Source organism: Dermochelys coriacea, chromosome 16, assembly GCF_009764565.3.
Source record: "Dermochelys coriacea isolate rDerCor1 chromosome 16, rDerCor1.pri.v4, whole genome shotgun sequence".
NCBI classification, from domain to species: Eukaryota; Metazoa; Chordata; order Testudines; family Dermochelyidae; genus Dermochelys; species Dermochelys coriacea.
In genome coordinates this window covers 1,175,397-2,314,801 of record NC_050083.1, presented here as the reverse complement: position 1 = coordinate 2,314,801, position 1,139,405 = coordinate 1,175,397, and the positions used below count along the sequence as shown (strand labels likewise).

At 46.8% G+C, this 1,139,405-nt stretch overlaps 8 protein-coding genes and 6 long non-coding RNA genes across 25 annotated transcripts; 8 read left to right on the top strand and 6 right to left on the bottom strand.

Annotated features, from left to right (window-relative positions):
- Positions 1–1,156: 1,156 nt before the first annotated feature.
- LOC119844273 (alpha-1-microglobulin/bikunin precursor) lies at positions 1,157–24,404 on the bottom strand. Its single transcript, XM_038374898.2, has 10 exons — positions 24,210–24,404; positions 22,101–22,243; positions 21,045–21,121; positions 20,174–20,287; positions 19,540–19,641; positions 10,765–10,802; positions 8,864–8,942; positions 8,079–8,246; positions 6,192–6,365; positions 1,157–1,345 (listed from the first exon to the last, which is right to left on the bottom strand). Exons 1-10 carry the CDS (start codon positions 24,327–24,329, stop codon positions 1,314–1,316), a joined length of 1,047 nt encoding a protein of 348 aa, XP_038230826.1. The 5' UTR covers positions 24,330–24,404; the 3' UTR covers positions 1,157–1,313.
- Positions 24,405–97,906: 73,502 nt separating this feature from the next.
- Positions 97,907–118,607, top strand: LOC122456882. The gene is made up of 4 exons (XR_006276040.1): positions 97,907–97,919; positions 103,014–103,019; positions 116,919–116,923; positions 118,471–118,607. It is a non-coding gene; the product is annotated as an uncharacterized LOC122456882 (long non-coding RNA).
- Positions 118,608–127,700: 9,093 nt separating this feature from the next.
- Positions 127,701–129,813, bottom strand: LOC119844262 (NOTCH regulated ankyrin repeat protein). Its single transcript, XM_038374870.2, has one exon. The coding sequence runs from the start codon at positions 129,048–129,050 to the stop codon at positions 128,706–128,708; it is 345 nt and encodes a 114-aa protein (XP_038230798.1). The 5' UTR covers positions 129,051–129,813; the 3' UTR covers positions 127,701–128,705.
- Positions 129,814–151,441: 21,628 nt separating this feature from the next.
- On the top strand, positions 151,442–153,643 carry LOC122456893. Its single transcript, XR_006276051.1, has 3 exons — positions 151,442–151,543; positions 151,734–151,865; positions 152,668–153,643. It is a non-coding gene; the product is annotated as an uncharacterized LOC122456893 (long non-coding RNA).
- A 31,322-nt stretch (positions 153,644–184,965) lies between these two features.
- On the bottom strand, positions 184,966–770,642 carry EXD3 (exonuclease 3'-5' domain containing 3). 9 transcript variants are annotated; one of them, XM_038374189.2, is made up of 23 exons: positions 770,506–770,642; positions 766,182–766,248; positions 742,036–742,132; positions 665,050–665,149; positions 621,998–622,062; positions 614,151–614,357; positions 612,258–612,425; positions 596,861–596,914; positions 595,901–596,040; positions 586,751–586,842; positions 549,047–549,120; positions 547,986–548,024; positions 515,316–515,482; positions 512,095–512,236; positions 511,200–511,401; positions 510,410–510,519; positions 508,749–508,950; positions 507,580–507,746; positions 506,013–506,183; positions 492,278–492,331; positions 488,108–488,239; positions 204,640–204,733; positions 184,966–185,555 (listed from the first exon to the last, which is right to left on the bottom strand). In XM_038374189.2, the coding sequence occupies exons 4-23, from the start codon at positions 665,084–665,086 to the stop codon at positions 185,221–185,223; spliced, it is 2,652 nt and encodes an 883-aa protein (XP_038230117.1). In that variant the 5' UTR covers positions 665,087–665,149; positions 742,036–742,132; positions 766,182–766,248; positions 770,506–770,642; the 3' UTR covers positions 184,966–185,220. The 9 variants fall into 9 exon arrangements, with proteins under 9 accessions (XP_038230117.1, XP_038230118.1, XP_043354769.1 ...); XM_038374190.2 differs by lacking the exon at positions 742,036–742,132 and adding an exon at positions 720,425–720,585; XM_043498834.1 differs by lacking the exon at positions 742,036–742,132 and adding an exon at positions 669,967–670,045.
- Positions 503,406–524,633, top strand: LOC122456894. The gene is made up of 3 exons (XR_006276052.1): positions 503,406–503,679; positions 522,442–522,447; positions 524,623–524,633. It is a non-coding gene; the product is annotated as an uncharacterized LOC122456894 (long non-coding RNA).
- On the top strand, positions 599,628–600,469 carry LOC122456895. The gene is made up of 2 exons (XR_006276054.1): positions 599,628–599,672; positions 600,362–600,469. It is a non-coding gene; the product is annotated as an uncharacterized LOC122456895 (long non-coding RNA).
- Positions 625,721–646,575, top strand: LOC122456896. The gene is made up of 3 exons (XR_006276055.1): positions 625,721–625,730; positions 631,478–631,481; positions 646,429–646,575. It is a non-coding gene; the product is annotated as an uncharacterized LOC122456896 (long non-coding RNA).
- Positions 770,643–771,092: 450 nt separating the features above from the next.
- NOXA1 (NADPH oxidase activator 1) lies at positions 771,093–815,077 on the top strand. Its single transcript, XM_038374209.2, has 15 exons — positions 771,093–773,758; positions 780,976–781,058; positions 789,168–789,276; positions 795,153–795,287; positions 799,352–799,459; positions 800,217–800,276; positions 801,084–801,121; positions 806,547–806,688; positions 808,637–808,696; positions 809,766–809,847; positions 810,443–810,501; positions 811,624–811,787; positions 812,795–812,900; positions 812,994–813,117; positions 813,376–815,077. Exons 1-15 carry the CDS (start codon positions 773,585–773,587, stop codon positions 813,471–813,473), a joined length of 1,542 nt encoding a protein of 513 aa, XP_038230137.1. The 5' UTR covers positions 771,093–773,584; the 3' UTR covers positions 813,474–815,077.
- Positions 815,078–818,146: 3,069 nt separating this feature from the next.
- On the bottom strand, positions 818,147–837,967 carry ENTPD8 (ectonucleoside triphosphate diphosphohydrolase 8). Its single transcript, XM_038374215.2, has 10 exons — positions 837,882–837,967; positions 833,831–833,965; positions 833,036–833,153; positions 830,749–830,899; positions 829,951–830,110; positions 828,796–829,026; positions 822,501–822,767; positions 820,727–820,837; positions 820,061–820,201; positions 818,147–818,668 (listed from the first exon to the last, which is right to left on the bottom strand). Exons 2-10 carry the CDS (start codon positions 833,954–833,956, stop codon positions 818,477–818,479), a joined length of 1,497 nt encoding a protein of 498 aa, XP_038230143.1. The 5' UTR covers positions 833,957–833,965; positions 837,882–837,967; the 3' UTR covers positions 818,147–818,476.
- Positions 837,968–854,561: 16,594 nt separating this feature from the next.
- Positions 854,562–872,168, top strand: LOC119844042 (ectonucleoside triphosphate diphosphohydrolase 8-like). 2 transcript variants are annotated; one of them, XM_038374182.2, is made up of 10 exons: positions 854,562–854,801; positions 858,040–858,177; positions 858,819–858,936; positions 861,207–861,357; positions 862,079–862,238; positions 862,849–863,079; positions 865,038–865,304; positions 867,114–867,224; positions 868,038–868,175; positions 871,741–872,168. In XM_038374182.2, exons 2-10 carry the CDS (start codon positions 858,052–858,054, stop codon positions 871,951–871,953), a joined length of 1,515 nt encoding a protein of 504 aa, XP_038230110.1. In that variant the 5' UTR covers positions 854,562–854,801; positions 858,040–858,051; the 3' UTR covers positions 871,954–872,168. The 2 variants fall into 2 exon arrangements, with proteins under 2 accessions (XP_038230110.1, XP_038230108.1); XM_038374180.2 differs by having other exon boundaries at positions 854,562–854,815.
- On the top strand, positions 869,334–871,219 carry LOC122456890. The gene is made up of 3 exons (XR_006276049.1): positions 869,334–870,536; positions 870,786–870,980; positions 871,100–871,219. It is a non-coding gene; the product is annotated as an uncharacterized LOC122456890 (long non-coding RNA).
- A 9,391-nt stretch (positions 872,169–881,559) lies between the features above and the next one.
- LOC119844043 (ectonucleoside triphosphate diphosphohydrolase 8-like) lies at positions 881,560–962,525 on the bottom strand. Of its 2 annotated transcripts, XM_038374184.2 has the most exons (10): positions 962,376–962,524; positions 904,725–904,859; positions 901,877–901,994; positions 895,495–895,645; positions 893,035–893,194; positions 892,081–892,314; positions 890,840–891,112; positions 883,914–884,024; positions 882,758–882,895; positions 881,560–882,089 (listed from the first exon to the last, which is right to left on the bottom strand). In XM_038374184.2, exons 2-10 carry the CDS (start codon positions 904,845–904,847, stop codon positions 881,907–881,909), a joined length of 1,491 nt encoding a protein of 496 aa, XP_038230112.1. In that variant the 5' UTR covers positions 904,848–904,859; positions 962,376–962,524; the 3' UTR covers positions 881,560–881,906. The 2 variants fall into 2 exon arrangements, with proteins under 2 accessions (XP_038230112.1, XP_038230115.1); XM_038374187.2 differs by lacking the exon at positions 890,840–891,112 and having other exon boundaries at positions 962,376–962,525.
- Positions 962,526–1,020,459: 57,934 nt separating this feature from the next.
- NSMF (NMDA receptor synaptonuclear signaling and neuronal migration factor) lies at positions 1,020,460–1,101,988 on the bottom strand. 2 transcript variants are annotated; one of them, XM_038374976.2, is made up of 16 exons: positions 1,101,438–1,101,731; positions 1,086,785–1,086,846; positions 1,070,857–1,071,327; positions 1,059,241–1,059,316; positions 1,050,853–1,050,858; positions 1,050,023–1,050,091; positions 1,043,752–1,043,804; positions 1,040,775–1,040,864; positions 1,038,614–1,038,735; positions 1,036,857–1,036,940; positions 1,035,336–1,035,369; positions 1,034,916–1,034,986; positions 1,032,296–1,032,375; positions 1,030,897–1,030,999; positions 1,029,094–1,029,169; positions 1,020,460–1,022,340 (listed from the first exon to the last, which is right to left on the bottom strand). In XM_038374976.2, exons 1-16 carry the CDS (start codon positions 1,101,539–1,101,541, stop codon positions 1,022,243–1,022,245), a joined length of 1,599 nt encoding a protein of 532 aa, XP_038230904.1. In that variant the 5' UTR covers positions 1,101,542–1,101,731; the 3' UTR covers positions 1,020,460–1,022,242. The 2 variants fall into 2 exon arrangements, with proteins under 2 accessions (XP_038230904.1, XP_038230907.1); XM_038374979.2 differs by lacking the exons at positions 1,050,023–1,050,091; positions 1,050,853–1,050,858 and having other exon boundaries at positions 1,101,438–1,101,988.
- Between the last annotated feature and the right edge of the window lie 37,417 nt (positions 1,101,989–1,139,405).

Genomic DNA, 1,139,405 nt, shown 5'->3' with positions numbered 1-1,139,405 from the left:
CCCCCTTCCTCCCAGCACCTCCTGCATGCCATGGAACAGCTGATCACAGCGAGCAGGAGGCGCTGGGAGGGAGGGGGTGGAGTTGATTGGTCGGGTCGCCAGTGGGTGGGAGTGGGGGGGGAAGGGAGGGGAGTTTGGCTGCTAGTGGGTGCTGAGCACCTGCTAATTTTTCTCCATGGGTGCTCCAGCCCTGGAGCACCCATGGAGTTGGAGCCTGTGCTTCGGGGCCTGAAGAGGCAATTAGGGACCTCAGCCCACAGTCTCTCCTTCAACAGTGGCTTTAAGAGATATTGATTTTTGTTCCAGATTATTGTTCACCATGGGGTGGGAAATGTTCTGCATCCCTTATTTGGAGCCAACCCTGAGCCCCATGGGACTGGACCTCAGCTGCATCATGGCACTAACCATTGCAAACTAACGGCTTAGGGTGACTTGCCGTGTGTACCTGCCCCCCCCCGAGCACCTGCACAGAAGCTTTCAATGCCTGGGGTCCCCACCAGCCATGCTGCACCCAGGAGGGAGCCGGTGAACTGGAGGACCCAAGACTTTTAGCTTCCAAATTTCAGCTTCTCATTCACATTTTCTGTGTTTCCCACCCCCCATTTCTCTTAGTTCATCAAGTGTGTAATCAGAGTTCTCTTCAAAACAAGCGCTGGGGGTTCTTACGGGCCTATTCCCCATTGTTAAATTAGAACTGCCTGCCTGGAACATCCCACTTCGGGACCATGGGAAGAAGCCTGAATCCAGAAAGGTGTAGGCCCTGTTCAGAAACACAGGTCCTGGTTTCATGCTAACGTTTCCAGGTCCATCAAAGAGCAGAGACTCAGGAAACTAAGGAGACACTCAAACAGAATCTGACTCCAAGTTCTCCAGGAGGCATCAAATGCTGCGCAAGGCTGGAAGCGAAACCAGGCCAGGTTAGATAAAGACCAGAAAGTGTGACTTTGCTGGCTGCAGAGGACTTGGTGAAGGGAGAATGGCAGGAGAGGGTTGTGGGAAAGGGAGTGATGGATGGATTGCATCAAAGAAGATGGGGAGCTGGTGGCTCTTAGTGCTGCCTTGGACAGCTAATGGTGGCAGATGCTTACACATCTTGGTGATGGGATAAGGGGAAGACCAAGAAGAAAGCCCAAGGGATGTGTGCACACACACTATGCTCATTTATCATTGTTTATTTGAGAGAGGTTTCCTGTTCATTGTACCTGATCTGCACACAATCAGCACAAACATTATTCCAAATGCTCTCCTAGCAGGGGCCCCCTGCTGGGGCTTTTTAGCGATTCCAGCTGTCACTCCCCATCCCTGGGTCCCCTTCAGTTGGACAAACCCAGAAACTCCTCCTCTCCTATAAGAAAAGAGAGAAAACGTGTCACCACAAGCTATGCACAGAGCTGCGCACGCTCCCAGAGGCCGTGACCATGCACATGGTGTGAGTGCTGGACAGGCAGCCATGGAGATCACAGCGACTGCAGTCCCGCCAACACCAGAACTGTTCGATCAATACAGACATAGAATTAGGAAACAATTTCTTTCAGCGGGGTCACAGGTCTGCAACCCCTGGGAGGGTGCTTCCCAGCATGGGTACACACACACTAGCTCTGCTTGAGCCAGTGTGCTAAATAGTAGTGTCACCAGAGGTCACACAGACATTAGCTCAGGCCAGCCACCTGACTACAAAACTGCCCGGATCCCCAGAGACAGACGCAGGTGGCTATCCCAAGCTGCCCCCCTGCTATTTTTAATGTGCTAGCTCAAGCAGACCTAGCACCTATCTGCCAGCCTGTGCCAGGAAGCCTGGTCCTGGCTGCAGTGTAGGATAATACTGCTGCCTATTGAGATCAGCCTGACCATCAGCCACAGAGTCTGTACCCTGCAGCAGTCACTGTCCCTTCCAAATGCTTCTCGGGGCCTTTTGAATGTCTTCATTGTTTTCTCATCTATGGAATTTCTAAGGGGTCCATCACCATAGGCTCAGGTACACATGGGCAGATTCTACATTCCCTACTTAGGCCAAACACTCTGAGCTCATGGAGAGCAAGGCCTGCATGACAGGGCCTCCATTGCAGAAAGGCATAGCAGCAGCAGGTTGACAGTCACTATGTAAGTGAAACTCCTGAGCAATAGCATAGCTGCTTTCCAGTGGCTGGTGCCCTCATCAAGCCCAAGGTATACTCCTTGGGGAACAGGTGAGCTGCAAGACCCTCCCCTCCATCACAGACATGGCTTCATTAATCCTTGACCCACACAGGTGGCACAGGATATAACCCCAGAATTAGTCCTTCTTCCCATCAGAGCTCAGCAGGGCCTGCCAACGTTCCCTTGAGATACTGGCACTGGGCTGGGTACCTGGCAGATCTGGGATGTACCTGTGACAGGAGGCAGAAGCCAAGTGGTTAATGAAAACCTATTTGCCAATAGCAGCTCAGAGCTAAGTGCATCGTGTAGCAGAGCTGTTGACGCATTCAAGACCACCGCAGAGGGGAGTAGCGCCTACTGGCTAGAGTAGGGAACTAGCCAAAAGGATACCTAAGTTCTGTTCCTGCTTCTGCCACTGACTCAAGTGACCACAAGAAAGTCACTTAGGAAAACACAAATACCACCCAACATCGGAAACCTACTGACCGCTGTTCCTACCTACATGTCTCTAGCTTTCATTCAGATCACACCATTCGATCCATTGCCTACAGCCAAGCTCTACGATATAACTGCATTTGCTTCAACCCCTCAGACAGAGACAAACACCTACAAGATCTCTATCATGCATTCCTACAACTACAATACCCACCTGCTGAAGTGAAGAAACAGATTGACAGAGCCAGAAGAGTACCCAGAAGTCACCTACTACAGGACAGGCCCAACAAAGAAAATAACAGAACGCCACTAGCCATCACCTTCAGCCCCCAACTAAAACCTCTCCAACGCATCCTCAAGGATCTACAACCTATCCTGAAGGACGACCCATCACTCTCACAGATCTTGGGAGACAGGCCAGTCCTTGCTTACAGACAGTCCCCCAATCTGAAGCAAATACTCACCAGCAACCACATACCACACAAGAGAACCACTAACCCAGGAACCTATCCTTGCAACAAAGCCCGTTGCCAACTCTGTCCACGTATCTATTCAGGGGACACCATCATAGGGCCTAATCACATCAGCCACACTATCAGAGGCTCGTTCACCTGCACATCTACCAATGTGATATATGCCATCATGTGCCAGCAATGCCCCTCTGCCATGTACATTGGTCAAACTGGACAGTCTCTACGTAAAAGAATAAATGGGCACAAATCAGACATCAAGAATTATAACATTCAAAAACCAGTCGGAGAACACTTCAATCTCTCTGGTCACTCGATTACAGACCTGAGAGTGGCTATTCTTCAACAAAAAAACTTCAAAAACAGACTCCAAGGAGAGACTGCTGAATTGGAATTAATTTGCAAACTGGATACAATTAACTTAGGCTTGAATAGAGACTGGGAGTAGATGGGTCATTACACAAAGTAAAACTATTTCCCCATGTTATTTCTCCCCCCCACCTCACCCCCCACTGTTCCTCAGATGTTTTTGTTAACTGCTGGAAATGGCCCACCTTGATTATCACCATAAAAGGTTTTCCTCTTCCCCCGCCTTCCTGCTGGTGATGGCTCATCTTAAGTGATCACTCTCCTTACAGTGATAAAACCCATTGTTTCATGTTCTCTGTGTGTGTATATAAATCTCCCCACTGTATTTTCCACTGAATGCATCCAATGAAGAGAGCTGTAGCTCACGAAAGCTTATGCTCTAATAAATTTGTTAGTCTCTAAGGTGCCACAAGTACTCCTTTTCTTTTTGCGAATACAGACTAACATGGCTGCTACTCTGAAAACTTTCCAAGGTGGGTGCCTGCAGTGAGCACCTAGAGCTGTGGTTCCCAAACTGGGGTTTGTGAAATGTTACAGGGGTTCTCAGGGAAAAAATTCCCTAATGGCGAACAGAGCTGTCCCTAGGGACCCCGGGCAGCATGGGGCCAGCAGCCTGGAGTCTCTGGACTTCCAAGAGCGAAGCAGATCAAAGCAAGCATATCTATCACACTGAGAAGATTTAAACTTCAAGACTCCTTGTAAGAAATAGAAAGGGAGGTGGATTTTTTTGCTGTTTTTAAAATTAGATAGGCAGCTAGTATTGTTTTTAAAATGATTATGAAGAACAAGTTTAAGCTTTGTTGGAACATGCGTCATTTGCCTGGACTGCTCAAGACCTGAATGCTTGTGTAGGAGGAACTCTTTGAGTTGGCTTCTTAAATCCCTTCATGCTGTTTCACAGCTGATACTCCTTGATGAAACCTAGGAGCCTCGTCTTATAACAGGCTTATTCAAAGTGATACAAGCTACGAAAGTGAGATCTGGGAAGAGTGTTGCCATTTGCATAATGTAATAAAAATACTGTAATGCTAAATTAATAATAAATAGTGTGTAATAAGCACGTCAAACAAATTTTATATTTCCAAGATCACTGCTTTTATAATTTATACTCAGGTAAAGGAGAAAATCCCTGGAAATATTCATTTTTAGGAGGGGGTTCACGAGACTTGACATTTTAGTGAAAGGGGTTCACAGGTTGTTAAAGTTTGGGAACCGCTGCCCTAGAGCCATATACCAGGCACACTGTGAATAGAACCAGCCAGATTTTCCAGCGTGTTGCCTTTACTTGGAGCTGCAAGGACTCAAGGTGTCTGAAATCCAGGCTTTTATATATGGATTTAGATACTTAACTGTAGGCACCAGCTTTGATAATGTTGGCACTAGCCTGTCTCTGTGGTGTGCCTCAGTTTCCCTTCCTATTAAAAAGAAGCAACCTATTCTCCACAGATGTAAAGGACTGGTGAAAAGTGCTGCATGGCCGGAAGCAGGGCCTGCCACAGAGCCAGTCTCCGGGTAACCTAACGAGCGCAGCTGGCCTGTAGCCAATGAGAAAAGTCAGCAGACCAGTTTTAAGCCCAGCAGCAGCAGTTTAGTGGCTGCTCAAAGCACTTGCTCCCGACCGTGATAGCTCTTGTTCACTGCCAGCCCTGCTCCTGCCTTGTCTCACTCCAGGTGACTTCGGCTCTGACCCTTGGCTCTGGTTCTGACTCTGGGCACCAACTCCTGCGCTAACCACGAGGCATGGCTCCCGCTTTTATCACAGGGCATGATCACTCACTTCCCAGTCACTGATGCAACATTAGTGCCAAGCACTTGTTATGGTTTCAAATGGTTAACTCTGCTCACACACCAGCAGGGGGCAGGCAAAGCAAAAGACAATAGGCAACTGAGGGGAGAAAAGGGGGGCCCAGGTGTCAGGATTTTCACCTCAGGGGGAGACCCGTGTGCAGCCATGGCACCTCTGAGCAGGGCAGGAAAGAGGACGTGAGAGGCACAGGCACCAACTCTGTGGGTGCTCCAGCCCCGGAGCACGAAAACAAATGAGTGGGTGTTTAGCACCCACTGGCAGTAGGGTTGCCACCTTTCTATTTGCACAAAACCGAACACCCTTGTCCTGCCCCCTGCCTCACCCTGCCCCGCCCCTTCAAGGCCCCGCACACTCCATCCCTCGGTCTCCCTCACCCTCGCTCATTTTTCACCGGGCTGAGGCAGGGGTTGCATGCAGGAAGGGGTGAGAGCTTCGGCTGGGGCCAAGGATGAGGGGTTTGGGGTGCAGGGGGGGCAGTGAGGGCTCTGGCTGGGGTGCAGGCTCTGGGGTGGGGCCATGGATGAGGGTTTGGGGTGCAGGAGGGGGCTCCAGGCTGAGACCGAGGGATTCAAGGTGCAGGAGGAGGTGGGGAGGGGCTCCGGGCTCAAGTTTGGGTGCAGGAGGGGGATCAGAGCTGGGGCAGTGGGTTGGGATGCAGGAGGAGGTACAGGGTGCAGACTCCGGCCTCAGGCAGCTCCTGGAAGCAGCCAGTATGTCCCTGGGAGGCCTGGGATGGACCTGGGGGTGGGGGGGTGTTGAGCACCCCCAGGGCCCAGAGGAAGCCAGTGCCTGAAGCAAGAGAATCTGGCGGCAGGGCTGAGGGGGTAGAGAGAGGGTGTCTGCTGCGGTGTCATGTTACGTCCTTCCTGGAAGAACCAACTTCCCCGAGCTGCAAATGCTGTTGGGCCGAGAGGGCCGGAGCCGATGGCTGCTGCAGGAGAGTTAGCTTTGTGATAGTACCGTGCGAGCCGTACCGTCTGCTGGGACCCCGCAGTACTCCTTGCACTCCTTCTCTGTGTAGAACTTGTTCCCGTTGCCCTGGCAGCCTCCATAGTTGAAGGTAGTGCACTTGCCCTGGATTGCATCAAAGGCCCAGAGCATCACTGGCTGCTGACAGGGCCCTGGAACTATGGGTAACCTGCAGGCCGCTGGGAGAAAGAGACAAGAGGGGAGAAAGTGCAGTACCATTCTTCCCAGGCCCAAGGCCTGGACCTGCCACTCTCCCCCCCCCCCCCCCCAGTTATGGACCGAGAGCCAGTGGAGGGAAAAGGATGCATGCAGTGGGCAGGCAGCAGCATCTGCCACGCTGGCATATCTGGTGGGAGAGGAGAGGAGTAGGGCTGTCAGGGGCAGGCTTGTCTGTACCTGAGTGGTAGGGCTTAACTGCACTGGCCTAGGTAAACCAGCACAATGCCCCCTCTTCCCCACACACACTCTGTGGAAGCAGTTATACATGTGTTTGTACTGGAATAGCTGGTCCTGTACAAGGAATTTGCCAGACCACCAAAGCCCCCTTGGAGAGCTTATACTGGCAAAAGGATTCTTCTACCCATAGAAGTTGCATCCACACTCCTCTTTGCCAGAGCTCTGCTGGCAAAATGTGTAGTGTAGCCCTGGCCTGGGAATGGGAGTAACAGCAGTGTACAGCACCTGTACCCCACTCTTCACTGCCCCACACTACAGGTGGTACCATTATAATGATATCAGGAAAAAAGGCCACCCCTGACCAGCACACTTATACTGGGACAAAACAGCGGGTGTAGCCCAGACCTGAGGCCTTTCTAGAGAGCCCATCACTGTAGTATCTAGGCATGTTCTCTCCATCCCCTCATTTCACTCCACAGAGATGGACTGGAACAGATTTCCCAGAGTTGCTCTGAACCAAGTGCAGCAGTTCAGGGCAGAGAGGTTGGAAAGGTGCAAGACATCACAACAGTGCAGCAGTTGGTGTACTGGCACAAGGGCAGACCCACAATTCCCTGACTGCAATCAGCCAGGCTCACCACTGAGCTTGTTAGATTAGGCTCATTGTGCCGCCCACCCAGACACAAAGCCCACCCTGCGGCTGAGTATCTTATATTGATTGTTCGGGATAGCTGTGGCTGAAGGCCCCAGGGTAATCCAGGGGGGAGACTTGGGAAGTTAACCAGGTCAGGTCTTTTATGGCAAACAGACACAGTTGGGCAACATTTTTTTGGCAAACAGTAAATTTCACTGAAAAATGCATTTTGGGGGGCACTGAAACTATTTGCAAATTTGGGTCGAATTCAGTGAATAGTTTCAGCCTCCAAAAAAAGGAAAAGGAAAAAATTGTTAGAAAACAACTTGTTTCAGCCATTTCAGTATGAAATGTTTTGAGTTTTATTTTAAAACTGTTTCCTTTAGAAATATAGCAAATATTAAACAAAAGATGAAAACCACCCAAAAAGAAACACCAAAAATAATTTCGTTTTGGGTCAAAGGAATCGTTTTGTTGGATCCAAAATGGATGGTTTTTGCTTTGGCCCCTGAATCACAAAAATCAGTTCTAGCTACCTCTCCATTTTCAAGTCACCTCCTGCAGTTGGGCCTTGGACACGGATGCTGTCTTGTCTCATTTTGGCCCCTGGCTGATTTCTCAGAGCCGTCCCCCCTGCGCCGTGCTCCCTCCACACTGGCAGCACATGAACATGTCACTTCCCCCCCGCATGGCGCCTGGGTCACTTGAACAAGAAAGAGCTTTGAAGCAGGAAGCTTGACCACACAGGAGGTGCAGAAGGCTGGGGGCCCACAGATCAGAGGGATGGCAAAGTCTGCCCCTCCTGCACTGGCCAGGGACTGCACAGATGGTTGCTTGGACTTTATAGGGCTTCACCTCTTACCCTCGGTTCTGCAGGTCTGAAGACACTCCTTTTCCGAAGGGAAGTTGTTCCCATTCCCAAGACAGCCGCCATAGTGGAAGATCTCACAGGCCATAGAAGAGGAGTTGTAGAAGAACCGAACTTTCATCCCCATGCAGGGACCCACATCTTTATTCAGCCGGCAGAAATCTGAACACATCAAGAGGGTTGATCCTAGTGAGCTGCATTTTACACCCACAGAACCACATGGTGTGCGATAGTGACGTCCAGGGGCTACATGGCCGTGTCCCCTTCCCTCTGCCCACTGAGCCATCTCCCCGGGGACATAGCCTAACCCCCAAACCTCTGAGGAGATTCAAACATCTCCCATTTCCATGTGCTGCTTTCCCCTACTTGTGGGATTTCCCATGGAGATCACCCAGCTCTGTGGGGCAGGGGGAGCAATGATCAGTCCTGAACTAGGGGCAGGTTTGTAGCATAGGGAGCTGTGTCTCACAGGAAAAGGCAGAGAATCCCAGCTCTCTGATGGCCACACTGCAGTTGCCAGTAGCCCTGGAAGGTCTCGAGGCAGGAGACTTTAAAGTGATAGCACCTGGCTGCCTAGGAAAGCTATTACAGGTAAAAATTGAGGTTTTCAACATGAATTTATTCTGTGTTTCTGCTTCTGCTGAGGTCTGTGCACAGCCTTCCCTTTTCCAGGCAGAAGGAGAAGAGTTCCAGTGGGAGTACTCCAGCCATCCCCAGAGTGTGGTGATAACTTCATCCCACCCCACCCCACCGTGCAGAGACCCCATCTTAGTACAGACCTTCCTTTTTGCTGCTGAGTGGTGGCAGGGGACCTGCAGCTGAGCCCTCTTGCTCGGGCAGGACAGCTCTCCGAGCCCTCTGCACACAGAAGAAAGAGCAGTCCATTAGGTGAATAAGTTTCCATTGACTATGCAATGGAACAACCGTGAGCCATAAGTCCCAGCATCTCTCCAAGGATGGCAATGAACGCAGACGTTCCCCAGGCCTATAAGATGAGGGACACACAACCCTGCTGGGAGCGGGAGCAGGCCCAAGAGGAGCAGGTCCATGGGCAGAACTTATTCTCCCAAGTGAAGGATGGGCCCAGGAAATCACTGGGATTTCTAACAGAGCTTCTGCAGCTTTCTGCAGCTTTCGCTCCCTCTTCACCCCTGGGAACAGCTGGGCGGAGGGGGAGGGGTGTCAGTCCCAGCTTGGGTAGATGTATGAGGGGGGGCAGCTGGGGGGGTGTCATCCCAGCTCGAGAAGATGTACCGGGGGGGGAGGAGGGGACAGCTGGAGGTGTCCATCCCAGCTCCAGCAGATGTACCAGCGGGGGGAGAAGGGGACAGCTGGGGGGTGTCCATCCCAGCTCCGGCAGATGTACCAGCGGGGGGAGGAGGGGACAGCTGGGGGGTGTCCATCCCAGCTCCGGCAGATGTACCAGCGGGGGGAGGAGGGGACAGCTGGGGGGTGTCCATCCCAGCTCCGGTAGATGTACCAGAGCTTGCTCTGCTCATGGCGGGTGGGCTCCAGCCAGCTGTCCAAGTACGTACCTGGCGGACACATGGGACTGCACTCATGCAGCTAGTCCATCCATGTCACAGTGGTCATGCTGCTATTTCAGCTTGAGCAGAGCTAGCACAGCCACTGTGCTGCAGAGAGATACCCACGGAGCCAACCCGAACTGCGCCAGTCAGTAAAGAAGCAAGTAGCTGTCGTCCATCAGGCAAAGAAGTTTGTGCACCCGTAGGAACAGGCTACCAGGTCCGTAGAACAAAAAGCTGCAGCTTGCACTGGGTGCCCCGTTTGAGAGGACCCGCAAGCCAAGTGGCATGACCTGGAGTCACAGTGCCAGTCAGTGAAGTTTGGCTCTGCTTTTGGCCTCTGTGATATCTTGTAGCAGTGAGTTCCACAGACTAAGTATGTGTTATGTGAAAAAGTATGTTAGGTCATCCTGCGATTTCGCAGGAGCTGGACTCCTGCTACAGGTAATGGGACATGAAGCCTTTCGCCTCTTGTCACCTAAAAGTTATTGGCCATTTGATAGCCCCTGTATGCCATGCGTTTAGTGGTCTCAGACCACGTCCTACTGAGCAAGTGTCTCACAAATAACCTCCACTGCAGCTGAGACTAATTGAAGGGCTGTTGGCACCAATTTACCCAGCTGAGGGCTTGGCCTTAAGATTTAAACAGGCCACAGATACTGACATGCCTTCTCTCTCTTCAAAGAGGGTGCCTCTGAGTCCAGGTGGGACACATAGGTGGATGGGGGGGCCTCCCGGATCCAGAACTGGCTACTTGCACCAAACATGGAACATTAATGTAAAATCAAATGTAACAAAGCAGAGTCTTCATGGGGTCTTGCCTCGGCTTAAAAGCTAATCCCTTGTGCCCATTTCGTTCCACTGTACCCTAGGCTCCTTACAAGGTCTACTGTCATCACAGATACAAGCACATCAAGAGACGTCAGTGCTGGTGAAGGGCCATCTCCCAAGGTGGCTGAGAAAGCCAGGCTGGGCCCTTCTGAAGAGCTGCCAGCCTGAGCAGCATGCACCCCCCTTAATCCAGTGGCCTGGTTACCACAATGAATGTGGAAATCCAGCCTGCACTTTCTGGAGAGATGCCTAACACTCCAGCACAACTCTCTGAAGACCCAGGAAATTCATCTTGTGAGGTTCCTTCCAGCCCCGCAACTCACCTTGGGTTCAGGTTGGGTCTCACTGGGAACACATTCACCTGCACCAAGGGACAGGACAGGAGAGCGTTAGTAAGATGGGAGATAGGAGCTGCCTCTCCAACAGTTTCCAACTCCTAACTGGCCTGCCCAACTCTGTCCAGTTTGCCTCTATCATCGCAGGACACATGTGCACTCTGTCTATGGACTTCTAGGAGGCCCCAAGCTCCCCCAAGGTCTGCACACAGAGCAAAGCCTAGGAATCCCACCATTGTTCCATGCTATCTCCATGGCCCTTGGTGGGGGCTGAGTATGAACTACACGGAACTGGCAAAGGCAAGAGTGGGTGGAGTGAGGGCAGGAGGAATGGGCAGGTGCAGCTGGTTGGGCCCTTGGATTCTCTCCCACTACCCCAAGACCTATGTGACAGATGTTAAGGCAGCCCCAGGCTTTAGTACCAGGCATTGCTAGGGAATAGGCTGGCAAGGCTCTCATGGACTGTGCTGCGTATCTGTGTCAATACAGCCCTGTCCCCAAATAGCACATGAACAGAAAGGCCGAGACCTACCCTGCCTGCCCCCATCAGGAGAGTTTCCTGCATAGAATATCTGATTTCTTCACCTTCCCCTCTGGCCTTTTACTCACCCATCAATCACCCAACGCTTACACTTCTGTTTGGATCGCATCACCCTGAAATTGCAAGCCCGCCCACACGGCGATAGCTGTACAGTGCCTGGCATGAGCAGATGGGGGTAGTTCAGTGTATAGAACCAGAGAAGTGTGGGGCTGGAAGGGACCTGGAGAGACCATCACATCCAGCCAGACAGGACCAAGTAACCCTTGCCCATCCCTGATGGGGTCTGTCCAATCGATTCTTAATCCCTCCAAAAACAGGGATTACACAACCTCCCTCACTAACCTATTCTAGTGCTTCACTGTGCTAACATCCAGCCTAAATCTCCTTTGCTGCAGATTACCCCCGTTTCTTCTTATCCTACCTTCGTGGACACTGATCTTTATAACAGCCCTTAACATGTCTGAAGCCTGTTGTCAGATCCCCACTCAGTGTTTGTTTCTCAAGACTAGGCAGGGCCAGTTTTCTGAACCTTTCCTTACAGGTGAGGTTTTCTAAACCTTTTATCATTTTTGTTCCTCTCCTCTAGCCTTCCTTGAATTTATCCACATCTTTCCTAACATGCAGCGCCCAGAACTGCACACAGCACTCCAGCCAACGCCTCCCCAGTGCCAAGCAGGGCAGGGCAGTTACCTCCCGTGTCCTTAGGGAGCTCCTCATCAAGTGATTCAAATGCAGAGTGACTGTGTCTTAGTAGTTCAGCCCTTCCAATGCCACAGCCCATGCTCCCCTTTGGGGCCTAGGATCACACTACAGATAGCCTGCCTCAGTTTTCCCTCTTGGAGCATTCAAATAAAACGTCCCCCAGGTTTTCCTTTGGCCAGAAGGACTCCTCCTTGGGGACTGGGGTTATTCATATGAAATAAACTACAAAAAAAACTCAAAATCCACACAAGAGTCCTCCCAATATACAGTTTCTCTTCCTCCTACCAGGCTCCCGGCCTAGGGCAACTGCCTGGTCTCAGGCACCTCTCTGCAGAAGCCTTTCATCACACTCTGCAACAGCTTCCCCCACTGCAGCCTCTTGCTACTTTCCCCAGGCACTCACCCTCCCAGCATTGCATGCTCAGTGGTGGCGCTCCAGCCCTACAGGGGCAAGCCACCCTGGTACAGCCATATGGACAGTTCAATCCCTGGTTCTTGTCCCTTTCCTTCTCCACTGTGGGGGCTCAGCAGAGCTGCTGCTGCAATGAGCTGAGTAGGGGGGGATGTGGGTGGACTGTCATTCGCCCGGGACCTCTCTGGCCAGCTAGCGCATAAGCTCATGGAGGGGATTCAGTCTAACTCGTCAGTGAAAACACATGCAACCTAACTGGTAGGGAGCACAAGTGGGTGTAGTGTGAGGAACTCCCACTCCCTCCCAGGGGACTCCTGGCATTCAGGAGCTGGGCAATCACCCAGCGACAAGCGAGGGTGCTGGTGACCCGTCAGGGCTGGGAATGGTGACAAGGGTTCCCATTCTCCACACTAGTGGGAAATGATGCTGCTTGGGGGTGCACTATTCCTAAGCCTCTTGGAGGCCTGCAGCCATCTAATTAACCTGTGCCCATCACCACAGCATCTGGGCATCTTTGAGCCCATCATGCGGCTTTGTTCTGGATTGTAGCTGAAGGTGTGTGGGGCCTGGGAGCCTGATCCATTCAGAGACGGCCAAGTCGCCTTGTCTCCACACAGCTCCTCTCTGCTACTTCTTACTCACCACAGATCTCTCTTCCTTTCTCCCACTTTCCTGCCTCTTGTCCATCCCTTCAAGCCCTTGACTGCTCTGCTCTTCTGACCTGCCTGTGGCTCTACACCCCATAGTCTTCATAGTAACAATTATGATATGATTATGGCATAATTATGATGTATTTTGTGCAAGATTAGGCCTGTGAGATATCATTGGAAAGGTTATGATTTACTGAATGTGATTATCCTATTTGTATGCATGTATCATGTTGCAAAAAGAAAACCAGTACTTGTGGCACCTTAGAGACTAACAAATTTATTAGAGCATAAGCTTTCGTGAGCTACAGCTCACTTCATCGGATGCAAAGCTTATGCTCTAATAAATTTGTTAGTCTCTAAGGTGCCACAAGTACTGCTTTTCTTTTTGCGAATACAGACTAACACGGCTGCTACTCTGAAATGTATCATGTTGGTATCTGAAGTTAGAAATATTGTCTATGCATCTATTACAGATGTGTTTACATCTGGGGAATGCCCACTGGACAGAATGCAATCAGTCTAGATGGCTTGCTGGGAAGGGCCAGTAGGGAAAACAAGAGATCTGAGAACAGGGGTGGGCAAACTTTTTGGCTCGAGGGCCACATCAGGGTTCTGAAACTGTATGGAGGGCCGGGTAGGGAAGGCTGTGCCTCCCCAAACAGCCTGGCCCCTGCCCCCTATCCACCCCCTCCCACTTCCCGCCCCTTGACTGCCCCCCTCGGAACCCCCTAACCATCCAACCCCCCCGACCGCCTCCTCCCAGGACCCCCTGCCCCTATCTGCCCCTCGGAATCCCACCCATCCAACCCCCCTGCTCCCTGACCCCTGACTGCCCCAACCCCTATTCACACCCCCATCCCCGACAGGCCCCCCGGGACTCCCACACCTATCCAACCACTCCCTGTCCCCTGACTGCCCCCTGGGACCCCCTGCCCCTTATTCAAACCCCCCTGATCCCTGCTTCCTTACCATGCCGCTCAGATCAGCAGAGCTGAGCGGCAGCGGAGCAGCGGGGACAGCAGAGCAGCTCACAGCAGGAGTTTGCCTGGGAGTTCGCCTGGAGTGAGCCCAGTGAGGCTTACATCTTGCCAACGTCTCTGAGGAAGCTCATAGTAGGTAGGTGATATGGAAGGGGGGGGTTCAGCTATTGTGACCTGCACTGGATGTGCCATGTTTGTCTTTCTTCCACAGGACAGAAGCGACTTTGTCTGTACAAAGTGCAAGCTGGTCTCCATATTGGAAGAGAAGATTGAAGGTCTGGAGCAACAGGTAACGACCCTGCGTTGTATACGAGAGACTGAGGATTTTCTGGACCAAACTCAGGATAGGCTTCTAGGGGCACAAAGCTCTAAAGATATAGAGCAGGTTGCACAGAGGAGCCAAGAGGCCAGTGAAGAAGCTTGGCAACATGTGACCTCCAGAAGAGGTAAGCGGAATGTCCGGGTTCCAGTAACACAGACACAGGTAACTAACCGCTTTCATGTTCTCTCCACAGGTACCATTGCGGAGAGTGGACCAGATGATATGTCTGGGGGGAGAAAGCAGAAGGAGACCCCGCTGGTTGGGAGGCATGAGATGCGATGTCCTGAGGTTGGGGGTTCCACGACCACCACTCCCAAGAGGAGAAGGCGGGTGGTGGTGGTCGGGGACTCTCTCCTCCGGGGGACTGAGTCATCTATCTGCCGCCCTGACCGGGAAAACCGAGAAGTCTGCTGCTTGCCAGGGGCTAAGATTCGTGATGTGACGGAGAGACTGCCAAGACTCATCAAGCCCTCGGATCGCTACCCCTTCCTGCTTCTCCACGTGGGCACCAATGATACTGCCAAGAATGACCTTGAGCGGATCACTGCGGACTACGTCGCTCTGGGAAGAAGGATAAAGGAGTTGGAGGCGCAAGTGGTGTTCTCGTCCATCCTCCCCGTGGAAGGAAAAGGCCTGGGTAGGGACCGTCGAATCGTGGAGGTCAACGAATGGCTACGCAGGTGGTGTCGGAGAGAAGGCTTTGGATTCTTTGACCATGGGATGGTGTTCCATGAAGGAGGAGTGCTGGGCAGAGACGGGCTCCATCTTACGAAGAGAGGGAAGAACATCTTTGCCAGCAGGCTGGCTAACCTAGTGAGGAGGGCTTTAAACTAGGTTCACCGGGGGAAGGAGACCAAAGCCCTGAGGTAAGTGGGAAAGCGGGATACCGGGAGGAAGCACAGGCAGGAATGTCTGTGAGGGGAGGGCTCCTGCCTCATACTGGGAATGAGGGGCGATCAACAGGTTATCTCAAGTGCTTATATACAAATGCACAAAGCCTTGGAAACAAGCAGGGAGAACTGGAGGTCCTGGTGATGTCAAGGAATTATGACGTGATTGGAATAACAGAGACTTGGTGGGATAACTCACATGACTGGAGTACAGTCATGGATGGTTATAAACTGTTCAGGAAGGACAGGCAGGGCAGAAAAGGTGGGGGAGTAGCACTGTATGTAAGGGAGCAGTATGACTGTTCAGAGCTCCGGTACGAAACTGTGGAAAAACCTGAGTGTCTCTGGATTAAGTTTAGAAGTGTGTGCAACAAGAGTGATGTCATGGTGGGAGTCTGCTATAGACCACCGGACCAGGGGGATGAGGTGGATGAGGCTTTCTTCCGGCAACTCACGGAAGCTACTAGATCGCATGCCCTGATTCTCATGGGTGACTTTAATTTTCCTGATATCTGCTGGGAGAGCAATACAGCGGTGCATAGACAATCCAGGAAGTTTTTGGAAAGCGTAGGGGACAATTTCCTGGTGCAAGTGCTAGGGGAGCCAACTAGGGGGAGCGCTTTTCTTGACCTGCTGCTCACAAACCGGGTAGAATTAGTGGGGGAAGCAAAAGTGGATGGGAATCTGGGAGGCAGTGACCATGAGTTGGTTGAGTTCAGGATCCTGACGCAGGGAAGAAAGGTAAGCAGCAGGATACGGACCCTGGACTTCAGGAAAGCAGACTTTGACTCCCTCAGGGAACAGATGGCCAGGATCCCCTGGGGGACTAACATGAAAGGGAAGGGAGTCCAGGAGAGCTGGCTGTATTTCAAGGAATCCCTGTTGAGGTTACAGGGACAAACCATCCCGATGAGTCGAAAGAATAGTAAATATGGCAGGCGACCAGCTTGGCTTAATGGTGAAATCCTAGCGGATCTTAAACATAAAAAAGAAGCTTACAAGAAGTGGAAGGTTGGACATATGACCAGGGAAGAGTATAAAAATATTGCTCGGGCATGTAGGAAAGATATCAGGAGGGCCAAATCGCACCTGGAGCTGCAGCTAGCAAGAGATGTCAAGAGTAACAAGAAGGGTTTCTTCAGGTATGTTGGCAACAAGAAGAAAGCCAAGGAAAGTGTGGGCCCCTTACTGAATGAGGGAGGCAAGCTAGTGACAGAGGATGTGGAAAAAGCTAATGTACTCAATGCTTTTTTTGCCTCTGTTTTCACTAACAAGGTCAGCTCCCAGACTGCTGTGCTGGGCAACACAAAATGGGGAAGAGATGGCCAGCCCTCTGTAGAGATAGAGGTGGTTAGGGACTATTTAGAAAAGCTGGACGTGCACAAGTCCATGGGGCCGGACGAATTGCATCCGAGAGTGCTGAAGGAATTGGCGGCTGTGATTGCAGAGCCCTTGGCCATTATCTTTGAAAACTCGTGGCGAACGGGGGAAGTCCCGGATGACTGGAAAAAGGCTAATGTAGTGCCCATCTTTAAAAAAGGGAAGAAGGAGGATCCTGGGAACTACAGGCCGGTCAGCCTCACCTCAGTCCCTGGAAAAATCATGGAGCAGGTCCTCAAAGAATCAATCCTGAAGCACTTAGAGGAGAGGAAAGTGATCAGGAACAGTCAGCATGGATTCACCAAGGGAAGGTCATGCCTGACTAATCTAATCGCCTTTTATGATGAGATTACTGGTTCTGTGGATGAAGGGAAAGCAGTGGATGTATTGTTTCTTGACTTTAGCAAAGCTTTTGACACGGTCTCCCACAGCATTCTTGTCAGCAAGTTAAGGAAGTATGGGCTGGATGAATGCACTATAAGGTGGGTAGAAAGCTGGCTAGATTGTCGGGCTCAACGGGTAGTGATCAATGGCTCCATGTCTAGTTGGCAGCCGGTGTCAAGTGGAGTGCCCCAGGGGTCGGTCCTGGGGCCCGTTTTGTTCAATATCTTCATAAATGATCTGGAGGATGGTGTGGATTGCACTCTCAGCAAATTTGCGGATGATACTAAACTGGGAGGAGTGGTAGATACGCTGGAGGGGAGGGATAGGATACAGAAGGACCTAGACAAATTGGAGGATTGGGCCAAAAGAAATCTAATGAGGTTCAATAAGGATAAGTGCAGGGTCCTGCACTTAGGATGGAAGAATCCAATGCACCGCTACAGACTAGGGACCGAATGGCTCGGCAGCAGTTCTGCGGAAAAGGACCTAGGGGTGACAGTGGACGAGAAGCTGGATATGAGTCAGCAGTGTGCCCTTGTTGCCAAGAAGGCCAATGGCATTTTGGGATGTATAAGTAGGGGCATAGCGAGCAGATCGAGGGACATGATCGTTCCCCTCTATTCGACACTGGTGAGGCCTCATCTGGAGTACTGTGTCCAGTTTTGGGCCCCACACTACAGGAAGGATGTGGATAAATTGGAAAGAGTACAACGAAGGGCAACGAAAATGATTAGGGGTCTAGAGCACATGACTTATGAGGAGAGGCTGAGGGAGCTGGGATTGTTTAGTCTGCAGAAGAGAAGAATGAGGGGGGATTTGATAGCTGCTTTCAACTACCTGAAAGGGGGTTTCAAAGAGGATGGCTCTAGACTGTTCTCAATGGTAGCAGATGACAGAACGAGGAGTAATGGTCTCAAGTTGCAATGGGGGAGGTTTAGATTGGATATTAGGAAAAACTTTTTCACTAAGAGGGTGGTGAAACACTGGAATGCGTTACCTAGGGAGGTGGTAGAATCTCCTTCCTTAGAGGTTTTTAAGGTCAGGCTTGACAAAGCCCTGGCTGGGATGATTTAACTGGGACTTGGTCCTGCTTTGAGCAGGGGGTTGGACTAGATGACCTTCTGGGGTCCCTTCCAACCCTGATATTCTATGATTCTATGACTGGAGCTGCACTGCCCAGCCAGAGCCAGCCATGCCACCATGCTGCCCATCAGTAGCTTGCAGCCCCACTACCCAGAGTGCTGATGGCACAGCGTACTGAGGCTGCAGGGGAGGGAGGACAGCAGGGGAGGGACTGGGGGCTAGTTTCCCTGGCCAGGAGCTCAAGGGCCAGGCAGGATGGTGCCATGAGACAGATGTGGCCCGTGGGCCGTAGTTTGTCCAGCTCTGTCTTAGAAGGTGCTTATCTCCCATCAGGGAGCCTTCCTGGGGACCCTTCCTGAGGATGCTACGAACAGCCTCCGAGTCATGTCTGCTGTGTCCCAACAGGGGCATGTGACCAAGTCACCTGGTACTGGACTCCATTTTGAAATACCGGTGTTTTTCCACTGACTGGGTGTGGGAACTAAGAGACAAAGGGTTCCCGCCATATACAAAAGCTATTTAAGGCAGGGGAGTGACACAACTGTGGTTCTTCACTGACTCCCCGCCCAAGAAGATTGCTGGAAACACCTGAGAAACAAAGACTGGACTAGGGAAGAAGGGCTGAACCCAGGCTAGAGGGATTTGTAGCGTGTGAAAGAAATACCTGGAGTTTTGAGCTGCAAACAAGTGTAGCTTGCCCTCAAGAATCTCTACCAACTGCCTAAAACAAGACTTAGGTTGAGAATTTGCTACTGACATCCAGTCTCTTTAGTATATTAGGCTTAGATTGTGTTTTAGTTTATTTGCTAGGTAATCTTCTTTGATCTGTTTGCTATCCCTTAAAATCTATCTTTTGTAGTTAATAAACTTTTTTTTGTTTTTGTCTAAAATCAGTGTATGGGAATCATCACTGGGGGCAGTAAGCTGTTGCATATCTTCCTCCACATTGAGGGAGGGAATAAATTTCATAAGCTTGCGCTGTACAGTTCCCTGTGTAAGATGGTATAATTTTGGGTTTACACTCCAAAGGGGGGAGCGCGTGTACCTTAGGAACTGTGAGGTGCCTTTGCGGAGCCTTCCCATGCAGAGAATCCCTAGATCTCAGCATGTGTGTGTAGCTGCAGCTGGGTGGGTCCCTACCTGTATGTGTGTTGGAGGGCGCTTGAGGGCCTGCCACAGCAATACAGTGTAAAATGAACCCAGGTTTGTGGGTCAGGTAAACTCAGTGGTACCCCAGTTCCAGGTGGTACCCTGGGGGGAACCCGTCACACAGCCATGCTGCATTCTCCCTCCCTGCTATCGGGCTGGAGTGTGGTCTGGGAAGACTGGGCAAGTCACAGAACATAGAGATCATGGGCGTGCCTGAGGCTGAGGGGAGGAGGGACGCCCTGCAGTGACATCTGATCATAGATGGGTTACCTTTGTTAATCATGATGAAGATGGAGTCCTCAGGAATCCCCATCTCCTGAGCAAACTGCCTGAAATCCATAATAAGGCCTTCTCGCAGCTCCGGGCTCCTGCCTGGAGAGAACCCAAACTTCAGCAGATATGTGAGTGGTGTATGGGTTTGGAGTGGATTTGAAATCCCACCTCCTCTTCCCTCCCACAAAGCTCCTGTAGCTAAAGGCAGGCCCACTCTGGGCAAGCTTCCCCTTCCCAACTCGGTGTGTGGAGCAAACCATTTAGAGTACCAGGTCAGACCTTTGCTCTATCAGCCTATCCCCAGCAGTGGCCAAGTACTTGTAAGGACCAATATTTGTATTGCACCTCAATCCTGATGAGATACAACCCTTGACACCCCAGCCCTGGGCCTCTCCTGAGCTGACCCTGCCAAAGCCAGACCAAATGACCCATAATTGGGGGGATAATTGTGTGGGGACTGTGACCAAAGTTGGGCTGGGCCAGACTCTCCAGTTCGGAACAGGTGGGGAGCCTCACACAGGTCAGATCACACAGCACCCGGGCAACAGCCTCACTGTCACCCCGTGATGGATGCTGGGGCCTGAGCGCTTTGCTAATGCCACAGCCAGATGCCATGGTCACAGACACCTACCATAGAGTTTGGCTGTAATGGTCAGTCCGAAGCTACTTTTCTTCTGCATTAGAATGATGGTGTATTCCTCATAGTTGGTGTGCACCACATAAGAGTCGATGGTCACGTCCCAGCCTGCAGAAAAGGAAATAAACACACAGCTGGAAGTGGGCAATTCTCTAAACAGACGTGAATAGGGGATAATCTGCCATTTGAAAATGGGCTAGATGAAATGAGGCAGCTGGGCCAGGGTCCTAGCCTGTGCTATTTGCTGAACCTGGCTGCTTCTGCCTAAACCGTGGTGGCTTTGAAGTAACCACAGTTTGAGCTAACCTGGCCTCACTGCAGGGAGAATGTACCATCCTTGCAGGGCCCAAAGGCTACCCCACACAGTGTATGTGCTGCACTTGACCTTATTTCACTGGCCATGATTCACTGCTGCATTACTCTCATTTTATACCCAGGTAACTTCACTGCATCTAAGAGAGTTAAAAACAATGGGTGATTACAAACAACTTAAACTGATTCAAAAGAGAAACTGACAGGGCTCTTTTAATTACGACTGCTGTTCCGGGATCTTCAAAGTTAGAGGAGGAAGAGATCTGGAACAGGATTGGCCCCTCCACTACTTTCTTCAGACTTTATCCCAAAGCCTGGATTTAAATGTCCTAAGCTACGGAGCTTTACCACTTCCACTGGGAGATTGTTTCACAGTCTCTACTAGATTTCCATGTTAGACTTTACTTCCCAGGTGGCTGGTTGCATTTTCCTTCCCTTCATTCCATCCTAGCTGGGCTGTTGTCCCTTCTTTTTTTATATCAAGTTCTGCATCCAATGGTTCTAAGTACATGCAGCTCTAGGAGAAAAGCAGAGTTGTCCTTTCCACACTTACTGGGATTATAGTAGGTGTATTTTCCAGGTATGTTGGTTTTTTGGTACTCTCCAGAAACCTGCGTGCAGACACCTTGCCTGGGAAGGGGAGAGAAAACCTCTAATAACTGCAGCTATTCCCAGTCCCACTCCAATCACGGGCCACCAGAGTTCTTTAGTCACTGCCAAGTGATGCACTGTAGGCCCCTAAGGCAGTGGATCCATTGGCCCTGCCCCACCCTAGCACCCATCACAAGAGACCTTCAACTCCCCCCGCCTCACTTTCTGTCCCAATGAGTCTGGTGGACCTGGGCCTCCACAGATGAGAAAGAAGGAGCAGGATTTGACCCTTCATGATTAGCATAGTGAGACAGTACCAAGCAGTTTTGCCTCCTTTTATTTTGTACTGTCATTTTAAGGCTTTTTAGGCTTTGGTGCTGGAAGCAGGGAGGAGCCTGTGTAAGCGTCTTCTGATGCTACCAAGTCAAAAGGTCCCAGGCACCTCCAGTAACATCAGCATTAGTCAAAGCTGGACTTGCTCCTCAGCTGGAGTAGATAACAGCTCTGCAATCAACTTGTGTATCTGTTCAGGGGCTACCTGACAATCACGTGGGTGGTTTGAATGTTTGTACTTCCACTGAAATCCATTCCCTCCTTCCAGGGTGTAATTCCAACCAAGAGATGCCTGCGATTCAGAGTTAAATTTCTCCTTTGACTCCTTCCCGCTGTGCCCAGATTCTTCTCTCATTTCAGCCCCAGAGCTCAAAGGGTTTCCTGAATAGGCTGTTTAGTGATACCCCCATTTTGTAGATGGTGAATCTCAGGCACAGCCGGGGGAGCAATGTGTCCATCATTGCAGCCGGCAGTATGTAAGCGGACCCCCTGCAATACTGAATCGCAATGGGCCTGATTTTCAGGACCATCCAACTGAAGCCAGTAGGACCTGCAGGGAGCAGAAACTCTGAAAGTCAGGCCCACTGAAGGGAGCTGCAGCTCTGAGTCTCCTGGGTGCACAGTACATCCGGGTTGTGCACCTATGTTTTGGGTAACTGGGGAACAGTAGTTCCTGGGAGCCTACCTGAGTCTGGTGCTGGTGGTGCTGATCCGATTACTGGTCAGCCCTGGTCCCAGCACCAGTGTGCCCATGTTGAATTTATCCTTGTATTGCTTCATCCAGTTGCATGTTGTGCCAGTGGCAATATCGTACCATTTCCCGTATATCTAGGAGAAAGAAAAGCACAGCCTGTGACTGCCCCACCCTGCACCCCAGACAGGCCGGCCAGGGACGTTCCACCTCTGCTGAGGATTTGGGGAATTTTCAGGGTTTTCTGCAGAGTTTAAACTTTCATTGCAAACTACTGATGAGCCTGATCTTGTGGGGCACCAAGAGTCAGCTTAGATGCCCAAATAGCTCTGAGGGTCTGGGCCTGAGCCCCTACAAATCCCACGGACCTCAGTGGGGTTATAGGCTTTTCATGAGCAGGTCCCAGCTCTTCTGGCGGCACAGCAAGCTTTAGGAGTGTGCCTGACTTGCCTGGGTCTTCAGCCAGCCTGCACCAATGACAATGCTAAGAGGGGTGAGCTACCCCATACATCTCCAAGGTATATGAATTCCAAAATCTAATGATTGCAATTTAAATGTTATCATTAACTATTTCACTATTTCAGTGGGTTGTCCAGAAATATCTGGCTAATGCACTTCTACTTGCCCTCCCAACTTAGTGTCAGACCCACTGCCTCCTGACTCTGTTAGTGGGGCAGCAGTGAAAGCTGCTGCTGAATCCTAGCTATTCCTTCCCTGCTGGGCTCAAGCTCCAAATCCTTATTCTCACATAGCTGCGCATTACACCACTGGGCCAGCCCTATAGCCATGTCTCTGACCAACAGCTTGTGCCAAGGCTGAAGAAAGCAGAAGAGACAAAGTAGTTAATGCAAGGTACAAAGCCTAGATCAGAGGTCCCCAGACTGTGGGGCATGCCCCTGGGGGTTGGGCAGAAGAACATTTGGGGGTGGGGGGTGCGGCTGGGGCCCAGGCAAGCCCACATGGGAGGAGGGGAGGGAGCGCTACCCAGCTCTGCTCCTGGCTCCAGCCCTCGCTGCTTGCCCCACACCTGGGGCTCCACTCCCGGCCGGCCCTGGCTGCCAGCCCCATCCTCAGGGCTCCACTCCTGGCCCCAACCCCGGCTGTAGCCCCAGCCTTGGCCTTCTTATCCCTATCCATGTCTGCCCCTATCCCAGAGCGTCAGCCCCACTCCCGGTCCTGGCTCTGGCAGGAGGGGCACAGACAGGGGTAAGGTGGGGCGTGAGGTAAAAAGTTTGGGGACCACTGGCCTAGATAGATACATAGGTTATGTCTACACTACAGCCTGTGTCGGCAAAACTTATGTTGCTCAAGGGCGTGAATATTCCACCCCCCAATAACATAAGTTACATGACATCAGCATTCGTGTGCACAGTGCTATATTGGCGGGAGGTTCTCCTGCCAACACAGCTTCTGCCGCTCACAGTGGTGGTTTGCTATGCCAATGGAGAGCTCTCTTCCCCACACGTGCTGCACTGACCCTAACATCCTCACCACAGCTCATCCTGGTAAGCAGTCTGATTCCTTCTCAGGGTGGCCTTTGAAAAAAGTGTTGTCTATTAAACACTACTTAAAAGGAATCGGACGGGGACCACTTGGCTCCAGAGTCTGGCACCAGTTCATGTGACAGCTCTGCCCACAAGATAGTTTCCCCTCAGATTCCCTTGACTGGTTGCTCCCACTGCAGTCTATGCGGATTCTTTTCCACATAGCAAATTGTTCCCTGTCTGATACAAATCCTACAGCCCCACAGCCATGTACATGGGCACCCTACATGGGAAAGGTGCATTGCCCATATCTGTTATATCACACACACTCATTCACTTCCCCTCTGCACATACTTAAGCCCTTCCTATCAGGGTGCCTTCAGTGATATGCAGCACCTATCCCAATATGCATTCATCACAGGTGCATCCACACTAGCACCCTAGCTCTGTACCCCCCTAATTATGTGGATCAGAGCGAGACCTTTCCAGCTCTGGCCCAGCTCTTGTTGGAAGAGGACTTGAGATGATGACTGAAAACACTGGCATTTTTAGAGACAAAACACACTTCACTTTTCTAATCTGCTCCTGAGAATTAATGTAAGCGCTAGACAGTTGTTACCAGTTCAGGGTCGAAATTCTCCTGCACTTGGATATCCTGGACTTGGCTCCCAGTCGGGCTCCCTCTGGCTGTGGGCAGATTGGCAAGAAAGAGAAGGAAGACGAACCCCTGGAACTTCATGGCCCCGAGGTTGGTTGTGCCCCTCAGCTTCAGAATGGACCGACTCAGCCCTGGAAAGTGGATGCTGCAAAATGTGAACTCCAAACCCCTGGCCACGGCAAGAGGTGAATGGCCGTGGGTGGGCAGAGCAAGTCTGAGTACATCCCAGGCAGCCAATCAAACAGAGGGCGCAGCCCTGAGGGATCCAGATAGTGCAGGCTCAGTGAAATGGAGACTTCTGGACCAAGCTGGGGGGCTTGTGCCATCAGAACTGCTTGCACCTTTCAGGTGGCTGACCAATTCACATTGTATGATGGCCTATTTTGCTGTAAAACAGAAATGAGATGGTTTCTCTGGTGAAGCAGCAACGGGGTTAACACAACAACCAGGAGCATTTTAGATGTTGTTAGCAGCAGTCACTGTCAAATAGCTTTGTGTGAATGCAAGTGTCTGGAAAATGAGGGACTGATTGTCCTGGCTAGAACAAAGCTTGCTCCTCACAGCTCTGTCTGTGCACTTTGTTCCAGCCCAGGGATCTCTCTATGCCCAGCTCTGCCAATGCCTCTCAGTCCTGACCCACAACCTGCCCCCCTACCACCATCATGGCTGATCCAGCCCTGGGATCTCCACATGCAGCTCTACCAGTGCACCTCAGTCCAGCCCTGGACTTCTCTCCCAGACTGAGAAGCATGTTGAACTAAGTGGTATTTTGATGATTTGAACCACTGTCCACTAAAGACTCAGAGGAGAAACCTTGATGCTATTTTTGTTTGTGCCCTGAGACAGAATATACATGTACAAGTGCTGAGTTAAAAGGCTGGTCAGAATAACACTGTGTTCTTCGAGCATCTTCCAGCTGAGTCCTAAACACCCCCTCTGACAGGGATGATGGAAGTCTCCTCCTGCCGCTGTGATGGAGGTGCAGTGAGACATGCTTGCAGCAATGCTGTTCAGCCACTCGACACCTCAGTGTTGTCCTAAGGGTCCAGAAAAGTGAGGGGGCTTCAATAATGAAGCCAGGAGATCACTTGTTTTGTTTGTGGCGCATGGCTCTCAAATAAAATCCCATTGTTTAAGAAGGTCTGTGGCTCTGTATGTTATGACAGCAGGGAAGCAGCATTGTATCCACTTTTCAGACAGGGAAACTGAGATCCAGAGTAGCGAAGTGATTTGCCTAAGGTCACAGTGTGAGTCTGTGACAGAGCCAGGAACAGATCTCAGGTCTTTTAATCCTCTATCCTAATGTTTAACTATAAGACTTTCCTTCTCCAGGACTAACCCACAGGGACTAACCCACCATCTGGTGAACAAAGAAATCATCACAGAAGAAGCCTTCTCTCCCTGGGTTACTTAGAAGCCATAGGGAATGGAAAGGCAATGTTTTCCATGTGTAGCTCCCTGGTGATATCTATACTTAGATTGTTGATTGCAGTAACCCATCAAATCCAAATGGCCAAACTTCCTGTTTCCTCCTCCACAAATAGAATCAGAAGTTGCGACAAACATTGTGTTTGCATCAGTTCCCACTGCAATCTCTTCTGGAAGCCATCATGTAATCATCAGCCATAATTAACTAGCTGTCGGCATGGCCAAACCACAATAAATCTTAGCAACTGACAATGAACCTTTATCCTCTAGCCCCACAGAGGCTCTTTCACTGTCCTACAGTAGCAATGGAAAGGGTTTAATACAGATCAGTCATGCAAGGCCAGGTTGGCTTCATGTTCCCCTTGCTGCTCCCCATCACTGTTTGTGTTCAAAGACTGATTAACTAAACCAAACAGTGAGAGGGAAACTGCAAACAGAGCAAAGGACAAAACCAAAAAAAAAAAAAGTTTAAAATCAAGGTTTCTAACCTAATATTTGCAAATAAAGGAGCAGAACCAGAGAAGCTGGATGCAAACCCTATCCTGCCCTTTCCACCACCCCTGCAGAATTTTCTAATCTCTTCTTCTGGATCCCAAGCCAATGGGCGTTTTGCCTGAGAGAGGCATGAGTAACCAGCTGCCTTTAGTCCCTCCCCTTTGTAACTGAGAACACCTTCAATTATTAAAGCAGAAAGAATGTTTAACTAAACACTGAATTCAGCCTTCAACTAAAAAACAAGGAGTCCAGTGGCACCGTAAAGACCAACAGATTCATTTGGGCATAAGCTTTTGTGGGTAAAAAACCCAGATGCATAGATCTGAAGTGGGTTTTTTACCCACAAAAGCTTATGAATCTGTTGGTCTTTACGGTGCCACCGGACTCCTCATTGTTTTTGTGGATACAGTCTAACACGGCTACCCCTCTGATACGTGGTAGCCTTCACCTAGGATGCCATTTGCTAGTGAAAGATCTTCCACTCTCCTTCTCAAGTGTGGAGCTATGTGGGAGAGGGAATGAGCTTCCCACACCTGGGTGCATGTCACTGGCCAATAAAGCTGGGCATATACATTTGTGTTGCCAAAAGTGAGCCAGAAGAACAGCATGCCTGAGAGTGACTGTAAGCAGAGATGTTGCATTGACACAATGCTGAGCTCTATGACAACAGCCACAAACAACTGGGGGCTTCTCTCCTAAGCACTATTTTAACAGCTGGCTGATTGTTATGGTGGGCAACTGCCTGACTACTCCCAGATGAGCTCTGTCCTGATGCATGGACCAGTCCAGCCTCGATGGAGGCCTAGGAGATAGGATGGAGCCTGTACTTCCATGTGTCATTTAGAACTGACCTTGTTTGGAGTCTGTTATACTTAAGGAATCCAGAGATGTTCTACAAAGACTAGAGCTCAATGCCTGTAATGAAATGGAGCCACCACTGTCTGCACAATAATAGCTGGCACAAAGCTGTGGAACGGTTATATTAGAGGGGAAATATTGGTGGGCCACCTCAGTAAGTGCTTGGGGTTTTAACTTCCACATGGACACCCATTGGCAAACAGCAGCTTGGGTCAGCATCTGACCCAAAGGGTAGCATCCCCAAGGGTGGCCTAAACAGGCATGAACCTGGAGTAGGAATAGAACCTAGGAATGTGTCAGACCAATGGTCCATCTAGCCCAGTGTCCTGTCTTTCAACAGTGGCCAATGGCAGGTGCCCCAGAGGGAGTGAATAGGAGCATGGCAATCATTGAGTGATCCATCCCCAGTCATTCATTCCCAGCTTCTGGCAGTCAGAGGCTAGGGGCACACCCAGAAGATGGGGTTGCATCCCTAACCATGTTGGCTAATTGCCATTGCTGGAACTGTCCTCCATGAACTTATCTAGTTCTTTTTTGAACATCCCCTGGCAATGAGTTCTACAGGTTGACTGTGCTTTGTGTGAAGAAGTATTTGTTTATGTTAGTACTAACCCTACTGCCTATTAATTTCATTGGCTGACCCCTGGTTCTTGTGTTATGTGAAGGGGAAAATAACTCTACATTATTCATTTTCTCTACAACAGTCACAATTTTATAGATCTTCACCATATCCCTTGTTAGTCATCTTTCCCCCCCCCCCCAAGCTGAATAGTTCCAGTTTTTTAAATCTCTCCTCATATGGAAGCAATTCTATACCCCTGGTCATTTTTGTTGCCCTTGTCTGTACCTTTTCCAATTCCAATATAACTTTTTTGAGATAGGGTGACCACATCTGCACAAAGTATTCAAAATGTGGACCTACCATGGATTTATATAGTAGAATTATGATATTTTCTGTTTTATTATCTATCCCTTTCCTAATGGTTCCTAACATTGTTCGCTTTTTAGATTGCTGCTGCACATTGAGTGGTTGTTTTCAGAGAATTATTCACACTGACTTCAAAATCTCTTTCATGAATAGTAACAGCTAATTTAGACCCCATTATTTTATATATATAGTTGGGATTATGTTTTTCAATGTGCATTATTTTCCATTTATCAACATTGAATTTCATCTGCCATTTTCATGCTCAGTCACCCAGTTATGTGAGATCCCTTTGTAACTCTTTGTAGTCTGCTTTGGACTTAAATATCTTGAGTCAATATCTGCAAACTTTGCCATCTCATTGTTTACCCCCTTTTCCAGATCATTTATGAATCAGTTGACCAGCACTGTCCCCAGTCCAGATCTTTGTGGGACCTACTATTTACCTCTCTCCACTTTGAAAACTGGCCCTTTATTACTACCCTTTGTTTCCTCGCTTTTAACCAGTTACTGATCCAGGGGAGGATCTTCCCTCTTATCCCATGACTGCTTACTTTGCTTAGAGCAGGGGTGCGAAACCTACAGCCCACAGGCTGGATCTGGCCCCTTGCTCATTTTTATCCGGCCTGCAGGCCACACACATTCAACTCACCCACCGGTGGGCAGGGGCATCTAGCCTGCGACCCACACAGAAGGGCGAGCTGGCACTTGCGACTCCAGCCCCGCGCGGGGGGGGGGAATGGGTGGGTACTGATACTTGGGGCTCTGTGCCCCCCTAGGCAGTTGAGTTGAACGTGTGTGGCCAGTCATTGATTTTTTCGGTGGGTCAATGCCCCTGATACCAAAAAAGGTTCCCCACCCCTGGCTTTGGTGAGGGACCTTGTCAAAGGCTCTCAAAGTCCAAGTACACCATATCCACTGGATTACCCTTATCCACATGTCTATTGATCCCCTCAAGAATTCTAATAGACTGGTGAGGCATGATTTCCCTTTACAAAAACTGTGTTGACTCTTCACCAACACAGCATGTTCATCTCTGTGTCTGATAATTCCATTCTTTACTAGAGTTTCAACCGATTTGACTGATTCTGAAGTTAGGCTTACCACTCTGTAATTGCCAGGATCGCCTTGGGAGTCTTAAAAAAGAGCATACATTAGCTACCCTCCATCATCCAGTACAGAAGCTGATTTAAGTAATCGGTACCATACCTCAGTTGGTAGTTCTGCAGTTTCATATTTGAGTTCCTTCAGAACTCTTGCATGAATACCATCTAGTTCCGGTGACTTGTAACCGTTTAATTTATCAATTTGTTCCCAAACCATCTCTATCAACACTTCAGTCTCAGACAGTTCCTCAGATTTGTCACCTAAAAAGAAAGGCTCTTGGAATCACGGTTTGCTAAAGGGGGAAAGGGGAACAGGGAATGGGGGTGGGGAAATTGGAATCATGTTTGGCTAAGGGCAGGAATGGGAACAGGGACACAGGTAAGCCTCTGTGGTGTCAGAGCTGGGAAGGGGGACACTAAGGAAGGAATCTGGAATCTTGCTTGCTGAAAGTTCACCCCAATAAACATCGAATTGTTTGCACCTTTGGACTTCGGGTATTGTTGCTCTCTGTTCATGCAAGAAAGACCAGGAAAGTAAGTGGGTGAAGGAATAAGCCCCCTAACATCTTGGTGCCATGACTCAAATGCATCGCATTGGATAGGTGAGTGGCAGCCTGCAAGTCCCCCTCCCCAACAGTCCGTGCAGCTGCTTGGAGGGGGTATCACGAACTCTCATGATGGTAGTTGCGGGTAAAGCCAGGCTAGCTTTAGGCAAGCCAGGGTAAAGGATTTTTTGGATAAATGGATAAGGAAGAACCAGGACCCATACCAGGTCCATTAAAAAGGAAATGGAAGCAGTGTTAGGGGACCCAGAGGGATGGGGGGTGGCTGAGGAGCCCACCCTCCTTGGTATATGGGCAGTGGAAGAAGGTCCCTTCCCATGGGGACTTGATGCCTTCCAGGGAAAGGAGGCACTTCAGTCCACTTGTGAGAGGTTTGAAGTAAGGGCAGCATTATGGGAAGCTGCCAGTAATCTTTCAAGTTTGGTGCTGCTTCAGCAAGGGCTGCTGAAGGGTTGTAAATTAGTTAGGGGTGGTTAAAGATGATTTGGCACAACAGGGTTTAAAGTCAAAAGCAGAGTTAATAGACTACCTTTAGAGACGGGAGCTGGGACTTGGTCCTGGGGGAGTGGAGAGAAAGAAAGAAAAAAAGTTTCAAAGTGCAAATTGATAATACAGGGTTTGCAGGAAAGTAAACATTTGGGAGTTGTGGAAATGGTAAAAGGTAACTGTTGTGGAGACGTTAAAAGGTAACAGTTGTGGTGTTACAAGAAGGAAGTTTTTGTTTAATGATAAAACCCAGTTAAATAAATGTAACTGTATGTGCAACTCTGTGCAGTCACATTGGATGGAAGCTTGGTAATTAAATTATCCAAGGGGATCAGGTAGAGTGTCTACTACCACCACTATGCTTCTATCCCCAGAAGCCTTTACAGCTATTCTGAAGGAAAATAGGCCCTTTCCCCACAGAAATGATCTATAAGGGACTCCTGCAGGCAGAGAGAGAATCTGATCAAAATTATTTGACTATTGGGTAATGTAATCAAAATAACTAAAGGATGTAAGGGGTTTCTATTGGAACTTAACTTGGCTGCCCCTGGTGGTGTCTAGTTGTACAAGATGGGAGTGTAACCAGGTACAGTTATGTAAAAGAGTAATCGCAGTGCAAGGGATGTTAGGCAAAAGAGAATTGTGTGCACGCACAGGAAAAAGAAAAGGAAAAGGGGAGGAATGATGGGAACACTGAGCCTTGGGGTGGCTCTGGGGGATCAGATTGTTGCTTTGGTGGAGGTGCATGAAAACTCTGTGGGCATGGGGGAGGCAGCTACACCTTGTGTAAAATTAATATGGCTAATATAATGTTACGGAGGTTAAACTATATGGAGGGAATGTGCATTTTCCCAGGATGTGTGCAGTGTATACTGGAGAAAAGAAATGCAAATAAAACATGGTACTTCATTAAAATAAACTATTGCAAACATGATCTGTTGAACAAGAGGGGAAATTGAGGTACACCACCTCATGAATTTCATTAATGACCAGTGAGTCGGGTAATTCACTAGCCTGACTATAGAACAAAATAAGGACAGCCTCGAGGTAATTCTTCTTTTTTCCTGCAATTAGCAAGGAAATTTGTAAAAGAAAGTGGTATTATTATTATTAAGCAAGAATCTGTCCCCACCAGGGGGGTGGAAATTGTTTTTTTTGTTTTTCAGACACTCTACAAGCAAGCTGGCGCCAGCGGAAAAATAACCCACAATACCATGGATCTGTGTTCTGTGTTTGTCTGTGGTGTTTGTCTTGTTGCTAACATTGCTGTGTTTCAATGAAAAAAAAACTCATGACATGGGTGGGGTATGGCTTCAAAAGGCTGACCTTGGTGGGACGGGGAAGATGTGTTTGGGAATACAAAATGCTCAACTAGGAGGCCAGCACCTGTGTAATGGCTACCGTGGTCCCTGGAAATGGAATGGCAACTAAGGTGGTCCCCACAAGCTCTATGGAAATAATGAAAAGGGGAGGAGCTCACTGGGAATCAATGGAGGGGTGTGTAAAATAGTGTAAATCAACAGAAGATGTTTGGATGTGCCCCTCTCCTATGACTATGAAGGAGCAGGATCAATGGCCTATGCAAGGGGTGAACAATTGGGTGTACTGTGTATAAGGTGTTTTTCTGGGAATGTACATATTACTGGGGGCACAATTACACCAGCCCATAACCAAACTACACCCATCTGCATGCTGCTATATGGACTTTGGTGCACAAATGGATCTGTGAATCTTATTGCTGTGAATAATCAAACCAGGGCATACGGCCAGATTCCATACCAAGTGGTTAAGCTGGTTTGGACAATATCCCATTTCTCTGTGAACATTCAATGGACTTATGATATGGACAAAAGCATGCAAAACCTGCAGCGGCAGCTTGTTGCAACTGGACATATAAGATCGTGACCTTGTCCAAGGAGGAGAGGCAGTGTTTTGGTGGTGGCTCAGATGTTGGACCATACTGCAGTGGTCAGGACTCAGTATTGCTGTGGATTTTGTATCGTTAACTGTACTTGTGTTACGTTGCATATGGAGATAACCTATAAGTAATGTAGTAAGCCCTCCAAACCCTACAATGTACTAGACAACCCGGACCCAACCTTCTTGGGCCCACTATAATGGGAAGTCTGGAACACTAATTGGAATAGGTGTGGTATGCCTGTACGAGAGAAGGAGCAGGCACTATACTACACAAGGGGCAGTGGGACAAATGGAATATCGACACCTTCCACCTTGATGCCTGGTCCTATCAGGAAATGTGTTGCCACATGTCCTATGCTTTTCCAGGGATACCTGGGCAGGTGAATCCCAAAAGAAAAAGAAAAAAAAAGGGGTGGAGTGTCTGTAAAGGCCTATACTCTAAGAATTTAGGTGTATTCTTATCACTTAGCTAGTTCTAGAGGTATAAAAGAAAGAATCAAAATCACTGTCTGCCGGTGTAAGGTCCTTCTCTGACTATGACAATCTGTGGCCCTGTGTTTAGGCTAAGACCTTTGGCTAAGCAACAGAGGCAGCCATAAGCTGGGAAGTAAATGGTCAGATCCTCACATTCTAAACTCATCACATTGAAAGAAGGTGCTATGGGGCTGTTAGGATACAATCCAGTCCTGATAATGCCCATCGCCTACAGAGAAAGGGAAGTGCCTAGAAGATGTAAAAGGAAACCTAGTTTGATAGCATCCTCTCTGGCAAGAACTCACTTATCAATAGCTGGGATGTGAAATCCTCATTACTGTGTTTGTTCTATCACTGTAGTCCCCATTTCCCTATTGTTTGTCTGTATAATCTCTGTCTGGTTCTGAGATTGTTCCTCTCTGCTGTATAATTAATTTTTCTGGGTGTAAACTAATTAAGGTGGTGGGATATAATTGGTTACATAATCATGTTACAATATGTTAGGATTGGTTAGTTAAATTTCAGGAAAATGATTGGTTAAGCAGAACTCAAGTTTTACTATATTGTCTACAGTCAATCAGGAAGTATGTGTATGGGGGGATGGGAACAGGGAATGGGGGTGGGGAAATTGGAATCATGTTTTGCTAAGGGGGGGGAAATGGGAACAGGGACACAGGTAAGCCTCTGTGGTGTCAGAGCTGGGAAGGGGGACACTAAGGAAGGAAACTGGAATCATGCTTGCTGGAAGTTCACCCCAATAAACATCAAATTGTTTGCACCTTTGGACTTCAAGTATTGTTGCTCTCTGTTCATGCGAGAAGGACCAGGGAAGTAAGTGGATGAAGGAATAAGCCCCCTAACACACAGGTGTAGGAATCTCCCTCACATCCTCTGCAGTGAAGAGCAATGCCAAGAATTTATTCAGCTTCTCTGAAATGGCCTTGTCTTCCTTGAATGCTCCTTTAGCACCTCGATTGTCCAGTGGCCTCACTGGTTGTTCAGCAGGCTTCCTTCTTCTGATGTACTTTAAAAATGTTGCTGTTAGTTTTTGTGACCTTGACTGGTTGCTCTTCAAATTCTGTTTTGACCATCTCATTATTCTCTTCCACTTGAGTTGCCAGAGTTCATGCTCCTTTCTATTTTCCTTTGTCAGAGGACTGTGACCTTGCAGGCTACAAGGAAGGATGCAGGTGCAGCCACATGAGCCATCCTGACGTGTGTAAATTATGCTGGGCCCAGACTCCATCCATTAGCACCATCCATTTTTCAGAGATCAGGGGTTGGTCACAGCTCTGTCACACTTGTACTCAAGCACTGCAGGGGCCAGTCACAGATAGAATGCTGGGTGCTGTAGCTCTCTGTGGGCAGAGACAGAGCCTGTACGGAAGGAGCTCCCCAGGCAGAGGGAGATACCCCAAGCAATGAAGCACCCTGGGTGCCGAACATCTCACTGCACATAGAGCTGCGATTACAACCAGGAAAATGGCCTTGCTGAAAATGCATGTGTGATGCTCTGCATCTCAGGGGAACACCCTACACCCTCATGTCATCCTTATAATATGATTGTGTGGATTCCAGTGCAAAGTTTGTCATGTCAGGTATCTTCGGAAGGCTCATGATGCACTGAGCATTGTTATAGTTATGTTATAGGGTGTAATTTCATGTATATAGTTATGAGGCTGAAAATGTGTCCTCATGGCTTAAAACAAGCCCAGGCAAAAACTCTCCAGGAGCAGAGGGGCAGTTCACAAACCCTGCTCAGCCTCACAGGAACAAAGGACACTGGCTTAGGCAGCAACAAAGAATCTGTTGGACTCCTGAGTGAGTCACCCACCTTCCCTTGGTCAGTTTGGGACTACAATGAGGTAATACTCACCTGACTCTGAAGGGGGTGGGCAAAGCCAAGATGGAAGAAAGGACAGGATAAAAGGGAGAGATGTTTGCCATGCTTGCTCTCTCTCCCACCTACATCTACAGACACCACCACCAACTGACTGAAGCACTGATCAAAGGGGAAGAGCCTGGCTGAAGAGCAACCAGCCAGCCTGTGGTGAGAAGCATCTAAGTTTGTAAGGACACTGAAAGTGTTAAGATCAGCTTAGAATGCTTTTTTGCTTTTATTTCATTTGACCACATCTCACTTGTTGTGCTTTGACTTATAATCACTTCAAATCTCTCTTTTGTAGTTAATAAATTAGTTTGTTTATTCTACCTGAAACAGTGCATTTGGTTTGAAGCGTGTCAGAGACTCCTCTTGGGATAACAAACCTGGTACACAACAATTTCTTTGTTAAATTGACAAACTCATATAAGCTTGCAGCGTCCAGTGGGCATAACTGGATACTGCAAGACGGAGGTTCCTAGGGTTGTGTCTGGGACCAGAGATATTGCCTAGTGTCATTCGGTTGCACAATCCAAGCAGCAGCTGACCAAAAGTGCCTACTCACGTAGCTGGGAGTAGCTTACATGCTAGAGGCTGTGTGTGAACAGCCCGAGAGCGGGGGTTCTCACAGCAGAGTAGGGTAAGTGTGGTTCTCAGAGTTGAGGATTGGACCTAGCAGATCACAGGTCCAGATAATACCAGGGGAACGTCACAACATGGAAGACTGAGCCTCCAGGCCTTGCTGGCCAAGAAAGGTGCTGAGAAACATAGAGGGGCATTCCTGCCCTCCTGCCTCATTCCCTCTCCAGTCTTTGCTGAGGCTGTTACAACAGAGCCTGTAGGGGACAGCAGGATGTTGGATTAGCGTGATTGCCAACCCCAAGTATCCAGGGTATTTTAAGCATATGGACAGTACTAGTCAAAACCAAGAGAAAGAAAACAGGAGAAAAGAGCCAGAAGCATTCCCAAATAAATACTTTTGTCCAATACTTTCACTTGCATTCAAGGTACATATGTTTGCAGGCAATGCTTGACTGTAACTATATACAATGAAACCCATTGCAAGTCATCCAAACACTCACCGGCTTTGATTATAAGCTACACACAAACCAATAACTGACCGTTCAAACTACACGTCTGCAGAAAACACATTGTACTCTGAATGCAGGTTTTCAAGCCCAAAACACATTACTTGCATGCTGTGATCAGAGTGAGGAAAGACATAGAATATCAGGGTTGGCAGGGACCTGAGGAGGTCATCTAATCCAACCCCCTGCTCAAAGCAGGACCAATCCCCAACTAAATCATCCCTGACCTTAAAAACCTCAAAGGAAGGAGATTCCATCACCTCCCTAGGTAACCCACTCCAGTGCTTTATCACCCTCCTAGTGAATAAGTTTTTTCCTAATATCCAACCTAAGCCTCCCCCACTGCAACGTGAGACCATTATTCCTCATTCTGTCATCTGCTACCACTGAGATGATATGTTGCTAGATCAGGGAAGAGGTTGATTTGGACAGATTTACCTCACTATATGGTAGGTACAGGAGGTCTCCACTTTCCAGCCCTCAGGGATAATTTCACCAAATTTATGAAGCAGGTAGTGTTTGATCTTTGCCTGGACATTTCAAGCACAGCAGCTTGTTTTTTCTGCCATGCTATGTGTGGCAAAGTGGGAATGTTCTTAATGTTTTCTCTGAACACTGTGTGTGCCTCAGTTTCCCCTATGTATCACTCAAGTATCTAGGTGGTGGGATAACAGTGTGTGATGATTACAGACACACCCTAGAGGGCAGGTGTGACTGCTGGATGTCTGCCTGGGCACAAAGAATTACTGACATGGTAGCCTGGCAACTGATGGCCGGAGCCCATCCTCTGCAAAGATCCAGCTGAAGGTGTTAGAGAACAAAGAGACCAGGTGACCTGTTTGCTTGGGAAAGAGGCAAAGCACGGAGGTGGGGCTGCTGGGCATGACAGAGGCTGGGCTGCTAGAAGGAGTCAGTCTCCTGGTTTGGGACTCATGGGTGGGAGAGCCCAGGGCTCTGGATCCCCCCACTCCAATGGACTTTGCTGTAACTTCCTGCTTTCTGTGCTAAGAAGATCTGTTCAATGCTGTGTTTACATTAACTAATAAGGTCTGAGGAGTGCAACAAGACATTCTCATGCAACACAGACAGATGCTTTAGGGAATGCAGCACCCTAAGAGAAACACTGCAGAGCCAATACAATGTGTGGACAGCAAAGCTTTCTTCATGGGGCCATCCACCTCCTTCCACTCATCCCCACAAGGAGAATTGCTGTGAATATATTACACTGATGTGGCATGCAGCTCAGAGTCACCAGCCTTTGTTAGTACTGCACAATAAAGTTCTATTTCGTGAAAACCAGAATTAATTTTCTTTGCCTTATAATACAATGCAGCCCCCTGAATCAATAGCGTCCCTCCAAAAACCCAGTGAGTAAACCAGTCAATCTGTGTGTGAAATAACACAGCATAACATGCTGGCCCCAGCAAAGTGTGCTCTTCTGTCTTCCCTCTGCCACACAGCCCCGCAATGGGCTCCAGGAACTGATCTTGTGTAGAAAACGAGCAGACAGCTGCCTACCTCTCCTGTCCTGCTGGGGGTAGCACATCCCTCCTGGCTTCCCAGATACTGTGTGTGGCAGAGCTCTGACCTTGTCCCTGTGGGTCCCACACTTCCAGGAGGTTTATGCTAGCCTCAGAGGCTCACTGCAACCCTCCATGTAGCCCTTCTCTCTCTAGGGCCAGGGTACAATCTACTGAGCCCTTTTCATTATAAGCCAGTAAAGAGGTTGGTGAGAGAACGCCCACAGTCTCTGTTGTCCCTATGGGCTTATTCAAGAATAGTTTAGCCTCCTGTCCTGACAGGAGCCTGTTTTCCACTCCTAGGAGATGTTTCTGTAGTAGCGGGTTGGGGGGAACCCAGGCCCATCCTCTACTCTGGGTTCCAGCCCAGGGACCCTAATGGTTGCAGCTGTTGGCAGCCAACCTTTTACTGCCAAAGTTGCTACATTTCCCCGGGCCACTTCCCCACAGCTCCCCTGCTTCTCCCTTACCAATAGCCTGAGGATGTCTTCATTGCTCAGCCCTTCAGCCACACTTCCTCTCCTCTGGCTCCCTGGCTCTCCTCAACCTGACTGGAGTGAGCCCTTTTATAGTATCAGAGGGGCCTTAGAGTCAGGTGGTCACATTAGCTTAATGGTCCCAAGACCTGCTGGGGATATCAGTTGGTGGCTCCTTCACGGGGCCGTGAGCACAGGCGTGTACTTGGCGCGGTTCACCCCAATCCCGGACACCTGCCCCTTTTGCGGTGTGAGGGAAACCCTGGCGCACGTCTACCTCGAGTGAGCCAGGCTGCAGCCCCTATTCCGGCTCCTCACGAATATTTTGTTAAGAATTTGGTTGCATTTTTCCCCTCACCTTCTTATCTATGCACTCCCTGTCCGTGTCCCCACCAAGTCACGGGACCTCCTGGTCAACCTCCTCCTGGCCCTGGCTAAAGTGGCCATCTATAAAACCAGGGTGAGGAGGTTGGCCGATGGAGTCTCCTGTAACTGTGGGGCCTATTTCCGATCCTCCGTCCGTTCAGACCTCCAGGCAGAGTTCCTCTGGGTGGCATCCTCTGACTCCCTTGACACCTTCGAGGAGCAGTGAGCGCTGTCTGGGATTCTCTGCTCAGTGTCCCCATCCGGTTCCCTTCGTTTGACCCTTTAACCGCACCCCTGTCCCTGTTGTTCATTAGTTGTCCCCCGTAATTATTTGGCTTTCCAGGTCCTGTGGACACCCCTCTTAGGCTTCGCCCACCCACTTCCTGGATCCCAATACGGCTCCTCTGCTGAACCCAACTGGCTGGAGGGAGGAGGGAGACTGCTGCTAGGCCCTGGGCTCTCCCTGCTGCTCCTCCAGCTGCTCCCCTGGCTGGGCCAGACACCCCCCACCCCGTTCTGTGCTACCTGGTTGCTGGACAGCTGCTGGACCCCCCCCCACCCTTGGGTGCTGCTACTGCTCCAACTGCAGCCCCTTGGGGGGGGCCTGCTGGCCCACTCCCCAGAAGAGGGGAGTGAGGGACCCCAGCCTTTGCTGCTGCAGACACCACCACCACCACCTGAGAGGGGTCCTTTCTGCCTACCTGGACCATCACCTGGAGTTCCTGGAGCTGCTGCTGCTGCGGAGTCTGCTGCCTGGAGCTGCTGAAGCCCTGAGGAGGAGAAGAAGAGGACCATCTGCCAGTGGGGGAGCACCTAGAGACTTTGCAGACCACCATGGAGGGGGCCCTAAGACTGCGTAACTTTCAAACTGTGCTCTTGTGGTGGGGGTCTTGACCGTGTTTCCAGGGACACAGGGGGTGTGGCGTGGAGTTGCCCCCTGATCTATCTGTGTGTCCCCCAACCCCCACCAGTACCACCTCCCCCACTGGCTGTTTACCATCTGCCTCAGCTCCTGCCTCTGACTCAGCTGCTTGCTTGGCTTGCCCATGCCCTGATTCCACCCGAGGGCTAGAAGCAGCAGCCAGCCCAAATTGACTTTGTGCAAGCGCACGTGGGTGCATGTGCACCCCCCCTCCGGACTGCCCACCCCCAGCTTTGCCCTTTGTTATGTGCCCCATTTGCCCTTTGCAGGTTTTGCCCCCTCCTTTTTGCCCCAGCCCCCCTAATAGCTTTAGTTTGTTTGCCTGCCCCACCCGTTTTCCCTCTACAGCCTTTGTTTGTTTGCCCTGCCCCAGCCTCTGAAGCTAGCCCCTTGGTTTCCCTGCCCGAACTCCAGCCCGCTTAGCCCCTTGCTCCGTGCGCCCATACCCCCTCCCATGTGCTTCTGCAACTCCCCATTTTAGTTTACACCCTCTTCACTGCACCCCCAATGCTGTTGTATCCCCCCTCCCCTAGTGCAGCTAGAGGAGCTGGAATTCCACCTCATGTCAGCGACTGACCCCTAACCCCTGATTGCCCCCTGTCCAGCCCACCCCTTTTGGCGCCCTCCCCCTCCCCGCCTGCAGCCTAGCGGGTAGGAGTGGTCGACCTGCTTCCCCTTTCCCCTCCTCCTTCTGGTGTCTCCCCTTCCCTCCCTGCTCATGATGGCGGGGGACGAAATGGGTGGGGCTCCTCCAGCAGCCCCAGCTACCCCTCCCCTGTCTGCTCCTCCGTCACCCCCCCAAGCCTCTACCTCAGCTGCCAAACCATCTGCCACCACCCCCGATGGGGCACCAGCAGCGACGAGCACCGGGATGACCTCCACTGTTGCCACGTCCTTCCCCCCTCAGATTCGGGGGGAGCCCCCCCAGCCGGCAGGAAAGGCCAGGGGAAGAAGAAGAAGAAGGGCCCTGCTAAAAAGACCAGGCCCTCCATGGCAGGGGCTGCCCCCACTGCCCCAGCCCCACCACCAGCTGGGGCATCCCTCCCCGCTGTTCCCTCCACCAGCTCTGCGGGTGTCCCTCCCCCAGCCCCCAGGGCGTACGCCCAGGTGGTGGCAGCCCCCCCCACCTGCCGCTACAGCATCTCTCCCACCCACCGCCTCCGCTACCATCTATAGCGGCCGGGGCCCCTTTCCCAGCATGACCAGGAAGCACGGCGTCTGTTGCCTCCTGGTGCCGGCCTCACCCCACGTGGAGACCTATGTGCGGGCGTTGGCGAGGGTGGTGGGGCCCACGGCCATTGTGGCAGCCTCCAAAATGTACGGCAAGGTCGTCTTCTTCTTAGAATCGAAGGCCGCCGCCCAGGAGGCGGTGGAGAAGGGCCTGGCGGTGGGGGGCGTGTTCGTCCCCCTGGAACCGCTAGAGGACCTGGGCGTCCACCTGGTCCTGACCTCCGTCCCTCCCTTTCTCCCCAATGCGGCCCTGTTACTCGCCTTTTCTACCCTGGGGAAACCCATCTCTGTCATCAGCCCTCTCCCGTTGGGCTACAAAGACCCCGCCCTCCATCACGTCCTCTCGTTCCACCGGCAAGTGCAGCTTCAACTGCCACCAGCGGCGTGTGACGGAGAGGCGCTGGAGGGGTCCTTCCTAGTCCCCTACCAGGGGGCCCATTACCGCGTGCATTACTCCACCGGGGAGGCCCGGTGCTACCTCTGCCAGGAGATAGGGCACGTCCAGAGGGACAACCCCTGAACCCCGGCAGGGCACCGGCCCCATCATCGCAGGTGCCCCTGGCTGCCCGGCGCCTGAAACCACCCCTCCTCCTTCCCAGTCCGCCATTGCTCCCGCTTGGGCATAAGGGGCACCTCCCCAACTATGCCCAGACGAGCGGGAGAGCCCCGCCCCCGCTGCTTGCAATCTGGCGGGGCCTGTGGAGGAGGGTGCGGCAGGGACACTGCCGGACATGGGAGAGGGCCCACCCCAAGGGGAATCTTCCCTCCCTTGTGCTGCCCCATCGTTATCCCCTCGAGTCCCTGAGCCATCGCCTCTGCCCCCTGACACGACCCCTGCTAGCCAGCCCCCCGATGATGCCATGGAGGGCTGGGCCCTAGTTCAGGGGAAGCGGGGCAAGCGGAAGGCTCAAGCTCCGCTCCTTACATCAGACGCGGAGGCTCCCGGAAGACCAGGAAGGGGGGCACCGAAGCCGAGGCTTCCGCTCTACCCACGGGTGTGCTCCATCCACCGGTGCCGGCTGGGGAAGACGTGGCAGCACTGGAAGGTGGTATCTCCCCTCCACGGGAGTCCCTCCCCTCCGAGGCCCCTGAGGGAGCCCCCCGCCCCGTTGTGGCACTATCTGAAACCTCAATGAACCCCGAGGCGACCGTTGCGTCAGGTGCCAGCGGGGAGAATACCGAGGTGGTAGAAAGCAATCTCCCATCCATATATGAGGAGATCGAGGCCCTGGGTCTGACCCCGGTCACCCAGGGGGAGGATGACCCTATGCCAGCGGGCCTCGATCTGGGTCACTTCACTCCAGACCCCTTTCCCTATGCTCCCTCCCCGTAACCATTGCTTCCGCTCCCAATTCTGAGGAGCCCCTGGACTCCTCCATCAACCCGGCTGCAGATGGCACCCCACTGACAGCGACCGAGCCTGTTGAGGCGATGGCCAGTGCCACACAGCCAGGACCCAAGCCACCAGGGGCACCCCTCGTTGGTGAGGAGCAATCGACCTCCTTCCCGGGAGGGGACCCTACAGAAGAGAGTCCACCTCCTGATGTGGCTGCCAAGTCCACCATAGAGCCTGTGCCCGGCATCACTGAGAGCCCTCTCCCCACCCAGAATCTCGCCTCTAACCCTGCCCCTGCCCCTGCCCCTATCCCGTCCACCTCCCGAGATGTTATTGCTGCCCCGGGGGCTGTCTCCTTCCCTTTTCCAATAGATGACCTCCAGGTAGCGGCCTTTGTATTTACCTGTCCTGACCCACCAGGGGCCACTATCCTCCCTCCGCCGCCCCCGATCGCCCCAGGGTTCGAGGCGGGCCTAGTGGCGCCAACCCATCGGGGGTCCGCACCCTGTCTGCCCGTCTCGGTGGGCCACAGGTCTGTACCAAGGCCCCTGTCAGGGAGTAACCAGGAGACCGTAACCCCACCCCCCATGCGCTAAGAGAGGAATTGCGGGAGTTTTTAGAAGACGTCCATGGCTCCCGCAACAAAGTACAGCTTGCCCTCCAGCGAGGGGGGGACTTTCATCAAATCCTCCGGGCCGCAAGGGCCCTCATGGGGGTGGGTAAAAGGACCGGGAGGCAGCGCACCGCGGCCTACCAATGGGTCCGCCTCTTCCGTGACTCCTTACTCACCTACCGGGTAGGTCACAGACTGTTGCGCGGACCATTGGGAGCCGCGAGCATCCCTGCCGGTGAGGATCCCCCCAGCTCTCCTCATGGCACCTCTTATCATCGCAACATTGAACACCCGCAGCTGTAGGATGGGTGTCCGCAGGTCCGAGGTGCTCTCCTTCCTTCGGGAGGGGAGGTACTCTGTGGTTTTCCTGCAGAAGACCCATATGGATCCAACCGCTGAAGACAGCTGGTGGCTGGATTGGGGGGACAGGGTCTACTTTAGCCACCTCACAGTTCGTACGGCTGGAGTGGCGACCCTGTTCTCCCCCGACCTACGGCCCAAGGTGCTGGGGGTCGCCGAGGCTGTGCCGGGTCGCCTGCTGCACCTCTGGGTCCCTATGGAGGGGCTCGTAGTCAACCTCGTTAACATCTATGCCACGGCAGCAAGCCCGAAGCAGCTGCAATTCTATCAGTAGGCGTCCGCCTTCCTCGGCACCTTGGATCCTTATGAGTGTCTGGTCCTGGGAGGGGACTTTAACATCACCCTCGAGGAGCGGGACCGCTCGGGGACCGAGCAGACCCTGGCTGCCGCCGCCGTCCTCCAGGAGATAGTCGAACACCACTCCCTGGTGAACGTCTGGGGCGACCACCACCCAGATGACACTTCCTCGTTTACCTTTGTCTGGGTGGAGGCTCATCGGTCGAGCCACTCCCGATTGGATCGCACTTATTTATCACGCTTCCATCTTTCACGAGCCCACTCCTCCAGCATCCGGCCGGCCCCATTTTCTGACCATCATTTAGCCACCGTGACAGCCTCCCTCTGCGCGGAGAGGCCAGGGCCAGCCTATTGGCATTTCAACAACAGCTTGCTGGAGGATGCAGGCTTCATGGCGTCCTTCTGGGAGTTCTGGCTGGCCTGGCAAGGGCAGCGGCATGCCTTTCCCTCGGCACGGCGGTGGTGGGACCTAGGGAAGGTGCGCGCCCGGCTCTTCTGCTGTGACTACACCCGGGGTGCCAGCTGACGGAGGGATGCGGCGATAGAGCAGTTGGAACGGAAGGTCTCAGAGCTGGAGAGGCGTCTAGCCACCAGCCCCGAGGATCCACCCCTCTGCAGAGCGTGCCGGGAGAAGCAAGAGGAGCTCCGGGCCCTTGAGGACCATCGGGCCCGGGGTGCCTTTGTTCGATCCCGCATCCATCTCCTTCGGGAGATGGATCGCGGCTCCCACTTCCTCTACGCCCTGGAGAAAAGGAGGGGGGCCAAAACACATGTCACCTGCCTTCTGGCAGAAGACGGCACCCCCCTCACGGATCCAGTGGAGATGTGCGGGAGGGTGAGAGCCTTCTACGCAAGCCTTTTCTCCCCGGATCCAACCGATCCTAACACTTGCAGAGTGCTCTGGGAGGATCTCCCTATGGTCAGCGCGAGCGACCGAGACCGGCTAGAGCTGCCTCTCACTCTGGCCGAGTTCTCGGAAGCCCTCCGTCGCATGCCCACCAATAAATCTCCGGGCATAGTCGGGCTGACCGTGGAGTTCTACCGCGTGTTCTGGGACGTCCTTGGCCCAGACCTAGTCACCGTCTGGGCCGAGGCTTTGCAGAGCAGGGTCCTCCCTCTTTTGTGCAGGCGAGCCGTGCTGGCCTTATTGCCGAAGAAGGGGGACCTCCGCGATTTACGAAATTGGCGTCCCATCTCGCTCCTCAGCACGGACTACAAAGTCGTGGCAAAAGCAATCTCACTGCGGCTAGGGTCCGTGCTGGCGGACATGGTCCACCCAGACCAGACCTACACCGTCCCGGGCTGCAGCATTTTCGACAACCTATATCTAGTCTGGGATCTTTTGGAACTCGGGTGTAGGGATGGTCTGTCGTTCGCCCGCCTGTCCTTAGATCAGGAGAAGGCGTTCAACAAAGTGGATCACGGGTATCTCCTGAGCACTCTGCAAGCATTTGGCTTTGGATCCCAATTTGTGGGTTTTCTCCGGGCGCTGTACGCCTCCGCAGAGTGTCTGGTCAGGCTCAACTGGACCCTGACCGAACCGTCAGCTTTGGGCGAGGAGTACGGCAGGGATGCCCCCTCTCGGGCCAGTTCTATGCTCTGGCGATCGAGCCCTTCCTCTGTCTCCTCCAAAGGAGGTTGACAGGGTTGGTGCTGTGGGAGTCGGAGCTGCGGCTGGTCCTGTCGGCGTACACTGATGACGTGCTCCTCGTGGTCCAGAACCCGGGCGACTTGGCGTGGGTGGAGGCTTGCCAGGCCATCTATTTGGCAGCCTCCTCCGCACGGGTCAACTGGGTCAAGAGCTCTGGCTTGGTGGTCGGGGACTGGTGGCAGGCGAGCTCCCTCCCACCCGTGCTTCAGGCCATCACGGGTCCGCTGCTCTATCTCGGCGTTTACCTTTCTGCCACACATCCCTTTCCGCCGGAGAACTGGCAGAATTTAGAGGGCGGGGTGATAGAGCAGCTCCGGAAATGGACAGGACTACTCCGGTGCCTTTCCCTTCGGAGGAGGGTGCTGGTGCTTAATCAACTAGTCCTGTCCATGCTCTGGTTCTGGCTCAACACCCTGGTCCCGGCCCCAGGTTTCCTGGCCAACCTCCGGACATCGATTCTGGAGTTCTTTTGGTCAGGACTGCACTGGGTCCTTGTAGGGGTTCTCAATCTACCCCTGGAGGAGGAAGGGCAGGGCCTGAAATGTCCACTTACTCAGGTCCATGTCTTCCACCTCCAGGCCCTGCAGAGGCTCCTTTATGGTGCAGGTAGTCCGGCATGGAGCATACTGGTGCACGCTTTCCTGTGCCGCTTCTGAGGGCTCCGATACAACTGGCAGCTCCTTTATCTCCATCCGAGAGGTCTTCCGCGAGACCCCTCCGGGCTGCCGGTCTTCTACCAGGACCTCCTCCAGACCTGGAAACTGCTTTCAACAACCAGGTCCGTGGCGGCCACCGAGGGGGCAGATCTCCTCGAGGAGCCCCTGCTACACAACCCCCAGCTCCGTGTGCAGGTGGCGGAGTCCCGCTCGGTGAGCAGAGATTGGTCCTGGCAGAAGTCACAAGAGTCGGAGACCTCCTGGACTATGACCGGGGAGACTGGCTGGATCTCTTGACATTCGCTCAGCGCATGGGGCTCTCCAGACCTCATACTTCCCAGCACATACTTCAGGAGGTGAAGGCCACTTTGCCGCCCGCTGCTCGGGTTTATCTCGACCGGGTCCTGCACGAGGGTGCGCCCCACCCACCCTCTACCCCAGGCCCGCCGGACCTTTTAATTGGGCCCTTGCCCCATGGACCCAACCGACCCCCTCAGCCCTTCACCGTGAGCCAGCTGCACGAGATGCAGCCGGTCTGTTTCCAAACTGCGCCAAGGAAACATCTATACACGCTCGTGCTCCACACCCTTCACACCCTCACCCTCACGTTCCACTCCGATACAAAATGGCGGGACCTCCTTCCACCCTTGGAGGGTGAGGAGCCCCGGTGGGCCAGCCTATATTCCATCTTAATCCCGAGGCCAGCCAGGGATATCAGTTGGCCGCTCCTTCATGGAGCCATGAGCACGGGCATGCTCTTGGCGCGGTTCGCCTCTATCTCAGACACCTGCCCCTTTTGTGGCAGGAGGGAAACCCTGGAAGACACATATCTGAAGTGTGCCAGGTTGCAGCCCCTATTCCGGCTCCTATTAGATATCTTATTAAGAGCTTGGTTACACTTTTCCCCTCACCTTTTTATTTATTCACTCCCTATCCGCGGCCCCCACAAAGTCACAGGACCTCCTGGTCAGCCTCCTCCTGGCACTGGCTAAAGTGGCCATCTATAAAACCAGGGTGAGGCCGTTGGCCAGTGGAGTCTCCTGTGACTGTAGGGCCTATTTCCGATCCGCTGTCCATTCACGTATCCGGGCAGAGTTCCTCTGGGTGGCATCCTCTGACTCCCTTGACACCTTCGAGGAGCAGTGGGTGCTGTCTGGGGTTCTCTGCTTGGTGTCCCCATCTGGTTCCCTTCATTTGCCTTTGTCACGATTCCTTCCCCACTCTGAACTCTAGGGTACAGATGTGGGGACCTGCATGAAAGCCTCCTAAGCTTACTTTTACCAGCTTAGGTTAAAACTTCCCCAAGGTACAAACTATTTTACCTTTTGCCCTTGGACTTCCACTGCCACCACCAAACGTCTAACACCAGTTACTGGGAAAGAGTTCGTTTGGAAACCTCCTCCCCCCCACAATCCTCCCAAATCTTACCCCCCCTTTCCTGGGGAAGGTTTGATAAAAATCCTCACCAATTTGCATAGGTGACCACAGACCCAAACCCTTGGATCTTAAGAACAATGAAAAAGCATTCAGTTTCTTAAAAGAAGAATTTTAATAGAAGAAAAAGTAAAAAGAATCCCCTCTGTAAAATCAGGATGGTAAATACTTTACAGGGTAATTAGATTCAAAACATAGAGAATCCCTCTAGGCAAAACCTTAAGTTACAAAAAGACACAAAAACAGGAATATCCATTCCATTCAGCACAGCTTATTTCCTCAGCCATTTAAAGAAATCATAATCTAACACATATCTAGCTAGATTACTTACTAAGTTCTAAGACTCCATTCCTGTTCTGTCCCCGGCAAAAGCATCACAGAGAGAGGGAGGCTTTGTTTCTCCCTCCTCCCAGCTTTTGAAAGTATCTTGTCTCCTCATTGGTCATTGTGGTCAGGTGACAGTGAGCTTATCCTAGCTTCTTAACTCTTTACAGGTGAAAGAGTTTTTCCTCCAACCAGGAGGGACCCCAAAGGTGTCTACCCTTCCCTTCACACCCATTACAGACCCTTTGACCACACTCCTGTCCTTGTTATTCATCAGTTGTCCCCTGTATTTATTTGGTTTCCAGGTCCTGTGGACCCCCCTCTGAGGCTGGGGAGGATCCTTTAGCACTTCCTGGACCCCAATAGGGCTACTCTGCTGTACCCAACTGGCCTGGTTCTATCACATGTGCCAAACACCACATGCAGCAACAACAGGAATATCTGCCACTGTGATGGACCCTAGGAGCATGACATCACCACCTCCCCTTTATTCTGCCAGAGGCACCCTCCATGGACATGCTGCACCTGCTTCAGTGAGAGCTACATCTTTCCATGCTACAGTCACTGTATGGTTTCCTGAGCCAGGAAGCAAATGGCAGACTGGGTTCCTGAACCTCAGTGGGCATTGCAATCCCACTAATGTCAATAGGACAGTCTGAGGGAAATGTCCATAGTGATCCACCAGCACTTCCAGGCCCCTGGGGACATGCCCCTTTTTGTTCTGTCCTCAGAGACATTAGGGTGGAGGAGGGGGCAGAATCAGGACACATGTCCCCTCTGTCAGCCCACCACAGTTAGGGAAGCCCATTTCTTTCAATCCATGCATTATCCCCTGAGCATTGTCCAGTGTCACAATCCTGTGCAGCTTAATGGCCTTGCACACCTGGATGATAACTGCCTCCACTGGAGATTTTCCAAGACCAAATTGATTGCCCACAGAGTGATAGCAATCCAGGGCTGTTAGCTTCCGGTCACAACCCATTTCTCCACTGTCAGATCCACTCTCACTTTGGTGTCTCTGCGCTGCAGGGTTGGGGCAAGCATGGCACACACATCAGACGTTCTTTCTGGGCTGGTTGTCCCAGGTTTGCATCACAATCTGATCTCACATCTTGGTGCTCATTTCATGGGCCCAGAATTGCCACTCCTCTGTTTGCAATGGGGCAGAGAATACCTGCAGCAGCTGGCCATTTCCATTTACTGTCTGTGTCAGCCCTTCCTCCCCAGTTCCTCAGGACCCTTGCAATATTGCCAGGTACTGTTATAGCTGCTGTGGTTCTGCACATATAAGAGAATCAGTTGCCCTTTCCTTAAAATAGGTCAAGAGAGCTCCTCTGGTGTGTGCAGCATCCATGTCTTTGGTAGAGAGATGGCAGAGGAATTGAAAGACAGCATGAAAAAGGAAATATCCTGATATAAGAATAAGGTGTGATTGGCAAATACACCACCCTAGAGTGTATACCTCAGAATACCACAGGAAATGCTTTTGGGCACAGTGGATTTACACTTAAAGATGAAATATTGTACAGGAGAGAGCCATGACCAGTGAGCGATGGGTACAGGTATCAGCTGGTGGTACCAGATAAATTGAAAAAGGATGTGCTGAGGTTGTCACATTTGGGGGTTACAAAAGCCTTGGCGAAGCTAAGAGAGAATTTCTATTGGGTCAAATCCAGGCAGGATGCAGCAAACTGATACAAGAAATGTCATGCTTGCACAGCAAAGAAGGGTTGCCCTGTGGCATGGAGTACGCCAATGCAGCAGGACCTCAGGGGACACCAGTGGAATGCTTTGCTGTTGGTATTCTTGGGCCTTTCCCTGGAGTCAAGTCTGGAAATCAATCCTTACTGGTGGCCATGGACTGCTTTCCCAAATGGCCTGAGGCTTACCCAACAGGGAACCAGGAGCCAGGGACAGTAGCAGGGGTCCCAGTGTCTGAATTCTTCACCAGATTTGGAGTCCCAGGAGAGTTGCACTGAGATCAAGGGAGAAACTGTAACTCCAAAATGTTTCAGCAGGTTTCTGAGAGTCTGTGGATCCACAAAACCCTCCTCCAAGCCCAGTACACCCCCATCTGAGGTTCAGAAGGACCTGGAAGTTGAACTGGCTACCTTGGTGGAACAGCACCAAAGGAACATGGAGTAGCCTATCCCATTCCTGGTGACAGCTGATAGAGCAGCAGTCAGTGAGAAAGTGTACAGGTGGGTTCCTAATGTTTGACCATGAGCTATGGACCCCAGCAAACCTCTTGTATGGGATTCCAAAGAGGAACAAGAGAAATTGGACCACATGGAAACCCTACAATCCAAAACTGAAGGTGCACGCACCTTTGCTAGAGAACATTTGAGGATAGTCTCTAATAAAATGAAAAGGCTCTATGGTGCAAGGCCAGATGGCAAAACTGTTTAAAGAGGGGATCTGGTCAGGTGCCACAATCCTAGGAGAAGGAAGAGTAGGAGCCCTAAACTAGATAAACCATGGGAGGGACCCCATATGGTACTGGCTTGAATAAAAAAAGGGGTGGAGAGTGTATAGTTGGGTCCCAGAACTATACCCAAAGTTGGTCAGAAGGGACCATCTGAGAAGGTAGCAGAGGCCCAAGATTTCAGTGTGGCTGTCTCCACCAGGTAGATGAAACTAGGGCTGGAAAAGTTGAGAGATGAATTTCCCATTAGAACAAAATGGGCAAAGTCTGTCCCAGCCAGCCTAATTCCCAAAAACCACAGACTCCTTGAACCTCTTCTGCAAAGCAGGTAGCCTGCCAGGGTGCTAAGGGGTCCCCTCTGCCCAGAACCCATACTCTCTCTCTCCCACCCTCACAGCCCCAGCCCCACTGTGGTCTGGAGGGTCGGGGCCGAGCAGAGCTAGATCAATAAGTGCAAGGTGCTAGGCTGAGTGGGACACAAGCAGTTTTGGTTGGTGGGGTAGTGCCGGAGCGGCCGTTGGCACAAAGGAGCAATGTCCTGCCATGGCACCTTCACAGCCTCCAGCCAGCCTAAACAAGCTGACCGGGGACCTGAAGGAGGTGGTTTTCTCAGGGAGGAAGCAAAGGTGGAACTGGGCAGACTGCCTGCACGGATGGGAGTGGAGAGCAGGGAGTTTCATGAGGAGCAGCTCCATGGTCAGGTCTGAATCTTAAGGTCATCGACATGTCACTAGAAGGGATCTCCAGAGGTCATTGAGTCCAGCCTCCTTGTCCTGAGGCAGGACCAAGTAAACCTAAACAATCCCAGCCAGGTGTTTGTTCAGACTGTTCTTAAAATCCTCCAGAGATGGGGATTCCACAGCCTCCCTGGGAAGCCTGTGCCAGAGCTGAACTCCCCTGAGAGTCAGAAAGTTTTTCCTAACATCTAACCTAACTCTCCCTGCTACAGACTAAGCTGATTCCATCTTGTCCTACCAGCAGTGGACATAGAGAACTGTAGATCCCTGTGCCCTTTATAACAGCCCGCAACATATTTGGAGACTGTTCTCAGATTCCCATCCTGTCCACCGCCCCACTCCGCCCTCTCTCCCCACTTCTTTTCGGAAGACTAGGCAGGCCCACAGATCTTTCCTCACAGATCAGGTTTTCTAACCCTTTGATCATTTTGTTGCTCTCCTCTGGACATCCTCCAATTTATCCACATCTTTGCTAAAGTGGGGTGCCCAGAACTGCACACAGCACTCCAGCTAGGGCCTCCCCAGGACTGAGTAGAGCAGAACAATTACCTCCCATGTCTTACATACAACACTCCTCTTAATGCACCCCACAATATTAACTTTTTTTTGCAACTGCATCACTTTGGTGACTCATATTCAATGTGATCGACTATAACCCCCAGATTGTTTTTAGCAGTACTGCTACCTAGCCAGTTATTCCCCATTGTGTGCAGCATTTGATTTTTCCCTCCTAAGTGAAGTACTTTGCACTTGTCTTTATTGAATTTCATCTTGTTGAATTCAGACCGGTTCTCCAACTTTTCAAGGTTATTTTCAATTCTAATCCTGTGCTCCAAAGTTCTTGCAACCCCTTCCAGCTTGGTGTCATCTGAAAATTTTATATCATACTCTCCACTCCATTATCCAAGTAATTATGGAGTAGTACCATGGAAATATGGACTAGTACTCAGTCAGGCATTGCAAGCTTCCACAGGGCTATCGCCACTCGCTCCTCAACTGTCAGAGCAGCTCTCATCTTGGTATTCCTGCCCTTAGGGTGGGGGGAAAGCAACTCACAGAGTTCCAGGAAAGTCGCCTTACGCATGTGAAAGTTTCGCAGCCACTGGGAATCATCCCATACCTGCAAGACTATGCAGCCCCACCAGTCTGTGCTTGTTTGCCGGGCCCAGAATCGGCGTTCCATTGTATCAACCAGCCCCACTGCTGCAATGATGTCTCAATTGCCACATCCCGTGCTTTCAGGAACATCTGTGTCCATGTCTTCTTCACAATCGTCCTCGTGCTGCCGTCTCTTAGCCAGGTTCTGCACATATTGCAGTATAATGCGCAAGGTGTTTACAATGCTCACAACAGCAGCAGTGAGCTGAGCAGGCTCCATGCTTGCCGTGCTATGGCATCTCCATGGGTAACCCAGGAAAAAAGGCGCAAAATGATTGTCTGAAGTTGCTTTCATGGAGGGAGGGAGGGAGAGAGGGAGGGAGGGAGGGAGGGGAGACTGACATGTACCCAAAACCACCCACAACAATATTTTTGCCCCATCAGGCATTGGGAGCTTAACCCAGAATTCCAATGGGCAGCAGAGACTGCTTGAACTGTGGGATAGCTTTCACAGTGCACTGCTCTGTGAGTTGATGCTAGCCACGGTAGTGAGGATGCACTCCACCGACTTAATACGCTTAGCGGGGACATACACAATCGACTGTATAAAATTGATTTCTAAAAATCGACTTCTATAAAATCGACCTAATTTTATAGTGTAGACATAACTGAGACTCCAGCAAATGGTCCCAGGTGATCAGGAAGGATGTCCTGGTTGACAGCATGAAAAGCAGCACAGAAGTCAGGAAGGATGAAGAAAGAGAGAGAATGAGAGTCAGTTGAAAGGAGAGCACTTAACCCCCAATGGGTGGCAGGATCTGCCCCATTTTGGGTTGTACTGGCTGCTGTGAAATTTTAGATTCTAACTGAAAGCTATTTTGTTTTGTCATTTTTTGTTCTGAATTGGAGAAAAGGAAGGAATGAGAAAGAGTCGTCTGAGTATCAGATGTGATTATACATCAAATTTTTAGGGTTTCAGATGTATCCAGGCCAATTCCAGAACAAAGAACAGAAATTGCATCCACAGAGTCCATAAAGTCGATGAATATTGTCAGGATTTGTATTATTCACTGGGCACCATCTGTGTGCTCAGCACTGTTCAGAATATGCCAGAAAATGTAGTCCCTGAGCCAATGCATATAAGCTGTGTAGCCCAGGATAAGATGGCTCAGATATTTAAGTATGAAGTGTAGAGTTGAGCACTTGCTAATAACAGTGAGTGGAGGCACTGATGGGAATAGAAGTTTTATTTAAGGACTAGAAAATTTGACTTTCCAACTTTCTTTCAAGAGGAAGAGCTGCCCAGAGCTCCTGTGTCTATTTTCCTTTCCCGTCTTCAGTGGCCCTGATATAGCTCAGAAGTCTCAATTTTTTTCTCAACTTTAAAATGTGTTTGGTTTTAAATATTCCCCTGTGAGAATTGCAACTCAATCACTGTACTGTTGTGTTTAAGAGTCTTCTGGAAAGTAACTAGCCTTTTAAACCGAAGTAAAAGCAGTGTTGCCAACTCTCATGATTTTGTCATGAGTACATAATTGTTTTCCTTAAAGCCCCAGCTCCTGGAGTTAAGTGGATAAAAGCCCAAATAACGGTAACAGGTGAAGAAATCGAAGAAGTGGAACAGTACATATATTTGGGCCAAGAAGTTAATATGTGCCAAGACCTGAATGGAGAACTCTCGTGAAGGATTCAGGCAGGATGGTGTGCATTTAATTCCATCAAGGACATCCTCAAAGGAAAAATCGACAAGACCACATTACAAATATCTTCAATTCAACAGTGCTGCCAGCCATGCTGTATGGCAGTGAAACGTGGGCACTGACGAAGAGAGAACAGCGGCTGTCGGTAGCTGAAAGGGTAATGGAACAAGCTATGTTGGGAATTTCCCTTCTGGATCACATCCCAAATGAAATGATCAGAGAAGGCAGCAGTGTGAAAGACATTGTCATGGAAAGCAGACATAACAAGATGGGATGGGCAGGCCACATAGCACGGCTCACGGACAATAGGTGGACCGCAGTCATTGCTGAGTGGTACCCACGAGAACAGAGAAGACTACCCAGTCGGCCTCCAGGAAGATGGGAAGATGACATTGTTAAACGTTTTGGACGAACGTGGAGAAGAAAGGCAAGAGTGCAAGAAGAATGGCAGACATGTTGTGATTGGTGCAGTCTTAACGACAGCTGAAGACCGATCAATCCAGGTGATCCCAGGTGATATAGGAATTAGATACAGTGCTCCTGTCAGCTAATTTCTAAGTTATTATCTGCAAAAAAAAAAAAGCTAGAGTTTTTAGGTTCCTAAGTAGCTCCTGGAGTTTAAAGTTTCCTCTGCCACCAAAATCTGCAATGGCGCCCCTGCTAGCTGGAGCTGTGAAATTGACAAAGGCTGGTATGCTTCCTGCTGTGAACCCTGTGCCTGGGGTAGTGGGGGGCTCCAGAAAGAGCCCAGCTACCCCCCACCCCCTCTGTTCCCTTCCAGGAGTCTGGCTGCCAGCCTGCTGCCCCCCTGACTTCTCTGGTCCCCAATCCCTGCCAGAAGCCCAGCTGTCCCACATGCTTCAGGTATGGAGTTCTGAGCCTGCACTGGTGCTGGGCTCCCAGCAGGGAGTCGAGAGCCCTATGGGAGGCTGCCAGGTTCTCAGTGGGGAGTAGGCAGCAGAGAGACTGGGGGGGAGGGGCTGCCAGGATCTCAGTGGAGAGCTCTGCACAGAGCTGGAAGCTGGGGCTCTCAGTCCCACACCCACTGCCCCTCTTAAGTCAGAGGAAATGCTCCTGGTGAGGATGTGGTCCATTGACAGAAAGAGGGGAGTGTGGACATGAAAAACCACACTAATTACTGTGATGTCTGTAAGTCAACCTAACATAGGTCTATTTAAGTTTGTAGTGTAGACATGCCCTGAGAGACAAAGGGGGCCAGAGTAGGATGGAGCTCAAGGAAGCAGGGCCTAGCAAAGCCCTGGCTTCCACCTGGCTTAGAATCATAGAACTGCAGGGTTGGAAGGGACCACAAGCTCAATATGGCCCTACCCCCTGCCAAGATGCAGGATTTGTTGTGGCTAAACCATCCAAGATAGATGGCTATCCAGCCTCCTTTTGACAGCCTCCAGGGAGGGAGCTTTCACAACCTCCCTACAGGGCCAGATTAATCTTTTGTGGGCCCCAGCACCCAGACTGTGACCCTGCCCCCCACTCTGCCTATGTTCCACCTGAGACCCTGCTGCTGCTTGGCCTCTTCACCCCTGAGGCCCCACTCATGCTGTGCCCGAAATCCCCATCTCCACTCAGCATCTTCCCTCTGATGCCAATGCTTTGGAGGCTAAAACTAAAATTCAGCGGGATCTTGATAAATAGGATAATTGAGCTACAGACAGAATGAAGTGGAGAGAGGTAAATAGTGGTGTCCCCCAGGGATCTGTACTGGGACCAGTCCTATTCAACATATTCATAAATGATCAGGAAAAAGGGGTAAGCAGTGAAGTGGCAAAATTTGAACATCCTAGCATTTAAATGAATTGTAAACACAGGATATCTTTGTATTCATCTCTCTTTGAAATGTATAGCAAATCATCGGTGAATGGTGGAGGAAAAGGCAATTGTCTTATATTAATTCATATAGCTAAGTAACCGTGATGGACCCACTTCAAAGACGCGCTGATTACCTGTTGTTTCCCAAGGGACTCGAACTTGTCAGAGAAGACCTGAAATTGTATAAAAGATCTTTGGATCCTGAACCTTTTTATCTCAGATCTTCTTGAGGTTTCATGCAGGGGAAGCCTAAGCCACAAGGACTGGACCGCCCTGAAATATAAACATTGGACTATAACCTATGGACTATTTCTGAAAGAACTCTTTGCAATTACAAAGCTCACCATCTCTACGATGTATCTGAACCTCAAGAATTGAACTCATGTCTCTATGTATATTGATCTTGTAACCATACTCTCTCTTTTCTTTTTTAATAAATTTTAGTTGAGTTAAAAAGAATTGGCTGTAGCCTGTATTTGGGTAAGATCTGGAATATTCATTAACCTGGGAGGCAATGTGTCCGATCCTTTGGGATTGGCAGAACCTTTTCTTTTATATGATGAAATAAGATTTTCAGAAATCCTCATCATATTTGACTTGGATGGAGGCCTGAGGCTGGATCACTTCAAGGGAACTGTGTTGTTGGCTTCTGGGCAATCAGTGAGGTAATAAAGAAGCTGTTTTATGCTGGCCTGGTAAATCTAAGTATTGAAAATATCCACCAGCTTTTAGGATTATCTGCCCCATTCCTTGCAGTTCACCCTAATTGGGTGACCTCAACTGGCCTCTACTAGGACCCCGGTCACAGTAACAAGAAGGGTTTCTACAGGTAGGTTAGCATCAAGAAGATGGTCAGGGAAAGTGGGGGAACCTTACTGAATGGGGGAGGCAACCTAGTGACAGATGATGTGGAAAAAGCTGAAATACTCAAAGTTTTTTTTTGCCTCGGTCTTCACAGACAAGGTCAGCTCCCAGACTGCTTCACTGGGCACCACAGTATGGGGAGGAGGTGGCCAGCCCTCAGTGGTGAAAGAACAGGTTAAGGACTATTTAGAAAAACTGGACATGCACAAGTCCATGGGGCTGGATGCAATTCATTTGAGGGTGCTGAGGGAATTGGTTGATGTGATTGCAGAGCCATTGGCTATTATCTTTGAAAACTCATGGTGATTGGGGGAGGTCCTGGAAAATTGGAAAAAGACAAATATAGTGTCCATCTTTAAAAAAGGGAAGAAGGAGAATCCAGGAAACTATAGACCTGTCAGACTCACCTCAGTCCCCAGAAAAATCATGGAGCGTCCTCAAGGAAACCATTTTGAAGCACTTGGAGGCGAGAAAGGTGATCAGGAACAGTCAACATGGATTCACCAAGGGCAGGTCGTGCCTGACCAACATGATTGCTTTCTATGATGAAATAACTGGCTCTGTGGGTATGGGGAAAGCGGTGGACATCATATACCTTGACTTTAGCAAAGCTTTTGTTACGGTCTACCACAGTATTCTTGCCAGTAACTTAAAGAATACGGATTGGATGAATGGACTATAAGTTGTATAGAAAGCTGCCTATATCGTTGGGCTCAACAGGTAGTGATCAATAGCTCGATGTCTAGTTGGCAGCCGGGATCAAGTGGAGTGCCCAAGGGGTCGGTCCTGGGGCTGGTTTTGTTCAACATAGAACCATAGAATCATAGAATTTCAGGGTTGGAAGGGACCTCAGGAGGTCATCTAGTCCAACCCCCTGCTCAAAGCAGGACCAATCCCCAACTAAATCATCCCAGCCAGGGCTTTGTCAAGCCTGACCTTAAAAACCTCTAAGAAAGGAGATTCCACTACCTCCCTAGGGAACCCATTCCAGTGCTTCACCACCCTCCTAGTGAAAAAGTTTTTCCTCATATCCAAGCTAAACCTCCCCCACTTCAACTTCAGACCATTACTCCTTGTTCTGTCATCTGGTACCACCAAGAACAGTCTAGATCCATCCTCTTTGGAACCCCCTTTCAGGTAGTTGAAAGCAGCTATCAAATCTCCCCTCATTCTCCTCTTCTGCAGACTAAATAATCCCAGTTCCCTCAGTCTCTCCTCATAAGTCATGTGCTCCAGCCCCTTAATCATTTTTCCTGCCCTCCACTGGACTCTTTCCAATTTTTCCACATCCTTCTCGTAGTGTGGGGCCCAAAACTGGACACAGTACTCCAGATGAGGCCTCACCAATGTCGAATAGAGGGCAATGGTCAAGTCCCTCAATCTGCTGGCAATGCTCCTACTTATACAGCCCAAAATGCCATTAGCTTTCTTGGCAACAAGGACACACTGTTGACTCATATCAAGCTTCTCGTCCACGGTAACCCCTAGGTCCTTTTCTGCAGAACTGCTGCCTAGCCATTCGGTCAGTAGTCTGCAGCAGTGCATGGGATTCTTCCATCCTAAGTGCAGGACTCTCCTTGCTGAACCTCCTCAGATTTTTTTGGCCCAATCCTCTAATTTGTCTAGGGCCCTCTGTATCCTATCCCTACCCTCCAGCGTATCTACCACTCCTCCAGTTTAGTGTCATCTCCAAACTTGCTGAGGGTACAATCCACCAGATCATTAATGAAGATATTGAACAAAATCGGCCACAGAACCAACTCTTGGGGTGTTATACTAATAAAATAAAACCTAGCAGGATCTTATAAAAGGGATTAAGGCAAAATGCCACATTTATTGTGAATACAGAAAGAATCATAGTAAGCAGTTAGTTATAGCTATAACATTCCATTCAATTTCATATTTATTCACACATTCATTCATTCATACACACACACACAGGTTCTGCAAGGTTGTTATCATAGTTACCAGCCTTAGAGTTGCTCGTGCCAAGCCACTGGCCAGGTGGCCTGGACACAAGGAGGGAGCAGGGCCTTGTCAGATGCTCATCTGATGTTCCTGGAAGTTTGTTTGCAGAATCAGACTCCAAAGTTCTCAGTTTCTAGAGTCCATTTTATAGGAATTTCTTCCTATGCCAGTTTATGGGAATTGCTTCATCATGCTGTTGCTGAATCAATCAGCAGATGGCACATTCCTGACAGTTCCATGTTGTTCTTCGGTTCTCCCATCCTTGAGGCTGTTGGGTGGATTCCAGTCTGCCCTCTGGGGATCCTCTGGTTGTCTCCACTCTGCGCATTCTTCATCTGATCAATACTGAACTCCTAGGCTGGCAACTCCCTGATCATTCATTTATTGTCCACACCAAGCATCCATCCACATACATCCTCTATCTCTATTTTAATCACAATTGTTAACAAAGCAAGATAAATACAACAAAAGGACGGGGAGTCTCTGTATGCTGTTTCTATTGTTACAAAGTATTACTTTGAGAACAGACTCTGTCTTAGGATGTACTAACACAATTAGCAGCTTGCAAGTTTCACTCAGCGAGGGAGAGAAACAGTAAAAACAAGAGACCAAAAGCCAAGAGACCTCTTAATTAGTAATACCCTGGAATTTAAACTATGGGGAATCAAACTCATTTGTGATTTTAATACAGAACTTCTTTAATATGATCCAACAGGGGCACTCCACTGGATACCGGCTGCCAACTACACATGGAGCCATTGATCAGTACCCCTTGAGCCTGACGATCTAGCAAGCTTTCTATCCACCTTATAGTCCATTCATCCAACCCATAATCCTTTAACTTGCAGGCAAGAATACTGTGAGAGACTGTATCCAAAGCTTTTCTAAAGTCAAGAAATAACACATCCACTGCTTTCCCCTTATCCACAGAGCCAGTTATCTCATTATAGAAGGCAATTAGGTTAGTCAGGCATGACTTGCCCTTGGTGAATCCATGCTGACTGTTTCTGATCACTTTCCTCTCCTCTAAGTGCTTCAGAATTATTCCTTCAATAATGATCTGGATGATGGGATGGATTGCACCCTCAGCAAGTTCGCAGATGACACTAAGCTGTGGGGAGAGGTAGATACACTGCAGCGTAAGGATCAAGTCCAGAGTGACCTAGACAAATTGGAGGATTGGGCCAAAAGAAATCTGATGAGGTTCAACAAGGACAAGTGCAGAGTCCTGCACTTAGGAGGGAAGAATCCCATGCACCGCTACAGGCTGTGGACCGACTGGCTAAGCAGAAGTTCTGCAGAAGAGGACCTGGGGGTCCAAGAAGGCTAATGGCATTTTGGGCTGCATTAGTAGGAGCTTTGCCAGCAGATCGAGTGATTATTCACCTCTACTATTCAGCACTGGTGAGGCAACATCTGGAGTATTGTGTCCAGTTTTGGAGCCTCCACTATAGAAAGGATGTGGACAAATTGGAAAGGGTACTGTGGAGGGCAACGAAAAGGACACATGACATATGAGGAGAAGCTGAGGGAAGTGGGTTTATTTAGTCTGCAGAAGAGAAGAGTGAGGGGTGATTTGATAGTAGCCTTCAACTACCTGCAGGGGGGTTCCAAACAGGATGGAGCTTGGCTGTTCTCAGGGATGGCAGATGACAAAACAAGGAGTAATGGTCTCAAGTTGTAGTGGGAGAGGTCTAGGTTGGATATCAGGAAACACTATTTCACTTGGTGGTTGGTGAAGCACTGGAATGGGTTACCCAGGGAGGTGGTGGAATCTCCATCCTTAGAGGCTTGACAAAACCCTGGCTGGGATGATTTAGTTGGGGATTGGTCCTGCTTTGAGCAGGGGGTTGGACTATATGACCTCCTGAGGTCTCTTCTGACCCTAATCTTCTATGATTCTATGATATGTTAGAAGCCTATAAAATCATGACTGGTGTGGAGAAAGGAAATAAGGAAGTGTTATTTACTCCTCATAACACAAGAACTAGGGGTCACCAAATGAAATTAATAGGCAGCAGGTTTAAAATAAACAACAGGAAGTATTTCTTCACACAACGCATAGTCAACCTGTGGAACTCTTTGCCAGAGGATGTTGTGAAGGCCAAGACTATAGCAGGGTTCAAAAAAGAAGTAGATAAATTCATGGAGGATAGGTCCATCAATGGCTATTATCCAGGATGGTCAGGGATGGTGTCCCTAGCCTCTCTTTGCCAGAAGCTGGGAATGGGCAACAGGGGTGGATTACCTGATGATTACCTGCTCTGTTCTTTTCTTCTGGGGCACCTGTCATTGGCCACTGTCGGAAGACAGGATACTGGGCTAGATGGATCTTTGGTCTTACCCAGTAAGGCCATTCTTATGTTCTAAATGAAACTTTACAAAGACAAATGTAAGGTTCTACACTTAGGGAAGAAAAACCAAATGCACAAATGCAGAATGGGTGAACTGGCTTGGCAGAGGCACTGCTGAGAAGGATCTGGAAGTTGTGATGGATCACAACCTCAACAGGTGTCAGCAGTGTAATGCTGTTGCAAAAAAAGCAAATGCAATTCTTGGTTGCATTAACAGAGGCATAACATGCAAGTCACGTAAGGTGATAGTACCGCTCTACTCGGCATTAGCTAGGCCTCAGCTGGAAGACTGTGTCCAATTTTGGTCACCAGTGCATAGAAAGGATGTAGAGAAACTGGACAGGACTCAGTGGTGAGTGACAAAGATGACCAAAGGAATGGAATGTAAGTCATAGAAGCAAAGGCTGAAGGAGCTGGGTATGTTAAGTTTGCAGAAGAGGAGATGAAAGGGGGACATGAGAGTGGTCTTCAGATTCTTGAAAGGCTGCTGTAAAAAAGATGGAGAAAAGTTGTTCTATCTTGTCACAGAGGGCAGGACAAGAGGCACTGGGTTCAAACTACAGCACAGCAGATTTAGATTAAATCTCAGGAAAACTTTCCTAGCTGTAAGAACAGTAGCATTACAGAACAGACTGCCCAGCGAGGGAATACTGGATTTACAATGCCGTCAATGGCACCATGATGCTAGGCCCAGACTCAGGAGGGGTCCCGCCCATGCTGTGCCCCAAAGTCCCGCCCCCTTTCGGCCTATTTCCCCATGGCCCTGGCCCCACTCAGCCTCTTCCTCCTGAGGCCTTGGGGCAGAGCGTGGGCGAGGCTTCGGGGAAGCTCGTGATCACCCTTCATCCTCCAGGTATTCGCAAATTAAATGTTTTATTCATAAACCCCTTTGTTTTCTATTTAAACCAATTTTTACCGAAAAAATCCTAAATTTTACAAAAGGTATTATTTTTTTTTCCAATTTTCACCCTATTTTTGTATTATTCAAATATATAAAAATATCTTGTTTTATTAGGAAAACAATTGTTTTATTAGGAAAATACAATACATTACATTAGTCAGTTTGTATATGCAAAGCTGCCTGATAGTCTAGAAGATAAACACAACAAACAAGCAGGCACATACACAAGCTCTGAAATGTATGCGCATCTGAACATACTGGTGAATCTCACACCCTGGACGTACTCATTTCAAGCTGTTAGCAGACAATGGTTTCATTATTCAAATGAAAAGTTTTATTTGGGGATTACAGATGTATTGTTTTCTTAAACTCAGAGGTGACATGTTTTGGGTTCTGTTTTAGTTCTGCAGCAAACCACATTCAATTCTGTTCATTAAAGCATTAATCTACTGAATACTTTTTTCCCCCGGCCTTCCATCCACCAAAATAAACCCTGATATTTACCCAGAAAAATTATTAATATTTTTGCACCGATTTTCAGCTGTTTTTGTTGTTGCAGTAATAAACATTGATATAATCACAGGAAAAATTAAATAAAATAAAAACTGAAAATGAAGGGTCCTATTTATAAATTGCTCTAGACATCCCAGTTACCGAAGTTCCCCAGCTCCTCCTTTTCCCCCTTTTTAAAGACTGGCACTACATTAGCCCTTCTCCAGTCTTATGGAACCTCTCCTGTCATGCATTTGCAAATATTATTGCCAGTGGTGCTGAGATTTCTTCAACTAATTCCTTCAGTACCCTGGTGAATTGCACCCAGCTCCACTGACTTGAATTAATTCAAATTGGTCAGAAGATCTCTGATGTATCCCGAGCTGTGTCCTTCCCCTTTGTTGTCTGTGGTAACTTCGCTAGTCGTCCGGTCACATGTTGTTTTTTGTGAAAAGACTGAAGCAAAGTGGGCATTGAACTGCTCTGCCTTCCTCTCGTCTTCTGTTACCAGCTCACCACCTCCACTGAGCAGCAGACCCTCCCCATCCCTGAGTTTCCTTTTTTGTCTGACATATTTGAAGAACCCCTTCCCGTTGTCGCTAACATTTCTTGCCAGCGGTAACTCATTCTTTGCCTTCACTTTCCTGATTTTATCCCTCATGTTCGTGCTATTCCCATGTGTATTTCCTTGCTGACATGCCCCTCCTTCCACTTCCTGGATGCACTGCATTTCCTTGGCTTCTCTCACACTCACCCAAGCACTTCCAGATTCTGTGCTCCAGGTCACTAATCAATGGGTTCCGTCTCCTGAACAGGCTGCCGGTGTCGCTGCAGTCGCTCCCTGAGAGCCTTGTGCCCTGAAGAGCTGAAAAAATTCTCCTGCTGGACTCACTGCAGGCTCCGTTGGAGAGAGGCCTGCATTGCAGCAAGGGCCCAGCTTTGAAGCCGGGGAGGCCAGGGGCTGGCCCCTGGGAACAGTGGGGACCCTTGTCACTCCCAGGAGATGGGTTGGGTGAAGGCTGAGGCCTAGACCAGCCCCTGCGACAGGCATGGATTTCAATTTCTTTTTCAGCCAAGTCTGTGCCCTTAGGGGGGAGTAAAGGTTGGAACTGGCTGAGTTGTGTGGAGTGTGTGTGTTGCGGCTGAGAGGCGAAATATGGGTCTGCCACAACCATCCAGCCCTGCCTGGCATTCTCAGCTTTAATCCAGCTCCTGGGGAAAAGTCTCTCTCTTCAGAAACATCTCTAAACTCATCTCAGACTCCAAGCAAATGGCAAGTCCATCCCCTCCCTGGTAAGTTAGCCAGGTTCCAGTCTCCTCACTGCACTTTGCAGCATGGCCACAGGGATAACAAACCTGGCATGTGCTGGCCAAGAGAGAACTGACTCCCAGCGCTCACACCCTCCCATCAAATGCCCCCTGCCAGCAGCCCCCTCCTATTCCCCAGTGGATATTTAGCAGGCATTGATTCAGGAGCTTATGGAAATGATTTGCTGTCCCACTAGGATGGTTCAGAGCCCAGCCTGCCCACTTTGAGGTCTCATGAATCATACTGTGAGATGAGATGTGGCTCCTCACACTGTGAAAAAAGGCTCTGGGCCTCTCAGGACACTCGTCACTGATCCCATTGGTCCCTAATCACTGGGTATTCAGTGGCTGCTACACTGGGCAATCTGGCTTCCACCCACCTGGGACCGCATCACTGCGCAGCCTCACTCTGCCTCCTAAGCCAAGACTCCTGGGATCGGGGGGAGGGGTAGCTCAGTGGCTTGAGCATTGGCCTGCTAAACCCAGGGTTGTGAGTTCAATCCTTGAGGGGGCCATTTGGGATCTGGGGCAAATATTGGGGATTGGCCCTGCTTTGAGCAGGGGGTTGGACTAGATGACCTCCTGAGATCCCTTCCAACCCTGATATTCTATGATCAGTTTCCTGCAGCTCAGACCTACTCATCTTGTGTCTTTGCTGCCTCCTGGCAGGGATGGCCAATATTTGACAATAAGCAGGAATAAACCACAGGGTGAAAGGGTAAGGGAGCTGGAGCACTGCAGAGGAAAGTGGGCACTTCTACGCTACAGAATCTAAAGACCCCAAGAGCTGAGAGTTACTTTGAACCCTGGGGTATTTCTGAGAACAGCCAGCAGGGGGTGCTGTGGTTAATGGGATAATTAGATGCCCCTGTGGGCACCCCACAGCAAGGACTCAACTGTCAGAGCTCTCTTGCAGGCCTAAGGCTTAACTCCTTAATCACTACACAGCTCATTAACCCTTTTATAATTGACACACATCTAGGGACGAGCTGCCAATTGTCAAAGCAGTGTCTGTGTCCTACCCCTTTCTTAAACGCTGGCCACAGTAACTAGGCTGCTCCCCGACATTCCCAGCATGTGCACAAAGCTGTTCACTTAGCTGCTGTGTGGTTTGAGCATCCCAGAAACATTTCTAAGCACCCATAACCCTTCCAGCTCTCTCCAAAGGCCTGTCCACAGCATGGCATGACAGCAGCTGACGAAGTGGGTATTCACCCATGAAAGCTTATGCTCCAATACATCTGTTAGTCTATAAGGTGCCACAGGACTCTCTGCCACTTTTAAAAAGAGTACTCCCAATAGGCAGGTGGTTGTAGGCATTGAGTACACATGCTCACTCCCAGGGACGTCCTTAGACATTGTGGTGCCCTCTGCAGCCCCTCCACGGAGCGGGGGGAGGAGGGAGCTGTGCCCATGGTCTATGGGGGGCAGGAGCAGGCTTGGGGGGCAGGGGAGAAACCTCCCCCCCAGAACAAGCTGGCGGAGTGGAGTGGGTTGGGGCCAGGTCAGTCCACTTCCTGCCACCTGGTGATTGCAGGGCAGGCCCGACCCCACACTCACAGGATGGCAGGAAGTGGAGTGACCCACCCCCAGCCTGCTCTGCTCTGCTCTCCTGGCTCCCAGCCTCAGGACTTGGGGGATGGGGGGAATCACCCTCCCAGCACTCACCGGTGGTGCGGAGTGGGCTGGGGCCAGGTCGCTCTACTTCTCATCACCCAGTCAGTGCAGGGCATGCCCAACCCCTGCTGCAGTCCCCCAGGATGTAGCTCAGGGGAAGGGGTGGAGTGGGGGCAGGGTTGAGGGGAGCAGGGGTGGGGCTATGGTGAAGGGGTGGAATGGGGGTGCGGCAGGAGTGGGGGCAGCTTTCCTGGCTGGCTTAGTTGGCCAGGGCATCAGGCTGGCCACTGGAGCAGCATGCAGCTGCATAGGGCACCAGGAAATTTAGGGCAATGTGGGTGCCCCAAATTTCCTATTGCCCAACGCAGCTGTGTAGTTTGCATATGGGTAAGGGCGGCCCTGCTCACCCCCATCCAGAGAATCACTGAAATATATATTCCTGGTGGAGTACTACTCCACTGTGCAATGCAGAATTTGCATAGAAATTAACGTTCTGCTCAGAATTCCCTTCTTCTGCTACAGAAATGGGCCACAGGGCTGCTGGCTACCACAAGGGGCTGCTGGTCCCAGCAGAGCCCAACTCGCAAATAGAAAACACTGCCCGGGATAGGGGGGAGGAACTGGAGAGTACCCAGCAGCTGCAGTTCCCACCATGCCCTGAAGGAAGCAGGGGGCACGCCAGAAATTCCATACAAGCCTGGGACTCAGCATCAGACTGTTTCTCCCTCTGGATCTCTGGGCTCCGGGAGGTAGGGGTGCAGGAGTCTGGGAAGGGGGATGCCCTGTGCCCAGGCTCCAGGACATAGGGGTGCAGGTGTCTAGGAAGGGGGATGCCCTCTGGCCGGGCTCTGGGAGGTAAGGGTGCAGGTGTCTGGGAAGGGGGATGCCATGTGGCTGGGCTACTGGAGTTAGGGGTGCAGGTGTCTGGGAAGGGGGATGCCCTGTGCCTGGGCTCCGGGAGGTAGGGGTGCAGGTGTCTGCGAAGGGGGATGCCCTGTGGCGGGGCTCTGCGAGTTAGGGGTGCAGGTGTCTGGGAAGGGGGATGCCTGTGGCCGGCTCCGGGAGGTAGGGGTGCAGGTGTCTGGGAAGGGGGATGCCCTGTGCCCAGGCTCTGGGAGGTAGGGGTGCAGGTGTCTGGGAAGGGGGATGCCCTGTGGCTGGGCTCTGGGAGGTAAGGGTGCAGGTGTCTCGGAAGGGGGATGCCCTGTAGCTGGGCTACTGGAGTTAGGGGTGCAGGTGTCTGGGAAGGGGGATGCCCTGTGCCCAGGCTCCGGGATGTAGGGGTGCAGGTGTCTGGGAAGGGGGATGCTGTGTGCCTGAGCTCCGGGAAGTAGGGGTGCAGGTGTCTGGGAAGGGGGATGCCCTGTGCCCTATCTCCGGGATGTAGGGGTGCAGGTGTCTGGGAAGGGGGATGCCCTGTGCCCTATCTCCGGGATGTAGGGGTGCAGGTGTCTGGGAAGGGGGATGCCCTGTGGCCAGACTCCGGGAGGTAGGGGTGCAGGAGTCTGGGAAGGGGGATGCCTGTGGCCGGGCTCCGGGAGGTAGGGGTGCACGTGTCTGGGAAGGGGGATGCCCTGTGGCCAGACTCCGGGAGTTAGGGGTGCAGGTGTCTGGAAAGGGTGATGCCCTGTGGCTGGGCTACTGGAGTTAGGGGTGCAGGTGTCTGGGAAGGGGTTTTCCCTGTGGCTGGGCTCTGGGAGGTAAGGGTGCAGCTGTGTGGGAAGGGGGATGCCTGTGGCCGGGCTCTGGGAGGTAGGGTGCAATGCAGATGGCTTGTCACAAGTACAGTGCCTGATGTCCCAAGTTGCCCAACCCCATAGTGTTGAGCTGGGGGGGGATATATGATAGGGTCGGACCAGATGGCTATAGGAGAGTAATCCTATTGGGATCCAGGAATTGGGAGGGCGAAGCCCGTCCACTGCTAAAGGAACCCTCCCCCCCAGCCTAAAAGGGGGATCCACAGGACCTAGATACCAAAAAGTTCCGGGGGACAACTAATGAAACAACAAGGACAGGAGTGTGGTCAAAGGGTCAAACGAAGGGAACCGGACAGGGACACCGAGCAGAGAATCCCGGACAGCGCCCACTGCTCCTCAAAGGCGTCAAGGGAGTCAGAGGACGCCACCCAGAGGAACTCTGCCCGGATACGTGAACGGACCGAGGATCAGAAATAGGCCCCACAGTCACAGGAGACTCCATCGGCTAACCTCCTCCCTCTGGTTTTATAGATGGCCATTTTAGTAAGGACCAGGAGGAGGTTGACCCGGAGATCCCGTGACTTTGTGGGGCCACGGATAGGGAGTGCATAGATAAGAAGGTGAGGGGAAAAGTGCAACCAAAAGCGTAATAAATATTGGTGAGGAGCCGGAATAGAGGCTGCAGACTGGCACACTCCAGGCCAGCCAGAACTCCCGGAAGGATGCCATGAAGCCCGCATCCTCCAGCAAGCTGTTGTTGAAATGCCAATAGGCTGACCCCGGTGGCTAAAAGATGGTCAGAAAACGGGGCCAGCCGGATGCTGGAGGAGTGGGCTCGTGAAAGATGGAAGTGTGATAAATAAATGCGGTCCAACCAGGAGTGGCTCGACTGATGGGCCTCCACCCGGACAAAGGTGAACGTGGAAGTGTCATCCGGGTGGTTCGACTATCTCCTGGAGGACGGCGGTGGCTCCCGTCCCCTCCCAGGACCAGGCAATCCTGAGGATCCAAGGTGCCGAGGAAGGCGGACGCCTGCTTATAGAATTGCAGCCGCTCCGGGCTTGCTGCCGGGGCATAGATGTTAACGAGGTTGACCACGAGCCCCTCCATAGGGACCCGGAGGTGCAGCACGCGGCCAGGCACAGCCTTGGCGACCCCCAGCACCTCGGGCCGTAGGTCGGGGGAGAACAGGGTCGCCACTCCAGCCGTACGAACTGTGAGGTGGCTAAAGTAGACCCTGTCCCCCCAATCCAGCCGCCAGCTGTCTTCAGCGGTAAGATCCATATGGGTCTCCTGCAGGAAAACCACAGAATACCCCCCCTCCCGAAGGAAGGAGAGCACCTGGGAACTGCGGACACGTATCCTACAGCCGCGGGTGTTCAATGTTGCGATGGTAAGAGGTGCCATGAGGACGGCTTGGGGGGGATCTTCACCGGCAGGGACGCTCGCGGCTCCCGACGGGCCGTGCAGCAGTCCATGACCTACCCCGTAGGTGAGAAAGGAGTCATGGAAGAGGCGGATCCACTGGTAGGCCACGGCGCCCTGCCTCCCGGTCCTTTTACCCTCCCCCATGAGGGCCCTTGTGGCCCGGAGGATATGATGAAAGTCCCCCCATCACTGGAGAGCAAGCTGTACTTTGTTGCGGGAGCCACGGACGTCTTCCAAAAACTCGTGCAACTCCTCTCACACCGCATGGGGGGCTGGGGTTATGGTCTCCTGGTTACTCCCTGACGGGGGTCTTGGTACAGCCCCGTGGCCCACCAAGACGGGCAGACAGGGTGCAGACCCCCAACGGGGCTCCTGATGGGTTGGCGCCACTAGGCCTGCCTCGAACCCTGGGGCGATAGGGGGCGGCGGAGGGAGGATAGCAGCCCCTGGTGGGTTGGGACGGGTAAACACAAAGGCCGCTCCCTGGGGGGTCAGCTATTGGAAAAGGGAAGGAGACAGCCCCCGGGGCAGCAATAACATCTCGGGAGGTGGACGGGATAGGGACAGGGGCAGGGTTAGAGGTGAGATTCTGGGCGGGGAGAGGGCTCACAGTGATGCCGGGCACAGGCTCTATGGTGGATTTGGCAGCCACGGCATCAGGGGGTGGACTCTCTTCTGTAGGGCCCCCTCCCGGGAAGGAGGTCGATTGCTCCTTACCAATGAGGGGTGCTCCTGGTGGCTTGGTTCCCGGCCATGTGGCACTGGCCGTCGCCTCAACAGGCTCGGTGGCCGTCAGCAGGGTGCCTTCTGCAGCCGGGTTGATAGAGGAGTCCAGGGGCTCCTCGGAGGTGGGAGCGGAAGCAACAGTTAGGGGGAAGAGGAGGGAGCATGGGGAAAGGGGGGCTGGAGTGAAGTCGCCCAGATTGAGGCCTGCTGGCATAGGGTCCTCCTCCCCCTGGGTGACTGGGGTCAGACCCAGGGCCTCGATCTCCTCATATATAGACGGGAAATCATTTTCCGCCACCCCGGGATTCTCCCCGCCGGCACCTGACGCGACGGTTGCCTTGGGGCACACTGAGGTTTCAGATGGCGCCAGAGCAGGGGGGGCTCCCTCGGGGGCCTCGGAGGGGAGGGACTCCCGTGGAGGGGAGATGCTGCCTTCCAGTGCTGCCACGTCATCCCCCAGCTGGCACCGGTGGATGGAGCACACCCGTGGGTAGAGCGGAAGGCTCGGCATCGGTGCCCCCCTTCCTGGTCTTCCGGGGGGCCTCTGCATCAGAATAGAGGAGCGGAGCTCGAGCCTTCCGCTTGCCCCCCTTCCCCTAGACTAGGGCCCAGCCCTCCATGGCATCATCCGGGGGCTGGCTAGCAGGGGTTGTGTCAGGGGGTAGGGGCGATGGCTCAGGGACTCGAGGGGGAACGGTGGGGCAGCACAAGGGAGGGAAGATTCCCCTTGGGGCGGGCCCTCTCCCATGCCCGGCAGTGTCCCTGCCGCACCCTCCTCCACAGGCCCCACCAGATTGCAAGCAGCGAGGGTGGGGCTCTCCCGCTCGTCTGGGCATAGTTGGGGAGGTGCCCCTCGGGCCCGAGTGGGAGCAATGGTGGACTAGGAAGGAGGAGGGGTGGTTTCGGGTGCCGGGCAGCCAGGGGTGTCGGCGATGACGGGGCGAGTGCCCTGCCGGGGCTCGGGGGTCCCGGATGCCCCTCCTTGCCGGGCCAAGGGGCAGTCCCTCCGGACGTGCCCCATCGCCCGGCAGAGGTAGCACCGGGCCTCCCCCGTGGAGCAGTGCACCCGGTAACGGTCCCCCTGGTAGGGGACTAGGAAGGACCCCTCCAGTGCCTCTCCGTCACGCGCCGTTGGTGGCAGTTGAAGCTGCACTTGCTGGCGGAAGGAGAGGACGTGACGGAGGGCGGGGTCTTTGCAGCCCAACGGGAGAGGGCTGATGACAGAGATGGGTTCCCCAAGGTACAGAGGGCGGGTAACAGGGCGGCATTGGGGAGAAAGAGAGGGACGGAGGTCAGGACCAGGCGGACGCCCAGGTCCTCTAGCGGCTCTAAGGGGATAAAGACGCCCCCCACCGCCAGGCCCTTCTCCACCGCCTCCTGGGCGGCGGCCTCTGATGCTAAAAAGAAGACGACCTTCCCATACATTTTGGAAGCTGCCACAATGGCCGTGGGCCCCACCACCCTCGCCAACGCCCGCACATAGGTCTCCACGTGGGGTGAGGCGGGCACCAGGAGGCAACAGACGCCGTGCTTCCTGGTCATGGTGGGAAAGGGGCCCCAGCCGCTATAGATGGTAGTGGAGGCGGTGGGCGGGAGAGATGACGTAGCGGCAGGCGGGGGCGGGCCCGTGCCAAATGGGCATACGCCCTGGGGCCGGGGGAGGGACACCCGCAGAGCTGGTGGAGGGAACAGCGGGGAGGGATGCCCCAGCTGGTGGTGGGGCCGGGGCATTGGGGGTAGCCCCTGCCATGGAGGGCCTGGTCTTTTTAGCGGGGCCCTTCTCCTTCTTCTTACCCTGGCCCTTCCTGCCGGCTGGGGGGGCTCCCCTGAATCTGAGGGGGTGAGAGATGTGGCAGCAGTGGAGGTCACCCCGGTGCTCGTCGCTGCTGGTGCCCCATCGGGGGTGGTGGCAGATGGTTCGGCAGCAGAGGTAGAGGCTTGGGGAGTGATGGAGGGGCAGGCGGGGGAGGGGTAGCTGGGGCTGCTGGGGGGGCCCCACCTGTCTCATCCCCGACCCGTCTCATCCCCCAGCATCATGAGCAGGGAGGGAAGGGGAGATAAGCAGGTCGACCACTCCTCCCCGCTAGGCTGCAGGCAGGGGAGAAGGGCGCCAAAAGGGGTGGGCTGGGCTGGATGGGGAGGGTAATCAGGGGTCAGTCGTCAACACAGGGTGGAATTCCAGCTCCTCTAGCTGCACAAGGGGAGGGGGGGATACAACAACATTGGGGGTGCAGTGAAGAGGGTTGAAACTAAAATGGGGAGTGGCACAAGCGCATGGGAGGGGGCATGGGCGCACGGAGCAAGGGGCTAAGCGCGCTGGAGTTCGGGCAGGGAAACCAAGGGGCTGGCTTCAGAGGCTGGAGCGGGGCAAACAAACAAAGGCTGTAGAGGGAAATGGTGGGGCAGGCGAACAAACTGAAGCTGGTAAGGGTGGGCTGGGGCAAAAGCTGCAAGTGGCAAATGGGGCAGGTTGCAAGGGCAAAGCTGTGGGGTGGGCAGTCCGGGGCGGGGCACGTGCACCCACGTGCGCTTGCACAAAGTCAATTTGAGCTGGTTGCTGCTTCTGGCCCAAAGGGTGGAAATAGGGTGAGGCAAGCCAAGCAAGCAGCTGAGTCCAGAGGCAGGAGCTGAGGCAGATGGTATACAGCCAGTGGGGGGGGTGGAGGGGGCAGCAGTGGTGGGGGTTGGGGGGGCCACAGATAGATTGGGGGGCAGCTCCACACCACACCCCCTGTGACCTCCACCACAAGAGCACAGTTTGAAAGTTACTCAATCTTAGGGCCCCCTCCATGGTGGTCTGCAAAGTCTCTAGGTGCTCCCTCACTGGTAGATGGTCCTCTCCTTCTCGGGGCTTCAGCAGCTCCAGGCAGCAGACTCCGCAGCAGCAGCTCCAGGAACTCCAGATGTTGGTCCAGGCAGGCAGGAAGGACCCCTTTCAGGTGGTGGTGGTGTCCACAGCAGCAATGGCTGGGGCTGGGGTCCCTCACTCCCCCCCTCTAGGGAGTGGGCCAGCAGCCCTCCCCCCCAAGGGGCTGCAGTTGGAGCAGTAGCAGCACCCACGGGTCAGGGGTCCAGCGGCTGGCCAGCAACCGGGGCGGGAGTGGTCTGGCCCAGCCAGGGGAGCAACTGGAGTAGGAACAGCAGCAAGAAGAGCCCAGGGCCTAGCAATAGCTGCCTTCTCTCTCCAGGCCAGAGGGCTTCAGGAGAGCAATCAGAGGAAGAGCTCTTGGTCCCATGTTAAGCAGGTCTCTTTTCCCTGGTAAGGTAACATAGAAGGTTCCAGAACAATCAGGAACCTTCTGGAGACAATTAAGACAGGCTGGTGAGAACACTTGCAGCCCATCAGGAAGCTGCTAGAATCAATTAAGGCAGGCTAATCAGGGAACCTGGGTTTTTAAAAGGAGCTCACTTCAGTTTGTGGTGTGTGTGTGAGGAACTGGGAGTAAGAGGCACTAGGAGCTGAGAGTGAGAACATGGACTGTTGGAAGACTGAGGTGTACAAGCATTATCAGACACCAGGAGGAAGATCCTGTGGTGATGATGAAGGTGTTGGAAGGAGGCCATGGGGAAGTAGCCCAGGAAGTTGCAGCTGTCACACAGTTGTTCCAGGAAGAACTCTAGACAGCTGCATTTCCCAGGGCCCTGGGCTGGAACCCGGAGCAGAGGGTGGGCCTGGGTTCCCCCAAAATCCTCCCATCTCCTGGTCAGACACAGGAGGAGTCAACCTGGACTGCGGATTCAGAAAAATGGCCAAGCTGAGGGCTGCCGTGAAGCTGAAGATGAGCAAATCTGCCAATAAACGCAAGATCCACCAATGTAGAGCAGGAACTTTGTCGCACCATGTCTCCACTTTTGTGTATCGTTCCTCTTTGATGCTCAGGTCATTAAAGAGCTCCTGATGGAGCTCTATTGGCCTCTTACTATATGTCCTGTCTTTCCTTCACATTGGATTAGTTTGCCTTTTAGTACCTTTTAATATTGTCTCCTTGAGCAACCCTCCTCTCCTGAACTCCTTTTTTCCTTAGATTTTCTTCCCATGTGACCTCACTGTGATATTACACCCCATATTCTTCATAGAAATATTGTTGTGATATGAATAGGCACTGTGTTTGATATGTAAAGATATGTTTTATGCAAGTTGGGTCATGTGAGGTATAATTTAAAAGGTTATGATCTACTGAATGTGTTTATCCAGTTTGTATGCATTGTATCATTTCTGTATCTGAAGTTAGGAATATTGACTATGTAACAATTACGTCTGTGTGTATATTTGGGGGAATGCCTACCAGATAGTAGGCAATCAGCCACAATGGGCCATTAGGAAGAACAATAAGATTAGGAAGATACTAATCTCCTGCCTTCCTGAGAAGCTCCTGGGGTTGCTTCTTTGACACTGCAGGGTCAGGTGATCATGTCACCTGATACTAGACCCCCATCTTGGGCTTTCAGTGTTTTTTCCATTAAGAGGGGGTGGGGGGGAGTCAGACTGGGAAACAAAAGATTCCTGCCTTATGTAAATTCTATGTAAGGCTGGGCAGTAAGTCAATCAGGACTCTTCTCCATTGCCTCCCATCCAAGAAGGAAGATTGCTAAAGACTCCTGAAGGGAAAGGGAGGGGTCCAGTCTGTAAAGAGAAATAACTGGAACTCTGAGCTACAGAAACTCTGCAACCTGCCTACGTCAACATTTAGTGTGGAAAAATTACATTATGTAACCTGTTTCTTGACTGTATTAAGCTTAGTTTGCACATTTTGTTTTATTTGCGCAGTAATCTGCTTTGTTCTGTTTGCTATCCCTTATAACAGGGGTGGGCAAACTTTTTAGCCCAAGGGCCACATCTGGGAATAGAAATTGTATGGCGGGCCATGAATGCTCACAAAATTGGGGTTAGGGTGCGGGAGCGGGTGAAGGGCTCTGATTGGGGGTGCAGGCTCTGGGCTGGGGCCAGAAATAAGGAGTTCAGGGTGCGGGAGTGGGCTTTGGGGTGGGGCTGGGGATGAGGTTTTGGGGGTTTAGGAGGGTGCTCCAGGCTTGGATTGAGGAGTTCAGAGAGCAGGAGGGGGATCAGGGGTCGGGTAGGGGGTTGGAGCATAGGGAGAGGCTCAGGGATGCAGGCTTCGGGCAGCACTTGCCTCAAGAGGCTCCCAGAAGCAGCAGCATGTCCCTGCTGCCCCATCCGCAGGCACCACCCCTGCAGCTCCCATTGGCTACAGTTCCCAGCCAATGAGAGCTGCAGGGGCAGTACTTGAGGTGGGGACAGCATCCAGAGCAGAGCCCCATGGCTGACCCTACATGTAGGAACTGGAGGGGGGACATGCTGCTGCTTCCAGGAGCCGTGTGGAGTGACCCCCGACTCTGCTCCCCAGCTGGAGCCCTGGAGTGTGGCAAGCCCCAGACCCTGCTCCCCAGCGGGAGCTTGAGGTCCAGATTAAAACGACTGTTTTGCCCATCCCTGCCTTCTAATAACTTAAAATTTATTTTTTGTATTTAATAAACTTATTTCTTGTTTATTTCAAAACCCAGTTTGTGTAATTCACATATGGAGGGAGGGGTAAAAAAAGCTGTGCCCATCTCTCATCGCACTGAGGGAGAGGGCAAATTTTTATGAGCTTGCACTGTACAGATCTTTCTATGCAGTGCAAGACAATATTATTTTGGGCTTATACCCCAAAGGACATGTGCATGTGTGTGCTGGCCATTCTCCTAGCTGATCTCAGTATGTGTCTGCAGCTGTGTGTGGCCTTATCTGTGTGCGGGCTGGAGAAGGCTTGAGAGCTTAGCACAGCAAGAACAGGGTCAGGAAACCCAGGCTGGTGGAAAGAGCGGGGCTCAGTGAGACCCCAGCACATCAGGTGGCACTCCAGGAATGGGGTCCAACCTGTCACAGTTACCTACCAGGTTTCAGAGTAGCAGCCATGTTAGTCTGTATTCGCAAAAAGAAAAGAAGTACTTGTGGCACCTTAGAGACTTTGTTAAAGTCTATCTTTTTTTAAAGTCCATTGTCCTTATTTTGCTGCTCACTCTTTCCTTTCCTTAGACTCATGAAATCTATCACCTATCCATTCCACAGAAGATCACAAAGGAGGCCTATGTTCAGCTGCAGGTCACAAGAGGGTCTTAGTCTTCTGTTCCTCACTATCTCTCTCCCTTGCTTGTTGACAACACTGGATAACGCACTCCTGGTTGCCTGGTAACAAGGTGGCGTGGTTCCAGCGTGTAAATTTGGTCACTAAAAATTATTCCTGCAAAAATGGAAATGTCTATCCCCACCAAACACTGATGCCTGGCTCAGTGATATGGCTGACCTCGTACCTAACAAACAACTGGCATTCTGCACATTCTGCACAACTGGCATTCTGCACGGGCATTCTGCACATTTGAATTTTTCGGGCAATGTGGGCTCCCTTTTTAGAGGCTTATGATTAATGTGGACCCTGAAGATAAATATGTCTCTTCTCTCCCTTTATTGTAACCTTTTTTTACTTATGTTGTGTATTGTGATGAATCAGGTATTTTGGTGTATCTGTTAGGTTTGGAAAAAATAATAAATTATAAGTACCCCCCAAAAAACCACTAGATGGTGCAATAGACTAAGGCATGAGCTACTCACTTCTGCAGATCTCCAAGTTCAACAAACAGCTAGTGAAATCCAACAAAGCCCGTTGCCAACTCTGTCCACATATTTATTCAAGTAGAAAAGGAGTACGTGTGGCACCTTAGAGACTAACAAATTTATTAGAGCATAAGCTTTCGTGAGCTACAGCTCACTTCATCGGATGCATCCGATGAAGTGAGCTGTAGCTCACGAAAGCTTATGCTCTAATAAATTTGTTAGTCTCTAAGGTGCCACACGTACTCCTTTTCTTTTTGCGAATACAGACTAACACGGCTGCTACTCTGAAACCTATATTTATTCAAGTGACACCATCATAGGACCGGTTTCATAGTAGCAGCCGTGTTTGTCTGTATTCGCAAAAAGAAAAGGAGTACTTGTGGCACCTTAGAGACTAACAAATTTATTAGAGCATAAGCTTTCGATGAAGTGAGCTGTAGCTCACGAAAGCTTATGCTCTAATAAATTTGTTAGTCTCTAAGGTGCCACAAGTACTCCTTTTCTTTTTGCATCATAGGACCTAATCACAATAGCCATGCCATCAGGGTCTCGTTCACCTGCACATCTACCAATGTGATATATGCCCTCATGTGTCAGCAATGCCCCTCTGCCATGTACATTTGCCAAACAGGACATTCTCTACACAAAAGAACAAATGGACACAAATCTGACATCAGGAATCATAACATTCAAGAACCAGTAGGAGAACACTTCAACCTCTCTGGCCACTCAGTAAAAGATTTAAGGGTGGCAATTTTGCAACAGAGAAGCTTCAAAAACAGACTCCAAAGAGAAACTGCTGAGCTTGAATTAATATGCAGACTAGATACCATTAACTTGGGTTTGAATAGAGACTGGGAGTGGCTGGGTCATTACACATATTGAATCTATTTCCTTAAGTTAAGTATCCTCACACCTTCTTGTCAACTGTCTAAATGGGCCATCTTAATTATCACTACAAAAGGTTTTTTTTCTCCTGATAATAGCTCATCTTAACTAATTAGCCTCTCACAGTTTGTATGGTAACTTCCAAGGGGGGTGGGTGTGTGGGTGTGTTCCTTTCTATGCATCCGATGAAGTGGGCTGTAGCCCACAAAAGCTTATGCTCTAATAAATTTGTTAGTCTCTAAGGTGCCACAAGTACTCCTGTTCTTTTTACAATATATTTGGAGAATTTGGCAGCTTTTCCTCTTTGGGAACTGATCCCAGCTTTCCCCAAACTGTATATTATTCTTCTGTTTGCTGAACAGTTTGGGGGAAAATATTCCACCCTGTAGGTTTACACAAACTCTCTTCACAGAATGCTCCTTCCAGTACTTTGTGTCTGTGTGAATGATCACCCTAAGCCATAGGGGACAGCTTCCATTCTGTAAGTAGGTGAGTTAAGGACGAATTATTGGGAGCTGTATCTCTCATGGACAAGGTGGAGAGTATCTAAGAGAAAGAGACTTGGTTAACAGCTAAACATTAGATTGACCTAGCAACATTGCTCCAGGCTGAATAAACAACCAACCAAACAAAAAACACACCAAAAAAAGAAAAGGAGTATTTGTGGCACCTTAGAGAATAACAAATTTATTTGAGCATAAGTTTTCGTGAGCTACAGCTCACTTCATTGAATGCATAAGATCAACCTAATCCTCTGTATGGTGACAGGTTTCAGAGCAGCAGCCGTGTTAGTCTGTATCAGAAAAAACAATGAGGAGTCCTTGTGGCATAAGATTATACCCAAATACATTTGTTAGTCTCTAAAATGTCACAAGGACTCCTCGCTGTTTTTGCTGATCCTCCGTGTAGACACAGATCTGTTGACAGAAAGATTCCTAGCTACTGCCTCTCAGAGAGCACCGACATCAATGGAAGAGACCCGTCCACTGACATAGGAAGCCTCTACTCATAGCACTACAGCTGCAGTGCTACAGCTGTGCTGCTGTAGCTGGTGTAGTGTAGACATACTCAAGAGACTCAGGAGAAAGCAGGCCTGGGCCATGGTTGGTCCTTTCCAGTCCTGTTTTGCACAAGAAAATACATTATATTTGGCAACATCTGGGGACCCCAGATTGCAAAATATCTGGGCGCCATGCTGACAGAGGGAAAGCTGTAAACTAGCTGGATTGGCTACAAAGATTTATATTCTCTATTCCCTTGTCAGATGTGCCCATACAAATATGCAGTGCATATGTGCACAGTCCCATCTGAAGAGGCTGTGCTCAGGTCTTCACCTGGTTCTTTGAATTGCCTACTTAAAACATAGGTTTCAGAGTAGCAGCCGTGTTAGTCCGCATTTGCAAAAAGAAAAGGAGTACTTGTGGCACCTTAGAGACTAACAAATTTATTTGAGCATAAGCTTTCGTGAGCTGCAGCTCACTTCATCGGATGCATTTGGTGGAAAATACAGTGGGGAGATTTATATACACACACAGAGAACATGAAACAATGGGTTTATCATACACACTGTAAGGAGAGTGATCACTTAAGATAAGCCATCACCAGCAGAGGGGGGGGGGAGGGGGAAAGGAGGAAAACCTTTCATGGTGACAAGCAAGGTAGGCTATTTCCAGCAGTTAACAAGAATATCTGAGGAACGGTGGGGGGTGGGGTGGGGGGGGAGAAATAACATGGGGAAATAGTTTTACTTTGTGTAATGACCCAAGTCATTAGTCATCTGGAGGATGGGATGATTTGCACCCTCAGCAAGTTTGCGGATGACACTAATCTAGAGGGAGAGGTAGATACGCTGGAGGGTAAGGAATAGGGTACAGAAGCAAAATTGGAGGATTGGGCCAAAACAAATCTGATGAGGTTCAACAAGGACAAGTGCAGAGTCCTGCACTTAGGAAGGAAGAATCCCATGTACTGCTACAGGCTGGGGACTGACTGGCTAAACAGCAGTTCTGCAGAAAAGGACCTGGAGATTACAGTGGACAAGAAGCTGGATATGAGTCAACAGTGTGCCCTTGTTGCCAAGAAGGCTAATGGCATATTAGGCTGCATTAGGAGGAGCATTGCCAGCAGATCAAGAGAAGTGATTATTCAGCACTGGTGAGGCCACATCTGGAGTATTGCATCCAGTTTTGGGCCCGTCACTACGGAAAGAATGTGGACAAATTGGAAAGAGTCCAGTGGAGGGCAACGGAAATTATTAGAGGGCTGGGGCACATGGCTTACGAGGAGAGGCTGAGGGAACTGGGCTTATTTAGTCAGAAGAGAAGAGTGAGGGGGGGATTTGACAGCAGCCTACAACTAGCTGAAAGGGGGTTCCAAAGAGGATGGATCTAGACTGTTCTTGGTGGTACCAGATGACAGAACAAGGAGTAATGGTCTCAAGTTGCAGTGGGGGAGGTTTAGGTTGGATATTAGGAAAAACTTTTTCACTAGGAAGGTGGTGAAGCACTGGAATGCGTTACCTAGGGAGGTGGTAGAATCTCCATCCTTAGAGGTTTTTAAGGCCCAGCATGACAAAGCCCTGGCTGGGATGATTTAGTTGGGGTTGGTGTGACATTCCCCTGGTGATCTGCTAGATCACTCCAATCCTTGACTCTGGGAGCCAGCCTCACCCTGCTCTGCTGTGAGAATCCCCACTCCGGGGCTGTACATGCACAGCCTCTAGCATGTAAGCTGCTCCTTGGATTGTGAAACCAAAAGACACTAGCCAATATCTCTGGTCCCAGACACAACCATTACACCTTGTTCTGTCATTTGCTACCATTGAGAACAGTCTAGATCTATCCTCTTTGGATCCCCCTTTCAGGTAGTAGAAAGCAGCTATCAAATCCCCCCTCATTCTTCTCTTCCGCAGACAAAACAATTCCAGTTCCCTCAGCCTCTCCTCAGAAGTCATGTGTTCCAGTCCTCTAATCATTTTTGTTGCCCTCTGCTGGACTTTTTCCAATTTTTCCACATCCTTCTTGAAGTGGGGGGCCCAGAACTGGATACAGTACTCCAGATGACGCCTCACCAATGTCGAATAGAGGGGAACAGTCACGTGCCTAGATCTGCTAGCAATGCCCCTACTTATACAGCCCAAAATGCCATTGGCCTTCTTGGCAACAAGGGCACACTGTTGACTCATATCCAGCTTCTTGTCCACTGTAACCCCTAGGTCCTTTTCTGCAGAACTGCTGCCTAGCCATTCGGTCCCTAGTCTGTAGCGGTGCATGGGATTCTTCCGTCCTAAGTGCAGGACTCTGCACTTGTCCTTGTTGAGCCTCATCAGATTTCTTTTGGCCCAATCCTCCAATTTGTCTAGGTCCCGCTGTATCCTATCCCTACCCTCCAGCATATCTACCTCTCCTCCCAGTTTAGTGTCATCTGCAAACTTGCTGAAGGTGCAATCCATGCCATCCTCCAGATCATTAATGAAGATATTGAACAAAACCGGCCCCAGGACCGTCCCTTGGGGCACTCCTCTTGATACCAGCTGCCAGCTAGACATGGAGCCATTGATCACTAACCGTTGAGCCCGATGATCTAGCCAGCTTTCTATCCACCTTATAGTCCATTCATTCAACCCATACTTCTTTAACTTGCTGGCAAGAATACTGCTTTAAGTGATTATAAGTCAAAGCACAGTCCCAAACTGACCAAAGGAAGGGGGTGACTCACTCGAGAGTCCAACAGATCCTTTGTTGCTGTCTAGGCCAGTGTCCTTTGTTCCTATTAGGCTGAGCTGGGTTTGTCTCAAACATGCCCTGATGAGGTTTGAATTGCGCCTCTGCTCTTAGGGAGTTTTTGCCTGGGCTTGCTTTAAGCCATGAGGACTCATTTTCAGCCTCATAACTATATACATGAAATTACAACATATAACAGCAATTACTATACCATAACAACAATGCTCAGTATACCATGAGCCTTCTGAAGACACCCAACATGACAAACTTTACATTAGATACCACACAATCATATTATAAGGATGAACATGGGGAGTGGAAGGTGTTTCCAAAAGGTACAGAACATCACAGTTGGTCCTGCTTTGAGCAGGGGGTTGCCCTAGATGACCTCCTGAGGTCTCTTCCAACCCTAATCTTCTATGATTCTATGAATAGCATCTGGCCCCACTGATTTGAATTCATTCAAATTGGTCTTAAAGTCTTTGGTGTGTTCTTTGCATGTCCTGATCTGCATCCTTCCCCTTTGTTGTCTGTGGTAACTTCGCTAGTCGTCCGGTCACATGTTGTTTTTTTGTGAGAAGACTGAAGCAAAGTGGGCATTGAACTGCTCTGCCTTTCTCTCGTCTTCTGTTACCAGCTCACCACCTCCACTGAGCAGCAGACCCTCCCCATCCCTGAGTTTCCTTTTTTGTCTGACATATTTGAAGAACCCCTTCCCGTTGTCGCTAACATTTCTTGCCAGAGGTAACTCATTCTTTGCCTTCACTTTCCTGATTTTATCCCTCATGTTCGTGCTATTCCCATGTATATTTCCTTGCTGACATGCCCCTCCTTCCTTTTCCTGGATGGATCTCTCTTGGTTTGTAGAGAGCTAAAAAGCTCCTTGTGCAGCCACATTGGCCTCCTGTGGCTCTTCTTATCTTTCCTCTGCGTGGGAATAGCTTGATGTTGAGCCTCTAGCATTACATCGTTTAGGAACTGTCAGTCCCATTTGACTCCTTTTCTTCTTAATTGGTCTTTCCACGGGACCTTGCCTGCTATTTCTCTGAGTCTGTTGAAATCCACCTTTCTGAAGTCCAGTGCCCTTGTTTTGCTGTTCTCATGTCCTCCTTTCCATAGGATCTTGAGTTCTATCAGATCATAATCACTTCCTCCCATGAACCGCCAGCTGAGGGAGGCTAGCCCCCAGCCCTGCCCCTTCCGCCCAAGGTGATGTCTCTTCCATGCCCTCCTCCTGCTGGAGCCCAGAGGCCCCCCCCCCAACCCTGGAGCCCTGGGAAGGTGAGCGGCACGGTCCGAGCTAGGGCCACCCCACAGGGTGACTGGAGCCGTGCCAAGAGGGAAATGGTGGGGGCGGAACGTGGGCAGGACCAGCCTGGTTGTTTGGGGAGGCACAGCTTCCCCCAGCCTATGGTACCCACTACCCATGCTTCCTCCCAAGTTTCCAACCACCTTCACATTCGCAACTAATTCATCCCTGTTGGTCAAAACCAAATCCAAAACTGATGTCCCCCACATTGTTTCTACACATGCTAAGAATTTGCAGGACATATTCTGTTTTGCTGTAATTGTCATCCAACAGATAGTGTTGGTCCTGCTTTGAGCAGGGGTTTGGACTAGATGACCTCCTACCAACCCTGAGATTCTATGATTCTATAATCTGGAGAGTGCACCGGGCAGCAGGATCCGGCTGCCCTGTTATGATGTCTGCCCAAGGGTGCAGTTAACTGTTAAATCCAAGCTCTGTGAGCCTTAGTGTGAGCAGCCCCATCCCAGGGCCCATCACGCTGCACCAGGATCTCTTGCTCACCAGAGGCGCTATTACTTGAATCCTGCCAGGGCTCCACTGTGCTTGGTGCTGCCTGCCCCCCAGAGAGGAATGTGGCCACAATCCACCTCCGGGGGTTAAGCACCAGAGCCCACTCCCACCCTCCTCAGTGGAAAGAGCCTCACTGGAGTCAGTGGGAGTCAAAGTAGGTGCTAAATGGGTCGAGGGAGGAACAGGGAGAGAATGTCTCTGGGGTGCTCCATTTCTGATCACCAGGAGACTTTGAGGGGTCCAGTTAGCCCCTGGAGTGAGCACTCCACAGCCCAGTACAACTAGGAGGAGCCCCTGCCCATAGGCGCTAACTCCATGAGTGCTCCAGGGCTGGAGCACCCACAGGGGAAAATTAGTGGGTGCTCTGCACCCACCGGCAGCCAAGCTCCCCTTACCCCTCGCCTCACCTCCTCCTCCTACCCCCTGAGCGCACCGCATCCCCGCTACTTCGTCTACCTCCCATCTACCACCAAACAGCTGTTTGGTGGCGTAGCAAGCTCTAGGAAGGAGGGGGAGGAGCAGGAACATGACAACCTCAGTGGAGGAGACAGGGCCAGGCTGGGGATTTGGGGAAGGATGTTGGAATAGGGGCAGGGAGGGGGTGGAGTTGGGGCAGGGATTTTGGGGAAGGGGTTGGAAGGGGTGGGAAAGGGCAGGGCAGGGGCAGGGCCTCGTGGAAGGGGTGGAGTGGGAGTGGAGCCGGGGGCTAAGGAGGGGTCGAGCATCCAGGGAAAAGCGGGGAAGTTGGTGCCTATGCCCCTGCCACCCTGCTCCTAGCCTAGGCACTTGGGGTGCCTGGAGCTGAACAGGAGAGCAGAAGAGACTCGGAGTGAGTAAGTGGCAGGGTGGCTGGTTTGGTAGGTCTGTACTTGGAGCTGGCAGTGCAGTCTTCAATATGGGTCGATGTACGTGCATCACCCCAAGTATGAGCTCACCTGCACGGTTAGTACATCCTGCCACCCACGCTACATTTCTGCTTTTAGTGCACTAGCTCGTCTACACTTGGAGCTGGATTCCCAGCTGGGGCAAACGCCTTCTGTGTCAGCGTATCTCAGGTTCTGTTAGTGTGTGTGCGGCAGACAGCTCTGTGGGTTTGTGTGTGGCAGTAGGTGGCCCGAATACATTTTTGTGTGTGTGTGTGACAGGGTGAGAGCATCTTTTTGTCTGGGCATGTCAGCCTGCATGTGTTAGTATGCATGTGTGTCAGGCATCTCTCTGTGTCTGAGTGTGTGAGTGACTCTTTGTCTATCTGGGTGAGCGTCCCCCTCTGGCTGGCTGGCTGGGTGCATGTTCCCTTTGGCTGGCTGGCCGGCTGGCTGCAGGGCCAGGGCCCTGGCTCAAGGGGGGCCCTGCAAAAATAAATCACAGGCAGCGATGTCCGGCATGCTCAGGCTGCCTGCCCTGGCCCCACGCTGCTCCCAGAAGCAGCTGGTTGCTGGCACGTCTTTGCAGCTCCTGGGGGGAGGAGGGCAGCTTCGCACGCTGCCCCCGCCTCCAGCACCGTCCCCGCAGCTCCATTGGCCAGTTCCCAAACTCCCTCCCAGACCCCGCATCTCTCCTGCACCCCAATCCCCTGCCCCAGCCCCCTCCTGCACCAAACTCCCTCCCAGACCCCGCATCCCTCCTGCACCCCAATCCCCTGCCCCAGCCCCCTCCTGCACCAAACTCCCTCCCAGGGAAAAGACTTGTATATGGGGCCCCACAAAATCTAATGGCCCCAGGCCCACAGGTGAGTTAATCCTGCTCTGGCTGGCTGGGTGTTGAGTGAGGCCCAGGCCCCCCTTCAGGCATTGTCCGTGAGCGCTGCCCCAGGGCTGGGACAAGCCCCAGGTCGGAGCACTGCTCTCCCTGCACCTTTGACAGTGCAGCCTGGCCCTGCAGATGGCTCCAAACCAGCCCCACAGGCTACAGTTTTAACCCTGACATGCAACTTCTTTTTGTTGCCTTTCCTTCTGTGTCGCCCTTGCCCCCCCATTCCTTTCCTTCCCCCCCCCCCCACTGCTCAAACCACACACACAAGTGAACTTCGCTGTATTTTCCAGCAATTAAAAAGAATAAAGCAACAGTTGTCTGCAGGCAGGGCATGGATCCTGGTGACCCTGATTTTCTGTGTGGCTGGGCAGGGTGAATGGGGCCATTGAGAACCTGACGACTGGCACCTCCAAGAAGGGATTGTCTCCCCTTCCCCCCTCTCCCCCTGCCTTTCCCCTCCTGCCCACCCTCCTTCTCGCTTTCAATTCCTTCCCAAGGAGAGGTGCTCATTGGCCAGAGGCCTGAAAAGGAACAGAGGAGACAAGGACAGGATTAAAGGCACACTGGTTAGGAACAGGCAGTCTGAATGCAAGATGCACTGTCTGGGAAAGAATGGGGGCTCAGTGGGGCACCAGATCAGCGCACCTCCCCCCATTCAGTCCTGCCCGCATTCCTGCATTGCTAAGCAGGGCCTTTTCTCCCCACAGCCAGGCCTGCCAGCTCCAGACTGCTTTGTAGTGCACCTGCCATTGCAGGTAGGCATGGGGGCAGGGTTCTTTCTGTGCTGACTGCACATAGTCCATTGGTACTTGATTCAGCTGTAGGTGCCAGGCCTGGTGAAGGCTGAAGGTATGTCAGGAGGATGGGGGAGAGAAGAAAAGGAGCAAAGACGTTTTGCTAGGGAATAGCCCCCCCCCCCCCCCGCACTCACAGGGTGACCTCTCGGTGCAGCACCGTGCCCCCTGCCTGTGGGCAGTCACGCTGCTTTGGAAGGGGTGGGGAAGCCTCGTGCACAGGCAGTGGGCAGAGCTAGTCAATACTTCCCCACTGTTCAGTGATTTCAGCCATGACATGTGTATGGAGTGCAGAGGACACCAAGCTGGAAGGGGAGGCTACTGCTTTGGGCGACAGAGTTAGACTCTGGCAAATTACAGAAATGGGCTGAAATCAACAAGATGAAATTCAGCAAAGGCAAGTGCAAAGTACTGCACTTAGGAAGGAAAAATCAAATGCACAGCTACAGAGCGGGGAGTAACTGACGAGGCAGCAGCATTGCTGAAATGGATCTGGGGGTTACAGTATATACACAAATTGAATGTCACCAATGTGATGCTGTTCCAAGAAAGGCTGATGTTTTGGGCTGTATTAACAGGAGTGTTGTATGACAGGTTTCAGAGTAGCAGCCGTGTTAGTCTGTATGCGCAAAAAGAAAAGGAGTACTTGTGGCACCTTAGAGACTAACAAATTTATTTGAGCATAAGCTTTCGTGGTCTACAGCTCACTTCATCGGATGCATTTGGTGGAAAATACAGTGGGGAGATTGATATACACACACAGAGAACATGAAACAATGGGTTTTATCATACACACTGTAAGGAGAGTGATCACTTAAGATGAGCCATCACCAGCAGCGGGGGGCAGGGGGAGGGAAGGAGGAAAACCTTTCATGGTGACAAGCAAGGTAGGCTATTTCCAGCAGTTAACAAGAACATCTGAGGAGTGTTATATGTAAGCCACAGGAGGTAACTGTCCTGTTCTGCTCAGCACTGGTGAGCCCTCAGCTGGTGCATTGTGTTCAGTTCTGGGCGCTGCACTTCAGGAAAGAGGTGAATAAATTGGAGAGAGTCCACAGGAGAGCAACAAAAATGGTCAAAGGGTCAGAAAATCTGACCTGTGGGGAAAGGTTAAAAAACCTAGGCATTTTTAGTCTTGAGAACAGAAGACTGAGGGGGGACCTGATAACAGTCTTCAAATCCGTTAGGGGCTGTTATTAAAAGGAGGGGGATCATTGTTCTCTGTGACTACTGCCAGTAGGACAAGAAGGGCTTAATCTGCAGCAAGGTAGATTTAGGTCAAGTTTTAGGAAAACCATTCAAAGTCAGAAGCGCTAAGCTCTGGAACAGGCTTCCCAGGGCAGTTGTGAAATCTGTCCTTGAAGGTTTTTAAGAACAGGTGAGACAAAAACCTTGCCAGGCAGGTCTCTGTTTACTTGGTCCAGCCTCAGCACAGGGGGCTTGACTCAATGGCCTCTGGAGGTCCCTGTCAGCCCACAGCTTTGACCTGAGGCCTGGCTTGGCACCGTGTGCCAGGCTGATCAGTGCTGAGATGACCTCGGGAGTCCTGGGCAGATGCTAGCAATGGAATCCCCAGAGTCCCCATTTCACAGGTCACAGCACAGAGGGATGAAATGGCTCAGCTGAAGCCATGCAACAATGAGCTGACAGATGCGGGGCCTGGCTGCCAGCAGGATGCTTCATTTACTAGCCTCCATTTAGGAGTGATACATACTGGGGACCGAAAGGCAATCCCATAGCCTTGCCGCTGCCCTTGGTCTCCTCTTGCTAGTCCTGCACCAGGCTTTGCAGTTGTGACTTAAATCAGGCTTTGACCACAGGCCCTGGCCCCCATGAAAATCTTGGGCACTACTGACCCCCGTCCCCCACTCGTGAGGCTGAGGCTGCACACGGTAGAGCAGAGGGACTGGCCACGGAAGGTGGCAGGCAGGGAGTGGGGACAGTTCTAGGTCAAGGCACTTGGCCCTTTCCCTGATCCCACTGTGATTAACCTGGGTGGAGAGGAAGGGGTCACTATGGCTCTACTGTGGGAGCCCAGTGCAGTGATGGGCAGTGCCCCTCACTGTCTGTCACTAACCCAAACCAGCACTTCCCAGGAGGAGACACCTGGCCTGTGGGATGGAGCTGCCTTTGCTGGAATCTGCTCTGTGACTCTTGCCATTGGTGCTGAGGATCCTGTGTGTGGTCCCAGTGGGAGGCCTTGGGAACGGGAGCAGCGGTGTCCGCCCACCGCGGCAGCTGTGTTGTGCCCTTAAACCGTGGGAGGCCGCATGCTCTGGCAGGTAGGAGCCAGGGACGCAGTCTGGGTTCTTACAGGACCCCACCACCATGGGGCCAGCTCAGCACCCAGCAGCTCCCACTGTGACACCGGTGCTGAGCTCTCAGAAACCTCCAGCTGTGGTGCTCACGTGCTCCCAAACAGCCAGATCTTTATCCTCCCGGCACCATGGTACTTAGGCTCCACAGATCCCCAGGGGAAGGAAAGAGACTTCACCTGACTCCCTCTGCGGGTCTGAGCCCTGTTCCCGCACTGCTGCCAGGCGAGCCAGGGCTGGACCTTGGTCACCTCCCTGGAGCTTGAGTGGCTGGTCAGATGGCACACACATGGCCATGCCACCACAAAGGCCCAGCCCCCAAAGCCCAGCAGGAAGTGCCTGTATGTGTGCCCTGGGCATGGCATGAAGTGATGGGAGGGCGAGAAGGGGCTGGGGCTGAGCACGAGCCCATGCAGCAGCGAGCAGATCGAGGGACGTGATCGTTCCCCTCTATTCGACACTGGTGAGGCCTCATCTGGAGTACTGTGTCCAGTTTTGGGCCCCACACTACAAGAAGGATGTGGATAAATTGGAAAGAGTACAGCGAAGGGCAACAAAAATGATTAGGGGTCTAGAGCACATGACTTATGAGGAGAGGCTGAGGGAGCTGGGATTGTTTAGTCTGCAGAAGAGAAGAATGAGGGGGGATTTGATAGCTGCTTTCAACTACCTGAAAGGGGGTTTCAAAGAGGATGGCTCTAGACTGTTCTCAATGGTAGCAGATGACAGAACGAGGAGTAATGGTCTCAAGTTGCAATGGGGGAGGTTTAGATTGGATATTAGGAAAAACTTTTTCACTAAGAGGGTGGTGAAACACTGGAATGCGTTACCTAGGGAGGTGGTAGAATCTCCTTCCTTAGAGGTTTTTAAGGTCAGGCTTGACAAAGCCCTGGCTAGGATGATTTAACTGGGACTTGGTCCTGCTTTGAGCAGGGGGTTGGACTAGATGACCTTCTGGGGTCCCTTCCAACCCTGATATTCTATGATTCTATGATTCTATGATTCCCCTGTGCCCCCCCAGGGCTGTGTGTGCAGGGGCCAGGCGCTGCCTGAGGCCACAGCAGCCACTTGGAGGCTCTGGCAGGTGCATTGGCATCACCTGCTGGCTTGTTTTGAGGCTAAAGGAGCCATGTATGGGGCAGCGATGAAAATGCTTTGCATGTCTGTGGTGCTCTTTGCTCCCAAACCACCTTCAAATCTCCTTGAGGGTGACAGATGGGCAAACAGTGGAGGCCAGGGCTGGGCCTGTCCAGCTGGGCTCAGCATGAGGCACCCAACTCCCACCAACTTGCCCCGACTCCTGTGAAAACCCCAGCCTGAGGGTTCAGCCCAAAGTGATGTGAAAAGCTGGGGAAAGGGCTCAGCTCTCCTCAGAGCGGGGCCAGAGCTGTTTGCCCAGTGCAGCCTCCCCCCAGCCAGAGCATGTCTGGCTGCGGCTAGCAGAGCTCGCCTGGCCAAACCAGCTCGCACACGTCTGCACTGCGCTCGCAGCATATGGAGCATCTTGAGCAGATGCTCCCAGATGTGGCAAGTGGGGGCATCCTGGCTGGACAGGCCCGCCCAGACCTGGGGAATTACTCACAGAACTGGCCCACGCTGAAGAATGGACTTCCAAGCCCTGGCTTCACTGCTTTGGTAGCCGGGCTCGCTAGGTAGGTTTGCCAACTTTCTAATTGCACAAAACTGAACACCCTTGCCCCACCTCCTGCCCGAGGCCCTGCCCCTTCTCTGAGGCCCCGACCCTGCTCACTCCATCCCCCTCCCTCCTTCTCTTGCTCTTCCCAACCCTCACTCGCTTTCACCGGGCTGGGGCAGGGGTTGGCATGCAGGAGCTGGTGAGGACTCCGGCTGCGGGTGTGGGCTCTGGGAAGTGTCCAGGGATGAGGGGTTTGGGGTGCAGGAGGGGGCTCAGTGCTGGGGCAGAGGGTTGCGGTGTGTGAGGGGCAGCAGGATGCAGGCTCCGGGAGGGAGTTTGGGTTGCGGGTGGGAGAGGGCTGAGGGCTGGGGCAGGGAGTGCAGGGTGCGAGCTCTAAAAGGGAGTTAGGGTGCAGGAGTGGGCTCCGACCGGGGCAGGGGATTGGAATGCAAGAGGGGGTTTAGGACATAGGCTCCGTCCAGGCGGTGCTTACCTCAGGTGGCTCCCAGAAGCGGCAACATGTCCCTCTGACTCCTAGGCGCAGGGGTAGTCCTGGGGGCTCCATGCACTGCCTGCACCCACAGGTTCCCAGTCAATGGGAGCTGTGGAGCTGGCACTGGGGGCAGGGGCAGCACACGGAGCTGCCATGGCCACCCCTGCACCTAAGAGCCGGACATGTTGGCAGATTCCCGGGAGCCGCACAAAGCCAGGGCAGGCAGACAGGGAGCCTCCCTTAGCCCCACTGTGCCACCAACCAGACTTTTAGTGGCCTGGTTAGTGGTGTTGACCGGAGCCACCAGGGTCCCTTTTTGCCCAGCGTTCCGGTCAAAATCCCCCCCTTCCTCCCTGCCATCGCAATGCAGACACACCCTTCATTAACGCCTAAAGCAAAACATCCTCAACTTCTGGGGAAAACAAGGTGAAGTCCGAGCTCTTTGGATTCTGCACAGCCCCCATCCCCACAGAGAGGGCAGAGTCCAGGTTGCTGGGGGAAGCTCAACTGGGCCCTGAATGACAGCAGCTGGTCAGGAAAAGCTCATTCATCAAAATTGAATCTTTTTGTGGGAAGGGCTTGGGTTCAACTCAACTTATATCGGGAAGTCTCTCAGGGCTAGGGTCTCTGGTCATGACAGACAGGCAGGCAGAGAGACAGGCAGGCAAAGAGCACCACCTGCCCCAGACTTGCCAATAGGCCAATGGTTAGAGACAGCACCTGTCATGGAGGAGGCTCCATTTTAAGTCCCTAACCTGACTCAACAAGCTGGAAAAGCTGTTGCCTGGCCAGCTCTCGTTCTGACGTTCCAGGGTGCAGGTCTCGGAATTCACACCCTGATTGCATGCGGTTTTACAAAGAGCCCAGGAGGCCCCAGAGCTGGAGTCTGTGCTTTGAGTCAGAGTCTGCACTATACTTTCTTAGGGGTGAGATTGCAGCTTGAGCTGGCATACAGATGCTAGCTTTGATCTAGCTAGTGTGACTGAAGATGAAGTTACCCAGCTAGCAGTGTGAGTAGGGATGGCATGGTTTGTGCTGCTGTGACTTCACTGCTATTCTAGCTTGATTAAAGCTATGGTACGTCTACCTGGGCTGCAATTACCCCTCCCACTGCCAGGGAGACGTCTCTTGGGTGGGGCAGTGCTTGCTGGCTGCCCAGAAGAGCTGGCAGCTGAGCTGGCTGACAAATGAAGAATTAGTTTCACACAAAGTTTTTTAGTTGATATCGTTTTCTAAACAAGCCCATTTGCCCATTTTCAGCTTTTTAAAAAACTTTTATTTCAGTTTCTCTCCCTCAGTGTTTTTATTGCAAATGTGATCAGAACTGGGCTTTTGGTAAATCAAAAATGTCGATAACATTTTTGAAAACTGTAGTGAAAAGAAGGCCCGATTCTGTTATCAAACAGTGGGGAAGGTGGGTGTCGATTGCGTTCCACGGAAAATTCCATTGGACACTGTCGGCAGACAGGATACTGAGCAAGATGGACCTTTGATCTGACCCAATGTGACCGTTTTTATGTTCTTTATGCAAAAAAAAAAAAGGGCCATTTTTCATCCCCAAAACTTTTTGACCAGCCTATATGGCAGGGAAAGAGAGGGTTAAAACACATGAGCATTCAAATATACCACAAGGACCAACAAATGCTGGGAAGGTAACACTGCGAGCGCTGACTCAATAGAGACCTTCTGGGATTGAACACTAGCAATAAACTGGGGAAACCCACCACACACTGAGTGAGCTGCTGGAACCCAATGTCAATTTCCCAGTTACTATGATTTACTATCTATTTTGCAGTACTGCCCATTCATGCAAGCCAGGATCAGGACCCTACATGCAAGTGATCAAGGGGAGGCTGGCAGATGTCACGTGAGTTACATGATTTTTATTTTTAGGTGGGTTTCTCTAGATCTGTAAGTACACGGATGCATGTGCACACAAGCACACACACACACTCATACTTACACCCACGATATATAAAAGTTAAAGCTGCCTTAGGAATTTAGATGCTCTTTTCCTATTAATCTCTCATGGGAGCTGGGTGTTGAACTCCTATCAGTAACTGCGAATGTCAGCTAGTTGTCCTCTGGGGCTGGCTCTCCTGGGAATCTCACTACCAGACGTAGCTGCATGCTCCTTTTTGTGCTGTGTGATTGCGTGTCTCCCACAGCAGTGGAGATCGGAGAAGGCCCTAGTGGCACAGGGGCCTCACAGTGCAGTGCCACCAAGGAAGAATGGAAAAAGAATAGCAAGTCTTTCCTCAAAGTTTGGGCTCCTGGGCTAGATTAAAAGTATAAACTGAACTATTTCCTTTCCTAACCCTTGCTGGGCTTAACTGGCAGCACTGCTAGCAGTGCCGGTAGCAGGATTTGTTACAATGCTCCTTAGATTCACATTCCACATAGGGGGAGGGATAGCTCAGTGGTTCAACCACTGGCCTGCTAAACCCTGGGTTGTGAATTCAATCCTTGAGGAGGCCATTTAGGGATCTGGGGCAAAAATTGGGGATTGGCCCTGCTTTGAGCAGGGTGTTGGACTAGATGACCTCCTGAGGTTCCTTCCAACCCTGATATTCTATGACTCCAGCACAGAAGTGTTTGTTTGCTTTTAAAGGGAGCCTCCTTGAACATACAAAGTTGAGCTGCCAACTGGCCGAGGGTTTGTCCACGAGCTTCTTTAGTCCACACTAGAGGAGTATACATTCTAGCACCCACTGGCATGCTGCACACTTACTGGCCCTGGTGGCTCCTGCTGGCACTCACTAAAAGTTCCCTAGTCCACATAATATCATCCTGTGCCAAACAGGCCTCCACCACTGAGCACTAGGGAGGTTTTAGTGTGCGCCATCAGGGTCCACCCGGGCCAGTTAGTGTGTAACACACTAGTGCACAGTAGAATTTACACCCTGTAGCGTGGACTAGCACAACATGTAGACAAGCCCCTGGTGTGTTTTTTGGTCACTCCGCAGTCAGTAGATTCTAAGGTCTTCAAGGGCCATATCACCACAGCCAGAAGGCTCCATGACTAAGCCCATCATGGGTCAGTTCCAGCCCATACTTTTCTTTCAACTCTCTGTGTGTTCTGAACTCCTTCATCCTTGCCAGCCCTCAGCAACCGCAAGCTCATAAGCTGAAATTCTCAAACGGTGTGCAGCCGCCTCTGGCGATTCTCTCATGAAAGCGAGCATTTGTCTTGATAATGCCAGTTCCTGGAGTCACGGGAATGAGCAGAATCTCAGCTTTCATTTAATAAAGTAAGTTTCTTGCCCTTGTAACACAGAAAAGTTTGAAAACCTATCCTGAGTCCTCCATAAAGGCTGGAAATCAGAAGGCAAAGAAGGACCTCATGTTTATTATTAGGTAAAATCTCATGATTTTTAAACCTAGCTCATGACTTTTGCAGCATTACTCCTGGGTTTTGAACACTGGATGTTGGCAATTGTGTAAGAACAGTGAGTGATTTTTAGGGCCTCCATCTTTGGGTTTTCCAAGAGAGGCTCTTTAAAGGAACATGATTTTCAGAGGGTGAGTGTCTCTGGTTGGGGCCCCCAACACCATGAATCACTTTTGAAAATTTAGGCTGTACCAGGTAATAGAATGGATGGATGGGAATAATGTGCACTACTGCCCTCTTCTGGGTGGAATCAGAACAGCTCAACTGTGTATGGTCATAGGTTTCAGAGTAGCAGCCGTGTTAGTATGTGTATGTGTTAGCCGTGTGTATGGTCATGTTGCCTTCTTGTGACTTAGATCTACAAACTCAATATATGGCCCAAGTGTAGTGCCAGGACTAAAGTGTCCAAGCTGGGGGAGCTGAGGTCACATGTTCTTGTCTGTGCTCTTGCTGATGGCTAGGATGATTATGGACATGGCAAGTGCACAAGACACACTGTCCCTGCTGGAGCCCAGCACGCTCTATGCTGCCATGAAATGTGCACTGCATGAGATGGACACCCTGGAACCTAGCGGAAGATGCTATCAACGTTGATAGGGCTGGAACAAGGAGATTCTGAGTTGGTACCATCGCAGTCCCACTGACAAAGGCTGAATCAGTTCATCCCCCAGCCTTCCTGAGCAGGCACCTAACCAATCAGCACTGCCCACCGTCAGGCCACTGCCAAAGGAGAGGTTATGTTTACTCCTCCCATCTCATGGCAGGTTTTCCATTGCTGGCTGTTTCCACCGGATGACAGTTGGCACAGATCCAGGGCTGAATTTCACTCAAGATCCCCCCGCTTTGGAGATGACTCTAAAACTGGAGGCAAAGAACACGTCATGTGCATGCACACATACACACATCTCACGCACACCCCCACATCTCATACACACACCCATATATACCCACACCTCATACAAACACACATCCATGTGTCCAGCAGACTCAACCACACCTGGTCTTATTCCACTCAATTAGATCAGAAATTATTTGCATAAGAAAACCTCAATGATCAGGTTACTTGTGACAGGGAACATGCAGACTAAGGTGAGTGATTTAGTGACCGTGGCTCCAGTCCTTTAGCATCTGTGTAATTTTAAGCATGTTGTGAGTCTTTGCAGCTATGCACCTGCTAAAAGTTATGTGTGTGCTTACAAACCTTCCTGAATTGGGCCCCAAGCAGAGTACTGGGAATCAAGATATCTGGCTTCTAATTGCAGTTCTGCCAACTGCTGCGTGAACACATGCAAGTCACATGGGGCCAGATTTTCAGAAGACCTCTGAGACAGATTCTCAAGTGCTTGGCACTCACAATCAGGCTGAGTGCTTTTGAACATCTAGCCCTTAAAGAGACACAGTCAGGGAGCTAGGGTTCGCAAATAGGGGTTTTTTTTGCTGGGGCGGCGGAAGATTTTAAAAACATACATGAATTTTCATGTGTCTGTCTGTGCGCCAGTGGACAGAGTATTCCATATGGATTTGAACTTTCTCCTGCAGTCGCTAGTGTATGAGAACTTGGAAGCAAAACTACTAGGAAGTGAGAAGAAATGTGGGTGTTAGGAAGAGCTGGATTTTCAGTCGGGTTTTGGCCCATCTGTTATTCAAGAAGTGAAGTCCATGTGCCTTTCTAAGAGTGTGCGTATGGGTATTGGTAAAAAAGCAATCCCCCCCAAGCTTTGTCTAAACAGAGAGGGATTTTGATGATGTAGTTAAACCAGCAATAACCTCCGTTATGCCCAGTCATATACAACTCCAGTGTAGACAGTGAAGCATGTTAGTGTAGATGCTTCCTAAATCAACACCAGGGCGAGACACACTCTAGGTCAGCAATTTGTCGGACAAGGTGGGTAAGGTTCTGTGGCCGATGCTATGCAGGAGCTCAGGCTAGATGAACACAATGGTCCCTCCTAGACTTAACATCTCTCATTCTTCTTGGCTAGTTTGGGGGCTGTGTCCCTCAGTGGGGGTGTTTGTTCCACATTTGGCAAGCAGAGAGTTCTGAATGACAGACAGACAGACAGACACTTCAGCTGGTGCCTCACTAGCACAGAGCAGAGCCCCTTGCTGCAGTGACTCCTCCAGCATACAGGAGATGGGGAGCTCATGTTAGCAGCTCCCCCATCGTTCTGCTCCAGCCAGTGCAAAGCCTGAGTGTTTACATCTGATTTCCTAACAAAACCTAACCTGATTTCCTAACAAAGCTGCGCACGCCTCTCGGCGGAAACCTGAACACTGCAAAGAATAAAATCTCCACGGAGGAGTAAAGGCCTCGGCCACCAAAGAAAAATGAAATTAGCAGTACAGGTGAAAGAAAATAATCTGCCTGTGGGCTGTGCGGGGCCCTTTGTCCCCCCTCCTGCTCGGAGGAGGGCTGAGAAGTGTAGTATTTACAAATTCTACAGCAGACACAACCCCGGTGCCGTGAAGCCCTGCATCTGGGAGCCCTTCCTTCTGCCTTATTTGGGGGAGATGTGCAGTGTGGTTTGGTTTGGTTTTTATGCAGTGCTATGAATACCCTGGGCCTTTCTGCTCACTGTTTAATGGATTTGAATGTGAAAAGGTGGGGAAATTGGGGAGAGGGCAAGGGGAAGAGGAGGGGGCTGCCCTTTTTGTTCGGGAATGCCGCTCCCGCGGTGGATTTATTTAGCTTTTGGAGGGCTCGGGGTCTTTCTCTCTCCCCTTCACAGAGGCTCTCTTCCTTTCTGCCTTGCGCTCATTAGCATAGCAGCTGCTCAATGAGAAGGGCTAGTCAAGAGAAAAGGACAGAGGCGTCCTGGGAATGAATAGGGGGGAAAATAGCTGAAAAGGATGGAGGCTTTGAAGGGGGGGAGGCTGAAAGATGTCGCTATAGCTTTGAATTTGTTCAGAGTGAAATAAGAGGGCGCTCTCAAAGAGACGGCCATAGAAGGGGAATGGGTGGGAGGCACAGTCCCCCCCCCCCCCCCGAGGGTGACTACTGCAGGACAGGAGAAAGCAGGAATAGCAGCTAGAGAGCAGTGAGGGACATCGGACCCCATAGAACAGCACTGGGGAGGGGGCAGAATGGAGGGGATCCGACCCTGGAGAGAAGAGTGCAGGGATCACAATGAGCCTCCCTTCAGGCCGCCACCCCGGGCTCCATTCAGCACGGGAAGGTGCTGAAATCCACCTGGAGAGAAACATGTGCATGGCAACCACTTCTGTCAGCAGCCCTTAAAATAGTGTCCTTTGGCACCTCTGTCCCGCAGACCAGCCCCACCAACCAGCCCCACAGGCTGAAAGGACTCCTGCCCTAATTCCCCACTGGAGTGGGGTGCTGTTACACTAGCCAGTTTCCCAGCAGAGGGTGCTGCAGTGTACCTATGTCCAGGGTCACGTCTAGGAACACGGTACCTGTGGAAGCAGGAATAAAGATGGAACGATGCACTTTCTTGGCTCTGCCTTCATGCTCACACACAGAACATGGGGTCAGAAGGGAATTGGCTCTCACAGGCATGTGAAATCAGAAACTAGGACTACTGCAAAAAAAAAAAATACAGAAAGTAAACAGTTATCCTGGCAGCAAACCTGATCCCTCTCCCTGAGCAGATGGACAGGAAAGAGGATGTGTTCAGCAACTGGACAGTCTTTAGAGTACAAAGGGAAAACTACAAAATTGCAGCAGGCCTGGATAAAAGGGAAAAGAAAATAAGGGCAGCCACACTCTAGCAGGAATGGGCAAAGGCTGTCACATGCTTCAGAAGCATCTGGAGATGTCAGAGGCAGATTGAGATGTTAAATGCTAGAAATGCTCCAAAAACATTTTCAACCCATAAAAGATGGCATATATACAAAAGGGACATTTTTAATTATTGTTATCACAAATCTGGAGAAACAACACACCCATATACTGCCCAACTGTGTGAAATGGCTGACTCGTGTGACTATCAAATCTTAAAAGATGAACTGATTCATGAGAGATTAGTAATAGGGATGAAAGATGCAGGTGCTCGAATCAGAATGCTTAGAAAACCTACTCAAACTTTGCCAAGAGCTATAGATGTGCATAGCTAGTGAACAAAGCCCCATCCCAATGCAGAGCTTAAGTGGAGCATAAGACAGAAGTAATTCATCAAGTAGCACAAGGAAAGTATAAAAATACACCAAAAGTTATTCAAAAGCAAATGCACAAATACAAAGCAAAGGAAATAAGCAAAATGCAAAGGAAGACCTGTGGGTGCCGTGAAGAAAAACATGATATTGGCAAATGCCCTGCCTATGGGGCCATATGTAATTATTGTGACAAGAGAAATCATTATGCTAAAGCTAAAGCTTGCCAGCAAATAAAGCAAAGAAAAAAATGCACCCAACTGAGGATACAAGCAGTGACTCAAAGAACGAGATTTTGCATGTGCATGACGTAAATATGGTACAAAAAAGCAAACTGAAATGGCTTGTAAAGCTCAGACTAGCACCAAATGCAAAGCCAAGGCAGCAGCCCACAACCAAACAGGAAATAGAATGCCATCTAGATAGCAGGGCATCCAGGAATGTGTGAGGCTGCAAAGACGACTTCAGTAGGAGGAGAAAGCAAAATTGCACCCAAGCAAAGGCAGGGTGAAATTAGATGCTGGAATGATTGGAATGCCATTAAATGACAGTGTGAATTACAAGCAGAAATTTCAGGTAACACACACAACACAGAAGCTACTGTATTCATCTAAAGCAATTTCTAAACCTTGGACAGACAATTCTTACAATAGAATCATAGAACCATAGGGTTAGAAGGGGCCGCAAGGGTCATCTAGTCCAACCCCCTGCCAAGATGCAGGATTTGTTGTGCCTAAACCATCCAAGGCAGACGGCTCTCCAGCCTCCTTTTGAAAACCTCCGGTGAAGGAGCTTCCACAACCTCCCGAGGCAGTCTGTGCTGTTGTCCTACTGTTCTGACAGTTAGGATATTTTTCCAGAGATTTCATCTAAATCTGCTGTGCAGTGTAGTTTGATCCCATTGTCTCTTGTCCTGCCCTCTGTGGCAAGAAAGAACAACTTTTCTCCATCATTTTTATGGCAGCCTTTCAAGTATTTGAAGACCGCTTTTATGTCTCCCCTTAATCTCCTCTTCTCCAAACTAAACCTACCCAGCTCCTTCAGCCTTTGCTTGTATGGCTTGTGTTCCATCCCTCTGATCATCTTTGTGGCTCGCACCTGGATTCTCTCCAGTTTCCCTACATCCTTTCTATCCATTGGTGACCAAAATTGGGCACAGTGGTCCAGGGGAGGCCTAACCATCGCCAAGTAGAGCGATACTATCACCTCCCATGACTTACATGCTATGCCTCTGTTAACACAACATACAATTTCATGGTTTTTTGCAACGGCATGGCATTGCTGACTGCTGTTGAGGTGTGATCCAGCACAGCTCCCAGATCCTGCTCAGCAGCACTGCTGCCAAGCCAGTTCTCTGCCATTCTGCATTAAGATGAAAAAATAATGGAAACAATAAAGCAAATGGGAAAAGAAGTCAAAGACCCAAGCAATATAAACAGAGCACTGGGAAGAGATTACTACCAAATAATTACAATTGAAGAACTATTACCTGACTTGGCAAAAGCAAAAATCTTGTCAGTACTGAAGACAAAGATGGATATTGGCAAGTGCTATTGGATAAAAAAAGCAGCTGTTGCTCCACATTCTGGACATTAGCAGGTAGCTACAGAGGCTGAGAATCCTATTTGGGATCAAACCTGTGATGGAAGACTATCAAAACCACCCAGAAGATGTGCAAACAGGACTTGCAGGGATCAGCCTCATAGCTTATGACACTCTGGTGTACAGATGCGGAGGCATCATTGTGTAAGCAATGGCAGATCACGATCACAACTTCATCAGTCTGCTACAAACAGGCAGAACATCTGAAACTGAAAAGAAGATGAAATTGTGACTGGTTGCCGTCCTATACATGGGATGTCTAGTTGGCAGCCGGTGTCAAGTGGAGTGCCCCAGGGGTCGGTCCTGGGGCCCGTTTTGTTCAATATCTTCATAAATGATCTGGAGGATGGTGTGGATTGCACTCTCAGCAAATTTGCGGATGATACTAAACTGGGAGGAGTGGTAGATACGCTGGAGGGGAGGGATAGGATACAGAAGGACCTAGACAAATTGGAAGATTGGGCCAAAAGAAATCTAATGAGGTTCAATAAGGATAAGTGCAGGGTCCTGCACTTAGGATGGAAGAATCCAATGCACCGCTACAGACTAGGGACCGAATGGCTCGGCAGCAGTTCTGCGGAAAAGGACCTAGGGGTGACAGTGGACGAGAAGCTGGATATGAGTCAGCAGTGTGCCCTTGTTGCCAAGAAGGCCAATGGCATTTTGGGATGTATAAGTAGGGGCATAGCGAGCAGATCGAGGGACGTGATCGTTCCCCTCTATTTGACACTGGTGAGGCCTCATCTGGAGTACTGTGTCCAGTTTTGGGCCCCACACTACAAGAAGGATGTGGATAAATTGGAAAGAGTACAGCGAAGGGCAACAAAAATGATTAGGGGTCTAGAGCACATGACTTATGAGGAGAGGCTGAGGGAGCTGGGATTGTTTAGTCTGCAGAAGAGAAGAATGAGGGGGGATTTGATAGCTGCTTTCAACTACCTGAAAGGGGGTTTCAAAGAGGATGGCTCTAGACTGTTCTCAATGGTAGCAGATGACAGAACGAGGAGTAATGGTCTCAAGTTGCAATGGGGGAGGTTTAGATTGGATATTAGGAAAAACTTTTTCACTAAGAGGGTGGTGAAACACTGGAATGCGTTACCTAGGGAGGTGGTAGAATCTCCTTCCTTAGAGGTTTTTAAGGTCAGGCTTGACAAAGCCCTGGCTAGGATGATTTAACTGGGACTTGGTCCTGCTTTGAGCAGGGGGTTGGACTAGATGACCTTCTGGGGTCCCTTCCAACCCTGATATTCTATGATTCTATGATTCTATGACTCATGCTGACCTTCATGTGCTACGACCTGACCCTGAAAAAATAAAAGCAATGCAGCAGTTGCCCATACTTTGCATTATTAAATCAAGTCAGAGACTACTCGGATTTGTAAATGAAATTTCTTCCAAGCCTCTCAGCTGTGTGTGAATGCCTGAGGCAACTCCTGGACAAAGATGTAGCATGGACATGGTTACTTCAAAGTACCGAGGAGCTGGGGGCGACTATCCCATTGAAATATTGCGGTTTGAATGACGAGGCAACTGATACAATGTGATGCCAATGTGATGGGGTTTGGGAAATCACTCCTACAAAAGGGACAGCTTATAGCTTTCTCATCAAAGTCACTGTCACCAACAGAACAAAGATACACCCACATTGAAAAGGAATGTCTTCCAATAGTGTTTGCATGTGACAAGTTCGGCCAGGCCAGGATGGGAAACCATTTGAGTAGATAGTGCTCATAAACCACTAGAGAGCATTTTTTAAAAGCTACCGCTGATAACTCCTAAGCATCTTCAGTGCATGATACTGAAACAGCAGTGCTACATCCTATCTTTATGCTACAAGGAAGTACACAGCTGACTTCTTATCCAGAGCAGCCTTGTTGCATGAAAATACAACAACTGAACAAGAATATCAGATCCTCAACATGCTAGAAACACAGAAAATAGAAAGATACAGAAATCATCACCCAAGCCAGATATGTGCTGATTTCACGGGAGGGGCTTAAATAAATCTGAAAACAAATGATCTGAGACAAAGCTTCACAAGTGCTAATATCTGCCATTCTGTCAGGACAGCCTGGCATCCAAGGAGAAGCCCCACCTGCCTCTCAGGGATATTGGAACTATCAAGATGAACTCAGCTACTATGTAGCATCAGATATAAAGGCAGTCAAATCAAAATATCCAGATCATTGAGAACAGAATCTCACTCAAGAATAGCCATTTTGCAATAGAAACGTGTCCGGGAAGCCTGTGATACCAAACGTATATGGGCCAAACATAACCATGGGTATCCAAGGACTGGTGAGCAGTTGTGATCCATGTGTGGAAATGCAGGCTGCAGCAAAAAGAAACTGAAAATACACACCCTCCTCAACAGACCTTGGAAAGTAGGAACAGACTTTTTCACCACAAGCCACATAGACTACTCCATTCTAGTAAATGACTATTCAGACGTCTGAGAAATAGATGAACTACCAGACACTACTGCAGCAAACATCACAGACAAAGCAAGGAAGCATACCAGCAGGCATGGTATCCCAAGCTGTATAGGTTCAGAAAATGGACCCCAGTTGACTTCTAGTGAGTTAGTGCAATTTACCTGGGGATGGGAATTCAGTCATATCACATCATCAGCCTACCATTGTGAATCAAATGGCAATGCCAAATCAGCAGTTAGAATTGCTAAGATTCTCTTAAAGAAAGTTGAAAAAGCAAAGACAATGCCTGGCCATGCTTGAATGGAGAAACACTCCTCTAGAAGACACGAATAGCAGCCCAGTAGAGCGCTGGATGCCAGGATGCACAGGTTGCCTCTGGGTTTGGGAAGGTTATTCTTTCACACCTGAGAATTGTGCCAATAGCCCCAGCAGAACTGTGAGCAGCAGTGGTGGAAGGAAAAAGAAGAGAGGAACACAAAGGCCAACACCTACCATGACTGATGAGCTGAAGACCTCCCAGAATTATAATGAGGAGACCCAGTCAGGATAAAATTATTTCCTCAGAACAAATCATGCACTCGGAAACAAGCTCCATGTGTTGAACAGATCAATCCTGGTTTATATAATGGCATATATTACACTGGAAACACAATTATATACACCCACTATGAACACAAGACAAAAATAATGATGTGGAGGATGGTGACATATATCCTCCGCTGAGACTAGATCAGCAGGACCCAGAAGGAACCCAGGCTGATGAGTGAGTGATAGGTCTTGGAACAGACTGTCAGAACTACCCCACCAGGAGAAAGAAGTGCAAGGTTATGTCATCATAAGAAAGACTCGCACATGCTCCAACATAGAATCATAGTACTGGAAGGGACCTCGAGAGGTCATCTAGTCTAGTCCCCTACACTCAGGTTAGGACTAAGTATTATCTAGAGCATCCCTAACAGGTGTTTGTCTAACCTGCTCTTAAAAATCTCCAGTGACGAAGATTCCACAACCTCCCTGTGCAATATATTCTAGGGCTTAACTACCTTGACAGGAAGTTTTTCTTAATGTCCAACTTAACTTCAAATTGTCTGCAGAGAACATGCAAGACTATATTATACAAAGATGTGAAATAACAACCCACCCAGTTCCAGAGGAAAATACCTTAGTTTCCAAGAAAGTTAAGATTTATTTAATTTAAAAAAAGAGTTAGTGTTAAGTTGTGTTAAATGTTATATGCAAATACACACACACACACACACACACACACACACACACACTCTTAATGGGGATATAATAGAAATTTAAGTATGGAAGCCAGTTATGGTATTCATTTTTAATTTTGCTTTCTCCAATCAATGCAATAAAAAGGATAGCTAATTAGCTTCCTGGCAGGAGGCGCTACAATGTGATGATGTACAGGGGCAGGTCTCGGAACTTGGAGAATTCACTTTCGGGAAGTGCTTGATGAGGGAGGATAGTAAATATGGAGGAAGGAATGCAGCTGGAATATTACAGGGTCTTGACTTTCTCTTTGTGCTGGCATGCAGAACGGGCTGTATGTGGCACAAAGGATAATGCCCAGTGACTACTGTCTCTCTTTATGAGACATTTGGAGGATATTTTCTTGGAAAGGGGAGGTTTGTCACGATTCCATAACCAATGAACTGCTGCTCCCACCATTCCCTGCCCCGTACACCTGGGGCCTGGATCAAAGGAGCAGCATCATGGGCGTGCGCAGCACATTTAATTAGGGCATGGGCCCAGGGAGCCCCGCCCTAGCCCTGCCCCCATCCCCTCCATCCAACTTCCCAACCCCTGACTGCCCCTCTCAGAATCCCCAACCCACCCTGCTCCTTGTCCCCTGACTGCCCCCTCCTGGGACCCTGCCCCTAACTGCCCCCCAGTATCCCACTCCCTATCTAAGCCTCCCTGCTCCTTGTCCCCTTACTGCCCCCTCCTGGGTGATTGGCTGGGCGGGCCCAGGCAGGCGGGGGGCTAAGGGGGGGTCATGGTAGCAGCGTGGGGTTCGCTGTGTGACACAATTACAACAACTTTGTGCCGCTGATGGGGAAGTTTGTACAAGCAACAAATACACCCTGCGCAGGCAGGCAGGGGGACCCTGTCACCAGGGGTGGCAGGTTTGTAGAAATTTTGGTGGTGCCCAGAATCCGCCCGCACCCAAACTCCGCCCCAACAAACTCCGTCCCCCACCTGCCCAAGCTCTGGAAGGGAGTTGGGTGGGGGAGGTCTGGAGTGCAGGTCCTAGGCTGGGACAGGGGATTGGGGTGCAGGGTGGAGACTCTGGGTGGGAGTTTGGGGATGGGAGGGGATGCAGAGGTGAAGGGTGTGGGGTGAGGGCTGTGGCTGCAGATGAAGGGTTTGGGTGTGGGAGGGGTTCAGGATGACAGCAGGGGTGTAGGGGGTGAGGGCTCTGTCTGAGGCTGAGAATGAGGGGTTTGGGGTGTGGGAAGGGCTCAGGACAAGAGTAGGAGTGTTGGGGTGAGGGCTTTGTCTGGGCCGGGGGTTTGTGGTGTTGGAGGGGGCTCAGGGCTGGGGGGATGAGGGCTCTGGCTGGGACTGGGGATAAGGTGTTTGGGCTGTGGGAGGGACTCAGGGCTGGGGCAGAGGGTTGGGGTGCAGGGGGATGAGGGCTCTGGCTGGGACTGGGGATAAGGTGTTTGGGGTGTGGGAGGGGCTCAGGGCTGGGGCAGAGGGTTGGGGTGTGGGGGGATGAGGGCTCTGACTGGGGCTGGAGATGTGGGGTTTCTGGTATTGGAGGGAGCTCAGGGCTGGGGCAGAGGGTTGGGGTGCAGGGGGATGAGGGCTCTGGCTGGGGTGTGGGCTCTGGGGTGGGGCAGGGCTGGGGATGAGTTTGGGGTGCAGGCAGGCTGCTCCGGGACAGGGGCCAGAGAGGAGGACTCCCCCCAGCCCTTTCCCTGCCGGCAGCAGCAAGCTCTGGGGGAGGAGCCCCCCTTTCCAGCCCCCCATCAGCACACTCCCCCCCTCCACTGTCACTGCACGTGCTCCTAGGGCCCCTCTCAGGCCCAGAAATCTCCCTCCCCTACCTCAGGATGGGTGTCGGGGGGAGCTGCATGTGCCTCCTCCCCTGCTGTTTCCCCTGCCTGTAGCCTCACTGGGGGCGAGGGATGGGGCTGCCCCTTTCCCAGCGTGGGGCAGGAGCGGTGACTGCGGGCAGAGGGGGCCCTTTACTGGTGGAGGGTCCCGCCGGAAAAGGGAAGGGTCTGAGGTGGAAGGGCAGGCTCAGAGCCAGTCTGCCCTGGCAGTCGAGAGGGGAGGTACTGTTGTAGTAGCCAAGAAAGGTACTAAAAAACTTCAACAGGACTTGATTTTTTAAAGTGGAAACCTCTTTTCCAAGCTGCTGCTGCACCCTCAGTAGCTCTCACTCAGCCTCTACAACTCCTCCCCTCTCCTTCCTGTTTCCTCTCCTTTCGGACTCCAACAGCCCGTGCTCCCAGTTCTAATAATTACAAGCAACATTTAAACACCACATTCCCTCCTCTCTTAAGAAACTCTCCCAATTACAATAAACGTTGTTCTAACCACAGGAACAAATAGGAAACAAGGCACTATATTGTTGACAGAAATATTACACTAAAAACACTATAGATACTACATAACATAGTCTCTAGTCCAGACAAGTGGTCGTCTGGGTCTGACAGGCCATCTCTCAAGCCCCGGTTCCAGTGCAATGTCTTGTTGTGTTGATACTACGGTGAAGTCATCCAATGCAGACTGGGTGTTGGCATAATCTCCTCTTGCTGCATAGGCAGGTGCAAGATAAGAAGCATTCCATACCCGCCCATCAGAAAGTCGATAGATGTCAGGTCCCTTCTTCTCAATGATTTTAAGAGGAGCTATGAATTTACGGTCCCCTTTGCGTAAAATTCCAGGTTTTCATATTCTAACAAAGGAACCACACTCAAACTTTGGTTCTTTAGCACCCCGCCACTTGTCTGTGAAAGCCTTATACTTTGCTTGGTTCTGTTCAACTGTTTTTCTCACAGGTTTCAGAGTAGCAGCCGTGTTAGTCTGTATTCACAAAAAGAAAAGGAGTACTTGTGGCACCTTAGAGACTAACAAATTTATTAGAGCATAAGCTTTCGTGAGCTACAGCTCACTTCATCGGATGAAGTGAGCTGTAGCTCACGAAAGCTTATGCTCAGATAAATTTGTTAGTCTCTAAGGTGCCACAAGTACTCCTTTTCTGTTTTTCTCACATCATCCTCGGTTGAGGCCTCAGGTCGTGCCTTTAACAATCCAGCAATGTTCAGTTTAGTATTCATCTGTTTCCCATGCAGTAACTCTGCGGGTGATCTTTGCGTTGTGGCATGTCGTGTAGCCCGGTATGCTTGCAAGAAATCAGTAGTGAAGATTATCCAGAATCGCCCTTCCAGTTTAGCCATTTGCAAACTCTCTTTCAAACTTCTGTTAAACCATTCGATTTTCCCATTGGCTTGAGAGTAGTATAGGGATGATCTTCTGTGTAAAATGTTCCTCTCTGCCAGAAAAGTTTCAAACTCCAGGGAAGTAAATTGACTACCATTATCTGAAACCAGTTCTTTGGGGTTACCTTCCCTCCTAAAAACTGAAGAGAGGAACTTAATTACTGTAGCAGAAGAGATTTGCGATGTAAACGCTACCTCAGGCCATTTACTGAAATAGTCTATTAAGGTGATTGTGACGGGGTTAGACTCACCACTGCAGCGCCTCCTGCTGTTCACTCTGGGAATTAGCTCAGTTCATGTGGAGTGCCCTCTGCCGGTGGTGTCCCGTCCGTCTCTCACCCTAGATTGGTGTCTTGACCCACGTTGCTCCCAGCTTGCAGCGTCCTCTTCAGGACACTTCCCTCCGGCAGTGCCCACTGCTCTGGTCTCACCCCCTTCTGGGGGTTTGGTGTTATCAGCAGTCCTTCTCTTCGCCCCAGCCACAATGGCCAACCACACCCCAAAGTCTAACCCCTTTTGGCAGGAGTCTGGTGCAGTCTGTGATGGCCACTCCCAATGGCCAGGTGGAAGTGCCCCTCCCCCCAGTTATGAATTGCACAAACTGGGTTTTGGAAAACAAAACACGTTTATTAACTACAAAGGACAGATTTTAAGTGATTATAAGGGTGAGCAAATAGATCAAGGCAGATTACTGATCAGAGCAAATAAAACAAACATGCAAACTAAGCTCAATACACTAAAGAAACCCAGCTATCTTCGAGACACCACTGACTTCCTGAGGAAACTACAGTCCATTGGTGATCTTCCTAAAAACACCATCCTAGCCACTATGGATGTAGAAGCCTCTACACCAACATTCCACACAAAGATGGACTACAAGCCGTCAGGAACAGTATCCCCGATAATGTCACGGCAAACCTGGTGGCTGAACTTTGTGACTTTGTCCTCACCCATAACTATTTCACATTTGGGGACAATGTATACCTTCAAATCAGCGGCACTGCGATGGATACCCGCATGGCCCCACAGTATGCCAACATTTTTATGGCTGACTTAGAACAACGCTTCCTCAGCTCTCGTCCCCTAATGCCCCTACTCTACTTGCGCTACATTGATGACATCTTCATCATCTGGACCCATGGAAAAGAAGCCCTTGAGGAATTCCACCATGATTTCAACAATTTCCATCCCACCATCAACCTCAGCCTGGACCAGTCCACACAAGAGATCCACTTCCTGGACACTACGGTGCTAATATGCGATGGTCACATAAACACCACCCTATATCGGAAACCTACTGACCGCTATTCCTACCTACATGCCTCTAGCTTTCATCCAGATCATACCACACGATCCATTGTCTACAGCCAAGCTCTACGATATAACCGCATTTGCTCCAACCCCTCAGACAGAGACAAACACCTACAAGATCTCTATCATGCATTCCTACAACTACAATACCCACCTGCTGAAGTGAAGAAACAGATTGACAGAGCCAGAAGAGTCCCCAGAAGTCACCTACTACAGGACAGGCCCAACAAAGAAAATAACAGAACGCCACTAGCCATCACCTTCAGCCCCCAACTAAAACCTCTCCAACGCATCATCAAGGATCTACAACCTATCCTGAAGGACCACCCATCACTCTCACAGATCTTGGGAGACAGGCCAGTCCTTGCTTACAGACAGCCCCCCAATCTGAAGCAAATACTCACCAGCAACCACACACCACATAACAGAACCACTAACCCAGAAACCTATCCTTGCAACAAAGCCCGTTGCCAACTCTGTCCACATATCTATTCAGGGGATACCATCATAGGGCCTAATCACATCAGCCACACTATCAGAGGCTCCTTCACCTGCGCATCTACCAATGTGATATATGCCATCATGTGCCAGCAATGCCCCTCTGCCATGTACATTGGCCAAACTGGACAGTCTCTACGTAAAAGAATGAATGGAGACAAATCAGACGTCAAGAATTAGAACATTCAAAAACCAGTTGGAGAACACTTCAATCTCTCTGGTCACTCGATTACATACCTAAGAGTGGCTATACTTCAACAAAAAAACTTCAAAAACAGACTCCAACGAGAGACTGCTGAATTGGAATTAATTTGCAAACTGGATACAATTAACTTCGGCTTGAATAGAGACTGGGAATGGATGAGTCATTACACAAAGTAAAACTATTTCCCCATGTTATTTCTCCCCCCCACCCCACCCCCCACTGTTCCTCTGATATTCTTGTTAACTGTTGGAATTAGCCTACCTTGCTTGTCACCATGAAAGGTTTTCCTCCTTCCCCCCCCTGCTGCTGGTGATGGCTTATCTTAAGTGATCACTCTCCTTACAGTGTGTATTATAAACCCATTGTTTCATGTTCTCTATGTGTGTATATAAATCTCTCCTCTGTTTTTTCCACCAAATGCATCCGATGAAGTGAGCTGTAGCTCACGAAAGCTTATGCTCTAATAAATTTGTTCGTCTCTAAGGTGCCACAAGTACTGCTTTTCTTTTTGCGAATACAGACTAACACGGCTGCTACTCTGAAACCTGGTTACAAGTAGTAATTTCTCACCCTAAATGTTGTTTTAGGTATTTCTTTCACAGGCCAGACACCTTTTCTGGCCTGGACTTAGCTCTTCTCCCCTATCCTCCGCCCCAGTCCTTGTTTCTTAGATCTTCTCAGCAGTCATCCTGGGCAGGGATTCAGTGAAGGAGGAGCCCTGATTAAGTCACTTCCCTGCCTTAAAGAGGATTTACATATGGTGGGTATCCTTTGTTTCCCAGTTTGGGCTCCACCCCTTTTTGTGGAAAAATTCTAGCAGGTCAAGATGGGGTCCAGTACCAGGTGACATGATCACATGACCCTGAAGTGTCAAAGCAGTATTCCAGGAAGCTTCTCAGGAAATTGGGAGATTAGCATCTTCAAAGTCCTATTGTCCTTCCTAATGTCAAATCCAGGCTGATTGCCTACTTTGTGGTGGATGTTCCCCAGGTGCAAACACTTGATTGATACAGAGTCAATATTCCTAACTGCAGATACATGCATAGAAATAGTATAATCATAATCAGGTCATAAAACATATCTTAGTTATGCCATATTCACATCACAACAATATCTCTGTGAAGAATATGGAACATAGTGTCACACTGGCATCATCTCCTTTTGCACTGTTATTGTTTTGTCATCTCTTTCCTGGTTGCGGGTGTGAATATGGGGGCACCAGAAGAGGGAAATCATTCCATTTCTTCACAGTCACCATGCATTTTCAGAAGAGCTTCATGAAATTCTTCCTCTAATCTATCTGTTTGTCTGCCTGTCCTTTGGGTATTTATATCATACCAAAGTGATGCTGGTTGAGCACACTTGTTTACTAAGGGGAATGCTGTCAAGTAGTATAGGCTCACAATGTCATCTTTTTCGTTGTCTTTATTTTTTAATTTATTTTTTGTAACTAAACCAAAATAACAGAGGCCAGAGCCTTGGGCAGTGTGAACAGAGCTAGGGTGAGTTACACCAGCTGGGAATCTAGCCTAGCGGTTGGAGAAACTAATCAGAATGTTTTCAGTAAATAAATAAAAGTTTTGAGTGAAGACAGGTCTAAACCTTCTTCCCTCGCAGTTCTGTTTAATCCTCTGCCTGCAACCTAAACACAACTGCATCCCAAGACATGGAAAATGCAATGGAGGAGATGCAGAACATGAAACTGACCTGACCAATCTAGTTCACTGTCCAGATTGAGTGAAATCCCCTAAAAGTAAATGATGGAACGTAGAGGAGACAAGTAAAATCTTTTTGGTCTTAAATCAACTCACATGTTAGCAACAGAAGGTAGGATTTTGTTTTAAATATAGAGTTTATTTTAATCTTGATATTGTCCCTTTAACATACCACAGAAAAATATACTGTCCCTTTTTTCCCCCTGTTTTTGGTATTAGCTTTTTAATGAGCTTTCCTGCATGAGGGAAATGATTATTAACAGACTGGTAATTAACAGAGTTCCTAGAATGAAATGCTGGTCGGTTTAGAGCTCAAGTTAGATCAATGAATAAATAAACAAATCACCAAAGTTCTGGCTGGGAATAGCTGCATGGAGCCCAGCCGGAGTTTGGGGCGGACCGGACATGGAAGGGGGAGATGTGAGATCTCAGATTTGTATCAAAGGTGATTCCCATTTTTAGATCAGCATAAATTAAGGTCTCAATCCTGCAACCAAACCCATGTGAAAAGTGTCTGGCTCCCATGTGGATCCCCAGTGGGACACTAAACTCTGCTTAGTCCTACTCCTTTGTATCTGACTGTGTCGCTTTTTAATAGTACTTGGTGTTGAGCTGTTCCTTGGCGGGGAAACACAGTGATGGTCTAGCAGAACCCGGGGGCTCAGCAGTAGGAGAGTTTAGTGGGTGACGTTTCAGACTGGAGCAGCTCAATGTTTATGGAGTGAAGATGAAATTAATGCCAGATCCTGCACCTGCTGATGTGGATATATTTCAGTGCAAAAATAATCTAATCTAATCTAATTTAACCTAATCTATCATATTTCTAAGGCACCTGTCACTGAGGTTTCTCATATTTGTGTATAAAGTACACTCGTGAATGACGCCTGTGTGTAAACTATGGTGCTGTAGAAATAATAGTAAAGATGGTGATGATGTCTCTGCTTCGGCCCTGCATTGACTTGCACCTCTCTCTGTATCAGCTGTAGGGGATGTGTGTGCTAGAAACACTACAGCACGTTGCGTAGACATCACTTTCCATCACTGTAGGAAATCCTCCTTTCTGAGAGGCAGTAGCTAGGTCAACAGAAGAATTCTCCCATTGACCTAGCACTGCCACACTGCAGCTTTCGTCAATCTACTTCCATTGCAGAGGGAGTGGGGGTAAAATAATCTAACTTTATAGAAAAAAGAAAAGGAGTACTTGTGGCACCTTAGAGAAGCTGGTGCATGCATCCGATGAAGTGAGCTGTAGCTCATGAAAGCTTATGCTCAAATAAATGTGTTAGTTTCTAAGGTGCCACAAGTCCTCCTGTTCTTTTTGCGGATACAGACTAATACGGCTGCTACTCTGAAACCTAACTTTATAGAGCAGACCAGCCCTTATACGCACAAGTCGTTGTGTCACACCCAACTCCTGGGCCCGTCTTAGCTCTGCTCCCTCTCAAGGGGACAGCTCTCTGGCAGATTCCCCACTCCAGCACCGCCTGGGCAGCATCATGGAGCCTGGCACACCTGAAAGACACGCTGGATGGAGGGAATGTGGTTCAACAGAATGACTAGGTAGAGCAGCCACTCACCATGTGTCTCCCTCGGAGCCCACAGTGGAGGAGGGAAAGGGTAAGGACAGTGCTGATGGGTGTCTTCTAGCAAGTAGATGCACTGTCCCAGCAGGAGCTCCTGCAGATGGCATGTCCCCTAGCGCACCCAAGGGTGCAGGCTCTATAACACCCCCAACGAGGGTGCAGCATGTAAGCCCATCCATGGCCAACCAGCTCCTCTGGCCAGTGCAGCTGGGGAAGCCAGAAGGGCCCTGGCACTAAGTCCCTCCTGCCCTTTGTGGAGATGATCACCACTGATCCCAGGCACCCTGAGTGCAAGGATACCCTTTGTGCCTGGCTCCCACCACTGTCTCCTGCCATGCACACCCCCCAGCCCTGAGTCCTGATCAGTCCCAAGCATATGTCAGGTGAAAAGCAGCCTAACCACTGGGGCAGGACCAGGGCAAGGACCACAGGGACATTCCAACAGAACCAGGAACCTGTAATGACTGTGGCTACACAGACCACGCTGATGCAGGGCAGGGTTGTCTAAGGTGTCCTCAGGCTAAAGAGAAACGGAGGCTGAAAGGCCCAGCACCTCTCCTATAGAAAAGCACATGTAGTGAGAGCCCCACTGGACACAATGGCTGGGGAAAGGCCTGGTCTAAAGCAGAGCACACTCACACTCACTCAAGATATGCACGTTCTGGAGTCTACCATGAGAAAGGGCATTGCCAGGCAGACAGAGCCCTGCCAGCCAAGCACAGACTCGGCTGGGATCTAGCGTGCAAGTGGGCATAACACGTGGGCTTCTTCTGCTTGGGAAGGTTGCCAGTAGTACTGAGCAATGGGGGCAGGGAGCAATGGCTCTGCACGGATCCCACATTCAGGAGGGGATGCGATCATGCACAAGCTGCTGCTTCTCTGAGCCCAGACCTGTGTCCTTCAGGCCCTGCGTACTCTGGCAAGCTGGACTGAAATCCCCTCGCAGGTCACTGTGGGGTGGGATGCTCTGCAGTGGCCACGGAAAATTGTGCAGGCAGTTCTGTGCCACTGTCAAAGTGGAGGTCTGGAGCAGATTAAACCTGAAGCTGAGTCCTGTGCTCAGGGCAGGCACTGTGGGGCTGGTATTCAGTTCCACTGATTGGATGTGATGCCCATCCACAGTAATCAACGGGCAGCAGATTTTTGTATTGACAATACACAACTGCATCACTGAACTGGGGCACTTGGGAGCTGGGTTGGCGAGGGAGGTAGCTAGAGCCGGTGGGATAAGCACATTCACTGGGTGTTTCTGGTGCAATGCATGGTGCTGAAATAGTGAATGGTGTCACTGTTTGACTTACTCTGGGCCCCACTGACCATAGCTCCCAGTTTTCTTTTGTAAATGATTCTGGATCCCATTCTGCAATAAGAGGATGAGCAGGGTCTGACAGCCTGCCAGTTTCCAGCTGCACAAGGGCGCACTTGGGGCTCTGCTAACGTTGTTAGAGCTCAGCTTGGCTGTGGAGCCCAAGGCCACGTTTGGCCAGAACAAAGAGCGTGCAAATCCAGAGAGCAGGTCTCACCACAGCCCACTGCTGAGTCTAACTAGCCACAGAGGTGAACAGCCTGTGTTGCAATATGTACATACAAACTGAAAGCCATTGCAGAGACACACTCTGGTTAGGCACCATTCCAACGAGATACACTAATGCAAACCAGGGCAATACAATAGACACGTGACAGTATATACAATAACAGTACAATAGACATGTGACGCACAACCTGCTTGTACGCTCAACCCTGGGATAACCACACAGAAGTGCCCCAGGGATGGCAAGCTGGCACAGTTGGCTCCTATACTTCCCTCCCTGCTGCCCCTGTGCAGAGGTCACCAGGGCCATGTCCGAGCGGAGTGGGGTGTAGGTTGAATATGCTGCACTCCTCAGCTGGCCGATGCCTTTCCCCTGCCCCCCCACCCAACTGTTCTAAAATGTGCAGAGAATCTGGAAGCTGTAACTGGCTCCCAAACATCCCCCATGCCCACCGTTGCACTATGGAAAACTTCCCTACATGTTGGTGCTTTGCCCGTGCAAGATGGTGCAGATAAGCCAGGACTTGTCTCACAGTAAGCATGAACTCTGCTTAGTACAACTGAGATTTGCTGGATCAGCCACTTGCATCAGAGGGAAAGGGCAGATGCCGAAGAACAAGCATGTACAGTGGGGAAAGGAAATGCAAATTCCACAGAGGGCCCACAAGCAAGGGCACTGTGAGGCAGATAGAACCCAGCAGCAGCAGGCACTCCAGCTCCACAAGGGCACAGACCCTGAAGGGATCTGCCCAGAGAGCTGCAACAGCGTATGGTATGGGCATGGGCATGGGTCCCCTTGGCTCTTCGGAACCGTCCCTGGCTATGGAGTGATGATGTGTGTATGTGTGAGGCATGGGGTCAGACTGCAGGAAGAGGCCTAAGAACCAGCAGCAGCCTAGTGGGGTATTTTGAGCCAGGCACGGACTCTGCACACGCCTGCCTGGAAAATGTGAGCTGGGCTGAGATGCCTGGTTCGTGACTCTGGGTCTAGCTTGGTTCTGAATAGTCCCTGCTTTGGAGCCTCCTGCATCTGTTTTCCAGAGCCCCAGTTTCCCAGAGCACCTGTGCTCAGAGCCCAAGTGCTCCCTTTGAATCTGTGATTTTAGATCAGGTCTCTGTGGGAAACATGCAGCTGAGCCCCTGCTGGAATGAGACCTTGACAACCTGGCCAGGAAGGGAAACTTTTACCTGGAATGATAACTAATGACCAGAAGGGTTCCAAGCATTGCTTGTGTTCCCACTCTATTGATGGTGATGAGTCACGCTCAGGGGCAAGACTGGACTAGGTACCCCCTTCCACCGTGTATGGGCTACGTGGATCATGGCACAGAAGTGGGAAGGACTGCAGGTATGACATGCAGGGGGAAATATAAGTGGAGCTGACCTGGCCAAGATCTCTAACATATTCTCTCCCCACTGGAGCAACCAGAGAAATAATTGTGCCTCTTAGGCTCCAAATTCATTCCCAGCTCTTACTCTGGGAGGTCCCCGCCTAGTCTCACATCACCTTTGCTTCTATTGCTCATACCAATCCTGGCAGCATGCTGGGCCCAGCCCAGTACAAGCCCAGAGCCCCAGGGAGCTTCTAGGCTAATCTGAGCTCTGCAGTGAGGGTGAGAATACCAACCTAGGGGTGGCAGCACAGAGATATCAGCGGGATACAGTCACGTATTAGGGCTGTGCCTGTTTTAAGGCACACTGAAGCTGTTGGCAAATGAGCTCACTCTTTACAGTCATAGATTTTAAGGCCAGAAGGGACCATCTTGATCATCTAGTTCAGTGTTTCTCAAATGCGCACCAGAGGCTTTTCTTGTGGCCACAGCTGCCTGGGCTGTGATGAGGGGGAGAGGGGGTCTTCAGTAGTGGTTGGGCCCTGCCCCCCTCTGGAGAGACAAAAGCTGGAGGAGCAGGCAGCCAGTGAGTTCCTCACCTTCCTGGGGTTGTTGGGGTCGGGGTTTAGCCCACGGGTGGTGGGTGGCAGGCTCCAGCCATGGGGCTTCAGCCTCCCTGGCCTCGTGGTGGTGGACTCTGGCCCCAGTCTCTCACTCCCCATCACCCTGGCCCTCGCTGCCTCCCCCAGTGCCTCTGTACCCACCTGTGGTGTTTAGATGTTGCTTGTAATTATTAGAATTGGGAGCACTGGCTGTTGGGAGTCTGAAAGGACAGAAAACAGGAAGGAGGGGGAGGAGTTGAGAGTCTGGGAGAAAGCTACAGAGGGTGCAGCAGCAGCTTGGTTAAGAGGTTTCCACTTTGAAAATAAAGTCCTGTTGAAGCTTTTTAATACCTTGCCTGGTTGATACAACACCACCTCCCCATCCAGGGCTTAATTTGTCTCCAGGCTTGCCGGGACTGAGTAAGTCTGCTGTGAAAAGTGATATTTGTATGTTTGTTAATATCACTTTTCACAACAGATGCACTGTCTAGCAAGTCTGAAAAAAAAGTAATTAAAAAAGCAAAAGAAACAACAAGAAAAAAGACAAGAATGTGCAAAACACCTTATTTGTGCTTCTATTCTGTTTAGGTCCAGTAAAGAATAGAGACCACTGTCCATTATTTTTAACATTGAGTCTGCAAAAAAAATCCTGCATAAATAAATTACAATGATTTGGGCATGTATTTGTGCATATTTATTTGTTTTTCCTAAAGTTAATTACGTATTTTAGGAAAAATTGTGAGAGCAACCCCCAACAAGAGTTGGTAGCCACACTCTTGAGGCCACCAAAAATTTTGTTGTGAGAACTCCTGATCTAGTCTGACCTCCTGCTCAGTGCAGGCCACAGAACCTCACCCACCCACTCCTGTGATGGACCCTAACCTCTGGCTCAGTTACTGAAGTCCTCAGTCATGATTTAAAGACTTCAAGTGACAGAGAATTCACCATTGTTTAAACGTGCCAGTGACCCATGCCCCATGCTGCAGAGGAAGGTTAATGCGTGCCTTCCCCTCCCCCCGCCTCCGGGTCTCTACCAATCTGGTCTGGGGGGAAATTCCTTCCTGATCCCAAATATGGTGATCAGTTAGACACTGAGCATGTGGGCAAGACTCACCAGCCAGACACCTGGGAAATAATTCTCTGTAGTAACTCAGAGCCCTCCCCCTGTAGTGTCCCATCTCTGGGTGTTAGAGATATTTGCTAATAGTAGGTTTCAGAGTAACAGCCGTGTTAGTCTGTATCCGCAAAAAGAACAGGAGTACTTGTGGCACCTTAGAGACTAACAAATTTATTTGGGCATAAGCTTTCGTGGCTACAGCCCACTTCATCGGATGCATAGAATGGAACATATAGTAAGAAGATATATATATACATAGAGAGAAAGTAGAAGTTGCCATACAAAGTGTAAGAGGCTAATTAATTAAGATGAGCTATTATCAGCAGGAGAAAAAAACTTTTGTAGTGATAATCAAGATGGCCCACCTGCTGATAACAGCTCATCTTAATTAATTAGCCTCTTACAGTTTGTATGGCAACTTCCACTTTCTCTCTATGTACATATATATATCTTCTTACTGTATGTTCCATTCTATGCATCCGATGAAGTGGGCTGTAGCCCATGAAAGCTTATGCTCTAATAAATTTGTTAGTCTCTAAGGTGCCACAAGTACTCCTGTTCCTTTTGCTAATAATAGTCACAGATTGGCCATATGCCATTGAGGGCAACTCATCATATAACTTATCAAGCTCAGTCTTGAAGCCAGTTAGGTTTTTTGCCCCCACTGCTCCCCTTGGAAAGCTGTTCCAGAACTTCACTGATCTGATGGTTAGAACCCTTCATCTAATTTCAAGGCTAAGCTTGTTCATGGCCTTGTAGCAACACAGCCATTTTAGGAAGGGTTTGAATAAGGAGAATGCAGTGGTGTGGTGAACTGGAATTGGCAGGAGGTCCATGCACTTGGACAATGTGGGATGTCCCTGTGGGTAGGCCTGGGTGTCAGGGAAGCTCTGAAGCCAAGTGTCTCTTGAACTTCCTGCAGATGGGATTTATCTTTCTGGGGAGATTAGCAACTGGCAGGGGAGTCCAGGCTGGGAGCCCCACCCCCAGGACTCCCTCCCTAGTTTGGTGTTGGGCCTTTCTCAGGAAGGAGCTGAAAACTGAGCTGAGAACTAGTGTCCCATTTTGAATTGATTTTGGGCTCCTCACAAATGAGGCCTAGGATGAAATGAAGCTGACTCAGCTTACTCAGGCCCTAGCACAGAATGTGAACCCATCCTTTGCACTCCAAGCACCAGCTCCATGAGCCTTTGGTCTCGCTTTCATAGTAGCTCAATGGCAAAACCTTCACATTTTCCACCAGTACCACATGGTGTGCATTTACCCAATCACTGGGATTATGTGCTAAAGGCATAGAGAAGCAGAGGCAAAAATGTAAGCCTGGAAACATAGCTGCCTTGAACTTCTATACTTAAACCCTCTTCCTTCCCGCAACCCTAAAGAGTAGTCAACTGTGTTTTTTAAAAAAGGTAACTCTGTTTTGATCTCCAGTCTGGTGCATTATCATAGTCATACAAACTCCCAACAAAGCATCTATTTAAAATGTGCTGAATTTTGATTACAGACCTTCCCCTCTCTCTCACACGCTTTCTTTCTCATTCATTACTTACTGTGTTAAGCTCCCTGAAATTCAAATAAAATCCCCCACCCCCCCATGTGTTGTTTGATTCAACCCTGATGTCTAAGCTTGACGAATGAAGGGGAATCTAACAGAAAGACAAAGCTGTGGGCTATGTTGACTTCCCATCACCCCCGAGGACTGGGGAGTCTGATCCATCTGTTTGGAGTCAGTAGTACAAACAAAAGCAAGAGACAATGGCAGGAAACACTTGAAAGTTCAGATTCTTTCTTTGGTTTCTCTTGGAACAGCAGAATCTACGTAATGTGGCCAGCGGACAATAACATGCAGCCAGGGAGGCACAAAAATGCCAGAAGAATGTGCTTACGACACGAAACAAAGACATTTTGGAACAAAAATAGAAAAGGGGGGGGGAACCTTTGGAGTTCCTAGATTCCTTGGATTTAGTTTCTGTAGAGCAGAGGGCTGCAAATCAATGTAGCCGTGTGAAACTTCTGCTAATAATTCTGATAAAGGAAAATCTTTTATTGGCACCTGATTGTGTTTTTCCTTAAAGCGGTGCAACATAGTCTAGAAAACAACCTTCCTATCCTGCAGTTGTGATTGCATTGTATTCTCTTCCATCGCCGTCTCTACAGCAAGATGCAAAACATTCCCATGATATTGTGAGTTTCTCCTGACTTTCTTACCCATCCAGATGCAGGAGATGTGACATAGCTTATCATGTATTGAGCCTGGAAACCAGACTTGGGCCAGTTTCATATCTGTAGCCTGCAAGGTTCTATGTCCACGGTCATATCCTGCTTGCCTTATTCACACAGGTCATGCCACTGTAGGATGAGCAGAGGCTGCAGGATCGGACACCACTGAACAGCTGAGCTTACCGCCTTGATTTGGCTGTAGAGCTACAAAGCACCGGATGGCGAGATATACAGTGGTATAAGATATATGGTATCTGAGGAGGTTCAATAAGAACAGTGCAGAGTCCTGCACTTCGGATGGAAGAATCCCATGCACCACTACAGGCTGAGGATCGACTGGCTAAACTAAGCGGCAGTTCTGCAGAAAAGGACCTAGGGATTACAGTGGATGAGAAGCTGGATATGAGTCAACAGTGTGCCCTTGTTGCCAAGAAGGCTAATGGCATATCGGGAGAGGAAGATAGCTCAGATGTTTGAGCATTGGCCTGCTAAACCCAGTGTTGTGACTTCAATCCTTGAGGGGACCATTTAGGGATCTGAGGCAAAAATTGGGCATTGGTCCTGCTTTGAGCAAGGGGTTGAACTCAATGATCTCCTGAGGTCCCTTCCAACCCTGATATTCCATGATTCTATGATTAGGAGAAGCATTGCCAGCAGATAAAGGGAAGTGATTATTCTCCTCTGTTTGGCATGGGTGAGGCCACATCTGGAGTGTTGCGTCCAGTTTTGGGCCCCCTACTACAGAAAGGGTGTGGACAAACTGGAGAGAGTCCAGTGGAGGACAACAAAAATTATTAAGCAGCTGGGCCACATGACTTACGAGGCGAGGCTGAGGGAACTGGGATTATTTAGTCTACAAAAGAGAAGAGTGAGGAGGGATTTGATAGCAGCCTTCAACTACCTGAAGAGGGGTTCCAAAGAGGATGGAGCTAGGCTGTTCTCAGTGGTGGCAGATGAGAGAACGAGGAGTAATGGTCTCAAGTTGCAGTGGGGAGGTCTAGGTTGGGTATTAGGAAAAACTATTTCACTAGGAGGGTGATGAGCATTGGAATGGGTCACCTAGGGAGCTGGTGGAATCTCCATCCTTAGAGGTGTTAAGGCCCAGCTTGACAAAGCCCTGGATGGGATGATTTAGTTGGGGTTGGTCTGCTTTGAGCAGGGGGTCTCTTGACCTCTGAGGTCTCTTCCAACCTTAATCTTCTATGATTCTATATGGTGCCAGGGAATTGATGAGCCCAATCCATTTCCAATTACAGTTAACCAAGTAACTCGGTGGGAGTTGCAGGAAAAGCAGCTAGAAGGAGAGTGCAGGAGGGTGGAAAGTAAAATAGGCCAGCCAGTACTTCCACTGGCAACTCTTCTGGGTGCTCAGCATAGAAAAGACAGCAGTGGAGACACCCTGGTCAATGCGTAAATAACTCCACAGCTGAGTTTGGCCTGAAGTATTTGGCCTTCTAGAACATTTGGGCTTTTAAAAATTATTTTTCTGACTGACTTATCCCAGTGTACCCTCTTCAACTGTGCCTCTCAGAGAGGAGCTAGTGAGGGCAGAGCAAAGGTTATGGCTGATAACTAGAAGCCAGGATAAGGAAACTGAAGTGTTATAGACAGAGGCATGAAGCGGTCTGTGAAAGATGTGCCCCAGGCCGTAAAGGGAGCCCAGGGTTGGATTAGAGCTGATCATATGATCAGCACACTACGCCAGTGGTTTTCCAATCTGTGATCCCTGGACCCCTTGGGGTCCACAGACTATGTCTAAGATTTCCAAAGGTATTTGCACCTCCATTTGAAAGGTTTTAGTTTGAAACCCATGGCACTGGCCCACAGCTATACACCACATTAGATTTCTGGCTGGCACTGGATCCTGACTATGGCAGCGTCCATGCCAGGCGGTTCAGATATGCTCACACTCCAGACATGTGTCCTCACTCCATAAGGGACAGCAGTGCATTCTACATGGTCTGTAAGATGTAAAGTAGGCTAGTCATTGGATTTGGGCATGTTTCTTAGCCCTGGTCTACACTACAGGGTTAGGTCGAATTTAGCTGCGTTAGGTCAATTTTATAATGAATGTGTCTACACAGCAACTCCTTTCCGTCAACTTAAAGGGCTCTTAAAATCGACTTCTGTACTCCTCCCCGACGACGGACGTAGTGCTAAAATCGACCTTGCTGGGTCAAATTTGGGGTAGTATGGTTGCAAATCAACATTATTGGTCTCCAGGAGCTATCCCAGAGTGCTCCAATGTGACTGCTCTGGACAGCACGTTCAACTCCGATGCACTAGCCAGGTACACAGGAAAAGCCCCGGGAACTTTTGAATTTCATTTCCTGTTTGGTCAGCATAGCAAGCTCAGCAGCACAGGGTAACCATGCAGTCCCCCCAGAATTGCAAACGAGCGCCAGCATGGACCGAAAGGGAGACACTGGAGCTGATTGCTGTATGGGGAGAAGAATCTGTGCAGGCTGAATGCCGATCAAAAAGAAGAAAATGCTAATATATGTTGCCAAAAATCACACAGAGCATGGTGGAGAGAGGTTACAAAAGGGACCCACAGCAGTGCCGCATGAAAGTCAAGGAGCTCAGGCAAGCCTTCCAAAAGACAAAGGAAGCAAACAGTCACTCCGGGTCAGAGCCCATACATGCCACTTCTATGATCAGCTGCATGGCATTCTAGGGGGGGACCCTACCACTACCCCACCACTGTCCATGGACACTTGCAAGTGGGGAGTCTCACACAACAGGGAGGTTTTTGTGCATGAGGAAGAGGAAGAGGAGGAGGAGCAGAATGCGCAGCAGGCAAGCGGTTAATCCGTTCTCCCCAGCAACCAGGATATTTTGATCACTCTGGAGCCAATACCCTCCCAAGGCTGGATCGCCGACCCTAAAGGCAGAGAAGGTACCTCTGATGAGTGCACATTTGTAACTACAGTACAGGGTTTAAAAGAAATAGTGTTTAATGTTTGATTTGCCCTGAAGACTTGGGATGCATTCACGGCCAGTACAGCTACTGGAAAAGTCTGTTAACGTGTCTGGGGATGGAGCGGGAATCCTCCAGGGTCATCTCCATGAAGCTCTCCTGGAGGTACTCTGAAAGCCTTTGCAGAAGGTTTCTGGGGAGGGCTGCCTTATTTTGTCCTCCATGGTAGGACACTTTACCATGCCAAGCCAGTAGCAAATAGTCTGGAATCATTGCAGCACAAAGCGTGGCAGCGAATGGTCCTGGATTTTGGTTGCATTCAAGCAACATTCGGTCTTCATCTTTCTGTGTTAGCCTCAGGAGAGTGATATCATCCACAGTCACCTGATTGAAATAGGGGAATTTTTGTAAGGGAACAGTAAAAGGACCCTGTTTGTGCTGGGCTGTTTGCACTTGGCTAAAAGGGATCATCCCATAGCCACACTGCGGAGGGAGAAGTGAAGGGATCATCCCAAATAGCCACGTGGAGGGGTGGGGGGGGAGGCGTGTGCTGTACATCCACCCCAAAACCGCAGGCCCTCCTTTTAAATGACAAACCCAACCAGCATTGCTTGCTATGGGAAAGGAGGATGCTGCAGTCTGAAAACATTCCCACATGTTATGAAGGTGTTAGAAGCCAAACCCGTTTACCCTTAGGCCTACCATGGCTGCCCAGAAACCGAATTCTGTTGTCCAGCCGTGTGTGATGTGTCACCATACTGGCAACGCTCAATATAAAAGGCAAAATGTGACCTTGTACCTAAAGCACATGTGCTGTCTGCTGTGAATTGCTTGATTCACTGTGAAAGAGTCTCCCTTTTGTTCTCAGAAACGTATCATCTTAAATTTTACTTTCCCTTTTTATCCCCCGGGAGGTGCAAATGTTTCTATGCTCCCCCTATCATCTCTGTCCCTGAGGTTATCACAGATTAGAAGGCAAAAAAAACATACTCGCGATGACATGTTTTCAGAGCTCATGCAGTCCTCCCGCACTGATAGGGCACAGCTGAATGCATGCTGGCATTCAGTGGCAGCGTCCAGGAAAGCATTAAGTGAGCGTGATGAGAAGAGGCAGGATGCAATTCTGAGGCTAATGGGGGAGCAAACGGACATGCTCAGAGGTCTGGTGGAGCTGCGGGAAAGCCAACAAGAGCACAGACGGCCACTGCATCCACTGTACAACCGCCTGCCCTCCTCCCCAAGTTCCATGTCCTCCTCACCAAGACGCCCAAGAACGTGGGGGAGTCTCCGGGCACCCAGCCACTCCACTCCAGAGGATGGCCCAAGCAACAGAAGGCTGTCATTCAAACAGTTTTGATTTGTAGTGTGGCTACAATAAGCAATGTGCCCTTGTCTTTCGCTCCTCCTCCACCCCAACCGTACCCCACCTGGGCTACATTATCAGTTATCTCCCTTTTTTTTTAATTAATAAAGAAATAATGCATGGTATCAAAACAATAGTGACTTTATTTCCTTTCCCAGCTGTGACTGAAGTGGGGAGGGTGGTTGGCTTACAGGGAATTAAAATCAACAAAGGAGGCGGGTTTGCATCAAGGAGAAACAAACACAACTGTCACACTCTAGCCTGGCCAGTCATGAAACTGGTTTCAAAGCCTCTCTGATGCACAGTACACCTACCTGTGCTCTTCTAATTGCTCTGGTGTCTGGCTGTTCAAAATTGGCAGCTAGGCGATTTGCCTCAACCTCCCACCCCGCCATAAACATCTCCCCCTTACTCTCACAGATATTGTGGAGCACACAGAAAGCAGTAATAACAATGGGAATATTAGTTGTGCTGAAGTTTAACCTAGTCAGCAAACAGCACCAGTGAGCTTTTAAATGTCCAAAGGCACATTCTACCACCATTCTGCACTTGCTCAGCCTATAGTTGAACTGCTCCTTACTACTGTCCAGGCTGCCTGTGTATGTCTTCATGAGCCATGGGAATAGGGGTAGGCTGGGTATCCAAGAGTAACTATTGGCATTTCAACATCCCCAATAGTAATTTTCTGGTCTGGGAAGTAAGTCCCTTCTTGCAGCTGCTCAAACAGCCTGGAGTTCCTAAAGATGCAAGCGTCATCCCACACTGATGTCGGTGAAACATTCCTTGTGATCCACCAGTGCTTGCAACACCATTGAGAAGTACCCCTTGCAATTTATGTACTGGTTGGCAAGGTGGTCCGGTGACAAGATAGGGATATGTGTTCTGTCTATCGCCCCACCACAGTTAGGGAAACCCATAGCAGCAAAGCCATCCACTGTGACCTGCACATTTCCCAGAGTCTCTACCCTTGATAGCAGAACGTTAGTGATTACGTTGGCTACTTGAATCACAGCAGTCCCCACAGTAGATTTGCCCACTCCAAATTGATTCGCGACTGACCAGTAGCAGTCAGGCGTTGCAAGCTTCCACAGGGCTATCGCCACTCGCTTCTCAACTGTCAGGGCTGCTCTCATCTTGGTATTCCTGGGCTTCAGGGTGGGGGAAAGCAACTCACAGAGTTCCAGGAAAATGGCCTTATGCAAGCGAAAGTTTCCCAGCCACTAGGAATCATCCCAGACCTGCACAACTATGTGGTCCCACCAGTCTGTGCTTGTTTGCCGGGCCCAGTATCGGTGTTCCACTGTATCAACCAGCCCCCCTGCCACCATGATGTCCCAATTGCCACATCCCGTGCTTTCAGGAATGTCTGTGTCCATGTCCTCCTCACAATTGTCCTCGTGCTGCCGTCTCTTAGCCAGGTTCTGCACATATTGCAGTATAATGCGCAAGGTGTTTACAATGCTCACAACAGCAGCGGTGAGCTGAGCAGGCTCCATGCTTGCCGTGCTATAGCGTCTCCATGGGTAACCCGGGAAAAAAGGCGCAATATGATTGTCTGAAGTTGCTTTCATGGAGGGAGGGAAGGAAGACTGACATATACCCAAAACCACCCGCGACAATGTTTTTGCCCCATCAGACATTGGGAGCTTAGCCCAGAATTCCAATGGGCAGTGGAAACTGCAGGAACTGTGGGATAGCTTCCCACAGTGCACCGCTCCGTGAGTCAATGCTAGCCACAGTAGTGAGGACGCACTCCGCCGACTTAATACACTTAGTGGGGACATATACAATTGACTGTATAAAATCGATTTCTAAAAATCGACTTCTATAAAATTGACCTAATTTCATAGTGTAGACATACCCTGAGAGCCTTGACTACTACGTGGGCTGAGGGTGCTCAGTTCCTTGGCCTCAGTGTGCTTCCATTTCCCTCACTGTAATGGGGAAAATGCCCCTTGTGTCTCAAAGAGGGACTGTTGAGCAGCTCAGCTTGCGAAGCACCAAGTATTACTCTTGGGTGTCAGGTGTGGTACAGATTCTACCCAGTGCATAGGCTCTGAGCCGAGCTCTCTGGCCCTCTCCCACAAACAGGAGTATGTAAGACCAAAGGCAGAAGCCAGTTCTGCAAGCACTGTGCACCTGGAGCTCTCTGTGAACTCAATGGGAGCGCTGTTCTGGAGCGGCTGACGGCCTATTCCCATGGGTGCATCTGCTGTACTGACAGTGGCTCCCATGGGTTTGGATTCGTTAACGTTTCAAAATGAAGCTGGGACGCAGGTCAGAGTCACAGAGTTCAAGGCCAGAAGGGGTCACCAGCTGCCCCAGATGTCACACGCTACCTCCCACTCCAGCACACTAACCCAGAGCTTTGGATTCTTTACTATTTTGCCCCTAGAAGGCTGGAGCTGGAGAAGGCTGTCCTGGAGCTCCTAAGCTAGGCCTCACAAGAGCCTGGCCACTGCTGCTGCCTCCCACATGCTCACACTCCCGTTACCACCCGTAAGCACTAACCCCACTGAACTGGCCTCCCCCGACTCCTGGCTGCTGCTCAGAGCCCTGGGCAATACAAATGCACTGAGACAAAATGTTATGACTGGTGGCTTGGGAAGGTTTTTTCCTGATAAAAATGGAAGGATTATTAATGTGCTGCTCTTTCACCCCAGCCATACACAAGCTGCAAGCAGCCTGTGTGTAAACAGCAGCCAGCAGCTGCAACTGCTAAGTCACAACTGCATGCCCCCCTCACCGGCCGCTCCTGAGGCTGTTGCAGGCTGTTTGTGATGCTACTCTTCAGCATAGCTCAGTTTCCCAATAGCTCAAGAACCAACACCCATGCAGAAGCCGTTGCCAGAACAAGTCCCATTAGGGTAGGAAGCTCTGGAGGAAATTAATTACTTGTGGACACAGCTATTTTTCCTCCTCTAAGTGTTGTGAGGTTTGTAATTAGGCATTTTCAGTGCCAGCAAAATTATCATGAAAAATGCTCCAAAAGCAAAGGCCTGGTCCTGACTCAGCCAAACCTGCAATCGGCTTCCTTGCGAACACTGCCTCAGCCAAGCTCAAGTGGACAGCAAGCGCAGAGTGGGATCTTGCCTCCTCCATGTGCTGGGCCTTTGGGCAACTCTGAAGTCAAAGGAATACTGCTCTCTCCACTCCTCCTGCCCAGGGAAGACCCTTCCAAGTGTGGGCCCAACCTCAGACCATCACAGCCTATGGGAACCCACTGGGAGCAAAGCAGTGGAGTTAAGGAGCTGACCCCTTTTCAGGGGTTCAGAAGTGTTTGCTCCAGGCTGCAGCCTGGGCTGCAATTAGTTTAATGCAGCTTTCAAAATAAAAATCTCTTGCTTGCTGTAGTCAAGGGATTGGCAGCATTCTAGGGAGAGCTGGGCAGTTTCTGCCCCTTCCTGGCATTTAACTGAAATATGTTTCTAAATAAAACGTACAAGGTCTTACTTCATAAGGCATATCAGCCCGTGCTAGTATCACACCAGTACTGCACCGAGGCTGGTATCACACAGATGTGACCCAGACAATGCTGAATGTTTCCCAGAGCAGCTGGGCAGTCAGCTTGCTAGGGTTATATATACTTGTGTATTCACATTTTGGCAAACCACGCTCAGGGCTCTGGTAATGCACATCAGGAAGTGCTCTCTCACCAGCCTATGTGCAGGGTCCAAAATTGTTAGCCTGGGGCTTGATCCGGCATCCATTGAAGCCAACAGCAAAACTCCCATGGATATCCATGGATGCAGGATTGGGCATTTATAGAAAGATGGGGCAATCCCAAACCTGGAGCTAATCTCCACCAGTCCTTGGGAATATTCAGACTAGGGTCCTATGCTTTGCCCGATCCTGTTCCCATTGAAATCAACAACAAAACATCCACTGACTTCAATGGGTGTAAGCTCAGTTTCAGTAACAAGAGCCTTAATCTAGAAGCGTGCATGAATAGATCTTGCCACACAGCAGCAGAGAAGCCAGAATGCTTAGGACCTACAAGGCCAGAGGGGCTGGGCAGGACAGCTTACACACATTGCCACAGAGCTTGGGTTTTTCCATTTAACTTTATTTTCAGCACATTAAACTGAAACACTCCACTCAGGAAGTGACTTCAACTCCCAAACCCAGCAACTTAAAGTGTAACCTAAAGCACTCTCATCAGCCTGCGTGGCTCAGGGACAATGGGGTTTATGAAATAGTGTGCTGGGTGCGTGACAGGGAATATTTACATGCCCATTAGCCTGATCCAGGAGGTGCTCCCATAGACTTCACCGTGGGAGCGAAGAATGCCCAACACCTCACAGGATCAGAACCCAGATGGTGGGATTGAACGATGACAAAGCCTTACAACCCTCTGAATGACACCTCTGGGGTTTGTCTGATGCAAGAAGGCTGCTATATTTATTTTTCTATACAAATGAATGGAGATAGCAGTTTAATAACTTAGACATAGGATTTCAAATCTAGGGGATATAACTGTATTGAAGCCATGGCTAGAGGAAGACAGTATTTGCTCATCATCCTGATCTAAGCCAGCATATTAGAGGAATAATTAGCACAGAGGAAAATGCAACATGTGATTAAAAGAGAGAGAGAGACTAACTAGTTCACTGTCAGAAAATGAGAGTGCAATCCTGTAGCGTTTACAAGCCTGAGATTTATTCCACTCCCTGTTGCTTGGAAACGCTTCACAAATCTTTATTTACTCCAGAGTTCAACAGATGTGTTGGCTTTCCATGTTCCACATTTTCAAATACATTCAAGGGCACTTGGATGAAAGGCAGTGTACACCACAAGCTTCTGATCAACGTTTTCCACACCGGGCAGGAGCAATACCTTCGCAATGTAGCTACCTGCTTTCTTGTTCCAGGCACATGAGGAGTTGTCACTACCAAGACTGTAATTTCACTGATGTACATGTGGGAAAGAACAAACCAAAAAGCCACATTTTTTTTTATAAAAAGAAAATGAAAAATTTATTTATAAATTTCTCACTCTGGGGCTACAAGTCTATATCATACACTCAGGAATATGCTGTACTGTACAGACTTTATCCAGTTAGAAATGATCATATAGTGACCCACATACAGCTTCAATATAAGCCTAAAAATTCTTAACATTAATTAACATAATTAAAAAAGGTATTCGCATCTAGAGAAAAATCTACAGAAAAACTCCTTTCTGGAGCAATCTGTGCATCAGCTTCAATGTCTGCTTATTTCACTGACATTATCAATATATTCTTCTTACAAAAATAATAATAACAATAAAAAAGATGACTGCCAAAAGGTGACCAGTCATGCACAAAAGAGCCTCCCCCAACCTGTCTTTTTTCTTCTACTCCCCATTTTGGCATGAAGGGTCAGCAGCACTATGAGCCAAACAAGAGGGGGGAAAAAAACCTCATTTAAATTTGAATAAATCAGCATCCCTTTTATTTCTCAGGATAACAAAATATATATATATCTCTCTGGGGTTTGTGGGGTTGCATAGAAAATTGAAACTATAGGGACTAGGAAGGGCAGCAGCTTTTCAGTAAAATAAATTTAAAAAAAAAAGTGATGCAAAAATACATCAACGCACAATTCCAGAGCAAACCCCCTTCCCCAATGTACAATTTTCGAATTCTAATCATGCCTAAAGCTCCAATAAGCTGAAGAGGAACAATACTTTTCTTAAACTCACTTAGCAATTCACACAAGAGATTCACAGTCTTAATAGGTATTTTATAAAAATATAAATATGGGTTACATTATGTTGTCTTTACAACACTGGACAGAACTCCCTTTAGCATTGGGTTTATAACCAAGATTTCTTTAAAAAAATCAATCTAGAACTTGGCTTTAAAATACACGACGGTTTTAATATTATGCCATAAATGTTATGACATGTCATTGTGGCAAATCCGTTAGTTTAAAAAAATGTGCAACCGTCTGGTAACTGTAATAAAACCTCATTAGAAAAGATATTGTCCCCCCCTAACAGAGAAGCACCAACCATCTTCAATGCTCACAGAGAAAGTTTGCAAACTAAGAAGTTCCTTTTAAATTACAGCATTAACTATAGACACTTTCAAAAGGGCTTCTTCTTTTTTTTCAATCTGGAACTTTTTAATCATATCAATTGTTTAAGAGAGAAAAAACTGCAGGTGAAACCATCATAGACAAAGCAGAATATTCAGTGCAATGAAAAAAAACACCCATGGCAGACTCAAGTTTAGTTTTAAGACTAGAAAAAATGCATATTTTCCAAACCGTACTTTGAACCACTCACAAATAGCTTCAGACAAAACCAGGCACACAAACATCACCCACAAATATATACATATATGATAAATAGTTATAACAACAACAACAACAAAACAGTAGATAACTATTTTTTTAATTGTAATGGTTTGGATAAGGGGAATACGAGAGGATAGCAAGGAGATGGCAGTGATAAGGGGTTTAGTGCAGACAAACAAAGAGGGATAAAAGACCAACGGTGGAAAGGAGACTTCTGAAATTTTCTGCATTTTTTTAAGTGGATGTTATAGTGCCATGGCAACAAAAAGCAGCATTGCAATTACATGTGCAGTCACTTCCAAATGCAGGTTAAGATGGGTTCCTCTTCCGCCCTTTCCTTTATATAAAGTCAGATGGAATCAATCTGCATTGAGAAGCGTTCGGCCAAGTTTCACCAAAGTTAAAAAAAGAAAAAAAATCCCAAACTATTTCTCAGTAGTTTTCGGGTTGTTCTTGAAACTTTCCTCCTAGACTGCAGGGGGCGCTCACACTCTTTTCCTGTGCAAAAGCAATTCCTCCGCCTCGAGCGTTTATTTCATTTCACTTTTATTGTTTAAATCCGGGGTTCGCTCGCGTTGCACTGGAGAGAGAAAGATACAAAGGGAGCAAGTGTCTTTCCTGGGCCCTCAGCAGGCGGAATGGAGTCAAGAGTAGGCCTAAGCTGGATCCAAGGAAAGGCTGAGAAGAAGGAGGGACCAGCTGGGGGAAAGGGTCGGTCAGATTCCAGCACAGAGCCTCAGAAATCAGAGCTCAGCGAGCGTGTAAAACCAATGGGAGAAGACTGCAAAAGAGACACTTTTACACGCTTTGCCGCAGGGGGCTACAGTTCAGCGCAGCCGCCCCGCTCACGAGAGACAGAGCCTCTGCTCCTGCCGTACTTTACAAGTTGCATTGATAAAAAAAAAAAAAGAGAGAGGAAAGAGCACCGATTGGTTTTAAACACCTTACACTTTGATCTCCTAAAAATGCTGAAGTGAATTCACTCCTGAGCCAGAATGCTTTAAAATCAGGTTTCAGGGTAGCAGCCGTGTTAGTCTGTATCCGCAAAAAGAAAAGGAGGACTTGTGGCACCTTAGAGACTAACCAATTTATTAGAGCATAAGCTTTCGTGAGCTACAGCTCAGTTCATCGGATGCATCTGGTGGAAAAAACAGAGGGGAGATTTATATACACGCACACACAGAAGAACATGCTCAAATGCATCCGATGAAGTGAGCTGTAGCTCACGAAAGCTTATGCTCTAATAAATTGGTTAGTCTCTAAGGTGCCACAAGTCCTCCTTTTCTTTTTTTAAAATCAGGGACAGCCTCCAGGGACTGACAAGCCAGCAAACTGATCGGCTGGGGGGGCCCCAGGGCGGGGGGAACGTGAGCGCATTTTAAAGCATCTGACCAGATCTCTGACTGAAACCGTGAATGCTGTGAGCGCAGCCGAGGTAGATGGCCAAAAAAACCCCCAAACAAACAAACAAACAAACAAACAAACAAGATAGAAAACAAATTACAGTAGGAGAAAAAACCCTTGAAAGACAAAACCCCTTTGAAAGCAGTTAAATGGTTTTTCAGTAAAATCTTTGTGGGCCCCCAGATTTCTTTGCAAAAAACATGGAGTCCAAGCAGCTTTGTCATTGAAACAATAATAAACAATCAACCCACGCCCCAGCTCTGCCCTGTGTCCGGCGATGCGGCTGCTTTGCCCGCCCCGAGGCGGGTCAGTCACGGCTCCCGGACCGCGGCCCCCCAGCCCACAGGCGGCCGCCTAACCTCACCTGGGGGCCGGCCGCGGCTCGGGTCAGCGGGCTCGGCTGAGGAAGGCACCCTTGTCCCGGGCCAGGCAGCCGCGGGGAGGAAGGGCCCAGCCGCCCCTCGGAGAGGTCCCCCGTCTCCTGGAGGGCCGGGTCCTGCCCTGCCGGCCTCAGCTGGAGCAGCCCGCGGGGCGCAGCGCGCTGGCCCGGGGCGGCCCCTTGGGCGGCCGGGGCCGGAGTCCGCCGGGCGCCCCCGCGTGGGGCAGCCCGGGCGGCAGCCGTGTGCGCGTGCGGGGTGGGACGTCCCGGGGTTATCCGCTCCCAGCGCGGCCGGAGCAGACGCGGCCCCCGCCCCGGGGGGCTCGAGCCGCCCGCCCAGCCCGTCCTGCAGAGCGCGCCGCTGCCCGCCACGGGGAGCCCCGGCCCGGGCCCGGCGGCCGCAGCGTCACCGGCTGCCCGCGGAGTACTTGGCCTTGGTGATCAGGTAGAGCACGATGTCCTGGTGGCCCCCGAAGGCGGCGATGTGCAGCGCGCTCCAGCCGTCGCGGTTGGCCAGGCGGATGTCGGCGCCGAACTTGACGAGCAGCTTGACGAGCTCCAGGTTGCCGTCGATGACGGACTGGTGCAGGGCCGTCTGCCCCTCGGGCCCGAACGAGTTGACGTTGAACTCGCAGTTCGTCATGTTCTGCAGCAGCGACTGCAGCTCCTTGGTGTTGCCCTTGCGCACCGCCTCCTGGAAGATGCGCTGGCTCTGCGGGGCCGAGCAGGTGGACAGCTCCGTCTGGCTCATGGCCGCGGCCGGGCAGCTGGATCCGGGCGCAGCGGTGCCGGGCGGCCGCAGGTCTCCGTGCCCCGCGCCGCCTCACCCAGCTCGGCAGGGGCGCCCCGCGAGCCCGGCGCTAGGGGCGGGGGCTCGGCGCGCAAGCGGCGCGCCCTGCGGCTGGGAGCGCGGCCTCCGGACAAGCCGCTGGGCGCGGATGCTCATGGAAGCAGCAAAGAGCCGGGGCCGGGGCGCGGGGCAGCTCGGGGGCTGGCGGATCGGATCAGGCCCGGCTAAGAGACCCCCGGGGCCCCGAGCTTCCCCGCGGTACGGCTGCGCGCCCCCCCGCGCCCGGCCCAGCAGCTTCCGTGCGGCTCCCAGGGTGCGTGCGGCTGGCGGCCGGCGAGCGCCCCGCTGCTGCCGCCGCCGCTGCTATCCGCCCCGGCTGCGCATCCAGGTGGAGCCGGCGGCCGGAGGGGAAGCCTGGCTCGGTCCCTAGGAGCGGCGGAGCCCGGCCGGGAGAGGTGCAGCGTGGAGTCTCTGTCGCTGTGCCCGGAGCCAGGGGGAGGTGGGGGCAGCTGCTGTGCGTATCCCAGAGCGGGGCTCTTGTCTCGTAGCAGATCCCCCCGTTCCCTTAGTGCTCCCCCAGGCGGATCCCCCGCAGCCACGTCCCTGGGCGCCTTTAGAGGGCAGGATGCCCTGGGCAGCTCCTTTTAGGCAGCCTCTTATTTGCATAACAATAGCAAGGCTGTGACGCTCCCCCATATCCACAGAGGCGGGGAGGAAGGACGGTGATTGGATTTCACCCAACGGGGAAGGCGGGGGGTAGGGGATGGGACATTGATACATTACAGAGGGCGGAGCCCCCCCTCCCCCCCGGACCAGGCTGGGGGGAGGGGCGGTGATCGATGGAATGTTGATACGTTTAATTGAAGGAAAAAAACCCGCCCCCCCGTGACTAGGACCCTGTGGGGAGCTGAGCTGGGGGAGGGCAGGCATTGGGGTGTACGCATTGTGCAGTGCTCGTCTCCACGCATTGCAATGACCAGTTCGGAGCAGCCAGAGATGCTGTTTGGGCAGAAATACAGCACTTGAAATTCCCAGTTTCCCTGGATTTTATTTTTGTGACAGGGGCATGTAAAGCGTGTTGAGTTCCAAAGGCCAAGTGAGCTGTAGCTCACGAAAGCTTATGCTCAAATCAATTTGTTAGTCTCTAAGGTGCCACAAGTCCTCCTGTTCTTCTTTGCGAATACAGACTAACGCGGCTGCTCCTCTGAAACACGTGCAGAGCGCGACCCTATTTTCCATTCTGATCTACAGGTCGCGCTTTCCTTCTCGTGCCCCTAATGCAAAGGATCCGTGGCCTGTGGATTTGAAAATACTCAATACAGCTTGATCTGAAATAAACGTGGAAAGAATTCAAACCACGTAGGATTATTGCGCTCTCTAGCGGTAGGGGTCGCTAGTGGACAAAAATGGAAACCAGAGGGCTCTGAATTTCTGTGCTTCGCAAGGAAACAGCCTGCAGAGGGTGAAAGGGATAAGCGGCGTGACCCGGGGTCAGTTATTTACAGTGTGAAGAGGCAAAAACTCGGACTAGGACCCTCCTGCTTTTCCCCCTTTGTAAAACAGCAAGGGGACGTGTAATATTTCTCCCCACCCACGCCCCGCACCTTGTGCTACATAACTATGGAGCAGATTTGTAAGTGACACACAACACCAATGATAAACAGGTCGGCAGTTTTTAACGTACAAAAATGGGGAAGGGGCATTTATTTAGAAAATAAGGCAATCTCTTCTTTTCACCCCTCTGTTGATCACTGCAGGAAATGGGTTCCTTTTAACCACAGACTTTTACCTGTATTTTGTCTCTGGGGGAGTTGCCATTTGTTGCTCTTGTCTGTCATAATCTCCAGATCAGCTCATGTTATAATTAATCTTCTGAAAAGGGAGGCTGTCTTGACGACCCGTTGGATTCAGATGGCGGACTTTAGTACAACTAAGGAATTGCTGCCAATTTACTATTAATATGTTATTTCCCAATCCTCTAAATCCAACAATCTGTGAAGGCTGAAGATTGGTCATTAAGGAGACTACAAGTAATGAAACTCTTAGCCCCAGAAAAGCCAGGATAGGCTGTTGCACAAGATCCAGTAGAACCCTGTGATTACTCTGGTTTCTTTGGAGCACTCCCAAATCAGTGTGAGAGCTCTGATCATATTAATAAAAGCAAAAATGCTTTAAGAATATGGGTGCTGAAGAGATGCTGGGGGTGGAGAAGCAGGAGATTTTGCAACTAGTTTGAGGACCTCACCAGGCTAGTAAAAATATGAGAAAGCCATAGCCTCCTTCCTTGTGACAGTGCTAGCTTGCTACCAGTATGTTTAGTGCTTTAAAAGCCTCACTCCTTCTCTACAAATAAAAGGTATCACTTCTCTTTATATCATGTAATGGCAATTTTGAGATGTATCTTTGTCTTAAACATGGGTCAAGTTCTGCACTCAATTAGCCTGCCGTGTGACTGAAGTAAGTGTCAAGTGCCCAAACTCCAGGGTCAAAATTTGTAAGAACACTGCATTGAACTCCCTGTGTAACTGAGAGCAAAATCTAGCCCCATATTTTTAAATTAATGACTGCACCTTTTCTAATACATTTTTTCAGCAGCAAGTTCCAGCCATCAGGTTTCCTCTTGGTTTTTTATAGTTTTTTTATAGTTTATGGCTTGTCCTGTGGTTGCTGGAAATTAAAAAGAAATAATTCTTGATAGTTTACAGAACAAGATACACATCCTTGCATTGTATGGCATGTTACAACTTGTGTCCCCTTTGAAACAGTCCTGCTGGCATTCAGATTTGTGAGGGGATTCTCTCAACTTCCAGTGTGGGGCTGCAGTCAGTGAAAGGGGAAGAAAATTTATGATTGCATAAATATCTGAGCAGACTGCAAGCATGACTCCTCATACAGACCCCTCCTCCAAATAACAGCCTCAGTAATGCCAAGACCTGGAGAAAAGATATATACATACAGACTATTGGCCATGCATCCGTCAGTGCTTTATAGCCAGGTGGATAACATGGACTAGCAGCCTGAGCTAATACTAGTTAATATAATATTTAGCAAACAAAAACCTGAAGATCAGATAGCGTTTCTCAGCAACATTACACTACGGACATAGCTAACAGCAAATGCAATGAGGGAAGTACAGGCCAGGCCTGCTTTGGAGCTGTATTTGGAGATCAAGTGAAACTAGTTGAGGGCATTTTAGATGGAGCTTTCAATGGTTGAAACGTTGCGAAAGAGGATTTTCATTAGGGCTGTCAATTAATCACGTGATTAACTCAAAAAATTTATCACAATTAAAAAAATTAATCACAGTTTTAATCGCACTGTTAAACAATAGATACCGATTGAAATTTATTAAATATTTTGGATGTTTTTCTACATTTTCATATACATTGTATTCTGTGTTGTAACTGAAATCAAAGTGTATATTTTTATTACAAATATTTTCACTGTAAAATGATGAACAAAAGAAATAATATTTTTCAGTTCACCTCATACTAGTACTGTAGTGCTATCTCTTGTCATGACAGTGCAATTTACAAATGTAGATTTTTTTTTTGCTACATAACTGCACTCAAAAAAAAATATAAAACTTCAGAGCCTACAAGTAACAGAATCATAGAATCATAGAATATCAGGGTTGGAAGGGACCTCAGGAGGTCCCCTGCTCAACGCAGGACCAATCCCCAACTAAATCATCCCAGCCAGGGCTTTGTCAAGCCTGTCCTTAAAAACCTCAAAGGAAGGAGATTCCACCATCTCTTTAGGTAACCCATTCCCAGTGCTTCACCACCCTCCTAGTGAAAAAGTTTTTCCTAATATCTAACCTAAACCTCCCCCACTGCAACTTGAGACCATTACTCCTTGTTCCGTCATCTGCTACCACTGAGAACAGTCTAGATCCATCCTCTTTGGAACCCCCTTTCAGGTAGTTGAAAGCAGCTATCAAATCCCCCCTCATTCTTCCCTTCCACAGACTAAACAATCCCAAAAAGAAAAGGAGGACTTGTGGCACCTTAGAGACTAACAAATTTATTAGAGCATAAGCTTTCGTGAGCTGTAGCTCACGAAAGCTTATGCTCTAATAAATTTGTTAGTCTCTAAGGTGCCACAAGTACTCCTTTTCTTTTTGCGAATACAGACTAACACGGCTGCTACTCTGAAACCTATAAACAATCCCAGTTCCCTCAGCCTCTCCTCAGAAGTCATGTGTTCCAGTCCTCTAATCATTTTTGTTGCCCTCCGCTGGACATTTTCCAATTTTTCCACCTCCTTCTTGAAGTGGGGGGCCCAGAACTGGACACAGTACTCCAGATGACGCCTCACCAATGTCGAATAGAGGGGAACGATCACGTCCCTTGATCTGCCAGCAATGCCCCTACTTATACAGCCCAAATGCCATTGGCCTTCTTGGCAACAAGGGCACACTGTTGACTCATATCCAGCTTCTCATCCACTGTAACCCCTAGGTTCTTTTATGCAGAACTGCTGCCTAGCCATTCGGTCCCTAGTCTGTAGCGGTGCATGGGATTCTTCCGTCCTAAGTGCAGGACTCTGCCCTTGTCCTTGTTGAACCTCATCAGATTTCTTTTGGCCCAATCCTCTAATTTGTCTAGGGCCCTCTGTATCCTATCCCTACCCACCAGCATATCTACCTCTCCTCCCAGTTTAGTGTCATCTGCGAACTTGCTGAGGGTGCAATCCACATCATCCTCCAGATCATTAATGAAGATATTGAACAAAACCAGCCCCAGGACTGACCTTTGGGGCACTCTGCTTGATACCAGCTGCCAACTAGACATGGAGCCATTGATCACTACCCGTTGAGCTCGATGATCTAGCCAGCTTTCTATCCACCTTATCGTCCATTCATCCAGCCCATATTTCTTTAACTTGCTGGCAAGAATACTGTTGGAGATCGTGTCAAAAGCTTTGCTAGAGTCAAGGAATAACAGGTCCACTGATTTTCCCTCATCCACAGAGCCAGTTATCTCATCATAGAAGGCAATTAGATTAGTCAGGTCCTTGGTGAATCCATGCTGACACCTTGGATCCTCAGGATTGCCTGGTCCTGGGAGGGGACGTGAGCCGCCGCCGTCCTCCAGGAGATAGTCGAACCACCCGGATGACACTTCCACGTTCACCTTTGTCCGGGTGGAGGCCCATCAGTCGAGCCACTCCTGGTTGGACCGCATTTATTTATCACACTTCCGTCTTTCACGAGCCCACTCCTCCAGCATCCGGCCGGCCCCATTTTCTGACCATCTTTTAGCCACCGGGGTCAGCCTATTGGCATTTCAACAACAGCTTGCTGGAGGATGTGGGCTTCATGGCATCCTTCCGGGAGTTCTGGCTGGCCTGGAGTGTGCCAGGCTGCAGCCTCTTTTCCAGCTCCTCACCAATATTTATTACGCTTTTGGTTGCACTTTTCCCCTCACCTTCTTATCTATGCACTCCCTATCCGTGGCCCCACAAAGTCACGGGATCTCCTGGTCAACCTCCTCCTGGTCCTAACTAAAATGGCCATCTATAAAACCAGAGTGAGGAGGTTGGCCGATGGAGTCTCCTGTGACTGTGGGGCCTATTTCTGATCCTCGGTCCGTTCACATATCCGGGCAGAGTTCCTCTGGGTGGCATTCTCTGACTCCCTTGACGCCTTTGAGGAGCAGTGGGCGCTGTCCGGGATTCTCTGCTCAGTCTCTGTCCGGTTCCCTTCGTTTGACCCTTTGACCACACTCCTGTCCCTGTTATTTCATTAGTTGTCCTCTGGAACTTTTTGGTATCTAGGTCCTGTGGATCCCCCTTTTAGGCTGGGGGGGTTCCTTTAGCAGTGGACGGGCTTCGCCCTCCCACTTCCTGGATCCCAATAGGATTACTCTCCTATAGCCATCTGGCCCAACCCTATCACATATCCCCCCCTCCCCCCCAGCTCAACACTATGGGGTTGGGCAACTTGGGACATCAGGCAGTGTACTTGTGACAAGCCATCTGCATTGCCATGGTGGCTTCCAGCCCGGTGTTGTATGGTGAATTGGAAAGGTTGTAGGGACAGGAACCATCTGGTCACCCTTGCATTCTTCTCTTTATTTCACTGCATCCACTGGAGGGGTGCATGGTCGGTCACAAGGGTAAACCGTCGTCCCAGAAGGTAATAATGTAGTGTTTCCATGGCCCATTTCACAGCTAAGCACTCTCTTTCAACCACGGCATACTTCTGCTCTCTCGAGAGGAGTTTCCTGCTGAGGTAGAGGATTGGGTGTTCTTCATCTCCATTCATCTGCGATAGGACAGCTCCCAATCCTACTTCAGATGCATCTGTTTGTAAAATGAATTATTTGTTGCAGTCTGGGGCTATAAGCACGGAGTTACTGCAGAGGGCTGTCTGTAGATCCATGAATGCTTTCTCTGCGGCATCTGTCCACTTCACCATGTCTGGACCCTGGGCTTTTATCAGGTCTGTCAGGGGACTCGCTCTGGTAGCAAAATGGGGAATAAATTGTCGGTAGTACCCCACCACAGCCAGGAATGCCTGGACTTGCTTTTTCCTATTTGTCCGGGGCCAATTTTGGATAGCCTCTCATTTGTTTAGTTGGGGCTTGACCATGCCCCTTCCTACAATGCAGCCAAGATATTTAGCCTTGGCTAGCCCTATAACACACTGGGCTGGGTTGGCTGTTAGGCTAGCCCATCTTAGCGTGTCCAGAACCGCTTCCACCTTTCCTAAGTGGGTTTCCCAGTCGGGGGTGTGGATAACCACATCACCCAGGTATGCCGCTGCATAACTGGTATGGGGCCGTAAGAGCTTGTCCATGAGATGCTGGAAGGTGGCAGGTCCCCCATGCAGTCCAATAGGAAGAACAGTATATTGAAACAGACCCTGTGGGGTAGAGAATGCCGACTTTTCTTTCGCATCTTTGGCAACGGGAATATGCCAGTATCCCTTTGTTAAATCAAGGGTGGTCAAAAATCTGGCATTGCCTAGGCAGTCAACTAACTCATCAATACGGGGTATGGGGTATGCATCGAATTTGGATATCTCATTCAGCCGACAAAAGTCATTACAAAACCTAGTGGTGCCATCGGGTTTGGGCACCAACACAATCAGGCTTGACCACTGACTGTGGGACTCTTCGATGACTCCCAGCTCCAACATCCTTTTTACCTCTGCCTTGATCTCCTCCCTTTTTGCTCCCTGGGACCCGATAGGGCTTTAAAGTTACCTTTGCCCCAGGGTCTGTGATAATGTAGTGATATGCTTCAGTGGTCTGGCCTGGTTTGGTTTAAAACACGTCCTGATATCGGCTGATCATCCCAGTTACCTCCTTCTTCTGGTTTGGTGTCAGATCAGTGGATATCCTGATCTGCTCCTGCAGGTTATTTCCCTGGATCGGGGTCTGTTGAGCTACTACACATGCCTCTCGTTGGTGCCAAGGCTTTAAGAGGTTAATGTGATAAATTTGTTCTTGTTTCCAGCGTCCTGGCTGCCGCACCTTGTAGGTTACTTCCCCCAGGGGTTCAACCACCTCATAGGGCCCCTGCCATTGGGCCAGAAGCTTGCTTTCCGCCGTGGGTACCGACACCGTCACCCGATCCCCTGGTTGGAACTGTCCGACTTTTGCCTGGCGATTGTAACGGGTTCGCTGGGCCTCCTGCACCTTTTTCAAATGTTCCCGTATAATAGGGGTGACCCGGGCTCTCCGGTCTCACCTCTGCAACACGTGGTCGATTATATTTCTCCCCTCATTGGGTTTCTCTTCCCAGATTTCTTTTGCAATCTCTAGTATGCCACCGGGGTGGTGACCGTATAATAATTCAAAGGGGGAAAACCCACTTGAGGCCTGATTTACCTCCCGGATTGCAAACATAAGGTAGGGTAGTAGGGTGTCCCAATCCTTCCCTTCTCGACTTACCACTTTCCTTATCGTTGCCTTGAGGGTTTGGTTAAACCTTTCTACCAGCCCATCGGTCTGCGGATGATAGACTGAAGTTCTCAGGGTATGTATATGGAGCAGCGTACCGAGGTACTTCATTAGCTTCGACATAAATGGGGTACCTTGGTCTGTTAATATCTCCTTTGGTAGCCCCACTTGGGCAAAGATCCCCACCAACTCTTTAGCTATCGTTGTAGAGGCCATGTTCCACAGGGGGATGGCTTCTGGGTAGCGAGTAGCATAATCCAGAACAACAAGTATATATTGCAAAAAGAAAAGGAGTACTTGTGGCACCTTAGAGACTAACAAATTTATTAGAGCATAAGCTTTCGTGAGCTACAGCTCACTTCATCGGATGCATTTGGTGGAAAAAACAGAGGAGAGATTGATATACACACACAGAGAACATGAAACAACGGGTTTATCATACACACTGTAAGGAGAGTGATCACTTAAAATAAGCCATCACCAGCAGCGGGGGGGGGGAGGGGGAAGGAGGAAAACCTTCCATGGTGACAAGCAAGGTAGGCTAATTCCAGCAGTTAACAAGAATATCAGAGGAACAGTGGGGGATGGGGTGGGGGGGAGAAATAACATGGGGAAATAGTTTTACTTTGTGTAATGACTCATCCATTCCCAGTCTCTATTCAAGCCTAAGTTAATTGTATCCAGTTTGCAAATTAATTCCAATTCAGCAGTCTCTCGTTGGAGTCTGTTTTTGAAGCTTTTTTGTTGAAGTATAGCCACTCTTAGGTCTGTAATCGAGTGACCAGAGAGATTGAAGTGTTCTCCAACTGGTTTTTGAATGTTCTAATTCTTGACGTCTGATTTCTGTCCATTCATTCTTTTACGTAGAGACTGTCCAGTTTGGCCAATGTACATGGCAGAGGGGCATTGCTGGCACATGATGGCATATATCACATTGGTAGATGCGCAGGTGAACGAGCCTCTGATAGTGTGGCTGATGTGATTAGGCCCTATGATGGTATCCCCTGAATAGATATGTGGACAGAGTTGGCAACGGGCTTTGTTGCAAGGATAGGTTCCTGGGTTAGTGGTTCTGTTATGTGGTGTGTGGTTGCTGGTGAGTATTTGCTTCAGATTGGGGGGCTGTCTGTAAGCAAGGACTGGCCTGTCTCCCAAGATCTGTGAGAGTGATGGGTCATCCTTCAGGATAGGTTGTAGATCCTTAATGATGCGTTGGAGAGGTTTTAGTTGGGGGCTGAAGGTGATGGCTAGTGGCGTTCTGTTATTTTCTTTGTTGGGCCTGTCCTGTAGTAGGTGACTTCTGGGTACTCTTCTGGCTCTGTCAATCTGTTTCTTCACTTCAGCAGGTGGGTACTGTAGTTGTAGGAATGCATGATAGAAATCTTGTAGGTGTTTGTCTCTGTCTGAGGGGTTGGAGCAAATGCGGTTATATCGTAGAGCTTGGCTGTAGACAATGGATCGAGTGGTATGATCTGGATGAAAGCTAGAGGCATGTAGGTAGGAATAGCGGTCAGTAGGTTTCCGATATAGGGTGGTGTTTATGTGACCATCGCTTATTAGCACCGTAGTGTCCAGGAAGTGGATCTCTTGTGTGGACTGGTCCAGGCTGAGGTTGATGGTGGGATGGAAATTGTTGAAATCATGGTGGAATTCCTCAAGGGCTTCTTTTCCATGGGTCCAGATGATGAAGATGTCATCAATGAAGCGCAAGTAGATTAGGGGCATTAGGGGACGAGAGCTGAGGAAGCGTTGTTCTAAGTCAGCCATAAAAATGTTGGCATACTGTGAGGCCATGCGGGTACCCATCGCAGTGCCGCTGATTTGAAGGTATACATTGTCACCATATGTGAAATAGTTATGGGTGAGGACAAAGTCACAAAGTTCAGCCACCAGGTTAGCCGTGACAGTATCGGGGATACTGTTCCTGACGGCTTGTAGTCCATCTTTGTGTCTAATCACATCAGCCACACTATCAGAGGCTCCTTCACCTGCGCATCTACCAATGTGATATATGCCATCATGTGCCAGCAATGCCCCTCTGCCATGTACATTGGCCAAACTGGACAGTCTCTACGTAAAAGAATGAATGGACACAAATCAGACGTCAAGAATTAGAACATTCAAAAACCAGTTGGAGAACACTTCAATCTCTCTGGTCACTCGATCACAGACCTAAGAGTGGCTATCCTTCAACAAAAAAGCTTCAAAAACAGACTCCAACGAGAGACTGCTAAATTGGAATTAATTTGCAAACTGGATACAGTTAACTTAGGCTTGAATAGAGACTGGGAATGGATGAGTCATTACACAAAGTAAAACTATTTCCCCATGGTATTTCTCCCTCCCACCCCATCCCCCACTGTTCCTCAGATATTCTTGTTAACTGCTGGAATTAGCCTACCTTGCTTGTCACCATGAAAGGTTTTCCTCCTTTCCCCCCCTGCTGCTGGTGATGGCTTATTTTAAGTGATCACTCTCCTTACAGTGTGTATGATAAACCCATTGTTTCATGTTCTCTGTGTGTGTATATCAATCTCTCCTCTGTTTTTTCCACCAAATGCACCCGATGAAGTGAGCTGTAGCTCACGAAAGCTTATGCTCTAATAAATTTGTTAGTCTCTAAGGTGCCACAAGTACTCCTTTTCTTTTTGCGAATACGGACTAACATGGCTGCTACTCTGAAAAGTATATATTGGTGGCCCCTGGCTATCTTCTCCAGGGGTCCCACTAGATCCGTGGCTATTCGCTCGAAGGGGACCTCTATGATGGAAAGGGGTACAAACGGTGCCCTCAAGTGGGGACGGGGACTGTGCAGCTGACGGTCCGGGCAGGATGCACAGTACCTCTGCACTTCTTCATGTACTGCGGGCCAGAAGAATCGTCGCAGAACCCATGCCAGGGTCTTCTCTACCCCCAGATGCCCCCCAAAAAGGTGACTATGAGCCAGCCTTAATACAGCATTCTGGTGTTTTTGAGGTACTAGGATCTGCTGTACCTTCTGACCCTGTACTGGTGCAACCCGGTATAAGAGATTCTTCTTCATTATGAAGTAGGGTCCTGGTTCCTGGGCTTTCCCTTCCACGGGGACCCCATCTATTTCAGTCACCTCCTTCCTAATGTTGTCGTACCTTGGGTCTTCAGCCTGGTCCCGTCCAAAATTTCCTCTCCCAGGGCTAATCTGCCCGAGATCTAGGGGGCCAGTCTCTGTTGCCTTTCCTGGTTTAGAGGCGTTAGGGTGGGAGTCAGACTCGGGTGCTTCTCCTTCCTGGGTGGCCTCCTTTTCAGCTGCGTGGGCCCGCCTACCTACGAGAGCGACCCTCTAGCTTGGGCCAGTATTCGGGTTCCCAAGGCCTTAGCTGCCCTTCTTTCCCTTTTTGTCTTTCTACGCTGTCTGGGGGTGCAGAACAAGTCAGAGAAGGTTGGGGGTTGACAGTTTACTGTGGATGCCTCACTACTTTCAGGGCTTCCCCCTTTCTCCAATTCCTCTACTAGGAGTAAGTCTCCAAACCCTGGGAAATCCCTCCCTATGAGCACTGGGTATGGGACTTTAGAGACTACACCTGCTGCTACCTCAGTAGTGTTCCCCTGAATCTCGATTTTTACTGGTATGGTGGGGTAATAACCAACTGTCTCATGGATGCATGTTATCCCCGTACGCTTAGCCCACAGCAGCTGACCACGTTTCACAAGCTTCCCCGAGACAAGCGTGACAGCACTCCCTGAATCAACCAATGCTGTGGTCTCTACCCCATTTAGCTTCACTGGTTTAGTGTACATATGTGGGGTTAGTGAGACCCCCACAAGGTAGATTGGGGAGCATGGGTCTGCCCAGTTCCCCAGGTTACATTGCGTAGGCTCCTCGGCATTGGGACACTGTGCTGCTATGTGTTCCCACTCCCCACTTCTATATGGAGCCCTAGGCATTCCCCGGTCTCTTGGTTTGGGTAGTTTAACATCATGATACTCTTCCCCCTCAGTGCTCTGACCCTTTGTGGCTTCTGGTGCGCCTTCAGCCCCTCTCTTTTTCCTCCTGGGTTCTCCTGGTGGCCCAGTCACCCGAGCTCTAGAGCTTGGTGCTGCTAGTTTAACCCAGGGTGCTTCTTCCTTAACTGGTCGGGTCAGCTCCCTCACCGTCCTTCGCCTTTCTACCAGCCCGACAACCTCATCGTAGGTGGAGGGTTTGTTCTGGCTTACCCAGGCGCAAAAGTCTGGTGGTAGTCCTCTCATGTACCAGTCGATGACCAGAACCTCTAGTATGTCCTCTAGCCTCCGGGACTCAGTTCGTAACCTCTTTCGTGCAAGATGGATGAGGTCATATATGCGGGGTTTTGTTTTCCTGATACCTCCATTCATGATAGCGCTGGGCTCGCACTGCGGTCGTTACCCCAGATCTGGCCAGGATCTCTGCTTTCAGCTGGGGGTAGTCTGCCGCAGCCTCTTCAGGCAAATCATAGAGGTCTTTTGGGCCTCCCCACACAGGAATGGAGCAAGGGTGCCAGACCACTGTTCTCGGGGCCAAGCCTCCCGCAGGGCTGTCCTCTCAAAGGCCAGGAGGTATGCCTCTACATCATCCTCTCGCATCATTTTCTGCAGCCAATTGCTGGCCCGCATGATCTGCGTTCCATCATAGCCACGGATCAGCTCTGTAAGAGCCTTTACCTGGTTTACCAGTTCCCACAACATAGCCTGGTCTTGAGCAGCCTGGTCCATCAGCAGGCAATTAGTCTCTTGCTGCAGCCGCACTGCCTCCTGTTGGGCGGCTGCCTGGACACGAGTAGCCTCCTGCTGGGCAGCCATGGCTTGTATCAGTGCCTGCACTACCTCCTCCATTGTGGTGGAAAAAACCCCAAAACCCTCTTCCCCCCCCCTTTTTTTCCCCTTCCAAACACCCTCCTTCTTCCATCATGCTGTGGACACCAGATCCCACTTCTGACACCAGTTGTGACAAAGTTCCTCCTCTACCTTGGTGGGTCTTGCGCTTATTGGCGGATTTGCTTGCCTTGGAGCTTCTCAGCAGCCCTCAGTTTGGCCATTTTCATGAACCCACAGTCCAGGTCAACTCCTCCTGTGTGTGAACAGCAGTTGGGAGGTTTTGGGGGAACCCGGGCCCACCCTCTACTCCGGATTCCAGCCCAGGGCCCTGTGGTATGCAGCTGTTTAGAGTGCCTCCTGGAACAGCTGTGCGACAGCTACAACTCCCTGGGCTACTTCCCCATGGCCTCCTCCCAACACCTTTATCCTCACCATAGGACCTTCCTCCTGGTGTCTGATGATGCTTGTACTCCATAGTGCCTCTTGCTCCCAGCTCCTCACACGCACACCACAACCTGAAGTGAGCTCCTTTTTAAAACCCACGTGCCCTGATTAGCCTGCCTTAATTGATTCTAGCAGCTTCTTGATAGGCTGATTAGAACACCTGCAGCCAATCTTAATTGTCTCCAGAAGATTCCTGATTGTTCTGGAACCTTCCCTGTTACCTTACCCAGGGAAAAGGGACCTACTTAGCCTCCGGCTTATATATCTGCCTTCTATTACTCTCCTATAGCCATCTGGCCCGACCCTGTCACAATGGATACATTTCTAAGGAGGATAATAGAACAGCAGAAAACCAGAAAGGCATAGACACAAAATGAGTTACACCTAGCAAGGGATATAAAGGCAATTAGAGGTTCTTTGAATACATTAGGAGCAAGAAAAAGATGAAGGCAAGTGTAGATCCTCTACTTAGTGACAAAGCAGAGCTAAGAACTGTGACATCAAGAAGGTTGAGGTATTTAATCCGTATTTTGCTTCAGTCTTCACTAAAAAGGTTAATGGTGATCAGACACTCAACACAACTCATACTGACAAGGGGGAAGGAACGCAAGTCAAAACAGGGAAATAACAGGTTAAAAAATATTGAGATACATTAGATGTATTCAATTCAGCAGGGCCTGATTAAATTAGTCCTAGATATCTAAGGAACTAGCTGAAGCTGAATCTTGGAACCGTTCACAATTATTTTGGGGAATTCCTGGAGAATGGGTGATGTCCCAGATGGAGGACTGGAGCAGGCAAACACAGTGCCTATCTTTAAAAAGGGGAACAAAGAGGACCCTGGGAATGAAAGACCAGTCAGCCTAACTTGAATATGTGGACAGATACTAGAGTCTCCCCCGCCCCGCCCCTCCCACCCCCCCGCAACAGGCTCGGTCCCTGTCCCCAGCAGCCCAGCTCAGGCAGGGACCAGGCTGCTGCTAACTTCCAGCCAGGCTCTCTCAGGCAGAAGTGGCTCCATCCTGCTCCCCACCCAGCTGCCAGGGAGAGCGGTGAACGTGCCAGGGAGAGTGGCGAATGTGCCCCGGGGAGGCGCAGGGAGAGAAGAACAGAGCCCCTCTCCCTCCCCACCGCCGGCAAGCCAATCTGGGAGGGAGCACTTGACTCTCCATGCCCTCCCCTGCCCACATCACCTCTGGGGGTGTGTGCAACTGGTTGAAAGACTGTAGTCAAAGAATATTTATTAAAGGTTCACTATCAAATTTGGAGGGCATATCTAGTGGGGTCCCACAGGAGTCAGTCTTGGGTCTGGTATTATTCAATATTTACATTAATAACTTGGATAATGGAATGGAGAACATGCTTATAAATTTGCAGATGACACCAAGCTGGGAGAGGCTGCAAGCACTTTGGAGAACAGAATTAGAATACAAAATTCACCTTGACAAATTGGAGAATTGGTCTGAAATCAACAAGGTGAAACTCAATAAAAAGAAGTGGCAAATACTTCACTTAGGGAGGGAAAAAAATCAAATGCACTACTACAAAATGTGGAATAATTAGCTAGGTGGTGGTATTGCTATAAACAATCTGGGGGTTACAGTGGATCACAAACTGAATATGAATCAATGTGATGCAGTTGCAAAAAAAAAAAAGCTAATATCATTTTGGCCTGTATTATCAGAAATGTCGTATGTAAGACATGGGAGGTAATTGTCCCACTTGACTAGGCACTCAAATAAGTTAAGGGCTGTTATAAAGAGCACAGGGATCAATTGTTCTCCAGGTCCACTGAAGGCAGGACAAGAAGTAATGGACTTAATCTGTAGTGAGGAAGATTTTGGTTAGATAGTAGGGAAAGCCTTCTAATGATAAGGGCAGTTGACCTCTTGGACGGGCTTCCCAGGAAGTTTCTAAGAGCAGGTTGGACAAATACCCATCAGGGATGGTCGAGGTTTATTTGGTCCTGCCACATCCAGTCCAGCCCTCTACAATGACTTCTCAAGGTCTCTTTGAGCTCTACATTTTACTCTGGGGGAACACAAAAGGTAATAACAAAATGTTTTTTAAGTACATCAGAAGCAGGAAGCCTGCTAAACAACCAGTGGGGCCCCTGGACGATCAAGATAGAAAAGGAGCACTTAAAGACGATAAAGTCATTGCAGAGAAACTAAATGAATTCTTTACTTCGATCTTTACTGCTGAGGATGTTAGGGAGATTCCCAAAGCTGAGCCATCTTTTGTAGGTGACAAATCTGAGGAATTGTCACAGATTGAAGTGTCACTAGAGGAGGTTTTGGAATTAATTGAGAAACTTAACAGTAACAAGTCACCAGGACCAGATGGTATTCACCCAAGAGTTCTGAAATAACTCAAAAGTGAAATTGTGGAACTGTTAACTATGGTTTGTAACCTGTCCTTTAAATTAACTACTGTACCCATGACTGGAAGCTAGCTAATGTAACGCCAATATTTAAAAAGGGCTCTAGAGGTGATCCTGGCAATTACAGAGCGGTAAGTCTAATATCAGTACTGGGCAAATTAGTTGAAATAATAGGAAAGAATAAAATTGTCAGACACATAGAATCATAGAATATCAGGGTTGGAAGGGACCTCAGGAGGTCATCTAGTCCAACCCCCTGCTCAAAGCAGGACCAATCCCCAAGTAAATCATCCCAGCCAGGGCTTTCTCAAGCCTGACCTTAAAAACTTCTAAGGAAAGGGATTCCACCACCTCCCTAGGTAACACATTCCAGTGTTTCACCACCCTCCTAGTGGAAAAGTTTTTCCTGATATACAACCTAAACCTCCCCCACTGCAACTTGAGACCATTACTCCTTGTTCCGTCATCTGCTACCACTGAGAACAGTCTAGATCCATCCTCTTTGGAACCCCCTTTCAGGTAGTTGAAAGCAGCTATCAAATCCCCCCTCATTCTTCCCTTCCACAGACTAAACAATCCCAGTTCCCTCAGCCTCTCCTCAGAAGTCATGTGTTCCAGTCCTCTAATCATTTTTGTTGCCCTCTGCTGGACTTTTTCCAATTTTTCCACATCCTTCTTGAAGTGGGGGGCCCAGAACTGGATACAGTACTCCAGATGACGCCTCACCAATGTCGAATAGAGGGGAACAGTCACGTGCCTAGATCTGCTAGCAATGCCCCTACTTATACAGCCCAAAATGCCATTGGCCTTCTTGGCAACAAGGGCACACTGTTGACTCATATCCAGCTTCTTGTCCACTGTAACCCCTAGGTCCTTTTCTGCAGAACTGCTGCCTAGCCATTCGGTCCCTAGTCTGTAGCGGTGCATGGGATTCTTCCGTCCTAAGTGCAGGACTCTGCACTTGTCCTTGTTGAACCTCATCAGATTTCTTTTGGCCCAGTCCTCTAATTTGTCTAGGGCCCTCTGTATCCTATCCCTACCCTCCAGCGTATCTACCTCTCCTCCCAGTTTAGTGTCATCTGTAAACTTGCTGAGGATGCAATCCACACCATCCTCCAGATCATTAATGAAGATATTGAACAAAACCGGCCCCAGGACTGACCCTTGGGGCACTCTGCTTGATACCGGCTGCCAACTAGACATGGAGCCATTGATCACTACCCGTTGAGCTCGATGATCTAGCCAGCTTTCTATCCACCTTATCGTCCACTGATCCAGCCCATACTTCTTTAACTTGCTGGCAAGAATACTGTTGGAGATCGTGTCAAAAGCTTTGCTAGAGTCAAGGAATAACAGGTCCACTGATTTTCCCTCATCCACAGAGCCAGTTATCTCATCATAAAAGACAATTAGATTAGTCAGGCCCTTGGTGAATCCATGTTGACTGTTCCTGATCACTTTCCTCTCCTCTAAGTGCTTCAGAATTGATTCCTTGAGGACCTGCTCCATGATTTTTCCAGGGACTGAGGTGAGGCCGACTGGCCTGTAGTTCCCAGGATCATCCTCCTTCCCTTTTTTAAAGATGGGCACTACATTAGCCTTTTTCCAGTTGTCCAGGATCTCCTCTGATCGCCATGAATTTTCAAAGATAATGGCCAATGGCTCTGCAATCACATCCGCCAACTCCTTTAGCACTCTTGGATTCAGCGCATCTGGCCCCATTGACTTGTGCTCGTCCAGCTTTTTTAAATAGTCCCGAACCACTTCTTTCTCCACAGAGGGTTGGTCACTTCCTCCCCATGCTGTGCTGCCCAGTGCAGCAGTCTGGGAGCTGACCTTGTTCGTGAAGACAGAGGCAAAAAAAGCATTGAGTACATTAGCTTTTTCCACATCCTCTGTGACTAGGTTGCCTCCCTTATTCAGTAAGGGGCCCACACTTTCCTTGACTTTCTTTCGTGGAGAAGCTAAATGAATTATTTGCGTCTTCTCTGCAGAGGACATGAGAGAGATTCCCACACCTGAGCCATTCTTTTTTGGTGACAGATCTGAGGAACTGTCCCAGATAGATGATCAGAATGGTCCCTTCTGACCTTAGTATCTATGAATATATGAATCTATGATAGAGGTGTCAAGAGAGGAGATTTTGGAAACAAATGGATAAATGAAACTGTAATGTCACCAGGACCAGCTGGTATTCACCCACGAGTTCTGAAAGAACTCAAATATGAAATTGCAGAATGGCTAACTGTGCTATGTAATCTATCATTTAAATAAACCTCTGCACCAGATGACTAGAGGGTAGCCAATGAAAGGCCCATTTTTTAAAAAGGCTCCAGAGGTGATCCTGGCAGTTAAAGGGCAGAAAGCCTGACTTCAGTACCTGGCAAATTGGTTGAAACCCTAGGAAAGAACAGAATTATTAGACACATAGATGAACACGATTTGTTGGAGAAGGGTCAACACATCTTTTATAAAGGGAAATCATGTCTCACCAATATATTAGAATTCTTTGATGGGGGCAGCAAGCATGTGGACATGGGTGATTCAATCGACGTAGTGTACCTGAACTTTCAGAGAGGCTTTGACAAGGTCCCTAATCAAAGGCTCTTAAGCAAAGTAAGCAGTCATGGGATAAGAGGGAAGGTCCTTTCATGTATCATAACTGGTTAAAAGATAGGAAACAAAGGGTAGCAATAAATGGTCAGTATTCAGAATGAAGAGTGGTGTCCCCCAGGGGTTTGTACTGGGCCCAGTCCTATTCAACATATTCATAAATGATCTGGAAAAAGGGGTAAACAGTGAGGTGGCAAACTTTGCAGATCATACAAAGCTACTCAAGAGAGTTAAATCCCAGGCAGAATGCGAAGAGTATAGAAGGATCTCATAAAACCAGGTGACTGGGCAACAAAATGGCAGATGAAATTTAATATTGATAAATGCAAAATAATGCACATTGGAAAACATAATCCTAACTATACATATACAATGATGGGGTCTAAATTAGCTGTTACCACTTAAGAAAGTGATCTTAGAGTCATTGTGGATAGTTCTCTGAAAACATCCACTCAATGTGAATCAGCAGTCAAAAAAGCAAACAGAATGTTGGGAATCATTAAGAAAGGGATAATAAGACAGAAAATATCATATTGCCTCTATATAAATCCATGGTACGCCCACATCTTGAATACTGCATGCAGATGTGGTCACCCCATCTCAAAAAAGATATATTGGAAAAGATTCAGAAAAGGGCAACAAAAATGATTAGGGGTATGGAATGGCTGCCATATGAAGAGAGATTAATAAGACTTGGACTTTTTAGCTTGGAAAAGAGACAAATAAGGGAGGATATGAGTGAGGTCTATAAAATCATGACTGGTGTGGAGAAAGGAAATAAGGAAGAATTATTTACTCCTCATAACACAAGGACTAGGGGTCACCAAATGAAATTAATAGACAGCAGGTTTAAAACAAACAAAAGGAAGTATTTTTTCACACAACACACAGTCAACCTGTGGAACTCCTTGCCAGAGGATGTTGTGAAGGCCAAGACTATAACAGTTCAAAAAAGAACTAGATGAGTTCATGGAGGATAGATCCCTCAATGGCTATTAGCCAGGATGGGCAGCAATGGTGTCCCTAGCCTCTGTTTGCCAGAAGCTGAGAATGGGCAACAGGGGATGGATCACTTGGTGATTATCTGTTCTGTTCATTCCCTCTGTGGCACCTGGCATTGGCCACTGTCAGAAGACAGGATACTGGATAGCTGGATCTTTAGTCTGACCCAGTAGGGCTGTTCTTATGTTCTTCTTATGTACTAAAAATACCCATGACAAATCTTAACCTTAATAATAAGACAGAAAATATGATAATGCCACTCTAAAAATCCATGGCACACCCACCCACAACTTGAATACTGTGTGCAGTTCCGGTCACCCCATCTCAAAAAAGATATATTAGAATTGGGAAAAAGTACAGAGAAGGGCAACAAAAATTATGAGGGGTACAGAACAACTTCTGTACAAGGAGAGATTAAAAAGACTGGGAGTGTTCATCTAAGAAATGACTAACAGGGGATATGAGAGAGGTCTATAAGAACATGACTAATGTGGAGAAAATGAATAAGGAACAGGGAGTTACTCACCTTGTGCAGTAATGATGGTTCTTCGAGATGTGTGTCCTGTTGGCGCTGTAGTGTAGGTGTGTCTGTGTCCTTGCACTGCTGAGTGGAGAACTTTGGTAGCAGTGTCCATTGGGCCCACAAATGCGCCATCTCTCCTCATGCTGTGCCATGAGATTAGCAAGCACGCGGGAGCTAACCATCCTCAGGTCCTTCTCTACCCAGAGTCATAGTGAGAACTCTGAAGTAGAGGAGAGGAGGGCAGGTCATGGAGCACCCACATGGTCAGGGACACACATCTTGAAGAACCATCGTTACTGCACAAGGTGAGTAACTTCCTCTTCTTTGAGTACTGTCTCTATTGGTGTCCACTGTAGGTGACTCCCGAGCAGTGTCCCCCTTGGAAGGCTGGGACTTCAGAGTCAGGTCAGTCACAGATGACTGTACTGTGGAGCCAAAGATGGTATTGGAGGCAGAGTCCCCAATGATCACATAATGTTCTGCAAAGGTGTGGGCTGACAACCACCTCGCCACTCTGCAGATCCCTGAGATGGGGACGTCCTTGAGGAAGGTGACAGATGAGGAGATCGACCTCGTGGTCAGTGACCCCAGAAGCATCACATTATGAATTTGGTAGCTGCCTGATGCAATTCAAGACCCACTTGGAGAGTCTTTGAGCTGATATCGCTGAGCCCTTAGATCTTTCCACCATAGAGAGAAATAGTCTATGGAACTTCCTGAAGGCCCTTGTCCTATGGAGGTAGAATACAAGGGCTCTCCTAACGTGTAAGGTGTGTAGTATGGCCTCCCTATAGTCTTGGTGAGGCATTGGGTAGAAGGCAAGAAGGTAAATAGATTGATTCATGTGAAACAAGGAGGTCACCTTAGGGATGAACCTGTGATGCAGCCTAAGTGTAACCCTGTCCGGGAAGAATACTGTATATGATGGATGCGCCATCAGAGTTGCTATTTCCCCTATTCTTCTCGCCACGGTAATGGCAAACAGAAAGACCGTTTTCATCAATAAGTGTGCCAGCAAAGAGGTGGCCATAGGTTCAAAGGGGGGCCTAGTCAGCCCTTTCAACACTAGGATTAGGTCCCACGAGGGGGAAGGAAGTCGAGGTTGAGGGAAGAGGTTTGTTATTCCCTCTTAGTGCTTGGGTGTGATAGTGCCGAGCACCTAAGTTCCCTCTAAGCTGCATCATCGTGCAGCAGGCTACAAAGGGCCATGGAGTCACGCAGTCACAGGGGCCTGGAGAGGTAGAGGTGGGCAGGGACTGGAGATGGGAGCAAGCTGGGGCATGCAGGGCTGCCATGGGCCTTGCCCCCGGCCCCAGAGCTCCTGCCACTGGGGAGAGGGCTCGGGGGAGTCGTCTGACCCTAGCCCCGGGGCAACCTTCACCCCAAACTCCTTATCCCTGGCCCCACCCCAGAGTCTTCATGCCCAGCTAGAGCCCTCACCCCTGCACCCTAATCCTCTGCCCCAGCCCTGAGCCCCCTTCCACACTCTGAATCCCTCGGTCCCACCCCCACCACACATCACCTCCATATTGGTGCATATAACAAAATTCATTCTGCACATGGATGTAAAATATTAGAGGGAATGTTGCTGAATACCCTTCTAAGGTTTGGTGAAATGCTGTCATAGCTGCTAGATGGACCCTGAGTGAGCACAGGAATAATCCCAATTTTTTAAGGGTCAGAATGTATTCCAGAATATGTGGAAGAGTTGCTGACACCTGAGATCTGTTGGGATGTGCACCAAATCTAGAACCTGGACCATTTCTGCAGGTAAGCATGCTGTATGGTGGACTTTCTGCTGTGCAGTAGAACCTCTTGCACTTCCTCTGAGCATGAGCTGTCTAGGTGCTGGAACCACATAGCAGCCATGCCTTGAGGCGAAGGAGCCCCATGCTGGGATGTATGGTGCGCCCTTTGTCCTGAGAGAGAAGGTGCAGAGTGGCCAGAAGGGAGATCAGTGGGCACATCACAAGCTGCATCTGGCAAGGGTATCAGGTCTGTCTCGGACACATAGGAGCAATCAGAATTATGTGAGCTCTGTCCCTCTTTATCTTCAGCAGGACCTTCAGCAGAAAAGGAAATGGAGGGAAGGCATAAAGACAGTCCTTGTCCCAGAGAGTGCTGTCCACTCCCCACCCTGAACAGTATCATAGACACTTCTTGTTCTGATAAGTGGTGAACAGGTTTGTGGATGGTGTTCCCCACCATGTGAATAAATTGTGAAGTACTGACGAGTGCATCTCCCACTGGTGGGAGGAATGTGCGACCGAGTTTTTTCACTATCTTGTTGTGCATGCCCGGGAGGTAAGCCACGTACAAGGAGATGTTGTGAGAGATGCACAGTTCCAGTTTCATTGCCTCCATGCAAAGAGAGGGCAATCTGGCTCCTCCGTGGTGATTGAAATAATATATGCAGGCAATGTTGTCAGTTAGGATCTTTATATGCGACCCTGTTATCAGTGGAAGAAAATGGGCACAGGTGTTCCTGCCTGCTCTCAACGCGAGAAGATTGATATACAGGGATATCTCCATTTGCCTGGTGCTGGGAGGCATTTAAATGCGTGCCCCGTCCTAGGAAGGATGCGTTGGTGGTAAGGAGCAACAAGGGTGGTGCCTGAAAAAAGGAGATCCCTTTGCCTACATTGGCTGTGTTCTTCCACCAGTCCAAGGAGTTCCTGATCCGGGTCAGCAGTGACAGGGGTTTGGCCAGACTGTCCCTGTTCGGTCTGTGAATGAAGCTGAACCACAGCTGTAGGTATTGCATGTAAAGTTTAGCGTATGAAATCACTGCTGTGCTGGTTGCCATATGCCCCAGGAGCTAGAGGCAGATTGTAGCTGGCACTCAAGGGCTGCATTGAGCCATTTCTATAAGCGATACCAGGAATAGAAACCTGTCCTGAGTTAGGAAGGCTTTGGCCTGTCATGCGTCTTAGGTCAGCCCCTATGGATTCCAGGTGTTGCACTGGTGTGAGGATTGACTTCAGGGAATTGGTCTGTAAGCCCAGCTCTGTGAACAAGCGTATCATGTCCTCGGTGGCTCGACAAGCATCCAGAAGTGACTGGGCTCTGAGGAGATAATCGTCCAGGTAAGGGTATATCATTATCCCTTGGGATTGTAGATGGGCGACTACCATTGAGAGAACTTTGGAAAGTACTCTCGGGGATGATGAAAGTCTGAAGGGGAGGACCCTGTATTGGTAATGGTCGTTTCCCAGAGTGAACCTGAGGAAACATCTGTGAGCCAGTAGTATTGAAATATGAAAGTAGGTGTCTTGTGGGTCAAGGGCCGAAAACCAGTCTCCCTGTTCTGACAATTGTGAGCTTCTGAGCTTTGATGAACTTGTTGAGAACTCTGAGGTCCAGGATGGGTCTCTAACATCCCTTCTTTTTGTGTATTAGGAAATTGCAAGAGTAGAACCCTTTGCCTCGTAGATGTTGAGGTATTGGTTCTATGGCTCCTAACTGCAGGAGGCGATCTGTCTCCTGCATAGTAGACTGTCGTGAGAAGGGTCCCTGAAGAAGGACAGGGAAGGGTGTTGTGGAGGGGTAGGAAGGTGAAGTGGATAGAATATCCTGATCTGATGATGTCTAGGACCCATCTGTCTGAGGTCAGGCACTCCCAGGCACTGCGGAACGCTGCCAAATGGTGGCTAAATGGGTGCATGGTCACAGATAGTAGTGGGGAGTGGTTTCGCGGTGCCTCAACCTGCCTGTCAAAAGTGGTGTTTAGGGGCAGGTGGTTGGGTTGAGGTCTGGGAGCCCTAAGACATTTGCTTTGAGAACTTTCCCTTTTTCCCTGGGGCTCATGGTTCCATTGTGATAGGAATTGGGATGAATAAGGCCTCTGTTGGTATTGAGGGCTAAAACATCTTTTGCCCTGGTGTGTAGATTCCCAGTGACCCGAGAGTGGCCCTGGGATCCTTCAAGGAGTGGAGAGAGGCATCTGTCTTCTCAGCGAAGAACTTCACCTCTCCAAAAGGGGGGGATCCTCCACCGTGGTCTGCACCTCCTTTGGGAATCCCGAGAGGTGGAGCCATGATGCCTGTCTCATCACCACTGCCATGGAGTGTCGAGGGCCGATTGCAACGATGTGTTTGCAGTCGGTTGCCCCTCCTGGATGATGGCCTTGAAGGAATACCGGGAGCTCTCCAGCAGCTTATCAATAAAGTTGTGTAACTTATTGTAATTTGTGTCATACTTTGCCATGAGTGCCTGGTAGTTGGCATTGTGAAATTGCAAGGTGGCCAAGGAGTACGCCTTCCTACCAAAGAGAGCAAGGTGTTTCCAATCTCTGTCATAGGGTGTTGTCCTAGAATGGTGCTGTCAGCCATGAAGTTCCCAACATCCACCACAATGGAATTGAGTGGTGGATGGGTGAATGGGAACTCTGATTCCTTTACGAGGGCATAATATTTTTTGTCCACCTGCTTTGTCCCCCCACTCCGGTGTTAACACAAGAACAAAGTCTTTTCTTTCTTCTTTTTGTTAGTTTTGAGGTTTTTTCCAATTTTTTAGGCACAGCCATATAAAAGCCAAAAGAAAGCTAAAAGGTTTCTACAAGCTAAAGATTAACAACTGAAAAGGAGAGTTAATGATCTGCTAACGGACAGCTAAAGGCTCCATTTCTAGTCAGGGCAGTTGAGAAGCCGCTGAGGATAGCGTAGCAGGAAGAGAGACAGCGAACTGACACTGTTACTGAAGTTCTCCGATCAGCAGTGCAGGGACACAGACCTACCTACAATGGAGCACCCATATGGACCCTACTCAAAGAAGAAGTTATTTACCCTTTCTCATAACACTTGAACCAGGGATCAGCTAATGAAATTAACAGGCAGCAGGTTTAAAACAAACTAAAGGAAGTATATCTTCACGCAATCCACAGTCAACCTGTGGAACTTGTCAGGGGATGTTGTGAAGGCCAAAATATAATAGGGTTCAAAAAAGAATTAAATAAGTTAATGGAGGATAGGTCCAGCAATGGCTATTAGCCAAGATGGTCAAAGACCCAACCCCATGCTCTGGGTGTCCCTAGCCTCTGACTCCCAGAAGCTTGGACTGGACTAGTGGGGATGAATCACTCAATGATTGCCTATCCTGTTCACTCCCTCTGAAGCACCTGGCACTGGCCACTGTCGGAAGACAGGATACTGGGCTAGATGGACCATTGATCTGACCCAGTCTGGCCACTTGTATGTCCTGAAGGTTCCAACAAAGGCATGTTCTCTCCTTGTTGCCTTTGTGGGCCTGGCCCTTCCTAATGTTATTGGCCAACAATCTGAGGCTCCTATCTCTGCCTCGCTGTGGTTATGAGTATAATGCACTTAAGGCCAATGAGCGCTTTCTATGAAAACATCTGTCAGGGGAGCCAGGGAACTCTGGGAGCTTCACCTTGCCAAGTTTCTTTGGAATCATCCCATGGGGGAAGGAGGAGCTGCTCCCATGGAGCAGGCAATGGTTGTTGATATGCAAAAGATCCATGGGGAAATCCCGTGGGTCCCAGGGCATCTAGAGGTCTAGTGCCTCCATGTGGCAGCACAGTCTAGCCCCCACCAGTATCCCAGTTGTGCTTGGGCAAACCATCCCCTTCAGTAGGGCTTGCACAGCACAGAATGGGAGAGAGAGTCTGTGGAAACCCCCTTGGGTTTACAGGTAGATGATGCCACAGAGCTTGGTTTATTCTAGCCTCAAACCCACACTGGAAGAAAAGAACAAGTATTATATTTAAATAAATACAAATAGATAGGTGCCTTGACATACCCAGAATGTTTGGCAGAACAGCAGCTGAGTTCTCCCTGAATGTACCTGAAATAATTGACAAGTGACTAAATAACTCGGGATCCAACTTTGATAATATGTATTTTGGTGCACTGAAAACTGTGTTAAAATTACAAGCTATCACTTTAAGTTTAAGGGGTTTCCTGGTTCTGCTGGTAGGCTAGGGGAGTCTGTAGGGAAGAAGCAAGTGATTACAGCTGCAAAGAGTTGGCCTCTAGAGTGGGGTGAGTTGTGTTTCTCCGCTTTGGGGTGCAACCTGCTTTGTTTCTCTCTGCTTTTGTTTCTTGTGTGTTAGAACTCTGGATTCTAAGAAATAAAGTCGTCTTATGTTGCAACTTCCAGAAAGAGTATTTTATGTTTTCATCTACCTTTTCCATGTGTGTGCAATGAACATAACACATACAAATTCATATTTCCCTGTCCCTGAGTTCCTTGGCAGCTCCATCTAGATCTCTAACTGTAAAGGGCCCCTGGGGAGGGTAGTGGACCTTGAATCTGTCTGTGCTTGCAAGGGAACATAGTACATGGTACAATGGTTGCTGACTTTCTGGCTCATTAGGGCTGACAGGAGGCCGATTCTAGTCCTGTGAGAGCATATAGTGGAGAGGGAAGTGCTTCCACGTGGGCAGGAAACTGGAAAACTGGGGTGTGCTTAGGACTTAGGTGTACTTGTCTACACTGAGCTTTTTGCTGCCCCCAGACCAGCTCCTTGGTTGGTAGCAATGGTTGGGGAGCTAGTTAGTGTAAAGAACAAGATGTTTTTTTCACCACAGTGTTGATTTAATTTGCCATGAACATGGCTAGACACATGTGCATGGTCTATTCCAGAGATCTTACCACTAATGGCAGTGCCATGGTGGTAGGTTCTAGGAACAATACTTGGGGGCAGACACAGCCTTTTACTTACAGCGCCTGGTGAACTAGGGACCATTTCCTGGCTGCACAGGTGGGTGATCATTAATCAAGAGAGAAACCAGTATGAACTGTGGAATATTTCTGGGTGAATGATGCCCTTTATTGTATATGTGCCCTCTGCTTGGGCTCCAGGGACAGCAAGACTATATAACTAGGTGCTTTGGATTGCTGTGCCCACTGTTTTGAACAAATGATAAAGGTTTACAGGCAAGCAGCATGATCAGAAACCTAGGATACTTTAGCCCAGTTTTCAGAGTAGCAGCCGTAGCCCTGTGGAATCTTGCCTACCCTTCAGGAATGTTAATTGCTGTTTAACTGTTCATGTACCAAAGTGTTCTGTGCCCATCTGAAAGCTGCGAGTGTGATTTATATTGTGTAGAGATGGTCTAAACTCACTTTAGAGGCTGCTTGTCTTCCCCAGTGAACATGGTGGCTGACCCAGACCACCATCCTGCCCAGAGAGGTCTCACTCAATACAATTCAGTCACAATGTGCTTTATCTAGGATCAAATCTCTTTCAAAGCAAATGATTGAATTGCTGAAGACAAAAGTGCAGGAATTGCTGACTATAAATGTTTCTGGGAACAACATGCAAGAATGGAAACTGAATGTGGACAGAAAGCATGGGGAAAATGTACCAAAAATATTACATCATATTGGGTAACAAAACTATGTTTGAATAACTGGTGTTCTGGCATTTCATTCTGGGGCTTTATCTCTGATTTACAAAGGCTAACCCTATTCTTACCAGCTTATTCCCAAAACAAATGATCCCAGACTCCTCTAATTCCCAGCATCATTCACCTCTGACACTACCTTGTGTCTCTCCATATGGCCGCTGGGAAAGCCAGTCTTGATGGTGGATCTGGCAGTGTAATGTCTTCCATTTGGCCCAGGTCTAGAGCAAATGGTGAAACCTGGGTGGGAAATGTAAAGCTGGCCACCACATTAGAAATGTTGGGTGTGACATTTTCATGGCAATTATGTCCACTGAAACAGGCAGCATAAAAATACATCCATCCAAATAAAGGATCAATGATCAAATCTTACTGGTAAAGACAGCTTAGTATCAGCATAGCGCTAAACTTCTCTATTCTGGCATCACCACGGAGACAGCACTGCTCATGCTAACGGCAGTGAGAATAGCCGAGCTGCCTGCAGGTTGCTGTCAGAGAATATTTTTCCTGCCTGGCATTGCTGGGCCGGGATTCTGTGATTAGGAGAGGTAAAGTAAAAACCAAGTCAAACCCCAAATGAAATCTCCTGAACTAAATATACTGGGACCTAAACAGCAGACTGATGCTTGGAGCTACTATATCACCACTCCTAAGACAACAACACACATCAAACTGCCTTTCCGTTCCCCCAAGCCACCCGGAATGCGCTCTTCACACGGTGGAGTCAGTTGGAGTTAACTTTCTGTGACCTAACTACCCAGAGTGGGCACATTTGCAGTATGGATCTCTGTGCTCCAGATCCCTTGAGTTGGATTTCCAACAGAAGGAAAGCCCTTTTTGTGCCAGAGTACTACTCAGACCATGATATGGCCTGCAAGGGACCACTCAGCGAAGGAGTTCCATGGCATGAGAAGATAGCTGTAGGTCAGGTGCAATCCAAGAAATTGGTTTTCAGGACCATTCTACATCAACTGAGACACAGATGGCACCTCTCAAAGCTATTCCGCACCCTGAGTTTTACTGGCCATCACTGATTTCATATTGCCTATGATTTAGCCTTTCCCACTCCTGTCTCCTCCTGCCTTTCCAAACACCGCTTCTCCCACCCCTGCCCATGCCCTGCTTCATGAGTGCAGCCTCTCCCTCCCTGCTCCTCCCCACCCACCCTCCCATGGCCATCCCGTCCGCTCCGCCTTACAAGTACGGCCCCTTTTGTGTGCCTTAGGGGACAGCGTTTCCTCACACCATCACAGACTATTTTTCCCACTGGCTGTGGCGGTGGTGCAGGGCTGAGTACTGAGGGAGGCTGTTGGATGCAGGATCTCTGTGCTTCGTTTGCTGCCGTACAGAAGTTAGAAAGTGTGTAGTGAATGAAGCAGGGGATTGTGGGGAGAGAGAGGATGGATCCATGGTTCAGGCAGTTAATAGCCATCCTGGAGAATTTAGGTCTATCTCTGCCTCTGCCACAGAATTCCTGTGTGATGTTGGGCAAGTCTCTTAAACCAAATTATTCATAGGTGGTCACCCGTGACCCAGCTTGAGACCCTGGGGTCTGATTGCAGAAATGCTGAGTACTGGGAGCAAGGCTTTGAACCTAGGACGTGCTGCAGAATGCTACGGACTCAAAAAAACAGGTCCTAGATGTCTCAAATTGAGCACCCAAAACCAGAGGGTACTTTTTTACCTTAATCTCTCTGTTCTCTCAGCTCCCCAGTTGTGAAATGGGGATAATACCCACTCATTTCACAAGGGCATTGTGAAAATAAATGCAGTAATGTTTGTGCATTCATTCAATGCTATTATGGTGAGCACCAGAGAAAAGCCCATGAGGAAATAAATAATTCTGTCTGGAGAGGATGGTTTGAATAGTAAATGAGTGCATGGGGCCATCCATTGAAGACTGAGGATAAAACAAAATACCAAAGAGTTGCTCATTAAGTGAGCACCATCCATCCTGTGCACTGAATGAGGCAGTGTCCTATGGGAAAGAAGAGCATGTGATTAAAGACTGTCTCCTAGTGCATACACACAAAGGGGAGCAAATGAAGGTAGCAGAGGCAACCTTAATTCTGGCATTACCCCATTTTTGAGAGCTTGACTTTGTTATCTTAATAATGTTCGTTGAACACAGTTTTGTGTGTGTAATACAAATATAAATCTTAGGGCTTGTCTGTCCAGACTGGCACTGAATAACAAAATGGGGTGAATTTCAGATTTCAGTGCCCATCTGTTATTTCAGTGCCCATCTGAGTGTGGACTCTCTCAGAGTTTTTTATTTCAATTTAACTGAAATTGGGTAAGACCCTCAAAGGTGTGACTGACTCACCATCATGTTGGCAAAGGTGTGAATACAACCGTCAGTGCCAGTGTGTGCCTTAGCGAATGCTCTTTTTCTATAGCATAGAATATGTGGGATGTGCAGCATTGCTGGCCTGGGTCGTCACATGCTCCCGTGTTCCTTTGCATGCACACACAAGCCCGTTTTGCTTAACAAATGTAAAAAGTATTTTTAATTGTTCCCTTTCCACCATTTCCTCTGCACAGGAGCCTTTACTGCAGAGTTGTACAGTACAGGACCTAATGTCACTGGCAAAGAATTGACGACATGCAAATCTGCAACTGAATTAACCTCACACCCCCAAGCATGCACAACAGGGGTTTGGAATGAGCTCACTTTGGCCCACTCAGGCTCCCTCCACCATTGGAAAGAGCCTTGATGATTAGGGCTAGTTTGGGACCTGGACTCCATGTCTCTGCCCAGGAATAATGGGGACTAAGAACTCCTAACACTCCCTGGTGTGGACACCTGGCCCTTTGCACTGGGTGCACCAAAGGAAGCATGGGTGCGAGTGAACAGCGTGGTGGGGAGTGGAGCAGCCTCTCGGCCAGCTGAGCTGGCCTGGGGTGGCTGCTGCCATTTGCTGATGGTCTAAGCCAGCCGCAAATGTTATCTCCCCTCCCTCTCCTCCTCCCTGTCCCTGGAATAAGGGGGCCACAGGGAGGGAACTGTGGCTTTGTGGGGAGGATGTCTCTGACTCACAATGTCTCCAGCCTATCCCTGGCTTAGAGCTGTGTCGAAAGGCTTCCTAACCAAGCTATGCAACAAACCAAACTGAAGTTGGTTATACCTTTATACCACAGGAGGCCATGTCATAAGGAAGGCCAAGCAGAAAGCCAGCCTGCAATGACAGCTAATGCATCCGATGAAGTGAGCTGTAGCTCACAAAAGCTTATGCTCAAATAAATTTGTTAGTCTCTAAGGTCCCACAAGTACTCCTTTTCTTTTTGGTATGATGTCCATCTGTTTGTTTGGCATGAGCAGTCTGGAGCACTGTCAGTGCTTCAGCTCTGCCTTTGAAGTGCTGCATTATTTAACCTGTGGCTCTTAGTGTGTTTCTGCTTCCCACAGATGGATGTCACGAGTTATCGCATTCAGCACAGAGCCACGGCTAAAGGGAAACCCCTGAAACAGAGAATTGCCCACAACGGTTTTACTCAGGAGAAACTTGGCTCCTTCCTTTCAGGAGGTAGCAAGCAAAAGCTGGAAAAAGGAGGAAATGGCTTTTGTTGTGTGTATCTGACGTTTGACAGACGCAGTGTGAGCAGACCAAGGCCGCTCTGCGATATCCGGTGTGGGAAAAGTGGCACTGATAATTCCACGAACCTAGCGTTAGTAAATCCCTGTCGTCTTCCTGCTTCAGCTGCAGTGAGCTGGAGTTTAACCAGGCAAGCTGTGAATTCCTTGGCAAAAGGAGACCCTCTGCTCCTAAAGGGGCCAATTCTGCCACCTTTTCTCTGGCTGAGTAGCACCTGACTGCTCAAACAGTTCCCTGGAAGCCAAAGGGGCTGCTAGTGGAGTAAACTGTTATTCAAGTAAGGGTGTCTGAGTCTGGCCCAAAGGTGGCAGAATTGAGCCCAAAGTAAGCTCCTTCCTAGGGCCTTTGTCAATCAGCTACTCATGTCACCTCATTTTGTTATTTTTCTGCCCTATCTATATATTCCAGATCAGCCAATTTTGCTACAAGAAAGCTGGACACCTATCATGGGCCCAGCCTGTGAGGTGCTGAACACGCTCAAATTTCCATTGCAAACAATGGGAGCTGGGGATGCTTAGCACCTTGCTGGATTGGGCCCTGACTGCCGGAGTATCGCCACTGCAAGCAAACCGGTGAGCAAAATAACTAATCAGACAGGAAAAGCACAGTACAAATGTTAATTACTGGCAGAGAGGCAGGAATCCATGTTGGGAAAAGGCCAGAAAAAACTCCAATTTAACACACAACAGTATTTGAAGTTTCAATTTTTGAATGAAAGACAAACCATGTGATGTATTTCTGTGTCTCTCCCAAATCCAGGTCGGCTTTCTGACACCAGTTAGCGTTTCAGGGTGTTGAGGGCTGGGATTGTAGCCAAACTGGTGGCAATAACTTTCAAAAGCCCAACAGATATTCCACCTCCCCCAACTCTTGGGTTTTCCTTGCAAAACCAGTAGTCACACCCAGTGATTTATCTGTTCTGTTCTAGGAATAGGGGGGTGGGGAGATGTCACACAAAGGTCTGGATGCTGCAGACATGGGAGTGGGGGCGGGGGATGAACAGTGCACTGTAATACGGTTAGCAAATGACCATGCAGAAAAACAGAGAGAGGGAGAGAGAGAGGAAGAAAATATTTTCCCTGCTTAGGAAAATTTAGCGCCAGCGATCAGGGGCTGATGTTCCCCTGGCTTCTTCTTAATCCAGCCGCATTGACTGAGAACGTGTTGAATCCTTGGGATTAAATGTGCTTTACAACACTCAGCGCTGTGGATTGGGCGAGCTGGATTTCTGTTTGCAAAGAGCAGCAGCCAGGCAGTGTCCTTTGGGGAAGGAGGCACAAGAGAGCCCAGCAACCCGCGGAGGCCTCCTTAAAGGGAGCCAAGGAACCCAGGGGGAGGGGCCAGAGGCAATCGGGATGGGGGCGTGGCCCCCAGTTAATTCATTGAAATGTGTCAGAGAGAGCGTGGGAAAGACCAGAGCTTTTCTTCCCAGCGCCAGAGGAGAAAGAGAGGGAGAGTGGATAGCGATCAAACAACAAACAGGCTCAGGGCAAGCTGAGAGGAAGCACTGGGCCTAGTGCAGGAACTGTGGCAGACAGGCCTTAGGCATTCGCCTTCATCGCCAATCAGTCGTTATAGCAGCAGCATGAACGTCAATCAGAATTTATGACTGAAGATGTATTTTGAAGGGGGAAGGGATATTGACTGATGCCCTGACACAGGGCAGGGGGCCATCTTGGATGCCCTGGGCTGAGCTCTTGGGCATTTTTCTTCGCTGCTGGGTTTTTTCTTGTGATTTAAAAAAAAATGCAAAAAATGTTCAATTATCATTGTTAGCTGCAGGAAACAGATCCAGATTCCCAAGTCACTCTCGCAGTTTGCATTCCTATAATATAAATAACGAGGGCTGGAGATGGAGTGCATGGGAAGAGAGAAGTGCTGGCTATGGATGTAGAAATCTAGGGGTTTACCTTGCAAACTGCTGAGTACCCCTAATGCCCCCTGGTTTCAATGAAACCTGAAGGTGGTGAATACCGTGCAGGGTAGTGGCCTCCCATCCAATCCGTGCATCACGTTCACACAGCACCCAATGTACCCTCACCAGTGTACAAACCAGTCATCTCATAGCACTGCCAGAGAATGCACAGTGCGGCTCTGGGCATCAGAGCTGCTGCTGCACAAAATCCCATTCTAGCTGGAGCAGCCCTACCAAACACATGCAAAAGGAAGAGTTCAGAGAGTATAGACAACGAAGGAAAATCATTCACCACTCAAAGGTCTGAGCCAATCTTTACCTACAATGGCCCATTGGAACAAACAGGGCTACTGACGGAGTAAAGACTATTCACATGAGGAAGAGTTTTCAGGATCAGTCCTGTCTGAGTCGTAGAATTTCAGGGTTGGAAGGGACCTCAGGAGGTCATCTAGTCCAATCCCCTGCTCAAAGCAGGGCCAATCCCCAATTTCTGGCCCAGATCCCTAAATGGCCCCCTCAAGGATTGAACTCACAACCTTAGGCTTAGCAGGCCAATGCTCAAACCCCTGAGCTGTCCCTCCCTCGCTCCCATTAGAATATCAGGGTTGGAAGGGACCAGGGACCAGGGAGTGCCAGTTCTAAACCCTGCTTAGAACCAAGCCCCAGTTCAGCTCAGAACTTCTGCATGTGTGCAAGTCCCACTGATTTCTGGGGAGCTGAGATATTCAGAGCCTTACTAGCTCCAGCCTGAAGTTGGCAAGTGCTTGGAGAAATCAGGCAGCCAGAAGTGAGTCCAATTACAAAGCCAGAGCCCTTGAAGAAGTGCAGGAAAGGCCTAGCTGATACACAGCAAAGGCTGCCACTCCTGCTGCTAACCCCTTCACACACACAAAGGTGGGAGATGAAGGTGTGGGGCATCTTTGGTCACATGTGCTTGCTGAATGATACTTCAGCCTTTTAAAGTCGCATGGGAAACTACAAATTGCATATTCCAGGTTACCCTGGAATCCATAGAGAGCCTGGTCAAACACAGGTTTCGGAGTAGCAGCCGTGTTAGTCTGTATTCGCAAAAAGAAAAGGAGTACTTGTGGCACCTTAGAGACTAACACATTTATTTGAGCATAAGCTTTCATGAGCTACAGCTCACTTCATCGGATGCATCCGATGAAGTGAGCTGTAGCTCACGAAAGCTTATGCTCAAATAAATTTGTTAGTCTCTTTGGTCAAACACAGGCCCTGATCCTGGAAAGACTCATGCACATACTTACACTCACTCTTCCGCTGACATCAGTGGGATTAGTCACAGTACATAAAGTTAAGCAGCATGATAGGTGCTGATCCTGCAATCGGATCCAAGCCAGGGGGCACTTAGGCCTACCCGGGGATCCATGGACCCCAGGCAGGTGGCTGCACAGGCCCGGAGAGCAGCAGTGCGGATCCAATTGCCCTAGTGCGGCGTTAGATTCAGACTAGCCTCCCAGAGTGTTTGCAAACGGCGTTTCACAGCCATGGAGAGGAACACCATGCTTTGAAGTTTAATACATCAGGTATTTCCATTTCCTCCCCATGGCAACCGTCACTAGGCCATATGACAAGCCGGATCAGTCAAACAGCATCAGAGTGGATTTGGCTTAGCCAAGAACAGACATTTGTCAAAAATGGTAAACAGGGACTATTGGCACCAGTATAAATGTAAGAGAAATGGTTTCTGGTTTATGTGGTTTTATTTGCTCTGGAGTTTATGCCATATTTTAGCTTGAAAATAATTTTATGGCTCGTTTAATATTCAGTCCCTAATGCTAACAGTTGATAATGGCAACCTGCAATCTGACAGTAGGAAAATGCTTCTAGGCCAGTGGTTCTCAAACTATTTACCATTGTGGGCCGTATATGCAGCTCTCTGTATTTTAGGCAGGCCACATCCACACAATATCTATACTACTTGCATAGCCCTGATGTCACATGGGCCGCAGCTACGTGCTGTATGGGCCGCAAGTGGCCCATGGGCTGTGGGTTGAGAACCACTGTTCTAGGCCCTGGGCTTCATGGTTTTAATACATTTACATATGGAGAAATCTCCCCTCTCATTCCTTGGCTAGGATCTGTGTCCAGTGGATGCTCCAGCAGTTCTCTGATCCCTGGGATGCTATATTCAGTGGATCCCCTGGCAGCTCTCTGATCATGGGACACCATGTTCAGTGGATCCCCGCCCTGGCTGCTACCTGATACATGGGATGCCATGTTCAGGGAGCTATTATATAGATATCAAATGGTAACAACTTTTTGTCACTACCACCCGGGCTGATTTCAGGGCATTCTGAGTGGTCTCTTGAGCCAGCCAAACCCCAGACATTGTTCATTTTATACAGGGAATATTCAGCCAGAGTGGAACGTTTGATTCCTAACCAGGACTTTGTCCTGTGAAATCTCCATTCCAGGCTTTGCCATGAGCCCAGGGCATGTTGGGACAGGACTTGGGGAGTTTAGTCTGCACTGGTCTGCATGAAGTCCAGGCAAGGCTTATGATGTATATATTTCATTGCCTAAGTCAGTACCTTGATTTGAGGCTCTCTCCTGTCCTCTGGGGTGTAACTATAACCCTCCTTCAGAGACACCCCAAAGGGAAGCCCTGAAGCAGGGGCATGCTCACGGCTGAGTGAGGATGTTGAATAGACCAAAAGCTGTTTGCGCATGTAGGTGGCCTATGAGAAGTGTTGTCTTGGGTTCAACCTAAGTCCCAGGGGGCAAGTATCCACTTTGCACAGGAAAATACCCCCCACAACCAGCCACTAACTGCCCCCCCCCAACCTGGCAGCCAAACCAAGGAGAACACTCCACCCGACCAGGTGAGCACGTCAGCACAATGCAGGGCAGCGTGCATTGCCACGGCCTCTGCTGTAGCCCCACTGGGTACCTAGATGGAGTCTCTTCCCAGCGCTGCTGTTAGCCTTCATTTAAAAGGCTGCCAAGGCTATCTGAGGACTCGATCACTGCACTTAGTTCTTGAACTCACCCAGCCATGAGCCCAGTAAAGGAAGCAAAAATCTGTAGCTTTACATGTTGCCTCTGCTCAGCGCTCTGAGCCCAGAGATAGCTCCAGAGGACAGGGCTTAGCCAAAGCCTTTGCTCCACAGAGGTGTCCCCCAATATGGGTCTGACCTCCCCCAGCCCGGCTCCAATTCAAGCCACAAAGTCACGGCATGGACAGCTAAGCTGCTTGCTCACTGAGCCAGTCAAATATGCAGCATGGTTTCCCCTCCAGATTACAGCAGGAAGGAAGTTGGCTCGGAAGGGGATGGGGCTGAGGTGGGGGGGGGGAGAGGGGAGGGAAGCACATTCCTAGCTAATGAGGGATAGTGTTTAAAAATTCATTTGTAAACTGAAGCTAGCTGGAGTGCCAAACACCTTGTCCCCATCAAACTCATAAGGATATGCAAGAAATACACAAGGGGAAAAACAGTACTCACACAACGTAAGAAGTAGCATGCAATTGGTCAGTGTTTGCAGTTCAGCTGGGCAAATTGTGTTAATCAAAGCAAGGAATCCAGCTCTGGGCTAGTCGCTCAGTGTCAACAGCGCTGTGTCACTGCTACCCAACAGTGTTTAGCTCTGAAACAAATCCAGCCCACGAACCCTGCTCAGACTGCCGGGACGCACAGCCGTTTTCCAGGCAACCCGTCAGAGGGTGGATTTTCGAGTACTTTGAAAAATCAGCTGTTCCATAGTAAGCTAGACTGAGCCTTAATTCCACTGGTGCTACTGCCCCACTGGAATAAACACCAGGGGCCAAATGGTACATTTGAGCAATCAAGCTATTTGCTCAGTGTAGGCCAAGGAGAGTGTGTGATCAAGTGGTTCTAGCACAGGACTGGGATTCAGTGACACTGGTTCTCAGCCGGCTGTGTCTTAATTGCTTCCCATTTCTGGGCTTCAGTTTCCCCATCAGAAATGAGAAATGCCATTGTAATAGCTTCTTCCCTCTCTGCCAGGGTGTTACACACTGTCACCGAGCACACCGTTAGCCTGGGGAATTCACTGCCTCACTGAGGCCAAACCTTAGCAAGTTTCAAAAAGAGCTTGGCCATTGATATGGCTGGCAAGCCAATCCAGCATCAGAATGGTAGAACAAGAGATTTTCAGAGGCCCATTCTGCTCCTCAGGCTGACCTCCTGCAGAGCGCAGGCAAGAGAGCCCTGCTCTTTTGAAGGGCTATCAAGCCTTCTGCTTCAGGGATTGAGCCACCCTCACATAGAGGGGGTCCCTCAGAGGCAGATTATCTCATTGCTGCCTGCTGCAGGGTCCTTGAATCTTCCGTCCAGCGCTAAGCACAGGCAGAGCCATGCTGCTGGAGTAGCTAAACTGGTCTGGCCAGTCCTGGGTGCCTGGTCTGTAATCTGCTTTGCAGTATTTGTGCAAAAGGCTCTACAGGAGGAGGTGTTACTATTACTGCTGGTAGCCGTGGGGGAGAGGAAAGCCAACCATGGTGTTAACAGGAGCTTTCACAAAGGGGCTTTTCAGTGGAAAAAGGCCTCCATTCCCAGGCCAAGTGCAGTGCCAGTCATCTCCCCACCAGAAAGGGAACAACGTCCCTGGGCAGCCAGTGCATCTCAGGTGAGCTCCTTCCACCTCATGCCTTCATTTATGAACCACATGTGCCTAACACACCCAGGCTGTCCTTGCCACATAGGCTCAAACAACAAAGAGAAAGGGCTCATTACCCTGCTAATCAATGGTAAACATTAGTACAGCAGCAACAATGGCTTCAAAAAAAGCCGCCAATTAGGAAAACAGTATTTCTGTCTGATTAAAAAGTTGGGTTGAATTCTTTGATGTTTATCCGCCATTCAAAACTGGCCAGTTTATGACTTCCTGGGTGCTGCTCAAGGCCGGTTCTGCAAGAAGCTGGGCTTTGAATCCACCTTTATTACTAGAGATAAGCTTGGCGCGCAGATTACATCTCCAGTATCGTCGCCTTTGTGCAAGGTGGAGCCGAGCCCCAAGCCACTGGGAACTAGCACTTGGAGCCTTGCTTCAGATGCCTCAAACCCACCACCTAAAGATCACAGCCTAGGCCGCTTCCACTTCCACCATCAGTATAACTGGTGAGGTGGAAAAACATGTTGCCATCCTCTTTGTGGGCCAGTCCATACAGGGAGCCAATGCACAGCTCTCCCGGGGGTTACACAAGGATGTGTTATTCAGCAGAGTTCTGGCTTCTAGCCTGCTGGGAACTGTAAGGTCTAGTGGTTACAGACAGCATAGCTCCATGTAACAATGATCCTGCAACCAGGCCATTTGCTTCTAAACAGAGGAGCTGTTACTACTTAAGCAGAACCACCGACCTGTATAGGTGGTTGGGTGGGGGAGGGATACGGAGCCAACGTTTTGTATGGGTTACACAAGCACATTCTGAATGACTGTAAGGTAAAGTGGCTGGAAGGCGGGGCTCTTAGACTAGCGATCTGGGTTCTCATTTCAGTTCTGCCTGATGTGACCTTGTGCAAATGCTCAGTCACTTTAGCTGTGAAAAGGATGATGGACAGTAACCCCCAGGAAAACTTGGCACATGCTAAGCAGTGGGAAGAGTGCAGTGATATTAACACTAATCAGTGAAAGCGCTGGGAGGCGTGTTGCATTCACTCAGCTCTCCTTTCCCCCAAACTGCGTGCCAGGCAGAATATTTCATGGCATGACTAGGTCATAGAAAGGGACCTCAGGAGGTCATCTAGTCCAACCCCCTGCTCAAAGGGGGACCAATCCCCAATTTTGGCCCATATTTCTAAATGGCCCCCTCAAGGATTGAACTCACAATCCTGGACATTAGCAGGCCAGTGCTCAAACCACTGAGCTATCCCTCCCTACAGCCAGGGATGAACACACCTTGCTGGCTGGAGAGGCACCAGCATCAGCAATGCTGAGCTCGGATTTCTATGGCAAACTTTTGTTTTAGCCTGTGTGGGGCGGGGAAGAGTGCAGCGGGCCTGACCCACTCACCAAGAATTTTATGCCCTGGCTTCTGAGGTAAGAACGGGGATGGGGGGGCCTGCTGTCTGTGCCCTCCCTGCCTCTCTCAGGGTGGTGAGAGGACCCCTGCTGTGGCTCGTGAGGGGACGGGACTCTGGTGCCAAGACTGGGGAGAAAAGGGGAACCCCTGGGTCGCTTCAAGAGGGGGATGGCATCATGGGTTGGGGATGGGCCCCTGTATCATGGGGTGCCTAGAGTCCCAGATGGCCTTAATGCGGCCCCAGGCCTGACCAGCCCCAAAAAGATCCCTGTAACAGCTGCATCTAAAAGTCGGTGAGAGAGATTCTGACCCAGTTATGTTGGAGTAAATCTGGAGCCACTGCAGTTAAGTTAAAAGGTTCCTCTGACTTCCCAGCAAGGTGTCTGAGAGCAGGATCTGGCCCGGCCACTCCAGGTCTCTGTCCTGAGGAAGACGAAGAGAATTTTCTTCCAGAATTACCAAGCTGGCTTGCCAAGCAAGGTTTGCAGCACTTCCACCACAGCATTCCCGCTGGGAATTTTACTTCCCTCCCTTCTTGCCCTAACGCAGCCAAAGGTTTGGCTGCAGGAAACAGGGTCCCCATCTCTTACAGGTGTCCATGCCTGCACCGGTCCCTGAGCCATGGCTTTGTTTAGTTAAGGGTCTCGGCAGGGCTAAGGGCAGTAGCTAAGGGCTGGTCTGCAAATGGAGAGGCGCTGAAATAACATCAAGTCCCAACCAGTCAGTTCAGTGTGAGGTTGGGGGTGGACATGCATATTTGGGGGTAAAAGTGGCCCATTGCAATTTACTTTTCGTCAGATTAACTCAGGGTAAATTCCAGGGTAAGTGCGTCCACTTCTGAGCTGATCGGCAGGGCTGGCAGTGCATGCTGAGCACCACTGTATTTTTTCTGACAGGTTTCAGAGTAGCAACCATGTTAGTCTGTATTCGCAAAAAGAAAAGGAGTACTTGTGGCACCTTAGAGACTAACAAATTTATTTGAGCATAAGCTTTTGTGAGCTACAGCTCACTTCATCAATCTCCCACCCTGGAGCACCCAGAGAGTCAGTGCCTATGGCTGAGAACATCTTTCCTCGCCCTCTGCTATTGAACAGCAGAGCACTGAGCTCCTGTCTGGTGTCGCTCGTCTCACATGAGGCTGGGTGATGTAGAGCTCAACAAAGCTAGGAGCATTGTTACTTGGACTTAGTAACATAGCACCGACCCAAATTCGCTAGGAGGGGGCTTCCAGCTAAGATCCGTGAGAACAGTGACCTGCCTTTGGACGCAGACCTCTTCAACCACCCACCAGGTCACCTGCCTTCCAGAGGTCCTTTATGGTCACTTAGACCATGGTGAAATTTGCTTGGCGTAATGAGTGATCAGCTGCAATAGGCCTTAATCACTCACTTGTCACTGACCCTACTGTCAGCCCACCAGATTTTGACCTGCCAAGGCACTTGCGGTCATCCCTGAACCAGTTTCAAACAGGACAGGGCAATTGTGTGGCCAATCTCTTCAAATGGGGTTTCTCTAACACCCCGTGCTGCCGTGCAGTCAGCTTCAGACTGGGTCGCTTAGCCTTGACGAGTGCTGGCTGGCTTACTTCTACAGCGGGCTACTGGCTCTCCGCCTGGCTGATGACGGAGCTATCAAATGGCTGAGCACTTTGTGCGTATGCTGCTGAAGCCCATCTCACAATCGGCCCCATGCCCTGACCTCAGAGAAGAAGGATGAGCGAAGAGCTGGGATGCAGCCTCCCCATTGCTCTGGGGGTTTCTGAGAAGGAGAATAACGACAAGTCTGGCTCGTCTGCTCTGAAAGCATCATCGGTTTGACTGGGAGGCACAGAAGGGACGTCAACCACAAGCCTCGTGCCCCGTATGCAGCTCCCTAAAGGGTAACAAGCTGAGGGGGTAAAATCACTTTTTTACAACTTTTTAGGCCACAGGCTGCTCTGAGTGGCTCACACCCCTGCCCCCTGAAGAGCTGTAGGCTACCCCAGAGTAGCCAAACCAACATTTCTGCTGCAGAGCACATGGAGTGGGCAAAGAACTGTTCTCTATAAAAACGGCTTCCCTGAGTCTTTGGGCCAGCTTGGCTCACCTCCCTCTGTGTAGGCCCACCTCTGCTGCAGGCCTGGCCATGAACCCATTGCGCCTGATGCCCTGTGCCCCACAGGCCAGGAAGAGGCATCGGCTTATCAAAGCTGGTAGCTACATTCAGGACCAGGCTTACAATGAAGCTGGACCCACATGGCAACGGGCCCATTATGGACCCATCTAACCCATCCTCAAAGCAGGGTCTGCCCCTCACCCAGGCAGTCCAGCGCCGAGGCCTTGCTGTGTGAGTGGCTCCCAGCCAGCAGGTCCCGCTGGCCTGTAGGGGGTTTGCCACCCAGCAGCTGGGCTCTGCCATGTGGGCTGGGCAGGGCTACTGGTTGTGGGGCCAGTGGGCATGGCCAGCCCAGGCAGGTTCATGGGGGTTGAGTTCCAAGGGTCTGCCCTGCTCCCCAGCATGGCTCCGGCTCCAGCTCCAAGCAGTCTCTGCTGCCTGCCACTTGTGGGGCCCCGCCCGCCTCCCCAGGGCCGGTGCAGAGGCCTGGCATGTGTCAGCCAGTAGGAGGGGAGGAGCGCGAGGGGCTCGGGCAGGCCGCACAAGGCAAGTGGGTCCTGAGGGAGCCCAGCCTGGCCAGGCCCCAGCCTGCTCTGGCCTGGCTGATTGCACTATTTCCGAGGGGCTGACGTGATCCCCCCCATGAAGGGACATCCCCATTGCCTCCAGCTGGCCCCTCGCTCCAGGGACCGACCCTCCCGCCCGCGCTGTGCCCCATTGCCCCCATGGGAGCCCACAGATATGTTTGGCACCAGGCCCACAAAAGGTTAATGAGCCCTGGCTGTATTGTCCTGTGAGATGAGGGGCTGCAGGACTGGGACTGACTCTTGCTCATGGTAACTAGATTTGCTGAGGGCTCGCCTCCACGGCCTTGTCCCTCAGGGCTGGGGCGTGATTTACTGCAATTACCCACACAGCGTACATAGTGAGGAGCCACCCACGCAGCAAGGACACGTGTTCAGCCCTTCTGTGTCCAGATGGGGGCATGAGCACAACTCCCCTCCTTCCTCCTCTTTGCAGGAACAAGGGACTGAGCTGAGGGGATCCCATCAGCAAGTGACCAAGTGTCTCTGCCTGAGAGTGGAGACAGCATTTTGGGAGCAGCAGTAAAGCCCAGGGAGACCAGTTTACTACCAGCTCTGCTTCAGGGGCACAGCAGAGAGGACCAATGTATCTGTCCAGCAGGCAGAGCAGGGCAGGGTCCTGTCTGATCAGCTGGCAATTGGAGGCATTCCAGTGTTTACCCTCTCCGTTCATGCAATGGGACAAATTCAATCCCGCAATTTTCAACTCTATTCAACAAACTGTAGAAGGCTCAGGCTGGCGTCCATGGAATCTACCAAGGAGGAAAGCGAAGCCCGTACCTTTCCCCCAGCAACTGATTTACCATAACTGGTTGCTGCCATGCGTTGCTTACCACTGGCCTGGATTATCCCAGGCATTTGGTGAGTTCGTCCAAGGAAACTCAGGAGAATGTCAGACAGTTCTGTGGCAGTCATTCTAAGCATGGTCACCCTAAGGCCTGGGAGACTCCAGTTCCTTATCCTGCCACAGACTTTGTGTGTGTGTCCTGGGGCAAGTCACTTAGGTGCTCTGTGCCCCATGGGTAAGGATGGGATAATATGACTTCATTAGCTCACAGGGTGTTGGGCGGATAAATACATTAAAGCTTGGGAAGTGCTGTGAGCGTGACTGATGAATGCACTTGGTAAGAGATAGGGATGATTATTATTTCTACAGCACCTTTCAGTCCACAGTAGTCCAAGCCTTTTACACACACAGCAAGCTGAAATGTGTATTATTTGCAGGGATTATGGCACTCACCATTTGAAATGCAGCCATCGCTGGGGTGGAACACAGGAGCTGTTTAACAGCACAGGGCAACACTATACAATAGGTCAGTGCTGGAAGCTAAGAGAAATCTTATCACTTGATACTGCTGGGAGACAGGAATGGAATTACAGATGTGGGAATTCAGCCATGACTCTGAGGCACACCTCTACCTTTATAAAAAATGCCATGCGATTGTCATTCTCACACCTGGCCAGGACCTGGCTTTTACATCTTATCTCAAAGATAACCCAGATCACAATTACGTGCAGCCTTGGTCCAACATGGGGCCAGAGGACAGCATGACCAGCACTCTGTGCAGCATGCTGGGGCTGTTCTTGGAGGTCCCATGCATGATCTGATCAGTGTGGTCTGGGTTAGCCTGTGAGCTTTAGGATGAGAGCTGCACAGGGTGGTACACCTGGCATAGGGCCATTCAGAGATCAGGTTGTCTTAGCCAGTGTTTCCCAAAGGGTTGAAAGCTGAACCCTGCTTCAGAAAATCATGCTCCTCTTCAGTCCCGCCACGCGTAGTTAAAGGCCTGCACATTGCCCCGCCCTGTGGGAAACCCTGGGGTGTGTGTTTTATAGTCATGTAATCCACTCGTCTTAATACTAAGGCATTGCTAGTAACTGAACAACAGGAGTTAACATCTAGCCAGAGCTTCTTAACTGTGGTCACAGTCTGACCAAGGAAAACCCAACAGCCACTGTCAGTTCCCGCACCCTGGAAAGTCTCGTCCTTCTCTTAAAGCCACAGTAACACCACATTAATTTATTTCCATTTAGCTATATATCTATAGATCAGAATTAGCTTAACAGCACTCTGTAAGTCTTGCCACAAGTTTTCTTTGACACAGTGACCTTCTATATTTGCTTCTATATTTGCTGTATTATTGAAGGTCTTATTATTTGGAGGAATGATGGAATTTGCATTTTATTGCAGTTTTTGGAGCACTACTGTATCATTTCTTCTTTCAGCTGAGTCTAGCCTTGCAGGTGACAGTTGCCAATGTCTCTGATTTCGTCTAGACACTTGTCCATTAGTCCACTTGTCCATTAGTAGCCATGACATCAGAAGCTAGCCGTGCTACCTTTCCCCATAATTTGCAAACTGGATACAATTAACTTAGGCTTGAATAGAGACTGGGAGTGGATGGGTCATTACACAAAGTCAAACTATTTCCCCATGTTTATTTCCCCCACCCTCCACTCTTCCTCAGACGTTCTTGTCAACTGCTGGAAATGGCCCACCTTGATTATTACTACAAAAGGTTCCCCCCACCCCTGCTCTCTTGCTGGTAATAGCTCATCTTAAGTGATCACTCTCGTTACAGTGTGTATGGTAACACCCATTGTTTCATGTTCTCTCTATATATAAATCTCCCCACTGTATTTTCCACTGAATGCATCCAATGAAGTGAGCTGTAGCTCATGAAAGCTTATGCTCAAATAAATTTGTTAGTCTCTAAGGTGCCACAAGTACTCCTTTTCTTTTCCCCATAGTCGCTCTCTGAGCCCAAATTCTACCATTTCAGAACATATTCTATCATTCACTTTCAAATAAGGTGGTTCTTGTGATTCTCAATCCTAATAATTCTTTTGAAAAACCTGACTGATATTTAATCCTTTCCCTATAGCCTTCTTAAAAAACCCTGGGTTATCTGTTTCTAAGCTTTCTGTTAAATAACAACTGATTGTAATGGCAATCATCTACAATTTAATAATTCCTGAAGTAAATCGTATTTGTTTCTTCAGCTTTTGTTCGTAATCTTACGAGTTAACACTATTTTCAGCTAGCCCATTAGCTTGTGGATAACCTGGACTTGATGTACTATGTTTGAAATCCTATGACATGGCAAGACTTTTATAGACTCATACACATTAAGGCCAGAAGGTCATGATCATCTGTCTGACCTGCACATTGCAGGCCACAGCACCTCACCCACCCACTCCTGTAATAGACTCCTAACGTCTGGCTTTTAAATCCTTGAGTGTGAAACTGAAATCTTTCATTTCTTTTTGGTAAACAGTATTCCTCAAATTCTTTAAGACAAACTCATAGTCAACTTGTACTCTAAGCTTATGCTCAAAATATTTTTTTTATTAAAGCTAATGTTAAAAATGATATAATACACAGGTTAAGGAAAGAGTGTCTGTACGTCTGGGTATAGTGCTTAGTCCTTCGGGCCCTCTACTGGTTTAAGCATTTCCAGTCCAACAGGTCATTTTCAGCTTCTTATAACTCTCTCAAAGGTTTGAATTTGGCAGTATGCTCATTCTTAGCACTCTCACACTTGTTCTCATTACGCTCAACTTCAACACAACTGATCTAAGGCCTAGTCGACACTACCACGCTCCAGCGCCACAGCTGCACTGATGCAGCTGTAGTGCATCTGGTGAAGACACGCTATGCCGACAGGAGAGCGGTCTCCCATCAGCATAATTACTGCCCCTCAACAAGAGCCTCTTCCGCCGGCATAGCGCAGTGTGGACACCGCTCTAAGTCAGTGCAAAGTACGTCGCTTGAAGGGGAGGGTGGGCTTTTTCACCCCCCCCAAGCAACATAATGTACACTGACTTAATGAGTAGTATAGACAAGCCCTCCGAGTGCTTGCTACCAGCATGCTGTTCATCAGTACCCTGCTCTCCGCACACCTGCGCTCAGAGTGCTCATTCTCAGTGCGCGCTCAGGACGCCCACTCACCACAGCCTAGTTCTCACGACGCGTGCTTGCAGCATGCTCACTCCCTGTACACTTGTGCTCAGCATGGTCACCCTTCGTGTGCCAGCTCCAGCTCCGCATGCTGATTCACAGCACGCTCATGCTCGCCAGGTTAATCCTCAGCACGCTCGCTCACCAGATGCTTGCTCTCAGTACAGTCACTCTCAGCAGGCTCGCGTTTAGTCAGGGAGCCACTGGTCTCTGGAAATGTCTCCAGTTGACCGAGCTGTTGTCAAGTACAGAAACTGAAAAAGAAAACAAATGCCGTTTTTCTGGTAACATAAAAAATGACATGAGCATTTTTAACCAGCTCTCATGCCCCAGTGAGGGCTGATGGGCCCTGTGAGCGAGATGAAGGCCCCACCCAACATGCACTAGGGACTTACAGGTTTCTCTGGTGCATAACATTAGGTGCGGCTGACATGCTGTGCTGGCTGCGGGGGCCATCGTCCCCAGGTCGCCTGCAGACCAGTTGGTGGGCTGAGTTTGCTGAGCCTTAACAAATGTACTTCATGCTGGCAACAACCACCTTTGCTTTGTCACTTCCGAATGATTCACTTGACATCCTTGCAGTGCAGTCAGTGTGTCTGGAATACCCTAGACCGTGCTTTGCCCCTGCTCTAACAACACTGGCATTTGCAATAGGAACATAAAAGTTGTGGATTATTTTAGCTGCAGTGACAAGAAGCAGAATAGCCAGGGACAGAGCTATTGCTCTACCCTCAGCCGGCCTAGGACCTGAGCATGTTACACTTGCCTAGAAGTTGAATTAACAAGAATCTCATGGCTGGGGTGGTGGGTTTGAGCTGGCTGCCTTGTCCTGGCTCTGGTCTCCCACTGCTGTACTCAGTTACATGCAATCTGGTCCCACTTAAACCTGGGACGAGCCCCCTAAACCATCCTATCTTCCTGTATTTGAGCTAATCTCTGTTCCCAGCATGGTAGCCCCCAGGATGTGAGCCTAGGTTTGAACTACACAGACACTCTGGAGGCCCTGGACTCAGTCCGAGCTGGGTCAACAAACCCCTTCATCCTTGCAAAGTACTGTGGAGCAGGGTTCTCAACCTCTTTCTTTCTGAGGCCCCCTCAACGTGCTGTAAAAACTCCACGGCCCACCTGCACCACCACAACTGGTTTTCTGCAGATAAAAGCCACAGGCAGAGTGAGGAGGAGAGCAAACAGGGCAGTTACCCAGGCCCCATGGCACAGGGGGCCCCCACAAAGCTACATTGCTCAGGCTTCGGCTTCAGCCCTGAATGACGGGGTTCAGGGCCCTGGGCTTCAGCCCCATGCAGTGGGGCTTTGGCTTTCCACCCTGGACACCAGTGAGTCTAACACTAGTCCTGCTTGGCGGACCCCCTGATGCCTGCTCGCAGCCTCCCCAGGGGGCCCCAGACCCCTGGTTGAGAACCACTGCTGTAGAGAACCCAAGTACCATGTAGCTAGTTACATGGGGGCCTTTCAGATGAGCCTTTACAGCCCTGTTCGACATCGACCCTGAAGCCCCCAGGGCATTTATGAGAAAGCAGCCATGTGTCTTGGCCATGCTTTTCCCCATGGCTGTTGGGTGCATTGTTGGCGGGGATGGTACCCCCTGCAAAGTGGGGGCTGCTAGTTTGGGACACTTCCCACTGGGACTCACTATGGAACTGGCAGCTTATTTGCTCCTGGAGCTCAAAGTGAAACTGGCTGTTTCCTCCATCACCTAATGGGCAATCGAACCCCAAATGCAGTGTCATCACCCTTGCAATTGCTGCGCTGGGGAGCTAAGAGACTGAGACAGCCTTGTCAGTATGAGGATGAGTGGGGAGGGAGGGACCACAAGCTGCTGAGGCCCTGGACAAGCCAAGGAGTTTGCTGTTCCTAGGCAGCATGGCCATCACCAATCTGAGACCAGCGGAACAAGGGCTCCTTGGAAAGGGCAGTTTTAGTATCACCAGTGGGGACTCAAACAGGGATGAATGACTAAATAAAGCTGCACAGGTCATTGAAGGGATCCAACTGGCTGCCACTGCCCCTGCCGGCTCAGCACTGTGGGTGAACACGGGCTGCCTGAAGGCTGTGGCCTTGAGGGCGGGAGCCGCAGTGTTAGCATGGTGAGAAGCGTTTGGAAGACATGTCTGGGAGTGCAGCGGGAGCTGCCTGTGCAGGAATTCCACTGGCCCGTAAATGTCATGCTGAAGCCAAGAGACCCTCAGGCCTTGTTAGCAACAACAGCAGTTCCTGGCAGTTAACGAGGATTAAGTGAGGATTTCTGCAAATGCTCCTTCCATAAACGAGGGTGGAGCTTTTCCAGCCTGCCATGGCTGTGAGCAGCACAAAGCCAGCAGTGCCTTAATGCTGAGAATAACACCAGGCAGTTCACAGCTCCTCTGGCTGAGGGCCTGCCAGTGAAGCTGGTGGCAATGTCACGGTTACCTCTGTGCCTTCCAGCAGCACCCCTGCTCCAGCTCCCCAGCACTGGCCACATTGCCCAGTGGGAGTCCCGGAGGAGACCACTTGACCACTAGGAAACTCTCTGTGGCTGGCGGGGGTGTGCCCAGGGCCCTCCTTTGCTCACAGAGCTCTGCCATTGGGCATCCCACAACTCCCTACATTTCTCCTTAGTGCCGGGGTGTCCTCAGTGTCCCCCACTAGCCACCACTTGCTGCACATCCCCTTTCCTCAGCCCTTGACCTTTGTTTTCATTTCAGTTGGCTTTGGGGACCTCCCAGCGCACCGATGAATGGGCCATTGTTGCTCTCCTGGGCAGGGCCTGGCCTGGCATCCACTTAGGGCAGTAAGCCCACACCCTTGCCTACACCCATGCATGCTTTGTCCATGGGCACCCGAGTAAGGCAATTCAGCCATCAGCTGGCTAGCTCCAAGCCAAAGAGAGGCTGCTTTGGAGCGCCCTCGGGCAGTGGCTTGCAGGCATTTGTGGTTGGAGGGCTTTAAACTAGGTTAGATGGGGTCAGGTGACCAAAGCCCACAGGTAAGTCAAAAACATGGAATTATGGGAGAAGGGTTGGAATCTGGGGGGAGCATGGGCTGTTACAGCAGGGATAAAGGAGAGATAAGACAGAACTGGGGGGGAAATTAAATCAGTATTTTAGATGTCTGTATACTAATGCGAGAAGTATGGGGAATAAGCAGAAAGAACTCAAAATGCTAGTAAATGAACAGAACTATGAATATTGGCAGAGAAGGGTACAGCTTGCTCAGGAAGGACAGGCAGGGGAAAGGGAGGAGGTGTTGCCTTCTATACCAAAAATGTGCAGATTGGGACTGAGACTGAGATGGAAACAGGAGACAGGCCATTGAGAGGCTCTGGGTACGGATGAAAGGGGTAAAAACCAATGGTGATGTCACGGTCAGGGTCCACTACAGACCAGCCAGCCAGGGACAAGAGGTGGATGAGGCTTTTTTTAGACAACTAACAAAATCACCCAAAGCCCAGGACTTGGTGGTGAGGGGGGACTTCAGCTACCCAGGCAGCTGTTGGAAAATAACTCAGCAGGGCACCGATTATCCAACAAGTTCTTGGAATGCATTGGAGACCATTTTTTATTTCAGAAGGTGGAGAAAGCTACTAGGGAGGAGGCTGTTCCAGATCCAATTTTGACAGTAACTGGTTGAGAATTTGAAAGTGGAAGGCAACTTGTGTGAAAGTGATCATGAAATGATAGAGTTCATGATTCTAAGGAATGGTAGGAAGGAGAACTGCACAATAAAGACAATGGATTTCAAGAAGGCAGACTTTAGCAAACTCCGGGAGTTGGTAAGTAAAATCCCATGGGAAGGAAGTCTAAGGGGAAAAACAATTGAAGAGAGTTGTCAGTTTTTCAAAGACACATTATTAAGGGCACAAGAGCAAACTATCCCACTGCGTAGGAAAGATAGGAAGTATGGCAAGAGACCACCCTGGCTTAACTGGAGGTCTTCAATGATCTAAAACTCAAAAAAGAGTCCTACAAAAAGTGGAAACTCGGTCAAATTACAAAGGATGAATATAAACAAATAACACAAGTATGTAGGGACAAAATTAGAAAAGCCAAAGCACAAAATGAGAGCAAACTAGCTAGGGACATAAAAAGAAACAAGAAAACATTCTACAAATACATTAGAAGCAAGAGGAAGACCAAGGACAGAGTAGGCCCGTTACTCAATGAGGGGGGAAAGACAATAACAGAAAATGTGGAAATGGCAGAAGTGCTTAATGTCTTCTTTGTTTCAGTTTTCACCAAGAAGGTTGGTGGCAACTGGATGTCTAACACAGTGAATGCCAGTGAAAATGAGGTAGGATCAGAGGCTAAAATAGGGAAAGAACAAGTCAAAAATTACTTAGACAAGTTAGATGTCTTCAAATCACCAGTCCTGATGAAATGCATCCTAGAGTACTCAAGGAGCTGACTGAGGAGATATCTGAGCCATTAGCAATTAGCTTGGAAAAGTCATGAAAGACAGGAGCGATTCCAGAAGGCTGGAAGAGGGCAAATATAGTGCCCATCTATAAAAAGGGAAATAAGGACAATCCAGGGAATTACAGACCAATCAGCTTAACTTCTGCACCCGGAAAGAGAATGGAGCAAATAATTAAGCAATCAATTTTCAAACACCTAGAAGATAATAAGGTGATAAATAACAGTCAGCATGGATTTGTCAAGAACAAATCATGTCAAACCAACCTGATAGCTTTCTTTGACAGGGTAACAAACCTTGTGTGTGTGTGTGGGGGGGAGAAGCAGTGTCTCTGGACTTTAGTAAGGCTTTTGATACTGTCTTGCATGACCTTCTCATAAACAAACTAGGGAAATACAACCTAGATGGAACTACTATAAAGTGGGTGCATAACTGGTTGGAAAATTGTTCCCAGAGAGTAGTTATCAGTGGTTCACAGTCATACTGGAAGGGCATAACAAGTGGGGTCCCGCAGGGATCAGTTCTGGGTCCGGTTCTGTTCAATAACTTCATCAATGATTTACATAATGGCACAGAGCGTACATTTACAGAGTTTGAGAATGATACCAAGCTGGGAGGGGTTGTAAGTGCTTTGGAGGATAGGATTAAAATTCAAAATGATCTGGACAAACTGGAGAAATGGTCTGAAGTAAATAGGATGAAATTCAATAAGGATAAATGCAAAGTACTCCACTTAAGAAGGAACAATCAGTTGCACACATACAAAATGGGAAATGACTGCCTAGGAAGGAGTACTGAGGAAAGGGATCTGGGGGTCATTGTTAATCAGAAGCTAAATATGAATCAACGGTGTAACACTGTTGCAAAAAAAGCAAACATCATTCTGGGATGTATTAGCAGGAGTATTGTAAGCAAAACACAAGAAATAATTCTTCTGCTCTACTCAGCGCTGATTAGGCCTCAACTGGAGCATTGTGTCCAGTTCTGGGTGCCACATTTCAGGAAAGATGAGGACAAATTGGAGAAAGTCCAGAGAAGAGCAACAAAAATGATTAAAGATCTAGAAAACATGACCTAGGAGGGAAGATTGAAAAAATTGTGTTCGTTTAGTCTGGAGAAGAGAAGACTGAGAGGGGACATGATAACAGTTTTCAAGTACATAAAAGGTTGTTACAAGGAGGAGGGAGAAAAATTGTTCTCTGAGGACAGGACAAGAAGCAATGGGCTTAAATTGCAGCAAGGGCAATTTACGTTGGACATTAGGAAAAACTTCCTGTCAGAGTGGTTAAGCACTGGAATAAAGAGGGTTTTGCATACAGCTTTAGTGCCCATAGGCATTGCCAAGGCTTCTGCTGCCCACTGGGAGCCTAGCTGGCATGTAGCACGGTTTGTGCTGCTGGAATGTCAAGAGGGGTGAATGTCAGAGCCTACGATATGGTTTCTATCTAGCTTTGCTAGTGGCACAGCAACCTGGTGCCAAGCACCAGGCCAGTGCCTCCTGGTGTCGGCTTTGGGCACCAGCACTGGCACTGTAGGAGCATTGGAGTGGTGCATGAGTCCCTCTCCCGCAGTCCCACAGCGTCCAACCCTGTTGGCAATGGAGGGGAGGGAGGGAGCAAGGGAAAGTTCACCAGAGGCAGTCAGTGGCTTTGCAGCCTTACACAACCATTGTGCTGTGGCATGAGGCCGATGGTAATGTAGGGCAGGCTGGGGGTGTGTGAACTTCCTCCCTTTTTTCCCAGCATGGCAGAGCAGCTAGGGAGGTGCCATGCCACCACTAAGGGTACGTTTACACAGCCTGCAGCTGTGAGCCTCCAAGCCCAGGTCAACAGATGTGGGCTCATGGGACGTGATATAGCTGTGTAGACATGATGGCTTGGGCTGGAGATTGGGCTCTGGAGCCCCCCTCTCTATAAGCTTCAGAGCCCCATGCTACAGCAAAGTGCTCGGTACACAGCAATTTTTAGCACAGTAGCGTGAGCCCAAATCTTTCGCTCCAGGTTGTGGGGGGAGGGCTTGCTGCCACTGACTGTGTAGATGGGCCTTAAATGGCCTCCCACCTGCCCTGCTGTGCTGTCCGACAGCCCAATGAACACTGCTTGCTCTGGGTGTGTGTTGCCTCTCCCTGAGAATGGCTAGAGGCTGTCGCACTCCGGATGCTGGCTGTGAGGCTGAGCAGGAGTGACCAGGTTTCCAGTAACCCCTCCATGTTCCAGAGCTGAGCCATGCATCTCTCCAACCAGTGGCAGATTAGAGCAGGCACCATGAGATCCCAGGGCCCTGAGTTCAATGGATTTGGGAGCATGCAGTTCTGGAGATCTACCCTCCGCTGTGTGGGATTAGCACCCCCAGGGTCCCCCCATTTTCAAAGGTTAGTTATCAATGGTTGGCTGTCAAACAGGGAGGGTGGAAATAGTGGGATCTCGCAGGGTCAGTCCTGGGTCCAGCACTATTCACTATTTTCATTAATGACTTGCATAATGGAGAGGAGAGTAGGATCTGAAATTTACAGATGACACCAAATTGGGAAGGGTTACAAGCACTTTGGAGGACAGGATTCGAATTGAACAAATTGGAGAATAGGTCTGCAAGAGAAAATTCAATAAAGACAAATGAAAAGTACTTCATTTAGTAGGGAAAAATCAAATGCACTTCTACAAAATGGGGAATAACTGGCTAGGTGATAGCACTGCTAAAAAGACTCAGGGGTTATAGTGGATCACAAATGGAATATGAGCCACCAGTGTGATGCAGTTGTGAAAAAGGCTAATATCATGCTGGGTGTATTAACAGGAGGTCATATGTAAGATATGGGAGGTAATTGTCCTGCTTTACTCGGCTCTGGTGAGGTCTCGACAGGAGTACTGTGTGCAGTTGTGGGTGCCGCACTTCAGGAAAGATGTGGATTAACTGGAGGGAGTGCAAAGGAGAGAAACAAAAATGATGAAAGGTTCAGAAAACCTGACCTGTGAGGAAAGGTTAAAAAAAAGTTTTGAGAAAAGAAGACTGCGGGGGACAGGACCTGACATCAGTCTTCAAATATGTGAAGGGCTGTTACAAAGAGGCCTGTGTTCAATTGCTTTCCATGTCTACTAAAGGTAGGACAAGAAATCGGCTTAATCTGCAGCAAGGGAGATTTAGGTTTGATAGTAAGAAAAACTTTCTAACTCTAAGGCTAGCTAAGCTCTGGAACAGGCTTCTTGGGGAGGTTGTGGAATCCCTGTCACTGGAGCGTTTAAGCACAGGCTGGGCAGACCCCGTCAGGGATGGGCTAGGGCAGGGGTGAGCAAACTATGGCCTGCAGGCTGGATCTGGCCTTCCAGCCATTTTAATCTGGCCCTCGAGTTCCCGCTGAGGAGCGGGGTCTGGAGCTTTCCCTGCTCTGGCGCTCTAGCCGGGAGGCAGGGTCAGGGGCTGCTCCACACGGCTCCTGAAAGCAGCGGCTATGTGTAGGAGCAGCCAGGGGGCTCTGCTCTGCATGCTGCCCCCCCCAAGCACTGCCCCTGCAGCTCCCATTGGACTGCGGATGGGGCAGCGCACAGCGGAGCCGCTTGGCCACGCCTCCACGTAGGAGCCAGAGAGGGGACATGCCGCTGCTTCCATGAGCTACTTGAGGTAAGCACCACCCAGAGCCTGCACCCCTGAGCCTCCTCCCACACCCCAACCCCCTGTCCCAGCCTGATCCCCCTCCTGCCCTCCAAAGCCCTCGATCCCAGCCCAGAACACTCTCCTGCACCCCAAACCTCTCATCCCCACCCTCACCCCAGAGCCTGCACCCCGAGTGGGAGCCTCCTTCCCCCCAGCTGGGAGCCCCCTCCTGCACCCTGAACTCCTCATTTCTGGCCCCACCCTGGAACCCGCACCCCCTCCCACATCCCATCCCCAATTTTGTGAGCATTCATGGCCTACCATACAATTTCTATACCCAGATGTGGCCCTCAGGCCAAAATGTTTGCACATCCCTGGGCTAGGGTCACTTGGGCCTGGACTAGATGGCCCTTCCAGCCCTACTGATCTATGATTTTATGCTGAATTGGCTGGTCAGGATTTGGCTCCCACTGCCTGAGAACAAAGGGAGCTGACCCCAAGTAGCTATGCCAGGAGCCCCTTGCTCCGTTCTGGTGGGAGCCCATTCCAAGAGGTGGACACCCTCTCCAACAAGGCAGGAAGGAGCAGTCATCAAGAACCTCATTACCACAAAGGCTGGGGGAAAAGACAGAGCCCTCCGTCTAGCAGCTGGGTGTGAAGCACATTCTCCTCATCCCACCCATCTCAGAAACAGCCAGGGGACAGCGCTGATGGGGGCCTACCCTTCAATTCTGGGGGACCTGGGCCTCACCCCTGCTTACGACTGTCGCCTCCATCTCCACCCATTCATTGGCACTGCATGGCTGCCCTGTGGAATCCGATGAAGCTTGCTGGCTGCTTCCCACCAGACCTTTCCCTGTCTCCTACGGAGCCCCATTCTGCCAGTGTGGTCACCATGTTCTGTAAGGTGACCCGTGACCCTTGGCTCTGCACAGGACCAGGCAGTGTGGCCACAGTTGGTTCTTGGTGTGACGCTGGCAAACCAGGTCTGATTTGGTCACAGGCCAATTCACTTGTGTATTAGTCTAGATAAAGTGAGTGTAAATGTAAGAGTGTATTCAGGTGTGAAAACTAGTGGAATGTTACTTGTATTATTTTCACGTGTCTGTTCCTGTTATAATGTAATAGCAAACATCTACATTGTGTACACCCCTGTAACGAAACAACCCATCAAAGAAATCTTGTGAAATGCTAAGGAAAGACATAAGGGCTTTAACAGAATATCCTAATTTCAAAGCAAGTGGCCATTATGTATAATCGTTCAAGATCAAAAGACTAAGTGCATTCCTCACTCTCCATTATCAAAGGAAAAGCCCATGTGGAAAGAGATACTGTCAGCTTGTCTTCTGTCAGAAGATATAAGAATGGATTCAGGGAAAGATCCTTCATGTCTGGACTGTTTGGACTCTTACACGGAAGTGTACTGGGTGCAAAGCAGAGATCCCCAGAGACAACCTGGGTACCCTGAAAGACTTTTGGGAAACTGACAGTTTATTACATCACTGACACCACTTGGAGTTACGAACTGTGACTCACTTGTGCATATATTTTACCTGCTTTAACCTCAATAACTCTCATTTCCTTTTCTTAGCTAATAAACCTATAGTTAGTTTACTATAGAATTGGATGCCAGCCTTGTCTTTGGTGTAAGATCTGGAGTACCAGCTGATCTGGGGTGACTGGTCTCTTGGGACTGGGAGAAACCTGATGTGGTGTGGTTTGGAGTTTAAAGAACCTTTTATCACAAAGTTCAGCTTGCCTCTGTGGCAATATAGACTGGAGAGTCTGAGAGGACTGTCTGTGATTCCATGGTGAGCCTGGTAGAGTTATCCAGGAGTTCACATTTGTTACTGGCTTGGGGAAATGTAATTACAGACCACACCACCAGTTTGGGGCGACTGCCCTTGTTTACTGACAGTCTGCCCTGAGGTAGGCACTCACAGTCATGAGCCACTCCAGACAGCGTGACACGTAGCCTAGTTCAGGGATGGGGTCTGCTTCTGACTGAGCCCCCCAGCCCCACTGTCTCTGCCTGGGGTTGGGAGGGAAAGATGGGGGAATGGAGACCAAGCTCCCCACCAATGAATAACCTCGCTGGGAGCCCCCGAAGTCCTAGCCCTGTCCCTGTCTACCCAGACTGGGAGATCCAGCATCCACTGCCTCCCTCTTAGCTGAGCAGCCAGCCCTTCGGACAAAGATGGCCACAACCTGTTGCATTTCAGATGAGCTAGTTAAAGTCCTGGGATCCTGGCGATTTGCCAAAGGGTCCTTGGCTGGGCAGGGCCTGGGCATCACCCATGCTGCAGGGCAATGTTACGGGGAGACAAGAAATGATACAGTGCTTCATGGGAGCACAGGGAGTCACTCAGCACCTTCTGGAGGAGCCTCCAGTGCCTCTCAGGATCAGGCCCAAGAGAGAGACAGCTGAAGCCTGGGGACTGAGGAGGTGGCCAGCTGAGTGCCTGCAGCATTGGGAGGTGTTGGGGGGCAGTGGAGTTCCTCACATCACACTCACTCCCCACTCTGGAGCTGGAGGGAGCTGCTCTGTGGCAGGAGGGCTGTGTGGATGGGAGTTCTCTGAGGGTGACATGGACATGGCTCCATGGGTGGCTAGTGAGCAACACCTCTTCCCCCAGTGACATCAGTGCAACAGAGGACAGGGATTGATCCTGGAACATCTCAGATTTAATGATCTCCTTGGAGGCCATTTGGTTACAGGCCTGTAGGTACCATGGCCCATTACAGTATGGATCATGATAACCCTTTGCCCCAAACCTCAGATAATGGCTCCCCCGAGGAACCAAACTCCCAGCCCTTAATATCCAACCAAAGTCCATTTCCTGTTAAAGCCGCAGTGGCTCATCGGGGAATCAGGATCCAGCAAAGATTCCCAGTCCCTAGTCAGGAACCCTCCACCTCAGCTCAGCTCAGCTCATAGAAGCTTTGGCTTCCCTCTGCGGTGCCCAAAGCTTCCTTAAACTGAGAGACCACTCGCCCAAAGTGTGAGCCCTCCCAGAATACTTTGCCGCACTGAGTGCAACAGTAGAAGTAAGACAGGTCCGCTTTGCCCAGCACCCCAGGCGGGATGGCTGCTAGCTGCAGGGAGGCACCTGTGGCCAGCGTCATGGTCTCCACATTGAGGTCTGAATCCTCTAGCCACTGGCAGTTTGGATTGTAAACTGGCTGCGGGTAGTCGAATTCTGAGGTGTCAGACACTGGGTTTGTCTTTTGTTTCTCTTCAGACTTTGCCAGCCCCTCTGTGGAAACAGGAGAGAACAAACAGACACTGAATACTGAGTAACGGGTGTGATTAGCTGGGTTGGTGCTCAGCAACCTCCCGCCATGTGACCTGTCTTTACTCTAGGTTCATCAGCCACCCAAGGAACTGGGATTGCAGGCAGAGGGCTGAGAAGACTGTAAGCCTTTCTGATTCTGGGCTGCTGCCTGGGCCGATGCAATTCTGGAGTTTGTTTTAAGGGTCTGTCTCTCCTGCAGTCAGAGGTGTGACTGCAGCACGGGTGGATGTCCCCAAGCTGGCTTTGATCTAGCTAGCTCTGATAACAACAGAATGGACTAGCCGCTTGAATACATTCCCAGAGTCCTGGCTGGCCTTGTCCACATTGCAAGGGAATATGCAGGCAGGCATAACCATGCTAGCTTCTCTCTAACTGACGTGGGTAAATACAATACTAAAGACATGGTGACGCAGGCTTCAGAGCATTGTAGAAACCCAAGTATGTACCCAGGGTTCTGGCATAAAGCCCTTGCCACCAATGCTAGCTAGATTAAAACTAACCTGGGTAAAATGACCTGTGCTGCATCACACCTTCCCTTGCAGCGTAGACATACCTTATGTTTAGGGCCCTGTGTAAATCACAATTTCATGGAGGGCACAGAAATTGTGATAATGCCCCCAAACCGTGATATTTACAATATATTTTAAAAGGAAAATGTCTATAATAAAGTATTTAACACAAGAGATGATCTTAGCTTACAGTGCTGTGTGCATGCGTAAGAACAGAGTGCTGTGCACATGCAGGGGCAATCCATGAATGAGGAACTGTCAAGGTTCTTTCCCCACTCTGAACTCTAGGGTACAGATGTGGGAACCTGCATGAAAGACCCCCTAAGCTTATTTTGACCAGCTTAGGTTAAAAACTTCCTCAAGGTACAAACTTTGCCTTGTCCTTGAACCCTATGCTGCCACCACCAAGTGTGTTAAACAAAGAACAAGGAAAGAGCCCACTTGGAGACGTCTTCCCCCCCAAAATATCCCCCCAAGCCCTATACCCCCTTTCCAGGATCTTAAAAGAAGAATTTTAATTAAAGAAAAAGTAAAAGAATCACCTCTGTAAAATCAGGATGGTAAATACCTTACAGGATAATCAAATTCAAAACATAGAGAATCCCTCTAGGCAAAACCTTAAGTTACAAAAAGACACAAAAACAGGAATATACATTCCATCCAGCACAGCTTATTTACCAGCCAGTTAAACAGAAGGATATCTAACACATTTCTAGCTAGATTACTTACTAACTTAACAGAAGTTCTGAAGAGCATTCCTGACCTGGTCCCGGCAACAGCATCACACAGACAGACAAACAGACCCTTTGTCCCCCCCAGCTTTGAAAGTATCTTGTCTCCTCATTGGTCATTTTGTTCAGATGCCAGCGAGGTTATCCTAGCTTCTTAACCCTTTACAGGTGAAAGGGTTTTGCCTCTGGCCAGAAGGGATTTTATAGTTCTGTATACGGAAAGGTGCTTACCCTCCCCTTTATATTTAGGACAGGAACAAGTGAAGTGACTAACGGTGCTTAACTTTAATTCACAAATAAAACAGAAATAAGCAAACATTTAGGGGATTGCAGATGCTTGTGTTTGCTGCAGATTTTAATTGTAAAAAATCATTTACATTCAATTGTAAAATTCATTCCATGCATATGCCTTGAAATTCATTAACTTTACTTGTAAACTTCATTCTGGAAACTCTGTGAAATTCAAGATTTTTGCCATTGACACTGCCATGAATTTTCTAAAAACATAAATTGTGACTCAGCCAGGGTGTCAGTTACAGCAGCCTCTCTGGTGGTGGTGCCTCAAAGCAGAACAGCTGTAGTCATGGGCATTGCTTTCCAGGCCCTGGGTCCACCCTCCACATGCTCCTACCCAGGGGGAGTGTAGGGTGTGTGCCTATTGTGGCCCACAGCAGTGCCTACACCAAAGGAATTCTCCCTTGGCCCCAGTGACATACAGGGGCCACAGTGAGGATCTGCGTGGACCCTACCCCCAGAGTATCATCTGTAGCTGTTCTAGACTGTATGGTATTGGGGAACTCTGCTGATTGCTGTGGCCAAATGAGGAAACACAGAGCCCCCAAGTTAAGCTTCAGCAATTGCTGCTCATCCAGGCGGCCTGCAGCCATGTCACTTTGGGTTGCCTGGATGTGCTTGGATAGGAAACCACCAAGGAAAATGCAGGTCTTGGTGATCAGAGGCAGGGTCTCTACTGAACCAATGGCAAAATGTAAAGGAGTACTTGTGGCACCTTAGAGACTAACAAATTTATTTGAGCATAAGCTTTCGTGAGCTACAGCTCACTTCATTGTGTGGGTCGAGTGCTCATGGTAGTGCTGTCTGCAATGTGTACTTTGAAACTGAGGTCCAAACAATTGAAGCTCATTAAATATCAGACTGCACATTCCACAAGAGGAGGGATATTAACCAATGTCTTGGATAAATGCCAGTTTGGGCAACACATTCTGTAATTCCCTCTAAAGTTTATGTCGATATGGTATTCTTTGCTTCCTGACATGAAATGTTGTGTAGTTGCTGTGTACTTTCAAACTGCTGTTGCACTACACCCCAGAGGTGGCTGCATTTCAGAGGACACCGACAGAGAGAGAAAGCAGAAAGCTTGCAAAGTATTTTGTGATCTGTGAGGATGAAAGGAGCTGTGCAAATTTTAGATAGCATTATGAATAATTATCTGGATTAGCGATCAGCTTCGGAAAAGTAATTGACTCAATTAACAATCTACACTGGATTGTTCTAGATTCAGGTACTAAAGGCATCAGGCACTAGATGGTCTAGGTGTTGTGTTTTGCAGAAACACAGAATTGGAGCACAGTTATGCAACCCCCTTGTTCCTCCCCTCTGTCCCCCCAAAACAAGGTGATGTTTATTCTGAGGTGAAAGAAGCCAAAGAGACATGCTCCTCTTACTCCAGGTGATGTGATCCTGCACTAGTTCAGTCTGTGCACCTGCTCCTGGCAGGCAGCTTTGGCTGGGCACTTCCTAGAGCGTACGTGCTTCCATCTAAAATCCTATTGTGGGCGCAGGGACCGACGCCATTGCCAACAAAGACACAACACCTATTCGTTTTTGGCACTGCAATGCAGGGTCTCATTGCTTGTGTCCCAGTGGCGAGGGCATGGCTGGGTCTTGGGATCAAGGAGGCAAAAGTCCAAGATTGACTTGACTGTCATCTATCAGGAAGTCTGGCAGAAAGTGACGCAGGGAGGCAGACTGAATATATTAGCAGGGGCTGATTCATCCTTGGCATGGAGAGCTCTCCTGGCTAGACAACAGTTATAAAACAAAAGGCAACTTACATCTATCTGGTATGACATCACTAGGGCTGTTCCTCTCCAGGTCACAAGAGAGCTCCTTCAGGAGTTGCCTCACTGTTCCTGGGAGTGCAATAGAGTAATACAGGAATCGTACTGAGCTCTTCAGCCCTAGATCTCAAAGCACTCTGCACAGAGGCTCAGTGCCATTCTCCAGTGCCTTTTGCAAGTGATGAAGGGACCTGCCTGAGGTCACAAAGCAGAGTGAGGACTAACTCCTGGGCCAGTGACTCCTCCACCGGCCCATAATGCCCCACGGGGGTGGAGACTGGAATTCAAACACAGGGTGGTGTCGCTGGAGAAAAATCCTAGGGTTGAAACCAAGAGGGTTCTAGAGACGTATGAAATATGTTCTGTAGAAATGGCTCTGAAATCCTATGGGGATAAATTCTGTTCTGTCTCCTGGGAGCCACAGCCCGGGGGAGGGGGGTAGGGGTAGGGGGAGCTTTAAATCACGTTTACACTCTCCAGAGTCTGTGCTGCTGTGGGGACTGCATGGCCGCTAGAGCAGCCCCAGGGACAGCCAAGAATCCCCCCGCTCCCAGCACTCAGTGCGCTGATACTCCCGTGCTGAGCCCAACGTGCTCTGAGGCAGAAGCTGCAAGAGAGGGCTGTGGAGAAGCCCTTAAAATGGCCTTGCACAGCTGGAGGAATCTTTCTCCTGCCTCTTCCCGCTCCCTCTGCAGCCCAGGAATGCCCCAGACCGGCACACAGGAGTGGAGCAGAATCAGCCCTGTGGAAGGTCCAGACGCTGGTCCTTCCTTCGGGCTGGTTAACCCTCGCTTAGAATTCCATGGCAGGGAGAGTTCAATTGCCTGCCCCACAGTGGTGTGTGACCATGCATGGAAAAAATAAGGGACACCTCAATAGAGGTGTATTCCCAAGCCAGGAGCACTGCTAAGCATACACTGAGCGCCTGGCTATGCAGTGCCTGTACCATGTGTACGCATTTACACCTCTGCCAAGAGGCTGTGAATTGCTATCAAACCAGAGGAAGGGTGGCTGTGTGGTCAAAGCACATGGTTGGCACTCAAGGCCAGGTGCCTGGTTCCAACTCGGATAGAACTGACCTTGGAGAAGCCACTTCCTCCTTTGTGTCTCAGTTTCCCCATCTGTAAAACTGGGGTAATAATCCCTCCCTCCCTATCCCACAGTGGCATTCAGAGACTTCACAAATTAATGTATAAAGTACATTCAGATCCTCTGATGGAAGGTGCTGGAGAAGGATCCAGTATTATTATTCTAAAATAACGGGTTCTCAGCATGTGTCTATAATCCTGGCCCCAAGGGGTGTGAGAGTCATGACAGACATAGCTACCACGTTAGCTGATACATTTAAAAATGTCTAAGCACCCTGTGACCAGATTCAAGCGCGGCTGATCAGTAAAACGGGAATGCCCTGTGAATGTATTATATGCCTTTTCTAACATTCCATGTGGGATATCTTTTCTAAACTATCCGACCACCACAGAAAGGAAATAAAGAACTGGGTAAATGTGATGACAGACCCTGACCAAAATGTAAAGACGTGAGGGCTGTCACTCAAAACAACACTACCCAGGAAGATTTCAGGACACTGTCTATGGCTGGTTTAAGACACCCCTTGTCCTAAGCTTGCGGTGTTCAAGTCCATCCATGGAGTCTTTAAATCAAGGCTGGATGTCTTTTTGAAGGGAGTCACGTGCTGTTAAATTCAGTGCAGGAGTCACTGGGGCAGTTCTCTGCCCGGTGCTATGCAAGAGCTCAGCATAGATGATCACAGTGGTCCCTTCTGGCTTTAAAAATCTGCAAATCTAGGTAGGGACTTTTCAGTTTATTTTGCCTGTTTGACAAGGGGCAGGCAAAGCCGAGGGAGGCACCGATTCCCAGGCCAGCAGGGATCACTGTGATCATCTAGGTGGAGCTCCCGCACAGCACAGGCCAGAGACCTGCCCAACAGTCATTCCTACAGCAGAGCTTTTAGAAAAACATCCAGCCTTTGACTTTAAAACTGCCAGTGAAGGAGAATCCACTAGGACCTTGGTAAGTGGTTCTAGTGGTTTATTATTCTGATTGTTAAACATTTATCCCTTATTTCCAGTCTGGAACACAGACTGACTGTGTGACCCAGGACAAGTGATTACTCTCCTGGGCCTCACTTCTGCAGAATGGAGAGAATAATCCTTCCTTTCTCCTGCACAGCTTTTTTCTGTCCTACCTATTTAGATTGTAAGCTCCTGGGGCGGAGACTGGCTCTCACTATGTATCTGTGCAGCGCCCAGCATGACGGGGCCTTATACCTTGGCTGGACTCTCTAAATGCTACTGTAATACCAATAATCAGGGGTCATCCAATGAAATTAATAGGCAGCAGGTTTAAAACAAACAAAAGCAAGTATTTCTCACACAATGGACAGTCAGCCTGTGGAACCCATTGCCAGAGGATGTTGTGAAGGCCAAGACCATAACAGGGTTCAAAAAAGAACTACGTAAATTGATGAAGAATAGGTCCATCAATGGCTATTAGCCAGGATGGTCAGGGATGTAATCCCATGTTCTGGGTTTCCTAAGCCTCAGCCAGATGCTGGGGCTGGAAGACAGGGGATGGATCACTCGATAATTGTCCTGTTCTGCTCATTCCCTCTGAAGCATCTGGCTCTGGCCACTGTCAGAAGACAGGATAGGGGTTAGATGGACCATTGATCTGGCCCAGTATGGCTGTTCTTATATTCTAATAATGATCAATAATAATGATGACCTCAAACACAGCAGTGTGGAGCCCCCAGATGTATCACACTGATTTTCAGGTCAGTGGCTGAATTCAAAAATAAAATGAAAAAAAAAAGACAAACTGAATTTTGGTCTGTTTGTCTCACTGAAATGAAAACCCACAAAAAAGTCATTTGGGCTGAACGAGGCAATGTTTCAAAACATACTATTTGCCAAAAAAATCCACCAGCTCTAGTGCTGGAGATGTGGTAAAATCCCTGGTTTGCCCAATCACATCACCCCCCTTCTGTCTTTGAAAATGCATGTTCAGCCCTGAAATGGTTAAATATAATCACCCCTTTCAGTTATTTTCTTCTCTGAAGGTACCAAGCAGGCACGGTTGGGCTTTACTGATAGTCAGTTGAGCTTTTGTGCTCTTCCAGGAATGTCTGGCATTTCCCCCTCTCTTTGGAAATCTCCTTGTCTGTCAACCATGGTGCAGCCCCGTGAGCTCTCAGCCATGGGGACTTCACACTTCTCCCACCAGTAGCGTGTGGGATTTAAAAAAAAATTCCTCAAGGCAGCCTGTAAAGCGTGAAGTACCAACTCCCCCCAGCCGCCTCTCCCCTTCCCCTGTGGGATGTGGCTGGTGAGATGGGAGGGGGCGGGAGGGTCATAGTTACAAAGAGAAGGAGAGAAAGGCTTGTGACACCCAGCATTTTGCCTTTCGATCGGCCCCAGCCCCCTCTTAATTGTGGTGCTTCAATGGGTTGAAAATGCAACATCACTTCAAAGTAACAATTTTTCAATGGGAGCTTGTAAAGCTCCCGCCCCACCCCCCTTGATGGAATTCGGTTCAAAGGCTTTTGAAGACGCCTGTGTCCCTGTGGCAGCCTGTCTGAAAAGGCCACTGGGAGCCAGTAAGCAGGGTGCCAACTCGGGCAAACAATCTTAGAAAAAAGTCGCTGTGAAAAGGTCATCTCCGTGGTGGCTCTGGAGAGAAAGAGCTTCGTTTGGAAGGGGCTGGGGGAGGAGAGGGGAAGATTTCTTTCAGGAGGGATTTTTCTCCCCCCTCCTTTCCTAAAGCAGGGTAAATATGGTGCCTTATCTTGTGAGAGTGCCAAAATACACAAAAACGAGGAGTCCTTGTGGCACCTTAGAGACTAACAAATTTATTTGGGCATAAGCTTCATGGGCTAGAACATGGGCTCTGGGACGACTGAGTCCAACAGCCTTTGTGCAAAGCGATTTCTGACATTTTATTCTGTGTACAATTTATAGCCCACCAAGGGTTTGACGAGCAGAATATATCTCCCTGCTTTTAAACACCTAAGAAGTGTGCTAAAAGCAGGGGTGGAATTGGGAAGTGACAAATAGAGCTAGTCTTCCAAACTCCTCCCACAAACCAAGCTCCACCTACTGGAGCTGCCAAAAGGAGATGCTACAGACAGCATAGGTTGCACAGATCTTCACAATATGCTCGCCCTTTCCCCATGTTCTGTGTGCCACAACTTCAGTGGCATTAGCAATGATGACTTTCCTCTCAGGACACAGGTTACCTCATGGGACTCTCTTGGGCAATGGCAGACTCCTTCACGCACACCCATTGACATGGGTTTCATTACCCCATTGCGCACAGCGCCCAAACTTCTGCTGTCCAAACCCAGCAGTGCTGGCTCAGCCTAGGAAACTGGATAAACCAAGTGATGGCCATGTCCTATGCCCTATGCAATATCCTATGCTCATGAAAAAAGAAACACTGACAGGACCAGAAATCCTCATTTCCCTCTACTCTTTATCTAAGAGTCTTCTCCCAGTCATCTCTGCCAGGGCTGCGACTTGATGCTTGGGTTCCAGGATCCAAAAGCAGCTGCAGTGGCTGCGCTGACACTTAATGCATCCGATGAAGTGAGCTGTAGCTCACGAAAGCTTATGCTCAAATAAATTTGTTAGTCTCTAAGATGCCACAAGTCCTCCTTTTCTTTTAGCAGTAGTAGTAAATATTTATGAGGGTGGCACTGGAATGATGGGACGGTCCCCATGACAGCAGGTGTTGCTAGTGCCGTAGAATCCAGATTAGCCAAACTGCCAGAGTGGTTCTGATATTGGGAGGCAGTAAGAGGATCACAAAGAGATTGTGGGAGGGCTGGAAGGAGCGGCAGGCCAGCTTCCTGGGTCCCACTGTAACAATTTTCATGGCCTATTCCAGGGCCTCACTTTCACACTGGCAGCAGTGCTTAATCCCATGCTACTTAGGGTGAAATAGGACTTCTTGCCTGTTGAGATAAACCCAGTGTTGTAGGGAGTCAACTAATCTCCATGAAGAGGAGTTGGGGCTCTGGAGAGAGGGACATGCCTACGCCTTGTGAGGACAGCTGAATGCCCAGGCAGCTCTGAGGCCATGAGGGGTAAAAATAAAGGTGGTTACCGTATTCTTATTGAAGAAGTTCATTCTTGGAGAAATGAAGCCCCCCCAGACAGAGGAAACAATGCTGGCAGCAATCCAGCTCTCGGAGTGTGAGGGAGTGCTTCTCTGACCTGCTGTCTCCCCAAATGAATGCTCCCCCACTGTCAAACACATAAATAATGACCCCACTCACTGTCCAGCTACAGATCCCAAAACACTCTGCTTTACAAAGCATTAACTCCACTTTACAGACAGGGCAGACAGGCCCTGTGAGGTTAAGTAACTTGCAAGTGAGTGTCGGAGCTGGGACCAGATCCCAGCCCCCTGATTCCTATCCCATGCTCTTTGCCCTCTGTGTAAAGTGGTGGCTAATGAGGAGCCAGGCTGGAGGCTGGCTCAGCTTGAGGGGGATTTGTTTGAGAGACGAAGGACTAGCAGGGGGAGACCTGGTGATCAGAAGTACTGAATTCTCCCTGCAGAATATGATTGTGGTACAATCTACCCACCCTCGTTAAGGACGCCAGTGGAAGGCATGAGCTGACCAGTCCCCCCAGTGTCCTTTATTCATGACAGGGCACTCTGTAGAACCAGGTCCTGGCGAGCCTGGGTCCCATTGTTAGCAGGATCTCCCCGACACCAGCACTGAGTTGGGCACAGGGCTGGGGAATTCCTAGCATAGCACCCATGGGAACAGCAATGGATCAGGAGCAGGGGAAAGATGATTTTCAAGGATGGGATTTTTTAATGGAGCTTTGCTTCTCCATCAGTTAGGCATTTTGAAACCCCTACCCTTAAATGTTTGCTTAGGCCAAACAATGTTAGACACTATGCTTTAAAAATACTTTCCATATGTTGTGTGAGTTCCAGGCTGGGGTAGGAGGCTCTCCCAAACTTGGACCATCAGAGGGTATTAACCTAGTCTCACTTGGGGTGCTTATGCCACCCCAGCAAAGGGTCCAACCATCTCCTATTCTCTTCTCATACAGGCCCACCTGTGGCAGACAGCCTGCATTCCTACCCGTGAGGCTGGAGAGCTTGAACCTGGGCACCAATGCTCTTGTGTCTGTACTGTCTGGGTAGCAGCAGCAGGTCCCTGTGGAAGTATGATCCTTGAGGAATAATGGTCACCTGCCATATCCTGAGACACACAAAGTTCTGCCAGGCAATTCTGACATGCTCACAGCCACACCCGGCTCTCAGGGCTGTCACTGTGAGCACTTCCCTCACACTGGCAACATACTCCCTTGTAATTTGGCCATTAAGAGCTAGGTGTTCTGAAGAAAGCACTTCTAATAAAGACTTTGCACAAGTCTGAAAACACACCTGGAAGCATTCTTGGAGGACAAAGGTCCATGAGAAACCTTCCCTTGGTGAGAGATGGCTCCTGATAAGGGAAGTTCCGAGCCTGAGAAACACACTCTATTGAAAGGAACTGAAGATGCCTGATTATCTTTTCCTTCCAGATAATCGTGATAAGCAAAGGACAAAGGACTCTGGATTGTGCAACCAGTGCAACACAGGAGGGGCCAAGTTCTTAGGGCTTTCTCGGAGCCAGGTAGGATGGAGATTGGATGCTAAGCCCTGTGCCCCTCTTTGCCCTGCTGTTGCAAAGCAACAAGGCAAAAAATGACATGAAGCAGTCCAAGACTCTCCTCGCTCTCGATAGGGTTTCATGGAAGGGAAAGGGATCATGCTGGATTCTCTGCCTTCCCCCCAGCCTCCCCAGAAACCCTGCCAGGCACCCCCTGTCCCCGACAAGGGAGCACAATGTTTTGTTTTGCTAAGTTTTACTCTTGCATAAGCAAAGGACACAGTTGGCTCTTGCTTATTCTCTGTCACCGTCAGTATAATACTGATGGGATGTCTGCACAGCTCTGGGAACGCACAGCTACTACCTGTCAGGGTATCTGCAGCATGGGAGAGGGAAGGGGGCTGACAGACATTTCTAATGAACATCCAGCCTCTGAGACATTCATGCCATGCTCTAGGTCTATCCCCAGCTCTGCCCCTGACCTGCTTTTCGGGGCAGGTATTTTCTTGCTGTGTATGTAGAGCACCCGGCACAGTTCAATGCCATTACTATTTGATATTTATATTGTGGAAGTGCCTAGAGGTCTCAAACAGGCTGGGGCATGTTGTGCTAGGTGCTGTACAAACCTATAGGAAAAATGAACCCCCAATCTCATCTGGGGACGCTAGGTGAGCCTGTAATAAATAATAATAATTCAGAACAACATATTATGGTTATGGGGTTGCTCTTTCTAGTGTACACTCAACCTTGCACTAAATGCTAATCTTTCTGGGGCAGTTTGGTCTAACTATTGAGGATGGGAGTGAAAATCAGGACTTCTGCCTTCTACCCTTGGCTCTGCCGCTCGCTGCCAGTCCTCATGAAAGCTCCATCACCTAGCTGTGCCTCAGTTTCCCCATGTGCAAAGCAGGGATAATAGTGATCACACACCTTTGCCATTGATGAGTGAAAAGAGGTATGTGGCTCCTTCAGCTGGAGATCCCTGAGCACTGTCCCTTGGGGTCATTACCCTAAGCCTGCTGTGCGTGTTCATGGAAGTCTGGGCTAGGTTACTGCATGTCCACCCTTATGTGGCAATCGGATCAGCACAACATTCAACATGGAGTACCAAAGTGCTGGCTACTACGCCTTGTAGTGGAGTGAGCCAACGTAGCATGCAAGGGTCAGGCATGAGATTCTATAGCACCCGATGAAGTGGGTTTTAGCCCATGAAAGCTTATGCCCAAATAAATGTGTTAGTCTCTAAGGCGCCACAAGGACTCCGCATTGTTTCTTTAGCCTTCTCGTGAGTCCTCAAGCCTACCTTATTTTAAAGTGACAGCTCCATCTCAGCTTCAAGTTTAATTAAATGAGGGCTCTCAACAGACTGATGCCTCTTTAGCTGCAGACTTGAGTCCATGGCTAAGGAGGCTGTGGGGTTCACCAAGTTGTGAGGAAGTGCCGGTGGGTTTTGTGCATTACCCTGGAAGCCCCTAGTGTCAGAATCACTGGCCTGGCTCCAGAGAGCTTTGGTGGAGAAGTGGGGGAGGATGTAGAAAGACCCCAACTCTTCCCTGGGAGACATGGGGCATAAACCTCAGCACAGAACAATTGAGAGCTGCAAAGCTTTCCCTGTTTGACTGCTTCCTCCCCCCTTCCTGAGATCACAGGCCACACCGCAGAGTGAAGGGCTGAGAAAATTCTCACGCTGTAATCAGCAGTGCAGTGAAGAGTGACCTTAAGAAGCTGGGGGGAGGAAGGGAAAGAAATACTGAGTCACTTCTGCAGGCAAGTGAGTGGGAAACGTGCTGAACAAACAGGTGTCCAGGGTCACAGCCAGGGGAGCGCTCACGGGCTGTATACACAGCAGCCTATCTGCAGCAACCCCATCTTAACAGTCATTTTTCCCATGCTGTTCGTGTGACACAAACAAGGATCCTCCATCCACCCTCTTGCCATTTGCACTGTCCCACACCAAGGGTACCTCTGGGGCTCACCACACTGTACAATGCTGCATTCACAACCACCAGACCTTTTAATGAACAGCCCTGGGTCTCTCCAGGGATTTATTCCCAGCTCTGCTGCTCTGTAGAGCAAAATCTGGGAGGACTGGAAGGATCAGTAGCATGAGTTTGAGCCTGGCTCAGTGCAGGAATCTCAATTTTGACCTGCAGCATCCTGCTAGTCAGTCTTGGGCCTCCACGCGTTGTGTCAGTGCACCTCAATCTTGAGATGAAATATCCCTGTTTGTCTAGCGTCAGAGAGCCACAGCCTCTGCTAACGCCCCTCAGTACTGCCACCCAACACCCCCAGCTATTCCAGCCTGAGCTGCCCTGAGTTCTGTCAATGCCTGCCAGTCCTGACCTACAACTCCCCACCTCTGCCTGCCCTGCCACCCCCAGCTATTCCACACCCGGACAAACTTTCAGCAAAGACTCCCATCCCTGCCAAAGGAACCATGGCACAATATACAGGCAAGGTGGAAAAACACCCACTGGAGATGAGGATGAGGTCACCAAGATTGTTTTGCTACTGACCTAGAGAGGATTGGAACCCGTCAGGAGTGAATGCCAAGTTGATGAACCTGTTGTGAATCCTCGGGCCGAGAGCCTTAGCCATGATCTTCCACTTCCCATTGGGGTCACCATCACTGGTAGAGGAGAAGAGTCATGTTCTGCCTGTCCTCTTTCTCCCTCTGCAATCTCAACCACCAGAATGAGGCCCCACAATGCACTGACTTCTCTCTCTGGGGCACATCCATCAGAGAGTGACAGCACCTTATGCAACAGCTGCAGGGTGGATGAGGCAGCTCAGAGGACAACCATCCGCAGCAGGGCCAACCATGGCAGTAAAGTCAGATCTGTCACATGGCAGCCCTCTTCACTGGGCAGCAGGTGAGAGTCGCACCCCTCTAGTGTGAGAGGCAGATATCCAATTGCTGCTGCAAAGGCTGTTCTATTACAGCTGGTTGAGCTTGGGGGGCACAAATGGGTCTTTCAGAAAGGTCTGATCTATTTCACTTCTAAGGACTTTCAGTGCAAGCTGTGAGGAAGAGGGGGGTGGAGATCCAGTCAAAATGCAACAGAGTAAGTTATTATTGTTACAAATGCTCTGCAGTTTGCTTATACTAGTGCTGTTGACTCAGCAATTCAGATTCCCAGGCCAGAAGGGATCATCTAGTCTGATCCCCTGCATAGCATAGGCCAGAGAACATCCCCAAAACAACTCACTATGAACTAGAGCAGCTCTTTTAGAAAAACAGCCAATCTTGATACAAAACTTGCCAGCGATGGAGAATCCACCATGACTCTGGGTAAGTTGTTCCAATGGTTAATTACAGCTTCAACATGCTTTACAAGTCCTGGCTCAATGTACCTCAGCCCCCTGTGAAGCAGGCCAGTATTATTTCCATTTTTCAGATAAGGAAACTGAGGCACAGAGAAATCAAGTGATTTACCTAAGGGTAGCCAGCATCTCAGCTGGAATCTGCAGCTGGTTCCAGATTCCCAATCCCCTAGCTAAACCACTTGATCATACATCTCATAGGAGCCACTGCAAATCCTCAATGTGGCAATCTCTTGTGATGAAGATAGTAATGCAAGTTGGAAATACTGCACAGCAGCTATCAGCTGAGACAAAAATTCTGCACACAACAACATGCCGAAGTATTTGCTCTCTGTTCTCAGACCTAGGATACTCCCTCTGCATGCTATGAAACAGCTGCGAGCTTGACATCCAACACGTCAGCAGCACATCCAGCCCAGAGTAGCCTGGCTCTGCCACTGTGCACAGCTTTGCAATCAGGAGCAGGGCATCCCAAGGTAACTGTCTGGTCCCTCCGCATATGTCCCAGGTTGATATAGCTGATCCTCCATCATTCTTAAGCTTGGAATGGCAAAAGGAATCATAGACTGCATAGGAAAATCACAGGAGCAGTAAGGGAAACCGACTCATACATTTGAAGGTCAGAAGTGATCTGTTGATCATCTAGTCCAGGGTTCATCAACCTTTGGCACGCGGCCTGTCAGGGAAATCCGCTGGCGGGCCAGGACGGTTTGTTTACCTACAGCGTCCGCAGGTTCGGCTGATTGCAGCTCCTTCTGGCCATGGTTCGCCGTGACAGACCAATGGGGGTGCGGGAAGTGGCAGCCAGCACATCCCTTGGCCCATGATGCTTCCCGCAGCCCCCATTAGCCTGGAATGGTGAACAGTGGAAGCTGCGATCAGCCAAACCTGCGGACACGGCAGGTAAACAAACCAATGCGGTCTGCCAGCGGATTTCCCTGACGGGCTGCGTGCCAAAGGCTGACGATCCCTGATCTAGTCTGACCAACTATATAACTTAGGACCTAGAATTTCTCCCATCAAATCCTGTATCAAGGTCATAACCCCTGGTGGACCTAGAGCATGCTTTTAAAGGAAGAAGAATATCAAAGGCAATGAAAAGATGCTACTAGGAGGCAGAACAAGGCTGGCTGTTTATATGTTTGCTCCTGATTTGTTGGGAGGCCGTTACCAGAGCTTGCCAGAATGAAGACAGGCAGACATGAATGCGTCTGAGTGCATGGCATATATGGGACATAGCCAGGCATGTCTACAAAAGTCAGCAAAAATAGTGACAATATTTCACAAAAAAATTCAAATTTGTAATCTAAAGTACCCAAGCATGACTTGTGTCTGGGTTCTCACATTGCCTGATTTCTCCTGTCATAGCCCTACTAAGATATCAATCACCAGGGCTGGTCCCCATTACAGTGAGTCTAGGCAAGTAATATTTTTGATGTCCCCTGGCCTGGTTAGAATGACCTATTTGATGGTCTCCCATTCCACACTGTGGCTGAAACAAGGCTGGCCAGCTGGTGGCATGTCAGAGCCCATGCTCCACTGTAGTGTCCCTGGAAACATGGTGACCTAGGTGTGGACATGTGTTGTCTGGGCCAAGTTGCCCCATTAGGGACCACATTACATCCCATGTAAATTTTAGGTGTCTTATCATTTCAGTCTTGTTTTTGCAAAATCAGTTTTGCAGCAGAATCCTCCCCAGTGATGTTCTTGGGGTTCGTAGCGATGGGGTGAGGGTGCAGCACAAAGCTAAGGGAAGGCACAGATCCATGAGCCTGCAACACTAACTCACAAACACAAAACTGACTTGCTCATTTTCCCCTCTTTGTCATGGATACATAAACCACCCCTGGGAAAGCTGTGGGGACCACTATGCTGGGAATTCCATCAGAGGCAGTTCTATCTGGGCTTGTGAGCAATTTCTGGCAAATCTGGATAAACCCTAAACAGACTGGATTGGAAAATGTGCCCAAACCTTGGGAAACCTGTACAAAGCCCAAGGTAAAAATTCAAATGAGTTATTATACAAGGATTAAATGTCCATTAATAACATACAAGCCCAGCCATAAAAAGGAATGGAAACAAGTCAAACAGAACGGCATGGAAAAATACCTTACTAGAGACGTTTCCAACATGGCAAGTGCCAAGGGGTTCTTGTCATTCACCGCCTGGACCCCCTGCAAAACTGATCGGCCTTAGCAAATGGCCCTTTGTAGCTTCAGGCACATCTGCATGCAAAGAGCCAAAACTGTGCTAGCTGCATCCTTTAGTTGCATTTCAGTCCCTTGGGCATGGTCTCCATCCATATGTGACTCAAACAGACAGTTGCTTTGGCAACACATATTCCGTTATCTCACTGTTCAGTCCCCTAGCAATCACAATTGTCCTCCCAAAGACCCTTAAAAGGCCACAGTTGAAAACATTTGAGGAGACAGTCCCCAGCCGTGCTTGGAGAGACTGGAGAAGGTGCATGGGTTATTGTGGAGAAACTGGAGATTATTCTCGTTTCATGTAACTGTGGGATGCAAAGGGCTGGATCCTTCAGGGCAGAGTGGCTGCTTTGTGTTGCACTGCCAGGATAATTTGGCTACAACCACAACCCAAGAAGTATTGCCCCAGTGCAAAGGTGACCTTGCAGTGACAGAGCTAATGCCACGTGCCCTCTCTGGTCCTAAAATCTATAAATCAAGGTTCCCCTAAAATCTCTCAGCCAGAATTGCTGGCATGTGATTCAGATTGTTGGCTGAGCAAAGCGAGGTCCTATGCTCAACTGAGTGGCCTTTCTCTGCCTGCCTACCTGCCTGTCTGGATGTAATGCAATAACTTTTGGACACTGCATCTGATTTCAGGGATGTTCTAGGCATAGGTGCTGGAACTAGGGTGCTGCCTCACCCCCTGGCTTGAAGTGGTTTCCATTATCTTCAGGGTTTACAGCAGGGGTCGGCAGCCTTTAAGAAGTGGTGTGCCGAGTCTTCATTTATTCGCTCTAATTTAAGTGCCAGTCATACATTTTAATATTTTTAGAAGATCTCTTTCTATAAGTCTTTAATATATAACTAAACTATGTTATATGTGGGCAGAACCTATGATTGCAATAAAAAACAGAAAAACAGATCTCCCAGAAAGAAAAAAATAAAGTAAGAATGGAAGGAAGGGAGGGCCACAGTATGGGGGAGGGCCACACAGAGCCCCTAGTACTGGGAACACACACAGAGCCTCTGGCATGGGAAGGAATGAAGCTCCCAGGCATGAGAGGAGAGCGAATGGGGGGTACAGAAAGTGGCAGCTGTGTGGGACAATGGTATGAGGGAGGGGATACACAAAGTGGTTGCAGGGAGTCCCTGAAAAAGGGGGAGGGGAGGGTAGGACATAGGGAGTTTGTGGGGGGAACACTAGGGGAATGCAGTAAGCCCCAGGTGTGTGCACTGAGCTCAGCTGGCAGATGCGAGACTCTTTAGTCACTTCACACTCACTATGCACTACGCTCTGAGGAGAAAGGGGCACCTATCATAGCTGAATATAAACCAAAGCATTTCTGTTTTCCCATCCAGGACTCTGGAAACTGGCTGAACAGGCTGGGCCAGTCTTGGGCTACTGTGAAACAGGAACAGTTCTCAGCAGGGAAAGCTCTGATAGGACAATTCCCCCAGCCAGGCAGAGTACTAGGAATGACAGGCTTCAGAGTAGCAGCCGTGTTAGTCTGTATTCGCAAAAAGAAAAGGAGGACTTGTGGCACCTTAGAGACTAACAAATTTATTTGAGCATAAGCTTCGTGAGCTACAGCTCACTTCATCGGATGCATCCGATGAAGTGAGCTGTAGCTCACGAAAGCTTATGCTCAAATAAATTTGTTAGTCTCTAAGGTGCCACAAGTCCTCCTTTTCTTTCTAGGAATGACAGTCACGTATCTACTGCATCTTCCCCTCAGCCCAAAGGTCCTTGCACTTAATCAATAGTAAACCCTTTGCATTTATAGAGCTCCAAGTGTTTCACAAAGTAAAGGAATGATCATTGTCTATACCTACAGAGACAGGGAAACTGAGGCAAGGCCAGGTTAAGTGACTTGCTTAAGGCTGCACTGTAGGTCAGTGGCAGATCCAGCAATGAACTCAGATCTCCAGGACTACCTGTTCTAGTGCACTGCCCACTGGACCTCATTGCCTCTCATCACAAACTGCTTCTATGTCACTCACTGAAATGCTGCCACAACTGGGGTGAAGCATGGCAGCTGTAGCCAACACCACAGCAGAGCAGATTGAGACAGGAAATGAAGAATACCTCCCTACCATGTCTCTAAGGGCAGTTCTAGCTGGACTGTAATCGCTCCAGCTGCAATGTGACCCAGTTTAAGAGTAGCCGTAGAGGCAGCATCTGGGGCGTTAGAGACACTAGCAATGAGAAGCCACTTTGCAGCCTGTGGTGACACAGTTTGCAGAGAGTTAGATGGGAAAGTGCTTCAACTGTAACTAATGCACCTACGGGAAATCATTGCACCCAGCGTTCAAAACAGCCCTCTCCACCCAACGGCCAGTGGATGAGTTCTTCTAAATCATAGTGCAAAGGAAAAGAATCCATGTGGCTGGATTACTATAGCTGTGCTTAGAGGTCCTGAAGTTTTGCTGATCAGGGTCTTTATTTGCAAGCTCAGAAGGGCCTTGTCTATGGTGCAGGTCCTTGGCAAACCTACACCAGGTCTGGAAATGCTCTTTACTGGCTGAGCCTGATTCCCTGGCACCCCACACCCTGTGCAGACAGATACACCAGCACAAAGCGGGGGGTGAAAGACTCTGAGTAACGTTTTACATGCTGCACCACAAGGTGCAGCCTGAAGAATCAGAGCCTTCCTGTCTAGAAAGGGCTAGAATATCATCTGTATGGGGCTGGGTTTTTCCAAAGGGGGAGCTAGCCCCCCAACTCCCATTGGCTTTGAGTTGGGTGCCTAACTCCTTTTGTAAAAGCGGCAAAGAGTCCTGTGGCACCTTATAGACTAACAGACGTATTGGAGCATAAGTGGAGCATAAGTATTATGCTCCAATAAGTCTGTTAGTCTATAAGGTACCACAGGACTCTGCCGCTTTTACAGAACCAGACTAACACGGCTACCCCTCTGATATTTAACTCCTTTTGGAAAGCCCAGCTGTCGTTCTTGCTGCGTTTATATTTTATGGAACTGCAATCTCAGTAAAAAGTATCTGGAAATGAGTCCTTCAATTAAAAAGGCCATACAAATAACAACGGGCTTTAGGAGTGGCTACTGCTACTATCTTTACAATACCCAGCTGCATGGAAATTGCTGGGGAGAAGAGATGATCGAGGAATTGCAACACTTCACCTATTGCACCTCTGTACCTGAACACTGTCTACACACCAATACTATTGTGTGGGTCTAAATCCCTGTAACTTATTTTTGCACTGAAGTCAAATGACCAACAAATCACACGCACAAAAAAGCTGCGATAAAATGTCTGCTTTAAAACACATCCTCATCCCTTAGTTATTAGGGCTGGGTTCTCAGCGGGTGTGTACCGACATCAGTGCCCTAAAGCTGACCGAGCGACACTGATTTACACCACCTGAGGAACCGGTCTACATAGCCTCAGGATGCTGAGACATTTAACAAATTCGGAGTTGGTCCCTGGGCTATTGCAAATCCTGCCAACAGAGTGCAAAGGTGCTCCAAGCGCAGGAGCACAGTCCACTCACCGGCTCAAGCAGGAATGCAAACCCCTGGCCAGGCTGCATTAACCTGTTAGGTGCCCACTCTGTTACCTGCATTATCTTCTTCTGTTAAGAGTCCACCGAACTGCATCAATTGCCTCATTTGGTCTTTGGAGATCTTCAAGTACTTGTCGCAATTACACAACTAGCAAAAGGAAGAGAGAGGAAGATTAGAAAGAGGGCGGTAGCTGAGTCCTCTGCCGCTCTGTAGCACCTTCTGTCCAAGGATCTCACAGCATTTTGCAAACCAATGAATTCAGCCCCACAATGGCCCTCTGAGGTTGGTCAGCATCCTCGGCTTGTTACAGCTGAGGAAACTGAGGCATGGGGTCAGAGAGTGAGGCTGTGACAGCACTAGGGTAGGACACAGATCTCCAGAGTCCCAGGCTTTGACCCTCCTTCCTGTAGTACAGGGCAATAGGGAAATCCACAAGAGAGTTACAAGATCAGAGGGAAAAAAGCAACACCCCAACCCAACTCATAGCTGCTCACACTGGCCATGCTGCCGGGGTGGCTCTCCCAGCCTGCTGCCGTGTCACAGGGCTGCCACATGCTCCTCCAATGACACTGCATCCCCAGCCCAGTGTCAGGCACAGAGATGAGCTGTGCCCTGAGCCAGGCCTACAGCAACATGCTGCCTTGTGCCCACTCTGGATTCTGGCATGGCCTCTGCAGCCAGCTGGCTAGGTGGGATGTGAACTCTTGACCCATCTGACTATGCAGCCCCAGCTCAGGGATTTCAAGGGATCTGTTCAGGCTTCCCCAGATGCCAGCCAACTCAAAGTGAAGAGTGGGGTATAGGTGTGGGTCTGGAGGGAGGCAGCTGGGGGAGGCACTCTGCCCCAGCTAGTCACTTACAGCAAACCCAGTTTATAGCTTGAACTCTGGGTCAAAGTCTCAAGAGAAAAAATAACTGCCCAGCTTTATTGTGTAATGCTCCCATAAAGAATAATGTACCAAAATGACCATTAAAAGCCCATGATAGGGCTTATTCATTAAGAGCTCATAATTTAACATGGCAAATCCAGTAGTGCTCTCTAGGAATCCCCATCCTGCCCCCCAAATAAATGAATGCCTTCAACCTTTCATGGCTAGCCAACTCCAGCCCAGCTCAGCACTGGGAGGACAGACACCTGCTGCTTCGTACCCTGAAGTATAGCTCGCTCAGCTGGGACCTGGATGCTGCCATAAAGCACCAGAAGCTGAGACTGTCCTGTAAATGTCATGCAAGCCCCATGAGCCTGAGTTACAGCTTTGAAACTCACTCTTTGGCTCTCCCTACAGTATTGCATAAATAGGCACAGAACTGAAAAGCTTGCTGAGGTAATGAGCTTTCTTAATGGGCACCGTTGCCTTACAAATCACTTCTCTGGACAGATTTTACTTATCACAAGTAACACACATGGGCCCACAGTCTCCAAAATGACTAGTGATTAGGGGTCCCAATCTGAGACTCTTAAAGGGGCCTGGTTTTCAGAAAGCAATGAGCTCTGTGACAGGTTTCAGAGTAGCAGCCGTGTTAGTCTGTATTTCACAAAAAGAAGGGGAGACTTGTGGCACCTTAGAGACTAACAAATTTATTTGAGCATAAGCTTTCGTGGCTACAGCTCACTTCATCGATGCATTTCTGTAGCTCACAAAAGCTTATGCTCAAATAAATGTGTTAGCCTCTAAGGTGCCACAAGTCCTCCTCTTCTTTTGAGCTCTGTGAAAATCTGACCCCTTCACGGTGTGCTGGAGTTGGGCCTCAGGAACTGAACACACCGGGTCACTCTGCACTTTGGAAATCTTAGGCTAAGACTCCTAGCACTGAGACTGGAGGAAAAAATATTTCTCTCTCTTTTCCAGTTGGTTGCAACTGCAGGTGAAAATCCTGGCACAAGTGAAGTTAGTGCTCAATCTCCCACTGATCTTAATGGGGCCCAGATTTCACCCAGGGCCTTTAGTGGTGCTCTGTCGCATTAGTTTCACTGTTCTCCCTTGTACTGGCCGTTAGTGTAGGTCTTCCACACAGCAAAAGGGGAGAGACAAACTATTTAAAATCCGGGACGATGTGACTAATGCCACAAAAATTTACAGGGGAACTGAGGTGTGACTTCCAAAGTGACCTGTAACTCACTAAAGACCCCAAAGGACTAAGCTCCACGTTGACCAGTCCCTTGAAAGAGCTGCAGCCAAGGCAAGTGATTAGAATCATAGAATCTCAGGGTTGGAAAGGACCTTAGGAGGTCATCTAGTCCACCCCCCTGCTCAAAGGTGCATACATCTTAAATGCGGTAAGTTTCCTGGTTGGGGTCTGATCTAAAGTCTACTGTACGAAATGAGAATCTCGGCTTCGGATCAGGTCTTTAGCACTTTTGATATGCTTGTGGAGCACTAGCTGGACGCGGCAGAGAGGTCTCATCTGGGGGCTATGCTCCCCTCTCCTCAGGTGGGAGAATCAGAGAGGAAAGTGGGACAACTATTTGTTAGAAAAAAATATACCATCACAGCTCTGGCACCACCTCCCAAACCACACGCAGGAATGGGGCAGAGCTGTCCCAGTCAGGACAATACTTGGCAGTCAGGCACTCCAAGAAATGAGGCAATAAAACCCCAGCCTGCAAATGACTCAGACTGTTAAGGCCTCTGCCTTCCGCTCTCTGAAGCTGCATTTCAAGCAAAGCCTGAGACAGTGGGTAAAACGGAAAGTCTCAGAGAGGCCATGCAATCGGGGATGAGAACTCTTCAGAGAACTCAGTTTCCACGCACTGTGGCAAATGCTTTGAGTTCTCTGATCAGCCACTTCCTTCCAGCCCTGCATGGCTGTTTTGCAGAGTACAAGGTGCCCTGAATGCAGTAACATCCATTTTCCCCCTCTCCTCCTCAGTGCATGGGCCTTGCCACATGGCTGGATCAGATCAGACTGGCCTGGAATCTGGCAGTGACCAAAACCTTTGCAAAGGAAGGAGAATATCCTCAGGGTTGCTGGCCCATTGAACTGTGCTGTACAGGGAGGGCTGGAAGGAAGCCTCCCCTCAGACCCTGCTTATGCCATTCAGTAGGAAAGCTGATTAGGTTATAATTTTAGGGCCAGATTCTGGGATTCTCCTTGGGTGTGGGAGAAAGGAAGCAGGGAGCTCCCTTGCACACCTGGTCTGTGGCAAAGCTCTCACTGACTTCAATAGGTCCCGGATTTCACCCCAAGTGAGTGCACTGGGGAAGTCAGATGCCCCAAAGGGGCTGTGGCTGAGTAAAGATGGCCCCAGGGCCTCAAGCCCTTTCTGCACCAGCTAGTAGCTCAAAAAGTGTGTGGGAACCTCACCTCTGTGCCCTGGAGCCTGATGGGGGCTCCCTGAACCTCTCCCTACGGTGGTGGTGACTCTAGAGACCATGATAACGGCCTTGGTTTGCAAACCTACCCAGGGTATTATCCACTGAACCCAGAGCTGTAGGAAGGGAACAGTGTAGCCCCAGGCTGGGTTTGCTGACTCCTTGTGGATAGATCACAGAACAGCCTGACCGGCAAGCCTGGAGGCCTTATGTGGAGTCCAATGCACCGATGCCCTGCAGCTTCCTCTCTTGTCAGCAGACAATGCCGTCAGCCCGTGGTCACAGGGCCTGACAGATCAGCACATGGATGGCGCAGGCATCACCTGGGGAGCTGAGGTGATGCGGCCGGAAGAGGAGCTCACTGTGAGGAGCCTGCAGGGGTATTAACCTCTCCAGCCATCAGAGGTCTCTGCCCTCCAGCCAGCAAGATAGTGGACAGCCTTGGACTCAGCACTGATCTGCGACTCTCAGATTACAACAGTGTTATGAAATGCTGGCTTCCCATTCTGCCTGGCCCCCTCTTCTCAGCAGGGCCTGATCACGCTTATCAGTCCCTCCAAGCAAGCCCTACAACAGATCACCTCTGCCTGGCATGAAGGCAAAAGGCCACAGAGGAATGACAGCTTACAGAGCCCACCGAAGCCCGCAAAAAAAAAAAAAAACCTCCTACGCACCAAGGGCACTGCTCTGGCGCCTCATTCACACCTGTCACAATCTAGGATCTGGTCCTGATCTTTAAAGCCTTCAACAGACTCAGGCCTAGCTACGACCAGAGATGTGAGGGGCAAGGGAAAAATGGAAACTTGGGCGGGGGAGAGGACATTTTTTCCCTGTTTTTTTCTGACACCTGGTATGAAAGTACTGGACATTTTGGGACAAATGTAGAAGAAGCTGTTATATACAATATTTTCTCTCAGAATGAACAGTGAAAGAGTAATGTTTAAAGCAATAAGAAAAGGAGTACTTATGGCACCTTAGAGACTAACAAATTTATTAGTCTCTAAGGTGCCACAAGTACTCCTTTTCTTTTTGCGAATACAGACTAACACGGCTGCTTCTCTGAAACCTGTTTAAAGCAATGTTACTGCTGCCCTTCTAATGCTTTCTAATACTAGTAAGTATTGAAAATGAAGATACTTTAGAAATGTACAGTATTAGAAGTAAAGAAAGTTTAGTTTTGATAAGCAAGTAACTACGGCAGATATTTCAATTTTTCCCAGAATTTTGCGGGAGGTTTGAAAACTCCCAGAAACACACATTTTTTCCCCGTGCCTTCAAATTTTTCTGAAACTTTACATCCCTAGTGACGGCACCTCAGAGACTGCTCCTCCATCTGTGACCCAACTGCCCTCCGGGGCCTCTGCAGATGCTAGGGTTTGTGGGGCAGGACGTTCTCAGGGAAAGGCCCTCAGCCGTGGAGCTTCATCGGACTCAAAGCAGACTCCACTTACACTCGGCGTAAGACCTCCTTTTTCACGCCGCCTGATCCCAACAGCCAGGGCTGGCTTGGCAATAAGGATGGAGAAAGGAGACAGAAGAAGTGAAAGAAGGAAATCTAAGTAATGGCTCCTGATTCCGAGAGTGTAGGGGAGAAAAGAGACCTCTGCAGGCTAGTGTCACGAAGTATTCAGAGCCTATATACAGTACTTCATTAGCGAGAGAGTGAGAGAGAACATGGTGATGACAGACAAGCAGACAGGCAGTGGCCTACTCCCCGCCTAAGTACAGTTCTTAATCAACAATGCCAGGATCACTTTTTGATACCACATGATTTGCAAGTTGTCTGCACACATGGGAAGAGGGACCCTGCAATCTGATTCCTCATTTCTTGTCATATGCTCTGTATTAAAACATGAGGCTTCCCTATTCTTCCAGTTCTCAGATGCTGCAGAACAAGCAGCTTTCATTCCTTTCCCAAACATTCATTTCCCTGAAAACCTGCACAGGCTCGTTGCTTTTGGGGTTGGTTTGTTGTTTTTTTTTGACACTTTCATGGAATGAATCTGGTTCAGTGGGTGGTGCCCAAGTGACTCCCCCCAGCGGTAGGAACACAAATGGTCAGACGTGACACAGAGCTCCTGCCAGTCTGGGAAATACACAACCCAGGGAGGGAGTGGTGCAGGTGCAGCCAGATGGAAAAGGGAAAAAGAGCTTTGCAAAAAATTTAAGGAAACATTTTCAAATTCACCTAAATGATGTAGGAGCCTAAGCCCCATTTTCAAATGTGACCTAAACCCCACGGATTTTCAATGGGACTTAGGCTCCAAATCCCCATGGCACTTTTGAAAATGGTACTTCAGCTCCTAGGTCACTTAGACTCAGATCCTCACAAGTATTTATGCTCCTAATGTCTATGGATTTCACTGGGCCAATCTGGGCCACAGGCACTTTGGAAATGTTACCCTTAATCAATATTTCTATGTCTTTTCTTCCTTAACATTTCAAGAATTGTTGGCCAACTCAGGCACCAGCGAATGCATGGGGAGCGTGAGACCGGAGCGTGCTCATGATTACCAACAGGAGCAAAATCTAGGTCCAGCTCTGGGCCACATGAGAAATCCCTGCAAGTCTCCCATTCCAAGGAACCATCTCTGCCCACTGAAAACAAACATTCCTCCTTCACTCTCTTTTTTAAAAAGACTCAACCAAGAAAAAAGTGACACCAAATGCGCTCTTCTGAAACACCAGGAACTCAGGCAAAAACCTGGTTGGGAGAACCAGAATTCTCAGAGAAGTCAGGTCTGCACTGTGAAGAATCACGAGGGAGTCACTTCTGATTTCCCGAGGAACAAAACATAAGGCAGGGTTAAATTATAACTTCAGGAGGTTATCGGATCTGATCTTCTCAGGGTTTAACTGTCTTGAATAAACACAGACCTTAAATCTCATGATTGTCTCACTTTTCATTTACGTGCCACTCCTGCATTTTAACTGCATCTCTTAGAATAGAAACTCTTCTAGGTGTAACCATGCTAGGACTTAGACAAAAACTCAGAAATGCTTCTGCACAACTTGCAGGTGAGGTTGAGATGGGACCAATTTACTGAAATGCCCTGAAAAATGTTTAAGAAAAACTGGTGCACTTTTTGACCACAGGGGAAGAGACTGTTTCTCTTTTCATTGAACATGAGCTCTGTCTGCATGGCAGCTGGGAATCGACATGAACTCCCGTCAGCATTTCCCATCTCTGAGGCCAGCTGAAATGCTGATGTCTAAGCTCTTGATAAAAGAAGCTCTGGGTCAACTGAAGGTCAGTTAAGGTTTACTGTCTGAAGCTCAGCTCCTGAGCTGTGCAGGATCATCTCCAGAGTCTCTAAGAGCAGAGACCTACTGCAGCTTCTTTCCTGAGAAGTTCAGGAGCCCCTCAAACCAGTTCACTCTTCTCTACCCTCCTCATTGCTCTGACACTCCTGGGTATGCCCTGGGGTTTGTTTACACATAACAGAGACCTGTTCTCCCACTCACAGGTTGGAGGCGGGTCCTCTCCTAATTCCTATTAATGTTATTGGGAGTTAGGCCCATCACTGGCTCCTCCCCGCGGTGGGCGAGCAGACCCCTTGGTGGGGAGGTTCTACAGCCTTCTCACGTATGCATCTGCCTTTGCACACTCCATTTGCACAGGAGACTACTGGGGCAAGGCCTCTTTTGAGTGACGCTGCCCCCTACAGGCTAAGAAATTTTCTCCTGGGCAAGATTTGCATGTGATGCTGAACACAGCTACAAAGGCCGCTGCTCTGCAGGGCACCTGTGACCTATCCAAAGTCCTTGTATGTCTCACAAGCCGCCTTGGGACATCTGGCATGGAAGGTGCCTTATAAATTTTATTGGATTGCAACACAGCAGACAAAGGTGAATTGGCCGCATTTATTGCATTCCCTTCCTTGTCACATATGCAACTTGGGAAGCTTGTGCCAAAGTCTGCATGAGGCAGCCCCCTCACTGCACAGCTCCCAGTCCCATCCGGAAGGAAAGAGCACCTTGTTTGATTTGTTCCGAAGGGATTACAAGGTGACTGAGCCAGTTCTGTGCCTGGGAGAGCAAACAGTCAGGCTTTTGGGTGTGTTTTCCATCAATCAGTATCATTCTTCCAGAACACGGAGTGTCAAGTGTCGCAAGTTCACGCAGCACTGTACAAACACAGCTAAGGAAACGTTCCTTGCCCCGAAGAGCTGACAGTTTAAATAAGACAAGCAAACCTAAGCTATTCCACACGTGAAGAACTCAGGGGAGGCTGGTGTAGGTCGAGAAAAAAGGAGACAAGGTGCTCAGGAAGGAGGAGAGAAAAAGGCTATTGGCAGGTGATTGAGAGAGCCTTGCAGGAGTAGGGGGCAGTGTGATGGTAGCCATGGACCTAAGGGTGGGAAGAGGAGACAAAGGAGGTGGAAGGGGACAGGACTGGGAAGAGGCCAGATCTCCTGGCTCCCAGCCCAGTGCACTGTCTATTGGTTCATGCCAGCGCTTGCTGGTCCCCATTGATAATAGTCTCAACACGAGGCCAAGGGCTGGATGGGCCATGGAGGTGTAACTTCCCTCTGGCCTCAAGAAGTGGTCAGACCTGAAACACATTAGAGGGAGGAGGAGCTGATGTTTCTGTGGTGGGGATATGCACAGACTGGTGATCTCTAGAACACAAATCACATTAGCAATGATTCCAGCTGTTCAAAATGAAATCTCTCCTCGCAGTCTGGCAGAGTGCTCCAGTGGACAAGGCACAGGACTAGTACTGGGTTCTCTCCCCAGCTTGGCCACAGATCAACTGGGTGACCTGGTGGCCTATGGGGGGAATAAGGTTTATCTCCTAGTCCTAGACCAGAGGTGGGCACGGGACTGTCCCACGGGACCGTCCTTGACTGGCCCTTGAGCTCCTGGCCGGGGAGGTTCGCCCCCAGCCCCTCCCCTGCTGTCCCCCCTCCCCCGCAGAGTCAGTTCGCCGTGCAGATAGTGTGGCTGGCTCCATCCAGGCAGCAGGGCTGTGAGCTCCTGCTGCTCTGAGCGGCATGGTAAGGGAGCAGGGGTGGCCGGGGGTGGGGGTGGGATAAGGGGTAGGGGGTCCCGTGGGGCAGTCAGGGGACAGGGATCGGGGGCAGTTGGATGGGACAGAGGTTCTGGGGGGTGCGGTCAGGGGATAGGGAACAGGGGGGTTGAATAGGGTGTAGGAGTCCTGTGGGGCCTGTCACGGGGCGGAGATCTGGATAGGGACCAGGGAGGTTGGAATCCTGGGGTGGGGGAGGATTGGAGCAGGGGGTCCTGAGAGCGGGCAGTCAGGGGACAAGGAACAGGGGGGATTGGATGGGTCACGGGTTCTAAGGGGGGCAGTCAGGGGGTGGGAAGTGGGAGAGGATGAATGGGGGTGGGGGCCAGGCTGTTTGGGGGCACAGCCTTCCCTACCTGGCCCTCCATACAGTTTCGCACCCTGATGTGGCCCTTGGGCCAAAAAGTGTGCCTACCCCTGTCCTAGACCCTCTCTTGCTATAAGGCTACCCTCCCTCCTGCAACACCCCCGCCCCCTGGGCCTTTAATGCTATGACCAACAAAGCCATCACCAGGCCTCAGCTCCCAAAGGAGTGGGGCAAGCACAGCAGACAAATAACCACTTTGTGGAAGTGGCAATTAATCATCATAAAAAGTTCAATGAAAATAGGTTTAATACCCCCCCTAAACATGGTGGAACCAATCGAACGGCGTGGGCAGCTTCCCGTCAGGAACGCTACCCTGATCAAAGCGCACCAGCCATCTCCCATAAAGGGGCGAGTCCAGCCTGCCGGGGTGTGGAGGGGCAGACGGCTGCACTGGCAATGTTCTCCCAGAGCAGCCTTCTCAGTCTGAGCTCTGCTAATGGGGAGTTTTACAGAGGTACCGGTGGGGAAGGAATGAGCCTCTCAATGGGAAAAGGACTGACTTCCCCCTCCTTGCATACGTCTGTTTTCCCTGGACCTGTTGTGCTAGGTTAGAAAAAAACAGGGCACAGAATAATTAGTGGTGCGGATATAATTAAAGCCAAAATTCATGGGAACATTCTTCAGCCCTTAATGATGATGACACAGCTAACACGAGACTTGCAGTTCCGATGGGAAAATATTCAGAGGGGTTGAGACAGCTAAGGCGGAATACAACTGCCTGGCCACATGACTCCCCTCAGCCAATGGGACCAGGAAGAGGCTGCATTTGAACAGGGGCAGGCAAGCAGTTCATCAGGTAGCAAAGGGAGAGACAATGTCTCCTTTGGAGCAGCAGCAAGAGGACATCAATCAGAGCTGCCTGAGCGTGACAGTGACAGGCTGGAGCTCGGCCTGGAGAGCTGCTTGGCTTCCCTGTGCACGACACCTGCTAGAGCTTGTAGCTGCTTCAGGAGGGTGCAGGGAGCCTCAGCACTGCCTCTGCAGCAGCCGCACTCAGCGATGAGCCGACCTGCTGACTCCAAACCCCTGGCACATGCCCAGTGAATGGGCAGGAGCAGAGCAGCCAATGGCTCACCTCTTCCTCCATGCACAACATCTCAGGTGAAGTTAATGCCACATAATCACAAGCCCCTATAAAGCAAGGAGAGCATCATCTCCCCAGGATCTCCCCAGCAGCCGTCTTGGGTGGCGTCAGTGCTAGGGCTGGCTCAGTCTCTGGGGGCTCTCTGCTCAGATGGCTGCCAGCAGCTGTTAACGGGATGTTGTTCCATGGGCCGAGAGCAGCTGGCAGGGGATACCCTTTGGCGATTGCCAGCTGGGGCTGGCTTCACTCTGCTGACCTGGAGGTGAAAAGCTCTGCCCCAAACCCCGCAGGTCTCCAGGAACACAGGGCACCGGGTCTGGGACACGTGAGTAGGACAGAGAAGTGCCGAGAGAGAGAGGGCTGGCAGAGAAATGCAGGTTGCCGCAGAGCCTTTATTCCAGGTGAGCACACAGCAGAGGAGGAGCTCTCCCTTTCTCACGCTAGGGCAGCCCTTGCCAGCTCACGCTTAGTCACCGGCAAATCCCAGGCTAGCTTCGTTCTGCCCCCTGTGAAATGGATCTTGGCTGAGCCCCTGCTGAGGCAATCCCAGACCTCGGGAGCTGTGGCAGGTGTGTGTTCCCACGGCAGCCCTGCTTCCAGCTGCCAACTGCTAGGCACAAAGGCCGGGCAGAGTGCACGGCGCTAGCCCCATCGGGCACAGGAATCAGGCACCTCACGCATGGCCTGTCTGTCTGACAAGGGCTAGGTCAGAAGCCAGGAAAGCCGAGTTTCCTGGCTTGGAGGGTGATTTGGGGGAATGAATAATTTCCCAGCCCATTAGAAAGAGGAAAAATAGGGGTGACTGACAGCTAGAGCCAAAGGTGTTTAAAGTCTCAGTGATTAGAGGGGAGGGCTTGAGGGTTAGGACTCCTTGCTGCCACTGACTCATTGTCTGACCATCAGCAAGCCTTTTGACCCTGCCATGCCTCAGTTTAAATGGGGATAAAACGCCCCATCTTTGTATGGTGCTTTGAGCTCTGTGGCTGGCGGGGGACATGAGCGCCGAGCACGATAATAACAAGATGAGTGCAAAGGCTTCAGCCAAATGACCCCCCAGCATGGCCAAGACTGGACTGAAGCATTCTGCAAGGAGACTGCAGGGCAAGGCACATGTGGAGCCTCTTCCGCAGCAGAGCTACGTAGGGCAGGTGTTGTGCGCTTCGCTACCTGGCGGCACCTGAACTGCTACTTCCCTTGGAGCAAAGAGTCTGAGAAGCAGCTCAGACAAGGGCCCTGCTGGCACGACTGGCTCTGATTTCCAAGCTGTTTGACTGGGGGCTGCAGATAAATGGCATACAGCTGCCTAGCAGCAACTTCTCCATGCACATAGGTGCAGGACAGGTAACCCAAGGAGAGTGCCCTGTCATCTGTGACAACCTCCTGCCAAGAGGGGAGAGAGTGAGATTGTAGGGAAATCACTTTGGAGAAGCAGATGCATAAAGAAATGCATTATTGAGCCCTAGAGAACACAGGGGACAGTCCTGAAAGCCACGTCTTTCCTGAGCCCCAGGGAGTGGTGTGGCCAACCCATGAGCCAGTGGGCTTTCCTGAATGGCCAGCAGCCTGGGATGGTGATTCTTTGGCAGGGTTAGGGCCTAGTGCAGGGCTAGGCAATCTATGGCATGCGTGCCAAAGGTGGCACGCGAGCTGATTTTCAGCAGCACTCACACTGCCTGGGTCCTGGCCACCGCTCTGGGGGGCTCTGCATTTTACTTTAATTTTAAATGAAGCTTCTTAAACATTTAAAAAACCTTATTTACTTTACATACAACAATAGTTTAGTTATATAATATAGACTTATAGAGAGAGACCTTCTAAAAACATTAAAATGTACTACTGGCACGCAAAACCTTAAATTAGAGTGAATAAATGAAGACTCGGCACACTACTTCTGAAAGGTTGTTGACCCCTGGCCTAGTGGATGGGGAGAAGCAGTAGATGTGCTACAGCTTGATTTTTGTAAGGCTTCTGACACAGCCCCACATGACAGTCTCATGAGCAAACCAAGGAAATCTGGTTGAGAAGAAATTACTATAAGGTGGATGCACAACTAGTAGAAAGACCATTCTCAAAGAGCAGTTATCAATGGTTCTCTGTCAAACTGGAAAGTTGCATCTAGTGAGGTCAAACAGGGGTCTGGTACTATTCAATATTTTCATTAATGACCTGGATAATGGAGTGGAGAGTATACTTATAAAATGTGTGGAGGCCACCAAATTGGGAAGGGTTGCAAACACTTTGGAGGACAGAATTAGAATTAAAAAACAACCCTGACAAATTGGGAGAATTGGTCTGAAATCAATAAGATGAAATGTCATAAAAACAAATGTAAAGTACTTTGCTTAGGATGGAATATGCACAACTACAAAGTGGGGAATAACTTTGCAGGTGGCAATACTGCTGAAAAACATCTGGGAGGTTATTATAGTGAATCACGTGTTCAATGAGAGTCAACAATGTGATGCAGTTGCAAAAAAGGCTAATCTCATTATGGATGTATTAACAGGAGGTAACTGTCCTGCTCTACTCAGCACTGGTGAGACCTCAGCTAGAATGCGGTGTCCAATTCTGAGTACCAAATTTAAAAAAGATGTGGACAAATGAAGAGAGTCCAACAAAAACTATGAAAGGTTTAGAAAGCCTGCCTTCTGAGGAAAGGCTAAAGAAACTGGACCTGTTTAGTCTTGAGAAGAGAAGATTGACGGGGGGCCTGAGAACTGTCTTCAAGGGTTGCTATAAAGAGGACAGTGATTAATTGTTCTACATGTCCACTGAAGGTAGGATAAGAAGTAATGGGTTTAATCTGTGGTAAGGAGATTTAACTTAAATATTAGGAAAAACTTTCTATTAGGGAGTTAAGCTCTGGAACAGGCTTCCAATGGTGGTGCTGGAATCCTCATCATTGGAGGTTTTTAAGAACAGTTGGGACAAACACCTGTCAGGGAGGGTCTATGTTTATTAGGTCCTGCCTGAGCACAGTGGGCTGGACTAGATGGCTACTGAAGGTCCCTTCCAGCCTGACTCGTTCATGATTCTATGACGTTACAGGATTGCTTGCGCCACATCTTTTGGCTGAAATGGAAAATTGCTGTCCTGGCCACTTGTCCCCATTCCAGATCCCACGGGCACTTCCTGAAGGAATCATGGGGTTAGTCCCAGTGTCTAAGTCCAAATCCAGCTCAGGTGAACCTATGCTCTGCCCCCTAAGTCTCCCTGCTGTTTCTATTAGCTACAGCCCTGTTCCCCATCCTGGTCCTGAACAGCAGTACTATTTTCTAGGATTAGGGGTGTGGGAGTGTTCTTGCAGCAGAACCCTCAGATTGGGATGCATTTAATGGGAAGGAGAGATGGGAGAGGAGGGGAGTGGAGTGGAGCAGGCTAGGGACACATGTCCTAATGGGGCAATGGCTAGTTCTCTCCTGCCTCCTAAAGCCTTCCATACTCCCACTCTGACTTACAGCTTCCCCTCTGCCCCACCACAGCCTTTCAGCGTCCTCCTGTAGAAACTCTCCCTTTTTCAACAAAACCTGCTTCTCCTGACCGGCTTGCTCCACTGTCACAACTCAGTGTTTACGACACTGAGGTGCTGGTGAATGTGATGTGACCAATGCTGGATTGTGACACCACGGAGTGAATCATGCAGGAGGAGTGGCTATTTCTACCCAGCTATCTTACAGACTCAGTGAGGATCTGGCCATGTCACGTGGTTAGTGTCTTTGCCTAGGCTGGCTGAGGCATGTCAGAGGTTCTTTAAGACCTCTGTCCAGTATCACTACTGTGAGCTCCCTGAAATCTGTAAGGACAGGGATCAAGTTGCAAGCATGCCAACTGCAAACTAGATATCTTCAGAAATCTGAGCAGACTCACACAGAGCTGAATCCTGGGACTGCCCTGTTTAGTGCATATTGAATATGACACAGTTCAAAGGAATTAATGAGCCAAACGGAGCCAGGAGAAACACCCCTGATGGTCAGATTTTCTCTGTGTATATTGGACAGGGAGAAGAATGCAGGTGAGAACGCCTCTGGAATGGCAGGACCAACTGGGGAGCTGGTTTAGTACTGGCTCTTCTGGATCCTGTTTGTGCAGAACGATACCTACCTTCTCTCTCCCACCTGGGTGGGGAATTGACACGTAGGTTATTTCAGATAGGAAAGGTAATGCAAACCACAGATGACATTCTTCCCTTCCCAGAGCTAAATGCTGAGCCAGTGACAGAGGAAACCTCAAAGGGCGCCAAGCTTTTGATGCTCTGAGCTGGAATCCTGACAGTTTCAGTGACCTCTCCAGCTCCTCTCAGACTCACAGGGGGAACAGCTCCACTATTTGGGCTTCCATCCCAGCTCCAACCAGGAAGCTGAGAAGCTTAATGAAAAACTTACAAGACACAACTTTAACAATCAAACTTTCTGGAATTCTACAAAGCTCCCAGGAGCCAGGGTGAGCTTGGCTGAAGTTCTGGGGGTTGGTTGGTTCATATTTAGGTGAAGGTTCTGGTGGTTCATATTTTGATTAAACCATTTTTGCTCAGCCCTTTATCTGCCCACCCTTGGTAGTCCTAGGAGACCCATCAACCTAGTACAAAATTATCAATCTAGTACTAAATCAGGGGATTGGTCCTGCTTTGAGCAGGGAGTCGAACTAAATGATCTCCTGAGGTCCCTTCCAACCCTGATATTCTATGATTCTGTGATGATTTAGGCTTTGAACACAATAATTTAGGTAGCTGTAATAATGTCCAAAAGAAAATCCACCTCTCTTTGGCCCCATGACAGCAGAGGTTGTTTCATTATTTCTGTAGTTAAATGGAACAATGTGAACCTTATGCTGCCTGTTTAAGCCATTATATGGACTGCGAGTTGAATGTGAGAACTGGCTTGGCTGGATCTACACCGGTGAAGTGTCACCTGCTTGTGCCCCTGGGACTTTCTGGCTTGGGGAAACCCTCGGTAGGTCAAAAGAAATTGTAAATGTCAAATAAGTCAAGTGCAACGAGTTAACTCCTAGTAGCGCCTGATGTCAGCGCAACACAATGGGCGTCTTTTACTCAGCATCTCTCGTTCCCTAATCACGTCCCCATCTCCTCCACTCCGTTCCTTCCCCATCAGCACTGCATGGTTGAGCCAGGGGTCACCTGCTGGAGTGATACTGGGAAAGGGCCACTCCCTTATGAATGCAGATTGCGGGTCTCATTTCTGCTGTTACAATCAATGAGCCTGTTGTTAAACACAGGGTCCCGGGCATCCAAAATCTTAACTCAGTTGTGCATCCAGATTAGAAAATTCACCAGAATGGAAATGAAATGAACCTGAAAAGCTTGGCTAAGTTCCCTCATCCCAATGGCTCATCAGATCAAACTGTCCTCCACCACCAGAGGCAATACAGGGAGAACAAAGGTTTCTCTTGAGAGTTTGGTACTTCTGCTCCTGCCCAAAAGCAGGAAGTCCAAAGACATGAAGAAAAATTAAAAGTAAAAAAAAGGGTAATGAGATTTTACAAATTTCAAATAAAGGTTTGTGTTTTGGTTTGGTCTCAGTTTGGGTTGAAGGTTTGTGCCTGGTTTTATTTGATCTGTATTGGTTTGCCCAGCTCCTGTGTGTATGCAAGAATGTTTGCTAGTGTCAGTCGGTGTATGAAAGTGTGTGTGTGTGTGTGTGTGTACCTTTGTATATATTTATATTTCCCATCACTCTTTTCCCAAGTTTCCAGCTCCTCCTTGTGACATACACAGTTCTGACCCCCAGACAATCCCATCTTGTTCTCATAAGCTCACTGGGTCTCATTCTCTGCTGCCATCATGCACCTTGTGGTGTCATTTACACCAGTGTAAATGGCGTCTGCAAGTGCAGAGGAGGGAGAGTCAGCCTATGGACAGCCGCTCCTTCCCTCGGAGGGAATGGTCAACACTCAGACATGGTTTCAGAGAACAACACATTTTTGAGCATCCTGAGACGTTTCTATTTTCCCTTTGCAATAGGCAACTTTTATCCTGAGCTACTGACATCCTGGTAGCCAGGAATTCTACAGCTGATGTCAACGTGTGGCACCCAGGGAAGATTTAATACCATCCCAGTGTAGGCGGTGGTGGGGCAGTGAAGAGATGGGATGCTCTTTGCTCGTTTTCTCTTGTTGCTTTTAAATGAACTTACATCTTGCCATCCTCTATCCCCTGAAGGATCCCAAGGTGCTCTACACCTACAGTCTATGCCTGACTAATCAGTGATCACACGCAAGGCTCTGCCAGCCCACCCCAGTAAAGCAGCAAAGATTTGACAGCACACAACAGCTCAAGTGACCCATTGTGAACAAACGCTGATGAGCACTGTATCCTGTTTGATTATATAACGGGGTGGCCTGTGAGAGTAAGGGCCATGATTCAGTGACCAAGGCGGTCCCTTAGTCCTAAATTAAATCTGCAGGGGGAATTTAGGGAGGCAGAATGTGATGTCCTAAGCTGGAATTTGGCCAGGACTAACATCCCTATTTGTTCAAGGAACGATGGTATTGTTATGACCGTAAGAGGCAGGTCTCTGCCTGTCACTGGGGAAATGGGAGTCGTGTCGGGGCAGTGGTACGCTATTTATTGATTCATCAGCATCACTTCCCCCATGGGCACCCAGGCGTTCCTTAGAGGTCTCTCATGCAAGTACTGAGCTAGCCCAACCCGCTCAGCTGGTAAACTTTGTGGGATCACAGCCCATGACAATACAGCATTCCCACTGCTTTCTCTGCTCCCTCTTCACTATTAGTCATAGTTTCTGGAAGGTTTCTCATGCATAAGAAAGTGTTTCAACTTATATCAGCCAAATACTCCTATTGTGAGTGACCCACTCCAGCTACCATGAAATACAGAGTTGAAACATGATGTTTCTATTCCCCTTGGAGGTAAAAGGTGTGGGAAATCAAACATAAGGAATGTCTTTAATTAGTCTCATTTACATTGCAGTGGGAGAGACTCACCTGATTGTTAAGGGTCTCATTTGTTTGGGAGCATGAAACAAGAACCACAGTGCATTCAAATGGAGCAGATTAGCGGAGGTTCTGTGATGACAAGATTGGGAGATACAGCTGGAGGTAGGTCATCCATGGGTCAGAGTCAAACTGGCCAGAATTGAAAGCAAGACATATTGGGTGACTTTATAAGGTACTATCTCCAGCTGTGTTTTATTTTCAGCACTCTGAGGAATTACTCCTTTGAAGACATCTCCTCCTGCTTATACAGGCATTTTCTTACGGCTGCCCATATCAAGAGGTTAATAGCAACAGGCCTGATCCTGTGAGGTGCTGAGCATATTCTGGGACCTACAACTCCCCGAGGTGCTCAGACACCCAGGGAATGGACATGTGTAAGAACCCAGGTGGAACAGAACTGAAATGATGTCAAAGGGAGTTCAGAGTTTGGGCATCCCCCCCAAAAAAGTGCTCAGCACCTTGCAAGATCAGGGTCTATAGTGGTTGCTGCCCAAGTCAGCTGTGCTCTAAGAATCCAGTAGCCAAGGCAGCTGTTTCACTCATTTACAAAGTTGTTGGTACCTACCAATAAGATATCAATTCCATCATAAATTGGTTATTCTAGGTCTATCTGAGTGTGCTACAGGAGACACTCGGAGCAGCTACTTGGATCCCCCAGTCAGCTAGCACAGGCCATGCCATTGTCATTCGTGAGCTTTATTCTGGGAGTTTTAGAAATACATGAAGGAACTTTGCTTTCAATGACCATAGTGATGTTACATTGCTCAGAGGGTATGGGAAATACTCTGGGCCTGGAGAATGGTACTGAGTTCTTTGAGGAATGCAAAGCTTTTTGCATGCTCTGGATACATGACACCCACACAACTGTCCCTAGCTTGTCATGCTCAGACACTTGCTGAGTGTGCACACAGCCTGGGATACACACTGTCATGGGGCAGCCCTGCTTGGCACACCCTCCTGCTCTGGGCTGTCACATGACACGCACACCTGCTTCACTTTTTCCTCTCCGGCTTTCTTGTCTCATTACTACCCCTCCTTAGGGCTGGTTTATTACAACAGCATAGCCCAAATAGTCCATACCGAAAGTCCCAACCCTGCAGTCCATTCCTCACTCCAGTGCAGGCAGCCACTAAAACGCCAGTCATCTCGTCTCTTAATGGCACCAGCGCCTTGGCCACATCTGGACTTGCTGTCAGTCCTCCCCAGCCCTGATACCAGTACAGCCATCCCAGCCCTTTCAGCTGAAGTGCAGTCTCACTCTTCCCAGTGTGAGCCCCAAAGCCTCTTTGCTTGGAGCATCCCTGGACCTCTCGCTGTTCCCCTGGGTCCAGCTCTCTGACTCCTGGAGATGGCAGTGGGCAAGCTCCTCATTGCCTGCAGCCCTCTTTGGCTCTTGGCAACAGCTCTCCAGCTTACAGCCAGCAGGCAAGGCCCTCTTGCTGCCTACCTGCCTTCAGCCTTCCTCCAGGAACCACCTTCTGCTTCCTTCCAGAACTCCTCCAGTTCCCTGGTCTCTGGCAGCTTTCACCTGCCTTCCTGGCTGAACCAGTCTGCTCTGATGTACTGGAACCTCCCCCGGCCTCTAGTTCACCAAGTCTCTCCTCTACCAGGTCTTGTCTTCACTGATCCTTCGTAGCTCCAAGGTGCTGCCACACCCTCTTAACCGACTAGCTGGGAGAGGACGTGGCAGCTCTGGCACAGGAGAGCTGGACCTACTGCACTTCATTTACTGGGGCCAGTTACGCTGTGACACACACCCAATTCCTCAGTGTGCATCACGTACACACAACAGCATGCACTCGCCACACATACCCATTCCCAGCATGCACCTGCTGCATGCATCCCCCATGTGTAGCACATTCATGGGTTCACTGTGCATGCCACCCACACCCAGACCCACAGAACACCCCAACCAAGGGTAAAGTGCCGACACTCATCTACAGCCTGTGAAGCATGACACACTTGCATGCACTGGACATCCTTCCACAACATCCCCAGCATGTGCACCCCCCACCACCAATGATGCAACACTGCAATCCATGGATGATCCACTGAGCTCAGAACAGAATGTATCACTGAACCTGGCACACAGGGCTTTGTCTCACATGCCTGGCACATCCAGCAATGAAGCATTTAACCCTCCAGAACCAGATCCATGGCAATGGCATGCAGTACATTTCCATTTCTTTGTATAGACAGTATATGCCATCCCGCAAACCTTGTACACAGCAGTGCAACTCACTGATCACTGGGCCGCTCTCATTCTACTGCCTTAATACTACATTGCCTTGGGCATATAAAACTGAACTTCCTGGGCTTAGTCTCACTGACATGAAGGGTTTCATGTCAATGAGACTGTCCCTATCTTGCACTAAAATCATATGCAGAATTTAATTAACACAGATCTCAAACTGCATATCTTTATTTTTCTGTTCTCCTTCTGCGCACCAATAAGCAGCCAAACCAATAAGCATCCAAACATGCATTCATCCTGACATCTTGCCCGCTACAGTTTGGTCCAAATCAGAACATATGAAGAACAGCTGTAGTCTAAACCCTTTTAGAAAGCTGGGTCTGCAGAAGCCCTAACACAACCTTAACTGCAGAGCCCAGCAAACGCTGCAGCGGGAGCACTGTTTGCACAGCGCCTAGCACAGTAGGGTCCTGGTCCATGATAGCTGGGGCTTCTATGGGGCTATGGGAACACAAACAATAAAGAAAGAGAGTGTTGCCTAGCATCATCCAAGCTTTAGTTCAGATAGTAGCATGCCCAGTTTTAGCTGTGGATGGTCCATCCTTTTTTGAAAAAGTAACATTTTTTAGATAAAGGAAATGCAGTTGGTCTAATTTACCTAGATTTCAGTAAGGCGTTTGATACCGTGCCTCATGGGGAATTATTAGTTAAACTAGAGAAGATGGGGATCAATATGAACATCAAAAGGTGGATAAGGAATTGGTTAAAGGGGAGACTGCAACGGGTCCTACTGAAAGGCGAACTGTCAGGTTGGAGGGAGGTTACCAGTGGAGTTCCTCATGGATCAGTTTTGGGACCAATCTTATTTAATCTTTTTATTACTGACCTTGGCACAAAAAGTGGGAGTGTGCTAATAAAGTTTGCAGATGATACAAAGCTGGGAGGTATTGCCAATTCAGAGAAGGATCGGGATATTATACAGGAGGATCTGGATGACCTTGTAAACTGGAGTAATAGTAATAGTATGACATTTAATAGTGAGAAGTGTAAGGTTATGCATTTAAGGATTAATAAGAAAATTTTAGTTCTAAGATGGGGGACGCATCAATTAGAAGTATGGAAGAGGCGAAGACCTTGGAGTATTGTTGATCATAGGATGACATGAGCTGCCAATGTGATATGGCTGTGAAAAAAAGCTATGCGGGTTTGGGATGCATCAGGAGAGGCCATTTCCAGTAGAATAAGGAGGTTTTAGTACCGTTATACAGGCACTGGTGGAGACCTCACCTGAAATACTGGTGCAGTTCTGGTCTCCCGTGTTTAAAAAGGATGAATTCAAACTGGAGCAGGTACAGAGAAGGGCTACTAGGATGATCTGAGGAATGGAAAACTTGTCTTATGAAAGGAGACTTAAGGAGCTTGGCTTGTTTAGCCTAACTAAAAGAAGGTTGAGGGGAGATAGGATTGCTCTCTCTAAATATATCAGAGGGATAAATACCGGAGAGGGAGAGGAATTATTTAAGCTCAGTACCAATGTGGACACAAGAACAAATGGGTATAAACTGGCCACCAGGAAGTTTAGACTTGAAATTAGATGAAGGTTTGTAACCATCAGAGGAATGAAGTTTTGGAATAGCCTTCCAAGGGAAGCAGTGGGGGCAAAAGATCTATCTAGTTTTAAGATTCTACTTGATAAGTTTATGGAGGAGATGGTATGATGGGATAATGGGATTTTGGTAATTAATTGATCTTTAAATATTCAGGGTAAATAGGACTAATCCCCTGAGATGGGATATTAGATGGATGGGATCTGAGTTACCCAGGAAAGAATTTTCTGTAGTATCTGGCTGGTGAATCTTGCCCATATGCTCAGGGTTTAGCTGATCGCCATATTTGGGGTCAGGAAGGAATTTTCCTCCAGGGCAGATTGGAGAGGCCCTGGAGGTTTTTCGCCTTCCTCTGTAGCATGGGGCATGGTTGACTTGAGGGAGGCTTCTCTGCTCCTTGAAGTCTTTAAACCATGATTTAAGGACTTCAATAGCTCAGACATAGGTGAGGTTTTTCATAGGAGTGGGTGGGTGAGATTCTGTGGCCTGCGCTGTGCAGGAGGTCGGACTAGATGATCAGAATGGTCCCTTCTGACCTTAGTATCTATGAATCTATGAATCATTATGAGGAAACCAGGAGGGTGAATGAGGGGCTGGTCTCAGCCAACTGTAGGAACATCTTGCTCTGTACTTGGTTAGAGAAAAAGAAACCAGCCCATTTCCATTCTCATTCCTGCTGCACCTAGTTGCACCCTGTCCATAAATAAAACATGCCTTGCACCAGCTCAGCACGTCGTATTCATGCCTGGCTGAGAGCATCTTCGTGATGCCATACACCTCCCAGAACAGGATGGACCTTTTCTGTGTGTGTGAATGTGCAACGTGACACCATCAAACGCTGGAAACGTGAAACACACAAGTCTGCTCCTGACCATTCATGTGACTGACAGCAGCAGGACCACCTTAAAAAAGCATGATGGTTTCCTTGCTGGTACAGCAGGGCAGAAGAAGGGTTAACATTCCAGGGCTCGGGCTCGGTCATGTATCTAATGACTGTGACTCTTGAACATGCCGAGCTGTATCTAGCTAGCTACCCCCCTCCCTCTGAATACAGGAGTCTGTTCTTTTTGGACTGAAGATGTCCAGGCTTGGTGAATTTGGATTTGTTGCTTCTTTTTAATACGTTTGAGCTAAAATTGACCCAGGAGCTTTAGAGTTATTCATGTGTGACAAAAATCAGGGTTCTTCCCCTCTGCTCCAACTGGAAACGCTGTGTCCAGAAACCTGAAACACAACCTAAGCTCTAGTGAAAGCCATTGAGGTTGGCTTGCTCTGCAGAGCTCACTGAGACCAAAGGCCAAGAAGGGGGCACCAAGGGGGCATGCTGGGGGCACCAAGAAGGCACCAAGGGGGCACGCTGGGGGCACCAAGGGGGCAGCAAGGGGGCACCAAGACAGGCATGCTGGGGACACCAAGAAGGCATCAAGGGGGCACTCTGGGGGCACCAAGGAGGCACACTGGGGGCAGCAAGGGGGCACTCTGGGGGCAGCAAGGGGGCGGCAAGGGGGCACACGTGGGGCAGCAAGAGGGCATGAGGGGGCAGTAAGGGGGCACACGAGGGGCAAGCTGGGGGCATACAGGGGGCAGCAAAAGGGCACGCGGGGGCAGCAAGGGGGCACACGAGGGGCACGCTGGGGGCAGCAATAGGGCACGTAGAGGGCAGCAAGGGGGCACACAGGGGGCACATGGGGGCGGCAAGGGGACACGTGGGGGGGCAGCAAGGGGACACGCGGGGGGCAGCAAGGGCACGCAGGGGGCATGCTGGGGGCAGCAAGACAGAAACTCTGAGCACAATAATTGTTCCTCCTGGGCAGCTGCAAAGCTGTGGGGTTTTACGCGGAGAAAGACCCGGTTTTGTCGTGCTCGGTGCAATAATTCATACAAACCCGACGGCGCGTGTGCTTATGCAGCGGCACCACTGCGAGTGTCAGGTCACGAAATCAAGCTCTGAGATATCAGCTCATTCAAAACATGTAGACCGAATGGTCACCCTTAACTCTGCCCTCCAAAGCACGCACCGACATGGAACGATGGCCTCCCCCTTCACACTGTATCTCATTCATCAAGTAACACAAAACACGATCGGCACAAAGCTGGAACTTCCATGCAGCAGGTACATTTCTGATTACCGCGTAACAGACTCTGTATCTGACAGTACCAAAAGCCAGCCCCTCTGTTGGCAAAAGCCTTCATTTCCTGAAAAGTGGGGGGGCCACGAGAGCCTGAATCATGGCCCCGTCCCAGCATTGCCCCTTCCCCCCAATGCCCTGCCATCACACTGCCCCTTCCCCCAAAGCCCCACCCTCATGCCACCCCATCTTCCCAAGGCCACACCCCCACATCACTTCTTCCTCCCAAGCACCTGCTTGCCCCACCCCCAATGCTATGGATGTGACTGAGGCAGGCCAGAAGGGCCCGGCTCCCTTTCAACCTGACTCATTATAGCCGAGTCCCCACTGGTGCAGTGACCTGTCTGGAAGGGGCAGCAGTGTGTTGAGGGGCACAAGCAGGCGCTGGGGGGTTGGGAGGGGAGGGATCATGTTTCAGTTGTTGTCTTAAGCTGGGAACACATGTTCCTGTACGGTGCAATACGGAATCCTGAGGGGACGCTCTGCCCCACACATCTGAGTTGGATCCCAGCTGATCACTGCCCGCTGCTGTGTGTTTGCTCCAAGCTTACCTTTCCATATCAAGCCAGCAGGAGCTTGGTTCCTAGGCATCGCTAACTTGGGCGTGTCCCCCTCCCACCATGATTTCTGGTGTGACATTAGTAGGGGCATTGCCAGCAGATTGAGGGGTGTGATCGTTCCCCTCTATTCAACATTGGTGAGGCCTCATCTGGAGTACTGTGTCCAGTTTTGGGCCCCACACTACAAGAAGGATGTGAAAAAATTGGAAAACATCCAGCGAAGGGCAACAAAAATGATTAGGGGACTGGAACACATGACTTCTGAGGAGAGGCTGAGGGAACTGGGATTGTTTAGTCTGTGGAAGAGAAGAACAAGGGGGGATTTGATAGCTGCTTTCAACTACCTGAAAGGGGGTTCCAAAGAGGATGTTCTAGATGTTCTTCTAGACTGTTCTCAGTGGTAGCAGATGACAGAACAAGGAGTAATGGTCTCAAGTTGCAGTGGGGGAGGTTTAGGTTGGATATTAGGAAAAACTTTCACTAGGAGAGTAGTGAAACACTGGAATGCGTTACCTAGGGAGGTGGTGGAATTTCCTTCCTTAGAAGTTTTTAAGGTCAGGCTTGACAAAGCCCTGGCTGGGATGATTTAGCTAGCTGGGGATTGGTCCTGCTTTGAACAGGGGGTTGGACTAGATACCTTCTGAGGTCCCTTCCAACCCTGATATTCTATGATTCTATGATCAGACTGGGTGCATTTCACACACACTTTAAACTGGTGTGAATGACTGTGCAAGATGCAGGGCAATAGGGAATCAGGCAGCAAACAAAGAGCAAACTGAAGATCCTTCCAGACAAGGAAGAGGAGCGTACAACAATACACAAGTCAGGCCTTGGATTAGCCTGGGTACATCGGCACTGGAGTCTAACAGCCAGAACCTGCTATCTCTGTCCTTCTGCACCCCCAGTCAGAAGTCTCTATGGCTCGGCTCTGGCATGCCCCCAGCAATGCTCAGAGCCCTTCACTACAACATAGGGGTGGCCCAAAACACGAGCCACTGTATTCCAACAGGTTTCAGAGTAGCAGCCGTGTTAGTCTGTATTCGCAAAAAGAAAAGGAGTACTTGTGGCACCTTAGAGACTAACAAATTTATTAGAGCATAAGCTTTCGTGAGCTACAGCATCCGATGAAGTGAGCTGTAGCTCACGAAAGCTTATGCTCTAATAAATTTGTTAGTCTCTAAGGTGCCACAAGTACTCCTTTTCTTTTTGTATTCCAACAGTGCAGTCTACAGCCGCCCTCATAGCCCTCATCTTTGTTAGGAGGTGTGGCCATAGATAGGAGCCAGAGAAAGCAAGACATGCTGGGACTTACAGGCTTCATAGGCTGTAGCCAAGATGAGGACAGCTGCTGGGCAAATTAAGTGCAGCCACTGGATCCTGGCAAGTGGTTAAGATGGCTCCTGGCTAGGCAAAGTTTAGGCAACCCCCTGATTCCTGAACACAGTAACATAAAGCCTAAAGCAGTGGTTCTCAAACATTTGTATTGGTGACCACTTTCATACAGCAAGCCTCTGAGTGTGACCCCTGTTATGAATTAAAAACTCTTTTTAAAAAATATTTAACACTATTACAAATGCTGGAATGAAGCATGGTTTGGGGTGGAGGCTGACAGCTTGCGACCCCCCCATGTGATAACTCTGCGACCCCCAGTTTGAGAAGCCCTGGCCTAAAGGCTCAAACTCCAGAAGATTACTCAGATTGTCAGCTCTTCGAGGCAGGGACTGTCTTTTTGTTCTGTGTTTGTGCCAGACCTGTCCTGGGGCTCCTCTAAATATGGCTCCTACCACTAATACGGAGAAGGCAAACAAGGAACCCAACATTTATTATTGTTATGACTCTCTCAGTTTTAAAGCCAATTTTTTGATCTTTATGGCTTGCAGTTTGGTGGCCCTGTAACCATTCATCTTCAGGTCTTGTGTGATGGCAGAGCATGGCACCTCACCCATCCCGAGTGCTAGGATCCTTAGGTGTGTTTCAAATGCTGCTTTTTCTAGTGAGACTTAAACAGAAGCTGCAGTAGAAAATGGGAATTACAAAAAAAAAAAAAAAAGCGTGAGAAAGGAAACGTGAGCCAGGCCCGAAGCAATGTAACCAATCCAGCAGAAACAATAGCCCGGGAAGAAAAACCAGTTCCTACACACAAGGTGGAATAGGCAGGGAGAGGGAGGGGGAAGGGCATGGAAAGGCAAACCCAGAGCACTTTCAAGCACTGCAAAACAACAAGGCGATTATTAGCCTGAGAGCTGCTAAGGGCAACGCTCCCCCCTTCCCTGGGGGCCCATGTGAAATCAAGATGGATAGCATGGCAAATGTGCCTTCCCAGACAGCAGGGCTGCGGGGCGCCCCCGGCCACTTTCCAAACTGGCTAAGCAGCTGGGGTGCCAGGATTTCTGGTGTCTGAGGGCAGATCTCCACAGCGAAAAACACCCTGCGCAGTGAGGCTTAGAGCCTGGGTCAACTGCGATAGACGTTTGGGCTCAGGAGCCTGGACTCCAAACCACGCCCGAATGGCTACGCTGCTGTTTTTAGCCCTGCAGCACGAACCCCGCAAGCTCAAGACAATTGACCGAGGCTCTCAGTCTTGCTGCTGAGGGTTTTCTTTCGCTGTGTAGACGTACCCTAAGCCACCTGTCATAGGAGCCTGACTGGAAAAAGCTGCTACTCGTGGGCAAGACACTGACACCCCAAAAGTTCCTGCCTGCCCATCACTATGATGGGAGGCCTGGCTGCCCCTGCCTGGTAGGCAGAGTGACACAATAGCTGCCCTCTAGGTCCCACAACGGGGCCAGATTGTCAAAAGAGCTCCCACTGAGGAACCTAAATAAGGGATCAGAGTTTCAAAGGGCTCCTGAGGAGAGTGTATGTGCATGTACACGTGTGTGCATGCATGTGCTCGGGTGAGCATATGTACATGCACATATGCTCGCTTGTATATAGGTGTCTGTGCGTGCATGTGTACATGTGTAAGTATGTATGTGTGCATGTGCATGCATTTTTAAGTGTGCTTGGGGGTGCGCATGTATACGTGTGCATGTGTGTGCATGTATATGTGTTCTGGTGGGTACTTGTGGATGCACATGTGTGTGTGTGCACATGTTGGGCATTGAACCCTGGTGAAAAGGTAGCCCTGATTTAGGAGCCTAAAAGGGAGCTGAACTCCCTTAGCATCTGGCCCCATCTCGGGATGGATTTCTAGCAAAGCAGATCATCTGCTACTAACTCCTAATACACAGGATTTGGGTCCACCAGATACCTTGCTTTGGGAGATACAAGGATGGTCCTTTGGGGAGATGGAAAGGGACACGCTGAACATCACTGAATTCTGGGGGATGGGGGGTTGGACTGGACAGAGGGTAGGAACGTCTTCTCATCTGCATGTTTCAGAAATCATCATCAATAAATTAAACAGGTAATCTGTCCATCTGTCTCTCTGTGGCACATAAGTCAATAGGGTCCTTTTGAGACACAAGCCAGCAGAGTATAAACTGTTTGCCAGGTCAGTTAATGGGGTTATCTACTTGGTCTGGTTTTTCTTCAAGGGTCAATAAGGATATAAACTTTTGCTGCCTATTGACCTAGACTCAGGATAGACAGCCAATCAGCTCCATGGATTGGCTCCAAGTTGCTAATGTTCCCAGACACCTCCTTGAGGAGCGCCCATGGCATGTGGTGAGTGCAGCATGAAGGCCTACCAAGCTAGGCTCTAACTAATGCCTCACGCTGGCAAACTAACTACTCCTGCCCAAGGGGGCCTCGATATTTATCCAGTAGTGCTGCCAGCAACTTCCCGAGCCTGATGGCTGCAATGGAGCCAACCGCAGGGGCCTTCGTCTGACACAATGGGCGATGGGTCTCCAAGGAATCTGTCGCAGGACTAAAGCCCAGATTCTCTCTTTGTTGTGAGATCAACCACCAACCTGAGAAGATCGACAAGACTATTGGCCACCAGAACTGTGGGAGGGGAACATCGATGGGGGGGGCTAATGGAATGTCTGGCTCTGCTGATGCCATCTCTAGTCCTGGAGGACTGATTGTGTCCTGAAATGCCTCAACTTCCTCTTCAGGTCCAGGCTACTGGTTATTACACCAGGATTCCTACTGCTCCTTGTCAATAAACGGGAGCAGGGTGAAGTGCCTTCCTCCCTGGCACTGTCTCATCAGCATTCGCCAGGAACTCATATAGCAAGAGGATGCTGTTTGGCCATGTCTGTACTAGGGACATTTCCTCACTGATACCATCCCCAGACCAGCTCTGAGGTCCGCCATGTAAGGGATAGCTGGCTGCCAGAGGTAACAGATGTGCTCTACATGCCTGAGAGTCACATCGACGGATCCCCTAATTCCCAAAGTCCTGGCTGGCTAACTCGGCCTGTGATGCTCTCCATGAGGCAGGATGCACCACAGCTTGCTCCCTCAGGCTTGAGGAGGAGCCAGGAGCAAGCACGTGCCCCTCCACACACAGTTTCTGCAGCAGATCAGCACTGGACCTGGACCTCACATTGAGATTCCGAGTCAGTTGTTACCATCACTAGCCCTGCTTTTATACACAGGGAAAGTGCAGCACAGAGACAGGAGGGGAATCGAACAAGGTCACACAGAGTCACTGGGCGAGCTCAGAACAAAAACCCTGTGTGTCATTCACAGCCCCCTGGGCTAACCACTAGACACAAGGCCTCTGCCTTTCAGTCCGGAGTGAAGTCAAATGCCATTGGCTCACATACTCCATGGTATCTCAGCAACCAGAAGGGATAGAGACTTTTGTTTTTAGAAGAGAAGCTTAGACTCTGTAGAAAACATCACAATATACAAAATCTGTAAGGACTTTTCTTACCCTGTTGATTTCGATTGCCCCGGCCATTAGTAAACAGCCTGAATTAGAGCTGCCTGTGCTCCTAGTATTCATGAATGTTTCTTCCTTGGTTCAAATGCAGAGCCCATGGCCGTGGGATCCGAGCATCATTCCAGGATCCTCTCAGTTAGGTACGGACAATTCATGGGTAGTCAAATCAATGTGGGGACAACAAAATGACATCATGTTTCCATAGGCCATGCTGAGTTTGTCCTCTGGGTCAGTGAGCCGATATAAACAGCACGGGAAGGAAAGGAGTACTTGTTGCACCTTACAGACTAACAAATTTATTTGAGCATAAGCTTTCGTGAGCTACAGCTCCCTTCAGTCCTAGCCCTTCCTTCTGGCTATTACAGGCCAAGCAAGAGTTCATGCACGTCTCCGGGTTTTGCTGCGGCTCAGAAGAGGGTGAGGATGTAGCTCTGTTCCCAGCAGATGTTTCTGCCTTGCGGTGAGCCCTCAGAACACTGCAGCTGGATTGCTGTTTCCCATCATGCTGAGTCAGCTTTCCAGGAGGCAGAGCTCTCTCGCTCCCAGAGACCACCAAAGGGGGTCCTGGATTCTCGAAATACCTGTCTGAACTCAACAGAAGATGGCTGTCCAGGGTGGTGGTGGTGTGGGGGTGTTTTTAAATAATTGGTATCAGCCATCTGAAGTTCTCATGGTTACTAGTCTCTAAGGTGCCACAAGTACTCCTTTTCTTTTTGTGAATACAGACTAACACGGCTGCTACTCTGAAACCAATGGTTACTCCTGTAACCTGTCAACCCTAGCACTCATTGATAACTCACAGTTGGCTTGGAATCTTGGCCACACAGTGATTGGCTGCTGTGTGACTGCAGCTTGTCCGAGACAAATGCAGATACGTGACATGAGTACCTGACATCCAAATTCAGCCCTTCAGTTAATAAAGGAATAAAGATCTGAGGGCAGGGATCCCAAATTTGCAACACTGTGGGTTCCACAGGCAGCTTTCCAGTAGCCTGAGGGTGGAATGTATGTTGCACACTCAGGTACATGCGGTCTACCCCAGAAATAAACCCAAATGGCCATTCCATATGATGGGGGTAGCTGTGCCTGTACAGAGTGGAGTACATGCTCCCTGGTGCACCTCCTCCGCATGGCACTTTGGACTCCTAGCTCCACAACAAGTATGACACCTTGGCTGTCTGAAGGCAGAGGCGGAATGAAGGGGTCACAGATGCATTACAGGCTTGCAGGTTGCACTTTCGTCAGCCCAGCAAAAGGAGACTAAAAGGCCAACAAGAAAACACTGGGAGGCTGGGAACAATTCACAGAGATGACTCACAGCAGAATTTTCCTCTGTGTCAATGGCACTGGGGAGTCCATGCTTCTTGGTCAGTGGCTCCAGGTCAGCTCTGCTCAGCTCTTGGTTTTTCTATTTGCTGCTCCTCCAAACTGAGTCTGGGTGGGCTCTTTCTGGATCACGCATCCTCAACAACAAAGCATCTCCAATTGGAGCGTTGTGCTCAGTGAGCTGGAACTGAACCCACCTCCCTCTCCCAAAACCATGCTGTTGTCTGCAGCACTATTGCAGTGAGGAAAGCCAGCAGATACAGCTCTGATTCAGATAAGGAGCCAACTATGAGAAGATGCCATTATATGCAATCACATTTCAGAGTAGAACAGTTGCTGTCTACTCTAATACTGAGTGCTTCCCATTTAGTGATCCTTGTATCTCATTTTAGAATCTTCATTTTGAAAGCCTCATTTACTTACAGTGATCAAATGCTCCCAGTTTCCATAAGATGGCTAAAGGTGTGGATTAAGACCCAGAGACTACAGCGCGAAGCATGCAATTCTCCTCCTTAATCAAAGTGACCAGAACGTTTAGATCAGAGGACTAGACGTCATGATGGGATTTCTCTGTAATGTATGCTTTGAGTGACAGACTTGCAAAAGGGCTGCTTTTATTGTATACCTGACCTCAGCCCCTTGTGCGCTATTGTGATCACCTCCACACTTGTTGCAAGCTAATCTTTTCTCTGCTACTTGTTTCCCCTTATGTTCTATCTTTGTGCCTTGGGATGCATTTTCAATTAGATGCACTTCAGTACTTTCACTGCTAGCTGATGCTTTCACTTAAGCAGATTTCCCAAGTTCTCCAAATATCCACTCTTCTTTCCAAAGCCAGGTCCTATTTCTCATAATAACCCTTGTTATCAGTTTTGCCACAACAAAATTAGTTCTCCCATCAGGCCTTCTGTGAACTGTTCAAACTCACACAGCTTCACTTTATTCCATAGGTTGTAACATACTGGCCAATCTTCTCACCGAGAACCTGTTTTCTTGTAAAGAAAATGTGCCTTTTCCATGTGACGTCCTTGTATGGGTCACAGGACCTTCTCGGGTTTCTGAAGGCCTCCGCCTAGCAGTTTGCAGTCCTTCCAGCCCTTGTGGACGTGCTATCGCTCTCCAGTGCTTCTGGACCTACTGTATGCAGAATGGCGGAGAATTTCAGCCTCCTAGAGTTGCCAGCTCACACTATTTTATCAGAAGCTGGGAGAGGGTGACGGGGGATGGATCACTTGATGATGACCTGTTCTGTTCCTTCCCTCTGGGGCACCTGGCATTGGCCACTGTCGGTAGACAGGACACTGGGCTAGATGGACCTTTGGTCTGACCCAGTATGGCCGTTCTTATGGTCTGATGAGTCTCCTGACATTTGGCATTTGCTCCTGGAGTTAAATGATTACCCAAGAATCTCAGTTTTCATTAGAGAAAAAAATTGTAGCTTCCTTGGTTGTGGAGTAAACCCAGGAGGCAAATGAGCAGAACACTCAATGTATGATTTTTAAAAAATCTTGTGGTTTTTGTGAGCCTGATGTGATCTGTGAACTCTTGGAGTTGGCAATACTGGATTTCTCTTCGATGAAACTCTGGCTGGGCTGCAGCCACCTGCTCCCATTCTCTGCCAGGATCCCTTCCAGACAGGGATTCGGCTGGTTTCCTTTGCTTCACTTTTGTCCGAGATGTCATTTACATGTGACACCATGTGATACTGGTGCAACACACAGGAATGCCAGTACAGCAGACTGGTCTTGCTTCCTACTCACAAACCTCATGACCTGGGTCAGGCTAATACCCCTGTGCCCCATGGCAGGGCCAGTATATGCTGCCTGCAGTGGTTGCTGTTCCAGCCGTTGGTTTTACAATGTTTGAAAATCCCTGGCTTCCAACTCTCCCCTTGCTGTCCCCTTTCACAGAGCAGGAGCTGTTATAGATGCAGGGAGGTTCAGCTGATGAGCTCATGGCTGCAATCCATGACAATAACAGGAGACATGCCTGCAAAAACTGAAGGCTCAACACAAACATGTTGTTTCTCTGTCTTGCTGACCCAACCATACAGCTCTGATTGTGCAATCAACTAAGCCACAATCCATCCAGTGGCACTCAGCACAGACATGCTGTCACCATCTGCCTCTCGGCCTGCCGGGTTCCCTGGAATCTCTGACTTCTCTGGGGCCGATGCCACTCAGCTCACATGCCTGCTTTCCGTGCCAGGGCCAGCTTTTGTGAGCTGCGGCACAGAAGGTGCAGCCCGGAAAGAGCAGGGGAAAAGGCGGCTTTAAACGTGCTTTGTGCTACCTGGATTCTGGGCTGGTGCAGGAGCGAAAGTGGCATAAATCAGAGCAACCTTTCCTGGTTATCCATGGCCTGAATCACAGCCCATAATGCCTACCACTATGGCTGCTCTCCCTCCTGCCACTGGCAGAGCATGGGTGAGTGCAGCAAAAAGCAGCTTGTGACAGCCCTGTGCTACTCCCATGCTGGCCCCCTACAGCTCACTGATCACCCCTATCTGCCACTGGAGCACTTTATAACTGGGGCAGCGGGGGGGGGGGGGGGGCGCAGAACCAGCCCTGGACATTTTAAGAGATTATTTCATTGGATTAATGCAACCATAGAACCAAGGTGTGTCCTGAGGATAAGTGTGAAACTGACCAAATCCCCAGTATTTTTCTCCTGTTTCTATGGAATTCTTTAGATATTTTCCCCACAACACATGGTTCAGTGCATTTTTTCCTTAAAGCACCCTAATAGCTAGCAACCCATGGGCAACCCCACAATAATAAACAGGACCCTGCAGCCCAGTGCTCATGAGCAATCCTACAACACTAAACAAGTATGTTTAACCCACCATCCATATGAAACATTACAAACCAATATGGAGAAAAGGGTGCAAGCAAATACATTTCGGTTTCCAGAGGCTTAGATTAACATATGACTGATCTCTGGCAATACCATGACACATCAAACTTTGATGAGATGTCAGAGAAAGGCTCCCTCTGTCTCCAACAGCTGGGGTGAGGAGAAGGAATCTCCTAGCACAATCCCTACCAAGCTCACAGAAAACGGATCTGCTCTCTGTCCAGGCGAGCTGTCACCAGGGGCTGGAGCGGGTGGGTAGGAATGCCGGACGTATAAGCAACCTAAGCGAGACATGGTGAATGTATGGCAGGGAAAGGTCTTGTTCCACCATGTGGAAGATCTAGAAAGAGACAGGCACGGTGCCCCAGCACACGATTATCTTGGGATGCTGCTGACTGAGAGGCCCAATCTCCACTGCAGAAAGAGCCAGAAGAGCCTAAAACACTCACTGGAGGGAAAAGGTCAAAGCGAGAGCTATGTGGAAGCTGCTGGATCCTGCCATTTATTGTGCCCCAAATCCCGCTGCCTATGTAAAGAACATGCACCCAAGGAGTCCAGTCCCTGGCATTCTGTAGCAAAACAACAACACTGATCTCGGGCATGAATCCCTGCCGAGTTCTGCACCCAAGCCCCTTAAATTCCACTGTGAAACTGACCCGGGGCCTGCTAACATGGCATAGCATGGCCATGCTGCAGGGTCCCCCCAGCACAGCTGTGATGGGTGGCCTCTCTGCACCTACACCCTGCCCGAACAACTGTGCTTGTACCAGTGTATTCTGGGAAACAGTCTTAGCTGCTGGGGTGGGGGACAGACGGTTGTGGGGTGTCTCCCCACTGCACAGGCCTGGGATTGGTAACCTATTTACACAAGGGACAGGTGGAAGGACCTAGGGGGAGCCTGACACTTGGGTTACAGTCATCTGTTGACCATGGATGTGGCACTGCTCAGTAAAACCAGCGAGGAAAAGCATCTTGGGAAGGATTTGCCCCACCCAGCCCGGCTCTGTGTGCTACTACAGCAGTATACGTGAACTGAGGAAGCCCTTTATAACTCCTAGTGCAGGCACTACATAAGGCTTCAGTGACTCTTGTAAACCACAGTTTAGGGGCGTGCCGGAGGTGGGACGACGTAGGGGTGTAGCACGTAGATCCTGGGTGGGGCAGCCAGAGACAGGCTAGCTAAATTGTATCAGGAACTGTGCCAGCCCCTGCAACAGTCTAGGATGGAGAGGGCACAACACTGTTAAAAGCCACCCCTAGGCTGCATGCACAATCCTGCCCCCAGCATTCATCCAGAGTCCTCCAGGTGCTGCGGAGCAGGAGTCTGTTGGGCTGATTGGAGTGTCCCGGTGTGACAGAGTTGAGTTTAGCCCCTGGGCAGAGGCAGATTGCAATTTATTGAGGCCCTGGGCATAAAGGGAGGCCTTTGTGGCCTCTCCCAGCACAGGGGTGACCTCATGTGGTCTGTCTGAATACACAGGGATTGCCCTGTCTGTCTCATGCCAGCACTGAATCTTTGGCTTTATGGCAGGTAGCACTAGGCAAATGACATTCTAAGGAGTTTGCAGCCCTTGTGCAGTCTCTGTTGGTTGCAGGTTCACACCCACAACCGGTCCACTCAGTCTGCAGTTTAGGAAGCTCCTGGATTCCTCACCAACACAAAGCTCACATCTAGCAGCATCCATAAGCAATGCTTTCGATCATCTCTGGGTGGTTAGGAGACTCCGTCCCCTCCTGGCCTCAGTTATACCCACTGTCATCACCTCTCAGCTGGGCTACCGCCATGCCACACACCAGGGCACTAAGCCATCAGTGTTTAGGACTCTCCAACTAGTTCAGCACATCTCAGCAACACAGCATGGCTTTCCACAGAACAGACAATCCAGCTAAAAGTCTCCATCCTTATCTACAAGGTGCTCCGTGGAGTGAGTCAAGGATAGCAAAAAGATTACCTCCAGCTGCAGGATGAAGACTATGGCCAACAACTCCACTCTTCTGGCCCAATGGGATTCTCAACAGTAAGGATAAAGCTCATGGCTGCAGGAGACAGAAGCTTCTTGGGGGCAGGTTCGAGATCATGGAATGAACTCCCCCAGGAGCTAACGACCATCACAAATCAACTTAGCTTCTACTGCAAGTGCTGGGCGCACTTCCCATACTGGCCTTCTCTAACCTACTGTGTGTAGATAATATATATACATACAAATCCAACACAAAATACTCCACCGAGAACAGGACCATGGAATTACATTTCTCCTCTGCACTTAGGGCCTGATCCAAAGCCCTTTGAAGTTAATGGAGTCCTTGTACTGGGCTTGACTGGGCTTTGGATCAGGTTCTAAGAATTGACCAGTCGCGTCTCAGGGCTTTTCCTGCCCCTTTTTCGCTGCACAGCGACACAGCCCGAGGGGTTGCATGGCTTGTCCCCAGCGGGTCAGGAAGCTGCACTCCGCTGGAAGAGCACGCTTTGTGGGGTTATACCTGTTCATTCGTCACAAAACTCAGGAGGTCTCTGAGGTGGAGAGGGAAATGATGGGAACAGGAAACAAAGGAAGGTAAAGAAAAGGGCCAGTGAATTTCTAAGCGGCATCCCATTTAACTGCACTGCCTGGATCTGTAGCTTGAGGAGTTCACTTTGCCACAGAATAAAGAAAGGAGGGACCCATGAATATCTGAAGTCCCGAAATCCTGTTGTAATGGGAGTAATAATTCAGTGTCTCTTAGTGTATCATTCAAACCCAGAATTAGCCCTTCAGTCGGGCTCCAATCAGGTGAATTCTCCCATACCTGTGTGCTAAGGGCTGCCTTCCCCAGTGACTTTTAGTGTAGGTCCCAGGTACTGGACTCTCATCATCTAGAATTCTCATCATCAACCTATGAAGCCCACACTAACCATCAGATGGCAAAGATGCTTGGAGTGGAATCCCCATTACTTCCTGTAGGGCTAAAACCATTTCCTCTGCAATGGAAACATGATCCCAAGGTGCAATCCCATGGCCTGTTGATTTCATAGGGCATCCGGATCCCAAGGCAACGAACCACAAAGCTCGCTACTGATAACAAATCCATGCAGGGAGCAAGGAAAGGTGGCCTTCAGTGCAGCTGTCTGCTGGAGGCTCTGCACTGCATGGGATGGGGAATTAGAGACAGAGAAGCCAAGGTAGACATAGGAAGGCAAATGGAAGCCACAGGGCTTTAAGGTGGAGACCAGATGTGAGCATCCACCTGGGCGAAGAAAAGGGCAGTGTCTGGGTCACATCCCTGCATAGGCTGGGAGCTGGACTTGGAGCAGGAATATGGAGGGATTTAGGTTGGGAAAGGGCACGGAGCCCACAGTTCCCAGCAAACCTCTGCCACACAGACCTTCTGGGTTGGTTTTTGCTCAGGGACCAACTCATCACCCTCCTGCACCTCCAACCCTGCATCCCCAGCCCCACCCCAGAGCCTGCACCCCCAGCTGGAGCCCTCACCCCTCCTGCCCCCCAACCCCCTGCCCCAGTCCAGAGCCCACTCCCACACCCTGAACTCATTTCTGGCCCCACCCCAGAGCCCTCACCCCCTCCCACACCCTAGCCCCCAATTTCATGAGCATTCATGGCCCGCCATACAATTTCCATACCCAGATGTGGACCTCGGGCCAAAAAGTTTGCCCACCCCTGCTATGTCTTTTACCCACTCACCTGGCTGCCCATTGCATCTCATGCCCACATTAAATACAAGCACAGTAGCCAGCCTGTGGGCAGGCTGGGGAGCAAGGAGGAAGGGAGGCTACATACACAAATTCATACATTCCAGGGCCACAGTGGACTATTGTGATCATGGTCTGACCTCCTGCAGAACACAAGCCTGAGGATCCCCACAATAATTCCTACAGCAGATCTTTCAGAAAAACATCCAGTCTTCATTTAACAATTGTCAGTGACTTGGTAAATTGTTCCAGTGCTTCATTATTCTCCAGGTTAAAAATGTAAGCCTTATTTCCAATCTGAATTTGTCTAGCTTCAACTTCCAGCCATTGGAGCGTGCTACATGCTCTATGCTAGACTGAAGAGCCCAGTATTAAATATTTGTTCCCCACGTTGGTACTTATAGACTGTGATTAAGTCACCCCTTCCCCATCAGCACCGTGCTACTGCAGTTAGAGCGGGTGAGATGCAGCACTCCACTGTGCAATGTGCCAATGAACTGAGGGAGCAAGACTAGCTTGGGCTGAGCAGGTTGCCACATGAAGGCTGGGCTGAGAGACACCCCACTGGCCATCCCTCACTGGTAGCCAGCTGCCTCATTCCCACTGGAAGTCAATGGGCATTGCGCACCTCACTCTCATCTGTGCCTTGGAAGGTCTTCCCCAAACAATCATCTGGACAGGAATGGTTTCATGATTTTTTCAGATGGGGCTTTCCCCTTGTGGATTGGGAAGCCAAACCCTACAACACTCTGCTACTTACTGCCTGAGAACCAGAGCCCAACACAAAGTTAAACTCAACTGGTTGCAAACAAATCAGGGCAGCTTCTCTCCTCCGGCTGAATGAAACCCACAGAGCCCAAAAGCAGCAGGACGCCACAGAAGCATGTTCAAATGGGAGCACTCTTCCAGTAGGAATAATCAAGGCTGTTGTTACTAACACAGGCAGGAAAATGTTTGGGACAGAATTTGCAAATGCGGGTGCCTAGAGCTAGGCACCTACACCCACATCTGGTTCCCACCCTCTGGGAGATGTGTTGCACAACCCCATTGAAAAGCAATCCTGACAATATTTTTACCCTGGAATTAAAAGAAAAGGAGTACTTGTGGCACCTTAGAGGCTAACAAATTTATTTGAGCATAAGCTTTCGTGAGCTACAGCTCACTTCATCGGATGATGCATCCAATGAAGTGAGCTGTAGCTCACGAAAGCTTATGCTCAAATAAATTTGTTAGTCTCTAAGGTGCCACAAGTACTCCTTTTCTTTTTGCGAATACAGACTAACACGGCTGCTACTCTGAACCCTGGAGTTAGGCACTGCATCCAGATTTAAGCATCTGAATACAAGTGGCTGATTTTCAGAGGTGCTCAGCAGCTACAGCTGGCTACAGTGGAAGTCAGGTTTGCCCAAGGAGCAGGGCAGCAACCACATGGTAACTCTGGGGGTCTCAATATGCTCAGGGGACTGGGCCAGATCTTTGGTGCTTCCTCCCTGTTCTGTGCCAGCTCAGCTGCCCTGGCCAGCGGGTGCATAGGGCAGGCAGAGCCAACTCCCTGCCCACTGTCACTCTGAAAGAGAGGTAACAGCACAGAGGCAGTTGTTCTCCCTCTACCAAGGCTCTGGGGAAGCCCGTGGCCTGTACAGGGATGTAAGGGGCTCCTTTCACCTTGCCCCCTGCTTGGGCCCAGCCAGACTCACTGCAGAGCCCACCATGCACTGGGGATGCTCAGCATCTCTCAGAATCAGGCAGGGAACTCAGCACCCCTAACTCACAGCACTTGCCTATTGGCAGAATGGGGCCCTCATTTAAGGGCCTGCAGACGTGTGGCCACCTCACTGTGCCCCCTAGTATCCTAAGGACAGCCCTCCAGCTCATTTTCCCTTCTTATTTGGGACCCCCAAATAAAGTCCTCTCAGGGTTTTCCAGTCCGGTCACAGCAGCCCTCCTTAAGGGCTGATTTGTTAATGTAATGCTCAAAACTAACTATGAACATCTTCCTTTCAGCCTTCGCTGGGCACAGCCCAACACCCCTCTCTGAGTCCTTCCCTGCCCTATCTAGCTGGAGCCATTCCCTTGCTCAGGGTCTTCCTTGCAGGTGCCTCTTTCACGTCCCCTGTCTCAGTACAGCCTCCTGAGCTTCCCCCTTCCCGCAGCACCAACCAGCCACCTTTCTAGCAAAGGTGAGGCCCACTCTGTGAGCAGGGCTGGCTTGGCCCCAGGGTCTGAACCCAAGGCAAAGCAACCCTGCTACAGGACCGAAATGCGGATTTTGTTGCCTGACCTAAGGGACACAAGTTGCACAATGTTGGACATTCTGCTTTCTGTTGTCATTGCACAAAAAAGCTTTGGCTCCCCTGGGTGATGGGGAACACACCTGAGTGCTGCTGTTCGAAACAGGGCTGTTCTGAGTGCACAGCTGGATCCTTGTGCAGCATGGCTGGGGCTCAGCACACGACTTGATTTGTCACCCGCTGCACAGGATCAGCACCAGAAGCTGGGTATGGCTTTGGCTTATATGATAAAGAACAAAGCTCTTTCGGTGATTCTCCTCCCAAGTTTGTGTCCGTTCCACTATTTCTCTTTTTGCAACAGGGCAAGCTGCTGTTATTGTTTCCCATGTTAGAGGACACGAGGGTTGTGAAGCAGATGGGTCAGGAAAAAACACAGGAAGCTTTCTGAATCCAATACACTGGATCCATTTTTTTTGCCAGGTTCAGATAAGGATCCTCCTTCTGGGGAATGGGGTAACCTATGGGATTGGAATCAAGACTTTGGGGATGGGGAATGGGCAGTGGAAAAAGGCAGGAAAAATGGTAACCTTTGCACTGGGTGCACTGGTGTCCTGATTTTTATGGGGACTGTTTTATACTCTGCTCCATTTGCTGTCATTTCACTCAGCAAAGCAGTAGAGGTCAGCTCGATAAAAGGAGTGTTTCTCTGCTATCTGGCAATCCAGCAGGCTCATTCCTGTATGTTTGCCTTCGACCATCCAAACACATACATTCTCTTACTAACTCAGTGACTGCAAACAACAGAGTTCATGGAAGTGAATGCCTCTCCCTCCTTATTTACCCTCTTCTCATGATGCTTCCCCACTGGCCCCAACCTCCTCCCCATGCCCAGGAGCTGGGCCCATGGTGAGAATGCTATTTACTCACAAAACAGAAGCACACTTGCCAATTTGTCCTGACAAGAGAGCTGCCCATTTAAACAGCTGTCCGGAAAGCGAGTAAAACAGGCTGACTGTCTGTAAATGGACACAGCATCTGGCAGGGCTGGGACAATGCAGAGACAAACAGCTCAGCAATCAGGGCTTGTGCTCCATTGGTGGCAGGAGGCAGAGACGATGCCCTTGGCTCATCCAGCTGCAGGAAAAGGTCTCTCTCTTCTATCCACACATGGGATCTTCCACAAGACAGGAGCCAAATCGGCACTGGATCAAAGAGCTGCACAGCTCCACAGGGCAGCCACGCTGGTTGTGTTTTGCTGATGTCAGGCCCTGATGTGCTCCTGACACATTCCCACCTGCTTGGGAGGCAGCGGGGGAAGTGACACTCCTTAGGACATTTAACGGGATGCACTGAGCAATGGTCTGCAAGGAACAATCAGGAGATGGATGACATGGGTCTTAGGAGGGATTCCTCTTCCAAGGCCTATGACAGGAGCAGTCTCAGCCTCAGATTCCAAGTCCCCCGGACCTGGATGAACACAGGAATTAGAGTGGGTTGGAAGGTGGCTTTAAGTCGTCAGTGTGCTGCGGCTCTCTGGGTTTGCCTGCCAGCCAGCTTCACTCAGAACAGTGTTGGGAAGCACAGAACAGCCACAGCACAATGTGCTCCAGTCATGTTACCCTCCCCTCCCCTCTCTCACCCCAATCCAAGGCCTGGACCAAGGCAGGTACTGGCGGAGAGCTCCCTCGCCCAGCGGCTATTCCCTAGGGCCATTTCCACTCCCTGTAGATCCCATACAAGGACAACAGCACAAGGATCAACTGAGCCCTTGGATCTGTGGGCAGGAGGAGGTGAGAATGAGGCTGTGACCACGGAGGGTGATTATGCCTTGAGGGGGCCCTCGATCCTCCAGCCCTGCTCTGGGAAGGGGATCTGGATATCCGTCTGTCAGCACTTTCTCCCTTCTTCTAAATCTCTCAGGTGTTTATATAGTGCCCCTCACTGTGGCATCGGGGCTGCTCTCTGGGCAAGTGACCAGCTGAGGAGACTGCAAAGCCAGCTATGAAGTCCAGGCCAATGGGGCAGCCCCTCCTGGGTCTGCCTGCTCTTAGCTCAGACACAGGTCAGCTGAGCTCACGCACCTTGCCTTCCACGTCTTGCTAGATGAGTTTGAATGGATTTTTCTCCCTCGAGGTAACTGAGCTCACGCAGCCCAGAGAAAACCCCAACCCAGCTACGTGGAACTATCCTGACTGGTTGAGAAACTGAAAAGAGCCAACCGGTCCTGTCTCTGAATGTAGTTCAGAGCCATCTGCTTCTGACAGGCAAGCACTAGGGGCGTGCATGCCATGTGACTTGCTCTGTCACTGCCAGACCCCCAGCCAACACAGACAATCCCTGGGAGGCACAGGAGCTGTTTTACCAGAGGAAGCCTTGCTTTTCATGTCTCAGAGCGACTAGACAACGGTGATGAGGATCAAATGGTTTCCCCTGGGTTGTCTCTGCCCATTCAGCATGGCATCTCCATTTCTCACTGCTCTTGGTGCCACCTCCCAGCTTACGTCGCCTTCTTCAGTGAGTCATTCTTCACCTCATCTCTCTCCCAGAACTGTCCAATGAGTGTTGGCCCTCCCCAGAGGTGTGGGAAGTACTGGCCCAGCTATCAGGTCTCTTTCCCATCAACCAGCTGACAGCAGAGGGCTTAGTGTAGCTTCTCATTTCTACCAGAGTCCTTTTTGGTGCAGAAGTCCCTCCCAGAGCATCAGCAATCTGCATCACAGCTTCCGTTGCTGCCCCATGCTTGGCTACTCGAGGCAGGCAGCACAGGTGTTCTGGTACTGAAGTGCCATGCACCTTGAGTTAAATTCCCTTGGCCAAATTCACTGCAGTTGTTTGGCTCTAAGTCAGCTGAACCTGGACATGCCCATTACTCCTAAGAGTCCGGTTTAGCTGTGCATGTATTTCAATTTGCATCTTGCATCACTTTGATGAATTTTGGTGCTTGTGACAGTAGCACGGTGTACATGCCACTGGTAGGCACGCTGTGGGCAGTACCTGGGTTGTTATCAGCATCCTCTGCTGTTCCCACAATGGACATCCCCTGAGCGGAGGCGGTCACATTTCCAAAGGAGATTTGGTGGCTTCGCAATGTGGACAAAACCCACCAAGGGTCTAGTCTGAGCCCAGCAAACCCCAGTCCTTCCACTTAGCGTAAACTTTACTTTTGTGTTGCATGCAATGAAAAGGGTTAACGAGCATGCATGGGATGCACTCACACACACACATATACAGTGGTATGCACTCACACATGTTCATGCATGGGATGCACTCACACACATACACATGGGTTTGCACGTATATATACACACATGGGTATGCACTCACACATACATGGGCTGCATTTCCATACATAACAGGGATATGCAACCATATACATATACACTCATGGGTAAGCACTCACATTTGGGGGTATACACACAGGCTCACACGCAGACTCATACACATTCACATGTGCACACAAACACACTCGCATATATAGGTGCAGAATGGGACTCTTCAGGTTAAAGTTAAAGTTAGGTACCTGCTAAAGCACTTTGCTGGATTGGGGCCACGGAGCTCAGCTCCTTGCAGGATCGAGCCCTTTCTCTGCCCCTGGATATTTTTACCATTCAGCATGACTCCTTTCATTACACATTGCACTCGCAATAGGAGACTTATCCCACACAGGACAAGGGCTTATGCTCTAATAAATTTGTTAGTCTCTAAGGTGCCACAAGTACTCCTTTTCTTTTTGCGAATACAGACTAACACGGCTGCTACTCTGAAACAGGACAAGGGCTGTTAATCTCATTAAACTGGCTGCCCTTCTGTAAACACCTCCCCACATGCACACACACACCTACACACATTCATTAGTGAGCAGAGGAGTTTGCAATAACTGACCCGGAGTGAGGCAGATCAAAGCTCTTAGTTTGCTAACAACTATTAGCCAAACTGTCTGTGGGTTTTGGTGGCTTTGCTGAGAAGGAACCGTTCTCTGGCTCAGCCCCCACTCTGCTAAGAGGTGTCACCATGAGACGGGCAACACTTCCTTCTTCATTCACGGCTGAAGCATCGCTGTGTGAGGTGTATCTGGGTCCCCCCCCCACAAGGTAAAGGGAGAGAGTGAGAGGGCAGAGACTTGAACTTTCTAGAAAGCCATCACTAGCAGGAATGTTGTGATCACTTCGGGAAGCCCTTGAGCTGCTTCTAAACTAAAAATACTCTCCAAAGACATTTCAAAATCTGCCCGGAGCAGGCTAACCCTTGCCATGCCTTCAGAGATGTGCAACAGACAGCACCAAAGACAAGATGTGCCTATCTGGAGCCCAGAATTCGGCATTCGCTGTGCGCTGTCCTATTTGCTAACCCCCTTTTCTTGCTCTCTGTTTATCTGCACCTGCCTTCCACATACCTGAAGTGGCTTTCACATACGACTAGCACACTGCAGCTGCTAACCCTCTCAATGACCCTGTAGAAATGATAGTGCCATTAGATCCTTGCTCATTAATCCCTGACCCAAGGAAAGCCAGTGGAGTATGTGCAGATACCGTTAGAAAGCACACAGCCGTGGTGATGGGAGCCATGTGATATACTATGATCACCTGCACTCTGCTCACCATGCCATCGCCACCAGCACTACGCCGTACGTTCCCATCTCCATGCAACCTCGCACAGAAGCCATTGGAGAAAAGAACTGACCTGCCGCAGGAATGCCAGTGATGTGCTGCTGCCCTGTTCAGAGCTGTATCGATTTTGGAGAGATGTGAATTAATGCCTCTGCCCACTTTACCTCTCTTCTGTGATTTGTGTTGCCCCAGTATGTGGCCAGTCTGCTCCCTCCCCAGCTGGTTCAGAGAGATGCACGCACAGTGTTAGATCTCAGCAACGTGAATTGGCAGAGCAGGGAGCCAAGCACTGATCGGAGAAGCACTCCTAGATGTTAAGCAGGGCAAGGAGGGATCCCCTCCCCAGTGCCCAGCTCCCGGCTCTGGCCAGGCAGCATGGGAAGCACTGGTGAGCAAATTGGCTGAGGGAAAGCAGCAGGAGGCTGTGGTGAAGGTCTCCCCCACTGGCAAGGCCTCTCATTGCTTCCTTGTGCTCTCCCATCCCCGTTTTCTCTTGTCTCAGACTGACAGTTCTTTGGGGGAAGGGCTGTCTTTGTTCTGTGTCTGTACATCACTTAGAGCTAGGGGGTACTGGGTCTGGGCGGAGGCCCCAGGTGCTATGGCAATACAAATTCATACAGGATAATAGTAACAATGTAATCACAGGTTGAGGTTGAGCAACTTCTTGAAAATGGACAGCAGCAGGAATCTACAATCCCCAGCAAATTCCAGTTCCATCCCAGCTTTTCCAGCCTGGCTAGGTTCCTTTGTGTCACAGAGTGCTCAGAATGGTTCACTGCCTGCTTGACTAATGAAAAGAGAGATTTTCCTGGGCCACTAAAAACAGGTCCCCTCCTGGGGCACTCCTGCCTCTGAGAGCCCTGTCCTATGCTGTGAATGGGCGAGAGAGCAAGGCACCTAGCACACAGTGAGTGCCAGCTTGGAGCACTCTAAAGTCAGCGGCAGTGACTCTGAACTAGGCTGTAGGCAGAAATCAGGGCAAACAGCTCTTCCCTCGGCAAAGGGCTTGCCTGATAATTCTGTGAGTTACTGAGGAGCTGTCAAAGGTAGCCCGCTGGACCACTATGCTATAAATTGATTTGTAAGCAGTACTGCGTAAATACCATTTCAAGCAAAGCAGACAAATCGCATCTTGAACTTTTAGCAAGAAAAATTCAAAGGGATCCAAGTTACAGTAATAGCTCTGCCACCCCTTGGAAAACTCTCTGCATGACCCCATTGGAAAAGGCAATGGTTGCGGTGCAGAGCCAGTCTGGGATCAGCTAGCTAACCGTGCAGCTGTCAAATGAGGGGACTATTACACAGTCTTGTGCTGCTGGCCATTGTGGCTAGACCAATGTTTTAGCATGTGAACAGCAGGTTCCCAACAACCCAAACTGGGTAACATGATGTCCCACCATCAATTCCTCAAAGATTTCGAATGATCAGTTTCCTGCTAAAATGCATCTCCCCTTGTGCATTGTGCTGGTGGAGCAGCACAAAGACACTGGGGTCCGGGCTCCAGTTTCAGCAGGATTTTTGTTTCATAAATCACAGCAATCTTACATGTACACAGAACTTTTTACGCTAAAGCAGAGCTTCCAGGTTGTGCTCTCAGCTGGTGTAAAATGAGTGTAGCTGCACTGACCTCAATGGAGCCACCCCACTTTACACCAGCTAGCCCAGATCAAGGCACTCAGACTCAACTAAATATTCGTTGTTGCCCACACTGTTCAATTACAGAGCTATAGAAAGCAGAGAAAGGACCCAGGTGCCTCCTCCCCATCCCCTGCAGACACAGGACATTTATCATGTATCTAGACCCCGTTCGCCCTGGCAGACTGTCATCCCTGCTCACCACCGCAGAAGGACCAAAGCCTTCAAGCCCCCGGCCAGCAAGCCATGTCCCCCAGAACCCATAATGTGCTGATCAATTCACACTTGGGCAAGAATCCTCGGGTTACGTGTCTAATCCTATTCAGACCCGTGGAGACCTTTGACCAGGCACAATTGTAAGTGAAAAGGATCCTGCATGGAAGAAACCAAATTCCTTTCCCCTCTGCACTTCCTGGGCTTGCTCACAGCCAAGAGTCACCAACATTTCCCCAGGGAGATCAGCCTCCTGATTCACCCAACAGTGCCCTGGCAGAGCTGCCTCAGGGGGTCAGGCAGTGACAGTACAAAGGGGAGAGGGCTTGGTATGAAAGAAGGGCGTTTGACTGGCACCCCTTCTGAGATGCATTAGCTCCTGGAGGCTCCACTTGAAGCTATGCTTGAGCTGCCTTTGAGGGTGTAAACGTGCATTGTATCCCTGGGAAAAACAACAGTCTTAGAAAGGCTTTACCAGTGAACCCTTTGGTACAGGAGACAGTGGAGGCAGATGATTGGTTCCTGGAAGAGGGGAAACACATGGCAGCCCAGGCTGGCTGCAGTCCTCCTAATGGCCTCGCTTGGCTCTGCTTTGGCGCTTATCTTGTCAGGGCATTTTGAAACCTGCCTTGCCCTACATCTGGCAATAGAGGAGGGTTTGTGAGTTAACGGGCAGTCCCTTTACTGGCATGGCAGAAGCAAAGCACAGAGCAATGTAGGTCCTCCAGAAACAGTAATTGTTGCCTTGCTCTTTAATTCAGAGACAGAGTGGTGGACTCGTAGTTGTTTTTAACCGCGTGGGCAATCACTTTTAGTGGAGATCAAATTCCGGGCAAAGGAGCACTGCATGCTCCCGGGATCAAGAGTAGAATATGGACTTACTCAAATCAAGCCCAGGTTGGCAGTGACCAAAAACTATGACTATCTGGCCAGCTGCTTGGTAGAAAGAGGGGATGACTCTCCAGTGTCAGTGAGAGTTGGTGTCAGTAGCACAAAAACACCATCACAGCTGGCACTAATTGGTGACAATTTCACCAGAGACACCAAGGACTGAACAGGCCCTGGAGACTGAACTCTCCTACCTGCCCTACGTGAGGGCTAAGTCACACTGGTGGGGCACTGTTAGCACATAGCAACTGGGTGGCATCTCTTTAAATAGTCTGAGAGTCTTTAGTGGTGCTCACTGTGTTCTGAGTTTCAGATCCCAGCCAGAGCAGCAGTATGTACACATGCTGTGTATAGTGAACAAATAGTTATTTGGATCCCCCCTTGGTCCTGGGGTTTCTTCGTGCTATTAGTGTTGGGCAAAATACACAACAACTGGCCAGCTTGTTCTGCTGATGTCTCTGCTGTGCCTCCTCTGGAAGTGACTGGAAGATTTAGGGCTCGATCCAGTGCCTATTAGGATTGCCAGCTTTCTATTTGCACAAAACTGAACATCCTTGCCCTGCCACCTGTCCCTTCCCTCCTCCGAGGCCCAGTCCCTCGCTCACTTCAACCCCTCCCCCCCCCCGTTGCTCACTCTCCCCACCTTCACTCATTCACTCATTTTCAACAGCCTGGCTGAGGGGGTGAGGGCTCCGGCTGGGGGTGCAGGCTCTGGGGTGGGGCCAGAAATGAGGAGTTCAGGGTGCGGGAGGGGATTCCGGGCTGAGGCAGTGGATTGGGATGCGAGAAGGGGTGAAGGCTCTGGCTGGGAGTGTGGGCTCCGGGGTAGGGCCAAGGATGAGGGCTTTGAGGTGCAGGACTCAGGGCTAGGGGTGGAGCCGAGGGGTTTGGAGTATGGGATGGGGCTCTGAGCTGAGGCGGGGGTTGGGGTGTGGGGGGAAGTGACGGCTCCAACTGGAGGTGAGGGCTCTGGGGTGGGGCTGGGATGATGGGTTTGGGGTAAAGGAGGGGGCTCAGGGCTGGGGGGTGGACCTGAGGGGTTCGGCGTATGGGATGGGGCTCCAGGCTGAGGCAGGGGTTGGAGTGTGGGACGGGGTACAGGTTTTGGGCTGGGGGTGCAGGTTCTGGGGTGGGGCCAGAAATTAGGGGTTCAGAGAGTGGAAGGGGGCTTTGGGCTACGGCAGGTGGTTAGGGTGTGGGGGGAAGTGATGGCTCTGGCTGCGGGTGCAGGCTCTGGGGTGCAGCTGGGGATGAGGGGTTTGGGGTGTAGGAGGTGCTCCGGGCTGGGACCGAGGGGTTCGGACGGCGGGAGGGGGATCGGGAATAGGATCCCTGTGGTTTGCCCGGGTGATTTAAAAGGGCCTGGGGTTCTCGGCCACTGCCACTGCTTCTGCACCAGCAGGAACAGCCGGGGTCCCCTGTGCAATTGCCCCCTTTGCCCCCCCAGTCGGCAGGCCTGGCTAGGTTAAATGGGCTGGAGGGGGGCTACTGGGAGCACAGCCTGCCCAGGGAGATCACGGATGGAAGAAGATCAAGGCTGACAGGGGGAGCAAACCGGCCCCACCTCTCCTGTCCCACAGAGGCGACACACGGAAGCAAAGGAAACTTTACTTGCTTGCAGACTAAGCAGCCAGACTAAGCACAGCTTTCCAGCCTGGGAGTGGAGTCTAAGTCACAATCAGGGCTGGTATTCACATCTAGGACACAGGGTCCAGGGCCAATTCAGAGCTATCAAACACCCTTGAAACACCAGGGTGCTCCAAAGACCCTCCGTGCTCATTTAGGCAAAGTCTTCTTCCAGGTAAAGCAGTCACAGCCCAAGTCTCATGCAGCTGGCAGAAGCCGCACCGGCACTCCCCTGGCTTCCTGCTCCTCACCCCAGCACACCCGAAGCTGGGCCAGGGCAGTGCATGCATACAGTGCATGGCTGCGCTGTGCGTGCACACACTCTAGCCAGTGGCCATGCACAGTGCGTGTGCAGTCAGCATGGCCCTGCCGTGGGAAGCCGGGGCTCTGCAGGAGGAAGCCAGGCAATGGCTGGTGTGGGTCTGTCATGCTGCACAGGACCAAGCAGCTGTTTGGCTGCAGATCAACCCCCCCTGAGCGAGGCAGAGTCTGGCTGCTGGTGCTGAACTCTGGCTACCACTTCACAGAAGGGAATCTCTGCTCTGTGTGAACAGCTAAGCCCCCTGAAAGAGCCAAAGTCCTGCCACTTAGTTTTGAGTAGCCCCTAATGCCAGCCCCAGTGCATGTTGACAGCCTGTGCGCCCATCATCTGGACAGTCTAGCAATGCCACTGCCTAAGGGGAACGAGCTTGGCAGCCAAGCTATTCTGTGACACCTGGACCATGCCTGCTGGGAGCAGAGTTATGTTCACGTTCAAACAAGGCAGGCTTCTAGTCCAGTTTCCCTGACCAGCGTAGCCAGGGATTAGAATCATAGAATCTCAGGGCTGGAAGGGACCTCAGGAGGTCATCTAATCCCACCCCCTGCTCAAAGGACCAATCCCCAACTAAATCATGTTTGGGAACCATGTTACGAAGCTGCTATAGGCTACCCTGTGAAGTGCGCTCTGCACACCTTGATTTGGAGGAAAACCCTCTCCACAGTGACATCACACAGAGGTTTAAGTCAGGAAGTGAAGAATAACGCAGTCAATGGGAACCACACGAGGAATTTCAGGCAGGAAGGACATGACTGCTAGGAATGGAGTTTGCCGGGCTCTAGGGTCAACACCTAGCAAAGGAGCTGTACAGTTCACAAGGGCGTGGGGACATTCACTTCCCCTCTCATCCAGCGGCAGCTCAGAGGGAAGAGGGCCCCTCACTGAGTCACGATCCTGCAGCGTGCTGGTAGGGCGGGATCAGCAGCATCCCTGGAGCGCTGTCCCCAGGCACCATGTTGGGGGGTTGAGGGGGTTCTATCATCCCAGCCCCCTGTGTTGCTCTCATGGAGGAGATTTTGCAGACTAAAGTGCTCCCTGGGCCTGCAGCTCTCGCAGTGGGAGATAGCAGTGCTCCTACTCGACCCACAGGGCCCTCCCTGCAACACCACTCCACAGCAACGCCTGCTGGCAGGGCAAGGGATAGCCACCCATCCCGGCTCCAGAGCAACGCTCCCTCCCGGGCACAGTGCCAGCAACTAATGGGAAAGGTCGGGGGGCAAGGAGGGCAATGGGGATAGGCACATAAAAGACTCATTGTGCGGCTGGGCCCTCTCGGCTGTATTCATACAGGGCTAGTGGTTAAAAAACAAAACGCAGGCCAGAAATATGACAAGACACCTCTTTCCCAGGCTGCTGTTAAATTCTAATTAAACATTTCAGCACGCTCGAGCTGACGTCTGCTTCTCAGGCCCAGATACTCAGCTGGAAAACATCCCCCTCAGCCTCCCCTCCAGTGGGAACGTGCTTGCACGAATACTGACCCCGAGAGATGCCTGGGGCTGATGTGGGGGGTGGGAAGATCGGCATTAGGGCAAGCAGCCTGTTCCGAGCTCTGACAGAGCTTGGCAACCACAAACCATTTCTCCTGCATGTTTCCAGGGAGCGCGGACACGCCTGGTGCAGAGAAGGGAATGGGAGGATTTCGTTTCCAGGTGTCATCAGAGCAGCCCTTGGAGTGGGCAACACCTGCCACCAGCTGCAAGATGCTTGGCTGGGCAGAGCGAACAGGACCAGCTCCAGAAACATTCAGGCATTGTCAGGCCAGGGGACTCGCTTGACAACCCTTCTCCATGTGTGTCTGGCACAGGGCAGAGCGCCTCTCCCTCCTCCTAGCCCATCCTCACACCAATCACCCCACGCTGAAGGAAAGGGGAGCAGGAGGAGTGGCTCTCCCTCCAACACCCTATTATACACCCTTCTCTGAGTCTATCCCAAGCAGGGAGCTGTCAGCCAGCTCCCCACACAGACCCATTCCCCAGCTCTTTCTCCAACACCCCTCAGCCCCCCACAGCTTCCTGGGACACTGCCAGGCAGGCAGAGATAGGAGTGCTGGGTCCATCCACCCACAATGGCAGGGTACAGTCCTCTGAGACAGCAGATATGAAAGAAGGAACGGGCAGCTTCGCCCAACTGGAAGGGCCAGATAGTCAGGGGACTCTAACATAGCCTAATGGTGCCGTGCACACCTTTGGCCACCCCCTCTGCAGGGAAATGACCCGTCTCCTCCAGGGTCACACCTACACACAGCTCCCCTCTGTGCTGGGCCCATTGAGCCCTGGTCTATATTGGGAAAAAGCACCAGGCAGAAAACATTGCAGTATAGCCAGGGGCAGTTGTGTGTGAGCTGGCCCTGAGTAACCCACACGGGGCACTTTCTCCAGGCCTCAGTTCCCCATTGGGAAAGAGGACTAATGACATTTCCCCTCTACCCAGCCCAGGAGCAGCCTGTCTCTGGCGCCCATGGGACACACATCTTAAACTCCTCCGTCACCCTCAGCAAGTCTTTAGCCAGTCCCTGTGCACAGAGGAGTGATCAGGGTGGCCGGGAATCTGTTATGCTTGGGGGTGGGGGGATGGGGAGATGCCAAGACAAGCTCTGCTCCTCGTTATCCAATCGACGCCTGTAACAATTTATACAACAGAGCTTTAGCAGCCGCACTAGGTTGGGCAGCTGGCTCCCTTTTATTAGTTATTTATATTACCCCATTGTTCTAGGCTCTGTACATTGTTTATTAGATGTATTATGGTAGCACGCTAGAGCGCCAGACCTGGCCCAGGCCCCACAGTGCTAGGCACTGTACATTTCTTGTTAGGTTTTGTAGCAGGCTGCACTCCGATCCTGCTTTCCAGCACAACAGAAACCACTCCGACTACAGTGGTTGTGTATCCACAGCTTGCCAATTACTTGTGTTCCCTCCACCAGCACCTCCCCAGACCCAAACAGCAGTGCTGGTTACAGCTTCCCCTGAGCTTTTGGCTCTTTCCCCAGGGCCTGAGAGGAACAGAGGTCTCCCTTCGCTGAGGTCTCTGTTAGACTGGCTCAGCTAGCCCTAGGCCTGTCCCTCACTTCCTTTCTGTGCCCTTCTGAGCAGTCGTGAGCTGATGGGCTAATTGGCTCCTCAGCACACTCAACCTGCCAGCCTGATTAGTTAATTACATCCCAGTCCCAATCTGCCCTCTCTGGAGAAACCGATTAGTGCCATCTCCAAGCACTGTCACAGGAGTGTTACAGTAGCACTAGAAGCCCCGGTCATGGCCCAGGACCATGCTCGGTGCTGTACAAACACAAAACTGCTGCTACAAACTAGCACACAAATCATTTGTGTCGTCACAAGGCTGTACCTTGTCCTGATCCCTGCGTCGCCAACCTCCAATATTCACAAATCACGAGTTGCCCTCAGCTCCAATCATCAGACTGACTTTAAACTCATGAGATGTTTTAAAAAAAATAATCAGTATTGGGTTTTCTTTGCTTTCTGGGGCTGGAGCCTTGAGGAGTCTTGTTGTCAAACTTTTCTCCACAACCAGGAGTGGTAGACACTTATTGTTTGTTTGTTTGCTTGTAAATGAAAGCTGAGATTCTTATATAATCACATGACTACAGAAGCTGGGGTTTTAAGGGAAACATTAAATAGCATGAGATCTGTGATAAAATCGCAGTGTCTGTAACACAGTGACACTGGGGTATACCTACAGGGCTCAGTCTTGTGTTTTGAAGGCTCATAGGCACCCTCTTGGTTTTCATTCACAAAGAATGTGGCACATTGCTGGGCCCTGACTTCTAGTCGGTTCTGAACTATTAACAACAACAAATAATAAATTAACACAAGAGCCAGCTGGAGAATTTTCATTCAAAACAAAATGTTAATGGTGTGCAGATTTCCAGGACCATTTTCACATGTCTCCTGAAATCTCTTCCCGCCATTTTCTGACAAGCTGAAGTAAAACAAAATGGGGATCGTGCCCCTTTTCTGCTTTTTCATGGTCAACAGAGGGACCCTGAAAGGTGGTGTGTTATTTTTTCCAAACAAAAATGCCCATGGCTCAGTGGAGTGGGGTGATGTGCAGAATTATGCAGCTTGATCTAACTTCACATTGAACAGGGACAGAGTTAGGCCAACAATGAGTCATTTTGAAAAATCTCACTCTTAGGTCTCATCTAGATTTTAAGATCACGTTGACTGGAGAACTAGTGAAATGATGGCACAGCAAGAGGCGAAAGATGAGGTAATGCTGAGTTGAGGTTTGATTCACACTGTTAAAAACTCTTTGTTGTTAATGTCTGTATAACTTCAACAACTGCTTATCGCTCGGGAGAAAAGGAGTCTTTGCTAAAGATTTAATGGGCAATTGGCTCTTCCAACCAAGGTGTGATTGCTAATAACGAACAGACTTCAGTAACTGCTTCAGAAAAACCAGGCAAGAGCAGAGCTGACATTCCTGATATTTTAAAGATAAAAACAAGCAGAAAAACAAAACAAAACTGATGGAAAAAAGTTCGAGTGCTTTTTTATTCACCAGAAAGAACCAAAATAAGGGCAAAGCCCCAATATTTTTAAACTGATTTGGAGGTCACCTTTAATACATGGAAATAGTACTGGTCGACATAAAAAAAGAAGAGTCAAAACATCTGAGGAACCAACATCTATCTATCTGGCAACTCACAGCTGGTTTTTTGGGGTTTTTTTTTCACAGCTCTCTAGATTTATTAAATACAAGTGGAAGTTTGAATATAAGTTGCAATAATATATCACTGTACCTGTTCCCAGGCACTTAGAGACAATCAAAACACAACAACTCACCTGGACTCCAGCAAAGTTCATGTGTCCATATTGTAACTATTGTGACAAAGCTCTGTCCTTGCCTCCGTGGGTCCCGCGTTTCCTGGTGGATTTTGCTAGCCTCAGAGGATCACTGTGACCCTCCACGTAACCCTTCTTTCTCTAGAGACAAGGGTCACAGTCTACTGAGCCATTTTCATCATAAACCAGCGAGGGAGGTGAGGAGAAGTTATCCTTCCTTGCACAGTCTCTGTTGTCTCCCAGGCTCAGTGATTAAACAGGGGGCAAAGGTGGGTGGGGGGGAGCCCAGGCCCACCCTCTACTCCGGGCTCCAGCCCAGGGACCCTAATAGTATCAGCTATGGTAGCTGACCTTTTAGAAACATGACATGTACAAGTCCCTGGGCTACTTCCCCCACAGCAGCCCTCACTTCCTCAAGCACCACTTCACCCTTACCTCTGGGCTTCCTTCCTTGTGCCTGATATGGTGTGTACTACTCAGCCTCTCCAACCGCGCAACTTCTTCCCACAGCTCCTGACATGCACCCCCACCTGACTAACTGGAAGGCTTTTAACTAGTTTCAGCCAGCCCCTGATTGGCTTCAGGTGTCCCAATCAACCTAGCCTTCTCCCTGCCTTCTGGAAAGTTCTTAATTGGCCCCAGGCGTCTTAATTGACCTGGAGCAGCTTCCATTTCACTTAACCTGGTACCAGGGATTTGTTTAGCCTGGAGCTAATATATCTATCTCCCACTACTTTTCTATAGCCATCTGGCCTTGCCCCGTCACACTATATTAATCAGTTTGTTACTGGATTAAATTACAACACTGTGCAAAGCATGTCTCTAATAGGCTCTTTTAAAGAGTAACAAGCTGAATCCACACCAAAAGTTGCATCTCCATTTTGCATGACAAAGTAGCTGCCCCCAAACTGTTGTTTTGCTGAGCTAATTTTTGCCTGAGTTTCCAGTACCTGCTTATGCCATTTTTAAGAGACGTAACATTCCCCTGCCCTGACTTAGGTAAGTAACCGAGCTGTAATGTTTTGGCACTATGTCATGTTGTTTGCCTGGGTGTATTCTGTAGGGAGCAGCTTTGCACCTCAGGCATGATTCAATCTGAGAGGCTGGGGCAGAGAGAACCAACTGTACTGAACTTTCCCACCTTCGGAAGAGAGCTGCCGCACTACCCCTCTACAGCACAACGTTCTCTAAGAGCTGCATGTGTCTACGCATGGAGGCACTGTCTGCACTTAGAGCTGGAGGTGTGATTCCCAGCTCGCACAGACATGCTTGTGCTAGCTCTCCTCAAGCTATCACGCTATAGGAGGATAGCTGTGGTAGCACAGGCAGTGGCCACTCAAAGTACGTGCCCACAGAGTCCAGGCAGGTGCCTGTGCTTTAGTGTGCTAGGTGATGAGAGAACGAGTATGGCTGCGGAAGCATCATAGCCCCAGCTCCAAGTGTAGATGTAGCTGAGTTAAACTGAACTTTTAAGGGCTTGTCTTCACTGCAGTGCTAGCTCAAGGTAGAGCCTGAGTGTTGCCCCAGCCCAACTCCTGTCCACACAATAATCTCTCTCAAGTTACGTGGTGTTTTAAATTCAAGCTAGCTGCCTTGCTGAGGGCAGGGTTGAAGCTTGAGCATCATTGACACTAGAGCTATTAATGCAGGGGAGACTCAGTTAATCCAGTGCCCCTGTGCAGCTTCAAGACTGCTTTGCAGGTGAGGCTCTCAGTCAAGCTAGGCTAACTCGAGAGGAGTTAACTCGAGTGTGGATAACTTGAGCTAACACGCAGAGAAGACAAGCCCTAAGGCTATCTATGATATCGCCATCCGCTGGCTCCCAAATATATGACACAAGTGACCACTGCAATGTGTTGAAAAAGTATAAAAACTAAACCCAAAAAATGAGGAAAATCCTTGAAACCATCCACCAAGCCTGGCAATTTGATACAGTGCCCTTTACCTGCAGATCACTGGCTCAGCTCTGGACCAGCTTGCAACCTAAAATCATTTGCACGAGACAGTTCTTTGTTAGCCAACATGAAATAAGCTGCTGTTTCAGCCCATGCCCTTATGAATGATATCCATGTAATAAAAACCACCGCTACAGCTAACAGCCCCAACCCCCTGGAAAGAGTGTAAATCTATCATTCCAAACTTGCAAGGCCCTAGAACCCTGTTCTGCCTCGTCGGTCACAGATCAGACAGTGACAGGTTGTTCTGGGGATGCAATAGTTCTAATTTAGACTCCTGGGTGGGTGGAATTCTGTGGAACTGGTCTCTCCTGCTCTGAGAACATTCCAGCCTCCCTGCTTGCGTAATTGGAATTAAACTTCCCTAGTAAATATAGGAGTTCTTTTCTAATTCACCTTCGAACTTATTAACTATTGCTCCAACACACAACAACCCCTCAAGCACAACAGGACTGGCCGGGGGCAACTGAACTTCCCTCTCCCCCAGAGAGGCTCCAGCCAGTTCAGAGTTGAGACATATGGGTTGAGAGCACTGGGGGAGTCTTGCACTGCTGCTATCCACGCTATACCTGTTTCACGCCCTCAAGACTGCAGTCTATGGTGCTAGTAATGCAGTATTTTTCACCAGCATGGAATTCCCATAAGAAAAAGAGAAAAACCACCCTCAATCTGTGCCAATCTGTGTGAGCAGCAGAAAGGAATCATTGCTCACAGCCTGTGGACTCCGTGGAGTCCACAATCCCCCATCACTGCAGTGGCACAAGGAGTCACAGGACTGCCTACATTCTTAATAAGTTGCTGCAGCAGAATGGCTGGCAATACAATTGAAGAATGGAGAGCCAGAGACCAGATCTTTACCTGGAAGCTGCAAGTTCTGTATTTGCAGGTGTCATTTACACTATCCTTCAGTCAGGCTATTAAGGTAGCCAAGCGAAAGTGGACCTCACTGGAAAGCAGTGGATGTTGGTTAATTTCAACCTCACCTGTAGAGATGTTGTTGCACACAAATCTTACTCAAAATATCAGGGCTTTGGAACAGTCTCCCCAGGGAATAGAGGTGCCTGCTCCATTCACGGGCCATTGAGAACTAGGTTATGCAAATCACTAGATGATTTACTGTTGGCACAATCCTGGGGAATGAACCACATGGAACCTAACAGATCTTTCCCAATGCTGACTTCTTGTATTCTGTGTTAATTTGCATCCCCATAAGCCTGCAGGGGACAGTGAGATGCAGCTTCCACCCTGAATCCCATTCCTCAGGGGTGGGAATTTTATAACTACACTGTTTTAACATGCACTAGACTGAACTGCAGAAGTATATCTCCCCTTAGCCTGGGCCTGAAAGCACAGGGCTGCTACTGTGGTTGTGTGGCAGGGGTCCAGGGATGGGAATCAAGAGAGCTAGTTCCCAGCTTTACCACACACTTGTTGAGTGGCCTTGGGTGATCTTTGTGCCTCAGTTTTCCCACCTGTACAAAATGGCTAGGGTCATTTATCTGCTCCTCTGAAGCGCTTTGAGGTCCTCAGATGAAAAGGCAATTTGTAAGTGCTAAGCAGCAGCATTATTGCTGTGAATGATCCCAGCTGTGCCTGGCTCCCACTCTACCCTTCTCCCTCTGCCCTGGGTCAAGAATGGTCCTTAGAGCCATGGGGACATCATTGTATAGAAGATCTGTTCCGATACAAACTGGATTAGTTCAGGGAAGCCCTGTGGACACGGTGCTCTGCCAGAGGTCAGACTAGATGATGACAGTGGTCCCTTCTGGCCTTAGAATCTATGAATCTATAACTATAACTAGTTCTGCTAGTGCACACAAATGCAAGGAACCTGTTGGCTGCTTTGTTACCTTCCCAGCACCGGCCAGCTCACATCTTCCTTTGCACCCATTAGTCACACCCAGCACAGAAGGAGCCCCCAAGTTGACTGACATGCTGAGGAGCAGAGAGGGAGGATCAGAATTTCCCGGCTAGGCTAGAGTGTAACAGGGTCAAGAGAGGGCAATACCGCAGTGCACACACAGGGCCCTGGGCAGCTGCTGAATGCCAACCTCCGACTGGTGCTAGGTGCCCACCAGCTAGGTGGAGAGCAGATGGTGGGCACATGCATCAGCATTCCCCACCCAGGGCACCTTGCTCCATGGTGGCCATGAGGCCAAACCCAGTGACCTCACTCATGTATTGGTCTCTGCGCCCCTATCATCCTGTTGCTGTTTGTTTTTAAACCCCCTGCTGCAGAACCTCAGATCAGGTGACACCAGGCTGATCGCTGACTTAGTTGACAAGTTCTCAGGCTTTTCCATAGCCTGCCAATGCCCTCCCTCACTCCCCTTGAGGAAGCGTGCTCCTGATGAGAGAGTATTGGGAGTAAGAAAGAAAAGGAAACTGAGACAAAGACTCTGACATGTTCTGCCCTCCTGTCATATTGACACGGAAGGAGGAATGCTGGCAGGGAGGGAAGGGTTCCCAGGGAGTAGGAACCTTCTTCCTGGGCTGCTGTCACCTCATAGTCCCTGGGGTGTGAGAATCAGACTCTTTATCTCTTCATTAGGCACTAACATACTGTACTAACCTTTTCACATGAAAGCTACAGTCTGTTCTCCAACAAAAGCTCAGAGTTCGTTCCCAGGCATGGGGGGAAGCCAACAATCCTGAGCAGGGGCTCTGGGGCAGGCAGGCTTTCCCTGTTAGCGCTCTGTCAAGATCAAAGGCCAAGTGCTGATGGGCGCCCCAGTGCCAAGGGATGTGTGTGATGCCTCCTTATAGGGAAGCAACACCCTCTGACACCAGCCCCAGCCAGAGCGGAGCCTGTGCTGATCTGTACTGACATGGCTCAGGCTAGCTCTACCTACTGAGCCAGAGGATTGTGGTGATATGGCCGAAAGCTGAGTCAGGAGTTAGGAGGGGCAGCAGCAGGGTTTCTGGCGAAGCTGAGACACATCTGTCTGGGAAAGTGGAACCCCATTTCTAACTCCAGTGGTGGGGTGGGAGGATGAGTCCTTTATTGTGAATGGCTGGCCATGCAGACCGTGGGCCTCTGTTGACTTCAGTAGCATCACCTCTGATGCACGCTGGTTTAAGTGAGAACAGAGCCATATCCCAGAAGCTGGCAGGGCACATCACCAGCAGAGATTCCTCTCTCCTATTCCCTGCTGTCCAGTGGGGTTCAAGGGAACAGGTTACAGGGCCCCACTTGTGGGTGGATGCTGTGGTAATTGGCTTCCTAGCTAATTAATCACACAGCCAAGAAATACTGGGAACAGGTAGTGATACACACAGTCTGCCTTGTGGGAGGGACAGAGATGCACCCTCCAGAAATGAGGCAGTGGCTGGGATACCCGCTGCAAGTGAAAGAATCGGCAGAGCTGCAACCTGCACTGAAGTGAACTGAGGCTTCAGGGGCTTGGCTTGTTTCTCTGAGTTGTTTTTGCCCATGTCCTCACTTCAGCCCAGATGGAAGCTGGAAGGACCAAAGCACCACACTTCTTCTGGCAACTCTGGCCAGCAAGATTCCCAGGCCACCAGATGGATAAATATAGAAGCTTCTGCAGCTACTGTTCAGTGTGGCTAGGTAACTGTTACCACGCCCATTTTACCCATGGAGAACCCAAAGACCCCATTTTCAGAAGAGCTCAGCTCCTGGTTAAGCCCATAAGTGGCCAGGTCTTCAAGAGGGCTGAGCACATGGGTGCTCATTGGCTGCTGAGCTCTGTGGGGGAGGAACACATCACACTGGATAGGAGATCCCTCTATGGTGTATAGCAGGAAGGAAGGTGAACACTGCTAATTTGCTATGGGAACATCTTTCCTTCTCAGGCTGTGTATTGAAGGTGATTAGCAAAGGGTGGAAAATTGAGTTTGTGCCTGTTTTTTTTGATTCTTGAAATAAAAAAGTGGGCTCCAGAGGGTCCTGTGTTAACTGAAAACAGGAGTATTTTTATGCTTTTTAAAAACTTTAACATAATCAGAAACGTCAAGTCTTATTATCCCTGTTTTTGCTGGAGAACTGTTTGGATGACTTGGTAAGTAGAGCTGAAAAGTTTCTCAGCCCTGAATTGAAGGAGTTGGGGTGCTAAATGCTTAACAAAGAGAGCTTTTCCTCAGAATGTTTGGAAACAACAAAGAGTTTTAAAGACTCTGAATAAAAATCGCTTCCCTTCTCACTTAATCAGGTGTCACGGCCTCACTGCTTCTGCTGTTGGAAACACACAAGTTCCCTGGGAGTCCCTAGTCTTCCAGAGTAGACAAAACCTGAATTTCTAATGTGACAAACAAACAAACACCCACACACCCCTCCCGGCCCTTCTTTCTTCGTGACAGAGAAAAAAAAAGGGCCATGATCCCATATTATTTCTTTTGCAGATCTCCTGTAACTCACTTCTCGAGTTATTCATCTCTGTAGCTGTACCTGTTGTGTTACCAATCATATGTCATGGCAGGTTTACTCTGAGAGCTGGTATCCCATCCTTTAGGATGAGAAATTAGTGCACACTGTATGGTTCATTCAGCCCTTGACTGTACCCAATGTTGGTGGGTTTTGTGCTGTTTGACACATGTTCACTAGATCCTGGACTGAGACCACTGAATCGTTTCCTTAGGGCCTCTGGAGAGCCAGGGGATGGAAACCATAGGCATAGTTTGATCTCTATATTTGGGACAGGGGACCGGGGGGAGGGCATGGGGCTTAATACTATTAATAATAGGTATAGGTCTAATTTCTGAATTTACTGATTGCTAATGGTACTTAAATTACAGTGTACTTGAAATCACAAACACAGTTTACATTCATTATTTAATTACCCTTTGTTTTTTATTTTAACTTAATTATTTGCCATGTTTACCAGCTACCACTTAAAAATCAACATTAGCAAAAAAACAACAACAGATTCTTGACTACACAGAACAGAGCACTTTCAGGTAACTATGAATCATGTCTCACTGGTTTTTGAGATACATAAACATGTGATGCACACACCAGACAAACCCATCACTAAAGTCTGTCCCCTTTGCCCATCTGCCTAAGCACGTTCCACTCCCATGTAACCTGCTCGCTCTGTCACTAGCCTGGGCTTGACACACTCAATGCTGTACGCTGCACAGACCCTTGGGACGCACCTCAGATCTTATGTTCACTTGCTCCAATATTACCACTGCCGATTAGAATGTGGCCCCTGTGGCTAGATGCCTGTGATTCTGGAGCAAGACTCTAATTTTATAGACTAGCAAAAATGAAACGGCCCCAAGATGGAGCTCTGTTGTGAGGGTCAGGAGCTGTTCTCCTGCCCTCGCCTTAAGCAGCCCATGTAGAAAAATGGACCTGGATGCACAGAGTGCCTGGAGTCATCACTCCCCCCACCAAATGTTCCTCCGCAGAGAGGAAGCAGGCCCAGATAGATGGGAGAAATCCAGGTGCATCCCTAGAGTTACCAGGAGTCCGGGTTTCGACCAGAACGTCCAGTCGAAAAGGGACCCACTGCTGACAGGGCCGTTAAAAGTCCAGTTGGCAATGCAGGCAGGCTCCCTACCCAGCTCCACGTGACTACCAGGAAGCTGCCAGCATCTCCCTCTGGCTCCTAGGCATAGGGGTAGCCACAGGGGCTCCGCACACTGCCCCCACCCCCAGTGCAAGCTCAGCAGCTCCCATTGGCCAGGAACTGTGGCCAATGGGAACTGAAGGGGCAATGCCTGCAGGCAGGGGCAGCGCGCAGAGCCACGTGGCTGTGCCTACGCCTAGGAGCCAGAGGGAGATGTCGCTGCTTCCTGGGAGCTGCCTAAGGTAAGCGCCACCCGGAGCCCAAAACCCCTCCCGCGCCTCAACCCTCTACCCCAGCCCTGAGCCCCCTCCTGCACTTTGAATCTCTTGGCCCCAGCCTGGAGCCCCCTCCTACATCCCAAACCCCTCATCCCCATCCCCACTCCAGAGCCCACTCCCCCAGCTGGAGCACTCATCCCCTCCCGCACCCCAACCCCCTGCCCCAGCCTGGAGCCCCCTTCTGCACCCTAAACCCCTCATTTCTGCCCCCCCCGAGCCCACAACCCCACCCCAGAGTCCATACTCCCTCCCATACCCCAACCCCATGCCCCAGCTTGCAACCCCCACCCACACGCCAAACCCCTCGGATCCATCCCCCAGCCTAGAGCCCCCTCTTGCACTCCAAACCCCTCATCTCTGGCCCCACCCCAGAACCTTCACTCCCAGTTGAAGCCCTCACCCCCTCTTACACCCCAACCCCCTGCCCCAGCCCGATGAAAATGAGCGAGTGAGAAAGGGTGGGGGAAAGCGAGCGACAGAGGGAGGGGGGATGGAGTGAGCAGGAGCCTAGGCCCCAGAGAAGGGGTGGGGCAGGGGTGGGCCTTGGGGAAGGAGCGGGGCAAGAGAGGTCGGTTTTCTGCAAATAGAAAGTTGGCAACCCCATCATGTGTTGCCTCTGTGACGCATCCAGTTTAGTGGGGCAATGCCCCTCATGCTTCCCCCGATCTCCACCCATGATGGTAACAGCTTCCAAGAGTTTCACTGCCAGTGTCACACGATCACATAATGGTATAATTAGTGCTACATGTCACTTTGTAATGTAACTGAATTAAAACTAGTAAAATGTATTGGTGCTGCATGCCTGGAGACATACTGTAGCTTGTCAGGGTGCAGCCAATCCTGGGGGTGCCCCAAGGGATTCTCCTGAGGTAGCTGAGCTGCTCTTACAGGAAGGTCACTTTTCTTCTAAGTTGCTGTAGTCTGATTTGGGTCATCGCATTTGATCCAAACATGTCAGAGGAATGGAATTCAGAGAGAAGCAAAGGTAAGATAAACACACTCTATACAGGTTTCAGGGTAGCAGCCGTGTTAGTCTGTATTCGCAAAAAGAAAAGGAGTACTTGTGGCACCTTAGAGACTAACAAATTTATTTGAGCATAAGCTTTCGTGAACTACAGCTCACTTCAACGGATGCATTTGGTGGAAAATACAGTGGGGAGATTTATATATATCTTACATTATATACAGGTGTATATAAATCTCCCCACTGTATTTTCCACCAATGCATCCGATGAAGTGAGCTGTAGCTCACGAAAGCTTATGCTCAAATAAATTTGTTACACTCTATACAGGGGCCTTTCCAGGTCTTGGTTCGTTGCGGTGAGTTTAGTTCACTGACTGGTTCACTATGACTGTGAAATGCTGGTCACACAAACCCGCTGCGAAACACTGCATGAGTTTAATTTATTGTTCGGTATGGGTGCCTCAGGATCTGACAATGAGTGCAAACCCTACTGTATGTGTGGAATAAATATTTTAGCTAATATACACTTCTTATTCACTATTTGTATTTCAATAGCATCTGAAGACCCCAAATCAGAGCAGGGCCCCATTGTGCTGGGTGCTGTACAGAGAGTGAGAGATAGTCTCTATCTTAAAGAACTCGCCGTATAAATGGATAAGACACAAGATGGGAGGGGAAACTGAGGCACAGAAACTTGCCCAAGGTCACATGGTAGGCCAGTGGCAGAGCCAGGGACAGAACTCAGGTCATCTCAGGTCAGTCAAGGAGTAGTTGCAGTCAGGTCTACATTAAAAGGTTAAACCGACCCAGTGATGTCGCTCAAGGGCGTTAAAAATCTCAGCCCAATGCCCTGCCCATTGTACGCATGTCCCCTCAGGAGCTCACAATGCTTTAACCATAGGTGATGTGTTAAATCTCACTACAGTCCTGAGAAGTCGGCTTTCTCAGACCCATACTGCAGATGGCAAAACTAAGGCCCTCCAGGCGAAGCCATTTGCCCATGGTCCCACAGCCAGCTGAGGAGTACCACAGGGAATAGAACCCTAATGTCCAGCTGGCTTGCCCTGTTCTGATGCTCCACAGCATATGCTGGCAGCTTGGCACTGGACACCGAATCTGAGAACTGAAGTGTCCTTTTAATCTAGAGATTTAGGCCCAGATCCTCAAAGGTATTTAGGCTCCTAACTTCTATTGACTTCTAGGTTCCTAAGTACCTCTAGGTTGTGTTTGTCCTAGACGAGGGTGGATTTCGGTTTCTGAAAGGCCTCCTTGATGTTTGTTTAAGGGAGGCTCCAAAGCAGACACCATGCTCGCTCTCTGTTTTGAATCTGCCATGGCCTTTGGGTTTCAGTCCTTTTCCCAGGCTGCCACCTGCGATGCAGGTGGTCAAAGCAGGGCAATAAGCCCGCACCTCGCAGCCCATTGGTCCCTTGAAAAGGAACATTAGATGCCCGAGTTAGGAACCCTAGTGATGCCCCTTTGGCTGAAATTAAGGTCTGACAGGATGGTTTCTCTTTGGATCAGAAATCTGTGAGAGAGTCCGGGGGACATTCATGGGGCACCCTGCTTAGTTACAGGAATATACCGCATGTCCTGCTTCCCTGAGCAGTAGGAGCCTTTGCAGAAAATCCTCAGCCAGACGCTCCAGCCCTGGGCCAGGGGTAGCTGCAGCCAGGTCCACACTAAAACGTTAAGCCAGCGACACTGCTCAGGGGTGTTAAAAATCCACCCACCTGAGCGATGTTGGTAAGCCAACCTAACCCCCAGTGTAGACAGCTACCACGTCTCAGGGAGATGTATTAACTACAGTGACAGGAGAACGCTGCTTGTCACAACAGTGATTGGCTACACTGAAGCATGCGCTGTAGCAGTTTAAGTGCAGACATAGCCTGTGACTCTGCTCCTTTTTTTCAGGGTCCCACAGCAACTGCCTCTGCCCACTCACACACAGCATGGACTCAACCCTGGCTGCATGGGCTGGTCACCTGGCTCCAGGCATGAGCCCCCCCTTGCGTTCAACTGTTCTGCACTACAAAACTCCCTGGTTCCTACTGATGGGCATGAAGGAGAACTCTTCTCCCCCCACCCCCCACTGAGGTCTGTGATTGTCTTGCACAGAAGATCCCTGATGGGGGCCATTAGTACTTTTCAGCATAACAATACCCATGTCCTCAGGCTAAACTATCCTCTGCTCAGTTTCACCCATTCCTCTTCTTACAGACCTGATTCCCCGCCCCCTTGGGGTGCCTTCTGTATATGAGTGGATGGAGCAAAATGTCTTTCCAGGAGGCTAGTCCACCAGGGAGCTCAATCTCCTGTTGCTCTTTGTCTGGCCAGGCACCCTGGAATGTGCACATGCATGACACTGACCCAAATATTTGCCTTGTGCCACTGTCCCAATCCCAGCCATTTAAATGTGGTCTTTCCCCAGCCACACTAGGGCCTGGTCTGAAGGCTGGCTTCCGGCATGGCTCTTGGGCTTGGATGTGGTTGTAGCTGTTGACAGCCTAGCTCCAGCGGAGGAGCTCGATAAGTGGCCTCCTGGATCACTGCTGCTAAGGCTGTAGTGCTTGAGAGTGATGCACTCAGTACTCTAGCTGCACACATGTGCTGGGAGGATCAAGGAGCTAGCCCAGCTCCGGCACACTCAGGGAGAGACTCTGGCTCTTTGGTGCTTGCCTGTGAGCTGTATACGGCACCCACTGATGCTCAAGGTATTCCGGCCTTGGAGAATCTCCAAGCAGTTCAGCAGAATCCACCTGGGCAATGCACATGAACTCCATTGCTAACTCTACAAATAATATTATGCTCAGCCCAGCTCCAGCGTCTTCTGCACAAGACATGATGCAACCCCATGCCAGAAGCTGGGACTCGATGACAGGGGATGGATCACTCAAAATTGTCCTCTTCTGTTCATTCCCTCTGGGGCACCTGGCATTGGCCACTGTTGGAAGACAGGACACTGGGCGAAATGGACCCTTGGTCTGACCCAGTAGGGTCGTTCTTATGCTCTGCATGGCTCTGAGCCAGTGCAACTGATCAGGGGCTCCAGAGGGAGGGGCCCAGGGAACAGAGTCTGCACTGGCTGCACAGCAGCTCAACCCCCTGCTGCACATGGAGAGCATGGGAGAGATGGTTGAGAGCCCAGTGGGGCTGGACCTTGATGATGTCAGTGCTGTGTCATGGGGCTGGTGGGAGCCTGGCTTGCCTCTCCCCTGCCTTTCTTCTTTGGCTGGAAGTTCCTGCTGTCCTGTGATTGCAACCTCAAAGTGCTTCTGCAGCCAATCCCAGCCAGCCATGGATTTCACTGGGTTAACTGGAGCTGAACAGATACACCACCCTCACCCTGCAGATTGGCTACATGAACATAAGAATGGCCATACTGGGTCAGCCCAAAGGTCCATCTAGCCCAGTATCCTGTCTTCCAACAGTGGCCAATGCCAGGTGCCCCAGAGGGAATGAACAGAACAGGTCATCACCAAGTGACCCATCCCGTTGCCCACTCCCAGCTTCTGACAAACCGAGGCTAGGGACACCATCCCTGCCCATCTGGCTAATAGCCGTTGATGGACCTATCCTCCATTAATTTATTTAGTTCTTTTTTGAGCCCTGTTATAGGATTCATCCTCCCCTGCAGTGTTTATCCAGTCAAGCCTGGCCATTATTATTTCCAGGGGACAGATGTCTTTGCCCCCTCGAGTCACTGCAAGTCTGTTCGGAAGCTCCCAGCTGGCTTGGATTGGCTTTGTGGAACCAGTGACACTTGCACCGTACGTGACAGCAGCGGGCAGTTGTAGGGACAGTAAGTACCTCTGGTTTTAAGCATGGGGACTGAAACATACGAGGCACTTGAGCCCCCTGATTGCTCCTCCTCCAGGAACAAGGAGCAGCAGCACTTGGCAGTGCTTGTCCATCTCACTCCCTGCCTCAGCAGTGGGTCTGACGTAGGAAATTCAAAGCAAACCTCTCTGAGGGACCTGTCTCCTTCAGACGGGAGTTCACAGCCTACTGTTGGAGCATTGGGAATGGGGGCCTGAGCTGGTCAGAAGGGGGGGCCAGCTGAGGGGGGGCCAGAAGTCTGGGAGGACTGTTCCCAGTGAGCAAATGGCCACAAATCACCAGACCCACTATCCCTGAGGCTGAAGACTGACTGGGCCAGGGGGACCACACTGGCCTTTTGGCCCTGGCAGACACGCCTCAGGGGTCAGGCGCACTGGCAAAGCAGTGCAGGGGAAGCTTAGCCTGCCAATGACTATTTTGTCTCTGTTTTGTGTATCCCTAAAAGGCTGCAGCCCCCAAAGACTGCCAGTCCAGCCCTTTCCCCATCCCTCATGTTGCACACAAAGGCAACATAAAAATGACATGAAAAGATCCACATCCAGGCCCCTGACTAGAGCCTAGTCTGGGAGACAGCGGCGTGGTTTGAGCTTCGTGATTGAGCTATTGTCCAGGCCTTTCTGTGCAAGGCATGTATGCAGCTCCCACATCAGCGCAGGGCTCCCAGCCTGCAGTCTGCGCTCACTTTACAAGACATGGAAAATGATTCCCATAAAAGTGAGAGTTACAGGGAGTTTTGAAGCAGAACGCCTTTTGGCAGCCCGTCTGCCAGAGACACATCTGCTTGCTCCTGTTTAGTCTGACTCCTCTCAGGATCACTGCTACTCTGGCTTTGTCTTGGCCAAAGGATTGTTCATAATAAAAGGGCACCTCTGGCTCCATGCCATCTGTGCCCTGCTAAAATTACAGAGTCCGAGTGGAACAACAAACAAGGCATCGAAACATTTAGGCTGGCATGCAGCTGGACTGCTGGAGAACATCCAGGGCTAATTAGACGCTGATTAAAATACAGAAAGAAAGAGCAAAAGGGCCTGAGTTTGGGTTCTGAAAACACTGCAGACACAATCACTATCTGTCACGTTTCCAGCAGCTTGGTTAGTAGTTTGTCAGCAGAAGTGGGAAGGGGCTACCTCCCAGCCACATTGCCAGGGCACTTGGATCACCTCCTGGAGACTGAGATCCAGGATCAAGCTGGACAAATAGCTGAGCCTGCTCCAGTTCTGCTCATTCCCTGAGGACAATCCATCCTGGCCACTGATCACCTGACACAGTCCCAGTGAAACCCGAGGCAGTAACGCCGGTCCGGTGCTACAGTAAATGGAGCCCATGATGCACTGTGCCCATAGTGTTGTGACCATCCCCTGCATTTGTGGGATCTAACTGTAAGGCTGAAAACCCAGGGAAGGAACGACCTGGTCTCAGGGGCACAGAGAGCAACTTGGGGAGACAGGGAGTGAAGAGGAGGCAGCATGAGCCACGTAGCTCTCAGGGGAGGAGAGGAGAGAGCTCACTTCAGCTGCAGCCCTGTTGGCTGACCTCTACTAGCAGTATGCATCCTTGGCTGGCGGTCAGCTGTCATTTCCTTCTCCCTCAGTCATGGGCAAGCAGATGCTTCAAAGGAGACCACTGCCCAGAAGCAAGAGGCAAGGGAGGCCCAGATGCAGAAAGGGAAACGAGCACTCAGGCAGAAGTGCAAACACATGGCGCCTTCACCAAGGGTTGGCAGTGATGCTTTGGAAAGCACCACCAGAGCCGAGGTTGGTGCAGTTGCACCCTGTCCTTCCGTGCTGCCTCAGCTGATGGTGTAAAGCCACCTTTCTAGGAGGATCTAGTGCTGTGTGCAATGGGTGACAGGGTCGTGATCTCCCATTCATAGAGCTGTCACTCCTATGGTGAGAGCAGATCCAGAGTGGTGGGTTCCATAGATTTGCTGCTACTAGAGACGAGGCAGTGAGTTCAGAATCCAGCCCTCCCCGTACACTGACACTTTTGTAGGCTCAACTGTGTCTTGGTCAGGCACCCCTTTCTCTGAGGTGGTAGGTATTCTGGAGGGCTGGGGACCTTGAGGTCTGCTAGGTGGATGTGCCTGGTGAGGTCTCCAGGGGTTTGGATAAGAGTCTGAACTTTGGGATGCTTATCTAAGCCAAACCCAAGCTCCAGTCCTTTCAGGGTAAGGCCATTGTTCATTTCCATGTGGAACAAGATGCCTGGGTACTGCTTTGGAGCAGTAAGGAAAGGTTGAGCCACCAGGCAGGAGTGGTGGTTGATGGGGTCTCTCATTTCACATGCCCCAGTAATTCTCCTTTTAGACTGGTGCTTGACCCATGTACACAGCTCCTAACTCCATCTGTGCAGGGCTATTCACCCTCACCAGGAACCACCTAGCTTAGAGACAGCATCTAGAGAATCAAGAAAGCTGCTCAGCTGGAGAGACCTCCTGGGATGAGCTGCACTCTGAATTCCCCAACACTATCCCAAATCCCAATAATAGAATCATAGAAGATCAAGGTTGGAAAAGACCTCAGGAGGTCATCTAGTCCAACTCCCTGCTCAAAGCAGGACCAACACCAACTATATCATCCCAGCCAGGGTTTTGTCAAGCCGGGCCTTAAAAACCTCTAAGGATAGAGATTCCACCACCTCCCTAGGTAACTCATTCCAGTGCTTCACCACTCTCCTAGTGAAATAGCATTTTCTAATATCCAACCTAGACCTCCCTCACTGCAACTTGAGACCATTGCTCCTTGTTCTGTCAGCTGCCACCACTGAGAACAGCCTAGCTCCATCCAATTTGGAACCCCCCTTCAGGTAGTTGAAGGGTGCTTCCAATCCCTTCCTTACTCCCCAAACCCGTCCAACCTTTAGATTGGAGGCTCTGTGCTGCAAGCTGCAACACTGGCCCTGCTGGAAGAGGCCTCCCCATCCAGTCCGACCAGTGCCAAACCCTGTTCCAGACACAGGCACAAAACTCCATCTACAACTGCTGTCAACTGTGACTTTTCACTGCCGCTCAGCTGCTAGTCCTCTGGGGCTTGACAAACCTCTTACAGAAAGAACAACACTAGGAATCTGGCAGTATAATAAACTTTGGCATTTAAATCCTCAAAGTCAGATTTGCAATTTCTTCTGTTGATGACCTGACATTTGTGTTAACATGTCCCGCAAGAGTGTTAATCATTGACTTATATTTAGCTTGTGATCCACTATGATCTCCAGATCCCTTTTTGCAGTACTCCTTCCTACGCAGTCATTTCCCATTTTGTATGTGTGCAACTGATTGTTCCTTCTTAAGTGGAGTACTTTGCATTTATTCTTATTAAATTTCATCTTTTTTACTTCAGACCATTTCTCCAGTTTGTACAGATCATTTTGAATTATAATCCCATCCTCCAAAGCATTTACAACCCCTCCCAGCTTGGTATCGTCCACAAAATGTATAAGTGTACTCTCTATGCAATTATCTAAATCACTGATGAAGATATTGAATAGAACCAGTCCCAGAATTGATCCCAGCAGGACCCTACTTGTTATGCCCTTCCAGCTTGACTGTGAACCACTGATAACTAAGGCTATCAAGAAATGAAAACAATTTTAAACTGGTAACAATAATAATATACCATTTATTTAAATATTTTGGATGTTTTCTATATTTTCAAATAGATTGATTTCAGTTACAACATAGAATACAAAGTGTACAGTGCTCACTTTATATTTATTTTTTATTACAAATATTTGCACTGTATAAAAACAAAATAAATTGTATTTTTCAATTCACCTAATACAAGTACTGTAGTGGAATCTCTTTATATTCAACTACCATTCCAGAGGACATGTGTTCATGCTGATGACGGGTTCTGCTCGATAACAATCCAAAGCAGTGCGCACCGATACATATTCATTTTCATTATCTGACTCAGATGCCGCCAGCAGGATGATTTTCATTTTTGGTGGTTCGGGTTCTGTAGTTTCCGCATCAGAGTGTTGCTCTTTTAAGACTTCTGAAAGCATGCTCCACACCTCGTCCCTCTCAGATTTTGGAAGGCACTTCAGATTCTTAAACCTTGGGTCGAGTGCTGTAGCTATCTTTAGAAATCTCACATTGGTACCTTCTTTGCATTTTGTCAAATCTGCAGTGAAAGTGTTCTTAAAAGGAACAACATGTGCTGGGTCATCATCCGAGACTGCTATAACATGAAATATATGGCAGACTGCAGGTAAAATAGAGCAAGGGACATACAATTCTCTTCCAAGGAGTTCAGTCACAAATTTAATTAACACATTATTTTTTTAACAAGTGTCATCAGCATGGAAGCATGTCCTCTGGAATGGTGGTTGAAGCATGAAGGGGCACACGAATGTTTAGCCTATCTGGCTCATAAATACCTTGCAACGCCAGCTACAAAAGTCCCATGCAAATGCCTGTTCTTTCTGGTGACATTGTAAATAAGAAGTGGGAAGCATTAGCTCCCATAGAAGTAAACTTGTTTGTCTTAACAATTGGCTGAACAAGAAGTAGGACTGAGTGGACTTGTAGGCTCTGAAGTTTTACATTGTTTTGTTTTTGAGTGCAGTTATGTAACAAAAAAACTACATTTGTAAGTTGCACTTTCATGACAAAGAGACTGCACTACAGTACTTGTATGAGGTGAATTGAAAAATACTATTTTTTTTGTTTATCTTTTTACAGTGCAAATATTTGTAATAAAAATAATATACACTTTGATTTCAATTACAACACAGAATACAATGTATATGAAAATGTAGAAAATCATCCAAAATATTTAATAAATTTCAATTGGTATTCTACTGTTTAACAATGCAATTAAAACTGAGATTAATCACAATCAATTTTTGTAATTGCGATGAATTTTTTTGAGTTAATCACATGAATTAACTGCGATTAATCGACAGCTCTACTGATATCTAATCCCACAGAATGGTTTTCCAACCAGTTATTCAGCCACTTTATAGTAGTTCCATCTACGCTGTATTTCCCTAGTTTGTTTACGAGACGGTCACGCGAGACAGTATCAAAAGCCTTATTAAAGTCAAGGTACCCCACATCTAACGCTTCCCCCCATCCACAAGGCTTGTTACCACAGGCGCCACTGGCTTCCTCCAGGCACCAGGGATGCTCAAACCCCCACTCTGCCCCAGGCCCTGCCCCCACTTGACCCCTTTCCCCAAGCCCCCACCCTCATCCTGTCTCTTCCTGCCCAGTTCCACTCCCTCCACCGAGCGCACCTCAACCCTGTTCCTCCCCGTCCCCCTCCCAGCACCTCCTGCACGCCTCAGAACATCTGATTGCGGTGGGCGAGAGGTGCTGGGAGGGTGGGGGCGGAGCTGATTGGCAGGGTTGCTGGCAGACAGGAGGCGCTGAGGGTAAAGTGGGGAGCTGGCTGCCGGTGGATGCTAAGCACCCACTCATTTTTCCTGTGAGTGCTCCAGCCCTGGAGCACCCACGGAGTGGGCGCCTATGCTTGTTAGCCTGTCAAAGAAAGCTATTAGGTTGGTTTGACACAATTTGTTCTTGACAAATCCATGCTCACTGTTACTTATCATCCTATTATCTTCTAGATGTCTTGCTTAATTATCTTTCTGGGTACTGAATTAAAATGACTGGTCTGTAATTCCCCAGATTGTGTTTAGTCCCCATTTTGTATACTGGCACCATATATGCTCTTTTCCAGCCCTCTGGAATCTCTCCTTGTCTTCCACGACTTTTCCGAGATAATCACGAGGGCTCTACCAAATTCAGGGTCCATTTTGGTCAATTTCAGGGTCATAGGACTTTAAAAATCATAACTTTCATGATTTCTGCTATTTAAATTTGAAATTTGACAGTGTTTGTAATTATAGGGGTCCTGACCCAAAAAGGACTTGTGGGGCGGTCACAAAATTATTGTAGGGGGGGTTGTGGTACTGCTACCCTTCCTTTTGCACTGCTGCTGATGGTGGCGCTTCCTTCAAAACTTAGCCGCTGGAAAGCGGCAGCTGCTGGCTGGGAGCCCAGCTCTGAAGGCAGAGCCGCCGCCCTCAGCAGCACAGAAGTAAGAGTGGCATGGTGTGGTGAGGCCACCCTTGCTTCTGCACTGCTGCTGGTGAACTGCTGCCTTCAGAGCTGGACTCCCGTCCAGCAGCTGCTGCTCCTTAGCTGGCTAGCTCTCAAGTCAGCACAGAAGTAAGGGTGGCAATACCATGTCCCCCCTAAAATAACCTTGTGACCCCCCACCCCCGCAACTCCCTTTTTGGGTCAGGACCCCCAATTTGAGAAATGCTGGTTTCCCCCCTGAAATATGTATAGTATAGGGTAAAAGCACACAAAAGACCAGATTTCATGGGGTGGGGGAGACCGGATTTCATGGTCTGTGACGCATTTTTCATGGCCATAAATTTGGTAGGGCCCTAATAATCGCTAATGGCTCAAATATCTTGAAAAACAGCTCCTTGAGTATTCTTGGATGTATTTCATCAGGCCCTGGTGACTTGAAGACATCTAACTTGTCTACATGATTTTTAACTTGTTCTTTCTCTATTTGAGACTCTGATCCTAAGTCATTTTCACCAGCATTCACTCTGTTAGATGTCCAATCACTACTAACCTTCTTGGTGAAAACTGAAAAAAAAAAGTTGTTTAGCACGTCTGCCATTTCCACATTTTCTGTTATTGTTTCTCCCCCCTCATTGATAATGGGCCTACCCTAACCTTGGTCTTAGTCTTGCTTCTAATGTATTTGTAGAATAATTTCTTGTTACTGTTTATGTCTCTAGCTGGTTTAATTTCATTTTGTTCTTTGGCCTTTCTAATTTTCTCTCTACATGCTTGCATTGTTTGTTTATGTACATCCTTTGTAATTTGACCTAGTTTCCACTTTTTGTAGACTCTTGTTTGATCATTGAAGATCATTGAAGATCTCCTGGTTAAGCCAGGGAGGTCTCTTGCCATACTTCCTATCTTTCCTATTCAGTGGGATAGTTTGCTCTTGTGTCCCTAATAATGTCTCTCTGAAAACCTTCCAACTCTCTTGAATATTTTTTCCCTTAAATTTGTTTCACATGGGATCTTACCTATCAAATCTTTGAGTTTGCTAAAGTCTGCCTTCTTGAAATCCATTATCTTTATTGTGCTGTTTTTCTTCCTACTGTTCCTTAAAATCATGAACTCTCTCATTTCATGATCACTTTCACCCAAGCTTCCTTCCACTTTCAATTTTTCAACCAGTTCCTTCCTATCTGTCAAACTCAAATGTAGAACAGTCTCTCTCCTAGTAGCTTTCTTCACCTTCTGAAATAAAAAATGGACTCCAATGCATTCCAAGAACTTCTTGTATAATCTGTGCCCTGATGTGTTATTTTCCCCAACAGTTGCCTGGGTAGCTGAAGTCCCCCATCACTGCCAAGTCCTGGGCTTTGAATGATTTTGTTAGTTTATAAAACGCCTCATCCACCTCTTCTTCCCGGTTAGCTGGTCTGTAGTAGACCCCGACCATAACATCACCCTTGGTTTTTACCCCTTTCATCCTTACCCAGAGGCTCTCAATGTCAGTCCTAGTATATACATTTTTGATATATAATGCAACACTTCCTCCCTTTTTACCCTGCCTGTCCTTCCTGAGCAAGCTGTAGCCTTCTCTACAAATATTCTAGTCATGTAGTTACTTGATTTGTATCTGAAAACGTGGGACTAGCTTGGTGCAGTGGATTCATGCACAATTTGCACAGCTCACCTATTACACAGGCCCACTGAATGCTTGACTTGACAGGTTAGTTTAGAAGATATCATCTCAAATATCCAATTGTCTCAATGAAGTTCAGCAGCCGAGCAACACTGATTCGAATATGCCCTTTTATCCAATGCACATTCCTCCAGCTGCTGTCTGACCCATGCTCAAGGCCCTTCCATCTAAAGGTTTTTACACGTGCTGCTCCTTAGGCTTCTGCATACATTGGGCCAAAACATGTGGTTTCATTCCTGGGCACTGAGCTCTCCCTGGCTCTGAATGATGACAGAGCTATGTGAAATTTGGTGGTTTCGGGTCAGCGTGGTTCCTGGATCATGATCATAAGATCATGGTTTATCAGAGTTGGAAGGGACCTCAGGAGGTCATCTAGTCCAACCACCTGCTCAAAGCAGGACCAATCTCCAACTAAATCATCCCAGCCAGGGCTTTGTCAAGCCTGACCTTAAAAACCGCAAAGGAAGGAGATTCCACCACCTCCCTCGGTAACACATTCCAGTGCTTCGCCACTCTCCTAGTGAAAAGGTTTTTCCTAATATCCAACCTAAACCTCCCCCACTGCAACTTGAGACCATTACTCATGAGCCACACAGGGTTCCAGTCTCTCCATTCCCCACTGACTGAGGTGTGAAACCAAAGCCCAATTCAGCCCAAGTTTGCCTGCGCTCACATCTGTGCAAAGCTGTGAGGTTCTCTTGCTTTCACCACGGAGCCATAACGTGGCCCAGACTGGCTTGAAGATGTCTGGCCTCTTGATGAGCTTGGGCTGGGTTCTGCATCTGGAATGAAACACCAGTTTTCCCTGTGTCTGTAGTGAACATTCATGAGGTTGAGAGTCTGCCCCCTAGTCACTTATTTCCTCAATAAATAGTTAGAGCGTCAAAGGAAGCTTCTCTTCCCTCCCCCGCCCAATGTAGCAAGTGGCTTTTCACAAAGCTTTAAAAAGTTCCGCTGACTTTAAGGGTTCACACACTCCCCACTTCCTGGTTTTGGCTGTGAAAGGAAGCTGAAGTACGGAAAGGCTCTAGTGAGAGTACTGATTCCTAGCCCTGAGGACACCAGGTGGTCCTTGAATATCATGGGAAAACCTCCGTCTCACATCCCCAGCCCAAGCAGATCTGCTAAATTCACATACACATCTGAAATTCTAGGGCTCACCCAAAGTGAACTAAACCCCCTTAATAACATGAGATGCAACCACTACATGTCACACTTGGGTGCATTTTTTTGTCTGAGCTGTTTTTCCTTTTCTGCTCTGGTGCTTGTGAATCTGCTAAAGAAATCTGGTTTGTACAATATAGTCAAGCTGGAATTCCCACTCCACAACCAGATGATTGTTTGGTTCGGCTCCAGCAGTGGTGCCATGGTGGTAATTCTAGTGTAGACAGGGCAGCCTCAGGTGTCTTAACTACAGCTGCTTAGCAAAATACAACAATATTTTTTGTGAGATAAACTTTTCGTAGATAAACCAAAACCTGAAAACTTTTGATTCTGAAATTTTCTCTCGAAACGACATTGAACATTCCTGCATGGAAATGTTAGATTGATGTTTCTGGAACCAAACCAAAGTATTTATTAGTTTTGACTTTGTTCACCGTTGAACTGTGTGTCACATGGTAATGGGCCCCTGTACGTGGAAATGGGGCCAGCTGCCAGCCACAGCTATGCCATAATTAATTAGATGCTTCCCAGTCTGATTGGGAAGGACTAAGGACAGACAACTGGGTCTTACAGAAGGCCTGAGAGCGCAGTCTGGGTGTGGGGCCAGGGCAGCAGACAAGCTCCTGTGGACAGCCCTGAACCAGGCTCTGCAGGTGGCTGAGTGCTCCAGGGGAGTCCCGGGCTCTACAGCAGAGCAGGGAAGGATGCAAGAAACAGAGCCTAGAAAGGGGCTGACAATGGCTCCAGGGAACCAGCCTGGGAGAGGGGAAAGACTCTCACAGGTACCCCAGAAGGGGCTGGGAACAGGGCCCAGAAAGCAAGCTGAGTAAAGACCTGAAGGGCTTTCTGTTTGTGTGGTATTCTTCATTTGGACTTTTGCTACTCTGGAAAGGGTTATGTTTGTTTATCATTTGGCCAGAGGGCTAAGCTACATCTCCAGCACAGACTGGTGTGTGGAAAACCAAGGGGGGAGGGAAACTGAGGCAGGGAGTGGTAGCCATGCTACACTTAGCCAACAGGAGACACTACGGGGCGGCCACGCCCTATGACACTGTTTCCTTCTGAGTTGCCTCATGGAAATTGTCATTTGGGTGCCTCATGCCCTCATTTTCTTCTATGGGCTGGGGCCCCTAGCTGGACTACATATCCCAAGATGCACTAATCTCTCCCATTTTGCTGAACCATTGTGGTGCTTCATGGGAGATGTAGTCTGGCTGGAGGAGTTTGGCCCATAGAGGAAGATGGGAGCATGAGGCACCTGAACTACAACACCCCTCAGGCACATCAGAGGCATTGCCAAATCAAGCTTTTTGGTTTTCAGGTGTTTGTTTTCTCAACAACAAAAAAAAAATCAGTTTTTCCCCACAGAAAGCAGATATTTTTTATGAAAAAATTCATTTAGCCGCAAAGGTGATTTGTCATTGAAAACAGACTTGACAGAATTAAACACTATTCACAGCAGAGCTACATGGCACAGAACATAACACACCGCGGGCTGCTGTTCCCTTGCCTATACTAGCGCTCCTACACTCTGCTACTATTGGCGGAGCTGAGTCAGTGATAGCAACAGTAGGAAAACTCACAAAAGCAAACTACATACAATCAAGGTTAGGCTTTGCTAATCAGCTCCCCACTGCAGCATCTGGGCACCAGTTCCGATTGTCAAGCACCTTCCAACCAGCACTCATGACTTGCCCTGTTATGATGCCCCACAAGTATCTCAGCCAAGGCATAACCCCAGGTAGTGCCATTAACTTGACTGCAGCCATTCTCTACACAGGAGATTCTGGGGTGCTTCCAGCCTGGGAAGCACAGTAGAAATGAAGACAGTGGAACCTTCATAACAAATAAAGTGATTCACTGAGAAAAAAGCATCTGCATTGTTAATTGAGCCTATAAAATGTACATGTAGTGCTGAGTAAAAGGCAAAAATTATAGCTGTAAAGGTCCCTATGCAGCTTCCAAGATTCTCAAACAGGGACAGAAAATATCATAATGCCACTATATAAATCCATGACACACACCAACACCTTGAATATTGTGTGCAGTTCTGGGCACCCCATCTCAAAAAAGATATGTTAGAATTGGAAGAGTTACAGAGAAAGGCAACAAAAATGATTAAGGGTATGGAACAGCTTCCATATGAGGAGAGATTTTTAATCTGGAACTTTTCATCTTGGAAAAAAGACAACTAAAGGGGATACAAAAGAGGTCTATAAAATCGTGACTGGTGTGGAGAAAGTGAGTAAGGAAGTACACAAGAACTAGGGGTCACTCAATGAAATTAATAGGTAGCAGGTTTAAAACAAACAAAACAAAGTGCTTCTTCACACAGCGCACAGTCAACCTGTGGAACTTGTTGCCAGGGATGTTGTGAAGGCCAAAAGCATAAGTGGGTTCAAAAAAGAACTAGGTAAGCTCATGGAGGATAGGTCCATCAATGGCCATTCGGCAAGATGGTTAGGGATGCAACCCCATGCCAGAGTGTCCCGCTTCTGAGTGCCAGAAGCTAGGAGTGGACAACAGGGGATGGATCACTTGATGATTGCCTGTTCTGTTCATTCCCTCTGAGGCATCGGGTATTGGCCACTGTCGGAAGATAGGATACTGGGTTATATGGACCATTGGTCTGACCCAATATGGCCGTTCTTATGTTCGTTGAGCACTGGGCTGACGTCACCAACTCATTTCACATCAGCCACCAGATGGTAACAGCTTACAGTAATTACTAAGATTGGAGTTGGGGCCTTAAAGGAGGAAGACTGAAAGGGTGTGTATCTCCTGACTAATTCCACGAGCCATTCAGCCCTCCCATCTCCATTTCAGAGGGCATGAAATCAACCAACACTCACCCCTTCTCCTTCCACCTCGGCCCACCTGGATTTTTCTTCCCTCCCAGTGTGACCTCTCTTCCTTTACCCCACCTATATTCCCTGCATAGATCCTCCTGATAAGGACCTCCAATCCTTTTTATGAAACTCTGGGCACTCTTGTTGTTGAGCCAGCCAGACATAGAGAAATCCAACCCCTCAGGAATATCTAGTGGTGTACAGTGCTTCTGGGACAACTTTTACCAGGGCAAACCCTCCCCACGATGCACTAGTGGTAAAGGCAGAGGCAGAGGCATGGCAGGGCACGCACATATAAGGCAGGAGTTTGATTAAACAACACAGGGGAGTGGAGTTACCAGGGGAAAGCAGCTGGGAGAATGGTTTTTGTTGAAGGAATCTGAGTTTGGAATAGACAGGGAGGGCTTGGGATCAGGAAGGCATGTTGAAAATTATGTAAGTTATCCTGCAGCCAGTGCACTGGGCCACATCACTTCTCTATACAGCCCTGTTGGAAACCAGCAAACCCCTTTGACCACACTGAGTCGAACTCCTCCTACTGAACTTTAACCAAGTATGGCCCACACCAGTCAAGAGAACTGCTGTATGAATTCCTTTCACCAATATTTTATCACAATATTTCACTAAACTTTATTTGCAACATACAAACCTTTTTATGACTGTACTGAACCGGCCAGTGCATGTGTGTGCATGCTCATGTGTGTTGCACTCCCCACTGCTGGATCAAGTCAGAATTCCTCAACTATGTTTTATAGTCCATACACTGCTGATAGCTAGAGAACAGTCTCCTATTTCAAGTGATAGAGCCTGTGCTGTGGGGCAGGAGAACCTGAGCTCTCTCCCTCCTGCCACCGTGATGTCTTGCACAGCCATGGCATACAGCAGAGTATGGGCTGCTACAAGAATTTCATGTATGTTTCTTTCCAAGAAAACCCAGTAAAGGTTATTTTGGTTTATAAAATGTGCAGAAAACCCTGCATGGAGCACTGACAAAGAAACAAGGGGCCAATCTGACCTTTTCATGTAGGAGCTCGGCTCTGCACCAACCTGCCTCCATGCTATATAGGTTGAACAACTCTTTCAGCACATGCCCCCCTGGAGACTTACAGCCTTTCAGGCCAACATCCTGACTACACTGCAGGGGCGGCATGTCACAGGCCTCCTTCTGCAGTTGACAGAACCGCTGCTCTGAGCTTTGTATCTTGTTGCCTGTGGTAGCTGAAGCTGAGTGTCAGCCTGCAGTTTTGCTCTGAAGAGGGCTGCAGTGCAGTCTGCACCCTGCCTGGCTCCGTGTGAGCAGTGAGTGTGCTATGCACAGTGAGGAAGCCGCTTCTGCTACCCTGGGAAAGTACAAAGTTCAGACGATACCTTCACGCTGTGCTGAGAGCCACAAGGCGTAGACAGCAGGGAAATGCTTGCTGAGCTTCCCCTGATCTCTCATCACCTCTGTGCTTCTCAGCCCTGCTGCCTGCGGACTCTTTCATCTGAAAGAACAAGTGGCCCTTTCATCTTGATCAAACTGCAACGAGGTGAGAATCCACACAGCAACACTCTCTGATTGAAGCAACATTGCACTCTTTGCAAACAGCCCTGGTGATTTCCATGGTACCTTGGCGGTTAATTGGATAAAAACCTCTGTGACCAAATGGTTTGTAGTCAAAACAACACCACTTCCCCCATTTGTTCTCATCAGTCTGGGTCACTTGGCAAAACTGCTCATCTGCAAGGAACAGTTTCAGATGGGTGAGGAAGGAACATATCACTGGCCAAAGCTAGTGCCTGAAACCATACTTAGGCACCGATATTCAACGTAGTCAACATTTGCTTAGGATGCTCAGCTCCCTGAAAATCTGGCCCCTTTTACTTTGGTGCCTACAGACAGGTTTAGATGCCTAGCTGCTAGGTAAGAATGGTTTGACATTTTTGGCCTTTCTTTCTTTTCATCACTGCTGTTGTGAAGCGTAAAGAGATGTCAGGTTTTGTTCTGGACTCACTTAAACCACTGTAAACCATTAATAATTCCACTCATCTCAATGGAGTTACGCTGATGTAAAACCCAAACTAAGTAAGAGCAGAACCAGCTATATCTGGACTGGTAGATTTCCCCAACACATACTGAAGGCCACTTTCAATAAGAATTATCAGGTGATGCATAGATTTGCCCGCTAGAAGGTACCATTATAATCATCTAGACTGACCTCCTGTGTAACACAGGCCAGAGAATTTCATCAGGGATTCCTTCAAGTAACCCAACAATTTATGCTGAATTAGAACACATTGTTTAGAAAGGTTTCAGAGTAGCAGCGGTGTTAGTCTGTATTCGCAAAAAGAAAAGGAGTACTTCTGGCACCTTAGAGACTAACAAATTTATTTGAGCATAAGCTTTTGTGAGCTACAGCTCACTTGAAGTGAGCTGTAGCTCACGAAAGCTTATGCTCAAATAAGTTGTTTAGGAAGTCATCCCTTCTGCATTAAAGTCTTCAAATACTAGCCATACAGAAATCACTAGCCACAGAAAGTTGCCAGTTCTTTAACTGGAAGCCAGAATTCTCATTAGTCTCACATCTACCCACATAAATAAGAATAAAATTAATAATGATTCAGCAAACAGCCTTAAACTATACAGCTTCCACCAGTAGAGCATTCCACATCCAAGTTTTGCCAGTGTTGATACTCCCTAGCTAGCAGCACAAGGGACTCTGAACTAGTGAGAAGCAGAGGATATTAATTCATAGCCAGCTGCTGGGAGCAAGGTGTGTGGTGACTTGAATTCAACCTTACCCTTGCTGCACCTTGAAGAGACACAGAATGATCTTGTGCTTAATGAAAAGTACTGGAAGTAAGAATGCCTGAATTCTGTTCTTTGCTCTTTGCGTGACCAGAGACAGCATCAGCTTCCCTGTGCCTGACTCTCCCTGGCTGTATTATACTTCCCCACACAACGGCAATGTTGTGAGGCCAAATTAGTCAATACTCATGAAGTGCTTTGAGATCCTCCAAAAGGAAGAGGTTAGAGGAGGAAAGGTACCTATCTGCTGTTGGTATATCCCAGGCATGTCATTCTTTCCCTAGCCTCCCCGAGATGAGTTGTCTCAGACTCCATGCTGTGCAGATGGTGGGGATGGAGGCTAAGAACTGCTTCTTTATAAGCTGTATGCAAAAACCCAAAGGCATCAGGGATGGCACACTTGCTTCCTTTAGGAAGGGGAGAATCCCCCAGCCAGTGTCACCATTTCTCATTACCTTTATAGGACTATACCAAACCCGGCACAGTACAGACAAGGGCCCTGCCCTAACAAGAGAGGCTGCACTGGGAGGCCAGGAGAAGGCACAGTTTGTGGGAGCATAACAGGGAGAAGAAAAGGAAAAAGGCAGATTGGAGAGGAACTCAAAGAGGAGGGTGCACGTAGTTAGAGGCAGAGCTGGACATTGGAGCAGGTGTGCACAGATGTACAGAAGCAGTAACGATGGGGGGAGATGCTGGTTTAGCACAAGGCAGGACTAAGGCTGAAAGAATTAATAATGCAAATATAGGCTGCACATGCCAGAAGCACAGTCACATTGCAGGAGGGAGGGCTCCCTGGCCAAAGTCTCCAAGATCAGTCAGACTGGAGGCATTAAAACCACAAGAGGCCCTAAAATCAAACTCAAACCATGATCAAAATGTATGTTGGGGTGACAAGGCAGGACCCAGGCCAGGCTGGATCCTAACAGATACAAAAACAGAAGATAACACAGCTACTACCAGAGAGTGTGGGAAGAGAATGCATGGTCAACAAAATGCTTAAAATAGGGATGAAAACCTTTATAATGCAATGTCAACCAAGAAGAAGATGAGGGATTTCCACCGAATACAAAATAAATGCCTGGCCTGATCCCCCTAAAAAGCTGTAAAAACACAAGGAGTCCTTGTGGCACCTCAGAGACTAACAAATTTATTTGGGTATAAGCTTTCATGGGCTAAAACCCACTTCATCAGATGCATGGAGTGAAAAATACAGTAAGCAGTATATATATTACAGCACATGAAAAGATGGGAGTTGCCTTACCAAGTGGGGGGTCAGTGCTAATGAGACCAATTCAATCAAGGTAGAAGTTGCCTAAATGGACACAAATCAGGCATCAAGAATTGTAACATTCAAAAACCAGTAGGAGAGCACTTCCATTTCCCTGAACACTCAATAACACACTTAAAAATGGCAATTCTTCAACAAAAAACTTTAAAAACAGACTTCAACAAGAAACTGCAGAACTGGAATTAATTTGCAAACTGGACACCATCAAATTAGGCCTGAATAAAGACTGGGAGTGGCTGGGTCACTACAAAAAAGTAATTTTCCCTCTGTTGTTACTCACACCTTCTTGTCAATTGTTGTCAACTGTCCACCTTGATTGAATTGGCCTCGTTAGCACTGACCCCCCACTTGGTAAGGCAACTCCCATCTTTTCATGTGCTGTAATATATATCCTACTTACTGTATTTTTCACTCCAGGCATCTGATGAAGTGGGTTTTAGCCCATGAAAGCTTATGCCCAAATAAATTTGTTCGTCTCTAAGGTGCCACAAGGACTCCTCGCTGTTTTTACTGATACAGACTAACACGGCTACCTCTCTAAAACCTAAAAAGCTGTGTGAGGATGTGTGGGACTGATGGTTCCACAGCCCACTAACCTTGGGGAAAACGCAATGGGTGGGATTTTCAACAGCATCTAAGTGATTTAGGAGCCTCAATGAAAATCATTGGGATTTGTACTCCTCAATCACTTAGCCTCCACCCAATGGTTCCCAGCTTGGCTTTATAAAGTGTAAGTCAATCTTCCTCTGAAAGCTCTTCATAAAGCAGACAGACACCCTGTAGGGTCAATGTGAAGTACCAGTGTATACATGTGTGCACACACAGACACATATCATGGCCCAGATTCTCATCTCATTTACACCAGTGTCAAACCAGAGTAATTTAGCTGGCTTCAATGGAGTTAGTGCAGATACCAGTGGTGTCACCGAGTTCAGAATGTGACCTTGAGTAACAAACCATGCCACTCTCATCATGTGCAGAAATATTTTATTAATAAAGTCTAATAACAAGCTCTTACTCTACCCACCCTGTAGACACTAAATGGAATGGCTCAGACCTGGCATCAACAGTCTGACCAAAAAGGTTTTGTACCAAGCATACGGTAAGTGTTTAATGTCGTCCATTGGAACAATTTGGTCCCACCTCCTCCCATGTGAAATTAGCTCCGCATCGGTACTGTGATAGGGGGTGGATGGGATCGGAATCTAACTGCAACAGCTGAAGCTGCTGACCCAACAGTGAGCATGATAATGGGCTGTAGGCACACTGGAAGAGGCATAAGGGCATAAGGGAAGGCAAGTACGTTAGACAAAAACAGAACAGTTTGTGACCAATCAGTTGCTGCCTTCGTTTACAGCAAATGGCCCAGTCCAAGCAGAGGTGAGACTGCAAATTCAGGGGGCTTGGGAAGAAACTCATCTGTGAAAGAAACATGGAGATCACTTTGTACCTGGGCACGATCTGCCGAGTCAGGCCCTGTCTACACTAAATTGGCAGTGCTGCGATCGATGCAGTGGTGTCAATTTAGAGGGTCTAGTGAAGACATGCTAAGTCGACGGGAAAGCGCTCTCCCGTCGACGTCTGTACCCCGCCTCCCCGAGAGGCAGAAGCTATGTTGGTGGGAGAGTGTCTCCCGTCGACATAGCACAGTATAGACACCGCTCGAAGTCAACCTAAGTTACGTGGACTTCAGTTATATAACTTACCTACCTGAACTAGTGTAACTGAGATTGACTTGCAGTGTAGACCAGCCCTTAGTGCTGCTACTCGGGTGCAAATGCAGCCTTTAGCACTTTACACAGCCAGGCTGGGACTTAGCTACATCCCAGCCTGCAGCAGAATGTCTTGGGTCCCAGGACAAAGACACTCATGAAGCAATTGAGATGCGGCTGAGAAAACACCAGCGGAAGGACAAAAGAAGCCAGGATGAGGCTGTTTGGTCATGGTTAGCTGTAAACCTGTTTGTGATGGTGTCAAGAATCCTGGGGTGGAAGGAGGATGGATGGGAGGGGGAGAAAGAAAGGGGAAAAGGAGTGGAGGAGGGGGCTTAAAACACTTTCAGAAATACTTCCATGAACTCTATTTGCCTTTCTGATCGTTTTGAATTTAGTCATTTGAAAGTAAAACAACCCCTTGTCCCTGGCAGTGGATCATCTCCTTCTCTGTCATAGATCACGAGTCCTGACCCTGGAAGGAGACGTATAAATGGAATTGATTTGCTGTAATTCATGAGGTTTGTTTACCTTGTATCTGTCCAGATTTTAGAACAAGAACAAGAGTAACACATAGGGACAGATACTAAGCTGTGAGGGGATGGATAGAGCTCCACTGACTTTGATTTACATCAGCTTGGAGCTGGTCCACAGGCCAAGACTTTCCAAAGTGACTAGTGATTTTGGATGCCCAACTTGAGGCACTTTAAAGGGACCTACTTTTCAGAAAGTTTTGAACATTTCCCCTCTGAAAAATAGGCCCCTGTATAAATGCCTCAAGTAGGGCATGCAAAATCTTCAGTCATTCTGGAAAACCTTGGCCAAAAGGTACAAAATGGGTCTTGACGGTGGGGTTAGCATTTCCTGCTTCTGCTGCAAATAGCCAAACTCTTAGTGAAGAACAGATTGAAAGCAGCTAATGAACCAAACTCTCTTCAAACAAATCAGTGATTGGCACCTTCGCCTTCTTCATTCATCCCTTGTGCCTGGTTTTCTATCTCACACAGAGTGCCCCTGCTCTCTGTCCTCCACCTTGACTTCTATACTTCCAGGCAATCTTCTCTCCACTCTTTCTGGTTGCTTCCCTCACGCCAATTTCCCAGCAGTTTTCATCCTTCTGTAAGGGTCTCTCCCCCTCTTTGCTCCACCCCCACTTTCTTTCCTCATAACATCTCTTTGCTTTCCCAGCTGGCCTTCCTCCTTCTAGCTCTTTTTACCTGGAACAATTTCTCTCTCTTCCCCCTTATTATTTTCTAAATCATTCTTTCTTCCCTTTATTTCTCCTTCTCTCTTAGTTCTTTCCCTGTCAGTTTTCTGTTCCATTCTCAACTTGATCTCCCTCTTCCCCTCATACCGGTTCGCCTCCCCATGTTCTCTTCCCGCATCCACCACTCACTCACTGCAGAAGACTCTAGTGTGAGCATTTTGCACTGTTGGTCCCATCGGTTCAGTTCTGTGGGGGAAGCACTGGTGGGAGTGCAGTTATCAATTGTTCTAATTGTCACTTCATCTGGCCCTGTGCCGAGCAGGTTCAATGGCATGTAACTTGAGATTCCAGCAGCTGGAATACACTAGCGTTCTCCCCATTGGTGACAGCCATGCTGAGGAATTTTAAGAAGAAAGTCTAGTGGATGCAAAGCCTGGAAAATTCGACAAGTTACTGAAGCTCTAGTTCTGACTCAGTTTCCCCACTGCAACCCATCCAATGGCTAGCTGTGTCCGTTGAGTTGGCCCCACCAGCTTATTCAGAGATTCCTCCCCAAACACACTAGATGATGACTTGTGCTGTAGAAATGAATGAACTGCAGTTCAAGAAACTGAAAGCCACAGGGGCAGTTCTAGAGCTGTCCCACTTGATCAGTCAGAGGTTCCCTTGTCATTTCACTCCCCCCAGTTCCACAGGTACCAGAATAATTAACCAGGACAATCTGGGGGCAGAGGGAGAGACGGACACATATTTGGTGGGAGTGGTGGGGAAGAGGTTGCTACTGATATGCCCTGGGCTCCATGAACTTTCTGGAGGGATGGAATGAATTAAAGAAAACAAACAAAGCAGGGAGTTCCCCCTCCTGGAGAGGGTCACTTGGGACGCCTGCACTTTTTCAATCCATTTCCAGTTTGGCTCCTGCTTCCGCCTTTATCTGAAACCAGTTTCCGTTGTTTATCCCCAGCGCAGCAGATTATGAATGAGACACTATTAAAAGGTTCTTTCTTCTCGCTGTCAGGAACAGCAGAACTGCCCCAGCTTTAGTGTTAAAAGTCTGCACATCTCTTGGCTTGAGATAAAGGTGTGTGTTTGTGGATGGAGGGGTGTGCGTGTGCGAGTGTAAGGAAGGGAATAAAGGAATAAAGGTGTGAAATGGACGGCACAGCTATCTGCCTCCAGAGATGCTCCATAGATTCAAGGGCCTGGGATTTTCGTCACTCTGTGTTCTGACTAACACCGCAGTGAGCTCCGCAGTAGGAAAGGTTTAAAGGCTCAGGATGGGAGGGCTGTGAGCAGAGGGGCTTGGAGACAGCCAGTGCTGAAATGGTTGAGGAGGATCAATGCTGTTTTCTCGCTCTGGAAAACCAGCTCTTACCTATTGAAATAAACAGTGCAGGAGGACAGTGGAGTTTTAGACCCATTATTGAGCGAACAGGAAACAGCTGTATTCGATTAGGCCGGACTAATTTGGTGACTCCGATAGCCTGGGAAAAAAGCTCCCGCTCCAGCACTATTTCTTTTCTACAGAAAATCAAACAGAAAGTAAACACCCTGGTCACATGGGGAGGGAGAGCGCCAACATTTCCCTCACTCCCCTTCTAGGGTCTGCAGGGAGGGGTTTGAGTGACAACTCCTCCCAAAGCCCACTACCATGTGGTTAATTTATGGGTCAGATGAGCCAACGGAGCCACTGGTTGTGGGGTGATGCCATGGCCTGTGGTGGTTCAGTGGCTGAGGTCATACAGGAGAGTGTGATGGGCTGAGTGGGGGTCCTTCCAGCAGGGCTGGTGCCCTCTCTCCCCACTGATCACCTGGAGATGACACTGAGATGAAGCGACTTGAGGAAATGGCAGAAATCCTGGCCCCATCCACTAGCGAGGGCGCCTGCCCACCAACCCTGAGATGGTGCCCAGACAGCTCCACTGGAATTGTCACCCGAACAGCAGCAATGCCCAGCCAGGGACCTTCGCCTGCATAGATGCCTAAGTGCTCTTCCAGCTGCAGCCTTGTCTGAGGCCATTCATGCCCCCGTCATGTCTCGGCTGCCCTCTTGCACGGTGCTATACCTAAGGCTGAGCGTGGAAGCCAGACCAAAGCATCGGCTGCTAGAATAAATAGAATCCCAGCTCCTGATCCTGACCAGCTCCCGGAACAGAGTTAGACTAGTTGGTTTTGTGCCATCCCTCTGCCCCAGGCCCCAGCTCAGTTCTTTCAGTGAGTGGTGCAGGAAAGCTGAACCGTTTGGGCATGGCTACACTGGAAACTTCAAAGTGTTGTTGCGGCAGCAATTTGAAGTGCGAGTGTGGTTGCACGCGAGTGCTGGGAGAGAGCTCTCCCAGTGCTCCTGGTAATCCACCTCCACGAGGGGATTAGCTCTGAGCGCTGGAAGTGCGGCTCCCAGTGCTCAGAGCCTGTTTACACTAGCGCTTTAAAGCGCTCTGACTTGCTGCACTCAGGGGGGTGATTTTTCACACCCCTGAGCCCCCAAGTTAGATCGCTATAAAATGTAAGTGTAGTCAAGCCCTCTGTGTGCCCCCTCCACTCCCATGATCAGGAACCCCCTGCGCTTGCCAAGTGCTGACTCCTCACTGATCACACTCCTGCTCTCTCATCTCTCCTGAGTCGCTGGTGGTGGCACACAGCAAGTGAATCCAGACCCACTGGATTCAGAAGCCTGGCTTCTCCCCTTCCAAATTCCAACCCAGGGGGCACCTGACGGACCCAGAAGCCCTGATTCAGCACTTTTGAGCTGCCCTGAAAATCAGGACAGGTGGTGACTCTCATTCCACCCACCAGAGAGCCAAAATCTTACTTCTTGGAAGCCAGGCCCGTTTCCTTCACAGCTCTTTGAAAGAACTGGCTGCTGCCCAGCCTTAATAGAGCTAGGCTCCTCTTCAGCTCCCAAACTCCCAGGTGGCCTCTAAGAGTGTTTATACTGCTGCCCACACAGGTTTCCCAGAGACAGTAACATGTCTCCTTAGCGAGCGGTGCTGTGCTGGGTGTCTCAGTGACGACCATACTTCCTGCTGGCCCAGTCGCACACCAAGCTGCCTTGTTTTGCCAGCATAATCCTGATTCTTAGAGGAGGCTTTTGTTTTTCGTCCCTGAAATTTCTCACCTGGAGAAACACCACCCAAGGGTGGGCAGCAGCAAACATGTTAGAAGCTCTCCCGCTTTGTGTCACTGCTGGAAAGCTAACACAAAGTCCTGAGGTCACACATGCACATGGCTTATTCAGATGTTTATGTATCAGCCTGTCTGAGCTTTCATTATGCTGCAGCTTCAGCTGGCCAAGGCCTTGGAGTCATACATTACTGGGATCTATAGTGAGAGCCACCAAGCTGATATGGAGAGTGAGATGCTCAAAAGCACGCTTGCATCCTCACTCTAGGCGAGTCTTTGCAAATATAACTCATCAGAATGACTCAGTTCCAACAACAGGAGTAAGAACAAAGGTGAGAGGTAGGAGTTATCTCCTAAAGAAAAGGAGTACTTGTGGCACCTTAGAGACTAACAAATTTATTTGAGCATAAGCTTTCGTGAGCTACAGCTCACTTCATCGGATGCATTCGGTGCAAAATACAGTGGGGAGATTTATATACACACACAGAGAACATGAAACAATGGGTTTTATCGTACACACTGTAAGGAGAGTGATCACTTAAGATGAGCTATTACCAGCAGGAAGGAGGGGGGGGAAGAAGGAAAACTTTTTGGGGTGATAATCAAGGTGGGCCATTTCCAGCAGTTAACAAGAACGTTTGAGGAACAGTGGGGGTGGGGTGGGGGGAGAAATAACATGGGGAAATAGTTTAACTTTATGTAATGACTCATCCACTCCCAGTCTCTATTCAAGCCTAAGTTAATTGTATCCAGTTTGCAAACTAATTCCAATTCAGCAGTCTCTCATTGGAGTCTGTTTTTGAAGTTTTTTTGTTGAAGGATAGCCACTCTCAGGTCTGTAATCGTGTGACTGGAGAGACTGAAGTGTTCTCCAACTGGTTTTTGAATGTTATAATTCTTGATGTCTGATTTGTGTCCATTCATTCTTTTACGTAGAGACTGTTCAGTTTGGCCAATGTACATGGCAGAGGGGCATTGCTGGCACATGATGGCATATATCACATTGGTAGATGGGCAAGTGAACGAGCCTCTGATAGTGTGGCTGATGTGATTAGGCCCTATGATGGTGTCCCCTGAATAGATATGTGGACAGAGTTGGCAACGGGCTTTGTTGCAAGGATAGGTTCCTGGGTTAGTGGTTCTGTTGTGTGGTGTGTGGTTGCTGGTGAGTATCTGCTTCAGGTTGGGGGCCTGTCTCCCAAGATCTGTGAGAGTGATGGGTCGTCCTTCAGGATAGCTTGTAGATCTCCTAAAGAGTCACCTGCTGACTGAGACATAAAACCAAGGCCCTGACCACTTGTGGTCATGAAAGGATCCATGGCATTTTTTGTCAGAGTAGTTAGTCTTGGAGCAATTCAAAGGGATAAAGTGTTCTTCCCTGCCTGTCCTCCACTGTAGTGTAGTGTTGCTGAAAGTCGCTAACATTGGTTGTGTTTGACCCTGAAGATGGATGCATTTTAATGCTGATGAAGTAATCTCTTTGGGTGTGTAAGTGTGTGTGTCCAAGCACCCACACCCAGACCAGGAAACTGGTTTGAATCCTTTTGGATGAAACACAGTAAACATACAATATCCCTAACAGAAATGTTTAAGCATCCCTTTGTTATTAGCAGCCTCTTGCCCTAGAACCTGTACAGAATTTAAGATTGCCTGTGGGGTTCTTGCTGTCAGCTTGGGGGATTAAACACTCCATGACTGGTGCAGGACTTAGTCAAGGGAATTTGCTCCCCTGGGTGCTTTGCTAGATTCTAGAAAGCATCACAACCTGATGCAAAGACAGCTGAATTTGATTTAGCTTCACTCTGGTTTGGGTTTTTCATTTGGTTAGTCAGTTAGCCAGACAAATGCGCACTGGGTTTTTAATGCTATCTGGTTTGGAGTGACGTGTACTTTCTATGGCAGTGTGGCCTCACTGCGAAGTTAAGAGTTAGGGAAGTTCTCATCTGCATCTGAACTTCCTGTCTGGTTCTGATCCCTAGAAACCAGAACCTGGACTTTGATGAAACTCAGATCCAGACCTGAGCTGTGCAGCTTCCAGGGCATTTCTCTAATATTCCCCCACAAAGGCAGCAGCTTGAAAATAGAGCATTTCCCTTCCAAGTTCATGTCTTGCTGCGAGATTTGATTGGTCAGAGAAGAACCCTGAAGATGGAGTCAGTGCTGATCTCTCCTGCCCTGCCTGCTGTGGTTTCCGAGATATTCCCTGTACTTGAACTGGAGACACTGCTAGAGCCAGTGACATCCAGAATCAGGATAGTCTGTCTAAGTGAGCTCTCTCTAGTGTTTCTGAGGACCAGCTGGTAAAGGGAAAGGAAACCAACACTTGTCAGGTCCATTTGTGTTACCCAGGGAGTGAACCTGCTCCATCCCCTCTGTCTGGGAAATGTTATTGCTACAGGGATATGCCAAATGGCCAGGATAAAAGACAAAGCCTCTGACAAAACCTTCCCTCAGGCCCTTCCTGTAGGGCTGATAAACTCTGAGTCACTTGTTTTCCATTTCACCTGCTTCAATCTGGGATTCCTGCTTCCAGTGAGTCCCGCAGAGAGGCCACCAGGAAGGCTGTTCTGGTGAGACCTGTGCCTTGGCCACAAGCAGGAACATGTGGTTCCCATCCCAACGCTGCAACTCTACAGATGTGGATTAACACCCCAAATTCAGGATCCTCATGCAAATGGAAAGGCACCTTTTAGCCTTTGGAGAGTCCCCCTCACTGCTCTGGGATTGCTCCTACAACCTTTTCTCATCCTGAATACTATTGTACAGTGCATTATAGGCTGGTTTCTCACCAGGGTTACAGGTTGTGTCTCACTAGGAAACTAGCTAAAGTGCAAGAGGCTATTCTGGGTACAGATTGTAAATCAATACTTGAACCTCATGCGGAACTGATGAAGCACAAGGTCTGTCAGCACATTTGCCTTCAGCATCAGCCAAACCCTAAACCAAATGGGAATCTCAGCTTGTGCCTGTGAGGATCCCAGTGACAGTGGCCTACGCAGGCCCCTGGCCCAGGCCAGAGCGTGTGCTGAGTGCTGGGATGCTGGTTCCCACATACTGCTATGACATAGCCAGCAGAACGCAAGAGAGACGGAGTGAAAGAGGGGCCCTTTCAAGTGTGACAATGGAGCTTTCCCCCATCATCACTAGGCAGCGAGATACATGCTGTGCTGACACGGAACTCTGCACAACAAAAGCCAGTGTCCAAACAAATCTTCTCAGGCACTGGAGTCCCCCGGGTGACCTGGGGTTAGCCAAGACTTTTGCTACTGCCTGGCCCTCTGGAGGAAGAATGTCCCTTTACACTGTGCACGACGACCGGTTCCCACGGATTTCAACCTGCTCCTCTATTTATCAGCACCGATCCTCTAATCCCTTTTGTGAAGCTCTGATTCAAGCTCAGTACAATGTAGCAAAAAGGGAGGGGGGAAGAGAAACAGCCCCAAAGAAGGAATTAAAACCCTTTACCTTTCCATGGCAATTCCCAGCCGCACTCTTAGGCCTTTACCTTTGTTTGTAGAGCTAACCTGTGGAAATGAAGCCAGGAGGAATCTAATCGGCTGGTGATTAGACTCTAGGCTGTGTTTAACAAAAAGTGCTAGCTGTTTTCTCCCAGGTTAATCCAGCTTTGAGTCTCTTTCGTGTTCTTTCAGAGCCCAGAACATTCTAACGCCCAATGACTTCCTTCAGCATCTCTAAGAAATCAGGCCACTTGTACATAGGGCCTTAAATGTGGATCCAGGTACCTACTTTAAGGCAACCACCATTAGAAATTTTTGCACTAAGGGACTTTCCAGTCAGTACCAGAGCTGGGAATAGACTCTCAGTCTCCTGTTCTAACCACTAGACCATTGTCCATCCTGGATAACCACAATCTCTGCTGAGCAAATGTCTCACTTCAGGAGCAGTGACAACTACACCCCAGAATATGCTTTCTGCGTGCAGACTGACCAAAGCTGAATGCTTGATTTGATGCTGCCTACAGATACTTTTTAACTAACACCCTTCCTTCCCCCACTTAAACCCCTCTACTGACTCCTGTGTGCATTAACAGAGGATCCTTGAGCCCTTCCCGAGATAACCTGGGAACAAAACAGTTTCTATAGGTTGTGCTACTTACAAATGAGTGGTTTTCAACCCATTGTCCTAAATCCAATGCTGTTTTCTTTGCAAACGGCAGGAAAAAAAAAAGTAAAAGAGGAAGAGACAACCCCAAATGCTAATCTTGTTAGGTCAAACTGTTCTCTAAACAGATGGAGATATAAGGCAATGGGATTTTTGTCTTTTCTAGGAAGGGGTTAGATTTGCAGGGCACTAGAGGTCATTCCGGGCAAACTGACAGCTTTGGTCTTTGTGTCACAAAAGCGAGCAGAAAGTAGAGTTATAATAAATGCTTGGAGCTCAGCCCCTTATTTGGGGGTCTGAGAAACTGGTTAGGGATTTACTTGCTGCCATCATTGTCTCTCCAGGATAAAGCTATTGTGAACCTTGGCTTCAGGTCCCACCTCCAGCAAGGCCCAGTAAAAGTTGGGAGTCTAATGTACAGAATAAAAGGCACCTCAGGATGAAGACTCGGTTCATTTCAGCAAAGAGCTCTACAAATGCACCTTGCTCAAGGAGTGCCGTTCCCCAGCTGGAGAGTCCCTTCCCCATCGCAACATAGGGCTGGCCATGGGGAACAGCCAGAGAGACACCAAATAATTTATCCTCATTAGGGTTTGCCATGGTTCTCGTGTCTACAGGCCTATACCAGTGCCGCTCTATGTGGGATATGGCCAGGCCCTGAGATGCCAAACATGCTGCTGATTTAATTAATGACCCTTAGTATGAGACCACTCAAAGCTCAGCAGCACAGCACCAGTTAAAATACAAGGCCCGCAGCTCCCAACACAAACACAAATGGCACCCCTACGCACACAACCATACACATACCCTAATAAAATGGGGAAAATTCCACAGGCCGCATGCAGGCAAAACCTTCATCGAAGACAAAGTACTTCACAATGAATGGGCCCAGCTCCTGACCTGGGTTCTGCCAACAGGACAGGGCTGGTAGAGAAGAGTCTGGTTGTAGCAGGGGGCTCAACAGAAAAAAGTACCAACAATCCCCATTCTGCCTTGTCCCCAGTCTCCCTGAGATGCATTGACTGAGTGCATCTCCCAGAATGTCTCCAAAGCCAGGGCTTCTGTGGAACTCCAGCCAGTTTTAAAGCCACTGCCCAGGGAGGAGCCTCAGGAGGAGGGTCCTGGGGTACCCCTGGGGTGCAGCTCCCATCAGAGAGGTACAATCTGTATATCCATGTGCTCAGAAACTGAGTTCATACAAGCACCTTAAGGCTGCAATTTTCAAAGGAGATTTGGACACGCAATTCCCATGAATTAATGTTAATAAGACTGGTGCACCTAAATCCCCTAGGAGGCTTGGCAAATCTTAGCCTAGGGTTCAGAAACTCCTGAGAATCTGATGGGCAAAGTGAGCCCAGCTGGCTCTGCAGTGAGACAGGCTCTCACATTAGATTTGTAGCACATGCTGCTCCCACTGGGGTGGCAGAGGCATGAGAAAGGCCTCTGTGTCAGTGTGTTCATTTCTGGGCCTGGCCCAAGACAGAGGCAAAAGGGAGCTCAGCAAAGTTTAGTTTGGGGTGGGGGCGGGGGAGGTTTGTACTTTCCCCAGACTGGTTCATTGATCCCTTGCTACTTCCCAGACTAAGCCAGCTCGAGGCAAACAGCTGGCCTAGGGCACTGGGAGCTCCAGAACCACACAGAGACCAGCAATTGTCCTGCAGCCATCCCCTCTTCCAGGCCACTTGGCTGACCCTCATGCCCTGCCATTTGCTCACAAGGTGCTGACTCCAGCAGTCAGCAGCCTTCTCCAGAGGGCAGCTCCCCAAAGGAATCCCTGAGTTTGCTGTCCAGATGGAGACCAGAACTATCTAGCCATAGGGTGCCAACTTTCTAATCACACAAAACTGACCACCCCTGCCCCTTCTCTCTCTCTCTCCCTCCCACCCCCCGTGCTGCTCCCCTGCCCCGCGCACACCTAGGGGACTGTGAGCGGGGAGTGAGGAGCAATGTCAGGGCTCCCTGCATCCAGGTCACCTGCCCTGCCTGGGCTGCGTACAGAGCGGGCGGGAGAGCAGCAGCTCCTGATGCCTCAGCTCAGCCCAGATGGGGAACGTCACCTGGATGCAGGAGCCCTGGTGTGTGTGTTGGGGGGACTGTGTGAGAGTGTGTGTGTGTGTGTGAGTGTGAGAGAGAGACTGTGTGTGTGTGTGAGAAACAGTGTGTGGGTAAAACCAGCGAACAAAAGCCAGAGCTGGCCAAAACACCAGCCATGTGCTGCTCCCCCTAAAAGGGAACCGTCACACTAGCTCATCCCTCACATTTCTCATATTTCTCTACCAGGGCTTGAATTAAATTTTTATATGACATTGGGGTGAATTAAAAAGCCATTTAAAATGTTTTAAAAATAAAAAATATGAAAAACTTTAATACATTTTATTTACAGTGTCATGTCATTATTCATACTAGTCTTGCTTGCTCCTTCCCCCCAGGCAGAGAGGCACAGAGACTAGGATCAGGACAAGCTGTGCCCTCAAAAGTCCAGGCCCACTCTCCAAATCGGACCTGACCCACATCTTTCCCCAGACCAAACTGGACCCGACCCACATCCCTCCCCAGTCCAAACCCCCTGAACTGAACCAGACCCACATCCCTCCCTAGACCGGAGGCGCTGGTGAGGGGATGGGGCAGGGGGAACTGGGTCTCCCCCAGGAGTGCTGGTGGGGAGATGCGAAGAGGGCACTGGGTCTCCCCCAGGGGTGCTGGTGGGGAGATGGGGCAAAGGGACTCCAGTTGCTCCGTGGAGCCCATGCTGAGGGCGCTTACCTGGAGCAAAGAGCACCCCCTTGTCAGGATGTCTGTCCCCTGCCCAGCGTGGACCGGGACCCCCATGCTCCCTGGCCTCTGCATATGAATAATGGTGGGGCCAGGGGCAGGAGGCTGCATGCACAGCACCCTTCCACCAGCGCTGCCCCAGGCCTGGCAGGGGCCCCGAGAGCCCAGGGAGGAGGCGGGGGCCATGCCACGGTGGAGCCCAGAAACCCCTGGGCCTACTGCCTAGCCTCCCCCCGCCCTCTGCTCGCTCCACCAAGTGGTACGAGCCTCTGGGAGAGGAGGTGGGGCCGGAGTGGAGCTGCAGCGGCTGAGGGCTCCTCTCCGCCCTGTCACTGGCCGGAGGCCTCAGCTGGCAGACGGCTGGCCGAGAGGAACAAGTTGGATGCGGGAGGGGCAGGGAGAAGGCATCCCTGGGCCTACCAGCCAAGAGGAGCAGGGCAGTGAGGGAGGGGCTGGTCTCGGGGAGAGGAACCAGAGCCATTACCCTTTCACTTTTTCCCCTGGGTGGGAGCTTTGCCCTCAAAAGGTGTCAGCAGGGAGCAGTTTCTGTTCTCAGGAGAGCAGTTGGTCTGCACTGCTTTGGATCGTTATCGAGCAGAACTCATCATCAGCATAGAAGCATGCTCCCTGGAATGGTGACTGAAGCATGAAGAGACATACAAATTTTTAGTGCATCTGGCATGTAAATATCGTGCCACGCCAGCCACAACAGTGCCATGCAAATGCTTGTTCTCACTTTCAGGTGACACTGTGAACAAGAAGAGGGCAGCAAATGTAACCAACCCTGTTTGTCTGAGTGATTAGCTGAACAAGAAATAGGACTGAGTGGACTTGTAGGCTCTAAAGTTTTACATTATTTTATTTTTGAATGCAGGGTTTTTTTGTACATAATTCTACATTTTTGTAAGTTCAACTTTCATGATAAAGAGATTGCCCTACAGTATTTGTATAACTATTTCTTTTGTTTTTATGCAGTGAAACTATTTGTAATAAAAAATAAATACAAAGTGAGCACTGTACACTTTGTATTCTATGTTGTAATTGAAATCAACATATTTCAAAATGTAGAAAACATCCGAAAATATTTAATTAAATGATCATCTATTATTGTTTAACAGTACGATTAATCACATGATTAATCACGATTAATTTTTTTAATTGCTTGACAGCCCTACTATAAATCCATTCCCAAGGAGAATACTGCTAAAGTCTGGGTGAGTTAGCAAATGCAGACCCTCCACTCTGCCCACTCCAGCCACAAGGATGCCCGCAAGAACCCTGTGCTCCCACAGAGTGACACCAGCATGGGAGTGTCCCATTGCTGGGAATCCCAGCACAACCAGGCCAGCCCCACTAGGACCAACCTGAGAAGTGTCCCTTGAAGGATGTAGCAACACCGAGTTACTAATGGACTCTCAGAGAAAGATACTGAAACCTGAGTGTCTGCACTTCAGTACCTAAATCTATATATGGATGCCTAAGTAACGAGCCTGATTTGAAATGGCCTGGGCTTCACAGGGGAGCTACTAGTGCTCTGTGCTAAAACTCAGGCCACATATTTCGGTGTTTAACTTATAAAATCTTAGCATCCAGCCTCAGCCACAGATGTTTGGCTGTTGCCATCTGGGGATTTCAGTTCCAGCCACCTGTAGAATCAAATGCACTTGGCAAACAAGAGATAATTCTGCTCCTGACCTAGGGGAGAGCAAGGGTTTGCATCTCCTAGGCCGAAGGCACCACACCCTACCTGACTCCTGCACTTGATTATGACTCCAAGAGAAAAACCCACCTGTCTAGGCAAGAGGCCTTTAATTGGGTGTAGATGTCACACTCTGCACATCCCAACGCCCTCCCATGCTCCAAAGACTTAGGTTGTTTTACAAACAGAAGCAGAAGCATATAGTTTCCTCTCTGTACCGTCCCAATCCCCTTGAATGCTGATGTTTGGAGACATTCCTAAAGGGCTCAAGCTGCTGCTATGATTATTTCTCTCTTGCTTTTTCATCGGGAGGGACAGAAAAGAGAAGTTTCAGCTCTGTGCTAAGCTGAGAGAAAGTGAGGCCCAGTTCCCAGACTCAGGGGAAGTTCTAGGCCAGGCGGACATGCCTGCCTGAGAGCAGACGTGGCCCCATGGGAGCCGAGTGTGAGAACCTGCTGATTGCTAAGCAGTGTGGGAAAGTGGGAGGATGGGCAGGCCAAGCAGCCTGGCTTTAGTCACACTAAAGGCAGTGGGAAACAAACAGCCTGAGAGAGCAGGAAGGAGTGGCTAAGGCTGGGAATTTCTCTGTGCGCGCGCACAGAACTACATCAGAGTGAGTGAGTTACAGTATTTGGGAGAGGGGGGGCACTTGGATCAAAGCAGAGCAATCAAGAGATTCATGAGGAAACAATTAATCTGCCACTCACTGGAAGGTATGCACTCACAGACATGCAGCCTGGGGAGCTCTCTGTGTTCAAAGCTCCAAGACAGCCTGAAATGCTGCCCAGTGAGTGCAATGCTGGCACTGCCAGGGCATCAGGTGATCAGCATATAGAGAGAATTTTAATTTCTTACTCCCTAAAAACAAATGAGTGTTGCTAGAAAATGGCTTTTAAGCTTTAGAAAGCCCCTTTTGTGTACTACAATATACCACAGCCCCCTGAGCAGCCTGGGACACAATGATCTCTGCATATATCTGCACCCTTCTCTCATTTCCCCCCCAAAATCAACTGCCATTAAGGAGTGCAGGTGAAAGTGGTCAGATTCTGACATTTCACATTGAAACAGGCTCCAAGGGGAATACCACATTCTATGTGACTATGGATTTAGTTTTGCTTTGTTAACACTGACAGATGCATGTGATCTTGTCTACTTTCCAGTCTCCTGCTCTCACCTGGCTGTGCCCTGTCCTATTCAGGCCTCACTGCAGCCATTGCCGTGGGATCTAAGTGTCGTGGTTGGGTCTGTCCCAAGAAATAGGGTCTGAATGAAATAACCTGGTTGATCTTACACAAGTGATTCAGTTTTGCAACTGACATTAAAATATTAAAGCCAAACCCTGAGGTACTTACTGGGCCCTATTCAGACAACCCCCCATTGGAGATAGTGGGAGCAAGGGCTGAATAAAACCTGAGAAAAGAGGTCCACATCTGGCCTGCGGTGATTAAACCCTTTGATGAGTAGGAGCAGCCTTTACTCCAGTGTGGTACCATTCACTCCCTTGCTCTCCTGCACTAGAGACTATTATGCACTCTCCAGCTGACATGCAAGGAGCCCATATTTCGCCCAGCTGAGAGCCACACTAGAAACGTGCATGGAGCTTGAGGGCAGTACGGTCCCATGGACAAGCTGCATAAGACAGAGTAGACACAGTTGCCCTCATCTTTACTAGGGAAACACAGCCCATGGAAACTAGAGGCCTCAGCATGCAACGCTCTCTGTTGATCCTATCATCCCTGCATGCTTGGCCCTGCAGCCTCCACAGACCCAACTCTATACTAGAGACAAGAGCAGAGCCCTCTGGGCCACAGCTTTGCCCACCGATCTCCCAGCACAGAAGCATCTTTGTTCTGGCATTGCCTTTAACCACAGGTCCCTGTGTTCATGGATAGCGATAAATCAAGCTTACTGCACACTGTGTATCTTCAGCACAGTGTAGATGCAGGACAGAGAGGCCAGGCCGACATGGATGACACGACCCTTTGCAGAAGCTTGCTCTGTTGCTATCTTTCTCCCCTTTGCAATAAAGGCTCTAGCCAGCTTTGTTCTGATATGAACTAGATGGGGGATCAAATGATCCCATAAAAATCTTGCTTGGGAAGTATTGCTAAGCCACTCATTCCTTTGTAGTTCAGCTGACAAATACTGCAGATCTTTGGCTACAAAATGCTGCTTTTCCCTTCCAAACTTTGCCTGCAAAGGCTGTGTTACAATCCAGGGGATCCCTGGGAGTCCTGCAAACCTAGTATGCTGGTGCTAAATGTTTCCAAGATTTTCAGACTCTATTTAGACTTTGATGCTGCTGTCAAGAGGCTTAGCAAGTTTAGTTCAATTGCTAAACCAGATGGCAGGCACTGGGAATGAGCTAGGCTTCTGAAAGTTAAGAAGATAGCAGAAATATAGAGAGTAGAATTGGCACCAGTAGCATGATGCCCTTGACAGCTGTCCATCTGTCATCGTGGCTGAGAAAGGATACTGTGGAGGGCAGACTGTGCTAATGCCAGCTGAAAAAGGTGGGAAGAAAGAGGGCACCTTCTGCAGCTTTCACTTTTCTGCCTAGATCTAGTCATGCAAGGTGCTGGGCTGGGTTTTCCTAAACAGCAGCTCTGTGGCACTCTGGAGAACAAGGGCAAGTTACTCAGCAAGTGGGGAAGAGTGAAAACTGATGATGCTAAAAGGCAGGGCTGGCACTGACTCGGATCTGTACAGTGCCAACCCCTTGCTCCCAATGTCTCAATCTGCAAACACAGCCATGTGCGACTGCACTTGCCCACACTGGTAATTTGGGATTGGGAGAAATATGGCTTTGTTTTTTCCTCCCTCACCTTGTTAGAAACTCAAGCCTGTCCTGGGAATCAAAACAGCTATAGGCACAACCTGGAGCTCACATGTGTAGGGACTAGGAAGAGGCTGCAGTGTAGGAAAATCACTAGCTAATGAGAAACACTAGGCCCCTGTGGAATTCGTAAGGGCATAATTTCAGACTCTGGGGACCCCAGAGGAGTAACGATGAATCACTGGCTTTACTTTAAATCCCTTCAGTTTTTCTCTAGCTCTACTAACCCCATTATTATTTTTCTGTTAGTTTCATCAAATCCAATTAAACCCCCTTTCTAGCCACACAAATCTCCCCTCTTTTCTCACCCCCCTTTCTTGTCTTGCCTCTGGCAGACTCTAAGGAACGCCTGCCCTGGGCGCTAACTCTTCGTCCACACTGCAGCTGTACAGGAGTCAATGGAGCCAAGTATGACCTGACCCAGTTCCAGAATAAAGATGGAGTGTAGATGGGACCCAATCCATGTGCCTATGACTGGGTTAAAGCCCTGGACTAGGCAGGGTTTTAACCCCAAGTCTTGTCTCTGTTTATACAACAACTATTAACTGAGTTATAATCAGTTCAGGAGACAAATGTGGGGTAATCAAATCTCCCACTTCAGCGGCAGTCACAGGGCCAGATCCAGCAGCCTGGCTGACAAACCTCAGCTGGGTATATTGGCTGAGCTCCGTTGACGTTAACAGAGTGATAGTGATTTTCCCCAGTTGAGGATCAGGCTTAACACAGACAACTGCGTAGGACACTCAGTACAGACAACACAAAGAGCTACTCGTACTGGGTTAGCAGTGGCAGGCAATTGCAACAGCCACTCATGTTGGTAACTGCTCCAGGGATAAAGGAAATCCACGTTATCAGGAAGAAGCTACAACCTCCCAGAGGCTCAATAGCACTTCTGATCTTAGCCAGAGATAACAGACCAGACAACTACAGCGGCAAGGCTCTGTGCAGCACCTTGGGCTGCAATGCTGAGCTCCTGAAGTACTGTGATTTCCCTATGGGTATTCCTCAGCTACCCTGACTGACTCATCCACCAGCGTCAATTTCATCTCTGTGCTCAGGTACATGCACCAATGTATCTACGGAGAAAACGTGTGACTGCACAATCATGTCTGATCATCTACATACTCAAACCATGGTTCCCACACAGCTGTAACTTCCTGTCCTGTGTATACTCTATACATGCTGTTAAATGGATACCTGAGAGTAAGGATGTGGTTAATACCCAGGACTGGGTGTCAGGAGACCTTTGGTTCTAAACATTTTTGTGTGTGACTTTGGGAAAGTCACCACTCCGTGCCTCAGTTTCCCCTAACATGTGATGGGGATAATATGTACTGTGATTGATTAGTTGTACTACAGTAGTGCTTAGAATCACCACATGAGATCAGAACCGCACTGCGCTAGGTGCTGTACAAACACATAGCTATAGTCCCTTCCCCAAAGAGCTTGCATTCTAAATAGACAAGACAGACAAAAGATGGGAGGGGAAACAGAGGCACAGAAAGCCACTTGCCAGAGCTCACACAGGAAGTTAGTGGCAGAGCTGGGAACAAAACCCAGCTCTCCTGAATCTGAGCCCAGTGCCCTATCGATCAGACCATCCTGCCTCTCACTGAAGAAGAGAAACTTAAATAATGAATGTTTGTCAGGCACTTTGAGACCCTTGGATGGATGCTGCTGTAGAAGGGCAAAATGCTGCTACTTAGGCACGTTGCCCATGTTTCAGTTATGGAAGGAGTCATAGCCTTGAATTTTCTGCTTTTTGTATCTGCGCATTCTCAGCTATGGTGTTATTTCTATTTATTGTTGGATTGATGTAGAAGGAACCTGTGACAAACCAGGTCAGTCTCTGAGCAATACTGAACAAAGCAGAAACTATTAAGAATCAGTCAAAAGAACCAATTATCTTAAATAGACAGCCAGCTAGAAACAAGGAACGTCTCAGAGGATGACAATGAGCAGGGTACGCCTATGAACAGGACATGCTCCCAAATGATACACAAAGAAATGGGGCCGGAAAGGGAGGGTCCCTAGAAACGGTCAAGGAAAGGCCAGGTGGGACAGACAGGTTTGCTGAGCAGCCAAGGGTTTTAGGAGATCCCCTCTGCGAAGGAGTTCCCTGCCAAGGGGCCTTCACTGAACATGCCCAGCCTGCCAGCTGGTGCTAGCGGGCCATAGGAACTGAGCCAACCACAGGATCCAGAGACATCAGGTGAGAGGTGAGTGTTCACATACTCAGAGGGAGATTTGGAATGGTGCTCTATGTGGGTGACAAGACACAGGACAATAATGTGCTGTTGCCCCTGTGCTTGACATTGAATTCCTTGGTATTATTTTAACCATGCTGATGTGTTTCTCTTAGCAAGGGGCTGAGGCTCGTCCATCCCTTTTCTTCCAGGCTGGTTTAAAGTCATCTAGAACTTGCAGGTCAATGAAATGCAGTATGGCAATCCATGCCTGGAGTAAGCAGGTACAGCTACCACTGAAACCTAGTGTAAGCCAGGGTTCAATTTGGCTCAATACCTGAATGAATCAGAAATGATGGCCCCTGAGACCTACAAAAGAATGGACATCTTCCATTCTCCCATGCTCAGTTCTCAATTCGGCTAATCCATCCTAACAGCTACCCAGGGCTCCAAAATAATGCATCTCATTTTCTTTTCATATCTCCTCCTATTGGGAGACAGTGGCTTATCTCACTGGCATGCCAGAAACTCAGAACCTGCACAGCTTTGATGGCAAAGGCATACAGATGTGCCTGGAGCAGATAGTTGGGTGGTGGCTGAGCTCTATGACATTGGAAGAGCCTGGTGAGCTCCCAGGAATTATTTAAGCTCAGTACCAATGTGGACACAAGAACAAATGGATATAAACTGGTCATTGGGAAGTTTAGACTTGAAATTAGATGAAGGTTTCTAACCATCAGAGGAGTGAAGTTTTGGAATAGCCTTCCAAGGGAAGCAGTGGGGGCAAAAGATCTTTCTGGCTTTAAGACTAAACTTGATAAGTTTATGGAGGAGATGGTATGATGGGATAACATGATTTTGGTAATTAATTGATCTTTAAATATTCATGGTAAATAGGCCTAATGGCCTGTGATGGGATGTTAGATGGGGTGGGATCTGAGTTACTACAGAAAATTCTTTCCTGGGTATCTGGCTGGTGAATCTTGCCCATATGCTCAGGGTTTAGCTGATTGCCATATTTGGGGTTGGGAAGGAATTTTCCTCCAGGGCAGATTGGAAGAGGCCCTGGAGGTTTTTCTCCTTCCTCTGTAGCATGGAGCACGGTCACTTGCTGGAGGATTCTCTGCTCCTTGAAGTCTTTAAATCACGATTTGAGGACTTCAATAGCTCAGACATATGTGAGAGGTTTACTGCAGGTGGGTGAGATTATGTGGCCTGCGTTGTGCAGGAGGTTGGACTAGATGATCATAATGGTCCCTTCTGACCTTAGTATCTATGAATCTATGAAACTTAAGCAACATCAAATTGTTCTGACATCAACTTCATTCACAAATCCTGGACAGTTCTTGGGTTAAGCATTAGCTTCCCCATGCCTGCTGTGAACCCTTCTAACTGCTCACACCTGTGGCAAGGATGGTCCTTCCTCTTTCCATTATTCTAGTACTGCAGAATCAAATGGATAAATCCCTGACCTTTCTGCCTTGGGGGTTACGAATGAGATTCCATCAGGGTTGGCTTAGCAGAATTGCATGAGTCAGGAGGCCTGCATAGCTAAGAGCATCTCCATGAATTTTGTTCCCATCCATATGGTCTCCTCTGCCTTTCCGTCTGCATTGGGAGCTGGGTTCTGAAGCACTGCGTGATCACTAGGCCAGTGCAGCAGTCCCAGTTGGCTTTTTATTTTTCTCTCAGCACCAGCAGCAGTTGCAACCACATGAATGGTTTGGTGGTTGCAGACGTCTGGCTTTCTTACTACAGCATGAGCTTTTTCTCACCAGTCGCTCTCACACTACACTGTCTTGTGTCTCAAAGCAGCAGTCACAGCGTGGTCTAGGCTGGGAATCTGACAGTCCCTCCCGTGTCATTCTAAACAAACAGAGATGTAAAAAAGCAGCTTCTCCGCAGTGTCCAGAGAGATGTGTGAACAAAGCAAGGGAGAGATTAAGTGGGTGGAGTGCCAAGAAACTGGGATGGGGGCCTACAGGACTATAATAATAAATAAATAATGGTCATAGTGTGTATACATTTATCATCCTCTCTACACCCCACCACAGGGGCTTGCGAGGCCAAACATCACAATGGAAACAAACACGAGAGTAGAATCACAGCCTCTTAAAATACAACGTATCAAAACAAACCAAGGGCCCCAATTTTAAAAAAATGCAATGAAAGGGACTGGAAGACAAGGCAATAAATGTAGGTCAGTGGTATGAGCTAAGACATCCTCCAGTGCCAGGCTCAAGGAACAGACTTGTGACTTCCAGTTTCAGAGGGTTAGTTCCAATATTTCTCTCCTCTTCTGACAGTTGAACATTTTCCCACCAAACCAGCTTCCTCTTACATGATAGATGATGATTTCTCACTGCAGATGGGAACTCCTCACCTTTTTATTTTACAGACTGTAATCTTCTATGCGTTTAATTCGGCAGGTCTCATTCTTTTTCTTTGCAGTGAGATGCAAAACTTTTTCAAACCATGAAAAAAAAAGATTCCTAACTTCTTTTAAGTCCTTCTGAGACTTTGCAGGAAACTTTAATAATAATAATAATAAAAAAAAAAGTAAAAAGTATCCCATTTGGAAATCTACACCAAATTTGTACCAGTCTCCCCTCACAACAGGCTGACTAGTGCAAATTACATTTCACAGTCATAACTTTCAAGAGTACCTCTTTCTGAGTGATGACACTCATTTTAATCCCAAAGTTCTTACATATTCCTCACATGAAGAATCATCCATGCTGATATCAGCCTTTTTTTTCTTTCTCTCTCTCTAACTCAGTCCTGCATTTGAAGCTGCAGGATTGAATTTTCAGAAGTGATCATCATTGGTCTAGCATTGCTCCTGTTCAAGCCAATGGGAGCTGAGTTCGGCCAGTGCTGAATGCTTTTGAAAATCCCACCCGTACTGCTCAGTCTGTGACACCTCAGATATCCCTCAAAGTCAGAGCAGACACTAATGCTATGAACAGAGCATCTTGGCTTCACTACAGGAGCAAGCAGAAAAGCAGCAGGACTGTTGGGGTATCACGTCCTACCCAGTACAAATATCTCAAATAGCACAGAACAGAGATTATTACAGGCCAAGTGAACTGTTCCGATGTAAATGTTCCCTGTTTTGCAACTCTACCGCAGCCAGAAAGTCCCTGTTTACCCTGTTCCATGGTTAAAGAGAACAAAGAAAAGTAGGTGTTTTACAAAGAGGAAGGGAATATTTTGTTGGTTTGGTCAAATCTTAGCTGGAACCATCAGAACGCTGCTGCAGTGGGGCTGTTCTCAAGCACACCTACGTGAAGTCTCTCCACCTCCCCAAATCACACATTCTTCTTCATCTTTTGCCTTCTCAAAGTACATGCAATGGATTTGATAGAACGGTTGGTAAAAATCAAACTCCTTCGACATTACTGAGTTTATTGGAACTCTGTGTATGTGGTTAAATTAAAACAATAGTGTGGGGATTTTGACAAAAACTGGCAAAAGCCAGGAAATTCAGTAGTAATATTTTGCATTTCTGTAACATCTGTCAATTGAGGATTCCCAAAGCACGTTTTCCCTCATCTGGGTATACAGTTGGGAGGGTCTGATTCTCCCCAATGTGCATCTCTGTGTACATTGTTGGAAAGGGCTTTTTGATTATTAGCAGGAAAGGTATCAGATGCTTTGGAATGCTCTGTTTGCTTCTGAGGGTCTGTCTACATTGCAGCTGGGAGCATGCTTCTCAGCACAGGTAGACAGCTGGGCTAGCTCTGTTCAAGCTAATGCACTAAATGCAGTGTAGCTGGGGTAGTAGCTTGGGCGAGCCATCAGAGTACAGACCCGTGTGGTCTCCCTGTGTGCTCAGGCAGCTAGCCGAAGCTGCTGCCTGTGCTACTTCCAGCTACCCTGATATTTTCAGCACATTAGCTTGAGCAGAGCTCGTGCATCTGTCTACCCAAGCTGGTAGGCAGATTCCCAGGTCCTGTGTAGACATAACCTGAGAGGAGGATCAGACCATGTGTCTAAAAGATACTTTCTGTAGGCCGATATCGCTGCTAGTGTAAAACAGCCTCTACTAAAAACCCTCCCACGCCATTTGAGATCCACTTTGTAACCAACATAAAGCACTGCTTCAAACTACTGTTGTTCTAACAGCTGTACTGATGCCCTTGGTAAAGCAAGAGTAGCAGCTTTGATTGGGAAGGCAGTGGACCTGGAAGAAATATTGGGCAGTGAGTTGTTCAGGTACTGTAATTGGAAAGATTCAGTATCAAACTGTTAGCTTTCTCCTGGCAATGATGCCGAAGCAGTCAAAGTATTCCCATATTGTTACCTGTCCCTCTGTGGCTGAAAAGGTTAGAGAAACATCTGTCAGGAATGGGCTAAAATAGATATACTTTATCCTGCCTCAGTATGGGGGGAGGGAGTGAGCTCATGATTCCTTGAGGTCCTTTCCAGCCCTATATTTCTATGATTCTGTGAATGGAATGGCTTGAACTGCCATTGCCCTGTGAATTGGTCTTCAGGACCATTCTGTTTCCACTGTAGTGTTTGAAGGAGGAGGCTGTAAAGGTACCTGAACCAGAAACTGAGCTCTTGGCTCCAAAATTTGCAGCAAGAAAACAGAGATGCTCTCTTCCCGTTCGATGTAACTAGGAGACTCGATGGTTTGGGGTCTCATTTGTGCAGATACAACAAACATGGCTCAGACTTTTTTCACTTGACCTTGTTGAAATGTTTATAGTTGTCACCAAAGTGACTTCCAGTTTCAGAGGGTTAGTTCCAATATTTCTCTCCTCTTCTGACAGTTGAACATTTTCCCACCAAACCAGCTTCCTCTTACATGATAGATGATGATTTCTCACTGTAGATGGGAACTCCTCACCTTTTTATTTTACAGACTGTGATCTTCTATGGGTTTAATTCGGCAGGTCTCATTCTTTTTCTTTGCAGTGAGATGCAAAACTTTTTCAAACCATGAAAAAAAAAAAGATTCCTAACTTTTAGTTCCTTCTGAGACTTTGCAGGAAACTTTAATAATTAAAAAAAATAAATAAATAAAAAAATAAAAAGCATCCCATTTGGAAATCTACATCAAATTTGTACCAGTCTCCCCTCACAACAGGCTGACTAGTGCAAATTACATTTCACAGTCATAACTTTCAAGGGTACCTCTTTTTGAATGATGACACTCATTTTAATCCCAAAGTTCTTACATATTCCTCACGTGATACATTTACAAACAGGATGACATCACAGGGTCATCTGCAACAGCGGCACTGGACTCAGTGACCCAAGAGGACCTGTCTAGGCCTATGTCCTATGTTCCTATTTTCTACACGCATTTGATGTCCCCTTAACTTTAATTGTCAAAAATGATTTGGGTCAGAAATAAGGAATCATAAATCTAATAGAAAGTTCTTTACACAAAAGTAATTAATATCATTTTAAATTTTCTACATGAATAATTTTTGGTGTCTTTCCTTTTTGTCTTTGTCACATATTGTAACCCACATTTGAGGCATGACAAGTTCAGAAATAGTTCACAGTGGAATTGCTAGAACAGCTGGTCAATAATCCAGATTTTATGGCTGATTGTGGCTGAGTCTACATTTGTACTATTTGTTCAATGGGAGAATACAGCGCAATGTCTTCCCTGCATTTTCCCCAGTATTTTATGGAGCCTCATGTTTGCCTTTGTGTTTTTTAAAACAATACCGGAATATTTGCATGAAAACAGGATCTTTAGAAATTAGTTTTTCTATGGCTCTTGCCCCATGTTTCCATCATCCACTGATGTCATTATTATCCCCACAGCAACTAGCTGTGATGCACTATCATGGACAGGATAATAACTACTCCCTGGAATTAAGCAGTTGGCACCAGTGAATTATAAGCATCAAGGATCGTGTTTTCATGCAACCATTCCAGATTTGCATGAAGTTACCTGCAACATCTCTAATGCTCAGTTTCTGGGATAACTGTGGTGGGCTTGTTATTAGTGTTGTATCAACGATGATCAGTGGCTGAGAGTGTTTGAATTGCATTTAATGTACAGCCTGAGCAATCCTTCCATGCTACCATGTAATGCTCTATTTGGTGTGTCTCATAGAAATTTTTAGCCAGTTCTGTCTTTTACATAAGGAGCAGACTCTGCCTAGTACCATTAGGATACCAGCAGCTGGACAAGACATAATTTCAAATGCTGTATCAAGCTGGCTCCTTGGCTCGGCCAGAAATTGTTACAGAGCAGGAGCTCCGGAACGGACATTAGCTCCCATGCCAAGTGACAAAGTATCTTCCATGGATTTTGTGTTGACCTGTGGGATAATGGTGCAAACACAAAGGTTCCATGGTGTCCTTCATAGATTGTCTCTGAGAACTGCATTGGCAACAACTGTGCAGAGTTACTCATTGACCACAGAGCAAAAGGAGAGTGATCAGGGTGGTAGACAGTGGAATAATGGAAGCAAAAATAGGTCATCTGTATTGTTGATTGCATTTTTGACTATAGAAGGAGACAGAGTATCTTAGTGTGATCCACGGAGGATGCATCTAAGAAAAGAATCTGGTTTGGTTAGTCAGAGCTGCTTTTTTATTTTTTGCTGCCAGTCTGTGTGAGCTGCTAGGAGGGAAACAGTCTAAGGATTTTGTTTCCCTTCCACTTAATAATATTGGCAGAAGGTGAAATCAGCCTGGTGGTGTCAACATGGGCTATAGCTGCCGCACCAGACGCCTTATCTGTGTGTAATGTGCGTAGTTCAGTAACAATTCTCTATCTCTCCCTCTCACTCACTCAGTTTCTCTCTGTTGGAGAACATGGTTTCTTGTTTTGCTCTGTTTTTTCCCATGAGAGCTCATCAGCTGATGCCATCAACCCACAAGTCTGTGATTAGTGTTTATTTTAGAAAGGTGTTGTGAGTCTGTCACATGATATATTTTAAATCACCTTTGATAGCTTTAATAAACAAAACTTTGCTTTTCTCTGTATTCCTCCCTCCACCCCCACTCCAAAAAAAAAAAGAGAGAAAGAGAAACTCTTGTTGTCTCTCATTTATTATTTTTCTTTCTGTGAGAATTTTCCCAGATGGGAAAGCAGAAGTGGCCTTTTTGAGAACAATGTTGGCAAACAGCTTCTGAACAGAAGAGAGGAGTATCGGCAGCCTGCCTACAAACACCAGTGAAATGTGGCTCTAGGTGATGGGGCAAACAATGTTCTTTTGGGTCCAATTTGAGTCAGCAGAGTCCAGTCAAGGAATAAAAGCCAACTGTCCCTACAGGGATTTTTCTTAATATACAGATATCTTTGAAATGCTCTTGAAGAGGGATTGGCTGACTCATAGGAGTGCTCATAGGCTACAGAGCCAGTGTGGCTGCAGCCTGGGCTCGCAGTGGCTGTGTGCTATTACTATGTGATCGCCATTTGGTGGCCTGAGTAAAGTGACTTGATGGTCTCATTCCAGTCCCCAGTGGGTAACTCTCCACATCAGAGCAAGTGCCATTATACCACTGCCCCCTCGTTGGCATTCCCAGCAGAGAGGCCAAGGGCTGAATGGGCCATGGAGGTAGATCTCTCAGCTCTGCAGTAGTTTCTCTGGATCAGGTCTGAGATGGAGTAGCACAGTGAAGAAGCTGGTACGGCCAGTGCCTATGCTGTATTTGTGTTGGGGACAGAGGCCTTTATTGCTGAGGCTTTCAGTGGCATCACACGATACAAGAACTTCATTACAAAGGATTGTAGCCACTGAACTTCCTGTTGCTGCAAGCAGGAGTAGAGAAGCCTGAAGGTCTCAGACACTCATAGGTGGTCAAAGGAAGTATTGGGGTATGTAGTTTTAATTAGACCTGCTGTGTATTATTCCAGGGACATGTGAGGACCTTAATTGTCCTGTAAAACATAGCAGGATAATGAAGCTATTTGCTGGGCATCAGTATTAGCTACGCAGGCACTTGAACAGTGTATTTGGGACCAGATCTAACCTAACACATAGGGCAGTTACCTAACTTGACCTAGGATTCAGGGGCTCTTTGAACAGTTGAATAATCAACTGAAAAATTGTACTACAGCAGAAGCAAGTAGAGGTGTTAGTACAAAGGCGGAAACCTCAAGATGCTGCTGGTGCTGTTGAAAATGATGGAGATCAGCATCTGTCTACAATCGAGGACAGTCAAGCATAGATGATTACAGAGGATTTGTCAAGGCTTTCCTTATCAGAGAGCAGAGAGAACTGATTTCAAAGTAGCATGGTCATCATTCATTTCATTGGCTATATGATTAAGAAAGGTCATAGGCTTCAAGAATCCATGCATATTTAAAGTTTAGTGACTGATACTTTGTTTCTGTATTGAATGGTAATAAAGCAGTAATAATACAGCATCATATACATAAAAAGACAACGTACCCAAACTGGATGGATGAAACATCTAATTTTACTCCTCCTGTAACCTGCTGCCATGTGGTTGGGATACTCTGGATAACTGTAAAGTCTGAATAGAATTGCTCACAGTTGGGGTCCTGGTAACTTCTCAGGCCCATAAGATCACATGAGCCAAGCTTGACCAGTCAGCCAACATTTAATTCTCCCAAGACAGATATTTAGCAATTATTGCGCTCTGATTCCAGCCTCCCAACGAGCTCCCTTTGAAACAGATTCCAGCTGCCCATGAGGTGATTTGCTGGGAAGTTCAGCCTCCCTTTATGTAGAAAATAGCAGTCCTGTTTCTGGAATGGTGCTCCCACGTATGAAGCTGTCACTGTCAGTGAAACAGTCACCCTCACTCAAAGAGCCACCCCATCACCATCTCCAGGCCAAATCTGATGCTCCTTGGCCCGATCTCACAAGGCTGTGCACGGGAGCTTCTGTTGCTGCTAGAAAGTGGGGTGCACATGGGATTGGGTGCCAGGTTTGTTCCTGGCCATGGCGGGATTTTAAAGAGACTTCACTTGTTTGATAGTGTGCTTTATAAAGCAAGTCCTCTGCCCTGGTCATAGCCCTCTATGCAGTCCCACAGCATGTGTCTGAGCAGGATGGTTGACCCATCCACCCCCTGGCCCACCATTGTCCTGCTCACACCTGCCAGCTGATCTCAGTGATATGCACACCCTACATGATCCTTACATGAAGGCTTCTGGCTTTCACCCCCATTCAGCCATATCAGCTCCACTTCTAAGGAACTTCCACGTGATTTGCCCTAAATGCAGGATGTGTTGCTTTGAGTAGTCAACTACTGCAGTTTGGTAAGTGTTCTTCTGCTGGAGAATGAAGATGTATAGCTCCCTAGTGCATGGCTGCCAGGTAGGTAGGGGTTATCTGTTGCTATTCACCGAGGAAAAGCATTCTACAGGTGGTTACACAAGAACTTTTCAGCACAAGAGTCTGAGGTACAAGCACAAGCAGCCTGATGAGTATTTGGTCTCCTGTTTTTACCAAAGCTCCAACAGTTTCCTCCTCAAGACAGGAGAAAGAATAATAATAAGTGTCAGCAGAGAGTGACTCTCAGTCTATATCATTGGTGATTCTGTTTTCATTTGTCTGTGAGCGAGCTCATTGCTGTGAGGGGTATTGGACTGACAGCTCTGGGGAACAGAGGCCCACCATTTAACACGTATGGCGTGATTGGTAAATCATGGTGCCCCACTGATATGAGTAACCCCTGACTTGAAGGTCCCATATTTGAGACACAGGAGAATCCATGCAACAAATATCAATCTTTGGCCTTTGTGCAGACACCCAACAATGCTGCGCGTTGTGATGATGGTTTTCGTGATGCAAAAGCTGCTTGCTGTGACATGGACTGAGACCCTCCACAATCACCTCATATGCGTTACTGAACAGCCAGTGGGTGGCCACAAAGCTGATTTACCTCCCCTGCGAATCTGGGCTGGACTCACACAGGCAAGCTAGAAATGAAAGATGCTATATCCCACTAACAGTCTCCTGAGCCAGCTAGTCAACCTTCAAAAGCATTTTATTACACAAAGTACAGAACACATTTAACAGGACTATAGAGCCAGGTGACTTTCACCAAGCTTCTATCTTAACAGGAATTCATTGACTGAAACAGAACCCAGAGATGAAGTCCAACATCTTCACACTTGAGTGCCCAGAATTAGCCTCCTAGATCCATATTTAAGTGTTTAGCTGGTGCCATCCAAGCATAGGAATTTTGGTCTCAGTGCATGTAACATCCCTGGGAGGTTTAGGTCATTGTTATCCTCTTTTTGCTTTGTAGGGTAGCTGGTGACATTTCTCCTTTTTATGATGCTTTCACACCAGTTAGGTTCTCCAGAAAGTCACTTCTGCTTTCCCCTCTGGGAAAATGTTCACAGAATGAAAAATAATAAATTAAAGAAGACATGAGTTTCTCTGTTTTAGAGCTCAGTGGAAAAAGCAGCATTCTGTTTATTAAAGATAACATAGGTGACGGAAATTTACCCTGTGGAAGAAGCCACGCCTGATCTGATCACAAATGTATCACTTTCATGATCTCCAACATTTCACACACAGTGGGGCAGAGAAATCAGAAGTATTGGAACCATGTTTATAGCAGAAATGGGCCCAACCCAAATCCTGGGATCCCAACACTCCTGACCTTTGTCCAGCCCCTAACTCTGTAACAAGCCAGACCAAGGCCACTGGGCCAAACCTCTGGCTGAACTTCTTTTTAATGCAGAAGAAGTCTGAAATCCGACTAGGAATTCTGTAGCTCAGGCAGTGCAGTGGTGTACAAGTGGGTTCTCCCATGCAGGAAAAGAAAACGGCTCCCTTATGGGCCTCATCCTGCTGCAGTCATTATCAATGATAAATACACAGTCAAGTCAGGGTAGTAGGACTGGCCCCTATGGACTGGGACTTCTTCTGTCTCTTCCTGTTTGATTTTATCTCATGCATTCAAGGCAGTGGTGGAGAAACTGTCTGCTAGGAAAGCATATTTAAAGACTATGTAATGCTGAATGGGTAGTTTAAAGATGTTGGTCTCCAGGAAATGTGTGTGTGTGTATGGTGCCCGCTCATGCATGCACATCTCGTGGATATATATGTACATGGTCATGTGGATGTGCATAAATGTAACCATGTGGGGGGTGTACACACATACCTATGTGTATATCTACATGCGCACACACACACATGAATGCAGCTATTGAACTCCAGCTTCCCTTATATGATCTCTTCTGCATATCACACGCCTAATAAGAATTCTTGACCAATACTTTTCACTTGATTTCTGCTTTCCATGAGCTGCCTCCATAACGGATTTATGGTTTGGTGCCTCTGCAATCCATAGTGTGGTGGAAGGTCAGTGATATCATGGGTGGACATAGGCATATGCACTATGAATAAATGCTAACTTTTGTCCCCTGACCTACTGACATAGTTTCAGGTGTTCTGAAAAATGTGGAAAAGTCAATTATTTCTGTCCGCAACATGAATGCAAATATATAGTGCAGTGTCTAGTCACTGGCTGTGAACTCATCAAATCAGTTGCCTGGAATGGAAATTTTCTAACCAGTGTGGCTCCTGCTTGCATGTTCATACACTTCTTATGGCAAAACTGGTCTGCAAAAACAAGGGCATATTTTAATATTGTGTTTGTTTATAGTGAGGCTTCAGCACAGCTGGAAAACAAATGCATGTGTGTAGTGTGAACTGAGGGTAAGGGCAGACTAGATCTCCGAGTGGTGCAGCATGCTTAGAGTGCAGGAGCATGGGGGCTCACTGATTTGAGCTACTGTGTTGTGATTCTCTTATGCCTGCCCTAGTTCCTCTACTGTTGCTGGATCGACATTAAGGAAAATCTTTAATGGTGCTGACTCTAGCTTTATTCAAGAGAGAGTGAAACTGACTAAACAAAGAATTCCTCTGAATATGAAAGAAATATTACATATATATACCATGTGGAATACAAAACATGAATGGACAGTATCGGGGCATCAGTCACGTCAATTAATTTTCCTGGGGATCTGCCATACAATTACCTCCAAATTCTTTCACAGCTAACAGTTCCAAAAAAGTGGTTTCTTGTTACACATCTCTTGTGCATTAAAATTTAAATTCTCAATCAGGTCCAGCAGTTAACCCTCTGAATAAACTACTGCACTCCGGAATGGATGATTCTGAACTGGATTTGCGTTAAAGGTGAGTTATTAATAAAATAACAGCAATACTCTAAACTTATGCAGCAACTTTCATCCAAAGATTCCAATGTGCTTTGCAAACACTGTCTCTTAATAACTTTGTGCAATAAACAATGTCATCCAATTTTACAGAAATGAGTCATGGAAGGGTGAAAAGACATTTGAGGTCACATAGTGAATCAATGGCAGAGCTTGGGCTAGAATTTATTAATCCTGAATCCACTATTCTGCTCTAACCCTGAGACTCAATTCAGTGATAGATAGGCTCATGAACACTATAGCTGAAATATTATAATTGCCTTTTTGGAAAATAACAGCTATTCCCCATATATATGACCAAATATATTGCAAAGCTGTGAAAAACATACGAGACACCTACAAAACATTGTACTCTAAAGGTATCTAGTGTGAAGTTGGATAATCAACCTAATTAACATTTAAGGGCTAGACTTTCAAACTCCCACATAATCTATGTATTTTAAACCAGGAATTTTGTGCCCAGGTGTGGGCAGCTTCCAGTTCTGCCAGGCAACATTACACAAAGAGGTCCACCCCTAAGGACAGCCAGATTTTATAAAAAGTATATTAATGCCAGCAGAAAAACCCTGCTCCCTCCTTTAGCTGATGAAATGCATGCTGGGGAGTGGGGATGGGTTACAAGGAAGGGGAACCACACAAAGATCAGTAGACAATACCTCAGAGACCAAGGGCATACTTGTAACAGTTGTAAATCGGTGAAATTCTACTGATTTTGATGGACAGATGTCAATTTCCACCAGTTAAACATCTGTCCTGAATGTTTTAGGGCATGGTAATGGGATACAGAGTCTTCCATCTCTCTGTCACTGAATCAAATGTAACTGAGGTTGTTGGCAACCACAAATTACCGTTTGACCGCTATTCAGCAGTCAGAGTGAAATGAGTTTGGTTGTTTCCAGTCCGTTCATAGTGGGCAACCATCTCTATTGCAAAGAACATTATGGCCCCCAGCGCTGGAAGTCCCAGTAGAGTTCAAGAGTTGGATGGCATTGGAAGCTCCAAGGCACTCAAAATCAGCTTTCGTTTAAGTTCAGCCTTCTATAAGGGTATCTACAAATATTGTGTGGCTTCTCTCTGCCACTGCATGTAGACTTTTTTTCTGCGTTTATTGGGAAAGGCTGCCACATAAGGCAAGTCATGTAGGATTTTCCTGTATATCTGCTAGTGCTGGCTGGACTAGAGCAATCCAGAGAGCCCTAGGATGGCCGGTGGGCTAACAGAGGGATTCAATCATGGGAGAATGAGGTTTTTCAAACTTGTGGGCCTGTGAAAACATACAACCTCATCTCCAATATGGAACATGCTGCAAACCCCTTTGGAACTGAAATGAAAAAATTTGAGCAGCTGCAAAGCAAACACAAATGGAGACTAAACCCAAATTATGGTAGAAAAAAGGAATCTCTTCTCAGTGGGCTGTTGTATGGGATGTGGCTGCTCCATATTTTTAGTTCACATTCTGCCCATGTTTTTCTTATGTCTGCGTCTTTGCCATAACATGCAAGAAGAGAAAATTTCAAATCAATGAAGAAAAGAGATTTGCTAATATAAATGTAGCACCATATGGAGGAGATAATTCCAACAACCAGGGGCTAAGGATGCAGAGAGCTGGTCTTTGGAAATGGCCTACAGTGCAGACAACATTACTAATAGCAAATTAGACAGCAAACAAAAAGGGAAAACAGACATAAAGACACTGCAGTGTGAAGAACAGTACTTTGAAGGCATAGCACTAAATTCCCTGTAATTCTCAGGTGCACTGGAATCCTGGAGTGAGGAGTAATTTGAGAATGGTGGGAAGGGAAGGAATTAAGTCTGCGATTTTCAAAGCTGCGAGAGAGATTCAGATGCCTACATTAAAATTAATTGGAACTGTGTGCCCAAATCCCCTTAGCAGCTATGAAAATCTCAGCCTAAATGACACCAGAATTTTGACAGACTATAATCATATGGCAGGCTCAGGGTGAGAGGCTGGCACAAAGGTCCAGGCAGGAAATGGTTACAGCAGGAATCAATCTCATCAGCTGGCATGCCATGGCCTATGTATCTATGAAGATTAAACAAATGATCCCCAGAAGGCTTTGCTCATGTCCCCAGACCACTGAAGAAAAATCAAAAATGTCAGAATCAAAATGTTGTATACACTGTTGTTGTAGCCGTGTTGGTCTGACAATATTACAGAGACAAGATGGGTGCGATAATATCTTTTATTGGACCAACTTTTTTTGGAGAGGGAGACAATCTTTCGAGCTTATACAGAGCTCACCTGAAGACGAGCTCTCTGTGGCTCAAAAGCTTGTCTCTCTCACTAACAGAGTTGATCCAATAACAGATATTACCTCACATCCCTTTTCTCTCTAGAATCAAAATGATCACCCAAGTAAGTGTCTAACCCAAAGGACAGGGAGTAGTTCATCTCAGTAAGAGTATCAAAGCAATGAGAGAATAAAGATACTTTCTTCCTCTCTCTCCAATTACTTCTCATTTATGAATTTGCTTCAAATTTCTAATATTCACTACCTTCATAGTCACTTTATATCGCCAGAACTTGGAAATGGAATACTCTTCCCAGAGAGACTGAACGGACACAAAGAGCTCCCTCCATAAGGATTATGGGAAAGTTAACTTGACTCCTTTGTGACAAATACCAACAGCATTTACGGTAGTGTTTTGGACAACCTGTCGCTGTTGGCCATCCAGAGGTTATCTGTATCACTTGAATACAAACCCCATCAGAAAGGTAGTAGTGCTCAGTGGAGCTGGGGGGAAAATGGGACATGTTTTACAAAATATCCATCCCCTTGTTTTCCCCTGGGCACATACCCATGACATTTTTCATGGCAATTTTTACTTTTAAATTTTTCCATCAACTCCAGAGCTGACTGAAAAGCAGGATGAATTTTTCATGAAAATGTTGTGAAAAATTCATCATTTTTTTTCATTAAATGACCAAAAATGATGAAAAAAGAAAAGGAGTACTTGTGGCACCTTAGAGACTAACAAATTTATTAGAGCATAAGCTTTCGTGAGCTACAGCTCACTTCATCGGATGCGATGAATTTGTTAGTCTCTAAGGTGCCACAAGTACTCCTTTTCTTTTTGCGAATACAGACTAACACGGCTGCTACTCTGAAACCAAAAATGATGAGAAAGTGAAATTCAGAATATTTTGATCAGCTCTGCTAATGGCGTTTGTCAATGAAACACAAGTGGAGAGTTTGTTATTTCATGAGACAACTGATCTCTTCTTTTTTTGGGTAAATTCCTAGTGAGATATGGCATTGTAGTTTTTAGCTAGTTGAGGCATATCCCAAGTAAGGGATATAGGGCTGATCTCAACTGACTACATCAAGGTAAAAACTACTTGTGACTTGTCTCCACTACGATTTTACCTCAAGATAGCTGTCTTGATGTAACAACACACCTTTCTTGCAGTGAAGACATAGCTGTAGGTTACTCCAATGTGTCTGCTATTTCCCGGTGGTCTCTCTTTTGTCTGAACACATCCTTGATCCTGCAACGAGCCTCCAGTAGGCCCTGCGCCTAAGCCCACTAAAGTCAAGGGAGCTCCATCCACACAGACCTTATTGCAGACTCAGAGCTTGTCTGGGCCTTGCTCAGAAAAACTTTCCTGGGGCTAGCATTACTCCGTGCTGTGTACTTTGCAGGGCCACAACCTCCAGACACTTTATAAAGTGCGATTAAAAAAAAACAGAAATAAAAAATTGCTACAATGGGATTGGCATGGAATGTGTGAGCAGCATTCCAGTGATCAATCATCCCAAGGAAACAGTGCACTACAGAAGTGAGAGCAGACTTGTCTGATGATACATAGCACACTGAAGGCTGTTCTGCAAACATCTCTGATTGCTTTTTTAATGTACAACTTGATGATCGTTGTTCTATATTTACTGAGTCTATTTCTCCAATGCAAAGAGCACATGCTGTAAAACACCATATAGAATCACCGAATCACAGGAATGAAAGGGACCTTGAGAGGTCTTCTAGTCCAGTCCCCTCCACTCATGGCAGAACTAAGTATTCTCTAGTCCATCTCTGACAGGTCATTGTCTAACTGGCTCTTAAAAACCTACAGTTACATTCCACAACCTCCTGAGGCAATTTGTTCCAGTGCTTAATCACCCTGACAGTTAGGAAGTTTTGCTGAACATCCAACCTAAACCTCCCTTGCTGCAATTTAATCCCACTGTTTCTTGTCCTAGCCTCAGAGGTTAAGAAGAACATTTTTTCTCCCTCCTCCTTTTACGTACTTGAAAACTGTTATCATGTCCCCTCTCAGTCTTCTCTTCTAAACAAACCAAATTTTTTCAATCTTCCCTCATAGGTCATGTTTTCTAGATCTTTAATCATTTTTGTTGCTCTTCTCTGGACTTTCTCCAATTTGTCCTCATCTTTCCTGAAATATGGCGCCCAGAACTGGACAACTACTCCAGTTGAGGCTGTATCAGTGCAGAGTAGAGTAGAAGAATTACTTCTCATGTGTTGTTTGCAACACCCCTGCTAATGCATCCCAGAATGATGTTCACTTTTTTTGCAATAGTGTTACACAGTTGACTCATATTTAGCTTGTGATCCACCATGACCTCCAGATCCCTTTCTGCATACTCCTTCCTAGGCAGTCATTTCTCATTTTGTATGTGTGCAACTGATTGTTCCTTCCTAAGTGGAGTACTTTGCATTTGTCCTTATTTAATTTCATCCTATTTACTTCAGACCATTTCTCCAGTTTGTCCAGATCATTTTGAATTTTAATCTCATCATCCAAAGCACTTGCAACCTCTCCCACTTTGGTATCATCCACAAACTTTATAAGTGTATTCTCTATGCCATTATCTAATATTGATGAACATATTGAATAAATCTGGACCTAGAACTGATCTCTGTGGGACCACACTCGTTATGCCCTTCCAGCTTGACTGTGAACCTGATAACTACTCTCTGGGAACAGTTTTCCAACCAGTTATGCACTCAACTTACAGTAACTCCATCTAGGCCGTATTTCTGTATACAGGAGGCAAAAGGTGTACATATGTTAGAGACCTTCACTCGGGGAGTATGCAAATGACAGCACGGCAGAAGCATTGTGTGATGACAGGAGTACTCCAGAAGGAGCCATATGCTGGTCGTCCCACATGAGAGTCATTAGAAACATTCCAGCACAGCATCCTGTGTTCTCTGGAGGCTACATCTTTCACAGTGTCAGTATTGCAGAAGGGTCTAAGTTTTGAAAATTTTATTGGCATTCATTTTTGTAACCCTCCTCCAGCAAAGTTCCCGTAAACCCATGAGTTCAACTATCCAGGCCTCACAAGCCCTATCTACACAAAGAGAAAAAATGCTTTTAAAAATGAAATTAGCTCAACTGAGTTAGTTTAATAGGACTGGAAACTCCCCTTAGCACCATGTAGATACAGTTTAACACCTAACAATTTTAAGAGTTGGTTGTGTTCCCTTAATATTTCATTAGCAACTGGAGGCATTGGGCTGTCAGCTGTGACTCCCTGAGCACTGCTGTATAAAGGGACCACAAATCCTATTTCAGCATAAAGAAAAGAAGTACTTGTGGCACCTTAGAGACTAACAAATTTATTTGAGCATAAGCTTTTGTGAGCTACAGCTCACTTCATCGGATGCATTTGGTGGAAAATACAGTGGGGAGATTTATATACACACACAGAGAACATGAAACAATGGGTTTATCATACACACTGTAAGGAGAGTGATCACTTAAGATGAGCCATCACCAGCAGCAGAGGGGGGGAAAGGAGGAAAACCTTTCATGGTGACAAGCAAGGTAGGCTATTTCCAGCAGTTAACAAGAACAATTGAGGAACAGTGGGGGGTGGGGGGGGGGAAATAACATGGGGAAAGTTTTACTTTGTGTAATGACTCATCCATTCCCAGTCTCTATTCAAGCCTAAGTTAATTGTATCCAGTTTGCAAATTAATTCCAATTCAGCAGTCTCTCCTTGGAGTCTGTTTTTGAAGCTTTTTTGTTGAAGGATAGCCACTCTTAGGTCTGTAATCGAGTGACCAGAGAGATTGAAGTGTTCTCCGACTGGTTTTTGAATGTTATAATTCTTGACTTCTGATTTGTGTCCATTCATTCTTTTACGTAGAGACTGTCCAGTTTGACCAATGTACATGGCAGAGGGCCATTGCTGGCACATGATGGCATATATCACATTGGTAGATGCGCAGGTGAACGAGCCTCTGACAGTGTGGCTGATGTGATTAGGCCCTATGATGGTGTCCCCTGAATAGATATGTGGACAGAGTTGGCAACGGGTTTTGTTGCAAGGATAGGTTCCTGGGTTAGTGTTTTTCTTGTGTGATGTGTGGTTGCTGGTGAGTATTTGCTTCAGGTTGGGGGGCTGTCTGTAAGCAAGGACTGGCCGGTCTCCCAAGATCTGTGAGAGTGATGGGTCGTCCTTCAGGATGGCTGTAGATCCTTGATGATGCATTGGAGAGGTTTTAGTTGGGGGCTGAAGGTGATGGCTAGTGGCGTTCTGTTATTTTCTTTGTTGGGCCTGTCCTGTAGTAGGTGACTTCTGGGGACTCTTCTGGCTCTGTCAATCTCTTTCTTCACTTCAGCAGGTGGGTATTGTAGTTGTAGGAATGCATGATAGAAATCTTGTAGGTGTTTGTCTCTGTCTGAGGGGTTGGAGCAAATGCGGTTATATCGTAGAGCTTGGTTGTAGACAATGGATCGTGTGGTATGATCTGGATGAAGGCTAGAGGCATGTAGGTAGGAATAGCCGTCAGTAGGTTTCCGATATAGGGTAGTGTTTATGTGACCATCACTTATTAGCACCGTAGTGTCCAGGAAGTGGATCTCTTGTGTGGACTGGTCCAGGCTGAGGTTGATGGTGGGATGGAAATTGTTGAAATCATGGTGGAATTCCTCAAGGGCTTCTTTTCCATGGGTCCAGATGATGAAGATGTCATCAATGTAGCGCAAGTAGAGTAGGGGCATTAGGGGACGAGAGCTGAGGAAGCGTTGTTCTAAGTCAGCCATAAAAATGTTGGCATACTGTGGGGCCATGCGGGTACCCATCGCAGTGCCGCTGATTTGAAGGTATACATTGTCCCCAAATGTGAAATAGTTATGGGTGAGGACAAAATCACAAAGTTCAGCCACCAGGTTAGCCGTGACATTATCGGGGATACTGTTTCTGACGACTTGTAGTCCATCTGTGTGTGGAATGTTGGTGTAGAGGCTTCTACATCCATAGTGGCTAGGATGGTGTTTTTAGGAAGATCACCAATGGATTGTAGCTTCCTCAGGAAGTCAGTGGTGTCTCGAAGATAGCTGGGAGTGCTGGTAACGTAGGGCCTGAGGAGGGAGTCTACATAGCCAGACAATCCTGCTGTCAGGGTGCCAATGCCTGAAATGATGGGACGTCCAGGATTTCCAGGTTTATGGATCTTGGGTAGCAGATAGAATACCCCAGGTCGGGGTTCCAGGGGTATGTCTGTGCGGATTTGTTCTTGTGCTTTTTCAGGGTGTTTCTTGAGCAAATGCTGTAGTTTCTTTTGGTAACTCTCAGTGGGATCAGAGAGTAATGGCTTGTAGAAAGTGGTGTTGGAGAGCTGCCTAGTAGCCTCTTGTTCATACTCCGACCTACTCATGATGACGACAGCACCTCCTTTGTCAGCCTTTTTGATTATGATGTCAGAGTTGTTTCTGAGGCTGTGGATGGCATTGTGTTCTGCACAGCTGTGGTTATGGGGTAAGTGATGCTGCTTTTCCACAATTTCAGCCCGTGCACGTTGGCGGAAGCACTCTATGTAGAAGTCCATTCTGCTGTTTCGACCTTCAGGAGGAGTCCACCCAGAATCCTTCTTTTTGTAGTGTTGGTAGGAAGGTCTCTGTGGGTTAATATGTTGGTCAGAGGTGTGTTGGAAATATTCCTTGAGTTGGAGATGTCGAAAATAGGATTCTAGGTCACCACAGAACTGTATCTTGTTTGTGGGGGTGGAGGGGCAAAAGGAGAGGCCCTAAGATAGGACAGATTCTTCTGCTGGGTTAAGAGTATAGTTGGATAGATTAACAATATTGCTGGGTGGTTTACGGGAACCACTGTTGTGGCCCCTTGTGGCATGTAGTAGTTTAGATACCTTGCTTGTCACCGTGAAAGGTTTTCCTCCTTTCCCCCCCGTGCTGCTGGTGATGGCTCATCTTAAGTGATCACTCTCCTTACAGTGTGTATGATAAAATCCATTGTTCCATGTTCTCTGTGTGTGTATATAAATCTCCCCTCTGTATTTTCCACCAAATGCATCTGATGAAGTGAACTGTAGCTCACAAAAGCTTATGCTCAAATAAATTTGTTAGTCTCTAAGGTGCCACAAGTACTCCTTTTCTTTTTGCGAATACAGACTAACACGGCTGCTTCTCTGAAACCTGTCATTATTTCAGCATAAGGGCCCAGACAATGAGACTAGGCAATGTTACAATTAATGCACTAGCCATTCCACCAGAAGGCAAGGGAGACAATAACAAACAAAGGGCGAGACAGGCCATTTACTATGAAGAGAAGGCGCTCGGTGTTATTTGGATGCAATTATTTTGTACATTTCTCTCATCACAAGAAAATCTTTCCCCGAGACAAACAGTGAGGCACTCACTTCATTCAAAATCCAGGAGGCCCAAGAACAGACAATATTTCATTGGTCAGTCTCAGTACTGTTACCCAGACAGGGGAAAGGCAGCTAAGAGCTCTCTTTGTGAGAGTTCCCATTGCACAGCCTTCCCGAACACTGGGTGAGATATGGGGACAGCACATCTACAAACAAACAGCTTGAGTTAATGGGACAGCAGTTAGTTTTGGCCCAAAGGGAGTTCACACCCTGTGTTGTTTTAATAAATGACTGTAAATGGAACTTGTGGTGTAGGGAACAGGATGGAGAGAGACGGATGGGAACCAATTCATTCAAGGTAGTGGAGGAAGAGCATCACGTAGCGCTAGTGCTAACAGGAAACCAAGTGCTTCACATACATTAGCACCTCATCATATTAACACTTTTATTGCCACCACATCCTTTAGCAGCCACATCACAGAGAGAGAGAGAGCGAGCGTGAAAGCAAGAGAGAGAGCTCCTTAGCTTTGCTGCAATAGTTCAGCACGTCACCAAAGAAAACGCCTTCTCCAACACTGCAACACCATCAGTGAGAGACAGCCACCACTGGCACTGGGGGTGCTTTTAGATCTGTGCTGGGAAAACAGGCTTCTGTGGTCCAAGTTTGCAGAGGTTTTTTTTATTTTAAATACCAAAGCTTTGGCATTATTGTCATTGGGATCAGTCTGCTGACAACAATGGGCAGCGCTTCTCTGGCATGAGGAGTTTACAGAGCTTTATGACTTTAGTTAAGCCCCATCACACTCCTGGGGGGTAGGCCCATATTTTGCCCATGTTACAGATGGGAAAACTGAGGTACAGTGCAGGAAGTGACTTGCTCAAGGTTTCACAGAGAATCATTGGCAGATAAAGAAATCCTAACTCCACATCACTTGCTCTCACCACTGGACCACACTCCTTCTCAGAGCTCAGAACAGAACCCAGCAGTCCTGACTCCCAGTGTCCTGCACTGGTGCTCTAATAACAGGGAACAGATCTTTACAGTCTGGTCTCCTCCCACTCCTACAATTTCCTATAAGCCTCAATGCAAAATTATGTTTCATGTTCCTATTTGGGAGATGGCTGGAATTCTTTGGGCACAAAAGTGGGGCTCTTACAGTCCTCCAGAACATCAGAGGTGGTCTACATCCTTGCCCAGGGCTCTGGATATGCTGAGACGTAATATAAACAGTTTCTTGATATCTGCATATTTTTGGATGGAGTGATGACTCTTGAAAGGAGTCCATTGATAGGGATTCCCAGTGCTAAAAGGCGCAATGGCTGAAATGCTCTGACTGTGTCTCTGTACCAGGGAATGCTGGGAATCTCACATACAAAAAGCACTTTAGTTGTGTAAATGCTAACTTCTAACCATGGGACACATTCAGCTTGGTAAAAACAAGAACATTCCGAGTCCATCTCCAGCTCCTTTTGCACTGCCTGAAGACTGCCTCAGAACAGTGCTTCACATGTCTGTGACTACAGGTTGAGCAGGAGAGAGGCGGGGTAAGTCATGGACAGTCTCAGCCTTAAATCTGAATTTCCTTGCTTTTGTCAGTTTTAGTCAGGTTGCTAATGAGGTTTTATAATGGGAATACTCACAGACCCTTAATGGCAGCAGCATGGGAGGGTACAGCTATACCTGGAGAAGACAGCTCTAACACACTGCATCTCTATGCTTTCTGCCGGGGCAAAATGCCCAGCTCACTGGAGCTGGTTTCCAAAAGACGAACTTTTTGCCTGATCTTAGAGCATCTCCAGCTCCAGAGATGGCCAAACAAATATCTAGATGAAAGGAAATAGAAATGGTGTCCTAAAGATCTCTCGGAACTCAGGCAGTGAAACTGCCCGGCAATGGGAGTGCAGGCAGCTCAGAAAGTAAATAACACATACAATAAAATAATCATTATTATAATTTACAAGGGGGAGAGGAGATGGAGGGGCCGTGATGAGAGACAACACAGGTCTCTCCTTTGCAGAGCACCACAGTAATCGAGGAATTAACACCACATTTTAAATACTGCTGACGGGTACCCCGAACACTGCAGATGGGCATCTCCTCAAAAAGCATTTTTCAACAAGGAATGGCACTCAAGAAACTGAGTGCTGCAGACGGAACCCTTTCTTTGGCTGTAGTGCCTCCCAGAATGTCTATTACATAACAAACCCGGGTGCCAAACCCACGATCTTTTCATTTAAGTGTCTGTTGTGTTTTAAATCTGAACCATTAGATGAAGGGGGAAAGGCCATGGGTACAAACAGCACCCAACTCCCATTGGAAAATCAATGCATCTGACTGCCTTTGAAAATCTCCCCCGAAGCCAAATAATAAATAAACAAATAAATAATACCCCCTAGCTCTTCTCTAGCACTTTTCACCAGTAGATCTCAAGGTGCTTCACAAAGGAGATTATGAACATTATCCCCATTTACAGTTGGGGAAACTGAGGCACAGAACAGTGAAGTGACTTGCCCGAGGTCACCCAGCAGGTCATGGGCAGATCCAGGAGTAGAACCCTTATCTTCTGACTCCTAGTGCAGTGCGCTATCCACTAGGCAACACAGCCTAAAATTGTGGGCATTACCCTGGGTTGGAACAGCAAATCAATTACCGCAATGTCATTACTTCTTAAAGTTGGTCCAATCCTAGCTTATTCACTATGGAGATGCCAGTCACTGCTCCACAGGGAAGGCTGCATGTATCCTGGGGCACTAACTCACACATACACATGTGCCTCCTTTCTCCACAGTGTTGCCAACTGTCATGATTGTATCAGGAATCTAAACGGTAGGTTTCTGTTAGAGCCCAGCTTCTGCAACCATGTTATTACCCGAGAATATCAGTGTCCACTTAAAAATAGCTTCTAGCTCTCACCGCTCGAGAGAAAAACTTGGAACATGAACCTTAAACTTCCAGCACCAGAAGGCAACGACAAAGAACAAAACATTTCATATTTTTTAAATCTTATGATTTTTGGGGTTTCACAGTTTTTTAACGCTTGGAGTCTGTCTGTAATATCTGTCTGTCCCACAACAAGCCTCTTGTCTCCCTTCCTAGCAGAATTAACCATTGGGCAAAGAACCCTGAGCATCTCCCCTCCTATCACATGAGAGGGAGAAAGACTTGCCTAACGCCACCCCCTGAGGAAAGAACATAAGAATGGCCATACTGGGTCAGACCAAAGGTCCATCAAGCCCAGTATCCTGTCCTCTGACAGTGGCCAAAGGCAGGTACTCCAAAGGGAATGAACAGACAGGTAATCATCAAGTGATCCATCCCGTCACCCAATCCCAGCTTCTGGCAAACAGAGGCTAGGGACACCATTCCTGCTCATCCTGGCAAATAGCCAATGATGGACCTATCTTCCATGAATCTATCTAATTCCTTTTTGAACTCCGTTATAGTATGGGCCTTCACAACACCCTCTGGCAAGGAGTTCCAGAGGTTGACAGTGCGTTGCGTAAAAAAATACTTTCTTGTGTTTATTTTAAACCTGCTACCTATTAATTTCATTTGGTGGCCCCTTGTTCTTGTATTATGAGGAATAAATAACACTTCCTTATTTACTTTCTCTATACCACCCACAATTTTTTAGACCTCTATCATATCCCCCCTTAGTCGCCTCTTTTCCAAGCTGAAAAGTCCCACCCTTATTTATCTCTCCTCATACGGAAGCCATTCCATACCCCTAATAATTTTTGTTGCCCTTTTCTGAACCTTTTCCAATTCCAATATATCTTTTTTGAGATGGGCGACCACATCTGCACGCAGTATGGGCATACCATGGATTTATATAGAGGCAACATGATATTTTCTGTCTTATTATCTCTCTCTTTCTTGATAATTCCCAACATTTTGTTCGCTTTTTTGCCTGCCACTGCACATGGAGTGGATGATTTCAGAGAACCATCCACAATGACTCCAAGATCTCTTTCTTGAGTGACAACAGCTAATTTAGAGCCCATCATTGTATTTGTAGAGTTAGGATTATGTTTTCCAATGTGCATTACTTTGCATTTATTAACATTAAATTTCATCTGCCATTGTGTTGCCAAGTCACCCAGTTGTGTGAGATCCTTTTGTAGCTCTTTGCAGTCTGCCTGGGACTTAACTATCTTGAGTATTTTGTATCATTTTGAAGCATGAGCCGGAGAGTGCGAGAGGGGAGGGCTCCTGCCTCATACTAAGAAAGCAGGACAAACAGCGAGTTATCTCAAGTGCCTATACACAAATGCAAGAAGCCTGGGAAACAAGCAGGGACAACTGGAAGTCCTGGCACAGTCAAGGAATTATGATGTGATTGGAATAACAGAGACTTGGTGGGATAACTCACATGATGGGAGTACTGTCATGGATGGATATAAACTGTTCAGGAAGGACAGACAAGGCAGAAAAGGTGGGGGATTGTATGGAAGAGAGCAGTAAGACTGCTCAGAGCTCTGGTATGAAACTGCAGAAAAACCTGAGAGTCTCTGGATTAAGTTTAGAAGTGTGAGCACAAAGGGTGATGTCATAGTGGGACTCTGCTATAGACTACTGGACCAGGGGGATGAGGTGGACGAGGCTTTCTTCCGCTAACGAACAAAAGTTACTAGATCACAGGCCATGGTTCTCATGGGAGACTTCAATCATCCTCATATCTGCTGAGAGAGCAATACAGCGGTGCACAGACAATCCAGGAAGTTTTTGGAAAGTGTAGGGGACAATTTCCTGGTGCAAGTGCTGGAGGAACCAACTACGGGCAGAGCTCTTCTTGACCTGCTGCTCACAAATGGGGAAGAATTAGTTGGGGAAGCAAAAGTGGATGGGAACCTGGGAGGCAGTGACCATGAGATGGTCGAGTTCAGAATCGTGACACAGGGAAGAAAGGAGAGCAGCACAATACAGACCCTGGACTTCAGAAAAGCAGACTTTGACTCCCTCAGGAAACTGATGGGCAGGATTGCCTGGGAGAATAACATGAGGAGGAAAGGAGTTCAGGAGAGCTGGCTGTATTTTAAAGAATCCTTATTGAGGTTGCAGGGACAAACCATCCCGATGTGTAGAAAGAATAGTAAATATGGCAGGCGACTAGCTTGGCTTAACAGTGAAATCCTTGCTGGTCTTAAACACAAAAAAGAAGCTTACAAGAAGTGGAAGATGGAAGTGGAAGGACAAATGACCAGGGAACAGTATAAAAATATTGTTCAGGAATGCAGGAGTGAAATCAGGAAGGCCAAATCACACTTGGACTTGCAGCTAGCAAGAGATGTTAAGAGTAACAAGAAGGGTTTCTTCAGGTATGTTAGCAACAAGAAGAAAGTCAAGGAAAGTGTGGGGCCCCTTACTGAATGAGGGAGGCAACCTAGTGACAGAGGATGTGGAAAAAGCTAATGTACTCAATGCTTTTTTTGCCTCTGTCTTCACGAACGAGGTCAGCTCCCAGACTGCTGCACTGGGCAGCACAGCATGGGGAGGAGGTGACCAGCCCTTTGTGAAGAAAGAAGTGGTTCGGGACTATTTAGAAAAGCTGGATGAGCACAAGTGCATGGGACTGGATGCGCTGCATCCGAGAGTGCTAAAGGAGTTGGTGGATGTGATTGCAGAGCCATTGGCCATTATCTTTGAAAACTCATGGCGACTGGGGGGAGGTCCCGGACTATTGGAAAAAGGCTAATGTAGTGCCCATCTTTAAAAAAGGGAAGAAGGAGGATCCTGGGAACTACAGGCCAGTCAGCCTCACCTCAGTCCCTGGAAAAATCATAGGTTTCAGAGTAGCAGCCGTGTTAGTCTGTATTCACAAAAAGAAAAGGAGTACTTGTGACACCTTAGAGACTAACAAATTTATTTGAGCATAAGCTTTCGTGAGCTACAGCTCACTTCATCAGATACACTCAGTGGAAAATACAGTGGGGAGATTTAATACACACACAGAGAACATGAAACAATGGGTTTTATCATACACACTGTAAGGAGAGTGATAACTTAAGATGAGCTATTACTAGCAGATGGGGGGAGGGGGAGGAAGAAAACCTTTTGTGGTGATAATCAAGGTAGGCCATTTCCAGCAGTTGACAAGAATGTCTGAGGAACAATGTGGGGTGGGTACTTACAACTACAATACCCACCTGCTGAAGTGAAGAAAGAGATTGACAGAGCCAGAAGAGTCCCCAGAAGTCACCTACTACAGGACAGGCCCAACAAAGAAAATAACAGAACGCCACTAGCCATCACCTTCAGCCCCCAACTAAAACCTCTCCAACGCATCATCAAGGATCTACAACCTATCCTGAAGGACGACCCATCACTCTCACAGATCTTGGGAGACAGGCCAGTCCTTGCTTACAGACAGCCCCCCAACCTGAAGCAAATACTCACCAGCAACCACACACCACACAAGAAAAACACTAACCCAGGAACCTATCCTTGCAACAAAACCCGTTGCCAACTCTGTCCCCATATCTATTCAGGGGACACCATCATAGGGCCTAATCACATCAGCCACACTATCAGAGGCTCGTTCACCTGCGCATCTACCAATGTGATATATGCCATCATGTGCCAGCAATGCCCCTCTGCCATGTACATTGGCCAAACTGGACAGTCTCTACGTAAAAGAATAAACGGACACAAATCAGACGTCAAGAATTATAACATTCAAAAACCAGTCGGAGAACACTTCAATCTCTCTGGTCACTCGATTACAGACCTGAGAGTGGCTATTCTTCAACAAAAATCTTCAAAAACAGACTCCAAGGAGAGACTGCTTAATTGGAATTAATTTGCAAACTAGATACAATTAACTTAGGCTTGACTAGAGACTGGGAGTGGATGGGTCATTACACAAAGTAAAACTATTTCCCCATGTTATTCCCCCCCCCCCAACCCCCCACTGTTCTTCAGATGTTCTTGTCAACTGCTGGAAATGGCCCACCTTGATTATCACCACAAAAGGTTCCAAAGAGGATGGATCTAGACTGTTCTCACAGAATCACAGAATCATAGAACATAAGAGTTGGAAGGGACCTCAGGAGGTCATCTAGTCCAACCCCCTGCTCAAAGCAGGACAAATCCCCAACTAAATCATCCCAGCCAGGGCTTTGTCAAGCCTGACCTTAAAAACTTCAAAGGAAGGAGATTCCACCACCTCCCTAGGTAACACATTCCAGTGTTTCAGCACCCTCCTAGTGAAAAAGTTTTTCCTAATATCCAACCTAAACCTCCCCCACTGCAACTTGAGACCATTACTCCTTGTTCTGTCATCTGCTACCACTGAGAACAGTCTAGATCCATCCTCTTTGGAACCCCCTTTCAGGTAGTTGAAAGCAGCTATCAAATCCCCCCTCATTCTTCTCTTCCGCAGACTAATCAATCCCAGTTCCCTCAGCCTCTCCTCAGAAGTCATGTGTTCCAGTCCCCTAATCATTTTTGTTGCCCTCCGCTGGACGTTTTCCAATTTTTCCACATCCTTCTTGTAGTGTGGGGCCCAAAACTGGACACAGTACTCCAGATAAGGCCCAACTAATGTTGAATAGAGGGGAAGATCACGTCCCTCGATCTGCTGGCAATGCCCCTACTTATACATCCCAAAATGCCATTGGCCTTCTTGGCAACAAGGGCACACTGTTGACTCATATCCAGTTTCTCGTCCACTGTAACCCCAGGTCCTTTTCTGCAGAACTGCTGTGTAGACATTCGTTCCCTAGTCTGTAGAGATGCATGGGATTCTTCCATCCTAAGTGCAGGACTCTGCACTTGTCCTTGTTGAACCTCCTCAGATTTCTTTTGGCCCAATCCTCTAATTTGCCTAGGGCCCTCTGTATCCTATCCCTACCCTCCAGCGTATCTACCTCTCCTCCCAGTTTAGTGTTATCTGCACTAAAGTGGTAGCAGATGACAGAGGAGGAGTAATGGTCTGAAGTTGCAGTGGGGGAGGTTTAGGCTGGATATTAGGAAAAACTTTTTTACTAGGAGGGTGCTGAAGCACTGGAATGTGTTACCTAGGGAGGTGGTGGAATCTCCTTCCTTTGAAGTTTTTAAGGTCAGGCTTGACAAAGCCCTGGCTGGGATGGTTTAGTTGGGGATTTGTCCTGCTTTGAGTAGGTGATTGGACTAGATGACCTCCTGAGGTCCCTTCCAACCCTGATATTCTATGATTGTCTGCAAATTTTGCCACCTCACTGTTTACCCCCTTTTCCAGATCATTTATGAATATGTTGTATAAGACTGGGCCCAGTACAGATCCCGGGGGGATCTCTCTCCATTCTGAAAACTGACTATTTATTCCTACCCTTTGTTTCCTATCTTCTAACCACTTACCAATCCATGAGAGAATCTTCCCTCTTATCCCATGACAGCTTACTTTGCATAAGAGCCTTTGGTGAGGGACCTTGTCAAAGGCTTTCTGAAAATCTAAGTACACTATATCCACTGGATCTCCTTTTTCCGCATGCTTGTTGACCCCCCTCAAAGAATTCTAGTAGACTGGTGAGGCATGATTTCCCTTTACCAAAAACATTTCAACTATTTCCCAAGAAATTATGTTCATCTGTGTATCTGGCACCACAGAGATACGATGAAGCTCCTGCCACCAGCCAGATAGCTTCTCCAGGGCAGGCCAAGGTGCGTGCTCACTTAGGGCGTGAGAAAGGTCGTGTCTCACCTACACATTCACTGGGGCTCCCTCAGTAGGGGCTGCTTTGATCCTGAGGAGCTGGTGGGGTAATGCATGGGACAGGGAACCTATGAGAGAGAGTTTGGGGAAGAGGAAGTGGCTCAAACCTCACACTGCTCCCTTTCCCCCATGGAGACGCCCCAGCCTCAGGTGGAGGAACCTCCCTACCATTCTCACTGCCCCTCCACCCCGTTCTGGCCAATGCTCTGCACCTCTCAGCCCGCCCACCAATAACAGGTACCAGCCCAGGCCCCAGGACTCCATGTCCTGCAGATCCCACCCTCCCCAGTACCCGGTCGCAGCCCAGGACCCAGGGCTCCGTGTCCCTCAGATCCCACCCTCCCCAGTACCTGGTACCAGCCCAGCACTCAGGGCTCCGTGTCCCGCAGATCCCGCCCTCCCCAGTACCTGGTACCAGCCCAGCATTCAGGGCTCCATGTCCCGCAGATCCCATCCTCCCCAGTACCTGTTACCAGCCCAGCACTCAGGGCTCTGTGTCCCGCAGATCCTGCCCTCCCCAGTACCCGGTCCCAGCCCAGGACCCAGGGCTCCGTGTCCCTCAGATCCCGCCCTCCCCAGTACCTGGTACCAGCCCAGGGCTCCGTGTCCCTCAGATCCTGCCCTCCCCAGTACCTGGTACCAGCCCAGCACTCAGGGCTCCATGTCCTGCAGATCCCATCCTCCCCAGTACCTGGTACCAGCCCAGGGCTCCGTGTCCCTCAGATCCCGCCCTCCCCAGTACCTGGTACCAGCCCAGCACTCAGGGCTCCATGTCCTGCAGATCCCATCCTCCCCAGTACCTGGTACCAGCCCAGGGCTCCGTGTCCCTCAGATCCCACCCTCCCCAGTACCTGGTACCAGCCCAGGACCCAGGGCTCCATGTCCCGCAGATCCCATGCTCCCCAGTACCCGGTCCCAGCCCAATGGGATGGAGGCACCAAGCAGCAGGGCAGTGAGGAACCTAGTTTTATTGAATACAATGATCCAGGTGCAAATCAACATGTGTCACTCCACGTTCCTGTTTTACCCGCCTACTCATAGGAAACAGGAGCCCTTGAGTAAGTGGACAGGAGCAGGGCCAGCCTGAGGGTAACAGCTGCCCCGGGTGGTGGAACGGGGTAGAGGATAAATACACTAAACCTTGTGAGGGGCTCAGATACAATGGTGAGGGGGGCCATGATAGACAGGCAGGTAAATAGGTGTGTATGGGGATGAATGGATAAAGTGCCCTTCCTCTGACCCAGCAGCGTACACCATCCAATGATGCTATGAGAGCAGTCTTGTCTCTGCTCAGCTTCGTGCAGTGATGGAGCAAGGCAGAAACCCATAGCAGATGTTCTATAAGAAGCAGATTACAGGGGCTCAGCATCGGCCTGTTGATGCTAGCAAGGCTCCACACAGGACAGAGGTCCTCTCACATGGATCAGTTGGCTGGAGTGAGGCCTACCTGGCTATATTTTAATCTGTGAGGCAGGGCAGTCTTATGACCTCCATTTTACTGACGGAGAACTGAGGCACAGAGAGACCAAGTGACTTGCCCAAGGTCACACAGGAAGTCAGTGGCAGAGCAGGGATCTGAATCCTAGGTTAGCTCCCTAAGCATGGGGCAAACCTTCCTCTCTGCAGATATGATTGCCAGAAGCATTCTCAATGACTGTTTATGATTTGTACTGCAGTAGTGCCAAGAACCCTGGCTCCACTGTGCGAGGTGCTGTACACACAGAATGAAAAGATGTGCCCTGCCCCAAGAGCTTACAGTCTCAGTCTGAGACCAGAGACAACACTTGGACACAGCACACAGATGGGGAGCATAACAAATCCGTGAGCCTGTTATGGTTAGCTGGATACACAGAGATCACATTGCACCAGCTGCCTAATCCGCAAGTATGCCTGAGACATCATGGCACAGGCAGGCTATAAGAAGAGATTGCATAATAACAAAGGTGCTTATTGGAAAATTTGATAAATGGGCAACTGAAGCCAGCATTGCTGGCGGAGATGGACATAAAAATCCACCTAGCCCTGCCCAATGGGAGACTGGCTCTTTAAAATCAGCCCAGCAATGCTACCAGGGCTGGGTTTCTGGCAGGTGCCAGTTCTGACTTTGCAACTGGCTCTTCTGAATGACAGCAAGATGTTTTAGAGCTGAGAGAGAGAAAAAAAGGCAGGGTTAGCTGCCAGGCAAAGAGAAGGTTGCAGGTAAAAACAAAATAAAGCAAAATAAAACATTCCGTCTATGGGGCGTTACATGAAAAGAAGCTCTTGAATGAAATAGTCACCTTGAGTAACACCCCAGCTACCCAGATCCAAGAGTCTAAAAGCTTTTTTCATAACAGATTTAAACTCTTCGGAGAGAGCCTGGGCAAGTTTGCAAGGGGGCATATTCCCAGGCTCACAGACTCACCTTCTCTGCTCCCTGAATATTACTGATCCAACTGCCTTGCAATAGGGACTTTGGGAATTCTGGTATAACTAGACTGAAATCCTGTCTGCAGCTTCTGTAGAGTGCATCACGGAAAGGGCCTGTTTTGACACAGATGGCACTTAAAATGCAGATCTAAATATGAGAGATAGGGCAGGTTTATGTTTAAGGGGCTATGGGCTTGATCCCACTTCCACTCTAATCAATGGAAAAACTCCCATTGATGTGAATGGTGCAGGATCAAGCCTTGAATGAGGACTCAGGAGAGCTGAGATCAACTTCCTGCTCTGCCACAGATGCCCTGTGTGACCTTGGCCAAGTCATTTGGGGGATATTGACATGGCAAAACCATGCTGGCAACAGTGAGTCTCAGAGCCCAAGTCTGCAGACTTGGCCTTGTGCTACTACACTAAAAATAGCCATGCAGACATTTGAGGGGTGAAACCAACCCACCTCCCACCAGCACTGAGCTTCAGAGCCTGAGCTCCAGCCCAAGCCCATGGCTATCTCTAGTACTGTAGCGCAAGACCCATGAGCCCGAGTCTGTAGACCCGCTGCTCTGGGTTTTTTTTTGCTGTGTAGATGTATCCAAAGGGTCTGTCTTCATTGCAGAATTAACTCAGGTTCTCACTCGGATGCTGCTCCTAACCTCCCTCCCATCCACACACAAACCCTTTCACTTGAGTTTCGTAGTGATCTAAACGCAGGCTAGCTGGTCTGGCCTTGGAATACAGGTTAGTGCTTGGGTGCGGTTTTCACTCAAACTAGCACACAGTGAGGATGAAGGCTAATCCACTCCAGTGCAGAGGGTCCCCGCCTGTGTCTACAAAGACAGCCAAGTTCTCCCACAATTAACTGGGAAAGAATCATAGAGCGACATAGCTCACTGCATCACGAAGACCCATAGGAGATCCCCCAGATGTCCTGAACAGGGAGCACAGTACCAATAAGGACAAAGTCATTCAGAGAGGGATTTGTGGTGTGGCCGCTCACACCTGGGCTAGGCCAACCCAATCACCTGAGTGAAGTTTGCATTGAAGGCATATCCTTAGCATCTCTGTGCCTGAGCTCCCCATCTTCATTTCTCCCACCCTTTGTCTATCTAGTCTACTCAGACTGTGAGCTCTGGGTGTGAGTACAGAGTCGCACAATGGAGCCTTCATCTTGGTCTGGACCTGAAGGTGCCCTGGTAATACAAATAATAGTAATGAGCAACAATATAGTGATGGGAATGTTTAGTTTTTCTTAGCTAGATTTCCTTAGCACAGGCTGCCTTACTTTGCCCTGGCAGAATTAGCCAATAAAATACTAATTTAGATATATGCCTTTTCCCTTAGCTGGACCTCAGCGCAAGTTGACAGAAAGAGTAGAACTGGGGGAAAGCTTGAAGCGCTAGGAGCTTTCTCCTGTGGAACACATATGCATGTAAATCCCACTTCATTTACAAAGTACAGTGAATGTCCCATGTGCTGATAACCCTCACACATGCAAATATCACTGGACCTATGCACAAAGTGCCATTATGCTGGCGCAGTTCAGGAGGCCAGGTCTGGCTGCATGCAGAGTCAAACTGAACTCAAATATTTGTACAAGCTCAGTGCAATCCTTCTGCAGCATGTTGAGCCATCCTTAGGCATGGACATGCCCTTCTAGGAAGCCTGGCTTGATAATAGTATCTCAGTGATCGCCGAAGATGTGAGAGCAGAGTCCATTCTTTCCCTGTAATATGGGAGTTTTGAAAGGAATTGGCATTATCTGTTCCCCCCTTCCCCACTCCCCATGGGTCTGCTGCTCTCTGATTATTGCCATGGGGACAGTGGGTCACCGCTGCTGGATGAACTCCTCAAACCTTCGTTTGATTTGAGATACAAATCCTGAAAACATGGTGTTTGTAGACCCATAAAAACCTCCCTGGGGGAAAGATAAGAGCTGAAGGCAAATGACCTTAACGATGCTCAGAGGGATTTATGGGATCATCTTAAAAGCATTTATTGGGGATTCTTTTTTAATGAGGAAATAATTAGTAGTTTTATCTCTGCTTTTAGCAGCTTTCTCAGTTTTACTACCTTAAGCAAAAGGGTTGTGTGGGCTTCTTAATACAACAGTGACTTAGCCCTACCAGACAATCCCTTTCCTGCAAGGGAAAGTGTATTTTAAAAAGCCCTTTACAGGGTAGAATACACAACAGAACCCTTGAGCAGATGGCATTGGTTAGGGCTATAACACTGAGCTACTAACTAGCTAGTGCAAGTGTGTGCATCAACTGCACTAAACTATTCTTCTACTACCTATGGAGGGTGAGGAGCCTCAATGGGCCAATCTGTATTCCACCCTGGTCCCGCGGCCCACTGGGGATATTACTTGGTGTCTCCTTCACAGAGCCGTGAGCACCTGGCATGGTTCACCTCCCTTCCTGACACTTGCTCCTTTTCAGTGTGGGGGAGACCCTGGCGCACATTTACATTGAGTGCACCAGGCTGCAGCCCCTTTTCCGGCTCCTCCAGAACCTTTTCCTTAGGTTCTGGTTGCACTTTTCCCCACACCTCCTGATCTACACTCACCCCATCTGTGGCTCCATGAAGTCACAAGACCTCCTCATGAACCCTCTCCTGGCGCTGGCCAAGGTGGTCGTCCACCATGTCAGGAGGAGGATGCTGGATGGCGAGATGCTCTGTGACTGGGGGGCCTATTTCTGTTCCTCCCTCAGGTCACATATCTGGACACAGTTCTTCTGGGCCGCGTCCACTGGCTCCCTGGATGCCTTTGAGGAGCAGTGAGCGCTGTCCAGGGTTCTCTACTTGGTGTCCCCCTCTGACTCCCAGATTTTGATCCTATGACCTCATGCCTATCCCTGTTTTTCATTAGTTGTCCCCTGACCTCATCTGAGCCCTGGACTCAGTGGCTCCTCCCCTTAGGCTGGAGGAGGGGTCTTTAGATGTGGGTGGGCTTGCACCTACCCATTCACCAGGAACTCAACAGGTGCAATTAAACTTTTCTCCTCCCAGGGTAAAATGTGACATCACCCACCAGCCGATTTTGCACACAGCTGGTGCAGTTAAGTAGGTGGATCAGGGTTCAATGGAGACCCAAAAAGAAATCATCCTTGCTGGTTTGCCATAAGGAATGTTGCTCCTAGGAGATGACAGGTCTGTACGCTGTGCATGGCATTTGCCCATTCCTACTCACAGCACTGGTGTGCAATGGGGTATGTTCTGCAGGGCCTGTGTTGGGGTGCAGTCCCATCACTCTCTGTTTTAGCATGCAGCACATCACAGCCTGACACAGGAATCTGACCAGTTGTGGCAGCTCCAACACACCATGACACTCATTCACTGAATCATTTCCCAGTGTCAATGACCTTCACACTGAGTGCTAGGGGACTGCTAATGGGCTGCTTCACCAAACCATCCCTTCCCAGAGCTACTATGGCTCTGTAAAAGGAAGTGGATGTTGTTTCCCTACCAGGCATTTGCTGAACTATTACTGATGCTAGTGAAATTGACAATTTGGGTTCTGGTTGGTCTAGGTCTTAATCCTGCCTCAGTGTAGTGGGTTGGACTAGATGATCTCTTCAGGTCCCTTCCAGACTTACATATCTCTGATTCTATGATTTATATTCATAGATACTAAGGTCAGAAGGGACCATTCTGATCATCTAGTTTGACCTCCTGCACAGTGCAGGCCACAGAATCTCACCCACCCACTCCTATGAAAAACCTCACCCATGACTGAGCTATTGAAGTCCTTAAATCATGGTTTAAAGACTTCAAGGAGCAGAGAAGCCTCCCTCAAGTCAACCATGCCCCATGCTACAGAGGAAGGCGAAAAACCTCCAGGGCCTCTCCAATCTGCCCTGGAGGAAAATTCCTTCCCGACTCCAAATATGGCAATCAGCTAAACCCTCAGCATATGGGCAAGATTCACCAGCCAGATACTACAGAAAATTTTTTCCTGGGTAACTCAGATCCCATCCATCTAATATCCCATCTCAGGGGATTTGGCCTATTTACCCTGAATATTTAAAGATCAATTACTTACCAAAATCCCATTATCCCATCATACCATCTCCTCCATAAACTTATCGAGTAGAATCTTAAAGCCAGATAGATCTTTTGCCCCCACTGCTTCCCTTGGAAGGCTATTCCAAAACTTCACTCCTCTGATGGTTAAAAACCTTCGTCTGATTTCAAGTCTAAACTTCCTGGTGGCCAGTTTATACCCATTTGTTCTTGTGTCCACATTGGTGCTGAGCTGAAATAATTCCTCTCCCTCCCTGGTATTTATCCCTCTGATATATTTATAGAGAGCAATCCTATCTCCCCTCAACCTTCTTTTAGTTAGGCTAAACAAGCCAAGCTCCTTAAGTCTCCTTTCATAAGACAAGTTTTCCATTCCTCGGATCATCCTAGTAGCCCTTCTCTGTACCTGCTCCAGCTTGAATTCATCCTTTTTAAACATGGGAGACCAGAACTGCACACAGTATTCTAGGTGAGGTCTCACCAGTGCCTTGTATAACGGTACTAAAACCTCCTTATTCCTACTGGAAATGCCTCTCCTGATGCATCCCAAAACCGCATTAGCTTTTTTCACAGCCATATCACATTGGCACCTCATAGTCATCCTATGATCAACCAATACTCCAAGGTCCTTCTCCTCTTCCGTTACTTCTAATTGATGCGTCCCCAATTTATAACTAAAATTCTTGTTATTAATCCCTAAATGCATGACCTTGCACTTCTCACTATTAAATTTCATCCTATTACTATTACTCCAGTTTACAAGGTCATCCAGATCCTCCTGTATAATATCCCGATCCTTCTCCGAATTGGCAATACCTCCCAGCTTTGTATCATCTGCAAACTTTATTACCACACTCCCACTTTTTGTGCCTAGGTCAGTAATAAAAAGATTAAATAAGATTGGTCCCAAAACCGATCCCTGAGGAACTCCATTGGTAACCTCCCTCCAACCTGACAGTTCGCCTTTCAGTAGGACCCGTTGCAGTCTCCCCTTTAACCAATTCCTTATCCACCTTTTGATGTTCATATTGATCCCCATTTTCTCCAATTTAACTAATAATTCCCCATGTGGCATGGTATCAAATGCCTTACTGAAATCTAGGTAAATTAGATCCACTGCATTTCCTTTATCTAAAAAATTTAGATAAATTTAGATAATTTAAATGTATGGTTCCACCAGCAGTTATTCCAGGCCCATGTCATTAAAACATGGATGGTATTCTAGAATACTGCTGGATACTGGAAAAATTCCCCATCCTTCTATGGGGCCAGATTGTGATCTGTCCTTCTGTAGGTGTGCAGAGAAGGAAGTAGAGGAGAGGAGGGAAATGCAAAAAAATTCTCTCCCCTTGCCACAGCCAATACAAGGCCAGGGCATAGTAGCAGTCTCTATGAGCAAGGACAGTTCGGTCTTTGCTTGCTCTGAGGGGCAACTCATCCAACAAAGTGCAGGGAGAGGCCCAGAATACTGGAGAAAGTGCCAGGCGGGGCTATGAGAATTCTTTTCTTCTCACACCTGAACAACATCATTAGTTCAAAGCCTCTGCAGGCCAAACTCTGCCATCAGTGACACCTGTACAACCCCATGGATTTCGCTAATTAACTGGAATTTAGCAAACAATCCAGTTGATGCATGAGAAGGAACAGCTCCCTCTTCCAAAGCTGTGTTAGCTCTGCAGGGCTCCTAGGAGGGAAATGCAGTTCAAAACACTGTCACTAGAATCAGCAAAGCTGATTCTGGATATGTATATGTAGCCGCCTCCTGGAGAAGGGGTGATTTTTCAGAGAACGGCACTTTCAGTTCCCTGAGGTCTCTGGCCTCTCCCTTAGCAACGTCAGTTCTTGTGAAGGAAACTTCCCTCCCAACTTGTCTGTTTGCCAAAAGGTCTCTTTTCTTCGCCAGTTTCCAGTGTCCCCATGCCAGACCCAGCAGGTCACCAGTCAGGCTGAGCTGGCCTTACTCACATCTATCACAGTAACCTTTCCATACTCTGGAGCTCCAGAGCTTCCAGCCTTTAACTCTGCATTGATTTTTATGCTGAAAAAATAACTGTCTCTAGTGCATGTTAGTGCTGGAAAACAGTGCCTGACTGTCAGCTCTGGGTAGGGAGTTGACTTCATTTCTGTACAGATCAGATATACCCTGAGTGTTGGCACAGGAAGCTTCTCCCTTGCTGCCCCACTAAATGACCTGGAACTCTGGAGCTTTCTGACTTAGGCCCATAGTGCCAGGTGGGACTGAGCTGGGTTGAGACTTTGTTCTCATGCCCAAAGACGGATCAGACCCTTGGGAGCTCTTTTACTGTAATGAAAAAAAGAGAAATCCCCAGGATCCTGCTCCTTGAATAATTATATAATATTTGCTTTATAGATGCTCTTAGAGACACCCCTCTGGGATCAGAAGTGGGACCACTAAACACTGAGGATGGAGTGGAGGTTAAGGATAATCTAGGCATGGCCCAATATCTAAACAAATACTTTGCCTCAGTCTTTAATGAGGCTAATGAGGATCTTAGGGATAATGGTAGCATGACAAATGGGAATGAGGATATGGAGGTAGATATTACCATATCTGAGGTAGAAGCGAAACTCAAACAGCTTAATGGGACTAAATCGGGGGGGCCCAGATAATCTTCATCCAAGAATATTAAAGGAACTGGCACATGAAATTGCAAGCCCATTAGCAAGAATTTTTAATGAATCTGTAAACTCAGGGGTTGTACCATATGACTGGAGAATTGCTAACACAGTTCCTATTTTTAAGAAAGGAAAAAAAAGTGATCCGGGTAACTACAGGCCTGTTAGTTTGACATCTGTAGTATACAAGGTCTTGGAAAAAATTTTGAAGGAGAAAGTAGTTAAGATCATTGAGGTCAATGGTAAATGGGACAAAATACAACATGGTTTTACAAAAGGTAGATCGTGCCAAACCAACCTGATCTCCTTCTTTGAGAAAGTAACAGATTTTTTACACAAAAGAAATGCAGTGGATCTAATTTATCTTGATTTCAGTAAAGTGTTTGATACGTTGCCACATGGTGAATTATTAGTTAAATTGGAAAAGATGGGGATTAATTTGAAAATTGAAAGGTGGATAAGGAACTGATTAAAGAGGAGACTACAGCAGGTCATACTGAAAGGTGAACTGTCAGGCTGGAGGGAGGTTACCAGTGGCATTCGTCAGGGATTGGTTTTGGGACCAATCTTATTTAATCTTTTTTATTATTGACCTCAGCACAAAAAGTGAGAGTGTGCTAATAAAGTTTGCAGATGATACAAAGTTGGGAGGTATTGCCAATTTAGAGAAGGACCGGGACATCATACAGGAGGATCTGGATGACCTTATAAACTGGAGTAATAGTAATAGGATGAAATTTAATAGTAAGAAGTGTAAGGTCATGCATTTAGGGATTAACAACAAGAATTTTAGTTATAAGATGGGGACGCATCAATTAGAAGTAATGGAGGGGGAGGTCCCTTCTGACCTTAATATCTATGAATCAGCACCTCATACTGCTAGACACTGTGTATCTAGTCACTGCCCCAAGGAGCTTGCGAATTTAGCATATGTTGAGTGACAAACATTAAGAGCTCACCTCATTCTTACATTGGAAAGTCTCTTGGGAAGGTGCCAACTTTTTGTTAAGTGTATGTACAACACATAGCAGAGTGAGGCCCTAAAACTGAGCAATGATTAGGTTTTGGCTGATTGCTGCAAAATTCATAGCAGTTAGAGAGAGAAAAGACCTATGAGCCCATCATACCCATCCCCTGGCAGGAGAACATAGTCAATTCAAAAGGACTACACTGGACCTTTGATAAAAGACCAAAGAGAAGAGAGAAGTCCCTAGGCCAGGGGTCAGCAGCCTTTCAGAAGTGGTGTGCCCAGTCTTCATTTATTCACTCTAATTTAAGGTTTTGCGTGCCAGTAGTACATTTAAATGTTTTTAGAAGGTCTCTCTATATAAGTCTATATTATATAACTAAACTATTGTTGTATGTAAAGTAAATAAGGTTTTTAAAATGTTTAAGAAGCTTCATATAAAATTAAATTAAAATGCAGATCTTATCAGTTTAGTGTGATCCTTGCTCTTGCTTTTCCTTGCTGAGTTTTCCAATGTCTGGCATGTATTTGGATACTTTAAGCTGCACGCAGGCTTCTGAGTGATCAGAACCGGCTCCAAGAGGGACAGAGGACAGATTTCATGTGTGAAAATAACTGTTCACACAGGTATGTGGATCCAAATGCTGAAAGCATTGCAAATGCAATTTTCTTCAAACAGTTAAATTTCACTGGCAGGGATGTCCAGGAGGTCAGAATAGAGGCCCCCTGATCTCTCTCAGTAGCTTCAAATGCACTCCACAGATCTCCAAACTTTGGTGCCCACAATTCTGAGCTTTTTAATTGAATGAGCTGCATTTCGAAATCTTCAACACCCATCCATTGAAATAGAGACAAATCCAAGCCCTGGTCTACACTACGAGTTTAGGTTGAATTTAGCAGCATTAGATCGATTTAACCCTGCACCCGTCCACATGACGAAGCCATTTTTTTCGACTTAAGGGCTCTTAAAATTGAGCCCTGAGTCATGACATTTGAACGCATGGGTTTGGCAATGCTGGTTTTGCATTAGGATAATCTAGAGGTGTCATTACTGTTACTGTTGCATGAAAAGTCAGAGAGAGAAGAGAATGAAAACAGATCAAACCAATTCAGTGAATGACTTTACAGTGTCTCTTAGCCACCAGGATGTTGGCATTTTCCAGCGTGTTAGCCAGCAAAAGGCTTTAGGAGGCTGCAGGCCAGATTCTGATCTCAATGATGTTAGTGTACATTTGAGTAGCTGAACTGGAGTCCATGGAGTTACTCTGGATTTTGACTTGTCTAGAAACTGGCTGTATATCTCCTCAGCATCCAGAGGATGGCGTAAAAAGCAAAACAAGGAGGGATATGATTCTTAGAATGACCACTGAGCAGATGAAATAACAGAGCAATAGCAGCTGCTGAACATCTTAAGAAACATTTAAGTGTTTTTCAGATGCAGCCACATCCAAAATGGCTAGTTAGAGCCTTAGGTGAGAGTGCGAATGCACAGTGCTAGATCATTCCCCATCCCCCTTGCATTCTTCTCTTAGGAGTCCTTTTGTTTCTGTGCATGGAGGGGAAACTTTCAAAGCCCTGCATGAGGAATTTTGTGAGCAAGCAAGGTGAGTGATTTCAATGGGAGCTGTGCCCCTAACTGTCTGCAAGACATGTTGACATTTAAGCCTTCAGGTTTCACAGAGCCAGAGCCCTGTGCTGGATTCTTAGCATCCCCTCTCATAAAAAATGGGGCTGCAGTGAAAACAGATGAAGAAGAGCCGACGTTTTCTGGGACTCAGACTCTCCAGCTCCATGTTTTATATTCACTGCAGAGCAGATAAGAATACCAGGGTGTTGTGGGAAACAGGAAGACTATCTCTCATCCCATGCTGCTATGATAGCCTCTCTTTTTCTCTACTGGCCTGTTTGATATAAAAAGATACACATTAGGCTGAAAGAAAAGGAGTACTTGTGGCACCTTAGAGACTAACAAATTTATTTGAGCATAAGCTTTCGTGAGCTACAGCTCACTTCATCGGATGCATTTGGTGGAAAATATAGTGGGGAGATTTATATACACACACAGAGAACATGAAACAATGGGTTTTATCATACACACTATAAGGAGAGGAAGATGAGCCATCACCAGCAGCGGGGGGGTGGGGGGGGAAGGATCCTTTCCCTCCCCCCCCCCCGCTGCTGGTGATGGCTCATCTTAAGTGATCACTCTCCTTACAGTGTGTATGATAAAACCCATTGTTTCATGTTCTCTGTGTGTGTATATAAATCTCCCCACTATATTTTCCACCAAATGCATCCGATGAAGTGAGCTGTAGCTCACGAAAGCTTATGCTCAAATAAATTTGTTAGTCTCTAAGGTGCCACAAGTACTCCTTTTCTTTTTGCGAATACAGACTAACAGGGCTGCTACTCTGAAACCTGACGTTAGGCTGAGGTGGCTTTGTGTTTGTGCCTAGTGATTGAGCCTCTGATAGCTCCTTCTGCATGCACCACAAAAGACCATGAAGTGTCTGGATCTCGATAGAGTAAACTTATAGGCAGCTTTACAAACATCTCTTAAAAGCCCAGAGATATTTGCATTCAGACTGTAAGGGGCTGTCAGTACACTTCAGCTCCCCCATCCTTTCGTGGATGCAGGAGACAAGCCTAGGTAATGACGGGGTATAGCAATCAGTTTTTGACCAGTTAATAAACCATTTTAATACCTGCTAATATATCAACTGCATTATAGCCCATCAGGATTGTAAATATTGAAACCCTGCTTATATTCCCAAACAAAAATTGTTAACATACTTAAAATTGCTACAGTAAGTACTATCAGCATTTCATTACAGGTTAAAAAAGCCACCAAAATGTAACCATAAAGAAGAATGCAAATGCTAAATAAAGGTTATGTGTATAATGATTTGAATATCCTTACAAATTCATAAATTTGCTAACAAAAATCTAGACATGTGAACACTAATATTAGATGTCCCATAACAATCTTAATTCTGACTCTCTTTGTCCTTTATGTACCATAGTTGCTGAGCCTTCCAGTAGCTATGGCATAGAACAGAAAGTCAGTTGCATAAGGATGATTAATCATGTAAGTACAGAGCTCTATTATGGCCAAAGTTTTCAAATTTCAGTATCTAAAGTCAGGCAACTAAATCCATATTTAGTCAAAGCTTCCATTGAAATAAATTTTAACTGCAGGCACTAAGCACCTTAAAATGAAACCATTCTAATTAAGGTGGCTATATATTAATTAATTATTATTATTATTACTGTGTAGCACCTAGAAGCCCTGGTCATTGACAAAGACCCCAGTGTGCTAGGTGCTGTACAAACACAAAACAAAAAGATGGCCCCTGCCTCAGAGCACTTACAACGTAAGTGTAAGTAATGGGTGCCTAACTCTTCTGAGAATCCCAGCGTTAGATCCATAACTTTGCACAGCCCAGGTTGCAAGTTTTGACTAAAGATTCCCTGAAGAAACATGCCTTAGTTATGTATTAGGACTAGATCTCTAACAGCATTCTTTGTGTTATGAGCACATGTAATTCAACAGTCAGAATGTTAATCTGCAGCTAGATGTGTGTGCACTAGACCTGGGTATTGTTTACACTGTATGATGCAAGGCAGTTCTAATTACAGTCACAGTGCATGGGATTGTGTTTTTAAGTCTTCCCCTTTTAGCTCGAGAGAAACTCAAGCCATATTTTGGTTCAGATCAGGACCCCATTGTATCCAACCCCCAAATTTGTGATTGTGTGTTCATATAAACCTTCCATGTTTGTCCAGTCTCAGAGGTATTGGAGCGGGTTGGGTAAAACTAAACCTCATAAGTTAGGTTTACATTTACTAAACCAAAGTCAAGGGTGGTTCAGGGCATTTCATCCAGGCCAAGAAAATACAGGGAGAGAAGTTCAGATGGAAGGTTCTGGCTTGGGCCCAGCTGTGCTTTCACCATTTATCCAATGAGGGGGATTACTTTGTTTTTCTGGTTTGTTGGCTGAGCGCACATCCTTCAGAAATTAACACCATAGAACAAGAATTTCTCATGAAAATAACAAATCATACACAGTACCACTGCTACAGAAATAAGTGCTCTGGTGTTAAGCAGCCCCGGTCAATTCTGGACAACAATCAGGGATGGTTAATGCACACAGGGTAGGTTAACTGTATGGTTAATTCTAGCAAGGGCTGGTTAACCAGTTTGCATGAATATTTGTCTATCCAAATATAGATGATGTAATGTATGATATGGTTCTCATGCATTTGCTGTGTTTCTGTTTATGCCTTCCATCTTATGGGACTTAGAAATCCCTTTATGTGTGCATGTATAACTCATGTTGACAACATCTACACACACATCCCACAGAAGAGCAGAGCCCTGAATTCCTTACAGCATCTTTAAAGTTCAGACAACACGTTATGAAGCCTGCCTCCCAGGAAGGTGCTACTTTGTGGGAAGGATGGAGACATCTGGACTTTGGGTCTGAACTTCAAAACCACCAAGAGGAACAGAGTCACTAAGGGGGAAAAAATATGATAAACATCCAGACCTGGAAGAGGAGAGGGGAGGGGAATCAAACGGAGGGATTAGCCAGGGAGAAATTGAAGGTAATCTTCAGTGAGAAAGAAATGAGGTAACGCCAGCACAGTCAGCTTTAAAAAAAATTTCTTGTATGTCTCCCCGTCCCCCAAAGTCCGATGAGCACAGCACCTTCTTTTGTGTCTCCTGTGACACAGTAATTATGAGTGTGGGAACGAGGTCTATCAGGGTACCCTGCACTGTTCTTTGGGCCTTAGTATTTGACAAGAGAGAGAAAAAGTCTGGGGGGAAAAAGCCAATGTGAAAACAGTTCAAGCTTGAGTTTTTCGAAAGGAGTAGCGGGGTTGGGGAGACAGAGGGGTTGCTGGAATATTGCTTTGCTTTTGCTCCTTCCTCTCACTTGCTTTTCCTTCTGGGGCAGTGTAGTGGGGTGGCTACCCCACTCCTAAAAGAGAAGGGGTTAAAAGCAGCCCTGGAGAGGGCTGTGGCTGGGGATGGCTGACTGGGGAAGCAGCCGCAGCTGGGCCACGCCCCAATCAGGCCCCAACTGGCCTGTATAAAACAGTTGGAGCTAGAGGCCCATGGAGTCTCCCTCCAGGCTGGGAGAGAGCAGGGCTTGGCTGCCTGCCTAACAGGGTACTGAGGGTGGTGCCATGCTGGGGAAGGAGCAGGCTGAGCGGGGGTGCTCCAGGCTGGCAACTCCCCAGGCTGTAGAGCCTGGTCCAAGGCCCATAGAGGTACTGGGAGGCAGAGGAAGGCAACAGGTCTGAACCCACTTGCCTATGATGAGTGGCCTTTTCACTGCAGTCTTCCCCAGGGCGCAGGGGCTTGCTGATGACTGGCAGTAGCCCAGACTGAGGCAAAGTGGGGATAGTGGGTTGGGGGTTCCCCAGGAAGGGGAGACCCAGAGGCAGAGTGTGGGGATACTGCCAGGGGGCAGAACCCCAGAGAAAGGGGCACCGGTGTCTGTGAGGGACACGGGGGCTAGAGCTGTGCGGATCACTGGCCTTCGGAGGGCTGGAAAAGAGCTAATTCCCAAAGACCAGCAGGAGGCGCCGCAGGGATGAGTCTGCTCCTTTACAGGCAGAGATCAGAATTACAAATAGTAGAAATAGAGATCGGGTTTCCCTCCCCCTTGACACATCCCAACAGAAGTCATTCCCAGAAGGTCTGACTGCTCACCTCTCATGGCACATCCATTAAACAGGGCCAGCATACCGCATACACATTTCAAAGGCAGTTTTGCTCTACAACTCATTGTACACTTGAAACACAATTAAATGCATAGGTATGACATAAAATAGTAAACAAAAGGACATATTAAGTCAAAGAATCAAAGATGAGGATAATCATATCCCAACACAGCTGAGTAATGTGAGGGAAGTCTGAGGAATACATATAAATACAAAATGCTCCACGTGGTAGTTGCTATGGTCGCTAGGGTTGCCAACCTTCTAATCCCACAAAACCGAACACCCTGCCCCTGCCCCTGCCCTGCCCCTTTTCTGAGGCCCACCCTCTGCTCACGCCATCCCCCCTCCCTCTGCCCTCCCCCTTCACCCATTTTCATCAGACTGAGGCAGGGGGTTGGGGTGTGGAAGGGGGTGTGAGCTCTGGCTCGGGGTGTGGGGTCTGGGGTGGGGCCAGAGATAAGGGGTTCAGGATGTGGGAAGGGGCTTGGGGGAAGGCTCTGGGGTGGGACCAGGGATGAGGGGTTTGAGGTGCAGGAGGGGGCCCCGGGCTGTGGCGGTGGAGATGAAGGGTTTGGAGTATGGGAGGCAGCTGGGGTGTGGGAGGGTGTACAGGCTCTGGACTGGGGGTGCAGGCTCCAGAGTGTGGCCAGAAATGAGGGGTTCAGGGTGCAGGAGGGGGCTCCAGGCTGGGCCAAGGGGTTGGGGCGCTGGGGGTGCAGGCTCCAGGAGGGAGTTTGGGTGTGGGAAGGGGCTCTGGGCAGGGCTGGGGTGCAGGAGGGGTGAGGGGAGCAGGATCCGGGCTTACCTCAGGAGGCTCCACGGCACAGCCAGGAGGCTCTGCATGCTGTCTCCGCCTGCAGGCGCTGCCTCCACAGCTCCCATTGGTCATGGTTCCTGGCCAATGGGAGTTGTGGAGCCAGCACTCAGGGCAGGGGCAGCGCACGGAGCCCCCCTGCTGTGCCTCCATCTAGGAACATGTTGTCGCTTTCAGGGCTAATCTGCCACATTGGTAGATGTGTCCAGGAAGTGGATCTCTTGTGTGGACTGGTCCAGGCTGAGGTTGATGGTACCCGCATGGCCCCACAGTATGCCAACCTTTTTATGGCTGACTTAGAACAACGCTTCCTCAGCTCTCGTCTCCTAATGCCCCATCTCTACTTGCGCTACATTGATGACATCTTCATCATCTGGACCATGGAAAAGAAGCCCTTGAGGAATTCCACCATGATTTCAACAATTTCCATCCCACCATCAACCTCAGCCTGGACCAGTCCACACAAGAGATCCACTTCCTGGACACACTTCAATCTCTCTGGTCACTCGATTACAGACCTGAGAGTGGCTATTCTTCAAAAAAAAAAACACTTCAAAAAAAGACTCCAATGAGAGACTGCTGAATTGGAATTAATTTGCAAAACTGGATACAATTAACTTAGGCTTGAATAGAGACTGGGAGTGGATGGGCCATTACCCAAAGTAAAACTATTTTCCTATGTTATTTCCCCCCCCTCCACCCCCCACTGTTCCTCAGACATTCTTGTCAACTGCTGGAAATGGCCCACCTTGATCATCACTACAAAAGGTTTTCTCTCTCCCTCCTCCCACTGCTGGTAATAGCTCATCTTAAGTGATCACTCTCTTTACAGTGTGTATGATAAAACCCATTGTTTCATGTTCTCTGTGTGTGTATTAAATCTCCCCACTGTATTTTCCACTGAATGCATCCAATGAAGTGAGCTGTAGCTCATGAAAGCTTATGCTCAAATAAATTTGTTAGTCTCTAAGGTGCCACAAGTACTCCTTTTCTTTTCACATTAGGGAAGATCAGCCACACTTTAGGGAAGAGGGCTGATGCAATGCCCTCCACATCATTTAAGCTCTGGGAGTGGCCCTGACAGCCAGTGTTAAAAAGTTAAAGTTAAAAACTTAAAAATCTTAGTCTAGTGTTAAAAAGCTTAATGTTCCAGGGGTGTTCCAGAGATGGACATGGAGAGGGGTTTAAATCCAGATTTATGTGGATCCAGTGACTAGGAACTGATACAATCTGCTTGAAGGGGCTGTACCTACTCTTCCATTCCACAGGTTGGAAACAGTTGTAGGGGGTGGCCTGAGCCTGGCCCCTGAGAAGTTTCCCTTCCTCAACTGCCCTGCATTTCCCTAGCATAGACTGCAAATGCGGGTGAAGTTAATTTCACCCTAACAACAAATGTTGCTAATTTTTCCTATTTTTAAAGAGCTTCCTTGGTTCATACTGGACTCTGTACAGGAGATTGTGATGGACATTCCCACACCAAATTTCATTGCACTAGAAATACAGAGAGATGCAAAAGCCTTTTGATCACTGACACTCTCTGAAGAAGGAGTGATCTGTCACGGTTTGCAGCTCTGTAGGCCTGTCCTGGATTTCCTGCCACCGACTGGAGGAAAATCTCCATCCTGACACCTAACCTTCAAAATCTGGAAGTAGAGAGATATGCATTTCATGATTTTTTAAAATAATCTGCTGCTAATGTAATCATTCTTCATAAAATTCCATAACACCCAGGCCTCATCAGAATTGGAGGGAAGGTTCCAAAAATCCAATTGCCTTGGTTTTAGTAGCTGGTTTCTTTATCAAGAAATGGAAGTTACACTTTTCAATGCTACTGAAAGCCCTTGGTCCTCTCTAGTTCATCATTACAGCATCACAAGCTGGCCAAAACCCACCACAGATCTTCCATTCTGAAAAACAGAAGACAAATCCATTTGGAATGGAGCTGACAAACTTCTCCATAATCAATAGATTTATTCTTTTCCTTTCCATTGGATTTTGCCAATAGATGTTTGGGGTATTCATTGAAAAACTGCATTCACTTAACTCTCCTTTGACTTGCCTAAACATTGTTTTATTATGTTTCCAAAGTAACAGCCGATGCCAAAATTAGAATAAGTGCCCTAAATGGATAGTAAGTTGTTTAATTTAGCATTTCAGAAAATGGGAACCATTCTTTATTATAGCTCCTAGGATGGCAGGAGAGTCATGTAACAGACCTAGGTGGTTAAATTAAAAACATCTTCATATTTTAAATTCATCAGACGCTGTTTAGATCCCCAGTTATACAATACCACTCTTCAGTAAATAGGTGTGATCCAAAAGCAACTCTGAAGGGCCAGCTTTGGGGACTAACCACACCTCTTTAATGCTTTCCATGAACTTCCATAAACTTCAAGGGATCCATAAAATAGATTGCTGATGTTTGTAGAGTGCTCTGACAATGTAACGTGCTCTGTAAGTGATAGGTATTATTTATTATTATTATTACTATCATGGGGGTATGGATCAGCGCTCATGTTGTACTCCCTGTCAGTACCTGGCCCGTGCTGGGGAAGCTAATGATCCAACCAGCGGACCAAATTTGGTGATGAATCCTGGCATATTGCGCATATGCTATTTTACAGCCAAGACATCAGCTAGCTAACCTTTCCTCTGACCAGCAAAAACAGCAAATACAGACCTAGCAACACAATTAGATAATTTCATACATTAATATGGCAGTTAAGTATAATCAAAAGAAACTCAGTAGCTAGAGAGTTTGGAGGAAAGTGACTAAGTAATCTGCATAAAATCATAGAATATCAGGGTTGGAAGGGACCTCAGGAGGTCATCTAGTCCAACCCCCTGCTCAAAGCAGGACCTAATCTCCAACTAAATCATCCTAGCCAGGGCTTTGTTAAGCCTGACCTTAAAAACCTCTAAGGAAGGAGATTCCACCATCTCCCTAGATAACCCCTTCCAGGGCTTCACTGTCCTCCTAATGAAAAAGTTTTTCCTAATATCCAGCCTAAACCTCCCACACTGCAACTTGCGACCATTACTCCTTGTTCTATCATCTGGTACCACTGAGAACAGTCTAGATCCATCCTCTTTGGAACCCCCTTTCAGGTAGTTGAAAGCAGCTATCAAATCCCCCCTCATTCTTCTCTTCCACAGACTAAATAAACCCAGTTCCCTCAGATTCTCCTCATAAGTCATGTGCCCCAGCCCCCTAATCATTTTTGTTACCCTACGCTGGACTCTTTCAAATTTTTCCACATCCTTCTTGTAGTGTGGGGCACAAAACTGGACACAGTACTCCAGATGAGGTCTCCCCAATGTCGAATAGAGGGAAATATTCACATCCCTTGATCTGCTGGCAATGCTCCTACTTATACAGCCTAAAATGCCGTTAGCCTTCTTGGCAGCAAGGGCACACTGTTGACTCATATCCAGCTTCTCATCCACTGTAACCCCTAGGTTCTGTAGAAGTGCCGCCTAGCCACTCAGTCCCTAGTCTGTAGCAGTTCATGGGATTCTTCCTTCCTAAGTGCAGGACTCTGCATTTGTACTTGCTGAACCTCCTCAGATTTCTTTTGGCCTAATCCTCTAATTTGTCTACGTCCCTCTGTATCTTATCCCTACCCTCCAGCATATCTATCACTCCTCCCAGTTTAGTGTCATCTGTAAACTTGCTGAGCATGCAATCCACACCATCCTCCAGATCATTAATAAAGATATTGAACAAAACCGGCCCCAGGACTGACCCTTGGGGCACTCTGCTTGATACTGGCTGCCAACTAGACATGGAGCCATTGATCACTACCTGTTGAGCCCAATGATCTAGCTAGCTTTCTATCCGCCCTATAGTCCATTCATCCAGCCCATACTTTTTTAACTTGTTGGCAAGAATACTGTAGGAGACCATATCAAAAGCTTTGCTAAAGTCAAAGAATAACACAGCCACTGCAGTTCCAAAGTAGTTTCTTCTTTTAAAGTGAATGGCGTTTGGACATTTGCAATATTTCTAATTCGTGTAGTTAGAACAGTTAGTGCATCACCTGCTTCAGCAATGTGGGCATAGCACAGGGCAGCACATAGTTCCAGTCTGATTTAACAGGAGCACATATTCTGTGGGCCTTACTGCACATAATTCATGACTTGGAATTTAATTCTTCTCTACCCTTTCCTACCGGTGTCCCACCATGTGGGACCTACCGTTCAGGAGTAGTCAGGTTTGGCATTTACCTATTCTGAAACTTGAAATCTGGTCTTTTCCCTCCATTCACATAAACAGCATGGGGGAGAGTACAGTTCACTGGCCTGCTTCTCCCATCAACATCTTTGGGCTTTTTTCTGTGCCGGTCCTTGCACATGAAATACCTTCCCTGAACTAATCCACATGGGCACCCCCCTCTCTTTCCATTCTTGGTCACTTCATGTACCTTGATACAAACTATGTTGCAAGTATTTTGGGGACAGACTGTTTCTTCTTGTGTATCTGCACAGCACCCAGCACAATCACTGGTAATTTTAAAATCATGATGGGATGTTTTTCTAAAAGATCTGCTCTGAATCAAACAGGAATTATTTCAGGACAGTTCCCTGGCCTGTGCTATGCAGGAGGTCAAATCAGATGATCACAGTGGTCCCTTCTGGAATCTAGGAATCTATCCTGGAGCTTGGATATTGTGGCTACACAGACAAAAGTAACAGTAATAAACGTCTTTAAGATTTTTGTCTGTAACAGAGTGGCACAGACATGGCCTTTCTCTATCCCAATGGCCATGATTAGAAGAGCAGACTCTAAGGAAACACAGCCATGGTCCATCTTGCTTTTTCTGTAGTAAATCTATGAGCCTCTCAGTGTTTTTCTATCATGACTTTCAATTTCCCTGAAGAGTTAACTTCATGCTCATTTTGAAGCCCCAAACTATCTGTTTACTTCATCTCATATATGGTGACTAATTCCATCATTCTAAGAGTTGACCATGATGAGAACAAGTGGAATGATCAAGAAGCAAATTAAAAATAGCCAGCATGTGGCACTGTGTCAAAGGTTCATGTTTAGATTTTTTTTATTCCAAGTTTCTTTGATAAAATATTTTCCCATGCTGAAAAACACTTGGAATGTCCCCTTCAGAATGGCATTCCTGATGGATGAGACAGGCGCTCAACAGATTGCATGCCAGCAGAATTGTATTCCCCATGCTCCAGAATTCTCACTCCCACATGCACACCTTAGAGCTGAGAAAGTTGTATATGAATATGTACTAGATAGGACAGATATGTCTTATGGTAAGAATGCCATTTTGGAAATAAATGGTAAAGGAAGGATGATGGTCTTGTAGTTAGTGCATTGGACTGAGAACCACAAGATCTGAGTTCTATTCTTGCCTCCACCACTGACTTCTAGCTAGCTTAGGGGGAGATTTTCAAAGGTACAAATGCCTTTTACTTTCAATGGAAGTTGGGTGCTTAATTGTCCTTTTTCCCTTTCAAAATATCCACCTCAATTTCTCTGTGCCACAGTTTCCAATTTTCTGCTTGTATGTTGTATTCCTTTCTCCCATACTTTGTCTGTCTTGTCTGCTTTAGACTGCAAGTTCTTTGGGGTAGGGCTATCTCTTCCTGTGGGTTTACAGCCACCCAGCACAATGGGATCCCATCTTGGGTGGGCCAAAGCTGGTCAAATTTTTTTTCTGTGAAAAATGTTGAACAAAAATAGTTTCATTTGAAATTTTGTATTTTTCAAGTGGAAATTTTGAAACGAAACAAAACAAAAGTTGGGTTTTGATTCCTTTGAAATAACTTTTTTTTAAAAACAGAAAACTGATTTTTTTTATTCTGAATTTATTTCCACCCCCTTTTCCCCTAGAATAAATGGTTCTAGGGTGCAGCTTTTTCAACCCACTTTTTCTTTTTTTCATCTTTCCTTTTCCCACTCAGTAACTTTTCAACACTTCTCCAACTTAGGAAAAGTTACAGAGTAGCAAAGTGATAGCATTTCACTTTGAGAAGTTATTGAGTGGGAAAAGGAAAAATTAAAACAAGAAAAAAGTGGGGAAAACACTCCCAACCCTAAAGATTGGATGTCATTCATTCTACTGTGTTAGGTAACAAATAAGGAAAAAAGAGGGGAAAACACATTCAAAATTTCTAAATTTAGAAAAAAATTGGTTTAAAAAACAAAATAAAACAAACATTTCATTTGAAATTAAATTAAACAAAAATTTTGTTTTGCTTTGTTTATCAATTTCCCGTAGGGAAAAAAATGTCAGTTTCCCATGGAAAAAGTTTTTCATGAAACCCCATTTTTCAGCAGGAAAACATTTTGGTCAAAACATTTTAACCACTTCTACCAGGACCAGTAGTTACTGTAATATAAATAGGAAATAATAAGCCATAAATCAATGCTCCTCTTCTGTACATGAGCGAATAGACTTCCATTACAAGAACGCTTCTTTTTTTTCCCGTTGGTGTAGATCCTTTTGACATAATTCAACCCCATTATTCACTAGGCTTTTTGTTTGTTTTTTAATATTTTCATACAAGGATTGCCACTGAAAAATCAGCTCTTGCCAACCGTTGCCACTTAGTAGATTGTGAAAAACTGCAGATTCCCCCTGCACTGAGACCAGAAAATAGCTGTGGTCTCTCAGACATCACTGTGCAGCAGTTGTTGGTGAATTGACTTTTTAATGGTGACCACTGTGATTTTAAGTGAATTTAGTGATGGATTGATAGGTCTTATTGTCACAACATTCTCTCTCTCTCCCCATCTCCCTCTGCTATCACTGTCCTACCTCTGTCCCTGTGATGCAACATTCCACATTCCTTATGAAAATATGCTTATGATATAACTGAGATGAACTTTATGCAAGATGGCTCATGTGAGATATCATTGGAAAGGTTATGATTTACTGAATGTGATTATCCAATCTGTATCCCTGTATCATTTCTGTATCTGAAGTTAGGAATATTGACTATGTATCTGTATTTCAACTGTGCTACTTTGGGTGATGCCCACTGCTAACATTTTAGGTAGAACAATGGAAAAGACAGACAGGGCTGATGGCTCATCAGTGAGGACAATAGACTGTGAAAAGCTTGGCCTTCCTGTGGATACTCCACACTGCCACATAGATGCTGTGATACTACAGGGTCAGGTGGTCTTGTCATCTGACACCGAACATTACTTGGGACTTCTTAAAAAGAAAAGGAGTACTTGTGGCACCTTAGAGACTAACAAATTTATTAGAGCATAAGCTTTCGTGAGCTACAGCTCACTTCATCGGATGCATTTGGTGGAAAAAAAGTTTTTTTCCACCAAATGCATCCGATGAAGTGAGCTGTAGCTCACGAAAGCTTATGCTCTAATAAATTTGTTAGTCTCTAAGGTGCCACAAGTACTCCTTTTCTTTTTGCGAATACAGACTAACACGGCTGCTACTCTGAAACTTGGGACTTCTTGTAACCTTCCACTGAAGGGAGGGGGGGTCAAGTCTGAGAAACAAAGGATTCCCGTCTTATGTAAATCCTATTTAATGGAGGGGAGAAAGGCAAATGGGACTCCTCCTCTCCATGACCTGTCTGCCCAAGAAGAAAGACTGCAAAAGCCAACTGAAGGGAAGGTAAGGGCGGGGGGTCCAGACTGAGACCGGCTCCTGTCTGAAAAGGAATATAACTGGAGCTCTGAACCTCAGAAACTTTGCAACCCACCTGCAACAATATCTAGGATGAGAAATACTATTTGTAACCAATTTCTTTAGTGAAACTAGCTTAGTTTGCATGTTTGATTTCATTTGCTTAGCATGCTGCTTTGTTCTGTTTGTTGTTCCTTTTACCACTAAAAATCTGCACCTTTTATAGTTAATAACATTTGCTTGGTTTATTATTAAACCCAGTTTCTGTAATTTCTAATGGGGGGGGGGCAAGAAGTCTGCACACCTCTCTCCACATAGAAGGAGGGGGCAAATTTCATAAAACCTTTGACTATGTACCCCTTAAAAGGAGCAAGCACCAGAGTGTTGGAGCAAGTCCCTTAAGATGAGTCTTCCCAGAGCTGATCTACAGCTGGGTGTGGACCTGCCTGTGTGTGTGTGTGTTAGAGGACGCTTTAATAGCCTGGCTCAGCAAGACAGGTTAAAGGGGGCCCATGCTGGCAGAATATGTAGACTCAGTAGTATCTCAGCACATCAGGTGGCTTCCTCAGGGGCATAACCCGTCACATTCCCCTTCTCCTACCTGTCTCAGATCTCTGTCTCATTCATATTCTCCCTGCATAGTCTCCTGTCTTCCGTGTGAACCATTGCCAATAAATTTCCCTACTTCTCTCTGCTGCTCTCCTGCCCCCTTATGCTCCCTCCTGCATCACCTTACATTCCTCTACACTCCTACACATATTCCCCCCCCCCATTTATTCACTTGCTCCTTACAGTGTCCTTCTCCGCCTCCTGACAGCATTGAGGCTGCCCTCTTCCCTTGGCTTCCCTCCCACTGGCACATTAAGAGATGTAGGCCATCTTTGCTAAGGGCAGCCTAAACTTCCTTCATGCCAGGTTGTAGGCAAATGACAATCATGCAGGCAGCCTTACTCTACATTAGTTTCTGCAGAGAAGATTTTATGCCTCCACTTCTGCTGCAGGCAAAACAGTGTGCTGTCAAGAATGGCAAAATCATGCTTAACCATAAATATTTCTTTTTAAAAAAATCATTGTATTAGATCTATGAAAGATTTGCCTCTGCAAATTTTTGTGTAGAGCATATTGTCTTAAAGGTACACACAGGAAATAAAACATGAGAAAGCCTGATGAATACCAGTCAGACACCAATACCAAACACTTCCAATTAAACATTTTTAACACCAAACCAAACAAAAATGACAAAGGAAACTTGGGGACTTGAAAACTAAAATTGTGTGAAAGTTCATGCTCAAAAATGTCATTTACATGATTTATATTCCGTGTTAAGCTAACTTTGGAACACAACTTCCACAGTATGTAGCCATGACTAGCACCTCCAGATATACGCACACAAGCAGGGGTGTGTACATGTATGTGCATAAGATTTTCCTTTTCTGAGGAACATGGTAAGCAACCAATTCCAGATGGCAGCTTCCGCTTCTAATAGTAAGCCTCTGGTCCCGCTACAGACTGCCCTCCTTCCCTCAACCACCCACCCACAGAAACAAATGTCCTCATTCAGTTGGCCTGTTACCATGACAGAGATAACTCTCAAACACAGAGCTGGCATTTAACTTGAACAGGAAAGGGTCAGATTCTACTCTCATTTCCATCTGTTCAAACACGACTGAACTGTGGCAGAATCTGGCCCTAAGTTAGAGCAGCCTGAGGGTCTGCGCCAGCCTTGGAGAAGGACTCTTTCAGGAGAAAAGCAATCTTCCCACTAGAGAGATTTATACTTTTTTGTCATGGGACATGTTACCATTAACCCCCACCCGCCAAAAAAAATCAAAAGGGGAGGTTAGCTTTTCTGGTGGGAACACTGTACAAGCTAAGTAAGTTTCCCTTAGGGAATGGCACTAAAATATCAGAAGAAGGGGGGGGGGGGAAGAGGGGAAAGAATCAAAATTAAAAAGGCTGTGTAATCCTCCTGGGAAAAGAGCACTTTCAACTGCATTCATGAGCTAGTCCATCTGATTGTCACTGTTCAGAGTAGTTCAGATTAACATGCAGGGGGAAGAGCAAACTGCTTCCACAGTATTTCTGTCACAGTCTTATTTCAAAAATTGGAGCCATACTATCCTATTCACATCAATGGAAGTTCAGAGCCTGGACTGAGGGCAGGAGATGGCCTTTGAAAGAAGAAAGGCTATCGTAATGGCCAAAGGTTCAGAGTCCTCTCCAGTGTGTGAGCATGCACAGCTGTGCGTCTTAGAAAAACAGCTCCTGCTTTTGCATACAGATTCTGGGCATTACACACAGGGCCCTACATGGAGTTTGTCTTCCATGTTTTAGACTACAGTGCTCCCAAAGACAAGTGTTTCAAAAAGCACTGAAGACATGGCAGACCTGGGAACAGAACATTGGAATCTGGACCCCAAGCCTCGAGTTGTAATCACTGGACAACACTCCCTGCATTTACATTGCACATTTTGTTGCATTACAAGTGCAAGGCCCCTAGGTGAGATTCCAAGTCACAAGTATGTAGGGACAAAATGAGAAAGGCCAAGGCACAAAATGAGATTAAACTAGCTAGAGATATAAAGGGTAACAAAAAGAAAAGGAGTACTTGTGGCACATTAGAGACTAACAAATTTATTAGAGCATAAGCTTTCGTGAGCTACAGCTCACTTCAGTAGCTCACGAAAGCTTACGCTCTAATAAATTTGTTAGTCTCTAAGGTGCCACAAGTACTCCTTTTCTTTTTGCGAATACAGACTAACACGGCTGCTACTCTGAAAAGTGTAACAAGAAAACATTCTACAAATACATTAGAAGCAAGAAGACGACCAAGGACAGGGTAGGCCCATTACCCAATGAGGGAGAACAAATAATAACAGAAAATATGGAAATGACAGAAGTGCTAAATGACTTTTTTGTTTCAATTTTCATCAAAAAGGTTAGTAGCGATTGGATGTTTAACATAGTGAATGCCAGTGAAAAGAAGGCTGAAAATAAGGAAAGAACAAGTAAAAAATTATTTAGACAAGTTAGATGTCTTCATGTCACAGAGCCTGATGAAATACATCCTAGAATACTCAAGGAGCTCACTGAGGAGAGATACTGAGCCATTAGCAACTATCTTAGAAAAGTAATGGAAGACGGGAAAGATTCCAGAGGGCTGGAAAAGGGCAAATCTAGTGCCCATCTATAAAAAGAGGAATAAGGATAACCCAGGAATTACAGACCAATCAGCTTAACTTCAGTACCTAGAAAGATAATAGAGCAAAAAATTAAGCAATCCATTTGCATGCACCTAGAAGATAATAAGGTGATAAGTAACAGTCAGCATGGATTTGTCAAGAACAAATAATGTCAAACCAACCTAATAGCTTTCTTTGACAGTGTAACAAGCCTTGTGGATGGGGAAGGGGGGAGGGCAGAGGGAGAGGGATGCAGCAGGTGTGGCATATCTTGACTTTAGTAAGGCTTTTGATAACTGTCTCACATGACCTACTCATAAACAACTAGGGAAATACAACCTAGATGGAGCTACTATAAGGTGGGTGCAAAACTGGTTAGAAAAAAGAGTAGTTATCAGTGGTTCAAAGTCAAGTTGGAAGGGCATATCATGTGGGGTCCCACAGGGATCAGTTCTGGATACAGTTCTGTTCAATATCTTCATCAATGATTGAGATAATGGCATAGAAAGTACACTGATAAAGTTTGTGGATGATAAGATGGAAGGGGTTGCAAGTGCTTTGGATGATAGGATTCAATTTCACAATGGTCTGCACAGAGTGGAGAAAGGGTCTGAAGTCAATAGGAAGAAATTCAATAAGGACAAATGCAAAGTACTCCACTTATGGGGGAACAATCAATTGCATACATACAAAATGGGAAATTATTGCCTAGAAGGATTACTGTAGAAAGGGATCTGGAAATCATAGTGGATCACAAGCTAAATATGAGTCAAAAAAAAAAAAAGCAAACATCACTCTGAGATGTATTAGTAGGAGTGTTGTAAGCAAGACATGAAACATAATTCCTCCATTCTACTCTGCACTGATTAGGCCTCAACTGGAGTATTGTGTCCAGTTTTGGGTGCCACATTTCAGGAAAGATGTGGACATATAGGAGAAAGTCTCCATCATTGGAGATTTTTAAGAGCAGGTTAGACAAATACCTGTCAGGAATGGTCTAGACCAGTGGTTCCCAAACTTGTTCCACCGGTTGTGCAGGGAAAGGGCCGGGTCGGTTTGTTTACCTGCCACGCCCGCAGGTTCGGCCAATTGCAGCTCCCAGTGGCCGCGGTTCGCTGCTCCAGGCCAATGGGAGCTGCTGGAAGTGGCGGACAGTACGTCCCTCGGCCCATGCCCCGTCCAGCAGCCCCCATTGGCCTGGGGCAGTTAACTGCAGCCACTGGGAGTTGCGATTGGTCAAACCTGTGGATGCGGCAGGTAAACAAACCGGCCCGGCCCGCCAGGGGCTTTCCCTGCACAAGCGGCGGAACAAGTTTGGGAACCACTCGTCCAGATAATACTTGGTTCTGCCATGAGTGCAGGAGACTGGACGAGATGACCTGGCAAGGTTCCTTCCAGTCTTATGATTCTATGATTGTGCCCTGCTGTATGTGATGTGTGTGCATGAGAATGTGTGTAAGCTTCTTGACTTGTGCTGCAAGCAGCTGATAAACTGAAACATGAGAACTGAATACACTAATTTTAGCCTTCATAGCGACTATTGTAATCACTGACCAGAAAATGATGCATCTGCTTTTAAAATATCTGAGTGAGGAGAGGTTCCACTCTTTGTTTCACAACTTCAAGGAGTGATTCCAGGATGCAGTCTGAGAGACTAGGTGTAGCTTGGATCATGAAGAGAAGAGCGTCAGAGTCTTCTGAATTCATCATCTGGACCCATGGAAAAGAAGCCCTTGAGGAATTCCACCATGATTTCAACAATTTCCATCCCACCATCAAGTTCAGCCTGGACCAGTCCAAACAAGAGCTCCACTTCCTGGATACTATGGTGCTAATAAACATAAACACCACCCTATACCAGAAATCTATTGACCGCTATTCCTACCTACATGCCTCCAGCTTTCATCCACACGACACCACATGATCCATTGTCTACAGCCAAGCTCTACGATACAACTGCATTTGCTCCAACCCCTCAGACAGAGACAAACACCTACAAGATCTCTATCTAGAGTTTTTACAACTACAATACCCACCTGCTGAAGTGAAGAAACAGACTGACAGAGCCAGAAGAGTACCCAGAAGTTACCTACTACAGGACAGGCCCAACAAAGAAAATAACAGAATGCTATTAGCCGTCACCTTCAGCCCCCAACTAAAACCTCTCCAACACATCATCAAGGATCTACAACCTATCCTGAAGGACGACCCATCACTCTCACAGATCTTGGGAGACAGGAAAGTCCTTGCTTACAGACAGCCCCCCAACCTGAACCAAATACTCATCAGCAACCACACACCACACAACAAAAAAACTAACCCAGGAACCTATCTTTGCAACAAAGCCCGTTGCAAACTGTGTCCACATATTTATTCAGGGGACACTATCATAGGGCCGAATCACATCAGCCACACTATCAGAGGCTCGTTCACTTGCACATCTACCAGTGTGATATATGCCATCATGTGCTAGCAATGCCCCTCTACCAGGTACATTGGCCAAACCAGACAGTCTCTACGTAAAAGAATAAATGGACACAAATCAGACGTCAAGAATTATAACATTCAAAAACCAGTCGGAGAATACTTCAATCTCTCAGGTCACTCGATTACAGACCTAAAAGTGGCAGTTCTTCAACAAACAAACTTCAGAAACAGACACAAATGAGAGACTGCTGATTTGGAATTAATTTGCAAACTGGATACAATTAACTTTGGCTTGAATAAAGACTGGGAGTGGATGTGTCATTATACAAAGTAAAACTATTTCCCCATGTTTATTCCCCCTTCTCCCCCACACGCTGTTCCTCACACGTTCTTGTCAATTGCTGGAAATGGCCTACCTTGATTATCACTACAAAATGTTTTTTTTTCTCTCCTGCTGGTAATAGCTCACCTTACCTGATCACTCTCGTTACCGTGTGTATGGTAACACCCATTGTTTCATGTTCTCTGTGTATATAAAATCCCCCTATTGTATTTTCCACTGCATGCATCTGATGAAGTGAGCTGTAGCTCACAAAAGCTTATGCTCAAATAAATTTGTTAGTCTCTAAGGTGCCACATGTCTTCCTTTTCCTTTTGTGAATTCCTGTAGACTCACAAACAAGGACAAAGCCTCCCTTTTCTCTAGGATGCTTTTCCTCCCTTCCCCAGTAGTGGGACTGGCACATACTCAGCCTTTCCTCTCATCCTCCTGAATTCAATCTTCCTATAAAGAAATGTTTCCATAGGTGTGAAGGGCAAGTCTAATGACACTGATAATCAGAGAACCATAGAATTGTAGGACTGGAAGGAACCTTGAGAGGTCTTCTAGTCCAGTCCCTTACACTCAAGGCAAGACTACGTTTTATTTAGACCAGTGGTTCTAAAAGCTGGTCCGCCGCTTGTTCAGGGAAAGCCCCTGGTGGGCCAGACTGGTTTGTTTACCTGCTGCATGTGCAGGTTCGGTTGATCGCAGATCCCACTGGCCGCCGTTTGCCGCTCCAGGCCAATGGGGGCTGCGGGAAGTGGCGCGGGCCAAGGGGCGTGCTGGCCGCCCTTCCCACAGCCCCCATTGGCCTGGAGCGGCGAACCACGGCCAGTGGGAGCTGCGATCAGATGAACCTGCACACGCAGCAGATAAACAAACCGGTCTGGCCCACCAGGGGTTTTCCCGAACAAGCGGTGGACCGGCTTTGAGAAACACTGATCTAGACCATCCGTGACAGGTGCCTGTCTAACTTGCTCTTAAAAATCTCCAGTGATGGAGATTCCACAACCTCTCTTGACAATTTATTCCAGAACTTCACCACCCTGACAGTGAGGAAGTTTTTCCTAATGTCCAACCCACACCGCACTTGCTGCAATTTAAGTTCATTGCTTCTTCAACTAGCCTCAGAGGTTAAGGAGAACAATTTTTCTCCCTCCTCCTTGTAACAACCTTTTATGTACTGGAAAACTGTTATGTATCCCCTCAGTCGTCTCTTCTCCAAACTAAACAAACCCATTTTTTCAATCTTCTCTCATAGGTCGTATTTTCTAGACCTTTAATAATTTTTGTTGCTTTTCTCTGGACTTTCTACAATTTATCCATATCATTCCTGAAATGTGGTGCCCAGAACTGGACACAATACTCCAGTTGAGGTCTAATCAGCATGGAGTATGGCAGAAGAATTACTTCACAGATTCAAAGGCCAATGAGTGAAATTGCACAGACGACCTTCTTTCTTTCTCTTTCATCCTCCCCCTATCCACTACACTGTCTCAGGGAAGCACAGCACATCTCAATGTCCATGTTCTGTTTTCAGCGCTCAGCTCCGCATTCATAGACCGAGGAATGTTGTGACAAACAGGGCAACTACTGCAATCTCCTGGACAAATTGTATTGAATTAAGTTAAGCCTTACTGAATTAAGAGTAAGTATGTAGGAGTTCACTGTATTACAAATGCAAATGTTTACGTATTCGTGTGGGATTGCATGGAACTTCTTTAGGAGGAAGACATGATTAATGCAGGTTTCAGAGTAGCAGCTGTGTTAGTCTGTATTCGCAAAAAGAAAAGGAGTACTTGTGGCACCTTAGAGACTAACAAATTTATTTGAGCATAAGCCATCCGATGAAGTGAGCTGTAGCTCACGAAAGCTTATGTTCAAATAAATTTGTTAGTCTCTAAGGTGCCACAAGTACTCCTTTTCTTTTTATAATTAATGCAATCTCTGGGAAGCATTATTAACTTCAAAGAACTGCTTGGGACAACAAGTATGAAGTGAGGAGACACTTGGCAGACCTTTAGAAGCTAAGCCCTGGAGAGAGAAACCCATCGTCTACTGATTACCTGCTCCTGGAAACTCTGGATCAAAGACCCCCAAAATGTATAAAGGGCGGACTAAACTTTGTAATGAGAGTTCTTGTTCTAGAAAAGGGTTTTATGAACTTGAAACCAGTAGAAAACCCGAGTGGGATTAGGAGGACTGCTCACCTGCCAGAGCCCCTGCTGGAGTTGGGGTGATCGTTGGAAAACTTATCATATGTGTAGGTTCTTTTATTGATTTTATGATGTTTTCTCTGCATTGTTTTTACCTTAAGAATAAAACATGCTTAGTTAGAAAGAGCTGTGTGAAAGATTAACTGTGGTAATTACACTGTTAACCATCTCCGAAGAGAAGTCAAAACAAGCCTGCTTAGGCTGCTTGTCTTTTACTGGGGATATCACAGTGTAGGCAGGGAGCTGTGCAACCTGGAAATATCTTGGTCTGGAGGGAGAAAGATGTATGTTTCAGCCCAAGAGAGGTGAGGCTGAGAAGTCAGAGTCTAGAGTGGGTACCTTTGCAGGACAACAGAGGGGGAATGAAGTGTGCAGTTGCTCCGAACTGTGACAAACATATTGAAGTCAAGACAAGGCATGTGATTCTGAGAGAAGAATGATGCTGTGTTTTATGTTTGTCAGTTAGGATGATCACTTAAGTCTCTTGTGCAATGAGATGAACCTAGGAGTTGGTTGAGCGGGGTCACTGCTGATGAATGGATGAGTGAATGGAGAACGGTATATTTAGTGTATCTCAATTTACACCTAATCAAGAAGTGAGCCTGCGGCCTCCTTTTTAAGAGTTGTTTGTTTGTTTGTAATAAAAATAATGTGGGATTGAGGAGATGGGATTCACGTTTTGCACAGAAAACTACAACCAGTGGAATGGATTGTCCTCTCATTCAGCACAGTGCACATCAGAAGGGCCTCCAATGGGTCCGATTCTCCTCTCTGTGACACTGGTGTACAACAGGAGTGACTCTGTTGAAATCACCAGTGGGGGGAAGAGGAGAATCAGGCCCACCAAGCCTAGTCTGGAGGAACAACATGATAGGGTTGGGCTGATCTGTGAGTGATATTGTACACACTGTACAAACAGACAGGGCAAGCTGCACTGGAATACCCTTTAATCTCTGCCTGGCACATTGCATCGACGGTAACTGCTATATGAGAGCCCTCTTCTCAAAAGCAAGGCTCTCTACAATGACAAAGAGTTAAGAAGCTCCCAGAGGCAGTTCTGTGAGAACATTTCTCAGAGGGCAGTGCACTTTTATTTGAAACAATTTTCCATTCCATTTATATCTATATAATAGGAGGTGGCTCTGGGGTCCCAGTTTTCCACAAGACCCAGACTTCATTTCTCTGGCTGTGGATGACCCCGGGTCAGCTGCCCTAAGAATAACAGAGGAAAGTTCAATGGGAGAAAAAGATCCGCTCTTTATGATGTAAACTCCCAAACACTGTTTCATGATGCTGATGGCATTAAATTAGCACTTGGAAATTACGCATTTCTTATTTAAATGGATCCTAATATAATGAATAATAAATGAATCACATAATATAAAATATAAATAAATATATGTCCCTAGAAATGTACTTCTGAGAGAATACTAGGGTTGGAAGGGATCTCAAATGGTGTTCTGCGGTTTTATCCCAGAAAGATAATTATTCATCAGTGATAAATTATGTGATACCCAAAACTGCATGGGAAATTATTATTTTTCTGTTTGAAATATTTTGAAAAAATTATATATTTTTTCATTTTTGTTTATATTTTTCCTCACAATGTTCTGAGTATTGTCAAAAAACTAAAATAGTAAATACTTATTTTTTCAGTTTTAGGGGTTTTGTTGTTTCGATGGCAACCCACATTTTTGGACAAAAACATTTTTTTTCCACAAAAATCTCCATGTCAAAAAGCTGTTTTACACAGAAAGAGGAAGTTCCTTACCTAGTGGTAAGTGGAAGTTCTTTGAGATCTGTGTTCCACTGTGGGTGCATGCAAGCACTCCATGCACATGGAGTCGGAGAATTCTTGCAAGGAGTGTCTGATGGTCCATGTGTGTACCCTTGCCTGAATCATGTTTATAACTGAGGGCAAATAGAGCAAAGTGGACCAACCCCAGTTCCTTTGCTACCCACAAATCCAGTAAAGGTCTGAAACAGGGAGAAGGAGGGCGGGTAATGAAATACAGATAGGGACCCCACATCTCAAAGGACCTCCAGTGACCACAAGGCAAGTAACTTCTTCTTCTTCTTCGAAAGCCTTGGAAACAAGCAGGGAGAACTGGAGGTCCTGGTGATGTCAAGGAATTATGACGTGATTGGAATAACAGAGACTTGGTGGGATAACTCACATGACTGGAGTACAGTCATGGATGGTTATAAACTGTTCAGGAAGGACAGGCAGGGCAGAAAAGGTGGGGGAGTAGCACTGTATGTAAGGGAGCAGTATGACTGCTCAGAGCTCCGGTACGAAACTGTGGAAAAACCTGAGTGTCTCTGGATTAAGTTTAGAAGTGTGTGCAACAAGAGTGATGTCATGGTGGGAGTCTGCTATAGACCACCGGACCAGGGGGATGAGGTGGATGAGGCTTTCTTCCGGCAACTCACGGAAGCTACTAGATCGCATGCCCTGATTCTCATGGGTGACTTTAATTTTCCTGATATCTGCTGGGAGCGCAATACAGCGGTGCATAGACAATCCAGGAAGTTTTTGGAAAGCGTAGGGGACAATTTCCTGGTGCAAGTGCTAGGGGAGCCAACTAGGGGGAGCGCTTTTCTTGACCTGCTGCTCACAAACCGGGTAGAATTAGTGGGGGAAGCAAAAGTGGATGGGAATCTGGGAGGCAGTGACCATGAGTTGGTTGAGTTCAGGATCCTGACGCAGGGAAGAAAGGTAAGCAGCAGGATACGGACCCTGGACTTCAGGAAAGCAGACTTTGACTCCCTCAGGGAACAGATGGCCAGGATCCCCTGGGGGACTAACATGAAAGGGAAGGGAGTCCAGGAGAGCTGGCTGTATTTCAAGGAATCCCTGTTGAGGTTACAGGGACAAACCATCCCGATGAGTCGAAAGAATAGTAAATATGGCAGGCGACCAGCTTGGCTTAATGGTGAAATCCTAGCGGATCTTAAACATAAAAAAGAAGCTTACAAGAAGTGGAAGGTTGGACATATGACCAGGGAAGAGTATAAAAATATTGCTCGGGCATGTAGGAAAGATATCAGGAGGGCCAAATCGCACCTGGAGCTGCAGCTAGCAAGAGATGTCAAGAGTAACAAGAAGGGTTTCTTCAGGTATGTTGGCAACAAGAAGAAAGCCAAGGAAAGTGTGGGCCCCTTACTGAATGAGGGAGGCAAGCTAGTGACAGAGGATGTGGAAAAAGCTAATGTACTCAATGCTTTTTTTGCCTCTGTTTTCACTAACAAGGTCAGCTCCCAGACTGCTGTGCTGGGCAACACAAAATGGGGAAGAGATGGCCAGCCCTCTGTAGAGATAGAGGTGGTTAGGGACTATTTAGAAAAGCTGGACGTGCACAAGTCCATGGGGCCGGACGAATTGCATCCGAGAGTGCTGAAGGAATTGGCGGCTGTGATTGCAGAGCCCTTGGCCATTATCTTTGAAACCTCGTGGCGAACGGGGGAAGTCCCGGATGACTGGAAAAAGGCTAATGTAGTGCCCATCTTTAAAAAGGGAAGAAGGAGGATCCTGGGAACTACAGGCCGGTCAGCCTCACCTCAGTCCCTGGAAAAATCATGGAGCAGGTCCTCAAAGAATCAATCCTGAAGCACTTAGAGGAGAGGAAAGTGATCAGGAACAGTCAGCATGGATTCACCAAGGGAAGGTCATGCCTGACTAATCTAATCGCCTTTTATGATGAGATTACTGGTTCTGTGGATGAAGGGAAAGCAGTGGATGTATTGTTTCTTGACTTTAGCAAAGCTTTTGACACGGTCTCCCACAGCATTCTTGTCAGCAAGTTAAGGAAGTATGGGCTGGATGAATGCACTATAAGGTGGGTAGAAAGCTGGCTAGATTGTCGGGCTCAACGGGTAGTGATCAATGGCTCCATGTCTAGTTGGCAGCCGGTGTCAAGTGGAGTGCCCCAGGGGTCGGTCCTGGGGCCCGTTTTGTTCAATATCTTCCTAACAATGATCTGGAGGATGGTGTGGATTGCACTCTCAGCAATTCTGGCTGATATCCCAACTGGGAGGTTAGTGGTAGATCCGCTGGAGGGGCGGGTAGGATATCAAGAAGGACCTAGACAAAATGGAGGATTGGGCCAAAAGAAATCTAATGAGGTTCAATAAGGATAAATGCAGGGTCCTGCACTTAGGATGGAAGAATCCAATGCACCGCTACAGACTAGGGACCGAATGGCTCGGCAGCAGTTCTGCGGAAAAGGACCTAGGGGTGACAGTGGACGAGAAGCTGGATATGAGTCAGCAGTGTGCCCTGTTGCCAAGAAGGCCAATGGCATTTTGGGTTGTATAAGTAGGGGCATAGCGAGCAGATCGAGGGACGTGATCGTTCCCCTCTATTCGACACTGGTGAGGCCTCATCTGGCGTACTGTGTCCAGTTTTGGGCCCCACACTACAGGAAGGATGTGGATAAATTGGAAAGAGTACAACGAAGGGCAACGAAAATGATTAGGGGTCTAGAGCACATGACTTATGAGGAGAGGCTGAGGGAGCTGGGATTGTTTAGTCTGCAGAAGAGAAGAATGAGGGGGGATTTGATAGCTGCTTTCAACTACCTGAAAGGGGGTTTCAAAGAGGATGGCTCTAGACTGTTCTCAATGGTAGCAGATGACAGAACGAGGAGTAATGGTCTCAAGTTGCAATGGGGGAGGTTTAGATTGGATATTAGGAAAAACTTTTTCACTAAGAGGGTGGTGAAACACTGGAATGCGTTACCTAGGGAGGTGGTAGAATCTCCTTCCTTAGAGGTTTTTAAGGTCAGGCTTGACAAAGCCCTAGCTGGGATGATTTAACTGGGACTTGGTCCTGCTTTGAGCAGGGGGTTGGACTAGATGACCTTCTGGGGTCCCTTCCAACCCTGATATTCTATGATTCTATGAATCCCAGTCCCTGTGTGTATTCCATTGTGAGTGACTGACAAGCAGTTTTCCTGTAGGAGGATGCAGATGGCAGAGCCATTGAAGGACTGTTGTACCAAACGACATGTCAGTGCTGGAGTTCTGCACTGGAGCATAATGTCTTATGAACATGTGGGTGGAACTCCATGTAGCTTCCCTGCAAAGGTCAAGTAAAAGTATTTCCTGAAGCAATGCCACTGAGTTGCTTGGACTTTTGTAGAATAAGCCATCACTCCATGAAGTGGAGGAAGACACAACAACTAGTAACAGAGCAGATGTGACAGGGTGCTGGGCAAAGGGTTGCTGATTCAGCCCCCTATCATGCCAGCTCCCATTTAGGGGAATAAACTAGAGCTGGCTGGAGATAACCTGACCCTAATTGGGAAAGTAGAGACAGCTGCCACTTAATTACCCTGGAGCTGTATAAAAGCCTCAGGGGAAGGAAGCCAAGGGGGAGCAGAAAGAAAGGGAAAAGGCAGGGAGTGGAAGCAGGGAGGTAGCTCCTCCCGCCCGCAGATGGTGAATGGCCAACTGTATATAGTGAAATGATGGTGGGAACAAGTCTGTGAATAACCTGCACCAGTGGTTACTAACCCCAGGGTCTCAGAGTGACTTTGTGAACCAAGCAGAGGCAGGAGCCATGGAAGCCCTGCTGTGCTCTGCTACAGCAGGATACAGCCTGAGATCCATTTAGAGATCCCCTGGAAGGAAACAGCTAGACCTTGAACTCTTTTTGCTACAGCTTAGAAGTCTTTGTGATTTTCTGAATTGTCTTGTCCTGTGTAGATAGAAGGTGAGATCATGTTGCATGCTGATGGAATTAATTCTCTTCTCCTTAGATGCGTGTGGTTTTATGAAAAAACAACAACAGATAAGTGGATAGGCTGGGTTATATGAAACTATGAAACTACTTCAGGGGTAAATTTTGGATGTAGTGACATAGAGACTTCATCCTTATGGAATATAGTGTATGGAAAATCTGCACCCAGCTCACCTTTTCTGCTGGTTGAGGTAATGGCCACAAGGAATACAACTTTCCCTGATAAGTGAGGCATGGAACATGTAGCTAATAGTGCAAAGGGAAGGTTAGTGAATGTCAAAGTACAAGGTTTAAGTCCCAATGAAGGGCAGGTTTCCCTACTGGCAAGAAGGAAATTCTGCTTAGGCCCTTCAAGAATATGTTAGTCAATGGTTGAGTGACAACTGAATGACCGTCTGATGGTGGATGACATGCACTGATGGCTGTGAGGTAGACATATAGAACTAAGGGAAAGCCCAGCCATTTTGTGAGAAAGAAGCGGTCCAAAACAAGTTGGCAGCTGGTATCAAATGGAGCGCCCCAGGGGTTGGTCCTGGGGCTGGTTTTGTTCAACATCTTCATTAATGATCTAGATGATGGGAGGGATTGCAGTCTCAGCAAGGTTGCAGATGACACTAAGCTCGGGGGAGAGGTAGATACGCTGGAGGGTAGGGATAGGGTCCAGAGTGACCTAGACAAATTGGAGAGTTCCCCTCTATTCGGCATTGGTGAGGCCATATCTGGAGTATTGTGTCCAGTTTTGGGCCACTCACTACAGAAAGGATGTGGACAAATGGGAGAGAGTCCAACAAAGGGCAACGAAAATGATCAGGAGGCTGGGGCACATGACTTACGAGGAGAGGCTGAGGGAACTGGGCTTGTGTAGTCTGCAGAAAAGAAGAATGAGGGGGGATTTGATAGTAGCCTTCAACTACCTGAAGGGGGGTTCCAAAGAGGATGGAGCTAGGCTGCTCTCAGTGGTGACAGATGACAGAACAAGGAGCAATGGTCTCAAATTGCAGTGGGGAGGTCTAGGTTGAATCTGAGGAAACACTATTTCACTACGAAGGTGGTGAAGCATTGGAATGGGTTACCTAGGGAGGTGGTGGAATCTCTATCCTTAGAGGTTTTTAAGGCCCAGCTTGACAAAGCCTTTGCTGGGATGATTTAGTTGGGGTTGGTCCTGCTTTGGGCAGGGGGTTGGACTAGATGACCTCCTAAGGTCTCTTCCAACCCTAATCTTCTATGATTCTATGTAGAGGAATATGGGTGGACTCAGGAGACACATGTTGCTGCTGCGCCCAGATGGAAAAATACTTCCACTTGGCTGAGTAGCATTTCCTATTGAAATCTTTTCTGCTATTATTAAGGATGATTTGTACAGTTTCAGAGCAGGAATGTTCTAATATTGATGCCCATACAAAAACCAAGCCATGAGATAAAACCCTTTGAGGTTGGCAAGCTTGATCCTACCCTTCTCCTGGGTCAAGAGATTGGGAAAGGGGTGGATGCTCATCAGAGAATGAGATAAAAAGAAAAGGAGTACTTGTGGCACCTTAGAGACTAATACATTTATTTGAGCATAAGGTTTTGTGAGCTATAGCTCACTTCATCGGATGCATTCAGTGGAGAATGAGATGACAGTAATAGGGAGATTTGGGAATCAAAACTGTCTGGGCCAACTGGGGGTGATGAGGATGACTCATAGACTCAAAGATCAGAAGGGTCAATCGTGATAAACCAGTCTGACTTCCTGCACATTGCAGACTACCAAACCTCACTATGACACAGGGCAGAACAGGGTACACAACTAGCAGGTTAATTGACTCAGATTCAACCTTTAGAGACAAATTGATAGACAATGATTGTGTTTTTGTGTGTTTACATATATATCTTTAGAGCTTGACAATGTAACCAAACAGTTCCTGTCTATCTCTGTAGTCTGTTAATTCAGAGATCAAAAGGAGATATTAACATTTAGATGAACTGTGAATGAAGTAACATCACTGTCTTGATTTCTCTTTAACTTTGTAGTAAACTATCTGTAAATGGCTGAAGATTGGTATAACCTTATGCTAATCAATGGAACTAATTATCGGTGATGCTTAGGAAATAAGTCTACTTCAAAGCCATAATGCTTCACCTATTGTCACCCAAGGACTGCATATTGTCAAGAGGCTGCAAGAGATCTACCAATCCCAATCCCAATCAAAATTACAGGAAAATCACTTAGGGTGGAGTTTTCAAATACAGTCAGTGTTGGCCTAACTCATCTCCACTGAAGTCAATGGAAGGTTTACCACTCCTAGCTTCCATTTCACTAGTAGAAAAGGAGTACTTGTGGCACCTTAGACTAACAAATTTATTAGAGCATAAGCTTTCGTGAGCTACAGCTCACTTCATCGGATGAATCAAGTGCCACAAGTACTCCTTTTCCATTTCACTAGTATCTGTCTGACAAGAGATGCTAAATAGCCCTTGCTCTCCGCTCACTTCAGGTTTCTTTACAGGCTAAGCCTCCGTCTAAAAATCTCACCTACACATCATATTCACTGTCATCCTCTTTGAGGGCTTGAAGGGCATGGGCTACATTTAACCAGAATGGCTTACATTAAAATCTTGAGAAATAAAGCATCTAATGAGCACAACTGCTAGTCTTGGCCACAGCGCTGTAAATATATCACTTTCAGCTGGCAGGTTTTTAGTCATGAATGAATGCATTTTGGAGTCCCACCTTTGAAAACACCAGAAAAGATTCCAGTTGCACTGCAACGTGTATTGCTTTGGTACTAGTCATTCATGTCAATTAGCTGACATGTTCTTTTCCTTCCCATAACCCTCTACAGCTGTCTCCAGTTCGTCCCCATGAATTTCTCAGAGAATGGAAACAGAACTGAGTTAATACATCCTTCCCAGTGAACAGCCGGGAATGGAAAAAGACCATCCCTGGAAAACTACTCATCCAGGCATGTTTTATCCTCCTGATAATTTTCCTGAACTAAAACCAATTTTCTCACTAAGAAACATAGGACCTGACATTATCATAGAATCATAGAATATCAGGGTTGGAAGGGACCCCAGAAGGTCATCTAGTCCAACCCCCTGCTCAAAGCAGGACCAAGTCCCAGTTAAATCATCCTAGCCAGGGCTTTGTCAAGCCTGACCTTAAAAACCTCTAAGGAAGGAGATTCTACCACCTCCCTAGGTAACGCATTCCAGTGTTTCACCACCCTCTTAGTGAAAAAGTTTTTCCTAATATCCAATCTAAACCTCCCCCATTGCAACTTGAGACCATTACTCCTCGTTCTGTCATCTGCTACCATTGAGAACAGTCTAGAGCCATCCTCTTTGAAACCCCCTTTCAGGTAGTTGAAAGCAGCTATCAAATCCCCCCTCATTCTTCTCTTCTGCAGACTAAACAATCCCAGCTCCCTCAGCCTCTCCTCATAAGTCATGTGCTCTAGACCCCTAATCATTTTTGTTGCCCTTCGCTGTACTCTTTCCAATTTATCCACATCCTTCTTGTAGTGTGGGGCCCAAAACTGGACACAGTACTCCAGATGAGGCCTCACCAGTGTCGAATAGAGGGGAACGATCACGTCCCTCGATCTGCTCGCTATGCCCCTACTTATACATCCCAAAATGCCATTGGCCTTCTTGGCAACAAGGGCACACTGCTGACTCATATCCAGCTTCTCGTCCACTGTCACCCCTAGGTCCTTTTCCGCAGAACTGCTGCCGAGCCATTCGGTCCCTAGTCTGTAGCGGTGCATTGGATTCTTCCATCCTAAGTGCAGGACCCTGCACTTATCCTTATTGAACCTCATTAGATTTCTTTTGGCCCAATCTTCCAATTTGTCTAGGTCCTTCTGTATCCTATCCCTCCCCTCCAGCGTATCTACCACTCCTCCCAGTTTAGTATCATCCGCAAATTTGCTGAGAGTGCAATCCACACCATCCTCCAGATCATTTATGAAGATATTGAACAAACGGGCCCCAGGACCGACCCCTGGGGCACTCCACTTGACACCGGCTGCCAACTAGACATGGAGCCATTGATCACTACCCGTTGAGCCCGACAATCTAGCCAGCTTTCTACCCACCTTATAGTGCATTCATCCAGCCCATACTTCCTTAACTTGCTGACAAGAATGCTGTGGGAGACCGTGTCAAAAGCTTTGCTAAAGTCAAGAAACAATACATCCACTGCTTTCCCTTCATCCACCGAACCAGTAATCTCATCATAAAAGGCGATTAGATTAGTCAGGCATGACCTTCCCTTGGTGAATCCATGCTGACTGTTCCTGATCACTTTCCTCTCCTCTAAGTGCTTCAGGATTGATTCTTTGAGGACCTGCTCCATGATTTTTCCAGGGACTGAGGTGAGGCTGACCGGCCTGTAGTTCCCAGGATCCTCCTTCTTCCCTTTTTTAAAGATGGGCACTACATTAGCCTTTTTCCAGTCATCCGGGACTTCCCCCGTTCACCACGAGTTTTCAAAGATAATGGCCAAGGGCTCTGCAATCACAGCCGCCAATTCCCTCAGCACTCTCGGATGCAATTCGTCCGGCCCCATGGACTTGTGCACGTCCAGCTTTTCTAAATAGTCCCTAACCACCTCTATCTCTACAGAGGGCTGGCCATCTCTTCCCCATTTTGTGATGCCCAGCACAGCAGTCTGGGAGCTGACCTTGTTAGTGAAAACAGAGGCAAAAAAAGCATTGAGTACATTAGCTTTTTCCACATCCTCTGTCACTAGCTTGCCTCCCTCATTCAGTAAGGGGCCCACACTTTCCTTGGCTTTCTTCTTGTTGCCAACATACCTGAAGAAACCCTTCTTGTTACTCTTGACATCTCTTGCTAGCTGCAGCTCCAGGTGCGATTTGGCCCTCCTGATATCTTTCCTACATGCCCGAGCAATATTTTTATACTCTTCCCTGGTCATATGTCCAACCTTCCACTTCTTGTAAGCTTCTTTTTTATGTTTAAGATCCGCTAGGATTTCACCATTAAGCCAAGCTGGTCGCCTGCCATATTTACTATTCTTTCGACTCATCGGGATGGTTTGTCCCTGTAACCTCAACAGGGATTCCTTGAAATACAGCCAGCTCTCCTGGACTCCCTTCCCTTTCATGTTAGTCCCCCAGGGGATCCTGGCCATCTGTTCCCTGAGGGAGTCAAAGTCTGCTTTCCTGAAGTCCAGGGTCCGTATCCTGCTGCTTACCTTTCTTCCCTGCGTCAGGATCCTGAACTCAACCAACTCATGGTCACTGCCTCCCAGATTCCCATCCACTTTTGCTTCCCCCACTAATTCTACCCGGTTTGTGAGCAGCAGGTCAAGAAAAGCATTAGACAACTTAGATTTGTCACATTCAATTTGTTATTTACACTCTTTACTAACAATTGTGTCTCACTCTTCCCCGTGTCAGAGACAGGATCCCTTCCATTCTGGACTCACTGGGCTAGGAAAGAGTCCCATCTGACCCTTCTCAGCTGAAAGGCATGGATATTTATAGTGTGCATATACAGAGCACTTTACACTTTGTTCATTCTACTCCAGCTTTTCACTCATATGGGTAAATTTACTTTCATTCTATACAAACCTGGTGGAATCTCACATTGTCATTCCATGTCATGGATGCCAAAACTGCTGATTCTGACTGAGGTAGGTCCATTTGGTTTTTGTAAGCAGCAGTAAGAATGTTTGATTCTGCTTAGGAGAAATTGTGGAAGGTAGAGTAGGAGAGAGAAAAACAAACAGGGTGAGGGGAAAAAAAGGAGCAAAAATGGGGAAGAGAGAGAAAAGTGAATGCAAAACATAGACTACATGCTGTAAGACACCCATGTGTCCCAGTCGAAGGTTAGGTTTCCACTATCTTGATTACACAGCACAGGCTGTCCTCTTGCATGAATATTTTGTTTAATTGAATCACTCTTGAAATTAATCATGTAATTAAAACACTTATTTTATGTATTAAAAAATAGAGACATTGGCAAAACTTGCAACTCCACAAGATTCCTCCATCTTCTGTTTGTGCAGATAATAAATTAAGTGTTGTCAATGCAAAAGCAGGACCAACCCCAACTAAATCATCCCAGCCAGGGCTTTGTCAAGCCTGACCTTAAAAACTTCTAAGGAAGGAGATTCCACCACCTCCCTAGGTAACCCATTCCAGTGCTTCACCACCCTCCTAGTGAAATAGTGTTTCCTAATATCCAACCTAGACCTCCCCCACTGCAACTTGAGACCATTGCTCTTTGTTCTGTCATTTGTCACCACTGAGAGCAGCCTAGCTCCATCCTCTTTGGAACCCCGGCTTCCAGTAGTTGACGGCGGCTATCAAATCCCTCCTCACTCTTCTCTTCTGCAGACTAAATAAACCCAGTTCCCTCAGCCTTTCCTCATAAGTCGTGTGTCCAGCTGCCTAATCATTTTCGTTGCCCTTTGTTGAACTCTTTCCAATTTGTCCACATCCTTTCTGTAGTGTTGGGGGACCAAAACTGGATGCAATACGCCATATGTGGCCTCACCAGTGCCTAACAGAGGGGAATAATCACTTCCCTCAATCAGCTGGCAATGCTCATACTAATGCAGGCCAATATGCCATTAACCTTCTTGGCAACAAGGGCACACTGTTGACTCATATCCAGCTTCTCATCCACTGTAATCCCCAGGTCGTTTTCTGCAGAACTGCCGCTTAGCCAGCTGGTCCCCAGCCTGTAGTCGTGCATGGGATTCCTCCGTCCTAAGTGCAGGACTAGCACTTGTCCTTGTTGAACCTCATTAGATTTCTTTTGGCCCAATTCTCCAATTTGTCTAGGTCACTCTCCCTACCCTCCAGCATATCTACCTTTTCCCTCATCTTAGTGTCATCCGCGAACTTGCTGAGAGTGCAATCCATCCCATCATCCAGATCATTAATGAAGATGTTGAACAAAACCGGCCCCAGGACCGACCCCTGATACTGGCTGCCAACTAGACATCAAGCCGTTGATCACTACCCGCTGAGTCCAACGGTCTAGCCAGCTTTCTATCCACCTTATAGTCCATTCATCCAATCCATACTTCTTTAACTTGCTGGCAAGAATACTGTGTGAGACCATATCAAAAGCTTTGCTAAAGTCAAGGTATTCACGTCCACCCTTTCCCCCATGTCCACAGAGCCAGTTATCTCATCATAGAAGGCAATCAGGTTGGTCAGGTTTGGTGAATCCATGCTGACTGTTCCTGATCATCTCTCTCTCCTCCAAGTACTTCAAAATGGATTCCTTGAGGACCTGCTCCATGATTTTTCCAGGGACAGAGGTGTGGCTGACCAGTTTGTAGTTCCCCAGATTCTCCTTCTTCCCTTTATATTCCTCCCTAGTAATCTGTTCAAGTTTCCACTTCTTGTAAACTTCTTTTTTGTGCTTAAGCTCACTGAAGATTTCTCTGTTGAGCCAAGCTGGTCGCCTGCCATATTTGCTACTCTTTCTGCACATCAGAATGGTTTGTTCCTGCGCCCCTTCTAAGGCTTCTTTAAAATACAGCCAGTTCTCCTGGACTCCTTTCTCCCTCATATTAGCCTCCATGGAGATCCTGCCCATCAGTGAAGTCCAGGGTCCGTATTCTGCTGCTCTCCTTTCTTCCTTTTGTCAGGATCCTGAACTGGACCATCTCATGGTCACTGCTGTCTAGGTTGTCACCTGCTTCTACAACCCCTACCAATTCTTCCCTGTTTGTGAGCAGCAGGTCAACAGGTGCATGGCCCCTAGTTGGTTCCTCCAGCACTTGCACCAGCAAGTTTCCCCCAACACTCTCCAAAAACTTCCTGGATTGTCTGTGTACTGCTGTATTGCTCTCCCAGCAGATGTCGGGGTGATTGGAGTCCCCCATGAGAACCAGGGCCTGTGATCTGGAAACTTCTGTTAGTTGTCCAAAGAAAACCTCATCTGCCTCATCCTCCTGGTCCAGTGGTCCAGCACATGCCCACCATGACATCACCCTTGTTGCTCTCGTCTCTAAACTTAACCCAAACACACTCAACAGGCTTTTCCTCAGGTTCATACCGGAGCTCTGAGCAGTCGTACTGCTCCCTTACATACAATGCAACTCCCCCACCTTTTCTGCTCTGCCTGTCCTTCCTAAACAGTTTATACCCATCCATGACAGTGCTCCAGTCATGTGAGTTACCTCACCAAGTCTCTGTTATTCCAATCACAATAGTTATTGTAAAGCAAACATTGTATAGAACAGATTGTAACAATGTGGTTTTGTACTGGCAGGGTTAGTTATCACTAATAACATTCCATCGGCTGATCCAGCTCCAATGACATCCTCGGGAATCTTTCTATTGTTCTTCCATGGGTGCTGGGCCAGTCCTTTATCAGTACTTGAAAATTCTTCTTGATCAATATGTTTGTTTCTCAGTGAGTAGAGGAAAGGATCTAAGCCCATATATTTCTGCAGATTCCCTTAACTTCTTTTTGGCTTTGTAATGAGTTATTTGTATTATGACAGTGCTCATATGTGCTAGGTACTATATGGACATATATAAAGACAATACATGCTCTGAAGAACTTAAAGTCTCTTCCCCTGCTCCAAAGAAATAATAGTCATTAAATCTTATATCTCACGTAGTTTTGGAGAAGCCTCTGATTTCCAGTGTGTTGTTCATTATTTTTCTTTGCAACTGTAGGAATGTATCTTTTCTGCAAGGTTGTCAATATGTACAACAAATACAGGTTGGAAGAGAGCAGGATTTATTCATTTAATGCTGAATTTCAAAAGTGAGGTTGCAGAAAACGTTATACAGCAATTTTTGCACCATTAGTTTGGAAACTGATGTAGATAAATGTGTGCACTTCCTTAGTATAGCCACAGTTATATGCATATAAAGGTGCTTATATAGCTATACCTTATTACTTTAAAGTAAGCTATAGCAGGTTAGTACTAATAGCTACGGTGACTGGTGGGTCCAACAGCAATTACACATTTGGTATTTGTAGCAATTCTGTAGAGCTCACAAAATGGATGATAAAAAGGTCAGGGTTCAGGGATATTGATGAAATACTGTGGGAAATCTTGCAGAGCTGCTGCCCATGCTGTAGCTTTTCTGTAGAATGTGTTCAGTCTTCATGGTCCAGCAGCAAATTCACTTGGGGAACAGATAATTCTGGGCCTGTGTACATGGGGATATGCAGGAAAATTAATCGAAATTAACTAAAGGTGTGAATTTGAAGTGGATTATTTAAACTGTATTAAATCCCTGTGTGAACACCCTCATTCGGAATTAAAGTTAAATTCCAAAATGAATTAAATTAAACTGAATTAAAGCCCCTTTAATTCTGAATAATAGCATACAGACAGGGATTTAATGAGGATTAATTTAAACACTTCAAATTCAAACTTAATTTGGATTAATTTTCCTGGATGTTGCCATGTAGACAAGCCCTGCTACACGATGCAAAGGATGCATGAAACTGCTGCCTTAGGTAGGGGGCAGAGCTGCACACAATTTCTGGGTTTCTTATTTTATGGTATCAAGTTGGCAGGAAAAGAAAAACATTCTGTAAAATGCTACGAATTTTGTGAAAATATTTGCAGGACCAAATTCTGCCAAGTCCATACAACATTCCACAGTGCATACACATATGCTTGATTGCTGGCACACTCTTTGTAATGATATTTATTAAACATTTGTGGATTTCCAGATAAAAAACCATGCAAAAGAGCAATGCCAAAGAGTGACTCTTGGGTGAAATTGACAAGATGCCAGAATTTGCAAAAACAGAGACTGCACATCCATTCCTTTATTACCTCGGTAATCCCTCCAAGTCAGGACTGAAATTCATTTGTGGGGGAAACTTTCACTGACACTGCCAGCACCTATTCTAGAGATAAAGAGAGTCCTTTAGTCCTGCAGTCAAGAAAATTTCACCAGCACCAAATTAATAAAACACACTTCCCATGTATGTAATTTTTTCTTCAAAATGGGATTGCTATGGTCTCTAATTTTCTCTAGACTGTAATCATAACTGTGCAATGCTTCACAGCTGTTGAAATAGTGTGTTATGCATGGAAATGGGCTGAACTTGTAGCTATAGTCCTGGTATATTTCCAGCACATACTGGAGTCATGCCATGATGCAACCAGAACAGTTAAGAGCATAGCTGGCTTTTAGACAAGGACCCCTGGTTTCAGGATGTGCCTCAGAAAGAACTGACCCCACTTCTGCATAATGAGACATTACAAGTTTGTGTGACTCTCTGGTCCATACAACACTATAACCCCTTCTTTACATCTACATGGGGCAGTGACCACTGCACCATTCTTTTTTTTCAGAGTAGCAGCCGTGTTAGTCTGTATTCGCAAAAAGAAAAGGAGTACTTGTGGCACCTTAGAGACTAACAAATTTATTAGAGCATAAGCTTTCGCATCCGATGAAGTGAGCTGTAGCTCACGAAAGCTTATGCTCTAATAAATTTGTTAGTCTCTAAGGTGCCACAAGTACTCCTTTTCTTTTTGCACCATTCTGTGTGTAGGAGGGCAGCAGTTTATAGCAGCATAATCCTAAATTTATTTCCAGACTCAGCTATCACACTTTAATGAAGGTTTTCTAATGAGCTGTTTAAATAGTAATTAGAGGCTAACACTGAAGAGGGAGATAAAGTCTGTGGTATCTAACTCTTCAGGGAAGGACCTGATAAGAAAGAACTGAATGATTTTTCTTCTGGGATCAAATCCAAACAGCAATTATCCCCTTGATATCATGCTGCTTAAACAGGAACAGATTGGAAAAATACTTTACAGTGGCTGGTGATGAATGGGCTACTTTCCCTTCATTTTACTAGGAAGGGACTGGTTTTTCACCAGTACCTTAGATACCAAATGTTTTTTCTGCATGCAATCAAACTCTGATTTTTATGTTTAGGAACAAGCGGCTGGACTTGGGTTACTAACTAACACTCTCAGATCAGAGGTTGCCAGGTCACTGACCCTTTGCTGTTTTAAGTAAGAAGCATTAAACTTTACTAAAAATGAGTCTCTCTCCCCTAATTATGTCGACATTGTTCCAAACACTGCAGCTATGAGCTGTGACATCCATGCAGAATGACATGACTCAGACCTAAGTCTCTCTCTCTGTCATCTGAGGTTGTCTGTAAGTTAAATAAATTCTGCAGCCTCAGGTGATCCACTGTGCTGCAACACAAAACAACCCTTTATGGGATAATTCATAGTTTAAAAAAAAAAAAGGAAATGATCCAACTGTCAATTTTCTACCATATGATGACAGCTCCGGAGCTGCTGGGGGCTTGGCTCAAACTGTTATGAAATTAAGCAAATCACAAAAACAGTGTTCAATATAACATTCAGGGCAGATTTTCTGAGAAGTGATTATTATTTATTACTTGTATCACCATAATGCCTTGGAATCCCAGCCACGGGTCAGGAACCCATCTTGTGCTCAGCACTGTATAAACACAGAACAAAAAGTCAGTTGTTGCCATCTTCCAGTCTAAGCACTGGGCAAAGTCGCAGAAGTGTGCTGGCAGGCTCTGTGTCTGCAGAAGCCCACACGGGCAGGCAGCAAACATGGAATCACAAGCATAAGGCTCTAACTCAAATGAGAAGACAAAAGAAAATCTGGAATTAAGGCACTCTCTCCATCCACCAAGGATTTCACTCCATGCCCATCACTATCATATCTGAGCACCTGTGGTGTTCAAACATTGCAGGGGTTTCAGATGCTAGATATCACATGCGCTATGATGCCTTGACTCACAAAAGCAAAGTTAAAGACAGTGGACAGACATAATTCTCCATTATCTAGTATGTGGTGGTGATACGCATGAAACCAATACCCTCTGTATCCCTTCTGTTGACATACTAATCAGTCTATGGCTTGTACAGATCCTTGAGGTTCTGCAATACAGCCGTGGAAAATGGGAGAGCCATTTTCATTGGCTGGAGGGGGATGCTCTTGATAGTTATCACGATCCCCTTGATCCTGGTGATGAAGCCAATAACATCAGCAGTGCTATCTCCTTTTGGCTACGGGAGTGTGAAACTAGGGTTATATCTACACTGCAATTAAAAATTCACGGCTTGCCCATGCCAGCCAACTTGGGTCATAGGGCTTGGATTGTGGGGCTGTTTAATTGCAGTTCTGGCTCAAGCTGCAGACTGAGCTCTGGGACCCTCCCACCTCGCAAGGTCTTAGAGCCTGGGCTCCAGCCCAAGCCCGAATGTCTACACAGCTATTAAACAGCTCCTTAGCCTGAGCCCTGCAAGCCCAAGTCAGCTGGCACGGGCCAGCGCAGGTTTTTAATCGCATTGTAGACATGGTAGGGAAAGGTGTAGTTGCATAACAGTGCACAGGCTACTGCTTTGCTTCTGCACTGGCCCCAAACTCATTTTCAATCCTGAGTCTATCTGGATTCAAAGCCAGGCCTCCAGCTGGAGCGCTAAATATTTAAATAAGGTATCTTCTCACAGACTGACTCCTTCTCTGACTTAGTCCTATGGGGCATGGTGAAAACTGAATTCATATGCATGTTCAAGGAGATGGGGGGATGCTACAAACTCAGATTCACCACATAATGACACTGTCCTACCTAGCTCCCACGGGGCTGTGAGGATTCCACTGTTAATATCAACGAATCGTTGCAGTCAATGAGAGGGGAGAGAAAAAGGTCTTCTTCAAAGACAGATCTTGTGGTCCCAGCAAAGGGAATAAGACAGGATCTGCCAATTAGAATGGCTGGGTGTATCAATGGATCTCTTTAAAATATGTGCTCCCTGACCACAGTCCCCCAGCCCTCCAAACCTGCTCACTCACAGGTGTACGGATTACTTCAGTCAGGTTTCTGCTCTCTGGCTGCACTGATGCAGCCTGCAGGGAGAGACAAGATTCTTGGAGTTAAATGGGACAGAGTCAGGGATAACTGTAGCATTTAGACTCTTTTTTTTCTTGCAGTAAATATCCTAAGCATATTAGAGTTTCATTTGGCTACAGAATACAGGGAATATAATGCACAGCCACAAATCCTGGGCATGGAAGGAGAGAAGGAAAAGCAGATCCTGAGAGTCCCTAGAGCTGTGCAGCAGGAATCTGTTCTTGCATTAGCATGACTTGTCTGGAGGAAGGGCGTGCAGAGTGCCAACCGCTCAAGCTAACACAAGGACCATCACAGGTCAGAGGGTACCAGAGGGTTACACACTACAATTCCTTCTTTGGCTCACAGATTCAAAGGCTAATCCTGAGTAGTGTGCAAACAGTGGGTGCAAGGACTCAGGACCTGTTAACTCTGCAAATGGTCTCTCCTGGGAACATCTTTTAGAATCCACTGCCTTAGAACATTTATTTGTTGTAGCAGTAACACACCACAGGAATGTATTAGGCAGCTATACCACCATCTGACCGTGCTTGGCCAGAGGATGCTAGATGGGGCCCCAGGACTCAGTACTTTGCTACCTTGGAATATCTGCAGTGAAGGGGAGAGAAGGAAAGAGTGTGCTTCAGAAAAAGACATAAAACACTCGAACCCTTGGAAACTGTCCAGCCTTCGTTGGGAAGTTGAGCCATGCCTTGGAGGGGATGGGAATCCCCTTGGAAGATATTCAGAGATTTCAAGTCTGCTATTTCCTTCCACTTACAAAATGACAGCTAAATCAGAGAGTCTGTCCCTCACTCCCTGCATGTGACAGAGACTCCGTGCCAGCGGCTGGGAACCAGGGCTATAGGAAGCAGTCAGAGCTGGGGGGCTTGGAGGGGAAGAGGGTGGGGAGCAGAACAGCATCCTCTAACAGTTTGTGAAACAGAAACATGTTGGATGCATGGCAGATATTGGGAGTGCTTCCAAACTCCCACTGCAGCCAAGAACAGTCCAGTCCAATGTAACAATAGAGGGTTTTCATTTCCTGAGGGCTGTTCCGTCTTAGGAGGGGCACATTCCAGGTGTTACTGACATACTGGAGCAAAATCAGCCTTCGAAGCAGACTCACCTGCCAAGGTGAGTCTGCCTGTTAGCAAAATGTTTACTTTGTAAGTAACCTAAAGCTGTGCATTTCACCTTACAATTCAACTAGGAGTACCCAATCTCAGTGGCCTTTGAGGTAGCTTGACCCTAAACAGGTAGGTCAGCTGAGCAAGACTGTTATTCTGCAGCACTCAAAGGGAGAATTCACAAGCATTAGTGGGAATAACTAGAAAGTCTGACAATACTATTTTTATTGTGATGATTATGTAAAGCAATAGGGTTCACCCTCTGAGTAAACAGCTATGGTCTAATGGGTAAAGCACAGAATCAACAGTGAAGAGATACTGGTTGTAACCTTGGCACTGCTAAAGATCTGGTGTGTGATCTCAGATCATTTAAGTGGCATATGCCTCAGTTTCCCCCATTCTAAAATGAGGATTACACAGAATCATGTGCTTCACAGGGGTGTTCTGAGTGTTGACTTATTGATGTTAGGAAACTGCTTTGAGATCCTCGGATGGAAAGTACCAGAAAAGGGAAAAAAGAAAAGGAGTACTTGTGGCACCTCAGAGACTAACAAATTTATTTGAGCATAAGCTTTCGTGAGCTACAGCTCACATTACTATATGCTAAGGTTTGGCACCAATGATTAGCTAAGAAGGGAATTTAAATTCCTGTAGTTAACACTTGGCCCAGTAAACAATGTGCCAGATAAGTACATTTTGGAATGGGGCTGACATTGCAGCTGTTTTTTCTCCGGATTTCCCCAAATCCCATGGCTCTGTAACCAGGGGAACAATACGTAAGGAAGAGGATGAGAGGGACTCAGATCAGCAGCATATTTTCCTGGCCCAGCCACAGGAGGTTTCAAGCTCCGCTCACCGTTCCTGTTGAGAGATGATTTCCAGCTAATTGGCTGGGTCAGCATAGATGCGTAGAGAAGGGACTGAAATCCAATGCAATCAAAGATCTAAACAGCATAACCTGAAAGCTGCTTTGACACTGATATTCCTCCCTTAATATCCCCATCAAAGGAAGTAGAATACCCATAAACACACACACACAGCACACATACACACACCTCTCCCACCACAATGGATCACACAGAAACCTGCTTGTTTAGTGCTGGTCACTCCACTGTCTGCCCATTCCAATCAGCAGAGTAAGACCAACATGGTATGTCCCTGAGTTGTTAGTAAGCAGTCAGACATGCAAATCTGTGCGAACGTGTGCGTGTTGCAACGAGATGGAAACTGCCTGGCAGAGAACTGTGGAGCCTTTTATGAGTAGATTCAGAAGAAAAGCTCAATGCACCTCCATGAAAAACAAATGTCTCCAGACGTTCATTTAAATTTCATATGCCTGGCAAGATTCCAGCAAAACACACGTGGCTTGGACTTGATGGGCCCAGAAGGTGGGATTCAGACACAGATCCAGGTAAGGCTGAACTTTGAGATGTTTCAGAGCTACAGATTCCAGTTTCAGCAGATTGCTGAAAAAAATGCAGGGATCAGCCATTCTCACAGGGAAAGAGCTGTGTCGCTGGAGCTCAGCAGTGTGTGCCTTCCCTGGCAGGAAGCTGTGTGTCTGAGAGGCGAGGAAACAAGAAGGCTTTGGAGACAGCAATCCCATGCAGCTCCTCACCGGCTTTCCCTGCGACCGATCCAAGAGTGCCATGTTTACTTACAGCCTTCCTCTCTGCTCAACTGCCAAGCAGCCTTAATGACCGGACAAGAACCACTGGGCCAGGAAATGCACTGTATCACATCAGATAAAAAGGACATTACATACCTTATTGGCATTAACCCTGATTTACCTGGGCTCCAAGTGCTCTGCCCAGGGGCCATGGTTACTCCAGGACAAAAAACTTTCACCCCCTCTTGCTGCAATGAAGGCATGCACCTGGGGGAAGCATTCCCAAGAGCAGCTCTTAGTTACCAACATCAGAATGTTAACGCCACAGGGTGTTGCTAAATGTGACATTGTTATAGCAGGTGTGATTGAGTCCAACCAATGATAAAGACTTAGCAGCATACAGGGCTAGGGATCTGGGTTTAAATCCTCCTTATGACATGTGTGCTTGCTAGATTTTGCATTACTGCTTTACTCCCTGCATCACTGGAACTACAAACCCATCACACCGTGTGCTGCTATTGATAGCCACTGTTCGAAAGAGCTAGCGAGGCACTAAGAGTCTGGAGTAAAGTACGGAGATGGCCAGCAGAGTACGATCTTCCAATTCAAGCTGGATTGATATTAAAACATGATGACAAAGTAGTTTTTAAAAGCTGTGAAAGAGGTGAATGAGATTTAACCTCTAGCTCACTGCCGGGGAGGAGGGGCACTGGACTGAGACTCTGAAGATTAGGGTTTAATCATTAGCTCTGTCACAAGCTTCCTGTGTGACCTTAGGCATGTCACTTACTCTCTCTTGGCTTTGGTTCCTATCTGTAAAATGGGGATAGTAATTGTCCCTTTCTCCCTTGTTTATTTAGATTGTAAGCTCTTTGTAACAGGTCTTGTCTCTTATTGTGTGTCTTGCACATAGCCCAGGAGGTCCGAAACCTCAGCTGGGACTTCTAGGCACTACCACAATACAAATAATAGTAAAATATAGAATAATGTATTGGAGAAAGCATGTTTTGTCTCTCTTGCCTTTGATTTAGAGCTGCACATACAAAACATGTCAAACTGTCAGCAAGGCAGGACTGCAAATCTTTAGAAACAGTGCACAGTGCAGAATGCACCAATCTTGAAGCATAAAGTCTTTTTCATGGTGACTTTACAGCTAGGATGAGACTCAGAAATGCCCAGGAAAGTATCAGTTTTCCCATAAACAGCCATTCTGACTTGCTGCTCCTCAGTATGGTATATACTGTACTCAGTAAACATTATTTCAAACACACCACAAAGACACAACATACAGTGCAATTACATCCATGAGCTGACCTGAGCTGGTAATTCTGCAGCCTTCCGCGATGACTCCATCAGTTTCTACAGTATTTAACATTTCATTTAAATTTCTCCCTCATATGGCTGTGAAGGAAACCATCTATTTGTGACCTGATGCAGTGCTGTCTGCCTGAGTCTGCGGATAGACACAGTAAAACACTAAGCCTTATGAGAGGTGTGAACTGACACATCCACCTCAATTGGTTGTTAACTCTTAAGACCAATGATGGCAACTGATAATTATTTCACTGCCGATCATTTTAGCAGATCAGCCAGCTATTCTGGGATTGTGAGCAGACTAGGGGTTATTTCTATAACTCATGATAGCTGATAACAAAACTTTGCAGGAGCAGAGAGACAAAAACAGCACCAATAATTTTAACAAAAACATTAAAATAATTTCCTAAAATAGTGTTTTCTGCAAAATCTGAGGTGGCAGAAGTCTCTAGAAATCCCTTGCCCTATAAACCCCACTCACCTACTCCACTATCTCCTTCCAGTTACCTAACCTACCAACCCGCTCCTACTCTTTGCTGCTTAAACACCTGCCATCTTGTCTCCTTGCCCTCTTTCTGGAAATAGTGAAATGAGTCATCTAGGGACAAATAATGATTTATCATAAAACATGGTGTAACTAGGGTCGGAATGGGTGGGGGAGAAATGGCTGTATTCTTCTGAAGCATCACCCCTCAACCCAAGCTCCACCCATAATGAAATATTATTACATTTTGTCATAGCAACTCAGGCAGCAAGAGCTTACAGGAGGGAGAGGGAAACGGGAGCACCAACCAAATTCACATGGTTTCTGAAACCTTTTCTCTCGGATAAACTCTGTGATGGGGCAGCTGCTCCCAAGCAATGAGGTAATGCCAAACGGGTGCCAATAAGCAATTCTTATTGCGCTGCCATACATTCTGATACACTCACATCCTCCCTGTTTGTAAAACAAGATAGGGGTATTTACAAAAATAATGGATATGTGGTCAAATGACCAAAAATAATGTGTGTTAGTGTGTTATAGCCCCATGGCCAACGTGCTAGCCAGCAGCTCAGGTACAGAGGGTAAGAGTTTGTCCACACATTCTGATTTTGTTAGGGCTTTTCAAAGAGGCTCAAACTTTTCATTAAATTAAAATATCCAAAAGGCTAATACAGCAAATATCCACTGGGACTGAGAGTGAGAGAACAGCTCCTCTGATGGTGCTGAGTTGTCTGGAGCCAAAGGCTGAGGGCAACTGTAAACCACCTTAGGGAGCTATTTTAATCTGGCTGCATAAACTTGGCTGCATTTGGATTTTACATCTAGGTCTCCTTTGCATTTACTTCCATCTTACAGTAGTGAACAATAGAAGCCTCTTCATAGAACAAAAACTCTTGCCCATTAAAAACAAGACATGTAAAGATGCAAGAGAGCCCCTTTTAAAGTGAACATCTGATGAAAATGGGTAAAAGTATTGTTCATTTTGTTTCTTCATTAGATGTCTTTGAACTGAATTGCAAAACAGGACCCTTTCTGCAGCTCTAGGGCCCTGGCGCTATTTTTTTTAATTTATAATGTTTTATTATTTTTTTCAAATACAAGAGATATACCAAAATACAAAATTCATCATAACACACAGAGTAAGTAAAGAGGGCTAGGATAAGGCAGGAGAAGGAAAGCGAAATATCTATCTTCAGTGTCTGCATTAATCATCAAAGACCTCTAAAAAAGTAGCCCAAATTACTTTGAATTTTTCTGGCATTTCCTTTCTGTGGAATGCCAATGGTTCGCAGGGAGGCCATATCACTAAGCCAAGCATGAGCATTTAGTGGCGATCTCTGGCACTGTTTAAAGAAGCATCTTTGCAAGGATATCCATCCAGTAGCCCCCTCCCACCTCACACATCAAAATTAACAAGACTTGGCAGTAAAGCACAGCAGCAAAATATATCTCCATGAAACACAAACTTTTATCTTCACTTGTAAGGCCCATCACAGCCCAATCCCACCCAATTTACCACACTTTATATTGGGATATTGATTCCCACCTCCGCTCTGCCAATGGTACGAGCTTTCACTGCCCATGTGTTACATTTTTGAACAATCACCTTTGGGGTTTCTCCCATGCTGCTCCATACACTTGCGAGGAGCTCCCTGTAACCATCTGCAAAACCAACTCACTGTCCTCCTTCAAATTCTCCTTTGCTGTGATGCCTGCAGAAAGCTCCTCAGTGGTTAGGCAGCTTGTGTGCCATGACAGCTACTTTTCATGCTAACCACGATCATCTCACTGTTTCCTTGCTCTCCGCTCATCTGTTTGCTGCCCATGGTCTTACATTGCAAGCTCTTTGGGACAGGAAGTGTCTCTATTATATGCCAGTACAGTGCCAATCACAATGGGGCCCTGCCTACTGTAATAATAATAAAATAATAATATCCTACCCCAGCAAAGAAAAAATCAAATCCACTCCAATTCTGTCAGGGCCCAAACCAACAGACAGTCTTTGCAGTGTGGCCTGAAGGTGAACATATTCATGGAATTCTGGACTGGAAGCAGTGATTTCCAGAGCAAGGGATCCTTGTAGTCCTACCTTCTCTTTTATACAGCTCCAGGTGTGGTGGTATAGCACAGGGAGAGAGTCATCTTTTAGGTAGGCAAACTCCAACCCATTAAAGATTTCTTTATAACTCAAAAACAACACCTTCAACTTCACCCAGATACCAAAAGGCAGCCAACACAGGTCCTGGTGCACAGGGCTCATGTGCTCTGGCACAATACACTGTGTAAGAAGCAGGCAGCTATCTTCCACACCAGTTGCAGTCCAGTGAAATTAAGGTGTAGCCCCACGCTGGTCACTCTGCATTAGTGGGATCTTGAGGGGCAAAGGGTATGGATAGGAGTAATGAGATCCAAAGCTGAGGGAAACAACCACGAGCTCCTAATCAAAATGGAGAAACACAGCCCTAGCTACTGTTTGATACCAACGTCTATAGACACTGCTAAGTGGTGAGTTCTGATGGCCAATGACAAGCACTCTCCACCAAAGGGGCAGATACAGCCTCTATCCAGCTGCTTTCTTCAATTTCCCATTATCGCCTCAGTCCTGTCTGGACTGAGCTTTAGCCAGCTTACCTTCACCCAAGCCTCAGGCTTGGTCTACACTACCTAAGCTGCGTTAAGTCGATCTAATAATGTATGTGTCTAAACTACCAAGTTCCTTCCGCCAAACTAAGTGGCCTGTAAAGAACTGCTTTTAACCTTGGAGGTCATCCCTTCACAGGTCCAGTTGCCAGCAGAGCGTGATGCCGGGTAAGGCACCTCTGGTGAGTCCACATTTCCAATCAAACTGTAGGGGTTACATGCTATTATTTTTTATGTATAATCTGAACAAAAAAGTAGGTGTCGTGGGTATCGGTGACCACTCCAGCTATGCAGAGGGTGCTCTCCAAAAAAGACTGTTTATGTGCACGGGGATGGCCCTGGAACTATTCATGGAGATCTCTAGGAAGCTTTCATGGAGGTACTCTGCAATCCTTTGCAGAAGGTTTCTGGGAAGGACTGCCTTATTTCGTCCACCATGGTAGGACACTTTCCCACGCCACTCCAGTATTAACTCTGCTGGTATTATTGCGGCACACAGCATTGCAGCATAAGGACCAGGTCTGTACCCAGACGCTTGCAGCATTTGCTCCCTTTCCACCTCCGTTACCCTCAGGAGAGTGATATCGTATGTGGTCACCTACAGGAAATGGGGGAAGTTTTAAATGCTAACCCTTAAACCGCAAGCAATTTGACAAGTAATCCACCCCCTTTGGTGAATTCTGGGTCACACAACAACACTTTCCCAAGCATGCCCTGGTTGTGGTTGGAAGGGATCACTGTGTATTGCAAGAAGCATTGAAAAAAAAAAGGGGGGCAGCTTCCTATTTGTCTCCCTTCCCCGCAACCTGGTGCTGCTTTTGTAAAGAACTAACTATTTGGGGTCTTTACACTAGTGCCTGTCCTCAAGCACTATTCAGGTTGCTAGGAAAAAGGGGCCTTTTCTCAAGTTCTAACCTGTGATCCCAAGGATGTCTTCACAAAAGCAGGTTTCAGAGTAGCAGCTGTGTTAGTCTGTATTCACAAAAAGAAAAGGACTTCATGAAATGAGCTGTAGCTCACGAAAGCTTATGCTCAAATAAATTTGTTAGTCTCTAAGGTGCCACAAGTCCTCCTTTCCTTTTCACAAAAGCAGCAGCACAAGACATCTCACCCACACCTCGTGGCCTTACTCACCACAGCTGGAGCAGCAAACCAACTCCTGCAATAGCCAGTGGTTGTGATTACATTTTGGCTTGCAGAGAAGTGCATTGAGGGGTGTTTCTTTTATAAAAAGAATTAACCTTGCACCAGAAACAATGCATGCACTATCAGTGCTACCCTTGTGCTTTGTATTCTTTACAGCTGAAACCTTGTCTGTTGGCGCATTCTCCACACTGGGACAGAGACTTTCCCAGATGAGAAGGTGGAAAAAGAAGACTCGGGAGGACATGTTCAATGAGTTAATGCGCGCCTCTGAGAATGACAAGATGGAGCTCAGCATGTGGAGGATTAGCTATCCAAAAGCCTGGGCATGGACAGCGAGGACAGGGGAGCATGCAGGGAACAAGAGCGTGCCACGGAGGAAGAGATGCTGTGGATTATGAAGGAACAAACAGACATGTTGAGGCGTCTGACTGAGGTTCAAGAAAGGCAGCTGGATGCTAGAGTCCCTCTGCAGCCAATGCTGAACCTGCTGCCATCATCACCCAGTTCTACATCCTTCTCCTTGAAACGTCCTATGAGGCGGGGGTGGGGGAAGGTATCCCTTGCACTCAATACCAGGGGAGGGTACAAGGACCAGAAGGTGCCCGTTCCCGCACCTTCGATTGCTACTGCAGTGTATCTGTAAGCAAGCTTTGCTGGTTTCTCCCCCCAGAGAGTTATCAGCCCTTTTGCCTCAGGTTATCTTTCTTTTCTTTGCTGTCTCTGTGTGTTTGTGAGCATAATAAAAATTAAAGGATTGAAGAAAAAAGGCTCTTTATTCATTCAGCACATGGTGGTTGGTGGGGGTGGAGTTTACAGGGGAGAAATGCACTGGAGAAGACAGTCTGGTAAGGAACAACACAGATAAGTGTCACATTACTCCGGCTCATTGCTGAAACTGGTTTTCCGAGCCTCACGGGCAGGGCCGACTCTACCTTTCTGGCCACCCCAAGCAGCGAAAAAAAAAAGCGCCCGCCGAGAAGAAAAAATAAAAAAAAGCTGCTGCCGAAGGGCCGCTGAGGAAGGAGTGCTGCCCCAGGAAAGGCCGAAGGGCCGCCGAGGAAGGAGTGCCGCCCCAGGAAAGGCCGAAGGGCCGCCCCAGGCACCTGCTTCCTTAGCTGGTGCCTAGAGCCAGCCCTGCTCGCGGACATGCAGAGCCCCTGGGACACAGCCTGGGTCAAGGTGTTTGAAGGAATTAATCTCCTATGGCCCCAGAAGGTTAAAGGATGACAGATTAGTCTCATGCCAGAGGAAAAGATGAGTTAAATAAAAACAATTTCCTGTCCATTGCACTAGTGCCTGTTGCAGGAAACAATGGATGGTTCCCAAACGCAAACTGTCCCTGGTAATGAACCAAAGCCAATGGGCTTTACACGCCTACCCAGGCAAGGAGCTATTTCTGGTGGCTGCGGATTTCAGAGCACAGCTGTGGGTAACAGGAAATGCTCTCTACCAAACTGGTCAGGAAAGTTTGTTCCCTTTTTCCCCTGTTGTGATTCAAACATTGAAAAATTCTGACCAGTTTTCTGAGGGGCTTTTCCTGCCTCACAGACTTATAACAAATGTACCTGAAAGCAAAACTAGAGAAAGATTCAACTCTTCCTAAAGTGACACAAATCCAGCACTATTCAGAGCAGCTTCTCCGTGGAAAACGACTGATTTCTACTGAGAATTATAACAGGTGGGGAATCTAAGAATGGCCTTTTTTTCTCATCTCCTCAGACGCACAAAGCCCTATAATCTTGCTTCCCTGATATTTAGGCTCTGTAAGCAAATATTTTTGACATACTCTAACCCTACCTCCAGCACGGTTCCTATTTGATTCCATTAATCTTTCCCCCTCTCCCCGGTCATACACTTGCACAAAAGCCCCAGAAGCCCGAGAGGAAGTGACTGCACGTTTGACATATTTGTTATTGTGTCTAGCTCTCTCTCACACTTTTTGAACCCGGGCCATGCAGCAGAAGGACGTAACCTTGAGTTGGGCTGAACCCTGCCTTTCCCAGCAATGGAAATGGGAGAGGGTCTGGAGCTGGAAAAACAAGGAGGTAGCTTTCCCCTTTCCTTTCTGCAGCAATTCTCCCCTCCCTCCCATCACCCAGACATTCCTGTCACTGCACCAGGCGGGACATTAGACAATTAAAACCATGGTATATTAAAGCAGAGTGAATGTCCCACCTGGGAGTAGGCAAAGTCACAGCATGCTGCTCAGAAGCCAGAAGGAAACTTGCAGGCTTGCTACTAAGGTCGATACAAGACACTGACTCACTCACCCAGCATTAGCCAAACAGTCCCCAATAGTCCTTTTCCTTTAGGAAATCCCAGCAGAAATAGGCAGACATTTTGTTTTCTCTGTTATCATTATTTGTGCCAGTGGTTAATGGGAACTAAAACAGGTTGCTCTATTGCCTTCTCTGTAATGGTGCTGTAAGCAGTGTGTCTATCCCACCGTGCAAGAAGCACACCACCATGAAGCCCTACAAATACACGTGGTGATTCCTCCTTCGCCATCGCAAATCCCATTACCACTGTGGGCCCTGACTGGCCCCCTTCTGGGCGGTCTCAGCAGACGGAGCAACGAAGAGGCAGGTCATGAACTCTCCTCTTATCCTCTTAACTGGACCCTCTGGGTCAAGATTGAGGCACATTGCTGGGCTGGGCTGGGGTAGTAGCAGTGCAGGTTCCCATGTGGTGTAGATAAATAGAGGACTGTGACCCTCCGGGCTGTCAATCCTGCACCTCCCACCAGATACTGTTTACTCTAACTATTTAAAAAGAATACAAATCTTCCTTTTCTCTTTAGCTTATGCTGGACACTCTGACAAATACTGTTATAAGGGCACATTGGCTGAAGGAGCTTGTACTAAGGTTGATTGGATCCAGCTGCCCTGGTGGAAACCCATTTAAGGTTCTGAACTCACCTTGGAGAAAGTGATGTATATTGCTCTCTATCTGCTTCACCAGGACACATCAGGAGTGGTTCAATAAATACATTTAATAATCAAGGACATGTCCAGCTAAAAATTATGGCTTCCCTAATGCATTTCTCTTTCAACCGTTCAGATCGCTCTCCTTTCCTTCTTCTATTGAGCATGGTTAGTAAAGGCTACTTTTTTACCTTTATGTGTATGTTTGAGAGGCACAGAGTCCTTAAAAGAGAATATACTCAAGAAAAGCATCTTTCATATTTCTCTGTTACTACTGATGATATCCTCCCAGACCAGCTACTTTAACTGCTGGATCGAGAGCTGAAATCATGACCTTGCCATATCCCATCACAAGTGAATACAGTATCACAAATACACTATAATGATTTCACTCCAGGATCAAGCAGGTAGAAAGGATTGGCTTAGAAGTAGCAGAAGTTATCAACTTTGATAACTAGTCAATAAGGCAATGGGAGGGGAGAAGGAGATGATAGAAAAAATGGGGAAAGAGTTGTGCTTTACAGTCTGACAGCTCTGACAGTTCCCCAGTATTTAAGACCCTTTCTAACACATCAGCTTCTTGAACCGGGGCTCTTCTAGGAGATGGGGGACATGGTGTTTTACAATGGGAACGAGAGAGAGAAAACAGTCACTTTGGGTGTCAAAGATCTTCCTGAAAGATGCCCTCAACTCCCTGGACATAAACAGAGGTTCAGAAGGAAATGGAACTGATCTTACTCTGCCCTGAATATCCAATAATGTAATTTTGTCAACATACAAGAAATACCTCCTCATGGTTTTGCCCAGCCTCATAACAGTGGTGTGTGTGTACCAACTGGCAGACAACTACATGACTATGTCATGACTTAAAGATGTTTGTATCCTTGAGATTTCACACCCAGCGTTAAATGGAACAAAGCCACATTACCCATGCCCGGACTTATTGTTATGAGGGTTGCCAGGTACATGATACAAAGTGAACCACCAGGGATTTTTTCAAAGAAGATGCAAGAGTGGCCAGCGGTGATGGGGTTATCACCACAAAAAATACCCAGGGCTTGAACCCTCTCTGGTGTAGACTGCCATGGCTCCACTGAGCTTAAGGGATAGAACCTTTGTTGGTGTAAATTGGTATAGCTTTCTTGACATTCAGTTGAGCTATGCTGATTCATGCTATTTGAGGATTTGGCTCTCAGATCATGGATTAACAGAAAACCCCACTGGCTTCCCACTTAGGGATGGAAAGTTGAGCGTGTGTTACTTTACAACACAGTCACTGTCTCAATGACTTCACAGCAGTTACCAGGAACATCTGTCTCTGCACCACCCTCCCAGCAAGGCCAGGAGAGCACCGCACAGCAGAATTAAGATACCAGAAATGTCAATCAGGAAGTAAATATCAGGCCCAGGATGCTTGGGGATGAGACAGGAGTCAATTAGATGAATCACACAAACCCCTCCTCTCCAACAGTGTGCTCCCCGTGAACAAAGCCATCCACGGCTCTTTTCACAGCTAGGGCTGGAAAAGGAGAGAACACAGCAGATAATGTTTCTTTTCCCACTGCCAGCATCTGCTTAGAGGTTACTTTCTGTGATCTTCATGGATAACCCTGTACCAAGGTTTTACTGCTTTGAAAGAGATGAGAATGATCATGCAGATTAGAGGGGAGGACACCAGAGAAAGGGACCAGCCCCCTTGCTCCCTCCCTCTCTTTGTAATGCCTCCATCCCCTGCGGACACATGGCCTTTCTGAATGCTTTGGGTATGCACAGTGTACTCAATCCCCTGAGGGCAGCGTGCGTGCATGCTCTCCCATCATATTAGAGACCAAGAGAGGAATAATATGAACATATATATTTAGCAGCAGCAAAATTATTTCTCTTACAGAAAGAATATTTCCATGCTCGGCTTTTTCCCTTTCCTTATCACAGATTGTATATTTATAGCGTGAGAATCCTACCTCACACAAACAAATGCTGCCAGGCCACTGCACTCAGAAAGGGATCCAATTCTGCACTCGGTCTAAATGCCCCTTTTCGGACAACCCCAATCTCAGCTCCTCTCATGGGAAACACTAAAGAATCAGATCTCCCAAGAAATTTAAACCAGGGCCTCAAGCCTGGGAGTGCCTCTAGCATTGCCTATAGGCAACTGAGCCAGAGAAAAAGTCTCTGGGCTAGATCCTGAGCCTCACTCCAACGACACAAAGTAGCCCTAAAGCCAGCAAAGCTGCAGACAGCTGTATACGGCAGGCTCTTCAGCGATGCAGAGCCACAGTAGCGATTCCTACATCTCTCCCCCTCCCAGACCCTGATGTAAGGGGGACTTCACAGGGGAAAGGAGGATGGGCTGAGGCATCCCTGCCGCTGGGAACTGCTGGCTGTTAGAATAGCCTCTTGGGGGGGCTACATAGAGGAAAAGAACCTCAGCTGGTGTGTATTGGTGTTATGTTATTGACCTCAGTGGAGCTACTCTTGTTTACCCCATCTGGAGATCTGGCCCAGAAAATGGAAAGAAGGTGCTGGTTAAGCTTAGTTTCAGTGTCCAAACTGAGCGCAGCCCCATGACTTCCCGCTAACCAACAGCTTTTTAGTAGAACAGGAGACATGCTGTCCTACTCTACAATTTTTCTCTGGTTATTTGTTCCTATAACCAACAGGACACTGCTTGCTGTGATAGCTGGGGGTAAGAAAACTGCCACCTTGCGATAGACAATAGCCCCCTGAGACTACTTCCACAGCTGCCAACACAAGGGGCACATCCCAACTCCGTACATCACTGAACTGCCCATTGTACCATGGTGAGAAACCGTTCTTAATCCCTAGAAGAGGAGGTTGATTTCATGGCAAAATTTCCCCAGGGTTTACAGTTTGACATGGACAAACAGGGGGGAAAATGTTGTCAATTATGGTGAATGAGAGATTTCTGCTTTGAAAGGGAGTGAAACAATACAATTCCTCTGGGCTGACAGGGCCTGGGGCACCCCTCCCAAACTCACATTTAACGCATTTCAGACAAAAATGTATCCAATGTTCCATTTTCACACTGAACATGAGGATTTTATGGTCTGTGTGGCTTTCGTGACATTAAGGTTGATACAGGCCCTTAATCATAGGTAACAGTTTGCTAGATGAAGCCATAGAGAGAGGGTTCAGGGGGTCAAGAGCCAGCTCTGCCTTTTCTCTTGCAAAGCTTGCTTTATTTTCTTCACACCGGTGTGTGGGATACAACCCTTCAGGATGAGAACAAAATGCCAAGTCTCTGGGCTTCTTGCAAACTGCTGCAGTGAGACTTCTGATTTACATGAAAATAATTGCAATAGAATAGGAATGGAAAATGCATTTAAATTACTGAATACTAATAATATGCCATAGTCACGGGCAGAGACTTTCAACCAAAGATTTTAATGTTCTGGATAAAAGTTAATTAAGTATCACAACAGTGAAGGATAAACAGCATGACATCCATTTTAGAGATGAAACTGAGGCACTGCACAGTGACTTACCCATGGTCAACTAGTGAGTCAATGGTAAGTCTGGGTCCAGAACCCATAAGTCCCACCTCTAATCACTAGACCATACTGTCTTCCAGCAGCTATCGCTGGGTAACTTTCTGCATGCAATGGACAAAGCTAAGCCTTCCGAAGAGTGAGAAAGCTTGAGTGAGGAAATACTTGGAAAGAGATTATCGGAAAAATCAGAAAGGCGAGGAAGGTAATGACCAAGCTACCTGATTGACTTAGTTATGTCATATGTGGCTGTGAAAAATGTTGTCCCCTGAGCACCATAGTTAGGTCAACCTAGCCCCCACTGTAGATGTGGCTAGGTTGACAGACGAATTCTTCCCTCAAACTAGCTGCCACCTCAGTATTGGGAGCAGCAGATCCACTACACACTGAGGCTGGGTATTTCTAAATCTGCTTTTCCTTCACTCATCCTCTGAAGGGGGAGGGAAGGCTCCTATAGACATTGTCCTCCTTTGTCCACTTCCACACTGTACTATCATCATGCCGAATACGTTTCAAACCCTTTGGAATGCTCAGTATGTGGGACAAGCCCATGGAAATAAGGATGGTCAGAGTGTCTCATCAGTCTCCGGAGAAAGGCCTGAGTGGCAGAGACCTACAAAGCATGACACAAAATGACTTGAAGGTTAAAATTATGGATTGGGAAGTGGATTTTATAAACTGAGAAACAAAGGACTGTGTTAATCTGCAGATATCAGGCCAGATTCCAATCTCTGCTACACTGGTGTAAAACTGGAGTAACTCCACAAAAGACTCCAATGTAAAGGAGAGGAGTGATGAAGTGGGTTCTAGCCCACAAAAGCTTATGCCCAAATAAATTAGTTAGTCTCTAAGGTGCCACAAAGACTCCTTGTTGTTTTTGCTGATACAGATTAACATGGCTATCCCTCTGAAACCTGGCCCATCCTGTTTATTTCAGGCTTTTAGCTTGAAGAGCCCATGTCACCTGTGTAATGGCCAGACTGGGAAAAGGGAGGGAGTCAGCCTGGAAACATGACACAGTGCTGAGTGAACAGGATGCTATGTGTGCTACTGTTTAGAGTTCCTGAGGTTCAGTCTGCACAGCTGCAGAGCGACAGCTGCAACAGAAACCATCTGCCTGCATGTTGCATTGGGCAACCGGGAGAGGAGAGCAGGATGGATTTCCACGAGGAACTGGCCAAAAGGGAGCCATCACTTCAGAACAGACTAATAGAGACTGAGCCCAGTCGAGCCCAGATGTGTATGGGGAGGATGTTCCATGCTCTATGAGGAAGGGTAAGAAAGGATTGAGACAGAGGAACCAGGACAGAAGCATCAGGAGAGAAGAAAAAATTCCAGTAAACATAGTCACCAGCAAATATCTGGCTAGAACTTGATGACTCCCTTTGCTGCCCATTCTGCATGGGGACCTGGGGACAGTTTGTTAATTAGCACAGTTGTGAATGGGCAGTTTAATTTATCAGGTGGAAATCCCAAAAGGAACAGCTGAGCTCACAGGAGCCAACAGGTCTGCATGGAATGGATATGGGAGTCACTTTCAACTGAATAAACTGCTCTGGAAAGAGAGGATTTTTTTTGCTCATTATCTTGTTGTTTCATCTGCCCTATAATGGCAGGTGCTTTGATTAATGGATTGAAAGGTCACGTCCAGTGGTTTCATTCTGGCTTGGTAGTTTTCACACGAGTTAGCAGGTTGAGTTAAGGACTAGGCTTTGCCATCGTTTTTAACTCCATCTGTGAGCTCATGTGAAAACTACAAATAGCCTCGTCTTCCCTAGGATTGTGCTGTCAGTTAATTAACCCAAGGGGGCTCAGTAGAGTTAAAACACACCTTTTTACTAGTGAAGACATAGCCACAGTGGCAGAAAGGGAAGTGTTGAATAAATATTTCTGTTCTCTATCTGGGGAAAAAAAGATGATATGATCTCATCACATGGTGATGGTAACACTCCATTCCACTAGTATCACTGGAGGATGTTAAACAGAAGCTACTAAAATTAGACAATTTTAAATCAGCAGGTCCAGGTAACTTGCCTCCAATGGTTTTAAAAAGGCTGGCTGAGGATGGGCTGGATGTTAACGTTGATTTTCAATAACTCTTGGAGCATCAAGGAAGTTACAGAAGATTAGAAGAAAGCTAATGTTTTACTAATTTTAAGGCTAAATGGGATGACCCAGGTAACTTGACATCGATCCTGGACAAGATAATAGAGCAGCTGCTAAGGGACTCAATAAAGAATTAAAGAATGGTAATGTAATTAATGCAAATGAACATGGGTTCATGGAAAAAAAGATCCTATCTAACTAAGTTGATATCTTTTTTGATAAGATTACAGGTATGGTTGATAAAGGTAAAAGGGTTGATGTAATATATTTAAACTTTTGTAAGGCATTTGACTTGGTACTGGGTGATATTTTGATTAAAAAACCAGAACGATATAAAATTAACATGGCACACATTAAATGGATTAAAAACTGGCTAACTGATATGACTGAAAATGTAATTGTAAACAGGGAATCATCAGCAAGAGGATGTCTTTCCAGTGGGGTCTTGCCTGGATCATTTCTTGGCCATACTCTATTTAACATTTTTATTATTTATTAGGGCTGTCAAGCGATTAAAAAAATTAATCACACTGTTGATAACAGAATACCATTTATTTAAATATTTTTCATGTTTTCCACATTTTCAAATACATTGATTTCAATTATAACACAGAATTCAAAGTGTACAGTGCTCAATTTATATTTATTTTTGATTACAAGTATTTCCACTGTAAAAAAACAAAAGAAATTGTATTTTTCAATTCACCTAATATAAGTACTGTAGGGCAATCTCTTTATCATGAAAGTTGAACTTACAAATGTAGAATTATGCACAAAAAATAACTGCATTCAAAAATAAAACAATGTAACACTTTAGACCCTACAAGTCCACTCAATCCTATTTCTGTTCAGCCAGTCACTCAGACAAATACGTTTGTCTTCATTTGCAGGAGATAATGCTGCCCACTTCTTGTTCACAATGTCACCTGAAAGTGAGAACAAGTTGTTCTCATGGCACTGTTATAGCTGGCGTCGCAAGATATTTACATGCCAGATGTGCTAAAGATTCATGTGTCCCTTCATGCTTCAACCACCATTCCAGAGGACATGCATCCATGCTGATGATGGGTTTTGCTCGTTAACAATCCAAAGCAGTGCGGACAGACGCATGTTCATTATCTTCATCTGAGTCAGATGCCACTAGCAGAAGGCTGATTTTCTTTTTTGGTGGTTTGGGTTCTAGTTTCTGCATCAGAGTGTTTCTCTTCTAAGACTTCTGAAAGCATGCTCCACACCTCGTCCCTCTCAGATTTTGGAAGGCACTTCAGATTCTTAAACTTTGGGTCGAGTGCTGTAGCTATCTTTAAAAATCTCACATTGGTTCCTTTGCATTTTGTCAAGTCTGCAGTGAAAGTGTTCTTAAAATGAACCTATGCTGGGTCATCATCCGAGACTGCTAGAACATGAAATATATGGCAGAATGCAGGTAAAATAGAGCAGGGGACATACAATTCTCCTCCAAGAAGTTCAGTCACACATTTAATTAACACATTTTTTTAACGAGTGTCATCAACATGGAAGCATGTCCTCTGGAATGTGGCCGAAGCATGAAGGGGCATATGAATGTTGGGCATATCTGGCATATAAATACCTTGCAACGCCAGCTACAAAAGTCTCATGTGAACGTCTGTTCTCACTTTCTGGTGACATTGTAAATAAGAAGTTGACAGCATTAGCTCCTGTAAATGTAAACAAACTTGTTTGTCTTTTGGCTCTAAAATTTTACATTGTTTTGTTTTTGAGTGCAGTTATGTAACAAAAAAATTACATTTGTAAGTTGTACTTTCACGATAAAGAGATTGCACTACAGTACTTGTATGAGGTGAATTGAAAAATACTGTTTCTTTTGTTTATCATTTTTATAGTGCAAATATTTGTAATAAAATAATAATAAAACTTGAGCAGTGTACACTTTGTATTCTTCATTGTAATTTAAATCAATATATTTGAAAATGTAGAAAAACATCTAATATATTTAATAAATTTCAATTGGTATTCTATTGTTTAACAATGCAATTAAAACTGCGATTAATCGTGATTCAGTTTTTTGAGTTAACTGCGATTAATCGACAGCCCTAATTTTTATCAATTACCTGGAAGAAAACATAAAATTATCACTGATAGAGTTTGTCGATGTCCCAATAATTGGAGGAGTAATAAACAGTGAAGAGGACAGGTCACTGATTCCAAGAGATCTGGATTGCTTGTTAAACTGGGCACAAGCAAACAATATGCAATTTAATACAGCTAAATGTAAATACAGAGATCTGGGAACAAAGAATGCAGTCCATATTTATAGGATGAAGGACTCTATCCCAGGAAGCAGTGACTCTGAAAAAAGATTTGGGGGTAGTTGTGGATAATCAGCTGAACATGGGTTCCCAATGAGAATGGAATCCTGGGATGCATAAACAGGGGAATCTCAAATAGTAGAGGTGTGATTTTACCTTTGCATTTTGCATTAGTGCAACTGCTGCTAGAAAACTGTGTCCAGTTCTGGTTTCCACAATTGAAGAGGGATATTGATAAATTGGAGAGGATTCAGAGCCATGAGAATGATTAAAGGATTAGAAAGACAAGGTGGATGAGGTAATATCTTTCATTGGACCTACTTTTGTTGGTGAGACTACATAAAAGATTAGAAAACAAGCCTAGTGATGAAAGACTCAAAGAGCTCAATCTATTTAGCTTAACTAAGAGAAGGTTAAGGGGTGACTTGACTACAATCTATAAGTACCTACATGGGGAACAAATATTTAATATTGGGCTCTTTAGTCTACCAGAGAAATGTTTAACACAATCTAATGGCTGAAAGGTGAAGCTAAACAAATTCAAACTGGAAATAAGATGTAAATGTTTAACAGTGAGGGTAATTAACAATGAGAACAATTTCCCAAGGGTCCTGATGGAGTCTCCATCACCAACAATTTTTAAATCAAGATTGGATGTTTCTCTAAAAAAATCTGCTCTACAAATTATTTTGGGACAGTTCTCTGGCCTGTGTTACACAGGATGTCAGATTAGACTATACATAATGGTCCCTTTTGACCTTGGAATCTATGAAGTGAAGAGACCCAACACAACCCACACAAAAAACGGTTAACCAGTGGAACTCGTTGCCAGGGGATGTTGTGAAGGTCAAAACTATAACTGGGTTCAAAAAAGAATTAGGTAAGTTGAGGGAGGATAAGTCCATCAGTGACTATTAGCCAAGATGGTCAAGGATGCAACCCCATGCTCTGGGTGTCCCTAAACCTCTGAGTGCCAGAAGCTGGAACTGGATGCCAGGGGATGGATCACTTGATGACTGAATGTTCGGTTCATTTCCTTTGAAGCACCTGGCATTGACCACTGTCGGAAGACAGGATACTGGGCTAGATGAACCATTGATCTGACCCAGAATGGCCATTCTTATGTTCGTGGACTGGGGAGAGAACTGTATGGGTCCTGTATAGTGCAGTGAATAGGCTGGGTGAAGGGCAGGGAGAGATGTGCATGGCCATTGCACAGTGCAGTGACAGGGCTGGATATGGGGAGAGTTTGCATGGCCTCCATCCCACTCAGGAAGAAGAAACAACAAGAGGAAGAGAAGAGAACTAATTCAAACAAACGATAAACAGAGAAGCTATACAGTGAAGCCAGAAGTTGCTAATTAATATCAAATTGCCTTGAGAGGATTTAAAGTGGAAAGTTCCCCTCAGAAACACAAGCAGACAAAGCTGGCTTGAAACGTCTGCTGCTGTGGTTCTGCATAGACAGCCTAAGCTCATGATCAGAAATGTTTGCAGCTGCTCTGGCTGAGTCCAGTGGTAGCTGCTGCTGCTACTGACTTTTCACTTAACTCCCTGAATGTGATGGGGAGCTGGAATAGGAGCAAGCAATCCACAAAGCGGCTTCCCTTCCCTTTAAGCCCTTAAACCACTAGCTTCAGTTCACCTAGACTGGGCTGGTGATTTACATCTTCCTCACCTTACAGGTGGAGATTATTTATGTGTACTTCTGTAGTACTTGGGAGCCCTAGTCATGGGCAGGACCTCACGGGGCTAGGGAGCCCTTTCTCCATATCCCTGTCCTGCTTTTATCATTAGACCACAGATGCGGCTACTTATGGAGGGGCTGGTGCACCCAGCATTTGGAACCACGCTGCCCAGAGCTCAAGGAGGCTTGGCACAAACAAACACCCCCTCTGCTATGAGCAGTGGTTGAATATGCAGTTGAGGAGGCTAACCCCTGGCCTCTCCCTCTCTGGCCGAGGCCTCACCCTTCCCTTCCGCCCCCCGTCTCCCACCGGAGACCGGAGCACACATCCCCCTGCAGCCGCCAGTGCTGGGTGGGCAGGCGGCGAGGCTGTAGTTCCCTCAGTTCCAGCATCCCCAGTGACAGACGGACGGGCAGCACAGCCATGGACCTAGCCCCCACAACCCTGGGCCTTGTGCACACCGACCCCAGCCTGCCTGCCCCCCCACAGCCTCTCGGCCACACTGGGAAGGGAAGTGGAAACAGGCAGATGGAGGCCTAGGGGCAGAGCATGGGCGGAGCCACGCCAGGCTGTTTGGGATGGCACAGACTTCCCCTGTCTATGCTATCTGCCACCCATGCCCTCTGCATTATTGTATCAGCACATCCAACAGAAGGTCAGCAAATAAATAAAGCTGCAGTAGCTGCTGAGTGTCTCTCATATGCTGTGCGAGAAGGAGATTTACTGGGGAGTGAGTTGAAGAACAGCTCCAAAGTCAAAAGAAATAACTAAAGACAAGAATTAAACTCACTGTTCAAGCCCAAGGGCCAGTCAGGAACAATCTGGGCTCCTTAAGACCGGAAATGACACTCATTGGTGCATGTGTGCGTATGTCAGAAAGGCTCAGTGACCAATCAGGACATCAGCGTTACAAGTTGATTGTGTGTGGTGGGCACCAGCACTGTACTCCACACGGCCCATTACTAACAGTGCGGCCCCCTGGGCACCTTCACACTGCTGACATTATCTTTCACTAAAACAGGTTTCCTTCCCCCCAGTATGGAATTCCCCCCATCCCCCACTCTGCCGAAGTGCAGAACCGTCAATATTCGGCTCTAAATCAGAGACAGGCTTACCAGTCTAACATCTGGTGAACCAGCCAGGACAGACACAGCTGTTTTACCCCACTGCTGAGCTGGGATTCCTGGTTTTCTAAAGGGCTAAGGGCCAGATCCAGCTGCTGTCGAAGACAGTGGTGAAATCCTGACCCCACTGAAGTCAATGGGAGTTTTATTGTTCGCTAATATGGGGCCAGGATTTCATCCTGGAAAGTTTCCCACTCACTGCAATGGAAGTAAGATGCTTCTAAAGTATCTGCAACCAGTAGTGAAATCTATAGACCTGTGACTTTCATAAAATTGCCTGTTTACACCTCATACTGACAACTGGATAATTTGTGAGGATTAGGGCGGTAAATACAATAAACCTAGAGAACGGCTGCAAGTTAAACTGCTGTTAAACATTATTCTTAGTATCAGTGTAATTAGTGTCTAGTTTTATTTTGTTCTAAAGCCAGCATTGAGATGGGATGTATTGGATGAGGTAATTGGAAAACATCTTGTTCATTTGGATGCCTTTGACCAGAACCCTCCATTCATTTATAATTCTAGCCAAGCAGTCTAAAACCACTGTCTGTTTTTCAGGTCTGTGTGTAATCATGGACTATTTCTCTATCAGAGGTGCAGGATTTACTTTTTATTGTCTTGATCCTTTGTATTATGTGGGTCGCTGCCCAAGAAGATCTCAATGGAATTCTGCAGATCCCTCTGGTCAGTTTGTTTCATGAGCGCGTCCTCACTAATGAAGTAACTGTCTGGTTCTCTTGCTATTTTTGACTCTAGAAATGCAAGCGTAATGATCTTTACAGCATTCTCTCACACCTTTCATGCCCAATCATAGGATGCTGTTCTGAGGACTAAATGAATTATCATAGTTTCACTTCCCTGGTATCCTTCTGATTCCTTTTCAGGGGATGCAAGACCGGTTCTCTTTGCTACCCTAAAGACCGTCTGGAAAAGCATGTGACTTTTTGCTGCTTTCATAAAAATGTTTGGTTTTTTAAAAATCTGTTTGCTTTTAGTTGTCTTTTGTGAGCAAGTTATGCTGTTTGTATTACACCCAGGGGTTTGCATAATATTTACTTCGAAGTAATTGCTTTGTTTCTCTAAATATAGAATCTAAGCCTTAGGTAAAGAGAGAAACATTTGTAGTTTTTGTACATGGCTTTCCTATTGCTGAAAACCAAGTTAAGATCCAAAGAGGATGGATCTAGACTGTTCTCAATGGCACCAGATGATAGAACAAGGAACAATGGTCTCAAGTTGCAATGGAGGAGATCTAGGTTGGATATTAGGAAACACTATTTCACTAGGAGGGTGGTGAAGCACTGGAATGGTTTACCTAGGGAGGTGGTGGAATCTCCTTCCTTTGAGGTTTTTAAGGTCAGGCTTGAGAAAGCCCTGGCTGGGATGATTTAGTTGGGGATTGGTCCTGCTTTGAGTAGGGGGTTGAACTAGATGACCTCCTGAGGTCCCTTACAATCCTGATATTCTAGGATTCTATGATTTAAAACCAACCAAATGCATAACTCTTTACAATGATAGGGAGAACTTGAATTCTAGTTAATTTTAAAAAATCAAGTACTTATCTGTCCTGAGTCCCTTTGCCTGTTGTTTTTGCTTTTACTTCTACATATTCCTGTTTAATTTTTAAAATGGTTTTCTCTAACCTGCTGCTGTGTGAAATACCCAAACAAACAATAGGGCAAACTGCCTAGCAAATTAATCAAGGGAAACAGTGAAAGTGATGGCATACAAAGTACTGTTAAATGTCCAATTAAAAATAAATAAAAGAGAAACATTTTTCTCTAACTGTTTCATTTATAGACATCCTGGGGTTTACAAATCACAATAAGGAGTTAAAAAAATGTTCAGACAGAAGCATGAGTTTTAAGTTGGCAGAGTTCCTGTAATTCTAACATATGATTAAAATGCTAATTTAAAAGGCATTCCAACATCTACTACTGGTTAAAGACGCAAGGAACCCATCATTTGCAAGCAGTATGGAACTCACTACAGGAAACTGCGGAGTAGAATTTTCCAAAGAAGTTGCAGACAGAAGCTCTGTGTGAAGGAAAATCATGGAATTCAAACAAGCTGGAGGATTTTTCTGAGCTTCCACCAAGAAAATCAGAAGCCCAAGAAGCAACACTCCCTACAGGTGCTTACAATTTTCCTTGAAACTATTTTTCAATGGAAAACTGAGCTTTCAGCTAAACAACATTCTTTGCAAAGAGTGTCTGCTTTCTATGGAAAATTTAGATTTTATTTTGAAAAACTGAACACCTGAAAACCAAAATATTTCAGTCCACAACTGAAATATTAAAATTTGGAAAACTTGCTACAGTGCCTTATGGGAGTTGTAGTTCAGTTGCCTCATGTTCCCTATCTCCTCTATGAACGGGGCTCTCTAGCCAGACTACATGATGCACCATGGCCAGGAACCCCATAATGCACTACTTCTCCTCTCCAAGAGAGAGACCATAGGGTATCACTGGAGATGTATTTCAGAGTGGAAGCCGTTTTAGTCTGTATCAGCAAAAACAAAGAGGAGTCCTTTTGGCACCTGAGAGACTAACAAATTTATTTGGGCATAAGCTTTCGTGGGCTAAAACCCACTTTATCAGATGCATGGAGTGGAAAATACAGTAGGCAGATATAAATACAGCTGGGACACAGGCCAGTCCTCGCTTACAGACAGTGCCCCCAACCTAAAGCAAATACAAGCAACTACACACCACACAACAAAAACACTCACCCAGGAACCAATCCCTGCAATAAAGCCCGGTGCCAACTCTGTCCGCATATCTATTCAAGGGCCAGCCCACAACATTTTGGCACCTGAGGTGGGGAGCTCAAATGATACCCCCATGCCTCCTCGTTTGGGCCAAAACTTTGAAAGGTCTCAATTCTGTCTTCTTCCTGTTCTACTCCTCTCATGGTACTGCTCTGCTAGCTACCCCAATAAAGGAGAACTAACCACTTAAAATGCCTTGTTCAAAAATTTTAAGTAACACGTAACTTTCAAACGCCTGAACAGCAAATGTAACTTTTCTTGTGTGCATAGTAAACCCTGGCATTTTTATCTGTTTGAATAGTCAAAGTGGTGCTTTCTGTGCCTTCTTGGTTGCAAAGATTTGAACTCCTTCCTGCTGAAGATCCACAGTCTGGGCCAGCTCATGCTCTATTGAGATGGTTGCAAGGCCAACAAGACTCTCCTGTGTCATTGTGGAATGTAGATATGTTTTTATTTACTTCAGCTTGGAGAAGCTGCGTTCTCCACTGGCAACTGTTACAGAAAGCGTTGGAAGTATGCGCAAAGCAACAAAAGCATTTGGAAAGAGGGTGGTCATCTTATTTGTGCACATATATTCCAGAACAGCCTTTGGAGTTGATCCTGCTGAAATGTAACTTGAAAGGGCTTACAGTTCATCACCTAAATCACTCGCATCAATATCGCGCATGTCATCATGTGTCAAAACTGTCTCTAGTGCCCTGCATTGCTGGTATAAGTCTTCTTCAGGTATAGTGAGGAGTTTTGGAATATCATACAACATCCCAAATATACTGCTGTGTTCTTTGAGCTGCATGAAACATTCTTCAACTGACTGTATTGCACAATCTATCACCTGGTTAAAGAATTCAACTTTGAATTGTTGTTTGGGGTCTCTTATGGGATTATCCCATGCCTCGTAATCAAAATGTCGTCTTTTTCGGTGACTTGTATTCTTGAATGGGTAGGAAAATAGCTTCAGTGTGAAGTTCCTCTGCCAATTTCTGTGCACTCTTCAGAACGTTTCAAAATCCCTCATCTGACCAGTAAGACTATAGGTATGACTTTGCTTTGTCCAGTTGTTCCATTGCTCCAGAAATACCAAGTTCAACACCTTGGAGTATCTTGCTTACAACATTTATTTCAAACCGTGTGTCATGCCACAACACTAAGCCACATGGAAATTTGAAGTTATGTATGTTTCTGGTGGTTTCATTTCCCTCTGCCACTGTTCTCCCACGAACAGTTCCTGTCATAGCATTTTTCAGAGTAGCAGCCGTGTTAGTCTGTATTCGCAAAAAGAAAAGGAGTACTTGTGGCACCTTAGAGACTAACAAATTTATTTGAGCATAAGCTTTCGTGAGCTACAGCTCACTTCATCGGATGCATTATTTTCCACCAAATGCATCCGATGAAGTGAGTTGTAGCTCACGAAAGCTTATGCTCAAATAAATTTGTTAGCCTCTAAGGTGCCACAAGTACTCCTTTTCTTTTTGTCATAGCATTATCCTCCATAACGGGAACTACGGCATCATCTATCTTCCCAATTTGGTGTTTGATAGGCTTTATCGCCTCCACTCAACTTTCCCATCATGTGGCACTCAGTGGTTTCAGTGTAAGAGAGGATGTTCCCAGATGTTGCTTCAAAATTTGCCATTGATGAGTTGATACAGAGAAAAACACATAGATTACATTAAAAAATTCAGCAGCCTCACTAGAAGCTGATGCTACATCACTAACCACCAAGTTCAATGAATGAGAACTGCATGGGACAAAAAAAGCTCGAGGGTTTAACTCTCGGATCCGTGTCTGCACTCCTCTGTTCTTTCCTCTCATGTTGGCACCATTATCGTAGCCCTGACCTCTCATGTCAGCTATCGCAATTCCTGTATCTTCCAGCTTTTTAAGAAGCACATTTGTCATACCAGCTCCTGTAGTATCATCAGTGTCAATAAATTCTAGAAAATGCTCTCTGACAGTCACCATTGCAGGAACATTTTCACTAGGCTCTGTTGTTGTTACAAAACACACCATTAAAGTCATTTGTTCCGTATGGATGATGTCAGGTGTGCAGTCCAGAATAACAGAGTAATATCTTGCTGACTTCAGATCTGCCACAATCTTCTGTTTGACTTTTGTTGCCAGTAACCGTATGATCTCATTTTGAGTTGTTTTTTCAAGTAGTGTTGTGTGTACATTTCTTGGGGGGTGACTCTTCTTAGATGCTCCTGAAATACAGCATCAAACTCAGCCATCAGCTCCACAATTTTAAGGAAGTTTCCATTATTTGGCACATACAGGTGATCTGAAGTGCCACGCTGTCAGAAATATAAAGGGAAGGCTAACCACCTTTAAATCCCTCCTGGCCAGAGGAAAAAAACCTTTCACCTGTAAAGGGTTAAGAAGTTAAAGATAACCTCACTGGCACCTGACCCAAAATGACCAATGAGGAGACAAGATATTTTCAAAGCTGGAGGTGGGGGGAAAGAAAGGGTTCTCTCTGTCTGTGTGTTGCTTTTGCCCGGACCAGAGCAGGAATGCAGGTCAGAACTCCTGAAAAGGGCTAATAAGCAATCTAGTTAGATATGCGTTAGATTCTGTTTTGTTTAAATGGCTGATAAAATAAGTTGTGCTGAATGGAATGGATATTCCTGTTTTTGTGTCTTTTTGTAACTTAAGGTTTTGCCTAGAGGGATTCTCTATGTTTTGAATCTGATTACCCTGTAAGGTATTTACCATCCTGATTTTACAGAGGTGATTCTTTTACTTTTTCTTCAATTAAAATTCTTCTTTTAACAACTTGATTGCTTTTTCATTGTTCTTAAGATCCAAGGATTTGGGTCTGTGTTCACCTATGCAAATTGGTGAGGATTTTTATCAAGCCTTCCCCAGGAAAGGGGATGTAGGGTTTGGGAGGATTTTTTTTTTGGGGGGGAGACATTTCCAAGCGGGCTCTTTCCCTGTTATATATTTGTTAGACGCTTGGTGGTGGCAGCAATAAAGTCCAAAGGCAAAAGGTAAAATAGTTTGTACCTTGGGGAAGTTTTAACTTAAGCTTAGGGGGTTTTTCATGCAGTTCCCCACATCTGTACCCTGAAGTTCAGAGTGGGGAAGGAACCTTGACACATGCAGTGCTAGGTTTTGTGTAGCAAGCATTCTCACAATGGCAATGAGCCTTTTCAGAACATTTTGCCAGTAAAGAGACCCTGATGCAATCTTCTCTTGATGCTGATCATCTATGGTGGCCTTTAACCTTAGTCTCATCTCATGCTCTCTGGTGATTTGCTGCCTTTTCATGGCATGCCAGATTTCTAGCTAGATTTTTCCAGTCCTTTATTCCTGTAGAACCCAATGTGGCTGGAACATTAGACTGGAAGAGTTTGCAACAAAAACAGTACGCAGCATTCTGGGTTTTTGAGTACATAAGCCATGGCCTCTCCATGTTGTCACCATTGAGGATTTCACACCAGTAATGGTGTCGGATGGAAACTTCTATTTTCATTGTCTTTGGGGAACATGAAGTTTTTCACTTGCTCTGGCCCATGCAGTACAAGGAAGTCCCTCAGATTACTGCTCAAGTGGGTCCACAGTCCTGGATCATCTAGACTTAACAAACTAAACTCAGCAGCAGCTGTTTCTTGCACCTCCACCACACTCTTCTCTGATTTACACTTTTCTTCAGGAATGTGCATGGTTACATCCATTTGAAATGGAGATATGGATGCTGCAGTCGCTGACAGGTCACCTGCACTCTAACTGGAAGATCAGTCATCTCCTCACCACTCACATCCTCACTGGGGCCGGAAGGCTCACCGTGAACATTTGTGTCTATGTATCTCAGGAGAGCTCTTTCCTGCTTAGATAGAAAAGCTTCCTTTGCTTTATTTCTTCTTCTGAATGCTGCCCCAGAGGGGGGTTTTCTTCTTTCACTCATGACTGCTGTTCTGGGCCAGCTATAGTGGCTCTCAATACTCAATTGAAGGGGACAAATAAACAGGCTGGTAGCAGGGCCTGAGTGAGGGAAGATATCAGCGTCTTAAGGGCCTAACTGGCTCCTACTACTTCAGTTGACTGCCTGTTCTCCTCAAGTGGGTCCAGGAAACAGAAAGCTCCCTGAGAAGCTGGGGTTAATCAGTCCAGGCTCCTGGGGGTGCTATAGGGGTACATAAGAAGCTCCTCCTCGTCTCTACAGCCAAGCTCTACGATATAACCGCATTTACTCCAACCCCTCAGTCAGAGACAAACACCTACAAGATCTCTATCATGCATTCTTACAACTACAATACCCACCTGCTGAAGTGAAGAAACAGATTGACAGAGCCAGAAGAGTCCCCAGAAGTCACCTACTACAGGACAGGCCCAACAAAGAAAATAACAGAACGCCACTAGCCAGCACCTTCAGCCCCCAACTAAAACCTCTCCAACGCATCATCAAGGATCTACAACCTATCCTGAAGGACGACCCTTCACTCTCACAGATCTTGGGAGACAGGCCAGTCCTTGCTTACAGACAGCCCCCCAACCTGAACCAAATACTCACCAGCAACCACACACCACACAACAGAACCACTAACCCAGGAACCTATCCTTGCAACAAAGCCCGTTGCCAACTCTGTCCACATATCTATTCAGGGGACACCATCATAGGGCCTAATCACATCAGCCACACTATCAGAGGCTCGTTCACCTGCGCATCTACCAATGTGATATATGCCATCATGTGCCAGCAATGCCCCTCTGCCATGTACATTGCTCAAACTGGACAGTCTCTATGTAAAAGAATAAATGGACACAAATCACACGTCAAGAATTATAATATTCAAAAACCAGTCGGAGAACACTTCAATCTCTCCGGTCACATGATTACAGACCTGAGAGTGGCTATCCTTCAACAAAAAAACTTCAAAAATAGACTCCAAGGAGAGACTGCTGAATTGGAATTAATTTGCAAACTGGATACAATTAACTTAGGCTTGAACAGAGACTGGGAGTGGATCGGTCATTACACAAAGTAAAACTATTTCCCCATGTTATTTCTCCCCCCACCCCACCCCGCACTGTTCCGCACACATTCTTGTTAACTGCTGGAAATGGCCCACCTTGATTATCACCATAAAAGGTTTTCCTCCTTCCCCCCCTCCCCTTCCTCTGGTAATAGCTCATCTTAAGTGATCACTCTCCTTACAGTGTGTATGATAAAACCCATTGTTTCATGTTCTCTGTGTGTGTATATAAATATCCCCACTGTATTTTCCACCGAATGCATCTGATGAAGTGAGCTGTAGCTCACGAAAGCTTATGCTCAAATAAATTTGTTAGGCTCTAAGACTCCAACAAGAAACTGCGGAACTGAAATTAATTTGCAAACTGGACAGCATTAAATCAGGCCTGAATAAAGACTGGGAGTGGATGGGTCACTACAAAAACTAATTTCCCCCTAGTGAAACTCGTACCTTCTTTTCAACTGTTTGAAATGGGCCACCTTGATTACATTGGCCTCATTAGCACTACAAAAGTGATTTTTCCTCCCTTGGTATTCACCCCTTCTTTTCAACTGTTGAAAATAGCCCACTTACACCTTAACTGAATTGGCTTGTTAGCACTGACCCCCCACTTGGTAAGGCAACTCCTATCTTTTCATGTGCCATGTATTTATACCTGCCTACTGTATTTTCTACTCCATGCCTCTGATGAAGTGGGTTTTAGCCCACGAAACTTATGCCCAAATAAATCTGTTAGTCTCTAAGGTGCCACAAGGACTCCTCGTTGTTTTTACTGGAGATGTAGTACAACCGGAGAGCTCAACCTATAGAGGAGAATGGGAGCTTAAGGCTCCTGAACTGCAACTCCCATGAGGCAATATGGCAGCATTTCTAAATCAAAATATTTCTATTTTTGAATGAAATTTTTTGGTATTCAGATTTATGCCAAAACACCAACATTTTCCATTGGAACCTCCCTCTCCTCATTTTTGACCAGCTGTAAGCCTAGTTACTAATGCCAACATACATTTAAATAAACAAATAGAGGCACCCTTAGCACTGACAAGCACTTTTATGCCACTCTCCTCAGGTGAGCATGAAGGGTTGTGGAAACCAGGACTGTGGACAACAGGCTGACAGAAGCTCCGTAAACATCCTAGTATATTGTTGAATTTATTGGTGGCTTCTTTCTCTTGTATAAGTAGGAAGGATGGTCTCATGGGTAGGCCATTGAATTGGGGACCTGGATTCAATTCCTGGCTCAGCCACAGACTTTCTGTGAGAGCAAATCATATAAACTACTCCATGCCTCAGCCTCTCATCTATAAAATGCGGATAATACTTTCCTATTTCACAGGAGTGTTAAGGAGAAAGTCCACTAATGACTGTGAGGTGCTCAGGCACTATGTGGATGAGGGCCATATAGGTACCTAAATAAATATTGAATGTTTCTTAGTTTTGAGGAGTTTGTTTTTCCAACCCCGACAATGAAGTAGACTATCCACTGGTTAACAAGAAAGAGAACAACCTGTTCAAAGACTCAACAGGCTGTGTGCTTGATGCATGATTTTACAGGGCACGCTCAGGTTGGTTACAAGACATGAGGCTTTATACTGCTTCAGAGTATGAGGCAAAAACTTATTTAACCAAGTTAAATATAAAAAACAAATTAAAAGGAGTCTGCTTCTGAGGCTGCTCCAAGGCTTGGACTGTTGGGAAGGACAGATTAGTGGGCACAGGGGAGTTGAGGGGGAAAAAGGGGCCTGACAAATATAGTATGTGCCCTGGCTATAATGGGTACATGTATTGTATGTTTGTGTCCAGAACAAACGAGAGTGGATTGTGATGGGATTTATCAACAGGAGTTGGGCTGGGACAAGTTACTCACAGATGGTGAAGCAGCATGAATTATGAAAATCATCACAAGCAAAAGCCTTTATATTCTGCCACATTACTGTGTACTTTGTACATATTGCATATTTATGGGGTGGGGGGGAATGTAGGAGTATTTAAAAATGTCTATTCTGACTATTTATTGGATTCTTCCACCTGTAAAGCTAAGTGCCTTAATTAGCTGTGCAGGACTAAGAGGGAGAACTTGGTTAAAGCTAATAAATGTAATATAATTCCCACCCAGCACAACCTAAAATAGCTTTTCTAGACCTAAAGATGTCATCCCTTTAAACTCCAGTACGCCAAGCCCTTTCCTGGCAAGAATTGAGAGCCAGGCTCTCTTTCCACAGGACAAAGCTCCCATTTATAGCTCTGCAGGATCCTGAGACATTGGACTTTAGAATCTTGACATTTTTATGTATATGGAAAGGCGGGTTATCAGGGCAGAGTGTTTTCACTTAGTTCTTATGAGATGTGACAGGGTCAGGCCAGATGGCTACAGGAGAGTGTTAGAAGGCAGATTAGTCCAAGATTAAGCAGGTCCATTTTCCCTGGGTAAGGTAACAGAAGTAGTTCCAGAACAAGAAGGAACTTGCTGGAACAAATTCAGGCAGGCAGGCTAATTAGGACACCTGGAGCCAATTAACAAGCTGCTAGAATCAATTAGGGCAGGCTGGCTAATCAGGGCACTTGAGTTTAAAAAGGACCTCACTTCAGTTTGTGGCATGCATGCGAGGAGCGGGGAGCAAGAGGCACTAAGAGCTGAGAGTGAGAAGGCGTACTGCTGGAGGACTGAGAAGTACAAAAATCATCATACACCAGGAGGAAGATCCTGCGATGATGATAAAGAAGGTGTTGGGAGGAGGCCATGGGGAAGTAGCCCAGGGAGTTGTAGCTGTCGTGCAGCTGTTCCAGGAGGCTCTCTAGACAGCTGCAGTCCACAGAGCCCTGAGCTGGAACCCGGAGTACAGGGCGGGTCTGGGTTCCCCTGAAACCTCCCAACTCCTGATCAGACACAGGAGGAGTTGACCTGGACTGTGGGTTCCACAAGAGAGGAAGGTCTCTGGGCTGTTCCCTGACCCACATGGTGGATCAGCAGAGAGACTGCGGGGATTGTTCTCCTTCCTTTTTCCCATGCTGGCCAGCGATGAGGGTAGCTGAGTGGACGGCAGGTTTGAGCCACTAGCAAAAGTGGCCAAGCTGAGGGCTGCCGTGAACTCTGAGGCGAGCAAATCCGCCAATAGATTGGTTCCAAAGAGGCAGTAACTTTATGGTCTGAAACACTGATGATATAAGAAACAGGATAGAAGACTACTTGTGAACAGTGTATGGATATTTTCCTTTTGTGGCTGGCCTGCAACGAAGCAGCCCCTTCCCATCACAAGTGCACATATTTTGTGGATTCTCTTGCACTTTCATCTCTTTCTCTGTATCCTCTTTTCCCTGTATGGCTGAGATGTGTGATTTTTGAATATGTGGGTGTTCAAAATATACAAGGATAATGAGCAATGGGTAATTCTTTTTCCAGTGATCTCAGAACTATGGTTAAAAAAAAGGAATACGGAAGAGCTTAGTGGTTTCAAATCTAGAAATATCTACATTCCTTAGAAACACAGCTTCAAAATGTCCACACTTAATTTACATGCACAGATAGCCAGTTTATGCAATAAATCATGGTATCTGCATTCAGAAGCCCCTTGATAATACGCATCTCTGCACATTTGTATGTGTAAATACCTAATTCATGTCATGGTAACTGAATGCAAAAATCATGCACTCATTGCTTGTACATTTTTGTCCAGGGAAGTGCATCTATGACATGAGTATCAAGTTCAAAGGACATTCATGAATGAGTAAAGTCACTTGGCAGAGTTGTGTGTTTCTGGAGAGAAGGATAGTCATAAAGGATATGTTTACATAGCTGCTGGTGACAGACTTGCACCAGTGGGGCTCGCGCTAGCATGCTACAAATAGCAATAAGAAAAGGAGTACTTGTGGCACCTTAGAGACTAACCAATTTATTTGAGCTTAAGCTTTCGTGAGCTACAGCTAATGTTTTGGCTTGGCTGGAGCTTGGGCTCTCAGGTTTAGGAAGGGGTGTGTGTTTCAGAGCCCAAATATCAGAGCAACATCTACACAGCTATTTTTAGCGTGCTAGTGAGAGCCTGTTGCCCCAGGCTATGAAACTCACTCTCAGCAGCTGTGTAGACATACCGTAAGAGGCTTTGCTTTGTTTGGGGGTATTTAACATTAAAAAGATGGTAAAGACATTGTCCTAAAATATTTCCCCAGAACCATCTAGTCTATTCCCCTCTGTGTTTTTAATATTAAAAATATTTGTTTCACAAACCTGGACTCAGCCTGTGCATTTTCAAAGCACCTCATTCACATATGTTTCCTGTAAGAAACAAATATTCTATATGGGTGACATTTTCAAAGGACTCTAGAAAAGTAAGATACCCAAATCCCAGCAGTCCTCAATGGGTGTCTAACCCCCTTAGTGTCCTCTGAAAACCCTAGCCCTTACCTAAGGTTCTTTATCCAGCAACAATCTTCTTTCCCCTCTTCCACCTAGGGATGTAAATATTGTTTTAAAAAGTACCCGTTTAAACTATTAAAATTATATCTGTTAACCGTTTAATAGTTAACACAATGGGGGTCACAGTCTGGAGTTGGGCTGCCGCCCAACCCCACCAGGGGTGTGTGTGTGTGTCAGGGTCCGGGACTGTTGGGCTTGGGGTCCGGGGCTGCTGCCTGGCCCCGCAGAACAGGGCTCGGGGGCCAGGACTCAGGGTCCAGGGCTACCACAGCATGGCACTCGGGTTTAGGGTCTGGGGCTGCCACATGGCCCCGCACAGCGGGGATCGGGGCTGCTGCCAATCTGTTTTAAAGTATATTAACAGTATATTAACAGTAAGACTGCAGTATATTAACAGTGAGACTAATACTTATCAATTAACCATTTCATATTTTAGATCTCTAGTTGCACCCTAATCTTAGAGAGAGGGTGTGACCTGTAAAATACAGCATGAAGTAGGAGTTGGAGCAAGTGCCCAGGGTAAAGGATCTGTTACCAGCCTTGCCCTGAACAGTGTCACCTGTGGCGAGGCTGTACACATTTTAAAGGAAAAGGAAAGAAGTGTTGTCTACTGGTTATAGCAAGGGACTAGAAGGTAGGTTTTTGGAAAGCTATTCCTGGCTCTGCCACTGACTCATTGTGTGGCCTTCAGCAAGTTACTTATGGTATCTGCTCTGTGCATCTTTTTACTAGTCTGTAAAATGGCTATAACACAGAGGTGGGCAAACTACAGCCCACGGGCTACATCCGGCCCACGGGACCGTCCTGCCTGGCCCCTGAGTTCCCGGCCGGGGAGGCTCACCCCAGGCTCCTCCCCTGCTGTCCCTCCTCCCCCGCAGCCTCAGTGTGCTGCGCCGCCGGCAGGGCAGCAGCGTGGCTGCAAGCTCCTGCCGCTCAGAGCAGTGTGGTAAGGGGTCAGAGGGCAGGCTGGATAAGGAGCAGAGGGTTCCAGGGGGCATTCAGGGGATTGGGAGCAGGGGGCTTAGATAGGGTGGTGAGGTCCTGGGGGGCAGTTAGAGGTGGGGGTGTGGATAAGGGTTGGGGACGTCAGGGGATGGGGGGATTGGATAGAGGGTGGGGTCCTTGGGGCGGTTAGGGGCAGGGGTCCCGGGAGGGGATGGTCAGGGGACAAGGAGCAGGGAGGGTTGGATGGGTTGGGAATTCTGAGGGGGGCAGTCAGGGGGCAGGAAGTGGGAGGGGGTGGATAGGGGACAGGGTCCAGGCTGTTTGGGGAGGCACAGCCTTCCCTATCTGGACCTCCATAAAGTTTCGCAAGCCTGATGTGGCCAGAGGGCCAAAAAGTTTGCCCACCCCTGTTATAGCAGTTCAGCGTTGCATGTGATAAAATGAGCACACACCTTTATTACTAGGCTGTAAAATGCTTTGCACTTATTTCATTAAAAGCACCATAGGAGCTCCAAGTTTTATTATGTGTAAATCTTTCTTGTTTCATGTGTGACTTGTCCAACTCACTGGCAAGTGATTATTTTAGGAAAGGGGTTTATCATAGGACTGGAAGGGACCTCGAGAGGTCATTTAGTCCAGTCCCCTGCACTCATGGCAGGACTAAGTATTATCTAGCCCATCCCTGATAGGCATTTGTCTAATCTGCTCTTAAAAATCTCCAATGATGGAGATTCCACAACCTCCCTAGGCAATTTATTCCAGAGCTTAACCACCTTGACAGTTAGGAAGTTTTCCTAATGTCCAACTTAAACCTCCCTTGCTGCAATTTACGCCCATTGCTTCTTGTCCTATCCTCAGAGGTTAAGAAGAACAATTTTTCTCCCTCCTCCTTGTAACAACCTTTTATGTACTTGAAAATGGTTATCATGTCCCCTCTCAGTCGTCTCTTTTCCAGACTAAACAAACCCAGTTTTTCCAATCGTCCCTCCTAGGTCATGTTTTCTAGACCTTTAATCATTTTTGTTGCTCCTCTCTGCATTTTCTCCAATTTGTCCACATCTTTCCTGAAATATGGCACCCAGAACTGGACACAATACTCCAGTTGAGGCCTAATCAGCACGGAGTAGAGAGGAAAAATTACTTCTCGTGTCTTGCTTACAATATTCCTGCTAATACATCCCAGAATGGTGTTTGCCTTTTTTGCAAGTGTTACACCGTTGATTCATATTTAGCTTGTGGTCTACTATGACCCCCAGATCCCTTTCCTCAGTACTCCTTCCTAGGCAGTCATTTCCCATTTTGTACGTGTGCAACTGATTGTTCCTTCCTAAGTACAGTACTTTGCATTTGTCCTTATTGAATTTCATCCTATTTATTTCAGACCATTTCTCCATTTTGAATTATAATCCTGTCCTCCAAAGCACTTGCAAACCCTCCCAGTTTGCTATCATCCACAAACTTTCTAAGTGTACTCTCTGGGCCATTATCTAAATCATTGATGAAGATATTGAACAGAACTGGATCCCGAACTGATCCCTGTGGGACCCCACTTGTTATGCCCTTTCAGCATGATTGTGAAACAACGATGATTACTCTCTCTGGGAATGCTTTTTCAACCAGTTATGCACCCACCTTATAGTGGGTTATAGTAGCTCCTCAATATAATATGCTTATAGTACGCTCTGGAATTAACAACTGAAAAGTCGTTTCACTGCGGAGTAGGCTAGCGTGAAATTAGACCTTTAAGACCCAGCAGGCTGGATTTTCTTCTGTGCTATTTTTACACTAATGCAGCTGGGAGGGAAAATGGGATAACAAAAATAATCAGATGTGCACAATTCTTAGCCAAATTAGGAGCAGATACCAGGTTCTGTATTCCTGACAGCACTTGAGAGAAGTTTATATCCCAACTGGGTGCCAGCTGGACTGTCCACTGCAACCACTTTTGAAATTACCTCCAAATTATAGCCAAATAAAAGGGATTATCAATGAAAGCCATCAATGCTCAGCACTTCTGCAGATCAGGCCCTAACCATCTCTAGTCTCTGATTCATTTTAAGTCCTGCTCACCTTCCTCCCAATCCATGTGATTTCTTTAAGCCAATGTGTTTAAATGATGTGCTGAATTGGAACTAAAAGTGTAGTTTAGTAAATTTCAATAAACATGTCTTCTGAAACAAAGTGCTCGGTACAGACCCCATTCCACAAGCTAACAGAACAGCCCAGCCTCCCCTCAGAACAGTTTTATGGCCTCCAGCATTGAAAATAATCCAGCATAAATCTAAAAATATCAACTTTTCAGGATGGAGAGGTAAGATGCCAAAAGACTCCACATACACCAACAACTGGAGATTGGACTCCAAGTCAAATTTGCATTTTTCCATAGTTACCTAGTACTAGACCCAGCAATCTAATCTGAGCCACCTCTGGAAATTTTCTAATGCTGTCTTTAAGGATGATCTTGGCATAAATCAGTGAAGTGCACATTTCCTTTCCTACTGAATGAGGTTATTACAATAATGTGGCTTGACAACACAGTGCATTTGAAGCATATTACAAGAGCTAACCTGTAGACATGCCTGAGTTTAGCTGACACACTTCAACAGTGGAGATGATCCTTAGGCACAGTGAGATGTGTGCAAGCACAATGCATCCACTCAAAAACCAGCATGCAGGAAATTAGCCAATTAGCCAGCAATGACATGTAGCAGAATTTGTACAAAGGGACACTGTTATGGAAGACTAGGTGGTGGAAGGGACAGTCTTCATAATAGCCAAGGGCAAGAATCAGAGGGGAAATGAGGAGGATGTTGAAGTAAAATCAAACATTTATGATGACCCTTTGAAAAGTTATCCTTGAATCTTGTTTATAATTAGAGACTGAATGTCAGAATTAATTAGGAGAACTTATTAAAATATGAACAAACACTTTATGCATAAAAACCATACGATTTATAAATCTCAACAACAAATTGTGTGTCAGAAGCTTAAATCAGTGGTACAATTTGAATCACTTTGCAGATCTCCCGGTCCCCCAAGTTCCCGGGGGTGATAGAAGCAGGGAGTAGGCAGCCCCAGGAAGTGAAGCTTTTATCATTCAGTAGGGACCCTTCAAGGCCATTAAGAGAGTTGTTAGTGTGCTTTCAAGGGTGTCCTACCGAGTCCTCAGTGGACTGGTAATTAACCACTGGAACAATTTACCCAGGGTTGTGGTGGATTCTTCATCACTGGCATTTTTTAATCAGGACTGGATTGCTTTCTAAAAACTGGTGGCAATACAACCAGGAATTAATTCAGGGGCATCCTATGGCCTGTGTTAGGCAGCAGGACCGGTTACGGAATCACAGTGGTCCCTTTTGACTTTATAATCTATGAATCAAAAGTGATGTGGAGGAACTTCAGGGCTCTCCATCATGCAGAGACATCCCGACGCTGAGGCAGACAGACTTAGAAGGGTCTATTTCTACTTTTAATAAAGCAAATGTTATGATCAGAAAATATATGTTGTAAATCAAAATTCCATGCAGGAGACTCTTTAGGATAAGAATTGATAACTTCCAGCTGAGTAAGTTTTGCAAAGTTATTTCAAAACAGCCCATTATCAGTGAGAAGGCAGCTAATTTATTTGATCAGAATTCTTATTGAAGAGATTCATCAGTCAAGATTTATTTCCTCAGAGTTGCAGATAAGGCACTGCTGGGCAATACTAGGGTTCAGATTTCTGGACGCTGTCAGCAGTCTGATTTGCTGTCTGGAGGTTTACTGCTGCCTAATACTACAACAGTGGCTTAAAACTACATTTGTTCAACCAGTGTGGCCAGTGCTTCAAGTCTGGATTCCTGGATCTACACCTGGCTCTGTCACTGACTTTCCTATGGGGCGCTGGACAACTCATTTGACTTCACTGCCTTGGTTTCTTCATCTGTAAAAAGGGATAATAGAGACCTACTCATAGGGATGCATGAGCATTAGACCATCATGATCATCTAGTTTGACCTCCTGCACACAACAGGTCACAGACCTTCACCCACGCATTCCTGTAATAGGCCCATAATCTCAGGTTAAGTTACGGAACTCATAGAATCATAGAAGATTAGGGCTGGAAGAGACCTCAGGAGGTCACCTAGTCCAACCCCCTGCTCAAAGCAGGAACAACACCAACTACATCATCCCAACCAGGGCTTTCTCAAGCCAAGCCTTAAAAACCTCTAAGGATGGAAATTCCACCGCCTCCCTAGCTAACCGATTCCAATGCTTCAACATCCTCCTAGTGAAACAGTGTTTACTAATACCCAACCTAGACCTCCCCCTCTGCAACTTGAGACCATTGCTCCTTGTTTTGTCATGTGCCACCACTGAGAACAGCCAAGCTCCATCCTCTTTGGAACCCCCCTTCAAGTAATTGACGGCAGCTATGAAATTCCCCCTCACTCTTCTCTTCTGCAGACTACACAGGCCCAGTTCCCTTAGCCTCTCCTCGTAAGTCATGTGTCCCAGCCCCCCGATCATTTTTGTTGCCCTCCGCTAGCCTCTCTCCAATTTGTCCACATCCTTTCTGTAGTGGGGGGACCAAAACTGGATACAATACTCCAGATGAGGCCTCACCAGTGCTGAATAGAGGGAAATAATCACTTCCCTCGATTTGCTGGCAATGCTCCTCCTAATGCAGCTCAATATGCAGTTAGCTTTCCTGGCAACAAGGTCATACTGCTGACTCATATCCAGCTTCTCATCCACTGTAATCCACAGGTCCTTTTCTGCAGAACTCCTGCTTAGCCAGTCTGTCCCTAGTCTGTACCGGTGCATGGAATTCTTTCATCCTAAGTGCAGGACTCTGCACTTGTCCTTGTTGAACCTCATCAGATTTCTTTTGGCCCAATCCTCCAATTTGTCTAGGTCACTTTGGACCCTATCCCTACCCTCCAGGGTATCTACTTCTCCCCCCAGTTTAGTGTCATGTGCGAACTTGCTGAGGGAGCAATCCATCCTATCATCCAGATCATTAATAAAGATGTTGAACAAAATCGGGCCCAGGATCGACCCCTGGGGTACTCTGCTTGATACCAGCTGCCAACTAGACATCAAACCGTTGATCACTACCCATTGAGCCCAACAATCTAGCCACCTTATAGTCCATTCATCCAATCCATTCTCTTTTAGTTGGTGGCAAGAATACTGTGGGAGACCATATCAAAAGCTTTGCTAAAGTCAAAATATATCATGTCCACTGCTTTCCCCATATCCAAAGAGCCAGTTATCTCATCATAGAAGGTGATCAGGTTGGTCAGGCATGACCTCGAATCTTGATTTAAGGACTTCAAGTTACAAAGAGTCCACCATTTACTCTAGTTCAAACAAGCAAGTTGCCTCTGATCCATGCTGCAGAGGAAGACATAAGAACAACAATACTGGGTCAGACCAAAGGTCCATCTAGCCCAGTATCCTGTCTTCCAACAGTGGCCAGTGCCAGGTGCCCAAGAGGGAATGAACAGAACAGGTAATAATCCAGTGATCCATCCCCTGTCGCCCATTCCCAGCTTCTGGCAAACAGAAGCTAGAGACAACATCCCTGCTCATTCTGGCTAATAGCCATTGATGGACCTATCCTCCATGAACTCATCTAGTTCTTTTTTGAACCCTGTTATAGTCTTGGCCTTTACAACATCCTCTGACAAGTTCACAGGTTGACTGTGCATTGTGTGAAAAAATACTTCCTTTTGTTTGTTTTAAACCTGCTGCCTATTAATTTCATTTGGTGACCCCTAGTTCTTGCGTTATGAGAAGGAGTAAATAGCATTTCCTTATTTACTTTCTCCACACCAGTCAGGATTTTATAGACCTGTACCATATCTCCCCTTAGTCTCTTTTCTAAGCTGAAGATTCCCACCCTTATTCATCTCTCCTCATATGACAGCTGTTCTATACCCCTAATAATTTTTGTTGCCCTTTTCTAATCCTTTTCCAATTCCAATATATCTTTTTTGAGATGGGGCAACCACTTGTGCATGCAGTATTCAAAATGTGAGCGTACCATGGATTTATATAGAGGCAATATGGTATTTTCTGTCTTATTATCTATCCCTTCCTTAATAATTCCCAACATTCTGTTCACCTTTTTGACTGCTGCTGCACATTGAGTGGCTGTTTTCAGAGAACTATCCACAATGACTCCAAGATCTCTTTCTTGAGTGGTAACAGCTATTTTATACCCCATCATTTTGTGTGTATGGTTCGGATTATGTTTTCCAATGTGCATTACTTTGCATTTATCAACACTGAATTTCATCTGCCATTTTGTTGCCCAGTCACTCAGTTTTGAGAGATCGTTTTGTAGCTCTTCACAGTCTGCCTGGGACTTAACTATCATGAGTAGTTTTGTATCATCTGAAAATTTTGCCACCTCACTGTTTACCCCTTTCTCCAGATCATTTATGAATATACTGAATAGGATGGGGCCCAGTACAAGACTCCTGGGGGACACCACTATTTATCTCTCTCCATTCTGCAAATGGACCATTTAGTCCTACTCTTTGTTTTCTATCTTTTAACCAGTTACCAATCCATGAGAGGACTTTCCCTCTTATCCCATGACTGCTTACTTTGCTTAAGAGCCTTTGGTGAGGGACCTTGTCAAAGGGTTTCTGAAAATCTACGTACACTATATCCACTGGATCCCCCTTGTCCACATGCCTGTTGACCCCCCTCAAATAATTCTTGTAGATTGGTGAGGCATGATTTCCCTTTATGAAAACCATGCTGATTCTTCCCCAACAAATTATGTTCATCTATGTGTTTGACAATTTTGTTCTTTACTATAGCTTTAACCAGTTCAACCATCTGGAGTACCTTTTTTTTTGTTTGCCCATGTCACTCCAAACTCCCATCTTTTACCTGTACTTTTCCACTAGCTGTGCTGAGGGCTTTGTTTGAAACAATGGGTTCCCCATCACAGGGCAGAAGCTGTAAACAGCCCTGGAAATACCTTCATTTGGCCTCTTTCCTGCTCCAGCCTCTGGACTATGGACTTACACTAATGGGAGCATTCTAACCAAGAGACTGAGGTCCTTCCAATGATATGGAAGCAATCAGAGACTTGACTTAAGCCAGCAGTTTATTCCACCACTGCTACAAGCCTGAGCCAATAATTTTGCAATTACTGTATGTATTTGATTCCTTTAACCAATTTTAACTCTCACCTTTCTTTTTATGAATAAACCTTTAGATTTTAGATACTAAAGGATTGGCAACAGCATGATTTTGGGGTAAGATCTGAGTTATATATTGATCTAGGTGTGTGGCTGGTCCTTTGGGATCAGAAGAATCTTTTATTTGAGGAGATTGGTTTTAAAGAACCACTCATCTCTGAGTCTATTGTTTTTGATGCAAGGACTAGAATGCCCAAGAAAATGGCTTTTATGGCTTCTTGTTAGGCAGTGTGGTGAAAGAGAAGTTTACTTTTGATGCTGGTTTGGTATATCTCATGGTAGAATAACCTCCAGTTTTGGGTGTGTCTGCACTGTTTCTCATCAGTTTGTCCTGAATTTGGTATTCTCAATTGTGACCCACAAAGGCATGGTTACAATGACACCTCAATCTGGTACAGTTCCTCAGATTCATTACATAAAAAGAATGGCTCAGGTTTGGGAATCTCCCTCACATCCTCAGCCATGAAGACCAATAGAAAGAATTCATTTAGTTTCTCCACAATGGCTAAAAACCCCCATGGTCTCTGCCAATCTGATATGGAGGAAAACACCTTCCCATCTCTAAATATAGCGATCAGTTAGACCCTGAGCATGTGGGTAAGACCCACCAGCCAGACACCTGGGAAAGCATTCTCTGTAGTAACTCAGAGCCCTCCCCATCTAGTGTCCCAGTTCCGGACATTAGAGATATTTGCTAATAGCAGTTGCAGATGGGCCATATGCCATTGGAGGCAACTCATCATACTATCCCTCCATAAACTTAGCAAGCTCAGTCTTGAAACAAGTTAGGTTTTTTACCCCCACTACTTCACTTTACACCTCTGATGGTTGAAACCTTTGTTAGACTTCAAGCCTAAACCTGTTGATTGTCAGTTTATATCTATCTGTTATTGTGCCAACAATGGCTCTTAACTTAAATAACTCCTCTCCCTCCCTGGTATTTGTCCTTCTGATATATTTACAGAGAGCAATCATATCTCCCTTTTGCCTTTGTTTTGTTAAGCTAAACAAGCCAAGCTCCTTAAGTCTCCTTTCATAAGGCAGGTTTCAGAGTAGCAGCCGTGTTAGTCTGTATTCGCAAAAAGAAAAGGAGTACTTGTGGCACCTTAGAGACTAACAAATTTATTTGAGCATAAGCTTTAGTGAGCTACAGCTGAATGCTGTATGCATCCGATGAAGAGAGCTGTAGCTCACAAAAGCTTATACTCAAATAAATTTGTTAGTCTCTAAGGTGCCACAAGTACTTCTTTTCTTTTTTCATAAGGCAGGTTCTCCATTCCTCTGATCATCATAGTAGCCCTTCTCTGCACTTGTTCCAGTTTGAATTCCTCTTTCTTAAACATGGGAAATAAGAATTGCACACAGTATTCCAGAGGAGGTCTCACCAGTGTCTTGTACAATGGTAACTCTTTTCTATCTCTACTGGAAATACCTCACCTGATGCATCCTAGGACTGCATTAGCCTTTTTTCCACTGCGGCAACACTTTGGCAGCTCATAGTCATGTGATCGACCAATACACCCAGGTCTTTCTCCTCTGTCGCTTCCAACTGATAAGTCTTCAGCTTGTAGCAAAAATGTTTGTTTGTTAGTCCCTAAATGCATGACCTGGCATGCTGCACTATTAACTTTAATCCCGTTTCTATTACTACAGTTTTCAAAGTTGTACAAATCTCCTTGAACTGTATTCCGATCCTTCTCCCTATACCTCCCAACTTTGTGTAATCTTCAAATTTTATTAGCACACACTCACTTTTTTATGCCAAGGTCATTAATGAAAATATTAAATAAAATTGCTCCCAAGACTGATCCTTGAGGAACTCCACTAGTAACGTCCCACCAGCCTGACAGTTCCCCTTTCAGTATGACCCTTTGTGGTTTCCCTTTTCACCAGTTCCTTACCCACCTTTCAATTCAAATGTTTATCACCATCTTCATCAATTCAACTAATAATTGCCCATGTGGAACTGTATGAAATATTCTACTGAAATCCAGGTAGATTAGATCTACTGCATTTCCTTTGTCTACAAAATCAGTTATCTTCTCAAAGAAAAAGATCAGGATGGTCTGACACAATCTACCTTTTGTAAAATCATTTTGTATTTTATCCCAATTACTGTTTACCTTTATGTGTTTAGTTACCCTCTCTTTCAAATTTTGTTCTAAGACCTTGCATACAATTGAGGTAATGAAAGATAACAAAAAAAAATTAAACCTTGTGCTTCAGGTTTAAATCAGTCTCTCACTTTTCAGGGTGAGACATAATGGGAGGTTTAACTCACATCTGCTATTGTAGGGTTCCTAAACCTTTCTCGGCAGCAGCTGGTTTTTGCCACTGCCAGAGACAGGATACCGGGCTAGGTGGACCTTGGTTCTGATCTAGTCTGGCAATACCAAGTTCCTATGCAACAGTGCAGTGCCACCACCAAGCAGGTACATCCCTTGTTTATATTTCATAACTTGCCCTTATGTGGCAGCACAGACGGCTGTCAATAAGAATGGAACTATGGGAGACATTTACAACATCACACTGCCAACGTCTGGTCACTGGGCTTTCCCAAGCACTTCCAACCAACTAAGATTTATGAACAGATGAGTCTAAACTGACAGATGCATTTTGAGAAGGTCTAAGAAATTGGTGACAGCAAATGAAATGAAACTGGGGAAAAAGCAGCTCAAACAGTTAGTATGTGAAATTCACTGTTTGTTTTCTTTTAAAACGTCAATGATTTCCCTTCTATTTGAAAGTTAGAAGAGAACAATTCAGAGCTAGCTCTATTATTTTAATACTAGAAAGCACTACTTTATACTTTCTGAAAGATTGAAGTGACTTTTATCTAGGTATCCCTTGCAACATGTGCACCCACACATCACATACGTTACAATTTCAGAAACATTATAAAAAGACAAATTCAATGGTGTCCCAATATTCCTCTGTTACTATCAAGTCTTCCCAGAATGCATAGAAAAAAGTCTTCTCTCTCCAGCTGTCTGCCCAGTTCTCAGACTCTCTCTGCTCTGTGGTCCTCTCCCACAATAACTTTCAGCTCCGCATCCTGACCTAACCCACAGACAGCAGTAGCCATTGCTTGCCTATGGTTCGGCACTGACACCATTATTCTCATGTTCTGGTATTGAGTGACCAATCCCCATATCATCTCTTCCCCACCACCATCAAAGCTGGTTGTGAGTGCTGGGACTCCAGAATGCAGCCTCTCTCCCATCCCCTGGGAATACAGGCTCTCTGGCCTTCCAGAAAAAAATGCAGAAATAAAGGTCTAACACCAAGGTCAGGGCTGACTCCAGGCTTTGTGGAAAAATTATATCATGTTTCCAACAACAACAAGTACATCCAAATGGATTCCTGTGGAAGCTTTAAGGATACAGCTCTCTGTGGCATCAGGACAGGGCACTGGTCTCCCCACATCAATCAGATCAGAGAGGAGGGGAATGCAAAGAAAAAGGGATGCCTACATCAATGAATAGGTAGGAGAAAGAGTACATCCTCTCCGGCCACTTTCGCCCCCAAGACAAACTCCTTTCCCACGCTGTCTGCTATAGGAAAACTATTCACCAGGGACTCATTCAGAAGTGAGAGAAGGCCACATGACTGAGCCCTCCCTGCTGAATGGGAGAGTTAGCACTTAATAAATATTTCCGATGCTGTTTGCACCTCTCCCTTCTGATCAGTGCTGCTCTCACTCATTATGCATCCCTCCCAAGAGTACACGGGAACACACATCCGATGAAGTGAGCTGTAGCTCATGAAAGCTTATGCTCAAATACATTTGTTAGTCTCTAAGGTGCCACAAGTACTTCTTTTCTTTTTGCGAATACAGACTAACATGGCTGCTACTCTGAAACCACACAAAACAGAGAGAGTGATGGAAGAAAAGCCACCATACTCGCTCTGGTGAAGGTATATTTCACCTCTTTGGTTTTGTTTCAGTTCAGGTGTAAAGTCTTAGAAGCAAACTGGTGGCTTTTTCCAGCCATATGCCCTGTGCTTCACCTCTCACAAAAAAGTCACTACATAAAAATTACTGTTGAAAGATTACCTGTGGGATTTTTTCCCCCCAGTGTAAAAGGATGTTATTTTATGATTGTCTGTTAGCTGAATCCTCACCAAGTAAACAGTTAGAGAGGATGCATCTTACGCATGAATAATTGCTCGAATATCTAAAGATGTTTTCTTTCAGCTGTACGGTATACACAGGATACAGCACTTCACTGACAAAAACTAGTGTTATGGCAGTGGAGGCATTTTCCATTCAAAGTCCCTATTCCATTAAATAGTCACAGCCATACAATTCACTATGTAGTCAAGTTGTTGTATACTGAAGGAACAGTTGCTGAATTTGAAGAGTAAACATTACAGTAATTCCAGTATCTAAACACTGATAAACATGCATCCAGATGAGAGTAGTTGATACAATCCTGTAAAACTATTTTTGAGATAGCAGAACATAAAAATCCTGTGTTTATCACTAATTAATTAAGAGATTTTCCAGGTGCATTCTTTGTGCTTGAGTAACTTAAGAATTGCTTTAAAAACAGCTAAGAGCAACTCCTTGTATCCCCCAAAACCTAAAGCTTCGACCCTGGCATGGAGTTAGTCCTCAGCAAGGATTGGAGTCTTTGACATGTCTGATATGATTTACAAATAACAACATGATAAGTGTTTAAATTCTAACCCTTTATGAGGCTGCGAACTGCCTTACATATTGACTCAGCTGTGTTTATTTAATTCAATACTCAAGCATTTATTTAATGTAAAGTTAAAGATTGTTTTTTATTACAAATATCAAAGGAAATTAAATCCAAGCAACTGAGTTAGTGTGACATCATAAATGAGATTTTAAATTAACAAATGCCAAGAAATTCAAGTTACGATTTTGACAGGGGCTGTAACAAAAGCACATTGCACATATTTATCACTTTATCAAGTAACACAAAGTCTAGCATAAGTGCGGGTGTCTAGTGAGAGCTGTTGTGGAAAATACAATTTTGAATTTCCTGATTTGTGCGTGTTTAAAATCTTAGCCATAATGTTTGCATTAATATAGTTTTAGCATTTCATCTATTGTATTTCTATTTCAAACACATACGAAGAAAAGAGTAAAAAAAAACTGTGTCTGACAGCTTTTAAAATACAAACCACAGGCCACATCAGATAGATGGCAAATACCTTTCTTATTCATAGTTTTCTTTGTTTGGCAGGGGTAAAAGTGGGCCGGTAGGGGCCAGTACCGCCTACCGGTAAGAACCCGCCCTGGCCCATACCCAGCCCACAGTAAAGCGGTGCCGCGGCTGCACTTTCACCTCCCTGCCCCTTTCGCCTACCCCGTCGGCAGCCCTGCAATAGGGTCCATCCCGGCAGGGCTGCCGACAGCGGGAGGGAAGGGGCAGCGACGTTAAAGCACTGCCGCGGCAAAGGACTGCTGTAAAGCGCTGCCATGGCCCCTTCCCCCCGTTGGCGGACCTGTGGTAGGGTCCGTTCCGGCAGGGCCTCTGATGAGGGAGGCGAAAGGGGCAGGGAGGTGAAAGCGCAGCCGTGGCACGGCTTTAACGATGGTCCTTTGCCGCCGCGGCGCTTTAATGTTGCTGTGCCCCCCTGTTGGCGGGGCCACGGCAAAGGACCCTGCACCGCTTTAACGTTCCTGTCCCTTTGGGCCCCCCCGGCTGCTGACGGGCGGGAGGGTGAGGTGGGGGCAAAGGGAGCAGCTGCTCTGGGGCCGGCGATTTAAATGGACCCGGGGCTCCGGATGCCGCTGCCCCTACAGCGGCAGCGGCATCCAGAGCCCCGGGCCCTTTAAATCAACACGGGAGCCCTGGGCAGTGCGGGCCAGCCTGACTGGAAGGGCTGGCTGGGGGATGCTGACCCCCAGCCCTGCCCCTTCCACCCGAGGCCCTGCCCCTTCCGGGGCCCGGAGCCGCCCTGCCCCATACTGGTAAGTGGCCTCAGTTACTTTCACCCCAGCTGTTTGGGTCCCCAGACATTGGTTTGAGTTCAGGAGAAGGAGGAATTTGCTCCTATGATAAACAACAACATGAAAGACTGTTAAAAATTTGTCATGGATCAAGAAGATGTGAAGAACCAAGATCTACCAATGCTCAAAACCTCTATAACTGAAGGTTATCAGCCTTAAGGGAAGCAACAGCCTGACACCAATGGACAATTCCTGAGTGCTCCCAAGGTAAGTGAAAAATCCCATTGTCTGTGGTGATATGCTATGGGGAAAATGCCTTCCCAACTCCTCATTGGCTGAGGATTCCAAATGTGTGCACATGAGCAAGAATCACCAGGTTTAAGTATCTGATCCCACTATACTCTGAGAGAATCATAGAATTTAAGGCCAGAAGGGACCACGAAATCATTTAGTCTGGCCTCCTGAACATCACAGGCCACCAACACCACCCAACACACCCACTAACCCCCACTGAACAAACCAGCCCGGCTTGTTTAAACCAAATTAAGTAACCAACCAAACTCTGAAATTCTCCACAGATTTAAAGGCAAGAAATGCTCTAATCTGCTATATAACATAGCCCAAAGAACCTCAGCCAATAATTTCTGCATCAAGCCCATGCCTAGAAATGAAACAGAAGTTATCTTTTAAAATGACAGCCAGTGTGGACTTAAAGACTGCAAAGGATAGAATGAATCCACCATGTCCCTAAGTGAGTTGTACTAATGGGTAATCACCCTTCCTGTTAAAAACGTGCGCCTTATTTCTAGTCTGAATTTGTCTAGCTTCTTAAAGAGCCACAGTCAATAGCCTGCTCTGCCCAATATGTCTCCAAAGGACATAAACCTGTCTGCCTGTCATGCAGAAGAACCACCCTCTAGTAGATCTCAAAAACACAGGACGCAAACCTGCTAGTACCCCAACATCTCTGTTGCTTGAATCACAAAGACAAACACAGGCCTTGCAGTGTGATGCCACAGCCATTATGCCTGATTAGCTTGCTCTGGTTAGGAGACCTGACTCTACTTCTGATAAGGATGATTTCTCTATTCATGTTTCCAGGAAGAAAACAGACTGCAGAGCTGAGGGAGAGCAGCGGGCACACAAACCAACCCACAGCTGGGCGGTGTAATTATAGGCCTGTAAGCCACCCAAGTGTCTTCTTGAACACTCTCCTTGTGGTTTTACACTGGGAAAGGTCGGGCTGAGCAGGTACACCTGCTGTGTAGTTTTCACATGAGGTGTTCATCCTGGAGGAAGTACCTGAAGTACCTGTATTAATTAATTAACATCTCTAAGTTGTTGTTATACTCCCACAATGACTATATCACACAAATGGAAATCTATACAATCAGAGGAAAGAAAGAGGAGATTATACTGATGTTGTAGGCACAATCTCCTGTTACCATCCCTGAAACATCACTAGACATAACCTGTGTGGTATGTAACCTAAGCAAACGGGATAAACCATCCTTCTGAGCAAAGAAATTCTCTGAGTTGGAGTATGGTCTCACTTTATGGAGTAACAGGCAAAACACTCCACAGACATCAGCAGGTGTAAAGCACTGCCCCCCAAAGGACTCACTCACACTGAGTTATCAGCTTATTTAGTCAACATTGCTGTATTTACACTGGCTTTCCATTAAAGTTTACACTGCACTGAAAATTGTTTTGACAACATGAAAGCTCCCTGACCAGAGTATCTTAGTGACTTTCTGTTCCTATTGACAACTGTAGTTTTCTCTGAAGTCTAGCAATGCTAGTCTTCTGGGGACTTCTAGAAACAAGCTCAAACCACTTGGATTTTGAGCTTCAGCTGTCATACCCTTCAATCTGCAGTTCTCTTCCTTTGATCAAACTGAGTTAGTCCTCTCTCCTTTAAGGCTTAACACCATACATCTATCCTCCTCAATAACTTATCGAGATCAATAAGGTATTTAAAGTTCATTGGGATGCTTTGGGGGAAAGTTATAGGAGAACAGAAAGTACTGCACCAGGAAAATCTTTATTGTGACAGAACTGTGCCTATAAAAGGTGTGTTCCCTGAGCCAAAGCACTTAAACATTTGCTTAACTTTATCAGCAGTTCTCAAACTGTGGGTTGGGCCCCCATAGTGGGTCACTACCCCATTTTAATCAGGTCACCAGGACTGGCATTAGACTTGCGGGGCTCTGGGGCCAGGGCCAAGGCCCTGAGGGCTTCAGCCTTGGGTGACGAGGCTCAGGTTACAGGCCTCCCACCTGGGGCTGAAGCCCTTGGGATTCAGCTTTGCGCCCCCTCCCCCACCCATGGCATTGGGGCTAAGGCTTCAGTCCCCCCTCCTGGGGTTGTGTGATAATTTTAATTGTCAGAAGTGAGTCGTGGTGCAATGAAGTTTGAGAACCTTAAGTCAATGAGACTTAAGCAAGTGCTTAAATGCTTTGCTGAACTGTAGCCTAAATGACCATATTTGGATGCAATATTACTGCATGTCTAAGTGAAAACGGACATTTACTAATGTGACAACAAATATTTAAGATCCTAAATCAGTAACAGAATGTACCGTACAAAAACACATAGACCTAAAAATGATTCTTGGCATTAGCTAAGCTATCCGGAAAATGGCATCACAAGCCACATCCTGGTAGGTAAAGGAAGGAGAAACTGAAATATCTTGTTTATTCTTTTTTTGGTAATTTTCAAAGCCTATTGTCACTGATTTGGGATCTTAAATAGTCAATTAAAATAATGCATTTATGGTGCACCAGTTCAAAATGTGTGGAGAAATGCAATGAAAACAAGCACAGGAAGAAACCAGTGAAATGAGTGCGCAATGCAGTGAAAAGTAAATGTAATTAGAAAGCTGAGCTAGCAAGAAACAACTAATTAACAATAACTAAAACCACTTTATTTTTTGAAGTGCCTGGATGCTTCAAGCAGAGCAAATTCCACACTGTCTGAGCCACCCTGGCAAGAGTTCAGCCACCCATTGACCTCAGAGGCAAAGCTGGAACCACTAACAGTGTATGTTGATTGAACACAAAAAGCGAAAAATAAACCATCTCAGAGAAATTCTTTTGAACTGATTACGTGAATACAAAATAGGCCTCTTCACGTTTTATTCTGTGCGAAAGGGTCGATCTTCTATAAGATGCCTCCTGCATATATAATTAATAGTGCTTTTGTCTATGTCACATGCATCCGACAAAGTGGGTATTCACCCTCGAAAGCTTATGCTCCAATATGTCTGTTACTCTATAAGGTGCCACAGGAACTCTTTGCCGCTTTTACAGATCCAGACTAACATGGCTACCCCTCTGATTCTGTCTATATAAAAAGAAAAGGAGTACTTGTGGCACCTTAGAGACTAACAAATTTATTTGAGCATAAGCTTTTGTGAGCTACAGCTCACTTCATCGGATGCATTTGGTGGAAAATACAGTTGGGAGATATATATACACACACAGAGAACATGAAACAATGGGTTTTATCATACACACTGTAAGGAGAGTGATCACTTAAGATGAGCCATCACCAGCAGCGGGGGGGGGGGGGGGGGGGAAAGGAGGAAAACCTTTCATGGTGACAAGCAAGGTAGGCTATTTCCAGCAGTTAACAAGAACATCTGAGGAACAGTGTGGGGTGGGATGGGGGGGAGAAATAGTTTTACTTTGTGTAATGACTCATCCATTCCCAGTCTCTATTCAAGCCTAAGTTAATTGTATCCAGTTTGCAAATTAATTCCTATTCAGCAGTCTCTACTTGGAGTCTGTTTTTGAAGTTTTTTTGTTGAAGGATAGCCACCCTCAGGTCTGTAATGGAGTGACTGGAGAGACTGAAGTGTTCTCCGACTGGTTTTTGAATGTTATAATTCTTGACGTCTGATTTGTGTCCATTTATTCTTTTACATATAGACTGTCCAGTTTCACCAATGTACATGGCAGAGGGGCATTGCTGGCACATGATGGCATATATTACATTGGTAGATGCGCAGGTGAACGAGCCTCTGATAGTGTGGCTGATGTGATTAGGCCCTATGATGGTGTTCCCGAATAGATATATGGACAGAGTTGGCAACGGGCTTTGTTGCAAGGATAGGTTCCTGGGTTAGTGGTTCTGTTGTGTGGTGTGTGGTTGCTGGTGAGTATTTGCTTCAGGTTGGGGGGCTGTCTGTAAGCAAGGACTGGCCTGCCTCCCAAGATCTGTGAGAGTGATGGGTCATCCTTCAAGATAGGTTGTAGATCCTTGATGATGCGTTGGAGAGGTTTTAGTTGGGGGCTGAAGGTGATGGCTAGTGGCATTTTGTTATTTTCTTTGTTGGGCCTGTCCTGTAGTAGGTGACTTCTGGGGACTCTTCTGGCTCTGTCAATCTGTTTCTTCACTTCAGCAGGTGGGTATTATAGTTGTAAGAATGCATGATAGAAATATTGTAGGTGTTTGTCTCTGTCTGAGGGGTTGGAGCAAATACGGTTATATCGTAGAGCTTGGCTGTAGACAATGGATCGTGTGGTATGATCTGGATGAAAGCTAGAGGCATGTAGGTAGGAATAGCGGTCAGTAGGTTTCCGATATAGGGTGGTGTTTATGTGACCATCGCGTATTAGCACCGTAGTGTCCAGGAAGTGGATCTCTTGTGTGGACTGGTCCAGGCTGAGGTTGATGGTGGGATGGAAATTGTTGAAATCCTGGTGGAATTCCTCAAGGGCTTCTTTTCCATGGGTCCAGATGATGAAGATGTCATCAATGTAGCGCAAGTAGAGTAGGGGCATTAGGGGACGAGAGCTGAGGAAGCGTTGTTCTAAGTCAGCCATAAAAATGTTGGCTAAAACATTTTGGGTAAAATCCATAATCCTGGAAATCCTGGACGCCCCATCATCTCAGGCATTGGCACCCTGACAGCAGGATTGTCTGGCTATGTAGACTCCCTCCTCAGGCTCTATGTTACCAGCACACCCAGCTATCTTCGAGACACCACTGACTTCCTGAGGAAACTACAATCCATTGGTGATCTTCCTAAAAACACCATCCTGGCCACTATGGATGTAGAAGTCTCTACACCAACACTCCACACAAAGTTGGACTACAAGCCGTCAGAAACAGTATCCCCGATAATGTCACGGCTAACCTGGTGGCAGAACTTTGTGACTTTGTCCTGACCCATAACTATTTCACATTTGGGGACAATTTATACCTTCAAATCAGCGGCACTGCCACGGGTACCCGCATGGCCCCACAATATGCCAACATTTTCATGGCTGACTTAGAACAACGCTTCCTCAGCTGGCACTTCCAGGCACTGATGTGACAATGCTTGTCAACTCATTTTAGTAAAAGCTGAACTTGGAGAAATTATTAACATCAGAACCTGAAACCTGCCCCTTCCCCTGCACAAACCCCATCTTCAATTGGAAAAAGAGAGTTTTAGCCTGAAAAAAATAAACCCAAAAGTTTAACCCAAAAGCTATTTCACAGGATTTTTCTAAACCCACATTTGACCCTCCACATTGTCCCCATCAGGAGTATCCCATCTCTGTTTATGTCCCCTTTGACAGTTTGCTTTAACCAAATAGCCCCCTCCTGCCCCTGCCACCCATTTCCTTGGGCTGCTCCAGGGCTTCCTCCTCAGTGGAGTTTTCAGAAACAGCTGAGTACAGATGCAGCCCTAGGAGCCAACAAGCAAAGTCTGCTCCAGGGCTGTAAGGCTTTTAAGCCCTTATGCAGAAGCCAATCAGCAGATGGTTGGGAGATATCCTGGTAATCTCCACGCCAGATTTTTAACATTGAGAGGGAAGAAAATGAAGTAAGAAAGGATACAGCTCTGGGTAGGAGAATGTACATAAGGAGATAGGGCAGTGTGGATACCAGTCTAATAGAGCATACTGGCAGTAGAATGTCTGTGCCTAAATGAGTGAAGAAAGTGAGTGAAGCCAAACAACAAAAATTAAGATGTTTGTACACCAATGCGAGGAGCCTAGGTAACAAAATGGAGGAACTAGAGCTCCTGGTCCAGGAAGTGAAACCAGATATATAGGGATAACAGAAACATGGTGGATTAGTAATCATGACAGGAGTATGAGTATTGAAGGGTATGTGCTATTTAGGAAAGACAGATATAAAGGCAAAGGTGGTGGAGTAGCATTGTATATCAATGATGAGGTAGACGGTAAAGAAATAAGAAGTGATGGAATGGATAAGACAGAGTCCGTCTGGACAAAAATCGCATTTGAGAAGAAAACTACTAGAGCCTCCCCTGGGACAGTGCTTGGGGTTTGCTATAGACCTCCAGGATCCGATCTGGATATGGATAGAGACCGCTTTAATGTTTTTAATGAAGTAAATACTAATGGAAACTCTGTGATCATGGGAGACTTTAACTTCCCAGATATAGACTGGAAGACCAGTGCTAGGAATAATAATAGGGCTCAGATTTTCCTAGATGCGATAGCTGATGGATTCCTTCACCAAGTAGTTGCTGAGCCAACAAGGGGGGATGCCATTTTAGATTTGGTTTTGGTGAGTAGTGAGAACCTCATAGAAGAAATGGTTGTAGGGGACAACCTTGGTTCAAGTGATCATGAACTAATTCATTTCAAACTGAACAGAAGGATAAACAAAAATAAATCTGCGACTAGGGTTTTTGATTTCAAAAGGGCTGACTTTCAAAAATTAAGGAAATTGTTTAGGGAAGTGGATTGGACTGAAGCACTTGTGGATCTAAAGGCAGAGGAGGCCTGGGATTACTTTAAGTCAAAGTTGCAGAAGCTATCGGAAGCCTGCATCCCAAGAAAGGGGAAAAAATTCATAGGCAGGAGTTGTAGACCAAGCTGGAAGAGCAAGCATCTCAGAGAGGTGATTAAGAAAAAGCAGAAAGCCTACAGGGAGTGGAAGATTGGAGGGATCAGCAAGGAAAGCTACCTTACTGAGGTCAGAATGTGTAGGGATAAAGTGAGAAAGGCTAAAAGTCAAGTAGAGTTGAACTTTGCAAAGGAAATTAAAACCAATAGTAAAAAGTTCTATAGCCATATAAATAAGAAGAAAAAAAGAAAAGAGGTGGGATCACTAAACACTGAGGATGGAGTGGAGGTTAAAGATAATCTAGGCATGGCCCAAAATCTAAAGAAATACTTTGCCTCAGTCTTTAATAAGAAGTTTAGGGATAATGGTAGCATGACAAATGGGAATGAGGATATGGAGGTAGATATTACCATATCTGAGGTAGAAGTGAAACTCAAACAGCTTAATGGGACTAAATCGAGGGGCCCAGATAATCTTCATCTGAGAATATTAAAGGAACTGGCACATGAAATTGCAAGCCCATTAGCAAGAATTTTTAATGAATCAGTAAACTCAGGGGTTGTACCGTATGACTGAAGAATTGCTAACATAGTTCCTATTTTTAAGAAAGGAAAAAAAAGTGATCTGGGTAACTACAGGCCTGTTAGTTGGACATCTGTAGTATGCAAGGTCTTGGAAAAAATTTTGAAGGGGAAAGTAGTTAAGGACATTGAGGTCAATGGTAATTGGGACAAAATACAACATGGGTTTACAAAAGGTAGATCGTGCCAAACCAACCTGATTTCCTTCTTTGAGAAAGTAACAGATTTTTTAGACAAAGGAAATGCAGTGGATCTAATTTACCTCGATTTCAGTAAGGCATCTGATACAGTGTCACATGGGAAATTATTAGTTACATTGGAAAAGATGGGGATCAATATGAAAAATTGAAAGGTGGATAAGGAATTGGTTAAAGGGGAGACTACAGCGGGTCATACTGAAAGGTGAACTGTCAGGTTGGAGGGAAGTTACCAGTGGAATTCCTCAGGGATCGGTTTTGGGACCAATCTTATTTAATCTTTTTATTACTGATCTCGGCACAAAAAGTGGGAGTGTGCTAATAAAGTTTGCAGATGACACAAAGCTGGGAGGTATTGCCAATACAGAGAAGGACCAGGACATCATACAAGAAGATCTGGATGACCTTGTAAACTGGAGTAATAGTAATAGGATGAAATTTAATAGTGAGAAGTGTAAGGTCATGCATTTAGGGATTAATAACAAGAATTTCAGTTATAAGTTGGGGACGCATCAGTTGGAAGTAACAGAGGAGGAGAAGGACTTTGGAGTATTGGTTGATCACAGGATGACTATGAACTGCCAATGTGAAATGGCTGTGAAAAAAACTAATGCGGTCTTGGGATGCATCAGGCGAGCTATTTCCAGTAAAGATAACAGGTGTTAGTACCGTTATACAAGGTACTGGTGAAACTTCATCTGGAATACTGTGTGCAGTTCTGGTCTCCCATGTTTAAGAAGGATGAATTCAAACTGGAACAGGTACAGAAAAGGGCTACTAGATGATCTGAGGAATGGAAAACCTGTCTTATGAAAGGAGACTCAAGGAGCTTGGCTTGTTTAGCCTAACCAAAAGAAGGCTGAGGGGAGATATGATTGCTCTCTATAAATATATCAGAGGGATAAATACCAGGGAGGGAGAGGAATTATTTAAGCTCAGTACCAATATGGACACAAGAACAAATGGATATAAACTGGCCATCAGGAAGTTTAGACTTGAAATTAGACAAAGGTTTCTAACCATCAGAGGAGTGAAGTTCTGGAACAGCCTTCCAAGGGAAGCAGTGGGGGCAAAAGACATATCTGGCTTCAAGATTAAGCTCGGTAAGTTTGTGGAGGAGATGGTATGATAGGATAACATGATTTTGGCAAATAACTGATCTTTGACTATTCGTGGTAAATAGACCCAATGATCTGTAATGGGATGTTAGATGGGGTGGGATCTGAGTTACTACAAATAATTCTTTCCTGGGTATCTGGCTGGTGAGTCTTGCCCACATGCTCAGGGTTCAGCTGATCGCCATATTTGGGGTCGGGAAGGAATTTTCCTCCAGGGCAGATTGGCAGAAGTCCTGGGGGTTTTTCGCCTTCCCCTGCAGCGTTGGTACGGGTCACTTGCTGGAGGATTCTCTGCACCTTGAAGTCTTTAAACCATGATTTGAGGACTTCAATAGCTCAGACATAGGTGAGAGGTTTATTGCAGGAGTGGGTGGGTGAGATTCTGTGGCCTGCATTGTGCAGGAGGTCAGACTAGATGATCATAATGGTCCCTTCTGACCTTAAAGTTTATGGGAACTGGCAGGAGCAAGGAAGAAATTACCTTCTATTCCACTTCATTTTCTCTTAGGGGGATGTTGTGAACCTTCCTTTGGAGCACTTGCTACTGGTGGTGTTGGAGGCAGGCTGCTGGACGTCATGGCTCATTGGAGTGACCTGTTCTGGCAATTCTATGTTCCCAACCTCCTAGTAGTGCGGGGTGGGCAAACCTTTTGGCCCGAGGGCCGCATTAGGGTATGGAAATTGTATGGCGGGCCATGAATGCTCATAAAATTGGGGGTTGGGGTGCAGGAGGGCATGAGGGCTCTGGCTGGAGGTGCAGGCTCAGGGTGGGGCTAGGGATGAGGGGTTGGGGATGCAGGAGGGTGCTCCAGGCTGGGACCAAGGGGTTCAGAGGGTGGGAGGGGGATCAGGGCACAGGAGGGGGTCAGGGGTGCAGGCTCTCAGCGGGGATTACCTCAAGCAGCTCCCAGAAGCAGCGGCATGTCCCGCCTCCAGCTCCTGTGCAGAGGCGTGGCCAGGCAGCTCTGTGAGCCGACCCATCTGCAAGCGCCCCCCCGCAGCTCCCATTGGACACAGTTCCCAACCAATGGGAGCTGTGGGGGCAGCGTTTAGGGCGGGGGCAGCGCGCGGATCCCCCTGTCTGACCCTACATGTAGGAGCCAGAGGGGGGACATGCTGCTGCTTCCAAGAGCTGCACAGAGCAGGGCAAGCCCCTGACCCTGCTCCCCAGCTGGAGCGCCGGAGCAGGGCAAGCTCCAGACCCCCATCCCCAGCTGGAGCTTGAGGGTCAGATTAAAACTTCTGGAGGGCCAGATGCGGCCCCCGGGCCATAGTTTGCCCATCCCTGTATTAGTGTATACATGCAGAGCTGGCATTAGTGAATAGCACATAGAGGGATGAAAATCCCTTACCATACAGTCAGTACAGAGATAATAACAACAACCTACAAAACACTGGCATTTCTCTGAATGTGCATAATCATAAGTGATGATGAGGATCACAAGCTGCTTGATGGGAAGTAAATTTGTTAGTCTCTAGTGCCACAAGTACTTCTTTTCTTTTTTTCATCCACCTGTATCTTTAACAAACAGGATCCAATTCATGATGTTTGTTTTCTCTCCCTTTAATAAATCCCCTCAGCTTCTCCCCTCCTCCCCCATATTATTATTTCTTGGGAGGTTTTGTTTGTTTGCCTCTAACTCTTTGGGAGCAGAAGCCCAAGAGTGGCAGTGGCAACTTCTCGAATCACACCCGGTCAAATGGCAGAGATGGGTGAATGACATTCCAGAGCCGGCTGCAAGGAGATTGCTCCAATCCCCATGACACTTGTTAGTGAACTCTGACCCTAGTCCTGAGGGCAGAGGGGGACCTGTGTCTTGGAATGGTGAAGGGATAAAAGCATTACTCAACCTTGACTGAGCTACAGCTGTTACTCACATTACCACTTAGCCCGGGGAACACCAGCCATGGGAAAGTGCTCCTTATTACTGATGCCAGTAAAATCCCAGCCTAGCCAACAGCCCCACCAAATTTAAAATAATCCTAACAGTAGGGGAGCCATGGCAGGATTTCATTCAGTGACTATAAGTTCCCTTCTTCCAAACCTCAGCTAAACCCAAGTGGTGTTTCATAGTCCTCTGTGCTGAAGGGTTTTTCGTTTTAATTAAGGTAACTTGATAATACTGAGTGCAAGGGACTGGACTAGATCAGTGGCTTTCAAACTTTTTTTCTGGCGACCCAGTTGAAGAAAATTGTTGATGCCTGTGACCCAATGGAGCTGGGGATGAGGGGTTTGGGGTGTGGGAGGGGCTCAGGACTGGGGAAGGGGGTTGGGGTGTGGGGGTGAGGGCTGCAGGGTGGAGCCGGAATGAGGGTTAAGGGTGTGGGAGGGGCTCTGGGCTGGGGCAGGGGTTTGGGGCGCAGGACGGGGCCAGGGCTCTGGGCTGGGGGTGCAGGCTCTGGGGTGGGGCATGGGATGAGGGGTTTGGGATGCAGGAGGGGGTTCTGGGTTTGAGCAGGGCTCAGGACAGGGGCAGCATGCAAAGCCCCATGCCCCCCCCCCGCCCAATAGCCAGACCTGTTGCTGGCCACTTCCGGGACGCAGCACGGTGTCAGAACAGGTAGGAACTAGCCTGCCTTAGCTGGGCAGCACCACCGACGAGACTTTTAACAGCCCAGTCGGTGGTGCTAACCGCGACCCAGTGCCTTCCATTCTGATACCCAGTACTGGGTTGTGATCCACAGTTTGAAAACCACTGGACTAAATGACCTCTCGAGGTCCCTTCCAGTCCTATGATTTGCTCCCTGAACTGGAAGATAGGATGCTGGTTACCTGGTAACTTCAACACTGATACAAGCCCAGCAGTGGCAATCCTGTGGTTTGCTTTTCAAAGCAGTGTGGTGTGAGTGTGTCACAGCTGGGTCATGGGCAGCTGGACCCAGTCATCAGAACCGGGGCCCACCATCATGGGACGGGAATCAAGAGTTGGCTGGGTCAGGATATGAGGAGATCAGAAGCAGGAGACAAACTTGAGAGCAGAACCACAAATCGGTAAGCAGAGTCAGGGGGTCAGAGGCAGGAGACAAACTGGAGATCAGAACCACAAGTCAGACGCCAGGACTCAAGCTGGGTTGGGATGCCAGGAAGTCAAGCCACGGGAGCGGAAAGGGCACAGTTCAGAACAGAGTGAATCACAGCTGCATGAGCAACTTCTTATTCCTGTGATGGGTTTATATATAAGCTGTGGTCCAATCAGGACTCTCAGGATTCTGCCAATCAGGTTCCAGGACCAAAGTCCTCTGTTGGGATTCAGCTTCTGCCCTAGGAACTGTTAGCACGCCACTACGTGTCAGATAAGAGCTAGGAAGCCCCAAAGAGTCCTATGGACCTGGGTTCAGGACCCACAGTTCCTGATAGAGTGCACAGTGCTGTAGACAGAGGGCATTCCCATCCTCTGCAACCGGCACTCACTTTGCATTGTCAGTGGCATTTTGGGCTCCCACCATTTATGCACGGTCAACGAGAAGGACCATTAAGGGTGAACGCCCCAGGGTATTTAAAAGTGGAAAGGATATTCTCAACTGGTTTATGCTGCTGCTTTCACAGGCCTCAAAGGAACAATCAACTAGGAGCTAAATTATCAGGCCACCTCCTACTGGAAAGAGAAGGCGAATAACAAGGGACTACGACCACTGGGCCAGCCCCTGAAATGGGAAGAAACCTGCAGTAACAGACTGTGGACAAGAGCGATCCACTTAAACAGCATGGGGTTAGGGACAGGTTATTTATTCACAGTCAGCTATTCCAGGGCAGGGTGTCACTTTAGCCAATTGCTGAACATTTTGGGGGGCGGGGATGACTAGGAGACACTAGGAAGAACAGAAGGTGCATTCTGTCAGAAGAAGCTGGTATCTCAGACATCATTCATCATGTTAAATACTGTATTAAACTGCTCTGGCAATGTGCATATTGACATGCAGAGAGGCTCTGCCAGCCCAACACTCATTCCAGTAAAAGAAGTTGCTTATTGCTCTTATTCTCTGAAGCTATCTAGAGAAATTACACACACAAAAATACATTTAAAACATTATTACAATTGCAAAGTCAAACACTCAGGAGTTAGGAAATGCCAGAATTAAGGTTATCCGTACAACCTTATTTCAACCCCCGTGTGCTTATGCATTATGACAGTCTTTAATTACATAATGAATAATTTTCTTTTAATGTATTTTTGTGCGTAATTTCCTAAGAATTTTTTTAAAGGGAAAAAAAACCCAGAAATTCCATCATGTGGCATCACTCTGACATCCACATTGGTCATCATCAGGGCTGGACCCTGTAGATCCACTGCACAGACCTCTGCCATTGATTTAATGTAATAATTTAGATCAGTAATAGGTTGTCATCCTCTATGTGGACCAGCAACACAAGGGGATGAGATACTCACTTGGCCAGGAGGTTTCACAAGCATTTGCTGACAACAGAGGAATTATGACACTCAAGAATCTTGGATTCCTGCTTCAGCTTGTTCCCTAAAAGCTTAACCTCTTCTGCCTTGTTGCCGCCAACCTATCCCTGTCCCACTCCTGTCTCTTCCCTACACATGGCCCCCAGTCCCATTCACCCTGCCTATCTTGTTCCTCTTTTCAGGCTTCTCACCCCATCCCACTCTCTTTGACCAACCAATAGCCTTAATCTCCCCCTCTGGATCTCTGTCAGAGTCCCAAAGTAGGGCAGATTTTTCCAGAGAGAGCAAAAGGCACAGTACCTATCAAATATCAAGTCCTGCTCCAAAGCCTGGGGGCACTAGAACTTCTCAAACAAAAGGTCACACTTTTTTTTTTTAAATACTGGAAAACAACGTATTATTCCCTAGCCTCTGTTCTTGGAAACAGTAACACCTGCTTTGGTTGAAACGTTACTGAAAATTGAACTAAAGCACACCTTTGGAACAGAAAATTTCTGCCCAAATGACTGAAGTCTGGCAAAATTATAAGTAACCAAAAATAGGATCTCCAACAGCAGAGGCAGATTAAGGTCTCCTAGGGCCTTAGGCCAGAACAAGTTGAGGGGCCCAGCACCAGAACTGTGGCCCTGCCCCACCCCTTCAGTCTATGGACCCGCTGCCATTCCGCCCCTTCCATTTTCGGTCCTGCTCCATTCCGCCCCCTTGGCCTGCAGCCTGCCTGTTTCACCCCTTCCACCTGCAGCCCCACCCCTGTTCCACCCACAACCCCCACCCTGTTCTGCCCCTTCCCCTGCAGCCCTACCCCTATTTCTACCCCTTTCCCCTGCAGCCCAGCCCCCGTTTCATTCATGGTCCTGCCCCATTCCGCCCCCCATACTGAGGCCTTACCTCCTGTTTGCTCCTTTCTGCTCCCCACCACTGCAGCTCCAAGACCGGAGAAGCTGTGTCCACCTACCATGGCCTCTGGGCCACAGAGGGGAGTGAGAGCTCCTCCAGCCTTGAGGCCCCAGTAGGGAGTGAGAGATCCTCCAGTCCTGGGGGCTGCAGTGGGGGGTCCAGGCACTGGGTCTTCCCCTGCCACCCTGCGCTTCTGCCAGGGACCGGGGTCGGGGTGCTAGGGTTTCCCCTGCCCACCCCATGGCTTTCGCCAGGGCTCCAGGCTTTTGCCGCCCTGTTGCAAATTTCTGCTGCAGCACCCATTTTCCGGGGCTCCCCAATTGGCCAGGGCCCACTGTCCAAGAGGCTTGTAGTTGGGGCAGCCCTCTCCCACTGCTCAGGCCACCACTGTAGAGAAGACTATGTGTGGGTACTTTGCAAAAGTCCAGGACTGAGATAGATCTGAAGCTGGGAGCAAAAGCTGCTCTGCCCTGAACAGAATGAGCCTTCACATGACCTTCACGCTGCAGGCCTGCCGGACTATGGCAGTGAGAGATGTAATCAGAGAGCCTCAACTCTTGTGACTATAATGCAAGTCTCACAATATTTGGTGTTTTTCTTAAAGTTCCAGCTCCTAAAGTAATGTGCTTATATGATACTCTCAGCTTTCATTTAAAAAATAGCCAGTTTCTAGCCTTTGTGGTTATGGATAATAGCTTGACAATATGATCCCTAAAGGCTCAAAAACATTATTTTTAAAATCTCCTGATTTTTTATGTCAATCTCCTGATTGTTTGGGCCTGACTCATTAATTTTGAATGCTTGGGGTTGACAGAACTAAGTCGTCCAGACACGATTTCTTGGTGTTGGAGGAAACAAAAAGCAAGGAGGACTTTCTAAAATTTTTATCCACTCCACGTAAAAGCAGAAGGACACTGCAGCCAGAGTGGCTTTCCTTGGCTTATGCACAACCCAAATCAGACATAGACATACACTGATCATGGGAATTAAAGTCGGGATTTAAAGTATAATTCAAAGAATTCTCATCCTTAACTCTGTCCTCTGCATCCCTCGTCATTCTTTCCTTACCCACCCTCCTGTTAGGAGTAGAACATTCTGCTCTGGCTCCATCTCCTGAAATGGGTCACGCCTTCTGTTATCCTGACCCAGACTTCCCATGTAGCATTAATCCTCCTCTCCCCATTGCTGCCCCATCTCAACATTTTGCACTCCGATTTATTCTAATGTTATTGTGCACTACCTAAATCACTCTGTATTTGCTAATTATATTGGGAACATATTAAGCAAAGTTCTAACCTCTTGTGCCAATATTTAATGACTCAATATTCAGAAGGGATATAATTAGACAGCGTTTCCAGATTCTGAGGAAGCAAATAATAAATTCCCCCAAATCAAAGAGTAAGCAAAGCCATGGTGAAAGCCTCGATCCAATAACTATGTGGTTCAGAAGCATGATATCTTATAACCGTCCTCCTCATCTCTGGTGTGCACAGGAAAGAAGTGCTTTCCTAGCTGATGATTACAGATGTACTTCAGCACAATAGAGCTGCATTATTCACTTTTCCAGGGGTAAAATAAACTGCCAAGTGAATTGGAGATTAACTATCCAGATGTAAACAAATTCATTGCTATGCAACTGATAGGACTCAGGCATATCACGGCCTAGTTTAGGGCAGGGTGAAGTCAGGTTTGGATAGCTTTCTCAATGGCAAAATAATTTATAACCTGTATTCATGGCACTCTCTGTAAAAGGCCGCCTAACAATGGAGAAGCTTGGAGTCATTGTTTCTTTAGAAGAGCTCACCACTATAGCCCTCACGCCCCTGCCCCCACTTTCTCCCCCAACCCTCCACCAGTAGGCCTCCCTGGTGCCCTTCCCACACCCCACTGTCCCTCTGATCACACAGGAAGAATGATGCGCGGGGGGGGAACCACCACCGCCAAATTAGCTATTCATGTTCCAGGCCCCCATGCAAATCCTTAACTTCTTGTCTCTTTTTAATCTTTTTCTCTAGAGAAAGAAAAGATCAAAAGGCTTGGGGCTGATGCTTTCTGAACTAGACACTTCTTGCCATGGGAAACAAGCGACAGAGGAGGGCTACACAAAGATTCATTGGGGGTAGAGGGAGGCTTTCTTCTTGGGAAATCCTTTCTACAAGCCCTTCCCCACAACCTCTGAAAGCAAGCGGCAGCCACAGAAACACTTACATCACCAAGCCAGACACTGAAAACAAAATGCCCAGTAGAATTTTTTTAAGGGGTCACTGATTAGTAATATTAATCTCCCACAGCTAAGCTGGACTCCAAGGCGCAGCTGAGATGTTCAGGGAAATTCAGAGGGTGGGCTGTCTGGCCCAAGTGCAGGCTGGGGCTGTGTCAAACAGCAATCAACACTCCATTGCTAGGTGTTACAGCAAGGACATTAGGCTGGATTCGGAGCCTCCGCTCTACACTTCCTGCTTCTTCTGAGTTTAGAACAGACCCTTGGGAAGAAATTTTCACAGGGAGGAGGAATGGGCACACCCACAAAAATGTAGACACACCCCTGATTCCCCCAAACTTACAACACCAGCACTGATGCAAAGCAAAAAAAGCAAGGGTGAGTGTGCAGGCACTTCTGTATGCCATGCCCAGACCTGGGCACACCAACGCAGGGCTTCATCAGCACAACAGGCACCTGTACTTTGTTGCTGTACTGCAGTATTACCATGGTGGGCCTTTATTTATTTTTAATGCATGTTATAAGAGAGCCAATAGTACTTATGGGCCATATGTTCCCTACCAGCACCAACAGCCAGGGTGGAGGGGAGCTGAAAGGGCCAATCTCATGACGACAGGGGAAGAATGCAAGGAAGGTAAGGCGGCTACGCAGTATGCTTCCACTTTCACCTAGCCACAAGTGCTGTGATGAAGCCCTGTTCCCCTTGGCTATGTCAGGGGAAAGATGCTTTTTGCAGTATGTTTCCCTTGAACTCCATAAGAATTATGAGACTGATAAGGACCATTGACTATTCCCCTCCACAGCTTTTAAACACTCAATAAGGGGGCTGAGAGCAACAAAAGGAAATGCCTCAGAGCAGGTGTTGGGGCTGGGAGACCCACAGATGCAGGGTCCTGCCACACAGAAGACCAAGGATCTATAAGTTTCTCTCCCAGGGTGTCCTGGATTTTGAACCCTTTTAGCCCCAGCTGTTTGCCATCCTGCCCAGCTACTTTCCTCACTTCTGCAAAGGGGAAATGTGGTGAGGTGGCAGAAATCCAGGTATTGTGGATTTGCCACAAATTAATGATGTTACTCACCATTTGTAACCTTTGTTCTTCGAGATGTGTTGCTCATGTCCATTCCATTCTAGGTGTGTGTGTGCCCACATGCACACTTGTCAGAGATTTCTGCCTTAGCGGTATCCGTAGGGTCGGCCATGGCGCCCCCTTGAGTGCCACACTCATGAGTCGGCATATTAGGTGCTGCCAACCCTACGCTCTCTTGGTTCCTTCTTACCGGTAACTCCGACACAGGGGTAGGATGGTAGGTAACGGAATGGACATGAGCAACACATTTCAAGGAACAAATGGTATTCTATTATTGTTTAACAGTGCGATCAAAACTGCGTTTAATCGTGATTAATTTTTTAATCTCATGATTAATTGCAATTACTTTCTTTAATTGGTTGACAGCCCTAATACAAAATGATGGATTCTAAATTAGCTGTAACCATTCAAGAAAGATCTTGGAATCATTGTGGCTAGTTCTCTGAAAACATCTGCTCAATGTGAAGTGGCAGACAAAAAAGCTAACAATCTTAGGAACCATTAGGAAAGGGATACATAATAAGACAGTACATATCATAATGCTACTATATAAATCCATGGTCACCCAATGAAATTAATAGGCAACAGGTTTAAAACAAAGAAAAAAAGTACTTCTTCATACAACATACAGTCAGCCTGTGGAACTCGTTGCCAGGGGATGTTGTGAAGGCCAAAATTATAACTGGGTTAAAAAAAGTAGATAAGTTAATGGAGGATAGGTCCATCAGTGACTATAAGCCAAGATGGTCATGGATGCATCCCATGTTCTGGGTGTCCCTAAGCCTCTGACGGCCAGAAGCTGGGACTGGATGACATGGGATGGATCACCCAGTAATTGCCCTGTTCTGTTCATTCCCTCTGAAGCTCCTGGCACTGGCCACTGTTGGAAGACATTCTTATGTTCTTAGAAACTCCCTAATCGGTGTTCTGGTGAGGGTGCAGGTCCTTTCCCCATTCTGCAGAAGCAGGAATGTATCTCTGGGCCCACCATTGTGTCTCATTCTGGGCTAGAGATGCTCCACTGAGCTTATTGTTGTAACAACCAGGCAAGGTACTAACAAACTTCAATAGGACTTTATTCTTAAAGTGGAAACCTCTTTATCAAGCTGCTGCTGCACCCTCAGTAGCTCTCACTCACCCTCTTCAACTCCCCCGCCTCCTTCCTGTTTCCTGTCCTTTCAGACTCCCAACAGCCAGTGCTCCCAGTTCTAATAATTACAAGCAGCATCTAAACACCACAATTATGTTAATATGTTCCTTGGGTTCAGTCATACACAACGCATTAGGAGAGCTCAGGCTTGTTTTACATATTTGATGTTCCAACATGTTGGGTCCAGCCCTGCACCTATTTTTGTCAATGGCAAAACTCCAATTGACCTCAATGGTATAGGACCAAAGGCACTGGCTAAACCCCTACCGGGAAAAGGCAGATGCCAGGATACTAGAATTCATGCTATACAACCTGCTCAGAACATGCTGAAGTTCACCCCCATTACAGTTAGAGGGGGCATCATTCCCAGTTCAGATGTAGGGATGAAACCTGTTTAGCTCCATGCTCTTACAGCCTCCTGTCCCAACTATCTTATGCAGTATCTTCTAATTCAGCAAACTGATACCAGACTAGAGACTTTACTGTGTTAGACTGTATGTCCCTCAAGGCTGGGAAAGTGTCACCCACATCTATGGATCTATAGCCAGAGCAAGCTGTAGTTATTAACAAGAACTGAATTAACTGAAACGGAACATGTGGCCTTTTTTTATCTGCTGTTTTTGAAGCTGGGTTTAACTGCTATAGATTTTAAGCATGTGTTTCCTCAGTAGCTTCAACAAATGCCGAAGCTCCCCTGAGCCAAAGACAACAGCTGCCCCTACTCACCCTTCTAATACTTGAGCTACTTTCACCAACACCCCCCTCCCCCAGCAAAGGAGCACAAGAGTTTTCCTATTATTGTAGCAGCTAAGTGTTTGTGCTGAAAGAAAAATTAAAACTGCCTTGGAAACAGATGCCAAATTAGCACAAGTCACCTACAAACAAAAATGCAGAAATTCTCCAGTAAAAAGATAAAATCCAGCTCACAGTGTTAGTAAATTAACCATCAGTCTGAGGGGATGGCAGGCGCAGTATCTGACGTCCGTCTCCCGTGGGTTTAATAAATGTATGATTCTTCTAAGTCATGCTTTCAGAGTATTTCCACTGGGCACAAAACAAGCAGAAAATGCCTCCATCCTAAACTAGTCAAAGTCTGTAAGTTTAATTAAACCATAAAGACCTTCTCAGTTTTTCCTTTGATGGCAAAATCTCTCTCCCACTTCAAGTTTGACCTGTAACATGAACTCCTGGGTCCCTTTTGAGCAGTGACTAACAAATCTGCTAAACTGAGGAGTGATATTGTTAAATGGACAACTGTCCAATGAGAATAAGCATGACACTCAGATGCCTGTCTACCAGCGATCTAGACAAGGATTTTCATGCAGGTCTCCTATAAAAAACTTTACAAGTGCTAAAGTTCTATGTTTAGCCTCTTTCCTCCCTACCGATAACTTAGTGTTTGTCCCCAGTATGTCCATACATACAGGGAAAGAACCTTAGTGGTCCATAAGTACTTTTGATGGATGATTGTGCATCAAAAGTATTTGATTAGCAATTTGCCTTTTGAGATAAAGAGGTATTAAAACAAGTACATTAAGCACATTATGCCATGTAGCATCTATCCAGCACTCAGATTCTGTAGCAGTTAGTGCTATAGAAAACCCTAAGAGGAACAGATAGACAGAATCTCCTGGTCACCTTACTTAACAACTAAGGTTGTTTTCCCAGCTTAATAAAAACTTCTGTACAACACTGTTATAGGTCAATGCGAGTTGGATCCTGGCAACTGGGTTGCCATTATGGTGATGATCTGCAGAACGAGAGGAACTGGATGAATACTGTAAAGAGATTTCCTTTTTTTAAAACAAAAACCCATGAATTCACTTTCATAGAATCATAGAAGATTAGAGTTCAAAGACACACTAGCTGTGTCTGCACTCCTTTTATGTCTTTCCATCTCTAACAAACTAGTTTACTGGAAGGAATGTGCCCACACAATGAATTTTAAGAAAATTCTGGAGAATATTCCCAAAAATTGAATTTTGAGATTGTAAATATGAAAATTTGCATTGGAAACCTGGTTCTAACAGTTCTTCTCAACTAATCAGGGAACAGAAACATACCAATAAAACAATTCAGCAAGTCAAATGTCAAAATACTCCAATGAACTTTTTGGGCCAATATACAGACCATGCACTATTGATTAGACTCGGATTTTCAAAGGACCCTAAAGGAGTTTTGTGCTCAGATCCCATTGCAATGCAGTGTGAACTGGAATTCTAACTCTCACAGATGCCTTCAAAGATCCCAGACTGAAAATCTTCAGCAAATAATTTCAAGCCATATACAAATTACTGAATGAAGGAAAACTATAAGCAGTTTGCAGGCAATTTCTGACAAGATTCAGAAGTGAAAATTCATAAAATATATTATTTGTTCATTATAATTTTCAGTGTAACATCCTGAAGAACATATAGCAAGTCCCCAAGAAGTCTTGGTGTCCCTGTGAGTGTCAGGCAATATTCCTTACGGCACAAAAATAGCAACAGTTTACTTAGGACTAACCTTCTCTCCTTTCTGATCTTAAAGCATGCACACTGCCTCCGTGCCACCCATCACAAAGAAAATCTGAAGAACATAACCACTACCCCTCAGGTCTGCAGGACCTGCAGGCCAGTCACAATGAATATAGATTTTAACAGTGTACAAAGGGATTCCTCTCACTTTGACCATATGCAGGAACTAAAAGACAAGTAATGAATACTCAGCAACATAGGAAGAGCCTCCACCAGTGCCCAAGAGGACTGGTTCCCCATGGCCTGCTTGTGCGGATTATCCCAAAGTGATCACCTCTGAGGCCTGAGAACTGCTGCCACATCAGCTTCAGCTGTTAATGTCACTGAGTGCTGTCGCAAGTGTGGATAAGGGATAAGGCTGGAAGTTCATTCACCAAAATTAGGAATTTCATTCAGGTTTCCCAAAAGATAGAGCTTCTAGTGCAGGAGCTCAGTAAACAGCTCTTGAAAACATTTAAACACTTAGGATGCTAGGGAGGGGTGGCAAAATGTGTGTCCAGGGCTTCTTGCCTCTTGTTCTCCACTTTGCTCATTCTCAGCCTGTCCATTTATATTCTTCTGGCAGTGTCCATCAGCTGTGGCATCTGAGACTGCCACAGGAAGATGGAAAGCCCCCAAAGTCCAAATTTCCTCCCTACTTTGCTATTTTGTGTTTATAATTTCATTTATTTTCATAACTGACTATGAAACCATAAACATCACTGCAGAAGCTGAGCTGGAAGGGAGAAGTTATTATTACAAACATACATTTTTCACTAATAGGAACTGGGAAAAATACTGGCAGGCACTTCTTGTACTAATGTGCTTTATTGTACAGGCCCGTATACTGAATAAATAGTTTTCCGAGGGTCTGCAGAAGGGTTTGGATGAGTCCTAGTCCCTCTTTAGCCTCCAAAAACCATTTAATGGTTCTCTTTGTGCATTTGCAACAACTGATATGGTTTTATTGGAAATGGAGACTGTTCAGCGGAGGATCAACAGCTAACAAAGGAAGACTCTTTCAAGCAGGGACTGGAACACTGAGCATTTGATTACTGGTCCAAAATGCCCAGATGGCTTTGCAATATGGGAGTGCAATGGCTCAGCACTGCCCAGAATGGAACCCAGGTCCATTTTGGGATAACAGCCTAGAGGGACGTATAAACAGATGCAAAGAATGGTTATTACAGGCCCCAGACTGGATACCTCTTTTCTTCCTCTCTCAGCTAGTATGATATTCATCCAGTGGTAGCATGGTAAACTGAGGACTTATCTTCACTATGGGGGTAAGTCGACCTAAGTTACGCTACTCCAGCTATGTGAATAACATAGCTAGAGTCGACTTAGCTTAGGTTGACTTACCCCGACGTCTTCACTGTGCTGCGTCGATGGGAGGCACTCTCCAGTCGACTTCTCTTACTCTTCTCGGAGAGCTGGAGTATCGGGGTCGACTGAAGACCGTTCTGCTGTCGATTTAGTGGGTCTTCACTAGACCTGCTAAATCGACCCCTGCTGCATCAATTGCAGCAGCATCGATCTCCCCGTAGAGGAGTCCAGCCCTTAGACTTAGATGTGGCCTCACTCCATGATTCCCTCTCCTCAGCTATAATTCTTTCAGCCCAAGGGCAACTTCAGATATAGATTAATGATCTGGAGGATGGTTTGGATTACACCCTCAGCAAGTTTGCAGATGACACTAAACTGGGAGGAGAGGTAGATACGCTGGAGGGTAGGGATAGGATACAGAGGGACGTAGACAAATTAGAGGATTGGGCCAAAAGAAGTCTGAGGAGGTTCAACAAGGACAAGGGCAGAGTCCTGCACTTAGGATGGAAGAATCCTATGCACCGCTACAGACTAGGGACCGAATGGCTAGGCACCAGTTCTGCAGAAAAGGATCTAGGGGTTACAGTGGACGAGAAGCTGGATATGAGTCAACAGTGTGCCCTTGTTGCCAAGAAGGCCAATAGCATTTTGGGCTGTATAAGTAGGGGCATTTCCAGCAGATCGAGGGACGTGATCATTCCCCTCTATTGGACATTGGTGAGGCCTCATCTGGAGTACTGTGTCCAGTTTTGGGCCCACACTACAAGAAGGATGTGGAAAAATTGGAAAGAGTCCAGCGGAGGGCAACAAAAATGATTAGGGGACTGGAACACATGACTTATGAGGAGAGGCTGAGGGAACTGGGATTGTTTAGTCTGCGGAAGAGAAGAATGAGGGGGGATTTGATAGCTGCTTTCAACTACCTGAAAGGGGGTTCCAAAGAGGATGGATCTAGACTGTTCTTAGTGGTAGCAGATGACAAAATGAGGAGTAATGGTCTCAAGTTGCAGTGCGGGAGGTTTAGGTTGGATTTTAGGAAAAACTTTTTCACCAGGAGGGTGGTGAAACACTGGAATGCGTTACCTAAGGAGGTGGTGGAATCTCCTTCCTTAGAAGTTTTCAAGGTCAGGCTTGAGAAAGCCCTGGCTGGGATGATTTACTTGGGGATTGGTCCTGCTTTGAGCAGGGGGTTGAACTAGAGGACCTCCTGAGGTCCCTTCCAACCCTGATAGTTTATGATTCTAACATGGAATGAAAACAGACCATCTCATTTTTTCCCATTACTCATTTTATTCTACTGAGCTACTGCACATAGAGTCGAATCTTTATTTTGGCTCATGTCCTCTTGCAATATCATTACCCCTCTCACAAAGGAAAAGCCCTCTGGAGATTTCCAATGCAAACAGGCCCTTATTTTATCTACAACTATTTGAGTACATGACCTCAGATAACCCCTTGGCCAACTCTGTGCCAATTTCTAACTGCAGCCATGGGAACTTTAAATACAGGGAAGATTTTCCAGCCTCTCTCAAAGGAGAAGACACTGGATTTCTTGCTTGCTTTTGTTGCTGAATTAGTATAGGTAAATTAGGGCCTTTGGTCTAAGCGAGGAAATCCCCCAGAACAAACAGTCTCAAAAGGATGCTATCAGATTGTCCCTCTGCAGCAGGAGGCTGCTCCTGCAGCAGGAGGCTGACACAGCAGCTCAACCACGTGCGACCACTTCCAGGCACTGTCTTCATTGCTTCAGAATACACTTGTTCAGTTTTAGGCTACTCCAGAGACAAAGTGTTGCACTTGGACCAACACACACATTTAAGGCTGTGTTTGGATTATTCAAGGCTGGGAAGAGTTTTCATCTTTGTTAGTTGGCTATTTCTGTTTTTGGAGCCTGTGGCGGGGTGCCTTAAGCATTGGATAGTGGTCTCAATTCCCTCTTGTATAACACATCTCAATAAGGCTGTGTAGTAAGGCTGGGATTCTGAAGAGCCCAAAGGACTTAGGTGTCCAGCTCCCATAGAAATTCAATGGGAATCATAGAATATCAAGGTTGGAAGGGACCTCAGGAGGTCATCTAGTCCAACCCCCTGCTCAAAGCAGGACCAATCCCCAATTTTTGCCCCAGATCCCTAAATGGCCCCCTCAAAGATTGAACTCACAACCCTTAGTTTAGCAGGCCAATGCTCAAACCACTGAGTTACCCCTCCCCCCTCCACTGAGCTATCCCTCCTCCCTCCACTGAGCTATCCCTTCTCCCTCTTGGGAACCTAACTCTCGTAGACTCCTTAGAAAATCCCAGCCCAACAAAATCAAATAACTAACATTGGAAACAACAAAATGACAGTCCTATAATAGTGATAATTATCTGTCATTGGCACAATCACAAATTGGGAACACATTTCCCTGCATTCATACTGTTATTGGAAGTAAATTAATGGGAAGAAGGAGAGTGTCTCTTTGAGGTGAACACACTGTGGTGGGAATGCAGGGGCAATCCTCACCCTGACAAAACGGCCCAGCAATTCTGCTCTCATAGCCCTTGTTTCAGTGATGGATTCTGCCACAGTACAACACACACAAAAGGCTCCCTTATTTTGACCCTTCCGTGGACAGGAACCAACCTCAACAAAAGAGTTAGCTTGGGCTGGAGACCCACAGGGAGAGCTGATTTCCTTTTATTTACTGGTACTCCCAGGATCATGGAAAATGCAATAGGGACATTTCCCCAGTAAGAGCGGGGGTGATATCATGTGCTCATTTCATGAGCCAGCTTCCTCCCAGCTCTACGCTGGCACAGATGCTCCGCTCATTGTTAATGGTTGAAGGTACATCAGACTTCCTCAAACTTGCTGCAAGAAACGCATTAGTTTCCAGTTTAAAAAAATATGTTGGTGGTGAGAGCTCAGAGATTCAGTAGATATGTCCTGGAAGCAGCTACATTCAAAGTATCATGTTTGCAGCTCTGTTCAGCTCCTGGGGCTGGGAGGCAGCAAGCCATCTTATAGTGACAGGTAACATTGTGGTCCAGACCTTCTTTAATTCAAAAAATGGCCAAAATGAACATTTCCCCCCCACTAAGAAAATGTGCTGCTGGCAGTGAACCTTACTCTTAATGGTGAAACTTTTACAAAAAATATCGATGTGCCGAATTTTTTTAAAAAGGGTGCTGTGCAACAAAAGACAGCGTCAGTTAGTAAACACTGAATGGGCTTGAGGTGACTTCTAGGCAATAAAGTCATTCCTCTACCTTACAGACGTATAGAAGCAGCACGTGCTTTCCACCTTAGAGGGAACACCTTAAGAGGTCACCTCCTACACCTTCTTCCATTTTTGACCTCTTTGCCAAAGTTGCCTGACAGGGATGCCAACTCAGGTGGGGTATTTTGAAGAAGGCACTTGACCATTAGGAACTGAACTGAAACCAACAACTCACTGAAACCAAGCCACTGAAGAGCCATCAAATGATAATGGTTGTCCTTCACCAGTGACTAGCCAGATACAAACCAATAACCTGGAGGTGAAAGACTTCAAGAGTGCTTGACTAGAAAGGTGTGCAACTGGGGCTGACAAAGTTCCTGCTGCTGGAAAGTTATGAGCCTCTTCTATAAACACTACTAAAAGAAATAAGACTCAAGGCCAAGCAAAAAGCAACTGAAAATAAGCTGAAAAATAAAAACAAAAATAATCATGACTGATCTGGATTCAAGCGAAGGGTAACCACAATGAGGAGAGTCCCTTCACTTTGTAATCTCCTGGGCTCCTGCTATAACATTAACACTGTAAAGGCAGCAGATTTAAAACAAACAAAAGGAAGTATTTCTTCACACAATGCACAGTCAACCTGTGGAACTCCTTGTCAGAGGATTGTGAAGGCCTAGACTATAACAGGGCTCAAAAAAGAACTAGATGAGTTCATGGAGCGTAGGTCCATGAATGGCTATTAGCCAGGATGGCCAGGGATGGTGTCCCTAGCCTCTGTTTGCCAAAAGCTGGGAGTGGGTGACAGGGGATGGGTCACTTGATGATGACCTGTTCTGTTCATTCCCTCTGGGGCACCTGGCATTGGCCACTATTGGAAGACAGGTTTCAGAGTAGCAGCCGTGTTAGTCTGTATTCGCAAAAAGAAAAGGAGTACTTGTGGCACCTTAGAGACTAACAAATTTATTTGAGCATCCGATGAAGTGAGCCGTAGCTCACGAAAGCTTATGCTCAAATAAATTTGTTAGCCTCTAAGATGCCCCAAATACTCCTTTTCTTGTTGGAAGACAGAATACTGGGCTAGATGGACCTGTGGTCTGACCCAGTCTGGCCATTCTTATGTTCTCAAAGGAGAAAAAAAAATACCAGAATTTTGAATCCTCAACTTCAAAAGCAAAAACTTGATTCAAGAAGCAGTGTCCGGTTTCTGGCTGGTCAGGATTATGGAATCCCTACCCACTTTTTAGTTGAATTTAGCCATTTAACAATATATGCTATCTGGATGTCTTTGCAACTCAAGCCATTTGTTATTCTGATGTTTACAACCCCTTAAAAAGGGGTTAAGCTATGTCCCTTCATTTGGAATTTACAAAAGGTCACTTCAAGGCTTCATTCATTTCCTCTGGTTCCAATCTGTGTACTCTTGGTGTTCTTCCTCTTCATTTATAACCTGATTGCTGCAGGGCAATTAAAGTACATCATCCACCACCAGTTTCCTCTCTCCTTCAACATACATCAAGTTTTGCATTTAGGTTCTGAGAGCTTTAACTACTTGGTACAACAACAGCACAGTTCAAGATACAATGCCATGGATGAAATTTAACTGACAATTTTTTTCTTTAATGTCTATATTTTTTGCATATGAGGAATAAACAGATTTAAATTATTTAGATTCTGGGAGTGAAAGCATGAATCTTTAGCTAAGTGGCCCAGAGGAGAAAATGATTCCTAGCGGCCATGTGGACTTCCATTGTATTGATGAATAAACTCTGCAAGGTTTACTCTCAGAAGGGCTAGTAAAGAACCAACCCCTGCAGATCCCCTGGGGAATTCACAGTCTAATCTAAGAGAAGAATCTTTCTCACCATGAATAATCTGGGAAATGTATTTAAAAATCATTGACCATGTTCTGCAGTGACGTAAAAGTTGTTGTAAATTACACAGTATTGTTGTAGCCAGGTTGGTCCCAGGATACTAGAGAGACGAGGTGGGTGAAGTAATATCTTTCACTGAATCAACATATTACCATACCCACCATGTCTCTGTAAATTACACATCAATTACGAGATGATCAGCAAACAGCTGTGAAAGGTAGCCTAACTTCCATCACCTGGCATTCAGCGTGTCCACCAATGCTGGAGCATTTCCCGATGTGAAATTTACACCAATTAATAAATCTCTGGGGATTGATTTCACATCTTGGCTTAAGCTTGTGTACAACTCATTGATTTCAGATTTCAATACAATAGGAGTTGACCAATTTATGCCAGGGTTCAATGTGTCCCTTTGAGTGTTGGGAAAGGTACAGATGGATGTTACTGTGTATGGACTGTTTGCAGGTAAGCTGCTTCATCTTTAAGCCTCATTAGATGCAACTCCTTCCCCCAGCACTGTGTTAGGCCTTGTCTACACTGCCACTTTACAGCACTGCAACTTTCTTGCTCAGGGGTGTGAAAAAACACACCTCTGAGCACTGCAAGTTTCAGCGCTGTAGAGTGGCAGTGTAGACAGTGCACCAGCACTGGGAGCTACTCCTCTCATGGGGGTGGTTTTCTTAGAGCGCTGGGAGAGCTCTCTCCCGCTGGTGCCGCAACTACACAGCCACGTCAAAGCGCTGCCACTGCAGCTCTTTAATGTTGCTAGTGAAGACATACCTTAGTTACACTCATTTTGCACACCCTCTGACTGTCGAGCCTATGCTAATTGCACTAATTCCACTTACACCTGCCTTTTGACCAACATGATGAGTAAGTTACACCACTGTTAACATCATGTTGGCATTTGGCCCAGACTCTCATGGGAGCTACCTCCACTTACCCCCAGAACACTTGGGGTTGAATTTGGCCCACCTTGGTAAACTGGTGACATTCCTAAGCCCGTAGTTGTGGGGGTCATTCCTCTATTATTATTTGTGTTATGGTAGTGCCAGGGACTGACAAAGGACATGGCCCCAGTGCAAGGCTTTGGACACAAGTAAGAAGCAGTCCCTGTGGCAAAAAGCTTCAATATAAATGGAAAGGAAACCAATGTTAAGGGCTGAGACTCCACACAAGCTGCCTGATCAATGTGATGGCAGCCACCAGCATGCCAGTATCATGATTAAAAATAAACCGTTGTGTGGGACTTGCTGGAATGGAAGGAGCTTGTCGCTGCGGAGGATACTTACATGTGGCAGGAGCCTTTCACAGAGCGAGGAGAGACTCTAGCAGGAGGAAGCAGTGGGGGAAGGCCTGGCTGTGTAGAGAGCCATGCAGGGTACATACCCTGGGGATTCAGGTGTGTCGGGCACTCTGCTCATCTGAGCCATGCCTCCCTGTCTACACTGATGTTTATACCCGTGCTAGCTGGGCGTGCAGTGTCTACATGCCACCACAAGTATAGACGTACCCTCAGATTCTCTGCCTCCTCCATAAAAAATTCTTTCCCCCAAGCCCACATGGCCCAAGGGAGGAGTGTACTATACAGGTCTGGTACACAGGAAGCCATGAGGAAAGGGTAGTGGTAGTTGAGCCCCATCATTCTCTGCAGGGTCCTTGGAAATGACCCGCCACGTTTGCATACAGATTTGTCAGGCACAGAGAGAACTTTAACCATGAAATGTTTCTTTTAGAGTCAACATTTAGGTTTTTAAAAATATTACACATTCACTAACTTAATAAAGCACTTATCTGTGACTGTGATGCTTCTCACACACCATGCTCATCTTTAGGAAGGACATTAAAGCCTGCAGGAATTGGTCTGAGCCAGCCTGCTTTCACACAACTGACTATTTTAAATCTAGGAGATTTTCTGAACAATATCTGAGCTAAGAGAGAGACTGACATTCACTGTCACTAAGGGCCACCAAACTTCAGATAAAAAGAAGAGACTCAAATGAAAGGAAAAAAACCATCTTCTTGTGAAAGCCATATCAGGAATAAGTTGAGCTGAGAGTAACATTTTCAAAAGTGCTTAAGTGACTTGGGAGCCTAAGTCCTATTTTCCAAAGTGATTTAATCACTGACTTTCAATGAGACTTGGGCTCCTAAGTGCTTACATCACTTTGAAAATGGGATCTGTGCTCCTAAGTCACTAGGCCTGGTCTACACTATGAGTTTATGTCGGATTTAGCAGTGTTAAATCGAATTAACCCTGCACCTGTCCACACAATGAAGCCATTTTTTTCGACATAAAGGGCTCTTAAAACCGATTTCTGTACTCCTCCCCAATGAGGGGATTAGCGCTGAAATTGACACTGCCATTTCGAATTAGGGTTAGTGTGGACGCAATTAGAAGGTATTGGCCTCTGGGAGCTATCCCACAGTGCACCGTTGTGACCGCTCTGGACAGCATTCTGAACTCGGATGCACTGACCAGGTGTACAGGAAAAGCCCCGGGGAACTTTTGAATCTCATTTCCTGTTTGGTCAGATGAGCTCATCAGCACAGGTGACCATGCAGTCCCAGAATAGAAAAAGAGCTCCAGCATGGACCGAACGGGAGGTACTGGATCTGATCGCTGTGTGGGGAGTGGTATCCGTGCCATCAGAACTACGTTCCAAAAGACGAAATGCCAAAACATTTCAAAAAATCTCCGAGGCCATGAGGGAAGGAGGCTACAGCAGGGACGCAACACAGCACCGCGTGAAACTTAAGGAGCTCAGACAAGCATACCAGAAAACCAAAGAATCAAACGGACGCTCCGGGACAGAGCTCCAGACATGCCGCTTCTACACTGAGCTGCATGCAATTCTGGGTGGGGGGGCCGCCACCACCACCCCACCCCGTCCGATGATGGGGTACTCTTCGCCATGCCAGAGGACTTTGTGGATGGGGAAGATGAGGAGGAGGAGGACGAGCTTGAGGAGAGCACACAGCACACCATTCTCCCCGACAGCCAGGATCTTTTTATCACCCTGACTGAAATACCCTCCCAACCCAACCAAGCTGGAGAAGGGACCTCTGGTGAGTGTACCTTTTTAAATATGTTATAAAACATGTTATAAAAGCAAGCATTTTTTAATGATTAAGTAGCCCTGAGGACTTGGGATGCATTCGTGGCCAGTACAGCTACTGGAAAAGTCTGTTAACGTATCTGGGGATGGAGCGGAAATCCTCCAGGGACATCTCCATGAAGCTCTCTTGGAGGTACTCTAAAAGCCTTTGCAGAAGGTTTCTGGGGAGAGCAGCCGTATTCTGTCCTCCATGGTAGGACACTTTATCACGCCATGCTAGTAGCAAGTAATCTGGTATCATTGCATGACAAAGCCTGGCAACATATGGTCCCTGTGTTTGCTGGCATTCAAGCAACATCCATTCTTTATCTCTGTGTTATCCCCAGGAGAGTGATATCGTTCATGGTAACCTGGTTGAAATAGGGGAATTTAATTAAGGGGTCATTCAGAGATGGCTGTTCCTACTGGGCTGTTTGCCTGTGGCTGAACAGAAATCCTCCCTGCAGTTAGCCACGCGGTGGCGGGGGGGCATTGGCGCTGAGCAGTTCATGTTTGGCTAGCAGGGATCTTCCCTGATACCAGCCATGCAGTGGGGTGAGGGATAAAGCGATCATCCCAGACAATTGGGGGGGGCGGGGGTTAGTTTGGTTTCTGCTGCTGCACGTTAACAGGAAAACTGCAGCACTAAATGGCCAACTCAACGTGCTTTGCTTGGTATGGGAGAGGAGGACACTGCTGTTATGAAGGTTGCAGAAGCCGAAAGACCATGGCTTACCATGGCCGCCTGCAAGCCGAATTCTGTTGCCCGGCACTGTGTGTGTGATCACTAACACCAAAGCCACAGGCACTCAATATAAGATGCAAAATGCGACCTTGTACCTAAATCACATGTGCTATGTAATGTGAATAGTGTTGTTCACCGTGAAAGAGTACAGCCATTGTTCTGTAAAATGTATCTTTTAAAATACTTCACTCCCTTTTTTTGCTCCAGCAGCTGCAAATGTTTCAAGCCTCCCTCCTCCGTCCCAAAGGGTATCTCAGATAAGGTGGTGAAAAAAATGCACATGTAATGAAATGTTCTCTGAGCTCATGCAGTCGTCCGGCACTGACAGAGCTCAGCAGAATGTGTGGAGGGACACAATAGCAAAGTACAGGACAGTGGCTGATGAACGTGAGGAGAGGTGGCGGCAGCAAGATCAGAGGAGGCATGAGGCAACGCTGGGGCTACTGTGGGCTCAAACGGACATGCTCCGGCGTCTGGTGGAGGTTCAAGAACGGCAGCAGGATCACAGACTGCCACTGCATCCCCTGTTTAATCATCCCAAACCTGCAACACTATGCGGTCCCACCACTCTGTGCTTCTTTCCCAGACGCAGAATCAGCATTCCATGGCATGAGCCTGCCCCAGTAACACCATGATCTCCAAATTGCTGGGGATCATGGTTTTAGAGAAAACTGTGTTCATGTCCTCATCACTGCGCTGCCATTGCCTCCTCGCCTGGTTTTTCAGGTGCTGGTTCTGCATAAACTGCATGATAATGCACGAGGTGTTTACAATGGTCATAACTGCTGTGGTGAGCTGAACGGGCTCCATGCTTGCTGTGCTAAGGCGTTTGCTCGGGCAATCCAGGGAAAAGGGCGCGAAATGATTGTCTGCTGTTGCTTTCATGGAGGGAGGGAGGGTTGACTGACGACGTTTACCTATAACCACCCACGACAAATTTTTGGCCCCATCATGCATTGGGAGCTCAGCCCAGAATTCCAATGGGCAGCGGGGACTGCGGGATAGCTACCCAGAGTGCACCGCTCGGAATGTCGACGCTTGCCACGGTACCTTGGACGCGTACCGCCGAATTAATGTGCTTAGTGTGGCTGCACGCACTCGACTTTATAAAATCTGTTCCCAAAAATTGATTTCTGTAAAATCGGATTACTTTTGTAGGGTAGATATGGCCTTAGACATTTTTAAAAATGTTACTCTCAGTCTATAGATATCCCCATGCTACTGTTATACCATTAGAAAAAATATAGTTATAGCTCTCCTATATATCCAATGTTTGAATTATTCAAGCTCTTTTGGTTTTGTTTGTTTGTTTGTTTGTCTTAGAGTATAGTGACAGATTTTCTAAGTAATTAAACTACAAGTCTTCTAAGGATTTCTGCCCAAATCTGCTTATTTATTTATTATTATATACATTTATTTCATATTCCCTACTGACACAGCTCTCTCTCTTTTGCTAAGCAGCAGAATGAGTTATTCTTTGCTTGTAACTGAAAAAATAACCAGCCTGATCCTGCTTCGGTAGGAGAATTTGTCTCTGCACATTCCTCCTGCCCTGGGGATCTGGAAAAGGACATTCTGCAACTTCTAAAGCTGGGAGGTCTTCAAGAGTTTGGCAGAAATCTTCCAGGAGGCCCATCATTAGCCATTTAAAGCTATCTATAGTATGGGTCTGAATTGCAGAGTTTTACAAAGCTGTGCAGAGGTAGCTGTCAGGAGAAGCTCCTGTTACAGGCAGGGACGAGTCACATCAACAATAACAAAATACCAGGAATTTTCATTGGGGACTTTAAAGGGTCACTGAGGACGTGTTTTTATTAACAAATAAGAAGGCAACTGAGAATGTGTGTGACACTAAACTGAATATGAATGACGTGTATAAAGACACAGAACACAGAAGGCATAAACCTTTGCTACCTTTCAAATATATGTTTATTGTTTCCTGTTGTACTGCCATGATTCTGTTTTTCACTTTTGGAAACTGTGACCATCGTAAGAGAACGTGACCCCTCCCTCGCACCTGTCATCAGGGGATCCTAAGGCACTTACTAAGAACATAACAACAGCCATACTGGGTCAGACCAAAGGTCCATCTAGCCCAGTGTCCTGTCTTTCAACAGTGGCCAATGCCAGGTGCCCCAGACGGAATGAAAAGAACAGGTAATCATCAAGTGATCGATCCCCTGTCACCCATTCCCAGCTTTTGGAAAATAGAAGCTAGGGACAACATCCCTGGCCATCCACGATAATAGCCATTGATGGATCTACCTTTCATGAACTCATCTAGTTCTTTTTTGAACCCTGTTATAGTCTTCGCCTTCACAACATTCTCTGGCAAGGAGTTCCACAGATTGACTGCGTTGTGTGAAGAAATACTTCCTTTTGTTTGTTTTAAACCTGCTGACTATTCATTTCATTTGGTGACCTCTAGTTCTTGTGTTATGAGGAGGAGTAAACCTTATTTTCTTTCTCTAGACCAGTCATGATTTTATAGACCTCAGTCATATCCCCCCTCAGTCGTCTCTCTGCCAAGCTGAAAAGTCCCAGTCTTCTTAATTTCTCCTCCTACGGAACCCGTTCCAGACCCCTAATCATCTTGTTGCCCTTTTCTGAACCTTTTCCAATTCCAATAGATCTTTTTTGAGATGGGGCAACCACATCTGCACATAGTATTCAAGATGTCAGCGTACTAAGGATTTATATAGCGGCAACATGGTATTTTCTGGTTTCATAGTAGCAGCCGTGTTAGTCTGTATTCGCAAAAAGAAAAGGAGGACTTGTGGCACCTTAGAGACTAACAAATTTATTAGAGCATAAGCTTTCGTGAGCTACAGCTCACTTCATCGGATGCATCAGACTGACACGGCTGCTACTCTGAAACCTGTCTTTCTTTAGTGGTAACAGCGAATTAAAACCCCATCATTTTATATGTATAGTTGGGATTATGTTTTCCAATGTGCGTTACTTTGCATTTATCAACACTGAATTTCATCTGCCATTTTGTTGCCCCTAGTTACCCAGTTTTGAGAGATCCTTTTGTAGCTCTTTGCAGTCTGCCTGGTATTTAACTCTCTTGAGTAGTTTTGTATCATCTGCAAATGTTGCCACTTTCCTGTTTACCCCTTTTTCCAGATCATTTATGAATATGTTGAATAGGACTGGTCCTAGTACAGACCCCAGGGGACATCACTATTTACCTCTCTCCATTCTGAAAACTGGCCATTTATTCCTACTCTTTGTTTCCTATCTTTTAACCAGTTACCAATCCATCAGAGGACCTTCCCTCTTATCCCATGACAGCTTAAGGTTTAGCCTAACAGCCCCCTGTGGTGGTGGATCACTCTTGTGCTCCCCCTTGCCCTCTCCCCACGCCCCCCGAGGAAAGAGACATACAGGGAGAGTAAGCGATTTGCCCAAAGTCACCCAGTGTGTGAAAGACTGAGACACAGGTAGAACCCCGGAATCCAGACACCCAGTCCCCTGCTCTAAGCACTATACCAAACCAGAATAAATATTTTACTAACAACTCCAGAGCTAAAGGTGCAGAAAATTTTCCAGAGTATTGGGAAAGCTCAGTTCAGTTAAATCTTGCTATTCTAGATTTCATCCAGATGATAACTTACACATATTCTTCCCCTTTGACCATATCACTTATCTGTCCATAATCCATCAACTATCATTTCACTACTCTGAACATGGCAAACATCTGCCACTGAAGAAGAAGAAAACCCACACAATCCGCCCCCCCCCAAGGCACAGGATGGACCCTAGAGACAATCTTAAGGTCCAGTATTTTGAGAACAGCTAGTTCTAGAAATGGGTGCTTTATCCTTTTGGAGAATTGGAAACCCTCTTTCCCTATGGTAGAAGGTGGGAGATCTTTTGCTAGCCCTGACAGATTGTGCAACAACAGGCATTAAGGTGACACTGTGTATATGAAATCTTTTTTGATTAATGTTTTGAGTTTTGTAAATGTATTGCTTACAATTTCTCTCTCTCTGAAGCCTCTTTGAGTCATGCCACTAAAGCAACTTGAGTTTACAGGGGGAAGGAAACAATAAATAGATTTAAAAGCATTGCTCAAGCAGTTTTTCTCTGAAGTGTGGGAGCTGACTGTTTTGCTGAGGATGAGTGAGGCAAAACAAAAACAACGAGGAGTCCAAGTGGCACCTTAGAGACCAACAAATTTATCTGGGCATAAGCTTTCGTGGGATAAAACCCACTTCATCAGATGCATGGAGTGGGGGTTTTAGCCCATGAAAGCTTATGCCCAAATAAATTTGTTTGTCTTTAAGGTACCACCAGACTCCTCATTGTTTTTGTGGATACAGAACAACACGGCTACCCCTCTGATACTTAGTACCATAGAGAGAACATCAGCAGAATGGCATTCTTATTGTGAAAAGAACGAGGAGTCCTTGTGGCACCTTAGAGACTAACAAATTTATTTGGGCATAAGCTTTTGTGGGCTAAAACCCACTTCATAAGATGCATGCAGTGGAAAATACAGTAGGAAGATATATATGTATTTCGCGGGTTTTAGCCCATGAAAGCTTATGCCCAAATAAATTTGTTAGTCTCTAAGGTGCCACAAGTATTCCTCGTTGTTTTTGCTGATACAGACTAACATGGCTACCACTCTGAAACCTGAGGCAGAACAGACTGCCACTTTCTCCCCTATTATCATACTGGATCTACAAGGCTAACAGGAGAAAAGTCATGTTAGTGTCAGAGAAATGAGTGATGTGATTCAGAAACACTTGGGGGCTGATACGAAGAGTGACTTTTCCTCTTCTGATCCCTCCAGTAAAATCTTGAGGTTGGCAGTGATGTGGTGGCAATAGGGAAGGCAATAACAAAAGAAGAAAGCACTGACAGAAGCCTATGAAATCAAACCTGCTCATTCTGTCTGCATGGAATCTGCATCCCAAAGAGGAGCGTTTAACAATGCCTATGGCTCTGTACTGCTCACCTAAGTGGGCAGCCAGGTGAACCTGTGAGAGAAACCATCAGCCATCAGGTGTGAAAAAGAACACTGGCCTAATCTGTGAAAGGCCCCAGGAATAATGATCCGACAAGCATTAGCCTCTTCTTAACCGAAATGACTAGGAAAGTCCTTGGGCAAAATGCCAGGCCCAAATCTCACCACTTCCTCTGGTTTGGTAGTTTATTCTTTGTTAAGGCTATTCTGGGTCTGTTTGGATTGCAGAGCAGTATTTTGCTGACATGCCAAGCCTCAGAGCATTGATGTAAACTGACCACCTGCATCTTGTTTTCCTTTGACTTGTATTTCAGGACCTAGCCTGTTCTGTCCCCATGAGCCGAATTTAAAGGTATCGTAAGGAGTTAGTATACACAAAGTGGCCGAAGGCTTGTAGTGCAGATTAGCTTTCACTTTCACACCTCACTGGCCGCAAATAAGAAATCTAATCTAAATGGTGGAACTTTGCATAACCGATTATTTTCACTAGTGTAACATGAGCTCTCCAGTAAAAGCCACTATATGCTGCTGATACAGGGAAAGCCCTGTTTTGGGGAGGTATGACCTAACACCAGAACCTGGTGCAAAATGAGATCTGCCAGAGACATGGAGGAGTAATACAGGGTAAAAGGATGAGTTTGCCATCGGTAGGGAGTGCTGGATCATACCATAGTCACAGGATCTTTTTCTCTGAATGGTGAAAAATTCACTGTTTTTTTTTACTTTTGGCTTGTTGTTACCCAATTTGTTTAAACAGTGAAAATCAGGAAGAGTGCGAGAAAACATGGCAACAGCAGCAAACTAAAAGAAATCATCAGGTAACCTGGTGTGCAAAAAGCAAAACATGTTTGGCCTTAGTGGTTCTTTATAGTCCTTTTCCATACAACACTCATCCACAGGGACTTCAGTTTCCATGTTAACATCCCATCTGCCTGTTGTTCTCCCACCTGAATCAACTCTCCCTGTCAAGATCGCAACTCACTTGACTTTGTCTCCACCATACATTGCCCCTTGATCTCTCCATTGCAGAGGTGCCTCTGTCCATCCACCAACTCATCTCCTTCACCTCGACCAGCCCCCCTGTGATCTCCAGCTCATTACGGTCCATGACTGCTCTGCCATCCTCAGTAGCCTTCCTCTACTCTCTCCCCCTCTGCTCAGATCCAGCTGTCAGGTTGCCACACTCCAATGAATTCCAAACTGAATTAAAATAGGCAACAAAGACTGGATTTAGATTGAAAATTTATTGAAATCCAGTTTTCTTGAAACCTCACTATGATCCCCAAGCACTGGCACCAATTTTTCAAATTGCCGGGGGGGTGCTCAACCCCTGGCTCTGCCCCAGACCCCGCCCCCACTCCACCTCTTCCCCCAAGGCCCCACCCCCACCCCACCTCTTCCAGCCCCCCCTCCATCCCTGACCCCTCCCTGAGGGCACTGCATACTAACTCCTCCTCCCTCCCCACAGAGCCTCTTGCCAATACACCACAAGTTTTGGCCAAAACTCTTACGTGTGCGTTCTCATTCTATTTTTTTTCTCTCTTGGCCACATCACTCATGTCATCATGGAAAATCAAAGGTTATTTATGTTCTTTCTTTCTAACAGAAGTTTATGTTTCTGCTGGGATTTTCTTCTCGACCCATATTGCTTCAGCCAAGTTAGAATCATAGAATCATAGAAGATTAGGGTTGGAAGAGACCTCAGGAGGTCATCTAGTCCAACCCCCTGCTCAAAACAGGACCAACACCTAGTAAATCATCCCAGCCAGGGGCTTGGCCAAACTGGGCTGTAAAAACCTCTAAGGATGGAGATTCCACCACCTCCCTAGGGAACCCATTCCAGTGCTTCACCACCCTCCTAGTGAAATAGTGTTTCCTAATATCCAATATAGACAACCCCCCCCTGCACCACCACACACACACACACTTCAACTTGAGACTATTGCTTCTTGTTCTGTCATCTGCCACCACTGAGAACAGCCTTGGAACCCCCCTTAAGGTAGCTGAAGGCTGCTATCAAATCTCCCCTCACCCTTTTCTTCTGTAGACTAAATAACCCCAGTTCCCTCAGCCTCTCCTCAAAGGCATGTACCCCAGCCCTCTAATAATTTTCATTGCCCTCCACTGGACTCTCTTCAATTTGTCCCCATCCCTTCTGTAATAGGGGGACCAAAACTGGACGTAATATTCCAGGTGTGGCCTCACCAGTGTGGAATAGAGGGGAATAATCACTTCCCTCGATCTGCTGGCAATGCTCCTACTAATACAGCCCAATATGCCATTGGCCTTCTTGGTCACAAGGGCAAACTGCTGACTCACATCCAGCATCTCATCCACTTTAATTCCCAGGTCCTTTTCTGCAAAACTGCTGCTTAGCCAGTCAGTCCCCAGCCTGTAGAAGTGCATGAGATTCTTCCTTCCTAAGTGCAGGACTCTGCCCTTGTCCTTGTTGAACCTCATCAGATTTCTTTTGGCCCAATCCTCCAATTTGTCTAGGTCACTCTGGACCCTATCCCTAGCCTCCAGCATACCTACCTCTCCCCGCAGCTTAGTGTCACCTGAAAACTTGTTGAGAGTGAAATTCATGCCATCATCAGAATAATTAATGAAGATGTTGAACAAAACCAGCCCCAGGACTGACCCCTGGGGCACTCCACTTGATACCAGCTGCCAACTAGACTTTGAGCTGTTGATCATTTCCCATTGAGCCTGATGATCTAGCCATCTTTCTATACTCCTTATAGTCCATTTATCCAATCTATACTTTTTTAACTTGCTGGCAAGAATACTGTGAGAGACCATATCAAAAGCTTTGCTAAAGTCAAGATATATCACATCCACCGCTTTCCTGATATCCACAGAGCCAGTTTTCTCAACATAGAAGGCAATCAGGTTGGTCAGGCATGACTTTCCCTTGGTGAATCCATGTTCCTGTTCCTGATCACCTTCCTTTCCTCCAAGGGCTTCAAAATAGATTCCTTGAGCACCTGCTCCATGATTTTGCTGGGGACTGAAGTGAGGCTGACCAGTCTGTAATTCACCGGGTTCTCTTTCTTCCCTTTTTAAAATATGGGCACTCTATTTGCCTTTTTCCAATCGTCCGGGATCTCCCCCAATTGCCATGAATTTTCAAAGATAGTGGCCAGTGGCTCTGCAATCACATCAACCAACTCCCTCAGCACCCTTGGATGCATTAGATCTGGACCCATGGACTTGTGCATGTCCAGCTTTTCTAAATAGTCCTTAACCTGTTCTTTCACCACTGAGGGCTGCTCACCTCCTCCCCATACTGTGCTACCCAGTTCAGCAGGATAGGAGTTGACCTTGTCTATGAAGACCAAGGCAAAAAAAAAAATTGAGTATTTCAGCTTTTTCCACATCATCTGTCACTATGTTGCCTCCCCCATTCAGTAAGGGTCCCACACTTTCCCTGACCTTCTTCTTGTTGCTAACATACCCTTGTAGAAACCCTTCTTGTTACCCTTCACGTCCCTTGCTAGCTGAAACTCCAACTGTGCCTTGGCCTTCCTGATTACACCCCTGCATACTCTAGTAATATTTTTATACTCCTGCCTAGTCACCTGTCTAAATTTCCACTTCTTGTAAGCTTCCTTTTTGAGTTTAAGCTCACCAAAGATTTCACTGTTAAGCCAAGCTGGTCGCCTGCTATATTTGCTATTCTTTCTACATTTCGGGATGGTTTGTTCCTGTGTCCTCAATAGGACTTCTTTAAAATACAGCCAGCTCTCCTGGCCTCCTTGCCGCCTCATGTTATTCTCCCAGAGGATCCTGCCCAACAGTTCCCTAAGGGAGTCTAAGTCTGCTTTTCTGAAGTCCAGGGTCCATATTTTGCTATTCTCCTTTCTTCCTTTTGTTAGGATCCTGAACTCAACCATCTCATGGTCACTGCTGTCTAAGTTGCCACCCACTTCTACTTCCCCTACCAATTCTTCCCTGGTTGGTTATAAGAGTGAAACAACACTTTTAGCCTGAGCTACTATTGCCAGCAACTGACTCCAAGACAACACTTCAGTTTAGCTAAATATAAACCTACTCTGCATTAAAGCATTGTTATCTAGTGTTGTCTTGTCAAGACTCCTGGATTCTATTATTGACTCTGCTACTGACTTGCTGTACATCCTTGGGAAAGTCATGCAATGCCCTATAGACTACTCGTCTCATATTTTACCTCTTTCTGTTTCTTAAATAACCTGAGATCCTTGGATGAAAGGGGCTGTACAAGTCCAAGACATTATTTTTTTGTCATCTGTTATATCACTTACAGCAGCTGCACCCTTTGGGGAGTAAAGTCTCCCTGAAAGGCCCAAGCCCTGTATATGTTGCTCACTAATTTTACCATCTATTAGCTTCTGACTGAGAATGCATTCATATCAACAGATGAAATGCACCTGCATCAAAAGACATATTATTTTGAATTATGGTACAAAGCAACAAGGTTTTCTTTGATTTTGGGAGTGATATACTTCATACAACCAACACTACGAATGGTAGAAATTGTCCACTTTCTGGACAGGTGTGATTAATGTTTAAGATCTTCAGATTAACACTGTTGTGCAAGTCCAAAGTAATAGTCTTACAAAACTGATGCTGTCAAAAAATTACCAGATCTGACAAAGTCTATGACTGGAATCAGTAGATATGATATACTGTACTATACACACTGGCAGAACTGAGCACTGAATCATTAATATGACATGATGTGTGAAGAATAAACATTATAAGGGCAACAATGGAGACACAAAAAAGCTCCAAAGCTTACAGAATGGAGAGAGAAATAGGAATCAGAATTTTGACTTCCTGACATAGTCAACACACTGAACTCTGACCTTTAAGAGACACCAGGGACTAGAAACCAGCAGAACTTAAATTGGCTACAAATCTCCTGTTTTCTCATGACATTGGAGAGAAAACATAGGGGACAGTTTCTCTCAGACACATGGGAATTATAGTTGTGTCACTGCCTTCTACAGAGAATTCTGCATTTTCCTTACAGTCACTCTGTCATTGTCACCCTGAAACCTTTCCTTACTTTCTCCCAGTGTATCAGAATCATTGCTGACCACTATACTTCACTGATCTGGCAAAAACCAAGAAAAGGGGGAAAAGCCTCATGAAGAGCTCTATAAAAGGAAGTTTAATTTGTGTTACATTGTGTCTCCTCTACTATGCTAGTCTAAATAAAAGTGCCATTTTCACTTTGGATCATTCTTCACTGGCTCTGTTTCCACCGGCTAAATTCAGCATATTTCCAACTGGTATTGCTCTCCAGGAAAAAAATGCACATCCATACCTTGATTGGATTTAGTGCAGCAGGACTAGTCCAGCTCCAAGAAATAAGGATGAGAGTCCTCAAATGAAAATATTTGCTTTGTAAATTGAGGATAATTCAATTGTAATGGTGAATTCAACCTTATCAGTTCTGGCATTGTGAAATACAGCCCACTGCATAACTAATGCTATTTTTTCAAAGTTTAATATTCACCTACAGCTTTGCAAGAGAAATGAGAGAAGATATACAACTACACAAAATAGAACCTGGATAGACTCTTTCATAAACACACACAAAAAGAATCTACAGTCAAAACTTTGAATGGGAAATTTCACTGCAAGTGAAGCTTTTACAGACACTGAAAAAGAAAATCTACAACATCATATTGACTTCCTTGAAGAAATGCAGCTGATCTGCTGCATTCCCATATTTGACTTCCACTAGTCTGTGAAAAATATAAACTTCACGCTAACCCTATGAAAACAGTCAACATGCTAGAGAGACAACAGTCTGCTCATAGTTGGTAAAAGGGGGAAAAAATCCCAGGCTGTCATTCTTTCCTTGCTGTGACCTTCATGCTCCACTGGATTTCTGAAGATACTGAAATCTTGGCAGCAAAGTGCACAGTCTGTGGGAACCAGGCACTATTCTCCAGACTCGCTGCTAAGAATTAGGCCCAGTCAAGTCTTTTTTTTTTTTTTTTTTTTTGGCACCGTGCTATACGTGTAAGATAATGCAGTGAAATGCTAGTTTCACGCTGGAAATTATTCAGACCTTGTGCTCCAAAGCATAAGCTGACTGGCAGCAGAGGTCAGGAAGAGATTTTTTTTTACTTGTATATCATACTGCAGAACTGGCAGGGCATTATGCTTTTTTCTTTGCCTTCTTTGGAAGCATCAGGTATTAATGCTGCTTACAACTTAGGTGAGGTTTTGTCACACAAACAAGGAACCACAAGGCGCTTTCTTACACTAATCACAAGGCTACAAACCCACTGGACTCTTTATTCATTACATGTAAAATTCACTGGAATGTGTTCACAGTGCCGCAGAAAGAAACAGAGTTGTCTCTGACTTTTTCCTCAGCTTCAAGTGAGCACCATTTCTGGAAGAGCTGGCAAAAGTGATTCCTATCACAATGAATTATTGATTCTTATCACATGCTACAGCATGTGAAAAAAGGGATATATATTCATGTCTGGGTAGTCTCTAATAGAACAGGAGACTGAAAGTCAGGACTTCTGGCTTCTATCCTCACAGCTAACTAAATTTTTGACCCTGGACAAGGCATGTATCTTCTGGATGGCTGAGTTAACCTATCTATAAAATGGGTATGAACAACACCTGCCTATTATGAGATGTTATAAGGCTTAATTAAGGATTGTAAACCACTTGAGAGCAACAAATGCAGTACCTCAAATTAAGGTCCTAAAGAAGTGCAATTTCCCCTTGATAATTAGTACAAACCCTGCTGCTGATTAAACACTGTTGTGTAAAATTGCTCACACTGAAAAGGAGACCCAGCTCTTATAGATGTCCATGCGGAGTTCGAAGATGAAAATACTATGTAACTACTCGGTATAATCATTGATGAAGCCGGCTCGCTCAAACTCAAAACCATCCCATGGACAAGTATCTTTTGAGGCCAATTCCCTCCTGCTGCTGCCCTAGAAAGAGAGAATAGTACCAGCTCTGCTTCCCAGTCAGAATCTAAGTGATACAAGCTGCAGATTATATCTAAAGTGCAAGGCCCAGGATAAACAGTAAGAGGGTCTCACCCTTTGTGTTAAACAATTACACTTTGAAGCAAGAAATCAAAAGTTCCACATAGGACAAGCATCAGACTGATTTTTCATCTCAGGGTGAGAGGGTGGGAGGACTAAGCTGCTAACTCATAGAATCATAGAATATCAGAGTTGGAAGGGACCTCAGGAGGTCATCTAAGTCCAACCCCCTGCTCAAAACAGGACCAATCTCCAAGTAAATCATCCCAGCCAGGGCTTTCTCAAGCCTGACCTTGAAAACTTCTAAGGAAGGAGTTTCCACCACCTCCTTAGGTAACGCATTCCAGTGTTTCACCACCCTCCTGTTGAAAAAGTTTTTCCTAAAATCCAACCTAAACCTCCCCCACTGCAACTTGAGACCATTACTCCTCGTTCTGTCACCTGCTACCACTGAGAACAGTCTAGATCTGTCCTCTTTGGAACCCCCTTTCAGGTAGTTGAAAACAGCTATCAAATCCCCCCTCATTCTTCTCTTCCACAGACTAAACAATCCCAGTTCCCTCAGACTCTCCTCAAAAGTCATGTGTTCCAGTCCCCTATTCATTTTTGTTGGATGCTTTCCAATTTTTCCACATCCTTCTTGTAGTGTGGACACAGTACTCCAGATGAGGCCTCACCAATGTTGAAGAGAGGGGAATGATCACGTCCCTTGATCTGCTGGCAATGCCCCTACTTATACACCCCAAAATGCCATTGGCCTTCTTGGCAACAAGGGCATACTGTTGATTCATATCCAGCTTCTCGTCCACTGTAACCCTTAGGTTCTTTTCTGCAGAACTACTGCCTAGCCATTCGGTCCCTAGTGTGTAGCGGTGCTTGGGATTATTCCGTCCTAAGTGCAGGACTCTGCCCTTGTCCTTGTTGAACCTCCTCAGATTTCTTTTGGCCCAATCCTCTAACTTGTCTAGGTCCCTCTGTATCCTATCCCTACCCTCCAGCGTATCTACCACTCCTCCCAGTTTAGTGTCATCTGCAAACTTGCTGAGGGTGCAATCCACACCATCCTCCAGATCATTAAGGAAGATATTGAAGGAAACCGACCCTTGGGGCATTCCGCTTGATACCAACTGCCAACTAGACATGGAGCCATTGATCACTACCCATTGAGCCCAACGATCTAGCCAGCTTTCTATCCACCTTATAGTCCAGCCCATACTTCTTTAACTTGCTGGCAAGAATACTGTGGAAGACCGTGTCAAAAGCTTTGCTAAAGTCAAAGAATAATATGTCCACTGCTTTCCGCTCATCCACAGAGCCAGTTATCTCGTCATAGAAGGCAATTAGATTAGTCAGGAATGACTTGCCCTTGGTGAATCCATGCTGACTTTTCCTGATCCCTTTCCTCTCCTCTAAGTGCTTCAGAATTGATTCCTTGAGGACCTGCTCCATGATTTTTCCAGGGACTGAGGTGAGGCTGACTGGCCTATAGTTCCCCGGATCCTCCTTCTTTCCTTTTTTAAAGATGGGCACTACATTAGCCTTTTTCCAGACGTCCGGGACCTCCCCCGATCACCATGAGAACTCCAATCTGGGCAAACCATGAATGCTGTTAATCATAGGTCTTCTTCACCTGCAGGCGCTGACAAATTGCATCCGATGGATGAGCCTTTTATTAAACCACAGAGAGGTTTCAAAGCGATATTACATTTCGCAAAGCTCTCAAGCTGGTAAAAAACAGTGCATATGGTCCTTGTTATTTCTTTATGTACAGGACTAGTCGCTTTACATACACACAGCAAGACACATCCCTTCCCAGAGAGATTACAGAGCTAAGAAGTAGGAATCAGAGACACAACATTGTACAGGCTCAATGGTGAAGCTGAAATGTTGTGGCTTCTGTGAATTTCAGTTTTTTTACACTCTTTGCTGATCTTATGGGTTATGCTTTAGATAAAAAGGTAACTGAGTGACAAATGTTATTTCAAAAAGATGGCACAGCCCCAGTGGGAGAATCCCTCTGCCTCTGGAGAAGAAGAAAGGCTTTATACAATTAGGCTCCTTTTAATCTTCCAGGTTTTGTGCAGAGCATAACAGAAAGCACAACAGTTACAATTAAAACCCATGATTATTGCCCTTTTGTAAAATTTCTGTCAGGCCTTCCCAAGCTCCAAAAAGGGACCACAAAACAAAATTGCTCTGGACCCGGTTCCAAAACATGATCAAAAGGGGTGATAACTACTCAGCTTACAAGTTTGTGAGAAAGGAGATGGCTGGATGTTCTCATCCTCATCTGGACCAACAGCACAACCCACATAAAAGGAACAAAAAAGCCTGCTGATCAGATTGCTGTGACAGAAGCTAATGAGAGACATGCACATTTTCAAGCTAAACTACAGCTTGAGGGATCTATATTATTATTTATTGACTAATATTGCCAGGGTTCCCAGGCTGGCCTCAAAGCTTCCTGTAAAGTGCCCCAAGCATAGTGTTTTTCATCTAATCATAAGGCCTTTATATTTGTCCCAGACAAACGGATTGCTCCGTGCCATGTTCACTCTGCGTAAATCAGAGCTTGCACATGATGAGCTTCACTGCCATGAGGTTTGTTACCTTAACCACACAAAGATGAAAACATTTGCTGAAACTGCTGTACCATTTCAGCTTCTAACTTGCTGGTTTCCTCTCACCCCCAGTGGTTTCAAAAAGGCTGGAGCAAGTCGCTTTGAAACTGAAAGGGCAAAGAACATTAGATATCAGATCTCCAGACAATGAAATATAGCAGCTAACTCACATCCTGCAGGACTTAGGCCGAGGTCATAAGTTAAACAGGACACCAGTAAAGATAAAGTGATTTGCTTATTCGGGATCAGCGCATTCAATGAAGAGAAAGAAACAAGTTATTAGAACTTATAGATAGTTACACAATAAACAGAGGGAGGTTCAGATGAAGAAACTGCAGTGGGGGTCAGAGATGTGATTTTCTTTTCTGCACGTTTGATTTTGGAGGGGGTATTATTTGGTTTGTGATACAGTAGTGCCTACAAGCCCCACCTGAGATCAGGTCCCTATTTGTTAGGTGCTGTACAAACATATTGCGGGAAACAGTCCTGGCCCCGAACTGCTTCCAAGCTGAATAGATGCAACAGACAAAGGGTGGGAAAGAAAACAGAGGCCTAAACAGGGGAAGTGACTTGCCCAAAGTGACCTAGTAGCTCAGAGGTAGAACCAGGAATAGAATCCAGGTCTCCTGAATCCCATGTAGTTATTTATCCACTGGACAATACTGCCCTCCAAGCAGGTAGCGGAAGAATTCTTTCCATGTTCAATGGAAGAGTGACATTTCACACCAGACATTCAAACATCAGCTTACAAGCACTTTGCCATTCCAGTTTGAAGCTTGAACTTTGTATCCAAGGAGAACAAACCCAGCATATCTGGAGATGGACAGGTCCTCCTGGCTGAGAATGTGTCTGTAGGCTTCAGGCCAGAAAGATTTTACAGCCAAGTTATAAACCCTTACAGACTGTGCGCTTATATAACAAGAACAACCTTTTATCTATCTGTTTGCTCTTTGAATCACAATGACAAGCACTCTGAAGCTGACACCTTCCATTGCATATCTCCTCAGTTCATCTCCATTGAAACTTCAACACTGCCTGTAAGATATCGCATAGGGTAGTATTACTCCCAGTGGAAAGTTTCATGCTCCCCTCTTCTGAATTTAGCTCTACCATCACAATGGGTTTTCTATGGCAAAAATCTGTTTAGCAAGTAAAAGGAAATGATAGTCCTATGTACCTCAGTCCTATTGGAAAAGATCATTAAATGAACAAACTTATCACTGTATAGTTAGAAATGTAAATGAAACTATCTGCAGATGCTTCACTAGAGTTCCTGTGAGATTTTATTGAGAGAGATTTCATAAAACCACAGGAGGCAGAGAAGGAAGATCTAGTAAGTCATCAGTCTCTGCCAGTACAGGTTTGTTCCCTACAGTATCTTTAGTGTTGTAATCAATCTACTTTTAAATGTCCAAGCAGTGGAGTTCCTCTGCTTTCCTTCAGAGATCATTCCATGTCTAGCAGATAATAATCTAACCCATCAAGGTGCTTGGGATGCTGTACAAGAAGATGTTGGTGAAAGGCAGAAATGGGTATTGATAGGGGGTCTCAAACTTTAAAATTAATTTAAAATGTCCTGGATTTCAGCTATATGTACCTGTGTGTACAGACAGACAGACAGACAGACACACACACACACACAACGGTCTGCTGAGGCATAATCTTACAACCTAAGCTTCATAAAGTCTTCCAACCAACCTGATTTGGTAACTGACCTTAAAAAATCCCAGGGCAGTCCCTAAGAATTTCTCTAGATCCTTCAAGATGAGCAAAGGCACCAGTATATGGATTGTATGATCTAAAATCCATCTTCTAAACTCTGCTCTGTGAGACAGGGAGTCAGGCAGGATGACACATTGCTTCCTGACAGGTTTCAGAGTAGCAGCCATGTTAGTCTGTATCCACAAAAAGAACAGGAGTACTTGTGGCACCTTCGAGACTAGCAAATTTATTTGAGCATAAGCTTTCATGGGCTACAGCCCACTTCATCAGATGCATAGAATGGAACATATAGTAAGAAGATATATATACATACAGAGAACACATTAGATCTGACATCAGGAATCATAACATTCAAAAACCAGTAGGAGAACACTTCAACCTCTCTGGTCACTCAGTAACAGACTTAAAGGTGGCAATTTTCAAACAGAAAAGCTTCGAAAACAGACTCCAATGAGAAACTGCTGAATTGGAATTAATTTGCAAACTAGATACCATTAACTTGGGCTTGAACAGAGACTGCGAGTGGCTGGGTCATTACACAAATTGAATCTATTTCCCCATGTAAGTATCCTCACACCTTCTTGTCAACTGTCTGAAATGGGCCATCTTGATTATCACTAGAAAAGTTTTTTTTCTCCTGCTGATAACAGTTCATCTTAATTACTTAGCCTCTAAGAGTTGGTATGGCAACATCCACCTTTTCAAGTTCTCTATATGTATATATATATATATATATATATACATATATATCTTCTTACTATATATTCCATTCTATGCATCTGATGAAGTGGGCTGTAGCCCACGAAAGCTTATGCTCAAATAAATGTGTTAGTCTCTAAGGTGCCACTGTTCACATTGCTTCCTGCAATACACAGAAAATGCTTATCTGTGATTGACTATCACAGCTGATAATGAACCTCCAGCTCTCTGGCAGTGGAATAGAACTTTCTTCAGCCAAGGGCCTGTAGTTCAGAAACCATTAGCTCAGCTCCATGAAGACAAGGAAGGATGGTGACGCAGGTCAAACATCCACATTGCCCAGCTGACCCTGCTGAATAAATACTATACAGTGCTTGGGCTTTCCCATTTGTTACCTTGAAATCTCTGCACTAGCTTTTGTCAGATTCCAATGGGACTTCTGTGATATGAAGAGAGTAGAAAGCTCTTGATTGCCTTTGCAGAAGTGACAGCTCTCATGCCAAGGGAGCACCAGAGTGAGCTCATATTCAAAGGCCCTGGTCTTTAAGCCAGTCAAGGCAAAGGGCTTGTCTACACTACCTGCTGGATCAGCGGGCAGTGATCGATCCAGCAGGGGTCGATTTATCGCGTCTAGTGGAGACGCGATAAATTGACTGCTGAGTGCTCTCCCCTTGACTCTGGTACTCCACCAGAATGAGAAGCGCAAGCGGAAGTGTCGGGAGAGCGTCAGCTGTCGACTTACAGCGGTGAAGACACCGCAGTAAGTATATCTAAGTACGTCGACTTCAGCTACGCTATTCATGTAGCGGAAGTTGCGTATCTTAGATTGACCCCTTTGGGTAGCGTAAACAAGCCCAAAGTCAGAGTACATAATGTGGAGGGGACGGGGGGGGATGGCTTACAGTGGTTTAAGGTCTAGTCTGTCCTTCATTCATCCTGAGTAAACACAATTAACTACATTAAGTTTCTTGTGGGAAGTGCAGTGAGGCCTTTTAGATAAGATCTTAAAAACTAAGTTCATATTAAAAACTCTGTGTTCATATTGAAGATCCCAAGGAACAGTAGGGTTTTGCCTGGCCCCTCCCTTTTTTTTGGTTAAAAATGCCCCACCAACATGGTTGTACAGTATGATCTGCACTAGTAGCCTGATTTCCAGAGGTCCTGGGCACTCTATACTCCCACTGGAATGAGGCGATAGCTAGTGAGGAAGTGTTTCCTGTAGTATAGAGTTCTAAGGGGTTTGGGTTCCCTGTGAGAGGAAAGGTACTGTACACAAAATAAGTTAGTAGTGCAACCTCGGAGACATCTGAATCTTCTTGGTTCTGGATGCAGATCAGCACTGAAATGCCACATCCTTACAATGTGGTTAAATTTAATATAAGATATAGACAAGATCAACAGGGTGGATTAGACAGCCCCAAAAGCGGGTTGAGAAGCAGTAGTACTTTAGCCAATAGCTACTTGTAACATCCAACAAACAGAGAAGATTTTGAGCTAAAATTACACAACTACAGCAACTACTTGTAGACATATCAATGTATAACAAGATACTGCAACAATATTTAGGCAGCCTCTTATATAACAATACTGCACCGCATACTTGAGTCCTTACCTGCATATCACTATACTACAACCTTTAGTCCTATCTCTCTATTTTATACATATATTTACCTGTGTGCTTCGCTCTAAATATCTTTTCAAAAATACAAACCAATTTGACACAAAAAAAGGCCTGTCCCCTAGCATGTGTGAATAAATACAGCTCTTTTACCATCATAATACACAGGTACAGATCTTTTTTGGAAGGAGGAAGGTACGTAATGAATTTTGCTAGGCAATGCTTTATACAACATAAATAACGATGGCTGAAGAGCAGCACAGATTACAGAACTGCGATATTAAGCAGTTCTAACACCTGTATCATAAACTGGGGTATAGCTGTAGACACGTGGGCCCAGGATATGAGAGATAAGGTGGGAGAGGTAAGATCTTTTATTGGACCAACTCCTGCAGTGAAACACAAGCTTTTGAGCCACACAGAGCTATTCTTCACCTCTAGGAAAGGTACTCCCAGCACCACAGCAAAATGTAAGTTTGAACAGATTATTTAGCATAAATAGCACATATTCTAAGGGACCATTCAGGGTAGGTCTTGCAAAGTTTATTAATGGGCCACTCCACCTTGAAGGGTCCCTCAGAATATGAGCTAACTACTTACGCTAAACAATCAGTTAAACCTTACATTTGGCTGTGACGCTCAGAGTACTTTTCCCAGACAGACCTGAAGAAGAGCTCTGTGTAAGCTTGAAAGCTTGTCTCTCTCACCAACAGAAGTTGGTCTAATAAAAGATATTACCTCACCCACCTTATCTCTCATAAACTTGGGGATCAGTTTTATACCACAAATTCCAACCTACCACTGAACAGCACACTAACCCCCAGAAACTTTCCTACCAAAGCTCCAAAAAGAAGGATTCTGTGTGGACTCCTCCTGAAGGTCTCGAAACAACAGACTGGACTTCTACATAGAGTGCTTCCACCGACATGCACAGGCTGAAATTGTGGAAAAGCAGCGTCACTTGCCCCATAACCTCAGCTGAGCAGAACACAATGCCATGAGCTGTAGCTCACGAAAGCTTATGCTCAAATAAATTTGTTAGTCTCTAAGGTGCCACAAGTACTCCTTTTCTTTTTAGAAACAACTCTGACATCATAATCAAAAAGGCTGACAAAGGAGGTGCTGTCGTCGTCATGAATAGGTCAGAATATGAACAAGAGGCTGCTAGGCAACTCTCCAACACCACTTTCTACAGGCCATTACCCTCTGGTCCCACTGACGGTTACCAAAAGAAACTATACCATCTGCTCAAGAAACTCCCTGAAACAGCACAGGAACAAATCTGCACAGACACACCCCTGGAACCCCGACCTGGGGTATTCTATCTACTACCCAAGATCCATAAACCTGGAAATCCTGGACGCCCCATCATCTCAGGCATTGGCACTCTGACAGCAGGATTGTCTGGCTATGTAGACTCCCTCCTCAGGCCCTACGCTACCAGCACTCCCAGCTATCTTCGAGACACCATTGACTTCCTGAGGAAACTATAATCCATCGGTGATCTTCCTGAAAACACCATCCTAGCCACTATGGATGTAGAAGCCTCTACACCAACATTCCACACAAAGATGGACTACAAGCCGTCAGGAACAGTATCCCCAATAATGTCATGGCAAACCTGGTGGCTGAACTTTGTGACTTTGTCCTCACCCACAACTATTTCAGCTTTGGGGACAATGTATACCTTCAAGTCAGTGGCACTGCTATGGGTACTTGCATGGCCTCACCATATGCCAACATTTTTATGGCTGACTTAGAACAACGCTTCCTCAGCTCTCGTCCCCTAGCGCCCCTACATTACTTGAGCTACATTGATGACATCTTCATCATCTGGACCCCTGGGAAGGAGGCTCCTTGAGGAATTCCACCAGGATTTCAACAATTTTCACCCAAGCATCAATCTCAGACTGGATTAATCCACAAAAGAGATTCACTTCCTGGACACTACAGTGCAAATAAGCGATGGTCACATAAACACCACCCTATACCAGAAACCTACCGACTGCTATACTTATCTATACGCCTTCAGCTTTCATCCACATCACATCACATCACTCATTGTCTACAGCCAAGCTCTACGATACAACTGCATTTGCTCCAACCCCTCAGACAGAGACAAACACCTACAAGATCTCTATCAAGAGTTTTTATAACTACAATACCCACCTCCTGAAGTGAAGAAACAGATTGACAGAGCCAGAAGGGTACCCAGAAGTTACCTACTACAGAACAGGCCCAACAAAGAAAGTAACAGAACGCCACTAGCCATCACCTACAGCCCCCAACTAAAACCTCTCCAACGCATCATCAAGGATCTACAACCTATCCTGAAGGACGACCCATCACTCTCACAGATCTTGGGAGACAGGAGAGTCCTCGCTTACAGACCGCCTCCCAACCGGAAGCAAATATTTACCAGCAACTACACATCACACAATAAAAACACTAACCCAGGAACCAATCCTTGCAACAAACCCCGGTGCCTACTCTCTCTGCATAACTATTCAGGGGATACCATCATAGAACCTAACCATATCAGCCACACCATCAGGGGCTCGCTCACCTGCACATTTACCAATGTGATATATGCCATCATGTGCCAGCAATGCCCCTCTGCCACGTACACTGGCCAAACCAGACAGCCTCTATGCAAAAGAATAAATGGACACAAATCAGACATCAAGAATTGTAACATCCAAAAACCAGTCGGAGAACACTTCAATCTCCTTGCACACTCAATAACAGACTTAAAAGTGGCAATCCTTCAACAAAAAAACTTCAAAAACAGACTTCAATGAGAAACTGCAGAACAGGAATTAATTTGCAAAGTGGACACCATCAAATTAGGCTCGAATAAAAACTGGGAATGGATGGATCACTACAAAAAATAATTTTCCCTCTGCTGAGACTCACACCTTCTTGTCAACTGTTGGAAATGGACAACATCCACCTTGATTGCTTTGGCCTCATTAGCACTAAAAAAGTAATCAACTGTTGAGAATAGGCCCCTTCCACCTTAACTGAATTGGCCTCATTAGCACTGACCCCCCACTTGGTAAGGCAACTCCCATCTTTTCATGTGCTGTAGTATATAGATTCATAGATTCATAGATACTAAGGTCAGAAGGGACCATTCTGATCATCTAGTCCGACCTCCTGCACAGCGCAGGCCACAGAATCTCACCCACCCACTCCTATGAAAAACCTCACCCATGTCTGAGCTATTGAAGTCCTTAAATCATGGTTCAAAGACTTCAAGGAGCAGAGAAGCCTCCCTCAAGTTAACCATGCCCCATACTACAGAGGAAGGCGAAAAACCTCCAGGGCCTCTCCAATCTGCCCTGGAGGAAAATTCCTTCCCGACCCCAAATATGGCAATCAGCTAAACCCTGAGCATATGGGCAAGATTCACCAGCCAGATACCCAGGAAAGAATTTTCTGTAGTAACTCAGCTCCCACCCCATCTATATATATACTATATATACTGCTTACTGTAATTTTCATTCCATGCATCCGATGAAGTAAGCTGTAGCTCACGAAAGCTTATGCTCAAATAAATTGGTTAGTCACTAAGGTGCCACAAGTACTCCTTTTCTTTTTGAGGATACAGACTAACACGGCTGCTACTCTGAAAAAAGAACAAGTACATTATCGGATATCTGAATATATCCATTTGTCCTGATGCAGTATCTGACACAGACTATGTCCACACCACCTGCTCAGCACTGTGATATTCTCATCTTATGGGTGCTCCTGAACATCTGGACCACCCGTTTTCTGAGTGACTTACAGACACTGTTTCAACAACTTTTGAAATCAGATATAAGTGGAATTCTACGAAACCACACTCTGCTGTGCTTTCCCAATATTCATTGCCTTTGGTGCAAAATTTGCAAGCTCCACAGTGCTGGGAGACCCTGGTAGCTATTTACCGAGGGAATGAAACAGAAGATACTGTTTCTTGGCTCATTTCTTGGCCCACTGTAGACTTGGCTCATTTACCAAGCTTTGGTATGCTCCCTTTCTAGTTAGTTTTGTATATTTCTTCCCTTCCTCTCTTTAAAACCCTGATAAGATGAGAGATGTTACAAGTCACAAGATGGATTATAACATCTTCAAATGAATCGATTTCAGCATGTTAATGTAATGACTGAAACAGAGAAACTGGAGGAGATCAGAGCATGGAGAAGATTGAGGCCTAACACAATCAATAATTATTTTTTAAAAAACTCAAACAATCCAAGAGTATCCAATGCCAAACACAATCTGGATCTATCAGTTGGCAACAAAGTAACCAGTCTAACAGACCCTGAGACAAAAAAACCTAGCCTTCAAAACCTACAGACCTTTCCTCATCAGTGTAATCAATAGTTATCAAAATGACAGAGCCATATTAACCATGCTTTATAATTAAAACAGCACATGCTAGGTAGAGAAAGGAGGAATGAAGAAGATTATATCCATGAACATTTAGGTTAAAAAAAGATCTGAAACCAGATGCTAACACTCTTCATGTGCATCTGTGCTATTCTAACTTGTTCACCAACATTTCTAAAGGATATTAGCACATTCCAAAAGACACACTCCTTTGTGAAACCTTTCCTAAGTCCAGGTGGGAAACCTGGAACCTCAAAGCAAGACCAAAGGATGTGAAACCGGAGTACTACAATGGTGTCAGCTGTGCACAGCTCAAGCAATGCTGCTAATTCAGAAAGGAAGAGTCCTACCTGACAACGGCTGAAGACATCTGCAAGGGATACTTGAACATTGAAGTGCTTCAGAACCTGGAGGGCCTGCTCCTTTGCTTTTTCTGAGCAGTCCACAGAGAAACACCTTCCTTCTCCTACCTGGGACTGCAGCTTCAAAAGACAAAATCACACACCAAAGAGATGTCAATCAATGCACTCAAACTGCTGGGATCTGGGCTCATTCCCATATGGTAGCTTTGGTTTTAATAACAAAGTTTGATGCTATTGTGTTAACTCACTAAATTCAGATCTAGCAAACAAAGAAGGTAATTTAACACTTAGCCACCTTTGTAAAGAGCTTTGAGCTTGCTGGAGCAATATAATGTTCAGAATATACCACACGATAGGCAGTTTGAATTCCCCTTTAATTTAGATACACAACTGTAGAGGTGCTCTCTAGGATGGAAATGGGGGATTTTATTTAACCATTGCTCTCATACTGAGGCCAGCTGGAAGATCGTACGCTGGCATGAGAAAAAACAAACTAAGAAATGAGAAGCTAGCACTTGACAATAGCTAGGCACTGTGATGTTTCACTCTATATGATTTTATAAAAATATGCTAATGAGTGTGAATATAATGTAACTGGAATATGCTTCATGCAAAAGTCTCTTGTAAGGTATCATTACAAAGCTTATAATCTACTGAGTATGGTCATCCTATTTGTATAAATGTATCACTCTTGTATCTGAAACTAGAAATATGAAATATAACTCTGAAGTACTATTGTAGTTACGCAAAGTGTGAACCATAAATGGTGATTTGGAATCTTAATGGCTCCCATTAACCAGGACAATGCCCCTCTGCTATGTACATTGGTCAAACTGGACAGTCTCTATGTAAAAGAATGAATGGACACAAATCAGACGTCAAGAATTATAACATTCAAAAACCAGTTGGAGAACACTTCAATCTCTCCAGTCACTCGATTACAGACCTAAGAGTGGCTATCCTTCAACAAAAAAGCTTCAAAAACAGACTCCAACGAGAGACTGCTGAATTGGAATTAATTTGCAAACTGGATACAATTAACTTAGGCTTGAATAGAGACTGGGAATGGATGAGTCATTACACAAAGTAAAACTATTTCCCTATGTTATTTTTCCCCCCCACCCCACCCCCCACTGTTCCTCAGATATTCTTGTTAACTGCTGGAAATAGCCTACCTTGCTTGTCACCATGAAAGGTTTTCCTCCTTTCCCGCCCCTGCTGCTGGTGATGGCTTATCTTAAGTGATCACTCTCCTTACAGTGTGTATGATAAACCCATTGTTTCATGTTCTCTGTGTGTGTATATCAATCTCCCCTCTGTTTTTTCCACCAAATGCATCCGATGAAGTGAGTTGTAGCTCACGAAAGCTTATGCTCTAATAAATTTGTTAGTCTCTAAGGTGCCACAAGTACTCCTTTTCTTTTTGCGAATACAGACTAACACGGCTGCTACTCTGAAATCTGTTTTACTTGTAAGTCTTCCTGTATACCTGTGGGCTGGCAAGTGGGTAACGAAGTCTTACAGTGACAAGTGATCATGTCACTTGAACTGGAATCCATCTTTAACTTGGTGTTTTTCCATTGAGAAGAGGGGTGGGAACCCAGAGGGACAAAGGATTCCCGCCTTATGCAAAAGATATGCAAGTGGGTGGAACAGAACAAAGGGGGCGGCCATCATGAGAAATCCCCTAGTTACCACCTGAGCTGGAACAATGGCTGTACTATGGGAAAGGACTGTGTCCAAACTAGGAAGGCATCCAGTTTGTGAAAGAAACTTATTGAAACATCTCTGAGGGTAAGATTTTATCTGTAATCAGTTTTATTACTGAACTAGAGTTAGACTTGCATGTTTTATTTTATTTTGCTTGGTAATTCACTTTGTTCTGCCTGTCACTACTTGGAACCACTTAAATCCTACTTTCTGTATTTAATAAAATCACTTTTTACTTATTAATTAACCCAGAGTATGTATTAATACCTGGGGGGGCAAACAGCTGTGCATATCTCTCTATCAGTGTTATAACAATTTATGAGTTTACCCTGTATAAACTTTATACCGGGTAAAACAGATTTATTTGGGGTTTGGACCCCATTGGGAGTTGAGCATCTGAGTGTTAAAAGACAGGAACATTTCTTAAGTTGCTTTCAGTTAAGTGTGCAGCTTTGGGGCATGTGGTTCAGACCCTGGGTCTGTGCTGGAGCAGACTGGCGTGTCTGGCTCAGCGAGACAGGGTGCTGGAGTCCCAAGCTGGAAGGGAAAGCAGGGGCAAAATTTGTCTTGGCACATCAGTTGGCGGCCCCAAGGGGGTTTCTGTGATCCAACCCATCACACACACCACTTCACCTTCCTAAGTTTATCTGCACTGCACCTTTTTACCTCAAGTTAGCTGGTTGCCATTTAGCTTGAGTAGTAACTGTGGCCACTCCCCACACGTGTGTTCCACAGACAGATTTAGCACAGATGTTTGTATCCTGGAACACACATTTAGGGAACGTCCAGACTAGCCTTTGTAAATGTGTTTACTACTTTGAGATAATTGGCAATCAATTAACTTTAGTAAACAAGTCTAGTGTTTACTAGTGTATAATCCTGCTGTCATTTTGTAACATACACAAGGGACATACAAGTGCTATGTATCAAATGGCAGCAGTTAATTCCCAATACAATATTCTACATCCTAAAGTAGTTATTTTCCTAGTGCAGTTCCCTCGCCTTCTACCAATGGGTCTGATCATGAAGTATCTACGGAGACAGGAGAAGTGTTAAAAGTAGAGTCAATGGAAGCTCCACTTCTGTTATGACTGCAGCACTGAGCCCTAAATAACCAGACAAATGCCACGTCTATATGATCACTTATGCCAGCAAAATTTATGTCGCTCAGGGGTGTTAAAAAAACACCCCCCTACGACATAAGTTTTGCCGGCATAAGTGGTAGTGTGCAGAGCGCTATGTCGGTGGGAGAGCGTCTCTCGCCATCACAGCCACCAGCACTCCTGGAGGTGGTTTTATTATGACAATGGGAGACCTCTCTTCCATCAGCATAGAGCGGCTACATGAGTGATCTTACAACAGTGCAGCTGCATCAGTCCAGCTGTAAGCTCATTAGTGTAGACGTGGCCTCAGTATTTAAAGGGTTCTCTCACGCATCCAGCAACAAACTGTATTAACTAGTAAACCTGCAAGGTAGGTTCTATGATTACTCCAGCTCCAGGTACAAACAGAAAGTGAAGACAGGTAGGACTTTTTGTATCTGCAGTCTGGAATCTGTTTCAGAGTAGCAGCCGTGTTAGTCTGTATTCGCAAAAAAGAAAAGGAGTACTTGTGGCACGTTAGAGACTAACAAATTTATTTGAGCATAAGCTTTCGTGAGCTACAGCTCACTTCATCGGATGCATTCGGTGGAAATCTGGAATTTGTCGTCCTCACGATCCCCACGGTTTTACTGCTCTAAATGAATTTGTGGGTCACAAGATAGGGCACGTGACCTTCTACAATGGATACTGTATCATTTCAACTACTGAATGCTATAGTTAAACATCTCCCCCTAACATTGCATTAATGGTATTTGGGAGGGTAATTGCATTCTGTTTCATTGAGGGATATGGGCATTTGCTATGGGGCTGAGTGCAGGGGCTGTATTATTTTTTTTTCACACACATAAAGCAACTCAAGCTTCCAATTGGGCCTGTGTGTGGCATTTTCAGCCTATCTCCTCCAAGCCTAAAGAAAAGTTCCAGAGCATTAGAACAGCAGATAGTGTTGTCAGTACTGATACAGCAAGAAACAGGAATCTCTTTTTACTCCTTAGTGAAATGGATGGGAAGTGAATTGCATTGAATCATGATGGATAAACTGCACAGAGCCACTTTGTTCTGGGATGTGTTTGCTTTATTTTACATTTTGAGATGCAGGGTAATTTCTCTCACCTCTGGTTGAATATAAAGTGTAAAAGAAACTTATTCCCATCCCTCTGACATTCAGAGCTAGAACAAGCCTTACAAAATCCTTTATATATCAATGGCATTCAGTACAGGAAACAGATGAAAAGTCAGTCCAGCTGTTGCTTTCACATTTGACTTTTCCTCTCCTCCACTTTATGCATCCCAGTCCATGAAATGACACTACACAAGAGAAATGCCAGAAACACTTAGCACTTACTGTCTGATATGGGAGTCCAGAGGTTAAAATGACCCTTCCTTCCTGCCTCGCAATCTGTGAACAATGGAAAAGCCATAATTAACACGGGTAAAAAATACTAGTGAAAAATACCTTCCAATCAGATCATATTAAAAAACAAACACATTTGGTGACACAGATTCCATGCCATAAAGCCTCCAACATGAATGAAATGAGCCTCACACCCTTGTGAGATAGGGCAGAGCTATTACCCTGATTCACAAACGGGGAACAAAGGCACAAAGACTTGTCCAAGCTCACACAGGAAGTCTGTGGCAGAGCTTATCTCATGACTTCCAGACCAATCCTTAACCACAAGACCATCATTCCAGCACAGAGTTCGTTCCAAACGATTGAGGGGTTCCCAAGCCGTACTTTTGATGTTCATGATTTGTTAAGATTCATTTGGAATGCTTTGGTAACAAAACAGGCAAGTGAATCTAGAACTAAGATGCTTCACAAAGATGAAAATGTGCCTGATCTCTATGTGACAGAGCAGTATCCCCACATGTAAATGTACTACAGGCTACCGTGGTAGATTTCCCCTCCCCTTAGCTACTGTATATGGATTTACGTTTCACTCTTAACAGAGGCTGCACTCTACGAATAGGGTTACTTCTCATCTCTATGCCTTGACCTGTGTTCTGTTAGAGACCTTACTCTCTCTCTATGTATCCGACCTCACGTCATAGGGGTCTCTCCTCTGGTTAGGAGTCTGGGAAGCTCCCTCTGGCTCCTATCAACACTAGTCCTTATGCTGGCAAAAGGAAATGCCTAGAGATCAACGCAATGCAGTCTCTCTACTTTCACCCCAGAATGAGCTGGGCTGTCACTAAGTGTAAACAGGAAAGGCAAAGCTTTAGAAATTAAATTGTGTGTTTCTTAAAACCACTTCAACTCTCTCTCCCAGCTACAAACCATTGCATGTTCTTCTTGGGCCCATCCAGTCTAAAGAAACACATTAGAAGAGAGAAATCCCTGAAGTCATAATCTCCCTTTGCAGTTGATTCATCCATGATTCGGCTAGGTACTATTATCATTATTATATCTTGAGGAGCTTGCCCATCACATGGAGCATGATAAGGATGGACTACACAGAGCTTTGTTTCGAACATGTCTTGCCAGAGGGCCCTTTTTATTCTTACCTTTGTACAGTTACTAGCTACCACCACTAGGCTGAGAGAGCACTTAAGGCCACCCCCAACATGTTGGATGGTGGCTCTGACGCAGACAACAAGCTTACTCTCTTCATAGAATCATAGAATATCAGGGTTGGAAGGGACCCCAGAAGGTCATCTAGTCCAACCCCCTGCTCAAAGCAGGACCAAGTCCCAGTTAAATCATCCTAGCCAGGGCTTTGTCAAGCCTGACCTTAAAAACCTCTAAGGAAGGAGATTCTACCACCTCCCTAGGTAACGCATTCCAGTGTTTCACCACCCTCTTAGTGAAAAAGTTTTTCCTAATATCCAATCTAAACCTCCCCCATTGCAACTTGAGACCATTACTCCTCGTTCTGTCATCTGCTACCATTGAGAACAGTCTAGAGCCATCCTCTTTGAAACCCCCTTTCAGGTAGTTGAAAGCAGCTATCAAATCCCCCCTCATTCTTCTCTTCTGCAGACTAAACAATCCCAGCTCCCTCAGCCTCTCCTCATAAGTCATGTGCTCTAGACCCCTAATCATTTTTGTTGCCCTTCGCTGTACTCTTTCCAATTTATCCACATCCTCTTGTAGTGTGGGGCCCAAAACTGGACACAGTACTCCAGATGAGGCCTCACCAGTGTCGAATAGAGGGGAACGATCACGTCCCTCGATCTGCTCGCTATGCCCCTACTTATACATCCCAAAATGCCATTGGCCTTCTTGGCAACAAGGGCACACTGCTGACTCATATCCAGCTTCTCGTCCACTGTCACCCCTAGGTCCTTTTCCGCAGAACTGCTGCCGAGCCATTCGGTCCCTAGTCTGTAGCGGTGCATTGGATTCTTCCATCCTAAGTGCAGGACCCTGCACTTATCCTTATTGAACCTCATTAGATTTCTTTTGGCCCAATCTTCCAATTTGTCTAGGTCCTTCTGTATCCTATCCCTCCCCTCCAGCGTATCTACCACTCCTCCCAGTTTAGTATCATCCGCAAATTTGCTGAGAGTGCAATCCACACCATCCTCCAGATCATTTATGAAGATATTGAACAAAACGGGCCCCAGGACCGACCCCTGGGGCACTCCACTTGACACCGGCTGCCAACTAGACATGGAGCCATTGATCACTACCCGTTGAGCCCGACAATCTAGCCAGCTTTCTACCCACCTTATAGTGCATTCATCCAGCCCATACTTCCTTAACTTGCTGACAAGAATGCTGTGGGAGACCGTGTCAAAAGCTTTGCTAAAGTCAAGAAACAATACATCCACTGCTTTCCCTTCATCCACAGAACCAGTAATCTCATCATAAAAGGCGATTAGATTAGTCAGGCATGACCTTCCCTTGGTGAATCCATGCTGACTGTTCCTGATCACTTTCCTCTCCTCTAAGTGCTTCAGGATTGATTCTTTGAGGACCTGCTCCATGATTTTTCCAGGGACTGAGGTGAGGCTGACCGGCCTGTAGTTCCCAGGATCCTCCTTCTTCCCTTTTTTAAAGATGGGCACTACATTAGCCTTTTTCCAGTCATCCGGGACTTCCCCCGTTCGCCACGAGTTTTCAAAGATAATGGCCAAGGGCTCTGCAATCACAGCCGCCAATTCCCTCAGCACTCTCGGATGCAATTCGTCCGGCCCCATGGACTTGTGCACGTCCAGCTTTTCTAAATAGTCCCTAACCACCTCTATCTCTACAGAGGGCTGGCCATCTCTTCCCCATTTTGTGATGCCCAGCACAGCAGTCTGGGAGCTGACCTTGTTAGTGAAAACAGGGGCAAAAAAAGCATTGAGTACATTAGCTTTTTCCACATCCTCTGTCACTAGCTTGCCTCCCTCATTCAGTAAGGGGCCCACACTTTCCTTGGCTTTCTTCTTGTTGCCAACATACCTGAAGAAACCCTTCTTGTTACTCTTGACATCTCTTGCTAGCTGCAGCTCCAGGTGCGATTTGGCCCTCCTGATATCTTTCCTACATGCCCGAGCAATATTTTTATACTCTTCCCTGGTCATATGTCCAACCTTCCACTTCTTGTAAGCTTCTTTTTTATGTTTAAGATCCGCTAGGATTTCACCATTAAGCCAAGCTGGTCGCCTGCCATATTTACTATTCTTTCGACTCATCGGGATGGTTTGTCCCTGTAACCTCAACAGGGATTCCTTGAAATACAGCCAGCTCTTAGTAAGACACACATCTCCAGAGGAACTGGGGCCATGGGAGTGAAATCACCAGGTCAGCTCCAACTCACACTCTTCAGTGAGCGTTACAAAACAGCACTAGGAAATCCAGAATGTGACTGGCTGATGGTGAATCACTGCTACAGCTTAAGGCACATTAGTGCCTGCCCTGCTGGACCTTTATTGCTCAATTAAATTACAGAGATTTGCCAACAAGAAAAAAAGAGATCTCTTAAATTCCTTCAGACCTATGTGTATTTCAAAATAAGTCTGAGGATTTCACAGCGGGAACACTCCATTCAGACTTCCTGCTGCTGGGGTTAATTAGTTCAAGCTTGATAAAAGCCCTTTATCTAAATGGCACTGGAAAGACAAGGCAAGTCACATAAATAAAAATAAGAAAAGCAATATTTTTTCCTGAAATGTTTGTCAGCTGTTGTAGCAATGCCTGGCTGAAGTGCACACAGGCCAGAGGAGCCTACCTTAGATGGAAACCAATGGGAAACATAATTCAAGGAGAAGAGCATGTTCTCTACTCTTCCTAGAGAGAAATAAACAAGTGGAACTCCAGTACTAACTGGCCAGGAGTCAAGTAAAAGGACAGACACCAAACTCCAGGCTCTAGCAGCAAGCTGGAGTGGGCCACTGCACAGCACGCTGGACCAGGAGTCAGGGGACATGGCCTGTTCCCAGCTCTCCCAGGAAACAGAGGGATGACTTTGACTAAGTCACTTCACCTCTCTGGGCCTCAGGTTCACACTCAGGAAAGCAGAGATGATGACACAGACCTGTCTTTGTCAGGAGCTTTGAGCTGTCTGGAAGAAGAACTCTGTATAAGAGCTAGCTACTAGTATTTATTACTTGAAAAGGCACCACATGCCAAAGGGACTATCCAGTCCTGCTGTGGAGCTACTTTCAATGGCATTAGCTATGAAATAAGTATAGCATTCTTCAATATGAAAGCAGAACCTAGGTGAAGTAGGTGTTGTGCAAGCTTTATTGTACAGTGTTGTACAGTGCATCTCAATCCACACCTGCACCCAATTGCTATGCCAGGCCCTGCAAATGTATCTCATGCTAGCCAGCAACACTCATGAGCCTTAAACAACTATAAATAAGCTTTAGTCCTGACCTGCTGTTCGTTTGCTATACCCCTGACCTGCTATATCCCTGCTATTTCAATCCTAGATTTCTCCTAAGCACACATTCCTGAAAACGAGCAACGGCTCAAAATCACGACAGTAGTTTCATAACACTGGCTTATGAACCAGACCAAAACCACCCAACTCATTTGTACCAAGATCTCTAGAGATGAAAGGGTCTTCCTGGATCCCCTCCACCTTCACCCAGAGGCTAAGCATTGACAATCAGACCTTATTTCAATTCTCCAGTTGTCTGCTCTGTTTATGTTCTCTCTGGATGGAAGACAAAAGATTGACTAGCTACCAAAAGTATGGGTTAAACTATAAAAGGACAAGAAATTCAAAGCTGAAGATAAGATTTACAGATTTGACACTCTGGTCTGGCCAAGCTCTGCTCAACATAATGACAGAGGAGATCACCCTTGTGTCCCTTGATCCTGGATCTGGTTGAGGGCTACTTCAGCTGCAGAGAGCCACCTATCCTGGCCATCCTCCTGACATGCTGGAGTTGGGGAGTAGGCTGGTGTACAATGACTATACACCACCCAAGGACCCCCCACTAGGGAAATAATGGATAGCCAGTTCTACCAGCTTTCTGGCTGCTAGTTCCTTTTAGATTTTAAAAGGATGGCACTTTAACACCTATAGCAAGTACGGCCAGCAACAGGGTGATAGGTGAACCACCAAAGGATATTGTCTGAAAAGCATCCAGACAATTGGGTTTGTAGCTACACTTCCTGAGTCTAGAGAACTGGGCAAGAAAACAAGCTCTCCCATGAGATTTCTGAGACTTCCAGTGGGCCAGAGCGATCCTGGGGTGATCTGCATCAGCAGACAAATTTCACTCAGGAGCCAGTTTTTATGGGTTCTTAGAATGCCCCGCAAAGCAGAATTTGCAAAAGAAATAATGGCACAACCCAAAATATGGGAGCATAGGAATTTGACACCACTAGTATGTCTAAACCAAGGAACAAAAAGCATGTATTGAAACCCAGGCTAATTTCAAACAGGAATAGCAGCAAAATAGCAGTCTTCCCCAGGCAAGGACTGATTTACTGTCAGCTGTAAACATGATGGGATACTGCATCTTGGGGGAAAAGCTTAGCCCTCCTTAATAATAAGGAGCAGTTACTTACCTTATAGTAACTGGAGTTCTTTGAAATGTGCTCCACTGTAAGATGCACGCACACCTTGGACTCTTGACCAAAGAATGCAAAGCAGTGTCCATGGGTCCATGCCTGTGCAGTGCAGCACCTCATTCCTCCAAATGAAGACAGAAAAGGAGGTGCAGGCCCTCTGCCACTCAGCTCCTTCTCAACCGCAAAGCAGGGTCTCCACAGCTGAGGGGAAGGAGGGCAGGAGACAGAGCAACCCTAGGGACAAAACATCTCAAAGGCCTCAAATTGCTGTAAGACAAGTAACCTCTCCCTCTCCTTCGAGTATATGTGCCAATGGGCGCTTCACCTTTGGAGACTCACAAGCAGTAACTCAGTGAGGAGGCAAGTCCAAGATGGTTCAGAGGACTGTGCCACTAAAGATAGCATCATCCCTAAAAGCAAGTAAGATAGTGCAATGCTTGACAAAGGTACGGTGGAAGACCAAGTTGCAGTCCTACAGATTTCTATTATGGAAATGTCTTTGAATAGAGCTATAGACATTGCCTGAGCTCAAGTGGAATGTGCAGTCACCCTGTGAGGGGACTGCATCTCAGCAGATTCATAACAGGTTAAAATGCAACTTTGACAGTCCTTGAGTTCCCACAGATTGTTTCTTCATCCTCTGAGAAAATGATACTAACAGCCTAGAAAAGGCCCAGAAGTTCTTAGTCCTCTCAAAGTAGAAGATGAGAGCCCTTCTGATATCTAATATATGTAGGCTGGTCTCCTCTCTGGAGCCATGAAGCTTTTGGTAGGCAGATCTCTTGATTAATATGGCATTAGGAAGGAAGCAAGGATGGGGACACAGTGTAACCTTATCTTTACAGACTCATAGAATCTCAGGGTTGGAAAGGACCTCAGGAGGTCATCTAGTTCAACCCCCTGCTCAAAGCAGGACCAATCCCCAACTAAATCATCCCAGCCAGGGCTTTCTCAAGCCTTACCTTAAAAACTTCGAAGGAAGAAGATTCCACCACCTCCCTAGGTAACGCATTCTAGAGCTTCACCACACTCCTAGTGAAAAAGTTTTTCCTAATATCCAACCTAAATCTCCCCTACTGCAACTTGAGACCATTACTACTTGTTTTGTCATCCGCTTTGGAACCCCCTTTCAGGTAGTTGAAAGCAGCTATCAAATCCCCCCTCATTCTTCTCTTCTGCAGACTAAACAATCCCAGTTCCCTCAGACTCTCCTCAGAAGTCATGTGTTCCAGACCTCTAATCATTTTTGTTGCCCTCCGCTGGACTCTTTCCAATTTTTCCACATCCTTCTTGTAGTGTGGGGCACAAAACTGGACACAGTACTCCAGATGAGGCCTCACCAATGCCAAATAGAGGGGAATGATCATGTCCCTCGATCTGCTGGCAATGCCCCTACTTATACAACCCAAAATGCTTCTTCACAACAAGGGCACACTGCTGACTCATATCCAGCTTCTCGTCCACTGTAACCCTTAGGTACTTTTCTGCACAACTGCTGCCTAGCCATTCGGTCCCTAGTCTGTAGCAGTGCATGGAATTCTTCCGTCCTAAGTGCAGAACTCTGCACTTGTCCTTGTTGAACTTCATCAGATTTCTTTTGGCCCAATCCTCCAATTTGTTTAGGTCACTCTGTATCCTACCCCATCCTCCAGCGTATCTACCACTCCTCCCAGTTTAGTGTCATCTGCAAACTTGTTGAGGGTGCAATCCACGCCATCCTCCAGATCATTAATGAAGATATTGAACAAAACCAGCCCCAGGACCAACCCTTGGGGCACTCCGCTTGATACCAGCTGCCAGCTAGATGTGGAGCCATTGATCACTACCTGTTGAGCCTGATGACCTAGCCAGCTTTCTATCCACCTTATAGTCCATTTATCCAGCCCATACTTCTTTAACTTGCTGGCAAGAATACTGAAGGTCGTAAATGATGGGGCTGCCCTAAGAGCACCAACCTCTCCCATTCATCTTGCTGAAGTAATGGCTATGAGGAACCAAGTCTTGATGGAGAGGTGGAGGAGAGAACTGGTAGCCTTCGATTCAAAGGGGATTTTCTCAGGGCACTCAGAACCAAATTACGGTCCCAAGGGGGAGTGGAGAGGGCTAGTTCTGTAAGGGGGAAATAAGTTGTTTAAGCCTGTGAAGCTATAAGGGGTACCATTCCTCTGGGGTCAGAGGCCCACAGCTGACTGCCTAATTAGCCCCACCCACTACCCCTGGGAAAAACCTGCAAACTTAATTTGCTGATCCTCATAAAAGGAGGAGCAAGAGATAGAAGAGGGTAGCAATACCTGCCAGAGGCTGGAGAAACTGCTGGGAGGAATGGCTCCAAGAAACAGATTGACAGAAGGGAGACGGGGGAAAGTCCTGTTATCACAAAGCCTTTGAGGTAAGAGCCAGGAACTTTTGGGTGGACTTCATGGGGTGAGGAACAGACTTGGGAAAAGGGATGTAATCTTACAGACTTTGAGGGGAGAGACTGTGAAGCTTTGGTCTTGTTTTCATTCAGAAGGCCTGAAATGAAACTCACAACAATTAATTTGTCTGGAAACTCTTCCCTGGATTCTGAGAATGCCCCCAGGGAGGGAGCAGGCTCAGCAGGCACAAGCCTGGGTCAGCTAGAAGAAGGGACAGTAAGGTAGGCCCCAGTCATTTACAAAGCCCTTGAGGAATCTGGCTGAAGCGTGGTGGACAAATAATGGTAAGTCTTAATAGGCAAGTGGAAGGATGTGATAGTGGCCAAACGTACTCTGAGTGAGCTCACTGATAGGCCTTTTGTCTTTAAATCCAATAGGCAGTCTAGGATCTTGGACAGTAGAACCTCTTCTTCTTCTTTCGGATGGAAATAGCAACATTTACAAGTTAATAGAAAGGTCTGAAATCCATTTGAGGGCTTCAGGAGATGCAGAGTGCACCTTTGCTGTACCCCCTGAAAATGAAAAGAGGGGGCACTTGTTCACACTGTGGCATATCCTTGATTTTCCTTTTGTGCACCAGGTGTGTGCATCTTCCACGTAACATCCTAATACAATTGATGGCTGTCTTCAGTGGAGAAAGAAACCAGTCAGTTTGACAGTGGGATCATCTATGAGGTGCTTGTTGTTGTTTACGTCAGAGTCTTTCCACTGCATCTGCCAGATGTCTTCTGGGTTGAAACTGGATAACAGAAGAGCTTCTCTGGCTGCCCAGAATGGTCCGTCGGACTTAAGGTGAATACATGGTGCGTGAACAAGCTTGCCATGGAGCAGGAACTTTTGGTTAGTGAGATTCTTCTTGTACTTGTACAAAGTAGCCACCTCTCACTGGATGGTTGGAGGAGGGATGTTTGCAATGCCTGGAAGCCAAGGCAGTGGAGTGGATTTCAGGGTGCCAAGACTCATAGCTCCATTTCATTGCATATCAACAATGTCTGTGTGCAAGCTTCTTCCCCAACCAGGTCCGCAGTCCTCAGCCGTGGAATAAACTAAATCCAACGTTGCCATTTGTTGCATTTGAGCACATAATCCCAGTTAGAACCTGCCCGTTTTTGACTGACACCACCATTTTTGATGGAGTATGTTTGAGCCACTAGTACTGAAAGTAGTCTTCCATCCTCTTCAGATCAGCACTAATGGTGTCTTTGCTTTCTTGAGTGTTGCGGCCTGTGTCATTAGTGCCAGATCATTGGCATAAATTAACTTGTATATAAGTTAAAAAGGGATGGTGCTAGTCCTGATCCTGTGGCAAATATCTCCAATGGCTGGTGATGGCACAGTAGATGGGGAGGGCTCTCAGTTACTACAGAGAATTCTCTCTCAAGTGTCTGGCTGGTAGGTCTTGCCCACATGCTCAGGGTCTAACTGATCACCATATTTGGTCCGAAAGGAATTTTCCCCCAGGTCAGATTGGCAGAGATCCTGGGGTGGTTGTTTTTTTTCTCTTCCTCTGCAACATAGGACATGGGTTACTTGCAGGTTTAAACAAGTGTAAATGGTGGATTCTTTGTAACTTGAAGTCTTTAAACCATGATCGAGGACTTCAGTAACTCAGCCAGAGGTTAGGGATCTATCACAGGAGTGGGTGGGTGAGGTTCTGTGGCCTGCAATTTGCTGGAGGTCAGACTAGATGATCATGATGGTCCCTTCTGGCCTTAAAGTCTGATGCTCTGAGTATGTTTATACTGTGTGTCTAGAGGTCTAAGCCCAGATCCTCAGCTGCTATGGAGCAGCCCACAGTGCAGCTTGGCAGAATGGATTCAACTGTGGCTCTTAGTGTTGCATGTCCTAATCCTGGACCAGGTGCACACTGAGCTGATCTCTTGGCTTTACATAGAGCAGCCTGGGGACCCCAAGAAGTCTTCAAGAGCAACTGGGGATTGATAACGTGCAAAGAAGTCTTGGTCACACATGCCCTCTCTGTTAACTGTGGGGGGTAGCATAGGAGCCATTACACCAGTTCTACACCACTGGCAGATCCCAGCTTCAGGAATGCTTTCACTAATGGGTCCAGAGCAACCCTCACACAGGAGAATCCTAGCCTCTGTCTTAACCAATGCATAACTCCTCTGATAGGGATAGGAACTAATCCAAAATGGGAATGCACCTCATTGGAAGGGCTGCACGCTTTGGAGTATTATTCATGAGGAGCCCAGTACTAATTTAAAATACATCTCCATACCTCTTGGAATAATGTTCCTTTTGTCCTTGATTGTACGTCCCTATGGGTGCTCCACCAGAGGAGGCACATGTGTCTGGACGCGCTCGACAGAGAAGCAAAGCACTGTGCACAGGCAGTTCCTCCAAACGAGGACATGTACAGAAGTGTGGCCCACCACCACTCAGTTGCTTCTTGACAGCCTGTGCCTTGAGACAGAGTGATTGTATACCCGCTGATTCTCAGCTTCCCGCCTTTCTTAACTCAGCCATTTTCATGTTTTTTCTTTCTTAGTTTTCCTTTATTTTGTTTAGATATTTTATTTCTCTTTTAGTCTTAAACAATTGTATTTAGAAGGGGGGTTGGTAACCCTCTCCCCCTTTTTTTCGGTCCCCTATTTTTGGACCATTACACTCCAGATTATCCACAGACCATGGGATTTAAGCCCTGCCAGACTTGGCACAGGTTTTTATCCCCATAGCGATGAGCATTTGAGCTGCCTTTGCTGCCGTGGGGACACCCACATCCCATCACAGTGTAAGGTCTGTATGGGATTTAAGGCAGGTCTCAAAGGAGAGACTGAAGCTCCTTGTAAGGAATGCTCACTAGCTTCAGTGGGGGGGGGGGGGAGCGTCCACTTCCCACCTCACACGTTGGCATCAACTTCCTGGGCTACTCCACTGGCTGTTGCAGCTCCAGCTGCATTTTCAGAAGCTAGGATATCAAGGAAGAAGCAGCCCCATAGATCACCCCATAAATCTCACTCTAATGAGACCTCAGGTCCACTCAAAGGGTACAGCTGAGGCTCTGTCTGATTCAGGTACCGGGTCACTGATACTGCACAAGAAGCAGCAGGTGGAGAGGTTATCTAGTACAGGGGTCTCTAAACTTTTTGAATCACGCACCCCCTGGGCCAGCTCTGGGAAAGGAAAAAAAAAAAAAAAAGAAGAGCTGCCGCCGGCATGCCACTGAAGACGGAATGGGGAGAGCCGAGCTGCCGCCGGCATGCCGCCAAAGAATCAAAGGTCCAAGAGCGCTGCTGCTGCCATGCCGGCGGTGCTTCTTTGGCGGTGCTCCTCCTGCCGCGCACCCCCAGGGATGGTCTTGCGCACCCCCTGGGGTGCGCGCACCTCACTTTGGAGACCACTGATCTAGTAGACAGCACAGGGAGCCCTCTACGTCAGTACTTACAGAACCCTCTTGGCCCCGAGATGCCCACAGCCTCCTACTTGTACTCCAGTTCCTCCACCTTCACTGCATCAGAGCTCTGAGGTCAGAGAATTTCCTCCACAAGCCTCTCTGGTACCATGCTCACCATTTTGGCACCGACCTCTTCTCCAGACCCTGATACTGACTTAAGACTTCTGAGGAACCAGATGGAGGGAAACTCACAGCCATCAACAAACATGTCTTCATCTCCAATAAGGCAGTAGTGCCCCTACTACCCTCTTTTGCCGATGACTTTTGGCCCGTCCAAGACCCCATGAAATGCCTGGCAGAATCCCTCCAGATCCTGTTAGAGAAGCTTCAGGAGTCTCAGCACTCCTTGGTACACATTGTAAATGTCACCCCTCAGATGCAATCACCCTCCTAACTAATGAGGCTCTGTTATTATCTGCTTTTACAGTCTGGCAAACACCTATCATAATCCAGCCTGCCTCTTAGCAGCCATCCAGAAGAACACACTCTGCAGATAACTGCAGAAGATTACAAAGCACCACCCAACACAGACATTGGGTTTGGTGTGAATTTAGGGAGCAGTATTTCCCAAACCACAGGAGGGATATTGCTCTACCACTACTATATGCATTATTCCAAGAGGATACAGTGCAAACCCAGAGATGCAGGTTTGCATCTTGCTTTTAAGCAACATCTCAGATAAAATCCAAAAGCTGAGACCATCCACTTAGTAATATTCACAGTTGCTTTAGCAACTGGTGCTGGAAAAACAATAGGAAGCAAATGCAAGGCTAGTCAAGGGGCCTTGCTTGGCAAATGAGTTGCTAGGGTGATCTTTGCAACGTGAGAGCAAGAAAGATGTACGTGTGTGTATGTACGTGTGATTAATTATATAATTGAAATAACTGTAATGGAAAAACAAACCCTGACTTTGCGTGTGCATGCTGTGGGCCCAGGTGACACTGGTGGGTTATTGTGATAGCGTCTTTCAAACACACCAAGCCCTGGTGAACACTCTTCAAATCTTTCTCTTGTCCCTGGGAGAGCTGCTTGCTGACTTTCTATGTGCGCAATGTTCAGCATTCGATTTTTATTTAAATCATGATTCTCAGATATAAAGGGGGCAGAGATATCCATTTTTATCTCTGATTATCCAAGCACACATCAAAGCTTCTGCAATGCAGTAACTCTCCAAGGACTTTTGATAGCGAAAGGATGTTTTCCTGGTCACCATAGAGAGTACAATGTGAAACATCCTGTCCGAAGCATGATAAGACATCAGAAGGAGAAGAGACGGATGGGGGGGGGAGGGTAGATGAGGGATAGCTAGTGTGTTTTAATGACTCATGTAAGTCAGGGATGAGATATTAATTATTTCTTCAGAAGTTAAGGACCGCTCAGGATTCCAGCCAAGCAGACATCTGAAGAAGAAACATCCTGTACACTAGGCCTGGTCATCACAGCCTATTTGATAGCAACATATTGTGTGGGCTGGATATCTCCATTTCTGTCATAGCAGAAATATGTGTGAAATGAAAGTGTGTGTCTCTTTCCTCCTAGCCACAGGGGGTCAGACATAGTGTCTATGGGAGTCCAGATTCAGTGCTAGCCACCCCAGCACATTTTACAGGTACTTCCTTCTTGAATGTTCAATTCTGATTCATTTCTAGACATCCTGGAGTTGTTTAGCCAGGCTGGGTGTACGTGTACCCCATGCTAGCAAGCTAGGAAGTTTCCTGATATTTTATCCTGGAAATCTTCACTCACATGCAGCACAGTCCTGCTTTGATTATGTTCCCTCAGGGGTGTCTAAGAAACAAGCCAGACAAATTATTTCCCTTCCTGTGGTTCTATCCCATTATAGACCAAATGCCTTCTGGGCCCCAGTCTTTTGCCCTAGCCGTGATGGCACTGCACCATTATAAATACTCGTAAACTATTGGTCACACCTCATGCACTTTTATTCTTTTAATTGCTTGGCAGCTACCAGCACTGCTGTTCATGACAGAAGAGTGCAGCTAAGAACAAGCCTCGAGATCACAGAGCTCCATGCAAACAGGGTTTGTTCCCACCCTCTCCCCCCAGGAAGTGGAAAGCACAGCCAAAACGGCCAGGTCTGCGAGGCCACTTGTGACAGTACTGAGACAGACAATGGGGTGTTAGCACAGGAACAGTGTAAGTGTGTAGCAGGCAATGCTCCCAGGCTCATTGGGTACAGAGGAATATTAATACCAATTGAAATCACATTCGTTTAAACACTGTGCTTTCCCTACATGGTGACAACTAAAGCAACCCAACCAAGACTGACCTCAGCAGCTTTTCTATGGTTGTCATCATTCTCTAGCATGCGGACGTCCACTCCGAGGCAGCGAAGGTGGCGCCCAAGTCCCTGCAGCATGTTATCACAGACCACGCTGAACTCCTTCGGGGAGATAGAAGGAGGGGGGCTCAAGGCCGCCATGCCAATCACTTTGGTTTGCTACAGAAAAAAGAGACATTCAGGATTGACTGAAGTTTGTTTATTGTAGTTCAAATGTCTGCTGCCTGGAAAGTCCCCTGAGATACCAACCCATCTTTGGGAGGCTGTATTAATGTAGCAGGTAACCTATTCAGGATACTTGGGGCTACAACCCCAAACCAGCCTCCAATGCTCAGCTTTGCTTCTAGTATCTTTAAAATTAATAGGCTGGGTTGCTTGAAAGACATATTTACAGTCTGTAGGTGGTGACAGTACTTAGAACAGGGAACTGCTACAAGATCCGTTATTATATGCAGTATTGCTGCTGTAGAAGAACTCGGGGTCACCAAATGAAATAGGCAACAAGTTTAAAATGAACAAAAGGAAGTATTTCTTCACACAGCACACAGTCAACCTGTGGAACTCCTTGACAGAGGATGCTGTGAAGGCCAAGTCCATAGTAGGCTTGAAAAAAGAACTAGATGAGTTCATGGGGGATAGGTCCATCAATGCCTATTAGCCAGCATTGGCACGGCTGCAAAACCATGCTCTGAAGTCTCCCAGGCCTCTGTGTGCCAGAAGCTGGGAATGGGCGACAGGGGATGGATCACTTGGTGATAAAGTGTTCTGTTTATTCCCTTTAAAGTGTCTGGCATTGGCCACCATCAGAAGACAGGATACTGGTCTGACCCAGTATGGCCATTCTTATTTTCTTATCTCATATACCAGTGGGTGGTCGCTGTGAGTAAATGCTCACTTTTCAACGGTGACACAGTATGAAGATATTTACACTGTTAACTCTATGTTGCTGCCTTTTCTCAAAGAGACTTGAAGCTCTCTGGGGCAGGGCTTCTCCCACTTCGTACTTGTGCAATGCCCAGCACAACAGAGCCCGGATCTCAGTGAGTCCCTGGACACTACTGTAATAAACATTAACAATAGTCACTTAACTAATTAATTGGATTGTAGAGGTGACAATGATGGATCCTGTGTTCACAAGCCTGTAAAACTTATTGTGGCAACCTTTGCAGCAATAACCCAGATATATTTAATTTACAATATTCCCATTAGTTTAGGATGGCTAATAAATTTTGCTGAAAAATCTTGTATGCAAATAGAAAGATGCTAACATCAATGGCAACTTGCTATGTTGTTTGTATTTCTAAATGACATTTTCCAACGGAGGAAATAAATGCACTGACCTATGCAGGGAACCTTGTGTTTAACCCCACTAGTGCCAGTACTCATTTCCCCAGTGAAATAGGAAAGTGAGAAGGATTTTTGGTAACCCAGGACTAGAGAAGGGCCTGCAGACAGGCTTGAGAGACATGGCTAATAGCCTGCTTGAGAGGTGAGGCCACTGTATACTTTGAAGAGATTGGGAGCAATGTATAGTTCTTTGAAGATGTTTACAAACCTGCTTGGAAGGCGATGGCATTTCTTGTTGATTCAGCTGCTTCTTTGCCCTGGGTTTTGTGGTAGGTTTACCCACCAGGCTCTCAGTGAGATCTGAACACAGACCAAAGCCTAACGGATCCTCACACAGTTTCTTATACACCTCCAGCAAGCAGTACGCATCAGAAGCTACAAAACAGAATATGCCCATCAGTTTGGCTTTGACCAAAATAGAAAGAGAGGCTTTTGTGATGAAAATAAGAGGGACTTCACCTATACAAATGCGACTACATCCAATCGCCCTTGGTAGCTGCACATATCTAGCACTGTATCTTACAGTCTTGTATAGATTCAGTAAACATAATAATCAAACAGGCTTTGACCCAGAATCCCATTTCATCAATCCAGAACTAGCACAAATGTGGTATCTTTCCCCTCACAGAATTCAAAGAGACGGAGCCACTCTCAGCCTGACACAAAGAAGCTGCAACTCCCACTGCTTGAGACGTTCAATTCTAACTTGAGGATTTAGCCATGCAGCTCCCATTCATTTCAATGGAAGTTGTGTGACAAAATCTCCTAGTCAGTTATGCAAATCTCAAACACTGACCTGAGTGGGAGTTGCCCCTGCTTACAGAAGGACTGAATTTAACACTGGGCTGGTACTGTTTTACCACGCCATGGAGTTCCGCTGTCTCACTGTGACTCATCTCTGGATTTATACCTACAGTTCACATTGACCTGCCTGGACCAAGGCCCCTATAGTATAGCTCCAAACGCCATCCATGCCCAATTCAGTGCATCCTTGTGACATACGGACATAATAGTGGTTTCCCAGAAAAGCCATGTGCAGTGAAACGAGGCAGAAGGAAGTGGACTTTTTTTTCCTTTTCAACTATTCAGAGGAGTTTCCATTGAGATTATATTTCATCAGAGTAATTTGACTGGTAAAGAAATTCTTTTATCAAAGAAACAATGATTCATTGAACAGCTTATGCTCCAGCCATTATAAATAGGTCCATAAAAGGACAAACAAAACATGTGCTGGCTTCTTTGAACAGGAACTAATCTGCAAAGCCATTTTCCCCTCTGCTAGTTAACATTTTTTCCGCATCTACACATCTAATGAAATGCGGGCCCATGACAGAGCTGTCCATAGCACCTTGCTCTACAGTTACATGCTAACCAGACCTGCATAGAGGATTTGTTCCTCCCGCAGTGGCCGTTTCTCCCAGTTGGAGAGCTGCTCAGTTTTATTAAGAGGTTTCCCCAGGACATGCTGCACCAGCAGACTGAGCCCTCTTTCTGGCTGCCTGAATCCTCTGTCTCCACAGCTCTTCTCCTGTGACAGTACGTCAACTTGAAAGCTGCTCTTCCTCCAGCATTTCTGTAACTGAAGGGGAAGAGAAAGATGCAAAACAAACAGATTTCAAAACAGATCCTGAAAATGTTGCAGTGGGGTGGAAAGTACAATCAAGGCATGTGGTCAGGGAGTAACCCTAATGTAATCACCTTTCACTTCAGTAAAGGTACACACAGCCCTGCTATCTCAGACAAGGGCTGGCATGGCAAACTGGATACCCGAACAGATATTGGATATTTGCTAGACAAACACACTTGTTGGAAGTGAACTTGGTTTCAAAGCCTGGAAGGGAAACAACAGCCTAGTTTGACTGCATCATACCTGGAGCGCTTTTTTGAATGTTTTTATTTCAAACTTTTTATTAAAGCAAAGTTACAATAAAATGTTAACAAACTACATTGTACATTACCTATTACTTAGTCAGGATCAAGTTCATATTCAAAGAACCTGGCTAAAGATTATGGCTTGCTGACTGTGGAGCCCTCCTCCTCTGAGTATGCTAAAAAGGGTGACCAAATTTCTCCTGGAGCATTTTTCTAAAACGTTAAGAAGTTGGGTCAGGGAGTGTCTCTTCTCACGCATTTGTAGAGCAACCAGAGCAGAAAGTCCCTGAGCCAACTGAGCCCACTGGGCACTAACGCAATACAAATAATAAAGAAATAATAACCACAGAACCCCAGCATCTTCCTCCCCATTCTGTTTTTTCTGAGCTAATGTGTTAAACAGAAACGGTGCCCCAGGATTAGAGCAAACAATGTCAATTATGAAATGTCCCTCACTCAGTCTGGATAGAACTAAGGCTGTGACTACCTGTGGACACTAGAGTTTCCCCAGCACTTCCTGAGTTATGACAACAATCCCAGGAGTTTGGCTAAATCCCAACCTACCTCCTTAAATTCCCCCTGCAGTTTCAAACAGATGTAATTTTTCATTTTCTTACTAAAATTACTGCATGCTGCTACATAGCTACTGAGTTCTAACCTAGAGCCAGCTGCATTTCAGTAGCAGATGAATGCAAATCCTGTACTGCACTGAGTCTACAGCTCCACGCTCTTAATAAGGAGCTGTCTATTAAATCCATAACAACTCTATGGACACTACCAAATGCTAGAATAATGAAACTTTTATAAGTTAAAGATCATTCTGCAAGAATTTGCTCATAGCAAGTATGAGTGTAATGGCTGTGTTCAAAAAGCTTCTCTTGGTGAATGGACCTCTGGCTCCATTTTAGTTCCTTTCATAAAGGTAAAGTGGAGAGCTATTAAAATGCCCAGCTATGTCTTTTTAGCTAATCAAAACTGAATGCTTGTGTCTCTCTCTAAAGAATTACATCACCCTAGGAACTAGAGATGGAAAAGACCTATTAGGTCATCTAGCCATCTCCCTGCCAGTATAGGATGCAGAAAGACAATGCTGTGAAATAATGACAGTTATCTTCCAGTACAGTCAAGAGAAGGCATTTTCCAAATCTTCAGATTCCCATTCTTACTTGTTTATCTACTGCAAGCAGATCCACTATGCCTTGCACCTGCTTATCCATTTCTTTAAAAGCAGAGCACGTAGCAGCTAGGCTGTGCAGGTCTCCGGACATCCCATAACCTGCAGAGACAAAGCCTCAAATCACACAGATAGAAAAATGAGTTCTGGTGCATGGCAGGCTAACCTGAAAGCTCTGGGTTCTGGTTCCAGGTGTGCTAACCCAGAAATATATCAGTTCTGGTATTGGGTGGGTTAATCCAGAGAGCTATGGGTTCTAGTAGCAGATGAGCTAACCCAGAGAGCTATGGGGTTCTGGTTCCATGTGGGCTAACTTGGAAAGCTCTGGGTTCTGGTACTGGGGGCTCTCTTAATTAACCTGGTTTGATTTCTGGTACCGAGTGGGCTAACCCCAAGCGTCGTGGGTCCTGGTACTGGGTGGACTAACACAGGGAGTTGTGGGTTCTGGTATGGAGCAGGCTAACCCAAACAGATATTTGTTCTGATACCAGATGGGTTAACCCACAGACTTGTAGTTTCTGGTGTGGGGCATGCAGTGGTGGAAGCTGTTCACCCTGCTGCCTGCCATGGCAGCCATCTAATATAGAGGGCTCCCAAAGCGATAAGAGAAGAATGTTCTAAGAGCCTGTTCTAACTGGGCTACATTACACCCAACTGGGGAAGGCCCCATGCATAGAGGGCAGGGAAGATGAAGTTCCTGTTGTTCCTATGTATGTGAAGTAGTGAGAAAGGCTGACAGTTCCTGCAGTGGAAAGCAGAGCATAGGGGAAAGCTTAAGTTACCTAGTTTAATTATGTTTGGATCTGAGAAGAGGGTCTGGACAAAGTGAGAAAGCTCCTCCATCTCATCTGGCTTGAGGAGCTGCAACAAATCCAGGAGGAACACCTGCTCCTCGATAGCAATCTGCATCACCGAGACGCGTGGCTTTCCCACCACTCCAAATGAGGGCCTCCACTCCATGTCGATGCCAACAACCTGGCCGGGCTGCAGCACATACAAAAGGCTTTCTTTACTCAGGGCTTGTCTACATGGGACATAGACTGGAACAGCAATTGTGGAACAGCTCCCTGGCTGGACACTTTACTCTGGACTAAGAGTGACTTTATTGCAGAATAATTACTCGGTTTTGGAAGTGCACTAATTATTGTGAATAAACTGGATTTTATCCAGATTACAGTGTCCCATGAGAAGTTTTTCCTGATAGCTCAGGATGAGCAAACTTTTTGGCCCAAGGGCCACATCTGGGTATGGAAATTGTATGGTGGGCCATGAATGCTCATGAAATTGGGGGTTGGGGCATGGGAGGGGTTCAGGGGTGCAGGCTCTGGACGGCACACATGGAGTGGCCTCCAACCCTGCTCCCCGGCTGGAGCATGGGAGCAGGACAAGCCCCAGACCTCGCTCCACACTGGGAGCTCGAGGGCCAGATTAAACTGGTTGGAGGGCCAGATGTGGCCCGGGGGCTGTAGTTTGCCCACCCCTGCGATAGCTTATTCCACAATAGCTATTCCAGTCAATCTCCAAGCCCACAGGCCTCAGAGATTTCCTCAGAAAGTGCCAGGCATGCTCCTGCTGTTCCTGGCATAGGTTGACATGTATTTGATGATGAAGGTCACAAATATTCTGCCCCATGTTACATAATTGACACTAAAAAACCAACAGCAGAGAGATGCTTACCTGCAGCACCTTCTCCCTCCACCTCAGTATCCCTTCCCATGTCTGCAGAAAGTGAATGTTCTCCCTGGGAATGGGGATCTGGTAATAACCCTCCTTCCTATCCTCTTCATAGTCATCCACTGTGCTCTCAGCATCTTCTACCCTGCATAAAACAAGAGCCAGCAACTTTTAACAGGGCCATCCTAAGATTTCAGGGCCCAAGGGACATCAGAAAGTCTGTTCTTTCTGTTCCTTTCAGCCTTGACTCACCTTCTCTCCCTCCTCCCCTCCCCTAAAATCACCAAAAAACATCTAGTGCATGTGTAAGACAGAGATGGAAGCTTGGAGCACAAGCCCATTCCATCAATAACACATACACATTGGAAGTAGCCTCCAGACTAGAAAAGCCTCCCAAACCCAGAGTTCTCATCATGCATTACTCACACTCCATTCTCTTTCCCAGAACTGATATGACCTTAAAGCCAGCAAGTGAGCTCCGACTTCGAAGATAGCACATTGTAAGGACTCGACTTCCATCCCCTCACCATGAACCCAGGAACCCACTAGCTGGCATGGCCCCATGCACGTGGACAGGCTGGCTCTTACCTGCTTAGGGCCCAAACCAGAGCTTCAGTTTTCTCATTAGACAGGAACAGACAGAGAATAACAGGCTGTCCCACCTGCAGCAGGATTTCCACCCCTAGGGGCCATTGCCTCTGGCTCAAGTGGCCTCCTCTTCCATTGAGCTTAGAATGGGATGGCTCATAAAGGGTTCACTGACCTCTCCTTCCTAAGCCAGTTTCCCCCAGGCCTTTTTCTGTACAGCATCTACACATGTTATTCCCTCTGTTCTATGGAGCTGGACAGATAAAAGCCCCTAGAAGGTTTTCACACTACTCTACCACCTCCCTGCACTTTGGGGTCTAGGTGCTAAGAACAGTGGTAAGCTGAACTCACACCCAGACTGAGATTCCCCACCTGTTTCACTCTCCTACACTAAGACTTCAGGCAGTGCCCCAGAGAGGTGTAATGTGAGTGCATTACCACCCTGGCATTGTTAGGGAGATGCCTGCAGAAATGGGGTTTGTGAGTTATCATTGATTTCCTAGAACAGAATCTTACACAGCACGAGTTGGTTCTCCCCATACAGCAGAGGCTCTTGCAATAGCTTTGTAAATGCTGTAAAAGTTTTGTTCTTGTGAACCTTCCAGATGATGCAATCGAAGGAAAGTAAGAGTAAGAGAAAACCAGCTATTTTGTACGTATCATGAATTTCTGGCTAGTCTCTTTCCCACAGAGACTTTAAATGGTTTATTATTTGAGAAAATATTTACTAACCTTGTGTTTCGGGGACTGTGTGACTAATTTTGTAACATAGCAGCTTGGTGCTGTGCAAACATTCCCTCGCAGAGATGGTATGTGTGCACGGTGAAGTCAATATTTGTGTAAAATATTTAATGAAGGTATGAAATCTCATCTCTCCCAGAATATTCTGATCTGCACAGCTCAAGAGGAGCATGTGGTGGGACCAGCAGCAGAGGTGATGTCATCATTCATACTCTGTTACCATCTCTTTCCCTTGCAGCGTGAACGCCCTCTGTGGGAACCTGTTGCTGGACTATTTCAAGTGCTAAGAAAAGAGAAGTGGCTACATTTGGATCCAGGGCTGCATGGACTGCAAAGTACTTAACCATGGTGGGTTAGGATTCTTATCCTAGGAAGACTGAGGTACAGAGGGCTTCACTTACCCATCCAAATACACTGAGAATGGCAGAGCTGGCATATGCAGTTGAGGTTACTGACATGTTGAGTTCTGATGTTAGTTTCCTGCCACGGTGCATGCCCAGAGTTTGTGGCTCTCTCGCAGGCATGGTCCCCACCTGCCCGCTGTTTGGGGGCTTACCTTGTATGCAAAGAAAGGTAATGTGCTGCCAGTAAGGTACTGCCCCTCCCCGCCTTAGGGGCAGTCTCCTGCAGGCCCAGATTTCAGTGTCTCCTAAGCATAGCTGCTGTGCTTCCCTTTCCATTGGGCTCTGTGCCCTTTGCTGGCTGATGATGAGGTGGTGGCAGGCTATCATCTGTCTCCCTTGGCAGAGGCTAGCGGCTGCAGGACTGATAACTTTATGCAGTCCATGAGTCCCCAAGTGCAAGGCCTGCCATTGGGCCCAGGCTACTCAGTGACACAGCCCAGAGCTCTCCTGCTTTGTACTAAACATTCAGGGCCAGATCCTCTTCCTTGTACAAAGTCCATGTAAACGCATGGGGTGCTTGGGGGAAAGAATACCTCTTTCCTTGGCCGTAGTGGACAGGTAGAACCAGCAGCACCTTCTTGAGAGACCAGAGAACTGCAATAGCTTTGACTGAGGCTCTGCACACCTGCAGGAATCTGGCTGCTGCGACAATCTGGCTGGTGGACATGCATAGGAGCGTATGCATCCATGTGCCTCCTCCAGCTTGGCTCGTATCCAAAACACCTCCCCATGCTCTCATGGTTTAAGCCCCATGGAACACATTTTCACTGCAGATGGGAGTTGTGGACACCACTGCATGGATTCTCTGCATACTGCCTCCCTGCACAGCATAACCACACCAATTCTACTATTTTTTATATCCTACGTGCTAGAGAGAATGGGCAGGTTGTGCCCCTCAGGGGGCGACATCACAAGTATCATGCAACTTCTGGATTCTTTAAACTTAGTGCTCCCACCCTAAGATCTGGCTACTAGATGTTTTGCTGTTGATTGCCTCTGTCTGAAATACCTCATGTACACTGCCTGAAATAAGGGGGGTGGGGGGAGAATATACTCTGAGACATGAGTCAGGAAGGAAAGGCAAGATTCAAGAAAGAAGCAAAAAGAGGAGGAACACAAGACTAAGCAGCTCCTCAGCAGTTCGTTCTCAGATATTTGCACATGGATTCTTCAGAGTGTGGTGGATTTAACTGAACAGCTACTGGAGCTCAGACAATCATTTGCAGTAGGTCATTTATCCAAATGCAGCCTCTCTCTCTGCAGGCTGGGATTTCCCTCTATGAACTCAGCAGTCCAGTTTACTCAAACGGGGGCGAGAGGGAGGGGGGTAAGATTCTGTGTTGTGTCTCTAAGAAGTAAAGTACAGAACTCTCCTCCTGAGGGCACTTTAAGACACCTTTGTGTCTCCCAAATCCAAGCTGCTTTGGGGGCCAGAGCGGTCACTGGCATAATTCAGACATTTCTGAAATCGATATAATCCATGATATTTACCTCTCCTGGACCTTGAGTTTCTGAAGTTCATTGGCCACTCCGTAAGGCAGGGTATTCTCAGGTAAGCTATAGCGGAGAGCCCACCTGGCTGCTGTGTTCAGATCACAATAGCTGACTAGCAGTTGAATCAGCTGCTCTTGTAGCCATCGATTCTCCCCAACTGTGTTCTGCAAGGAAGCAAGAGTAACAGAATCTGTTGGTGCAGGTTCCATCTTCAGCGCATGACTATACATTTCCAAGGACAGGGTGCCCGAAGTGAGGAACTCTAGGGCCTGGACAGGAATTGGCAGCCTGAATTGACAGAGGAGGGAGCAAGAAATGAGCATGTACATGTCCTTCCCACTTTAGAAGTAACATTGTTTGAGCCCAGACTGCTTCGGCTTACTGTTCAGGCCTACTCTCCTCCCATGCGAATGGATTGCTCCTGGGAGACCATGTGACTAGGGCAATCCAGATCATCTGAAGACCATGGGCAGAGCAAAAAGAGGACATGTGCCAGCAGTGTACCAAAGGACAATGCAATTCAGACTGGGTGATGACCAGCATGTCCAGTTCATCTCACATACTGACAAAATAAAGCAGAGTCAGCTTAACAGCTGGCCAGACAGAGAGCAAAGGTCTCCAGAGTCTGTTAGCTGTTTGAAACAGGATTGGATTAAGGCGATCTGGGCCGAGGCATATCACTACACAGGGCCCACAGTGGCCTTACCAAGACACTTCCCCACTGGCAAAAGCATTGGGGGGGGGGCTCCCCTCCCAGAGAGGAATAGCAGGATGGGGCTCTTCCCCCCCACCTTGAAGCACCTGTGTAGGTGATTGGGCCTGCACTCTTCCCCTACAACACACAGAGGGTCCTACTGGGAGGCGTCAGCAAAGCCTCTCCCAGAGCAAAGGGCCTTGGGGTTAAATTGAGATGAATGGGACAATTCACCCCTCTCAGGGCTATTGTTTCAGGCTGTCTGAAAACTCCAGCAAATGTCACTGCATCAGCTCCAAGTCTTCAAGCTTTTCTTCACAACCACCAGGTCTAGAAACCCACTTAACAAATGAAAATGGCGACTTTGTTGTAATCACATGACTTCAGGAGCTGAGGCCCTTATAGAGCCAATACCTTATCCAACCCTGCTCATAAACATCCATTATCTGCTTGTGATAATTGCTAAGCTAAAGATGCTCTCAACATGCTAGCTGTATTTTAAAAATCCCTCTAACATTTCATTACAGTGATTCACAGCAAAAGGTGGAATATGAACCGCTTGTCTGTTACATAATGAATCCCAGTTTTGCACGCAGTAAATTAATTACTGAATTAAACGAGCATTGGCAAGGAACTGCCTATCTTCATAAACACCGCAAAATTTATGGGCCCCTTTCTGCTCTCCACTAACTACAGTCAAAGTGATTACTTTGTTGTATATTAGGAAGTGTGCTCAATTTTGCCATTATTTGAAACTTTTCTGTTGTTTCCTAACACAACTGGGTGCAATATCCCCAGTGTGCCAGCTGTATATGGGCTCCTATAGAGTTGCCATCTAAGCAATAGCTTCCATATGCCAGATGGTTTAAAGGATCAACTACGTACTAAGATATATGTGAGCAATGCATTGCCAAGGGAATCCTGCTGCAGACTGGCAGCACGTCTTGATGCTTCAGAACAAGACTGGGCATATACAACAAAAAGGGAACAGTTCAAGTTAGGACCACTTTGTCACCTTGCACTTGCTCTGCAGAAGCCATAGCCTTTCTCGGGATGTGGCATTTGGCTTCCAGAATCAGTACCACAGAGACAAAAAGGAGTCCGGTGGCACCTTAAAGCCAAACAGCTTTATTTAGGCATAAGCTTTTGTGGGTAAAAAATCCACTTCTTCAGATGCATGGAGTGAAAATTACAGATACAGGCATAAATACACTGGCACATGAAGAGAAGGGAGTTACCTTACAAGTGGAGAACCAGTACTGACAAGGCCAATTCAGTCAGGATGGATGTGGTCCACCCCCAATAATTGATGAGGAGGTGTCAAAAACAAGAGAGGGAAAACTGCTTTTGTAGTGAGCCAGCCACTCTCAGGATTATCTGGCTATTTGGACTCTCTCCTCAGACCCTACGCTACCAGTTCTCCTAGCTATCTTCGAGACACCACCAACTTCCTGAGGAAACTACAATGCATTGGTGATCTTCCTTAAAACACCATCCTGGCCACCATGGATGTAGAAGCTCTTTACACCAATATGCCACATGAGGATGGACTACAAGCGGTCAGGAACAGTATCCCTGATGAGGCCATGGTACACCTGGTGGCTGGGCTTTGTGACTTTGTCCTCACCCACAACCGTTTCAGATTTGGGGACAACTTATACCTTCAAGTCAGCGACACTGCTATGGGTACCTGCATGGCCTCATAGTATGCCAACATTTTTATGGAAGACTTAGAGCAACGCTTTCTCAGCTCTCATCCCCTAGCGCTTCTCCTCTACTTGCGCTGCATTGATGACATCTTCATTATATGGACCCATGGGAAGGAGGCCCTTGAAGAATTCCATCTGGATTTCAACAATTTCCACCCCACCATCAACCTCAGCCTGGACCACTCCAAACAAGAGATCCACTTCCTGGACACTACAGTGCAAATAAATGATGGTCACATAAACACCACCCTATATCGGAAACCTACTGACCGCTATACTTACCTACATGCCTTCACCTTCCATCCAGGACACATCACATGATCCACTGTCTAAAGCCAAGCCCTAAGATACAACCGCATGTGCTCCAATCCCTCAGACAGAGACAAACACCTACAAGATCTTTATCAAGCGTTCTTAAAACTACAATACCCACCTGGGGTAGTGAGGAAACAGACTGACAGAGCGAGACGAGTACCCAGAAGTCACCTACTGCAGGACAGACCCAACAGGGAAAATAACAGAACACCATGGCTAAAACCTCTCCAGCACATCATCAATGATCTACAACCTATCCTGGAAAATGATCCCTCACTCTCACAGACCTTGGGAAACAGACCAGTCCTTGCTTACAGACAGCCCCCCAACCTGAAGCAAATACTCACTACACACCACACCATGGAAACACTAATCTAGGAACCAATCCCTGTAACAAACCCTGTTGCCTACTCTATCCCCATATCTACTCTAGCAACACCATCAGAGGACCCAACCACATCAGCCACACCATCATGGGCTCATTCACCTGCACATCTACTAATGTGATATATGCCATCATGTGCCAGCAATGCCCCTCTGCCATGTACATTGGCCAAACCGGACAGTCTCTACTTAAAAGGATAAATGGACACAAATCAGACATCAGGAATGGTAACATTCAAAAGCCAGTAGGAGAAAACTTCAATCTCCCTGGACATGCAATAACAGATTTAAAAGTAGCTATTCTTCAACAAAAAGCCTTCAAAAACAGACTTCAAAGAGAAACTGCAGAGCTACAATTCATTTGCAAACTTAACACCATTATTTTGGGCTTGAATAGGGACTGGGAGTGGCTGGCTCACTACAAAAGCAATTTTCCCTCTCGTGGTATTGATACCTCCTCATCAATTATTGGGCGTGGATCACATCCACCCTGAATGAACTGGCCTTGTCAACACTGGTTCTCCCTTCTCTTCATGTGCCAGTATATTTATGCCTGTATCTGTAATTTTCACTCCATGCATCTGAAGAAGTGGGTTTTTTACCCACGAAAGCTTATGCCTAAATAAAGCTGTTAGTCTTTAAGGTGCCACCGGATTCCTCATTGTTTTTGTGGATACAGACCAACACAGCTACCCCTCTGATACTTAGTACCATAGTGAGAACATCAGCAGAATGGCATTCTTATTGTGAGAAGAACGAGGAGTACTTGTGGCACCTTAGAGACTAACAAATTTATTTGGGCATAAGCTTTGGTGGGGTAAAACCCACTTCATCAGATGCATGCAGTGGAAAATACAGTAGGAAGATATATATTTATTTTGTGGGTTTTAGCCCACGAAAGCTTATGCCCAAATAAATTTGTTAGTCTCTAAGGTGCCACAAGTATTCCTTGTTCTTTTTGCTGATACAGACTAATACGGCTACCACTCTGAAACCTGATCCGTATTGTGGTGATACTACATGCCTCTCTTTGTAACTGCAGACATGGAGGTTGTACCGAAGAACAAAAATACCGTACAAATGGCCATATTCTATAGACCTGGTCAAAGTTTTGCCAGTATGGCTCTGTCAGTTACGAGTGTGAAAAGTGCCAAAATAGCTAAGCCAGCAAAAGCCCTAGTGTTTTGCCAATATAGCTTATTTTGTTCGGGGAATTGGTATAAGTTATACTGGCAGAAGAATTGTTACGCCAATATACGCTGCACCTCCACTATAAGAGTTTGTTGGAATAGCTATACTGGCAAACCCTGTCCAGTGTAGACAAGGCCACAGGAGCTAAATGTACAGACATGCATTTTTTAAGAAAGCGCCATGTTCCTTCTGCACATTCACCAAAGATCCCTGCCCAGTAGCATAGCTGCTCCTAAACTGTATTTGCAGGGTTGGAATTCATTCCCAGGGATTCTCTGCACCTTGCTTTTTCACCCAGGACATGTGCAAACAAAGTCTGAACCCGTGGAATGCTGCTGGAGCCATCGGGCCTCATTCTTGAGATTCTTTGAGCAAGGAAAAGGTGAGAAGTTGTCTTCAAAGCAGACAGTCCTGCTTCAGATCAGGAAATAAATCTGCTGATGGCCCAAAGTCAGAAAAGGAAAAAGAAAAACACAGAGATGCAAAGAAGATAGTGATTGGGAAAAAAGAAGAGGAAGAATCATGTTTGCAGGTGGCAAACATGAGTTAGGACAGATAGCTGCATGAAGCCAACTTCATTGCAAGTATCACTGTCTAAACTCGTGTTGCATTTCCGTGGTTCTGCCAAATGGTGAAGCTTTTTTTCCCTCATGACAGCATCATTATTTTCAACTCTGTTGCTAAGGTGAAGGGGAGACATCCAGGAGGAGACAGAAGTGAGACAGGTGTAAGAGGAGATGGGAGGTGGGGAGATTAGCAGGCAAGGAAAGTCAGTGTCTATCCTGGGGTAAAAGAAGGAGAGGTTATTAGAGGGGAAAGTGATGGAGGAGGAGGAGGTGGGAGATTACAGCCGGTTTTGCAGTCTTCTCTTTGAAATGTCTGCATATTTCTGCACAGAAAGGAGGAGGGTAGGATCTTGGAGAGGGAAAAATAGGTAATGGGGATCATAGGAGCTGTACTCCTCATGGCTGGAGAAGCAGCGCTGCGTGGCAAGAGATAGGGGTGACCATGATCAAAAGGGAGAAAATAATCCTCTAATGATCATGCACATGGGAAACAAATCTGAATAAAACTGGAAAGAGCAGCAATGAACCTGACAGGACTAGCCTTCACATAGGTCAGTTCCAGAACCCACTGAAATAATGGGAGTCTTTCCATGGACCAGCATGGCTATTGGATCTGGCTCCTATTCACTACATGGAAGACCGATCCTGTCATAAAGTGATTACTTCTGTGGCCTCATATCCATGACTTTTTCTGATTTAGCTATTTGTAATAACTCATTTCCCCCTCCACACCTTCCCTACTAAGCATGCCAGTCTGGATGCTTTGTCCATCTCCCATCTCTGTGCCTTCTTCTATGGCACCTTATGCAATGTGGCCTTGCTTCAGGAAAGCACTGAAGTATGTTTTTCAGTGCTTTCCTGAATTAGGACCTGAATCTCTTCCCTGTCCTGGTGTGCCAAGACACTTCCTTATTCTCATTTAAAGTCCCTCCTGAACACTCACTTCTTTTGCAATGAATTAATAACACAGTAAAACTACAAAGTTAGTCCTTCCTCTGGGTTTCCCAGCATCTGTCCTGTCATCTCTCTGTCCGACTTTCACAAAGTAACTCTTTGGACCAGGGACTGCCTTTACTTTGCACATAGTCCGTACTTAATAGATAAATATTATTGTTTCAGTGATCTACATCTGGGAGAGATGATGGGTTTTTTTGAACTGTAACAGAATTAATCTTTTAGCCACAACAGTGGCTCTTGAGAAAAGTTAAATTTCCTCAGAGATATTACATTTTGAATCTGTGTAAAATGGAAAATAGCTTTGGTCAACAGAAAAAATGCATTTGCTGCAAAACTAACTATTCCACAGAGGGCAAAAGCTTGCAAATGAATGACTTAGCAGGAGGCTATAATGGGGATATTTTGTCCCCAGAATGGCATGTGAACTGATGGAGATGGGAACATACCTCCTGGATGACATTTGCCATTACACAAATATTTCAGTTTCTGTAAATGAAAACTTTTGAAGAGAAAATAGGTATTTTCCCATGGGTCCATTAGCAAACCAGACTACAATGGATCTGTTCTGATTAACGTCAACAACAACCTGCTCCACTGTTCCTCCGAGCAAGAGAAAATTATACATCAGCAAGGCATGTTTACATCCCTTTCAGATTCCTAGACATATCATCCTACCCGTAATCCACAGCCACACACAAAAATTCCTTACACCACCATTATGAATCACATACTTGCAAAATCTCACTGTCAGAAATGAGGCAAATAAGTGTTCCATAGTACAGCAGGAATTGATGACATCATTGTATGGCAAAGTCATTTCAGAAACAATTGCAAGAGTAATCTAGTTACAGTGGCACCACTGCCCCTCAGAATGATCCCAGGGGGTAAACTGAAGAAACATGCAGTATCATTCTGCCCTGGGGAGCGATGGGAAGGGAGCAAGAATACTGGCTGCAGCGTTTTCTCTCTGCAGGACATTTGCTGCTGAGGGCAGCCTTCACACAGGCCTTGGGGATGAGTGTTGGGACATACCTTGCTGCTGGAAATAGGAACAGCAGCATGAACCTCCCAGCTCATAACCAGAATTCCACATATTCAAAGCACTTTGTAATAAAACTGAGGAATCCTCATAACCCCTCTGTGAGGCAGGTCCATCATCATTAGTATCATTATTTCACAAAGGGGGAAACAAAGGTGGATGGGAAAGTCATTTGCTCAAAGCCTCTCAGGGAGTCATCAGCAAAGCCACAATTAGAACTCAGGAGCATCTACTTCCCTAGTCTGTGCCTGTTAGACCTCACCTGGAGGACTGTGTCCAATTTTGGTCGCCAATGGACAAAAAGGATATAGGAAAACTGGAGAGCATCCGGATGCAAGCAACAAAGATGATCAGAGGAACGGAATGCAAGCCATACGAGCAAAGGCTGAAGGAACTGGTATGTTTAGTTTGGAGAAGAGGAGATTAAGGGGAGACATGAGAGCAGTCTTCAAATAATTGAAAGGCTGCCAGAAAAAAGATGGAGAAAAGTTGTTCTCTCTTGCCACAGAGGGCAGGACAAGAGGCACTGGGTTCAAACTACAGCACAGCGGATTTAGATAAAATCTCAGCAAAAACTTCCTGTCAGAACAGTAGGACAATGGCACAGACGCCTAGGGAGGTTGTGGAAGCTCCTTCACTCTAAGCTCTTTTCAAAAGGAGGCTGGAGAGCCATCTGTCTTGGATGTTTTTAGACACAACAAATCCTGCATCTCGGCAGGGGGTTAGACTAGATGACCCTTGTGGCCCCTTCTAAGCCTACGATTCCTCCAGACTACACTGCCTCCCTAGCTGTACTCTCCTCCAGACCAAGCCCCTCAAACAGCAGATCACACCCTTAGGGAATGTGTGAGATGGTTCATTAGCCAGCCCTCCAGTGTCACCAGACTAGTCAGCAGAGAACTTGTCCACCTGCTTGTGTGTTAGGGAATAAGGTTCCCGATATCACCTCCCTCCCCAGAGCCAGCACACTACCCAGGAGAGGGTAGGAGTTACCTCTACAAGAGCAAAAGTGCTTACAAAGACTAACAGACTGCTCCATTATTAAATGGACCAGATTTCAAAGGAATCATACAGCTCCAGAGCCCACCTTCCATACTTTCTCAGAACAGTTACGAAATGTTGAGGCCAAGAATCACTATACTTATCTCAGCCCTGGGTCCTGCATCTTCCACCAGCAGACAGACTTCAACAATATCCACTGACAAATTCAGGAGCCCTTTCAAACAGGAATCTCAAATACCAAAGATAAAAGAATCTGCCCTGACATCCTTGTAATACATGGCAAAGAATCCTAGAATTTAGGAGACATTTAAGTCTCCTACAACATTCAACTGACAATATTTCAAATAAGCAACATGTTCTCACCCTTACCACTATCGCAACAAAAACATCTGTAAATTCTCAGGTATAAGTAATTCAAAAACTATTCCATTTGTTAAGCCAAAGAAATTTATTTTGTGCTTCTTGTATTGTTTCTAAGATCCACCACCTTTTGGCACAAGCCCCTGCCACCCCCCGCAGACCAAACTCCCTTCGTTCTTAGCATTAGAAGTCGGCGTTTGGTACTGCAGGCGCAGCATGCTGAAGAATCAGAGAGGGCAGTGCAGAGTGGGGAAAAAAACTGGCAGCATGTGATGTCCAGAAGAAGAAAGAGGAGAACTCATGTACCCGCAATGCAGACAGAGGTAAGAGACCATTTTCAGGTACCATGGTGGAGAATGGTTTGGAAGAGTCATCTGAGGGAAGGGATCAGAAGGAGACCCCCCATCGACTGGAAGGCATGGGATGCATTCCCTAGAGATGGGGGTTCCATGACCATCACTCCCAAAAGGAGGAGGCGGGTGGTGGTGGTCAGGGACTTTCTCCTAAGGGGGACAGAGTCATCCATCTGCCATCCAGACCGGGAAACTCGAGACGTGCGCTGCTTGCCTGGAGCTAGAATTCAGAATGTGACAGAGCGTCTGCTGAGACTAATCACGCCGCCAGACCACTACCCCTTCCTACTTCTCCACATGGGCACCAATGATACTGTCAAGAATGACCGTGAGCAGGTCACTGCAGACTATGTGGCTCTGGGAAGAAGGATAAAGGAGGTGCAAGTCAGGTTCTCATCCATCCTCCTTGTTGAAGACGACAACCTAGGTAAGGACCATCGAATTGTGGAGGTAAATGCCTAGTTGCGCAGGTGGTGTCGGAGAGAGGGCTTTGCATTCTTCGACCATGGGATGTTGTTCCAGGAAGAAGGATTGCTCGGAGGAGATGGGATCCACCTAACTAAGAGAGGGAAGAGCATCTTCGCAGGCAGGCTTGCTAACCTAGTGAGGAGGGCTTTAAACTAGGTTTGCCAGGAGATGGAGACCTAAGCCCTGAGGTAAGTGGAGAAGTGGGGTACCGTGAGGAAACACAAGGAGGAGGATGCAACAGCGGAGGCCTCCTGATTCATACTGAGAAAATAGGGCAATCAGCTAGTTATCTTAAGTGCCTGTACACGAACACAAGATGCCTGGGAAGCAACCAGGAAAAAATGGAAGTCCTGACAAAGTCAAGAAACTAAGATGTGATTGCAACAACAGAGACTTGGTGGGGTAACTCACATGACTGGAGCACTGTCATGGATGGGTATAAACTGTTCAGGAAGGAAAAGCGGGGGAGAAAAGGTGGAGGAGTTGCACTGAATGTAAGGGAGTGGTATGATTGCTCAGAACTCCAGTATGAATCTGTAGACAAGCCTGTTGAGAGTCTTTGGGTTAAGTTTAGAAGCAAGACCAATAAGGGTGGTGTCATGGTAGGCGTCTGCTCTTGACCACGAGACCAGGACGATGACGTAGACGAGGCTTTCTTTGGACAACTAACCTAAGTTTCCAGATCACAGGCCCCAGTTCTCATGGGAGACTTCAATCACCCTGGCATCTGCTAGGAGAGCAATACAACAGTGCACTGACAATCCAGGAAGTTTTTGGAGAGTGTTGGGGACAATTTCCTGGTGCGAGTGCTGGAGGAACCAACTAGGGGCCATGCTCCTCTTGATCTGCTGCTCACAAACAGGGAAGAATTGGAAGGGGACGTAGAAGTGAGTGGCAACCTGGGCAGCAGTGACCTTGAGATGGTCATGTTCAGTACACTGACAAAAGGAAGAAAGGAGAGCAGCAGAATATTGACCCTGGACTTCAGAAAAGTAGGCTTTGATTCCCTCAGGCAACTGATGGACAGGATCCCCTGGGAGGCTCATATGAGGAGGAAAGGAGTCCAGGAGACTCCAGGAGGAGGCTATATTTTAAAGAAGCCTTATTGAGGGCGCAAGAACAAACCATTCTGATGTGCAGAAAGAATAGCAAATATGGCAGGAGACCAGCTTGGCTTAACAGAGAAATCTTCGGTGAGCTTAAACACAAAAAGGAAGCTTACAAGAAGTGGACACAGATGACTAGGGAGGAGTATAAAAATATTGCTTGAGCATGCAGGGATGTAATCAGGAAGACCAAAGCACAATTGGAGTTGCAGCTAGCAAGGGATGCGAAGGGTAACAAGAAGGGTTTCTACAGGTATGTTAGGTTTCAGAGTAGCAGCTGTGTTAGTCTGTATTCGCAAAAAGAAAAGGAGTACTTGTGGCACCTTAGAGACTAACAAATTTATTAGAGCATAAGCTTTCGTGAGCTACAGCTCATCCGATGAAGTAAGCTGTAGCTCACGAAAGCTTATGCTCTAATAAATTTGTTAGTCTCTAAGGTGCCACAAGTACTCCTTTTCTTTTTACAGGTATGTTAGCAACAAGAAGGTGGTCAGGGAAAGCGTGGGACCCTTACTGAATGAGGGAGGCAACATAGTGGCAGATGATGTGGAAAAAGCTGAAGTACTCAATGCTTTTTTTGCCTCGGTCTTCACAGACAAGGTCAGCTCCCAGCCTGCTGCACTGGGCAGCACAGTATGGGGAGGAGGTGAGCAGCCCTCAGTGGTGAAAGAACAGGTTAAAGACTATTTAGAAAAGCTGGACATGCACAAATTCTTTGGGCCGGATGCAATGCATCCAAGGGTGCTGAGGGAGCTGGCTGATGTGATTGCAGAGCCATTGGCCATTATCTTTGAAAACTCATGGTGATTGGGGGAGGTCCTGGAAGATGGGAAAAAGGCATAGTGTCCACCCTTAAAAAAGAGAAAAAAGAGAATCCAGGGAACTATGACAGGTCAGCCTCACCTCAGTCCCTGGAAAAATCATGGAGCAGGTCCTCAAGGAAACCATTTTGAAGTACTTGGAGGAGAGGACGGTGATCAGGAACATTCAACATGGATTCACCAAGGGAAGTCATGCCTGACCAACCTGATTGCCTTCTATGATGAAATAACAGATTCTGTGGATATGGGGAAAGCGGTGGACGTGATATATCTTGACTTTAGAAAAGGTCTCCCACAGTATTCTTGCCAGCAAGTTAAAGAAGTATGGATTGGATGAATGGATTATAAGGTGGATAAATAACTGGCTAGATCGTCGGGCTCAACGGGTAGTGATCAACAGCTCGATGTCTAGTTGGTAGCCAGTATCAAGCGGAGTGCCCCAGGGGCCAGTCCTGGGACCAGTTTTGTTCAACATCTTCATTAATGATCTGGATGATGGGATGGATTGAACCCTCAGCAAGTTCACGGATGACACTAAGCTGGGGGCAGAGGTAGATACTATGAAGGGTAGGGATAGGGTCCAGCGTGACCTAGACAAATTTGGGCCAAAAGAAATCCGATGAGGTTCAACAAGGTCAAGTGCAGAGTCCTGCACTTAAGACAGAAGAATCCCATGCACTGCTACAGGCTGGGGACCGACTGGCTAAGTGGCACTTCTGCAGAAAAGGACCTAGGGGTTACAGTGGACGAGAATCTAGATATGAGTCAAAAGCGTGCCCTTGTTGCCAAGAAGGCTAACAGCATATTGAGCTGCATTAGTAGGAGCACTGCCAGCAGATCAAGGGAAATGATTATTCCCCTCTGTTTGGAACTGGTGAGGCCACATCTAGAGTATTGTCTCCAGTTTGGGGGCCCCTACTACGGAAAGGATGTGGACAAACTGGAAAGAGTCCAGCAGAGGGCAACGGAAATTATTAGGGGGCTGGGGCACATGACTTATGAGGAGAAGTGGAGGGAACTGGACTTATGTAGTCTGCAGAAAAGAAGAGTGAGGGGGGATCTGATAGCAGCCTTCAACTACCTGAAGCAGGGTTCCAAAGAGGATGAAACTCAGCTGTTCTCAGGGGTGGCAGATGACAGAACAAGGAGCAATGGTCTCAAGTTGCAGTGTGGGAAGTCTAGGATGGATATTAGGAAAAACTATTTCACTAGGAGGATGGTGAAGCACTGCAATGGGTTTCCAAGGGAGGTGATGGAATCTCCATCCTTAGAGGTTTTTAAGGCCCATCTTGACAAAGCCCTGGCTGGGATGATTTAGTTGGGGTTGGTCCTGATTTGAGCAGGGGGTTGGACTAGATGACCTCCTGAGGTCTCTCCCAACCCTAATCTTCTATGGTTCTGTGATTTATTCAGTCTTCTTCACTGGCTGCCCCTTACTTCAACTGGCCTCTGAGAGTTCAAGCTCAATCATTGCAAGGTTCTGCTTTGGGTCATTTTTGGTAGTGTATAGTATACGCTATTTGCGTAATTCTTTAGGGCTCTATTGTGTCTTCAATCCACATTCTCCATGCCCATGGACATGAGCTGTGTGTATGGGGTGTGGTCCAGCCCCTACTGATGGAAGTTTCACCTAGCAAGACCTATCTTTTTTTCCTGATGAAAGAATGTGGAATATGGACGACAGAACAGGTGTTCTTAAATTCACACATGTATTAGGCAGCATGTTTGTTTCCTATTATCACTCTGGTTCCTCTTTCTTGCTTCATGTTATTTCGAGACTTGGCTATAGATGTTTTCCTTTTCAATAATATGCTAATATGAGATTCCCACTGAATGAAACTTCTATTCTGAAAATTCTTCAAAACGCTTAAATAAAATAATGAAGAGGAAAATACTTGCCCAATAGCACTGACTCCCTCACTGGCAGGCTATGAAAAATAGAACCCTATATTAATGACCAAGACTTGGCTTATAACTTCTCATTTTTATTTCTCCAGCCAAGGAGCTCACATGTCAGCAAGCCAGAGCTACAAGAAGTATGTTTGTGGATTTTTTTCTTTAATCTCTCTTGGTGCATTTAAACTCCTGGTGCTTTTTGTTCTGTTGAAGGAATGCTTGAGAGGGCAGACTGAATTAACTCTGAAATTCACACCCTAGCAAATTGGACTGATTTCCTAAATCCATAATTACAACATTCCTCAGAGACACACATTCTTTCAGAGCAAACAAGCAAAGATTAGTTTTCTGGTTTTTGTTTTGTTTTGTTTTTTGCTTCTAAACAATCTTCTGTTTATGTGGTTCTCTTCTGGGCACCAAACTGGTGAAGTAATCTTGCCTAAAAGTATAATAGAGCCAAGCTATCAACTGAAAATAGCCCAAACTCCTCTGTGAAATGCATAAGATTTGCACAGTCCCTTCACAATCCAGTGTATTTCTTGCAGAAGCACTCAGATAGGTAGTGATCCATTACAGGGCTATGAAATACTCCAGGATGATTATTGGATGACTGGATTGTTTTACTGCTGGAGGAAACAGAATGCAGGGGAGAGCGATGTGTATGTGTGTGTGTGTGTGTGTGTGTCAGTGTGTATGTAAAATGTTGATAACATTGAGCAAATGTAGCTCTGATATCTGAGTGCCTCTTCTGGGCACATATAATACAGTTATAAAGGCCTAGATTGTAGCATCAAGACCCTCCCCAAACTGGGGGGTAGGTTAAGATATCCACAGGGTGCCCCCAGAGCTCTGGGGAAATCATAGGCTTCAGCAGCCCCTGCTACACCTTTTTATAGTACAGCAAGCACTTCCTTTTTCCTCGGCATTAGCCAGTATGGAAGAGTGGGCAGCCCCATGGCCCCTCACCTCTGGTGTGCATCTCCCTGCCTCCTTTGGGGAGTCTGGTACCACTGTGGCTCCTAGACTCCCATTGTCTTAGTGCAATGGGAGACAAAGACTTGGGTTTTTCAGTCATCCGGTGGACTGCTGTGTTTTCATGGGTTTGGTGGAGTCCCGTTTAGATGTGTCGTACAGGTTACTATTTAGAATGCAGAGTCTTATACTCCAAAAATGGGGGATTATTAGGTTTTTTTGCCTAGTAATTTTCATAAGAACATAAGAACTGCCAGACTGGGTCAGACCAAAGGTCCATCCAGCCCAGTGTCCTGTCTACTGACAGTGGCCAATGCCAGATGCCCCAGAGGGAGTGAACCTAACAGGTAATGATCTAGTGATCTCTCTCCTACCATCCATCTCCACCCTCTGACAAACAGAGACTAGGGACACCATTCCTTACCCATCCTGGCGAATAGCCATTTATGGACTTAACCTCCACGAATGTATCCAGTTCTCTTTTAAAACCTGTTATAGTCCTAGCCTTCACAACCTCCTCAGGCAAGGAGTTCCACAAGTTGACTGTGCACTGAGTGAAGAACTTCCTTTTATTTGTTTTAAACCTGCTGCCCATTAATTTCATTGGGTGACCCCTCGTTCTTAGATTATGGGAACAAGTAAATAAGTTTTCCTTATTCACTTTCTCCACACCACTCATGATTTTATAGACCTCTATCATATCCCCCCCCTTAGTCTCCTCTTTTCCAAGCTGAAAAGTCCTAGCCTGTTTAATCTCTCCTCATATGGGACCCATTTCAAACCCCTAATCATTTTCGTTGCCCTTTTCTGAACCTTTTCTAATGCCAGTATATCTTTTTTGAGATGAGGGAACCACATCTGTATGCAAGGGCAATAAGATATTCTCTGTCTTATTCTCTATCCCTTTTCAAATGATTCCTAACATCCCGTTTGCTTTTTTGACTGCATTTACCATTTATTCCTACCCTTTGTTCCCTGTCTTTTAATCAATCATCAATCCATGAAAGGATCTTCCTTCTTATCCCATGACAGCTTAATTTACGTAAGAGCCTTTGGTGAGGGACCTTGTCAAAGGCTTTCTGGAAATCCTAGTACACTATGTTCACTGGATCCCCCTTGTCCACGTTTGTTGATCCCCTTAAAGAACTCTAATAGATTAGTAAGACATGATCTCCCTTTACAGAAACCATGTTGAGTTTTGTGCAAATGTTCTTCTATGTGTCTGACAATTTTAGCCTTTACTATTGTTTCAACTAATTTGCCCGGTACTGATGTTAGACTTACTGGTCTGTAACTGCCAGGATCACCTCTAGAGCCCTTCTTAAATATTGGCGTTACATTAGCTATCTTCCAGTCATTGGGTACAGTAGCTGATTTAAAGGTCAGGTTACAAACCATAGTTAATAGTTCCACAATTTCACATTTGAGTTCTTTCAGAACTCTTGGGTGAATGCCATCTGATCCCGGTGACTTGTTACTGTTAAGTTTCTCAATTAATTCCAAAACCTCCTCTAGTGACACTTCAATCTGTGAGAATTCCTCAGATTTGTCACCTACAAAAGTCAGCTCAGGTTTGGGAATCTCCCTAACATCCTCAGCCATGAAGACTGAAGCAAAGAATTCATTTAGCTCCTCTGCAATGACTTTAACATCTTTAAGTGCTCCTTTTGTATCTTGATCGTCCAGGGGCCCCACTGGTGGTTTAGCAGGCTTCCTGCTTCTAATGTACTTTAAAAATATTTTGTTATTACCTTTTGAGTTTTTAGCTAGCTGTTCTTCAAACTCCTTTTTGGCTCTTCTTATTACATTTTTACATTTAATTTGGCAGTGTTTATGCTCCTTTCTACTTACCTCACTAGGATTTGACTTCCACTTTTTAAAAGATGCCTTTTTATCTCCACTGCTTCTTTTACATAGTTGTCAAGCCACGGTGGCTCTTTTTTAGTTCTTTTACTGTGTTTTTTAATTTGGGGTATACATTTAAGTTGAGCCTTTATTATGGGGTCTTTGAAAAGTGTCCATGCAGCTTGCAGTGATTTCACTCTAGTCACCGTACCTTTTAATTTCTGTTTAACTAATGTCCTCATTTTTGCATAGTTCCCCTTTCCAAAATTAAATGCCACAGTGTTGGGCTGTTGAGGTGCTCTTCCCATCACAGGAATGTTAAATGTTATAATATTATGGTCACTATTTCCAAGCGATCCTGTTATAGTTCTCTCCACTCAGGACTAGATCAAGAGTTGCCTCTCCCCTTGTGGGTTCCTGTACCAGCTGCTCCAAGAAGCAGTCATTTAAAGTATCGAGAAATTTTGTCTCTGCATTTCGTCCTGAGGTGATATGTACCCAGTCAATATGGGGATAATTGAAATCCCCCACTATTATTGAGTTCTTTATTTTGATAGCCTCTCTAATCTCTCTTAGCATTTCATCATCACTTCGCTGTCCTGGTCAGGTGGTCGATGATAGATCCCTACTGTTATATTCTTATTAGAGCCTGGAATTACTATCCATAGAGATTCTATGAAACATGTGGATTCATTTTAGAATTTTATTTCATTTGATTCTACATATTCTTTCACATATAGTGCCACTCCTCCCATCCCACTCCCCGCACAACCTGTTCTGTCCTTCCGATATATTTGTTAACCCAGAATGATTGTGTCTCATTGATTGTCCTCACTCCACCAGGTTTCTGTAACGCCTATCATATCAATATCCTCCTTTAACACGAGGCACTCTAGTTCACACATCTTATTATTTAGACTTCTAGCATTTGTATACAAGCATTTTAAAAACTTGTCACTGTTTATTTGTCTGCCCTTTTCTGATGTGTCAGATTCTTTATGTGAATGTTTCTCGTCTGACCTGGCCCATACTTTATCCTTTTCCATCCTCTCCTCCTGATTAAAACCTCTATCTATCAATAGACAGGTTTCAGAGTAGCAGCCGTGTTAGTCTGTATTCGCAAAAAGAACAGGAGTACTTGTGGCACCTTAGAGACTAACAAATTTATTTGAGCATAAGCTTTCATGAGCTACAGCTCACTTCATCGGATGCTTATGCTCAGATATGCTTATGCTCAAATAAATTTGTTAGTCTCTAAGGTGCCACAAGTCCTCCTTTTCTTTCTATCAATAGACTCTCCTCTAAGAGAAGTCTCTGTCCGATCCATGTATGCCTCTGCAGCAATCGGCTTCCCCTCCCCATCTCTTAGTTTAAAAACTGCTCTGCAACCTTCGTAATGTGAAGTGCCAACAGCAGCCTGGATCCACTTTGGGTTAGGTGGAGCCCATCCTTCCTCTATAGGCTCCTGCATCCCAAAAGTTTCCCCAGTTCTTAATAAATCTAAACCCCTACTCTCTCCACCATCATCTCATCCACACATTGAGACTCTGAAGCTCTGCCTGCCTACTTGGCCCTGCGCGTGGAACTGGAAGCACTTCTGAGAATCATCTTTTTGATTATAACTGTAACTGACATTCCTCTAGCCATTGCTGTTAGAAGGCGGTGACAAGCACTGCGGAAACAAATACATTCATGAGATCCTCCATTTGGCTTTAATGGCCCTTGGTCCTCAGTGTGCTTCATATCACCCTGAAAGTCTTGGGGTGCTTTGCACCTTGTATTGTAATATTCACAGCAATTGAGCTCCTTATATTTGGCTAGCTAACAAGTTCCTATGTGTCCCTGCTATAGAGTTTAACAGCTTGCTGACGGTTGCATTTGTTAATCTAATACTGACCCTACTGAACCTGTAGCCATAAGCCAATTACCTTTTTCTTTATTCAATACAAAATCGCTTTCTGGTGAAGCTGTGCTTTCAAACACATGCTTATTAGTGACCAAAAGTTGTACACACTGTTTAGCAGCAATCTAGCACCATTGGGTTGGGGGGTTTAGGGTTAGAAAGCTGGTGTTGCCTCATCAAAATCATTTTGAAACAGTGTAAAGAGATTTTTCTTTGCTGTACATTCTCCCCAGCTCTCCTCTCACTCCCGCGTGCTCATGGATGCATGAATTAAGGAGCTTTGGTCAATGTTTTCAAAGCTGAGGCGTAGGGAAGTAGGTATCACTACCCCCTAGAATGCAGTTGGAGCCTGACTCACACTGAAACCCAGCTAAATAGAAGAGGTTGATTTTCAAAGCTACCGTGCAGCTGCAGCTCCCAGCCTGGAGCTGCTCAGACCCTTTGAGAATCACCCTACTCCCAGTCGCAACCCGTCTGGCACTCGGTTGGAAAATGTCGGTCACTTTCCCTTTAAAACGTTCCATGGTTCCTGCTCCATTACCCCAGCCTCACGTCAAGTCATTAGCTCTTGTGCCTCAGGACAACTGACTGCTCTGCAAATAGCTAGTCTGTCGTCAAACATACAAACCATTATAATTAGGACATTATAATCCCCCATCAAGCAGGTATGTTCTGGTATTTACACTTGGTAACACAAATCATGTTTTGCCAGGTCTTTTGGGCGGGGGGTGGCAGAACATGCCATTTGTCCAACTTTCCCCATGTATTTCCCCCCAAACAGCTTCAGGTTTGTTGAATAAGAAGGCCCAATTTCCTTTAGACCAATAACACTAACATTATTAATATGGATGCACATTTTACTGCGGTCAGTATAGAAAGCAGAATGTAATTAAAGATTAAGTGGTGCTTGATCCCCCAGTAAATGCAGATAGACCAGCTTTCTGGGGCAGACCCAGGTACTGTTTTCAGCAAATTGCGTCAGTTTTCAATGTCCATGATGTTATATCAGCTATAAATAAAGAAATTAAACTACTCACCAAATTTAATTGGAAAAATTAAACAAAAACTATTTCTGAAATCTCTATAATACCAATGTTTCAGCTACTTCCATTCCCATAACTCCTGTGAGAGCCTTCATATTTCATAACGAACCTATCTAAAAACTACACACTCTCTCCAAAGTTCTGAGATACTAAGTAGTGTATACACGAGAGGCAACAAACAAAAGCGGAGAGATCTTCATGATTGTTACTTCTTCCACACTTCCTCCACTACTGGACTTCTGGTCAGTTCATGATAGTGTCACAAGACAAACATGAAAGGCAGGAAGCAGAATGATGAAAGGAGTAGTAGCAACAGTGAGGGAAAATTTGAAACACAGCCCCTGGGAGAGGGGAGACATTGCCAGCTCTCAACTGGTATAGAGCAATGACCTCATTCCTAGGTTCATGAGATTTTGGACTTTAAATCTGTCACGGATCCAGGATTGAATATTGCTCGTTCTGCAACTCCCCAAGCCAGGGGAGAATGAGAAAGAAAACCCCCTTTTTCACGTTTTGTAAAAATGGCAGCTGTTTAGAAGCTGCTTCAAGTTTTGGAATGTTAGAAGCAGCTCTGGTGCAGATGGATTAACAGGCAGAGTGTATGCAAGGAGTCAAAGGTGACTGACAGCTGTCACATATACATAGACACACTATAGTCACAGCTACATAGATTCCTAAGTGCAGATCTACAGCTGGTGTAAACTGTCACCGTTCCTCTGGTGGAACTATGACAATTTACACCAGTGGAGGATCTACCCCATTTATTTTAAGGTCACAAGAGACCATTCTGATGATCTAATCTACCTTTCAGGAAGACACCATCTTCAAGTGATGGAGAATCTACCATATCTCTAGGTAAATAGTTCACTCAAATATAGAGTAAAAATAGATTCGCTAGACAGACAGGTACAGAAAGACATTGATATATCAGTTGGTAACTATTCCTTGAATAGGTTTCAGAGCAGAAGTCGTGTTAGTCTGTATGCTCAAAAAAGAAAAGGAGTACTTGTGGCACCTTAGAGACTAATAAATTTATTTGAGCATAAGCTTTCGGAATGACACTGTAGTTTGTTTAATGCCTTGTAGATCCTCAGTTCTTTGCAGTACATCAGAGGGAATTCAGATCAACTAAAATGGCTGACAGAAGTCAGAAGCCCAAATGGAGCATGTTTATAAACTAAGCCTGTGACCTCTTGTGCTCATTAAAGATCCGACAAGTAGTAGTAGTAGTAGTATTAGCCTGTTATCATGGCCAAACAACTTAAGTAATAACTTTCTGCCTATTTCAATTCCCCTCAGAGTTTCAACAGGATTCTTCTTCACTTCATATCCTGAAACCACTGTGGGTTGTTGTCCTGGAGCAGACTGGCTGTTGCATTTTAACTCCAGGGACAGCTACATTTCAATGGAGGATGAAGATCCTTTGGGATTAAAATGGCTTAACGGATCTTTAGCTAAAGGACTTTGGGAGCTTTGGAGCTGTAAATATAGGATATTATTGATGTTTGAAAGACAAACAGTTAGCTAAATAATTAGAGTCTAAGAAATGTTAGAGTCTAAGAAAATTTAAGCCTGTGGTCTCAAATTCTGACAATCATTGAAGTGTGTTTTAGATAAAGGAGGGTACACGGTCCATGCCTATCTCTGCATGTTATCTCATTGTCTATTGGACTTCTATTGGAATAGCATTTCATATGGTCTAGATCTTGGTGATCTGATTAGTTTTTTTGGTTCTGTTTTGTTTTGTTTTACATTTTGTGGTTACCTTATACTGTAAAGTCACATTAGTAACAAGCCTAGAATTTTTGTGGGAATAGAAAAGGAGTACTTGTGGCACCTTAGAGACTAACAAACTCCCCTCTGTTTTTTCCACCAAATGCATCCGATGAAGTGAGCTGTAGCTCACGAAAGTTTATGCTCTAATAAATTTGTTAGTCTCTAAGGTGCCACAAGTACTCCTTTTCTTTTTGCGAATACAGACTAACACGGCTGCTACTCTGAAACCTGTGGGAATAGAGTTATATAATTGCAGCAAATCCTAGCATCTGACCCCAGGGCCCTCAGAGAACAACTTATGAGCTCAGCATGTTCGATTTTCATGGTCAGACATTTTAAATAAATAAATAAATAATCTCATTGTCACAGCTGGGAAAGAAGACCTGATTAGATGCAGCTTCTTCCAGAGCTGAACCTAGCTAACAGCTGGCTCCAGAGTCCAGTGTGCATTACTATAACACTAGGGTAGTCTGCAATTCAGAGGTCTGAACAAATGTACTCTTGTAGGTACTCTAGGAAGTACAGCAGTGCCTACCAACTTAAAAGTACACAATGCTGCCAAACATTAGCTAACCTAAAACAGGAAAGGATGATGAACTACAGCTTCACAATGGGTGCCTAATAAATCAATGAAATAATTTAGAAATGTCAGCTCATGGTCTGCATATTAATTTTGCAGATGTTTCAGTTTTGAGAAACGAGGGAATGTCCTTTCCCATGAAGACATCTCTTCAGCAATTAGTGCAGGACATCTTTCGGACAATGTAAAAAGGTCCTGATAACCTGCGGTCATAAAACATGCCAGGGCACTATCTGCAACCTTGACAGCCTGGCTATATTCCACTGGACAATTATATTCTGCCAACATTAAATGCACTAACTAGTTTCAACTGCATCCAACACTATTGTTAGTTAGAGGCAGTGTTGCTTGCTGTGTAATGTTATAAAGTTACACCATTCTATCCCACAGGTGAAGAGATTTCATCAATGGGCAAATGACATACTTTTACACATATCTATATATACACACACACATAGTCTTATAGTCTCTGGAACAATTCAATGCACATCGTAAACAGTCACACTGAACAGCTCTTCTATGGAGCTCACAATCCTGCCAAACCCAAGCTACTGTTTGCTGGAATGCCTAAAGACACTAGAACTATGTCCCCAGCCAAGCTTCCCTCTCTATACCCACTGGCTTACGTACTAGAACAGCAAAAAAAAAAAAAAAAAAAAAAAACCAAAACACAGGGTTTTGTGGTTTTGATGGGAGACAGCTTTTATTTTCTTCCCCCTTCATTTTCCACAGACTTAAAACAGCTCAACTTTCTTAGTCAAACTTTCACATAACAAAAATATTGAGCGGTGGGCAGAGCCAAGCCTCAAACATCTCATCCACAGCTAGTATAAATGGGCACAGTTCTAGTTAATTCAATGGAAGGAAATGGTGTGAAAAGTTCATAGAATCATAGAATATCTGAGTTGGAAGGGACCTCAGGAGATCATCTAGTCCAACCTCCTGCTCAAAGCAGGCACAATCCCCAATTTTTTTTGCCCCGATCTCTAAATGGCTCCCTCAAGGATTGAACTCACAATCCTGGGTTTAGCAGGCCAATGCTCAAACCACTGAGCTATCCCAAGTTATAGGTCCCTGAACACAAGAGAAATACCTAGTCAAGCTTAATTAGTTATTGTTAGCACTCCAAGTATAATGAATCTTCATGAGACTGGGAGAGTGTGATATCAAGCATATTTCTGTAAGTCACCCATGACCTTTCATAATTCATGAGTGGCACAATGAAGTACTCATCCCTAATAAGTGAAAGTGTCCTTTACCACACAGCCTTCTATTATGCCTTCAGTTTATACAATATTTTAATAGGTTTTTAATGTGTTCACTTTTTAAAGTTGGTAAAATGGCTGAAAAATATAGTCCATGTTTTCAGACCTCAGCAAAGTAATTTTCCATAGCATGCTTCTGAGACACTCCCCTTGGGTGGGAAACATCAGAGTCCATGGCTCTAGCTCACCTATCATCCACCAAAATTAGAGGATAAATTAGAGGATTGGACCAAAAGAAATCTGATTCCCTCTGTCATACACATTTGATCAAAGTGATTTTTTAAAAAACTGTTAATCATGCCGTGTGTATCCTTCCTTAAGCCAAAGGGAAGAAAAACCAACCAGCCTTCAATCTGGCTCTATTTCAGAAGGGGATTGGGGACAATAACCCAGGCAACTGGATTTTGTTCTGTTTTTTTCCTGCCTATCCACCATCAAAGCACACCTTACCATCTATTTGTAAAGATACAAACAATTTTTCTCTCCTGTCCTTTTCCATGCTATTTGTAAAAAGAAAAGGAGTTCTTGTGGGCACCTTAGAGACTAACATTTATTTATATATATAATATAAATTTGTTAATCTCTAAGATGCCACAAGTACTCCTTTTCTTTTGGCGAATACAGACGAACACGGCTGCTACTCTGAAACCCGTCATACTACTTGTGAAGCAGTAAGGCAAGCTGACGCACAGCAATGCAGCTGGCATTCCTCTTGACCAAAAGCAGCACTTCTTCCCCTCCCTGCACTCTCCAGGCATCTACACCCAGGGAAGGTAAAGGAGGATGTATCTGCCCTTCCCAATTAACCACATGTTTCCTGCCTTCAGTAGAGGCTGCAAATGTCACATATTTGATTCAACCAGCAGGCAGATACACAAAGCTCTATCGTGCCTTTCTGGCTGAACATAAACCTAATTCAACTACTCAGCATGGAAACGTTAAGTCACCTGGCCACACAAATGTGATATATTGCCAGCACCATGAGGACAGGGAGCTCCAAGGTTCTGACTCTCAGTTTAGATCATGGCTGTTGCATCGATCTGCTCAAAAAATGGATTTTAACCCCATGGAAACTTTCAGCTTCTCAGCGAAAAATCAAAATGCAAAAATTTTTGGTTGACAATTGAAAATTTTCACCTGAAAATTTTAATTCAGAAATATGGCTATGGTACCTCTTGGGAGCCATAGTCTAGATGCCTCATGCCCTAATTCTCCTGTAGGCTCTTTGTCTGGACTGTGTCGCCTGTTATGCAAAGTCTCCCCCTTGCTGCGCTGTTCAGTGCATCATGAGAGATATAATCAGGTTGTGGAGCCTGACACCTGCAGAGGAGGCATCTGAACTACATCTCCCATGTAGCACTACAGCAGCACTCTCAAATATACATTTTCAGTATGTGCATGTTGTTTTTCAACAAAAAGTCAAAATTTTCCTTGAGTGGCAAATGGCCGATGCTACTTTGGTGGGTCCCGTACTTTTCTTGGTGTGGTAGGTCAGGGCGCTGCCCCTTGCCCCTATTCTTGGGCATTGTGGACTCTCTCCCGGTGGGAGAGAGAGGGGAGCAGGGAAGGGGCCCAGGTCCACTCTCCTATCCTGGTGCCAGCCCCTTCAGCTTTGCGGGCTGCTTATCCTCTCTCCCCTTGGGTAGGGTTTCCCTCAGTCCTCTGTGCTGGAGGAGTCCCTCTGCCCTGCTTGGGCAGGGTTTCCCTTCTCCTGGTACTCTGGTTAATAGCAATTTAGTCAGCTCTCCTTCCCACTCTGTCTGACTGAAGCAGGGTTTTTCTTATTAGGTCTTGGGCGGGGCCTTAATTGGCTCCAATTACTCTATAGTAACCTTTCCCTAGTCTACAGGGAATAAGGCCTTGATCATCCTAGGGTTTATATACCTCCCATCTACCACTCTCCTGCTGCTCTCTGGCCCTGCTGTATCACACATGGAAAGCAGATACTTTGTGTGAAAAAATGCATTTAGTCAAAACCCCAATGTTTAGAAGGGGCCAGTGACAATTATTGAGTTTGTGCTGAAAAATCTCCTAAGAATAACAATACAGAAAACAGGATTTCTGAAACATGCATGGAGCACAGTGCTGCTTTGACCTTTCCTTTTTTAGTGCAGGTTTCAGAGTGGTAGCCGTGTTAGTCTGTATCAGCAGAAAGAACAAGGAGTACTTGTGGCACCTTAGAGACTACCAGAATTTATTTGAGCATAAGCTTTTGTGGGCTAAAGCCCACTTCATCAGATGCATGCAATGGAAAATACAGTAGGAAAATAGATAGATAGATTAGATAGATATTCAGAGAACATGAAAAAATGGAGGTTGCCATACCAACACTTAACAAGACCAATTGATTAAGGCAATTATCAGCTGGAGGAAAAAAAACTTTTGTAGTGATAAGCAGGATGGCCCGTTTCAAACAGTTGACAAGACGGGGAAATAGTTTTTAGTTAGTGTAATGACTCATCCATTCCCAGTCTTTATTAAAGCCTAATTTAACAGTGTCCAGTTTGCAGATTAATTCCAGTTCTTCTGTTTCTCGCTGGAGTCTGTTTTTGAAGTTTTTTGTTGAATAATTGTGACTTTTAGGTCTGTAATAGAGTGTCCAGGGAGGCTGAAGTGTTCTCCGACTGGTTTTTGAATGTTATAATTCTTGATGTCTGATTTGTGTCCATTTATTCTTTTGCGTAGAGACTGTCCAGTTTGGCCAGTGCAGTCGCCTTGTTGGCATTGTGAAGCAGAAGCATATCTACAAGTGGGATTATTTAGGTTTCCCTTCAGAACTACGGGTACACACTCTAGTTTCTTTAATGTGATGCCAAAGACAGTAATCACTGATAACCATAGGAGTCAGGGCTGATAACAGGCACGGTTAAGCAGAACTGCTGTGATTATTATTTAGTTGTCAGAAAGATATAAATTTGGCTGCAGAAACCAATACACACATTTCCTTCTAGATTCAGACAGTCCAGCGTTTGCATATCCTCTAGTTTACAGACATACAAAGAAACTCCAGGCTACATTCATCATTTAGTGAGGTCTTATTTAACTCTTGATATACAAAGACAGAATTTGCTATGGTATTGGTAGGAGTCTCAGCTCCTGGAGTAGGTACAATCCTTCAATGAGACTGTATATATAATGCACTCATTCTCCATGAACTGGCTGATACATTTTGTTATTTTATACCAACCTTTTTCTATATGTCAATGTTAGATAATGGAAACAAAGACATGAATATATTGGGTTTATCAAGTATCACTGAAGACACCTCAATTTCAAATACAAACGTGAATTCAGAGGTTTTTGCAAAGATGACGATTACCCACCCATTGCTAATCTTTCATCAGGCTCTGATTTGGCAAGGTATTTGAGCATGTGTCTAACTTTCAGCATCTGAGTAGGTCCATTGAAGTAAAGGGGAATTGTTAAGGGTTTTTTTTTTTACTTTGAACTCTGGGGTACAGATTGGGGACCCGCATGAAAGACCCCCTATGTTTATTTTTACCAACTTAGGTTAAAAAAATGTTAAGGCACACATCTGTTTTTGTTTTTGGACAGTATTGCTGCCACCACCAAGTGATTTAGACAACATTTAGGGAAAAGGGCCACTTGAAGTTCCTGGTTTTTTAAAATATTTTTCCAAGCCCCTTTGCCCCCTTTTTGGGGGAGGCTTGAGAATAATATACTAACCAATTGCCTTTAATAAAAGTACAGACCAGACCCTTTATTTTTAGGACACTAAAATCAATTAGGTTTTTAAAAGAAGAACTTTTTTATTAAAAAAAAAAAAAAGTAAAAGAAGCACTTTTGTAAATTAGGATGGAAGGTAATTTTATAGGGTAATAAACAGATTTAACACACAGAGGATTTTTTTTAGGCTTATCTTTAAAGTTACAAAACAGGAATAAACCTTTTTTTTAGCATACGGAAAATTTACAAGCTAAAACAAAAGATACTTTAATGCATTTTCTTGCTATTACTTACAATTTTGTAATTTTAGATATATTATTTTAGGATTTTTTTAGGAGATGGTTTTTTTTTGCCTTTTTTTGTTTGATTGTTTGTTTGTTTGAGAGGGCACACAACAAAAAAAACACAAACAAAACCTTTTTCCCCCCAGATTTGAAAGTATTTTTTATTGGTTTTTTTGGTCAGGTGCCAACTAGATTAATAGAACTGATTAACCCCTTCTAGGTAAGTGATTTTGTACCTTTGGCCAGGAGGAATTTCATGTTACTGCATACATGAAAGTTGTTACCCTTCCCTTTACATTTATGACAGGAACACTCACATGTTTAAAATTAGGTGCATGCTTACATACCTTGCTGACCGAGGGCATTACAAGATAAGGTCACTGAGGCCATGTCTACACTATAGAGTTAAGCCAACCTAAGTTACGTCGACGATCATAAACTGCTGTAATTACATCACTTGTGCATGTTCACACAGCGCTCCCTTTGTGTTGGCGAAGCATGTCCACAGTTGGTGCTCTAGCACCGACAGAATGAGCAGCACACCGTTGGTAGCTATCCCACTATTCAAATCGTCACTTCCTTCCACTAGGAGTTCTGAAAATGGATTGCAGTGCATCATGGGGGTGGGATCACCATCTCATGAAGCAGTTTTCTCCATCCCATAATTCAAAGGGCCTCCAACTACATTTCATGACATATTTCAGCTACACCTGTAAACTTTGTGCCTGCCATCTCTGACTGAAAGCACAGATCCTGCACTGTTCACCAGTCTTGTGATAAGCATTATGAACACAACATGGCTGATCCTGCAGTATTTCATGAGCTGTGAATCTGAACAGGAATCTGTGGTGCCTACCCTCTGTGTGCCATGGAAAGAAAGAATTCAAGATTGACGTTGGCATTCACGAAGCAACTACACACATTGGACCATCGCTATCGGGCTCTCAAAACAAGCACTGAGTGGTGGGATTGTGATGCAGGTCTGGGATGGCAAGCAATGGCTGCAGAACTTTCGTATGCACAAAGCCACCTTCCTTGAACTGTGTGCGGAGCTCACCTCTGCACTGCAGCACATGGACACCAAAATAAGAGCTGCTCTAGTGAGGGAAAGCAAGTGGCAATCACTTGTGTGGAAGCTGGCAACTCCAGACTGCTACCAGTCAGTTGTGAATCAGATTGGAGTTGGGAAGTCCACTGTGGACAGTTGCGGTGATGCAAGTGTGCATGGCCATTAATCGCCTTCTACTGCACAGGACTGTGACTTTGGGCAATGTGCAGGAAATAGCAGTTGACTTTGTGGCAATGGGATTCCCTAACTGTGGCAAGGATATAGATGAAATGCATATCCCAATTTTGGCCCCAGGCTATGTTGTGACAGAGTACATCAACAGAAAGGGATACCTCTCTATGATATTGCTGGCGCTGGTGGATCACCGTGGTCATTTCACTGACGTCAATGCAGGGTGGTCAGGGAAGGTGCTTGACACATGCATCTTCAGGAACATCGGCCTATACAGAAAGCTGCATGCAGGGACTTTCTTTCCAGACCAGAAGATTCCACTAGGGGATGTGGAAATGCCCATAGTGACCCTGGGAGACCCAGCCTACCCCTTATTCCCATGGCTCATCAAGCCTCGCACCCAGAAATTTTGACAGCAGCAAGGAGCACTTCAGCAACAGGCTCAGCAGGTGCAGAATGACTGCAGAATGTGCATTTGGCAGATTAAAGGGTTGCTGGTGCTCCCTTTTTGGAAGGTTAAACCTCAATGAGGAAAATATTCCCATGGTCATAGCAGCCAGCTGTGCTCTGCATAATATTTGTGAAGTCAAGGGGGAAAAGTTTCCACAGGGATGGAACACTGATGTGTTTCACCTGGCAGCTAATTTTAAGCACCCAGACACCAGGGCTAATAGAGAGACTAAACGGAAGGCTATTCAAATCAGGGAAGTTTTGAAGCAGCATTTTGACAATAATGTGTCTTTCTGTAACGCATGCAGCCAGGCACTGTTTACTTGCCACCTTGAATGACATTTGTAATGATTCCTGCCTGAGCATTAATTGTAGTCTGAAAATGTGCTGATTGCCACTGAGTATGAATTTCTGCTGAAACCGCCTTGTAGGTCAAAAATAAAGAATCACTGTCTTTGTAAGACTTAATTTTTATTAAACAGCAATACACAGATTAACATTTCTTACAAGGGACATGACAGTGAGCAGCACTCTCTGAAATGAGGATCTCACAGCTGTGTGTAAGTCCAGTTGTCGTTATGGCAAATGTCCCTGGGGTGGAGTGCCAGGGATACTGAGATGGGCCGGCAACATGTGAGGAATGTGTGTGGGGAGTTTGGGGAAGGTATGGAAAGCAGTTCTGTAAGGGCTGTAGGGGAGTTGAGCATGCATGTGTTCCAACTGCAGCACAATCAGGGACCTGAGCATCTCTGATTGATCCTCTATAAGCTGTATTGTCTGCTCCTGGCCCTCAATTATCTGCTTTTGCCCCGTCTCCTCTTCTGGCTATCTCTTTCTAGTTTTTCATTTATTGTCTATCTCCATGCTCTGTGCTTGCTATCAACCTGATCAGACAATTGCAGCACTTCTCAAAACATGTCCTCCTTACTCCTCCTCGTTCGCCTCCTTATCTGACAGAGGCACTCCGCTGGTGTGAAGGAACTGGCCCTCAACGGCACATCTGCAGAAGCAAAAGAAACAATACACAGAGTCAGTATTGCATATGCACTCAGTCTTGAATCATAAAAGTTACACACACTTCTGTCTCATTTTCCCTTGGCAAGCATGAAGCACAGCTAGAGAACTAAACATGGTGAGTCCTCCCCGGCTGCGAGGGAGAGAAGGTGAGACAAAGGGTCTGGATGGTTTCAGAAGGGGATCCGTACAAGCGCCTAGGGACACTATTCTGAATAGTGACACCATTTTCCACAGGCAGGGGTGATCGAAGCTGAAATCACACTACTGAGGGTAATCCAAGATGCAATGGTGCATCTCATGCATGCGTGCACCTTCAGACCAAGTCTGCATGCTGCTTACCTGTGTGCTGCTTTGGTTCCTGCAGAAGTAATTGCTGATTGGCGCAGAAAAGTTTCCTACAATGGGGGAAGAAACACAGCAGCTCTGCCAAGGAACCTTCGGCAGAGAATTGCAGAGTACCTGCAGGGAAGTTTCCAAGACATCTCTGTGCAGAATTTCCAAGAGATCTCGGTGTGCATTAACAAACTTTTCCATAGGGCCTCCACTGCGTAGCTGCACAGGAGAATGCAAAGCAGATGCAAACAATATCTAGTGTTCGCAAAAAGAAAAGGAGTACTTGTGGCACCTTAGAGACTAACAAATTTATTAGAGCATAATGCTCTAATAAATTTGTTAGTCTCTAAGGTGCCACAAGTACTCCTTTTCTTTTTTGCGAATACAGACTAACATGGCTGCTACTCTGAAATATCTAGTGTTGTTCATTTCAATCCCATATGCACCATGTAACAAAATAAAGGACTCCTCTACTTCATGTCATCGTGTAGTACCAAAGAAAAATGAGTACTTACCAGAGCTCCCTCTCCTGCTTCAGACACGTCAGAGTCAGACCGCTGGAACTAGCTAGACCAGTCTGGAGTTAAAAAGAGGTCCTGGCTCGCCACATCACCAGACGAGCCTGTTGCTTTTTGCACATCCTTCTCCAACTCAACCTCCTCGTCCAAGGGGTTGACTCTGCTAGCCGCTGCCTCCAGTCCTCAGAAAGTATCCACAGGGCTCTTGGTGGTGGAGGTGGGATCACTGCCAAGGATTGCATGCAGCTTCTTGTAGAAGCAGCATGTTTTCATCACCAAGCCAGAGGGACGGTTGGTCTCCCTTGCCTTCTGATACACCTGCCTCAACTCCTTGAGCTTAGCATGGCACTGCTGCATGTCCCTTGCATGCCATGCCATGAGCAATCCGCTCACAGGTGTCAAGTTCCTACAGCTGGATCAGAGATAGTCTCTTCTTCCCACAGACCCAACAGATCCAGCAACACCAGTGTACTCCAGGCAGGATCGCATTTGCTGCGGAAAGCTGGCATGGTCAGCCAGGAAGATGCATGTGAGCTGTCCACCCCGAGCAAACATGAAGAGGAATTTCAAAAATTCCTGGGGTTTTAAAGGGAGGGGGTGCATGCCTGTGTACCTAGCTGCAGGGCAGCGGAGTAGGACCTGCTGACAAGAGTGGTCATGATGGGCATTGTGGAACACCTTCTGGAGGCCACTTGAGATGACACAAGCAAGCACATTGTCTACAATGACACTGCATCACACTAATTTTGTCGCAAAAAGCTCTATGCTGCTCATCAAGGTGGTTTTATTATGTCAGCATAGCAAGAGAGTTAAATCAGCAGGGGGAGCATTGTTGTGTATAGACTTCCACTGTTTTGTCAACAAAACCTGACTTTTGTCAACAAAACTGTGTAGTGTAGACAAGGCTTGAGGTGACAGAGGCAGGGAAACTCCAGCAACTCCTTTCCATCTACCACATCTTTAGACCCCTCATAATCTGCTTACAGACCTAGAGATGCATAGACATTGACTCCCTCTCTGTACAGCGGGTGTGCTCGACCCCTCCTCTGCCCCAGGCCCGCCCCTACTCCACGACTTCCACCAAGCCCCCACCCCAGCTTTTCCTGTCCCCCCTCCACCCCAGGCCCCACCCCACTCCACCCCACCCCTTCCCCCAGGCCCCACCCCCGCTCTGCCTCACCTCTTCTTGCCCCTTCCCCCAAACATGCCCCATCCCGGCTCCTCCCAGCACCTTCTGCACACTGCAGAACAGCTGTTCTGTGGCATGCAGGAAGCACTGGGAGGGAGGGGGAGGAGCTGATCAGAGTGGCCACCGGTTTGCAGGAGGCACTAGGGGGAGGAGGAAGCTTGGCTGCTAGTGGGTGCTAAGCACTCGCTAATTATTTTCCGTATCGGTGCTTATGTAGAGATGGCATTAGTTATGCTAAAAGATCTTCTCAAGCCTATGGACTATAGTCTTCACCGGTATTCTTAGACACAGCGGCAATGTTTAATAGTTGACAAGGCGGGACGCTGACCTGTTTGCTTTGTCCTGTCTCTGATCCGGAAGAAAGCCCTGTGTAAAAGGCAAAAGGCACTATATATCCCCCCTCCTCCCTCCCTCTGGATCCTCCCCTCTCCTGCTTCTCTATAAGCAAAAAGAGCCAACCCCTGGAAGGAAAGAGTTCACCATTTTCCTTCTCATGTTTAACGTACAGCTATCCTACTGATGCCAACAGCCTGTTAAGTGGCTGGCAACCTGTTCCCTTCAACTGTCCAACCAAATCAGAGAAGTATTTTAGCTACCTGAGGTCTGCACCCATAAGTATCAGGGGGCAGCTGTGTTAGTCTGTATCCACAAAAACAACAAGGAGTCCGGTGGCACCTTAAAGACTAACATTTATTTGGGCATAAACTTTTGTGGGTAAAAAACCCACTTCTTCAGATGCATCTGAAGCTTATGCCCAAATAGTCTTTAAGGTGCCACCAGACTTCTTCTTGTTTTTACCCATAAGTATCTGCCTCTGGAACCACCCAGTAGGACAATGCTGATAATTTAGGTGGGATTTTTAGGAGAAACCCTAGCTAGCACAGCCACAGCTTCTTAATGACAGCAGGACTCTTACAGAGAGAGAGAGAGATTGAGATTATAGGATTTCTCTTGGAGAACAAGAGAGAGCAGTGAATGCAAAGTTGTACTTCTTTCGGGATGTTTTATGGACATCAGAAATCACACGAGTAGTGGTTTTTCATCACAGAATTTCCTAGCATTTCATTATTACATATATATTTAATTACAATATTATGTCAAAATGTCTCTCTGAACTCTCCTGATTACACTCCAAGAGAAGCCATATTCAATAATGTTAATTAGTTTTGTATCAGTGCTAACAAATCCATATAATGGTACAACAACGCTAATGAATCATTACTATCTACTGTACTATGAAACCCAGAAACCATAAATACCTTACATTTATATAGTAAACCTGCTGAAAATTCTCAGGACAAAGAAGATGATTTTCTGACTGTTTACTGGTGGCCCTTGATAGTTTTCTTACATAATTTAATAAATATTTGTAACTAGATAACCTCAGTATTTGCAGTGTTTAACGTGTTTCCTACAGTAAATACAGAGAATCACAAGAGAAGACCACAGTAGTCTTACCTATTTACCCTAGGTAAAAATGGCAAGTTTTTAAAAGCCAATGCTGTAATCATAGACACATACATACCCCTCTACACACACAATTATGCCATGTGTGTAGGTAGTTCTGACAAAGCTAAAAAGCTGTAATAGTGTAACATATAGCAAATTCTTTTAACACCAGAGTGGAATATTTTTAAATGGTTTTAAAATGAGGTCCACACAAAGAAACCCTAAAAAAGTGGCAAGGGAGCATTTCACACTCACCTGAACATGATCGGCCCAATTCTCCTGAGTCATGGTTTTCTGAAAAGACACAAAAAAAAAATCTCTAAAATATGTTTTAAAAACATCTGGTATGCACTAAAAATCTCTGGGTTCTCATATATCATCACGAAGAGCACATTAGAAAAATATTGCTTAGATTAGCTAATTCAGAGAAATATTGGAGTACAGCACAAGACTATTCTCCAAACCTCAATCTGCACTTACAATATGAAGGTCCCACAGAATTCTATCCAGATCATAGTGCAGCTCCTCATATACATTATGAAATAGAGATAATCCAACCAGACCTACTTTGTAGTGGGTGCGAAACTACAGATAACTTCCAACTGCACAGCTAGGTAGGACTGCTGAAAATTGAGACATTGCTGAACTCAGTAAAGCAACAGTGTCCAATGTAACAGAATACTTAAATTTCATGATGCTCTTAGCACACCCAATGCGATCTCCCAGAAACACAGGAGAAGCCTCCAGGCCTATTCAGTCTGCTGTTGAGCAACTGAATACTGGAAAAAAAGTTCACATTGGTAACACGGAGAAGTGGCTCTCTAAAACATGAGTGTACTTCTATTCAGGGAATTAATGAGCTTGGCACAGGACAAATGGAAGGTACCCTTCCCCTGAACACCAGCCTTGTCTTTGTTAATGTACTTAGGATGACTACACTGCCAAACACAGTGGATCAACTCTGTCCTCGAGACCCAAAATGTTGATTGGGAGAGCAACTCTTGCTGTTTACTGAATATCCTCAACTGCCACTGAAGTCAGTGGGAGTGGACAGCATTTGGTGACTTGCAGGAATGGTCCCTATCATAAATATAATAGTATAATAAAATATACCCATAATTCTGAACTAGATTTATCAGTCTATAATATCTCAGTCCAAGCACTCGTAACAGAGATTTCTGAGTCTCAATGCCTTTCTGTATCACTACAGCATGACTACACTTTGCTTGCATACCATACCTCATATTTCCAGCATCTCTAGTATATTGTTCAAATCACAACAAAAATAAATCCATACACACATTGTACAAACTTACCTCAACAAACCTCTTGTAGAAGAGATATTTCAGAGAGCCTAGGTGTCGCTGATTTATGACATTTGGACAGAGAACTGAAATGAAAGAAAGGCCTTTAAGTCAACACAATTTCTGAACTTCCTTGAAGCGTTTCTGTCTAGACAGTACTTTTTTCCTCCCCTGATATAAATATCACTTTAAATGATGCAAACACAGAAAGATGCTATCCAACCCTGAAACAAAGAGGGCCAAAAGCATCCTGGCCTTGCCTATATTAAAACTGCTAACTGTGTTTAAAAACCAGATTAGTATTTGTAGTGTAAACAAGCCCATAAATATATTTTGCAATTTGGCATGTGCTACAATAGGCAGTTTTCTGCTGCTCCTGCTGCTTCTTCTCTCTCTTTCTTTTTTTTTTTTTTTTTTTTTTTGAGGGGGTGGTGAGAAAAATCATTTAAGCCTTAGCGATATATGCACTGGACATAACATATATCCTAAACATCCAGGACACATTCAAATATAGATGAAAATGTACAAGAATTTAAATGCTGTGGAGCACAGATTCAAAGAACAAAATTCAAAGAAAACAGAATTACCAACATCCCAAGCAGAAAGTCATAGATTTTCAATAGACAGACTACACACATATTTGATGCACCAAGATGTTCCAGTAGCAAAAACAAGCTAATACAAAAGAGTAAAGACAAGGGGTACATTTTCAAAAGCGCCCAAATGACTTAGGAACCTAAATCCCATGGACTTTCAATGAGATTTAAGGTCATAAATCACCTTGAAAATTTGACTTGGGCACTGTCTACACTACACAATTTTTGTCAACAAAAGGCAGTTTTTACTGAAAAAATAAAATCACTTCAACAAGAGGCATTCAACTTTTTGCAGCAAAGTTAAAGCGACAAAGTGTCAGCGTAAATGCTGCCATTCATTATATCACCAGAACTGGCCTCACCCAGTATCCCACAATGCCCACTGTGACCACTCTGCTCACTGTTTTGAACTCGGCTGCACTCAGAGGTGAAAGTAAGCCGGTACGCCCCAGGACAGCATACCAGCAAGAGCCGGTGCACCATACCGGGGTGGATCGGCTTCCCCAGGCGCAATTTAAAGGGCCTGCGGCTCCCAGCAGCAGCTGGAGCTCCCGGCCCTTTAAATTGCTGCCAGAGCCCTGGGGCAGCAGCAGCCACGATTTAAAAGGTCCCGAGGCGGTAGTGGTGGCCGGAGCCCCGTCCCCGGAGCCCTGCTGCCGGAGTCCTGGGGAAGTGATGGCGGGGCTCTGGGGATGATTTAAAGGGCCCAGAGCTCCAGCCACCGCTACCACCCAGGGCCCTTTAAACTGCTGCCAGAGGCCCTGGCTGCCGCTGTTACCCCAGGGAGGGGGGAAGGAGGCACTTGCCAGTACAGGGTGGGCCGGGGCTGGCTCTGACCTCCGCCAGCCCCACCCTTTCCGAGGGCCACAGCCAGCCCAGCCCCGTACTGGTAAGTCCCTAGACTTACTTTCACCCCTGGTCATAGGATTTTCAAAATCATAAATTTCATGATATTAGTTACTGAAATCTGAAATGTCACGGTGTTGTAATTGTAGGGATCCTGGCCCAAAAAGGAGTTTGGGGGGGTGGGATCGCAAGGTTATTGTGGGGGGGAGGGTTGCGGTACTGCTACCCTTCTGCACTACTGCTGGCAGCAGTGCTGCCTTCAGTGCTGGGAAGCTGGAGAGCAGCAGCTGCTGGCAGGGAGCCCAGCTCTGAAGGCAGAGCAGCCGCCAAGAGCAGTGCAGAAGTAAGGATGGCATGGTATGGTGTTGCCACCCTTACTTCTGCGCTGCTGCTGGCAGGGCGCTGCCTTCAGAGCTGGGCTCCCTGCCAGCAGCTGCTGCTCTCCAACTTCCCAGCTATGAAGGCAGCACAGAAGTAAGGGTGAAAATACTGTGACCCCCTAAAATAAACTTGTGACCAAGCTTGCAACTCCCTTTTGGGTCAAGACCCCCAATTTCAGAAACACTGGTCTTCCCAATGAAGTCTGTATAGCACGGGGCAGGGGTCCTCAACCTTTTTCAACATGCTATAAAAACTCCAGGGCCCAGAGGTGGTGGGACTCGGGGCTCTGGGCAAAGAGGATGACCCTTGGGCATAGGCAGTTTGACTTCTATTTGGGGGGGTGCAAGGACTGGGGAGGCTCAGGCCAGCTCCACAAAGCGGGGTTCAGGGCAGGAGCAACACCTCCATCCCCGACTCACCGCAGCAGACCACCCACCTGTCTGGGTTGTGGGGGGCCTGCAACCAAAAAATATTACTCAGCTCAAAAACTTTGAAAACCTCTCAAGATGCAGGGAGGGGGTAGCTAGGGGCTGTGTGTGGGCAGGGGGAGAGATCAGGTTGTAGGGAGGGGATAGCTGAGGATGCAGGGAGGGGGAAAGGGGGGCAGCTCAGGGTGCAGACAGGGGGTAGCTAGGGACTATGTACGAGCAGGGGTAGCTGGGGCTGCGTATGGACAAGGGGGGTAGATTAGGTTGCAGGGAGAAGGAGAGCTAGGGGCTGTGTGCCAGGAGGGCTCCCCCTGTGGTGGCGGCTCCCCAAGGGCTCTGCTGGCCCCCGACCTGGGTCCCCTCATCCAGGCAGCTCTTATCGGTTGCGTGAACAGTCAAAGAGGGCTGGAAGCTGAGGAGCAGCCGCAATCCCGGGCACCAGCAGCAGATGGGGGAATGCCATGGCTGCCCACTCCATGGCACCACCCGCCAGAGGAGCAGCTACCCTGCTCTGCCTGGCTCTGGCTTCCCACCTACAACCCGGCCAGAGGGCAGGGCCTGAGGAGGCCTGGGGGAGAGGAGAACGTGCAGGGGGATGGAACAGCTCCCAGACTGCCCCACTCTGGGAAAGGCAGTGCAATCTGGGGGGCCAGCACCCTTGTTCCCTGCTAGCTCTGCCCATGGGCTCAAAGCTTCTGCTTGTGGGGAGCACCAGGGCTTAGAGCTTCAGTCCCACGTGGCTCCCAGCTTCAGTAGGGAGTGAGGGATGCTGCGGCTCCCGGCTTCAGCCCCGCACCGCTCCTGGCTTTGGGGTGTAGGGGGGCCTTGCCAGTTTCAGCCCCACACTACTCCTGGCTTGGGGGAGGGGAAGAAGGGCACCGGTTTCAGCCCCACACTGCTCCTGGCTTTGGTGGGTGCGGGAACAGCTTCAGCCTTGCACCACTCCCAGCTTCAGCCCCACAAGGGGGTGCCGGGGCTCCTGACTTTAGCCCCATAGGAGGTGCCCTGGGCTCAGGGCACCAGGTTTCAGCCACTGGACCCTGCGGCCCCCTGAAAAGGCTCGCGGACCCCCGGTTGAGGGCTGCTGATATAGGATAAAAGCACACAAAGCACCAGATTTCATGAGGGGAGACCAGATTTCATGGCCGTGAAATTGGTAGGGCCCTAGTCATGTGGGATTCTGTCAGAAGTCTTACTAAAATCAAGATATAGCACATCATCTGCTCCCCCGTTACACACAGCGAGTAACCCTGACAAAGAAGGCAATTGGGTTGGTTTAGCATGATTTCTTCTTGACAAATTATGCTGGCTACTCCTTATAACCCTATTATCCTCCAGGTGCTTACAAATTGATTGATTGATTGATAATTTGTTCTAGCAACTTTAGGCTGACTGGTCTATAATTCACTGGGTCCTGTTTGTTACCCCTTTTAAAGAGAGGTGTTGTGTTTTCCCTTCTCCAGTCCTCTGGGACATATACCTGTTGTCCAGGAGTTCTCAAAAATAATTGCTAATGGTTCTGAGATTCAGATTCAGCTTAAGTACTCTAGGATGAATTTGATCAGACCTTGCCGACTTGAATATATCTAACATCTAAATATTCTTTAATTTGTTCCTTCCCTCTTGTTGTTAATATTAAGTGTGTTGAGTATCTGGTGAGCCACAATCTTTTTGGTGAAGACAGAAGCGAAACTGGCATTAAATACCTCAGCCTTCTTGATCTCACCAATTACTAGCTCTCCTTCCCCACTCACTAGGGGACCTACACTTTATTTCATCTTTCTCTTGCTCCTAATGTATTTAAAGAACCTCTTCTTATTGCTTTTTATGTCTCCTGCTGTGACTCCTGCTGTGCCTTAACCTTTCTGATTTTGTCCCTGCCTGCTTGTGCTACTCTTTTGTACTCCTCCTTACCATGTCCGCCTTTCCACATTTTGTAGGATTCCTTTTTGATTTTCAGGACATTATAGAGCCCCTGATGGAGCCATATTAGCCTCTTATTATTCTTACTATCTTTCCTTTGCACAGGGATAGTTTGTAGTTGTGCTTTTGATACTATCTTCTTGAAAAACTGCCAGGTCTCCCGAACACCCTTTTCCCTCAGAATTTCTCACCATGGGACCTTACCTACAAGTTCTGGGAGTTTGTTGAAGTCTGCTTTTTTTGAAGGCCATTGTCCTTATTCTGCTGTTCTCACTCCTTCCTTTCTTTAGAACCATGACATCTTATAATTTCATGATCACTTTCACTCAAAGTGCCTTTAGATTTGCAATCAATTCCTCCCTGGCACTCAGAATTGAGTCTGAAATGGCTGCCCCCGGTTATACAGCACTTTTCATCAGCAAATTTCCAAGCAGGTCAATATAATTATCCCCATTTACAAATGAAGACACTGAGACACAGAGAGGTAAAGTGACCTGCCCATAGTTACACAGACCAATGACAGAGAAGGGAATTGAACTCAGGGCTCCTGAGTCCCAGCCCACTTCCCTCTCCAAGATAGCATAAGACAATCTATTGCAAGTGCTTTGCAAAGCTTCTCCTGCTTTGGAGAAGGGGCCGTTCTTTCATTACGTGTTTGTATGGTCCTGGGCCTGGTGCATGGCTGAGGTTCCTACGCACCAGCACAAAGCAAATCCTGCATCTTGGCAGGGGGCTAGACTAGATGACCCTTGGGGTCTCTTCTAACCCTGTCGCTCTACGATTCTAATAAATACTCCCTTCCTCAACATATTTCACTGGATGTGTATTATTACAAAACCTTGCAGTAGCACCATAATGGGATCTAGTCTGGATTGCATTTCACATTTGGGATAGACATGCGAAACCAGGAATTCCACCCTTCCACCCATCTTAATCATTTGGTAGAGAGGAAGCCTAATACTAACAGCCAGAAAGCAAAAACAAATGTGATGTCCTCTTTACATACAGGGTTTGAAATGGACATACACACACACTGCACTGGCGTTATATGGTCTGTGGGTATCTTTTGGGATGATAGCTCTGCAGTTTTGTAGATCTGGTGATTGACTGTATAAAACTGATAATGCACCACATTCCTTCTGATTCACTATTAGGTCCCACTCAACCCTGTCTTTACATTACAGCAAAAGCCTGATTCTCATTTGCACTAACTCACTTCACTCTGCTCTAGCAATGTTAAGGGGCCTTCTTGTAAATGAGAACCAGCTCCCAAGAGTTGAAATCTTTGGGCATAAGAAAATAAGAGAACTAAAGCCTTTATCTTCTGTACTGAGGGATATTTCCTATGGTCTATTTGGAGGAGGGAAATGTTTTAGACCCATAGCACTTTCTCATGAGAAGAGTCCCTAATGCAGATTAGGATGAAGTGGCATAGAGTGCAGCTGGATAGGATATCCTTTTACTGTAATTTCCAGGACCCATTGATTTTACATAATTTTATTCCATGGCCCCAGGAAATAGGAAAAGCAGATTCCATTGGGGAAAGGGAGCAAAAATCCACAGACTCTTGGAGGCTCTTGACCATCCCATTAAACTTGTGGTCCAGACACCAGCTGGGCCTCCCAAGAAGGCAGGGGCACAATGCTAGTGTGAGCACTTAGATGAGAGCCGAAAGAATGAGTGCCACACAGTGGGCTTCTGGCTCATCTGATGACGTGGCAAACTCTGCTTCAGAACAAGAAGGGAAGAGTGGGTTTGGCCATAACAGAGTAGAAACCAGAGACCTTTGGATTGCTCCAGAGTCCTCACACAGAGTCTTCTCCCTAGATTAACTAGAAAAACTAGGGATGACCCTTTAGGGGTCATCTTCAGCAGTAGCTTGTACTTCAAAGGAAAAGACACAGTTCTTTAGAAAAACAGGGAAAATGACATGGGAAGGGCCCAGGCCAGCAGCATGTTTGAAGCCCAACTCTCCTTCAGCAACCTGAAGGGAGTGAGTGGTGATTTGGCTTACACTATATTTCGTATCCTCATGGGAGAAGGTGAGTGTACAAGCCAGTGGTCACTTCCAGGTAAAAGCTCCTGACCTTGTGTGAGAGGCTCACATCTCCTAACAATGTGAATTCACACAGGCATAGACAAAGTTGCATTGGTATTTCACAATAGGGCTGAGACACGCAGCAGGAAAATCTTCCACAAGTGGTGGGAAACAATGGTTTACAACCCCAGATGATCTAATTTAATGAAACAGTGAATCCTTCTACCTGAACTAATGCACAGATTTCTGAGCAGCCCTATTCTGCCCTCTACTGTTTAAATACATGAGAAACAATAATTCTCAGTATATATTGTACACTGTTATCCCTAGGGCTTAAAGGTTTGTACAAAATGCAATTCAGGATTAAATGTAAGGGAAAAGCTGGTGGCAAAAACCACAAAAAATAAGCCAGCAACAGTATTCGTGCCAGCAAGTTAAAGAAGTATGGATTGGATGAATGGACTGTAAGGTGGATAGAAAACTGGCTAGACTGTCAGGCTCAATGGGAAGTAACCAACGGCTCAATGTCTAGTTGGCAACCAGTATCAAGTGGAGTGCCCCAAGGGTTGGTCCTGGGGCCGGTTTTGTTCAATATCTTAATTAATGATCTGGATGATACGATGGATTGCACCCTCAGCAAGTTCACAGATGACACTAAGCTGGGGGGGAGAGGTAGATATGCTGGAGGGTAGAGATAGGATACAGACTGACCTACACAAATTGGAGGATTGGGCCAAAAGAAATCTGATGAGGTTCAACAAGGACAAGTGCAGAGTTCTGCACTTAGGATGGAACATGCACCATTACAGGCTGGAGACTGATTACCTAAGCAGCAGTTCTGCAGAAAAAGACCTGGGGATTATAGTGGACAAGAAGCTGGATATGAGTCAGCAGTGTGCCCTTGTTGCCAAGAAGACGAACGGCATACTGGGCTGCATTAGTAGGAGCATTGCCAGCAGATGGAGGGAAGTGATTATTCCCTTCTATTTGGCACTGGTGAGGCAACATCTGGAGTATTTCATCCAGTTTTGGGCCCCCCACTATATAAAGGTTGTGGACAAATTGGAGAGAGTCCAGCAGAGGGCAATGAAAATGATCAGTGGTCTGGGGCACATGACTTACAAGGAGAGGCTGAGGGAACCGGGATTGTTTAGTCTGCAGAAGAGAAGAGTGAGAGGGGATTTGATAGCAGCCTTCAACTATCTGAAGGGGGGTTCCAAGGAGGATGGAGCTCGGTTGTTCTAAGCGGTGGCAGATGACAGAACAAGGAGTAATAGTCTCAAGTTGCAGTGCGGGAGGTCTAGGTTGGATATTAGGAAACACTATTTCACTAGGAGGATGGTGAAGCACTGAAATGGGTTACCTATGGAGGTGGTGGAATCTTCATCCTTAGAGGTTTTTACAGTCCGGCTTGACAAAACCCTGGCTGGGATGATTTAGTTGGGGGTGGTGCTGCTTTGAGCAGAGGGTTGGACGAGATGACCTCCTGAGGTCTCTTCCAATCCTAATCTTCTATGATTCCATTATTCTAAGCCCTTGTTATTTATGCTAAGAAACCATTTAACAGAATAAGGTAAAACTTCATAGTTAAGGCAGTAAGTAGAAAGGCTTTTCAGTTAATTTATGCTGCAGTGGGGCAATATCTATAAAGTTCTGTCAGTTGACAGTGAAAGCAATTTCCTTCTCCTTCCTCGCTAGTTAGCTGCATCAGGCATGCACGTTCAGTCTAACTATGATGATTACTTGCTTTATTGAGGGAATCCCTCACTCACAGTTACACCATCAGGTACAACGTGTGAGACTAGCTCTACTTTTTTGTGTGTTACTCTGCTTCCATATTATATTCCTCCATATATGCACTGTTTAGAAAGAGCATGGAATACCAGCTAAACTATTTCAATCCCATAACCAAACAGAAACTTTCAACAACAAAATCAGCTAATTCAGTCCCAGAAGGTCTCCAAAGTAAATATCCCATAATAATGAGCAGACTTGTTATAGCAGAACATACTGACCTATCTTTATATGCGAGGACCAGTTCTATGAAAATGAATAGCTTTTCTTCTCTCAGGAGGATGCCCATAATCTTTCTCCTTCCCCAGTTCAGCTAATTAAACAGAATTTGCATCCACTTTACTGGGAAAACTAAGAGACTCAGAACAAAATCCCAGTGATGAGTGCATCACAGTTGTGTGTCAAGAGGAGGGAGCGTGCACAGGGCAGAGGAGGAGGACAACAAACTATAAGATACATGGAACTATCATGTGGCTGTTTATTTTCTCTGAGACCCCATCTGCTGATATACTGAATCATTTCTGGTCTCTCTCATAACTCTTAGGATTGGTAGCAACATAAGTTGTTTTGCACATTAAGGACTAGCCAGCTCCTAAATCTTGCTTAGGGGGATCAGTGGGGTTTACTGCACTGGGAGAAGGGTGAGTTTTCAGCTAATGGGACTTGGCTAGAACTGAGTTGCAGATGGGGCTGCTTTCCCATGCCAAGAACCTCTACCCTCCTCCAGGTTTCCTTACCAAAAGCAACATCCCCCGCTGCCCAGTTTGCCTGGGATCTGTCTGAGAGGAGGTATGCTAAGTGCTGCATTAGGGGATCTGTGTTAGTGAGTATCTGAGTGTCTGTTGCGGGGACAGTTTTGTCTGTTTGACCGTGTGCTTGATTGTTTGTTTCAAAAGTGTAAATTGGGTGTGCTTTGTTCCAGGTGAGCCTTGAGTGGGCCTAACTGTTATAAAAAGCCAGTCAGCTGCAAACCAGCTGAGCGGGAACAACAGAGAGAGAGGCTAACAGAGGGAGAGAGGCTAACAGTGGGAGTTTGCCTGGCAGTTCACCTGAGGAGAGCCCACTGAGGCTTACATCTTGCAGGCTTCTCTGAGTAGTTACTACAACTCCTGAGGAAGCTCATAGAAGGAAGGTAATATGGATGGTGAGCGTTCAGCTGTTGTGACCTGCACAAGATGTTCCATGTTTGTCTTTCTTCCATAGGACAGAAGTGACTTTGTCTGTACAAAGTGCAAGCTGGTCTCCATATTGGAAGAGAAGGTTCAAGGTCAGAAGAAAGACATATCGACCCTGCGTTGCATAAGAGAAACTGAAGATTTCCTGGACAGACGTCAAGATATGCTTCTACGGATACAACCTTCTGAAGATTCAGAGCAGGCTGCGCAGCAGGGACAGGAATACGGTGAAGAAATTTGGCAGCATGTGACCTCCAGAAGAAGAAAGGGGAGCGTCCATGTTCCAGCAATGCAGATATAGGTAAGCAACCGTTTCCATGTTCTCTCCACAGATACTAATCCGGAGAGTGGACTAGATCATATATCCGAGGCAAGGGAACAGAAGGAGATTCCGCCAATTGGAAGGCATGAGATGCACTGTCCTAGGATTGGGGGTTCCACGACCACCGCTCCCAAGAGAAGGAGGCGGGTGGTGGTGGTCAGGGACTCTCTCCTCGGGGTAACTGAGTCATCTATATGACACCCCGACCGAGAAAACCGAGAAGTCTGCTGCTTGCCAGGAGCTAGGATTCATGATGAGACGGAGAGACTGCCAAGACTCATCAAGCCCTTGGATCACTACCCCTTCCTGCTTCTCCACGTGGGCACCAATGATATTGCCAAGAATGACCTTGAGCGGATCGCTGCAGACTATATGGCTCTGAAAAGAAGGATAAAGGAGTTTGAGGTGCAAGTGGTGTTCTCATCCATCCTCCCCATGGAACGAAAAGGCCCGGGTAGAGATCATTGAATCGTGGAAGTCAACGAATGGCTACACAGGTGGTGTCAGAGAGAAGGCTTTGGATTCTTTGACCATGGGATGGTGTTCCAAGAAGAAGGAGTGCTAGGCAGAGATGGGCTCCACCTATCGAAAAGAGGGAAGAGCATCATCGCAAGCAGGCTGGCTAACCTAGTGAGGAGGGTTTAATCTAGGTTCACCACGGGAAGGAGACCAAAGCCCTGAGGTAAGTGGGGAAGTGGGATACAGGGAAGAAGCACGAGCAGGACAACGCGAGAGGCGAGGGCTCCTGCCTCATACTGAGAAAGAGGGACGATCAGCGAGTTATTTCAAGTGCCTATACACAAATGCAAGAAGCCTGGGAAACAAGTAAGGAGAACTGGGAAGTCCTGACACCGTCAAGGAATTATGATGTGATTTGAATAACAGAGACTTGGTGGGAAAACTCACGTGACGGGAGTACTGTCATGGATGGATATAAACTGTTCAGGAAGGACAGGCAGGGCAGAAACGGTGGGGGAGTTGCATTCTATGAAAGGGTGCAGTATGACTGCTCAGAGCTCCGGTATGAAACTGCAGAAAAACTTGAGAATCTCTGGATTAAGTTTAGAAGTGTGAGCAAAAAGGGTGATGTCGTGGTGGGAGTCTGCTATAGACCACCGGACCAGGGGGATGAGGTAGACGAGGCTTTCTACCGGCAACTAACGGAAGTTACTAGCTCGCAGGCCCTAGTTCTCATGGGACACTTCAATCACCCCGATATCTGCTAGGAGAGCAATACAGCACTGCACAGACAATCCAGGAAGTTTTTTTGAAAGTGTAGGGGACAATTTCCTGCTGCAAGTGCTGGAGGAACCAACTAGGGGCAGAGCTCTTCTTGACCTGCTGCTCACAAACAGGGAAGAATTAGTAGGAGAAGCAAAAGTGCATGGGAACCTGGGAGGCAGTGAGCATAAGATGGGCGAGTTCAGGATTCTGACACAAGGAAGAAAGGAGAGCAGCAGAAAACAGACCCTGGACTTCAGAAAAGCAGACTTTGACTCCCTCAGGGAACTGATGGGCAGGATCCCCTGGGGGAATAACATGAGGAGGAAAGGAGTCCAGGAGAACTGGCTGTATTTTAAAGAATCCTTATTAAGGTTACAGGGACAAACCATCCCGATGTGTAGAAAGAATAGTAAATATGGCAGGGGACCAGCTTGGCTTAACAGTGAAATCCTTGCTGAACTTAAACACAAAAAAGAAGCTTACAAGAAGTGGAAGATTGGACATATGACCAGGGAGGAGTATAAAAATATTACTCAGGCATGCAGGAGTGAAATCAGGAAGGCCAAATCACATTTGGACTTGCAGCTAGCAAGAGATGTTAAGAGTAACAAGAAGGGTTTCTTCAGGTATGTTACAACAAGAAGAAAGTCAAGGAAAGTGTGGGCCCCTTACTGAATGAGGGAGGCAACCTAGTGACAGAGGATGTGAAAAAGCTAATGTACTCAATGCTTTTTTTGCCTCTGTCTTCACAAGCAGCACAGCATGGGGAGGAGGTGACCAGCCCTCTGTGGAGAAAGAAGTGGTTCGGGACTATTTAGAAAAGCTGGAAGAGCACAAGTCCGTGGGGCCAGGTGCACTGCATCCGAGAGTGCTAAAGGAGTTGGCGAATGTGATTGCAGAGCCATTGGCCATTCTCCGTGAAAACTCATGGCAATCGGGGGAGGTCCAGAATGACTGGAAAAAGGCTAATGTAGTGCCCATCTTTAAAAAAGGGAAGGAGGAGGATCCTGGGAACTACAGGCCAGTCAGCCTCACCTCAGTCCCTGGAAAAATCATGGAGCAGGTCCTCAAAGAATCAATCCTGAAGCACTTAGAGGAGAGGAAAGTGATCAGGAACAGTCAGCATGGATTCACCAAGGGCAAGTCATGTCTGACTAATCTAATTGCCTTCTATGACAAGTATGTTGATGAAGCTTTCAAGAAGGAAATCAAAGACATCTTAATCCAGTATGATAGGACCTTACTGGTTACAGACCCTTCTCATTGCGAGTCCAAGAAGTTTGGTGGACCTGGTGCCCGTGCACGCTACCAGAAGTACTTAACGTTAAAATTGTTCTTTATCCTTGTATCTTGCAATAAATACGAGGAAAAGTTAATAAATAAAAAATTTTAAAAAAATAAATAAATAAAAAATGATGAGATAACTGGCTCTGTGGATGAAGGGAAAGCAGTGGACGTGTTATTCCTTGACTTTAGCAAAGCTTTTGACACGGTCTCCCACAGTATTCTTGCCAGCAAGTTAAAAAAGTATGGGCTGGATGAATGGACTATAAGATGGATAGAAACCTGGCTAGATTGTCGGGCTCAATGGGTAGTGATCAATGGCTCCATGTCTAGTTGGCAGCTGGTATCAAGTGGAGTGCCCCAAGGGTTGGTCCTGGGGCCGGTTTTGTTCAATATCTTCATTAATGATCTGGAGGATGGTGTGGATTGCAACCTCAGCAAGTTTGCAGATGACACTATACTGGAAGGAGAGGTATATACACTGGAGGGTAGGGATAGGATACAGAGGGACGTAGACAAATTAGAGGATTGGGCCAAAAGAAATCTGATGAGATTCAACAAGGACAAGTGCAGAGTCCTGCACTTAGGATGGAAGAATCCCATGCACCGCTACAGACGAGGGACCAAATGACTAGGCAGCAGTTCTGCAGAAAAGGACCTAGGGGTTACTGTGGACAAAAAGCTGGATATGAGTCAACAGTGTGCCCTTGTTGCCAAGAAGACCTGTGGCATTTTGGGGTGTAAAAGTAGGGGCATTGCCAGCAGATTAAGGGACGTGATTGTTCCCCTCTCTTCGACATTAGTGAGGCCTCATCTGGAGTACTGTGTCCAGTTTTGGGCCCCACACTACAAGAAGGATGTGAAAAAATTAGAAAGCCTCCAGCGGAGGGCAAGAAAAATGATTAGGGGATTGGAACACATGACTTCTGAGGAGAGGCTGAGGGAACTGGGATTTTTTAGTCTGCAGAAGAGAAGAATGAGGGGGGATTTGATAGCCGCTTTCAACTACCTGTGATGGGGCAAGGCCAGATGGCTATAGAAAAGTAGTGGGAGATAGATATACTAGCTCCAGGCTACACAAATTCCTGGTACCAGGATAAGTTAAAAGGCAGCTGCTCCAGGTCAATTAAGACACCGGGGGCCAATTAAGAACTTTCCAGAAGGCAGGGAGAATGCTACATTGATTGGCACACCTGAAGCCAATCAAGGAATAGCTGAAACTAGTTAAAAGCCTCCCAGTTAGTCAGGTGGGTGTGGATGTCAGGAGCTGTGGGAGGAAGTTGTGCTGTTGGAGGGAATGAGTAGTACACACCATATCAGGCACAAGGAAGGAGGCCCTGAGGTAAGGCTGAGGTGGAGCTTGAGGAAGTGGGGGCTGCTGTGGGGAAGTAGCCCAGGGAATTGTACGTGTCATGTTTCTAAAAGGTCAGCTACCCTAGCTGACACTATTAGGGTCCCTGGGCTGGAGTCTGGAGTAGAGGGCGGGCCTGGGCTTGCCATTTTGCAACCCCCCCATAAATCACTGAGACTGGGAGACAACAGACACTGTGCGAGGGAGGATAGTTTCTCCTCACCTCCCTTGCTGGCTTATGATGAAAATGGCTCAGTAGACTGTGACCCTTGTCTCTAGAGAGAGAAGGGTTACATCGAGGGTCACAGTGAGCCTCTGAGGCTAGCAAACTCTGCCAGGAAACGTGGGACCCATGGAGACAAGGACAGAGCTTTGTCACAACTGGTGTCAGGAGGGAGATTTCGTTCACAGCGTGATGGAAGAAAGAGGTTTAAAAAAAAAGTGCACTTGGGTTTTGGATTTTTTTTTTGTTTTGGTTTGTTTGCTTGCTTTGTACCACAATGGAGGAGGTGGTCAGAGCTCTGGTACAAGCCACAGCAGCCCAGCAGGATGCCACCCGGGTTAAGGCAATGGCACAACAGGAGTCTATGCTGCTACAGTGGGAAACCAATAAATTATTGATGAGCCAGGCAACCCAAGATCGTGCCCTCTTGAGAGAGGTGGTGGATCCTCACCACCCAGGCCAGGGGGTCCGACAGGACGCGAACCCTGAGGGCCACTGGTTGTCTGTCAAAGATGACATCAGGAGATGACATAGAGGCATATCTCCTCTCATTCGAAAGGATTGCTCAGCATGAGGCATTGCCCCAGGAGCAGTGGGCCAGCATTCTTGCCACTTTTTTGTGTGGAGAGACCCAGAAGGCCTACTTTGATTTGCCTGACACAGATACCACTGAGTATACCCATCTGAAGGCAGAGATCCCAGCACGATCAGGGGTGATGGCAGCGGTAAGGGCCCAGAGGTTCCATGAGTGGAAATACCAGGAGAACAAACCCCCGAGGTCCCAGCTATTTGACCTGATACACCTCGCGTAGAAGTGGTTACAGCCCGAGGTGTGCAGCCCAGAGGAGATTTTGGAGACCCTGGTCATGGACCATTACATGCGATGACTGCCGCCAGATCTCCACAAATGGGTAGGCCAGAACAATCCGTCCACGTACGACAAGATTATCATGCTGGTAGAAAGACGGATGACAGCCAGGAAACTGACCCGACTACCCAAGGAAGGCCGCTTTCGAAGCAAGCAACTGACCCCAACCCTGGAAGGTTGGGCAGCCAACCCCCCCGTTGAGTTTAGGAAGGGGTTTGAGCAGATGATGGAGCAAAGATATGAGGTATCTGAAAGGAAAAGCTCAGACTCACGGATGGAAGCAGGGCTGGGGAATTTTGAGGGGAGACTGGGTGAGGAAAGTGGTCAGTGGAAGCATGTGAATAAAAGAACCAGGCAGAGGAAAAGACGGGCTAGTGAAGGAGAAATAGAGCTTAGGAACAGGTTTGCACAGTTGGAAAATGAAGAAGGGGCTCAGCAGGTACTTGATGAAGGTGGAAGGGTAAGGAAGAAGAGAAGAGAGCCTAGTCCTATAGGAAAAGCAGAAGAGTCAAGGGAGACTACACCAAATATGAGCCTCAGAAGGATACAGGATGGGTTGAAGAGGATTATAAGGGAAAATAGGAATGGAAAGAACTTGCAGCCAGAGGGAACAGGGGAGAGACTGGAGAATAGTACCATCAGCAGGAAAAGGCAGGTCTATGTGATAGGGAACTCTTTATTGAGAAGAATAGACAGGCCTATAACTAGAGCTGATCCAGAGAATAGAAGGGTGCTAAGATACGGGATGTAGACCTGAGGTTGAAAAGGATCTTAAAGGGAGCGGGAAAGAATCCCCTAATTATCCTTCATGTGGGAACAAATGATACGGCTAGATTCTCGCTGGAAAGTATTAAAGGAGACTATGCTAGGCTGGGGAAGACGCTTAAGGAAATTGAGGCTCAGGTGATCTTTAATGGGATCCTTCCTGTTCCTAAAGAAGGGCAACAAAGGTGTGACAAGATTATGACTGTCAACAGATGGCTTAGGCAGTGGTGCTATAAGGAGGGCTTTGGGATGTATGGCCACTGGGAGGCATTCACAGACAGAGGACAGTTCTCTCGGGATGGACTTCATCTGAGTAGGGAAGGAAATAGACTTCTAGGATCAAGGCTGGCACAACTGATAAAGAGAGCTTTAAACTAGGAATTTGGGGGAGATGGTTGGGAGATGTCCAGGAAATCTCCACACCAGATTTTAGCATTGAGAGGGAAGAAGATGAAGTAAGAAAGGATACAGCCGTGGGTAGGAGAATGTATATAAGGAGCGAGGGCGGTGTGGATACTAGTCTAACAGGTTATACTGGCTGTAGAATGACTGTGTCTAATAGGGTACAAAATCTGAGCGAGGCCAAACAGCAAAACTTAAGATGTTTGTACACCAATGCGAGGAGCCTAGATAACAAAATGCAGGAACTAGAGCTACTGGTGCAGGAAGTGAAACCAGATAGTCTAGGGATAACAGAAACATGGTGGAATAGTAGTCATGACTGGATTACAGGTATTGAAGGGTATGTGCTGTTTAGGAAAGACAGAAACAAAGGTAAAGGGGGTGAAGTAGCATTGTATATCAATGATGAGGTAGAATGTAAAGAAATAAGAAGCAATGCAATGGGTAAGACAGAGTCCGTCTGGGCAAAAATTACATTGGGGAAGATAACTAGTAAACCCTCTCCTACGATAGTGCTTGGGGTGTGCTATAGACCTCCGGGATCTAATTTGGATATGGATAGAGCCCTTTTTAATGTTTTTAATAAAGTAAATACTAATGGAAACTGCGTGATCATGGGAGACTTTAACTTCCCAGATATAGACTGGAGGACAAGTGCTAGGAATAATAATAGGGCTCAGATTTTCCTAGATGCGATAGCTGATGGATTCCTTCACCAAGTAGTTGCTGAGCCAACAAGAGGGGATGCCATTTTAGATTTGGTTTTGGTGAGTAGTGAGAACCTCATAGAAGAAATGGTTGTAGGGGACAACCTTGGTTCAAGTGATCATGAACTAATTCAGTTCAAACTAAATGGAAGGATAAACAAAAATAAATCTGCGACTAGGGTTTTTGATTTCAAAAGGGCTGACTTTCAAAAATTTAGGAAATTGTTTAGGGAAGTGGATTGGACTGAAGCACTTGTGGATCTAAAGGCAGAGGAGGCCTGGGATTACTTTAAGTCAAAGTTGCAGAAGCTATCGGAAGCCTGCATCCCAAGAAAGGGGAAAAAATTCATAGGCAGGAGTTGTAGACCAAGCTGGATGAGCAAGCATCTCAGAGAGGTGATTAAGAAAAAGCAGAAAGCCTACAGGGAGTGGAAGATGGGAGGGATCAGCAAGGAAAGCTACCTTACTGAGGTCAGAATGTGTAGGGATAAAGTGAGAAAGGCTAAAAGTCAAGTAGAGTTGAACTTTGCAAAGGAAATTAAAACCAATAGTAAAAGGTTCTATAGCCATATAAATAAGAAGAAAAAAAGAAAAGAGGTGGGATCACTAAACACTGAGGATGGAGTGGAGGTTAAAGATAATCTAGGCATGGCCCAAAATCTAAAGAAATACTTGGCCTCAGTCTTTAATAAGAAGTTTAGGGATAATGGTAGCATGACAAATGGGAATGAGGATATGGAGGTAGATATTACCATATCTGAGGTAGAAGCAAAACTCAAACAGCTTAATGGGACTAAATCGGGGGGGCCCAGATAATCTTCATCCAAGAATATTAAAGGAATTGGCACCTGAAATTGCAAGACCATTAGCAAGAATTTTTAATGAATCTGTAAACTCAGGAGTAGTACCAAATGATTGTAGAATTGCTAATATAGTTCCTATTTTTAAGAAAGGAAAAAAAAGTGATCCGGGTAACTACAGGCCAGTTAGTTTGACATCTGTAGTATGCAAGGTCCTGGAAAAAATTTTGAAGGAGAAATTAGTTAAGAACATTGAAGTCAATGGTAAATGGGACAAAATACAACATGGTTTTACAAAAGGTAGATCGTGCCAAACCAACCTAATCTCCTTTTTTGAAAAAGTAACAGATTTTTTAGATAAAGGAAATGCAGTGGATCTAATTTACCTAGATTTCAGTAAGGCATTTGATACCGTGCCACATGGGGAATTATTAGTTAAATTGGAGAAGATGGGGATCAGTATGAACATCAAAAGGTGGAAAAGGAATTGATTAAAGGGGAGACTGCAACGGCTCCTACTGAAAGGCGAACTGTCAGGTTGGAGGGAGGTTACCAGTGGAGTTCCTCAGGGATCGGTTTTGGGACCAATCTTATTTAATCTTTTTATTACTGACCTACGCACAAAAAGTGGGAGTGTGCTAATAAAGTTTGCAGATGATACAAAGCTGGGAGGTATTGCCAATTCAGAGAAGGATCGGGATATTATACAGGAGGATCTGGATGACCTTGTAAACTGGAGTAATAGTAATAGGATGACATTTAATAGTGAGAAGTGTAAGGTTATGCATTTAGGGATTAATAACAAGAATTTTAGTTCTAAGTTGGGGACGCATCAATTAGAAGTAACGGAAGAGGAGAAGGACCTTGGAGTATTCGTTGATCATAGGATGACTATGAGCTGTCAATGTGATATGGCTGTGAAAAAAGCTAATGCGGTTTTGGGATGCATCAGGAGAGGCATTTCCAGTAGGGATAAGGAGGTTTTAGTACCATTATACAAGGCACTGGTGAGACCTCACCTAGAATACTGTGTGCAGTTCTGGTCTCCCATGTTTAAAAAGGATGAATTCAAACTGGAGCAGGTACAGAGAAGGGCTACTAGGATGATCCGAGGAATGGAAAACTTGTCTTATGAAAGGAGACTTAAGGAGCTTGGCTTGTTTAGCCTAACTAAAAGAAGGTTGAGGGGAGATATAATTCTCTCTATAAATATATCAGAGGGATAAATACAGGAGAGGGAGAGGAATTATTTAAGCTCAGCACCAATGTGGACATAAGAACAAATGGGTATAAACTGGCCACCAGGAAGTTTAGACTTGAAATTAGACGAAGGTTTCTAACCATCAGAGGAGTGAAGTTTTGGAGTAGCCTTCCAAGGGAAGCAGTGGGGGCAAAAGATCTATCTGGTTTTAAGATTCTACTTGATAAGTTTATGGAGGAGATGGTATGATGGGATAATGTGATTTTGGTAAGTAACTGATCTTTAAATATTCAGGGTAAATAGGACTAATCCTCTGACATGGGATATTAGATGGATGGGATCTGAGTTACCCAGGAAAGAATTTTCTGTAGTATCTGGCTGGTGAATCTTGCCCATATGCTCAGGGTTTAGCTGATCGCCATATTTGGGGTCGGGAAGGAATTTTCCTCCAGGGCACATTGGAAGAGGCCCTGGAGGTTTTTCGCCTTCCTCTGTAGCATGGGGCACCGGTCACTTGAGGGAGGCTTCTCTGCTCCTTGAAGTCTTTAAACCATGATTTGAGGACTTCAATAGCTCAGACATAGGTGAGGTTTTTCGTAGGAGTGGGTGGGTGAGATTCTGTGGCCTGCACTGTGCATGAGGTCGGACTGAATGATCAGAATAGTCCCTTCTGACCGTAGTATCTATGAATCCTAGGTGGAAGAAGTGGGGGGGAGCAAAAACCAGTGGGGACCCCAGAAGGAAGGGATTGGCCTGAGTGGGGGGAACCCTGCGACTGACTAAAAGCAATTATAGATGTTATGCATGTGGGGAGTGGGGACACAGAGCAGCACAGTGTCCCAGCACCAAGGAGTCTACACAATGTAACTTGGGGGATTGGAAGGTCCCATGCTATTAGCCCCGCATAATTACACCAGGCAGTGAGAATGAATGGAGCAGAGACTACAGCGCTTGTGGACTCTGGGAGTGCTATCACCCTCATATCGGGTAAGTTGGTAAAAAGTAGTCAGCTGCTACAAACCCAACGCGTAGCAGTGACGTGTGTACATGAGGCCGTGAGCCATTACCCCACCATCCCGGTGGAGACAGAGGTTCAGGGGAACCCCACTGAGGTGACCTTGGGCGTAGTTCCTAAACTCCCATATCTTGTAGTCATTGGGAGGGACTATCCAGGGTTTGATAATTAATCCTCCTGGAGAGGCTGGAGGCAAGTGAGGACCCTGAGGACAGCGACTCATCACTGGGGGAATGTAAACCCCTGATGTTCGCTGAGATTTCTCAGGATCTGTTCTCAGCCCCCCGAAAGACCTGGAAGACAAAAAAAGAGAGGAAGGGCGCGAAGGCCTTGGGAACACGGATCCTGACCCAGGGCCAGAAGACCTCCCTAGTAGGCAAATGGACGTGAGCAGCCAACAGAGAAACTTCCACTACAGAAGGTGAGCTACAGGCTGCCCCCAGCCATGACAGATGCTAGCCATTGGAATAAGCAGAAGCCGGCCCCTGGGAGCTTGGGCAGGTTAGTCCCGGGAAAGAGACTTTCGGGCGGGACCAGGCGGAGGACCCCAGACATGATAATGCCAGGAAAGAGGTGGCCGAGATTGATGGGATACCTACCGATGGGAAGGTCCGGTGTCCCGGACCTTACTTTATAGTGAAGAAAGATCTCCTGTACTGTGTGGTGCAAATGCAGGAGCAAGAGATACAACAATTTCTGGTGCCAAGAAAACATCAAAAAGCCATTATGACAAAGTTCTTGCTCTACCTTGGTGGGTCTTGCGATTTTTGGCGGATTTGCTTCTCTTGGAGCTTCACGGCGGCCCTCAGTTTGGCAGTTTTTCTGAACCCAGAGTCCAGGTCGACTCCTCCTGTGTCTGACCAGGAGTTGGGAGGTTTGGGGGGAACCCGGGCCCGCCCTCTCCGGGTTCCAGCCAAGGGCCCGGTGGAATGCAGCTGTCTAGAATGCCTCCTGGAATAGCTGTGTGACAGCTACAACTCCCTGGGCTACTTCCCCATGGCCTCCTCCCAACACCTTATTTATCCTCACCATAGGACCTTCCTCCTGCTGTTTGATAATGCTTGTACTCCTCGGTCCTCCAACAGTCCACATTCTTACTCTCAGCTCCTAGGGTCTCTTGCTTCCAGCTCCTCACACGCACACCACAAACTTAAGGGCGCTCCTTTTTAAAACCCACGTGCCCTGATTAGCCTGCCTTAATTGATTTTAGCAGCTTCTTGATTGGCTGTAGGTGTTCTAATCACCCTGTCTTAATTGACTCCAGAAGGTTACTGATTGTTCTGGAACCTTCCCTGTTACCTTACCCAGGGAAAAGGGACCTACTTAGCCTGGGGCTAATATATTTGCATTCTATTACTCTCCTATAGCCATCTGGCCCGACCCTGTCACATATCCCCCCCACCCCGCTCAACACTATGGGTTTGGGCAACTTGGGACGTCAGGCAGTATACTCGTCACAAGCCATATATATTGCCATGGTGGCTTCCAGCCCGGCGTTGTATGATGAATTGGAAAGGTTGTAGGGACAGGAACCATCTGGTCACCCTTGCGTTCTTCTCTTTATTTCGCTGCATCCATTGGAGGGGTGCATGGTCGGTCACAAGGGTAAACCGTCATCCCAGAAGGTAATAATGTAGTGTTTCCATGGCCCATTTCACAGCTAGGCACTGTCTTTTAACCACGGCATACTTCTGCTCTCTCGGGAGGAGTTTCCTGCTGAGGTAGAGGATTGAGTGTTCTTTATCTCCGACCATCTCTGGCAGGACAGCTCCCAATCCTACTTCAGATACATCCGTTTGTAAAATGAATTCTTTGTTGAAGTCTGGGGCTATAAGCACGGGGTTACTGCAGAACGCTGTCGGTAGATCCATGAATGCTTTCTATGCGGCATTTGTCCACTTCACCATGTCTGGACCCTGGGCTTTTATCAGGTCTGCCAAGGGACTTGCTCTGGTAGCAAAATGGGGAATAAATAGTCGGTAGTACCCCACCACAACCAGGAATGCCCGGACTTGCTTTTTCCGATTCAGCCGGGGCCAATTTTGGATAGCCTCTCATTTGTTTAGTTGGGGCTTGACCACGCCCCTTCCTACAATGTAGCCAAGGTATTTAGCCTTGGCTAGCCCTATAGCACACTTGGCTGGGTTGGCTGTGAGGCCAGCCCGTCTTAGCGTTTCCAGAACCGCTTCCACCTTTCCTAAGTGGGTTTCCCAGTCGGGGGTGTGAATAATCACATCATCCAGGTATGCCGCTGCATAACTGATATGGGGCCGTAGGAGCTTGTCCATAAGACGCTGGAAGGTGGCAGGTGCCCCATGCAGTACAAAAGGAAGAACAGTATATTGAAACAGACCTTCTGGTGTAGAGAATGCCGTCTTTTCTTTCACATCTTTGGCAAGGGGAATCTGCCAGTATCCCTTTCTTAAATCAAGGATGGTCAAAAATCGGGCATTGCCCAGGCGGTCAACTAACTCATCAATACGGGGTATGGGGTATGCATCAAATTTGGATATCTCATTCAGCCGGCAAAAGTCATTACAAAACCTAGTGGTGCCATCAGCTTTGGGCACCAACACAATCAGGCTTGATCACTGACTGTGGGAGTCTTTGATAACTCCCAGCTCCAACATCCTTTTTACCACTGCCTTGATCTCCTCCCTTTTTGCTGCTGGGACCCGATAGGGCCTTAAAGTTACCTTTGCCCCAGGGTCTGTGATAATGTGGTGATATGCTTCGGTGGTCCGGCCCAGTTTGGTTGAAAACACATCCTGGTATCGGTTGATCATCTCAGTTACCTCCTTCTTCTGGTTTGGTGTCAGATCAGTGGATATCCTGATCTGCTCCTGCATATTATTTCCCTGGATCGGGGTCTCTTGAGCCACTACACATGCCTCTCGTTGGTGCCAAGGCTTTAAGAGGTTAATGTGATAAATTTGTTCTTGTTTCCAGCGTCCTGGCTGCCGCACCTTGTAGGTTACTTCCCCCAGCGGTTCAACCACCTCATAGGGCCCCTGCCATTGGGCCAAAAGCTTGCTTTCTGCCGTGGGTACCGACACCGTCACCCGATCCCCTAGTTGGAACTGTCCGACTTTTGTCTGGCGATTGTAATGGCTTCGCTGGACCTCCTGCACCTTCTCCAAATGTTCCCGTATAATAGGGGTGACCCGGGCTATCCGTTCTCACACCTGCAACACATGGTCAATTATATTTCTCCCCTCATGGGGTTCCTCTTCCCAGATTTCTTTTGCAATATCTAGTATGTCACGGGGGTGGCAGCCGTATAATAATTCAAAGGGGGAAAACCCAGTTGAGGCCTGAGGTACCTCCCGGATTGCAAACATAAGGTAGGGTAGTAGGGTGTCCCAATCCTTTCTGTCTCGACTTACCACTTTCCTTATCATTGCCTTAAGGGTTCGGTTAAACCTTTCTACCAGCCCATTGGTCTGCGGATGATAGACTGAAGTTCTCAGGGTATGTATATGGAGCAGCATAAAGAGGTCCTTCATTACCTTCGACATAAATGGAGTACCTTGGTCTGTTAATATCTCCGGCTTCTGGGTAGCGAGTTGCATGATCCAGAACGACAAGTATATATTGGTGGCCCCTGGCTGTCTTCTCCAGGGATCCACTAGATCCATGGCTATTTGCTCGAAGGGGACCTCTATGATGGGAAGGGGTACAAACGGTGCCCTCAAGTGGGGACGGGGACTGTGCAGCTTACACTCCAGGCAGGACGCACAGTACCTCCGCACTTCTTCATGTACTGCGGGCCAGAAGAATCGTTGCAGGACCTGTGCCAGGGTCTTCTCTACCCCCAAATACCCCCCAAAAAGATGACTATGGGCCAGACTTAATACAGCATTCTGGTGTTTTTGAGGTACTAGGATTTGCTGTACCTTCTGCCCCGTACTGGTGCAATTCAGTATAAGAAATTCTTCTTCATTATGAAGCAGGGTCCTGGTTCCTGGGTTTTTCCTTCCACGGGGAGCCCATCTATTTCGGTCCCCTCCTTCCTAACGTTGTCATACCTTGGGTCTTCAGCCTGGTCCCGTCCAAAATTTCCTCTCCTGGGGCTAATTTGCCCGAGATCTAGGAAGCCAGTCTCTGTTGTCTCTCCTGGTTTAGAGGCGTTAGGGTGCGGGTCCGACTCGGGTGTTTCTCCCTTCTGGGTGTCCTCCTTTTCAGCTGCTCGGGTCCACCTACCTACGAGAGCAACCCTTTGGCTTTGGGCCAGTATTCGGGTTCCCAAGGCCTTAGCTGCCCTTCTTTCCCTTTTCGTCTTTCTACGCTGTCTGGGAGTGGAGAACAAATCTGGGGATATTTCAGAGAAGGTTGGGGGTTGACAGTCTACTGTGGATACCTCACTACTTTCAGGGCTTCCCCCTTTCTCCAATTCCCCTACCAGAAGTAAGTCTCCAAACCCTGGGAAGTCCCTCCCTATGAGCACTGGGTATGGGAGTTTAGGGACTACACCTGCTGCTACCTCAGTAATGTTCCCCTGAATCTTTATTGGGGTGGTGGGGCAATAACCAACTGTCCCATGGACGCATGTTATTCCCATACACTTAGCCCACAGCAGCTGACTATGCTTCACGAGCTTCCCCGAGACGAGCGTGATAGCAGTCCCCGAATCAACCAGTGCTGTGGTCTCTGCCCCATTTAGTTTCACTGATCTAGTGTACATATATGGGGTTAGTGAGATCCCCACAAAGTGGATTAGGGAGCATGAGTCTGCCCAGTTCCCCAGGTTACATTGCGTAGGCTCCTCGGCATTGGGACACTATGCAGCTATGTGTCCCCACTCCCCGCAGGCATAATATCTGTATGGAGCCCTAGGCGTTCCCCGGTCTCTTGGTTTGGGTAGTCTAACATCACAATCCACTTCCCCCTCAGTGCTCCGACTCTTTGTGGCTACTGGTGGGCCTTCAACCCCTTTCTTTTTCCACCTGCGTTCTCCTGGTGGCCCAGTCACCCGAGCCTAGGGCTTGGTGCTGCTAGTTTAACCCGGGGTGCTTCTTCCTTAACTGGTCGGGTCAGCTCCCTCACCGTCCTTCGCCCTTCTACCAGCCCAACAACCTCGTTGTAGGTGGAGGGTTCATTCTGGCTTACCCAAGTGCGAAGGTCTGGCAGTAGTCCTCTCATGTACCGGTCGATGACTAGAACCTCTAGTATCTCCTCTGGACTCCGGGACACAGTTCGTAACCACTTTCGTGCGAGATGGATGAGGTCATATAATTGGGATCACGGGGTTTTCTTTTGCTGGTATCTCCACTCATGATATCGCTGGGCACGCACTGCGGTCGTTACCCCAGATCTGGCCAGGATCTCTGCTTTCAGCTGGGGGTAGTCCGCCGCAGCCTCTTCAGGCAAATCATTGTAGGCCTTCTGGGCCTCCCCTCACAGGAATGTAGCGAGGATGCCAGACCACTGTTCTTGGGGCCAAGCCTCCCGCAGGGCTGTCCTCTCAAAGGCCAGAAGGTATGCCTCTACATCATCCTCCCTTGTCATGTTCTGCAGCCAATTGCTGGCCCGCATGATCTGCATCCCATCATGGCTGCGGTTCAGCTCTGTAAGGGCTTTTACCTGGTTTACCAGTTCCCACAACGTAGCCTGGTCTTGAGCAGCTTGGTCCATCAGCAGGCGATTAATCTCTTGCTGCAGCCGCACTGCCTCCTGTTGGGCGGCTGCCTGGACATGAGTAGCCTCCTGCTAGGCATCCGTGGCTTGCAACAGTGCCCGCACTACCTCCTCCATTATGGTGAAAAATAAAAAAAATAGACCCTCTTCCCCTTTTTTTTTTCTTTCCAAACACGCTCCTTCTGCCGCACTGTGGACACCAGATCCCACTTCCGACACCAGTTGTGACAAAGTTCATACTCTACCTTGGTGGGTCTTGTGCTTATTGGCGGATTTGCTCGTCTTGGAGCATCACAGCGGCCCTCAGTTTGGCCGTTTTTCTGAACCCATAGTCCAGGTCGACTCCTCCTGTGTCTGACCAGGAGTTGGGAGGTTTGGGGGGAACCCGGGCCCACCCTCTACTCCGGCTTCCAGCCCAGGGCCCTGTGGAATGCAGCTGTCTAGAGTGCCTCCTGGAACAGCTGTGCGACAGCTACAACTCCCTGGGCTACTTCCCCATGGCCTCCTCCCAACACCTTCTTTATCCTCACCATAGGACCTTCCTCCTGGTCTCTGATAATGCTTGTACACCTCAGTCCTCCAACAGTCCACGTTCTCACTCTCAGCTCCTAGGGTCTCTTGCTTCCAGCTCCTCACACGCACACCACAAACTCAAGGGAGCTCCTTTTTAGAACCCAGGTGCCCTGATTAGCCTGCCTTAATTGATTTTAGCAGCTTCTTGATTGGCTGCAGGTGTTCTAATCAGCTTGTCTTAATTGTCTCCAGAAGGTTCCTGATTGTTCTGGAACCTTCCCTGTTACCTTACCCAGGGAAAAGGGACCTACTTAGCCTGGGGCTAATATATCTGCCTTCTATTACTCTCCTATAGCCATCTGGCCCGACCCTTTCACACCATATTGACTCTCACCCACAGTCACCTGTTTGGAAGACACCTGGGGTAGAGAAAACTCAGGCAAGGATCCTGCGGAGGTTCTTCTGGCCAGGAGTACATGAAGATGTCCGGTGATACTGCACCTCTTGTCCGGAGTGTCAGTTACATAGCCCTTGCCCACACTTGCGGGCTCCTTTGATCCTCTTCCAATAATAGAGGTTCCCTTCGAACGGATAGCCATGGATCTGGTAGGGCCCCTAGAGAAGACAGCTCAGGCTCACTAACATGTGCTTGTCATACTGGACTATGCAACCCGGTAACCAGAAGCTGCTCCCCTACACAACACAGCTTCCAAGACAATAGCCAAGGAGCTAGTACAGATCTTTGCCCAGGTTGGGCTACCCAAGGAGATATTGACTGATCAAGGGACACCTTTCGTGTCCAAGTTGATGAAAGATCTCTGTTCGTTGCTCCATGTACAAGTCCTACAGACCTCTGTATACCACCTGCAAACAGATGGCCTTGAGGCTGGTGAATCTTGCCCATATGCTCAGGTTTAGCTGATCGCCATATTTGGGGTCAGGAAGGAATTTTCCTCCAGGGCACATTGGAAGAGGCCCTGGAGGTTTTTCGCCTTCCTCTGTAGCATGGGGCACCGGTCACTTGAGGGAGGATTCTCTGCTCTTTGAAGTCTTTAAACCACGATTTGAGGACTTCAATAGCTCAGACATAGGTGAGGTTTTTCGTAGGAGTGGGTGGGTGAGATTCTGTGGCCTGCGCTGTGCAGGAGGTCGGACTAGATGATCAGAATGGTCCTTTCTGACCTTAGTATCTATGAAGCTATGAAAGGTTCAATAGGACCCTCAAGGACATGATCAGGAAAGTGGTGAGCTGGGATGGGAAAGATTGGGATATCCTATTGCCTTACCTCATCTTCGCCATCCAGGAGGTTCTGTAAGCCTCCACAGGTTTCTCTCCATTCAAACAACTATATGGGCGCCACCCCCAAGGCATATTGGATATAGCCAGAGAAGCCTGGGAAGAGGAGCCATATCCCGGAAGGAACATAGTTGAGCATGTACTGCATATGAGAGATTGGATAGCCCAAGTTACGCCCATTGTACGGGAACACTTGGAGAGAGCACAGGAGACCCAACGAACCTACTATAACCACCAAGTGAAGCTTCGACGGTTCCAACCAGGGGATCGGGGATGGTACTGGTGCCCACAGCAGAAAGTAAACTGTTGGCCCAGTGGCAGGGACCCTACGAAGTCATCGAAGCCATGGGAGAAGTGAACTATAAGGTGTGGCAGCCAGGCAGCCGGAAACCGGAGCAAATTTACCACATCAATCTTCTAAAACCTTGGCACGATCGAGAGGCATACTTAGTCACACAGGAGACCCTTCCCCAGAAGGATAACTTACACGAGCAAGTGAGGATATCATCCAACTTGATGTCGATCCAAAAGATCAAGGCAGCTGACATGATTAATCGCAACTGAGATGTGTTCTCTACAAAACCCGGGTGGCTGACTGAGACTTATCACCATATCTGCACAATCCCCGGAGCCAAGATAACATTGAGACCCTAGCGAATCCCAGCAGCCAAAAGAGAAGAAATCAAGGCCGAAGTAAAGAAAATGTTAGAATTAGGGGTTATTGAAGAATCTTACAGTCAGTGGTCCAGTCCAATTGTTCTAGTGCCTAAACCTGACGGTACCACGAGATTCTGTAATGACTTTCGCCAACTGAATGAAATATCCCAGTTTCATGCATACCCCATACCACGCATCGACGAACTGGGCTGACCGACTGGGTAGTGCCCGATTCTTGACTAAACTGGATCTGACAAAAGGGTATTGGCAGATTCCTCTGACCAAAGAAGCTAAAGAAAAGACACCCCAGATGGGCTATTCCAGGACACCGTCCTCCCTTTGGGGCTACATGGGGACCTGGCCATATTCCAGAGACTCATGGATAAGCTGCTGGGCCCCCACACTAGTTATGCAGCCGCATACCTATATGATGTCATCATCCATATGCCAGACAGGGGAACCCACTTGGAGAAAGTTGAGGCAGTACTGCGCACCTTAAGGCAAGCTGGCCTCACTGCTAATCCTGCTAAATTCGCCATAGGGCTAGCAGAGGCTAGGTACCTGGGATATATTGTGGGAAGGGGCATAGTGAAGCCCCAAACAAATAAGCAATTCAAAACTGGCCCCGGCCGACCCAAAAGAAGCAGGTCCACGCATTCCTAGGTGTGGTAGGCTACTACCGATGTTTTATTCCCCACTTCGCCACTACGGCAAGTCCCCTAACGGACCTGGTGAAGGCCCGAGGTCCACACATGGTAAAGTGGACCGACGCAGTAGAGGGGGCATTAACAAACCTTCGGATGGCTCTCTGTAATGACTCCGTACTCATAGTCCCGGACTTTAACAAGGAATTTATTTTACAAACAGATGCTTCCGAGGTGGGGTTGGGGGCGGTTCTGTTGCAAATGGTGGGAGAAGAGGAACACTTGATCCTCTACCTAAGCAGAAAGCTTCTCCCAAGAGAACAGAAATACGCAGTAGTTGAGAGAGAATGCCTTGCTGTTAAATGGACTATGGAGACACTGTGTTATTACCTCTTAGGCTGGTGATTTACTCTTGTGATGGACCATATACCCCTCCAGTGGATGCAGCAGAATAAGGAAAAGAATGCAAGGGTCACCATGTGGTTCTTATCCCTCCAACCATTCCAGTTCTGCATACGGCACAGGGCTGGATGCCACCATGCCAACGCTGATGGTCTATCATGAGCATACTGCTTGTGTCCCAAGTTGCCCAACTCTATGGTGTTGAGCCGGGGGGGGGGGCGGGAATATGTGACGGGGCAAGGCCAGACGTCTATAGAAAAGTAGTGGGAGATAGATACATTAGCTCCAGGCTAAACAAATTCCTGGTACCAGGATAAGTTAAATGGCAACTGCTCCAGGTCAATTAAGACACCGGGGGCCAATTAAGAACTTTCCAGAAGGCAGGAAGAATGCTACACAGGAAGATTGGCACACCTGAAGCCAATCAGGGACTGGCTGAAACTAGTTAAAAACCTCCCAGTTAGTCAGGTGGGTGCGGATGTCAGGAGCTGTGGGAGGAAGTTGTGCTGTTGGAGAGACTGAGCAGTACACACCATATCAGGCATGAGGAAGGAGGCCCTGAGGTAAGGGTGAGGTGGAGCTTGAGGAAGTGGGGGCTGCTGTGGGGAAGTAGCCCAGGGAATTATATGTGTCATGTTGCTAAAAGGTCAGCTACCATAGCTGATACTATTAGGGTTCCTGAGCTGGAGCCCAGAATAGAGGACGGGCCCAGGCTCCCCACTCCCCCCCCCCCGATTAATCACCGAGACTGGGAGACAACAGAGACTGTGCAAGGGAGGATAGCTTCTCCTCACCTCCCTCACTGGCTTATGATGAAAATGGCTCAGTAGACTGTGACCCTTGTCTCTAGAGAGAGAAGGGTTACGTCGAGGGTCACAGTGAGCCTCTGAGGCTAGCGAAATCCACCAGGAAACGCGGGACCCATGGAGACAAGGACAGAGCTTTGTCACATATCTGAAAGGAGGTTCCAAAGAGGATGGATCTAGTCTGTTCTCAGTGGTAGCAGATGACAGAATGAGGAGTAGTGGTCTCAAGTTGCAGAGGAGGAGGTTTAGATTGGATATTAGGAAAAACTTTTTCACTACGAGGGTGGTGAAGCACTGGAATGCGTTACCTACGGAGGTGGTGGAATTTCCTTCCTTAGAGGTTTTTAAGATCAGGCTTGACAAAGCCCTGGCTGGGATGATTTAGTTGGGGATTGGTCCTGCTTTGAGCAGGTGGTTGGACTAGATGACCTCCTGAGGTCCCTTCCAACCCTGATATTCTATGATTCTATGATACTGGCCTCAGCTGCTTTCACAGGCAGGGAACCGGAGGTGTGCATGGGAAGAATGGGCAGCAGCAGAGGGACCATGGCATGGAGCAGGACCAGTAGCCAGGAGGATGAGGCCATGTGGCTGGGAAAGCTGGCCTCATCCTTGTGGCTGAAATGTGCAAGAGTTTTTCGAAAAATTAGGGCTAGTCAAAAAAAGAAATTTTCAAAAAAAAAAAAAGTCTCAATTCCTCTCCCCCCCCACTTTTTTTTGTTTTGTTTTTTGTTTTGAGGGTTTTTTGAAAATCAAATGGCAGGAAGGAAGACAGAACAGGGAATGCCCAGGAGGGAGGAGAAAGGGGAGAAGGGAAATGGGAACCAATGTTAACTCCCTTAAGACTCAAGCAGACTCAGCATTAGGTTTCTAAAGGTGAAACGTTCTTCATCAGTGTTTATCTCCATCAAAGCCATCTTGAAAGTGATTAGAGCAGGCTCTCTAATTTGGTATATGAGGACATCCTGCCTTGAATTACAGGGGAAACTGGGGAAAAACAACCACTGCCATTTCCTCCTAACTATTATACATCCTAAAATGTAGCACTCAATCTCAATTGATTTTCTCCAACAAAAGCATGACACATCTGCTTGGGGGTCAACAACTTCAAACTAAGTTTGTTTATATTGGCCTCATCTAGTTCCATTAGCAGAATCCAGACTGAGGGCCATTAGAGTGAGAGCAGCACAAAGTAGGTGGGGCTGGCAAAGGGGGATAGGACATGTAGGAGATGCTCTGATTCAACAGATCTCCATCGGACCATCCCATGGTGAGCCTCCTGTGGAGTCTCAGGTGGAGTTTAATGTTGTTCCCACCAGGTGGAACGCCTGGGTTAGCAGTGGTGGTACTGCTACCTGCCCCTCCCCAAGGACAAAGATATCTGCTGACGCAGAGAGGCTGACGCAACTTGCAGTGGTGAATCAAGGCTTATATTTGCATGAGAAGGTTATTCATCTTGTACAGTAACTGAGGTTCTTTGAGATGTGTGTCCCTGTGGGTGCTCCGTACTCGGAGACTTTTGGTAGCAGTGCCCAGTTGGGTCACACATGTGTGGTCCCCGTCTCATGTTGCTTCAGGCAGCTAACTGATGATGTGTGACCAAAACCCACTCTGTTCCTTCTCTACTGCAGAGGCTGAGTGAGAAACTCCAAAGTAGAGGGGAGGAGGGAGCGTAGTGGAGGACCCACAGGGGGACAAATCTCGAAGAACCTCAGTTACTGCATAAGGTGAGTAACCTTCTCTTCTTCGAGTGCTGTCCCTGTGGGTGCTCCATTTTAGGTGACTTCAGAGCAGTGCCCTCCGGTGGAAGGAAGGGGCTTTGGAGTTGAAGTCGTGATAGATGACAGTAGAGGGAGTCCGAACGAGGTATCAGATGTTGCCTGTTGCTCTAACGAGTAGTGCTGTGTAAAGGTATGGGCTGAGGCCCAGGTAGCGTTCCACTCGCCTAAATGTCCATGATGGGTACATTGTTCAGGAAAGCCATGGAGGTTGACAGGGCTCCAGTGGGATGCGTGCAAATCCCCTTGGGGGGTTGGCAGAAACACTGATAACACAATTTTTAATTTTATTTTTTATTTTTGCAATCAGAGATCCACTTGGAGAGTCCTTGTTTAGATATGGCACTCACTTTGGAACATTTGGTGATGGAGACGAACAATTTGGGTGATTTACGAAATGGCCTTGTTCTGTCTATGTAAAAGGCTAATGCCCTCAGTACATGGAGAGTAGAAAGCGTGGACTGCGTTCTATCTGTGTGGGGTTTGGGGTAGAATGTCGGTAGGTAAATGGGCTGGTTAAGGTGGAAAACAGACAACTTTCAGTAAAAACTTGGGGTGCAGTCTCAGGGATACTTTATCTTTAAAAAAGGCTGTGTATAGGGGATCTGCCATGAGGGCCCCCAGCTCTCCTACTCATCTGGCAGATGTAGCTGCCACAAAGAATGCCACTTTCATGGAAAGGTGTAGTAGTGAGCATGTCACCATGGGTTCAAATGGGGAACGGGTGAAGGCGTTAAGGACCAGGGTGAGATCCCATGGTGTAGCTGACTCATGTAGTTCAGGGTAGATGTTGTTGAGTCCTTTGAGGAAATGTTTGATTAGCGGATGAGCAAAGACAGAATGTTGATTCACCTTGGGGTGAAAGGCTGTGATGGCGGATAGGTGGACTTTTGTTGAACTGATGGAGAGGCCTGACCTTTTAAGATTAAATAGGTAATCTAACATTGAGGGTAATGAGAGTGAGAGGGATGCCATCTCTTTTTGTTGGCACCATGCTTCAAATTGCTGCCACTTGAGCATGTACGTGCGATGGGTAGTTACTCTATGACTATTTAATAATATGTTTTGTACCTCTTCCGAGCAGGTCATCTCAGATCCTGTGAGCCATGGAGGAGCCATGCTCTGAAATGGAGTTTTGTGGGTCCGGATGCTGGACACGACCTGAGTCCTGGGACAACAGATGAGGCTGAAGTTGGAGTGTCATGTATGGACACACAGCCATCCTGAGGAGGTAAGGATACCAGGGTTGGCGAGACCATGTGGGGACTATTAGGATTACTGTGGCCTCATCCTGCCTGATCTTGTGGATCACTCGGGTCAGGAGAGGGATGGGAGGGCAGGCATATAGGAGGGGACTGTTCCACTTGCCTAAAGGACCGTATGCTGAGACCTTCCCTGGAGTAAAACCGGGGGCATTTGGTATTTTTGCGGTTGTAAAGAGGTCTAATGTTGGAAACCCCCACTGTTGAAATATGTGTAGAAGATGGAGTAACCAGTTTGTATGATTTCTAGCACCCGTTTGTCACATGTGATGGTCTTCCAGATTGGATAAAATGGAACTAGACAATATCTGAATGGTTGGGAGAGAGATGGTGTCACCAGCACAGACAGACCTGGGGTTCTCGTGTCCTCAACCAAGGCTTCAAATTTGTTGTCTGGAGGTTGATGGTTGGGACTCAGCTATTGAAGAAGTGGTTTGGCATCCCCTCAGGGGCCTGTGACTCAAATCACCATTGTTGTTGCAAATACATGGTCTGGCAGTAGCGTTGGGGTACATAATAATTTTGCTGTTTTTTCCTGGGTTTTGGTGTATAGATTCCCAAGGATCGGAGTGTCGCTTGTGAATTCTTGAGCGAGTGGAGAGAGTCATCTGCCTTCTTATCAAAGAGTTTGGGACCCTCGAATGGCAAATCCTAAACCATGGATTGCACCTCCTTAGGAAAGCCGGAGAAATGGAACCATGAGGGCTCTCTCATCACAACAACTGTCGCCACTGAACTTCCAGCTGTGTCCGCAGAATCAAGTACGGCTTGCAGGGATGTTTTGGAGATGAGTTGTCCCTCTGATACAAGTGCTGTGAATTGTTCTCTCTTGTCCTCAGAAATAAAATCAGTCAATTCAGACATTTTTGTGTAGTTAATATAGTCATATTTTGCCAGAAATGCCTTGTAGCTGGCTATATGGAGGTGCAGTGAGGCGAGGAATAAGCCTTGCGGCCGAAAAGATCAAGTCTTTTCCACTCTTTGTCATGAGGTGTGGTTTTGAGCTGTTGTTGCCTATCACGTTCCTGGATTGCGTCCACCACTAGGGAATTGGGTGCTGGATGTGAAAAGAGGAACTCTGAGCCCTTGGTTGGTACATAATATTTTTTGTCAGACCTCTTGCAGGTTTTAACAGGGTCCATCAGCACATCATTCATAGAGATTTTGGATGAAGCAGATGTATGCAAAATGTCCACTAGTTTTTGTTGTGTCACTTGGACCTCCTCAAGGAAGAGGTCCAGGGAGCTAGCCACCCTTTTAAATAGATCCTAAAATAGTCTGAAATTGTCCCCTCTATTATTGGGAGGAGGCATAATGATGTCATCTGTGAATAGTGATGGCAAGTGGGTAGGAGGTGCTCCTTCCAGGATCGGGGGTTCTTCCTCATCTTTCTCCGGTTCCTCTGCCACCTTCAAAGATCCAGGCACCGAAGCTACAGATGACTGCTGTATGCCAGGCCTGGATGTGGCAGGCAGTCCCTGTTGTGTGGGGTATGCCGCCCATGGGTTCCAGTATGCCCACTGGGGTGGGGGAGATATGGGGGGCCTCCAGGGCTGGCCGTACCATTGAAAATACTTGGGATCAGTATAATATGTCCCCTGAGAGGGTCCTGAGTTAGTCAGTTCATGGTAGAGAGGAGATTGTGGAGGGATATCTACTTGTCCTTTCTCACTCTCATCCTCCTCTTCACTCGAATAGGGAGGAGCAGATTTTATTGGAGATGCGAGGAGACTCGGTGCCAAGCATGACATGTTCGCGTTGGTGCTGATGATAGGGGAGACAGGAACAGAGCCAACTAAAAGACCCTTGTGGCTGAGAAACTGCTGAGATGTCTGTTTGATTGGCCCCTGAGGCAGTATCATTGTTGGTGCTGGGAGCTGCTGTGTATAAACTGGCACTGAAGGCTGCGTCGCTGTGTGTACCAAGCATGCCTTTGAAGGAGCCACTGGTGCCACGCCGTTGCGTGCGATTCATAGATACTAAGGTCAGAAGGGACCATTCTGATCATCTAGTCCGACCTCCTGCACAGCGCAGGCCACAGAATCTCACCCACCCACTCCTATGAAAAACCTCACCCATGTCTGAGCTATTGAAGTCCTTAAATCATGGTTCAAAGACTTCAAGGAGCAGAGAAGCCTCCCTCAAGTCAACCATGCCCCATGCTACAGAGGAAGGCGAAAAACCTCCAGGGCCTCTCCAATCTGTCCTGGAGGAAAATTCCTTCCTGACCCCAAATATGGCAATCAGCTAAACCCTGAGCATATGGGCAAGATTCACCAGCCAGATACCCAGGAAAGAATTTTCTATAGTAACTCAGATCCCATCCATCTAATATCCCATCTCAGGGGATTTGGCCTATTTACCCTGAATATTTAAAGATCAATTACTTACCAAAATCCCATTATCCCATCATACCATCTCCTCCATAAACTTATCGAGTAGAATCAAAGCGATCTCAGCTTTGGTATTGGCAGTGCCGAGGCATGAGGTTTAGATTTGCCTTTAGTGCCTCTGTCAGAGCCGGCTCATTTAGAGTCTCTGCCTCTAGCGGTATCAGTGGTGCTGGGTGGTCCTGCTGTGTCTATAACCGGTTCTGACAGTGCAGTCGATGCCGGTGCTGAGTGTCCACTCGCGGAACGTCACTTCTTGGCTGATTCCTGCATTGGGGACACGGGTGCCTGCCTTTTTGACAGCTTTTTGGCAGGTTGCTCAGATGCATGGTTGAGGAGGGACCCCTGTCAGAAGTTGTGGTCAGAGAAGTTTCACCAGGAGGGCTCCGGGCTCAGAGGCAGGTTTAAGAGACTTCTCCATAAGGAGGAGCTTTAACTGCAAATCTCTAGTGCTTCTTGTCCTAGCAGCGAGCTTGAGGCAGTGCTGGCACTTCTGAGTTGTGTGCGTTTCGCAGAAGCAGCGAACACACTGATCATGGCCATCTGAGAAAGGTATAGCAAGCTTGCAGTTGAGACAGCGTTTAAAGTCCAGGAAACCAGGCATTCCTGTCAGGGGGGGCTTTCGCCCTCAGAGTGGCTGTGTATTCGAAGGTTCAACTGAAACTTCTCCCCAGCCAGTAGTTCATAAGGAAAGTAAAAGGAAAAAGGGTTTTGTTTTGTTTTAAACTATGTGACAGGGATAAAAGAAAAAGGGAAACAATGTAAATAGCTGTTAATGAGGAAACTAAGAAACTAACTGTTAAACTAATTAACTACTAAGCAGCGAGGCGCTGGTGATTTCTCCAACTCTGTAGCAGAGGGCACAGAGAAGGAACTAAGTGGGGGGGGGTTGGTCACCAGCATCTGTTAACTACCTGAAGCAGCATGAGCCGGGGACCGTGCATGTGCGACCCAACCAGGAACTGCTACTAAAAGTCTCTAAGTACAAGCACAGGGACGCACAAATACCTAAAAAGGAGCACCCCGAGGGACAGCACTCAAAGAAGAACAATTGGAATCAAATCCTCAAAAACCGCAAACACCTGCCAATGCGTGTCCTGACTTGCAGCATGAGCTCTCTCTGGAACATTACTCTGCTCATATGCATGGAATTTCAGGGTGTACTGACATTTACAATAAAAAGAAAACTGATCAAAGGTTCAAAGTAATTCTTCAGTTATACTGTATGTTAATACCCATAGGTAAATTCAAGGGCTGAATTTTTTAACTGAGGCATTGTTTTTATTATCCTGCACTAACAATAACACAACAACAATGTTACAGATCAAGCTGGTGGCCAAATCTCTTCCACACTGCAGGTACCTTTCTGGGGAAAAGATGAGAGAAACCTTTGAAAATATGAACATACATTGGGGTGGTGCACTTAAAGTCCCACTCGGGTTACAGAAATAGATCTACATGGGAAGTTCCATTAGAACAGGCAGAATCCTTCAAATTGCTGGAGTCTTTCAAGGTCACTCATTGCCCTGGCAGATCCACCTACCCCCATCTGCTGTACCCCCCAATCTCTTTTTGCAGAACCACCTGTACATACCCTACAGTCATTAATACAGCAGGTGCAGTTAGACAGATCTGGCAGTGTATGAATAAAAATCCTGGAGAAGCTAAAACTCACCAACAGGAGATGATGATAATAATGATGCTTTGTAGTTATACCATATAGTGTTTTATACCTTCAGTGTGATTTCTAACCCTGGATTATTCAACAGGCACTGTCAACTCCAAAAGCACATTTCTGTCTGAACATCTAAGTAACATCTAAGGTTAAAGGAAACAAATCTCTGTTTTTTTCAGCTTGCTCGCTCTGTGCTTTGACAGCACTTTATGCATGGACAACTTCACCATTTCTCCTGTATAGTCTGTTTCCTCTGCGTGTGGGTCTTTCACAGGTTTGGGAGAGCAATACCTTCAACTCTCTTTGTAAATTGACAGGGGAAGTATGGCCTAGTGGATATCCAGGCTTACAAGGCAGAAAATCCTCAGGTCTAACTCTGGGTGAACCATCAACCTGTTGTATGGTTTTAAACAAATCTCTTAATTCCTCAGTGCCTCAGTTTGCCCACCAATACAATGGGAATTAATTACAATTACATGCTCCGGGGGAGGGTTTGTGAGGATAATTCATTTATGTTTAAGCAGCATTTTGGAGATGTGAAGATGAATATGCAACACAGTATCACTACAAGATGGAATGGAATTCACAGCTTAGGTTAACAAATAACATTCAGTCCCAGAAAGCAGGGAAATATGCAATATCCAGTTGTGCTGATGGAGTGAGGGACCTACACCAGATGCAAATTATAGGGGGCACCTGAGGATTTCTGCCAGGAGTCATTACCTTGTTAATGTCACAATGTAAGGAAACGTAACTACCTCTCCCGGTAATAATCAATGCAAAATGTTAAAGAGAATGGATTTTAAGTGACATTCAGGAGTGAAGCAGATCCCTTAGAAGGATGCAAACTGTATTACTTCTCCCGTAAGGTTGCAAGAGCCCTTTAAATTCCCTTCAGCAGCAGCCATCCCTATTTCACAGGAAAGTTATATGTGCCTCCTTCTTCTCATGGCTTATCTCTTTTAAGCTGATTGGCTTGTAACTCACAAAGTCGGAATCCCCAGATGAGTAATGTGTGGCCTCTTATGTGAGCCTGATTGAGCCAGTACTCAAAGCTGACCATCATATGTTTATGCAGAACCATTCTGGAGCCAAGATTTGTGTCATATCATGGAAGAAACAGCCAATTAGTCACTAGTATCTAGCTCTTCAACAACGCAAAGTGAAAATTTTCATAATTTATGTGCTTTGTTTTTAAACAACATCAATTAAGCTCCAAATGACAGCAGACATTCCTTGCTGGACACGTGCGAGGATGGATTAAATGATTCACTGCAAAGGTGTTTAAATGATTTAGTGTAATATCACATACCTGGATCTAGATTATATTGTTCTAGGAGCCTGAAGACCAGTTTGCTTAACATTTTGTGGTTGAGTTTGTTAGGTCGTAAACCCTGATACTGCCTGTAAACAAAACAAACAAAGCAAGGAAGAAACATCAATGCAAGCAGATAAGATACTTCTCCCTTTTAATAGCAGGGATGTTGTCTGATGCTTGTTGGTGGTGACAACCTCTTTTCCCTCCTCATCTATTACATTTGAGCCTAAACCATTCTTTCCTCCAACTGGGTCTAAATTAGCTGTTACCACTCAAGAAATACATCATGGATAGTTCCCTGAAAACATCCACTCAATGTGCAGCAGCAATCAAAAAAGCAAACAGAATATTAGGAACGATTAGGAAAGGAATAGATAACAAGACAGAAAATATCATACTGCCATTATATAAATCCATGGTACGCCCACACCTTGAATACTGTGAGCAGTTCTGGTCACCCCATCTCAAAAAAGTTGTATTAGGAAGGGAAAAAATTCAGGGAAGGGCAACAAAAATTACTAGGGATATGGAACCACTTCCGTATGAGAGATTAAAAAGACCAGTCGGAGAACACTTCAATCTCTCCAGTCACACGATTACAGACCTGAGAGTGGCTATCCTTCAACAAAAAAAACTTCAAAAACAGACTCCAACGAGAGACTGCTGAATTGGAATTAATTTGCAAACTGGATACAATTAACTTAGGCTTGAATAGAGACTGGGAGTGGATGAGTCATTACATAAAGTAAAACTATTTCCCCATGTTATTTCTCCCTCCCACCCCACCCCTCCTCAGACGTTCTTGTTAACTGCTGGAAATGGCCCACCTTCATTATCACCACAAAAGGTTTTCCTCTTTCCCCCCCTCCTTCCTGCTGGTAATAGCTCATCTTAAGTGATCACTCTCCTTACAATGTGTACGATAAAACCCATTGTTTCATGTTCTCTGTGTGTGTGTATATAAATCTCCCCACTGTATTTTCCACGGAATGCATCCGACGAAGTGAGCTGTAGCTCACGAAAGCTTATGCTCAAATAAATTTGTTAGTCTCTAAGGTGCCACAAGTACTCCTTTTCTTTTTTGCGAATACAGACTAACATGGCTGCTACTCTGAAACCTGTTATTATGCAAGGCACTGAATTTAGCTGTGTGGAGTGGAAATCTATCAACTTCATGAAAAAACTCGTACAGATACAGACAGACATCATCTTCCTCTCCAAATGCAAACAGATGGACATCATACCAAAAGGACTGAAGGTAAAAAATCCATTACAATCTACATACCACACAAACCATGCTGACAGCTTGTGCCACACACTCTCAAAGAAACTGCTTAACCACCTATCAACATCCTCTACAGCAAACAGGGAAAGTTTAAGAATGAGCTCTCAAAACTGGATACTCTCATAAAGAACCAATCTTCCACACAAACTTCCTCGTGGCTGGACTTTACAAAAACTAGACAAGCCATCTACAACACACACTTTGCTTCTCTACAAAAGAAAAAGGACACTAAACTCTCGAAACTACTACATGCCACAAGGGGCCACAACGGTGGTTCCCTTAACCCACCCAGCAATATTGTTAATCTGTCCCACTATACTCTTAGCCCAGCAGAAGAATCTGTCCTATCTTGGGGCTTCTCCTTTTGTCCCCCACACCCCCATTCTGTGGTGACCTAGAATCCTATTTTCGAAGTCTCAGACTCAAGGAATATTTCCAACATACTTCTAACAACCGTATTAACCCACAGGGACCTTCCTACCAACACTACAAAAAGAAGGATTCTGGGTGGAGACCTCCTGAAGGTCAAAACAACAGACTGGACTTCTACATAGAGTGCTTCCGCCGACATGCACAGGCTGAAATTGTGGAAAAGCAGCATCACTTGCCCCATAACCTCAGCCGTGCAGAACACAATGCCATCCACAGCCTCAGAAACAACTCTGACATCATGATCAAAAAGACTGACAAAGGAGGTGCTGTCGTCATCATGAATAGGTCGGAATATGAACAAGAGGCTACTAGGCAGCTCTCCAACACCACTTTCTACAAGCCATTACCCTCTGATCCCACTGAGGGTTCCTTTAAACTAGGAATTGGGGGGAGATGGATGGGAGATGTCCAGAAAATCTCCACGCCAGATTTTAGCATTGAGAGGGAAGAAGATGAAGTAAGAAAGGATACAGCCATGGGTAGGAGAATGTATATAAGGAGCGAGGGCGGTGTGGATACTAGTCTAATTGGTTATACTGGCTGTAGAATGACTGTGCCTAATAGGGTACAAAATGTGAGCGAGGCCAAACAGCAAAAATTAAGATGTTTGTACACCAATGCGAGGAGTCTAGGTAACAAAATGGAGGAACTAGAGCTACTGGTGCAGGAAGTGAAACCAGATATTCTAGGGATAACAGAAACATGGTGGAATAGTAGTCATGACTGGACTACAGGTATTGAAGGGTATGTGCTGTTTAGGAAAGACAGAAACAAAGGTAAAGGGGGTGGAATAGCATTGTATATCAATGATGAGTTAGAATGTAAAGAAATAAGAAGCGATGCAATGGATAAGACAGAGTCTGTCTGGGCAAAAATTACATTGGGGAAGAAAACTAGTAAAGCCTCTCCTACGATAGTGCTCGGGGTGTGCTATAGACCTCCGGGATCTAATTTGGATATGGATAGAGCCCTTTTTAATGTCTTTAATCAAGTAAATACTAATGGAAACTGCGTGATCATGGGAGACTTTAACTTCCCAGATATAGACTGGAGGACCAGTGCTAGTAATAATAATAGGGCTCAGATTTTCCTAGATGCGATAGCTGATAGATTCCTTCATCAAGTAGTTACTGAACCGACTAGAGGGGATGCCATTTTAGATTTAATTTTGGTGAGTAGCGAGGACCTCATAGAAGAAATGGTTGTAGGGGACAATCTTGGCTCAAGTGATCATGAGCTAATTCAGTTCAAACTAAATGGAAGGATTAACAAAAATAAATCTGCAACTAGGGTTTTTGATTTCAAAAGGGCTGACTTTCAAAAATTAAGGAAATTAGTTAGGGAAGTGGATTGGACTGAAGAACTTATGGATCTAAAGGTAGAGGAGGCCTGGGATTACTTTAAATCAAAACTGCAGAAGCTATCGGAAGCCTGTAACCCAAGAAAGGGGAAAAAATTCATAGGAAGGAGTTGTAGACCAAGCTGGATGAGCAAGCATCTCAGAGAGGTGAATAAGAAAAAGCAGAAAGCCTACAGGGAGTGGAAGATGGGAGGGATCAGCAAGGAAAGCTACCTAATTGAGGTCAGAAGATGTAGGGATAAAGTGAGAGAGGCTAAAAGTCGAGTAGAGTTGGAATTAAAAACCAATAGTAAAAGGTTCTATAGCCATATAAATAAGAAGAAAACTAAGAAGGAAGAAGTGGGGCCGCTTAACACTGAGGATGGAGTGGAGGTTAAAGATAATCTAGGCATGGCCCAATATCTAAACAAATACTTTGCCTCAGTCTTTAATAAGGCTAAAGAGGATCTTAGGGATAATGGTAGCATGACAAATGGGAAGGAGGATATAGAGGTAGATATTACCATATCAGAGGTAGAAGCGAAACTGAAACAGCTTAATGGGACTAAATCGGGGGGCCCAGATAATCTTCATCCAAGAATATTAAAGGAATTGGCACCTGAAATTGCAAGACCATTAGCAAGAATTTTTAATGAATCTGTAAACTCAGGAATAGTACTGAATGATTGGAGAATTGCTAATATAGTTCCTATTTTTAAGAAAGGAAAAAAAAGTGATCCGGGTAACTACAGGCCAGTTAGTTTGACATCTGTAGTATGCAAGGTCCTGGAAAAAATCTTGAAGGAGAAATTCGTTAAGGACATTGAAGTCAATGGTAAATGGGACAAAATACAACATGGTTTTACAAAAGGTAGATCGTGCCAAACCAATCTAATCTCCTTTTTTGAAAAAGTAACAGATTTTTTAGATAAAGGAAATGCAGTGGATCTAATTTACCTGGATTTCAGTAAGGCATTTGATACCGTGCCACATGGGGAATTATTAGTTAAATTGGAGAAGATGGGGATCAATATGAACATCAGAAGGTGGATAAGGAATTGGTTAAAGGGGAGACTGCAACGGCTCCTACTGAAAGGCGAACTGTCAGGTTGGAGGGAGGTTACCAGTGGAGTTCCTCAGGGATCGGTTTTGGGACCAATCTTATTTAATCTTTTTATTACTGACCTACGCACAAAAAGTGGGAGTGTGCTAATAAAGTTTGCAGATGATACAAAGCTGGGAGGTATTGCCAATTCGGAGAAGGATCGGGATATTATACAGGAGGATCTGGATGACCTTGTAAACTGGAGTAATAGTAATAGGATGAAATTTAATAGTGAGAAGTGTAAGGTTATGCATTTAGGGATTAATAACAAGAATTTTAGCTATAAGTTGGGGACGCATCAATTAGAAGTAACGGAAGAGGAGAAGGACCTTGGAGTATTGGTTGATCATAGGATGACTATGAGCTGCCAATGTGATATGGCTGTGAAAAAAGCTAATGCGGTTTTGGGATGCATCAGGAGAGGCATTTCCAGTAGGGATAAGGAGGTTTTAGTACCGTTATACAAGGCACTGGTGAGACCTCACCTAGAATACTGTGTGCAGTTCTGGTCTCCCATGTTTAAAAAGGATGAATTCAAACTGGAGCAGGTACAGAGAAGGGCTACTAGGATGATCCGAGGAATGGAAAACTTGTCTTATGAAAGGAGACTTAAGGAGCTGGGCTTGTTTAGCCTAACTAAAGGAAGGTTGAGGGGAGATATGATTGCTCTCTATAAATATATCAGAGGGATAAATATAGGAGAGGGAGAGGAATTATTTAAGCTCAGCACCAATGTGGACACAAGAACAAATGGGTATAAACTGGCCACCAGGAAGTTTAGACTTGAAATCAGACGAAGGTTTTTAACCATCAGAGGAGTGAAGTTTTGGAATAACCTTCCAAGGGAAGCAGTGGGGGCAGAAGATCTATCTGGTTTTAAGATTCTACTCGATAAGTTTATGGAGGAGATGGTATGATGGGATAATGGGATTTTGGTAAGTAATTGATCTTTAAATATTCAGGGTAAATAGGCCAAATCCTCTGAGATGGGATATTAGATGGATGGGATCTGATTTACTATAGAAAACTCTTTCCTGGGTATCTGGCTGGTGAATCTTGCCCATGTGCTCAGGGTTTGGCTGATTGCCATGTTTGGGGTCGGGAGGGAGTTTTCCTCCAGGGCAGATTGGAGAGGCCCTGGAGGTTTTTTTGCCTTCCTCTGTAGCATGGGGCATGGTTGACTGGAGGGAGGCTTCTCTGCTCCTTGAAGTTTTGAACCATGATTTGAGGACTTCAATAGCTCAGACATGGGTGAGGTTTTTCATAGGAGTGGGTGGGTGACATTCTGTGGCCTGAGCTGTGCAGGAGGTCGGACTAGATGATCAGAGTGGTCCCTTCTGACCTTAGTATCTATGAATTTATGAATCTATGAGGGTTACCAAAAGAAACTACAGCATTTGCTCAAGAAACTCCCTGAAAAAGCACAAGAACAAATCCACACAGACACACCCCTAGAACCCCGACCTGGGGTATTCTATCTGCTACCCAAGATCCATAAACCTGGAAATCCTGGATGCCCCATCATCTCAGGCATTGGCACCCTGACAGCAGGATTGTCTGGCTATGTAGACTCCCTCCTCAGGCCCTACGTTACCAGCACTCCCAGCTATCTTCGAGACACCACTGACTTCCTGAGGAAACTACAATCCATTGGTGATCTTCCTAAAAACACCATCCTAGCCACTATGGATGTAGAAGCCCTCTACACCAACACTTCACACAAAGATGGACTACAAGCCGTCAGGAACAGTATCCCCGATAATGTCACGGCTAACCTGGTGGCTGAACTTTGTGACTTTGTCCTCACCCATAACTATTTCACATTTGGGGACAACGTATACCTTCAAATCAGCGGCACTGCCATGGGTACCCGCATGGCCCCACAGTATGCCAACGTTTTCATGGCTGACTTAGAACAACACTTCCTCAGCTCTCGTCCCCTAATGCCCCTACTCTACTTACGCTACATTGATGACATCATCATCATCTGGACCCATGGAAAAGAAGCCCTTGAGGAATTCCACTAGGATTTCAACAATTTCCATCCCACCATCAACCTCAACCTGGACCACTCCACACAAGAGAGCCACTTCCTGGACACTACAGTGCTAATAAGCAATGGTCACATAAACACCACCCTATATCGGAAACCTACTGACCGCTATTCCTACCTACATGCCTCTAGCTTTCATCCAGATCACACCACACGATCCATTGTCTACAGCCAAGCTCTACGATATAACCGCATTTGCTCCAACCCCTCAGACAGAGACAAACACCTACAAGATCTCTATCATGCATTCTTACAACTACAATACCCACCTGCTGAAGTGAAGAAACAGATTGACAGAGCCAGAAGAGTACCCAGAAGTCACCTACTACAGGACAGGCCCAACAAAGAAAATAACAGAACGCCACTAGCCATCACCTTCAGCCCCCAACTAAAACCTCTCCAACGCATCATCAAGGATCTATAACCTATCCTGAAGGACAACCCATCACTCTCACAGATCTTGGGAGACAGGTCAGTCCTTGCTTACAGATAGCCCCCCAACCTGAAGTAGATACTCACCAGCAACCACACACCACACAACAGAACCACTAACCCAGGAACCTATCCTTGCAACAAAGCCCATTGCCAACTCTGTCCACATATCTATTCAGGGGACACCATCATAGGGCCTAATCACATCAGCCACACTATCAGAGGCTCCTTCACCTGAGCATCTACTAATGTGATATATGCCATCATGTGCCAGCAATGCCCCTCTGTCATGTACATTGGTCAAACTGGACAGTCTCTACGTAAAAGAATAAATGGACACAAATCAGACGTCAAGAATTATAACATTCAAAAACCAGTCGGAGAACACTTCAATCTTTCCGGTCACACGATTACAGACCTGAGAGTGGCAATACTTCAACAAAAAAACTTCAAAAACAGACTCCAAGGAGAGAGTGCTGAATTGGAATTAATTTGCAAACTGGATACAATTAACTTAGGCTTAGAAAGAGACTGGGAGTGGATGAGTCATTACATAAAGTAAAACTATTTCCCCATGTTATTTCTCCCTTCACCCTACCCCCCACTGTTCCTCAAACGTTCTTGTTAACTGCTGGAAATGGCCCACCTTCATTATCACCACAAAAGGTTTTCCTCTTTCCCTCCCTCTTTCCTGCTGGTAATAGCTCATCTTAAGTGATCACTCTCCTTACAGTGTGTACGATAAAACCCATTGTTTCATGTTCTCTGTGTGTGTATATAAATCTCCCCACTGTATTTTCCACGGAATGCATCCGACGAAGTGAGCTGTAGCTCACGAAAGCTTATGCTCACATAAATTTGTTAGTCTCTAAGGTGCCACAAGTACTCCTTTTCTTTTTTGCGAATACAGACTAACACGGCTGCTACTCTGAAAGCTATTAAAAAGACTGGGACTCTTACATTTGGAAAAGAAAAACTAAGTAGGGGTATGATAGAGGTCTATAAGATCATGACTGGTGTGAAGAAAGTGAATAAGGAAGTGTTATTTACTCCTTCACATAATACAAGAACCAGCGGTCACCCAATGAAATTAATAGGCAGCAGGTTTAAAACAAACAAAGGGAAGTACTTCTTTACACAACACACAGTCACGCTGTGGAACTCATTGCCAGGGGATGTTTTGAAGACCAAAACTATAATTAAGTTCTAACAAGAAGTAGATAAGTTCATGGAGGATAGGTCTATCAGTGGCTTTTTGCGAAGATGGTCATGGATTCAACCCCATGCCCCTGGCATCTTAAGCCTCTGACTGCCAGATGCTGGAAGTGGATGACAGGAGATGGATCACTCGATAATTGCCCTGTTCTGTTCATTCTCTCTAAAGCACCTGGTATGAGCCACCATCAGAAGACAGGATACTGGCCTAGATGGACCACTGGTCTGACCCAGTCTGGTCATTCTTATGTTCTGGAAAGTCCTAGCCAATAAAGCCTCCATATGGTCCAATTAAACCTTCAAAACACTGCTTCTGAGACAGCAGCAAGGTGGAGAGCTTACTTTAAGGTAAGTGCTGCTCTTTCTATCAGTTAGCTGATACTTGTGCCTTCGTCAGTCTCCGATTCTCCATTCAAGGGCTTTATGAGTTCACATCAGGACCTGACTTCCAGCAACCTAGTACATAAGACCCACTCTGCTTTTATTAGCATTGTATCTGCTGCATGTATGCTGTTATTTTGATTGCACTGCTGGTGCTTACTTGGCATAAGCCACTTTAGTGGGAGGTGGTTTATAAATTAAAAAACAACCCTGATAATTTCACTGGAAAAGGAATGATGAGTATATACATTTCTTGTTTTTTGCCACTGTATCATGGGAATACTAGACACGCATGCATGGAGTGACTGCAAAGGCTTTTTACTTTGACTAGGGCTATCTGCAGATGGGTCCCTCACAACTGCACCATTTCCTGGCTTAGCACTGCTATCTGAAGCTGACGGAAAGGGAATTTTCAGTTAAAAATTCAACTTAAATCAGGGTTACCAACTGATGATCCTCATTCTCATCCCCTCATCTCTCTGCCAGATATGAACAATGGATATTGCGACTCTCAGCCTTCCACAGCAAAGCCCCAGAGTCAGACGGCTGTTGAGGTCTCCTGGATAAGTTCTACTTCAATGTTTTCATTTTTAGCCTCCCCGTGCAAAGTGCTCAGCCCCTGACACTTCCAATGACATCAATAGGAGTGATAGGCGCTCAGTGCCTCACAGAATAAGGCCTTCGGAAAGACCAAATTTCACAGTTACCAGAATTTTTCCCTTCTCTGATGGGAAGTGACTTACTCTGTGACTTTTAACATGTTATTAGTGAATGTAGAAAGAGCACTGCAAATCATATTGTCCTTAGCTGATAGCTATTTAGCACCTGGTCATAATGTTATATAATATTGTATGCTGTTTGGATATAAGAAGGACAAAACGCTGGAAAATAGAATAATCTACCTTGAAATATCTGTAGTATTAAAATTAGGTTCACACCACATATCCAGGGTCTGCAAGAGTTTGCACTGGAGATCAGGATATTCTGCCACATAAGCCTCCACTAGGTTAGTTTTCTCTTGAAGTAGCAATGGAGTGCACATCTAGGAAGAAAAATAGTTTTACACTTGTAAAGCACTACAGAGACATTGTGCTCTATACCTAGGGCAGACTGTGGCCCATCGCATTGGCTCAGCAGCACTGGCCACAGCACTGGAGAGGCGGAGCTAAGTCTCCAGCAACTCCCAGCCTACAGGCATAGGAGCAGAAGCAGTCCCATTTTGCTGCTGCTCAGAATGTGGATAGTGAGCCTTATACCCCTGCATGGTGCTCAGGATGGGCCACACTCTGTCTCAAAGTCTTCGATACCTAGGTCTGTAAAAGTGCTTGAAAAAAGTTTTCTGAATTGCTTCAACATTAAAAAAATATTTCTACATTGAAATATGCTTAAAGGAAGTTTTCTACACAGAATTTTCAACACAAATATTACCAATAACATTACAAACCTTCTGCATTATAATTTATTTAACCAAGGCCACCTCTTACCACCACGTAGGCAGAAAATACCTGTTATCTTCCTACACCCATTATTCTGAATGGGGAGAGCAGGGGAGGAGATGAGATTATTTTTGCATTTAATAAGCCTTATTACAGAAACAATAATTTGCAAAACAGAATCAACACAGCTGGAGTTTCATCCCAGTTAGAAAAATATTCTATTAAGATGGAATGTGGTATAAAAAAATCTTTCAGTCACTTCACAGACTGAAATGTCATTTTTAGCAGCTCCCTGGCGACTTCTTGCAAATTAGATATTAGTGTATAGTACTGGTATATAACTTCCACTTTTGTGCAAGACTGTGCATTTTGTTTAGCAAAGGATACATATGATGATAGAGAAGACTACAAGGGAAACAGACTTACCTTCTCCACATCTAGTTCCAGCTGTAAGTTTAGCTTTATACTCAGAATGGCTGCCTAGAAAACACAAAAGGTAGAAAATATTTCTGGTTGTAGAGGAGAATGTGCGTTTGGGAGGGCTTATAAACAGATGTGTTTCTAAACTGAAGTATAGATGGTTTATACACATTTTCCACAGAATGATTCTTTTTATTGTTACATTTTGAATGTGCTAATTAAATGCACTTGGCTGCACAGATTTCATTTAGAAATCCACAAAAACATTATCAGTGGCACTACATGTTTTAAATGGTATTAAACCTCAGAAAAAAAAATTCTGAGATCAAGCACTCTATTAAAAACTTAGAACGAAAAACCAGAGTCCCTAGTCAAGTGTTTGGAAAGACTCAATTGACAGGTAATTTTCTCCGGAATATACATTTAAAAAACGGAACAAAAAAGGATATTTATGAATTAACTTGAACACAAATCTTGCTGCTTTTAAATTTTCTATGTGGTTATATTTTGTGAAAACACCTCATTCACAAATGTGAATACAACTAAAATAAGATTTTTAGTTCCAATCACTTAAATGTAGCTCCACATACACTAGATGCGATGAATCACAAATAAAAGGATGATAATTATATTGTGCCCTTTTATGCTGTGTTCTGAACATTGATGAACTAAGTCTTGTAATCCCCATGTGAAGTTCCTCAGAATCAGTATCCTAATTTTGCAGATGGGAAAGCGAGCCACAGAGTGGCAAAATGATTTGAGGAAGGTCACATAAGCAGTCAGTGGCATAAGCAGGAATAGAACCAAGATCTTCTGCATTCAAATCCTATGTTTTAACCCCAAGAACTTGCTTCCATACTGGCTTCAGTTTCCCTCCTCTACTAGGTGCAACTCCCACCCTAGTACAATAAGGTGATACAAAACAAAGGATAACTGTTGCTCGTGAATTCAAAATCAATACACCCATACCATTCTGCCAGGGGGTTGCTAAAACATGTTCTTTGAGCCCTGATTCAGCAAGGCACATAAACAGTCCTTAAGCCCATCCCTATTCAGCAAATCACTTAACCATGCACTCAAGTCTCAGGCCTTGTCTACACTACCAGGTTTTGTCGCCAAAACTGCCGTTTGTCGACCCAAACAGTGAGTGCATACACACTGCAACTTTTGTTGGGGGAAAATACCTGAGACAAAATTCATCCACCCTCACGAGAGATTTAACTCTTTTTCCTCTACATTTTTGTTGACAAAGTGCAAGTGTAGACACCACGTTTCATTTCATCGCTTTAATTGGCCTAAAAGGAGGTATCCCACAATGCCCACCCTGACCCATCCCATCTGATCAGCAGTTTAAACTCCACTGCCCTGCAGCCAGGTAAACAACCATCCGCCCCTCCCCCTTAGAAGCCCCGGGAATTTTGGAAATTCTATTTCCTGTTTGCTCGGCGTGGAGAGGTCTCATCGTATTTTCCCAGGTGACCATGGAGGCTTATCGCAGCAAACGCTGTCCCGCTTGGACCACAGGAGATCTGTTGGATCTGCTCAGTATATGGGGAGAGGAGGCTGTGCAGTCCCTGATGCACTTGTGTCAGGATTCCTTCCCCACTCTGAACTCTGGGGTACAGATTTGGGGACCCACATGAAAGCTCCCTACGCTTATTTCTGCCAACTTAGGTTAAAACCTGGTACGCTGCCTCCACCAAGCAATTTAACAAAGAATCAGAGAAGAGCCCACTTGGAGATGTCTTCCCCCAAAATATCCCGCAAGCCTTACACTCCCCCTTTCCTGGGGAGGCCTGAGAATAATATCCTAACCAATTGGTTACAAAATGATCAAAGACCCAAACCCCTGGGTCTTGGAACAATGGAAATAATCAGTCAGGTTCTTAAAAGAAGGATTTTATTAAAAAAAAAGAAAAGAAAAGAAAGGTAAAAGAATCACCTCTGGAAAATCAGGATGGAAAATACTTTACAGGGTAATCAGATTCAAAACACAGAGGATCCCCCTCTGAGAAAAACCTTAAAGTTACAGAAAACAGGAATAAACCTCCCTCTTAACACAGGGAAAATTCACAAAAAACAAAAGATAAACTAATCCACCTTGCCTGGCTTACCTATACTGGTTGCAATATTGGAGACTTGGATTAGGATGCTTTGGAGAAGATGGATTTCTGTCTGGCCTCTCTCAGATCCAAGAGAGAACAACATGTAAACAAAGACCACAAACAAAAGCCTCCTCCCCTGCCAAGATTTGAAAGTATCTTTTGTCCCCATTGGTTCCTTTGGTCAGGTGCCAACCAGGTTATTTGAGCTTCTTAACCCCTTAAAGGTAAAGAGAAATTTTAGGCTACCCTTATGGTTATGACAGCTTGAGACGTAGGAACTGGGACACCTATGGGCAGATTTCCCAAGGCTTGTGCAAAAAGGGCTATGATGGGGACATGCCAGAGTGCAGAGCAAAGATACAGGAGCTGAGGCAGGCATACCATAAGGCGAGGGAGGGAAACTGTTGCTCAGGTGCTTCACCTAAGACCTGCTGGTTCTATAAGGAGCTGGATGTTATCCTCAGTCGTGACCCCACCTCCATCACCAAGAGCCCCGTGGATAGTTTGGAGGGCATAGAGGCAGCAGAAAGAGGACCTAACCCAGAAGACGAAGTTATTAATGAAGAGGTGGAGTTAGACGAGAATGTACAGCTCCCAGTGCAGTCGCCCGCTGGGATGGGCAGTCAGCCAGGAACCATTCTCCACCCCAGAGGTGTCTAGCCAGTCTCAGCTGTTGCTGTCTGGTGAGCAAGAAGCAGGAGATGAGATTTCTGGTAAGTGGCTGTGGTTTGTGTAGTATGGAGGTGGGTTCAGGGTACAGAAATGTGGGAGGCCGGCTGTGTTTCTGTGAGCTGGACATTTCCCTGTGTAGCTAATCAGTATGGTGGAACAGGGTGCTGATGAACGCTGAGATCTCACAGGAATCCTCCAGAGAGATCTCCAGGAAAGTTTCCTGGAGGTACTCGGTAATCCTCTGATGAAGTTTCCATGGCAGAGTAGCTTTGTTCCTTCCCCCATTGTAGGAAACTTTCCCACACCACTGGTCAATCACTTCTACAGGGACCAAAGCAGCACATAGGCGAGCAGCATAGGAAGCAGGGCAGAAGCCACAAGCATGGAGTAGATGTAGCCTCGTTTCCCTGCTTACCCTTAGCAGTGAGATGTCTGCTAGAATGACCCCCACCTGTGGAAAAGTGTGGAAGAATTTTTAGAATTTGTTCCCTAGAATGCTGCATCACAACCCTTGCAAACAGTGTGTGTTCTTTTCCCCATGTGAAGTAGCCCCCTCCCCGCCCCTGCCAACACTCCCTATGCTTTGGCTGTTCACGGAGATGTGTGCCTGGCTAGGGTCAGTGAGAAAGTGATGGCAACTTTGCAAAAGGTGTACTTAACAACAACGTTTCAATGCTGTGCGTGAATTTAACAATCCGACTTCTGTGCATCAACCCCTGTGCTTCACCAGATGTGGCCTTCAGGAACACCCCACGCACCCCAGCCAAGCGTCTCCACCAGATAAGAAAGCGCCCAAGACGCAGCAAAGAAGACATGTTCTGGGAGGTCCTGAAGTGCTGCAATGCAGAAAAAAGGGAATGAAAGGAGTGCTGGGAAGCCAAACGGCCAGATAGAAAAGAGAATCATGTGTTTAAGGATGCTACTAAGCAGATGATTAAAGTAATGGAGGAGCACACACAGATGCTGAAGTCCTTAATAATGAGGTAGACTGAGCAGACTAGTGCTTGACCTCATCTGCAGCACATTCAGAGCTCTTTTCCATGCCTCCCCCCAAACTCCGCCCGCACATTCCTTTCCACCTTCCAGGGCTTCTCGGTTTCCCCTTCACTCCACCCACGCAGACAACTTTCACAATGATAGCTGGACCTACACACAGCTGCGAGATTCTGCCCTTCCCTGGCTCCTCCTTTCCCACCAAGCATCTGTGTGTTTGTGTGTGCCGTTTCTTGTGCAATAAAAGCAAACTTTTATAATGGTAAATCATCTTTATTTTTTTTCTACAAGATGGAATTGCAGGCATTGCCAATACATGCACAGGCATTGTAATCACTTTCTTACAGGAATACAAGACCCCCAAATGTCACCATTGCCTCCTAGGGAAACTACATGTGATGTAACATTGAAGCAGCTCAGACAGAGATATAAATTTCTGGTGGTTATTGTCAAAGTGCTGCCTCAAAGTCTCCCTGATTCAAATAGCTCCCCTCTGGGCTCCTCTGACAGCCCTGGTATCTGGCTGCTCAAAATCAGCAGCCAAGCGGTCTGCCTCAGCACTCGACCCCTGAGCAAACCTTTCACCTTTAGCTTCACAGAGATTATGCAACATACAGCTATGACCATAGGAATATTATCCTCAGTGAGGTCCAACCTGCCATAAAGGCATCGCCAGCGTGCCTTTAATCTGCCAAAGGCACGTTCCACTGTCATCCAGCACCTACTAAGCCTGTTCTTGAACTGCTCCTTGTTGCTCTCCAGGTGTCCTGTGTAATGTTTTATGAGCCATGGGATACGCAGGGTCCCCCAAGATCATTATGGCCGTTTCAACACTCCCCACTGTAATCTTCTGGTTAGGAAAGAAAGTCCCCATTTGCAGCTTTCTCTACAGGCTGGTGTTCCTGAAGATGAGTGCATCATGCACCTTCCCAGACCACCCCGTCTTGATGTCAGTGAAACGCCCATGGTGACCTACAAGCACCTGCAACACCACAGAAAAGTACCCCTTCCTATTGATATATTCCATCGCAAGGTGCTCTGGAGCCAAAATTGGAAAACGTGTGCCATCTATTGCCCTTCCATAGTTTGGGAAACCCATTTCTGCAAAGCCATTCACTAATTCATGCATATTTCCTAGAGTCACGGTCCTTCATAGCAGAATGCGATTTATTGCCCTGGACACTTGCATTAACGCAGCGCCAATGGTCAACTTCCCCATTCCAAATTGATTTGCGACCAACCGGTAGCAGTCTGGAGTTGCCAACTTCCACACAGCAATTGCCACATGCTTCTCTACCAAGAGGCAGGTCTGGGGCGAGCTCCGCGCACAGTTCCAGGAAGGCAACTTTCCGCATCCAAAAGATCTGTAAGTCAAGGCTCATCATCCCACATCTGCAGGACGATACAATCCCACATAGACAAACATAAATTGCTGCACAAAAGTCAACATGGCTTCTGTCAAGGGAGAGCATGTCTTACTAATCTATTAGAGTTCTTTGAGGGGCTCAACAAACATGTGGACAAGGGGGACCCAGTGGACATTGTGTACTTAGATTTCCAGATAGCCTTTGACAAGGTCCCTCACCAAAGGCTCTTATGTAAATTAAGTTGTCATGGGATAAGAGGGAAGATCCTTTCATGGCTTGAGAACTGGTTAAAAGACAGGGAACAAAGAATAGGAATAAATGGTAAATTTTCAGAATGGAGAGGGGTAACTAGTGGTGTTCCCCAAGGGTCAGTCCTCAGACCAATCCTATTCAACTTATTCATAAATGATCTGGAGAAAGGGGTAAACAGTGAGGTGGCAAAGTTTGCAGATGATACTAAACTGCTCAAGATAGTTAAGACCAAAGCAGACTGTGAAGAACCTCAAAAAGATCTCACAAAACTAAGTGATTGGGTAACAAAATGGCAAATGAAATTTAATGTGGATAAATGTAAAGTAATGCACATTGAAAAAAATAACCCCAATTATACATATAGTATGATGGGGGCTAATTTAGCTACAACTAATCAGGAGAAAGATCTTGGAGTTATCGTGGATAGTTCTCTGAAGACGTTCACGCAGTGTGCAGCGGCAGTCAAAAAAGCAAATGGGATGTTAGGAATCATTTGAAAAGGGATAGAGAATAAGACAGATTTCAGAGTAGCAGCCGTGTTAGTCTGTATTCGCAAAAAGAAAAGGAGTACTTGTGGCACCTTAGAGACTAACAAATTTATTAGAGCATAAGCTTTCGTGAGTTACAGCTCACTTCATCGGATCCGATGAAGTGAGCTGTAACTCACGAAAGCTTATGCTCTAATAAATTTGTTAGTCTCTAAGGTGCCACAAGTACTCCTTTTATTTTTGAGAATAAGACAGAGAATATCTTATTGCCCTTATATAAATCCATGGTACGCCCACATCTTGAATATTGCATACAGATGTGGTTCCCTCATCTCAAAAAAGATATACTGGCATTAGAAAAGGTTCAGAAAAGGGCAACGAAAATGATTAGGGGTTTGAAACGGGTCCCATATGAGGAGAGATTAAACAGGCTAGGACTTTTCAGCTTGGAAAAGAGGAGACTAAGGGGGGATATGATAGAGGTATATAAAATCATGAGTGGTGTGGAGAAAGTGAATAAGGAAAACTTATCTACTTGTTCCCAAAATATAAGAACGAATTTCACCCAATGAAATTAATGGGCAGCAGGTTTAAAACAAATAAAAGGAAGTTCTTCTTCACTCAGCGCACAGTCAACCTGTGGAACTCCTTGCCTGAGGACGTTGTGAAGGCTAGAACTATAACAGGGTTTAAAAGAGAACTGGATACATTCATGGAGGTTAAGTCCGTTAATGCCTATTAGCCAGGATGGGTAAGGAATGGTGTTCCTAGCCTCTGTTTGTCAGAGGGTGATGATGGATGGCAGGAGAGAGATCACTTGATCATTACCTGTTAGGTTCACTCCCTCTGGGGCACTTGGCATTGGCCACTGTCGGTAGAGAGGATTCTGGGCTGGATGGACCGTTGGTCTGACCCAGCATGGCCATTCTTATGTTCACCATTCAGTGCTTGTTTCCTGAGCCCAAAAGCAACGTTCTACCCTACGCACCTGCTCTGTGAATGCCAAAAGCAATCTAAGTTGCTCCTATCCATATCACGCAGAATGTTGGGCACCTGGAAGTCTTCTTCAGTTAGGAACTTCATGATTAACTGCACTGCCATCTGCACTGTCTTCAGGAGAATTAATAGAGCATTAATAGAGCATAGGATAATAAAGCAGTGCGGGATCCATCCCTTCTCACAAAGATGACGGGGTGCACAGCAAATAAGGGCCGTTGAAAAATGCCGCGAAAGAAAGCCCATGGAGTGCTGGGACAGAAAACAATGCATCACAGGACATTTAGCACTGTCCCAAGATGCGCCATGATCTGCTCTATCATCCCATAACACCTAGCGACAGAAGGACTATGGGATATGTACTCACAGTGCATTGCTCACACTGTCAATGATGATGCTCCCACTATGGATGTTTTCTGCTGACAGAGGGAGCAAGTGTGAACCCAAAATTATAATTTTTATGTCGACTTTTGGGTGTCAACATCACTTTTGTCAACACAAATTGATACGGTAGACATGGCCTCAGTGATTTAAATCTTAATCTTAAGCACATACTTAAGTGATTTGTTGAAATGCTTTTCTTGGTTTTATGACTATCAGTGTTACAAACAAACAAACAGAAGGCCCAACTGAAGGGTATATTTACAAAGTCCTGATCTTTGAACAGAAAGGACATCATCAGATAGTATTAGCATGTTTACAATATGAATAATAAAAGAAGATATAAGCCTAACTGAATTAAAGACGTGACTGACTTGGCTACTGTATTTATTTTAATATTTATTTTGTTATTGTGATGTTTGGTATTGTTCAACTCCACAAAAAAGTCTTCTATAAAATTACCCCATTTTTAATAATATTTTTTACAAAGGATAATATCTCCAGGGATGTAACAACTCATTCAGGGACTCATTTTGCTGTCCGATAACAAGTATTTCAGCATATAGATTACGTGCTTTAGCTGATACTTAAAGATACACCCCACCATGGTAACTGAGTATTTCTCCATCACACAGCTTTGTGCATACTCTACACTGGACCAGGAGTAGCCAGAATAACTGGAAACTAGTTTCAGAGTAGCAGCCGTGTTAGTCTGTATTCGCAAAAAGAAAAGGAGTACTTGTGGCACCTTAGAGACTAACAAATTTATTTGAGCATAAGCTTTCGTGAGCTGAGCTCACGAAAGCTTATGCTCAAATAAATTTGTTAGTCTCTAAGGTGCCACAAGTACTCCTTTTCTTTTTGTGGAAACTAGTAATCATGTTAACTTAGTTGTAGAAGCCTCAGATCAAAGTTGGATCAGCAAGGCAATAGGAATTCCAAATCCTAGCTGCCTTCACCACTCCTCCAACTGTTAAGCAAGACCAACAACTACCTTTTAAAAATGATCCCCTCAGCACAGTATCTAGGAACCCTAAAATCCTTGTAAGGTCTGCATGCACAATGCATTTATTAGGAAGGTCTCTACACGCACTCTGAAACCAACATAACCCACATGTGAAAATGCCTCTTACAATCCTGAATACTAGCACGTGCTGTCTTTTCGGCTCCTACTAATGCACTCCAGTTTCCAGTAAGAATAAAAATAACAGCAAAGACATAACCCAGGCAAGCATTTGGGCTATATTAACTCCCCTGCCCCTCCCACACACTTCCAAAGTGGATCAAATTAGAAGCATGGGAAAGGTTTATGCTTTTCTTCCATTTCCCTTCCCAAGCCTATGGAGGGTAGGTACATGACGAGGGCTATGTACTGACAGGGGTGCCTGATACAGGAAAAAGGGTAAAATGGGAAGAAAAGGTGATGACCAACGGTCTGATCCAAAGCCAGTGAAGACAACAAGTCCTTTTATTGTCTTCCAAGGGCTTTGAGTCAGGCTCTGTTCGAGCAGCAGTCAGAATAAACATCATATCCGGACAAAACACAAAAATGATCCAAGATGCTGTTCACATGGGGACCGATGCCCACAGCTTGCGCTCAATTAAGACATTCTTCTTAAAATGGCTACCATCTCCTATGGTTCTCAGTGGGACTCGGATGACAGGCAAAGATAACCATTTACCTACTCCTCAGTGTTCTTCTCCACCTCATCCCACAGGGGGCTGTCATCTTCCCTGAGCGCAATTTGGGGGTGACCATTAGGAATGATGGGATGGGGGGGACATTTTGAAAGAGGATGATTTTTCGTTTATCTGAAGAAGATTTTATGTGTTAGCCTTTACTGATGGGAAAACTTCCAGCTAAAAAAAATAAAAATGAAAACATTTACCAATAAGTGCAAGTATTTCTCTTCAGATATTACCTGTTACAGATCTACTCAAATAGAGGGGGAAACTCAGATGTGTGTGCGTGTGAGCATACACACATGCACAGTGTGATGCAAAATACAGGGGGGACGAGAAAACAGGTGTGTGCATATGCAGGGGACTGTGGAGAACACGATGGAGGAGAATCGGGTGTGTGTGCAGAGGCATCTGGAGGACAGGAAGGACAGGGAATTTGAATTGGAACCCTGTGTGTATGCGCATTCACATAAGTATGTTGGAAGACAGGAGGGAGGGGGAAACTGGATTGAACACTGGCTGTTTTGTGCAACTTTGATGACACAGCACAGCTTTAAACCCAGTGTAACTAGTCAGTATGTCTGGCCAGGCTACTTTGTGATGCGCCTGAGTTACATTAAGCAGCAAGAGTATATCTGTGAATCTGGCCCTAAAAGATTTAACGTGATATTACCATCTTCGAACTAGAAATATCACATAGAATCATAGAATATCAGGGTTGGAAGGGACCTCAGGAGGTCATCTAGTCCAACCCCCTGCTCAAAGCAGGACCAATCCCCAAATAAATCATCCCCACCAGGGCTTTCTCAAGCCTGATCTTAAAAATCTCAAAGGAAGGAGATTCCACTACCTCCTTAGCTAACCCATTCCAGTGCTTCACCATCCTCCTAGTGAAAAAGGTTTTCCTAATATCCAACCTAAACCTCCCCCACTGCAACTTGAGACCATTACTCCTTGTTTTGTCATCTGCTACCACTGAGAACAGTCTAGATCCATCCTCTTTGGAACCCCCTTTCAGGTAGTTGAAAGCAGCTATCAAATCCCCCTTCATTCTTCTTTTCCACAGACTAAACGATCCCAGTCCCCTCAGCCTCTCCTCAGAAGTCATGTGCTCCAGTCCCCTCACCATTTTTGTTGCCCTCCACTGGAGGCTTTCCAATTTTTTCATATCCTTCTTGTAGTGTGGGGCCCAAAACTAGACACAGTACTCCAGATGAAGCCTCACCAATGTCCAATAGAGGGGAACAATCACGTCCCTCAATCTGCTGGCAATGCCCCTACTTATACACCCCAAAATGCTATTAGCCTTCTTGGCAACAACGGCACACTGTTGACTCATATCCAGCTTCTCGTCCACTGTAACCCCTAGATCCTTTTCTGCAGAACTGCTGCCTAGCCATTCGGTCCCTAGTCTGTGGTGGTGCATGGGATTCTTCCGTTTTTCGTAAGTGCAGGACTCTGCACTTGTCCTTGTGGAACCTCATCAGATTTCTTTTGGCCCAATCCTCTAATTTGTCTAGGGTCCTCTGTATCTATCCCTACCCTCCAGCACATCAACCTCTTCTCCCAGTTTAGTGTCATCTGCAAACTTGCTGAGGGTGCACTCCATGCCATCCTCCAGATCATTAATGAAGATATTGAACAAAATTGGCCCCAGGACCAACCCTTGGGGCACTCCGCTTGATACCAGCTGCCAACTAGACATGGAGTCATTGATCACTTCCCATTGAGCCTGACAATCTAGCCAGCTTTCTATCCACCTTATAGTCCATTCATCCAGCCCATGCTTCTTTAACTTGCTGGCAAGAATACTGTGGGAGACCATGTCAAAAGCTTTCCTAAGTTAAGGAATAACACGTCCACTGCTTTTCCTCCTCCACAGAGCCAGTTATCTCATCATAGAGGGCAATTAGATTAGTCAGGAATGACTTGCCTTTGGTGAATCCATGCTGACTGTTCCTGATCACTTTCCTCTTCTCTAAGTGCTTCAGAATTGATTCCTTGAGGACCTGCTCCATGATTTTTCCAGGGACTGAGGTGAGGCTGACTTGCCTGTAGTTCCCAGGATCCTCCTTCTTCCGTTTTTTAAAGATGGGCACTACATTAGCCTTTTTCCAGTCGCCCAAGACCTCCCCCAATCGCCATGCGTTTTCAAAGATAATGGCCAATGGCTCTGCAATCACATCCGCCAACTCCTTTAGCACATGATAAAACCCTCATTGAGTTTCTTTTTTATTGTTCACATCTTAATTTTTTCATTAAAAAAAGAAAATTTCCACACAAGAACTATATTAAAATGCAGTTAACATATCAGTGTTTTGGGGTAAAATACATTACAGGGATGTTTTAATTCTGCACAAAGCAACCCAGGAAAGTCCAAGTTAAGATTAAATTTAAAAGCAACCCAAACATATTAAGGTCTGGAAAGTCAGTTAGAGAACCCAAACAGCTTTAACTCTGCCCTACAGTGACAACATAGCAAAAGAACAGTATAATGTATATTCTAACATCAGTTGAATCTAATCAATTTAAGACTAGAAGCACGAATATACTATGAACATAATCATATTAGGTATCACTAGAGGGCTGAGTTAAGGTAGTCTGCCTGCCTGAAATGTGAATTGCTAGACCTTTAACATGTTTGGATTTATTTTAAGTTTATCTCTAACTCTGAACTTCCTGTGTTTATCATGCTTGTTTTTTGGAATAATTAAACCATCCCAGTAATGTATTTTACTCTAAATTACTGACATGTACTTTCAACCCTAACCCTGTGTTAATGCAGCTTTTGTTTGAGAACACTAAGATGGGTCTATTTAAAATAAATAAATGGTATATTTTAATGCCTTTATCACCTAATTCCTAATTTTAGCAATTAGTCCTAGATACAATTAACAAATCTGTCTCTTTTATTGAAAACTAGCAAATATTAGCTCAATTCAACATATTTATGAAATCCATTTTCTCTACAAAAACAATAAATACAGAAGGAGAATGTCATTTATTTGTTGAAAATGAAATGCAAAAATTACCTCCCCATCCCTGCTAAACCTTAACCCCAATGTTCTTGTATAAAAAACAAACAGAAAAAGAAAAAAGTCCCTAGATTTCTAATGCAGAGAGCTTTGAGTGGGAGTTCTCTCAAGCCTAGGAATATTTCTGGTTGTCAGAGGCTAAAAAGATTATTTATTGTTTCCTTCCAAAACCCAGCTCCACTACCACCTGTTCAGAATTTAATATAAAGCTGTTAAACAAAACCAGAACTTTGATGCTGATTGCGAAAACAAGTTTCACTGTATCTGACCCTAGAAGCACTTACCTCTGATCCACAAGCAAAGGAATTTGATTTTTTTTTTAGCACAGCTATCTTTTTACCTTTATAAGCTTTTTAAAAAATGTAAATAAAATAACTCAGTGGACAATAGAGGGCATTCATCCCACAGAAAGACAGCCGCCACCCTTAGACATGAAATATCGCAGCACATTAAGTCATGAGACCCCGCTAATCAAGGCTGACAGGGCACTGAATGTGATTTCTGCTGAGACTTAGCGATATCATGGGGCACTGAAGCATGCACAGCCTGCCAGACTGCCCCGTTCATGTGACAATGGCTTTTATTCGCTAAAGGGGCCTGCAAGTGACAAGAGTCTCCTTTGTCTTTAGATTCCTGCATTTGGAGTGCAGGAGAGGTTCATTCAACCAGCCCCAGACACTCTTTGAAAGGCTGAAGTGTAACATAAGATGACCATGAAACACTAGCTTGCCTTCTGCCTACCCCTCATTCTTCTAAAGCACAGCCTGGCCTATTCAGCGTCTCTTTACAGAATAGCATCGTACTATATTAGCCTCTGGTCTGCTGAATTCCATCATTGTTTAAAAATACCGGCGGCCATCTTGGTTTTCATAAAGCCATTCACCAACACCGAAATGAGAGCTCAAGAAAGAGAGTTCTGAAAGATTACAATACTATCAGCGCCTTGCAGTCCTGCACAACACATGGTGTGCATGGCATTTAGTCCAGGCTCAGACTGAACACAAAATGATCTAATACACTAACATTAGATAGCTCAATGTATGGTTTAGGACAACTACTGAAACTCACCTTGCAACTATGCTTGGCTCATGAAGCAGCTGTATAAGAAAGAGGAAATATATCTAAAGGCACCCCAGCTGGACCTGTATAAATAGACATTTTAAATCCCTCTGCTTAGATACTATCCCCATTACTAAACAATAGCATACACTCTAACAGTCAGCTTTAAAACCCCTTTTTGTCAACACCATAGTACTGCATTCCATCAGCAGCTGCCATCAACTGCATTCACACCAGAATGGATTCTCATTCAGAAACTTGCCACACAGCCACTTCTGCCTTTTTCCTTAACTGCCACCTTATTTACAGTCAGAAAAATAAAGCTCCCTCTGTATGTTTTGGGAGCAGTAGTGCCATCCAGTGGCCAGCGAGGCTCATCTCATCCTCGCCTACTCCAGGGGTGCCTCACAGAATGCATCTACTATCCGCCACTATTACAGCAGAACCTCAGAGTTACAAAAACCAGAGTTACGAACTGACCAATCACACCTTATTTGAAACCAAAAGTACGCAATCAGGCAGCTGCAGAGACCCGGAAAAAAAAAAAGCAAATACAGTACAGTACAGTACAGTACTTAACTACAAATACAGTACAGTACTTAACTATAACATAAACTACTAAGAAATGTAAGAGAAAGCAACATTTTTCTTCCGCGTAGTACAGTTTCAAAGCTGTATTAAGTCAGTGTTCCATTGTAAACTTTTGAAAGAACCACCCTAACATTTTGTTCAGAGTTACGAACATTTCAGAGTTACAAACACCCTCCATTCCTGAAGTGCTCGTAACTCTGAGTAGCAGGAATTATTCACATCTGTGGCATCTGACAACAAAAGGGTGCTATCTCCAAATAATTCAAGATTTATCTTCCCATAACTATTTTTTATCCCCCCACTACTTCCATCCATAGCCACAGTGTTCTATTAGCACTGGAGGAGACAACCCAAAATTCACAAATCCCAGAATGCTTTGCTCAGCTGCACAAATTACTGTTATTCTGACAAACAAACTGGTTCAGCCTTTGAGAAGTTCTAATATTGAAGGCCATGGGAGGGATCAGTTCTCCTTTAGAAGTAAATGAGATAACAAGCACACCAGTCTCTAGGAACATCAGGGACTTCATTGTCTGCAGAGACACTGTTCTCTTATGCAATTTGTGAGAGGTGGGACATGAACACGTGAGGCAAGGATGCAGACCTCTGAAAAAACTGTGCATTGTTCACATAAGAATATTAAATGTGTCCAGTGGCCTAAAGGGAGTGTATTTCTCTGGAGTAAAGACTGAAATGTTGGTGCCCCATTCTACAGATAATCCTTAGGGCTTAAACAAGAAGTTGGAGAAAACAGAGAATAATATCAAATATTTAGAAGGATTTCAACCTTCCGAAGACTTAAGGTGGGACAGAAGGGGGCGAAGAGGCTCACATCTGAACACTTGTTACTGCCCCATCTGAAAGGAGCCCTACAGAAGGCTACAGTAGAATCAGCACAATGTAGACATCCTCTCCATGGCTTGCAGCAGAGGCCTCATAGACCTAGTGCCAGGACTGTCTATCACATTCTGTTACTCTACTCTGTCTTGGAGCATACAGGCCCAGCACTTGCATTTGTTCTTTTGGTGATACTATAATTGGGAGGAAGATATGGGTAAGGGAAATGAAATAGCTCTGATATCCCATGGACACCACTGAGAAAAAACACCTTAATTGGTTCTTCTTCTTAAGGGAAAAGGATTATGAGCCAACTCTTCCTGCCCAAGAAATGCTCAAGTCAGGGAAAGGATCCTAGAGAAACAGCTTCGCACATAATTTGGAGCTTTCCAGTTCAAAATGCTTGAAGGAATCTGCATTTTCCAAAAGATAGCAGTGAAAAACTCATCAGTGTCCCTGGAGCCTCAAATGTCCAGCAAAATCTTATTTACAATCACACTTGAAATTAGTCAAACACCTTGATTCAGTAATCCCATGAAACAGAGAATCTCGCTGGCAAGATTTTCAGTCAGGTGATATATACCACAAAAGATGTCTCTCACAATATTCCATTTCTGGTCAAAACCAGGACACGTGGAAGGGATATTTTTTAATTTTATTAAGCACCCAAAATAAAGTACCCAAAAAATTAACCAGATTCTTGCGAACCTCACAAAGGGGGTTGGGTTTGACTGGAGTTGTGTGCTCACCCACTATGAGGCATGAGTTTGAAAGAAGAGTAAATAAGTACCAACAAGTACAATGATCATACGAAATTACACCATGCACAGGCCTTGCTGCCATTACAAAATAGAACTTATACAGAAACATAATGAAAAACAGGCCCAGACTCAAACAGAATCAGAGCTCTCAGTGTGCAAATCAAGTTGAAAATCAGGACCCACCTCTTTATACTTGCCCTTGTGGTAAACATGACCGACATGTCCAAGCAAACTGTTCTGGTCTGCTGTACGTAGCTGAAAAATGCCGATCAGCGGGTCAAGGAGATTAACTTGGCTCTGGGCTAGTATTCTGAATACTCGGGCCTGGAGTTTCTTCAGCCTCAAGCCAGACTAAGAAATCAGAGTCAAACACAGGTTTCATAAAGACCAACAGAATTCAATCACAGTCCAAAACGTAGCTTTTTAAAACATCAGACAAGGCAATGCATTGGAAAGGGGTTCTCCAGTTCCCCCTTGGACTTTGACACAGAAATCATGGCAACACACTACACACATCATAGGCACCAACTCTGTGGGTGCTCCAGCGCTGGAGCACCCACAGAGAAAAATTGGTGGCTGCTCTGCACCCACCGGCAGCCAAGCTCCCCTCCCCCACCCCTCACCTCACCTCCGCCTTCTCCCCTGAGCGCACCACGTCCCTGCTTCTCCCACTAGCTCCCAGTGCTTGCCGCCACGGAACAGCGGTTTTGCAGCGTAACAAGCTCCGGGAGGGAGGGGGGAGGAGCGGGAACGCGGCTCACTCAGGGGAGGAGGTGGGGAAGAGGCAGGGCTGGGGCAGGGATTTGGGGAAGGAGTCCAATGGGGCAGGGAGGGGGCAGAGTTGGAGTGGGGACTTTGGGGAAGGAGTTGGAATGGGGGCAGGGCAGGGGCGGGAGGGAGCGGAACAGAGGTGAAGTCAGGGCCAGGCCGGGGGCAGAGGCAGGTTGAGCACCCACTGGCGCCAGCAGAAGTTGGCACCTATGACACACATTACTTCACAGTAGCCAGTTAAAACAATATTAAATGTTGGTAGGGTAGAACTGGAGAGGCCTGGTGCAAACATGAATCTGAGCACGAGGGAACACCCCTTTTTGCTAACAGAACTTCTTGCAGTATTCACACCTCCAACACAACACGAGAGTTAGAAACCAAATCAGAGGAGGTTCCGTTTGTGGTTCATGCCCACAGCAGAAATAAGCCTCGTGGCACTTGCATCCACCAGCTCTCCACAGGCAACCCTTCCCTGCTATGCATGAGAACTCAATTTTATGCCCAGTCTTGTTCCCAGGCCCTGGAGTGGCCCTGAGGCAAAAGGATGGTGTCATGACCCAACTACTAATACATACTTTCATACATGATCATTCTATTAAAACTTTGGAGTTCTTGACTCTCAGCCCTGTGTTTGATTCAACTACAACAGACTGTAATGGCACAAAATAGAGTTCTTGGGGCTCTGAATGGAGAAGCTGAACTCGCAAACTCAGGCAGTTTGAAAAAAAAAAATGAAAAATGAAACAGTACAAAGACAAAACCACCTAAAGTTCACAGGGAGCAATATAGAGAAAGGAAAAATCTTAAGGTATCAGAATGCAACAGGCCAAGGAAATGAATGAATTACTACTTTGATGACCCTACAACTTCAGCTTGATCACCCAAGCTACCAGGAAGATTCATATTGTTACCACTTTCAGCACTCAGAGTGACAGAAGCTGCTACCACATTGCCAGAGTTACATAATCATACAGTAATTGTCTTCTGTGTGCAAAACTGGAAGAGCATACAGTGATTGGGCTTATGGGATGTTGGTTCCAATGGGAAAGCCTGAAAGGTCCATATTCCAGCAAGGCAGCTTGATTTGGGGAGACAGAAATTCTAGGCAGTGGGAGGAAATGGGAAGATATTTTAGCACCATTGGTGTTGTTTCACTTTCAGGCCAGCGTCACTGGAACATGCAACCTCAGTATGAATTCCATCAGCAGGTCACATTATGCTTGTGGGTACACTAATGGAAACTGGATTATGGAATAAAGTGATTGGAGGAGGGGGAGGCAGTTTGGGAGCATGAATATCCCTCACTCTTTTCTCCAGGCTCTGTCTCTTTCTCTCTCTAACCTGCTGAACAGCAGGATGTTCCTTTATCCAAAGTTGCAACTCATTGGTGATGTAGTACCCCAGGGACTGCCCTTTCCCCTTCCAATCACTGCTGCTCTCCAGCATGTCCAGGAGTCCTGCCAATGGGTCTTCCAGAGCTGCAAAACCCCGCCTGGTTTCTTCCTTGAGCTGCTGAGATACAAAAACACATTGTCATGTACAAATAGATTAGTGAATCCTCCCTTCCCCCAGCTCAACACAAAGATTTTTTATTATTATTTAATTAAATCTATTCAGAGAGGTAACTGTTGCTATTCAACCACCATCCATGCTTCTAGTGACTTTTCATGTCATTACAGATTCCTTCATGGCCCACTGCACCTCAAACCCAATGGGAAAAGCAGCAATTGTCCACACTAATTATCCCATAAAGACAGAGAAGTTGTTCTGCAGGACAGACAAAGGGGCTTAGGATTTGGAGGAGGCGGGTGTTATTGGAGAAGTGGTGACAGTAAAGGCAGGCAGGTTTACAAACCCTATTATCTACACTTCTAACATACCTACAGATGAGAACACGGATAAAAAACAACTCTCCATTCCTGCACTGTAAACGTTTATATTCATCACATAACCACTGCAATCACAATTATGCAACACCTTACATTAGAGTGGAAAACCCTGAAATTAAAATAGTTAAGGTTTTAAATTCAGGATAAAACATTTACCATCAGACTTGCTGAAAACTCAAATTGCCTTATCTGAAATCCAATTTCCCCTTCTCCAAAGAAGGGTGAGGTATTTGGTTTAGGCTACCATTGCCATTTTATAGTGGACATCTCATTAACGTTATAAGATGAAAAGTTTGGAACATGGAAAAAATTTATGTTATAAATCTAAGGAATTTCAGGGTGATCTGTTTAAAAAAGTTAAGGAATTGAATGCTCACTTTGTGAATGTTAATAGGTAACTTACTACCCATCTGGTCTAAGTGATAAATTAACAGTATTAGGCAATATCTTTATAATGTTTACATTAGAAGATAGTTTCCAAGGAGCTCAGAGGGTTGGCAGGGAGAAGAAGTGGCATCCTTCAGTAGCCCCACAAGTACCTTTCACAATACGGTGCATGTACTGGCATGGAGCAAGGGGAGAGCAGAGACAGAAGAGAAGAATTCAGTAACAGCAGCTGCTCTCTTTTTTCTGGCTAAGAAGCAAAATCTGAAGGATGTTGATTTCTGCTTACAGCAAGTTTTACTAATTTATTCTACATGATGATGCCAGTTGCAGTTTCCAATGGAAACAGTATAAAAAAGACTGAAAAATGACAGGGAAAACAAAAGAACATCTAGAGAAAATATGCCAGTCAGTTTTTTTTCCTTTTTATTCATCTAAAATATGTATTGGAAGACAGTGTGATTTGCCAGTAATTTTCTGTATCCCCTTTCATGTTGGGAAAACCTTGAGACTATAACAAATATAAATCTGTTTCTCTTTACTGGGTTATCAACTGCATCAAGAAGAATACTGATGACTAACAAAGATGTGTGTTTAGACAAAAGTCTGCTAAACTAAGTCTCTCTAAGTATATTTCCCTGTGGCAATAGACTGTGATGTCAAACACAGGACTCTAACCTCACTGCAAAATTCAGCAGAAGGAGAAGCCAGGCAACCACAAATATGTGACACAACAGCCAAAGGAAAACAAAGCGACTAGCCAAATAAACTGCACTATGTATAAATGGTCTCTTTTTTCAAAGCCCCACTTCAGTAAATTTGGGATTGCACGAGAGCTTTCTCCGCACAGCTCAGCACCTCCTTTGGCTGGAGTCAGAATCTGAGCTTTGGCAAGATTCACCACAGAACACAATTGCCTTGTAAGACAGCAAGTCCTCACTCACACACACATATCTCAGAACAGTTGCAAAACTGGCAAGATCAGCAATGACAATATATCTGGATTGATTTTTGATTAAGGATCACTTAGATATTCTAAGCAGTGGGAAAATCTCTCTTTCAAGTCTGCTAATGATCTAAGGGATTGATAAATTGTATGACAAATTAGAGGACTGGGCCAAAAATAATCTGATGAGGTTCAACAAGGACAAGTGCAGAGTCCTGCACTTAGGAAGGAAGAACCTCATGCACTGCTACAGATTAGGGACCGAGTGGCTAGGCAGCAGTTCTGCAGAAGAGGACCTGGAGTTACGGTGGACGAGAAGCTGGATATGAGTCAACAGTGTGCCCTTCTTGCCAAAAAGACTAACAGCATTTTGGGCTGTATAAGTAGGGGCATTGCCAGCAGACCAAGGGACGGGATCATTCCCCTCTATTCGACATTGGTGAGGCCTCAGCTGGAGTACAGTTTTGGGCCCCACACTACAAGAAGGATGTGGAAAAATTGGAACGAGTCCAGCGGAGGGCAACAAAAATGATTAGGGGGCTGGAGCACATGACTTATGAGGAGAGGCTGAGGGAACTGGGATTATTTAGTCTGCAGAAGAGAAGAATAAGAGGGGATCTGATGGCTGTTTTCAACTACCTAAAAGGGGGTTCCAAAGAGGATGGATCTAGACTGTTCTCAGTGGTACCAGATGATAGAACAAGGAGTAATGGTCTCAAGTTACAGTGGGGGAGGGTTAGGTTGGATATTAGGAAAAACTTTTTCACTAGGAGTATGGTAAAGCACTGGAATGGGTTACCTAGGGAGGTGGTGGAATCTCCTTCCTTAGAGATTTTTAAGATCAGGCTTGACAAAGCCCTGGGTGGGGTGATTTACTTGGGAATTAGGTCCTGCTTTGAGCAGGGGTTTGGACTAGATGACCTCCTGAGGTCCCTTCTAACCCTGATATCTATGATTCTATAATTGTATGTAATGTGCAGAAAGTAGTACATGAATGAAGATCAGAAATCAGAGATGAAAATACCTATTAGGTCACCATGCTCATCACTCTGCCAGTGCAGGATTCTTCCCTAAAGTACATTTGCAATTATGTGGCAAGTCTAGCAATGATTCACATGACAAGACTGCCTTGGGAGACTATTCCACAGCCTAATAAACCTCATGGTTAAGAATCTTTTGCTGATGTCCAGTCTATTTTCTTTTGCCCATTATTCTGAGTTACAAAAGCAAAGAACCTTCTGCTAATCCTGCTGGATTACTCAAAAATTAAGTTTATTTCTCTTCTATGTACAAATCATTGAAGTCTCTAAAACCCCAGAATTGGGGTCCTAGCCTAAGGTAGAGATCTATTTTTCAATCAGTGTTCAAGGGGTGGAGAGATGGGGGAGGTTAATGGAAGTGATTACCTCGTTTTAGCATTGACAGAAATCACATACATAAGCCACCGCACCCTGTGCCAGGTTGAAGCAATAGGTGCCTTGGTGAAATCAATATATCTAATCTTTAACTTTAGTCATTTACTGTAAATTCAAGGTTAGGGTCACTTTGCTTCAAATTATTTTGTCTGGAACAGTTATGATGTCAAATGGTAGATAGGGGTGGGGTGAGTGGTTAGAAATTCAGGGCCTTATTCTGTTCTCAAATGAATGCATGAAGTTCCCCTTGGCATCAACACGGGACACAACTGTATATCTGAAGGTAGGAAATGCCCCAAAAACTGATTAGTACCATTGCGTGGCACCAACCTGATGACAGCTGAGGGAGAAAAGTGTGTGTGTCTTTCTGTCTGTCTGTCATATGCCACTTTAATGACAGCTTGTGCCACACACTCTCAAAGAAACTGCGGAATCACCTGATCAACATCCTCTACAGCAAACAGGGAAAGATTAAGAATGAGCTCTCAAAACTGGATACTCTCATAAAGAACCAACCTTCCACACAAACTTCCTCGTGGCTGGACTTTACATAAACTAGACAAGCCATTTACAACACACACTTTGCTTCTCTACAAAAAAAAAAAAGGACACTAAGCTATCTAAATTACTACATGCCACAAAGGGCCACAACAATGGTTCCCGTAACCCACCCAGCAATATTGTTAATCTATCCAACTATACTCTTAGCCCAGCAGAAGAATCTGTCCTATCTCAGGGCCTCTCCTTTTGCCCCTCCACCCCCACGAACATGATACAGTTCTGTGGTGACCTAGAATCCTATTTTCGACGTCTCAGACTCAAGGAATATTTCCAACACACCTCTGACCAACATATTAACCCACAGAGACCTTCCTGCCAACACTACAAAAAGAAGGATTCTGGGTGGACTCCTCCTGAAGGTCAAAACAGCAGCCTGGACTTCTACATAGAGTGCTTCCGCTGATGTGCACGAGCTGAAATTATGGAAAAGCAGCATCGTTTACCCCATAACCTCAGCCACGCAGAACACAGTGCCATCCACAGCCTCAGAAACAACTGACATCATAATCAAAAAGACTGACAAAGGAGGTGCTGTCGTCATCATGAATAGGTCGGAGTATGAACAAGAGGCTACTAGGCAGCTCTCCAACACCACTTTCTACAAGCCATTACCCTCTGATCCCACTGAGAGTTACCAAAAGAAACTACAGCATTTGCTCAAGAAACTCCCTGAAAAAGCACAAGAACAAATCCGCACAGACACACCCCTAGAACCCCGACCTGGGGTATTCTATCTGCTACCCAAGATCCATAAACCTGGAAATCCTGGACGCCCCATCATCTCAGGCATTGGCACCCTGACAGCAGGATTGTCTGGCTATGTAGACTCCCTCCTCAGGCCCTTCGTTACCAGCACTCCCAGCTATCTTCGAGACACCACTGACTTCCTGAGGAAACTACAGTCCATCGGTGATCTTCCTAAAAACACCATCCTAGCCACTATGGATGTAGAAGCCTCTACACCAACATTCCACACAAAGATGGACTACAAGCCGTCAGGAACAGTATCCCCGATAATGTCACGGCTAACCTGGTGGCTGAACTTTGTGACTTTGTCCTCACCCATAACTATTTCACATTTGGGGACAATGTATACCTTCAAATCAGCGGCACTGCTATGGGTACCCGCATGGCCCCACAGTATGCCAACATTTTTATGGCTGACTTAGAACAACGCTTCCTCAGCTCTTGTCCCCTAATGCCCCTACTCTACTTGCGCTACATTGATGACATCTTCATCATCTGGACCCATGGAAAAGAAGCCCTTGAGGAATTCCACCATGATTTCAACAATTTCCATCCCACCATCAACCTCAGCCTGGACCAGTCCACACAAGAGATCCACTTCCTGGACACTACGGTGCTAATAAGCAATGGTCACATAAACACCACCCTATATCGGAAACCTACTGACCGCTATTCCTACCTACATGCCTCTAGCTTTCATCCAGATCATACCACTCGATCCATTGTCTACAGCCAAGCTCTACGATATAACCGCATTTGCTCCAACCCCTCAGACAGAGACAAACACCTACAAGATCTCTATCATGCATTAGTACAACTACAATACCCACCTGCTGAAGTGAAGAAACAGATTGACAGAGCCAGAAGAGTACCCAGAAGTCACCTACTACAGGACAGGCCCAACAAAGAAAATAACAGAACGCCACTAGCCAGCACCTTCAGCCCCCAACTAAAACCTCTCCAACGGATCATCAGGGATCTACAACCTATCCTGAAGGTCCACCCATCACTCTCACAGATCTTGGGAGACAGGCCAGTCCTTGCTTACAGATAGCCCCCCAATCTGAAGCAAATACTCACCAGCAACCACACACCACACAACAGAACCACTAACCCAGGAACCTATCCTTCCAACAAAGCCCGTTGCCAACTCTGTCCACGTATCTATTCAGGGGATACCATCATAGGGCCTAATCACATCAGCCACACTATCAGAGGCTCATTCACCTGCGCATCTACCAGTGTGATATATGCCATCATGTGCCAGCAAGCCCCTCTGCCATGTACATTGGCCAAACTGGACAGTCTCTACGTAAAAGAATGAATGGACACAAATCAGACGTCAAGAATTATAACATTAAAAAACCAGTTGGAGAACACTTCAATCTCTCTGGTCACTCGATCACAGATCTAAGAGTGGCTATCCTTCAACAAAAAAGCTTCAAAAACAGACTCCAACGAGAGACTGCTGAATTAGAATTAATTTGCAAACTGGATACAATTAACTTAGGCTTGAATAGAGACTGGGAATGGATGAGTCATTACACAAAGTAAAACTATTTCCCCATGGTATTTCTCCCTCCCACCCCAGCCCCCACTGTTCCTCTGATATTCTTGTTAACTGCTGGAATTAGCCTACCTTGCTTGTCACCATGAAAGGTTTTCCTCCTTCCCCCCCCCCTGCTGCTGATGATGGCTTATCTTAAGTGATCACTCTCCTTACAGTGTGTATGATAAACCCATTGTTTCATGTTCTCTGTGTGGGTGTATATAAATCTCTCCTCTGCTTTTTCCACCAAATGCATCCGATGAAGTGAGCTGTAGCTCACGAAAGTTTATGCTCTAATAAATTTGTTAGTCTCTAAGGTGCCACAAGTACTCCTTTTCTTTTTGCGAATACAGACTAACACGGCTGCTACTCTGAAACCTGTCACTCTCCTTACAGTGTGTATGATAAACCCATTGTTTCATGTTCTCTGTGTGTGTATATAAATCTCTCCTCTGTTTTTTCCACCAAATGCATCCGATGATGCTCTAATAAATTTGTTAGTCTCTAAGGTGCCACAAGTACTGCTTTTCTTTTTAATGGGAGGTTTTTTCATAATATTTTGGTTTGCAGTCCACCCAGATTCCAGTTTGCACAGTGTATAGATTTTGATGATTATTTTTCCCTGTTGTTGTTCTGGTGGAATGAACTGTCCTCAAATCCTAACAATTAATGTTTTCCTCTTTCTCTAGCATAACTTGATAGAAAGCCCACGTCTTCAGAACTGCTGAGCTCTAGTCTGTGTCAGTAATTGATGATTCAAAAAGATACCTCTCAATTGTATTTCCAGCTGTTCAATTACTAAGGCTGGGGGACCGCAAGCCAGAAGAGCTGGAAGGTCTAAATGCACCAATCAAGTGTGATGACCGAGCAATTCCGACCCCTAGGATGTAGCATGTAGGCTAGGGCCCTCTGGGCACACTAGCACAGTCGATTGGGTATAGTCCACACAACGATATCATATTTTGCAAGTTCCCAGGTATTTCAGGAAAACATTTCTGCTATTAACCTGGCTGCAGAGCAGAGACTGCTAAGCATGGGAAGCTAAACACCAACCAGGTATGTCTAATTTTTTTGTTAATTTCCTGAGTTCCCAAATTTAGATTAAGTATGTATCATTCCCTTGGAGAAATCTATACATAGCACCTAGAAAGCATAGGGCTGTTTAAAAATATATCAATAATTTCACAGAGACACTGTAGAACCAAATCACAGCACACTGCTCCAAAAATCGAAAATGAAAAGACATCATGAAATACGAAGGCTTAAATATTTATCCACTTAGCAAAGCGCCCCCCACCCTCCATGGGTAGATGTGCAGGAGATTTCAACACTCTCCTTGCCATGCGTAAGGATGACAGGGTACTTCACATCTTCAGATTTCTTACTCTCCACATTAACTGAACAAAAAATTGTTTAAAATAAAAGATAACTTTGATTTTTTTTTAAACATCTCAGCCTGTCTGCTGCAGCCCTTGCATGTGTGTCCCACGCCTGCTGCACATTGGGAAAGGCTGCCTTTTATTTTCCCTTCCCCTGTGTATTGGCATTGAAAGCAATCATGAAGAATTGTGGGTCAAACCCCCAAGGGCTTTGAGGCTGGACACGTTTTGCATACCATTATTAGCTCCAGTGTGAAGGAGAGGTTCACTATACAGCCTTACCTTGTTCATCTCTTTCTTTGTCCAGAGGGACTGAAGGGTTTTCAGCAATAGGAGTGAGTCCTGGCCTGGAGAGGAGGGAGGAAGGAGGAGAAGGGAGAGAGAGAGGGATATGGGAGAAAAACAAAACAAAACAGATTCAGTGCTTCTGTACAGGCAGTCCAGATACACTGGGGCACTGTTCTGCTGAAGAGAGATAGGCCCCTCCATGCCACTGTTTGAAACCACCAACCTTCCAACTGTCATTCAGGATTAAAGTGCCAAAACCCCTCACTCTGGAAGCCTAACAAAACCACAACAGACATCATCCATGCATAGCTTTAACTAAACACCCACACACACATAAATGCTTATTCGGTGCAAAGCTCTCTGGGTGTATTTACAATGAAATCATGCCACCATTCTTTAGCAAATATAACTGCACTGATCTTTCCCATTTTTGAAATAAAAAACTGTACAGTACTAGAAGAGTTAGTTTCATGCTTGGTTTAGAAAGGATTATCAATGCTTTCTGAAACTTTCAGTGGAATAGATGGAATAGACCTGGGTTTGGACCTCATCCCAGCACTCAGATGTGAGACAGGAGTGGGTGAATTTGTTTGGAGGCTGCCTTAGTAATTGTAGGAGACACTCTGTCAGTTGGCAGTAATTGCCAGGCTGCTGTGCTTCAGCTATACTTGTTTCTGTTATTAGATTAGGCCCAGGGTTTATGGTGATCCTGGCAAGGCATCATTTATTGGAGGATGAGAGAGGATGATATACTCAAAACCGACAAATGCGATGCCGACTAAAATTATGGGAACGTCATCTGGGCTTTTCCACTGCTTTTACAAACCAAACCAATAATCACAGAAACTTTTTAAGCTTTCTTGACAAAAAGTGTCATCAGAAAGTTTTAAAAGTAGATTTTGTAACTACTTGAAAATTTAAATTAAAATCCCTTATTATGCATCAAACAAGTCAAAATGGGGTTACTGGAGCCATCAACATTTAGGCATATTTAATTTAAAAGGCAATACAATTCTCAATATTGCTCTCTGCATGTTTCATAAGAATATTCTTACTCAATTTTGCACCAGTTAGAACATGTTACTGGGGAATTTTTTGCTAAACTCTGAAGTCCAGAATGTAGTCTTATTAAACGTAGGCTCAGGCCTCTTGGTTAATTAATAGGTTTCAGAGTAGCAGCTGTGTTAGTCTGTATCCGCAAAAAGAACAGGAGTACTTGTGGCACCTTAAAGACTAACAAATTTATTAGAGCATAAGCTTTCGTGGGCTACAGCCCACTTCATCAGATGCATAAAATGGAACATATAGTAATATTATATATATATATATATACACACACACACACACACACACACACACACAGAGATAAGTTGGAAGTTACCATACAAACTGTGAGAGGCTAGTTAGTTAAGATGAGCTATTATCAGCAGGAGAAAAAAACTTTTGTAGTGATCATCAAGATGGCCCATTTAGACAGTTGACAAGAAGGTGTGAGGATACTTAACTTAAGGGAATAGATTCAATATGTGTAATGACCCAGCCACTCCCAGTCTCTATTCAAACCCAAGTTAATGGTATCTAGTTTGCATATTAATTCAAGCTCAGCAGTTTCTCCTTGGAGTCTGTTTTTGAAGCTTTTCTGTTGCAAAATTGCCACCCTTAAATCTTTTACTGAGTGGCCAGAGAGACTGAAGTTTTCTCCTACTGGTTTTTGAATGTTATGATTCCTGATGTCAGATTTGGTTTGAATAGAGACTGGGCGTGGCTAGGTCATTACACATATTGAATCTATTCCCTTAAGTTAAGTATCCTCACACCTTCTTGTCAACTGACTAAATGGGCCATCTTGATGATCACTACAAAAGTTTTTTTCTCCTGCTGATAATAGCTCATCTTAACTAATTACAGGTTTCAGAGTAGCATCTGTGTTAGTCTGTAGCCACAAAAAGAAAAGGAGTACTTGTGGCACCTTAGAGACTAAAATTTATTTGCGCATAAGCTTTCGTGAGCTACAGCTCACTTCATCGGATGCTTATGCGCCAATAAATTTGTTAGTCTCTAAGGTGCCACAAGTACTCCTTTTCTTAGCTAATTAGCCTCTCACAATTTGTATGGTAACTTCCAACTTAGCTGTATGTGTATATATATATATATATTACTATATGTTCCATTCTATGCATCCGATGAATTGGGCTGTAGCTCATGAAAGCTTATGCTCTAATAACTTTGTTAGTCTCTAAGGTGCCACAAGTACCCCTGTTCTCTTTTTGGTTAATTAAATAAACTTGAAAAAGAGACAATTAAACTACCCTCTGTATGATATATATAAAACCTGGATAATTGACTTCAAAATGTGGGAAGACTTGTTTCTTAGTATCCCACTTCGGCTAACAGAAAAGCAACCTCAAGTGCAAACCTTTTGCCTCAACTGGGCTACATTATAAAGTGTGATAATTATAGAATATTGTAAGAAGTCAGTAGATTGCACGTTGAACCGAAAGCATTGCATCACTTGTTCAGGTATTTCTACCATGCAGTTCCCTCTAGGAAATACCACAATCAGCTTGACTTGATATTTACAATTCATTGCATAATATTTTACATCATCATTGGAAAAGTCAAGCTCCACAACTATTGTTGAGCCACTGACTTTTGCAAGAATAAAAATGCATCTTTTACACACACAAATACATAACCCTCTCCTACTGATTTCAAAGGGGAGGTGTGCCCGCTTGAAAAGTCAATATATAGCCCAACGTGTTTAATAGAATTCATTGCAAATCTGAACCATTATTAATGTGTGGAACGCTTTGGGATGATACAGAGAAACTAAGTTATGACTTTGCATAAGGCCAACAGTTAAACCTGTTACAAGCTTTCTAGACCTCTGTCATCAAAACAAGTTCCTTCTTTGGTGATTTCCCCTCTCCCCCCCCACCCCAAATCTTTCCACAGTTGAAGGAAAATCCCACCCAAGTCTCATGACTGCTTGAATACAAGGATAGAACAGTAGCAATGCAAATAGTCTCTCCAGTCGACTTTCAGTGACGCAGCACTGTCACCAGCTCTTCTGAAAAACATATGCTCATCTCCTCAGATGTAGGATAAATGCTACAATGCAATCACAAGTGCAAACCAACTTCAAAAACAATTAAAGAATTTTAAATGGGATGTATACAACAGCCAAGTGACACCCCCTGGAGCTATCACTCCCACATTTGCTCCCTCCCTGTCTATCCTGCTCCTGCATTTCCACAGCCCTGGTAGAACCCAGGCATTCAGCAGACTGTAAGGTCTTCCCAGCAGTTACTCCTCCTTTGAAAAAATTAGATAAATTCATGGAGGATAATGGGTATTAGCCATAATGATCAGGGATATAACCCTATGCTCTGGGTTTCCCTAAACCTCCAACTGCCAGAAGCTCTGACTGGACGACCAGGGATGGATCACTCAAAATTATCCTCATCTCAGCATTTCCTCTGAAGTACCTGGCATTGGCCATTATTGGAAGATAGGATACTAGGCTAGATGGACCATTGTTCTGACCCAATATGGCCATTCTTATGTTCTCCTGGCTGTTCAGGGCTGCTGTCAAGACACAGTTCCAGGCAGCCAGGCTACTTCTCCTTGTCTGTCCTGTCTTCCCACACTGTTGGAAGAGAAAAAGAGAGGTGGCAGTGGAGGCTAGCACCGGCTGCCGCAGTCTCTCTTGCTGCGGGAAGGTCTGGTGGGAGAACAGAGAAAAACAATGGGAGAGAGGGAATACGCAGGGCAAATTGGATAGGAAAGAAAGTGGGGAGTGGGATCGGACAAAACAATACACTTACTGGGTGTGTGTATGTGGGAGAGCACAATAGTGAGAATGAAACAAAACTACAGTTTCTCCCCTGAAAAGCAACCACACTCCAGCTCACTGCAGGCCCCTTGTCTACATCCAAGATTCCACTGAACAAGGAATCATATATAGAAATAGTAAGTACATTACACAAATCCTAATTCTCAGCAGCAGTCCCCTCCTCTCCCCTCTACAACCTCATGCAGATTTAGGAATGTCTATGAGAACATTCAATCAAGGTTCGGTGAATATAACATCTACTACCCAGTGGCAGACAAAAAGACGGATTTGTGGGATGGGAGGGCACAAATGAAGCTCAGAGGCAACACCCTTTGCTGCCCAGCTCCACTGCAATGTTCACAACGAAAAGTGAGAGAGTGCTGGAGTTTGTACTGAACTCTGCTTGGATACCCTTATCTGTCCTACCAGACTTTGTGTAAGTGGGGGAATGGTCCCTCTACTGTGGGGAACTTTCCTGACTTATACACTACCCCGGTGAAATGGGCTAGTGAAAGGATCTGAATCCTCGCTCCCACTCTCTTTACCCAGAGCCCTGCCTGACCTCGAGGGCTCCCTTCCACTCTCCTGTGTGGCAGAGTCCTCGTAACCCCAACAAGGCTGGGCCCAGGATTCCTAGGGGGCTCAACCCCCAACCTTGTGGTCACGCAGGACAAGGGCTAGGGTGTCCCCACTCCGGGGGTGCTCTCTCTGCACTGGATGCTTCCTTGATCCATTGATCATTCCATATAGTTCAAAGCAAATACATTTTATGAAACAGCAATCAATTAAAAAAATAAGGAAAAATGGGAAAGGTAAAAGGAAAACCCGTCACCCCGCTCTGTGGCCCGGGGACGTCACAACCAGCGTCTCTGGAACATCACGGCAGTTCATAGTCTGTCCCTCTCCCGGCCCAGGCCCCTGCCCAAGCCCTGGCTGTGCTGCAGCGATGCTGCGGGTCAGACACTAGCTCTGGCGGTGGCCACATGCCCTCAGGCTCTAGGTGGCAGGACTCTTCTTCCCAGCGTCTGCCCCCCATCGGGGTTACAATCCCCCTCCAACTCTGGCCTGCAAGGCCTGTTGGCTGGGAGCATCTCCCTATGCTGGGCCCACTGCCCAAGGTCCCCCCACACTTTCCCCAGCTCTGGACGGCTCCAGCTCCACCTCCACTGTGCCTCAGCACTGCTGCTGCTCTGCCTCCTGGGCTGCTACTCTGGCCCCTCTGGCTCTGACTGCTACAGCTCTCCTCCCAGCACAGGCCTGCTCTCTGGGCTCTTTCTGTGGCTCTGCTCCCAGCACTGACCTGCTTCTCTGGTTCTCTGGCTGGCACAGCTCTGCTCCTGGAGGATGGGAACCCCCTTGCCTCCGGACTCCCTCGTTAGCCTGCCCACCCTGTCAATCAGGCTGACATGGAGCATTGGCCTCTCCCCATTATTCCTGGGTACTGTCAGACTCAGGATCCTGATTTCCCGTTGACATTTCCCCTTCCTTTTGGTACTGGGAGCTAGACAACCAAAAAAAACCCATGAGTTTTAGTAAAGGGCCAATGTCCTCATACATTTGGCTGGGAAACATGATATAAATTTGAAGTTCTTACTTCTCTGGCTACTGGAAGGGAGTAGGCACTGTCTGTCTCCTCTTCCCCAACCAGAACCTCTGGGGGCAAGGTGGAGGTCTCTGTCCCATCCCTGCTGTGAGGGGTGGAAAGATGTCTTCAATATTTTCCCTCTCCCACCATGGTTTGGCCCTTCTCCTCTGAGATTATCATCCCTGCAGCGGCCCTTAGATTTCACAAGCAGCAGCATGAAATCAACACTATTCTTGACAGAACAGTGTCAATAGTGCTGCTACCACAGGGTTGTCAATAACTGCCCATGCAGGGTCTTGTCAGTTTCATTCTGCTGTGTGCTGTGAGCAGCACAAGGGGATCTTCAGCAGCATAGGAGCTGGCTGTCTGCAGGTTCAGGAAGAAAAACCTGCATCGCCTCAGGTTTCTTTCCAACCAGACTAGCTATTTTTCAAATAAAAGTTATATTCAAGAGAAACTGATGGCTTGCTATGGAAAGCGCCCCACTAACTACTGGCAAGTGGATTTTTCAAGTCCTGAATTAGATAAACTAATGACACAGGGATGGACCCTCAACAAATAGGTGTGAGAAGATGGTGTGGGAAAGCTGGAGGAGGTCTGCACTCTTAGCCTCCAAAACATGCATGTCAAAGAGAAGAATGGGGAGCAAAGTCCAGTGTAGCCAGTGAGACCATGAGTTTGTGGTCAAAAGTCCCAGAGTGCCCTGGATTGGTGATCTACTCTACTTCCCAAGGCAGAGCAGAGACATCAATATCACATAAACAATCACTACAATGGGCACTGATCTTCATCCTCATCGGCAGGCTCCACAGAAGTGCCAAGCTCTGAGGGTGGTCCAGAAGCTCTGAGCCCTAGAAGAGGTCCCGCAGGAAAACGCTGACGTACCCTGGTGGAGCCCTGGGAAAGAAGCATATTCTGCACCTGCTCATTGCAGGCGCAAAAAACCTGACTTCCCCTCTGGCCCCTTCCCCAAACACTAAATTCATGTTTTAATACATTTTTTTTTACAGTAATTCAACAGCATTCAACATTTTAATTAAGAAAATAAACCCTCTTCCTTTGTCCAATAATAAAAGGGGGTCACTGTAAATCCAGTCTTTCCCAGTTCTCAATGTCTGTGGTTGCATTTAAAAACCATGAAAACCACAGGGTTTATATTTTTAAGTTGGAAAAGTGCCTTTCAGGAAAGCCAGAAACTTCTTTCTATTCATTCTTTTTTTTCTTTTTGCATAGATCATTCAGAACACATTGTGATCATGACAAAACTGGCACACACAGGCTGCTAAAGTAAAATGATGGTTTGGTCATGTGCCATCTCAAAATTTTACTGAAATGAATTGGCAACAGAAATCCATTTTCTAACCAAAGCCACTTGTGTATCTTACAGGAGAAAATGAGACGTCAACCCCCAAAGAAGAAATTCACCAGTGAAAAATCTCTCCCTGTTTTTCCTTTGTGTCAAGAACCAATAAACACCATACAGCCTGAGGCCTGGAAGAATTATGGTCAGCTAATTAAAAGAAACTGAAAGTAAGAGAAAGAAGATAATGTGATTGAAATTTAGGATTGCATCAACCAGTCTATTACAGCTGCACTTTATCGCTGGAAAAGGTCAAGTTCTATTTGTCAGTGCTCAGGCCTTCTCTAAGACACTGTTAACTCAAATCTCTAGCCTGAAAAATGGGCAGGCTTTCATTTTTTAAAAATTAAGTCTTTATTACCATGTCTAACAAGAGGCAGATAATAAATATAATGATTTTCAAACCAAATCCACCCATCAATTAGGTCATAAACAACCTTAACTTTCCCCTTATGGTTTTTGCCTAAAATAATACTAAAACCCAGGAAACAAGCCTATCCTCAATGAACATCTTCAGTGCATCACAATGATCATTTGGGACAATTCTGCAAAAGAAAAGAGGGTTGCAAATATTTAAATATCATACTGTGAAGCTGTACATACATGTAGGCAGCATATCTGGAGCTAAGAACTCAACAAATAAGTAGCTCACAAGCTAGGAGGTGCAGGGTTGCGGGCAATCACACTCATATCACAGACACAAATGTACAAAACCAAAGCCATGTTCTCAACTGCCTTGATTCCATATGCAAAGTAATAAACAGTTTAGATTTACTGAAGTCTTTATCAAAACCTGATTTGTCAACAGTCCCTCAACAAAACATTTGTATCCTGACACGCAAGGTACGCTGGATACATAAAGTGGAAGGTTAGTGAGTTCAGGGACCACATTGAAATTGTTTGGGTGACACTAAAGATAAATTTCTATCTTTTCTGATTATCAGATATTGTATTTTAAGGTAACTAACTTCAAATTTTCAGACTAACATTGGGGATTAAAAAAAAAAAGATACAAAGTTCCTCCATAAGTAACAGATAGATATTTACAACCTTAAAGTTTTCAGCCTTGAATATTCTTAATGTATACATCTTACATAAAGAAACTTCAACTTCACCACATACTGGTTGGAATAATTAGCCTCTCCATCCTTACTACACTGTGTAAAGGGATTCTTTGAGCTTGTGAACATGTTTTTACAGGGAACTGCTCTTGCCATCGTGAATTCCATACTTTTCTTTGTAATTATATACTCATTCATATAAATACATGTAACAAACACCTGAAGCAAGACATTTTTAAAATATTTGGGCAATTTTATAAGAACCAGCATTTATACTTCACAATATACAATTTGAAGCCCTGCATCATAACCGCATTTAAGAGCTCACTAAGAGAAAGCAGACATTAAGAGGAGAGGCAAAACAAGCAGTAGATGAATTTTGGATAATTTGAGAGACTAGAGAAAAGATGAATGTACAAATACCCAGATATAAGTATAGAAAAGGGAGTGCAACTCTCCTCGTGCTTTATAGGAGGCTTATTAAACAACTCATTACTACTGGGTTTTACTGTAGGAAAAAGAAAAAGCACTGCCAACATGCTGACTAGCTAGTGGAATGGAAATACATACTAATTAGAGATTATGGTTACCTAGCCAAAAGGATCATAGTTTAGATCATTCATTGATTTTTAAAGTAAGAGTCTTATTACTACAGTATTGTTGGATCCTGCCAGACTCTCCTTGCTTTGTGCTGAAGGCTCACTGCCTCCCAAAAGACTCATTTAACCCTCTGTCAGCTTCAGTATGAGCATGAGGAGTCCCCAAGTAATGTAGGAGCTAAATGGGGAAATCCCTCAGAAAACAGTTAGAAACTCAAGGAAAGAGACCACATACTGTCCAACAGCCCTGAAACATGTTCCTGAGAACTGGGGATTCGGTGCTGCTTTTGGCTTTTTCCAATTCCTTTGCAAAACTTATCATGCTTCAGCAGTAGGGGCATCCAATTAAAAATCAGATTTATGGCCAACTAACATAACCCTCTTCTGATTTAAAGCTTTTCTGGCTGCAGAAGAAAGGAATGGGGCCAAGCACTCAGTAAATCAGAATACGCAATAGAAATAGGCAGAATTCAGTCTCTGAATGGCAATGGTTTAGCCCATCAGAATTTAGGACAATCTACAGCACTGAGAAGCGGGTTTTTCATTACTATCATTCCATCTCCTTCAGACCAATCAACTATGCATTCTACTCCTAAGAACATGTGTTTTAAATGACATCTAATGGTATAGCCATAATTTCCACATACTTTCCAAACGGTGCCAGGATCACATTTCCTACTTTATTCACAGTGCAATGCAACCGCTGCTTATTTTGTATTTATGCTGATACAACACTACAGCTAAAATCGCCACTATTGATTTTCTACAACTGTACAGTCATTTTTTCTTTTAATATTTCCATTCTATTCACTATCCTGAATAGACAACTCACAGAGCACTTTACTGAATATAACATGGCATCATGTGGTGTAGTTGTGTACGAGAGTTGGTGTGGTAAGCTACTGTAAAAATATAAACAAAATAAAAATACAGGTTTCCAATATGAATATTTTTTACAGTGATAAAAAAATAAACACATCAAGAGGTAACGGAAGAGACAGCGCTCCAAAGCAATGTTAAACTCTATCATAAAGATGAGTAATAAAGCAAGGAAAGTTACTAACATGAAATTGTCATAGTCGCAGGGTAGGCCCACCTGTACAGGGGATGTCAGTTTGTGAGGAATAAAAGTAAAGCTTGGGAGACCTAAATGTCCTAGTCTCCCAAGTCGCCACAGCATCCTTGGCTCCTCGGGTAGCGTGGCCTAATGCTCGAAGTCTGTGCAGCAGCCCTTTGGTTTTGGGCAGCGTGGCCCGAGTCACTAGGACCACCCTTCTAGGTAATACAATACAGCCTGGTAGCTGGAGTCAATGGGACTACCCTTTCGTGGCAAGGCAGTGTTGTCTAGTGGCTTAAGTCAATGGGACTACCCTTTTGTGGCAGGCCAATGCTGCCTAGTGGTTGGAGTCAATAGGATCACCCTTTTGTGGCAGGGCAGTATGGCCTAGTGGCCAGAGTCAATAGAATCGCCCTCCATGGCATGGCAGTGTGGCCTAAGCAGCCAGAGTGGGGTGGGCGGCAGGCTAGGTAGGGGGACTTGGGCCCTCCTTACTCCACCAGATCCCAGCCCAGGCCCTGTCTGCTGCGGAATTATCTGCCACCGAGTCAGCAGGTGGTATTCTGAAACACACCGAGTCAAAGCCCTGTACCTCAACCAGATCAATGCTTAGCCCCCTGGGGCTACTTCCTACCAATTCTTCTACGGCTGGTATTCTCAGGAGTTCCACACTCTCTCCTCTGACTGTGGCATCAGGTGACTGGTAGTCAGTTGGAGCCGCATCCCGGCTGGCTTCTGCATCCGTGAGTGCCAGCAGTCCCTCCGCAGGAGTCTGCAATACAACTCTGTTCCCTTCAGCGGTCAGCCCAAACTGAGCCGAGCTACTCCCTGGTTACAGCTGGAGCATGCCCAGCAGGGTCAAGGGGCATGGCCTTCTTAGCCTTCAGAATATGACTAACCCCTGCTGAATCAGTGCAGGGTAGATACACCCCGTTACAGTCATGCTCAGAGATTCCAAGACTAGATGGGACCGCTGTGATCATCTATTTTGATCTGTATAACACAGACCATAGAACTTCCTCAAAATAACTCCATTTTGAAATAGGTCAGTGTTTCTCAAAGAACTGTCTGTGGACCGGCACTGGTCCCTGAGTTCTCCCTGACACAGGTTAGGAAGGCAGCAAGCTGGTCCCCGACATCAAAAAGGTTGATAAACACTGAACTAGAGCATAAGGAGTGTATTGCCTCTGCAGAGCCACAAACCTTGGAGTACACAAGGAGACTCAAGTTCTCCAACTGTTCTTATTTGAAAGTTCACTCTGCAAGAAGGGACTCCATTAGCCTTTTGGTCCCTTCTCCATTCTTGAGCCCCAAGACAGTGTGATTTCTTCCTGGAACCATACTGTTTCCTCTTTATTTCCACAAACAGCACCACCAGTTCTCATAGCAGTTTGGTTACGATGGTCCTGCTTTGAGCAAGGGATTGGACCAGATGACCTCCTGTGGTCTCTTCCAACCCTAATACTCTATGATTCTATCCTCCCCCACCCCCTTCTCTTTTTTTTGGAAAGTTTCAAAAACTGCCTCTCCCTCAGTGACCCCAACTCCTCCTACACCTTCTCCACACAGCTAAAAATACATCAATAGGTTCATTGCCATGGAGGTGTGTCATAAACATACAGCTAAAGGTAACATAAAATCCCTCCTTTACCTGTAAGGAGTTAATGAGCTCAAATAACCTGGTTGGCATCTGACCAAAAGGACCAATAAGGGAAGAAGATACTTTCAAATTTGTGGGGGAAGGTTTTGTTTGTTTCTCTTTGTTGTTCTCTCGCGGACAGAGAGAGACCCGGGCAGGAAGAACCATCTCCTAAAACACTACCTGAAATAAGCATCTAAGATTACAAAAATTGTAAGTAATAGCAAGGAAATGTGTTAAATTATCTTTTGTTTTAGCTTGTGAATTTTCCCTATGCTAAGAGGGAGGTTTATTCCTGTTTTTGTAACTTTGAAGTTGAGCCTAGAGGAGAATCCTCTGTGTTTTAAATCTTTTATTACCCTATAAAATTACTTTCCATTCTGATTTTACAGCAGTGCTGCTTTTAAATTTTTTCTTTATAATAAAGTTATTTTAGGAATCTGATTGATTTTAGTGTCCTAAAGAAAGGGTCTGGTCTGACTTTTTATTAAAGGCAATTGGTTAGTATATTATTCTCAAACCTCCCCAGAAAAAAGGGGTGAAGTGGCTTGGGGCATATTTTTGGGAACTAGGAACTCCAAGTGGTCCTTTTCCTGAATCTTTGCCTAAATCACTTGGTGGTGGTAGCAATACCATCCAAGGACAAGGAAAGAATTTGTGCCTTGGGGAAGTTTTTAACCTAAGCTGGTAGAAATAAGCTTAGGGGGTCTTTCATGCGGGTCCCCACATCTGTACCCCAGAGTTCAGAGTGGAGAGGAAATCCTGAGAGGAAATCCTGTATTATATAGATTCATAGATTCATAGATACTAAGGTCAGAAGGGACCACTCTGATCATCTAGTCCGACCTCCTGCACAGCGCAGGCCACAGAATGTCACCCACCACTCCTATGAAAAACCTCACCCATGTCTGAGCTATTGAAGTCCTCAAATCATGGTTCAAAACTTCAAGGAGCAGAGAAGCCTCCCTCCAGTCAACCATGCCCCATGCTACAGAGGAAGGCGAAAAACCTCCAGCGCCTCTCCAATCTGCCCTGGAGGAAAACTCCCTCCCGACCCCAAACATGGCAATCAGCCAAACCCTGAGCACATGGGCAAGATTCACCAGCCAGATACCCAGGAAAGAGTTTTCTATAGTAAATCAGATCCCATCTATCTAATATCCCATCTCAGGGGATTTGGCCTATTTACCCTGAATATTTAAAGATCAATTACTTGCCAAAATCCCATTATCCCATCATACCATCTCCTCCATAAACTTATCGAGTAGAATCTTAAAACCAGATAGATCTTTTGCCCCCACTGCTTCCCTTGGAAGGTTATTCCAAAACTTCACTCCTCTGATGCTTAAAAACCTTCGTCTGATTTCAAGTCTAAACTTCCTGGTGGTCAGTTTATACCCATTTGTTCTTGTGTCCACATTGGTGCTGAGCTTAAATAATTCATCTCCCTCTCCTAAATTTATCCCTCTGATATATTTATAGAGAGCAATCATATCTCCCCTCAACCTTCTTTTAGTTAGGCTAAACAAGCCAAGCTCCTTAAGTCTCCTTTCATAAGACAAGTTTTCCATTCCTCGGATCATCCTAGTAGCCCTTCTCTGTACCTGCTCCAGTTTGAATTCATCCTTTTTAAACATGGGAGACCAGAACTGCACACAGTATTCTAGGTGAGGTCTCACCAGTGCCTTGTATAACGGTACTAAAACCTCCTTATCCCTACTGGAAATGCCTCTCCTGATGCATCCCAAAACCGCATTAGCTTTTTTCACAGCCATATCACATTGGCAGCTCATAGTCATCCTATGATCAACCAATACTCCAAGGTCCTTCTCCTCTTCCGTTACTTCTAATTGATGCGTCCCCAACTTATAACTAAAATTCTTGTTATTAATCCCTAAATGCATAACCTTACACTTCTCACTATTAAATTTCATCCTATTACTATTACTCCAGTTTACAAGGTCATCCAGATCCTCCTGTATAATATCCCGATCCTTCTCCGAATTGGCAATACCTCCCAGCTTTGTATCATCTGCAAACTTTATTAGCACACTCCCACTTTTTGTGCCAAGGTCAGTAACAAAAAGATTAAATAAGATTGGTCCCAAAACCGATCCCTGAGGAACTCCACTGGTAACCTCCCTCCAACCTGACAGTTCGCCTTTCAGTAGGACCCGTTGCAGTCTCCCCTTTAACCAATTCCTTATCCACCTTCTGATGTTCATATTGATCCCCATCTTCTCCAATTTAACTAATAATTCCCCATGTGGCACGGTATCAAATGCCTTACTGAAATCCAGGTAAATTAGATCCACTGCATTTCCTTTATCTAAAAAATCTGTTACTTTTTCAAAAAAGGAGATTAGGTTGGTTTGGCACGATCTACCTTTTGTAAAACCATGTTGTATTTTGTCCCATTTACCATTGACTTCAATGTCCTTAACTAATTTCTCCTTCAAAATTTTTTCCAGGACCTTGCATACTACAGATGTCAAACTAACTGGCCTGTAGTTACCCGGATCACTTTTTTTTCTTTTCTTAAAAATAGGAACTATATTAGCAATTCTCCAATCATTCGGTACTATTCCTGAGTTTACAGATTCATTAAAAATTCTTGCTAATGGGCTTGCAATTTCAGGTGCCAATTCCTTTAATATTCTTGGATGAAGATTATCTGGGCCCCCCGATTTAGTCCCATTAAGCTGTTTCAGTTTCGCTTCTACCTCTGATATGGTAATATCTACCTCTATATCCTCCTTCCCATTTGTCATGCTACCATTATCCCCAAGATCCTCTTTAGCCTTATTAAAGACTGAGGCAAAGTATTTGTTTAGATATTGGGCCATACCTAGATTATCTTTAACCTCCGCTCCATCCTCAGTGTTAAGCGGCCCCACTTCTTCCTTCTTAGTTTTCTTCTTATTTATATGGCTATAGAACCTTTTACTATTGGTTTTAATTCCCTTTGCAAGGTCCAACTCTACTCGACTTTTAGCCTCTCTGACTTTATCCCTACATCTTCTGACCTCAATTTAGGTAGCTTTCCTTGGATACAATGGGATAGAAAAGGATATCTACGCACTCAGGAATGGAAGAGGAGATGGTCTCTGGGACGGTCTTTCTACTAAGATGTAGCCCACACTCCAAAAAGTTGGAGACCTCCAGCTGTCTATAATGTAATAACCATCTAATGTATGTATAACAGGTTGCCAGTGTGAATTTCAGATAATTTTAAAGGAATATTTTCCAAATTCCCAAAGACAGTAGAGGCTAGTTATTAGGTTACTGGTAAATTTGAATTGTACAGAATAGCTGTTCCTCACCCCTGAATGTTTATAATGAACTGCAGAACACACACACAAAGGATGAAATCATACAAAATGAGTGATTACTTACTTTCAGAAGCAACAAACCTTTTTAACAAAAATATTAGAATTTACAATCTTTTGTTACCAAGAGCAGTTCTTATTTCTTAAGGGTCTCTCCCTGAAACCCAGTAAGACAAGTATGCCTTTCTAAAATATATAACTATGCTGACATTAACTGGATCAGAGCAATAAGACAAGAAAATGAAGTAACAACATGGTTAGCAAACGGAGAGATCCTTCTTTATTAGGTATCTCTGGCTCCACTCCATCCTTAGGCTCAGTCTCCAGCTATAACTTTCTTAATGACAAGTGTTGTGAAGTCTACCACAGTTCGAAAGTTGTTTCTGAAGTTGGAGACAGAGCTTGAGGATGAAGTGAAGCCAGAAGTACCTAATAAAGGAAGACCCCCTCTGTTTGCTAACTGTGTTGTTACTTCCATGCTCGGGATTAAGCAGATCTAGTGTTTCTTACTGAATTTCTCTGGAGAAAAATATGAGACATTCAGAGAAACTCCTCAGAAACGAATGGTGGCCTTAGCCAAAAACAACCCTTCACGTGATCAGTACATTCTGCAATGCCTCTAAGAGTCTGTCATGTTGACTAGATGATGGTAAAGACCTAGGAGAAGTCAGAATTTGGAGACAGAGACTGGGAGACAAAAGGGTGAGGGTGGAAAGGGAATGGAGCAAAGGGGAGAGAAAAAAGGGGTAAAGGCTGTGCGGGATGACAAAAGGGTAAAACGAAGACAGCATGAGGAAGGCAAACAGAACTGCAATAAAAGACGGAAGGGCTAAAAGGGAAGAAAATACTGGAGAGTGAGTCAAAGGAGAAGCTTCTTATAAAGACTAAGCTGTTAAAAACACACATTTGAAGGCAAAACTAATCTTTTCTGGAAAAAAAACCCAATTCCTCTTCAATGGAAGAAAAACTCATATACGGCTCAGGCAAAATGAAACCCACTCTTTAAAAAAGCAAATTGTGAAAGCAAAATGGCAAACCAGACAATTTTGCAAATAAATGTCTAGTTATTGGTGAGTCAGAAACTTTTACATTTTTCTAATGCAACATCCCAGTTAAAAAATATCCCCATACTTTAAATGAAAATGGAATGTAGACATTAATATTTATTAAGTAATAAATATATATTTATAATAAATAGACATTAAATAATAAAAAGAGGAATCATAGAACATCAGGATTGGAAGGGACCTCAGGAGGTCATCTAGTCCAACCCCCTGCTCAAAGCAGGACCAATCCCCAGCTAAATCATCCCAACCAGGGCTTTATCAAGCCTGACCTTAAAAACCTCTAAGGAAGGAGATTCTACCACCTCCCTAGGTAACCCATTCATATGCTTCTGATTTAAACATATAACCATTTTTTTGTTTTCAAAATGGCTACAACTCATTTAAAAAAAAATACAGGCCAAATAAAATCTATTCACATAAAATTAAAGGCTAAGTCATCTGGTCAGAACTTCTCTCTCAAAATGAAAATGTTGTCAATGAAAGGAAAACTCACTGTTCACAAAATACCCTAATTTTACTAAGAAAAGTGCAGTTATTTTTTATAGGGCTGTCAATGAATCACTGTTAACTCAAGCGATTAACACAAAACAAATTAACTAGATTTTTTTTAAAAGTCGCCCTTAATAACAGTTTTAATAGCACTTTTAAACAATAATAGAATACCAATTTAAATTTAATATAAATATTTTGGATGTTTTTCTACATTTTCAAATATATTGATTTCAATTGCAACACAGAATATAGTATACAGTGCTCATTTTATATTATTATTTTTTATTACAAATGGTGTTTTTCAATTTACCTCATACAAGTACTGTAGTGCAAGCTCTTTATCATGAAAGTGCAACTTACAAATTATAGAATTGTTTTTTTACATAACTTCATAACCTGGAATGGCGAATCGCAGCCACTGGGAGCTGTGGGGGGCCATGTGTGCAGATGTCTCGCGGCATGTCAGCAAAATGTCTCGCGGCCCGCAATCAGATTACCCTGATGGGCCACATGCAGCCCGCAGGCTGTCCACCACTGGCCCAGACTGTTTATGGCCCTGCCCTACTTGAAGGCCGGGGCCCCTTGAGAACCACTAATTCCCCCCTCTTTTTCTTTCCTTGGAAAAGTCTATAGCAGACCAAACTGCGAGGAGGCGTGACCTCCTTCAGAGGCGGAAGCGGAGGGAAGGCCACGTCAGATTATAATATTCTATTGTTTATCAGTGCGATTAAAACTGCGATTAATCCTATTTTTTTAATCTTGCAATTAATTGCAATTGTTTTTTTAATCATTTGACAGCTCTAATTTTTTTATACAATTTCAAAACTTTAAAAAACACACAAAAACCAAAGCTCAAGGGCCTCTCACCTTCAGAGAGGTGTTTCTTACGTTTACCAAAAGTCCAAATTAATAAAATTAAGCCAAAATTTTTTACCCTAAAAACACCTTTAATCTTTTCATTATAAACTCTTCTTTTTTTACATAAGGCAACAACCTTACCAAAAAATGTCCCACTAAGAAGTCTTTTTTAAAGGCACTACACTTTCCAAAACCCACTTCATAAACCCCCACCAAGAACATAGCAATAAAATTTTTACTTATTTTAACTCTCAGTTTAGTGACTTTTTCCAGTTATACTTTTTAAGCAATAGAAAAAAAAAAAGGGGGGGGGCTTTTCTCTTGCGGCAGATGCCCCTTAAATGATAATGTTGACGGAGGGAGGCGTGGGATGGGGGATTACATTTCTGAAATAACATATGGGGCTATTTGTTTAAGAAATAGGCTATCCAAATATCCAGACCCTCATCTAACCTCAGCAGTGCTGTGTCCACACTGCACCTATTTGGTCCTACTTGCCCTCTCTAGCCAGCATAACGAGAATCTCACCCTGGGGTTTTCTTTTTTTAAAACTAATTGTTTTACAGTTCCTAGTAAACTGGCCAGATCTAGAAGTTTTACAGTTTAAAAAAATGGAAAGTCTCCAGCATTCTGATTCTGACATGAAGTATTTCTAGATTTTTTAGTATTTGTTCTTCCTGGAAAAAGATCATTATAACAGATACTGTCTTTTTCTTAACACATAGACTAGAAGGCCAAAGACTAGAATACCAAAGACCAAAGACTAGAAGGCCAAAGCTGTCACCTGTGAGAATAATTTCCCATTAACATTAGGTATTAGAGAGAGCATCAGTCACTTTGGAGTTAAGGTTGTAAAACTAGCTTTCCTAATAAAAACCATGGTTTGTTCTATCCCCTCTATTATGCCTGACATGGAGAGCATGCGTGGCAGTCGGTGACTGGAGTTGAGTTAATGATTTTGGGGGTACTTTAATTTTGCATTGCTATTGCTTTTGTTCTGTGTTAAACTTTAATCTAACTTTGAATGTCCCAGCTTTCCAATATTTGTAGGGCTTTGCCCCTCTCTAGTTCTGATTCAATACACACTGAAGACTGATTTCACAAGGCCCTTCAACTGCAATGTACTCAGTGTTTCATTCCACTATGTAACAGATATATATTTACAATCTTAACTCCAATCCATCGAAGATCTTTTGGCTTGGGAATTTGCTATGGGAAAAGTCTTGGAAAACTGAAATGGATGATTCCTCATTCTTTATCTTTACGGGCTTTTTAAAATACAAATACAAACAGGCATTTAGGGAAGTATTATGGGGGCTGTGGAAATATGGCTCCAATTTTTAATTAATGTCTAATGAAGCTTTTACAACAGAAGATACTTTAATTTATTCTTCTCCTGTTTTGTGGTGAGATGCTGAACAGAATGTCCTAAGTGCGATTCTGCTACATTTTCAAGAATGTTGCTGTCACATTCTCTTCAAATACATTATGTTTTGTTTATTTATTCAGCAACTTGCATCTAAATCAGTGGGCGAAGATAAAAGGAATGCACAGAAACTCACCAGCAATGTTTCATCTCTCATTCTCAGGTATCAAAGTGTGGATCCCTTGGCCATGCCTGCCTGTGCCCCATAAACTGCCCTGCCTGCTTTCCCAAAGGTCTGCTGGGATGCTGACATTTTCCTCTTTGAACCCTCAGAACTCCAGATTGTCATAAACTATCACCTTTCCACCTTGTGGGTAAAGCACCCTCCCTTATCAAGACAAATGCCAATCCAGACAGCAGTGAGTAATCTTTTACCCTTCCCAATCCAAAGAGCTATAGCAATGTGGCAGGTTTTCTACGGTGACCTGTTGCCTTACCCAAGCAAGCACATTTTCTTTCAAGGGAAGAATTTAATTGGAAGAAACATTGTCAGCCCCCAACAAGCTGCAAACGGAGTCTTATTTACATAATGGGAAAGGTCCAAAAACCTTAGACAAAAATAATTTAAAAAAATCACAGAAGTTGGAGATATAAAGGACCTACTAGACTGCCCAGTCAATCTGCCAAATAATCAGTAGATTCTGAGCCCGGTTCCCCTCGCTGCTTTGCTAATGAAATTACCTCAATTTACAACAGTGTAAGTGAGAATCAGGTCTTCCAAATGCAGTCTAACACTACAAATCACTGTATTTTAAAAGAAAATATTTGAAAATTATTTCCTCCTTTATTTACTCGCACCCCATAGTTGCTATTTTCCCCAGCAACCGTGAATGACAACACCTCATACAGTATATTATGGGCAATACTGCTGCTTGAGCCGTTCCTCGGTGGGATTTTCAAAAGTGCAGTGGGAGTTGAAGACCTACCGTTAGGAATGTCACAAACTGCTGTAGGAGACTCAGAGAATCCTGATGACTGATCTTTGCAGCTACAAAGCTTTCCAGGTCACCTTTACGTAATTCAGTCAAGAACCAAATTTATTTTCACCAATTGGCTCAAACAACTCCTTTTCTAATATGAGTTGTGTGCATTACAAATAAACTCAGGCTAAAATTTGCCAATTAGATAATGCTTTAGTTGACTACATAATTTGCCTCTGAATTTTCAGGATTCCCGGTAATAGGTACAGGAAAACCAAAGACAGAGAGATCAGGTAAAAATGGCAATGTCCATTTATTTATGCAAGGCAAAACTGACATGTTTACCCCTTTATCTGAGGTAAAATTGGAAAGCTCTGGTGCCCACCACACATGATGCTTGTAAAGTTACAGCCCACATACTGGAAGCCGAAGTACAAAAGAAAGGATACCTGTCAACATACCACTGACACATTTCCAAGAGGACTATTGGTTGCTATAGTAAATGGGGAGGGTTATGGAGACTGCCTGGTTACAAGTATGACTGACGCACATCTCAAACAATTGTTCTTTTCCTGTTCATATGACAAAAACAGGATGTTGAGAGGTGTTTATCTGAATGAATAAGATAAGCAAGCACTCTGACATTCATGGGGCAACACTCCCTCCCCCAACCCTGAACTATCAAGTGTTATTATATAACGTATGGAACCATGGTTTCCCCTCTAACTATCAAGAAACCGCTCAGAAAATTTTATTTGATCCATGAGCACCATGGCTGATGCTACAAAATAAAAGCATTTTGATTTAGACCATAATATACAGATACTCCACAATTTTTTTCCAGGAAAAAGCAGTCCTCTTTATTAGAGATTTTTCAAAGAAAATAAATTTGTTTTCAAAGTAAAGTCTGTATGTATTTCACTTCTAGAGGCGATTACAGTCCTGGCCTCTGTGGTAACACTAGGTGGAGCCTTTCACAATACCCCACAGAACAGACTGCTTTACAAAGGAATTTGTGACACTAAATTAAGCTACTGTAACAAAGTGAAAACACCAGATTAGTTTGTGATACCCTGACTCATACTTAGTCATACCTTGCTTCTCTAACATTAATTTTAATGGGACTACTGAAGGGATAAAATATTACCCAGTGTGACTAAGGTGTCACAAAACTGCTAGGTGTTGTGCTCATTGCCCAAAGTACTCCCAATACGACTCACGCTAGTAAGCCCCATTGTATACACAGCAGTGTTTGCAGGAACTGGTCCAAAAGGGAGGGAGGCAGAGGAACTTTGATTTAATCTGAGCAACCACCACAGGAACTCTGGGACTTAGAACGACTTCAGTACTTAGAGCAGCCCTTACCATGTCAGCATAATTTCAACGATGAATTACGCAGTTTAGCATTAATGTATAAACACTATACATATGCACTGAAGCTGCTATACCTTTAAAACATATTGTTCATTGTCTTAGATCTTCTACTTCTAAAAGGCAGATCAGCTTTCCTGATACATGCATCTTTCGAAAGGCAAATAACACTGCACACAGGTCAAGGCTTATTGAGCTATTGCGAAAATATAATCAAAACACATTCTGAGCAAGCCAAGAACATTAGATATCTACAGCTCTTAGAGCTCACACTTAGTCTCAGATTGCTGGTGCATGTTATAACTGCTTACTTCCACTTGCAGTGAACATGCTTCGCCATCTTTCTCTAACCTCCCCAGCAGTTCTGCAGAAAAGGACCTACGGGTTACAGTGGACAAGAAGCTGGATATGAGTCAACAGTGTGCCCTTCTTGCCAAGAAGGTTAACAGCATTTTGGGCTTTATAAGTAGGAGCACTGCCAGCAGATCGAGGGAGGTGATCATTCCCCTCTATTCGACATTGGTGAGGTCTCATTTGGAGTACTGTGTTCAGTTTTGGGCCCCACACTACAAGAAGGATGTGAAAAAACTGGAAAGTGTCCAGCAGAGGGCAACAAAAATGATGAGGGGACTGGAACACATGACTTATGAGGAGAGGCTGAGGGAACTGGGATTGTTTAGTCTGCAGAAGAGAAGAATAAGAGGGGATCTGATGGCTGTTTTCAACTACCTAAAAGGGGGTTCCAAAGAGGATGGATATAGACTGTTCTCAGTGGTAGCAGATGACGGAACAAGGAGTAATGGTCTCAAGTTGCAGTGGGGGAGGTTTAGGTTGGATATTAGGAAAACCTTTTTCACTAGGAGGATGGTGAAGCACTGAAATGGGTTAGCTAAGGAGGTAGTGGAATCTCCTTCCTTTGAAGTTTTTAAGATCAGGCTTGAGAAAGCCCTGGCTGGGATGATTTACTTGGGGATTGGTCCTGCTTTGAGCAGGGGGTTGGACTAGATGACCTCCTGAGGTCCCTTCCAACCCTGATATTCTATGATTCTATGAACACTTCTCCTTACCTCTTCCCTTACTTACATTGTTGTTGGGGACAGGTGGTCACCTGCTGAAATTCAAAGCTGTCAGTGCCAAGAAAATAAACTGACAGCAGATGTACAGGACTGTTGGGCCAGCCCTTAGCAAACTAATTCTCCTCTCTTGATCATGTGATATATGGGCAACACTATTGGCTAGAAACTGCAAGGTACCAAACTGGCTTTATAGCATATTAAGAACATAAGAATGGCCATACTGGGTCAGACTAAAGGTCCATCTAGCCCAGTGTCCTGTCTTCCAACACTGGCCAATGATAGGTGCCCGAGAGGGAATGAACAGAACAGTTAATCAACAAGCGATCCATTACCTGTCACCTATTCCCAGCTTCTGGCAAATAGAGGCTAGTGACACCATCCCTGCCCATCCTGGCTAATAGCCATTGATGAACCTATCCTCCATGAATTTATCTAGTTCTTTTTTGAACTCTGTTATAGTCTTGTCCTTCACAACATCTTCTGGTAGGGAGTTCCACAGGTTGACTTTGCGTTAGGTGAAAAAATACTTCCTTCTGCTTTAAATCTGCTGCCTATTAATTTCATTTGTTGACCCCTAGTTCTTGTATTATGAGAAGGAGTAAATACAACTTCCTTATTTACTTTCCCCACACCAGTCATGAGTTTATAGACCTCACAGACATTAAGGTCAGAAGGGACCATTATGATCATCTAGTCCAACCTCCTGCACAATGCAGGCCAGAGAATCTCACCCACCCACTCCTGCAATAAACCTCTCACCTATGTCTGAGATATTGAAGTCCTCAAATCATAGTTTAAAGACTTCAAGGTGCAGAGAATTGTCCAGCAAGTAACCCGTGCCCCATGCTGCAGAGGAAGGCGAAAAACCTCAGGGCCTCCTCCAATCTGCCCTGGAGGAAAATTCCTTCCCAACCCCAAATATGGTGATCAACTGAACCCTGCGCATGTGGGCAAGATTTACCAGCCAGACATCCAGGAAAGAATTCTCTGTAGTAACTCAGACCCCACCTCATCTAACATCCCATCACAGGCCATTGGGCCTATTTACCATGAATAGTTAAAGATCAATTAATTGCCAAAATCATGTTATCCCATCATACCCCCCTCAATCATATCCCCCCTCAGTCGTCTCTTTTCCAAGCTGAAAAGTCCCAGTCTTATTAATCTCTCCTCATATGGAAGCCATTCCAGACCCCTAATCATTTTTGTTGCCCTTTTATGAACTTTTTCCAATTCCAATAGATTTTTTTGACATGGGGCGACCACATCTGCATGCAGTATTGAAGATGTGGGTGTACCATGCATTTATATAGAGCAGTGGACACCAACATGTCAATTGCAATCGACTGGTCGATTTTGGAGCTTCTGCCAGTCAATCATGCTCTCCAGCCACTAAAAGTCCAGCAGCGCAGGGGGGCTCAGGCAGGCTGCCTGCCAGCCCTGTCCCCACACCGCTCCTAGAAGTAGTTGGCTGCTGGCACATCTCTGCAGTCCCTTGGGGGGGAGATAAGGTGGCTCTGCGAGCTGCCCCCGCAACTCCCAGCCAATGGGAGCTGTGGGGATGGCGTTTGCAGGCGTGGGTAGTGCATGGAGACCCGCTGCCCCCTCCCCCTCAGGGACCTCAGAGACTTGTCGCAGCACCTCCGAGCCAGAGCCTGCACCTCGTCCCCCTTCTACACCCCAACCACCAGCCCGAGCCCGGAGCCCCTCCTGCACCCAAACTCCTTCCCAGAGCCCACCCCCTCACCCCCTCTTGCACCCCAAGCCCCTGCCCCATCCCGGAGCCCCCTCCTGCATCAAACTCCCTCCCAGAGCTTGAATTCCTCAGTCCTGTATCCCCACCTCCTGCCCCAGACTCAGCCAATGTACACCCCACAGTTGAGAATGTTACACTGATTTGTGACAATCTTTGAAGGATTTCTAAACCACAAATGACACTGATAAAAAGTAAAACTCATGAAATGTCCATTGGATTCTATGAGACTAGGTGCAGTGTGACCATATGACCCCTGTACCAAACTCCCTCCCAAAGGCTGCACCCCGTCCCGCATCCTCCCCTTCGTCCCAGCCTGGTGAAAGTGAGTGAGGGTGGGGCAGAGCAAGCAATGGAGTGGGGGGGAATGGAGTGACCAGGGCAGGGTAGATCCTGGGTTGATCTTAAATTCAAAAAGTGATCTTGTGCATAAAAACGTTTGAGACCACTATATTATGATCACGAAGTGGTCCAGCTATATTCAACTCTTGGACCAGATCCTGTGCTCCACTTAGGACTAAATCAAGCATTGCCTCTTCTCCTGTGTGTTCTAGGACTAGCTGCTCCAAGAAGTAGTCATTTAAGGTGTCAAGAAACTTTATCTCTGCATCCCATCCTAAGGTGACATGTACCCAGTCAATATGGTGATAGTTGAAATCCCCCATTATTATTAAGTTTTTTATTTTAATAGCCTCTCTAATCTCCCTGAGCATTTCACAGTCACTGTCACCATCCTGGTAAGGTGATCGGTAATATATCCCTACTGCTATATTCTTATTATTCAAGCATGGAATTACTATCTATAGAGATTCTATGGTACAATTTGGTTCATTTAAGATTTTTACTTAATTTGATTCTACGCTTTCTTTCACATATAGTGCCACTCCCCCACCAACACGACCTGTTCTGTCATTCCGATATATTTTGTAACTTGGTATTACTGTATCCCATTGATTATCCTCATTCCACCAAGTTTCTGTGATGCCTGTTGTGACAGTGGCCCCCATAAGGCTTTAGGGAAATATGCTTATGAATATATATATGACATCACTGGAATATGTTTTATACTACATATGCCATGTAACATATCTATGTAAAGATTATGATCTACTGAATCTATTAATCCTACTTGTACACATTTATCATTTTTGTACTCGAAGTTGTGAATATTGGCTGTGTACCGGCTTAATTTTTAAGTAACCTTTGTAAAGCATTTGGTCGGTTTCTTGAGAGAGGAATGTGCAAATTAGGTGCACAGTCAAGAAGCACTTAGCGAACAATGGATCTTGGAATGCTCCAATCCACATAAGAAGTCTACCTGAGGACGTTCAAGGTAGCATGTGAACCATGGCTGCTCCTGTAAGTTCTGAGTCCTGCATGGACATGTGACTTGCCTGGGTGACTCCAAAACTCTATCTTGGAGCAGGACTTTGTATAGGAGAGAGGAGGGGGTGTCCACCCATAAGAGAAAGTCTATTTAAGCCCGTGGGAGACCCCTCCATTTTGTCTTCAGCTTGCTCAAGAGAGGTTTTTGTCTTCAGCTTGCTCGGCCACCCACAAGAGAAAGTCTACTTAACCCCGTGGGAGACCCCTCCATTTTGTCTTCAGCTTGCTCTCCACCCCCAAGGATACCTGAAAGAAACTGGAACAAAGGATAGTAACTACAGAGGGTGTGAGTGCTTGCTGGACGCAGACTAGAAGGAGGCTAGTCAGTAAAAGAGGATCTTTTTGGAACAGAAGGCATGGTAATTCTGTGAGCATTCAGTAGATAAGGGACTGGACACTGGCACTCGGGGGTTGCTGTGTGCCTATCACTACCTGTACAGGGAAAGCAAGGCATGCAGAGGCCAGGAAGGCAGCGCTTGTGCTTCCAGAGGCTGGTGGTTTCAAGGAGCTGATCTACAGCAGGCACAGACAAGACTGCTTCATGCTAAGGGCAGGTAGTAGTAAGGTGCCTGACATCCCTGGATAGCCCTGAGGAGCATCACACCATGCTTTCATTGTATACTACTAGGCACAGAGTCTTCATCTAAATATGCAATATGATTTATAAAGCACCAATTGCCAAATAACTTGTTCGCTGTTGCATGGACTTGACAAGTGATGTACATAAAACATGACAACAGAGAACATAAAAACACCCTCTTAAAATTCAAAATGCAGGTATAAATGTGGGGCCAGCAATAGTTATATTTAAGACAGCTGGACAGTGGAAAGAGGAGGGAGATGGACTAAGATGGACAAGAGGGACCAAGTTGCATATGCCAGGGATCAACAGAGCAAAGGCCTTAGCCCAATTTCCTGCTGTCCTAAAACACAATGGTGGGATCCCCAAAAGGCAGGTGGTATGTGAGGACAGCTTGGAATCATAACACTTGACTGTGACAATCCGTTGCCCTTCTGTCCAAGGATCTCAAATCACCCATGAGAATTAATTACTTATAGCTGGGGCAAAACCAGGCAGCTGCTTAGGCCCGAAACCTGCAATAGATTCCACATGGATGTAAGAAACTGCCACAAGGAAATACATTATAGGATGAGGGTCACAGTGAGTAGTGTTGCTGCAGTGAGTACGATATTAGTTCCATGAAATCTGTACTGGCTTCTTCTGTGGTACAACTCAAGGGTCTCACAAGATCTATAAAGCGCTACACAAAGCTACCTGAGAAACCCACCTCTCTCTATACATGATGCTGCAGGCTAAGATCACCTTCAGCACTCTTACATACAGTCTCTCTAAACTGCGGGAAGGAGAATGTGACATTCTGTATCTTGAGGGAGTGTCCTGTAACCCCCATATTCCTCATTTACATATAACTTGCATATAAAGCATGCCATGTGAGGTATCAGGGGAAAGGTTATGAACTGCTGAAACCCACAGTTCTATCTATCTATCTATCTACCTATATCTTTAGTGTATATGAAGTTATGAGATTGTGTTGTATGGTTGTCACTAAAACATGCTGTAAGTTGAAGAATCAGCCAGATATTAGCTCCTCAGAGACAACAGCAAGGAAAGTAACCAACACCCAGGCACGGTGTCAAACAACTATCAACAGCCATTCTCCAGCAAGGGAGCTACAATTCAAGACTCACCTGCATAAGACCACGCCAGGGGAATTGCTCAACCTTGCCTGAAGACTCAGCAATACCCCCCAGACATGCCTGGACTTGTGTTCTCCAAGCACATGGACTAAGGGTATAAAACAGAACACAGGGGAGCCATGCTTGGCCTTTCTCCTGCCCGCACCCATGCTACAAGCAACAAAGACATTCAGAAGAAGACTGAAGATTTCAACAGAAAAGATTAGCCCAGGTTTAAGGGACAAACCTGTATATTAAGGACTGCAGTATCCAGTGGGGTGAGAAAAACTGCTTAATCTAGATGTTGCCCAGTATAATTGGATTGAGAGTTTAGACTGCATGCTTATATTTTATTGATTTTGGTAACTAACTCTGACTTTTTGCCTATCGCTTATAATCACTTAATATCTGTCTTTTGTAGTCAATATATTTGTTTAACTGTTTATCTTTACAAGTGAGGTTGCCTGAAGTGGGGAAAATCTGCACAGGTTTGCAAAGGCTGGTGTATATCCACTTTCCACTGATGAGGCAGTGAACCAATTAATAAATTTGCACTGCTCGTCTTGAACAGTGCAAGACGGTATATTCCTGAGGTACAAGGTTGAGAGCTGGGGGGATTTAGCTGGTGCCTTTCTCTGTGTGATTCATGAGTGGCTCTGGGAGCATTCATGCAATCTAGCTGGATGTGGGGCTCCACATGTGTTGGTGCCGAGTGATAACAGTGCCTGGAGGGGCTTGCTGCTTGTCATTAGCAAGGCATTCTAAGAGACAGCACAGGCTGGACACAGTTAAGGGGGCATAGTGGTCCCACAGTCCCAGACTGTACCCCACGGATCCCGTTACACAGGGTTTGGAGGGCTCTGTTTTTTGGAACCTGATTTTTCAACCAATCTGAAGGCATAATGTTGAGTCAGAATCTGTTGACCTTCTTGACACAATGCTTTTACAGTAATTGTCATTAACATCTTAATACTTTCTCTCTGCAGGTCTTTATTGTTATCATGATATTCCTAGAAGTTTCTGTACTTAGTAAAAGATATGTCACAACACTTGTTAATAACACAGACTATTTGAAGACTGTGATAACAATCCCTGTATTTTCTCTGGCTTTCCCCTGCTGAGGAGGATGTTAGAGCTCTAAAGAGCTCTATCCTGAGGTAAATGATTATATTATTTGTTATTAAACTACATCTGTAATTTTAATTTACAAATCTAAAAAATTGTAAAGAATAATTAGGCTTCACAACACCTTTCCGAGACAGGTAAGCTTTACTCCCCTTCTACAAATGGGGAAACTGAGGCTTGGGGAAGTTAAGTGACTTGCTCTAGGTCATGCAGTAAATCAGGTGTAGAAATGAGAACAGCAACCCAGTGCCTGATTCTGATCTCACTTACACCACACTTGCATGAGTGTAACTGCATTTAACTTCAATAGAGTTCCTCCTTACTGACTAAGGTGTGAGATCGCAATCAAGCCCAAAGAACCTCAGCTCCTAGTTCCTTGCTGTAATTACTAGACACACAACATAGTTAGTAACTACTTTGACAGATTACTAATTGATGTTCCACAGCATAGACCTGACCTCAGAATTTCTAATAAAAAAAGCAAAATGTGCTTTGGTTCTGGTGAAAGGAAAAAATGCATCTCAGTGGGGAAGGGGAAGGATCTACCAATATGAGAATCTGTTTTGCCATATACTTTGTTTTTCCACTTGGTGCATGTATTTAGGTCTCTATCAAAGGCACAAAATGGAAACCTAATAATTGTCTGTGGCTTGGCTGGGTGACAGCTCAACTCCCAGCCTTTAATTCTAGGAAATGAGTGGCCGCAAGTCCTTGTGACAGCCAAAGGCCTCTTCTTCCACTCTGATTTGCTGTTCGTCTTAGAAGTGGCCAAGTTAGTACTGGTTGCTTCATACAACAACTGGATGTGGGGTGGACAGAGAGATAGAGAGAGAAAGAGAGACAGATATAGAGACACAGAAAGACAGAGGGACAAGGATGAAAGAGAGGAGAATGAAGGAAAGACTCAGCCAAGCCAAACAAAATTTTACTTGAATGATTACATCTGTTGGAGAGTCCCCAGCTTGCTCACTTCCTTGCTGAGGAATTGTTTTAATTCTGTCTAGGAGGTTTCAAAAATTCCCAAGGAAAGCTTCACTGTACTCATTAAAACTCGGAACTGGCTGAACTTCTGTTGGGCTCAGTTTCTAGGGTCCTGCTACATTCATTGCAGCAAAACCTGAAAACTACCTTGTGCGAAAATTTTCTGAGGTAAAACAATGTAGAATGAAGACACATAATAATGCTTATTTTAGTTTAGTTATCCCAGGAAAAATAAATAGTTCTCACAGTTTTTATCATAATGTCTGGTTAGCTGACTGAAAGGAATGTCAAGAACAGAATGGAAATGGATAACAACAACAACTAGCTCTTACACTCCTCATAAATTATAAAAAAATGAGATGCACGAGTCTATAATGAGGTGAATGCATTACAAGCCAGATTCTCAGCTCGTATAAATGGGCACACCACCATTTAAATCAAGGGATTTACCTCACCCATGACTCCAAGTCATCACCACATCCCTAGTCACATGTTTTTTCACTTGCTCCTAGAATAGGGGTGAGCAAACTACGGCACAGGGGCCACATCCGGCCCTCCAGCAGTTTTAATCCGGCCCTTGAGCTCCCACTGGAGAGCGAGATCCAGAGCTTGCCCTGCTCCGGCACTCCAGCCGGGGAGCGAGGTTGGGGGCTTGCCCCACTCCACGTGGCTCCTGGAAACAGCGACATGTCCTCCCCTCCGACTCCTATGAATAGGGGCAACCAGGGGGCTCTGCAAGCTGCCCCCGCCCCAAGCACTGCCCGCGCAGCTCCCATTGATCGGGAACCATGGCCAACGGGAGCTGCAGAGGCAGCGCCTGCAGACAGGGCAGTGTACAGAGCTGCCTGGCCACGCCTCCGCATAGGAGACAGAGGGGGGACATGCCACTTGAGTTAAGCTGCTTGAGTTAAGCGCCTACCGGAGCCTGCACCCCTGACCCCCTCCTGCACCCCAACCCCCTGCCCCAGCCCTGATCCCCTCCTGCCCTCCAAACCCCTCGGTCCTAGCCCGGAGCACCCTCTTGCATCCCCAGCCCCACCCCCCCAGCCAGAGCCCTCATCCCTTCCTGCACCCCAAACCCCAATTTCATGAGCATTCATGGCCTGCCATACAATTTCCATATCCAGATGTGGCTCTTGCGCTAAAAAGTTTGCCCACCCCGTCCTAAAATGTAGCTCTGGAACCTCTGGTGGTGGTATGAATTGTCAGTAAGGTAAATAGAACCTCTCTCTCTCTCTCTCTCTCTCTCTCTCTCTCTCTCACACACACACACACACACACACTTTAAAGGAAAATTGTTCTTATGATAAATACAGAAACAAGAAAACATGTATGTAAGTAAATATATGCAAACAGCATGTCTTGAGCTAGCCAAGAGGAATCTGATTCCTTGCTGGAAAGGATGCATTTTTCTCCCGGAGGGAAGGAATATATGAGACTAATGGGATTTATTTCAGGTAATAAATCAAACTGGGGAACAAATGGGTTGGGAGCAAGTCTTTGGTGGCTGTCAGAATTCTGCAATCTGCCTAGCTGTGCATTGGCCCTTTCAGTCTGTTTTCTCTGGGAGAAACTTAAAAGTCTGAGCTGTAGCAAACCAAGTCACAGAACTGACTCCCCCTTCCACATCTCCTCTGAATTTGTAACATTGCATCATTCATTATAAAAAAGGAAGTGTCATAGGGTTGAGTGACCCACAGAACGTCTCAATTCTTACCTACAAAAGGAGATACAAGTAGTTACACAGTGAGCTTCAGTACTAAGTACAAAGACTTCTTCTAAGTGTACTACTTACACAGTCCGCAGAAACATCTGCTTTGCCTCATGAGCAACTCTATGGATTTCTATTTCCAAATTTGAGGGTTGGGGGGAGGAAATGAGTTGTTGTAAAGATGCTACTGATGAAACTAGGAGCACAGAAAAGCCACAAAAAGCCTGGGACAAAAACTGACATTAAGAAACAAAGATACAAATCTGTGGTTTTGAAGCTGGCCATCTCCCCACCACAACCACATGCACTGTTGGCATGCCACAGGTGTATACCGCTGGAGAAAGTGGAAATGTGATTGCTAGGGGAGGGCTGGCAGTCCTGCATCAATAAAACATTCATCCAGAGGTGCATTTATGCCTTTGTTACATTTTCCAAAGTGTGTTTGAACTAACATCTTTGGAGATATTTAATCTCTTTGCTGCTGGCAGGAATTTTTTCCTTGTGCCAGCACGAACCACCATCTCAAAAAACAATCCACAACTAATTTGTCCTCACTTCAACATTTCCCATTGTATCAGGCCTTCTATGTATCTATATTTTAGGTTGTAACCCTGTTAGGGCAGGCACTATCTTTATATGTCTGTATTCTACAATCCAGAGCACAGGGTCTCTCAACTGTGCCAACAAGAGTTTTCTACGGAACAAACTCAAGTGACTGGCCCGTCTCAATACACCAGGACATTCCAGTTGCAAAGTGGGCTTACTTCCCCAGATAGGCCCATCAAACAGTACTGGTCAGCATGTGGTTGTGGGAGTCACAAGAGGGATACACAAAAATGCAGAAGCATTCTCATCAGGAGTAAAGTCACAAGCATTGTAGTAAGGATGCAAACTGATTGGGACCATTTTTAAAGGTCATCCAGATTTTTATTTTTAGCCATTTGCACAACATTTGAAAACTCTGAGCAGTTGTAAAATATTAACCCTATCTTTGAGATAGGAGGCCCCTTCTGCGTACAATGTTGCCCCACCCCTTGAAGAGATGTTTCTATTTTTTCACAGTGGGAATCATCATATTAAACAGTAAGCAGCTATATCTAGTGACCTTTCCACAATGAGGATGAAGGGAATTTTTCTGGAAATAAGGCTCACTGTCCAATGGTGGAAGCAACTGAGATCAATGGAAAAGATGGCTGTAGGGCAGCCATAATAGTCAGTGAATGAAGGCCTCCCCGCCAGTGCCTGTAAAGGGCACCTAGCTGGCCCAATGAGAGACACCGACTAATCAGGGAGACAAAAGGCCATCCAGCTCCTATCAGAGAGCAGACTGAAAAGGAGTGACTTGCAGGACAGGTGGAAGATTCACTTGGAAATATTAACTGAAAAAAACTCATCACCATCAAAGAGTCACTTACTGGTTTTTGTCTTGGGGAATAACATTCATTTCCAGTAAGTGCAGTCCAATATGGAAAAGACTCTCTGAACAACAAAGCGTGAGAGCTCTTTATGAGTAATAACAAGCAGCACATTTTTACGAAAAAGCAACAGACCAGCATAAAATAAATCAGTGGTTTTGATTTAACAGGGCAAATACACTGAGCCCTCTCCCTCCCACCTGCTGCAAATTTCTGTGAGGAGGAAAATTTGGCTTCATATTTACCTAAATTGTCTGTCGTTCCCAGTTTCACTCTGAACTGGCCTAATGCCCTGAGGTTAGACTGTAGAACTCAGTCAGCTTTTGCACTCATATGAATTAAGAAATGGAATGTGGCCTTTTTTCCCACAAGCCCAGAGAACATCATAAAAGCTGAACTTTAGCCCCTTTTTGAGCAGGCAGTACAATAGCAAGGAGGATGCTGTCAATCCCTGGAGGCTCTACCACTGAAAAACATCACCAGTCTGAAGTAAAAGGTCAGTAGTTACTTAGGATCGCATCTCTTGTTTTCTTCAGTTTTTCCTCCTCTGTCAAAGGCAAACAGTTAAACATTCCCCCCTCCCTCCTTTCAGAAATGTAGGAAGGAAGTGCTTGCAAAATAGTTTAATTTAAAAAATCCACAATCACACACAAAGAGCAAACACTGGCTTAGAACCTGGACAGAACTAGTTCTGTTTCTACGACCTCACAGTTCTTTAGAAAAGTAAAAATGAAACTTGATTCTAGCAGCGTCATTCCCCTTGCTCCAAGTACAGATGGAGGCTGTGTTTCTACTCTATTATACTTTTATGTAGGTGTAGATACCTCACATGTAAACATTTGAAACTGGTTGCTACAGTCACTTTCTTGTGCTCCTACAGAGCACAAATAGCTGGGTATTCTGGGTATTTAAACTGAAGAAGTCACAGCCTATCTTGTGGAGAAGGTCTATGGAGTAGGGGGGGAGATGAAAAACAGCAAACATGTTATGCTGATAATAGACACTGAAGAGGACTAACAACCTCAGGTGTGGTACAAAGATACATTTCTGGTTCAAATCTGGCCCTTCTCAGTAGTGACCAAATTCTGTACCAACTGTTCTAACTGCTGTTTAGTTACTTGTGTCCAGTTTATTGCTGCAAGTGTCTATGACACACACAGCATCACTCCAATTTGCAGTCCATTTTCCCAGTTTAGTGGGGACCTGGCTGGGTGTTGCTCAAGGCCATTTTGATATAGCTGGGATTAGCCAGGTATTCTGAAATCCACTAATCTTATGCAGAAGAGACAGCTGTGATCTTTCATCTTAGCCTCCTCTGCCATGCACCAGGTAGCCAGCTGATGGTCCAGGTGGTGTACAGACCCTGAAGCAATGAAAGAATATTCATGGAAGAATTCTCAGATATTGGTGGTTTATGCTCTGTGTCTTTGGGCATATCCTAAACATAAGCCGTCAGTCCTTTTGGCTGGACTGACTCATTTGGTGAGTTTCAGTGCATTGCTTGTTCCACACCAGCATTAGCACAACAGCTAGTCGATTTCTTCAAGGCCTCAGAGACAAATGAATTCCATGGATTTCTGTGTTTCTTACTGGTGCTGAGGCATCCTGTCTTCCCCTTCTAATCAGGATTATGACCCATAACTGGTGTTAGAAGAGGCTCTCGATTCCCCGACTGCTTCATACACTTTGTGATCATGAGAACTGGTAATTGTCATTGCCTTGAGATAGTGCATCTCTGATGTTTGCAGTTTGTTCAGAATGCAACAGCACTTTGACTCAGTGGTTTGAGTCAAACTATGATCATGTTACTCCTGCCCTGCGTTCCTCACATCGCTCGGCTAGAATGTGGTGGACTGATTTCAAGTTGGCAATGAGACGCTGTCAACAAATCACATTTCTACTGATTTCTTTTTACTCATTATTATTCTAAGTAATGCTTTGATAATTGTAACTGAAAAAAAATGAAGATAAACCCTTTTTTCACTTTATTTAGGAACACAGGAATTGCTAGACTGGCTCAGACCTGAGGTCCATCTAGCCCAGTATCCTGTCTTCAAGACTGGCCAGAACCAGATGCTGCTGAGGAAGGTTCAAGAATCTCTACAGTAGGCAGATTTCTGCAATTATAGCATTTTGTGTATTGCCCATTTTCATGGCTATATAGTCAGTTTAATAAAGCAGGGAGATGAAAAATTTACAAAACAGGGAAGCAGGGTTGTAAACCAACATGAATTGACCAGGGGCTGAGGCTGGGTAGGACCCAAAAATACTTTTTACTAATATTTGAAACTGACAATTTCAAACTGACACATTGTTTCTTACATCCCTGAAGACTGTACACGCCTCTAATCACCTCCTCAACCTGATGGCTATCCATGCTCTGATGTCTCTGTATATTAGGGATTTTACTGCTATGTTCCAGGCCAGTATTTTGGATGTTGGTGCTGAAGGCTACGGGATGTGGAAACTGCTCCTCTACACAGACAGTTGTCTCAGTTCATTTTCCCCCACTAAAGAAACACTTCAAGATTCCTTTTGCGTTTCAGAACTGTCCCTGTTATTAAATTACAACTATCCAATGCCATATTTCACTTTCTTGCTTACCCCAATCCATTTAGCTTCTTCTTTAGTCACTGTACTCTTTTAATCAGCATTATCTGTATGCGTTTTAAGAGGGTTTTTAAAAATATATTGTTATTATTTGTACTGCAGCAGCACCTAGAGACCATAATCAGGATAGATAAGGGCCAGGGCTGGATTTAGGGGTGCTGTCATGATGTCAACTATGCAATTTTCTAGCCCAATTGGGCTATTTTTAGCTGTCAGTTGCTGGGACATTTTGGCAGCTGCGAATCATGGTATTTTGGGCTATTTTACTATCCTGCTGCTGCTGGCCACACTGCTCGGATGTTCTTGGGATGGAAGGAGCCTCCTGATCTGCCCCACCCCCACCAAGATGCCCCACACACCTCTTGTCTTATATCGTGCCTCCTCTCTCTTTAGGAGGCAGAGAGGACCACACAGGGCTGCTGGGAGCGGGTGTCATAGGACCATATGGGGATTCCAGAGGGGGGCTCCAGGCAGGGCCACATGGGAAGGGAGGGCACTGATGATGCTGTGCCTAGTCGCATGTAAGGTGTAAATCCAGCCCTGATAATGGCCCCAGTGTGCTAGGCACTGTACAGACACAATGTAAGTAGCAGACAGTCCCTGAACCAAGGGCTTACACTCTAAGACAAAACATCACAAGGAGATGAAACAGACAAATGGAGGAGAGTGGATGAGGCTAACAGTGGCAGGAACAGATTGTTTGATAGACTAGTGGGTACACAGTCTTTTCCTCACTGCAAAGTTAGCCCAGGTTCTGGTATGGATGTTGCCCCAAGCCCCCTCTCGTCCACATAAAAAATCCTCTAATCCAGGTTTGAGAATGCTTTAAGACTGGGCTAGCAGGATATAGGCTTGAGCTCAGGTTTTGCTTCAGCCTGAACTGAAAACCCACCTGCTTTGCAGTGAAAACTCAGGCTAATCATGACCAGGGGCTGTTAGTCCTCCAAGGCTATCCCACAATTCCATCTGAGCTGTACTTTCTTGTCTAATTCCTGCCTTATTCCACACTGAATTTTGGCCCCATGTTTACCTGCTCAATTTCTGCTACACTTCCACAGAATCAGAGATGCCATCCCAGATGCCTTTGCCCATGGTGCCAGCTGCCAGAAGCTGACACCAGCCTTCTGGTAAAGCTGTGGTGTGATATCAGTAAGACCCATAAGAGCACTTTTGCACAGGAGCTCAGGAAGGACAGACATGTTCTCCCAAAATACACTGTGAATGAATTTATAGTAGCCCAGTTTAATACACCACTAAAACCCTGGGATATCCTGCTCAGCACACAGCTAGTACAGCACCACTGTAGATACAGCCACACAGTTCTGGCATGGGTAGGACTTTCCAGTGGGGATGCTCCATCTGTGCTAGACTAGCCTTGGTTAGACTAGCCTTGGATAACTTTTTAAAGTTGTAAGCCTTTTAATTGTTTTATTATTGGGTACAACCACCCTGATCTCCTCAGCTGGGGCTGAGGGCTTTATACATAAAATAGTAACATAATGGGCTGTAATACTTTGGTCTAATTTTGGTTGATGGGTTTAGTGTGCAGGTGCTGGTGGTGTTAGTGACCTGTGAAATACAGGAGGTCAGACTAGGTGATTTGATGGTCCCATCTGGCCCTAAACTCTATGAATCTACCTAGGCCAGTGGGTAGAAAAGGCAGGATTCTCCTATACTAACCAGGGTTCAATAATACATAACAAAGCTTTAGAATATACCCTTCACAAACTGCCTTCTATGAGTCTAACCTGGAAACTGTTTCATCAACACAATGAATTCATTCTCTGAGTACAGAATTTACAGCATGTATTCACGTTTTAGCCTTGTTTAGACAAATTTAGCCACCAGACAATTTTACTACTGCCAGTAATATATTGGGAACACCGTAAACAGAATTGCACTGAACATTTTTAATAAAGATGGCTCTTTCAGAAAGAACAAATGAAGACTGACAATCAACTAAAATTCAGTGGTATCATGGAAAGGCTGATTAGTACACAGAAGACACCCTAGTTCAGGGGTTCTCACAAGAATATTTTTGGTGGCCGCTCTGACAATTTTTCATAAAATACTCAATTAACTTTAGGAAAAACAAATAAATATGCATATATACATGTCCAAATCATTGTAATTTATTTATGTAGGGTTTTTTTGCAGACTCAATAATAAAAATAATGTAAGGTTTTCTCTGTTCTTTACTGGACCTAAACAGAACAGAAACAAATAATGTGTTTTGCAGGTTCTTGTTCCTTTTTGTTGTTGTTTCTTTTGCTTTTTTTTTTTGGTTGCTTACTTTTTTAAGACTTGCTAGCTAGTTTGTGTGAAAAGTGATATTTGTAATATTTGTATTTTGTTAAGTGTATTTGTATTTTGTTAATATCACTTTTCACAGCAGCAGACTTGCTAGCTAGCAGGGAGGCAGTGAAAAGTGATATTAACAAACTTACAAATATCATTTTTCACAACAGACTTATTCAGCCCTGGCAATTCTGAGGGACAAATTAAGCCCTGGATAGGGAGGTGGGTAGGGAGGCAGCTCGAGGCCATGGGTGATACGGGGAGTGAGTCAGGGACCAGAGCCCTGCAGCATGGGGCATGGGTCACTTGCTGGAGGATTCTCTGCACCTTGAAGTCTTTAAACCATGATTTGAGGACTTCAATAGCTCAGACATAGGTGAGAGGTTTATTGCTGGAGTGGGTGGGTTAGATTCTGTGGCCTGCATTGTGCAGAAGGTCAGACTAGATAATCATAATGGTCCCTTCTGACCTTAATATCTATGAGTCTATGAGCTGCACAGCCCAGTGAGTCCGCGGCCGGAGGACGCAGTGGGGGCCATGGGGGATGTGGGGGGGGGGGTGAGCTTGGATCTGGTAGTCACTTCCTCATGGCTGGGGGTTGGGGCTGGATCACGTGGCCCCATGGGTAGAGTCCAATACCCTGTGGCTGGGGGTCAGAGTCTATGGCCAGAGCTTGGGGCCAGAGGAGGCAGCAGGTGGGGGCGGGGGGGTGAGCCTGGGGCCAGGGCCGGAATTAGGGCTCAAAGCCCGTAGCCAGGGGATGGAGCCTGACACCACACAGCTGGGGCCTGCCACCCACCACCCCAGATCTGAAGTCTGAGCCCACCACCTGCCTGCTCCTCCAACATTTGTGGCTCCAAAGTGGGACAGGGCCCAACCCCTACTGGCAGCCCTGGGAGGGGACACTGTTTTGCTCCTCCCACATCACCATCAAGGAGGCTGTGGCCACAGGAAAAGCCCCCAGTGGCTGCATTTGAGAAATGCTACTCTAGCTGATTTAGTTAGCCCCTTGCACTTGAATTCTTTTCTCCTACACTAAGAACAGATGCTGAAGTTTTAATATATTCAAAAGTAGTTTTCCCCCTAAACTTAGACTTACCCAAATGCTCCTGATTTTCCTGAGCAGCCCCCAGCCTACGCTTGATTAAGCAGATCTTTTGATTTAGAGACCTATATTACCCCAAAAGGGATTTATATTATAAAGAAATGTAAAATTGACTGTTGATTTGAGGCCTGGCCTGACAAAAGATGCTTAGCACTGTAGTATAGCATAGTACTGACAATGTAGCTAAATATTGCAATGCAATTTCTGACACAAAATTAGAAATATGGGGCTTTTATGAAACAGAGTTTCATAAATGACTCTCCTAACCCTTTCTGACAGAGAGCCACTGCCCCCATACCAGGGATGAGGTCTTCAGGTTCTCCACCATATTTATTCCTTCTTTTAAGATGCTGCACTTCAGCCTTATATACCACGGCTCTCATCACTGCCCTGCTCTGGAACCCATCGATATTACTGCTTGAATATCTGGCAGGGACATATGCCCTAGTAATATGATACTGACCAGTCACCTCCTACGCCTGAGTACTTCTGGGGAATTCTGTGCCACTGTGCAATGCAGAAACTAATATTGTGCGTGCAGAATTTCCTTTCCCCCACAAAATTGACTGCTGTGCTGCTAGCCACCACTAGGGGCTGCTGGACCTAGTCGAGCCCAGCGGGCACATAGAAGACACTGCTGTGGGGAGGGAGAGGCAGCTTGAGGGTTCCTGGCAGCTGCTGTTCCCAGCATGACCTCAGGGAAGGAGAGGGCAGCGCGCAGGAAACTCCATGCAAACCTGGGACCGAGCATCAGGCTGTTTCTTCCTCTGGATTCCTGGGCTCTTGGAGATGGAGGGGGGTGTCTGGGCTGGGGGGGCCACAGCTGGGCTCTGGAGGGGAGGGGTGCGGGTATCTGGGCAAGGGGGGCCCCATATCTGGGCTTTGCGGGAGAGGGAGTACAGGTATCTGGGCAGGGGCGCCAGGTGGCTGGGAGGGGGTTCAGGTATATTGGCTGGGGTCCCCCACAGCTGGGCTAAGGAGGGGAAGAGGTTGTGGGTGTCTGGCCCCCCAGCTGGGCTTGGGGGAGGCAAGGGGGCAGAGACACAGGAACTGGGTTGTCATGGGGTTTCTTTAACTCTCTACTCCTGGGGGAATTTTTGTGTGTGTGTCTGTATTGTTACAGACATATTTGACAGGTATTTTGAAATAAAATACCAAAATAGTTGAAACTGGCGTGATTATGTACTGTTATTTTGACAAATAACATTTGCAGAATTTTTTATTTTTTGGAGCAGAATGCCCCCTGGAGCCAAAGGCACCACTTCCATTGTGCTTCTGACCAGAAACCAAACTCAGTCATTTTCTTGGCCTAAGACTGTATAAATTCTATTGACTTTTGTCAATGTAGCAACTAGTTTATTAAACAAATCTTTTTTTTTTTTAAGTGTCCTTTAAAGGAGAAAAGTTTAGTGACCAACACATCTGGTTACAACAGGAAGGGAAGAAAGTACCGAATACTCTCCGGTCACATGCAACTCACAGATTAATCTGTCTTGTATGTGAATTCCAGTGGTTTGGGATCATACAGCCTCCAAACTGTTTATGTGAGACATGTGTTTTTCCTGTTGCACTGCAGTAATTGTTTTGCTGGTCCGGGTGATGGATGGTGGAGAAGGTTGTGTCTGGAAATGTGCTCAGAAGTCGACAGGAAGCTGAGAGGGCCCTTGCCAGCACTTCCTTCCTGTAGACAAAAGGAGGAGGGAATGGGGGGAAAACTTGACTGTCTCTGACTCTGAGAAAAGTCTCACCATTCCAGCTGGATTACATTAAAGTATCCTTCTTCTCTAACTCCTACCTAAGTGGTAGGCTCAATGCGGCTTAGACAATGAATTGTATTGAGGTTCTAAAAGTTGCAAGGCAGCTGTAGAAGCAGAATCAGGTGTTGGAAACCAGATTTCAGAGATTTCCAAATAGAATGTCAGCCTTATTTGCAACACAGCTGGCAAACCACAGGAACATAGGGATTTCCACAATGGATCAGACCCAACATCCATCTAGTCCAGAATCCTGTATCTGACAGTGGCCAGCACCAGACGGAGATGTAAGAACACCCCAGTAGGTACATGTGGGATATCATGCCCCTCATGAAGGTCTCATCCTGGTCTCTATTAGTCAGAGATTGGCTTAAGCCCTGAAGCACAGAGTTTAATATCCGTCCCCAAATTCTGTTGTCATTAATTATAACAACTTCAGATATTACTGGGCTCCATATAAATATCCAAGGCCTTTTTAAATCTTGTTAAGCTTTTGCCCTCAATGAGCAATCCAGGAGCATTCTGGCCAACTCTTCCACCTCTCTCAATGGAGACAAAAAAAGATTTGCCTAAAGAGCCTTCCCTTGCACAAAGTCATCCTAGCACATATTTGTCAAAGACACTAAACTGTGCTCCCTCGCACACTTAATTCATCCGCCCCCTATAACCTCCTACCATGGAGCCATCTTCCATCCACATCAACAAAAACACACAGGAGACACTCAAGAGTGGGAACTCTCACTCCCCTATATGAGTGGTTCTCAACCAGGAGTTTTTCTGTGGTGTGGTGTGTAGTTGCTGGTGAGTATTTGCTTCAGGTTGGGGGGCTGTCTGTAAGCGAGGACTGACCTGCCTCCCAAGGCCTGTGAGAGTGGGGGATCGTTTTCCAGGATAGGTTGTAGATTGTTGATGATGCACTGGAGAGGTTTTAGCTGGGGGCTGTACGTGATGGCCAGTGGTGTTCTGTTATTTTCCTTGTTGGGCCTGTTCTGTAGTAGGTGATTTCTGGGTATCCATCTCGCTCTGTCAATCTGTTTCCTCACTTCCTCAGGTGGGTACTGTAGTTTTAAGAATGCTTGATAGAGATCTTGTAGGTGTTTGTCTCTGTCTGAGGGATTGGAGCAAATGTGATTGTATCTTAGGGCTTGGCTGTAGACGATGGATTGTGTGATGTGTCCTGGATGGAAGCTGAAGGCATGTAGGTAAGTATAGAGGTCAGTAGGTTTCCGGTATAGGGTGGTGTTTATGTGACCATCATTTATTTGCACTGTAGTGTCCAGGAAGTGAATCTCTTGTGTGGATTGGTCCAGGCTGAAGGTTGATGGTGGGGTGGAAATTGTTGAAATCCAGGTGGAATTCTTCAAGGGCCTCCTTCCCATGGGTCCATATGATGAAGATGTCATCAATGTAGCATAAGCAGAAGAGGGGCGCTAGGGGACAGGAGCTGAGGAAGCATTGTTCTAAGTCAGCCATAAAAATGTTGGCGTACTGTGGGGCCATGCAGGTACCCATAGCAGTGCCGCTGACTTGAAGGTACAAGTTTTCCCCATATCTGAAATGGTTGTGGATGAGGACAAAGTCACAAAGTTCAGCCACCTGGTGTGCCGTGGCCTCATCAGGGATACTGTTCCTGACCGCTTGTAGTCTATCCTCTTGTGGAACCAATCCCAGGAACCAATCCTCATGTGGAACAAACCCCTGTCCCTGTAACAAACCCCATTACCTTCTCTGTCCCCATATCTACTCTAGTGACATCAGAGGACCCAACTACACCAGCCACACCATCAGAGGCTCACTTGCACTTGCACATCTACTAATGTCATATATGCCATCACATGCCAGTGATGCCCCTCTGTCATGTACATTGGCCAAACCGGACACTCTACGTAAAAGGATAAATGGACACAAATCAGACATCAGGAATGGTAACATACAAAAGCCAGTAGAACACTTCAATCTCCTTGGACACTCAGATTTTAAAGTAGCCATTCTTCAACAAACAGCCTTCAAAAACATACTTCAAAAAGAAACTGCAGATCTGCAATTCATTTGCAAACTTAACACCATCAATTTGGGCTTGAATAGGGACTGGGAGTGGCTGGTTGACTACAAAAGCGATTTTCCCTCTCTTGGTATTGACACCTCCTCATCGATTATTGGGAGTGGACCACATCCACCCTGACTGAATTGGCCTTCAATACTGGTTCTCCACTTGTAAGGTAACTCCCTTCTCTTCATGTGCCAATATATACGGGACTGTTTATGCCTGTATCTGTAATTTTCACTCCATACATCTGAAGAAGTGGGGTTTTTACTCACGAAAGCTTATTCCCAAATAAACCTGTTAGTCTTTAAGATGCCACCGGACTCCTCGTTGTTTTTGTGAATACAGACTAACATGGCTACCCCTCTGATATGAGGATTTTCACTGTCACTACTGGAATAATAAAGTTTCCTCATGTAGATAAAGTCAGAGACAGACAAACCCACCTAAACGAAAAAACCCAAATCAAAACAAACAAACAAAAAAACCCAGAAAGAAACAGACTCACTATTCCTCTCAAGGAAAAACCAAAACAACAAGTAGACTGAGCTCTCACAACAGCCTCTACTTTGAAAAAGGAATCTGACCCAAAAAAAAGCCTCATCCACAAAAAAAGAATTGGAAACAATGGAAACCATGAAAATAGCCCTCACCTCAGAATAAGAACAGCTCTTTACACGTCAAAATAAGTGCACAATGAATAGGAGTCTGACACTTTATAGACACCGCTTCTAGGGTCATAGATTCCAATGCTAGAAAGGCCAACTGTGTTCATCTAGCCTGACTTCCTGCATAACACAGGCCACATAACTTCCCTGAACTACTGTCTGTTTGAATTAGAGCAGATCTTTCAGAAGAACATCTAATCTTGATTTAAAAATTTCCAGCAAATCCACTACAACCCTTGGTAAACTGTTCCAGTGGTTAATTACTCACTACTTAACATAGTTCTCAGGTCCCTCTTTCCGGCATAGGATTGGGACACGATGCCACTGTTTTTTATTACACATACACATGCATGTGTGCACACACACATCTATGCCTTTGCTGCGTGTTACTTTGTAATCTAAATAGGAACTCTTTTATTAGAACGATAATTACTGCTGACACATGACTGAATCAAAGAAAAACTAGATGATGGATAAAACTGAATGATCACTTGTGTAAGGCATCGTAATTAAAACTGTACATTCTTGTGCACAGATGGGGGTTGCTGAAACTCTACAATTGTCATAAACATTTTTTTAAATCAGAGTCTAATTCCATGTTGACAGCAGACTATTCTCAGAGAGTCTTGAAGGTCCAGTCACCTTCATGGCACATTGTAAGATGCATTTGACTCGTTAGCACTTGATTCACTGGTTTTGTTTTATTCCTGTTTGGGGTTTAATTTTCTAACACTACAGAAATTAGTAAAACATGCACAAAGCAAATCTTACTGACCAATACATTACAGATAGATCTGAGTGCCTGCACAGGCAGAAAACTCACCATCAGTGTGATCGCTTGGGCTGCTCTCCTGATTCATCCTTTCTAGATGGACACCAAATTAAAATGTTGAGCTAAAATGGTGCAGTCAGCGCTCCCAATTCTGAAAGGAAAAGTGCAGAGTTACTGCCCTGTGGGACCTTCACAAGTTTGGAAAAGGAAATTGTAAGTTTGCACTCCATAAATAAAGGGGTGTTTGACCTCGGCAAAGTGGGGAAGAAAGTGCCCTGGGATCTATTTTCTCATAGAAACTCCAGCACACAGTTTGAAGGATGAGGGCTCCTAAGGGCAGGGCTGGCCAACCTGAGCCTAAGAAGGAGCCAGAATTTCCCTGTGTAAATTGCCAAAGAGCCACAGTAATACGTCAGCAGCCCCTCATCAGCTCCCCCGCATCCCGTTCCGAGCGCCTCCCACCCACCAGCAGCCCTGCCAATCAGCGCCTCCTCCTCCCTCACTGCACCTCCCAATCAGCTGTTTTGTAGAGTGCAGGAGGCTCTGGGGGGAGCAGCGAGGGCATGGCAGGCTCAGGGGAGGGGGCAGGACCTGTGGCAGAGCCAGGGGCTGAGCAGTGAGCACCCCCTGACACCTTGGAAAGTTAGCGCCCGTATCTCCAGGCCTGGAGTCAGTGCCTATACAAGGAGCTGGATTTTAACTTCTGAAGAGCTACATGTGGCTCTGGAGCCACAGGTTGGTCACCCCTGCCTAAGGGTATATCTACACTGCAGTTGGAAGATGCAACTCCCTGAGAGGGTAGACATAGGCATGCTAGTTCTGCTCAAACTAGCACCTAAAAATCCTACCTGACATGAATTTGGGCAGCTAGCTAGTGCCGGCTTGGCCATGCTGCTGTTTTTAGGCACTAACTCAAGCAGAGCTAGTGCATGTAGATCTAGCCAAGCTGGGAATCACACCTTCCAGCAGCTGTGTAGACACATGCTTCGTGAGGAATTATTAATCAAAACCCACAGTGGAAGACAGCACAACATCAGATGAGCACATCATCTCAATTATTCCCACATATTCAACAATGCAGCTTGATTTCTAACTCAATGTAACATTAACTTTTAGGTTCATATTTCACAGACTTCAGTGTAAGTCGAAGCCTCATCTTGAACGTTATCTGTTTATTTGACCCCATTAACAAAACAAAACCTAGATAACTTTACAGTTTTGCAAACTGTTGATACAACAATCATGTTTGCATCATTGTTACACTGCCCTTCCTCCTTGTTTGCTCACCCATCCATTCATTACATCTTGGCTGTGGCTCGGAATAGAACCCAAGTCTCCTGAGTCCCAGTCCACTGCCTTAACTACATCCTTCCTGCTGACTCACATTAGAGGATTGTTTGTCAGGAATGAAATACCCCTCAAGAATACCCAGATTTAGTGTTCTTGTGAACAGCAATGCACAGAAGTCTACAAATATACTAGGAAAGAGAAGGGATTTAAGTTATTGGATAACCTGTTAAAGGCTTACTTCAGGTATGTGTACATTTTGAGTGTTATAAATACGATCCATGAAGTGAATGGTAGTCTCATGAGCACTTCAGAGGACAACATGCAACCTTAGAAGATGACTTCCCCAGGGTTCTAATGAGATATAAACATCATTCTGAGGGTGTCACTCACAGTTTACAGTGTCACCAGAAACTGTCAATAAAATTATAGGTTTCAGAGTAGCAGCCGTGTTAGTCTGTATCCGCAAAAAGAAAAGGAGTACTTGTGGCACCTTAGAGACTAACCGCTTTATTAGAGCATAAACTTTCGTGAGCTACAGCTCACTTCATCGGATGCATACGGTGGAAAATACAGTGGGGAGATTTATATACACAGCGAACATGAAACAATGAGTGTTACCATACACACTGTAACGAGAGTGATCAGGTAAGGTGAGCTACTACCAGCAGGAGAGTGGAGGGGAACAAACCTTTTGTGGTGATAATCAAGGTGGGCCATTTCCAGCAGTTGACAAGAACGTCTGAGGAACAGCGGGGGGGGGGGGGGGAATATAACATGGGGAAATAGTTTTACTTTGTGTAATGACCCATCCACTCCCAGTCTTTATTCAAGCCTAAATTAATTATATCCAGTTTGCAAATTAATTCCAATTCAGCCATCTCTCGTTGGAGCCTGTTTTGGAAGTTTTTTTGTTGGAGAATTGCCACTTTTAGGTCTGTAATCGAGTGACCAAAGAGACTGAAGTGTTCTCCGATTGGTTTTTGAACATTATAATTCTTGATGTCTGATTTGTGTCCATTTATTCTTTTACTGAGAGATTGTCCAGTTTGGCCAATGTACATGGCAGAGGGGCATTGCTGGCACATGATGGCATATATCACATTGGTAGATGCGCAGGTGAACAAGCCTCTGATAATGTGGCTGATGTGATTAGGCCCTATGATGTGTTCCCTGAATAGATATGTGGACACAGTTGGCAACAGGCTTTGTTGCAAGGATAGGTTCCTGGGTTAGTGGTTCTCTTGTGTGGTGTGTGGTTGCTGGTGAGTATTTGCTTCAGGTTGCGGGACTGTCTGTAAGCAAGGACTGGCCTGTCTCCCAAGATCTGTGAGAGTGATGGGTCATCCTTCAGGATAGGTTATAGATCCTTGATAATGCGCTGGAGAGGTTTTAGCTGGGGCCTGAAGGTGATGGCTAGTGGCATTCTGTTATTTTCTTTGTTGGGCCTGTCCTGTAGTAGGTGAATTCTGGGTACTCTTCTGGCTCTGTCCGTCTGTTTCTTCACTTCAGCAGGTGGGTATTGTAGTTGTAAGAACGCTTGATAGAGATCTTGTAGGTATTTGTCTCTGTCTAAGGGGTTGGAGCAAATGCAGTTGTATCGTAGAGCTGGGCTGTAGACAATGGATCGTGTGGTGTGGTCTGGATGAAAGCTGGAGGCATGTAGGTAGGAATAGCGGTCAGTAAGTTTCCGGTATAGGGTGGTGTTTATGTGACCATCGCTTATTAACACCGTCGTGTCCAGGAAGTGGATCTCTTGTGTGGACTGGTCCAGGCTGAGGTTGATGGAAATTGTTGAAATCATGGTGGAATTCCTCAAGGGCTTCTTTTCCATGGGTCCAGATGATGAAGATGTCATCAATGTAGCACAAGTAGAGTAGGGGCATTAGGGGTCGAGAGCTGAGGAAGTGTTGTTCTAAGTCAGCCATAAAAAAGTTGGCATACTGTGGGGCCATGCGGGTACCCATTGCAATGCCGCTGATTTGAAGGTATACATTGTCCCCAAATGTGAAATAGTTATGGGTGAGGACAAAGTCACAAAGTTCTGCCACCAGGTTTGCCGTGACATTATCGAAGATAATGTTCCTGACGGCTTGTAGTCCATCTTTGTGTGGAATGTTGGTGTAGAGGCTTCTACATCCATAGTGGCTAGGATGGTGTTTTCAGGAAGATCACCGATGGATTGTAGTTTCCTCAGGAAGTCAGTGGTGTCTCGAAGACAGCTGGGAGTGCTAGTAGTTTAGGGCCTGAGGAGGGAGTCCACATAGCCAGACAATCCTGCTGTCAGGGTGCCAATGCCTGAGACGATGGGGCATCCAGGATTTCCAGGTTTATGGATCTTGGGTAGCAGATAGAATACCCCAGGTCGGGGTTCCAGGGGTGTGTCTGTGTGGATTTGTTCTTGTGCTTTTTCAGGGAGTTTCTTGAGCAAATGCTATAGTTTCTTTTGGCAACCCTCAATGGGATCAGAGGGTAATGGCTTGTAGAAAGTGGTGTTGGAGAGCTGCCTAACAGCCTCTTGTTCATATTCTGACCTATTCATGACGACGACAGCACCTCCTTTGTCAGCCTTTTTGATTACGATGTCAGAGTTGTTTCTGAGGCTGTGGATGGCATTGTGTTCTGCACGTCTGAGGTTATGGGGCAAGTGATGCTGCTTTTCCACAATTTCAGCCCGTGCACGTCAGCGGAAGCACTCTATGTAGAAGTCCAGTCTGTTGTTTCGACCTTCAGGAGGAGTCCACCCAGAATCCTTCTTTTTGTAGTCTTGGTAGGAAGGTCCCTGTGGGTTAGTATGTTATTCAGAGGCTCTAAAGTTCTAGAAAACATGACCTACAAGTAAAGACTGAAAAATTGGGGTTGTTTAGTCTGGAGAAGAGAAGACGGGGAGATGAGTGGGGGAGGATGATCATGATAATAGTCTTCAAGAACATAAAAGGGTGCTATGAAAAGGAGAGTGATAAATAAATAGTTCTCTTTAGCCACTGAGTACAGAATAAGTAATGGGCTTAAATTGTAGTAAGTGAGATATAGGTTAGACATCAGAAAAAATTTCCTGTCAGGGTAACCACTGGAACAAATAAACCAGAGCGATTCTGGAATCTCCATCATTGGTGGTTTTTAAGATCAGGTTAAACACCTGTCAGGGATAGATAATAGTTAGTCCTGCCTCAGTATAGGAGACTGCACTAGATCTATCAAGGTTCCTTCCAGTCTTATGTTTCTATTATTTTAATGGGTCTGCATAAATATATCATGCTAAAATGTGACTTTCTCCTCCCTACTGTGATTTTGTGACCCCCAAATATGTTGGCAGCAAAAGAATGCAAGGATGGAAAGAAGATTATTAAACCTATAAAATGGAGTATTCCCTTAATCCTCTCTAGAAAATAGTGTCATAAGTACATTATTGACCAGTCCAAGCAAACATACCCACTAAAACGGCTCAGGACCCTCCCAGGAATATGGTCTTATTTAGTAGGCAGTGGCACAGGAGAAGAGCTTCCCCACTTGTAAAACAACATCTTTTCAGGTTGCTCACTCATGAGTTCCAGACCACAGTCACTGGCACAAACACTCAGCATTTGGGTAGATTTGCAGAACTCTGACAAGATTTCTTTCAAATTCCCTCTTGAATTTAGATGAGTAATTTCAGAAGACCAACTCTGCAACAGTTCTTACCTATTGGCAATATTCTTTCAGCGAGCAGCCATTTTAGGGAAGACCACAGCATACAATGTCAGGAATCACATTCAGAGATCTATAGAATAGTTTTTAAAATGACACTTTCAGCTCTTGCTGCCCACAAATGCCTCTTCTATTTGTTAGTCAGAACCCTGAGAATACCCCACTGTGACAACTCATGAGAGGGGCACAAAGCATCAAGTGACCCTCCAGCAGGGTCAGGTGCCCCCAGCAGCTGGGCCAGGTGAGGAGAGGAAGGAATGGAGTCAGAGCTAAAAGGAAAGAGGCAGGGCCAGAACCTCTCCTTTTCAAGCCCCTCTGCCTGGGACACTGCCCGGTGCAGTGCAGTGGCTGACTGGGAGACTGTGCTTGGCTGCGGCAGCAGCAGGCTGCCTCCCACCCAGGCTCAAATTCTGGGGACAGGAGCCGACTCTGAGCATGCCGAGGATGGCATGGGGGCTCCGACTCACTCAGCTGCTGTCCTGGAAGCCAAACCCAGGCGGGAACCAGCCTGCTGCCACCACAGATGGCATTCTCCCAGGCGGCCACTGTGCTGCACTGAACAGCATCCAGGAGTAGCTCCGCGGCCTGGCTGCCAGGAAGAGCAGTCAAACATGCCGGGGGAGCCGACGGAGCAGGAGGACAGAATCCCCCCTCCCCTCCCCAGGTAACGTGGGATGGGGAGGGGACGGGGAGAGCGTGGGGGCTCCAGGATGGGGGCGGGGTGGAGTCATGTGGGGAGATCATATGTCCTCCCCTTTGTGTCCTTTCCATGAGTCACCTACCAGAAACTCATACTGATGCTGCTCTATAGCCACATAGCCTGCTACTGAGAAATAAATGTGTCTCATTTTCACTCAGGTGTTGATCACACTCCTGCTGCTGCATTGCCAGTATGTGAAGAAACAGACTGGGAATTAAGTCAGGCATCTATATAGCCATGAAGAGCACTAATCAAATCCCATTGTTTTGTGGGTCAGGTATTATTTTAATAACCAATGGATGTGATGACTTGTGGAAAGTGCCTTTTTCTTGGATACTTTCAGAAAAAACAGGCAAGTCATATCTCCATTTTGGCTACTGCCTCAAAACTATGTAAATTAGGATGGAATTTGTCATTCTACATATTCTGCTTGGACTATTTTTATTGTATAGAGCCCTGAGAATCTAGCCTAGTAAAACAATAATCTAAGAAATTATTTAACACACAAACTCTTCACATTTGAGCTGCACACAATGAGACTAGGTGTCCAAACGTGATGTTTGAAATGTTTAGCTACGGTGCAAAGAAGCTCTACTATTAATGGCATTTCCCACCCCCCTTCCCTTTTTCCAACTGTGACAGCACGGGGAACCCTGCTTTTTCTACAATACCTGTTTTTAGTTTCCCTCTGCTGACATTTGCAGTTTTTCAAGTCATTGGCATTAAACGGACAGGTCCCATAATTCATTAATGTTTCTTGGCAGAAAAAAGAACCTCCAGACGCTGCTTCTATTTTTGTTGAATGGTAAAAAATCACAATTTCTCTTTTGTTTGTTGTTTCTTTCAAGCCTAAGGTTTTAAAAAAAAAATCTTCTCTCTTTTACATCATATTAGAGTAATTTTGGAGTGGATGTTAAATTTAGTTCAATTGTTCTCCATGCAGAGAGGTATTATCTCATTTCTTACTACACATCTACTATTTTTACATTCAGGCTTCAGTCTGATTGTGCACCATGAGTTAGTCTCATCAAGGTCTGAGCCTCGTATGTCTGGAGGAGGAAAATGTCTCTGACTGGGGTCTTACATAGAGCTCAGCTCCACCAGACTTCACTTACACATTAGAAATAGGTTTCAGAGTAGCAGCTGTGTTAGTCTTTATTCGCAAAAAGAAAAGGAGTACTTGTGGCACCTTAGAGACTAACAAATTTATTAGAGCATAAGCTTTCGTGAGCTACAGCTCACTTCATCAGATGCAAGCTTATGCTCTAACAAATTTGTTAGTCTCTAAGGTGCCACAAGTACTCCTTTTCTTTTTACATTAGAAACAGGCCATTGTCGTCGTGTATAGAGTGTCTTCAAAAATAAATCTATATGGGAAAGTTAGAGGAAAAGAGTTCCATAAACAGCTTCTTCAATGCGGAGTTTAACCAATGATTTCCCCCTCCAACAAGTATCTCACTGGCAGCTACCAAGAAACTGTCAACCTGCCATTCTGTTGGTGCTGTGAGAGCTATAGTTCATGGCTGTGACACCACTCCAATGACAGGTTTTGTTCTGGGCTTTTTAAAAAGCAAAATGCCATAATGAGTTTCACAGTAATTTAACCAATCAGTTTGCAGAATGAAAATGATTTGAAGTCAGCTGAATGAATGCCTACTTCACCTCCTGACAGCACCAGGGCAGGGCAGGGGGAGGAAGGGAGTGCTCTGGCTGTGAGCCCCATGTGGGGCTGACAGTTCAGGCTGTCAGCACAGGGGAACAGGGCTCCAGTGATGTAAGTAACACTATCTATACTGCTTAAGCTCTAATAAATTTGTTAGTCTCTAAGGTGCCACAAGTACTCCTTTTCTTTTTGCGAATACAGACTAACACGGCTGCTACTCTGTATACTGACACTGCGTCACCCTAACTACATTGACTTAAGTGCTACACTTCTCTCGGAGATGGAGTTATTAAGTTGCTGTAGTGGCTGACTTACATCTGTGGGAACCTAAATGTAGCATAGACACTTATGGAGTTAGGTTGACTTAAGCCGCTTTATGTCATCTTAACTCTGTAGTGCAGACCAGGCCTTAGTAGCACCTGAGGTCATGACTAAAGCTACGTTTTAGTCATGGGTATTTTTAGTAAAAGTCATGGACAGGTCACGGGCAGTAAACAAAAATTCATGGCCCGTGACCTGGCCATGATTTTTATTATATATTCTTATATAAAACTTGGGGGCCGCAGGTGCTCCGGGGGGCGGGGGGGCAGTGGTAGTAGTCCAGGGGCACCGTGGGTGTGGAGGGGGAGGGGGGCCAGGACCCCCGCTAATCCTGCGGGGGAGGCAGCCGATGGCCCATGATCCCCGTTGGTGCTGGGTGTACAGGCAGTGGCATCCAGCCCGGGACCCCAATGGGTGGGCAGGGCAGCAGGACCCCTGCTGGTGCTGGGGGGAGGGGAGGGTTGAGGGGGCTGGTAGGTTCCCTACCTGGCTCCAACTGGCATGTCCCTGCACCTCCCAGGGAGAGGGGCGGCCAGTGAGGCTCCGTGTGCTGCTCCCACCACAAGCGCTGGCACCGCAGCTCTTATTGGCCAGGAACCGCAGCCAATGGAAACTGCAGGGGCGGCGCCAGTAGGTGTGGGCAGCATGTAAAGCGCTATGGCCTCTCCGCCTACGAGCACACACCCACACCCCGAACTGGGGCCCCTGAGTCAGCAACAGCCGCTGAAGAAGTCAGGGAGGTCACAGAAAGACATGGAATTTGAGACTTCTGTGACCTCCATGACAGACTCGCAGCCTTAGTCATGACTAATATTTAGTCCTGCCTTGAATGCAGGGAATTGGACTAGAAGACTTCTCTAAGTCTCTTCCAATCCTATGATTCTAACACAATACAGGGAACTGAAGGCCGTTTTCTTTTAAATGCTATCAGTGCAAGTGGGGTCACAAGCAAGAGTAAGCAAGATACAGGAGGCAGGCAGAGAAAAACAAGTATTGCTTTTTCTTTCACGTTTTTAAATACAGTATTGCCAGTTCTTGCAAGTCTCACAATATTTGGTGGGGTTTCTTAAGCCACAGCTGATAGAATGAAGAGACCGCATGAGACCTCAGATTTTGACAATCTCAGGGAAAAGATGGGCAGGATCCCCTGGGAGAATAACATGAGGGGGAAAGGAGTCCAGGAGAGCTGGCTGTATTTTAAAGAATCCTTATTGAGGTTACAGGGACAAACCATCCCGATGTGTAGAAAGAATAGTAAATACGGCAGGCAACCAGCTTGGCTTAACAGTGAAATTCTTGTGATCTTAAACACAAAAAAAGAAGCTTACAAGAAGTGGCAGATTGGACAAATGACCAGGGAAGAGTATAAAAATATTGCTCGGGCATGCAGGAGTGAAATCAGGAAGGCCAAATCACACTTGGACGTGCAGCTAGCAAGAGATGTTAAGAGTAACAAGAAGGGTTTCTTCAGGTATGTTAGCAACAAAAAGAAAGTCAAGGAAAGTGTGGGCCCCCTACTGAATGAGGGAGGCAACCTAGAGACAGAGGATGTGGAAAAAGCTAATGTACTCAATGCTTTTTTTGCCCCTGTCTTCACAAACAAGGTCAGCTCCCAGACTACTGCACTGGGCAGCACAGCATGGGGAGGAGGAGACCAGCCCTCTGTGAAGAAAGAAGTTGTTCAGGACTATTTAGAAAAGCTGGACGAGCACAAGTCCATGGGGCCGGATGCGCTGCATCCGGGAGTGCTAAAGGAGTTGGAGGATGTGATTGCAGAGCCATTGGCCGTTATCTTTGAAAACTCATGGCGACTGGGGGAGGTCCCGGACGACTGGAAAAATGTAGTGCCCATCTTTTAAAAAAGGGAAGAAAGAGGATCTTGGGAACTACAGGCCAGTCAGCCTCACCTGAGTCCCTGGAAAAATCATGGAGCAGGTCCTCAAGGAATCAATTCTGAAGCACTTAGAGGAGAGGAAAGTGATCAGGAACACTCAGCATGGATTCACCAAGGGCAAGTCATGCCTGACTAATCTAATTGCCTTCTATGATGAGATAACTGGCTCTGTGGATGAGGGAAAGCAATGGATGTGTTGTTCCTTGACTTTAGCAAAGCTTTTGACACGGTCTCCCACAGTATTCTTGCCAGCAATTAAAGAAGTATGGGCTGGATGAATGGACTATAAGGTGGATAGAAAGCTGGCTAGATTGTCAGGCTCAAACAGGTAGTGATCTATGGCTCCATGTCTAGTTGGCAGCTGGTTTCAAGTGGAGTGCCCCAAGGGTTGGTCCTCGGGCCGGTTTTGTTCAATATCTTCATTAATGATCTGGAGGATGGTGTGAATTGCACCCTCAGCAAGTTTGCAGATGAGACTAAACTGGGAGGAGAGATAGATACGCTGGAGGGTAGGGATAGGATACAGAGGGACCTAGACAAATCAGAGGACTGGGCCAAAAGAAATCTGAGGAGGTTTAACAAGGACAAGTGCAGAGTCCTGCATTTAGGACGGAAGAATCCCATGCACCGCTACAGACTAGGGACCGAATGGCTCGGCAGCAGTTCTGCAGAAAAGGACTTAGGGGTTCCAGTGGACGAGAAGCTGGATATGAGTCAACAGTGTGCCCTTGTTGCCAAGAAGGTCAATGGCATTTTGGGATGTATAAGTAGGGGCATTGCCAGCAGATCAAGGGACGTGATTGTTCCCCTCTATTCGACATTGGTGAGGCCTCATCTGGAGTACTGTGTCCAGTTTTGGGCCCCACACTACAAGAAGGATGTGGAAAAATTGGAAAGAGTCCAGCGGAGGGCAACAAAAATGATTAGGGGACTGGAACACATGACTTATGAGGAGAGGCTGAGGGAACTGGGATTGTTCAGACTGCGGAAGAGAAGAATGAGGGGGGATTTGATAGCTGCTTTCAACTACCTGAAAGGGGGGCTCCAAAGAGGATAGTTCTAGACTGTTCTCAGTGGTAGCAGATGACAGAACAAGGAGTAATGGTATCAAGTTGCAGTGGGGGAGGTTTAGGTTGGATATTAGGAAAAACTTTTTCATTAGGAGGGTGGTGAAGCACTGGAATGGGTTACCTAGGGAGGTGGTGGAATCTCCTTCCTTTGAAGTTTTTAAGGTCAGGCTTGACAAAGCCCTGGCTGGGATGATTTAGTTGGGGATTGATCCTGCTTTGAGGAGGGGGGTGGACTAGATGACCTCCTGAGGTCCCTTCCAACCCTGATATTCTATGATTCTATGACTCAGTTTCTCTCCTTTTTTTTTTCCTTTTTTTCTTTTTAAACAAAAGTAAGTTTCTAGTCCTCATGATTGTGAAGAAATGCTTGAAAAGGTTAATTGAATGTAACCTAAAAGTACAGAAACCAGAATAAAAAGTAGCCAACCTTTAATATTTTTTTTAAATGTCATGATTTTTAAGTCAATCTCTTGATTTTCTGGAGACTGAATCATCATCTTTGAATGCTTCAGCTTGGTAATACCGTCTTCTACACAAACTCAAATGTTTGAATTAAACATTTAATTGTGAATAATCATTTCAGTTTTCCTTTAACTGCTCCTTCATCACCTAACATGGAAGGATATGGAGCCAGAGAGGCACCCAGCACAACGCAACGCATCCCAGAAAGCACTGGACCATGAGTATGGAGGGCAGAGATGGGCAACAGTCCTGGAGGTCCATTTTAGTTAAAGCAATACACATGCACATCTTTCAGGGTCCTGGCAAAGGCATTATGGATCTGATCCAAAGCCCACTGAAGTCAATGGGAGTCTTTCCATTGATTTCAACAGTTTTGGGATTATGCCCTATGTCATAGTTCTTCATTGTTGTAGTTATCCAAATGTCATCACATTTCTTTGGTACATCAGTATAGTTACCTGTATATTAAGCCTATCTCCAGACATTTTCTTAGGTCAGTTTTATTCATCAGAAATACATGGGAGTTTGTAAATACCTTTCATTGTAAAATGGGTATGAAAGGCAAAAGTCAAGTTCAAATTGTTCTCACTTAGCCAACTCCCTCAATACATAAATCTTCAAACTACACAGAAACCCTATATTTAATTTCTTGACAGCAAAGGAGAAGGGCAACTATCAACATCACGGAAAAAAAGAAGCCTGAAAGCAACACAGTCTGAATTCTGTGCAGAAGCAGCCCCAGGCAGTTTCACTTCTTTATCAATGGTCTGGAATGTTACTTGTCTGCACATAAAACTTCATAGCCTCATAGCGGATTGCCTGAAATGCTCACCTCTGACCCATCTGGACCCAGCTTGCAGAGCATTCCAGAACACAACAGCAAAGCAGAATCCGAAACATTTGATCTATTAGTGAGAGCATGTAATGCCAGAACTGTTAAATTAATTGGAGAAGGACTTCTTCATTATCAATTAAACATATCATTTAGTTTATTACAAATCAATCTAATGAACATATCCGTCAGTCTCTGTCTCTGTTTTACAGCTTTTGTTTAAGTAATTATGTTTTGGATTGTTTTGAAATGTAAATTTCTAGTTAATTACAACAGGATTCAGTGGAACTCTTTGTGTCTTGCTGCCTGCACTGAACAGACCAAGTGTGGTTGAAGTCAGTGGAGTTATACTATCTTGATGCACTCTCCAAGGAACATGCAATAAGAATACACAAATTATTGTGAAATCAAGCTAATAAATAAAATCTGAGACCTTAGTGCAAGCTCTTTGGGACAATGTCTTCATGCCTCTGTGGATAATGCCACATTGTGGGTATCAACAGAATACCAATAATAAACAAGCAATAATAAATCTACAGAAATGACTTTTTCAGTTACATATGCCAATACCTAATAGTCTAGCAGAGGTTCACATCTGACCATGCATACATTCAGAATCTGTAATTAACTTTACAGATCACAAGACAGCAGCCACATGCTGTATGACCCACTCCAGAGCAGTTGAGTTACTCAGCTTTAGAGAGGCAATGAGGTTAAAGGTACCCACACTTTTCCCTCCCGCCCAGGATAAACAGATCACGGGTACTATCAAATTGAAGCAAATTTAATGGCATATGACTTAACTGATTTTTCCAGAAATTAAATAAGGAAGGTTTATTCAGAAGGTTGATAAAGACGATACAACAGAGGCTTTTGAGATGAGACAAACCTTGCTCTCAAAAGATAAATCTTTTCCCAGCTGGGAAAATGCTCTAAAATGATGACTTCTGGAAGAGTCATCATTGCTGGAAGGATACAAACTTTCAGCAATCTTTTCCTCATAAAAGCTATGGTTTGAGATAAATTCTGACTCTGAATGCATGTGTAAGTCAGTGCATCTTCTACCTGAAATCTTTGACAAAATTAGTTTTGGAACCTTTCCCCTTGTTAGTCTTGAACAGCCAAATATTGAGGGAGCTATTGAGGGAGAGACAGACTTCATCTCTGCCTTTCAAGTCTTGTCACAAATCAACCTTTAGATCTCCCTATCAGATAGTTTTCTTGCTCATGTCCTGGAACCCATTTTTAAGAGCTGATTAAGAAGGGGCTCATTTGCACCCAGGGAAAGGGAAGTTGCCATTGGCTGAGGAACAGCTGCCTCTTCTACATCACCAGATGTAGGTTTAATTTGAGCTATTTTGGAAGGATCTTCACCTAGCATCACCTCAAAATGTAAGTAGTCCCTGTACAGGAAATGCCTCCTCTATCATGGGAGCCCAGTCCGCACAGAGAGGCTTCTGCTTCAGCAGGGCAGGGGAATACATACCCCCAGCTGAAATAATGAGTTTTTCCATCCACAAAGGCAAATGTGATTCAGCTGCAGGTCACAGCCTTCTAAGTTTCCCTTTCTTTAGATAACTTGTAAAGCACTTTGCCAGCAGCACAAGCAAATACACCCAGAAAACTCCAAGGACCATGCTCTGTTTGCTCATCTTGCTGTTTTTTCAAGTTAATCAGACTTGGTCCCTTGGCATCTTTGCTCAGTAAAAGAAGGTAAAACTGAGGGAAGGGGACCAGATGAGAGACAGGGAAGGGTTTGTAAGTCAAAGGATGGTTTCTCAGTGTCCAGCGTGGCCATTTCTTACCCTGTGTTAACACAGAGAAAGGATGCTAGCTCTGAACCACAAGCTCCAGAGCTGCATTACAGGTCTCTCTTTGTTCGGGAAAGGGGCAGAGGGGCAGTGTCTGTATGCTGGTCTCCAGCACCCTCTGCTGGCTAAATATCACAGACATTGCTCAGAGTAGAAAATCCATTTGACAAACAACTACTACAGTTTTCAGAGTAGCAGCCGTGTTAGTCTGTATTCGCAAAAAGAAAAGGAGTACTTGTGGCACCTTAGAGACTAACAAATTTATTAGAGCATAAGCTTTCGTGAGCTACAGCTCACTTCATCGGATGCATTTGGTGGAAAAAACAGAGGAGAGATTTATATACACACACACAGAGAACATGAAACAATGGGTTTATCATACACACTGTAAGGAGAGTGATCACTTAAGATAAGCCATCACCAACAGCAGGGGGGGAGAAAGGAGGAAAACCTTTCATGGTGACAAGCAGGTAGGCTAATTCCAGCAGTTTACAAGAATATCAGAGGAACAGTGGGGGGTGGGGTGGGAGGGAGAAATATCATGGGGAAATAGTTTTACTTTGTGTAATGACTCATCCATTCCCAGTCTCTATTCAAGCCTAAGTTAATTGTATCCAGTTTGCAAATTAATTCCAATTCAGCAGTCTCTCGTTGGAGTCTGTTTTTGAAGCTTTTTTTGTTGAAGGATAGCCATTCTTAGGTCTGTGATCGAGTGACCAGAGAGATTGAAGTGTTCTCCAACTGGTTTTTGAATGTTATAATTCTTGACGTCTGATTTGTGTCCATTCATACTTTTACGTAGAGACTGTCCAGTTGGGCCAATGTACATGGCAGAGGGGCATTGCTGGCACATGATGGCATATATCACATTGGTAGATGCGCAGGTGAACGAGCCTCTGATAGTGTGGCTGATGTGATTAGGCCCTATGATGGTATCCCCTGAATAGATATGTGGACAGAGTTGGCAACGGGCTTTGTTGCAAGGATAGGTTCCTGGGTTAGTGGTTCTGTTGTGTGGTGTGTGGTTGCTGGTGAGTATTTGCTTCAGATTGGGGGGCTGTCTGTAAGCAAGGACTGGTCTGTCTCCCAAGATCTGAGAGAGTGATGGCTCGTCCTTCAGGATAGGTTGTAGATCCTTGATGATGCGTTGGAGGGGTTTTAGTTGGGGGCTGAAGGTGATGGCTAGTGGCGTTCTGTTGTTTTCTTTGTTGGGCCTGTCCTGTAGTAGGTGACTTCTGGGTACTCTTCTGGCTCTGTCAATCTGTTTCTTCACTTCAGCAGGTGGGTATTGTAGTTGTAGGAATGCATGATAGAGATCTTGTAGGTGTTTGTCTCTGTCTGAGGGGTTGGAGCAAATGCGGTTATATCGTAGCGCTTGGCTGTAGACAATGGATCGAGTGGTATGATCTGGATGAAAGCTAGAGGCATGTAGGTAGGAATAGCGGTCAGCAGGTTTCCGATATAGGGTGGTGTTTATGTGACCATCGCTTATTAGAACCGTAGTGTCCAGGAAGTGGATCTCTTGTGTGGACTGGTCTAGGCTGAGGTTGATGGTGGGATGGAAATTGTTGAAATCATGGTGGAATTCCTCAAGAGCTTCTTTTCCATGGGTCCAGATGATGAAGATGTCATCAATGTAGCACAAGTAGAGTAGGGGCATTAGGGGACGAGAGCTGAGGAAGCGTTGTTCTAAGTCAGCCATAAAAATGTTGGCATACTGTGGGGCCATGCGGGTACCCATCGCAGTGCCGCTGATTTGAAGGTATACATTGTCACCAAATGTGAAATAGTTATGGGTCAGGACAAAGTCACAAAGTTCTGCCACCAGGCTAGCCGTGACAGTATCGGGGATACTGTTCCTGACGGCTTGTAGTCCATCTTTGTGTGGAATGTTGGTGTAGAGGCTTCTACATCCATAGTGGCTAGGATGGTGTTTTTAGGAAGATCACCAATGGACTGTAGTTTCCTCAGGAAATCGGTGGTGTCTCGAAGATAGCTGGGAGTGCTGGTAACGAAGGGCCTGAGGAGGGAGTCTACATAGCCAGACAATCCTGCTGTCAGGGTGCCAATGCCTGAGATGATGGGGCGTCCAGGATTTCCAGGTTTATGGATCTTGGGTAGCAGATAGAATACCCCAGGTCGGGGCTCCAGGGGTGTGTGTCTGTGCGGATTTGTTCTTGTGCTTTTTCAGGGAGTTTCTTGAGCAAATGCTGTAGTTTCTTTTGGTAACTCTCAGTGGGATCAGAGGGTAATGGCTTGTAGAAAGTGGTGTTGGAGAGCTGCCTAGTAGCCTCTTGTTCATACACCGACCTATTCATGATGACGACAGCACCTCCTTTGTCAGCCTTTTTGATTATGATGTGAATACAGGAAGTTTTAGGATGAAAGGCCCATTTCTCTGTAGCCCTCCCACACCTCTCTTTCTTTTCTGAACTTCACTGCTCAAAGTTGTTCTCTTCAAATATCTGCCCAACCATTCCTATAAACTGACACTAATCACAGATAGTTCTCCTTGCCCTCGATGTTTCAGTCCATAGATTAAAAACCCCATATTACGAAACCCATTGGACTTTTCAGTTGTTCTCCAGGTCCACTGAAGGAGGACAAGAAGTAATGGGCTTAACCTGCAGCCTGGGAGATTTAGATTAGATATTAGGAAAAACTTTTTAACTGTAAAGGTAGTCAAGTTCTGGAATAGGCTTTCAAAGGAGGCTGTGGAATCCCTATCATTGAAGGTTTTTAAACTCAGGTGGAACGAACACCTGGCAGAGATGGCCTAGGTTTACTTGGTCCTGCCTCAGTGCAGGGGGCTGTACCTGATGAGCTCTCAATGCCCCTTCCAGTCCTAAATTTCAGATCCTTCCAGTGCTCATCTCTTCCTTAGTGTTACCCTTCTCCCTTTTTTACCCACCACCTATGCGAAAGAAAGAAAGAAAGAAAGAAAGAAAGAAAGAAAGAAAGAAAGAAAGAAAGAAAGAAAGAAAGAAAGAAAGAAAGAAAGAAAGAAAGAATCTATTCCCTTCCTTTCTTTCAGAAATGTGTGTACATCAGGGAGGTGATCTCTTCCTTTAGTATTAAGTTCTGAGGATGTAGAGAACTATTAAGCATAAAATACACAGCATGGACACCAAACAACAACATGATTCAATACAAACATCCAGCAATGACCACTGTGAAGGGGAAAAATCAAGAACTCTGCAGTGAGCAGATACCAAAAGTGAATGTTTCTGCTGGAATTCTCAGTAGTATAGTACATTCTAATATTTTATATCACACATTAAGGTGTCCATTAAACAAGGGATACAGAGAATATACTTTGTGCACAACATTGTGCAACAGAAATCTGAATGTCTGGAATTTTATGATTTTGGAGTGCTCGATTTTTCCACCTTTACACTGTTACTAGTTTTTTGAAGTTACTGTGACATTATACCCCATATTCTTTATAGAAATATGCTTATGATATGGATATGACATAACAGATATGTTTTATCCAAGATGGATCTTTTAAGGAATCATTGGAAAGGTTACAATTTACTGAATGTGATTATCCAATTTGTATGTATGTATCATTTCTGTATCTAAAGTTAGGAATATTGACTCTGTAACAATTGCAATTGTGTGTCAATTTGGGAGACACCCACCGGACAACAGGCATTCAGCCTTGATGGGCCATTAGGAAGAAACAATGAACTCTGAAGATACTAATCTCTCTTCTTCCTGAGAGGCATCCTGGGACATAGCTATGATGCTATTAAGTCATGTGGTCCTGTCACCTGGAACTGAACACCATCTTGGACTTCTAGTCATTTTCCATTAAGAGAAGGGGGAGGTCAACACTGGGAAACAAAAGATTCCAGCCTTTTTAAAAACTTAATTAAGGCTGGGGAGTAAGGCAAACAGGACTCTCCCTTCACTGCCTTCCTATCCAAGAAGAAAGACTGCTAAAAGTACCTGAAGAGACAAAGAAACTAATCTGAGGGAAAGACAAGGGCTGAGTCCAGATTGAGACAGAGAAATCTAGTCTGTAAAGAGAAATAACTGGAACTCTAAGCCACAGAAACTCTGCATCCTGCCTAAGTCAACATTTAGGGTGAGAAATTACATTTTGTAACCTGTTTCCTTAGTGAATCAAGCTTAGTTTGCATGTTTTACTTTATTTGCTTAGTAATCTGCTTTGTTCTGTTTGCTATTCCTTATCACTTAAATTTACCTTTTATAGTTAATAAACGTATTTCTTGTTTATAACATAACCCAGTCTGGGCAATTTATAACGGGGGGGGCGGGGCAAGAAGTTGTGCATATCTTTCTCCACATTGAGGGAGGGGGCGAATTTATGAGCTTACGTTGTATAGATTTCTCTACTGTGCAAGGCAATATTATTTTGGGTGTACTTTCCAGAGGGGAGTTGCACTTGAGTGCTGGGCAATTTCCTAGCTGAGCCTTCCCATAGAGAACTGTTTGCAGACTCTGTGATTCTACAGCTGGTACTCCCTACCTATGGATGTGCTGCCAGAGACCGTAGAGTCTGATTCAGCAAAATAGGGAGAGGGAGCCCAGACTAGTAGAGCAAGGGGGCTCAGTGAAATCCCAGTACATCCGGTGGCATCCCAGAAGGGGGGGGTCCAACCTGTCAAAGTTACTTTCCCTGATTTTTATTTTATTGGTTTAGGGAGAAAAAGGAAGAAGAAAAACAAAACCCACTGTTTGCCAGTTAACATGCACCAGTCAGGCAGAAGGTGACTTATAGGCATAAAGATTGTTTCTGTTTGCAAGTTCCAAATGGGATTTCAAATAGTTGTAACTTGAGGAGCTCAAAACCAAACAGCATGTAACCTACCAAAGGCCCTAGGCCTCAGTCCAGACTACATTTTTAACTTTCAAAGTGACATCTTAAAAAACAAACAACTAAGTTTTGGACAGAGGCCATGCCTGCAAAAGTTTAGCCCAAATCAAAAATGTTCAGAAAGTTCTCAGCAAGTGAAAATAAGGAGCCATAGTGGAAAACATTTTACAAACAAAATTACTGTCAGTAGTGACTACTGACCACCACTACAATACATACAATATTAAATAGAAAACAACTTTAAGAAGCCCGAGAGCCACTTAATATGTATGTTTAATGTTAAGGTGTGTATCCTCTTTCACTAAAGAATACAGGCCTAGTTTCTTTAAATGCTGATAATTCAAGGTCACTGGAGTTCCATTTCTTATTTTTCTTTGCTTTACTATTTCCATTTCCAGACTTTTACATATACTGTAAACAGAACTACTCTGGATACTCCAAATGTGACCTTACTATTTCCTAAAACAGTGCCAGAATAGTTTCATGTTGACTTGTTTAGAATCTTAGTTTGCACCCCAGTATTATGGTTAGAGGTTTAGGCATAAATGTTAAGCAATGGATCCAAGGTTTTTACCCACTATTAATTTTCTACTCAGTATTTTGTAAAAAGAACATTTGAGGATTCTCTTTCAGGTTTCTGATGAAGCCTCAGCAATTGGCCTCTGCAATTTTGCGTCAGTGAATTTCTAACATATAAAGATCACCAATACATTTGGGAGATGCAAGGTCTCTCATCTTTCATGGAATTCATGGAAATTTAGGGTATTCAGCACCTCATAATATCATCCCCAAAGTAAACAAGATTAGTCCAAAGAGCAATCCTTACAATATATAATGAAGTCTCTTCATCTTAAATTTTTCCCACTCCGTTTTTCTTTCTTACACCCCAGACTGTATGTTTTAAAAGCAGCTCAGGCCATCCTGATTTCTACATAACTGTTTTATGCAAAATGCTACTGAAATCAAGGCAAAATAAGTCCAACCGCCTCCTCGCAGGCAATATTTCACATAATGTGCTACTTTTGTCATTCTCAGTGCTGTTGGACATTGTCTCCCTTTTGTAAATCAACAGCATTCCTCAAATCCTAACTTTCTAGATGACCACCTAGTGCCATCTTAGATCAGAGTTGACAGCAGCTTTTCCACTCTTGACATGAAGGTTACAGGTTTGTAGTTTATACAGGTGTCACATGTTTTACTTCAGTCTCCTGTTATCTCCCTGTCCTCTTCTTCAAAGAAGGAATATTAGAACCTGATAAAGGTTCCCTCATATATCTCTCACATCACTTCCCTCAAACACCATGCTCCCAGAATTTTGATTTCAGGATTATCTTTTCTGGCTTGATCTAGATTTCTTTCATTATTCTTCTAATTTCTCACTGAGGATCTGTGTCCCTAATGCTTCTTTGTCAACAATAAAGAGCTAGATTTTTAGTAAGGGTCACATCTTCTATCAATTTATCTTTGCCATCTCTTTCAAGGCCTCACAGACCCCTGAGGGATCTCTTCTTTGTTATATGCTGGAAACATTTATTATTTACAGAGCTTATCATAATGGATTGTATTTCACACAGAAATTATCAAGATCTTTGCATTTTCTTCCAAAACTTAGACTACCTCAAACACGCTGAATTGAAAGAAGTTGTGGGGTAGAAAGGATCAGTTATACAGAAGTACATCACCCCGCATCTACTCAGGGAAGGGCTTTACAGCAAACTCCCCTACTACGATGTTCAGAAAAGGCTCTGCCTAAGGAAGAGAATAGGAACAATTATCAATGTCTTATCTGAAAACTTCCTTTCTTGGAGTAATGAGTTCCACAGATCCACAACATTGGGTACTCTGCTGTTTGTAGCCTTGGAGGCAGACTAAACTTATCAATTAGAGGCAAGGGAGGTGGGGCTCTACCTCTAAGAAACCACCAGTTGAGACACTTCCATACCCTAGGGAAAAGTAAGCATTCTATCAGTAAAGGAAATTAAGCAATAAGACTAAATAGAACAACTTCCCATACAGCAAGGTATTCAATGACTAGCAAACGTTGAGTGACAATAAATAATTCAGTATCTTTTCCCAGTTAATACCCCATTCAGAGTGGGTTAGATCTATGGAACTCATTACTCCAAGAAAAGAAATTTTCAGGTAAGATATGGATTAATTTTCCTATCCTTATTTACTGTGAGGTCGCAGATCCATGAAACAGGATTTTTTTTTTATAGCAGTCTCCAGTTGCAGCAGGAACTAAATACGGTTCTACAAATGCAAAACGGGATGGCCGTTTCCTGATTGTTACTGTGGCACTACTGCAAGGAAGACTGAAGGAAGCATTAGATGGTGACAGATGTTCAGCTTGTAGAATTTGAACATGGTATGAATAGATGACCAGGTATCGGCTTATTAGTGTGAGACATATAAGCAGAGTACCACAGGGGTCGGTCCTGGGGCTGGTTTTGTTCAACGTCTTCATTAATGATCTGGAAGATGAGATGGATTGCACCCTCCGCAAGTTTGCAGATGACACTAAGCTGGGAGGAGAGGTAGATACGCTAGAGAGTAGGGATAGGGTCCAGAGTGACCTAGACAAATGGGAGGATTGGGCCAAAAGAAATAGGATGAAGTTCAACATGGACAAGTGCAGGGTCCTGCACTTAGGATGAAAGAATCCCATGCACCACTACAGGCTGGAGAACGACTGGCTAAGCAGCAGTTCTGCAGAAAAAACCTGAGGATTTTGAAGCCTTCTTTTCATTTGACATTGGATAATAAAGCACAAACAAAATATTGGTCTCTGACCTGAGCTGTGGAGTGAATATATGCTTTGAGAGCTTTGCAGATATCTAAAGCATGCCACGATTTCTCTTTGGAATGTGATGGATCTGAGCAGAAGGATGGAAGAACAATTTCCTGTGCTTATGGAGTCTGGAGATAAGTTCTAGTATGAAAACAGGGTTGGTTCTAAATACCACCTTAGCCTTATGTTATGTGCAGTATGGAGGATCCAGAAAAAAAGCTCCCAACACAGAGACCCTATGAACAGACAAGATTGCTATCAAAAAGGCCACTTTAATGGTTAGAAAGTAAAGAGTCTCCTTTATGAGTTGTTCAGATGAGAAGAAAGTAAGATTCCATAAAAGAATCTGATCCACATTCATAGAATATCAGGGTTGGAAAGGACCTCAAGAGGTCATCTAGTCCAAACCCCTGCTCAAAGCAGGATCAATCTCCAAATAAATCATCCCAGCCAGGGCTTTCTCAAGCCTGACCTTAAAAACCTCCAAGGAAGGAGATTCCACCACCTCCCTAGGTAACCCATTCCAGTGCTTCACCACCCTCCTAGTGAAAAAGTTTTTCCTAATATCCAACCTAAACCTCCCCCACTGCAAATTGAGACCATTACTCCTTGTTCTATCATCTGCTACCTCTGAGAACAATCTAGATCCATCCTCTTTGGAACTCCCTTTCAGGTAGTTGAAAGTAGCTATCAAATCCCCCTTCATTCTTCTCTTCTGCAGACTAAATAATCCCAGTTCCTTCAGCCTCTCATCCTAAATCGTGTGCTCCAGCCCCCTAATCATTTTTGTTGCCCTCTGCTGGACTTTTTCCAATTTTTCCACATCCTTCTTGTAGTGTGCAGCCCAAAACTGGACACAGTACTCCAGATGAGGCCTCACCAATGTCGAATAGAGGGCAATGATCAAGTCCCTCGATCTGATGGCAATGCTCCTGCTTATACAGCCCAAAATGCCATTAGCTTTCTTGGCAACAAGGGCACACTGTTGACTCATATCCAGCTTCTCATCCACTGAACCCCTAGATCCTTTTCTGAAGAACTGCCGCCTAGCCATTTGGTCCCTAGTCTATAGCAGTGCATGGGTTTCTTCCGTCCTAAATGCAGGACTCTGCACTTGTCCTTGTTGAACCTCATCAGATTTTTTTTTAGCCCAATCCTCTAATTTGTCTAGGGCCCTCTGTATCCTATCCCTACCCTCCAGTGTATCTACCTCTCCTCCCAGTTTAGTCTCATCTGCAAACTTGCTGAGGGTGCACTCCATGCCATCCTCCAGATCATTAACGAAGCTATTGAACAAAAAAGGCCCCAGGACTGACCCTTGGGGCACTCACTTGATACTGGCTGCCAACTACACATGGAGCCATTGATCACTACCTGTTGAGCCTGACAATATAGCCAGCTTTCTATCCATCTTATAGTCCTTTCATCCAACCCATACTTCTTTAATTGCTGGCAAGAATACTGTGGGAGACCATATCAAAAACTTTGCTAAAGTCACGGAATAACACAGCCACTGCTTCCACCTCATCCACAGAGACAGTTATCTCGTCATAGAAGGCAATTAGGTTAGTCAGGCATGACTTGCTCTTGGTGAATCCATGCTGACTTTCCTGATCACTTTCCTCTCCTCTAAGTGCTTCAGAATTGATTCCTTGAGGACCTGCTCCATGATTTTTCCAGGGACTGAGGTGAGGCTGACTGGCCTGTAGTTCCCAGGATCCTCCTTCTTCCCTTTTTTAAAGATGGGCACTACAGTAGCTTTTTTCCAGTCTTCCGGGACTTCCCTCGATTGCCGTGAGTTTTCAAAGATAACGGCCAATGGCTCTGCAATCACATCTGCCAACTCCTTTAGCACCCTTGGATGCAGTGCATCCGGTCCCATGGACTTGTGCTCGTCCAGCTTTTTTAAATAGTCCCATACCACTTCTTTCTCCACAGAGGGCTGGTCACCTCTTCTCTATGCTGTACTGCCCAGTGCAACAGTCTGGGAGCTGATCTTGTTCATGAAGACAGAGGCAAAAAAAGCACTAAGTACATTAGCTTTTTCACATCCTCTGTCACTAGGTTGGCCTCCCTCATTCAGTAAGGGGCCCACACTTTCCTTGACTTTCTTTTTGTTGCTAACATTCCTGAAGAAACCCTTCTTATTACTCTTAACATCCCTTGCTAGCTGTAAGTCCAAGTTTGATTTGGCCTTCCTGATTTCACTCCTGCATGCCCGAGCAATATTCTTATACTCCTCCCTGATCACTTGCCCACTCTTCCACTTCCTGTAAGCTTCTTTTTTGTGTTTAAGATCAGCAAGGATTTCACTGTTAAGCCAAGCTGGTCGCCTGCCATATTTACTATTCTTTCTACACATTGGGATGGTTTGTTCGTGCAACCTCAATAAGAATTCTTTAAAATACAGTTCACAGGATGTAGAAGAAATGCTGCTCTCCTAAGAAAAATGTTGAACATCTGGGTAAGATGAAATTCACTACTTGTCTGATGCACTAAGGATGCTAGAAAAAGTAGCAACTGGATCTCTGGGTGTCCAAACTGTCAGGCCCAGACTAATCCATCTTGAAGAAATTTGAGTATCTGTGTTACTGATGCAGATGTGGGGGTGAAACCCTTGCCCTGGTGCCGATGGTTAAAACTCAGCCTGGCCATTGGTTAAAACTCAACCTAGTTAAAACTCAACCTATGCTGAGTTAGTGGATTCATTTCTAGAGCTTAAATTGTGCACATCATCTCTCTGAATAACCTTATTGGCTTAAGAGGTTCTGTTCAGCAATCACGCACCACGGCTCACACCATCTAGATTCTGTTTCATGATTGGCCCTTTTAATGTAATATCTCTTTCGGATGGAAAGTAGGTCAGAGAACCAACGCCTCCTTGGACAGAATGCGGGATACCAGAATTATCAGTGCTGCTTGTCTCCTGATCTTCTGTAGCATTCTGGTGAGGAAAGGAGAGGGAACCTTTCTGGCCACCTTTGCAACACAGCATCCATTGCCTTGGCTCTGTGATCCCACCAGAAAAAGAAGAACACTGAAACTTTTTAATTCAGGTGGGTAAACAGATCTATTGCTGAGAGACTGAATTATTTTAACAGGAGATGAAACACCTCTAGGTGTAGTTCCCAATTCTGGATAATCTAATTTTCTCTGGCTGAGCTAGTTGGCTGTATAATTTAATTGTCCCTTGGATGTGAAGGCTGCAAACTGTCTGCAGATTCTCCTTTGCCAAAGTCATCAGGAGATGAGCTTCTCTTTGAAGGACTGTATACCTTATTCTCTTCTGTCTGCTGACGCATGACATGACTGAGATGTTGTGTGTCATGATCAGGATGAGGCAAGTCCAGATATGGGTGTAGAGCCTTGAGATCATGCTGGGCTGTCCTCAGCTCTCACCAGTTTTGCTTTGCTTGCTCTCATTTGGACCATATCCCTTGGACAGTCCTTAACTCTGTGTGAATGACCCGAGAGTTCTCCTGGGTTGAGATACCTTCGTTGAGAGATGGATAAGGGATAGTTGAGGGAGGGATAAGAAGTGGCTCTGTAGTGGCCTAATGTGAGCACTGGCCCACTAAGAATGTCCATACGGGAGAACATTGATCCCAGAAGAGACAGTAGCATATGAATGGGTATTCCCCTTGAGAGGCTGACTATTTTGTTAAGATTTCTCAGCTTCTCTTGTTTTCCTTGAAATAAGGAACTTTGGAGAGGACAGTGACCGTTTCCACTAAGAGACTGGGAATGCATTGAGACTGTTAACTGACTCTTTTACAGAACTGTGGCTCTGCAGCATGCTAATCTGTTCATGGTACAGTCTATGACTGACTCTGAATGAGAAATAGATAAGGAGGTGACCCAGGAAGAGATAGACATAGACCCCTTCTGAGAACTGATTTTAACACTACTAACACTTTCATAAACACTTTTAGCACAAGCTCTTGTACTGTCAGAGAACAACTTAAGAAGCATCTGTGAGACTTCAAATTGGGATACAGAGATAGGCATCTTTCAAATCTATTGAACTCAGGCAGCCCCACTTGTTGATGGCAGCATAAAGGTCTCCATTTTGAATTTTGATTTCTTCATTGGCCTGTAGAGATACTAGATGGCAAAAACTGCTCTGTAGACTTATTTATTTATTTATTTGTTTTTAACTAGGAGCAATATGGGGTAAGGTCTTGTTTCCGCTGAAAAGGAGGAAGTTTCAATCGCTTCAATTCAAAAGAGATCTAAGATGACTGTCTGCGTACCCTAACTCCTCCTCTTCCTCAGCCAGAAGGCCTTTAGGCTTGTGATTTATTTATGTACAGGCTGAAAGAGACCATTCTTGCAATGCTATCCATGTACGTTAGCACTGCTTGTGAAAGTAGGTGGGGCACTTAGGATGTCAGATGACACGGTTGTTGTTTTTTATTTATTCTTGTTTGTCTGATGCCCCCAATAGCTTTCATGCCCAAAAGAGGGGGCTGAGATTATGCCTGCCTAGTCCTGGATGCTTGTGAATGGGCCTGGATAGTAAAGATGCCACTCTTTCAGGTAAACATTTTTCACACTTAGAAACAACTAGCCCCTGATCATCAGGGGAAAAGCACATTTATCTTTGGTAGTGATACCAGGATAAATTTTGATTGGTAGACACTGAGGAACCTTATAGAATGGAGGCCATGGGAAGTTAGGGGTAAAAAGAAAGTTATGGTGGGCCAAGAGGATCCTCACTGTCTGCTGGTTGATCCACATTTGGGTAGTTGTCCCTTTGATCACTCCATAGTCATCTGCTGGGGGAAGGAAGTAGAGATGGTAGCAAGGCATGACAACCAGCAACGGAAGCTGGAAGCAATAACCAGAACAGTAGGGGCCTGGTACCCCACAGCAGTAGATGGGAATGACAGCCCAAAAGCTAAGATACAGCAACCCATAGCAGCAGCTGTGGATGACAGCCCAATACTTTCTCAGTCTTTTAGATGTGGCAGGAAAATCCCAATTCCACTATTAAACACTCAGGGCTGTATGAAGAGGAATCACAGAATCACAGGGTTGGAAGGGACCTCAGGAGGTCATCTAGTTCACCCCCCCGTCTCAAAGTAGGACCAATCCCCAACTAAACCATCGCAGCCAGGGCTTTGCCAAGCCTGACCCTGAAAACCTCTAAGGAAGGAGATTTCACCACCTCCCTAGGTAACGCATTCCAGTGCTTCACCACCCTCCTATTGAAAAAGTTTTTCCTAATATCCAACTGTGACGGGGCAAGGCCAGATGTCTGTAGTAAAGTAGTGGGAGACAGATACATTAGCCACAGGCTAAACAAATCCCTGTTACCAGGATAAGCAAATGGCAGCTGCTCAGGTCAATTAAGACACCTGTGATGTCAATTAAGATCCTTCCAGAAAGCAGGGAAGACAGCTAGGTTGATTGGGACACCTGAAGCCAATCGGGGGCTGGCTGAAACTAGTTAAAAGCCTCCCAGTTAAGTCAGATGGGGCCGTGTGTCAGGAGCTGGTGGAGGAAGCTGTGCTGTGGGAGAAAACTGAACAGTACAAACCCTATCAGGCACATGGAAGGAGGCCCTAAGTTAAGGGTGAAGTAGATATTGAGGAAGTGAGGGGCTGCTATGGGGAAGTGGCCCAGGGAATGGTACGTGTCCTGTTTCCAAAAAGGTCAGCTACCAGGAGCTGCTACTATTAGGGTAGCTAGGCTGGAGCCCGGAGTAGAGGGCGGGCCCAGGCTCCCCCCTTTTTCCCTCCCTGAATTAATCACAGAGATTGGGAGACAACAGAGACTGTGCAAGGGAGAGTAGCTTCTCCTCACCTCCCTTGCTGGTTTATGATGAAAATGGTGACTCAGTAGGCTGTGACCCTTGCCTCTAGAGAGAGAAGGGCTATGTGGAGGGTCACAATGAGCCTCTGAGACTATCGAAATCCGCCAGAAAGTGCAGGACCCATGGAGACAAGGACAGAGCTTTGTCACACAACCTAAACCTCCCCCACTGCAACTTGAGACCATTACTCCTTGTTTTGTCATCTGCTACCACTGAGAACAGTCTAGATCCATCCTCTTTGGAACCCCCTTTCAGGTAGTTGAAAGCAGCTATCAAATCCCCCCTCATTCTTCTCTTCTGCAAACAAAATAATCCCAGTTCCTTCAGCCTCTCATCCTAAATCATGTGCTCCAGCCCCCCCTAATCATTTTTGTTGCCCTACACTGGACTCTTTCCAATTTTTCCACATCCTTCTTGTAGTGTGCAGCCCAAAACTGGACACAGTACTCCAGATGAAGCCTCACCAATGCTGAATTGAGGGCAATGATCATGTTCCTCAATCTGCTGGCAATGCTCCTACTTATACAGCCCAAAATGCTGTTAGCCTTCTTGGCAACAAGGGCACACTGTTGACTCATATCCAGCATCTCGTCCACTGTAACCCCTAGGTCCTTTTCTGCAGAACTGCTGCCTAGCCATTTGGGTCCCTAGTGGCTGGAAAAGCACATGGGATTCTTCCGTCCTAAGTGCAGATCTCTGCACTTGTCCTTGTTGAACCTCATCAGATTTTTTTTGGTCCAGTCCTCTGATTTGTCTAGGGCCCTCTGTATCCTATCCCTACCCTCCAGCGTATCTATCACTCCTCCCAGTTTTGTGTCATCTGCAAACTTGCTGAGGTTGCAATCCACACCCTCCTCCAGATCATTAATGAAGATATTGAACAAAACCGGCCCCAGGACTGACACTTGGGGCACGCTGCTTGATGATGTATAACTATAGCTTGTCAGAGGCATCTGCAGACCTCATCATTACAGTTCAGAATACTCGGTACTCTTTTGCCTGAAAGTCTATTCTTTGCGTGGTTTGATTTTATGATGTTGGCCTTTTTGTGGTTTGGGGTTTTTTTTAAATATGAGTCTTTAGCTCTGATTTGGAGCATTGGCCTTCTCCTGTAAGCAGGAAGAAATTCCTTTGTGGGATTGTGTGTATGGATGCCTAGAGGAGACCACACTTGTCTATGGCCTGGTCTTTCCTGCATTGATTTGCCATGCCGCACTGCGTGAAGATGAGCCGGGGAGCCCAGGCGCTGGTGGATTATCCCCTCTGCTGCACTCCATCGAGGTTGCTGAGGATACCTGTTCTGCTGCACTCTGCAGATTTATATACTTTGAGGGAACAGATTCCACTTTGTGCCTGTCAGAGTATGTCCTAGGGGAAATCCTTGAATCAGACTCTTCAGAAGAAGGGGATTGAGGGCTTTTTTCCTTTACTTTGGGGCGATTCAAGGGGTCTGAACACCTGTGAGACCTCTTTCTTATGCATCCCTTTGATTCTCCACCTCAGAAGCGGAGAGCACATTTCAGACTGATAGCCCCTGGAATGGGGTGACGGGATCTTGGAGTTACTCTTTTGAACAGGTTTCTTGCCCTGAGAAAGGAGATTCAGACTGGAGGTTTGGGCTGGACTGCTCCAGAAGAGGGCTTCCTTGGGTCCCATGCTTTAAGGGAGATTCCTAGATGCTGACCTCACCCCAGGGGCCTCGGGCTACAACCCTGGAAGGTCACAAGGAGTCCCTAGCCATTTGCTGCACTAGCGGACAGCGCTGGACTGACATTGCTGGCAGCGAGTAGCTTTGATCCACTGCAAAGCTGAGTGGGGGACATGCTGTATAATGAAGGGAAGGGCTGGGCCTGAGGACCCTTAGCAGGCTCTCTTCTCCCGGTCTCTGGATCCTTGTCAGTAGCTCCCTTCCTCCACAATACTACGCGGAAGGCCAGACTACAGCGGCTGCATGGAAAGCGTCCCTGGACCTTTGCTATTGTGCCTCAACCTACATGGGGAGAAGGGAGAGAGAGGGAGTGGCTTCTTGCTGGTCTTGGGGCTGCAGCTGTAGCTTGTGCCAGGTCCAAGGGATTTTTCTGCTGAGCTGCTGCCACTGCTTCCTGGGTGCTCATCTGCTCAGGGAGGGAGGCTGCTGAAAACCCTGTCCAAGCCTGAGCACTTGAGAGAGGCCTGGGTCTCCACAGAAGAGGAACAGATTTCCATGCAGACACTTGTCAGCGGGGTTGAGTGTCTGGCTTTCCCTCACTTTGCTTTTTCTGCCATGGTGCCCTCTGCATGAGTGAGCAGAGCATAACAATCCCAGTGACTGAGGAGAAAAGGAATCCTCTCTGCTGATAAAGGCAGACCCGGAGATTTTAAGCCTGCCCCCTTTTTTTCTTATTCAAATTTGCTCTGCAGCAGGGAGGAGCTGGTCTGCTTGCCTGCAGCTGGGAGAGGCAGACAACATTTACGCTGAAGTTTCTCAGATGTGGAGCCAGCCACACCTCTCTTGCCTCTGATTGACAGGTCTGATCTGCCTCCAAGGCTCTACAGAACAAAGGACCCAATGTCAGGGATCTATGGATCTCATTACAAATAAGAAAGTGACAGATTTCAGATGTGCCTAAGATTCTCTTTAGGCACCTGTGATGAGGTTTTCCTTACACTCCTCATCAGCTTCTTTCCTTTGTCAAAATGTTCAACACAGCATGATTTATTCAGAAAGCAATGTTTCTATCCAGAAAGCTGCTTTATCTGTCAGACATTCCTCTTTTACCCTGGTTTCTTGTTTGTACCTTCCTGCATAGCCATCACATATGAATGGAGTGTAAAGCACCCTGGATTTTCTCAGACGCTACCTGGCTATTCCACTGCACAGAGCCATTTAAACTGAACAAGGGTATTATCAGGCAAGGCTTGCCAGTATGGGCACATTTTAAATGATGGGACTCAGGATTATAATGCATTAATCCAAAATGGGTGTAAGGTAATTAAGAACATATGATTGTTACAGTCAAATAGTGTGGACCATTTGCATGCTAATATTGAGAATGCTTTTCCAACAATGCTAGTGAAAGAGGGATTTCATCATTACTCTAACAATATTTGTTTTTTTCCTTAAAGGCACAGGATTTTTTCCTGATGTCACGTGATTATGCAAGAATCTCAGCATTCTTTTTAAAAAAAAAAATGTCTACCCTTTATGGTTTACAGAATAAAATCTTGAAAACATGAACTCTAAATTCTTGGAAATCAGAAGGCAAATAAAGAACCCAAACATTTATTCTTTAAAAAAATCTCGTGATTTCTAAGCCAGCCTCATGATTTGTTAGGGTCCAGCTCATTATTTTTGAATGCTTCAGATTGATACTCTTTCCATCTGCTGATTGGGCAGAAAGGAACCACCTGATTCTAGTGTTACCAACTCACAGAAGTAAAGGAACTCTTCTCCCCTCCTCCCTTTTTCAATTTTCGGTTGTGGTTATGAGGGTGAGAAAGAACTCAGGGCTTTAGTCATAAAGGTAACATGTATTAAAAAATATACTGCAAAACGACATGAGTACTTACTCCATGCCATACAACACAGTCATCTTGGGCATTCAGAAGGTTGTTTTAATTTTAGATTCTTCTAATGTCCTGGATTATTATGCATCCTTAGATAACATAAGAGTGCCTACCTGTAAAATTGGATGGTTTGTAGAGTTTAATTAATTGCAGTTGTGGTTGTTTCATCTTCAGAGAGAATTACATTTTTTATGTCTACTGTTTAACCACCTTCTGAAAGGCCTTCAAGTTATGATAAGTTTAACCATAAAATGATTTTAAAAGTTAATATAACCACATTATACTCCTTTGGGAATGGGCAGGAGTTATTTCCATCAGATGATCTGGCATCTGGACAATAAGCAACTAATTCAAAGTTGAGCTGGGGGCAACTGCTGCAAAGATTATATTCTTCATAAATCTTCTGCTACTTTCAACACTAATGCATAAAACTCTCCATGGGACATTTCTGTGGTGCCTAACAGCCTTGTAGGAGAGGAAGAAGGAGGAAAGCTGCAACTTCCAAACAATTTAGTAATCTCCTCTAATGCTTCAGCCATCCCCAAAGTATGGTTGCAGGAAGGTTCTTTCTTAAAGCAGTTAGTGGTCAACTTTGCACAAATAACACTCAAGAGATACTTGATCTTCATTGGTATGTAAGCATGAAGCAGCAAGCTGTGCTGGTTAAATCAGTGGATCTGAATCGCTCTTAAAGCTCTCTTTACAGTAATTAAAGTCTAGCAATTTCTTGAAAGTAGAAATATAGAGAGAAAGATTGGGGCAAATCTGTGTTGAGTCATCTCTGAGATTCTCACAAACACACAACACTCAGGTAAAAGTCGACCACAGATAAAATAATAATTTAAGAGCTGCTGATCATTTATTGGGTGGACTTTTACAAAAAATATCTCTCTCTCTCTCTCTCTCTATATATATATACACATACAGTTATAATAACTTAGCAAGTGAGGCACTGGCATTGGATTGCATAGGCTCCTTCAAAAACCACACGGAGCTATAATTCATTTTAAGCACTCCACTACTCTTTTACAGTTCCCTACTTCATGTCTTGTACAGTACCACACAGATAGCTGGTGCATAAAAGGTAGGAGGGCACATGCTATGGGGTTCTAAGTTCAAATATGGCCTTAGGAACTACAGTAAGGGGGAGTGGAAGGCTGTCTGACTATATTTTTAAGTGAGTTTCAAAAAGGGCAGCAGTCATCCACTTCCTGAGGTGGGTGGAAACATTGCACTGGCAGCCCTCTGCTTAGCAATTTGGTGACAGCCATTTGGAAGGCGACCTTCATGGAAAGAAGAGAAAGGGAGCAGGAGGCCTTGGATTCAAAGGGAGAATTCATTAATGACATAAGGAGGTTAAAACTGAATGACCCTCCACTGGATGATGGAAAGCATTAATAGCTGCTGCATTCACCCTGATGGAGCTGAGAGCAAGTCCCAATGCCTTCAGATAGAGGAAATATCTGAAGCTTTTGGATGCCAACAGTCTTGGGGGCAAGACCTTTCTGTTGTGCCCAAGAGGCAAAGCACACCCATGTACCTTGGTAGGATCATCTCATGGAGTCCTTCCTGCTATTGGATAGGACCTCTCATACTGCTGACAAATATTCTCTAACGAATGGAGGTGTCCATCCAAAAACCAGGTTGTCAGATGAAGCATCTGTGGATCAGGATATCTGAGTCTGCGATTGTGTTGTGTGAGCAGTTCTGGGAACGTCGGGAGTAGGAGTGAAGGATGTTTCGACATGCAGAGAAGCAAAGGAAACCAGAATTGGTGAGGCCAAAATGGAACAATCAGGATCACTGTCCCCATCAGAGTCAGTGAAAGACGCGTGGCATAAATGGTAAAGGAGGAAAGGCACAGTTGACCTGGTCCAACCAGTCAAAGACCAGGGCGTCACCCTGCAAATGGGCACCAAGTCCTCCCTTTGAGCTGTTCTGAATGCACTTGGTGTTAGTGTGAGATGTAAAGAGGTCCCTGATTGGAATTCACCAAGGAACAAAAACATCTGCAATTACCATGTGGTCGGTTGCAAAGTTCCTGCTGAGAACATTGGCCATCATGTCCTGGGTCCCTGACAAGTAGGCCACCAACAAGAGGATACAGTGTGCAGTGCACCATTTCCAGAGACACATAGTTTTCGCACACAGTGCTGGGGACCTTGTGGCTCCCTTTTTGTTTATGTAGTAAACTACAGTGGTGTTCTCCAACATGACAAGCAAGTCTGCTGATCAATACCTGAAATTGATGATAGATGGCACAGCTGCATTCAGGGATGACACGGGAAACCTCTCCAGATTCGCTGGTACTTCCGGAGCCAGGCTGACCGGATGATGCATCCAGCCCCGGTTCCGAATGTCTACTTGACAAAGGACAGGGTGATGAAACGGGATTCCTCCGGGTTGAGCGAGATGGTTCTGAAGGTGAATATTGGGGCCACGAACTCCAATATGGCCAACCTGGTTGATTCTGCTGTTGCTGCAGCTATACCAATGGCTACTGAAGTGAGTGGATAACATGATTTCAGTAATTAATTGATCTTTAAATATTCATGGTAAATAGGCCCAATGGCCTGTGATGGGATGTTAGATGGGGTGGGAGCTGAGTTACTACAGAAAATTCTTTCCTGGGTATCTGGCTGGTGAATCTTGCCCATATGATCAGGGTTTAGCTGATCGCCGTATCTGGGGTCAGGAAGGAATTTTCCTCCAGGGCAGATTGGAAGAGGCCCTGGAGGTTTTTCGCCTTCCTCTGTAGTATGGGGCACGGATCACTTGCTGGAGGTTTCTCTGCTCCTTGAAGTCTTTAAACCATGATTTGAGGACTTCAATAGCTCAGACATAGGTGAGAGGTTTTTCGCAGGAGTGGGTGGGTGAGATTCTGTGGCCTGCGTTGTGCAGGAGGTCGGACTAGATGATCAGAATTGTCCCTTCTGACCTTAATATCTATGAATCTATAAGACAAAGGAGGGTACTGCCACAGTGCCGTCGGAAAGCTCTAGTAAACATGCCTTTGGAATGGAAGTGGCATATCATACTCAGCAGAAACAGAGTCCTATACAAACAGGGGTGCCAACAGGACCAATGGAACAGGGTGTGCTGTAGGAACATGACCAGAGGGCAACAGATTCAACACAGGAGAGGGAGCACTCTTAGCAGGTGAATGGACTGGAACACATGGAGACCTCATCCAATCCAGGGCAAACTGTTCATGAAACCTAGGAGTACGTCCAATTATCCCTGGTGTTAACAGCACCCAGTCCATGGATGGACCCGGGGCTGGTCAGGGGGTCTGCCTCAGTGCCAACAATTCATGCTGTGCCTGCGGTGCCAATGCAGAAGGGGTGCATGGTTTGGGGACCGACAGATCCAGTGAACAATAAAACTTCTTCTCGCTCTTATGGGCCTTGGGATGTGCTCCTTCTCTGTGACCGGAACTCATGGATGGTACAGCCTCTTTCTTGGATCTGAAGGAAGACTTACTGCCATGCTTATGCGCATGCTTCCATGTTTCACAGCTAGGTCCAGGCATGGGGTCCATAGCACTGGCACCAGTGGATTCGGCGGGGACTCCGCAGTAGGAGGCGCACTTCTGGACTGCTCAGGCCAATGTACAGAGGGGGGTTCCCTGGCCATGATCTGACTATGGCGTCATGGCTACATCCATGAGGTGAATCTTAAGGCATAGAGCCTGGTCTTCCTGGGTACAGGCAAGAAAAGAGAGGCAGATATTGCACCTGGACATGATGTGGGTGAGAGGTGGAGAATTCCCCCAATCTCCCAAATAGTTGTACAGTTAGTGGGGTGCTCATGGGAGCTTAGAGCCAATTTTCAGGCAATGACATTGTAATTTTGTTTTCCAGATGGCAGCTCTTGTCTAGTATTTGGGCTCTTTATTATTCATATAAACTACTCCACAGAGTTGGAACAGAGCTATGGAAGTGTCCACTGGAGAGAGCAGAAGAAAGAAAAAACACCACTGTAGAGAACCAAGCTACTGTACACAGTATTAAAAAGGAGATGCCTTCAGAGCACAGTGTATTAAGTCATCTCTTTATTAAGTCCCTGACTAATTAAACAATCCTCTTGTCAAAGGGAATAGTCATTGTTTGTGTGACTAAGGCTCTGTAAATATAATGGGATAATCTACCTTTCTCCCTTTTCTCCAATTCCTCTAAACAGCTGGGTGATGCGCTCCCTGCCCTACAGGAAACCTCCACTCATCTGTCATTCTTCTCTGTCCAGCAGATCACTGCTGCTCCAAGCAGCATCAGAAGCCAAGCTGAAGATAACACCTCAGATACATAAACAATCAATCTGTTACCAAGCCACTAAAGAGTTCCTCAGTCTTTCAGTTGCTGAGAGAACAATTAGCAGGAAAGAAGATGTGGTTCCTGTAAGGGGAACACAATGAAGGCTGCGTTGATCTACAAATTGCAAGAGAGAGTGCTGAAATACAAGCATTTCCATTAAATGCTTTTGATTTCACCATTAAGGAGTAGGAAAGAAGTTTAAAATGGTAAAAGCAAAAGCCTTTACATAACATGGTACCAGACTCATTGTTCCACCTGCAAAGTTGTCTGTTACAACTTTACAGGCCACTAGCCAACAGTTAAAGACTTAAAGAGCTAAATTTTCAAAGATGATCTCCAATTCTGGGAGCCCAGTTTCAGGCATCACAAGTTTAATTTTCAGAGGTGTTCATTCTCCACAATTCCAATTGGCTTCACCAGGAACTGCAGGTATCCAGCACCACTGAAAAACAGGCCCCATTTTACATTACTCAAAATTACAGATCATTTTTGGAAACGTGAGCCTTTTTAAAAGTTGAAGTACTTTCTTGCAACCTGAAAGTTTAAAGATTTGCCAACATGCACTTCATACCACATTGCTTACATATGGCAGAGTACTTCCCTCTTCAGCAAATCCTGTGAAAATTCTGCCTTTGGTTACGCCTGCTGAGAGAATCCGTGGACTTCCAGCTGTCACAGTTCACTTTTTTCAGACATAGAAATAATAATGTCAACAGCCATTAGTTGTCCTAGTTAAAGTCTTTCATGGAAGTTTCTGTTGGTCTATTGCACTATACCAAGATAACAACCTAAAGAGCAAGACAGGTTAAGAGTTTTGTGTAAGAAATTTAAGTATTTGGAATTTGAAAATCCAGACTTGGTATTCCAAAAACAAAATGACATCACTTTTAAAATATGCAGCCTTTGCACAATTACCACCTCCAGAGTCTTGGGGAATGAGAGTCTGGGATTCAAAACAGGGATGGAGAGCCCTCTTTTGAATCCCAGACTCTCATTCCCAAGGCTCCAGAGGTAGGAATTGTGCAAAGGCTGCATATTTCTTTCTTAAAGCTAACTTCTGATCACCCCTAGCTGGCTGCAGTAGAACTCACAAGAGAATAGTATCGATGACAACATACGTCTCTGTTAGCAATCAGAACAGTTTCATATGAAACCAGAAAATACATCAAATCCCATGTCTTCAGGTTTTATTACAGCAAAAGAGCCAAAACTTCTGTGTGAGAAGTAAACGGAGAGCGGGGGGAGATCAATTAGTATGTGAAGAGATGATCAAAACACCCTGGAGTAAGCAAAACAAAAATGATCCATGAGGCTCTCAAGCTGGGCAACATATGACAAGCAAGTCACTGATGAGGTCTGACCTAGCGTTTATGTGGGATATAAGGGAAATTAGATGATAAAGACCAAAGGAGGCACACTAGACACATAAAAGCCCTCATTAGCATTCTAGGAAATATCAAAAACAGACTTAGAAGCTAAGTCCTCATCTACACTTACAATTAGATGAATACAACTACATTGCTCAGGTGTGTGTGCCATAGCTATGCCAACCTAAACCCTGGTGTAGATGCAACTTGGTCAATGGAAGAATGCTTTCATCAATCTAGCTACTGCCACTTGCAGAGGTGGATTATTTACAACAACTGAAAAACCCCTTCTGTCACTGCAGGAAATGTCTACACCAGGGGTCTGCTGGCAGGCCGGGCCGGTTTGTTTATCTGGAGCGTCTGCAGGCACAGAGCCCTGCAGCTCCCACTGGCCAATGGGAGCTGCAGGAAGCAGCGCGGGCTGAGGGACATGCTAGCCACTGCTTCCCACAGCTCCCATTGGCCGGGAACAGCTGTGGAGCTCCGTGCCTGCGGACGCTCCAGATAAACAAACCGGCCCAGCATGCCAGCACCTTTACTTGACAGGCCAAGTGCCAAAGGTTGCTGACCCCTGATCTACACTATAGTGCTACAGTGTGGCAGCTGTGCCACTGTAGCGCCCACAGTGTAGTCATGGCCTAAGAAGCTGGAAGAGAAAGGTTCAGTGCAAGTGGGCAGCTAATTCTTTCTGCATCTGAGCAGCTCTATACTCATGACAGACAAGTTTCAAAGAGCCACCCCTGTACTCTGCCAAGCAAACTAAGCACCTGTTTTATCTCCAGAGGCTGAGGGCTTGGCTACTCTTGCGAGTTACAGCGTAATAAAGGAGCCCTGGGTGTACTAGCTCACTACTCGTCCACACTGGCAAGGCATGGAGAGCGCTCTGACTCCACGGCTACAGTGCTGCTGGTACTCCACCTTGGCGAGTGGAATAATGTTTGCTGCACCTTGGCTACAACGCCCAGGAGTCAGTGTGAACGAGGTGTTGCATTACTGCGCTCTGATTGGCCTCTGGAAACGTCCCATAATCCCCTTAAGTCAAGTGGCCGCTCTTGTCATTATTTTTGAATCACTGTAGGAATGTGGATGTGCCCTTTCAAAGGTCCATTTCTGACAGCCGGCATGCTTATCTGCTCCGAGACAAAGCAACCATTACTGTGGAGTGCTGTGTGTAAGAAAGAGAAGTGGGGGAGGGAAGGGTGGGTCTGCTGCTGTCTGAACTTACAAGACAGCATGCTGACATGCTCACAGCCCCCCCCAAAACCCACTCTCTCTCCCCCCACATACACACAACACACTCCCTGTCACACTCCACCCCACCCCACCCCCATTTGAAAGGCATGTTGCAGTCACTTGCATGCTGGGATAGCTGCCCATAATGCACCGCTCCCAATGCCGCTGCAAGTGCCACAAATGTGGCCACGCCGGTGCGCTTGAAGCTGTCAGTGTGGACAGACTGCAGCACTTTCCCTACTGCACTCTACGAAGGCTGGTTTAACTGAAAGAGCTCTACATCTGCAAGTGTAGCTCTGCCCCGAGTCTGTGATTAGAGCACTAATCTGAAGGGTAAGGCAATAGAGGGAGAAAACCTTATCCTGCAACAGATCCACTGATGCCAATATATCACCAGAAGGACGAGTCAGAGCTATCCAAGCCACCTGACAGTTAGGATGCTGTCACATAGAGCTCCATTTGTGGTTCACAACTCTGTATCAGCAACTCTTTGTCTGACCAGCCTGGTCGTCAGGCAGAGAAAATGAAGGTATCTTTACTTAAAAAGTAAACAAAGCCATCAACCTAGTGAGTGGGGGAGAAAGCCTTTGACACACTGGCAATGAATATCATTGTAAAATGTATGTATTAACACTATATGAAGAATTATGAATGCTCACTGATATGCTTAAAGTCTGTGACCAAACACACACAGAAGGAGGTTTTCCCTCAGACCTGAGGAAAGGGAACTATCTACCTGTCTCCAATGTAAAATAAGCATTTTGGAATCAAAACTATGGAAGTCCAATTTACATATGAATCAGCAGGGGGATGGAAACTCCACAGGAAGAAAAACATCATGAGGTCATCCTGCATCTTGAAACAGGGTCAATGAACTCAGAAACATAAGGAAAAACAAAGAGCTATGTTGGATCTTTCACATAGGGAGACAATGGAAACCAGCACCCTGTACTTTTGTGGAAGGTACTGACTCAGAGAAAGTCAGCAATGGCTGAAGAAAGAAGATTGGTAAGCAGAGACCCTAGTTTTCCGTGATAAAAAAAACCCACAACATTTTTTGATTAAAAAAACCCCATAAAAATCTGTGTTTTCCCCCAATTAAAATGGAACGCTGAATTTTAGTTTCCCTGGCTACAATATATATAGGTATCTGCTGAACACAATGTTTTACTGATATATTTACAATTTTAAAGCTGACAGCCAGAGCGCCCGTCCATTCTCTTGATTATCTGAATTGTTGATTATCTGATCTGACTCCATTCCCATTTATATTGGATAATTGGGGTTCCACTGTATATGTCTTTATTTTTTCACAAAATGTAAAAACTAAAGATTCCTTGTAAAAATGAAAATTCTGCATTTTTCCATGGCAAACGGATTTCTAGGATCCCTGTTGGTAAGAAATCTACCTTGAACAAAGACTGTAGCTTGTTAAGATAGGTCTTAGCCATTAGAAAGCCTATATTTATTTTTATTTGGCTGTAACCATTTTTATCTTTATCCGTTGTACTTGAACTCACTTAAAACCTCTCTTTTTATGTTGTTAAACTTATTTTACTTTTACTCTAAAGCAACCCAGTGCTATGTTTCAACTGAAGTGATTGTTAGCTCCAATTAAAGTAATAAGTGATGCTTTTGTCTCTTTAAAGGAGCAATGAACCTTCTTCAGGGCAGACGGATTGTGGAAAACTCTGGTATGGGAGTGTGTTGGAGTCAGCTTGCAAGTAGTAACAAGGTTGGTGGAGGCTAGGGTGGGGCTCTTGTGTTATAGGCACACTGCTGGGGTCAAGGTGTGGAATCAGGACTCTACAGTATACAGACACTCATGGTATGTCTGCACTGCAATTAGACACTCATGGCTGGCCCATGCCAGCTGACGCTGGCTCGTGGGGCTCAAGCTGTGGGGCTGTTTCATTGCTATGTAGTCTGTCTGCAGCCCAGGCTTTAGGACCCTGCAAGGTGGGAGGGTCCCAGAGCTCAGGCTGCAGCCCAAGCCCGGAAGTCTACACTGTAATAAAACAGCTGCACATTCTGAGCCCCGCGCCCCGAGTCAGTGCTGTAGATTTTTCTTTGCAATGTATACAGACCTCTAGGGAACTGCATGCTTGTCCGCTGGCTGTTGATGTCCCAGCTGTAAGACACTGCAGCAGAGCATTTAAGCACCCAGAGTTAAAGGGCAGGCAGTAACACAACCTCTCACTGGTCTAAAGTTGAAACCCAAAATGTTACAGATGCATTAAATCCACTTCTAGTATGGATCCTAAGAGTGTCACCTGCCTCTCCACGCTGGCAGTCTCCATGATTTAACACAAGAGAACCTTGTGAGCCAGAAATTCAGATGGGGATGCTTCTCCTCTACATAAGAACATAAGAATGGCCATACTGGGTCAGACCAATAGTACATCTAGCCCAGTATCCTGACTTCTGACAGTGGCCAGTGCCAGATGCTTCAGAGGGAATAAACAGCACAGAACAATTTTGAGTGATCCATCCCATCATCCAGTCCCAACTTCTGGCAGTCAGATGCTTAGGGACACCTCAAGCGCGAGGTTGCATCCCTGACCATCTTGGCTAATAGCTCTTGATGGACCTATCCTCCATGAACTTACCTAATTATTTTTTGAGCTCAGTTATATTTCTGGCCTTCACAGCATCCTTGGCAATGAGTTCCATAGGCGTACTGCATGTTGTGTGAAGAAGTACTTCCTTTTGTTTCTTTTAAACCTGCTGCCTGTTAATTTCATTGGATGACCCCGGCTCTTCTGCTATGTGAAGGCGTAAATAACACTTCCCCAGTCACTTTCTCCACATCGTTCATAATTTTACTATCACATCCCCCTCTTAGTCATCTCTTGTCTAAGCTGAACAGCCACAGTCTTTTTAATCTCTGCTCATATGAAAGCTGTTCCATACCTCAAATCATTTTTGTTGCCCTTCTCTGTACCTTTTCCAATTCTAATCTATCTTTTTTGAAATGAGATGACCAGAACTGCACACAGCATTCAAGGTGTGGGTATACCAGGGATTTATACTGTCGCATTATGCTGGGATACAGCACAGATGTGCCTTTTACTGAAGGCAAGGTGAAGTCCAGGAGGAAATATGTACAGTGGAAAAGTCTGTGTTTTACTTTCCATCTGGTCTAGGGCTGCTGCAGGAAAAATTGCAGAAGTATTGCAAATGTTTTTATTTTAGTATATCATCAAGAGAGAGATTATAGTGCTATGCTTCAATTAGTAAATGCTCCTCATCTCAAGCCAAGTTAAACTCAACCAGTGTAAGGGACACATCCCAAAAGAAATCTACCAAAGAAAAGCCAACATGATGTGATCCTAAGGTACTATAATTACAAAAATGTCCATATTTTTAACAAAGCAGCCTATATGAAATTAGCCTTAAGGCTTTTCTTCCTGCTTTCTCCTCCTTTATACCCCCGCCCCAGCCTCATCGCTGCAGCCAAGATTTAAACAATACACATGGAAAAGCAGCTTTCAATCTGTTCCTGGAATGGCTAACTTAATGAGGCCACATGGCATCCCAGGGCACTCTGGAGGGAAGGGTTCGAAATACTTATTAATGCAGGCTGTACTGCTTTAAATAAATGTAAAAATATTTCAAAGTGGCTAGTGTGTCAGCTTCTTCCCCCCTGCTGCCCAAAGAAAAGAGCATCCATATTATTTAAAGAATGAAGCAGTTATGGAAAAATAGAGAGATCCATTTTCCTCTCCAAATTTAAATTTAAAGATTTATGGAAAATTACAAATCTCTTGCAAAAAGCAATATCAAAATGCTCAAAAAACTGTTGCCTAAACAAATACCTGTTTTTCCTGAGGTATATTTTCCAGATGGTAAGAAATCAAAGTTCATTGCAAATTACAACAGATTATAAACAGACTTGCATTCATCCTAAACTGCATATATTAAATGCGTTTGGCTCTACTGAGTTCAAATTCTATGTGACAGACTGAAGGAGATGCCAATCATGGGAAAACTCTACACGCGAACAGAAACATCAGGTTATTGCTTCCTTCTTGAGCAAAGCAGAAAGACATGCTCTCCCATTAGAGGGTGTAACAGACCCCAGTGTTTTGCACCCTTTTTCTCAGAAAAAGAAGTTACATCTATTCATAATTTACATTGTCCTCTATATTACCATAAATACTGAAGGCTACTGGTGCTGCTGATACCAGTAATACGAAAATTGCTTTTTCAAAAAAATTTGGTTCGATTGCTGAAAGAAGAAATTTGCCTTACCTGTAATGGCAGTAAGTATAATATCATATATGTAGTATGAGTTAGTTTTAAAATATGTAATAATACTTATGTTAAAATGCTATTAAAGTTGCAATTCAAGGATGCAAAAGTTGAGAAATATGCCTGCGCGACCTTAACCTTCATCCCTTGGGCATATGATATAGTCTTTAATTATATGATCACATATAATTTTTTCTACAGTCTTGCCTCATTCAGTGCACAAGCAGTAGCAGAACAAAATGCAATACGATTATTCTACACATGGTTCTCTTGCATCAGCAGAACCTACTGTATCGGCGACAAATGAAACAGAAATCTGGGTGGACTTTCTAAGGCAGGGGTTGGCAACCTTTGGCACCCAGCCCATCAGGGTAAAGCCGCTGGCGGGTCGGGCCAGTTTGTTTATCTGCAGCGTGCGCAGGCACGGAGCCCCACAGCTCCCAATGGTCGTGGTTTGCCGTTCCCAGCCAATGCTTCCTGCAGCTGCCAATGACCAGGAATGGCAAACCGTGGACAGTGGGAAGTGTGGGGCTCCGTGCCTGCGGACACTCCAGATAAACAAACCAGACCGGCCCGCCAGAAGCTTTACCCTGACGGGTTGGGTGCCAAAGGTTGCCAACCCCTGTTCTAAGGCTTAAGTCTCTTTCCAGTAAATGCTCTGAAACCTTTTCACGTTAACCCTGTGAATAAGGTCCTCCCCTGGAGAAGCATATGGGCTTGGGGACAATGTTGCCTCATCACCACCTGAAGAGTGTAGCACCAACTTATCTTTGCAAAAACTTGCAGAAGGTGCAATGTCACTAAGCTCACTCACTCTACAAGCTGCTCATCACAAAAATGACCTGTCATGTAAAAAGCTAGAGTCTGTTTTACAGTAGGGGTGTCGTTAAGCACACACAACAGCCAAAGTGATACATTAAAAACATTTTCAGAGTAGCAGCCGTGTTAGTCTGTATTCGCAAAAAGAAAAGGAGTACTTGTGGCACCTTAGAGACTAACGAATTTATTAGAGCATAAGCTTTCGTGAGCTACAGCTCACTTCATGCATTCATTCATGCATCCGATGAAGTGAGCTGTAGCTCACGAAAGCTTATGCTCTAATAAATTTGTTAGTCTCTAAGGTGCCACAAGTACTCCTTTTCTTATTAGAAACATTTAACTATCATCTATTGCACATAAATATCATTTTGACTATGGCTAAAAATTTTTGATTAGATCTGAATTTTTTAAAAATTAGGAAATATGTTTTATTAACCATCTGTGCATAACATGCTACAGAGCCTGTTTATGACCATTTTCACACATCTACAATTTTCCAGGATTATCGTTACTGTAGAAGAACAGTAATATTTGACAATCTCCATCCTCAGCTATATTTCACATATCGTATAAGCAAACAAGATTTTTTTTTAAAATGCACTTTCATACTCAATATACTTTGGACAGTGCTCTTACATAATTACTGTTTGACACCATCCAGAAACACTCAGAAGACCTCTCATTTGAACCTTGAATCACCAATACAAAAGGTTCACTGAAAAATGAAACACTAAACCAGAACTTTTAAATAGGCACTTAAATTAGGAAATCAGTTCTATAAAATATCTGAAAAGTCAATTTATTATTGATAAATGCAGGACTGCCAATTACAAAATTCACAGTCTCCAAATTGGAGGCATCTGTATTCCAAAGTTGCATCAAAACCCTGATTGCATTACTCTGGAATTTAACTCCTTAAGATGCAAACAGAAATACCCTTTGTTATTCTTTATAAATTGCAGCTAAGTGTTTAAAAATCTTATTTCTGAACAAAAATTCTGTACAGTAACTCCCCATTTAACGTTGTAGTTATGTTCCTGAAAAATGCAACTTTAAGTGAAACGATGTTAAACGAATCCAATTTTCTCATAAGATTTAATGTAAATGCGGGATGTTAGGTTCCAAGGAAATTTTTGGGGGGTAGACAAAAGGCATTATATACTGTACAGTACTGTACTGTACTGTGGTTGGGAAGTGCCCCTGGCTTACCCCACACAGGCACAGCCCGCTGCAGGCAAGGACACTAGAAGCACCTTCGCAGCAGCAGTGACAGCTTACCCGGAGAAGAACAGGCGCCGATTTTGCCAGGGGGATGCTTCAGGCCTGCCTCTTCCCGTCCCCGCTCCACTCCAGGCCAACCTCTTCCCACCCCCACTCCACTCCAGACCCACCTCTTCCCACCCCCACTCTACCTTCTCTCCGGAGCACACCGCATCCCCGCTCCTTCCCCCCACCCCAAAAGTCCTAAGCGCTGCCAAACAGCTGTTTGGAAGCACTTAGGACTTTCTGGGAGGGAGGGAGAGGAGTGGAGATGCGGCGCTTCCCTGCTCTTCCCCCTCCCTCCCAGCGCTTCCCTGCCGCCAAACAGCTGTTTGGTGGCTCTTAGGATTTTCTGGGAGAGAGAGGAAGGAGCGGAGCCGCAGTGCTTCCCTGCTCCTCCCCCTCCCTCCCAGAAAGTCCTAAGCACAGCCAAACAGCTGTTTGGTGGTGGGGGAAACACTTGGAGGAAGGGGGAGGAAGCAGAGAAGAGGAACTTGTGCAATACTCCCTTGTAAAGTCGCTGCTCTTCCACAAAATCTTACAAGCCGTGGACAGAGCAGACAGCCAAACGACATTATAAGGGAGCACTGCACAACTTTAAACGAGCATGTTCCCTAATTGAGCAGTGATGTAACTTTAAAACAACTACGATAAAGTTCCTCCTCTACCTTGGTGGGTCCTGCGCTTATTGGCAGATTTTGATTGCCTCAGATTCACAGTAGCCCTCAGTTTGGCCACTTTCGTGGCTCAAATTTGCCGTTCACTCACATAACTTCATCACTGGCCACTATGGGGAAAAAAAAGTAAAAACAATCCCCGCAGTTTCTGCTGATCCACCATGTGGGTCAGGGAACAGCTCAGAGACCTTACCTTCCGGTGGAACCTCCTGTGTTGGGTCTGGAGTTGGGAGATTTGGAGGGAACCCGGGCCCACCCTCTACCCCGGGTTCCAGCCCAGGGCTCTGTGGACTGCAGCTGTCCTGTGGAGAGGACAAAGAAGGTGTTGGGAGGAGGGCATGGGGAAGTAGCCCAGGGAGTTGTAGCTGTTGCGCAGCTGTCTAGAGTGCCTCCTGGAACAGCTGTGCCACAGCTACAACTCCCTGGGCTACTTCCCCATGGCCTCCTCCCAACACCTTCTTTGTTCTCACCACAAGACCTACATCCTGATGTCTGTTAATGCTTGTACTCCTCAGTCCTCCAGCAGCACGTCCTCTCACTCCCAACTCCTTATGTGCACACCTCACTAACTGGAGTGACAGCCTCTTAAAACAAGTGTCCTGATTAGCCTTAATTAATTCTAGCAGCTTCCCAATTGGCTACAGGTGTCCTAATTAGCCTGCCTGCCTTAATTAGTTCTAGAAAGTTTCTGAGTGTTCTAGAATAGTCCCTGTTATCTTACCCAGGGAAAAGGGACCTGCTTAACCTGGAACTAATGTATCTACCTTTGACCACTCTCTTGTAGCGATCTGCCCTGACTCTGCCACACAACGTTAAGTGGGAGGACGTTAAGTGAGGAGTTACTGTAAGAGCCTTATAAAGATGTCAAATATTTAGCTCTCAAGAGATTTAGCAATTGAACAGCAGCTCCTCAATAGTTCAAGTATCAGAGGGGTAGGCGTGTTAGTCTGGATCTGTAAAAGTGGCAAAGAGTCCTGTGGCCCCATTATGCTCTAATATGTCTGTTAGACTATAAGGTGCCACAGGACTCTTTGCCGTTTCAATAGTTCAAGTTTGGTTGCTCCCATTTTTTTTTTATCTGACGTTAAAAGGAACAGTAGCTGGTCGGTATCCCTCATGCATTTCACCCAGTTGAACAGCAGCACCTACTGGTAGTAATTATAACTTGGCTTATTCTCTGCAACCAATCACATCTCCAAATCATTTTCCTCCCCAGAATAAATCATTTATTCAGTGGACAATGCTGCAGCACTCTACCGAAGATGAATATCCACTGATGTAAATGGCGGTATGGTTCACTAGAGAAGTCACTCTATGCCTAGTCTGGTAAATGTTCTCTTGTACACTGCTACACTCTTTAAACATAAAAGCAGGCATCCACCCAAACAGCATATTGAGAAAATATCATGGAAAGGTAAAAAAAACAATTAATAGTTAAAAGTAATCAGGCTGATTATTAAGACAAAACAAAACATTCTCATTAGCTCCTTCTGAAATATCTAAACTACTGTGAGCAGTTTTTCTACAGAGAAAGTTTTTCACAATGAATAAAGAATTTGAAGTTAAAACTGACAACAAGCTTGTCTATTATCCAACAAAGAAAAATATCTCTTCTCTCAGTAATAATTATTTCCATGTGATGGGATCCAATATGAAACAAAAGGTTTTTTGGATGAAGAAAGCAGAGGTAGATGGTTTGCTGAGCAGGTAAGGAGCTTGAAGTACTCAAGGAAGATGTATGAATGTTCTCATGGCACTGTTAAAGAATAAATATCCTCAAAATCCACCATACACATATATAAAAAGAGAGTTACATGGCCAAAGGGAACAGAATAATTCTAATAAACTAACCACCGTAAAGACATGCTTTATTGGAGATTATTTTTTTAAGTGTTCATTTGCCCCCTTTCATACCTCACCATTCTTAGCTGCTGGAGTAACATAAACACAATATAGCACTTAAAAGCAATCATAAATCTAAACTAAAACAACGTAGAAAAAGAATGAATGCCACAGAATGAATGCCATCTCCTGTGCTCTCAAAAGATGCAAAATTTTTTCAAAGGTTTGTAAGTACTGATGCCTTACAGCGCAACAATATTTTAAAATCCTATGCAAATAAAACTTGGCCTACACTACAGACTTAAAAAAAAATGAGGAGTATTTGCGGCACCTTAGAGACTAATATTCATAGTAAATAGGCCCAATGGCCTGTGATGGGATGTTAGATGGGGTGGGAGCTGAGTTACTACAGATAATTCTTTCCTGGGTATCTGGCTGGTGAATCTTGCCCATATGCTCAGGGTTTAGCTGATCGCCATATTTGGGGTTGGGAAGGAATTTTCCCCCAGGGCAGATTGAAAGAGACCCTGGAGGTTTTTTGCCTTCCTCTGTAGCATGGGGCACGAGTCACTTGCTGGAGGATTCTCTGCTCCTTGAAGTCTTTAAACCACGATTTGAGGACTTCAATAGCTCAGACATAGGTGAGAGGTTTTTCGTAGGAGTGGGTGGGTGAGATTCTGTGGCCTGTGTTTTGCAGGAGGTCAGACTAAATGATCATAATGGTCCCTTCTGACTTTAATATCTATGAATCTATGAATTTTTTATAGTCTCTAAAGTGCCACAAGTACTCCTCGTTTTTTTTTGCTGATACAGACCAACACAGCTACCACTTTGACTACAGACTTATGTCAGTATAGCCATGTCGCTCAGGAGTGTGGAAAATCCACACCTTTGAGCAACACAGTATATACTGACCAAACTCCTGATGTAGACAGCACTGTGACAACAGGAGAAGCCCTCCCGTCGACATAGCTACCACTTCTTGGGGAAGTGGAGTACCTACAGCGACAGGCAAAGCCTTCCCATCCCCATGTGAAGCATTTTCATGAAGCGCTACATCAGTGCAACTACATCAGTGCAGCTGCGCTGTTGCAGCACTATATATGTAAACAAGCCCTAATTATAAAAATTCTGAATAAGCATCACTTTACAAAAATAAAGCATAACAGATAATACATGCTATACTCATCACATAATTTTAATAGTCATGTCCCCATGAGAAAAGAAGAGTACACAGCTCTGTTGAAAAAAGTTGTATGTTTGGAGTGGCCAGAGACGGCACTTGGCAATAGTATATGGCTGAGATTGGGGGCAAGGAGGTGGATTCTTACACCAACAAAAAAAATCCCATTGACTTCACTGGGCTTGAATTGGGCCTAAGGAAAGCTTAAACTAATGGTGTTCCTCCAAAACACATTTATTTCCACCTCAGCCAAACTGGGGAATAGGTAGAGGAATTTATTGTCTTAGTAGGGCTACAGCATTAATAATATTTAGCCTTATTTCTCACACCAGTGGATGTTACACCATCAGTACCTCCCCACTAGCTCTACTAAACTTTTACTGGTTTCAGAGTAGCATCCGTGTTAGTCTGTATTCGCAAAAAGAAAAGGAGTACTTGTGGCACCTTCGAGACTAACAATGCATCTGATGAAGTGGGCTGTAGCTCACGAAAGCTTATGCTCAAATAAATCTGTTAGTCTCTAAGGTGCCACAAGTAAACTTTTACTACTTCTTACACCCATGAAATGGAAGTAGAGTGAGACTGACTGCCTTCGTAAAAACAAAGTAGGATAATTCGTCTGGAAAACACCGAATATATTCAGCTGGCGTTTTTTGTGGGAAAGGGAAAGTTTTCATAGACATAAGTGCCAGCAAATGAGAAGGGGGAGAACGTTCCGCCTTTCACAAACATGCTTCCTGATGTACTGCTAAATGAAATCCCTCTCACCAGGTCTACCCGACACAAGGGGGAGATTTAACAGGCTGACACTGCAATCTCATTGTCACAACTATACATCATCTAGGGGTGCCACCTCCAAGGCACAGAAAAACCAGCTGATCTGTGGATGGGGCCAGGACCCAGGGCTGGGGGAAACCCCAGGGAGGAGTTCAACTCTCAGAAATGTATGCGAAATTTGGAGGGACTCTGGGGCAAGACTAGGGTGCCACTTCCCTATTGGTTGGTGTCTGTCCTTGGCACACTGCATGCACACAGTGCGGGACTCAGATGCCGGCCAGGTGACGGCAGAGCACCCTCACCTGTGACATCGCGCAGCCGGTAGTCAAAATCACTGTGTGAGTGACCTGCCTCAGATATAAACACGAGGCAAGTCAGGGAGCATATGCAGACCAATAGACACTATTTTCAAATTCTCCAGCTCTGGGCGCATGATAAGCATGCTTAACCCTCAGTAGGGATCATTATTTGAAGAAGACCCAACCAGCCCAGTCCAAAACTGGCCAGGTAGCAATGCTAACATCATCCTTGTTTAGGCCAATAGAAATGTGAAGGGGCATTGGGGTAAAAGACAACTCTGGCACAGTAAAGTCCCACAATTATTATAGGTAGGGATGGTAACATTGCCTATTATTAAGGTTGCACAACACTTCCCATTACAGGACTCTGTTTTCAATTGCTATAACTGTCTGGGCTGAATTATCCATGACAAGTATCATAGAATTCTGATATTGGAAGATGGAATTATGATATTTGACTTAGATGCCTCTGAGATGCAGTACTTCAGCCACCTGGACATCGAGGATTTTGAAGCCTTCTTTTCATTTGACATTGGATAATAAAACACAAACAAAATATTGGTCTCTGACCTGAGCTGTGGCGTGAATATATGCTTTGAGAGCTTTGCAGAGATCCAAAGCATGCCACGATTTCTCTTTGGAATGTGATGGATCTGAGCAGAAGGATGGAAGAACAATTTCCTGTGCTTATGGAGTCTGGAGTTAAGTTCTAGTATGAAAACAGGGTTGGTTCTAAATACCACCTTAGCCTTATGTTATGTGCAGTATGGAGGATCCAGAAAAAAAGCTCCCAACTCAGAGACCCTATGAACAGACAAGATTGCTATCAAAAAGGCCACTTTAATGGTTAGAAAGTAAAGAGTCTTCTTTATGAGTTGTTCAGATGAGAAGCAAGTAAGATTCCATAAAAAAGAATCTGATCCACATTCATAGAATATCAGGGTTTGAAAGGACCTCAAGAGGTCATCTAGTCCCTGCTCAAAGCAGGACCAATCCCCATCTAAACCATCCCAGCCAGGGCTTTGTCAAGCCTGTCCTTAAAAACCTCAAAGGAAGAAGATTCCACCACCTTCCTAGGTAACCCATTCCAGTGTTTCACCACCCTCCTAGTGAAAAAGGTTTTCCTAGCATCCAACCTAAACCTCCCCCACTGCAAATTGAGACCATTACTCCTTGTTCTGTCATCTGGTATCACTGAGAACAGTCTAGATCCATCCTCTTTGGAACCCCCTTTCAGATAGTTGAAAGCAGCTATCAAATCCCCCTTCATTCTTCTCTTCTGCAGACTAAACAATCCCAGTTCCCTCAGCCTCTCCTCAGAAGTCATGTGCTCCAGTCCCCTAATCATTTTTGTTGCCCTCCACTGGACTCTTCCTAATTTTTCCACATTCTTCTTGTAGTGTGGGGCCCAAAACTGGACACAGTACTCCAGATGAGGCCTCACCAATGTCGAATAAAGGGCAATGATCATGGCCCTCAATCTGCTGGTGATGCTCCTACTTATACAGTCCAAAATGGCGTTAGCTTTCTTGGCAACAAGGGCACACTGTTGATTAATATCCAGCTTCTCGTCCACTGTAACCCCAGGTCCTTTTCTGCAGAACTTCTGCCTAGCCATTCGGTCCCTAGTCTGTAGCGGTGCATAAGGTTCTTCCGTCCTAAGTGCAGGACTCTGCACTTGTCCTTGTTGAACCTCATCAGATTTCTTTTGGCTCAGTCCTCTCATTTGTCTAGGGCCCTCTGTATCCTATCCCTGCCCTCCAGTGTATCTACCACTCCTCCCAGTTTAGTGTCATCTGCAAACTTGCAGAGGATGCACTCCACGCCATCCTCCAGATCATTAAAGAAGATATTGAACAAAACCGGCCCCAGGACCGACCTCGTGCTGAACTTTTCTGGAAAAAATCAGCCACAATAGATCCGCTGTTTCCAAGAACAAAGTGTGGTTGGATGTTGATAGATGTTTGGGGGTGGGGGTGGGGGTGTGTGTGTGTTCCCTCTGGGTGCTGCCCTGTAAAGACAGCAAGTCAGCAGACTTCGAGGAAACCACCCAATGACTACAAGATCCATTAAGGAACAAAGGCACCCAACCAGGTTTATTGTCAATGAAGCACAGTACTAGTATCCCAAAGACTCTATCGGACCATGAATACATGTATGCCCATAACAATGGATCAGCTCAGTGAACAGCAGAACTTCCCATTCCTCCCTAGGCCAGACAAAGATACTCCCTCTGAGATGCATCTTTATCTTTATGCACCCCAATACAAACAAGTTAGTACTGCCGCTCTGACACAGTTAGTTACCTCCCCCTGATGTGGTTAGTTATCACCCCTCACCTTGTACATGTTGGTTCAATCAAAACATCTCTATTATGTACTGTCATCCTGACCTTATTTTTTAGGAGAGGTGAGTCTCAGCTTTGCCCAGTTGAGGGACGAGCTATGTGAAACCCGCAAAGCCGTAGAGACTGCTTTAAATAAGCAAAAGGCCAAGCGTAAGGGGATCATCGTTAAAGACATCCAGAGATGGCAAATTGAAGATATGGTAATGTTGCAAAAGCGGGGGAAGGCAGCCCACACTCTGGACACCAGGTGGGTGGGTCCATACACCATTGTGAGCTTCATCTTTAATCTACTTATGCATCTTACTGTTTCCTCATTAAATATCTGTAAATGTTTTAATCAGCCAGAAGGGTCGATTGGGCCTTGGCATCTGATGGATACTCTCCCAGAGTAGGAGGGGTGTCAAAGAAAGAACTAGAAAAGGTGGTGGGGCAATGCTGACTCTAGGAAGAGTGACAGGAGTGACTACTAAAAATAGCTGCCACCACATGGTGATTTCCATTTTAAGGATTTGCAAATCCAAGTTCTGATTTGCAGGAATACAAATGAGAAATTGCCACACTGATGTACAAATGAGTTCCAGAGCAAATATTATTCACAGCTACATTAAACAAATTGAAAAATATAAGATCTTCTACCCTTCTTAAAACCAAGATTTTAAAAGTAGCCAATTATTTGATTTACAAGATCTTGTCTAGCAACTTTTATCTAAAAGGGAATTTCTAGGAATTCCCACAAAGAAGTTATTCAAGCAACTAATTTGTGTAATTAGTGCACAAATGCCTATTTCTCACGCACAGCATTATGCAGAGGGTGGAGTCTACAGTGTATCTATATGCTTCTGGAATTCATAAGATACAAAATTGAAGAAACACACCAGGAGCTAAAATGAGTTTCTGAGAATAAAAACAGCTGTTAAAGAAACAAAAGCCAAAAATTCTTCCTGGCTGCTTGCTTGCCTTTTTTTTCTCCCCCCCCCCTTCAATTTAACTTAAAACAAAATGAAAAAAAACCTGTTTGGAACCCAACTCGTCTCTAACTAAAAATGTGGTGTCTAGCCTAAAAACAGAGGCTGCTGGACATTATGCCAATATGAACAGGATTCCCATGGACCTGTTGTTTCTCAAGCCCTTAATGTGGTTCAACTCAGACAAGTGGTTTTAGGATTCCCAGTTAAAAATCTGCAATCTACATCTGCAATTCATTGGAGTTCCTTAATTTTTTTTATTTGTTCAACCAACACCATGCAATCTGGTAATAACCAATTACTGATCCTGCAGGAGTCCCCACTTCCACTTCCTAAGAAGAGCTCCCTTGGCACTGGTAGTTAAGATGTGCATTTGATCAGTACTGGTTTGCCAGAATCAACAAACATTATCCGATAAAAGTAATGAAAATGCTTGGCAACCCAGGATACATAATTATGAGACACAGTCTAGGAATGGCAGGGACAGAACTTCTAGCTTCGTGTGTAGTATGAATCATTTCTCCCATTTCCTACAAGACTCTAGTCACATTACATTTAGGGGGGGCTCTTATGTTAAGAAGCTTATACAATTCTCTGTTTCAAACTGAGGTGGCTTAGAGCCAGTGGTTTTAATTTTATTTCAAAGAAAATGTAAAATTTTCATCTAACTGCTGGGAAGAAATTGCTGTGTTGGAAACAGCTGTGGGGTAAAACTTTCATTGAAATGTGCCAGAAATCAGGCACTCAGATGTCAGTGTTACTGGCTGCTGTACATCTAATCAGCTGGATGCAGTGCTAAGAACTAATGCCAGTCTTGCTAGTAAATCTCAACAATTGTTTGTGGGAGCTGGATAGGGTTTACTATTATTTAGTTCTTATAAAATACATTACATGATCAAAGTGCTGTAGCAAACAGAACCTTCACATCGTTCCTATGAGGCAGATAAATAATTATTAAAGTCCCTGCCCCATTAACCATTTCAATCTTCCATTGTAATGGGAACCAAATATATAACATTGTGCGAGTTAAAAGGTATGCATTGCAAATTATATATCTAAAATCAAAAATCCCACAAACTCATTTAAAAGAGATACCTGCACCGATTGGAGAATTAACCTTATTATTTTAGGCATTTTATAATGCTTATCCACTTATTATCCAAGTGAGTCAGCAGGAAACCTTGTCATGTAGTATATACTGTGTCTTTACTGCCCTGTCCATCCTATGTAGAAGGTAAGGTCGTTGGGGAAGAGACCATATCCTCCTCCATGTTTTGTCTAGTGCCACTGCTATGGTTAAATAAATTGTCGTAAGACTCATAACTAAATTACATTTGGAGATGGTGTAAAGGGTCCCAATAATCAAAAAAAACAAGCTATAGCAGACATTCCCTCCCCTTTGCCCCAATTCAGATCAAGTTGTACATTTATGAGGAATTTTTTTTAATTCCTTACATTGATCGTGCTGCCATCACTATTGACTTCCCTAGAGAGCTTCACTGTCCCAGCACACAATATAATCCCAACAAGAGTTCCAGCAATGGGACACAGTAAGCTCTACAGGGCAGGGATTGTGTTTTCTTATACCTCCGTATCGAACTTAACCTATTTAGGGCTCTACCATAATATAATGTTGACATCGAAGTATCTAGATACCTCTCATGTCCTTGACCCTTGACAATCTGGCTACAGACCTAATTTTGGCACAGAGGCTGCACAGTTTGTGTTGTCAAATGATCTCCTACTGACTATGGATAAAGTTCCAGTGTCCTTGCTAGCATCATTACATTTCTCAGCTGCCTTTTATATCACCAGTCATTAAGTGTTGCTGACTCATCTATGGACCGTGGATCGTACTTCCCCCCAGTGTCTTGGTTCTTTCCTCTTAGAAAGATCAGAATGGATAGCTGTGAGCAACTGCTGTTCTTCCCTGAAGGGTCTCCAGTCCAATATACTATTCTGTCACTCCTTCTGTTCCACATGTACATGGGGCTGCTAGGCGGGTTAGTAAGGAGACATGGGATGTAGTGATTTCTGTGGGCTGAAAACACCCAACTGTATGTGTCTAATTATCAAACTTGGACAACAATGCAGTTCAGAACTTCCGCCAGTTAAGACTGAGGCATGATTGAGAGCAAGCTGGCTGAAACTCAGCAAGACTGAGGTGAGGACGACAGGCTGGAGGAAATAGTCAGAGGAGATGGAGTACTTGTGGCACCTTAGGGACTAACAAATTTATATGAGCATAAGCTTTCGTGAGCTACAGCTCACTTCATCAGATGCATTCAGTGAAAATACAGTGGGGAGATTTATATACATAGAGAACATGAAACAAAGGGTGTTACCATACACACTGTAAAGAGAGTGATCACTTAAGGTGAGCTATTACCAGCAGGAGAGCAGGGCAGGGGGGGAACCTTTTGTAGTGATAATCAAGGTGGGCCATTTCCAGCAGTTGACAAGAACATGTGAGGAACAGTGGGGGGGGGGGGGGAGGATAAACATGGGGAAATAGTTTTACTTTGTGTAATGACTCATCCACTCCCAGTCTTTATTCAAGCCTAAGTTAATTGTATCCAGTTTGCAAATTAATTCCAATTCAGCAGTCTCTCCTTGGAGTCTGTTTTTGAAGTTTTTTTTGTTGAAGAATTGCAAATTTTAGGTCTGTAATCGAGTGACCAAAGAGATTGAAGTGTTCTCCGACTAGTTTTGGAATGTTATAGTTCTTGACGTCTGATTTGTGTCCATTTAGTCTTTTACGTAGAGACTGTCCAGTTTGACCAATGAACATGGCAGAGGGGCACTGTCGGCACATGATGGCATATATCACATTGGTAGATGTGCGATGAACGAGCCTCTGATAGTGTGGCTGATGCGATTAGGCCCTATGATGGTGTCCCCTGAATAGAAAAGTAATCCTTTTCTTTTTGCGAATACATACTAACACGGCTGCTACTCTGAAACCTGTCAGAGGAGATGGTGGCAGTATCAGCCCCTTTAACTGAGCCACTGTTTCTCCACTGGTCATGAAAATTCTCTATATAGGGATGATTTTAAATGGAACTGGTCAGGAATTTTCTGTCTGAATGATTTTCTAATAGAAAATGCAGTTTCTAAAAAATTGATGACCCCATCCTCCCTAGCTAGACTATACCTACCATAAAGAAAAGGAGTACTTGTGGCACCTTAGAGACTAACCAATTTATTTGAGCATAAGCTTTCGTGAGCTACAGCTCACTTCATCGGATGCTGTAGCTCACGAAAGCTTATGCTCAAATAAATTGGTTAGTCTCTAAGGTGCCACAAGTACTCCTTTTCTTTTTGCGAATACAGACTAACACGGCTGCCACTCTTATACCTACCATGATACACCCAGAATCATACAATTCCCCTGATGCACCATGCAGCTCAGTCAGCAGGGTCCGCTTTGCAGTATGAGAAATGTAGTCTTCCAGAGAAGCCAGCTCACAGGAGAGAAAGGGGGAAACAATGGGCTTTACAATGGAGGCTCAAACCACAACTCCTATAAGGAAGAGAAATGCAGCTTAATGATGATTTGCCCTGAAACAAAGAATTTTTGGCCAATTCAACAAAACAAAACGTTTCATTTCAATTGAAAATGCTGAAATATACTGACATTTCTGAATCAAAAACTTTTCAAATTTCTGTTCTGTGAAAAATCTCAGAATTTTATCTTTTCATCCTATTTCAGGATAAACACAAATGTTGAAATGTCAGTAATTCCCCCAAGATGGAAATTCAAAACTTCACTCAGATCTAATTTTAAATAAAAAAATAAGAATGGCCCAGCTAGCCCAGTATCCTGTTTTCCAACAGTGGCCAGTGCCATATGCTATAGAGGGAATGGATAGCACAGGGAAATTTTGAGTGATCCATTCCCTGTTGTCCAGTCCCAGATCTGGCAGTCAGAAGTTTAGGGGCACCCAGAGCATGGCATTGCATCTCTGACCATTGTTGCTAATAGCCATTGTGATGGGGCAAGGCCAGATGGTTATAGTAAAGTAGTGTGAGACAGATACATTAGCCTCAGGCTAAACAAATCCCTGTTACCAGGATAAGCAAATGGCAGTTGCTCCAGGTCGATTAAGACACCTGGGGCCAATTAAGATCCTTCCAGAAAGCAGGGAAGACAGCTAGGTTGATTGGGACACTTGAAGCCAATCAGGGGCTGGCTGAAACTAGTTAAAAGCCTCCCAGTTAAGTCAGGTGGCGTGTGTGTCAGGAGCTGGTGGAGGAAGCTGTGCTGTGGGAGAAAACTGAGCAGTACAAACCCTATCAGGCACATGGAAGGAGGTCCTGAGGTAAGGGTGACGTAGATATTGAGGAAGTGGGGGCTGCTGTGGGGAAGCAGTCCAGGGATTCGTACTCGTCCTGTTTCCAAAAAGTCAGCTACCAAGAGCTGCTACTATCAAGGTCCCTGAGCTGGAGCCCGGAGTAGAGGGCGGGCTTGGGCTTCCCCCTCCCCTCCCAATCCCTGAGACTGGGAGACAACAGAGACTGTGCGAGGGAGGATAGTTTCTCCTCACCTCCGTTGGTGGCTTATGATGAAAATGGCTCAGTAGACTGTGACCCTTGTCTCTAGAGAGAGAAGGGCTACGTGGAGGGTCACAGTGAGCTTCTGAGGCTAGCATAATCCGCCAGGAAGCGCGGGACCCACTGAGACAAGGTAGGAGCTTTGTCGCACCATAGATGCACCTATCATCCCTGAACTTATCTAATTCTGTTTTTCTGAACCAAGTTATAAAACCCGACTGCTGTTAGATGATCATATTAAAGCAGTTACCATAACAGCTTTTTCCAGCTGTATCTGACTAGAAGGATGTGACCTTTTCTTTTGTACGTCTTTCCCATATCATAGTCACTTCAAGATTATTTGATACACTATTATTTGACACACTACTGCAATACACTCTATATGGGGCTATACCTTAAAGCTGTAGCTCACGAAAGCTTATGCTCTAATAAATTTGTTAGTCTCTAAGGTGCCACAAGTACTCCTTTTCTTTTTGCGAATACAGACTAAAACGGCTGCTACTCTGAAACCTTAAAATTATTGGGAGACTGAAGCTGGTGCGGACTGCAGCATCTTGCTTATTGTGCAGAACATATCACAGGGAGTACATGGTACCAGTACTGAGATGAGCACTGGCTGCTATTGGTCTCCAGGCAGAGTTTAAGGCGCTGGTTATGACTCATAGAACTCTATATTGCCTGGAGATTACCTACTTGAGGGATCATTTTCTCCCTAACATACTGCATCAAGGAGTGTAAGTAATGAAAACAGCAATGAGATGTGGAGCAGAATTTGTATGTGAAGACAAGAAGTCTGAATATGATACAGACGAGAAGAGGATGGGTGACTTGACTAAACAAATTGGGGAGAAATTACTCTTTTCCAAGGACAAATATCTGAAATAGCAGCAAAGAAAATACTGAAAATGACTGGCTGAGCAAACTGCTATGGGTATAAATAGCTTTTTTCAGTTTACTCCACTGTGAAAAATATCCAGCAAACTGTAATGTTGAGTCCAATTAATCAAAGTACAGCAGGAGTGCCAACGGGTCTTTGTTTTGGTGGGTTCCTGTATGCTGTAACACATCGGAATACAATTTCAGCCTCTGATCTGATTGTAAGTATGTTGTGTACCTAGCACTTTGAAATCAGAACAGCTGTGTGAAAAGCATGTGAGGCCAAGAGCTTCCATTTCACTGGTTGCCTTATGGGAGTTGCCGCAACACCCAAGCAAACAAGATGGCAACAAACAGACACATTGTTTATCCTAGAGATTAGCCCAACATAAACCTGCACCCCTGTCCCATTTAAAATGCTCTTGCCCCCCTCATCTCAAAAGAATGGTTTGTCCCAACATGGGAGTCTATATCACATTGAATTTAATGGCCTCTCAATGCAATTCAGTCCACCACAGAAAGAGCAGGAAGGAGATTAACTTTACCCTGGAGAAGTTATTCACATTTAATATTTTCAAACAAGGTCTAAAACTTCATTTTGCTGTTCCAGGCTGGCACCAAAGCTCCGGGCTAGATAAAGGGTACGTCTCCAGTGAAATTAAAAACCTTGCGCTCTGGCTCTAGGACTCTGCGAGGTGGGAGGGTCCCAGAGCTTAGGCTGCAGCCCGAGCCTGGAAGTCTACACTGCAATTAAACAGCCCCACAGCCCGAGCCAGCTGACAAAGGCCAGCCACAGGTGTCTACTTTCAGTGTAAACATACCTACAGATACCAGTATCCAATATAATGAGCCCCTCTCTCTCAGACTAAAGGATCAAATAAATAAATCCATAAATCTGAGGCTATGTCTACACTACCATGGTAAGTCGGTCTAAGTTATGCAACTCCAGCTACATGAATAACGTAGCTGGAGTCGACATAGCTTAGGTCAATTTACTGCGGTGTCTACCTTGTGCTGGGTTGACAGGAGACGCTCTCCTGTTGACTTACCTTACTCTTCTCGTTCAGAGTGGAGTACCGGGGTCGACAAGAGAGCGATTTGGTGGGTCTTCACTAGACCCGCTAAAACTATCCCCAGTGCGTCGATCACCAAAGTGTCGATCCCCCGGTAGGATAGACATAGCTTGAGTCACTCCTTTATGCAGTTTGGGCTTCTGAACTTGTCCTCATGCAACAGGTGTTCAGCCAAGAAAGGTCCCCTCCTCAGGGCAAAGCTTCAAAAGGCTGAGGTCTTGAATAACCTGAGGGGGCACATTTGCCCCCTAGAGATTTCCTGAAACACCTGCTTAACTATGAAAGTCCATTCTTGTCTGGCCCATTGTTTCAAATAGTCCTTTGAAGCTCATAATGCTGCTCAGGGTTTACATTAGTCATGTCTCCCCTCCACAGACATTACATACACTCAATAATACATAAACATTTGCATTTTTAATACAATGAACTCCTAAGATATTTAAACTTAGTTCAATTAGGTCTGCCCAGGATATTGCAGTAAATGGCCATATGTCACACATTCCATATATTTAAATGTCTGGAAGCTGGTGGGCGAGCGTTGTCTATGGAGGGCACTGGATTCTCTAATTTGGTCCCCTTTGGGGTAGACCAGAGCCATGGTCTGTGGCACTTTAGGGTACTTTGAAAGGTTCATTTTCATGAAAGTAGATGTTTGTTTTTCTAGAACTCTCCTTTACTTTCCTCTGGCTTCTAAAATAGAAAAGAAACTGTAATGCTTTTTTAAAATCACAATGATCCCTCCTGGCCTTGGAATCTATATATCTATGAACATTTTGTACATGTGCCTTGAGACATATAAGTGAGCACATTTAAAACACAATTTCGTGACAAATAAATACATGTTGCTGCTAGCTTTGCCAAAATGTATGCACAGTTCTGAACTGGCAAATTGAACAGGCTTTCTGATTGAATGAAATTTGAACCTGGGTAGCGCTCTAAACTATTGGTGTGCATTCTCAATAACACAGACGTTTGGTTCAGAAGAAGGTTATCTTTATTTCCAAAGAAGGTTTTCCTGGCTCAGAGGTTGGTTGAGAAGCAGGAATGCAGAAAGGAAAGCCAGGTTGCAGCCACTAAAGAACTCTCTCCCCATACCCCACAATGTTAATTTTAGCACTAGTTGTTATTTAACAGATGGAGAAGGTTCAGTTGTTGATAGGATGCTAGCTATCATCAACCATTTTATCTTAGCAGCTATCCCTAACAGCATTTCTGTTGAACATCTGCTCCAGTCAAGGAAGAGAATGGTGAAAGCCTTTTGGATAGCATTAATACAAAGAGGGCACAGCTGTTGATCCTCTGTATATCTTTTTATTCTTCCTTTTACATCATTACCAGAAAGTTTGGAAAAGAGCCTTCAGCCACTGTTGTTGAGGAACATGCTCGTGCAGATTCCGCTAAAATGAATGCTTATGTTTCTAAAGGAGGTAATAAATGACAAATGAATAGGGGAGCTGTGGGTATGCCACCAACGTGGATTGTCATTTAAATACTTTCTAATTAAGAGAACAATGGAAGCATGTGTCTGGGAAGGACTTAGCAGAGCAAAATACTCTTAACCTTTCTCAGCTGTTTGGCGAAGGGCGCTCCAGAGAATTCTATAGAAAAGTGAAAAGAAAAGGAGTACTTGTGGCACCTTAGAGACTAACAAAGGTGCCACAAGTACTCCTTTTCTTTTTGCGAATACAGACTAACACGGCTGCTACTCTGAAACCTATAGAAAAGTGGGCAATGAGATAAACAGATTTCCAGGGGAAGCTGCACTAACATGTGCTAGTGGCACCCAGCAATACAGATAGGGAAGGAATAAACATTTCTGAAGCCCTGTGAATAAAGAATCATAGAAAGACCTTATTAGCTATCTCAGGAACTCAAGAATATTTTTAATCTTCTGTACCCAAGGGTTAGAAAGTAAGATTTTGTTCTCCACTTTATTGTGTAGGAAAGCTACACTATATAAAACTACTCCTGAGGAAATTCTGTGCCAAAAAATTAAACTCTGCACACTATTTTAAATTCTGCAAAATTCTGCATATTTTATTTGTCAAATATCATCACATCAGTTTCAATTTAAAACTTTATTTCAAAATACCTGTCAGCAAGTATATCTGAAACAATACAGACATCCAAAATGATTCTCTGCAGCACCAATTCTGCAGGGAAAAATGAAATTCTGCACAGAACATTAATTCTATGCAAATTCTGCATTGTACAGTGGTGCACAATTCCCTCGAAGTACAAAACAGACATGGTAACTTAAGTATTGGCTAAGTAGCTATCATTCACTTTCACTTAACTTTAAAAGGGCACTATCAAACATTTAATAAAAGTTTTACTGCTCCAATGTTTCTTTAAGGTTACAATATAGCAAAATATTTGCTTAATTTTCAACTTAAGTCAAACTTTATGTCAATGCTTGAGGTTAAGCACATGCTGAAGTGCTTTGTTATGTTACATCAAGGCCCAAATAGAGATAATATTCTCCATTAAAGTATTTTCACTGGGTCAAAGTTAGGGTCAAAACATGAGTCAACTTATCTTTTGAGTGGTTTCAGAGTAACAGCCGTGTTAGTCTGTATTTGCAAAAAGAAAAGGAGTACTTGTGGCACCTTGGAGACTAAAAAATTTATTTGAACATAAGCTTTCGTGAGCTACAGCTCACTTCATCGAATGCATCTGATGAAGTAAGCTGTAGCTCACAAAAGCTTACGCTCAAATTTGTTAGTTTCTAAGGTGCCAAAAGTACTCATCTTTTGAGTGTAGACCTGGCCTAAATGTTTCTCTCTCTTGCTTTAATGTGGTAATGACTTTTTTTTTTTAAATCCCTCTTTTCATTCCCACCCCAGATGTATGCTGTATAATCTTTGACTAAGGAAATGGGTAACGTTGTGCTTATAAAGAGTCTGGATGTTTCTTTAACTTAAAGCAATATAGCTGGATATATCTGCTGGAAGCAGGCCTCCCCTGCCACAGTAGGGAAGATTTAAGAATTGCATTAATTTTGTTACTATGCAGAGGGATGAAATAAAGATGCATTAGACCTCCCTTCCAACCAGTGGTGCAAGTAGAAATCATTTCTTGCTGGTACTGCATTCATGGGAGGGACATGGGGGGGGGGGGGAGGGCACATGACCTCTCATGACCCTCCATGTGACTCCTCCCCACTGAGCCTGGGGCCCCCACACTCTCCCTGTCCCTTCCAACACCCCCCCTTACTTGTTTCTCCTGGTGCCACCTATACTTCCAGGTGTCAGTGAGGATCCAGCAGCACCCCAAATTGAAAACTTCTTAAATGAAAGAAGGATAGGAACAACAATCACTCCACTTTCCCTTAACACACTAACAGTGCCTCCCTTATGTCCAAACTAAGCTTCTGCCAGCTTACCTTTATCTAAGGGTATGTCTTCACTACTAACATTAAAGCACTGCTTCAGCAGAGCTTTAACATGGCTGTGTAGTCATGACACCAGTGCTGGGAGAGAGCTTTCTCAGCACTGTAAAAAAAAAAAAAAAAAAAAAAAAAACCACTCCGACGAGGGGAGTAGCTCCCAGAGCTGATGCACTGTCTACACTGCCACTTTTCTGCGCCGAAACTTGCATCGTTGGGGGGGGGGGGGTAATTATTTCACACCCCTGAGCGAGAAAGTTTCAGTGCTGTAAAGTGGCAGTGTAGACAGGGCCTAAGTATTGCTCTCCGCCAGGCACTAGGAAAGCAAAGATGCTGCGCCATCTGGGTCTGATGGAAAAGAGGCATAGAACTGTGTGCGCCATGTGCAGCGTGATAGAACGACAGCCCACAGTGTTTTATTATTTTCCTCTGACATAAGGAGAGGCAATCAAAATCAGCCTGGCAGAACGTGCATGAGAATTGTCTCTGGATAGATAAGCAATTGATCAAAATCATTCTCTGATCTCTTGGGGCCAAATCCTGTTCCCATTGCAATCAAAAGAAGTTTTTCTATTGAGTTCAATGGGAACAGGCTTTGACATTTGGAGAGGAAAGAACAAAACCAAGGTTTTGATGCCACAGGTATCAAAGACTGCTGACTCATGTGACTTTATTCATTGCAAGGGAGAAATCAGCAATCAATGAGGCTAGAAGAGTCTTTTTACCATATACAACTCATAAATCCATCTGCAAAGGATCAAGGAAATGTGAAGTCTCCAGATTACAGTCCTCAGTCCCTTGTTAGAATGCTCCATCAGTATATGTTCATAGACATGGTCTCCAACAGTATTCTTGCCAGGAAGTTAAAGAAGTATGGGCTCGATGAATGGACTATATGGTGGATAGACAGTTGGCTAGATTGTTGGGCTCAACGGGTAGTGATCAATGGCTCCGTATCTAGTTGGCAGCCGGTATCAAGTGCAGTGCCCCAAGGGTCAGTCCTCGGCCCGGTTTTGTTCAATATCTTCCTCTAGTGGAGGGCAACAAAAATGATTAGGGGACTGGAACACATGACTTATGAGGAGAGGCTGAGGGAACTGGGATTGTTTAGTCTGCAGAAGAGAAGAATGAAGGGGGGATTTGATAGCTGCTTTCAACTCCCTGAAAGGGGGTTCCAAAGAGGATGAATCTAGACTGTTCTCAGTGGTAGCAGATGACAGAACAAGGAGTAATGATCTCAAGATGCAATGGGGGAGATTTAGGTTGGATATTAGGAAAAATTTTCACTAGGAGGGTGGTGAAGCTCTGGAATGCATTACCTAGGGAGGTGGTGGAATCTCCTTCCTTTGAAGTTTTTAAGGTCAGGCTTGACAAAGCCCTGGCTGGGATGATTTAGTTGGGGATTGGCCCTGCTTTCAGCAGGAGGTTGGACTAGATGACCTCCTGAGGTCCATTCCAACCCTGAGATTCTATGATAGTCCAGAGGCTGGAGCAGGAATCAAAAACACTGTTTAAACACCTTCCCCAACCCTCCCTTCTTGAGGACTCCTGACCAACTTAACAGCACAATACATATGTAAACAAAGTTTGTTAACATATGTATTGTGCTGTTAAACCCATATAAAGAATGAATGCCCTCCCTAGTGACATTCTGCTCCCATCCCCTCTCCAGAGGGGGTCTAGCCTCCCCATGATATGTTGCTCTCTATAAATATATCAGAGGGATAAATACAGGAGAGGGAGAGGAATTATTTCAGTTCAGCACCAATGTGGACACAAGAACAAATGGGTATAAACTGGCCACCAGGAAGTTTAGACTTGAAATCACACGAAGGTTTTTAACCATCAGAGGAGTGAAGTTTTGGAATAGCCTTCCAAGGGAAGCAGTGGGGGCAAAAGATCTATCTGGCTTTAAGATTCTACTCGATAAGTTTATGGAGGAGATGGTATGATGGGATAATGGGATTTTGGTAAGTAATTGATCTTTAAATATTCAGGGTAAATAGGCCAAATCCCCTGAGATGGGATATTAGATGGATGGGATCTGAGTTACTATAGAAAATTCTTTCCTGGGTATCTGGCTGGTGAATCTTGCCCATATGCTCAGGGTTTAGCTGATTGCCATATTTGGGGTCGGGAAGGAATTTTCCTCCAGGGCAGATTGGAGAGGCCCTGGAGGTTTTTCGCCTTCCTCTGTAGCATGGGGCATGGTTGACTTGAGGGAGGCTTCTCTGCTCCTTGAAGTCTTTGAACCATGATTTAAGGACTTCAATAGCTCAGACATGGGTGAGGTTTTTCATAGGAGTGGGTGGGTGAGATTCTGTGGCCTGCGCTGTGCAGGAGGTCGGACTAGATGATCAGAATGGTCCCTTCTGACCTTAGTATCTATGAATCTGTCTTTCCGGTACCCCGTACCCGCTAAAAATCTCTTGCCGGTACTGCATCCTGGAGCGTACCACCCTACTTGCACTCCTGCTTCCAACCCCAAAGATGTTAAAGATCTACAGTTCTCATCATTCTTAAACTTTCCTATATATTTACATACTCTCCATGAGACAATGAAACATTATTCTGTGAATGCCACAAAAATTTTCCAATTAAGAAAAAATATGTACATGTAAAATCACATTAATTTATTCTTTGCATGGATAAAGTCCCTTCCATTCTCTGTAGCAAGAGAAATTTGCTCTTTTAAAACACATTTCAGTGGCATTTAGATGAACAGTGGTCTCTGACTAGTAAGAAAATAATTGGTTGGACGAGTTGTGTTTTACAGCTGGTTTGGTGGGAGGAGACTAGAAGAAAAGTGGAAAATATTTGCCTTGCATTCCCCTTTTGACTATAGGTTTTCTGACAAGTGCTTTAGGGCATATGGCAGCCAGAAATTGGCTCCTTGATTGTAAATCCCTAACAGCTCATTGGTAAGACTGCTATAACAATTGTACAGGAAATAGAAATCAATAAAAAGAAATAAGGGAAGAACAGTATGATCTGAAGAATTTTTGCCCCTTTAAACTACTTTGGCTTAATTATTCAGTAGCAATTAAGGCTGTCAAATTATTTAAAAATTAATCGCAATTAATCATGAGATTAAAAACAATCATGATTAATCACAGTTTTAATCGCACTGTTAAACAATAACAGAGTGCCATTTATTTAATTATTTTTGAATGTGTTCTACATTTTCAAATATATTTATTTCACTTACAACACAGAATACAAAGTGCACAGTACTCTATATTTTTATTAAAAATATTTGCCCGGTAAAAAAAACAACATTTTTCAATTCACCTCATACAAGTACCGTAGTACAATCTCTATCATGAAAGTGCAATTTACAAATGCAGAATTTTTTAACATAACTGCACTCAAAAACAAAACAATGTAAAACTTGAGCCTACAAGTCCATTCAGTCCTACTTCTTGTTCAGCTAATCACTAAGACAAAACAAGTTTGTTTACATTTATGGGAGATAATGCTGCCCGCTTCTTATTAACAATGTCACCTGAAAGGGAGAACAGGCATTCACATGGCACTGTTGTAGCCGGTGTTGCAAGGTATATACATGCCAGTTATGCTAAACATTTGTATGTATGGACTTGAAGGCGCTAAAGTTTTACATTGTTTTGTTTTTGAGTGCAGTTATGTTAAAAAATTCTGCATTTGTAAATTGCACTTTCATGATAGAGATTGTACTACGGTACTTGTATGAGGAGAATTGAAATACTTTTTTTTACAGTTCAAATATTTGTAATAAAAATAATAAAGTGAACACTATTCTTTGTATTGCCTTGTAATTGAAATCAATATATTTGAAAATATAGAAAAACATCCAAAATTATTATAAATTTAAATTGGTATTCTGTTGTTGTTTAATAGTGCAATTAAAACGGAGATTAATCGCATTTAATTTTTTTAATCAAGTTAATTTGTTTTGAGCTAATAGTTTGTGTTAGCTGCGATTAATGGACAGCTCTTGTAGCAATATTTTTTCTCCACACAGAAAAGGTATCTCCATACTGCTCTTTGGATTTAATCATTGGCTTCTATTTGGGACTATGTTGTAATATTCTCTTCTCTGATTTAGTCCTTTCCTATTATTTCTGTTAATGTAGCACCCAGAAGCTCCTATGAGGATCTAGGCCCATTATGCTAGGCAGGTCACAAAGACAAAGAGGCATAAAGAGACTGTCCTTGCCTCAAAGAGATCAGAATCTAAGGCCTTGATCCTTCAGCAAGCTGCAGGCAGGCATACCCATACAGTCCCAGAGACCCATGAAGTCTACACATATGGAAAAGGCACTTTCTCCCTTAGGGATGTCTACATTACAAAATTAGGTCGAATTTATAGAAGTCGGTTTTGTAGAAAGCGTTTTTATACAGTCGAGTGTGTGTGTGTCCCCACACAAATGCTCTAAGTGCATGTAATCGGCGGACTATGTCCACAGTACCGAGGCAACAGTCGACTTCCGGAGCTTTGCACTATGGGTAGCTATCCCACAGTTCCCGCAGTCTCCACTGCCCATTTGAATTCTGAGTACAAATCCCAGTGCCTGATGGGGCTAAAACATTGTCGTGGGGTGGTTCTGGGTACATATCGTCAGCCCCCGTTCCCTCGCTCCCTCCGTAAAAGCAAGGGCAGATAATCGTTTTGTGCCTTTTTTTTCTTGAGTTACCTGTGCAGACACCATACCACGGCAAGCATGGGGCCCGCTCAGCTAACCGTCACCGTATGTCTCCTGGGTGCTGGCGGACGTGGTACTGCATTGCTACACAGCAGCAGTTTATTGCCTTTTCGCAGCAGACAGTGCAGTATGACTGGTAGCCGTCGTCTAAGTAGTCCTGGGTGCTCTTTTAACCGGGTGCCTGGGCAAACATGGGAGTGACTCAGCCAGGTCATTTCCCTTGTTTCGTCTCATGGCGATTGAGTCCTACCAGCAGTGCACTGTCTTTTAATTTGCAGCCAGCAGAAGATGATGACCAGCAGTCATACTGCACCGTCTTCTGCCGAGCACCCAGGAGGTGACAATGGCTAGCGGTTGTACTGCACAGTCTGCTGCCAGCAAGATGTATAAAGATAGATGAAGTGGCTCGTAACAAGAAATAGACCAGATTTGTTTTGTATTCATTTTCTCCTCCCTCCCTCCGTGAAATCAATGGCCTGCTAAACCCAGTTTTGAGTTCTATCCTTGAGGTTTTGAGTTCTATCCTTCAGGCGGCCACTCAGTTTCTCGCAAAGCCACTCCCTTTGTTCATTTTAATTCCCTGTAAGCAATGTCATCAGTCGCCCCTCCCTCCGTCAGGGCAACAGCAGACAATCGTTCCATGCCTTTTTTCTGTGCAAACGCCATACCACGGCAAGCATGGAGCCCACTCAGATCACTTTGGCAATTAGGAGCACATTAAACACCACACACATTATCCAGCAGTATATGCAGCACAAGAACCTGGCAAAGTGAAATAGGGTGAGTAGGCGACATCAGCATGGTTAAGAGAGTGATGATGACATGGACACAGACTTCTCTCAAAGCACGTGCCCTGGCAATGTGGGCATCATGGTGCTAATGGGGCAGGCTCATATGATGGACCGCCGATTCTGGGCCCAGGAAACAACCACAGACTGGTGGGACCGCATAGTGTTGCAGGTCTGGGACGATTCCCAGGGGCTGCGAAACTTTCATGGAACTTTGTGACTTTCTTTCCGCTGCCCTGAGGCGCAAGAATACCAAGATGAGAGCAGCCCTCACAGTTGAGAAGCAAGTGGCAATAGTCCTGTGGTAGCTTGCAATGCCAGACAGCTATCGGTGAGTCGGGAATCAATTTGGAGTGGGCAAATCTACTGTAGGGGTTGCTGTGATGCAAGTAGCCAATGCAATCAAAGATCTGCTGATATCAAGGGTAGTAACCCTGGGAAATGTGCAGGTAACAGTGGATGGCTTTGCTGCAATGGGATTCCCTAACTGTGGTGGGGCCATAGACGGAACCCATATCTCTATCTTGGCACCAGAGCACCAAGCCGGCGAGTACATAAACCGCAAGGGGTACTTTTCAATAGTGCTGCAAGCACTGGTGGTGAAACGTCCCTTGTGATCCAACATCAACTTGGGATGGCCGGGAAAGGTACATGACGCTCGCATCTTCAGGAACTCTGGTCTGTTTCAAAAGCAGCAGGAAGGGACTTTCTTCCCAGACCAGAAAATAACCATTGGGGATGTTGAAATGCCTATAGGTATCCTTGGGGACCCAGCCTACCTCTTAATGCCATGGCTCATGAAGCCATACACAGGCAGCCTGGAGAGTAGTCAGGAGCCATTCAACTACAGGCTGAGCAAGTGCAGAATGGTGGTAGAATGTGCATTTGGATGTTTAAAAGCACGCTGGTGCAGTTTACTGACTCGGTTAGACTTCAGCAAAACCAATATTCCCACTGTTATTACAGCTTGCTGTGCGCGCCACAATATCTGTGAGAGTAAGGGGGAGACGTTTATGGCGGGGTGGGAGGTTGAGGCAAATTGCCTGGCTGCTGGTTACGCACAGCCAGACACCAGGGCGGTTAGAAGAGCACAGCAGGGTGCGGTGCACATCAGAGAAGCTTTGAAAACCAGTTTCATGACTGGTCAGGCTACGGTGTGAAAGTTCTGTTTGTTTCTCCTTGATGAAACCCCCCGCCCCTTGGTTCACTCTACTTCCCTGTAAGCTAACCACCCTCCCCACGTCCCTTTGATCACCGCTTGCAGAGGCAATAAAGTCATTGTTGCTTCACATTCATGCATTCTTTATTAATTCATCACACAAATAGGGGGATAATTACCAAGGTAGCTCAGGAGGGGTGGTGGAGGAAGGAAGGACAAGTGCCACACAGCACTTTAAAAGTTTAAAACTTATTGAATGCCAGCCTTCTGTTACTTGGGCAATCCTCTGGGGTGGAGTGGCTGGGTGGCCAGAGGCCCCCCCACCGCGTTCTTGGGTGTCTGGGTGAGGAGGCTATGGAACTTGGGGAGGAGGGCGGTTGGTTACACAGGGGCTGTAGCAGCGGTCTGTGCTCTTGCTGCCTTTCCTGCAGCTCAACCATACTCTGGAGCATATTAGTTTGATCCTCCAGCAGCCTCAGCATTGAATCCTGCCTCCTCTCATCATGCTGCCACCACCTTTCAGCTTCAGCCTTCTCTTCAGCCTGCCACCTCTCCTCCCAGTCATTTTGTGCTTTCCTGCACTCTGACATTGTCTGCCTCCATGCATTCGTCTGTGCTCTGTCAGTGTGGGAGGACAGCATGAGCTCAGAGAACATTTCATCGCGAGTGCGGTTTTTTCGCCTTCTAATCTTCACTAGCCTCGGGGAAGGAGAAGATCCTGTGATCCTTGAAACACATGCAACTATTGGAGGAAAAAAAAAAAAGGGACAGTGGTATTTGAAAAGACACAATTTATAGAATGGGTACACTCGTATGGTAAACCTTGCTGTTAACATTACAAACATAGCACATGTGTTTTCGTTACAAGGTCGCATTTTGCCTCCCCCCACCACGTGGCTAACAGTGGGGAACATTTCTGTTCAGACATAGGCAAACAGCTCAGCAGGAACGGGCACCTCTGAATGTCCCCTTAAGAAAAGCACCCTACTTCAACCAGGTGACCATGAATGATATCACTCTCCTGAAGATAATACAGAGAGATAAAGAACGGATGTTGTTTGAATGCCAGCAAACATACACTGCAATGCTTTGTTCTACAATGATTCCTGAGTACGTGCTACTGGCCTGGAGTGGTAAAGTGTCCTACCATGGTGGATGGAATAAGGCTGCCCTCCCAGAAACCTTTTGCAAAGGCTTTGGGAGTATATCCAGGAGAGACACGAATGCCAGTGCAAATTAATCATTAAACACGCTGGCTTTTAAACCTTGTATAGTATTTTAAAAAGGTATACTCACCAGAGGTCCCTTCTCCACCTGGTGGGTCCGGGAGGCAGCCTTGGGTGGGTTCGGGGGGTACTGGCTCCAGGTCCAGGGTGAAAAACAGTTCCTGGCTGTCGGGAAAACCGGTTTCTCCGCTTCCTTGCTGTGAGCTATCTACAACCTCCTCCTCCTCATCTTCCTCGTCCCCAAAACCTGCTTCCATGTTGCCTCCATCTCCATTGAAGGAGTCAAACAACACGGCTGGGGTAGTGGTGGCTGAACCCCCTAAAATGGCATGCAGCTCATCATAGAAGCGGCATGTTTGGGGCTCTGACCCGGAGCGGCCGTTGGCCTCTCTGGTAGGCTTGCCTCAGCTCCTTAAGTTTCACGGGGCACTGCTTCGGGTCCGTTATGGCCTCTGTCCTTCATGCCCTGGGAGATTTTCACAAATGTTTTGGCATTTCGAAAACTGGAACGTAGTTCTGATAGAACGGATTCCTTTCCCCATACAGCGATCAGATCCCGTACCTCCCGTTCGGTCCATGCTGGAGCTCCTTTGCAATTCTGGGACTCCATCATGGTCACCTCTGCTGATGAGCTCTGCATGGTCACCTGTAGCTTGCCACACTGGTCAAACAGGAAATTGAAATTCAAAAGTTCGTGGGTCTTTTCCTGTCTAACTGGTCAGTGCATCTGAGTTGAGAGTGCTGTCCAGAGCGGTCACAACGGAGCACTCTGCGATAGCTCCGGAGGCCAATACCATCTAATTGCGTCCACAGTACCCCAAATTCAACCCAGCAAAATCGATTTCAGCGCTTATCCCCTTGTTGGGGGTGGAGTAAGGAAATCAATTTTAAGACGAAAAAAGGGCTTTGCCATGTGGACGGGTGCAGGGTTACATCGATTTCAACGCTGCTAAATTCGACCTCAACGCCTAGTGTAGAACAGGGGTTAGGTTTGTTGCTGGCCTGTAACCAACATAATGCTAGATGTAATTTACTAAGTGGTTGTAGGTCCTGGAAGAATCAGTCTTTGAGACAAAGAGGCAGTGTGATCAAGTTTATTAGGGCTCTGTAAATCAGCTCCAGAACTCTCAGCCGAGTCCAGGAGTGGTCAGAGAGCTAGTGTGTGTCAGGTTTCAGCGGTGTAAGATGCTTTTGTGCATGTTTACCATACAAAATTAAAATGAGCATAAACTAGTAAAGTCAGTCTTTAAACCAAAACTAAATCCCTTTCTAAAACACATGCTGTAGCTAAAACAGGCTGGATGATCATAATGATTCCTTCTGGCCTTAAAATCTATGAATCTAGTCAAATCCAAAGCAGTATTTCTCAAACCTAGCAAAGGTACTAATCCCCACTGAGGGCTGTGTCCAGGACAAGTTTCCAATTTCAGGTATTTTTGCAGTAGCCCTCTCTAAAAAAGGTGTGTATTTTATTTTTTAAAAAACACCCTCAAACTGCAGGATTAGCTCAAAACTTAAAAAAAAAGTCACATTTGAGCTAAGATTAAGTACGGAAAACGTAAGGCCAAAGGTGAATTTTTCATAAACTTATAAATGTGAAAAATCCTGGAAACTATTTGCAACCTCAGCTACAGTAGTCACTACTAAATAAGCATTACAGTAAAGCTTTTCCTGAGGCAAATTCTATACTCCATGCCAAATTGATTAAAGCAGAGGTCCCCAACCTGTGGAGCAGAGGAACTTTCAGGGACAGAGGGCGGGGCGGAAGCGCCATCCAGCCCCATGCCCAGGGCCCTGGCTGCCAGCTGAGGCTCCGCTCCTGGCCCCGCTCCCAACTGTGGCCCCAGCCTCAGGCCCCTTACCCCTGTCCACATCCCCCCCATCCCAGAGCCACATCCCTGCTCCCGGGGGGGGGGGGGGAAGGAAGGTGGGGAAAATGCACACAGGGATAAGGAGGGACGCGAGGTAAAAAGTTTGACATGGAGCTATTGATCACTACCCACTGAACCAGACAATCTAGCCAGCTTTCTATCCACCTTATCGTCCATTCATCCAGCCCAGACTTCTTTAAACTTACTGGCAAGAATACTGTGGGAGACCATGTCAAAAGCTTTGCTAAAGTCAAGGAACAACATATCCACTGCTTTCTCCTCATCCACAGAGCCAGTTATCTCGTCATAGAAAGCAATTAGATTAGTCAGGCATCACTTGCCCTTGGTGAATCCATGCTGACTGTTCCTGATCACTTTCCTCTCCTCTAAGTGCTTCAGAATTGATTCCTTGAGGACCTGCTCCATGATTTTTCTAGGGACTCAGGTGAGGCTGACTGGCCTATAGTTCCCCGGATCCTCCTCCTTCCCTTTTTTTAAAGATAGGCACTACATTAGCTTTTTCCAGTCGTCCGGGACCTCCCCCAGTCTCCATGAGTTTTCAAAGATAATGGCCAATGGCTTACAATCGCATCTGCCAACTCCTTTAGCACTCTTGGACGCAGCACATCTGGCCCCATGGACTTGTGCTCCTCCAGCTTTTCTAAATAGTCCCGAACCACTTCTTTCTTCACAGAGGGCTGGTCACCTCCTCCCCACGCTGTGCTGCCTGCCCAGTGCAGCAGTCTGGGAGCTGACCTTGTTCGTGAAAACAGAGGCAAAAAAAGCATTGAGTATATTAGCTTTTTCCACATCCTCTGTCACTAGGTTGCCTCCCTCATTCAGTAAGGGGCCCCACACTTTCCTCAACTTTCTTCTTGTTTCTAACATACCTGAAGAAACCCTTCTTGTTACTCTTAACATCTCTTGCTAGCTGCACCTCCAGGTGTGATTTTTGCCTTCCTCATTTCACTCCTGCATGCCGGAGCAATATTTTTATACTCTTCCCTGGCCGGTATCAAGTGGAGTGCCCCAAGGGTCAGTCCTCGGGCCAGTTTTGTTCAATATCTTCCTTAATGATCTGGAGGATGGTGTGGATTGCACCCTCAGCAAGTTTGCAGATGACACTAAAATGGGAGAGGTAGATACACTTGAAGGTAGGGATAGGATACAGAGGGCCCTAGACAAATTAGAGGACTAGGCCAAAAGAAATCTGAGGTTCAACAAGGACAAGGGCAGAGTCCTGCACTTAGGACAGAAGAATCCCATGCACTGCTACGGACTAGGGACCGAATGGCTAGGCAGCAGTTCAGCAGAAAAGGACCTAGGGGTTACAGTGGACGAGAAGCTGGATATGAGTCAACAGTGTGCCATTGTTGTCAAGAAGGCTAACAGCATTTTGGGCTGTATAAGTAGGAATATTGCCAGCAGATCGAGGGACATGATCGTTCCCTTCTATTCGACATTGGTGAGGCCACATCTGGAGTACTGTGTCCAGTTTTGGGCCACACGCTACAAGAAGGATGTGGAAAAATTGGAAAGAGTCCAGTGGAGGGCAACAAATGATTAGGGGACTGGAACACATGACTTCTGAGGAGAGGCTGAGGGAACTGGGATTGTTTAGTCTGCGGAAGAGAAGAATGAGTGGGGATTGGATAGCTGCTTTCAACTACCTGAAAGGGGGTTCCAAAGAGGATGGATCTAGACTGTTCTCAGTGGTAGCACATGACAGAACGAGGAGTAATGGTCTCAAGTTGCAGTGGGGGACGTTTAGGTTGGATATTAGGATGGTGGTGAAGCACTGGAATGGGTTCCCTAGGGAGGTAGTGGAATCTCCTTCCTTAGAGGTTTTTAATGTCAAGCTTGACAAAGCCCTGGCTGGATTGATTTAGTTGGGGATTGGTTCTGCTTTGAGCAGGGGGTTGGACTACATGACCTCCTGAGGTCCCTTCCAACCTTGATATTCTATGATATTCTATATTCTAAGGTTGGGAATGACTGGCTTAAAGTAATGATTAGATACTGAGCATGGAGAAATGGTTGTAGGGAAACACAGCAGCCATTACACAGCAATTAGCTCACACTTTGGAAACATTTTTATTGAGAGAGAACGTTGGCCAGTATACAGAAGCGAAACCTTTTTTTCCCCTTATGTGCTGCATATCTTTGACTTCAAACTAGTAAGTGAACAAAGGGGATCTCTATTCAGGTCTCTGCCAAAGGATGGCAACTCTTGCGAAGTGTCACACAATTTATTCCTCCCTACTGGAAGTGCAAGTCCTTAAATAAAACAGAACTTGACTCTGTTTCTTCTTAGTACTGGCATAAGAGTGCTGCTATCTGAGCCAGAGTTCTTAGTCTCTTATTGGCTAATAAACAGATGTTAAGTGATATTTCCTTTCTGGGTGTTCTTCCAAACCGCCCAATTCCTCTTCCTCTAAAGAAACCAAATGTATGTAATTCTATCTACCTGAGACCTTATACTGCTCCCATATCTGAGCACCTAATTGTCTTTGATTTACTTTATCTCTTGGGAGGAAATGTTGTAAAAAAATTAACAAGGAATTAAGTTAGCATTTTTATTACAGCAAGACCAGGCTGCCATAGTGAAGGGTTTGCAGATACTGTCATTACAGCTCTCTATTCTTATCAGGTTTGCAAATCAACTAAAAAAATATCCTACAGGCTGGAACTCAGCCCAAAGTCTCTGCCAAAAGCAAAGTTCTATATGCACTGATTTTCTCTATAGCAAGGTTTCATTTCTCAGGGTGGGTTGCTTAGAATGTATTGTGATACTCAGAGTAAACGGGTATTACTTTAGATTGAAACATTTTTATTCATCATCTAATAGCAAGAACATGAGAATGGATTCATCTAATAGAATACATATTTATATCCGAAATAGTTACACTTCAATTTAACCTCTTTCATTCGCCCCTCCACCCAAAGAAAAATGACTTAAGACCCAATCATGTAAAAACTTACATATACACACTGAGTAGCCCCCTTTATACATATGTTCAAGTTTTGCAGAATCGGGGCCTAATCTAATAGGTCTTCCAAAAGACTTTACTAAAGAACGTTTTAAATTTCTGTTTTGAAAAGTTCCTCTGTCTCCAAATCTGTTGTTCAATTTACCTATGTGACATAATACTCATAGCTAATGGCAGTCAATGTTAGCAATAAGGCTAAGACAGCTCACGCCTTTGGTATCAATATAAATGCCCACATGGTACACAGAAGATGATCCTGGCATATATTATGAAAGTAGGTTTAAGATTAGAGGTTACTGTATAACATATCAAGGATATCTATTTCTAACCTGGCATTCTAATCTCAAACAAAAGATTGGTTCAAAACTATCATGTCATATAAACTGAAGGTTACAACCTCTGCAGTTGATAAACAAAGAAGAGATAATTCACAGAAGCAAACCCCAAACCCCCCAAATGAAGTGGCAGAAGTGTACATTGCAAATCAAATCTAAATTGTGCTTCTTTGGTCCCTTGCCGCAAACAAAATTATCTGGTACTGTTATTTGTGACTGCAACTCTCTGAAGCCAACCTAGACATACTGACATTCTGAAAAAGCATAGGGTGACCACGTTGTGACGGGTTGGACCCCCCCTTTTGGGATGCCACCTGATGTACTGGGGTTTCACTGAACCTGTCCTGCTCCACCAGCCTGGATTCTCTCTTCCTGTTTTGCTGAATTAGGCTCTCCGGCCTCTTGCAGCACGCGCACACACACACACACACACACGTAGGGCCACATCCAGCTGCAGACACAGACTGAAGTCAGCTCTGTGTGGGAGGATTCACTCAGCACTAACATGCACACCCCTTTTGGGGAATAAACCCAAAATAATTATGTCTTTCACTGTATAGAAAAATCTGCACAGCACAAGCTCAAATTCACCCACTCCCTCAATGTGAAGAGAGATACACACAACTTCTTGCCCCCCCATTAGAAATTGCACAAACTGTGTTTAATAATAAACAAAACAAATTTAACTATAAAAGGCAGATGTGAAGTGATTATAAAGGATAGCAAAGAGAACAAAGCAGATTACTGAGCAAATAAAACAAAACACGCAAACTAAGCTTGATTCTCTAAAGAAACAGATTACAGAATGTAATTTCTTACCCTAAATTTTATTTTTGGCAGATTGCAAAGTTTCTGTAGCTGAGTTCCAGTTATTTCTTCTTACAGACTGGACCCCTGTCTCAGTCTGGACTCATCCTTGCCTTTCCCTTCAGGTTAGTTCCTTTGTCCATTCAGGTTCTTTCAGCCCTCCTCCTTCTTGGGTAGGCAATAGAGGAGAGTCCCGATCAACCCCCTCCCAAGCCCTTAAAAAGGGTTTACCCAAGGAGGGAATCCTTTGTTTGATCCCCATCCCCCTAAAGTGGAAAAGTACCAGCAGTGCCCAAGGGGGTATTTTTCATCAGGTGACATTATCACCTGACCTTGTAGTGTCAATGCATCATCCCAGGAAGAACCTCAGGAAGGTGAGAGATTAGTATCTTCAGAGATCTCTTGTCCTTCTCAAATGAGTCATTCAGGCTGATCGCCTACTGTCGGGTGGGCATTGCCCCCAAGTACACACACAATTGTAATTGTTACATAGTCAATTATTCCCAATTTTAGATACACAAATGATACATGCATACAAATTGGATAATCACATTCGGTAAATCATAACCTTTCCAATTATATTTTACATAAGCCATCTTGCATAAAGTATATCTTAGTTATGCCATTCATATCATAACCATATTTCTATGAAGAATATGGGGTGTAACGTCACACACACATTTCAGACGCTAATTGCGTCAAGGTGTAACTGGTCCGTTCCCAACAGTTAATAAGAAGGTGTGAGATCAACTACCCATTCCCAACGTTGAAAAGAAGGTGTATTGATACTCACACCTTCTTGTCAACTGTTGGGAATGGGTGACATCCACCTTGATTGACTTGGCCTTGTTTGCACTATAAAAAGTAATTTTCCCTGTGTTGATATTTACCCCTTCTTATCAACTGTTGAGAACAGACCTTGATTGAATTGGCCTCATTAGCACTGACCCCCCCCCCACTTGGTAAGGCAACTCCCATCTTTTCATGTGCTATAATATATGTATACCGCTTACTGTATTTTTCACTCCATGCATCTGATGAAATGGGTTTTATGCCCAAATAAATTTGTTAGTCTCTAAGGTGCCACAAGGACTCCTCGTTTTTTCTTTCCCCGTTGTTTCTACTCTGTTCAGCTCCACAGGTGGCCACCACTTAAACAAGGCAATCGCAGGTGCCAGAGTTAACTACTCTATAAATCTATTCAGATGAGATTATGCTTACCATTGCAGCAGGGTCTTCAAGCCCCATCTACACTAATGAATGGTTCACTCCACAGGTGGAAGCAAAGGTTGGAATAGTGTAGATACAGTCATATATTCTGAGTGAAAGGAAATTGCAAGGAGAGTGGTGACTTTGCTGTTGAAAAGGAGGTGTCAACACCCTTCTCTGTCACCCACACTCTATTCACTCCAGTTGATGTCCACCAAAGCCATACCATGCATTCACTTCCTCCCTCCCCATCCTGTGAAAAGTTTCTTTTTAATGAAAATGTCGTCATCCTATCACGACTTAAAACAAACCTCAAAATATGTTTAGCAATAATTCTTTAAGATCTGCAAAACAGATTTTCACGGTCTAAGGGTCAACCTAATTTATCTTCTTAAGCTATGAAATGGATAAGTAATTACCCATTATTTCCTAAGTCTACTGCATTTTGAAGGCTGCAAATATAGTTTAATAAGGTACTCTACTTTCACAGTAACTAAATTAATACAGCACAGCTTCCCAAACCCAGTATCTCCAGTTTAAAAATGCATACTAAAAAACATGGTATGAAAGAGTCCCAGCTGTACAGGACCATTTATAGGATGCAAAGTTTACACATACAGGACATATCACACACCCCATTATGTCTCTATCAGCATACCAGCCTTTTCAAATTGCCCTAAATAAAAACAACATTAACACATTGTGTCTGAGGCCAGCTGGGCTGCATACTCTTAGCATAGATTTGGCAAAGCTTAGATTGTTCTTTGAACTTCTAACAAACAACTCACTTACAAATGGAAAATTTGCTAACATTCTTAAATCTTCTTTAAATGTTCAAATGTTATTAGGAACTTGTTCAACTAGGTATCCTGGAGGGATCAACTCATTGGCCACCAAATCCATGGAGACAAAGTTCTAGATTACTTAGAACCTAGTGGAATATGGCATAGCTTTCTCAGGAGCCAAAAGGAGAGAGACAGACATTTTTTAACCTGTATACATTACTGTGCTAGTCCTTTACTGACACATCAAAACATGATCTTAAAGAACTATAAAACTCTTATTGTTACAAACTATGTTAGGTTGACAAAGATATGATTGTCAACATATGGAAATGTTTAGGAAATGTCTCCATTTTCTGTCCAAATATTCTACAGTCAAATACAATAGAGGAGGCTAAATGTATAGCAATTCAGTATTCTACACAAAAACTGTCAGCAAAAGTTGTTTTTGCTTATAAACAAAGTCCATTTGTCCTTTTCGTGAGGGAGGGAGCTTTTGAAAGATGCTGGCTGTATTATGGTAGGTAAGAAATAGCAAAGTACATGTAAACTAAAAAATGAAACAAACTCCATCCAGCATATATGATGGAAAAATTCAGGTAAAGCAAAATTTTGCACAAACAAAGGAAAAACCTTGGCTATATATTAAAATAAAATAAACTAGCAGCTATATCTGAAAAGATCCGGGATGTATTCCTTAGATAACTTCTCACTTCATAAACTTTTCCATCAGGTTTTCTAGTTTCTTTTCACTACCCCCGGGCCATAAATGTAGTATCCCAGAACAAATAGGATTTATAGCAAACATACCTTAGCACTTCTGTCATGGCTAATTCCCCACTCTAGCACTTCAAGTGCAGAAGGTGGGGGGCCCACAAGGATTCTAAAAATTAATACTGGCCACTCCAGGCTTGTATTAAACTCCCAAGGTTACAGCTTTTCTCTGACCTTGGATTGGTAGATGCTGCCACCACCCAAGCACAGAACCCTTTGAGAGCCCAGTAAAGTGTGCTTGGGAATTCCTTCCTGTGGGGTAACCTCAAGCCCTTTCTCACATACATACACACACCCGGGAAGAGCTGAGAAAGAAAAAAGAGGAGGTCAGCTGTTGCCATCAGCTAATTAAACAACATGTGCACAAATCTCTTAAGACACAAAAATCCAATTGTGTTCTTAAAGGTAAATTTTATTTAAAAAAAAAGGAAGAAAATACATCTGGGAACTAGGCTATTGCTAGATTTTAAAAGAGCACTACAAGGATTAAGCACCAAGAATAGCTTTCTTGAGGTCAAGCTTCAAGGTTACAAGCAAAACAAAAGCACTTGGGATTAGCAGAGAGGAATCCACAAGCCATAAAGAAATAAAAGGGATAAACCTAATCGCATCTTCCTAGACATTTCCTGATCTATTTATATATCTGAGTTTTAAAATGAGTAGTTTCTAGCTCTGATACTGATGATTTTTTCATACCTGGCCCAAGCTTCTTACAGCATAGCTCTGCCCTGTCTGCCTCTCCCTGGAAGAACAACAGACAAAGGGGGAGTTGTTTTTCAATTTTAAAAAGCTCTAGCCTTCCCATTGGCTCTTTTGTCCAGGTGCCCACTCACTTCCTTTTACCTATGCATAGCAGTGGGACTTTTTAACCCTTTACAAGTAGAGCAATTAGAGAACAGTTACTAAGGGTATGTCTTCACTACCCGCCGGATCGGCGGGCAGCAATTGATCCAGCGGAGATCGATTTAGTCTAGACGCAATAAATTGACCCCCAAGTGCTCTCCCGTCAACTCCTGTACTCCAGCGCCATGAGAGGCGCAGGCAGAGTCGAGGGGGGAGCAGCAGCACTCGACTCACCATGGTGAAGACACCATGGTAAGTCTATCTCAGTATGTTGACTTCAGCTACATTATTCACCTAGCTGAAATTGCATAATTTAGATCGATTATCCCCCCCCCCCCCGTGTAGACCAGGGCTAAGAGGGATTTTATAGCTATTGACTGGCTGGGTATCCATAAAAGGGAGGTACCCACCACTTCATTTATCACAACTTCTACTAGCAAATCACTGCACAAGAGAAAGAAACTCTTCACCCTTTTGTCTGGGGTTGCGAAAAATCAACCCAATGGTTTTTCTTTTTTCTTCCCCCATTTTTTGAACTTCTGTATAACTCTGAAATCGTAACAAGTTAACACATTTGAAAGAATTGTAATACCAAAAACTTTAGGCTCTAATTTCAAGATATGAAAACTATATTCTAAAAAGTTACAAGGGATAAGATCATCAATATTTTTGTCTCTCTTAAGAATCAATTACAAAATTACTATAGAGAACGGTTTAGAAGCCTAGAGGGAAAGACGCAAATATCACAGGAAACAAAGGCAGGGGTAATGGAAGGAATCAACTGTCAATGGATGTTGAAAAGGGAAGTGGGGTGGAGTCATGAATTCTCAGTGGGTTTAGTTTGCTAGAATCCAGAAACTTCTGGAAACTATGCTAGGCATATTATAATAAGGCTGTCTAGCAATTGGCTAGGTTTTTTTTTTTTCCCCCTATCTTCAGTCTTCACAGTATTGAATTCACTAAGTGATTGTTACTCATTCTGTAGAAAACCTGAAAGTCATCGATCACTATTGGAAATGGGTGATTACTCTTTAGTTTTCAGAGTAGCAGCCGTGTTAGTCTGTATTCGCAAAAAGAAAAGGAGTACTTGTGGCACCTTAGAATAACAAATTTATTTGAGCATAAGTTTCGTGAGCTACAGCTCACTTCATCGGATGCATTTGGTGGAAAATACAGTGGGGAGATTTATATACACACACAGAGAACATGAAACAATGGGTTTTATCGTACACACTGTAAGGAGAGTGATCACTTAAGATGAGCCATCACCAGCAGGAAGGAGGGGGGGGAAGGAGGAAAACCTTTCATGGTGACAAGCAAGGTAGGCTATTTCCAGCAGTTAACAAGAACATCTGAGGAACAGTGGGGGGGTGGGGGGGAATAGTTTTACTTTGTGGAATGACTCATCCATTCCCAGTCTCTATTCAAGCCTAAATTAAATTTAATTCCAATTCAGCAGTCTCTCATTGGAGTCTGTTTTTGAAGGTTTTTTTTGTTGAAGGATAGCCACCCTCAGGTCTGTAATTGAGTGACCAGAGAGATTGAAGTGTTCTCCGACTGGTTTTTGAATGTTATAATTCTTGACGTCTGATTTGTGTCCATTTATTCTTTTACGTACTCTTTAGTTATTACCAACCATCAAGGTATGGATTTATCCGATTCAACATGCTTCAAGTTGAAGGCAGTAGAAGAGAACAAAAGATTAAATGGACAGAAGTTTGAAAACAGATAAATACTCCACAGTAAAATGTAAATATTGTCAAGAATGATTAAGCAATAAGACAGAAACAATGTGTGCTTAACTCAAGAAATGCAGAAAATTGGTTTCTTTGGATCCTTCAAGAACAAATGTGCAAGTGAACGAAACTTTGTCTTTGGAACTTAAAGAGCAGAACACTTATGAGAATGATGCCCTTTCTGATGCTACTATTGTCATTTAAACATAGCTGTGATGACAATTTAACCTTCTTCCAAGCCTTCCAGAAGGTCTTCAACCTGTCTCTGGTCATCTCTTACACCCAAAAATAGCAAAGATAAGTTAGCAAGCTTGCCATAACAATAATTGCAAGGCAAAGATGAAATTGACAAGAAATCTGCAACCTTGTGTTATGCCAACATTGCCTTGAATGTAGCACAAAATTAGGAATGTAAAGAAAAGACTTAAGCACTAGGTCCTGGATATAGTCTTCCAGACAGGACAAACTCACAGGTCAACTATGAGATTCTACAAAGGAAGAAAAGAGGAAATGTAAATCAAGAATTAAAAGAATCAACATTAAAACAGGAGTGTCGGCAGAATATGACAATGATCCCATAATGGATGCAAGCATCAATAAAAGGTATCTATTTAATGTTGTTGTTTCTCCATCTGAAAAGAAAAGCATAGAATATTCTGCTCCAGTTTCTGAAGATGCTATCTAACAATACAGAGTAAAGGAGACATTTGCTAGGTCACTGGAAATAAAATGAAAAAGATTAAATAACTTTTCAGGTGCAATCAACCTAAACTTTAAACCTTCCTGAGAAAGATGTACCACCTAAAGTCATAAAGCGTACTGGCCAAGTTCAAAACTACTTTAACAACAACCTTTAAGACTAATGGCTGACTAATATAAACCGTAGAATGAATGCCCCAGCTTCCCAGTAACCTTGTTGTTGTTCTCAGAAAGATGAGGTCTCTACATTTGTAGTTAACTACCATAAAAGTATGTTGATATTTGCACTGAGAACAATAATGAATTTGTTAAAACACAGAATTCAACAAGAAATGGACACTTCAGAGATACTAAACTTACAAAATAATTGAAAGAGGCTCTGAAGGGGCTTGAAATTACCAACTGACTACTGTGATGGTATCTGTGGAAATCTGGCTTGGTCTGTTAACACCAGAACTAGACCCATAGAAGGATAAAATCAAAATATGAATCAAAGAAGCTATGAAAACTTTCAGTTGCTTAGTCAACATGTTTCATCTCAAATACAAAGGTTGTAAGCTGAGCCCCAAATAGGTGGAGGAGGCTAAAATATGGCTGATGGAATGTAGCCCTGAGTTCCTTTCTTCCCTTCCAGCATTCAAAATTAAAAGATCCAGATTTTTATCCAATATATATATTTTAAAGAAAGTTGGATCACAATTTGTTGGATCAAAATGGTGAGAAAGTTATGAAGGAAAATTGTGGAAGAGTAAAATTTAAATTGTCAGTTTTTAAAAAAACCCGTGTTTCTGTCCAGCCACCTCAACATTGACTGAGTACATACAAGAACATTCAGAACGGTTTTGGCAAAAACCAGCAAGGGAATGATGGCCTTAAAATAACATCCAAATATTAATAATTTTGGCTCCAAGAGTTTTGGATTGACCTTTACACATTTTGGCATGGGGGAAAACTGATCCCCATTCTGAGCTAAATTCTGTTCTGGTGCAGGGTTAATTGCTGAGCTGTAACTTTTTATTTGCTGTTTCAAAGTGCACAAGTAAAGTGATTAATACTTTACAGCAAGCTGCAGGGTGACTGTATTTCATTTTGCCAGTTCTATCAATGTTGTTAGCCACACTTTGTTCTATATGTTTGTTGAATACAAACAAGATCTATATTATTATGAGAACAAAGAAAAACAAAAAACCCAAGCAGGCCTAAGATTACCACATTTTATGTCCTCTATTATAAGGCACCAAAATAGAGAAGGTAAAAATTTGTCCTGGGATACATACCAGGCAGTGATTCTGTCAAGGCGCTTCGTGGATGTCAAATTGCCTCTATAGAACATGCATGGCACTAAATCCCTACCCATGGATTCAGTATGGAGTCCTCTCTTGCTCAGAACATGTCCTTTATATTTAATGTTTAAAGCCTTTAATTTTACTTATAATTAAAAAGAAATTCCATCAATATAAAATACTGAATATAGAAGACAAGTTAACATAAAAAAATAAAGAAGTGTACAAGACACCATAGGAACAGGTTTAAAGAGAATATTTTTTACATCATCTTCTTGGGTAAGTTTTTAAAGAATTTTTGATGCTGGGAACTATATGGGCCAGAGGGATTGATAATCAGAGAGAAACAGATCTTTTCACCTCTAAGTTGAAATTCAAACCATGTCGATAGTGGCCAAAACCATTATCTTAACATCTGCTAGCTGTTCGGTAATCTGTGTGAAATGAGTTAGATTTCTTAGTATCCACATCACAGTCACACTAATTGGCAGAACACTGACAGTCTAAACCAGTGGTTCTCAACCTTTCCAGACTACTGGCCCCCTTTCAGGAGTTTGATTTGTCTTATGTACCCCAAGTTTCACCTCACTTATAAACTACTTGCTCACAAAATCAGACACAAAAATACAAAAGTGTCACAGCACATTATTACTGAAACATTGCTTACTTTCTCACTTTTACCGTATAATTGTAAAATAAATCTATTGGAATATAAATATTGTATTTACATTTCAGTGTGATACTTGAGCCTGTTTTTCACTTGTGAGCCTTGTCATTCTGGGAGACAGTGAAGCGACAGCAACAATAAAGTTTTTCTCTGCACTGTGTCTATTTCTACTCTTTGTCTTGAGGGCAGTCATAGCAGAAAATGAGACTTCACAAAGATATGTTGACCCAAAAGGTAACAGAATATCCAAAGCATGGTTCCCAAGGTCACTGTACTCTTTCTATACTAAACACCAGAACCAGAGTAGCGTGGAGTCATTAATCTTCATTTGCAGACCATGATCTGAGGACAACGAAAGAAGATTTTCTTGCTGACTGGCAGTGAGGTTATGTTGCCAACATCTGACAAAATGAATGGGTTTCTCACCTAGTCGAGTTAAGCTGAGTTGTGTTGAATGTTGGGGAAATATGACTTGAACTCAGATGTCAAGTGGGCCAAATGATCTACATATGAGTGAAAGCTAAAAAAATCTACTGGCTTACTTGTATGCACAGAGTGTTCTGTCTTCAAATGTCATTGCAAATGCACTGGCTTCATTCAGTTATTTGATAGAGTTTCTCCGCAAAGGAAACACAAAGCTTTAGGTGGATTGCTACTTGCCGATGTGAATCCAAAAGCAATAGATTCTCCGCAGAACCGATAATGGCTTTTTTCCCCCAATCATCTTCAATTTTGTTTCACTGTCACCATTACCACTGCTTCCCGCTCTTCGTTTTAAAAATCTATCAATTTTTATATCACAAGCACATACACACCATGACAACTTCAACCTCATTAATCTTCTTGCACTCATCAGTAAAGGGCATAAAACACATGTCTAATACCGCATTTACCACTTTACATTACCTATAATATACAGAGCAAGTCACTGTCTGTATGAAATTTTAGTTTATGATAACTTTGCTAGTGCTTTTCGTGTAACCTGTTGTAAAACTAGGCAAATATCTAGATGAGCTGACGTACCCCCTTGGAAGACCTCTGTGTATCCCTAGTGATACGCATACCCCGTTGAGAACCACTGATCTAAACAGAGAGGTCAGAGACTGAATGTACAGCAGGCATGAAATACAAAATTAGTAAATTTCAGTTTTGAATACACATGCTAAATTATAGTTTGTTGGGGGGGGAGGGAGAGAGAGAGAGAGAGAGAGAGAAACTTCACCCCCACATTCAGAATAAAAACACAATTCAAACAAGCAAACAAACTTTCAGTGTTCCCTCTTTATGCATATTGGTTCTGATTTGATAAAGAACCTAAGCATGTAGTCGCAAAAAGAAAAGGAGGACCGGTGGCACCTTAGAGACTAACAAATTTATTAGAGCATAAGCTTTCGTGAGCTACAGCTCACTTCATCGGTAGCTCACGAAAGCTTATGCTCTAATAAATTTGTTAGTCTCTAAGGTGCCACCGGTACTCCTTTTCTTTTTGCGAATACAGACTAACACAGCTGCTACTCTGAAACCTGTAAGCATGTAGTGAAGACCATTGCTATTCAGCAAGACACTTAAGCAGGTGTTTAACTTCAAATCATTGTGAATTAAAGATGTGCTTAAAGTTAAACATGTGCTAATGTGGTTTGCTGAATAAAAGCCAAAGTCCATAAAAGGCTTTAAATCCTTTTTGTTTTTAATCTCGTATTCTTTCTTCACTTTTCCTCAAAATAAAATAATTAATATAGCCACATAAATTCTAGATAATAAAAAGGCCCCTCTTCCCTTTAATACTTCCTTTACATTTCCCCACAATAAGTGTGAGGTTTTACAACAGTGATCTCCAAATTTTTTTTGTCCATGCCCCCATCTTACCTGGTCCGCCCCCACCCCCACAAGCCATGGTTGGGAGCCAGGAGCAGGTGCACAGTTGGGGTCAGGAGCTGGGGGCCATGGCCAGGACCAGAGCTGGGCTGGTGGTCAAGGTCAGGGCCGGACCTGCGGCTGGGGGCAGGGTCAGAGTGGAGCTGGTTACTGAGCGGGACTGTATGGTGCTCCCTCCCCACCCCCACCATACAAACTCGAATGTTCCTCCACGCCCTCGTATTAGAAGAACCAAAGCAGTTTTGAAGATTTGTGAGCAATACCATAAACCAATGGTCCCCAACCTTTCTGTGGGAATAGCATATTCCTATTTCCAGAAGATTATGGCGGGTGCCAGACACCCCACCGCCGAAATGCAACAGTGGCTAGAAGCGTCGCCACCAAACTGCCGCCAAGAAATGGCAACACATCTCGGCAGCATTTCGGCGGGCGGTTCTTCGGCAGATGCGCTCGGCGGTGGCATTTCTGCGGCGTGGTGTCCTGTAGGCGCATGCAACTGCCCTGGCGGGCTCCATTGCACCCACGGGCACCACATTGGGGACCCCTGCCATAAACTTTTAACAGTTAATCCTGTCAACTATCCTTTAAAACAGGGGTTCTCAAACTTCATTGCACCGCAACCCCGTTGTGACAACGAAAATTACTACACGAACCTGGGTGGGGGGCCCTGAAACCCTAGCCCTGCCACCCCAGGCAGTGTGTGGCAGGTTTGGGCTCCCCCACCCAGGGCCCCAGCATGTTTAACACCAGCCCTGGCGACCCTATTAAAATGGTGTTTTGAACCGCTTTGGGGTCACAACCCACAGTTTGAGAACCACTGCCAGAGAACAATGTTGGTGAAAGATAATCATCATTTCATTCCTAACCTCTCTACAAAATGTGTTTGAAGGATATATTATAACAGATTTTTAAAGCAGCAAAGGGAATCATGCCCATGGTGAAGAATAAAGATGTTAGTGTGAAAGGTATAGTAATTACTGGCACTATTGCAGGGAGATTTTAATTTATTACATTTACACTATAGACCAGACATTGTATGCAATTCCATGGGGGAAGGTAATCAAAGCCCCTCCAGGAACTAAGAGCTGTGGGTAAACATTAAGCTAATTCACTCAAGTTGTACAGTATCACCTCCAGAGAGGTACTACCTGCTGGGGAGGCTCGCCTATACCTAGTTCAAAATGGATTTTCCAGAGGCTAACAGACAAAGAACTTTTGGATAAACAGCCCGAGTTTAAACTGAGGGGCCTTCTTTCTGATCCAGCAAACAGACAGACCCACCTGTCCAAGGTTGAAAGGATGACACGAACCAGAGCCCTTGTGTAGATAAGGGGTGAGCTATGATACGTTTATTAGAATGCATGTACTAATTTTTTATTATTTTGAATATTTTTTCTGTGGTGCTTTTACTTTAATAAATGTGGTTGCTTAGAAAAAGCTGTGTGGTAACTTAGAAGTATGGGCAATTACCCAGTTCATAGCCTTAGAAGAGAAAGCAAAACAGAGATGCTGGCTTGTTTAGACACTCAGTCTTGCTGAGGAATGCACAGTGTAGGCAGGGAACTGTGCAGCCTGGAAACTTGTCTCCGTCCATGAGAGGTGATGGCTGAGGAGCCAGGAGCCTAGAGTCAATACCCAGGCTGGACCATGGATGTGGGAATACAGGTGAAGTTGCCCTGAGTTGTGACAGTCAGGTTCATAAAAGTATAGGAAGAAAGGAAAGTGGATTAATTCACATTATCTGAATGTATTGGTGTAGGAAGTAACGGCCTAGCCACAAAGAAAGTAAGGGAGAAATTTAGGTTTAGACTTCAGGAAACACTTCCTGATAATGAAAGCAATTAGGCATTAGGGCAGACCCTGAAGCAGGAAGGGAAGCATTTTCAATGGAATTGTTCAGGAGATAACACAGCAACATAGAGTAGTGTTGTGGGTTTGACTATGGGACAGATAGTAATTACTGCATGACAGTCGCATGGAGCATTGGATTTATTGCTGCTCTGGGGAGATGTAATTTTTTATTTGTTTGAAGATAGATAATAATGTCCATATAACAATAGTGACCAGCTCGTAAGTGGATAAATTTAATCTTAATATCCAGCACTCACACAATGTTTGGAGGGGGCAGTTTGGTTAAGAAGGGATCTAAATAAGAAAGACGACGAAAAGTCAAGTGAGTTTGAAGAGAGCAGTTTTCCAAAATTTAGTGTTATTACTTTTTTGAAAGGCATACTTCACCCATGAGAAAGGGGTCTGAGCAGAGATGGGAGGCCAATCTGCAAGAAAATAAAGGAAAGAAAGAAAGCAGGCAACCATGGCTTTCTGCCTTTCAATCTTCAACTGCAGCCAGAGGGAACAGGGGATAGACTGGAGAATCGCACCATCACCAGGAAAAGGCAGGTCTAAGTGATTGAGGACTCCTTACTGAGAAAAACAGACAAGCCTGTAACCAGAGCTGATCTAGAGCACAGAAGGGAGTGCTATCTGCTGGGTGCTAAGCTACGGGATGTGGATTTGAGACTGAAGAAGATCCTAATGGGATAGGGAAAGAATCCACTGATTGTCCTTCATGTGGGAACAAATGATACGGCTAGATTCTCGCTGGAATGTATCAGGGGAGACTATGCCAGACTGGGGAAGACACTTAAGGAAATCGAGGCACAGGTGATCTTCAGTGGGATTCTGCCTGTTCCTAGAGAAGGGCAACAACATGATGGGATTATGATGATCAACAGATGGCTCAGGCAGTGGTGCTATAAGGAGGGCTTTGGGAGGTTCTATAGCCATATATAAATAAGAAGAAAACAAAGGAAGAAGTGGCTCCGCTAAACACCGAGGATGGATTGGAGGTTAAAGGATAATTTAGACATGGCCCAATATCTAAACAAATACTTTACCTCAGTCTTTAATGAGGCTAGTGAGGAGCTTAGGGATAATGGTAGGATGACAAATGGGAATGAGGATACGGAGGTAGATATTACCACATCCAAGGTAGAAGCCAAACTCGAGCAGCTTACTGGGACTAAATCGGGGGGACTGGATAATTTTCATCCAAGAATATTAAAGGAACTGGCACATGAAATTGCAAGCCCATTAGCAACAATTTTTAATGAATCTGTAAACTCAGGGGTTGTACCGTATGACTGGAGAATTGCTAACATAGTTCTTATTTTTAAAAAAGAAAAAAAAAGTGTTTCGGGTAACTACAGGCCTGTTAGTTCGACATCTGTAGTATGTAAGGTCTTGGAAAAAGTGTTGAAGGAGAAAATAGTTAAGGACATTGAAGTCAATGGTAATTGGGACAAAATACAACATGGTTTTACAAAGGTAGATCATGCCAAACCAACCTGATCTCCTTCTTTGAGAAGGTAACAGATTTTTTAGACAAAGGAAACGCAGTGGATCTAATTTACCTTCATTTCAGTAAGGCATTTGATACATTTCCACAAGGAGTATTATTAGCTAATTGTCTCTGGATTAAGTTTAGAAGCGTGAGCAACAAGGGTGATGTCGTGGTGGGAGTCTGCTATAGACTACCGGACCAGGGGGATGAGGTGGATGAGGCTTTCTTCCAGCAACTAACAGAAGTTACTAGATCGCAGGCCCTGGTTCTCATGGGAGACTTCAATCACCCTCATGTCTGCTGGGAGAGCAATACAGTGGTGTACAAACAATCCAGGAAGTTTTTGGAAAGTGTAGGGGACAATTTCCTGGTGCAAGTGCTGGAGGAACCAACTAGGGGCAGAGCTCTTCTTGACCTGCTGCTCACAAACCGGGAAGAATTAGTAGGGGAAGCAAAAGTGGATGGGAACCTGGGAGGCAATGACCATGAGATGGTCGAGTTCAGGATCCTAACAAAAGGAAGAAAGGAGAATAGCAAAATATGGACCCTGGACTTCAGAAAAGCAGACTTAGACTCCCTTAGGGAACTGTTGGGCAGGATCCTCTGGGAGAATAACATGAGGCGGCAAGGAGTCCAGGAGAGCTGGCTGTATTTTAAAGAATCCTTACTGAGGTTGCAGAGACAAACCATCCCGATGTGTAAAAAGAATAGTGAGTATGGCAGGCGACCAGCTTGGCTTAACAGTGAAATCCTTGCTGACCTTAAAACACAAAAAAGAAGCTTACAAGAAGTGGAAGATTGGACAAATGACCAGGGAGGAGTATAAAAATATTGCTCGGGCACGCAGGAGTGAAATCAGGAAGGCCAAATCAAACCTGGAGGTGCAGCTAGCAAGAGATGTTAAGAGTAACAAGAATGGTTTCTTCAGGTATGTTAGAAACAAGAAGAAAGTCAACGAAAGTGTGGGACCCCTTACTGAATGAGGGAGGCAACCTAGTGACAGAGGATGTGGAAAAAGCTAATGTCCTCAATGCTTTTTTTGCCTCTGACTTCACGAACAAGGTCAGCTCCCAGACTGCTGCACTGGGCAGGCAGCACAGCATGGGGAGGAGGAGACCAGCCCTCTGTGAAGAAAGAAGTGGTTCAGGACTATTTAGAAAAGCTGGACAAGCACAAGTCCATGGGGCCGGATGTGCTGCATCTGCTAAAGGAGTTGGCGGATGTGATTGCAGAGCCATCGACCATTATCTTTGAAAACTCATGGCCAATGGGGGAGGTCCCGGATGACTGGAAAAAGGCCAATTTTGTGCCCATCTTTAAAAAAGGGAAGGAGGAGGATCAGGGGAACTACAGGCCAGTCAGCCTCACCTCAATCCCTGGAAAAATCATGGAGCAGGTCCTCAAGGAATCAATTCTGAAGCACTTAGAGGAGAGGAAAGTGATCAGGAAGAGTCAGCATGGATTCACCAAGGGCAAGTCATGCCTAACTAATCTACTTGCCTTCTATGACGAGATGGCTGGCTCTGTGGATGAGGAGAAAGCAGTGGACGTGTTGTTCCTTGACTTTAGCAAAGCTTTTGACTTGGTCTCCCACAGTATTCTTGCCAGTAAGTTAAAGAAGCATGGGCTGGATGAATGGACAATAACATGGATAGAAAGCTGGCTAGATTGTCGGGCTCAATGGGTAGTGATCAATGGCTCCATGTCTAGTTGGCAGCTGGTATCAAGTGGAGTGCCCCAAGGATCAATCTTCAGGCCAGTTTTGTTCAATATCTTCCTTAATGATCTGGAGGATGGTGTGGATTGCACCCTCAGCAAATTTGCAGATGACACTAAACTGGGAGAAGAGGTAGATATGCTGGAGGGTAAGGACAGGATACAGAGGGACCTAGACAAATCGGAGGATTGGGCCAAAAGAAATCTGAGGAGGTTCAACGAGGACAAGTGCAGAGTCCTGCACTTAGGACAGAAGAATCCCATGCACTGCTACAGACTAGGGACCGAATGGCTAGGCAGCAGTTCTGCAGAAAAGGACCTAGGGGTTTGCAGTGGATGAGAAGCTGGATATGAGTCAACAGTGTGCCCTTGTGCCAAGAAGGCCAATGGCATTTTGGGATGTATAAGTAGGGGCATTGCCAGCAGATCGAGGGACGTGATCGTTCCCCTCTATTCGACATTGGTGAGGCCTCATCTGGATTACTGTGTCCAGTTTTGGGCCCACGCTACAAGAAGGATGTGGAAAAATTGGAAAGAGTCCAGCGGGGGGCAACAAAAATGATTAGGGGACTGGAACACAAGACTTATGAGGAGAGGCTGAGGGAACGGGGATTGTTTACTTTGCAGCAGAGAAGAATGAGGGGGGATTTGATAGCTGCTTTCAGCTACCTGAAAGGGGGTTCCAAAGAGATTGGATCTAGACTGTTCTCAGTGGTAGCAGATGACAGAACGAGGAGTAATGGTCTCAAAGTTGCAGTGGGGGAGGTTTAGGTTGGATATTAGGAAAAACTTTTTCACTAGGAGGGTGGTGAAGCACTGGAATGGGTTCCCTAGGGAGATGGTGGAATCTCCTTCCTTTGAAGTTTTTAAGGTCAGGCTTGAGAAAGCCCTGGCTGGGATGATTTACTTGGGGATTGGTCCTGCTTTGAGCAGGGGGTTGGACTAGATGACCTCCTGAGGTCCCTTCCAACCCTGATATTCTATGATTCTATGAAATTGGAAACGATGGGGATCAATATGAAAATTGAAAGGTGGATAAGGAACTGGTTAAAGGGGAGACTACAATGGGTCATACTCAAAGGTGAACTGTCAGGCTGGAAGGAGGTTACTAGTGGAGTTCCTCAGGGATCGGTTTTGGGACCAATCTTATTTAACCTTTTTATTACTGACCTTGGTACAAAAAGTGGGAATGTGCTAATAAAGTTTGCAGATGACACGAAGCTGGGAGGTATTGCCAATTGAGAGAGGGACCAGGATATCATACAGGAAGGTCTGGATGATCTTGTAAACTGGAGTAATAGTAAAAGGATGAAATTTAATAGTGAAAAGTGCAAGGTCATGCATTTAGGGATTAATAACAAGAATTTTTGTTATAAACTGGGGACGCATCACTTGGAAGTAACAGAGGAGGAGAAGGATCTTGGAGTATTGGTTGATACAAGATGAGTATGAGCCACCAATGTGATATGGCTGTGAAAAAAGCTAATGCGGTCTTTGGATGCTTCAGGCGAGGTATTTCCAGTAAATATAAGGAGGTGTTAGTACCATTATACAAGACACTGGTGAGACCTTGTCTGGAATATTGTGTGCAGTTTTGATCTCCCATGTTTAAGAAGGATGAATTCAAACTGGAACAGGTATGGAGAAGGGCTACTAGATGATCTGAGGAATGGAAAACCTGTCTTATGAGACTCAAAGAGCTTGGCTTGTTTAGCCTAACCAAAAGAAGGCTGAGGGGAGATATGATTGCTCTCAAATATATCAGATGGATAGGTACCAGGGAGGGAGAGGAATTATTTAAACTCAGTACCAAAGTGAACACAAGAACAAATAGATATAAACTGGCCATCAGTAAGTTTAGACTTGAAATTAGATAAAGGTTTCTCACCATCAGAAGAGCGAAGCTCTGGAATAGCCTTCCAAGGAGAGCAGTGGAGGCAAAAGACATATCTGGCTTCAAGACTAAGCTTGATAAGTTTATGGAGGGGATGGTAAGATGGGATAGCCTAATTTTGGCAATTAATTGATCTTTGACTATTAGCAGTAAATATGCCCAATGGTCTGTGATGGGACGCTAGATAGGGTGAGATCTGAGTTACTACAGATAATTCTTTCCTGGGTGTCTGGCTGGTGAATCTTGCCCACATGCTCAGGCTTTAGCTGATCGCCATATTTGAGGTGGGAAGGAATTTTCCTCCAGGGCAGATTGGCAGAGACCCTGGGGGGTTTTCACCTTCCTCTGCAACATGGGGCACAGGTCACTTGCTGGAGGATTCTCTGCTCCTTGAAGTTTTTAAACCACGAGTTGAGGACTTCAGTAGCTCAGACTTAGCTCAGGGGTTTGTTACAGGCGTGGGTGGGTGAGATTCTGTGGCCTGCATTGTGCAGGAGATCAGACTAGATGATCACAGTGGACCCTTCTGACCTAAAAGTCTATGAATTGGTCTGTGGAAGAAGTATTTGCAGCGTTGGCTCATGCAGAGAACTTGACAATGTTCAGCGATGTCTCGGAAATGAAGGAACTGGCTTCCTTTTGCACAGACTTCACTTGTTGTGTATTTTTAACATTCCTCTGAACATAATTGGACCATGTAACTTCTGTGACTAACATCTGCATGCTTGCTGCCAAGAACATAAGAACGGCCATACTGGGTCAGACCAAAGGTCCATCCAGCCCAGTATCCTGTCTACTGACAGTGGCCAATGCCAGATGCCCCAGAGGGAGTTAAGCTAACAGGTAATGATCAAGTGATCTTCTCTCCTGCCTTCCATCTCCACCCTCTGTCAAACAGAGACTAGGGACACCATTCCTTACCCAACCTGGCTAATAGGCATTAATGGACTTAACCTCCATGAATTTATCCAGTTCTCTTTTAAACCCTGTTTAGTCCTAGCCTTCACAACTTCCTTAGGCAAGGAGTTCCACAGGTTCACTGTGCGCTGAGTGAAGAAGAACTTCCTTTTATTTGTTTTAAACCTGCTGCCCATTAATTTCATTTGATGGCCCCCAGTTCTTAGATTATGGGAATAAGTAAATAACTTTTCCTTATTCACTTTCTCCACACCACTCATGATTTTATAGACCTCTATCATATCCCCCCTTAGTCTCCTCTTTTCCAAGCTGAAAAGTCCTAACCTCTTTAATCTCTCCTCATATGGGACCCATTCCAAACCCCTATTCATTTTAGTTGCCCTTTTCTGAACCTTTTCTAATGCCAGTATATCTTTTTTGAGATGAGGGGACCCACATCTGTACACAGTATTCAAGATGTGGGCATACCATGGATTTATATAAGGGAAATAAGATATTCTCCATCTTATTCTCTATCCCTTTTTTAATGATTCCTAACATCACGTTTGCTTTTTTGACTGCCGCTGCTCACTGCATGGACGACTTCAGAGAACTATCCACGATCTTTCTCCTGATTAGTTGTAGCTAAATTAGCCCCCATCATATTGTATGTATAATTGGGGTTATTTTTCCAATGTGCATTACTTTACATTTATCCACATTACATTTCATTTGCCATTTTGTTGCCCAATCACTTAGTTTTGTGAGATCTTTTTGAAGTTCTTCACAGTCTGCTTTCGTCTTAACTATCTTGAGCAGTTTAGTATCATCTGCAAACTTTGCCACCTCACTGTTTACCCCTTTCTCCAGATCAGTCTTCTTCTTCAAGAGCCTTCCACCCACAGTTTGTCTGATCTTTGGAAAGATGTCCCCTTCCAGGATAACAGTGCATTTTGACAGGCCTGCAATTCATGGATTTGCTTTTAGGTTGATGGACAACAGCTTCTTTCTTTTCCTGCCATGGACTGTCTAATCCCCAAGGAGGCCGTTTTCTTGGCCTGTTTAGAATAACCCTTCCATACGGAACTGGACCGTAGTGCAGACTCTTTAAACACCAGAGGGACTCCTTGTGGGTTGGGAGTCATATTCATTCTAGCCCCTCTACACATCACCGCTCACAACTATCTCAACACTTTAGGCAGCATCCACTGCACTGACATCAGAGGAAGAACCAAAGGAGATGCTGAGGGCTGACAACAGCACAGCACAAACAGGAACCTCTGAGACAGAAACTGCATCTGTTCCTTCTTTGGCTGCATCCACCCCATCAAGCTGGCAGCCTGGGGAGGAGAGGGGGAAGAAAGAGGAGAAGCAGGGCTTCTGAACTCCTTCTCTATGCTACTCCAATATAGGGGAATGGTCAGGTGACCTCTTGCACTGCTGGAGAGAATGACCAGTTCTAGGTTTCAAATTGTCAGGCACAGCTAATTTAGAGTACTGTTTTAATCTATTGGACCACCTCTAATTTTCAGTTTTGCACCTATATACAAATGTCTTAAGAAGCTGCACCTTTGCTAATTAAATATATATTTACTCAAGAAAAAACAACATCAGTAATATCCAATTGATAAATTCTCCTCGTCTGGGAAAGCAGGAGGGCTGCAAAAACGACTGTTCCACTCTCTGCGGGGGAGTAGGAAGGAAGGAAATGTGAATTATAAGCTTCTATAAAAGGTCCATTTTTAATAGGAAGGAAATTAGATTTAAGTAGAAAAGGCTATGCTTAATATCACTGCACAAGCTGGGAAAAGCTAGAAAATTCTAAGCTAAGGATAACAGTGTGTCCTCACATCACATTGTTGCATCTTCCATCACAATGGTGAAGGGAGTAGAAGCTGGAAAGCCCATCTTTGACTTTGCATCACAACCTTCACTTTATTTAAACAGTCACAATTGAGTATTCACCTCCAAATAGCTCACCTTTGGCTTCTGTAATGGGACTAGGGGATCTAAATATAGGTTAAAATTAACCAGTTAAACGATTAAAATTATATTGTTTAACCAGTTAACCATTAACTGAGGTAGCTCCGTCGGGCCTGGCACGGCGTGAGCTGTCGCTGGGGTTTCTCCAGCCAGCCAGCACAGCACGGCCAGAGCTCGAGCCCCCTCCAGCCTGGCCGGGGCTTGGGTTCTGCCAGCATTGGGGTCCCACTGACCAGCTCGGCGCAGCTGGGGCTGAGGCCCTCTGGACAGCCTGCCCATGCGGCCAGGGCTGCTCCGACCGGCCTCCTGCTGGCCCGGCGTGGCCGGGATCCCTCCTGCCGGCCCGGCGTGGTCGGGGCTACGGTCTCTGCTGCCAGCAGGGGATTGCCATGGTTAACTGTTAAGGCCAGTTAACCAGTAAGCCTAATGCTTACCAGTTAACTTTTTACATCCCTAAATGGACTATTAAAAATATCACATATTTTTGCTTTTAAAAAACAGTCATAACTCATAACTGAGCAGAGACAAAGACTCTGTTGATACAACAACATGTGGCTTAAATCTGAAAGGAGAAAAAAAGCTGTTCTGTTAAATTGACAGCTCTGCACACAGGGCTTATAACTTAACTGGTATAATAAATCATGGAGAGAGAGTTCTGTTTGGCTGAAATAAGCATTTATTTGGACAGGGAACAAGTGTGTTTTAAAATCACTCTGGACACTGTACACAAAATTATTTCTTCATTTTACTTTCTTTGAGTATTTCCCAAAAGTTTTGCATTTGCTCTGTTTAGAACTATTTACTCTTTGGTATTTAATCTATCTCATGTCAGCCTGCCAAAACCATTCAGCTTTTATCTAAACAGCTCCTCTCTACTCATTGTGGGGTTAGATCTCGCTCCAAAGGAGCATTGCTGGTAACAAGAAAGCAGCTCACTCCATTTCCATTATCACATTGAACCCTGCCATTTTCCTGCACTAATCCAGATGAAGGATTGACATAAAGTCCATGTTTTCTTCTAACCAACAGCCAATCCCTCTCTTCCTCTCCTGATTTTTTCCCTTTTTACTAGCACATGCCCTATCTTCTTCCAAATAGCTTTTAACACTTTTTCTTTTCAGACATACATTCTTATTTATGTATAAAACTTTGTGCAGTGGCTGCCACTGCCTATCCACATCAGCACAGAATCTTAACACGCAAGGTGTACTGAAACCAAAAAAAAACCACATGAAACTTAAAATCCTTAGGCACTGATTTTCCCAGTAACTTTAAAGAGGTGCTCAAGTAGTTACCATCTTTATTCCGTCCTTGGAACTCTACCAGAAACACCCCCATTGGTCTCTAGATCCTAAACAGTTGCACCATTGCTGGTGTACACTAAAAAATGAGAAGAACTTGGCAGAACATTCTAAGCACAATACTGAAATGTAACTGTAGATGGGACTAAGGACTGCAGCTGTGTGTTTAAATAAAAATCAGATGGTTCCTGGAACTGATTACAGCCCTCAAGCAAAGAGGATGCTGGCGCATATTAATGACATTTAACACCCATATGTCATTGTTAAGTTATTGGCTAACACATGCAAACATGTCATTATACTACTCAGATGAGTCTTCAAAGTAAGATGCAAACCAAAATATAAACTGTGCCATAAAACTAAACTAGTCTTTCCAGTTAGTTTGTGGAACTGAACTGTGAGAAAAAAGTTGTAGGAGACAGTACTTGACAGCAGAGAAAAGTATTTCATACAAGCAACTGGGGCTTCCCTTCACCAGCTTATATGGAGAACCATACTCCAAATTTTGTTCCACAATGCCCACCTTGTATGTGTGGTAAAGTAGGGAGAGGATGAGAAAGTGTGACATGGCATAGGATAAAGAAAAGGAGTACTTGTGGCACCTTAGAGACTAACAAATTTATTAGAGCATAAGCTTTAGTGAGCTACAGCTCACTTCATCGGATGCATTTATGCTGTAGCTCACGAAAGCTTATGCTCTAATAAATTTGTTAGTCTCTAAGGTGCCACAAGTACTCCTTTTCTTTTTGCGGATACAGACTAACACGGCTGCTACTCTGAAACATGGCATAGTATGTAAGTAAGGGGAGAATTTTTGGTATACAAGATTTTGTCATTCAAATGCTGTTATCACTGATGGGAATCATGAGGGTAAAGCCCTTCAGAAAGAGTTATAACTACCCCCTTCGTATCCCCTAAGTGAGAATTGCTATAAAAATGTCACCTCAGAATCCTATCTGGAAAATGTGTGCTTATTCCATTTCACCTTTGCTCTTCTGGCACAAAAAAAATTTTTTTAGAAGATGAAGATACAGTGATGATTGTGATAATACCATCTAACATTTACATGCTGACACTACCTTTCATTCTGGAATATCCAAAAGCATTTCAGAATAATATATACATTATTCATTTTGCCTCTCACTGAAAAGCAGCCACCTCTGAAACAAAGCTAAGAAGCTGTTTATGAGTTCAGAAGCCCAAGCCTTTAACACAATTGCAGGAATCAAATGCTTTTAAAGCCCTGGCCATGATCTTCCATGGCCCTGAGTAGGAGAATTCCACTTTGCAGGGCTGACCATTTGAGTCCCTGCTGAACAGGGATACAGTTCCATCAGTTCTTGGCTCATGCCAATCAACTACCTGGAGGTCTGTGCAAGACCCCATCCTTCTCACAGTTCAGTAGTCACTCACACCAGGGCTCAGCTCAGCTCCTGCTTTCCTCCCACTGCCACCATCTGATCAGTGGAAGTAGGGAGGACATGTTGGCAGTAAGTTCTCTGTCTCCCCTCCCCTCCAACTTGCTGCACACCCTGCCTACAATGATTACGGAGCAGTACTAGAGGGAGAGACTGGGTCCACTAGAGGCCTCCCATTCTTACCAGAGAAAACCTGAGGAAAGCAGGAGAGGGGAGGGGATAAAGTGGGCAGTACTTCATCTTTAAAAATTATTCTGCATCCCAAAAATAAAATTACAGCCCTATAGCATTTTAGGAATTCACAGCATATGACAGAACTCTTTAAGGCATAAAGCAAAGAATGATCTTCTGGCTAAAGCAAAGGATCTGGAGCCAGGAGATATGAATTCCATGGTAAATTCAGAGACAGGTGTCCTCAGTGACCATGGACAAGTCACATAACCTCTCAGGTTGGCATCATCACCATCTGTGTAATCCAGATAACGACTACTTCTTAAGAGGCTCTGAAGGCACTATAAAGTAGTGTGGCCCAGTGGACAGGGAAGAATTGGGTTCTGTTTCCAGCTTTATCACTGACCTATTGTATGAATTAGGCCAATTCACTATCTCTTTCTATACTTCAATTTCCCATCTGTAAAAGGAAATAAAAATACTGGCCCATCTTTGTAAAGTGCTTTGAGGTCTGTAGATCAAAACGGCTATACAACAACTAATGAATATTACTGAAACTGGAGAGGGAATTTACAGTTACAGTAAAGCGATGCACTGAAACTGAGATTTATGCTATACAGCCATGGGTCTGGTATATGAAGTAAGTGCCATTTATTTAAGGAAGCCTGCTCAATCTGGGTATGATCCAATGTGAATTATTCAGAAACTGCATCAAATTAAACTGGGTGGCTTTGAATTTTTTTTTTTTAAATCAACATCAGTAAGTCACAGAGTATATTCACAGCCAAGCCATGACTCCAACATGCGAATAAGGCTCATCTTATGAGGGATAGCTCAATGGTTTGAGTATTGGCCTACTAAACCCAGAGTTGCGAGTGCAGTCCTTGAGGGGGCCATTTAGGGATCTGGGGCAAAAAATTGGGGATTGGTCCTGCTTTGAGAAGGGGGTTGGACTAGATGACCTCCTGAGGTCCCTTCCAACCCTGATATTCTATGACTCTATGATTCTAATAGCTAGGAAATTCAAAGCTAAAGGAGATTACGTGCCTATAATTTAAAGTATTATCAGAACAAAAAACAAAATCACACCCCTCACTGGTAAGAGTTAACCACCTGTCTTACTTTTGATTTTCCTGGCTTTTGCCACTTTTCTCAACACTTTAATAATACTTAACACTTAATATAAACACTTTTCAATTTCAAAGCACTTTATGCACATTAATTCATTCATTCTCACAATCTCTTTGTAAAGTAGGAATTATTACCCTGCATATTATAGATGGGAATCTGAAGAAGAGATATTAAATGATTTGCCCACGATCAAAGAGGGAGTCAGTGCTGGGATTAGAACCCCCGAGTTAATGGGGGTGGTTTTTGGTGCTCTATATTTAAAGAGGATTTTTTTTTTTTTTTTTTTTAAGAAATGGTGATGGGAGCATTAAAAAATACTAAAGGAACTATAACAGCTCTCAAGGAAACACATATATGGGGTCATGCCAATCCATAGTGTAACTACACTGATAAAAGCATATTATTTAGGTAATTAAATCCATAGTTAAGAAAGTGTGACAGTTAGCTGATAAACCGCTAGTACCTCCCACACAGTATGAGTGATATATCCCAGATCCTAAACTTTGTACTCTGCAGAACACCAAATTAAGAATTATGTTTACATCAATATCTATCTCTCTAACAGAAATGTAATCTTGCTAATGCTGATCTGTGTGGCAGTCCAAATATTTTTAATATGAAAGTCTGCCCCCTAGTGAAATTGAAGGTGAAGTTTTAGAATATGTACAGTGGTGACTGTGCTCAGAATGGAATCAGATTTTTATGGCATTTTTAATGACTGTCACACTTCATTCCCACTTGAACAACAGGAAAAAATAAATCAAATAGACCTAATTTGTGAATTACTCCTTTGTGAATGTCTTTGGGTTATTTTTTAATCCACAGGCCCTGCTACATGATGGTTTAGTTGTTTAAACTTCAGATTAAAAATTCCTAGAACCACACACTTGAAACCAAAGCGCCAATAGCTCAGTGTCACTCTTCCAAGGCACATAAACTGAGTTCTACACAAACTACTATGTCTCTGAGGAACTGGGGTGAGGTGGTCTTTTTGAAGAGACCTTATAAACTGATATCCTATTTGCTTCGCATGGACATGTGAGATGCTCTAGGCTTCTCTAGTTGGGCTTCTACTATGTTCAAAGGAGTCTGAATGTACTAAATATGGAAATTCACTCTAACATTCTGGATCATGAAATGAAATGGCATGACTTGGGACACAAATGAATCCAACCTTTGCAATGCCAATGGGAATCACATATGAAGTCGACAGATCAAAGGTAAAGGAACCTCCCAAATCTGTTCCCAAATATGACTGCCATATCATAAAACTCAGCTTGTTCGAAAGGATATCACCAGTAAGAACGGCCATATAAACAATAATGGTTTTGAGCAAGTTCTTGCTACAAACTTTCACAGCTGTGACTTTGCCTTTATTCAGGTTTGCTTTAATGCATCTACATGAACAAAATATGCTAGCAGAACTCTGCAAACATGCACCATATGCTTTTTGATCTGGTGCAGCGTCCCATCCTGAACAAACTCTTCACCGGACAAGTCACGATAAAATTGGTCTTCAGAGCACAGTTTAAGTTTATTTTTAAAATTTCACTGTCAAACTACGAAAACAGAGCCATCCATCTTACAGAACTACCCATCAATATTAGCTTAAATAAATGTAGGTCTAGTGGACCAGCAAACTTACCCAAGAAGGAAGACAGTGCATGTGCTGCCTGTTCAGTGATGACAGAATAATTCCTCCACTGTATACACTAAAAGGTATTAAACAAACCTGTTAGAGTTTACTCATTTCTCTACATACTTAGTCCCTAATTCAGGACAGCTCTTAAACACATGTACAAGTCCCACTGAGGTCAACGAAATTTAAGTACATGCTTAATGTTAAGCAGGTACTTAAGTGCTAACCTGAATAGGGATGAATTTAAGCACATGCTAAATTGCTTTCCTGAAATGGGGCCTTAAACACTTGCTAAAATCTCAACTACTTACTAAATGCAAAATCTCCACTAATGTAATATTAGGATTGCACAGTTAAAATCACTGAAGAGTGAAAAATGCAAAAATTAAGCATTTTAAAAGCAATGTTAACTGTGCCACATTTCCACATCCCACATGGACCACAGCGTAGCAGAGAGACCATCTCCTTCCCGTTCACACTCATGTAATGTCCCTCTGGCAACTGCAGCAATTGCTTACCAGAAAAAATATTTTTCAATTATGTGGCCAACTTTTAAGGAGCTTCTCACAGGTCTCTTTCCCTTTGATATAACTAAATATAATATGATATAACATGTCTTGCATAGAGTTCGTAACACTGATAATTTCTGAGCTGAAAGTAAAAAAGTTGCAATTCTGTCCCGTAATCAAAAAGCCAAAATCTATTTCCTTTGTTTCCAAAAATGTGAAGTTTCAATCCCAAACAGATACAATCCTACTTTTGTTTGTATAGTACCTAGCACAAGGCCCCATTATTGTCTGGCCCTCAGGCACTACCATAATAAATATGATTATTATTAATATTTTCCCAAAAGTTATAAGCCATTTTATATCTGACAAAAAACAAAGTGAGTCACTTGTATCCAGCAAACATTTACATATGCATTTTGCAAGCAGTCCAAATTCCTACTGTGCTCTATCCCACATGCATTGATTTTGTTATTTTCCACCCAATTCTTTTTCTGACTTAACAACTCCTTCCTTGAGGAAGACTACTTTTAAAAGATCAGCAGTGGAAAGACAGTTTCCTGAATGTTCTTGAAGTGGGAATTTTTCTTTCAGAGACACACAACCCAAACATGACTGAAAGAATTTACTTGAAACTTATTTTAAGTAATCACCGTCGAACATATACCAAGCATGAAAACTTTCAGTCCGGAATGAGAATTCTGGGGAAAGATACGAGCAAAAGAAAACATGGGATGATAATGAAAACCTTTAGCAACCTTAACTGTTGCTACCAGAGAAACCACAGCCTCACGCTATATCCTGGTGATTTTCTGGAGACCGTCATTTACCAGTTGCTCTTCTCATCTGATAAGCTGATGAAAGAGCAAGACATGCACTACAGAAATTCACGGTAGCGAGATTCAGTAGAGCATGCATTACTGTACATCCCATCTATAAAACATATCTGCACAGCTAGGCTAATGTGCCGTGATGTGCATTGTGATATGTTCACACAAATGTCAACGATGTCCACAAATAAACTGCACTGTAAGATTGTAATAAAGAACATGTCAATGAGAGCACAGAGTATGTTAACAAGAAAGGAACTGCTCTACAATGTCAGTACCCTCACATTTACATTATTTGGTCACAGCTGCATAATGAAGAGCAGGGGCTGATTAAAAGCCACAGAGCACACGTACACACTGTGAAATACCAGTTTATCCCTTTTCTATTCTATGAAATATCTAACAAACACCTTGATCATCAGAATTCCAGTGTGACATACACTGAGTACAGTGAGCATGTTTCTGTTCTCACATGGGGCTACTTTTTTCCAAGAGCTGTGCTCATTTCAGATTTGCATTTCACCTTTAACACAGTTCATCTTAAGGACTAACAAGCACTGTTAAGTGTCTTTGGAAAAGAAACTTTGTGTGGCATGGAGGTACACAAAATCTTCAAAGCAAAACTTTATGGGGTTTAGTTTTCCTCCTCTGAACTCACAAATGAGTTCTGTGAATAATATTAGTCTGATGCAGTTTCAAATGAGCTGATCAAACCCTTCCCCTGACTAAATATGTCTTAGAATAAAAACACTGATTTTTTTTAAACAAAAACCCTTTGTTAAATTACTGCAAGTGCAAAACTCCACAAAAAGTGATTATAAAACAACCTGTGCACCAGGTGAGCCAAACATGGCTCCTTCTTCTGCACACAATTACAGTAGATTCTATCTCCCCATCCATAAAAGACTGTCTGTGGAACTTATTCCCTGGCATACATTGGATTATTTCACTATACATTGGAGTATCTTCTTGTTGCCTGTGTGTAACTGTTAGAAAAAGCACTGGGAATCAGAAATCTTAGGTTACCTGTTGTATGACCATGAGCAAGTCACTTCCCCCAGAGTAAAAAAGTGGATAACATAATCTATCTAGAGTACCTGGCAGAACTGTGAAGCACTTTGAGATGTGAGGTACGATATAAAAAGACAAAGTATTATTACTAATAAAATACACTGAACCCTATCCATTTTTTTAATAAAAAACATAGCTCTGGCCCAATAGCATTAAAAAAAAAAATCAACATTTTAATTTTTAGAGACTTCCATATGCTTCAGAGATTTCTCCGTCTCTGAGACAATGGTTATTCCCAGTCTTGGAGATGAAAGCACAGAAAAGATAGCGTGAGACACTGCACTGATCACTTGTATAGACTGTTGTTCAGCCATGACAAGATTCTGTCATGGCCATGGCTTATATATTGATCAGATGGGGCCGATGTGTTTTGTTTTTTTTTTGAGGAATTTCAACATAGTTCATAAAAAGCTCTATAATGGGACAGCTTCTTTGCATCTACTGCTCAGTTTCAGCATTTGGACACTACTTTAAATCTTGCAATGTGTCATTAATTCTACAGCTATGTCTACACTACAGACCTTACAGGTAAGTTCTTCCACGTAACCGCTCTCCTGCTGGCATAATTAAATCACTCCAATGAGCGGTGTTAGTTATGTTGGTAAGAGAGTATCTCCTGCTGACATAGCACTGTCCACACTAACACTTTTGTCGAGGGTGTGTTTTTTCACACCCTTGACCGGTTTGCGGACAAAAGTGCTAGTGTAGACAAAGCCTATTTCTTCCTATTTAAAACCCTGCCGTTTGGGATTAGCACAATAATATTCCCCTGATAATATCACCTATTTGCACTCTTTCTTATTCTGCCTCAACTAATTGGAATGCTGTCACCCGAGGCGATTTCTTTTTTAAACCCCCAACTGGAAATCTTCCTTTTCTCTTTTCCCTAAAGCATTCTGTGATGCTGTGTATGAAGAATGGTACATAAATATTGAACTGTATATGGTCTTACATCCGGCAACTCTCTCAGCTCTTTAGTGCCATACTGGCATCTAATGGCAGTGCTGAAAATTGCAAATTCACATCACTTAAAGGTACCAGGAAATGAGGGATTTATGGTAGTGATATATTTCCATCACTTTATTTCAATGATAACAGCTTACAGATGAAAGGGTCATAGTAAACCCAACCAGAGATTACAGTATAAAATATTCATCATTAGTGGCCTTCTGTGGTAAGAACTGGAAACTTCAGGAATTTAGCTAGTAGTGTGTTAGCAAAGAGCACCGCTTGGCAAGTTTCATTAAGGCATCGTTTGCCAAGTAGCAAGTCTCAGCTCTCCGTTTTACAAAACCAAAAAATCCCCACAACCCAAAACATTAACAGGTTTGTTCCCTATTAAGTCTCCCGAAGCTGTTTTTTGTCTCCAAAAACACGAGAGGCCTTTGGCCCCAGTTGCATGTTCAATAACTAAGCTGCGGGTGGATGTTTGCAGTCTCCCCTTTTGGAGTCTCGAGTTTTTATTCACCCAGCGACGCCCTGGTGAAAAGCGTGCGACGTGTTTAACGCTGCGCAGACGGCAGCCAGCCAAAGCGGCCGCGTAGCGCTGGGGCGGGGGCGGGGGCCGGGGCCGCCCCGAGCCCCGTCCGCGGCCACCCGCCTCTTCAGCGCGGAGCGTCAGGCCCCGAGGGCAGCGCCCCGCCCTGAGGGGCCCCTGCAGCCGGCTCCCGCGGGTCCAAGCAGCGCAGCCCGCGGGAGGGCCTCCGGCCTCGGGGGCCGCTGGGACCGGCCGTCCCTGGGGCTGCGCCCGCAGCCCGCTGAGAATCGCGCTGGGCCTCGGCACCGCACAGAGACGGGCCGCTCCCTGCTCTGCCCCAGCTCCGGCCCGGCGGGGCCTGGGCTCCGCGTCCCGCTGCCGGCCCGGCCCGGCGCATGGCGGAGCGCGGCGTGAGGGGAGCCTGCGGAGCTGCTCCGGCCACTCACCTGACGACACGCCGGAAGCCGGTAGCAGCGGCCGGGCTCCGGGGTGCGGCGCCCAAATCCTTCCCCGCCGCCCGGCGGCCGGGTTCCCCGTGACACTCGCCGCAGCGCCGCCTGCCGGCCGGAGCCGGGGCCCTCGGAGAACGGCGCAGAAACGCGGCCGGCGGAATAGCAGCCCCCGGCCGTGTCTGCCCGGCCCCGCCCCACGGGCTGCCGGCCCGGGGGACGGGGCCGGGGGCGGCCTCAGCGGCCTGCTCCCCAGCCTCGGCGCCCGCGTCATCAGCCTGTGGCGGGCCCCACACGCAGCCCGGCGTCACGCAAAGCGCCCGTCCAGCCCTCGCCTGCCCCCTCTTCCGCTCCCGTCTCTGGGCCGCCCGGGCTCCTCGCTCTGCCTCGCACGGAGCCTTCCAGCCGCCGCCGCTTTGGTGCCTGGCTCAGGCAGAGGGGGAGCCCCACGCGGCGAGCTGCGGAGCCCGGGGCACCGGGCCTGGCTTTGTCTGAAGGACTCCGGCGGCTGGGCAGTGCGCAGGCTCCCGTCGGGCCAGACTCCCGGCTCTGGGACCGGGCGAGGATGGGGGGGGGGGGGGTCTCGGAGCCCGGGTTCCAGCCCCTCGGGAGCTCGCTATTGCTGCTTTCCCCTGGGGTTCCGCTCTCTCTTTCCCCGTTTGGGTACCGACTCAGCTTTCTAAATGAAAATATAGCGTCAGTTTACATCATGGTTTTAGTTCTGTTTGCTCCTGTTATTTTGATTGCCTAACCCTTTTCATTGCTTTTTTGACTTCTGCTGCGTATTGAGCTGAAGTTTTCAGAACTATCCCCGGTGACAGCCGGGCCTTTTCGCTGAGTGCTTACATTTCCTTTAGATCCCCAAAACGTGTATACATAGGTTAAATTATTTCTTCCTGTGAGCAACCTTTCACCTGCCAATGTATCTTGTCTGCCATCATATTGCCCAGTCAGCTAGTTTTGTTCCTCACAATCTTGCCTAGCCTTGACTAAAACGAAAGAATCTTGTGTCATTAACAGATCTTGCTACTCTGAAACCTGTCACCTCCTTGTCGCCCTTTATTCCAGATTGCTTGCATATTAAACCACTCCGGTTTTAATACAGACCTTAGGGCAACTCACTGGTTTCAGAGTAGCAGCCGTGTGAGTCTGTATTCGCAAAAAGAAAAGGAGGACTTGTGGCACCTTAGAGACTAACAAATGTATTTGAGCATAAGCTTTTGTGAGCTACAGCTCACTTCATCGGATGCATTTGGTTCACTCACTGTTAACCTTTTGCCATTAGTTCAAACTTCTTGTTTTCTGTCTCCTAGCTGTCAATATCTAATGAGATAAAACTTCACCTCTTATCCCATGGCTACTTAGTTTTCTTAAGAGACTTCGCATAATTAGCAGAGGAAAAATATCAAATTCTGTTATGAGATGTAAATATGGCTTCCCAAAGTCACTATCAACACAACTGTTTTCTTGCCAAAAAGAAAGGAGAGCAGCAGCAGTTCTCAGGTGATGCTCTGGCACACCAATGATTCATGGAATTTCTAGTCTGCAGAATTTTTGTAAAATGAGCAATAAGTGATTGGGGTGTATTTGACATGATATGGCGCTACAGAAAGATCTGTCTCTTATCTTATAAAGTGCCCCACAAAATGACTCAGTTGGAGATCTGCTGTTTGACAGAATCTGTTGCTACTGGCACAGGAAAGAAATCTTCCAAGCAGCATATAAGCAGCATGTCTCTGTTCTTCCTCTCCCTGAAAAGAAAATGGAGATGGTTCTTAACTGTAGATGAGCTCTTGATACTGCTATTCAACCCTAATATCCCCAGAAAGAGGGACTAGGACTAGAATGTCATTCCAAACGCTAAGCAGAGGAATCCACTGGTTCACTAGGGCACTACACCATTCAATACAAAAAAGCTGCACAAGCAGGGAGACCTATTTGTACCCTTCTGTTGTCCCTAATCAAATTGTTACTCAGAACACACACCCACTCTTTGCAGCCACATACTCCGGGTGGATTCAGCAGGCTTACAATTTGTGAGGGTCTCTCCAAGTAAGAAAAGGGCTCCAAACTGGCAAAGGAGCCATGACTTGTCCAAATTCCTGGTCCAAAGTCCAGAGAGGAAGATTGGACAGTGAGTTACCTCTCCTACTGCTGAATTGGTTTAGTAATTGTTTAGCTGCCTCTCTTTCTTGTGCTGCTGAAGGAGGTTGCTGTGTTATGATAGAAATATCTTTTTTTATACTGCACAGGAATAACAGATTCCTTTATTATGTGGGCAGCGTGAGATTTCAGAGTCCTTAACTGTTCATATCCTTGATTTTAAGTAGTTGGCACTTTAATTAGGTGATAGGTAACTATACTGTTGTCATTTAGCACCTTAACTGGCTTTGGAAAGCATTTTTATTGGGTTTCAGCCAGAACCCTAATGTTTAAATTATGAACATAAATGCTATATTTACATGTGAAATTTGAACATGAATTTTGTGCATGAAGTTTAGGATCCTGTGTTGAATCATTTGGCCGTAACATTTTTGCATTGTATTAATATGATTATTTTATTTTTGACTGTGTCCAAAAGCTTACCAGGCCCTTCACAGAAGAGAGAAAGGCAGAGCACCTGGCCAGAAGTGCTTCATATCTAATTTTATGCATTCCACCTTTTCTTTGTGAAATACAGTGAAATACTTAGAGTACAATGCAATAGGTGAACAAATCTGTGTTTTATATGCTTTATACAGATTTGAGGCCAGACCTGCATTCAGTTATACGCAAGTGTGTGCAACTGAGATGTCAATCTCACTGTCTATGTTCAGGCAGATATTTAGGTTAACTTCTCCTACTTTTGCTCATTTCCTTGAAATCTTTGTGTTTCTGAACCCATTGAGTAATAAAGGGAGTATTTTAGCAAAGTATGACTTAGAGGCTGCTGAACTTCCTTGTTAGTCCTGAATTCCAGGCAGGCGCACCTATCTGTCAGCAAAGAGCTGAGTGAGGCTTTAGGCAGCTGCCAAGATAGCCAGACCCTGAAGGACTTTAGAGAGGAATCTGTTTTATTTGTGTATACGGAGAGAAAATGGCATATCGAGACTTAGTAAGAGGCTGGCATGAAGGAATTCTGGCTGTGGATAAGGGGGACTGGGGCTCTGCCTTGAAAATCTTCTCCAGTATTGAAGAGCCGTCCTCCAGGATCTGTTTCAACATCGGCTGTGTGCATCTCTTAACAGGGAACCCTGAGGGAGCCTTGCAGGTGAGCAAAAGGAAAAAAAAGTAAAGCAAGTCAAAAATGTAGGAAGGGAATCTTGTGTTTTATGTTTACTTTTATCTGAGAAAGAGAAAAGATGGTTAACTCAGAATGGAATATGGAAATCTGCAATTATATTATTTCCTAGGAGATTTTCTAGTTGTTATTATTTGTATAACCACCGCACAGATAGAATGAGGAAAAGAAAATGATACTTTGCTACTGAACAAACTTTACAGTACATATTTCAGAGGAATTTATGGTTGCCTGGTATCAGACAAATCTAATTCTGTTCCTGCTCATGACTCTGAGAACAAACCAGTTTCTCTCACATTCTGTTTCTCCCCCTTCCTCAATCAGTGAAGACCTTGATCATTGAAAACTGTCTTAGATTTATATGTGATGGCACATCTAAGTAAACTGCTGGTGGTTTTTCCAATGTGGCTGTGAATTGATAGTGGCTCATTAATGGTAAACATATGTAATTGTCACAGTGGGTTACAACTGAGAGGCCAATCTAGTGGTATATTCTATAATTAGATATCACCAAGCCAGTAACAAATTGGCACTCCTGAATTACTATATTAGTCTCACCATGCAAAGTAATTCACATTGGAAAACATAATCCCAACTATACATATAAAATGATGAGGTCTAAATTAGCTGTTACAACTCAAGAAACAGATCTTGGAGTCATTGTGGATAGTTCTCTGAAAACATCCACTCAATGTACAGCGGCAGACAAAAAATTGAACAGAATGTTGAAAATCATTAGGAAAGTGATAGATAATAAGACAGAATATATCATATTGCCTCTATATTAATCCATGGTACTCCCACATCTTGAAAATTGTGTGCAGATTTGGTCACCCCATCTCAAAAAAGATCTATTGGAATTGGAAACGGTTCAGAAAAGGGCAACAAAAATTATTAGGGGTATGGAACAGCTTCCATATGAGGAGAGATGAATAAGACTGGTACTTTTCAGTTTGGAAAAGACAACTAAGGGGGGGATATGATAGAGGTCTATAAAATCAGATGTGGAGAAAGTAAATAAGGAAGTGTTATTTACTCCTTCTCATAACACAAGAACTATGCATCACCAAATGAAATTAATAGGCAACAGGTTTAAAACAGAGAAAAGGAAGTATTTTTCACACAATGCACAGTCAACCTGTGGAACTCTTTGCTGGAGGATGTTGTGAAGGCCGAGACTATAACAGGGTTCAAAAAAGAACTAGATAAATTCATGGAGGATAGGTCCATCAAGGGCTATTAGCCAGTATGGGCAGGAGTGGTGTCCCTTGCCAAGGCTAGAACAGAGGTGGGCAAACTACAGCCCACAGGCTACATCCGGCCTGTGAGACCATCCTTGCCTGGCCCTTAAGCTCCTGGCCGGGGAGGCTAGCCCCCAGCCCCTCTCCTGCTGTCCCCCTTCCCCCATAGCCTTAGCTTGCCTGCGGACAGCATGGCTGGCTCCATCCGGGCAGCGTGAGCTCTTGCTGCTCTGAGCAGCATGTAAGGGCATGGCGGCGGCGGTGGGGGGTGGGAGTTGGATAAGGGATAGGGGATCCTGGGGGGCAGTCAGGGGACAGGGATTGGGGGAGGTTGGATGGGGCAGAGGTTCTGGGTGGGGGGTGGACAGGGGACAGAAAACAGGAGGAGTTAGATAGGGTGTGGCAGTCCAGGGAGGGCCTGCCAGGGGGCAGAGGTGTGGCTAGCGGTTGGGGGGCAGTTAGAGGACAGGGAGCAGGGGGGTTGGATGGGGGTGGGATCCTGGGGGGAGGATTGGGGCAGGGGGGTCCTGGGAGCGGGCAGTCGGGACAAGGAGCAGGGGGGGTAGGAGGGGTTGGATGTTCTGAGGGGGGCAGTCAGGGATGAGAAGTGGGAGGGGGTGAAAAGAGGGTGGGCCAGACTGTTTGCGGGGCACAGCCTTCCCTACCTGGCCTTCCATACAGTGTCGCACCCCGATGTGGCCCTCAGGCCAAAAAGTGTGCCCACCCCGGGCTAGAAGCTGGGAACGGATGACAAGGGATGGATCACTTGATGATTCCCTGTTCTGTTCATTCCCTCTGGGGCACCTGGCATTGGCCACTGTCAGAAGACAGGACACTGGGCTAGATGGACCTTTGGTGTGACCTAGTATGGCCATTCTTATGTTCACGGAGCTCCAGACAAACTTACCACCCAGACAAACTGGACTTAATGATGAAAGGTTATTACCAGAGCCGTCCCTACGCATATGCAAACTACACAGCTGCATAGGGCATCAGAAAATTTGGGGAACCAAATTGCCCCAAATTTCCTGGTGCCCTACACAGCTGTGTGCTGCTCCAGCAGCCAGCCTGGTCCCCTGGCCGGCTGAGCCCGCCAGGAAAGCTGCCCCTGTTCCTGCCCCACCCCCACTCCACCCCCATAGCCCCCGCCCCTACTCCGCCCACGCCCTGCCTCTTCCCCCCCCTGCTCTGCCCCAGCCCCACCCCACTCCACCCCTTCCCCGAGCTACGTCCTGGGGGACTGCAGCAGGGGTCGGGCACGCCCTGCACTCACTGGTCCACGCCACTGGTGAGTGCTGGGAGGCAGTTCCCTCCTGCCCCCAAGTCCCAAGGCTGGGAGCCAGGGGAGCAGAGCAGAGCAGGCTGGGGCCAGATCACTCCACTTCCCGCTGCCCTGTGAGGGCAGGGTCGGGCCTGCCCTGCAATCACTGGGCGGCAAGAAGTGGAGCAACCCGGCCCCAACCCACTCTGCTCCACCCACTCATGCTGGGGGGCAGTTTCCCCCCAGGCTCCAAGCCTGTGCCTGCTCTTCACAGACTCTGGGCGCAGCTCCCCTGCTCCTCGCAGGCCTGGAGCTAGCCCCTCCCCTGCTTGCGGGGAGGCTGTGTAGGGCACCACAATGTCTAGGGATGGCCCTGGTTATTATAACCAATATTCACCAAACAGTAGGTTCTTTCAGCCCCAAAGAGCCAGTCACATACCTCGGGTCAAGGTATACTCCAGATCTCACCTAAGACAGCGCTGACAGCCAATTTCTTTAATAAACTAAAGATTTATTAGCTAAGAAAAGAAAATGAGTTACTGAGAGATTAAAGCAGATAAAATACATTACAGGTGAATTAGTGTTTGGAATGCAAATGATGCAGAGATATAATGTCTGCTAGTTTTCCTTAAGTTCCTCAGGGTTTCCTAAAATGGCTTTTGAGGACTGCTGTCTTCATCTGGAACCCCCCTGTCAGCGTTCATATGGATCAGAGATGAAGGATCGCTCTCAAGCCATTTTCCTGGCAGGTGTTTCTATCACAACAGCATTTTCCTCTGGGGAAGAATAATTAATGTAGACAGGTTTCAGAGTAGCAGCCGTGTTAGTCTGGGATAGGCAGAAGCACCTCTTCATTAGTTTTTACATTGTCTACATATTAAGTAAATTCACACCTAAACAATAAATACAGGCTTTTTGACCTAATGTTAATTAATTAGAGTCACATACAAAATGTAAAGGTAATTACAGTTAAAGACATGAAAACGGATATAGCCACAGTTATCCTAGTATACATCAAACGGGATATAGATGAACGAAGACCAATACAATCAACCTATATTAGCAACTTAACATTGCATTTTAATCCGTTCTAACAATTGAATAGTCTAGATACACAATAGTACCCTTTAACACTTCTTTGAAGTCCACTACCAGTGAATTGCTCAAGGGCTCTGATCTTAACTGATCTGTCAATGTCATAGTAATGTTAAAACAACGAGGAGTCCTTGTGACACCTTAGAGACTAACAAATTTATTTGGGCATAAGCTTTCATGGGCTAAAACCCACTTCATCCGATGCATGGAGTGGAAAATACAGTAGGCAGATATATATACACAGTACATGAAAAGATGGGAGTTGCCTTACCAAGTTAGGGAGTCAGTGCTAACGAGACAATTCAATTAAAGTGAAAGTGGGCTATTATCAACAGGAAGAAATATCACTTTTGTAGTGGTAATGAGGCCAATGTAATCAGGGTGGCCCATTTCAAACAGTTGACAAGAAGGTGTGAGTAACAGTAGGGGGAAATTAGCATGGGGAAATTAGTTTTTGTAGTGACCCATCCACTCCCAGTCAGGCCTAATTTGATGATATACAGTTTTCAAATTAATTCCAGTTCTGCAGTTTCTCATTGGAGTCTGTTTTTGAAGTTTTTTTGTTGAAGAATCGCCAATTTTAAGTCTGTTGTTGAGTGTCCAGGGAGATAGAAGTGTTCTCCGACTGGTTTTTGAATGTTATAATTCTTGACGTCTGATTTGTGTCCATTTATTCTTTTGTGTAGAAACTATCCAGTTTGGCCAATGTACATGGCAGAAGGGCATTGCTGGCACATGATGGCATATATCACATTGGCAGATGTGCAGGTGAACGAGCCCCTGATGTTGTAGCTGATGTGATTAGGTGCTATGATGGTGTCCCTTGAATAGATATTTGGACAGAGTTGGCAACGGGCTTTGTTGCAAGGATAGGTTCCTGGGTTACTGTTTTTGTTGTGTGGTGTGTAGTTGCTGGTGAGTATTTGCTTCAGGTTGGGGGGCTGTCTGTAAGCAAGGACTGGCCTGTCTCCCAAGGTCTGTGAGAGTGAGGGATTGTCCTTCAGGATAGGTTGTAGATCCTTGATAATGTGCTGGAGAGGTTTTAGTTGGGGGTTAAAGGTGGCAGCTAGTGGCGTTCTGTTACTTTCTTTGTTGGGCCTGTCCTGTAGTAAGTAACTTCTGGGTACTCTTCTGGCTCTGTCAATCTGTTTCTTCACTTCAGCAGGTGGATATTGTAGTTGTAAGAATGCTTGATAGAGATCTTGTAGGTGTTTGTCTTTGTCTGAGGGGTTGGAGCAAATGCGGTTGTATCGTAGAGCTTGGCGGTAGACAATGGATTGTGTGGTCTGGTCTGGATGAAAGCTGGAGGCATGTAGGTAAGTATAATAAGGTAGTAAGGTTTCCAGTATAGGTGGTGTTTATGTGACCATTGCTTATTAGCACGTAGTGTCCAGGAAGTGGATCTCTTGTGTGGACTGGTCCAGGCTGAGGTTGATGGTGGGATGGAAATTGTTGAAATCATGGTGGAATTCCTCAAGGGCTTCTTTTCCATGGGTCCAGATGATGAAGGTGTCATCAATGTAGCGCAAGTAGAGAAGGGGCGTTGTGGGACAAGAGCTGAGGAAGTGTTGTTCTAAGTCAGCCATAAAAATGTTGGCATACTATGGGGCCATGCGGGTACCCATTAACTAACAGTAATGTTAGTTGGTCGTTTACGTGCTCCAATGGAATAATTTCACAAATATTGCATTTTTACAAGAATTCTCTCTAGGTCTCCTCACCACAGTCGAGTTTATTTTGTTCTAAATGTCTAACAGTGTAAGCATTTGCGGTGCTGGAATGGGTAGTGATGGGTTTAGAAGGAGCCCTGCAGCAGCATAGGTCCCCAGAATTCTGCCGGACTCAGCAAAACGTCTCCAGCTGAAGTGGGTTTCTGTCACTTTTTGGAGGTGCATAGTGTGCTTTCCTTGTGCCAGCTTAGTTTACCTAGTCAGTGCAAGGGAAAAAGATAAAAGCATGGAGAGTCTAGACTAGCACAGTGTGTTTGCATTTCTCTGTGTGATTGTCATGTACCCCTGCAATGGGATGCACAGACCCTGTCACTGGGCTAGCAGAGAAAGAACTAGCCCTCTGTCCAAGGAAGGGCCACATCTGTTTGTATTGATTGCAAGAGAACACACAATGGGGTAGAGTGTTGTATCAACTAGGCAAGGTACTAACAAGCTTCAACAGGACTTTATTTTCAAAGTGGAAACCTCTTTACCAAGCTGCTGCTGCACCCTCTGTAGCTTTTTCCCAGCCTCTCCACTCCTCCTACCTCCTTCCTGTTTCCTGTCCTTTCAGACTCCCAACAACCAGTGCTCCCAATTCTAATAATTACAAGCAACATCTAAACACCACAGTAGAGACAACTAGAAGGAAGGGGTGGGCTCGCTCCCGCTCTATATAAAAAGTCAGTTGCTGAAAAAAGCAGAGAGGAAGGAGGTGTGTAGTGGGAGAACAGTGCCTGTGGTGCTCTTTGAGGCTGAAGATCTATTTTACTCAAATGAAGGGAGAAGCTTGGCTGGAAGGGCTGGGTGAGCCCTGGGAAGGGTAGAGGGACAGAGCCATGAAGTCCCGCAGACCAGAGAAGGAACTGATGGGCTTTGTATGGGTCAAGTGAATGTCTGATATTTTCTTCCTGTAGGTTAATACAGCAATGTGGAAAAACTGAGGCACAGCAGTGTACCCCATGGAGAGCTTTGTGACCCTCTTACAGCCCCATATGGGTGTGCAAATTCAGGGGAGAGAGAGGGCCAAGGAGCCTTCCTGTCCTTATATCCCTGTGTAGGGTGAGGGCACAGTCTGGCCTGGGTCTGTGTTTTTCACCAGCCTTGACACGGTTCCCTTTTCAAATGCAGACAGTTCCAGTATATAGAAAATCCAGGATTTCAGGCCTTGTCCATTCCCATCTGCATTTCGCCTATTTATAATCATGGTAGAGGAGATGCACCCCTTACTCTCCAAAAGCACGTACTAACTAAAATAACCTTCCTGGATGGCATTCTGCTTTGACACCCACCTCCATGAACTAAGTTTACCACAGCTATGCAATGGTTCCCTTTATTCATCTGGGAAGTAGGCCCATCTATGGGTTTAAAATAAGCAGGAATACTGACTTTTATGTGCATGGTGGGGAATCTTTCCATTTTCTGCTTCGCATCCCCCACTCTCCACCCCATCACCACCTGCTTTCAATGATCCCCTCTCAAACCAAGTGGTACCCAAAATGATTCTTCCCACAGCTCATTTGTGTCTGCTCGAAGTGGCCAATAACAGGCTATACAAGGTGCTTCCATATATGAATAGCCAATTATGCTTCAGGCAAATAGGCCTTCAGATTACAGGAGCCTGGAGCTGCTTTCCACAATCCTGATTCCCAACAGGGTTACTTTAGGAACATTCCATCACTTTCTCCTGGGACTGGTTCTAATCTGCAATGAACCACTTTGATGGTTCACATGCGTTCTCCCTCCACAAGGACTGCTCCTGCGTTTCAGCCACCATGCCCTTCCATAGCTCTGACAAATGCCTTGCAATCACATCTGTCAGGCACTAGCTCTGTTATGTGGTTTAGCTAACTTGTGTCATGTCTGTATTTTTCTTCTTAGGCCTTTGATAAAACAGTTACCAAGGACAACCATCTAGCTGTTGGCTTCTTTCAAAGAGGGTTTGTCCATCTGCAGTTAGCAATGTAAGTGTAATGCTTGTCCATTTCACTCTTTGCCTCTCTTCTTAAATGATATTTCAGGCTTCTGAAGTGCATTTTGTCCACTGTTCTCAATGCACTTTGCAAATATCGGTTAAGCCTCAGAAGATCTTTGTCAGTTAGGTCAGTATAATCTCCATATTACAGTTGGGGAGGCTGAGGTTTAGAGAAGGGAAGTGACTTCCCCAAGGCCTCACAGTGAATCAGTGGCATAGCAAGGTACAGAACACAGACTCTGATTACCATACTGTGTACTCAGACACCCCAAAAGTAGAAGTTAATAAACTTAAAGACAATATTACTTGTAGCCATAGCACAGACACCCTCTCTAAAATTCTTGTATCTGAGTCCATCCAAAATCTTCCAGTCACTGAGTAAAGACCAGAAACATAGAAGTCACTGTAGTAAATCAGACAATTGATCTATAAAGTCTGGTATCCCACCTCCCCAGAAAAGACCGTTTACTAGGGCTGTCGATTTATTGCAGTTAACTCACACGATTAACTGAAAAAAATTAATTGCAATTTAAAACATTAATTGGAATTTTAATCGCACTGTTAAACAATAGAATACCAATTGAAATGTATTAAATATTTTGGATGTTTTTCTACATTTTCATATATATTGTATTCTGTATTGCAATTGAAATCAAAGGGTATATTATTTTTATTACAAATATTTGCAATGTAAAATGATAAACAAAAGAAATAGTATTTTTCAATTCACTTCATACAAGTACTGTAATGCAATCTCTTTATCATGAAAGTGTAACTTACAAATACAGATTTTTTTTGTTACATAACTGCACTCAAAAACAAAATAATGCAAAACTTTAGAGCCTACAAGTCCACTCAGTCCTTCTTCTCGTTCAGCCAATAGCTAAGACAAACAAGTTTATTCACATTTACGGGAGATAATGCTGCCCACTTCTTATTTACAATGTCACCAGAAAGTGAGAACAGGCGTTCTCATGGGACTTTTGTAGTCGGCATTGCAAGATATTTAAGTGCCAGATATGCTAAACATTTGTATGCCCCTTCATGCTTCAGCCACCATTCCAGAGAACAGGCTTTCATGTTAATGATGCTCATTTAAAAAAAAAATGCGTTAATTAAATTTGTGACTGAACTCCTTGGGGGAGAACTGTTTGTCCCCGGCTCTATTTTACTTGCATTCTGCCATATATTTCATGTTATAGCAGTCTCAGATTATGACCCAGCATATGTTGTTCATTTTAAGAAAACTTTCACTGCAGATTTGAAAACATGCAGAAAAGGTACCAATGTGAGATTTGTAAAGATAGCTACAGCACTTGACCCAAAGTTTAAGAATCTGAAGTGGCTTCCAAAATCTGAGAGGTATGAGGTGTGGAGCATGCTTTCAGAAGTCTTAAAAGAGCAACACTCCAATGTGGAAACTACAGAACCTGAACCACCAAAAAAGAAAATCAACCTTCTGTTGGTGGCATCTGACTCAGATAATGAAAATGAACATGCGTTGGTTTGCATGGCTTTGGATCGTTATCGAGCAGAACCCATCATCAGCATGGGCTCATGTCCCCTGGAATGGTGGTTGAAGCATGAAGGGACATATGAATCTTCACTTCTCAGAGTTCAAGCAGCAGAGAGTTACTGTTCCTTCTTGTCAGGGATTTTTATTCTCTTCCCCCAGCGTTCAAGCTGATGGGATGAGTTCACCTGCAGGTCTACTCTCCCTGAGTATGAGGGGAAGCAATCAACAAAGTCTTTAATCTATAATGTTTCTGTGAGGCTGGCAGACCAGGTCATGCTACAATGTATTCAGGTCAATTTGCTTTTGTATTATAGATTAGTGGTGCAAGTAGAAATCATTTATTGCCAGTATTGCACTCATGGGAGGAACACAAGGGAGGGCACGTGACTTACCCACGAGACCCTCCATGTGACTCCTCCCCACCTTGCCCCCAGCCCAGGGCCCCCATGCTCTCCCTGTCCCTGCCGACACTCCCTTACTTGTCTAAAGTTTTACAACTGCAGATGCAGTGGTAAAATGATGCTTTGGGCCCCTGGTACCACCTGTACTTGCAGGTGTCACTGAGGATCCAGCAGCACCCCAAATTGAAAACTTCTTAAATGAAAGAAGGATAGGAAGGACAATTACTTTCCCTTAACACACTATCAGTACCTCCCTTATGTCCAAACTAAGCTTCTGCCAGCTTGCCTTTATCTAAGTGTTGCTTTCCGCCAGGCACTAGGAAAGCAAAGATGCTGCGCCATCTGGGTTTGATGGAAAAGAGGCATAGAACTGTGTGTGCCATGTGCAGCATGATAGAACGACAGCCCACATTGTTTTATTATTTTCCTCAGCATGACATACAGGAGGGGCAATCAAAATCAGCCTGGCAGAACGTGCATGAGAACTGTCTCTGGACAGATAAGCAATTGATCAAAATCATATTCTCTGATCTCTTGGGGCCAAATCCTGTTCCTATTGAGATCAAAAGGAGTTTTACTATTGAGTTCAATGGGAGCAGGCTTTGACATTTGGAGAGGAAAGAATAAAACCACTCAAACAAGAGCTATGTTGCTTATACTACAGGTATCAAAGGCTCCTGACTCATGTGAGAAAGTCAGCAGACATCTGATCTTTGTCCATTGCAAGGGAGAAATCAGCAATCAATGAGACTAGAACAGTTTCTCTACGATATCCAACTCATAAGTCCATCTGCAAAGGAGCAAGGAAATACGAAGTCTCCAGATTACCTTAAAGTCCTCAGTTCCTTGCTCCCATCAGTATATGTTCATAGTCCGGAGGCTGGAGCAGAAAAGAGGCAAAATGGACCTTTTAGATTATGCCAAGTGCCAAGTAAAGGGAAATCTGTTCTCACTGTGGAAGATGGTGTTTGGAGTCGCATGGGCAAGTTACATGTCCATCACTTCCACCCATATACTAGTTAGAATGTTCACAGGAAAAGTCCATTAAGTGTAGACAGGCATTTTCCAGGGTCCATTGTGAGCTAAGTGTTCCTTAATGGGCCATTCAACTTGACTTGTCCCTTCATGTGCTGGCTAAATATCTTGTGGGCGTTACCACAGGAGCAAACGTAGGAAACATAGCTAATATTCATAACTTCAGAAACCAAGATGAATATACATGCATAGAAATAATAATCATAAGTACCAGCTATTTCATGTACATGACTATTCCTAAAAGTTATTCTGAAAAATCACACCATGTACCTGAGACCCTATGTGCCAGCAGCATGCCCCACTGGAGTTTTGTTATCTGTTATGTAACAACAGCGATGGAGCCAGTGACATGACTCTGTTTAGCCTAAAAGGTTAATTTTTAGCTGTTCAGGTGTGACTGAGCCTTTAGGGCATACAGTGAAGGCATACTGGCTGGCACGCATTCAGGTTCATAGAATCATAGAATATTAGGGTTGGAAGAGACCTCAGGAGGTCATCTAGACCAATCCCCTGCTCAAAGCAGGACTGACACCAACTGGGGGGAGGGATAGCTCAATGGTTTGAGCATTGGCCTGCTAAACACAGGGTTGTGAGTTCAATCCTTGAGGGGGCCATTTAGGGATCTGGGCCAAAAATTGAGGATTGGTCCTGCTTTGAGCAGAGGGTTGGGCTAGATGACCTGAGGTCCCTTCTAACCCTGATATTCTATGATTCTAAATCATCTCAGCCAGGGCTTTGTCAAACCGGGCCTTAAAAATCTCTAAGGATGGAGATTCCACCACCTCCCTAGGTAACCCATTCCAGTGCTTCACCACCCTCCTAGTGAAAACCTTTTTTCCTAATATCCAGCCTAGACCTCCCCCACTGCAACTTGAGACCATTGCTCCTTGTTCTGTCATCTGCCACAACTGAGAACAATCTAGCTCCATCCTCTTTGGAACCCCGCTTCAGGTAGTTGAAGGCTGCTATCAAATGGGCTTCAGTGTTCCTTTGCAGTTAACTTTGTAATGTTCATAAACTTGGTATATGCTGAGGTGGTTTAAAGCATAACACAGGTTTTTAGGTTTGCAAATCTGTGAACCTCTGCCTCTTCGAGATTTTATTATTAATTATTATTATTATTTTGCTGGTCATAAAGTGGGAGAGTATCCTCTCCACCCTCTGCTCATGAGGTTATGTATGTGTCTTGTAGCACTCTTCTGAACACCAGTTGGAAGGAATTTTTTTTTCAGTAAGTGTGGACTGATTCTTTTCTCTTAGAAGGCATGTAATTTTTTCAGGTTCACACTGATTAACACAGAAAACAATTGGGACTGTTAAACTTTATTCAAATTCCATAGAAAATTAAGTTCAGCTATATTTTCCAGTACAATGATGAAATGGGTGTTTGTATATACAAACATCAACATGCTTAACTACTCACTTCCCCCAAAATATGTAGTATTTCAGTCTGTTTATATGTAATATGGGAGTCGGGTGAGGAGCCATTTCAGCATATGTGTGATGACTTAGAAGACAAATTTTAAGTAGAACTGTATCCTAAACTGCATTATGATATTGTACCCAAACATTGCATTTCAATGGGAGATTCAACTTCTTTTATAGGAGCAGAACAGACTCCTGAAACTCTTACCACAAAAGTGGTCCATAGACATGCAAATAGTCCAATTATCTTCAATGGGATTGATCGAATGATTAAGGATTTACAGAATTAGGTTCCAAGTTTGTAAATTTTTCTAGATCAAACTGACAATGCCTGAGCTGTCAGATCAGAAGGAGCTTCATTCAAATATAGGTGGGCGGATATGTGATAAGTCTTAGCTCCGTTGTTAAGATGATGAACATATTTTCAGCAAAGTTCTTGGCAGATTCCTGACGCAGCTGGCTTAAGGTTGTCAGTGTCTGGCATTATAATCTTCAATTATAGTTCTAATGCATTCAGTGGAAAATACAGTGGGGAAATTTATATACATAGAGAACATGAAACAATGGGTGTTACCATACACACTGTAACCAGAGTGATCACTTAAGGTGATCCATTTCCAGCAGTTGACAAGAACGTCTGAGGAACAGTGGGGGGTGGGGAATAAACATGGGGAAATAGTCTTACTTTGTGTAATGACCCATCCACTCCCAGTCTCTATTCAAGCCTAAGTTAATTGTATCCAGTTTGCAAATTAATTCCAATTCAGCAGTCTGTCATTGGAGTCTGTTTTTGAAGGTTTTTTGTTGAAGTATTGCCACTTTTAGGTCTGTAATTGAGTGACCAGGTCACACAAAAAACTTCAAAAACAGACTCCCCCACCCCCACTCTCCTGCTGGTAATAGCTCACCTTAAGGGATCACTCTGGTTACAGTGTGTATGGTAACACCCATTGTTTCATGTTCTCTATGTTAAATTTGTTAGTCTCTAAGGTGCCACAAGTCCTCCATTTCTTTTTGCGAATACAGACTAACATGGCTGCTACTCTGAAACTTATCATTCTCTCACTCACAAAACTGGAAAATGAGGCATTTGTTTTCTTTGTGTTGCTGCTCCAGTTCCAGTTAGCAAAATGCATGTTAGACTAGTTTGGCTGCAAAGAAGAATTCTATGTACACAATGGACAACACCTGATTCCCATCAGGCTGCAGAACTGGGCTGACATCAGAATCCAAACATCCGCTGGTCAGTGCAAGCAGAGGCATTCTTCTAATGATTTTGACTTGATGTGATGCAGTATGAATGTCATGGATAATTCAGACCAATGGGGAGAAACAGAATAAAAAACACTGTTTAAACACCTTCCATCCCCCCCACCCCACCCCTCTTGAGGACTCCTGACCAATTTAACAGCACAGTACATATGCTAACAAACTTAAACAAAGCCTTTGTTTAAGTTTGTTAGCATATGCATTGTGCTATTAAAGCCATATAAAGAATGAAAGCCCTCCCTAGCCCTGTTCTGCTCTTTTAAGGAGCAGAGCGCAGCCCCTGAAAGACTTTTGGGAAACTGACAGTTTATTACATCACTGACACCACTTGGAGTTACAAACTGTGACTCACCTGTGCATATATTTTACCTGCTTTAACTTTAATAACTCTCATTTCCTTTTCTTAGCTAATAAACCTATGGTTAGTTTACTATAGAATTGGGTGCCAGCCTTGTCTTTGGTGTAAGATCTGGAGTACCAGTTGATCTGGGGTGACTGGTCTCTTGGGACTGGGAGAAACCTGATGTGGTGTGGTTTGGAGTTTAAAGAACCTTTTATCACAAAGTTCAGCTTGCCTCTGTGGCAATATAGACTGGAGAGTCTGAGAGGACTGTCTGTGATTCCATGGTGAGCCTGGTAGAGTTATCCAGGAGTTCACATTTGTTACTGGCTTGGGGAAATGTAATTACAGACCACACCACCAGTTTGGGGTGTCTGCCCTTGTTTTCTAATAGTTTGCCCTGAGATAGGCACCCACAGTTGTGAGCCACTCCAGACAGCATTACAGTTTCACAATGGCTCCTTTGTGGGTCTTCTTGGTGGGCAGGACCTAACACCTTCTTTAGGAAGCCAGTATTTCTACATTAATTAATGCTCCTTTCCATTTGATGACTTACACAATTACAGTGGATTACAATGCAAACACCTCATACAATCTTATATACTCTTACGGAGTACAGATGTTATAAGTAAGATTAATACATGCAGCATCCTACAAGCCTTCATAAAGTCTAAACAATAAACACATTCTTATAAATTTAAGTCATATTTTAACAATACTAACACACAGGTGAGTTAGACTGTTTTCCAGTTGTGCATCTGTCAGTGTTCAGTGAGACCTGGGGCCTTGGCATTAGCTGGCACCTGGGCTCCTAGCAACACAGACCTCACTCCCCTTTCCCCCATCCCTATTATGATCTTAGTTGTCCCCATAAGATGATCTTTGTGTCTCTGTGGCTGCTCCCCTCTGTTAAGGGAGGGTGGCCATTGCCATTCCTGTTGGTCAAAATGGCTGAGCCAAATTCTGCTCTGAACAACACTGGGGTAAATTCAGAGTAGAACTGGTTGGAGGAACGTCAGTGGAATCATATTCTGTTAGAATGCACCGTTCCATTGAGAAGTTCATTTAGGAAGAAGAAAGGGAGGGAAAGTTTAGACAACGTCAAAACAAAACGTTTCAATTCTTCATTTTGAAAAGACTATTCATTCTGATTTTTTAAAATTCTGTATAGAAATGAAATGTTTTCAGCAATTTGAAATGAAACAAAATTCCTTTGCAGAGAACTTCACATTTTTCAAATTTGGAATGAAGCCAAATTTAGAACTCTGGAATTCGTTCTCCAAGCAGATCTTCCATCCTCCGCACAGCTCTAATTCAGAGCAATTCCATTTGTAATCAGTGGAGTTCCTCTGCATTTATACATACGTTGTTCAAAAAACATTGATTCTCAGGGTTTGTCTACACAGCAAAGACAAACCCACAGCTGGCCTATGCCAGCTGACTCAGGCTCACAGGGCTCAGACTGTGGGGCTGTTCCATTGCTGTATAGACTTCCAGGCTTGGCCTGCAGCCTGAGCTCTGGGATCCTCCCACCTCACAGGGCCCTAGAGTCCAGGCTCCAGCCCTAATCCATAAGTCTACACTACAATTAAACAGCCTCCTGCCTGAGCCCTGAGAATCTGAGTCAGCTGGCACAGGCCAGCCGCAGGTTTTTCTCAGTCCCTTTCCCTTTAGTTGGGAACTGTTGTCCAATATCAGCATTACCCTTCAGCACTTTCTTTTTCTCTGAAATTTCTGCAAGGACACTAGTTAGGATAAAATTGAAAGGGATCCGAATTCCCATAATTGGAGCATAATGTGAATAGTTTCTAGAGTTAGCAAGGAACTGTTAGTCTTTCCACTTTCTCCCATCTCCTCAATATCATGACTGCATTTTGGATGTCAAAAGTTAACAGACTCAGACAGTGGGATGAGAGCAGATCATCATGGAGGAAAGGGAAACAATAGTCTAAATTTAGGGATTCTATATGTTTCTCCAGTGAAGCTTCCTCTAACCCAGGCTGCTGGGAAGAGAAGAATCCTCTTTGCTAGTCTGGTTCCTGAGCTTGATACTTTTTTCTGCAAATTTGGGGATTCAGTTCTCATCTTCATCTCTATCCTTGTGCACTGCAGGTATGAAGAAGCTCTGTATGACTGCAGCATGGCCCTCACTCACCTAAGAAATAACCTTTTCATTGACTACAAACAACTGGGACTAAGGCACATGCTCTGTGCCTGGGAGGTGAGTGTGTGGGTGGGTAGGAGATATGTCTTTACTTATTGGCAATGGAAAGCCAACCGGATGCTTTCCAAGCTGTGTGCATCATAATGTCTGTGTTTGACAGTAAAACGCTGATGTCCAGATCTACATGAGGATATCAGTGTGCTACCAGTCCAACTTGCACAATATTAGCACTGCACTGGAGCTTACCCGCTAGCCTGGGAAAACTGGGGGAAAGTGGTCTAATTCCAAAATTCAAACAGTATTTTTATATTGAGAGAGCGAGTAGCTAAAAAGAAGTGTGTACAGAACATGTGAGTGGAGATGAGACCACCCAACTTTCTCTCTCTAGTTCTGCTGAGGTTGTTGAGTTGCAATTAATCCAGTTAAGGAATAGAGAGTAGCATGGGTTTTTCCTTAAATTTCATCCCAGTAGAATCCATATCAGTGTTGCAATGAGCTAAAGATGCCATCTTTCACCAGACTGCAGTCTCTGTAGAGATCCCTTGAGGCCAATGCCTGTGTTGTGCATAAATTTTGAGAATGGAAGAATAAGCAAAAACCACATATCCATGTTCCTGTACACAGAAATGTCACATTATCTGCTGCTTATCGTGGGTCCACCTGTTATGGATTCACAGGTCTGGTCTGTGCCCCATCCTGTAACCCATCCCTTGGGAGTGACCCTTTTAGTGGGCCAGGCCTCAAGGAACCACACAGTTCCACAGGGTAGGCCGTGGTCTCTCAGACTCCAAGACTGGGCCTTTGGGCACCAGTGGTCCCTATCTCTTTCCGTGCCTATCTGCAGCAAATCCAGCCAAGCCAGATGCCTATGGGAGGCTGGTAGGGTTGCCAACCCTGCAGGCAGAGGTGAAAGTAAACCGGTCTAGTACAGTACCAGGTTTACCTTGGTACAGTACCAGAGCTGGTACACAGCTGACCATACCGGCGGGGGCAGCTTCCCCAGGCAGACAATTTAAAAGGGCCCTGGGCTCCCAGCAGAGCCCTGTGGCTCCCGGCTGCTGCCGCAGATACCACTACCATGGGGCTCTGGCGGTGATTTAAACAGCCCAGGGCTCCCGGCCACCGCTACCGAAGCCAGAGCCCCGGACCCTTTAAATTGCCGCCAGAGCCCTGGGGCTCCTGGCTGCCGCTAGAGCTACCACTACCATGAGGCTCGGTGGTGATTTAAAGGGCTTGAGGCTCCCAGCCACAGCTACTGAAGCCGGAGCTCTGGCCCTTTAAATCGCAGCCGGAGCCCTGGGGTAACGGCAGCAATTTAAAGGGCCCGGGGATTTAAAGGCCCCGCCCCTTCCACCTGAGGCCCCACCCCTTCCACCCAAGGGACACCCCCCGCCTGCTCAGGATCCCTTAAGTTACTTTCACCCCTGCCTCCAGGGTTGTCCTGCAGTCTCCAAGAATGAAAGATTAATCTTTAATTAAAGATTACGTTGTGTGCTGAGACCTCCAGGAATACATCCAGCCAAAACTGGCAACCCTAAAGCCTGGTACTGAACCCAGTCAGAGCACAAGGCTCACAGTGCGTATTGCATCCACACAGGCAGCCTTTTAACAACAAGGTAACAATTTATTCATCACCTGGCCACAGAATCTGGGAGTTCTCAGGTTGGCACCGGAAAGTAATAGTCCGTCCTGGCCATGCCAATGCAATGAAAGTGGTTTTCAACTCCAGTACTGGCTCTGGCTCTTTGCCTTCATTCCAGATGAGAGCTGCTGAGTCCATCCACAGGGCAGCCCTTATTCCAGCCACCTGACACCTTTTTGCCTTTGTTCTCCAGCTGAGTTCACGTGTTCTGCATGGGAAGGGGGTGAGGGGGAGTTCCTGCTGTTAGGTGTCAACTGTTCAGTCATCGGGGTGGGGCAAGAGGTGCGGATGGGGGTCTCATTGTCTCTTCACATCCTCTACTGACCTGGATTGGTTTAAACCTGTCCTTTAATGACGCAGGACAGTAAAGTGACACACATACCTCATATCTCCTGAGCTGTTCCAGAAGTGGTGTTAACCCTTTTGCACCCACAAGTTATCAATGCAAAGTATAGAAGGAAATTGAGGCACACGTAAATTCCTAAAAATAGGTCAGAAAATTCCCACTTCTTCACATATCCCATGGGTCTAACTAGAAGACATGGCCCTAAGAATGCAAACTGTGAACAAATCCCAAGTTGTACTTAACAAGGCCTGGTCTGCAGTTGGTAATGTTATTGGGCACATTCTTTTAAATTCACAATGTTCTGTCCAATAATTATAAATGTAAATACAACAGAAATTACTGCTGCACAATATAAAAGAAAGACAATTTACACAACACTGGAAATAATCTTAATGTCTGTGTATGTTCTTTATTCAGTGTATATAACTTGAATATTGGGGATTCTATCCCATGTGGCAGATGTGATGGGTTGTTGCGACTTCCCTAGCTCATGCACAGTGAATTTCTGTTTACACCTGTCAGGATTCCCTCCCCACTCTGAACTCTGGGATACAGATGTGGGGACCTGCATGAAAGACCCCCTAAACTTATTTCTACCAGCTTAGGTTAAAACTTCCACAAGGCACAAATCCTTTCCTCCTCCTTGGATGGTATTGCTGCCACCACCAAGTGATTTAGACAAACATCCAGGGAAAAGGGCCACTTGGAGTCCCTGTTTCTCCAAAATATTCCCCCAAGTCCCTTCATCCCCTTTCCTGGGGAGACTTGAGAATAATATACTAACCAAATGCCTTTAATAAAAGTACAGACCAGACCCTTTATCTTTAGGACACTAAAATCAATCAGGTTCTTAAAAGAAGAACTTTATTATAAAGAAAAAGGTAAAAGAAGCACCTCTGTAAAATCAGGATGGAAGGTAATTTTACAGGGTAATAAACAGATTTAAAACACAGAGGAGTCCCCTCTAGGCTCAACTTCAAAGTTCCAAAAACAGGAATAAACCTCCCTCTTAGCATAGGGAAAATTCACAGGCTAAAACAAAAGATAATCTAATGCATTTCCTTGCTTTGCTTACTATTTTTGTAATCTGAGATGCTTATTTCAGGTAGGGTTTTAGGAGGTGTTTTTTTCCTGCCTGGTCCCTCTTTCTGTCCCAAGAGAGCACAACAAAGAGAGCACAAACAAAACCTCTCCCCCTCCCATCCCCCACCCCCATTTGAAAGTATCTTCTTTTCTTATTGGTCCTTTTGGTCAGGTGCCAACCAGGTTATTTGAGCTTCTTAACCCTTTACAGGTAAAGGAGGGATTTTATGCTACCCATAGCTGTATGTTTATGACAACACTTCTCTGAGGAATTAAGGGACAGAGGTGACAGACTAGTACAGTCTGTGTGACAAAGGGGTTTTGAGAAGTAAAAACATTTTAAACAGAGATGCAGCTGTTGTATATTTTAGCTAGTCTCCTTTACATTACTTTTTTTCCTGTGTCCTGAATCTTTTTGTATGCACTGAAAATCAGGTAGAAAAAAGTTTAATACTTAGACTCCCCTAAATGTGAAAAGAGTCATTGTGTGTCTCTGGTCAGGCATGTCCCAGAACCTGTCAGGCAACTTTATTCATGCATGTGCTCCTTAAAATGCTGTGTAATAAAGCTTCTATACAGCAGCAGTGTGACTTTATGGATCTCTTCCTGCATTTCCTTCCACTTTGTTATCATGCCTTTGAAAACAATGGGTATACCTTTCAAAAGTGCAGGGCCCCAGGCACGTCTGAAGGTGGCTGTGGGAATGGGATTGGTGCATACACTGGCAAGCACAAACATATATTCATGAAGCATTCTTTAGAAGATATCAAGATGTGTATTCACACCATGTTGACCATCTAATGTCCTCTGAAAAGGTTTCACATTTTGGAAAAAATGAAAACAAAATACCATTGGAGGACTTCGTCATCAGCACATGTGTATGTCCCCTCCAATGGCGATGGTGATAAATCATCATTTGTGATTAATGCGCTAATGATCTGCTTTCATCTGAGTATCTCAAAGATCTTTACAAAAATAAGAGCTAAACCCTGGTCCCGCACAAGCTAATGAGAGTTTTACCACTGAAATCCATTGGACCATAGTTTAGCCTTAATTAATCTCCACAACACCTCTGTGAGATGGGTAAGTATTATTATCCATGTGTCAATAACAATGAGGAATAGGACTCCGTACTTCTGGATCCTAGTCCTATGATCTTACCAGCAGATCATGGCCCATCTCAGGTTATATGCTTATTTTCCCCACATTAATTCACTCCTCCAGCATCTCCCACTTGGACATCTCCCAAACTCCATTCCCCTTGGTGCCACTGTCCAACAAGCCACTGCTCTGTCCTCAACCTAAATGCTGACTGAGGAGGATCTTCTGGTCAACTTTTCCACCATCTCTTTTTCTTTTTTCTTTATCTATTAGAAGAACAGTAGCATTACAGTCTCTGGCCTCTGATCAGGAGGATGGGCAATAACTATTGATGCAGGAGCTAATGCTGGTCCTTGGGTTTGCCAGCAATGCATACTCCTAGGGAAAGCAGGTATTGCTCTTCATTCTTATCACCTCCTTAATGCCGCTTATCTCCACTAGCCCAAAGGTTACTTCCAAATCACAGACACAGACCTACCTTTTTATGTCCTGGGCCCAGCTTTTCAATATGGGCACCTTAGAGTTACATTCAGGTCTCCCATTTGGATGCTTACATTGCCTCTTGGGCTTGTAAATGCCAATTTAATGAGCCTAGAGGTTGATTTGAACACCTAAATGTGGGAATTGGACACCTTGTTAGGAAGCCCATGTGTGATAACTGGGCCAGATGTGTTCCATTATAGTGCTGCTAACTGTGTATCTGCTACATGCTCTGCTGCTCATTGTACATGTGTGTGCAGGCCTAATCTGCCACATTAATAACACACAGAGTCTGGGGAGAGCTCAGCGCAGCTTTCCTGAAAAGCATTGGGTTTTGAGGTCGGGGAAAGCTGCAGGAATGCTACAGGCACTCCCTATAACATCTGGCTATTGACATCTGGACCGAGCTTAGCACCTCTGAGCCAGCCTCTTTGTGGTGTTTAGATGTTGCTTGTAATTATTAGAACTGGGAGCACTGGCTGTTGGAGTCTGAAAGGACAGGAAACAGGAAGGAGGGGGAGGAGTTGTAGAGGCTGAGGGAGAGCTACCGAGGGTGCAGCAGCAGCTTGGAAAAGAGGTTTCCACTTTAAAAAATAAAGTCCTGTTGAAGTCCTTGCCTGGTTACTACAACACTCTTCCAGTCAGCGTTCAAGACTTGGTGGATCCTCATACTAAGTTGTCTGGTTATTGTCTGAACTCTATAGAAGAGCACATATCTGTCCATGTGACTCCCCACTGCTTTTCCTCCCAGGGTGTGGCTAGTGAATGTGCTGTTATTGAGCATGGTGTATGCCACAGAACAAGGGTATCACAGCAGCAGGATATATGCTTGCAGAAAGCCATGAAACATACACAGGGAAATGTTAGAGCCACTAATGCCTAAAGAGGGACTAAACTACAGTGCCTCATATGTTGTCAGAGATTATCCTCCTTTGAGAACTCTTCCTCTTTTGTGCCCCACATACCTCTTTGCTTCCAGCACCCTGGTGGCTAGTGCTGATCTGACACAAAGGCTCTGAGCCTAGCAGCACAGCTTTATGAAGGGCAGAGTTTATTTTCTCTGAGCTCTGTATGTGAAGCTTTGTAAGACAGCTCTCGCAGCAGAATCCCCATGATCAATAGCAGAGGAAAGGCTGATCTGGTTGCTGTGTCTGTGATGCTCTGGGCACGCCTTTCTGTTTCACTTGTATTTCTGCATTTGGTTAGCTTCAGTGAACTTCCAGTTGTTTTGATTCCCTCGAGTTGCTGGTGAGAGTCTCATCCCCTTACTACTGGTTTTAGGTGCTATACAATACTGCAGCAGTGCAGAGCCGGCTTGGGCTGTGGCAGGAAGCTAGAATAACCCTGGAGGAGGCTGTCAGACAGAGGCCTGAAGGAAGACCCACAAGCCTGGATATTGCCCTTGAGCGGGTGCAGGTGAGACTGACTATAAATAAGGCTAAGATTTAGTCGTGGAGGTTGCGTAGGTCACGGAATCCATGACTTCCAGCAACCTCTGTGACTTCAGCCTCCCGTGTGGTCAGGAGCTGCAGGGTCCCCTGCTGCCCATGGGGGCAGGGAGCTATGGGGTACCCCCACCACCTCTGGCAGCCCCCAGAGCTCCAGCTGTCACTGGTGGAGGGGGAACCCCCGAGCTTCAAGCCGCTGCAGGCCCCTGGCGCTGCAGGTGGCAGAGGAACCCTGCAGCCCCCAGCTGCTGCAGGTGGTGGGGGGAACCCCTGAGCTCCCAGTCGCCATGAGCGGTGGGGGAACCCTTGTAGCTCCTGGCTGCCATGGGTGGTGGGGGAACCCCCAGAGCTCCCAGCTGCTGCAGGTGGTGGGGCTTGCAGAGCTGCTGGAGGCAGGGGTACCCCACAGCCCCGAGCTGCTGCAGGCGGTTCCTAGCCCCTGCGCAGCTGCCCCACTTCAGGCAATGTGGGGACCCACAGATCCCCACTTTGTCAGGGATATTTTTAGTAAAAGCCAGGGAGGTCAGGGCTTCCGTGAATTTTTCTTTTTTGCCCATGACCTGTCCATGACTTTTACTAAAAATATCTGTGACAAAATCTTAGCTTTAACTACAAAGGGTTAAACCCTGGGGATTTGAGTCCTGGGGATACATTTCATAAGGCCCAAGTTAAAAAGTCTCCCCCTGGGTTATGAGCACTCCAGAGATTTGGGGTGTTCCAGCTGTTGTATCTGCCCCCTGCCTGCCACCTGCCTACAGTGCCTTTTCCTTCCAAGCATAGCAGTTGTGATAGCCTGTCAGAGCAATTGTTCATCTAATTTAGTATCCCGTCTCAATCACTGCCAGATGCTTCAGAGGTAACTAGTAACACCATAGTGGACAGTTATGTAATAATCTGGTCATAGGGGAAGTTTCTTCTTAGCTGATGCCAGTTAGGGATCTACTTGTGTTCTAAAGCATGGTGGTGATCTCCCCTATAAAATGCTGTAAAAAATCCTGTTGAATGTAACTCTGGATCTTCTTATTGTCCATATAAATGGCTAATCCTTGGCCGCAGTGATATCTTGTGACAATGAGCCTCAGAGGTTAATTACTGCTTAATTCACCAGTTAAGCACTGTTTTCAGAGTAGCAGCAGTGTTAGTCTGTATTCACAAAAAGAAAAGGAGTACTTGTGGCACCTAAGAGACTAACAAATTTATTTGAGCATAAGCTTTCGTGAGCTACAGCTCACTTCATCGGATGCATTTGGTGGAAAATACAGTGGGGAGATTTATATAGACACACAGAGAACATGAAACAATGGGTTTTATCATACACACTGTAAGGAGAGTGATCACTTAAGATGAGCTATTACCAGCAGGAAGTGGGGGGAGAGGAGGAAAACCTTATGTGGTGATAATCAAGGTGGGCCATTTCCAGCAGTTAACAAGAACATCTGAGCAACAGTGTGGGGTAGGGTGTGGGGGAGAAATAACATGGGGAAATAGTTTTACTTTGTGTAATGACCTATCCACTCCCAGTCTCTATTCAAGCCTAAGTTAATTGTATCCAGTTTGCAAATTAATTCCAATTCAGCAGTCTCTCGTTGGAGTCTGTTTTTGAAGTTTTTTTGTTGAAGGATAGCCACTCTCAGGTCTGTAATCGAGTGACCAGAGAGACTGAAGTGTTCTCCGACTGGTTTTTGAATGTTACAATTCTTGACATCTGATTTGTTTCCATTTATTCTTTTACATAGAGACTGTCCAGTTTGACCAATGTACATGGCAGAGGGGCATTGCTGGCACATGATGGCATATATCACATTGGTTGATGTGCAGGTGAACGAGCCTCTGATAGTGTGGCTGATGTGATTAGGCCCTATGCTGGTGTCCCCTGAATAGATATGTGGACAGAGTTGGCAACGGGCTTTGTTGCAAGGATAGGTTCCTGGGTTAGTGTTTTTGTTGTGTGGTGCGTGGTTGCTGGTGAGTATTTGCTTCAGGTTGGGGGGCTGTCTGTAAGCAAGGACTGGCCGGTCTCCCAAGATCTGTGAGTGATGGGTCGTCCTTCAGGATAGGTTGTAGATCCTTGATGATGCTTTGGAGAGGTTTTAGTTGGGGGCTGAAGGTGATGGCTAGTGGCGTTCTGTTATTTTCTTTGTTGGGCCTGTCCTGTAGTAGGTGACTTCTGGGTATTCTTCTGGCTCTGTCAATCTGTTTCTTCACTTCAGCAGGTGGGTATTGTAGTTGTAGGAATGCATGATAGAGATCTTGTAGGTGTTTGTCTCTGTCTGAGGGGTTGGAGCAAATGCGGTTGTATCGTAGAGCTTGGCTGTAGACAATGGATCGTGTGGTGTGATCTGGATGAAAGCTAGAGGCATGCAGGTAGGAATAGCGGTCAATTGGTTTCCGATATAGGGTGGTTTTAATGTGTCCATCGCTTATTAGCACGTAGTGTCCAGGAAGTGGATCTCTTGTGTGGACTGGTCCAGGCTGAGGTTGATGGTGGGATGGAAATTGTTGAAATCATGGTGGAATTCCTCAGGGGCTTCTTTTCCATGGGTCCAGATGATGATGATGTCATCAATGTAGCGCAAGTAGAGTAGGGGCATTAGGGGACGAGAGCTGAGAAAGCGTTGTTCTAAGTCAGCCATAAAAACGTTGGCATACTGTGGGGCCATGCAGGTACCCATCGCAGTGCCGCTGATTTGAAGGTATATATTGTCCCCAAATGTGAAATAGTTATGGGTGAGGACAAAGTCACAAAGTTCAGCCACCAGGTTAGCCGAGACATTATCGGGGATACTGTTCCTGACGGCTTGTAGCCCATCTTTGTGTGGAATGTTGGTGTAGAGGCTTCTACATCCATAGTGGCTAGGATGGTGTTTTTAGGAAGATCACCGATGGATTGTAGTTTCCTCAGTAAGTCAGTGGTGTCTCAAAGATAGCTGGGAGTGCTGGGAGTGTAGGGCCTGAGGAGGGAGTCTACATAGCCAGACAATCCTGCTGTCAGAGTGCCAATGCCTGAGATGATGGGGCGTCCAGGTTTATGGATCTTGGGTAGCAGAGAGAATACCCCAGGTCGGGGTTCCAGGGGTGTCTCCTTACCGTGTGTATGATAAAACCCATTGTTTCATGTTCTCTGTGTGTGTATATAAATCTCCCCACTGTATTTTCCACTGAATGCATCCAATGAAGTGAGCTGTAGCTCACAAAAGCTTATGCTCAAATAAATTTGTTAGTCTCTAAGGTGCCACAAGTACTCCTTTTCTTTCAATTAAGCGCTGTATTTCCTTTTATTTATTTTAAGTGTGTTGCTTTTTGATTTCATATCTTGTTCTTGTATTATCAAAGAGGGTGAACAGGAGCTCCTGATTTATCTTTTCTAGACTGGTCATTATTCTGTATACCTCTGTCATGTCTCGTCTTATGCATCTGCTCTCCAGAGGAAACAGTCTTTTCATTTGCTCCTTGTAGAAATCTCTCACCATCCTGCTAATGACTTTTAAGACCCATCCCTGAACCCCTTTCATATCTACCATGACTTGTATGAGATAGAGAGACTAGAAGCAAACATAATATTCCAGAGAAGGCTTCACCATTGATTCCCAAAATGGCATTATGCTATTTTCAGTATTATTTTCATCCCATTCTTTGTACTTCATAAAAATTGATTTGCTTGTATTGGGATCTGAATGCTAGACTCTAGGTACAATTTACAGAGAACATTAAAATCGACGAAGATGAACAGGAGAAGCAGATTAAAGATTTATTTTGCAAATCTTATTTCACGCTCTTCCTTCACCCCTTCCTAGTAGCTCCAGAAATCATCTTATGCACAGAAGTGTGAACTATCTTAGCCTCTACACGTTGGTCAAGTCCAGGTCACACTTTTTAAATTACATAATTTCTGCCACACTGAATTCACTGGATTGACCAGACCCCAAGGGGGAAGCAGTATTTACTTTTATTTTTTAAATGTTAAGGTGTGTTTAATGATATCTGGTGTCCTTGGTTTGATCTCTTCCCCACCCCTCACACTTCCCACTGTAGAATCATCTCCTCCTGGAGCCCATACATGTTCCCCTGGAGGAATTTTTCAGACCAAGAAAGGAGGAAGTTGAGCAGCTGAATTCAAAAGATTTCCTGGGTAAACCAAAGGTAAGGCCCCCTAGGTTGCAGAAAGGTCAATCCTACTATAAGAATGTTAGCATGGTGCCCTTATGACTGAGGTCAGCAGTGAGCAAACTAAGATCCAGGGCTCTGGTTGCTCCTGAGAACATTACTGCCAGGGTCCTCTACCAGCCACAGCACCGATAGCCTCCTGAGAGCAACATTGCTTGGGCCCTCTGCCAGCCACAGTGCTTGAGAAATATCAACTGAGATTCTTTAGACTCTAAGTGCAATGGCTCCATTGTTAGGAACCAGTCTTTCAAGACATGTAGGCTCACCTTACCAGTCCCACAGGATTTGACCCTCTGAGCTGTAGCAGATTCCCACTAGTTGTGGGATGACTTTTTTGTTGTTTGGTTAATGCCTTTCAGAGAATATTAGCAGGCATCAGAAGATTTCTCTTCCCATTTCTGTGACCTCTGCACCCTTTGTGTAAGTGTCACAGGCCAAGAGCCTCTTGAGTGCAGAGAAAATGAATGGTTGTGCTCTCAGATTCACCCACAGACATGTAGAAAACCAGCGTGGCAAGAGCTAGAAAACCAGGCCCCTGGAGTAGATGGGGTTACTGCCTGGACTCAGCTCTGCACTATCCATTGTGTGCTGTGACTTTTTAAGCCCTGCCACTTGGTGCTAGGGTCGCTCATGGGGAAACCAGGGTCAGTGGCTGGTTCCCAGAGGCAGTTTTAACGGGGCCTGGCTGTTCCTTCATGTGATCCAGAGGCTGATCTGATCTGTCCTTTGGCAGATGATCTCCTCCATCATTCCCAATGATGAGTACATCGGATTTGAGCCTCTCAGGCCACAGGTGAGTGGGACAGTGCAACGACTTATGGTAACTTGATTTATGCATGGCAAGGTCATGTAATGGCATCGCTGTCATATAGCTCCGCTTAGGGTCCCCAGCCAAGGCATCCATCAGGATGAGACCTTGTCATGGACTACATAATATTTTAGTGTGCAGAGGTTTCCCTGGGGCTCTGAGTCCTGCATGTCTCCCCCTGCCTAGCAATTCCTACCGTCCAATTGCCATATCACTGCAGATATCCTTCCACCCCTCAGACCCCATCAGTCATGCTTCATCATTGGCCAGAGGGGCTCAAATGAGGCACATAAGTCTCTGCCCCCTGAATGGAGCATTCTTTTCTCTGCACTAAATTAAAGCTGCTGCAGGAGAGTCTATGTAATGTTTAACTCACTTGCCCAGCACCACCACAGACCTATCTCTGTGAGCCTGGTTCCTCCAGGGCAGAGGGGTGCACTATCATGTGCATGTTAGGAGCGGGGGAACGCACGAGTAGGTTGGTCTCCACTGGGTGGGGTGGGCACAGAAGAGGGGGCTGCCAGCACTGCTCAGCAGTGTGGAGTGGCATTGATGACGGTCCCTAAAGTGGTGATTGGTTGCATGACAAATGTGAACAGGAGAATAGGAGGGAAAATGTCAGACTGAAACTCCTGCTCAGACTCTGCATTACTGCCTGATACAAGCTATTACAAATCACTGTGGGGAAGTTCTCTGGCCTGTATTATAGAGGAGGTCAGCCTAGATGATCACAATGGTCCCTTCTGGCTTGGAAGCTGGCTCTATGAAATAGATGCTGTTGTTTCTCCACAGAGACAGGGCTTTTACGAACCCAGTGTCAATGCTGTGCGGTAAGTGACCAGCCCCAGCTGGCTTTGCTCTTCTGTCACTATTTCTATTCATGGCACCTTGTCTTGGCCCCAGAGGTTTTGGTTTGAAGACTCTGTAGCATCCCAGTCCCAGAGATCTATCACTGTGGAGAAAATGCTGTGTGTGTGAAAGGCTTGTGTGACTGTGATAGCCATTGTAGTTAACAATAACACCTGGCACTTATCATAGAATATTAGGGTTGGAAGAAGCCACAGGAGGTCATCTAGTCCAACCCCCTGCTCAAAGCAGGACCAACACCAACTAAATCATCCCAGCCAAGCCTTTGTCAAACCGGTCCTTAAAAATCTCTAAGGATGGAGATGCCACCACCTCCCTAGGGAACCCATTCCAGTGCTTCACCACCCTCGTAGTGAAATAGTGTTCCCAAATATCCAACCTAGACCTCCTCCACTGCAACTTGACACCATTGCTCCTTGTTCAGTCATCTGCCACCACTGAGAACAGCAGAGCTCCATCCTCTTTGGAACCCCTCTTCAGGTAATTGAAGGCTGCTATCAAATCCCCCCTCACTCTTCTCTTCTGCAGACTACACAAGCCCAGTTCCCTCATCCTCTCCTCGTAAGTCATGTGCCCCAGCTCCCTAATCATTTTTATTGCCCTCCGCTGGACTCTCTCCAATTTGTCCACACCCCTTCTGTTGTGGGGGGACCAAAACTGGATGCAATACTCCAGATGTGGCCTCACCAGTGCCGAATAGAGGGGAATAATCACTTCCCTCCATCTGCTGGCAAAGCTCCTACTAATACAGCCCAAAATGCCGTTGGCCTTCTTGGCAACAAGGGCACACTGTTGATTCATATCCAGCTTCTCATCCACTGTAATCCCCAGGTCCTTTTCTGCAGAACTGCTGCTTAGCCAGTCGGTCCGCAGCCTGTAGCGGTGCATGGGATTCTTCCTTCCTTAGTGCAGAACTCTGCATTTGTCCTTGTTGAACCTCAGATTTTTTTTGGCCCAATCTTCCAATTTTTCTAAGTCACTCTGGACCCTATCCCTACCCTCCAGCATATCTACCTCTCGCCACAGCTTAGTGTCATCTGTGAACTTGCTGAGGGTGCAATTAATCCCATCATCCAGATCATTGATAAAGATGTTGAACCAAACCAGCCCCAGGACCGACCCCTGGGGCACTCTCCTTGATACCGGCTGCCAACTAGACATCGAGCCATTGATCACTACCTGTTGAGCCCGACAATCTAGCCAGTTTTCTATCCACCTTATAGTCCATTCATCCAATCCATGCTTTTTTAACTTGCTGGCAAGAATACCGTAGGAGACCATATCAAAAGTTTTGCTAAAGTCAAGATATATCACATCCACCGCTTTCCCCATATCCACAGAACCAGTTATCTCATCATAGAAGGCAATCAGGTTGGTCAGGCATGACTTGCCCTTGGTGAATCCATACTGACTGTTTCTAATCACCTTCCTCTCTGCCAAGGGCTTCAAAATGGATTCCTTGAGGACCTGCTTCATGATTTTGCCGGGGACTGAAGTGGGGCTGTAGTTCCCTGTGTTCTCTTTTTTCCAATTTTTTTAAATATGGGGCACTATATTTGCCTTTTTGCAGTTGTCTGGGACCTCCCCCCGATTGCCATGAATTTTCAAAGATAGTGGCCAGTGGCTCTGCAATCACATCAGCCAACTCCCTCAGCACCCTTGGATGCATTAGATCTGGACCCATGGACTTCTGCACGTCCAGCTTTTCTAAATAGTCCTTAACCTGTTCTTTCACCACAGAGGGCTGGTCACCTCCTCCCCATACTGTGCTGCCCAGTGAAGCAGTCTGGGAGCTGCTCTTGTCTGTGAAGACCGAGGCAAAAAAAAGCATTGAGTACTCCAGCTTTTTCCACATCATCATCATCATCTTCCACATCACTATGTTGCCTCCCCCATTCAGTAAGGGTCCCACACTTTCCCTGACATTCTTCTTGTTACTAACATACCTATAGAAACCCTTCTTATTACCCTTCACGTCCCTTGCTAGCTGCAACTCCAACTGTGCCTTGGCCTTCCTGATTACACCTCTGCATACTCTAGCAATATTTTTATACTCCTTCCAAGTTATCTGTCCAAATTTTCACTTCTTATAAGCTTCCTTTTTGAGTTTAAGTTCACCGAAGATTTCACTGTTAAGCCAAGCTGGTCGCCTGCCTTATTTGCTATTTTTTCTGCACTTCGGGATGGTTTGTTCCTGTGCCCTCAATAAGGCTTCTTTAAAATACAGCCAGCTCTCCTGGACTCGTTGCCTACTCATATTAGCCTCGCAGGAGATCCTACCCAAGGGAGTCTAAGTCTGCTTTTCTGAAGTCCAGGGTCTGTATTTTGCTAGTCTCCTTTCTTCATCTCATTGTCACTGCTGCCTAGGTTGCCATCCACTTCTACTTCCCCTACTTCTATAACACCTTGCAAGGATCTCAAAGCCCTTGCAGACATAGATTAAGCCTCACAGCCACCTTGTGAGGAAGCTAAATACCATGTCACAGGTTGGGAAACAGAGACAGAGAGAGGTTAAGTAACCTGTTCAAGACCACACAGTAAGTCAGTGGCAGCGCCACTATTAGAACCCACAACTACTGACTCTCAGTCTTCTGGCTCAAGTCCCCAGGACAAGGCTTCCAAATGCTCCTGTCAGCACTGCTGTAATTGGGGCCAAATTCAGCCCTGGTCTAAGGAGGTGCAGCTCCATTGGCTTCCCTGGGTTTGGGCTTCCAATACTCCAGGGCTGAATTTGGCCCATTGTTTTCATCTGGAAAAGCTAGAAGGTGGTTTCTGAATAGGGTTGCCAATTGTCTAATTGCACAAACCCAAACACCCATGCACTGCCCCCTTCCCCGTCCTTTCTCAGAGGCCACACCCTGCCCCACCCCTTCTCTGAGGCCCCTCCCCCTGCATCCCAGTCGCTCGCTGTCCCCCACCCTTACTCACTTTCACAGTGAGTCTGTGGCAAGAGGTCTGGGGCAAGCATTGGGGTGTGGGAGGAGGTGAGGGCTCCAGCTGGGGATGCAGGTTCTGGGGGGGGGTTGGAGATGTGGGGTTTGGGGTGCAGGCTCTGGGAGAGAGTTTGAGTGCAGGAGGAGGCTCGGGGCTGGGGCAAGGGGTTGGGCTCCAACTGGGAGGCGCTTACCTTGGGTGGCTCCCGGAAGCCTACCTACCCTGGCTCTGCGCGGTTGCAGGCACCACCCCTGCAGCTCCCATTGGCCACAGTTCCTGGTCAATGGGACCTGCAGAGTTGGCTCTCAGGGTAGGGGCAGTGCACAGAGATCCACTGGCCACCCCAGCGCCTAGGAGCCAGATTGCTTCCGGGAGCCACGTGGAGCCAGGGTAGGTAGGCAGGCTGCCTTAGCCGTGCTGTGCTGCCGACTGCACTTTTAGCAGCCTATTAAAATCTCCCAGATTTATTTCAAAGCCTCCAGGAGATCGTGGCTGATTCCAGGAGACTCCTTGCCAATCTGGGAGGGTTGGCAACCCTATTCTTGGAGCCACTTGAAACTCGACATTTTCATTCAGCAGGAATGCTGAAATTGTTTTCATTCCAAATCTAAACAAAAATGAAAAATTTAAATTTCCTGTGAAACAAAATTTTCCAAAATGGTTTGTTTCAGGTCAGTCAGAATGTTCCATTTAAATAAAATTGAAATGTTTCATTCTGATTTCACCCTTTTATTTTACACTATATTATAACTTATAATAGACTATAAACTCAAATACATTTCTAAATGAAAAGGCATTTTAAAACAAAAAAAATCAAACTATTCCTTTTTGATCGGGTTGGCCTTATTGAAACACTTGTAAGGACAAATATTGTGAAACAAAATTTGTCAAAATCAACACATTCCTGCAGAAAGTTTTTATTGTGTTGAAATGGCATTTCATGGAACAATGGAACAATGCTCTGTCAGGTAAATTGCACCCAGCTCTAGAGTTCACACACTAAAAGAGAGGTGGGCAAACTACAGCCCTCCAGAAGTTTTAATCCGGCCCTCAAGCTTCCACCGGAGAGCGGGGGCTGGGACTTGTCCTGCTCCGTGCAGCTCCCACAAGCAGCGGCATGTACCCTCTCCAGTTCCTACATGTAGGGGCAGCCAGTGTGTTCCACACGTTGCTCCCACCCCAAGTGCTGCCTCCGCAGCTCCCATTGGCCGGGAACCGCGGCCAATGGGAGCTGCAGGATTGGCACCTGCAGACAGGGAAGCATGCACAGCCACCTGACCGCACCTCCGCATAGGAGCCGGAGAGGGGACATGCTGCTGCTTCTGGGAGCTGCTTGAGGTAAGCACCACCAGGAGCCTGCACTCCTGACCCCCTCCTGTGCTCCAACCTCCTGCCCCATCCCTGATTCCCCTTCCACCCTCTGAACCCCTTCATCCTAGCCTAGAGCAACCTCCTGCACCCCCAACCCTTGAGCCTCAGCCCCACCCTAGAGCCCGCACCCCAGATGGAGCTTCTCTGTGGGAATTCTTAGAAATGGCTGGAAGGCAAAAGAGGGAACCTCTGTCTGCACCAGTCTGTCCCATCATCCACTGATGGCATGTTCTTCTCCAAAAGTTCATGGATTATCATCTCTGACAGACCATAAATAAGGTAATTGCACCATGGAGACACAGCCCAAGGCTACTGCTGCCTATGAGGGGAGATGTTCCCAAGGGAAGCATTCTTGAGTTTACTCAGCTTGAAACTGAGAGTATATGGCGAGGAAGGATCACCATGTGGGAGGAAGAATGGGCTCGTAGTTAGAGCTCTGAAGTGAGACACTGGATCTGGGTTTCCAGCTCTACCACAACCCTCTTGTCATTGGACCTTGGACAGATTTAGGTGTCTAAGTGGGTGTGGAGCCTCAATGAAAGTCCAGTCCGAACTGTAGGTGCTGAGCTCTTCTGAAAATTTGTCCCTTGATCACTCTTTCCTTAGTTCCTCGTCTGTAAAATGGGGATAATGATACTCTCCTAATGCACAGCGGTGTGGGAAGAAGACAGTCCTTGATGATTGTGAGATGCTTTATGCTATGGGGATGGTGGCATGTAAGTACTAAGAACAGAGTAGAAGGGTGTGGATTTCCTCAGATGCCAGAAAAAAGAAAGGTCCTCCAGCAGAATGCAATGGAGACTCTACCCCAGAGAAGAGTGGCATTGTTCCAGGGTGCACTGGCACTTGAGGGGCAGTGAATCTCCTACAACTCTTTATATTTCAAAGTGCATTGACAGAAGAGCCAGTGGAAAGGTCACAGGATGGCAATGCCCATTCCTAGCCTGAATGTCTCCAAGAAGGATAACCAGAGGGGCAAAGAGAAGGACATCCCATTAAACCCAGTGGTGTCCACATCCCACAGTGGGAGAGTGATAGTCCCAAAGGGTGCTGAGTAAAACTCTTCCTTTGTTTCCTCTCCAGAGACCATGACTCAGGTTACTATCGAGTTGTGACTCATTATTACCCTGAGGACTCCGAAGAGATGGCAGTGAAGGGCAGCACTATCATCTTTGTACTAAATAAAGGGGCAGACGGCTGGGCTACAGCCATATGTGACGGACAGGTATGTGGAACTGGCAGCCTGGCACTCCTGCCTCTAGCACAGCACCAGTAGACACTACAGCACTCCCTGCCAGCTGGGGCTTGCTGAGGCTTTAATAGGATGTTTCTTTGGCAGCTCTCAGGAGGTGGAGCAGCCAAGAGGGTGGGATATGACGTTACCTTCTCTGAAGCTGCCAGTTCACTTTCATAGATTGGACACTGTGACGGGGCGACGACTCACCACTGAGGCGCCTCCTGCTGCTTGTCCAGGGAATTAGCTCTTTTCAGCCAGGAGCACCCTCTGCCGGTCAGTGTCTCGCCTGCTGCTGGCCCCGTGCCCCTCCCGGACCCCGGTGTCCTTCTAGATTAGGGTTCTTCCCCCTGGCAGTATCCCCTCAGTCTGGGTCTCCCCTCCCCAGGGGACTCCCAATCCCCTATCCCGCCCTTGCCTCAGTGGCTACTGTCAGGCATCATCTAGCCCTGCTCCCTGGGGCAGACAGCAGCCTGTACCACGCATCATCGGCCGGGGGGGGTCAGACCAGCTGCCTCCATCTAGGTCTGGGCTGCTCCTCTGCAGCCTTAGGACCCTTTCGTGGGCCTTTACCTCAGCCTGCAGCCTGGTACTAGGCTCGAGCTCGAGCTCCCCTAGGTACCCTCCTCAGCTTCCCCGGCAGCCAGGTACTCCTCTCTCCGTGTAGCTAGGGAGAGTGTCTCCCTCAGCTCCTGGCTAACAGCCCTCTTATAGGGCCAGTTGTGGCCTGATTGGGGCGTGGCCCCACCTATGGCTACTTCCCCCAGTCAGCCTAGCTTTCCTCCGGCTACAGCCCTCTCTTAGGGCTGTTTTAAGCCCTTTGAGGTATGGCAGGGTGACTACCCCACCACAGACACTAATAGCAGCAGCTGTTAAGGGCTGCTCAGATCCCACTGACTTTTCCCCCTGTCATCTCTCTAATTCCATTGGCCAGTAAACCGGAGACCTCAGCTTTTTCTGATCCTTATCCCTTCCGACACACGTGGATCCTGCATGTGGATTATGCAACTAGAAACATTCAGCGAGAACCACTAGCAGGTGCACAATTCACATTGATTGTGAAGCCTCGCCTACTGCAGAATAAAGGGCACAAAATATGTCTAGGGTTCATTCAGTGGCCTGCTCGCAACTGCTGTATGGAAAGCAGGGTCCTCAGAAGGGAGAGCAATGTGCTGCAGTGTTCCCAAGTGGACATCACCACCCACATACAATCCCCAGTAGGCCAATTTAACATCGCTGTTTGTATTAAAATAGAGACCAGGAGCCCCGTCATGGGCCAGGATTGCTCTGTGCGGTGACCTGTACTAACTAAGAATAAAGGGCAGTGCCTGCCCCTAAGAGCTTACAATCAAAGTATAAGGCAGAGAAAACAGGTGAGCACAACAGACAGATGGGCGAGCACAAAGAAACAGTGAGGTAAGACTAGTCAGTCTGACAGGCAGTGGTCTCAGCAGCCTAACCATTGTCAAGTTCTCTGGTAGGTATCACAGCACGGGAGAGTTATAAAGAGGAAACTGAAGAAAGATGGAGGCAGCTCCTTCTGTGTGTGAGGGGCAACATGGGAGGAAGCACAAAGGTGCCTTAAAGGTACCCTCTTTAAAAGTTAACAAGTGGGTGAGGAAGGCTGGCGGCTCAGAGGCAGGATTCAACATCTTGAGCGATGATGGGTAGGTGGGGACAGGCTGTGAAGGGCCTTGAAAGTGATGGCACATAGTTTGTATTTGTGATGATGGAGAAGGGTGGGCCAGCAGACAGAGTGACCTGGTCAGAGTGGCATGCTGGGAAATGACAATGCCACAAGGCTATGAATGACTGAGGGGCAAGGTGGGGTTGTCAAGGCCAGAGAAGACAATCTCCTGCACCGGGCAGAAGAGTGCCTGTTTCCGCTCAATGCAGCCTGGTTTCACCTTATTTTCTGTTCTGCTCTGTATTTCCCCAGAAACTGCGTATACCGACCTCTCATCTGGAGCCTGTTCATGCCCCCAAGGCTGATAAATGGGTAAGGGGACAATCTTGTGACTATGGGGTGGGGAAGGGAGAGAAAACACAGCCAGGCCACTTGTGCTGTGTGTCTGAACCACAGAGCAAGGCAGTGGGCTCTCTCTTCAGAAACACCCTATGTGTAGGTTCAGGGCTTTCAGCCAGCGAGGGACAATGCAAAATCCAAGCAGCAGACAAAAGATGGACTTTTTCCACAGCTCTGATCTGTTTTCTGCAAAGTCTAAGCTTCCATTTTGGAAAAAATCCATTTCTTTTACCCCCTCCTCATCCCAGCTAGGACCCTCCATATTATAACCAATGCAGCCTTGCTTTAACGGCTTGACCTGTCTGAAAGCTGTCTCCACTTGAATCCTCCAGCAGACAAGGCGTGACTCACACCCATGCGCCCACTGCAGCAAGCAGGGAATTTCACAGCCCACTTTTGTTCTGACATACTAGTGACCTCTAGCAAATGAACTTCCACTGTCCCTACTGTAGTTGAGAAACTGGCTCTTCAGGCCTGACTCTGTTATCATTTATCCCATGGAGTTGGTAGCGTTCCCTGCTGTAAAGCCATTTCAGTGCAGACACCCAGTCTGTTCAGTGCAGAACCTTGGAGCTGAGTGAGGGGGCAGATAAGCCCTTGGGTCAGAGGGATCAGCCATGGAAATCCCAGTGAAGATGGATTCCATTTTTGCTCAGATAGGGAGGTGGCCGTCCCCAGACTAAATGTGGGGTCTGGATCCCAGAGAGGTGAACAGAGCTAACAGTACAGCAAAATAAAACTAACCCATATAGTACCAGGTGGGTAACCACCCTCTGGGGAAGCCTGGAGGAGCCTGAGTGCTTCACATCATACCTGAGTTAATGAATCAGCCATCCCTGAGACTCTGCCCACCTTTAAAGTCATAGCCTGCAACCTACTCAGTGACACAAACCAGCTGCCACCTGCCCCTTCTGGCCAATGGGGAACGAGGGAGCTGATTTCCCAAAACTCCAGTTCCTTAGAACTGTTCTGCTTCATATTGGTCTCAGCCACACTCTCCTCACGTGTCTGATCAGTTCGTTTTCATTTTGTTCTCTCGCAGAAAGTCAGTAATGGGATCCCTCTTCCCCCTGTTAAAGTACCCCCCAACCGGCCCCACTTGCAGGAAATGGACCAGCAGCCAGGTAACTCCTGCTTTCTGGGACTGAAGGGGTATGTGGGGGTAAGGATCCCAATGGGAGTTGTGTGGGATCATCCACCAGTGCCCCAAAACACCGCTGCTTTAGGGAACCTACAATATCAGCAGGGCTAGCTCCCCACTTGCAGCATGTGGTTACTGGGAAGGAATGACCGTGTAACCCAAGAGCACCTTGGTAGCAGGGTAGATCGTGTGTGTCAGGGATGACTGCACACACTTTGCTTTGCTATGGCCCACTCATTCTACTCTGAACAGAGACTGGGGGCCACAACTGTGTCCAAATAGAAATGAACTGGTTGGCAGGCACCTGGTGATTCAGAGTTGGTGCGCAATAAATGCAGCTGCTGCCATTTGTCACTTGCCCCCCTTGCTATGGTGACGAGTGCAGGCAGGGTTCTATATACCAGTCCCAAGAGGGGAGGATGCACAGCTCAGGCAGTAAAATCGGTGGCTTCTCACGCTGCCTGGAGTCCCTCCAGCTGTGGCTCAGTGGGACCCCCCCAAAGCTGACCAACCCTATCTCCTCCAGAGAGGCCCTGCCCATTGTCATGATGGCTGTTTGGCAATGTTTTGCTCTGCAGGACCTGCTGAGGGAGAAGACACTGCTGCAAATGATGCTGATCTGCAAGCAGACTCGCAGGTGCAATGTTCCCCAATGTCACAAACCATTAAGGCTATAAAATCACTGGTGCCAAAGGGTAAGGGTGGATTGAGCCCAGTTCCACCAAAACTCCAGAGCCACCACAAAACTTTGGGGCTCACTGGAAATCCTTTTCTTCCAGACCAGTTCCCACTCCCCCATCCCAGAGATTCTAACTCCCAGATGGACTTTTGTCTGTTACTCTAGAATCCTTGATCTTCTTCTTCTTCTGTCTCTCCGGGCCCAGACCATTGCTCTGTGCTGTTAACAACCCTGTGTTCTATCACAGAGAGTGCTGCACTTCTGGGATTAAAGAAATCATCTCTGTGTCCTTTTCCTACCTCACATTGGACTTGTGCCTACAGAGCCTTTCTTTGTCAGAGGCAGCTGCTGGTGATGTCACCAGCAGCCCCACTTTATTTGGCACGGCCACTAGACCGCCTGTGATTCTGGAGTCAGTGCTGTGCCAAGCTGCATGGATTGGCAGCTGAAATTTCCACAGGAAATTATGGGACCTGGCAGCATCATGGTGGAAACATGTTTGCATGATAATACAGGGAGTACCTGTCTCCCCTTTGGAACTGAATACTCCTGTGCCGAGTAGATGCGTATGAGTTATAGGGTTCAGATCCAGACTCTTCCAAGGGGAAAAATGGAAGTGTTTGGATCCAGGGTTTTGAGAAATGCACCGCACATGTGAAATTCACATCTGGATCCTGGCTCAGATTCTATGCCACATGGAATTTGGTGGCACTGAGGTTGGCATTTGGGTTAAGGCCCCCCTCCCTTGACTCTGGTTATGGAAGGATGGGCTAGTGGTGGGGGCACTGGCCGAGATGTGGGAGACCTGTGTTCGGTTCCTAGTTCCACCAGGGACTTCCTGGGTAAGTCATCTCATGTTTCTGTGCCTTGGCACCCCAGCTGTAAAGGGGAGATAATAATATTTCCCTACCTCACAAGGACATTGTGAGGATAAATACATTAACCGATTGTAAAGTGCTTTGAGCTCTGCTGTTGAGAAGCATTGCATAAGAATAGGCGTTATTGTTATTCTGATATTTGCTGGTGAATTGCTCTAACCAACCCACCGAGAGCAGATTCTCCTTTGCTTCCTGTTTGCAGGTCCCACTGGCTCAGGACAAAGCATCCTCCAGTGAGAACAGCTCCATCCTGCTGAAAGTCCACTGTGACTATACAGTTAAAGTGAACAAGACCCTGACCTTGTCAGACCTCAGGTCTCTACTGCGGGAGACATTCAGCCAGCAGGCAGAGATTGGGAAGCTGAGGTAGGCTTGGTCACAGACTGGAAATAGGGTTGCACTCTGGATACAGTCAGCTGGTACCAAAGGCTGAGTTGGAGTTTCTCCTTCCCGGTGAGCTGCAGCTTTCCTCTTGCCATGGCAGACAAATCATTGCAGTTCCCTGAAGAGGTGTTTGCCCAAGGAGCTAGCATGAGCCGTGTCTGCCGTCCGTGTTGTTCTCCACAGGACATTTTGTCTTTCAGTAGGGCTCAGGCAGCCATAGCCACAGTTCACAAGATGAGTACATACAAAGCAGCACAGTGTCCCCTCTCCCAACTGAATAGTCACACAAAGCCCTGTCCCCTGGATATTCCACCTCATTGCTTTAGAGCACAACACTGACTCCTTGGGGACAGGAAATGTGTGAGCAGGGAGGTTTCACAGGACTAAAGGAGTATGGAACTGCACCAGCAGTAGTGAAAGAGGGGAAAATTTAAAGAGAAATGCTATTGTAGACCCCTCTGACCTAGAATGATTTTCTCCCAGCTAGGGCAACATTTAAGGCACACCAGGTTCCACTCAGTTGCACTTTGTGTGCCCAATTTAGAGGTCTTGTGTAACTCTAAAGCAGACTGAAGTTTTGTCTACTGGAGCTGGAGGGGTAATTTCATATGCGCTAGCTCTGGTTGAGCTAGTGTGCTAAGAATAGCAGCGTAGCCACGGTGGCATAAGCGGCAGAATGAGATAGCCAGCGTAAACCCTCTGCATCCAATCCTATCTGGAAGCCTAGGTACATATTCAGGGCCGTCAGCCCCTCCCCCCGCCTGTGGCACCACAGCTACACTTATCCTTTTAGCACACTAGCTCGTGCACAGCTAGCGCAGGTCTGTCTGCCTGAACGGGGAATTACACCTCCGCTCTACGCAGACATACCCTGGAGGTCCTGGACTGACATGCTTAGGAAATCAGAGGGAGATGCAAGCTGCACAAGCTTAGATTCACCTCTAAATTTGGCCCTAGTGCATTTTCTCTGACCTCCTCTCTTACTTCAGCTGCAGGCTTTCAGACAGCAAAGAGTTAATTGTGATTTCGGGAGAAGAGGAACTGGAAAAGATGTGGCAGCAGGTGACAGATGGGAGGCTGACACTCTGGTGCCAGGTACGTGCCCCTTTGGGATGCTGTTCTTCCTCACTAGATTCTGATATAATTTCTGCTCTGCCGTGCGGTTTATACCATGGCCTTGTCCCATAGGGCACAGGTGCCTGTTCAGACAGACCTGTTCTCTACAGGATGGTAGCACACCATGGTTACACAGCGCAAAGGCCTGAGGATCTGGAATTCAATGAAGGAGACACACTGGACATTCTCTCTGAAGGTAGCTTTCTAGTTCTACCTGAAGTTCTTTGCTGGGCAGCTTCAGGAGTCTGTTTGCAGGGAGGGGATGGGGACAAGTTGGGGAACAAAAGGCTTCCTGATAGTTAAGCCACTAGGCCTTACGGGAGACTGACGTGCATGGGCCTGTACTGGCCCTTTGCGCAGGGATGAATGTCACCCTTAGCAAGGCTTGTCTCTCCCTGGTTAGGCAATTCAAGGGATTGCTAGATCCTTACCCTGTTCCTTTGTGTTTTCCCAGTGAATGAGGAATGGCTTGAAGGCCATTGCAATGGCAACTTTGGCATTTTCCCCAAGTGCTTCGCTGCTCAGGCCAGCATTGGGGCTGCCCTCCCTTAGAGAAGAGATGCTTCTTCCTGCCAGACTCCACAAGAAGCCGGCTAGGCTCTGGACCCCACTTCACCTTACTCATGTCTCCTACAGAACAGGAGAAGCTTACGCTAATTAATTCAGGTCTGACCATCGCCTGCTCTGCTAGGTATTTAATGAAGCTGCCCATACAGGACGCTTCCCAGTGTGGGACCCCATTATCCAGAAACTGGGCAGGATTAGTTTCTGTAGCAGAAATAGCATTTTCTATGGCATGTGTCTGGCCTCAATATAATAATAATAATTAATAATAAAAGTGAGATGACAGGTCTGACTGGGGAGTGGGGGAGGTGGGATCTGGGTGCAAGGCATGGGGTGGTGTCTCATGAAGGACACTCTGAGAGGTGCTGACACAGCAAATGGAGATTTCCCATCTCAGACCCAGCCACCAGCTCTTTCTGTAGCAAGAACTTGGGGTTCAAAGGTGCAGATTAAATGGCAATAAGAACCAGCTCCTCCAAAAGAGGAGGCCGTGCTCTGATAGTGGCAGGGGGCCTGGCTCAGGCCTTAATCCCCACTTCCCACCAGGTGGAATAAAAGTGAGGGAAGTGGGACTTTGCTGTCACTGGATATGCCCATGCTGCTGTTAGAAACCCACGGCTGCCCCATGCCAGCTGACTCGGGCCCAGGGACTGTTTGAGCTCAGTGTAGGCATTTGGGCTCAGGGCAATTAAATAGCTCCTTAGCCTGAGCCCCACGGGCCTGAGTCAGCTGGCACAAGCCTGCAGCAGGGGACTAATGGCAGTACTGACAGACCCACTGAGGCCAGACTGTGGGAGGCAATGTGCCACCCAAAGAGCCAGAGCACAGGGAGGCAGGCCTGATTCTCTGGGACCCACACAGTGTAGAAACAGCACTGTTCTGGTTTTCACACCCACTTTGGACTGCTGTAAATGAGTGCACATGAATCAGGCATAGGGTGTGTGGCCTCTCCAAGCCCCATTGATCTGCCAGAGGCAAAGGGCCCTGCGCCCAGACATCTTGGGTTGTGGGAATTGTCCCTGGTCAGCTGAACACTGGTGTTGTCCCAATCGGTTCCGTGAAGTTGGGCCAAAGCAGGGAGCCAGACTATGAGGGACTGAGAACTGGGTTGGAGGGAAGGAATGCAGGGCCTGGGGATAAAGAACAGGGTGGGGGAGATGGCCAGGTGACAGGAGCTGAGGCATTGGGGGGAGGGCAGCCAGAGAAACAGGTCTAGCAAAGCCCAGAGGGATCAGGGAGTGGAGAGCCAGAAGGAGGAAGTGGTAAGTGGAGCTGAAAGGAGTCATGGGGGAGCTAAGAACACAGAGAGGGCGGGGCTCATGGGAGTAGATAAAAATAACCTGTGGGGGAGAGGGGTGACCTAGGGACTCTACTTTGCAAAAAGGGATGCAGGATCTGCAGGATGTTCCTGGGCACCAGCCCCTGGGGCTCGCTCGGCCCATCAGCCACGCAGAGCATGAGCCTTTGGGAGCTCACTCATCCCCACGGGCCTGAGGGAGCTCCCTTGGCCTTCCTTCCTGCCTGACCTCTCACTCGGCCAAGCCTCTGCGGAGTTGCTCAGCCCATCAATCCTTAATAGTCCTCACCTGGCTCAGGGCATTTCCAGTAGAGATAAGGAGGTGTTAGTACCATTATACAAGACACTGGTGAGACCTTACCTGGAATACTGTGTGCAGTTCTGGTCTCCCATGTTTAAAAAGGATGAATTCAAACCGGAATAGGTACAGAGAAGGGCTACTAGGATGATCCAAGGAATGGAAAACCTGTCTTATGAAAGGAGACTCAAGGAGCTTGGCTTGTTTAGCCTAACCAAAAGAAGGCTAAGGGGAGATATGATTGCTCTCTATAAATATATCAGAGGGATAAATACCAGGAAGGGAGAGGAATTATTTAAGCTCAGTACCAATGTGGACACAAGAGCAACTGGATATAAACTGGCCATCAGGAAGTTTAGACTTGAAATTAGATGAAGGTTTCTAACCATCAGAGTAGTGAAGTTTTGAAATAGCCTTCCAAGGGAAGCAGTGGGGGCAAAAGACCTATCTGGCTTCAAGATTAAGCTCAATAAGTTTATGGAGGAGATGGTATGATGGGATAACATGATTTTGGCAATTAATTGATCTTTAACTATTCATGGTAAATAGGCCCAGTGGCCTGTGATGAGATGTTAGATGGAGTGGGATCTGAGTTACTACAGAGAATTCTTCCCTGGGTATCTGGCTGGTGAGTCTTGCCCACATGCTCAGGGTTCAGCTGATCGTCATATTTGGGGTCAGGAAGGAATTTTCCTCCAGGGCAGATTGGAAGAGGCCCTGGGAGTTTTTCGCCTTCCTCTGTAGCATGGGGTACCGGTCACCTGAGGGAGGATTCTCTGCTCCTTGAAGTCTTTAAACCATGATTTAAGGACTTCAGTAGCTCAGACATAGGTGAGAGGTTTATTGCAGGAGTGGGTGGATGAGATTCTGTGGCCCTCATTGTGCAGGAGGTCAGAGTAGATGATCATAATGGTCCCTTCTGACCTTAATGTCTATGAGGGCCCTGTGAGACCACACACCGTCTCTGTTGTGCTAGGCTTCCCAGCTAGCACAGGTTTCTGGAAGGTTGTGCAACCCCTGTACACCATGGAGTCTTTGTCAGCACGGGTCTCTGTGCAGTGGCTCCGTCCCCTGACCCTGCAGCTCACTGACACAGGCTCTTTGATGGCACAGCCTCTCAGCCTTGCAGGGTCGTTACCTGGAACAGACTGAGCAGGACACTCCTGCCCTCCATCCTGCAGGGCCTCTTCTTGGTCCAGGCCACTGTATGCTGCCTCAAACCCTTACCCACCCCAGGGCCACTGGCAGGCACAGCCTCTCTACGGTCACTTGCAGCCTATACCTGGCATACCCTTTGTAGGGTCACTCAGCCCCTTGCACTGCCTGGCCCATGCCCTGCTGCCATATCATGGCTAGCTCAGACACGTGAACTGCAACCTGGAAGAGGAAGCTGCCAACAGGAGGGCTCCTTGTCTGGCTCTTGTTCCTCCCCTTAGAACAAAAGAGCCTGAATTCATTAACTTTTAGGGGGTGCTGTATAAACCATGCCTCACAAGGGCTGAGGAAGTGGCTGGCTGGCTGCTGGGGTGGGGCGACTCTCCCTGTTGCTGAGATTCCTGGCTGGTCCCTTGGAGTTGGTTTAGTTGGGTAGGAGCCTGTGATGCTGTTGGAGGGAGTGTTTTGTGAAGAGGTGTCAGTGTGCCTAGAGTGGAGGTGGTGGGGTGGGTGGGGTTTTACTTAAATCAAATCTATAATCCGTGCAGGGCCAGTGGAAGCAACCTTCGCAGTGTTAAGCTCAGCGGCTCATTATTTTCTCCTCTGTGAAATTCCAGTGAATATTTCTAAAATATCTGACTTCAATCCTGAGAGACAGGGCGGTCCAATGAGAAATACTCCCTGCCCCAGCTTCTGTTGGTGCGAGAGACAAGCTCTTGAGCTGCACAGAGCTCTGCGGAGTCTGGGACAGCGCTGCCTGATGCACACACAGCAAAGTAGACAGGAACACTTCATGCCACAGCACGGGGCGGGGCGCGAGAAGGCCAGGGCCAGCTCTAGGATTTCTGCTGCCCCAAGCAAAAAAATTTTTGGCCGCCCCCACATTTTTTTGTGTCCCCCCTCCCCCAGGCATGCCGCATTCCCCCCCATTGCTTCCTGCGGCTCCCCCCACCCCGCAACCCCCCGCCCTCGCTCACCTCCGCTCCGCCTGCTTCCCCAGGCATGCTGCATTCCCCCCCCCGTTGCTTCCTGCGGCTCTCCTCACCCCGCAACTCCCGGCCCTCGCTCACCTCCGCTCTGCCTGCTCCCCCGGGCATGCCGCATTCCCCCCACATTGCTTCCTGCGGCTCCCCCAACCCCGCAACCCCCTGCCCTTGCTCACCTCCGCTCCGCCTGCTCCCCCGGGCATGCCGCATTCCCCCCCATTGCTTCCTGCGACTCCCCCCACCCCACAACCCCCCCCGCCCTCGCTCACCTCCGCTCCGCCTGCTCCCCCGGGCATGCTGCATTCCCCCCCATTGCTTCCTGCGGCTCCCTTCACCCCGCAACCCCCCGCCTTAGCTCACCTCCGCTCCGCCTGCTCCTCTGAACATGCCGCTGCTCCGCTTCTCCCCCCTCCCAGACAAGAAACAGCTGTTTGGCGCGGCCAGCCTGGGCAAGCAATGGCGCGCTCAGGGGAGCCGGCGGAGGCGAGCTGGGGCGGTGGGGGCACATTTCTAGGGGCAGCATGGCCAGCGCCAGATTGTCACCCCTAGAAATGGGCTGCCCCAAGCACCTGCTTGTTTTGCTGGTGCCTAGAGCCGGCCCTGGAGAAGCTGCGTCTGGCCAGAGTGCAGCCACACACCTGTGGGCGTCATTCCAGGCTCAAAAGGGCTAACAGGCTACATGACTTAAAGGTACAGGACCTCATCCTGATCTGCACATGCCTTCCTCACGCTCGGGATCTGTGCGTACATGCCCTCCTTCTTCTGCATTAGCATCATCCAGCCTGACCTCCTGTTTAACACAGGCCGTCCAGCCACACTCCTGTACTCCAGCATTGTACCCAGGCATCTAAGTGAGCTAGAGCATGTCTAGAAAGATAGCCAATCTCGACTGAAAGATGTCACACAATGGGAAACTCCCCCATATATTTAGGTAGTGATTAATTATTCTCCCGATTTTAAAAAAATGCCTTATTTCTAGTCCAAATTGATCTAGTTCAGTTTCCAGGCACTGGCTCTCAGTCATCCTTTGTCTGCTCGGTTCTGTGATCAGAGCTCTTCCCCTGGGAGATACTTCTAAACACTGATCAGCTCCCCCCTCAGCCTTCTTTGGAGGGAGGCATTCACTGAGAGGAACCAGGCAGACATCCTGAAGAGATGGCGAGTGCCTTGAAGGCCTCCCCACACTCGCCATCACTTTTGCCACTTCCGCTTTCCTGGGCTGGTGGGAGGGGCTCTCCGTCCATGACTCCAGCTGCTAAGTGGGATTCCAGAGGCACTGGATGAGAATGGCCAGCAGTGCCACTGCAGCAGTCAGGACGATGAGGAAGATGACGGCAGCCCAGAGCCCGCGCTGCTGCCCTTTCACTTGCTCAGGGGCCTCCGCCGGGATCATGTTGGTGAGGTTCAGCACGTAGCCCAAAGTCCAGCCAATGTCCATGTTCGCAGCCTGCCCGGGGAAAGAACAAGTGAGCACTTTACTGTGCTAGCAACATATTTGGAGTCCAGAGCCCCTGCTGCTTCCAGAGCTTGTGGGGGAGAAATTCTTGTGCCTGTCTCTGCAGGTTCTGGTCCCTGAGACTAATACAGTCCAGCCTGGTTAGCTGGAGCTTGGCTTCTCTGAAGCCACGTGCATCAAAGATACATCCCCATGCAGGAGTGCCATTACCATGGCTGTGCCCGAGGTCACTGTGCTATGCAAACGCAGCCAGCAGGAGCCAGCATACCAGGAGCCTGGCATCCTCTCCTGACCCCCCAGCCCCTATGGGGGCAGTAGAAGTGGTGCTTCTGATTCAGCCCTACACAGATATTCATTGCTAATGTCCCTCAATGCAGCTCTCCCAGTGTCCCTCCTGTTGCCCCATTCTTGGATTCTGTACCCCGAACTGGCCATTGAAAGCCAATCCTCATTAGCATTGGGGGCCCAGGGCCTTTGGGGTCACAAACAGTGACTCTCCTTTGGGACTGGAACCATTGCAATGATTCAGAAGCAGACCTTGCCCCTGCAGTGACCCCTCTGATGGATAATTTAGTTTTATTTTCCCCTTACAAATCTGCCATCATTCTGCACACTTCCATCCCCCCCACAATGTTCCTGTGACCTCTGACTACCTCAGCCAGCTGTGGCAGAAGCCTGCTGTTACACCTATCTGACTCCACTGAAATCAATGAGGTTCATTTGGATTTATGCCAATGTAAAGGAAAACAGAATTTGGCCCTGTGGTCTCTAGGGAATGTGTGGTGAAGCCATGTGGCCACTAGTGCAGAACTTTCTATGACAGCACACCATAGACTGCTGCTACCAGCAAAGATCTGCTCTTCCTCTCACAGCCAGAAGGAAGGATGTAGCCGGAATCAAGCCACTTCAGGGCCCAATCCTGCTAAGTGCGGCCGCTTTTGGTGTGATGCTGAGTGCCCTTGATTCCCAGGTGAACCAGTTGGAGTTGAGGGTACTCTGAACTCAGCAGGTCAGATTCTTAGTTACCAGGTGCAGGTGAATAGCCATTTGCATTAGAGGGCATAATTCTCACACTGTGTAGAATTGTGTAGAACTGGGGCCAAGGTTGGAGACAGCAACCCTGGGAGGAATCAGAGTAGCAGCCGTGTTAGTCTGTATTCGCAAAAAGAAAAGGAGTACTTGTGGCACCTTAGAAACTAACAAATTTATTTGAGCATAAGCTTTGATGAGATACAGCTCAGAAGTGAGCTGTAGCTCATAAAAAGCTTATGCTCAAATAAATTTGTTAGTCTCTAAGATGCCACAAGTACTCCTTTTCTTCCTGGGAGGAATGGCAGTTGCTGCCAGGTGACTGCACAAGCCGGACCGACAATGGCTCTTTACCTGTTGGCAGAAATGGATGTTGTTCCACATTTGCTCGTCAAATTTGTAACCCTCGTGTAGCAGTGTCAGGATGTAAAAGGCTGAGGGGCAGTAATTGTGTAGGCGGCTGTGAATCTTCTCCTGTGGGAAGTTGGCCTGGAGCTGAGAGAGCCATTGGGACAGACAATGCAGATAGCAGTTAGCAAGGGCCCTGCAAGAAGCCCACCTTCCCCAGTGGTGGAACAAATGGGAACAAGCAGGATATAGTTCTATGAAACAGCCGAAGTGTCTGTCTCCATTGCTTAGCCAGCAGCCCACGCGGCCCCCAGTTACTGGTGCAGAAACCACAGCTGGGGCAGGAAGCTCAGACCCAAGAGCCTTTTTAGTAATGTGCTGGGACTTGGCCAGTACTTTTACACTGAAGCTGAGATCCAAAGGGCCTGGCACTTTTTGCCGTTCAGATCTGAGAGTCCTGCATGGCTCCTTCCCATCCCACTTCCTAACCGCTTGCTCCCTGTACGCTGCTAGGACAAACCTTTCTGCCAGGATGTGCGGAGTGTGACTCCCACCTGCTAATGGGCCTTCAGAGCTCCTCTGCTTTGATGGTTTGTCATGCAACTCGGGGGCTTCACAGGATAATAGAAAAACATGGGCTGAGCTTTCGGCTGCTACCAACAAGAATCTCACCTCCTTCCAGCCTTTAGTGCAGAAGCCCCAGATGGTGGCATTGATGACATTCAGGGGCTGCCTGTTAGTCAGGTTCAGAAAGTAGAAGGTGTAGTAAAATCCAGAAAAGGCCTGTGCAAGAAGAAGAGACATTAAACCTGTCTTCTTCCAGAAGACGCTGCGGAGGAGCATAACAACAATAATTAACTTTCCCTTCTGGAGAACTCTTCATCCAAGGGGAACCCCAAAGTGCTTCACAGCAATCATTAATTTCTCCTCTCTCCCCGTCAAAGGCAGGCCAGCATTATTAGCACCATTTCACAAATGAGGAAATTGAAGCACAGAGAGGTGGAGTGACTTGGCCTAGGTGACAATGATAGTCAACAGCAGAACCAAGAGTAGATCTCAGGACTGGGCACTAGAGACCTGAACCAATGCCTGCAGTAGTCAATGGAAAGTCTCCCAGCAATATTACTGTGGTCTCGATTGGCATCAGTATGCAATCTGTAGTACCACATGTTAAGATTCATACAAATTCTGCTTTTGTAGGTGCAGAGCAAAGTTAATGCTTCTGCAGTCTGGGCATGGTTAAGATGAAGGGCTACATCACAACTGAATTATTTTTGTATTTGTGAATGTAGTCTGAGATCGACAGCACAAGAGACTGAAATTCTTTTGTAGCCATAGATTGGATACAGCATGGGCAGTCATCATGCAAACTTTTCTCCTGCTACCCATGCCCGTGTGCCCAAGCTGCGTCTTGGGCTAAACTATACCATCAAATTGCCTGTTTTTTGTGGGTTTTTTTAATACATTTAAATTCTCACAATTTGATTTACAGCCAGAGCTGGCCTAAAAACACAGGGGCTGATGTGTGGATTTCAGGGAAGATTGCAAGATTTTGTTTCAGTTAAGTTAATGGATTTTAATATCTATTCCCTAACCAGGAGTAAGCACAAAGTGATAATGATCCTCTTTGCTTAGCATGGAATTTCCTTTGCTTTTGCTTCTGCTGTTGTTTACTTGGAAAAAGAAAACGAAGAGAATTGTGACTGATCATACACGAAAACGAAAGATGCTCCCATACCATACTCAAGAGTGCTATTGAGATGCATTGACAAGAATGAACCCAATAACAATTAAATGTGTATTCAAACCCATGTGCAGAGCGCCTCTGATGCTCTTATGATCACACATGGAGACGTGATTCAACATGGTTAGCTTCAAACATGCATGTGCAGACATGCCTTAGCTCTAGCACAAAACTGGGGGAGCTGCACGTGTCCTATAGTAAGAGCTGCTTTGAAAGTACCCCTCATTCCTCAGCTGTGGTTGGCAGTGCATAAACCCCGTAAGTTATGCTAATGGCACAACTCCCTTGGGCCCCTCAGTGGCATGAGTGTTTCCCAGGGCAGACAGATCACAGGAGTGACCCCCATGAGCATTCAGCTGGAAGGTAGTAGGCAGTGTTATTACATTAAGAGCCATGAATGGCACATAGAGCTGAGAGGGGGTGAGTTTGTTTCACTCTGCTCATGACCCATCCTCCCCTCTGGGGAAGAACAGCCCCTGCACATAAGCCCATCAGATTTTTCAGACATCTCCTCAATAGTTTCATGGTTCCTAATAGGGATCTCAGCATTTGTCCCAGGTCAAGTTTAGCTGCGGGTTACACGCGCACAGTGATACAGCCTCCCTCCAGTTTAGCTGATGCCTTATCTATCTCCTCAGTCCTTTAGAGCATTACTCCCACCAGTGTGGTAGCCAGCTACAATAGAAGGGAAGGTTCCCTTACAAGGAACTGCCCTTGCCCCGGCGGCTGATAGACCCCGTTGAACCCGCACGTCCTGTTGGCCCCACACACTGTGAAGTTGAAGAGTTTCTGGATGGCACTCCTGCACTCCGCTGGAGTCCCTGTCCCCCGCACCATGAGGATCTGGCTGGGGTCATGTGCAACTGGTGCCGGGACGCAGGGACTGTCATACAGGGCAGCGGCAGTGATGTTCTCTTCGTATCCCCTGGGGTAGCACGGGTGGGAGATCTGCTGAGAGGTGAGATTCTCCTAGAGAGAGGGGAACCCATTAGCAGCGCTCAGGCTTGGGATAACAGCCAAACCCCTCCCCTCCCCACCTCTCCCCCATCCCCTCCAGTTTGGAGCTTCTGGGAGAGTGGCAGCTAAACCCTTATAGAAAAGTCCTATAGGATTTAGCAGAAAACGAGAACTGTCTTATGGGTTTTCTTATCCATCCCATTGTATTTGAGACTGCAAACCCTATCCTGGTATAGAATGCTATAGGGTGGTCACAAAGCCCATGCAAACCCCACTCTGGGGCTGTCTGGGTATCTGACCATCTCCCCTGCTAGTCTCAGGCCAGGCCCTGCCTAGCTTCAGAGATGGCACACAGATGATGGTGAGGAAGTCACTGCCCCTTCAGCACGTCACCCTACTCTGCTTGTGTCACGTGCTCCTCCCGGAGCTCTGCAGCCCCAACCCACCCAGGCCAAACTGAGGTTTGGCCTCCATCTCCACTTCCCAACCTTCCTCCTGGTTTGTCCATCCCCAGCACATCCAAGGTCATGCCTCTTTGGGAGCCAGCTTCACAACTGTCTGTGAGATGTCAGGACCCAGATCCCAGGATCTTGACCCTGCATGTCTTTGCACGGAACACAAGAGGGGGGCTCAGGGCTGTCGTCCTTCAGTACAAACAGGGGTATGAGTGAACTCAAGCCAGCTACCCCTGGCTGTCACCTGTGCACTGACTCGTGCTGAGTTACTCCCTTGCACACCAGCTCCCTTATGCAGGGTAAGAAGAGCAGACCAAAGCACCAGCCTCATCCTGAGGCCCTGCCTGGAAGACCTCCCCCTTAGGCCTCACTCATCCCAGCACCAGGGCTAGGCTTTCCTGCTTGCCACTTCTTGTGTGGATGTCTCTGCACAGCCCTCCTCATGTGCCCTGCGCAGGACGCAGCCCTGGTTGTCAGGGCCTCGGGGGAGCACGGGATAGTCTTTCTGACACCAGACCATTGCCCGGGTTGGGGTGTGTGAAAGGAAGACGTAAAGTAACATCCATGGCTTCTTGCTGCTGCTTCCTGAAATGTGTGGGTGGGGCCAGGCTGTCAGGGGAAGGACTTCAGGAGTAGAAAGGTGACACATGATGGGCTGCCATCCTCCAGAGCATGGGTGCAAAATCCAACACCACATTGCTGCAACCTATGCAGCTCCCCCATTGCTGGCTGCACGGTGCAGCTACTGTGGCATGCGAGGGGTTAATACAAATCCCAAGGCAGAGAGAGAACTGTTGTGTAGCTGACTGGGCTATAGGATCTGCTGCTATTGATCTCCCTTTCCCACCAAGCCACTGGGTGCTGCTGTCGATTGTTCGCACAGCGTCAAGTCCAAGGACTAGCCAGCAAGAGGGGATGGGGGGAAGACAGAGTCATAAATCACATAACTATGAGTCACACCCTCGTCTGGGATTTCTGGGAGTTTCCAGGGCATAGGAGAAAGAAGGGAAACCATCTCTCGCTTCGACAGGGAAACCCTGTCTCACTGGGGCTTCTCTCTAGTGCTTGCTCAGTTTCGCAGATAAAGTCTTTGTTTTGCCTGCTCTATGCTCTAAAGAAAAGCAGTTGGCAAAGAGTCCCTGTCCACCCAACCTGACAATCTTCTGATGCTCTCAGAGATTTTCACACTCTTGTCTGGCAAGTCAGAGCCATTTATAGTTTGGTTACCCATTTGTTGATGTACACAGGGTCTGCATGAGCTCTAGCGTGACATCCAGGGAGGGTTGGCGAAGACGACTTCATGAACCAACCTTGTTTGCACAGACTCCCCCACTCTACCGAGGCACACAGCAGGCTGGCACTGCTTTGCCCCAGTGATCGCTTTGGGCAGGTGTTGGATCACAAGGCACTTTGCTGTTGGAGGCAGGGGTAATAAAGGGTTGTTCGTGGGCGGTGGGGGAAGGCTCAGCCTAGCCAAACTGCCTGAATGGCCCTGCCCACACTCCACCCCCAGGGTCCCTCCTGTTTCCCACCGTGCTCTGTGGCGCATCTTGGCTGGGGTGGACCTCGCCCCCTTCTCTTCCTCTTCCCCCCACAGCCCCACCCCCCAGCCAGGCCAGCGTGGAGCCCAGTCAGGGAGCCTGGGCAGCTGTGGGGAGCCGTGGCAGACCCTTCACCTGCCTGCGGTGGAGGGGGGACAACGCCCCGGCCCATGTCCCCCGCTGCCTGGGGAAGGGGGAAGGTCCACGATTCCACGCTGGCTCCCCACAGCTACCCACGTGACTCTCCCCGACCTGGCTCTCGAGGGGAGAGCTGGGGGCTCGGAGCTGCAGCCCAGCCATGGTAAGAGCCACACGGGCAGGTGTGAGGAGCTGCGGAGTCGTGGACTCTTCTCCTTCCCCGGGTGGGCGGGGACATGGGCTGGGGACTGCTCCAGCCCCCCACACCATAGGCAGGGAGAAAGTCTGCTGTGGCTCCGAGCCCCCCCTTGCCTTCCTCCATCCAGAGCCGGGTCAGCCAGAACTGTGCAGGCAGCTGTGGAGAGCCTGGGTCCCTCCACCTGCCCTGGGTGTGGAGCCTGGGACAAAGGTAGGAGGCTGCCTGCCTCCGTCTCAGGCATGGGCCTTTGTCCCCCCCACACACTTTTGTGAGGGCTCCGGTGCCCTTACCCTGGGCTGGGGCTAGTGCTGGCTAGCCTGCAACCAGGGACTCCAGGTGGCTAGAGCCAGTGCTTGCGCTGCCCGCCCACCCGGGGATGAGGGTTGTGCTGCCTGCCCTCCTGGCACTCCGGGAGGGGTGGAGGCACTGCCCACCTGCGCTGGGGCCATGATCAGTGGCCTGACTGCCTGCCTGCTGCTCTGGAGCTTGGGCAGGGGGCTGTGCTGCCTGCCTGCCCACTGCCAGGTGCTCCGGGACTGGACAGGGAGGGCTCTGGGCTCCAGCAGGGGAAGGAGGGCAGGATGGGTAGGGCCCCAAGCAGAAGGAGCAGGCTGGCCGGGGATTAGCCTCCCCAAACCCACGGTTCACCTGCCACCCATGGGGTTTTTATGCTGGGGTGCCAAAACCCAGGGGAGTTGAGTGAGGGTGGGGACAAGTATCTGGTGGTGTGGGTGCTTCCTAAGGGTCTCAAACACCATTTGGTGACAGGTTTCAGAGTGGTAGCCATGTTAGTCAATATCCCCTAATGCCCCTACTCTACTTACTTATTGATGACATCTTCAAGTAGAGTAGGGACATTAGGGGACGAGAGCTGAGCATCTTCATCATCTGGACCCATGGGAAAGAGAGGCTCGAGGAATTCCTCCAGGATTTCAACAATTTCCATCCCACCATGAACCTCAGCCTGAACCAGTCTACATAAGAGATCCACCTCCTGGACACTACAGTGCAAATAAGTGATGGCCACATAACCACCACCTATACCGGAAACCTACTGACCGCTATTTCCTACCTACATGCCTCCAGCTTTCATCCAGACCACATCACATGATCCATTGTCTACAGACAAGCTCTAAGATACAACCGTATTTGGTCCAATCCCTCAGACAGAGACAAACACCTACAAGATCTCTGTCAAGCATTCTTAAAACTACAATAGCCACCTGGGGAAGTGAAGAAACAGATTGACAGAGCTAGAAGAGTACCCAGAAGTCACCTACTCCAAGACAGGCCCAACAAAGAAAGTAACAGAACGCCACTAGCCATCACCTTCATCCCCCAACTAAAACCTCTCCAGCGCATCATCAAGGATCTACAACCTATCCTGAAGGACGATCCCTCATGCTCACAGATCTTGGGAGACAGGCCAGTCCTCACTTACAGACAGCCCCCCAACCTGAAGCAAATAATCATCAGCAACCACACACCACACAACAAAAACACTAACCCAGGAACCTATCCTTGCAACAAAGCCCATTGCCAACTCTGTCCACATATCTATTCAAGGGACCTAATCATATCAGCCACACCATAAGAGGCTCATTCATCTGCACATCTACCAATGTGACATATGCCATCATATGCCAACAATGCCCCTCTGCCATGTTCATTGGCCAAACCGGACAATCTCTATGCAAAAGAATGAATGGACACAAATCAGACATCAAGAATTATAACATTCACAAACCAGTTGGAGAACACTTCAGCCTTCCTGGTCACTCAATTTCAGACCTAAAAGTCGCAATTCTCCAACAAAAAATCTTCAAAAACAGACTTCAACGAGAGACTGCTGAATTGGAATTAATTTGCAAACTGGACACCATTAAATTAGGCTTGAATAAAGACTGGGAGTGGATGGGTCATTACACAAAGTAAAAACTATTTCTCCATGCTAATTCCCCCCCTACTATTACTCACACCTTCTTGACAACTGTTTGAAATGGGCCATCCTGATTATCACTACAAAAGGTTTTTTTTCTCCTGCTGATAATAGCTGACCTTAATTGATTGGTCTCGTTACAGTTGGTATGGCAACACCCATTTTTTCATGTTCTCTGTTTTTATATATTTTCCTAAGGTATTTTCCACTGCATGCATCTAATAAAGTGGGTTTTAGGCCACGAAAGCTTATGCCTAATAAATTTGTTAGTCTCTAAGGTGCCACAAGTACTCCTTGGGTTTTTTTGTTTGGTTTTTTTTTTTTGCGGACACCATTTGGTTTTTCCTCTCTCTGGTGTGTAATAACAGACCTTATTAAGTAAGAGACAACTGAGAGTCTTGCTGCAGACCAAAAGAGCTGAAGTCACTGATAACCAGGTCTAAGTATTACACCTGCTTTGGGACAATGTCTCTGATGCAAGTGACTGCCCAGTCTGCACTAGCAGTGAGGCTTCCCCACTAACAGCTGAAAACACTGAGAGCTGTATTAAGTGGTGGTCCTCAAGGCATCCCAGAAGTTGTAGATTTGGGTGGTGATGGGTGGCCAGCAGAATGGCTGATGCCAGAGTGAGCTCCTGGACAGTGGAGAGAACAATGGGCCTTCCCCCTCCTCCCCACCAGTGTGGGAGGTGAACTCACACAGATGCACCTCTGAACTCTGCGTCTTCACTGACCAAGGACAACTGCTGTGAGTGGGGTGTGATGGAGGGAGAAGGGAATTCCTTGACTGGATGACAAACTTAAGAATAGGTAAATAAGAAAATGTGACTCTCAAACATTGTATCTAGCATAAATTCCAGACAAATAATCATTGAGGCTAAAATTTGAGAAGCTGCTGGACATTTTCATGAATAATTTTCATGGATAAGCTGGTGGGAAAAGGAATAAAGTGAGCCACAAATAACAGCAGGGCAAGGCCACTACAGGTTAGTACCTGTTGTCGGATTCATCCAGATTCAGTACATGCCAGCCTGCAACTTTTTAAACATTTAGTGGAGGGTTCTGCACTCTTCTGCTCTTGCCCCTGCCCGCGTCTGTAGTGCTGCCATCATGCATTTATCATTCCGTTGGAGGCAGTGCAGCAAGTGTGTGCTGCGGGGACACGGCTGCTATAGTTAGCCACATGGCATGTGTGTTTCACTCGGCTGTATCCAGACAGTTGAACAGCAGAGCAGGGGCATTTCACAGGGGCACCTGGAGGTTTGGCAGCTGTCAAGTGTGCACCTCCCTTGGAGACTTCTGGCACTTCAGCTATTCTCTGCAACCAATCATGGTTCAGCTGACCTACTGCCCAGAAGCAGGAAGCAATGTATCACGTGGGTCTGAGTGGAGGAGGACTCCTCTGGGGTAGAGAAGAGACTGGGGATCAATTTTTGTCATATGAAAAATTTCAGTAAAAATGAATATTTTTCAGATTTGAATGAAAAAAAAAAACTCCCCAAACTGATGGGGTTTTTTTTCAGTTTTTAGCAGCTAAAACCTGAGGGGGGGAATCAGTTTTTGGGGTTTTTTAGAGGAAAGCCTCCAATTTTCTGACAAAAAAACAATTTTTTCCACTTTTGTTCCATTTTATCAAAAGGACATTTCCCATCCAAATTTCTTTTTGATTGAAAATTGTTGACCAGGTCTATCAGGGGTTGACTATAAGATAGTGACCTACAGAAAGTGAAGGGGAAAATGCTAGTGCCTCATACCGTAATTATTTATACCTTCCTTAGGGCTGCCAGCAGCATCTTCAAGGCCTGGTCTCGCCCGTAGCAGAGGTAGCTGTGGGTATAAACGGAGTAGTTGGTCCCATACAGCCGGAAGAAGACTTTGGTGCTGTTGTCCTCAATGGTACCACTGGGCTGGAAGGTTATTTGGGTTGAAGCTCCTCCAAGATCCAGAGCTCCCAGAACCTCAGCTGACTGAGGCCGTATCCATTTCCCTGCAAAGGAGAACTGCCCCCATGACACACTAAGGATTAATTCAGGCTCAAGAAAATCCAAGTTCTAATCACTTACTAAAGATGTTGTGATGGCCTCCTGATTGCCATGTCCCTATTTAGCCACACCTTTGGTGGCAGGGCATTGATCTCATCTTTCTGAACATCAGCCTAGATCCACTTACTGCAAAAGAGCTAAAATGATTTATGCCAGCGGGTTGAAATTCTGGCCATATGAAAGAACTTTGCGTGGTTTCTTTGTAGATGATAGTCACAGCAAAGGCAACCTACAGGAGTAGAAATATTATGTTCCAAAATCTGTAAGGTTCCAAAACTGAGTGAGAGGAAAAGCACCTCTGAGTTTTAAGTTGAAAAAGAAAACAAATTGCAAGAGTTTGTTACAAACGTCAACACAGATGTAAAGAGCAAACCTTCACTACTGCACTGGGCCGAGGGGGAGGCAATGCTAACAGGGTTCGGGGCTTCACTCAGGGGGCATTACCTTCCTCCAGTTATCTGGATAAGGCCTTCTGTTGCATGCAGATGCCATGGCTTGGCACAGAACAGGGCTCCCCTGAGTCCAAGCACCCCATGGATGCAAAGCTGACGGCAGCTATAGCTATTTGAAGATTTCCCTGTTGTGGAAAGACACCAGAGCCCTCCTACCAAATGAAATGCGAGCTTCCTTTGTGAGAGGTTTGCTCCCATGCCAGGGGTGTCAGGAAGCCAGCTTCCAGAGACCTGGATTCTCATGTTGTGTGGGAATTCCCAGCTGGAGCCAAGCTGGGACAAGCCAGAGAAGGGAGCATGTCTGGGATATGAGCTGGGCTGAGACGACCTGCCATGTTGGCTCTTCGTCCGACCCGTTTTCCCTAGAGAAGGAGCAGCCCAGCCAGCCAAGGTCACTCCCCAGCCCTTCCCCCTCTGCCCAGGCACTGACCTTGACGAGTGTCTCCAGCAGGTAGTTGATTGTGATCCAGCCAAAGGATCCTTCCTCATTCCCAGTGAGGATCCGAGCACCACGGAAATCTACAGGGTACTGCCTGATGGTCTTGGAGACCTCTGCAAAAACCAGGTCGGCTTTTGTGCTGTTCTGCTCCCTGCAAATGAGGAGGGGAGAGATTCCACTGGGCCCCTGATGGGCACAGCACAGCACGCATGGTGGCTGCAGTGGAGGAAGGGTTGCCCCTAGTATACGGCACTCCATTGTGGTTTCAATGTGATGTTAATGTCTATAGCAAAACAGCTGAGATGCTTAGGAGAAGGGTGAGAACCCTCCTCCATCTGGTTACATGTCTCTTCTCAGGACGACAAGGGGAACACAGGAAAGGGCTGGAAGATCAACCAATCATGTGTCACTGAGAATGGAGGGATCAGGGATGCCCTAACCATCTCCACAGAGCAGTGTTGGTTTGTACATAGATTAACCATTCACCTCTTTATCCATCAGCTAGCAGTAATGTCCACCTCCTACCTCACGGCTACTGCCGTACCCTCCCCTTCTAGTTGTTGATCCCCTACTCTCCTCTCCTACAGCTGCTGGTTGCCCCATTGGTGGGGCCTCTGCAAGAACCACCCTGCATGGGCAGTAGGAGTTCCCAGTGCCCCTTCCCCATTCCCAGCTCCATTGCACTGGTTGGTGTGTATTTATTAGGGTCACTAGAGCACAGGCCTGTGTGTGGTGGGGAACCAGCCTTTCCCTGAGCGGAGCTGCCCTCCTCGCAGTCATTCCTGGTACCTCAGCAGCCGCATGCCTGCAGTAGCACCGAGATAGGTGGGCGTTTCTCTCTGTTGCTCCACAGGGATGATTGTCATGGCCTTGTCCAGACAGGCCCTCAGGCTGGCTCCGGCATTAGCAGGGTTGTCAGCATAACTGGAGATCCCGGCTCCTGGAACGAAGCATCCCAGTGAGAGCCTGAGCTCAGCCGGGCCCCTGAGACAGGGACTGTCAACGCTGCCAGGTCCTGGCCTCACAGGCAGATTAGGGGGTTTTGGGGCCCTGGGCCAGAGCGAGTGGAGGCTCCTCCCCACTCCTTCTGCCTGCAGTCCACCCCCCCGCTCTCCCCAGCACTCCTGCCGGGGAGCTGGGGTGGGGTGCGGGGGCTTCCCCTACTCCCAGGCAAAAGTGCCAGGAGTGCAGGCACAGCAGGCAAGCTCCCATGCCCTGACACCCCTCCCCAGCAGGAGCGCCAGGTGGATGGGTTGGGGCATGGAGCCACTCATTTCTCTGGGGGACCCCAGTTGGCTGGGGTCCCTGGACACGGGCCCTGTTGGCCCAATGGCTAATCTGCCACTGCCTGGCCTGGTACCCCGGGGCTGGAGAGCTCCCAATGAGGGTCAGACTCTGAAAATATTGGATTGTTCAGCACAATGGAGCTACCAAATGGAGCTGAACAGCCAGCAACAGCCTTTTCCCATCCAGTCATGGAGCTGAATCCAGCTCTGAGGTAACCAAGACAGACGCATTATCTATTGGTGACACCAGGACTGAACATGCCCCATTCTCTCCAGAAGCTAAAGTGAGCCCAACAAGCTCTCCCATTGGCTGGCGAAACTCTTGGCCGGTACCACTCTTCCCCAGGGATGTTCTTGCTGAGGCAGTTTTCAGAGCTGATTGGACTGCAGATCACAGCATCTGAAAAGACCTCAGGTAGCCAAAAAGAGCACAAAGCAAAGCTCCCCACCTTGGAGGAGAGGGTGAAGCTAGGAGTGATTATCACGCTCATTAAACCTGCACATGATCTGTGCAATTGGCTGAATTGCCATCTGGCTCCGGTAAATTAATCCACTTGTTGGGGTGTCCTTGTTTACATAAGGAGGAGAAAGGCAGGTGTTAGCTTTGCAGAGAAGAATGTACAGAGTAAATATGTGCAGGGGCACGAATAGTTGTGTTCATGATGTATGTGGCATGGCTGTTTGTTTGCCTCAATTAAAATCTCATTCCATTTTGAGATTGTATTTCTGGGATTTCATCTCAATGAGAGTAGCTCAGCCCCTCCCACTGGCCGAGACTGGAGCTGGAATGGGTATGTCAATATTTATCTTCCCCAGATTCCAATGGACCAACAGTTCCACTAATTCAAGCTCACTCACACCCACAGGACCTTTGGTTTGAGCTCACTTAACTGATAATTTGGCTCCCTGTGGCCTTGGAGCCTTGTCTTTCATCCAGAGCTCTAAAGCAGAGGAATCTATGGGATCCCAGCAGTGCTTGCCGGGGCTTCATTCTAGGCTCACAGATGCACTAGGCATGGTCCACGCTGATTTCAGCTAGTTAGTTACCCCAGGAGTGCTGGGCTAACACTCCCTGCGCTGCTCTGCCCACCCCAAGGGTTCTGTTTTAATGCTGTTAAACTGTTAAAGACAAGCTTAGTGCTAAGCTTCCCAGTTGTCATTGTGCTGCCACCCCTCAGCCCTGTGCCGCAAGACACCTCTCTGTCCCAGTCTTGCCCCACCCAGCTCTGCTTATACATCTCAGTCCTAACTAGCAACAACTTCTGGGTCCTCACTCAGCTCTGCTAGTGCACCTCAGTTCTGACCCTCAGCTGCCCTGCTGGTCCACTTCTGGGTCCCCCCCACCCCAGCTGTCCAAATACCCCTCAACCTCGATCTGCAGCCCCCCCCCCCCCGCCCAGCCCTGGGTGTCTCGTGCCCAGACTGACCATGTGTCAAAGCTAAACAGTGATTTTGGGATATGGACAAACATTGAGGGGGGCTGGGACTGAGAACCAGCAAACTCATTTCACTGGTAATCCAGCCCCATGTAAAGCCAGGCTACCCCAGTTAAGCAACTGTCATGCTGCCCTGCTTAATGGTCTGTATGTGTGCAAATAACCTGTGGGTAAAGTCTTCCCTTTGCTTTAGGTTGTTCCCCCAATAAAGATGGCTTCTCCAGTGTCACAGACTGAGCTTAGCAATCACGGCCTTTTTTCCAAGCCAGCTCTCCCATTCTGCAGTACACCCAGCACAGAGCCTAAGGGGAGGGCTCAGGGAGGAGAAACAGAGAAACATCTGACCACGCTGACCTTGCATGGTACAGGCTTCTGCCTGGCTGACGATGCCGGTGCTATTCTCCTTATCCGCTGGCCATTGGTAGATGTAGAGAGCCGTGTGCGAGGAGCCGGCGTCAAACACCATCCCGTACTGAAGGAGGAGCCGGAAGGGGACACGGGGTCAGAGAGCACTTGCTGCATCCGATGAAGTGAGCTGTAGCTCACGAAAGCTTATGCTCTAATAAATTTGTTAGTCTCTAAGGTGCCACAAGTACTCCTTTTCTTTTTGCGAATACAGACTAACACGGCTGCTACTCTGAAACCTTGCTGCTACAGACAGGTTTTGGGGATTTTCCAACTGGCCCCAGGGAGGCAGCCTGGAGGGGATAGCTGGGACCCAGCTTCACCTTGCAGGGTAATACAGGGAGCTGGTGGGGACTGGCAGGCAGTGGAAGTTCAGAGGCCAGGGGCAGAGACTAGCCAGTGGCAGCTGTGTAAAGACCCCCCCCAAGGAGCAGCATCAGGGATAAAAGCCAGTATGTCTGGCTGACTCTGAAACCACAAGCCCCTGCTGCGTGAGCTAGCAGGGAAATCTCTGCTGGTGCTTGGCAATGGGAAGATTTTGTCTCCTGTAAACCAGGTGCTATGGGCAGTGCTGTGCCTCCGTGTTGCCCAGAGTACTAGCCATGCCGGGCTATGGGGCTGTGTACAGGCATCTCCCTCACCTCACTGACAAACCCCAAACTTGCCCAAACCTCCTGTAAAGGCCTGAGCTTAACTCTTGATGGGGCATGGGCTGGATACCTGAGCTACAGTCACAGCTCCTACCTTGGTGCCTGGAGGCAGATAAACATCCTTCACACCCACAACCGCCAGGATGAGAGCAATGATGCCAGAAACAGCAATGACTGCCAGGAGACACCCAACAGCAACTGCCTTGGGACTGCTTCCCATGGCGACCTGCTACAACAAGGCCCCAGGTGAGATCGGTCACATCTTTAACCCCAGCACCAGCCCTTGCAGGTACCACAAGCCAGAGAACTTCCCAATTGCCTTCCTATTTGTCTGATCACAGCTTTTTTGTTAGTGTCTCAGGCCCATCTGGGCAGAGTGACCAGCTTCATATGATGGGCTTGAACGAGCTACCCTCAGCTCTCCAAAGCACTGGCTCTCCCTAGGATTCTCCAGGGGACCCTTCGATCACAGTCTGCTGGCAGACACCCTCTTCCTCCCACTTCTCAGGCTGCAAGATGAGGCGCTTCACAGCCTGGCATTTCTAGGCCAGTGTTTTCCACCCCCACTCCTACTGCCCCATCACTTCCGCTCCCCCCACAGTCTGATCATTGCCTCTCACTTCCACTCTCTAAGTCGAGCAGGAACCCCAGACCATTGGGGCACTGGGTCTGAGCGACTCTCTGAGCCCTTTGGGATTCCCCATTCTTGTGCACCTGGCAGAATCAATTAATCAGAGCAGTGAGAAATGGAGGAGGCATGTTAGACCATCATGGCCAGGCCTTCCACTTGGGGCCCATGTGGCACCTTCCCTAGAATGCTTTGCTCGCTCTAGATTGAAATGTTCCAAATGCAGGGCTGGTCTGGGAAGGGTCTGGTTCCTGCCTTGCTGGAGTGGGAGAGGGATGTGAGCTAACCCACGGTTGGTCCCCTAGCCAGAGTGGGAAGGTGGCCCTATCTGTGTCCCTAAGCTACCCTCATGTACATACAGAGTGAAATCAAGAAGGGGATACATCGCTGTAACTAGAAAGGATCAAAGAGGAAGACAATTAGGCCCATTCCCCCTTACACCTCCCAAGATAATCATCCTCCCTCCTTGAGGGTTACATGGCTCAGACAATTGCAGGTTGTCAGGACCTCATCCCCGATGCATCTCATTATTCACTCAAGCTATAAGTGCTGTAGCAAGGCCAGAGTTGTGCTGCACAGCAGACCCTGGGAACTCCCAGAAGCATCACTAGACTCTGGTAAGGCTGCATAGCCATTATCTGTCATGTACTCCATTCATGTGTGGTCCAGTTCCCCGATAAATTCAGAGCAGTTAACCAAACACATATGGTACATGTTAAGGTACATATTATTGCAAAAGAACATGGACCAGTTCCAGAAACACATCCTGGCCACCTGTCCCAAAGAGCCATCCAGCTCCAAAGGATTGTCTGAAAGTCACCAGGCTCAGTATACCCATGTCAATGCACTGTAGACATGCTCACATTAATTGTGCACTAGAACATATGTGACAACCTCAGGACCCAATCCAGCAGAGTGCTGAGAGCCCCCAGGAAATCTTACAGACCTGCACCTCCTACTTATTGCAAGAGGTGCTCAGCTCCTTCTAGAACCAAGACCTAAAATTCAGTGAGAAATCACAGCAGTAGACCCAGTGTGAGAAAATGACAGAATCTGATTTTATCTGTGCAATGGCCTACCTACCTAATACATGCAACAGCTGAGTAAAGACACTATGTTGTGCAACCTCCCCTCCCTCTCTGCCATCCAACCTGCTACGTAGGTTCTGCTTGGTCAGAAGTTGGGCTGGAATAAACAGAAACAGAAAAGCCAGCAAGCAGGATCTGTGGTTCTAAGGCATGTTGTCTAAGGCCACAGAACCCCTATGTTCAGTTCCCAGCTGAACCACTGATTCCCTACATAACCTTGGCCAAGCTGCTTAATCTACTCTGTGCCTCTGTTTCCCCATCTGTACAATGGGGTTAATGCTCCCGATTGATGATGGCAAGGTGCTCTGATACTATGGTGATGGGAGGTCAGCCTTTTAAATCTAATACTGCCCAGCACCAGACACAACCATCGGAAATAGGTTCCATTAGTAGGAGTTCACGGTTGTTCCACCATTTTGTGGTTTCTGCTCTTCCTGTTTACTGAACATACACAGCATTTCACTGCACAACGGGGCGTGAAGCACAGCACATTTTGCTGTATTGTTTTGTTGGGGGCAGATGGCCTTAGAATATGCGAAATACAGTCAGTACAAGCGTGCTACGGTCAGGTTTTACTGTGTACTTCTTGGAAGAGAGGATGTCATTGGCCAAACCTTTCCCATTGCATAAAGCTATAGAGTTTGGATGCTAAGGCCAGAAAGGACCATTGTGTTCAGAGCCTAAGCTCCTGCATAGCAGAGGGAGTGAACTGGCACACATGGAGCAAATAATCAAGCAATCAATTTGCAAATGTCTAGAGAATAATAAAGTGATAAGTAACAGCGAGCATGGATTTGTCAAGAACAATTTGACAGTGTAACAAGCCTTGTGGATGGGGGGAAGTGGTAGATGTGGTATATCTTGGCTTTAGTAAAGCTTTTGATATTGTCTCACATGACATTCTCATAAACAAACTACAGAAATACAATCAAGATGGAGCTACTATAAGGTGGGTGCAAAACTGGTTAGAAAATTGTTCCCAGAGAGTCATTATCAGTGGTTCACATTCACAGTCATGCTGGAAGGACATAACGAGTGGGGCACTACAGGGATCAGTTCTGGGTCCAGTTCTATCCAATATCTTCACCAATGATTTAGATAATGGCATAGAGAGTACACTTAGAAAGTTTGTGATGATACCAAGATGAGAGGAGTTGAAAGTGCCTTGGAGGATAGGATTAAAATTCAAAATGACCTGGACAAACTGGAGAAATGGTCTGAAGTAAATAGGATGAAATTAAATAAGGACAAATGCAAAGTACTCCTCTTAGGAAGGAACAGTCAGTTGCACACATACAGACTGAGAAATGACTGTCTAGGAAGGAGTACTGCGGAAAGGGAGTTATAGTGGATCACAAGCTAAACATGAGTCAACAGTGTAACAGTGATGCAAAAAAACCAAACATCGTTCTGGGATGTATTAGCAGGAATGTAAGCAAGACATGAGAAGTAATTCTTCTGTTCTACTCCGTGCTGATATGGCCTCATCTGGGGTATTGTGTCCAGTTCTGGGCACCACATTTCAGGAAAGATGAGGACAAATTGGAGAAAGTCCAGAGAAGAGCAACAATAATGATTAAAGGTCTAGAAAACATAACCTATGAGGGGAGATTGAAAAAATTGGGTTTGTGTAGTTTGAAGAAGAGAAGACTGAGAGGGGACATGATAATCGTTTTCAAGTACTTAAAAGGTTGTTACAAGGAGGAAGGAGAAAAATTGTTCTTGTTAACCTGTGAGGATAGGACAAGAAGCAAGTGGCTTAAACTGCAGCAAGGGAGGTTTAGGTTGGACATTAGGAAAAACTTCCTAACTGTCAGGGTGGTTAAGCACTGGAATAAATTGCCTATGGAGGTTGTGGAATCTCCATCATTGGAGATTTTTAAAAGCAGATTAGACAAATGCCTGTTAGGGGTGGTCTAGGTAATACTTAGTCCTGCCATAAGTGCAGGGGATGGGACTATATGACCTCTTGAGGTCCTCTCCAGTCCTACAAGTCTATGATTCTGTGATTTCTACTGGGGTCTTTTACTCATCTGACTTGTCAGCCAAGCTCTTTCCTAGACTCTTTCCATCTCTCACAGCCTCCCTATAGCCAAAGGCCACACTCTGCTCTCCACCACACCCAGTGAAGGGGATGGGGTTGCACTGGTTTGCACAGGGATGGCTGACCGCACTTAATATTGCTAGCCCACCAACGATGCACAGCAGGGAACAGAACACGCACTCTCCCTTAGCCGGGCTGGAGCTGTGGTGCTAACTGGAGAGCAAAGTCCCCAAGCTCAGACTCCGATATGCCTGGGAAGCAGGTCTGCTGGGTGAGAAGGGGAGGGTTGTACAGTCATTGTTCAGCCCAGAACTGCACTTTACAGGAACTTCCCAAGCTGCCAGACTCTTTAAGGAAACACCTTCCTGCAGCTCTCGCACCTCACCTGTGCTGCCGACAAGGAGACCTTTGGGCTCACACCGTGGTGCTTCTCTCCTGTGCTTGCATTAGTCCACGCTCATGGGGGAGCACAGTGCCGTGTGCCTGGACAGAGGCTGCCAGCATCTAGCACACCCTGAGGGAAAGTCCCCTCCCTATGGCCCACAACCAATCACCTGCCCCCTGGAAGCAGGCCAGGGGCCCTGGCAGCCTCTCCCTGTCAGTCCAAGGTGACGCAGCAGGTGCGGGGATGGCTGGACTATTTACCCACAGAAACAGGGCTTTGGTTTTAACTGCTTCACTGCTGGAGGAGGGGCCAGGCAGCACGGCTAGAGGAATCTCACTTTGTCCTTTGGATGCTGCCATGCCTGATACAACCCGGAGCCTCACCTGCAGCAGGTGGGGATGTTCTTGCAGAAACCGCTCTCTGGTCCCTGCACTTTCTGACAGCAGTGAAAGGGTTAACGTGGCCATTCCCTGAATCAATTGTAAATGTGCTAGCCAGAGCAGGAGGTTACCCTGCACCCACTAAGAAGAATCCCAGGGCCTGGGGGGCAGGGAGGCCCTGTGGAAACAATGTTCGCTCAGGACTCTAGGGCGTCTTCAGTCCAAATTAAGTTGCAGTCCCAGTGCTTTAAAAGAGACCTCCTGCCTCAGGCCCTCAATCTGTGGGGTAGGTCAGCTTCACCCTCCAGCCGATCTGCTGTTGCTGGACAGTGCAAATAGCGAGACAAAGAGTGGGAGACCTGAGTCCCAAGGTGCTATTCCAGTCCTGTCTCCCCCAACCTCTGCCAGTCCTGACCTGCAGCCCTCCTACTGTTGCTATATCCCCCCCGTCCCACCCTCCCAGTGCCCTTCAACCCCAGCCTGCAGCCCCCTGCTAGTCCACTGCTATGCCTTTGACCATGCTGCATTCAGGATCGCTCTCTGTGCATACCCTGCACAGACCTCCACCAGGGCTTTGCTAGAGGATTGAGGCAGCTTGGCCCAGCGGGCAGAGCATTTGACTGAGACTCAGGAGACCTGACTTCACTGTATGGACATGCTGTGACCATGTTTTCTCTGTCTTCCCTCCCACCTCCTGCCTATTGACACCAAGTTCTTCGGGACAGGGACTGTCTGTGTCCATGCAGAGCCTGCACAATGGGGCCATCATCTTCCTTGGGGCCTCTTGGGGCCCTTGTCATTATTACTTCTAATCCCCAGTTGCTCTCGAGCCTACAGAGTCATTTCCCCTCCACCAGGGCACTAAGCCCAAGGTTGGCTGCTAGCCATTGAGGAGGCAGCTTCATTCAAGCAGCACATGCTTCTCAGATAGTGTGTGTGTGTGTTTATGTGTGTGTGTGCACACACGTGCACGCACACGTGCACACTATAGCCAAGCAACACCTTGCCAAAAATCAGCCAATTTAACCCCTCCACTGCTGGATTCTCCTTCATGCCCCATTACCTGCAAGGGGCCACGCTGGTGCGTTTGCAGGGACATTCTGTCACATGTATCCAGCAAGTTTGGGGGCTGTGAGGATGACCATGGTGCAGCGAAGATCCGGTTACTGCCATGGGACTCTTCTTCAAACTTCAGGGCTGGGCAAGGGTTGGAACTGGCACCTCCTGCCATTCTCTTGCCGCTCAGTGTTGCCCTCCTGTCTCCTGGCAGGGTGGAGTAGTTTCCCCACTCACCATAAGACTCATAGCCTGAGACGTATTCAGTGCTGTCGCTGCTCACCTACAGGTGTGCTGGAGCTGTAATGTGACCCCCTCCTCCCCCCCGTGCATGGACTGCCCTTTCTCATGGCCCTGTTGCATTCAGATTGTTAGAATAATAGAAACATAGAATATCAGGGTTGGACGGGACCTCAGGTGGTCATCTAGTCCAACCCCCTGCTCAAAGCAGGACCAACACCAACTAAATTATCCCAGCCAGGGCTTTGTCAAGCGGGGCCTTATAAACTTCTAAGGAAGGAGATTCCACCACCTCCCTAGGTAACCCATTCCAGTGCTTCACCACCCTCCTAATGAAAAAATTTTTCCTAATATCCAACTGAAACCTCCCCCACTGCAACTTGATACCATTACTACAGACCTATCCTTGAAAACTTCCATTAGTAACCTCCCTCCAGCCTGACAGTTTGGCATTCAGTATAACCCTTTGTAGTCACCCTTTTAACCTGTTCCTTATCCACCTTTCAATTCTCATATTAATCCCCATCTTCTCCACTTTAACTAATAATTTCTCATGAGGAACTATATCAAATGCCTTACTGAAATCCAAGTAGATTAGATATACTGCATTTCCTTCACCTACAAAAATCAGGTTTCATAGTAGCAGCCGTGTTAGTCTGTATTCGCAAAAAGAAAAGGAGTACTTGTGGCACCTTAGAGACTAACAAATTTATTAGAGCATAAGTTTTCGTGAGCTACAGCATCCGATGAAGTGAGCTGAGAAACACAGCAACTTGAGACCATTACTCCTTGTTCTGTCATCTGCTACCACTGAGAACAGTCTAGATCCATCCTCTTTGGAACCCCCTTTCAGGTAGTTGAAAGCAGCTATCAAATCCCCCCTCATTCTTCTCTTCTGCAGACTAAACAATCCCAGTTCCCTCAGCCTCTCCTCATAAGTCATGTGTTCCAGTCCCCTAATCATTTTTGTTGACCTCTGCTGGACTCTTTCCAATTTTTCCACATCCTTCTTGTAGTGTGGGGCCCAAAACTGGACACAGTACTCCAGATGAGGTCTCACCAATGTCGAATAGAGGGGAATGATCATGACCCTCAATCTTCCGGCAATGCCCCTACTTCTACAGCCCAAAATGCCGTTAGCCTTCTTGGCAACAAGGGCACACTGTTGACTCATGTCATAGGCTGAGGAAGGCTGTGCCTCCTCAAACAGCCTAGTGTGGCCCCACCCATGCTCTGCACCCAGACCCTCTCCTTAAGTTCCCTGTGTTCTGCCCTAGCCTAGGCTGGCTGGGGCTGGCCAGTCTGCTTCCTGCAGGAACTCAGGGCAGCTGGCGCTGGGGCTGTGTTGCCTGCCTGGTGCTTGGACCATGCCACCTGGCTGCCCAGTGCACCAAATCCAGCACCAGGGGTCAGAAACACACAACCATGTCCACCATCCAGTCCAGGGCAAGGAGCCACTGAAGTTACCATGAGAGATGCAGCCAGCAGCATAGCCAGTCCTATGTTACTAAGGCAATGGCTATACTAGAAAGCTCAGAAAGGAGCAGTTGCACCGATGCAGCTGTGCTGCTGTATCTGTGTAGCTGCTCTAAGCTGACGGGAGAGATGCTGTCCCATCCGCTTAATTACCCCAGCCCCCGTGAGCAGCTGTAGTTTTGTCAGTGGGAGAAGCTCTCCCACTGACAGCCCTGTCCACATTGGAGCTTAGGTTGGTGTAACTTATGTTATTCGGGGAGGGCGGTGAGGGAGACTTAGGGCTTGGCTACACTTTCAAGTTACAGTGCATTAAAGGAGCCCCGGGCGCACTTGCTCATGACCCGTCCACACTGGCAAGGCACATAGAGCGCTCTGTCTCCGCGGCTGGTCTGCTCCTGGTACTCCACCTCAGGGAGTGAAATAACGTTTGGTGTGCCCCCACTGGAGCACTGCGGTGCCAGTGTAGACCCCCTGATCTGTTAGTGCACTCTGATCGGCCTCCAGAAGTGTCCCACAATGCCTGTTCTAGCCACTCTGGTCATCACTTTGAACTCTACTGCCCTGCCCTCAGGTGACCACTTGTCAGACCTGCCCTTTAAATTCTCTGGGAATTTTGAAAATCCCATTCCGGTTTGCTCAGCCAGGCGTGGAGTGCTCTCAGCGAATCTGTCCAGGTGACCATGCCTCCACGCGCCAGGCAAGCCCCAGTGTGTAGCAATGACGAGATGCTGGACCTCATCAGTGACTGGGGGGAGGAAGCTGTCCAGTCCCAGCTGCGCTCCAGCTGTAGGAATTACGATACCTTCGGGCAGATATCAAGGGCCATGCTGGAAAGGGGCCATGACCGGGATGCACTGCAGTGCAGGGTTAAAGTGAAGGAGCTGCAGAATGCCTACCGCAAAGCCCGCGAGGCAAACCGCTGCTCCGGTGCTGCCCCCACGACCTGCTGTTTCTACAAAGGGCTGGACGCGATTCTTGGGGGCGACCCCACCTCCACTCCGGGGACCACCACAGACACTTCAGAGCCCAGTGCAACAAGGCGGGAGGAGGAGGAGGAGCAGCAAAGCAGAAGCGAGGGTGCTGAGGTGGAGGAAGACGCCCCGGCATCCCTAGATGCATGCGGCCAGGAGCTGTTCTCAAGCCAGGAGGAAGGTAGCCAGTCATGGCGGCCGGTGCTTGGGGAAGGACAAACACCAGAGGAGATTCCCGGTAAGCGGCTCTTATTTTGGGAAGGAAGTTATTTGATGCGGGCTCTTGGGGCGAGGAGGGTTAGGGCTGCATGCATGACTAGATGCGGAATAGGGCGTTGATGTGCTCTCTCACATCACGGTAATCGGCCTCAGTGATCTCTTCAGAGGTCTCAGACAGAACTTGGGCAATGCACTTGCGTAGGTTTCTCAGGAGAGCCACTGTGGTCCTTGGCCCAGTAAGGCTAACTGGTCCAGCCACTGTGCCGTGCGGGGCGCGGGGACCATTGCTGCACACAGGCAAGCTGCATATGGGCCAGGGCGGAAGCCGCATTGCAGTAGAAGACCCTCCCTTGCTTCCCAGGTCACCTTTAGCAGCGAGATATCGTCCAGGACGAACTCCTGTGGAAAATGTGGGGACAGGTTCAGTACAGGGCCCCCTGCCGCTGTGGCTCTCCCCAAGGCACAGAAACCCAGAGGACAGTACAGCCGTGAAACAATCAGTCATTCTTGACCCTGTGCTTACTCCCCATTTTGGGACTCCCGTGGGTTATGTGCGCTAGCTTTGGGATGGGCAAATTATGCTATTATGTAGACTGTGCTTGGCCTTATGTATGGGGGAATCATTGCTCTGTCTGGTGTGAACAATGCTGCCTCTGTTAAGTGTTGCGTTTTTCCTTCACAGATGCAACCTTGAGATCTCAGCCGTCTGTGTTATCACCGGCCGAAAGACTCCAAAGAATCAGAAAGAGGCCATGTAGAAGCAAGAAAGACGTTGCATGAAGTAATGCAGCATTTCAAGCAATGAAAATCGAAAAGTGTAGGAGTGGTGGGACAGTGAAAGGCGGATCTGCCAGGAGAATGAGGGGAGCCGGCACAAAAGCATGGTGCTCCGGCAGCAAAGCACGGATCGGCTGATAAGCATAATGGAGCACCAAGTGGACTCTATCCAGGCGCTTGTAGCCATGCAGGCAGAGCACTACCATGCCTGCACCCCCAGAAGCTCTTGTCCCAAAACTCTTTCCCTTGTGCCCCCATGTCACCTCCAACCCACTTTCCCCAACAACTGGGTTCTTACGGCCACTAGCTGCCTCCAACACCTGTAGCTTCACCACCTAGCTCTGAAAACTACAATCCTTACCCACTGCACTCAGCCCCCGTCACCATGCAGTATAGCCATCCTGAAGTGCAGCACTCATTGCACAGCACTCCAGATAGGAAGGCTGAGAATGATAACAGCACATATGCAAATCTATTATTGTACTGTTCTCCACCCCATTCCCTTGCCCTTTCTGTTTCCCAAGCAGTTGTGTTTCTTTTCAATAAATGAATTTTCTTTTCAATAAATGGATTTTTTGACTTTGAAATCATTCTTTATTATTGCATAAAGTAAAAGATACCTTAGCCCAGGAAAGAAACAGGCACTGCAAGTCAGCAAAGCAAACACAGATTCCTACTAACATTGGAACCACTGCACTTCACTCCCCTGCAGGGCACCAAACATTACTGGTGGCTTTCAGCCTCAATTGCTCCCTCAAGGCATCCCTAATCCTGCAGCCCCGCGCTGGGCCCCTCTAATAGCCCTGCTCTCTGGCTGTTCAAATTCAGCCTCCAGGTGTTGAACCTCCGAGTTCCATGCCTGAGTGAATTGTTCACCTTTCCCTTCACAAATGTTATGAAGGGTACAGCACGTGGATATTAACACGGGGATGCTGTCATCGGCCAGGTCCAGCTTCCCATACAGAGAGCGCCAATGGCCCTTTAAACTGCCAAAAGCACACGCCGCAGTCATTCTGCACTGGCTAAGCCTGTTGTTGAACCGCTCCTTGCTGCTGTCAAGGCTCCCTGTGTAGGGTTTCATGAGCCAGAGCATTAAAGGGTAAGTGGGGTCTCCAAGGATCACAATGGGCATTTCAACTTCCCCTATGGTGATCTTCTGATCTGGGAAAAAAGTCCCAACTTGCAGCTTCCTGAACAGACTAGTGTTCCGAAAGATGCGTGCGTCATGAATCTTTCCCAGCCAGCTTGCGTTAATGTCAATGAAACGCCCACTGTGATCCACAAGCGCCTGGAAAACCATAGAGAAATACTCGTTCTGATTAACGTACTCAGAGGCTAGATGGGCTGGTGCCAGAATTGGAATAAGTGTGCCATCTATCGCCCCTCCGAAGCTACGGAAACCCATTTGTGCAAAGCCATCCACAATGTCACGCACGTTACGCAGAGTCATGGTTCTTCTGAGCAGGATGCAATTAATAGCCCTGCAAAATTGCATCAACATGATTCCAACAGTCGACTGTTCCACTCCAAACTGGTTAGCGACTGATTGGTAGCAGTCTGGAGTTGCCAGCTTCCAGATTGCAATAGCCACACACTTCTCCACCCTCAGGGCAGCTCTCAATCTCATGTCCTTGCGCCGCAGAGTGGGGTTGAGCTCCTCACACAGTCCCATGAAAGTGGCTTTTCTCATCAGAAAGTTCTGCAGCCACTGCTCGTCATCCCAGACTTGCATGACGATGTGATCCCACCACTCAGTGCTTGTTCACCGAGCAAAAGCAGCTTTCCACAGTGGTGAGCATGTCCGTGAATGCCACAAGCGAACTAGTGTCATATGCATTACTTGAGTCAATATCATCGTCGGAGCCCTCACTGTCACTTTGGATAATAAGGAATAACTCGACTGCCAAACGTGATGTGCTGACGAGACTCCTCAGCATACCCCTCAGCAGTTTGGGCTCCATTCCCGCAGACCGAAAGGGACGACAGAGCGCGCGGTACAAAAACCGTTGAAAGATGGCGCCAAATGTGGACGGAAGCACAGGGATTGCTGGGATGCGAAGCGATGCATCACGGGGCGTTGGGACAGAATGCCCTGCCCTCTTCCCACAAGCCACAGCGCCAGAATGGGAAGAGGTGCTCTGTGGGATAGCTGCCCATAATGCACCGCTCCCAATGCCGCTGCAAGTGCTGCAAATGTGGCCATGCCAGTGCGCTTGCAGCTGTCAGTGTGGACAGACTGCAGCGCTTTCCTACTGCGTTCTCTGAAGGCGGGTTTAACTCTAAGCACTCTACATCTGCAAGTGTAGCCATACCCTAATTCACACCTCTGAGTGACGTAAATTGTACTGACAGAAGCTGTAGTGTAGGCAGAGCCTAAAGCACATTCCATGCTGGAGCCTTATCAGGAGGAAATCACGGCTGTTAGGAAGGACTAGGGCTGGTTGGAAAATAAATATTTTCCGTGATAAATTCAGAAAGAATTTCTCCCTTCTCCACTTTTTATTTTGTTTGTTTTGGGGGTTTTTTTGGTGAGAGCAAAATTAAAATGTGGTCTTTTGGATCCACTCCATCACTCCCCAGGATTTTTATAGCTCTTACTCCTGGGGGAATTCTGTGCCAAAAAATCCAAACTTTTGCAAATTTCTTCATATTTTATTTGTCAAAATAATGCAATATAATCATACCAGTTTCACTATTTTGGTGATTTATTTAAACTACAATACAGAAAAAAAATCACAATAACTGTTCAGCATTTCCTAAACACATGAAAGTGAAGTTACAAATACTTTGTAAGCAAGACCCTGCATTCCAGTTATAATCCTGGATTTCATTTAATTACATTACTTTTGTTTTGGGGTTTGGTGTTCTGTAAAGTAGACTGTCACTTTAGATTTCTCAGACTTTCACACATGAAAGTAATTGTTGTCCTACATTTTGTTTAAATGGATAAGTAAATAAATCCTGAGCTGTAATCTAACCCCGTTGTGCCTCTCTGGCACAGGAGAAAAAGCAAGAAAGCACATCGGGCACGTCTACACTGGCAAACTTACAGCACCAGCAGTTAGAGTGCCGCTCAAAGAACGTTGTGTGTTCACCCTGAAAGCTGCCTGCACAATAGCTTGTTCACACTTGCAGCACTTGCAGCGGTATTCAGAGTGGTGCACTGGGCAGCTATCCCACAGAGCACCTCTTCCTCTTCTGCCGCTAAGACTTGTGAGAAGGCGGAGATGGTCATGAGGTATCCTGGGTCCTGTCCCAATGCCCCATGATGCATTGTTTCGCATCCCAGAAATCCCTGAGCTTCCATCCACATTTGGCGCTGTCTCTCAACAGTCTCTGTACTGTGCGCCCTGCCTCCTCGGGCTGCAGGAACGGATCCCGAGCTGCTGACCAGGATACTGCTTGCTCCGACCAATATGTCACGAGTGGCCGTGGAGTTATTCCTTAAACTACAAAAGGCTTGTCTACGCTTCCAAGTTTTGTCATCAAAAGCTGGTGATAGAGTATAGTGTACACACGGCAAGGTCACTTTTTTGGGAAAAAACCCCTAGTTTTGGCAGCAAAAAAATTCCACCCCTGCGAGAGACTTTTGTCTTTTCCCCTCCCTTTATTGTCGACAAACAGCCAGTGTAAACACCACAGTTTGTCCCCCGATTTTATTGGCCTCCAGAAAGTATCCCACAATTCCCCTGCTGCCGCTCTGGTCAGCCAATCCACCCCTCTCCCTTGCAAGTCCCAGGACTTTTAAATCTCATTTCCTGTTTGTTGGCTTCCCAGAGGAGCTTCCCAGGTGAGCATGGCTGGCTATTACCCCAAACTTCCTACCATTTGGACCACTGCTGAGTTGTTGGATTTGATCACTATATGGGGAGAGGAGTCTGTTCAGTCGCAGCTGCGAGTGACCCGTAGGAAACAGGACACATATGGGCAAATTTCTCGAGGCTTGTGTGAAAAGGGTTATGATCAGGACACGCAGCAGTGCAGAGCGAAGATAAAGGAGCTGAGGCAGGCCTACCCTAAGGCGAGGGAGGCGAACCATCACTCCGGTGATACACCTAAAACTTGCCGCTTCTATAAGGAGCTGAATGCTATCCTCGGTGGTAACCCCTCCATTGCCGATAGCCCCATGGATACTTCACAGGCTGCTGAAAGAGGTGGGAACCTGGAGGCTGAAATTGTGGATGAAGAAGTCAAGCTAGAAGAGGCTGTGGTGCTCCCAGCGGGGTCGTCCAATAGGGCATGGAGCCAGGAACTTTTCTCAACTCCAGAAGTGCTCAATGGGGAGCAGGAAGCAGAAGAGACTCCAGGTAAGTAGCTGAGACTTGTGTAGGGACTTGAAAAATGGGAGGCAGGTAGTGTGTAGCTAATCTGCATGGCCAAGCAGGGTGTCGATGGACATCGAGACCTGCAGGGAATCCTCCAGAGGCACTGGAAAGTTTCCAAGAGGTTAATCCTCTGCCATAGATTCCAAGGGATTGCAGCCTTGTTAGGTCCCCCACTGTAGGAAATCGTACCATGCCATTTAGCAATCACTGGAGCTGGGACTCAAGTGTCACATATATGAGCTGCATATAGACTGGGGTGAAAACCAGAAGCATTCTGAAACTGAGCCCTAGTTTCCCTAAAAAGAAAAGGAGTACTTGTGGCACCTTAGAGACTAACAAATTTATTTGAGCATAAGCTTTCGTGAGCTACAGCTCACTTCAGCGGATGCATTTGGTGGAAAAAACAGAGGGGAGATTTATATACACACACAGAGAACATGAAACAATGGATTTATCATACACACTGTAAGGAGAGTGATCACTTAAGATGAGCTATTACCAGCAGCAGGGGGGGGAAAGGAGGAAAACCTTTCATGGTGACAAGCAAAGTAGGCTAATTCCAACAGTTAACAAGAATATCTGAGGAACAGTGGGAGGTGGGGTGGGGTGGGAAATAACAAGGGGAAATAGTTTTACTTTGTGTAATGACTCATCCATTCCCAGTCTCTATTCAAGCCTAAGTTAATTGTATCCAGTTTGCAAATTAATTCCATTTCAGCTGGCTCTCGTTGGAGTCTGTTTTTGAAGCTTTTTTGTCGAAGGATAGCCACTCTTAGGTCTGTAATCGAGTGACCAGAGAGATTGAAGTGTTCTCCAAAAAGCTTCAAAAACAGACTCCAACGAGAGGCATCTGATGAAGTGAGCTGTAACTCACGAAAGCTTATGCTCTAATAAATTTGTTAGTCTCTAAGGTGCCACGAGTACTCCTTTTCTTTTTGCCATTGTTTCATGTTCTCTGTGTGTGTATATAAATCTCCCCTCTGTTTTTTCCACCAAATGCATCCGATGAAGTGAGCTGTAGCTCACGAAAGCTTATGCTCTAATAAATTTGTTAGTCTCTAAGGTGCCACAAGTACTCCTTTTCTTTTTGCGAATACAGACTAACACGGCTGCTACTCTGAAACCTGGTTTCCCTAGTCATCCTCATCAGTGAGATGTTGGCCATCTGTGAAAAATTGTGGGATAATTTTATGAATTCCCTGCAACGCTCTCCTGCAAGCCAAGACCTTTTTGTCCATATGCACAACCGCCTTCCCCCCACTCCTGAAACTCACCATGATTGGGGTGCTCACAGAGCTGTGTGCCTGCCTAGAGTCTCAGAGAGACAGTGATTTCTACGAGCAAAATGCCCTTTTTACTAAAATGTTTCAATTGTTTGCTGGAATGTAACAATCCCTCTTCTGTTCAGCACTGACCTTGAAGAACACATCACGCACCCCGGCTGCGACAGATAAGAAAAAACCCTAGGTGCAGCAAAGCGGAGATGTTCTGCGAGGCGCTGCAGCGCGATGAGAGACAGACCAGGGCACGGAAAGTGCTGCGAAGCTGAAAGGCAGGACAGAACAAAGAGTGCGGCTTTTTATAGGCAAGCGACAGAGCGGATGATACAAGTGGTGGAGGATCAGACAGGGATGCTCAAGCCCTTGATCCAGCTGCAGACTGAGCAGATCCGTGGTCAGCCTCCACGGCAGCACGTGCAGATGCACCCCCCTCAGTGCCCACTCCTTTTCACTCCACAGCCCTCCTGGGTTTCCCCATCGCTCCACCCCCTCTCACAGCTTGCATAGTGATAGCTGGAGCTACACACAGTTGTGAGGTTTAACCCTTTTTTACAATAAATAATGGCTAAGGTATTTAATGGTACAGCGTTTTTAGTCTGTGTTCTACAAAAGTGTATAGCAATCAATTCACTCTCGGATACAGGCTCCGAAAGCATTGTGTTGCATGGATCTTGGGCCCCAAAATTGTACATAGATGCAACAAGGAAGCAACTCCAAAGCAGACGTGTTACTGCCCCACATTGTCAAAGTGGTTCCTCAGAGTCTCTCTGATGTTAATAGCAGCCCCCGGGGCTCCTCTGACAGCCCTTGCATCTGGCTGTTCAAACTGTGCAGCTAAGTGCTCTGCCTCAGTGCTCCACACCTGAACAAACATTTCACCCTTAGATTCACACAGATTATGCAAAGTGCAGCATGCGGCTATGACCATGGGAATATTATCCTCGGTAAGGTCTAGCCTGCCATTGAGACACCTCCAGCGAGCTTTCAAATAGCCAAAGGCACATTTGACTACCATGCGGCACCTGCTCAGCCTGTTGTTAAAAAGCTCCTTGCCGCTGTCCAGGTGCCCTGTGTACGGTTTCATGAGCCAGGGCTGTAAGGGGTAAGCTGGGTCTCCCAGGGTTACTATGGGCATTTCTACATCCGCCACTGTGAACTTGTGGTCTGGAAAGAAAGTCCCCACCTGCAGCTTTCTGTACAGGCCACTGTTTCTGAAGATGCGTGTGTCATGCACCTTTCCAGACCAGCCTACACTGATGTCTGTGAAATGCCCCCGGTGATCCACAAGTTCCTGCAACACCATGGAGAAGTATCCCTTCCTATTGATGTATGCAGAGGCGAGGTGGTCTGACGCTAAAATTGGAATGTGTGTGCCATCAATCGCTCCACCACAGTTAGGGAAACCCACCTCTGCAAAGCCAGCCACTATTTCATGTGCATTTCCCAGAGTCACGGTCCTACGCAGCAGGATGCGATTTATTGCCCTGCACACTTGGAATAATACAGCCCAACATTGGACTTCCCCCCTCTAAATTGATTTGCGACTGACCGGTAGCAGTCGGGATTCGCCAGCTTCCACACTGCGATTGCAACACGCTTCTCAAGAGTCAAGAGTAACAAGAAGGGTTTCTTCAGGTATGTTGGCAACAAGAAGAAAGCCAAGGAAAGTGTGGGCCCCTTACTGAATGAGGGAGGCAAGCTAGTGACAGAGGATGTGGAAAAAGCTAATGTACTCAATGCTTTTTTTGCCTCTGTTTTCACTAACAAGGTCAGCTCCCAGACTGCTGTGCTGGGCATCACAAAATGGGGAAGAGATGGCCAGCCCTCTGTAGAGATAGAGGTGGTTAGGGACTATTTAGAAAAGCTGGACGTGCACAAGTCCATGGGGCCGGACGAATTGCATCCGAGAGTGCTGAGGGAATTGGCGGCTGTGATTGCAGAGCCCTTGGCCATTATCTTTGAAAACTCGTGGCGAACGGGGGAAGTCCCGGATGACTGGAAAAAGGCTAATGTAGTGCCCATCTTTAAAAAAGGGAAGAAGGAGGATCCTGGGAACTACAGGCCGGTCAGCCTCACCTCAGTCCCTGGAAAAATCATGGAGCAGGTCCTCAAAGAATCAATCCTGAAGCACTTAGAGGAGAGGAAAGTGATCAGGAACAGTCAGCATGGATTCACCAAGGGAAGGTCATGCCTGATTAATCTAATCGCCTTTTATGATGAGATTACTGGTTCTGTGGATGAAGGGAAAGCAGTGGATGTATTGTTTCTTGACTTTAGCAAAGCTTTTGACACGGTCTCCCACAGCATTCTTGTCAGCAAGTTAAGGAAGTATGGGCTGGATGAATGCACTATAAGGTGGGTAGAAAGCTGGCTAGATTGTCGGGCTCAACGGGTAGTGATCAATGGCTCCATGTCTAGTTGGCAGCCGGTGTCAAGTGGAGTGCCCCAGGGGTCGGTCCTGGGGCCCGTTTTGTTCAATATCTTCATAAATGATCTGGAGGATGGTGTGGATTGCACTCTCAGCAAATTTGCGGATGATACTAAACTGGGAGGAGTGGTAGATACGCTGGAGGGGAGGGATAGGATACAGAAGGACCTAGACAAATTGGAAGATTGGGCCAAAAGAAATCTAATGAGGTTCAATAAGGATAAGTGCAGGGTCCTGCACTTAGGATGGAAGAATCCAATGCACCGCTACAGACTAGGGACCTAATGGCTCGGCAGCAGTTCTGCGGAAAAGGACCTGGGGTGACAGTGGACGAGAAGCTGGATATGAGTCAGCAGTGTGCCCTTGTTGCCAAGAAGGCCAATGGCATTTTGGGATGTATAAGTAGGGGCATAGTGAGCAGATCGAGGGACGTGATCGTTCCCCTCTATTCGACACTGGTGAGGCCTCATCTGGAGTACTGTGTCCAGTTTTGGGCCCCACACTACAAGAAGGATGTGGATAAATTGGAAAGAGTACAGCGAAGGGCAACAAAAATGATTAGGGGTCTAGAGCACATGACTTATGAGGAGAGGCTGAGGGAGCTGGGATTGTTTAGTCTGCAGAAGAGAAGAATGAGGGGGGATTTGATAGCTGCTTTCAACTACCTGAAAGGGGGTTTCAAAGAGGATGGCTCTAGACTGTTCTCAATGGTAGCAGATGACAGAACGAGGAGTAATGGTCTCAAGTTGCAATGGGGGAGGTTTAGATTGGATATTAGGAAAAACTTTTTCACTAAGAGGGTGGTGAAACACTGGAATGCGTTACCTAGGGAGGTGGTAGAATCTCCTTCCTTAGAGGTTTTTAAGGTCAGGCTTGACAAAGCCCTGGCTAGGATGATTTAACTGGGACTTGGTCCTGCTTTGAGCAGGGGGTTGGACTAGATGACCTTCTGGGGTCCCTTCCAACCCTGATATTCTATGATTCTATGATTCTCTACCGGAAGGGCAGCTCTCAATCTGATGTCCTTGCACTGCATGTCAGGGCCAGCTCAGCACATAGCTCCATGAAGGTTGCTTTAAGCATCCTAAAGTTCTGTACCCACTAGTTGTCATCCCACACCCGCATGACAATGCGATCCCACCAATCAGTGCTTGTTTCCCTAGCCCAAAAGTGACGCGCTACCGTATACAGCTGCTCTGTGAATGCACAAAGCACTGATAAATTGCTGCCGTCCATATCACACTCGGGTGCCTGCAATTCATCCTCTGCTAACTTTGCAAGTAACTCTGCGAGTAACTGTGCTGCCATGTGCGATGTCCTCACGACAGCTAACAGCGCATAGGAGAGAAGTGAGGGATACATCCTCTCTCACTGCAGATGCTGGCGCACATTACAAAAGAAGGACAGTTGGAAAAACGGCGCGAAAGGAAGCCAGAAACCTCTGGAGAGGTGGGACACAAAACAGTGCATGATGGTACATTTTGCACATCCCAGGATGTGCCGCTCTCCATTTCTGCATTCCACAACACCTAGCGACAGATGGTGTCGCCAGGCACTGTGGAATACATACCCACAGTCCATTGCTCTTGCAGTAGACAGAGGTGCCCCGAACGTGGACATGATCTGTCAACAGAGGGAGCAAATGTAGACACGCTTTGGCGACTTAGTTTTTGTTAATTTTTCCCTGTCAACATTAGTTTCATCGACAAAGCTTGCCAGTGTAGACAAGTCTAAAGACAAGAGGAGTGTGACATTGATCTCGTCAAGTGTACTAGCTACGACATGAGATTGCTTGTGGCATTCATAGAGGTGCTGACCGCAGTGGAACGCGGCTTTTGGGCTCGGGAAACAAGCACTGAGTGGTGGTGCATCATGATGCACGTCTGGGATGAGGAGCAGTGGCTGCAGAACTTTCGGATGAGGAAAGCCACATTCGTGGGACTGTGTGATGAGCTCGCTCCAGCCCTGCGGTGCAAGGACAAGAGAATGAGACCTGCCCTGTCGTTGGAGAAGCGCATGGCCATTGCACTGTGGAAGCTGGCTACTCCAGACTGCTACTGATTGGTCGCTAACCAGTTCAGAGTGGGAAAGTCGAGCGTTGGACTTGTGTTGATGGAAGTGTGCAGGGACATTAATCACATCCTGCTCCAAAAGACCATGATTCTGGGCAACCTGGGTGACATTGTGGATGGCTTTGAACAAATGGGTTTCCCTAACTGTGGAGGGGTGATAGATGGCACGCATATTCCAATTCTGGCACCAGATCACCTAGCCACTGAGTACATTAATTGCAAGGGGTATTTCTCAATGGTTCTCCAGGCGCTTGTGGATCACCGGCGGTGTTTCATGGACATTAAGGCAGGCTGGTCTGGAAAGACGCATGACGTATGCATCTTTTGGAACACTGGCATGTTCAGGAAGCTGCAAGCAGGGACTTTCTTCCTGGATCAGAAGATCACTGTAGGGGAAGTCGAAATGCCCACTGTGATCCTGGGAGACCCTGCCTGCCCCTTAATGCCGTGGCTTATGAAGCCATACACGGGGCAACTTGACAGCAACAGGGAGAAGAGGGGTGAGGAGAAGGGAAATCCAGGAAACTGAAATGGTCAAAATTCAATTTTTAAAAAAAATTGTTTAATTTTGATGAACATTTTAGAAAAACAGAAACATTTCCAATACAAATGTTGCTCTGATTGGAAAAGCCATGCTTGGCATTAAGGCCTCTGCCTGTATGCAAAAAATGGTCCCTGCCCTGGGCAGACAAGACAGACCAACCATGGGAAGGCAAACATAGGTCTGGAGAAGGGAAGGGATGTTCCCAGTAGCACACACCTCTGGCCGCTGCCTCTCGCCCTGCTGCTGTTTTAGCTGAATTTGACAAAAGTCTTGGCTGACTCTGCCTTTTGGCAGGTTCCTGTTCCCCCCCACCCCCCCATTAAGGGCTGTGGCTCACTTTAGGCCTAGCCTTTTGCTGGCATAGCCGTGTTGGTCAGGGCTGTGAGAATGATGATGATTTTGCCAATGTAGCTCTGCCAGCAAAAGCCTTAGTGCAGCCATAGCTCTGCCACAAAAAAGTCCTTTTGCTGGTACAGCTTAGCCCCGTTGCCCGAATGAAATGAGCTGCGCTGGCAACAAGACTTTTATGCCCTGTAAGCAGCCTCTGCAGGAGCGGGCTTTGACAGCTATGCCGCCTAGCCGGCGAGCCCGGCCCAGCTTTCCAGCGGGACAAGGCCGGAATTTCTCTGACTCTGTCCCGGGAACAATTTGTCCCCATTTAGCCCAGACGTTGCGCTTCTCTTTGGCATTGAGAAGGGTATTTACAGCGGGCCCAGGGGCAGGGGGAAACAGCAGAGAACTTGGCAGCGCAAAGAAAAGCCCTGGCGCTGGGGCTCGGGCCCGAGGCAAGAGCCAGGGCTGGGGCGGGAGGCCGGGAGCCCGGCGGGGGGGCCTTGGCGGCGCCTTCGCTTTCGGTTTGCTTCTGCGGAGCAAGAAGCCGCCGCGCAGCCGAGCGGGTGGCGGCCGCAGCGCTCGCTCCCGGGCAGCAAAGCGAAGCGGCTCGGCTCGGCTGGCGCGGCTCGGCTCGGCTCGGCTGGCGCGGCTCGGCTCGGCTCGGCTGGGCTCGGCTCGGCTCGGCTGGCGCGGCTCGGCTCGGCTCGCCTCGGCGGGGGAAGGCGGCCGGGCGGCAGCTCCGCAGCGGGCGGCCGCTGTCCTGGAATCCTGCGCGGCGGGGAGCGAGTGAGCCCGGCGGCTCCCCTGGGCTCAGTGTCGGTGCGTGGGGCGGGGTGAGTCGTCCCCGTTGCCCGGGCCCCCGAGCTCGGCGGCGGAATGGCAGCGGGGGCGGGAGGAGCCCGGGGAGATTCCCTGAGACGCGGCGAGAGTTGGGCATGTGGCTCCCTCCGGCGCCCCCGAAAACCTCACAGAAGTGCCGGACTGGATCCGCCGCAAGGGCCACCTCGCCTGGTGTCCTGGCTACACGGTCACAGCCCCCGCGGCTCCCGAGGGGGGCAAGAGCCCTGCCGGGCAGCGGTGGCATAATCCCCCCCCCATCAGTCTCCAGGGGACTGGCTCAGACTTGGAGGCAGACCCTGTAATATCCCTGCCAGAATTTTGTTAGCCATCCCTCTTGGAAGTGGAAGATGTTGTCATCCATGTACGCGCCCAATGGCCTTTGCATCTTGCGTTGCTGTTGTCGTGCCTGTTGTGGTAGGACCTAGGAGGACCCCCAGTGTGCCAGGCACTGTACAAGGAGGCAGCGTCTGTCCCAGGGAGCTTACAATCTAAGGAAACTGGCCTTGGTGACTTCTTGTGGCAGGGAGCTCCACAGCATGGCTGTACGCTGTGTGAAATAGTATTTACTTCTACCTGTTTTGAATTTGCCACCTTTTAAGCTAGCCTATATTAAATTTAAAATTCAAGCCTGGATCTCTGTTAGATCATCTCATCTATGTCCCTGGGGCAGTTCAGGGCTGTTCCTATAATTCACCATTTTAGAGGTTTTGGGGGCCTGTATCTGCCCCATCCTCTTCCCTGCAGAAACCACACGGACTCCACCAGATGTGCGCTCAGTGAAACTTTATTTCAATTCCCCTTCACCGATATCACCACAGTCCGCCAGGCTCCTGCCTGTTTACACTCTGCAGAGCTTTAGGCCCTCTCAGCAGGATGTGACAGGAACAGAGATCTCCCTACCGAGGCCTCTACATGGCTAGACTTAGCCCTGTCCCTCCTTCTCTCCCATGCACGTCCTTCCTTCCTGGGCCTCTTTTTTCAGCCTAGGGCTGATGGGGCCAGTTGAGTTCTTACCCTCCCAGCCCAGCAGCCTGACTGGATCATTGCCCCAATCAGTTTCTCCTGGGGCACTAATTTGCCTCTCAGTGACCAGAGAGCAAGCTCCCCTCTGCACTCCCTGCACTGTCACGGGGGGCGTCATTAGCCGGCTGAAGCGTTACCTTTCCTGGGCTTTGCTCAAGTTATGGAGAGAAGGAAAACGATGTAATGTGGACTGGGGGAAGTGGCTGCATGTTTCCTGCAGCATATCCATGCGGTGCTGCATTCTCACCACGGCAGCAGACATGTTCCTGCCTCTCATCTAATGTCCAGCCTCTGTCTCCGCTAGTGCCAGTGAGAGTCCAGAGCACCTGGTGGAGGATGGCTGGTGCTGTACTTTGGTTGCACCACAGTAAATACAGCCCGTTGGGCACCCCAAGGCCTGTCGATGCCCAGCTCATGCCAGGGTTAGCCAGCTACAGGCATCCCAAGAAGAACCTGCCCTTTGCCTCCTCTCGACTGGCTCCCTTATAGCTGGTTTCTCAGCTCCCTGTTAGTTTCCCTGCACAGCATCTCGTTTCCTCCTGGGGAGGCGAGCGGGGGTGGGGAAGGGAGAGGAGCATGTAGAGAGTCGCTGCCCATGCCTGCACTGCCTCTGGCTGCCAGCTGTGGGGGGTCAGTTTTGGGAGGTAGATTTGGACATGCCAGACTTGCTTCACACCCGGACCAGGCTCAGACAAACGTCACTGAGAGCTGCCATTCCCAGTAAGGCCTGGCCTTGGAGTGGGGGACTGGGGGGTTGCCCTGGGGTGCCAACATCTGGAGCTGCCATATCATTTGGCCAGGTTGGTTTTGTTTCCTGCCCCCACAGTGCAGAGCTTCCTGCAGCCAGGGGAAGTTTCTGGGGCTTGATCTGACCCAGCCCCATCTGCTCTGTGCAGGGAAGTGGGAGGGGGAACTCTGTCTCCATCCTCTCCTCCTCCCCCCAGACCCTCCTCCTGCCAGTGATTTACCTCTCCCTCTGGCTGCCTGAACAGATGCATGTGAGCTGCAGAGCTGCCTGGAGGGGTGACTGAGCACTGGTGCAGCTTCTCTTTGCTTTCCCACAGAAACCATTTTCTGAAACGAAGCAAAGGGATTCTGCTGGGGGTGGGGGAGATTTTTCTGCTGCGCTACAGTAGCGCAGAATTTCCCCAGGAGTAACCTGTACACTGACTTATTCACAACGAATAATTCGCTTGAAACAGTGCCATACGGCATAGCTGAGCTTGCTGGTCTCACCCACTCAAACAACACCTGGCACCCCTTAATGTGAAAACCCTTTGATGTGAGCACAGAACTAAGCGCCAGAAACTCCCAGGTTCACCTATTCCCTCTGAGGCCTGGAACGTTTAGCCTCTCTCCGCACTGTAAAATGAGGGTCCTTCTCTCCGCACTGCTTGTGTGTGTCTTAAGTTATGAATGATGTAAAATGCTTTCTTTACATGCATGTCATTACACTCCCAAGCCTCTTTATTTTTCTGTATTAAATATATTTTACACAAAAAATCAAACCCTTCCCCATCCCATAGCCCTAGATCCGATGTGTGTGCCCTGTCTTCCACCATACCTAAACAGCTCTGCTAGTCTAGAAAGGGGAGGCGAATGTGTGGAGGGGCAAGGAATGGAAAATGAATCTAGAAATTGTGCAGGATCTTGCACTTTGACTTTGGGTTACAGTCTGGATAAGACTGTCTGCTAACTAGGAGAGCAGAACCAGCCATGGGGTCAGAGATGATAGAGTTGGACAATGGGGGTGGCATTGTGATTGGCTGTTCTGCTCAAGTTGTTATGCCAAGGGCCTACGGCAACTTGAACTGTGCTCTGCATGGTGTGGCATGGAGCAGAAGTAGCCATCACCAGCAGTTCAGCCTCGCTGGGCTGGGCCAGGCCTGCATATTATGTTATTATTTGGTCTTATAGGAGATTTTTCCACTCTGAGCCTCCTCTGCTCCTCCCTGCACCAAACCCACCACCAGGGTCATCTCGTTTGCTGTACCATCTGGATGTACAATTGCTCAAATAATGTTTGCTTGTGAGGCTGGAAACAGACTCACTGCAGCAGTGACAGGCTCAATGGAACACGTTAGCCACTCACCACCCTTGTACTGAACTCTCTCTAAGAGTAAACCCAGGAACTGGCTGGAAAGCAGGAAGATGGGGTGTGTTTGTCTTGACACAGCTTCTGCTTTTCTCACAGATTGGCGCAGCAATGTTAAAGCACCTGTTAGGGCGGGATGTCAGGTGTCTTCTTGCAGTGGCTGCAGCTTCAGGAATAGCTACCCTCATCCTCATCCTTGTTCAAGTGAAGGAAGTTTATCTGCCTGCAAGAGCCAAGGTAGGTGCAGTTACTAGAGTACCTTGCCTTCAATGACTCATACAAAGACTAGCTAGCTGTGTGGGTTTGATAGCCTGTTAGAAATAATGTCACACCCTTTTCCATGCCCCCAGACCTGTTGTGTGTCATTCTGTCTGTTAGTGATTCTGCTGTGTAACTAAACTAGTTTCTCTTGACCTTTATTTCTACTTTCTCTTTTCAGATCTTAGGAGCATCTTGTATGTTTCCTCTCCCCTGTCCTTCTCCCCAGGGTTTCATGTTCCTTCCCTGTTGTCTCTTTCGTTCTTGCTTTTCTAAGACTGTTGCAAAACTATCACTTCCTGATTTCCCAGTCTCCGATAGCCATGAACAGGCCCACAGGCTTGAGCTATTCCACATGTGTCTCCAACTCCTGAGAGCTCTGTGAATGTCACTACAGGGGCGTGAGGCTTGCTGTTTCACAACTCACTTCCCTTTCCACCTCTAACTTTATCTAACTGCAAAACCCAAGGGATAGAAACAAAGGCCTGGTTAAAGCTGGGCTGGAAGGTCAAGCCTGAAAGTGCAATTCTTTATACACAAGAGCTGAGAAAACATACAGCAGCCCTTGTGCAGCAGTAAGGACTCTGTGATGTCATCTTCCCTCCCGGCTCCCCCTTCAGTACGGGATGGTGTTTGACGCTGGCTCCTCGCACACGGCTCTCTACATCTACCAGTGGCCAGCGGATAAGGAGAACGGCACCGGCATTGTCAGCCAGGCTGAAGCTTGCACCGTGCAAGGTCAGTCAGATGTTTCTCTCTCACCCTTATGCCCTCCCCTTGGCTGTGTCCGTGTGCCGAGAAATGTGTGTGAAATGCTTCTGTCAGGGGCAAAGGTTGCTGTGCTATTTACTGCCCTGCTCTTGGATTAGCCCTCACGCCTAACACCACCTCCTTCTTCCTGGATCTCTATGTTTCAGGGAGAGCAACTGGGCCCCATTCATCCCTGGTGGGATTCCACAGAAGTCAGTGGAGTTGCACCAGGCGTGAGTTTGGTCACTGACATTATAGGTGCGGGACAAGTGCATTTATTATACGTGGACTTTGCTTCTTTAGCTACCTGCAATATAGTGCAATGGACCCCAGGGAGCAAAGGTGGAGACTGAACTGTTCACCACACCTCTGTACCAAGGAAAGACCTGCAAATCCAAAATGGGAGAAGTGAGTGTGACCCTCCCCTGTCCCTAGACTGCTATCCGGAAAGCAGGGGTGACACCCAGCTATACTGTAAAATGCAGTGAGCCTGGGGGAATGTGATGTCCCCAGGCTTGGACACCCCAATCTTTGTCTACATTCAAGCTCTGTGTCCTGGTGACGGGCAGACACCAGATGCATGGGTGTCCTATGGCCCAGCTGACAGGCAGGAGCAGCCTCTCCCACAGTGCTCTACTGCAGGAGTGTCATTTGCTATGGGACAAGGAGGAAAGTTCCCCCCCGATCTTGGTTGGCCTGCCGCAGGCTTTTCCTTGGTCTATATGCTCCACTTCCTGCACACCCTGAGGGTGCAGGAAAAAAAGATAATGTTCTCTGGGCTGACACAATTTAATTTTTCTGAAATGATACCCCTACTCTGGTACCTCCCCCAAGTCCTGCTCACAGCCAGGACGCACAGAGGCATGGAAGACCATGATAAATACCTGGGGCAGGAGGAATCTTTATAGCCTCTGTGGGTCAGCGTGAGATTTGGGTTGGTTTTCAGTTACCCAGCCTGGTCTGCCCCTTTCTGGGACCATGAACTTCCCCGGGTGGGGAGAAAGGGTTGGGAACATACTGCTCTGGGACCTTGGTGTGGGCCAGGATCTGGCTTTGGGGTGTGACTGGAGTTTGTGCCTGTGAAACACCTTCCATGCTCCTTCAGGCTGGCTCTGCAGCCTTGTCCTTGGGAGCGATTTCCCCAGCAGCTGCTGCGTGAGCGAGACAGCACGAACAAGGGGGAGAAGGCTGGGAAAGAGGATGACAACAGCAGGCCCTAGGCGACCAGAGGCCTTGGGCAAGGCTCCAGCCGTATCATTTCTGGCAGGCTTGGGTGTACTTGGGAGCTTCCTTCTCCACTATCCTTTCACCCTGCCCCTCCAAGCCAGATCCCAAACAGCAGAAGCCAGCTGCACAGCCCAGCCCTGAGGGCTGTGGGTCTGTCAGTGCAGAGAGGAGGCAGCTTGCAGGTGGGGGTGGGGGGCAGGGGGGTGCAAGTGCTCAAAGGAGGCAGAAAGGGATTGCCCACTCATGGATGGATAATGGTGAAGCCTCCAAACTGCATGGCCCATGGCAGGTGTCTTTGCCTTGGGCAAGGCCTGTAGCTGGGAGGAGGGAATTCCAAGGGAAGGCCAGAACTGCGCTGCAGGGAATCACTGGTGTGGGGTACTGGCGCCTGGTGCTGCTCTATCTGCTTGGCATTGGGACTGTATCTGCAGCATGGGTATGTCTCTGGGTACGCTTTTCGCCCTGGAGATGACTTCCAAATGTCAGGCATAGTCCCAAGAGAAGTGTGAACTTCCGGGAGACTTGCGTCTTTCTCTGTGCTGCAGTGAAGGGATTTATTAACCGCCCACCACTAGAACTAAACCTGGCCACACATGATCCGGGTTCTGACATTGCCCAACAGCTGAGCGCAAAAGCAGGTGTCATGAGCAGATGGTGCATGGAACATCCCATCCCAGCTGCAGATCACCAGCGCCATGGTTCTGGCTCAGAATGACCATGCTGAACCATAGGGCATCCCTGCAGCTGGACCTAGTGCGTTCTAGTGAGTTAATATTTAAGTAACCTGACATGGTCCATTTAAGACTGATCAACTCCCAGGGAGCCAGCAGCAGGTCTATGGCTCTGGTGGTTGCCCCGCATTAGGGCCCAGCAATAGCAGTTGTTCACCAGCTCCTCTTCCCTGCATGCTGACACCAGCAAACAACTGATCCTCACTCTGGGTTCTCCAGCCCCAGGTGCCAGCAGTTTTGCCAGTCCCTGTCTCAGGGGCCCGGCTGAGCTCAGATTCTCACTGGGATGCTTCGTTCCAGGACCTGGGATCTCCAGTTATGCTGACAACCCCACTCGGGCTGGAGCCAGCCTGAGGGCCTGTCTGGACAAGGCCATGACGATCATCCCTGTGAAGCAACAGAGAGAAACGCCCACCTATCTCGGGGCTACTGCAGGCATGCGGCTGCTGAGGTACCAGGATTGACTGTGAGGAGGGCAGCTCCGCACAGGGAAAAGCCGGTTTCCTACCACACAGAGGCCTGTTCTCTTGTGACCACAGCACTGGCCTCTTGCAGGACTGAAAAGATGAGGCAGCGATGGCTTGGTGGTGAAGCCTCCGGTTCACCATATGCTCAGATCTTGCAGGGCTGACCTGGCCCTTCCCCCTCCCAGGTTAACCACTTCAGTCACCTGCCATTCACTGCGGGGAGTCTTTGGGGACAGACTTCAATTCCATGCTCTGCACACGTGGTAACATTTTCCATGTGCCTCTGTCACACTCGTGCAGCTTGTCCACCTACTGCCTTCCCTCCACTCCAGAGTAGGCTGCATGTCAGTGGTGAGCGTGTGCATTGCTAAACTCCCAGGGGGGCTCCTGCAGGACAAGTCAGTCTAGGTAAGGCTCTTAACATCAGGGTGCCATGGCAGTGTGAGGAGATGCAGTTGAAATTTTCCATGTAAGTACCAGAAACTTGTAATTAAGCATTAACTACATTCCTGTTCTGTTACTGACTGACTTGATGGAGTGTCGGGAGCAGAGGGCCCTTTTCTCACCCACTTAGGCACCTCCAGGGAAGGTGCTCGTGTTTAGGTTTATTACCCGTCTGGGAAGGGATTAGATTAGGCAGTCCCTGTGCATGCCGCATGATATCCATAAGGGGCCCAGTGGAATCTCTCCCCTCCCCATTTGCAGGGAGCAGAACAGCACAAAAGCCGACCTGGTTTTTGCAGAGGTCTCCAAGACCATCCAGCAGTACCCTGTAGATTTCCGTGGCGCTCGGATCCTCACTGGGAATGAGGAAGGATCCTTTAGCTGGATCACAATCAACTACCTGCTGGAGACGCTCGTGAAGGTCAGTGCCTGGGCAGAGTGGGAAGGGGAGGGAGTGACCTTGGCTGGCTGTGCTGCTCCTTCTCTAGGGAAAACGGGTCGGACGAGGAGCCAACATGGCAGGTCGTCTCAGCCCAGCTCATATCCCAGATGTGCTCCCTTCTCTGGCTTGTCCCAGCTTGGCTCCAGCTGGGAATTTCCACACCACATGGGAATCCAGGGCTCTGGAAGCTGGATTTTGAGTCCCTGACACCTCTGACATAGGACCAAACCGCTCACAAGAGGAGCTGGTGTTTCTTTACTTAGGAAGGTGCTGGTGTCTCCCTGTTTCAGCTTCAGGCAGTAGCACTTCCATGGCGGGAGGGATTCAGGGAGACCCTGTCCCATGCCAGGCCTCAGCTTTTGGATGAGACCAATATCTAAATAAGCAGAGGAAAAGACACCCCTGGAGTGGCAGCTGGTCTCCTAGACCCCACATCTCAATGCAGCAGTTATGGACACTGATTAACAGACATGCTTCCTCGCTCAGCCTGCTTTCCTATGGAGATGGACGCTCTATCCCCTGGCCCTCCAGTGACGCTGTTCTTAGCTCCAGGCACCAGTGGTGAACTGATTCCTTGTGGTGGGGGCAGTTCTCCTTCACAGGGACGTGGATACACCCTGACGCAGCTGCGGTTGTGGGAGCACTGGACCTTGGAGGAGCCTCGACTCAGATAACCTTTCACCCTGGTCATGCCATTGAGGACAACAGCACCAAAGTCCTCTTCTGGCTGTATGGGACCAACTACTCGCTTTATACTCACAGCTACCTCTGCTATGGAGAAAACCAAGCCTTGAAGAAGTTGATTGCATCCCTCAGAGAGGTATTCTCCTTAACCTGCCCATTCCCTCTTCACCAGACCTGGGGCTCACTGAGTTTGGTAGCACAAGCACAAGTGTAGTGGGATGTGCACTTGGTCCTATGAAGCTGTTGCACCTTTGGCTATACAGTGCAGCAAAAGGCAAAGCTAGTAATAACTTGGCACTTCATATAACGAGACCCATACCCATCAACTACTTACCCCTTTGCTCCCCGTGCAGGAGGTGTTAACTCTGTGCTGCAGAAGGGAAACAGGCAGAGAGAGGGCAACACCCTAAAATATTACCTTTGATGTGGGGTACCCACCGGAGGTGCCTCTGGCCTGGTTTTCAGAGCCAAGTGGCACCTGCAGCTCCCATTGACTAGAACTGGGGTTGCCAAGTACCTCTGAAAAGCTGGCCTGAGGTGTCTCCGGTTGGGCACCAAACATAGTGGCTATGTGCGAGTAGTTGCCGTAAGAGGCTCGTTCTACGCTCCAGGAGGAGTCTGTGGCTTGGATGGGATCAGAGCTTGAGTTCTTGTGGCACTTAACTCCCCTGGCTGTAGGCAGGGGTGTGTGTGCAGCACAGAGCTTTACCCAGCTCCGGGAATACCAGCAGCATAGCAGGCTCTGCATGGCCCTGTGCCCGGGCAAGTCGCAAGGAGACTAGATGCCCTTTCAGTCTACCAGCAGGGTTCTGTAACAGGGCACTGGTGCTGGGGCACATGCATGTGACCCAGGGCCCTCGGTCAAGGCATTGGCTCTGTGCCTGAGACAGCTGACCTCAGCTCACGTGACAGCTTGGAGGCAACATTTTCTAGAAGAGGGAGTCTGCTCAGTTGGGACAGACAGCAGTGTCAAGGAGGGACCGAGCAGGGGCTCTTGGCACTAGGCAGGCAAAAGGTCTGGCAGGAGTTTCCTGCAGGGACAGGGTTAGCAGCCTAAACAGGGAGAGGCTGCCAATGAGCCCTCGCTTTCGGGAAGGTGTGGCAGAATCTGTGTGAGACGCGGCCCGCCGAGTGACACTGAAATTCTGCTGCTGGTGGGGGAGCCAGCCCACAAGCTGTCCCCTGGCTTGCTGGCTCCAGTTCCTGTTACAAGTTGAGTGAAACAATGGGAAATGCTGGGCAAAATGTCCGAGTGTGCAGTGTTTTTGTAAAGACGAATCAGTGCCTGACCTTGGCTTTTGGCTCTTATCCACCTGTGCTCTCCCCTTTAAAACAAGCTGATCTAGCACAAGGTGACCTGACAGGAAAGAGAAACCAGTGTGAGATTGTCCATTCATCTGCCACATGCAAACCACAGGAGGATCCATGGCAAAACTAGCGCCCTCCCTGCCTTAGGATCTCCGTTGAGGAGGCTCTGGATGGACCTGAATCTAAGTAGTAGCCTATAGAGTATAATATGAATCCTGTCTTGATCTTTGGTTACCTGGGAATGAATGTCTCCCGAAGGAGCGAGGCTGGTGGAGTGCAGAACTGTGAGCCAGTGGGTGCATAAGGGGAGGAATGCAGAGCACTGGTGCTGACGGGTTGGTCCCAATCCAGCCCTTGTTCTGCTGAGTGTACACAGGGGCTGTTAGCCTGCAGGAGCAGAGCAGGGGGGGCTAGTCAGACCCTTCTTGATTTTTTTTCCCCTCCCCATCCAAGAGTTTAAGTCCTGCAGCCAGGTAGCTGCTCTTGAGGGAAAGGAGATCACAGCTCTGAATGGGCCTATAGTGGAAGGAAATGTTCCCCCCTGAGAGATTAGCAGGCTCCTCCGCAGGATTCAGGAGAAAATACAGCGTGCATAGGGACGGGCAGCATCTTGGGGCTGCCCTCTGCTTTCTTCGCTGTGGGACGTTCCAGACTGCTAGGGCTTTTTGTTTGTTTGTTTGTTTGTGTGTGTGTGTGTGTGTGTGTGTGTGTGTGTGAAATGGCGGGGATGAGGGTTTGGCTGCTATCCTAAGCCTGAGCGCTGCTAATGGGTTCCCCTCTCTCTAGGAGAACCTCACCTCTCAGCAGATCTCCCACCCATGCTACCCCAGGGGATACGAAGAGAACGTCACTGCTGCTACCCTGTATGACAGTCCCTGCGTCCCGGCACCAGTTGCATATGACCCCAGCCAGATCCTCATGGTGCGGGGGACAGGGGCTCCAGCGGAGTGCAGGAGTGCCATCCAGAAACTCTTCAACTTCACAGCGTGTGGGGCCAACAGGACGTGCGGGTTCAATGGGGTCTACCAGCCACCGGGGCATGGGCAGTTCTTTGTAAGGGGGCCTTCTCTTCTCGCTGGCTACCACACTGGTGGGAGCTGGGTGCTGTGGGGGGAAATTCCCATTGGTACTAATGTGAGCGAATGTCTGAAAGCCAGGACCAGCCCGCTGCACAGAACAAGCTGCTGTTATGTCTCTCTTGACATTTCCTTCCACAATATGGCATCTTGGTGATCGCTGTACTGGGGGCACATGGGGCAGGGCGTGGGGAGAGTTATCATTTTGAACTCTGTCTGTACACATGGGACAGTGAAGTGGATGTGTTGGCTACATGGGCAAGTACAAAGGTTCAACTTAATCTAAATCGACGTGGGTAAAGCAGTGCCCAGACCTGTGCGGGTTCTTAGAGCACGTCCAATTGCAATGCCACATGTGACTGCAGCACAGTTGGCCATACCTGTGCTAGTTTTACCAGCGTTAGAGCAACTACAAAGAGCAGTGTAATGTGGCAATACAGGCTTCACGAGTGCACCAGGGACCCGAGGTTTGTCCAGCTAGCTTGTGCTGGACCCCTGCTGCAGTGTCTACACTGCTCATGTCAGCCATGCCAGTGTGGGCGAAGCTAGTGCAGGTAAGTCTGCCTGAGCCACAGTCACTCCTCAGATTGCGGGGCAGACATCCCCGGGGTTCAGACCAGGCTATTTTTCGGTTTAGCCTACGTTGATTAGGAATTGGTGAAAGTGAAACCAAAACAAATGTCTCTCAGACTGCAATCAGAGCGTCCGCTGGCCTAGCTCCATTTAAATCTGCACAGTGTTCCCACCCAGACAAGGCCTTAGGAAAGGAAGTGGCTCCCAGCTCTGCAGCGTGGGCGCCACCCAGACATGCTGTGGACCAGTCACGTGGACCAGTTCTGAGCTACAGCACCCTGCTCCTAACCCACTGCCCCTTTTTTTCTGGAGACAGACTCCCAGATGCTGGTGGTGCTCCTGTGACTTCCACCAAAGGGATGGGGGACGGTACCCCTCTTTCCCTGCAGCGTGAATGCTGCGGTCAGCAGGGAAAGATGGGCTCCATGCCAGTCCCAAACCTCCCCAGCCTGCATGTCGTACCTAGGGAGAAGCTAGTGCATGTTCCTGAATGTCTGTGCCCAGGAACTCGGGCGGCATGGTGGCTTGGTCCATGCTGTCTCTCAGGGACAGTCATGCTTTCCTGAACTCCCCTTTCCCCCAGCTCCTATTAGCTCCCTGCTTCCAGGCCAGTGCAGAGACTATGGCGGTGTTAGTCTGACATATGCCCATTTCTCCTCTTGCCCATCCATGCACCCATCAGACTATATTCCAGTGCTGCCTCTGTCTGGTGCAAGCTGCATCTCATGAATGTAACCCTTGTTATTTAGATCTTATCTACAGCTCTGTGTGCTGGGAGAACTAGAGGGGTTCCCTGGGCTTCTTTGAACTCATGAGACACTAGGAAGCTTGGGCTATCCTCTCTGCCCCATAGGCCTTAGTGATAATACTGCCCTACGAGCATGTGCCCTGGGAAGTCATGCTTCCAGCCATGGGCAGTGGCTCAGTGAGTGTGTTCAGATCTATAGCTAGTTCTATCCCAGCTGTGGATGGAGAGCCTCCAAGCCCATTGCTCTGCATCAGGCACCGTTCACTAGCACTAATTTCATGTCCAAAGGAGGGTGAGAGAATCCGCCCCACACCCTGCTTCCTTTCTGTGGCTGCTTCCTTTGAGATGGAAGCTGGTTTATGGAGACTGCAGGGAAGAGTTGGAGTGGCTGAGGCTCTTGGCCTGTGGAGAGCATGTCGCTGAGGGCTGGCTGCTTGGCTAACCTGCTTTGTTTATTGTTTTAAGGCCTTTTCCGGGTTTTATTCCATCTTCCACTTCCTGAACCTGACCAGCGGGCAGCCCCTGAGTGACGTTAGTGCCACCATCGAGCACTTCTGTGCTAAGGATTGGAAGGAGGTGAGACCCCCAGTTAGCAGCCGCCAGTGCTGTCATGTAATGCCTGAATCTAAATGCACAGGGAAACTAGAATTACAAAGCCTTGTCTATAGCAGGGAGAGGAAACAAACAGCCCAAGGCCACAGAACTGGAGCCAGCAGTGGCTGTGCTGGCTTAGTAAAAGGAGTCACTTTCCATCCTGGCTCCATCCTGTGAGCCTAGTTACTTGTGTGAGGGACCCAGGGCCATGCCATAGGGAAGCTGTGGCAGTGGCAAGGGGAGGGGAGGCCCCTCAGAGCTCCTGCAGCAGAGGCATGTCTTTTGGTGACTAGAAGCAGTGAGGATAAACATGCTGTAGGAGGGACCTCCCCTGGAGAAACCCTCTGGCCTGCTGCTCCTTCTCGTGCAAAACCTGGGTGACAGATTCTTCACCCTGCCCTCTCAGGATGGAGACTTTGCTGGGCCCAAAGTCCTGAGGGTCCCAGTTATCCCAGTGGCAGAGCAGAGCGTCCTTCCAGTGAGTGAGTGCAGGGTAAAGCAGTGAGGGGAGTGGGGGCTGCATGCCTAGGGTTCAGGGACAGGGTATAGAGCCCTCGCTGCCCTCTTGAGGTCTCCAGCTTGGATCTGGCCCAGGTTGGTAGCAACTGGAGTCTAAAGCACAGTGGGTGCCTCTGCCACGTGCCTGGCTTGGAGCTGAAATAGCAGGTCTGTGGGTGGAGCCGGAGGGGTGAGGGGGCCTCCCTGACCTGTGACTCGCGAGAGTAAACCTACCAATGGGCTAACTGGGAATAGCAGGTTTGCACTGACCTCCTCCCCCACCCCTCGTGTCCCTAGTTGAAAATGGCGTGTCCTGGCATGAACAAGACCCGCCTGCAGGATTACTGCGCTGCCAGCACCTACATTCTCACCCTCCTGCTGCAAGGCTACAAGTTTGACAACCAGACATGGAGCAAAATCCAGTTCCACCGGCAGGTAGGACGTATACCTGGCAGGGTCCGCTGCGCAGCATGGGTCACGCCCCCCCCGAGTGGGTCTGTCCCCTGCGTGCCTTACCACTGTGGGCTCCCGAGGGAAATCTGCTCCATGAGTGCCCAGATGAGGGGAGATGGAGATAAAGGGTCTGTGCAGTCTTTACTCTGCTCCCCCCAGCCCAGCATGGGCGTTGCAATAGCTCTCCCCTTCTTCCCTCCCATGGGAATAATGCAGCCTGCTGGGGTTCTTGGCATTGGAATCTCAGCATTGGAATCACTGCTGCCATCCAGTGGCTGCCCAGCTACATTACACAATCCAAAGTATACAGTTGTGCCAGTCTGGAAAAAAGTTGCATTTTGTCTGTCTCTCTCTCCCAGTAGCCAAACAAATTAGGAACCAAAAGGCCACTTGAATCACCCTGCCTGCTCCAATTCTTCTGCAGCCAGTGCAGGTCTGTTTCCTTCACTGGGAGCCTATTTGTGCAGTCTGATGCAGTAGCCCTTAAAGGCCAGTCCCTCTGTTACACTGGCTCTCACATAAATCCAGTCTGTGGCAGGTGAGCCTGAAACACAAGATATGCGAGGCAGTCAGGTTGCAGGAATCCAACCCCTGCAGTCTGGATTATAAACCCTGCAGATGGTAGGTGCTCTGTGCGATGGGTTGGATCACAGAAATCCCCTGGGAGCTGCCACCTGATGTGCCAAGACGACTACTTCCCCTGCTTTCCCGGCCAGCTAAGGACTCCAACACCGTGTCTTGCTAAGCCAGACACACCAGTCTGTTCCAACACAGATCCAGGGTCTGAATCGTGCCCCAAAGCTGCAGACTTAACTGAAAGCAAGTTAAGAAGTGTTCCTGTCTTTAACACTCAGATGCCCAACTCCCAATGGGGTCCAAACCCTAAATAAATCTGTTTTACCCTGTATAAAGCTTACAAAGGGTAAACTCATAAATTGTTCACCCTCTATAACACCGATTGAGAGATGTGCACAGCTGTTTGCCCCCCCAAAGCATTTACATACTCTGCATTAATTAATAAGTAAAAAGTGATTTTATTAAATACAGAAAGTAGGATTTAAGTGGTTCCAAGACAGAACAAAGTGAATTATCAAGCAAAATAAAATAAAGCACGCAAGTCTATGTCTAATAAAACTGAATACAGATAAAATCCTCACCCGTTCTAGTAAGCTTCTTTTTACAGACTAGTTTCCTTCTAGTCTGGGTCCAGCAATCACTCACACCCCCTGTAGTTACTGTCCTTTGCTCCAGTCGGAGTAGTTAGTTCCCATGGAGCTGGATAGTAGATTAAGCTAGACACGCTCAGTCTAACCCAAGCCCCTGTATCTTCTGTAGCTCTGTGGGCTTAAATACTGCAGCAGCGTCCCTGCATTCTGGGCAGATCAGAGACTAGAATGTGATTTGTGTGTGCTGGAGGACAGGACAGATTATTCCATCACTGCCGACTGCCAGGTTCTTGTCCCTTCCCCGACACTTCTGATGCTGGCCACTACCAAAGACGGGATACTGGACCATATGGATTTTGGCTCTGAGCCAGTCTGGCAATTACTGTGTTCTGTTCTAAGGCAGATCAATGGAGACTATATGAATGAAATCTGAAGATCAATAAACCAGTCCTGTCACCCTGGGTTTGCTGAGATTCCATTCAATTTCTTTGGTGCTTTCTCCAGCCCCCCAGTTTTACACTCACATAGCAGCATTGCGTTTGAAGTTGGCAGGCGGGGTGGGAGGTTTTGGCACATGGCACACTGGAAAGGCATGGCAGGGTTTGATGCTGTGGGAGAAACTCATTAGCTGGATGCTTCTTGAAATACTCCATGATGAAACTGCTGCTGTTTAACTTGCCACTCTTAAGTTTCAGAATTAACAATTCCTTGAGATGAATGAGGCAGGTTATGGCTCTCTGCTTTCATCTTGGGCTGTCTGCAGGCTCACAGCCAACACCATTTACACACTTCTCACTTTCCTCCCAACTGTGGGGGTTACATGCCCTTCAGTTGTTAAAGTTGCAAATTTAAATTCTAGAGCACAATTTCACAGCAATGGAGGATGGGTGCAGGTTCTGTGGCTGGGTGTGGGTTCCAGGGTGGGTTCTGGTGCTGTGTGAGGACTCTGGGATGGCTTCCAGGGCAGGTTCCAGGGCTGGGCAAGGGCTCCGGGGTCAGATGAAGGTTCCAGAGCTGGGTCTGGGCTCTGGAATGGGTTCTGGGGCCAGATGAGGGCTCTGGGTGGGTTCTGGGGCTGGGTGAGAGCTCCAGGGCCTGTTCCAGAGCTGGGTGGGTTCCAGGGCCAGACAAGAGCTCTGGGGCAGGTTCCAGAGCTGGGTGAGGGCTCCAGGATTGGGTGAGAGTTCCAGGGCTGGGTGTGGGCTCTGGGGCCGGATGAGGGCTCTGGGCGGGTTCTGGGGCTAGGTGAGAGCTCCAGGGTTGGGTGAGAGTTCCAGGGCTGAGTGTGGGTTCTGGAGTGTGTTCTGGAGTCAGGTGAGGGTTCCAGGACTGGGTGTGGGCTCTGGGGTGGGTTCTGGGGCAGGTTCCAGAATCGGGTGAAGGCTCTGGGGTGGGTTCTGGGGCTGGGCAAGGGCTCCGGGGTCAGGTGAAGGTTCCAGAGCTGGGTGTGGGCTCTGGAGCGGGTTCTGGGGTTGGACGAGGGCTCTGGGCAGGTTCTGGGGCTGGACGAGGGCTCCAGGGCCTGTTCCAGAGCCGGATGAGGGCTCTGGGGTGGGTTTCAGGGCGGATGAGGGCTCTGGGCAGATTCTGGGGCTGGGTGAGGGTTCCAGGGCTGGGTGTGGTCTTTGGAGCAGGTTCTGGGGCTGGACGAGGGCTCCGGGGCTGGGTGTGGGCTCTGGGGCGGGTTCTGGAGCCAGGCGAGGGCTCCGGGGTCAGGTGAAGGTTCCAGAGCTGGACGAGGGCTCTGGAGCGGGTTCTGGGGCTGGACGAGGGCTCTGGAGCGGGTTCTGGGGCTGGACGAGGGCTCCAGGGCCTGTTCCAGAGCCGGATGAGGGCTCTGGGGTGGGTTTCAGGGCCGGATGAGGGCTCTGGGCGGATTCTGGGGCTGGGTGAGGGTTCCAGAGCTGGGAGTGGACTTTGGAGCAGGTTCTGGGGCTGGACGAGGGCTCCAGGGCTGGGTGTGGGCTCTGGGGCGGGTTCTGGAGCCAGGCGAGGGTTCCGGGGTGGGTTCTGGGGCTGTTGAACAGCAGAATGACTACCTAAGAACAAAAAGAAAAGGAGTACTTGTGGCACCTTAGAGACTAACAAATTTATTAGAGCATAAGCTTTCGTGAGCTACAGCTCACTATGAAGTGAGCTGTAGCTCACGAAAGCTTATGCTCTAATAAATTTGTTAGTCTCTAAGGTGCCACAAGTACTCCTTTTCTTTTTGCGAATACAGACTAACACGGCTGCTACTCTGATACCTAAGAACAAGCTCACTCTGTATTGCTGTAGATCACTGAAGAAGGCTCCGATTCACCTCCTTCCCTGCCCAACACTGAGTGCTCAGGAGCCAGCCCTTCGTCAGTCCATAAAACTTCTCTGCTCTCTCCTCTCAGGTGGCTGCTGTGGATGTGGGCTGGAGCCTGGGCTACATGTTGAACCTCACCAACACGATCCCTTTGGAGGCTCCCGACCAAGTGAAGGGGCAGCGGCCTGACCTGTGGGCAGTGGCCATCTTCACCAACTGCCTCATGCTGGCCGTGATCCTCTGGACAGGCCTGTCTCTGTGCTATCAGAGGCGCTCTGCCACCTATGAGACTATGTTGTAACTGGTCAGTGCTCCTCGGGCTGGGGCCCTGGACATCATGTAGTCCCGTGTTTAGAGACATTTATGGCCTTGCAACCTGGTGCCCCCACTAGCTGCTGGAGGCAGGGTCTGGGAGAGAAGCCCTTCCCCAGGGAGGGTGGGAATGTTGGGTTTGAAGGACAAGTGCCGCCTGTTGGCAAATTGGTGACACTTTTCAGTAAAATCTCAGCCCTGTGAGCTGTGCTGGCTTCCTGCTCTTCCTGCCTTCCATGCCCACCCCCCTCCTCTTTCTGGTCAGCAAGGCCCCCTGTGCAAACAAAGTCCATCCTGAGGAGGGTGCTGCTGTGCCCTGCAGAGCCCAGTTTGGGGGGGATGGTCCAAATGGTTTGTGGGGGAGGAGCTTAGTCTGTAGTGAGTGTCCAGGGGGTGGCAATGGAGGGGGTGGAGAGGCTGGTTTACAGGGCTTGGGGAGGGGCGGTTGTGGAGCTGAGCTGGAGGTGACGGGGTGGCTTGGGAAATATGACAGAGAGGGGGAGTGGTGTGGGCAGGGGCCTTGGCCTACTGGATTTGGGGTGCAGGGGGAAGCCGGAAGGGTGGTGGTGGGGCAGGAACATTGGCTAGAGTGTCAGGAGACTCCAGGGCCAGCTGGAGCAAGGCAGAGGGAATGGAAGTGACCGATTCTCCTCCTGGTCCAGTGAACACCGGATGACATATTCAGCAGTGCCTGGATGCAGGGGCAGTTGCAGCAGCTCTGCGGAAGCAGGGACTTGCCCTTTGGCTGTCACTAACAAGGAGGGGCTGGGTGTGGCACACAGGGGTGTCAGTTAGAGACTGGGTGTTCGGGCCAGGCTCCAGACACCACCCTGGGTCAGGGTTACAAAAGATTAATATGGCAGGGGTCAGCCTCTTCTCACCCTGACTTATACATGTGAAAGGGAGAGAGAAGAGAGGCAGGCACAGGTTCCACATGGGAAAGCCAACCTGGCATATGAGGCTGCTGTGGGCCTTGCACAAAGAACTCCATTTCCCATCAAACCCAGTAAGACTGGGTGCCTCTTCCCAAGCAGATCATTGTGCCACCTTGTCACTGGCTCTCAGCCTACCTGTGACAGGCCCTGCTAAAGTGAGTGTCCAGCCCAGCTCCCTCTTGGGATAAGTGAATGCCCAAGCAGCAGGACACTAGTTAATTACCTGTTGGTTCTTATAAAGGGTTATGGGGGCTCAGGAAGGTGAAAACGCCTAGAAGAGGCCCCTGGAGGAAGAACTCCTCAGGGCAGCGGGCTAGGAATCTACCTCTGGTGGTCTGTCCTAGGGAACAGAGGCTCTGGGGAGAGGAACTGTCCCCAGAATGCAGAAAGAGAAAACTCCTAAGGGGAGGGCTTCTGGGAAGAGTGGGGGCTGGTGAGGAAGCACAGCGGGAAAGAAAACTATGAATAGGGTTGCCAATTTTGGTTGGATATGTTCCTGGAAATTTCATCACATGACATAATCTTTACTTACCAATGAATCGTGAATTCCTGGAGACTCAACAGTCCTGAAGGGTTGGCAACCCGAACCAAGGAAGAATGTTCCTGGTGTGAAAGGCTCTGAAAGCAAAGAGGTATGAATGCCAAGTCTCACTGAAGCCTTGTTGCCATGAAAGGACTTCACCAGGTAGCGGTAGGCTCCTCAGCTGAGAGGATTTATATGCTGCTCTGAGGAAGGGGCATTGTGGTTTGATCTCTGTGGGGCCCTTGACCCAAAAGGATCAAGACCCTTCCCCAGTGGCCCTGACTCCAGAGGAGGGCTCTGAATCAAGAAGGCCTCAATAGTCAGGGACCTGGACATAAGTGGAATTGTTGGATTAAAGTTAACGCAGACCCTTCCTGCTCCAGTTAGGATACTGGGTGGAGGCCTATTTGCCTTTGGGTTAGATAAACTAGACCCCTGAAGAACACTGCTCACTATACCTCAGACTCTTTAGACTTATTGAAAGTCCATTAGGGCAAATGGAGGCAGAGATGTAATTATGGCTCTGCACAGAGTGGGGGGCTCCAGGCTTGAGGGCCCCCAGTACATACTTCCAAATAGCTCACTAAACATGCTTGTAAATAAAATGAAAATCCTGTGCTCGCCAGTTCTTTCCAGGTCCCCCTACAAGTTTAGAAGCACAAACTCTGAGGTGCTGGAAGTTCCAGCACGGTGGCTGCAGCACGTGGCTACTGCCCCATTGAGGACTGAGGCAGCTAGAGATGCAGCGTTCCAAAGTCCTGGCAATTCCAGGCATTTGCATGGGGAGTTGAATCTCTGAACAATGCAGTGGAAGTGGATGTAGCTTGCAAACAGCTGTGCCAAATGGAGTAGTAGTTCTGTGTTGGTGACTGCCTTGTAGTTAAATGTAAAGCCCAATTAGGTGATTATTTGGGGGAGCTGGAGCAGTTTGGGTTCAGGAGTCAGTGTAAGCATAGTGCAGGTGGGTAATAGACTCAGCCATCCTCTGGGATGAGGCCCGTTAAGCTGTGTATGTCCTGGCTGATGAATGCACAATGTGTTATGGTTTCAGGCTGCTACCTATGCAGTCATTAAACCCTGTGGGCTACAGGATGCAGGAACCTGAGGCTTTGCTTATTTCTGCAGCAGCATTTCTTCTCCCCCTTTCCTCTCCCTCTCCCTCTTCTCTTCTGCCTGGGGGCTATTAAAGAGACAACGGCACACATTCATGTCATGCTGGACTTCACCTTGGAGAGGAGGTTTTATTCCACTCTGAAGATAAAAATCAGACTCACAACCAGGGCCTGGATCCCTTTTCATATGATCTACATCAGCTCTTCTGCGGGATGGGGGTGGGGGGGCTGATGCTGGGATTGTTCCACAGCCTGTTTGTTCTCCCTTGCATCCCAGCTTTTAGAACGATGATAGGAAGAGCCCTCTTCCCCTTGAAAGTCCCATAGAGAGGTGAGAAGAACAGTAGGATGGCCAAAGTTGGGGGCATAGTTCAGCTCACATCTAACCCATCACCCATGCTGACAACCCTACTGTACCTTGTGATCAGGTTCTCATTTTGTTTCCAAGTCTTCTTAGAGCCCCTGAGAGCTCTGCAACAATATTAAGACCCATGGCTGGCTTTTCTGCTTCCTGTAGCAACATTCTGTAGAGTTTGCAGGGTCTTTCCCCACACAGCCTCTCTGACGTTTTGGGGTTCAACCCAGACCAGTGTCAGGTTGCGTCACTGCCTGCCTGGCATAACTCTGGGTGCCTTAAATGCTCTGTTTATGTGGCTCACAGCCTGGACACCAACAGCTGGCAGATAAGCATGCAAGGCACATCCTGGACACCAACAGCCAGCAGGCAAACATGCAGAGCACAGCACGGACACCAGCAGACCCGCGAACAGGGCATGGCACAGACACCAACAGCCATTAGACAAGCGTGCAGGGCATGGCACAGACATCAACAGCCATCAGACAAGAGTGCAGGGCACGACCTGGACACCAACAGTCAGCAGACAAGTGTGCAGGGCATGGCCTGGCTTCCACCCCCAGTTAGTGTTTCAAAGTGACCCCCAACACTCCAAATCCTACATTTACCAGAACTGTCTCCCTGTTGTGCCCAGCCCTCTCCTAGAACACTCACCAGAATGATTACACTTGCTGCTCCTGTAAAGAGAGGAACAGCAGCTTGGTCTCTTGACTGGTGTTACAGTCCCTCCAGTTCAATCAAAGCACTGGGCTGGTTTAGCTAAAAATTAAAACAGTTTATTCAGTTACAAAGCCAGGTTTGAAGTGAGTTCAAGTACAAAGGATAAAGATAAAATGGCTACAAAAAGCTAAAATTTGGCTTAACAAGCCATGGTTTTTGTTCAAGGTAATTTCCTCATCAAGCTTCCTTTTCCAGTGATGGCTGACTGGCTCTGAGCCAGTATCCCCCAGAGTCCCAGCCGCTGGTTTGCCTTGTTGCCTTAGGTGAAGGATAATGGAAAGTTCTCTGCACCTCTCTTATAGGCCAGTAAACCTTTGAAAAGTCTCTCTCACAGGTCACTGACCCTGCTGCCAGAGACAGGAAGGCTTCCTGGGGGTGCAGGCTCCATCTCCTGCAGAGATTGTTACGTGCTCACGTTTTCTCCACTTGCTCTCCTGATGGCTTTGTTTGCCTGCCAGGCAGATGCGCTTCTCTTTGTCTTTGATCACACCTTGTTCCAGTTATATGGAGACCCAGTCATGCAGGCGGAACCACATTCCTTTTTCTGGGAGGGGGAAACCAGTTTATTAACTCTCCTTGACATGCCTGGTTTAAATACATTTGAGTCATGGGTCCAGCACCACTGTATAAGCTTTTGCAGGTTGATCGTACAACCATCAGAATATTACTGATAGGGCTATGGCGAGTTTTAGTTGTCCAAGGGCATATTTCATGCCATCTTTTGAGTAAATATCATGACACCAGCGTGTTAGGTGTAGTGAGTATGTCAGGCCTGTTGAGCAGCTGACACAGAGAAGTGAACCACCAACGGGCCCCTGGGTGACAACCTCCCACCAGGAATTCAGTGTTCTTTGTCCGGGGCCACACACCTCCTCCTACTTTGAATGTGGTGGTCTGGTATAGCTGGCTTTTCTCAAGGGCTAGTACTGAGTGCACAGGGTCTTAGCAGCTCCTCATGTTTGGTTCCCAGTAATCAAACAAAGATTGAACTTGCTGTGCTATGCTACATGGAGGGCACACAGTGTAGTGACTCATGGGTGTGCAGCAATTTCAAAGGAATCTTGCAAGCAAAATTATCCACACAACCAACAATATACAATGATAACAGCAGCTTGTATGTTCTTGAATGTGGAGTGGGTAGTCAAGCTTCCCTGCTACTGATACATTGAGGAGGTCAGGGCCAGAAGGAGCTGGCCCTGACCTCCTCAATATATCAGTGGCAGGGAAGCTTTCCTGAGCATTGAAATGATTTCGGAATCAATCTCTTGGGCCATGTTACAAAGAATCTCATTTAACCTCCAGCCATCCACCCATTCAAACCAATTTCACAGACATATTCTTCACACTTGACCATCCTCAGGATCACCACCTGCCGTTGGTGACAGAATTCCCTGAAGTTCAGACAGAGCAATGACGTGACTGGCAGCCCTGGACTGCCAAAGGGGCTAAGTGGAAATGCCTGCAATGCCATTTAAAAGAGTGAGTCAGCAAAGCCAACTCCACAGCCGAGTTGTCATCGGGGTCACCAACAGTGCAGCAGATGATTCCACAGCTGCCTCAGCATCTTCACCCAGGCAGACCCAGAGAGGACAGGGCCGGCTGGATTCCCCTGCTGTGGAGTCCTGGGTTTGGAGAGCTGTAGGGAATTTTGCTAGTAGCAGCTCTAAGGTGGCCACAGTTTGGAGGCCACCGCTCTCTGGGCAGCAGTAAGAAGCCTTCCCAGGTGGCCATTCAGCACATGACAGCACAGTGACCCCGCCCTGTGGGGATCCTTGTATTGAGATCTGTGCACAGCAGTTACTTTTCTTCAGCCCATCCTTGTTCTTAGCTAGGTTTTTGGTCTGTCTAGGTTCCTTCCCCACTCTGAACTCTAGGATACAGATGTGGGGACCTGCATGAAAACCTCCTAAGCTTACTTTTACCAGCTTAGGTTAAAACTTCCCCAAGGTACAAACTATTTTACCTTTTGCCCTTGGACTTCCACTGCCAACACCAAACGTCTAACCGGGTTTATTTTTGAGAAAGCATTGTTTGGAAACATCTTCCCCCCAAAATTCTCACCAAAACCTTGCACCCCCCTTTCTGGGGAAGGTTTGATAAAAATCCTCACCAATTTGCATAGGTGACCACAGACCCAAACCCTTGGATCTTAAGAACAATGAAAAAAGCATTCAATTTCTTACAAGAAGAATTTTAGTATAAGAAAAGGTAAAAAGAATCTCCTCTGTAAAATCAGGATGGTAAATACCTTACAGGGTAATTACATTCAAAGCATAGAGAATCCCTCTAAGCAAAACCTTAAGTTACAGAAAGACACAAAGACAGGAATATCCATTCTATTCAGCACAGCTTATTTCCTCAGCCATTTAAAGAAATCATAATCTAACACATATCTAGCTAGATTACTTACTAAGTTCTAAGACTCCATTACAGTTCTGTCCCCCGCAAAAGCATCACACAGACAGACTCAGACCCTTTGTTTCCCTCCCCCACCCAGCTTTGAAAATATCTTGTCTCCTCATTGGTCATTGTGGTCAGCTGCCAGCAAGGTTATCTTAGCTTCTTAACGCTTTACAGGTGCAAGGGTTTTTCCTGTGGCCAGGAGGGATTTTAAAGGTGTTTACCCTTCCCTTTATATTTATGAGAGCAGTGCAGACACGGACACACCCACCACCCTGTCAGTCAGTCAGTCAGTCAGGGATGGGATGGTGATTCCATTGACGGCTTCCTTTTGACCCATTTAGCAATGATGACACATTGCAGATATGCAGGGCACTCTGTAGCCATTCAGCGTATGCACACTGGCAAAATGAGCTTCCACTGCTGATTACCTTGGGAAGGTTTGTAGTCTTTCTCATCTCTGTGAAAGCAGCAGTTCATGGCACCCAGCTATCTGTCTACAGTCCAGACTTCAGACTGAGCCGAAGCCCAGAAGGTGCCATGTCAGAGATTTTAGATACATTGATTGTTTTTAATGCCTCAGAATGACAGGCATTTATTTTCACAGACCACATCACAGTTTCTCTTCTCTGCTTCTTGTAACAATTACTTTGCTAATGAAATAAAGTAGGAATAAATTCAAAGTTTCTGTGCTTTCTCCAGAGAAGGTAAACCCAGGGCCTGGCACTTGCAACAGAAATATTGATTAGGAAACAAATCACAGAACTGGACAGAAAATGAAGGCAGGTGATGGAAGACAGTGATGGAGACGATGTTGCAGGCAGAGAAGAAATAGGATGAAATGTACTCCAGTGCATGGGCCAGGGAAAGACTTGTATACCTCTTGAGCCCTGGCCGGATTTCTTTGGTGCAGAGACCTTGTGTGGGGTTGAATTTCTCCCATTGGAACTATCAAAGAGGACAACCTTCTAACATCCAACCAAGAGCAAAAATCCCAGGACTCTCATTACTGACTTATTTAAAGATTTTTGGGGTACAGTCCTCCCACTCCCCTGGGGGATTGAGCAGAGCCTGGGAGGGAAGCTACTGGAGATGAACTGGATTTGACTGGTATACAAGGGTGGAAACAGGTGCTCCTTGATCCTAGGCCAAGAGACACTGAAGGGGTTTTCCCCATTATCCTTCACATCCTGAGGAGCTCTCATCTCCTCACCCTCAAAGGGGCTCCTGGGAAAACCCTCTGGGGACGGAGGTGGGAACAGACTCCCTTTGGGAAGACTCCGACTGTTATTCTGATATAGCTGCTAATTCTCACTAATACTTGAACACTCAATTTGCCTTTTAATTAATGTGCCATTGATTAAATCCATAAGGTAAATTGCAGTGGAAAAGGCTCATTAAAGTTATATCAAATGCAGGATGGGGCAGATGTCAGCTCTAAATTTACCAGAGTCCAGAGCTAGGGCTTGGAATCTCATTGAACCACTGCAGACTCAGGTGATGCCTTCCTAGACAGGTCCCAGCAAAGCCTGGCACGGCAGTGTACTGCCCTTAGCATGAATTACTAGACCATGTACCAGTGCACCCACAATGCAAGGGAGGGCTAGCAGCATGAGTCCCTCAGCAGCCCAGAATCCCTATGGCTGGGAGCAGAGGGAGAGATATGGTTTTGCAGGCGTGCCCCTCCCAAAAATGTTTGTTAAAAAACAGTAGCTAGAGCCATTCAAGACAACGTATTTATGTATCCTGCGGTGGGAGAGCGTGGGACTTATTTTAGAGCTCAGTGAATAACTGATTTTTTTCAGATCGCTGGAAGTTCCAAACAATTTAAAAAACCCACAGAAATATGGTTCTGCTCAAGCTGAATCCAAAAATTCCAGTGAATCAAAAATGTCCATTGTTTGGATTGACCCCAAATGCTTTGTTTTCAGGCATTGTTAAATGGCTAAATTCACACAATGGCCAGCAGAAGAGGACTCCTTCTTACACCTTTTAGCCCAGGAGTTAGGAGGTCGGAGAATGGGTTGGACTCCCCCACTCCACCTGAGGTGGGCTAAAGATTTGAACTCAGGTCTCCCCATCTTTACAGGAAAGGGCCCTCGCCACCGAAGTAGGGTTCTCTTGGTAGCAGATGCTGAACCTTTTCCAGTGTGTATAAATATTTATTGGAGCAGGGACTTGGGTCTCATCTATTGCTAGATGAGTGCCCTAACCACTGGACTGTGGTGTCAGTCTGTGCTGGTCTCTCTCTTTCACCCACTGACTATTGAAGCATGGGCAGCCAGTGACCCGGCTGATGGGAGAGGCTAGCCCCTGGCCTCTCCCCTTGTGCTCCTGCCTACCTGTCTCCCCCCCACCCTTCTCCCCTGCAAGATCCCAGAGCACCCCTGCCATGGCCCCCAGCCCCAACACCAGGCGGCCAGCCCCAGAGTGCAGGGCAGCACAGCCCTAGCACCAGCCGCCCTGAGTCCTTGTGGGAGGCAGGCCAGCCAGCCTGGGCCCGCCAGGGCAGAGCGCTGGGAACCGCAGGAGGGGGCCTGGCTTGGGGGGTGGAACATGGGCTGGACAACGCTAGGCTGTTTGAGGAGGCACAGCCTCCCTCTGCGTATGATACCTGCCGCCGATGTTATTCAAGTATGTTGTACAAAGTGACAGTGTTTCATAAGAACGTAAGAATGTCCACACTGGGTCAGATGAAGGGTCCATCTAGCCCTGTGCCCTGTCTGCTAACAGTGGCCAGTGCCAGGTGCTTCAGAGGGAATGAACAGAATGAACAGTTTCAAGTCCCACACCAAAATATCCTGTAGCCTGGTGGTAAGCACACTCCTCTGTGAGCAGGAGACCCAAGTACATTCCCCACTCGACAGCAGGCGGAATTGAACTTGCATCTCCCACATTGCAGGGGAGTGCACTGACTACTCAGTGCAAAGGTGGTTGGAAGCCAGCTCCTCCTCCAGCTCTCTGGCGAATGGCACTTAAGCCTCTGGTGACTCCAGCCCAATTTTTTTTTTTTTGGCGAAAATTATTCAGCAAATTTGTGTCAAATTCACAAATAGTTTTGGGTTGATTTTTCAGCTAATAAACCATGTTCATCTGAAAAATAGTGCTCCGCTCTACTCTTGCTCCCTCCACTGACTGGTTCATTCGAGAGGCTTGTGAGCCTGGGTTGCAGCTAGGGGCACTAGGGCCAGATTTTTACAGGTATTTAGGCACCTGAAGATGCAGTTAGGCCTAATGGGATTTTCAAAAGTACTTAAGCGCCTAACTCCTATTGAAACCAAGGGGAGTTCATAAGAACACAAAAATATAAGAACGGCCATGCTGGGTCAGACCAAAGGTCCATCTAGCCCAGTATCCTGTCTTCCAATGGTGGCCAATGCCAGGTGCCCCAGAGAGAATGAACAGAACAGGGAATCATCAAGTGATCCATCCCCTGTCACCAATTCTCAGCTTCTGGCAAACAGGCTAGGGATATCATCCCTGCTCATCCTGGCTAATAGCCATTGATGGACCTATCCTCCATGAATTTATCTAGTTCTTTTTTTAACCCAGTTATAGTCTTGGCCTTCACAACATCCTCTGGTAAAGAGTTCCACATGTTGACTGTGAGTGGTGTGAAAAAATTTAAGTTAGGCACTTAAATGTTTTTGAAAAAATCCCACTAGGTGCCTATCAGTATCTTTAGGTGGCTAAATTCCTTGAAAACTCCAGCCTCAAGGGGTAGTGGCTCCCACTCCTCGTGCGATATAGGGCCTAGTTTAAATCTTGTTGTGGGGTCAATTAGGTTCTGGGGGTGCCCACCCCTCAAGTCTCCATTTAACAGGGTGTCTAAAGCCTCTCATTGGTGGTGGGTGCGAGGTGCTGAAGCCCTGGCCATCTGCTCCTGCTGAATGGCTCCTACCCCAGGATGTGTATGAGCAAGCCAACGATGCAGAAAGCCAGGGTCAGGACGATGAAGAAGATGGCAGCAGCCCAGAGCCCACGCTGCTGCCCTTTCATTTGCTCGGGGGCCTCCGCCGGGATCATGTTGGTGAGGTTCAGCACGTAGCCCAGGGCCCAGCCAATGTCCGTGTTCGCAGCCTGCCCGGGGAAAGAGGACCCTGGTATTAAAGGGATGGCCAGTCCCCAAGAGGTGCGAGCTACTAGTAGCCTCAACTCCCACAGGGAGATGGGGACACCCAGATTCCTGATGTGCAGTGTGCGTAGTATGCCACCTGAGAGTCACTGGCATGAGCACAAGGAACAGAGGCTGTCCTCGCTCTGCACCACAGCAGAGCACCTTCCCAGACCTTGGCTTCCAAACCCTGCCATAGGTCACAGGGCACAGGGGCGTCTAGACCCTCTTTCTCATCATTTCGAGTCCTCATCATAAAACTACCTCATGATTTTTGCCACAACTGCACACAGTCCATCAGCACTTGCTGAGCTGCAGCAGGGACCCAGAATCGCAGGACTGAGGAGCACTTGCAGAGTTCTCAGGGTGGGAAGCCAAGGATTGCAAGAGAAGGAGTGGGGACAGGTCAGGACTAAGGTGCACTGGCAGAGCTGTGGGCTGGAAGAGCAGGGGCATAGTCACTGCAGTGCATCGTTAAGTCTGGAGAGGCACAAGCATGGACTAGCAGGAGTGGCAGCCATGCCCTTTGTCCCCAGAAGCGAGAGCACCTGCACCATCAAGTGAGCTGTGCTGACTCTAAGCAGGTTGACATGCAATTCTTCCTCCCAGCCTCTGCACTTGGACTCTTGTTTACCTTCATCTGGAACTTGATGCTGCTCCAGCTGGTTTGGTTGAATTTGTAGGCGTCGAGCAGGAGCACCAGGATGTAGTTGGCATTGGCGCAGTACTCTCGCAGCCATTGAACTTTCTCTTTGGGGTAGCTGGATTTCAACTGGGGGATGAACAATCAGCACAGGGGAGAGAAGGGATGTTAATGGCACCAGCGTGACAGGAGCTCTGAACCTACAGCAGGGGCAGTCTGTGTCCTGGCAGCTCCCTGACAGTCTGGGGTGTGGGGGAGGGATTGATGGCCCGCATCTCTCTCGGGTACAGAGACAGATGCTTGCTCATCAACCAGGCAGGTATTTCCTAACTCATCAAATGAGCTGTGATCAGGCAACTGGGCTGGCTGCCCACCCCAATGTTAATCATGTACAACATGGCCATGACCTCATTCTCTGTCCCCAGCGGGACCCATGTCCAGCCTGTCTCTGCACTGCCCTGCTCTCCCCAGCCAGGGGGCCGTGCACCCACCCCAACAGGGCTCCCCCTTCTGTAGGCTGGATCTGTCCTGAGAGCGTCCCTGTGCGCCAGGCCAGATAGGAGGGTTTGTACAGCACAGCAGCTGGATACGTGCAACCTCAGCAGTGAAAATTCCTCTGGTGCTGACGGGCCGTTCCCACTCCTCAGCCCTGTGTGGGAGTGACGTTAGTTATCCTGGGGAAGCTGCAGGACGTTTTCTGGGTGAGGGAGATGGTGCTCTGGGCAGTTTTGTCCCCTCCCCTTGATTTAAATTGATCACTCGGGACCATTTAATTCCTGACGATGGCCAACTGGGAGCCCATCAGCATGGCTTCTGGCTGCCACAAAGGGCACCATGGAGTGACAGGGTGCGCTGCCTCCCACCCGAGTGGGAGCGTGCTGCATCCACAGGGCTTCAGGCTCCTGCCAGCCTGGGGAGAGCGGCTGGGCCTAAGAACTGAGCCTGCACCCCTGTGGGCAGCTCAGAGCAGAGATCACTGGCCCTCTGACTGTTCCCAGGTCACTGAGCTTGGTGATACCACCTACCCCTTCAATAACCCTGGCCTGCTTTGTGTGAGAGTTCCCTTCTCCCTCCCCTCTTGGGACCCTTTGCTTTGCAATCCCCACAGATGGCCCCTGTAGCTTCCATCCCCCCTCACAGCACGTACGTCTGTCCAGTTTCTCGCACAGAACTTCTGGACAGTGTCCTCGACAATGGCCAGGGGCTGCCCACGGGTCAGGTTGAGGAAACTGAAGGTGTAGTAAAAGGCAGAGAAGGCCTGAAAAGCAAGAAACCAAGAGGTCAATATGAGGCCTGAGCATGGGTTCCATTGTTGGCTTGACTTTGAGGAGTATGATCCTGTGCACAAAGCACCGGCCTGCAAGCTGTGCTCTAGCACTTCTCCCTTTTTCGAGCTCAGAGAAATCCGTCTAGGATTGCCACCTTTCTCATGGCTGGTAACCAGATCCCTGAGGCCCCACCCCTTTCTTAGTCTCTTCTCCAGAGTCCTTGCCCCCCATCACACGCTCCTCTCCCTCCCAGCCCCAGAGGTGCCACCTCTGAGGTACATATCCCACACATCCTAGGGGTAATAAGCACAATTTGCACACCCACAGAGGGATTTTCATTTACAAACACTAACTTGAACTTCTTCATTTACACACACACACACACTGGGAGATTTGCTTAATCAGCAAATCTGTTCTGGGGCGCAGAGGAAGGGAGCTCCCCCTTTTGCACGTACAGCTGGGGTGAAAGGGAAGACTCCTCGCTATATTTACATGAATGCTCAGATTGGAGTACAGAGTCCCCTTGTTTGCACTGGTACCTAAGAGAGAAGAAGGTCCCACCCCTTGCACGCATGGGTGGGAGGAATAGCTCAGTGGTTTGAGCATTGGCTTGCTAAATCCAGGGTTGTGAGTTCAATCCTTGAGTGGACCATTTAGGGATCTGGGCCAAAAATTGGATATTGGTCCTACTTTGAGCAGGGGTTTGGACTAGATGACCTCCTGAGGTCCCTTCCAGCCCTGATATTCTGTGATTCTATGAGTGTGGAAGGAAGAGAAAGAGGTGCTCCCCCATTTGCACCACACCGTCTGAGAGAGAAGAAGACGAGAGCACTTCCCCCCATTTGTTGCACACCCACCCAAAGGTCCATCTAGCCCAGTGTCCTGTCTTCAGACAGTAGCCAGTACAGGTGCCCCAGAGGGAATAAACAGAACAGATAATCATCAAGTGATCCATCCCCTGTTGCTCATTCTCAACTTCTGGCAAATAGCCATTGATGGATCTATTCTCCATGAATTTATCTAGTTCTTTTTTGAATCCTGTTATGGTCTTGGCCTTCACAACATCCTCTGGCAAGGAGTTCCACAGGTTGACTCTGCGTTGTGTGAAGAAATACTTCCTTTTACTTGTTTTAAACCTGCTGCCTATTAATTTCAGTTGGTGACCCTCTGGTTCTTGTGTTATGAGAAGTAGTAAACAAAGCCCTGGCTGGGATGATTTAGTTGGTGTTGGTCCAGATTTGAGCAGGGGATTGGACTAGATGACCCTCTGAGGTCTCTTCCAACCCTGATATTCTATGATTCTATGAACACTTCCTTATCTACTTTCTCTACACCAGTCATGATTTTATAGACCTCAATCATATCTCCCCTGAGCTGTCCCTTTTCCAAGCTGAAAAGTCCCAGTCTTATTAATCTCTCCTCATATGGAAGCCGTTCCAGACCCCTAATAATTTTTGTTGCACTTTTCTGAACCTTTTCCAATTCCAACAGATCTTTTTTGAGATGAGGGGACCATATCTGCACATAGTATTCAAGATGAGGGCGTACCATGGATTTATAAATGCAACATGATATTTTCTATCCTATTTTCTATCCCCTTCTTAATTATTCCCAGCATTCTGTTTGCTTTTTAGACTGCCTCTGCACATTGAGTGGATGTTTTCAGAGAACTATCCAAGATCTCTTTCTTGAGTGATAACAGCTAATTTAGACCCCATCATTTTATATGTATTGTTGGGATTATGCTTTCCAATGTGCATTACTTTGCATTTATCAACATTGAAACTTCATCTGCCATTTTGTTTTCCAGTCACCCAGTTTTGAGAGATTCTTTTGTAGCTCTTCGCAGTCTGCCTGGGTCTTAACTATCTTTAGTAATTTTGTATCATCTGCAAATTTTGCGACCTCTCTGTTTATCCCTTTTTCCAGATCATTTATGAATATGTTGAATAGGACTGGGCCCAGAACAGACCCCTGGGGGACACCACTATTTACCTCTTTCCATTCTGAAAACTGACCATTTATACCTACCCTATCCTATATTTTAACCAGTTACCAATTCATGAGAGCACCTTCCCTCTTATCCTGTCCTAGCTTACTTTGCATAAGAGCCTTTGGTGAGGGACCTTGTCAAAGGCTTTCTGAAAACCTAAGTACACTATATCCACTGGATCCCCTTGGTCCACATGCTTGTTGACCCCCTCAAAGAATTCTAGTAGATTGGTGAGGCATGATTTCCCTTTACTAAAACCATGTTGACTCTTCCTCAACAAATTGTGTTCATCTATATGTCTGACGATATTGTTCTTTATTATAGTTTCAACCAGTTTGCCTGGTACTGAAATCAGGCTTACAGGCCTGTAATTGCCGGGATCACCCCTTTTTAAAAATTGGCATCACATTAGCTATACTCGAGTCATCTGGTACAGAAGCTGATTTAAATGATAGGTTACAGACTACAATTAGTAGTTCCGCAATTTCACATTTGAGTTCCTTCAGAACTCTTTAATCTGGTCCTGGTGATTTATTGCTGTTTAATTAATCAATTTGTTCTAAAACCTCCTCTAATGATACCTCAATTTGGGACAGTTTCTCAGATCTGTTTCAGAGTTCCTCAGATCTGTCACCTAAAAAGAATGGCTCAGGTTTGAGAATCTCCCTCACAGCCTCAGCCGTGAAGACCAATTCAAATAATTCATTTTCTCTGCAATGGCCTTATCGTCCTTGAGTGCTCCTTTAGCGCCTTGATCGTCCAGTGGCTCTACTAGTTGTTTAGCAGTCTTCCTGCTTCTGATGTACTTTAAAAAAATTTTGCTATTACTTTTTGAGTGTTTGGCTAACTGTTCCTCAGTTTCTTTTTTGGCCTTCCTAATTGTATTTTTACATTTCATTTGCCAGTGTTTATGCTCCTTTCTATTTTCCTCACTAGGATTTAATTTCCACTTTTTAAAGGATGCCTTTTTGCCTTTCACTGCTTCTTTTCCTTTGTTGTTTAGTCACGGTGGCTCTTTTTTGGTTCTCTTACTACGTTTTTTAATTTGGGGTATACATTTAAGTTGAGCTTCTATTATGGTGTCTTTAAGAAGTTTCCACACAGATCGCAGAGATTTCACTTTTTGCACTGTACCCTTTAATTTTTGTTTAACTAACCTCCTAATTTTTGTGTAGTTCCCCTTTCTGAAATTAAATGCTACAGTGTTGGGCCACTGTGGTGTTTTTTCTGCCACAGGGATATTAAATTTAATTATATTATGGTCACTATTACCAAGCAATCCAGCTATATTCACCTCTTGGACCTGATCTTGTGCTTCACTTAGGACTAAATCAAGACTTGCCACTCCTCTGGTGGGTTCCAGGACCAGCTGCTCCAAGAAGCAGTCATTTAAGGTGTCAAGAAACTTAATCTCTGCATCCCGTCTTGAGGTGACATATCCAGTCAATATGGGGACAGTTGAAATCCCCCATTATTATTATTGAGTTTTTTATTTTAATAGCCTCTCTAATCTCCCTGAGCATTTCACTGTCACTATCACCATCCTGGTCAGGTGGTCAGTAATATATCCCTACTGCTATATTCTTATTATTAGAGCATGGAATTTCTATCCATAGAGATTCTATGGTACAGTTTGATTCATTTACAATTTTTACTTAATTTGATCCATCCTCTCGTCCTCACAAGGACATAGAGATACTCTATTAATAGATCCTCCCCTAGGGGATGTCTGAACCACATGATCCTCTGCACCTGTTGGCTTTCCCCCAGCCCTTAGTTTAAAAACTGCTCTACGGCCTTTTTAATGTTAAGTGCCAGCAATCTGGTTCCATTTTGGTTTAGGTGGAGCCCATCCTTCCTGTATACGTTCCCCCTTTCCCAAAAGTTTCCCCAGTTCCTAATACATCTAAACCCCTCCTCCCTACACCATCATCTCATCCATGCATTGAGACCCTGCAGTTCTGTCTAACTCGCCCTGTGTGTGGAACAGGGAGCATCTCAGAGAATGCTACTATGGAGGTCCTGGACTTCAATCTCTTACCTAGCAGCCTAAATTTGGCCTCCAGGACCTCTCTCCTATTCTTCCCTATGTCATTGGTACTTACATGTACCACGACCACCGGATCCTCCCCAGCACTACACATAAGTCTATCTAGATGTCTCGAGACATCTATTATTATTGCCGAAACTCAGACGGTCTGGGTGAAACCGAACTGTTGGCAACCCTAATCCCATCCCCTCTTTGTGTCTGTGTCCCAAGGGGTAATTTGGGGATAACTGAGCACATGTTCTTATGTAAACTGCTTTCGCATTACTGAGCTGTAAGTGCTAAGCATTACTGTTGTCATGGGGAGAAGGAGATGCTTTCCAAGTTTAAAGGGATGAAGGGATAGTCTTGGTTGAAACTCTTCTGTCAATAGTGTTTTGCGACAGAAAATTGGGTTTTAGACTTAACACAGTTTTTCATGAAGAGTGTCTGGTTTCCAGGGAAAATTTTGACATTTTGTGGAAAAAACAAATGTCACCCATGTGACTAACAGGGAGACCTGTTCGGGGGGCCTGGGTAGCAGTGAGTTGCGTCTGGGTCATTGTTACTAGGCGGATGTAGCACTCCCCACACAGAAGCCTCTGGAATTGGGTGTGGCTGTTTTGGGTCTACTCCGGTCCCTGTTGCTGGGGTCAGGCTCCATGAGGGCAAGTGGTCAGGGCAGGGCTTTGCACAAGGCCATGTGCTCTGTGCTGGAGTAGCTGAGCCCAGGAGCAGGAAGCAGCTGTTTGCCCTAACTCGATGTTGTTAACCCTTCAGCAGGGAAGCATGGACAGTGTTAATTATAGAAAGGGGAAATTGGGAGGGAAAGTTAATTTCTCTTATTTTAATTGTATATTTGGAATGTTGCTTGATTTTAGCCAACCTGTTTTATTTAAATTGTCTCAACTAGTGCGATTCACCAACTTTTGTGTAGATGTGATAATGGGGAAGGAGTCATTTCTATTTTGCTAGTCTCAGTTTTGTATGTTCTTGTAACAGGGTTTTTCAAAATCAATATACTTTACTGAGTTAATCAGTTAGTTGATTGGCTAACCGTTATGTCAGCAGAGAAAGAGGAAGAGTCTGCATGGATTCCAGCTGAAAATTCCAACAGACAAGTGGAGGGAAGATGTTGCTTTTGACTCAGCAGACTGTAACTTTGGTAATCAGAAACTCAGGTGAACTCAACCTAAGCTTTTGGGAACTCTGAGGGCTTGTCTTCACTATGGGGGTAAGTCGACCTAAGTTACGCTATTCCAGCTATGTGAATACCTACGGAGGTGGTGGAATCTCCATCCTTTGAGGTTCTTAAGGTCAGGCTTGACAAAGCCCTGGCTGGGATGATTTAGTTGGTGTTGGTCCTGCTTTGAGCAGGGGGTTGGACTAGATGACCTCCTGAGGTCTCTTCCAACCCTAATATTCTAGGATTCTATGAATAACATAGCTGGAGTTGATGTAGATTAGGTCGACTTACTCCAGTGTCTTCACTGCACTGCATCGACCGGAAACGCTCTCTGGTCGACTTCCCTTACTCTTCTCGGAGAGCTGGAGTACCGGGGTCAACCAGAGAGTGCTCTGCCATTGATTTAGTGGGTCTTCACTAGACCCGCTAAATTGTGTGGACTGATCTGTTTAGATTTGTTTTCTTTATTTATGTATAACTGTGAAGATAATGTATGTGGATTATAAAATAGCCATGTTATGTTTTAAAATCTAAGTTATTATTTATTATGTTTCTTTATAAGATTTTATAAATTAGGCACTTAATTAAGTTAATTCATTTTGGGACTTGAATGTGGGGAGATTGACCCTGTGCAATCTCCTGGCTGAAAATCCTTAGAAGCTGAATTCTGGGTCTCCAGCTGCTTTTCTTTGTGAGTTGTGGGTTGTTTTGGGCACTGGAGAAAGGCTATGAAGTGAACTCTAGCACACATAAAGGTTGCACAAACACCCACAAACTGGCAATTTTGATTCAGAAATTTTCAGTGCCACATGGGAATTGTAGTTCAGGTACCTTATCCCCTTTCTCCTCCATGGGCTGTGCAACCCAGCTAGCCTACACCTCCATGGGACTCCCAAGATGCATCAGCAAGAATGGGGAGACGATGGGATGGGAAATGACAGTCCAGACAGAGAGTCCAGCCCCGACAGGAGAATGGGGGCATGAGGCACCCGAACTATAATTTGCATGTCACAACAGCAGCTCCAGAGGATGTCATTTAATGTTGACTAAGCCAAATGAAATATTTAAATTTGCTTTCACAAACTGAAATAAGACGTCATTGTGATCAACAAATCTCAAAACAAACAAACAAACAAACAAACAAACAAACAAACAAAAACCCCTCCACAAATAACCAACCCTGGGAGTTTTCAACACAAAGTTGAAATTTTCCCTGGAAAGTTCCTCTCCCTTCCATTTTCCTACCACTGCAAGTGAAGGGTCACCCTCGGCCAGGTCACCACTCCATTCTGAAAGGCGTTATGATTTCTGTTTTGCAATACACATTCCCTCTCTGTGCTGGAACATAAGAAGCTGTATTCCCTTTGCTCAGGGCAGCGGCCAGCCTGAAATGCCCCTGGGTGTGGTGAGATGCACCTCTCACCCTGGTATCAGCCATGCACAGTTGTCTGAAAGGGCTGGTTTGGGTTTGCTGCTCCTGGGCAATTAGGGGCTGTGAGGGAGGCACGCTCAGCCTCTCTGAAGGGGCACAAAGGGTCACCCAAAGAGAACAAAGATTTAGAGATTGTTCAGAAGAGGGGTCAGAGAGGATTTGCCTTACAAAGAACTCTCCGTTGACCGGGGGCTGGTAGATCCCATCGAATGTGCAAGACTGACTCTGGCCACATGCCGTGAAGTTGAAGATCTGTTTGATGGCCATACGGCACTCAGTGGCATTCCCTGTGCCCACCAGCATGGCGTTCCAGGAGGCTTGGGACACGGTCAGCGGATGAGAGGCTGTGCAGGGGATGCTGTGAATGGAAGCTGCTGTGGTGGTTTTCCGGTATCCTTCAGGGTAGCAAGGGTGATTAACAGAGCCCTGGACCATCATGTTCTGGGAATAGTGAAATCACATGGTCATTCATAGAGTGAAGACTCATTCCTATCCCCTGCCCTCATTAAACTTGATGGGGCATCCCAGCCTAGGGATAGGAACATACTGGGAGTCAGACAGGACGGGCAGGCAGCTCAGTGAGAGGTTTTCCTTTCAAGGCCACTGGTCCAGCTGCTGGGGCTTCTTACTATGGAGTTGTATCATCATCAGATGTATTGTTAGCTTTGTCAGACCCAGACCTATCTGTGCGTCTGCAGCCCCCTGCTCTCCCTCTCATGCAAGCCTCTTGCGGCTCTGGATGCACACTGAGCTGCATGGGAGAAGAGTGCAGGGGCTCTTGGAGGCTACAGGTGTTGCCAAGCCTCAGGGACCCAGCAGCCTCCCCAACTCATCTGACAAAGTGCAATTCAGGTCCTTCGCATCACGCACAAACTCTCATGGCCATGTGGCCTCTAAAGTGAGTGTGATCCCCACTGAATCCCTTTCAAACAGGAGGCTGAATGGTAGACAATACTAGAGTCTCTGAACCCTGGCAGTGTCTTCAGCCTTGACAAGCCCCCTGCCCTGGCTCTAGCTCAGGGTCCCCACAGCCCATAGGTATCTCTGCAACCACTGGAGATGGCATCTCCTCTCCTCCCTTGTACATCTCAGAAGGGCAGCATCAGTCAACCCCTTCCTGTTCTCCCCGCTGTTCCTGCCTTACAAGGCCTCCATCAGCCAAGCCCCTGCTTCTCTCCTCGCCTCCCAGGGATACCTTGAAAAATTTCCTGGCTTCTTAGACTCCTGCTCCCCTCCACAGGCCTGCTTTATACCAGATGCTGCTCCTCACCCCGCGCCCCCATGGAGCCTGCTGCAGGTGCTAAACCCTCTCTGATGTCTCTCCGTGCGCTCCCATTTGCATTTCATAGAAACAAAATCCCATTGATAGAATGAGGGTAGAGTCAAACTGCCACCAAATGTTCTCTCACTTCTGTTATTTTCAGGATCAGCTGCTTCAGTGCCTGATTCTGTCCATAGCAAAGATAGCTGTGTGTGTAGATAGTGTAGTTAAACCCATAGAGCCTGAACTTAGAGGCTTTTGTCTGGTCGGTAATTGGATCAATGGGGATAAAGCTGATTTGGGTTGATGCTCCTCCAAGGTCCAGTGCACCCAGGATCTTGGCTGATTGAGGATGGATCCAGTCACGTTGTTTGGGAGAATACTGCCAAGACAAAACAGGGATCAAATGGAGAGACAGCTCCAGTCTTGAGTTATTCCTATGGGATGCAGGCTGTATAAGAACAAGGATAAAATCAAATTGAATTGAATCAAATAAAATAAAAAAGAAGGGCTTAACTGCACTGCAAAAGTCACCTGCCTACAGAGTCTGAAAATATAGCCTCTGAAAACACTTGGAACTGAAATTTGATCTGGTTTCACCCAGAAGTGACCCTTGATTTCCTTTTTGTGTTTAACAGGGAAATTTATTTATAATTTTTCCTTCTCTTTCATCTGTAGGCTTAAAAATGCCAGGTTTGTTTGTGTCTGTGTCATCTGATACTATCTCTGGGATAATTGCCGTACTGAGGTGTCAATAGCTTATTGGTCATGGGGTTTTTAAATGATAACATCCTCTGAGAATGATATTACATCATACTGGAATACAGGGAGCTGGCTGGCTTGGGGGTTGATACTCTAATGGGATAAGGAACCTTTCACCCCATGTTACTAGCAGTAACGAGTCTGAAAGTTGTTACCATCTGATTGGTGCGGTAGCCTCCATGCAAAGTTAGATAGTTTCTATCCAGTCCTTCCTGGGCATTATTATTGTGGGCTGCTGTCAATCCAGTACCTTTCATCAGCCTGAATTAACTTGCACATTTAAGAATCTAAAATAATAACAATAGCAGAGATGGGTGTTTCCATTTCCCACTAGCCACACCTTGGTGAAGGAGTCCAGCAGATAGTTGATGGTGATCCAGCCATAGGCGCCTTCCTCTTCCCCTGTAATGATCCGAGCCCCATGGAAATTCACAGGATACTGTTGTATGACCTTAGCAACTTCATTCAGGACCTGGTCTGCAGCTGATTTGTTTTGCATGCTAAAGGGTGTGCAAAGGGAAAGAGTCACCAAAACAATGGAATCAACAGCAGTGAGACAATGCAAGGACATCCTATTTCATAGACTTTGGATTTTTGCAGCAAACATTCCACACTGCAGGAGATTGGTAGTTTTACACATCTCTTTCTGTTAACTGAACCCAAACTGCATTTTTGTCTTGATTTGGAATCATGTAGATCAAAGGTGGGCACATCCGGCCCAAGGGACCGTCCTGACCGGCCCTTGAGCTCCCAGATGGGGAGGCTCGCCCCTGACCCCTCACCTGCTGTCCCCCCTCCCCTGTAGCCTCAGTTTGCTGTGCCACCAGCGCTCTGGCCCACCATTCCTACTGGGGAATGCGGTGGCATGGCTGCGAACTCCTGCTGCTCTGAGAGGCATGGAAGGGGGTGGGGAGCGGGGGGGGGGGGGTTGGATAAGGGGCATGAGGTTCCGGGGAGCATTCAGGGGACAGGAAGCAGGAGGTGGCTGGATGGAGTGGGGTGGTCAGGGGACACAGAGCAGGGGGGGTTGGATAGAGGGTGGGATCCTGGGGGGTGGTTAGGGGCACAGGTCCCAGGAGGGGGCAGTCAGGGGACAAGGAGGAGGGGGGATTGAATGGGTTGGAGGTTCTGAGGGAGGCAGTCAGGGGGCGGATAGGGGGTAGAGGCCAGGCTGTTTGGGGAGGCACAGCCTTCCCTACCCGGCCCTCCATACAGTTTTGCACCCCCGAGGTGGCCCTCGGGCCAAAAAGTTTGCCCACCCCGATGTAGATAAAAGCAAGGTAAAAATAACACTGCTCTCCTTCTTTCATGGAACTTTACCCCAGTTCTGTATATTTGTTTCATAGCATCTGTCTTTATTTGCTTTAAGTATTTCATAGATTCATAGATTTTAAGACCAGAAGGAATCATTATGCTCTAGTGTGACCTCCTGCATAGCACAGGTCCTAGAATTCCTGCATCAAGCCCAGGAACTTGCCCCTGAACTAGAGTGTCTCTTTTGGAAGACATGCACCTTGGTTTAAAGACGCCAAGTGATGGGAAATTCATGAATGCCAAGGCCAGAAGGAAAAGGAGGACTTGTTGCACCTTAGAGACTAACAAATTTATTTGAGAATAAGCTTTCATGAGCTACAGCTCACTGGACCATTGTGCTCACCTAGCTGGACCTCCTGCACATCACAGGCCCCAGAACCTCACCAACCCACTCTTGTGATAGATCCCTAACCCCCAGCTGAGTTATGGAAGTCCTCAAATCAGGATTTAAAACTTCAACCTATAGTTATAGGCTAACCTGCTATAACACAGGACATAGAACTTTCCTGAAAAGCTTCCTAGGTCATATCTTTTAGAGACACATGCAGTCTGGATTTAAAAACGTGTAAGTTATCAGCTTTGCTAAATTGTCCATGAAGTGTCAGAGCTAAACCAAGGTGCCTCACAGCAGCAGACACTTGTTCCCTGTTTTGAACCTAGATTTTGTGACAAAGTAATGGACAAAAAAAGTACCATAGAGAGCCACAGGACTATTACTAGGGTGCTATCCATTTGAGGGGGAACTCATTAAAGGCTATAATTACACCATCTATTCCCAGACAAAATCTTTAAAGACAGTAAACACATTGTAACTTTGTGGTTATAAAAGACTATGAGAGTGGTTAGGGAGCTAGCCTTTGACTTAGGAGACTTCTGTTCATTTTCTTGTTCCACCACAGCAGCAGTCCTGTGTGACTTTGGGCACTAAATTGCTCTGGGCTCAGTTCCCATCTGTACAATGCGGGTAATAGCATGGTCCTGCCTCTTGAGGATAAATACATTAAAGATTGTGCAATGCTCACACAGTATAGTATGGGGGGGCCATGTATGTCATTCCAAATTAAGGATGATGCTTTGAAAGTAACAATTCAAAGTTATGGTTCCACAAAATCCTCGAGCCCGCCTGCCCCTCACTGCCACCACTACCAGGAGTATGTCCAGTGAGGGAGACTCCATAGTGATGGCTGGTATCCAAACTGCTTTCCACTTAAAAATCATTAACAGTGAATGTCTCCCTCCCGCTGCCACGTCCAGGGCCAGAGGCCCAAGGGCTCAGCATCCCCAGTCAGGGCCAAGTTTTCTGGAGAGCTCAGCACCTAGCATGCACCCAGTGTGCTGAGCTCTGCTGAGGATCTGGTCTCTTTTTTAGGTGCCAGAATGGGAGCTAAGGGTGCTTGTGAGTGCTGAGCTGGTTCTAGCCATACTGGGCAGGGGTGTCGTGTCACCACAGAGCCTTTTGTTTACCCAGGAGATGCTGTGTTATTACCTCAGCAGCCTCATGCCTGCTGTAGCTCCAAGGTAAACTGGTACCTCCCTCTGTCTCTCATCAGGAATGACCTTCAGGGCATCTTCTAGACAGCTCCGGAGGGACTCACCGGCTTTGGGAGGGTCATTGGCGTAGCTTGATATGCCAGGTCCTGGAACACAGTTATGTTGATAAGAGTGACTGGGGATGGGGCAGGGTTCAATGAGAGGACATAAGGGGCTGAGGCCTGGTACTTCATGGGAGTGTGATGGGTACCCTGCTGTGAATCCCTCAGTAACCATGTCACTTAACTCTCTGCTTCGCCTCCTGAAGCATGATCATTAGGTGGTAGGAGCCAGGTGGCGTGCAGGCTGTGCTGTAGTGGGGGCCAGAAGACAGGGACCCCCTGCATGTTGGCACTAGGCAGCACAGGCTGGGTTATTCTGGAAGCCAGGCAGCCAAGCAGAATCATAGGGTCTGCTTGTGTCCAGAAGCTTCAATAATGAATCTTCTTTATTTCCATTACCGACTAGCCCTGGCTTCCCTCTACCGGGAGGTAAGATCACAGGGGGCCATATTGTGCCCTTATGGCATAATTCTGTGCTGCAGGGGCCATCTGTAACCTTTGAGTGCTTCTCACCATGCCAGCACAGTACCCAAACCTCTGGTCAAAACTTCTACATAGGAAGCTTGCTGCAGAGATACAGGCCACAGAGTCCCTGCTCAGCAGAGGCATCTGCATTCATTTGCCTCCATTGCAGCCATTTGTTCATGGAGCCCAAGAGGAAACAGGCCCAGAAAAAAAAAGCAGAGATACTGGAGTGTTTCAACCGTCCCAAAATAATGCGGGATAAGTTTAGCAACAGGTGAGCAAGCAAAGACTCCAGGGCCCAGCCCTGCCTGCTAATGGGAAGCCTGGGATTTCTTCTTGACTCAAACTCCCTTCCTAGCACCACTCAAAAACTGACATCAGGGAGATCTCATTTAACCTGAGAAATTATTGCACAGTGAGAGTCCCTATTGCAGGGAAGTGGGAAAAGCCCTACAGCAGCTGATGAGCTTTGCTCTACCAATTACATTCTGGCACAAGATCTCATTCCCTGTTGCCCAGGGGATTGGTAGAGTGGTGCATTGAAAGCTGTTTTGAAGTTGTAAGTGATCACTTTTAGTACTCAAGGGTTTTCCTGGTGGTGCTTGCAGGTTAGGAAGCTCTGTAAGGAAGTGTGCAATCTGACTCTTCAGCTGTCTGTCTGCAAACACCCAGCCTACAGCGAGGTGGAGTGAGATGTGTTTGCCTTAGGGAACAGGCTGCTTTATTCTCTCATGTTCTGGGGTTCTTGTGTGTTATTGTTCTGAATTCTAAGAAATAAAATAGTATTACATTTTGGGCTGTCAAGCGATTAAAAAAATTAATTGTGATTAATTGCATGATTAATCACACTGTTAAACAATAATAGAGTACCATTTATTTAAATATTTTTGGATGTCTTCTACATTTTCAAATATATTCGTTTCAATTACAACACAGAATAAAAAGTATACACTGCTCACTTTGTATTTATTTTTTATTGCAAATATTTGCACTTTAAAAAAACCCCAAAATAAATAGTATTTTTCAATTCACCTAATACAAGTTCTGTGGTGCAATCTCTTTATCATGAAAGCTGAACTTACAAATGTAGTATTATGTACAAAAATACTGCATTCAAAAATAAAACAATGTAAAATTTTAGAGCCTGCAAGTCCACTCAGTCCTACTTCTTATTCATCCAATTGCTAAGACAAACAAGTTTGTTTACATTTGCAGGTGTTGTCATGGCACTGTTGTAGCTGGTGTCACAAGATATTTACGTGCTATATGTGTTAAAGATTCATATGTCCCTTTATGCTTCAACCACCATTCCAGTGGATATGTGTCCATGCTGATGACAGGTTCTGCTCAATAACAATCCATAGATTCATAGATTCATAAATACTAAGGTCAGAAGGGACCATTATGATCATCTAGTCTGACCTCCTGCACAACGCAGGCCACAGAATCTCACCCACTCCTACGAAAAACCTCACCTATGTCTGAGCTATTGAAGTCCTCAAATCGTGGTTTAAAGACTTCAAGGAGCAGAGAAGCCTCCCTCAAGTGACCGGTGCCCCATGCTACAGAGGAAGGCGAAAAACCTCCAGGGCCTCTTCCAATCTGCCCTGGAGGAAAATTCCTTCCCGACTCCAAATATGGCAATCAGCTGAACCCTGAGCATATGGGCAAGATTCAACAGCCAGATACTACAGAAAATTCTTTCCTGGGTAACTCAGATCCCATCCATCTAATATCCCATCTCAGGGGATTAGGCCTATTTACCCTGAATATTTAAAGATCAATTAATTACCAAAATCACATTATCCCATCATACCATCTCCTCCATAAACTTATCGAGTAGAATCTTAAAGCCAGATAGATCTTTTGCCCCCACTGCTTCCCTTGGAAGGCTATTCCAAAACTTCACTCCTCTGATGGTTAGAAACCTTCGTCTAATTTCAAGTCTAAACTTCCTGGTGGCCAGTTTATACCCATTTGTTCTTGTGTCCACATTGGTGCTGAGCTGAAATAATTCCTCTCCCTCTCTGGTATGTATCCCTCTGATATATTTATAGAGAGCAATCATATCTCCCCTCAACCTTCTTTTAGTTAGGCTAAACAAGCCAAGCTCCTTAAGTCTCCTTTCATAAGACAAGTTTTCCATTCCTCGGATCATCCTAGTAGCCCTTCTCTGTGCCTGCTCCAGTTTGAATTCATCCTTTTTAAACATGGGAGACCAGAACTGCACACAGTATTCCAGGTGAGGTCTCACCAGTGCCTTGTATAATGGTACTAAAACCTCCTTATCCCTACTGGAAATACCTCTCCTGATGCATCCCAAAACCGCATTAGCTTTTTTCACAGCCATATCACATTGGCAGCTCATAGTCATCCTATGATCAACCAATACTCCAAGGTCCTTCTCCTCTTCCGTTACTTCTAATTGATGCATCCCCATCTTATAACTAAAATTCTTGTTATTAAACCCTAAATGCATAACCTTACACTTCTCACTATTAAATTTCATCCTATTACTATTACTCCAGTTTACAAGGTCATCCAGATCCTCCTGTATAATATCCCGATCCTTCTCTGAAATGGTAATATCTCCCAGCTTTGTGTCATCTGCAAACTTTATTATCACACTCCCACTTTTTGTGCCGAGGTCAGTAATAACAAGATTAAATAAGATTGGTCCCAAAACTGATCCCTGAGGAACTCCACTGGTAACCTCCCTCCAACCTGACAGTTCGCCTTTCAGTAGGACCCGTTGTAGTCTCCCCTTTAACCAATTCCTTATCCACCTTTTGATGTTCATATTGATCCCCATCTTCTCCAATTTAACCAATAATTCCCCACGTGGCACAGTATCAAACGCCTTACTGAAATCTAGGTAAATTAGATGCACTGCGTTTCCTTTATCTAAAACTCTGTTACTTTCTCAAAGAAGGAGATCAGGTTGGTTTGACACGATCTACCTTTTCTTTTTGAAAAGGTAGATCGTGTCAAACCAACCTGATCTCCTTCTTTGAGAAAGTGAGTACCCGTGGCACCTTAGAGACTAACAAATTTATTAGAGCATAAGCTTTCGTGAGCTACAGCTCACTTCAGATCTACCTTTTGTAAAACCATGTTGTATTTTGTCCCATTTACCATTGACCTCAATGTCCTTAACTAATTTCTCCTTCAAAATTTTTTCCTGGACCTTGCATACTACAGATGTCAAACTAACTGGCCTGTAATTACCCGGATCACCTTTTTTTCCTTTCTTAAAAATAGGAACTATATTAGCAATTCTCCAATCATTTGGTACAACTCCTGAGTTTACAGATTCATTAAAAATCCTTGCTAATGGGCTTGCAATTTCAGGTGCCAATTCCTTTAATATTCTTGGATGAAGATTATCTGGGCTCCCCGATTTAGTCCCATTAAGCTGTTTCAGTTTCACTTCTACCTCAGATATGGTAATATCTACCTCCATATCCTCATTCCCATTTGTCATGTTACCATTATCCCTAAGATCCTCTTTAGTCTTATTAAAGACTGAGGCAAAGTATTTGTTTAGCTATTGGGCCATGCCTAGATTATCTTTAACCTCCACTTCATCCTCAGTGTTTAGCAGCCCCACTTCTTCTTTCTTAGTTTTCTTCTTATTTATATGGCTATAGAACCTTTTACTATTGGTTTTAATTCCCTTTGCAAGGTCCAACTCTACTCGACTTTTAGCCTGTCTCACTTTAACCCGACATGTTCTGACCTCAATAAGGTAGCTTTCCTTGCTGATCCCTCCCATCTTCCACTCCCTGTATGCTTTCTGCTTCTTCTTAATCACCTCTCTAAGATGCTTGCTCATCCAGCTTGGTCTACAACTCCTGCCTATGAATTTTTTTTCCAAAGCAGTGCAGACCAATGCATGTTCATTTTCATCATCTGAGTCAGATCCCATCAGCGTAAGGTTGATTTTCTCTTTTGGTGGTTTGAGTTCTGTAGTTTCCGCATAGGAGTGTTGTTCTTTTAAGACTTCTGAAAGCATGCTCCACACCTCGTCCCTCTCAGATTTTGGAAGGCACTTCAGATTCTTAAACCTTGGTTCGGTTAGAAATCTCACATTAATACCTTCTTTGTGTTTTGTGAAATCTACAGTGAAAGTGTTCTTAAAATGAACATGTGCTGGGTCATCATCCGAGAATGCTATAACATGAAATATATGGCAGAATGAGAGTAAAACAGAACAGGGGACATATAATTTTCCTCCAAGGAGTTCAGTCACAAATTTAATTAATGCATTATTTTTTTAACGAGCGTCATCAGCATGGAAGCATGTCCTCTGGAATAGTGGCTGAAGCATGAAGGGCCATATAATTGTTTAGCATCTCTGGCATATAAATACCTTGCAATGCCAGCTACAAAAGTGCCATGCAAATGTCTGTTCTCACTTTCTGGTGACATTGTAAGTAAGAAGAGGGCAGCATTATCTCCTGTAAATGTAAACAACCTTATTTGTCTTAGTGATTGGCTGAACAAGAAGTAGGACTGAGTGGACTTGTAGGCTCTGAAGTTTTATATTGTTTTGTTTTTGAGTGCAGTTATGTAACTAAAAAATCTACATTTATAAATTGCACTTTCATGACAAAGAGATTGCACTACAATACTTATATGAGGTGAACTGAAAAATACTATTTCTTTTGTTTATCATTTTACAGTGCAAATATTTGTAATAAAAAATAATATACACTTTGATTTCAATTACAACACAGAATACAATGTATACGAAAATGTAGAAAAACATCCAAAATATTTAATACATTTCAATTGGTATTCTATTGTTTAACAATGCAATTAAAACTGAGATTGTGATTAATTTTTTAAATCATGGTTAATTTTTTTGAGTTAATCTCATGAGTTAACTGTAACTAATCGACAGCCCTAGTTACATTGTAACCTTCCAGCAAGAGCAGTTTAACTGCTCTGTGTGTGTGTGCCATGAACATAAGAGCTGGCAGGGCTCCTTCACCACAGTTGTTGCAGTGGGCACTGGCAGGTTCGAGGGGAGACTCTGGAGATCCATATCATCATTCCCAGTGAGGAGCAAGACTGGAAGCCAGGGGTTCCTCCCTATCTCTTCTGTCATGGGTAGTGGCAATGTTCCTATCCCCTGCTCAGCCAGAGCAGAGAAGGAAAGGGAGGTGATTACCCTCTTGGAATGCAGAACTCAGTGATAATTCCGGCATTCCAAGGGGGTTGTCACAGTGTACCTTGCCTCTGGTGGTGTGTCCCATCACTATAAGAGGAGTGGAAACCTGTACAGATGCCATGAAACCACCCTGGGCTTCCACTCACAATAAATGAAGGGTCACTAGAGGCGGGTTCTGTTGTCCGTCCCATTATAAGTGAATCCAGACAAGGGGTGAGGGATAAGTGCTGTGGACTCATCTCTCCATGCAGTATCACTTCTATGGCTGAGTTGCCTGTGTATATAGACAACTCTGGCTAGCTGTGGTGCACCCCAAAGTGCTGAGATTTTGGAGGCTGCACTGAAAAGTCCCCCCAAAGCCCAAGGTCAGGTTGGTTTGCTGTGGCCAGAGGCTGTGCATGGTGCCAGGAAGCAACTGGAAACAGGAATCTTGATTTCAGGCAACCTAGCTGCAGCAACTCTTGCTGTAACCACTGTGCTTCCCCAGTGTCAGTAGGGCACGATCGTCTTCTGTAGAAGAGACTTGTTCACCAAACTCTTATACTTCATCCAATATTTCCATATTGCTGCATAAGAAATCTCAGAGGAGCCCTGAGCTCATGGTGTTTCCCTCATAGTGGGGCAGGAATACTGACCTTGGACATTACAGGATAACGTCTGGCTGACCACTCCAGTGTCATTCGTTTTGTCAGATGTCCACTGGTAGACGAACAGAGAGGTGTGGGATGAGCCCGCGTCGAACACCATCCCGTACTGGAAGGCATAACCAAGACATCATGGGTCAGGTAAACTAGAGCAGAAACTGGACGCTTCCATCCTCCCTGCACTAATATTTGCTCAGAGGCTGAATAAGTCCGTGAGAGTTAGAGGCATGTGCTTCTTCTCCCTAGCCGAATGGGCCCTCTGATGTCATAGAATCATAGAAGATTAGGGTTGGAAGAGACCTCAGGAGGTCATCTAGTCCAACCCACTGCTGAAAGCAGGACCAACCCCCACTAAATCATCCCAGCCAGGGCTTTGTCAAGCTGGGCCTTAAAAACCTTAAAACCTATGCTTTAGTTGAAGCTAAAGTAGAAACAGGCAGGTTCCTAGAGCATGATGCCTCAGCTAATGTACACTGGCTAACTCCACTGAAGTCAATCAGTTTCCAGCCCTGCCCCTGCAGTCCACAAACTGATGCTAATTTACACCATCAAAGCAAGTGCATTTTCTTTCTTGAGATTTTATTGATCTTTTATTTTCTTTGTTGGTTTAAAGTTCATCAGTGTGGTTCAAAGATGCCATATTGAGAGCCCTGGGCCTGAAGAGCTCAACCCCGCAGAAGACAGGCTACAATGGTGTAATCTCCCCCCCTCCCCCTGCCTCCATGTGCTCAGCTCTGTACATGTCTGGGGTTGAGGGAAGGTCAGTCACTGCAGTGCTCATTGGGAACACCCATATGTTCACTGAGACCAGAATCCAGAATTTCTTCTCAGCAATCTACCTTTTGCTCAGTGACTGCACCAACAATTCCATCATGCAGCATTTTCAACATCACAGACTCAGATCTGTGCAATTTTATGTCTGTGGCATCTACAGAGGTTCTGATGCAAGACAGAGGTTTCTCAGAAATTTTCAAAGCATGGGTCACAACTTACTAGAGATTCACAGACAAAAACTATGCTAAGACAGAATTAAGGTTGAGAGTTCATATGAGTAATTTAGGGTAAAATACATCACAAGGATTGTGTAAGTATTCCCAAATCCAAGAATTATAAACCTGGGAAGTTCAGAGTTAAGGTTACACTTAAAAGAAATCTAAATATGTTAAGCTATGAAACTGCACAATTAGGGTACCCACACAACCTTAACTCTGCCTTTATGTGACACCATGCCAGATCCATAGGAGTATGAGGCAGGCATTTTAGTATATGTGGTACCACAAGAGATTAACTGATTTGGAATTATGGATTTTCTTCTTCTTTCCCCCGCCCTCCTCGTGGTGAGCCACAACTGGCCCCTCTGGACTCCTATCTCAGGGACACCTCCTCCAATTCACAATCACACGGGCCACCTGATCTCCCATTTGCTATCTCAGGGACCACTTCCCCTCCCATTCATGGTTATATAACATCTCTATGGCAACTATGACAACTGTTTACATGAAAAAGTAACATTCGGAAAGTCTTTAGGCTGGGATTTCCAAAGAGATGTAAGGGACTTAGGTGGCCAAATCTTGAAAGTCAACGGGGGCTGGGCACCTGAGCTCTCAGAAAGTCCCAGTTTAGATGTACATTAAGCTGTATGTTTATGGGATGTAGCGGCCAGAAATAAGGAGACTTAGGCTGTGTCTACACTGCCACTTTCAGCGCTAAAACTTTAGTCTTTCAGCGGTGTGAAAGAACACCCCCCAAGCGACAAAAGTTTTAGCACTGAAAAGTGCCAGCCTAGACAGTGCTTTATCGCCGGGAGTCACACTCCCAGTGATAAAGCTACCACCCCTCGTTTGGGGTGGTTATTTTTTTATCACTGGGAGAGCTCTCCCACAGTGATAAAGCATGACTACACTGCCCATGTCACAGCTCTGCCGCGGCCATGCTGTAATGTGGGCAATGTAATCATACCCTTAGAACCATGTGAGCAGCCACCTGTCTCCGCGCCACCAGCAAGTCTCTGCAGACCACAGCTGGAGCGTTGCTGTTGTAGGATCAAGTAGAAGGAGGGAGAAACTTGGGAGTGAAAGAAAATGATCTCTCACAGAATGTCTACTTCTGATGTTGCCCCAAAGCGGTAGCAGAGTAGATATAGCCACCTTCTACTTTAGCTTTCCTATCCAGGCAGTCCCGCTGGGTTTAGGGTGAACAGACATCCTGATATTATTGGGACCATCCTGATACATTGGGGCTTTTTCTTATATATGCAACTATATCCCCGCAAAAAGTCCTGATTTTTCACACTTGCTATCTCGTCACCCTAGCTTTGTTTGCGTGGATTTAAACAGAGGGTTAAGCACCTAATGTTCCATCTCCATGTTAATTTCTGCACCTCCACCTAGTGTGTCACAGTGTGAGACTCCTTTTGAAAACATGCTGGGATTGAGCGTTGGGGATGGCATTGGGATGGGTCCTTAATTTGTAAAGGCACAAAATTATGTTCTCTTCAGCCCAGCTGGCCCAAACAGCAGTCTTTGATTGGAAGTTTGTACAGTGCCTAGCACAATGAAGCCCTGATGCTGACTGGGGCCTTTCGTTCCAATAGCAATAACAATAACCCTGCAATTTCTTGTGTGAGCTGTTGTATTTTTCAAACACATGTGAGTTCTGCCTGTATTTCAGTTTTTCTTCAGTATGCAGGGAGGTTGGGGAGTCTATACCTGCAAAGCTATGGCATGCACTTTTGCTTGTTGCTAAAAATATTAACGTATAAAATTTTTGGTAAACACTGAAATTTACAAGCACCCATACAATGCTACTGGCCTCTGTATTCTGTAGCTCAGGGACTCACCTTGTTGTCAGGTGGGAAGGAAACATTCTGGATCCTCACCAGGCTGAGAACGAGGACAATGGATGAAAACACAGTCAGCGCCACCAGAATGGCAGGGATGTAGTGTCTCATATCGATGCTCATTTTAAAAGTCACCTGCACACACACATGCAGAAAAGTAGAAGGGCAGTTCAAAGGGTTGGTTGGATGTGGCCACTGGGGATCATCGCTGTTTAACAATCAGCACGGGTTCCCTATCTGCAAAATGGGGATCATGATTCTGACCTGCTTTGTAAAGTGCTTTGAGATCAATTGATGCTGTAGAACAGCTAGGGATTATCATTATCCCTCAAAGGTAATGTTCCCCTCTGGCCATTCATGGGTCAGCCTCTGTTTTTACATTTGAGGCTTATTTTTGCAGCTGGATAGTTTGGAGACATATAGATGAGCAGTGCATTCTGATCCCTGGCCCTGAGCCCCGTGCCCTGCCCTACCATTGCTAAGTTGGACTTTACCCTCAAATCAATGCAAAACTACCACTGTAACCAGCACTAGCTGGCTGCTTCAGCAGAGGCTGAACTTCCCCTTCCATTGTGACCATGGACTCCTTAGCCCGGGGAACTGGCTATTAGGGGTGGGTTGGCATGGGTGAAGTTTGTGCTGCCCCTGCCAATGTGATGCCTTTTGTGAACATTAATGGAAGAGATCCATCTTACGAAGAGAGGGAAGAACATATTTGCCAGCAGGCTGGCTAACCTAGTGAGGAGGGCTTTAAACTAGGTTCACCGGGGGAAGGAGACCAAAGCCCTGAGGTAAGTGGGAAAGCGGGATACCGGGAGGAAGCACAGGCAGGAAGGTCTGTGAGGGGAGGGCTCCTGCCTCATACTGGGAATGAGGGGCGATCAACAGGTTATCTCAAGTGCTTATATACAAATGCACAAAGCCTTGGAAACAAGCAGGGAGAACTGGAGGTCCTGGTGATGTCAAGGAATTATGACGTGATTGGAATAACAGAGACTTGGTGGGATAACTCACATGACTGGAGTACAGTCATGGATGGTTATAAACTGTTCAGGAAGGACAGGCAGGGCAGAAAAGGTGGGGGAGTAGCACTGTATGTAAGGGAGCAGTATGACTGCTCAGAGCTCCGGTACGAAACTGTGGAAAAACCTGAGTGTCTCTGGATTAAGTTTAGAAGTGTGTGCAACAAGAGTGATGTCATGGTGGGAGTCTGCTATAGACCACCGGACCAGGGGGATGAGGTGGATGAGGCTTTCTTCCGGCAACTCACGGAAGCTACTAGATCGCATGCCCTGATTCTCATGGGTGACTTTAATTTTCCTGATATCTGCTGGGAGAGCAATACAGCGGTGCATAGACAATCCAGGAAGTTTTTGGAAAGCGTAGGGGACAATTTCCTGGTGCAAGTGCTAGGGGAGCCAACTAGGGGGAGCGCTTTTCTTGACCTGCTGCTCACAAACCGGGTAGAATTAGTGGGGGAAGCAAAAGTGGATGGGAATCTGGGAGGCAGTGACCATGAGTTGGTTGAGTTCAGGATCCTGACGCAGGGAAGAAAGGTAAGCAGCAGGATACGGACCCTGGACTTCAGGAAAGCAGACTTTGACTCCCTCAGGGAACAGATGGCCAGGATCCCCTGGGGGACTAACATGAAAGGGAAGGGAGTCCAGGAGAGCTGGCTGTATTTCAAGGAATCCCTGTTGAGGTTACAGGGACAAACCATCCCGATGAGTCGAAAGAATAGTAAATATGGCAGGCGACCAGCTTGGCTTAATGGTGAAATCCTAGCGGATCTTAAACATAAAAAAGAAGCTTACAAGAAGTGGAAGGTTGGACATATGACCAGGGAAGAGTATAAAAATATTGCTCGGGCATGTAGGAAAGATATCAGGAGGGCCAAATCGCACCTGGAGCTGCAGCTAGCAAGAGATGTCAAGAGTAACAAGAAGGGTTTCTTCCGGTATGTTGGCAACAAGAAGAAAGCCAAGGAAAGTGTGGGCCCCTTACTGAATGAGGGAGGCAAGCTAGTGACAGAGGATGTGGAAAAAGCTAATGTACTCAATGCTTTTTTTGCCTCTGTTTTCACTAACAAGGTCAGCTCCCAGACTGCTGTGCTGGGCATCACAAAATGGGGAAGAGATGGCCAGCCCTCTGTAGAGATAGAGGTGGTTAGGGACTATTTAGAAAAGCTGGACGTGCACAAGTCCATGGGGCCGGACGAATTGCATCCGAGAGTGCTGAAGGAATTGGCGGCTGTGATTGCAGAGCCCTTGGCCATTATCTTTGAAAACTCGTGGCGAACGGGGGAAGTCCCGGATGACTGGAAAAAGGCTAATGTAGTGCCCATCTTTAAAAAAGGGAAGAAGGAGGATCCTGGGAACTACAGGCCAGTCAGCCTCACCTCAGTCCCTGGAAAAATCATGGAGCAGGTCCTCAAAGAATCAATCCTGAAGCACTTAGAGGAGAGGAAAGTGATCAGGAACAGTCAGCATGGATTCACCAAGGGAAGGTCATGCCTGACTAATCTAATCGCCTTTTATGATGAGATTACTGGTTCGGTGGATGAAGGGAAAGCAGTGGATGTATTGTTTCTTGACTTTAGCAAAGCTTTTGACACGGTCTCCCACAGCATTCTTGTCAGCAAGTTAAGGAAGTATGGGCTGGATGAATGCACTATAGGGTGGGTAGAAAGCTGGCTAGATTGTCGGGCTCAACGGGTAGTGATCAATGGCTCCATGTCTAGTTGGCAGCCGGTGTCAAGTGGAGTGCCCCAGGGGTCGGTCCTGGGGCCCGTTTTGTTCAATATCTTCATAAATGATCTGGAGGATGGTGTGGATTGCACTCTCAGCAAATTTGCGGATGATACTAAACTGGGAGGAGTGGTAGATACGCTGGAGGGGAGGGATAGGATACAGAAGGACCTAGACAAATTGGAGGATTGGGCCAAAAGAAATCTAATGAGGTTCAATAAGGATAAGTGCAGGGTCCTGCACTTAGGATGGAAGAATCCAATGCACCGCTACAGACTAGGGACCGAATGGCTCGGCAGCAGTTCTGCGGAAAAGGACCTAGGAGTGACAGTGGACGAGAAGCTGGATATGAGTCAGCAGTGTGCCCTTGTTGCCAAGAAGGCCAATGGCATTTTGGGATGTATAAGTAGGGGCATAGCGAGCAGATCGAGGGACGTGATCGTTCCCCTCTATTTGACACTGGTGAGGCCTCATCTGGAGTACTGTGTCCAGTTTTGGGCCCCACACTACAAGAAGGATGTGGATAAATTGGAAAGAGTACAGCGAAGGGCAACAAAAATGATTAGGGGTCTAGAGCACATGACTTATGAGGAGAGGCTGAGGGAGCTGGGATTGTTTAGTCTGCAGAAGAGAAGAATGAGGGGGGATTTGATAGCTGCTTTCAACTACCTGAAAGGGGGTTTCAAAGAGGATGGCTCTAGACTGTTCTCAATGGTAGCAGATGACAGAACGAGGAGTAATGGTCTCAAGTTGCAATGGGGGAGGTTTAGATTGGATATTAGGAAAAACTTTTTCACTAAGAGGGTGGTGAAACACTGGAATGCGTTACCTAGGGAGGTGGTAGAATCTCCTTCCTTAGAGGTTTTTAAGGTCAGGCTTGACAAAGCCCTGGCTAGGATGATTTAACTGGGACTTGGTCCTGCTTTGAGCAGGGGGTTGGACTAGATGACCTTCTGGGGTCCCTTCCAACCCTGATATTCTATGATTCTATGATTCTATGAAGGGGCAGTGTCCAAAGCTGTTTGGCCCAGGCATCCCCCTGAACTAAAGGCAGCAAATGATCTCTCATAAAGGTTAACAGCTTGGAGACTAAATACAGCTATCACAAGACTTAATACCATTGAAAGAACTGGCAAAGGTTTGCCAGCTTCCAGCTACTGTGTCTCAAATACAGCGTGGCCTGAAGAAAAATGCATCTAGGGCAACCCTCATACACAGTGAAGAGAAGGGTTGAACTCAGACCTTCCCCTGCCCCACAACCAAGCCACTCAGCTGAAAGCTGAAGGGCAGGGATATTGTCTTGTGAGGATCTCAGAGCATTTCTAGAGCGAGGCAGGGGCAGAAGGTTTGTAATATTGTCCAAAAAGAAAAGGAGTATTTGTGGCACCTTAGAGACTAACAAATTTATTAGAGCATAAGCTTTCGTGAGCTACAGCTCACTTCAGCGGATGCATTTGGTGGAAAAAACAGAGGGGAGATTTATATACACACACAGAGAACATGAAACAATGGGTTTATCATACACACTGTAAGGAGAGTGATCACTTAAGATAAGCCATCACCAGCAGCAGGGTGGGGAAGGAGGAAAACCTTTCATGGTGACAAGCAAGGTAGGCTATTTCCAGCAGTTAACAAGAATATCTGAGGAACAGTGGGGGGTGGGCTGGGGGGGGAGAAATAACATGGGGAAATAGTTTTACTTTGTGTAATGACTCATCCATTCCCAGTCTCTATTCAAGCCTAAATTAATTGTATCCAGTTTGCAAATTAATTCCACTTCAGCAGTCTCTCCTTGGAGTCTGTTTTTGAAGCTTTTTTGTTGAAGGATAGCCACTCTTAGGTCTGTAATCGAGTGACCAGAGAGATTGAAGTGTTCTCCAACTGGTTTTTGAATGTTATAATTCTTGACGTCTGATTTGTGTCCATTCATTCTTTTACGTAGAGACTGTCCAGTTTGGCCAATGTACATGGCAGAGGGGCATTGCTGGCACATGATGGAATATATATCACATTGGTAGATGCGCAGGTGAATGAGCCTCTGATAGTGTGGCTGATGTGATTAGGCCCTATGATGAAATAACCTGAATAGATATGTGGACAGAGTTGGCAATGGGCTTTGTTGCAAGGATAGGTTCCTGGGTTAGTGGTTCTGTTGTGTGGTGTGTGGTTGCTGGTGAGTATTTGCTTCAGATTGCTGGGCTGTCTGTAAGCAAGGACTGGCCTGTCTCCCAAGATCTGTGAGAGTGATGGGTGGTCCTTCAGGATAGGTTGTAGATCCTTGATGATGCGTTGGAGAGGTTTTAGTTGGGGGCTGAAGGTGATGGCTAGTGGCGTTCTGTTATTTTCTTTGTTGGGCCTGTCCTGTAGTAGGTGACTTCTGGGTACTCTTCTGGCTCTGTCAATCTGTTTCTTCACTTCAGCAGGTGGGTATTGTAGTACAAGAACAAATCCGCACAGATACACCCCTAGAACCCCGACCTGGGGTATTCTATCTGCTACCCAAGATCCATAAACCTGGAAATCCTGGACGCCCCATCATCTCAGGCATTGGCACCCTGACAGCAGGATTGTCTGGCTATGTAGACTCCCTCCTCAGGCCCTTCATTACCAGCACTCCCAGCTATCTTTGAGACACCACTGACTTCCTGAGGAAACTACAGTCCATTGGTGATCTTCCTAAAAACACCATCCTAGCCACTATGGATGTAGAAGCCTCTACACCAACATTCCACACAAAGATGGACTACAAGCCGTCAGGAACAGTATCCCCGATAATGTCACGGCTAACCTGGTGGCTGAACTTTGTGACTTTGTCCTCACCCATAACTATTTCACATTTGGGGACAATGTATACCTTCAAATCAGCGGCACTGCGATGGGTACCCACATGGCCCCACAGTATGCCAACATTTTTATGGCTGACTTAGAACAACGCTTCCTCAGCTCTCGTCCCCTAATGCCCCTACGCTACTTGCGCTACATTGATGACATCTTCATCATCTGGACCCATGGAAAAGAAGCCCTTGAGGAATTCCACCATGATTTCAACAATTTCCATCTCACCATCAACCTCAGCCTGGACCAGTCCACACAAGAGATCCACTTCCTAGACACTACAGTGCTAATAAGTGATGGTCACATAAACACCACCCTATATCGGAAACCTACTGACCGCTATTCCTACCTACATGCCTCTAGCTTTCATCCAGATCATACCACATGATCCATTGTCTACAGCCAAGCTCTACGATATAACCGCATTTGCTCCAACCCCTCAGACAGAGACAAACACCTACAAGATCTCTATCATACATTCCTACAACTACAATACCCACCTGCTGAAGTGAAGAAACAGATTGACAGAGCCAGAAGAGTACCCAGAAGTCACCTACTACAGGACAGGCCCAACAAAGAAAATAACAGAACGCCACTAGCCATCACCTTCAGCCCCCAACTAAAACCTCTCCAACGCATCATCAAGGATCTACAACCTATCCTGAAGGACGACCCATCACTCTCACAGATCTTCGGAGACAGGCCAGTCCTTGCTTACAGACAGCCCCCCAATCTGAAGCAAATACTTACCAGCAACCACACACCACACAACAGAACCACTAACCCAGGAACCTATCCTTGCAACAAAGCCCGTTGCCAACTCTGTCCTCATATCTATTCAGGTTATTTCATCATAGGGCCTAATCACATCAGCCACACTATCAGAGGCTCGTTCGCCTGCGCATCTACCAATGTGATATATGCCATCATGTGCCAGCGATGCCCCTCTGCCATGTACATTGGCCAAACTGGACAGTCTCTACGTAAAAGAATGAATGGACATAAATCAGACGTCAAGAATTATAACATTCAAAAACCAGTTGGAGAACACTTCAATCTCTCTGGTCACTCGATCACAGATCTTAGAGTGGCTATACTTCAACAAAAAAGCTTCAAAAACAGACTCCAAGGAGAGACTGCTGAATTGGAATTAATTTGCAAACTGGATACAATTAACTTAGGCTTGAATAGAGACTGGGAATGGATGAGTCATTACACAAAGTAAAACTATTTCCCCATGGTATTTCTCCCTCCCACCCCACCCCCCACTGTTCCTCTGATATTCTTGTTAACTGCTGGAATTAGCCTACCTTGCTTGTCACCATGAAAGGTTTTCCTCCTTTCCCCCCCCTGCTGCTGGTGATGGCTTATCTTAAGTGATCACTCTCCTTACAGTGTGTATGATAAACCCATTGTTTCATGTTCTCTGTGTGTGTATATATAAATCTCTCCTCTGTTTTTTCTACCAAATGCATCCGATGAAGTGAGCTGTAGCTCACGAAAGCTTATGCTCTAATAAATTTGTTAGTCTCTAAGGTGCCACAAGTACTCCTTTTCTTTTTGCGAATACAGACTAACATGGCTGCTACTCTGAAACCTGTCAATATTGTCCAAGGAACTCAAGGTATGAAACAGATTGTACTGACTAAATCCATCAGATCCCACATGACAGATAATGATAATGACTGTAATAAGATGAGGCCCTGAAACATTAACTGTTGGTATCAGAGGCCTGGTATGAGGCCTGAGGCCTGAACCAAAGGAATGGTCAAGACTTTGTTAACATAAAGCAAAGCTGAGCTGTGAGCCAGAGGCAGGCCCTGCTCACAAAAGTTAGCAAGAAGAAGGCTGCTAATTGGACGTATACACATATCTAAAGGGTATCAAGCACTAATAGAATAAACATGGACCAGGATGACACCAGAACAGTCTGGACAAACACATTCCACAGAAATAATTCCACAGGCTGAACCATCCTAAAAGGGTCAAAAGGATAATATGATGGATAGACTTGTTTGTTCGAACCAACATGTACCAGGAGAGAGGCAGCACCCCAACACACAGAGGAGTTGTACCTCGATGCGTCAGGAGTGATGTATAACTTGTTTGTACCTGTCTATAAGAATGCATCCCTGAGTGGATGTCTTTGTCTGGCCTAGGGGCAGTGGAGAGTTCCGCCACTGACTCAGCCGGTCCATTGTCAGGGGGCACATATTCGTAGTAAGTCCTATAGAGTCTGCGAGGAACTATTACTATGCTTTGTTTGACAATAAACCTGGCCGGGTGCCTTCGTACCTTATCAGACTCTGTGGTCATTAGGTGTTCTCTTGGGGTCTGCTGTGTCAGCGATATGCAGAGCCGGGGCAGCACACAGTGGGAACACATGCACACGGCCGACTGTTATCAACATTGAACAGAGCAGAGCACCACACCGGTGACGTCTGACAACAATGACAGTAGCTGGGTTTATTTTGAAGGGAAAGCCATAAGGGAGGCCATCGGGACAAGAGAAAATTGTATGGAAATATATTGAAATTTTGCTAATATTCACCCACAGAGGATCTATGGGAACAAGGTGGTGATCCCAGTGGGAACTGTTATGGAAGGCCTCACGATGGCAGATATTTCATTTAGTTATTTATTACCCCGGTCGGTAGACATCTGTCACCGTGGTAGCAAGGGGTGCTTTCCATGGCATGGAATGTATCATTTCAGGCAGGCGGAGAATCAGTCTTCGCTCCCCTAGAGTCTCACAGACAGAGGACGGGGAGAGACTTGGACACCTGGCAGAGCCACCAGGATTCCACGTCTCACACTCAGCATGGGATCTGGGTACACAGACATCTGGCAGCTCTTTCTAAATTGGCCAAGTCCATGCTGAACGTGACCAGAGGCAAATGTCCAGTCGGACACATCCTTCCCTGGACAAACTATTTTGTGCAGCCACAGAGCTATGTGCTGCTTGCAGTGTGCTGCAGGTGAATCATTACCACCACTGTCTTATTATGCATCTGACGAAGTGGGTACTCACCCATGAAAGCTTATGCTCCAATACAGCTGTTAGTCTATAAGGTGTCACAGGATTCTTTGCTGTGTCTTATTATTGTCTCCCAATCACTATCCCTTTCCTTGACTCTGGAGGGGGAAGAGTTTGCCAGCCTCTGGGATGTGGAAATCCCATGCCTGGCTGTGCTGAGATTTGGTCTCAGGGGTCACTTGGAGGGATGCAGCGTCATGCTTCAGGTTTTCCATTCCAGAGGGTTTAGAAGTGTGGAACCTTTCTGGACTTAAGGTAAATCCTTGCCGTGGGGAGCGAGTGGCAGTGAGAACTTCGCCCAGGGTCTCCCTTTGAAGGTGGGTTGTGATTATGCTATAGCACCTGGTCTTGGCCAAGAGAGCCTGGATCATCATCCCTGGGTGGAGAAAAGCTTCCTGCAAGGACAGCACTCTTGTGTGCTAAGCACACTGACTCCTGCAGAATGACTTTCCCCTATTTCCTCCAATAAACTCCCTCTGGGTCCTTGTAAAATGAGCTGTACATTCCAGAGGTTAAATTCCAACATCTCATTTGCATCCCAGGTGATAAGGACAGGTAATGATTTCCTTTAATTTCCTAGTAAAGCGAGCCAGCAATGTGTTCCTATATCAAGCCTCTTATTGACCCTTCTGCTTATGTCATGTGTGGCACAGAAGGGGTTACCCAGAGACCATCTCTGCATCACTGTTCCCAAACTTTCCAGGCTCAGCCCTTGCTGGGACGGAGAGGGGTGTGTGAGAGGAACTTGCAGTCCACTGTTCATCAGGCTCTTGGATATCCTGTAGTAGTGCAGCAACCTGACGCTGGCAGCGGCTAATAGCTGATGGTTTAGAGGACAGTAAAGAGTCCTCACAATGTACCAGACAGTTGTGCAGGGGAGATGAATTCCTTCCAGACACCTACTGGTGATTAGTTTGCTCCCTGGTGAAGTACATCACATTTTGCATTTCTACTGTACAGCTAGTGCTGGCCAGTTCCTTTTTAACATCCTGTTAGATAACCTGACACTGTGCCCATGTGGCAGGGAGTTTCCTTGGCTGATCTCATCATGCACATGGAAGGGCAGTATACTCATTAGCTTCTTACAGTGACCCTCCTTCCCTACTATTCCAATTCTGAACCCTGCAGTTTATTCATTTCAAGGTGCACTGCGGTGTCTGATATACTAAAAATATACTTTATCTATCTAATCTAATCTATCTATCACATACATGCACATTACAAACTGGATACCTGAATGCAATGGGAAAGGAGTACTTGTGGCACCTTAGAGACTAACAAATTTATTAGAATGCAATGGGGAACATTTAATACATAGTACTGTTGCATAAATGAATTTCTGGAGATGCGGTTAGTTCCCCAAACTAAATTATATCAACAAGAGGACTTCTTGCTGGTATAACTGCATGAGCAGACGGGTTTTTGATGGCACAGCCATAATAGATGGGGTGTGTGTGATATTTTTACACTTCTTGCTGACATAGCTATGCCAGTACAATTTCTAAGTATAGACCAACCTCAAGTATATTTCTTGATAATTTTGCTAGGATTTGCTAGTTTCCCCCAGGCAAAAACTTTGTTACTAAGGATTAGGGTTGTAAATATATATGTATTGAGAAAATAATCTTAGGAGGAAGTTGTAGATATAAGAAAAACAAGTGGTTTGAAAGCCAGGAAATTCTACGTGAAAATGAAAATAAAAGTGAAATAGTTGAATTATGCAGTATTGATGTAGCCATGGGCCCAGGATATTAGAGAAACAAGGTGGATGAGGAACTATCTTTTATTGCACTAACTTCTGTTGGTCTTTTCCCCAGACTGAAGAAGAGCTCTGTGTAAGCTCGAAAGCTTGTCTCTCACCAACAGATGTTGGTTCAATAAAAGGTATTACCTCACCCACCTTCTTCTCTATAATATTTGACAGTCTATTATGGACCCAACCTTAGCTCCCCAAGGCTCCTCACCAACCCTCCATCTAATTCAGGGGTGACCCCATCACCCATAAATTGTACCTCTGCTCATTTGCCAAGATATAGCACCCAACTCACTCTTTTACAGGAACCACCCTCCCACGCTATATTTGCTACATGTCTGACCATAGACCACTCTCCAATTCAGCCTCTCTTGGTAGCCAAGCTGCATCATAGTTTCATCTCCTCCCCCATGATCACTTGTCTCATTTCTATTCCACCTTCACACTCTAATAAAGAGAATGCAATGTTTTCACTTCTTATCATCTGCATGTATAGAATCATAGAATCGTAGGACTGGAAGCGATCTCAAGAGGTCATCTAACTCAATCCCCTGCACTAAGATTTATCTAGACCATCCCAGACAGGTGATTGTCTAACCTGCTCTTAAAAATTTCCAGTGATGGAGATTCCACAACCTCCCTGGGCAATTTATTCCAGTGCTTAACCACCCTGACAGGTAGGAAGTTTTTCCTGATGTCCAATATAAACCTCCCTTGCTGCAGTTTAAGCCCATTGCTTCTTGTACTATCCTCAGAGGTTAATGAGAACAATTTTTCTCACTCCTCCTTGTAACAACCTTTTATGTACTGGAAAACTGCTATAATATCCCCTCTCAGTCTTCTCTTCTCTAGACTAAACAAACCCAATTTTTTCAATCTTCCCTCATAGGTCATGTTTTCTAGATCTTTAATAATTTTTGTTGTTCTTCTCTGGACTTTATTCAATTGTCCACATCTTTCCTGCAATGTGGCACCCAGAACTGGACACAATACTCCAGATGAGGCCTAATTAGCACGGAGTAGAGGGGAAGAATTACTTCCCGTGTCTTGCTTACAATACTCCTGCTGATACATCCCAGAATGACCGCTATTCCTACCTACATGCCTCTAGCTTTCATCCAGATCATACCACTCGATCCATTGTCTACAGCCAAGCGCTACGATATAACCTCATTTGCTCCAACCCCTCAGACAGAGACAAACACCTACAAGATCTCTATCATGCATTCCTACAACTACAATACCCACCTGCTGAAGTGAAGAAACAGATTGACAGAGCCAGAAGAGTACCCAGAAGTCACCTACTACAGAACAGGCCCAACAAAGAAAACAACAGAACGCCACTAGCCATCACCTTCAGCCCCCAACTAAAACCTCTCCAACGCATCATCAAGGATCTACAAACTATCCTGAAGGACCACCCATCACTCTCACAGATCTTGGGAGACAGGCCAGTCCTTGCTTACAGACAGCCCAGCAATCTGAAGCAAATACTCACCAGCAACCACACACCACACAACAGAACCACTAACCCAGGAACCTATCCTTGCAACAAAGCCCGTTGCCAACTTTGTCCACATATCTATTCAGGTTATTTCATCATAGGGCCTAATCACATCAGCCACACTATCAGAGGCTCGTTCACCTGCGCATCTACCAATGTGATATATGCCATCATGTGCCAGCAATGCCCCTCTGCCATGTACATTGGCCAAACTGGACAGTCTCTACGTAAAAGAATGAATGGACATAAATCAGACGTCAAGAATTATAACATTCAAAAACCAGTTGGAGAACACTTCAATCTCTCTGGTCACTCGATCACAGATCTTAGAGTGGCTATACTTCAACAAAAAAGCTTCAAAAACAGACTCCAAGGAGAGACTGCTGAATTGGAATTAATTTGCAAACTGGATACAATTAACTTAGGCTTGAATAGAGACTGGGAATGGATGAGTCATTACACAAAGTAAAACTATTTCCCCATGGTATTTCTCCCTCCCACCCCACCCCCCACTGTTCCTCTGATATTCTTGTTAACTGCTGGAATTAGCCTACCTTGCTTGTCACCATGAAAGGTTTTCCTCCTTTCCCCCCCCTGCTGCTGGTGATGGCTTATCTTAAGTGATCACTCTCCTTACAGTGTGTATGATAAACCCATTGTTTCATGTTCTCTGTGTGTGTGTATATAAATCTCTCCTCTGTTTTTTCTACCAAATGCATCCGATGAAGTGAGCTGTAGCTCACGAAAGCTTATGCTCTAATAAATTTGTTAGTCTCTAAGGTGCCACAAGTACTCCTTTTCTTTTTGCGAATACAGACTAACATGGCTGCTACTCTGAAACCTGTCAATATTGTCCAAGGAACTCAAGGTATGAAACAGATTGTACTGACTAAATCCATCAGATCCCACATGACAGATAATGATAATGACTGTAATAAGATGAGGCCCTGAAACATTAACTGTTGGTATCAGAGGCCTGGTATGAGGCCTGAGGCCTGAACCAAAGGAATGGTCAAGACTTTGTTAACATAAAGCAAAGCTGAGCTGTGAGCCAGAGGCAGGCCCTGCTCACAAAAGTTAGCAAGAAGAAGGCTGCTAATTGGACGTATACACATATCTAAAGGGTATCAAGCACTAATAGAATAAACATGGACCAGGATGACACCAGAACAGTCTGGACAAACACATTCCACAGAAATAATTCCACAGGCTGAACCATCCTAAAAGGGTCAAAAGGATAATATGATGGATAGACTTGTTTGTTCGAACCAACATGTACCAGGAGAGAGGCAGCACCCCAACACACAGAGGAGTTGTACCTCGATGCGTCAGGAGTGATGTATAACTTGTTTGTACCTGTCTATAAGAATGCATCCCTGAGTGGATGTCTTTGTCTGGCCTAGGGGCAGTGGAGAGTTCCGCCACTGACTCAGCCGGTCCATTGTCAGGGGGCACATATTCGTAGTAAGTCCTATAGAGTCTGCGAGGAACTATTACTATGCTTTGTTTGACAATAAACCTGGCCGGGTGCCTTCGTACCTTATCAGACTCTGTGGTCATTAGGTGTTCTCTTGGGGTCTGCTGTGTCAGCGATATGCAGAGCCGGGGCAGCACACAGTGGGAACACATGCACACGGCCGACTGTTATCAACATTGAACAGAGCAGAGCACCACACCGGTGACGTCTGACAACAATGACAGTAGCTGGGTTTATTTTGAAGGGAAAGCCATAAGGGAGGCCATCGGGACAAGAGAAAATTGTATGGAAATATATTGAAATTTTGCTAATATTCACCCACAGAGGATCTATGGGAACAAGGTGGTGATCCCAGTGGGAACTGTTATGGAAGGCCTCACGATGGCAGATATTTCATTTAGTTATTTATTACCCCGGTCGGTAGACATCTGTCACCGTGGTAGCAAGGGGTGCTTTCCATGGCATGGAATGTATCATTTCAGGCAGGCGGAGAATCAGTCTTCGCTCCCCTAGAGTCTCACAGACAGAGGACGGGGAGAGACTTGGACACCTGGCAGAGCCACCAGGATTCCACGTCTCACACTCAGCATGGGATCTGGGTACACAGACATCTGGCAGCTCTTTCTAAATTGGCCAAGTCCATGCTGAACGTGACCAGAGGCAAATGTCCAGTCGGACACATCCTTCCCTGGACAAACTATTTTGTGCAGCCACAGAGCTATGTGCTGCTTGCAGTGTGCTGCAGGTGAATCATTACCACCACTGTCTTATTATGCATCTGACGAAGTGGGTACTCACCCATGAAAGCTTATGCTCCAATACAGCTGTTAGTCTATAAGGTGTCACAGGATTCTTTGCTGTGTCTTATTATTGTCTCCCAATCACTATCCCTTTCCTTGACTCTGGAGGGGGAAGAGTTTGCCAGCCTCTGGGATGTGGAAATCCCATGCCTGGCTGTGCTGAGATTTGGTCTCAGGGGTCACTTGGAGGGATGCAGCGTCATGCTTCAGGTTTTCCATTCCAGAGGGTTTAGAAGTGTGGAACCTTTCTGGACTTAAGGTAAATCCTTGCCGTGGGGAGCGAGTGGCAGTGAGAACTTCACCCAGGGTCTCCCTTTGAAGGTGGGTTGTGATTATGCTATAGCACCTGGTCTTGGCCAAGAGAGCCTGGATCATCATCCCTGGGTGGAGAAAAGCTTCCTGCAAGGACAGCACTCTTATGTGCTAAGCACACTGACTCCTGCAGAATGACTTTCCCCTATTTCCTCCAATAAACTCCCTCTGGGTCCTTGTAAAATGAGCTGTACATTCCAGAGGTTAAATTCCAACATCTCCTTTGCATCCCAGGTGATAAGGACAGGTAATGATTTCCTTTAATTTCCTAGTAAAGCGAGCCAGCAATGTGTTCCTATATCAAGCCTCTTATTGACCCTTCTGCTTATGTCATGTGTGGCACAGAAGGGGTTACCCAGAGACCATCTCTGCATCACTGTTCCCAAACTTTCCAGGCTCAGCCCTTGCTGGGACGGAGAGGGGTGTGTGAGAGGAACTTGCAGTCCACTGTTCATCAGGCTCTTGGATATCCTGTAGTAGTGCAGCAACCTGACGCTGGCAGCGGCTAATAGCTGATGGTTTAGAGGACAGTAAAGAGTCCTCACAATGTACCAGACAGTTGTGCAGGGGAGATGAATTCCTTCCAGACACCTACTGGTGATTAGTTTGCTCCCTGGTGAAGTACATCACATTTTGCATTTCTACTGTACAGCTAGTGCTGGCCAGTTCCTTTTTAACATCCTGTTAGATAACCTGACACTGTGCCCATGTGGCAGGGAGTTTCCTTGGCTGATCTCATCATGCACATGGAAGGGCAGTATACTCATTAGCTTCTTACAGTGACCCTCCTTCCCTACTATTCCAATTCTGAACCCTGCAGTTTATTCATTTCAAGGTGCACTGCGGTGTCTGATATACTAAAAATATACTTTATCTATCTAATCTAATCTATCTATCACATACATGCACATTACAAACTGGATACCTGAATGCAATGGGAAAGGAGTACTTGTGGCACCTTAGAGACTAACAAATTTATTAGAATGCAATGGGGAACATTTAATACATAGTACTGTTGCATAAATGAATTTCTGGAGATGCGGTTAGTTCCCCAAACTAAATTATATCAACAAGAGGACTTCTTGCTGGTATAACTGCATGAGCAGACGGGTTTTTGATGGCACAGCCATAATAGATGGGGTGTGTGTGATATTTTTACACTTCTTGCTGACATAGCTATGCCAGTACAATTTCTAAGTATAGACCAACCTCAAGTATATTTCTTGATAATTTTGCTAGGATTTGCTAGTTTCCCCCAGGCAAAAACTTTGTTACTAAGGTTTAGGGTTGTAAATATATATGTATTGAGAAAATAATCTTAGGAGGAAGTTGTAGATATAAGAAAAACAAGTGGTTTGAAAGCCAGGAAATTCTACGTGAAAATGAAAATAAAAGTGAAATAGTTGAATTATGCAGTATTGATGTAGCCATGGGCCCAGGATATTAGAGAAACAAGGTGGATGAGGAACTATCTTTTATTGCACTAACTTCTGTTGGTCTTTTCCCCAGACTGAAGAAGAGCTCTGTGTAAGCTCGAAAGCTTGTCTCTCACCAACAGATGTTGGTTCAATAAAGGTATTACCTCACCCACCTTCTTCTCTATAATATTTGACAGTCTATTATGGACCCAACCTTAGCTCCCCAAGGCTCCTCACCAACCCTCCATCTAATTCAGGGGTGACCCCATCACCCATAAATTGTACCTCTGCTCATTTGCCAAGATATAGCACCCAACTCACTCTTTTACAGGAACCACCCTCCCACGCTATATTTGCTACATGTCTGACCATAGACCACTCTCCAATTCAGCCTCTCTTGGTAGCCAAGCTGCATCATAGTTTCATCTCCTCCCCCATGATCACTTGTCTCATTTCTATTCCACCTTCACACTCTAATAAAGAGAATGCAATGTTTTCACTTCTTATCATCTGCATGTATAGAATCATAGAATCGTAGGACTGGAAGCGATCTCAAGAGGTCATCTAACTCAATCCCCTGCACTAAGATTTATCTAGACCATCCCAGACAGGTGATTGTCTAACCTGCTCTTAAAAATTTCCAGTGATGGAGATTCCACAACCTCCCTGGGCAATTTATTCCAGTGCTTAACCACCCTGACAGGTAGGAAGTTTTTCCTGATGTCCAATATAAACCTCCCTTGCTGCAGTTTAAGCCCATTGCTTCTTGTACTATCCTCAGAGGTTAATGAGAACAATTTTTCTCACTCCTCCTTGTAACAACCTTTTATGTACTGGAAAACTGCTATAATATCCCCTCTCAGTCTTCTCTTCTCTAGACTAAACAAACCCAATTTTTTCAATCTTCCCTCATAGGTCATGTTTTCTAGATCTTTAATAATTTTTGTTGTTCTTCTCTGGACTTTATTCAATTGTCCACATCTTTCCTGCAATGTGGCACCCAGAACTGGACACAATACTCCAGATGAGGCCTAATTAGCACGGAGTAGAGGGGAAGAATTACTTCCCGTGTCTTGCTTACAATACTCCTGCTGATACATCCCAGAATGACCGCTATTCCTACCTACATGCCTCTAGCTTTCATCCAGATCATACCACTCGATCCATTGTCTACAGCCAAGCGCTACGATATAACCGCATTTGCTCCAACCCCTCAGACAGAGACAAACACCTACAAGATCTCTATCATGCATTCCTACAACTACAATACCCACCTGCTGAAGTGAAGAAACAGATTGACAGAGCCAGAAGAGTACCCAGAAGTCACCTACTACAGAACAGGCCCAACAAAGAAAACAACAGAACGCCACTAGCCATCACCTTCAGCCCCCAACTAAAACCTCTCCAACGCATCATCAAGGATCTACAACCTATCCTGAAGGACCACCCATCACTCTCACAGATCTTGGGAGACAGGCCAGTCCTTGCTTACAGACAGCCCAGCAATCTGAAGCAAATACTCACCAGCAACCACACACCACACAACAGAACCACTAACCCAGGAACCTATCCTTGCAACAAAGCCCGTTGCCAACTTTGTCCACATATCTATTCAGGTTATTTCATCATAGGGCCTAATCACATCAGCCACACTATCAGAGGCTCGTTCACCTGCGCATCTACCAATGTGATATATGCCATCATGTGCCAGCAATGCCCCTCTGCCATGTACATTGGCCAAACTGGACAGTCTCTACGTAAAAGAATGAATGGACATAAATCAGACGTCAAGAATTATAACATTCAAAAACCAGTTGGAGAACACTTCAATCTCTCTGGTCACTCGATCACAGATCTTAGAGTGGCTATACTTCAACAAAAAAGCTTCAAAAACAGACTCCAAGGAGAGACTGCTGAATTGGAATTAATTTGCAAACTGGATACAATTAACTTAGGCTTGAATAGAGACTGGGAATGGATGAGTCATTACACAAAGTAAAACTATTTCCCCATGGTATTTCTCCCTCCCACCCCACCCCCCACTGTTCCTCTGATATTCTTGTTAACTGCTGGAATTAGCCTACCTTGCTTGTCACCATGAAAGGTTTTCCTCCTTTCCCCCCCCTGCTGCTGGTGATGGCTTATCTTAAGTGATCACTCTCCTTACAGTGTGTATGATAAACCCATTGTTTCATGTTCTCTGTGTGTGTATATATAAATCTCTCCTCTGTTTTTTCTACCAAATGCATCCGATGAAGTGAGCTGTAGCTCACGAAAGCTTATGCTCTAATAAATTTGTTAGTCTCTAAGGTGCCACAAGTACTCCTTTTCTTTTTGCGAATACAGACTAACATGGCTGCTACTCTGAATCCCAGAATGATGTTTGCTTTTTTTTGCAACAGTGTTACACTGTTGACTCATATTTAGCTTGTGAGCCACTATGACCCCCAGATCCCTAGTCAACATACAGTTCCCTACACCATCTAACACCCAGTTATAAACTTACAGTGACATTTTTCCACTGGCCTTCTCTGGCGATGAAAGAATATCACTGTCTCAAAAGATAGGCTCAGTCACGGCACTGACTTTCTCTGCACTGACATCAATGAGGGGAATGCTCCAGTAATTATTCTACCCAAGTTTGCCACAGGAGTTATTGTTACCATGCTTGCAAACAGTGACACAGGATGTCTAAAAGACCATCTCATGCTCCACAATGAAGACTATGGTCAACAGCTCTGTTCCTCTGACACAAGGGAAGTCTCTACAATAAGAGTAAACCTTGCTCATGTGGAAGACAGACTTTTCTTGGGAGCTGGTCTGGGACTGGAACTAAGGACCAGGACTGGAACTAAGAATTAAGTTTAGGCTTGAACTTAGAGGAGTGAAGTTCTGGAACAGCCTTCCAAGGGAAGCAGTGGGGGCAAAAACCTAACTTGTCTCAAGACTGAGCTTGATAAGTTTATGGAGGAGATGGTATGATGAAGTTGCTTACAATTGCATATGGTCCATCAGTGACTGCTATTATGAAATATCTCCAATGGCTGGTAATAGGACATTCGATGGGGAGGGGTCTGAATTGCTACAGAGAATTCTTGCCCAGGTATCTGGCTGGTGGATCTGACTCACATATGGTTTAACTGATATCCAGATTTGGGGTTGGGAAGGAATTTCCCCCAGGTCATATTGGCAGAGACCCTGGTTTGGTTTGGTTTTTTGTGCCTTCCTCTGCAGCATGGGGCCGGGGTCACTTGCTGATTTGAACTAGAATAAATGGTGGATTCTCTGTAACTTGAAGTCTTTACATCAAGATTTGAGGATTTCAGTAACTCAGCCAGAGGTTATGGGTCTGTTACAGGAGTGGGTGGGTGAGGTTCTGTGGCCTGTAATGTGCAGGAGGTCAGTCTAGATGATCATGATTGTCCCTTATGGCCTTGGAGTTTATTAGTTTATTAGAGACCACCCCAAACCTCCCCTCCTCCCACTCCAAGTGCAATACACATTTCTTTTACCTGCCTTCTCTAACAAACACAGAGCAACTTATATATTAAAAAAACAAACCAAAAAACCCCATCCCAACTCTACCAAAACAAGTCATTCCACTGAATACACTTCTTCTTCTTTCGGGAGTATGAGGAGAAGAGAATGAGACAGATGGTAGGTTGCCTAACGTATTGCATGGGGGCGCTCAGATGCTATGCTGTGGAGTGGTATAAGAGCTTATGTAGCATAGAATAGAATCTTTAACATCAGCATATGATTTAGGATCAGGCTATATGTCTCAGCTGCAAGTCAGCATCTGCAGCACACTGCACCCCTAATGGTTTAGTGCACTGGCTCAGCCCTGACTCATAAGGGAGAGTGCCACCTATTGTGTTGCCCACCTTCCATCACACTGCTCCCTTCAGGTTTTCCTTGAGGGGAGATTAATAAGACTGGGACTTTTCAGCTTGGAAAAGAGACGAATAAGGGGGGATATGATAAAGGCCTATAAAATCATGACTGGTGTGGAGAAAGTAAATAAGGACGTGTTATTTACCCCTTCACATAACATAGGAACTAATGGTCACCAAATGAAATCAATAGGCAGCAGGTTTAAAACAAACAAAAGGAAGTATTTCTTCACACGACACACTGTCAACCTGTGGAGCTCTTTGCCAGAGGATGTTGTGAAGACCAAGACTATAACAGGGTTCAAAAAAAGAATTAAATAAATTAATGGAGGATAGGTTCATCAATGGCTATTAGCCAGGATGAGCAGGGATGGTGTCCCTAGCCTCTGTTTGCCAGAAGGTGGGACTGGGTGAGAGGGGATGGATCACTTGATGATGACCTGTTCTGTTCATTCCCTCTGGGGCACCTGGCATTGGCCACCGTTGGAAGACAGGATACTGGGCTAGATGGACCTTTGGTCTGACCCAGTATGGCCATTCTTATGTTCTTATGTTCTCTCCTATCCAAGGACTGACAAGACCCTGCCTGGTTTGGCTTATGAGATTGGATCAAATCATAGTCTGTGGCAGCATCTGCTCACCAAAGAAACAGAGGGAAAGAAACACTGAAGGGTCCTGCTCTCCTGTTTCTGATATTACTAACATTACAAATGAAAAACAATGCACATGCACCCACGTGCACACACACACACACACACATCTATACATATATGATGGGGAGCTGGTAGGTACCCCTATACTTCAGTTGCCTAACACTTTCCATCAGAAAGGATACTTGCAGCCTTTTCTTTGAGAAGCTTTCACACCTCCATTGTTAAGAGGAAAACTCCCTGGGCTAGAGAAGTGCCTTATTCTTTGGCCCATGAGATTCCGTTCCACTTTTGCTGAGCTATAATCTGTTAAAAATCATCATTTCCCTTCTCTCACTTTTGTTGCTCAGCAAAATGTTGGAGGTCTGCCAGCAGAATATATGTGTGTGAAAGATATATAAGTATGTGTGTGTGTGTGAAATATATATATGTGTGTTTGTGTGTATATATATATATATTTGTAACCTATGTATCTAAAAATATATAAACTTATCTGTAGTGATTATCATGTTGATGCAAATGCAACCTTAAATAATTTTTCTAATCTCCAGTAAGAATCTGCCAACTATGATACCAACAGATGTTTTCTGTTTTTCTAAACCAAAGCTCAAAGTACTAGCATTATTTGGGGTAATTAAACTCAATGATGTGCATCATCTTAATGTTACTTTAGATGTATGCAAGCTGTAATAACATTGATTACGAAAGTCTCACATCAGCTTTCCTAAGGGAAAACATGCCAACCTCAAGCTGCAAAGAGAATGATGCACTTTGCAGAGCTTGGGCTGAATGCTGCAGCGGTTTTAGGAACAGCATGCAGGGCCCCCTCATTTCTCCACCATTGAGACTAGTGAGGTCATTCCAACCCTGAAGCTTTAAAGTGCTTTCAGCACCCCATGGCAGTCTGTATTCTCTGGATAACACGGCTCTGTTCAATTTCTGGGATCAGACTTCTCGCCAAAGGTTGACAAGTGCAGTACTATCATGGCTACTCTTCAGTACAACTCTAGCAACTTTACCTGCCAGGCTTGAATCTTTGTATTTACACTTTCACCAAAGTATAAAAGTTCCAGGCATTCCCTATTACTCATGCCTGCTCACCTACAGAGTCCAAGCTCGGGGGGAGAAAGCAGAGATTTCAAGAGAGCTGTGTGGAGCAAGAGGGTCTGATTCTCCTCTCTGAACATGACTTTTGCACTAGTTTGATTTCCATTACTTCAGTTAGTCCTAATTTATCCAGCATAGCCAAGAGGAGAATCAGGCCCTTAGTGTAATGCCTACAAAGGCTCTCTGAGAATTGTGGCTGGGCCAGTGACAAGCAAAGACTTTTCCTCTTCACCTTCTTTTCCCCCCCTACTCTCCATGTGACACGTATAGATATCAAATACACCTGGAATCTGTTGTTAATAACTATAGGTCTTTCTGGCTCTTAAATCAGAAAAGCTATCACTCTGTTCCTCTACTAAAGACACAAGCAAGATCACATGATGTACCTTTGTTTACCCCATCTCTATGCCCCCAGGAATAGGAATTGGGCTGCTCAAAGGAATCTTCAAACTATTGGTAGTCCCTTGATCAAGAGTCTCTCATAATCTATATATGAAGGGAACAGTCTCTTCCTCTGTCTAGCTAAAACGAACTTTCCAAATGTTGGCAAACAAGGGTAACATCCTGCTCGCCTTTGCAGAGTGAACCATTGTATCCTGCAAGTTAATCAAGTTTTGGAGAGGGGTAGAGAAACTGTAATGTAAGTAGAGTCAGGATGAGCTCTAACCTGACATCTGGTGGTGAGCTGTGGTGGATTGTGGAAAAGAACTTCAGGGGCTGATCTCATTTGCATAGGCACATCCACCCTGCCTACACGGTTACTTTGGCTGCTGTGGGATCTCCAGTTTCTCTGTTATTGGGGCAGGAAGAATAAAGTGTTATTATCCTGATTATGTGAATCAAGGACAGTGGAACTGTACTTGGCTTTTTGTTATGATGGAGGGACTCACCATCAACTAAATAGCATTCGCTAGGTAAGGGACATGAATTCCAATACTCAGTGAATAGAGAGAGATTGGGGGTAGGTGTTTGTGCTATGGGCTGCCTTTTGAGGGCTATAAATGCTAACTGCACTGTCTCCACTCTGTAGTAGCAGAGCTAATTTTGATTCCATTAGGAGTCTGGGTACAGATTGCAGAGCTGACTTAACTTTGGGCCAATGGTGTATTGGCACTGGGGCTTTCCTACTATACGCTGAAATTACTGAGTACTGTGTTATGTAGTAAGGGGCCTGAAGATATATTGGTGAGTGGCTCACAGGATGGCTACTGGGGAAGAGCAGCTGGTGGAGCGGCTCACAGGATGGCTACTGGGGAGGAGCAGCTGGTGGAGTGGTTCACAGGATGCCTACCGGAGAGGAGCAGGTGGTGGAAAGGAGCGGCTGGCAGTGAAGGCTCCAGCAGAAACCCACAGAGAGGTGGGGCAGTCAGCCATCAGAGCACGTAAGGTGCCCCTTTACTCCCCCAAATTTCCACACAGGTTGGTGGGGTTGGTTTAAAACTCTGCAGATGAACTTTTGAACTCTGGACTCACCAAGGACAGAGACAGAGACTTTTGTATTGCTGGACTTTGGGGTTGTTGGACTTTTGGGACTTTGGGGTTGCTGGACTCAAGAACCAAAGGGAAAGGACATGGCCCAATTTGCTTGGGGTGGGTTTTTGCTCATGGTTTTTGTTATGAATCCTATTGGTGGTGTTTCCCCAACATAATGCCACATTGCTTCTCTGTTATTAAAAGACTTTTGCTACACTCAGACTCTGTGCTTGTGAGAGGGGAAGTATTGCCTCTTAAAGGCGCCCGGGGTGGTGGTGGTATATATTTGTCACTGGGTGGGAGCTCAAACTGGTTTTGCATTGTGTTAATGGAATGGAACCCCTAGATACTGAACCTGGCCCTTGTTGCTGCCAACTCTGATGGGCAGAAGGGTTATGGGGCTGTTTGCGTTGACTGTGAACCACTCTCCGCTGGTGCACTATATTGGGGTTCAGGCTCTGGCTGAGTCTTTTATGTAGGGTTATCTGCTGGTGCAGGTTCTGTGGGGCCCTCTGGGGTTGGGGTTGCAAGTACTGGATTCATTGCTGGCAATGGTTCCAGTTCTGAGACTGGCTCTGTCTGGGTCTCTGTGACTGGATCCACTACTGCTGTTGCAGACGTTGGCATGGAGTCTGGTTCCATCAACTCTGACCGGGTCCTGGTAGAAGTTTCTGGAACAGAGCTAGGTGTGACAGCTTGCTTAGCCTGGCTGCGGATGACCATTCCCACCCTCTTGGCTAGATTCACATGATTGGTCAAGTCTTCCCCCTACAGCATGGGGATGGGATAATCATCATAGACTGCAAAAGTCCTGACCAGCCCTTGTACTGGACCAGCAACTTGGCTGTAGACAAGTGAAAAGAGTTTGACTTGAAGCGTTGAATCGTCACTTGGACCTCTGGGTCAATTAAGTTGGGGTCCACTAAGGAAGCATGGATAGCTGACACTTGTGGTCTGGTGTCCCTCCACACTGTGACCTTCTTCCTGCCCACACTCAGTTTCCCTCCACTCTGAGGGTATCTGGGAGATATCTGGGCCTTAGGACCTCTGGTAGGATTCCGGTGCAATGAACTGTAATTGGTTGGGGTTCTTGGGGCAGTTGGCCTTTACAGGCCCCTGCTCATTACATTTAAAACATGGTCCAGCTGACGGGTCACTGGGGCGAGGTGGGTTGCTGGAGAATGGTGTGGCGGGACGATAAGGTGTCTGGAGTGTTCCTTGGGGTGCAGTTGGAGCCTTGGGCTGCCCCCAGTAGTAGGGTGTGGTCTGAGGTTGTCCCTTCTAGTATCCGCTCCAACTGCGACCAGGGTTGTTTCTCCCTCTACCTGTTTTGTTCTGCTTTTCCCCGCCTTTCTGGCAGTCTGGGTCTGCTCATATTGATCAGCATAAGAAGCAAGACTTTCTGCTGAGTCCATTTTCTTATCCCATAAACACTGTTTTATATCCTCCTTGGACATATTCAGGAATTGCTCCTGAGACATCAAAATACACATTCCTTCAAAGCTAGTTACACCCCTTCCTTTGACCCATTTATCTTTGACCCAGATCCTTCATCTGGTTTATATAAGCCACATTACTTAGTCCAGGTCCTCTCTTAAGGGCTCTAAATTTTACTCTGTAAGTTTCAGGTGTAACTTGAAATTGCTTTAAAATCAAATCCTGGAATTTATTATAGTTAGAAGCCTCATCAATACACATCTTATTGAATATGTCCAGAGCCCTTCCAGTCAATTTTGCGACCAATGTGGTCATCTTGTGAGCTTCAGGAATTTTATGGAGTGTGCACAGTCTCTCAAAAGTGAGAAAATATTCAGCAATATCACTGGATTCATCATACTGGGGACATAGTTGCTCCCATTTGTGGATTGTTGGGTAAGGATTGTTAGGGTTATCCGGTATATTGTGCTGAGCCTTTGCCTTCTCCATCTCCAGTGCATGCTTCCTCTCTTTTACCTTCTCCTCCAGTTCTTTTTTCCTTGCCTCCATAGCTCTCCTGTGAGCAGCCTCTTGGGCTTTTTCTGCCTCTTTCGTTACCTCCAGTCTGGTTAACTCCAGTTTGTATTGTGCCTTGGTTTCCGTCATCCTAGCCTCTCTGTTTTTAACTAACTTTACACCCGAGAGTTAGAAAGAAAACCACAAAACAAAACCAAAGAACCTGGCTTGTAAAATTTTGCTGTGCTGTAACGTGATACCTATGTTCTCTGATAGTTTTTTTTTTAAAAGGATTTTTCAGTAGGCTGAGAATAGCTAACACCTCTGTCTCCAGGCAAATAGACAGAAAACCTTCTAGCTGCTCTTAACTTAAAAAAAACCCTCTTCAGGTCTGTGGAAAAACTTGTGAATTTCCCTGCAGGAGGTTAACCACCCTGCCTTAGGTAGAGAAAACTCCAGCTCAAAAAAGAAGAATCCCTTTGTTATGCCTGCTGCTCTGTCCCCCAGGCAGAGACACAGAATCTACAGCTGCAATCCTCTTACAAAACCTTTTAAAATCCTGCTGTGCTTCTGGTTCAAAATGATTTAAAAAAAAAATCTCAAAATGATCTCAAAATGATCCCACTGCTGCTACCATGTAAAGGTGCTTCCCCACTCTGAACTCTAGGGTACAGATGTGGGGACCTGCAGGAAAGACACCCTATGCTTGTTCTGACCAGCATAGGTTAAAAACTTCCCCAAGGTACAAACTTTGTCTTGTCCTTGAACCCTATGCTGCCACCACCAAGCATGTTAAACAAAGAACAGGGAAAGAGCCCATTTGGAGACATCTTCCCCCACAATATCCCCCCAAGCCCTACATCCCCTTTCCTGAGGAATGCTTGATAAAAATCCTCACCAATTTGTACAGGTGAACACAGACCCAAACCCTTGGCTCTTAAGAACAATGAAAAATCAATCAGGTTCTTAAAAGAAGAATTTTAATTAAAGAAAAGGTAAAAGAATCACCTCTGTAAAATCAGGATGGTAAATACCTTACAGGGTAACCAGATTCAAAACATAGAGAATCCCTCTAGGCAAAACCTTAAGTTACAAAAAGACACACAAACAGGAATATACATTCCAGCCAGCACAGCTTATTTACCAGCCAGTTAAACTGAAGGAAATCTAACGCATTTCTAGCTAGATTACTTACTAACTAACAGAAGTTCTGAGACTGCATTCTGATCTGTTCCTGGAAAAAACATCACACAGACAGACACACTGACCCTTTGTTTCCCCCCCCCCCCACACTCCAAATTTGAAAATATCTTGTCTCCTCATTGGTCATTTTGGTCAGGTGCCAGCAAGGTTATCTTAGCTTCTTAACCCTTTACAGGTGAAAGGGTTTTGCCTCTGGCCAGGACGGATTTTATAGAACTGTATACAGACAGGTGGTTACCCTTCCCTTTATTTTTATGACCGATATATATCACCAATATATTTCTCACCCCAAATTAATAACAGTCCAACTGACTCTGGCCATTTGGCCACGCTTCTCAGCAGCCAAGGGGGGTCCTACTGACTCTGGCCATTTGGCCATGCTTCCCAGAAGCCAAGGGGAGTCCTATTGGCACAGGCCGTTGGACCACGCAACTCAGAACCTGAGGGTTGCCATGTAGACTTAACCACAGAGCTACAATGCCCTTCCCTCCCCACCCCCCAGCAGGGTGACATGGTGTACTTGCACTGCTCCACATGGTGGAGAATGCAGGCAATGGTTGGGACCTGCTAACAGGACCCAAGCAAGGGGAGACCGCCTGAAGTAAGCATAGGGTTCCCCCACTTGTTAACCATTGCAAAGAAAGCTGGACACAAACATCCTCAAGCAATTCACCCAGATCCTCTGTGGCGGGCAGAAGTAGTGGGTACAGTGGCATCAGCCTGCGACCCTCACCAAAGCCATTAAATTGATGGAGGACTAGCTGGCGGCAGAAGCTTTGGAGCTGTGATTCCCCCGAGCTGGAAACCCCAAAGGGGAAGGATGGTCCAGCCAGAGAGAGTCCCTGTTGCAACTAACTGGGGAGAGCATGGCGCTTACCCTGAATCTCAGCTACCAGCTCAAGCCTCGAGGAGAGGTGGCCAGCTGGCTGAGGACCAACCCGAATGGAAGAAAACCTGTTGGGGTGCACCCACCAGGGGAAGCTGGGATCAGTGCTATGAGTGTGGGAAAGAGGGGCACTTTCCCTAAGATTGTCCATACATGGATTGCAGTTACAGCCAAGTATGAGTAGCCAGCCCTGATGCCTGAAGGAAGGGCGCTGTGCAGGAGGACCCTGACACAGGTGCTGGTAGACACCAGATGCAGCCAGAGCCTCATTCAAGATGGTGTGGTACCTAACCCTGAGCCCACAGAGAAGTCAATACATGAGGGACATATGGCTCTACGCCATGGCTAGGCTTAAGATGGCGATTATCCCACATAACATGGTCCTCCAGGTTTGGGTCACCCCCAGATTAGGGTATCCCGTGATCCTGGGGCATGATTCGCCTTGGTTCAAGGAGCTCCTAAGGGGCTACAGGTGTTGAAACCTGGGCAGGGACAAAGAAGTGACCCCATAGAGAGGACTACTCAGCTGCCTGGTGAATCTCAACCCAGGAAGGACCCTGCAGACCCTGTCAACCACAGATGACCATCATCTCAGACTGAGATCCCCATGGAGGATGCCAAGAGGGAACTCAAGAATGATAGGGATTTTGTCCAAGAACAGAGGGAAAACCCTACCATAAGCCATGCCTGGGAACAAACAATGACCCCAAGCCCAGAGGTAAGGGATCCATAAGGGCCCCACTTTGAGATTCAGAGGCACCGCATCTACTGCGTGATTAAAGATCCGCAGGAAGACCTCTGACAGTTGCTGGTTCTGCGAAGACTACATTGGGGACTCCTGCACTTGGCCCATTCGATGCCTTGCATGGGACACCCCAGGAGAGAGAAGACCCTCCAAAGGGTGGCCCGATGGTTCTTCTGGCCAGGCATTCACCAAGAGGTAAAGTATTACTGCACCTCTTGCTTGGAGTGCCAGCAGGCCAGACCATAGGGGATATCCAAGGCTTCCATTATCCCCTTATCAATGATAGGGGTTTTCTTTGAATGTATTCGCCTAGACCTAGTGGTACTGTTAGACCCACAATATAGGTCTCCCAACAGGATGGGGAGCAAGCAGATACTGGACACAGAATTAATATATGGTTTCAGACTAGCAGCCGTGTTAGTCTGTATTCGCAAAAAAGAAAAGGAGTACTTGCGGCACCTTAGAGACTAACAAATTTATTTGAGCATAAGCTTTCGTGAGCTACAGCTCACTTCATCGGATGCATTCGGATGCATTAATATATAATACTCTAAATGCTCTTTATTGATTACAAAACAAACCTTATTCACTCCACATTCACACCCAAAACATACTATACCAGAGTCCAAAGGTCAGAATGGTCCCGATGGCCAGTTGAGGTTCCTTCCATCAGGATAAGATCATAAGATGTGGGGAGCTGACGAAAACCACATCTATATCCACACGGGACTCTGGATCAATAAACGACTCCAATTTGCAGAAATCATAGGCACCCATTTATAGTACATTCTGTTGCATCATTGGTTCTTTGCCTTTGTTTACTAGGCCTTCTACCCACACAATTCCAAAGAGACAATCCTTGGCTGGCTGCCATGATTCCAGACGTGCCATTTCCTCCAATTTTTATACAATTTTATATCAGTCCAGCTGGTGTTATTTCCTTTTCTGATGATTTTCCATATTTTTCTCAGAACATAAGATTATTTTTGCACAGAGTTCTAATAGTCCTTGACCGTAAGTCCTTGGTTTGGTTGCTAACTTGCAAAGCATGCATTCATGTCAAGCATGCGTCATTCATACCAGGCCTCAATGACCTATAACATATTACATGTATATATGAATCACAATGTGTGTGTGTGTGTGTGTGTGTGTGTGTGTGTGTGTATATATATATATATATATATATATATATATATATATATATATATATATATATATATATATATATATATATATAAAATCTCCCAACAGGATCACTAGAAAGGAGTAGTGCAGGAATCTGCTACATCCTGGTGATCGTTAACTATGCCATCCGGTACTCCGAAGCTGTCTCTTTGCTGACTGCCACGGCTTCTAAGATCGCCACTAAGCTGATGAAAGTCTTTGCCAGGGTGGGGATACCGCAAGAGATCCTAACTGATCAAGGTACCAATGTGACAACCCATCTGATGGATGAACTCTGCTGCTGATTCAACATCCAGGCTTTCAAGATGTCAGTGTACCACCCTTAAACTGATGGGCTGGTAGAGCATTTCAGCTAGACATTGAAAATGATGTTGCTTAAGTTTGTGGAAGAAAAGCCCTGGCACTGGGACATGTTACTCATGGCCCTGCTGTTTGCTGTGTGGGAGGTCCCCAAGGATTGGCAATCTTCTCCAACTTTGAGCTTCTCTACGGGAGGCAACTCTGTGGCATCCTCAACCTTGTTTGTGGGAATTGGGAGGAGCAAGAAACCCAGGTTACAGGGGTGGTCTGCTATGTGTTGCAACTGCATGAATAACTCCATACTCTGGGGACTTTTGATCAGCGGAATCTGTTACACGCACAAAACATTCAAGAACAGCATTATAACAAGGGGGCCAGACTCTGCAGTTTCGAGCTGGGAGATTGCTATACTCCACGGAGTCCAAACTGATGGCCAAGTGGCAGGGACCCTATGAGGTCACAAGATGGGTGGGGCCAGTGGATTAGGAGATCCAGCTACTGGGATGATGGAGAGAGACACACATATACCACATTCACCTCCTGAAGGTGTGGAAGGCCAGGGAGGGCCTGCTCATCACCCCTTTTCCCTCCGGAGCCTGAACTGGGGCCGCAAGTCGACGGATCCCCTAGAGTTAGGGCCAGCTATGATGGGCACCGAACTAAGCCCCGAGCAGCAAGGACAGCTACAGCAGGTCTTGCAGGCCTTCCCAGAAGTCTTATCTGCCCTCCCTGGGTGGATGGAAGTCATGCACCACCATATAGCCACCCTACCAGGCCAAAAGGTCTGTGATACCTAGCGGCCCCTTCTGAAGAAGATGCGGGAGACCATCCAGAGGGAATTAGATACCATGCTGGAGCTGGGGGTAGTAGAAGAACAAAGGAGTGAATGGTGGAGCCTGATTGTTCAGGGTCCCAAAGCCAGACAGGACCACTTGCTTTTTCTTTTGACTTTCGGAAAGTCAAGGCCATTTCATGCTTCGATGCATACCTCATGCCCCAGGTGGAAGAACTCTTGGAGAGCCTACATGGGGCAATGTTTCTGTCCATGCTTGATCTGACAAAGGAGTATTGGCAGGAGCAGATTTACCATGAAACAAGCTGTGCAGTGGCATAGGGTCCCCAATAACAGGGGCCCCCGCACAATTCAGGAAAAATATCTGACAACCTACCCCCGAGTTCCAACCAGTGGTGCAGCAGGGCTCAGGCAGGCAGAATGCCTGCATGCCATGGCCAGTGGTCCCACGTTGCTCACGGAAGTGGCTGGCTGCTGGCACCTCTCTGTGTGCCCCTGGCTGGGGGGAAGGCAGCTTTGCGTGCTGCCCCAGCTCCGGGCAGAGCACGGGGACTCGCTTCCTCCCTCCCCTTCAAGGGGCACACAGAGAAATGCCAGCAGCAGAGCTAAGGTGGCACCCTACCTTGTCTGCCTCCCTTCCTCCATGCTGCTTTGCTCCCAGAAACTGTTCCCCAGGGAGACTCGATATTTGACCATTGAGAAAGAGGCGTTAGCCATGAAGTGGGCAGTGGAGGCCCTGTGTTATTACTTAATGGGAAACTCCTTCCAGCTAATTACAGACCACACACCCCTCTGCTGGCTCAATAACATGAAAGACACCAATGCCCAGATCATGCGTTGGTACCTCTCCCTACAGCCATATGGTTTCCATGTCTTTCATCAACCGAGTAAGGCACACACCAATGCAGATTTCTTTTCGAGGTGGGATAGGGAGGAGGACAAGGAAGGACACCAGATAGGTGCCATATTGAAGAGGAGGGTGTGAGATGGGGTATACTTGCCCCACATGAGTGGAAGGGGTTAAGGCAGAGCTCTTAGCAGCGGAAGCCATGCCCCCTCGACCCTGCTGGGCATGCTCCATCTGCTGCAGCAGTATTAAAGGGAGCAGCCTAGTTTAGTCTGGGCTGACCATCAAGGAGGATGGACAGACTTAGTTGGCTCCAGCTGAGGAGCAGCCAGTATCCAGAAATGTGGGAGAAGGAGACCCCGAGGCCCAGGCAGGCACCTAGGTACCTGTGGCTGCCCAAGGGAGATGTGGTTGCCAACCAAAAAGCCCTGAGACTCCAAAGACACTCTGACTTCAACTGCAGGAGTCACAGTAGGAAGTAGCCCAGGGAGGGACTAGCTAGTGACCCTGCAGCAATCAGCATGTTGTGGGCGGATTCCACGCCGACTTAGTGGCAAACCCATTCGCCACTACCAGGGCCCTGAGCTGGGACCTGGGGGAACAGGGAGGGCCTATGTCCCCCTACCCTGCTGCCCCCACTTCAGGGGGGTGGCCCATCACACCCTCTCCTGCTGACTTTGGCTGTTGGGCTGCGCTTCCCTACAGCCAAGGGGAGTCCTATTCACTCTGGCCATTCCACCATGCTTACAGGCAGCCAAGGGGAGTCCTACTGACTTTGGCCATTAGGTTGAACTTCCCTGCAGACAAGGGGAGTCCTATAGGTACCGGCCACTGGGCCACACAGCCCTGAGGCTGCGGGCAGCCATATAGACTTAACCGCGGGGCTACCATGCCCTTACCCCATCCCTAGGATGATGGGGTGTACTTGCCATGTGACAAGGCGCTATAAAGGATTTGATTGTTTTTTTTTCTCTAAATTTTCTCAAGGAGTAAGGATGTGTTTGTCTAAAAATTATATGAATTGTATGGCACCAGAAGAAAAAAGAATATTGAAAGATAGCAGCACTTAATAGATGTATACATTTGAAATAGTAAAAGAAATTGCTTAAAAAAGGGGAATTCCAATGCATAGTCTATGTTAATAGAGAAATAAAATCCTTCAAGTGAATAATACATAAAATCTTCCAATAAGAAAAGGATCAGGTATTGACCCTGCCACCAACTACTGAATATCGAAACTGAGAGAACAGAAATCTGAGAATTCATTTGGCAAGTGTCCAAGAGAAATCAGAGGGTTGCCCTGTCCAACATTCCCTGAAAGCCAGGTATAAAACTGAGGTCATTGTGGGGGGAACTCAGAGTTTGCTGAACCCATCAAAGAAGCTATTGAACCAATAAAGTGTTACCAGACACTTGGACAGCCTCTCCACTCCCCCAAGGTCACAGAACTAAGAAGAGGAGTTAGCTGACCCCACAAAAAAGTTGCAGAATCCAGAAGTGCCACAAGACAGTTGGACCAGCCACATGGACAGATTCCCCGCATCCCAGGACTAGCAGGCCTGAGAAAAAGTGGTGAGATTTCATTTCAGAGACTGTTTTTCTCTTTCTGTTCTTTAAAATAAGTAACTGAAAATTCCCGTGTTGAGTCTGTATTCTTTCTAAGGAGGTCCCAATGAACTATATTTTGGAATTTAATTCAGCAACGGTACTTTCTTTTTCTATAAAAAAAAAATTTTTTTTTTTATAAGTCCAAGTAGATTGGCCTAAGAGAGCCTCAAACCATAACTTTAAACAATTGATTTTGATGTTTTAAACTAGACCCTCTCAAGCCAAGCACCAGAAATAGTAGGGGCCACATGGGTCAGAGTGCCCTAAGACAAACACATCCTTACTCCTTGAGAAAATTACTTGAAGTGTAATAAATGTATCAGAAATTCTGAAGAATTGATAATTGAAGATTACAAGTAACTATAATAAGAAATCTTGGTGATTTGTAGTCTTCCTTCATATAATTGCTGGTCCCCAACACCTATGTTAATTGCTTGCAAGACTGAATGTGTATTTTGTATTCAATACATATCTAGGTCTGATGCATCTAAACATGCTCTATAAAACTGTTGATTATAGACCTATGTGGTTCTTAGTGAATTAATACATTTGAGTGGTTAAAAATCTCAAAGTATCCATGCATGCAGGGGTAAAACTCCAGAACCCTACATTCAGAACTCCCTTAATTGCAACTGAGCAGTGAAAAAAGCGGGTGGGGCATAGACAGTGAATGGTCTTGACTTGGGAGACATAATTTTAAATGCTAAACCCTTCATCATGGTAATGTAGAATGTAACTACTGACACCTTGCTGTGCCCTTATTCAGTACTTAGGCAGAAGTAAGTTGGCAGTCGACAATGGTGTCTCATTGTTTCAGGATCACAGATCCCTGTTCTCCCTGATCCACTTAATTATCCCTCTTTATGTCATGCAAAATGTCTTTCCTATGTGGTGCCAAATCAGGTCTTTCTGCATGACTGTGGTGTTTAGATGCTGCTTGTAATTATTAGAACTGGGAGCACTGGCTGTTGGGAGTCTGAAAGGACAGGAAAAGGGAAGGAGGAGGGGGAGGGGGAAGTTGCGGAGGCTGAGTGAGAGCTACTGAGGGTAGAGCAGAAGCTTGGTAAAGAGGTTTCCACTTTAAAAATAAAGTCCTGCTGAAGTTTGTTAGTACCTTAGTACACAAAATTTTGGTGATGAGGATGGATCTTCTGCCTCTGAACCCATCTGTACTCTTTCTGCAAAGCCCAAGTGAGCCTCCAATTGCTTTTACTGCCTGGATTCATATGTTTGAGACTTATCTCCTTGCAATCACTGCTACAGAGATTTCTGAAGTAAGAAAGCATGCTCTGCTAATCCACTGCCTTGGAGCAGAAGGGCAGCGTATATTTTACTCTTTTCCCCTTGCAGATGATAAATATGAGACTGCAGTCACTGCATTTGTCAAGGTTCCTTTCCCACTCTGAACTCTGCGGTACAGATGTGGGGACCCATATGAAAGACCCCCTAAGCTTATATCTGGCAGCTTAGGGTAAAAACTTTCCCAAGGCACACAATTTTTGCCCTTGGACTAAGGTATGCTGCCACCACCAAGCGCTTTAACAAAGAACCAGGGAAAAGAACCACTTGGAGTTCCTCTTCCCCCAGCTATCCCCCCAAGCCCTTACACCCCCTTTCCTCGGGAGGCTTGAGAATAAACAAGTTGAACACAGACCAGCTTGGGTTTCTTAGGGCCCTAAGAACCCAGTCGGATTCTTAAAAAACAGAACTTTATTAGAAAAACAAAACAAAGATAAAAGAAACACTCTGTAAGATTAGAATGGAAGATAATCTCCCAGGAAGTCAAATTCAAAACATAGAGAATCCCTCTAGGCAAAACCTTAAGTTACAAAAAGAGACAAAAACAGGAATACACATTCCCTCCAGCACAGCGAATTTACAAGCCAAAACAAAGAAAACCCAACGCATTTTCCAGCTAGATTACTTACTAATTTTACAGGAGTTGGAGGGCTTGCATCCTTGATCTGTTCCCGGCAAAGGTATCACACAGACAGACAAAAGCCTGCCCCCCTTCCCGCTCCAGATTTGAAAGTATCTTGTCCCTCATTGGTCATTTTGGGTCAGGTGCCAGTGAGGTTACCTTAGCTTCTTAACCCTTTACAGCTGAAAGGATTTTGCCTTTGGCCAGGAGGGATTTTATAGCACTGTATACAGAAAGGTGGTTACCCTTCCCTTTATATTTATGACAGCATTAAAGAACTTTTTTGTGCCAAAAGTGAACGTAGTAGCTAAGCACTACAGATTTTGCCAGCGTGAGCAGAAAACAGGGGAGACTATAATGCAGTATACTGCTTCCCTGAGGAGTCTGATTGTAACTTGTGACTTTGGGAATATGGCAGATGAGATGATTAGAGACCAGCTCATTGAGAAAACAACCATGCTTCGTGTAAGAGAACGCTTACTTCTAGAACCACAACTTACACTAGAAAAAGCAATAACCATTGCTATCCAGATTGAGTGAGTCAGCTACAGCTGAAGCCAAAATAATGAGCATGGATACAGAAGGCACAGTCCAGGCTGTGACTTCTTTGCAGAAAAGTTCACTATCGCTGCAGATAAATGATTACAAGAGGAAAACTAATGGAAAACCACCGAATCAGAAAATTCAAAATACAGTAAAAGCATGCTTTCACTGTGGATCCCCACAACACCTTGCAAGCTACACAGGATGTCCAGCAAAAGTAACTCAGTGCAATCATTGCAAAAAGATTGGGCATTTTGCTAAAGTATGTCGCAGCAGCCAGTTCAATCAACAGGTGCATGCAATTACAATACCAGATGTTACTGTGCTGAGCATGGACAAAATTACTAGTGCACATGTTCCAGAACAAATAAAGTGCACTGTAAACGTTTCCGCCATACCCCAGGCAAATCACACTCTATTCAGCTAATGTTGGACACTGGCTCAGCAGTATCTATACTACCTGATTCCATCTATTTGCATTACTTTAAAGATGTGCCTCTTACTGAACCCAAACTTCACTTGGTGTGCTATTTGAAAAACCATATTCCAGTACATGGCTGCATGCCAGCAATAGTCACTTTTGGTGATTGCTGTGTAACTGCAGAGTTCTACATTGTTCACAAAGGCACTCCTATCCTTGGCAGAGATTTATTGGCTGCTTTAAATATCAGGGTAGTTAATGGACAAATTGATCTTCCGCAAGAGTGCTTTGCTGAGATACACACACCAGTTTCAGCTGGGACCCAACACCCAACCGAGGATGATGTGAGAAAAACAGTTGAACAGAACCAAGCAAAGTATAAGGCTTTCACAGACAAGTGGCGGGGTGCTAAGGAACCAAAGTTTCAGTGTGGTTGCTTCGTTAGAATACGAAAACCTGGAATTTTATGCAAAGGGGACCATAAATTCACAGCTTCTCTTAAAATCATAGAGAAGGAGGGACTTTATACCTATCGACTTTCTGATGGGTGGGTATGGAATGCTTCTTATCTTGCACCTGCCTATGCACCAAGAGGAGATTATGCCAACACCCAGTCTGCATTGGATGACTTCACCGTAGTATCAACACAACAAGACATTGCACTGGAACCAGGGCTTGAGAGATGGCCTGTCACACCCAGATGACCACCTGTCTGTACTAGAGACTGTTATGTAGTATCTACAGTGTTTTCAGTGTAATATTTCTGCCAACAGTATAGTGCCTTGTTTCCTATTTGTTCCTGTGGTTAGAACAACAGTGTTTATTTTAATTGGGAGAGTTTCTTAAGAGAGGAGGGAATGTGGTGTTTAGATGCTTCTTGTAATTATTAGAACGGGGAGCACTGGCTGTTGGGAATTTGAAAGGACCGGAAACAGGAAGGAGGGGGGGAGTTGAGGAGGCAGAGTGAGAGCTACCCAGGGTGCAGCAGCAGCTTGGTAAAGAGGTTTCCACTTTAAAAATAAAGTCCTGTTCAAGTTTGTTAGTACCTTGCCTGGTTGCTACAATAATGACCCGATCTGGATGAATACAGAAAGTGCCAAAGGGGAGAGCACGGGAGCTTTACTGCTGGATGGAGGAAGCAAACTGGTGTCTGGACAGTTATTTCTAAAGCAAACTATGCAGTATTCTAATTTACCAATGAAATAAGAACCACATTACAAACGCTAATGGTTATCCAGGCCAACCAGAGCTGATTTCTCTATTCTCTTTATTTTTATTGTCATTAAAGTGTAGTATATGGGAATTGGCTACAGACTACAAAGTGAGAAAGACAGAAAAGAAAACAAAAGAAAAGAGCAAAGTAGCAAATTAAATCTCCCTCCTCTAATGAGCCACATAACCTCATTGATGTTAGTGTGTGGCTGAAGCCCACGTGGAACTGTGTGAAAGCTAAAGAGAAGATAAATGAATGAGGGCATCCATTAGTCTGATATAGCTCAAGTCCAAAATATCTATAAATCAGAGCCAGTCTGCAAGAGATCTGGGATCACAGGTATATCTGATAGCACTAATCCCCCGAGGAATGTGAGATCCCAGAGAAATGTTTGGTTAAAATATCTTTTCGGTTATAAAAGAAATCTGTTAAATTATAAGTTCAATTTGTATTTGCTGCTGCAATGGACATGGGACGGCTCTGTACTAATTTATGAATGATACACTCTGCGACCTGGTTATTGGGATGTTCATTGTTTGACTATATTGGGTTAAATTAATAGAACTGTTAGGAAACAAGCAGGAAGGTGAAAAATGGCACAAGGTAAGACACCCCTCAGCAGCCAGTGAGGGTGGTTACAGGGTTATAGATTCATAGATACTAAGGTCAGAAGGGACCATTCTGATCATCTAGTCCGACCTCCTGCACAGCGCAGGCCACAGAACGTCACCCACCCACTCCTATGAAAAACCTCACCCATGTCTGAGCTATTGAAGTCCTTAAATCATGGTTCAAAACTTCAAGGAGCAGAGAAGCCTCCCTCCAGTCAACCATGCCCCATGCTACAGAGGAAGGCAAAAAAACCTCCAGGGCCTCTCCAATCTGCCCTGGAGGAAAATTCCTTCCCGACCCCAAATATGGCAATCAGCTAAACCCTGAGCACATGGGCAAGATTCACCAGCCAGATACCCAGGAAAGAATTTTCTATAGTAAATCAGATCCCATCCATCTAATATCCCATCTCAGGGGATTTGGCCTATTTACCCTGAATATTTAAAGATCAATTACTTACCAAAATCCCATTATCCCATCATACCATCTCCTCCATAAACTTATCGAGTAGAATCTTAAAACCAGATAGATCTTTTGCCCCCACTGCTTCCCTTGGAAGGTTATTCCAAAACTTCACTCCTCTGATGGTTAAAAACCTTCGTCTGATTTCAAGTCTAAACTTCCTGGTGGCCAGTTTATACCCATTTGTTCTTGTGTCCACATTTGTGCTGAGCTTAAATAATTCCTCTCCCTCTCCTATATTTATCCCTCTGATATATTTATAGAGAGCAATCATATCTCCCCTCAACCTTCTTTTAGTTAGGCTAAACAAGCCAAGCTCCTTGTCTCCTTTCATAAGACAAGTTTTCCATTCCTCGGATCATCCTAGTAGCCCTTCTCTGTACCTGCTCCAGTTTGAATTCATCCTTTTTAAACATGGGAGACCAGAACTGCACACAGTATTCTAGGTGAGGTCTCACCAGTGCCTTGTATAACGGTACTAAAACCTCCTTATCCCTACTGGAAATACCTCTCCTGATGCATCCCAAAACCGCATTAGCTTTTTTCACAGCCATATCACATTGGCAGCTCATAGTCATCCTATGATCAACCAATACTCCAAGGTCCTTCTCCTCTTCCGTTACTTCTAATTGATGCGTCCCCAACTTAGAACTAAAATTCTTGTTATTAATCCCTAAATGCATAACCTTACACTTCTCACTATTAAATTCATCTTATTACTATTACTCCAGTTTACAAGGTCATCCAGATCCTCCTGTATAATATCCCGATCCTTCTCCGAATTGGCAATACCTCCAGTGCTCCAGTACCTCCACAATACCAATACCATAACTTTTGTAGTAATAATCAAGATGGCCCATTTAGACAGTTGACAAGAAGGTGTGAGGATACGTAACTTAAGGAAATAGATTCAATATGTGTAATGACCCAGCCACTCCCAGTCTCTATTCAAATCCAAGTTAATGGTATCTAGTTTCAGAGTAGCAGCCGTGTTAGTCTGTATCCGCAAAAAGAAAAGGAGTACTTGTGGCACATTAGAGACTAACAAATTTATTAGAGCATAAGCTTTCGTGAGCTACAGCTCACTTCATCGGATGCAAAATTGCCACCGTTAAATCTTTTACTGAGTGGCCACAGAGGTTGAAGTGTTCTCCTACCGGTTTTTGAATGTTATACTTACCTATATGCCTCCAGCTTCCATCCAGCATACACCACATGATCCATTGTCTACAGCCAAGCTCTAAGATACAACGGCATTTGCTCCAATCCCTCAGACAGAGACAAACACCTACAGGATCTCTATCAAGCATTCTTAAAACTGCAATACCCACCTGCTGAAGTGAAAAAACAGATTGACAGAGCCAGAAGAGTACCCTGAAGTCACCTACTACAGGACAGGCCCACAAAGAAAATAACAGAATGCCATTAGCCATCACCTTCAGCCCCCAACTAAAACCTCTCGAGCGCATCATCAAAGATTTACAACCTATCCTGAAAAATGATCCCTCACTCTCACCGATCTTGGGAGACAGACAAGTCCTTGCTTACAGACAGCCCCCCCAACCTGAAGCAAATACTCACCAGCAACCATACACCACTCAACAGAACCACTAACCCAGGAACCTATCCTTGCAACAAAGCCCGTTGCCAACTCTGTCCACATATCTATTCAGGGGACACCATCATAGGGCCTAATCACATCAGCCATGCTATCAGAGGCTCGTTCACCTGCACATCTACCAATGTGATATGTGCCAGCAATGCCCCTCGGCTAGGTACATTGGCCAAACTGGACAGTCTCTACACAAAAGAATAAATGGACACAAATCTGACATCAGGAATCATAACATTCAAAAACCGGTAGGTTAACACTTCAACCTCTGTGGCCACTCAGTAAAAGATTTAACGGTGGCAATTTTGCATCCGATGAAGTGAGCTGTAGCTCACGAAAGCTTATGCTCTAATAAATTTGTTAGTCTCTAATGTGTCACAAGTACTCCTTTTCTTTTTGCGGATACAGACTAACACGGCTGCTACTCTGAAACCAGTAATACTCTGAGGTTCTCTCCTTTAGCCTGAGTGCTTTGATCAGTTCTAGTAATCCACTGACCCACAATTTCAGGCTGTAGCTCAGCTGGGACATCAGGAAGTGCCCACTTCTATATTTTAATCAAAGTCAGGAAAACACATCATCCTAGTTCGTATATGGGGGCTGAAAGTTCCAAGGATAAAAAGGATGGGGGGAGGAGAAGAGAAAATAATGAAGTGTGAACAACAGAACGGGGGGGAACGCCCTGGGGCGTATAGGGTGATGGGGATGGATAACTATGGGGACTGTTAAGGCAACGCAGAGCTGTTCATCTTGCAGGCACTGCTTCGAAACTGGCCCCATTTAGTAGTGCACGAAAGTTATAGCCTTGCAAGGGACTGTATGAAACAAACTGGTGATGTCATTCCAATTCTGCAGGCTCCTCTGTAAGCTCAGAATCACACATGCATAACAGCCCCCAAAGTGGGGCTGACTGCATTCAAAAAGGCACATTAGGACAGCTGTGCAGCATGTCCAAGGCACATGTGCTGGAATACACTGAGAAAACAAAAGGCTCTGGCTTCCCAGATATGGAGGGGTTTCAGCCCTAGGGGTCATTTATTCAAGTCGTCTGAAATCCTGGTCCCACTGAAGTCAGCTGAGCTCTGTTTTGTAAATGTACACTGCTTTGTATACCTGCTGGAATAAGCCACGTATAGGAATCTATGCAGATAGAAGCCTAGAGGCAGCTGTCTGGCTACTGTGTGATTCTAAACATCTTTCAGGTACTTCAGAGAGATGAAGCTAGTAGCACCCATCTGAATTTGGGACACTCTCCAGAAGTAAGTGGCTAGGATCCTAAGACAGATTTGGTTATTTCATCTGTGCATCCCTTTCACACTGATAATATTTCAAGGTTGGATTTTTTTAAAAGACATGTTCTAGTTCAAAAGGAATTATTTGGGGGCACGTCTCTGGCCTGTGTTATTCATGAGGCCAGGTTAGATGATCACAGCGGTCCCTTCTGGCCTTGGAATCTATCAATCTATTTGTCATTGTCATTTGTTACCCAATGTAACTCTATGCAAGTTACCAATGTAATGTAAATCAGAAAGATTCTTGGTTTTGTTTGACTAACATGATGCCCAATACGAGAGAGAGAGAGAACACCATGCAGTGGAAATTGCTTTTTAAAATTTGGGACACATGGCAGGCAATAGCCCAAATATCACCTTGAGATTTTACAGAGTGAAATGTAGCATGTTCGTTAGTCTGGGGCAGCAGGCAGCAGTGTATGGAGCTGCATCCAGGCAGCAGCAGCACAGAGGAAGTGACTAGAGCCAGCAAGTGGACAGTCTGGTGAGAGGTGCCGGCTGGGACTGCGGGAAGAGCAGGGCTGGGAGAGCAAGAGGGCTTAGGGACCAGATCATCGGAGGACGAGGAGGAGTAGAGGGCTTCAGGACTGAGAAGTGGGGAGCAGGGGTCTGGATGGTGCCTCCACTCTACATGGCACTCCACAGCCTGGTAGGACAGCTCTTAGCAAGCAACAGTAACTTGTATATATGTGGTGGAGGGTGTGCACGTGAGACAAGGGGGCTTGCCCCATAGGGGCTGGAGGCCTGGGGCTAGCCAAACCTGATTCCTAAAGAAGCACACCTGGGTTCAATCAAGTCCCTACAAAAGGCAGCAGGGGCTGGAATGAAGGGGGAAGGGCAGTAAATTGTGAGAAGTTCCCGGCTGAGAAGACCCTGATACCAGGGGGTTTGAAAGTCAGAGCTAGAGACTCAAGGCTCAGAGCAGGAAAGCCAGGGAGTCAGCTGAATTGGAGACTACTGGGAATGAGCAGGCTCCAGCAGAAATAGCTGGGCTGTGGGCTTTCCCTCCTGAAACTCCAGGCAGAAAAAGCTTGGGAGGGTAAGACAGGGGGACTGTGTTGTAGAAATTAGAATTTTCTTTTGGAGCTTTATTTATTTATGGTTTCAGAGCAGCAGCCGTGTTAGTCTGTATTCGCAAAAAGAAAAGGAGTACTTGTGGCACCTTAGAGACTAACAAATTTATTAGAGCATAAGTTTTTGTGAGCTACAGCTCACTTCATCGGATCTGTAGCTCACGAAAGCTTATGCTCTAATAAATTTGTTAGTCTCTAAGGTGCTACAAGTACTCCTTTTCTTTTATTTATTTATGTGACTAAACATGGACCCTTGAGAAGGGGTGGTAAAAGGACAAGGCAAGTCTGTGTGGAGTCTAGTTAAGAAGCCCCCGAAGAGGGGGAATCAGAGGCAGGATGCTGCCGGGCGACCTCTGGCTGTAGGGGGGTCCTCAGGTCATGGGCAGCTTTATTACAATATGGAATGGTGGGTCCTTCAAACAGACAATGCAGTTGGTGGGAGGCCAGAGTAAAAAGTTTGGAATAAAAACCACTGGAATAAACCAGTACAGCTCAGACTAAATGTTCCCATAACACAGTGAGAAATCCCTTCCCTGCCTGGAAATCAAGGCCAAGATTTACGATACCTGGTATGATAACACTAACCATCTCCAGGTGAGTTTATTTAATCTGAGAGTGAGTGACCCACAGGCTCTGTCTGTGTCCAGCAGCCTCAATGACAAATCCACTTCATCTTCATTATAACTAGCTCCTGTCTCCTCTTCCCAATGAGGGGCACAGCAGTGACAGTATGGATGGATAAACTAATGGAAGATATTGTAGAGGTGGAGCCTAACATAGTGTGACTGCAGCAGCCACAAACAAGATAAGAGAAATGGAGGCTATTAGTATGTAATGAATTTCCTGACCTTGTCTACTGCAGATAGGTTTGATCTTTGGTGGTGTTGCTTGCCAAAGATTTGTATCTGTCTGATAGGAATTACTAATATCAGTCACTCACTCTGCTTGCAGGTTCAAGTTGTCCTCAGCAAAAACATGGCTAGGAAGCCTGTCCTGGATATGGTCTGCGAAAGGAGGCAGATTGTGAACAATAGCAACCCATATGTGACCCTAGGCATGGGCTGAACTTTGATGATACTAATCAGTGGTGCAGAGACAGAATCCCAGTCAATAACCCATTATGCACCCACTGATATGCCTGGACACAGCATATAGTGCATGGCGTACATTGTGCTCTCCTCAAAGCCCACAGCGGTACCAGATGAAAGCACTGGTGGCTCTAGGGTGGGTTCCGTTGCACCAGCAGAACACACAGCACCATTTAGATTTGGCCTGGCAGTGAGTGGTATGCAATGTGGTGCATGGGATCGCAGCACCACTCAGGTTTGATCCAGTCATCCTTCATGAGGGAGGGGCTGCTGAGCCAAAGTTGAGTGGGTGATGGGGTGACCTAGTGCATGGGGTTGCAGTGCCATTCATGTTTGGTGCCTGCCATGCTAGTGCGTGTTGCCTGCCCTGGCCATGCTCAGATCCCACTGTTGCTGCTGCTGACATCATCGTGCTGGGTCTGAGGGGACCCATCAGGCCCGGAGCCTGGAGATTGGAGTGGGGTTGGGGATAACACTCCCACTGGAAGTTGGCCAGAGCTCAGGGAGAGGTGGAACAGGAAGCAGCTCCCTAGTCACACATAGGGCATAGACCCTGCATACCCGTGGGGAGGTCAGCAATCCCACAGGCCTGGACACTCACTCAACATCCACCTACTGAGCCCCCCACTCCTGGTATATTGTGCACCTATTGATGTGGGAGCTTGTATCCGCCTCTGGGTTAAAGGGCTCTTTCCGTGCACGCCATTTCTCTTTTTGGTTTTTTTCCTCTGTCACGTGTAAAGAGAATAATGAGCTGAAATGAAGAAAACAACCCACCTCTGTTTGCAACAAGGGAGATGGGGCAGCTGCCAGAGTTACTAATCCTCTGCAAACAGTAACTCAGCAGGCCAAGAGTCACAAGCTCTAGCAGTGAAACAGATGCGCAGGGTGAACCTGCTTCCCACCCACCATTCACGTAGAACCTGAGCACCAGAAGCCAAGATGCCCAGTGCAGGAAATGTGCATTTGCCACACAGAAGTTATGTTACGTGCAATAACAAGCACCACCCCTATGTAATGAGCAGGTCTGCTTATATACAGATATAGTCAGCAGTATGGAATCAAAGCAGAGACTTTCAGCTCTTAAACCAAAACCCCTCCTACTTGAGCTAACCAAAGAGGCCGCACTGCTTCAGGACCACCCACTAGAAGGACACATGATTGCATAGGCTGAGCTAGGACTCTAGACATGCCTCTCTCTCATTCTGGGGCAAATTGAATACTGTCCTCCTAGATCCTGCTAATATCAGCCTCACTGTTCGTTACTGTCAGTGTCAAACCAGAGAAGGGTAACAAAAACGATGAGGGGTATGGAACAGCTTCCATATGAGACTGGGACTGTTCACCTTGGAAAAGAGATGACTAAGAGGGGATATGATGGAGGTCTGTAAAATCATGACTAGTGTGGAGAAAGTGAGTAATGAAGGGTTATTTACCCCTTCATATAACACAAGAACTAGGTCTCACCCAATGAAAATAACAGGCAGCAGGTTTAAAACAAACAAAAGGAAGTACTTCTTCACACAATGCACAGTCAACCTGTGGAACTCATTGCCAGAAGATGCTGTAAAAGGTCAAGTCTATAACAGGGTTCAAAAAAGAATGAGATAAATTCATGGAAAATTGGTCCATCAATGGCTATTAGCTAAGATGGTCAGGGATGCATCCCCATACTCTGGGTGTCCCTAAGCCTCTGATGGCCAGAAGCTGAGACTGGATCACATAGGATGGAACACCCAATAATTGCCCTGTTCTGTTCATTCCCTCTGAAGCACTTGGCATTGGCCACTATCAGAAGACAGGATACTGAGCTAGATGGACCATTGGTCTGACAAAGCATGGCCATTCTTAGATTCTTAACCACAACAATGCTAAACAAGGAAACTGAGATTATACATACATTAGGGCTGGAATTTCCAGAAGGCCTCTGCATCCTGCAACCAAATTGTCCAAATAGCTCTGCATGTTCTGTGCATGTTTAGTGCTGAGTTCACTTGAAAATCTGGCCCAAGTTGTAGATGCTGACTGAATACTTGGAAATCTGGACCCACAGAAAACAACTCTTAATTTCAAGCTCCCTTTGTGGTTCCTCCAGGAGGAACAGTATAATAGGGTGCCATAGCAGCCTGCCAGTCCCTTAGCAGATATGGTGTGTTTTAATAACCCTGGTTTCTAAGGCACAGGCTGACAGCCAGGAGCTCCTGAAATAGATCCAGACTCTTATTCCTGGGGAAATTTTGCACCACTGTGTGTGCGCAGAATTTATATTCCCCACAGTTTTCTTTGCTTCCCTGCAGAAAAATGACTTTCTGACAGGGAAGCAAAGGGAAGCTGCAAGAGTGGTCATGCACCCCTCCCTCACAGTGCAGGAACTTCGTTTCAGGCACCAGGAGCAATCGGCAGAGAGGTAAATCACTGCAGGGCTGGGGACATCCGAGCCAGCGACTCCTATGCTGTGCTGGGATCAGTAGCTAGTCCCAGCTGAGCTGGAGGTGGGAGAGAAAGGGGCTTCCTCTTCCCCTGCAAAGAGTGGCTGGGACTATGTCAGACCCACCCCCAAAAACCTCCCTCGGCTGCAGGAAGCTCAGCATCCTCCCCACTTCCTTCCCCTATCACTCCTCAGCTGCAGGGGGAGGGGTCACTGTATGGGGAGCTGCTCCCCCATACATCCAACCCCTATGCATCTGGACCTCCCATACCTGCTCCCTGCCAAACCTCACCCTGTACACTCAGACCCCACAGCCCTCCATACCTGAACCCCACCCCACTGAACCTCAACCCCTGCATCTGGAGCCCCCCTGCAACCAGACCCCTGGCTTCCAGAACCCCACCTCTGCACCCAGAACACCCTCACTGAGCTCCTTGCACTCAAACCCCCACCCTGATGCACCTTTCTGAGCCTCCACATACAGACCCCACCCCACTGACCCCCAACTAGCTGCACCCAGACCCCCACCCCCCAAGCCCTACTCCCCCAGCACCCAGACTCCCCTGCTAAGATCCCACATCCAAACACCCTCCCCCCGCTGAGCCCCAACCACCTTCACCTGGAAGCCCCCGTAGAGTCCCATTGCCCCTGTACCTGGAACACCCCTAATGAGCCTCTGTGCATCCACCTCCCCCTACACTTAGACCCCCCCCAACTGAGCTGCCAGCACCCAGATTGTCCCACACAGAAACCTCTCACCCCACATCTGGATCTGCCCCCCCTACCCCCCATGCTCCTTCACACTTGGATCCTGCCTGGTTGAGCTTGCCTTCCCCATACCTGGTGCACCTGGCACAGAGGGGCAGGGCCCCAGGGTGTTACTGGGGCAGGCCCAGCCCTTGTGCTGTATCAGGGTCGGGTGCAGCATCACCACTGAGCCCATATCGTGGGGGTGGAGGGGCTGCAGGGTGATCTCCCACCTTTGTGCAGCCAGTGGCCTGTGCTCCCACTGCCATGTTGGAGCCTCCACATTTATTTATTGACAAATAAAACTTGCAGAATTTTGCAGAATTTTAAAATATTGTGTGCAGAATTTTTAATTTTTCAGTGTAGAATTTTTATTTTTTGGTGCAGAATGCCCTCAGGAGTAGTAAGACTCTGCTATGGATTTCCTGAATGGCTTTGGACAAATCAGTGTTCTCTGTCTTAGTTTCTCCATCTGCCAGATGGAGCTTAGCTGAATCATAGAATATCAGGGTTGGAAGGGACCTCAGGAGGTCATCTAGTCCAACCCCCTGCTCAAAGAAGGACCAATCCCCAACTAAATCATCCCAGCCAGGGCTTTGTCAAGCCTGACCTTAAAAACTTCTAAGGAAAGAGATTCCACCACCTCCCTAGGTAATGCATTCCAGTGTTTTACCACCCTCCTAGTGAAAAAGTTTTTCCTAATATCCAACCTAAAACTTCCCCACTGCAACTTGAGACCATTGTTGGATCATATCAAAGAAGTTCTGTATTAAAAATCACAAATAAGTTTGATTCTCCATAGTTTAAATTCCAGGGTTTTACTAATTAAGAGGTCTCTTGGTTTTTGGTACTATTTCTCTCCCTCTATGTGTGAAACTTGCAAGCTGCTAATTCTGTTAGTACATAATTTTATTAAGATAATGTTGAAGTAAAAAGAAAACAGTACAGAGTTTAGGCATAGAAGTTTTTGGTTATCAGGGAATAAGGTACAGATTATCAAGGGGTGCGAAGTTCAGTTTAGGAACGGGTGGTTTAAGGAATACATAATCTGCAATCTCCCCGAATGGGGGTAAAAGTTTAACGGGTCAAAGTACAGACATTGAGATATGGGGGTATGTTGTCCATATAATGGCTATGTTCAGGTGTGGAGTATAATGAGCGGGTACGATGATGAGGATGAATCTACCCTCATTTGGTGGGATTTAATGTTCAGTGAGTTTATGGTTCCAGTTCATATGGTCCAATGAAAAAAAAAAAAAAAAAGAAGTCTCTCAGTCCCTTTCCCATAGTTTGATGCACGATGTCGTACTGGCTCACACCTCCTGGTACTGTCGGTGGCTGGTGATGTGTTCAATGTAGATGTCCCTGGACATCGGATTGTGTCTGAGACCATGAGGCGCCGCATGAGCCGTGCGTACCGTTGACCAATCCCGCAGGTCCGCAGCACATGCTTGTTGCAGGGGTCCCAAGCACCCAGAGCTCTGACAATCAGGGCATCCATCTGCAACTCGTAGCCCTTCGCTCTCAGGGTGTCGGCCAGGGAGGCGTATTTTTCTAGCTTACGAGCTTGGGATTCGCGGAAGGCCGGGGTCCTGTTCTCAAAAGGAGACCGTGATGTCGATGAGGATGATCTTTTTCTGGTCCTCATCGGTGACTACCATGTCAGGTCGCAACTGGCTGTCCGTCCCGTGGATGGTGGAGTTCACGGTGACCTCCCCCAGGCACGGTGCGATGGCTTTCAGCAGGCGGTTCTGGATGGCGTTGTGGCGCAGCTGCCAGGCTCTGGAGTGGGGCCGCCTTCAGGGTCCTCTCCAGCATGCCCCTGGCACTCGGGGCAACGATGGTGTTGTCGTTGGACCTGATCTGTGGCACCAGGACTCCCAGCTCCTGGCGCTCCTCACATCACTCCCAGCGGCAGACAATGTGCTTCCCCAGGCGACGCGTGGCATTGCGAGCGCGGGACCACAGTGAAGCGATGTCGCCACCGTCCCGTCCAAATTCACCATCCAGAGAACCGCTCAGGAATCTGGCGGTGTCTTGGTTGGAGGGGGCTCTGCCGATCCGCTTCTTTGTTGCGTCATGGAGGGCGTTTGCTGCGATGTTCCTTACCATGGTGTCGGGATACGTCAGCAGGCGGAAGGCGTGGGTGATCACCGCAATGTCACACAGGTCACCCATGCGGGGGACATTGGCACCACCATGCCTGTGGGCGATATAGACCAGCTCGTTGCTGGCTCTCTGGGAAAGGAATAGCCACTTCTTCACCAGCTGCCGGACAATCTTGTCTGCCTTATTGAGGGGTACCTTCGCCACGGCGGATCCCCTTAGGACGAAAGAGATGCGGGGGATCAGGAAGGTGTTCAGGGTGTTTATCTTCTGCCGGTTCTAAGACAGAGTCTGTTCTCAAAGCAATTCTTTGTAACAACAAATACTCACACAGAGAAAGACTCAAAGCAATACTGTGTAACAACAGAAACAGCACCCAGAAACTCCCCGCCCTTTTGTTGTATTCATCTTGCTTTGTTAACAATTGTGATTAAAATAGAGATAGAGGATGTATGTGGATGGATGCTTGGTGTGGATAATAACTGAATGATCAGGGAGGTGCCAGCCTAAGAATCCAGTGCCCATCGGCTGAAGAAGGCATCAAGTGGAAATAACCAGAGGACCCCCAGAGGGCAGACTGGAATCCACCCAACAGCCTCAAGAATGGGAGAACCAAAGAACAAGATAACATCTGGCAGCACGGCGCCATCAGGAATGTGCCATCTGCTGATTGATTCAGCAACAGCATGATGAAGCAATTCCCACAGAGTGGCTATAGTCCTATAAAAATGGACTCTAGAAAGTGAGAACTTTGGGGTCTGATTCTGCAAACCAACTTCCAGGAGCATCAGATGTGTATCTGACAAGGCCCTGCTCCCTCCTCATGTCCAGGCCACCTGGCCAGTGGCTTGGCATGAGCAACTCTAAGGCTGGTAACTATGATAACAACCTTGCAGAACCTGTGTGTGTGTGTATGAATGAATGTGTGAATAAATATGAAATTGAATGGAATGTTATAGCTATAACTGCTTACTATGATTCTTTCTGTATTCACAATAAATGTGGTATTTTGCCTTTTCCCCTTTAATAAGATCCTGCTAGGTTTTATTTTATTGGTATAACACCATTATTCCTCGTTCTGTCATCTGCTACCACTGAGAACAGTCTAGATCCATCCTCTTTGGAACCCCCTTTCAGGTAGTTAAAAGCAGCTATCAAATCCCCCCTCATTCTTCTCTTCCGCAGACTAAACAATCCCAGTTCCCTCAGACTCTCCTCATAAGTCATGTGCTCCAGCCCCCTAATCATTTTTGTTGCCCTCCGCTGGATGTTTTCCAATTTTTCCACTTCCTTCTTGTAGTGTGGGGCCCAAAACTGGACACAGTACTCCAGATGAGGCCTCACCAATGTCGAATAGAGGGGAACGATCATGTCCCTCGATCTGCTGACAATGCCCCTACTTATACAGCCCCAAATGCTATTGTCATTCTTGGCAACAACGACACACTGTTGTTGCAGGCTGTGTGTCAGCATGAATCCAGTAATGTTTCTGAATACATAGCACATGATATGTAACATAATGTGGCTGCCACACAGACAACTTCTCTTCCCAGGCCTTGCTATCATAATCAGTCTGTATATCATGGGAGGATCTTGAGGCCCCAACTGAGATCAGGTCTCTGTTGTGCTATGTGTTGTACAAACATATAGTAAGAGGCAGTTCTTGTCCTGCAGAGCTTGCAGTCTAAACAGACAAAAGGAAGCAACGGTTCAGTAACTCACCCAAATTCACAGGGGAGTGACAGAACCTAGATCTCCTGCCTTCTTGCATAGGGAATCATCTGCCAGCTTCCTAACTGCTGCAGTGGCTACCACAGTGGGTATCAAGAGAGATTCCCCGTTGGTGTAACCATGGGGCTATTTGCAGGGCACTCTCTGTGGGGGCACCCGTGGCATTAGAATTAGCTTCCCCCTATCAGGAATAGCCTGAATCTGATGACCTGCCAGGCATGCTACAGATCTTCTCTTTTTTGCTGGGCATTTGAAAATGAGGGAGAATTATCAGGGCTGTGAATTATGGAGGGGAGGGCAATTTGAGCAGTTAGGCTGCCTGTTTAACTGGTTGCATAAATCCGCATAAACAAATAATAAAACAAAGCAGGTGTCCTTCTCAGAGGTGGTCAGATGCCCCCCACTGGATCCTGGCTTTGCAGAGCCCCCAATCCCACCCACCTCCCAGCCAGAGGAAGCGGGGGAGAGTCAGCCCTCCCTTGGGGAACTGGTTTGTCAACCATCAGGCAAACACAAGGCTCTTAGAGTTGATGATGTAGCTATAACATAAAGGTCAGGCAGTCTAATGATTCCTGCTGAATCAGAATGGGATTCCTATGAACAGGTGTGTGTGATGTGGCAATCCAACTGTTTTGCAGCTGATTAGAAAGCACTGCCTCCAGGAGCCTTAGTACTTGTACTCACCAGCAACCACACACCACACAACAGAACCACTAACCCAGGAACCTATCCTTGCAACAAAGCCCGTTGCCAACTCTGTCCACATATCTATTCAGGGGATACCATCATAGGGCCTAATCACATCAGCCACACTATCAGAGGCTCGTTCACCTGCGCATCTACCAATGTGATATGCCATTATGTGCCAGCAATGCCCCTCTGCCATGTACATTGGCCAAACTGGACAGTCTCTACGTAAAAGAATGAATGGACACAAATCAGACGTCAAGAATTATAACATTCAAAAACCAGTTGGAGAACACTTCAATCTCTCTGGTCACTTGATCACAGACCTAAGAGTGGCTATACTTCAACAAAAAAGCTTCAAAAACAGACTCCAACGAGAGACTGCTGAATTGGAATTAATTTGCAAACTGGATACAATTAACTTAGGCTTGAATAGAGACTGGGAATGGATGAGTCATTACACAATGTAAAACTATTTCCCCATGGTATTTCTCCCTCCCACCCCACCCCCCACTGTTCCTCTGATATTCTTGTTAACTGCTGGAATTAGCCTACCTGCTTGTCACCATGAAAGGTTTTCCTCCTTCCCCCCCTGCTGTTGGTGATGGCTTATCTTAAGTGATAGAATCATAGAATCATAGAATATCAGGGTTGGAAGGGACCCCAGAAGGTCATCTAGTCCAACCCCCTGCTCAAAGCAGGACCAAGTCCCAGTTAAATCATCCCAGCTAGGGCTTTGTCAAGCCTGACCTTAAAAACCTCTAAGGAAGGAGATTCTACCACCTCCCTAGGTAACGCATTCCAGTGTTTCACCACCCTCTTAGTGAAAAAGTTTTTCCTAATATCCAATCTAAACCTCCCCCATTGCAACTTGAGACCATTACTCCTCGTTCTGTCATCTGCTACCATTGAGAACAGTCTAGAGCCATCCTCTTTGAAACCCCCTTTCAGGTAGTTGAAAGCAGCTATCAAATCCCCCCTCATTCTTCTCTTCTGCAGACTAAACAATCCCAGCTCCCTCAGCCTCTCCTCATAAGTCATGTGCTCTAGACCCCTAATCATTTTCGTTGCCCTTCGTTGTACTCTTTCCAATTTATCCACATCCTTCCTGTAGTGTGGGGCCCAAAACTGGACACAGTACTCCAGATGAGGCCTCACCAGTGTCGAATAGAGGGGAACGATCACGTCCCTCGATCTGCTCGCTATGCCCCTACTTATACAACCCAAAATGCCATTGGCCTTCTTGGCAACAAGGGCACACTGCTGACTCATATCCAGCTTCTCGTCCACTGTCACCCCTAGGTCCTTTTCCGCAGAACTGCTGCCGAGCCATTCGGTCCCTAGTCTGTAGCGGTGCATTGGATTCTTCCATCCTAAGTGCAGGACCCTGCATTTATCCTTATTGAACCTCATTAGATTTCTTTTGGCCCAATCCTCCAATTTGTCTAGGTCCTTCTGTATCCTATCCCTCCCCTCCAGCGTATCTACCACTCCTCCCAGTTTAGTATCATCCGCAAATTTGCTGAGAGTGCAATCCACACCATCCTCCAGATCATTTATGAAGATATTGAACAAAACGGGCCCCAGGACCGACCCCTGGGGCACTCCACTTGACACCGGCTGCCAACTAGACATGGAGCCATTGATCACTACCCGTTGAGCCCGACAATCTAGCCAGCTTTCTACCCACCTTATAGTGCATTCATCCAGCCCATACTTCCTTAACTTGCTGACAAGAATGCTGTGGGAGACCGTGTCAAAAGCTTTGCTAAAGTCAAGAAACAATACATCCACTGCTTTCCCTTCATCCACAGAACCAGTAATCTCATCATAAAAGGCGATTAGATTAGTCAGGCATGACCTTCCCTTGGTGAATCCATGCTGACTGTTCCTGATCACTTTCCTCTCCTCTAAGTGCTTCAGGATTGATTCTTTGAGGACCTGCTCCATGATTTTTCCAGGGACTGAGGTGAGGCTGACCGGCCTATAGTTCCCAGGATCCTCCTTCTTCCCTTTTTTAAAGATGGGCACTACATTAGCCTTTTTCCAGTCATCCGGGACTTCCCCCGTTCGCCACGAGTTTTCAAAGATAATGGCCAAGGGCTCTGCAATCACAGCCGCCAATTCCTTCAGCACTCTCGGATGCAATTCGTCCGGCCCCATGGACTTGTGCACGTCCAGCTTTTCTAAATAGTCCCTAACCACCTCTATCTCTACAGAGGGCTGGCCATCTCTTCCCCATTTTGTGTTGCCCAGCACAGCAGTCTGGGAGCTGACCTTGTTAGTGAAAACAGAGGCAAAAAAAGCATTGAGTACATTAGCTTTTTCCACATCCTCTGTCACTAGCTTGCCTCCCTCATTCAGTAAGGGGCCCACACTTTCCTTGGCTTTCTTCTTGTTGCCAACATACCGGAAGAAACCCTTCTTGTTACTCTTGACATCTCTTGCTAGCTGCAGCTCCAGGTGCGATTTGGCCCTCCTGATATCTTTCCTACATGCCCGAGCAATATTTTTATACTCTTCCCTGGTCATATGTCCAAGCTTCCACTTCTTGTAAGCTTCTTTTTTATGTTTAAGATCCGCTAGGATTTCACCATTAAGCCAAGCTGGTCGCCTGCCATATTTACTATTCTTTCGACTCATCGGGATGGTTTGTCCCTGTAACCTCAACAGGGATTCCTTGAAATACAGCCAGCTCTCCTGGACTCCCTTCCCTTTCATGTTAGTCCCCCAGGGGATCCTGGCCATCTGTTCCCTGAGGGAGTCAAAGTCTGATCACTCTCCTTACAGTGTGTATGATAAACCCATTGTTTCATGTTCTCTGTGTGTGTGTGTATATAAATCTCTCCTCTGTTTTTTCCACCAAATGCATCCGATGAAGTGAGCTGTAGCTCACGAAAGCTTATGCTCTAATAAATTTGTTAGTCTCTAAGGTGCCACAAGTACTCCTTTTCTTTTTACTTGTACACACTAGCGCTTACTTCAGTGTAACGGGGTGTGGAAAAGCCACCCAAGCGTCGTACGTTACACAGACCTCAGGGCCGGTGTGGACAGTGCTCTGTCAGTGGGAGAAACTCTCCTGCTGCCATAGCTACTGCTGCTTGTGGAGGTGGAGTAATTATGCCAAGGAGAAAGCTCGCTCCTGCTGGCATAGAGCCTCTGCACTAGCAGCGCTACAGCGGCGCAGCTACATCAGAACAGCTCCTGCAGCAATTCTAGTGTAGACCAGCCCTTATTAATTTTCCTTTCTAAAGCTGAAGCTCTTTCTGATCTCTGGTGGCCCTTTGCTGACAGCTTTTAACTTTCCATGGGGACAGGCCCTGACCTAAGGCCTGTCCCAGCAGTGCCCTCAAATGCTTCCTCTGCTTGTCATGCTGGGTGACATTTCTGCTTTGGCCATGCACAGTTGATCTCTGGCGAGCATCTCTCTGTCTAGCTGACCTGCAAGCAAGAGCCACTGTGCTCTGCTCTACACTGCACTGCAGCCTGGCCCAGGCTGATAATGACCCCAGCGTCAAGGAGGCGGAATGATGGTTGACAGTCAGCGATGTACTGTCTCTCTTCAGTGCCCCACATACAGCTCAGGCCCACCTGCAATTCTACGCAAAGCCTTTAAGAGGGCGAAGGCACTCAACTACATGCCTGAAAGCCGTAGGGCTGAGTCGCGTTTGACCCCGCACTGAAAAGGCCACATCTCCTTTGGGTAAGGGCAGACAAAGGCTGGCCACCCCGCTCCCTTGTGTGCTGTTGGCTGTGAAACCGAGGTGCCTTAGCGGCCTGAGCCTGTGAGCCATGAGCTTGGGGGAACTTGGACTTGACTGACTTTAAGGGGGGGAAGGAAGGGGAGCTACAATGTGATCTTCGGGAAGAAGGGCGTACTGTGGTTCTGAGTGGGTTTCCTGGGGGTTGGAATGGGATCCAGATTTATATAACAATAGGCCTGACCCCAAGCCCTGGAACATCCACAATCCAGTTCCTGATCAGAATGTAACAGCTGCCTTCTATCATTCGAATAGGTTGAGCATCAGTCCATCTAGACACATGTCCCTGAATACAGATACTGCGGAGCCTGGAAAGATGCTGCACCATAGCTGGTATGGTTGGTCTGCACACTAGAAATCAGAGAGTGGCAAGCCTGAGTCACTTTGTTCCCTGCAGGACTGATGGTGGTGCTGCTTTGTCTGACCAAGCCTGACATGAGCGGCTCTGGCCAGGGCTGTGCTACGCAGCGGAACCTGTTTCCATCTCTGCATGCAGGGGATATTTTCAGTGTATTCAGTATGTACATTTACAGGAGGGTACAAAGAGACTCATTCTCTAATGCAGGCCTGTGGGGGAGTGCAACTGATTTTCTCACAGCCCTGCATTCACCTTGTGAGTTCTGGTTTCCCCCACAAGTCAGACTAACCCTTGGTCTGACTGATGTCAGAGACGTATCTAATTATGCTGATTTTTTCCCAGCAATAGAGACACTGAACCTGATTCTTGACTATGAGTCATCATTTTCAGTAGCACCCTATAAGTGTAAAAAAGATACCTTTCTGAATTAGTTGTGTCTTACACCTCTTTGCACAAGTGGAGATGAGAACTGAGGGTGCAAAGCAGTTGGAATAGGGTCACAGTGTTCCATTTGCATGGGACGTACCTTTTAAGAAGTCTTACACTTCCACAAAACCCTGGACTTTATAATGCAGTCCTGCATGGGTGATGCATTTCTTCCTGTGCATTAAACTCAGCCCAACTCCCAAAATTTGCACCTGGGTTTTGACACCCTGCAAAGATCAGGGATCTTTTAGTAATACCCACAGGCTGTAGGTTCATGGATGGAAAAGGAGGGTTCAGCAAAACCAGCTCCTAATAATGTAACAGCCCCTGCCCCTGCCCCTGCATCCTAGAGTAAGCACTGGGCATGAGTGCAGCCCTTGCTTGTTGTGCTTGTGCCTTGTAGGCAGGAGAGGAAGCATTAGCAGCTGAGGTCCAGTGCCAGGAAGACACTGTCTCTGTGCTCTGAATGGAGAGGAGAGGCCAGGCCGGGGCCATTCACTTGAGCTGAAGCCCAGCACAGGGGCCTGTTCTGGCCTAAATCTGCCTAGAAGACTTTCCTCACAGCGCTGGACTTTTCCAGGCAAAGGGGGCATGGTTCCCTTGTCTAAATGCCTAGGTGCTGCTGGGGCTAGTATCCCCCCTGTGTAACAAATCCCTTAGGCGACTCTGCTTGTTCTGAGCAGCCAGATCCCTTTAAACCGTTAATCCCCGGAGCCTATCAGGTCAAACATCAGACCCAGCCCCAGGTTAAGAAGCGTAAAGAGTTTGGAGCTGACATTTTATCCCATGCCATTAGCACCCGCTGCAAACTCCAGCAAGTGTCTTGGAAATGTCAGCTCAGGGGAAGCCAACAAAGAGCCAGAATGCCTCCTGTCCAGAGGCTCCAGGAAGCAGAAAGGATGGAGAGGTGAGGCACAGCCTGACTTAGATAACTACATACACTCCCTGGGACCACCCAAGTCAGCAGCTAAGGAGCCTCTTCTGGCCTGGTGACAATAGCCCTGGTGACAATAGCCTTGTGGCTGTTGATTTCAGGGCAGCCACATCCACCAATGGGCATCTCTCAGGGGAATCCCAGCTTCAAGAGCAAGAGGATTTAGTGTTGAGAGTGTCAGAGGAGTTCTAGTGCGGGCCACAGCCCTCAGCACATACGGGCAGGCTGCTGGAAGCCAGGAGAGCTACATGCACAGATGGTATACAGGGAGTCACAGGAACAGTATTATCATTGCTCGCATTGGTTCATTGCTGCTTTGACACAGTTACTTGTGTTTGGCCCAATAAAGAATCTGTGGCTGAGACTGCCACGGTCTGCATTTGGCTATTATCACAAACTTCTGGCTGAAGTAGCAGACCCCTGCTACCTGTAGTGGTGGTTGGTTTGGGAGTGTCTCCCAGCTCAAATGGCTTTACTTCACTGGTGCCAGAGTGAAAAACAGCAGCCCACTGTCTCTTACTCTCAGAAGAGCACATTCTTGCTTGGGGTGCTTGACCCAGCCCATTAGGTATGAGGGGCCAGGGTCTCTGCCACATGCACTACAAAACCCCGTGTGAGTACCAGGGACAGTCACAGTCAATGGGGTATAGGGACTGCTACCTCCAGGCACACCAGGGATGGGGTATAAGTCCTCTCAAAGGGGAGGGGAGGAGTCAAAGCCCCGACACATCGTGTTCCTTCTGCATCAGCCTGTGGAGTGTGGGAGGTGTCACAGGAGCAGGATGTGCCAGGATGTGCGTTACATGCCATCCTCCTGTGCAGTAAGCAGATTGCTGAGGCACAAACCTTCCCGTGTTTCTCTGGGGGCAGCTGGCTCTGCACGGCCCCTTACTCAGGGTTGTGTCTCAACAACATGATCAAGCCCCTAGGTGTTTTATATTTACTTGACAGCATTGGCCCTTAAGTACATGCATTGCAGCTCCCATGTACTGCCCCTGGAGCCAGCCAGGCACCCTTAATGGTGAACATCTCAGGATTCAGAGACAGAGGAAACGTGGAAAGTCCCCTGCTCCTCACCTGGCCATTAAGTAACTTCTGGCCTCAGAAGGCTCCACCGTGGAATAGGAGCCCTTTGCTGTCAGGAGTCTGCAAATGAAGGAAACAAGCGAACATGCTTCTTCCTGTTTGTAGCTGATGGTGACTACCCCTCAACCCTCCAGATCCAGCCTGAGAATTACCTCAGGACCATCCTGGTCAAGGGAATTTTGAAACCAGAACAAGAAGAGACCACAGAGAGGACAGATTTCTTTACACAACATTCTGCTCCGGGAAGGAGAGAGAAAGGTTTCTAGTGCCACAGCATCTTCCAAGATGCTGAAAAGGCTCCCTGTGAGCATGGATGGGCTGACACTCTGGGTGGAGTGAAAGGAAACAAGCCCTGAACTATTTCATTGTGTGACACTGCACAGACTGCAACTCCGTTGTGGGAGAATCTTGGTGGGGAGTGCAGTTGTTTGGAGATAAACATGGTTCTTCTACATGTGGAATGGTTCCACTGTATTCATACTACTGAGCCATAGGACAAGCCAGGTGTAAACTCAGCAGGATGCTGGGTCTGAGCTGTGATCCTGGGGCACCCAGTCCTAGAACAAGTCACTTCTCTGTTGTGCTGCAATATAACAAATCACTGCATATAGCATTCAGCAAGACAGAAGAAGGTTCTCAGCTTACCTTTGCCTTCACAGTGCAGTACTGGGAAGCACAGTCACCGCTGTGAGAGCTGACAATGCACTGCTGGAGAATCTGTTGGCAGGTAAACACAGCGAAGTTTTAATCCAACTGTGCAGCTGTACAACGTGGATGGCGTGTACAGAGTTATTCAGCCAATCAGCCCTCCCTCCCCACGGCAGTATCTTTACTTGCCATACAGTGCCTTCCTGACACACCCCTTTGGCATATCCAGCCCTGTCTGTTTATTAACGGGCAGGTCTCTTTCTGCTCCTGTGATGACGTTTCTCTGGAGCATGTCAGCTCACAATAGTCTCATTTGCAGAAGAAAACCCCACTATTTCCTTAAGAGGTTTATAATGAGACTTTTGTTTTCTTTGACTCTTGCTGTGTGTAAATGAGGTGGGTGAATGTAATGTATGCAACAGCAAAGGGCTAATCGCATCATGGGAACCCAGACGCAGTGCAGCCAAGAGCTGGGCAAGCTTTCCCTCATGGACCTGCCAATGCGCCTCTTTGCTGGTCCAGTGTTCACAGTCCCTCCCACTCCCCAGAGCTCTGCCAGCTCACCTCTGTCCTGACCTGCAGCACCCCCTCGTGCCGTGCTGTTCCCATTCTTGGTCCTGTTCAGCAGACACTAATACTGCCAAATAGCTCATGTAACACCCCCCTACAGGGTAGACTTGTGGCTGCCCCCAGTCCACTTTCCACTGTGAGCTCAGCATGTGCTGAAGTGCCCAGGAGGTAGGTACAAAAAAGGGGACTTCGATTCAGGGTTGCAATTGCTAACTCCTAGGCACCTTGCTGCCTAGGGGACTCCACTGCCTGGAGTTAGACACCCAGACTCCTGACACAGTGCATAAGCAGGGGCACTGGAACAATGCATACAGTGGGGATGCTGAGAGCCACTGAACCAAACTGTAAAAAGAAAAGGAGTACTTGTGGCACCTTAGAGACTAACAAATTTATTAGAGCATAAGCTTTCGTGAGCTACAGCTCACTTCATCGGATGCATTTGGCAGAAAGTTAGGTGGCTAAATCCCTTTGTAGACCTAGCACTTAGCCTCTCTGGATCCTTTTTTGTCAAATGTGGGTGGTTATTCTTTCTTCCTCCCTTTGGCTAGATGGGGTATTTAGATGGTAAGCTCTTCGGGGAAGGGACTGTCTCTTACTCTGTGTGTGTCTAGCACAGCAGGGCTCTGATCTTGGCTGGAGCGTCACACAAACAACAATAATGCATTCACTCTTCTCTTCATTGCAGTGGGACAGTACATTCTCTAACACCTTCACTTAGGCTGGTTGCCTGCTACATCCTGAGTTCATTGCTACCCACTGAAATGCTGAGGCATGATCCCAGCAAGCTGGAACGGCAGCACTCACAATGGAGTCCAGAAACCGGTGACGTGGGAACTTTAAATTTCCAATTTATACTAGCAACAACTGCAGCATCGGACACTTTCTAGGAATGAATGAGCCACAGATGCCAAACTCACAAGGTTTATTGCCCTCCCATCCCAATAATAATGTTGCTCCTTGATAGCCATTTGCTTCACTGGAGGGTGTCACCCACAAGACTCCACATAGTTGCCAGAATGGACGTTAGTCACATAGGACCTCATTCTTTCAAAGATGCAAGTCAAGAGCAATCCCAGGGAAGTCAGGAGAGTTACACCAATGTAGAATAGGTGGGAGGTCAGAATCAGAACAACAGACTCTAACCAGTGTGAATCCTACAATGAATATTACCTGTGTCTGAACAGTAGTAAGAAGATGCAGTATTGTCTGTTAGACTAAGCACAGGCTTGGAAGCTAGGGACTCCTCAGCTCCTCAGTCCAAATCTTTGTGCTTACATGCACTGACTGCCGTTGTAGTTTAGGGCAAGTAACTCACCCTATCTGCCTTAGTTTCCCCATCTATGAGTCGACTATTACAATATTTATGTACAGGGTGTTGTGAGGATTAGTTAGTTACCTTTGCTCTTGACACTTGGGCCAAGAAACTTTTCGAGGCTTGCCTGAGAGCCAGACTCCTGTGGTACTTCGGACTTAAGATGAAGCTAACTTTAGAGGGTGGAATTTTACCAAGCAGTTGCCCTTATCATAGCCTGAAAACTGTTGTAGGAGGTATTTTACCAAAATATGGAACAAATTTCTGTAGAACAGGAAACTTGAGAAATAGCCTAAGGGAAGAGGAAGTGTTTACTAAAAAGAGGAAATAGATAAAGCCCAGCATGATGTACAACAAGGGTGTAACTGTTGGATCGTATTAAAGAAGTTCTGTATTAAAATCACAAATGAGTTTGATTCCCCATAGTTAAAATTCCAGGGTATTACTAATTAAGAGGTCTCTTGGTCTTTGGTATGGTTTCTCTCCCTTTATGTGTGAAACTTGCAAGCTGCTAATTGCTAATATGCATCTGACAAGGCCCTGCTCCCTCCTCATGTCCAGGCCACCTGGCCAGTGGCTTGGCATGAGCAACTCTAAGGCTGGTAACTATGATAACAACCTTGCAGAACCTGTGTGTGTGTGTGTGTGTATGAATGAATGAATGTGTGAATAAATATGAAATTGAATGGAATGTTATAGCTATAACTAACTGCTTACTATGATTCTTTCTGTATTCACAATAAATGTGGCATTTTGCCTTTTCCCCCTTTAATAAGATCCTGCTGGTTTTTATTTTACTGGTATAACATTTTGGTGGAGAATTGCGAAAGGGGGAATACTGGTAAAAAGCCTCAGTTATTGTAAATATTGGTGTGCATACCGCCAGCTCTATTGAGCTAGGCATTTCTATTGGGTTAACCAGACCTGCTGGCCTCTGGGAAGGTAGCAGGGAAAAACAGGTTAACCAGACCTGCTGGCCTCCGGGAAGGTAGAAGGGGAAAAATACATAGATTAAGCTACGATTACTAAACCTAAGTCCTATTGCTCACTGAGGTATCAGGGGCAGCAAGAAGGCCTAAGGGCCAGGCTAAGCTACTCGCTGGAATAAGGAGTAGCAGGTTCAGAGACTCTAGGCTGTGTCACTCGCTGACCTGTGCGAGGTGTGATGAGGAAATTTGATAAGCTATGATTTCAGAATCTAGGCTGTGTCACTTGCTAAGTAATACCAGAAGTGACAAAGAGACTGAAATATCCATGTTAAGATGTTTAAAAGAAAACAGGGTAAGCCAGTACCAGAGGGAGGAATAGAGTCAGAAGGAACTCCAACCTCACCTTTTGTTAAAAAAATTACACCTTTTAAACAAATCCTTCAAAAATTTGGGCACAGTCCTTGGACTAAACAAGCCCTAGCTGATGTCTGCACTATTTTGGACCTAGAGGATAGATTGGCTCAGTATATCTTCATATACAAACTTTCTAGTGCTGCCAAAAGAGATGCAGTAGCAATTTGGTTGTTGTGGGAGGCATGTAAGGATTCTTACCTCTGCTTGTCTTCATGTAAAGAGGAAAAGGCACAAACGGAAAAGGGAGCAGACAATTGGAAGGTGCTGGCTACAAATATTCAAAGTCAGGTGAAAATAGTGAAAGAGGCACTCCAGGAATGCAGAGAGAGAGAAAGATTCCTGGCAGACCAAGCTAAAGCCTCTGAGAAAATTGAAAGAGAGAATCATGTGCTCCAAGGTATGGTAAAGAAATTAACCTTGAAGCAGGGCAGAGCACCTGCAAATCTTAGTAGTTGTGAATCACTAATTAAGAGTCTGAGACAAAAATTGGGCATTGCCTCTAAACAGGTAGCAGCCATTACAGCAGGTGAAGGGGGAGAAGGTCCTATGTATGGCACTTCCAGGCATAATTACAAAGAGAAAAGACAGTGAAAAAGTTAACTCTGCAGAGGCTGGAGGGAATTAAGTAGCTAAACTTTGTGAAAATGTTAAAAAGGAAAAGTGTTAGAGAAAGAGCATTCTTGGTTTCTTTGCAGCCATTCTGAAGGAAAAATGGGCCCTCTTCCAAAGAAATGTCTGTAAATTAGCCAGGCAAAAATAAACTATCTGATTAAAATCATTTGACTGGACAATTTAGTCAAATTTGCTAAAAGAACATAATAGGAACTTAACTGCCTCAAATGTATAAAGGGAATGTCAGATGTAAAAAACAGAGCAGTGTGGAAGGGATGTTAAGGAAAAGAAAATGTGTATGTATCTATCTATCTCTCTGTGTATAAATATGTAAAGTTCTAAGGACCAATTGGTTTTGTTTTTGTTTTAAATAATGCCACTAAAAATCCATTTGACTCTTTAATTCAAAACTGCAAAACTGACAGACCTTTTTGCTAGACACAGGTAATTAGTGTTTGGATTTGGCATTTAACCCTTAAAAGGTAACTCAATGCTTTACAACAGGTTTCAGAGTAGCAGCCGTGTTAGTCTGTATTCGCAAAAAGAAAAAAAAGAGTACTTCTGGCACTTAGAGACTAACAAATTTATTTGAGCATAAGCTTTCGTGAGCTACAGCTCACTTCATCGGATGCATTCCAATGAAGTGAGCTGTAGCTCACGAAAGCTTATGCTCAAATAAATTTGTTAGTTTCTAAGGTGCCACAAGTACTCCTTTTCTCAATGCTTTACAAAATTTAAAATGTTTTTAAGTTGTGGCTGCAGCAGGGCAGTCAAAATCGGGAGAAAAAAAATTCTGGATTCTTTTTGTTTGTTTGGTTTTCGTTTGGTTTTGTAACAAAATAGCAGATGAGAACTGTAGTAAAAAATATAAATAAGAAATTAAAAAAGACAGTGCCCTCTGAAGCAACAACAGGGGTGAGGCGCACAAAACAAAAACAAGCAATGTTAGAAACACTGAGCCTTAAAATGGCTCTGAGTAATCAGGCTGTCACTTTGATAAAGGTACATGAAAATTCTGCAAGCAAAAAAAAAAGAAAAGAAAATAAATAGTTACACCTTATGTAAAAATTGATATGGATAATGTTATAGAAGTTAAACTATGGAAGGAATGTGCATTTGCCCCAGAACGTGTGCAGGGTATATTGTAGAAGGGGCAAAAGAAATGCAAGCATACCATGCTACTTAATTAAAATGCTATTAGGGCTCCAAAGGGAGCCATAATAGATTGGGTTTTCTTTTTCAGATTGCTGTGTGTTTTGGAAGCAGAAGTTAAAAAAGTAATCAAAACTCTGGTGAAAGTTGATTGTGTCCCTTTTAAGATAGAGTCTCTGAGCTGCTGATTTCAGAGTAGCAGCCGTGTTAGCCTGTATTCGCAAAAAGAAAAGGAGTACTTGTGGCACCTTAGAGACTAACAAATTTATTAGAGCATAAGCTTTCGTGAGCTACAGCTCACTTCATCGGATGCATTTGGTGGAAAAAACAGAGGAGAGATTTATATACACACACACAGAGAACATGAAACAATGGGTTTATCATACACACTGTAAGGAGAGTGATCACTTAAGATAAGCCATCACCAGCAGCAGGGGGGGGAAGGAGGAAAACCTTTCATGGTGACAAGCAGGTAGGCTAATTCCAGCAGTTAACAAGAATATCAGAGGAACAGTGGGGGTGGGGTGGGGGGGAGAAATACCATGGGGAAATAGTTTTACTTTGTGTAATGACTCATCCATTCCCAGTCTCTATTCAAGCCTAAGTTAATTGTATCCAGTTTGCAAATTAATTCCAATTCAGCAGTCTCTCGTTGGAGTCTGTTTTTGAAGCTTTTTTGTTGAAGTATAGCCACTCTTAGGTCTGTGATCGAGTGACCAGAGAGATTGAAGTGTTCTCCAACTGGTTTTTGAATGTTATAATTCTTGACGGCTACTAGGCAGCTCTCCAACACCACTTCCTACAAGCCATTACCCTCTGATCCCACTGAGAGTTACCAAAAGAAACTACAGCATTTGCTCAAGAAACTCCCTGAAAAAGCACAAGAACAAATCCGCACAGACACACCCCTGGAGCCCCGACCTGGGGTATTCTATCTGCTACCCAAGATCCATAAACCTGGAAATCCTGGACGCCCCATCATCTCAGGCATTGGCACCCTGACAGCAGGATTGTCTGGCTATGTAGACTCCCTCCTCAGGCCCTTCGTTACCAGCACTCCCAGCTATCTTCGAGACACCACCAATTTCCTGAGGAAACTACAGTCCATTGGTGATCTTCCTAAAAACACCATCCTAGCCACTATGGATGTAGAAGCCTCTACACCAACATTCCACACAAAGATGGACTACAAGCCGTCAGGAACAGTATCCCCGATACTGTCACGGCTAACCTGGTGGCAGAACTTTGTGACTTTGTCCTGACCCATAACTATTTCACATTTGGTGACAATGTATATCTTCAAATCAGCGGCACTGCGATGGGTACCCGCATGGCCCCACAGTATGCCAACATTTTTATGGCTGACTTAGAACAATGCTTCCTCAGCTCTCGTCCCCTAATGCCCCTACTCTACTTGCGCTACATTGATGACATCTTCATCATCTGGACCCATGGAAAAGAAGCTCTTGAGGAATTCCACCATGATTTCAACAATTTCCATCCCACCATCAACCTCAGCCTGGACCAGTCCACACAAGAGATCCACTTCCTGGACACTACGGTGCTAATAAGCGATGGTCACATAAACACCACCCTATATTGGAAACCTACTGACCGCTATTCCTACCTACATGCCTCTAGCTTTCATCCAGATCATACCACTCGATCCATTGTCTACAGCCAAGCGCTACGATATAACCGCATTTGCTCCAACCCCTCAGACAGAGACAAACACCTACAAGATCTCTATCATGCATTCCTACAACTACAATACCCACCTGCTGAAGTGAAGAAACAGATTGACAGAGCAAGAAGAGTACCCAGAAGTCACCTACTACAGGACAGGCCCAACAAAGAAAACAACAGAACGCCACTAGCCATCACCTTCAGCCCCCAACTAAAACCTCTCCAACGCATCATCAAGGATCTACAACCTATCCTGAAGGACGAGCCATCGCTCTCTCAGATCTTGGGAGACAGACCAGTCCTTGCTTACAGACAGCCCCCCAATCTGAAGCAAATACTCACCAGCAACCACACACCACACAACAGAACCACTAACCCAGGAACCTATCCTTGCAACAAAGCCCGTTGCCAACTCTGTCCACATATCTATTCAGGGGACACCATCATAGGGCCTAATCACATCAGCCACACTATCAGAGGCTCGTTCACCTGCGCATCTACCAATGTGATATATGCCATCATGTGCCAGCAATGCCCCTCTGCCATGTACATTGGCCAAACTGGACAGTCTCTACGTAAAAGAATGAATGGACACAAATCAGACGTCAAGAATTATAACATTCAAAAACCAGTTGGAGAACACTTCAATCTCTCTGGTCACTCGATCACAGACCTAAGAGTGGCTATACTTCAACAAAAAAGCTTCAAAAACAGACTCCAACGAGAGACTGCTGAATTGGAATTAATTTGCAAACTGGATACAATTAACTTAGGCTTGAATAGAGACTGGGAATGGATGAGTCATTACACAAAGTAAAACTATTTCCCCATGGTATTTCTCCCTCCCACCCCACCCCCCACTGTTCCTCTGATATTCTTGTTAACTGCTGGAATTAGCCTACCTGCTTGTCACCATGAAAGGTTTTCCTCCTTCCCCCCCCTGCTGTTGGTGATGGCTTATCTTAAGTGATCACTCTCCTTACAGTGTGTATGATAAACCCATTGTTTCATGTTCTCTGTGTGTGTGTATATAAATCTCTCCTCTGTTTTTTCCACCAAATGCATCCGATGAAGTGAGCTGTAGCTCACGAAAGCTTATGCTCTAATAAATTTGTTAGTCTCTAAGGTGCCACAAGTATTCCTTTCCTTGAGCTGCTGATGGCTCTAAATCCAAAAGCAGGAAGCATCTGTGAAAATGCAAATTACCTAAATGATAAAGGAAGGAAAGAACTAGCAGCACAAAGGAGCTGCAGATAAAGGAAGTACCTGGTCAGCAAACAAATTGTCTCAATAAAAGGCATGGTATAACAAGATAATTTTAATAAATTTAATGATAATAAGTACCCCTGTAACAATGTATAGTGTGTATGATTTTTGGAAAAATCCTTTAAAGTCATATGGTAATGATGCTTCTCAGCTATTACCTGTAAATAAACTTAAAGCTTAACACAGCAGGAAAAACATTATAAACTTGGTCTGCTTTATAAGAAGGAAAACTGAGGTACCCCACCTAACGAATTTAATGACTAAACAGTGGGATAATTTGCCCATAACCCTTAAAAGATAGAAACCATTGAAACCTGGCCTGCCTATAGAACAAAAAACAGGAAAATATGGGGGTAATTCCTCTGTTTTGCCTGCAATCAGCAAGGGTATTTGTAAAAAAAATATTTTAAACAATAATCTGCCACCCAAAAGGGGTAGAAACATATTCTTTTTGTCTTTCAGAAAATCAGGAAAAGCTGATGCCAGCTGAAGAGCAACCCAATACCATGAATCTACTGTCACAATAGAAATTATGTTTTGTGTTCTATGTTTTGTCTTGTCTTGTTGCTAGCACTGTTGTGTGTTTTAAAAAAAAAAATACTGAAGACCTGCAGGTAATTAAAAATAAATTAAGCTCTCTGTCCCAGCTACAGGACAGCCTGATACAAAAACAAGTACAAACCAATGTAGACTTGATCCAAATTGGTCTGGGTAACCTAAAAGCCCAATGGACTCTTTGGCAATGGCTTAATACTACCACATGGCTTATACATAAGAAAAAATTTAGAAATAGGAAACTACACAGCCATAGCTATGGGATGCACTGTGCATTTGCCCCAGAACGTGTGCAGGGTATATTGTAGAAGGGGCAAAAGAAATGCAAGCATACCATGCTACTTAATTAAAATGCTATTAGGGCTCCAAAGGGAGCCATAATAGATTGGGTTTTCTTTTTCAGATTGCTGTGTGTTTTGGAAGCAGAAGTTAAAAAAGTAATCAAAACTCTGGTGAAAGTTGATTGTGTCCCTTTTAAGATAGAGTCTCTGAGCTGCTGATGGCTCTAAATCCAAAAGCAGGAAGCATCTGTGAAAATGCAAATTACCTAAATGATAAAGGAAGGAAAGAACTAGCAGCACAAAGGAGCTGCAGATAAAGGAAGTACCTGGTCAGCAAACAAATTGTCTCAATAAAAGGCATGGTATAACAAGATAATTTTAATAAATTTAATGATAATAAGTACCCCTGTAACAATGTATAGTGTGTATGATTTTTGGAAAAATCCTTTAAAGTCATATGGTAATGATGCTTCTCAGCTATTACCTGTAAATAAACTTAAAGCTTAACACAGCAGGAAAAACATTATAAACTTGGTCTGCTTTATAAGAAGGAAAACTGAGGTACCCCACCTAACGAATTTAATGACTAAACAGTGGGATAATTTGCCCATAACCCTTAAAAGATAGAAACCATTGAAACCTGGCCTGCCTATAGAACAAAAAACAGGAAAATATGGGGGTAATTCCTCTGTTTTGCCTGCAATCAGCAAGGGTATTTGTAAAAAAAATATTTTAAACAATAATCTGCCACCCAAAAGGGGTAGAAACATATTCTTTTTGTCTTTCAGAAAATCAGGAAAAGCTGATGCCAGCTGAAGAGCAACCCAATACCATGAATCTACTGTCACAATAGAAATTATGTTTTGTGTTCTATGTTTTGTCTTGTCTTGTTGCTAGCACTGTTGTGTGTTTTAAAAAAAAAAATACTGAAGACCTGCAGGTAATTAAAAATAAATTAAGCTCTCTGTCCCAGCTACAGGACAGCCTGATACAAAAACAAGTACAAACCAATGTAGACTTGATCCAAATTGGTCTGGGTAACCTAAAAGCCCAATGGACTCTTTGGCAATGGCTTAATACTACCACATAGCTTATACATAAGAAAAAAATTAGAAATAGGAAACTACACAGCCATAGCTATGGGATGCACTGAAATGCGGATACTTGCCCTAGCTACTTTGTCGCAACAACTTTGTCCTGGCTGTCCATCCCGGGGATGGTGGAGTTCACGGCGACCTCCCCCAGGCACGGTGCGATGGCTTTCACCAGGCAGTTCTGGATGGCGTTGTGGCACAGCTGCCAGGCTCTGGAGTGGGGCTTGCAGCTGCACAGGACATGGGGCAGGTTCTCGTTGGAGTAGCCGCACTTCCTGCAACGCTTGTCTCGGTTCCCGTAGCGGACGGCTCCATTGAGCGGGACGCAGTTGAGCCAGGCGCGGTGGATGAACCATCAGTTGGCGAAACGGGTCAAGCTGCCCCCAGCAAGGAAGTGGTTGCTGGCGTCCCTCTTGCTGGTCAGTTCGAAGACTTTACCCTGGTCTGGTTTACGCTTCAGGGTTTCCATGTACAGAGAGTGGATGGCCGCCTTCAGGGTCCTCTCCAGCATGGCCCTGGCACTCAGGGTGACGATGGTGCTGTCGTCAGACCTGATCTGTGGCACCAGGACTCCCAGCTCCTGGCGCTCCTCACATCACTCCCAGCGGCAGACGATGCGCTTCCCCAGGCGACGCGTGGCATTGCAAGCGCGGGACCACAGTGAAGCGATGTTGCGCCCGTCCCGTCCGAATTCACCATCCAAGGAACCGCTCAGGAATCTGGCGGTGTCTTGGTTGGAGGGGGCTCTGCTGATCCGCTTCTTTGTTGCATCATGGAGGGTGTTTGCTGCGATGTTCCTTACCATGGCGTCGGGATACATCAGCTGGCGGAAGGCGTGGGTGATCACCGCAATGTCACACAGGTCACCCATGCGGGGGACATTGGCACTGCCATGCCTGTGGGCGATATAGACCAGCTCGTTGCTGGCTCTCTGAGAAAGGAATAGCCACTTCTTCACCAGCTGCCGGATAATCTTGTCTGCCTTATTGGGGGATATCTTCGCCACGGCAGATCTCCTTAGGACGAAAGAGATGTGGGGGATCAGGAAGGTGTTCAGGGCGTTTATCTTCTGCCATGGTGATAGCAGGGAGGCATCAATCTTGGCGGCATCCTGCAAGATCTCCTGGATGGTGTCCTCGGGTGTCTGCCGGACACGGAAACCCGTCGGCGTGCCGAGGTGCCGGTACGCCTGTCCCTCTGCCAGGAGGATGAGGGGCTCGCCCTGGATCTGGAACCCTGTCACCTGCACCGAGTCCCTTTTGCTGCCGTCGATGTGGAGAGATGCGCACTTCTTTGCATTGAAGCGGAGCCCCATCCAATTGGCAGCTCAACTGGTGGCATCTAGCATACATTGGAGGTTCTCTGGGTCATCTGCGGTCAGGACCAGGTCATCCAGTTCTAAGAGAGTCTGTTCTCAAAGCAATTCTTTGTAATAACAAATACTCGCACAGAGAAAGACTCAAAGCAATACTCTGTAACAACAGAAACAGCACCCAGAAACTCCCCGCCCTTTTGTTATATTCATCTCGCTTTGTTAACAATTGTGATTAAAATAGAGATAGAGGATGTATGTGGATGGATGCTTGGTGTGGATAATACCTGAATGATCAGGGAGGTGCCAGCCTAAGAATCCAGTGCCCATCGGCTGAAGAAGGCATCAAGTGGAAATAACCAGAGGACCCCCAGAGGGCAGACTGGAATCCACCCAACAGCCTCAAGAATGGGAGAACCAAAGAACAAGATAACATCTGGCAGCACGGCGCCATCAGGAATGTGCTATCTGCTGATTGATTCAGCAATAGCATGATGAAGCAATTCCCACAGAGTGGCTATAGTCCTATAAAAATGGACTCTAGAAAGTGAGAACTTTGGGGTCTGATTCTGCAAACCAACTTCCAGGAGCATCAGATGTGTATCTGACAAGGCCCTGCTCCCTCCTCATGTCCAGGCCACCTGGCCAGTGGCTTGGCATGAGCAACTCTAAGGCTGGTAACTATGATAACAACCTTGCAGAACCTGTGTGTGTGTGTATGAATGAATGTGTGAATAAATATGAAATTGAATGGAATGTTATAGCTATAACTGCTTACTATGATTCTTTCTGTATTCACAATAAATGTGGTATTTTGCCTTTTCCCCTTTAATAAGATCCTGCTGGTTTTTATTTTATTGGTATAACATAACTGCCCCATAGTCATAAGGGAATTAAGACGATCTACAGACTGGACACAGACTGCAGGAGAAGGTCTTTCACAGCTCCCCACAAGAAATAGGTGCAGAGAGAATAACTCTATCCTTAAGAGAGCAGCTCCTTTCAGAGATGCTGGATATGGACTACTGTCTGGACCTAATGCTGGGGAATTGTTGTGGATTGGTTTTTGAAAGGCTTTTTTAGTCTACAAATTGCTAAGGAAGCCCTGGAACTGAGACTGTTCCTAGAGGCACTGACCTTCCTGCTCAGCACCTATGTCTAGTTGGGCTGATCTCAAATACAGTCCTTGGTGAGGTCACTAGCTCATCCAGTTTAGCATCCTGGGCTGATGGAAAAGCTCAGGACAGTGAAAGGTTATTGACTCAACATCTCTAACACGCTGGGACTATGCCAAAGCACAGGCCCCTGTGGGTATGTTTGCACTGCAGTTCAAACCCCACGGCTGGTGTGGGCTGAGGGGCTGTTTAATTGAGGTGTATATGTTCTGGCTCAAGCTACAGCCCAGGCTCCAGGACCCTGTGAGGTGAGAGGGTTTCAGAGCTTGGCCTGCAGTCGGAGCCCCAGTGTCTATACAGCAATTAAATAGCCCCTTAGCCTAAGCCCCATGAGCCCGAGTCAGCTGGCATGGGCCAGCCATGCATTTTGAATTGCAGTGTAGACATACCTTGCCTGGTCACTGGCTCAGCACCTCGAGTTTGCTGGACTTATGTGAAGGCCCAAAATTTGGCAAGGCCTCTGGATCAGCACCTCTATTGGGCTGGGATGGTGCCAAGGCACAGGACGTTGGGAGATTGCTGGCTCAGCTCCTCAGTCTTGCTTGGCAAATGTCACAGAATATGAGTTTCTGAGCTCACTTGCCCAGGACTCAGCTTGTGGTGTGGTGGGATAGCCACTGTGCCAGCAGGGGTTCAGCACCTCTAGTTGCTGGGTGATGGGCAGGCACGGGACCTTGTGAGGTTTATGGGTTCAGGGACAGAAAGCCCTCCTGTGGCTTTGGGTTTATTCAAATTCTGATCTTTTACACGTTAGTTAATTTTATGCTGTACTTTGAAACTATAAAGCACTGTGTAAGCAGCAGCTATTGCTCCTTGTCATTCATATTGAATGGTAATTAAACAATATTGCATGGAGGAAACCCTCACACTAGTGACAAAACCAGAGTAAGTGGCAGCAGAGCCCTTCTGGGTTTGGCTGGGGAGTCCCTAAAATCAAACTGGTGATTGGGGAGGTCTCAACAGCTTTAACACCCATCTCAGTTCTATCACATATGCCTGTCATCTATTGCAGTGGGGTTTTGTGGCAGGTTGTCAGTGTCACCCATTCAGGGGGCTTGCTGTCCCCCTTGGAGTGAGCTTGCTGCAGCCTAGGCTAACTTTGCTAGGTCTCCCAGCTCAGGCAGTAAAGACTTGTGCTGTTAGATCCATTGGTCTCCAGGTTAGTCCCTGGTGCTAATGAGCCACCCACGAGGTGCAGCATTATGTCAGCACCAGCAGAGCACTTGCTGGGGCAGGATGTAGCAAGAGATCTCTGGGTTCAAGGACCCATAGACTTTGAGGCCAGAAGTGTGCATGTGTAAACACATTGTGTGTTAGCAGAGTTCTCAGTGCTCTGTTAAGGTTGGTCATTTGAGGCAGGGAGCACATACAGCTATACCTGTTATTAGGCAACAATCTTTAGACACTGCTCCCAGGAGTCTCCATATGCAGTTGGTTTGGGGATCATCTTCGTAAAGCAACTGATTTGATCAGGGATTTGCATGCTCCCAGAAGTCAGGCTTCTTGTCAAACACCAGAGCGTAGGCAGTGCTACATACTAGTCAGAATGGGAGTCAGGCCTAGTGGTTGGAGAAGATTCAGAGGGCAGAGGCAGAGTCATGGTCAGGAGATAAGTCAAGTCAGAGTCAGGAGTTCTGAGGAAGGCAGAGACTAGGGCAGGAGCAGGAGTGGGAGCAGGCACAGATTGTAGTAGGGCTGGTACAGGAAGCAAGTCTGGCATAGCCACAGGTATGGAATGCACTGAGCAGCCACTGGGCTGCTGTTGCTACAAGGCTTAAAGGGCGAGCTGTTGGCCATTCTGTCCAATCAGGTAGCATGGTCACTTAGTGACCATTTATTGGACCCAGCCAAGCTCATTAGATTGCTCAGTGACCGTTCTCAGAGCCAGCTGAGTTCCTAATAGACTTCTTGACTTTAAAGCCAGACAGGACCACCTTGATCATCTAGTCTGACCTCTCGCACATTACAGGCCACAAAACCTCACCCACCCACTCCTGTAACAGACCCCTAATCTCTGGCTGAGTTACTGAAGTCCTCAAATCATGCTTTAAAGACAGCAAGTTACGGAGAATCCACCAGTTAAACTTGTTTAAACCTGCAAGTAATCTGTGCCCCATGCTGTAGAGGAAGGTGAACCCCCCTCTCCCCCCAGGGTCTCTTCCAATCTGACCCAGGGAAAATTCCTTCCTGACCCCAAATATGGCGATAAGTTAAACCCTGAGAATGTGAGCGAGACCCACCAGCTGGGAAAGAGTTCTCTGTAGTAACTCAGAGTCTTCTCCATGTAGTGTCTCATCTCCAGCCATGGGAAATATTGCTGCTAGCAGTCCCAGGTCAGATACATTCCATTGTAGATAGTTCCATCATACCATCCCCTCCATAAACATATCAAGCTTAGTCTTGAAGTCAGCGGTTTTGCCCCCATTTCTCCCCTTGGAAGGCTGTTCCAGAACTTCACTCTTCTGATGGTTAGAAACATTAGCCTAATTTCAAACCTAAACTTGTTGATGCCTAGTTTATATGCATTTGTTTTTGCGTCCACATTGGTGCTCAACTTAAATAACTCCTTTCCCTTCCTGGTATTATCCCTCTGATGTATTTATAGAGAGCAATCATATCTCCCTTCAGCCTCTTTTGGTTGAGTCTCCTCTCATAAGGTAGGTTTTCCATTCCTATATCATCCTAGTAGCCCTTCTCTGCAGCTGTTCCAGTCTGAATTCATCTTTCTTAGACATGGGAGATCAGGATTGCACATGGTATGAGAGACGAAGTCTCACCAGGGCCCTGTATAAGGGGACTAACACTTCCCTGTCTACTGAAAATACCTCATCTGATGGAGCCTTTTTCATGGTCACATCACATTGGTGGTTCATAGTCATCTTGTGATCAGCCAATACACCCAGATCTTTCTCCTCCTCTGTCTCTTCCAACTGATAAGTCCCCAGTTTACAGCAAAAAATTCTTGTTAGTTCCCAAGTCCATCACCTTGCACTTTGCACTATTAAATTTCATTCCGTTTCTATTTCTCCAGTTTTCAAGGTCATCCAGATCATCTTGTATGATAGGCCGGTCCTCCTCCATATTGGCAATACCTCCCAACTTTGTATCCTCCACAAATGTTATTAGCACACTCCCACTTTTTGTGCCAAGGTCTTTAATAAAAATGTTAAATAAGATTGGTCTCAAGACCTATCCTTGAAAACTTCCATTAGTAACCTCCCTCCAGCCTGACAGTTTGGCATTCAGTATAACCCTTTGTAGTCACCCTTTTAACCTGTTCCTTATCCACCTTTCAATTCTCATATTAATCCCCATCTTCTCCACTTTAACTAAGAATTTCTCATGAGGAACTATATCAAATGCCTTACTGAAATCCAAGTAGATTAGATATACTGCATTTCCTTCACCTAAAAAAATCAGGTTTCATAGTAGCAGCCGTGTTAGTCTGCATTCGCAAAAAGAAAAGGAGTACTTGTGGCACCTTAGAGACTAACAAATTTATTAGAGCATAAGCTTTCGTGAGCTACAGCATCCGATGAAGTGAGCTGAGAAACACAGCAACTTGAGACCATTACTCCTTGTTCTGTCATCTGCTACCACTGAGAACAGTCTAGATCCATCCTCTTTGGAACCCCCTTTCAGGTAGTTGAAAGCAGCTATCAAATCCCCCCTCATTCTTCTCTTCCGCAGACTAAACAATCCCAGTTCCCTCAGCCTCTCCTCAGAAGTCATGTGTTCCAGCCCCCTAATCATTTTTGTTGCCCTCCGCTGGACGCTTTCCAATTTTTCCACATCCTTCTTGTAGTGTGGGGCCCAAAACTGGACACAGTACTCCAGATGAGGCCTCACCAATGTCAAATAGAGGGGAATGATCACATCCCTCGATCTGCTGGCAATGCCCCTACTTATACATCCCAAAATGCCTTTGGCCTTCTAGGCAACAACGGCATACTGTTCATTCATATCCAGCTTCTTGGCCACTGTAACCCCTAGGTCCTTTTCTGCACAACTGCTGCCTAGCCACTCGGTCCCTAGTCTGTAGTGGTGCATGGGATTCCTCTGTCCTAAGTGCAGGACTCTGCCCTTGTCCTTGTTGAACTTCATCAGATTTCTTTTGGCCCAATCCTCTAATTTGTCTAGGTGCCTCTGTATCCTTTCTCTACTCTCCAGCGTATCTACCTCTCCTCCCATTTTAGTGTCATCTGCAAACTTGCTGAGGGTGCAATCCACACCATCCTCCAGATCATTAATGAAGATATTGAACAAAACCAGCCCCAGGACTGACCCTTGGGGCACTCCGCTTGATACTGGTTGCCAACTAGACATGGAGCCATTGATCACTACCCGTTCAGCCCGATGATCTAGCCAGCTTTCTATCCACCTTATAGTCCATTCATCCAGCCCATACTTCTTTAACTTCCTGGCAAGAATACTGTGGGAGACCGTGTCAAAAGCTTTGCTAAAGTCAAGGAACAACACGTCCAGTGCTTTCCCCTCATCCACAGTGCCAGTTATCTCATAGTAGAAGGCAATTAGATTAGTCAGGCATGACTTGCCCTTGGTGAATCCATGCTGACTGTTCCTGATCACTTTCCTCTCCTCTAAGTGCTTCAGAATTGATTCCTTGAGGACCTGCTCCATGATTTTTCCAGGAACTGAGGTGAGGCTGACTGGCCTGTAGTTCCCCGGATCCTCCTCCTTCCCTTTTTTAAAGATGGGCACTACATTAGCCTTTTTCCAGTCTTCCAAGACCTCCTCCAAACACCATGAGTTTTCAAAGATAATGGCCAATGGCTCTGCAATCACATCCTCCAACTCCTTTAGCACTCTCGGATGCAGAGCATCCAGCCCCATCATCTCAGACTTTGGTAATTATTGGGGGTGCTCTAAAACTATTGCCACTGCCTGTGTGTGTGTGCTTGAGACACAATAAAGAAGGAGCATTGAGTGAAAACATTCTTGTTTGTACCAATCATTTATCAGACGGAGGAGCTGGATACCCATTAATTTATTCCTGACAGCACCTGGAGAAAACAGGTTAAATTAGTTATCACCGCTTTGGGTTCAGATAACCACGAGTAACACTCCTTGCAAGAAACACCTTAGGTCATCTCCCATTGGCTAGCTTAGTCAGGCAGCTACCTAGCATGCTTTTGTGAATCCTATTCTTCAGGTCTTATCTCCCTCCATTCATTATAAATCATTATGAATACCAGTGAATTTTTTAGGTGCCTAAATAAGTACCTTTGTGAATCTATCCCTTTATGTCTGTCATTGGCAATCTTATCATGCCATTGAAGCTTTCGGCAATGATGTGATCACCAGCTGTGTAGTGACATTACAACATACATTATAATTCGTTTGTCTTCCATCCTAAGAAGAAGAGCTCTGTGTAGCTCGAAAGCTTGTTTCTTTCACCTACAGAAGCTGGTCCAATAAAAGATATTACCTCACTCGCCTTATCATCCTAATAATATGTTCACCTCAAGAAAGCTGCTGAACGAGTGCTGAAGGAGGCAGTTGCTGGGTTCAGCTACAAATATCCTCATTGCTGATCTTGTCCTGCCACTTAATAAGGAGTAGCTGGCAAAGACAACAAGAATAAAAAATATCAATCCACCACTCTTCAGCCGTCATCAGCGCCCAAGTTTTACTGCCATAGAGTGAAGTTGATATAACTGTGATTCTGTAGATTTGCAGCTTCCTAGAAAGCTTGATGTCACAACATCCCCACAAAACCCCATTTCATACCTTTGCTGAGCGTATTGAATGGTCTGTGGAGAAAGAATTACCCTTTCTGCCTAGAGATGATCCCTTCAAGTCTATGTGAGGCCTACTGGTGGAATGGTTTGCAGAAGTTGGCTCTACTTTCTTCTGTTGCTGTGAAAGCAGTTAACATAAAGTTCATTATAACAACAAGGAGTCCAGTGGCACCTTAAAGACTAATAGATTTATTTGGGCATAAGCTTTCGTGGGTAAAAAAAACACTTCTTCAGATGCATCTGTTAGTCTTTAAGGTGCCACCGGACTCCTTGTTGTTTTTGTGGGTACAGACTAAGACGGCTACCCTGATACATACATCTTCATCATCTGGACCCATGGAATGGAGGCCCTTGAGGAATTCCACCATGATTTCAATGATTTCCATCCCACCGTTGATCTCAGCCTGGACCAGTCCACACGGGAGATCCACTTCCTGGACACTACAGTGCTGGTAGGCGACGGTCACATGGACGCTGCCCTGTGCCGGAAACCTGCTGACCGCTGGGCCTGCCTGCATGCCTCCAGCTTTCATCCAGACCACACCACACGGTCCATTGTCTACAGCCAAGCTCTATGATGCAGCCGTGTGTGCTTCAGCCCCTCGGGCGGAGACAAACACCTACAAGATCTCTATCGGGCATTCTTACAGCTACAATTCCCACCTGCTGAAGTGGGGAAATGGATTGATGGAGCCAGAAGAGTACCCAGAAGTTACCTACTACAAGACAGGCCCAACAGGGAAAATAGCAGAACACCACTAGCCATCACCTTCAGCCCCCAACTAAAACCTCTCCAACGCATCATCAAAGATCTACAACCTATCCTGAAGGACAACCCATCACTCACAGATCTTGGCAGACAGGCCAGTCCTTGCTTACAGACAGCCCCCCAATCTGAAGCAAATACTCACCAGCAATCACACACCCCACAACAGAACCACTAACCCAGGAACCTATCCTTGCAACAAAGCCCGTTGCCAACTCTGTCCACATATCTATTCAGGGGACACCATCATAGGGCCTAATCACATCAGCCACATTATCAGAGACTTGTTGTCCTGCACATCTACCAATGTGATATATGCCATCATGTGCCAGCAATGCCCCTCGGCCATGTACATTGGCCAAACTGGACAGTCTCTACATAAAAGAATAAATGGACACAAATCAGACGTCAAGAATTATAATATTCAAAAACCAGTCAATCTCTTTGGGTACTCGATTACAGACCTAAAAGTGGTAATTCTTCAACAAAAAAACTTCAGAAACAGACTCCAACAAGAGACTGCTGAATTGGAATTAATTTGCAAACTGGATATAATTAACTTAAGCTTGAATCAAGACTGGGAGTGGATGGGTCATTACACAAAGTAAAACTATTTCCCCATGTTTATTCCTGCCTTCCACTCCCCCCGACCTGCCGTTCCTCAGATGTTCTTGTCAAATGCTGGAAATGGCCCACTTTGATTATCACCACAAAAGGTTCCCCCTCTTCCCCCCCCCCCCGCTCTCCTGCTGATAATAGCTCACCTTACCTGATCACTTTCATTACAGTGTATATGGTGACACCCATTGTTTCATGTTCTCTGTTTATACAAATCTCCCCACTGTATTTTCCACTGAATGCATCCAATGAAGTGAGCTGTAGCTCACAAAAGTTTATGCTCTAATAAATGTGTTAGTCTCTAAGGTGCCACAAGTCCTCCTTTTCTTTTTGTGGATACAGAATAACACGGCTGCTACTCTGAAATCTGTCATAAAGTTCACTGTTGCAGGAGTTACAATACGTAATAGAAGTGTTGAAAGCCTTGCTAGAAATGGCTATTTCCTCTCATCTGTGATCAGACTCTCTCTCGCTTTCCTTCTCTCTCCCTCTTTGTGCATGTATGTGTGTCTACCAGTTTCTTTCAGAGGTTCTGCAGCCTATAATCCCAGCTGTTAATTGAGTTCAGTGGTGGGGATGTGAGGGAGGGAACAGCGACAGGTATCGGCACGTGTGGCACTCTGGAAAAAGGGAATTTGCATGAATCTGAATGGAAAGGTTCCATGGTGCCTGAGATAAACAGTTTGGTTGCTTTTTCTCTGTCGTTGTTGCTTCACTTCCTGTTCCCTTGGTGCCTTATGGCAGCTGCTGAGACACAGGCCTTTACTCTTTTACCTGCCGTGTATGGTAGGATCGGAATGACATGGCTCTGTGCTGCTCTGCACTCAGCGACACAGCCCAGAGCTCTCCTGCTTTGTACTAAACATTCAGGGCTAGATCTTCTTCCTTGTGCAAAGTCCAAGTAAATGCACAGGGTGCTTGGGGGAAAGAATACCTCTTTCCTTGGCCGCAGTGGGCTGGTAGAGCCAGCAGCAGCTTCTTGAGAGATGAGAGGACTGCAATAGCCTTGATTGAGGCTCTGCACACCTGCAGGAATCTGGCTGCTGTGACAATCTGGCTGGTGGACATGCATAGGAGCGTATGCATCCATGTGCCTCCTCCAGCTTGGCTTGTATCCAAAACATCTCCCCATGCTCTCATGGTTTAAGCCCCATGGAACACATTTTCACCGCAGATGGGAGTTGTGGACAGCACTGCATTGATTCTCTGCATACTGCCTCCCTGCACAGCATAACCACACCAATTCTACTATCTTTTATATCCTACGTGCTAGAGAGAATGGGCAGGTTGTGCCCCTCAGGTGGCGACATCACCAATATCATGCAACTTCTGGATTCCTTAAACTTAGTGCTCCCACCCTAAGATCTGGCTACTAGACGTTTTGCTGTTGATTGCCTCTGTCTGAAATACCTCATGTACACTGCCTGAAAAAGCGGGGGAGGGGGGAATATGCTCTGAGACTTGAGTCAGGAAGGAAAAGCAAGATTCAAGAAAGAAGCAAAAAGAGGAGGAACACCAGACTAAGCAGCTCCTCAGCAGTTCGTTCTCAGATATTTGCACATGGATTCTTCAGAGTGTGGTGGATTTAACTTTAAACTATGGATTTAACTGAACAGCTACTGGAGCTCAGACAATCATTTACAGTAGGTCATTAATCCAAATGCAGCCTCTCTCTCTGCAGGCTGGGATTTCCCTCTATGAACTCAGCAGTCCAGTTTACTCAAAGGAGAGGTGAGCGTGGCACTCTGTATCTCAAAGCAGCATCCTGGAACACCCGTATCCACTATTGTCACATAATTATGGTATGTTTTGTACAAAATATGCCTTGGGAGGTATAATTTTAAAAGGCTCAATCTGTTGACATTAACATCCTGTTGGATTGTATGTGCTAGCATTATGTGTGAGGTTATGAAGTTTTGCTATGTGCATGTCACTGAGGGCTTGAAACTAACCTGGATTCTCTCAGTAATAGAGAGTGAATAGGGAAGAGCTCAGCGCTGAATCCCCATCCCACGGTGGGGCACAGGAAATGTGGTGTACAGAAGACCCACTCCCCAGTGCCGATTGAGGCCCACCCCATGAATGGTGTGAGGCCAGTAGAGGCCCCCAGAGTGCTGGGAATGAGTCTCCTTTGAATCCAGTTGCTTGGGAATGCAGCCCAAAGCGGGTGGTAAACTCCTTCTAAGGCTAAATATTGGCATGAGACCAATAGTCAACAAGTACTGTACAGGAAAGTTGAAAAGAACTTTGAAGAGAGAGTTCAAGAGGGCATGAAACTGGTAAAAGGTAAACGGGTGGGTTCCACTCAGTCTGCCTGCAGGATTCAACCCAGCGGGTTTGGTTGATTAGCCTAAGATAACAGATCCTCCTTGCACCCCTTTTGGGGGTTTTGGTGGGAACTGCTGCCTGGACAGCCACAGTAGGTTGCATTTCCACCAAGGTGGTGCACCACAACCAGGCCTGGGCTGGCTGGGAAGGCCTGGCAGCAGGTGGCTCACTGCTTCAAAGCAGTGGATGTTACAGTCCCCAGGCCACAGCTCTCAACATGTCCTGGGGCGGAGGGAGATTACCACAGCCTCACTGTCCCCTGTGGCTCCCTTTGTGGGAGTGGTATGGGGACCTGAAGGAGGATGGGTTCCCCTGTGACTGTCAACCGGGGTAGACTGTTATCAGTGTGCCCTGGCCACATCTCTTCTCTGGACTGGGAGGGCAATGCCAGGTGCCCAGAGCCTGCAGCAATATCAGCCACCCACCCGACCTGTCTTGAAAGACGGACCTTGGAGTCTAACATGTGCACGTGTCAGAGGTGTGAATGAAAGCCCCATGGTGCAAAGAGAGGGCTGGCACTCATCTGCTGAGATGAGAGATCCTGAGGCCACTGATTCGTAGAGGGTGCACCACCTCCCTGACTTGTCCGCCCTGTCGTGGAGGTGGAGAACAAGTGTACATGCTAGGACCCTGTGATGGGGCGCTGTACTTTTACCGCAGATGGTGCTTCCTCCTGGTCACTCTGGGGAATAGCTGGCCAGGTTGATGCCCCTTCCAGCGGTTACATTCTGCCTGTGGCCCCTCTCTCACTCCAGGAACTGCTGCATCCTCTTCATGACTCGGCCTTCTGGCCAGGTCACGTGTGGTGTCTCCTTCAGGGATGTGCATCAAAGTCCCTGCTCACCAGCAATCTCAGGCATCCCTCGCAGTCACTGCCCTGGGCAACATCCCCTCAGTGACTGGCCGGGAAACCCAGGCCCTACTCTCTACTCTGTGTGCCGGACTCTCCGAACAGCAGCTATGGTGTGTTTCCCTCCTGCACCCTGCCACCTTTCCCTGAGCCTCTTCCTCACCTCCTGGTTCTCCCCACTCCTGTGGATTTGCCAGCCTCCGAACTCCTGCCACCCAAGGAGTAACCATGGGCTAGTTGTCTCTATAGCTCCCTGTCTCCAACACACCTCGTTTCTTCCAGCGTGTTACTGCAGACTACCTCCCTGCAGCCCCCTCCACTTCCAATTTCCTGACTTTGTATAAACCCTGCCTGTTCCCAGGCAGGGGCGCTTCCCCCAGTTAGGGCTTTCCTCCCAGGCTTAATTCTCCCATATTGCAGCCTAATTAGCTGTTTGGGACAACTTGGCCCAATCAGCTCTTGCAGGGCCAGTGTGGGGAGTACACCCCATCACAGACCCAAAGAGATGGTGAACTATGCCTGAGCAGCATGAAGCCAGAGAAAACTCTGGTGGAGGTCTGTAGTAGCCCTGACGTGCAAATCAGTCATCCAACCTGGGCATAGGGGGCGAAAGACTAATCGAACCATCTAGTAGCTGGTTCCCTCTGAAGTTGCCCTCAGGATAGCTGACACTCGTCCATATCTGCAGTTTTATCTGGTAAAGTGAATGAATAGAGGTCTGGGGGCAGAAACAATCTCAACCTATGCTCAAACTTTAAATGGGTAAGAAGCCTGGCTCACTGGCATGAAGCTGGACATGAAATGGGAGTGCCTCGTGGGCCACTTCTGGTAAGAAGAACTGGCACTGCGGGGTGAACCAAATGCCGGGTTAAGGTGTTGGTTGATACAGAGAGCAGGATGGTGGGCATGGAAATTCAACCCTGCTAAAGAATGTATAACAACTCCCTTAGCCCCAAAATCAACTAGCCCTGAAAACAGAAGGCACTGGAGCATCGGGCCTACACCCAGCCGTTGCTGGCAATGAGAGCTGTGGGGACTATGCTACGACAAGTAGGCGAGCTGCTTCAGCAGGTCTTGAAGCTTAGGCCATGGGCCTGGGTGGAACTGCTGCAGGTGCGGATCTTGGTGGTAGTAGCAAATATTCAAAGGAGAACTTTGAATGTAAACAGCAGTTGAACATGGTCAGTCGGTCCTAAGAGATAGGTGAGTGCCATTCTGAAGGGATGGGCGATGGCCTCTGTTGCCCTCAGCCAATAGAAAGGGAATCAGGTTCAGATCCCTGAATGCAGAGGGGCAGAAATGGTTGCCATGAGACATCCAGTGTGCTAATTCAACCAATCCCAGTGAAGCTTGTGGGAGACATAGGGAGACTTCTCTTTTCTTTGTGACGGGCAGGGCACCTTGGAATTGGTTCACCCTGAGAGAGGGGCCAGAGCCTTGGAATGCATCATGTTTCTGGTGGCATCACATGAGCTCTCATTGGGGGAGACGGTGTAAATCTTGTGCCGGGCCGTACCCATACTCACAGCAAGTCTCCAAAGTGAACAGCCTCTAGCATACTAGAACAACTTAAGTAAGGGAAGTTGGCAAACTGGATTTGTAACTTCGGGATAAGGCTCGACTCTTAGGGTTGGGTCAGTCAGGCTGGGGCACAAAGCAGGGCTAGGTGTGAGCCACGGCTACATGAGGCACCACCATCTCCGGGGCGGGGGGGGGGGTGGAGTTGGCAACGCTGGATGTAAGCTGAGCCCTTCCTGTGGATTGCCCCAGCTGCAGTGGGCATCACACATCTCTCTCCTTCCATGGGGTCAGGAGTGGAGGTGGCACTCTGCCTCAGCCAGTACCTAGCATTGACTTACAACTGGTGTGGACTGGGGAATCCTACTGTTTAATTAAAACAAAGTGCCATGAAGGCCTGCTGTGGGTGTTGATGCTAGGTGATTTCTGTCCCATGTGCTGCATGTCAGAGTGAAGAATCAATGGTTTCAGAGTAGCAGCCGTGTTAGTCTGTATTCGCAAAAAGAAAAGGAGTACTTGTGGCACCTCAGAGACTAACAAATTTATTTGAGCATAAGCTTTCGTGAGCTACAGCTCACTTCATTGGATGCATTCGGTGGAAAAATCATTGAAGAATCAATGAATCACAGGTAAACAGCAGGAGTAACTATGACTCTCCTAAGGGTTCTCCTTATGCTGAGTTAGATGCTTGAAGTTGTAAGAAGTGACTTCCAGGAGGGGCGGGGCCTGTCTCCTCTTGTGCCTGGGATATTATTGGTCCAGCCGATTAAGCTGGCTGCACCTCCCTTCTTGAGGTCTGCAGATTCCTTCTGTTGAGTCCTGAACCTCCTAGGGTAAGAAGAAAATGTTCTTCACCTATTCTCTTAATGGGATCTAGTTACCAGGGCAACACTATAGAGACCTCAGCATCCCTGGGTTGCCCACCAGTAACACTTTCCTTCGTGGAGGAGAACAAGCTGCCCTCTCCTACAGGGTTGTGATAAGCATTAAACCCTATAGTTGAGACCACACAAACCTGTGTGATAAGGCCATGAAAAGCTGCCCTATGATCACTGGGTTAAGAACACCAGGGGTTCTTGTGTAGAACATCTACATTGTCTCTTTGTCTACTCTGGCATAGTCTGAAGCCTTGGGGTTTGCTGCCTGAAGCACTAAGAACTGCCACTTAAAGTTGCTGGGATGGTGGACCCCACAAGAGCAGAGCCCACTCTTCTGTACATTCCCCAAGACTGTCCAAAGTGAAGTCTGAGGTGATGGTGAGGTGCTTGAACCACTGTGTTCAGGGCTGTGGAGACTTGATGACATGACAGGGTGAGTGAAGTCTCTTCGGATGGCCCAATAGTGGCTCTCTGTGAACTGTTACTGAGAAGGACTCTGCAGATATGATATTCTTGAGCGTGATGCCAGAACTGGAGGTTGGTTTATGAAGTCACTAGCTGAATCTGAAATAGAGGACTGGGCTGGGAGTCACCAGACCAGTGAATGCTTTGTGCTGCTGGCTTAGGAAGGTTCTGAAAATACTGATTCCATGAGGTTATTTGCCTCATATGATGTCCTACTTCTTTTCTCCAGTCTCCCATTTTCTACAGAATCTCGTGATGATCACAACAGATCATGAGTGCTCATGTGGCTGTACAATATGGGAGATAGGCCACCTGGGGAGATGGGACCCAAAATAACCCCAAAAAATAGCCAAATGCCTCATCATCTAATTAGTGATGCACAAGAATGGATGACTGAGAGTCCCGCTGTCCCTACCTCCTCTCTAGTGAAACCAAAGCCAAGGGAATGAGAGTGGCAAAATCAGTGGGAAAAGAAGGCCATGTTGAGCTTGACTGTAGTTTGGCACTGTGAAGACACATGAAAGGTGTAGAAAAAATGGAGAACCTCCAAGCTGCTGCTGAAGTATCAGTACTCTTATGGATTTTTCATTTGCCTGGAGCACTGCCAGAAGGAAGCTGACTTTTACCCGGAGTGCACCTCATGTTTGTGGGGAAGCTGGTGCTAAAAACTTCATAGATTACCTGGTTCTTGATCAAGGTTTCATGCGGAGCAAAGCAGCTACCTTGCTGCCACCTACTGAAAATCAGCCCTTGACCCAAGACTCTGTCTCTTTCCCCAATAGCTCTGCTCCAGGACGAACCTTCAGTGGGATATCAAAGGTGCCCTCAGCGCAGGGTGGAGATTGGTTCCCTCCTGGGGCAGAAGGGCACAGTGACCCTCTCCAGCCACCTCCTTTGGTCCCATATGGGCCTGGAGGCCCACAGGGACTTGGGCCCAGGCAGGACGGCCCTCGCTGGCTCTCTCAGGAACCAGGCCCATTACACCCAATTGGATGACCTGGTGCTGCAATTCTTTCCAGCCAGGATGTCTCTCAAAGTGAACCCCAGTGAGGATGCTGCTCCCTGCCACGAGAAGCCACAGAGGAAGGCTTCATAGTCGAGCTGCAGGAGACCACGGGAGGCTCAATGGTCGGCCCCCAGTGGGTAACTTGTGGCCCTTGAGTGACCCTGCACGAGGGTTGCCAGGTCTCCGCTTTCCACCTGGAGTCTGACCGAAACCTGCAGTAACCGGCCTCTGCCACAGGGGGGCGGCAAAAGCCGCAGCGGCTGCAGGAGCCTGGACGAGGAGCTCGGCTCAGCTTCACCCCTCCCGGCCGGACGGAAGGAATTGGTACCAGCGCCCTGGGGGGCCCGTCAGCCCCCCCGTGCCCCCCACCCCGCCCCTCGCTCCGGGGCCGGACCCCCCCGTGCCCCCCACCCCGGCCCCTCGCTCCGGGGCCTGACCCCCCCGTGCCCCCCACCCCGGCCCCAGGGCCAGACCCCCCCGTGCCCCCCACCCTGACCCCGGGGCCTGACCCCCCCCGTGCCCCCCACCCCGCCCCTCGCTCCGGGGCCGGACCCCCCCGTGCCCCCCATCCCGGCCCCAGGGCCAGACCCCCCCGTACCCCCCACCCTGACCCCGGGGCCTGACCCCCCCCCGTGCCCCCCACCCCGGCCCCTCGCTCCGGGGCCTGACCCCCCCCGTGCCCCCCACCCCGGCCCCTCGCTCCGGGACCTGACCCCCCCGTAACCCCCACCCTGACCCCGGGGCCTGACCCCCCCACGTGCCCCCCACCCCGGCCCCTCGCTCCAGGGCCGGATCCCCCCCGTGCCCCCCACCCCGGCCCCTCGCTCCGGGGCCTGACCCCCCCCGTACCCCCCACCCTGACCCCGGGGCCTGACCCCCCCGTAGCCCCCCACCCCGGCCCCTCGCTCCGGGGCCGGACCCCCCCCGTGCCCCCCACCCCCCGCCCCTCGCTCCGGGGCCGGACCCCCCCGTACCCCCCACCCTGACCCCGGGGCCTGACCCCCCCGTGCCCCCCACCCCGGCCCCTCGCTCCGGGGCCTGACCCCCCCCGTTCCCCCCATCCCGGCCCCTCGTTCGGGGGCCTGACCCCCCCGTACCCCCCACCCTGACCCCGGGGCCTGACCCCCCGTGCCCCCCACCTCGGCCCCTCGCTCCGGGGCCTGACCCCCCCCGTTCCCCCCATCCCGGCCCCTCGTTCGGGGGCCTGACCCCCCCGTACCCCCCACCCTGACCCCGGGGCCTGACCCCCCCGTGCCCCCCACCCCGGCCCCTCGCTCCGGGGCCTGACCCCCCCGTGCCCCCCACCTCGGCCCCTCGCTCCGGGGCCTGACCCCCCCCGTGCCCCCCATCCCGGCCCCTCGTTCGGGGGCCTGACCCCCCCGTACCCCCCACCCTGACCCCGGGGCCTGACCCCCCCCCGTGCCCCCACCCCGGCCCCTCGCTCCGGGGCCTGACCCCCCCCGTGCCCCCCACCCCGGCCCCTCGCTCCGGGGCCTGACCCCCCCGTACCCCCCACCCTGACCCCGGGGCCTGACCCCCCCCGTGCCCCCCACCCCGGCCCCTCGCTCCGGGGCTGACCCCCCCGTGCCACACACCCCGGCCCCTCGCTCCGGGTCCTGACCCCCCCGTACCCCCCACCCTGACCCCGGGGCCTGACCCCCCCGTGCCCCCCACCCCGGCCCCTCGCTCCGGGGCCGGACCCCCCCCGTGCCCCCCACCCCGGCACCTCGCTCCGGGGCCGGACCCCCCCCGTGCCCCCCACCCCGGCCCCAGGGCCAGACCCCCCCGTACCCCCCACCCTGACCCCGGGGCCTGACCCCCCCCGTGCCCCCCACCCCGCCCCTCGCTCCGGGGCCGGACCCCCCCGTGCCCCCCACCCTGACCCCGGGGCCTGACCCCCCCCGTGCCCCCCACCCCGGCCCCTCGCTCCGGGGCCGGACCCCCCCCGTGCCCCCCACCCTGACCCCGGGGCCTGACCCCCCCGTAGCCCCCCACCCCGGCCCCTCGCTCCGGGGCCGGACCCCCCCGTGCCCCCCACCCCGGCCCCTCGCTCCGGAGCCTGACCCCCACCGTGCCCCCCATCCCGGCCCCAGGGCCAGACCCCCCCGTACCCCCCACCCTGACCCCGGGGCCTGACCCCCCCCGTGCCCCCCACCCCGGCCCCTCGCTCCGGGGCCTGACCCCCCCCGTGCCCCCCACCTCGGCCCCTCGCTCCGGGGCCTGACCCCCCCCGTGCCCCCCATCCCGGCCCCTCGTTCGGGGGCCTGACCCCCCCGTACCCCCCACCCTGACCCCGGGGCCTGACCCCCCCCGTGCCCCCCACCCCGGCCCCTCGCTCCGGGGCCTGACCCCCCCCGTGCCCCCCGCCCCGGCCCCTCGCTCCGGGACCTGACCCCCCCGTACCCCCCACCCTGACCCCGGGGCCTGACCCCCCCCCCGTGCCCCCCACCCCGGCCCCTCGCTCCAGGGCCGGATCCCCCCCGTGCCCCCCACCCCGGCCCCTCGCTCCGGGGCCTGACCCCCCCGTACCCCCCACCCTGACCCCGGGGCCTGACCCCCCCGTAGCCCCCCACCCCGGCCCCTCGCTCCGGGGCCGGACCCCCCCCGTGCCCCCCACCCCGGCCCCTCGCTCCGGGGCCGGACCCCCCCGTACCCCCCACCCTGACCCCGGGGCCTGACCCCCCCGTGCCCCCCACCCCGGCCCCTCGCTCCGGGGCCTGACCCCCCGTGCCCCCCACCTCGGCCCCTCGCTCCGGGGCCTGACCCCCCCCGTGCCCCCCATCCCGGCCCCTCGTTCGGGGGCCTGACCCCCCCGTACCCCCCACCCTGACCCCGGGGCCTGACCCCCCCGTGCCCCCCACCCCGGCCCCTCGCTCCGGGGCCTGACCCCCCGTGCCCCCCACCTCGGCCCCTCGCTCCGGGGCCTGACCCCCCCCGTGCCCCCCATCCCAGCCCCTCGTTCGGGGGCCTGACCCCCCCGTACCCCCCACCCTGACCCCGGGGCCTGACCCCCCCCGTGCCCCCCACCCCGGCCCCTCGCTCCGGGGCCTGACCCCCCCGTACCCCCCACCCTGACCCCGGGGCCTGACCCCCCCCGTGCCCCCCACCCCGGCCCCTCGCTCCGGGGCTGACCCCCCCGTGCCACACACCCCGGCCCCTCGCTCCGGGTCCTGACCCCCCCGTACCCCCCACCCTGACCCCGGGGCCTGACCCCCCCGTGCCCCCCACCCCGGCCCCTCGCTCCGGGGCCGGACCCCCCCGTGCCCCCCACCCCGGCCCCTCGCTCCGGGGCCGGACCCCCCCCGTGCCCCCCACCCCGGCCCCAGGGCCAGACCCCCCCGTACCCCCCACCCTGACCCCGGGACCTGACCCCCCCCGTGCCCCCCACCCCGCCCCTCGCTCCGGGGCCGGACCCCCCCGTGCCCCCCACCCCGGCCCCTCGCTCCGGGGCCTGACCCCCCCGTGCCCCCCACCCTGACCCCGGGGCCTGACCCCCCCCGTGCCCCCCACCCCGGCCCCTCGCTCCGGGGAATGACCCCCGCCGTGCCCCCCACCCCGGCCCCTCGCTCCGGGGACTGACCTCCGCCGTGCCCTGATTCCCCACCCCAGCCCCTCACTCCGGGGACTGACCCCCGCCTTGCCCCCCACCCCAGCTCCTCGCTCCGGGGACTGACCCCCACTGTGCCCCCCATCCCAGCCCCTAACTCCAGGGACCGACCCCCGTCGTGCCCTGATTCTCCACCCCAGCCCCTCGCTCCAGAGACTCGCCCCCGCCGTGCCCCCCACCGCAGCCCCTCGCTCCGGGAACTGACCCCCACCGTGCCCCCCACCCCAGCCCCTCGCTCCAGGGACTGACCCCTGCTGTGCCCCATTTGGGCAGGTGGACAGGCTCCATGTCAGCTCCTCCCAGCCCAGCTCTGCAGGGGGCAGGTGAGTTCCAGGGATGGGGGAGCGAGCAACGGAGGGAGGAGACAGGTCCGTGGGGCCTCAGGGGAAATGGCAGGGCAGTGGTGTTTGGTTTTCAGGGATTAGAAAGTTGGCATCCCTACTCTGCACCTGTGTCCAAAGAAGTTGTCTTTTCACTGGTAGAGTCCTCATGGAGTCATGAGTTGATTTGCTGTTAACACTGAAGACTTAAGTTGCAACAGGTATGTATTTCTGTGGTTTAAATTTCCCTTCTGGTGACATGCTGTTCTCATAATTTGCTTTCTGACTGGAGGTAGAGAAGGAGCGTTCTGATATATGAACACAAGCTGTAGTTGGGTGCTGTTTCACCTTTTGTCTGCGATGCTCTTCCCCTGCCCTCCCCTTCTCCCCCACCACCAGGCAAAGTGAAGCTTTTTCCATCTTCCCCTGCTCTTGTAGCCAAGACAAGATTAGAAGAAGAGAGCAAATCCAAGAATCAACCACTTTGCGTAGATCCCCAGCAAGATTTTAACTCATAACTAGTGGTGAGATGGAGCTGGTTCACACTGGTTTGCGCGAACTGGTTGTTAAATTTTCAAGCCAGTTTAGAACCGGTTGTTAAAGGGGTGGGTAAAGTCCAGCCCGCAGGCCACATCCAGCCCCCAGGACTAGGCTGTCCGGCCTGCCTGAGCTCTCGGCTGGGGAGGCTCCCCTGAGAATCCCTTTTTTAATTTTTACTCACCCGGCAGTGCCCCAGGTCTTCGGCAGCACTTTGGCGGCAGGCCCTTCACTCGCTCCGGCTCTTCAGCGGCACTTTGGCAGCACATCCTTCAGTGCTGCCGAAGACCTGGAGCAACTGAAGGACCTGCCGCCAAAGTGCTGCCAAAGACCCGGAGCGACTGAAGGAACCGGTTCTTCAGCTCTTGGCAGCTCATCACTGCTCATAACCCCTGAGCTACAGAGTCAGGCCTCAAAGTTCTTTGGCATAAGCATATGGCATGACCTTAGGCATGTAATGGTATTCACTGAGCGTAGGGCACTGTAAAATCCCCTACAGTGAGAGCTCCAAGACATGCCCAAGAGTTTTCTGTTGGTGCGGGGAAGTTCCTCTTTCACATTCAGCAGAATGGCTAAGTGGTTAAGTTATTGGAGTTAAGCTTTAATGGGCCTGAAGCTGCATGGGTTCCTATTCACCTTCTGTTATTGTGCCTGTATCCTCTGCGTACTTAAAGTGCATGTGCTCCATTTCTGGGAGTGCAGTTAGTTGTTGATTGTATCAGGTGGGTTGTGTTCTACCCTTTCTTCTGATATTGCCTTCAATTGTGGACCAGAGGGTCTTTCTAAACATCTTGGAAATGACAATTCTTGGCTGTTCTTCCTCCCAGGGATGTGGAAGTGGAGCCCAATAAAAGCAGCATAAGCAGGGGAGAAAGAAGAGGGATTTTCATAACTGGGCACATCTGCGGATTCCATTCTCCATGTGAGCATGGCCATCTTTTGTCCCTGCTCCTAGACCTCTGGACATTCTTCCTGAAATCTACCCAGTTTTGAGAGCTGTGTATCGATCAACATCAGTTGCCTTTCCACATGTGGATAGGGGCTCTGAGCTCCTGAAGGAGCCAGGTGAGACCAGTATGTTTATTTATGTCTTGGTGAGGGATGGAACCTACTGTTTGAAGTCGCAGAGGGGCTGGAGCAATAGTGAGTGACTTAATATACAAGTCAGGTTCCAAGCAAACCCTTGACTTGGTGGACAGGAGTGTCAAACCGGGGAGTTTAGAGTCAGCAGTTTGGTTCCTTCTTGGAAGTTCTGATTCTTCTTCGAGTGACTGTTCATGTCCAATTCAAGCAGGTATGTGTGTGCCGCATGCATGCCAGCCGGAAGATTTTTCCCCTAGCAGCGTCTGTAGGGTTGGCGTGGGCGCCCCATGGAGAGGTGCCTTCATGGCGCCCAATATCGGGCCCCGCCAACCCTCACCCGCTCAGTTCCTTCTTACAGCCCATGACGGTTAGCTGGAACTTTGTTCGCTCTTACAGCAAGTGACTTAGCAGTGTCTTTGTTCTTAGTGTAAGTAGTTATTCTCTATAGTTATACTTTTCATATAGATAGTACTGTTTTGTTAGATAGTTTGTTTTCCCTTTGGGGGTATGCCCGGGTCTCTGGGGTTTAAACTCTGTGAGTCCTGTGGAAAGTTGATGCCCAAGAGTGATCCTCACTTGTCTTGCCTGCGGTGTCTTGGTGAGACTCACCAAAAGGACAAGTGCCGCATTTGCAAGGGTTTCTGCCCAAGAACCCTTAAGGACAAAGAGCAGAGACTAAAACTCCTGCTCATGGAGGTGGCTCTGAGACCGCAATCCGACCCGGGACCCAGCAAACCGGCACCGAGCACGTCCTCTTCGGTGTGCAGCGCTCCGGCGCCAACGGCGCATGAAACAGGCCCGGCTAAGGACTCTAAAGCCCACCGGCACCGACACTACTCGGGCCATAGGGCGTCAGCCTCAGTTTGGCACCGTTCTCCATCTCTGGTGCCGGTAAAGAAGAAGAGGCCTGTGAGGGACCGATCACCCCCTTTGAAGCCTAAGGGGCCAGCGCCATCTGCGAGTGGCTCGGGACAGACCGCCTCCTCCTCGCTTCCAACTAGGGTTTCATCGACTCCTGCCCCAGCCGGGGTCCAGTTGAGTCTGAACCCTCCTTGGTCCCTGGACCATCCGGGAGATATACAACCACCATCAACGCTGGAAGCATTTGAGGCAGTAATGGACCTGATGCGCCTCCCAGTGCCATCTTCCCCCCCAAAGGAGGGACAGATCTCCGGCGACCGCACACCCCCTGTTCCACTCTAGGGTAAGCCATCCATGATGGCCCGTCGGTCTCCATCTCCAGCACCGCCTGCACAGACGCAGGAAGCACACAGCTCCCTGGAATCGAGTCAGTGTTCGTTGGCGACCCAGGGGACTGCTCCTCCATGGTCTTCTTATTCAGAGACCTTGGAGTCGGAGGTAGACTCAGCTCGATCTAGCAGATTGTGGAGCAGAAGGTCCAGGTCCCGGCGCAGTCACCAGCCTTACCTGGCACTGTGGCAGCAACAGTGGCAACCACCTGCTCAATGGCCCTTCTGGACACCCTGGGCGTACCATCAGAGCTAAGGTCAAGTCCAAGGTCCATGCTCCAGAACAATGTCGGTGTCCTCGGCGTCGTTTGTGCCACAGTCAGTGCCAGCACCGCCGATGACGGTGCTGCCCTCAGGTGGAGTGGCCCCGCTGACACATATGGTTTCGGCGCCGATACCTCAGCCAGCTCTGGCACCGGCTCTCCAGGTGACGGCACCAGAGGAAGCCTCAGTTATGTCCCTACCGACCCCGACGGTCTTGGTCCCACCGGATTTATCTGTCCTGGCACCAGCTGCGGTGCAGAGTTCTTCATCAGTACCGGCTCCACAGCCTGAGTACCGTGTGCCGAGGGACCCCAAGGGGGGGGGACGAAGGCAGTGAACTGGGCCCATCTCTGGTTCTCACTTCCTCGTCCTCACCCAATGAAGCGGTCATGGGGACTTCGACGGCCCCAGCTTTGGATGACAACTGGGTTCTTCAACAGCTGTTGAGGTGGGCTGCCCACAGCCTGGGGATTCAGGCAAAGGAGGTGAAAGAGGATTTAGACCCTGTCATAGACATCCTGGCTCCCTCCGGCCCATCCAGGATTGCATTGCCATTTATCAAGTCGATAACTGAAATATCTAAGAATTCATGGCAAACTCCTGCTTCTCTGGCACCTACAGCCAAGAAATCCAAGCGCCGCTACTTTGTTCTCTCTAGAGGGTATGAACATCTTTACACCCATCCTTCTCCAGACTCTTTGGTGGTCGACGCGGCCAATCAGAGAGAACATCAAGGGTTTCAAGGATCTACCCCTAAAAACAGGGATGCCAAGAAACTGGACCTGTTTGGCTGGAAGGTCTACTCAAAATCAGGCCTGCAACTTTGTATAGCCAACCAGCAGGCTGTGATTTGGGGGGCGTGTCATAAAAATAAAGGGAAGGGTAAACACCTTTAAAATCCCTCCTGGCCAGAGGAAAAACCCTTGCACCTGTAAAGGGTTAAGAAGCTAGGATAACCTCGCTGGCACCTGACCAAAATGACCAATGAGGAGACAAGATGCTATCAAAGCTGGAGGGAGGGAGAAACAAAGGGTCTGTGTCTGTCTGTGTGATGCTTTTGCCGGGGACAGAACAGGAATGGAGTCTTAGAACTTAGTAAGTATCTAGCTAGATATGTGTTAGATTATGATTTCTTTAAATGGCTGAGGAAATAAGCTGTGCTGAATAGAATGGATATTCCTGTCTTTGTGTCTTTCTGTAACTTAAGGTTTTGCCTAGAGGGTTTCTCTATGCTTTGAATGTAATTACCCTGTAAGGTATTTACCATCCTGATTTTACAGAGGTGATTCTTTTTTACTATTTTTCTATTAAAATTCTTCTTGTAAGAAATTGAATGCTTTTTTCATTGTTCTTAAGATCCAAGGGTTTGGGTTTGTGGTCACCTATGCAAATTGGTGAGGATTTTTATCAAGCCTTCCCCAGGCAGGGGTTGCAAGGTTTTGGTGAGGATTTTTGGGGGAAAGACGTTTCCAAACAATGCTTTCTCAAAAATAAACCCGGACATTTGGTGGTGGTAGTGGAAGTCCAAGGGCAAAAGGTAAAATAGTTTTTGTACCTTGGGGAAGTTTTAACCTAAGCTGGTAAAACTAAGCTTAGGAGGTCTTCATGCAGGTCCCCACATCTGTACCCTAGAGTTCAGAGTGGGGAAGAAATCTTGACAGGCCCTCTGTATCCTATCCCTACCCTCCAGCGTATCCACCTCTCCTCCCAGTTTAGTGTCATCTGCAAACTTGCTGAGAGTTCAATCCACACCATCCTCCAGATCATTTATGAAGATATTGAACAAAACCAGCCCCAGGACCGACCCCAGTGTAGGGGACAATTTCCTGGTGCAAGTGCTGGAGGAACCAACTACGGGCAGAGCTCTTCTTGACCTGCTGCTCACAAACCGGGAAGAATTAGTAGGGGAAGCAAAAGTGGATGGGAACGTGGGAGGCAGTGACCATGAGATGGTCAAGTTCAGGATCCTAACACAGGGAAGAAAGGAGAGCAGCAGAATACGGACCCTGGACTTCAAAAAAGCAGACTTTGACTTCCCCAGGGAACTGATGGGCAGGATCCCCTGGGAGAATAACATGAGGGGGAAAGGAATCCAGGAGAGCTGGCTGTATTTTAAAGAATCCTTATTGAGGTTACAGGGACAAATCATCCTGATGTGTAGAAAGAATAGCAAATATGGCAGGCAACCAGCTTGGCTTAACAGTGAAATCCTTGCTAATCTTAAACACAAAAAAGAAGCTTACAAGAAGTGGAAGACTGGACAAAAGACTAGGGAGGAGTATAACAATATTGCTCAGGCATGCAGGAGTGAAATCAGGAAGGCCAAATCACACCTGGCGGTGCAGCTAGCAAGAGATGTTAAGAGTAACAAGAAGGGTTTCTTCAGGTATGTTAGCAACAAGAAGAAAGTCAAGGAAAGTGTGGGCCCCTTACTGAATGAGGGACGCAACCTAGTGACAGAGGATGTGGAAAAAGCTAATGTACTCAATGCTTATTTTACCTCTGTCTTCACGAACAAGTTCAGCTCCTAGACTACTGCACTGAGCAGCACAGCATGGGGAGGAGGTGACCAGCCCTCTGTGAAGAAAGAAGTGGTTCGGGATTATTTAAAAAAGCTGGATGAGCACAAGTCCATGGGGCTGGATGCGCTGCATCCGAGGGTGCTAAAGGAGTTGGCGGATGTCATTGCAGAGCCATTGGCCATTATCTTTGAAAACTCATGGCGATCGGGGGAGGTCGCAGAAGACTGGAAAAAGGCTAATGTAGTGCCCATCTTTAAAAAAGGGAAGAAGAAGGATCCTGGGAACTACAGGCCAGTCAGCCTCACCTCGGTCCCTGGAAAAATCATGGATCAGGTTCTCAAGGAATCAATTCTGAAGCACTTAGCGGAGAGGAAAGTGATCAGGAACAGTCAGCATGGATTCACCAAGGGCAAGTCGTGCCTGACTAACCTAATTGCCTTATATGATGAGATAACTGGCTCTGTGGATGAGGGGAAAGCAATGGACGTGTTGTTCCTTGACTTTAGCAAACCTTTTGACACGGTCTCTCACAGTATTCTTGCCAGCAAGTTAAAGAAGTATGGGCTGGATGAATGGACTATAAGGTGGATAGAAAGTTGGCTAGATTGTCGGGCTCAACGGGTAGTGATCAATGGCTCCATGTCTAGTTGGCAGCCGGTATCAAGTGGAGTGCCCCAAGGGTCGGTCCTGGGGCTTTAAGTGGCCGCCCCCTACCTTGTGGCCCAGGTAGGACACCCTGCCATCCCCAACTTGCACTTTTCCGCTTTTATGGTCAGGCCTGCATCCTGGAGATGACCCAGCACCCTCTTCACCTGGGACACATGTTCTTCCCAGGTCTGGCTAAAGAGACAGATATCGTCAACGACGCCAGAGCAAAACCCTCCATCCCCATGAGCAACTGATCCACCAGGCACTGGAAGGTGGTAGGTGCCCCTTAAGGCCGAAAGGCAGGACCAGGAACTCGAAGAGACCTATTGGGGTGGTGAAGGCAGACTTCGCCCTGGCCTCTGGGTCCAAGGGCACCTGCCAGTAGCCTTTGGTAAGATCCTTGGTAGTGAGGAACCAGGCGCCCCCTAACTTGTCTAAGATCTCATCAGTCCTAGGCTTGGGGTAGGCGTTGGACATGGTGATGGCATTGAGCTTCCGATAGTCCACACAGAACTGGATCACCCTATCCTTCTTGGGGACCAGCACCATGGGTGAGGCCCAAGGGCTGGAGGATGGCTGGATCACCCCTAAAGCCAGTATGTCACTGACCTCTCTCTCTCCAGGTCCTGGGCTGTTTTCCCAGTCACCCTGAATGGGGAACACCTGATTGGAGGGTTGGCTTCCGTCTCCACCCGGTGAACAGCCAGGTTAATGAGCCCAGGCCGGATGGAGAACAGCTGCCATTATGAAGGAAGCACCTCTCTGATCTCTGCCTGTTGAGCAGGGGTGAGCTGGTCTGAGAGGGGAATTGACTCAAGCGAGGGGTCAGCCCCCATCTCAGGGAGGAGTCCCACCAGAGGATCCTCTCCCTTCTCCTCCCACCGCCCACACCCAGCCAGCACCAACTTCTTCCAGTCCCAATACGGTTTCATCACGTTGACATGATACACCCGGTGGCTGTGAGCCCGGTTGGACAGTTCCAATACATAGTTCACCTCGTTTACCTGTCTGATGACCTTGAAGGGGCCGTTCCAGGCAGCTTGTTTTTCCTCACGGGGATGAGGAGCATCCCCTGGTCCCCGGTGGCATAGGAGTGGGCACGTGCTGAGCGGTCGTACCAGACCTTCTGCTTCCCTTGGGCCCTGGCTAGGTTCCCCTGGCCCAGCCCATGAGCTCCAAGAGCTTTTCCCGGAAAGTCAGGACATACTTCACCACTGATTCTCCATTGGGAGAGGCCTTCCCCTCCCACTCGGCCCTCATTAAGTCCAGAGGTCCCCTCACTCTCCTCCCATATAGCAACTCGAATGGGGAAAACCCTGTGGATTCCTGGGGCACTTCCCTGAAGGCGAACAGCAGGTGAGGTAAATACTTGTCCCAGTCCTGCAGGTGCTGGTCCAAAAGGTTCTCAGCATCATCTTTAGGGTCCCATTGTACCTCTCCACCAGCCCATTGGACTGAGGGTGGTACGCTGAGGCCCAGGTGTGTCGGACCCCACACTTCTCCCACCAGCACTGGGGCAGGGTTGACATGAAGTTAGACCTCTGGTCTGTAAGGACCTCCTTGGGGAACCCCACTCTGCTGAAAATGGTCAGCAGCGCGTCTGCCACAGTGTCTGCCTCGATAGAGGACAGGGCCACCGCGTCAGGGTAGCACGTAGTGAAATCTACCACCACTAGAATGTATTTCTTCCCTGACCGGGTCACCCTGCTGAGGGGCCCCACGATGTCCATGGCCACCTTCTGGAAAGGCTCCTCTATGATGGGCAAAGGTCTCAGCAGGGCTTTATACTTATCTTAGGCCTTCCCCACCCTCTGGCAGGAGTCACAGGACCTGCAATACTGTTGGACAGCGTCAAAGACCCCGGGCCAGTAAAAGTTCTGCAGCAGCCTCTGCCTGGTGCGCTGGATGCCCTGATGCCGCACAAGGGGGATATTGTGGGCCAAGTAGAACAGTTTGTGGCGGTACCTCATAGGAACACATGAAACCATAGGTAAGTAACAGAGACAATCACAAGAGCAAGGTCCACTAGCTTTTAGCAGTTTTATTAAAGTTGCTAACAAAATTATGAATGTCCCAGCATATACAACTCCTAAAGATATCCTTACACTAGTTATATCTACAGACATTCTCACATCCTCCGAGATGGTGTTAGAGTCTGATGGCTCTCTCATGGACTGATCATCAATATAGGGATGGTCCCTGCTGGAGTTTTCCCATAGGCAGCTAAATTTTCCTGCTCTGGCACCCCTTTTTATAATAATGTGAGTCTGTCTATATCTACATGCTGCGCATGTACATGAAAGTGTTAACCCTCTTTTTCTTATTGGTCTGTGTCCCCTAGAAACATAATGGACCCTGAATTCTATAGGCTATGTAGGTTCTCTTTATTCTCATTAACACTGAGGCACCACCTGTAGCCTGTGATTAAGACACATGTTGGAGACAAGATTTGCTATTACCACATTTTTATGATTTAAAATTAATCTTCTGGCTAAATTTTTGCAATATTACTACTTAGTATCTCTTTCCCCATAATTTTAGGGCATCAGGTTATTCTTCGGCCTTTTACTTGTGTCAGCATTTCTTCTCTTCAAGGCCTAAAATAGCTAAGCTAACATCTTGCAGGTCTCAGACCTACAGGTTCTTGCGTTTCAGCTTCTCTTACTTGTATCTAAATATTGATCAATCTTATACTTCCATAATCCTACAAGTTAACTCTATTTAACATACAATGAAAATATATATAACATGTTGATTAATCATAACAGTACACAATAAATAGATAATAAACTAAACTCGTTGGCTACACAATGGACTACACCCATTACTAGAGAGATGTAAAATTGTTAATAATGAGGCAGAAAAGGCAGAAGTGTTCAATAAATATTTCTGTTCTGTACTCAGACAGAAGCAGGATGTAGTACATGTGATGGATTTGGGACTGCTCTGTGATAGTTTTGAACACTGTGGTTACCTGGTCATTGAGACGTTTACTGTATGAATATTTTGGTTTAGTTTAATAGCAGGCTGTACGGAAAACAGGGGGGGCCTACATTTATTAGACAAATTTGATTTGAAAACAGAGGGTTGAGATGATGTCACTTTTAGGAAAGCACATTTTTTGTCTTTTATCTTTCCTGCAAAATGTCAGCAGAATTTAAAATTCAGAGCACCCAGTGCTTAAAGATAGCATAAGATAGCAGAAACAGAAAGAGTCCTGTTGTCTTTTCCTTTCATATAAGCACAGGAGTGGTATGTCCTGTTTACATTTCAGATGTTACTCCTGCGCACTTGCAGGCTTTAAAGAGGATCCTTCTGCACTTTTGATAAGAGTAGGTATGTTAACCCTGGAGTCCTGGCTAAATGCCCATATGGGTGACTCCTCTGTGCCTCCCTATATGCCCCTTGTGGATTCAGATGGAGGAAAGAATGAATCACCTGGTGGTTTTAGCATAGGAGTACCAGCCAGAGGCACTGGGTTATGTTCTCAGCTTGGTGGAGACACCCTGTGTGATTTTCAATGTCATTTTAATGTCTCTGCTCCTCCATTTCCCCATTTGCAATATGGAGCTCATAGTAGTAATCCAGTCACAGGGCTGTTATGGGGCTTAATTCATTGTTTATCATGTATTTTGATAAAGGATGGAAGGTGTAACAACAGTACAAAATATTGTGATCATTGAATGCAGTGATGAGCACCATTGAACTATTACTCAATAAAAACTATAATCAACATCATAGATAGTATTTGCTCTCAGCTTTTCTCCTAACCTTTTGCATAGTATTGCTGAGCACTGTTACACAGCTTCCAGATACCACCCCAGAACTGAATGCATTTCCAGTTATTGTAACAGATACAATTTGCAATGGATTTGGTGAGGACAGGGACTATTGAAACATACCATATGATATAATTCTCTCTCCTTTTCCTGTCACAGAATCATAGAATTGTGGGACTGAAAGGTGTCGTCAGACGTCACCGGTGTGGTGCTCTGCTCTGTTCAATGTTGATAACAGTCAGCCGTGTGCATGTGTTCCCACTGTGTGCTGCCCTGGCTCTGCAAATCGCTGACACAGCAGACCCCGAGAAAACCCACAATGACCACAGAGTCCGATAAGGTACAAAGGCACCTGTCCAGGTTTATTGTCAAACAAAGCACAGTAATAGTTCTCCGCAGACTCTACAGGACGTATGATGAATACGTGCCCCCTGACAATGGACCAGCTCAGTCAGTGGTGGGACTCTCCGGTGCCCCCTAGGCCAGACAAAGACACTGCCCCAGGGATGTATTCTTATACACAGGTACAAACAAGTTACACATCACTCCTGACGTATCAGGGTAGAACCCCTCTGCGTGTTGGGGTGCTGCCTCTCTCCTGGTACAGGTTGGTTTGAACAAAGAAGTCTATCCATCTTATTATCCTTTTGACCCTGTCTTTAAGATGGGTCAGCTTGTTCCTCATTATCTCTGTGGAATGTGTTCATACCAGGATGCTCTGGTGCTATCCTGGCACACGTATATGTGCAATTAGCAGCCTTCTTCTTGTCAACTTCTGAGAGCAGGGTCTGCCTCTGGCTCACAATTTAACTTTGCTTTATGTTCGCAAAGTCTTGACCATTACTTTAGTTCAGGCCTCATGTCTCATACTGGGCCTCCGGGCCTCATCTTACCACAGAAGGGACCTCGAGAGGTAATCTAGTTCAATACCCTAACTCATGTCAGGACTAAGTAATAACTAGATCATTCCTGACAGATGTTTGTCTAACCTGCTCTTAAAAACCTCCAACCACAACCTCCCTAGGCAATTTAATTCCAGTGCTTAACCACCCTGACAGGAAGTTTTTCCTAATCTCCAACCTAAATGGTCCTTGCTGCAATTTAAGCCCATTGCTTCTTGTTCTAGCCTCAGAGTTTGAGAACAATTTTCTCACCTTCCGCCTTGTAACCTTTTACGTACTAGAAAACTGTTATCATGTCCCCTGGCCAGTGTTTAATGAGAGGGGAAGGATTGTGGGTTTTCTAGTGATGGGGTGGCTGGCTCTGAAAAGGCCCAGCAGGTGGCTGTGCATTTTGTCCCTAAGGGACTCCAATCCTCCTCCCATCCTCACTGCGCAACGTGCTGTCTGGAGACACTGCAGTCACTGGAAGGACAATCCGAAATAGGGAAAACCACAATGGGCCTTTTCATTGCTGTGCTTTTCTCCATTCGAAGTATATTGGTCCTTCCTGTGCGTAAGCGGGGGAATGGTCCTGCTATTGTGGGGAACTTTCCTGGCTTATACACTGCCCTGGTGGAATGGGCTAGTGAAAGGATCTGAGTCTTTGTTCCCACTCCCTTTACCCAGAGGCCTCTCTTCCCTCGAGGGCTCCCTTCCACTCTCCTGTATGGCAGAGTCCTCGTAACCCCAACAAGGCTGGGCCCAGGATTCCTGGAGGGGGGCTCAACCCCCACACACCTTGTTGTGGTTACTCAGGACAGAGGCTAGGGTGTCCCTACTCCGGGGTGCTCTCTCTGCACTGGATGCTTCCCTCACCCACTGATCATTCCATACAGTTCAAAGCAAATACAATTTATTAAACAGCAACCAGTTCCAGCTCCAACCCCAGCTCCACTCTGCCTCAGCACTGCTCCTGCTCTGCCTCCAACGCAGCTCCCTGGGCTGCTCCTCTGGCCCCTCTGGCTCCAGTTGCTGTGGCTCTGCTCCCAGCACTGGCCTGCTCCCTGGGCTGCTTCTCTGGTTCTCTCTGGCTGACACAGCTCTGCTCCCCAGATCAGCCTGGGCCCCTCCTCTCTCCTTAGCTCAGTCCAACGCTGTCTGACCCAGGCAATTCCACCTCACGTGGAGGACAGGACCCCCCCTTGTCTCCTGACTCCCTCATTAGCCCGCTCACCTTGTCAATCAGGCTGACCTGGAGCGTTGGCCTCTCCCCGTTGCTCCTGGGGGTCCTGATTTCCCATCTTCCCTTCCCCTTTGTTTTGGTACTGGGAGATGGCCAACCAAAAACCACACTGAGTTTTAGCAAGGGGCCAACAGTCTCCTTACATGTGCAAACTCGCTGCTGCAGCAGCCAGGGCAGAGGGGAAATACAAGGAACAATTAGAGGCCTCAGCCAAAGGTGAGCCATGTAACAACACAACAGAGCCACAGTGTCTAACGAGCAGCAGGCATGTGCTTTTATCTCTTTCTTCCCCTTGTAAAGGAAAAAATACCCTTTCAGTCCTAAGTAGGCTGCCATTGTCCTTTTGAAGCTAGTGGCAGAGGTACCATTTGGTGTGAAGAGCAGTATGCAACGCCTGCTCAGCTGAACTAAACCGGCCTGTGAGGCATGCATTTATACAGGGGCCAGGTGCACCTAGCTAGCAAAGCTCTGTGCTTCGAAGTGGGTTGGAAGTAGGGTTGCCAGGTGTCCAGTTTTCGACTGGAACACCCAGTCAAAAAGGGACCCTGGCAACTTCAGTCGGCGGCGCAGCAGGGCTAAGGCAGGCTCCCTGCCTGCCATGGCTCCATGCGGCTCCTGGAAGCAACGGCATGGTCCCACTCCGGCTCCTAGGTGTAGAGGCAGCCAAGGGGCTCCGCACGCTGCCCCGGCCCCAAACACCAGCTCCACAGCTCCCATTAGCCAGGAACCATGACCACTGGATCTGCAGGGCTGGCACCTGTAGACAGGGCAGTACGCAGAGCTGCCTGGCCACAGCTATGTGTAGGAGCTGGAGCGGGGACATGCCGCTGCTTCCAGGAGCTGTCTGAGGTAAGCACTGCCCGGAGTTTGCACCCCCGACCCTCTCCAGAGCCTGCACCCCCAGCCAGAGCCCTCACCCTCTCCTGCACCCCAACCCCCTGAGCCAGCCTAGTGAAAATGAGCGCATGAGTGAGGGTGGGAGAGTGAGCGACAGAGAGTGGGGGAATTGAGTGAACTGTGGCAGGGCCTTGGAGAAGGGGTGGGGCCTCGGAGGAGGGGCAGGGCAGAGGGCGGAGCAAGGGTGTTTGGTTTTGTGCAAATATAAAGTTGGCAACCCTAGTTGAAAGTGAACAAAAATCAAGAGCAACTGACGGCTTAAGTGGCCTGTGGCAAATGAACTGGTTATCTCTGTGCAGGAGCCTGCTCTGTGCTCAGCCATCCCAGCCAGGAGGCCAGAGGGGCAGAAGGGCTGAACACCTGTTCTAGCACTGCCCCGTCCTGTGCACGGATGAGGCATGTTGGCCAGGGGCTGTGGTGAGGAGACTCTTGCCCTGCAGCTGTCAGTGCTGCATTGTCCTTATCCTGTGCCTAGGGAGCGTTAGTCTTTAGGACGGTCAGCTTAAAACACCGCTGCATTCACCTTACCACTGTTGTCTTTGTACACAAGCCAGATCCTGGCTAGCTCCATTTCTGCCAATAGCTTGTGAGCAGAATCATTGAGTAAGTGCACAGACTAAAATCCTGTGCAGCATAAAGTGTCCTTGCTGTTCACCTTCCCCTAAGCACCCAGTCCCAGATCTGGTGGGGCTCCACGCCTACCACATTGCTGAGGGGAAAGCCAGCCACTGGATCCCTGGGTCTCTTAAGCGTCCATACTCTGAACAAAGCCCAGACTCTGCCCCCATCTTGGGGTCCCTAGACACAGGCTCAAGGCACAGATCATCTATATGCCACAATGTCCCAAGAGCTGCACGCATCCAGGCCCCTGCCCCATCTCTGGAACCAAGGCTGACTGCGCTGACTCCCTCCAGTCACTTAAACCATCCTCTCCCGAACTCCACCAACAGTGTGAGCTGGCTCAGTTACCTCTTCAAGCCCTGGTCTACGCTGGGGGGGATTGATCTAAGTTACGCAACTTCAGCTACGCGAATCACATAGCTGAAGTCGACATACTTAGATCGACTTACTGTGGTGTCTTCATTGCAGTGAGTCGACGGCTGCTGCTCCCCCGTTGACTCCACCTGCGCCTCTCGCAGCGGTGGAGTACAGGAGTTGACAGGAGAGCACTCGGGGGTCGATTTATCGCGTCTAGGCTAGTCGCAATAAATCGATCCCCACTGGATCGATTGCTGCCCACCGATCTGGTGGATAGTGTAGACATATGGGGCATGTGGCAGGCTCTGCACAGAATTCTAACACATTACTGCTCTTTACTTAATCACAAAATAAATATACAGAGCTATACAAATACAATAAACCCTACATGGATACACAACACAGTGGCTTTGCATGATGCAGCAGTTTCATAATAATAACTGCATGGTAACTTCCTCATATCAGCCAGAATTCATAAGTTGCACAAACAGCTTTTCAGAATCAACACACAGGGACAGTGCCTGGGCTCTGTTCAGACTGTGGAGGTTAAAACACCCAGGGAGCCAGCAGCTGGGTCTCCTCACAGCAATCTGGTGAGCAACCAGCAGGGGGAGCCTGACTGGTGCTGTGACACACCCCAATTCTATCACCAGACGCAAGCTGCGGCTCCCCCAACCACTGCATGAGGGCTATACCTCAACGACCTGGTACCAGGAGCCATTCCTTGCTGTTGAGCAGGTCTCCATTCATCACCATGCTTGGAGCCCTCTACTCTGATGGAAAGTTGTCAAGAAGGCTGTGGTGGGGCAGCATCAACAGTACTGGGACTTCCCCGACCTCCTTCCGCGCGGATACTAGATTCTAGCCCTGCGGCGGGCACAGAAACCACTCTGACTGTGGATTTCTTCTCGAGCTGAGATGAAGGACAAGAGATGAAGGACCAGCTTGGCTTAACAGTGAAATCCTTGCTGATCTTCAACACAAAAAAGAAGCTTACAAGAAGTGGAAGATTGGACAAATGACCAGGGAGGAATATAAAAATATTGCTCAGGCATGCAGGAGTGAAATCAGGAAGGCCAAATCACACTTGGACTTGCAGCTAGCAAGAGATGTTAAGAGTAACAAGAAGGGTTTCTTCAGGTATGTTAGCAACAAGAAAAAGCCAAGGAAAGTGTGAGCCCCTTACTGAAAAAGGGAGGCAACCTAGTGACAGAGGATGTGGAAAAAGCTAATGTACTCAATGCTTTTTTTGCCTCTGTCTTCATGAACAAGGTCAGCTCCCAGACTACTGCACTGGGCAGCACAGCATGGGGAGGAGGTGACCAGCCCTCCGTAGAGAAAGAAGTGGTTCAGGACTATTTAGAAAAACTGGATGAGCACAAGTCCGTGAGACTGGACACACTGCATCCGAGTGTGCTAAAGGAGTTGGCGGATGTGATTGCTGAACCATTGGCCATTATATTTGAAAACTCATGGCGATCGGAGGAGGTCCTGGACAACTGGAAAAAGGCTAATGTAGTGCCCATCTTTAAAAAAGGAAAGGAGGAGGATCCTGGGAACTACAGGCCAGTCAGCCTCACCTCAGTCCCTGGAAAAATCATGGAGCAGGTCCTCAAGGAATCAATTCTGAAGCACTTAGAGGAGAGGAAAGTGATCAGGAACAGTCAGCATGGATACACCAAGGACAAGGCATTCCTGACTAATCTATTTGCCTTCTATGACGAGATAACTGGCTCTGTGGATGAGGGGAAAGTAGTGGATGTGTTATTCCTTGACTTTAGCAAAGATTTTGATACCGTCTCCCACAGTATTCTTGCCAGGAAGTTAAAGAAGTATGGGCTGGATGAATGGACTATAAGGTGGATAGAAAGCTGGCTAGATCGTCAGGCTCAATGGATAGTGATCAGTGGCTCCATGTCTAGTTTGCAGCCAGTATCAAGCTGAGTGCCCCAATGGTTAGTTCTGGGGCCGGTTTTGTTCAATATCTTCATTAATGATCTGGAGGATGGCATGGAGTGCACCCTCAGCAAGTTTGCAGATGACACTAAACTGAGAGGAGTGGTAGATACGCTGGAGGGTAGGGATAGAATACTGAGGCACCTAGACAAATTAGAGGATTGGGCCAAAAGAAATCTCAGGAGATCCAACAAGGACAAGTGCAGAGTCCTGCATTTAGGATGGAAGAATCCCATGTACTGCTACAGACTAGGGACTGAATGGCTAGGCAGCAGTTGTGCAGAAAAGGACCTAGGGGTTACAGTGGCCGAGAAGCTGGATATGAGTCAACAGTGTGCCCTTGTTGCCAAGAAGCTAACGGCATTTTGGGCTGTATAAGTAGGGGCATTGCCAGCAGATGGAGGGACGTGATCATTCCCCTCTATTCGTCATTGGTGAGGCCTCATCTGGAGTACTGTGTCCAGTTTTGGGCCCCACACTACAAGAAGGATGTGGAAAAATTAGAAAGAGTCCAGCGGAGGGCAACAAAAATGATTAGGGGGCTGGAACACATGACTTATAAGGAGAGGTGGAGGGAACTGGGATTGTTTAGTCTGCAGAAGAGAAGAATGGGTGTGTGTGTGTGGGGGGGGGGGGGATTTGATAGCTGCTTTCAACTACCTGAAAGGGGGTTCCAAAGAGGATGGATCTAGACTGTTCTCAGTGGTAGCAGATGACAGACAGAGTAATGGTCTCAAGTTGCAGTGGGGAGGTTTAGGTTGGATGATAGGAAAAACTTTTTTACGAGGAGGGTGGTGAAGCACTGGAATGCGTTACCTAGGGAGGTGGTGGAATCTCCTTCTTTTGAGGTTTTAAGGTCTGGCTTGAGAAAGCCCTGCTAGGATGATTTAGTTGGGATTAGTCCTGCTTGGAGTAGGGAGTTGGACTAGATGACCTCCTGAGGTCCTTTCCAACCCTAATATTCTATTATTCTAATAACCTTTTCCCATGGCCCATTGTTTTAATCAATGTGCCATTACCTTAAATAGTTAATCACAATATGCTGGCTAGACTGGATGTAAACTACTTTGTGTCTGTTACCCAGGAGCAAACACAAAGCCCTGGTTGGGATGATTTAGTTGGGGATTGGTCCTGCTTTGAGCAGGAGATTGGACTAGATGACCTCCTGAGGTCCCTTCCAACCCAGCGATTCTATGATTCTGTGACAAAGGCCCAGTTACAGATTCAGCCAAGAGGAGAGAGAAAAGGGTGTGTCAACTATGCAACTCACTTTATTGGAGGCTGTACCCCAGCAAAAGTTACAGCCACTTGCTGATTCTCCCACAGAGGCTTTTCCAGCAGCTGAGACCAGCTAGCACAGGAGAGGGCTCCACCCATGTCCATTATTAGATGGGTGACAGTAGGGTTGTGACAGGGCAGTCTGCCTCTTACAGGCAGTACTGCCTGCTGGTCAGTCCTCCCCAGCACGTGGCATGGCCCTTTAACCATTTGGAGGGGTGATACACAAAGCGTGAGGAGCTATGGGGAGAGAGGAAAGAGATCCCTGAAAGAAGTTACTGCATCTTTAAGGGCACAAGACCTGGAGCCCTGCAGATAGGATAGGGTGGGCTCCTGTCTCACTCAGCCAATAAGGAATGAGCAGGGAGATGGGGCCAGCATAAATGCTGCCTCCTTTTTTCATAGCAGAGCAGATGCCTACATGTATGAAAGGAGTAAGAAGGCTCCTGCAGGGCCCTGAGTTAGCAGGGTGTAGCCAGGGAACCCTCTGAGGACCAAGTGGAGCTAGCTGAGGGAGATAAATTACAACCCAGCTCAAGAAGGTGTTCTGGGGCCTTCTGGTAAGAAGAGGGATAATAATTGCTTGAGTTGCCCAGCTGTAGGAGGAGGGCTGGGGACTCCTGCCCTAAGGAGAGACAAAAAGACAAAGAGAACCCTGAAGGGACTGGGAACAGTGCTGAGAGGGCAGGCTACAGCACAACTTTTGTTTGAGACTTATTGTTATAGCCCCTTTTGTCTGACAAACAGGCCCTAATACTCTTCATGTGATTGAGGCAAGAGTGGCTGAAGTTAGTGGTTTCCTCAGAAGGGAAACAGAGGCAGGGAGTATTTGCAATGCCTCCCTAAGTACAAGGTGCTACAGGATAGATATGCCCCACAACAGAGGTATTTATCCATGGATAGAACACAAAGGGGCTGAGGGCAGCAGAGAATGGGCCCAACACCTTAGGGCTGGGTGTGGTCTTAACCTGCCTTGCAGAGTCCCTATTTTCCTTTCTCTGTTGTGGCAGTCATGTTTGTGCACAGTGGAAGTGCTGCTGATCTGTTTATTTCACTATAGTCCAGTGTTGCTGCTGGAGGCAGGGCACCTCACACCATCTAACGAAGACAAAAATTAAACTGCAACAGAATTTCAGATATTCCAGTTTCCTGTGCCTTCACCAACTAAACTTCCCACAATCACCTTGGAGCTAACACACCAGACATTAAAACTTCAGCTGTCCCCTCCCAAATTTTGCAGTGATCCATCACCTTTTGCAGTAACCCAGGAAGACAGAAGAGCTCACCCGTATGCCCAGAAAGCCGACAACTCGGCTGTGGTGCAGCAGCTGTGTGCTGTATTATTCTAGAACAGTGGTTTTCAATCTGTGGACCCCTGGGGGTTCGCAGACTATGTCTAAGATTTCCAAAGGGGTCTGCACCTCCATGTGAAATATTTGTAGGGGTCTGCAAATGAAAAAAAGTTGAAAACCTCTGCTCTAGCATTCTAATTCGAGCATTCAGTGGATTAGTGGTATGGATGAGTCACCAAATGATAAATAACCCTCAGGGAGGCCAGCTAAAATCACTATAAAGCAAAAGAACCTTGAAAATGGAGAGAAAGGAGCTTGTTTTTGAAATAAAGCCTGGAACCTGGTGCAAGAGCTAAGGTCCCAAAGTCAGGCCATGGCTTAAAGCAGATTCACTGCCCAGTACATGTACTTGGGAAAGCTGTTATTAGTGTCCTAGGCGCTAGATATTTACGTAAACGTATTCCAGCTAGCGATACATCCCATTGTAGCACAGGATGGGATGGTTTGACAAAACAGTTAATAGGGATGGTTTGTCCAAGATATCAGGAACAAGGGACGGTAACAGACAGATGTCAGGAAATATGTCTGGTGGTGTCTATGTGTATGCTAGTGGTTTTCGACTTAATTCGTTGTGTGGCCTAGGGGATGGCAGAAACTCCCACTGCCAACTGAGCCATTTCTTGCTACTAGGCTAGGGTGACAATATTTCCCAAAGGGAAAATGAGACACAGCACAAGGCTCGCCTGAGCCCTGCCTGCCCCGCTGTGCGAGATTGGGGTCACTGGTGTCCCCTGCACACATTCCTCTGCACCCTGCTTTTTTGACACCAGTGGTCATTTATCCCATTTACTCTTGCTAACTGACAAATGCCCATTTTTGCCAAAAAAGTTGGAATAGCTGGGACAAGGCTTAAAAAAGGAACTGTCCGGCCACAGCAGGATGTATGGTCACCCTAATCCAGTCACTCACATGTCAGGTACCTGTAACAACAGAGCCAGGGCGCTGAGACTGTGTCTAGGGGCAGTGAACCTGGCCGAGTGCCTTTGTTGCTGAGCTGTGGCTGGGGTCTTCCTTCCTGAGTAACGCTGAAGAGCAGCAAGTCAGCAGACTATCTACTCGTAACGCTGAAGCTGCAAGGACAGAAGCACTGAGCAGCCTAAGCAGCGCTACTGCGGCAATAACATTCCAGCCTCCAGCACTTAACCACACTAAGCTGTGCCATCCACGTCTGCTGAGCCAACTAGCTGTGCAGAGTGGGACAGCACACGGAAAGGACACACACGCAAGCCAGCTGGCAACAGTGTTTGCCTAGTGGTTAATGCTGTCCACTGACCCAAGGGAGTCGGGCGTGATTCTTAGTCCTGGCCCCTCTTTCCCTGAGTTGTAGGAGTGGGAACTCGTTTCATTCCTAGCTCTTTCGCTGGCTCTGAGGCTATCAGGGACTGCGGATGGTGGTCAGACAGCACCACCAAATGGGTGGAGTGTGAATTGTTGGTTTAGGAAAGACAAGTCTACACTAGAGACATAGTGGTGGAGAGGAGGGGAATTAAAACAAAAGGGCTCCGGGGGTTTCTATAAAGGGACCCCCTTGTATTGTCACTGCAATCACCTTGGACCTAGGGACAAAGACAGTGAAAAGTCTGCTTTGGCTGAAAGGTCAAAAGGTGTCAGGAGGATGCAGCTAGGTACTGTGGCTCTGAAGAGAATCACCCACTTGTGCATGGAGCTGCTGTGCAGCTGAGAAGTGCATCCGTCTCTGCCAGGAGAACCACAAGGGTGGTCACCGCTTAGCCCTTCACATGGCCATGTGGTTGGTAAAGGACCAATGCTTTTCTATAGATCGTTTAATGCTGTCACACAACAGCTGTGGCCCCTGAGACCCAATACTTGGGCTTGTCTTCCCCTCTGTAAGAGCCCTGCTTTTCTGCTTTAGCACTTCTTTGCCTGCTGCAATTTTAGAAATGTTAAAAGTATTTAAACCCTCACTGGGCACCAAACAGCAGATTTGTCAAGTAGCACTTGGTTATCGTGTTAGTAACCAGGCAGAGAGAGACTGTATGAAAAGAAAAAAGCTTTTCTCTTGCTTTCACCAAAATGTCTGTTTTTATTAAATCACATCTTAAAACCTATAAACTTTCATGTATTTGAAACATGATCATCATACACAAAGCAGCAAATCATCCCAAAGATACATGTGAACGTACCCAGTGAATATGGTAGATCTAGCCCACCTGGAAGGAGGCCAGTGTAACCAATCGCAAACGGCATTTAAGGTTGGGGGGAGAGTGCTCAGAAAGATTCTTCTTTCAGCCTTTTAGCAGATCTGCCCTGCTGGCTCAGAGCCCAGGATCTGTCCTTTGAAATGCAGCTTGAATCCCCCACAGAGGCAAGACCCACACTTCAAAACTCTCCACTAATTTTGGGTGCTTCAGATCTTCGGTAGCCAACTTGTGCACCTGAGCTGTCTCACGTTGGTACTCGAGAGCAGCAGTGGTCATTTTTGGAAATTTGGGGGTGAAGAGTTTGGAGCTCTCTGCATGGGATTGATCCAACTGTAATTTCCAGTTGAAATGGGATGGGAAAAGGAAAGATTGTTCCTTCCCCAAATCTATTGCCTGTCTGCTGAAATGAAATCCTCAGCTACTGCTATCTGCTTTGTTCAGTGCAGTGGTGAGGAGGCGACACAACGACTTAAACATGGGGGAAGTTGGCTACATACACTCCTCCTCTGGAAAGATTTGATTTTTGCAAGAAGCTGCATGCCTTCAACTCCCATGGAAATCAGTGGGAGTTAAGGGCAGTCAGCACAATACAGAATTGAGCCCTACACATTTGATCTTTTACATGGTATTGTCAAGTAAATGGTTATATATTAGATTGTGTTGCTTTCATTAATGCTGACAATTGTATTTACTTTTTCTCCTTCCTACTGGGAGAAAGGTAATTTGCCCACCTTTTCCGTATTCCTAACAGATATACACAAATATAAAAAGGACATGAGCTATGATTACTTTCTCTATGCTTTGTAGACCTGTGATTCTGTAGGTATTTTTCCAGTCATTGCTTGGGGCTTTTTTCTTTAAGCAAAATCAATGCCGGGAACCCAGGCTGTGCTAGCAGCTCTGATGATAAACTAGTGTGTGGTTTTGAGGGAAATAATTGGTTACAAGAAACAATGGCAGGATTCCATGTGTGTGTACACATGCATTAACTTATTTATATAGATGCATGTGTGTAGTTCTCCCCACTCACCAACAGTCCCCCTCTCCTACGCTAACCTGGGTCATTTTTATGACATCTCAGATTGGAGGATTAATATCTGGGGTTGTGTCCCTTGAAAGCCTCACGTAAGAGCGAGCAGGATGTTTGAAGAGGGATGCGATCTCTGTGTCAGAGTTTGAGTCAAAACTCCAGCACCCCCATCTTCTATTCAATTGTGTGCAAATCCCAACACCAGCCATGGTTTAAGGTTTTAAAGCCAATTGCCAAAGGCCGGTCAATGCAATAACACTGAACTTTTCTCCCCCTAGGGAGAGAGCTGGGTACATCAGTAGAACTCCACAAACTGATTTGCACAGCCATAGGCAAAAGGTTACATTCAAAAGCCGAAAAAACACGTATATCATGTGGGGAATGGGAACAGTGGAGAAGAGACGGGCACATTATTGCTATATAAACTCCAGAAAGAACTGGAGAGTCTCATGAAGAGTTCACAGTTGTACACAATAACAAAACTCTCCAGCAGCTGCTTGAAGTTCTGTGCAAAAGTTTTCATGTTACTGAAATTCAGACACAGCTCCCATTGAAGTTGATGGAGAGACTTCCAATTAGTTCAGTGACAGCTGGACTGGGCCCCAGCTGCAGAGGGAGCAACCAAATATCGGGATCAGTTAAAGACACCAGCACTTTGCAACATAGAACGTAAGGAAGAAATGCAGCTGCTAACAGAATGGTAACCACTTACCAAAGGTAAGAGACCCATAGACCAATCTTTTTCCTTTCATTGGCCAATTTTAAATATTTTTTAAAAGCAATAGAATAGCAATCATTATCTTTTAACTCTGACCTTTACTAAATATTTAAGGAAAATGAAATGTAGTTTTCCTTCACATGGGTTCTTAGAATTTAATATCCATTATTTTCACCTCTAAATTCACTATTTCACAAATTCTCTCCCATGTATCATATGTCTGAATCAAAACTTCCAGTTGTGCCTCTCCAGCACAGGTAAGAGATTGCACTCTAGCCTTTATACCCAGGGTCCTGACTCCGATCTCACACAACTTATCATCACTGGTTTCACAGCAGGTTTACAGTGGTGTAACTGAGTTCAAGATCAGGCCCATCATCTCTAAGTCTCACATGTATGCATTAAACTCCCAGGAGCTAGACAAAGCTATCAGCAATCAGACTGACCCATAGCTGTGGGTCCACTGGTTTCTGATTGCCATTGGCTTGCACTTCCTCATCCAACAGAACAGGTGGAGGAAAATTCGTACTAGACAATGGTGTCTCATTCAGCCCCCCGAATCTAAGGCTGTAGGCCCCTGGCTGCTTGTCTCCCAGTGGGCAAACTCCGTGGTTTACTGCTTGGGCTGCAACAAACCTTGGCTTCAGCAGATGTTTGCTGCATCAGTCCAGGCCTCCTGTAACAAGTCCAGCCAGCAGGGTTTGAATGAGGGACGTTCTGATTCTGATCACGAATGCTCATAGAGTTAAACAGTTATTTTAAGAGGCAAGGCAGGGACAAGATGAATAGACAATTTCTGGGATCACATGTGCATATGCTATTCTAGTTTAGTGTCAATCTTAGTTTTCAGTGATCTTTGCCTCCCGTAATTTTTGTTTAACTGATGGGAAACTGATTTAAAATAGGTTTCAGAGTAGCAGCCATGTTAGTCTGTATTCGCAAAAAGAAAAGGAGTACTTGTGGCACCTTAGAGACTATTTGTTTCTCTAAGGTGCCACAAATACTCCTTTTCTTTTTGATTTAAAATAGACACCAGCCAACACTAGGCCAGAAGGTGCTCCCATTTACACCAGTGCAACTCACCTGAACTCAAATGGGGGCGAGGGGGAAGGGAGTCATTTAGATAGGATTTCACCCAGCATCCTCAAAATAAACAGATTTGTGATCCGGAAAGGGAAGGAACTTCCTCTAAAATCTCTGATGCATGGTTCTGACAACTCCTGCCAATGCCATTCCTGTTATAGTGACCTAGAAGGGTTCATTATTGTGCAACAAGCCACCTTGTATTGGACCCCCAAACAGTGAATCCTAAAGAAGTGTTCAGGCCAAGACTGGCCTTGCTGTGGTGGTGCGTGGTTAGTTAGGCTGAGTTAAGAAGAGGAGTTTGTGGATGTGTCTTCGTGTTTGCCTTCTCTGGAGACACATTATCATTCTGTGACTGGACAGCTATGCTGGAGAGGCCAAGGAGGCACTAAGAGAACCCTTCTATTCTACTACATGGAGCAGAGCAGATGGGAACAAATGGGAACATACATATCTCGCACACAATTGGAGAGAGGCGGCCTGTCTACAAAAACACGTGTCTTGTATATATCATCTTTTTCAGGAAGCATCACAGGAAGCAGAACTGGGTTCAGACAAGCCCTAACAAGCAAGAGGGGAGACCCAGACTGAGCTGAGCCAGAAGAGTTCAGTCATTCCTGGAGTCTCACCCAGGGAAGCAGCAGCCCTTGGAGGCAAAGCCGAGCTGAGTTCAGACTGCAGGGGATGTGGCTCAAACAACTCCTGAGGTCCCTGGGTAGGGGTGGGGAGAGGCAGAGTTCAGTGGCTCTCCTCTTCATGTGCTATGGAACCCTCATGTGGCAGCAGGATGGGTGGGTGGCTGGTTTCCCACACAGAAGCTTCACTGTAAGTGGAGTTGCGCTGTAATGAGAGAGGGCCTGCCTACCAACCCCCACCCCCAGCCCCATTAGTGGGGGCTGGTAGCTGCAGTGGGAGTAGGGTGGCATATCTTGGGCTTTGTCTACACTACAGACTTATTTCAGAATAGCAGCCGTGTTAGTCTGTATATATAGCCTACCTTGCTTGTTACCATGAAAGGTTTTCCTCCTTTCCCCCCCGGCTGCTGGTGATGGCTCATCTTAAGTGATCACTCTCCTTAAAGTGTGTATGATAAAACTCAGAGAGAGAGAGAGAGAGAGAGTGTGTGTGTGTGTGTCTGTGAGAGAATCTCCCCACTGTATTTTCCACCAAATGCATCCGATGAAGTGAGCTGTAGCTCACAAAAGCTTATGCTCAAATAAATTTGTTAGTCTCTAAGGTGCCACAAGTCCTCCCTTTCTTACTACAGACTTAGAGCAGCAGAGCTGTACTGCTGCAGCTGTGCCACTGTGAGGTTTCCCATGTAGCCACTCTCCCGCCAGTATCATTAAACCACCCCAACGAGCAGCAGCAGCTATGTCAGCGGGAGAGCGTCTCCTGCCAACATAGCACTGTCCACACCGGCACTTTTGTTGGTAAAACTTATACCGGACGGGGAGAGAAGGGGGGGTTCACACCTCTGACTGACAAAAGTTTGACTGACAAAAGCATTAGTGTGGACAAAGCCTTAGTTTTCTGTTGGAAGCAGCTTCTACAAGACTCCTCCCTACTTCTCCATCCAGGGCCCAACAAACTTTTCTCCTGCTCAGCCAGAGCAGAGGAGGAGGGCAGACAACAATCCCATTAGAAAGCTGTACTGAACTTTGACATGGGAACTGATAACTGTTGCATGCACACACACTCACTAGAGTGGAGTGATGTTTCTCAATAAACTGTCTAGCACACGCCGGCATGTGATCTTTGTTAAAATTTCTAACCACTGCACTAGCCCAGGTGCACTTCCACAGAACAAGGACAGGAGTAACCTAGATGCTGGCATTTCACCCCTGTTTCATCCAGCCCCTGATCACAGCAGGTCTAGACAAAACAGGTTTTAACGGGCCTGAGACTGGGTCTATACTAGCACGCTCCCTTCGGTAGGAAAATCTTAATGAAAAGCTCGCTGCGGACAAAGCTCTTAAGGGCTGAAAGCCAAACAAAAAGCAGTGAAGTAATTAGGGACTTTCACCTGAGTCCACTATAAACAGAGTTGCACGATAACTACATTTATTAGAAGTGGGCTCCAAGAAAAGTTTCAAATAGCAATTATAAATAAGAGTATTGTTAGAAAGGGGACTAATTTGGGGAACAGATTACATGGCTTAATACAGATTTATAGCTAAAAAAAATTTAAACTGAAAAGAACCATTTTATAGGTGCAACAACACACTTTAGGATGTGCACATAAGTCAGTAAACATATCTCTGGTACCTCATTGTGCTGCAATGGGTACACAACAGAGCATGCCAGTACATGGCCTATGCACTACCCAAAGCCCATTCCATAGAGCTTAGGTGGGCTTGAAGTGGTGCAGAGAACTGAAGCTGGCCCCCTGTATAGGGTGGATTTCGCCTTGTGTGCATATGATATACTGACTGGTGAACGCAGGCCCCATGGTGTGCAACTGCTGACATGTTTGTCACATTATCTATGTTTTCCTCTAAGGCCAAAATAGCAACAAAGTTTTTCTGCATGCTATACCCTGCTGACTCCTTCCTGTTCCACCAGGCATTCTAAAGGATCAGCCAGTCTGAAGTTTGAAGGCTAGGACTATAACAATGTTTAAAAGAGAACTGGATAAAATCATGGAGGTTAAGTCCATTAATGGCTATTAATGGGATGGGTAAGGAATAGTGTCCCTAGCCTCTGTTTGTCAGAGGGTGGAGATGGATGGCAGGAGAGAGATCACTAGATCATTACCTGTTAGGCTCACTCCCTCAGGGGCACCTGGCATTGGCCACTGTTGGTAGACAGGATACTGGGCTGGATGGACCTTTGGTCTGACCCAGTATGGCCATTCTTATGTTCTTAGCCAGCTAGGAGTGGATGAAAACACAATTTCTTCCTTTCAAAATTAACTTCCAAAGTGATATTAGCACAAAAGACTTTAAATGATTGATAAGCAGGAGGTATAAAATTCCCATATTGTCCTCCCAATTATAGCTTTTAGAACATTTTTTCATGAATGTTCACAAGAATCTGCTCATGTCATAATACCATGAAACTACATGGGATAGATCTTTGGAAAAGAGAGAAATGCATTCATTATTTTCAATATACTATACTATACAGTGAATTGAACCAGTAAAACAGTCTGAAACATTCATTCAAACTTACATCTCCATATAGGATAGGTTATGCAACTATACAATCTACCTTTCTACTGCAACTCTAGTTCTAGAAGTGCTCAATCATAATAGATATACAATAGTTATACAGATAAATGACCAAAGTGTATATAATAAAGGCCCTTGTCAGAGTCACATAGTATTTTCAATAGTTTCCACAATGCTACATTTATGCTATCACATTCACTGAAGTGGGGCTTTACTTGAGACGAGAGAGCATTTTATCATTCTTCACTTAACATTGTAAGCAACAACCCAAATCACGCAAGCAAACTGGAAAGTGAGAGAGTCAAATATGGATGCGTTTTTGCATCAACATCTTAATGCTATCAATGTCATTTCATTTCTAGGCTGTCACAGAATATCGAACTCCCACCTCCTCCGGAGGCAGCAGAGAGATATTAACATGCCAAATGTTAGTTCAGTGACATATAGCTTTAAAAAAAACCTGCTATGACATTTTCTTCCAAAACCACTATGGTGGTGCCAAGAATCCTTTTAGTCTGCAAATCTGAGCATAAATCAACTAGAAGAAGAATTGCGTCCCCAATGACCAACAGCTATCAGAGCATCCTGATGGCCGCCTGGAGACGCAGAGCAATGTGCTCACCTTTCTCGACAGCTGTCTGCACTGGGGCCATGTCATTCATAAGCAGATATTGATGAACTATTTGGTTCGGCATGGTGATTTCTAATGATCGGAAACTGTCTCCCTCTCCCCCACTACTTACTGAACGTGGATTATTTCATAAAGATTTGACATAAAAGGTCATTAATGTACATGGGTCAGCAGTTTTAGCCAGTGGCCTGCTCCCCGGTATTACAACAACACATGGGGCACGAAAGAGAAAGGGGATTTTCCACAGATCAGAATTAATGTTACATTTTTTTTTTTTTTTACGATTCAAAAGGTTTATACATTTTTTTTTCTGAACTGCACAGCCAGGTACTTTTACAAATGAACACATCAGGAGCCCAATCTAACCCTCCATGGTTATTCTCCTGTATATTTTACCTCTCTGAAAGAGAAAGGGTATAATTGCCCCAAATGGCCAGGGTGACCTGTGCAGACTACAGTAATATTTAGCTCCTAGACATTCAGGAGACTAGAAGACTAAAAAAAAAGTCAATAAATTCCACAGTATATCCTTAAAGATATTCAGCACAAATCCAGATTTGAAAACCATAGCTACTCACAAATGAGAGCTGTATAAGCTGTGTGTCTCAGACAAAAATGATTTGGAGGGGAAAGCTGAGAACTACAAACGGCTCAATAGATTGCTGAAAAAAAAAACTGGTTTGCAAGTCAACAACTGGTAACTAGGTGAATGTGGGAAAGATTCAAAATGCTACTAACCAATGCTACATACTTCAAGAAACATTTCATTCTATTAATTCAAACACCTAAACCTCCTCGGAGGATTTCTCATTTTCAAATAATCTTCTATTCCATCCTGCAGTCTGCAAGAAGAGCTCATCTTTCTAAAATGTAACAATATACTGAGTGAACAATTACCATAGCTATTAATTTCTACTTCATTGTTATAGCTTAATGAAACTGACGAAGATTCCACTCAGTCATGTACTGTATTTCTAACCTAAACTTACAGCAAAACTAAAACCATACAGTTTTGCAAGTAGCAGAGATAAAGTAACAAAGTTGTGTCTAATTGGAGGGGCAACATACATTCATAAGAGCACATACAATTAGTGTAACAACTACTCTGAAATTAAAAATAAACCCAAAACCAAACAGGATTGATCAATGCAGCAGACATGCAGGGTCTGCTAAGTAACATTAAAATCATATTGCTGGTGATTAAATATGTCTACAGAAGATATATTACGATTTCGAATATATTTTCAAGCAGACTAAAAATACCTCATCTATTGATTATTGATGTGTTATTTGTAACTAATTAAATATTGGGAGGGTTTTCCCCTCTGTGTATAGAAATTGCACTTATTTTCTATTAAACCAAAATACGTGAAACTTTAATTCTGTACTTCAATGTGTATTGACATTAGGTTGCGGAACCTTGCCTGTCAAAGCTTGCAGGATTAAGTATGGCGTTCCTTGCCTTCCAACATCCCTAGCACAGCAAAGAGAGCCGCTGGGGCGCACCCGTCAGTGCAATGCCCTTCCTGCTCTGGGCTTCAAGTCACTGCTTTATTATAGTGCAAGGATTATTTATTTAAATTTTTTATAAGAAAACCTGAGCTTTAAATGTCTTTAAAAGGACCTGGAATTGATTCTGGCCCATCATAGACCTGAAACAGCTCAGTCCTGCAAGGAAATTTCCCATTTGACACAGCTCCCTCTGAGAGACAAAGGCTCTGCGGGCAGTGTCTCTGGAGTTACATCATTCCCCTTCAAGTCTCTGTCTTTACCCAAAAGCCTTTTGACTGACAGCCCTTCCTTCCATCTCTTCGGCACTGCTGCCTCCTGCACGGCTCCTCATGCCAATGAAAAAAGTCTCTGCCACAAGCATGACTTGTGAGACACTGGTGATCTCCCTCCTCGTGCAATGGCTTCTCCAGCTCATAAAATGTCATCGTAATCCAACAGTTTGGAATGCTGGCGAGTCTTCCAGAGGCGGTAAAGGCGGAAGTCAAAGTAAGTTTCAATCATTTGCTTCCCTAGGATGAGAACCAAAACAAAGCACAGAGGTTACCCCAGTGATGCATTGGGTGAAGCAGGGACCAAGCAGCCTGCAAAAGCCAAAAAAAAGATTGAAGTGATCTTGACCGATGAAGTGAGCTGTAGCTCACGAAAGCTTATGCTCAAATAAATTTGTTAGTCTGTAAGGTGCCACAAGTACTCCTTTTCTTTTCCAAAAAAGATCGATTCTCAATGTTTCATGGATGTGCACAGGAGAGTCTGAGAGTCTCATGCAGGGACACTGTTGACAGCTGTCACTCACTCCTGGCATCATTTGCCCCCATCTGAAACTGCCCATAAAAGGTGTTGCCTTGACAACCCCAAAAATGGGTGATCATATTATTCATACTCAACATTGGAGACCCCAGACAACAGCAAGGTGGGCTCCCCTCCTAACAGCCTGCCAGTGTGTACCCACCCGCACCCAGAAGATGAGATACAGCTCTGTTTCCATGTCCCATTCTGTTCTTGCCTTCTCTGTACAGACTGCCAGCAAAGGTGACAATCACTGGCTGCTGAGAGCCACAGTACAACTCACTCCAGCTCTGTAACTCCAGCTCTGGGAGACACTAGCTAGAATGACATCAGGGAACACAACACTGACCTACTGGAAAGTTATGGACCAAAAGAAGGTACAGTCAGACCTGTCTGGCAGTAACAGAGGCCCCTCTCCTTCACGCTTATGAGATCTCCAATCTCCATGGCTGCAGCAAGTTTGGTAAGGCAAAAGTTCACTTTAGCTACCCAGATCTGCCTTTTGCCATAGTAAAAAGTTCAGCAGAACACTTTGGGGGGAAATGTGGACTTGGGCGGTTTCACTACTGGTGTGAATCCTTTTTGCACCTGCTTGATTGAAGTATTTCACTAGGACAGTCACTTTACAGAAACTATGCAAGGGAGATAGCCAGTGTAGCTTCACAAAACCCAAAACCTCACAAAGCATAAGAAAAACAAACAATCCTAGATTCTAAAAAGAAAAACAGAGGGAGAGACTTTTCTCTTTTACAGCTGATTAAGATAGGTTTGAGATGTCTGCATGACAGGTAGCCAGGATGGTTACATTGTGTGTCTTACATAAAGTGGTTACATTGTGTGTCTTAGATTTATCGAGACGAAAAAATTGCAGTGTATTCTCAAGCCCCGCTCTCCTGCAGAGCCAAGAACTGCTCTGCTGGGCACTACGTACAACATGTATTGTGTGCAGAAGACACAATCTTTTCTGTTGAATTGATATAATTAACTCTCTGCAAAAGGCCATGTGCCACTGCATGGTTTGGTTGTTGGATCTTAGGCATGCACTTTGAAAATGCAGGGCCCCTCCTATGAAGTGCACAGTGCCTCTAGCAAAATGCTGAGGACCCTCAACTCAAGTCAGTGGGAGTTGAGGATGATCTTGTTAATGTCAAACAGAGTTAGGGTGCTCAGCTTCTTGCAGATTGTAAGCTCTTTGAGGCAGGGACTGGACTGTCTTTTTGTTCTGTATTTGTACAGTGCCTAGATTCCTACATGCTGCAGTAATACAAATAAATAGATCTAAAACACGTGGACACAGTACTACATGGTAAACTATTAGTTACATTAGGGAAGATGGGGATCATTACAAAAATTGTAAGGTGGATAAGCAACTGGCTAAAGGAGAGAAGGCAACAGGGTACGCTGAAAGATGAAGTATCCGACTGGAGGGAGGTTACTAGTAGAGTTCCTCAAGGATCAGTCTTTAGACCAATCTTATTCGATATTTTTATTAATGACCATGGCACAAAGAATAGGAGTGTACTAATAAAATTTGCTGAAGATTGGGAGGCATTGTCAATACAGAGAAGGATTTTTATACAGGAAGATCTGGCTGATCTTGAAGACTGGAGTGGCAGAAATGGGATGAAATTCAATAGTACACATTGCAAGATCATGCACTTAGAGTCTAATAAGAATTTCTGCTACAAGAGGAGGCGAGAGAGTTGGGTGTTGGGTCAATCGCAAGACTACTATGAGCCACCAATGTCATGCAGCTGGACAAAAGGCAAATGCAATCTTTGGATGTATCAGGTGAGGCATACCCAGTAGAGATAGAAAAGTATTAATGCCATTGCACAAGACACTGGTAAGACTTCGTTTGGAATACTCTGTACAATTCTGGTCACCCAAGTTCAAGAAAGATGAATGTGAACTGGAACAGGTGCAGGGAAGAATTACTATGATCAGGGGAATGGAGGGCCTATTTTATGAGAGGAGACTGGAAGAGCTTGGCTTGTTCAGTCTAGCAAGAGGAAGGCCAGGGGCATATGATTGCTCTCTCTAAATACATTAGGGGGGTAAATACTAGGAAGGATGAAGAGCTATTTAAACTAAAGGACAGTATTGGCACAAGAACAAATGGATATAAACTGGCCATGAACAAATTCAGTCCGCAAATTAGAAGGTGGTTTCTAACATCAGAGGGAGGTGGTTCTGGAACTGACTCTCAATAGTAGTTGTGGGGGCAAAGAACTTGTTTTAAGATAGAGATAGACAAAATTTATAAGTGAAATTGTATGATGTGGTTGCTTGCGATGGTGGGGGGTATGGCACAGCAACCCTGGGACTCACTTCTGGTTTTCAGCCAGCCATCGGCAGGGGTCAGGAAGGGATTTTTTCTACCCTCAGTGCATTCAGATTTATTTTAAACCTTCTTCCACTGAAGTATCTGGGATGGCGACATCTGGAGATGGGACACTGGACAGGGAGTGCCAGGGCTCTGAGATGACATCAAACATTCTCAAAAAGAAAAGGAGTACTTGTGGCACCTTAGAGACTAACAAATTTATTTGAGCATAAGCTTTTGTGAGCTACAGCTCACTTCATCTGATGCATTTGGTGGAAAATACAGTGGGGAGATTTATATACATACACACAGAGAACATGAAACAATGGGTTTTTATCATACACACTGTAAGGAGAGTGATCACTTAAGATGAGCCATCACCAGCAGCGGGGGGGGGGGGGGGGGGAAGGAGGAAAACCTTTCATGGTGACAAGCAAGGTAGGCTATTTCCAGCAGTTAACAAGAACATCTGAGGAACAGTGGGGGGTGGGGGGGGGGGGGAGAAATAACATGGGGAAATAGTTTTACTTTGTGTAATGACTCATCCATTCCCAGTCTCTATTCAAGCCTAAATTAATTGTATCCAGTTTGCAAATTAATTCCAATTCAGCAGTCTCTCGGAGTCTGGTTTTGAAGTTTTTTTGTTGAAGAAGGATAGCCACCCTCAGGTCTGTAATGGAGTGACCGGAGAGATTGAAGTGTTCTCCAATTGGTTTTTGAATGTTATAATTCTTGACGTCTGATTTGTGTCCATTTATTCTTTTACGTAGAGACTGTCAAGTTTGACCAATGTACATGGCAGAGGGGCATTGCTGGCACATAATGGCATATATCATATTGGTAGATGCGCAGGTGAACGAGCCTCTGATAGTGTGGCTGATGTGATTAGGCCCTATGATGGTATCCCCTGAATAGATATGTGGACAGAGTTGGCAACGGGCTTTGTTGCAAGGATAGGTTCCTGGGTTAGTGGTTCTGTTGTGTGGTGTGTGGTTGCTGGTGAGTATTTGCTTCAGATTGGGGGGCTGTCTGTAAGCAAGGACTGGCCTGTCTCCCAAGATCTGTGAGAGTGGTGGGTCGTCCTTCAGGATAGGTTGTAGATCCTTGATGATGCGTTGGAGAGGTTTTAGTTGGGGCTGAAGGTGATGGCTAGTGGCGTTCTGTTATTTTCTTTGTTGGTCCTGTCCTGTAGTAGGTGACTACAGTTCTGTGGTGACCTAGAATCCTATTTTCGACGTCTCCAACTCAAGGAATATTTCTAACACACCTCTGACCAACATATTAACCCACAGAGACCTTCCTACGAACACTACAAAAAGAAGGATTCTGAGTGGACTCCTCCTGAAGGTCGAAATAACAAACTGGACTTCTACATAGAGTGCTTCTGCCGATGTGCACGAGCTGAAATTGTGGAAAAGCAGCATCACTTGCCCCATAATCTCAGCTGGGCAGAACACAATGCCATCCACAGCCTCAGAAACAACTCTGACATCATAATCAAAAAGGCTGACAAAGGAGGTGCTGTCGTCATCATTAATAGGTCGGAGTATGAACAAGAGAGGGAGCTCTCCAACACCACTTTCTACAAGCCATTACCCTCTGATCCCACTGAGAGTTACCAAAAGAAACTACAGCATTTGCTCAAGAAACTCCCTGAAAAAGCACAAGAACAAATCCGCACAGACATACCCCTGGAACCCCGACCTGGGGTATTCTATCTGCTACCCAAGATCCATAAACCTGGAAATCCTGGATGCCCCATCGTCTCAGGCATTGTCACCCTGACAGCAGTATTGTCCGGCTATGTAGACTACCTCCTCAGGCCCTACGTTACCAGCACTCCCTGCTATCTTTGAGACACCACTGACTTCCTGAGGAAACTACAGTCCATTGGTGATCTTCCTAAAAACACCATCCTAGCCACTATGGATGTAGAAGCCCGCTACATCAACACTCCACACAAAGATGGACTACAAGCCATCAGGAACAGTATCCCCGATAATGTCACGGCAAACTTGGTGGCTGAACTTTGTGACTTTGTCCTCACCCATAACTATGTAAAAGAATAAATGGACACAAATCAGACGTCAAGAATTATAACATTCAAAAACCAATTGGAGAACACTTCAGTCTCTCCGGTCACTCCATTACAGACCTGAGGGTGGCTATCCTTCAACAAAAAAACTTCAAAACCAGACTCCAACGAGAGACTGCTGAATTGGAATTAATTTGCAAACTGGATACAATTAACTTAGGCTTGAATAGAGACTGGGAATGGATGAGTCATTACACAAAGTAAAACTATTTCCCCATGTTATTTCTCCCCCCCCCCCCACCCCCACTGTTCCTCAGATGTTCTTGTTAACTGCTGGAAATAGCCTACTTTGCTTGTCACCATGGAAGGTTTTCCTCCTTTCCCCCCCCTGCTGCTGGTGATGGCTCATCTTAAGTGATCACTCTCCTTACAGTGTGTATGATAAAAACCCATTGTTTCATGTTCTCTGTGTGTGTATATAAATCTCCCCACTGTATTTTCCACCAAATGCATCTGATGAAGTGAGCTGTAGCTCACGAAAGCTTATGCTCAAATAAATTTGTTAGTCTCTAAGGTGCCACAAGTTCTCCTTTTCTTTTTGTGAATAGAGACTAACATGGCTGCTACTCTGAAACCTATCAAACATTCTCTCTTTCAGGTGCTTGGCTGGCTGATTCTTGCTTACATACTCAGGGTCTAACCGATTGCCATATGTGGGGTTGGGAAGGAATTTTCCCCCAAGTCAGATTGGCAGTGACCTTGGGGTTTTCTTTGCCTTCCCCTGCAGCATGTTGGTGCGGGTCACTTGCCATGATTATCTGGGTAGATCTCACTTAATCAGTTCCCTGCCATTGCAGGGACCTCAAGCACTGGTGCACCTCAGTCCCTGCTATTCTCTGCCTGTGGCACAGAAGTCTAGTCTCCTGAGGGCTGTAATATTTGGTCTCGCTTTGGTCGATGGGTGGAGTGTGTGGGTGCTGGGAGGTGTCAATGGCCTGGGATATCCAGGAGGTCAGACTAGATGATTTGATGGTCCCTTCTGGTCTTAATCATTATGATTCTGTCAATGGCAAACCACAGTGGATAACTTCAGCAAGGCCAACAATGCATCCCTTGTATTTGTGACTGTTTAAACTGTGAAAATCTACCAAACAGAGCAGGTGGCTAGAAGCCACAAAACAGATATCAACCATACAAGGAAAGAAAATGTGTCTACAGCCTCTAAAGTCTCTCAAACTATGGACAAGAAGAGACTATAAAAAGATGGTTTCCACTCAGCTCTCCTGTTAGCATGGGCAGTCTGTTCAGAACTAGTGTTGTTGTTTAGCATCCTCTAGAGGAGAAATACTCACATGCATCATTAAGGAAAAGATTCTACTCTCAGATGTGCATGTGCTTCTCTCCTATTGACCTCAGCATGCTCTGGTAACTTACCGAATCTCCTAAGCTACCTCTGCCCAGAAGGGTCAGTATTAGTTCTACGTAGAACTGGGCAACATTTTTTGAAAGAAAAGTTTATTTGACAAAAAATGCAGTTTCTGTTGACTTGAAACTATTTGCAAATTTGACACAAAGCTTCAGTCAGTCACAAAACAGCCAGAGGAAAACACCCCTTAAGCCCAGTGGCTAGGGCACTCACCTCATGTAGGAGCTCAAGGTTCAAGTCCCTGCTTTGGCACAGACCTGAAATGGACTTCTTTTGAGTCACCTAAAATTTGGAAATTTACAGATTCGATTCAACACAAACTGAATTTTTTTTCAATTGTTTGGAACTGCCATCAAATCAAATCATCAATTATTAGCTTGGCTCCTCTTACAGGCCCTTTTTGTTGATCTGCATTAGCTCTGGAGAGCATTGTCCAGCTACAAACACAATGAAGGGTGCAACTGAAAGGCAAAAAAGGGGAGGAAATGTGAAAGGGGAAAAGCCAGACCAGGAGGAATCCACCATACAATCAATGATAAGGTCATTACAAACAGGAGAAGATTTCAGTGACTTGGCTTTTTGGGGCAGGGCTTCAGGAAGTTGAAGAGTGCTCCTTTGTGAAAGGGGCCCATGGAGGAGGCAGTGATGTTGGAGGAGTGCACACTCATGTTTATAGCGGAAGAAATTACCTTGAGCTGAAAGTTCCAGTGGCGACTCAAAGACAACCCTATAAGGCGTCATTAGGTTTTTCAGATTCTGAAATAGCTGAAATGAGATGAGATTTAAAAGTTAGTAGCTGAACCAAAAAGGCACTCCAGGTGCTTCAAATTAAACAGATGAGCAGGCACAGGGCAATGGAAAAGGAGAGAACTCAGCACTCTTCACAATAGTCAAACCCAAACCTCTGGGTCAGCCCCGGTCAGGAGAACAGCTGGCTCCCAGCCTGGTCGCTAGGCAACCCAGCAAGCTCAGCGAGTCTTTGCCAAATGGCCATGCTTCCTGGTCAGGCAGGGGAGCCAGCAGCCTGCTACTTGAGCCTTACAGTGGCTGCTTAAAGCATGCCATGCTGCAGCTGTGCTGGCTTCCACTTCCTTCTCTAGCCCTCGCTCCAGCCCCTGCTTCCAACCTATCCACTCCAGTCTGTGCCTTGCCTCCTTGCCCTAACCTTTGGCTTGGCTTCTTGACCCTGACTCCAGAGTTACCCTCTGACTGGTAGGGGACTCCTAGATCTGTGCTCACTAATATGCTGAGCTGCCACCACAACCATTAGGCAGGGTCCTGCTCCACCCATGCCCCAGCGGCTCAGCTCCTGTGCTGGACAATAGGAGCCTGTGCACAAAACCATTGGAAGAATCCTGCCTATAAGGGGCAGCTGAATACGGCTGTGATTTTCAAAGGCACCTAAGGGAGTTAGGTGCCCAGCTCACGTTGACCCTAGCTTCCTCTGACGATCCCAGGCTAACTCGATCAGCCCTTTTGGTTATTGGTAAGGACAAAAGGTGGGAAAACTCACTAGACAGTAGCACTGCTGAAAAGGATGTGTGGGTTATAGTGGATCACAAACGGAGTATGAGCCACCAGTGTGATGTCGTTGTGAAAAAGGCTAATATCATGCTGGGTGTACTAGCAGGCATGTTGTATGTAAGCCATGAGAGGTAACTGTCCCACTCAGCATGGGAGAGGTCTCCGCTGGAGTACTGTGTCCAGTTCTGGGCACCTAACCTATGGGCATGTTTAGTCTTGAGAAAAGAAGACTGGGTGGGGACCTGGCAACCATCTTCAAATCTGTGAGGGGCTGTTATAAGGGGGAGAACGATTAATTGGTTTTCTACATCCACTAAAGGTAGGACAAGAAGTAATGGGCCTAACCTGCAGCAAGGGAGATTTCGGCAAGGTTAGTTATTAGGGAAACTTTCTAACTCGAAGGGTAGCTAAGCTCTGGAACATGCTTCCCGGAGAGTTTGGGAATCCCTGTCACTGGAGGTTTTTAAGAACACCTTGGACAGACACCTGTCAGGGATGGGCTAAATTTATTTGGCCCTGCCTCAGCACAGGGGGTGGAAGTGATGAGGTCTCGAGATCCCTTCCAGCCCAACATTTCTATGATTCTCTGATCTTTGTCTAAGGCTTCAAGGAAGGGTCTTGTGTTCCCATTCTCTACTTTTCCTGAAAGGCTTTCACAGGCCAAACTGAACAGTCCCTTCCTGCTTATCTCCCACCTCTAGTACCCCTTCCTGCCTATCTACTATATGGCCCACAGGGTGGCTTATCCTTTCAAAGACACACACCAGCTGAGCTGCTCTCTCCCTGAGGTGGTATGTGCAGCACATGTCTGCAGAGAAGGCAAATCCTTAGAGAAGAGGGGCTGGGAAAAGGGCAACATGCCCCTCAATATTAAGAGAGGAAGGCCCTTTAATCAAATCTCCCAACTCTGTGCCATACCAGTTGACCTGCCCATAGAGAGCTTCTGGCCATGGCCCAGGGCCGCTTACCTTCTCCCCATTGGGGTTTCCCAGAACATAGCAGCCCATGATGTGAATGACATTTGGCTCAGGGTTGATTTTGCTCATCAATCGGCTCAGCCGCTTCCAGAAGCTGGAAGTAATAGGAGGAAACAAAATTACCATTTAAAATCCACCCCCTCTGCAGAGTCAGGCACCCTGGCAGTGGACACATGCTGTCCAGGGAGACCAAAGTGGGACCACCCTAGAGGAGACACAAGCCTCTCTCCCTGAGCTCATTTACAAGATTTCCCCTGGAAATCCCCCCTGCCTCACCTGTTTCATGCCCGTAAGGTGGGTTGAACCTGTCTGCAGCAGCACAAGGCACCTGAACTCACATGTGGTGGGTTGCTGATGCTCTACTGGGATGGTACAGTGGTGAGCTCCCAAAGCAGAGCTTGGCCAGTTGATTGTTGTGAATAATACTTGCTGCAAATATTGGAATTTCCCCCCATAGAATAATTCGTTGAACGCTCACCCTCATCTCTGCCTCTGCCAAGCAGAGCAGCACAGTTGGACTCCTCTCCCCTCAATACTGGTCCCAAACCTTTTACATTTTACATCTTCATAGTTCCCAGGGTTTTTAAATTTGCTTTTCTTTCATCTTTTCCCTTCTGATTTCCTCTTTTCTCCCCTTCTCCCATTCCTGACAATTGTGCTGCATGATATTACCAGCGTTAACATTTTAAAAAGAAGAAATGCATCCGATGAAGTGAGCTGTAGCTCACGAAAGCTTATGCTCTAATAAATTTGTTAGTCTCTAAGGTGCCACAAGTACTCCTTTTCTTTTTGCGAATACAGACTAACACGGCTGCTACTCTGAAAAATGTAGCATTGGTTCATGCTGAGGGCAATAAAGCAGCAGAAAGCAGATGTAGTGAGTAAAGGCCCAGACAGACAATGCCAGTAGACAAAGTGAGAGACTCGAGGAGCTCAAGCTAGCCTGCTTAACAAAGAGAAGGTTAAGGGCTGACTTGGTCACAGCCTAGCTAGCTATGTGGGGAAGTAATATTTGATAATGGACTCTTCAGTCTAGCAGACAAAGGTGTAATAAGATCCAATGGCTGGAAGCAGAAGCCTGACAAATCCAGACTGGAACTGAGGTGTACATTACAGTAGTGAGGGGAATTAGCCATTGAAACAATTTCCCAAGGGTCATGGTTGATCTCCATCACTGGCAATATTTAATTCAAGCTGGGATGTTTTTCTAAAAGCTCTGCTCTAGTTCAAACAGGAATTAATGCAGGGCAGTTTTCTGGCCCATATTACACAGGAGGTCAGACTAGATTATCACAATGAATCTATTAATAAAACTTTAGCCTACCCACCTCCATCTACATTAAATAGGCCAGAGAAAGGGCACCCAGGGTTGGGAAATAAAGCGACTCACAGGATCATATCTTCCTCCTTCTCCACTTTGGCAAAGGTGGCAACTTTATTCTTCAACAAATATAAGTGGCCAGGACCTCCCTGCATGGAGAAGAGAGAGAGACAGTAGCACACCATGGAGAAGAGAGACGGTAGTTGCCCTGGCCTATGCTACCAGCACTTCCAGCTATCTTCAAGACACCACTGACTTTCTGAGGAAACTACAATCTATCGGTGATCTTCCTAAAAACACCATCCTGGCCACTATGGATGTAGAAGCCCTCTACACCAACACTCTACACACAGATGGACTACAAGCCATCAGGGACAGTATCCTCAATAATGTCACGGCAAACCTGGTGGCTGAACTTTGTGACTTTGTCCTCACCCATAACTATTTCACATTTGGGGACAATGTATACCTTCAAGTTAGCGGCACTGCCATGGGTACCCATGGCCCCACGGTAGGCCAACATTTTTGTGGCTGACTTAGAACAACGCTTTCTCAGCTCTCGTCCCCTAATGCCCCTACTCTACTTGCACTACATTGATGACATCTTCATCATCTGGACCCATGGAAAAGAAACCCCTTGAGGAATTCCACCACGATTTCAACAATTTCCATCCCACCATCAACCTCAGCCTGGACCAGTCCACACAAGAGATCCACTTCCTGGACACTACGGTGCTAATAAGCGATAGTCACATAAATACCACCCTATACCGGAAACCTACTGACCGCTATTCCTACCTACATGCCTCCAGCTTTCATCCAGACCACACCACACGATCCATTGTCTACAGCCAAGCTCTACGATACAATTGCATTTGCTCCAACCCCTCAGACAGGTACAAACACCTATAAGATCTCTATCAAGCGTTCTTATAACTACAATACCCACCTGCTAAAGTGAAAAAAGACTGACAGAGCCAGAAGAGTACCCAGAAGTCACCTACTACAGGACAGGCCCAACAAAGAAAATAACAGAACGCCACTAGCCGTCATCTTCAGCTCCCAACTAAAACCTCTCCAGCGCATCATCAAGGATCTACAACCTATCCTGAAGGACAACCCATCACTCTTACAGATCTTGGGAGACAGGCCAGTCCTTGCTTACAGACAGCCCCCAACCTGAAGCAAATACTCACCAGCAACCACACAACAAAAACATTAACTCAGGAACCTATCCTTGCAACAAAGCCCATTGCCAACTCTTTCCACATATCTATTCAGGGGACACCATCATAGGGCCTAATCACATCAGCCACACTATCAGAGGCTCATTCACCTGCGCATCTACCAATGTGATAAATGGCATCATGTGCCAGCAATGCCCCTCTGCCATGTACATTGACCAAACCGAACAGTCTCTACGTAAAAGAATAAATGGATACAAATCAGACGTCAAGAATTATAACATTCAAAAACCAGTCGGAGAACACTTCAATCTCTTTGGTCAATCGATTACAGACCTAAAAGTGGCAATTCTTCAACAAAAAAACTTCAAAAACAGACTCCAAGAAGACACTGCTGAATTGGATTTAATTTGCAAACTGGATACAAATAACTTAGGCTTGAATAAAGACTGGGAGTGGATGGGTCATTACACAAAGTAAAACTATTTCCCCATGTTTATTCCCACCCCCCACTGTTCCTCACACATTCTTGTCAACTGCTGGAAATGGCCCACCTTGATTATCACTACAAAAGGTTTTTTTTCTCTCCTGGTGGTAATAGCTCACCTTACCTGATCACTCTCATTACAATGTGTATGGTAACACCCATTTTTTCATGTTTTCTGTGTATATAAAATCCCCCTACTGTATTTTCCACTGAATGCATCAGATGAAGTGAGCTGTAGCTCACAAAAGCTTATGCTCAAATACATTTGTTAGTCTCTAAGGTGCCACAAGTACTCCTTTTCTTTTTGACTGGTATTGCTACTTTAAGGATCTCTGATGGTGATGGGGGTTGGGAAATGATGGGCAAACAGAGTCAAGGAGGCATGGAAAACCATCATTACTCTAATTGTAGAAGACACGAGGATTGGATATTTATATGGATAGTGAGAAAATCCAGTTATGTCAGCAAGAATTAATAACAAAAATCTCAAAAGTTTGGTTGGATTGCCACATTCCTGCTCCAGGGCATGAAGAGACTCAGCAGAAACCTCTCTTTGGGCAAATCACTCCATAACTGCTCACGGCAAGTTCTTGTCCTGGCCATTGACAGGAACTTGAACCCTGGCCTCATCTAGTATAGAAGTTCCTATGCTCTTGTATTAATGCATACTGCAGGATGCTTTATGAAAGTGATCAATAACTATCAAGCTCCAAATCCCTGCCCCTTTGTCTGTAAGCTTCCTTCTGAAGTCAGATTGTATGGATTTGCTAGAAAGCTGTTGAAAAGCTGCCAAACCTTGCATTTGCTGCACTAGGCCAAATTTCTTTTGCTGCCATCACAGTAAGCTGAGGATGCTCAAAGGTTGACAAATGAGAAATGGGAATTGAATAGATGTGATTGCTTTAATAAAAGCCTGCTGCAGGCTGGCTTTGGAATATTGTTTTCTGGAGTTAATTTGTCCCTGGAGAAAATATTGGTTTTTAACAGAGTGCCAAGGGCCTCAATGCCTTTCACATACCTGACAGAAAATCAACATTTTCCAAATCTTGCAGCCTTTCCGATAAATGTTCAGCTTCTTCTCTATTTCCTCTGCAAAAAACAGTGAAGGGAAGGTGAGTGAGCCACATAGAAGGTGAAACACTGGCTCTTCTACAGAGATTTTCACTAGCTCTCATTTGTGTTTATTCTGTAAGGCATCATGGGCCTGACTTTCAGAGGCACTGAGCACCCACAAGTCCCACTGATTTTAAAACAGGTCCCGGACTTTAGAACTTTGGGAGTCAGGAATCCATGGCTTCTTCCACAGGAGCCTAGATACGACAGAACACTGGATTACAATGAAATCCCCCATGCACTCAGCCGCTGGACAGCTACCAGTTACTGCTCACGTGAAACTCTGAGGGGAGGTGGGGGAACAAAGAAAATAACACTCACGTACCTAGAATATCTTCAAAGGTGGCATGTTCGTGATCCTGGAACCGAACAGAAAGGGTGTTTCAAACCTAGGGGCTGCTAGATCAGGGGTGGGCACACTTTTTGGCCCGAGGGCCACATCAGAGTGCAAAACTATATGGCGGGCCAGGTAGGAAGGCTGTGCCCCCCAAACAGCCCTGCTCCCTATTTTCCCCCTCCCACTTCCCGCCCCCTGTCTACCCCCTTCAGAACCCCCAACCCATCCAACCCCCCTGCTCCTTGTCGCCTAACTGCTTGCTCCCAGGACCCCCTGCCCCAATCTGCCCCCTGGACCCCACCTGCTATCTAACCCCCCTGTCCCCTGACTGCCCCCCTGACTCCTAACCACACCTCTGCCCCCTGACAGGCCCTCCCAGGACTCCCATGCCCTATCCAACCCCTCCTGTTCCCCGTCCCCTGACCGCTCCCCCCCAGAACCTCCACCCCATCCAACTGCCCCAAATCCCTGTCCCCTGACTTCCCCCCAGGACCCTCTACCCCATATCCAACCCCCCCCGCCCGCCACCACCCCCGCTCCCTTACCATGCTGCTCAGAGCAGCAGGAGCTCACAGCCAGAGGCAGCCGCACTGTCCGCAGGGTGAACTTAGGCTGCAGGGGAGGGGGGACCACAGGGGAGGGTCCACGGGTTAGCCTCCCCAGCCAGGAGCTCAAGGGCCAGGGAAGGATGGTTTTGCAGGCTGGATGTGGCCTGTGGGCTGTAGTTTGCTACATGTGCTAGATACTCATCATTTAAAGAGATCTCCTCATGTGACAGAGAACAATGCTACACTAGGTAAGCACGTACTTTGGGATTCAATTAAACCAACTGGTGGTCTCAGTCAACATCAAAGGCAACATTGCCCTTATGTTAAGACCCATGTGTGACAATAAACAAACTTTGTAAGTTACAGGAAGTAGATGGACTTCAAAAAGTAAATACTGCACATTGTTTGTGTGTTGAATAGGGAAATGTGTTGGGTGAACCCAGGACTGAGGTCCACTGCAGAGATACGTGGAGTGCTGAATTGTCTAGGAATGGGTCAAATGCAGCAAAGAACTTTGTAGCCTTCCAACACTCAGAGCTCTGCTAATGTGCCTCAGTCCCAACCTGCAACCCTGACTCTATTCAACTCTTGGTGCCACACAGCACGGATGATGTTCCTCAGTCCCAGCTCACAGCCCCCTTGTTATTCTAGTTCCAGGTCCCTAGACACATGCTTCTGATGATACCCTTCATCGTGTCCTGCAGCCACCCCACTATTCCAGTCCTGGGCTCCCCACAGAGCTCTGCCAACGAACCTGGATCCTGACCTAATATGTCTGCTGCCAAAATTCTGGGCCTCTCTTGATCAGGTATTTGCCAGCTTTATCCAGTTGTGTGATGGTTATTCTGAGGCATTCTGATGCCATCTAGGGACTAGGATACAATCACTAAACTCATTTCCAATTGTGAGCCAACCGAGCATTCCAGTACCCAATGAACATGCAAAGAGCTAGGCTACTCACATAGAGAATGGGGATGATGGAGGGGTCATCCCTGCGGATAATCGTCGGGATGTACTCAGCTTTGGGGACCTTGGAAGAAATAAGCTAGGAAGGGAAATGAGAAATAGATATGGGTCATGAGCAGAGACATAAAGGGACTGTGGACAAGCACTGTTCTCCAGGAGTGATGCTGTCTACATCCTTGCTCCATAAGAAGTCTCCATAATCCTCCTGGATGCAAATATTTCTTCTTTCAGGTCAGAAATAAGCTGCTAAAAGAGGCTATTTCCATTCTCTCTCTCTGAACTTCAGAAAGCAAATAGCAGGGACCCTTGGCCCAGCTAGAAAACAGTGGTATGCCCAAAGGCAGCCAAACACATTATGCAATACAGCTGTGATTACAGCAAGGGCCTTGGCTTAAAGGCACCCTCCTGACATGGTGTCAACTAGACCCTCAAGCCAAAATTATAACTGGTATCCAGGGAAAGCTGGGATTCCTCCCCCTGCTGGTAACTAAAGCGAAATCCCTGCTCAGTCAGAATATCCTGGCCACTCCTCTGCTAGGCCTCCTCTAGCTCCTGGGCTCTTTGCCTGATCACTTCATCAGCCATACTAAGAAGCCCTCTCCACTCTTGGCCTGTCCTTTTGCATCCCGGCTGTAGCAAGGGAACAGCTCAGCAAGCCAGCCATCATCAGCACTGAGGGAGGCTAGTCAGCTGCACCAGTGAAATGTTAACTAAGGGAGTGCCTGGAGCATCAGCCCAGGGACAAAGCTCAGTGGGAGCATTTACAGAAGTCAACAGCAGAGTGGGAGAACATGGCTAACATACCATGTGCAAGGGGCCTCTTTTGGCCTCAATTGGGCATGAATTCTAAGGACAAGATGCCAGTTTCTGCTTTTTGCTACCAGTGCATCTGTAATTAGATACATTCTTCTAGCCACATTCACAGTAGGTGTCACACCCTGTCATGTTTCCGCTGACACAACTCAAGTCCCTCCTTACCTAGACCCAGACAGTAAGTTAAAGCATCAGGCCCCATATTTCCACTTCCTGTTAAACCTATGGGGAGATGTCTTTCCCTGATACCCCCATCCCTTGGACTAGGAAAAAAAGTCTGCTTTGGTAGGGGGATGCCAGGGAAAGAATACAATGGAGGAGTATAAGGAAAAGACAACCTCACTTAGTACCACTGTCCTCTATATTAGCAACCCAATGGCATGCCAGAGCAGTGGCCCATTCAGATGAAGCATCAGCAATGCCCTAATGGTTCTGCTGCCCAACTAGCCACTTGAGTAGGGGTCAAACCCAGAGTTTTGTACTCCATTTTTGCTCAGTCAATGGTTGTTTGCCTGAGTGGGGGCTAAGGAAGGATGTCAGGATTTGACCCTACGTAAGGACATCACTAAACCAGACCAGTGAGAACAGGAGTAAAGAGGAGGGAAGGCTGAAGGGCCTAGCCTTTAAGAACAGGTTAAAGTGCACAAATGGCATTGTGGAGCTACAGTGTACAAGTCAAATGAGGAGGGGAGAGTGTTTCTAATTGCCAGCCCTGCACACTTCCCCTAGGATCTGAGAACCAAGCTGGGTCATCTCCTTTCCATGCCTCATCACAAATGGCACCCTCTCTTACCCCTGAGTAGCCCCAAGAGAGATCTGAAGAGCTGTGAGGCAGACTGGAGGTTCTGCCTTTCTTCCACGAATACCCTAATCAGCAGCTGTGAAAAGATGAACGAGGTTCATGGGCAAGGGAAGGTGAGGGGTGGGAACAGCCCTCACCATTATTTTTGGTGGAATAAAGTCATCTCCATCACATGCCATAGCTTCAAGTTCCTTCTCTGTTTCCCAGTTCAAGTCAAAGTCATCATCCAGAGCACAGCAGTAGTTCTGAAGATCACGGCCTGCCAGACAACAGCGGGACAGAAGCATTACACCAGGCACCTGGCCACAGGGCTTCTTGCAGTCTCCACTCCTATCCTCCCGGTGACTAACTTGTTCAAAAGTCTGTAAGCCACCAGACTTACAAGCTTCATTCCCAAAGTGACAGGTCACCACAAGGGCCATTCCAAAGGGTTCAGTGCTTCACCCCCAACCTTGGGCCATTTAACCTGACAGATAATGACAGGGTTTGCCTCTGCTGCAACTGGGGGCTGCTGCAGCACGCACAGGCAGAGCCACGCTGGCCTGAATCTAGCCAGCAGGACTAAACATAGCAGGGAAACATGACAGCATGGGCTGCAGCGCAGCCTGGCCCAGCTCTCCTGGGACCCTGGGAAGGACTCGGGGAATGAGCCCATGCTAGCGTCCACGCTGCTGCAATGTCACCGCTCTAGGTACCCGAGCTAGCTCGATGAAAGCGAGTGTGGGTCTGTCTGCACATGCTGCAAGCCCACTCCTGACCACGGTGCTGCCATACTCCAAGAAGGAGCAATAATGCCCAGCGCTCCCTTATTTCAGCGGCAGCTTGTGGGCCGTGCTCCCTGGGCGCTGCATTCAGTCACTCTGGAGTTACTCAGGCAGTGCTAGATTCAGCTCCCACATGCTACCCAGACGGAGCTGGAATGCTGCAGTTCACGAAACCACGGCGTGTCGCAGGCAGGCTGTGGCAACATGGCACCCCAGGATTCAGAGTTTCTTGGCAGGTCAAAGAAACTCATTGGACTTTTAGGACCCACCAGACTGTAATGGTGCAGCCCTCTAAAGTCACCCAGCAGCTGAGCCCCGAAAGCCCAGCGGCTAGTAGAATCATCCTTCCATGGAGTGAGGGCTTGGCTGGGGCTTGGCAACACAGCAGTGCCAGGCCTTGATCTGCCTCGTGCTGTTTGATGCTCCTTGGGGAAAACATACTTCAAAATTAAAATCAAATAATCGCACATGAAAGGCTAAGAATGGTTCCTGAAGCCACCGACTCAGGCAAGAGAGCCAAGCCGCCCGTGCTGACCTGTGGGAGCCAGAGGGTCAGTGACAGGTGCAGAGAAGAACATACCCCTTTCCATTAGTCTCAGAGAGGCTGGGGAAGGGGTGGAATTCAGATTGCCTGGGAACAATCAGGTCATGTTTTGAAATTGTTCTTCTAGCACTTTCCCCACCCACCCTCTCCCATGATGCCCTCTGGGTTTGGAGAGTTGGTTTCTTGCTTATTAGTTTAACGATTACACAATATGATTCACCCCTAGACCAGGAAGGCCCAGGCCTACCCAACCATGAGAATAACTCCCCCACCCTGGGTTACATCAGTAATCTAAAGGAATCCAAGGGTTTGCAGTGGTTTCACCACATTCTGGACTATTTCTAGCATGCTGAGACAAAACAACAGCCCCATTATAAAGGCAGGGAGAGGGCACTGGGGATCCCTGGGGACATCTGCACCCAAGCATCTGATCCCCTATGCAGAGTGTTTACACAGTGTGGGCAGGGTTACCTATGTGAATCCTCTGCAGGGCCATGGGAGCCCAGGTCCCTCCAGGAGACCATCTCTGCTGTAAAACTTTAAATCCAGACTGTGCCAGCTGCAGAGCTGTTAATCAAAGACACATCTCAAGGGTCACCTCTCCTGTGCTCAGAGTTCCTGCCAGCCTGGGATAGGTAGGCACTAGGTGCTTGGCCCGCATGTGCCCCACCCTGCCTCACTGCGATCGATTGACCCCTGGAGTACTGACTTGTGTGAACATGGCAGTCCAGTGCCATGGTTAGCCCTCATGGACTATGGGAAGTGGTGACAAGTCTATGGGCCACACTTTGCTGGGCATTCATTCTGCAACTAAAGAGCACCAGAGGTAAGGCTACATGTGCATAAGCGGAGTGTTAACTACTTCGCTCTAATGAAAGGAAGCAATCACAGGGGACAAGAATGATGGACTGTTCACTCCTATGAGATTCTAGTTCATGCCTTGGTTGGCAGCTTTGGCCACGGAAGAAGCTCAAAGATCTCAGAACTCACTTTCTCGAGAGTCATGGAAGGAATCAGCTTTGATGGGAGTTGGGTCACTCCAAGACCTGCTGAAGCTTCTCTCTTGCCGCTCACCAAATGCTAGGATAAAACCAAACCAGGACATTAACAGACTCCAAAGCCACCGCTGCTCTGCCAGCAAAACGAAACACCCAGCAGGGTTCCATCAAAGCTAAAGATCACAAACACCCTTGCATATTTGTTCTTCCATGTGACAAACAAGTGCCCAGCTTATGGATGATGGCATGAAGAGGTGTTAACTTCTGCACACAAGTGTGTGCTGGTGAGTGAGATACAGAAGGGGAATTTGGTAATTTGCCCCTAAATGTTATTGCCCAAACTTGAATTTATTAATTATAGCTCCAACATCTCCAGGCACATGTACTATGACAGTATGAGAAGATCCTTGTTATTTGTTGGGCTGTTTCCCAAGATGTGGGGGGCACACTTTGGGAGAGATGTAAAGGACTAGCTGGGAGGTAGAGGGACACATATAAACTTCGCAATTGTTCTGCAGCCTCAGCTTTCATTTTTAAAACATCTCTTGAAAACATGACCTGAGTGTTATCCGCAATGTTGTCTGCCTGAGTCTGCAGAGAGCCTGAAACAACAGCTCTGAGATGAGGTGTTCCCAATCCATTTCAAAGGGCGCTAACACTGTTCATTATTACACTACTTGTCAAAGGAAGTATCTAGGCTGCTATTGGGGCATGGCTGCAGTTTGACACGACACACCCAGACTACGTTAGTCTGGCTGGTTCAGGGGCCGAAGCTGAGAAGCATGGGCTGGACCCTGGGTAATCTCCCGGGGGGCGTAGGCAGTCTCATGCAGCCCACACCAAAGTGCATGTTGCTGTAGCTTCCCTCTTCCAGTAACCCAGCCAGGTTAAAGCTAGCTCAAGTATGTCAGCTCAAGTGGCAGCTACTCACCAGGGCTGCAGGTGGACATGCCCACAGTGTGGACAAAAGGAGGGGAAGGGTCATATTGGGGAGACTCCCCCCCCCCCAGGAGTGGGGGTTCATTCTCTGCAGGCCTTGACCAGCAGCACCAAGTGGGAGCACAGCTGGTATCACCTGCCTGACGGGGAACTCAGCCCCCGAGAGCTTAGTAAGTCTGTGATGCCTGTGTGCTCTGCACTCCATTCCTACCCCAAAGGCAATGGCCTCACTGGAGAAGCCCCCAGGAGAAAACTGGAGCAGGCCATGCAGGGGTGTCACACACATGCTGGGCCGAGAGGTGAGCTGCCCTTGCTGATAGGGCTTGTGGGCCGGGAGTAAACGGTTCACTGGCAAGAGAAAAATGTGGCCGTGTGACTGCAAAGGGCACCACTTCCCCAAGCATCTTTCAACGCTCCCCTCTGCTGCTGACTAGCTCACCAGCCCCTAAGACCAGCCACCTTTCATGGGGGTCCCCTCTTTTGCCTCCACCTCCTCCCTTCCACACATGGCCCATTTGGTCATGCTCCTCACATCTCTTTTCCTTCTCCATCCCTACCCATCTCACACCTCCCCATGAGGGGTTCTTCCTCTGGGCCCTGTTCTTGGAGGCAGCGAAAGAAGCAGGTGATTCCCGGAACCTGGGCTCAGTAGTGCCAACAGCTGGGAGGGTTGGTAGGAAAGCAGCCTTCTCTGTGGGGCAAGTGCTACTGGGCTAGGGGAGAGGGAGAGAGAAGGTACCATAGGGCTCAGCACCGGCAGAAGGGATGGAGGAAGGAAGCTGGAAAGCAACTCCCTCTGAGTCTGGGGTGGGGGGGTTCGTGGGCCCTCACCACCATGGTACATACAAATGGCCACTACTAGGAAAGAGGAGGGTGAAAGAAGGGGCCAGGGGTCTGTGCCCAACATCTGAACTGCAACTCAGATTGCAAAGTTTGATTGCTCAGATTGATAAGTGCAGAGGGAACTGCTGGCTGCAGGACACAGTTCCGGCCCATACGTTTGCCACCCCATCTGACGGCTGTCTTGTCACCAAGCCCTTCCCGTCACCCTTCAGGTCCCCTGGATGTAACTCTCTTTATTTAAGCGCAAACTGTCACACTCCCCAGCTGCCAGAGCCCACTATTCACACTACAGTGGCAGATCTGGGTTTTCCTCTTAGCTTAAATTCGGACAGGCAGGAGGTGAGGGCATCAGGTGGGGAGCGGGATGGGAGGAGAGAGGTGGAAAAGGGACAGCTTAGCCCTGTGAAAACACAAAGCCTCCTGGGTTTGTAGCTGTGCCCCATGAAGCAGTGAGAAGCCTGGCAGCACTCACTACCCACTGCACATCTCTCAGAGTGACTTAATTAGGGAGTCTAACCCTGTAGTGCAGTGCAGTCCTCTTATGTACCCATCTCTAGCATTAGTGTGTACAGGAGCCACACGCACCTGTGTCCCACACAGAGCTGGGGACCCCTTCCTGACTGCCCCTGCACGGCCCTAACAACAACATGGACTCCGCACACTGGGGCTCCTACCCCGTCAGGGGAAGGGGCCTATATCACGTCACACTGCCTGGTATGCTATGCGAACACAGTTAAAGGCCAGTGTCATATATGGGGGGAGGGATAGCTCAGTGGTTTGAGCATTGGCCTGCTAAACCCAGGGTTGTGAGTTCAATCCTTGAGGGGGCCATTTAGGGATCTGGGGCAAAAATTGGGGATTGGTCCTGCTTTGAACGGGGGGTGGACTAGATGACCTCCTGAGGTCCCTTCCAGCCCTGATATTCTATGATATATTGGTGTGTGTGGAGGCTTGGGAGACCAGCTGGCCTTCTCTTCTCTTCGCTACACACAGCAGTGTGAGGGAGGAAAACCCCTCCTCAGCGCCCGTGCCAGGTGCTTTCCAGTCCTCTGCTAACAACAGACAGCAAAACAGTGACTAATTACAGAGGAATCTAGTTCCTCAGCACCTTTCTCCAGCCCCACATCCCATCAGCATTAATCCTCTGCCTCCCACCTTCCGGCCAAGCCTTGCAGCTTCTCACTCACTTTGAGCTTTCACCCGGCGGCTCCCCACCATGCGCAAATGCTTCCGAAAATTCCTGAAAGAAAAGCAACACAAACTCAGTGATGAGCGCTGGAGTCAGTAGCCAACTGGCCCAAGCAGTAGCAGCGGGAGGGTGGGGGGCAGGTTCCCATTTTCCAGGCATTTAAGTGCAGTCACACATAGCAGAACTCCCAGAGCAACTCCAGCTGCATTTGTTCAGTGGCCAGGGTGGGGCTCGTCTGCCAGCTGAGGGAAGTGGCTGTGTTCCCTTTCAAACCCTGTGCCACAGAGCTGCTGTGCATCAGCATCCTCACACAGCTTCCTCTGGGCTGTTGCCTCCACTCTCCTTGAGTCACGTTTCCCCACCTGTCTCCCCACAGCCCCGAGCATGCTTCCACCTTAGCTGGTAAAGGGCTCGAGGAGCTGCCAACTCTTCCCATCCACTTGGAAACCAAAGGCAGGTATCCTACTCCTCCCTACCCCAGACAGTACAGCAGGAGTGCAGAGATCCTCTTCACCCCCCCATGCTCGCGCCACACTCACAGCTCTGTCCATTCCCAAAGCACATTTGGGGGTGCTTCCAGTGGTAACATTCACTAACATTAGTGACTTGAACGCTAGGCAGGTAGGTTTCTGCGTTGACCCCAGGGGCCTCTTCCATTTTAAATTCCACTCCAGGGTCAGGGCAGGTGGTGACAACCCCTCACTGGTCTGGATTGCCCCGCAGAATGTGACAAGTCATGAAGCAGGAAGGTTCCCTATGGGCAGGTGTTTCGCCTCTACTTGCTAATAGTGCCTCTCTCAGCATGTACCTTCCTGCTTGGGATTCACAGGCCAGGGGATGGGTGGGGATACAGAGGAAGCAGAGACCCCCAGAGGTAAAGGATGCCGCAAGATGGCACCTTGATACATGGCAACTTCCCCAAGGAAATCATCCCAGACACAGTTCTATACAAATCAGACTTGAGTGTCAGCAGCCGCCGAGAGCCTCCCAGCACCAGACGATAGTGGGGCTCACACTAGCGCTCTTAATAGCTGTGTAGACAGCACTTTAAGTTACAGCTCGAGTGGGGACTGAGTTTAGGAGCCCAGCCCCCTCCCCATGCTTCAGAGTTCAAGCCTCAGCCTGAGTTGCAACTTCAAGGTGCAGTCTACACAGCCATTGTCAGGGCACTAGACCACTTCTATCAGCCCAGGTTGGGAGCTTGCTGCCGCGGGCTATGTAAATATGCCCTAAGAGAGACCAAGGCCGAGGCCCAAATGTAGACGGAGCCCCGAGGGTACGCTGTGCCATCTCTAGGTTCCCCAAGACTGACACGGACTCACTGAGGCTCACACCTGCTCACGACAGTGAGCACAGAGCAGTACGTCAGAGCTGGCTCCAAGGGGACTCAGCGGATGTAATTCACACATGTGGGAGGGGCAAAGAAAAGCCTCCATCCTACTTCAACTTGCTTCTCTGTCTGGCTCCTTGGTGTGTAAATTACATTCATCTGGCACCTGGCAGGACTGATCAGCTTTATCGGGAGGTCACAATATTCACTATCCTGAGTCAGGCCTCTGGTCCCTTTTAGATGGGTATCCAGTCCCCGGCTCTGACCTAGACTTGTGGCTTCCTAAACACATACTGCCCCTGGCTATTGTGCAGTGCTCTATATGGAGTGGGGGCAGGATTCCTTCCTGATCCCTGTGGCAACTGGCCAGTGCCCGGCCAGAGGTGTCAGATCTGATTACACGTCAGATGTCAGTGTAACATGTCATTCTCAAAAGGAAATGGGCACATTTCTGGAGGGAGCCCAGTAAAATGCAGCTTTCAAACTTACGTTGTACCAAGTTAATGCCCAAATGTTTGCCCTTCCCTGCCAGAGCTAACATGCATTCGAACCACTCAGTGCTAATCTCAACCACCCAGTCTGCTGTAACCAGCTGTGGCATTAGCAAAAAATTCTGTCAAATGCTCAGCTCCCCTTGCAGGATGGGCCCAGCCCCCTGGGAACAGGGCTCTGCAATATGATAACATTCTCTCACTGTGCTGAAAACTACAAGGACAGCATGATCTGTCCCTAAGTGAGAGCTCTGGGCTGCACTCCAGAGACATCCCCTGAGAAGTGCTGAGAGCAGCACTAACAGGCTCTTGTGGGAGCTGTATCCCACTCTCCAGAGCTGGAGGGAAGGTCACCATGACACAAAGCCCATGGGAGATCAGGAGCGTAAACATGGTAGTAAAAGGATCCCTGCTCCCGCCCCTCTAGAAAGAAATGCTCTGGAAAGGAGTGACATGACCCCACCTAGCTGCCTTCAGGGAAGCAAGCCGGGCCCCTCCATCCTTACTGACTTGTGCAAATGTGTCACTCTGTCTTGTGTCTGACTTCTGTCCTTATCCATTAGGAGCAGCCGAAGAGGCAAGGAGCAGCAGCATTTACCCTTGGAGGAGCGGAAGTCACAGGAGATGTGGTGGCCCCTACCCAGGACTCATGTGGTGTGGGGGATTGGGTGAATTATCAACACCAATACAACACAGTCTGATCTTTTAACTGGTCAAAAATCTCTTCATCCATCCAAACGCAATAAGCAGCAGTTAAGTTAAAAATGGAAAGAGACGCTATTTGTTATTTGTCTTCCTAAATATCGCTGATACTGCCAGCACCAACTTGCCACCACAGTCTCTACAGCCACGACTCCATACCCTGGAAGGCATTCCATCCAAGAGATTCTTGAGACAGATGCAGCCCATCCCAGGGTACAATTTCCCACACTACACAGCAGGCAGGTCTGTCTGGATTGAGGAATTTTCATAGAAGATTAGGGTTGGAAGAGAACTCCAAAGGTCATCTATTCCAACCCCCTGCTCAAAGCAGGACCAACACGAACTAAATCATCCCAGCCAGGGTTTGTCAAGCTGGGCCTTAAAAACCTCTAAGGATGTAAATTCCACCGCCTCCCTAGGGAACCCATTCCAGTGCTTCACCACCCTCCTAGTGAAATAGTTTTTCCTAATATCCAACCTAAACCTCCCCTACTGCAACTTGAGACCATTGATCCTTGTTCTGTCATCTGCCACCACTGAGAACAGCCGAGCTCCATCCTCTTTGGAACCCCCCTTCAGGTAGTTGAAGGCTGCTATCAAATCCCCCCCTCACTCTTCTCTTCTGCAGACCAAATAATCCCAGTTCCCTCAGCCTCTCCTCACAAATCATGTGCCCCACCCCCCTAATCATTTTTATTGCCCTCCGCTGGACTCTCTCCAATTTGTCCACATCCTTTCTGTAGTGGGGGGCCCAAAACTGGACACAATACTCCAGATGTGGCCTCACCAGTGCCAAATAGAGGGGAATAATCACTTTCCTCAATCTGCTGGCAATGCTCCTACTAATGCAGCCCAATATGCCGTTAGCCTTCTTGGCAACAAAGGCACACTGTTGAGTCATATCCAGCTTCTCGTCCACTGTAATCCCCAAAGTCCTTTTCTGCAGAACTGCCGCTTAGCCAGTCGTCTCCAGCCTGTAGCAGTGCATGTGATTCTTCCATACTAAGTGCAGAACTATGCACTTATCCTTGTTGAACCTCGTCAGATTTTCTTTTGGCCCAATCCTCCAATTTGTCTATGTCACTCTGGACCTTATCCCTACCCTCTAGAGTATCTACCTCTCCCCACAGCTTAGTGTCATCCGCGAACTTGCTGAGAGTGCAATCCATCCCATCATCCAGATCATTAATGAAGCCCCCAGGACTGATCCCTGGGAAACTCCGCTTGATATTGGCTTCCAGCTAGACATCGAGCCATTGATCACTACCCGTTGAGCCTGATGATCTAGCCAGCTTTCTATCCACCTTATAGTCCATTCATCCAATCCATACTTCTTTAACTTGCTGGCAAGAATACTGTGGGAGATCGTATCAAAAGCTTTGCTAAAGTCAAGGCATATCACATCCACCACTTTCCCAGATATCCCACTGCAGATATGCAGTGCCAGTTATCTCATCATAGAAGGCAATCAGGTTGGTCAGGCATGACTTGCCCTTGGTGAATCCATGTTGACTGTTCCCAATCACCTTCCTGTCCTCCAAGTACTTCAAAATGGATTCCTTGAGGACTTGCTCCATGATTTTTCCAGGAACTGAGGTGAGGCTGACCAGTGTGTAGTTCCCCGGATTCTCCTTCTTCTCTTTTTTAAAGATGGGCACTATATTTGCCTTTTTCCAATCATCCCCCAGGACCTCCCCCAATCACCATGAGTTTTCAAAGATAATGGCCATTTGCCCTGCAATCACATCAGCCAAGTCCCTCAGCACCCTTGGATGCAGCGCATCCGGCCCTATGGACTTGCACATGTCCAGCTTTTCTAAATAGTTCTTAACTTGTTCTTTCACCACTGCGGGCTGCTCACCTCCTCCCCATACTATGCTGCCCAGTGCAGCAGGCTGGGAACTGACCTTGTCTGTGAAGATCAAGGCAGAAAGAGCATTGAGTACTTCCGCTTTTTCCACATCATCTGTCACTAGGTTGCCTCCCCCATTCAGTAAGGGTCCCACACTTTCCTTGACCTTCTTTTGTTGCTAACATACCTGTAGAAACCCTTCTTGTTACCCTTCACATCCCTTGCTAGCTGCAACTCCAGTTGTGCTTTGGCCTTCCTGATTACACCCCTGCATGCTCAAGCAATATTTTTATACTCCTCCCTAGTCGTCTTCCAAGTTTCCACTTCTTGTAAGCTTCCTTTTTGTGTTTAAGCTCACCAAAGATTTCTCTGTTAAGCCAAGCTGTTCGCCTGCCATATTTGCGATTTTTTCTACTCATTGGGATGGTTTGTTCCTGTGCCCTCTATAAGGCTTTTTTACAGCCAGCTCTCTTGGACTAAGCCCGACAATCCTGACATTTAACTGTGCAACCACCATGGACCCCTCCAATCCCCTGCAGTTGCTGCCTGAGGCAGTCTCAAGCACCAGGGTTCCACTGGCACATGCCCCTTTTAACAGGGACGTACAATGCCAAGGTGCAAGTCCAGCAACCGAGGCAGTGTTTTTGCCCATGCACCAGATGCATTTTCATGGTTAGCACAATGCTGGAGCTCCAATCCCACTGCTTACATTCTTACACCTCCTCCTGACAGTGGAAAGGACTCTGGATTGAACGTCTGAGATGGAGGAGGCTCTGGGATTGAATAGAGAGCTCCACTTTATGGCACTGACTCCTTAGTTCTGGGCAGGCAGCACAGTTAGACGGGGTACTAAGAGCCAGAGAGAACCACGAGGCCTGGCTATGTCCTGCAGCCTCAGTAATGAATCTACTTTATTCATTGCAACCAAATCCTCTCTCTTCTCCACCACAAGAGAGAATGCAAACCAACTTGGACCCCACAACCTGCCCTGATCCCTAGGGTCTGTGGGAGGTAAGGAGATGCATTGCATACTACCACAAAGACCGCATCACTCTACCCTCCATTTACTCTCTCCTCTAACTACTCAGGGCAGGGCCCAGAAACCGAATTACCTGACTGCTGTGTACATCCATGGCAGGTGCACAGCTCAAATACTGCCAGGCTGGGTGAACAATGATGACTCTCTCTTTTCTAACACAGACATATCGCCATCTAGAGAACTCTCAGCCATCTCCTTTTTAAAGAAACACTGTCTAGTCATTTATAGAGTCTGTAATCGTCTCTCATTTCTCTCCATTGCTGATAAAAAAGAAAACTTTAGACACTAGAAAATGCCTTCTCTTCCCTGCCAATTTCTTCCTTTTGTGTTGCAGAAACATTGATTTTTTTCTCCCTTTGCTTTGAATAGAACTGCAGTGAATATGGCTGTTTTTAACAGCTGTCATTAATTCAGAGATTTATCCTGCCCATCCAGTTGCCAAAAATACACACGTGCTGGTGCATTTGTGACATTAGAAAGTTCAACAACTGTAAATGGAAATGACTCGCTAGGCATTTAACTGGCCATCATCACACAGAGTTTTTGTAGCCATATAATTCATTGCATCTGTAAGTTATGCACCTATATTGTTACATATCTGAGCTTTAAGATCCTGTCTGTTTTGATTTGGAGCTTAAAGTACTTGACAGTGTCCCTTTAAGAAGACTGGAGACTGGCTAGCTTGCTTACCACAGCCTCATTGCCCTGCAGACTTTCAGCATGGCCACCTCTAGCATCCTCACTAAAACAGCAACACAGACAAGGGACAACCATGTTCAACATCATCAAGCGTCACTGATGACACCCGACGGGCCCATGCAACGCCAGGCAAGGTTACAGGAAAACAGGCCCTACCTCTGAATAACAGCTGCCGAATCATTTTCTCGTTTCCGTCTCTTCCTCTCTGCGTAGCCCCTGAATGCCCTGGGAAACCATTTTAAGCCATTAACCAACTACACAGCTTTGAACTGAAGATGACAAGAAACAGACAGACAGAGAGAGCAAGCTCTCACCAGACAACAGAGAGAGAGGCATGACCCTCCCAACACAACATGCTGGCTCTGCGGAAGAGACCCAGGACACATGGAACCATACAGAAGTCAGAGACTGGCTGAGAGGAGACCATCAAACCATTGTGTACTGGTTATTTACAATTGTTACAGGAGGCTGGGAAGGTGGCTGCTCCCAAAGCTAGCACAAGGATACCCAAAGTATGGCCTGCAAAATGACTGACACTAGCCCTCACTCTTAACATGGAGATTTGGACCTTAGAGACTACAGATCCAGCATGCAACACCCAGGGGTGCTGAAACAATTTGTAGAGGGCGGGAGGTGCTGAGAGCCACTGAACTAAACTGTAAACCCTCTGTATGATGGAATCCACTTCAAGCCAGAGGGTGAGGCAGCCCCCCTCCCCAGCAACCCTAGATCTAGCACCTATGGCAACATTTGTTCTTGCCTGGATCAAGTTAGGACAAAGCATGCTGGGACCTGTAGTCTCCATGTTAGAGATGAGGGTGACTGAAATCTGTTCTATTTAGGCATCCAGGTGCAGCCATCAATCATCTGGTAAGCTGACCATGCAGCCTTCAAGCAGGGGAAGCCCTAGAGAAAAATGAGATGGGGGGGGGTGTTCTGTCCAAGAGGTCAACAAACAAGGAAACAGAAACAAAGGCTGTACTTACGAGATGCTAGAGATCCCAGGAGAACCAGAAAAAGGAAAAGAGAAGAGACGTGCATTAGTGCTCAGCCACTGCCGGGCATTCTGCATATTGAATCCTCATTAGAGAGGGGCAAATGTTTCTGAGGAATGGGAGGAAATGGCCTCTTCAAAAGATCTCCAAGTCAGAGCCTGATTGTGAAATACAAACTCTGGGAGACAGCATGTGACCTAGTCACCCCTGAACTGGCAGGGAAGAGTAAAATCAGGCCCAGCCAAGACCACCACATTCCCCTGGAGCCAGAACCATGCAGGGGAAACTCCCCATGCTCTGGGAGCAAGAAGACCCAGGTGGTGCCTTCCACACCTTCGCTATGTGGGCTGCAGAGAGGAGCCAGCCAGAGCCCCCAGCTGGTCGGTCGCCGGCAGAAGCAGCCGAAGCCGGGACCTTTGGACATTCTAAGAACTTCTGTGGGTTTGCCCAGACTGTCCCTGCCCTGTGCTGATTGGATGTTTGCTCCAACTGCCTTCCCTCACAGTCTCTTCGCTCCACACCTGCCCCTCTTACCCTCTTCTCCACTCAAGGACCCTCTCGGCCTCTTCTCTTCCCTTTTCTTTCCAGTAACTGATCCCCTCATATGTCAACCCACCAAAAAATAAACCATGGCACTGGCATGACATTTGCCATCATGTGATGGGTCAATCTGCCAGTGTGCTCTGTCCCTTCCCTACCCAGTGTCTGCCTGGTGTGTTTAGAATTGTCAGCTCTGTCTGCTACTCTCTATACAGCATCTAGCATAATGGGGTCCCTTTCTTGGTTGGTCCTTAGGCAGTACTACAATAAACACATCAAATCATAGAATACCAAGGTTGGAAGGGACCTCAGGAGGTCATCCAGTCCAACCCCCTGCTCAAAGCAGGACAAATCCCCAATTTTTGCCCCAAATCCCTAAATGGCCCCCTCAAGGATTGAACTCACAACCCTAGGTTTAGCAGGCCAATGCTCAAACCACTGAGCTATCCCTCCCCACATTAAATAATAATAAAAATTGAAGCCCATAGGATGTGCTTACACCAGTGTGACACCTGAATGTGACCCATTGGACTCAAGTGGCCGCTTCCCCACAAAGGGACAAAGGCTTGTCCTGGCTTGCAGGGTATATATTCTCCAGAGGAAGGTCGACATGGCTGTACTATAAATTTCACAGGATACAGGAGCAGACAATGTTCATATTACCCTAACACCACCGTCCTTGGAAAGGGAGCCTGGGGACTCAGAGACATCTCTGGGATCTCCTTGGATTTAAGGAACAGAGTTGAATACCCAGACATTTTAATCAAGATAGCTCCACGTTTCCTTGGGTCCTTTCCAGAAAGTGTCCTTAAAGTAGCTTTCCTCACAGAAAGATGATTGATTCAGACTCTCACAGCTCCATTTCTAGGGATCTGTTTTCAGAAAAGCTCGGAGGGGTCCCTTCTGACTCTCAGCAGTCTAACCATTCCCATGTCACGTAGCGAAGATGACTGGAGACAGTGGAGGATGCTCCCAGAGGCAGAGGAAATGCCTGCTTGCTTTGTGGGCATTTTGGTTTATTAGAGTAAGTCTGTGAAATACAGCTTATTGCAAATATTTATCAGTTGCTATTTGCAGACAGTGAAGTGAGAATCCATGAAATTAGCCTCTAAGACAGCACATTGGGGCTCCTTAAACCTGCCTGCCTATCTAATCTATCTATCTATCTAAGCTATTTCTAACATGCCCAGCCTGCCTGAGGCAGCAGCATTAGATGGCAGGTGGTGCTGATGGGTTCCACGTGCCCTGCCTTCTCAGCCTTAAGAAGGGTCATGAAGGACGAGAAGGGCAAAAAAGCTACATGAGGACAGGAGCACAGTAAAGGTGGCAGACACAGAATGAAGAAGCTCATACTCATCCCCAGGGGTGAGACTAGCATGCCAAAAAATGCAATCTGAACCCACCCACAGCTCTTAATCAGAACCAGCCAACCAGCTCTGATCAGGAAGTGTTTCCCCTGTGTAGGCTCATATGCCAGGCAAGCGATGCAGGGCCCAGTTCAGGTGGTGGGTGAAAACTGTTCTCTGGTCTGGACCTCTTCCACACCTCAGCAACTAGTTCCTCCTGTACCGACCCTACTCCTCATCACTTCCTTGGGCATCTACCTGCCATCAGAGAGCTGGCCCCTGACATTTCTGATGTGGCTTCAGGAACATCCCAGGAAAAACTTTTGGCTTCTTTTCAAAGCTGGAATTATCCCCTCAGTACCGAGGTGGAGAAAGGATCAGAGTGCAAGGACGGGGCACGGGCAGGCATGCTTAATGATTAGAGTTGGGAGTCAGGGATCAGAGCCAGAGCCATAATCGGGGTCAAGCCGAGGGTTGGAGCCAGGGTGGGAGCCAGGGGTGTGGCATAGGAGCAAGGACCCGGAGCGAAGAAATGAGGGAAATGCAGATGTGGGATAAGGACGGCAGGAATCAGGAACAGCCAGGAAGGCAGGCTCAGGAGTTAGGCCAATAGGTAGAGTTGTAGTGACTGGCAGCCAGCCAGGAATTCACCTAGTTGCTCAGACAACTTCCTGTGCCTCCTCCTGGTTAGCGTAGAGCATCCAGGCTAATCGGTGGGGCTGGACATCTCCTCCCAAACAGGAGCTTTGTAGGCAGAGCTCTTGGTGAGCTAGAGCTCCAACTCCGCTAGTCCCCTTCTCCTGCATTCAAAACCCATGATCCCTCACATCGCCCCTCTCCCACCCCAGGTAGCAGTGAGACAGGTTTCCAGGGGCAATTTTTGTGGAAGGTATTTACCAGGTCAGGGGCATGGATGTTCTCCACCGGTTCACAGGAGCTTTCTTCAGGATTGTAGCCTTTCCAGTCCACAAGATACCAGAGTCTCCCCGCATCTGATTCTGGCCTCAAGCATCTCGTGGACAATATACTCATAGTGGGATTGAACACGTATTGGGGGGGAAGGTGTAGAGTGAGGATCGATGAGGGAATGGGTCCTGAATGTAGGGTTTCAGAAGAGATACGGGAAACTGGGTGTATTCAGAGGGAATGTGTTAAATTGAGTGATGTGACTGGATTAATTTGCAGGTGAGCTCAGTAGAAGCCAAGGAAATGGAAGTCCAATTTTCTAGATAGCCTTCCGGGTATAGGTTTTTCATTAAGAGCCATATCCTCTGGCCTACTGAAAACACAGGCCCTCCTGTCATCAACAGTCTCATATTATTTGTAGCTCTTGGCATCTTCCAGGTGAACCTTTAGGTAATCTTGGGTTTGACATTTCTGTTGTATCCAATCCAGGGTTGCTGGGTTTGAGAAGTTGTGGTAGCTCCAAGTAAAACTGAGGGTGGAACCTATAGTTTGAAAATAAAGGGCTTTGTTCTCTAGAGGGGAGTTCTGCATTATTGTACGTGAACTCTGTCTCAGGTAAGAACATAACAGCATTCCAGCAAGGACCAGACATTCTGGTGGGAAGTTTATGTAGCATTGAAGATACTGCTTCAGGATCTGGTTGGTTCTGTTTGACAGTTGTCTCAGGGTGATGGGCAGAGGAGAGACAGGAGCAGATGCCCAAAATCTGGAGAGCTTCTTGCCAGAAGCAGGAAATAAATTGAGTACCATGGTTAGAGATGATGTGCTCTGGGAGGCCATGGAGGCAGACAACTTGATCCACCCAGAGCTGGAAGGCTTCCTGGGAAAGGGTAGGCCAATGCAGGGGACAAAATGAGCCATCTTTGTGAAATAGTCCATGAGTGTCGGAACAGTCATGAAGCCACTGGACTCTGGTAGTTCTACTACAAAATCTGGGGCAATGACTTCTAGGGGCCAGGTGGAGCCTTGAGGGGTTGAAAGAGTGTTAGGGGATTATTGTGTGGTATCTTGGAGTGGGTGTGAGTTGTCACATGCTTGTAGGGTTGTAGTCCTCAGAGGTCCAGGGGGAATGTATATATGCCCTTTCACATAAGTTACCCCAACTTGGACATTGTGGGGTTCCCTAATTATGGCTGACACTGATTGTGTGAGGGTTAAACAGGTCTTGGCGGGGAGCCAGGCACAGAAAGTTATGAGATTTGAGGATGCAGGAAGTTTTAGGGTTTGAGCCCTTTGGATCAGTATAACATTTTCCCTTCTGGGATAGGGCATTGATCTTGCTATTTTTGAGTCCTGGACAATAGGAGATTACAGAAGCATAAAAAGAATAAGGCCCACTGATGTTGTTGGTAGAGGGCCTTAGCCCTATGCAAATAGTTCAGGTTCTTATGATCAGTGTATACCTGGACAGGGTACCGGTCCCCTTCTAGATAAGTGGTGCCACTCTTCAAAGGCAGTCTGAACTACCATGTGTGACTTTCCTGGACTAAAAGGCATGTGAATATAGCAATAGTTGAGGACCACGTCTTTGGGATAGCACTCCTCCTATGACCAAGTTGGAAGCATCCATTTCTATTATGATGGCTTGCGTGGTATCAGGGTTGACCAATAAAGGAGTGGTGGTAAATGCGAATTTTAATTGCTCAAAGGCCTGCTTGACCTTGGGAGACCAGAGGAATCTGGTGTTTTTGCAGAGCAGAGTCATGAAAGGGCAATCCATTTGAAAACCTTGTGATGAACTGCCAATAGATGTTTGCAGCCCCAGAAAACACCATAGGACACAAATGTACCATGTGCTGCCCATGCGAAGACTACCTTTACCTTGAACAGGTCCATTTCAGTATCAGTGGGGGATTGGCTGAACCCCTGAAATTCTTTGGGGTACTGATCAAAGGTGCATTTTTCTAGTTTAGCATAGAGGCCATGTTAGTGCAGCCTCTTCAGGATGGAATGGATTGTACATGGTGTGTTATTCAGCATTGTCTGAAAAAATAAGTGTGTCGTCCAGGTGAGCTACCACGTATTGGCCCAGAATGTCTTGGAGTACATCATTAATAAAATGTTGGAACATTGCAGGCATGCTTGTCAAACCACAGGGCGCCACAAGATAGTCAAAGTGACTATAACAAGTTTGAAAGGCAGTCTTCCATTCATTCCCAGCTCTAACATATCCCAGATTATATTCTCCCCAGAGGACTAGCTTTGTGTACACCCAAGCAGTGCTCATGTAGTCCATTAGCTTGGGGATCAGTGGTAATGGAGATTGGTTTCTAATAATAAACGGATTCAGCCTCCAATAATCCATGCCTAGTCAGAAGCGACCACCTTTTAAATGCGTGAGGTGGATTTATGAATAAACCCATGGCTAGGTTCTCCTAAAAGGTAGCTGTGCAGAGCAGATGGTTAGGGTTCAGACATGGCATGTGTATGCCTGAACAGAACTTTTACCCTGGGTTGTAGCTTGACTGGGCAATCACAGTCCCTGTGCTGGAGAAAGACGTCTGCGTCTTTTTTTCTCATTGTAATCACTGTATTTGGGTTGGAGTTAAGGACTGGGATCAGCAGGGAAAGTTCTGTTTGCTGCCCATTTCCTGGGGTTAAGCAGTGCTGCCGGTAGAATTCTGAGAGAAAGCTGACTTTTAGTTCATGCCAGTGGATAAGGGGGTTGTGGAGGGCCAGCCATGAGATGCCCAGGATCAGAGGAAAGTGCTGGGAATGGATGGCACTGAACGGTAAGATCTCTCAAAGCCTGTGGATAGGAACTTGGAGAGGGACAGTTTCGGTGGCCACTGGCTTGGAGGATAAGATGGACCTGTCAATTACTGCTACTAGGTCTGGACCACAGGGAAATCTGTAGTGACCTGGTGGCTTCTGCATTGATAAAGTTGTCTGCTGCACCCAAGTCAAAGAGGGCCCACTGCAGAGGAAGTGGTTGGGGGTGTCTCGGGATTTGTAACTCACGTGGTACTTGTGGGTACAGTCCCAGTTGCCAGGAGCCAGCACACATTCCTGTCAGGACCTCAGTTCAGGGATCAGGGGACCATTCTGTCAGGTGCCCAAGCTAGCCATCTTCACTTAGCCTGGGCTGGCTTGTTTCACATATTCCTTCAGGCTGGGTTCCTCATGGGGCAACTGGAGATAGCATGGCCCAGCTTGACACAGTGGTAACACAGGCATCACTTGCAATCCCTCTCTTCAGGGGTGAGATGCCAGTGCACCAGTCTACTTGGTCTAGATAATACTTAGTCCTGCCATGAGTGCAAGAGACTGGACTAGATGATCTCTGAAGGTCACTTCCAATCCTATGATTCTGTAATTCTACTTGCATTGACTCAACTGGCAGAGCAGAATCCAAAGGGGAGGGGAGGTGTAGTTGGAGCTGTCAAAAATGGTTGATATTGCCTACTGGAGGGCATCCCAGTTTGACAGAGGACTGCTGGCTACCAACAGGGTGGAGGCCCAATCCAATGCCTCCCCAGTCAGCAGGCTGACTATCTGGCCCACCTTGGCCTTGTCAGAAGAGTATGTCTGCGGATGAAGCAAGAACAAGAGCTCATGAAGTTCAGGAAGCCTCGAGATTTGGAGCAGTTCCCTTCAAAGCACTCAGGCAGTGGAACAGCAGGTCCCAGCTTGTGTGACAGCACAGCCAGATGAACCCCGAAGCACAGCGTTCTCTGCTTGGAGTTGATGGGCTTGCTCTCACAATGCCTGATTCTCAGCAGCCAGCTGCAAGTACTATCCCTGCAATACTCAGTTGCCTGTCTGGAAGCAGATCACCTGCTTGTGCAGCACTGATGGCTCCAGGGGTATGAGAAACTTCAGTAGGTCCATCCTCAGCTGGGCCCACTAGGAGGAGTAGATAGTGGCCCGAGCAAGCTGTAAGGACTGGGACAATGGGCGGCCAGGTGTAATGGATAGAGTTGAGAGCCAGGAACCGAACCAGGTGTCAGAGACAGAGTCAGAAGACAAGCCAAGGGTTGAAGTTGGAGTAAGAGTCAGGGGATGAGCTTGAGCTGGAGTCAAGCCAAGTGTCAGAGCTGGAGTTGCTAGCTGGGCATAGGGCACAGGAACAGGGACCTGGAGCAAGGCAGGAAAGCAGAAACCGCGGGCAGTTGGGGATCTGAGTTGAGGAGGGCAGGAACTGGTGGGAAAGCAGGGCTCAGAAGACTGGCTAGTAAGCTGGGTCCATGCTGGTAGCTAGCCTTGGATTCACCTAGTTACTCAGGCAACTTCCTGTGCCTCCTTCTGGCTTCAGTAGTGTGTCCAGGCCATTTGGTGGGGCATCTCCCCTAATCAGGAGCTTTGTAGCCAGAGCCCTTGGTGAGCTAGAGCTCCACTAGACCCCTTCACCATGGGCTCTGGTGAGCTGCCAGGTGGCAGCCATGGTCTGAGCACTGCCTATGGACCGGGTTTGAGACCTGCAATCCCTCACACAGAGAGCGGGAGAAGTGGAGAGAAGAGGGAGCAATGGAGAGGAAGAGAAGGGGACAGTGAAGATGGGGAAGTTGTGGCAGGAGAGGGGGAAGAGCATTAGAGTGGGGAAAAGGCTTCTTCAGTTTCCCTCTCCATCACATGTCACTGGAATACTCTTGTTATTTCAGCCTAATGGGAAACATTTCAGGGATTTCATTAAGGAAAGAAAAATGTTCCTGTCAATGGCCTTGATGAGAGCCAATTCCAGCTCTACTCAGCCTCCCAGTGACAATTTCCTCCCAACACACAATAATCTGGGGGCAACTGAGCGCAAGTGGAGGCTGGAAGGGAACAAAGCTGCTCCTAATTCAGATCAGATCTCTCCACTCTGGTTAGTTTATGTCTTTGTCTCTCTTGCTCATTCGCAGGCCCCGTGCCAGTGCTGTGGAGCCCAGGGCCTCCCCCAGCTGTGACAAGAGCAAAAGCCACCTAGTCCCATGGCCTCAGCTGAGGTAGCAGGAGCAAAAGAAGCAACTGAGAAGTGCCTGGGTTGACACTCCTGCAGGAATAACATCACAGGCAGCTCTCTCCGCAGGCCACAAGCCAGGGTGTGCTGCCCACACACCAAGCAGAGGAAGCACATAATAAATTGAAAGCTAAAGAAGAAAGAAGTTAACAAAGGGGGGGAATAATGAGTCAGAGGGCGTCTACACTACCACTTAAGTCGATCTAACTTACATCGCTCAGGAGTGTGCAAAAGACACCCTCCCCCAAACATAGCTTCTGCCTCCCGCGAAGGTGGAGTATTATGCTGTCAGGTGCTGTAGTAGACCTAGTATAGTAGATCTAACGTAGACCTAACCTGAGTAAACCAGGGAGAGCGAATGAATAACTGAAGTAGTGAATGAGCCTGAATAAGCAAGTAAGTGAAGACGGGAGAAGGAAAACGACTGTGTTATGGTCTAGGTCAACACTCACCACCCTGCCCACCCAAACATACCATTGTGCCAGACACAGAACTTGGCTGTCTGAAGCTTTGACACTGTAAGACGCAGTTGTGCATGGGCCCACACTAACTATGAGAAAAGAGGTTGGTGCAGCAACAGCCACTTACGCTTGCATAGTTGTAGTAGCAGTTTGAAAACTGAAGAGGTTCTCCTTGGGGAACCAGGTCCGTATGGGAACATCACCTGGAAGAGACAGAGCTAACACTGAGTGTCCACCAGACATACATGGGTTTCACACAGATGTAGTTAGTGATGGAAACATCTTCCAAAACAGTCTCCCGCTGCATCTCTTCTCAACAACCAAACACGCTTCAAGGCTGGCAGTTTCTTTCCATTCATAGGAAAGAATCCTGAACACAATTTGCTACTTGTTCCATGGCAACACAAATTATCTTTTACCTTCTGTAGTAATGTGAAAGAGCAGCTGAGCTTGAAATACACATGAGCCTCACCAGTACTGTGCCCTGTGCTAAATGGGACATTAGAGATGTTTGTGCATGTGTGTAGGTTTGTGCACATGTAACTGCCATGTACTTTATGGACTGGACTGTACCGTCTCCAGTGTGTTTGCCTAATGTGTTACTCTGAAGGGAAGCTATCCTAGGCAGAGAGATGTCTCTTGAGATAGGAAAACTGGGAAGCAATGTTACCAGTTCTAGGCCATATATATCTGGATTGTCCCTCCTTTAGAATTCAAATGGAACATTCGATAGGAAGACTGGAGGCACCCGAGACACCCCAGAACTCATTTAGCCCCCTCTGTGTATAAACACCTGCACCAACCAATGGCTGCTTTTTTCCCAGCTCCCTTGCAACAGGACATCAATCTCTACATCATTGCTAATGACGAAGAGCTTGAACAAAATCATTACTGAGCATTGAGTCTGCTTGTCCCAGACGCACAAACAGAAACCAATGCAAAATGGAGCACAGATCTTAAACACTTTATATCTCTTTGTGATCCTTAAACCCACAGCCATCAGGTGAGGCTCTGAATTCCTGCCTATCCCACAATTAGATGAAGAGCTCCTACTGAATAGATGCCTCAGGGACTGATAGTGTGATGGATTGTGATTATGCTATGAGAAAAGGAGTACTTGTGGCACCTTAGAGACTAACAAATTTATTAGAGCATAAGCTTTCGTGAGCTACAGCTCACTTCATCGGATGCATCGGATTATGCTATGGAGGCTTTCAGCTCTAGGTCACTGGTTCAGATTCAAACCAGGAAAATTATGGGCAACAGTCAATACCATCTGACAACAGTTCCTGGAATAGCCTGGATGAAGGGAGCTGCTAGTCTCGATCTACTTCCCAATAAACAGGTGTCCACATCACAAAAGACATTAATTGCAGCCTTTGGTCCCCAGCCTCAGCAGAGAGAGTGAACAGGAGGATTGAGCTATACTCTAACTCCTAAAAGAAGTTCCAGTATGTCAGGGTTGAGGAGCAGTGGCATCCAGGAAGTGTCTGCTATACTTGCTTGGTAATTAGAGAGTGGATTTCAGACTCCAGGGCTCATCTGGCAGAGTAAACTTTTGTTTATAAGCGTGAAGTTCTCCTTTTCTTAAAGCAGGTCATAATCCACCCAATCTGAGAGTTGCAGTGTAAACTGAGAGTTGTAAATATCAATCTAACCAAAAAACAACAGCGGTGCAGTGCTTTTCCTGGAGTTTAATGACCAGTTGCTATAAGCAGATGACCTAAATTGCAGCTGATGGATCCACTTAGTTGTTAACCCCCACAAAATGACTAGAGCCAGTGCAGTTGTTGCTATTGTATGGTGAAAATTGGAGGATGATCATAAGCATAGGGAATTATCTAAGGGTGATGTTGTCTGAATTGGCAATGATGTCCTCTGAATTAGCCAGCCAGATTGCCTGAAATGTCTCAACATTTCTTTCAGTGGCAGTATCACATCAGCAGCTGCACAAGAGACAAGAGCCCCTAACCCCCTAGAATGGAGTTCAGATACCAAGGGGATGAGACTGGTTTTGACTGAACTGCTAGGCAGCACGATGATATTGCATCATTAATTCATACCATGAATCCCTACTCTGCAGGGCAAGAGCAGCACTAAAATTCAAGCCTTTGGGGAAATGAGGGAATATATTTCTTGCTTCCACTCGTTGCTAGGAGCACAGTTCCAATAATTTTTGCTCTTGCCATGTGTGAATGATTTGCTAAGCAATATTTCATGAAATCTGTTGCTTTTCCACTGTGTCGCCATGGGTTTGCCTTAGGCTATAACACTACAGTACAAGTGTGAAATTCTAGAAGGCGAGGGCTACATCTACACGACAGCACTTACAGCAGCACAGCTGCACCGATGCAGCTTGTTGTGGAGATGCTCTAAGCCAGGGGTGGGCAAACTTTTTGGCCTGAAGGCCACATCGGTGTTACAAAACTGTCTGGAGGGCCAGGTAGGGAAGACTTTGCCTCCCCAAACAGCCTGGCCCCTGCCCCCTGACTGCCCCCCTCAGAACCCCCGACCCATCCAACCCCCCCGCTCCTTGTCTCCTGACCACCCCCTCCTGGGACCTCCACCCCTAACCACCACCCAGGGCCCCACCCCCTATCCAACCCCCTCTGCTCCCTGTCCCCTGACTGCCCCGACCCCTATCCACACCCCTGCCCCCAGACAGGCCCCCCCAGGACACCCACACCTATCCAACCCCTCCTGTTCCCCATCCCCTGACACCCCCCTGCCAGAACCTCTGTCCCATCCAACCTCCCCCTGCTCCCTGTCCCCTGACAACCCCCTTACCCCCCTGGAACTCCAACACCAATATAACCGCCCCCTGATTCCTGTCCCCTGACTGCCCCCCGGGACCCCCAGCCCCTTATCCAACTCCCCCCTTTGCCCCCTTACCATGCTGCTCAGAGCAGCAGGAGCTCGCAGTCACACCACCCGCACTGCCCAACAGAAATGGAGGGCCAGAGTGCTGGCTGCACAGTGCATTGAGGCTGCGGGAGAGGGAGGACAGCAGGGGATGGGACGGGGGCTAGCCTCCTTGGCCAGGAGCTCAGGGGCTGGGCAGGATGGGCCCACGGGCTGGATGTGGTGTGAAGGCCGTAGTTTGCTCACCTCTACTCTAAGCTGATGGGAGTGAGCTCTCCCATCAGTTTAATAACTTCTGCTTCCACCAGAGGCTCTCCCACTGACATAGCGCTATCTATGCCAGGCTTAGGTCAGTGTAATTTACATTGCTCAAGCATATGGATTATTCACACCCCTGAGTGACATAAGTTATACTGAAGTAACCTTTAGTGTAGACAAGATCTGAAAAAACTTTCAGGATGTGGTGCCAATATGTATAATGGGGTTTGATCATTGAAGGTTTTGGCAAGATCATGATAAACTGTCAATTAAGAATCAACCATCAAAAACTAGGGGTGTCAAATTTCCAGAAATTTTGAAGGCAGGGGGAAAAAGCAGGTTTTTTCAGGGGAGTTCTGGAAAATAATAGGAATTTTGGAAAAAACAAAATATGTGCAGTAGTTACTTGCTTATCAATATTTACTTCTTTAAGAATGAGAAATGTATTATCTATAATTTAGTTAGTACATCAAAAGTTCTGTTTGGTGTACTTATGTAAGCAGAGGCTGAATGAGCTCTCCCCTGACACCTAGTGGTGAGCTGTGGAAAAGGACTTCATGAGCTGATATTGTTTGCACGGTCCACCCACCCTGCCTAGGTGCTCAGCATGATGGGATTGCTTGCCCAAATGGTCACTTTTGGCTGGTGTTGGATTCCCAGTCTCCTTGTTATTGGGGCAGGAGTAACAAAGGGTTGTTATCCTTGTGTGAATCAAGGGCAGCAGAACTGTACTTGGCATAATGTGATTTAGGGACTCACACTCAACTAAATAAGAAAAGGAGTACATTTGTCACCCTAGAGACTAACAAATTTATTTGAGCATAAGCTTTCGTGAGCTACGGATGCATCCAATGAAGTGAGCTGTAGCTCATGAAAGCTTACGCTCAAATAAATTTGTCAGTCTCTAAGGTGCCACAAGTCCTCCTCTTCTTTTTGCGAATACAGACTAACACGGCTGCTACTCTGAAACCTCAACTAAATGGCACTTGCTAGGCAGGAGACATGAGTTCCAAAGCCCAGTGAGTGGGGATAGGCACCTGTGCCTGGTGGTATGGGCCCCAGACACCACTTGACCTTGCCTCTCTCCACTGTGTAATAACAGCGCTAATTTAGACTCAGTTGAGAGTCTTGTTATATGCAGAGCCGAAATGACTGATACCTAGGTCTGAGCATTAGACCTGCTTTGGAACAGTGTCTCTGATGCAAGAGACTGCCCAGTGTGCACCAGCAGTGAGGCTCCCCACTAGCAGCTGACATCACTGAGAGCTGTGTTAAGTGGCGGGGCCTGAAGACAGCCAGGTGGCTTGGCAAGTGGCTGGCAAGGTGGCCAGCAGAGAGGTGTGGCGATTGGCCGGCAAGGCAACCAGCGGAGAGGCTGGCAGGGAGGTGTGGAGCACTGATCGGCAGGGTGGCTGGCAAAGCAGAGCGGCAAGTGCCCAGGCAGTGGAGCAAGTGAGGTGCCTTCTTATCCCCCCTCTACCCAAGGCAGGAGGTGAACTCTCCAGACGCACCTCTGGACTCTGGGTCTGCACTGACCTAGGACAACAGCTGTGAGTGGGGTGCAGAGAAGGGACAGGCATGTTAAAGGTACCTTTGGTTGCTGAACTTAAGAACCTGACGGAAAAGGACACTGCCCAACTTATTGGGGATCTGTCTTTTGCTTATGATGTATGTTTATGAACCCTGTTTGTGGTGTTTTCCCAAATTAATGCTGGGTTAGTTCCCTCCTTTTATTAAAAGTTTATTTTCCACACACAGACTGTGCTTGTGAGAGGGGAAGTATTGCCTCTTAGAGGCACCCAGAGGGTGATATGTAATTGTCCCAGGTTACTGGGCGGGGGCTTGAGTGGGTTTTGTGTTATATTGTTGAAGAGAAACCTCTAGATATTGAACCCAACCCTTGTTATTGCCAATTCCAACAGGCAGAAGAGTTACACTTATTTATTTAATAAGTAAAATTATTTAGTTTTTATCTGAATAATAATGACAAACATATCTAGTATTAGGGATAGGGTTGCAGATGCACACTAAGGTGAACAGGAAAAATATATAAAAAGTTGAAATAGAAAGCCTAAATATTTGTAAACAAAAAGGAAGGTCATGTCCTTTGGGCTCAAAAAAATGTATGTAAATAGCATTCACCTGATATTATCATGCAGACACAGAAGAAATTCATGTTTGTAGAGAAAAGCCCAGAAAACTAACGTTCATAATTTAGTTAAAATACAATATTAAGGACCAAATGTAAATTTGTATATATATCCAAACTTTATATTAGTAACACCAGACTCTATAATAGTGCATTATCATATATGCCATAAGTGTTGAAATTGTAGACATAACTAGCCATCCAATGAACCAGTATAATATAATTTAAACAGTTGCTAATGTATTCTGGGAAATGCTAGCATAGCTCAGATTTTTCCTTCTTTCCTTTCTCTTTCACTGGTCATTCTGAGAGAAACCTGGGCAGCAGTGACCATGAGATGGTCGAGTTCAGCATCCTGACACAGTGAAGAAAGGAGAGCAGCAGAATACGGACCCTGGACTTCAGAAAAGCAGACTTTGACTCCCTCAGGGAACTGAATGAAGGAGGCAACCTAGTGACAGAGGATGTGGAAAAAGCTAATGTACTCAATGCTTTTTTTGCCTCTGACTTCACGAACAAGGTCAGCTCCCAAACTACTGAACTGGGCAGCACAGCATGGGGAGGAAGGGACCAGCCCTCTGTGGAGAAAGAAGTGGTTCAGGACTATTTAGAAAAGCTGGATGAGCACAAGTCCATGGGGCCAGATGCACTGCACCCAAGAGTGCTAAAGGAGTTGGCGGATGTGATTGCAGAGCCATTGGCCATTATCTTTGAAAACTCATGGCGATCGGGGGAAGTCCCGAATGAGTGGAAAAAGGCCAATGTAGTGCCCATCTTTAAAAAACGGAAGGAGGAGGATCAGGGGAACTACAGGCCAGTCAGCCTCACTTCAGTCCCTGGAAAAATCATGGAGGAGGTCCTCAAGGAATCAATTCTGAAGCACTTAGAGGAGAGTAAAGTGATCAGGAACAGTCAGCATGGATTCACCAAGGGCACATGATACCTGACTAATCTATTTGCGTTCTGTGATGAGATAACTGGCTCTGTGGATGAGGGGAAAGCAGTGGATGTGTTGTTCCTTGACTTTAGCAAAGCTTTTGACATGGTCTCCCACAGTATTCTTGCCAGCAAGTTAAAGAAGTATGGGCTGGATGAATGGATGATAAGGTGGATAGAAAGCTGGCTAAATTGTTGGGCTCAACAGATAGTGATCAAGGGCTCCATGTCTGGTTGGCAGCCGGTATCAAGTGGAGTACCCCAAGGGTGGTTCTGGGGCTGGTTTTGTTCAATATCTTCATTAATGATCTGGAGGATGGCATGGATTGCACCTTCAGCAAGTTTGCAGATGACACTAAACTGGGAGGAGAGATAGATACACTGGAGGGTAGGGATAGGATACAGAGCGCCCTAGACAAATTAGAGGGTTGGGCCAAAAGAAATCTGATGAGGTTCAACAAGGACAAGGGCAGAGTCCTGCACTTTGGACGGAAGAATCCCATGCACCGCTAAAGACTAGGAACCGAGTGGCTAGGCAGCAGTTTTGCAGAAAAGGACCTAGGGTTTACAAGTGGATGAGAAGCTGGATATGAGTCAACAGTGTGCCCTTGTTGCCAAGAAGGCCAAAAAAATTATAAATATAAGTAGGGGCATTGCCAGCAGATCGAGGGACATGATTGTTTCCCTCTCTTCGACATTGGTGAGGCCTCATCTGGAGTATTGTGTCCAGTTTTGGGCCCCACACTACAAGAAAAATGTGGAAAAACTGGAAAACGTCTAGCGGAGGGCAATAAAAATGATTAGGGGACTGGAACACATGACTTATGAGGAGAGGCTGAGGGAACTGGGATTGTTTAGTCTGTGGAAGAGAAGAATGAGGGGAGATTTGATAGCTGCTTTCAACTACCTGAAAGGTAGTTCCAAAGAGGATGGATCTAGACTGTTCTCAGTGGTAGCAGGTGACAGAATGAGGAGTAATGGTCTCAAGTTGCAGTGGGGGAGGTTTAGGTTGGATATTAGGAAAAACTTTTTCACTAGGAGAGTGGTGAAGCCCTGGAATGCGTTACCTAGGGAGGTGGCTCCTTCCTTTGAAGTTTTTAAGGTCAGGCTTGACAAAACCCTGGGTGGGATGATTTAGTTGGGGATTGGTCCTGCTTTGAGCAGGGGGTTGGACTACATGACCTCCTGAGGTCCCTTCCAACCCTGATAGTCTATGATTCTATGAAAATATTCCAGGTAACAGTTTCTTTTCGATTTTTCCCATATAAGGCTTTGGGGGGGGACAGAAAAAACCCTAATTTTCCCCCAAAATTTTCTAGTTTTTCCAAACCCTCATCTCTCTATCAAAAACCTCTTACGAGGTGCATATGGAACATGCTAGTAATCCTATCACTCTCACACAGGACAGCTGCTGGCTGTTTACAGCAGGGAAGCATTTGATGTGAACTATCAGGCTGTGAGACAAGTCACAGGACCCCTTTCTGCAAAGAACAGGAGTAGGTCTCTGAATTGCAGAATGAGAGACAGATGAGCAAGTGACTGAGATTTCTGCCCGCCATTGAGAAAGCAGCACAAAAAGTGACAGAAGCCAACTGGCCTTCAATAAGCTCACAAATAAGTGAGGAAAACTGATGCAGTTAATGTCAAGAAATGTGAAGTTTCTTCTTTTGCTGAGGTTTAAGAGTCAGGTCCTGCAAATCTCTTACACACGTGTGTAATTATTACTCATGAAAGCAGTGCTACTCACATAAGAAAGCACTATTACTGTAAGGGTTTGTAAGATCAGGCCCAATGCCATGCAGTTGGTTTGAGTTCTTCTGAGTAAACAGTCTTATTACTTTTCTCATTCTCAGAAGTAAAGTTTCAGGAAGGCAGAGGCTATTTGTCTGTTTAGCAGAGGCCATTTCCCCTCACAAGGTTGCATAGCTGAAAATATCTCTCTTAAAGTCTAAGGAGGCAAAGTTTTAGAAGATCAAAATGAAGAACGGAATCTTCCAAGTACAGCATTTGTTTGGCTTTGGGGATTTTGTTTTGGTTCTTTTTTTTCCAATAAGTGACACTGATAACTGAATTTTACAACCTACCATTCTCGGGGCTTTTTCCCATTGTTTCATATTGATTAATCTGTAAGAGCTCCATTCCTCCAAAGTGCATTCTTTAATATTCCAAAAAATGGTTAAAGACATAAATATATCAAGTTTAAAATGTTACCCCTTTACCTTCCTAACTCAAACCAGCTCTGGTGGCTCACACTGGACCCAAATTATTAGCAGCGTACGCCCATTACTACCTACACAAAACCAACTCCCAAAGAGAATTTGGGCTCTCTCTCTGATAAGACCAGCCACAGAAACGACATTCTTATTGTGCTCTCACACAAGCCTTCTCTCTTTGTCATTACACACAAAACAATCCTGTACCCAGGCAGAGTCATGTGTGACAAAAATGAAGGAAAACTCTTCTCATTTTTTGTATTGAAGAAACCGAAATAATAAATTAAGGCCAATGTTTTCAAATGTGGGGTTTAAGGTTAAGCATAGATACCCTATGATAGATACCAAACAAAGGTGCCCTGGTTTTCACTTGCCATGGATAGTATTGGGAGCTGTGGTGTTCAGCACCTTGAAAAATCCGGGGATTTTTCTTTACAGTAGTCTACGTATGAATTTTGGTGCCTAACTTCAGGCAGCCAGGTTGGAAAATGTGGCCCCCACCTAACCCTCATGGCACACCGCTAAGGGCAGGATCTGGGAAAGAGCCATTGTTTGAGCTCCCTTATATTTTCTTCTCCTTGTAAACAAGGCCCGAGCCCTCCTGTAGTTAACTTGGCACCTGTCTCTTAAAGGCTGTTTGTAAAAACAGTCAAGAAAACAACGCCAGCACCTTTGCCACAGTCAGACGTCTTCCTTCTTACTGGCATAAACTAGAGAAAGAGATCGACATACAAACATTGCATTAAATGTAACACACTGCGTACGAATTGAGGTGTAAAATGTGATTAGTTGAAACAATAGTAAAAAATAAAATTGTCAGACACATAGAAGAATATAAATTGTTGCGCAAAAGTCAGCATGGTTTCTGTAAAGGGAGATCGTGTCTTATTAATCTATGAGAGGTTTCAAAGTAACAGCCCTGTTAGTCTGTATCCGCAAAAAGAAAAGGAGTACTTGTGGCACCTTAGAGATTAACAAATTTATTTGAGCATAAGCTTTCGTGAGCTACAGCTCACTCAAAATTCTTTGTGGGAGTCAACAACCATGTGGACAAGGGGGATCCAGTGGACATAGTGTACTTAGATTTCCAGAAGGCCTTTGACAAGGTCCCTCACCAAAGGCTCTTACGTAAATTAAGATAAGGAGTACTTGTGGCACCTTAGAGACTAACAAATTTATTAGAGCATAAGCTTTCGTGAGCTACAGCTCACTTCATCGGATGCATTTGGTGGAAAAAAATTTGGTGGTTTTTTTTTCCACCAAATGCATCCGATGAAGTGAGCTGTAGCTCACGAAAGCTTATGCTCTAATTAATTTGTTAGTCTCTTAGGTGCCACAAGTACTCCTTTTCTTTTTGCGAATACAGACTAACATGGCTGCTACTCTGAAACCTGTAAATTAAGATGTTATGCAATAAGAGAGAAGATCCTTTCATGGCTTGAGAACTGGTTAAAAGACAGGGAGCAAAGGGTAGGAATAAATGGTAAATTTTCAGAATGGAGAGGGGTAACTAGTGGTGTTCCCCAAGGGTCAGCCCTGGGACCAATCCTATTCAACTTATTCATAAATGATCTGGAGAAAGGGGTAAACAGTGAGGTGGCAAAGTTTGCAGATGATACTAAACTGGTCAAGATAGTTAAGAGCAAAGCAGACTGTGAAGAACTTCAAAAAGATCTCACAAAACTAAGTGATTGGGCAACAAAATGGCAAATGAAATTTAATGTGGATAAATGCAAAGTAATGCACATTGGGAAAAAATAACCCAACTATATATACAATATGATGGGAGCTAATTTAGCTACCAACTAGTCAAGAGAAAGATCTTGGAGTCATCGTGGATAGTTCTCTGAAGATGTCCATGCAGTGAGCAGCGGCGGTCAAAAAAGCAAACAGGATGTTAGGAATCATTAAAAAAAGGATAGAGAATAAGACAGAGAATATCTTATTGCCCTTATATAAATCCATGGTACGCCCACATCCTGAATATTGCATACAGATGTGGTCCCCTCATCTCAAAAAAGATATATTGGCATTAGAAAAAATTCAGAAAAGGGCAACTAAAATGATTAGGGGTTGGAACGGGTCCCATATGAGGAGAGATTAAAGAGCCTAGGACTTTTCAGCTTGGAAAAGAGGAGACTAAGGGGATATGATAAAGGTATATAAAATTATGAGTGGTGTGGAGAAAGTGAATAAGGAAAAGTTATTTACTTGTTCCCATAATCTAAGAACAAGGGGCCACCCAATGAAATTAATGGGCAGCAGTTTAAAACAAATAAAAGGAAGTTCTTCTTCACACAGCGCACAGTCAAACTGTGGAACTCCTTGCCTGAGGAGGTTGTGAAGGCCATGACTATAAGAGGGTTTAAAAGAGAACTAGATACATTCATGAAGGTTAATCCATTAATGCCTATTAGCCAGGATGGGTCAGGAATGGTGTCCTTAGCCTCTGTTTGTCAGAGGGTGGAGATGGATGGCAGGAGAGAGATCACTTGATCATTACCTCTTAGGTTCACTCCCTCTGGGGCACCTGGCATTGGCCACTATCGGTAGACAGGACACTGGGCTGGATGGACCTTTGGTCTGACCCAGTATGGCTGTTGTCATGTTCTTATGAAAGCTTTAGATACTAAAGAAATCAAAGAATTTCTTAGCCTCAGATGATGACATTATATATCATTTTGCCTGAAGATGCTCATGGTGTGAGCAGCAAATAGACCACTGAGGAGGGAAGAAATACAATTGTATATCACTCTGTTGTGTCCATTGAAAGGCTATGTGGTGTCATTCTGCAAGGAGGACTGAACTGTGTCACTCCACCCACAATAGTGTTTCCAGGGAAGCAGTATATTACAGAGTGTCTGCCCAATACAGCGTCCATCAAAGACACTTTAGAGCATCACCATGCAGAGTTTATGAGGTAGTGCAATAGGCTTCCTTATCAACTCTCTGTGGCATCAACTAGTGCTGCTGCTGCTGGCTGTGGGCTGAGCCAACAGCAGGACTCCCATTGGTCACATCAGGAGCGTCTAGGGCTGGGTGCTATCCACTCTGAGGAGCTTGCTCCTGCTGCCAAACAGAAGATCCCAATTGTGCATCCTCCTGACTTATTCTATGCTCACTGTTTTGCCACCTCCCTCTGCCCAGTGCCGACAACACATACTAGCAAAGCACTCAAGGGGAATCCCAAGGGATACTGGTTCAAGTTCTCTAGGACAATCACTGTTCCTGGAGATTCATTTCTGAAGCCAGGAGAGAGGTGCAGCAGTCCATGTCAATAGGAACCATTGTACCCTTTGTGCACACAGCATCCACACTCACTTACCAGACACTCGATCAATACTATACATCCTCTCCAGCTTTTTCCGACGCCATCCTGACTCGCTGGGCTGATGCTGCTCCAGGTCAAAGGAGTGCTGGGAGTGGGCTGCCAACCGAGCACAGGCTGGGCAGTCCTTGGAGCCCTGCCGACTGCCTGCCCAGCCTTTGCAATGCCTGCTAATGTTGTGAGAGCTGCCAGCACTCTGCAGGGGCTGGCCATGATGGCAGTCCTCTCGGCCAGTGCCTTTCATCACCACCAGTTCCATGCTCTCGTTCTCATGGTCCAACAGCATCGGCCTCTCACCGGAGATAGTATACACCCGTGCCTTCGGCCCCTCACTCGGAATCTTCTCGGCCTGCTCCTCAGAGAAGCTCCTCTCAAACTTGCCATCTGAGATGACAGACAGCCTACGCTTGTTCTGAGCTGCCTGCTGCATCTCAGGGGAGTCTTCATAGGAGTCCGCTAACAGGTGATCTGAAACAGAGGGTACACTTGGTATTTATCGCGTAGACCCTTGGCTTGCCCCAGGCACTGACACAGTAGGTGCTTTGGAGCTGTAGCCTGTCTTATCTGTGTAGAAGGGGGAGAAAGAGAGGAGGGCAGATACACCTGTGAAATGAGGCAGTAGAATGTGTACCCATTGACCTCATAAATCTCGACAATTGGTGCTGAAACAAGAGGCATTTCTTGCAGTTGTGCCTATTTTATTTCCTTTCAAACGTCCCAAACACAAGAGAGGGATGGAAGCTGACAGCAGGGGAACCAACATCTTCATGATTCTGGTCTTGAGCTTGCAAATGCTTACTCCCTGGAGCAGTCCTTACTCAACTGAGCAGGCCTATTAACTTCAACAGGGCTGCCCATCTAAATAGGGGCTACTTAGGTGAGGGAGGTTCATAGATAGGGCCCCTGGCATGAGGAACAAACACCAAAGGCATGCATGCACTCAAAAGCATGCCCAAACCTTTCAACCTATTCCCACAGAGCAGACCCCAGCAACGACCATGGGAGAGGGAGGAGAGTTGGAAGGGCATTCTGAATAATGGCATAGACATGTACACACCATCCAACTTGGCTCTGGTACTGCCACAATGCACATGGCTTCAGACTGTTCCCAGAAAGCAGGGATTGCCTAGGTCAGGTGTATAGACATGGGCATCCATATTTGCAGAGTGTATGTCCTCTGGACTCTGGGAACAAGCTATTGGTCTGGGCATTCTTCTTGCACTGAATTGTTTTCTGCATCTGTTATTTAAAAACAAATGGAAGGAGAGGGGGAAGCATCAGAGATTTCAGGCTGATTTTCTGCATGCACAACAAATCCAAAGAGGAGTCAATCCCCAGCTGCGATGGGAAGCCCTTTTCTAGGTGACACCACCAGCAAGCTGTCATCATCACTGTTTGTAAACCAGGTTTGCATCCTTACAGCAGCTGCACTGAAAGGAAGAAGCAATGACTCCTTGCATGGAATAAATGTAGCCAGAGCAGAGAGAGAAGCTCAGCATGTGGAGGGGAATTACAGATGTAATCTCCTTTCAGAGCACATGCAGTAAGTGAAATGCCAGGAAATCTCTGCATTATTCTTTGCACAGACCCAACAGCTGTCTCCACCCATCTGCCAGCCCCTTTCTTTTTTTCCCCCAAAAGAGCTGTTTAATCATTTTGTGGGGGGGTTGGGAAAAGGAGGTGCATTCCCTGCCAATTACTTTTTAATGAGTCCCCTAGCTGCTTTCCAACTGAAGGAAGGAGAAGTGCAAGGAGATATTAACATCTAACATGGACAATAAAAACCAAACCCAAACCTTTGCTTCATTAGACTTTTAATGAAAATGTTTGCTCTAGTGGCTCAGCTGTGATTAGAAAGAATCTCTAAAAGAGTTCAGGACCCGGCCAGCCCCGTAACTACCCTCCAGAGAGTGCAGGAGCTGGCCTAGATGAATGGAGTAGCCTTAGGACAAAGATTTGCTGTGGTGCATCTGCAAATAAGTCTGCTCCATTGAATCATCCACCCCATCTCCTCATCCCTACACTCAGCCCCACTTTCCTTTCCCCCCTTTGGGTCCTTCATCTGATTGGGGGAGGTGCAGCAGCAAGACACCAGCAAAAGGAGCTCTTAAACTGCAGCATTCCATTTCTTCTCCAGCTATTAAACAATAATAGAATACCATTTATTTTAAATATTTTTGGATGTTTATTACATTTTAAAATATATTAATTTCAATTACAACACAGAAAACAGTGTATAGTGCTCACTTTATATTTAATTTTGATTATACATATTTGCCCTGTAAAAAAAAAATTTCAATTCACCTCATATAAATACTATAGGGCAATCTCTTTATCATGATTGTTGAACTTATAAATGTAGAATTATGTACAAAAAAACCTGCATTCCCAAAAATAAAACAATGTAAAAATTTAGAGCCTACAAATCCACTCAGTCCTACTTCTTGGTCAGCCAATCACTCAGACAAACAAGTTTGGTTACAATTTGCAGGAGACAATACTGCCTGCTTCTTGTTTACAATGTCACCTGAAAGCAAGAACAAGTGTTTGCATGGTGCTGTTTTAACTGGCGTTGCAAGACATTTACATGTCAGATACGCTAAAGATTCATATGTCCCTTCATGCTTCAACCATCATTCCAGAGGACATGCGTCCATGCTGATGATGGTTCTGCTTGATAACAATCCAAAGCAGTGCAGACTGACACATGTTCATTTTCATTAACCAAGTCAGATGCCACCAGTAGAAGGATGATTTTCTTTTTTGGTGGTTTGGGTTCTGTAGTTTCCACATTAAAGTGTTGCTCTTTTAAGACTTCTAAAAGCATACTCCAAATCCCAAACCTCTCAGATTTTGGACAGCACTTCAGATTCTTAAACCTTGGGTCAAGTGCTGTAGCTATTTTTAGAAATCTCATATCGGTACCCTCTTTGCGTTTTCTCACATCTGATGTGAAAGTGTTCTTAAAATGAACATATACTGGGTCATCATCCGAGACTGCTATATCATGCAGAATGCGGGTAAAACAGAGCAGGAGACATACAATTCTCCCCTCAAGGAGTACAGTCACTAATTTAATTGATGCATTATTATTTTTAATGAGCATTATCAGCATGGCTGCATGTCCTCTGGAATGGTGGCCAAAGCTCAAAGGGGCATATGAATGTTTAGCATATCTGGCATGTAAATACCTTGCAACGCCAGCTACAAAAGTGCCATGCGAACGCCTGGTCTCACTTTCAAATGACGTAAATAAGAAGAAAAGGAGTACTTGTGGCACATTAGAGACTAACAAATTTATTAGAAAATAAGCTTTTGTGAGCTACAGCTCACTTCATGGGATGCATACAGTGGAAAATATAGTGGGGAGATTTTATATACACAGAGAACATGAAACAATGGGTGTTACCATACAGACTATAACAAGAGTGATCAGGAAAGGTGAGCTATTACTAGCAGGAGAGCGGGGGTGGCGGGGGGACCTTTTATAGTGATAATCAAGGTGGGCCATTTCCAGCAGTTGACAAGAACAGTAGGAGGGGAAATAAACAAGGGGAAATAGTTTTACTTTGTGTAATCACACATCCACTCCCAGTCTTTATTCAAGCCTAAGTTAATTGTATCCAGTTTGCAAATTAATTCCAATTCAGCAGTCTCTCATTGGAGTCTGTTTTTGAATTTTTTTTGTTGAAGCATCCCACTTTTCGGTCTGTAATCGAGTGACCAAAGAGATTGAAGTGTTCTCCAATTGGTTTTTGAATGTTATAATTCTTGACGACTGATTTATGTCCATTTATTCTTTTACGTAGAGACTATCTAGTTTGACCAATGTACATGGCAGAGGGGCATTGCTGGCACATGATGGCATATATCACATTGGTAGATGCGCAGGTGAACGAGCCTCTGATAGTGTGGCTGATGTGATTAGGCCCTATGATGGTGTCCCCTGAATAGATATGTGGACACAGTTGGCAACGGGCTTTGTTACAAGGATAGGTTCCTGGGTTAGTGTTTTTCTTGTGTGGTGTATGGTTGCTGGTGAGTATTTGCTTCATGTTGGGGATCTGTCTGTAAGCAAGGACTGGCCTGTCTCCCAAGATCTGTGAGAGTGATGGGTCGTCCTTCAGAATAGGTTGTAGATCCTTGATGATGCGTTGGAGAGGTTTTAGTTGGGGGCTGAAGGTGATGGCTAGTGCTGTTCTGTTATTTTCTTTGTTGGGCCTGTCCTGTAGTAGGTAACTTCTGAGTACTCTTCTGGCTCTGTCAATCTATTTCCTCACTTCAGCAGGTGGGTATTGTAGTTGTGAGAATGCTTGATAGAGATCTTGTAGATGTTTGTCTCTGTCTGAGGGGTTGGAGCAAATGCAGTTGTATCTTAGAGTTTGGCTGTAGACAATGGATCCTGTGGTGTGGTCTGGATGAAAGCTGGAGGCATGTAGGTAGGAATAGCGGTCAGTAGGATTCCGGTATAGGGTGGTGTTTATGTGACCATCGCTTATTAGCACCGTAGTGTCCAGGCAGTGGCTCTCTTGTGTGGACTGGTCCAGGCTGAGGCTGATGATGGGATGGAAATCGTTGAAATCGTGGTGGAATTCCTCAAGGGCTTTTTTTCCATGGGTCCAGATGATGAAGATGTCATCAATGTAGCGCAAGTAGCATAGGGGCATTAGAGGATGAGAGCTGAGGAAGCGTTGTTCTAAGTCAGCCATAAAAATGTTGGCATACTGTGGGGCCATGCGGGTACCCATAGCAGTGCTGCTGACTTGAAGGTATACATTGTCCCCAAATGTGAAATAGTTATGGGTGAGGACAAAGTCACAAAGTTCAGCCACCAGGTTAGCCGTGACATTATCGGGGATACTGTTCCTGACAGTTTATAGTCCATCTTTGTGTGGAATGTTGGTGTAGAGGCTTCTACATCCATAGTGGCCAGGATCATGTTTTCTGGATGATCACCGATGGACTGTAGTTTCCTCAGGAAGTCAGTGGTGTCTCGAAGATAGCTGGGAGTGCTGGTAACGAAGGGCCTGAGGAGGGAGTCTACATAGCCAGACAATCCTGCTGTCAGGGTGCCAATGCCTGAGATGATGGGGCGTCCAGGATTTCCAGGTTTATGGATCTTGGGTAGCAGATAGAATACCCCTGGTCGGGTAAATCTCCCCACTATATTTTTCACTGTATGCATCCGATGAAGTGAGCTGTAGCTCACGAAAGCTTATGCTCTAATAAATTTGTTAGTCTCTAAGGTGCCACAAGTACTCCTTTTCTTTTTACGGATACAGACTAACACGGCTGCTACTCTGAAACCTGTAAATAAGAAGCAGGCAGCATTATCTCCCTTCAGTGTAAACAAATTTGTTCGTCTTATCGATTGGCAGAATAAGAAGTAGGACGGAGTGGACTTGTAGGATCTAAAGTTTTACGTTGAGTGCAGTTATGGAACCAAAAAAAAAATCTGCATTTGTAATTTAAACTTTCACGATAAAGAGATTGCACTTCAGTACTTGTATGAGGCAAATTAAAAAATACTATTTCTTTGTTTATCATTTTTACAGTGCAAATATTTGTAATCAAAAATAATAATATAAAGTAAGCACTGTGCACTTTGTATTCTGTGTTATAATTTAAATCAATATTGAAAATGTAGAAAACATCCAAAAATATTTAATACATTTCAATTGGTATTCTATTGTTATAAGTGCAATTAATCATGATTAAATTTTTTGAATTAACTGCAATTAATTGACAGCCCTAATCACATCCTTATGATATTAAATTAGTTATTTACACTTCATTGATAGGCCCACCCTGTGTGTCTGTCAGACAAGCTTGCATATTGGTGTTAATAGTGTCAATTTCTAAGCAATCTCAAATTCTGCTTTCAGAACTTCAGTTATTGACACTGCAGTCTGTTGGGTTACTCCAGATTTACACTAGTGTAATTGACAGCAGTACTGGCCTGACATATGATTCAACCTGTAAATTGAAATAATTGTGGAGTTAAAATTCCTGTGAAAACAATCCTAGTTCTAACTTCTTAAAAAGTGTGATGGAATTTGTTAAAGTTGTAACTGAAGGGGTGAATGGATGGATTTTCCTACATCTGCTCCTTTTTCCTGATTAAAAAGTGATTTGACTTCTAAAGAGCAAGGGGTTTTCACACAGAAATATTATACATTTCTATAAGCCACCCCCATGGGCTGCCTCTCTCAAGCAAATGGGTGTCTAATTATTTCTCTTCCTAGCCAAATGCTTAGCATCTTTCATAACTACATGTAGGAAAAACAATTTCATTTGCCAAGGGAATAGGAACATTCAATTAATTCTTTTTCAACTGAAAGTTTAAATCCAAAAAGGAAAGTTAATAAAAATGTAAAAACTGGGGTTTTTTCATGCATCCATCAATTACATGAAATCACTGCCCTGCTCAGAAATGAATCCATGGTCATTACAGGTATGCTGAGTCTGTGTGCTGGATCATTCCTCCCACTATGCATCAGTAGTCCTGTGGCTTTGTGTGCCCACTGGGTGTTTGAAGAGTCCATCTTGCAACTGCCATCCCTTTACGTCTTCTCCTCTGCTCCTGTGCCAAATGAGGTTCAGTTGCCAGGCAAATGAGCACTGTGGTGGCTTTGGCTTGGTTATGACAGAGTGCTGGGTTTATGGTTTGTTCTCCCAAGGGGAGCAGTCAGAGCTGATACAGGAGGCAAAGCTACTTCCCTCCAAAGCTGAAAAAAATATTAGCTGTGGTGATGTTCACTGCAGGAAGCAGAGAAGCAATAACTAGGAGCTTTTTTGGAACAACCTTCTAAGAATTATCTGAAGCAGACCTCTGTTAACACCCTTTTCATGGTTACTGCTGCTCAGTTTCATTTCATCTCCACATTGTTCTTGCCACCTCTCCCACAACCAGCTGCTCCGCCAACAGCTATGCCAGGCCCAGGGCAGTGACTCAGGAAACCTGGTATTGTGCCCTGCTCTCTCTCTAGGCAAATAGGAATGGTGCAAACTGACTTGTTAATCACTCCTGTTCTCCCTGCTTTTTTCCCCACACACAATAAATGCATGCCCTATAGAATCTCATCTACTTAATTACATTGGAGCAGGCAGATTAGGGCTCCTAGAGTGGATTCCTTTTCAGCCCGATTACTGCTCCCTTTGGATCTAGTTTGGCTGTCTGGTAACACTGACTGGTATGCAATGGAACAACACATGGAGTTTGAATCTCAGGGCCAGACCCCAGCTGCTGTTCATCAGCAACACTTCACAGCACTTAGCAGAGCGATACCAATTTACACCAACTGAGGACCTAGCCTTCCACCTCCACGTCTAGTCTGTGCTTGGCCACTCCTGCAGAGATGGCTGATGCCAGGTAGTGTCAGTTGTGGTGGTCTTTTTAATGGGGACTCTTATCTACTGGGAACAGGAGACCATGAGGCTTCAGACCAGCTACCCACAGGAGCTGGATCAGAACAGGCCATCAAGAGGCTGAATGTTCTGTGACGTTGCACCTCACAGGCTTTATGGAAATATGCTTATGAATGTATATATGACATAACTGGAATATGTTTTATGCTACATATGCCATGTAACATATCTTTGTAAAGGTTATGATTTACTGAATCTATTAATCCTATTTGTATGCATGTATCAATGTTGTATTCCAAGTTATGAATATTGGCTGTATATTGGCTTGATTTTTAAGTAGCCTTTGTAAAGCATTTGGTCAGCTTTTTGAGAAGGGAATGTGCAAATTAGGTGCCCAATCAAGAAACACATAAAGGACAACGAATCTTGTAAGGCTCCAATCCACACAAGAAGTCTACCTGAGGATGTTCAAGGTAGCATGTAAATAATGGTTGCTGCCAGTAAAAACTGAGTCATGCATAAACATGGGACTTGCCCATGTGACTCCAAAACTCCATCTTGCAGCTGGATTCAACACAGGGGGAAGGAGGGGTGTCCATCCATAAGAGAAAGACTATTTAAACCCCTGGGAGACCCCTCCATTTTGTCTTCAGCTGGCTAAGGAGATAACCTCTCCATGCCTAAGGATACCCGAGACAAACTGGACAACGGACAGTAACTGCAGGGGGTGTGAGTGATTGCTGGACCCAGACTTGAAGAAGACTAGTCTGTAAAAGGAAGCTTTCTGGGTGAGGTTTGTATTCATATTCAGTTTTCTTAGACATAGACTTGCGTGTTCTATTTTATTTTGCTTGGTAAGTCACTTTGTTCTGTCTGTTACTACTTGGAACCACTTAAATCCTACTTTCTGTATCTGAGTTGGGTATCTGAGTGTTAAGGATGGGAACACTTCTTAAGTTGCTTTCAATTAAGTCTGCAGCTTTGGGGCATGTGGTTCAGACCCCGGGTCTGTGTTGGAGCAGACTGGCATGTCTGGCTCAGTGAGACAGGGTGCTGGAATCCCAAGGTGGCAGGGAAAGCAGTGGCAGAAGTAATCTTGGCATATCAGTTGGCAGCCCCAAGGGGGTTTCTGTGATCCAACCCGTCACATGTTCAATATCCCATTATCAGCCCTGTGATCCATCCAGTCTCCCAGCCCACTAGCATTGGTTTATTCACTCCAACGCCTTCCTCAGAAGCTTGGACATGACACTTCTTTCCATACTGATTTTGCTCATTCCTATCTGGCAAAGACTGGTCTTTCTTTTTCCAATTTGCATGGAGCACAGGCCCACACAGCTCTCACATCATGAGCATCACTGATAAGACATTGCCAGTGACACCAGCATAATTATCTGAATAACATTTGTTAACCTATTTGTAATCCCTTGACTGGATACAGAAACAGAACAAAAATACTTCTGTCATTGTCAGCGCAGTCTGGATTTTCACCTGCTAAAAACCAGATACTTAGACTCCAGAGGACTCTCTCGGCATAAAATAATTTTAACCCACTGTAGGTCAAACTGAGTCATTGTCTGACCCAATTATATGTTCCTTTAAATTGACCCTTTAAATGCCCTTTTATTTGATAATGTCTCTGTAAAAGCAGAGACAGCATTTCCTTGCCCTTGACTTCTTGCACTGAGCACACTGTTCTACTGACTCAGGACCAGAGTCTCAGCTGGCTGTCACCAATTTACATCAGCTGGGGATCTGGCCCCATATATCAGGCCAAACTCTATTTTGTATCAGCCCTCTGACTTCAGTGAAGCTGTACAGGTTGTATGTCAGAGCAGATTTTGGCCCACTGAGTGAGGACAGCAGGAGATAAAAGGGAGCAAATATGTTAGCAACCAAACTGAGGATGAAAGTGTCCTGGATCCAGAATCCCAAACCCAGCACGGGAGACAAAGAAGAGATGGACATCTAGATAAACCCCAATGTTTTAGGGAGCAAAGAGGAAATAACTATCACCTCAGATTTCAGAAAATGTGTGTTTCCTTTTTTTTGCAGTTACGCTTCTCTGGCTATTATAGTTCTCCAGCTATATTATAGCTTTGCCATTAAATTAAGGGACAGCTATTGCCTCTGGGCCCTTAACTTTGTGAGATGAGAAGGAACAGCAGGGTTTGAGAACTTAGATTTGCAGCTTCTTTCAAACATGCATCCAGGCTGTTCATGTTAGGGCAAATGAATATTCATGAGCTACGGAGATACATGCTGCATCTGAAAGAATTGGGCAGAGTGATGGGGACCAGTCAGAACCAGGCAGAATGTGAACTGAGCAAGTTTCCCCTCAGAGAACTCTGGGAACACTCTTCAGTCTTGCTTGACACACAATATCCCCTGCAATTCCAATCTTGAACCATCACACATCTCTGCTGATGCCCCTCAGTTCTGAACTGCAACACCTGTAGTCACCCTCTTCTGGGCTCAGTGGTTTGAGCATTGGCCTGCTAAACCCAGGGTTGTGAGTTCAATCCTTGAGGGGGCCATTTAGGAATATGGGGCAAAAATTGGGGATTGGTCCTACTTTGAGCAGGGGGCTGGACTAGATGACTCCTGAGGTCTCTTCCAACTCTGATATTCTACGATTCATAAATTTCTCAAGCTCTACCTTGAGCTAAGCTAAGTTGCTAGCTAAGTTGTTCCCCTACCACCCGTTACCGGTTAGGAGGCTGTTCCAGACCTGCCTCCTCTGATGATCAGAATCCTTCTCTTTCCCGGCTAAAGTTATTCATGTCCAGTTTGTACCCATGTGTTCTTGTGCCAACATCTCAACCTGGGGCCTCCAACACTGCTGCTGTGTGAGTGCCAAAGGGAGTTCTGGGAAGTCTAGAGGCACTCACCCCCCACAGAATGGTAAGACTTGGAATGATTATTTCTTCACTACTTTCACGTGTGCAGCCTTTAAACATCTGCCTCTGTGAGTGACTGTTGGTTAACATATTCTTTCCCCTACTCTCCCTTGTAGATCGTTTCTCCAGAGGACAGCAATCTATTCTGCACTAACTCCACTCTGGGGCTTCACATGAAGAGCCTCCAGCTGGTAGCAATGACCTCATGAGGGTCAGCAGGTTTTGAGGTTCAAAATGCTAGTGCGGCCCACAAAATGTTGCTTATCTTGGGAGCCTAACTGTACCAGGTACCTCCTGACTGATCAGGATAATCCAGGGATGAGGTGGAGACAGGAAGAGGAGGACAGGTTGACAAAAGAAAAAGAGAGAGAGAGAGAGAGACACACACACACACACACACACACACACACACACACACAACAAGCATTATATTCTCAGCCATGAGGCTATGCATGAAGTTTATATTAGGTCAGCCAGCTTGGGCCCAACCCTCCCTCATAGCATCCAAGGACCACCAGAAAGATATCTCAGTGGCCCACAGGATTGAAGAACCTTCATCCTCTACCAATAACACATCATCTACTAGGACAGCTGGCCTATTCCAAAATGGCAGCAATGGTAGAAAAATGGCTAATGTTCCCCTGCCTGCAATAACCAAATGCAGCTTGGTCAGTTATTCCCATGAGCAACGTGACAACTAAGACAAGCTGTCCAACAGCAGAGAAGACCCGCCTGCTGCCTTCTAAACCCACCTGGAAAAACACCTTCACAACAAGACACAAAGCAGGTAACATATACCTGGACTGCCAGTCACCCAAGAGCTCACTCTCATGAAGCTACCAAATCCCGTGTTTAGTTAGCAGGGACTCATATCCCAAAACAAAACCACTAACAAAAATGTTAAGTGGTAATAAACGCTCTCCACTCTTCCAACAAAAATTGTTCTTGCTAACGTTACACACTGCAGTACTCTGCAGACTCCTGTCTGCCTATACCTATGACTGGAATTTAATTCCATAGGGAAGGAGGAGTCTAACTACCATTCATAGCTTCAGTGACTGAGGGCTGGGCATCCATCAATTGCAGAAGCATTGCAAATAGCACCCCAACCAAAGCCTTCCAAATAAATCACAGCTTGCCAAACCATCCAGACAGTGGCAGCTGGCCCATCCTGCTGATATACAATTGGTTTGCAATGATTTATCGCACCCCCAGCTCCCTGCCCTATCACACACAAAAACTCTCCAGACACATGCACATGAACACACACACACACTCTCTCTCCAAAGGCAAAAGCTACCTCTGAAAGACAATAGATTATCAGGTCACTGATGCAACATGAAGCAACAGTTTGGAACTGCCAAAGCCACAGGTTCAGCCGCTTTCCTCCCCAGCCTCTGTCAACACAAAACCAAAAGGAAGTATCAGTCAGATCATGGAGTGTGGCATTGGTGGAATGAATTCAGAGGGTGTCAGTGCTGCTGGCATCTCAGTGGAGGAGCTTGTGTCTGGATGGGGAGTCTCAGAGTTGAAGGCTTAGCTGCACCTGGCAAAGGAAGAGGTGTTCTGGCTGGAAGACTCCTATTTGCTTGCCCTTCAACATGAAGTCTGCACCATTGCCAGCGCTTCCTCCCTCAGAGCAAGAGGAAACCCTGTCCACAGTGCTTCTAGGGGATATGAGGTTCCTGCTACCCACATGTCTACCCAGTAAGGCTTTTATCACTGCTGTATCTGAGTGCCTCTGGCTCCCCCCAACTCTAGTGGGAAAGGGCAGGACTAATCTGATTCTAGGGACATTTTCTTGCCCCTATCGTCTCCCTCTGCCCTCCTGGGACTTCAGCCAGGGTAGAGGGGAGTGAATTTAGGAGAGAGAAAGAAGGGCTGATTGGAGTGGATGTAAAGGTGGAACATAGGAGGAAGGTGAGAGAGAAGCAATTTAGATTGAAGAAAGGGGGGGCAGTTAAAACCCAAGAGTCCGGCAGGCAGAACAATAAAAACCAGGGTGAGTTACAAGAGGGAAGAGGAAGAAATGGAAATTCAGGTGACACAATAAGTGAAAAATATAAATCTATAGAAAATCTAGACCTAAAATATTGCAGTGAAATACACATTCATGTTTCCTATAGCTGTCAAGAGCCAATGCTGTCTCTAACAGGGTTCCTGACATATATATGAAACATGAATGTGTATTTCAAATACTGCAAATACTTCAAGTCCTGCAAATAAACTCCAGTTTAGCCATCATCTGATCCATTCTGTGATGTCACAGCCATCCCCACAAAGTGACTGCTGTGTCACAGGCTCTGGCAGGGTGCTCAGGAGAGCTCTGCTGTGCAGGGAGGCCCCTCAACACATCTGAAAAAAAAAATCTGTAATCGACTTGGTTGGGATTTAAATGGGTAACAAGAAGGATTCTCCTATTCTATTAAGCAAGGGTTGAAAGACCTGCCTCAGCTCTATCTCAACCTAGCACTGTGCTACTAAAACATCTGGCCAGCAGTATGTGCATGGCTGTGTGAGTCCCCTTTCTGAAGGGATACCCAGGTGGATTCATACAATGGGGTGAGAGAAGGAGTTCTGTGAAACAGTTTCTCTAAATTGAGGATTTATGATACATGTGGCCTCTCTTATAATTCCAAATCAGTCATATCCCAATGAGTGAAGGAGTGTAAACAATAGCAATGCTGATTACTGTCACTTCAAGGAAATAAAATATAAATTCTCCCTACCATGGTTTCTCTCATCATAAGAGCAGCGTTGGAAGTTAAGTGGTGACGCTGCATGCACAGCTAGTCTACGTAGCCAGGTGTTTCTACCACTGCCATACTGGTCCTCCCTACCCCATTACCCACACTTATTTTGTCTAGTTTTAAATTAGTCAGTAGACTCTAAGTTAGGGACCTTCTTTCACTAGGCATTTGTGAAGTGCCTACCACACTGCGCCTGGATTCTGATTGAGGTTTCGGGGCACTACCCCAGTATAAATAGTCAACAATAAAAAGTGCTGCCTATGGTCCCTGTTTAGAACCATAGTTTTCGCACTAAAAAGCCTGCAGGTCTCACCAAGTGAAGACTCTCGGTGTGTCAATACATATACAACACAGCCACACAACTAGTGCACACACACACGCTGTGCATTCACATACACATGAGGCTCAATCCTGCAAGATGATGAGCACTCTGGACCCAATCCAGCAAAGAAATAAAGTATGGGCTGGGGCACAAGACTTCTGAGGAGAGGCTAGGGGAACTGGGATTGTTTAGTCTGCAGAGGAGAAGAATGAGAGGTGATTTGATAGCAACCTTCAACTACCTGAAGGGGGGGGGGGAGTTCCAAAGAGGATGGAGTTTGGCTGTTCTCAGTGGTGGCAGATGACAGAACAAGGAGTAATGGTCTCAAGCTGCAGTGGGGGGAGGTCTAGGATGGATATTTAGAAACACTATTTCACTAGGAGGGTGATGAAGCACTGGAATGATGGAATTCATCACTGGGTGGTGGAATCTCCTTCCTTAGAGGTTTTCAAGGTCAGGCTTGACAAAGCCCTGGCTGGGATGATTTAGTTGGTGTTGGTCCTGTTTTGAGCAGGGGGTTGGACTAGATGACCTCCAGAGGTCTCTTCCAACCCTAATCTTCTATGATTCTATGTGCTTCACTTTAAGCATTTAATTTATTCCATTGAAGTCAATGGGACTACTCATTATCTTAAAGTTAAGCACACAGTTTGGCTTTAATCCAGCAAAGCCCTCAGAGTGCTCAAGGATCAAACCCATAGTATGGAGAACATCTGTGGAAGGCTGATATCTGACCTCTCTGCTTGTGGGGACAACGGAAACTTGTGCCCACATTTTGCATCCACAAAAGCCCTATTGCATTTAACAGAATAACCTTCCTACTGTAATGATTTTTGCTCCATCATATCCTATAGAATATGCTAAAATTATATAGAATTTCATAAGATGATTAATAAATCTATGGAAAAGATTGTATTCTCTATGACAGCAGTGGCCAAACTGGGGCTCCGGAGCCACATGCGGCTCTTCAGAAGTTAATATGTGGCTCCTTGTATAGGGACTGACTCTGGAGCTACAGGTGCCAATTTTCCATTGTGCTCACTGCTCAACCCCTGGCTCTGCCACAGGCCTTGCCCCCACTCACCCCTTCCCGATCCCTCCCCTGAGCCTGCTGCACCCTCGCTCTCCCCCCCCCCCGAGCCTCCTGCATGCCACGAAACAACTGATTGCGAGGGGAGGGGAGGGGAGGGTGGGGGAGGTGCTGATCGGTGGGGCTGCCGATTGGTGGGAGGTGCTGGGAGTGGGGGTGGGGGAGCTGATGAGGGGCTGCTGACATATTACTGTGGCTCTTTGGCAATGTGCATTGGTAAATTTTGGCTCCTTCTCAGGCTCAAGTTGGCCACCCTTCTCTATTATATTCTATGGGCTTTTAGACCAATTTCTATTGAACCCTATTGATTTAGATCCTATTCAATTCTCTAAGGTTTTTCCATAAGGGCTGCAGGCACAAGTACATTTATTGGACCCTTTCACTATCTGATCTGTGCCCACAGACAGATAGTTAGGTTCACAAGCACTCAGATTTGTCCCCTCAAGGCTAATATGGATCCAAGAACATGCACCACATGTAAGTGCACATATACAAGTTACAGGTTCTGAGAATAACGAGCCTCCGTTCGTTCCATTTTCCCCCACGTACAGTGATGCTGAGCATACTACACCATCACTTCTTTGTTATTCCTTCTAGGTCAGTGTCAGGGCAACTGTGCTGAAGGCACTCACCTGTTCTCCATAGCATGCAGCACTGAAGCAGACATTGATCACAATGGGCCCTTCTGGCTTTGGTACCTATGAATCATCGGCACCCCAGAGGCATTATTTTGTTTGAGACTATCATACCTAACAAATGCAAAGGGACATCACACTTCTTACCAGCACTTCAGCCGGCAGGCCAATTCTGTAGGTTGTCAGCATTGACTAAGCAGGGATATCTGGCTGTCTGGCAAAATCTGATGTATTATTTCATACATTTGGGACAAAAGATAGTTCCCCACATATGCAAAACCTCAGCTGTGTTGCTGAGACCCCAAATTGCAAATGCTAGGTTTTACATCCTAGGTTTTACGTCCCATTAAAAACTTCCTCCCCTGCGAAGGAGCCTGATGTTTTCATGAGGGCTTTTAGTGGCTGCACTGGTAGTGAAATGTTTTGTATCTACAGCTCTGGAGCCTCTTGTCTTTCTCTACAGAACAGAGATACCCTAAGGAACAGCCGGGTAAGCTTCTCTCATCAAAATGCCTCAACACTGATCTGTAGGAATGTAGCAAAGGGGCATGGCCTTCCTCAGAGACCGACAGCGAAGGAGAGCCACACCCACCTACATGCTTACAAGGGACCATCTCTAGGACTGTCTACACTGCACAGGTGTGTTTTTATTTTAACACATTAGCTAACATGCTAAAATCCTAGTGGAGAGTAGGTAACTGTAATTTTAACACATTGGTGAAGGTAAACCCTAGGAGCGAGCTTATCTCAACCAACTAATATGGGTTAACACTACAATTTGCCCTATTCTTACCAAGTCCACTGTGACACACGAGCACCATCCACACATCAGGATAAAGGTCATACAAGATTTCTCTTACCTGAGCCGTTTCTGCCCTCAGGGTGGTTTTGTGAAAGATACTCTCCAAAAGCCCTTGCTGCCCTGAAAGTCCAAATGCCAGGGAACACAGAGCAGCAGATACAAAAAGAGAGGAGTAAAGGTTAGTGTTGGAACAGCTATTTGCAATCACAAAGAGCATTTTAATGAGAGCTATTTCCCAAAAGTCCCCTTGTTCCTCCCTCTACTTCCAGCTGATGCCAACACAAGTATACTATGATAGGTAAGGGTGCCTCAACTTGTATCGGACTGGAACATCTCTAGGAGCGAGATGGAAGTGCAGCTCCATGGTTTATTCAGCCTTTGGCCTCTCTGGTGAGACTGCAAACAAGGGGACCAACTGTTGTACAATATGGCCTTGTTTTTTATGACTTGGAAACCTGACCACTTGGAACTGGGCTGCACTGCCTCATTTCCGAGAGCTGCCAAATGGCTCTGAGATGGTAACAGCTACCAGCTTGGGTCAAATTCAGACTGGCAGCCTAATGGAGAGAGCCTCTACATTCCAGGCCCAACCAACCTTCTGATCCTTTTTTTTTATGTTCCAGCATGTTAGCAGCCACAGCTCCTACAATATGAATAGCCATCCATTCACCTTATCCCAAACTATGGGGCACCCATTACACTTCCTCTGGTGCTACTGAACAAGATTGTTTAAGAGGTCATTAAGACCAGTAAAAATAAACAAACACACTCGTGACAATAATTACATTTACAACAAGTAGGTAGCACAGTAGGAAGGTGAGCTGCAATGGGGACAGCTCTCTCTCTCTCTGCTGGAGTACTTTTGTTATCTTTCTCCTTCAAATGTGCTTGACATCAGAGTAAGCCTCTCTGACTCTCAAGGTGAAGCTGCAATTGCTGCCATGAGAGGCTGCTTGTGAAAGCAACAGCACTTGTACTCAAATTTACACTTACTCTCAGCTTCTGACTTCCCTTCTATTCTGCTACTTGATGGACAGGACAGTGCAACAGCCCTTCACCCATGCAGTCAGGAGTTTTCCTCGCTGCACATACATACTATCTCCCCAGAGCGTATTCACAAGTGTGCCTGGCATAGGTAAGAATGAAAGGCCCATTTGTGAGCCGCAAACAATATTACACTGAAAATGGAGACTATCAGAGCAATAAAGAAGGGAAGCGATCTGATTTCCCCAGGACTAATAACTTTACCATTGCAGGATGCAAAATATATTGAGCTGGAGAGCTGATTCCACCTGTGAAAGCAGCAGGGCTTTGGTTAGTTCTCTGCTTAGCTACACATAGCAAACGTAGCGTGCTAAGGCTTTGATAGTGTCATCCATCCCACATGTCCAGTCCAAAGACAGAATGTTCCTTTGAGACAGGCTTGTTTTGGGGGCAGCATGCCCTCTCCCCTGTGCCCTTGTTACAGTGTGGGGTGGGGAGGGGCAGAGCTAGAGCCCCACCCCATTGTCAGGGTAGCCCCCCAAGGGGCACCAGCAGGAAGCCACCGTTGCACTTGGGACATTCCTAGATTTCAAGGCTGAAGGGACTATTGTGATCATCTGGGCTGACCTTCAGTATAACACAAGCCAGAGAACTGCCTCAGAATTGTTCCTAGAGTAGATCTTTTAGAAAGACATCCAGTCTTGATTTAAAAATGGTCAGTGATGGAGAATCCACCACAACCCTTGGTATGGGTGAGGTAGAGGTTTTTAAGGTCAGGCTTGACAAAGCCCTGGCTGGGATGATTTAGTTGGGGATTGGTCCTGCTTTGAGCAGGGGGCTGGACTAGATACCTCCTGAGGTCCCTTCCAACCCTGATATTCTATGATTCTATATGGTTCCAGTAGTTAATTACTCTGACTGTTAAAAAAATTATGCCTTATTTCCTGTCTGAATTTGTCTAGCATGAAAATTTAGGAGGATGTAGGGGATGCTACTGCGACTCACCCGTGCCTCAGGACAGGGGTGAAAGTATCTAAAAGGCTTACTGGTACAGGGGCCCAGCTCTGGGCCCCCAGAAGGGACGGGGCCTCAGGCAGGAGTGGTGGGGCTGCCCAGCCCGCACCACCCAGGGCTCTGGCAGCGATTTAAAAGGGCCTGGGGCTCCGTCCACTGCTGCAGCAGCAGTGGCCAGGAGCCCCAGGCCCTTTTAAATCACTGGGCCCTGAGGCAGCTGCCCCTTCTGCCCCCACCCCTCTGTTGGTGGCCCTGGGGGGCAGGGAGGAAGGGGCAGAGACGTTAAAGCCTACCAGCAGGGTCGCCAACCGGGGTGGGGGGGGAGGAGGGGAAGGGGCAGAGACGTTAAAGCTTGAACATCGGCTATGTACAGGCCCATACCGGCAGCCACTTCCTACCAGTACGCCTTATTGGACCGCTTTCATCTCTGCCTCAAGGACATAAAAACATAAGAACAGCCCTACTGGGTCAGGCCAAAGGTCCATCTAGCCCAGTGTCCTGTCTTCTGACAGTGGCCAATGCCAGGTGCCCCAGAGGGAATGAACAGAACAGGGAATCATCAAGTGATCCATCCCCATTCCCATTCCCATTCCCAACTTCTGGCAAAACAGAGTCTTCTGGCAAGCCGTTCCTGCCCATCCTGGCCAATAGCCATTGATGGACCTATCCTCCATGAATGTATCTAGTTCTTTTTTTAACACAAGCAGGGTGACGGCTCCTTGTGCCCTCCCACCCCCTTGTGCATCCATCCAGATGTCAGCCACAATACGGCCCTTGCATTATACAAGTCCAAACTTAGGGGCCTGATCCCAGGAATCCTTACTCGTACAAGCAGTCCTTGTTCACATGGTGTCACTGGGTAACTCACACAAGCAAGGGCTACTTGTGCGAGTAAGGATTTGCAGGGTCAGGCCCCTAGGGTGCCATTCATTTGTATGCACATAATGAGCCTTCCAAATGCATGAACTGAAGAGACTGCAGGGCTGGTTGGTTTGGTGTGTGTCAGAAATTCTTCCTCTGCCTCATTCCATGTAAATGATCTATGTGGAGAAATAAGAGCGTCTCAGCTCTCACATCAGTTGTTGTTATGCTACGTGTGCATGGGGCTTTATATAAATAAAGAATTTGGAATTATTAGATTAACTACTAGATTAACTTTAGTTTCCGATTTGTTCCAAAGATGTAAGTGCACCTCAATCCAATCAGTGTCCCCAGAAATCTCTGCTGATGCCCAGTATGGATTGTCCATCTGCTGGTCCCATTCTTTATTTTTGGAAGAATTTGCATACTATATGCTGAATGCCACATGTGGGAATATCCCGGAATTTTACCTCTTCACTTGTCAACTACAGTCTAGACAAATTCATCTTCATCATTTCTTAAGGCCCAAATTGTGAGGAGCCCCTGCACAGCTGCTGAGAGATGAGCAAGAATCTCCCCACCCCTGCTGTTACATGGGGCCAATCTGAGGAACCGTCCTGTGCTGTGCTCCAAAGACCTCACCTCAAACATCTCACTATCTTCCCCAGCAGGAACAGAAGAGGCAACAGGATAGACCCCATGGTATCTCACATGAGAGAGCGATCAGGGCACATGTGTGATTACTCAAAACCCCCCTCTGAATGAATTACTCAAAACCCCACTCAAGAATGTTGCTGTCCACTCTGGGCTGGGTCTGCAGACATGTCAACAAAATATCACAGTCCATGGTATCAAGCACTTTGGACTGACCTAAAAGATCAACATGGACACTTGACCATTGTCCATCACCAGATTATCAACCAGTGAGACTAGCACAGTATCAGTACAATATTCAGCCATTTATATGCATACATTGCAGCCAATTCCATTTCAAATTCCTGTCTAATTTGCTGTCCACACTAACACATTGGTCTCCTTCTGCATTCCTGCTTTCTGGTATCCAATCCCTTCTCATTGTCTCAGAGAGTTTCAGATATTTTCCTCAGGTGTATTAGCTTGCACTTTGCCAAGCTCCATCTCATGTATCTTATGTGTAATTTATCTATGCCATACCCTTTGTGTTATTTCTCTGCCCTCACCAGTTTTCACAGCTATTCCAGTTTAGCACCATCAGCAAATGCCACTTATGCACTGGGTACTCCCTCCTTCAGATTATTAATTGGGAAGTTAAATTAAACCAGGGCTACTACCAGTCTCTGCCGCAGGCAGCCCATTCCTCAATATACTGCAGTTTATCATAACCCTTTCTTTCTTTAGAGTCTGTGACCAATGCACAATTCTACATGGTAGTTTTCCTACCTAAGCCAATTTAAAATCACAACAGTTTCATAAGACACTACTGAATGCTTTACTAAAATCAAGCACATGGCCCCTACTGGGTTCTCATGCTCTAATTTTGTAATTCAAACAAAAAAAACAATAAAGTTTTATTAGCAACATTTATTATTAATAAATCTTGTTTGCCCCACTTCCCCCACCCCTCAATTCTGCCACTATGAACACAGCCAACGTGGTTCCAAACCCACCAAAATTGTCTATGACCTGGACAGAAACCCTTCACAGTGGTGGACACCTTGGAGTACAGAGAGCAAGGGATATTCATTTAACTGTCAAGTATGAAAAGAGGAAACTTGCCTCAGGTAAATAATGTGACTGCAAAGAGCCTAAACATGTTGCCCCAACTCAGAGGTGTCAGAAGGTGTAGTCAGGGTACTATCAATGTCCAAGAGCAACAGACTCCTTCAGATTTTCCTCCACCTAGCCTAGATTGACAAGGACAGAACACATACAAAGTCTGTCACTGCTTCCTTTGGCTGGTTAAAACAGATTCCTTATTGCAGCTATTTGTTATTATAGGTATCAGCACTGGGCTCAGCTCTTTGAAAGAGACATTGAAATTTTCAAAACAATATAGGAGATTTAGACAGGTTCAGCAGTTGGCAAGAAGCTGGCATGCTGTACAATATGGTGAATCTGGAAGGACTTTATACTATAGGATATTGTATCTCATGTAACCTCATAAAAGGGGCCTTGAGCATGGGAGAGGGTATCCTGTGTGCATGCCAGCAGCTGTGTAGATGCAGCAAAGGGATGTATTGGGCCACAAGCTCATAGAATTGACACAGTTTCAGTGGGGAAATTCGTAAGAAAACATCATGAGATCCATGAACCGTAGCAGAAACTGGTACATTGTAAAGACTTCACTTGCACCACAACAGCAGCCTGAACAGGTGGGTCTGCAGTCTAACAAGGGAGGGACATGAGAGCTGTGCATGGAAGCCATCCTATACGTCCACACAAAGAATAATCATCTGAGTCCACCTGCCACGCAACATAAATCCCTCCATTCTGTTCATATGTACTGAAGGGCCATATGCCATGGTACTGTGTGCACCAAGACATGACATGGGAAGACTTTATTCCCATTGACTGCTCTAACAAGGAACAGAGCAATATAATAATGATTCTATTTTACAGTATACAGGACATTTCATACATTATCAGTATGACCATTGCAACATTGAAATGCAGCCACTTCTGGAGTGAAGACATCAGCACCTGATCATTATACCGTATACTACAACTGCATCAGAAGAGGCAGAAATGTTGACCAAGAATGCCAGGGCAACCACCGGTTCTTATCAAGGTACTGCTGATGTCCATGCAGATAGAGCCTTGGTTTTTAAATACTTGTTTAAAAGATCCAACATGCAGTAAATTGCATGGAAGTTAATGAATCCATCTGGGAAAGCTGAAGCACCAAGTCAAACCTGCTGGGATTTGAATTTACAGTTCAAGGGATTGCAGGGGTTTCAGACCTGTTGCTGAGACCACATGATCATACTTGTCACACAACAGTAAACAAATTCTGATATTCTATGATTCTACGATACATAAAATCACAGGAGACTTGAGGCCCACATGGAGAGTCTCCTCCTCTCTGTGTGGAGGATAGTACAATCCACTACTGGGGCCCATCTCCTGCCCTGCAGAGCCCTCGCCCTAGATAAAGAGGGTATGGGCAGGGCCAATGATGGAGCTGGCGAATCAAGCATCATCCTTCCCTAAAAGCCCTGTGGAAAAGGTGGCAGCGTGAAATGAAACTGAGAGCTGAATTTTCACTTCCTTGCCCCCTTCATGCTGAAGAAATCCAGGGTGCAGCACTTGCTGTGGAAACCCCTGTCACACTGTCAGAGAACCACAGAACCAGGGCAGAGGAATGGAGGCCCCTCGCTATTGGTGATTGGTTCCAAAGGATTTGGGGGCAGAACCACTGCCACACAGAACACGCCTCCCCCCCCATGAAACAGTTCAGGGCGGATTCTGCAGGGGGAGTGTCAGGAGGTTTTCTGCCCTCCCTCCCCACACATATGCCTTCAGTTTGGCATCTCTGCAGTAGGGGCAGTCCACGGGCCATAGCTACGAACAGCCAGTGCTGTGACCCACCACAGGCCCAGCCAGCTGTGCTTCCTGATCCCCGCATGTGAACTGGAACTGATCAAGGGGCATCGAAGAGTTCCTACATAAGAATCACCACAGCATCTTGTCATACCTGTACAGCAGGTGCCAAAGTAAGCAACAGTCTCTTGGCCCGATCCTGGATTCCACAGTATTTGTATTATTTGGAAAAAAGAAAAGGAGTACTTGTGGCACCTTAGAGACTAACAAAATTTATTTGAGCATAAGCTTTCATGAGCTACAGCCCACTTCATCAGAAGCATCCGATGAAGTGAGCTGTAGCTCACGAAAGCGTATGCTCAGATAAATTTGTTAGTCTCTAAGGTGCCACAAGTTCTCCTTTTCTTTTTGCGGATACAGACTAACACGGCTCCTACTCTGAAACCTGTATTATTTGGGTAACTCCTATCTCCTCCAGACATGAAGTCACATGCAGTGGCACCCCAAAATGATTTCCATACACCCAGCATTAGCCATCTGTCAAAAATTCATGCCATCATCTGAACCATTTGTGGGGAGAGGTAGCTCAGTGGTTTGAGCATTGACCTGCTAAACCCAGGGTTGTGAGCTCAATCCTTGAGGGGGCCATTTAGGGATTTGGGGCAAAAATTGGGGATTGGTCCTGCTTTGAGCAGGGAGTTGGACTAGATGACCTCCTGAGGTCCCTTCCAACCCTGATATTCTATGATTCTATGACCAAAGTTGTATTTTCCACAGTAAAACATCTACACTCCAGCTTCTGTCCTCTTGCTAACCTCACAGGGCTGTTATATGCTGAAGAGAATTTCATTTTCTTTATAGAATATGTATATTTAAAAAATATTCACTGTGCATTTTAGCCTCATACTGTGGGCAGACATTCCAGAAGTCTGTCAAGGCCCTGCTGCATTGAAAGCTTTGATGGACAGATTTCTTTATAAATTAAAATAATTAGGGCTGTTGATTAATCGCAGTTAACTCATGCGATTAACTCAAAAAAATTAATCACAATTAATCGCACTGTTAAACAATAGACTACCAATTGAAATTTATTAAATATTTTGGATGTTTTTCTAAATTTTCAAATATATTGATTTCTATTACAACTCAGAATACAAAGTGTACATTGCTCACTTTATATTATTATTTTTATTACAAATATTTTCATTGTAAAATGATAAACAAAAGAAATAGTATTTTTAGTTCACCTCTACAAGTACTGGTTTCAGAGTAGCAGCCGTGTTAGTCTGTATTCGCAAAAAGAAAAGGAGTACTTGTGGCACCTTAGAGACTAACAAATTTATTAGAGCATAAGCTTTCGTGAGCTATGCATCCGATGAAGTGAGCTGTAGCTCACGAAAGCTTATGCTCTAATAAATTTGTTAGTCTCTAAGGTGCCACAAGTACTCCTTTTCTTTCTACAAGTACTGTAGTGCAATCTATTTATTTGAAAAGTGTAGCTTCCAAATGTAGATTTTTTCCCTCAGTAACTACACTCAAAAACAAAACAATGTAACACTTTAGAGCCTACAAGTCCACTCAATCCTACTCCTTTGTCAGCCAATCGCAAAGGCAAACAAGTTTGTTTACATTTATGGGAGATACCGCTGCCTGCTTCTTATTTACAGTGTCACCTGAAAGTGAGAATAGGTGTTTGCATGGCACTCTTGTAGCCGGTGTCACAAGATATTTACATGCCAGATGCGCTAAAGATTCATATGCCCCTTCATGCTTCGACCACCATTCCATGGGACATGCTTCCATGCTGATGATGCATTATTTTTTTTCAATGAATATTCATTAAAATTGTGACTGTACTCCTTGGGGGGGGGAATTGTATGTCTCCTGTTCTGTTTTACTCGCATTCTGCCATATATTTCATGTTATAGCAGTCTCTGGTGATGACCCTGCACATGTTCATTTTAAGAACACTTTCACAGCATATTTGACAAAATGCAAAGAAGGTACCAATGTGAAATTTCTAAAGATATCTACAGTACTCAACCCAAGGTTTACGAATCTGAAGTGCCTTCCAAAAACGTGAGAGGGACGAGGTGTGGAGCATGCTTTCGGAAGTCTTAAAAGAGCAACACTCTGATGCAGAAACTACAGAACCTGAACCACCAAAAAAGAAAATCATCCTTCTACTGGTGGCATCTGACTCAGTTGATGAAAATGAACATGTGTCAGTCTGCACTGCTTTGGATCGTTATCAAGCAGAACCCATCATCAGCATGGATGCATGTCCTCTGGAATGATGGTTGAAGCATGAAGGGACATATGAATCTTTAGCGTATCTGACATGTAAATGTCTTGCAACGCCAGCTACAACAGCACCATGCAAACACTTGTTCTTGCTTTCAGGTGACACTGAAAACAAGAAGCAGGCAGTATTGTCTCCTGCAAATCGTAACCAAACTTGTTTGTCTGAGCAAGTGGCTGAACAAGAAGTAGGACTGCAGGTGCTAAAGTTTTACATTGTTTTGTTTTTGAATGCAGTTATTTTTTGTATATAATTCTACATTTGTCAGTTCAACTTTCATGATAAAAAGATTGCCCTACAGCACTTGTATGAAGTGAATTGAAAAATACTATTTTTATAGTGGATATTTGTAATAAAAAATAAAGTGAGCACTGTACACTTTTTATTCTGTGTTATAGTTGAAATCAATATATTTGAAAATGTAGAAAACATCCAAAAATATTTAAATAAATGGTATTCTATTATTAACAGTGCGATTAATAGTGATTAATTTTTTAATTGCTTGATGGCCCTAAAATAATCTGAACTATATTGCCTTTTGCACTGTCCATTTCTAACCACATCACTTCCTCTCTTCTTACCCCACTGTCACCGGGATTTAAAGCTGTGCCATAGAGCTTCAGAATGACAAGATGCCTTCAGTCTATTTGTCAGCACAGTCTCAACTGGGCTCTACAAAGAAGTCTGCTGTAATTTTTTCTAGCAAAAAGAGCTCCCCGGGCTCCTATGAAAAGTTCACTTCCTCCAATCTGCTTGTGAATGGCTAAGACTGGGGAAGCAGCCAGTGCTACTAATGGACCTATGATTTATGATTGTCCACATAATATCAGCCCAGCAGCCACCAAGAAACAAAAGGCAAATATCTCTAGAGGGTTGCAGCTGTGCTTGCCACACAGCAGGGATGGAGCCAGCTCTCTGCCATCTTCATGGCCAATATTCCACAGTCAGTTTAAGATGTGAAGCTCATCTATATTTTTTTTTAAATCCCAAGTCCCATCAAGCAATGGAGAAGTTTTTCAGGATCTCTCAGAAGCCATAAGAAAGACCACGCTGGGTCAGACCAAGTATCCTGTCTTCTGACAGGGGCCAGGGCCAGGTGTTTCAGAGGGGATGGACAGAACAGGTAATCATCAAGAGATCCATCACCTGTCGCTCATTCCAAGCTTCTGGCAAACAGAGGCTCTCTCTGCCCATCCTGGTTAATAACCATTGTTGAACCTATCCTCCATGAATTTATCCAGTCTTTTTTGAACCCTGTTATAGTCTTGGCCTTCACAACATCCTCTGGAAAGGAGTTCCACAGATTGACTGCACTGTGTGAAGAAATACTTCCTTTTGTTTGTTTTAAAATTCCTGCCTATTAATTTCATTTAGCAACTCCTACTTCTTGTGTTATGAGGAGGAGTAAATAACACTTCCTTATTTACTTTCTCCACACCAGTCATGATTTTATAGATTTCTATCATATCTCCCCTAGTCATCTTTTCCAAGTTGAAAATTCCCAGTTTTATTAATCTTTCCTCATAAGTCTACCATACTAAAAGGTAACAGGGATGGGCAATATACACGCAAATTCTATAGCATGGACCAAGTACCAGGGCCAGCTCCAGCATTTTTGTGACCCCAAGCGGCAAAAAAAAAAAAAAACAAAAAAAAAAAACCCTTGCCACGGAGTGATGGTGCGGCCGCCGAATTGCCGCTGGTGACCGAAGAAGAGTAGCGTCCCCACCGCTGAAGTGCCGCTGAGCACAAAATACGCTGTGATGGAGTGGCCACCGCATTCCCGCCGCTGCCGAGGGCAGATTGCCGCCCCTGAGCCTGACGTTCTGCCGCTCCTTTACATTTGCTGCCCCAGGCACCTGCTTGGTTCACTGGTGCCTGGAGTCGGCCCTGCCAAGTACCGTGAAAAAAAAACCTTTCAAAGGGTAAATGTAATAGCCTGAGACGTTCCAAGAAATGGAGATATTTGGTAGGTTTGGCTTTTCACAGGATGGCTTTTTTATTACGGGGGAATTGAAGATCACCTCACTGGGAAAGCTACCACCAGCCATGTGGTCAGATGTGCAGAAAAGAACATAAGAATGGCCATTCGGGGTCAGATCAAAGGTCCATCCAGCCCAGTATCTTGTCTACCGACAGTGGCCAATGCCAGGTGCCCCAGAGGGAGTTAACCTAACCTGTAGCTCACGAAAGCTTATGCTCAAATAAATTTCTTAGTCTCTAAGGTGCCATAAGTACTCCTTTTTCTTTTAATGATCAAGTGATCGCTCTCCTGCCATCCATCTCCACCCTCTGACAAACAGAGGCTAAGGACACCATTTCTTACCCATCCTGGCTAATAGGCATTAATGGACTTAACCTCCATGAATGTATCCAGTTCTCTTTTAAACCCTCTTATAGTCATGGCCTTCACAACCTCCTCAGGCAAGGAGTTCCACGGATTGACTGTGCGCTGTGTGAAGAAGAACTCCCTTTTATTTGTTTTAAACCTGCTGCCCATTTATTTCATTGGGTGGCCCCTTGTTCTTAGATTATGGGAACAAGTAAATAACTTTTCCTTATTCACTTTCTCCACACGTCTATATACCTCTATCATATCCCCCCTTAGTCTCCTCTTTTCCAAACTGAAAAGTCCTAGGCTCTTTAATCTCTCCTCATATGGGACCCGTTCCAAACCCCTAATCATTTTAGTTGCCCTTTTCTGAACCTTTTCTAATGCCAGTATATCTTTTTTGAGATGAGGGGACCACATCTGTATGCAGTATTCAGGATGTGGGCGTACCATAGATTTATATAAGGGCAATAAGATATTCTCCGTCTTATTCTCTATCCCTTTTTTTAATGATTCCTAACATCCCGTTTGCTTTTTTGACCACCGCTGCACACTGCATGGATGTCTTCAGAGAACTATCCACGATGACTCCAAGATCTTTCTCCTGATTAGCTGTAGCTAAATTAGCCCCCATCATATTGTAAATACAGTTGGGGTTATTTTTTCCCAATGTGCATTACTTTACATTTATCCACATTAAATTTCATTTGCCATTTTGTTGCCCAATCACTTAGTTTTGTGAGATCTTTTTGAAGTTCTTCACAGTCTGCTTTGGTCTTAACTATCTTGAGCAGTTTAGTATCATCTGCAAACTTTGCCACCTCGCTGTTTACCCCTTTCTCCAGAACATTTATGAATAAGTTGAATAGGATTGGTCCCAGGGCTGACCCTTGGGGAACACCACTAGTTACCCCTCTCCATTCTGAAAATTTACTATTTTTTCCTACCCTTTGTTCCCTGTCTTTTAACCAACTCTCAAGCCATGAAAGAATCTTCCCTCTTATTGCATAACATCTTAATTTACAGGTTTCAGAGTAGCAGCCGTGTTAGTCTGTATTCGCAAAAAGAAAAGGAGTACTTGTGGCACCTTAGAGACTAACAAATTTATTAGAGCATAAGCTTTCGTGAGCTACAGCTCACTTCATCGGATGCATTTGGTGGAAAAAAAACCCACCAAATTTTTTTCCACCAAATGCATCCGATGAAGTGAGCTGTAGCTCACGAAAGCTTATGCTCTAATAAATTTGTTAGTCTCTAAGGTGCCACAAGTACTCCTTATCTTAATTTACGTAAGAGCCTTTGGTGAGGGACCTTGTCAAAGGCCTTCTGGAAATCTAAGTACACTATGTCCACTGGATCCCCCTTGTCCACATGGTTGTTGACCTCCACTCCCCCCCCCCAAAAGAACTCTAATAGATTAGTAAGACATGATCTCCCTTTTCAGAAACCATGCTGACTTTTGTGCAACAATTTATGTTCTTCTATGTGTCTGACATTTTTATTCTTTACTATTGTTTCAACTAATTTGATTTAAGACTTACTGGTCTGTAATTGCCAGGATCATCTCTAGAGCCTTTCTTAAATATTGGCATTACAGTAGCTATCTTCCAGTCATTGGGTATGGTAGCTGATTTAAAGGACAGGTTACAAACTATAGTTAATAGTTCTGCAATTTCACATTTGAGTTCTTTCAGAACTCTTGGGTGAATGACATCCAGTCCCGGTGACTTGTTACTGTTAAGTTTCTCAGTTCCCAAACCTCCAATCGTGACACTTCCATCTGTGACAATTCCTCAGATTTGTCACCTACAAAAGATGGCTCAGGTTTGGGAATCTCCCTAACATCCTCAGCCATGAAGACTGAAGCAAAGAATTTATTTAGTTTCTCCGCGATGACTTTATCGTCTTTAAGTGATCCTTTTGTATCTCAATCGTCCATGCTTGTATGATGCAAACCAAACCAGGCAAACTCAAAGTATTTGCCATTTACAAGGATTGAAAGGATCCACTCTGATGACTAGCTCATTAAAACATTAAACCCCTGCCTCAGTGGGGTGGGCATTTGGCACAGGGCATATTGAGCAATACCTATTGATGATGCCAGCAGAGCTGGGGAATATGCCCTGGGTAGAACCTTCACAGATGAATTAACTCTTTGAAGGTTGTTCATTTGAAAACAGTTATATGACACTTGAGAGAACTGCATGGTACAATCTTATGTGCTAGCATGTCAGACATTTAGGAGTGAACTTTCTGTTTTGCACAGTATAAGCAAATATTTATCATATATTAGACATTTTTCAAATATTTGCCATATGGCTATATGTACTGTGTATGTCAGCATTTCTAGAATGCAGAGGAACAATGTAGTTTCTACTGAAAAATGTTCCTACTCTAAGTAGCCATTGGTTACATTCCCTACAGAAAGAAAAGGAGGACTTGTGGCACCTTAGAGACTAACCAATTTATTTGAGCATAAGCTTTTGTGAGTTATAGCTCACGTCATTGAATGAAGTGAGCCGTAGCTCATGAAAGCTTATGCTCAAATAAATTGGTTAGTCTCTAAGATGCCACAAGTCCTCCTTTTCTTTTTGTGGATACAGACTAACACAGCTGCTACTCTGAAACAATTCCCTACAGAAGGATTGTTGAGAGAGACACATTATTTCTATTAGCTTAATGCACCCTTACTAAATGCAGCGTGAACTGCACTGTTCATTAGTCCTGAAGGTACTCACTCACACATACATTAACCAAAGGAACAGTCCAAGATTTTGCCATACAGGGTGTTTCTGAGGAACACAAAAAGTTATGTCATTTTATATGTAAAGTTCATATACCAAATGTGATTTCCTGATTGCAAATCAATGCCATTAATTACTTGAGGTTTGTTTGTGTGTCCCCATGAGCGATTTTTTTTTTTTTGACAGGCCTCCTGCTAGGCAGATGGTTCCTTACACCTCATGTCATTTGCTATTTAAACCCAAGGGAAAGCCAGAATAAAACTAAAAATAAATAAGCAGTATTCTCCACTGGAGTGTGCAGGTCAGCCGAAAATAAAGGGAGCAAAGAAACCAGCATCACATTCTCTCCCAGCCCACACAAACAAGCCTGATTGTCTTGTCAGTTTAGTTTGCTTTGCAGAGATAATACTGTGTGTGTCTGGAAAAACAATGACAGGTTTCAGAGTAGCAGCCGTGTTAGTCTGTATTCGCAAAAAGAAAAGGAGTACTTGTGACACCTTAGAGACTAACAAATTTATTGGAGCATAAGCTTTTGTGAGCTGTAGCTTATGCTCCAATAAATTTGTTAGTCTCTAAGGTGCCACAAGTACTCCTTTTCTTTTTGGAAAAACAATGAGGTGTCTAAAATATTTGCACGTTCAAGCACTACTCGCCTGGTGAATTTCACCAGGAAGAAAGAGAGGACACAAATGCAAACACCTGCAATACTGTGCCCCCTCACACACATACACCGCCCCCCCCCCGCCCTCTGCAAATGCCCCGATTTCTTCTATGCTGATATTGTAATGCAGTTAGCCCAACGTTTAGACTGCACACCCCATGCATCGCATTGCATTTGTGTTTGCATTTCGTTTGGCAAGGCATCGTTTTCTTGCCAGCATGGCCAGAATCTTCGTGGGTAGTTATTTTTGTCCCACCCTTGCCGTAAGTTGTCTAGACGAAGGTTACCACTCACCTGACTTTAGCTGCTACAGAAGACATAGCATCATTCCTCGGAGTTTTCCTTTTGGATACAGCTGTGCCCATATTCGCTTGGAGAAAAGCTTTGGAGGGCAACATTCATTGCACAAAGCCTCCGCCCATAGCGCTGGGGGGGAACAGCGGTAAGAAGAGACGGCAAGAAGGGCCGCCGCATGCCCCGCTCTGCTGCTTTATTCCTCCCGTCGCTGAGCCGCGGGCACGCAGGGTCCCGCTTTGGCATGCAAGGGGCCAAGCCCTGCCACGGCACAGGATCTGTTTTGCCTCCTGCCGTTCATCTCCGGCAGCCTGAGGGGGACGCACAAGAGACCCGGCTCTCCTCGGAGAGCCCTTCGGCAAAGCCGCCGCCTGGCTCCCCGATCGCTGCGGCTGGGGGCGGGGGTGGAAGGAAGCTCCCTCTACAGGCCGCGGCAGGCTCCCCCCCCGCACGCCCCCGAGCTGACATCACGGAAGGCCCGGGAAGGAGGGGACAAGGGGGCTCGTCCCCGGGGAAGGGGCGCTCAGCAGCGCGCGGGGGAAGCTGGAAAACCAGCCCCCGGGCAGAGGGACGCGACTCCGCGGAACCGGGCCGGCCCCTGGCCCCGGCCTCCGCTTGTGTCACCTGGCAGCGCGGGCGCCGGCTGCCTGGGGCCGGGCACTGCCCCGCCAGGACGCGCCGGGGGCCCTGGCCCCTCGGCCGGGACTCTGCTGCCGGCCTTTCAAGGCCGTGGCCGGGGGAAGCCGGCCCTTGGCTCCGGGTGGCTGGAGCCGGCGTTTCAACCAGCCCGTTGCAGAGCCAGGGGCCAGGCGTGACATCTGCCCCCAGCTCTCGCCTTCCCTCTGCCGGCGCGCAGGGGCCTCCGAGCCCGGCGGGAGCCCGGCCTGCTCCGTTCACGCCTTACCCTTAAACAAGCCCCTTTTTAGAGGCGTGCTGAGGCCACCCCCAAATACAGCGGAGCGGAGCTGGTGGCCGGGGCCAGGGCCCCGTAGCCAGCCTTTTCCCAAGCAGAGTGGGCCACCCACATCCACCCTCAGTCCTGGGAACCGGCCCTTGGCCTCGAGGAGAAGGGGCTGAGGGCGCTACAGAGGGAGCACAAGGGGGTTCACAAACAAGCCCCGAAACACTCTTCATACTCTACCCTGTACTGCTGCCCCTTTCTGCAGCGGCACCTCCTCCGCCCCACCGGGGAATGCACCTTAGCCCGGGGACTTTCACAGGGGCAAGCTGCACCTGCCCCATGCCAGCCTCCAGGCACCTTACTCCTCATGTCTCTGAGGGCATGGCTGCTCTGCAAGGGATGATGCGATCTAGCTAAGACAGGCAACAGTAGTCCTGCAGATGTGGTGGCCTAGCAAGCACAGGATATAGGCAGGGCCTCCAGCAGGTTGGACTCTCATTGCTAGCCTCGAGGCCGCGTTGCCAAGTCTTATCTGCACTACTTTTGTGAGCTGTGCTAGCACAGATATGTGTGCCTGCACTAGCCACGCCACCACTTCCAATAAAGTGAAGTGCACTTGCAAACAAAGGTGTATTCTTAACGGGGGCTAGGCTGTGACCTGAGCCGCTAATTCAGATTTAAAAATGGAGTTTTGTGCCTTCAGTACTATTTTAACTCAAGTTAGCTTCTTCTTTTTCTTTTTCGTTTTTGCAGTGTAGACATACCACAAGGGCCTGGCCTTGCAAAGCATTCAGTGCTCTCAACTCCAGTTAAGTTCAATGACGGCTAAGGGCTCCCAGCATCTCAACGGGAAGTGTGTGAGGCTTTCCTGGGCAAGGGGCTGAGCTAATGGTGGCTTCTTCACAGCCACCCTTTGGCTGTTCTATGCCCCCTCCCACCTCAGCTACTCCCCCAGCACTCCTCTCTACCTCCACACACACAGGACCCTGTGTGTGTGAGACAGTGTAGGGATACCTATGCCAGGGAGCACTTCTGGCCCCACAGTAGCATAAAGGGGTCTCAGCTGGAGACAGAATCTTCCCGAGTCGGTTTGAACTCTTTGTTGTATTAGGGGCAGAGAGAGACACGCTCAGATCCTAACAAGGGAACAACCACTTCACAAGAATGGCTCCCAGATTCTCCAACCTCCTGAGTCACCTTCCCTGCCTCTTTTCATGCAGGGCCCTAACTGCCAACCAGTTACCTCGGTAAACACATTAGCCTAGCACTGCTCAAAACCAGGAGCTGCCATAACGTCTTGGAGTGCTGGTGGACAGTTTTCAGTATGAAGTTATTGTAAAAGTGGCATGTAGACCCAAATTATTATATTTAGGAAGGATCTGTCTGGCCCCCAAGCTCTGCACCATATCCCAATATCTATATGTCTAATAATCACTCCTTTGGCTGTGTCTTTGGTCTGGTTGTGTGTTCCTCAATCAGTCCTCACTCCCAAATTCTGCCAATTATCCTTGCGCAGCAAGCCTCATTTAAATAGTAGAGTTGGGCCCAAACCAAATCCCTGGGTGCAAATGTCACAGCTTAGCCTCATCCACACGAAACAGAAATAAATCCATGGGTCCATTAACTGTATAAGAATGAAAAGGTGAAATCCATGCAGAGAGATTCTAATTGCCATCCAGACTGCTAATCCAGGACCTTCTGCTCTCTGCCCTCCTGCTCTCTGTGCCATACCCTTCACGCACCTACAAGATAAGCTCCTTGGGGTATGCACATTTTTCTGTAATTTGCATTATTATGACACAATCATAAAGAAAAGAATACATGCTCACTAGTTAAAAACATCACCTGTTTATCTGGCCACAAAGAGGCAAATCATTTTCCATTCCTGCCTGAAATTCTTCATACAAATTAACAGCAGTTTCTCCATGCAACTAATCTGATTCTCCATTCACTCCCACTGGTTTTACACTGGTGAAACTCTGCTGGTGTTAAAGGAGTTTCTCTCTCTTTACTCCACTTTAAGTGTGAGGAACATCAGGCTCAATGGTGGGAAACCACTTCAGCATTTTTCTCCTGCAAAATGGCCGTTTTTGTTGCAAAAACTGCAAAATTTCTCTACAAAATCAATAATTATTGCCATAAAAAACATTTATTTCACTTGAAGGAAATGGCAACACTTACCCTTGGCTGTAATTCATGAATGTTCAGAAAAGTATCAGCTTCTGCACATGAATTTACCCACAGGCAGTAATGGCTTCAAGTCTTGGGGATGTAAATAAATAGATATTATGCCCTTCTGCAACATATTTCTATGAGCTAGTTCAGTGGCAGTCACTTACATAGTAGGGAAGAATATTTCCCTCCATTGCAGGAATTTCTGGGTGAAATCCCATGGCCTCCAGCAGGTCAGATTAAATTATCAGAAAAATTCCTTCTGGCCTTAAATTCTATGAATCTTTATATCATCTACATTTCTGAAGGGCTCTTTAAAAACATTAACATCTGTCATTAATTCTCACACCCTCAAGCTGTGATGCATGGGTAAATTTCGTTATCTCCATCTAACAGACAAAAATGGGCTTGATTTGACAACATGCTGGGCACCCACAAAACCAATTGTAGCCAATTTAACTATCCACTAGGTGTCACTGTTTAAGTTAAGCTTTTGTCAATGTTTCAGCCCATTTGTGTAGCATTTGCATCTCTCTGATCAGGCCCCTGAAAGGCTGGTGAGATTTACTGGTGGGGGCATTCTGTGCCAAAAATATTAAAATTCTGCCCACAATATTTTAAAATTTTTCAAAATTCTGCAAATTTTATTTGTCAAAATAACACTACATAATCATGCAGTTTCAATTATTTTGGTAATGTATTTCAAAATACCCGTCAGCAAGTATGTCTGTAACAATACAGGTTTCAGAGTAGCAGCCGTGTAAGTCTGTATTCGCAAAAAGAAAAGGAGTACTTGTGGCACCTTAGAGACTAACCAATTTATTAGAGCATAAGCTTTCGTGAGCTACAGCTCACTTCATCGGATGCATTTGGTGGAAGTGAGCTGTAGCTCACGAAAGCTTATGCTCTAATAAATTGGTTAGTCTCTAAGGTGCCACAAGTACTCCTTTTTTTTTGTAACAATACAGGTTTCAGAGTAGCAGCCGTGTTAGTCTGTATTCGCAAAAAGAAAAGGAGGACTTGTGGCACCTTAGAGACTAACAAATTTATTAGAGCATAAGCTTTCGTGAGCTACAGCTCACTTCATCGGATGCATTTGGTGTGAGCTGTAGCTCACGAAAGCTTATGCTCTAATAAATTTGTTAGTCTCTAAGGTGCCACAAGTACTCCTTTTCTTTTTGTAACAATACAAACACACACAAAAATTTCCCCAAGAGTAGAGAGTTAAAAACAACCCTATGACAACCCAGACCTGTTTCTCTGCCTCCTTCTCCACCAGAGCCCAGTCAGGCGGCCAGACACTCACAACCCCTCCCCCTCAGAGCCCAGCCATGAGGCCCATCCCAGCCAATACACCCCAAACCTCTCCCCTCAAGAGCCCAGCCGTGGGGGACCCCAGTCCAAATACCTGCACTCCCTCCTCCCCCTGAGCCCAGCCACAGGCCCCCCTGGCCCAGATACCTACACCCTCTTCCTCCCCAGAGCCCACCCATGGGACCCCCAACCCAGATACCCTTCCCCCTCCCCCCCAGAGCCTAGCCATGGGTCCCCCACTTGCCCAGATACTCGCACCTCCTGCCCTCCAGATCCCAGCCATGGGGGCCCCCTGGCCCAGATTCCCACACCCTCTTCCCCCAGAGCCCAGGGATCCAGAGGGAGAAACAGCCTCATGCTTGGTCCCAGCCTTGCATGGAGTTTCATGCGCACCACCCTCTCCTTCCCTGAGGGCATGCTGGGAACAGCAGCTGCCAGGAACCCTCAGGCTGCCTCTCCCTCCCTGCCCAGCAATGACTTCTCTGCGCTCTGTCAGGTTCAGTGGCAGCTAGCAGCGCTGCAGCCAATTTCTGTGGGGGAAAGGAAATTCTGCATGCAGAGCGTTAATTTCTGCCAAATTCTGCATTGTGCAGCAGCACAGAATTCCCTCAGGAGTAGAGATTTCCCCTTAGCACTTTGTTCCATTCTGGCCACCCCCATGGAGGGCTGCATGCAGAGTTACATTTGGAGCAAATCAGTGCTGCTAGCTAGCCACTCCTGCTCCTCCCACTTACTGCTCTGCTTTGCCTTTTCTCTTGATATGAATCTTTCTCTTGTGATGATTAGGGGTCCATGCAGCATCACAAACCTCTTTTTTCCTTTATTAGGTGTTATTTATTGTTCCCTGTCTCTGTGTTTAACTACCTGCTGACGGGTTTTAAACCATTGTACACACCCAACAATCTGTGTTGAGATTAGATTCCCAGACATGGACCATTTCTCTCTGTTTGTTGGAAACAAATAGATAGCTGATGCATGGCATAGCTACGGTGAAGCTGAGCAGGAATCGTCAGTCTTTCTTCATGTTATGCAGACAAACACAGACACAGATTATAGAGAAACAGATAGAGCCAAGCCAAGCAAGAGATTAGAAAAGAACCTTTGAGGATTTTTAAAGGAAGGGTCGAGTGATCCTTCACTGGACGATTGTGAAGACTGTGCAATTTCCCAAATTGTACAAGTTATTTAAGACATTTAAAAGTAATTTTTAAGCAAAACCACCTGCCTGTTATTTATCTCTGTGTTTTAATATTTTGCTTCCTTTAAAATGCTGATAACACCAAAACCAAAAGAACTGCAGGCCTTCACCACTCTGGCCTGTTTCCTACCAGTCGCACACTGGAACATCCAAAAATGATTCAGAAACTTGGCATCACTGTTAAAAAAGCAAACACAACCCAACATAATACCAAAGCATCATACCCCTTCCTGCACACAGGGTTGTGGAGCACCCATTATGGTTCTTATTTACAAAACTCAACACCTCACCCTTATTGTACAGAATTGTGCCCCATAGGGTTCCTGCTTTATAAAATCAAAGTATGGTTGTATTTACAGGTAACAGTCTATAAAAATATTTAAAAACATCCAACTAGTTAAAGGCTGAGTGAAGCACATTTTTGAGCATTGCCAGCCCCAAATGGTCAGAAATTATGAGTCAAGCCCCAGAAAATCATGAGATTGGTTAAAAATCATTGGATTTTTCAAAAGTAATAAATTTGGTGTTCTTTTTATTTGTCTGTTATTTACTGAGCCATTAAGTTACTCAGGTAATCTTTTCCAGCTCTTCTCTGCAATTATAAGGGCTAGAAACTTATTCTTTTTTAAAACTAAAAGCTGAGATTCTGTCATAATCACCATCTTCCAGGAGATGGGCTTTAAGAAAACTCCAAACATCCCAAGACTTAAAATAAAATGGGAAGAGTTGGCAATACTGCACATCTCCTTTCCATCACTCTGGCTTCATTGCTGCCCTGCCCCTTCATGTGTACGCTGTCGATTTAGATCAAAGTCTCCAGGGCAGGCACCTTGGCAGAGATGCTGTGCTGTGCCTCCAGGAGGTTCAGTACAGAAAGGCGCAGCCCGGGGAAGGCACAAGTGGCTTTAAACCACTCTTAACTCTTCTCCTATTCTCGGCTGCTCCATGGTCCAAGGCAACCCTCAGCATAGCACAGCACAGTCAGGAGCTGCTCTCTTTTACGCTTCCACCCCTACCACTCCCTTGCCTTCTTTGGGCTAGTCCCCAGCTCTGCCTCCTCCTGCTCCCAGCCCCAGGGGTGCTGGGACAATGTATATAGTGGGGGTACTCAGAGCCATTGAACCAAACTGTAAATCCTGTATGTGCTAAAAAGAAAAGGAGTACTTGTGGCACCTTAGAGACTAACACATTTATTTGAGCATAAGCTTTCATGAGCTACAGCTCACTTCATTGGATGCATTCAGTGGAAAATACAGTGGGGAGATTGAAGTGAGCTGTAGCTCATGAAAGCTTATGCTCAAATAAATGTGTTAGTCTCTAAGGTGCCACAAGTCCTCCTTTTCTTTTTGTGAATACAGACTAACATGGCTGCTACTCTGAAACCTGTATGTGACAGAACCCACTTCAAGCCAGGGAGTGCAGGAGGGTTCAAGCCCCTAGTTCCAGCACCTATGCCCAGCCCCATGCGCTCCCAAATTGAGGGCCCTGCACAGCTGTCCTACATAAGGCTTGTGCCAGGGAATTCTTACCTGGCTGGCAAAGGGGCATTTAAAGCCCCTGTACGCTGCCGTAGCACATAGCAGAACACCTCCCACTATTCCTGCCAATCTGTAAAGTACATGGCACACAGATAATACAAATAATAGTGGTGTGCTGGACCACTGATGATTTTTCTGCTGTTTTCTAGTTCAAACCACAAATTACTGGGCTCAGTAGTGGCACTTATCTAGCAGGGAAGATTAGTTCTCTCCGCTGTAGGAAGCACTTGGTGAAATTCTAAGGCCTGTGATCCGCAGGAGATCAGATTAGATATGTGGTTCTTCATCACTGGATCTCCCCCCACCCCCACCCATACTGGATAAATTAGGGAGATCATTTTGTGAGCCGGGAACCTAAACCCTTATTTCCTATACACCCATGGTACCTTTTTACACAATTTCTATTTACACAGTGTTTTTTCAAGAACGTAACCACCATGTAAATTGAGGCCCAGCTGTACTCCATTTAGGAAGGAACAATCAGTTGCACACATACAAAATGGGAGGGTGGTGAAGCACTGGAATGCGTTACCTAGGGAGGTGGTGGAATCTCCTTCCTATAAAGTTTTTAAGGTCAGGCTTGAGAAAGCCCTGGCTGGGATGATTTAGTTGGGGATTGGTCCTGCTTTGAGCAGGGGGGTGGACTAGATGACCTCCTGAGGTCCCTTCCAACCCTGATATTCTATGATTCTAAGAAATCCCTGTTAGGGATGGTCTAGATCATACGTAGTCCTGCCAAGAGTGCAGGGGACTGAACTAGATGACCTCTTGAGGTCCCTTCCAGTCCTATGAATCTATGATTCTGTGATCAGCACTGGCATGAGCCCAACCCCTGGTGAAAGAGGTTATGATACTTAGAAAAAGTGAAGTTGTCAGCCTTTACCTTATTTACCTCAAAAAATATTCCCACAATATATAGTTCTAATTATCTGCCCACATTCTGATCTTTCTGATATTCAGTTTGCTTCCATTCTGTGAAGGGTGGGTTTTTTTCCTGTGTTCTTCATGACTGAGATAGACTTAATTAGTTATTGTTCTGGTTGAAATTGTGTACTGTATTCCCAACCAGATTGCTTGATCCGGATCCAGATATCATTAACAAAGTACAAGAGCAGCCAGAACATAGAAATAATCCCCCACAAACAATCAGAATGAAGGCTTCATAATTAAACCATAGTTATTATTTATTATATTGATATTGCAGTTTGCAGTCAAGATTGGGACCCCATTAGGTTAGACATTGTACAAACCTATATGGAGACATGGTCCCTGCCCTGAGAAGTCTGCAATCTAAAAAGACAAGCTAAACCTGAAGCCGTGGAGTGAGGGCAGAAGGATATTATCAAACACGCATAACTTTTACATGTATATGCCTTTCATATCTTTATAGAGAAAATTGCAGCTGTCTTCATCTTACCCTCTACTTAGCCAGCATAAATCATGTCACAGATTCATACATTTAAAACCAGAAGGGGTCATTATGATCATTTAGTTGACTATAGAATGTCACTCAATAATTGGCGACTCTTCTATTGGGCAAGGAGAGATACAGACAGTCTGGGAGGGTCTTGTGGTTCTTGTGACTTTTAATGGGACCAGCTGGGCATATCATAATATCAGTTAACATGCTAGCCTGCCCAGAGCAAGCTATATCATGAATCCCATCATGCCACCAGTAAGCAGAACTCGTACTGCCTAGTGTGCCAGCAGATGGATCCAAGCTACCACATGCAAGTGTTTCCACCTCTGCCATTTGTAAGCAATCCGTGGTGCAGATGATTTGAAGGCACTCTGTCTGAACTCAATGCAATGTTCCCGACTATGTCCCAGCTCCTGTTTTGCTTAATGCTTTACTGAGAAGTCATCAGATTTCCAGCCTAACAGTTCCACACAGCAGGGGCTGGTTGATGATGTCCCTGTACACATTCATGTCCCTGTACACATCCTACACTAAGACATCTGATCTGCCCATTTGTAGGGGGACCCCTTTGTGTGCACTGCTGCAAATGCCAGGAAACAGTTTCTGAAACAATCTTCTCTTTAATGCTTTTTGCATACATGCCCATTACACATAATGGTACTCTGAATTGTCGCTGATTTGCTTTGAAGGAGGAGAAAACTGGATGAGACATGGTACTTAGCAGGGCTGTCTGCAAAATAAAGTGTTTCACGGAAAACATCATAACAACCTAACAAGTGTCCCCATTATTACAGCTCTAAATAGATCCATTTTCCATGTTGTACTGGAACAGAGCAAGGAAGAAAGAGAACTGCCCTCAGTTTTCCCAAAGGAAGAGGGGCAGGTGGGCTGAGAATTCAGCTGGAAGGAATCAGGTGGTTTGGGTTTATACCTTTGGGGAGGGAGGCGGTGTTTATCCACATGAAGTTTATACCCTTGCTCAAATGAATCCAAACACCCAATGCAGAACAGCCAAGGCTGTGGTTTCCTTGCAAAGTCACTTTGTTTCCATCCAAGCCCATAAACCAGACTATGGTCCTGAACCTCAGCAACAGTTTTGGCCATGCTACCCGAGGCTTTATGTTTATAAAAAAAGCCCAAATCAAATGGTTCTGCTCCTAGTAGCATCTATTACCATTTGAAGAGGTGGCAGATATCTGGCATTCATTTTGCCATTGCAGTCTTGGCACTAGCTCCCGGGTGGTACATATTTAAAAAAAAAAAAAAAAAGAACAATTTCTCTGACAAAAGGATTAAGAAGGCCCAGAGCCCCCTTCACTTTCCCAGCCATGTGAAGACAGGGAGCAGAGTTCTCAGGTTTTCAAGGCTGAGTGTGAGACGCTGGTCTGTTTCTTGTTGTAGGCTTTTGCCATACATGAGACACAATAGCAAGAGTAACAGAACAGGAATAAGGTAGGCACATTTATGCAACCTCATGTGTAATACTCTCCAGCACTTCAGTTCCAAGCTGCAGTATCTCTGAGGTTGACAGTCTATAGGACTAAGAAATGAGATTAACAGATTTTAAAGCCAGGGGGGACTATTACAATCATATAGTCTGACCTCCTGTATGTAAGCAGACTCAGGATGAGCTCTACCCTGACATCTGGTGGCGAATCATGGTGGATTATGGAAAAGAACTTCAGGGGCTGATCTCATTTGCATAGGCACACCCACCCTGCCTAGATGGTCACTTTGGCTACTGTAGGAGCCCCAGTTTCTCTGTTATTGGGGCAGGAATAAACTGTTATTATCCTGATTATGTGAGTCAAGGACAGTGGAACTGTACTTGGCCTTTTGTTATGATGGACGGACTCACCATCAACTAAGCAGCACTCGCTAGGCAAGTGTCATGGGTTCTAAAAGTTAGTGAGTGGAGAGAGGTTGGGGGCAGGTATTAATTCTTGGTGGTATGGGGTCCCCTGGTGAGGGCCTTATGTGGTAATTGCACTTTTCTCTCCTCTCTCTCTGCTGTGGAATATCAGAGTTAATTTTGATTCCATTAAGAGTCTAGTTACAGGCTGCTGAGCTGAATTCACTTTGGGCTAATTGTGTACCAGTACTGAGGCTTCGCTAATGCAAGCTGAAATCACTGAGTGTTGTGTTAAGTAGTGGGGGAGCCTGAAAATATGGCAGAGCAGTTTGTGGGATGGTGAGCAGAGTGGGTAGTGAAGCAGAGCATTGCGGTTTGCAGGATGGTGAGTAGAGTGGCTGGTAGAGCAGAGCAGTTTGTCGGATGCCTGGAGCAGCTCACAGGGGTGGCTGGCAGAGCGGAGCCCCATCGAGAGGTGGGGCAATCAGCTTTGGACCATATAAGATGCCCCTTAAACTCCCCCCCCCATCTCCATCCAGGTTGGGAGGTAAAACTCTGCAGATAAACTTTTGAAGTCTGGGGCTGCCCTGAGCAGGGACAGAGACTTTTGGAACTTTGGGTGATTTTGGGTTGCTGGACTCAAGAACCAAAGGGAAAGAACATGCCCCAATTTGCTTGGGGTGGGTTTTTTGCTCATGGGTTGTGTTATGAATCCTGTCGGTGGTGTTTCCCCAACATAATGCCACATTGTTTCTCTCTGTTATTAAAAGGCTTTTGCTACACTCGGACTATGTGCTTGTGAGAGGGGAAGTATTGCCTCTTGGAGACGCCCAGTGGGGGTGGTATATATTTGTCCCTGGTCAATGGTGGGGGCTTGAGTCGGTTTTGCATTGTGTTATTGGAATGGAACCCCTAGATACTGAACCCGGCCCTTGTTGCTGCCACCTCTGACGGGCAGAAGGGTTACATGTAGACCATAGGCCACCAACACCACCCAGCACTTGCACACTAGCCCCAACAAGCACAATTAAACCAAAGTATCACAGCTCACAGGAAATAGAAACCGTTTCTGACAGCTGGCATGCTTATCTGCTCCGAGGCAAGCAACCATTACTGTGGAGTGCTGTGTGTGAGAAAGACTGGCGGGGGGAAGGGGGGGTTGCTGCTGTCTGAACTTACAAGACAGCACGCTGACATGCTCTCAGCCCCCAAAAAGCCTACTCTGTCTCCCCCCACATACACACAACACACTCCCTGTCACACTCCCCCTCCCCACCACCACCATTTGAAAATCATGTTGCGGCCACTTGTATGCTGTGTTAGCTACCGCAATGCACTGCTCTCTGTGGCCATTGCAAGAGCTGTTAATGTGGCCACAGTAGTGCACTTGTAGCTGTCAGCGTGGACAGATTGCAGCACTTTCCCTAGTGCGCTCTACAAAGGCTGGTTTAACTCAAAGCACTATGTAAAAGAATAAATGTTATTCCAATCACATCACAGAGGTAATATCATCATACCTGCATGGGTATCATTACAGTGATTCCACAAGGTTGTGGTGAGATGGAGGTAAATATGGGCCATAAACTAGGGACATTGTTTGTAAACAGGAGAATAGTCAGGGAAGAGACTCAGCAGGATAATTAGTTGGAAAAGATGGAACAGTTTGTCAACAGAAGCAACTGGTGATTTTACCCTCATGAAAAACTAATATGTTTTTCCTTCCAGTCTATTTTTGCATGACACTGAATTTCATTAATATAGCTCTAAAAGCAGCAGCAGGCAGCCCCCCCAAAGGACATTGCTTGGCTTTCTTGTGTCTTCTTTGAAGTGTGTTTTACTTTGAAGGTCTCAGCACTTCTGCAAACATATGCACCAGCCACAAGACCAAAAGAAGGATCTCTCAAAGGCCCCACTGCTAATGAGCTTCCAACAGGGGATGCATATACACTAGGGACCCCACTATTCAAGAGCAATTTTGTAAACATTTCCCGTCATTGCTTACACAGATTTGGGTATGCTCAATACAGCACTTACAATGGCAGCAGCACCCGCTAGGGCCCTGTTTACACTAGATCTCCCAATCTTGATAATACCAGTAGAAGTGAAATGGTGTTAGGAATACAGGGGAACCATTTTGAAAAGCTGCCTTAGTGTAGACAAGTCCATTTCACGATTAAGCATGGCAGCTAAGCACTGTCTAGCACCATTTGTTCTGAAGTTATTCTTTATGGAAACATTAACCAGCCTGGTTTGTGTAAGCTGGTACCGTGCAGCTGCACCGAATGTGCCTTTCAAACTCGGCTGAGCCCTGTATTGTGACTCCTAAGGTACAGCGCCATGCACGCTGTAGAGTATGGACACTGCTCGCCCCCTCGCATGGCTGGAAGGAGCAGTGTAGATGGGGAGGCACTGCTTGAGTGAGTAGAGTAAAACACACCAGAACCGTAAGGTATCTACCCTATCCAGCTCTCTACTTTCCCAAGCAGTGCCTCCCACCTACACTGCTATTTTAAGCAGTGTTGTGTCCCACTGGTGGAGTCTTTTCTCACCACGGGGAAAGACTCCAGCAGCAGGAAAAATCTTTGGCAGTGAGGAGGCGGCTGGAAAGAGCTCTGGGAGGGGGGAGGCGGCCGGGAAAGGCTCCAGCAGCTCCCTGTTCCCAGAATCTTTCCACACTGCTTCCCCCACCCCCATGCCAGAGCCTTTCACTGCCACTTGTAGCTACGCACCAGAGCATGGACATGGCTGGCTTTCACTGCACGTGGAATGAAATTTTACAACACTTTTACTACACAAGTCAAGCTCTCCAAGAAAAAGAATTGGATTTGAAAACATGTGCAGATCTCTGTCAATCATTAGCAGACCACTTACACACTTTGAGGAATGATTTTGAAAGAGTTGAAGACCTATCAAAAGACATCTTGCCTGATACTAACTACAAAGAAGCCCAGTCCTGCAAGCGAATCAGGAAAAAACAAGCAAATGATAGCAGTACAACAGAAACAGCATTGAATCCTAGAGACAAATTTTGTGTATCTACTTACTATGCTATAATTACAGGTTTCAGAGTAGCAGCCATGTTAGTCTGTATCCGCAAAAAGAAAAGGAGGACTTGTGGCACCTTAGAGACTAACAAATTTATTTGAGCATAAGCTTTCGTGAGCTACAGCTCACTCCAAAAATGCATCCGATGAAGTGAGCTGTAGCTCACGAAAGCTTATGCTCAAATAAATTTGTTAGTCTCTAAGGTGCCACAAGTACTCCTTTTCTTTATGCTATAATTGGTACACTTGAAGCTCATATGAAGAGGAGAGGTGAAGTGTACAAAGTATCAAGTAGATTTTCTTTTCTAAATGATATGGCCTTATCTGATGAACAATATTCACGAGGTTCCCAAAAGCTAGTTAACTCATTCCCTGTTGACTTGAATACGAATCTCTGTGGAGAAGTACGGCAGTTCCACTGTTATATGCGCACAAAGTTTAATGAAACAGGAAAAATGAAATTCAGTCACATTGATCTTCATGACACAATATTGAAAGAGGGAATACAATGTGTATTTCCAAATGTAGAGATCGCACTATGTATTTTTCTAACATTGATGGTTACTGACTGCTCCGCAGAATGCTCTTTTTCTCAGCTGAAAAGAATAAAAAACCCTCAGAGAACAACAATGTGTCAGGACAGACTTGATTCACTTTCCCTATTGTGTATGGAAGCAGACATTCTTCATCGCGTCAGCTTCGATGAACTTATCCAGAATTTTGCAATCAGAAAATCTAGAAAGAAGCTATTTTAATTTCAGTATACATGTAAGTTTTGTCATTTTGAAAAATAAAATTTTATTTTATGGTATAGTATTGTTTTTATTTTGAATTACATATGGGGGGGCACCATAATCTTTTCAATGCTTAGGGCCTCTAAACGTCTTAATCCAGCCCTGAGTACAGGTAAGACCATAGCTGTGGCTCACACGCTGAGGGGCTTGGGTGAGCGCTGCCAGTGCCTCATGTTAGCGCCCAGTCCTCACCTGCCAATCCACACCTGCCTCCCTTCCCTTAGGTTCTGCAGACCAGGCAGCCCCTGTCAATACCCTGACCTTGCACTGTGGCCATCCCACATTACAAGCCCAACAGCAAGTAGCTCATCCCAAAAGGTGTAGAGGGTGGCCTGGGGGGTGCTGTAGGGAGCCAGGCAGGATGTGTATGTTGGGCTGGGCTGGGAGTGGTGTGGGGGGCAGGTACCTGTGTTGTGGGGAGGGCAAGCAGGGCATGCGGGCTGGGATGGAATAGGGGTGCATGTGTTGTTGGGGGGCCAGGCAGGGCACACCTGATGGGGGGTGCCGTGGGAGGCTAGGTAGGGTATGCGGAATGGGATGGGGGTGCAGAGTGCAAGGGGCTGGGGCAAAGGGGTTCCTGGGTCCTGCTGTAGCTGAGCTGATAAGCTCCATGGGAAAGATTTGGGGGAAAGACAGAGGGGATGACAAACTGGTCTCCCAACCCCGAGGCAGGTTGGGCTGAGAAGGCAGATGGGGAGTGGGTCTCTGGCCCCAGGGGTAGAGGCTAAAGAGGGCAGGGGAGGGTTGCAGGGGATGGATAGGCAGCAGCCCCGATCAGAATTAATCTCTTTACTCTGGTAGAATGTATGTTTCCTAACTAGGCTAGATTCATTGGGGCACTCTGGCTCCTATGCAACATTTTGACAGTGGAAAACCATTGTCGGCCTGGTCTGATCAATCAGTTACATTGGGTTTATGAAGTGGCTGGAGCATACCAGAGAATCTTGCCTCCTATGGACCAACCCTATCAGAACAGTGTGTGGTATCTTAGAGCTACTGTATTTAGAGGTTTCATAGTAGAAGCCTTGTTAGTCTGTATTCGCAAAAATAAAAGGAGTACTTGTGGCACCTTAGAGATTAACAAATTTATTTGAGCATAAGCTTTCGTGAGCTACAGCTCACTTCATCGGATGCATTGCAGGGATGAAGTGAGCTGTAGCTCACGAAACCTTATGCTCAAATAAATTGGTTAGTCTCTAAGGTGCCACAAGTACTCCTTTTCTTTTTGTATTTAGAGGAAGTTACATAGCTGGTGAAGGCTGGCTTTTTATCTTGGTCAGGCATCATTTCTGTGATAAAGCAGACAGACCACAAATCCATGACTAAGCTATTAATATAACATCAACTAGGTATCATGATCTGTTAAAAGTGCTGAGGACGTAATTGTTTTAACAGGGGGTTGTTTGTTTAATTGCATGGCAGCATTGAGCTGTGTGTTTGGTCTCTGTAGTCCAGAGACCACATTTTCAAAAGTGGTCTCTATCTTTGCATTTGGTGCCCAGCCACATGACTAGTGAATGCAAATGAAATGCCGTTTGTGCTCAGATTGCACATTTTTCCACATGCAAAATTGTAGGTTGAGGTATAAAGATTTGGGGCTTGATTTCCCCATTGCATTATTCCGCTTTTGTTGAGAGGTAACCCCATTCATTTAGTGCCTAGAGACTTGCACCAACTTGAAACTAGAGTAACTCAGCAGTGATTCAAATGCTTGGCTTTTTGACTGACTACATGTGTGCTTTGGATGTGCCTTGCTACAGTACTTAGTTTAAAGTTTGGCACAGAAAAAGCTGTATTAAGTGTGTTTTATGTTGCTATGATATGTGTATTTATCACTAATCTAAACTCCTATATGCCATAGGGGGCTACAACAGTGGTACCCTTAACTCATTCAACAATATTGTTAATCTATCCAACCACACACTTAGCCTGGCAGAAAAGTCTGTCCTATCTTGGGAACTCTCTGCCCCACTACCCCCATGCACATGATACAGTTCTGCAGTGATCTGGAAGCCTACTTTTGCCATCTCCGGCTCAAGGAATATTTTCAACACACCACTGAACAGTTCACTGACCCACAGGAACCCTCCTACCAACACTACAAGAAGAAAAATTCTGCGTGGACTCCTCCTGACAGTCAAAATGACAGACTGGCCTTCTACACAGAGTGCTTCCACAGATGTGTACAGGCTGAAATTGTGAACAAACAGCATCACTTGCCCCATAACCTCAGCCGTGCAGAACACAATGCCATCCACAGCCTCAGAAACAACTCTGACATTATAATCAAAAGGGCTGACAAAGGAGGTGCTGTCGTCATCATGCACAGGTCGGATTATGAACAGGAGGCTGCCAGACAACTTTCCACCACCACATTCTACAGGCCACTATCCTCTGATCCCACTGAGGGTTACCAAAAGAAACTACACCATCTGCTCAAGAAACTCCCTGCTAGCGCACGGGAACAAATCTATACAAACACACTCATAGAGCGCCAACCAGGAGTATTCTATCTGCTACCCAAGATCCATAAACCTGGAAATCCTGGACACCCCATCATCTCAGGCACTGGCACTTTTGCAGCAGGATTATCTGGCTATTTGGACTCTCTCCTCAGACCCTACACTACCAGCACTCCCAGCTATCTTTGAGACACTACCAACTTCCTGAGGAAACTGCAATGCATTGGTGATCTTCCTGAAAACACCATCCTGGCCACCATGGATGTAGAAACTCTTTACACCAATATTCCCCCTGAGGATAGACTACAAGCTGTCAGGAACAATACCCCTGATGTAACCGCACACACCTGGTAGCTAAGCTTTGTGACTTTGTCCTCACCCACAACCATTTCAGATTTGGGGACAACCTATATCGTCAAGTCAGCAGCACTGCTATGGGTACCTGCATGGTCCCACAGTATGCCAACATTTTTATGGATGACTTAGAACTACGCTTCCTTAGCTCTCGTCCCTAGCACCCCTCTTCTACTTACACGACATTGATGAGATCTTCATTATATGGACCCACAGGAAGGAGGCCCTTGAAGAATTCCACCTGTATTTCAACAATTTCCACCCCACCATCAACCTCAGCCTGGACCACTCCACACAAGAGATCCACTTCCTGGACACTACAGTGCAAATAAGTGATGGTCACATAAACACCATCCTATACTGGAAACCTACTGACCGCTGTACTTACCTATATGCCTCCAGCTTCTATGCAGGACAGATCACATGATCCATTGTCTACAGCCAAACCTTAAGATACAACCACATTTGCTCCAATCCCTCAGACAGAGACAAACACCTATAAGATCTCTATCAATCATTCTTAAAACTACAATACCCACCTGCTGAAGTGAAAAAACAGATTGACAGAGCCAGAAGAGTACCCAGAAATCACCTACTACAGGACAGGCCCAACAAGGAAAATAACAGAACACCACTGGCCATCACATAAAACCCCCAGCTAAAAACCTCTCCAGCGCATCATCAACAATCTACAACCTATCCTGAAAACGACCCCCCACTCTCACATGCCTTGGGAGGCAGGTCAGTTCTCGCTTACAGACAGCCCCCCAACCTGAAGCAAATACTCACTGGCAACTACACACCAGAGCACAGAAACACTAACGCAGGAACCAATCCCTGTAACAAACCCTGTTGCCTACTCTGTCCCCTTATCTACTCTAGCAACACCATCAGAGGACCCAACCACATCAGCCACACCATCATGGGCTCATTCACCTGCAGATCTACTAATGTGATATATGCCATCATGTGCCAGCAATGCCCCTCTGCCATGTACATTGGCCAAACTGGACAGTCTCTACTTAAAGGGATAAATGGACACAAATCAGACATCAGGAACGGTAACATACAAAAGCCAGGAGGAGACCACTTCAATCTCCCTGAACACTCAATAACAGATTTTTAAGTAGCCATTCTTAAACAAAAAAACTTCAAAAACAGACTTCAAAGAGAAACTGCAGAGCTACAATTCATTTGCAAACTTAACACCATCAATTTGGGCTTGAATAGGGACTGGGAGTGGCTGGCTGACTACAAAAGCTATTTTCACCTCCTCATCAATTATTGGGAGTGGACCACATCCATCCTGACTAAATTGGCCTTCAACACTGATTCTCCACTTGTAAGGTAACTCCCTTCTCTTCATGTGCCAATATACATTTATGCCTGTATCTGTAATTTTCATTCCATGCATCTGAAGAAGTGGGTTTTTTACCCATGAAAGCTTATGCCCAAATAAATTGGTTAGTCTTTAAGGTGTCACCGGACTCCTTATTGTTTTTGTGGATACAGATTAACACTCTGATACCCATCACTAATGTAGAAAGTCTCATAATTGCTGTCGTGCAGATTTTCCACTACATAAAATTTACTGGTAAAATGTTAGTTAAGTTTTGAATATGGCACTTTGTCTTATGATGACATCACACATACAATAGAATTTGGAGCCTCCTCATGTGGCAGAACTTCCAACTGGAGCTCACTTCTGAAGGGCTCCTTCACGTTAACATGTAGCGCTACATCGCTGCCAGTGAGCATTTGTATAAATGTGTAAATAGAACTTTTCTGTGTGACAGCCTGCATGCTGGTTTGGTGCATTTATGGATACAAGGGATATGGTCTGATTTTTCAATATGGTAAAGGTGAGAAAAATCAAAAGATTTCTGAATTGAGATGGGGACCTCTAACCAATGCCTGCACAAAGGCCCTCTGGGGATTTGTTGTGCTCCCATCCAGCTCTCCAGCTAACAAAGGCCCATTAGTGCTAATAGCAGGGCTGGGCCTGGGTACATGGAACCGGGGGAACAGGATTCTATCCCAGAGCAGGATGTGCCAAATGGCGACCAGTAAGAAATCCTAGATTTGTTACAACTGTTTAACCTTAGGGAGTTGGGCTCCCCACGATGCAAGCGGAGCAGGGAGAGAGCAGAGGAACAGAAACATCAGTCACAGCGAGGGGGTGTGTCAGGCATATTTACTTCAAACAAGCCTTCCCAACCCCCGTATCCCCTGGCCAGTCCTTAGTGTACACCATATAGATTGCAGAGTGGATTGTCAACGCATTTTCTAATAGGAAAGATATATTGGTCTAACTTATGCCAGCGGGCAGAGCTGTGGGTGGGTGGATTACAAAGCACCTGCCTAGCCTCAGGACTGGCATCTAGCTAGTATTGTCAGTCACACATTTTTGCTGTTTTCATGATTGCTGCCGGCATGAAGAATGGCTGTGGCGCATCAAATGGGGGCCCTGGTACGCTCCACTGACAGAGCTTTGTGAGGCATCATTCACCCTGCTGCAGGAATATCAATCATCCTTCCACTGACAACAGGGCAAGTGGCAACTCTAAAACAAGACTGCAGGGCCTAAAGAATGATTTGATGCCTCAGGACACCAGGTTCACATGGAGCAGCAAACAACCCCCCCCCCAACAAAAGCTTTATTCCCTTAGAAACACTGTTCAGGATTGCCAACCTTAGAGTTCAAAAATCATGAGGCAATTCCCAAAACATTATGAGGTTGACTTAAAATCCTAGGGTTTAAAAAAAATGGGTTCTTTTTCTTTGCCTTCTGTTTTTTGAGCTTTAGGTGATGTTCAGGTCACATTCCCAAGCTTTTCTCTGCAACCGTTAGGGCTAGAAACATACTTTTTAAAAATGAAAGTTGAGAGTCTCTTTTGATCACATGACTCCAGGACCTGGGGCTTTAAGAAAAGCACCAGATATTGTGAGACTCACAAGACTTGCCAACACTGTTACTCATTTCAATTCTTTGATATTAAAAAGGAATCTGTGTTCCCCCACCTTCCTGAAGGGAGCTTCCCTTGCTCCCAAGACAGAGCAGCTGAACGGGAGCAGGAGATTACCAGTTTATTTCCATATACACTGTAGCATTTGCTATTTTCCAGGTGCCCGGGACAGCACAGTGGTATCCTTTGCCTGGTGCTTTGAAGAGGCATAGAACAGGACAGGAGGGGAAGAGGGCAAGGAATGCAGTAAGCCAAGTCAGGTACAGCAGGAGTGGGGCTTTTTGAAAGAACGGAAGAGAAGTAAGATAAAAAAATCAGAAGAATGAAAGGATGGCAGCATAGGTTCAAAGATTCCAAGTCCAGAAGAATACTGTGATCATCTCCTGTGTAACACAGGTCACAGAAGTTCCCCCCAAATAATTCCTGTTTGAACTACACAATATCTTTTAGAAAAACATCCAATCTTCTTTTAAAAATTGCCAGTAATGGAGCATAATTAATGCCAGTCACAAGTGTTTTATGAAATATAGACCTTGTCAAACAAACAGGATATTTATTTTTGATGCAATCACAGACTTCATTGATAACATGACCATAGTGACGTAACAGACAGACTATTGTAAAGCATTTAACTGGTAAAAATATTAGCCTTACACAAAAATCAAGGTAGCTACATTAAATGGATTAAAAACTGACAGAGAGATCTCAAAAAGTAATTGTCAATAAGGCATCATCAACTGAGGGGGGTGTTTCTTGTGCAAGTAGCAAGGATCTGTTCTTGGCCCAATGCATTTTAATATCTTTGTCAATGATTTGGAAGAAAATATAAAATCATTGCTGGTAAAATCTGCAGATGACACAAGAACTAGTGGAGTGTTAAATAATGTTGGGGGCAGATCAATTACACAGAGCAATCATTTGAACAATATGCATATTAAGGTCCAAGGTAAATCAAGGAGCAAGGATTGTAGGTCACACTACAAAATGGGAGACTGTATCCTGGAAACCAGAAACTCTGAAAAGGACTTTGGGGTCATGGTGGATGACCAGTTGAACATGAGCTCCCAGTGTGATGCTGTGGGTAGAGGGCAAATACAGTCCTTGTCTATATTAGCAGAGCTATATCAAACAGGTGTAGGGATTTGGTATTACCTCTGAATATGGCATTAGTGAATGGAATATTGTGTCCAGTTTTGGTGTCCACACTTCAAAAAAGGATGTTGAAATATTGGAAAGGCTTCAGGAAAGAGATATAAGAATGATTCGAGGTCTGAAAACCTGACTTGCAGTGAGTGACTGAGGGCATGTCTACACTGGAGTAGGAGGTGTAATTTCCAACTCACTAACTGTAATGGAGCTAGCATGCTAAGAGAGAGGTGTAGTCATGGTGGCCCAACAGGCTAGCCACCCTGAGTACAATCCCATCCAAAGCCCTAGGCACATAATCAGGGCCGCTAGCCGATCATGCCACCACAGCTACACGTCCGTTTTAGTGTGCTAGCTCTGACGGAGTTAACGCGGATATGGCAACCTGAGCTGAACATTCCACTTCCAGCTCCAATGTAGACATCCTCTAAAGACATTCTGCCTATTCAATTGATCCAAGAGAAGGCTAAGAGATGACTTGATCATAGTCTACAAGGACCTACATGGGAAAGAAATTTGATAATGCATAGCTCTTTAATCTAGTCAAAAAGGATGCAATGGCTGGAAACTGAAGCTAGAGAACTTCAGGCCAGAAATTAGGTGCAGGTTTTTCACAGTGAGGGCAATCAACCATTCGAACAACTTACCCAGGGATGTGGTGGATTCTACTCCACTTAACATCTTTAAACCAAGATTGGATGTCTTTTTAAAAGGTATATTAGAGCTCAACCTGAAGTTATGGCTTTGATGCTGGCATCACCGGGTGAGGTTCTCTGGCCTAGGTTATACAGAAGGTCAGACTAGCTGATCATAATGGTCCATTCTGGGCTTAAAATCTCTAAACCTGTGAACTCAGGGGTGGGGATTCAGGTGAAATGGGTCCCAGTTTTGCCAAGCCGAGTGAGAATGGCTGAGAGTGAGATTTGTCATTTGTAATTTGCTTCCTTTATAACGAGGGAAGGCTCTGGCCTACTCCCCTGGAACTCAATGCAAGTTTGGCTGAATGGGAGTAGGATTGGCCCCTTGCTGGTTTTGGTTATGCTGTACTAGATACAAGTATTTGCTAAATAAGTCATATGTATAGGCGAAAGCAGTAATGCAAGAAGCCTAATGGCCTCAAAGGCTGTAAGAAAATAGCTTAGCCAAAGTTGACATATAAGCCTAAAAGCCTTAGCATAAGTTTAACAAAAATAGTTGACCAGGCATAGTATGGACTGGTCCAGGCTGAGGTTGATGGTGGGATGGAAATTGTTGAAATCATGGTGGAATTCCTCAAGGGCTTCTTTTCCATGGGTCCAGCCTGGACCAGTCCACACAAGAGATGCACTTCCTGGACACCATGGTGGTAATAAGCGATGGTCACATTAACACAACCCTATATCGGAAACCTACTGACCGCTATTCCAGGAGGGAGAAGGAGGGAGAGCTGCTGGTACTGCTGCTAGGCCCTGGGCTCTCCCTGCTGCTCCTCCAGCTGCTCTTTTGGCTGCGCCAGACATCACCTCCCTTCTCTGCTACCTGGTTGCTGGCCGGCTACTGAACCTCCCACCCTTGGGTGCTGCTCCTGCTCCAACTGCAGCCCCTTGGGGGAAGGGAGCCTGTTGGCCCACTTCCCAGAAGGGGGGAGTGAGGGACCCCAGCCCCAGCTGTTGCTGCCGTGGACACCACCACCTGAGAGGGGTCCTTTCTGCCTGCCTGGACCAACACCTGGAGTTCCTGGAGCTGCTGCTGCTGCAGAGTCCGCTGCCTGGAGCTGCTGACGCCCCGAGGAGGAGAAGGAGAGGACCATCTACCAGTGGGGGAGCACCTAGAGACTTTGCAGACCACCGTGGAGGGGGCCTTAAGACTGAGTAACTTTCCAACTGTGCTCTTGTGGTGGGGATCTTGAGTGTGTTTCGAGGGACACAGGGGGTGTGGTGTGGAGCTGCCCCCCGATCCATCTGTGTCCCCCCCAACCCCCACCACTACCACCACCACTGCCCCCTCCACCACCCCCACTGGCTGCGTACCATCTGCCTCAGTTCCTGCCCCTGGGACTCTGCTGCTTGCTGGGCCGGCCGCGCCCTTTCACCACCTTTAGGGCCTGAAGCAGCAGCCAGCCCAAACTGACTCTTTGCAAGCGCACGTGGGCACATGTGTGCCCCCCCCCATCCCTCTGGACTGGACCCCTTTAGTGAGCCCCAGCTTTGTCCCCTGCTACCTGCCCCATTTTGCCCCTTGCAGCCTTTTTGCCCTCCCCTTTACCCCAGCACCTCGCTGGCTTCAGTTTTGTTTTGCCTGCCCTACCCTTTGCCCTCTGCAGCTTTTGTTTGTTTGCCCAGCCCCGGCCTCTGACGCTAGCTCCTCGGTTCCCTGTCCTGCCTCTGGCCTGGTTCTCCCCCGTCCCCACGTGGTACCCCTGCCCCGATTGGCCCCTTACCCAGTGCGCCCATGCGCTTGTGCTTTTCCCCTGTTTGAATTTGCCCCCATTTCACTGCATCCCCCTAACGTTCTTGTGACCTCCCTCCCCTAGTGCAGCTAGAGGAGCCGGATTCCTATCCTGAGTCGGAGACTGTCCCCTATGAGCCCTTGATACCCCCCTGTCCAGCCCCCCCACTTTTTTGGCGCCCTCCTCCCCTGCCTGCAGCCTAGCGGGGAGGAGTGGTCGACCTGCCTCCCCTTTCCCCTCCTCTCTCTGGTGTTTTCCCCTCCCTCCCCGCTTCTTATGGTGGGGGACATGACGGGTGGGGCCCCTCCAGCAGCCCCAGACACCCTTCCCCCGCCTGCCACTCTGTCACCCCCCCCCAAGCCTCTACCTCACCCGCCGCTGCCAAACCACCTGCCCCCGCCGGGGCGCCGGCAGCAGCGGGCACTGGGGTGACCTCCACTGCTGCCATGCCTCTCGCCCCCTCGGATTCTGGGGGAGCCCCCCAGCCAGCGGGAAAGGCCAGGGGAAGAAGAAGGGGAAGGGCCCCGCCAAAAAGACCAAGCCCTCCATGGCAGGGGCTGCCCCTACTGCCGCAGCCCCACCACCGGCCGCGGCATCCCTACCCGCTGCTCCCTCCACCAGCTCTGCGGGTGTCCCTCCCTCGGCCCCCAGGGCGTACGCCCAGGTGGCGGCGGCCCCCCCCGCCTACCGCTACGTCATCTCTCCCGCCCACCGCCTCCGCTACCATCCATAGCGGCTGAGGCCCCTTTCCCACCATGACCAGGAAGCACGGCGTCCTGGTGCCCACCTCGCCCCAAGTGCGGGCGTTGGCGAGGGTGGTGGGGCCCACGGCCATTGTGGCGGCCTCCAAAATGTATGGGAAGGTCGTCTTCTTTTTAGCATCGGAGGCGCCGCCCAGGAGACGGTGGAGAAGGGCCTGGCAGTGGGGGACGTGTTCGTCCCCCTGGAGCCGCTGGACGACCTGGGCATCTGCCTCATCCTGACCTCAGTCCCTCCCTTCCTTCCCAATGCCGGCCTCTCTACCCTGGGGAAGCCCCTTTCCGTTCTGAGCCCTCTCTCACTGGGCTGCCAGGACCCCGCCCTCCGTCACGTCCTCTCGTTCCGCCGGCAAGTGCAGCTTCAACTGCTGCCGGTGGCGCGTGACGGAGAGGCGCTTGAGGGGTCCTTTTTGGTCCCCTACCAGGGGGCCCGTTACCGGGTGCACTATTCCACGGGGAGGTCCGGTGCTACCTCTGCCGGGCAATGGGGCATGTCCAGAGGGACTGCCCCTTGGCCCGGCAAGGAGGGGCATCCGGGACCCCCAAGCCCCGATGGGGCGCCGGCCCCGTCATCGCCGGCGCCCCTGGTTGCCCGGCACCCAGAGCCGCCCCTCCTCCTACTCAGTCCACCATTGCTCCCACTCGGTCCCAAGGGGCACTCCCCCCAGCATGCCCAGATGACCGGGAGAGCCCCGCCTCTGCTACCTGCAGTGCGGCTGGGACCTGGGCCCCATGGGCTGTCCCTTGTGGGCATGGGGCAACCGACCTCCTTCCTGGGCAGGGACCCCACAGGAGATGCTGTGGCTACTCCGCCAGCCGTGGTGCCAGAGCCCGGCATCGTGGAGAGCCCACTTCCCACTCCCCAGTTCCTTGAGCTCCACCAAGGGGGGGCCAATCTCCAGCTGCATGGCTCCTGGAGCCCAGGATCCTGCCTTTGCCCCTTTCCCTGCCTCTGCTTCCAACCTGTCCTTCTTCTACTCTGGATCCCTGCCTTGCCCTTGTTGTCAACCCCGTCCCTGTCCCCTCCGCCTCCCGTGATATCATTGCCACCCCTGGGGCCACCACCTCCTCGCCCCCAGAGGATAGTCCCCAGGGAGCAGCCTCTGTATTTCCCAGTCCCGACTCACCAGGAGCTGCTATCTTCCCTCCGCCACCCCCAATTGAGCCGGGGTTTGAGGGGGGCCATGTGGTGTCAGCCCATCGGGCGCCATGTCGGGGGTTCGCCCCTTGCCTGCCCATCTCGGTGGGCCATGGGGCTGTGTCGGCGGTCTCTCCGGAGCAAAGCCGGGGGCTAGTGACCCCGGCCCCCAATACACTGCGAGAGGAGCTGCGGGAGTTCCTCGAGGACGTTCGTGGTTCCCATAACAAGGTGCAGCTCACTCTCCAGTGATGGGGGGGACTTTCATCTTATCCTCCGGGCCGTGAGGGCCCTCATCGGGGAGGGCAAAAGGACCGGGAAGGAGGGCACCGCGGCCTACCAGTGGGTCCGCCTCTTCTGTGACTCCTTACTCATCTACGGGGTAGGTCACGGACTGTTGCACGGCCCGTCGGGAGCCGCGAGCGTCCCTGCTGGCGAGGATCCCCCCCCAGCAGTCCTTATGACACCTCTTCCCATCGCAACGTTGAACACCCGCGACTGTAGGATGGGTCTCAGCAGGTCCCAGGTGCTCTCCTTCCTTCAGGAGCAGGGGTACTCTGTTTCCTGCAGGAGACCCATACGGTTCTGGGTGCCGAAGACAGCTGGCGGCTGGATTGGGGGGACAGGGTCTACTTTAGCCGTCTCACAGCTCATATGGCTGGAGTGGCAACCCTGTTCTCCCCCGACCTACGGCCCGAGGTGCTGGGGGTCGCCGAGGCAGTGCCGGGCCGCCTGCTGCACATCCGGGTCCGTATGGAGGGCGCATGGTTAATCTTGTCAACGTCTATGCCCCAACATCAGGCCCGGAGCGGCTGCATTTCTTTCAGCAGGCGTCCGCCTTCCTTGGCACCTTGGATCCTCGCGAGTGCCTGGTCCTGGGCGGGGACTTTAATATGACCCTCGAGGAGCGGGACCGCTCGGGGACCGAGCAGTGCCCGGCCGCTGCAGATGTCCTCTGGGGGATAGTCGACCATCACTCCCTGGTGGACGTCTGGCGCGACCACCACCCGGACGACGTCTAGATGTTCACCTTTGTCCGGGTGGAGGTCCATCGGTCGCGCCACTCCCGGTTGGACCGCATCTACTTATCACGTTTCCACCTTTCACGGGCCCACTCCTCCAGCATTAGGCTGGCCCCGTTCTCCGATCACCACCTAGCCACCATGACGGTCTCTCTCTGCGTGGAGAGGCCAGGGCCGGCCTATTGGCACTTGAACATCAGCTTGTTGCAGGATGTGGGCTTCGTGGCATCCTTCCGGGAGTTCTGGCTGGCCTGGCGAGGGCAGCGGCGTGCCTTTCCCTCGGCGCAGCGGTGTTGGGACCTGGGGAAGGTGCATGCCCAGCTCTTCTGCTGCGACTACCCCTGGGGTGCCAGCCGATGGAGGGATGTGGCGATAGGGCAGTTGGAACGGGAGGTCTTAGAGCTGGAGAGGCATCTGGCCGCCAGCCCCGAGGATCCGCCCCTCTGCGGAGCGTGCCGGGAGAAGCGGGAGGAGCTCTGGGCCCTCGAGGACCACCGGGCCCGGGGTGCCTTTATTCGATCTCGCATCCCTCTCCTTTGGGAGATGGATCGCGGCTCCCGCTTCTTCTACGCCCTGGGGAAAAGGAGGGGGGCCAAGAAACAAGTCACCTGCCTTCTGGCAGAAGACGGCACCCCCCTCACAGATCCAGTGGAGATGTGTGGGAGGGCGAGAGCCTTCTATGCAAGTCTTTTCTCCCCAGATCCAACCAATCCTAATGCTTGCAGAGTGCTCTGGGAGGAGCTCCCTACGGTCAGAGTGGGCTACTGAAACCGGCTAGTGCTGCCTCTCACTCTGGCCGAGTTCTCGGAAGCCCTCCGTCGCATGCCCACCAATGAATCTCCGGGCATGGGCGGGCTGACCATGGAGTTCTACCGCATGTTCTGGGACGTCCGGAATCTTTGCAGAGTAGGGTTCTCCTTCTTTCATGCAGGCGAGCCATGCTCACCTTATTGCCGAAGAAGGGGGACCTCCGCAATTTACGAAATTGGCATCCCGTCTCGCTCCTCAGCATGGACTACAAAGTTGTGGCAAAAGCCATCTTGCTGCGGCTAGGGTCCGTGCTGGCGGACGTGGTCCACCCAGACCAGACCTACACTGTCCTGGGCCGCAGCATCTTCGACAACCTATATCTGGTCCGGGACCTTTTGGGACTCGGGTGTAGGGATGGTCTGTCGTTCGCCCTCCTGTCCTTAGATTGGGAGAAGGCATTCGACAGGGTGGATCACGGGTATCTCCTGAGCACTCTGCAAGCGTTTGGCTTCGGACCCCAGTTTGTGGGTTTTCTCCGGACACTGTACGCCTCCACAGAGTGTCTGGTCAGGCTCAACTGGACCCTGACCAAACCGGTCAGCTTCGGGTGAGGAGTACGGCAGGGGTGCCCCCTCTCGGGCCAGCTGTACGCTCTGGCGATTGAGCCCTTCCTCTGTCTCCTCTGAAGGAGGCTGACAGGGTTGGTGCTGCGGGAGCCGGAGCTGCAGCTGATCCTGTCAGCGTACGCTGATGACGTGCTCCTCGTGGTCCAGGACCCGGTCAACTTGGCATGGGTGGAGTCTTGCCAGGCCATCTATTCCGCAGCCTCCTTCACACAGGTCAACTGGGTCAAGAGCTCTGGCTTGGTGGTAGGGGACTGGTGGCAGGCGAGCTCCCTCCCACCCACGCTTCAGGCCATCTGGTGGAGCGCGGGTCCACAGGTCTATCTCGGCGTTTACCATTCTGCCACGCATCCCTCTCCACTGGAGAACTGGCAGAATTTAGAGGGCGGTGTGATAGAGCGGCTCCAGAAATGGACAGGATTACTCCGGTGCCTCTCCCTTCGAGGGAGAGCGCTGGTGCTTAATCAACTAGTCCTGTCCATGCTCTGGTACCAGCTCAACATCCTGGTCCCAGCCCCGGGTTTCCTGGCCAACCTCTGGACATCGATTCTGGAGTTCTTTTGGTCAGGAATGCACTGGGTCCCTGCAGGGGTTCTCCATCTACCCCTGGAGGAGGGAGGGCAGGGCCTGAAATGTCTGCTTACTCAGATCCACGTCTTCCGCCTCCAAGCCCTGCAGAGGCTCCTTTATGGTGCAGGTAGTCCGGCGTGGAGCATACTGGCGCACACCTTCCTGCACCGAGGGCTCCGATACGACCGGCAGCTCCTTTATCTCCATCTGAGAGGTCTTCCGAAAGACCTCTCCGGGCTGCTGGACCTCCTCCAGCCCTGGAAACTATTTTCAACAACCAGGTCTGTGGCGGCCACCAAGGGGGCAGATCTCCTCACGGAGCCCCTGCTACACAACCCCCAGCTTCACATGCAGGTGGCAGAGTCCCGCTCGGTGCGCCAGAGGTTGGTCCTGGCAGAAGTCACAAGAGTCGGAGACCTCCTGGACTACGACCGGGAAGACTGGCAGGATCCCCTGACACTTGCTCAGCGCATGGGGCTCTCCAGACCTCGTACTCCCTGGCGCATACTTCAGGAGGTGAAGGCCGCTTTGCCGCCCGCTGCTCGGGTTTATCTCGACCGGGTCCTGCACGAGGGTGCACCCCCCTACCCTCTACCCAGGCCCACCGGACCTTTTAATTGGGCCTCTGCCCCATGGACCCAACCAACCCCCTCACCCCTTCACCGGGAGCCGGCTGCATGAGATGCAGCCGGTCTGTTTCCAAACCACGCCAAGGAAACATCTATACACGCTCGTGCTCCACACCCTTCATGCCCTCACCCTCGTGTCCTGTCCCGATACAAAATGGTGGGACCTTCTGCCACCTTTGGAGGGTGAGGAGCCCCGGTGGGCCAGCCTATATTCCACCTTAATCCCGAGACGTGCCGGGGATATCAGTTGGCGGCTCTTTCACAGAGCCGTGAGCATGGGCATGTTCTTGGCGCGGTTCACTTCAATCCCAGACACCTGCCCCTTTTGTGGCATGAGGGAAACCCTGGCACACACATATCTGTAGTGTGCCAGGCTGCAGCCCCTATTCCGGCTCCTCACCAATATTTTATTACATTTTTGGTTGCACTTTTCCCCTCACCTTCTTATTTATGCACTCCCTATCCGTGGCCCCACAAAGTCACGGGATCTCCTGGTCAGCCTCCTCCTGGCCCTAGCTAAAATGGCCATCTATAAAACCAGAGCGAGGAGGTTGGCCGATGGAGTCTCCTGTGACTGTGGGGCCTATTTCCGATCCTCGGTCCATTCACGTATCCGGGCAGAGTTCCTCTGGGCGGTGTCCACTGACTCCCTTGTCGCCTTTGAGGAGCAGTGGGCGCTGTCCGGGGTTCTCTGCTCGGTGTCCCCATCCGGTTCCCTTTGTTTGACCCTTTGACCACACTCCTGTCTCTGTTATTTCATTAGTTGTCCCCTGCATTTATTTGGTGTCTTAAAAAGATTACTCTCCTATAGCCATCTGGCCCGACCCTGTCACAGTATATAAATCTCCCCACTGCATTTTCCACTGAATGCATCCAATGAAGTGAGCTGTAGCTCATGAAAGCTTATGCTCAAATAATTTGTTAGTCTCTTAGTTGCCACAAGTACTCCTTTTCTTTTTGCGGATACAGACTAACATGGCTGCTACTCTGAGAACTGATTATTGTAACTAATACAAAATTAATAGAGCAGGCAACATTTGGGAGTTTCTTCTCTTGAAGACACTTTGTTTATCTCCAGGGAGCAGGCTGGAACTTCCTGCCCCTTTAAAATACATTTGAGCCCGATTCTGTGCTGTCCCTCCAGGAGGTGCAGCTGAGGGAAGTGGCTCTGCACCCCCTCTCTGCCCTTTGGGTGTTGCTGCTGAGCTCAGCCTGGTTTATGCTCTAATTTATGGTAGCTTTACTCAGCCAGAACATCCCTTCCTCCCCTGACGCACACCGCTGCTAAGTGCTGCCCAGGGAGAGAGGCAGTGTAGGCTGCATACAGTGGTCCTTCAGCCAATGGAAGTTTTCCCAGTGGCTGCTGTGCTTTTACTGCCCCTGTGAGCCGCCAGAGTGGAGGCAGAATAAGCCCCCGAGTCCCTAGGGTGATACAACGTGCTGGCTGTTAAGTGGAAAATCCAGCCCCTCTCTGTGATGAACAGTGAGGTGGGGCCAGCAGCCACACAGCTGTCTCAGACTGCATGAGCCTTTGGAATTTTCCTGTCCTAAGTGTCACCTTACTCCCTGCACATAAATAGCTCCTCTCCTCCGGGTTGGCCCTCCAGGCAATGACAATAGCACCCAGAAGGGAGAGCAGCTGCTGCAAAACCCCTGCCCCAGTCCTGGGTTAAAGAGAGTCCAAGGAGCTAAGAGTGGGGGCAGAAGCAATGGGAATCATGCAATAAAGCTGAGCTTGTAATTGAGAGCTGCAGTGCTTGCATCCACATGGGCTGCAGGGAGCTCCTTCAGAGCTGTGCAAAGAGAAACCAGCCTCCATCCCACCTCTGGGCACCCTGACAATGTAAATCCACAATAAATGCAAATTTGATGGACTGCCCGTCCCCTACGCTGTAGGCCATGGAGAGAAGAGGGGCCTTGCAGGCTCTGGCGGACCAAACTGTAGACTGAGACCACCCTGCCAGTCACTCGCTTCTGTTTATGTCAAGGGGGGGGCTCCAGTTCTGAGATGCACCAGTGATTTCAATCACAGCAGCATGGCAGGGAGAGAGGAAGCTCTCCTGTACCCAGGTTCCCAGGCATTTAGAGCTTTATAGGATAAACCAGTCCTGCAATTCCTCCCAGAAACACATTAACAGCCAGCGCTGAGAGGCAGCATTGCCTAGTGGATTGGGGCACAGGTCTGGGAGTCAGGAGACCTGAGTTCTGTTCCCGGCTCAGTCACCAGGCTGCTAAGTGACCTTGGGATGGTCACTGCCTCAGTTTCCCCTCCCACTCCTGATCTGTTTAGATTGTAAGCTCTTTGGGACAGGGGCTGAGTGTTTATTCAGCCCTAGCACAAGGGGCTTTAGACATTACTGTTATATACACCATAACACTACGTGCTGCTCCTGGTGTGAAACTCAGGCATGCCTGCCATCTGTACTCCCCTCGCTTGCTGCGAGGCTCTGCGGCATAACACGCTGCAGCGGTCTAACCTCAAGGTGACCAAGTGAGAGCTCACGTGCTTCTTGCCAGTCCCAAAGGAAATAAAGCACTCTTGGCCATAGCTGCAGCTCACGATCTGTCAACATACCTAAATTACACACCTGCATTAGAAATGGTACTGCTGCTCCCTGAGTCAGATCTAGCATTTCACCCATGGCTGAGGCAGGCTTTAGGACCCCTGACTCTGCAAGCACAGCCCGGGGGTTGTGGGATGGGCTCCCCAGCATCGGGGCCACTTCGGAAAATTCAGCAGTAAACCATGAAAGATTAAAAACTCCAGCTGTCACCATTTGTCTATAGCTCTGCACACCAGCCAGCCCACTCAGGGCAGACGTTAACCCATTCCTCCCTGTTCCAAATGCAGGTTTCCAGTTTCCTAAAGTAATCAAATTACAAAACAAATAAAAGAGATGACAGCAAACAGAAATGGCACCTCCTGTCACAGTCACCCTCGGCAGAACACCAGCTGAAATGCCACCCCGAGGCACAGGTCATTACTCTTTGCCAAGGAGAGCACCCTGGGGATTAAAGCATGGAGCAGGGAGCCCGGAGGTCTTGAGGCAGCCTGTCAGGATGGCGCTTGTAAGGGAGGGCAAGCAATGCACTAGTCTATTACCTGCTTGCCCTGGCTTGGTCACAAAGTGAACTGAATCTGGGAGATCTCAGTCTAGTTCCCCAGGGGACTGTTGTGCGCCCCCCCCCCCGCATTTGGCCCAACATTGCTCAGTGGGTGCCCGAAGGGGTCACTGTTGTGCAGTGAACGGTGCCCTTCTCTCCCGGGGGCTGGTCACAGCATCTCCGCAGCACACCTAGTACCCTGCCAGCTGGTGTGGCACGAGCCCAATAATCCAACCTCAGTCCTTGGCAGAGCAGCACCGGCAACTTTCAGCAGCTGCTATGTAAAGACGCTGTGCTGAGCCTGTATTTTTAGCTTGACCAGACACATCCTTCCAGTTCATAGCATGACCTACTTTAACAAAGTGAAGCAGCAGATCCTAGCAGGCACCTGCATCTCTAGGCCACTGTTCCATTTTGCCCTTGCTAAATGTGCCTGCTTCGCATGAGCGCAAAGGGCCGTGCGTCACCAGACGGCCACATTATCCCCAGGAGGCTCCCTTCACACATGACCGGCCATTCAGCAGATGAATGTGGCCACTGTGAGAACCCGTTGTCTCCCACCAGAAAGCTCTGAAGGTGCATGGCTGTGCTATCCCCTCCCCTGCAGAAGGGCCTATACAGAAGACCCTGTATTCACCATGGATGTGAGCCGGTGCTAGGCACCATCAACTCTCACTGAGGCCAAATGGAGTTGAGAGTGAGCAGGCTCAAAGTGACTCAGCAGCTAAAACATTTATCAGCCTTTCCCCCGTTGCTTATGGGATCTTCCCCCCGGCAGCCATTGGTATGGTATGGGCCACTGACCATGCTCTGCTCTTGCATCAGCCAGCAGCAGGATTTGAGCCTCCTGTTGCTGATGAGAAGGCTTTTACTTTGCTCCTATCAAGCCAGCCATTCACAAGGAATGTCAATTTCCAATTCAGCCATTCAGCCCCTAAGAGTCCAAAGCGCTGTAATGGCCAGATTTCCAAGAAAGCCCAGCACAACGGTTGCTGAGCCCTTGAAACATCTGGCACAATTGTTTCAAGGCCTCAGCCACAATTGTGGCTGAAAATCTGCATCAGAGTTTCATTGAAACTCTGACCCGAAATGTCAAAATCATCCTGCCCACCACTGAAATGCAGCCACGCCCTCCACACGTCAGGCCTACCTGGTGAAATGGTTTCAGTTTTCCTGGTGGGCCGCTGATCAGGGCATCTCGCTTGTGGCTGCTCCAATCCATCTTATATTAGACTACCGCCTGTATCTTAGAGCTCAGGGCCTAGCGCCCTCGTCTGTCAAGGAACACTTGGCAGCCATGTCGGCCTGCCACCCACCAGTGCAGGGTCACACAATATTCTCTCATGCCATGACTGGCTGATTCCTTAAGGGTTTGGATTGCCTCTTCCCATTTGTTAGGCCCTCAGTCCCACAGTGGGACCTGAACTTGGTGCTGGCCAGGTTAACTGGACCTCCATTTGAACTGCTAGCTACATGCTCTGGGTAACAACTCTTGTGGAAGGTAGACTTCCTGGTGGCGAAAACATCTGCTAGACAGGTCTCGGAGCTCCTGGCCCTGACCTCTGAACCCTCATACATGGTGTTCCATAAAGATAAGGTCCAGCTCTGACCACATCCTTCGTTTCTCCCTAAGGTGGTCTCCGCCTATCACGTGGGCCAGGACATTTTCCTGCCAGTGCTCTGTCCCAAACCCCACACGTCCAGTAAGGAGCACCACCTCCACATGATGGATGTGAGACAGGCTCTGGCTTTTTACCTGGAATGTACAAAACCATTCAGGAAGTCTTCGCAGTTGTTCATCGCCTCGGCCGAACTCATGAAAGGTCAGCTGATCTCCACTCAGCGGCTCTCCAACTGGATCACCTCATGTATTCGTACCTGTTACGACCGGGAGGGACTCCCCTCTCCACCAATTGTGAGGGTGCACTCGACTAGGGTGCAAGCCTCGTTGGCTGCCTTTCTGGCCCACGTCCCTATTCAGGAACTCTGTAGGGTTGCCATGTGGTCATCGGTTCACATATTCACTTCGCACTGTGTGATCATCTCCCAGACCAGGGAGGATGCCGGGTTCGGCAGGGCTGTGCTCCATCCCGAAAGTCTGTGAAGTCCTACCCACCTCCAACAGATATAGCTTGGAATCACCTATTGTGGAATACACATGAGCAATCACTCGAAGAAGAAAAGACAGTTACATTTTCCGTAACTGGTGTTCTTCAAGATGTGTTGCTCATGTCTATTCCACATCCCGCCCTCCTTCCCCTCTGTCAAAGCTGTCTGGCAAGAAGGAACTGGGGGGGGGGGAGCAGCGGCCTCGCATGGCACCTCCTGCTGCTCAGCCAGCTGGCTGAGACCCAACATGAGGCCCAGCCATGCACCCAGCCTGCTGCCTGCATCTGAGATTGAACACCAGGAGATGGGGTGACTTTTCCCCTGAAGTTATCAAAGGCAGGTCCACACAGATAGTACCTCTTTGCTGCTTGCTCTCCCTCTCCCCCACTATATTCTCTGGGGCCGAGCGCCTTGCTGGGCCATCCTGCTGAAAGCTCTGCAGTACTGCTCTTCATTAAAAGCTTGCTATTTTTAGCAATAACCCTGAGCAAAGGGAAAGGGGATTGTGATGACAACTCAACTGCTTGTCTTGTCTGAGCCAGGGCCAAGGGCAGAGTTTGAGGAAAATAGGAACCAATCTGCACGGTCGCTCCTTGCACTGGATGGGGGTCCATACAGTCAGGAGAGCAGGGCCTTGCACTATCATTTCTGCTTCTCCCTACAGCTCCTCACTGCAGTAATGTGTGTCCGAGACTGAAGCTGGTCTCCAGCTCCCTCCAGCCCTGTCCTACCTAGGAAAGACTGGAAATGAGTCTGTGTGAGAGATTTACAGCCCAAAGTGCTGTGAATAAACAAACACGCAAGACCTCTGCTGCTCTGGGGGGTTGCCCGTCACTGAACAGCTTTCAAACGACACAAGCACCTGCACTACCAGGAATCTTTTATCATTGAGAGAGGCCTGGCAAACAGCTCATGGCACTAGCCCCAGCATTAAAGAGGGGAACAATAATTTAGCAGGAGAGTTTGCATTTATATGGCTGCTTCCATACAAGGATCTCAGCCTCACAGGCAGCTCTGTTCTCAGAGAGGGACCTGGGAGCCCAGGAGCAGCCACAGCAGTTTGTTGTCACTGCACAGTATCCAGACAGAGTGTGTCCATGCTGGATTTCTGTCAAGGTTCCTTCCCCACTCTGAACTCTGGGGTACAGATGTGGGGACCCGCATGAAAGATCCCCTATGCTTATTCTTACCAGCTTAGGTTAAAAATTTCCCCAAGGTACAAACTTTGCCTTGTCCTTGAACCCTATGCTGCCACCACCAAGCATGTTAAACAAAGAACAGGGAAAGAGCCCACTTGGAGATGTCTTCCCCCACAGTATCCCCCCAAGCCCTACACCCCCTTTCCTGGGGAGGGCTTGATAAGAATCCTCACCAATTGGTGCAGGTGAAGACCCAAACCCTTGGCTCTTAAGAACAATGAAAAATCAATCAGGTTCTTAAAAGAAGAATTTTAATTAAAGAAAAGGTAAAAGAATCACCTCTGTAAAATCAGGATGGAAAATACAGGGTATTCAGATTCAAAACACAGAGGATCCCCCTCCGGGCAAAACCTTAAAGTTACAGAAAACAGGAATAAACCTCCCTCTTAACACAGGGAAAATTCACAAGAAAAACAAAAGATAAACTAATCCGCCTTGCCTGGCTTACCTATACCGGTTGCAATATTGGAGACTTGGATTGGGATGGGTTGGAGAAGACAGATTTCTGTCTAGCCTCTCTCAGTCCCAAGAGAGAACAAACACGTAAACAAAGAGCACAAACAAAAGCTTCCCCGCCCCCCGCCCAAGGTTTGAAAGTATCTTGTTCCCTTATTGGTCCTTTGGGTCAGATGCCAGCCAGGTTAACCGAGCTTCTTAACCCTTTACAGGTAACAGGATGTTGCCTCTGGCCAGGAGAGATTTTATAGCACTGTATACAGAAAGGTGGTTACCCTTCCTTTTATATTTATGACACACCCCCCAAATCACAGATAGGGTAAAACCCTGGCTGTGATTTCTTCCTGGAGCTCTAGGAGAAAACAGAGTTAATAAGACACATGCATCTCTAAATATATTACTAACTATATAAAGACTAATAATATTTCCCACATCTTAAGGACGATTTGGACCAATTGATTCTGGGAAACTGTCATGAGAGAATGCATCAGCCACTTTGTTAGAAGCTCCTGAGATGTATAGGATGTCAAAATCAAAATCTTGGAGAGCTAAACTCCACCGAATAAGTTTTTTGTTATTTCCTGTGATGGTATGAAGCCACTGTAGCACAGCATGGTTGGTTTGCAGGTGGAAACACCGTCCTCAAACGTATGGGTGTAGCTTTTCCAGTGCATAGACAATGGCGTAACATTCCTTTTCACTGATTGACCAGTGGCTTTCCCTCTCAGACAGCTTCTTCCTGAGAACACGACAGGATGGAACTCTTGAAGGCATGAACCAGGATTGAAGACCCATCCCAGCTGTGGATGTTCTCCAGAGACCTGATTTGAACCTACAGTTTATTCTATCACTGCTGCAAACCTGAACTAAGAACTTTGCCATTCCTGTATGTAATTGATTCTATTTAACCAATTCTAGCTCTCATCTATATCTTTTTCCTTTTATGAATAGATTGTAGATTCTAAAGAATTGGCAATAGCGTGATTTGTGGGTAAGATCTGATTTGTATAGTGACCTGGGTCTGGGGCTTGGTCCTTTGGGATCAAGAGAACCTTTTTTCTTTTACTGGGGTATTGGTTTTCATAACCGTCTGTCCCCATTATGAGTGGCACTGGTGGTGATACTGGGAAACTGGAGTGTCTAAAGGAATTGTTTGTGTGACTTGTGATTAGCCAGTGGGGTAAAACCAAAGTCTTCTGTTTGGCTGGTTTGGTTTGCCTTGGTGTGCATAGAAACCCCAGCTTTGGGCTCTTACTTCCCTGTTTGAAGCAATTTGTCCTGAATTTGCTCTCTCAGTTGGGTCCCGCCAGAACCAGCATCATTACAGTGGCGTAGTTGTGCGTGGATCCACAGAACCAGGTCAATTAAACTTTGGGTTAGAACCCCACGCTATCCAAATTTGAATTTTGGTAATGAGAGTTTGATTGGTTAAAGAGCAGTTGCAATGGGTGAGCAAAGAGCATATGAGGGCCTTGGCAAAAAAGCCCTGGAATGTTTGTATTCAGAAAAGGGGATAAGCTTTAGAAAGAAAGCTACAAATCAAGAACTGAGAGATCTGTTAATGGCCAGTGAACAGGATGCAGGTGCACAGCCCTTATCTGATGCTAAAGAAGCTGCAGAAGCAATGAAACTGCAAGCCCTGAGAGATGGCCTGCAGTTGGAACATGAACAAAAACTGGCAGAAATTCGAATGAGAGAGAAGCAAGCCTTGGCCCAGCTGGAGAAGGAGGCTGTTGAAAGTATCTTGTTCCCTTATTGATCCTTTGGGTCAGGTGCCAGCCAGGTTAGCTGAGCTTCTTAACCCTTTACAGGTAACAGGATGTTGCCTCTGGCCAGGAGGGATTTTATAGCACTGTATACAGAAAGGTGGTTACCCTTCCCTTTATATTTATGATAACTCCACATGCCCAGAAACAACCTTCTCAGAGCTGCTCACCTGCCCAATGGTGCACTCCACAACAGCATAGCCACTGTGCCCGCACATTGTCAGTGCCAGCCATTATCCAAACTCCTTGTGCTG

Bases quoted from the DNA above. Each gene is read 5' to 3' on its own strand.
- LOC119844273 (XM_038374898.2), bottom strand. From the start codon at position 24,329: ATGAAGTTCCAGGGGTTCGTCTTCCTTCTCTTTCTTGCCAATCTGCCC. The intron at 6,366-8,078 runs GTAAGAGGTGAA...TCTTTCTCCCAG, and splicing joins TCAGACCTGCAGAACCGAGG to CGGCCTGCAGGTTACCCATA. The intron at 1,346-6,191 runs GTACGGCTCGCA...CTTTTCTTATAG, and splicing joins CTGCGGGGTCCCAGCAGACG to GAGAGGAGGAGTTTCTGGGT.
- LOC119844262 (XM_038374870.2), bottom strand. From the start codon at position 129,050: ATGAGCCAGACGGAGCTGTCCACCTGCTCGGCCCCGCAGAGCCAGCGC.
- EXD3 (XM_038374189.2), bottom strand. From the start codon at position 665,086: ATGAATCAGGAGAGCAGCCCAAGCGATCACACTGATG. The intron at 507,747-508,748 runs GTCTGGTTAGCA...TCTGTTTTGTAG, and splicing joins GGAACAAATCCTCTATGCAG to CTTCTGATGCGTACTGCTTG. The intron at 506,184-507,579 runs GTTTGTAAACAT...TTTTTTCTGTAG, and splicing joins TGCCATCGCCTTCCAAGCAG to CAAACCAAAGTGATTGGCAT.
- NOXA1 (XM_038374209.2), top strand. From the start codon at position 773,585: ATGGCATATCGAGACTTAGTAAGAGGCTGGCATGAAGGAATTCTGGCT. The intron at 801,122-806,546 runs GTAAGTGACCAG...TTTCCTCTCCAG, and splicing joins CCCAGTGTCAATGCTGTGCG to AGACCATGACTCAGGTTACT. The intron at 813,118-813,375 runs GTAGCTTTCTAG...GTGTTTTCCCAG, and splicing joins ACTGGACATTCTCTCTGAAG to TGAATGAGGAATGGCTTGAA.
- ENTPD8 (XM_038374215.2), bottom strand. From the start codon at position 833,956: ATGGGAAGCAGTCCCAAGGCAGTTGCTGTTGGGTGTCTCCTGGCAGTC. The intron at 830,900-833,035 runs GTCAGCGTGGTC...GCTTCGTTCCAG, and splicing joins AGAAGCCTGTACCATGCAAG to GAGCCGGGATCTCCAGTTAT. The intron at 830,111-830,748 runs GTACCAGGAATG...CCTCATTTGCAG, and splicing joins GCAGGCATGCGGCTGCTGAG to GGAGCAGAACAGCACAAAAG.
- LOC119844042 (XM_038374182.2), top strand. From the start codon at position 858,052: ATGTTAAAGCACCTGTTAGGGCGGGATGTCAGGTGTCTTCTTGCAGTG. The intron at 858,937-861,206 runs GTCAGTCAGATG...GCTTCGTTCCAG, and splicing joins TGAAGCTTGCACCGTGCAAG to GACCTGGGATCTCCAGTTAT. The intron at 865,305-867,113 runs GTAAGGGGGCCT...TATTGTTTTAAG, and splicing joins CGGGGCATGGGCAGTTCTTT to GCCTTTTCCGGGTTTTATTC.
- LOC119844043 (XM_038374184.2), bottom strand. From the start codon at position 904,847: ATGAGCATCGATATGAGACACTACATCCCTGCCATTCTGGTGGCGCTG. The intron at 901,995-904,724 runs GTGAGTCCCTGA...TATGCCTTCCAG, and splicing joins CCTTCCCACCTGACAACAAG to TACGGGATGGTGTTCGACGC. The intron at 895,646-901,876 runs GTCAGTATTCCT...ACTGTGTTCCAG, and splicing joins GTTATCCTGTAATGTCCAAG to GACCTGGCATATCAAGCTAC.
- NSMF (XM_038374976.2), bottom strand. From the start codon at position 1,101,541: ATGTTGCCCTCCAAAGCTTTTCTCCAAGCGAATATGGGCACAGCTGTA. The intron at 1,071,328-1,086,784 runs GTAAGAGAAATC...CCTCTGTTTCAG, and splicing joins TGAGGGCAGAAACGGCTCAG to ATCACCTGTTAGCGGACTCC. The intron at 1,031,000-1,032,295 runs GTGAGTCGCTTT...TATTACTTCCAG, and splicing joins AAGGAGGAAGATATGATCCT to CTTCTGGAAGCGGCTGAGCC.